Consider the following 1019641-nt stretch of genomic DNA (forward strand, 5'->3'; position numbering starts at 1 on the left):
CACAATTGATCCCAGAGCTTTCATACGTACATGTGGTCATTTCTTCTGGTGCAGATCAGCCCTGGTCATGGTTATTGTGTTGGCCGTGGGCAATCAGGGATGGGGCATACCTTGCTACGCTGCTCAAGTTGGACGGCCCATGCAAGGTCTAACCATATCGACTCAAGGTCTAACCATGTCTCCAGGCATGGACAGCTTTTAAGTGAGGGATAGTATTTGTCTGCTGACCAGCTTTCTTAGCCCACAGTTTTCTGGAGCCCTGGTTGCAGGTTGCTGGAAGAGCTCGTTTAAGAGCTTGATGACGTTGCTGGCAATGATGTGCCGCTGAAACACTGTCCTGGGTGCAGTCGAGGCAGCATCGGCCCAGCTGTGCTCATAAAAGCAGGAATGGAGAGAAGGTGACAGAGAAGGTGTGCATGTCTGTAGCGCTCTCATAGCAATAGGGCTGCTATCCCAAAGTCATCTTGGGATTAGACATTGACATCTGGGCTGTAACGTGAGTTTAACACAGTAAAGTGGCCTGGCCAGGAAAGTGGATGGACTTAAAGTAGTTCCGTATTTGCCAGGTTAGAGAGTCATCGTGGCTCTCTGCTGGCCCAGGGTCCCCTGAATTCCTCCTTCCAGGTGGTGGAGGAATTGGGGTAGGAGCAGCCAATACAGAAGGTGGTTGAGCTGCTTTGCCTGGCAAATGCCAAGAGGAAGGAGGGAAAAGAATCTATCTAAGCGTGGTCCGTGGCAGCGTGTTAATAAGAAAACTGTGCTGACATTTCAGGCTTAGGGTTACATCACCACCTCCATAAAAACTCATTTAAAGTAAACAGTCTGAAAGTGAGGTGAGTTCTAGACAGCTCTATACTTTATTTTGGCAGAGCAGGTGTAGAAATAGAGGGACAGGTCCAGGGAAGGATATAAATACACGTGTGAGTGAATGAACAAGGAATTCGATTTGAAATACTAAAAAAATAAACAGCAAGTATAATTGTGTTGAAAATACTACCTGTCACGGTTTCAAGTATTTCTAAGCTACTAAACTGTGTTCCTGTGAAGTCAATTTCAAAATTACTCAGAAATTAACCAAGAAATCATTTATTTACTCTAAATTTGATTTTAGCTTGCCCTTCCTTTTAAATCACATATCACATGTTTAGTACCTCTCTCTACTACAGCACTAAAAATAACAAAATGCTATTTTCATCAGACAGAATTTTAACCATTAGAGAAGTACAATTCAGCCTCTTTTTCTTATACCCCTGCATTTCACAAAAATCCGACAGCCTGTATTCACAGCAACTGAACACTGTAATTTACTGCTGCGTTTGACCGTTTCTAATGCAGTATTTTAAATGGTACGAAGAACTTTAAAACTTAATTTTAAAAACATCTTTGAAGGATATTTCATGATACCATGCGGTTTTATTGCTTTTTTTTTTTTTCTTCTTTCCATGAAGTCCTCGAGTTTAAAACTAGGTGTTGTTACTGTGTCTGAACCAACCAGCTCCAAACCCTCAGGTTTCAATCACTGCGTGTTGTGCAGGAACGCGGAAGGTTGGTGGTCGTCTATGTGCACAGATCTTTTAAAAAGGCATGTCATCTCCTATCTTCCACGGATCCAGGTAGCCACGAAGAGCCACACGGTCATGGAATAAATCTAATCTGGTGAGGCATTTAGTATTGGCTTGATTTAGCACGAGCTCAAAAGCAACCAAAGCCCCAGCTGAAATAAGATGTTATGTTGCAGTGTTGGAAAACCTTAATCAAAGAGCTGTACCCCGGGGAGGACGGCATACGAGAGCAACCAAGCCCCATTTTTCATATGTGCTCCTCAGCTTCCGTCCAGGCCTGGCCGTCCTGCAGGAGTCGGTCCCCGAGGGAGTTACACGCTGAACCGTACAAGAGGGTTTTCTGCTGGCTTATCGGTTCCCCTGGAAGATGTCACCGTGGCAGGCGGGTCAACCGTTGCCGGACCCGTGGTGATGGTTTCTGGGGACGCGCCCCCCCAGTCTGCCTTCATCCAAGCTCTGCCTTAGTGCACAGGGAAGGACGTGGGTCCTTTTCCTGCAGGGGTGAAGGAGCAGGCTGTAACTTCAGGGGATCTTTCCAGACTCTTCGCTTGTGCTGTTTTCCTCATCTTCACTCTTCGTTCTCTGCTCCTTTCTTCAAAGATGGATTTTGCATTAAAACATGCTAAAATTTGCACTTCCTTCCCCTTCCTTCAGTTTTGAATGGAAGCAAGCCAAACCACTAAAAATCCAAATAAAGATCACTCCTTAAAGCGTGTGACATGCAGAAAACTGAAAATGAGGCGTCTTTGACTTAACACTCTGTCGCTCCTCTCGCCGCCTCGCACACGGGCGTGCTCCAAAGAGCCGTGATGCTCTCCCAGGGGCCTCCTATCAGCAGCAGCCTTCCATACCACAAGTGACAGATAAGCGGAGATGTCTCTGACCCCGTCCTTTCAGCAATCTCACAGCTTCGGTCATCATGGGGCCTCAAAATACACAATAATAAGCAAATCACAGATTCAGAGATTTTTCGAATCATGAGACTTTCGATTCAGAGGTTTTCGAACATGAGTCACAGTGAGTCTCAAATTGCTCCCGTCCTTCCCCATATCATGCCAGTCTATCAAAATGCCTCTTTCCTATAGCTTCCCCCCAGATTAAGATGATTTAAACAAAAACAACTTGGTTTTCTAAGGTGGAGTAGAAAAGTTCATGGACACGTTCCTCTGGACGCGCTCCAGACAGCGGGCACTTCTGTTGCGATATCTCATTTTCTACGTGTGAGCAGGGAGAGGACAGTATTCACTTTCCCACGCGAGGCGGGTAACGAGTGGTGATATTTCAAAGAGGCCACTGTATCCAAAAGGATGGCAACAGAAGAGACTTGTCTGGTTGATTTCCTGGGATTTTCCCTGGATGGACATAATTTGCGATTAACTGGCAGATCCATCAATTACAACCCGTATCTCCTTGTTCCCAGACAAGGGTAACGGCTGCGTCTGATCTCCTATATGTCATGAGCCAGAGCTAAGGCCCCAAGCTGAATTAAAGCATTTCAGCTCTCAGACGGCGATGTTATTGTCTTCCTCATCACAAGGAAAGACAGGGCCATAAAAGCCTTTTAACTCGCAGTTGTGCTAACTTCCACCCAGTGAACATCACTTCGCAGGGCTGGCCCGTGGCATTTGGTGCAGTCACTGCTTTTACGATATATTCAGCTGCATGAGATGCATTTTGCCGATCTCTGAGCGTTGAACTGTACCTTTAGGTCTCTAACAGCAACCCTTTCGTGTTAGTTACTGTCCCACCAACAGCTGGCATCAGCTGCGTGTTTCACCAGGAAAGATTTGGTATTATTGGCCAAATAGCGGAGTAGGTGTTGATGGGAAGGCTTGGTAGACACAACTACCCCTTGACATGTCCTGCTAACAGAAGTGTCGTGAGACCTGTGGCTCAGCCAGGGGAGATCCACCCAACATTTGGCTCGTTAGCACCATACAAGGCAATTTTCGCATCACAACTGTTGCGTGTTCCTCAACCAAATGCATTTGAGAAAGCCAAGCGTGCTGTACTGAGCCATCAGACCCCATACTCTGCCACCCCTTCCCCTCACAGACCGCCCTTGGTGATCTTCTCAGCCCGTTCTTCCTTCTTCTAGGAGGACTGAGCACCATGTGCATCCATGCGCTGCTCTTGCAGGGGTGTTTTTGGAGGCAGTACCAACTGAAATCTTGGCCAAGGGCAAGGAGATGTTTGGTGCTTTTCCGCCCAGCAGGCGGGACGTGTGGCACAGTGTCCCTGCCATTGCCACCATGTCACGGATACTAAGGTGGACCCGTCGTATCCCATGCCATGACAAATTTTGGAGGAGGCCCTGGCAGAGATGGGCTTGAAGTCATGGCACACCCTCTCCTCCCGAGGGGCATCCCTCTGGCATGGGGTTAGGGCCCTGTGGGCGAGGACCCGACCCTGCTGGCTCTCTACCCACTCCTGGCATCTGACCCTGCTTGCAGATCCCTGAGATGGAGTAAAAGTGCTGTGAAGTGGATAAAAGCCTTTTAGAAACCAAGTGTCATAGGAAGTCGGAGAACTCTGCTGGGAGCCCCTCAGAGCCACAAAGCCTGACTCCAAAAAGTGCTATTAATGACGTGCTTAAAGAGCTCTCGTTACCCCCAGTTTTACATCTGAAGCCCCAACAAGGACGGATCTGCTCATCTTGTGTCCCAAGGGCTTCAGAGACCTCTCCCTTCCCAAGGCAAGGAAGATGTTGGGAGCAGATGCTTATCACATGAGTTGCGGTGCCTTGGGGGAAAACACTCAGCTCTAGGCTAAACTACCTCTAGGGTGAGAAGCTGTGGCTGTATACGGTAGCCCAAGCCCATATGCACCTTCCCAGGTGAAGGCCAGGACTCTGCCGTGTCCAGTGGATGTGTCCCCAAGTCATGCTTGCTGCAGGGGGGCAACCCCTTCCCAACCCCTCCATCCACACTGGGGATGCATCTGCCCCTATGCCAGGCTGCAGAGAAGATGTCTTGTGGTGACCCTGCCTGCACGCGGCATATTGTGGCTGTTAGTTGGAATAACTCTCCCAGATCTATGAAATCACACCTCTCAGTGCATTTAGCGCCGTTTGTAGGAATTTAACCCATTTCTAAAAAGAGCTAGGAAGAGGAGACAGGCACCCAGCTCCTCGGCTCACATTGATTCACAACACACGTGTCTCCAAGGATCTGGGCCGTATTTTTGTGCAAGCATATGAAAATCAATTAAGAGGTTATTTTAGTTTTGGTATTTTTTTTTTTTTTTTTAATTTTTAAAATGCAGCTGCAGATGGGAGGTGCTGCCCAGCTGAAAATACATGGTGGGTTTCCATAGCACTGAGCTGTGAAACATCCCTGCAGCCAAAGCCACTGGAGCGAGACCTGGTCTCCCAGAGGCCAGGATTTGCTAGAGATCTTGCTGCCCTTGGGGCGTGCCAGCATCGTAGTATTTGGCTCTTCTAGCAGGCGTGTGTGGCTGAGGAGGAAGGTGTGGAGGTCTCTGGCCTGACCCTGCTCCCAGCAGGACCAACGCCACAGCTACAGCCGGTTGCTCGGGGCCGTGTCTGGGCAAGTTGGGGCATCCCAGTCCTCCACCACGACCTCACTTCTTCTTGATAGAGGGACAACGTTGTGCTGGTGCGGCACCAGCTTAAAAGCAGCCATCGCTGAGCAGCGGCACCAACGTGGCGTGCAACACCGACAGATGAGTTCCTCTTTGAAATAATGCAAAGAAGAGGAACCTGACCCCGCGCCGCCCAAAATGTGCAGTCGTGTCTGGGTCATCGCTCCCAACCTCAGCTGCAGACTGAGCCCTGGCACCAAAGGGCTGTGTGGGTGCCTGGGCAAAGGCAGCGTTTGCTCGGCTGCTCCACGCTGCAAAATTCAACGTAACGAACTCCAAAGGGCTGGTGACACGCCGTTAGGAGGCTGGTGCTGGGATCAGGAGCCCGAGCGCTCTCGGGGGGGACGAGGGCACTCTCTGATCTGCCCAGCGAGCGCCTTGAGCCGCTGAGCGGAGATTTCCCTGGGGCCAGAGCCGGTTTTGCCTCTAATCCAGGCTCTGGCTCGGATGTGCCATCCGTAAGCCGCTTTGCGTGGCAGAGCTGAAGCCCTGAAATCCCGGAGCCTTCTGCTGCCGCTCTGCCCGCCTCACCACGCTGCCTCGCTATTAGCCTCCTTAGGATTTTTGCTTAATTCTCACATTCAGGTGGCACCTTCAAGATCAGCCGGTGATGACACCGCCGCGGTGCTGCAAAGCAGGGCCGGTGCTTGCAGCCGCTGTAGAAGAAGAAGCAGCCCCACACGGCAGTGAAACAGCCCTTGCTGAGGAGGAGTGAGCGTGACTGGCTTTTTTTGGGGGGAAGAGCCGAGCAAAGTTTCTCCTCTGGAGGTAAATGAATGGAAATAGGTGAGAAATAACCCCGGGAGAGCTATTGCCGAATTGCAAGTGGAGAGATTTAGCGTTGAGCAAAGAAGGTGCAGGGTAGATTGCTGTCATCTTGGAGGCTGTGGAGATCCTTGAAAAGCCTCGTGATCCTTGTCATTCCCCGATTTTCATCCCATAACAGCTGAGCATCACTATAACCAGGTGCTTGGGGCATCGTGCCAGCAGGGGAAAAAAAAACCCAGGCCCCTGTGCACCACTCTGTGCGTGGCTGTCACCCTTCTCCCCGATCGCTCCGAAAATCTGGGGACGGGGTTTTAATGCAAGGGGCTTTAATGCAAGCTGGGGCCACGCGGGTGAGCAGAAAGCCGCCGCTTCGCCCCAGCCAAGCCCTGGCACGCCTGCGCGGGCCCCGGCTGTGGGAAAACGAGCCCGTTCCCCGCCGCCCCTGCCGCCCGACCGCTCAGCCGGTCACGAGGACGCTGCGGTAAACCACAGCTCAGCTTGAAATTATCTTTTCGGCACAGGGTTCCTGTCGAGCCGAATGGCACCTCCTCCCTCACCTGTGCCGGTGCCGAAACATCCTTCCTTTCTCAGCGCTATCGTCCGCTCAGATCTCTCCTCCAGGATGATCACGCACATCAAGATCTTTAAAGCGAAGCACGCCCTGCTGCAAGGACCGAGGTCTCGTTTCCCCCGGCTTGTTTCAGGGCATGGAAGTGATGCTTGCATCGTGCACAGATTTGACCATCCTCTGCCTTTTTCAGCCCAGATTGGGGGAGGAAAAAAAAAAGTGGTGGCCAGTAAGGCACTGCTCAGCGCTGGAATATAGGTCAGCCTCTGTCCCAGCAGTTGGTTTCCTTGCCCAGAGCAGAGGGAAAGGGGACGAGCTGGCAGGGGAGGAGGGGCTCAGCCACTCTCCTTCGCCACCTTTTCAGTGCACAGAAAATCCCAGCTCAGCACCTCAAAGCTTAGCGAAACGCAGCTGGCGTTTCTTCTGCAGCCACGGAGCGGTGAACGTGCACGTGGCCATTCCCCATCACGGGAGAAATGGAGTCTGGGAAACGCTCCGGTACAAGGAGATTTTTGTTCTCAAGCTGCTCACAAATGTGTTGTAGCAATAGCCATTTTCTGTGCATGATTCGCGCTCTTTATAGGGAGATGCTGGAGCAATTCTGGTCCAAAACCTGGACTATCAGCACCCTGCACCCTGGTCATTTTGGATTTGCTGCCTCCTTTAGCACACCTGCGCAGTGCAAATCTCACTCTTCTCTTATTTAAAAGGCAGTTTTGGAGACCAGCTTGGGAACGTGAACCACAAACACAGTGGGATTTGAGCAAGTATAAATAAAACCCTTAACATATCACAGTCCAGCATTTAAGCCTGGCCCTTGCCAAAGGACTTGCCAAAAGCTTTCTGAGTAGGACACAACAGCTCTGGATTAGGGAGAAAACTGGATTTTCTGCCCCAAAGGCGGCTGGAGGTGGTTTCTGGCTGTTTTGCCAGATAAAAGAGCTCATCACATTTGCACCCCCAGGACCGTGTGCTGGAAACAGGAAGCGAAACAGCAAACGAAAGGGACCCATCTGCTCCTTTGCCGCTCTGCAAGGGGGAGCTGACCCCCTTTGCATGGCAGATGCTCGTGAGGAGGCTACAAGGGATGGTTGCAGGTCAGCTCCCACCCCCGAGGACCACGTGCTCTGCTTCCCCTGTATCCCCACTACGGCGATGGACACGGGTGCCGTCAACTGACTCCCTCCTTGAGTATCCACCATCCCGATTTGAGGCAGACCCACCTGACACCATCCTGGCAGAGCCACGCCAAGGCGACCAGCATCCCAGGTCTTTTCTGGCATCAGTGACAGCACCTCGAGTGACCCCCCATCAGTGACCCCCCCCTCCTCCCTCCGCAGCACCCAGAGCAACGCCAGGAGCAGGGATCCCCCCTCCCAGGGACAGGGGAGCAAGGCAGCTCCCCACAGAGAAGGAAATGCGCCCATAAGAGGACCCAGTTCTGCATTTGCAGATCATTTTCCCACCGCTGGTCACAATAGGCACATCGCATGTGCCCTGGAGGACTCTGATGGGCTGGGCAGGCTCAGAGCCCACGGGCTGATCTCCCCCGTGGAGAGGCCATGCAGCTCTCGCTGGAGCAAGGGCTTTTCCCCTGCTGCCCTTGAGGAAGAGATCCATGGGCTTTTCATGCCCTGCTGATGAAAGAAGAAGGAGCAGGCAAGCTTCCCAGACGTTGTGAAAGGCAGCAAGTTTCAACATGTGCAGGACATTCGGTGAGCGGAGCCATCCCAAAGAAAGACGTGGTTTCAGGCCACGGCGATGCGAAAGAAGGAAGCTGCAGAGAAGATCCTGACATTTCATCTTCTCTCGTGGATGGCCGGAAGGGTCATGCACAAGGCGTTCACAGACCCAGCAGCAGCGGTCGCCTTGCAGACCTCAGCAAGAACTGGCTGGCATCACTGCATGCTGGGAGCACCACGGAGCTCGGAAAGGGGCCATGGAAAAGGCACGCTGCCCCGTGCATGCGTTTCGGATGTGTTGGCTTCCTCCAACATCCCTCCAGTGCTGCTGAAATACCACCTCGGAACCAAGAGCCCGAGGCACAAGCCCTCAGACTTCAGTCTGCTCCAAGCTCAGTGCTGCTGGGTAGGCGAAGGCTGCTAACCACTAGCTGGCTCAAAGCAAGGCTGCGTTGGTTTCCATCTGCTCGGGGCTCCGCTTGCAAACAAGGATGTTGCGTACCAGCAACTTGCAGAAGCTGTTGGAAAGTGTGGCAATGAAGTGTGAGCACGAACAAGCAGCTGGACCGATGTCTCCTGTGGCGAGTTGGCAAGGAGAGGGTTTAGAAGCTCATTGTGTCTGACATCATTTCAGGATGGGAACGGGAAACAAGGATGAGATGAGTTTAGAGGTGGTGTATGGTGGAATCTTCCAGGACCCCGGTGATGGTGGATGGGGGCCAGGGCATACGAGGAGAGGCTGTGGGAGCTGGGCTTGCTCAGCCGGAGATGAGGAGGCGAAGGGGGACCCAACGGCACCTCCCCCTGCCCAAAGGGGTCCCGGAGGCGACAGGACCGGACTCTGCTGGGAGGGGCACAGCGAGAGCCCCAGAGGCACCGGCACAAGCTGCCGCACGGGAAACCCCGGCCGGCCCCAAGGACACAGCCCATCCCCATGCCAGTGGGGTGTTCCTGGGATGGATGCTCACAGTTTTTTGGTTGACTTCACCCATAGAAGATATTTGGCAGGGTGGGGGGTTAACTCTGTCCATAGAGGATCACTGCATGGAGCACATTTGTGAGAATAAAGGAAACCTCTAGTAGATGATGTACCCCCTTGTCCTGTTCATGGAGGAATCTGGACGAGGCAGCAGATTTCCACCGAACCCCTCCATGCGTGTGCATCTTTGCAGACCCATGGGATGAAAGCTACAGCTGGTCTTTGGGAAACCCCCATTATCAACCTTCTGATCTGGGATGGGTGTTTCTTTAGGTGTGAAATGCTCCTGAGTTTTTCCATCAGTGCTAAACCTGCAGGTGGGACTCCTGCTGAGTGAGAGCTTAGCTCCAGAGAGAGGGATTTGGTCGGGCAGGGAGAATTTCAGGAATAATTCATGCACCAACCAAGTGGCCAAGTGATGCATGGTTGTGTACAGGAGGGGGACACGATTTGCCCTTGTTGTTGCTGGCATTGCATTACTGTGGCCAGAGAGCAAGGTGAAACCAGATGGGCCTCATCCTGCAAAGCCTACGGAGGTGGGTGCGTGCCCCAGGGAAACACCAGGAGCTGAACCTCCCTCTTCCCAGTCATTGGCGTGTTGCTGGAGCGTGGCTGCAAGAAAAGCAGAGACACAGGGTTCGTTATTGCAATCATTAGAAATTACAAGGGCCAGGGTCAGCTTTTGGGCAGAAGCTGGTCATGCTGAATTAGAGGGAACCACACCAGGCTAAAATCAATGTTGCAGTGAGGGATTGCATTCATCTCTTCCTCTGAACAAATAAATAGGATGGGCAAAGATCCACCAGTTAAAGTGGTTTTGCTGGCAATTGTAGGAATGTACTTTTCTTTGCTCAAATCTACCTAAAAATACCTGGGTGAAGTTTTCTTGTGGGACTTGTCTTCTCTTTTTGCCCTTCTTGCCTGCAAGTATTATTTTTTAATTTGGTCAGTAAGAAAATGATCTATTTCTGTACGGATAATTTTAAAAAAACACATCATTTGTTGCTTTTGATTTTCCCTGGAGGTCATAACTGTGGGCGAAAATCCCAAGCCGTATTCACTGATGCAATGTAGACACGGAGGACTTCATGTGGGGGTGCTCCACCTGGCCTTGGTCCAACTAGTCATTTTTGAAGGAATATGATACTCAACTCCTAAACCAGTGAGAAAAACAGAGACAGGACACTGTATGGCAGATTTTCTGCATGCATCTGCGAGCACAGGCGTTTAACTCAAGGGCATTAAGAAATCCCTGCTTCCAGGGAGCGACCAGAGGGTTAATTTTGGCTCTCTCTCGCTCGCTCACTTTATTCTTTGAATAATGAAATTAGTTGTTCCATAGTCTTTTGAAGGGCTGAGCTTAGCCTTATTGCAGAACAATACACGCTGTGCTCTCGATGTGAGTGCACTTATGGTGAACTTTGAGCTACACATCTGCTATAAAGAAGTAACTCTTATTCCCAGTTGGCCATTGCTAGCAAAAGATTCAGGCTCCATCTACGCCTCAGCATAGTTTTCTTTGCTGCGTGTAAGCCTGCCATGCAGAGCAGTCGGGTAGAAACTATTTGCAAACCTCGTTAAAACGCACCGGCACGCTTAGCGCTTTCACTGGGTGAATGAGAGCTGGAAATGAGCCCTCCAGAAGGTGAGCGCACGACTGATCTGCAGCCCATTACCGGCAAAGCCCCTTAAATCCGTGCATTAACTTCCCAGCTGTGCTCGGAGGCTGCATGAGGAATTTCCTCGGGATGCTTTTGGTTGGAGTTTCTGAACCGAAACACACGCTCTGGGCTGATTATAGGTGATTTATGGCAAAGCCGGTCCTGCAGGCTTCCCCGGGGACACCAGACCTGCACACTTTCTTAACACTCCGTACTGCTGGGGATGAAGGACGCCCAGGACGGGGCGGGGGGGGGAGGGTATTCTCACCTCCCTACAGTAACGTCTCCAAACAGAAGAGCGAGCACACGGAGGGCTGGGAAAGCCTGGGGCTAGGAAAGCCTGCAGGCATTTCATTGCATTGCAAAGAGCTGCGGAAGGGAAATTTGGGGTCTAATCCTGCTGCGTGTGAATTGTTCTTAATCTCACTCTTAGACCCAGGATCACGGGATGAAACCCTTCGCAGGGAGCAGTGCCATGAAAACAACCTCCCCAACGCTCCCTGTAAGGATGCGACCACTGTAAAACTTAACCCACCCCTACACACTGCTGAGGTGCCGGACCACTAATTGCACCCACTGCTTTGACTCCGCTGTGCTCAGGCTGCGGTTTGGAGGGCTGCTCGGAGCACCCTGACCCGCGGCACGGGTCCTGCCCCACTGGGTGCTGGCAGGGAGGGCAGTGGAGCCCCTGCAAACTCTCGCAACCCACAGCTGCGCGTGGGATGGCCAGCCCAGACCCAGAGGTGATGGAGGAGAGGAGGGTCTCCCCCTTAATTTCTTTTATTACAGCAGTTCGTCTAATCCCTCCCCGGTAGCAGTCACGTTGACAGATGGCGGTGCGGGCTGCTGAAATAAAACCATGGGAGCAGTGTCACATCTCGGGCACAGCGGAGGCTTCAGATGCTGCGTTTCTTCCCTTCATTGGTGGTTAAAAAAAAAAGGAGAAGACATTGACACCAGGGAAAGGCACAACATGGCATGCGGACGCATTGGCCAATGCATAAGGTGGCAGGGTGGCTACGGGGGCAGTCCCACGCTCAGTAAGGGCATCCTACGGGATGGGAGCCAGTCTCCTAAGCGGTAGAAAGGAGCTGTGTTTGGGGGGGGGAAAGTTGTATTTACAGTAGTTTCTCTGTGCCCAAAGCCCCTTATCTTTATAAATCAGAAAAGGTAGGACAAAGGTGTAGGAAGGAGAAACGGCAAAAGCAGAAGGTGATTTGTGTGGTGGCACCTCACTGGTGGAGACCCTAGTTCCCAAATGGACATGTCATTTGTTAATTATTGTAGGCAGCGCCGATGGCCTTGTTGAAAACCACCACCGATCTTGTACACCTGGTGGCAGAGCCAGAGGAGTGGCACATCGTGGGTGTCACGGTGCCGTAGGAGGGTATGCATGGCACGGCCGGTGCAACTTGTCCTTACACCAATTGCCGTGGCATTTTTTGGCTTGTACATATATTCAGTAGCTCCCTTCCCCTCCTTCTGGAGAAATAAAATACCACCCAGTCTGGCAGTCTGGGGTAAGACCATCTGAAAATACACCAGAAAAGTAATTGTCACCGAGCAAGCAGATCCCACTTGGGTGCTTCTGCAGGGCGATTCATGTAGCCAGTGCCTGTAGGCACGGAGAGAAGCCTGCACAGAAAAAGTGCCGGTTTAAAAATCTTCCTTCCAGACATCTTGGCTGCCGGTGTGTGCGGAGCTGAGGCTTTCCTTTTGGAAGCCAGGTGCGTTATATTCTTCACGTTGTCCAGCGGATGAAACTGAACCCCGCGCCCCAGCCCAGAGGTCTCTCAGGAGGCGCGTATCTGCAACAACCGCAAAGGTACTGTTACTAAATGCAGTGCGCTATTATTATTATTATTATTACTACTGCTATTATTATTATTACTATTATTATTATTACTAGTAGTAGTAATAATAGTAGTGGAGTAATTGCTATTAATAATAGCATCATGGCCAGTGGGTCAGTGTGGTTGAGTCAACAAATGGATGACCCACAGCCAACAAACAGCCACTGGTGAGGCCTCTGACGGGTTTTCGGTGGGGACCTTACGTGCACACCTTTAGCATCACCAGGGAGATGTGTTTGTTTGGGATGATTCGTCTCACCTGAAGTAGTCCAGCTCGTAGCCCAGTAGGCTTCTACCATATGAAGCTTCACAAGAAGATGTGCCTGGTTCTGTCCCGGGGCAGCCCAGCCCATGGTCTGGGCAAGCACTGGCAGGGCCCCAGGGTGACGGTGGACCCACATCCTGGGCTGTGCAAGAGGGTGGTGGGGACATTGCCAAGGTCCCATAGGGGCTGCCTACAGCACCTACCCCAGGAGGAGACAGGAGGGACCTGAGATGAGGTGAGCCCCTCCCTGATGACTTTGCTCGTCTAAGCCCACCATGGAGAAACAAGAAGGGTTGAAACCTTCCCTGCCCTGCTGGCCCATCAGCCTGTCAGGTTACCTGTGTTGCAGAGGTCCTTCCTTTGGAGCAGCATGGTTGCGCTTGGGTGGGATCTATCTGCAGGCTTAACCGAAAGCTTTTCCACTGTAGCTGCACTGCCAGGTGAAATGTTTACAACCAAAAAGAAGGGAGCATCTTCAATAGTAACCTCAGTAATCTGAGGGTAGTTCTTCAAAAAGAGCCAGTGACTCCTTCAGTGCCAAGGAGCACTCAGAAGTGCCACCCATGTCCTCCAGAAGATCTATGGCTTTTGCTTTGGTTTTAGACAAGGTAAGATATTTATTTCAGTAACCTAATTCCTTGGAAGAAAATGTTATTTGCCATCTTCTCCCACTTGACTTGCTGTTCCCAATCCTATGTGCTGCTCTGAGCTGATGACAAAACACTGCTTTACCTATGAAACATGTCACTTTGCTGCTCTCTGACCTCAGATCCACCAGCTGATGTGCATGCAGAGGACATGTAGCCACAGTGGCTTGGACACCTGGAGTGGTCTGGTTCTCAGAATTAGCCTAAATGTGAATTTTGCCTTGAACGGCATTTCTCTGACCCGAGTCAGCATATCAAGTTTGGGGAGCATGTTGAAATTACAGAGTTAGCTGTAATTATGTTATGCTAAGCCATAGGCATGCTAATTAGCTATGCTAAGCTAAGCTGAGATGTTTCAAGTCAAGCAGATCATACGGTTTCTCACACCATCTCATGAAGTTTAACATGAAAACAGACAAATTCTGTTTCTTTTTCGTCCTTCTTTGCTTTTAGCGTTGCTGTTGGCTGTGGATCAGGCAGGCATTTTGTCCAATATAGAGATTGTCTCATCAGAAATCGTTTTCTCCTCACAAGCCTAATTTTTGACCCTCATCCTCTCAATTGCTCTTCTTGATGCTGGTGGCACCTCCATCCACATCAACATCCATCAACACCTGCAGAAAATGGTGGGAGGTGTTGCGCACAAAATGAGGTCTTCTTTCCAAAACCGGTCCATGACCACGTGCTTCTTATCCAAGGACCTTAATTTGACCTTGCTGAGTGGAAGTCACAGTGAAAAGAGCAGAAACATAGGGTTTGCCAGAAGGAACCATCTGTTCAGTCCTCCGAAATCATGGGCCATTATATTTCCCCCAGATACTGCAAGATGAGCAGCTTGCGTTCATCCAGGAGAGGCTGCCAGGCTTGACCTGAGGATGTCAAGAAATACTAAAACTAGGACTTCATTCACTTGTCTGCTTCAGTGCTTGATTCACTCCTGGGTCTTTTTCTAATGTGACTGTCTGCAGCTTGAACCACCAGGACTTGATAGGCCTTTTTTCATTGCCCTGAAGAGCCCGTTGGTATGCAATAATTCCCTCTTTAACGCATGGCAAGGAAAACCGCTCCATAATCTTCTTTTGAGAAGCAAAACAGGCCAACCATCTTGATCCTTTCCTTTTCAGCCTGGATCATTACAGAGATGCGGGACATGGCAGCAGGGTCCTGTAATCCCCTGGGGATCCCCCCCGCGCGCCCTCTGCTCTGCGGGACTCGGCTCCACGCACAAAGTCCGGAGCTGCAGCACGTGCCCCCAAGGGGAGAGACCTGAGTTTGAAGGTCAGGACCTGAAGGGGGTGCAGGATCTGAGCTGCTCCGGTTTAAGCAAAGCAACCGAGCGGGTCTTTTTCTCTAGTGGAAAAACCACTGGAGATTGCTGCCATGGAAAAGCGGAGTTATCGCCAAACACGGAAATGTTTCCTGATCTGTTTACTAATATTTGGTGCTCCTTTCTGGATGGTGTTCAAACTGAAATCCAACCACACGCGTCAGCAACTTCCTGCCCTCCTCCCCACCCTCCGTTCCTGCACCCGGGGGAAAATCAGGGATGGGAAGAGCTGGTGAGAGGCGAAGAGGGAATAGGGTTGCTATTTTCATCTCGCAGAAGGGGTCCTAGAGATGCATGGGCCAGGCCCTGCTCGGAGGGGGACAGCGAGAGCACCAGAGGCATTTCTCCGTGTGCAATGGTCCCTGGTGCTCTCATGGGTGCAGAGGGCATGGATGGGCTTTGCTTGCCCAGCCCCTCGGGCCACCTAAGCCTGTGCCGGGCTGGTTCTTAATGGAAAATAAATAGGATATTACAAATGTCTCATTATTACGGGGCTGTTTACAGCTGTCCCAGCCTGTGGGGGAGGGACGGGAGAGCCAGCCAGTTCACAACTACTGAAAGGTCAGCGTGGCGCATGCGGCTACCGTAACCCTTCGACTATATCAGGCATCGAATTGTCTACTTAATTAGTCATCCCCAGTTCAGAATTGAAGAACATTAAACTGAGATGTGCATATTATTCTTTGCTCATAACAGTCATTACACTAAAAACAGGGGGTTTTGCACAGTCTTCAAAGACATTCACTTTCGATGCAGGTTCTTTGGTGTTCGAGGTTTCTTTGGACTTGTTGTGAATTATTAACGTTATCCTATCTGGTTATAAAGCAATGGGATCCGGGGTTTTACTTCCCTGCTCTGCATTAAATCACAGAGCTGTGTTTTAAGGAGTGATGGGTTGGGTGGGTGTGGGAGCAGAAAGATTCCCAACACGGAGAGGGAGAAAGCCCAAAAAAAGAGATAACACTATCCAAACAGGCTAAAAGCCAATTAAAACCCACCCAAGCCGTTTCCTGAAACGCCAGGCAAACCTCGGCCACAGATGGCTGAGTTTTGCCACTGCCCTTCCCAGTTTTGAGTCATGGCAAAGGCTGCTCCTCTTGGTTTGGGCAGCTGTCCTTCTTGGAGATGTTCATGGCAGAGGCACCACAGGTTACACCCTATCTGTGTTGAAAATGAAAGATATTAATAACTACAAGCAACCGTGGTCTTCCGCCACAACAAACCTTGGCTTTCCTCATTTATTCCTCTGCAGAGGCATGACCGCCCTTCTTCCTCCACTCTTCCTTCAAATGCCCCTCCATGAGTCTGGTTCAAATGCCTGGGACATGCCAGTCTCGCCCAAACCCGGTGGCAGGTGGGTTTTGGGGAAGGTGGCTGCTCTCAGGAGACATTTATTTCTCTAGCAGCACCTTCAAACTTGTGGATCACCCAACTGCCTCCTAAGGGCTTTGGGAAACGCCAGCAAATCCTTGAGTGCAAATTTAAAGATGGGTTTGGAGAGAAGAGCCTGGGTCAGGGATGTCACAGCCAACACCCACCTCTCCTGAATTTCAAACCTCCTCGCACAGCCTTAGGGGAATTAGAGACCCCTGGAGAGCTCTACCCAGCCATGAAAAGATAATATCTCTCTCTCACTGCCTGCCAGTGAACACGCTGTGGGAAATTTCCCATGGAAGACCTACCCAGCAGAGCCCAGGCTCATTGTTTTTGCACAGGTCTAGAGATATTTCGCTTTATCAACTATTTTACAGTAGCCTGTGGGAAAGGAAGAGCAGATTTTAGTTCCTGGTTGTGCACGAGGGACCAAGGAACAGTCTCAGGAGCTTGACAAGACAGGTTGGGGTGATGGTAAAGAGAGCAGGACAAATAAGTTGGTCTCCCGAAATTTATTCCTGAGAAATCTCTGCCTCAAAATGCAAAAAAAACAGAACCACCAACTGCTGCTCTGTGTCCAGTGTGGCTGTATTTGACTGCAACATCCAGAAGAAAACACATCTCCAACAAAACCATCAAGGTGAGATGAATTCTGCCCAGTCTCAGCTCAGGCATGATCAAATACCCACCAAGGGCACCTCGAAACAGCTGGGCTTGTTGAGTCTGGTCATGGGGGAGCTGGAGGAGAGTCTGAGAGCAGTCCCCGGCCGCAGCACGGGCAGGGATGGAGGAGAGGCACCCCAAGGGAGAGCAGCCGCGCCACGGCCGCCCGGACCTAGTGCTGGAGCCTGGGGTTTGGACTAGAGACCCACCCAGGTCCCCTCCACCAAGAGAGAAGTAGATGGTTGTCAGATAATCTCTCTGAGTTTGCACAGGGGCTTTCTCTAAAAATAAACCAATTTGAAAAAAAAAAAAAAATGTATTTGTCTTTCCCCATGAGCAAGATGGGGAAGTTAATAGCAGAGCCAAATAGGACGCCAAGCTCCAGTTCCATAAAACTTCTGACTTTCTGAACACACACTTGGCTCAAATTAGGCAGAAAAGACAAACTGCTGATTTTCTTTGCTTGGTTTAATTCTTTAATTTTTCTCTTTTTTTTTTTTTTTAGGATAGAAATCCTGCAATATTTCCTTTATGAAGCCTGAGGCACAGTGTGAAATATGCACCGCAGGATCCCTCGAGATTGTTGCCTGCAGTGCCGGGTACCTTGACTGCCCACCTTGGCAAAGTCGAGACCTCGTTTCCCAGCCACTGTCCTAGCTCATTCCCCAGCCTCTCTGATCCCCGATTCCCCCAGTTTTGCTCCAAAACTGGGGAGCGGAATCCCTCTCACCTGCCGGGATCCCAGGGGGTGGAGGGGATTTGGGGGTGTCTGGTGGAAACCCGCCTGCCAGGCTGCCTGGGAAGCCACCCGTTGCTCCAGCAGAAGATCCGTTGAGATGTTCTCTCTGAAAATTGTTTCAAGTTCATCAGATTGCAATTTTAAATTTTTTTTTTCATAGAAAAACCTTCCACTGGAAAACTTCTGATCAGTCCTAAGTAACACCCTGAAACCAAACTGCCCTAACACTGTCTCTGCTTGACCTGAAGAAAAGCAACCAGGGCATCCCGCCCCTGCCCCGTGACTTGCACCCCATGCTGTGAAGTGCCTCTGGAAGTGATTTTGTTGGGTCATTTTGGGGGATATCTTTATGTTGCTTCCACTTTGTTGTTTGGGGTTTTCCTTTCTCGCTACCAATGACACTTCAGCAAATGCTTCCAGCTTAAACCAGAGCTTGTGTTGGACCAAAACGCTGTTTTGCATGTCAGAAATAGTCTTTTGCAGCCTGAAACGGCAGCTGAAAAAAAAATGTGGAATAAACTCAAGGGAACGTCAACTCAGAAAGATGTGCATGTGCAACTGGGCAACGTATCAGTTTAACAGTGACTCTTTAAAAGCCAATATTGATTATTTCCACTCAAAAAGAAAACAAGCAGAGGGGGCTTGCTCTTCCAACGTGGAAGTCAACTGCTTTGACTCAATCAAAACGAGGGCTTTTTTTCAGACAGCTCACAGAGATCACAGGGCATCTCTGACCAAATTTGGGGCACAGCCCTTGAGTGCCCTTGAGCCCAGGCAGGTGGTGTATCAGATGCTAGAGCATCCCTCATTTCAACCAAGGGAGGGGTGGATCCCACAAGAGGCGACCATCAGGAGGAGCTTGAAACGTTGTGGATTGAAGATCTCCCTACCAGGAGATCTGTGTAATGCCACTTGGACGAGGTGCTTTTGGAGAGGCCGCTCTGAGGCCACAGCAAGGACCCAACTTGCTTCTTGTTCACATCAATTTGTTACCAGTATACCTCCTTTTAGGACCAGTTAGTCTAGAGGATGAGGGTTCATAGGGACTGGGCTCTCCATGGGTGGCGCTGGCAGACGAGGTCTGAGCTTCCAAACTTCACTTCCTGCAAACCTTTTTTCTTATTCCAGCATTAGAAGTGGCTGTTTATTGTAGGAAAACTGTGAAGTATTGCAAACATTGCTGTCTTGGGATGGCAGAAAACTAAACAAGTCCCACGCCACAGACTCAAACTGTAAACTGGGAAGTGCTGCCTGAGATCAAAAGGTGGACCGCCACAACTGGCCAGCACAAGGATGGTGGCTTGCTCGGTGTTTTAACAAGCGCTTTGCACTTACCTGCTGAAGGACCTGAACTTAGAGCCAGGGTTTCTTCAGCACAACCTCCAGAGATGGCTTTCTCCCCCATAAGAATTCTTATGCAAGCTGAAAGCGGCTTTGCAAAGGGCTCTGGCTTTGCAGAGGGCACTATCTTTGTCTTGCAGATCTGGTTGCCACTCTTGTGCAGGCACCAGTAATTTGGGTTGTCATCTTGCAAACTTAAGTACATGTTTAGGTAAGTTTTTGAAGTGTAGCAGACATGTAAGTCTCTCAGGAATCCAGATCTTGGGGTTTTCTGTTTTATTTTTAAGATTTAAATTTAAAATATTTACTTGATTAGGTCAAGAGTTAACCTTCAGTCATGCCAGGTGCTTTCTAGTTTGAAAGAACACTTTACAGGTATAAGCACGCTCTGATTTGTCCCTCTTACCAAGGCATTCATAGACTCACTTTGACCTGGCAAGAAGGACGTCCTTCTCTAAGACCTGGCTTGTTGCACAGATCTGCGTTACAATCATCGTTCAGCTACTATGACCAAAACGCTCTGAGGTGGGCTTGGTGGGAGGGTTCGGTGGGTTGCAGAAATGCACAGCAAACACAGCTAGTTCAGATGGGAGGCCAAGGACCTGCTCCTAGATCCCAGCTGAGCCCCTCCATGGAATTGAGATGGCATAAGAGGCACCAAAACCCAGTGGGGATCCTCCAGAATGAAGCTATTTGGAAAGGCTCTCCTTGCACCTTCTGTTTTGCAGTGTTAGAGAGGCCCTCTGATCATGAGCTAGGATGTGTCCTCAGTGCATCTACCAGTGTTACCTTGCCCTGAGAGCTTATAGGCGACAGCCTCAGAAACATGAAGAGCTGCTGGGGGCTGGCCAAGTTTTCAGATGAAGATACGCACAGTACCTACAAGGTACCCTCACAGGCTTCCCAGAAACTTCACTGCCCATTTACACTCCTAAAAGGAGCTGCTGGCTCCAGGGCTCATCTGAAAACCTGACAGGAACGATGGTCAGGAGGGAAGACGCCCGTCTCAAGTTCACTTTAGCTCAAGTCTATACCACGGGGCAGATCTATGCTAATCAAACCCATCTCTGCCTGCAAAATGAGCAAAGAGCAGCATTTTGCAAGGGAGAATCATTGCTCCACTGGCATCAATACTTTTAGTGCAGCTGCCAGTTTTCGATGGCTTTAAGTCTCTGGTTTAATAACTTATAGCTCACTGTGTGCATCTCATGTTCTTGTTTATTCCTGGCTGAAATCAGCATTGAGTCGCTACAGAAATTGTTTACTTTGCTGTTGTCAATAGAAACTAAAGGTCAAATAATCAGAACCGAGCCTGTGGATATAACTCAGTATCTGTTTATATTTTTGCTGATGAGTATTAATAAAAATATTTGTTTGGCCAAGGAGGCTCCATGGAGCAAACAAAGGTGGCCATGTAGTTGAAAAGAGGAGAAAAATAAGCCGAGCCTTCCCCCAACAGAAAACACAGGGACTAGGGAGGCTGTCACCAGTAGTCCTACATGGGACAAAGCCAGAGCTCTTGGAGAAACCCATGATTCCTTGCAAAAGCCACTCTTCCTCCTCACTACCCACCAAGAAATGGCTCCAAAGCTGAGAGGAGCAACCTATAGCAAAGATGAACCTCACACTGCCTTGGAGAGCTCTGGCTGGATCTGACCAGGAGGCACCATCCATGAAGATGGCATGGAGAGCAGCTGTAATGTCCATGCTGTGACCTGGAAGCTGTGCCCCGTGGTAGCGGGGGGGGGCAGCATACTTGTTCAACCCACCCTTAAGCCTAGAAGCCCAAGTCAATTGGAGGAAACCTGGATGTGCCTGCTTTGCTGTCACCACACCTCCCCACTTCAGGAGAGAAGCACCAGGCTGGTGCATTCATGCAATGCACCCAGGGGCTCAGCCTGCACCCCTGGAAGCAGAATTTGGCTTGGCAGGGAAGCCTCGGATGGCTTCATAGTCACAGTAATCTCGTAATCCATCTACGCTGAAGTAGATGCCACTGTGGATTTTCTACCCCAGCTCCCACCCCTGCAAGGCTGAGGCATCTATTGCAACAGGATCCTCACCGTCGTCTTTGCTGCGACCCCTCCAGCTTCTGCTGGAGCATTTGGTGGGCAAAGCTTTACACCCTTAGAAAGATGTCTATGCAGGATGCATTGTAGCTTTTTAATGACAGTGGAAGGAAAAGGAATACATTTGGGGGCTTTAAAAATAACTGTATCTGGCACAACAAAAAAATAATTTTGTCTGGTTTCTAAACTTTGCCTTTACAAGTGTTTTAGAAACATGGCTTGAGCAAGGCTTTGGGTTTTTTCTTTTCTTCTCTCGTGTCAGATTCTAGTTTCAGCAAAGGCACCGTGCTTATGTACCCGTCAATGCAACTCCGACAACAAATGTGCGTTGAGCTTGTGTTGGAAATGTTGAAGATCACACAAAACTAGCGCTACTTAGAACAGCTCCAGGTATTTCAAGATTGTAAAAGTCATAGCTAGATAGGCACATAGGGAAAAGACAAACTAAAAACACACTGAGGAAAAAATTTCTGTGCAATTAGAGCAATTTAAACTCAGTGGTTTTCCACTATTTAATCCACTGGAACTGTACCTCATTGATGAGGTTGCAATGCTGAGCTTTGGCTGCTCAGGCACAGTGGAGAGCTGGATCGCAGCTCTCTGGTTCAAGGTTTCTTAGCCTTGCAGAGCTGAACAGACCCCCCTGTGTACCCTCTGAGTGCGAGATCTCTGAGAGAGGTGTTTCTAATACTCTTGGGTTTGACCAGCAACCAGTACTCTTGGGTCTGACCTCTGCAGCGAGGCAGTGAGAAGTTTCTAGCTGCAAGCATTCACACCATCGGGACAACAGCAGTCCAGCTCCTCCAGGACAGGACTATTGCTTTTTTCCATCTCCCACCAACAAATACATGTCCTTCTCATTTACTACCCCTCTTCCTTGGGGAAGGAGTTGAGGTGGGGGAGGAAAAAGCATCTGTAGAGTCGAAAGAGGATTGCACTTGTTAGAAGTTTGAGCCCTCCCACTCTACCTTGTCCCATCTCTGGCAGACCATGCCCCATGCTCCAAACACTTTGCACCAAAGCCTCTTTCTTCCTTGTATGACTTGGACTAGAAAAGAAAGGCTCTGGTATTATGGAAGAGTCTTTGTGATGCTTGGGTAATGACTAAGAGCATCGGATCGTCAATAATTAAAGCCCACTTGTCTTTTTACAGCGAAGCGCTGAGATTGTTTTGTTGAGTCTTCATTAGTATCAGCCATGAGCAAACCAGTATGTCTAAAACAAGCACTCGCGCAAAATTGGAATGAAACTTGCATCAAGTTGGGAAAAAAAAAAGAGCGGCGAGGTCTCATTTTTAAGTCATCTGCTCAGTACCTCCTGTGGGTTCAGAGGGGGCAAAGCTGCAAGACACTTCAATAGCGTTACACGACTTCCGATTCGTTAGCATGGGGCTGTGAGTAATTCCGAAACCCTCACCTCTGAAGCGGAGCCAAATGGCAGCAAGTGAATCACCCAGAAGACTGAGACCCTTTTCTGCTGGCAAAATAAGCTGCGAACACATTGCAAACGGCAGAGGTTTTTTTGCTTATTCAGCATTTTGGAGCAAGCGGCTTTTATCTTGTCAATATTGCTTACCGATTCAGTTCATGAATGATTGGGTTGTGAGAGATCTTGTAGTTCTTTTACTCAGAAACCTAATAACACAAGTTTTCTGAAACACAGTGCGTTTTTACACTTTCACACTAGTTTGGGTTTTTATTTTTCCATCCTTCAATCTCTGAACTCTGGGCTTCATCATTAAATGTTTAGCTTGAATCAGGATGTAAAGCAGAAATCGCTCATGCATGATGCCTTGCTCATTACATCCGTCTTCTCAAGGGAACGTCTCTTTGATTTCCTGTGTCAGAAGAACATGAAAATGGCTGTATTGGCGCAAATCCACTAAGCCCAGGATCCTGTCTTGAACTCTGGCCAAAACCCTGGGGAAGGATGTAAGAATAAGAAAAACATGCAGGGAAATTTCACCTGGGTGCTCTCACAGCTTCTGGTACTTTGCTGCTCAGGGATTTTATGAAATAGGTCATTTTGGAAGCAATCAGTACCTTTGAATGAATTTCTCATTCATTAACTTGTTCATCGCCCTCTTGTCCAACCTGAACCAGCTGAAGTTAGTGCCATCTGATACACTCTAATTTTTTATAGCAGGAGAGATCTGACTTATACAGTTCCTCCTACAGAAACCACTCCAGATCTTGCATCCTCCCCAAAGCTTTCCCAGCTCTGTTGTATCCCTCCTGAGATGGGAAGACTAAAACTGCATCCAAGACACAGGAGCATGGTGGATTTGTGCTGCAGCATCGTGATGCTCTCTTTTCCTTTCCTGGTAATTCCCTATGGCCTTCTGGCTTTTTTTCATGCTCCTGAGCAATGGACTGGTGCTTTCATGGGACCATCCATCAAAAAGTTGGGATCTCATTCTGGAGTGCTCATCGTCAGCCAGAGCCCATCACCTCATACGTGGCATTTGGGTTATTTTCCCTTTGTGCATCACTTTGCACCCAGTTAGTGAATCTGCAGTTCTTCACCGCTGTCCCTCAGCTTTACCGTTCTGCAAAACAGAGCATCATCAGCAAAATTCCTCTTTTACAAGTTGCTAATGAATGTCTTGAGAAGCCTGGATTTCAGTAATGGGGGGTTCCCCACGCTGCAGCTTATGCCGGTGCCTCTGGGGCTCTCGCTGTGCCCCTCTGAGCAGAGTCTGGCCCCAAATACCAAATCTCTCTGGAAACACCTACATCCTCACTGAGCCACATCCTCACTGACACCAGGGGCTCTTGGTGTCCCTGGGCACGGCGTGGTCTTTCCACACCTGGGGAATGTCTTTCCAACATTGCCTAAGTCCTGAGGAATGAGCCCGGAGCTCCAAAAATCTGCAGCGACAAGGAAATAATTTGGTTTGCCTTTTCACAGAGGCAGCGAGCCAGGGTTTTACCCTAGTTAATGAGCTAAAATGCAAATAAGGTAAATATCCTCATTTGTGTAGGATTCCTTCTATTTTACATCAGGGGCAGTTTGGTGCCTGTTCCTCGGACGGCTATAAACCTGTTAAGACTAAAATAACTGAGGCACCATCAATCTGGGGAGATCAAGCCAGTGTTTTACAGCTAGCGTGCTGAAGCGGATATGTCCTCGTATCCGATATTGGGCAGTGAGACACTTGTGGTAGCGTCTCTGGGTTTAACCACTCTATTATTGTGCTTTTCTGGAAGCATGCCTGGGAAGATGCTGAAGTTCAGCAAATGGAAACTGGAATCCTAGTACTTTTTCATTTATTAGCCACTGCTCCATGCTCAAGGAAAGGCATTTTTGCAGAGAGACGACTTTTTGAAAACCCCAGAAAAAGCAAACGCATCACAGGAAAAACCTATTCAGCTTGAGCTCTGCTCAAAATTTTTGAGGTCCCAGGAGGTCCTGACATCTCCAGCGGCTTCATCACGGATTCACCTGCCTCCTCTGGCAGGACGGCTGCCAGCCATGTCTGCCAGCCCAGGAAACCCTCTTCCCTTTGCAAAACCCATTTTGCAACATCCTCTTTCCCCAGCCATAAAGTCCTGCCTGCGGTCCCACCTGCCCGGCCGCGGGGGCTTGGACAGCTGGAGGAGGACGAAGGATTCAGCCCGGCTGCCCCTGCTTCAAAGGGCTGTTACAGGGATTTCTTAATTAACCTTACACCCCACTTAAAAAATGTGAAACAACGTGAAAGCGCCAAGGCTGTTCCCTGTTGAGGGACAGCTGGTTTGCATAAGATATTGTTTCTTTTTCACGTATGGACATACGGGTTGCGTTAACGTTTTGGCACGTGGCAAGAAGTGGATGAACGTTTCTTTCTACTGCCTCCTTCTACTGGCACAGATGTTGAGGATCATTTCTATGGGTCTGCTGGCTTGGATGGGGACTAGCCATAGGTTTAATAGGGCAAGTCGGAGACCTTGGGCCGGTGCGCTTCACGGACATGGATTTTGCACTCCCTCACCGCCATGGGAGCACCCGCCTGGGGACTGCTGGCTTGCCTGGGAATTCAGCCGTGGGGATGTGCTGGGAGGCCAGCCCCAGGAGGGAGGGAGGATGCATCTGGAAATGGGCACAAGGCTGCAACAGGACCTGACTCTTCTTCAGCCTGCGGATTGGACCTTCTCATCAGGACAGTTTAATTACTTTTTTCCAAATAATGTCCCTTACCCTGATGCTTATGTTTTTTGTAAGTGAGCTCTAATTCAATGATAACCACAGATTCCTACAGTGGACACCATTCTATGAAATGATTTAGAGAGAAGAGAGCATGCTCTGAAGCATTGGCCTAAATAAATCTGCAAAGTTACATATATATACACATTACTTTTTTTTTTTTTTTTAAGTTGCAGAAGCTGTTTTAGCTGTCCAGAAATTCCAATCCTGTGGCAGATGTGGACTGAGTCCGAGATGAGAATTTACTGTCACACATGTTTTCTTACCAGGTCTTCACTGGAAGATGCACAATACCCTGCCCAACCTGCAGAGCAACTCCATCTTCTACGTCGCATATCAGAACAATTCAAGCACGATCATACTGCAGCTCAAGGTATAGAAGCTTCATGCAGGGACAAATACTAGGTAAAATAAATCTAGAAAATGCATACAAGAACACTTTTTAAAATTTTAAAATGTAATTAAATTCACATTTAAAAAAGAAAAAAAAGGTCACCTTCTTATTTGCCTCTGGACTTTCAAGGGTCTATGGTTTGACCTGGTCCAAATCTTTTGCAGCCAGCAGAAAGAAATATGCGGTAAGCAGGATCCAAAAGGCTTTTATGTTTATCAATTTTGTCACCTTATCAAACAACAAAGGGTTTGTAGGTTGCAATTTACAAGGAAGATGTTTCCAAGATGTCTGAAGGTGGGAAGGATCAAGAGGAATTTATTGTTCCTATATCTCCCAACACTTGTTAATTCTCTTGTCTTCTGCTCTTTCAAATACTGTTATTTTGTTATAAAAAACCCCACCAAAACGCCCACACACACACACAAAAAACCACCCCAACAAACACAAACCCCCCAAAACCTTTCCATATCTCTATGATCCAACATCCCAGCTGGTCCCATGCCGTTGTCCTTAAGCACTACAGTACCGCACAGCCTGGCTGTGTGGAGGGGTGGGTGGATGCTCCTGCCCAGGAGGTAGGAGCTGACCCCTATCCACATGGAGCCTACCTGAAAAAAAAAAACAACAAACCAGTGCTGTGCCTAAGGGTGAGCGAAGAACAACGTAGGGGCTGGAAAACTCTTCCCCTGTGCTGGAGCAACTCTGTCCTACGCCATCTTTCACTTGGGCTGGTTTCCAGCCAGGTCTCCATGGATAGAAGCTGCAGCAAAAGTCCTCCCCGCAATATACCTTCTGCGAGCAGCAAGAAGTCAGTTTGTAGCCCCAACCTGCGTGTCCTATTTGTCTCTTGAGGAAAGTTTCTAGGAGAAGTGTTAAGGAGTGTAAATAAAGTGAAAGTTATCTTTGAAGAAATGTGCAGAAGAACGAATGGTCTTATTCTTCGGCTTGGTCACCAAAACATTTCATAGGGAGTACAACACAAGATGTGAATTTCACAATCAAAGGAGAGAATAGAATTTGCTGAAGAACAAACTGATTGAGGAACAGAAAGGACCTAAACTGATGTTAGCTTACCTAAGACTAAACAGAAAACCTCCCTGTGTGTCAGTAATACATCTTCCAAAGCTTGCATAGAAGCCATACAGGAATAAAAAAACATATTAACCCAGTAACCTAACAAGATTTCTGTGTCACTCTACGCCTAGGGAGATTATGACTATGCATCTTATATTTCCACTCCATCTCCCTGTGTCACGGGCGTGGATGCATTCATACCCGCCTGATGTTTTCACACAAGCACGACAGGTTTTGGGGAACTCGCCCAGGAGATTTCTCACCATGTGGCCTTATGTCAAGTGAGCTTTAATGGGAGCAGCAGGATCTGAGGACCTCTGAGAAACTGGTGTCTACAGGATTTTCCTGAGGACAAGTGGGCTTGGCTTCAATTTTAAGACATCAACACCATTATCTCTCAGATCAAGAGTTATCCTTTCATGGGAACTGGTGATTGCTCCTGTGACCCCTGTCAATCTCACATGACATGAAGAAAAGAGTGAGCATTGCCCAGTTGCCCAAAACCCCTCAGTCTTGCATGGTCCTGCCACTCATCAGCCATCAAGGTAAGGAAGCGGCAAGATCCTGTATCCGAGAGAGTTACAGCCTATTGCCATCATCTCCAGGACACGCATGAGCCTTCAGGCAAGCCAGATGGGAACATGAACAGTCAGCTGGTCAAGAGCCAGCGATGACACTGATGAGCATCTCTGGTGGCCAGATGGAAATCAGTCCTGCAGACTCAGGAGCATAAAACAGTCTCTGGTGCACAAGCTGCACCCCAAGGACCACAGGGACAACAGGAACTTGCAAATATTGACCTGTAGCACTGCCACTGTGAAAGGGAGGCAGGAGGTCTTCAGCAAACAGCCGTAAAGCCAAACAAAGAGGGAAGGAAGGGTTAGAGACATTACTTCGCTCTGTGGCATTACAGGGGATGCCAGTTTTATGCAGACTGTCCTGAATGTCCCTTGAAGAACAGAGGATTTTGTCCACCCTTGATCCAAATAGTTACAGAAGATGCCCCTTTTGCAGTAAGCAGATATCTGCATCTCCTTGGAATGTCCATCAAACCACATCCATGGGAACTGACAAAGGTGGGCAGCCCTCAGGAGTGAGGATTAAATCTTCTCCACCAAAGTCAGGCACCAAAACCAGGTGAAAAATACCATGAAGGCAGTAACATACCTCACTCCCAGCCTTTGGTGCCCCACCAAGCAGCCTTACCAGTGCCAGAAGCAGAGACAGGGGAAGGTGAATGCCCTATTCCAACCCACCAGTGCAAATCGGGAGGGCGGTGCTGAGATAGTGCTGGAGGAGCTTGGCAGAGCTAACTCCATCATAACCCACGCTCACACACAAACCCTAGGCCAACAGGTGCAGAAAGTGCCATCTCCCAGGACTTTGCTGCAGATTTGGACAGACAGGTAGGCATCAGAGAGGACTTCTTTGTACTTAAAAAAAAAACCAGCCTGTGGTGAGACTCTATGTCAGGTCCTGGAGATAGTGGCTTTACAGCACCCTTCAAAGAGAAATGCACCAATGCACACAGCCACAACAGAAGTTTCCAGAAGGGCTCCAAGGCCACATGGTCATAACGTGCTCCAGGGTAGGAGGACACCTTCACCAGCTGCTTGAGCAAGAAAACCCAAAGCTCAGGTCTCACACTTCATCCGAAGTCTGGAGAAGAGGCAGCAGCAGGATCTCTAAAGTCCTCTGCAAGGCAGTAGCCAAGACTAAGTCAGAAGTTGATACATCATGATGAGAACAGCACGACGTCTTTGGGGAGGGCAGAAGAGTGAGCTCAGCAGAGAAAGGCACTACTTACAGCTGGTAAGCGAGCCCACCAGGGGAGATGCCTCGCTTGACCTGCTGTTCACGAACAGAGAAGGGCTGGTGGGAGATGTGGTGGTCGGAGGCCGGCTTGGGCTTAGCGACCATGAAATGGTAGAATTCTCGATACTTGGTGAAGTAAAGAGGGGGGCCAGCAAAACCGCTACCATGGACTTCCGGCGGGCGGACTTTGGCCTGCTCAGGACACTGGTCGAGAGGATCCCTTGGGAGACGGTCCTGAAGGGCAAAGGGGTCCAGGAAGGCTGGACGTTCTTCAAGAAGGAAGTCTTAAAGGCGCAGGAGCGGGCTGTCCCCATGTGCCGCAAGAAGTACGGGCGGGGAAGGCGACCGGCCTGGCTGAACGGGGAGCTCTGGCTGGGACTCAGGGAAAAAAGGAGAGTTTATCACTTGTGGAGGAAGGGTCAGGCAACTCAGGAAGAGTACAGGGATCGCGTTAGGTCGTGCAGAGAGGAAATTAGAAAGGCAAAAGCCCGGCTAGAACTCAACCTGGCCACTGTCGTGAGAGACAACAAAAAATGCTTTTATAAGTATGTTAATGACAAAAGGAGAGCCAAGGAGAATCTCCATCCTCTATTGGATGCGGGGGGGAACATTGCCACCAAGGATGAGGAAAAGGCTGAGGTACTCAACGCCTTCTTTGCCTCAGTCTTTAGTAGTCAGAATGGTTATCCTCAGGGTACTCAGCCCCCTGAGCTGGAAGACAGGGAAGACAAGCAGGATAAACCTCCCATAATTCAAGAGGATGAAGTTCATGACCTGCTATGCCACCTGGACGTTCACAAGTCTATGGGGCCGGATGGGATCCACCCGAGGGTTCTGAGGGAGCTGGCGGAGGAGCTTGCCGAGCCGCTCTCCATCATTTACCAGCAGTCCTGGTTAACTGGGGAAGTCCCGGACGACTGGAGGCTCGCCAATGTGACTCCCATCTACAAGAAGGGCCGGAAGGAGGATCCGGGGAACTACAGGCCGGTCAGCCTGACCTCGGTGCCGGGGAAGATCATGGAGCGGTTGGTTTTGAGGGTGCTCACGAGCCATGTCCGGGACAACCAGGGGATCAGGCCCAGCCAGCACGGGTTCATGGAAGGCAGGTCCTGCTTGACCAACCTGATCTCCTTCTATGACCAGGTGACCCGCCTAGTGGATGAGGGAAAGGCAGTGGATGTGGTCTACTTGGACTTCAGTAAGGCCTTTGACACTGTCTCCCACAGCATTCTCCTAGAGAAGCTGGCGGCTCACGGCCTAGACAGGTGCACTCTTCGCTGGGTAAAAAACTGGCTGGACGGCCGAGCCCAGAGAGTTGTGGTGAACGGAGTTAAATCCAGTTGGCGGCCGGTCACGAGCGGTGTTCCCCAGGGCTCAGTTTTGGGGCCGGTCCTGTTCAATATCTTCATCAATGATCTGGACGAGGGGATCGAGTGCTCCCTCAGTAAGTTTGCAGACGACACCAAGTTGGGTGGGAGTGTTGATCTGCTGGAGGGCAGGAAGGCTCTGCAGAGGGACCTGGACAGGCTGGATCGATGGGCCGAGGCCAACTGTATGAGATTCAACAAGGCCAAGTGCCGGGTCCTGCACTTCGGCCACAACAACCCCAGGCAACGCTACAGGCTTGGGGAAGAGTGGCTGGAAAGCTGCCCAGAGGAAAAGGACCTGGGGGTACTGGTTGACAGCGGCTGAACATGAGCCGGCAGTGTGCTCAGGTGGCCAAGAAGGCCAACGGCATCCTGGCCTGTATCAGAAATAGTGTGGCCAGCAGGAATAGGGAGGTGATCGTGCCCCTGTACTCGGCACTGGTGAGGCCGCACCTCGAATACTGTGTTCAGTTTTGGGCCCCTCACTACAAGAAGGACATGGAGGTGCTGGAGCGCGTCCAGAGGAGGGCAACGAAGCTGGTGAAGGGCCTGGAGCACAAGTCTTATGAGGAGCGGCTGAGGGAACTGGGGTTGTTTAGCCTGGAGAAGAGGAGGCTGAGGGGAGACCTCATCGCACTCTACAACTACCTGAAAGGAGGTTGTAGCGAGGTGGGGGTTGGTCTCTTCTCCCAAGTAACTAGCGATAGGACAAGAGGAAATGGCCTCAAGTTGTGCCAAGGGAGGTTTAGATTGAACATTAGGAAAAATTTTTTTACTGAAAGAGTGGTCAGGCCTTGGAACAGGCTGCCCAGGGAAGTGGTGGAGTCACCATCCCTGGAGGTATTTAAAAGACGTGTAGATGAGGCCCTTAGGGACATGGTGTAGTGGGCATGGTGGTGTTGGGTTGACGGTTGGACACGATGATCTTAGAGGTCTTTTCCAACCTGTATGATTCTATGATTCTATGATTCTATACTCGGCATGGAGGACCATGTGGCAGAGCATCCTGACTCAACAAGGGAGGAGAGGACCTGCAACCATGGAGATGCCTTTGTTGTCTTCACTCCACCCAGTAAGCAGGAGGAGAGGGGCTGGTGGCAGCCGGTACCAACAGAGCAAGGGAAAAGACTCCAGCCTTGCCTGGCTGTGTGCAAGGACGCCCTGGTGAGTTCACCCATGAGGCATCTCTTTGGCAAGACTTCCTTGCTCTTTAAGTGTGACGGGCAGGGGCTGCTATGAATTCTTGTCATACGAAGCCTAAACAACATTTCCATCTTTATGCTATTTAGCATGGCCCTTATTGCATAACAGACTAGAGACAGGAATAATGCATGACCAACATATGTCAACGAGGCAGGGAAATGTAGAAAAGTTTCTGGCACAGACGCTCAGCTGCTCTGCATTGAAATAAAACTATTGACTCCCGCTGAGCCCTGAAGATTCACCCAGAGCGGTGCTTCGGCCTCCTACACGCAACCGCTCGTTTTTTAGTCTTTCAACAAGATTTTTTTTTGCACAAAATGAAAATGGAATTGGACCCACAACATTTGAATATCAATGACAGGAGTTCAGGCATTACCTCCATGCAAAGAAACATCCCTTAATGCTTGTTTTAATGTCAAGGATCCCCTGGCAGGTAGATGTTCCTTCCACTGCAGCCCAGAGGAAGGCACACATTTAGAAACTAATAGTTTTACTTCTATTGTGCCATTATCCCGCCATTATATTCTTGCATTTCGTCGGCTGAGGGCTCTCCATCACACCTCGGGTTGCTTGCAGTGCTTTGCAGGTTGTGGTTTGTTCTGTTCCTGCGCTAACGGGGCTGAAAAGAGGCAGAACCTCCCCATAGCTACCTCTTTCTCTCTGTGAAAACTATTTCTTTAATCAGACTGATTATCAAAATTGAGGTCATGACGCAGATATGTTTGAGAAACTATTTTGTGTGATCGGGGGTGGGGAAAAGGAAAATCAGGGCTTGCTAGATCAGCAGGCTGTGACCTTGCCTCCAAGGTGAGCAGGCCACAGAAAGAAATTAGGTCTATCGCACAATGTTAAGCAGAAGACTGCTCCATTTAGGCAAGAAAAGTGACTATGTAAAACTAAAATAATGAGTAATGGAAACTAAACTTAAGCTTTTTGGGTTCCCACGCTTCATAAAAAACATATGCGGGGTTAACAGTTTGCGAGAATGAAGAAACGCTTTCCATTGCCTGCTACTTATCGTGGAGGATTTCCAATATCAATTATTAATATACACCTTGAAGTCAGCAGGCTTAGGTCCAGTTTCCCCAGAAGCCTGCGGAGACTGGCGGAGGTCTCCACCCGGCTGACGGCTGCCTCCCGGCTGCCCCGCTGGCGCTGCAGGAGCTGATGCCGTTTTGCAGCCTGACACCATCGGCGGTGGGGTTTTTTGTAATTTAGGAGCTCTCGCCAGTTTACTCTGCAGTCCGTACCTGTTTTCTTCCCCTGGGTTTTCTTCGGGTGATGCTAAACAGGACTCTGACTCATTAAAACAAGAACCCCGCTGGCTTATGGCCATGTAGGCTTCCTGACAGGGATTTTTGGCTTCTCTATATTCCCTTGAGATGTGGTATCTGTGCTTTGAGACATGCAAAGGATCAGGACAGGCACCGTTGTGTTGGTGGGGTCAGTGCCCACACTCAGTTTCTACTAGGCCATTTTAATGAAAAAAAAATTCTTTTTGGATGTTTGCAGAGTGGAAACCAGACCTATCTCTACTGAAAACAGGATAATATTCAACACTTCACTTCACCAACTGAGATAAGCAACGTGAAAAAAAATGTAATGGGTATTTTGAAATGGACCATTGAAATGGGCAAATGGACCACTTCCAACAGCGAAGGCAATACGATAGTCTTGTCTCGTAGACAAAACCAGACCATCCACCTTTACACCAAACAGCAGGAGAAATACAACATGGGTAAAACAGCAGTGACATCTCGCTGTTGGTGTATGCAGCAAGAAGGCAGCAAAAATGACAGAGAAGATGGGAACTGGTCGTGGCTCTTGCTGGCTGGGCTGATGCACCTTGCTCTGCAATGATGGAGAAGTATAAAACAGGAGGTTGATCATCTCATCATTTATCTGTATCCATAGCAATCATACCAGTCAAAGTCACACAGATACTTTGGATCTGACCCGTTAGTATATCTGCTGAGAGACGGTGAAGGTTGGCAACCCCCAGTCACAGGATTAAGACTTTCCCTGGTGCAACTGGGCCTTGCCTTTGGAAAACAAAAGTGTCCTTCCTTTTAGCTGATCCAGTTGTAGCTTAAACTCAGTTTTGCACGCAAAGTCCCAGTGCGCCCAGCCGGACAAATTACTTAGGCATGGACCTCCAGGATCTTCTTCCACCCTGAGCTGGAAGGGAGAGTTAATACAGATCCACCAACAAAATTCATCCTTTCATCCCTGTGCTTTTGCTTCTCCAGATTGACATCACCAAAATGACACGTGTCTTCCTGTGATTTCTAGAGCAGGTGAACGTGAGATGACGTACATGGACCTGGACGTGTGTCCACATGCCTGATGCAGTGAGCTTCACTCCAGCCAGCGGAGCTGATGTTAACATTGATGACACGTTTCCAGCTGTTGGTCTGTTTTTATTCTTCTATCAAACAGTCACTTTTAATAAAAAGCTGAGCCTTTTTTCTCTCTTACTGAATCTCTGAATGCCTCATATGGTCAAGAAACTGAGATTCTTCATAACCATGAACACGACGTATAATTTTTGCTTGTTATAACTCTGTGCAGATGCTGGTACTCTGTGTGCCCATGGAAATTAGGCACTCTCCTCTTCCCAGCCTTTCCAAGAACCTCAGCGCTCTGACTCACAATGAAGAAAAAAAAAAAGAATGGAAAGAATGCAAAGCAACTGCATACAGCTCATAGTATTTTATTTGTCCTGGATCTAGTGAAAGGGAAACAGAGCTTTGATACTGAAAACAATAAAGGTCTAATAATGATGCTAACGTGTTATTTTTCCTTGAACAACATTGAGATTTTTCTGCTCCTCCTCCTCCTTTCAGTAGTAGTCTCTGCATTTGGTCCAACCAACAGTTGTCTCATGTGGGAGGAGCCCCAAAAGCCAAACAAGTGAAGATATAGAAATAAAGGCCAAAGATAAAGGCTTCTTTGGAAACAAAAGAAGTCTTTCTCTAGATTTCAGCTCCCAATACTTTGCAAGAGCTAAAACCACAAGAGGCAGGTTGGCTTCAGCAAGGCAGTGTTCGCCAGTAGACCAAACCCATACCTCTCTGAAAGTAGAGATATTCCCATCGGCACCTCTCCGTTGCTGTCAGGAAGCAGTAAGCCCACCCTACACACACAAAAAGGGTCTCAAAGTTTAGCCCTAGCAGACAGCTTGTGCTCTCTTGGCCAAACTCCGGCATCCAGCCCTTCCCTGCAAGCTAGGGCTAACTTCAAACCTGACATCCCACCTACAGTGGGGAAGAGCTCCAGATGCAAACCCTCATCCCCGAGTTTGCACATAGAGCTGAACTCCAAGGGGATTGCCTGATTTATTGCGGTTACCCAACCCGTCTGATAAGCATCCACTGGGTGAGGGACAGGAGAGTCTATCTGGTCTTTTCCTAAGTTCAGGGACGATTTCTCATGGTGACATAGAGTCAAACTTACAGCCACGCTCTCAGGAAGCTTTAGGAAGATAGAGAGGATCAGTGTTCATGCAGTGAAGTCGAAGCACACAAGGAGAGGAGGAGGAGGAGGAGGAATCCTTATTGGGGAAAGATGGTTGGAGGAAGGCAAGGAGATGTTCTCATTTTTCCCCAACCAAAGAAGACTTCTATCAAGTTGAGTGCCTTCTTCCCACTACCCCTCCACCAAACCTTTCTACAAACGGGATGCTTGGCAAGATAAACAAGCAGTAAATGCAGTTAACAGGGGAGAAGACTGTGACTGATATTTAGAGAACCAAACCCCAGCTGGTTTGCTTCTGCCAGGGAAAGCAAGCAGAGGTTTCTGTGCCTGGGATGTGAATTTTGCAGTAATGGAGGTCTTTGGCTTTTGCCTTTTTCAGAGCACCATGTGAAATGCTTCCACTGTGACTTAAGATCCAGTACTCGTGATGGCACTGGCAATTTTTCCTCGCAGCCCAGAGTACTTAGTGTCAGGATCCCACCCGTGCTCACTTTGACTCAAGTCCACCTCCAATCGTTTCTCCTGTACCTCAGCATCTCCTACCCAGAAACCTGGAGGCACTAGTGTGAAGGCCCCGGCAACAGGAGAGCACGTGGAAATGTCTCACAGACATCCAAGTGACTTGAACATCTGCCGGGAAGTGAAAAGGCAAGTTACAACGGCAGGCCTCAAACCCACAGTCTGTTCCTCTCTTTAATACCATCTCAGGCTTACTTACATAGATCAAACACTGAGCAAGGAACTCTCTGGGACTAGCTCTGTAGTCAAATGAAAGGAAGTAGCCTGCCTGAACTGATAACATAGCACGCCATGCTTCCAAAGAAAGAGAAGTCAATGGCCACTCAGCTGAAACACAGGTCAGCATCTTCTCTGTTCTTCAAAAGAGGGAAAAAAGTTTTGAGATCTCAATGTAAACTACAAACCACGCACTGGGCATGGCTCAGGGACAAAACCACAGGCCTGAACGATCGTATCGGTCTCACTGCCTTGGATGCATCCTTGGATGTCAAGCTGTGGCTCCCCAGTTTGACAAGGCCTTAGGAGAGCTCATACTCAACTGTTGCTTGTGCGTTTGGGATGTTTTGGTTTTATTTTTAACCTCTTGGGCAGGAAAGAGGCAGCATCTGGAGTCCAGCCAAGCGTATGCACATGACTCCTTCAAACCAGCTTAGAACTTGAGAAGGAAAACAGCTGAACACCAGTTCTCCATTCAGCGAGCCCCAAAGAAAGGAGAGGGGCCAGGGGCTGGTCAGAGGTAAGTGGAGCACCTGTAAGGCTATGCTTAAGCAGGATACGCTTAAACCAGAAAGAGAGAAAAGCAGACAAGTCCAGCAGCAATCATCAACTCATGAGGCGTGGCAGCTAACGTTGTTTCTGTTAGGCAGAGCAAAGGGAGCGATCAAAAGGGGTTTCCGAGAACCACAAATCAGAAGACGAGCAAGACTTAGCCAGTTTCAAAACGCGGTGTCTTTCTCCACAACACGATTGACTGAAACACCATCTAGACAAGGAGAAACCACAATTATCTGGAAACGCTTGAAATCTTACTTGTGATAAACGGTAAATTTGAGAGACAACACTGAGCTTCTGTGCAGCTAACCACATTTAGCGTGGCTGGCAAACACCAAAGCTCAGGCACGCACAAGTGAAATGCCAGCCTGAGAGCTCATCACAGCTGGTGCACGGGGCATTGCTAAAACGGTACAGAGAGATTTGCATGACTATAACCAGAAGCCTACGCTGCCCACGGGGTGAAAAAGATTTCACCTCCTGAGCTGGGGAGCACAGGCTCCATTGCAGGAAGGGGAAATTCTCCTTTGCTTCCAAGAAAAATCAAGCAATCAAATGCACGTGCATCTCATGGATGTCTTTTTGCTGGTAGGCCTGGAGCTAGTAAGTGGTGGCATAACGAAACGTGCATCTTTGCATTAGGTGAGTCCTGTACTGAGTCTGTGGAGCAGAAACGGAGGTGGCAGACAGATTGCTGAAGATAATCTTCTACCAGACTGCTTAGGGCTTGAAGCACCCAACCCACATGTTGATGAGAGGGAGCTGGGTTTGTTGGGTATGGCCCCGGGGAGTCTGGGGAGGTCTGAGAATAGCCCCCAACCATAGCATGGGCAGGATCAGAGAAGAGGCACCCACAGAGGGGAGCAGGTCCTCGGGGAGGTGGGGGAATCCTCATTCCCCTTGCATGAACTTTGCTGCATGCACTGATAAGCTAAAAAGCTAAACTGATTTTTGATTTTTTTTTTTACGGCACAATGCTTTGAAACAAAGCAGGATTAATGCCCTGATGTCTCAGGAAAGCAGTACTGTTGACCTGGAAATCTCTTTGCTAAGCTTTTCTCAACAGCAGAGGATATTTTCCCAGATTCAGCTTTTCCATGGTTTCTATGGTCTTTTATACCCACGTATCAAGATTCTGCCCTGTTTTTCTCAAGTCTTCCATATGTTCATTCTCAAGCGCGCTTAAGACAAGAAACCTGATGTTAGAAGTGACCTTGAGGACCTCCACCTGTGCATGCTCTCACTGGCTGGATATTCAGCGCACGCTGTAGAAGAGAGCCTCCTCTCCAGGTCCTACGTGCACGGAAGGACTGTGCACACTGGTGTGCTAAGGGACCAGCGTGGGGCCTAGCATAAGCACATACGTTTTTGTCTCTTGACATAATGGTACCTAGACTAACTCCTTCCCAGCTACTCACAAATTACGTGCACAGGTATTCAGAGAACATAAGCAAAACGTGACATGATTTGCAAAGGCCACCGTTGTCTCCTTCTACCGGGTAGACCCGGATTCTCTAATTACGGTGCCCTTTTGCTTCATGCAAAGGTCACGATGGACTGTAAATCTGTTGTATCACTAGGTTGTCACCTGTGAGTCACTGCGAGTCTAGACTAGAACCAGTATTAATGCGAGACACAACCTCCATGGAAAAACATGTACTAGAAAAGTGGGATGCCAGGTTGGGAAGCTGGAAGAAGTTCACCACCAAAATCCGAAGCCCATATGACCCTCCCCAACAGATGAGTGTGCTTTTCCTCTACTAGTACTGCCTGAGTTCAAGGCAAGGGTGGGCTTTGCTTTCCTGTAGAGAGCAACTCCCTTGGGAAAAAGCAGACGGTGTGTGGTCTTTTCTCCAGACATCCCAAACCGTGAGCTGCTGATCCTTCGTTACAGGTGTGACTTATATTGGCACAAATCCCTAGTGCAGGTATGCTACTAAATCATCAGCTCCAGCAAACTTCCCAAGCATCAGCACTCTGCTGATAGGGAATTTTGGATCAAAGAGTCCAAATCTAGAAATTAAATGAAGGTTGGAAAAAAAAAAAAAAAGGCTCTGTGGGTACAATACAGCCTAGAGCACAAGGGGAGTTTGGCACTGCCATGGAGTTACTCAGCTCTTAGCATGTGCGTTCGTTTGTCAAGCTGTGTCTGCTAATGGAAACTCGGGGCTCCATCCCTTGCTTTCAGGCCCCAAACTTCGAAATATTTGATAACGCAGACATTTGAAAGGCAGTACTTGTGGTTTGCTTTTTCCTCCCGTTCCTTTTCTTTTGTTTAAACAAGAATTCTCTAAATAAATAAGCCGCGTTTATCTTTGAGAACCACCACCTGCTACCAAAAGGGAAAAAAAAAGGTTGATGGGCAGGAAAGCACTCAACACTTTTTCCACCTGAGACCTGCAGACAAGCCCCTCCCGCTCTTTGGTCCTCTCACCTCTGGTCACAAGATCAGCTTGCAGAGTCAGCGCCCACATCTCTGAAGCAAATTCGGACGGCTGAAAGATCTGTGCAGCAAGACTGCGGTGGCAGAGACTTCCCAGTAAAGTCCCCATGCATTTCTCTTGCTGAGTTCAGCCGAATTGGGATGTCTCCCAAAACCTCTCCTCTGAGCATGCTAATTTAAGGGACATTGGTGGCAGGCCTCTTGCTCAGGTTAGGAAGCAAATTTTGTGAAGGAGCAGTGGGTCTGTTTTGCAAAAGAAAAATGTTGTCCCTGGCACATTTATATTTTTGCCAGTGATGGTAGATACCATTGCAGAAAAGAAACACGAGGTATAGGGGGCCAAGAAGAAGGAATCCAAAGAGAAAGGGATTCCCTGGAGAGAGGGTGATGCTCCAGGAAGGCTGCTTGTGCATTTTGCACTCTGGCATCTTTGAGGGAAAAGCACACAAGGCTGTAGGTTTAACCGACACAGGACCACAACAGAATAGGCAACAAGGCCAACTCGAGGATGGCTACAGACACAAGGGCCACGTTGTTCTCTACGGAGCCAGGAGACCAGGAGGAACAAATCACATTCACATCCACCAAGTCAGAGTTTGACTTCCAAGGAGATCCAAAGGGAGAGATCTTGAAGGAAGTTCTTCAAAGCAGCTCTTCTCCCAGCCCTGCCAAGTGTGAGATCTGGGCACGGGGCAAAAATCCTCTATCCTGTTTTTCCTGCACACTATCCCAAGCTCCACCTCCAACAGCTCCTCTGAGTTTTCGCCAAACCTGGGCACATTTCTATCCATCTGCCACCCTTCTCACTGAAGAAGGGCTTCCCAGGAAGATGCAGAAGAACAAAACCATCGCTGCAGCTCAAACCTGCGTGCCTTCAGCAGCAGTCACTGACAGGTACTTATTACTGAAGGACAGTGCAAGCACGTAGCTATACATCCCCAGAAAGCTCTACCAGGCTCCAGCAGTTTGGAGCTCAGGTCCTTCACCAAATTAGAGGCGGTATCAATACAATTAGCGTTTTTCCATGCAGACTTTTCTTCCATGAATGTATTCCCAGCAGATCTGTCTTCTGCGGTTGCATCCTCTCTCTTTTTGAGCCCATGGGAACTGTTAGCACCTTTGGCATCTGCCGGCAGAGCGCTCCACAGATTTACTCCAAGCACCACCTTTGTGGGTGATGCCCAGGACCACACAGTATCCAGGCGTGACTTCCCCAGCACTGAATAGAGGGGATAACAACATCCTTTGATCTCCTGCCCCTGCTGCTCCTGAGGTAGCCCAGGATGTGATTCTCTCACTCCTTTCGGTGAGAGCACACCTTGGGTCATATTCAACACAGCATCCGCTGTAACCCCGAGGTCCTTTCCAGGAGAGCTGCTCCGCCAGTTGGTCTCCAGCCTGGATCTATGCAATGGGGTTTTCCCGCCTCCAATGCGGGACTTTGCACGTCTCGCTGCTGAGCTTCAGGAAGTTTCTGTTGGCCGAATCCCCAAGTTTCTCGAGGTCCCTCTGGACCGACGCTCTGCTCTTCAGCACGTCAGCCACTCCCCCTCGTTCTGCATTGTCCGCAAAGTTGCTGAGGGTGCGCTCTGTCCAAGGGCATGCGTGGGAGGTAGGGGAAAAGGCAGAGGGAACGAGGAAGGGCCAGGGAATATTCAACAGCAAAATTTTGAGTAGAAAAATGAAAAGTCTGGGTAACGTTCCCCAATGTGGCTGAAAGGGAAGGAGGAAGCATCAGGCATTGCAAACTGAACGGATGAAAGCAGAGTGGTGCAGAGACAGGTCTGGAGCACCACGAAGGCTTGTAACGAGGGTCCCGCTGGGCACCCGCCATCAGCGGTACATACGAGCAAAGCTACCAGCTCTGCATAAACGGCAGCAGACAAGACACGTGCACCAACACACTCACCCCAGAGCAGGAGGCTGTGCATCTGAATCATCCCTCCTGCCGTTTCTTAAGGGTTTCAAGGGGAGAAACTCCCATGCCAGTCTTTGAATCTCAGCGGTTTACACCCGCGGTTCTGCCAGGTGGCATGCAACGGTGCTATACGGGAGTGGTGTCTGCTGTACGCTGTGTACAAGGCTGTCAGCAGTCATAGTCAGACACAGTGTACTCAAGAAAAGCTTCTGAACTTCAGCCAAGCAGGATTTATTCCAAGCTCCTCATGCACCGCTTGTAACCCTTCAATATACGTTGCTGCTAGGAAAAGTAGCTCGCTCTCTCTGAACCAAAAGTGGAAAGGATTAGCACATTTTTTATCCCCCAAAGGAAACACGAGACTGTTGTACCTTTGGAAAATGGGCTGTAGTCACTGGCTGCTTCCTAGGGGATTATATGGCATGCTTTGCCCAGTTTCAAGAAGTCCTTACAAGTTTTTTTTGGTAGGGATCCCCACGCTAGCCACAGAAGTTTTAATGGGACTCCAAGCACTTTATGAGTTTTCCCATGCCGGAGAGCCGGCACAGCAATCCTAGCCCCAGCTTTTTCAGAAAAGGTAATGCTTGGGATACTTCTCATCTGGCTTGTGCATTCCATGGCTCCCAAAAGAGGGGCTGCTAGCAACGCAGCAGCGCAACGACCGGGGACCACTGCCAAGACCCTGGAGATGCAGCTGGCACAGGGCATCGGACCAACGTGGCCCCTGCTCCCAAGGGGGTTTCCAGGGCTCATTTCTTTGCTGCTTCTTCACCCATGCTTTTTATGCCACTCCAGGACAGCAGATCCCAAGGTGAGGGTGAGGTTTGGAGCCTGATCAATGTTCGATGGCAGAAGTGACCTTTGCAACCAGAAGTGAGGTTGCAAGTCCAACAACAAAACCAGGACTGGGGCAGGCAATGAATATTTTTCCCTTTCCATAGCTTGCTCTGTGTCCCACAGCTTTTGTTGGGTTTTTTTTTTAAAGATCAGCCGTTTCAAAGCATAACACACAAGAACTTTCCCCCTCTTTAAAAGCCATCTATGCCCCACCTCAAGCACGGAAAGTTTAAATTTGGCATGGAAACAGAGAAGTTCCTTGGAGTAGCTTTCTGTGAAAGATTTGGGACCTCAAAGTTACATACCAAGGGTTCACAGCACATTTTGTACCTATTTTCTTTTAATATGCCCATAAACAAACTGCTCAGGAAATCTTCTCAGCCCATATCAGGCCAAATTAACCACGTGTTGAGAGACCTACGGCTTGTGAGTGTGGGCACCATTTGGACAGAGAAACTCAGGCTTGCCAAATCTCTCTGGAAAGCATTGTGGCCGTACACAGGTACCTGCACCAAGCAAGCTTGCACCGACATTTTACGCCTCATGTCCACGGTCATACCAACAGGAGCAGGTACAACTTGTAATTCCCATAAGCAGGAAACACTCAAAAAAGAAGCTGTAACCAATAGTCCTGAGAGGTCCCAATGGCTCAGGTGTGCTTTTAACTACAAAGAAGAGAGGGTCTGGGGTCTTTTCTGCTTTGGGTTGGGTTTGGGGTTGAGGGTTTTTTTTGCTGTTTTTATGCTTGCCTATAGATCTTGCATAATCAAAAATAGAACTGTAAATTCATCAGCTGCTTTGTTCTGTGCAAGTAATTCACTCGGCTCTATTCACAGCTCAACCTCATCCTGCAGTGAAACTCACATGCTTTGGTTTGTTACGCCAGCATAGTCTAATTCCAGAGAACACAAAAATAATATTCCAAGTTTAATCCCAAAGAAAGGATTACTAGGGATCAAATCCATTATTTCACAATAAATCCCTTTTATGTCTTTTTTTTTTTTTTTCCCCATCAGCAATCAAAGCAAGTGGATTTCAGCTCTAAAACGCTGCTGCTATACAGCAGAAGAGATCCTTGCTCAAGGCACAGGGCTCAACATTTACTTTCATTTTTTGCACAGTATCAAAGGAGATTTATTTTTTCCCCCTTGCCAAAAATAAAGTCTGGTCTAGATTCTCAGCTGCAGCTGAGAGCACTGGGAGAGAAAGTAGCTGCAGCTCATTTTTGCAGCTTCCTAATCTTGTAGGACTGTTTCTAATGTTCTCAGTTGTCCGCAGCCCGCCACCACTCTTTCTTCGTTTGAGAGTCTGAACCGAAGAGCCAAGCTCCGGCTTCAGCAAGGGGAGATTCAGAGACCACCAAAGGGTTTGTTTTCCTCTAAACACAAGGCCAGACTCAGCTCTCCAATTCCAGCTTTTTTCTTCGTTGATATTTCCGCAGTTTGCTGTATGAAGCTAAGCAGATGGTACGAGAGCCTTTAGCATCCCACTGGCCAGGGATGGGACACTGCAGCTCTAATCCCTCACATGCATGTTTTCCCCACATCACGGACGGAGTCACCAACCACGGAGTCCTAGACCTGCTGGCCTTGCTGGAGGGAACAACGATGCTACCCTGGACAGAGGCAGCCACCTCCTCCCCTCGTATCACATCTTATGGAAGACACAAAACTGGTATCAGCCTTGACCTACGTATAAATAGTATGAACCGGACTGGGCAAAACAGATTGTGCATCCTCATTACTGTGAAGTCAGGCTCTTTATGGTTCCTCTGCTAACCATATTTTTAGTCCTAATCTCAATCTGTTTGAATTAGCTCTGCTAAAGCGAACAGAACGATACAGGTCAGATCAATTATTATGAAAAATTCAATCATGGTAGTGCCATATGCGGCACTATAAAAAGAACGCAGCTGTACATATGGCTGACGAAAGCAACAGCAGTTAACGGCACAAATGTCCACGACATTGTGATGTCCTTTAGTCCTTCAACGCTTTCTACATGGGCCACGTTGAGAGGAGGAAAATTGCCTACACTTGTCCTTTTCGAAAAACCGCACCAGCTTTCAAATGTCGCTCTCCACCCCCCTCCGAAACACCAAGAATCATCTCCTCATGGAGGTTGCATGGAGCTTTGAGAGTTTCTTTTAGGAGGTGGAGTTGATCTTACTTGTGTCCACCAAAACTTTAAAAAATCAGATTTGCCCAACATTCCTTAAAACAAAAGAGCTGCCTTGTTTCCCTACCGATGCTTGTGACTGTGAGGCTCTAAATCCTTACGCCTGAGCAGCCCTTTAATCATGCGTGGGCTAAGTCAAATGTGCAGGTTAAGACAAATATGCATCATCATGTGCGGGGCTGGGACTTGAACATCTGAGCGCACAACCTAAGAAGAGGAATGCTGCATGCACTGGAGATTCATCCCTTTCCCCAGGAACGGGGCAAATTTCTGCTCATCTCAGAAGCATTGAAGGAAAGCCTGCCGAATAACGCATAAGTCCTGAAAAATCCAACAAAATGGAAAACTTTCCACTCCATGCTTTGGTGTCACAGGAACCAGGCCTCTCAAAAAAACTGGGAAGAGGAGGATGACCTTACTGTGCCCTGATAAAGAGAAGATCTGGCCAAGCCTGTGCCACCAGCCTCCTGGCTCCCCTTGCGCTTTCATCGCCTAGAGCAGTGATCTCCAAAGTGGGATGCGCAAGATGATCCATCGGGTTGCAGGAAGAAATATTAGAATTTCAGTAGCGCGTGTATATAATTTATAAATAACTATATACACATACATTGGAGGTACGAGCTCAAAAATTTTTTGCAGGTAGGGGGGCACGATCAGAAAAGTTTAGAGACCACTGACCCAGACGAATCCCCACTCCCGGCAGCCGTTTCAGCCCAAAAGCTCAAGAGAAGCAGCTGCTACAGCAGTGCCCACCACCACGCCAGCAAAGCTGAGGGAAGGGAAGGTGAGGGCGATACTGCCCATCACGCCCTGCATGGGAGAGGAAGCGCAGCTGGCACTCATCACAGCAGTGAAACCAGCTATGCAAAGCACTGTCCTGGTTATGGAGGAAACCAGCCAGGGAAACAACACCAAAACAAAACCACAAACCCAAGAGAAAATGCATTTTCTTCACCCTCCGTTCTCCACGGAGATGGTATTGGTGTTTGTCCTAGCAGGAGGAGGTAAGCTGCTTCTAGGGAGAAATACCATGTCCCGGCGTTCCCTTTCAGCCTGTAATGAAATGGGAAGGAAGCGACTAGGACTAGAACGCCAAGCAAAAGAAGTTGCCATCAACTCAACACACAAAAAAAAAGCGGCCTCAGTGGATTGACCAGCGTTCAAAAATATGTCCAAAGGATGCTCTTCCACGTCAAACTGCACTGGCACGCTCCTTCTGCACAGGCTTCCAGATGGTCCGTCTTTTTAGCCCTTCCTTTATTTTAAGCAGACAGCCTGAGGCACAGCAGGACCATATCATTGCTTTATTTTAGAGCAGAGAAAATAAAAGTTCTCCCAGCAAAAAGAAATTATTTTTCTAGAAATAAAACCCTCAAGTTTTCTCAGATTTCCTTTTATTCTTATTATTCTTCCTCACACAAACACACACATTTTAGAGAGCACAGCTCAGCAGAGATTTAAAGGAGCCTCTTGATGGTTGATAGCCCCTGTATTGCAGTCACTGATTCACAGATTAATTTTTTTTTCCAAGTCTAAATCATGCACTCCTTGCTGGACAACTTCAAGTGCAACAGAACAGAGCCTATACATTGTAAATCTATTTCTTAAACAGTTTTCAAGGTTTCCAAAAAGGAACCTGTTAAAATGATTTCACACTCTCTTTGAGTAAAAAAAAAATTAATTTGCCAGGGTCTGCTATGGAACCAATTGACTTCAGGAGGCAAACCTTAAATCTTGATAATTATGTACTGCTTAAGTGTGATACTAGAGCAGGTCTTAATACCGAGGGAAAAACCCGGCCTTGCATCTCCAGGGGTTTCAGGGCTGTGAATTGAACAAGTTGCTTTTCCTGACACCACATTGTGAAAAAGGAGGGGAAAATAATCGAGAAGAGCGTGCACATGCAGTAGGAATCAAAATGCTTTTTACCATTTCTCTTTTCCTCTTTCGAAAAGCTGCTTGACAGGACATCTGCAGAACGGAGCGAAGGATGTCCCAAAGATGCCACGCTCCTGGCCGTGACCATGGTGTGGCTCTCTCAGATGGGCTCCAAGGCACACCTCCCACCAAAAATATACAGCTTAAGTAGACACCCAACAAGTCCTTATGCTCACACGATTAAAGAAGCTGTTGGTTTAGGAACCTGCAGCAGGCCTGTTCACACCTGATCCTCCCTTGTGCTCGGCCCTTCGTTGAGAGCTGACCCCTGGAAGATGCTAAGGGGAGCGATCTGAGTCAGTCAGAAACACAAAGGCACTCAGTCTCAAAAAAACTCTTGGATGTGAGTCAAACAATACAAGTTTTGAAAATTATTTTACACTAAATTCTTCCTCAGGACATGATCTCCAAGGGTGAAAGCTTGGCCCCACCGAGGCCAAGAGCAAAACTCCTGCAGACCTCAGCAGGACCTGGCTCCCACCCAAAGCAAACTTTTCAAGTCTCAGTCAAGCTCTTCAGCTGCAGACGTTCATTTCTATTATTTTTGTAGCCTTTTTGTCTCACCAAAGGGATCCTTCCGCAGTGGCCATCCAAGAGCCCTTGAAAAGACGGAAGAAATTGAATTTGCAATAGAAAAAGAAGTCTATAAATTTTTTTTCAATTAAAACCAGTATGTCTGTGACACGGTCTCCAAGTGTGTCGGTGTCAATCTGGCCAATGGAGGAGTCCAACATAGCTCAAATCCTTCAGGGACAGGGATTACGCTCTGTTCTATTTCTGCAGAGCACCTAACCCTACAGGACCCTGCATCTGCAACGGGAGCCTTCCAGGGACCATGGTAAAAGCAATTATAAATACAAGCATTTTGATTTTAGCCTTGTTGACTTTCCTTTTGCCAGCATTGTTTGTCATTCCCAGCAGACAGAAGGCATTTTCTCCTCATGGGAAAGAGCACTGTGACAATCATGTTGAAGTGCTCTCCGGTTTTACGTTTGGAACAACAGTAACAAGTAAAACATGAACTCTCAGTTTTACAACAAGTTTTGTAACTTCTGATGATTTGTCTTAAAGCCTCTGCTCCTGAAAACCAGTAGTCACACCAGTCTCAACTCTTGCTGTCAGAAGGAAACCTCTAGTCCACATGGCCACAGGGTACAGCTCGAAACCACGACCCTGAGCGTGTCAAAAAGCTGGAAAACAAAGAACAGCCTATGCTGGACTGGTTTTGTTCTTTCAGATCACCGTGGGCCAGCCAGGTCATCACGTGGCTGGCAGTGATGAACCCATCGCATACCAGCTCCATGGCACCCGACCACAAGAGCAGAATTGACCACAGTGTCTGCCCGAGGAAAGGTTGGGACAAATTCACCCAAGAAATCGGCAACACCAATAACCATAACCAACGTCTATTCCCTTTGCTCCTTGTGTTAAAATGTCAAGAAATTTTGCCACAGGAAGATTTTCCCCCCTGAATGCCACAAGTTCAGACCTCAACTCTCTACTGATACCCAGAATTTTTCACCATATGCTTGCAATTATGAAATCATTCTTAGCAACAAGAAACACAATACACTTTGAAGGAAAGAAAATAAACTAGGTCTTCCTTCTACCTTCCTCTACTCTCCACACGCTCTGACATTTTTATGCAACTGGAACAGGGACGTGCCCTCCTCGTTTCTATATGCCAAGTTGGTTAGCTGCCACGTTATTAGAGCCCACAAATCTCTGGCTTCGTCCAAGGAAGGAAGTCAGGCTCCAGCACAGGCAAGCTGCATTGAACTTGCTCAAACATGCATATTTCAAGCGCTGCCTTCTCCCACAGCCCAAAGGACGTTGCAACACCATCCAGATAGAGCCTTAGTGTAACACGCCAAAGCGGTTGCTTACGGTAAGGTTAGGTCCAAGCCACTAAAGGCAGATGTGAATTTTAGACCTCAAGAAACGCAGGGCTGCTTGAACCTCTGGCATCTCCAAAGCTTTTGCCCCAGGACACAGGGGAATCTTGACCTTTTGTGTCATTTTCTTTTCTCACGTTTTTCAGATGGACACACGGATTGCCCATCGACAGCTTAGTATTGCTGACATCAGCTTAAAGTCATTCCACCGATGTCGTCTTAAGCCTTTGTCTCGTCTGTTGTAGCACCCTTGTGATTACAGCCATGTTTATGTGTCTGGGCTGGTGACAAACAGGAAGGGCTGAAACTTGTATTTGATACCAAATGTGCATCGTTTTGGCATTTCTTGAATCCGTCCACCCTTTCCTTTGCACCAAGGCAGGAGAATGGGCAAGCTGCGCTTGTGAAACAAGATGGAAATAATACTGACAACTACAGGAACCACAGCCAGCTCTTCTGAAGCTCTTCAGGTCCTCCAAAAGAGATATGGGCAACAGGGGACAGGGCAAGCTTAAAGGCAGGGGCTCCCGTAAACCTAAATAAGTTCCTGTAGAAGCAGCTCTAGGATGGCCTGGATGTACAAGCTTAATTCTAGTTTTGGAGGAGTTTTCACAGCAGTTTGGCACATTAAATAAAGTCTTTGCTTGCATTCAAACACACATCAGGAACTGTTCAGTTTGCTGAATGTGTGGGTCATCTTGGCTTTCATAAGTTTAGAAGAACTCCTGAGAATATTTTGCTGTAAGGCTAAGCTTTGCCAGAGGTAGAACTTCACAGGCAAATGACTTCTACATCACCCTCGAAGAACCAGTCCACAGAGTCATGTAAGATTTCTCCTTCCTCTCTCTCTTCACCTCAGATCAACCCCTTGTAAGAAGTCTTAAGTATTGCAGTCATCCGTGAGTCATCCGTGGCACCTACGCCACGCATGTAGCCACCTGAAGCGAGCCGCACCGGAGCCAAGCTTTATGCCGTAGGAAGGACGCAGTGTTCCCTCAGCTGCACGTCTCGCTGCCTTGGCAGCTGCCGTAAAGGCTGTTCTTTCTGCCACGGACACCCAAGGAAGTCGAAAAAAATTCTATCAAACAAAAAGAAAAGGATAGGGGGGGAAAAAAAAAAAAGTTAAAATTGAATAAATGTGCCAAATAAATATGGAGGTTTTGTAGAGCTGATTAGCTCAAAGCTGATTTCCCCTGGCACCAAAGCCCAGCTTCTAACACCTCCCAACCACATCCAGACCAAATTCTGAAAATCCCTATTCTTCACCCAAAAGGAAAACGGGCAGCTCCCCCTGATTTCTAAGTAACATGCTTTCCTTTCTAGCTATTTAGGTCCTTTGCATTTTAAACACCTGCCTCAAGTTAGCGGCAGTTCGGAAGCAGGTGATGTCTGTGGTGTACCAAAACCCAGATGCCCTGATGCACGCTTGCGCAGGACCGCAAAATGAGCTTGAGAAATGACGACAATGTGAAAATGCTAGATAGCATCAGCAGGAGTTGGGATTTCTTTGGAGGGAGCGGTCATTTTCTCCCCCCCAAAAAGAAGCTGAAAGCATCAGAACTGGGAGAACACGTGGGTTATGAAACCCTCATGGTGAGGAGGACAAGAGCAGTTCATAAATCTCCACGCTAGCCAGGAGACCAGCCTATCTGCAGGAATAAGGGCCCAGAAGACCTGTGTGGTTAGAGCATGGCCACAGGCTAACAAACTCTCATACCAAAACAACTCGCTGAATTCTTGTGAGAAGTCTCCCACCGTGCTGGAAAGAATACACGCCTTTTCTTAGCAAGCCTACGATTTCAGGTTCTTTTGAGGATTTTTCCACAACAAAATGTTGTTCCTGGAAAAATTTAGATTTATTAAAACTGAAGCTTTTCATAGAAGCCTGTAGAAATAAGCAGCAGCCTGGTGCCTAGAAGCCTTCTGGGAGGACACAGGGACTTAAATTCCCGCCGTAATTCAGCTCATGGACTTGAACCTGGATTTCCCACCTTCGGTTTACTACCTGATCTGGGATATAACTCTCTCCTCTTCTTCCCAGCCTGAGATCCCCCTTCTCGAGGCTTGTGGTTACATCTCAGTGACCGAGCTTGGCAAGGTAACGTGACCTGGTGGTTGAGACATTCCCTTTGAGGGATTTGCACGTTGTGAGGGCTCTGACCACCGCCACCAACCGCAGAGCACAAGTTCCCAAGCCCTTTTTCGCTGGTGATCCTACTTCCAGTTTCACTTCCAAGCTTGTGACCGCGCTTCCGCAACCCCTTAGGCTCTGCTATCGCCTGCAAAGCGCCATCGATCCCACCAGGCTCTGAATCTTCTGCCTGGGAAACCACTTACACCAAATTGTTTTCTCACTGGTCGTCTTGCTGCTTCGGGACACATTTTTCCCTGGTGATGGAGAAGCTTTACCCACCACCAGTAATTCGTTCTCATTCAACCCAGGTTATAAACAGTGCTTCTGATTCCACCGCTGAACCTTTGCGTTGTTTCTCATTGCGGCATTTACTCATCATGCAGCAAACGCAGCGTTGCACCCTGAACATCCTAAGTGAAGGTCTGACGAGCTCTTATTTCCACGTTTTTGGCCAGGGCACAAATTTTGTTTCAGAGCCGTTCTGTTTTGTGGTTTCAGATAAGGTCTTCAGCATACTACGCAGGCGGGCAACACTCGCACTGTTCTTTAAGCGAAGTACTGCTGTTGAACCATCTATGATGTATTAGTGCAAATTTAGGACCACGATTCGTCACAATTCAGTGTTCAGGGGTCATTCCAGAACATCACACGCTTTTCTAAAGATGGGGCAATGACAGCGTGTGTGACCGTACGGTAGGTACAAGCCCGCTTGTAGCATTGCAGGATTTTGTTACAGCAGCTTTGCTTATTGAAAAGGAGGACTCTTGCACGGCAGCGCTCCTCTTTGAGGAAAGCTGTATCTGTACAACTATTAAATACAGAAGCCGGTAAAGTCCATGTAACTCTCTCATCATTGCACACGTTTCAACACCTCGTTAGATCGCAATCTTAACCCGTCTCACCTCATATCTTTATGTGCATCTATTCTTTTGAGATTGCAATCAACCGAAAAGCAATGAATTGCATGCTCTGAATAACACCTCAGATATGTATGCTTAATCTGGAAATAATTTTGCTTTTACAGTGTGCAATAACTGTAACTGTCTCAAAATGCGTTAGGTCCACAGTGGAGCATCTGCTCTCTCCCTGGATTAGAGAGGATTCAGTAGGAAACCACACTGTCAGCCTTGTAGCAGATGGCACCGGCATCATTCAAATAACCTCTCTCTCCATACACTGCCCAAGACAATGCAACATCAGGTCTCCATAAGAAGAGCAACTGACGTTCTCCATGCTAACTCTGGAGCAGCAGTTGTCCTGCCTGGTGGCTCTCTGTAGATCCCACAGTGTGTTCATTCTGGCCTAGGCAACAGGGCATTTCTTCTTTTCCTAAATCCACAGGCAAATGGTACCTTTCCCTACAACTTGCTAATCCCACTTGGACAGGCAACAGCAAATTCCAACTTGGGAGCCCCAAGATGGACTTGGGCAACCTCCCCATCAGCAGGACCAGGGCAGCCGTGGCATCTTCTAGCCAAGCAGCGAAGGGGGACAAAGATGCCCCTGGGTCTCTGGATGGCCTGTGCCAGGACTCTCAGGTCTGTGCCCACCTTTTCCCCTTCACCGCAGACAGCTGGAGGTCTCCAGGTGAGCATCTGCTTGACCGGGTGCTGTGGCTCTGTGGCTGTTCTCCCTCTTCACCAAGAGGTGGAAGCAGAGCCCCCTTACCCTCCAGCATACGGGGCTTGCACTGAAACCCCACCTCTATCAGCTCAAAATTAGGGTCTCCCCGCTTAGATGCAATGTGTGCGTCAAGTCAAAACGCTCAGACAAGACTCTTCACGTCCTGACGTCTGCGTAGGCAATGCTGAGGGTTCTCCCTTAGCGCGGGGGTACGTGACGCTCCAACAGATCAAAGAATAAGCAGCTCAGCACCATCAGCGCAGTCATCATCTCCCAAGACCCAACAGCTCGGCTGGTTGCATGGGGGAGACCACTTGCGCGAATGCGTAACTTGGCCCTGTTGCCGAGCCCAGGCTTGAGATCTTGCAGCATGAGGAGCTGGGAAAGCACGGAGCGATGCTGGGAGCAGGGGGACTAGATCCCTGCATAGAGAGTAGATCCCCGGGGGATTAGATCCCTGCGCCTGCACACAGAAGCGAGGGCAGTCGTGCCCTGGAAAACACCAGCAGCGAATGAAAAATCAAAACCAGCCACACTTTTACAGAAGGCGACACATGTTCCTTCTTTACTTGCACCCTCCAAACAATGAAACCCTCATACTGAAATTACGGGTACATGGCAAGATTATTCCCTGAGTATTATTAAACAGAGAGAGCTAATCATTATTTTTTTCTAACGTGGCGTGCAATAAGTGATCTTGAAATGAGCACTTGGCTACCCCAGGTATTTATCCATGGGCTTTAGACAATGCTGATTGCTGAAATTAAACAAGTGAATTGAAGAATCAAAACGGGAGCAGACCTGGCTCTTATCTGCGCAGCCCGGCTTATTGTCGTTGCTTCACATTTTCGCTTGAAGTGCTTTGTTTGCCCACCCCCGCCCCCAAAAAACCCAGCCAATTCCCACGCTACACAGAGCTGTTTTTCAGAGCTTTTATCACCTGTCGGAGGAAGAGAGTGGGTCTGTTTTACTCAGCCTAGGAATTAACAGCACGCTATTACTATAGATCTGCACGCACAGCGGAGGCTGCAAAGCACAATTTAAAAAAAAAAAAAAAAACCAAAAAAAAACAAAAAAAAAACAAAACTAGAAGCCGAAGTTACCACTGAACATTCAAGTTGCAAAAGTTTCAGTTATGCAAGCACACATTTCCTGGGTGTGAACATCTGACACACAGTAAATTAGGTGGAGAAGGAAGTTAATAAATGAGCACAACCAGCACAGTTGGAAAGTAAGTGGATTTGAAACTTTCTAAATAAAATCAGTCATTCAAACCTCTGTGCTTTGAGTCAGCCCGTGCACAGCATCTCGACTTTGCAGCTGTGCACAAATGCTTGCAATCACCTCTGGAAGACGTACCAGGGAAAAAAAAAAAGCATATGCAGGTTCCCTGGATTTTGTGGAAGAGAAATACGTATTGCAGGGAGGATTTCCTTACACCCATTTCAAAATACTGTGCCTGTTACCTTAAAAAGAAAAAAAAAAATACCATTTACTCTTCCCTTGAAAGAAAACCCTTGGCTACTTTCCCCACCCCGGTCTCCATGGGGCTCTACACCGGATTCGCTCCAGTTTGCAGATGCCTTTCTTGTACTGGGGGCACCAAACCGTTCCCAGTATCCAGATGTGGATCCCCAGTGCCGCGCAGAGAGCATTATGCTTTCCCCAGACCTGCCGTATGTGCTTTGGCCAGCACAGCCCTGGAGAGGGCTGACCTTCACCGCTGCCTCTGGACCAGCTCACCACCCCTTGGGACCCTAGGTCCCCCCCCAGCATCGCTCTCCTTCCACCAGCAACCCATCCCTTTTTTCCATTCAGTACCTCCCATACGGATCCCATGCCTCAAATTTGTCGTATGAGCATATCCCATCTTTGCTGTCTCTCCTCTGGGCTATCCAGATCATCACAGCGTGTCTTTACGAAGTGGCATCAGCTTTTCTTCTAAAGACAAACTCTTTTTGGAAGCATCTCAGTCGGGTTTAGACCTGCTAGCCTCCCGGAGAGCAAGTCCAGCCTGCACCTTCGGTGCCAAAACCAAACAAGAGGGCTGAGTCGCTCTAGATTTTAGCAAGCAAGGAAATAATTCTGCAGCCAGCCCATGATTTACTACAAATTTTCTGCATATTTTGGGGTTTTTTCTGTATGCCTGCTGCTCTTCATTGCTTTCCATCCCCTATCACAACTACATTTGAAAGGCAAACCCTCACCTTCCCCCAAATTCCCTCTGTGAGAAAATTTTTCAGAAGTCTGTGGAATCAAGTAGCAAACCACACCGACGTTTCGAGTGTCTCAATTTGGTCCCTGTTATCAAATCCAGAAAAAACCCCACAGATCTCCATGGCCAAACTCGCTCAAGAAAAACTGCAAACAAACCAAGTAATAGGAACTCCGCATCCAAAAATAACCACATGCCCATCATTAGTGGTTTGGTTGCTTTTAGGGAATCACGGTTCAACAAGGTCACACTCTGTCAATCTACGAGCAGGATTTGATTTTTCAAAGGGAGACCAGATTTTTAGATTCTTTATGGAATATAAACCACAAATTTAAGTGTTGACAGTTGTGCTTCTTGGTTTATCACTTGCGTGCATTAAGCACTGCATAGGAAAGAAAGATCTTCCCTGGGTGAGTGGGGATCCCTCGGACGGGTGCCCAAGCGGTGGGGGCTCTCCATCCTCAGGGGTGCCCCGACTCACCTGGAGACAGCCCCCAGCAACCTGCTGTAGCTGCAGTGTTACAGGGACCTCCAAGGGTGCCTCCCTACCCCAGGTTTTCCATCATTAAACTTTATCCAGGCTGATGTCATGGCAGATCCTACCTTTTTTTTTCCTCAGAGCAGTCATCAAGGTCTTGGTCTATCCCAAAAATGCCTGCTCAGCGCCCATTTAAAGTTGATGTGCGAGTGAGACTTTGGCCTAAACAACCACCATGTGGAAGTTCAGCTGCGGCCATCCGTCCCACCACACCGGCTTTTTACTTTTAATTCCCCTGTGCTGATTTACAGTCCCAGAAGCAACGACCCAGCACGCTCCTGCCGTCTACGACATCCCTCCCGCCGTAGGTGGCAGGAGGCGGCTGGACTGCAGGCTTTGCCACGCGAGAGGTTTCTCAAGGGGTTTTTGGCAGCCGAAGTGGTACCTGCAGGCAGGGGAGAGCTGCAGCCCCTGCTTTAGTCCCCGCCGTGCTGCAGCCTGCGACGTCGAGGCCACGAGCAGATGTTGGATGCTGGCATGCCTGCTTTTTTTTTTTTCTTTTTACTTTAAGAATAGCATCTGGTTGGCTTGCTCCCAAGGCTCTCATTCAGCTCCGCAGCCGGCCTCAGCAGTGGCAGCAGACAAGCCAGGCAGCTTCGACAGGATTTACCCAAATTCTGCATTTCTTGGCTTTTCCGAGCGCTATCTTAATTTTATTCGCGTGCAAACTCTTATTTACATGACCACTTCTGTAAAGCTTTTTTTTTTTTTTTCTATTGGTCCTTCCAAAATATTCCTTTGCCAGAGCAAGGTGAAAAAGAAGCAATAACAACAACCACTGGTGCGAGGACGCGGGAACAAGTCGTGCATCGGGACGGGGAGCCCGAGCAGCAGCCGAGGAGCCGCGGCCGTTGTGCAACGCAGGGCTGGACGCAGCCCGACCAACCCCGGCGCCGTGACCAAACGGCACTTCTGCCGCGGGATTGGGGCCAGCGCTGGAAAAAGCTCATCAGCACGAAAAGTTCATAAAAACATGAAAATGACGCTGGTGAGGCTTTTCCCCTGCAGAGCGGCACAGAAGTGTAACTCAAATACCACCAAAATTTTTAATATTTTTTTTTTTTTAATAAAAAATAGCACACGGTCAAGAATCAACCCAGGCCAGACCCTCGCTATGGGAATCACACCCTCCGATTATTTTCAATTAGAGGGATGTCCAGACTCACCAGGCAGTTTTAATCCCGTTAACGCGTTCCATGTACTTGTTAGATGTCTCCCATTCGGTCTGTCTTGCAGGACAGATATAATGCCTTTATGGGAGCCAAACGTATCTCATCAATGTTTAAAACTTACCAGTCATGAGCAGAAAAGGCTGGACTCGGTGTTTTCCCATGATTGCCCACCAAGCGGTATTAATTACATTATCCCTCCTCACTGTTGCCAGGCTTAGGTCAACCTGCATCTTTGCAATGGCTCGAGTTGTCTTCCTGCAGCCTCTCTGGGAGCTGCCACCACCTCAATAGCGGGTTTTGGTAGCTCTCAGAGCTCCTCAGGCTTCTTCAAAGCTGTCAGGAGCTACTTATCCAAAAGCCAAAGGCGTTACTGTGGCTGTTTTTCATTCAAATAGTGACACAGGAGGGCATTAGTGTTTGCCCACCATGCCTCTCCCCCACTAGCATGGGGTCCCAAGGGAGACTTTTATGACTTTAAGAACCTCTAACACCTTCCTGGTCAATTTATCCCAATGTAATTTATCTTCTAAGGTCTGACCCCAACCATTTAACCTCATCCACCGTGAACCAACTCTACCTACCTGAAGGCTCAGGTCTCCTGATGGTGACGTTGGCAGCAAGAAGGGGAGATGGTGGCATTTGTCTTCTCCTTTTAATCCCACTGGCCCAAAATTTCTTCTCGTTTACTTTTACTTCCTTGCCAGTTTTGAACAACTTCTAGCATCTCATTGACATCCGTGGCTCGCTGCTATTTCCATCTCTTGCAGACTGTTTCAAGGCTTGGTTTGCTTTCCAATTTGAATGGAAGTCAAGCTGTCTTGACTTCCCCTCTATGCCAACCTGGCTTTTTTGCCAGCGCAGCCTTCCTTACCAGGTTACAGGCTTTGGAGCATCTGGTAAAACATCCTTGAGCAAGTTCCCATAAACTGGGGACCAAACAGCAGCTAATTCCGACACCGATGCCCAGTTTCATTTTGTGTCGAGCCGATGTTTAATAGATTTCGTTTGCACTGGGCGACTTTCCGAGGTGGAATTACCGTCTATAACATTTAGCAATTCCAAGAATATTTTATAATTCTGACAGCCTGCATCACCCTCAAGCCTGCCATGGTAAACACGCTCTTCCCTTTCCCTCTATTGCAGATGGCAATTTAGGCAGTCAGGGAGGTTTTGTGTTTGTTCTCTAGTGTGAGCCAAAACGCTATTATTGCCTTTTTTTTTTCCTGGAGGGACATTGACCTGCAGGCATTCGAGAGGATTTTTCCCCCTCCCTCTCCACATTTTCAGGGGCTTGGTGACAGACCCCATTTGCAAGAGGAAGGATCCTGGAGGCCAAGTGCCTTTCTAAGCAGGTCTTCAAAATCAGCCGTCTGACATCCCAGGAAAGCCATCCCACCTGATTGCAGTAACGCCATTTGCAAGCAGAAGCTATGGTACAAAGTAACTTCATAGCTGGCACGGCATCGCGTAAAGGTTGGACTAGAGACCCCCAGATGGCTCTTCTGACCTCAATTATTCTCTGATCCTAAGCCCCATCCTCTCTCCTCCACTAGACACTTCACCAGATTATTCCTTCCTGTGCTCAGGTGCTTCGGTTTGCCTCCGCGTCATGATGTTGTGCTACACGGCGGCAGGGCTTCCTCCCAGTCGCCTCTTTTGGAGATAGGCTGATGCAGCCACATCCTGCATTAAACCAACCGAACATGTCCGTTCAATAGGAGAGCAGCTGACGGCCCCACAAACCCAGGCTCTCCCGGGTACGTCACGTCCCCCCGGAGCGGTTCCCTCCTTTGATGGGCTCTGCCTTCCCCATGAGACAGCGTATCCTCACCTACACATTCACCTTTTAGTGATGGACAATGTGCCGACATCTTGGTAGCGTTGGCCCTCGAGGACAGGGAACCGCAAGATGCTGAGGTAGCTGCTGCATCCCTCCCACCCCATCAGTCTTGCACGGGGCTCAGCTGCAGATGATGGGAAAAGCAGCGACGACCGACAGCATCTCTGCTTTAGGGAGAGACAGGAGTTGTTGACAACCCCAAGCAGGGGAGAGGAGGAAACCTCAGCCAGGACTGCCCGGGGGCAATGTCCATGGATCCGCAGCCCTCGCGGGGAGCGCGCCAGGGCTCCTCGCTAATTTAAAAGACATTTGAATACAACTGGTTTTCTAGAGATTTAAAGGGTCGCAGATCTGGGACACTGGGTGAAAAAATATTTGTAAAGGTGCAAGAGATCATATACGTAAAAAACCCACAGTTACACTTTAACAACTTCCCTTTCTTTCCAGAAAGACAAGTAAGTGTTTCACGAACTGTAACAGACATTAGTTTTCCACGGCAGGAGAAACCAGTGAAGATTCCTGCAAAATACAAATCGCACAACAAATAGAATTAATAATTAATAGTAATATATAGCAAGTTCAAAGATTGCAGAAGCAGCAGTGGTGACTTTTACCAGGTGATCGGCTACCAGGTATTTCATCTTCTTGCTCTTTCCCCCCCATACCCTGTAGTGCATCGGCCGGAGCCCATCCAGCGGGAGTCATCCACAGCAGGCTCCGTTGACTCTTGCAAGAAAAGCATCGATTTTCACCCCAAAAAGAAGCATCTGTTCCAAGAGTAGCCCTCTATCAGGCAGCATAGAAAGATACCACATTCCTCCCAAAAACCTCGCCTAATCGTCCATTTGGTTACTGCATCTAACCAAATAGATGTCTCGCAGCACTTCATTTCCAAAACGTAATTAACACCAGCCCCACGCCCCGGCTTCAGCATGCTTTAAATTAGGTGCAAGTATTTATGGCTTCAGGAATAACGGCGGTCTGCATCCAGCAAGCAGACGGGGAGACCTTCCAGGGGACTTTGCACCGCGATGAGAGAGCTCCAGCGAAGCGAAAGTCACCGCCAAGCGACTCCCAGTGCTACGGCTGCTGAAGCAAAACAGGGGCAAAGTAAGGAGAGGACGGGATTTAGGAGTCAAGATGGAGGGGCATTAAATAAGTTATATTCAAAGGGGAAGCAGCTGAAAAGCAATCCCAGCTTCGGAGCGAGCGGAAGAGTTCCCAAGATGCCTAAGAGGGCAACGAACCCGTGCTGTTTGCACGCCCGTGCAGGCCCCCCCGCCCACCCCCCCGATGCTTGGAGACGACAACCCCATTCAGCGCGCGCTTTCAGGTCGGGGAAGGAAATTGCTGTTAATCAATGGCAGCAAAGGCGTGGGCTGGAGGCCAGGAGAGGAGAGTCACTAATGGGCAAAGCAGATGTTGCTCGAGTCATTGCAGAAGGCAGGCGGGCCCGGGGCCAAGGGTTCGCAGAAGCGATGGCTGATCCAAGCGGAGAAAGCGGAGACGCTCGGGAGGTGCAACGGGGCTTTGGTGGGACTCGTCCTCCAGCTTCGCCTTGGGACGCACCTCCAGAAGAAACGCGCCGAGGCCGCTCCTCCTCCCCAGGGATGAACGCACGCTTCGGTCCCGCGCATCGCCCGTTCTGCAAAGCCAGGTCCTCCGGCTGCTGTTAATTGGGCTCACGTCAGCGGAGCCCCACAGAGCCGCAGCCTACGCTGACCTGCCCCTATGTTGATAGCCCAGCCCTGGCCGGACGTTTTCCTAAAAGCTCACACGAAGCCAAAAGAGGAGGAGCAAAGAGTAATGAAAAAGCCCGGATATCTCCCCCTGCTCCCACGATTAAGCTAGTCATCGCTTTCAGTCCTATTTTGTGACCAATACATGTGTTTTCCCCCATTTTAGGTACACATGCGTTAAGCTAAAAGAGGTAGGTTGCAGGTTTGCAAGCTGGAAACCCCCCCTCCTTCTTCTTAGTTGTATTTCTTTTACTCTCCACAATCACCAAAACCTTTTTTTTTTTTTTTTTTCTTTCTTTTCCCTCCCCTTAAACTCTAATCCCAGACATTGACCTTGCTTAAGATCAACCCAACGTGGGCAGAATACGACCGAGGGAACCGTGGGTAAAAGCGGTGCTGGAGCTTCGCTTGGGCTGGAGCTGCTCTGCGAGTCTGAACTCCCACACCAGGGTAAAACCCGACCTCTGAGCCATCGCCGTTCTAGGAAAAGGTGCAGCCCTCGCCATTATGTTTACGACAAAGACTGTCACGCTGCCCAGACGGACGCAGTCATAGCGAGAAGCCGCCTTGTAGGGCAGAAGGGCTGACCTGGGACTTTTCGCCTAAGGTTGCTTCTCCAGCCTTCACGCTGCGTTCTCGTTTCACCTTAAAAGCACGGGAGGGGAAGAAGCGCAACGGAGAGGCGATACGAGGATTTGCAGGTGCACATCAAATAACACGCGTGGTTTCTCCCCTTCTTCCTTCTCGTGTGACACGGAGATGGGCTTCAAGGAGTAAGACTGAGAGTAGGACTTGATGTGTAGTGTGCAACTCCAAAGCACCACTCGTTCAATCAAAATTATAACAAACGTAACAAAAATCGTCATAAGATTAGTTTAAAGATCAGTCAAAAGACAGGAAAGAAGGATAAAAGTTACAGCTGCAGTGAGGAAAAACTTCAGAAGCGTCAATTTTTTTCCATGACAGAACACATCGCCCAAATCCAGCCATTAATCATCACAATCAAAGATTTCAATTCACGTTTGCCAGCAAGCACGAGGGTTTTCCTCCAAGAGAGTGGACCAACGGGGGTCAAAACCTTTGCTTTGGGGCTGTATAGAAGTTCTTCACCAAGAAGAGACAGCTCGAACTTCTTCACTGCAATGATTTCATTTTAAAATACCCAGGGAAGTCATTTAAATGCAAACAAGCCATGGAAAATGTTAGCCTGCTGGAGAACTTGGGAGAAAGACAACTGAAAACAGAAGTGAGAAATAGGGAAGTTTTAGTCTGTGGCTGCAACACCACAGCATCAAGGGATTTTTTTTTTTTTTTAAAATTATTATTATTACTTTAAAAAAATTACAAAAAGCAGCAGTCCAATGAGGTTTGGCCATTTTATTTTCCCAAGAAGTTTGAGCTTGCAAGGGAGTTTGAGCTCTTAGGAAAGAAAACAACCGGCTGCGGCCGCGACACACGGAGGCATTTTGGTAGGGGCAACACAGTCTCTCAGGAGCATGCACTAAACCACGCTAGCTCTTACTGTTCGAGCTGCCTCCGAAGCAGCTGTTAAAACACGCTGTAAGATATCAAAGCAGCTCTAATTAACTTCCTGCTTTAGTCCTACTTCAAAGTATTGCGGAGAGATCTCAAACCAGAGTTTTTGCAGGGCAGCTTCTAAAGGAAAGCAGTTTGGGGCTCAGTCATTGCCAACTCCGAACACATTTGAGATTCTCCAGTTGCTGTTTTTGGTTAAAAAGGAGGTTAAAAAGGCTACGTCCATAGAACACGTTACCACACGGCATCACCTATCACAGGAGAAGGAACCAACAAAAAGTCAAGTCAATCAAACCCTTCTCCAAGCCGTCACCTAGAAGCGGACGAGCCAGTCTGGCCCTCCTAGTGACGTTACCTTTGGTGTCTAACTCCATTTCACCTGCAAAGGTTAAAGCTGGGCAAGCCCACGTGCGATTTGGGGTTTGCAAATTTAAGCGGGCTTGTTGGGTCCGACCATGGGGACGCTGGGGGCATCTGCGAGCAGCTCCCAATTGCGGCATGGGCAGGGATGGAGGGGATGGATGGAGCCAAACCCTTCCTGGAAGCAACAGGTGATCCGAGGGGCCGCAGCCCCAGATCACCGTCCCCGGGTTCAGGTTGGACACGAGGAAACACTTCTTCACCCAGAGGACATCACACACGGAGCTGCACACAACCAACCTTTTGATCAATAACCCGCACTAAGAACAAACTCTTGACCGTTTTGGAAGCATGCAACACCCCTCTGCCACCTCAGAGCGGGTCACCTCTCCCAGTGAAACCCCACAGGCTGTGGGGACGAGGAGCCCCACCACCAGCCAACACCACCACCAGGAACCACAGTGGTGGCTGGAGCCACCCCCAGCCTTGAGCTGCCACCCCAAAATGGCTTTTTTCGATATTAGCCCCATTGCTGGCCCTTTGCTCATCCAGGGCTTCCTCAAGCTCCCGAATGACGCTGGGTTTTGATCCACCACGTATCTCATTTTCTTCAGTCTTGAGACATATGCGTCTATGTTTATTTACCCGTTTGTTTTGATCTTTTTCTGGTCAAAGAGACATTTTCCCACATATGCAAGTCTGCCTCCACTCCAACACGCCAGGGTCTCCACGATCATCCACTTAACGACGCATTTTCTTAGCCTTAAATCGCAAGTAGAGCATTAATAGCTTCCTCATGTATCTGCCCGAAGCTCATTTGTGAAGCCTCGCTCCATCCCCATCACACACTAAGACCTACACACACATGAACCCTTGCCATGCTTTGTTTAAAACTTTTTTTCCCCAGGAAAAAAAAAAAAGAAAAAAAAAAAACTTGTCACGGCCAAAAATAGAACATTTTTCCGCTCTGAAGAACAAGCAGCATTCCTGGGAATTCAGACAAATAGCGTTGGTCAGAAGATGTCTAACAGACACCAGCCCAGTCTGCGACATCCCAAAGCTGCTCCGATGTCCTCTGATGCGGGAAAGCGTTCGGTATCCCTCTTCCACCCACTATGCAGAATAAAATCAGAAGCCATGAGCCTGTTTCCATGTCTTGCTCCATGAGAAAGTGTTGCTGCTCTCCAGAGGGACTTTTTAAAGTTGTTTGTTTGGTTTTTTTTTTTTTAAAAAGAGGAAATGTCTCCTGAATAAAATCTGATGCCGTTTAGAGCGCCAGCCTTATCCTGCCATCACTATGCACAATAATCAACACTGGTATTTTTAGCAAGGTCTACATTTTACATTTCCTATTAGAAAATATGCAGTATTTCACATGACTGTATGCATTAAAGTTATATATAATAGAGATTATATATATAATAGCGAATAAAGTTATATATAATTGTGAAACCATGTTCAATTGAAGAAACGTTTGTACAGAGGAGAAATTCAGGGAAGTTTTCAGGGAGCCTAATACCCGATTTGATCATTGCAGGTCTCTTCCAACTGAAAATATTCTATTCCATTCTAATTCAAATTTGAATTTCACTGGGAGATGGTCTCAGTTTAACTAAATCTGTTCAGCAACATGGGTTTGGGTTACATCAAGGCAAACAGCGCTCCATTTTCAAAGACATCTGGAGTATTTTGGGAGCCTTCAGGCTCTTTTCTGAGAGGGAAAGGAAGGGCAAATCCCGAGTTCCATCGACCTTCAGCTACGCTTAAATCCCCGATCACCTTGAAGCAGACTTGGATGCTCGGCAATTTTACTGGCGACTTCGTTAATCAAATACGGGTCGGAAAACCTGAGCCAGCAGCACATAGCACACCGACAACTAAATGGTTTGCACCTGAAGCCAAAACACTCAGGTCCTTCAACAGAGCGTCACGAACAAAGAGCGCAAATAACACGTCTTTGAGAAAGGAAAGGCTTTCTTGACGGCTGGGTGGGTAAATGAACACAACCCTCCAACCCAGGCCAGGCAGGGCATATCTGAGAGGTCCCCGATGCCCGGTTTTGATGGCTGTCGCATCCCTTAGAGCGCGAGCAGGTACTGCCTTTAACGCAAGACCTCGATGTTGGTCAAGCAGGCGGGCGTGGATAAGCCCCCGCGGTTTCAAGCGGCATCAGGCCCCTTCTGGCCGCTCTGTTCCATTTAATTCCTGGATAATCTCCTACCGCATCCGCTTCCAGCTCTTTGGCCATGGAGACGTTGCTCTGCCTGCACATCCTGGTCCCTCCTCACGGGAAGAGAATTTGGAATAAAAACAGAATTAGTAGCCCTCTGCCCAGGGTCTTTTGGAAGTGAAAATACCCTCTTGATCTATTTACAGGGAGGGAAAAAAAATTTCCTATTCTATTAAATAGACTTGTGGGCAGATTTTACAGCACAGCCTGGAAGTTCATTGCTATTAAATTGAACAGGTGAGAAATCTTTCCAGCCCATGATGGTTTTTTTTTTGTTGGGGAAAAAAATCACCAACTTGGCAACACTTTTTCCATGGGAAAACATCTATGGATTATATGATTCTATCCCTACGCAATAACGGACAAGTCCAATGCAAAGCTGATGGGTTTTGGACTTCGCCATTCCCTGCCCTTCTGGTGAGCGTCAGGGATGCGCTGGCAAAGACGCTTGCCTGTCAGATGAAAAAAATTTCAGTTCAGGCACCTTATTTAGGATCTAACTCAATAAAATAATAATAATTACGCGTTACCAGGAATCGGGCTACACCAGAAAAGAAGGAAAAGCTGCAAGGAGGAGGCCGAGAAAGTCAAGAGGAAAGCACGCACCCTGCGACGGGAGATCGGCACCTTGTAGCAGCAGGAGTCGGAAGGGGTTTACGTTACTTGGCCTCTGCTGCCGCACCAAGAAGGACAAACCCTGTGCTGAACGGCCACATCCACGGAGGAGAGCGCCAGGCTGTTGGCATTTACTATGGATTTACGATTCGCTACGGATCAGCTCGCGGTTGACACTGGTTGAGGTCCACAGGTGCTGGATACGGCCTCAAGCTTTGGTAGAGGCTCCCACGATAAAAGCCCTTAGATGAAAGCCAGATGTCTGCCACCTCCAGGCTGAAATGGTCCAGTATCAGCGTATTTTGCATCGGGGGGAAAAAAAAAAAAAAAAAATCTTTAAAGAGATGCTAGAGCTCAACCTGAGGATATGGCTCCAACTGAGGGAGCCTGAGGAGGTCAGATCACAGGATTACAGTTGTTTTTTCCAACCCTAAAGAGATAAGTATCAACATTAAGGAAAGCAAGAGCAGCAGCTAGCGCACACATCGCACCAAGCGGCTCTACTTTTATTTATTTCTGCAACGAGGGAGGGAGAAAGGCTAAAGGAAAACAGACTGAGATTGCAGCTGTTCTGCAGCAGCCCTGCAACCCGCGCCGAGCACGGTGGGTCCGACGCACCGCAGCAGAAATCAGAGCAGGGACCACATCAGCTCGCGGTGAAAGACCACAGATAAGATAAAAAGTCAACTTTCGGCAGCAAATGGAACAAAAAAACCAAGCTGCAGCCCTGGCGAGACCGAAGCGCTCAGAGGCTGTAGCCGGGTGATGCTCGTGCACGCCACGTCTGCAAGAGCACCGGGCACCCGTCCGGACACGGAGCAGCCGCGAGGCTGTAAAATCCCCGCTGGGGATTGAGCCCTGCCAGCTGAGAGCAGAGCACAACCACCACCCTATTTAAGCAGCATTGGGGAAACACCCCTGCAGGGGGATTAACCCTTTCCCAGCCGCCTGCACAGTGCCGAAGCGGGACGCTGGTAGGGGGGCAGCAGCGCCCGACGGCCCCGAGCAAGCAAAAGCCTACTGGGAATAAAAGCCTGGGTCATCTCACAAATGCAGCGAAGAGGGAGAAAACAGGTGAGCGACTCTCACGTGAGATAAAAAGGCATTATTAGGCATAAGCACTGCTAAACCAGCTCATTAATTCAAAGCGCTTATTCAAGAGCAACCGTCTCCCAATTAAACTACTTAATGGGCTCCAATGAAAAAAAAAAAAAGGAAACACGTGCTTGAGATCGAAACTGCTGACTTTGATCTTACGGTTTTAAATTGAACACGCAGACCAGATAGAAAAAGCATTTTAGCAATAATCCCGCATGGCCCGCGTTGATAGGCAGCCGGGGCACATGCAACGGCCCGTGGACCTACGGCAACTGCACACGCAGGACTTCTGCCACTTCTGCCCCAGGGAAAACCATCCAAGCCCGTCCCTCCACCAAACGCTCACTACACCGCTGCTAACTACATCCCCCCCAAGAAGATGACGCAAAACTGCACGATCTCTTGGGAAATGCAAACTCTGCCCAGGTCCAGTAGTCACAGCTGCACGTTAAGAGACAAGGAGATACACAGTCGCCGTGCAAACCGCTCCTAAAAGGATGCTTTTGCCATGGCATAAAACTTTGGAGAGGTCTTTCTCCTGGAAGCGTTGTGTGAAGTTCAGCCTGGAGAAGGGATGTCTTTGCCAGAGATCTACACAACGGCAAATGGCACGTTTGGAGTGGAAGGACTGGCCTTCCACTGTCTCTTCCACCACAAGGACTAGGAGTGACCGACTGAAGTTACGGAGATGTTTCCTCACTTCACCCAAAAGGTCACAGGACCTGGGAAACCCCTTGTCCAAAGAAGCAGTGGCTGCAAAAGGTTTATACATCAATTTGAGAGGAAACTGGACCTGTACTTTGAAGATGAATGTATCGAAGGTTGCTAAATAGACAAACCACTTCAGGCTCAGGAAGTCCCTGGCCACCAACTGTTTTTGGTTATGGGCCGGTCTCGTATGTGCATACCCTGTTCTTACTCATCCCTGAACAGTCACCTCCAGCCACAGAGGCAGGACACCCATTTCAATAAGCCAGAAACCCAAACGGTCGCATGGTTACACAGATGTACATTCAAAACTGTTATTCGTATATTTTAAGGCTTTACAGGCAAGATGCTGAGCTAAAAAAAAAAAAACCCACAAAAAAAACCGAAAACCAACCATCCAAAGCAAGTAGTCGCTAACGGGCTATTCAATTCTTGTATTTCAGGTTTTCCTTCAGATATTCAGTTGTGTGGACATTCAGCATCCTTTATCATCCTTCCACCTGCCGGTCCAGACATCTCACCTTGCCTCTCCCTCCCCTCTTGCCTTCCCATTCTCCCTGCAGTTAAGCTAAGCTTGCTTTGTCTGAAGGACTTCAACTTTTTGGAAAAGTCAGAAGGCATTAATCAAACACGCTATTGTGCAACTATTTCCATCATCGAGTTGTATCTGGTCCCTAAGGTCTCTTAATTCTTCATTAAGAAAGTGCTCCATGTGGAAAGAGGCGAGAGAGGAATTGGGACAGCACTTCACAAGCTTTGCTGTACATGAATATCCACGATTTGAAATAAATCGCTCCAGCCCGACAAACAGATGTGCAAACGAGCCAAACACCAAAGGTTTTGTCAAAAGGAAGCGACAAGTAGCAGCGGGCCCACTTCTGCCGTGAGTCATCTTACTCGCAGCGTTATGGAGAGAAATCACCCCGAGCTGCAGGTATCAAGCGAGAACGGAGCATCAAACCGAAAGCACCGGAAAAATAGCCGCCCCGTTGACTACCCTCCTGGGTCTGAAACCGTGCAAGACCAAACCAGCTCCTACGCAATTGCTGCAGGAAGTGGGCTGATTTATAAAAAGTTCAGCTATAGAGGTGCACCAGATGAACTTCGTTAGAAAAATGCACTCTTCCAAAGGTAGACGAGTATCGAAGCGAGACCACCAGGCTGCGGCCACTAATACATCAAAACCACACCTTGAACATCTTAACACTAACAGGTAATTTGATTTTGGGAAGATACTTCTTGGCCAGCTCATGCCGCACCACCTAGATGAAGGTGCGGTTACTGGTACAGGGTCCCAAATGGCTCTCGGAAGACTGTCTTATGCGTAAGAGATCCCAAACTAATTTCCTTTCCCAGCCGTGATGCTTCACACAGCCCCTCTTTGGCCAACGAAAGTGGCTCCAGGGCACATCCGTCGCCTTGCGCTGCATCTTGCCGCCTCCTTGGCAAGAGCCGGCTGTGAGCACCAAATGAAATAACCACCGCAGGGAGCGCGTCTGCACAAGACTGCATCCACTCAGCCATCTCCTGGTGTTGCCAAATGAGTCAAATCCTTAACAAACGAGTCCTGCCTCCCCAGAGGAGCCTGAAGTCGTGCTCTTGCACTGCTCTGAACCAAAGTGATCAAAATTTCCTACGCCGAAGTTTTTTTGCAATGAGGGCAGGGAAGAAGAGGGACAAGGGTGAGTGGGGAGGGAAAATCTCTGCAAAGTGCGCAACCTGAGCAAGCAACCCCAGCTAAGCTCACGATCACAGGTTGGGACCTTCACCCAAGACACAAACGCACAGGTCCTGACTTCCCGCTGTGCTGCAATCTTGCCGTCATCCACAGGAAGAGCAGAGGAGCCGGGCAAATTAACCGCAGAGAAGTTGATCTTGTCGACAGTGGCTGGCATCCCCAGTTTCAGTCCTTCGCAGCAAAGCAGTGAGGATCCGCTTCTCCCTGCTTGGTTAACGTAGCAACTGGGTACCACGGGGCAACAGGCTGGCATAGAGTGATTCATACTTGCACCACCAGCATCAAATTGCCTTCCAGATATTGGTCAAGAGATGCTCTGCCAAAGCTAAGGCGTTTATCAAACAGGTAGGGTTTTATCCTATGCGAACATAAAAGTTTGGCAGATCTTATCTTATTCCCCTACTATAAGATCTCCAGATCTTACTTCTCCTGGAATGTAAGTTTGCCAGATGGAGCTGCAGAGATGAAGGCGGCAAAGCTTGTTCCTTGCAGCATCTTCTTTCTTGGCTTCAACCTTCAGGGGAAGCAAGGGCATCCCCTGGAGTGCTGCACTTCACCTGCTTCAAGGGAGGGTAAGTCAAGAAGCTGGCAACCAGCAAACAGCCTCTGATGGGCACAGAGACCTCAGCTGGACTCAAAGCAGGAGACTACTCACCGAACTTAGGAAGAAAGGAGTCAGAGGAACAGTTCACAGCACTTTATCTCCCAGTCCCAAAGCTCGGTGCCTCCAGCACCAGTGAAGGAGAAGCGGCAACGTTGGAGGCAAAATCCCCATGACAAAACCAGTGCAGGATGCGCCATGCTCAGGAGCAAGCCTTCATCAGGGGACTACGGAGCCACCTCAGGGGCCCAAGACCTGCATCGCTCCGGACGTCTGCCAACTGCTAGGCAAGAACAGCAGAAACTTCCCAAGGAACACGTCTGCACGAGGTGAATCAGCACAAGGGATGCTCAGGGTTGACTTGGCAGTACCGGTCACAGGGCGTCTTTTCAGCGCGCTCAAGCAACAAGATTCGGAGCTCAAGCTCTCGTTGAAGGTTTGGGAAATGGCCATCGTTCTGGGGTGCAGAGGAGCCTCCAGGGCATGAAGAGATGTTGGAGTGCCACCGGTGAGAGGATGAAACTCTCGCAAGGAGCACATGGTTCAAAAGGAGCCTTTGAAGAAGACATCAGAAGCCAAACGGCGAGAGAAAGCTAGCAGCACGTCAAAAAATAATCAAGCAGCAAAATTCTTTCCACTCACGGAAAGCAACCTGTACGGCACCAGGTGTCACCCCTCTATGCTCTACGGGAAGAGGTGAGGACATCATCCTGGAGACACATTCCAAGAAGCGGCTTTCCAGGTCCAGGAAGCAGGGCACAAATACACGAGCTGTGAGCCTGGGTTCTTGTACAAAGCTTTTCCTTCCTTTCTACACAAAAGAGCTAAGTTGAGAGCCAAGAGGATGGACAACCCTCTAGGGTTAAAATAATCCCAACCTGGCAGAAGCACCTCCTTCCTCTTCTACTTTTTATTATTACTCTGTATTTCCCAGAGTATTTTATTATTACTCTGTATTTCCATTTCAGCGGTTCCCATCTGCTTTCAGCCCTTTCCTCTTCCAACGGGGCTGCAGTTCAGCCATCAGGCCCTCAGCCTTCTCCCACACGTCTCAGCTGCAAGCTGGGTTTGCCCCAGCAGCCCACCTGTAAGTCAGATCTGAGCAATACTGAACCTTCGGACGGTCAAAACTCTCGGACCAGAGCTGCTTTACTCTATATCTGGAATTGGAGGAAACCTTGTGAAAAAGCCATGTCCTTCCCAAGTGCTAATATTCAGAGAACGGAAAGAACTCCTTTTCGCTTGCGAGTGGATATTCTCAGTCTACTTTCGCTGCTGCGTGATCTTGACGTGAGCTCTTCACCATCCTCCCACGTGAATGCCAACATTTTCCTAAGCTGGTTGCAGTCCTACCCACAGTCCATAGCTGTCAGCCATCCTGTTTCCATAGTTTCAAAGACCTTTAAAGCAAATGATGCCCAAGCCAACCTCTCAAATTCATCTCCCGCCTAAACTCAGCTCTCCAGATGCCTCTCAGACACCTCTCATCAGCTGTTTTATACCATTTTTGCAAAACCTCGGCAAATCTGTCTAAATATGTGCCATCACCCCTTTTCTCACAAGTTCCAATGCCTCCACCCACGAGGTTTCTCTCTCCCATTACCAAATCCTACTATAGATCAAAGACTTTGCCTTCTTATCCTCGAAACTCATTAATTTCCATTTAAAACGTTCATTCATGCACGTATTTCCATTACAGAATCCTTCCTTCCCATTTTCTTCTGCCATTTGCCTTCTCCCACAAAAATGCTATGGAGGACGGGGCACCCCTGATACCTGTCCAGCCCACTCAAATTTCTTAATCCAGTATTTCCCACCAGCTTTCAGCCCCTTCCCCTTCCAAACCCCACATAATCCCGATACTATGGCTAGTTTGTCAAAGGCCAAAAAAACGTAGAGCCTGAAGCAGCCTGATTTATACAAAGGGTATTTTACAGTACAAACTTCAGCCTCTAAAATACCATCCTTTATCAACTTAAAACTCTTACATGAACAGGCTCTGAAGCAGGAAAAGGATGCCCCATGAAGGCAAAGTGCCACCTATTTTCACCATCTGCAGTTAGCTACGGGACACAAAGCAAGTTATCAAGCACAAGAGTCCTCAAAAAAAATAAAACCAAAAGCCACTAAAACCCTCTTCTACTTTGCCATAGTCGGTACAACCCATACAGAAACATCTGCAGCTGGAAAACACAGCCCAGCAGTTAACGAAGAAGTTTTTTTGCACAGGTTGCTCATCGCAAGCCAAGTACATGTGCTCATCCTCCCCACCGAGGCGTGCAGGTTCGTACAGCACATCAGCAGCTCGCCGAGGCAAACGCATTTGCTGAACATTTTTCAGAGCTATTCTTTTAAGAAAAGCAACCTAAAAGCATTTCTCCTTGCTATGCCTTCAGACTAAAGCTTCGTATACAAAAAAAAAAAAAAAAGATGAAACAAGAAACGGGCAGAAAAGAATTACCTGTCCTATATTGTAACAAAGATACCAGTGGCTAAAAAGTTTGAAGGCACAGAAGAAAAGCAGAAAATAAGAAACACACAAAAATAATGAAACTCCATAAAAAAGCCCAACCAGAGAAAGTCTCAAAGCACAGGGAGCAAGAGAAACCAAAAAGGCAAAAAACCAACTGTGGGTTTTTATTCTAGTAGACACATCAGTTCAAAATAAATGGATTTTCTCCTCTGCTTAGCACAAGACGCTTTCAATTGTATGAAAAAAGGACCAGAACTACCAAGAAGGATAGACGTGGAAAGAGGGGGGTTTGAGAACATACCAAAGAAAAGGTCGAGAAGAAACCAAAGAAGCAGAAGTAGCAAGCAACTCATATTCTGTTTTTGAGAAGACATCTTCCAAAAATCGAGCCAGCTCGTTCTTTGACCTGCCCTCCCTTTGTATCAATAGTCTCGACCTGCAGGGCTGGTTTGTTGGGCTTTTTTTTTGGTACACCCCTGGCAGGGGTCCGACTGCACCCAGCTGCGCATCCCGGCTCCTGCTGCACCCAGAACACGGACACCATCACCTCCCCGTGGCAACGGGCCGGGGATCACAGCAGCGCGTCACCTGCGGGAATCTGGTTAAGACTAATTTAGAAACATCGTCACTAGCGGATGTCATCACTCATTTCATAACCAAAATGCCAACCAACTGCAAAAAAAAAAAAAAAAAGTGTTTTAAAAGAGTCTGCTACCAACATAGTTCCTTCTTAAAAGAGCGCAATTTATAACTCTGGTTGCAGTTTTGAAAAAGATGCAATTAATTATTAACAATCGCTCCACGGCTGTCTAAAGAGAGACCCGCGTAAAGCCAGCTGCGGTTTGCTGCCGACGCCAGAGGTAGCAGAAGCTGAGCAGGGCACCCGCGCTGAGGCTTTCGGCAGGAGCGGGGGGTCAGAGGAGGACACGGAAACCGCAGGTGCAGGGATGGAGCACACGGGAGCGGCCCCCGTACAGGCACCCAGCACCATCCTGGGAAGGGCAATCGTCACGTTAGTCACCAGAGCACTCGCACGCGGGGCCGCAAATGGAAAAAAATCTTTCATAGAAGCGGCTTTTAGCTGCTACAGGCTGGAGCACGGGACTTTTAGTCAACAGGACAAGAGTACAAGACGCATGCAATACTCTACCCACATTGCAACAGCACCTTTCACCTGTCTTCAGACTAGAATCCTTCATCTATACAGATCTATATATTCATAGAAGCTACTCAACATATTGAACACCGTCCAGACGACTTTCCTTAAAGCTTCCCATCCTTCTTTTCTACACCTTCCCACTCTACTTTCATTTTCTGGATGAAAAACAAGCTTACCCAAAAAAAGGAACATGTATTAACAGATGGGGTAGTACCGCCTGCTGTTTTATTAAAATGGCGTAAAGCCCTTAACTGTGTCATTCACCTGAAAGGGCCAGACACAGCCGGCAAACACTCCACCCCCATAAAGCACCAAAACCACTTTCCCCTTCTCTTGCCACCGAAGAGCAGAACGGGCCGCAGCACCAAACCTCTGCTCCATACGCACATTTTTTGGCGATGCTCAACCAGATGTGATACGGGGCTGACGTTAACGCCAGCGGGAAGGAAGGAGGAATAACAAGAGTTACCTAAAGCAACCTGATGCAGCGTCCCCGGGACTCCCGGGGTGCAGAACAGCGCCCCGGTTCCTCGCCATCACTAGAACACGGAGGCTATCCACTGAGCTACCCGCCTCTCTTTCCCAGAGGCTCAACGCGTAACCCTAACACAAAAGGAGAAAGCCACGTATGTTTTAAGTAAAGTGCCGGTTTAAAGTCTAGTTTGAAAATAGAGGAGCAACAAGAATAGAAGAAACCACAAACTACGTACTCGATATACGTGTTGAGCATCCTTTTTCCACTGGGGAAAAACACGTCTCATTGCCAATTTAAAGCTACTTTAGGAAAAGACTTAGGTTTGACTGGCACCTCATTTTGCTGGAGATGCACCGGTCGACATTAAAAATAAGGTAATGCGCATTTCAGAAAGAGTTCTCTTACTTAGAGACTAAAAATGGTTTAGTGCCCCAGAAGAGCGGTCCTGCATCTCACCGTGACAGCACCACGTAAAGGGTTTGATCTCCCTGCACGCGATCTGCACTTCCAATGCCTGCACTTGTTTAAAGCTTCTGAACATAAAAGGGTTTTAAGCTGCAGCTCCCTTAAAATCCCTTGACGCACAAGGAGCATCCTTTGCTCGAATGATCATTAGAAAAAATTTCATGGCCTAGAAGCAAAAAGAAAAAGAAAGAGAAAAAAGAAAGAATTTCATGGCCTACAAGCAAAATACTTTAGCTGACCGTTTCCATACTCAAAATACTTCAATAAAACACCCACACAGTGACAAGAATGAGACTTTAATCAGTTTTAAGTGGAGTTTTAACACTAAGAGATAAAGGGTTGTTAAACACAATAACAAACGGACATCTGATTTGTATGAGGCATTATCCTGTACATGTCATACTTGGTTTTTGTGTATTCTCAGTGCATAGCATTACACACAGAGCCACTGTTGCACAGCACAATAGTATTTGAAGAGGCTGAATCAGAGTAAGGCTGCTTAACAGACTGATTTTTTTTTTTTTCTTTTAGTATCTATATATATATATGCTATATGAAAACAGACTGAAAATTTGAACCGGCAGAGAAAGGCAGCTCTGCCAAACACTGCAGTTGGAGCCCCTTTTAGTGCACAGTTCCACCCCATCCATCTGCATGCATGACACTTTCTAACAGTATTTAAAAGGTAAACGAGGCACTTCGTGGCAACCACAGGCATCGTTAACATATTGCACACATTTGCTATGACTAAACATGGAACTTGCACACTAGCATCTTATTTTTTCTTTTTTTTTTTTTTTTCTTTTTTTTCTTTTTTTTGAAAGCTGAAACATTTGATGCTGCATGTAAACTCCACTTCAGTTTACAATGTGTGCCACAGGAACGAATCCGGATGCTATTTATACAACTGCCCTTTAATAGCTGTGGCAAATATTTTGAGTGGGGCTACCAATGACTAGGGGATGCTTCAGGGCCTAACAGTAAGCTCTTACCGAAGTGATGCCTTCAAGTAGTTTCAGACATGTAAGCTGTTGCACATCCAAAAAGGTTTAAGCATACAGTCCAGAAACTCAAGGAAAGATTACCTACAGAATGCAGTTCAAGCTAATTATGAATACTGTCATAAATAAAGTTTTAATAAGGACTCAAAAACCTTTCAGTCATAGTAATTCTTGTCAACTTCTATGGGGGTGGTAACTGAAATAAAGTATAGGAGAGTATGTATAATATATATTTATATATATATAATATATATATATAATGCCATTTTTCCATTTCCAATGACTACACCATAAAACGTAAGCAAGGCTTCTCAAAGACATCGTAACATTCAAAAAAATCAAAACCCTCATTCCAACCTTCACATTCCAAAGGAAAAATAACAGTGCAAAAGCCCATCACGTCATGATTTCCAATCGGGCCCTCAGCGTTACATACCGGAACCGCACCAATCCAATTTTTATTATCCAAAGTGGGACACGCAGCAGTGTCAATATCCAAATACTTTTAAAGCATGAACATTTTTGTTTATTAGCCAACACAACTTTCAACTGTTAAAAAACAGACAAGGTGAAACATGATTCGAAGGGTAAGAGTTAAACGTCACGTCCCAAAGTAACCACCTCCTGCTCGTCAATAACAGCGGGAATAATGAGCGCTGGAACCAGCAATCTTGATCCATTAAGCTATTAAAGTCTAATTAAACCTATAAGTCAGAAAATATTTATCAGCTTTGTTAGAAGTTAGAATGATGAATCTGATGAGCAAAATTGACCAATAGATACCGAAAAAAAAAAAAAGCACTTTATACCTTCGTTTACCAATAGTAATTACTGGAAGTCCTGCCTTGTCTCATTCAAATTCTTACCATTAATGCTGTTGTACCTGGCCCTTACAGATTCCATACACAGTTGTTATCTAGGCGAGAACACAGCTAATGAACTTCAATGTCAGCACCAATAAGTTAATTAAAAGGGGGGGGGGGTGTATTACATCCTAAAAAAAGTGTCAATTTGGGGACAGCTATTCATGGCATACTTTAGAGAGAACAATTTTGTCAGCTACTTCACATTTGTATGCAACAGTAGTTGTACTCTTAAGTCATCTGCAGTCTGGGCATGTCAATTATATACCGAAAGTGAATCTCAAGCCCTACTCCTGGCTGTATCCCTACGAACAAATAATACAACACTGCCAGTTTAGAAATCTAATTTGTTGGGTGGTTTGTGTGTTTTTTTTTTTTTAATAGCAAACAATATATTTGGGACAAGCTCTGCTTTTTAAAAGTACACATCTTCGTAGACACACAGCGTTGAGAATTTACTGCAACACTGGTTTCCTCTATATCGTGTGTAACGTCTGTTTTTAAAACATCGTAGGTACTGAGTATTCAAGTAAAATTCCCTAACAGTTAATGACATTTTTTTAAAAAAGTGTGCAAAACTGCAAAACTCATTATAATAGAATGTGTAAGGTCAAAGGGGTGGAACGGCTGACAGAGGTTTGATTGAATAAATGCATCATAAATCCTCAAAACAAACACTAACCTGGAGAATCTCCAATTGAAATTTCCTGTGCACCATTACAAAATATTTTTATATTAATGAGAAAAAAGCTTGCAAGGCAGCACATGAAGTATTCACAGCAGGAGTATGATTGAAAAACTAATAATATAAATGTAAGATGTTGACTGATGTATGCACTAATAGCATCTGACTTTTAGCACTGGCCTTGATTACACAGGAGATGGAGCAGCCATTACAATTCAGAAAAAAACAATTAATAAATCATTGTCAAATTTTGTAACAATTTGTTTCAAGCCCATATTTTAGTTGATAGCCTCCACATTTGTATGGTTAAGTCATTGTTGCTGTGTTTCCTTTCTGTGACCCCAATAATTTTTCTCCCTTCATTTGCGGGTCTTTAGGATGTTGTGAAGGTTCATTCCTGTACCCCTATACAGAATCACTCCCTCTAGCTGCCTTTTCTAGCACCATTACACTTAAAAAAATAAAATGCACAAACAACAAGCAGTGACAGCGGCGACTCTTCAATTGTCCAGGATGAATTACGGTAGCATGCTAAAGAAAGGTGCATGTAAATAGCCGGATATGGTACACAGGCCAAGCTCCAGCGGACTATATTCCTTTCTGAGCATTACTTTCCATCCCCCATCCAAAATACATGCATTAGAATGTAGTAAAACCTTCTAGAAACATCTCTTAGCCAACTGCAGACTTTTCTGTTGCCACACAAGTGCAAAAAAAGGGGCAGGATGTGAACCTGTATATTTTCGAAACTTCGTTTGGTGACAGAACACAAAAGGAAAAATTCCTACGTATACACATTAGGTCTGTCTCCACTTTTATAAAACTGGAATAAAATGGGAAAGTGCCATGTTTATAGTTCCTAATTGAAGTTTTAATGTCCTTTTGACACAAAAAGGTATATACATATCAGAGCTACGTAACCTTTTTTTTTTTTCCATCTGGACAAGTGTCAAACCCTGTAGATTTATAGGGCAAAACAAGATTGGTCAGGAAAGAATTGTTCCTATAATTGGTAATCTGACACTATGTCCTTTTGCCATTTAAAAAGGTCCTTTTTTCAGTTTATTCAAGTTTGTCATTCTTTGTGGTTGGTTTTTTTTGTGTGGTTTTTTTTATCTCCGATAAAAAAAATATTCAGACTTTTGTAATCTGCGTATGCTGATCTTCATCAAAAGGTTCATTCTCTGGATCAGAGTCAGTGGTGTCAGAGTATCTATAATGATCAGGTTCATTGTCACTAACATCTGGTGTTACAGAAGTTGAACTGCTAGCCTCTGGATTTGATGGCTCTTCTACTGTTTTTGTGAAAAATAGCTTCACCTGGGAAAGGAAAAAACAACATTTAAAAAAGGAACCTGGACTTTAACCGAGCACAGGTAACAATGCAATTTTTATCAGCATGGCTCCTTTTGCTACACTGAATCACACGAGTGCTCCTCTCTCTACTCTGGAAAGCAGGAAATAAAGAGCGAGCTCTTCTGAGGTTAGCCCGCCTCTCACTACCACCCCTGACAAAATAAAGAACTGGCAAAGCTGAAGGAGTTCTGAATATCTGCACCAACCACGGGTACTCTTGAGTTACAGCAGCAGTACCGCTGCGGCGGGCCATGCCACACCAAGCTTTTTGACCGTCCTACCTTCGAGACCTCCGCGAGCACAAAAAGAGATTGTAAGAAGAGCGCACAGGAATGAACAAAACGCTCTATAACCGGTGACTTGTGTGTGTGAGCGTTCAAAGTCTGATCCAAGCAACATTCCAACAAGCGACTATGACCATTACCTTCAAATGAGCACTGCTGGGGTCTAACTGATATTTCAGGAGCAAGTTGGGAAATGCTAAAATTCTTAAAAATGCTTTTTCGTTTTTAAAAACAGTGCTGGCAATGGCTCATATTCCTCAAAGCTAAACTCACAGGTTAAGGTATTCCCGCAAAGCAGGCACCTCTGCAAATCGACTCAGGAATTACTGTGTAAAGCTCAGAGCTCATGGCAACGCAGCTAGTACAGGAAAGATGCTACCTGGGTCTCTGGGAATCCTACTCCTCATCTCTAATGGCTTTGATAAATACCTGGAACAACCTGAAGCCTTTACTCCCAGTCTCTGAACACCTATCGACTTCCCAGAAAGCAGATAAACTTACAAAGCTAGAAGCTTTGCTAAGCGGTGGCAATGCTAATACATGAATTCAATTTCTACACAGACAGCAGTTTCAAATGGTTCCTCCATAAGGCAAGACAGACAAATCAGATCACGTCATGCAGCTTTTCAGCTTTGTTTACACATAATATATACTGACCTTGAAGTTTGGAGAGAAATATCTGTTGGCTTTGTCTTTATTTGCTTTGTCTAGATCGTTTTTTGTTAATGTAAGGATTAAATATTCCTTATCATTATCTGAGCGCTCTGTACTGAAAATACCATCAAGTTCCTGATCTGCAACTAGACTTCCATTTTCTACTTTGTCTGAATTTTCATCCAGTCCTATGAAGAATGTATTTACCCAAAAGTGAAACATTTTGTCCTGGGGGAGGAAGAACACAAAGAACAAGCTTGCTTTAGTATTCACTACTGGCACATTAGTTAGACTAATATCATCAGCTGGTCAAAACCAAATCGGTAATATCAGACAAAACTTGTTTGGACAACAGCACATCATCGGTTACATTGCATGCAAAGACATTTTCACCAATTCTCCTAGACAATATGCAAAACTCTGCATGAATCAGACTCAATTTTAATGAATTAAGCTTTCAGAAGTCAAAAGTTGGTTTTAAAACGATCTATCATACCTACAAAAAAGCAGATGGCAATAAATTAAACAAGAGTTAAACTTGTAATCACAAGGCATAAAGAGATTTTTTTGCTCATACCTTGCCAAGCAGTAGCCAAACCCAACAGACAACCTGTGCGAACCAGCTTAGGTAAGTAATATTTACCAATAGAGAACATATTCCTTCCATAGCTTCCCACATAATGGAATGCTTTTCTTTATTTTTACACAGAAATAGCTGTAATTGAGCAAAAACACCCTATAAATACAGGACTCCTATCGTAGTGGATTCATTACTGCTTTACAGAGATGGTTTCTACCAGTCAGATGTTTGCTGACCAGTACTAAGAGAAAGTCAGATTTTGAAGGTGTCTGCTGTCCTTCTACACAACAGGAAGTTTTTAATGAGAAGATGAGGCATTGACAGTTTAAGTATATTCAACTTAAGCAGAACTTGACAGATGACCATTAGCAGCTGGAACGGTACAAGTTAGATTATCCACTGTAACACTGCAACAGGTATACCTGTACAAAGAGGCAAAATATAAATCAGTGATTTTAAAAAGTCACTGGAGAACTAGCTGGTATCAGCCAGGATATTACATGCTTATCATTATGACTAGCGGGGTCGTTGTGAGTCTCCGTATGTGCTACTGAACAAGCAGCATTGTTTTGCTCTTGGCTAGACAATCTCTGAAGATGATATGCCCAGGAACTTCACCTTTAAGCTCTCAGCTAAACAGCTCCGTAGGATGCACCGAATGCTCTTGTTTTAGTTCTCCATCACTTGCCATACTTTTGTCAGTCAAGAGTTGATGTTTCCAAGATCGACTACCATTAGCAGGTTGATCCTGACTAGCACATGAAGCACTTCTCCATCTGAAACTGAGCTACATTTCCTTCCTCTTTAACAAATGAAACCTTCTATTTTACTCTGATTTGAGTTTTAAGGCAAGAAATCCAAAATGCAAACAGCCAGTGTTCCCACAATAGTCAGTATTTCTGCATTTCTGTTAAAGCTGCAGGAGTGACAAAGCTAGCACACACCAGAATCTAACATTCCTTGATATTATACAGGACCAGAACACAAACCGACTCCTTCTGAGCTAGTTTACATATTTTGGTTTACCAGAAGGATCTAAATCCAATTTCTTACGGGAAAATCCAGGTCCTGCCCCATCATCCTAGCTATTCACCTCTGCTGGTAAGCAGGGGGGGAACAGAAGCGTGGTTCTAGTGTGTATCATATGAGCATGCCTCCCTGCTGAAGGCAATTTGGCACCAGCAAAATATCACAACGTTTTCCTGGGCCAACGAGAAGGGGGCAGGGAAGAGCTGGACTACTGCTTAACTTACATTCGTCTTCTTCACAAATTAATAAAAACATGTAAGCACACAAATACTGGGAATTCAGAAGTGTCTGATAAAAAAACTTCTACCTGCCTTCTCTACCAAAGTACACCCATTTTCAGTATTTTAGGTAAAGCATACAAAACCACTTCCCGCTTGTGTGCATTTCTGTAAGCACCTAAGAGACCCAGAACCTGTAAGGAAGTGCAACGGCAAAGACAAAAGTTAAATAATTCAGTCAGAAACACTTCTGGTAGTTAAGAAGTTATCCACTTCAACACACGCCTCTCCAGTACCTTTGGGAATCAAGTTAATCTACCAAATTAACATGCTGTAATTACAGTTGTCTTGGGAGACTAACAGACGTTTGTCACTGCCACCAAGTCCCTTCAAGCCATCACGTCTATGAAGAAGCCTTGTCGGAGCCCATCCATGCAAGGCAGCAGTCGGTAAGTTCTTGCCAGGCCCAACTCCTCATAGACTTAGCACCCTCTTCTTCTTCACTAACACTACCTCAGAAACGGTCTTAAAAATGCCCACCCCAGGACGTGGAAGTAGAGGATGAACATCCTGGGCAAGTGGGTTTATTCTTCTGTAATGCTCCAACGAGTCATCAGCCTGCCTGCTGATGGCTCATGAAGAAAGTGGCAGTAGGCAAAATCCCCATGAAGACATCTTCAGCGTAACCTGGTCCCGGCTCCTCCTATGCCCAGATGATGAGTCCCTCAAAAGATAGGTAGTCCTCCAAGGAGATGAGATAGCTACTCCTGCTCAAACCAAAAGACCAGTTCAGGTCAAAACAGAAACAATGAATGGCATCAGCTTCCCAGCTACAGAACAAGAGGGCTTTGGAATCTAGGTGCCATCTGCGATATACAGTGGGAAGAGGCAAGCCTGAGCTGATGTTTCCAGTACCCAACAGCTCTGTAAGCAGATGGATATACCACCTGCAGTCTCACCACTGGTGAAGAGGACATCCTTCCAGTGAGGACTTAGAGAAGAAAGAGCATTTCCACACCACGACCATAGTTAAGGGAAATCCCACCTCTTGTAGCTGGGGTGATGGTACTACTATGTTTCATCCTTCTTCAGGACCACAGTGCAGAAGCAGCTATGCACTCTGGTGCTGGTCCTCAGTGCCACTCATGACACCTCCAGTGAGGTCAGCAGAGGAGAGGACAAACTTGATGAACACACTGCAGCAGATGGATGGAAAATGGCTTATACCGATAGTGCTGAAGTTTTGGAGGAAAACAATGCCAAAGCAAACAAGGCCACTGGATGTAAACCAATGCCAGCAGAAGCAGAAGGCATGGTCTTGTCATGCCTCTCCTTAAACTTCATCAGGTAGAGCAGAACCAGGAAGGATTTACTTGGCACTTAAGGGCCTGCCTGAACAAGCAACTGCGGGGACTCTGCTTTACTGATAGAGTCTGGAGAAGACAAGACAGATGAGAAACTTCTCACTAGACATCTTTCAATCTGTTTTCCTTGGGATAAATCTGCAGAGGTCTTCAGGGACTCAAACTAAACAATACAACTTGGCTGAGCTGGTCATTTATCCTTTTATCTCCCTCCAGCTTTTTAAAGCATCAAGTTATTTTCCTTCCTTTCCCACTACACTAACTTAATAAGTTCATGGGTACTGGAACATGGCACGGCCACTCAAACTGAGGGAAGACTTGGTCATGTTTTTTTGGAATTAGCTCTTAAGGCTGGTAACTGTGTCACTGCTTTTACTGAAAAACAAACCTCATTATTCAAAGTGAGGATTCAGCCAGCTTCAGCTAAAGCATCAGGCTGCAAGAGAGCGTTGGGAGACAACGAAGAAAGTTGATGTAATATGGGCCAAAGACAGGAATTTTAAAAATCAAGGCATGAACTGAACTTGGGCTTTATATAGCAAATCAGAATACCAGATCAAGTGCTCAAAGGAACACAATTTAATGAATAGGCTTCTGAAAATGAGTATTAGCTAGAGGCTTTTTTTGAATGCGTTTTGCTTCACTTCCAGTTACATCACAGGCATCTGCCTTAAAAAAAATAAAAATTGCAGATGTATTTCTGACTTTCACCAAATCTGTCTCGTAAAATCTACAGTGCAGTATCAGCCACTGGAGACAGAACCTGATTTAATCACACTATTTTGACATACAATATTTATCCTTACCTTGTGCAGTTTTTCAGTTCTCAGACTGACAGAAAAATATACCTCACTCTAGAGCCAATATCTGCCTTTAACTGCAGACTGAGATCCAAAGCCGAGATCATTTAAGCCATCAGCTAGGAGTTCCTGTATCCTCCCGAGAGTTTAATTTTGCAGAGATCTACAGGCACTTATAATCACTTTGCAGCACCAGCTAAGGGTTTTGGAGATGCTATCCAGCAATCAGAAGATGGAGATCATGTTTCAACTTGTTCCACGCTGGCCTCACAGCCTTCCCGTAGTCATGGCTGATGGCACTTCTTGTACCGTTTTCAGATCAACAGTTAAAGTCTTCTGACATTTTCAGAGTTCATTCTTCAGTGTCTGCTACACGGCAATCATCCAAAGTCCTCTCGAACCGTGCAGCAGAACTCCTCATCTATACAGACTCAAGAGATGAAACGGCATACCCAACAGCTCAAACAATGCTGTCAGCCCTGCCTACGCTAGAGTCTGGGTATAAAACAGCAGCGACTCTTAGGAAAAAACCCACACCAACATTTCCCTCTCATCTATACTGGGAGGACTCCTGAAAAAGGTCTCCTTTACCCCCAGGCTACGCAGGCAGGAAGATTACAAAATCTTCTGTATTATTTTTAAACAGACTCTCATTGAACCAAGTGATATAAGGATACTCTGAAATACTTTAAGATTATCATGTCAACATCAACAACTGGAAGAAAAAGGCTTCACACAGATACATGGAAGCAAACCTAGAGAAACCACAGCAGCAGCCTGAGATGGAAGAATAGCTAAGCTACAAGACAGAGAAACAAAAAACCATGCTCAAAAAACCTCCAAATTACTAACTTCTATCCATCAGAAATTCATACATAATAACTGTACTCGAGCCTCAAGCCATTTTGTTCTCATATGAGCACGCATTTCGTTCTTGAAAGGAAGCAGCTACATCATACTGAAGAAATAGTCCAAGAATAAAGTAAACAACTTTATTAGACAAGAAAAGACCAAAAGTTGTGGACTTACTAACTGATGCCAGGTGGCACAGATTATGGAAGAGCTGAAACAGGGCAACTTTTTCAGAGCAGTCACCCTCTTACCAACATCTTTCCACCAGCACCAATAATCCTTTGGCTGAGGTCAGCTCTCGCTAGCCAGTGAATTTGCTTGAATTAAGTTTTGCCATTAAAAAACCAGGACACTTGACTGCTTTAGATTTCACACTGACACTGCAACGCTAGGTACTTAAAGTCACTTGGTCATTCAAGTTTGGTTTGTTTCATGCACAATAATTTTATCTAAGAAGAGCTTGATCAAAGTTGAGGAGGACCCTCCATACTAGAGAGCTCTGCAGATAATGCTACTGTTCTTCAGAGGATTAAGAAATTTGGAAGCAAGTACAAATGAGCAAATCTGGAGCGCTTCAGCTGAGATCAGTGGTATCAAACATCAAACCCAGCAGGAGCACACAGAAGTCTCCTTCATCTCCAGAGATGAGACATAGCCATTCTCCAGCCTGAGGCCCAGAATGGATCGAGAATTACACTTTTAATTAAATGTTATTAGTTTTTTGATTAGGTTTCTTATGGAAAGTCAAAATGCAGACTGGTAGATATGTGATGCCTTTAAGTGTGTGCAAGAAAACTTGTTTAGCAGCTACCTATAAATCTGCTAGCAGGAAACCTTGGAAGAGCAAGAACCAGTGACGGGCAACAGACCTGTAATTCCAGTTTTCATAAACACGTGTGAATAAACCAGAATCTCTGAAAGGTAAGATCCTCTTACTCCTAATTATGCTGTTCCTCATTAAATTAGGTGATCATTGCATAGAGGTGATCTTCTTCAAAATGCAACGATTCTCCACAGTGGAAGGCCCTCTCTTTTGGGGTTTTGAGCAAAAACTGCATGGAGTCAGTTTATCTAGAAAAGGAACAGGCACAGGTGTGAAACGCTTGTACAGAGAAATGTTTTCAACTTTGTGCCAAGGTAGGTTTTCTGCCACAAATATTCCCCTTCGCCCTACTCCCATCTTAGTCACTTTACATAACAAGTTGTCAGAAGGACCATGTGGAAGGATCTCCTCTAGTGCCAAAGCATACACCAGAGATGGAATATTTCACTAATTCTCAATACGAAGACCTCAGCAGTGGTTTCATAAAACAGACCAACACGCTTACATCCGAGAGGATCCAGGGACCCAGTCCCAGATGCCCTCAATTCGTGTCTGCATTTACAGTAGAGCTAACAGAGGTGGTCTCACCAGAACTGTGTGACCCCGTATACCTACTTTCTTTTGGCCTCCATTCTTACACAAGGTTGAGGGCAATTACACACTAGATTCAACAGATCTTTGAGGCAGATTATCAAGGTGGTTTCTTTCCAAAAGACTTACGTCTGGTGAAGGGACAGCTTCTATCTCACAGAAAAGCTTGCAGATGTGGAAAGAAGAGGTTTCACCATCTCAGCATTTCTTGGCCCTAGCAGTCCAAAAACACTGAGAAAAGGAGCACCTCTGCACTATCTGTAATCCACAGAACCTGAATAGTTAGGGTACTTGATAAGAATAGATAAAAAGGAAAAAAAAAAAATCAACCAGCTACTCAGAAACTACAAAGAGATTCTTAAGAAATGAAACCATGACTGATATGACACTCTGAAATGAAACTACAGCATAGTAACACGCTTGCTGCGTTTTTGCAGACAATTTTACACACTCTTGAAGACTACACTACAAAAATTGTATGTGATAACGAGGAGTTCTAGTTTATGCTGTCACTGGAGCTCAGTGCTCTCTATAGAGATAAAACAAATACAGGAGTTCATTCCTGGTGCTACAGAGCCAAGATCCAGCACGTGAGCTGCGCACTGATATTTCAGGGGCTTACTCGGGGAGGGGCAGTGCAGCACAATATTTCCTACAAAGTCCGTTCGCAATCCACGTGTTACTGAAGATGATAAAGAAACAACAAATTCACAGTTAAGATAGGACAGAGACCAGATAAAACAGGACCTTGTCTCAGATGTTTGGGTTTTGCTTCATCTCCTCCCTGCATCCCTCATGTCTAGCCCACAGTACTTATCTGGGTGCTCCTTTACAAGTCCGTTCTCAAAACTGGCTCCTGTGCATTGCAGTTTTAAATGTCAATAATTTTAATGTTGACTTAAAGTAGAATTTCCACTTGTAAAATGCTTCGTTTTACAGTTCTCTTGCATATAGCCACATTGACCAACTAAAACATCTCATTAAACAGGCAGAAGAAAATATTCCCATCAAGAAACTGTTTAAAAACTTTTGCAGACATCAGCACATAGCAAACAACAGAACACGCCATTTCCAGCTAGCGCAATTATACCATTAAACTAGTTAACATTACCTTGTAACTGAACAAGTCCACAAAATAGCGTGCATGTGTATTTACAAACACATCTAGTAGGTACAACCTCCGTGCACAGTTGTAAGAGACTGTTATCTCATCACTTATGTTTGTCTCCCAACCCACTCCAGTATTTTCTTATTTTTATGCTTTGCCTGTACACAGGATTCGCTCAATGAACGCTCTTAAGTTTTATAACATCCATTAAATAACAAACAACTATTCATGAAGAATTTTAAGGAGTATATACAAAGGTAGCCTTTAATCAACATGGTCTCATCCTCACCTTTCACTTTGGTAGATGCAAACTAGCTCCACAAGCACCAGAATTAATGAAACCCAGTAATGAGGCATTCATCTTTAAGAACTCGCTGACTTTGGTGTCAAAGTAAGTTCTAGATTAATTTTTTCCACAGTTGAGACACTGATAAAATTCTCAGTTGAGTGAATTCTCTAAACGTCTATGTCAAGGCATTACAGCTGGGAACTGAGAGATGGCTGAATAGATTGCAGAGATACTTTTACAAAGTGCGTAGGAACTCAATTATCTCAGAAATTCAACCAAATTTGACAGATGGGTAGAAATCAGCCAACAGCACACAGACAGGATCTTCTGTGCCTGCTCAAACCTTAGGAAAATTTAGTGAAGAAAACAGCTGGAGTTAACTTGCTCAGTATGCAAGTCTATTTTTAGAATGAGAATGTTTCTTCCTCAATTAGATTACTCACTACTACCCAAACGACTGCAATATATATCCAGTATAATTTTTATCCAACCTTTGTACTTAATCTCACCAACTCTCAAAATATCCAGCTTTCATTTTGTGATAGATTCACTCCTTGGGAAAACTAGACATCAAAGAATTAAATACTGTGATTACACATCACTGAAGAATAACCAACATCCCAGCCCTGCATCAGGATTGGCTCGACAACGTTTTACAGAAAAGCGAGAAAACCAACCTTTTTCAACATCTTGTTCTGTTTGTGGAAAAATTCCACTTTGATATCACCGCATACCGGCAAAGGTTGAGGGAATTCAAAGTACATATACTTGTCTTCACGTCTTGAGGGTCCTGAAGGGGAGGTGAATATCTTTACCTTTAGCTGGTACACCACAAACTGAGGATCTGCATGGCAAAACAGAGTGTCACTTCGTAAGAAATGCCTTAAAGTGTCAAAAAGCACAGTATTAGTATCAGAATCACAATCATGAGCTACGATATTTTGAAAGTTAAATAAATATCTATTAAGAGGCAAGCACCGCAGGCCGCCAAACTTTGCTAGATGTTACTGGAAACAACCTAACAGATTTCTGTCCTTTGTAGCAATACTTCTCAGGCAACCACAGAGTTCCTAGAAAGTTGCTGTTTCTTTTTAATGTAATAAGAAATGACTCTGAAGCGACAACTTCTTGACTCTTCCTTGCATATTGCCTCTCATCTCTGTATTATATGGACGTAACTGAGGGGTTTTATTCTCTCTCATCTCTTCTTCGAATTGCAGAGTGGGCAGTCATGTCAGCACAAACCAATTTCTACTCTTACACAAACAGAACTGCTATACAAAAACAAGGACAAAATTTAACATTACTACACAAACCAACCAGCACTGACAGACTATACAGCCACAGATGGTAAGTCTACCCTGTAAATCACCATCACGAAAAAAGTGCCAGCCACGGCGTAACTTTCCAAATTAAATCTGCCGGGGTAACAGCTGAAATTATGAGGGTTTTTTGGTGCAGACTAAGATGATTTTCTTTGGAAGTTGCGAGACACCAGCAAGAAAGCCAGAAATATCAAATGAAACTTACTCGAAGAAGTCTTTCTGCATTTGCTCCCGACTCCTCTATTAGTATCAGATGCAGACCGCTCTCTAGACAATACACACTGAACCATACCCTGCCGTAGAGCGTGGAGCCACCCTGAAACCACCCCTGCAGAGCTGTGGAAGTCCTTACTGAGCAGATCCACGCTATCCTGCTGAACAGCCTAGCTATAAAACTACTTATCTCCCTCAAATCCTCAGAGCTGCGAAACCCTGTCATCCCTTCGATTTGCCCGAGAGGCAGGACTCTGCTCGGTCAGTGACTTTAAAACAGAAGGAAGTAACAAGGAAGTCAGATTTAAAGTTATCACGTACTGGTGAAATTACTACCATCACAGTACATGACATGACTGAAGAAATAACACAGACCACTGGTTTCACATTCTGAAAAAAAAATTAAAACAACACTGAAAACTCCACAGAAAGGTAAAATACTGCAGTACACAAAGATGCTGAAGTTGATAGTTACTCTATCTTCTCAGGTGCTTAGCAAATCTTTTGTTTATCCCAACATCCTACCGTGAAAATAGCATGCTAACAACCTGGTACAGACAAACAAGTTAATGCCCATGCGAGCAATTCATACTTGTAGCTTGATTTCGCAAGTATAGCACAGTTTATCCAAAACATTAAATAAGTGGTAATTGCAGAAATCTGTAACCTCCACACCTCTACCCTACAGGCAGAGGTTTTTTGGCAGAGGCTCCTCCTTTCTTCCTCCTCCGGTAAATACAGCTAGCCTGACAAGTTGCTTGATTGTTTCTTATGGGCATTACATGTTCAGGTACTGTCTCACAACAATATTAATAGTGCAATTTTAATCAAAGCCACAGGAGGCACTGGAATTAATTACACATTGCAGTAATACCCATAGCAAAACCATTAGAAAGACTTTTTCCACTAACAAAAAATGAACACGCAACACTAGGCAGTTACTGCCCTGTAACGCAGCCCACAGAAGGACAGAAGTGAATTTGTATTTATACTTCAAAGTTTCAAGGAATCTGCTGTTCCTTACTAACACACTGTCTATCAGCAAACCAGATTAATTGTTTACAGGTGTGTTAATACTTTATAAGCCTCCATACAAAAAAAAAAATTGAGTTGATTAGATATTTACCCAGTTGAACCGATTTTTTTTTTTTTTAAAACATCATGGGAAGAATGATGTTGCTGCATTTGAAGCCAACACGCAATTAGGCAAATGTTTTTCAGCAATTCATGTTTCCCAAGAGTTGCTATATTAAAAAAACCAAAAAGGCTTTTTATAAAAAGAAGCAAATATCCAAATATATATATATGTACGATCACTTATCTTAAAACTGTTAAATACTTCCCAATTTAAAACTGTAGTGAAACAACCATACGAATCCTTCACAGACCTCAACTTACTACACCTGGGAAGATGCTAGCGGATAGACCAGACTAACCCAGCAGATTTTGGAATGCAAAGTGTTTAAGTATGATCTTCTCCTCCATCAAGATGTGCAGCTCTTCGTGTCACGTAACAGAACGGTAACGGTCACATAACCAAACCAAGTTCAAAGGCCAATGCGTTTCTTTACAAGAGCTAACGGACGTTAAGGAGGTGCTGGGTACTTACTGCAAGTTCCGCCACTGAACATGGGAATTGTTTCAAACATCATCTTGTGAAACAGCAGTGCCACTGGTCTGTAATCCAGGTGATTCTTTAACAGGTAGCTATAGTAGTACACGTAGCGTCTCTGACTGGGAATTGTCACTCCCTAAACAGAGGGAAAACAAAGGTCAAAAACCATCAAGACCATTTATTAGCATCACTAACAGAGCTTCTGCCCATTACCTCAGAATATAACTGAAGGCAAATAAACCACGAACGAAAAGGTAGCTAAAGCACCTGGAACAAACTATCCTGATTTATGCTGAGTATACCTCTGGAGCAGCGACACTGGAGACCGGCACACAGAGTGAAGCATCTGAGCTGGCTGTACCTGGAAAGCAGGGGAGTGCTGCGCTGCTTTCTACAGGGGTTTTTGGTACAGTAACTCGTGACGACCCTCAGCGATTTTTTCATTGTGGACCATCCTGGGCACCTTAAGGACTAGCAAAGACATAATCCACCTCCAAACCATTCCCAAAGACAGCGTTCCCCTTTTCCCTAGACACGTGCCCACATCTCTCGCACCCGTCCTGCGGAGCGTTTAAGAGGAAGCTGTTTGCACACGTTTTCTAACGCCAGGCCATTAATCACCGACCAGTCCCCAGCACGGAACAAACAGGACACTGGTTTTCCAGTTACTTTAGTACGTATCTCCAAACATCCACCTCAAGCAATGAGGCAAAGAATGCACGTTTTTCCATACCTCAAAACCAAACACCTCAGAGACCCTGAGGGCCATGATGGCTTCATACTCCTGCTTTTTTTTGGGGTGCAAAGTGGAAAGTTTCATTAATGTAGGCCCAATAGCCCAAAACTGTTAAATGAAGGACTTCTCAGTTGAATTAAAACTCTGAAATAAACACTCGCTTTGTGAACATACAACCAAAGAACATTTTAATTACCGATTTTAAATCAACTTCAACTTCAAGTAAGGGAATAGTTTTAAAGCTCCTATAGCTAATATTTTCAAGCAAAAGCGATAAAGATGAAAAATAACGTAATTACCTAGAAAACGCATCACATGGCTTATAACAACCCATACTATATACTTGCAACAGCATCAGTAAGTAAACTTTCATATTAAAACTAAATGTGAAATTGCAATAAACTAGAGATAACAAAGGGTTTTCATATATGAGCCTATGAGCATTTTGGTCACAAAACCTAGAACACAGTGTTTCTACAAACTGTTAGTTCTAATACCTGCTTCACCTTACAACAGCCACAAGCTAAGAGTGGCCACAGTACTTTTAATTTAGTACACATCTATCACTTCCTGCCTTTATTTAAAAAAAAAAAGTTGATAACTATGTCTCCTTACCACTTCAGCTGTTTCTAAACTACACAAAAGATTTTATCTCACAGCACTTGTACAATGACCTTCTTAAGTAGCCTTCTACACTGACAATGTTTTTGGTTCAGATGTCATCTCAGTAGTTATCAGACCCACTTCTTAAGGGAGCTCTAAAGTTTGCTTTCCTGGGATCTGAGCTTCACGACTGAGAAAATCCCAGCTTCAGAGCAAGCCATCAGTAATTTGCTAATGCTGCCGACCAGAAGAAAGCCATGCGGGCAAGGAAAACGCATCCTTCTCTGCCCATAGCTTCTCCGTGCTGTAAAGGATTTGCCCCCCAGAGAAACCCCAGCACACCTTACCAGGACAACCAGGGCTGGGACCAGAACAAAGGGAACACAGTCACTTTCACAGCTACATAAAGTGACAGTCCATCTCAAAGCAAAACCAGTCCTCAGCCAAGAGGGCAGTTTTATCCCTCCAGCCAGAGATTTTTACTCCCCCAAGACATAGCCTGAGATCCTAAGAACCAGCCACACTGAAGTGGAACAGAAGGTTCTCAATTTTCCAAAGGTCTGATTTCAAAGCAGAACGCTTTCATAACAAGCTAATACTCCAAGAGGTACAATCAATCCCCACTTATTTTTACTCAAGAAGAATAAAGAACAGGGAAGTAGTTGAAGTATTTTCTCCTCAAGAAGCTTACGTTTACCATCTATCACTAGCTTCTCTAGTCCCTATGCCAGAGTTTCACAGGGCACTGCCGAACTGTGTAGACATCAAAAAATTGTCAGGCGTGCTGCTCCTGGTTCTCCTCCCAATGTAGCACAGGCAGTATTATGAAGAACAAACATTTTTGGAAGTAATATTCCCACATTCACTTTAATAACGTGCCCTACTCTGAGAGTAAAGCTAAAGCTGCACCCTCAGACTAGGCTTACGGCATCAGGTTTAGTAGAGGTTGTCACCTGAGTAGGTGGAACAAACAGGCATCACAACTGATCAGCTCTAACACATCAGACATTGGGTATCTACCCTGCTCAAAGAGTCATTCTGAGACTTCCTCCACAAAATAATTGGTTTCCATCTCCTGTTCAGTTACACCACTATTAGAAGCTGCTCCTAAAAATACAAGAGCATGACAGTCCTGAATGGAGCATGAATGCTCCTGAATGGATCATCTCAAGCTCAAGCACTTGAGTAGTTGTTCCCAGTTGATACCTATCTGTTGAGTAGACTACGCTTCCTTCTGAGACTAATCCTCACCATAAAACCTTCAAGGCAGAAGTGGGAATAAATAAAGACCTTCTCCAGCTGGAGGAAGGTAAGTTGTCAGTCTTTATCATCACAGTAGTATTTCAGTGTCCATCTTAAGGAAAAAACAGGTGATAAGCTAACCATTTCAAACAATGGAAGCAGCAGCTTTTTTAGAAGACCTTTTTTGGGGTTTACTTCTCCCCCAGTTCTGAAAACAGGCTGGACAATTACAGTTCTTTATCCAATTTCAGAAAACAGTTTGTCTCCCTTGGTTCAAAGAGAAAATAGAAATCAGTCGTGTTCTACTACAGTAGTGGTGACTGATAGACACAACCACTTAGCCAATACTTTATAATCTTCATCATTCCCTTCTGAAAAAGGATCCTCCCACTATGGTGAGTTACAAAAGTGAAAAGCTTATGGAAAAAAAAAAAACAATCAAAAAAACCCCCCAGTTTTTGGTCAGAGACAGACTTTTCGATTCGGTTCTGCAATGTCTTATTCCGCACTACCTTTCCCAGGACAACAGTACGTGAACAGACTATCTAGGAACTGTCAGCCTCATCTGCAACAACTCTCACTTGATGTTGCAAAGGCCTCTGTGAAGCTGCTTCTCCCAGCAGGCACTTGGGAAAAGCTTGCTACAGAAGTACTCGAGGTTGTTCTCTTGACCAATTAGTCATACTTCCTCTTGCAATTAGACTCACACTTCCTGCCGGCACGGACTAAACCCTCTCGAGAATCACTCTGCCATGCACATTAATGGCAACAGTGATTTTAGCTATACTATTCTGAGCAGCTGTATACAAACTGTGCACCTTGCGCTTGCTTTAAACGAAGAAAATTTGGTATCTAATTAAAGCCAGTTTTCCTTCATCATGCGTGTGTTGGTCCAGCAACACAAAAAAAGAAAAATGCATTTTCTTGTTCCCAGGTGCAAACAGCTCTGTTGATGCCTCACTTACTTTGAGTTCAGGAAGTCAGTTATGTAAAGGTGTGGTGGAGGGTCAAATCAGAGAGCAGCACTTGACATATAACACTGAAATATGGGCCACAAGGGAAGAAAAAGCCCCCAGAACCTCCGCTGGAATACCTGTTTATAAACACTACTTTAAGGATGATGTGAATCACGGGCTGCCCACTGTCCACATAAAGATAACCACGCTGAAGTGGAGTCGGTTTAAAAAAAAAAACCCACACACCAACATCAACTCTTCCAGTAGAGACATCGAAACCAAAACAAAGTTGCTGGTTACAGACAATATTTACAGTGAAGCTAAACAAGGCTCTCACTATTCCTGTTTACTAAGCTCTCCATTACCTCAAACATGCCAAAGGTACCACTGGGGTGCTGATGAACACCTAACCGCCCTTACCCTCCACACACTAACGCGCAGAAATACTACCCTTTTTCTACAAAAGGGAAACTGAGGTACAACACGCTTCTCCATGTATTTGTTAAGTTTTGTAGTTTTCATGATATTTTATCTGGCTCTTTAGATAATCTTTATCAGCAGGAGTAATCGACACTGTTTATTCATCACACAGCTCATTCCTATTCACTATCATGTACCCTTACCAAGTGCCACAAACTTTTGACGGGAAACCTTGACACTGTCTCCGTTCTAGTATCGCACCACAACTATCTTCTCAGCAGTACGCGGAATAACAGCTCCGTCTTGTAAAGTGAGCAAACTAAGAAGTTATTTGCTCCTTCCAACAAATTAACAGCCAAATTCTAAAATTCCTTATGTGACACTTGTGCTCTCAAGAGCCTTCAAACATGAAGCTCTGCTTATTAGAGATCTACACACTGTGAAATTAATACTTTATGCAAATATTACAGGAACACAGAGAGCTCTGTGCTTGAGTGGCCTGCCAGGATGATCCCCCTGGGCTGCTCTACCAACATACAGGAGGAAATGATGGAAGATGAGCAGGAAGCTTGACGAAGTGACCTTGCATGATAATAAGGCACACGTTATTATATTTGGAGAAGATTTCAAATAAGGAGGTTAAATTCCCACTAATGAGACATAACCATGCCAGAAACGTCCAACATACAGTTACTGCTAGGTCTGCCTGTACCACTGACAAGGTCTTAACAGAAAGCTCTTGTAGCCACAAACATCATTTCTCTGAAATGAGATCCTCCCATTTCTCCTCAGGAAAAACTAAATGGCAGCACCTCATGAAGCAGGCTCTGAGGCCGCCAATATCTGGGCTTAACTACCCTTTTATTGAAAAGGGGTATCCAACAACAGGCTGATATACTCTTCCAGTAAGGATATTCAGCTGTAACACACACTGTAATGACTATGTGTCTCCAAACACCGCCACAGAAACGAAGAGAACCTGAGGAGCTAACCAGCTCATCCATTCAGACAAAATGAGCTAGAATAATCCTCTTATTTGGGCTGAAAATGCTGAACGAGAAAGTTCACTCGTCAACCGCCCATTTGATGTAACACACAGTAGAATGCTATTTAAAAGGCTATTTAAAATAAACTGTCCAGATCATCTCGAACAGGAGATGGAAAAACTAGACTGTTTTAGTGTTGTGACTAATTGCTACTGCTGCTGAGGCAAGCTTTTTCATCTAGAACAACTGCACTGATCCAATAACGTTAAAGCTAAATCAAACCAGATAGCACAACCGATGGAAAGTATTTCTTAAAGGGCTTGACTATTCAAATTGACCTTAAGTAGGAAAAGCATAAAGATACAGGTAGGAGAACCGAAGATCAGAAAATAGCTCACCTTCTTGTCTCTGGTCCTTACTTCCCCATAGAAATCTAGGGCTTCTTGAGCCTTTAAAAACTTGCCTCGATGCAACAAATATGCACATATCATTACACCAGTTCGTCCCTTTCCAGCTTTACAGTGGATTGCTGCAACATGATTGTCATCTTCACTTAGCCATTGGTCAAGATCTTCACAAAAAGGTTTGATAAGCTCTAACTGTGGTGGGTTATGGTCTTCAAAAGGGTACTGTGCAACTGCAATGAGAAGAGGTAATTTATCAAAATCTCAAAAGGAAATTACAGCAAGCTCAACTGGACAGGTCAACTTGGTGACAAGCATGCAAAAAATCAACTTTCTAAATAAAACCCCCTGTCTCTGTAAAGTTTTTTATTCCAATATTATTCAGCAATGTACTGCACATTACATGCATTGCAGACATTTCTCTAGTAATACGTAAGTAAGCATCCTGCTACAATAAGAGACTATTTCACATCGCTGCTGACATGAGTGGCACGGACTCTGTATCTTACATCACGAATTTTCTACAATTTAAGAGTGCACTGGCACAAAGAGTAACCTTGTAAAAACCCATTACTCTAGCAAAAATCAGACTACCTGCTGAAAGAAAACAGGGCCAGACCTCAGTCACTGATCAGACAATAGGAATTTTGCTGAAAAATTCTGAGCACAGTTGAGTCTACGTTGGGAACAAACTCTCAGAATTTGCTCAAAGGGGTTTTGAAACAAAAACCCCTGCAATCTCCGTATTAAAAAACAGTAATCAAAAAAGAAATCTTATGTAAGGCACTTGCAATACTTATGGGTTTTAAAGTCAAACCACTGAAAGAAATTGTCCTTTTTCTTATATGGATATATACATGCACACAAACACTTTTTTCCATCTAGAGATGGAAAGAATTTCAAGCGAGCATGCAGGAAATTAAAGAAAACTCAAGAGAGCAAAAAATAAGCAATACAAGCACCCAAACCCAAACCTCTAACACCTCAGATAAGATGACAGACAATGCCATGCTGACTGGCAGAATTACATAGGGCTGTACCAGTTTCGTCAGGAGACCAGCACTTCATAAAGTACACCCCAATTCTCGATCGACAGACTTGGGATCTTATAAATACAAGTCTGGTTCATTTAAACATTCTCAGCTAGAAACACCATTTCCTTTTCTGGTCTAAAAATGAATACATTTCATTTTTTGGCAAGTGTTTGTATTCGTTTCGTAAGTACTACTCTCTTGTCACACACGCAAGGCTCCTTTTGATGAATCCCCAAGGACTCAAAGAGCAGAAGTGAGGGATGAAGTTATGGAACTGCTAAATTACTGCAGCACAAGTCCGAAGCCTTTCGGAGGGATCTGCAAGGACAGTTTATTCACTCACAGTACAGACCGCCCACTTAATCTCCCAGAAGACCAAATAGGGAAGCCCGATAAAATGAATAATCTTTGCTAAAGGAGCAGCAAAGGTTAACCAACATTAACATACACTAATAAATTCTTCCACATGGAAGATCCAAAGACTCCCCAAATGATGGTTTTATGTGAACTTACAGAGATGCTGCTTTTTGCAGCAGATGTAAATGAAAGGAGGAATTCAATTAGAAATGCTTAAGAAAAGAAGCTGTTAGAAGATGCTGCAAATTTGTCCGTACAACTTTGAGTCTATCTTAACTACATCCAATAAGGTTCCCATGGAAAGGAGAGACAAAGTAGTCCTGACAGAACAGCCTGAAAAATCTCAAGTAGTAACAGGATGCTGAAGATGCTCTCCAAGATTTGGGATCAAAGGCAAACCTTGCAGTATTTTCTTCAAAGATGGAATGAGGAGCAGATGAAATGGGTGCCCTGTGCTGGTGCAGAGGGATTAAGAGTCAGAAAGCAGCCTTACGAAACATTAAGCTGCACAATCTTGAGCTTAGAGGGTGCAGGTCCTGCACAGATTTTGGTTCCTAACACTGGAGCACACAGCATGGAGAACGGTTCTGATTACTCCCTCCAAGCTCCTAGACGTTTCAAGAAAAATCCCATAGCACATAAAGGGGTGAAAAAAAATAAAAAGGAAAGCCTGTGGCAAAGCAGAAGGCAATTTCCAGCATGGAAGTACTTCAGAAACTGCAAAAACCCTAGACAGAAAGCTAGTGTCCACAGATGAAGAGCTTTCAACATTTGGTTTTGAATTTGATGCAAGAGCATCCGAAGTTGAATACTGAACTACTATGGTGTTTCATGCTAAGTGTACAAATGAGAAGTTCCCTTTGAAATTAATTCACTTCAGAAGATTTTAAAGTAGAACTGTTGTTCCACTGCTAAGGGAAGTCCTGAGTCACCAATTTGGTTATCTAAGATAACTAATTTGGGGATGAAAAGAAAAAAAAATGCAACATGTAGCTCCCTACAACAGTGTTGTCTTATATAGAGGAGCTGTGAAAGGTGCTGTCACAAACAACATTTTGGGCTGGGATTGACAGTGAAGGGATCTGAGCACCCCCATAATAGAAAGCATAAATTAAAGCAAGCATATGTTCTGGACATATTAGAAGCACGTCCTTTTCATTTACGCCTTTTCTCCTCTTACCCAACGTATTGCTCAAGCAGATCTTAAAATACTTTTTTTCTGGCTTGTATGTATTGAGTGAGGTTTCAGGACACTGTCATTCAACATCGTAAGAGCAAATCAGAAGCGAAGATGACTTCAAAATGAAAATTTCAGTCCTTCTACATTCAGATATTAAAGCAGCCAATTACATTTTGGTCATGACCTAAAGACCCTCTTTACAACTAGAGGGATGGTTTAAAATAATAATAATAATAATAATAAAAAAGAAGTTGAGCCCTTGCTATCATGTATAGCAGTATTAGCCAGTAAGGCCGAAATCTATTCATCTCCTACAATTATGTACACACAAGTACTCCTTACCTACCCAGCCATTCTGAAGCATTGCACGAAGAGCAACCACAAGCTCTACTACTGTGCAGAGAGATGTTTCTCTCCACAAAGAATGAAGGTAAATCTGTGTTTATTTATTTTCTACCTGAGGAGTTAATACTGACAAAACAGGTACATCAGTTTCCACTCACCAGGGGTCTGATCAAAAGGAGCCCCCAGAAGTTTCCCCACTGGTTCTAGTAACTCTGCAAAGTGTCTAAGAACCAACTCATCTCAAAGAGGCATCACTTGGGAATTATTTTTTTTTTTAAAGCAACTGAAGGTTTGTTCCAGATCTTCAAAAAGTTGTTTTATATGAACAGAGACAGTGGCTTAAGTGTTCTCCATTTTTATTCTAAGTGATGCTTCTGCATAAAAACCAGACTTCTCTAAGCTTCACACCTAAATTTTACAATAAGTTTGCACACTGAATTGAACAGAAACTTCTATATAACCCCTTCTGCAAAAATTTTTGCAACAGTAGACTGCTGATTGCCTTATTAGATCTTGATCTAGTTAACTGTCAGAACATACTTTTTTGAACGCATCAAGAATATAGCAAGTTTCTGCAATGACTCAAAGCAATCTGACATCATTCCTTGTGCCCAAATCTCCTACGTTACTATTCATCAGCTCCTCCTTTATACCCTCATCCACAAACACTGAAGTTTAAAGAGAAGAACACATACTAGACGGTCAAAACGTACCTCTGCAGTTAAATTTGGCGGTGTCATAATGTCTTTCAGCACATCTGAAAAGGAAAAATAGACAAGAGTTCAAGACAAGTCTCTGAGGCACTCCCAACACCTCTTACACCTTGGAACATACAGGTCAACATACGGGAAAATCATGTATACCCATCCCCTTTATGATCTAAAACTATAGCTAGAGGTTACATACAGAAAAACCGTTTTGTTGCAGATGTATAAACGTTGCTCACTAAAATATGAGTTTATTTTACCGAAAAACAATTACTTACCCTATGGTAATTGTGGTCCATCAGTATGTTTTAGTCAGTGTGACTCTCAATGGAGACATTCACGCAAGTGATACAATACACTATTACTTTTTGACACTGTGGTAGTAACAGCTCCAGCTGCTCAAGCAGCTTTACGCTCCCACACAAACACATAAAGAGTAGATGGCTCTGACCTTCATCCAATTGACTCTCAACTCAAAACACACGTCAAGATGCCTCAACGACAACAGGGGTGCTAGGGGTGATGGGGATCACAAGGACGTTTCGAAGACCCTCGCCTACTGCAACCTAAGCAAGCATTCTTCCTTCATCTACAGGAACGCAACAAGGCCACCACAGGCAACTGAAAGCACCACTGAATATTATAATGGAGGCGACTCGTATCAAGCAGAGATTGCGATGCTGCTCTCCGACTTGGCATTTGTTCTTGAAGTTAGGTGAACTCAAAAAACCCAAAAGGCCAGTCAGCCAGTTTTCCCCTCACAGAACCTGGAAAATGGCACATTTCTGAAGACTTTGGAGTTGCATCAATGCCTCTCTCACCACTCTGCAAGAGACCCATCTTGCTAGCTGGTGGCACAGCAAATCATACTGTATTAGTCTTGCAGGATGACTTGCCTAGGGACCAACGTCTGTGAGCAGATATAAACAATCCAATCAGTAGGGCTCTAATACAGCCAAAATGGCATACTGCAAGGGAAAAAGCTAGATCAGGTGTTGGGGGTAAGGGGAAAGAAGTGGATGACCTCCATAATTTTCCATGGAGTTGCTCTCTGCAGGCAAAATGATGCTCCTCTACACGATGCACGTGAAAATGCAGTTCAGAAAGGAAAATGAGAACAATCTTGCCTCAAAACAACAGGACTCCAGGTTGAAACACAATGATTTGGAGTCATTTCAGTAGACAAAACACATCTAGATCTTCTGTCCTGATTATAATCTGTACTCTTCATAGGGTTCAAATACCCACACCAGTTTCAGGACTGGTATGAACTTATTTTTCCTTAGCAGGTATGTTATGACTGCAGCCTTTGGAGCCGTATGGAGCTTACTTGACACTTTCAGACACGCAAACTTTTAGGCTCCTACTTGTATGACTGCTGCACGTAACTGGAGCCTCGCCTGTGCTGCACTGAGCTTTGTCCACGAGACTCATACACCAGGTCTGCTGGGGCTGCACATGCACTCAGTGCTTCCCTTTCCCTCAATTCCAGAGCCTTCTCGACTCTAGCCTCTGCTAGGGAAAAGTCTGGCAGTTTTTACAGCTCTGATCACATTGCTGACACTTTCTCTGGGTCAGAAGTGATACGGCGCAGGTTGAGCTGGCAGATGGGACTGAAAAAAACATTATCTGCACTCGAGCCTTTGAGAAGAAAGGTTAGACACAGTACGTACACCCAAGATGGAGTCACCATGCCTGGAGCCATCAGCCATGCTGGGCAAAGCCTGTTACAAGCTAGTCAGCATCCGAATTTTGGAAGCCGAGTCTGCTAGGAAGCAAAGCAGTTAACACAATGCATCTTATCCAAGAAAGTTTCCTTCTTCCTTTTAAAGAAACACCCAGTTCAAAGGGGTAGTAAGAGATGAAAGTCTTCAAAACATAAAAAAAATCCACATATGGGCAAAAAAGCCTTCAAATTTTGAAGTTTGAGAGAGTATCAAGTAGAATACCATAAGGGATAAAAAATAGTTTTGTTGATACCAAGGATAGAAACTGAGCACAGAACATAGCCATGTCACTCTTTATGCCCTCTTATGGGAGCTGTACACAACACAGGACAAATACAGAGCTCCAGACACAGCTGTACAAAATATATTCCCATTTCATTACACGAAACACATGTGTATCTGCAGCAGAGATCCCACCGACACACACTTTGGGGGATGCTTCCATTGCTTAGCATTTCAAATGCCTTTTTTTTTAAAACACTGTTAGACCTGTGTGATACAGTCAGATCTCCAGATGAAACCTGAACATCTTTTTGGATTTGGCAGGGGGAGTGGGTTGTCCTGGTTCTCGTAATCCTTCTGATGATTAAAGCGAGTTTAAAGCAACCCAGATCCTAAGTGCTGCCAGCCATGCACCTTTCTGATCATAACCACGATCCCACTGACGGCAGGTCTATAGGCTACCAAAAAAATGGCAGCCTATGACAAAGCCCAACCCCACGCACACAGGTACAGAAAGTACGCACATAAAATCCACATTGCTCATTACAGCCCCTTCCTTTAACTATCTGCCTGTAGGACAGTTAGAAAAAATAGACTAGAGAAGATGGAGATTATTACAATAGGGGAGGTAACAATTTGGCAGTATGTGAAGTTCGGAGATGAAAGTGGAATAACATGTTAAAATAAAGAATACTGAAAAAATAGCAAAGGGTTAAAGAAACACAGGAGAAAACCAACACAAACAAGAAACAAAATGAAACTGATTGCTCAAACATTCACTGGGAAGTTAAAAGCCAAGATGTGAGGATGAGACATAACTGACATCATTTAAGCATCAGTTCAGAAAAATCTTTCTAAATCCTTTTAAATAAAATTGCTCCATACACACATTATTATCAACCTCATATTACAGCTACCTTAAGGGAACTCAAACCCCATGACAGCATTTGAAGTAATTCTGAATATAATCACGTAACTCCTCTGAACTCCCACCTCCTTCTTTTAAACACAGACAATACGTTGATTATTTACAAAGGATCAGCTTAATCTAAAGAGATGCTGTTCTCCAAAATACCTGAAGGCTGCAATTTCTTCCCATCTCATGACCAAACATTGCAACAGTTCACCGAATGGCATTTATGTACTTAACATGTGTGTAAATTTTGCCCACCTCAAGATAAAGAGATAACCTGGCCTCTCTAGCCGGAGATACATAGTTTAAAAGCTATGCTTTCCAAGCTGTGCAGTAATCACTTGAATCTTCATTTGCAACTGATCCATGTTTTGGGGAGGAAAAAAACTCACACACTTTAAAAGGACATTTTCTCCTGCAAAAGTTTTCATCTGAGGGCGAATAAAGTAATTTTAGGAAGTTTCACCTGCGATTGTTTTGAAGTTAACAACAAGGAAAATCGATGGGGGGGTTCTTGCACCCAAAACCGAAAGTTAAAGTTTTTATATGAAGAACTTGAAGACAAAAACTTTTGGCACACCTGGACAAGTTCTTTGCACAGTTGAAAATACATGTATCAGTGATGTAAATGTCAAAAGCATTTGTCTCATCACAGCTCTTCTCACTCAAAAACTTTAAAGCTGTTCCTGTGTAGAGCTGGGGGATCGGTTTTTTGCTTTTTTCTAAAGTAAAATGAGGTTGCTAGCATACAGCAAAGTGGAAACTTTTCAAGCACCACCTCCCCGAGGAGCTACTTGCTAAGATGCACCGAAGTCTTACTAAACTCTTACTTTCTGACCAAGCCTAGAAGTTAACACACAGCAACCTATTGTTTTACCTGTCACCTCTCGAGCCAATTCGAAACAACAAGCTCGGTACCAGGCAGCTCAGCGAACCCTGATCTTGTGAACGCTACCAGAGCCACACTTCACAGAAGCCGACAGCTGAACTCAGCCTCAGGAGGAAATTGTTGTATCTGTCCTGTTCTGCTTTGCTCCCCAAACCAAGCAGAGGTTTTGGGGGGTCTAATAAAACCACGGTAGTTAGATTTTACACGATACAGCTCTCTAGCGCTGAGCTCCAGAAGACTTCAAAGGAAGATATCCAGAAAGTTACCTCTTTAGAGAGCTGCACCTACATGCAGAAGGAGCTATCAGCTATTCTAGGAAGCACTGTCCTTTCCACCCGTAAGTGCCACCAAGACAGCGTTTATTAAAAGGCTAACATTCTGGAGAGCTTCTAAGCTGGAGAAAATAATCTTCTTACTGAACTGTATGATAGGTGTCCAATTAGTTTATTTCAATGGATATTTTATTTACATATCTTTGTCTGTCCCATCCTACCCCAGGCTTTACAGACAACTTCAATAATCAGTATACAATTTTTCAGCTTCTAGTATCACTTCGCACCAACATCAGGAAGCAGAATTGCTTGATGCATAATCCTTCAACTAATTTGAGGCATATTTAAATACTTATTTTTAATGACTGACAGATTACAATCTAATGCATTGCCTGGATTTCCATACTACAGTAATTTTTCCATTAATTGCAGATATTTAGAAACATATTCATTTAAAAAAAATAAAGCCTTAACAGCTCAGAGAATGAATAAATCTTCAACTTAGATTTCTGGGAAAAAAATGAGGGGTAGGAAAACCAGGACCTACTTTTCAACATCAGCTCACATCACCAAACAATTTATAAAAATTAAATTAGCCTAAGCTAACATATAAAGATCATCAAGGAATAACAACAACAAAAAAATCCCTTCTGTAACAAGAACAGCATTCTGCGTAACTAAATTTTCAGAGGAAAACGTTACACTTAAAAAAGTGAGAAACCATCACATTACCAATTGCTGCAATAGCTTTTTCAAAGTAATAAAGAGGGACAGTCAAGAAAAGTGAGGAAGCAAACAGAACCTGGGTGCCAATAGAGTTTGACACAAAAAAAAAAAAAAAAGAAAAAGGAAAATATTCATTTGGCAATTTCTTCACTGCGGACATTAATACATTAACAGAAAGCCTGCTGTGAATTACTTTTCGCTTTTTAATCACATGGTACAAGCTCCAGATGGGCTAGATGCCAAGTCATTTAAAAGCGTTCAAGTAATATGAATACATACCAGCATTTCATTTAACCTCACTCAGCTCCACTAAATGAAGTAACAGTGCTCTCAATCAGGCTTAATTGTTTTAAGAAATGTGCAAAACATCTCTAGCTCTGCTTCAGTACAGCAACAAGCCACTTTCACTCATAAGCTATTTTTAGAACTCATTATTTTGGAAAATACATCTATAAGAGCATACTTACAGATTGTATATCTTGTAATGGTTTTTATGCTTTGAATCCAAAAACCTTAAATAGAAAAAAAAAAAGGCATGTATTAATATACATTGCAATAATGGTGACCTTAATTTGCAGCATCATTAAAGCACCATTCAGCATGTGCAGTTCTGCATTCCAAGTCCCAGCTGGTCCTGCAGTGCCTCAAAGTCAAGGAGGCAGCGTGTTGCAAACCTCACTCATACAAATAATCCAGTAGTGTGAATAAGACTACTTATGCAACTGAGGAGACCAAGATCTGACCTGCAGCTGCAATATTTATTGTATGGACCAATCTGCACTGATTTCTAAGATACCTGCACATCAATATATTAAGCTGAGGACGGGTTGTTCACTTTTAAAGCAGAAAGCACTGATTACACAAGGTATCTGTAAACACTTACTTCAATTTAATCATCTATGCTAACTGTTTTGCCACGGTGGCATTTCCAATGAAAAAAGGCAGTTAAAATAACTTTCATATTCCAGTTAGAACAGCCAGAATCATTTATTTTAATACCAGGTTTTTAAAATGGCCATTATTTGCCACTGAAGACGGAGAACAGCGCCCGATGATATTCTGGGTTTAGAAAGGAGGAGGAAGACCACTATACTTTTTCACACTCATTTCATTTTCATGCTCACTTTGTAACAAAAACTTCCCATACAAGCTTCAGAGAGCCAAACTGCAAACATGATTCATCAAAATTGCCGTGATTATATATGATGTGTCACCTGGCAATGTTCAAGAAGAAATAACATACAAATGTTTACACTTAACATCATCAACAGTGTGTATCTGCACATCAGGCAGAAGGAATTTAATTAGCCATGACAGAACATGCTGTTCAAATTGAAAAGAAACACTAGCTGCTAAAATCCTGGAAAGCTCAAGCAAAAACAAGCTCTGGTTATCAGTCATAATATTCCAGAAGAACCTAGAAGAACTCTGTGGTTAAACCGATGCGTTAAAATAAGAACAGATGTGAAGGCTCCTTGTGCAGCATTGAGTATGAGATTCCAATTTGATCGGCAAAAATATTTCACGACCCCCCCCGGTGCCCCTGTTGGCAGACTTCGAGAGATTAAGGAAGATGGTGGACATGGCGATTTGCTTCAGGAGATGTCCCCGCTTGTTTAAAACACGCTGGAGAGCAAGGAGAGCTGACTCCGCTTCTGCCAGTAATATCCACAAAGCTGAGTATAAGCTTTCATGCAAGGATTTTTCTAGGGAGAAAATTCCATCCAAAACCTCTCAAAGCATCAGTCACAGGAGACAGCCAGCAGTCCAGGTCGTACTCCTCATACAGCATTAGCATTGAATTTGTCAGGATAGCAGCTATTCAGAAAAAGCCCACTGGCGTATCCTGGCTCAATACCAATTGCTCCGGAGCTCAAACACATTGAATTTCTGCATAAAAAAGCTCTTGGAAAAAAATTCCACAACAAAAAGACGACAGGAGCAGATGAGGACCTGCTGATTGCTGCATGATCACATTTTGTGCATTATCCTTGTTTAAAAATAGGGGGCAACATACATAACACTACTTTAGGATCCAGTCCCCTACACTTAATTTACATCTCTCCATATCTTAATTTGGTTGATTACACTTTTAGGTGATCACTACTCCTTTTGATCAGAGTGTTTATGGACAACTTAATAATTATATAGTCATTCCCTTTCAAAAGTCTAATTTACACATATCTACATACTTAACCAATAAAATATATTTTCCTTCATACAGAAGCAAACGAAATCAATGCTGTGAATGGAAGAGGGCCTTCAAAGACTACTGTCTATTATTATTTGGATTACTCCTATGTCGTCATTTATTCCAAATCCAGCCTTTGCCCCTATCCTACAATTTCCAAAGGTGGAGTCCATCAGGGACCACATATTCCACAGAGCAGATGCAATGTCCACATCAACTTAAAGAAAAGGTGGCTCTGACTGCCGCTAAAGAAAGGGGTAGATAGTTTGAGTTTGTGAGACAGCCCTTAACTGTCCCAAAAGGACAGCAAAAGCTTTTTCTTATGCACAAGCTGTGTGCAATGATACGATTAGAAAACACAACTTCACGCCTCTGTTAACAATTCTAGCAGGGACATACACACTCTGCAAGGGTATTTACAGATTGCTATGCTGACCCTCACCAATACGACCAGCTCTGGAAAAGGGACTTCTCCTCGCTACCGCGTGACAGAACAAGGTCACTTCTGCAAGCCTGGTCAAATCCAGCCTCTGACATTTTCAGTACTATTCGTGGATAGCGAGCTTCGTCACGACGGTTAAATATGCAAAAACGAAACCCCCTCAAACTCATCTGAAGCTAACTGCAGCTGCCTCCAGACAACTGATTCTCAGTTGAAGGTTATGATTCCTCCCAGTGTGGGAACCGAGGAGCTGTCTCAACTCATTTCTGTACAAACCTGGATGCAAACAACTACCAGTGAAATTCAAGCAGCGCTAATTCTGCCTGCCAACGATTATGAGAAACTTTCTGTGGCATCTCAAACCCGGGAGCAGCACGCACCTTCTTGCCCAGATACACCTACTTTAACTTCACTGCATAGCCATGCCCCTTACTGCGATATCCACCCATCCCCAAACATCCCGTCTCTCAGACAGCTACTGAACTTAGGACCTCAAATGCCCAAGATCTCAAAAGCATCACGCATGACTTAAAAAAATCAGAACTTAGGATCCTAAAAACACTAACATTTGGCAGCTTCTGCCAAGTATTTAGTTGTTAATGCAACCTCTCACACTACGTTCTCTAGGCAGGGTGTCAATTAAACAAATTACAACGATGCTCCTAAAACACCAAGTACACCTTCCACAGCGGTATCCAGCAGTTCAGAGTAGGGAACTTTATTTGATGTTAAAAATTACAACCTGTAGTTTTTTTAACAAAATGTGCTATAAGGCATCACTAGCAATAACGAATTTTAGCTGATTTTTCTCCTCATCCACAACTATTGAACACAGCCAGATGTAAAAGCCTTTCTCTAAACTCACCTATATTTACTACTTTAAATCAAAATTAACTTATCAAGCACTTAATCTGTTGTTTGAAGAAAGGATATGGGCAAACATATTCTGAAATGCCATCAGGTGTCTGAGGAAACTCTCAACACCATGAACAGAGGCACGGACTGACATCTTTCTAAAAGCAAAGAACCTCTTTTTACTCCACCAGAGTTTACTGAAGTCAATTTTTCACACTAAAAAGCAGATTACACGCATTTGAGATCAACCCAGAAGAGCAGCCTGGCCTAAAATTCTTGAAAATACTATTTTCGTTGTTTCCAACATTTTTCAGGAAAGCTAATAAGACAACATCTACGAGATGCAAAAATCTTGCCATTTCTACGAGTCAGAACACACATCCTTTCCTCAGCAGAACATAAATGAGTGCAGAAAAGGATACTTACGATTTACAAGAATAAATTAAGGAAAAGAAAAATAAAACCTTACCTTACTACATCATCAATGTTGTTCCGGTATACTCCTTCAAGCCTCTCTGCAGGAAAACCCATAGCAATTATGTTTGGATAAATATCTGAATGTGCAAGTTACGGAAACATTTGTAAAGCATGTGAAATTTCTACAATAGCGTTAAATGGACATTAATCAAACGTTAAACTGTATCAAAGTCAGAGCAACAACTCCGACTGACTCCCATATGTGAACAATTCAGCTTTACATATGCAGTAATAAGGGATCTTTTCCAAAAAAAGCTGAGAAAAAGGGCGGTGGGGGGAGGGGGGGGGGGACCAAAATCAGGAGGGAAACTTTTGAAAAAACAGTACTTTGACCACAGCCACTATAACAGAAATCTTACATCTCAAACAGATAACTTATTAGAAGTCTATGCTATCGGGCAGCTGATGGTTAACATCGATTAGGAAGGCAATCGACTAGAAAGGCAGAGTCAAGTAATCCACTTCTGTCCTACATCATCTCATTAGAATCACATAGATGCTACATACTGGTCTTTCTCCACAGTTTGAGTGGCGTATTAAATCCAATGGGAAACTATTAAAAGTCTCGTGTGACTAAATTGTAAGATGTTCCAAATTAAAACCCATGTTCAAGTCCCCAGTGAGCCCAAAATAGGTATACCACACAAAACAGCAAAACAAACAAAAAAGTGCACTTCAGGCATGCAAGCCCTGGCAAAGCTACATAAATGCTAATGTTTTTATCACTTTCCATGATTCCTACATAACAGATCACTAGAGTAGCTGCTAAGGTAGCTCTGAAAGCCTAAATGTAAGATATTGCAATAGATGGAAATGTACAGATCTGAAAAGGATTATATATCTTGTTTATTAAAAAAAAACAATTCCTCACTTCTGGAAAAATATTCTAGTTTCTTATTCTGAACTACCTATAATTAATTTGCCAAAAGCAACCTGTAATAAAAAAAACTTAGGAAAAGTACCTCTTCGCAAAAACAAATTAGCGCTAAGGAAAAAGGCCAAATGATAAAATCGTAGGTCTACATCTAGAGCTGATATAGTAAAGAATTCACAACAAACTGCTAGAAAATGACTGGTATTTATTTTCCTGGTGGTATAATGATATATGGATTGTTTTTTTTCCAAAAACAGAACTCAAGAAAAGAAAGTACTCCCAAGTTTTAAACGTTATTAGAAATGATAATGTAGTGAAGCAGCTTCACTGAAAAGCAAAACAGAAATGAAACTAGCAGCTCGAAAACAGACCATACCCTACCGCATTAACATACTCCTCCTCAAACTAATTTTAGAAGGAGTAAGTACAAAGCATGATATGTTTGAAGCTGGCCCTGCTTTAAACAAGGGGGCTGAAACAGGTGATTTCCAGAGGTCCCTTTCAACCTAAATTATTCCACAACTGTAAGAATCATTTTTTATGGTTAAAATATAACAAAGCTCCAAAGAGTAATCATCAGAATGGAAGACACTGCAGCAGCTTCCAAGATATTAATATTCCAGTTACTTGTACACAATGAAAAGCCTGAAGTAGGATACAAACTACTTTACTCCATCCTTGCAGAATTCCCCCAAGCCTAAGTCTTCACAGGGAAGCAGCGTGCATTTACACAGTTAACTAGAAGACTCAAGAAAAACATTAAGAACTGAATACACGGAAATAACGTTTTCTACTCTCAAAAAAAGAATTAGCATTTACTATGTTGTAATCCAAGTATTAATAGACATTGGTCTGCTTGGACTATTCAAAAGATGATTTATGCAGACAATGAGAAAAATATGAAAGCTTTTGAGAAATCCAAACAAGTATCTCTAGCCGCCTTAAATACAGACACTGAAAGGGGCTCACATCTGGTTTCCAAGTTATTCTGTACTTGCCCAAACCCTAAAAAAAGCTTATCTGGAAAAAAAAAATTAAGTTGCTTAACTTTCAGAGCTTGTGATAACTTCAGATACTACCAAATCGCATAAATCTCAAACTTTGAACTTCACTCTGAATGTATTTCACTCTGCAAGCAGTCCACACCTTTTTGTTAAATTAACAAAAGGTGCTACATAATTCGCCATGTATTTACTATTTTATCAGTTACTGCTTGCCATAAGCAGAAGAAACTGGTTATAAATCATGTGTACCTATTAACAGTGAATTACCTGACTTCCAGCTAGAACCCCCCATCACTCCCTCCTCATTCCTGATTTCAACCTGATTTCTACCTACTGCCAGTTCTAGCATTTATACTCAAAAGCACCTTCTTTTGCATCCTGCTCTGAGCAGCAGGGCTATATAAATTACCATAGCTAAATAATCCAGTGTATTAGCCTGCTTTCCACAGCACTTCTCTGTAGAAGACAAGCATTCAGGCTAGCAACAGGAGTAAAATAAATTCATTTTGACATACCACATCAAAACAAAACTCAGTTTCAACTATAGTATCACCCATGAGACAGATGCCCAAACTTCACCAAATTACCATGTAACTTGCTCAAATTTCTATTTGCAATCGTGAGCTTTACTACACATTTTTTTCACGCGTTTCAGCCTGCAGTTTATGTTCAGATGCTTTTCTTCTGCTGTTGGCTTTTCCTCTCTGAGAGGCTAAGAAACAAGATACTTTCCAGGATTCCCAGCTGGTGCAAGATGGAAGCGAAGCAGACAGACACCCCAAGCGAAGGGAACAGAACATCTTAACAGCAGCGTTTCCAGTTTGCAGGCTCACAGACTTGTCCAAACACCAGAGCCTCAAAACACGCAGGCAGAGAGAGATAAAAAGTTCCAAAATAACCGGGGCGGTCTCACGCTTTTGCAAAGCCCGATCCCCTTTTGGCTCCCGCATCTCATGTGACCACCCCTCTCCCCTCCCTCGCTCCTCAGGGGTGATGCACGAGCCGTACGTGCACAGCTCGCACGCATTTCTTCTTTTAAATAGGGATAAAGCCAGCAGAATTAAATGCTTAAGCTTAACTCTGCATCATTACGGGTGCATTTTTAAACCCCGAGCTGGTATTGCAAAAGGTGTTCCACAATATGCCAGTAAGTAAAGAAAATGGAAAAAGACCTCAAATGGGGGGGGGGGGAGGGGAGGAGAGTATGAATCAATTTACTGATGCTGATTCAATAAAAGTGTTGTGTGCTCTGGGGTTTTGCAACCTGAGAGCACAAATACTGAAGTGTTGCTGAAAAACAAATATCCAACAGTGAGCCGGGGGGGGGGGCTGTTTTTAGAACAACATGATTGTTTTTTAAACAGGCAAGCCAATTTCTCCCCCATCTAAATATAAGCATCCTGAAGTACCTTACTTATTATCTCAAAGTATTAGACTGGAATGCAATTCACACACCACTGCTGACTCACTCTTCTGTCTGCAACAGGTCTGGCCTTAAAGGACGCCGGCCGCAGCGAGCAAACGACACCCTTCACGGCACACATGCAAGGCTGCAGGCTTCACCTGCACCGAACGACAGCAAGCGACAGCTATGACAAATGCACTCGTGTTGCTGGTGAAAATCATTTTATGTCTTTTTAAGACATGCTTCTGACAAGCGTGCTGAAGAAGCACGTTGCTTTGAAACTCTTTTGTTGGTTCAAGCAACTAAAGAATGCCTTTTGCTTTAAGGAGCAACGCAAGATGGAAGAACAGAGTGGAAGTGCTGTTGCTGTTTGCACAGATGATCTAAATCTCTGAGCAGAAATAGCAGTTTCGTCACTTAATTGAAAAAGCTGCCATAAAAACCAAGCTCGTCCACCCTTTCCTCTCCTGCGACAAGATGCCCCAAGGTCTGCAGCAAGTGAAGGGGATAGTTGTTACTGCATTGGTGCTAGCTTGCATTTTTCCTGATGCTGGGGAACGAAACAGTCCTCCTCAGGGACAGTCTGTGACCACTGCATGGTTATTGCGCAAGGGTACGGAGCCAAGCCAGTTACGGGAGCAACCGTCCACTGACTATCATCTTCAGCAAGTTCTTCTATCACCAGCCATGCTCAACGGTTCAGAGACACGGCTTTTCACACCTCAGTTAATTTAACATTGATTTCCAAAGCTGAAATTAAGATATTCGCTACCAAGACGAGATTTTTTACAAAGGAGCTTGGAAGCTGGGCTTACATTCAAAGCAAGAATTCTGAGTCATCATGAAATTAGTAATGATACTGATAATTTTAGAAATCTGGAAGAACTGATGATTTAAAACATGCAACAAGTTCATTATCAATCCCAAGCTTTTTTTTTTTTTTAGACAGGCAAATGAAAATGGAAAAAGCCTCAGCCATTTATTGAGGCAGTTCTACAACACACGCAAAACAAAGTTAACCAAACTGTCTAACTACCAAAATTTGAAATGGGCTTTCTAAAAAAACGTTTTTTATTTGGTAAAATAAAAACCTGCCACATTTTGCCAAAGTAGCTCTTTCCTAAGAAACCCATTCCCAGAAATGGTTTCCTCAGTTTTTAAAGCACTCATTCCTTTCTCAATCTTGTAAACATGGAGGCTGGGATTTTAGTTAACGATCATAATTAAAAAAATGCATGAGACAGACTCATGATACACAACAGCAAAACATTAAAATGCCATCCTCTACTCAAGTTCATACTTCTTACTAACTACAAAACTTCAGCTTTCAAATGAACGAAGACGACACTACCCTATACCCAAGGAACCTTAAAATAAAAGCACCCAATAATTTGCTAAGTTACCAAAGGCCACAATGAAAAAGCGATGCTTCGTCAATACTGAAGACATACCAAAGCAAATAATCCATACGCCACTTCAGAAACGCCTTTGCTCTAATGCTGTTCGTGGATTTAACAAAACACTGTTCTTAAAGCCTGAAATCATTCCCACATGCTAAAGATGATAGTCTTTCCAGTTGCTATGAGAAAAATCCTGTACCATTATGCAAATCAGCAGTTATAATCGCTTTCAAAAATAGCTGTCTATATATTCACATTATGCCAAGATCAAATTAAAGAATATGCAGTATACTCTTGAAATTTTATATACATATAGGTATAAAAGCAAATTTGTGCTGGTCCTATAACTGATTCTGCTCACAAATTCAGCCTTTTTCCTAATCATGGAAAGCGGCCAAAAAATCATACCGAAATATTTACCAATTCTTAAGTTCCTAAACAGCCACCAGAAAGTTGCAAAAATAGACAGCTATAGCCTTTCTTGCAATGATCAACATTCTCAATATCTAGAACGTGAGTCATTAGAATTTCTAAGTAATTTTATTAAGTCCTATTTCAAACAAAGCATATAATCCCTTATCCTCGCTCCACTCATGAAGGCGGCTATAACAGAAAGACAGAAAGCAAATGACCTAATCTTCCTATTTTATAAGCATGCTAGAGCATGCAGTGCTTAAGAATCTACATATAGCTTTACTTTTTAAACCCAACACTGACAACAGATTTGAAATCAGAACGCAAATAAAAACCAACTTTAAAACTATTAGCCCTTTACAACCAAAGGCTTCAGGAAGACCTACCAGGCATTAGGCTTCATCTGTCTTTAAAAAGGGAAATTTAAAACAAGCTGAGTGTTCCTGAAGCTGTGAATGATGGTCACTGTTCAAGTCATGCTTTGGAGCTAAAAACTTACTGCAAAACCTGAAGCTGACACGTGCAAATAAAAGGACAACAGTCCATTTTTCCCGACCCTCAGTTTCCAGCTTCCAAATGTGAATCTTATTTAACAAAGAACAGATTTAAATTGGTGAATCTATAGCCTGATAAAAGCTTCACAACTGCCAGGAATGCAAATTTTCACGTCCAGTTCAGGCAAGCAAGGCATGTACTTGCTTTAATCTGCTCCTAAACAGCCCACTCCTCATTCGCGCGCAAGCTGCTGTCAGTTTTGCTCCACTACGCATCACCCATCACCCTCCTGGCTGCGGAGAGCCACAGTGCAAAGGAAACCAGCCTCTAGCACGGGGTGGCCAAGCTGTCAACTGCTAAGTCCCGGTTGATAGCGACACTGAAGAGCAGAGGAACAACATGACTTTGAAGTCTCTGAAAGTTGCTTTGTTGTCTCAGTTTGTCTGCAATTTTCAGGAACTCTGACTTCAGTAACCATGCAACGTGGTCTAGCAGCGCATCTGGCCCTACCAGCTATGAAATGTTAGCATGCTAACCTCAAGCCCTTTAACTCCAGCTTGAACAAGTCCGTATAGCAACGGCAAGAAAAAAAAGAACTGTTCTTGCTGTTCAACAGCTTGACAGCCTGAAGCTACAGGGGGAGTGTTACAAGAAGTGTCCACACTCCATCCTCAAACAGATTTAAGAGTCCTGACAAATGGCCAAGCTCTTATTAGTGCCATTTTCTTGACAGCATCCCTACCAAAAAAAAACCTAAAAGACATAAGAAAATATACCCAGCCAAATCTAGGAAAGTTTCCTAGCCTATATACTGTTTAGCCTATACACATGCATATCTTTTTTTTTTTTTTAATAGGCAGTATTTCCATTAGCCAGCACGAAACGCAAAATAAGTTTACTATTTTTCTATGAGTCTGGATAATCAGGAAGTATAGAGGAAATGAACAGGAAGAAAGTTCTTCAGAGCAAAGGAGGATTCCTTGTAGCCAGCCAGCTGCACTTGCCAACTCTACCATCTGTGCCTTAAAGAACAAGAAAAGAGACCAACTCAGATGTGGCTGAGAGAAACATTTTATGATTTAGAAGAAATGCATTTAACCCTTTAATGCTCAATATTTCAACTATTTTTGTTTTTCTTCTTCTTCTTTTTTTATTTTTTAATCTTTCAGCTTGTAATTTAAATGCAGCAACCTAGACAAGGAACAACAAAACTGCAGCTCCTTCATATATGGGAGGCAAACCTGTCCAGATGAGGTCATGGAGTGGACAACAGGTCTGGAGGGGAACTCAAATTCCCACAGCGTGAAGAAATAAATCAGAAGATGCTAGAAGATGATACTGCCAGGTTCTCTCGGGAATCAGCTACATCCTCAACTCACTTCCATCCCATAGCAGGGCTTTTGGACCTGCTTACTATATTGCGTTTGGGAAGGATTCCCAGAGCAAGAGTCTCTTCCCTTCATCTGTGAGGTGTATGAAATGCGTCCTGGAGCTCTCAGCCATATGGAGGCTTTGCTGAACAGCTAATAGGGTCAAGAAGATTGGAAAAAACCCACACATAATCTACATAGTAAGCAAGCACCGTTTTTTTTGCAAGACACAGTATCAACCTCATAAACCTCACAGCATAAATTAAAAAAACAGTCACAGAGAAGCATGAAAGAAGATGACGTCTACTCTACAGAAGAGCTTGTTCTGACAGAGACTGAGAAAAAGATGCCTTAAACTTCCATTTCAACATATTGGAATCACAAAGAAAGATAGGAAAGCATGCAGTTAGTAAAGGAAACACGAGCTTGTTGTGAAGAGCTGCAAATCCCTCTAAAATAGCCGACAATATTACAGGACACAAAAAAAGTGACCCTTCCCATTAAGAAAAAGCCAAGAGCAAACAGGAGCATAACAAATGACACAACAGCACAATATAATTGTATATTATTCATATACAATTTGACAGAAAGAACTCTTCGGCTGAGGAGTCAAAGATTGGGCCTCAATTCCTTACTCAAGTCCAGGTCTACAGCGCTGAACAAAACCCTACAATCCCAACAAGTTTCTAGAGGTGAAAACATGCCGAGGTCCAGTTAAGAAGGCTTTTTGTTTCTGCTCACGCTTTGGAAGAAGCCGCACCCCAATTTATCACACCTACCCTGGCACCCCAACTAGCTGCAGCAACGCAGAGCAGCCCGAGGCCAGGAGCTGCGCCGGGGCAAAGGACAACTGTACGTGCGAGGCTGAGCAGCTGTCCTCGAGATAACAGGTCTGCTGAGTGGATCTTCTCAGTAAGGAGGCAATGGATATGAGAAGCTTGATTGCCGCATCTCAGTTTGCGATTTCCGAAGTGACAAATTTACCTATTTTAACCCACGAACCAAATTCAACATGAACTCTTTCAAGGCAGAGTACGGGACCTCCCTGGTACGCGTTCTCAGCACGCTACCACGCTTTGCAGGATCTCCTTTAAAGAAGCACCAATGTGTACTTAAGCATATCCTAACCTCAAACGCCCACAGAAAAATACAAGAATTTTATTCAGTAAAAAGAAGTCAGCACAGAGAGTCACTACTTTGATATTTACTGACAGGAAGTGAAAAATGGCTCAGTCTCAACTTTTTGCAAGTCTGAAAGGACGTCCAAAACTTCCAGAGACAAGGGAATTTAAAATAGCTATTGGGCTGGAGGACAAATACGTCACACTAAAAAGCTTTGTAAAACATAAAAAATAGGATTTGTATGAACTTATCAAACCTTAATTTGGGGGTGGGGGCGTGGGTGATCCAAGAGAAGATAAAGGCAAGCAGCAAAAGAAGACATAAGGCCATCCTAATAAACCGTTTCTCAACCAACGAGCCCCGAGTAGATAACATTAGTTTCATTCTAATGAGACCTAGAGTTTTCCTCCTCTAAATATTAGTGCAAAAAAAAGGACATTACTTCTCTAACTCACCCACACAAGAAATTAAAGAATAGAAAATACACAACTACCTCTATTCTAGCCCCAAATATAGCCAAGCAATGCGATGAATTAAGCAGAGGCCTCTAAGAAAATTAATCATGCAATTAAAAGCTATTATACTACAGCTCCACAAAGGCAGAATTAAGTTTATAAAGACATTTCTTAAGCACTTCACTACAAAAAACTGGATATTAAGCAGTTTTTATGCACTGCTGCACGTTGGGCCTGTGAAGCTGGGACTTCATCTTTAAAGGGAACAATGCCAGCTTTTGCAATAGTCATCATCCCAAACACAGAGCAGTTGAGTTTAATTTTTTAGCTGCACAGTCAATTACCATTTGAATCACAGAGCCCACTACTTTAGCTACATTGCCGAAAAATCATTATTAAAATAACCTAGATTTATGCAGCATGATACACGGCTTAATTGCATGATTATTTACCTCCATTCTACAAAACTTCTTTTTTTCAGGGCCTCACAGGCGAAACGGTGAACGAGGCAAATGACGATAGGAGCAAAGAGGATGCTAGCTTGAATTAGAAACTGGAACAAGGTTTTGTTTACATCTGAAATATCAATCTGGGACTAAGACGCATTCAAAAACTAACAGCAATCTCTGAACACAAAGTAGAGTCAATCACCCGCAAAGCATTCGTGTTTCAGAAGAGATCCTGCTCTACAGGGCCACTTGCGAATGTTCCCATATTTTCAAATAAATTCCCTTCTTACTGTCCAGAAATGACCACCCCAATAACTCAGACGAATGCACAGACGTGCACAGCTTTAATCCCAAAAACCTTCACAGGAGTGCCAAATCAAAGGAGCCCACAGCTATTCTAGTATTTAAGATGAGGCATCAGGCACATCCAGCAATCACTACCCACAACTCCAGGCTATATCCCATTTACCCCCCTGAAAAAGCTATGCAATAATTAACCTTCAATATCCACCCTACATTAGGCACAGTAAATGAATACAAATCATGTGTAGCTCCGAGTTCCAGATTACTCGCTGGGTACTCGAACTAGAAAGGAGGTGGGCTTTAAAAGGGAGTTAGTTATGACTAATGACAGCAACTTTGGTCTGTAATGTAATTAAGGGATTTGACAGCTCAACTGCCTATTCCCTCCCTTTTCTTCCAGTTTGTCAGAACACAACTATTGTCCCTTAAATCATTATACAAGAATCATCTTCTTGTTTAAACATGTTGTAAGGGAAGACTCTAGGCTAAGGTACCAGGGGTATAATTTGTCAGCTTATGCAGTATTAATGTGGCAACAACATTAATCCATTAAAAATATAATTTCATTTAAGAAATTATTCAGAGATTCACAACTGGCAAAAGCAACTCGGTAGACAGAAACTTTACATATAAAATTTCAACTTTGTAGTTTTTACTTTCTGAAGTTTAGTTTTGGCATGGCTTTATGTTTTTTAGCACAGGGGTTTTTAACTTAATGTGTTAATAAAACACATTCTTTCAGTCATATTATTACTGAACAAATTATATCAATTGCTTCCACAACAAAGAGGATTTCAGTGTCCAAATCATCCTACAAGGAAGAAAACGGAAAATATAGTCACCTCTCTTCTGGAAGAAAATTAGAAAATTCTGTACTCCTCCACACAGTGTTTTAACACGTCATTTAGCAAATACTAGCTTTCTCTACAGCAGTCACTGTACTTCAAAACCTTTTGGTAATAAAAAAAAGTTCTTAAATGAGATGTATTAAGTGTAGCACTGGACAGCACAGGAAAAACACATTTTTGTCCCAAAGAAATCTGCTGATTTCTTGATGGCCTAGCAGCCATCAAGAGCCAACTAATCTTTCCGCGTGTATTACACAGCGGCAATAATAGCCATTTCAAGTGTTGCATAAGCTCCACACTCAAGGCTATATCCTTTCCCTAAACACGCTGTAACCGTCTCATGAAGTCAGTGGAAGTCACATGTAATTATCTTGAGGACAGAAAGCCCTTCCTGACTAGCACAAGTTCCTAGAAAGATGACTTTCAAAATTCATCAAGACTCAAGTTGGACCCAGTGTTGATGCATGGCCAACCAATGACACTGAGAGCTAAACCAAGAGCTTCACGGGTGGGATTTTCATTAGTCCTCAACACTGGCCTAACCATCCTCATCAAAGTCACTCACCAGCCTCAACAAAGACAATTCCTCAAGGGCCTCAAGCGCCAGCACCTCATCAGTCTTATTGTAAGAGATAATGAAGACAAACTTGGATTTTTCCTTAAAAAAGAAATGCTCAAAACCAGTACCAGTCCTAGTAAAGCTTGCACTTTATTCAGCATTACCCTCTTAATGTTTAACGGCAAAGGTTTGGATGTTCTGAAAATTACACATACTTAACTAAGCTTACAAACAGATTTCAATGAAGATTAGCTTCAGTTGTGTTTTTTCTAAAAGGTCACCCTATAAGAAAATTTTATAAAGCATCCACATTAGCTGTACTCATTTCTATCCCCCACCTTGAAAAGAACATATAGCCATCACTTCAACAGCAGAGCTACACGAAACCAAGAATCAGTTTGCAGCTTTTGTCGATTTAAAAGTGCGCACAGGCAGTTATTTTTTAACTTCGTGTTTAGCTTGTGCAAACAGTCTCCAGCAACGCTGCACATTGATTAAAAATTTCTGATGATGCAAGATCGAGTAGTTCATTAGGAAGCCCGCACTACATTTAAGCAAGCGCAAAAAGATGAGCTGTAATTTGTCAAGCATCTTTTAAGTCCCTTTCCGAGCAACTGCAGTCAAAAAGCAGGGCAGAAAGGGGCTGGGGTTACTCTGAATGGATGCAGCGAGGGTTGCACAACAGAGCACTTGCTCGAATGGTGGGGGTTTTGTGCGTAGGCTTCAGCTGTCAAACAACGCTATCCACAAATATGCACGTACTATGGCAATATGTCAAAGAGGGTTTTTTTTAGGTTGTGAGGAAAAGTAAGTGATCCAGCACGTCTCTAACCCCAGAAGAGAAAATGCTTGAACACGCTTGCATCTATCACCACCTTGCTTTCTCCATCTGGAGAATTCAAAAATCTTTATCCTTGGTAAGTGCAGAAAGACCAATTTTCCCAGGATCAAATACATCCTACAGCAAGCAGGTTAACCGAATCAAGCTCTGAGAAGTCCCCAGCCAGTACCGTTTTACTGCTGTCTATTCAAACAGACGACTTAGATGAATTCAGAGTAAAACTGGCACTAATCTTCTTGTCCAAAACCCAAGATCGTCCCAGGCTCCAGAAGCAAAACGAGTCTGTCGGGCTCTCAACACTGCTAAGTAAGATGGTTTACTCCGGAACAAAGAAATACTTTCCCACCAATAAAATGAGTTGCCGGTTGGTTTCTTCTAGTTTCTTCTGAACTCTTACCAGCCCTTACTGCACTTGTGTGCAAGAAGAACTTGTTACAAAACATCTAACAAACTTCCAATTTTAAAATGAAACCAAATATTTTAGATGAATGGCATTTCCAACTTGGGCTCTATTTTAAACGCAGTATGTACCTCATGCCACTAATTCGTTTTTTTTTTCCTGGACGCTGAGCCATTTTGAGTGAAGTCACATAATTTAAAATTTCATTAAAAATGCAAAGAGCTTTAGGACTGCAAATAGCATAAAGCAGTAGGATATTCTAAGAAGCTTCCACTCGCAATTTTAGCTTCCTCTGCCTTTCATTATATGAGACAAACTACATGCGAGACTTGTAAATAAACTGCACCCAACATCTAATCTTTACTGAATATTGCTGCAGTTTATACGACTATGTAGGTCACGAGCTACACATGCTTCCATTAAGCATCAGGGTAGGCATGCTCTACCCTATGCTCAGGCTAGATGGCCATTTTCATGCACAACAGAAGGCCTGGAAATACGAGACAAAGTTTAACCAAAGCCATAATGGGCACAAGAAGCAGTTGCACGATTTTTTCCACTTTAGTCTCAAACAGTTAAGCCACTTGCTAAACTCGGTTACACACGGACCTCTTAAGAAACGGGCAATCAATGCAATGTGCAAGACTTGCATGCAAGCATTCTCTCTTCGCTGTTCCCTGCAGTAAAATGGTCAACAACCAAGCTGTACAATTTCAGAAATACCAAAGATTATAGTGCCTCAGAAAATATACTGGTCATTGCATCATAAAGAAATGCAGCCATCTTAGAAGAAAGCCATTAATCCAAACTTTCCTTCTCACCTATTTGCACCAAAAGGTATCCAGTATTACAGAAATGAAATAGAAACCCAAATAAATCAGGAATAAATACAATATCTGAAATAAAGTATTAAAAAGCTGATTTAATGTCTCCACCTTTAAAACCCTTTCCTCTTCTAATTTCAAAATATTTTTTTCCAAGAGGTGCATAAAAAGACTGTTCAGAGAGAAAAGAACGTTTGATTAGATGAAAAGTAATGTCAATATGTTTTTAAAGACACTTGTTTCAAAATTAGCACATAGGACTATTCTCATATTGTGTACGTAAAACTACTGATTTTGAGAAGTCACTATTTCCCTTTCCTAAAATCCTACATTATCCACACAAGGAGAATTCTTAACCAACTGGTCAGGAACTCGGAGTCCCAAGCATGAGGTACTGTACCATACATACATCAGCGCCAGTTTTAAAAGGATTTGATGCAGCCCAACAGAGAAAAAAAGAGGTCCTCGAAGGGGACGTTGGCACTCCAGAGCCTAACCCAGCCTGCCTTTGGGCACTCAGGTGTTCCCTGCAATGCCTTGGGAGAATCAGCCGTGACCGAAATACAAAGACTGCAAGTCTTTGTCCACCTGGGACACCGAGACACGAACCCTGCCTCAAAGATGGGTAGAAGAAAAGACAGACCACAGAATGTAGGCTGGAGATCAGGCATCTCACCTAGATTCACCGTAGGTTCATTTTATTCTCCATCTTCCAAAGCCCAGGTAGCAATCACCAGCTACTGAGTATTTTGGAGCCAACACCACTGAACTACTCGTACAGAAATACTTACTGCAGGAGGAATTCACACCTCCATTTCCCATATCCCGGTTAAATGCTCAAATCACTGGGCTATCCGACTCGTGTCAGTCTTTCTCCTTTAGCTTGACAGAAGCAGTTACCCTGAAATAACCAGTAATCTGTAACAGAGGACACTCCTGCAGATATGGGTGCGTCGGGAAGCAAAGCTAACCAACAGCAGAAATGCAGATGATAGCTTGTTTCGGTCTCAAAATTTTAAGCTCCGGCACACAGTGAGAAGTACCTTTGAGAACTTAAACCCCGGTCCTCCTACCATGCACCACATGCCTTCCCAAACAGCTCACTTAGGTTTCAAGTTTTCTCTTTCTTCATCTAACATCGCATGGTTGGATAGCTAACTCCCAGCTCGGTCCTCGTCTATGCGTGTAAGAAATAAATAGGTTATTTTCCAGCTACCAGGTATGATGAGCAACAATTCCATCAAAGCCCTGCAAAAAGAACATCTCCAAGAAGCCTGTACAAAGTGATAAAAAATTAAACTTTGACTTCTGCAGCAACGTCAGTCTTCAAGCAAAGCCATTATACTGTACAGGCAGCAGTATTCATTCATTAATTATCTGTTCAAAATGTGCAGCTACAAAAAAAAAGGACCGAGTATAAGCTTCTTCCAAAGATATTTTTGCAATCATGAAAAAAACACCTTCGCTATAAATTCCATTAAAAAACTGCAGTAAGCTACTCCTTTTAGAAAAACTAGCCTGAACACTAGGCTTACTGGCCTACTTCTAATGCAAAATTCTAAGAATAAAATTAACCAGACAAACGCAATAAACTCCATTTGGCATATAATTAGCAACCTTAAGCAAGAAAATCCAGGTTCAACATTCACCAATTTTCTTGCTGGGAGCAGATCACTAGTTAAAAAGATCTGTTTAGGTCAAAAAATTTCTCCCTACCAATGGCACATCTGGGCAAAGATATCTGAAACACCAAACTCTTCAACTGCGAAGCCAAAACCTCATCATTTTGCCACCACTTAACTCTTTTCGTAATGCCGAAGTTCCCGGCAAACCCATCACTCAGAGAATCAAAAAATCTAACTCAGACTTCTGTCGTTAAGTCAGCATTAAGTGCTGCGCTGGCCTATGTCAGCATTACAGCTGCCCTAGTCGTAGGCCAACGAAACGACCAAGTGCAAACGTTTAAAAATGCAAGCCTAAAATTATATTTTATCAGTACCACGAACACAATGCAGGAATTACGTACTAGAGCTGCTGCTTTTTAACTAAAAGCTCAGCAGCTACCCGCTAAAGTCAAGAACCTTTCAGGCCACCAAAGTTTTAGGCCGAGGCTCAGTATAACAGCACGAGCTCTGCGCTAGTTATAGCTGTTACCGGTTTTGATCCTGCCCAAGAACTGGATTTATTTGTAGCGCTCGCTATGACACAAGTGTAATTGCTCCAAAACCCAATAAATTTCACCCTGACCCTGTTGCAGAACAGAAGGTGCTCTCTCTATAGGGATATGTCTAGCTCTGAATACTACTGTCAATATTCATTTTTCCTAGGCCAGTTCCAACTTTGAAGCGAGGTTCTTGCTCCAAAACCTCTCACACACCGTAATGATCTTTCTCCACCACGGAGAAAGACCATGCCCACAGCACAGCCCCTAAGTACTATTAACTCTGCAAGGCATTCAAAGCTAAACATCTGCCCGCCGCTGCTACAGCATATCTGTTCAAAAGGCCACCAAAACTATACACTAGCAATGCTCAGAGGAGTTTGACTCATTAGTCGTAACTGCATACTAATTACATATTCCAGAATTACACTCCTTACAATCCTCCTCGACGAGACCCAATGCGCTCTCGTTTGTAACACATCCTCGTGTTTACTGTATCTGAGATTATGCCAAAGCACGGTTCACGCATCGCGTTAGGAAAAGAGGTATTTTTTAATTCGGAAGAAGCGATTGCCACCTCTTGTCATCGCGAACCTCGCTGCAGCGTACTGCAACCAAGCACGAGCTCTGCCTTACTGAATGTATGAAAATCAGGGCAGAGGACACAGGCTTCGCCTCTCCCGCCGCGCAGACTGAAGCAACCCAAGTCAAGCGACAGGCTTGCCGCGATTACGCTTGTTCGCAATTCAAGACGAGTTACTAAATGAAAAATAAAAAGCGCTCTGGATGTGAGTCACGGCGGGACAGGCGTATTTGCTGTGTGAGCCGAAAAATCAACACAGCCAGAGATAAGCGGCAGACCCGCGTTGCTCCGGCGCAGGCAGGGGCTCCCCGGGCCGGGGGAGGGGGGACAGCACCTCGGCGACACGGGGGTGGCAGCAGGCAGGCCGGCCGGCCGGCGATGGCCAAGGCGCGCTAACGTTAATCCTCGCCATCACGGAGCTCCCGTTAATCTGCCCGGCTGCCGGGCCCCGGCTCGGCGGCCGCCCGGACAAAAGGAGGCCGAGGCGGCGGCGGGGGAGGGCGCGGCGGCCCGGGCGAGCCCCGGCGGCAGCCGCCGGCCTCCCGGCGGAGCGGCACCGGGAAGCGCGTTAGGTAACCGCCGCGCAGGTCTGATGCAATAGCTGTACGTGCAGCGCCCGGTGCCGGGCCCCGTCCGCGCCGGGAGGATACAGGTCAGGTCCAGGTCGAAGCCATCCTCCTGGTATCGCCTTTTGTTCCTGCTGACGATCTCTTTGATGATGGCGGTCATGTCTGGCAGCCGGGGGCCGCTCCGGGACAGCGCGCAGGGGCCGGGCGGCGGCGGGGCGCGGGGCCGGGAGGCGGCGGTGGCGGCGGGCCGGCGGCCGCCGGGCGGCCCCGGGCGCGGGGCCTGCTGCGCCGGCGGCTCAGCCCCAGGCGGGCCCGCCTCCCCCCGCGGCGGCGGCTCCCGGCGGCGGCGGCTGCCCCCTCCTCCTCCTCCTCCTGCCGCCGCTGCGCCGAGCGGGGCGGGAGCAGCGGCGGCGGCGGCCGAGCAGGGAGGGTCCGGAGCCGGGCCGAGTCCCTGAGGGTGCCGCCGCCGCCGCCGTCTTTGAGGCGAGCGAGGCGGAGGCGGAGAGAGCAGCTCTCCGGCGCTCCGGGCCCCAGCAATGGTGACAGCGGCGCGGGGCGCCCCCCCGGCCCGGCCCCGCTCCGCCCCGCTCCGCTCCCCGCCCGGGGCGGCGGCGGCGGTAGCGGCGGCGGGCCCGGAGCCGCGCGGTGGGGCCGCGCCGCCGGGCGGGCGGGCGGGCGGGCGCTCCGCGGCGGGGCGGCGGCGGCTCCTCAGGGCGTGCAGGCCGGCGGCGCGGCCTGGCTCATCCCCCCCGGCCTGCTCCGCGCCCAGCAGCGCCGCGCCAGCGCTAGACTCCCATCATGGCTGCAGCTTCCGAGAGGGGAGGCAGCGCCGCCCCGCCCCCTCCGCCGCCTCCGCCGCCCCGAGAAAGTAGTCCCCCACGAACCGGCGAGCCGCCGCCCCGCCCCTCCGCCCCGCCGCCTCCCTCGCCCCCGCCCGCCGGCCCGCCCGCCCCTCGCCGCGGCGCACCCCCCGGCCCGCCGCCCCGCGGGGGCGAGGAGGCGGCGGGCGGAGGGATACGAGCGGCGCGGTGACACGCCGCCGCCGCCGCGCCGAGCGGCGGTGCTGCGACGGGTCACGTGGGCGGCCCGCTGCGCTCGCGGCGGCCCCTCCCCGCGCGGGCGGAAGTGGCCGGGCCGGGCCGGGCCGTGAGGTGAGGAGCGGCGCGGGGCCGGGCCCCGTCTCCCCCCGCCGCCAGCGGGCCCGGCCCGCGGGAGCCCGCCCGCACTGCCCGGGCCCTGAGGGGAGCGGGAGCCGGAGCCGGAGCGGGAGCCGGGCCGCCTCCCGCCCTTTGCGCTCCGGGGCCCGCCGCGGGCGAGAGAACGGGGCTCCCCCTCTTCCCTTCCCTTCCCCAGTCGGGTCGCCCCGTGGCGCGGGTAGGTGCGACAGCGGCTGCGCCCGCCCCGGCGCGGTGCCCGGGCCGGGGGGGGCGGTAACGGACACGGTGCGGCCCCGCGGAGGGGGGGGCGTCAGCCCATCGCCAGGGGCTTCGTCCTCCCCCCGCCCGCCCGCGGGCCGCCTTGTGCGACCCGGGCTGGCTGGGAGCCGCTGCCCGCCGCGGTACGTGAGCACCTACTGCCCCCTGCAGCCGCCCAGGCCCCGGGGGAGGGGGGGGGCACCTGCCGCCTTCCCTGGCTACCGGGGCCGCCGGCAACCGAGCAGGGCGGTAGGGACGTGAAAGTGCCCCCCTGGGTCACGCCTGGTCGTGGGCATGCTGTTTTCGTGGAGCTTTCTGTCCCCCCCCGCTTCCCCCGTTGGTCACAATTATCCTGACGGGGGAAAAGCACTCTAAATGTCCACATCAGCCTTTAAATTCCTTTAAAACTTCAGGAAATAAATCCCATTGTACAAGGTTCTTCACACTCTATGCTGAAAACTCCTTTGGGAATTGCCAGTGTTCATGATTTGCAGGAAAAGGACCCTCAGGTAGCCTGTCGCAGCCTGAACTGCTGAATATGAACGCTGGCTGCAGTCTCAGTTATCCGTTTCCATCTTTCTCATAGTTTGGTAGGGTAAATTTTGGCGTTTTTTGCGTGATTTTTTTCCTTTTGTGTGCAGACAGGTGCCTATCGAGGTAATACAAAACAAAATTTTAAGGCAGCTTGGAATGTATGATTCCAGTAAAGCGTCAGGAATGGAATCTGCTGGAGATCAGCATCTGCCCCAGCTGCTAAGGAATCAGGAGAGAGCCTGCCAGCTAACACATTTGAAGAAACAGGGTTACTAGGCAAATAAATTTGTAAATTTGCCTTCATGTCATTCTTTTGTTGGACAGTAAGTAATGTGAGGGATATTCCATGGAGGTCAAAGATAACATACCTTCGAAGGAAGCCTATTTAAAGGGAGCGAGAAGGCAGTTGTTTGTTTTATAAAGGGGTGATGGACATCTCCAAAAATCCACAAGGAACAGAAACAAAAGGAAAATGAAACCGCTTCCTATACAGCTAGAAAAGAGATACCATGGAAAGGACCAGCCTGATGGGAGGAGGAGAAGCCATGCACCCCTTTTTCCCTTCTCTCCATGAAAAGCAGATGACGTAAACCAGTCAGGTATCTCCCTGAAAAACAGATTCTGGGTTTAATTCATAAATCCACCTCAAATGTTTTGGAGGCTGGCAGGGAAGACACCTTGCGGAAGAGACTTTGTATCTTGCTAGACCCATCAGACCCCAGTGAAGACAGCTCTCACGGGAAATCTCTCCGTGGTTTGCTTAGTAATTGCATTACCCAAGGAACGGCTATCAAATATGTTTGGGCAGGGCAACTCAGAGAAAAATAGCACTCGCTTGCATATTGGTTGGATGCTCTGGGAAATTGGTTGATAAGCAAGTCTGGCAAGTAGGAAAAATTGGGTAAAACATAGTACTCTATGTGTATGAGCAGATTTATTAAATATCAATTTTTCCATATATAAATCGGGCAATACTTTACAAAACTTTCCTTTTCCTTTCTGAGGAACAGCAAGAAGGAATTCAAAAGTGCAAGATAAATTCAGTGTCTTGTTCGATCTTTAAAGAGCTTTTAAGAGAGGTGCTGAAGTGCGGCTGCAGATGGCTGGAGCAGGAAGAGGAATGGGGGGGGTGAAATGCTACGCTTTGCCTTTAAGGGCTCAAAATAAACTGGAACATAAGGTGGAGGGATTTCCTGGGTTGCTGCAGCCTTCAGCCTTTGCAAATGCTATATTATATAATTCCTTTCATAAATGTATCAAGTTTCATCTTAAGATCTTTTGCCACCATTATTCCCACCGGGAAGCTGTTCCCAGAACCTTCTTCTGATTTTCATGCTAAATATATGTGTGACTGGTTTGTATCCATTTATTCTTGTGCCAGCATTGGCCTTAAATAGCTCCTACTCCGTGGCATTTACCCTTTTTACCCTTTGTGCGCTTACAGGCAGAAATGTCCCTCTTAGCCATCATCTGACTACGCTAAGCTAGCTGAGCTCCCCTAACTTTCCACTTTCCCTCATCTCGGCAGCAACTTTCTGCTCCAGTTTCATTATTATTTATTTCTCTTCGATATAGATGACCAGAATGGCATGCAGTGTTCCCCAGGGTATCTTGCCAGCGCCGAGGACAATGGTATTAATCCCTTCCAAACTCTGCTAGGGACATTGCTCCCAAGACCTCTCAGGGCCTTGTTTGCGTGATCACATTGGCAGCTCATAGTTATTTTGGGATAACTCGTGTGTGTGCAGTGAGATCGTACTGTTCCTTTCTTAAACTTCAGATGTATGAAATGAACCCGTGAAGCCTACCTTTAGGTCCTGGACTCGGAGGTTATCCATAGACAAAAACAGATGTGGCTAGCAAATCGAGACCATCTTTGTAAACATTTCTGAAAGTCCTCAAGTCCTCTCTTTCTGCCCTTCTCTTTCTAAGATCCGATTGTGTATGTCGCTAGGAAGTTGATATGGCTTAATTGAAACTCTTTTTGCTAGATTCCCGACTCCAAGCCGGACCAAGGCTAAAAAGCAGTCCGAACAGTAGGTATCTATCCGTGACCATTGTGTCAGCAAGCCCTGGGACAGATTTTCATCACGCCATGCGGCAATGATCTTTGTAAGAACAACCACTGCTGAAATGTCATGATCCAACCTGCGGGACTATGCCAGCAATTGGCAGGGTAGGGAAAGAGAACGTAATTATGCCACCGTTAATATTCATGCTGTGCCTCCATCTTCAGCTCTGCGTACAGTTGAGGTCCTGCTTTAAAAAGCTAGCTGGAGGTCTATAAAATCTTAAGTCACTGAAGAGGTTGGACAAGGACTGCTTGCTTTGCCATTTCTTCAATATAAAATGTACGTACACCGTGCGGCCTTCATCTCGCCTTCTCCGATGAGTTTCCCAGCTACACTAGGTCCTTTTGGTGACCTTCTAGTCTTGTATTCAAGAGCTACAATCTCCTAGTGTCCAACCAAGTCATGCATGCATTCGATTTAAAATTTTTCAATTTGGGGGGAAATTTGAAATCTCATTTTTCAATATCAACCAAAAAAAAACCCCAAATGTTGTCTTTTTCCACAGCTGGAAACCAAAATTGATAAAAAAGTATGCCGAATGAGTTTCAATTTATGTTACCACTTTCTAGCTCTGTCCTTAAGTAGCAGGCATACTCCATGATCCGAAGTAGCCAAGGCACGCAAAACGCCTGGGGACAGCAGCTGCCACAAAGACCTTTTTCCTCCAGTATAAAACCGTGATTTCCAGTACATTTCTCTGTCAGACATGCTTTTACTAGAAGACATAAATTGAAAACTCAGGCCCAATTCACATTAACCCTGGAAAGGAACAGTCCGACAGCCGTAGGCTGGTAGTCTCTCCTGGCTTCTGCAGCTCCTGATCAACCTGGTGCACGGACAGCACCAGCGACGGGCAAAGCAACACCTCTCCGAGGGCAGGTCTGTGCAAACCGGGAAAGCTCCGGCAGTGCCAGAGGGACGGAGGCTTCATGGAGACCTCTGTAGGATCAGCTTCTAGAATGAGTTAAGTCCTACGTCGAGCCTTCAGCAATGTAAAGGTTTTGAGACTCTGTATTTAGGAAAGCAGGATGAATCTGGTGTTTCTCACCATTTTTAAGAAATATTTGTTCAAGAAATTATAACCTCTCAATATTTTGAGAAATTAGGACCAATTTATGCATTCTGCATCAACCTCACCTTCAACCTGACCCTGGTCAGCTTCTGAAAAATTGCATCTCTCTGGTCAGCTTCTGAAAAATTTTGTAAAATATTTTTCAGCAGAGGATTTCTTTCAAAGGTTACTGCCACAGCTGTCAAATAGCAGTGACAAAATGTAGGTTTCGAGCTTTTATTACTTGTTTGTGTGTTTGCATTTCTCCTTAATTGCAGCAAAACAGATGTCACTTTTTTAAGAGTGGGAGAAAAAACAGAAGGATCCTAAATATTTTCCTACGGTAATGGTAATTCGAACACAATAGCGTTTTCCTAGTGCATGAAACGCAGACAGTGAAATGATCGATTATCCTTTTTCTTTTCAAAACGGGGGATTGCAAGAACGCGTATAAGCCTCAAATTAATAGCAAAAGCTGGCAGCATCGCTGATTATATCTGGTTCGTTTGTAAAACATCAAAGGGCAACTGTTCACGTATTCTACATAGATTGAAAAAAAAAATTCTCTAGATCATAATCTTATTTACCGTCAAAGACTGGAGGAGCAGCAGAAAAGGAAGGCTGCCTGTAAATCAATAGGTGCATTTAGACCCATTGATACATTTATTTTCTGATTAAATACACTTTTTATTTGGAAGAGCTATAGCACAGAAAACAATAAAAGGGAAGTACTGATTCGTCAATACTGATGAAGAAGCAAAAGTTGTTTCAAAACTTTTTTTTGTTAATTTTTGGGGGGTTTTGGTGTATATTAATCTAATAAATGGAACCAAACCAAAACTGCTGGAACAGTATTTTGGTAAAATCACAATCACTTTGAGAACGTGAGTATTTTTTTGCACGTGGATTTAATGATGGAAACGCCACCGATGCGATGACGGATGGATACTGGTGGGGTGGATGACATCCCACTCGGGTCACTGGAGAGCGTGCCTGGGTTTCGGCACGAACCAGATGAGCTGCGGGAAGGAAATTGGGCGTCACGTTCTCTACCTGAGGTGGTGGATGTGGAGCAGGGACGGTGGAGAAATCACAGAGGTCCTGCTCTGTGACAGCCACTGGGCAGACTCCTCCGTGGGACAAGCATCTCCTGCGTTCCTGTACAAGGCATGACCTTTAAAAATGACCCGTAATAAAATTAGCGTTGTATATAAAGCTAACTGCTCTCGACAAACAAATTACGATCCCCAGCGAGCGGGCTGAATTTTGTTGGGAAGCCCCTGGACAATGTAGGAATTGCAGGTAGGAACAGAACAAAGGGATGAGGCTCGCTCTCAGGAGCAAAGCTGGGTTAAAAAAAGGCTTTAAAACTTCAGCGGCATTGACACAAGAGCAGAAGAGTTGAAGACAAGGTGCCACAACTTTAGATTAATTACACTTATTACAGAGATCCCCTTATTTTAACCTTTTTCTGGAGATTTTTCTCTTACTATAGACATAGTTTGAAGTTACCGTTTTCATTACAAGTTGAAATTGGGAAACTATTTCCTCAATATCTCTTAGTAAACTACTGATGAATTCTTAAATGTCGATGATTTTTATTCTGGCAGCATCCCAAGTCTGCCAAATGCAGCGTTTTCCAGACCTGAGCTATTAACTGAAATGTCGCCGCTTCCGAGAGGGGACGGAGCGTGTGCATCAGCAGGCCGGTGCCAGGGCAGGCTCGTTCCCCGTGCAGGGCCAGGCCCCGCGCCGGCGGGGAGCGGCCCGGGGAGCCCCGGCAGCGGGGGCTCCGGCCCGGGCGGCCTGAGGGCCGAGAGCTGGGCTGGGCCAGGCCAGGCCGTGCCGGCGGGCGGAACCTTCGTGCGGGGCGCCGGGAGCCGGCCGGAGGCGGGAAGCGGGGGACGCGCCGCCGCCGAGCCAGGGCCCGCGTTGCTGCCGCCGCCGCCGCCGCCTTTCTCCGCCCGTAGGACCGCCGCCCCCGCGCCGCCACCCGCCGGCCGCGTGTCCGAGAGAGCGGCCCGAGGGGTGAGTGACCCGGCGAGAGAGCGAGCCGCCGCGAGCCGCCGCTTCCCGCCGCCGCGCCGGCACCTACCGGGCGGCGGGAAGGTCACGGGCGGCCGGTCCGGCCCTCACCGGTGCCGCCTTCGCCTCACCGCGTCGCCATGGCCGGGCCCCGGGCGGCCGCCGCCGCGTCCTCGGCGGGGCGGGGGGCTCTCCGAGGCCTGCTCCTGCCCGCGCTGGGGCCCGGCGGGCGGCCCGGGAGGCCTCCCGGGCACGGCTGGGCTCGGCAGGGCGGCCCTGCCCCGTCCCCTCACCGACCGGTGAGGCGGTCGGTCTGGGCGGCTTGGCCGGGAACCGGCCCCCTCCTCTGGGCCGCTCCGCGATCGCGGGGGCTGCGTGCGGGTAAAGCCGCGTCCTTGCAAGCGAAGCGGTTGCTCTTGCCCGAGGGCTCGGGGGGAGGCGAGGGTCTCCCGCCGCTGGCTGAATTTCCCCCCCGCCGCGCTGCGGGAGCGGAGCAGGGACCAGCACCGCTCCTCCCTTGGGCTTCTTTTTAACGTTGGAAGCGTTGCGGGCGGGCAGAGCTGAAAGACGATGCAGCGGTAGCCGTACGGACCTAGAGTTTGCCGTCCAATTAACTGTCCTGCTCATTATCTCAGCGATCTGCCTAGAAACAAATGCAAAAATTCAGGCAGGGTAAGCAGAACTTCATTTAGAAAGGTTACGCTTAAAATGCGCTCCTGTTAAAGCTTTTTCTTACAATTGCTGTTCGGGGCAAGGATTGCGTAAGAAGTGGCTTTTTTCCATTGATTTTGGGGGCTTTTTTGGAAGCTTTTTTCCTTGTTCACTGAGTATATAGCCCTTTTATTTTAATAAATCAGGCTTAAGAGAACGTGCAGAGTCTCCTAGCTCTGTATTACTTGCTTAGATGCCCAAGCAGGCAAGTTTTATTTGATTTCCAAGCAGGTATGCACAGCAAGAGCCTTGACTTTTAAATTTCTAAACAGAGAATGAAGAGTTAAAAAGCCCAAAACTGTGTTAGTGATCCACACTGGAATATAGTAGCGAGCCATTGACGTCTTGTGGTAAACGCAGTGCTTCTCCTAGTTCCAGTCTGCCGAATCCTTGTAAACAGAATCTGTGGTATGGCATCGTCTTGAGTTGAATACGGGGTCGACATAACGCGACCGCTAGCCAAGCGAGGGGGAATTCAAGGATATCTTGGCTGTAGGTAGTCCGGCTTTTCCCTGGCTGACAGCGCAGTTTGGAGACCAGCCAGGGAGCCTTGGAAGCTGCCAGAGGAATTGCCGCTGATTTTGCCCTTGCAGTGGGAAAATTGGGCAGTGAACGAGGAGAGCGTTGGGGGTTCTCAAGCAGAAACCCTGCCAGTTGAGGAGAAAGTAGATTGGGGAAAGAGGACCCCAATTTTATAAGTCATTTTTCAATGTTTTAAGAAGAGATTTTTCCTCTCTGCAGCACGCTCCCTTAACTTGAAGGTGCTGTACTTTCTGGGTTTGGCTCGTACAGCAGCCAGCCTTTTCCCTTGATAGCTGTGTGCCACATCCAGCATTTTCAGTTTTCCAGGGATATTAATAACTCAAAATATATTCTGCTAGGTGCAGGCTCCAGCTCTTAACCTCATTTTATTCAACTACAAGTCATCAGTTGCTCCTTAATGTGGCAATTGGGTGCTTTCCCTTTAAACTTCCTCTTAGGGAAAAGAACTCCCTGTTTAAATAATGTAGTTATCTTTGTCTCCATGACTTAGCATTCTTGGGTCAATAACAATCACAAAATGTCAGTCTTAATGGGAATATAGACTTGGCACTGAAATAAAGTAATCTTTATGAGGGTATTGTATAGCTGAATGGAATGCAAATTTCCTGAGGGAAGAGTGAAATCGGGACCTTTTTGCATGTAGTCAATAGAGAAGTAAGGCCTCAAGTTGTTGCTCTCGTTTCTTCTCTGCTTACTGAAAGTGGAAATGAAACCATCGTTATACTCAGCGCTGCGTGTTTTAATCTTACGCAGTTTTATATGTTGGGGTTGTGCTATTGTTGAGATATTTCATTATAACTTCATGGTAAGCTTTATGCCCACTGTGTGCATGGGAAATAGTTTTTATAAAATGGTGTTTAAATATAAGGCAGATGTTTTCCCAGCTTTAATTTTCTTTCTTTCTGTCCCTCCCTGTGCTTTTTTTACATTTAGTGCTGAGAGGCAAAATGGTCCATGCTGAAGCATTTTCACGTCCCCTGAGCCGGAATGAAGTGGTCGGATTAATTTTTCGTTTAACCATATTTGGTGCTGTAACATATTTTACCATTAAATGGATGGTTGATGCTATTGATCCGACCAGAAAGCAGAAAGTAGAAGCTCAGAAACAGGTAGGATTTTATTCATAAATATTTCTGTGAAATGCTCTCTCGTTCATTACCAATCATACAGAGAAGTCTGCTAACTGAAAACTGGACTTGCAATAACCAATGAAGTAATCGACAGAAGCATGTGGGATAATCAAAAAAACTAGAATTATTTTTTAGTAAATCTCAGGATCAAGGCTGTTCGTGTTTTCAGAGCTTACATTTTATAACAAGTTAAAATTTCTAGCTTGAAGTGGTGGAAAAACTGTTTAACTGTAGCGCAATGTTGTCTCTCATTATCTGCAAGTGTGTGGTCCCAGTGCCGTTTCTGCTTCTACAACTTTGCTAAGCAGCAGTCGCGTTAAATAATGCTCTCATCAGTCTCTTGGTTGCTTTTTAAAACCTTGAGCAGAAATAACTTAATTCTCTGCTGCTTTTTGACAACGTAGTGGCAGAGGCAGGGACTGTAGTTACTCATGACAAAGAGGAACACTGCTGTCCAAATGCCTTTTTAAGAATAGCTTGCACTATGTCCCTCTCCCTCTGTTCTCCCCTCACCTCCAGTAGCAGTCGAAATGCCCTGGAAAGGGGAGAAGAAACGTGAAAAGCCTCGTTCCTTATGTTGAACTAGAAATGATTCATGGGAGTTAATGCTCTGGGAAAAGATTTAGGTGCATTTCAGAACGAAAAGTTAAATGTTTCCTTTGGAAAGTATTGCAGGAAATGTTGCAACTTTTTTTTTTGTTTTCTGGCTGACACAAATTTCACAGATTCGAACAGCAGTTTTGAGCAACCTAGTTCTGTTTTGGGTGGCTTTTCTTTTTTAATGAAATCTTTAGTTAAAAAATTGGCCCCACTTTAAAAATCAGCTTTCACAATCTGTGCTAGTGCCAGCTATTATATAAGAGGTTGCAATATCCCAAAAGCATGTCAGACTTAACCGCAAGCTTGAGTATAAAGAGAAACTGAATTGTGAAAGCGTGTTGACACAACAAATGACTTTTCCTTTTAAATTGGGAAAAAGAAAACACTGAATACATAGAAAAAATTGACTGGCTTCTGTGAATTATCTTTTTTTTTTTATTAAAAATATATTAATCTCTCCTTGATACAGTGCTGTGGAGGTTTGGGGGGGCATGCTTTTTATAATAACACAATTATATCTCCCATTAAAGCGTGTGTGTGTATTATTTGCAGGGTTGTGAATGAAGGTAATTAAGCACGTGAAAGAACTCTAGAGTTCTATTTAACAACAAGTTTGGGGCTTTTCATCTGAATCCCGTACAAAGTTTGTAAGGACTAATGGGCTTTTTTAAAGTGTAAAATACCTGTATCAGCTTTGGAAACTCCTGTAGAGATTAGGGAATTGATTTTGTACTGAGGTTACCTGTGTATCTGCAAACCTGTTCTGAACAGCTAGCTCTGTGTTTTAATGTTTATTTTGGTTGCTTTTCAGGTCATAATGTATGACTTGTGGATTTGGGGGTGGGAGGGCTGATGGGAACTGAGACATATGACTTAGTTTCACTCAAGTGACAGCAAGTCATTAGGAAATAGCAGAACCTTCTACTTCAGGCAGATTTGACCTCTTTTCAGATGTGACTTACGGAAAAGCTTTTCAGACTGCAAATAGCAGTTCTTTAAAAACTCATTTTTGAATTAAGCATTCAATTTCTTTCTCTGATTTTCTTGGCGTTTTATTTCCCCCAGGCCGAAAAACTAATGAAGCAAATTGGAGTGAAAAATGTCAAGCTTACTGAATACGAAATGAGTATTGCTGCACATCTCGTAGACCCGCTTAGCATGCATGTAAGAAACTGTTTTCCATGTTACTCCGATGAAAGCATTTCAGACGTGGAAGGTCTTGATTTTGACTTTGGATTACATTATTTGTCATATATATGTATCTATGGAAATACATAGGAAATATTGCTGTAGTTTAAAACTAAAGTTGCATCATGGAGAGCAGGGTTTTTTTAATCACTTGTCTTTTTTATTTTTGAGGCCTCGCACTACTTTTAAGCTTGTGGATATTTTTTGTTGGCAGGGACTATGATGATCATTTCTAATACTGTTTTTCCGTGTTAGGTAACCTGGAATGATATTGCAGGCTTAGATGATGTTATTACAGATTTGAAAGACACTGTCATTTTGCCCATCAAGAAGAAATATTTGTTTGAAAATTCCAGGCTCTTGCAGCCGCCAAAAGGTAGGAAAGAAATGTTATGGATTTTTATGTTCGTATTTAAAAAAAAAAAAAAAGGTTACAGTTGCCCAGAAGGGAAAGAGGAAGTGGGTTGCCAGTCCAAAGTGCAACCATTAGGACTGATGCCAGGGAAAACCCTCAGGTTTTTCATCTTCCCTTGCCATGAAATCAAGTTCTAGTGAATAAGTTTCATTTTACTAATGAAGCAATAATTGCTTTTCAGTTATTGATGTTACATTTTGGTGCACTAATCTATGTAGCCGGCATTTTTAACTGCCTAAATTGTCAATTTTTTTCTTCTTATACCCCATCTTGTCCTTTGGTAGAGGTGAGCTATAGCCCTGCTGTACAGCTTCTTACACTTGGTTAATATTTCTACAGTGTCATAGAAACATAAGTCATAAACATGAGACGTCAATGTAAGCTAATCTTGCAGACATCTCTCTGTTCTAGTCCTAGAAATTCCAGTCATTCAGAGAGACAGAGATCCCATTTTGATTCTGGAGATCCCTTCATTTTCTCTGGAGTTGAGTTGCACAGTGTGGAGGCAGTAAGGGAACCGGCGGGGTGACAAATTAACTTTCCAACAGTAAAAGAGAAGTTGGACTCTCTCTGCTGGAATGCTTACAGCCATATTTGCTGTATGTTACTGCAAACAAGCAGAATTTGAACCTAAAATGTTGGACAAAATGCCAAAGTTTATCTTTACTGCTCTGATCCCTGGAATATTGTCTTCTGAAAATTCTCTGAAAACTATTAATTACTGCCTGTATCTGTGACCATCTCAGTTTCATGTCTTAAGTGATGGAAAATGAAGCACTTTTGTAACTGGTTTAGTTTTTCCAGGCTACTTTCTGCTTAAGTCACAAATTGAAACTGTCTGGAAAATTACTTTAATGTCATGATCTAATAAGCTGAAGGAAAAAATTATTTTTTATTTATCTTTTTAAAGCAGACTTTCCATATAGGGCAAGCTCCCTAGTTTTATTAGTGGCTTGCACTGTGTGTTAATAGGAAGTCATTGCTTCAGAGTAATTATGTTTGTGGTCGCCAGTCACATAAACAGAAAAAAAAACCCCTAGTAATTCTCTGTGTTTGAGGCTTGTTTGACTTAATTTTTGTTCATTAAATTGTTTTCTTTACAACTATGTTAGAAAAACACTACGGTGAATTCTTTCACTATGACAAGTTTAAAAATAATATGAGACGTCATATTTAATTGTGGGTAATTTGTTTAAAATGTTTGTGGACTCCTCTTTTTTTTTTCTTTCCCCCCTCCCCCCCCCCCCCCCCGCCGTGCTAAGTTTTATTAGCAAGGCTGAAACTGGCTATAAACAGGCCTGTCAAACGCTTACAGGAAATAAATAGGGTTTTAGTTTTATGTAACCTTTATAGTCACGGTAGTAAAACGGTCTTCTTTCAGACAGATGTCTCCCTTCAGTTTCACCATACGTGTCTTTAGATATTCTTAGCTTTAATTTTATAATAAGGATATCTTAAATAACTCTGATTTGATGGAACCCTGTGTAACTTGGTTTCTTATCTTTTAAAACTTGGATAAAATACGCGCCTGGACACTATCAGGTCTGTCATACCAAAGCACGTTTTCAGTACAGCGACCAGAGAGCGTTAACGCCGTTACTTTTTCAGGAGTACTGCTCTACGGCCCTCCTGGTTGCGGCAAAACGCTGATCGCCAAAGCTACAGCAAAGGAGGCAGGTTGTCGATTTATTAATCTCCAGCCTTCAACACTGACGGACAAGTGGTATGGAGAGTCTCAAAAACTGGCTGCTGCCGTCTTCTCCCTTGCTATAAAGCTCCAACCGTCCATCATTTTTATTGACGAAATAGGTAAAAATCTATCGCTTTTTGTAAGTAACTGTAGCAGAGTGACGTTAAACTGTAGGTTCATCTGGATGGGTATATTGATCTACTGTCATCTTTTCCTTAAAAAGAGTGATAATGGAACAAAGTTTAGTAATATAAATACTATTGTAAAGTAGTGGTGGCAAATGAGGAAAAACAGTGTATTTCTTCCTTCTGTTAGTGCAGGAAATTACAAGTAGAACAAGTTGCTGCTTATTTTTGGTTGGGCTAAGGTGGTTCATGAGGAAAGCTTTTCTTCTGTCAAGGGAAGTACTTATTCAGGAAACCCATCACCAAATACACTTTGGCAGGAGGGCACATAATGGGAAATAAAATAGAGGTTTAGGAGAGCTCAGGGATAGTAGTGTAATAAGGCTGAAGAAGTAGGAGGGGAAGTTCAGCTGGGAAGACAGCAAAGGTGCCAGTTGTTCGGTGCGTTTGGACTTGTCACGTTAGTGTTTAAGTCGCTGTGAACTTGAGCGGTTCAGTTAAAATTGCTTGTTGTCTCGTAGCACTGGTGCTTCTTCGAGTGAGCTGTACAGTTTGCAGAAACAGAGCCTGACGAAGCTTTTACCTTTTCCACAGTTTAGGTTTATGAAGGGGCTACGTTCTTAAGATGCTTTTTATCCTTTTGTATAGGTGTGAAATAACTGTTGGAAATTCTTTAGGCAACCACTAGCAGAGTTAGAGCACTGCATAACAAAGTGTATAGCCTCCTTCACAGCAGCTTGCTGTTCTCCTGTGCTTTGGTGTCTTCTAGCTTGCCAGACTCTGAATGCTTCCGTCTCTGCGTGAGAAGTTCAGGTGAAAGTTACACTTTCCATGAATTCAGGAAAGTGATAATGTGGAGCACAAGATTTGGGACAATGTCATGTGATAGGTGCATTCTCATGTAATGTAATTTTAAAGATGTGCTTAAAAATATGGTGAGATTCCACTTTCCTGTTCTTCATCATAAGAAATATTTTTCATTTGTTGACAAAGTTTATTAAAAAAAGTATTTATAAGATAGAGAATAGCACAAGTCTGCACATGAGAAATCAAACAGCATAGTTTCTATGGCAGGATTGAAAGTAAACTGCTTTACTGAATCCTTTAATACAGATTCCTTCTTACGAAGTCGATCGAGTTCTGACCATGAAGCTACAGCTATGATGAAAGCTCAGTTCATGAGTCTGTGGGATGGACTGGACACGGATTATAACTGCCAGGTAAGGACAAAGGACGACGAGAAAAGTAACGCGAGTCTTCCCTCTCGGTTATTGAGCCGCTTGGGAAGAGTAGCAGATTGCATGTAGTAATAATTGCCAGAAGAGTTTCTTTACCTGTCAGTGTTAGTGATTACCAGCATATTATGGGAATGAAGTGAGTTGTATTAATAGATCATTTTTCTTCTTAGAGGACTGGTTTTGTAGGTATTTTGGTTCTAATTAAGAGGTGTTATTTTCAGAAGTCTCAATAATATAGCTGTATAGTTTGAGCTGCCAAAATTGGGAATTTTTAAACTCTTTTGAAAAACATTTTGTCAACAATATTTTCTTCAGGCGAAGTGAATCATTGATTTCAGGAAAGGTATTGAAAGATCTCAGTATTCATCCCAGTTGCAGGTTGGTTGGTTAGTTTCCAGAAAAGCTTTAGACTAACGTTAGTCAAGCACTAGGGCTCTGGACTTAATCTGAAAGGGTAGAGAAGTTGATGTTACCAAAGACAAATTCTATTAAATGGAGCCGTGCTTCCATCTCGTTATTCCTGTACGCTTCCGTCCCCCTCCCATAATCTCAACAGAAGTATCGTATTTTGGAGAGGAAAAAATACAAAAGCTGCTGGTGCTGTAAAAACAAACAAACAAAAAACATCTATGAAATAAATGACTTGAATGTAGCACAGACAAAAGCCTGCTTGGTTTGTTTCTGAACTGTCACCTGGAGCAGTCTTTTTAAGGCCTTTAAAAAGGATGTTTATTCTCCAATTTTAAAATTTTCAGCCTTTTTAATCTGTATTTTTCTGTGAATGGGTTCCGATGCTCTGACCTCCGTTAGTTCTTCCTTAGTAAAATCTGCTTTTCCTCCTCTCTGAAGCTTGTGTTAAAGATTATTTTTCAGTTGTTTTTTTTAAAAACTGATTAGAACACAGTGAATATATACACTGAGGAGCTTTAAAGCAGAGTGTTTGCTTACCATTAATAAGAGGCCAATGGTATGAACGCTTAACGGGAAGCTAGTATGATCTTACAAGCCCACATTTCTTCCAGTATTTGAATATATTATCTTTTTTCCTCAATATACTTTTTTCCCAATATACTGCCAACTTCTTGTAGCAAGTCAAATTGTTCGTTCCCTGCAGTAAGACAATATGCGGCCCTACCCACCTCTCGAGTTCAGCATGCAGAGCCTGAACAAGTCGCTCTCGTCCTTTACTCGTACGCCTCTGCAGGGTAGGGAGCCACCAAAGTAAAATGCAAGGCAAACAATTGGCTGGAGACACCGCAGGGGTTGATTCAGGTTTCCGGGGAGTTTTTCAGCAGGAGTGGTTTGTTTCAATACCGTATTTCAGGCTCCTCCCCGAGATGTCATTGCAATTCAGGAAGTGTTCTTTAAGCGATGGTTTTGACATTTGCATTGTCTCGGTTTTTGACAGCCAGCTTGCTGGCCTCTTTTCTTAATTACAAATGTTTACTTGGGAGCTTTGGGTTGCTTGTCTGATTCTTGCCAAACAAATTTCCTTTGAATAAGGACTAAATTTGGCTTTTGTTACGGTAACAAAAACTCCAAATGCTAGGAGGAAATTGTAAATAAGTGTTGTGATAATGTTATTTGTTCCTGTCTTGATTGCACCTGAAAAGCATGTCCAGCTTTGGGCTAAGCCTGCCAAGGATATGGTCTTGAGTCCGGCAGGAACTTGGGGCACGGAGCCTGGAAAACAGAGCTGTGCTGCTTGAAGGGACGGTTCAAGTCTGGAAGCCCCGTACATTTGTGCCCTGGGCGGGGGCCACCTTCGCAGAACCTGCAGACAAAGCCGGTTTTGGGAAGGCTCCTCAGCTCTGGTAGCAGAGAGGGAGCAACGCTTCGGCTCCAACCTTGGGGCTTGGTGCGGACCCCGGGGAAGCACCGCACGGGTGCCGTGCTGGCTCCTCGCGAGAGGCAGCTCACCAAACATCGGCTGGCGTTTGGCAGGCGCAAAGCGCTTGCGTGCATAACGCTTTCTAGAAGGTGAAGGCTGCCGGAACCCTGGCGAAAAATGTGCCTTTTGGCTTTTTCTGTGCGTAGCAATTTGCCACCGTGTAATTAAGCCTCTAGATGGCAGGGTGACTCTGCTCCGGCACACGCAGCCCCGCCTGGCCAGGGGCTGCTGGAGCTGCCAGGGCTGGCTGCGGAACGGTGACCCCAGACAAAAGACCAGAATCGTGTCAGGAAACTGTATTGATAGGAGATTAATTTCCCTGACATTTTTCACTTTCGTGACTGGGTATTTACAATGTACATAACTTACGATAACAAACGAGAAAACAAGGCTGATGTGAATGGGAAGTAAATTTGTTCTTAAACTAATAACTGGAATGCGGTCAAATGACATAAATACTCTCCTTGTATTGAACTTGGCTTGTACATATTTAGTGTGCTGCTGTTACAGTATACCAGTGCATATAGGTTCTTGTTGACTTTTAATCCTTTTCTTAATGCTTAAAAAAAGAAACAACATTTCAGTGCACGCGAAAGCTGCCAGCTTGGTCATCCTGGTGAACTGATTGCCTTTCTTTTTTCAACACAGCACAGAAGTGCCACATTCTTTAATAACTTATCAAAACGTCTCCTTTCAAGTTCCTTCCAGACCACCAGGAACTAAAGAGACATTGCCAAGACTTACAAGCAGAAGTTTTGGGTTACTGCTTAGAGCTTGAACTTTCAAATTGGGCTCAGAAGGTTTCAGGCTAATGTAAAAATCTCCACCCAGACGGTACTCTGTGGTACCAGTGTTCTCTTAAGCTGCCTGTTTAAATCCAGTTGCTGAAATCGGTACCGAGAAACCTTATGTAACTTCTTTAAATGTCGATGTTCTTGATAAAGTGTGGAAGAGTCACATGTTTGGTTTTGAAACTCCAATACGGCAATGTTTTCAAAAGCTGGTTTCAGGCTGACTCGTTTTTGCTGTTGGTGTATACAGGTAATAGTGATGGGAGCCACCAACCGTCCTCAGGATCTTGACTCTGCAATCATGAGAAGAATGCCGACCCGGTTTCACATCAACCAACCTGTAAGTCATGCCAGGCTTGCCCGAACAGCGTGCCTGGTGGCTGAGCTACAGGCAGGTGCCTTATCAGCCAGGAAACGCACATCTCTGGGGCTTTTTTTTTTGAAGAAATACTGTATTAATTTGATCTGGTTTTAGTTTTTAGAAGCACGTATATAACTTTGCTTTTTAAGGTGAAGTTTGTCACGGAAGTCTTGATTCCTTGGGTCTTTTATCTGAAACAGCTCCATGTGCTCTGAGAGCTTCCCACTCGTTTTCTTCATCTATAAGAATGGAGTGGCTTAGCTGCCGCACTCTGGAAAGAGCTTAGTTTTAACTTGAAAATAATCACAAAAAGCACAAAAGTGACTGCACACACTTTCCTACGGGGAGAGTGGCACCCAGGTCGGATAGTGTCAAGAAGCACGTACACACTGACTGCCATTTATACCCTCTCGATACGCAGGATTTAGTTTTCAAGGAGAGAAGAGGGAATGAAATCTGCATACCAAAGCCTACATTCTTTTCAAGCCTTTCCACAGTCAGGCACTGCAAGCAATCTGGAAAACTGTTTTTATTCCGCTTACTACTTATGCCAAACAGGCAGTAATTAAGGTCTTTATCAAGACCTTATCACAATGTTACCCTTAGTATAAATTTTGCTTTTGCCATCCTTTTCAAGGTATTTTAGTCGCCTTCGAACACTTAGCGATATCACAAGACGTCTTTCTATCAATATTATAAAGAGTTCAGTCGTGGTTGTCAGTATTCCCTTCTGGCTACAGAAATAGCCTTCATTATTCATTTTTTGCAGAAACTTAGAGACAAAACTGGAGGAGTAAAGCTCTTGCTGATTGTGCAAGAGAGTAGTCATGTTCCCAGACCCATCTTGTTTGAACTGGCTTTCACTCCTCGTGGGCGGATACTTTTCAAAACAAAGCATTTATAACGTAGTAACTGCTTCGCTGCGATGCCTGCTCATAGGGTTTCGTACACCTTACTCATCTTCAAGCTTCCCTTGAATTAGTAAGGGGCAAGGATGTGTATTTTAGCACTTTATCATGTCTTTCTATCAAGAACCGTCGTTGGAAAGGGTGCATTATCCGCAGGTAGCAGTGCCTCAGGGTATTACAGGCGTTGGCTCCCTCTCCCAGGATCAGAATGACAACAGGAGGTGTCATTTAGGGCACAGGCACGTAACTTTCCTTGCCCCGCTACAGCCATCCCATGAACTTTCCGCTTGTCTCTTGTTCTTGTCTGTGGTACTTTGCGATACAACCAAGATTGGTTACAACTCTTTTATTGAGGGCCAAGATCGTTTATGTGCTGTGGATCGGAAGCGTGCACAGGTAGCATCGGTGTAGAGTAGCTAAAGCCTTGCAGATTTTATAACTACGTTTGAGATTAAAATGCCCAAAATTACTCACAAGAAATTATCTGCAAGGCAGAGGGAAAGGGAAGAAGGATTTTTTGAGACAGAGTATCAACTGTTCAGCTGCCAGAGTACCTGAGGGGTAATTTTTTCCCTTTTTAACAATGAAAGGGAATTTAGGACAAGTTTGGGTTTGGGAGACACAAGAAAGAGTCCCTTTGCTGCCTGTGTTTTACCTTGCTGTGCTCAGGACTTAACTGTTTCTTGCAGTAACCTCATCACAGTATGTGATTTATATTGCTTAAAATCTCCCAAGCATCATCTGTAGAATTAATTAATTTGTTTTTTTTTTTTTAAGCAGAACAGTTTATCCTCTTCACCTGATTTAGCAAAGTATTGAAAGCATCCCCTAGGTCTAGAGAGTCTGCCCTCCGTTAAAGATGATGGGAAATCTTTGGAGACAGCTGCTTTCACTTAGGGCAAAGTAAGACTAAATGTCAGTGCATTTTCCCTTTCCCTGTAGTTAGTGTACGTGTATTTGCTCAAATGTTTAGTTTCATCTGCTCCTGGAGTCAGAGTACCCTACATCTTGTTTTGCTGAGTGATTTGCCATCAGACAGGTTTCCTTAGTGTGTATCGCGTCTTCCATTTGAGGGATCAGCTTGTGTCACTGAATTGTGACTGGAAGCCCACGCCGTGCAAAATTGAAATAGATGTTACGTATGTTTATTTTTGTACTCTCGTAACTTTAATCTCTTTTGTTTAAGGCTCTGAAACAAAGAGAAGCAATCTTGAAGCTAATTTTGAAAAATGAAAATGTAAGTAGACTTCTTTTAATGGTTAATTTGCTGTATTACTGTTTTCAGAAGTGCAAGCTCTGGAGTTGTAGAAGACATGTTTTATAATTGACTGTCTTGGAGTAAGGTAGAGGTTATCTACCAGGGTATTTCTGATAATAACTTAGGAATCTTTTGTGGTTTTAGGTGTGGCGTTAAATTAGAGTTGCCTACTGGTTTAAGCGTGAGCCTCAGTCAGAGCAGTAGTCTTGGATTTTGTGGTGAATCACCATCTCCGAGGAAAATGACTTAATTTCTCTGTCTCCATTTTCTTGTTATATAACAAGATAATATATTTATCTCTCTAAAGATGCTGAAGGTGAATCATGTTTAGAAATCACTTTGATCGGTAAAAGAAATTTCAAGACATCGTGAAGCAGGCAGAAGAGATGCTGAATTTTTTTAACTCTGTACCGTCTATTGGCTCAAGCCAAGAAAGGAGGAATAACATTTTTTGACAGTGCTGCTTTTTGCACTTTGATCCATAGTTCATATTTCCTTTAGAGGAAAACTACTACAGACGCTGTTGCTAATATTGCATGTGTTGATTGATGGTGTTCGTGTCGCCATCTGCATTCCAAGATGAGGGGAAGGGGCAGTTGTGAGCACATCTGGTAGTGTCGTCGGCCGGATATGGGACCTGTGTTACCGGAGGTTCCTGCCAAATTTAGTCTGCAGCACTAATTGTCTTGAAGTTAATGTTGCAAAGCGTCTCTTGGTTGAGGTCTATCCTAGTAAATATCATTCGTTAGTAAAACCAACTTATATTTTTCAAGAGGCCTAAAAATCACAGCTCATCATTGCGAATGGCTGAGATATTGGGGAGGTTCCTTTGCAAATGGTCATTTTGGATTGTTTGTATAGGATTAGTATATAGGGTGGCTTTTTCGCAAAATACTAGACATAGATGTGGAAAAGGAACTGCTACGAAATGCCAAAGGAGTTGTGGAGGAAGAGCTGACCTATTTGCAGAAAATCTCAATCAGTCTTGCAGGTGGTGATTTCAGACTCAGATTTCTCTCCGAGAGCTGTCAGGGAGGTATGCCAAAGAACAGACCTTTTTACGGGCTCCCTGAAGATCTGCAGCCACCCAGCCCTTGCGCGCGGGTGGGCTCTGCGGCTCCTTTGCCTCGGCAGCTGGGCCTGGGAGTTGCAGCACCTTGGCCTTAAGGCCTTCAGCAAAAACCTAAACTGGCTCCTGAATACGCACCTGAAAGAACGCAAGGTATATCAAGCACCTGGCAGTGAATCACAGCCACACAAATAACATTTTTTTTTCACGGCGGGGGGGAAAATCAGCCTGTATTGGTTATCCCACAGGAGGAAGAATCGGATCTCTCAAGCCCAGCTTGTTTTCAGCCAGGGTGACAAACTTCTCGGCAGTCCTTCACACGACAGTAGTCGTCACGCACTCCGTTTTCCCTGCCTGTCTTAAAATCTTGTTTCTTTCTCACTGGAAGGGAAGTCCTTGTTAATGCAGGCTATGCAACGTCCCCATTTTCTATTTATTCTTAGCCAGCTGCGCTGCTCCGTTCAATTCTTGATGGCCTTCAGCCCCGCACGGAGCAGATACGTTGCAGATCCACAGCTGACTCTTACTGGCCTCGGTATTTGTGTGCAGGATCACGCTTTCAAGCGAAGCACTTCAAGACAGCCGGGCTATAGTGTCCGTAGGAGGCACTTCAGCGTAAGCCGGCTGCCGCTTTTGCCTTAATTTCCGTGCCTGGGGGAGCCAGATGGCTCGCTCCAGACCCAAGCCAGAGCACTGCGTGCTGAGTCGTAGGCCAGGGAGCTGGGGATCAAGATCTGAGCCAACAGCACAGTGTCGCCGTAACCCTTGTCCTTCAAGAAAAGCGGGAGGGACGGTGGGGAATTGGAAGGGTGCTCAGTGGACGTCGCTGCGTTCTCGGGTTACCCTGGGGAGCGCACGGGCTGAAGCAGCAAAGGCTACACCTGGGGCTTTGCCTTCATCACCACGGAGTAGTTTCCCTCTTAGAAGAAGTCACCCCTTAAGTACAGCCTTTTGTTAGACTAGTTTGGCTTTAACTTTTTGAAAATAAAATACTGATGCATTGGAAAATGTGCCAGAAGGGGCTGTTACCAGAGGTTCTGTAAATGGACGGAGTAAACATGGGGTCCTGGCTGGAACGAGTTCAGCCTCTGATCCAGTGCGCGGAGTCAGACACGTTGTTTTGCCTCAGAGCTCCCCGTTTCGTGGTTGTATAAAGTAGGAGCAGCTGTTCAGTAACTCGGCAAACAACTGAGTGGCTGAGATAGCGAACAACTGCTTTTGAAGTTCTTATTCTGCACTGAAAGGTGGCAACCACAAAACGTAAATGTGACAGAACTTTTTCCAGCCTTGCTGCGTTACTGGTCAAAAGAAGTGTTTATGAAAACAAAATGCACTCTTTCAAATAATGGATAAAAAAAGGGCTGGGCTGCGAAAGGAGACCGGTTGGATAGTGTTCGTTGTCTACAGATAAAAAGATGCACGGAGGGTCTGATGGAGCCCTTTACCATAAAAAGCAGTGCCGTTGCAGGGAACTTGTGTGGGCATTTGAGAAAATGGGTCGTCATTTCTGCGATCCAGTTTTTGCCACCCAGTAGCCTTCGAAAACAGCACAGGAGCTGTCTCAGTAACAAAATGTGCTAATATGATGGTTCGCTTTCGCTTGCCTGTTCTTGTTTTTTCTTCATCGGCTACAGAATTTTATGAGATGAAGCATCAGTTTCAGTTAATGAAACGAACTACTTGGAGGGTACAAACTGTAAGTTAATAAAATAATTTGCTTTTAGCTCTCAAAAAAAGTCAAGACTGAAAAAGATCTTCCTAGGGCGGGTAAAAATACTTGGAGGTGACTCTTTCTCGTCCTTGGTGAACAAAGTAAATGACTTCAGAGTTCTTATGCTTTGACCTTTTGTTTTTTTGGCAGGTGGACAGGCATGTAGATCTCCTAGAAGTTGCTAAAGAGACTGACGGCTTCTCAGGCAGCGATCTGAAAGAAATGTGCCGGGATGCAGCACTCCTCTGTGTCAGGGAATATGTTAATTCTGCCTGTGAAGAAGAGAAGTATGTGTCTTTATTCCGTCTGTTATGATAGCTGAACAGCAATTGTGAACGCTCCTGCTGCTACACACTGTCCAATTACTAGTTTGTCGTTTCGGATTTGAATTGCAAATTTATAGAGGTTTAAAAAAAACCTTGCTGTGATTCACAGAAAGCAGGAGGTTCTCTTTTTCTTGACAAATTGCCGCTATACAACAAAAAATCCCAACAAGTAAGTTACCTTTATTCACTTTGACTATGAAAATAAGACTGTTTGTTCCAAGGTGTCGAGCTTGAGGTGGCATGAACCACCAAGTGATATTACTGCGCTATGATACCAGGCTTAAATGCTGGTAACGCTCTGGCCCGCGCGTAACTCCAACTTGCTGTGACGTTCCTCCGATTATCTCCCATACTTGCAGGCGATACGCGCACGGACAGGGGCATGTTTCCAGTGTAACGCTGGATCCGTGTCAGAGCTGCTGTTTTCAGGGACTGCTGCTCGTTGTTTAAATAGCTGTTACGCAGCACCTCAGTCATTATCTTGCTTTTTTTTTTTCTTCCTCTCTTTCTTTCATAAGCCACGACGAAGATGAAATTCGGCCTGTGCAGCAGCAGGATCTCCAGAGGGCAATTGAGAAGATGAGAAAATCGAAGGATGCCACACTGCAGAACGTTTTGATGCACGTTAGTTTAGATTAAGACAAAAGAGTGCGTTTGCAGTTTCTGACGTGATTTAGTTTGACTTCTGTAATCAGTTAGCAAAAACAATGTCAGGGGGTGGGAGCGGGGATGTTCCTGGAATAAGGGAGTTCTGTTTCTGGAATTGTTTTTATACAACAACTTCTAAGTTATTGCAACTTCGTCATGCGCAACTAGAAGCGTAACAATAGATCATGAAGTGGAACAATTATAGCCCAGACCAAGAGCAACTGCCTGTGTCCTGTCCCGTAATCGATACACTGTGTAGCCTTAAAGCAGGTTCCGACGCGGTGCGTGGGTTCAGCGGTCGCCGCTGTGGAGGGGAGACGATCCGTTACCAGTTTGTGTATATACGTACGAGCGTGTGTGTATGTATTAAATGTATATATCCACGCATTTTTTTATATGTAGACATAATCTGTAGATAACTTGAGTATGGAAAACCTTTTCTACTTACTGACTCAAACCAAATCAGAAGATGTATAGATTAAAGATTCGTCGATACTCAGTTCACATTTACTTCTTCCTTTTAGCAGCAAATACGAAGATAGAAATTCTGCTTCTAGAATAACTTTCAGGCAAAATTTGAAATGTTACCGTTTTTTCTTTCACATGACCACTTGAAATCTGGTGCCATTTAGTAAAGATAGTAAACTACTGTAAAAATGTTTGAATACTTTTCATTTTGTATGAATTCTGCTTTTTCAGGCTTTTTAAATGAATGCTGGTTTTATTTTTATTTTTCCCTGGATGTGAGTAACTAGAGTAGAATCTTAACTGGTCTTTCATAAAGCCCCACATATTATAAGCTCTCTGAAATTGTGGCTTTCTGATCTATTATGCATTGTAACGAGGGCTTGCTGCTGTTTTAGTCTCCTCTGGAAGACCCGCTGCTGCACTGTGGCACATGTTGTACCATGAAGCGTCGTATGGAAAGCTCTGAGGCGCGGAGGGATGTTTTGTGATGTTTTGCTCTGTCACGTGCTCCGATCTGCAAAATTGGAGAGAAGAGAATGGGCTTTAGGTTGATAAATGTGATTTAGCCACGTTCTGCTGTACTTGCTGGTAACAGTTTTAGTAAATTCATGTAACGTTGCGTAGTGATAAAGGCGAAGGGTTAAAAATGTAAGCGGCAAAAGTGTCTTGATAAAGTTATTGTCAGTAGGTTATCAGTAACTTGATTTTTCTTCGTATAATATTATGAATTGTGCACTAATTCAACACAAATATGTAATCGGCATTGTTCAAACCCCCGGGGTGGTACACCCCGTCACAGCTCTGCTAGCTCTCGAGGGAAGGTAAGCATGGAAAGCAAGATAACGATATAAAACGAAATGCGCTGCAAAGTAACGTAAAGAGAGGTGGAGCCAGCCAGCACGGTATCGGGTGCCAATGACAATTCCCATTGAGCTCAGCTTTCTCACTGGTGTCCTTTTTGTCTGGCACGCTGGTGGTGTAACGCGCCCGGCGCGGTAGCTCTTAGTTTGACCCAATTTAATCTCGAACGGGGGGGGTTTCTTTTGGTAATTACTTTGCTTTTTGATATAGGGTAAAAAGTCTACGGTACACGCATCTTGCTCTAACGCAAGGACGTAGGAAATTAGGCACACCAGAAGATACTGGGCGATGGAGATCTAATCCCACAAGTCACGTTAGTAGTGAGGTAAGCCAACGCTAGCTCTGGGAGAGCCTTAAAATTAAACATGCAAATAATGCTACTTACTGGAAGCGGGTTTCTCAGGAGGTTTAAGTTACGCGTGTGCCAGCTGGAGTTCTCCAGCCGTGCGGTTTGTTTTCAGTGCCTGCTCTGGCGCTGAAGTTCTCCCAGCCCCTGGCGTAGGTGTAACGCCTGAGAAAGGCCGGGCTCGTCCTGCATCTCCTTCCTTTTTTTGGGGTTCTTCCTACTTTACGGTAAAAGATCTAGTGCAGGCAGCTGAAGAAAACCGTCTTAATTGGTTTTAATAGAGTGACAGTAAAGCGTGTCCTCAAGCAACTTTAAATGTCAAACAGCGCACGGGAACGGGAACAAACCCCTGACTGGTTGCAGATGCCGGGGGCATCCTCTGGTCGCCAGCTGAGCTCTGATCTCCTTTTCGCGCGTTTCTCCAAAAACCTGGCTGTTTGCTGGCTGCGTCTGGCCTTTACCTTGTGCCTATAACGCATCGCTGCAGGCTTAAGGGACCGATTTGAAGAGGCGCGAGGGGTTATTTGTGATTGCCCCCGAGGACAGTTCCTGCAGCTGGCGTGTAACTTCCACTTTTCCAAGGACTTTTCCATGCTCGCCCGCTCCTGCTGCCCTTTTGGGAGTTCTTGTCAAAGCTTTAATTCCACGTCTCCAGCGGTTTGGTCCTCACCATCTGATCCTGCCGCTCCTTGGCGTGGGGGCAAGCCTAGCCCCTCTCCTGCGGCTCTGGGGCCAGCTGCTCAACCCAAGCCCGGTTTCAGCCTCCGGTACCGAGCTCCGAGCTGTAACGCAACGTTTTGTGTGAGAAACGGGTCTTTGCTGGGGTTTAAAGGTCGAATCCTCTGGCAGGAGGAGGCATAGGCAGTCCCGGCAGGTAAATGATCTGCTTAGGACCCGTTCAGCCGCAGCAGTCGCCGGTGGGCAGCGTGCACGGTACAGACCGTACCTAAATCGTCCTGGCTCAGCTTGCCAGTCCGATACCGCAGCGCAAACAGAAACCTTTGGAGTAGTCTTAAGTAACAGGTAAATAAATGTGGTGTGTGTTTGCTCTGTGTTTTCGTTCATCTGTTTTCTGTAACCTTCACCAGTGCGCACCTCTGAATTCTGCAAATACAGCTTTTTTTTTTTTTTTTTTGAGACTGGCTTGGGCACCGGCATCTTCTCCCTGGCTGGTGCTCGGGAACCCCGGGAGGTGGAGCCCCGGATGAGTGGGGTGCTGGGAGCCCCGGCAGGGCCCCATCCCCACGGCACAGGCTGGCAGGGCTGGCGAGCTCTCCCGTTGTCTCTCCCCGCGCTGGGAAGCGCAGGCTGCGAGAGCCACAGCCCGTTTACTGCAGGTCCGTTGGGAAGAGACCAAGCGATGCAGCATCACCCCCTCTCTCTGCAGGGTCTCAGCAGGTAGAAGGTGCTGAGGTGCTGGTTAGCGCAGAAGTGCAGGCGGCAGGAGACAGTGCCGTCACTGCGCTCGTTAGACGTGACTGGTTGGCACAGCCCAGGCAGCAAAAAGGCAAATGAGTTGAGGTTTCCAAAGGGAAAGGGGCTGCATGGTCAGAATCGCTGCTGGCCGCTCCAGCCACCGCCCTCCCCGAGGCGCTGAGCACGTAAGGCTGGAACTGGGGGGGGGCCCTACCGCTACAGCCCTGTCACAGCCCCAGAGGAACCACGTCGTCGTAATTTCCCCCCCCAAAAATTATAAAGTGAGAGTCAGTTACACGTATAAATATTTATTTGTACTGAAAGTGAGTGTTTTGTAGCGGAGTATCAAGTTCAGAATATATTAAATCATGAGATGCAGCAGTTGAGGTACAAATTCCAGTCTCATGTCTTTAATAAATACACTATATAAAAAAAAAAAACAACTGGTCCACATACTCTATTTTAATCAGAGGTAATCAGTACACTACGCTATTTTAAAAGGATAATACAACACTTGTGTTTTGCTGTAACCATTTGGATTTACTGCAGGTTTGTTTTTATTTTAACTGATTATTTTATGATGAGCGGCAACAGCACTATTTCACTACTTCAAAATGACAAATATCGCAATCATAAATGGGAGTATTGCTTTCGTCTTCCAGGTCCCTGCCAGAGGGCCTGAGTGTAAAAGGCACTGGTGCTAGTGTGCTTTCAGCTGCTAACACGGGCGTTGCAGCATTTTTCTTGAGGTATAATACAGCTTTGGGCTCTTTGCTCAGAATACTTAAAAAAAAAAATTACGAAAAAAAAGAAAAAAAAAAACCAAAACAGTTGACAAATGAAAAAAAAAAACCTTTTGGCAAAAATATTCCCAATCGCATACGTAGTCTCGGACCCTGTACCATGGCCACAGCAAAACAGGTTTTAGCTGGCAGTGTAGCTCACTATCCTAAGTTACAAGCAGAAGCGCGATTGTTTTTACCGAGCGTAGATCCATTTGTATTTAAAACTGAAGAAGAGGCGAACGCTATTTCCATTTCATTTGAAACACATTCTGACCGGTCCTGGGGCGTCTACTAAAAAGGGACGAGGACAAAACTCATCAATTCGGGTTGTTGCAATCACTAACAAGTGCGTAGCTGTCTTCCCCCCCCGCTAAAAACCTCACACCCGAGCAGGGCGGCCGCAGGATCAGCCCTTTCCCCGGAGAAGCCTCCGCTGGCCGCAGGCAGGAGGCCGAGGGGCAGGCAGGGGTAGGCAGGAGGCCGAGGGGCAGGCAGGAGGCCGAGGGGCTCGCAGCCGCGCACGGCGTCGCGCTCAAAGCTCCACCAGCACCGAGACACGCGCCGGTCCCAGCGGCACGTACTCGGGGCGAGACGCAGACGGGGCCAGGTAAAGCTTCGGCGTTGAGTCACGCTGCTCAGCCCCGTCGGAGGTCACCGCAAGAGCTGCGAGTCAGCGGAAAAGCCTCGCGCCAACAGCAAAGTCCATGCCGGAGCGGGAGAAAAAAAAAAAAAATAAAAAGGAGATAAGGTCTGCAGTAACTTTCCACCAGCCAGAGCTGGGAGCAGCACCAGCCACCGGCTCCCGGCTCGGCACCGTCACCCCTCGCACAGCAGCACCCCAGCGGCTGGGGGGGACCCAAGGGCTCGTCTGCCACCCCCTGGCTGTCCCCCAGCCGGAGCCAGCGTCACCATCCCGCAGATACAAGGTAAAATCAGGTCACCCGTACCCAGGCGGCGTACAGGCTGAGGGCACGCGCTTGAGCCGTCTCGCCTGGTTTACTGGGCACAGCTGCTCGGACCCACCTCACACTGATTTTGCTGTTTTGCCTTTAATTCGCCTTTCGGATGGGAGGAGCGCGGGCAGAGGAAAGGGGGATCCGATCCTGCCAGGTTGGAGGATACCCGCGAAAGCACGTAAACAGCACCCCCAATTTTTGCTTGCTGCCCTGAGCTTTCTCGGAGATGTCCCGGGCTTTACGGTGCCTCCCAGGACAGCTTCCCCCGCCCGAGGGCCCACCAGGCTGCGAGCACAGGGATCGCCGCGGCAGAGTCCCCGCGGAAAGCTGAACTCGCAGCACCAGTAACGCTCAGCCCAGGTTTTGTTTTGACCGGAGAGATCAAGCAGGAGGAAGAAAGGAAGAACAGTGAGCAATCGACTCGGCCACAAGGAACCGGTGATGGTCAAGGCTGATTAAAAAAAAATCCTTTTAAAAAAAAGGGCGTTAAAAAAATCCCGCCGTTTGTTAGCAAAAATTGTCTAAGGCACAACCTGGAAGGCAGCCACCGGATCCGAGCATCGAGTGCCCGTTTTTCTCTCCCACCCTGGCAGCAGCAACCGCCCCTCGCTTCAGCGGCTGCTCCTGCCTCTTCGGGCAGTGCTGGGCGAGGAGTAGCGGGAAGGCACTTCTTCATTTCTGCTCCACGCAGGGGACAGACACGTTTTTATCCCGGTGCCGAGGTCCCAGCTCTGCACCGGGGCCAGCGCGCAGCTCTGGAGGCATCAAAACGATCCAGATGGCCCGTCCAGAGGCCGTGCTGGGCTTCCTGCAGCCGCGCTCAGCTGGGAACGAAGGGCCTGCTGCCCTCCCCTTCCAGCTCCACGGGGACGCTCCCGGCAGCTTCAAGGGGAGAAGGACCAGGCTCGAAGTATTTCTGATTAGTAAAAACCACTCTGACCCAGGTAGGAAAATCCTACAGTCAGAGCATTGGAAATGCCAAGTAACTGATCTGTGTCATAGGGAATCAATCAATCATTGCTCACTCTTAATACAAGTATTTCTAGGGAGGAGAAGTGGTGTTAATTCTTCTTTTCCAGCGACTGGTAGTACTCGGTTAGGACTTTCCAAGCTTTGGGGGCCATGAAGCCGTCTGGTGGGTTTTCACCTTCGCGAGCAAGCTTCCTCATGCGCGTTCCCGAGATGAAGTCAAAATCGTCGTGCCTGCGGCAAAACAGAGACAGGGGTGAAATCAGCCCAACCGGCCTGAGTCGTCCCCAGCGCAGCTCTTCCGCCATGCCAAGCGCGTGGTCGGAAACCTCCCGGCACCGGCAGCACCCGACTGCGGCTTTACGGTCGACAGCAATGGGGTTGCTCTTTCGAGAGGAGCTGGAGTTGTACGTAACACACTTCTCCAGCCATGAGAGGCTGTATTTCTACTGCCTCTTCGTCCCCAAACTGTGTTTCTTATCCTTCCTGGCGGCTACAAAGGCGCATCTTTAGTTTCAAACCTGTCCTTGATCCGGTGTCAGCTCTTGGAGGGCAAAGCGGGTGGCTTTCATAGGTTTTCCCCCCATTCCTCTCCTCAAGAGGAACGACGACTGCTTTTCTCTCTCCCCTGGCAAGCTGCAAGCCAGACGCGATCGCAAACCACGCGCGCTGCGTAGGCTGAAGAAAGAGTGACGCCGCTGCCTGCATTACCTTTTCGGGTCATAAAAATCCATGGCCCTTTTCAATTTATTGTAAGCAGCCACCCGGAAGGGGATGATTTCCACCGAGGTCAGGCCCGGCGCCATGCTGAGGACCTTCCCTCCCTGCGTGGGCTCGTAGAGGTCCTTCTTGGTCTCGGGGTGAGGCATGCCTGCGGGGTCGCGCCCCACGATGTAGAAATTGGCCCCGGCAATCATGCGAGCTCGGCAGTGCCACTGCACCTGCGAAGGAGAGGCACAAGGAGCGCTGGCTGAGGGCTGAGCGGCAACTGAGCCGCCTGGGCTGCAAAAGAGATCCTGGCGGTCCGCACGCAGGAAGGAAGGAAGGAAGGAGACGCGTCAGCAGCCTTGCTGCAGTTTCTCATAGCGATCAGGCCACCCAGACTCGTCTTCCACTGCTTGGACCTGATGCAACATCACAGTTCTCCTAAGGCCATGTATTTCAAGGGGAACACTGGGGATGGGAACAGGTCTTGTTCCAATTTGGCAGGAAATGGAGGTAGTGGTTTGCTTTTTGAACATGCAAAGACAGGGCCCACCAGCCCTCGAGCCCCGCGCAGGCAAAGGCTGCCCAAGCATCCCTCTCCATCCTCCTTCAGGGGAGGTTCAGTGTCCAATGCTTTCATCCCACCAATTTAGGGACAGAAGGCAAACCACTGGGAGAAAACAAATTAGCATCCCTGCCCGACAGAGAAAAGGGTCACGGCGGTAAAGTCTGTTTCCAGCCCCCTTCTCCCCAGCTCTCCATGCAGCTTGTGACAGTGCAGGAGCCCACAGAGCCCAGCGCTGCTGGGAGAACCACAGCGAGCTGCAGGTGAACCACCAAGGCAGCTAATAGCGAGGCAACGGCCACCGACTCCCTGCCCTGCGGCTTTCTGGAGCTGCGCGGGCAGCCTGGCAGCCGGCATCCCCACGGACAGGCTTCTAGCCTTGTCGCAGCGAGCCGCCGACGGCCACGTTACCTCCGTGGGGCCGGCGTAGAGCATGGGAGAGGGGAAGATGGCAACGATGGTCGACTTGGGGTCCAGGACTTGCTCCTCCAGCACCGCTGCGTGCTGCTTCATCCGCCACTCCAGCGGGACGTCGTCATCTTTGGTCCATCCTCCCAGGGGGTGCAGAAGCAGCACGGGGTTTTTGTAACCCCTCTCCAAAAGCTGGCGCCGTGTGTCCTGCATGAGCAGGGCGTGCCCGTTGTGGACAGGGTTGCGCAGCTGAAATGCAAAGACAGCATCTACAAGGGAAAGATTCAGAGGGTCACAGGCTCGCGCTGACCATCAGACCCTGCAGCTTCATTTACACGCTATACATTTCGACACAGTCATAAGATACGTATGTCGCAAGATACGTGTCCTATCTTCACAGAAGCGAGACCTTAAATACTTCAGGTGAGCGTTTCATACGTGTACAGTGCCTCTTCATCACTCTGCTTGTGACAAAACAAAAAAGTTTATTTTCATCGCATATCCTTCCTTTGGGGCCGATTTCAGACCTATCAGCTCCTACAATGTTTTCGGATGCCACAAGACACCTCCACCGAGTTCCCTGACTTCTTAAGTGACCTGCCACGTCTCCAAGCTCAATGGCACCTCCAGGAAGGCCAACGCTCTCTCCCCAAAGTGAGGGTAGGTGTCCGACGCCTGCCAGCCTGCTGGGACAGACACCTGGGAGAAGACCTGAGCTGTCCCCCATGTGTGAAGGCCAAGCGTGTCAGCGCAGGGCTTTAAAGGTCCGGCATGTGGAAAGAGAGGCTCCGACCTGCCAGGGAGGACATGAGCAGGACGCTCGACGCTTTCCAGTCCCTCAGAGAGGCCCACTGAGGACGCAGCCCATCACAAGCACCGTCCTTAACCAAGGAGACCACCGCGCCACTGTTGGTGCCATGCCCTGCGTCCCTCTTACTGCTCGCCCCGCCCGAATAGTCCCATTTTGGGACCATACAGAAGCAATTTGGCAAGTGCTGTAAGCTTGAGAGCAAGTAATCACAGATCACACAAATCTCCCGGGGTCAGGTAGGGCAAGAAGTGCCGCGTCACCGGTGCTAACCCAGGGCACTCACCAGCGTTCATTTCTCTGAACTTCTGCTTGAGAGCGAGCGGTGTCAGGCGGTACTGGTCCAGCCCGTCGTTCCATTTGATCTTCTCCAGCACGAGGAGGTCTCCACCAACCAGCCAGTCTCCGCTCTCCATCACCATCTGCAAATTACACACACGTGCATTATGGAGGGAACAGCGACGTATCTCCTTTTCCCTTTCCCAATCTCCTTTGAAAAGTGTTAGGGTTGACTCTGCTTGTAGGGTGATCTCCCCTCCTCGTTCAGCACATTGTAGGCGGAAAACATTCTTACAGTGACCTGAACTGAACGTCACGAGCAGCGCAAACCCTGTAAAGCGAGGCACCAGCCACCAAGACCCTACCCCTGCACCCAGCTGGGTGCTGGACCCCTCTCTGGCAGCCGGGGGTCTACAAGTTATGGCACAAGACCTATTCCAATATTCCTGGGAACACGCAGGAGGAATAAGCCTGTTGCAAGGTGAGCAACTGCCGCCGAATAATTAAAAGATTTATTTTAAGGTAGGGGAAAAGAATTAACACGGCTTTTGCGTTTTTAAGCAGGCAGCTCAAGTCACTCGGTGTAATCTGGAGCTCTCCCTTTCTACGGGATGATGTTCTTTGTACTGCCAGAGAGTAAGTGGGACGAGATAAGCTGTAAAAATATAACACCCTTGTTGGCTGCCTGTACAAAACAGGCAAACTGAGAAGTAAACCGTAGCTAAAAGGAGCACAAGTCTGCGATCTGCAGCATTAGCATTTGGTAGCATCACTGAGATCATCACACCCCAAGGACAGGAAAACTTTGGGGGCTAAGTTGGTGGCCGTGCTAAAAATGTTTGGATGTAGGCACACCGGTGAAGATGAGTGAATGAAAGGAGCAGCTCATTTTCCCTTTCACCTTGCGCTTGTTATCTGGTGCATTAATTCACGAGCCTAAAAATTCCGTCCTGCCTGCTTGGGACACGACGGTTCCCAGCGAGGAGTTGGGCCTGGAGAGCAGACAGGACACCCGTGGCCCTCGAAACCTTGGAAAGGTTCTGTTCTCCAGCCCCTGCCCACATTTCCCACCCTGGCCAGGCCTCCCCGAGCGGCAAGGGGACAAACCTACTTTGACGTGCGGGTGCTTCGCGCAGGTGGTGCCCCAGACGCGGGCGCAGCGCTCCTCCTTCCTGTGCTCGAAGTACTCGGGGCTCCTCAGGACCGCCACCCGCCGCCCCGCGTAGCTGAGCGCCAGCGCCTCGCAGCCCTCCAGCCGCTCCTTGTCCTCCGTGGAGATGGGCAGCACGATGGGGATGCTCAGGTTGACAACGCCGTCTGGCAAGAGAGGGGGAGGATTTTAATGCCCTCCAGCCTCGGGCACTGGTCTGGGGCACCAAGGAAACAGAGGTTTTCAGAGGCACGCGTTCTCCCTTTGGAGAGCCAAATTTTCCAGGGCTAGCTCGGGGATTCACCATCGGTCACGTAAATTTATTCACTGCCCCATTTTTTTCTGCACCCCTAATAAACAGCAACTCTAGTGGAATACGAAAGCTCCTTATCTTTGGGCCAGAAAAGTCTCAAAGACACTTGGAGCATTTCATTACTTTCTGCACACCCTATCTCCCTGGAAAGATTGGTTCCTTCTCCAGTTAGCTTGCTGTAAAGTCTCTTTGAAAAATTTAAACGTGCTTGGAAAATGCAAGCCTGGATGTAACCCCTACCTCCTCTGCCAGGAGAACAACCTCTGTTAAGACGGCTCTGGCTTGGTGTTCCCCGGGGCATCTCATTCCCTGCGCACCTCCCGAACTGCCTCTTCCAACAGGGAAAACACCGTCACGCTTCGCTTTGCTTCTTTGGGTTTTTTTCTGGATATCTCTATACTGTTACTCCTCTTCCTTTGTATCTCTGCAGAGTCCATTTTTAATCTATTTTCTGTGTGTGTACAGCGAGTCTACATTTGCATGTGTAGTTTCTAATTTCAGTGTTGTCCCTAAATACCTCGAAGTCCTGTTGGTTTTATCCCCAACTCCCCAAATTTCCCAGTCCTCCACTAAAGTCCTCCCATTTCTCCTTGGATATCCCGGAGATATTAATACAGAAGAATCAGTCTCTCCCATGGGTTTCCATTCACAAACAAGAATGAACAAATCACTGATTCAATTTGTTCTGATCTGACTGAAATAATTTTGGACCCTTGAGAGTCTTAATTTGAGGATTTTGACTATGATGTAGATTTTTTAAAAAATCTTTGTTAAAGTGTTTGCATTTACTTTTAATTCATGACTAGGTATCATTCGTCTGCCAGACAGCAATTTTCAAGCACCTTCATGAATAATCATAACTATAGTCACACGGGAGCCAATCAATATCAACTGCATACATTTAAATTATATTAACCAGCGATCAGTCAATAAAGTCAGCATGGAAAAAGCTGAATTACGAAACCAACAAATGATGCTGAAGCTGAGGATCTCCATGCTCCATTTCCAAATGCAAGATGCAGAGTTTAAAAAAAACAATCACTCCAGCGAAGGTAATTACCAAATTACACAACTCGGATTTTTGTGAAGACCAGTCAGTAGGACACGGGGTGTGTCAAGCCGCTTCGTAACCGGCTGAATCATAAACAGGCCGTGATTGTGTCTAGTCTTAATAATTTTCTTTTTTTTTTGTAAATCTCAAAAAATTACTTTATAACAAAAAAAAAAATCTAAATTGAGGAAATTTCTGTACAACCTAAGAACAGTTATATACATACCAGCTACAGAGTGACTCCTTCCTGGGAGAACACAAACAAAATTAAGATAATTAACACTCACGGGCACCAGTTACAGTAGCCGTTTCAAGAACCAAAGCCGCTCATTTAAAACCTCCGGCAAGCACCACCTAACCGCAGGCAGGGTGTCTGCCGGCGCGGCCACGGTCCTCCACGGCGCTGCCCCAGCTTCTCCGGCGCTCACCAGTCCAACACGGGCCACGTTGACCGGGGGCGATGTACAACGCCTACGCTTTCGCTGTCACCCAGTCCCGACAGAGGCACGCGTCGCTGGTGCGGAGGGCGGAGCGCTGGAGACCCCGCGGCGCTCCTGCTGCCCTACGACGTGCAGATCCACCTTTCTTCCTGGTGGCCATCGTGCCCCTACACAAAGCACCTCATCCGCCCAAGGTGGGATTTACTGCTCGAAGTCTGAGCGAGAGGAGCACTAACTTGCACAAGTCCACCAAAATGGATCGCAGCCCTTTCAGGCACGGCTGGAGCTGCCAAAAACATCCCCTGCACCCCAGGACAAAAGGACTGGACCAACGACTCCAGAAAGACCAGCCTCAAACCTCTCTTTGGCAACATGCACTCCAGTCTCGGCACCATGAGATGGAAACCCTCCACCGCTTCCTAAAGTTCATCCAAGCAAACCAGGGATGTTCTCCTTCCTGCCCAGATGTCACCCTGCGGGCCTGACCACGCAGATGTTGAGTTTGGAGACCTCCATGGAGACAAGGTGGACCGGGGACTGATGTTGATGCCCTCTACTACAAAGACCTTGCTCTGGAGAGTTCATCTCCCACTAAAAGCAGGTGTCCTGGGCTTTGTCCCTGACCCCATGGAGCTCCACAAATACTGACCATACGCCTGCGGACCCCGGAGGAGCTGTGCTCAGGGATGCCGACAGGTTTGGGGGAATGCCCCAAAAACAGATGCTCGCCGAGACGAGCCTCTGGCGCAAAGCGCAGAGCTCTGGAGCAACGTGGTCATCACGGGGCGCCTCTGCGACCTCGTCAGGCACAACAGGCAGCTCAAACACCACAGACCGGGGTCTGACGACAAGGACCTGTGCTTTTGAACACTGTTTGCACACTAGGCGGGAGGTAAAAGCCTACGACGTGCCTGAAAGCAGAAGCCCCCACACAGACACTCCTCCAGGCCGAAGCGAGCAGTCCTGAGCTTTGCATCTGCTGCACGGTGCCCAAATCCTAATAACAGCAGCATGTCACTGCCCCACATGTCCCCTCAAAGGGACTCGCTTGCCAAGATCCCAAATCCCCGAGGCCAGAGATCGCTATCAGGTCCACAAAACCCAAAGTGTGCACCCTGCGTGCATGTGAAGTCACAGCGACGGCGTCTACAGCCGAGAAACGGGACAGAAATATCTCCCACCCCCGTCTCCGTTGTAGACGGTCACTGCCTGAATATTCTTTGCCTTTTCCAGGAATGAAGCATCTCTAATATGTTCCTAATGAATAGGTAAATCTGATTTATTTCAAGTTACGGTAATGGATAAGAAAGAAATTGGAGGAAAAACGTGAAATCAGGCACTGCTCCTGTTGCCAAGGAACAGCTGCCTTCTCCTCCCACCTCAAACTCAGCCTGGCAGCCTCCCCGCTGACTTGGCTTTGGGTTTGCATCTTTATTTACCCTAGTATAACCAAGCACGAAAAGAGCTACACAACGGCTGCTGAAATGTTTGGTCGGCACCGAGCGAGACGCCAAAGCCGTGAGCCAGGGCCCCAGCCACAGCACGGTGAACTTTGTCACTTTTCGTACTCTTTGGTGCGTTTCGGAGCACGGCTTCCCGGCCCCCCGCGGTCCTTTATGAGCCCTCGCATTTAACACACGAGAGGAAAGGAGGAGAACAACACGGCCGAGCATTAAGCTTTTCTGTACGGCTGCCTGCCGAGACACCGCGGGGTAAGCATCGTGTCCCGCAGCGGCTTGCTAGCCAGCATGAAGGCAAAGCGGGGGGATTCGTACCATTCAGCAGGGTGCCAAAATGGATCACTTGCAAGTACTCCGCCTCGCGCATGAAGCCGGTCAGCGGAGTGGCCCAGCCTTCGCTCAGCACCTGCACCCACTGCAGATCCAGCTGCAAAACAAACCCAAAGGGCACTCCTGTCACCAGGTCACGCTCAGAGGTTGCTTCTCCTTCCCTTCCGCTGCGACAGCGCTCTCCTTTGTTCTGCTTCAAATACAGGACATTCATAAAGGGGGAGAAAGCCATGGGGGGGGTTGGGTTGGTTTGTTTTTTAAGCCGTACTTTCACAGCACAACTGCTTGAGGGGTGTACTAACACAACGGAGACTGACAGCCCTGGCTTGCTACAGCACAGGGGCGAGACACGGCAGAAAATGGCTGAGGATCACACTTCAGCTCGCCATAAACCACAGCCACAAAAGGACACAGCCACCAGAGGAACAGAGCCCCCTCTAGCAACATCCCCGTCGAAGCTTCTACCCTTTGAACAGCTAAATAGTGAGTGAATCACAGCACAGCATCCACGCATGACGATACCTTAGTGATCTCTACGGATGGCAGCATCTCTGCTTCAGCTCGGATGCTATTGACTTTATTTTCAGGTACAAACAGCTCAAGAACATCCTTAATCGAGCCCCGGGGCATGATGTTCTGAAAGAGAGACAGACAGCAATTGTAAGTAACGTGCTGGTTTTTAAAGGCGCAGCAAACACTCAGTATCCGAAAGCAGGTTTACAAGCTGCCGGCGGCGGTGGCATAAAAACGACCTACTTGTGTTTGGAGGAGCTCCACAACCTGCTGAATACATTCAGACACCGACGCAACGTTCGTTTTCAACACTAGTTCAGGAGATTCAGGCTTCTCATAGTCTGAGTCAATCCCCGTGAATCCTATGGACAATTAAACCCAAACTAAATTTATTTAATGTAATACTTGGTGCCCTAAAGCCAACAAAGCTGTACAAACAACCAGCGAGCATTCAAGCATACTGGGTACTACAAGCGACACTTGTGACAGCAAAATCAGGGAAACGGGATACTCTTGTGCACTACAAAGAGCCTTTCGTAACCCACCTCTACGTGCAGAGCTGCAACGACAAGCTATCCGATGCTTTGGAAAGCAAACGGCAAAATAGGAGCTCGCTCTTCCATACCTTTGATCTCTCCAGCTCTTGCCTTTTTGTACAGGCCCTTCACATCTCTGCTTTCACAAATATTTAGAGGAGCATCTACAAAGATTTCAAAGAAAGGAAGTCCAGCCGTCTCATGAATTTTCCGTGCATTTTGACGATCCTGTTAGAAGAAAGACAGGAAAATCATATGTGTCCGAATTGCAGCAAGCGCCTTCCTACTACATGACCTTGAATTCGACACAGGTAAATTTGTCTCTAGTATAGATTTATTAAATTTACGTTCATTCCAATATGGGTTTTTCATCTCCCTTCCCCCTTTTTCTTTAAAGATTCTTTAAAAAAAAATTAAAAAGTCTACAACTTTGATCTGTTTTCAGTTTTTTCCATCCGAAACATCAAGAAGATCTCTTCGTTAAGCAGGACAACAGAACTTTAGAATGTGAATAATTATCTGCCGTGTGTCAAAAAAAGGAACTGCTTGCATTGGCATGATAACGGCAGCTACTTGGTATTCTCAGATAGGATAAGACCACGATCAATACTTATTCAGAGTAGTGATAGCACTATGACAGGCTATTGTTTCTATGCCTCTTTTCTGCCTCCTAACAAGTTAGTAGTAGGAGCCTCTGTTAAGGAGATTTTAAACTTCTCTTAGCTTTTAATCAATTCGTAATATTGAATATATTCAAAGAGGTCACGTCAAACTGCCCTCCAGAAATTTGTGCTGATTGCGAGTAGTTCTGTGTCTCGGTGGTGTTTTACAAAGGAATAGAGAAGAAGTTAAAAGGAGCATCTGATGGCATATAAAGAAAGTCCTCTATGTAAATCCCTCTCCCCTAAGAACAATCATGAGATCAAGGCTGCCCAGAAAAGAGCAGAATATGACGCAGCGAGTTTACCTTTGCGAAAGGAGAAATGAAACTAGTTATGCAGACAAGCCCAGCGTCAGCAAACAGCCTGGCCACCTCTGCGATGCGGCGGATGTTCTCCTCGCGGTCCCCAGCCGAGAAACCCAGGTTTTTATTCAAGCCATGCCGAACATTATCACCGTCCAGGGAATAGCAAGGGATGCCATGAGAGACCAAGTACTCTTCCAGAGCAAAGCCAATGGTTGTCTTGCCAGCTCCAGAAAGGCCTGTTGGAGACAGAAAAGTGAGCTTCAGGTTTGAGGTCAAAAGAGTGAAAATGGCAGTGTAACGCAGTACCTCCTGGGACGAAACTCCTTCTGTCTGAAGTTGCTTTCAGGGAAGAATGAGGTAGGGAAGTTGGATTCATCTTTTTAGCACACAGTTACCAACACAGAGCCCTGGCCAACCCTTCTCTTATTGAAGGGGTGGCATTAATACCATGAGAAAAGCTGCTATACCCCAACATCTGGAGGGGTTCAACCCAGCAGTGTTGCAAAAGTATCTCTTGCTGGGCCGTGGTGGGACAAATAGGTACCAGTATGTAGGGGAAGCTTGAAAGGATGCTGTTGCCTGTAAGTCCCTCGGCATCTTCCTCTTCCTCCTCCTGTTCCCCCTATGAAGAGCCAACTGCTTTCCCAGACTGAACCCAAGCAGAGGTTCTTGCTGCAACTGTGCGGGGTGGGACAGGCTCCAGCAGCAGCAATTGCTCCTCTGCACCCACAGACACCTCCTTCTGCCGGAGCAGCACCCACAGATCTGTGCGAGCAGGAGCAGGATGGTTGTGTAGACAAGCAGCACGTCTTCAGCTGCCCGCGTCTCCTGGAGTCATCAGCCAGAAAGAAAACAATCCAAAACGAGGTGGTTGCATCCCATTCCAGCTCCACCCACTTGCACAAAAAGTGTCAGAAAGCGGCAAGTGCACCTGGAGCACCAAACTCCTCCTTTCCGTTGGGTGGGGATCTACGTGTGGAAAACTCCTTGAGATGGAAGAGGAACTTGACTTAGGACAGAGAACATCTCCAGACACCACACCTGTCTCAGGAAACACTAGTCTTGGAGAATCTCCTATGGAGATGGCATCATCTGCTCACCTGTTTGCATGACACCTACTATTGACCACTCATGGAGACAAGACCCTGGGCGAGGTGGACTTTTGGTCTGATGCAGAACAGCCATGTTTATGCTGGAGAGGAAACCTGGCTGGGCAGAGATGAATTCTGCTGGCTGCGCCTTCGGTTTTTGTAGTACAACAGACTAACCGTTAGCTCTCCTGAGCTGGCAATGTAGGGCATTCAAGTGCCTTTCCATTTAATCCATACGGTCCATGCAATGAAATGTCCTTCCATATAGTCTCTTAAAATTAAATTGATAGAAAGTTAGGAGACCACCGTCTATTTCAAAGAATAATCATCAGCCAGAGAAGCTCAAACCTTTCAGACGCAAGCTTTTTGAGTGATATTTGAAAAAGAAGAAAATTGCCTTGGATAGGTTTTTTGGCTTCAGAAATTATATTAAAGCAGATTAGGCGTTGGCCTTCTTTTTGAAATTAAAGAGGACAAACCAGAAATGTCTTTTAATCCAACATCTAGCACATAAGCTGATATGAAGGCAAATCAGAATGGCTTTACAAACCCTTCCAAGTACGTCTTTCAACATCTTCCAACAGTCAAAGAAAATACCAATATTTAATAAGCAAAGAAACAACTGGACAAGCGACAAAAGATAGAGTTGTGTAAATATTAGCGGAGCAAAATAAAGGCAACTGTCATTTCTAGCAGCCCCTAATCCCCAAACAATGAGTTTATCTTTCAAAGCAGAAGAGAAGGGCAACACGTCGGAAGGCGTACGAAATGAGAAATAATGTAAGAAACCCTTAACGGCTCTGCAAGAAATTGCTTCCAGTGCAACTCGCTGCATTCTTTAGACAAGACGACTGCCTTGTGCTGGTCACAAGGTCACTTTAAACACAGTAAACCTAAGTGTCCCAATAAACTTCCCACCGACCCAGAACGAAAACATCCGCATGCTGTTTTGGACAACCTCGGGCACGTTTCACTGCCAAGGACTGGCTGGATTTGAGCCAAGGCTTCCTCAGCCACATACTTGGGAACAACAAGCGCGACCCTTAGGGCTTCTGACGTGTTCAAAGGAACCCGATAACAGCTGTGAAATTCATAAAAACATTAGTTATGGGCAGCAGCTGCCAGGGAGAATATCTTGCTGCGCCAGCACCGCGTCTCGGTGTTTCCCACGTGTCAATGTTTTGCAATTCCCAGTTCAACAAGGAATGCTGACGTTTCCTGTGGATCCCAAATCCCCACCTCCGAGCCATACTCATGTATGCAAGTGGGTTTCACACGTGAAGCCACGCTTTCACGCCCAGACGAAAATACCTGTTAGCCAAACCGTACAGCCTCGAAATCCACCCCTGGTACCGACGACTTGTCCTCTCTTACTCCTGCTGACGTGATGGGCTTGGTAAACCACGTTGGTTGATCCCTGATAAAAACAAAGCAAAACAAAACACTTTTGTTACCTCGTTGCTCTCCGTACAAAAGAAAATCCTAGCTGGGACTAATATAAGGGAGAGAAATGCAAATTCATTAAAAATCTGCATGAGCCATTGCAGCAAACTCCGGCAATTTGGTACAAAAGGGAAAACGGCGAAGAAAATAGTTTCCTTTGGCGTAAGTTGGATTTCTGTCTGAGCAGCGCAGACTCATTTTTTGAAGACAATATTTACCTCTGCTCGGGGCACTTCTGGTGGCAATGCCTTTGCGTCCGTCGCTGCCGGCAGCGGCAGAAGGCGACTTGCTTTGCGGCAGGAGTGCTGCCAGGTGACTGATACAGCCGCAGGCAGGCAGGGGAGGACACCGAGTCCACGCGGAGTTACAGGCAGCACACTCCCTGCCTCTTCGGCATTTTAAAATACGGGCAGACTCACCTATCATTTTAATTATGCTTGCAAAACAAAAGCAACTTAAGGTGCTAATTTACTTGCCGTGTTTAACATAACACGGCTGCTAATAATTGCAGCTGGGGCAAGAAACGGCAAAATAGCAGGGCTGAGCTGAGCGAGACCAGGACCCGGCCAGGGAAGACGGTGGGATGGGAGGCAGAGAAAACACCACCTAACGTGCATGCCTGCATTTCCCGGTGCAAACAAGGGACCGGCACGATGCTGAGCTGGAGGCCTGAATTTTGGTGCTCCCTAACATCGACCTGCAGGCAGAGCAGCCCCAGCCTCTCCGCTGGGACGCAGACTAAGCAGCCTGTCTGTGCCCTGCAGCTCCGGCAACGGTACTTCGACAAAGACTTTTTGCACATAAAATATCTGCAAGACCTTATTAACTGCGAGGATTACGTTTTCAGCTGAGGCAGCCAAAGGAAAAGTCTCAAGAGGAAGAGAGGATATAAATATTTTCTCCCCAGACGGATTTTTCACGAACATAGGTTTATCCGTTTCGTATCATCAGTACAAGAGCAGGTCTGGGCTTTCCCATTTACATCTGGCTATATAAATATTTCTATGTCTGAAGTCACAGCAGGGAAGTGATCATTTTTCATTTGTCCAAGAAAAAAATTTTGGCAAGAAAAAAAAAATAAGAGGAATGGGAGAGACAATAAAGTAAAAGACCACTTTTAAACATGTTAGCAAAATAGCCTGATTTTTTTTTTCCTCTGCTTACTGGGCCATTAACACTTTAACAGGATTCAGCAAAGGCATAAGCATTCATTAGAGACTTGGTGTTTTGTATGCAACAGACGGCTCTGCCTGCACAGAAATCTGGGTAAAAATTATTCCGTAACAGAAGAGAAAAAAATACCCTCCTCTCCTCACCCGTTTTTATTATTATCTTTCAGAGAGGCCAGCATCCCAGCAGAGACCAATCTCCCACCACAGCGATTCATAACTATACTCAGAATTTCATGCCCATTTTCAATTCAATTTTAATGAAAGGCTCCAAAATTAGTCTCTTTACGCCTACAAATTTGCCATCTGCAATTGCTTGCGGGCACACTGAACAGCACTGGACAGCACACTCCAGAACATCTGAACGTATTGAGAAGAATAGCTGTGTCCAAAATAATCATAATAACAGTCATAAATCTGGCCTCCAAGGTTAACTCTCAGCAAGACTCGACATCGGCGCCACGATTGTGAGATTGCACGGGAAGAAGCTCCAGGAGGGAGAAGCAATTCCTCCAGACCGATTCCCACCCCCTGCCACCACCGTACACCTTGACGGGAAGTCCCGGGCTAAAAAGGTTTTCAGGGCTGTTGTCTCAGCCACCTCCAGCAATGCATCTTCTTGCTCCAGGACTCTCACTTCCCATTTTTGTGGCCACAGCCACCAGAGTGGGTCCCTGACATCGCTTCCCTCTTCCGCAGTTGTTTCAAAGGAAAAAATCAATTATTTGGGGGTTGGAGTGTAGGGGACGGATGAGATGCTGTCTGAAACGCAGAGCCCGGGTATCACAGCAAAACAAAAACCAAAACCCAAAACCTCTCTAGGCCTGACCCTGAAAAAGCGATTGAGCCCAACACATCCTGGTGAATCAGAAAATAAAAGGTAAGTAGCTCAAGATTTGGTTTTTCTGTTTTGCTCTGTTTTGGTTTTTTGCAGGGGGTTGTCAAAAGTCTGTTTGAACATTTTGAGCTTGCAAAGGTGAGACAGCACCGCTGCGGTTTCATTTTCACCCGTCCCCAGGGGTTCAGGCTTCCGCAGCAAGACTAAACGAGCACACGCAGAAGACCCAGCAGCCAAAAATAATCCCTTCTCCCAAGACGCACGGGTGAGTTTCTGCTGTGTTTACTCCCGGATAAGCTCTGGCATCGCCTTGAAATTATGCGGCGCCTGGCCAAGGACCCTCAGCAAAGCACAAGTACCCAATCTCACCTTCCTGACAGCTTGCCACCACTCAGCCCTGCAGCAAAACCTCCCCTGCTGCAGCGGAACGCCTGCCCGCTGATTACACACTCCTCAAGTGCAGCACTCCAAAAAACATAAAGGAGGTATTTTACAATTTGTTTGCAAACCAGAACAGACAAGACTGATATTTCTGCGTGAAGAAATGAACCTGCACGCTTCAAATCTCTCTTTCACGCCCTCCGCATCGGTAGGAACTCCAGCTGCACGCTTGCTTTTGCAAAATGTTGATCTGCTGGATCTGTCCTGCAGGAGATGAACTACGATGACGTCCGTGCCTCAGGAAGATGCAGGAACTAACGCATTCCTACGTGGCTGAGGTAATGAGATTGTTATGTTAAATGTACATGTTCCTGTGCCATAATCTGCACTGTCCACGCATCTCAGAGCTTTTATTTTGCACGCTGGTATCTTTTGGAGCTTGGGAAAGCATCACTGAGTGCATTTTTGCAATTCAGCAACCCTGTCAGACCTCTCCTACCCGCCGGGAGCTCCGAACGGTACCAAATCCCTCTGATTTTTCTGCTATGTTAATAATCTTGCTGGTAAACTCTTCCTAACCCTGCGCAACCGCCTGCCACACACCGACTCAAATTCTTGTCGCCAGCTACGCCGAAAGTAAAAAAAGGCTGAGAGAAACACGAGCACGCAGCGGATGGCTGGGCTGGCAGCTTGCTTGGCCGGGAACGGGCTGTTCAGCAGGAAACATCGACTTCCCACCTAATCATCCACCAGCTGGGATGCGGCTTGGGAAGCCAGAGCTGAAGCACGATCAAATGGAGTGAAGGCACCACCAAAAATAAGCATCAGTGGCCCGAGAACAAACCCTGGAGAGATTTCATCTCGAAAGAGTATATACTGCAAGACCATTGGGAGGCTGAGATAAGCGGTGGATGGGGTTTAATCAGATACGGGGCTACTGATTAAAATCCTACTGATTTTATTCTCATGGTTTCAACCTCGTCATTGTAAACCAAACATATTTAAAAGAGATAATCCAATCATCATCGCAACACACTCATGCCTGAATGTTGGGTCCCGCGGCGGGGACAATTTAGGGACACTGATAAGCATTTCTTGCAATAGTCTAGATCAAAGAAGTGAGGTTTGGGAGAGGATCTTCTTACCTATAATTCAGCCCCAAACAAGGCTCCAGACAAGGCAATAAATGACCCGGCAGCATCTCCAAAGAAGAGCCATGCAGCGTCTGCCAGCCAGATGGTTGAGGAGGACACTGCCACGCTCTCTCCTTTCCTTGGAAATCTGCTGCTTGACCACATCTGCCTGATCTCAGTGCTCAGCCCACCCTGGTTTACCTCATCCAAGAAATGAGAAAAAAATAAAGACATGGCTCCAAACCTTGTGCCAAGGCTGCAGCAGACCAAGAAGCCAAATCCTAGCTCTGCTTTTGGCCTTCCCTCCTCCTGAACCTTTCCATGAGGTGGACAAACTGGGAGACACCAAGATCTCGGGTGTCTTTAAGATCAGGCTTGACTCAGCCACCTGCCAAGTGTGGCCTGGCCCAGCTTCCAAAAGAAACAAGTTTTTTTGGCCACTGCCCTGGTGGGACAAGATGCTCCCCTGCTTTGTGAAAGCAGGTTGCAGGCGGAGGCAGGAGGCTTCTCCTTAGTGCTCCACCTGAATAAAGAGATGGGGCCTCTGAGACAAGAGAGTCCACCATATCACAGACCTGTTGGAAATCAGGAATCATCAGTGTCCTCTCCTCTGAGTGCCACCGCTTCTCAATTCATGGCATCTGAAAAAGTAACCTCAGCTCTTCCTTAAGTATTTGGCCCTGAAAGGGAGCAGCTGTGCTTGCCCACATAAATTGAACACCCCCAGGAGAGGTATGATCAGGGAGCATCTTCTCCTCTCACCTGAGAGCTAAACGCACCATAACTGGGGGCCTCTCCCAACCATGGTTGACATTTGTTAGGAGCAGAACCACTGCACGATTACTAGAAAATGCACTAGACGAACAACATTTGGGGTTGTCCCAATGAATTACACGGACGATTTGCCATCTTCCACTAGAAACTCAAGTATGTATAAACCCTGGACCTTAGGACACAAGGCAGCATCTCCTCCTGCCCCCACCTACCCATTTCTTTAGCCACCACCTGCATGGCTGCATAACGAACAGGACCAGGCCAAGAACCAAGTGCGAGTGCCACATGCCACAGCCAAGGGGTGGAAACGAAGGAGGAGACAGAGAAGCTGAGCAGGACGTTCAGGAGTTCCCCTAAGCGCATGCAACATCCTCAGGCCAATCCTTGCTCCGTCATCCAGAGACGTCCTGGTTCCGGCTGGGACAGAGTTAACTTTCTTCCCAGTAGCTGGGGGGTGCGCTGTGTTTTGGGTTTGGTGCGAGAGGAACGTTGATGGCCCGTTGATGTTTTGGTTGTTGCCAAGTGGCCCTTGCACCAGGGACTTTTTGGCCTCCCATGCTCTGCCAGGTGCATGGGAAGCTGGGGCAGGGAGCATAGCCAGGGCGGCTGACCCAGCTGGCCAATGGGGTATTCCATACCATGTGACATCATGCTCAGTATATAATTAGGAGGCGTGGTCTGGGAAAAAGGGGGCTCTCGCGGTTCGGGACACATGGGACGTCGGGCAGCTGGTGGTGACCAGTTGCATTGTGCATCACCGGCTTTGTATATTCTGTTGTTGTTGTTATCATTGTTATTAGTACTGTTCTACTTTGTTTTATTTCCATCATTAAACTGTTTTTATCTCAACCCACGAGTTTTCCCACTTGTGCCCTCCCAATTCTCTCCCCCATCCTACTGGAGCAGCGGGGCGAGCGAGCGGCTGCGTGGTGTTTAGTTGCTGGCTGGGGTTAAACCACAACAGCAGAGCTCTCCAATGTTGCAGGAGGAAAGAGATGTTGTTAGAAAGCGGTGCTGGTCATGGCAAAGGCAGATAAGGTCTAAACCAATGTCCTTATCGTGCCTTTAATTCCCCTGGGCTGCTGTGGGAGCACCTCTGCCTGCTGTAGCCGGCACAGGCAGGGTGCTGGAAGCGGTCCAAGAGCCACAGCTCGTGGCAGGCTGCAGCAACATCCCGCTCCAGAGAGGGACTCCCTCCTGAAAACACAGCACAGATCAGCCCAAGAACGATGCCAGAGAAGAAACGCTCTTGTAGCGCAGTGCTATTAAAGGCACGTTAGTCACACGTCCGGCTCACTTAGCAGAAGGGCCAGCCTCGTACGAACACGGTTAGCATCCAGCCGGCGGCTGGCAGCGCTCACAGCCCCGAGGAAACCCTGACCCAACAGTGAGGGTAGGGTCAGGACTCCCCCATTTTTATTTATAGGGCTATCTCACATCTTTAGGAATATGATTCATTTTCTTCCAGTCAAGCATTTAATACATGCCCTGTTTTGGTACTGCAGCCTGAACATCTCTCCAGGAGAAAAACAAAACCAAAAAAAAAAAAAAAGAAAAAAAGAGAGGCTTTCAAAATGTTTTCAGCTGATCATATTGGCAAATGGTAAAACAGACTTTTACAATGATAAAATGATCAAGCAAGCTTTCAAGTTTGAAGTCAAACACTTGCTGAAGCCTCCGGAGACTGATCTAACTTATTGTTTAAAATCCCCTCCCAAATCCTGCCATCTTATTAAAAAAAAAAAAAAGAAAGTCTTTTGTCCTATCAGTTGAATTCAATGCATAAAAAATAAGTTTATGGGATATTTCCTTAAAAAACTATTTTCTTCTACCAGGGCAATTCCCACGGCTGCCCTTGCAAATGGGCAAGCTGACATCATCGAGAAGATAAAGTGTCCATCACCAAAATGGGGGAAAAACCTTCTGTAAAAGAGTCACTGCAGAAAAGCAAAACTATTATACTCAAAAGAAAACAAGGAAGAGAGGGAAGAGGGGGATTTTGCTTGTGGAAGCAAAGATTTGATTACAATCATACTGAAGAATGATGGAGAAATCTCGAAGTCTCCGATTTAGCTTTTGTAACCCTAAACCTACAGACTTTTCCCAAACTTGAGTTTGATTCATTGAATGGACAAAGGCAGTAAATGCTTCAAAATCAGTTCCACTCTTTCCCAGGGAAAAACCCCACCAAGATGGAGTTACCCTGGAAATTTTGCCCATTTCACCTCCCAGGATCCCACCATCACGATGCAGAGCCTGGCTCGCAGGTCCAGATGGGGAAGCGGGACTTCTCTAGCACCCGACGCTTTAGCAAACCGCCCACCTTCCTGCTTCCCGTGCTGTCGTCCCCCCTCTTTCCTGCATGCAGGACTTGTCTCCTCTCCCACCACCCATACATGAGCAGAAATAACGTTATGTTTTCTTTTTAAACTTAGCTGAGTAATACAGTGGTGTGTCACCAACTACCCTGCAGAGGTTTTGGGGCTGGGGTTGCCAGCGTACCCTCGCACCAGGCAGGGTGCTGAACTGGGCTCCCTTTCTTCATTCAGCGCTCTGAATAAACCACAGCAGACCTCACTCGCTCCTTGGCACCCTCCACCTTCCACGCTTGTTCCTTTTGGCATCGCTACCTCGGCCCCTGCCCCCTGCCAGGAACGTAACACAGAAGATCTTAAGGAGACCAGCAGAGACGTCCCGGTTACCCGAAACAAGCAGTCTTTCAGCTTGGAGACAGACGGTTGGAGATGCCAAACATCCCTAACACACAAGGTTTTCAAGGTGGTGTTAGCTAACGTGTTTTTTCTTAACCCGCAGGAATTTTTGAGCTCTTAGCAAGACCTTTGTTTTTGATCGCAGCTAAAATATTTTTCTCTTGGTATAAATTTGCATGTTTTGGGTTGCCACAATCAAGTTTTATACAACCCTGGCAAAAAAAACTCCAACAAAACCAGGCTCACTCTCCAGTCACCTTGCAAATCAGACGCTGATTTCTAGACCGCGTGACTTCAAACCAGCAGGTTGGGTGTTAAAATCTGCCTCTCTGAAGGAACCCAGATCAGGCATTTCTTTATCTCTGATTTAGATGATGTCACTACTCTAATTTCCTCAACACAGGAAAACTAGTGAGTCACCCTGCGCTCCTACATTTTTGGGACAAATTTGCAAGGCCGGGACAGATGTCGTAAAAAAAATGTTCCCTCTTCATTCCAGAAATCACAAGGGACAGCTGCATGGGCAACAAATATTTGAAAAACAAAGCATCTTGTCAGCCGCTGACAAAAATAACAATTTAAACAAGAAATCCTTCCATGGTTGCCCTATTTTTTATATTCAGAGCAGTGCTGCTAAACTACCTCCCCTAAATGAACCCGCTTCAGCAGTTTGGCTCATGCTCATTTTGCAAACAATAGGTTTGACATTGCAAAAGGAGAACTGCTTACCTTTGATGCCTGGGGTCTGTTACAAGGCTGCTGTGGATCGTGCCAAGACCACGGGACCACTGACAATGCAAAAACCGGTTATCTTGCAAAAAGAGGGAACATAAATGATGTTCTCACTGTCGTACGGGTAAGTTCTGGGATTGAACACCCATAGAAAGCAATCAAGCACCTCTATTTAACCTCTGAGAAAACCAAAAAGAAGGGAAATACCTGACCAGAAGGTAGGTCACTAGTTAAAAAACACAGAGATGGTGTAGCCTGGTGCCGTCCGCCGGCAAATCCAGCGCCCGGCAGTGCAGAGAGCCCTGACCGACAGCTGGCTGAGCTGCTTTGCACAGTGCAACGGCATCTGCGTGAGAAATGCTGCACCAAAACAGAGCAGCACACCACCGCTCCCCAACAAGGAAAAACTAGCCGGTACACACGGCCATGCTTCTGTATCTTCTTTTGGAGAAAAATAACAGGTTACGGAAATGGTAAACTGAGTATCAGCCCCTCAGATTTCAGGGACAAAAGGAAAGGAGGACAAGGGTACATATTTTGACTACACATTAACTTCAGTACAAAAAAAATTTCCAGGAAGGAATTGTATTTACATGTAATCTTTTTTTTTCTTGAATATGACATTTAGGAATTTAATTAATGGGTTGTGGCTCTCTATGGTAAATAAGCCACTGTACATGTCCCATCTCTTACCATGGCAAGGCAGGCACCCTATCCCTTAAGACAAGCAAGACAGACAGCCAGGACTCCTGCATCAAATACCATGCAAAGAAAAACTTGCAGTATAGTGTCAGGAGATCGTCAGCTGAACTAAGTTTTGTTCAGTTGTAAGATACAATCAAAAACACAAGCTCTGTTGTTCAGAGATGCCACGTCGGACCGACTAACCCAGAGGGTCATCCAGCGAACACCAGGAGAGCGATACTCCGTTTCATCAAAACCATTCCCTTTGAGAGCTCCAGAAATTAGTTGAACAAACCAGGACTATCATTAACTTACCTTTAAAAGCTGAACTGGCGTGGTGGCACTGCCCTACCACAAAACACAGCAAGCCCCATTCAGCAGTTTTGTGTCCCTATTAACTCAGTTTGCAATAGGTTTTCAAACTTGGAGGCCCAACATCTAACCATGGCTACGAGCAGGCAGATGGGACATCAGCTCCATCGTCTGCTAAGTAAGAAAGCAGAATCTCCTTCCACCCTCCAAGCTGCACAGGTTGAACCAAGCCCATCTCGGCTTTAAACGATATGGGGACAAGATACCTGTTTTTAACATTCCCATCATATCCCCCTCAGGAAAGAAATCCTGTGCCTTTTGAGAAGCTCTAGTGATTTCATAAGCAGTGGGAGCTACAGAGGATCTGCATTTCGAGCAGCTTCGTCAGGTTTTAAAATATATATATTTCCCTCAAAGAACTAATCCTCTTGCGTCACTTCTCTACAGGACATCGTGGCAGCCTGCTAAGAGAATAAAGCTGGACACAAGCCCAGGCCGGTGCGGGCTCGGCGTCGTGGCCACATGCTGCCTCTCCCTGCCTCATTCAGTGTCCAGGATGGACACGCAGTCTTGAAGCTGGCGTCTTGAACCCCATGCGCTTGACTTTGCAACGGTCGATGGTCGCCAGCAGGCGACAAGAGATGTCTCTCCACCTCAGCCACTTTTTTAAGGTTTGCAAAATGCAAAAGCAGCAGCAGGAAGGACGGTGGGGAAACTCGGCCAGAACCACCACACAGGACACGGTTAAATGGGGGAACTTTGCTGGGCAGGCCAAAAGTTCATTTGGCTGGAAAAAATCATTAAGATGAATTCATGGAAGGAAAGTTCATCAAGGACTATCAGGAAGAAAGGCACGGCCTCTGGTATCTCAAGTCGTAAATCAATGGAAGCTGGGACAATGCACCGTGGCGTCCCAGCCATAAACTTCCGTGGCCCCCACGCTCGGCTGCTGCTGGAAACTAGAGATGGGGTGAAACAGACCTTCCCCTCACTCAGTACCTCCTCAGTCCCCTCGGTATTTCTATTCGCTGAAGGTGGGCTTGTTTTCACCGTAATACCATTGAATATGCCACTCCACACAGCAAGCTGCATGAGCCAAGTCCAAGTTGAGGACTCAAGTTCGGAGACACCAGGATGAAGGTTTCCTGCCCCATCTACCTCACACAAGCTGCAAGACAGGCTTTTAATTACATGAGCACACACAGGGTTACCTAGACCCTTGCCTAAGTCAGCACCAGGAACATTGTACTCTTCTTGAACGAATGGCTATTCAGCATTTCCCTCACTCCTCCCTAAACCAGGTGTAGGCACGGGTCTTAGTCTTTACACACTACTCAAAGGCTGGCTGAAGGACACTTACACATTTTCCTTGGGGATTATTGTTACTTGGTCCCTCAAAAGTTCATGCAAACTCCCAGTATCTGAGGGGGGCATCATCCCCAACTTTACAGCCACAGAAGAGTAGCAGAGAGTGAGGAAAACAGCAGATGAAGATTTGAGCTCCTGCAATATTTAAGCCCTATAAAAATGACACGTTTGAAGAGCAGCTCCCCTGGACTTCAGACTGCACCTCCAAGAGCTCGACGCTCCTCACATGCATGCCCATGGCCTCAGACCAGCTTTGCAAAGACGGGGGCAGATGCAATGAGCTGCCCCAGCCATGGTTGAGGTCCAGCATCATGCCCAGGGTCCCTGGCAGAGGCAAGCACGCAACTCAGCCCCCTGCAGCAGCAGCCACCTCCTCTAAAATGAGGTTTTTCCCCGTCTTCCCACACCCACTGGCAACGCAACCAAATGATCCTCCCATCAGAAGGGCTGGGCAGGCCTGAAAAATGGCCTCCCGCCCCACACAATTTTTTGCAGCACAATGGAAAGCTGAAAAACGGTTTGATATCGAAGAAAACATTTTGTTCTGCCAGAGGCCGCAAAGACCTCAAGGTCAGAAAGTCTTGGAAATGTAGGTACAAATGGTTGTTTTCCAAAGATGCACAAAAAAGCTCATCTCAACAAACCCAAAGTGCTGCATTTAAACAGAAGCCATGTTAAAAAAAAAAAACAAAACAAATTTACGCAAACCGGCTCCTTTCTCAAGCTCTGCTCTCCAAAGAGGCCAACACACTTTGGCACCCACTCAGTAGATAAAACTTTCGACACGCATAGTTGTAACCGAGCCAAGTCGTAAGTAAATGAAAAAGGACTGCTCTGCGAGGGATGGGAGGCAGCACTAGCAATGAGCTACAGGCAAAATCCTAACTTCCCAGCATCCCATTTCATGATGCACATCCACTCCGGATGTCTTGACCAGGCTTCTTTGCATCCCTTCTTTTGTTAATGATATGCTCCAAGTAAATTTTCACTTACAAATGATTAAGCTGTGAGACCATTAAGGAACTATTTCTCACTTCCTACAGCTGTGATTCAGAGCTAAATCAGAGATAATCATTAGTCACCTCGCTCACGATAATAGTAAATTAATAAACAGTAACCTGATTTACATGGCGTTTCTCATAATGGACTTTTAAGATACCAAAGTGTACGAGCACTGTGACCAAAGTACAAGTTCAAGGCAGGGCATATCATTAGCAGCATTAACACGGGCCCTGCATGCCACTTACTTTTTGTGGGCGCGTACGGCTGCAAGTTTATCTAAAATACCTGTTTCAGATAAGCAAGGCCTCTTCATTTTTAAAGGTTATTTAAAGATATCCTCCAGGATCAACATCAGCCCAGTAAAAAAAAAAAAAAAGGCAACTATGCCAGTACTTCTCTTGAAAACCCTCCAGAAAAACAAAATCCCCGTGGCCTAAATCTAAGCTGCAGCTGCAGTGCACATGTCTGGGCAGCGTGGGGTCTTCAAAACCATTCGCTGTCTTGCCTAAAACCACTTGTAGGGGCTGCCCAAGGAGAGCACGGATGGAAACCTATGCCTGAGTTACAGGTTTTGGCACAGATTTATAACTGGCCGCGATTTAATCAGTGCAACCTGAAAACCAGATGAGGCTGGAGTCTGCATTTATCCAGGAGTCCAGCAGCAGGACAGGAAACAACATGCTGACTCAAAGCGCTTCGACTCAGAGCTGGAGAAATTACAGTTGGGTTTACGTGCCCCGGCCATCACCCCAGATGGCACCCACCATGCCGACCACCACCAGCAGCAGCGGTGCTCAGCTGCGCTTCTCCAAATGAGGCCCCTGGGAGATGAATAGATATCCCGAAGAGCCACTAGTCCTGTTGGGAAAGTAAAAGATTAACCTCCGAGCACACCCGCAGCGATCAGGCCTGACCTACCTGCCTCTCCCCTCGGAGGGAAGGAGTGTTCAGGTAGGAACCACCCGCCCCAGCAGAAAAACCCTTCCGCTTTTCCACATGCACGCCATTCTATAGACCCGGGAGATGCTCTGTCCACGCAGCCTCCTGGAAAATATACCCTGCTGCTCCTGCTGCCACGCCACTACCACGGGACACCAGACAAACCTTCCTGCACTTGGGGAAGGTCCACCAAGGTCCCCAGCTTGCAGCGTCTGGGGCTGGACCACTCCAAGCTGATTATTTCATTCCCCATCCCCTGGAGGACTCAGCCTCCCTGAACCATGGAAAGAAAGAGGCATTCATATTTAGGAGCCTGCAATTTTTTCTGACTTTTCTTCCCTGAAATTCCCCAAATTGAACATCCCTGCTTTTACAGAGACTGATAAACACGGGTCTGGCACACTGGCAGCCCCGCAAAACAGCACAAGTGAATGAAACAGCAAGGTGGGGGCAACAGACCGGAAAGGTAACTTTTTAATAGCAAAGGACTTCAAAAGAAATAGCGAGAAGAGGGGAGAGAGCTATAGGAAACAATGGAAGTTGAAATAACAGTGTATCAAGATAGTTAATCTGCTGACCTTTCCATGATCTTCAAAGAAAAGAGAGATAAAGCAAAAAAAGCTATAGAAAATAAACCAAGAAATACTAAGCATGCCATGAGCAACTAGAAAACAATCACCTTTTACGGTCACGGTGCAATGAGCTAGGCACTGTGTTTCACAAAATAAATCACAGCTGTAAACCCAAGACTTTGGAATCGCTGGATAAAACATCAGAAACACTGTCTTGAGTAATTCAACCCAGGCCAAGCCACGCTGATTCCCTGAAATCAGGGCTCTGCTGCCTGCTGCACTGTCACCTGTGCAAGTGTCACTGATGAGCTACCCAGAACTGCTTTGAACATAAGCATCCTTAGAGATGTTTTAGTCTTTACGTTCAAGGCAATTGTAAAGAATAAGCGTGCGAGGAGATGAATGCATGGTTTGGTTTTTTTTAATAAACTTTTTATTTTACATTGTTTTGCAATTAAACTGATGAAGCTGTACATACATTACTGCACAGCCTGCGATATCACTCAGTCCATCTGAACTCTGCCCTGTGGCTGCCGTTTTTTCAACATGAGAACAGTTTTTAGGCAAGGAAACTAAGCCTCTTCATATTTCCTCAGGGTTGTCATCTGACCTTGTGGGGTTTTTCCTCCTCTTTAAATATATTAAAAAAAAAAAACTAAATTATTTTTACATGTTAATTTATCTTTAAATAAGACCACATAATTTGCAACTGTGCACGTAAGCCCTACACAAGCAAAACTATCAGAAGTTACAGTTTTGTGATCCACTGGGCTACAGAAACAGCATCCCTGTGAAAGCGAGGGATGCCACACGCCACGCCACGCCATTCAGCGTCCTGGAGACACTGCTACAAGACCAGACAGATGACAAAGCTGTAACACTTACCCTGAAAAAGGCAGTTTCAGTACTGGGCTTCCATCCTCCCCTAAGCACCTGTAAGCACATCCAAAGAGAAACTCACTGGAAGCAGCCAGCAAGGACAACGTCCGCCCGCTGCCAGGGGCAGGACGCTGCAGCCGGCTCCGAACACCTCCATCGCATGAGATATGTTGAGCTGCGTTTTCCACGCACCCACGGGGACACGCGAGCCACGCAGCCAGTCACCCCGGCGAAGGGCCAGCCCTTCCAGGGCAGGGCCGTGCCCGTGGGTGTGGGCTCTGTGGCAAGCCGTTTTCCCGGAGCACACTGCACCATCTGTATCCTCCTGCTCGTTATGAAAACGCTGCTCGGCAAGGAGACGTAACGAGCTGCGGAAATACCAGCGACGCCGCAGGTGTAGGGAGAACAAGCTGCTATTTCGACGGGGCTAAAAGAACCGCTCAGCCCTGAATGCCGCGCTGTGCAAGAGCCCACACAATAAACAAGGGCAGTCCCACAGCTCCATGCTACTCGCTGCAATTACTTTACGGTGTACTTACTCCTGAGAGCAGGATTTCGCCACTGGGGCACACAGGAGGCCTGTGTAAGGAACATTAAGTCTTTAAGGTCATCAGTAAAGACCGTTCTTCTGCCCAAAATGTCAGTCCTGAAACCGGTCAGAAATAAATGCTTTCAGTCAATGATGTCTCTGAACTGAAGGACACTGCCCGGCACGTAGAAGACTTCATGCCTCTTGCAGTGTCACGAGCAGAATCGAAGAGAGCATTTCCATACTAACCAGCCAAAGAGAGATTCCTGAACACCGAGTCTTGGGTCTTCAGCAGAATTAAAGTGCCTTGTTCATTTTCAAGGACAACACATGCAGAAGTAAAAAATTTTAAGTTTTCTTCTTTGTACCGTACCATAAGCTTCTATTAATAAATGAGTGTGCAATTAAAACATCCTCAAACTAGCCTCAAACTCCAGAGAGCATTCAGGCTGAATTTAGGTTTTAAATCCTGTGCTTATAATTATTCAACTTCCAAAACGAGGAGCTTAGACAAATAACACAGCCAGTCCGTCTCGCAACAGCTAGCACTACTGCGCCTCTCAAAAGCTGACAGCTAACCAACATTGCCTGCGAAACCCGTTTTTGACATATTCTTGGACAGTGAATAATGCTGGAAACATCCAGCCTCACAAAACCTTGTCTGTGGGAGAAAGATTAACACATCACCCAGACTATGAAGAAGTGGTAAAACCTGAGATTTTATTAGTAATAAGGATTTTTATGAGTAATAAGGATTTGTGTTACTGGGAGAATGAAAAATGGGGATTAAGTAAGGGGCAACAGAAGGACAGCTGCCACGCTAATAGGGATCTCAGCAGGGCAAATTATTCTGTGCATCCCACCTTCATTTTCTAATAGAACCGTCTTGGCTGTTGCAGCTACAAAAGTTGTCATGAAAAATTCACCACCATATTAAAACTCCTCTGAGCTACAACATTTAGGCTGCTAGTTGAGGGAGCACATTGTGCTGTCGCCTGCTCCTTCGTTAGGCAAAATCTCTGACGCGATGCCGATGCCTCAACCCTCCTGAACCGCACTGTGTAATCGCACTGAGACTGAACACAATCGTCCGCGTGCGTATGCAAATAATTGTGCTGATCAAGGAACCCCTATAATCAAAGTGAAATGTCTTATCCCATACCTTTGATATCGACTTGAGATGGTTGAAACCGAGGAGCCGCTGACACCGTGTTAGGAGCGAGAACTTCATCTATGCTTTGTGCAACACGTCTCCGTGGTGATAGACCGGGAGGATCACTAATGGGATATCATCACTGTTTCATCGTAATTACCAAAACCTCTTGTAATTAGTGAAATCATGCCTTTTCTCATTCTATCACATACCTGGCAGATAAGCGCATGCAAATACGCCTACAACTGTCAACCAGACAGGATCTGTTTTGACAGTCACGGCATGAAGGTCAGCCACAATCTTGCTTATAAAGGTCATTTTTCCAGCCCAGGGTGGAGGCAAAGGAGAGGGATTATTCTGAAGTTCAGTAATGCCTCTCTCCTGTCACAGCAATAAACAAAACTCCCATACAAGGCTCACATCTTGCAGCTCCCCTCCCTGAAATAATCCCTAAACCACAGGTTTTCACGTTTCCAAGAACACCCTGCTGCACAGGCGTGCTTTGTTACGCGTGGTTTTGGTTGCATTCCTATCCGGACAGATTACCAGTGTGTTCAAAATACATTAAATCCAGCTGAAAAATTTACGATGAGGTAAAAAAAAAAAAAAAAAAAAAAATTAAATCAACCAGCAAAAGCAGCCCAAAAGACTTACGTCAAGATTTCTTATGGTTCTGATTTAAAACCTGGAAAACGTACGCGCAGCCAGAGGGACCCAGACCTCGCATCCCAAATCCAAGGAGTAAGGGAGGGCAGCTGGCAAGCAGAAAACGATTTCTGTCCGTCTCTGCGATTTGCAATTTGAATTTCTAACTGAATTATGCTCCGGCTATTATTATTATTATTTTTCTTTACTGTGCGTTTCATTTTTTTAAAAAACTGGCTCCGCAGCAAAGCTGACAGCCGATGGGTGGTGGTGGCAGCTGCCTCACCAGCTTCTCCCCCCTGGGGGGGGGAACCCGAAAAGCCGCCAGCGCGGCAGCCGCTCAGTCTTGTCGCTGACCCGACCTTCGGCCTCGCCCGGGAGGCTGCCGGGACGGCCGTTCTCTGCGGGGATCGGCGCAGCGAGCCCCGAAGTCGGCAGCTTTCGGCCCGGCGGCCCAGGGCCCGGCCGGGACAGCGTATCTGCCGAAAGCCGGCGGAGGGATGCGTGACTAACCCGCGGGACGGCCGTGCCCGTGCCCGGGGGCTTGCGGGACACGCACCTCGCCCACGCACCTGCACCAGCGTGGACCGACCGGCGGCGAGGCCATTCATCCTCGGCGCCCAGCACCGTAACGCCGTGGGTTTAGCGTCCTTCTGCGAGGCGACGGGTGCGCCCCAAGAGGAGCGCTCTGGGTCTGGCCCCGGCGCTGAGCAGAAGGCGCCCACCGGCCGCCGATGGGACCCGCGGGGCTCGATCCCCCGAGCCCAGCGCTGCCCGCCTCGGTGCGAGCCCCCGCACCCGCGGGGAAAGCGGCGACGCCAGGGATTTGGGGAGAGGGTTTCCTCAGGGAGCGCCCCACAGCCCCCTCAGCCCCGGCCCCCGCCCGCCGGCCCCGCGGCGCGGCCCTACCGTCTGCTGTCGGCTCGACATGGTGGCGGGCGGCGGGGCCGGGCCGGGCCGGGGCTATAAGGGCTCCCGCGACACGTAGCGCGTCCCTGGGCCGGCCCCTCTCGCCCTGCGCCCGCCCCCGCCGCCGCCGCCTCCTCCTCCGCCCCGGCCCGCAGCGAGGGGAGGCCGGCAACCCCCGGGCGGGGAAGCGGGGCCGGGGAGGGAGCAAGGCCCCGGCCCGGCGAGGGGGCTCTGAGGTAAGGGGCGCAGGGCCGGGGCAGCGTCACGGCGGTGCGGGGTCCGAAGGACGAGTCACCGCGAGCGAGCGAGGGGGTAAGAGGCAACGTCGAAACCTCCCTGGGCGCCGGCTTAACGACGCCAATCAAAAATTCCCTTAAAATAATTACTTGGGGCTCACCCGACGAGTTTGGGCCCAGCTATGGCATCCCGCCTGCGGACACTGAGCCGGCGAGGCAAGCTGGCTTCCCGCCGTCAGGGCACGGAGCGGGGAAAGGCCCCTTTCACTGCCAAAACGGAGGCGTTCGGCCCAGCTCTGACTCTAGGGTAAAAGCCATGGTCCAGGTAAGGACGGGTCCTGCTCCCGGCCAGGAACCACGCCTGCGTTCAAGGAGAGAGAGGAGGAACAGGATCCCACGCAAAACAAGGCAAAAAATCACCTCCGGAGGATAATAATAATGTCTGAAAACAAGGAGCGCCGTAGGCTGGCCCCCGACTGTTTGGCCAAAACGCCAAGGTGGTTAGAAAGAAAAACGCAGGAGTCCACCCGTACATAAAGCGCAGCAGGTGAGGGAAACAGAAGCCCATGCCTGACAGCTTTGCCAAAAATCCTCAATTTTCCACCATTGGAAAAGCTCAAATCCCTGAACATTGCTGAACCAGAGGACAGGCAACGTCCTGGCGGAAGGAAACCATGCTACATCCTTGGGATGGCCCACGAGCCAGCGACGAAGGAAGAAACGTTCCCTGTGGGTGTGTCATTCTGCACACCCTGTTACTTGTGTGCATCTGGGGATGCACGGCCTGAGCCAGCATGGCACTTGTCCTCTGACCACTTCCTCCTCATCCCTAGCCGTCCACCCGTGAAGCCAGCCCAGGGCTATGAGGACAGCTGTGCAAGCAGTGCTGCCTCTCCTCTAGGAGGAGATAACTCACTTCTAATCATGCCCAGAAGAGCAAGCGCTCTCTCTAGGTCCAACACGAAGAGCCTGCTTTGGGCATGGGAGTTGTGGGCATCTCCTGGTACCCGTTCATCACGCGAGCACCAGCAGCCATGCACGTCCTTCACCATAAAAATACTCCTGTTTCATCTCTGCCCTTCGTTCCAGCAGAGTTTAAAATGCTGATGCCCTGAATGAAGCCCCTCAACGGAAAAGGAAAAAGATGGTGGGATTTTGCAAAGCTCCCTGGGATAAGTGGGAGAAGGACCCTTAAAACAGAAAATGGGAAACCCCGAGGGAGAGATGAAAGGAAGGACTGTGGAATAAATGGGGTTCCTCAAATGAGGTCTCGCTGGAGGAGGAACAGGGCCCCGTGTGGGGAAGGAGGAGCAGGGATGATGTGGAGGTGAAGGAGGAGGCAAGCAGCACCTGTTCAACCAACTCCTGAAGCCAGGCAGCTATTACAGTGCGATCAGCTATCAACTGAACTAATCCCCAGTGTAATTCCAGTTAAACCCATGGTATTACATTTAGGATTAACTCGACTAAATAATACCAGGGTCACTTTTTAGCCTCTCGCATTTCATGCCTTTCCTTAGACTGGTTTTTGATTGTCCAGATGCAGAATTAGCTCCTGCCATAAAAACAATATAGCATGATTGGAAGAACAAGCCCGAACACATTATCCTTTGGAAAAGCACATCCTGGTACGAGGAAGCCTCCTGCAACCGCTGCCTAGCCAGGACACAGGCTACACCTTGTCCCCTTGAGGACATCAGGAGAAGGACACGTTAAATGACTGAAAGTCTGGGGGTGCAGAGCAAAATGGCATGAGCTGCTAAGCTTTACCGCAAGCATGGCTTAGTCTGTTTAGCTGCTGCTCGCAAGCGACTATATGTCGTGCCTGAGTCAGAACACCCAGAGTCAGCATCTCATCTTTTATTTGCACATGGATTTGAGTAAATTTGTTAACGTGAGAGCTTCAGAACTGATCAAATCAATGTTGACCTGGCAGGAAAAGTATGTAAAATCTTGGGGAAAATACAGGTGATTACAGATTAACCATAGTTGTCATTGTATTTGTGGCTTTGCTCTACAGGAGGATAGAAGAACCTGTTATTATCTCTGATGAGTTAATTATGCATCTTAATTTCTATAAGTATTATTTTTAGGTGGTTTTTTTTTTGTTTAGTTGGATAAAAACATTTAATACTCTCCTTCTGTGGGATGAATTTTAAATTTGCATCTTTACACCCTTACCATGTTACCTTTCCTTTGTGTACCTTCAGTAAAGAAAAAAGGTTGAAAACATGCCCGACAGACCAAAGCAAGCAGGGAAATACATGTACCGAAGAAAAAGGAGCAGCAAGAAGGGGTCTGAGTAAAAAAGAGGGGCTTCCGTAACCATAGACCTCTATAAACCATTCTGGCCTGATACACAACTAGTTCCAGGCAGGACATTTTTGAAGGAAAAAGTTCTTCCTCATTAAAAACAAGCAGTAGAAAGGTCAGTGGAAAGACAAAAAACTTGTGTTACTACGTAACAGAAAAAACAGCACTGAGAGCATGTAACACCTCCATGTTTCCCCTAGATCTCTATCAGTGAGACAGAAAACGAGTCAAACGTTATCTCCATTTGTTGCATCATTCTTCATTTCTTACTTCAAAGTTATCTCCCTTCTAGGAATTAAATTGACTGCTTATAACCTATCTGAGAATTTGAGCAAATAAGAAACAATTTGGGTATAAAAGATCAAGGTTTTTTTCTCCTCTATTTTCCCAAGCACAATGCAGAAAATGCTATGAACTTCTGTAATATTACCTTCTCATAATTAAATATGTATGGCTATTGCCTCAAGTTTTAATCTGTGTGCTTTTCAAGGAAGTAATTGATGAAAAAGAATCAGAAATTAAGCAAAGAAGAAAAAATTTAGTTGCTTACCTCAAGAGACATGCAAATTAGTGACACTCAATTAATTTTCATTAAAGAACTTCTCGGGCTATTTAACAAGCTGTAAGAGTTTCAGCCTACCACAGCTGCAGAAAGAAGCAGCACCACAGCAAAGCAGGCAGGGGGTCAAAATCTCTCCAGATGGAAAAAAAAAGGCACTTGAGCAGCCTCCCTGCTTGGTAAAAAGCAGCTTCAGGAATGATTTGGCAACTTTGGGGCCCTACTACATACAGGGAATATTTTTATTTGCAGGTATTCTTGCTCTGCTTACAGGATGAGAGACTTTTCTTCCTGTCCTTACTGGGAGAGACAGAAGAAAGTTATGCCCCCGGTATCTGCCCTTGTGCACACAGAACAGGGATTATTAAGCGCTCCCTTGGAAAGTCTGTATTGCCCTGACACCCAGATCTCAAAGAGGCAATAAATCTCCAGACAAAAAGCTTTCTTAAGAGCCCATTGTGCAACCTACTGTTCCACTAACAGGACCCACAGAGAGCAAAATCTATATATAACTCCACCAAACAGGCCCGGTGAGCAGCTGCTTGTGAGGTGTTTGCTACAGCCGCCTTCCCAGTTAAAAATCCACTGCAGTACCTTCCTGATCAAAATCCCCATCCCAGCATAACCCAAGAAATTACCCCAAAGTGCCAAGACTCACGTGAACGCTTGCAAGCCAGGCGTGACTGCTGGTTTCCTCAATACCCACCTCGACATGCCTAGTCTAACAAGTTCACCAACCACGAAATGTCACTCGCAGCCTCCTGCCCACCTGCAAGGTGGCAGAGGTGGAAATTAAAACAGGCCACATCCTTTTTGCTCACAGGATAGTGTCAACCCCAGAAGTACTGCAGCCTTCGGGCAAGTGTCATGGAAGGAGAGGGGTGCCCCTTGCAGTGTTCTCCCACACGAAAGATATAAAGGGGCAGTCACCGTCCGTGATTTTGCACAGCTATGTACTCTTAAATCCTTGCACGAATTCCCTTGCTGACAACTAGCTGGAAAAGCATCGCCCCAATTAACATCACAGCCTCAGGAGAAGCAGCCCAAAGATCAGCCGCAATGTTATTACTGACACCATTCCCTCCGCAGCTCCCATCTGCTCTGCATTGTACGTTTAGCAAAGCAGGAGCAAAGGGTGGAGGAAGCAGGAAGGATGGCCGAGCTTGAATTTGTGTGCCATGGAAGCCAAGCTCTCCCGCGTGCCAGGGCTGTGCTAGCCGGATGAGCTATCCTCCCTGCACTCAAACTACGCCACTACTAAACTGTCTCTGCTCCGTTTTATTTGCTTTCCCAGCATCAGGGAACCTGCAGATGAAGGCTTCAGCTTCAGTGCCTTGCTTAGTTTTTCAAGTGACGGACACAAAGTTGTCATCTTCAGCACCGTTTCTTCTCAGCTTCTCCAGCTTTGTTCGGATGATATTTTCCTACATGATCAGCGAAGCGCCTGCACTTCCATGCTCCCCCAGTCCACAACCGCCACAGCATTACTCTGCAAGTTCACTCACCACCTGCAAGCAGTGAGGAAGAGATCCTACAGAGGACAAACAGCCTAAAGACAGCTCTCCAGAGGGAGCCCACGAGGGAAATCAGTGGAGAAACACCGAAGAAAGGCAGACCCAGGCTCAGCAGCTTTCAGTCGTACGTAAAAAGTCCCAGGAGAAGCTGTCACCCCAGCTGATGGAGCGTCCTTCAGTAACCATGAGTCTAGCAAATTCTGCTCATCAAATACCAATAGAATAGGTACCTTTGAAAATTAAATATTACACAAATTAACATATGTAATACCTTTGGCATCTGCCCGCAAAGATACCAGCTCCGACACTGAACTGCCCCAACAAGCAGTTCCAGCTTATCTACCTCACCCTTCACCCATGGCTTTTCACAAATAGTTTTGAATCCCATGTATAGGTCAAGTCTGCATCTGCAGCCCTAAAACCTCACTCATGAAACACGAAATCAGAAAGTTTTATAAACTACAAAAGCAAAGCAAAGCACAGTGTGTTTGCAAGCACCAGAGATACAGACTGGTAGGGCACTAGCTGCTGGCATAAGCGATTAGGCCTTTTAATGAGGGCAGGAAACATTATTTTTTCCTCTCCTTGTTCTATAATTCAAACACGTGGGATCATCCCCAACTTTCGGAAAGCTGTTAGAGATAAGCAAAAGCTCCAGAAGTGACAACAAATCAGCCACAGAAACCACCAGCGTTGGCAACACCCACTGCTGTTGGGGACTGCTACAGCCAGCCAGAAACTGTAAGTTCAAAACCAGTTTGCCAAGATTTCACAACGAGAGAAATGAGCCCAAGCCAGGAACAAGCTTTGCACCAACCTGGGTCTTTGCATCTTTAAAGCACCATCCAGAAGGCAGGAAAACAAAACACCGCTCTCATTTTAGAATAAAGAGGGGAGGAAGAAGAGAAGAATAATATTGTAGTAATCAGTGTCTTCCGATCACCGAGGCAGGAAAAATATTAAACTTCAGCTTAAGCTCTCAAACATCTTCGCATCCTTCTGTAACTCACCACCAGGTAGCAGGACAAGGGTGAAGAGAGCGCTTTTAACAAGCTGCTACCTTCACAACTATCTCCACCTCTAAGGACAATTTAACAGCCACCTTCGTGCTCCACACAATTCCCACTGATGCGCACATGCGCTGCCCCTATTCATCTACCCACTTCTCGTATTGCTTCAGAGCTCACTTTAAACAACCCAGATCTGGGATTTCCAGGTGGGTTTGGTTTTTTTTTTTCCCAATCACTGTGCCTCAGTGACATAACCACTAATGCTCACCATCAGGCTCTTACTTTCCTACACGCCCTCCGGTCCATAACTGACAGCTCTGAAGGTTCCCAGTGCAACTGGTTCAGCCCTTGGGATGGCATTCCCACACAGCAAGCTCATATGTAGCAAAGCCCCATAATCACTAGGGAAATGGTAAAAATGAAAAATGTACAATCACACAGCTGCTTGTTTCACTCTCCTTTTTAGAGCGGGTACAAACATTTGCCCTATCCTTCGAGCACTGCTCAACACCCAGATCTCACCCCCTCTGACAGGCGTCCTTGATTTTTCTCACTGACCTCTTTATTCTTATTCCTCTTTTTTCCGTATTCATATTTCTCTTTTTTCCTTTGCCTATCTTTAAAAACCTAGAGATTGCCTTAGAGATTTCTCTGCCAGCCCTGCAGAGGCCAGAGCAATCTCAGCTCCATTTTGCAGACAGACCGCACGCTCTCCTTGCGTTTGTACGCCACAGCTACAAGAGCAACAACGGGTGATGCAACCAGGGCAGCAAAGGATTTCACTCCAAGGAGCCGGCAATTCAAAGTCCATTACAAACCCAGGCCATCACCCAGTTGGGGCAGATGTGAGGCTCCAAACCACGACGCGAATGGCTCGATGTCCCAGTACGGACGCTGGGCTGTACGTGCAGCTGCACCTAGTGAGCTAGCACGGAGATGATCAAGCGATGGCTGCTTTCACAGCAGAGGAGCGGGTGTTCATCGCAGGACACAGACAATGCACACTGAGGTTTTGAAGACACAATGCAGAGACGGTGCAGATGATGGAGCAAAAAGCCATTGGGCAAACGCAGAATGAGAACTGAAAGGGCTTTTATTTGCCTGAAGGCTGCTGGCACTGCCTCAACTTTAGGTTGGATCTCAGCAAGACAAGTATAAAACATATCCCGACCGGGACTTGGATAACATTCTACAAGGAAAGGAGTATTTGTCAGGAAAATGGCAGCAGAAATAGCCAGCAATTTCTGTCTGACTGACTTTCCACAGCTGGTCAGGACAGCTTGTAGATCCAAACATGGAGGAGCTCAGCCAAGGCAAGTCTTTGACGCTGCAGTTTGCTCTACTCATAAAAGTGCACTGTTTTCTTTGCACTCACCTTGAATGATGAATTAGTAACATGAACTTTACAAATCTCTTTGGAAGCAAAGCAAGGGTTCATATCTTTTTGTGGTGTGTCATATTGCAGTAAAGATATTTATTTATTGTATGTAATTTTCCGCTATAGATCCATTGCCTTTGCCCTATTTGATTTCTTGTCCCTATCACAGACTTTGGCCCATATCCCTACCTTGTCCCCTTTATAATACTGGAATAAAGATCTCGGTTCCCGAAATTGCCCCAAAGGCTCTTTTTCACAGACTCACTTTCCCTACAGACTGCCGCAATCTGGGAACTCGGGTGAGGAGATTAAAAGCCACATATGTCCTCCAAAAGCAAGTTAGCATGGTAAAAGGTGTAAGGTAGCCAGCCTGGTATCTTTGTAGATAAAACTGTCACCAAAGCAGTCACGATCGAAGGAGAGTCAACAGAGGTTAAGGAAGGGCCAAGGAAACCCAACCTTTCTAGGGCCAGGAGGTGTTACTGGACAAGCACGGGCAGGTAGCAAAGTCGGCTCCTATCACAACATTTTGAAGTCTAAGTTCATCCTAATCTTGTTGCAGAGCAACCAGCAGTGCACGAGAGCAGCTCCTACCCATACTCCCTCTGTCTCCAGACTCCGGGCAGTTACGAACACGAGATCTCTCTAGCACCAAGCACTTTTTCAGCCAGCACAGTGAACAACGCCACGGTATTCACTGGCTTTGTTGTTCACCCGTTTTCATCTGTCTTTACACCTGTGCAAGGACAGATGATTTAGGATCTGCAATACACTACTGAATTTTAGCACTTTTTCTCCGTGCTGTTTCCCAGTGTAATTAGTCACGCAGGTTACCAGGCAGGCTATCTAACTAAGACAGCCTAAGACAGACGCACACTGCCACCAACTAAGATAAATGACCATTCCTACAGGAAACCACGTTAAGGAAAACTTTTGCAAGACTTCAGGTTTGGTGAACTTAATCTCAAGTTTGTACTTTTCAGAATAACGTAGAGCAGTCTTTTTACCATTCTCCTAGAAAAGCCATCCTTAATTATAGGCAATTAGCATTAAAAAATCAGGGTGCCATTATTTACTAGTTGTGAAACATGTTGGGTGCTTTATCCAAACACACCGATTTTCTACATGGTAAGTAGTGTCTTTGAAAATGCATATTGCATATAAGGAAATACCAGAAAATAATGTTTCTTTTCTTCTTAGCTGTTTCCTTCAAGTCACTAAGAAAATGCCCAAGCCCACACTGCCAACTGTGTGCCGGGAGTTCCTTGACCAAGGAACAGCAAGTGGTATCTCCTCCCATGAACCTCAAACATCAACTGAGTCATTGGAACAAAGGATGAACAGGCAAAGAACAATGAGAACAAGCACATCTTTAGCACTTGCAACCCGATGGAGTTGACCAAACAACCGTGTTGCTCTTGACAGCTGTCACTGCCAGCTGTCACGAGGGAGAAGAGACATACTGAACGTCTTATTTAGTAGTGGATGGGCCTAGCAGAACCAACATCAGAATCACAGAAACAGAATAGTTTGGGTTGGAAGGGACCTTTAAAGGTCATCTAGTCCAATCCCCCTGCCACGGGCAGGGACATCTTCACCTAGATCAGGTTGCTCAGAGCCCCGTCCAAGCTGACCTTGAATGTTTCCAGGGATGGGGCATCTCCCACCTCTCTGGGCAACCTGTGCCAGGGTTTCACTACCCTCATTGTAAAAAAATTTCTTCCTCATATCCAGTCTGAATCTACCCTCTTTTAGTTTAAAACCATTATGCTTTGTCCTGTTGCCCTGCTAAAAAGTCTGTCCCCATCTTTCTTCTTCCTTTAAGTACTGAAAGGCCGCAATAAGGTCTCCCCGAAACCTTCTCTTCTCCAGGCTGAACAACCCCAACTCTCTCAGCCTTTCTTCACAGGAGAGGTGTTCCATTCCCCTGATCATTTTCGTGACCCTTCTCTGGACCCGCTCCAACAGGTCCATGCCTTTCTTGTGCTGAGGGCTCCAGAGCTGGACGCAGCACTGCAGGTGGGGTCTCACCAGAGCAGAGCAGAGGGGCAGAATCCCCTCCCTCGACCTGCTGGCCACACAGCTTTTGATGCAGCCCAGGATGCGGTTGGCCTTCTGGGCTGCGAGCGCACGTTGCCGGCTCATGTCCAGCTTTTCATCCACCAGTGCCCCCAAGTCCTTCTCGGCAGGGCTGCTCTCCATCCCTTCATCCCCCAGCCTGTGTTGATACCGGGGGTTGCCCCGACCCAGGTGCAGGACCTTGCACTTGGCCTTGTTGAACCTCATGAGGTTCACACGGGCCCACTTCTCCAGCTTGTCCAGGTCCCTCTGGATGGCATCCTGTCCCTCAGGGGTGTCAACCACTCCACTCAGCTTGGTGTCATCTGGATTCTACCAGGATATTTCATAAAGGGCCGTGGGTATGTCACGACACACGATTGTCCATTAGCTCACCCCACGTCCAGCTGGAAGGCAGGTGAGACTAGCAGTTCAGTGGTTCACATCAGCTCAGTTCCCTAAACGAGCATACTTGGGTGGTGGAGGGCCCTGCATTTATAAGTCTTGGATGGCATTAGACTGAGCATGTACCTCCTCAAGGTATGCTTCAGTGATCCGCTCTCTCTCCCTCACAGTCCACCTTTAAAAAGCCATTAAAAGTTAAAAGAATACAGTGCACTGAACCAAAGCAACAACTATAAGGCACGTTTTGCTTGCTGAAAAGAAACCAAGAGACTTGACTGAACAGCAGCTTTCCTGCTCTGAGAGTTCAGTTCTATTCAGGCTTCAGCAGAGCACCTCACCTGGACTTACACTGCTGACCCAGCCACTCAACCCCTGTTGTCAGTATAAAAAAGGCAGGTGGAGAAAGAAGAGAATTTTGTTTATTTGTTCACTCTGCTTTGTTGTGATAATGCGACCTATACTGCTCCGCTCATCTTTCTACCTGGGTTTCCACAGGCATCTGTGGAGACGTTGGCTCAGACCTCAGCCCATCGCCATCCAAGGCAATGGGAGGTAGTGCAGTCCACAGTGGACACTTCGTTTTCCTCCTACACAAAGGCCACCCTCAGCTCAGCTTTTATGAAGTATCTACATCCATTTAGCCACCCACCCATTATGCTTCCCTGACTTGAAGGAAAACCTTCTTTCCCACCCCCCTCCAGTAACCTTCTCTCCAAGTCCAACATCATGCACAGCCACTGGACTTCCACAGCAAGCCAGCAAGACAAGGTCTTTTTGTGCTGGCCTTGAGCTAGTGTTTTACGTCATTGTCAAAGAAAACTGAGTTTGGGGCAGTGGGGGCACCTGGTCAGTCAGGTCGAACTGCTTGGGAAGAACCTCAGGACGTAAAGAAAAGCCTCTTTCTCAGAATGGGTTAACAGCCCCTTAACTTTCAGTAGGATCAAATGTCAGTTGACATTCATGCTACAGCAAACTAAGTGGCCCCAATAACCACGATACAGTTAAAAACAACCTGAAAGCTCTCCACTGTCATACAGGACGGAAACAATTTCTCATTTACCGTGAAAGCTGTCTCCTCCTGTTTAGTTTTCTGATCTGAAGGCTGTACATGAGAGCTTAAGAAGTAGGTCACATGAGCCTCTGCAGTTAATTTTGTCTTGCCTCATTCAGCTGGAAGCCTGCAGCTCAAAGCACCACCTCCAGATTTGGCTTTTACACCCATCTCGAGTCCCATGCCGAAAGCTGGTTTGAATCAGCAGATGTAGCACCTCCTGGAAAAAAAAAATAAAAAGGACTTTAACTTGTGAAGAACCCATCTGATTTACCACCTCTTTCCTGTCTGACAAGGGATATAGGGCACACGGGTGCAGGACAGTCAGGCCATGTCACGCTGGGAGTGGCATTCACTACCAATTTTGCAGGGCGAGGTTTTACAAGCAGAAAGCACAGAGACGGAGAAAGGGGAGATCTGCTGCAAGGCAACACAGGAGTATCCATCTCACCTGACCTCAGCCCAGAAGAAGAAAGGCAAAGGGGGAACCTTCTGATATTAGCTGCTGAGGCGCTGGATATTTGATCCCTGGGGAGCTTAGCCGTAAACCCAGACATCCAGGCTGGTGGATTCAGGGCAGAGCCTGTATTCCCTAGAGTGGAAAGACATGCCATTCTTTGCCACACAAAGGCCTATGAGGGCTGAATAACCACCCTGTAATTCCGGGTTATGTGAAATGAAATCTGAACCCCAAAGGCTCTCCTGCAAAGCCAAGCCACAGCAGGACTTTGCATGTGCTTCATGCTTGAGAGGGCTGGAAGCACAAGGCCCCAGGCACTGGGTTTTCTACAGCAGTACTGCCTCCTAAGAGCAGCAGACATGCAGGCAAATAAAGAAATGCAGAATATAATTAGTAACACTCTTTATATTACAAAAGAAATTGTTATATGCAAATCCATGCACAAGAAATGACCTGTGACACCTGGTGAAAATGTTCTGTAGCAGAAGATGGGAGCCAGAGGACAAAACCTCCACAGTGCCACAGAAAACAGCCCTCAACCAACCAAATAAATGTAACAACCTCCCTTGCATAATGATTAACCTTCCCAAGAAGGAAGGTAGGGGAAATCTCACTGCCAGAAAATGAGCCATTTGTAAGACCTCATCTGGAAAACCGAGTACAATTGTGGTCATTTGTGTTCAAAAGAACTGAAGTGAAACAAGAGCCAGTACACAGAAGAAATAAGTCAGGTGAGGAGGAGAGTCAAGAGGAGAGATTAAGAGGGATCAACTTATCGGATCTGGCTAATCAAAGACTGAAATGAGATGCAAGTGGCATCTCCAAAGATACCACTCAGGTCGATGAGCATATGTTGGAAGACAGAATTGGAACATAAAAGCCAAGTATAAAGTTATAGGCTGGAAATCAAAAGACAAAGGTTTTCAAATCTCTCTTTTGGCAGATATACCAGGAACTAGCAGCTTAGGGTTTGGGGTTTTTTTAAATCAATAGGTGGATATGGTTGTGAAAGACATTCTGTAAAGCGAGCGGTAGCTGCGCAGGACATGTGACAGCCTGCGGTATCTCTTCCCCTGCAACGTCAGGACAATTGTGGGGTGTCCCTTAGAACAGCGCGCTCCCCCTCTGACTAAGAGTCATTCGTTTCTGTAAGCTAAACAGTAATGCTTCACTTGCATTAAATAAAATACACCTAATTAAAAGCATTAAAATAAACAAGCACAGAGTGGTCAGAGAAGATTAAGAGCGATTCCCCTGTGCTTTGGCCAGAACTATCTGGCCAAACTACCTCCTCTGTATGAGGAGACAGTAATTACAGATACGCTGCTTGATTTTAATTTCCAGAAAAATACCAGAACAATGATCAAACTCTTTGTAGGCATGAAGAAGCCAGCACTGAGATGAGTAACAGCTTGCAACAGCTGCCCAGTGCCAATCACTGCAAGCAAGCCACTTTTGCTCTACAGAAGAAATGAAACCTGGGGATGCCAGACTACGACAAGGGCTAGAAAAGCCTTGGGTTGCTGTTTCAGATGACACAGCTAGTGATGCCTACACTCAGAGATACAGAACTTGAAAAACCTGACGTAGAGGATAGTTCACCCTCCAGCTGGAAAAAGGTATCCAGCAGAGTCCTACCAGGGTCAGATTTGAGTCCAGCACTGTTCAGTACCTTTTCAATATACAGGGAATGAGGGAAAAATTGGTGCTTACTGAATTTGCAGCTGGCATCACGTGGCAGATGTGCTGAACGATAGATGAGAATAACAATGCCCTTGACAAACCATCAGCAGGATAGAGGACACCACAGAGGGCAGGGGGATGGAGTAGAGGACCTCTCAAAAACTCTTTTCTACCCAGTCTTCCTATAGTGCCATGCTTTGAAGCTGTGCAACTGATTGTTTAAAAATATTCTACCATTCACCTCTCGTAAATTTATTCTAATGAATCAATTATTCATGAAAAACTACCATAATTAAAAACACAGGAGATTGTAAATTCATAAACATGAGAAGACAAAATTGTTCCAATTTTTACAGGTATTTTTACATAACCAAAATACTTAGAGAGCAGCAAATAGCCTCTAATAGCAAGAAGGAGGAATACATTATACATGGAGGACAGTGTCATCTTTGAGAAACAACCATAGAACATTGGTTGCTGATACTTTTAAATACTGTCAGGAGTGAGACAGAGGTACCATTGAAGACCTCCACAGACATTGGCATGATGCTCACCACCTATCAAGGAAAGAAATGGGGAGTGTGTGAAGTAAAAATCTAGAAAACTTAACAAGAATCACCATTTCGCCCTTTTTCAAGTCAATGGTGCACCCTCACCTTGAATACTGTATGCAAGTCTGGTCCAGTAAATATATTTATAGGCACAGGGTAAAAACAAAGCCAAAAATATAAGTAGCAATGATAACAATTACAAGAACAGAATGATTTCAGCACAAGGAACAAATAAGCAAGATGGGCCTCTCCCATCTGGGGAAAAGAAAATACAAGCCGTAAGTAGCATAGGCAGGATGAAAAGAGATCAAGTGTTTAACTCCTCTCCCTATAAAAATGCTCCAAGGAATCAGACAAACTGCTGGTGTTCAGGAAAACACAACACTGAAACAAGATCTCTATCACACAAAATGACTGAACTGCTCCAGAATACATGCCAAGCTTTAGCATTTGCATATGGTTACTAGCTCCACTAATCGAGAACGTCAGAAAGCTATTACTGTTTTTTAAAATCACGGCTCCTAGAAACGTGACTGAATTTCCAGTCTAGCAGGTGGCAGGCTCAAATGAAACGAAACGAGCTGGACCTTCACAAAGCCTGCAGTGAGCTCGAGCATCCGCCGCATCCCATCGCAAGGCAAATCTAAGGCTTTGGGTTCAGAAAGCAACAGGAGAGCCGTGTAGAAGAGAAATTGATTAAGAGCTATATCTAAAGCTAAACTCAGACTCACTTTCCTTAACTCAAGAAAACCCTGTAGCCACAAATGGCCAGTAATCAGGAGTGTATGGGGAAATATTTGCTCTATCCCTACACGTTTGCTTTGGCACCACATCCTACCAAAAGCCAGAGGTCACCAGGCGAAGGTCCTGATCCCCAGATCCAAACTGGTTCCTCTTTCTGGGGTGCATACTTTGCTTCCCAGGATCAGCTGGGCACCTTCTGCTTCTGTAAGAGGTTCAGGATTTGTTACCACATCTAGCGAAGCGTTTGAGAGCTACAGGTCGCTAGTGTGGAGAAGTCTGCAGAGCTTTTCTGACCCCTAAATAATAATAAAAATCAGTAATTCAGCTAGCTCCTTCCATCCTAGTCCTTCAACAATAACCCCTTCCCTGAACACCAATTATTTGTTTTTGTTAATTTAACGCAGTAAAAGGTGTGCTTAAACCTTTCAACAGAATCTCAGAAAAACAATGCTTGCTTTAAACCCTTTTTCAAAGAAATTGTTTGAAAAGAAAAAATTCACCATCATAAAGACCACATGCTGTCAGCCTGAACCTCGCCGCCTCCTGTCTTGATTTTAAGTAAAAATATCTCTTTAAAGTATTGAACTAAGTTGGAAAAAAAGCCGTAAATGCAGGTTAATCTATATATAATCTTCATTTTCCACTTCTGGAAGCAAACAAGGGCGGGGAAAAAATCCATACGGCCTTTACAAACATCTACCTGTATCAGATCTGGAAGCAGAACCTAGCTCCGGCCTGGCGTATGTTTCACAGTCAATGAAAACCCTCTTCAAAAACTTTATCAACATCAGAAACAAAGCAATTTAGAAATCATTTTCTACTTACCAGACCACAAATCCTGAGAAATCAGGCAGTAAAACAGCACTCAAAAGCTGAACTAGATACACAGGAGTTGCTGAATCTTCATGATGAAGATGAATTTGAAGGTGGCAGCATATCAAAGACAAAACGCACCCACACGCCCATCAGTCAAAGCAACACAAAAACTAGGCGGGACTTTTAAAACAAAGAAACCCACTGCACCATACACAAAAGCAAAGCGTGGCCTCACCATCGCACGACGACACGGGTGACGAAAGTGCGGCTGGCCTCAAGACAACAACTTCATAGGAGGAGGAAGGGTGCGGAAAAAAATCTCCCCAGAAATCTTAAACAAAGTTATGAGCTCTCCCTGGCTCACCCGCTCCTGGCGCCACGCTTTGGTGGGCTTACCCATGTATACTGTTTGCATTTGTATATAATTCTTCTTCTGATGGTCCATAACTGACTGTCCTTTGAAGACTGTGGAGGACACAAGACCTTCACTCCAGTCCAGTAAGGTCAGAGCTTAAGACAGCCAGGTTTGAAATGACTCTGACAACCAGGTGAAATAGTCTATAACAAAGCCAAGAAAGCAAGAATTTAACAATTCAAAGATAAACCATTATTTGTGCCATACCAGCAACTGCAAACTAACATCTGATAATACTAACTGTCTTTTGAAAAGTTAGACAACTAACAAAATGATCATTTAATACATCCAAAAAAAAAAAGTGGGGGGAGGGATGGTGGTGATCGTGTTCTTCCCCTACAAGGTTATACGTGGGTTTGGTATCTTAATTTTAGAGACTTTTCACTCCTTTTCCTATGACTGTACAGTTTGGGGGCTTTTTGTTTGAAACAAAACAGCATCAATTGTTTTCTATTTCAAACTGTCTTACAGACTAATACTTCTGAAAATGAAGAAACAGCCCTTGATCACGCTTCTAGAAGCGCTGCATCCTCGGCACATGAGCACACTGCAGGAAAAGCTTAATTTTTACGTACAGGTAATCAGAGAATTAACAAACTAAGTAGCTAATGGATACTCAGTAACAAGGATCTATTGCTAAATACCTACAAGAAATGACAGGTTAGAAAGTATTGCATGATGTATGTTTCTAATTCTTTATAAAATCAACAGTGCCAGTCTCTTATTGAGAGAGTGATAACATTTAAAAAAATACTGCAGCAGATTCTGGACTGCACAAAAACGGTGTGTTAACCCTCACTCCACTCCAAAATGCACGACATTTCCAGACATTTTGCATACTATAGTAGTACCTGCAAAAACCTTGTCAGGAAACTATCACTGTTTTTAAAATCAGGGCTCCTGGAAACAACAGTAAATTTTCACTCACCTCTAAATGTGAGAGTAAAAACCTAATTAAGGCATTTTATATTAATCACCAAGCAATTTGACAACTTAAAATAATCAGACACACCAATAAAAGTAATAGCAACCTATTAAATGTATTTTAAAGCAGAATACAGCCATGATACTAAAGATCATGTCGTTATTACTACTCATAAAACAGAGATGAAGTGTGCAGTTTTATTTCACAGCACAAAAAATCCAAAACAAGTTCTCAAAATTCATCCAGTTAGTACCACATTATTACAAATTTGCATTGTGTCCAGCGATTTGACAGGTTGATGCTAACCAGAATTACAGCAGCAGTACCTACTAGGAGGAAAAAATGAATTTGCCAGAAAGATTAGTTAAGCTTTAGACATTTAACAAAATAAAAAACATTTCAAACGTATTTAAGGCCAGCATCCAAGAACACTGTTGGTATTTTTCATCAGTGAAAGCTTCCAGTTTGAAAAAGGTTGCAAACAAAGTCCTTAACGGATGACTGAGGTGAGGTGTTTTGTCCAGAGCCACACAAAGGAAGAGAAAGCATTATTTTTCTTGCAGGACTTTTTCAGAATATGGTAATCTGCAGTGCCAAGAGATGTGGCAGCCTATTCAAACACTGCTCACTGAGCTAGTGCCCAACTTTATGGAGATATTTTGATCCATTTTAGTTTTCCTTTTCATGATATAAACAAATTCATATATTTACTAAATAAAAGGGCCATACTGAAGTCACCTCCCTAATGGTAGGAATCAGTCACATGAACAAGGGCCTAGAACATTTACATGTCCAAACACTTCTATTGCTACAATCGTGCAAAGTTTCCACATTCAGCCTCTAATTCTGCCAAAGGAGTGAGTCAGCGCATCTTTTAAATACAGATCAGAAACCAAATAGCACATTTTCCTTTTCAGTTAATTGCTGACAGCTTCTGAAGAGGTATCTGTTATGCTGGAGGCATGATGGACCTGTACTCCAAGGCAAAATAGGAAACAGCCTCTGAAGAGTCATCCTTGAAGCCCTTTACACAGAATTTAAGCATACAAGCAACTCGGTAATGCAGAAGCCAATGGCGCTTCATTGTAGAAGGAATTTTTTGGTTCCTCCACCTCATCTGGCACATGATCAAAAAAGCAGCCAAGTGCAACGTATTCCTCCTCCATAAGGAAGAAGGATGTATCTTTTAACAAACATGATGTCTTAAAATCAGTCTCACTGAACTGACAAACAGAAATCCTCCATTTATTTCCAATAGTCAGGCTTTCATCCCTTCTGTTCAAATCATGAATCATCACAGGATGACTGACTCACAGAAAAATATTTGTTCAAAGGTGGATTTTCTCATCCTTGTATCTGCTATTTACCAAACTTAACTGCCTTTAAACAAACGTTCATTTCTCTGTAGCTTGCCTAAAACGTTGCAATAAAGTTCGTAACAGACATCTGTCACAGTAATTATGACCAGTTGACTTAGTCTCAAGGTAGGATCATGAAAAAAAGGAGACATGCAAAGCTGATCTAGCAGTAAAAGTCATATGCTGGGGCTGACAATTATCCTGACCTGTATTACTACATTTCTTTCAGCATTGATACTCCTCCTTTCACCAGTTTCAGAAAAAGAGTTGCAGAGCTAACACAGGCAAGTATTTCACCAGGATGTTAATGCTGAAATATCCACCAGTTTCAATCAGTATCTTCAGTGATCAGAACCTTGGTCTCCACAGAAATCGGTGCACTAATGAAACAGGGCCCTTCATTCCAACACAGGGAAAAGCCCTTAACTTGGAGTACAACAGTAGAAAACAGGTTTTCGATTGCTCCTTAACTTACAGGTATGTAAACCTTAAGTGCTTTTATACAAGCCATATTAAAAAAGTGACAGAAGTCTAAGTCCTCAAGAAAAATAAAAAAATTATACATGAAGTTGAACTCCTCAACTTTGAGCCAGTTTGGCTTTCTCTTTCCTGTTTTTGTTTTTGCAGCAGTTAAGTTCCCAGTTCTGAAGGTAAGCCTAGAAAAAGAAGTTACCCTGCAGCAAATGAGGGTATAATTGTTTATAGTGCATCTGATACCCTGTGGTAATTGCTTATACCAACCTTTCACTCCCTCCCGAGTAAACACAGCAAACTACGCCTCACTTTACAGGGTGAGCTCTGGAACACTCATTAGAGGATGTGAGTACGCACTGCAAGCGTACACCCTCGTTTGCTTTGGGGCAACTTGTTCACGTGGCCATTCCCTTCTGGGCAATGAAGGAATTTTTACCTGACTTACTGCATTTCAGACATTTCTGGACAATTATCTTCATTTTTCCTTTTTCTGCCACACTGCAGAGCTCTAAAATACTTTCCAACTTTCAATAGCAAGTGAACCTACTTTAAGTGCAGTTGCTTTAAAAGATCACCAGTACTTGTATGCAATTAATTTCTATAAAACCGGCTTCATTTCAAGAACAAGATGACACATCAAATGTATAAGGCCTACATAAGTGACACCACGTTCAGTGCCTTAAAGCTAACAGAAGTCAAGACTCAGCCAGATACATTTTACAATCAAAACCTGCCTGGATTTAGGGTTAGCAACAATCCCATTTCAAGCAGGAGGCTGGACTGGAGACCTCCAGAGGTCCCTTCCAACCAGAGCTGCTAGGAAAACTGTCAGCACCTGGGCAGGACCAAGATGTTCATAGCCGTACCAGAGCCTAGCCTGAATGCCCTACTCCAAACCTTTAACACAAGAAATGGATGGTGTCAGGTGAAAGGACACACCAGATTACTTAGAGAACAACTGCTACATCTCCCAGAGCACCTTAAAGGAAGAGTGGCTACTTCCCACGCTTTTTGCTTTTTTTTTTTTACTACTTCTTTTTAAACCCTGGAGGCTAACTTGCTATGTGGGATCGGTCAATGATGACTTTAAGACTTTTAACTCCTGGACCCTTTTCAGGCAGATAATGCATGCAGGAACACTGCAACTCCTCCTACTTTAAATGCCCAAGAAAGATGTTCCCGTGGTGCTGTGCAGGCAGAAGTTGGGCAGCTGTGGAGAAGGACTATGTACCCTCTCGCTCCTAGAAGCTCAGGAAAAGGAGCAAAAAAGCTCACAGGTTTGAATTATTTCGTGCTCGCCACAGGAAAACAGTAGCTAGCAAAACAGGCAATGCAAAGCAATACTGAATCAGTCCAACCACCTTCAGCTCTGATAAAATAGAAGTTGCCCCAGCTCTTAAATCCATCTATGGCACGTTCATAAGAGGAATGACCAATGAAATTACTTATTCGTACATATAAACATAGAGGTACACTTCATCTTGCATCACATATTTGTTACAAATGCTCAGCAACATCCCTGTTACAGCATTTGTTTTTGTAATTCTGCGTATGTAATAAATAAACAGTGCATTGAGCTAACTGAGACAACCCATCAAATCTGCGAGTTTAGAAAGTCAACACACAGCAGCAAATCATGAAAAGTGCTTGTTCACGTCTGTCGAACAGAACCGAGATCAATTTGCAGAACACCCACTCCGTTTCATTCCCTTAAAGTTCATCAATAGCAGTAATATTAACTTTTGGTAATTCACACTCTTCTTTGAAGTGGCAGTTTTCCAGGATGTCCTTGTAATAGTCCTTGAAGTCTGCATAAGTAGAGATGGTCTCATTTGAGTGATGAAACGACAGCAGTTTTTCATTCAACAGCATCTGCACTTGATACTCTTCTTTAGAGGTTTTCACTTGATCACAGTGGTAAAGCACAAATACCAGGTTGGCTGCATAAGGCACAATCCGGCCACTGCGAAATTTCCGATGCGTTTGTCTGACGTAATTGTTTGCCTTGAGAGGCTCATCATCTTTGAAGAAACCCATAAGGGCAAGCAGTGGCTGAAGTGTCTCTGCATGTCCAACTTGTACAATCAAAGGTGAAGAAATGGGTTTTGAACTAAAAAAGAAAAAAAGCACAAAGGATGAGCAAGAGCCTGTGCTTTAAACATACCAACATATTGCACAGCTGTCAGCCACGAAGGCTTAAAGAAGTAGACTTTGAACTTGTTTTACTCCAATGCCCAATAAAAACCTGTTTGGGAATTTCAGTATATTACAGACTTTTTTAAAAGCATCCAAGCTTCCTAAATTTTGTCCCAATTTAAGGTATTGGCTCTTACATAAAATGTAAGAAGTTGTACTAAATGTAGTTAGGCTACAGCTAGAGCCTAATATAAATATGGTAAAAAAAGCAAGAAAGATTAACGGTGTGCGACCATATACTCAGTACACCTCTCAGACTCCCTGTGTGAACCTAGTCACCTGTGCTCTTCCCAGGTATGGGAAGATTGGGAAGATCCAGTGACCATGCTACAGTTAATATACTGATTTTGGATTAAATATAAGATTTTTAAATAGCATTGCCTCCTCCCATCAGGAATTCGAGAGAAGGGCAGCAAATCACCAAGCCAGCTGCAAGGCTTCGTTAACATCCAAACCAAGTCAAGCCCTTCATCAGATGTGACGAGAGTCCCCTTCCACTGTCAGCACGGGGGAAGGCTCGAGGACATCGCAGTAACTCATTATTTCTGTAACACAGATCCATTGCAAATAGATACAGCCAGTCCCCTGTCATGGGCTGGGTTTGGAAAAACTCCAAAGTTTCTCCAAGTAAGAATTTTACTACAAGTTTCACAGATTTGCTTTAGTACAAACCTACGGCTAAAATATAACAGCTTTTCCCAGGATGTTGAGCTGTATCTAACAGGATTGATTAGGGTCAGTAATTTTTTTTGTTGTTCCCTGGCGCAAAAAGTACCTGAATGACAAAGCGTAATGAACTATTAAGTGAGATCATCCAGGACACAATCCACTTCACAAAGACCAATGATTTACTATTAAAACATACCCTTTTTCTGTAGCTATTCTAAATACTTCAAATGACACAGAATTTTTAAAAAGTCTTTTTAATAAGCTTCTGCCTAAATTAATCCAAGGTTCAGCGAAGAGAAGTCCCCTCATTATCATCACTTTAGACCTGGAAAGTTTTAAAGTTTTCAGCATTAGTTTTGCTAGATTTGAGGATCAAAAGCCTTTTCCAACTGCTATAATAAAGGATAAGTGACAATTCAGTCACTTAAGATGAAAAATTAAGTCTAAGTACAAACTTATTGGCACATTAAGAAACTACAGTAAACCCCTACTACCCTCTGACCTAACTACAACCACATGATTGCCTGCACAAGCAAACAAATTACTGATTTAAGACAGAAACTGCTTCCCTCCCTGGCACACCACCACCAGTGCAGGATTTTAAGGAGTGTTTCTTGCTTACCTCTACAACCACCAATGCTTTTAACTGTGTATCATGCTAGAACAAGAATCATAATGTGATGGCAAAATACTACCAATTTTTTTTTCCCTTCTAATACGGTTCAGCTGTTTGTAAGGCACATCAGCATTTACCAAAGTTTCGTCTGAAGACAGTGATCCAGTCATTGGGGGAAAGAGTTGTCCCTCCGCAATTTATTAGTCCAAATTGTAAGCAGGACTACTGCTATTACTAATTCTCAAGAATACAAACTAGTCAGAAAGATTATACTCCCTCAGCACACAGGCCAGCAAATTAAGCCACTGATTCATACCACGAACAAAGCCTAAAACGAAGACAGTTTGTGCCACAAAAGGTTACACATTGTTCAACTAAGGGAAAGATAAGAGCTGGCTTGCTGCACGAGAAAGCATCAGCCAAGACGAAAATCTGCCCCTTGCTCCAGAGAAGGATGATGGCTTTTTGGAACCATCTCCAAGTGGCACTCAGAAGCCCAGGTCACTTGTTTTAGCACACATTTTAGCACACGTTTAGCTTTCATGAGACAAGAGGTGATGTTTGGCAACACTCCAGTTGCCAGTAAAGTCCACCCACAGGTAAGACACATCTTGACTGGCCTGAAAAGGAGGCATTTCCTCCACTCCAACATAACCATTTTTCAGGTGCTTCAGACTTTAACTGGGGGACTTGCCTGTAGAGTCAGTATGGGCACAGGATGGGCTCTTACTACCGGCTCAATATAGCCATGGTGTTTTGTGTAGTCTGAAACACACCTTGCGCAGTTCTGCTCCCTGGTGAACCTGCAGCTCTTCTGACTATACTCCTTAGACATATGTATGCACATACATGCACAAACTCTCCCCATAGGTAAAACATCACTTAAAAACATGTATCAGAAACCTGCCTGGTTCCTGTTCAAAAGAAGCATTAAAACCACAGAAAGGTTCCGTACAGAGGATGTTACATTTTTTCCACCCGTGCCTTTGCTGCACCAAGAGGTGTACATTCACTATAGCCCCTCTTCCAGCTCCTCCAAAATCAGTGGTTCTGCCTACATTTCTCCCCTTGTTATTTATGACCCCTTCCCTCATTTTAAAATTGTAAAGCTTTTGGACCCTCTGATCCCTTTCTCTTCCCTTCCCCCTCCATTCTTTGTTCCCTCCTCTTACTCATTTGACTAGTTCATTTATATCCTCCCCCTCCACACACACCTTCAGGGAAGTATTTTTAGGTTTTAGGACACATACACATCCCTCCTGTCAGTCAACAAAGAACAGCGGCAAAAACTACATGCCTATAGAAGACAACAGAAGGCTATTCCTTTGACCTCCTGCAATTTCCAGCTCAGAGATCTCCTGGGCCAGATGTGGCTTCTACGTAATGTAGGATCTCTCAATGAATCTTTCCTTTGTCAAATCTCTCCTTAAATCAACGTACATTTCTAGCATGCACAACATCCTGTGGCAAGGAGTTGCACAGCTTCACATACTGCTCTTAATTTTTTCCATTTGTAGATGCTATGTACCATTTAATCCTTTCTACTTACAACTCTGCAATAATATTCTTCCAAGTTGAGAAATTCTACCTTAGTCATTCCACAATTTTTCCAAATAAGCTATATCCTTTTAGATCAGAGTATTAGAAACGCACAATACTCAAGACAGTAAGCTACATCGTAAGTCCATGCTGCACCCATGATGCTCTGTTTTCCCAATTCATGATGTCTAACACCTTTTCTAGTTAGCTTACAGAAGTTTGAGATACTTCCACACAACTATAATGACCTCAAAACTCAACTCCTGAGCAGTAAGTTATACCAGATTCTGCCTGACAGATAAGAAGATCATTTTTACCATGTGGATTACTTCACAGATCTGCAATTTTCAAACCCGGTTAGTCTCACAAGGTCCTTTTACAATCCTCCTAGTAGAAACAATTTATTTTATTTATCTTGAATGAAAGTGCTGCATTTGCAATGCCACTTCACTTCTCACCTCTTTTTCCCAGTCATTTACAACATGCTGAGCAGCCCAGATCCTTGCAGATCTACCTGTGCTAGCAACCTACGTCTGCTAGGAAAATTCATCAGCTATCCCTACCCTCTGTTTCTTGTATTTTTATTCATTTTTTACCCATGTAAGGACCTTCCCCCTTAACCCCGGCTGCTTGATTTCTTTTCATAAGGAAACCTGTTGAAAGATGTTTGGAAACCATGACTGTGTCTCCCAGATCACCCTATTTGCATGCTTGCTGATCCTTCCCAAGAGGTCCAAGAGGTATGTTTTCCTTTCAAAGAGCCAAACTGAAGCTACTCTGGTATATCATATCCATCAAGGTGCTTATCAAAGCTAGTCTCAATTGTTATTTCTACTAGACTGGCCTGTAACTCTGATCCTCTCCTTGAGCTGCTTTTTTCGTTTTTCCTTTATTTAATTATTTGTTTTTAAATCATCACACCTGCCAGCCCCCACCAAGCTTCTTGGCTGAAACCAACACGCACTGGCTGTTATTTCAGCTATTTCATTCAAGTTCTTTTAGCACTCTTGGGGCAGTATCACCCAGATCTAGCAACTTGGCACATTTTCGTTTCATCCCAGCTGCACACCTTTATACGCATGCCTGCTTCCAAACACAGTGGTCTGTATTTTATAGCTTACCATGCAAGGAAGCTAGTAATGTAAATATGCTGCTAAAGTCTCCAAAACAAGTGTTACACAGGCATTATTCACTCCACAGGGAGTGGATTTCACGCACCCACCCCACCCCCAAAAAAAAGGTTTCAGAGCTGCTAAGGAAAAAAAAAAAAATTTAACATTCTGGCTATCAACGCTGGCTTTAAGCAAGGTTTGGCTTTGCTTTCCAGCTGATGCTAGCAGGAATTTTGAAATGGAAGTAAATCACAAAAAATATGGTTAACTTCTTAGTTAAAAAAAAACAGCAAGACATATGTTTCCAAAACAGGAAACAAATTATAGCATATACACACACACAGAAGTTTTAAAGAACAAGGAAAGAAAATCTCATGAAGACAAAAGAAGGAATAAACAAGGCACTCATTCTCACTGTAACTTGAGTTTTTATTTCACCTGCTTTAGTCTTATGAAATCTTCATGCTGACAGGCCAAACCACCTTAGGAGACAAACCAAACCTCTCTCACTCAAAGCTATCCCACTGTATTATTTTAACAAGGATTAAAGGACTGTTTCCTTATACGATATAATCCTGAGTTTTCAGTGGCATCTTTAACATAGTATACTTGGTTTCGCAGCAGCACTGGATATCTGATTTCTCAGGCTACTCAAGCACTCCCTGTTCAGTCTCTGGGGTCATGACTCCAGTTCAGATATGGTTTCCTATCATCTAATAATGACAATAAAAATCACCAGCAACAGTAATATTTTTAATTATGGGGAAATCATGAAAGATTGCCTCTTCAGAGCATGCACACAGGCAAAGGTTACTACTGCCCCCACATTTCTGATAAAGACAGGAGCGCAAAGCACAATCAACAAAACACTGATAAATTCAAAACAGTAGCACAGGCCAATAAAATATTAAATGGAAGGCCTGAGGTTTCCACACTCAATCTTCTTTACAATCGATTAATGACTCAGCATCACATGGAAGCACCAGACAAAGTTCTCAACATCGTACTCTGGCAATTGCTAATGATATTTCAATTCACTCTTTTCCTCCCTTTTATTTAGTAGTAAATGACTAGGGAAAGCACACTGATCACTAGGAAAAAAAAAAAAATCTCATTTTCAACTTTAAAGGGAGACGAAGAGACTGTGCATACAACTTTGCCATAAAATATTAAGAGCTCGTCTGAAAGTGATTGCTGGCAATCGGTTTCACATTCCTTTCAAGGGGCACCTCCGAATGAGCAGAAGTGGCTGTCACTAGGCAGAACACGAGCGGGGTTTATTGAAGAGGTGTGTCAACTTCAGCTACTGAACCACCCGTGCTGTAACCTTCTAAGTAAATCTGACGACAGCTGAAAATGAAGTTACTGAACAATTCATCAGTACAACCCTGAAAGCTAAGTCTCACCATGGAAAAAAAGGCACCATGGAGAAGCACAGACATGGGATTTATCATTCAAGCAAATTCTAGTTCTCCTTAATCTCAGCAGATTTGGGTTTAACACTGAATCTTCTGCATCAGCTCACCCATCCACAACAGTAGATCTTTCCTACTTTTCCTAGGACTACTGATATATCACTTTAGACACAGAAGTGAACTTTCTTTTAACCAAAGTTTATTTCCTAAGCACTTATTTCCTAAATACACTTTCCTTGTGACTTTCAGCTAGAGATAACCCAAACCCCAGGAAATAGCGGGATAAGAAGAAACGTTTCCTACAGCAAAGCTTAACTGGCCAACCTTAATCTCATGTAAAAATCCCTCTTGTTGGAAGTTGTTGCTTCAAAGAAGGTAAGTTTTAACAACTCTTAAACAAGCAAGCTTACACTACATTCTGTCCTTTTTCTCCCCAACACGAAAGCCAGGACAAAGGACTCAAAACCCTCTACTTTCAGCTATGGGATGAATTCTCCATCCCTTCCACCTCCTCCTGTGATTTATTTCTGGAAAAAACAGCTGGAGGAACCCTAAATCTACAAGGGAACAGCAGAGATCAGGGAATGCAGTGCCAGTGGTGGGACTCAGAGAGCAACAGAAGTACTTGGTAGTGTTGCTCAGTGTTATCACCAGTGGGAAGAAGAAAAAAAAAATACAGAATAAGAAAATCTGTCAAACAGTATTAAGTCTCATGTGTTAAAACTTCCACCTTAAATAGTAAAACAGAAGACAGCTGTGCTCGTTCATTTCCAGAATCAGTACCAAATGTAACAAAATGCCACTACAAATACTGACGAGACAAAAATTTTCTTCTTTTCCAACAAGGACATACATGAGCTCACTCATGGCAAAGGCAAACTTGAAAAGCTGACAAGACTACGCAAAAGTCATTTAAAACCCTGATTAAAAGGCAATAGCTCTTATCTAGTCCCAGAAGAGTTAATCATCCAAAGCTAACTAGGCTTCACTGCATTTCACTTCAGAACTTCTGCAGTTTCAAAGGTTCTTTTCTGAACGATCCCACCTCCCACGTTCTTACGGGCCTCAGATATTAAATGCGTTACTGCAGCAGCATTGTGCTGATGCTAAATGTTGAACCATCATGATGAGCCAAAACCAAATCAAGAGGGCCATGCCACTTGTCAAACCCTTCCTGCCCAAGGTGAAAACTGGTTAGATCAGTTCATTTGTGTGTTAGTTGCCTAGGTATTGTTTTGCTTGGTTTTTTAATCCTTAGACAAAAGGATATGACTCTATAAAAGTTGCTGAAATATCTTTTCAGAGCAATCCTGAGCAAGCACTTATTAGGTAATTAATATGAGATTAAGTACATTCTGGGAGGTTTGAAAGGCACAAGCAACACTTTAAATATCTAGTTCTAGGCAGACAGATGAAAAGACACATTCTCAGGAGAGGTCCCCTGGACTGCCCAGGTATTTGAAAGAAGTCAGCAAACACACACACTTCAGAAATGCAGACACAGGGATGCTGCTGAACGTGCTACAAGGACCTATGGAGAATTTCACGCCTCCACCTGGTTTCCCCAAAAGCACCCTTTAATCATGTCAGAAGCCCCATCTTTGAAAGACAGAGCTATCAAAACCGACCACGCAATATGATACAAAGCTGCTGTTTGAGACATTTAGAGTTTATTAGCGGAAGTCATCCCGATTGTCCGGAAATGAAGTTAAGACATATTTTTCAGGTGTACTAATGTAAACTGTGTGGTCTATTGAACTGTACAGCCGGCACATTGTTGTGTGATACATGAACATCCCATTACAGGGATCAGTTGGCTCATCACATGCACAACACCTGTTCTCCTCTCTGAACAGATATACTGAAGTCAAGCAATTTTTTTTTTTGTAAGTTATATATCACTATGTAATTAGCAGATGAGGTGACAAGCACCTCGTCCAGAAGCTTTCATCACAGGCTCTCCCAGTACCCCAAAGAGCCAGGGGACACGGTGGGGACACCCCTGAAGCAGTCCCATACAAAGCCACACGGAGCCACCCACACCTCCATGCCCTCTGAGAAAGGGACCCTCTGGGAAGCACGGTACCAACGCCTCTGATCTGGCTCTGCAAGATCCGCTTCATACCTTGAAGTAAGCCCATGTAGTACGCATCTGGCTACAAACTGCCTTGCACTTCAAATAATGTACATGTCTACGTGTCAAAGCTCTGGTTCTCCTTTGGAGCTGCTCTGCTACAGGGTGGGTGACCAAACACACTGGTTTACAACTCCCACCAAGGGACGCAGGACATCCTGAACTGCTGATGCACCCAGGGAGCCAAGAACCTGCACTGTGCAAACGTGGGATCCCAGTGGCAACCGAGGAGTTTTATTAAAGGAAATGACTGAACAATTTGGAGCAAAAGGGTTTTTTTTAATCCAATTATCTCATTTCTACTGCATACGTGGAAGCTTTTTGCTCTGTTCCCTTTGTACACACTATAAAATCATAGTTTTGAACAGTTAATTGTTTTTAGATCATATATTGAGTTATTTTGTATTGAGTCATAGTTTTGAAAGGAGCGATTAGGGCACAGCAGTAAATGACTACAGAAAGGTTATCAATTGTGTTGTGAACTGACCTGCAAAGAGGAAGGCAAATTATATGTGACAATAAAAGCTTCCAATAAATTGTCAAATTAAGCTGTTTACCTTATGGCTTGGCCTGGTATAACTACAAAGATCACATTCACTTGATCCTGAACTACGTTCACATTCAAATAAGTCTGTTTTTTTAAATACCTTGAACCTACTTACTCTCAGAGGAAGCCATCAAATATTTTGCAATGTGTATGTGCAGCTAGGTTAGTATTTTCAATCATTATCCACATACTTTAAATATTGAGATGGCTGCTCTACCTTCCAATTTTCAGAGCCTTATGGTAATCCATTCGGATAGTACAAGTAATAACAGGTATTTCATATTCTTTTTCACGAGCAAGAAAAGTAGACTTGTTAAATATTTGAAGCTAGGAGAAAAAAAAAGTATAAAACAGCTTTACTGAGTAACTGATAACCTTAAAGTGTGCCACAACCCATTTTCAAATCCACCCCTGCCCCTGTGTAGCTGTTAAGATTTTTCTTTCTAAGATTAGCAGCTTCGTATTGCATTAACTACCAAAATACATGGATTTCTCATCAACACACACAATTCCTGTTGGCAGAACATTGCTCCCAGATCACAGATGTAAGGCTCACCTGGGCATCTCACAGAAACGTGAAGCTGAAAAGCAGTGCACATCTTTATCCCTTCTGTGTACAGTTTTCTTACAGATCAAAACTCTACGCTGCAGCAACAGAGGCTTCCTCCTGCAACCGTGGTGTTTCCCCTTTCTCCTCCAGCGAGCCAAGTCTCCCAACAAGGCAAGAAGCCAGGAAGCAACGGGGTTCAGCTGGCGGTCCCAGCAGTCCCATGCAAGACAGACCAGACATGCCTCTTGAGGAGGGACGGGGGCCCATCAAGTTTGAGGTTATTCCAACCATCGGCAGTAAGTTAGCCGGGGCGGGGGAGGAAATCATAATAGGTTTTGGTCACTAGCCATAGCCCACACATGAGCCACAAAGAACTCAATGTTTCTTCTGAGGTAAGGTGATACTCATTGATTGCTCCTCTACATCCTGATGTTGAAGCCTCTCTAAATACCACAGCTTTAGGAAATTGGACACTTTCTAACTGTTTAAACAAATGATGACTGGTAAGAGCCTTTCAAGGATTCTTCCATAGTAGCACAACTACAAATGAACATGCATGCAGGTATCACTACCTGGCAGTTTTACCAACATAATGAAGACCAGGGACACTTTCAGTAAGGCCGAGGCTCCAGTGGGGGGGGAAACCCAACAGTTAGTGAAGAGTTTATTTTCCCAATAGCTTCTTTGCCACGTAGTTGCATAGCCTGACTCTGTATTTTTTCCGTAGCAGGAAGACTTGGGAAAAATGCAGTTCTTATGTCTTCACAAAAAATAAAGTGCTTTATGGATTAAGACAACCGCCCAAGTATGCCATTTCAGTACAACAAATCACCTGGTTTAATTTTATATTCAACTCCCGTGATACAATTTTTTTTTTGTAATTAAGAAAATTTGTATGGAAGAGAGAGTGCTGGCCCCCAACCTCTCCCTTGAAATGTGACCATGACATTTCCTTACAGACTGGTAAGAAGGTATGGAGGAATGTGGTCCTGAAAGGCCCACTGTGACTGTGGTAAGGTCTCAAGGAGTAGATGCTTTTTACTGAAGAATTAACCTTTATTAGACATTTATACTTTATTGCTCCTGAGGGTGCAGAATAATAGGGTCCTTTGGGTGTGCTAACAGTAGGTGGTCACTAATAAAACTATCAATAAACTCAACATCAGACCCAAGTTCCTGAATAGATATTCCAACACCTTTCCACCAGCTGTCTGGACAAGGACAGTTGATAAGAGCAATCATATAGTGAAAAACCTTTTCACAGCCTTCAAAACAATCTTTCTGTACAGCAAGACCTACACACAAGACACTATTGCTAGTTTAAACCAAGAATTGTATTGGAGTTCATATAATGAAAGATCCTAAAAATGTCTGAAACCTTTGCACTGCAAGTTGAAGGTGGGACTAATTGGCAATAGGTATTTATTACTACCTTCATCGTTTTCTTAAGGACAGGCTAATCAGTAGAAGATATTTCCCCAGAAGAAAGAAAAGTTGCCTTTAACAAGGCAACTAATAAGGCAACTAAGTTCACTGAGCAATCAGATTGCAAGGTCAAGTATCACTTCATGGAAGAAACAGGGTTACAATAAAAGCAAGGTTTCTCTTTTTAATTCAGCTGTAACCAGGAATGAAAACAGGACAAAGCTATTGAATATAAATACTTAAAAGTATGCTACAACAATGCAGCGTTGCCAAAACTGTTCTCCACTGCCAAGCCTGGAGCAGAACAGATAATCCAGATCCCTCAGCTTCCTGCTGGAACAGAAATGCTCCCCTTTCTACTTTTGGATAGCCCAATCTAAGCTTTCCAGAAAGAAAGGAGAACTGGGAGCAAAGATAACGCTCTGGAAGTAAATTTGTTGTTCTTAAATTTTTAAAGCAAACAGCCAGTTAAAGCAAACAGCCAGTTAAAATCAACATTAAACATGACTAAATTGAAACAACATTCCACTAAAAGACATTTCATCATCACAAAGGTTCATTTTCTGAGTAATGAACTGCTGCAAAAGTATTTAACCTGTTGCTTTGAAGTTGCACAATACCATAAAAAGAGAGACACTCATGCACACACATATGCACAACCAAACATCTTCTACTGTTATTAAGACAGGCTTTTTTTTTTTTATTTGTATGGTTTCTTTTTTTCATTTATACTCTCACATTGCCACTGGATCCGGGATAAGTCTCTCTCCCTAGACGAAAAAGCATTAGCTGCACCTTGTCTCTCCAGATTACAAGAGAGACAAGCTGTTCCAATACATCGGCGGTGGCAGATTTCCACATATTCTGAAGCGCACCAGGTTACCCGATCCGGATTATCCTAACGTCTTCAGTGCTTTAAGACTGCCACCTCGTGGGACGGGGTGACACGCTCCTTTCGTACACGGCAAGGCATTTCGGAAGATCGCAGTTGCCGTTTAGGATGATGCAGACTAAACAGACTGCTCACCCAGCTTTGAATTTTGCAAGATTTTTAGGGTCCTGATCCTTTATACACAGGCATAAATTCACTACCTGCTTCCCTCTGTCGTGGCAATACAACATGAGAGCCCCAGAGATTGCAACTAAACTTCTGCAGCCACAGTTGAAAGATAGGATGAAGTTATCTCGGTCCTTTAATGCTCTGCCTCAGACACCTGCTCTTCCCCCAGGAGCCTGCTCCACCTTGTAATTTAGTGAATGCTGATCTAGTTCCCAATAAATCAGAAGTATAGATATAGATTTTGTCAACTATGGCTTTTTTTTATTATTGTTAAACTTACAGGAATATCTTATACACAGTTGAGACACACAGCTGCAACTAGTGCATGTAATTTAAGGACTGAAAGGCTGTCACTGCTCAAACAGTAAATTACACTAAAAGGAAACAAAATTGATCACTCTCCTTAGACAAGTTAAGGCGCATTTAAAAGCTATTTTTTAGATTTCAGAAGGACAGAGGGGTGTTAAGGGTCTTGCTTGTCTGTTTTTCTTTTAACCTGCACTTCTTCCTGATCTTCTCATTACCAGTTCTTACTTTCTCTATTCGTCGGGACAGACACAGCACATGACAGAGGCAATCACAGCAGCATGCTTGTCAATCTGTTCACAGTTGGGTGTTAACGACCTGCGCCCTAACTTATTTTTCATTTAACTCTCTAGTAGGGTGAAGAAAGGTTGCAGTGAAGAAGTTTATTTAACGGGTGATCTAGCACAACCACTGCTTTGACTCCACCACTACCAAAACGAGAGGTATCACCGACTCCCACACAAGCCTTATATTTCCAGACACCAGAGTGATCACTCAACAGTGCAATTTCTTAAGCCAGCTTGGCTGGAGAGGGGTCACTATCACCACCCACCCACCCACGCACCCTTCACTCACAGCAACTCCTCCCCAAAGCCAAACTCATTCACGTTTGCAACTGCCAAGTTTTAACCCGTTCATGGCAAAATGAACAGAGGTGTCTCCTTTGTGCTGGCTGGTGCATAGCACAGGTAAGATTCAGAAAGGCCCCTGACTGCTGCTGCCACACAACGCAGCAGAGTCCTGTACGCTCCCATCTTCGGCTCTCATTTCCAATCCTGTACGGCCCCCTTCCCTGGGCTCACGTAATCATTAGAGCAGGATCAAGGCACTAATCTGGATGCACGTGTTAGGAAAGTCTACACGTACATCTCAAAGGTAAAACTTCAAGGCGTTTACCTTCTTGCATACTAAGCCGATACTCTGTTAAGAATGGACACATCTGTTTGATTTTCCAAGTGAATCCCCAAAATAATCAAGATAAACAGTACTTTTACTGTTTACGTAGTGATAACTCCACTTTAGTGAAAGAAACCATGTCATGTATTACATTAAACATGACCTCAACATTCCCACGTCACTCAGAGCTCCAGTGATGAACACAGGGTATCTCTCTTCATCCCACACTGAAGGACAGCAAAAAAGCCAATGGACCGTTAGAGAATTATGCTTCTACTGACTTAACACACAGTTGTTTTACCACTGTTAATGTCCAACTTGGATCCTCAGTCAGCAAACTTTTAAAGGAACAAAACTTCTTTGCTGTCTTCTTTGCTACAAAATGGTGATAATCAACTTTATGGATTGTTCCTCCAACTCAAAATGTGAATACTACTTCTAATTTCAGTCTGCCTACCAAAAGGAAAAAACCCCATGTCTTCCAACAGGTTATCATGTAAAAAATACACATAGCCATATATCTGCAACTCATGCTTTTCTTTCTGAAATATCAAAGCCATTAATATTATTCTGCTGGGTGTTAGGTAGATTTACTTTCATATACTGACTATAGGAACAAAGTCCCAAGGATGCTAGGAATGCAGTAACATCCACCACATGTAACTAATGTTTCCATATCAACACCAAAGCTGATTTTGCTGGTTTTAAGTTAAAGTTATTTTATAAATTTGTTTCTATCAAGTATTTACCAGAACAGTATTTATACAATCTTACAACCACAGCCTTGATATTGTGTACTTTTATAAACATTTCCACACTTATCTGTTAAGGTATTAATTCATGTGATTGGTCACGGAACTATGAATTTATAATCCCTCATTTTGCATGAGGAGCATGCACACAGGTTGTAAATTAATTCTCACATGAATGCATTGCATTTAAGCCTAAAGCAGCTCTCAAAAAAAAAAAAAGATTACCAGCACATAAAAGCAAATGCAGGTAATTCTGTGACACAAACATCCCAACCTGTAACTGAAGCCTTTGTTTTCTCCACACCACAACAGATCCCAGTTTCATTCCTATTTTACTTCTCCCCATCATACCAATTCACGTGAGACAAGATCAACACCAAACAGAGATACCGAATTACAACTGCTGACTGATACCAGCTCAGAGGAGTAAACAATACACAAAAAGAGCACAGGCATCTCATCTCTAATTTTTAAGGAAGTATAAGGATGGTTATACCCTGACACTATAAAGGCAGTTTTGAGGACTGCGCAACTCAGTGGATGGAGTACTACTGCTATTGTTCTTCCACTGACACAAAATGGCTGTTGTCAAATCACAGCAGCAGATGCCGGGTCCTGCACTTCGGCCACAACAACCCCAGGCAACGCTACAGGCTTGGGGAAGAGTGGCTGGAAAGCTGCCCAGAGGAAAAGGACCTGGGGGTGCTGGTCGACAGTCGGCTGAACATGAGCCAGCAGTGTGCCCAGGTGGCCAAGAAGGCCAACGGCATCCTGGCCTGTATCAGAAATAGTGTGGCCAGCAGGAGCAGGGAGGTGATCGTGCCCCTGTACTGGGCACTGGTGAGGCCGCACCTCGAATCCTGTGTTCAGTTTTGGGCCCCTCACTACAAGAAGGACACTGAGGTGTTGGAGCGTGTCCAGAGGAGGGCAACGAAGCTGGTGAAGGGCCTGGAGCACAAGTCTGATGGGGAGCGGCTGAGGGAACTGGGGGTGTTCAGCCTGGAGAAGAGGAGGCTGAGGGGAGACCTCATCGCGCTCTACAACTACCTGAAAGGAGGTTGTAGCGAGGTGGGGGTTGGTCTCTTCTCCCAAGTAACTAGTGATAAGACAAGAGGAAATGGCCTCAAGTTGCGCCAGGGGAGGTTTAGATTGGACATTAGGAAAAATTTCTTTACTGAAAGAGTGGTCAGTCCTTGGAACAGGCTGCCCAGGGAAGTGGTTGAGTCACCAACCCTGGAATTATTTCAAAGATGTGCAGATGAGGGGCTTAGGGACATGGTGTAGTGGGTATGGTGGTGTTGGGTTCACGGTTGGACTTGATGATCTTAGAGGTCTTTTCCAACCTTAATGATTCTATGAGGACAAACCACTTTATCAGACCACCATCCTTTGAAGACAGCTGGTTATTGTATCTTCAAGTCTACTAACAGTTACTTGTAAGGCCTAATATCTTTCCTACAGCTACAGTGTTGTTCCCAAGCTACAGCTTTGCTGTAAAGGAATAAGGATGGGAAACTAAATATCCTAGACAGAGTTCTCGGACTGGCCAGCTGAACTAATGACTTTGGATTCATGCAACAAATCAAGGCATTTACAACGACTTCAGGACAGAAGCGTCTTTCTCCTGTTCTTACAAGGCACCGAGTGTATCACCTACAGTCTGCCCTTCCCCAGTTACAACCAAGCAGGTTTGTTACAACAAGGTTGGTTTGCTGTTATAACTGTGGCCTCCTGGATCCTGCAACAGGCCATTCTGGTCTACGGTCACTAAGTGTTTGGATTGATCTGCAATAATTATTTTTCCGTAATTACATTTCAACACCTTTAATCTGAACAGAAAGCTTTAATAATGCAAGAGACTAAATCAAAACACATGCAGCAAGAAAGATTTCCACACCAAAGTGCTTAAGTAACCAGATAACAGAATGTATCACGGGGATGCTTCAACCCACAATCTTCCATTTTTGCCACAAACGATTTCTAACAAGGACATTTTAAACAAAGTGCTTATTGTTTTAACTCAATGGCCTCTTTTCAAACTGTGCAGAAGAGAACACCATTATCAGACACAGCAGCTGGCTGTCCCTTGAAGGCCTGTGTAGATCCGTAAGTTAAAAGATGGAAATACATTAGCTGGGCACAAAAAGCACCAATGGAAGAAAAAAAATATATACTCTTTAAAGTAATACTGCTCTATTAAAAATTTGATTCTCTCCATTAAAATTCTCCTAGCTCAAACTCTCCTAACATTGTTATGTTTGGAAGTAAAGTACTTAACTTCTATTCACATTAAATCCAACTCAGGATTGACCACAGAAAGCTTGTAACCAAAGCACAAAAGCCTTTTTATTTACCTTTTGCTCTCTTCCACCGCTTTATCCAAATGCTGGAAGATATCTTGGAATAAAATGCAGCTGGAGCGACTATTGATGTCATAGCCATATCCTCTCTTCCAGTATTGCTTCAAGTCGTTCAGGTATTCCAGTACCTGAAGTTACAGAGTTCACAAGTTTTTATTATGGCACAGAGGGAAAATAAAAAAGCCACAACTTGGAGCAATGACACTACCACACACTGCATGAAATGAACAATTCTTTGACAAAAAACAAACATCAAGGCTCCAGTTGAAATGCATAAAACCAGACACAACAGATCAGACTAAAGAGCCACTGAATTCAGCATCTTGTCTCTGATCACGCTCATAATCAGGCCTAGGGAAAACAGCAGGCACACTTCCCCAGACTCCAGTAATTTTCAGCCCAGGACTTTGAGCCCTAGGTGGTTTTCTACAAGTTTAATAGACTTCAGTGGATTCTCTCCCACAATAACCTAATCTCCCCTTTGAACGTACCAAGTTTTAGCCTTAATAGTACCCTGCAGCTTGGCTACACACTGTGTTTAAAAAAAAAAAACACCACACAAAACAAAACACAGCTGCTATCTTCCTTTGGTACCTGTTAGGTACTCCACATGACAATACAATTATCCACCGCTTTTTTAGCATTTCTGATTTTGCCTTATGAAGGTCAAAGATCCTTAGCTTAGTTAACCATTCTTCAGATGGAAGCAATCCCATACCTTGAACTAAGTTTGTCTACATTCTAGAGATGTGCACACACCTCAGAAAGACAGAACTGTGCCTTGGATTTATGTAAGAGTACACGATGCTCTCCTTGTTCTCTGTTCCTTTTCTGACCATTCCTAGCATTAAAGTTGTTTTTTTAATTTTTGTTCATTAATTTTGCTGTAGCTGAGCCCACATTTTCATGGATCTATGCCATCAAAATTTCACTTCTTAGTGGCGCAATAGATCTGAGAGACGGCCACCTCGTACACGAAGTTTCAGCTTCTTATCCCATACGTATCATTTCATAGTGAACACTATCTGCCACTGCATTGCTGTGTAACCCACCCTCACAGGGCCCCTCTGCAAAGCCTCTCAAACACCCCCTGTTCTTACTATCCCAAGTAACTCCATATAATCAGGAAGCTTTCCCACCTCACTGCTAAGTTATTCATAAATATATTGAACAGCACAGGTCTCAGCAGAAGTCCCTGGTGACCTTCCTCCTCTTTAAGAGGAGAGCATTTACTCCTAACTCCACCACCTACCCTTTCACCAACCACCTAGCTATGTAGAGGCCTCTCCTCTTTCCCAGGTGTGCTAAATTTCCTTAAGAGCCTTGGGGGGGCCTTGCTGAACATGTTTTGGAGTACCAAATAAATTACATCACTCTTAATCCCTATCTCTCTTGATCCCTTCAAAGGGTACATCAGGTACTTTTTGAAAGAAGGGAAACCAACCTACGTCTCATTTATCTAGGTTCTACTAGTTTTATTAACAGGCATTAGGTTTAGAGATGTGACAGTCCGGAAAAACATATAAAAAGTGTCTTACAGGACCCAGAAGACTTCATTGGATGTCCTCTGAAATCAAGGCATTTTATCATATGATTATCGTATGCAAAACAAAGCTGTCCAGAGCACTTCTGATGTTACAGAAATAAAAGCATACAAGAATTAAGCACAATAGGAAAAGACCGTTTTAATCAGGACAAACCAAGACTGCACCAGTATTTAAGCCTGAATGAAGAAGGGTACTTCAGTCTTGCTGCTTGATTAAAACAGAGCTCTTTGGAGACAAAAGAAGTGCTTCGTTAGACTGAAGAATAAGGGGCACACAACTTCTGACTGTGCAAAGAGTAATACCTGAACACTAAGGCATCTTTTGAAGGCTTCTCAAATATCTCTCCCACTTAGCACCTACCTTGGCATCTTCTTCACTGAAGAGTGAACACCATGGGGAGGTCACATTTTTTATAGCCAATTCATATGAGCAGGTGAGAAAAGCCACTTGAACAAGATCTGCAATAAATCCAACAGACAAGCAAAGATAAACCACTGCTACACAAGTAGCAACTTTCTCTCAACTTGCCTCTGAAACAAAATGTAATTACAATTTAGCAATGCAAACAATGTAATCCCATAAATAATCACCAGTCCAAAGGCCAAGCACCAAAAAGAAGCAGTTTTCAACACAATTATTGTGCAGAATCCAAATTTCAGACTGCAAGCTTTTCACATTACATTGCTACAAGGGGGAAACGAGAGCACTTCACATCCAATGCTGCACATCTGCTGATGTACATGCTACAGGTGTCGATCGCTAGTGCGTTCTCATCACCCCAAAGGACAGAAGAGGCAGTACAAGGAAGGCGTGTCTGTTCAACACAGAGCAGTCTTTGACTACCACTACTCGTCCTCCAAGTTAATGGCTGTTTTCAAACATCTTTTTCTTCTGACCACTAACAAGCATTCATTATCGCAACACCAATACACATTTGCAGCCTTACTTGCATTTACTTAGAGACCGCGTCTCCGATTTACAGCATATTTTAAATGACCTACTCTGCATACTACACCGCGTCTCACAAGTTGTTCTCAGCCAGACTCGGAGCCGAAGCCACCTGTAACAGGCATTCATTACCTGCGGTCAGCTCCTCCACCGGCAAACACAAGGCGCTCGCCACCTTCTCCGAGACCTTCCTCATCTCCGGCCCCTCTTTGAAGGCATTCACCTGGCACATCGCCGCGTCGTTCTCTTCCACCAAGGCAACAAACTTGGCGCAGTAATCGAAAAACCGCATCAGGGAATCATTAACTTCAACCTCCACCTCTGAAAGCAAACACGGGCCTCAGGGACGCAGCCGGGGGAAGCATCGCTGTCCCCAAGGGTACTGGGGCCCGGCCACCCAGACACCCTCCCGGGGACAGTCCCCTCACCACAGCGGTGTCCCTATGAGGGGGACGCGGGGTGCAGGGTCCTCCTCAGCCTGGGGATGGCGGACATGAGACTGGCCTCACGGCTTCCCTCAGCCCCGGGGCAGCGGGGAGGGCGCGGGGCTCCTTCAGGGAGGGCGCGGGGGCTCCCTCAGCCCCTCACGGAGGGCCGGGGCTCCCTCAGGGAGGGCGCGGGGCTCCCTCGGCCCCTCACGGAGGGCGCGGGGCTCCCTCACGGAGGGCGCGGGGCTCCCTCAGCCCCTCAGGGAGGGCCGGGGCTCCTTCAGGGAGGGCGCGGGGCTCCCTCAGCCCCTCACGGAGGGCCGGGGCTCCCTCAGGGAGGGCGCGGGGCTCCCTCAGCCCCTCACGGAGGGCGCGGGGCTCCCTCACGGAGGGCGCGGGGCTCCCTCAGCCCCTCACGGAGGGCGCGGGGCTCCCTCACGGAGGGCGCGGGGCTCCCTCACGGAGGGCCGGGGCTCCCTCAGCCCCTCACGGAGGGCCGGGGCTCCTTCAGGGAAGGGGGGGGGGTCCGGGCTTACCGTCGCTGCCGAGGCTGAGGGAAGGCCCGAGCCCGCGGCGGAAGGCGGCGCCGCTCTGCCGGCAGCGGTGCTTGGAGCTGCTGGCCAGCACCAGGCGACGGCGGGCGGCGAAGAGGGCGGGGAAGCGGGCGGCCAAGCGGCGGGCCAGGTGCTCCATGTCGCGCCGGCCCTGCGGCGCCAGCCGCCCGTCGAGGCTCTCGTTGTACCACATCTGCCAGGCGGTCAGGGCGGCGGCGGCGGGGCAGGCTGCTGCGGCGGCGGCGGGGCGGCGGAGAAGGCGGGCGTGCAGCTCGCCCAGGCGGCGGATCTGCCCGGCGGTGGGGTAGCGGGTACCGTGGCGGAGCAAGGCGCGGAGCTGCAGCGGCGCGCAGTCGGCGGGCATCCGCGACCCGGCCGCGGCGGGACCCAGCGAGAGCGGGTCCCGGACCAGGTGCGGGTTCACCTCCTCGTAGCGGGACTTAGTGCCGAAGTAGCCGCTCAACCCCGCGCTCGCCAGCGGCAGGAGGAGAAGGAAGGCGGCGGAGGGGAGCGCGCCAGCTGCCCGGCCCGGCGCCATGGCAGCAACTGCGCGGCTCCCGCAGGAAGAGGCGGAGCGGAGCCGCCTCCTCTCGCCTTCCCCTCGCCTCAGGGGCCACGCCTCAACCCGGGCGGCTTGTGGCCAGACGAGGGGGCCGCCCCGGGCGAGGCGGGGGGGAGGCGGAGGCCCTGAGGGGAGCCGTGCTCCCCTCAGGGCCTCCGCCTCCCCCCCGCCTCGCCCGGGGCGGTGGCTCCCCTCAGGCGGGGCTACCTCCCATCAGGGCTGCACCCGTGTTAAAACCCCGCCTTTTTGACCCATTTATGGCTTCTCACACACTAAAACTCCCGATTCTCCTCCACTTCCTTGTGCCTGCCTCGGGTGGGCACCCACCAGATGAGGAGGCAACCCCGGGTGAGGTGGTAGCTCCCCTCAGGTCAGGGTGGCTCAGCTTGGGCTATCTCCCCTCAGGATTTCACCCATGTGGGAAAAAAAGATGCCTTTTTGACAAAAAGATGCGCTTTATGGCCCCTCATGATGGTAAAGATCCCAATCCTCATCCCACCTTGCTCCCGCTTTGGCAGGGCTTGGCCTCCAACGTGGGCTGCATCGTCCTCCACACCGGCCGATGCGTTGGGCGAGCAAAGCTAACAAGGGCCTTTCAAGGGCGTTTTTGGCTCTTTTTGCCCAAAAGCTGTTGAATTCCACTCTAAACTATAGGCAGCATTGCTGCAAGGGAGTTGTGGGTCGCTGCGGCCGGGGATGGCACTGCAGGTTCAAGGGCAGTGCGGGGTGTCAGGGTTTTTTAACACGGCTTCTGCGTTCCCCGCAGGAGCGGGTTCCGGTGGAAATACGCAGCTGTGGAAAAGTCAAACGAGTGGGAGCGCGAAGTTTGCAGCCGGGGACGCTTCCAGCCAGGAGCGGTGTCCGGAGAGCCACCGCTACTGGTTATAATCCTCACATCCCACTGGCATCGCCGGCGGCACGGCATGACGGCATTGTAATGACCTATCCAGAAAAGCTTAGAAAAGCAAAGAATAAAAAGAGGCATCCTGTGGAAAAGCCTGAGCGCGCTGGTGATGCGTCGGGTTATAAAACAGCTTGGGCAAAAGCGTAAGCAAAACATCCCCAGTGCTGATGATACCCGTTTTCAAGAAAACCCTCGCTACTAAATAGGTATCAGCTTGTAGCTAAGGAAACTGAGTTATTTCTAGGAGAAGCAAGGCTTGAGGTTAACGAAAACATCTCAAGTCTCAGGAAAAGGGCTTAGCTTTTGGCCCACAGCATGTGCTGGGGAGACCTATGTTTTGTACACAGAAAGATCAGGTACTTCACTCCCTGCCTACACAGTCAGGCTGATGCTTATACAGTTGAGAATTTTCACTGAATAAATAGATCTGCGTGGTATATTTAGTCAACTAGTGAAATTCTGTTGGAAAGTATGTATCTCACCTGTCTCCCACCTCATCAATAACCAAAACAAAGTGTTGATGCAATGACATGCAAAGGCTTAAACAGTTAGGACAGGCAAAGCCTTTCAAGCTGAGAGAGAAAGGGGAAAGAAAAGTATAGGAATAAGTAAATGTTTTAAAGCTTCTCGGCGAAGTTATGGGCTCTCCGTGTTAAACCAGAGTGGTGTGACTTAGCTGTCTCACAGTGGTACTGTGCAGGGCTACTTGCCATGTTTACTGGTGGTTTTGGGAAAGGAAATAGCACAGTAAATTATCTTGCTGAAGGCTTGGGCTCAACCCTCTGTAGTGTGAAAGGCTACTTCTTACCAAGCATAATGGAGACTTTTAGGGTATATAGCAAAAATTGTTGACAGCAAGGATTTTGTTCTGTACGTTTCATAGAGATCCAACTAATAAGGGGTTGGATTTGTGATCTCTTAATATGTATCAGCAAGTATGTCAGCTGTCAACAAATTAATCTCACTTGAGAGGTAATGCACTCAGTTGTTCCGTTGAGGCTTCTGTTTCAGATGCATCTTGGTCGCAGCGCTAAGTACTTCATTGCTTTGTCTCCATTCGTGGCCTGTTCGTCTGAGGCTTGCACAGCATGCTGCTTTTCCTGCGCTGGGATCTTGAGGCAGTTGTAGGTAAGTACCAAACAAGTGTGGTGCTGAGAGGCAGACAAGTTTAGCACTTGTAACCTAAGTGAAATTTCTGTCTCCTCTTTAGAGATCAGAAGTATTCGAAATGGTAAATTCAGGCAAGAGGAGCAAAGTCTGATTCTCTATCAGGATACAAAAGATCATTTTGAACAAACACATACAAACTTAACAATATGTTTCCAGTTCTGCACGGGATATGGCCAGTTCCTAGACTTTTATTTCCTATTTAAAATATTACAAGGAGTGTTTTCATGCACAAGGTGATTTTACACCAGTATTCTTCATGCCAGTTTCTATCATGGCATGTAGCACCGAGACCCTACTGCTGTCTTTAAACTATGCTAAAGGATCTGAAAGAAGGGGAACGATCCCATGGTGATTCAGAAGATGATCTCCCCAGTGGAGAGGTGGAACACCCACGGCGCCTCATTTTAATTGCTAGCACATTAAGCAGATAAACAAACTCTTAATGATTGCATATGCATTTCACTGGTCATGGAGCTGGAAAGGGCTCAGGTTAAACACAGAAAATACAAGTTTGTGCAAGAAGGTGAAGCTAATAAATAGTTACTGTTTAAAAAAGAGGATGCTGTCTACTATAAAACAGTGGTAATTCAAAATCCGTGAGAGACACAAAAGTGTTTTGATCATTTGTCTAGTATAGCTCTTGTAGATGTAAATGGTTCCTCAAAAATTATTCCTGGGAGCTTTCCAATTTTACAAGGCTGGACTAAATTTGTAAGTAAGCATTTCAAGACCAGTGCAGAGAAGTAATTTGGATTTCAGTTTGAAAAGAGGTCCAGAGGGGAAAAAATGCAAATGCTCCATCATCATTTCATATGATCTTTTTTAGTTTATATTAGGCATATCTAACCACAAGTCATTTCTAGCACGTCATCTTCTATAACAAAATCAGCATGAAACTGAAAATTTTCAGAAAATACGGTCTTAGGTTGTTTTGAAACCTATTGAGGGTATTTTATAAAATACAAAGAAAAATATAAATTCCATCTGCTACACAATTATTCACTGTAACGAATCTGTAATTGGTTTCAGTAGGAAAATGACTTTGCATATTACAGCAGCGTGCACATGAGCTTACATGTGTGAGAGAAAAAAAGAGAACTCATAGAGTTTTTCGTTAGAGATTGTAAATCTTCAGATTTTAAAAATGTGAATTTAAAAGGTAATTAAATAAAAACTGATTTGTGATCGCAGTTTCTGTTCCAGAAAGGGAATTCTATGTCCTGAATTGTCAAGTGAAGACAGTTACCCCCCACTGTGACCCCTTACTTGCTCCTATCGCATCACATTAAATTGTCACATCCTATCGTATCACATTAAAGTGTTCAGTCATGTATTTTGAATGCCTTTCACAGGATTTTTTTCTATGTATCTATTAAGACAGGGAAAAATCTTATCAATAACATATCATACTATGAGGATAACGTCTTAATTATTTCCTCTTCTTGGTATGTTTCTGAAAACATTAAGAGAAAGACCTGCTTTTACAACATGTTTTGTATTTGATGGAGTCTGAGTCCATGGAGGTCTTTGTGGCCTCCGGTCACGTAGGAGATTTTTGAGTGCTGCTCTCTGCTGAAAATGTTGCATTATTCGAATGGTTGCACATGAAGCTGGGCTCTTTTCAGAACTTCTGTGCAGGGCATTTGTCACCATCAGAAAAAAAGAAGGACCAGATGACTCGGACGCCTAGCGCCTACGCAGCGTAAGTTGAGGTATGTGAACACCATTGCTCAGATAGCTCCATGATGTGTCAGAGACAAACAGGCCAAGTGAGCTAGAAATTGGTTAGGTACCAACCTGCCTCACGCCACTTAGTCTAGTGCAGTCTCTGGGTGCTGAAAATACCAGTTTTCCTCCTTCAAAGCTTTTCCTTACATAGAGCATTATCTTCTCTCTGGAGAACAGCTCCAGTTCATACCCCATAACTCTGGACAAAGCATTTACATAGCAGCCAAGTTGCCATTTTCACCCTCCACAAGTATTGCGATGTCCTTTTTTGGTCCTTGTTGTGTCTTTTTTACGTTTAAATTAGAAGCCCCAAAAAATTACAAACATGCCTGCTCCAAATGCAACCATATCAAATTGTTCTCTCCTCTATCTTTTTTGTTTCTTTCCATCTTCAAGTATGGTGATGCTGGGCATGGTTAATTCATTAAGTCACATTTCCATTCACTAGCATTTTTTTGTTCTCTTAGAGTACAGTCAAACCAGTTTCAAAGAACTGTCCTGAATAATTTCCTTCTTTCTGCTTCTTCTATGGATTTTCCTTAGAGGTGCATCAGTTTCCAAACCAAGCTATATTCAAAATGCAACTGAGAAAGTTAATGCATTAACCTCTTCTGAAAACACTTTTTTTCTTATAAAGTCTTCCTGTTCCTCAGTGCTTTGATGGCCTGTAATTACCATTAATGGCAGTATATTTCTTTAGCAGTCAAAGGGCAGAGAAAACATATTTTAATATGTCCCCAGCTGAGTGCATGTTATTAGCTGTTCTTCTCAAGAGCAAAGAAACCCCTCCCGTTGCCAATCTGAGCATTCAGATAATTCAAATAGCACAGAATTCACTGCCTGCAGCTGTAGAAGTGAGGAACAGTTCTAGGTTTCGCCTCTCTGTATAATGCTTTTAAAATCAATGATATTAATTACACAGTCCAGGGAGGAAAAAGCGTTGGCCTCTAATTTTGTGTTCTGCTTTCTTTCTCATGCAACCTGTCCTTTAATTTTCTTTACTTTCAAGGAACAGATCTCCAAGCAAGGATCTCTTCCCGCTGGCTGCCAGCCATTCCTTATTATCTGACGGCCAGCCACGGTTTTAGGAGAAGAAATAAGAGAAGTTGTTGTCAGCCTTTAGCTTCACAGTCCCGAAGTAACAAGGAAGTAAGCAACACAGGAGTGGTGCTATTTGGACACCCTGGCCTCACCGTTGGGTGTCATCTTCAGAATAAGGTCTGCATAGCTTCAGCAGAGGTAGCTCAGAGCAGAAAGCTATCCTCTCTTCATTTGGTGTTTAATTATTTCTTCTCCACAAGTAAGTGAATTTCAACTTTTGAAGGCAAAAAGCAAACCCAACAAGATCCAAAGGCACTGCATGCTCCAATTCTGTCTTATTCAGCCGGATGAACCCTGCAGACACGCTGTCGCTGGCTTTCGGCAGCAGTGGAGGGGCTGCAGGCTGGGGCTCAGCCGAGCCAAGGCGCAGACTGCAGCCCAGGTATGAAGATCTACATGAGATGTGTTACTGTTCTGGCTCTTGGCCTGGGCAGGAGGCGTGGGGCAGGGTGGAGACGCGCTGGTGGTGAGTTTGATCTGGCATAAAGAGGGTCAGAAAGATGAGGTGGTGTGATGGAGACTCAGAGGTGGTGGAAGGTGCGGGCTTGGAGTAACTCAGCCTGCTTTTGGATCATGCCTTCGCACTTGGAGATGATGCACCAGCACATTAGCTTTGGGAGTTTCTTGTGCACTCTGTAACGTTGATGACAGCTGAGCTGCTTTTATTTCTCCCATGAGAAGGGTGACCCTCTTCCCTGTGAACTTCACTGGCTCACATGCAGCTGCTTGTGTTTGTGTTCAGCAAACAAAGCTGAATTTCTGCTGCTGCTGGGCGAGATGGTGGATCAACAGAAACCCGGGCTGTTGATCCTCTGTCAGTTGGCATCACGTTTCTGCTCTCCAGTGCAAAGCCACGTCAGCAGAGTGGGGCTCACTTTGGATGCATGTTTTTGTACCCTAGGTGCAAAATCGCTTTAATCTGGGGGTACTGCCAGATCCTCGCTGCTTCCTTTTGAAGCGTAGGCTCTTCAGAGGCACTTTCTGTTCTTTGGGGAGTCCTTTGTCTTCTGTGCATGTGAGCAGGGAGCAGAAACGCAGTCGTTGCTCATATGGAAAGCGATGGTGTTTTCTTTAGCTGGTGCCACATTTTGGTTAGCAATCTGAGAACTGGAAAAGGAACGACACATAATTATTGCTTTCCGCAGAAAGGGTTGAGTTCAGATCTCATCCATTGTATCCCAATGGAGAGAGAGGGACCATCTCCTAATCCTTTTGGTTGCTATCTGACTTGCATGTCATTCCAGGTTGGGACTTGCAGCACTGCGACTTGTCAACAGTTGTCAGTGGGAGGTCTATGACTGGGCTGCTTGGTCTGGAGATCACCTTTCCAGTCCCTCCCTCCCATTGCAAAGGGTGGCTGCTTTAGAGCTGCTCGATGTGACCTCTTTGAGGTTGGGGTCAAAGTCTCTCCCCAAGCTCCCCGGGCCTGCTTTTTCATCTGGCTACTTTGTTTAAATGGCTTAAAATTAGGGCAGAGCCACCGCCTGCTTGCTGACGGGAAAGGCCATCCTTGACCTCGATTAACCCTGAATACAACTACATCTCCATAACTGTGCTTACATCTCTCTTCTTGCGGCCTTTCGCCACTCTGCTTTTTCAGTTAGTCGCCCAGCGCTTGGGATATCGGTCACGTTTGGTCACTTATGGGGAACACGGCGCTCTCGGAAACCCTGGGTGCTATTACAAGCCTGGGATCACGGCTCAGGTCTCTCCCTTCTGGGGTGATATTGTTTAAACGGCTTGATCAGCGCGGCTATATCGTAATGAGGCTGTGTGTCACATGGCTTGTTCTCCCAGAAAATATAGAAACCTTTGGTGATCGTAAGTGGTGTGACCTCTTTGCAAGCAGAGTTTCTGGTCTTGCAGTGTGGCTTCACCCTGCGTGGGCAACTCCATTAGCATGACAACCCCATAATTACGTGGCTTGTCTTTCTGGAGCATGTCAAGCCCTTCCAGTTCTTGAGCAGCATGATCCCATATAGCAAACACACTCAGGCTGTGGAACAGCTTGGAGTTTGGAAAACGCAGAGATAAATTCAGAAACCCTCAAAATCGAGCCAAATTGGGTTTTCCAAGAGTGAAAATAAATAATAACAGTTTCTTTTTCCACATACGTAAGAGGGGGAGAGAAACTACCCAATGTGGATGTCTGCTCTATATATGGAAAATGTAAATTTCTGGGTTGTATTTTCACCAAATAGAAGGCAGAGAAAAAGCTCAAAGATTGTAACATGCTCAAGGCAAGGGACTAGTTAGAATAGTGAATCGTGAAAGGATTGGCAAGTGTAATAATGAATCCAGTGGCAACCTTTTTTTTGTGGTTCTGTCAGACTAGATTTGGGCTTGGATGGCCAAGAGAAGGCCATAATAATGAAGTTTGCTAACAGCTCAAAGCTTGGCAGTGACCCAAGTACAGAGAACAATCAGTCGGAGATGGGCTGAAATTTAACGGTGAAAAATTGTGCTCTTGTGGCAAATGACAGGGATTTCTACTGCAAACTCATCAGCTCAATAAAACAAAGGAAGAGAAAGGCTTGAACAGACCGGCTGATCTGCAAGCAACTGTGAGCCATCCGTGCGGCATGGCCACGTAACGGCAAATACGAGTTTTAAGTCAGGTCAAAAGAGACATTATCGGTAGAGATAGGGCAAGATTAACGCTACCCACAGCGGGCATTGCTGCGATCACACCTGGGAAACTGCGCACGCAGCGCTGGCCGTCCACAGTCACATTGCACAGAAGCTGCTGGGGTGGTGCATGTCTTAGGAGAGGACGCGCAGATGGGTGCAAACTGGACACGAGTAAACGGGGGCTGGACGTTTCTAATCTGGAGAGGGCAGCTTTGGGAACAGCCTTCCACCAGCAATAGTAAATGACCTAGCTGACCTCAAGATAAATTCACCAAGCTCGGTGAGAGGAACGAGGTGGCTTGCCCGCCTCTGATGGCAGATACTGAGCTCGGTGAGACAGGATGCTTCGGTCCTGTGCCTGGTTCTCTTGCTTTGCTTCCAACCAGAGGTTCAAGCCTGCAGCACGCTTTTACAACCAAGCTTCTTGCCAAGACAACAGGGATGTTATAGCGACAATGCCGAGAGCGTGACCTCCCCTGACCAGTGCCATCCACCCCCGCATGAAAAGAGGGACGGAAAAGCTCTGAAAGAGCTTCAGAAAAATTCAGCATCAGGAGTTGGTGTGAAACAAATCCAACTGTACCACGCTGCATTCAAAGCCATGTCTCGTTAAATCATTCAGGATAAAGAACTGGAAACGGGGGCAGTTTGCCAATTTATTCAGCAGATGTACAGTCACGGCTGGTCAGCAGCTTTCTAAAATTATAACAGTCATCTAAGACAGATTTTCTTCATGACCAAGCAATCTTTTTAATAGAGTCAGTAAATAAAATGTTGTCCGGTAACACTTCTCCCAATCCTAAAGCGGTAAATTATCCTTATGATACTGCTTTTAAATTCTTTCTACATTTTCTATTTTTTTTTCTTTAAACAAGTGTTGATTACCCACATTATCATTAGAAAAACCTAGGCCACATTAATTTTTATCCGCCAATGGATGTAAGACGCTACTTTACAGATACTTCTTAGGACCTCCAAGAAGTTTGGAGGCAATTTAAGTTCCATTCAAAATTTCTTTCTTATCCGGACTAGTTAACTTTGTCACTTTTTTGTTCCACAGGAGGTAACAACTCACTGCTGGCTCACTTTTCTTCTCTGTGTACTCTTCACTGCCCTGTTTTGTGAAGCTTAGCTTTCTTCTCCTCTAGATTTGAGAGATGGTGAGACATTAGGAAGCCAGAGAGACTGTTGTACTTGCCATCACCCTCACACAAGAGGAGAAGCAAATATCAAGCTCAACTCCTAGATCCCTTCAGCGCTAAAATGAAGACAGATGCCTGTTCTGTCCTCCCCAAAGCCTGCAGCCCTGTCAAAAGTACATCACGGTTATGGTAACGAGGGCAGTCCATACCAGTTGTCGATCAATCTCACGCTCAAACTGACTGCAAATCTATTTTCCGCGTTCACAGATTGTTTAGCTTTAGCTCTTGCATATTTAGCTGTTTTCACGTTTTCCAGGCAGCGTGGGTTGCAAACAAACCATATAATCCCTGTATGCTTTTGGAAGTGTTTTGCTCCACCCAAAACCAGGCTGAGACTGATGGCAAACAGAGCTTTGCAGAGGAAAGATGTTGACTTGCTTTGCAGCTTTGTCCAACGCTCAGCTGATCCTGCCTGCCTTTCAGAGCGCAGATTTCAATACCGGGAATGAACCGGCACGTCCGTCATCAGGGTCTTTCTTTTAGCACCGTTAGCAGTTGCAACACAAAAGGAAAATGAACAGAAAGAGGCATTCAGCTGGAGTTAACCTAGTCTTAGTCTTTTGTCTAGAAAATCCTTAACTTCCCCATTGAAGTCTGTGTTAACAAATTAAAACTTTTGTCTGCTTGCCCCTCAAAATCAGTTCGTGTCAGTAACGCTTTTAGTTTGGATAAAGGAAAAGGGAGTTGTAGGTTGGATTTACCATTCATTAAAGTAAATTCATTTACTCTTCTTTATACAGGGTTGAAAAGTGCTGCACAGTACAATAACGGTGCCCGGGGCGTGGGCCTAGAGAGAGGGAGGGTAGAGAAATGGTGCTAACATGTCCTGCTTCGGGAATGCCTTTTGAGTCTTGCGCTGAAAGCGAAGAGCTATGAAAATCATCTTATTTTCTTTAAATGTCTATGAAGAATCTGCACAAACTCAAAAGAAAAAAAAGAAAGAATTAATCTAGAAAACGCTTGGGACGTTTTACCCCTCTTCAGGTTCCTGGGTGTTTGCAGAGTCTGTTCGGTTACAGAGAGGTCAGGGCCAAACCTTTCTTGGCAGCGACAGGCGATGCAACGAGGGGCCCCGGCCCAGATCGCAGCCCGGGGGATTCAGGTGGGATGTGGGGTAGCACACCTTCCCCGGAGCGGGGAGCAGCCCTGGGACAGCACCCCGGGGAGGAGGGGGGTCTCTCTCCATCCCGGGGGGGTTCAGGGAAACTCCTGAAAAAGGGACCAGTGCAACCCCACATGTAAGAGACGGGAAAGCCTCTTTTGAGGCGAAACAGGAGAGGGTATTACTCAAATTCCTCAGACTGCGTGCCAAGCAAAAACAGCGGTCCAGGCAAGTTTTCCTTTGTTGTTACTGACGTGGTTGGGGAAACTAATCTTTGTGCATGCTCTTGTACAGAAACAAGCTGTACATGGGGGAGTGCAGCTTGATAACGTGGTCAAACTCGAGCATTATTCTTCTTGCTCTCTCTGGGGATTATGAGGTCTGTTCTGGTTTTCTTGAAGGCAGTGAGCTGGTCCGTTCAGGAGGCTTGAAGTCAGGCTTCAGAGTTTCATAAGCAGTAGGGACTCATTTTTAGGTCACTGCTTTTATGACTGGAGAATTAGTGCTGTGCAGAATGGGAGTTCTTATTTGTTTTGGCTTTCTTGACATTTACCCTGTTTGAATGTCTGTGTTTCCTTCACTCATGTCAGGATAAAATCTTTTCTTTTTGGCAGATTTCCCTTGTTGGAATTCACTTTTGCATTCGATATGTCAATGGCGCATGGCTGCATATTGATTTTGTAAAGCCTTTTACTTAAAATGCCAGGATAATAATTTACTTTGCTTCAATGCTTGTCATTGGATCCCCTTTTGCTCAGGCACTGACTGCACTGCTTTAGATGTGCATGTGAAATGAGCCTTATTGAAATCTGGCTAGATCTGATCTGTGGCATTATTTGTACAAGGTGTTAGTACCGAAAACCATCATTTGGGAAGTTTCAGTGCCTTTACTCCATAATATGATGTTACATATGTTCACTACATATGCGTTTGAGGGGCGGAAAATGTTCTTCAATAGACCCACAACCCGTGACTGTCAAATAAATTCACTTGTGAACCGATTTAGTATAAAAGGGAGTCGTATAACCTTTTATCATATTGAAAGGAATTCCTTAATCTTTATGAAAAACAGCCACCTACAATTATCATTCAGTAATTTAAAATGCCAGTTGCTTTCCTTTCTGACACAGAAAATATACGTCTATGCGCACGGTAAAGATATGTAATAATCACATGCTGCATTTATAGGATAGGAAAATTAATCCCATCCAATGTAAAAGTATAAATATCATTAGCTGAATCAAGATTAACGTGACATTCCTGGTGAGTGAGTCTATTTTTGGGAAATCATGGGGTTGGAATAAGATTAAAATAAAAAAAGGTGACACTTTGATCTTGTTGCTAACTGTAAAATATTCCCTCTTCCACAAAAAGGTTGCAGCTTGCTCCTTTTATAAAACCTCTGGTTTAGCTTCCCTATGATTTTGGCCTGAGAAATTCCAGATAAACTTTGAGGTTGAAGCAGACCGTCTTACTACAAACAGACGTTGCCTATTTTTGCACAGCAAGTTTACAAAACAGTCTCGTTTGAAATGGTGGCTTGTGCCATCCTTACATCACCCCTGAACTCCAAAACTACCTTTAAACTTTTCATAAGGTAAAATTCAGTGGGTTGTACTAAGCCAAAGCTGTTGTTTATCTCATGGAAAATTTTAAAAGTCAATCTGCTCCCTCTGTGGTCAGTGTATTTTTACTCCAATTTCAGTAAACACAGAACAAAATACTTGTGGTCTGTGTGTTTAAAGAACCCGCCCGGGCCTTTCTGGTCATACCAGAGCTGCTGATGGCAGCCTGAATATCCTTTTGTAGCTTCTGTAGCCATTTTAAATCTTCCTGCTAATGAACAAGTATTTTCTTACGAGTTGTTTATTTAATAAGGAGAAATGATGGTTGCATTTGAAACTATCACACTATTACGATTTTAAGCCCCTACGTATTTTGCACAAGAAAAACACGCATTGCAAAAGCTCTGATTATGCCAGCCAGGGTTGGAGATCTCCTCTTGGATCATTTGGCAATGTTGATAGGTTTTCTCTTCCCAGATGAAAGCACTCCGCGTTTGACTCCTGAGCATATATTGGCATTTGGCTCCTGAAGCTGCCGTGAGCAAGGCAGGCAGAGTCAAGGAGCCCATTAAAGTGCGTGTGGTCTGAGCAAGGGCTAATGCATTACTGAGAATAACTTTGCACGGACATAGAGAGTCAGTGCTGCTTCTTGGCGTAGGAAAGCCAGCTAATTCTTCCAGGACCGTAGAGCACGTTATTTTTAGCTGAAAATAATCACAGGCTGTTAAACACAAAGAGAACCTGTGAGAAGCCCTGCGGCACTGAGCACGGCACCGGGAAAGTCTCGCCGCAGCAGTTTTGTGCTCCATATGCGCTGGCAGAGACGTATGGGACTTCACGTCTGACCCCACATGGCCATTCCTATATGAACTAGTCACGCTTGCGTCAGCCAGGGGAGATGAATAGTCCTTTCTAATCACCCCTTTTCAAACGATTTAGAAACAAACAAACAAACAGAGGTATTTCTTGAGACAGCAAGGAGACATTAGGAGTCAGCAGAATTGCTTCAGTTTGTTCTCTGCTCTCCGTGGAGGTGGCCATCGCGCCCGTGTACAGCTCTGGCCGCTGAAGGGAGGAGGAAGGGATCTGTTCTAAGCCGTTTTCTGAAGGTTACATAGGAGGTTTGCGGGGGAGCCCAGAAATAGCTGAGGGCAGCCAGACCCGTGATGACAGAGCCGGTACTGAGTCCTTGTATTCGAACTGAAGGCAAAGCAGACCAACTCTGAAAAATGTGTGGTCGTCGCCAGAATAAAGATTACAGTTATGGGCCACTTCTTCCAAGGAGATGAGCTGAGACTGAACTGGGTGAGTCGGCTGAGAGGGAGTATTGTGACTCGGAGACCTTGCAGGAGCGCCCGGCCAGACGTGAACCCAATGATCTTCCCAAATCAACAATTTGAGGACAAATTACAGTTAAATAAAGAGATTTATCTCGAGGTGTCTTTGATCTCTCCAATGGTGAAGAGCGGCTCTGGGGCACAGAGGAGGGCAACCAGCGTGGTGGGAGCTGCATCCTCGGAGCACAGCTGTGGTCTGAGCACCAGGCGGAGAAGGATACAGAGACCGTCTCAGACAACACCCGAGAAAGGCTTCAAGTGGCAGCAAAAGGAAAGAAAAGGCGTGTTGAGCTCCCAGCAAGGCTTCCTATCCAGGGCAAGGAAGAGATGCAGTTTTATTTGTACCTAGTTTGGAAGGAAATTTTTGCAATGGTGAACTTGGCTCTCTGAATTACAGCACTTTGCTGCTCTCAGACACACTTCTTGCAGAACAGCCCCCAGGGCACAAGATAATAAAGCTGTTGACATCTCAGGATCAGTGGGTTTTAAAATAAGCCAGAGAAGTGCCTTTACAAGGGAACAAACCCAGTGCACCGTATATAAGGGGAAAGACGCGATGTCTTCCAACAGAAAGGGAGGTGTCCTTGGCTTCGTTTGCTGATGCCGAGCAGGTCAGGGCCTGGAGCACCCAACCCACAGTGAGACGGTAGGTGACTCCTGCTGCAAGTGGGAGGTGGAGTAGGGACCCCAAGCGGTCCAGCACTGTGGTGACACTGTGATCCTGTGAAAGAGACAGCTTCATGCATGATTCTGGTCCAACTCTTGAATAATCTAGAACGAACTGTCTGATCCTTGGATATTTTGCAGGGATATAGGCAATACTGCCCTGTCTGCAGCAGGTGGCCCGAAGCAATGTATCTTTGCGGAGGACAAACACTAATGATGCTTTTGCAAACGCCTTGTCAAGAATACTCCGTGGTAACAGCTGCTCAGGCAGAACTTGCTGCAAATTTAAGTCCGTGACATTGTGGATTCGGAGTGGAGAAGGTTAGCAGGGACAGCAGTGTCCCTGGTCCGTTAGAGCCGCGGGGCTGCTCCCTCCCTTGCCCTTGGGGCGGGTTGCTGTTGCCCTAGGAGGTGTCACTCTTTCTACAGCTCAGTAAAGGAGGACGTGTAGGAGCACGGTCCACAGCCGTGCAGGTGTTAACCTAGGCTGTCCCTGGGGTTGGGCACGTCCCTGTAACAGCAGGGCCAAACCTCCCCCTTCCTCCAGCCGGGGCTTCCTCACATTAGCCAGAGGAGCTGTGCATTTTCACCCGGGGCGTTAGCCTCCGGTCTCAGCGCGAGGATGCCTGCGCTTCATCAAGCTCCACCGAGAGGAGCAGGAAGCCGAGCAAGCGCAAAGGGCAGCCTGTGTTCCTCCTGCTGCGAGATTGAGGCAATCCAGCCCTGCAGGAGGCAAACCCACCTCTTCTCTCCTTGACTCAGGGAGAAGGAGAAGGGTTCAACAAACCAGAGGCAGAATTTGGCCCGCTGGTGTTTTTGCATATAGTGGGTAGCAGGTCTTACGTGGAGAAAAGTGTTCTTTAATCAGCATCTTTTACTTTATTGCAATTAACTCTGTTATGCTAATACAGTCTTACTGATTAAAGACCCTAAGCTTCCCTCTAATAGAGCTGAATTACTGCTAGGATAATGAGATTCCCATTTCTAAACGTCCTGTGCGTGCCATCCAAATCACATCTGTATTCATGTACAGCCTGAATATGAATTATTCTCGCAACATTTACATCAAACATCCTTCCTGCATCAAAAATACCACGCCACACTCAGTTGGAAACATCTTTCTCCTGTTTTAGCGCTCATCTTAGAATCATAGAATCATAGAATCATACAGGTTGGAAAAGACCTCTAAGATCATCGTGTCCAACCGTCAACCCAACACACCATGCCCACTACACCATGTCCCTAAGGGCCTCATCTACACGTCTTTTAAATACCTCCAGGGATGGTGACTCCACCACTTCCCTGGGCAGCCTGTTCCAAGGCCTGACCACTCTTTCAGTAAAGAAATTTCTCCTAATGTTCAATCTAAACCTCCCTTGGCGCAACTTGAGGCCATTTCCTCTTGTCCTATCGCTGTTACTTGGGAGAAGAGACCAACCCCCACCTCACTACAACCTCCTGTCAGGTAGTTGTAGAGCGCGATGAGGTCTCCCCTCAGCCTCCTCTTCTCCAGACTAAACAACCCCAGTTCCCTCAGCCGCTCCCCATCAGACTTGTGCTCCAGGCCCTTCACCAGCTTCGTTGCCCTCCTCTGGACACGCTCCAGCACCTCCATGTCCTTCTTGTGGTGAGGGGCCCAAAACTGAACACAGGATTCGAGGTGCGGCCTCACCAGTGCCCAGTACAGGGGCACGATCACCTCCCTGCTCCTGCTGGCCACACTATTTCTGATACAGGCCAGGATGCCGTTGGCCTTCTTGGCCACCTGGGCACACTGCCGGCTCATGTTCAGCCGGCTGTCGACCAGCACCCCCAGGTCCTTTTCCTCTGGGCAGCTTTCCAGCCACTCTTCCCAAGCCTGCAGCGTTGCCTGGGGTTGTTGTGGCCGAAGTGCAGGACCCGGCACTTGGCCTTGTTGAATCTCATACAGTTGGCCTCAGCCCATCGATCCAGCCTGTAATACTATTAATACTATTATTACCTATTAATACTATTAATACCTCTTAATACTATTATTATCAGCCCTGTGTTATTACTGCTGTACATTTAAGCGGGTGTCAAAGGACGATCTCAACACTTGGTGTACAAGGCTGAGCGTGGGACAGTGGGTGCGCCGGATGAGATATTCGCTGGTGCTTATTCTCGTGCCTAATACATATCCTTATTGCACCAAGGGTGCACGTGTGGTAGTGATATCACGCCCAGTGACAGTGAAGCACCGAAATCAAATTACTGCTGAGGAGATAATTGCTCCTAGCCCATGACGGAGGCGCAACGGGAGTGTGTCATGCCACCAATGTCACTGTAAAAGCGAGTGCAGCAAAGCAAACGATCGCGAGGAGGTCTGACAGCAAAGCCGCTGTGCTGCTAGGGGCGTTTAGTACAGCCCTGTGACAGCCCCCGGCTCCAGATCTGCCCCCCAGCCAGCGGTGCAGCACTGATGTGCACAGTCCACCTAACGAGAGGCGTTTAAGCTACTCACAGCTTGTTTTAGGATGGGGCACCTGAGCTTTAGGTGACCTCTTGTGATGCCATCTCCGTGATCTCCATTTTTATCCAAAAACTCAGCGCAGCCTCTCACTTTGCTGGCTGCCAGGTTGCCTGGGTGTCTCAGCACCTTTCAGGAGCAAGCCCATGCCTTGGCCGACTCAAGGGGCTTCAGATTTAATTTTTTTCCGGCTGCCTCATTTCAAATCAAGAGCAAAAAATTTTTTCCTATGATTTATGATGTATTAAATGTTAAAAAGATGGTGGCCGTTATTAATGAAATTGAAGGCTTTCTAGCCATAAGTTACCATAAAATTGGATCTGAACTAATGTAATTTCAAGGAAATGTAATATGCTGTGATCTTAGATACCAGCAAGAGGCCAAACATGCTACGTATCCTCTTTTACGGTCTTCACAATATTGGTCCAATTTGCAGAACAAACACATTCAACCCTCAGCCCCTGTGCCATGACCCGTGAATAATACTGCTAATAGGATTGACATGTCTGACCGGCGCTCTGGAACAAGACTCCTGTTGTATTTGATGGGAGCCGCTCCACTTCCCGCGTTCTTCCCGCAAAACCTCTGCCGTCGTCTCCTCCGAAAGGCACTGGCAGCCCAAGCGAGGGAGGTCCGAGCCGCAATAATATCTGAACCACCTGTAGGATAAATGTGCTTTGCGGTTGCCTTTTCTTTCTTTAGCAGAGGCATAACCAACATTTTTTTACACTGATAAATTTTGTAGCCACTCCGAAGGGGTTAGGCTCTCTCCCACGCTTGGCAGTAGCAAGACAGTTATATGATTCTGAGTTTTATATGGTTTATATAATTTTCTGGTCCTGTTCAAATAATGTATGCTAATGGATTTCAGTTGTAAATCTTCAAGTTACCAAAATTTGCCATCAAAATGAGAACCTTAGCATAGGCTTCTGTCTTCACTTCCTTGCTTTCCCTTGCCTAAAGGCAGCATCAGATTATTGTATCTTGAGGCTGTTACAGTAAAAACTATTAGCACTGAGGCTGGAATAACGTTTGATGCTCATCCTCACCTGGAGAACCTGGTGCCCTATAGATTTCTCTGACTTTATGTATTTATTAAGTTGGTAAGAGGACCTCCGTCTGTTTTATGAGAGGATCCAGTGTTTCCCTGAAAGGTCTAGAGGGTACAGAGATTTATTCTGTTTAAATCATGGCATTAATTTCCTTGGCCTGCAGCATGACGGGAGCGGTGCTGGGAAGGGAGCTCTGGAGATCTCCAGTCCAGAGCAAGACTATTGCCCACACTCGATCAGGACAATCATAGTATCTTTATTATTATTATTAGGGTAAAGGGAGGCTTGATTTATAGACCTTATTCTAATTTGAGGAATAGAGCTCACAGGGTGACACAGGACACAAATCACTAAGCAGCTTTAGGCAGTGAGTTGAACGTTAAAATAAATGATAACTGCTAAACCTACTCAGTACGGGCTCATGCTGACGTTAGTCCTGTTATCAGAGCTGCATTCGCTAGGAACAGGAATTAGTTTTTGAAATACAGATCTTTTTCTTCCTCTAGACTGGCTTGAAAGGCAAGTGCTGCCCCTACAGGGAAAACTGAGAAAATCCGGTTTGAGAAACACGCCCTCCCTAGGTGCCAGCACCACAGGGGGACAAAATCCCCATTTGGAAACGGCAATTCCCAAAATCATGTGAGGTGAAGGATAAATACAGGATGTGACCAGAAAAAGCCTCCAGGAGCGGATCCTGGGACTGGGCAGGACGGCGAGCTGTCGCTACGTGACCGCAACATCTCTGGGCTCAGCTGAAAACCACCCAAGTGCTTGACTAGGAGCCTCCAGGTACCGGTTCCTTGCATGCTGTGGAGGTGACCTGGTCTGGAGCTCAGCGGCCCAGCGCAGGGGACAGCCCTGCACCTGTGCACAGTTTCACCCTGGACAGATTCTTCTGGGTCTCCATCCTGTTTTACAGCTTGACACAGCCCCTCTGCTGGGAGGGGCACAGCGAGAGCCCCAGAGGCACCGGCACAAGCTGCAGCACGGGAAACCCCGGCCAGCCCCAAGCACACAGCCCGTCCCCGTGCAAGAGGTGGGGGATCTCTTCGTCTTCCTTCAACGTAACCGTTATACCGCTTTGCCCCAAGAAATCTGCCTCTTCCCAGCCTCTGCCGTGCTGCAAATTCAGCCTTGAGCACTTGCAAAGCCATTCCTTCCCGTTCTCCCATGATTTTAGCACACTGCTCTGAGAATAAACCTGCTGGCAAAGTGAATACAAGGAGCACCCGCAAGGTAATCGTCTCCTCTTTTGAAAGCTGGAGCTAATCGGGGCTCCCCGCGTCACTGCAAAGACACAGCTGGGCGACTGCCCCTGTGAAATCCCACCTCGGTGCTGCTGCTTTCGCAGAGCAAGGTTTTCTTCTTCTTCTAACTCCTGCCCACAGCCTGGTTGAGGTAATTGAGTTTTAACCATTCTGTAATTAACACCGCTTAGGCTGCTATAGAGCCCTGTGCTGCCGGACCTGCCCGAGCACGCAGGCACGTTCTGCAGAGAGGAGGATGCGGCCGTGCCGGCTCGGAGCGGGTCGGCTCGGGTCCAGGCTCAGCTGGGCCCTGCTAGCGTGTGTGTGTATGGAAAAACACAATTTACCCTTTTGGCGATAAGCATAGGTTTTACGAGGAAGCAGGCAAGCAGAGACGTGCAGCACAGCAACGATTCAAATCCACTTTTACGTTTATTTGTTTACAGTTCATGTTAGGGGTCCCGGAAAAAAAAAGCTTTTTGAATGAGCAGCACGAGCATCGTGGGGAAAATCAAGGGCTGCAGCGTGTGAGGTGCAGTTTCGGTAAGAGTTTCAAAGCAAATCCTATCAGAACTCCTACCACAGCCTTGCAAGAGCACAGAGGTAACGGCCCTGTCGAGCTGCCGTCGTAACGCTGCTGTACCTGTCTCCTTTTATCGCTCGCTACCCTCCTACGCAGAGAGGGTAGCACAGTGCCCTCCATCAGCTGCGCTCCTCCTTTTCGACTCGGCGAGAGGGGCCGAAAAGCGCATGCCAGCGCCGGCGTTAAAATCCTGCTGGCGAAAAGCATGGCTAAAACAAATTGCTCCATAAACTGGCGCTGGGGACTGTTCTGGTGAGGAGTGACGCACAAGGTGGGAAAGCGTTGCGGGTTTCGACAAGCCTCGTCGGGAGCAGGTGCTCGCTCCCTGAAAGAGGAGGCAGCAGAGAGCGTCGGAGCCAAAGATGACGGAGAAAAGGGGGTGAGGGATATGAAAAGCTTGGGAGCCGCCATTTTCAGGAAACATGCCGCTGCCTGAAAAGAAAACACCTTTTTTCCCTAAGAAGAGCAGCAAACCCAGTCAGCAGCGATGGAAATAGGGAGGAGAATAGTCGTTGTGGTTGTCGTTGCTGTGGCACGGGGGTCCCCTCAGGACGCCAGAGAGAAGCCTGTCGCTGGCTGAAGGGGCCGGGAGCGGCGATATCTGCAGTGGGAGACACGGTACCGTCGCCTCCGTCCCACTCCCGGCCCCACGGCTGCTCATCATCTCCCACCTGCGTCTGCGTGGCGGCGAGTCTGAGCCGCAGCTTTTATTCCCCAGCCATTTTTAAGGGATCTCCTGCCACCCCTTTCATTATCCGATGGGAAATGCCTAGCACGGCGCCGAAGGAAATGTTGTAGGGATCCATTGAAGGGATGAAATGGTGGTGCCATGGGCCCTCCTGTTTCTGCTCCCGAAGCCCACGGACACGTCCAGTCCCCGGGACCCTGGGGAGAGCAGCGGCCCAGTCCAGCCGGGACACTCGGCTTGCACGTGGGGTGCTCTGGGCAAGTCAAAGACAGCCCTGCGCTGAGCACAGCTGGCCTCTGGAAAACCCCGCGGCTCCTCTCTCGATAACTGTCGGCTTCTTGTCTCCTTTGAATTGTCTTTTCTTCCTTCTTCTACTCTCTTTCACGCCTCTCTCATTTTTCTTTCTTCTTCTATTTAAATGGGGAAATGGTGAAGCGTTTCTCCTTTTATTTCAAATTTTGACGCATTTTCCCCCAAAGACACACGCTGTTTCAATCAGGAGCAATCAGCCATTAAAACCAGATTAATTAAAGAAATGAGTTTACGTATTTTTCTACTGATCTCAAATGAACAGGAGGAAAACTCTACAATCTTGCATTTATAATGCTGTTTGTCTGCAGCAGATCACTGGATAATATCGCTGCTGATCTGAGAAGATGACGCCATCTCACCATTAATCACTTGCTTGAATAATAAAATAGCTGAACTGGAATCTACTGCCTCCTTTGAAAATAGATATTTTGGTCTCTTTTACCATTGATACTGCAGTTAAGAGCCCTGCTCTGTAGTTTCTTAAAACCATGGCATGTGAATGCAACATGCCCTTTGCTTGACTCCATTCACGACGTATTTAATTGTTATTTTTCGCTCTGCTGCCGCTACTGTTGTCCTTAACACCACTTGTCACCATCAGGGGACAGGGACAAAGCCCCATGGGACCGCGATGCGCTGTACACATTTGGAGCAACGGCCGCTCCTGCCGTTTCTATTTCTAAGGCTTTTAAAAACATCACGGTCAGCGCAACCCCATCTAACTTCAGGGTTAGCGTAAAGTCACTGAATAAATGATGTCGTATGGTGTCAAAACGATACCAAAATGATATCACGAAGGCACTGAGTTGATGATGCCATTTGATGGTAAATGATATCATGGATAAAGCCACTAAAGAAACGATGCAGCCGATGTAAATTCTGCAACCTACATAAATGATGCCACCTGATGTGATGTCATAAATACCATCAGTGAGTAAATGACATCATATGGTATCAAGTGATGTCGTAAGTGAAGTGACTGGGTAAATGGTCACTGCTGTACTGAAAGATGTATCTACGGTCAGTGTGGTAAGATGAAGAAAGTTATTGAAATTTTATTTAAGTTAGTTTAATATTAGTTCATTAATAAAGTATTAGTGTGCTAATAGTAAATGTATTACATCTCAATAAAAATATCTCTTCAAACTGAATATCATTTATTATTAATCAATGCCTAATGATTATTAATGATCGTGATCTATTCCCATTTTACTGTCGATTCATTCACGTGTACATCGATTTTGATTAATTGATTTAATCAAAGCGCCAGCAAGAGAAACCCCGACCTGAGCAGAGCCGTGGGTCGTCCCCTCCCGCTCTCGCAAGGGCACCTCTGTCCCGCAGCGAGCCCCCCGAAATGATGTTACCTGGTGCCGGCACGCTCTCCCAGCGTCTTCCTCGCCCTCGGCGCTTGGGGACCGGCAGGAAAGGTTGTTTTCAGGAAGACAAGAGGCTCAGCAGGATTAAGCCCAGGCAGCAGCCCGGGACAGCTATTTCTAAGCCTCTGGGACGCCCTTTGTCATTCCTTCCCAACAGGGAGGTCAGGCTCCCCGGGAATCAATTTGCACAGCCTTCAGGTTCATATTATTCGCTGGAAAATGCCCATACTAGGGGAACAACCCTGGAAAGGGGGAATTTATTATTTGATTACCCTGGGGGAAGCGTCAGCGACATTAATCCTATTATAGCATTAGTAGGATGGTGTCGCAAGAAATGATAGGGAGAAAACAGCGCCCTGCCGAAAAGCAGGAACCCCTGTTAGGAACGTCCCTGTCTTGATAGCATCGCACAAGGGGAGCAAATAGAAAGATATGATGTGACGGGGATTCGCAAGTCCCCCATAGGCGCCACTGCCCCGGAGGACATGCCGGCACTCCCAAAAAGCCTTTTCGTCCCTGGCGTGGCTGGGTGGGTGCTCGGCACTTGCAGCAATGGTGAAGCCCGGCATTGCTTCCAGCAGGTCCCCTCCGCCTTTGCCATCAGCGTTCCCCTTTCCCAAGGAGAAAGGAGGCAGGGAGCGGTGAGCTGGCCCAGTTCCCTATTCCTAAACGCTTCCTGGCGCAACCACGCTCACGCCAGCCAGCCTTGCCAAGCTTTGGTAAGAATCAGATTTTAAGCCTGGTCAACTTGGGAAAAAACAGAACCGAGCAGCCGGTATTAAACCTACTCACAAATAAATCCCTCCTCAGGGATGAGAGAATTGAAGCAGTCGACGCCTGGGTTGCCTTCAGCGACAAACCCAAAAAAAGATGAAGCGACTGAATTAAAAACAAGGTCGTGGCAAGAAGAGCGAGGGGGAGGAAAGGATCTGCCTGGAAGGGGGCAGGAGGGGAAAGTCATTTGCAAGCTGCGCCGGTGATACACGTGGGGCTTGGCCTCTCTGGAAACTCCTTGTTTAAGACAGCATTTTGTTAGCTCAGAGGGTTTACAAGGCGTGTTCTTGCTCTATGGGAGAAGATCAAGGAGTTCTGGCTCAGCTCTGGAGGCCCCTGGTCCTGTCCATTCCTGGAGAAAACCTCCTCTGCCTGCATGACTGGCTCAGCACTGCCAAAAAGTTGGGTGACCCAACACGGCACCTGCATTTCTCACTCATTTCCATGACGACTTCCAGGAGATGTCAAGCAAAGAGTGGCAAAATAGTGGCCAACACAATGCTCAGACTCTGGTTTCTTATTCAGATGAAAAAGACGTATTTATATTTAGCCCTCCAGTGCTGTGTACAGACAACCAGGTAAAAAAATGGATGGCAAATTATTTGCCCGGGAGAAAAGTCAAGTGAAATCTTGTGCTGGATTTCCCAGCACCCTTCTCCTAACGCGTCCTCTTCCATCTGCGTTTCACCTCCTAACTACTAAGCGGTTTGCACAGGGCGAAAGTTGATCCTGAGGTCAAACAAAACTCGTTGCCTCTTCATCAGCACTGATGAAAAAGCGTAAAGAGCTGCAGGTCATGGCAGATCTCAAAACGTAACTTTCACACTGGCTCTAAATTTGAGTTTTATTACACAGAGAATTTTCCCTCTGAATGGCTAAACTACATTTTAAGAAACTGCAGTATTTGGCAGTTCTTTACAGAGGACCAGGACACCATTGTGTTTCACCTGTCCCAGTGCCTAAATTACTATTTATCCAAGCTTAATTTTGATTTTGCTTGCGTAATGTCTGCAATCACGCGTTGATTAGGATAAGTCATGAGGGTTTTTTTTCAGATTTCTATATGTTTACGTGCCAAGATCAGCAAAAACTGTCTCTTGCTCGATGTTACTGTGACATACCGGCACATCCAGTCCCTCCCATGTGTGTTTTCATCCTCCTACTGCCTGGGAGAGGGGTAGCTGGATGTGGTGAGGCTCTGCTATCTCCACGATCTGCTGGCTAGCAACCACCTTGGAGAGATAACAAACGCCTGAAATACAGGAAAAGTTTTAATCAGACCTTGCAGATCTTCCCACGCTGGGGAACTAGACCCGCAGGAAACCAGGCTCAGCGCACGCTCTGTGGGCACTGCAAAACGCTTTTGGCCTTTTTGGATAGGAAAAAACCCAACGTTTTTGTATTAACAAGACACAATTTGTGAAGTGCGAGGTTTGAAATAGGATCTGAGGCGTTAGTGTTCATGAAACTAAATTTTACCCTCTTTCTACATGGAGAAGATGACGTCCAGAGGTTGCTCCCAAGCTAAATTGTCCCGAGATTTTATTTTAAGTAAGATTTTATTATTAACAGCTGACTTCTCACGTCTCCAGAGCTTCTGATGTTACAACGAAGGTGAACAGAAGCCAAACAGCCAGGAACAGCCCCTGGGGAGTGAAATAAAAGCAGACGTCAGAGTTTGCTCCAACACCGCACCCTCTGGTCTCGCGGCTCTCGGGGCAGGACGCACTCGCCCCAGCCCTGGATCGCATTTTCCCTGCGGAAAGGGAATGGTTCCCCCATGCCGGCACGGAGCGCGGCCTCACCTCCTGAAGGACGAGGCAGCGTCTGGCCCAGCTCTGTCACGCCAGATTTAGTGTGAGAACTTCTCACAGCCTGCTACGCCTCATCTGCTCGGAGTACGCTATGCCGATGCCAGGTTTTAAATTTTTTTGGGCTGTACGCACTCAGAAAGCTTCGAGGTAGCTTATTTTAAGGAAAAACAGTGGTTTTCCCGGCGGCAAGGGGCCCGCCCCGGTGTCCCAGGCTTTGAGGGGCAGCGGGGGCGGTGCGGGGTCAACCCGCGTCCCCTGACAGAACTCCGGCCCCGGCCCGCCGCGCACAAGATGGCGGCGCGGGATGACACGGCGGTCACGTGACGCGCGGTGCCGCCCGCCCCGCCCGCCGCCGCCGCACGGGACACGGGGACGCCGCCGCCGCCCAGGGGATCCGCCCGCCCGCCCGCCCGGCGGCCGCGCCGACCCGACCCGACCGCCGCGGGGCTCCGCGCCGCACGGTGAGCAGCGAACCGCGCCGCCGCCGCCTGAGCGCGGGGCCGGGCGGTGGGGCCGGGCGCAGGCCCGGGGGCGGCGGCGGGACGGGGCGGCGGGTGACAGCGAGGACGGGGCCGCCGCCGCCGCCCGAGGCGGGGCCGTGTAGCGGCGGGGCCGGGCCGCAGCTCGGGGGTCCCGGCCCCTCAGCCCGGCGGCAGCCCCCGCAGCCCCGGGGGATCCGCGGGGGGTGTCCAGGCCACCTCAGCCCCGGGGAGGGCTCGGGTTCCCTCAGCCCCGGGGACTCTGGGGGCTGCGGTCCCCTCAGCCCGGGGGGCCTGAGGGAGCTCTGGTCCCCTCAGCTCGGGGGTGTCTGGTCCCCTCACGCCCGGGGAAGCGCTGGTCCCCTCAGCCCGGGGGGCTGTGGTCCCCTCAGCCCCGGGACACGGGAGGGGCTCTGTTCCCCTCAGCCCCGGTGCCTGGTCGGGTCTGTTCCCCTCAACCCCAAGGTGTCCGAGTGGGGGGTCCGGTCCGCCCTGCCCAGGGTGTCTGGGGCGCGCGTGGTCCCCTCCCCTCAGGTGGGACTGTGGGGGTGAGCTCAGTCCCCTCAGGCCAGGCCTGGGCCCCCCCTCAGCCCAGGGGTTGCCTGGTCCCCTCAGCTCGCTGGGGGACCTCAGCTTCCCGCTCCAAAAGAAGCCGGAGGTGTCCCGTTCTGACGACTTCGAGGGCCGTAGCGGCGGCGTTAGGGCTGCACCACCTCCCTGGGTCTGAGGTTTGCTGGGTAGTGGTGGCCCGAGGGTTGCAGGGACGAAGAGGCTGGAAGGCAGAACAGGGGGTGAGGAGGAGAGGCCTCGCCATGGCTGGCACCCGCCCTGGCAGGTGGGCACGCTCCCTGTTTGCTTCTGAGATTGCTTGCTGATTGACGGGCCGGATTATGTGGATTTTTTTGGGTGTATAACGCATGTGGAGGTCTACTGTGTTCCTGCTGGAGGCCCTGTTTTGATCAAGGTTTCTAATTTATTCTGTCTTGTGTGAAAACCTCATTAAAGGAGGCCTCGGTGCCTTTAGGCACCGTAAATACACGAGGCAAGGATGGAAAGAGAGAGAAGAGAGTATTATTTGTAAAAAATGGGAGCTCTGCCATATTGACCTGGTGCTGATGAAGCTTGCTGATGCAGGCAGCCTCTCTTAGCAGAGCTGGAAATGGGATGTCGATGAATGTCCTCGTGTCACTTTGGCTGGTGGCAGCACCGGTGCATCGCAGTGTGACGACAGGTTTTGTAGCGGTTCCTTCAGACTGTTCTGCCACGTCCGGTCCGCGTGGATGAAAATGATTTCTGTTGGCTTTCATGCCTGTTTGTGAACCAGCATAAAATACAGACGTGATGCCTGACAAGTCAAGTCAGTGGAAGCTGTGCTGTTGATCTTGGTGGGTTTGGGCTTGGCTACATTTATTTGTTTGCAGAGTGGATGTTGCACTGGAGTAATGTGCACTTCTGTTTTATTTCATGTAGTATTTTGGTGGGCATTGTAATTGCTTCAGCTTTGTGAAGGTGTTTAGTGTTTGGAAAGAACACAATCAACCCTGGTTGGTGGCAGACGGAAGATAAAGGCTACTTACACAATAAAGGTAATAAAACCCCTTTAAATCCAGAGAGATTGCCTTGTGTTTTCTGGGTTTGTGCATGTAGAGCAGAATTAAATTTAGCTCAGATGCCTTTAAACTGTGTTTGTGGTCTGTGCAACAAACTGTGATTCCCAAATCATTTATCGCCTTTCTTTCGTCTTTCACGTATCAACCTAGAGACAACATGTCTCCACATGTTTAATTAGCTTTTAATGAAAACTTGCGACACTTCTCAATTTAATAAATCGCAGTACGCGGATCATTTTCAGGACTTGGAGGTATTAATGAATACTGTTTGACTACTCAGAGTTAACGGTATGCGTAAAAGGCAGTGGCTTGTTAATAGCACCTTTCGTATACCTGTTCTCCATGTATATCATTGCTCCTCTTGGCGCTCGTCAAGCTTGAATAGATGCTGCTTTTAATTAAATAATTATTGAGTTCTCTTGAACTGAACATGTGGAGGAAGAACGCACGCACCATCGGTGATGGCAACTTAAAAAATTCTTCCGGTCTTCTGGTCGCTGCTGCTCTGCGTTGTTCAACGTTGGTTAATTGGTGTGCTAAATATGGGTGGCCTGGGACTTACTCAGATTTAATAGCAATTTCAGTCTGGCCGTAAGGAACGGTTGCTGCATGAAAGGCTTTTTAAGTGGGGCAACAGGACATCCTGTAAAAAATGCTCAGACAAAAATAATCCAGAACCTTCTTCTCCAGCACGTTGGGAAGGGCCTTTTTGGAGTAAAAAAATCTGTATAGCACCAGCAAAAACCAGCAAAAGACTTGCTCATGGCCATGAACACTGGTTTTGTTGAACGTGACATAAGATCCTTCTCTCACAGCGTGGTTCCCAGAGACACGTGTTGTGCAGGAAGGATATTTAAGGCTTCACAGCGAGGTAGGTCCAAACTGTTCTTTGCTGAAATAGAGCAGAGCACCTGAATGCTATTTCAGTTGTAATTCAAATGCAACACATCAAAAACAACTGTATGAGGAAAAAATGCTCTGAAGTAGAGGTGAGCTCAAAATGAGCTCAAAAACCTGAGTTTTGAGAGGATTTTTTTAGAATCTGAGGGTCACGAACTGAGCTCTCGTGTACTGTCAGTGTTTTCCGAAGGATTTTGGTGTCATTGGAGGCTTTTTGCACCCAGGCCCCAGCACGCAGTTAGGGGCAGGCAGCCCTCCAAAGGGATGTTCTGCATGACTCCTGTGCTGTGGATTGGAAACTCCAGCTTTTAATACAGCTTGAATTCCCAAAGTGTGTGGCATCATTCAAGTTAATAATTAAGTCCTCCCACCCCACCCCGCCCGCCCCAAAAAAGCTGGGGGAAATGCAGAAGACTGAAGAAAGCATGAAACCTACTGGCTTTTTGTGACATTTTCATCCGAAATATATTTCATGCTTTTGAAAATCTACTTAGCAGAGACAGTGTTTGGTGCAGGTTACTGGGGCTTGATTTTTGTTGATAAAAAGAACATCCATCCTAATAAGCTACTAAGTGTAACTGGTTTCCCTGTGCTGTGTATAGTTCATTAACTTAAGTGAATATTTAAACATCTTTAAAATGTTTGTCTGTATTGTTTCTGGTCTTACCAAACGTGTTAATGTAGTTGAGAGGAAAAAAAAATCCTTGAAATTACCACCTGAGCTTTGTTCTGATAGCTCTTTACCAAGGGCTGTTAAGGGAAAAGAAAGTCTAATTTAGGAGACTATAATGTGCCTCTTAAAGAAATGCAGCTTTTAAAGTGTAGTTATTGCTGTCGCTGGTTTTACCGTTCACTCATCCGAATCAGAGGAGCAAGAACATGTCCTGTTGATGCTTCCTTCATCAGCTTCTGTGGTGCTGCTCTGGTATCCGTATTCAAACAAAACCACTAAGAAATCTTTATTGTGAAAGCATCTTCACTAACCGTAGGTTTTGCTTGTGCTAATTTGCTTAGATTTAAACAAACAAACAAAATCTCCCTCTTCTTAACCATGACTCTAAAGCTGTTTTCTCTCTCGGACTTCCCAGCGTGGTCTGCCTTCTGTCTCCCTGATTTTGAAGCTCTTTGAGAGGTAGCTTGCTTTATTTAAAGGAGTTAAGGCGAAACATATTGCCACTTGGAAAAAAAGCTTAAAAGAATCGCTGAAGTCCAGTAGCTTTGGGTTTTTCTAATGCAGGAAGCATAGCTGTGTGAAAACCGGCAGCTTTCTTACCAAGTTGGGTGAGGCACAGGCGTGCGGTGGGGAGGCAGGGTAGCAGAATTCCTCAGAATTCCTCACTGGGCTGGCTTCTCGGGGTGCAGTGTGCATCCTTATCAGCTGGCTGGGACAGGGCTTGGAAAATTTAGCGCTCCCGTGAGCATCATTTGGTATGGGTCTGGGGAACGGTGGTGAGCGGGGCTGCGTTGCCTAAGCCTTCGTCAGAAAAAGAGGTAGGAGGAAACAGAAGTAAAAATGGCAGAAGGGTTGTAATTCCTGTCTTGAGAACTGAAACAGCCTTACATTAGGTATGTTGCCCCCAAACCACAGCAGTTTGGAAGGAGATCTTACTGAATAAAGCAGCCGCTTTTCTTCTTTGCTCTCATATTATGTGCAGCCGTAGCTGTGTGCTGTATCTGGAGAGGAGAACTTTTGCCGCCTTGGTTTAAGAAGGATTTTTAATAGCTGTCATCTCTTCCTATCCAGTGTAGCCTACACCTTTAATTTCCTTGACTAAAAAAGAGCAGCGTGTTTTGGAGTGTCTTACAATTTTCCTTGCCGGTCCATTAGTGTATTAGCTTAGCTTCGTGTGTGTTGAATGCCATTAAATATCACTTGCAAATTTAATGTTGGGAGCACTGAGATTTGTGCTAGTTGAATTTAAAGTCTTGAATTTGTTAAAATGGCAGATTCAGACAATTGAAATGCTTTAATGGGAGAGCATTTGCAAATTTGCTCTTGTAAGTGAATCTAACAGTGCCTTTGTGTAGATGCAAGGGGAGACCCTGAGCAGACAGGTCAGATTGTGATGGGGCTTTACTATCTCTCTCTTTTTTTTCTTTTTTTTTAATTACGATGTGGTGACAGCTGGCAAAATCCAGTATGTTGAAAGTCTTCATGCTTGACATCTGTTCAGGGTCATTGTTGATGCTAACTTAACCTTAAATACTTCTCTAAAAATGGTAGAGCATATAGAGCCTTTCTCTCAGTTCAAATTAAATTTCTCCTTCTCCTGCAGCCATAGTTTTAGGTACTAATGGAGAAAGGGTATCGTTTGGGCTGTTGGTCTTTAAACTCTGTTTTGCTTTCTTCAATTGTCCGTGGGTCTGACTTCTGGGTTTTTTATGCATGAAATAACACTTTTTGCACCTGAAGGTTTGTTCTTTTGGGTTTTTTTTTCGTTTTGTTTGTTTGGTTTTGTTTTTTGTAGAGGACAGTCTGCACAAAAAACTCAGGCATTTAACACTTCTTTATTTTCAACTTCAGCAAAATAACCAAGGATTAAATAGACACAGAAACAGCTCTCACCACCTACAGGACACCCTACTGTTGTGCTTTTTGCAAGGTAGGGTGTTAAAGATATTACCCTTGATTGGAAAGGAGTCATAGAGATTGTTACTAGGCTTTCCTAGCAGTATAAATCTGTGCCTGCCTAGATAGCACAATGCTTTTAAGTAGTTTGTCTTGAAACACTTCCATAAAATCTTTTGATACCATGCTTTGACCTTGTGCCACTGAGCTGGCATTTCGTATGGGCTTCTGGCATGAGCTCTCCTGCCAGTTTCAAGTAAAAATTTACCAGGCATTGAAAAGTTTGACTCTGCAGTCGAGCACTGTGCCAAGCTATAAAAGCCCAATTTGTACACAGAATGGATTTTTGCTTGCTAGGAAGGCTTGGGTAGTGCTTCAATAACTGCATAGGAATGGCTTTGAATCTACATACTAATGAAACCGCTACATCTAAATCGAGCTGTAGTTTCTCTTCCGCTCTGAAGGTCTGTACTTTGTCTTCCTTGCACCCCTGCTCTTCTGCATAGAGTTTTATGTAGTCGGATTATATTGCTCTGGAAAACTTCGTCAGGGAAGTTAATTTAAAACTATTTGAAAGGTTTAAAAATTACTCCTGCTGTTATGATGATGAAAAAGACCTTGAAAGTGCCTCGAGGGCGATTGCTGCAAAAATACCTGCTTGGCTGTGTGAATGGCATACAGTTGCCAGAGCGCGCTCACCATTCACTGATGAAGTAACGCCAAGGCCAGTGGTCACCTTCAGCGCGAGCGCTGTTAGCCAGCTTGGCTAGTGATCGTGCATCAGGGCTCAAGGTCTGCTTGCTTTAAATGGGAGTGAAAATCCAGCGCCGCAGGTGAGTCAAGCAGTGGGGAGCTTGGGGTGAGCTTTGCTGCTTACAGAGGGTGCATGAAGAATATAAAGTGCTAACTCTTTGTGGATTTTGAGAGTTTAGGGAATGCATTTTTAGTCTAATAGTTAAGTGAACAAAACTTAGAGGAAGGAAGAAGAACATACATGTTCTTCTCAAAATGCTGAAGTTGGGCGTTTGGGGGGCAGGGTGCTGAGCAGAGGCAGTGTGGGGGTAGGTGGTGTTCAAAGCAAGAACAGACAGAAAAGGGTGAATGCAAGCTTGTGAAGGTCCCTAATAAATGACTTTACAGAAAATGTTGTTCCGTTTCCACCAGTACTTTTGGGATGCCAGGATATGTGTTTAATGGAAACAGGATTTTATGGAGACTCGCTGTGCTGGGAGAAGCTCGCGTTTGCCAAAAGCAATACTTAGTAATGGGCTAGGGTTTCTTATCTACTCTTCATGAAACAGTGCAAAAGCCTTATTTTGCAGTAATGAGCAATTATCCACAAATTAACAAAATGACTTGTCAGATATTGCCTTTGTTTTCGTGCGTGTGCAATTTCCTATTTCAGTTTTTCTCCCTTTCGAAATGTAAATAGATGGTTTATCAAAAGACATTTTAAAAACAAAAACAGGGCCCAAAGCATGTTTATCAGAAGTGGATTATTTGCATTCTGACACTTTGTTCAGAATTTCTTTGGGAATGCTTGCAAGAAAACGAGTATCTATGATGAGAAGACGCAGACCCATATAGCCGCATGCCTTGTCTCCAAGCATTTATAACGTTTCTGAGAGGGAATGCCAGAGTTCAACTGGGTGTTCAATAAGTGGCTATGAGAATATTTGTAGAGATGACAATCACAGACAAATTTATGTTAGCTCCTGCTCAGAGCGAGACTAACCTCAAAGGTACGTCAGGTTTTTCAGGGTCCAGTTGGGTTTTGAAAATCTCCAAGGAAGGAGATCTGTTGCTGCAAGAACCTAATGTGGGTACCTACCGTGCGTAGAGACAGTCCGTCCTGCAAGCTTTATTCGGTGTTTCTCAGTGCCAAGGTGGGATGGGAGTGGAGGAGAGGGAGGAACCTGAGATACAGATGATATTTAAGATACAGGTGCACCAGATTTATGCAACAGAAAAGGCTGTTAGCTGTTTTCTTCTCTGTGCCTGTCCAGCTGAGCTGATGTTTTCAATGAACCAGTTACTCTTTAAAGATCCTAACTTCTGAATGGCGCTGCTTAACTCACAGTTCATCACAGCGCAAGTGAATTGACTGGCGTCATTTTATAACTGCCTACAGGCAATTTTCCTTGGCCATTTTACTGAGTGGCTGCCAATCTTTAAAATCCTTTTGTGATTCTTCCCATTAGACTACTCCTTTGCTAATATGGCACAAAGTACTTAAGAGGTTAAAAGCAGATTGTTTGCATTAACTTTGTAATCCCTCTCACACTGGTAATGGTGCTTTAATACTGTCCATTTGTAGCTGGATATGAGCAAATATTTAAAATAATTGTCCAATCTACAATAACTGTCCACTGTACAAAAATGGTTGTCGGCTTCATAGTTTGTTTTGGATTTTATTCGTTAACGATCTGGGAATCTTGTTTCTGTGTTCAGGACTTCCTTTTTGGTCTTTTCACGGTTGTAGCCTGAAAGCAGACTATATAGTAGAAATCACAGGGAATTGCTCTGTTCCTTCAAGCAGTTCCACTGTAATAGCTATGTGTTGAAATTCAGCCTGCAAGATGCAATGCTGTGCTACTAAATTAATTACTTGGGTTTATTTGCAGATTGGATAATAACCTGATCAGTGTTTGGCCCTTCTGCCATAAGCGTCACAAAAATCGTGAAGTGGATAATGCTTTGTCTGCCACCGCCTAGCTGCACTCTCAGCACATAAATGACGTGTTACGGTGTGTGATCTTCGTATTTGTGCAAAGATATTGACACCATTGAGAATGGGGTTGTACATGTGTTCCTGGTACATGCAGTTGTGGGATCGCTGAAGCTCCAACCTTTTCAAGGTGAAGGTTCTAGAGTCTGGTCTTGCTGTGTGTGCAAAACTCATCATAGCAAATTAAAATGCCAAAACAGCTTGATAATTATGAAAATCCAAGTCATATTGGACTTTGTTTACCTGATTTCAAGAAAAATGAATCTATAGTTTGTCTAGGCTGCTTAATAAATATAATTAATAAAATATGTCTGAACACTTTAAAGCACAAATAGGCTTAGAAAGACAATTTTTACACTGTGTGAGAAGGATTCATTTTTATTGCAACCTGTGTCGAGGTGAAGCCTTTATAGCTTTTATGGGTAAGATGCTACTGCTTGCAATTGCCTTGTGTTCCCAGCTGCATTGTGCATAGTTGGACCTTACAGGGTGAAGTGATTTCAAAGTAGCTGGATATACAAATGTACAATCCAATAAATACACCTTGCCCCTTTTTGAACATCAGAAAAAGTAGCTGCACCTTGTAGTCTTGGTTACTCACACGTAGTCGGGGCACACGGTTCAGTCCCATCTCTTGTGCAAGCTCCTGTATAAATGTTATCATTAAGACTTTGACTAATTGCATGGCATTTAGCGTGCATGCAAGTGCTAATAAGAATGGTGTGCTACTTTCTAAAGGATCCTTGTTCATTTATTATGAGTTTTCATCTAAATAGCAGTGACAATCTTTTTGATGTGTTCAGCGTGTGGACCAACTCCAGATGTTCACTGAAGATGAGCTGTTTGAATTTCCTAGACTGAGGGAGACTGGTTTTCACTGGTGCATCACCCTCTGAGCTGGTGGTTGCGGTAGCAGGATGGCTTGTGGGAGGCAGAGGCTTCCCACCCTGGGACCCAGGTGAGGTGTGAATGCCTTGGAGCTGTAAGCTCTGATCCCTGTCTCTAAATCCTTGCTTTTTAGGTTGAGAGGCTGTAGATTCAATTCCCAGAGAAAGCAAAGGTTCAGGTACATCTGCTCAAAGTGAGCTTTCTGGGCTGAATTAATTCATGGCTATCATAGAGCTGATTTTTTAATTTTTTTTTTCTCCCTTCTCTTCATCTCCCCAGTTTCCAGCGTTAAAGGGTGTCCCAGGAGGTTTTGGAGAAATGCACTCTGGCTTACCTAGCAGAGTAGGACCTTATCGAGAGGGAAATAGCAACACAGTGAACGTCAGCACGTGGGATTGTGCCACATGTTTTCTGCCCTCGCTAGTGCTGTGGTAACTGACTTTTCTTCCAGGTCTGTGTCATGCAAAATACTAATGGCAATCTCTGTGCCACTAAAGTGGAATAACTTCTGCAATGAATCGTTTGTGACTGATGTTGGTTTTTTTGTTTGTTTGTTTGTTTTTTTAAAAAAACACACCATGAGAGGCAATTGTGGGTCTGTAGTAGAATAAACTGGAGTGGGTATTGCTTTTTCAAGAGGTGGCAACTAAAGCACTTGCTGGCTGTGAATAGCCAGTGCAGTGACAGGACCTGTGAAGACAGCTGGAAATGCCTGAACTTGCTTGTTTCCCAGTACTTTCCTGAATTAGGAGAGTTGGGATAGAGCCCAATGCAGCCTTAAAAACTTGTGGGGTGTATTTTAATGTAGCTCTCATATAATAGACTATGCTGTATTCATTTAGTGCAACTCGCTGCTGTCGGAAAGAAGTGCTCAGGTGCCATTGAGACTCTTTGCCTGGGCTTGGTAGGTTTTGGGGTGCTGGAGCAATGCTTTAGGGCAGCATGGTGTGGGACTGCGAGGTCTTTTCCCTCTGGGATGAGAGTCCCTCTGCCCAGCACAGTCCTGGCCCCTGCTCTCCGACCAGAGGCCCGGTGATTTCTCTGAGCTGGGGCACAGCCTTGGTGCTTCTGCACTGGAGACGGCGAGGGGCTGACGGAGCACCACGTTCTCCAGCAGAAGGGGTTAAAGCGAGCAGAGGTGCCATGAATGGGAAATCCCTGGGAAAGGATCTGGTGGCAGGGGGCGAAGCAGAGGAGCAATGGCGGAGGGCACAGGCAAGATGCCACTGGGGTATTTGTGGTGCCTGATATTAGTAAGATAGAATTAAGATACTGATGCTACTACATTGGTGCTGTAGCAGCCTTGACTAGTCCATCCTCTAGGAAGGGATTTCAGCACTTAGAAAGCCAGTTCTCAGTATTCTAGGTAAAGCGTGTGTGTGTGTGAATGTATACTTGCCTTTAGTGTGTATCCTAGATGTAAAGAAGTATGAAATCAGAAGTATGATTTAGGGTGAGAGCTCGCGGGCACAAGGGGTTCGGATGTGCAGCTGTGTATAATTCTTGCATCATTTTGTCTTTGCTCTTAATGTTGCTACCAGTCATTAAGAGAGGCAACACAAACTTCAGCTAGAAGGAAGGAAAAGTCCATTTATTTCCACAGACACTGCAAAGTGAAACATCTAAAGCATTTGAAGAGCTGAACACGCTGATCTTTCTGTATTTATGGCTTTAAAAATGGGGGAACAATTAAAATAAATGACAAGAGGAACAGTCTCTTCATTGGCTTCTCTGGAGGCAGTATTATCCTCTTCTGAATTTGAGGATTTGTTTCCTTTCAAGGACTGCTTTAAAAACATTTCCTTTTTTATAAAGCAGAGGTGAATTACTCTGTGGTCATTTATGTGAAGTGAATTGCTGTGTGCTTAATAATAACGCACATATTTTATTTGTGCTGTACTTTTTTTTTAAAATGAAGATCTCAAGTCAGCCCCTTAGAAGACAGATTGTCTTGTACAGGGCAGGTTAGATTGTCTTGAACAAAGTACCTTTCTTTGTTTAATTGGTATTTTTATTGCTATGGTTTACATTCGCAGGGTGAGGGCAGCACTGTTCCTCCAGTGGCTTAGACAAGTGTTAACTCTGCAGGGAGGAGGAGGAGAGCCAGGATCTGGAGACTTACAAAGCTGCATACTTAACTTATTCCTCAAGTGTAAGTATTGATATGCAGTGTATGTGCAGTAAAGCGACACGTTTTTAAGCACAGCATTTAATAGAAGTATTCTCAGCATGACTTTGCAAGTATTCTCAAATTAAACGTACCAGTTGTGGTGGTACTTGTCATCAAAGTGAGTGGAGGTTTGTACAAGGCTCAGAAATGTAGCTAAAATCATACACTTTCAAATAACCTCTTAGAGCAGTCCTCCTGGCCTTCCTGGACTGGTCTTCTCACCATTCTTCCATGTCTTCCACCTCCTTGTGTCCATTCCCACCTTCTCAAGGCCCTGTCATGTCCTGTGAGACCTCTGCTGCCGCCACCTTCCTTCCCCCTGGGCTCAAAGACGTCCCTGAGTGGTGGCTGTTACCTGAAGGGTAGAGGGAAAGAAACAGAAATCAGATCTCTGCAGCTACTTCTCATTAGAAAGAGCAGGGACAGCAATGGGATGCAAGGGGGCCCCAACTGAGTGCACGGGGGGGAAATCGGACCCCGCTGCCGAGTCACGGAGGAGCATCTGCTGCTGTGGAAGGAGAGTGCCTTGGCTCCTGCTTGGAAAGGGTGAGTCTTGGCCCCACCTGGAGCACATGGTGTAGGTACCTCTGAGTCCTGCCCTGCTGCCGGAGACCCTGTGCTGTATTTGGGGCTTCTGGTAAGGCGAGAAGGGAAGGGGAGCTTGATATTTAAACAACAGCTGCCTTTGCTGGATCAGTCACCAGGTTTGTGTGTGTTGTTTATATACTCAAAATGTAGGAATGTTGTTCTGGCAAGTGTTGTCAAACTTGGATTCTCTTTTCATGCTCACATGCAATTAATTTCCTAGAAATTTCAGGGAGGGGATGAAAATGTTGTTGTAGATTGTTTGTTAACAACTGGTAATATGTGCAGCTGATCAAGCGTAAACTGAGGGCTGGTTTTCGAATATGCTAAAGCAGGAAACAAAGCCTGGCTTGGTAAGGTCAGCATCAGACATTTAGGGTCTGTGTTGATTTTTCTTTTGCATTATATTTTATAGAGAATGTTTCCTTTTTTCCTTAAGGAAACCGCGTTTGCAATATGTGTCAATCCATCTTTAATCCTACGTAGAAGGACCCATGGCTATATCTGATGAGAGCAGAATCTGCACGTGCTTTTGGGACTTCAGATACCCCTTCTGCAGCTACCAGCTCAGCAGTTAAGCCTATTACAGTAAACCCTTTAGTTGTGCAGGTTGTTTCTCACCCTTCCCCCAGTCAGGCTGTTCAGCAAACACCCCTCCAAGTGCAGGGTTGTGGGGGACACGCTTTGCCACAGTTACTGTCCTTTCCTTTAACAACCAAAAAACCGTGTGCAGAGCTGCAAGGGAGAGGAGGGAGCATCCTCATCCTCCTTGTTGCAAGTGTGCGCGTTTGGATTTTCACCGAGCTGTCTGCGATGAGCCAGAATAAAACTAACAAGTGAAGGCATCCCAGTTATGCTCCCACCCAGGTCATACGTGCCGCTGTGTCGTGCTTGCTCTGCAAGAGATCAACCTGCATGTTTACATCCAGAAGTGCAAGCAGGATCACAATTTATGGGTTTCAAAGGAGATCTGCTTTTCCCAGCGAATGTATGCGTGAGGCTGGAGTCAGGGATAAGCATCCCCCGAGGGCAGGGCAGGGGAGGGAGAGCTGGCTGCAATTCCTGGCTGTGCAGGGTTGCCTCCCCTCCCTCCCTCTCTCCCTGCGGAGGGGATGGTCCCATTCCAGCAATTAAGGGGAATTAGCAGTTGCTTGGCGAGCCCCAGGACTTCGCAGATGGCTTTTAGGGGGGTGGAACAGATTCCTGCTCCTGACCCTGAGGTGTGTCTAGTTTTGGGGCCTGTGGTTGAGGGGAGGTGGATCCAAAAATCATGCTTTCGCCAGATCCGAGGCCATCTGGCTTGTCAAATCTGCAGTATAAAGGTTTCTTTTGCTGAAAAGTGGAATATGTTGTACCACTGATGTTTCTAAGGACCTGGGTGCTGCTGGCACATAAATTTCTTGCTTACGTTGGGAACTGAAAGCGGGCAACTCCAAAACCAAATTCTGTAAAGCAGGACTGGTGGGTTGATGTCATGTTGGGCTGCTCAACAGAAATGGGCAGAAACAGCCATTTTCAAATGGGTTTGTTTAATGTCCTGATTTTGATGTTTTTATGGTACCAGTGCTCTTTTTGGTGTTATGTTACTGTTCTCCCTTTTGAACAAGTCATCGTGGGGTCCTCTGTGCATATGGGGGCAGGTCCTTTCTACTGACAGTGACTCATTTCTCCCAAGCTCAAGATTTCTCTGCAGACCCAGCAGCACTTTTCCCTTTTGAGGAAGATGTAGCTCAAGTTTCCTCCTTTTCTATTATTTTTTAGAGAAAATATGTTGGTTTGTTCAGGTCAAATTTGCAAATACATTGCTGGAGCTTGGTTTTTCTCTTTCCTGCCAATTTAGTGTTTTTGCACCTTTCATAAATCATTTGATTAACTGTTAAAACTGGAAAAGGCTGTTTGGCGTTTATAAAGCTAACGGAAAACTTGAGTAACAGATGCATTATAGGAGATGGCCTCTCAAAAAGGGAAGTAGTGCAAAAGCCAGTAATATTTTCCTTGTTGATGAACTTGTTTGGAAGAGATTATTAATCCCTCATATCTGTGCAGATGCAGCTTTCAGACTCCTGGCTATTGGTATTTTTAAGAGGAGCAGACCGCAGCAGGGAGTTCCCCCCTCCCTTTCCAATCCAGTACTTTGGTTTCTTCGGGGACTTTGCTCGTCTTTCAAAAACCACAGTTTGGTAACTGGATGTGATATCAAAGTTTACCACAGAAACTGTCAGAAGGAGAAAGGAACGCAGCTCTTGCTGAAATACTAAAAACATAGTAAAACTCTTCAAAACAAAGTGTAAAAGCATTGAGGTTGCATAGTGAAAATGGGGAGATGATGAGGACTAACAGATGAGACGCTGGGGAGAGTAAGTTGCTCATGCAGGTCAAAACTAGGCTGGTCATACTTCTGGCTTTGGGGCCTGAGGCTTTTAAAACAGTGTTGGTGATGGCGAGACTGTGACGTGGCAGTTCCTACATCCAGAATAGGAGCTGGCTGTGCCCGTCAGCCCCGCGGCTGTGCCTCCCCCAGCCCCGCGCCTTCGGTTTGTGCAGCGGAAGGACTGTCAGATCTCTTCTTGTGTGGCTCCTCTTCCGAAGGGTCAAAGTTAAATCAGAATCTTTATATATTTAAAGTCAGAGTGGGTATTCGTTAGTTGCATTGGTGGCAATTCTCAGTATTGAACTGTTGCTTCTGGGAAAGACAGCCTGCTGCGGAATAGCCGAGGCTTTGCGGGGTGCCAAATACTTCTAGGAGCCTCAAAGTGCATCTCTCACGGTTGCTTTTGCAGTGCCTGCCCAGGGTTGCTTGTCCTGAAGGGCTTTGCTCTGACTTGAAGGCAGAGGCTTAGCAAACAGAGCGCTCTCAAAAGCAAACTCCGAAAGTATATCTTCTTTTATAAGGAATTTCTAAATGAATACTGATGATCGTTTCCCAGAAGCCTGGGAGGTAACCATCTCTTACCGTTTATTTAACTGCATAGGAGGGATGTTGTAGCACTGCACAAATGCTTTTCAATGCCCAGAAGAAACCAGATTAAAAAACAATTACTGTAGCCTGGCAGGGGTGTGGTCCAGAAAATTCCTTTTCCAAGTTGATGGCTTTTAGGTCAAGATAGAGGGTAGAAAACCTTAAGTATGTGAAACAACTTTTATGGCTATGACTTTTGTGGCTAGAAGTTTCAAATCTTTTTTTTTTTTTTTTTTTGCTTCCTCAGGGCTCACCTGTACTTACTTTGTTGCAGGTGAACTTGAGTTACTTTATTTATGGACACATTGTGCTGCCTTCCAACAGCGATGACCCCTCAACTGCACCCTGGCCCCTAGCAAATCATCTGCCACTTGTTAATGTGTCTGTTAAGCCCACTTAAAAAGCACTCTTACTGAGATTTAGGTATCATTTGCATCAGACTAGGGACGTATTGATTTTTAATACAAAGTAATTTTTGCCCATCAGCCACTCTTACACACTGCTTTGTAGACTAATTAAAGCACCTCTGTCGTTCTCCCAGGTATCATCTTGGAGCTTTGCTTTTTACTTGCAGTGAGTTAGTCAAGTGCAAGTCCAGCTTGAATTCATTGCCCTCAGTGCATATATATGCAGGTCTCTCTTCCGGCCACTGCAACAAAAGAGTAAATGAATCTCTCTTCCCAGGGGACTCAAGTCCAGTGTCGCAGGAGAAAAAAGTTTCTGCTGAATTTGGTGTGTGTGGCAGATGACAGCAAAGCCTCTCTGGGAGTTTGAGGTCCGTGGCTCCTCTGAGCACGGCGTATTGTCAGGAGGGTTGTTGCTGAACTGCTGTGTTTTACAGCCACGAGGGAATAAACCACTTCCAGCACACTGACAGCAGAGCCTCTGCTTGCTTGGCCTCCGGAGACCCGAGAAACAGGCACGGTTTGTGAGACTTGGGAGCAGGCTGCACCTCCCCCAGGTCACCGAGCTCCTCTGCAGACCCAGCCGTGGAATTTAATACTCCCAGAAGGCAAGTATGTATTGAATTACTGTGCCATTACCTGTATCATGCTGCTCTGGTGAACAGATCTGCCTTCCAGCTTCCTCCTACTTCCCATTGATAACTCTGGCACCAACAGAATTAGCAAAAAGGAACATGTAAGACAATTTTAGTGTAATAGCAGATATGCTGTCTCACTTCAGCTCCACTTAACCCCTGACTTTAAGTGGCTATGAGAGATTTGTGAGATGTGCTTGGTAAGTTTAAAAAAAGAAAAAGCCTCTCTGGGGAAGAGGGGAGGAAGGAACTGCAGCAGAGCTTCAGGCTGTCAAAGGCTCTGCTTGTACTTCTGGGTGTGCATCCCTTTGTCGCTAGCAGTCCGAGGTGAAAATTAGCTCTCTATCAAGAGGAGCTGCTTCAGGAAAAGGTGTGCTTGATATTGGCCAATCATCTTTTTCCTTACCTTTGCTTTCTTCCCTTAGGCAGAACTTGCTGCCCAAGCCTCACTATGTAGCTCTGTTGCTTTGATGCATACCCGTGGTGTATATTTGCAGTGACATGAGAAGAAAGTTCCTTAACTGTAGGGAAGCATCGTGTGTAAGAAGGGAGCAGGCCACTGCTTGGAGGATCGCTTTGTCCATGTATCTAAACGTTGTGTGAGCTTAAGACGGAGATCTGATCTGTGTTGCATGCTTCTGTTCCTTTCTCTTTCTGACCTTTGAATTCTCCCCAGAGCTAAGTTTTGTTACTGCCTTTGGCTCATGTAACTTGTAGTTATAAAAGAGCTTCACTACTTCCAAATTCTCATACCGGAGATTTCCTTGCTGAACCACCACTCAGGAGTCACCTGCTCAATATCCCCGTCCATACCCGACCCAGCTTGTTCAATTGTACTGTTTCCCTATTAAGCAAGAGGCAAAAAAGCAGCATTTGATCTAGTTCACAAGGATGGTGACAAGCATTTGTAAGCAGCTTGTGACTGCGGGGAAACCACATGTGAAGGTGACATCAGTGTAACAGTATAAATCTTGCCACTGTGACTCCAGAAATGCTGAACGCGAGTTGAAGGTGTAGCTAATGTAACTAAATGTGAAATGGAAATGTCTCGTTCTTGGCGTTTCCAAGTTTGTTTTCAGCTGCTGTGCCTGTGCCCATCCTTTCTTTACCTCCTGCATCAGATGTTATAACCTAAAAATAAAATGTGTTGTGCAGAGGAATGGGAAACGAGATGGCACGACAGATTTCAGCTTTTATTACTGTCGCACCGGTGTTTGCGCTGTGCTGAGAGGCTTTCTTCTGATCAATGAAATCCGTCTAGGTCAGAGGGGTGCAGGCCATTTATCGCGCGACTGAGACTGAGCTAATGCTCATCTGCTCTCTGACCTGTAATTAATTCAGACCCCAAATAAAAAAAGGGGATTGAAGAAGGCAAAAGGTTGTTATGATTTCTCTGAGGTGAGCATAACCCTTGTAAATCTCTGGAAGTGAAGGGAATGGATTTATTTTCTATGCCGCCATCTTCTGCAGTGACTTGAAAAGGTCTCTTGGTGAGGCGGTGATGAACTGTTATGCCACTACTTTAAACCACCGATAGCGCACTGGCAATGGTTGTTTGGTCTGTCTGTGGTAGACCGATCTCTTAATTGGACTAACGGGGATAGCTGTGCCGTTTTACAAGTGTTTGGAGAAGAATTTGAGTGGACAGGGAGGCTGAAGGTCGCTTTTATATTCTAACCTCTTTGTCTACTTTAGTATTGACATGTAAATTCAACGGTACAAGGCAACTTTGCCTACTGCTCTTTGTACTGACTGGCAGCGAAGGCTAAAATCTCTATGGCTTTTAGTTTGACACACTTGAAACTTGCTACAGCACAGGTGCCGTTTGCACGCCTACTTACGTGTGTTTCAGAATTAGGCTCTTTCCCAGCGGGTTTGTAAAGCATGTGTCTTTGGAGAAAGAGAAGAAGAGGGATCTGATTTTTAAAGATTGGAGGGGGTTTGTGAAACCTGGAGGTGCCGTGTGATCCTTTTGGTATACGAGAAGCCTGCCTTTCTGCCCCTGCTGTGCTTTCAAAGGTGGAGTACAGGTCTTTCCCTTTTTTTTTTTTTTTTTTTTAAATATTCCTCTTTGTCTTAAACTAAGACTTGAAAATCTTGCGTGACTTGCTGCTTTTGTTGTTCATACCTCAGGAAATACTGCAGACAGTTTCGTATGTTGCATTTAAACAAACCAGCTAATTTTGGCACTTAATATGCCTGGTGTTAACTACTTTTCTCCCTGGTGTAAGAAAAAAATGGAAAATGAAGTCTGTCTGGTTTTACTGTCATGTGGTGGCTGTGATGTGCTCTTGGTCTTGCAACTTGTTCAATACTAAGCAATAATACACTCTTTGGCTTTTTAGAGCAAGACTGAAATTATCTATGTTCTCACAATAAAGCTGTGATTATTTCTGCAGCCTAGTGCCGGGGGTTACATCAGGGACCCATAATAAACTTGCTAGCTTTTGCTTAAACTATTGAGCCTCGTCTAGTGTCCTTATATTTAAATGTTGCACAAGACTAGTCTTGAAAAACAATCTTGTAGGGCTGAAGTTAACCTCGTGGAGGGTAAGCACCAAGTTGACCAAAGTTTATTCCAGCTTACTTTCTTTGGGTTTTTTTTGGTATATTGGATTGTTCGGGTTTCACTACTTGCAGTTCCTGTTTGAGGTCTCTGACCACACCAGGCAAATTCTAGCTTTAAGGCAGTGTGAGTAAGACCTATGTGAAGGTCCATGTGTTTTTTAGTACCTTACAAGGAAATGGCTTATCAAACTGTAGGGCTTACTTTTCTGCACATTACATCTTTGGTAATGTCAAAACTTGCTGTTTCGTTGCCCTAGTGCTGTATAGGATCTCCTGGTGTTTTTTAACATAAAATAGAGAAGTATATAGTATTACCTTGTTGTAAACCTGCACGTAGTGATGTTAACAGAGCAGGAAAACATTTCCTTACCTGCCAGATCGCTGTTTTAAAAGCGTAAATTTTTTTTCTATTTATATTTGGTTAATTCTACATTTGTAATGTAGCTTGAGATAAGTCCATTGATTAATTAGGCAGTTTATGGAAGTGAGGAACTGGTGCAGAATCAGCTTGTGGTTGGGAATTCCCTGGCAGGGGCAAACAATGAAACCACAACTCAAGAAAAGCATGCACCTGGAGCAGCTATGGGGAGACTGCAGAGCTAAATAAGGAGATAGCACAGAAAAATGCACTAGTCAATAACTACAATCGGTATAGTGGGGCTGGAGATAACTGTCCCCTGCCCCCTCTTCCCCCCCACTCCCCCCAGCTAGGTATCCGGCTTTAGCAAGAGGGTACAGCACATCTGGTTTAGCCTTTGCTGCTCTACTAAAACAGGGATCAGAAATCAAACGTGTTGAGAGCATGTCTAGAGCATGTCTTTAAATGAGAAGAGCTTTGAGCTGGAAAAGGAGATGCTTCTTTGCTGCTTTTGAACAATAACATTCTTAATATTCCTGTCTTCCAGTTCTGCACCCCTGGGATAATTGAGTTGTGCTGAATTGTGAGTGGTGTTTCAAAATCTCCCCTCTCAACTGTTACGCTTTTTGCCTCTGGTGACCAATGTGGTTAATTCCTCTTGTCTTAAATAACAGCCATCTAACATGCTTTGGGCAGAGTTTTATTTTTAAGGTGGGTATGACTATTGTAAGACTTAAGTGTAGTAGATGATCTGCTGGCTAGCTGGATTTCACTACTGCAAGTTAAACTGCGGACCAGGCTGTAGGGAAAATCCTTTTACTTTTATAGTGGTTTTCCAGAGTCCGTTTACTGGGGAAGACCCCATAAGTTTTGGTTTACCCTGCTGCACCATAAAGTTTTTCCTACTGATTAATACAATGATCTGCTCTGAACAAAGCGAGCAAGAATGAAATGGCACCCCTGCTTTGTCCTCTGTTTGTTCTCACCCTTGCTATAACAACCCTTTTTAGCATATTAAGAGCATCACACTTCATTTTTTGTTTGTAGTTTTGCTTTAGCAAAATAGTCTTTTATAGTTGTAAAGCCGTAAGGAAGAAAGTTTCTGGCAGTATCTGTAGGGGTTGCAATTCTTTACTGTGCAAATGCTGATATCTATGTCTTGCTTTAATGTTTGTTGGAACTAAAATATTTTTGGATAAACAAAGCATTTCACATACTGTATAAACCGCTTACAGGCAACCTTTTTACCCTCAGACTGGAATGCAGCCATCGTGAATGCTGCAGCGTTAACAAGGACCTCTAACATAGTTGAGGGCCAGGAGTGGGATGTAGTGGGGCAACATGTCATATCTAAATGTTAATTTTGATCAGCGTATCACACTTCCATTTATTGTATGAAAAATTACTAGCATCCATAACCAGATTTATTTATGGAACAGTTTACAGTAGTTTTTCTCCCCCAAATTGTCCCAAAACTGTTACTGAATATTGTCCCAATATTGTTACTATATTGCTGTGTAGTAAGTAGGAACAGCTAGAAATGTATTTGAGGAGCTTAACACCAGCCTGATCAGATTCCACTGTAGAAAAATAGACCACAAGTGATAGCAGAAATGCATTTGGTAAGCGGATCTGGTACGTATGGTTTAGCTCTGACACTAGTAGGTGTGCATTCTCCTGCTGTGAGCTAGTGGCGTTGACATTTGTCATTCAGGCAGTGAACGTCATCTGTCAGCTCTGTCAACTGTTGGGATGGTTGCTGCTCTCTCCTTTTATTCTGTAGGCTGTTTAAATCCTGAAGGAAATACGAAGTGTGTTGTTGAACATTGCTAGCAGCATTGGAGGCCAAAGTGATCAGCTTTTTGGGATATTGGAATACTTTGGCTTTGCCAGAGTTGATGCCTCATGTGAAAGAATGTAAAAATCGGTTGTTCTGACACTTTTAATGCTTGAAAATCTTAGTATGACATCTTGGGAGTAATGGAGGAACCTACTGAGATACAGTCTATTTCTGTATAGTTTTTCTTGCAGAGGAAAGGCACATTTCTGGCATTTGTTATTTTATGGTAAAGGTTTTCTAAAACATCTCCCACGTGTTATTACAGAGGGGAAGAGTGTTCTCAACCTGTGGATTGTAACCTGGCTTCTGTTTATGAGAAAGAACTGAGGGAGGCAACCCAACAGCTTGTGACAACTTAAAGGTTAGGTAGTGGTGTAAACATACCTGCTTGAATCTGTAAGTAGCCTGGAAGCCAGAAACAAGGATTTCTTTCCACCCCAGTTGTGTGGGAGATGGGATGCGACAGTAACTGGAATCCTGAGGGGCGGGCAGTGGCACGTAGACTCCCCTCTCCACACAGCAACAGACTTGTCGGACTCCTTGCCAGATAATGTTTTGGACACAAAGAGTTTAAATGGGATCACGTTCGGGGGGGGTTGCTGAGCAAGTATTTGGATGAGAAATTCCCCGAGGGTTACTAAATACAGGCTTAGGAAACTCCTGGAGCTGAAAGCAGTCAAAGCCTCAGACAGAGCCTTGTCTGACACAGGGCGCACAGTTTAGCTGCTCTTACACGTTGATTCAGCCGATGTAGCAGAACAGCTATGAGTAGTTTTTTTTGTGGCATGGGGATATCATGAAAGTAAAAGCCCTGAAGCTTGGGGTGACTGAATTTAAGGATTTAGCAAATGCTAAACTTTTAGTTGTGTGATGGCAGCACTGAAGGGAATCTCTGGAAAAAGTAAGTCACTGACGTCGGGTATGCTGGTTTCAGCCTGGAGGTGCTGTGAGAACAATACCTTCCGTTTTTGCATTTTACAGGCTTTCTTTGATTAAGTTTTCCTGGGCAGTAAGGTGAATTGAAAAGGAGGTTAAAATGGGACAGCTGCCCAAACATGCAGCGTTTGCTCTTCTGGTATCGGTAAAATTATCTTGCAAATCTTCTGTTTAGAAGAGACGTACATACAAAGTATTGAATGATATTTTAAGAACTTAAAGAGGCTTAAAGAAGCCTCCTTTATAAATTTCAGTGTGGCTAACAGCACATTTTTGTATACTCAAAAGATCTTTAACTGCTGCAGTAACATAGGGAAAGCTGCTTGAGCACATTTTGAGTGTATTTGCCAGATGAGCAGAGAATGTGTTTAGGGTTTTTTTTTTTTGTTTTTCCATTTCAGTGAAGGTATTGGTGTGCTTCATGAAGCAGGTTGTTTGTAGCTTACTTGCAAAGCTTGAGCAGCGAACGCAAAACTTGTCAGCATGTCTCTGCAGCTGTCCTGCTAAGTATCCCCTGACCTCCCTGCCCAGGAGAACGGTCGGCATCCACGGGTACTTCTGGAATTTGATGCACTCCATGCAATGCACCCTGTGTCCTCAGAGGAGCAGCGAGGCCGGAGTGAGCTGCTGTGCGCCTGTGACTCAGGGCGGCTGACAAAGGAGACATTCAGTCACCAGCGGAGGATCGTGTTCCAGAAGCGAATTTGAACTAATGCTCTTAACCCTGCTGGAGCTGAAAAAACACGCAACAGATCTGGTTTTGTGCCCTGCTTATTTGCCTTAATCTCTCCAGACTGCACCGTCTGTAACTGACCCTGCTTCTCCGTTCTGCTTGTCCTCCCTCTGAGATCAGCACGAAAGCGTACCAGCATGCATCCTGGTCTCCCCTTCTTCCCATGCCATCATCACCACTACTCTGCAGGTACCATATTGTCCAACTAGCGAAGTCTCAAACTCGTAGTATTGTTCTCATGTTAAAAGCTGAAAAATCTAAGTATGAGAAATAGAATTTCTCAGCTCTGTTCAATGAAGGGTGCACCTCCTTTTGCCAAACCAGTTATTCCAATTTCTCTCTTTGTAAGTGCTTTGTATAGGCTATTACTTTTTAAAGACGCTTGCAAAGGTGGAATATGTCTAAGGGCCTATTGTTTCAAAGCACTTGCAAAATGGGAAGAGCTAAGTTAAAACTGCTGTAGTTTGTTTCCAAGTCAGCAGATAACTTGACAGGAAGGCTTTTGGGTGTGAAGTCATGTATTATAGTGTGAATTCTGACACGTGATGTTGCTTGCAGGTTGAGGTGAACCATTTCTGTTTCCATCCCTTTAGCAGAAGCGTGTAGACTGTGCTTGTCATGGAGTCCTCGGCTTTCATCCCATTCTCCTCCAGCTCCTATAAAGCCAGAATAGGTACCAGTCAGTGCAAAATAATCCATGAGACGCCAAACACGAGTTTGATTGGTAAAAACAAGCAATTTGAAGTAGTTCCTGTTGGTGGCAGAAGACAGGAAACTTCATTCGTGTTATCGTCTGTTCCAAGAGCGGCAGTGAGGTCCATAACTCCAGTCGTACCCTGGGTCGTACCCTGGGTCGTACCCTGCATTCCTTATCTCTAACATGTTTGCATAATGAACTCACAAGGGATGTTGTACGAAAGGTCACGGGCTAAAGGGAAGGCTTGTCATTTCCTAGCCACTTTTCGGGAAGAGGCACGTGACTTATTATGAGTAGGTTTACTGATTGCCAGTTGAGGGAACCCTTGGTGGGTTTGCCAGTGATCAAGGAGCGTGTGTTTCAGAAGCAAATGTTGCAGCAGACAACATTGCATTCAAAAAGATGAGGCTTTCAAGAAAGTCCTTCTAATAGATACGTGTGTATGTATATATGCGCTAAGTAGTCTGCTAGTGGGAGCTGTATATAGTGGAACCTTCATCCAAATATCGATCCAGAAAATATGAATATCTGTCTGAATAATCACACCTTGGGTTTTTATAACCTGGGGAAATTATCTAGATAGGTCTGACTGCGAATATCCTGAAAATGACCTAACTATGAGTTAGTTGCAGTGTGTTTCGTTTCATTAATGTTTTCCAACCTAATAATAACTTGTTTTTTTTAGAATTAACTAATCGTAGCTTTTTATCTTCAGAGTATTTTCAGGTGAATCTGGGAAATTTTGAGCATCTTTCCCTGTAGGGACAGTTGAAAATATCAGTATGTACCAAGTCAATTCTGTGTCCTGGCATCCACCTAGTGTAAAGATTTCCGAGTGTCCGTGGGGCAATTGGCACCCTGAGTGATAAGGAGACTCATAGCAATGTTGAGGCCAGGTTTGTGGAGAGGAGTGTGTCCTGTAAGGTGTTTTTTGGAAGGCTGAACAACAAGAAGGTGGGGAGGAGGCCTGAGAGAGGAATGATTATTTTGGAAACGGGGAAAGAGACCGTCTCCTGTTAATGAGATTGCTATTTGTAGATCTCTTATGACTTGACCTAAAAATAAATCCAGGCAACAGGCAAAGGGGGTTTTGAATCTGGTTATTTCTTAATGGAAGCTGATTCCCCCTTTGTTATATCTCCTCTTCTCTCTGCCATAGTTATTTAGTAAGAGACCTCTAAAGTTTGTCATCTTAAATGGTGCTCATGCAGTCCTTTTTTTTCCCCACACTTCTAAAAATTGTACTTCATCTTATTTACAGCACAAAATGGAAATCAAGACTTGATGGTGTATGGCTGGCTTTGTACAAGCTAGTGCAGAAAGTTGTCTTAGACGTGAGACTGAGTACAGTTCTGTGCTTCCGTGATAAAAGTGCAAATTTTAATAGTGAAGAAAGCGTGCTTGCTGCAAACAGTATCTTTCATTTGTTGCTGAAGTCTTTAGAGCTTCTTCCTCTCGGTTTTGTCCCCAGTCCACGTTCAGGTCACTAGGATGCTGAAGAACTAAACAAAGGTAATCCCATGAATAAATCTTGCTAATTCACATAATTATGTTGCTGTCGGTTGTGATAGCAACAGTTTTCTCAGGGCTTTGGGACATTAGGAATGAGTTTGCAGCGTGCTAGCTGTTTTACTACCATCTTCCCATATAAGAAAAATGAAGGGGATGTTTCTGGACTGCCCTCCCTTAGAGCTTCACCGAGCACTGATCAAAAATGCGGTGTGTCTGGCAGGGGGGAATTGTCTCTAAAGCTTCCTAAAATGGAAATGGGAGCTAAAAATATTCTGCTTTTTTACAATTAAAGACAAAAATGTAAAATGGAAGTTACCCTAAAATATAATAGTGAAAGCTGGGAGGGGAGGAAGTAGTGTTTAGATAATGGTTCCCTACTGCAGATCTGTCTACATAAAACAAATGAGGATCATTCTTTTCTTACATACCCTTTCATTGGGAGTGAGTGCTACATTACGATTAGCTGTATGATTTTATTGTCTCTGCAGGAAGAGTGCAGAGGCAAACAACTGTAGATTAGGAGCAATTTGCAAAATAGTTCAGTGATTAGCATGCCTTTGGAGATGTTTTCTGTGTAAGAACTGCATCACAAATTTTACTGGCTTCCTATGTTCAAAGAATTAACTGTGAGGAGGATTAAAATGACATCCTAGATGTCGGCTCAACATTCTCTCAAAATCCCTTACGTTGTCTTTAAATCAATTAATTTGACTTCTTTAATCCACAAGCGTACTGGGTTGGCGAACTTGCGCAAGTGATCTATTTAGGCTGAATTTCTCCAGTGTGTTTTAAGGAATACTTTAGTGTGTCTGGCAAATGAGAAGCAAACATGCCAGTGAAATGTGGAAATACACCTGCGTTCCTGTGCTAGGGTGTAAAGTGAAAATACTGCTCTAATCATTGAGGTGCCTTTGCTAGGTAGCAGTTGATAGCCGGTTAATCCAGCCTTTGCAGACATTCCTGATCCTTGCTGTTTATGTTGGATAAGAAGGTAAGAGAACAGCCTGCTCTTGCTCCTCTTGCAACGGTGCTGCTTGCATATATGTGTTAAGTGGGAAGGAAAAGAGGAAGAGGAGAATCCTCAACTCCAAAGCTTCATGTCTGTGCTTTGCAGGCACAGATGATGTACAGCACAAGGAGACATTTTTACTTCTGTAAAGTCTCGAGAAGTGGCCCTCGGTACTTAGATGTGGACACTTACTCTCCTAAATCATGTGGACAGTTGGTTCGCTTATAATTCTGCATGGAGAATAAGGATGGTAGCATTCACCTGAAAAACATTTGAATATTAATAAAAGAAATTATTTGCTCTTTCTGGAAATCTTGCAGGTTTCTGCAAGCTGTAATCTATTTAAATGCAGTAGTCTGAGATGCAGCTTCAGCTCTAAGCCTGTCCTAAGCTCGAGGCTGTGCTGGTTACAATATGTTAGATCAGGTGTTATAAAATGGTGCATATATTCTGAATAAGCTAGCGATGCTCTAGAGGGTTTTTGGGTGCTATTGAGAATGACTGGTAGTTCTTAGCCATCTTGTGACACGGAGAACAAGACTGGCAAGTAACTTCAGAAATTAATCTTCGTAGCATCAAAACCATCAGAATCGCTTCTCAGGTGGTGCTTCTGCATTAAAGAAACGCTGTGGATGTGAGAGCAAGTGGTATCACAGGCAGAGCTGAATGTTGTCAGGTTATATGCTAAAATAGAAGTGGGCTTCTTTCATGCCGTAATGGCTTGCTATTGCTTAGCAACACCAGAAACTGAACTAATTCTATGAAGATATTAAAATGCAATTTAAGGAAACTGGGCCCTGAACTTGGCAGCCTGTACCCCAGCAGAGCAGAAGCCACCGCTGTGCAAACGGAAGGGTCTTCCTCTGGGGGAAGGAGCGGAGAATGGAGGAGTTTGGCATACAGGCTAATTGATTTAGTAAGACAGACCTTTTATCTTCTGAAAAGTATATAACAAATGTTAGTTTTTCAAAAAGTACAATGAAGGTCCATGTGTGCCACAAGACAGACAGGAATGAGCTCCAATGAAACCTTGCCATACAGTTCTGCTGTCAGTGTAACTTTGGTAGTAAATGAAGCTAACTGTCAGCGTGAATTGCTTCTACTTTCTTCTAACTGGCTCAGAAATAATTCTGTATGTGGCAGAAAACGTGTCCTTACAGGGTCTGTATGGCTTTATGCCAGAGGGGAAGAGGCCACAGCCATTATCGAGCATCTTGGGAGCGGTTGTGGTGCTCAGCAGCACATGCTGATTCATGACTTACTCATCGAAAATGTGTGTTTACGTTTGAGCACCAGTTTATGCTCCATCATCTCTTGGATCAGGGGGGGATCCGTCCTTCCTAGAAGAGCGGGTACACAGAGTTTGGAGCTTTCCCTCCGGATGCGGGGAGTGGTACTGGCTTTCTCGCGGTTCATGCTGACGCTGCTCGCAGCAGATGGGTGGCTTTTGGGGCTTCATAAAACTTGGCAGATGAGTGAGTGCCTGCGAGCGGAGGGAGTATGATGTGTTTGGGAGGGTGGCTGTTGTTACGAGATAAGAGTGCAGTTACTCATGGAAACAGAGCCTTCCTCCTTACTGAAGATGTGCTGGTGGGTGTTCATGGGATGGATAACTTGTCTTACATTTTGTAAACATTAGCTTTTATTACTACAATCCTACAGCAAACAGGGCAGGATAGCAAGGCTTTTACTGAGCAGCTCCGCCACTGGCAGTGTGCCGTGGCTCTATCCGGATGGACAAAAGCCATTTGACTTCCAGCCTGTTACACAGAGGAGCCTTCTGGCTGCTGGAGGCTGGGCTGCTGGGTGCTCAGGGTGGGTGTTTGGAGGAGGGGTGCCTGATGACACCCTCCCTGAAGCACTTTCATGGAATAATCTTGAAGACGAGGCAAGAATGCAGTGTAAAACCCAAATGCGAATTTCCAAGTAATCCTAAACATAGCTAAAAAGGAGTCCAAGAAAGCAGAATTGCTATGCCGCAGGCTGCTTGCTTCCCGGCAGTCAGTTACTTGGATTTGGTTCTGCTTCAGCAAGCGGAATTTGGTTTCTCCCCTCCTCCCGCCCCCCACTAGTATTTGAATGGAAATGTATGAATCGCAATTTTCTAACTAATGTGAGTGGAGCAGGGAGACCATCTGGTTTTCCCTTATCCAAAAGTTTAATTGAAATAGCCCTGCAGAGCCCCATGTGAAAGGGGGCTGGTTCTCTTCTGAATCGCCCCCCTGGTTTTGTCTCCCTTGAAAGCTGGGGCGGTTGGATGAAGAGTGTATTTCCTTCCCAGCTGTGGTGCTGAGTGGTTTGTCTACCGCTGCTGGCTCCAACGTTTGGCTGTGCAAAAGTTAGATAACGGGGATGGAGAGAAGCCCGTTACCTGGATGCTGCCTCTTGAGGATTTTGGTCATGTGCATTTCGATTTCTACGTTTTGTTTTTGCTTCGTTGCAAGTGCTTCCTCTCTCTTGTAAACGATCTTGGTTATCTTGAAGACTAGCAGAAAAGGCTTTCAGCCTTCCTCCTTCGCTCTCCCTGCATCAGCTTATTTGTCAGCAAAACCTGTTACCTTGTGTGATGCCTGGTTCAGAGCCTGGATGACTTTAGCAGCTCCCTTTAAAGAAAATGTCAATATTTATTTCTTTAGTGTGTGCTCCAAGCAGTATGTGTATCCCAAGAGTTGTTCTGCCTGCTTGCTCTTCTAGTTAAAGAAAAGGTGCTCTGGGTATTGCTGGAACTGGGTATGGCTTTCGAGAGCGAAACACTGACATTCCCATGATGTTGGGAGTGGACGGCTTCTGGTCTATGGTGCCCCTGGACCAAACCAGGTAGTCAGTGGCCCATTTCTGGCAGCTCCATTTCCCACATTGTTCTGGGGGCAGTGGTCTTATCCAAACCACTCTTGCCTGGTACAGCCTGTGAGGAAAATGAGCGTATGTCCGAGATACACTCCTGCAGGAAGGCAGGTGTGTATGGGGAGTGGTGGATCTGCTCTCCGTGGGATGCCACAAAGTGGCTGAAGAAGCACTCCAGGCCTCCTTCAGATCCTATGAAAGCTGCTTATAGGCCTTATTTGGACACAGGGATCTTCTCTCTTTCTGTGTCCTTTGGGAAATACTATTTTTAAAATGCAGCTCTCCATGTTAGCATGGCCATTACTGTATATTCCAGCTATTGGTAGACCTTGAGGTCATCTTCACATTGTAATAACTCCTAATATTTTAATAAAAGGCTTGCTGTTAGCTCTGCTTCTTAATATGTAATGATTTTTATTTGTTTTTTTAATAGTGACTCTTATGACTACATGAGAAGCAGCCAGCAGCAGGTCGTCTGAGCTTTGACTCTCATATTCACAGTCAGCTTTTAACCCGATGAATCGAGTGCTCTGGGTAGAAAAGCAATTTCAGGTAAGTAAATGAATTTTGCATTTTCAAGCACGTGTGTTTTGGAGTGTTTTTTTCAATGCTTTGTTTACTGTAAACTGATATTAAATGTGACCTTAATTTGGATAAAAGTTCGTGTTTTGGACTTGCAGATATCCATTTTGCTTTGGATTAATCATTTTTTGCGTGTTTGCCAATGGCAGCCTTACATTCAGGACTGGCAGCAGTCAGTGGTCCTCACTTGTGTATTTGCATCGTCTGACTTAATGGCCTACAGCTGTGTGGCACTTTCTTTTGGCACCTCTACTGGCTGGTTTCTTGAAGTGAGGCTTTCATTTAAAAGCATGGCTTGGTCGAGAATATGGTGATTCCCTCCATTTTCTGTTAGCTTAGCCGTTGCTTGTGCCAGCCTGGCACTCTCTTCATTCAAGAAAAAAAAATTACACAAACAGTCTAACTCCAGTGCTAAATTGTATAATCTTAGGAAAAGGCAACTGAAAGATCACTTAGATTGGTTCCTTTTTCCTGCTTCCAGGTAAGGATAACTAAGAGCAAAACTTGAGAAGATGTAGGTTGTGTATAAATATTCCAAACCCCTATTTATAAGGAAATTTTTGCCCTTCTGGCTGTTGGAATGGAGTGATATATTGGATAGACGACCAGACTGGCAGTTGGAATACCTGGTTTCTGTTCCCAGTTCTGGCTTTGACGTAGATGAATGACCTGCAAAGAGAAAATAAATGGGGCATATGCCCTTTCTTGCTGCTCGTAGTTATTTTTTTGTGTTTTAATAATCCTTTGAAGCTGTATGAGGATTTGCTGCAAGGCATCTTTTAAGATTTTCGTGGTTTTGTTGGGTTGATCTGTTCTGGAAAGCTCCATGACTGATTTAAGAGCTAGAGGGGGAGGTGTCGTAAGAACAGAAAATAAGAGTGGAGCTATTGGGCATTTTGAGAAAGAGTGTGTTTTAAAAACTGTTATTTGTTTGTGTGTAACCTGAGCGACTTAGCACATTGAATCAACCAAGTCTTTCATGCCTTCCGTTCTTAGTTGGGAAAGCTGCTGGCTTTTTCTCAAAATGTTCGTGAGACTAAAGTGGCTGATTCTGAGAGGCTGTGGTGAGTGACAGAGCAGAAAAGCAGCTTTCAGTTGTGATTCTTCCTAATGCAGTTGTAATTCTTCCTGCGGGTGCCCCGAGCAAATGTGTTTTTGGGAAAGTTGGTTTTAGCCTCTCTCCTACAGATGTCACAGTACTGCATGCCTCTAAATCTCAAGTGTTGTACAATTAAGATATTCAGTACTATAAGAAATATAGTACTGAATACTATACTATAAGAAATACCATCAGTATAAGATACTGATACTGTAAGAAATACCATCAGTAATCAGAAATAATGAGAAAAATACCGTGACTAAACATCAACGCTGCTGAATTTGAGGGAATTGATTTTTTTGTGTCTCGCACGTAAGGTGAATCGTTACGAGCAGATTCTAATTTTGCAGTTGCTGCTTTCTGAAAACTGGCATCTATTTGATAGTTGTTCTGGACAAACCATAATATCTAGGCTTGTCATGAAAAATCCCTACTTTCCCCACCCTCCTTCAACTATATAAATGTTAAAGAGTGGAAGACACTCTTACCAGACACCAGAAGCTCATGTCACCGTATTGATTCAACTTTTGTTTTCCCTGGGTCCAATACACAGACGTTATGAATAATGTAGCAATCTATTACTTAAAGTTTAATGCAGATTTAATAGGGGTTGAACATCAACAGTGTACAGTGCAAGAGGTGCAAGGCTGCTTTGTTCCATGCTGAACGAAAAAGATTCAAACCAAATACTGTTGGGCATGTGGCATACCTTGTAATTTATGTGGAGATATTACTTGCAGATGCCTTGGTATCTGGGACCTCTGTATTTTTTTGTGTATTTGTCTCAGTATATGGCAACATATTTTCCAAACTCGTGGAGTCACGAAGGACATGGATGACTCGTTGCTGAAATCTAGGGATCTAATATAGTGGCATATCAAGATACTGCTGTCTGCTGTCTCTTCAATGGCTTTTTCTTTTTGTTGTTAGTGGTTTTTTTTTTTTATATGACTATTATTTTTTTAAACAAAGGGAAAACATCCCTTTCCTCAATTGTTAGCTTTGCAGAACTTGAGCCTTAAAATAATCCAGGAAGCCTTTTGTTATATAAATATACTCATCCTCCAGCTTGGCACTGTATGTGCTTGATACAGCTGCTTGCCGAATTCTCTTTTAAGTTTAAACGTCAGTGGCTTTGAAAGAGAAACCCGACGTTACTTTTATATAGCACTTAATGATTCCGACCGTGGCAGCTCTCTGGACTCAGAGAGCAAAGCAAATGCACTGATTGCTGTATAATGACAGTGCAACAGTGACTATTTAAAGCAGGCGGTGCAGTGTAAGCAGTGGTTTATGGCTGGAACTCAGTTTCTGTATCTCTTAACGATTTTTGTTTAAGCTTGCTATTACTGCCAGGTATGCTTATACCTACCAAATTTAACTCCATGGGAACAGAGCCCTATGCAGTATCTTTTAAAAATATTTTTGCTTAAGTTGCTTGTTCAGAAATAAAAATGTGTATGAATACCACAAGGGCTTGGAATGGTTAAAATTAAATTCCAGTGCAGACTACTTGGTAGTTTAGATAATCTCCATTGAAAGCGGTGACTGGTTTCTGGGTGTTGTCTTGTACACGTAAAAGCACCTTTGGGGAAATCTATTAATCATGTATGTAACTGAATGTGAATTTAGAATTTTTCTGTATCCTCTGTAGGACATGAGTTCATTGCGACATTGACTTTTGAAGCAATACCTTTGTTGCCGGGAATGCCTGAGCTTGAAGTTACTGATGACTGAAGAGGTGATGTGGCATCTGCTGTGTAAGCGCTGCCTTTATTCACCTTCTGCACACCATAGGCAACACCTTTTACAGCGACACCTGGCCGACCTGCTGCTAGTTTTACCCTTGCTCTCTGGGAAAGCGTGGGCATCCTTCTTGGCTCCTGTTTGACCCCCCTATTAACCCCCCCCCCCCCCCCCCCCCCGACTTTTCCCAGATGCACGTGAGCTGCATGCATCAAAATCAGAAGTGGGAATGGCAAGTGGATGTTGCAGGATCTGCATAGGGGGTTTTGGTACAAAGTCCATAGGTTGTCTTTTAAAAGCGAGGAGGATGAAGAGTGAATCCATGCAATCCCCTGGGAGTACCTGAATCCAGTCTATGGTTTGATGTGCTGCTGCTGCTTCCTCCTATGTTAATGGAGCAATCGTGTACCAAGAGGGGAGTGAGGAGTCCAAGGAGAGAAGTGATGGCGTAACATCTTGGGCACTTATGCAAAACTGAAGATTTAATTGATTTTTGGAGCGGATATTGTATGTTCCCTGTGCTCAGTTTGTTTGGATCGATCAGATTTGACTGGTAGATTTGCTAGCCATTGCTGCTTATTAAATAGCTTGGCTGGTTCTTGGTAAGTGAGTAGCATAAAGCAGGTTGTTGTCGATTTAGTTTTGCTCGTTTCAATTCATTTTCCCTCAGACACGTAGCTGCTCCCTGTTTCTTGGAAAAGGCAAAGGATGTGCTAGCAGGAAATGGCTGCAGTTAATGAAAATGGGCTGTACCTGCTGATTAATCCTTAATCCAAAGAGGGAATCTTCCAGATTCGTTTGTCAACTGAATTAGCAAATGACTGTTGCTTTGTCCCGAGGCTGGCTCTGACTTACTTTGAGATTGATTCATAGCTTACAGGCCCAAGTAATAGGATTACCCGTAAGGGTGTGCTCACCAATCTCGCATGTGTTCAAAGAGAAAATGGGGTTTCCGTCTTGCTTTGCATCCTGTTTGCTTGTGCTCCTTTTTGCTTTGGCTTAATTTTTACTACTTGGCTCTCGTGTACGTGAGGCTTCAGTTGGAGTTTGATGGCTAATGCCATCCCAGCTCCTTTCAAGTGTCACATCATCTACCTGAGACGTCTGGGGATGGGACAGGGCACCTAGCAAATACCAAAACTTTTGATAGCAACCCGTGTGCTCTACTTGGGTTCAAGTGCTTGAAGAGTGAATGTAAATACTTTCGTCTTTATCTGAAAGGCAGTTACTGCTTTGAAGTGCAGCACAGCTCTTTTGCAACTCTTTTCACTTCCTTTGAAGGCTGAGCAGCCAATGTTAAACTCGGGGCTGCTGTGCGTGACTGTTCCCGTAGCTCTTAGCATGCAATTAAAACATCAACTATTACGTTGAAGTGCAAATGTTATTTTGTGCTGAAGTCATGCTGGAAATAGTTCAAAATGTCTTGTTTATTTGGATTCACGAGGGGAACGCCATCTTGCTGATCTCTAATCTTGTTTTGCTCTCTGGTTTATATCTGGTTTCTTTGCATTCAGCAAATCTGTATTCAAACAGTGCTGAAGCGTTTAATGAATCTGGGCATCCTCTTAGGCTGCAACCCGGGAGACACAGACTTCTGGTTTTTGTGCCTTTTGGGAAGCTGCATTATTAATCGGTTGTTTTCCTCCAACTTCAGTCGTTAGATGGATCCAACAGGCTATGTTCCCATGTTGAATTAAACCCTATTAAATAGCTCTGTCTTATTGGATAAGTATTGACTAGTTCGTTCACTATTTTAATGGCAGACGTAGTTGTTTAATATTACTCCATGGTTTTGCAGTTTTATTATTCCACAAATGATGTTTATTGGGATTCTTGCACAAGATGCTTTGTTTCAGTTCATTCGTTAAATGTTTTTCTCTGTTCTCATAGATTTGTTTTCAAGATGCATTAAAACAAAAAGGGGTTTTTTCCTGGCCTGTGTTCCCCCTTCCTCTGCTGTCCCCATTTCCAGTGAATAGTTGAAAGGCTGTCAGCAACTGCTTCGACAGATTTCCATGTACTACTTAGGAAAACAAAATGTTATATGTAATATATTTTGCTCCATGGTGATAAATATGTAGCAAAGGATGGGTAGAATATTTGGTATTAAAATGCTGAGGGATTTTATAGTCCCAACGGAGGATGTCTGCTCTGTCACCAGAGTCCTCTGTGACTGTCCCAACTGTTCAAATCATGTGTGCGTCCAAGCTACATCTAGGCAGACTTAAATATCATCTTGTCTAGAGCACGCTTCTACCTTTAGGTTTCTCCCTGCCCTTTTCTGCATTGTGGAGCTTCATTGCAGCCATCTCCAGACATTGACACATCGCTAAATTCCCCGAGCTCTACTAATAGTTTCTTGGAAATCCCATGTAAATATAGCCTTGGGAGCTCCCTGAGCTATACGGCATATCTTGAAAGGCGAGTGGCAGAAAAGGTAAGGAACACGCTTTGCACAAATGCTGTTTTTATTATTAGGATATGTTAACTGTCCTTACAAGCCTGCTTCAGATGTTTCGTGAATGTTGTCGCTGATGCCCTCCTCAGTCCGATGCAGCTACTTCTGTCTGCCCCCTGCCAAAGATTTGGATGGTCTACATCTGACAGCATAACCGCCCTGCCATAGTATTTGTTGGTCAAACTCTGTCTGCTCCAAAAATAATAATCTTGCGTGAAAAGCACATAAATGAAGCCAGCAGCAGATGCGAAGTGGAGCACTGTAGACAAGCCAGAGGTAGACTAACAGGTCTGGGCATAGCAGTCAACACAGACAGCATGCGTCTCTCCTGAAATCAATTGCAGCACTCCACTTGCTCTTCCTCCTGATGTTTTGTTTTGTTTTTTTCCCCGTGTTTTAGTCTTTTGTGAAGTTTCTCTGGGAAGGCAGCGACTGCAGTTTTGCAATGCTCTACAGTTTTTGCTGATCCTGTTTAAAGTCCCCAGTCAGTTGATCTGGCAAACTTGCTGCTAAATGGATGATCTAATTCCCAATGAATGCTGTGATCATAAACATTACCCTACATCACAGAAATTATTTGAAAACTGGTGTGTATTCCTCAAGCTGTCAGTTGTCTTTCAGCATCCTCGTTGTGCTCTTTCATCTTTAAATGCTTGCGCTGAAGCTCAAATAAACTTACCTGTCAGCAGTTATGAGGATGTCTCTTCTCATCTCCAGCTGCTCCTTAATCATAGCCATACCTGGCAGTTTAAAAGCTGTTTACAAAGGAGATAAGGCAAGTAGCTATGTTGTAGCTGCTATTTCTCTAAATGATTTTTCTCATACTCCAGTAATATTCAGCACAAGGTTGTGTTTGTGCTGTGTGAGGATGTCAGCTTGCTCAAAGCCAACGTGTGAGCTCTCTGTTCATAACCCGTAAGGACTAATGCTATGGGCGGGTCTACCGAAGCAGAAGGACAGCTCTGTCCTTAAATCACTGCTAGCTCTGAAGCATCACTTACCGGTTAGGTGTCAGATTTGTAACCGAAGTGATAACTTCATCTAGCTGAGGCCGGATTCTTTAAGTGCGTTGACTTGCTCTAATTTTAGAGCAATGGTTGCACAGGTAAATTGCATGCAGTATCCTAAGATACTTAATCACAAATATTATAATCACAAAATTGCAAGTGGTGCATGAAAATACACTGATTTCATGCCCACCCCCCTCAAGATTTTCCTAAAGCATTCTGTCGAGAAAGGTTTTATAATGAATAGACGCCTCCCTCGTCAAATTCTAATAATGTTATCTACAGTGAATGCTATGTTAAAATTAAGAAATAAAGGAGTATACAACAAGGATAAAGAACTTAAAAAATTTGTGACTCTTACTTGGCTACATTCTGTAGGATTTAGTTTTACCGAAAATACATATAAGGCAGTATTTTAGCTCTTATTTACACAGCTGAAGCAGCCAGTATGAAAGTGAGCTAATTTCTGTGTGTAGGGGGAAATATGTTGTGTACTCAGCTTCGCAACTCAAATGCCCGCTGTTTGCACACAGAATTGCCTAGCCAAAAGTCAAGGGGGCAACAGCAGATAGTCATTATTTGTATTTCTCCACTGAAAAGCAGTGCCTTAATTAGGAAACTTTATTCTGAGCTTCTTTCCCCTGTGCAATGAGTATTGCTAACTACTAGTCCAGACCCAAATCAAAACTTTAGCTCTTAAATTAATGATTTCTGGGGTTGTCATCTTAAACTTCCAGGGAAACCAAACGCAGATCACTTGGGTTGCTGTTGCAACTTGTTAATTCAAGAGCTCTGGTGTTGATTGTCTTATGACGATGTGATACCTGCAGCACTGTGAATTGAGCGGTCTTAAATCGGCATAGTTTGGGTGCTGTGTAGTTTGGCATGGTGTACAGTTGTCCTAAAAACAGTGTTTCATGAGAAGTGCTTCCCTCTGAGCGTGGTATGAGGTACCACTGCTGGCCTGGGACCGAGCTGTCCGCCTGTTGCTCCCGTAACATTATGCACTGCCTGTGTCAGGGTTATGGTAAGGAAAGGGAGCTCCTCTCTGCAGTTTCTGGCACAACACTCAATTTTCTGCAAATTTGTCTTCCTTTGGAGGGGAAAAAAGCATGGTGTAGTTTTACTACATTTTCAGTTGTCTTCTTGAGTCTGCAATGGCAGCAGGGAGGCCCAGAGGCTGAGATGAAAATGTGAGTCGAGCTGAGCTTGGAGCAGAAAGAGTGCACAGGAGGAATTCGGGATAAGGGGGCGTGGAGGGTGAGTGACAATGCGGTAACACTCTGCCATCCACGGCTTTTCTGTCTGTCCCTTTGGAGAACAATTGCACATCATTTAATACCCACCTTGGCAAACTGTCTTATTACTCTCTTCCTGTCCCTCACCCTCGTTTGGCTTGATTTGACCTGGATGAGAAGCAGGCATTGGAGGAAGATAATGCTGACAGCCGCAATGTTATTGTTCAGAAAGAGGCAGCATGAACGCTTGCACTGAAAGATATACGTTAGGTATCAGTGAAAGAGCTGAGACCTTTCAGGATGGCAGTCCATTTGGTGAACGGTTGGACAAGGTTACTCAGGTATTGCAAGATTTGATACCTTGTTGTAAGGAGATCTACGTGTGAAAACCTCATGCCAGTGGGCATGTGTCTCTGTTTAGGAGTGCATACTGGGTGGGCAGGAGGGTGTCCCTGTACAGTGTGAAAACTCGATAGAGAAATGGTCTAGAAAGGAGTGGCTCGCTGGAAAAAAGAAGGGAACAGAGCATCCAATAACCCGAATGCCTGAGGAGTAGCCTCTAGCAAAGGAGTGCTGTTTCACAGACCACATTCATATAATTTTACAAGAGAGAACTCTTTTGAAACCTGAAATTCCAGGTGGAGTTACCAAGAAAGTCTGTTCCTGGACCTGTTGATTCTCTTTCTTCTCAAGGTGGAGTGCTGGATGCTCACTTGAGTGAAAGCTATCATCACAAGCAAAATTAGTCCATCCTTCCTGTCTATTCCAACCGGCATCCAAAACTGCAGTAGGAGTACCTGGCAGGTTGTCCCAAGGAAGAGCTTTATTTTTACCCCACAGCCTTGCAAGGGGTACGTCTAAAGACTTAGAAGATCGTTTCTTTAAGTGAACATACATAAACAGCAAATTTTCATCTGCATCCTGCTGCTTCTTGCTTGTGCAAGACGCATTGTCCCTGCAAAAGTCGTGCTAAACCTGAAGTTCTTTTTCTGTGCATTTGTAATCCCATTGTTTGTCAGTAAAATGCCTGCCTAAGAATTTTTTTAATGTTTCTGCACCAATTCTTTAGTTTTAGCTGGAAAATTCTTCTATTCAGCCAATATCTGCTTCTCTGTGGTAATTTGGGGTGGAGCGAAAATGGACACTTCAAAGGAAATCTGTATTGTCATCCTATGTTGGGAGGAATTTGAGGTGCTGAAAACTGGGAAAAAATCTGCCTGGCAGGCAGGAATTTCAGGCTACAGCTCTGCACCTTAGTGTACCGTGATTATTAATGATACAGAAAGTGTTGGGTACTCTGTTTCCACATGAAAAGAGGAAACAAGCATGTGTTGAACATAGGTGAGGTAAGGAATCTGGTATGTGGTACAAGGTCAATGAAGCTGTAAAGCAGCAATTGGTTACTAATAAAAAAGCAGTTTATTTTTTTTCTGTGTGCCTCAGTAGAGGTCATTTTGCTGGTACTGCATCAGGAAATAATAAATGCAGGTGATCAAAGTGTGTATATATATTCCCCCCCGCCCCGCAAAGCACAACACGTTCTACTTGTTTTATACAGAGCCCATGGGCTCTGAATTCAGGCTTGCCAGCTCTGAACGCGAGATCCATGCTTCCTTCTCCCCCCTGCCCTCTTCCTCCTGCTCTTTTGGCTTCGGCACCTGCAGGACACTGGTGCTTTTGCTCGTTCTTCTCCAGGACTTGCTGTGATGAGGTGCCAGCAGATGTGTTGCGTGCTGAGCCGCTCTTAGAGCAAGCCCAAGCAGCGGTGCAGAGTAGGGGTCAACAATACGTGCGAGGAGGAGGGGATGCTGATCCGCCTCTCTGAGCAGAAAAGAAGGGTTGGGGCTGCCCGCTGGGTTGGGGGTGCTTTGCGAAAGCATGGAGAGCCCTGGGTTGGGACGTACAAAAGAAGCAGGTAGTTCCCGAGCTGTGCCTGAGCGGCAGAGGGTGAGTGCTTTAGCAGAGGGAAGCGAGAGGACGGAGGAAGGCTTCCTCAAGCACAGACAGGGATGTGATTAATGCCTTGCTTTGCTGCTCTGTTTGAAAAGAAGTTTTGGAAACAGCCATTGTGAGAGACTAAGAGATTGCTGCACTTTCCAGGCCCTTTCCTGTCTCTGAAGCCTAATTCTTGTTCATGCAACACTGGCGTGATGCAAAAACATCATTAGTTTTGGGGTTTGTTCTGCTCTTGGGAGGCTTTTTTTTTTTTCTGAATTTGGAGATCCATACACTGAAAATAGCTTTAAAGTCGAAGTATTAAATGAATGTTATTAGTGAAGGGGTAGAGAAACAACAAGCTACTGTAGATAAGTAAATAAATAAATCTTTCTCCGTGATTTCCTTGTGTCTTGAATGCCAGCTCATCCTCCATCTCCAAAAAGAAAAGGAGGATACAGGTAAAGGCATGGAGCAGCTGTTGTACAAAAAGGAGGTAAATAAACTTTGACTCTTCAGAATGGAGAAGAAATGATTGTGAGCGGAGGAGGTGAGAAGAGGAATGTTATGCAAAGCATGAGCAGAGGATGACTGTACTGAGGCCCTCCCCATTCAAAAAAATAGTGTCAGAACAAGGAAGCAACAAGCTTAAAACAAGCGAAAGTTTTTCTTTCAGTAATGTTTTTCTTTTGGTGGTGCACAGTTATGCCGCAGGTATTCCCTGCTGCAGGATGTTGCTGAAAGGTTAGAGGTTCAAAGGAGGCTGGATAAAACCTAGCCATGGCTATTAAAGACAGTATCTCCTGGCTCAGGGAATGGTTATTAAAGCAATGTTTTGAAGAAGGTAACACCATCTGTGTTAAACTTGTTGCAGAAATGTGAAACTTCATTTTGTAAGTAGGTAATAAATAATGCTTAACTGTTTTCAAATGTCATGTCATATAGATGTGTGCTAACGCAGGGGCTACAAGTTAGAGTAGCAGATTAAATGTGGGATTTCTTGGCTTCTGTATTATTTCATATTTTTGGTAGCTAATGGGAAACAGGCGCATTGTAGCAAATGATTCAGGTGATTAAAAAGTTTAAGAGCAGATTATAGCAGCAGTTGTCTTGGATAATTTGCTGTGTTACTTTACCAAAGTTTTGCAGTCTGGAGCTAATAGGAGAGTGCTAATAGCTGGGTAGGTTGGAGTGGCAGCTTGCCAGCTGGTGCCTGGGGTAACGATCAGGTTACTGTGATGCATTGGAGACAGGCGGGCTTCAGTATTTCCCCGCAAGCTCGATTTTCAGCGTGACGTAATGTTTGGGTAGAGCTGAAACTCTGGGATTGCACCATGGAAGTCACCGGGGCGGCTTGAAGGGTGAAGGTTTCTTACACTGTACGTCGCTTTTTACTACAGAGAGGTGGTTTGCTTGGCTGGCGTATGAAAGGACCAAACTTCCCTGGAGATTTTGGTGCTTGGCAGCATGTGGGTGTTAGGAGGCTTTGGGAGGTGGAGGAGGATGGAGGTGGAATAATGTCCTTTGAATCAGAGCTGTTTTGACATGCTAGAAAGAAATTGCCAGCTGTAAAAGTGGGAGGGGAAAAAAAAAATCAAACATTGAACCACTCTATGATTTTGTGTAGAGAAGAAAGACTCGGAGCAGGAGATGTTTAAAAATTTATACTGGACTGAGCAGGTTGAAAATCAAAGTATAGGTAAGCGTGTGGTGGGGTCAGCTCACATGCTGCGCACACACACGGCAGCTCTGCAGCTGAACAGCGATACCTTGAAAATTAAAAGAGAGTCTTGGCTCAGTGGGCACCATCCCAAGGCGTGGATTTGGTGACCTGCGTGATAACTTTGAGAGTAAATTCAAAGTGATTTATTCCTCTTCTGATCTCTCTTGAACTCTGACTGCTCGTGTCTATTGCTGTGAAGTGGCTGCTTCTGAATTTCTGAACAAGGTGGAAACTACTCACCTGCTTTGCTGCCTCTGAAAGGCAAGTGATAGTTCTTACTGAAGACAGCGAGGGCAGTATTTCTGAACGTGCTTGGACTAAATTTACTGTAAGGAACTGAAAAAGTGTAGATGATGACTGTTGGAAGGGAAAGCATATATTTATTGCACAGTGACAACAGATTTATAGGCAGATAGTTTGGTCTATAGATAAATATTGTTTGCCTGTGTTTCTGTAGCCATAAGCAGTTAGCAAGTTGGATTTAAAAGCCTAAACTTTTCTATAATCTAGAGACCTTCTTACATATTTTTTTTTCTATCCCATCTGCTGAGTTCTTCACTCGCGGCTGAGATGTCACGTGGCGCCAAGAGAAGTGACGCATCTTGGTATCCCATGGTAACTCTCCCTTTCCTTCGTTTTTAGCTGGTTTGCTTTGCTTCCAGATAGAATAACCTGAAGGTGGGATTAGATTTGCTTTGCTCGCAAATAGGTGAAGGTTAGGATGTAATGTTTTCACTCTCTAAAACTATTTGCACATAGTAACCCAAACTGTCCTTTAAAAAACCCCAAAAAACAAAACAGCAAAACACACACAAACAACCCCCACTCCAAAATAAAACCAACACCCCACCAAACCCAGAAAACTAGAAGCTCCCCACCCTAACTTCGCAACATGCAGGAAGCATCGGTTGGAGCTTTTACTCTTTCTTTGCCATTCAGAATATTGACGCTTGTCTGAGAAGTTTTTGCAAACCACAAGTAGATATCCTGCAAGCATCTGTTGGGCTCAGAGGTAAAATTCTCACCAAAGCTAAATTTGCAATTCAGGTCTTACAGTTCACACAGGCTTTGCTGCAGGAAACTTGTTAGGTGATGCTTTCTTTTTTTTCTTCCTTTCTTTTTTTTTTTCCTCCATCAGTTGGTTTTTAACCTTTGATTGTTACATGCAGTCACTGGCTGCATCTTAATTAGAAATATCTGACATATCTCCCTCGAAGAGCTTTTGGCAGAGCATATCTTTGCATTCAGATACGCTGATATTATTTAGAAACCCGATTATTATTATTATATGTGTCACTTAAGCCCATTTTCTCTTCTATGCCTAAATATATACTGCTAACTTTATTGTGTTAAAGCAGTAGTGGTATGATTTGGTCAACCTGAAGCTCAAGGCTGCAAATACAGTAGCTCCTCACCTAATTTAACCAGTGGGTATAGTCTTTGTGGTTGTACATGAGAGACCTTGAACCTCTTCTTGCACGCTATTTCCGAACTCTTCTGGGCCCTTTTCCTAAGTGCCTTCAAGCACAGCTAGTTCAAATCCTGCTAAAGCAATGTAAGTCTGGCTAAACTTTTCCCTGCCGATTTGATTTTTGCTTTAGGGGAGGGAACAGCTTTCAGAAACCCGATTTCTTCTGGGGGGGGGGCGGGGAGGAAGGGTGGTTTTGCTGGCATGTAGTTCACATGTGGTGAAGTTTTGCAGCGTGGTGGGATTTGCATTTGGTGTTGCCACAGTTACGAGTAAGCTTACAGCATTTCAGTTCCCTTAACAGAGCGGAAGTTTTCAGAGTTACGGTACCAGTGCACAGAGATGACTCATTTTGGTGTGTCCAACTGATTTTTGAATCGGTTTTTGAATGAGAGAGGATGCCACCGTGGTGTTTCTCTGCGGGGAGGCGTAGAGATGCAGTCTTGAGCAATTTTTGACTTCCTGGATTTGGGGCAATCGATCTGCATGATGTTTGCTCTTAACGGGCTGCTAAGCTATCCTCTGATATACAACATCCATACAGGCACCTGGATATTGGGAACTATTGCAAGACTTCTCTGGTATGCATGGGCTCTGTCGGCTCTGTAGCTGTGCCAAAGCAGGGTATGTCTCTCTGATTGCTCCAAACAGGTATTTAGGAGAAAGCACTGTTCTTATTGTAATGGGATTGCATTGCCTTCTGTTCAGTTTGTAGTTACGTGCAGTGCTAACGTGAGCTGTGTGTTTGCATCAGGAGTGCTGCATGGTTAAATCCAAACAATAGGCTGCTTGTGGCAACTGAAAGTGGTGGGGAAAAAAAAATCCCTCTTCTGTAATTGCAAGAAAAAAGCAAGCCTCTTTACAGCAGGAGTCGGCAAGAGTTTATTAAGTCATACTTGATGTTTTCCCCTGCATTTTCTGCATAGATTATGATGATTTAGGCATAAATTGCTTAGGCAGAAAAAGCACTTGGCTTGTCTTTTAGTTACTGATTGCAGTAGCTTTGACTTAGTGGTATAAAGAAGTACTGTACCTTTCTGAGGATGACTGTGTGCGAGAACTATTTTATTTTGAGAGTGCATTTGTGCATGTCTGTGAGCATATCTCCGGAGCAAACTCCTGCATTTACGAAAGACTTCTAACAAAAAAGGTAAAAATAAGGATTTGTTCAGTAGCACCTGCTGGTGGTAGATTTTTAGCCCGCTCAGTACCAAAAAATAGTCTATATGCTTTTTGGTGTGTTTTTTGTTCTCTCGTTTGGATAATAGTGTTGACCTTGCAAATGCTAGTTGGAAGCAGAGGGAGCTCAGGAGCCCTTCCCAAACAGGCCAGGCTTTCACGGCGGTAGGGGAGAAGGAATCGTGCTAAAGACAAAGATCTGAGCTTGCAGTGTGCTGAAGAAATAGAGAGCGGTGTAATACAAGTATGATGTGGAAAGCTGCTGTAATGTAAATAATATGAACTGTATGCAGCTGGTGACTGGGTTGGAAATAAAAACAAGCGTCAAAAGAAAGATCAGGAGTTCAAAATCCACAATTAAATATTATTAAAACAAATAATAACAAGTTTGCCTTTAAGGTCAGAAAATCGTACCTATGTTCAGAGGCAGGCGGGTTAACATCCTTTTGAAGATGGGAGTGTTTGTGTGGACATGGGTTCGATGTCAGAGGACAGCTACTCTGTAACCAGATGTTTGCCATTTTAATAATTTTAAGTAAGTGTGGAATATTTAATAGGTAGATGAGATAATTGGATTCTACTTTCATCTAGATAAGATTGAAAACTATCGGCTACCTTGCAAGTCAAGCTGCTTCTTTTTCCGACAAAAGCCTAACTCGTCTGTGCCTTTCACCTCCAGTATTTCCTGCTGCTCAGGCTTATCAGCCTGCGATTGATTTTACAGGCTACACTACTGACTCTTGAAATGATTATCTTGAAATGGTTAACAATAAGCTATTTCCTCTAGATTATCTTATGCAAATTACTAATACGCCACTGCTAAAAAGCGTTACACCTGTTGTACGGAAACGAGATGTTCACCTGAGAAAACCAGAGGTTGCAGTGTTAGTTAGAAAAGTTGGAGCTGGAGAGAGGAGGACTTGTGATATGTGGCAAATTCAATTAATATAGGGATCTTAAATGTAAGTGAGGAACTGAATCTGAGATGTTGTGAGCAGGTGGCACTTTTTTTCCCTAACAAATAGCTGTAACTTGTCATGTAGGTAACTTCTAACTGGCGTTGCATCTAACAACCTACACTCATTTAAAGATTTTATTATTGCACTTCATTGGTACTGTTGAGGTTTTGAATTACTAGGTGAGAAAGTGGTTTTGTATTGATGATGTACTTAAGTTTTTGCTGTGTTGTGAAGGTCTTTGTCTGCCATAGCTTTTTATTTTTGGACCTATGGGTTTATAGGTTTATGTTTTTTAAAAAAAAAAAAACAAGGGAGCGGGAGAACCCTCAAAACAAATAAACCTGTGTCCTCAGTAACCAAACTACAGCTCTGACACAGAGGGAAGACAAGGTCTTACGCCAGCACAGATAGGAAATGAGGTCTCTAGGTGCTGTGCTCAGCCTGTGCTAACATCCTCTCTCCGGGGACAATTGCCATGGTCTCTTCCGTTGTTTAGGAAATACTGTGTCAGAGGGAAACCCCCAGATCAGAGGGGTCAGCTCTGTCAGCCCCAGCATTAGCATCTTGTGAGATGGTTTCCTATGGTAGAGCCACTGTGGGTGCTGGGAGCAGCCGTGAAATTGGGAATAGCGCGTGGTGCCTTTGGGTTTTGAGATGTCCAAGTCACAGGTATCTTATCGGCTGGTCCTGTAGATCTGCCTCTGAGTATGTCTGTGTTGTCTCTGTAGTTGAGTCTAGCTAGAAAATGGCTATGTAGAGATCCCATAAAGATCTGTAGGCTCCCATACTTCTTATACTGTCGCTGTGCACTGTTCGAGGCCTTGAAGGTAGCCAGGGAAGAGATGGTGTAGGACGCCTGGATCAGAAAGGCAGAGGGCTGCCGGTCACCTTTTGGAGTAATGAGATGAGGAGAGGACTTCTTTGGACCCAGACAGGCAGGGATGATTTCCCCAGGGAACAGTCTCCTTTCTGAGCTGTAAATTAAGGGGAAAGGCAAGCCCTTGCATGGGCATCATCTGCCTTTGCTTTGCCTTCGTGCGCACCCTGCAGACTTGCAATAGGGGAATTTAGCTTTTATTTTACACGGAAATGCCTGTTCACCTAGCAGGTAGAACAAAACAAGTAGCAGCTAGTATAACAGGCATCATATCTGGCTCAAACTGAAGAGTCTGTTGACTTCAGAAAGTATAGAAAGACGCATCATTCAGCTTATGGGACTCCATCAGTCTGTGCTTGTAGGGATGGAGAGGGAAGCTAAATTAAGGACGTGTTTCTTGGACTGATGATAATTTGGAAGAAGGGAAGACTGTAGGCTATAGTACAGCCAAGAGTGTGGAGTTGTGAGACCCAGGGATACTGCTTATCACTGCTTTTTTTGGACATGGTTGGCCAAGGAATCAAGATAGGTGCTGGCGTGTTCAGAATTACTGGGGAAAGCCTTTTGGCAACAGCGTGGTGCTATCTGCAAGTGAAGCGTATCCTTGCAGGCAGCTGCTTGCCCCAGGCACAGGCCAATTTTGTTGTTGGTTTGTGGTTTTGGTTTGGTGTTTTGGTTTGTGTTTTTTTTTTTCCCCCCCTGTTGGCCTCATAACTGTCCAAAACACAGCCCTGAGGTTTCTGGGTTGCACCTAGGGAATTACCTTTATGGGAAGGAAAATAAAGAGGAACACATCTGCTGTCCAGTAGGTCTGCGTCTGTGCTTCTACCTGGAGATCTTGGACTAGTTCTAGTCCATGGTATGACCTCACGTACCACCGTGATGAGCATCTGCAGGTAATACCAGCTGCACAAAGTCTGTCCTGAAGCTGCTGCCATGAACATTGGCCAGCCTGGTCTGCACAGGGTAGGGCTTGAGCAGTTACCTCTGTTAAGGTTTTTATGGTCTGTTCTGCTGGTAGAAGTGGAAGGAGTGGGCCTGGGCAGGAAAATTATTGTTGAACCATGATAGTGTATCTGGTTTTCATGCATGAAGATGCAATTAAGGCTTGAGGAGAAGTTCTTTGAACACTTCTGGAGAGTGTGGATGGATGAAACAGCTCTGCAGGGACTGACGGAGCCTGTATGAACCTAGAGAAAAGCTTATACAGAGTGTATTGGCATGGGGTAGTCCTCTGTATTCCTAGAGTCCCACACCCTTCAACATGGAAAGGCAAAGAAATAGGGGTTTCTGCTCCCCACTATGGATTATAATACTGGTGAAGTATTTGTATTGGAAACTGTGATTTCCCATGGGAATCCATGTCTCCTTCCTTTCTAAGAGGCTTGCTTTCTTGCACAGTCTGGTCCGACTCTGTAATTTGTGTAATTTAATGCTTCCAGTAGAAGAAGTTAAAGAGTGATTTTAAAATAAATAAATGAAATCCTTGAATCTCAGAATGACTTTTGAAATAGCACAGGCAGGAGAGAATCCCTGTGTGGATTATTTGGTCTCTTGGGTCTTTTGGTCTTTTTTTTACTGGCCCTAAAAATGTCCAGAGGTTAAAATTAGAATGGCAACCACTAATAAACATTTACCCATGAATTTTCTGCATTCAGCCTTCATTTAGCACTGAAAGCCCTGGAAAGCCATGGTCCATTTTTGGATGCTGGAGACAAACTGAGTAAGCACAGCTCCTCAGCATGGCGCTGGGGAGCGCAGCAGATCTTTTTAGGTTTTTGCTCTTTTTTACCATTTTATCTTAGAGATGCATGATGGCTGTGGAAACTTGAATCTTCCTTTCCTTAGTGATGTAGCAAATACAGTCTTCTGCTGTATTAACAAATAGTCGCGCTCTTAACAGCAAGAGCAGCTAAGCAGTGCAGTGACAGAGGCTTATGGCGAACATCTTGATATTGCAAGCAATTAATAAATAACGTAGGTCTTTTCTGCTGAAATCTTCTCGAGTTTATAACATCATTGATCACAGAAAGTCCTGTAGCCTTTCTTACCCAGGAGAAAAAGCTACTGTGTCCGTCTTAGTCATGCTGTCCTGTTGCACATTGTATTTAAGGAAGTAACACAGTTATTTTTGTCACTAGATGAACGATCCAAAACTATAGTCAAGTTCCTGTTGGGTGAGTCTATAATGAAAAGGTTGGCTGTGCTATGTTGTTTTTACGTTATTCATTGTTCATGCACTCAGTGTTGGTATAAGGATGTTGCCTGGGCATGAGTTTATGCTTTTCTGATTTGGGACTCAGCAAATACGTGGCGGGGGGACAGGTTGTAGCTGCTTCAGCTGGAGCCTGGATATCACACATATCTGCTTCTTTGGGGCAGGATGGAGTCCTGGCTCCCTCTTGACTGCTATACTGTTTCCATATATACTCCTCTCCATATGTGTGTGTCTGCGCCTATGTTTTTGGTGTTGTTTTTTTTTCTCTAATACCCATGATGCCACTGAAACTTCAGCAAAATGTTTGTTATTCTGCTAGCAGCAGCAGCATAGGCTGCTTTCATGGATGGATCTAACAAACTGGTGATGTGCTGGACATCCCAGTATCCCGGTTTGTTTTGCAGAGCAGCTGCTGTGTCTGAATGCCAGATGCAGTCTGCTGGCATCTCAGGGCTTGAATGTGACTCTCGTAGAGGAGCAGCTCTATTACTGTGGAAGGCAACTGGCTTTGCAAGCAGGTTAGCATGTACAAACCTTTCTGGTTGGACCCAAGTGTCTGCTTTAATCAGTAAATAGCCCTGAAACCTGCACGGTACTCCTTAGAAATAATCTGAGCTACTCTTTACCGAAATAGAGTGCCAAGAGTATCAAAAAGATGAAACACAAATGTAGAGGCTTGCTGTTACCAGCCTTCGGGCAAGAAAATATGCTTCTGTTCATGAAAGCAGCTCATGGCAGTATTACATATAAATAGCAGTCCCTTTCTGAGGCTTCTCCCCGTTGCCCGCAGCCTAAATTGGATGGCTTCCTAGTGGTGGTGGCCGCTAGTGGTGAGATTAAGCAGCAGATTAATTGACTGGGAGTAACCAGGAGTGGTTTGATTATGGAGGACAACCTGTCTTCACTCTTTCGCGGGGGAAGTTTAGGGGTGCTGCCACTCCAACTCCTTTCATGAGAACCAAAACCCCCGATTTAACGAAATACCTGTGCCGATGCACATTATAAAGGCAGAGTTGCTAATGCTTTTATGGCAGTGAGGAGATGAGTTAGGCTGCAATAAGCAGCCTCTCTTTTCCCTTGCAAGTCCAGAGAGGATTCTATAGTTATTTCTGTGTTTAGTTGGTTCTGCTTTATCAGTTTTAATTCAGAATGAAAAGGTAGCTTATGCCGCCCAAGAGAAAAGTACCGTATAAATGGGGTTTCTTATGTGCTAAGAGTGCTGCAAGTGTAAAGAAACTGACTCCTTAGCCTCACTAGGGTGAGTTGCTTTGATGTTTTGAGATGCTGGTCTAATTTTCATGTTCACAGCTGTGGGATTTTTAAAGACAGAACTTCAGGTGAGCTGAGAATCTAAGCCCTCGTTAAGACCAGGAGATCACTGCAGTGAATTTATATTGTTTCAGGGCTGTCTCTTTGTGCATCTGTTGCGTTATACTAAAATCTAGCTTGGCAGCTACAAATGGAATAGTCCCTAAAAACCTTCTCTAGCTCCAGTATGAAATATGGTATTGCTTAGAGCTTCAGAGCTAGTTGACCCCCAGAAGTCCTTTGCAGTTTAGGGCTCTCTGTGGTCTCAGCACTGGGCTTGATGGCACAAAGCTAACGTTGAAAAATACCCATGGCAAGAAGCCGGAATTGTGGATGGCCTTTAAATTCCTGTGAACAAACACGTGCAGCAAGTCAGTTTAAAAATTGTAGTGTTGTCTTTTTTTTGCTGGGGGAAGAGACCGCAAGTGCTCTGGCCACAAATGTGACAGCTGTCATGGTAGATCTTAGCTGTGCTCTCCTTCTCCCTGCTCAGCCCCCAGCGTGCTCGCTCTATTTGCAAAGAGAGGAGAAGGAGGAGGAGGTGTGCTAAACTGAGAACCAGTCAAGACAAATGCGCTAACGGTTGGATAGAAACATGTTTTATCTTGAGCTTTTCTACAAAAACCTGAATTCCCTGTGGAGACTTCCCTGTTCCTGAACTTCTTTTTAGAGTGAAATCTTAGTAGATAGGATCAGCTTTATACTTCTCTCCATTACTGATGACCCCCACTGGCCTCTTTTTGTCAGACCACCTTCAGCTGTGGGAACAGAGAATGTTGGAGATTTAAAGAAATTACAAGTTTAATTTATCTCTTGGCCTTAAAATCAAAATCTTTAGGACTTCTGTTCTCTTACAACAGCAAGAAGCAGATATTTGCCAAGTCAATGAAGATTTTAGCTAGTAAACCTAGAGGCCATGTCTGACTCTCCTTGCTTTGTTATAAAAGAGGAGAATCACGCTCTGGTTTTTAGAGGTGATACAGAGCATTTGTTGAGCTGAGGGTTTTTTTAAAGCATTCATCAAAAAGGTGAGTTAAAAAAAAAAGGGGGGGGGGAAGGGGGGTAAAACTTGAGGGAGATGGAGACTGTAAGAGAGATTTAAAGAACCTGATGATACCAGGCAGTCTGATGAAACGCCTCCTGACTGGTCTGTTAATGTTCCCAGTCTCTGACCCCTGTGTCACATTGAGAAAGCAGTGTTTGAGCCAAACCGTAACAAGGGCGAGCTAGCAAGTACTGGAAACTGAATGTCAACCTCGAGTGAGATACGGCATGTTTTAGTTGTCTCCTGCTGAGCTGGTGTGTTATCTGTCAACACAGTGACATTGTGGGTTTCTGCCCTGGGTGGCACCGTAGACAGAACTGAGATGCTTCTTCTGAATACGTGTGTTTATCATAAATGATATCTTGGGTGCGCAAATGAACTGGCAAAATGATCACAGAATCACAGGCTGGTTGAGGTTGGCGGGGACCTGTGGAGGTCATCTTGTCCAACCTGCCCTTGTCAAGCAGGGTCACCTAGAGCTGGTTGCCCAGGACCATGTCCAGTCGGGTTTTGAGTATCTTCAAGGATGGAGGCTCCAAAACCGCTCTGGGCAACCTGGTTCAGCGTTCAACCACCCTCACAGTAAAACATTATGGTCCAATGTGTTTCGGTTTGTGCCATCTTGTCCTGTCACTGGGCACCACTGAGAAGAGCCTGGCTCCTTCCTCTTTGCACCCTCCCTTCAGGGATTTGTATACATTGATTAAAATCCCCCCGAGCCTTCTCTTCTCCCAGTTGAGTAGTCCCATCTCTCTCAGCCTTTCCTCATAGGAGAGGTGCTCCAGTACCTCAGTCACCTTAGTGGCCCTTTGCCAGACTGTCTCCAGTATGTCCATGTCTCTCTTGCACTGAGGAGCCCAGAACTGGACCCAGCACTCCAGGTGTGGTCTCACCAGTGCTAAGCAGAGGGGAAGGATCACCTCCCTTCACCTGCTGGCAAAACTCCTCCTAATGCAGCCCAGGATGCCGGTGGCTGCCTTTGCTGGGAGGGTGCATTGCTGGCTCATGGTAGCTTGCTGTCATCCAGAACCACAGGTCCTTCTTCGCAAAGCTGCTTTCCAGTCTGTCAGCCCCCAGCCTGTACTGGATCTTGGGGTCATTCTTCCTCAGGTGAAGGACTTTGCTTTTCCTTTATTTGAACACCATGAGGTTCCTGTTTGCCCTTTGCTCCAGCCTGTTGAAGTTCATCCAAGTGGCAACGCGACGGTCTGGTGTATTGGTCACTCCTAGTTTTGTATCATCACCGAACTTGCTGAGGGTTCACCCTGCACATCATCCAGGTCATTAATGAAGAGGTTAAATAATATTGGCTCTCATATCAACCCATGGGTAGACCACTGGAGTCTGGCCTCAGCTGGACTTTGTGCCACTGATCACAACCCTCTGAGCCTGGCCGTTCAGCCAGTTTTCAGTCCACCTCCCTGCCCACTTGTGTACTCCATACTTTGCCAGCTTGTCTGAGGGTGTTACAAGAGACGGTGTTGAAAGTCTTACTAAAGTCAAGACAGACAACATCCTCTGCACTCCCCTCATCCACCAAGCCAGTTGTTTCATCATAGGAGGCGGTCAGGCTGGTGAAGCGTGATCTTTCCCCATCATAAATCCACGCTCACTACTCCTGATCACCTTCTCGTCCTTCATGTGACTGGAAATGGTTTCCAGAATTAGCTGCTCTTTCCCAGGGATGAAGTGAGGCTGACTGGCCTGTAGTTCCCCAGACCCATTTCCTTGCCCTTCTTGAAGACAAGGGTGACATTTGCTTTCCTCCAGTCATCAGGAACCTCTCCCAGTTGCCATGACTATTCAAAGATAATCGAGTGTGGCCTCGCAATGACATCAGCCAGCTCCCTCAGCACTCATGGGTCCATCCCATCCAGTCCCATGGAGGGGCGTATGTCCAGTCTGTTTACTGTTTCCTAACCTGATCCTCTTCCAACTTCCCCTGTAGTCTCAGGGGCCTGCGATTCCTCAAGGTTGGTCTTACAGTTGCCCTTCACATCCCTCGCCAGATTCAACTCCAGATGGGCTTTGGCTATCTTAACCCCATCCCTGCGTGCTCAGAAGACAATGTTCCTGGATTCCTCCTGGGTCGCCTGCCCTTGCTGCTGCACTTCCTTTGCAAGGGCTGGAGCTCCTTGCTCCTCTGTGTAGGCCTCCTGCCACCTCAGCTTGATTACCTGTTTGTTGGAATGGACCATTCTTCAGCTTGGAGGAGGTGACCCTTTAATATCAACCAGCTCTTCTGGACCCCTGTTCTCTCCAAGGCTGTATCCCACAGGATTCTTCAAGCACGTCCCTGAAGATGCTGAAGTTTACGTTCCTGAAGTCCAGGGCTGTGATACAGCTTTTTTCCCAGCTCCCTCCTCTCAGGGTCCTGAACTCCACCATCTCATGGTCACTGCAGCCAAGGCTGCCTCGACCCTTGCATCCCTGACCAGTTCTTTCTTGTTTGTAAGTATGAGGTCCAGCAGAGCACCTCTCCTTGTTGGCTCCTTGATCACCTGTATTAAGAAAATGTCATTGTCATCAGTGCACTCCAGTAACCTCCTCGATTGCTTCTGCCGTGCTGTGTTGTCCCTCCAGCAGATATCAAGGTGGTGAAAGTCCCCCATGAGCACCCGTCCTGTCCTTCCTGAAGAGCCTGTGTGCATCCAAATGCTCCTCCAGTTGTGTGATTTGTCCCACCATGCCTCTGCGATCACAGAGACTGTAGCCCTGCAAGTGCAGGCAGACCTCCTGCCCGTTCCCCGTGCTGCGTGCAGTGGTGTTCGGGCACTACAGAGAGACACCCCAGGGTGCTGAGTTCCCAGAAATGGTGTGAGAGCTTTCCCCACGAGGCCCCGCAGCCGCTTCCATATCTGCATACGTGCCTTCAGGTGTGTGACTGAAGGTGGCTTTCCTGAACTTCAGTTGGACACGCAAAAATGTGCGTGAACTGCCAGGATGGCAGTCTTTCCCGAGCACAAACAGCACGTCTTCTGGCAAAAGCCGGGAATATGTGAGAAACTCCCTATTATTGGATGAGTGCAATATTTATCTTGGATCATTCAACCTGGCTTTAGTGTCTGAGTCAACGTTGTGCACGTAGCTTTAGAAAAATAAAGACACTATTTCTGTCCCATATTCTCCCCTACTTGCATCTTTCCTAATGTAACTGAATATCTACAGAAGGGCTGTATTTCTTTCTCCTTCTCCTCTGGTGTGTGACTATATACATACCCTGTGCCGTTGCAGGAGTGTTTGCTTTGGAAGAAATCTCTCTGAGCCAGACAGAAACCAAAGGTGCAAGATAAAGCCTTCCTTTCTTCTCCTCCTAGCAGAAGGGTGGCCTGAAGAGTGATAGAAGATTATCACTTGAGAAGGATAGGAAGCCTGTGAAGGTAAATGACCTTTTTTTGTTTAACTAATCCAGTAAAAACACCCCCAGAAATGGTGAGCTTTTAATTATGGGCTTGTATTGGGTGGCGGAGGCAGTATTTTAGAAAGGACCCGTTCATGAAAGCTTTTAGGCTTGAGGACAATGCTTCTTTGATAATCCAGCAAGACTTTCTCAGCTGCTTGCATGCACAGCATCAGTGCTCAGGGATTGCTTGTCCCCCCTCCCACCCATTTGAGAGGTGCTGCAGCAAATTTAAAATTGCAGCGGTTTGCATAGGTGATACAGAGAGGCTTTTTCTTCTCTTCCCCCCAAATATTGTTATGGCACTATGGAAGTGATTTCATTGTAGTAACACTGGATTACAACTCTTCTTTGGCTTTCTAAACAATTCAAAGCTCTGGCTTCTCAAAAACTTTCACAAGACTATTCCATTTTTATTGTGCTCAGTCTAAATCTAAAATAATAAATTTGAATGAAAACGCTAAAAAGGTGTGGACTGAATAGTCTATATTGTGCTGGTAGGATATTTTGCAAAATAAGACCGTTTACTTTTGGTTTAAGTATGGGTTTTCTGAGGTCTGAAGCTGCATTTGCTACTTTTTGCTACTTGTGAGCTGTAGAAGACACAGAAAGTAACACTTCAAGGCTTGGGGTTCTGTAAACGCACAGTGTGAAGCTGAGCATGTTTGGGCACTGTATTTTTGCAGAAACGCCAAGCAAATCCAACAGTACTGCATAAATGAACAGGGCAAGTCCACCTCTTTAGAAAGCTCAAGTATTTACCTTTACTCTTTTGTACTCCCTATTAGATATTTTAAACTCCTCACAGAATTGCATTTTTGTGAACGGTAATTGCAGGGGTGAAACCTCTGACAGTGATTATTGCGAAATACAACGTTTAACAGTCAGCGGAAGGTCTGCGGGAATATTCTTCTGGATTAGTCCTCTTTGGTGTGGGTGGGGAAGAAACTAATCTTTTCTTACTCTAGGAAATCGCGCAGCGTGGTAACGGCCAAGTAAAGTCATCCTTCAGGAGTAGTTAAGAATGATCTTTAAAAAGAAATGGGCCGTTCCTTTGACTCAAGTTTCCGAGAGCACGGGAAGGATGGTGGTGTCCACAGTTTGATACACACATCTACCCCCCCCCCAGCTCACGCAGAAACAGCTCCAGTTATTTCTGGCTTTGGGTAATCCACCAGGAATAACTGAGTGCGGGCGTATCAAGCAGGATTCCCCTCATCTATTCTGTGATCCTACGGGGACTTGCAGGATCAATACTGAGTTCAGAATGGCGTGATGGTCTCCTGCGTGGGTTTTGAAGAGATGCACGTAGTCTTTCTGTTGTGACTGGTGTCAAGAACAGAAATGCAAGTGTGAACAGGGTAAATGCCAGCCAAAATATATTTAATGAATTCCAGGGGAAAGGTATTTGGCCATGGCTTGATTTAGCAATTGCTGCTCTGTATATGCTACAGTGTAGCATATTTACAGCATAAATATACTCTTAGGGTTTTTTAGTATTGAGAGACCTGGTAGTTTTTCTCGTAAGGCTATATCTAAGCTGTGGACATATCCTTGGTCATGAAAACTAACCATATCAATAGGAAGTGAGTTGAAATGAAATCTGCTACTTACTTGCAAATCAAATCTATGCACGTTCATCCTTCTAAAGTACATGACTCCCTAAGAAATTTGGAAATTGATACACATCGAGCCTCATCCGATGTGGATGGATGCTGCACTTTAGCAGAACTCAAAATGTGCCGGAAAATAAAGGCTTCAGCTTCTGGCTGGGGTGCACAATGCCTTTTGTGGTCAAAGCTGCTGAGACTTGGCTTCGGTGGGGGCAGGATGAAGTTCCTTCAGGTCCCTGTTCAAGTTAGTGCTCAGCATTGTAGTCAAAGACTCAAATTCAGGTGCTTGTGAGAAAGTGTACATGTAAGAAATATCATGAACAGGGATTTCAGTAAATGGTGAATTTTTGGGGGGAATATGTGTGCTAGGAAACAGAGTTTTAATGGTCCTGGTGGAAGGACCAGGCTGTTATTTTTAATGCTTACGCAGAACTGATGCTTATACTTCCTATAGGAATAAATTGGACTAGAGGAAATGACTGCCCAGACTGTAAGTGTGTGCACCAAAGGGAAAATCCATAAAAGGGTCCCATCTTTAAACAAGCAAATTGAAGTAAAAGGTAGTGCTGGTGTTTTGTACAGAATCTCTAATATTTTCTGTGTTTGTACCTTGCCGTATTTTGCATCCTGTGATCATATCTTCTGCTTCTGCGCACAAGTGATGCTTCCGGCAGGAAGCGTTATACACGTGCCTTGTGGGACAGCCAAGCCTCCTGGGCCCGGAGCAGCGAGCAAAGCCTGCGCTAAGCAGCGAGCACTTCGGTCTTCATCCTTTCTTGTTTCTCATAGGCATCACAGAGGTCAAGGTTATAAAAACAAGGTCTAACAGGCCAGCACCTGAAAACAGGGACTGTGAACGTTTTTCCAGCGCTTGAAAATAGGGACTGTGAACATTTTTATCGCACTTTGATCATTGGTAGAGAGATAAGTACAGTTAGATTTTGAGTTATACCAAAACCAGCCTGTGCCTGTGGTGGCATTGCTGTACGTTCCCCTTTTTTTGGGAGGAGCATAAGGGGGCATATAAACGCACTTCCCCAATAAGCCCTTCGAGCCTTTGGTGACTAATGGCTCAGACTTCCTGAGTATCATTTCTTCTTCTTTACTGCTCTGAATTCATCTGGTCATCCTTTGAACCCAGGTAAACTCGTGGCACTCGCCATGTGCTGCGGGTGGAAGTCGCGAGAAGAGGATGTGTGTTGTGATGTTGGGATCGCACGGCTCACCCATGTGGAAAGCCGCGATAACACCAGCTGCACTGACACAGGATATTGGGAATACAACACCCTGTGGTCCTCACAAATAGCTCCTTACCGCTTCTGTTGTGTTGTTCCCTTTGCCCTTGGGATGGAGGAAGATATTTGAAGCTCTAATTTGCAGTATTAATCCACATCATGCTTATTAATGAGTAAGGTATTGGATAGGTGGGTATGTCTGAGTCAGTGCCGTTTAACCTATGAACATGTACTTTCAGTTACATAGGAAAAAAAGGGAGCCGGAGGCAGTGATTAATCAGTAACTGGCTTGTGTTTCATCTTCAGAATCTTTGAGTGGGGTATACGTCATTCGGGGTCTGCTACCTGGGTACGAGGGAGAAGGTGCTCATTGCACGAACAGCAGGTGTAGGTCATGTGTTTGGGGTAATTAACCATCCTGCTGCAGTGCCACAAAAATACATTGCAAATTAAGGAGTTGGATTTCTCTCTGGTTTGTATTCTGTGTGACTCTTACGGCGTGCAAACAAATACTCAGGATGTGGAGACTGGGTTAGTTTATCTTTAACAGGAAGAAGCCCCCTCCACACCCAGGAGCCCTGTTGTTGACCTCTAGAACGAAACATGATTACGTATTAACTCTTGCTTTGTTTTTTGGGTTTTTTTGGCTGCGTTTTTTGGTTTGGTTTTTTTTTTTAAAGATGCTAATTTTGCTTTTACTGGAAAGTGTTGGCTCCTTTTAGGTCTTTCAGGTTAATATGAAACTCCTTTGAAGAGCAAGAGATAGCATCAGCAGCGCATAAAGTTGGTATTTGCAGAAGGGTGCAGTGCAGCTGCTGAAAAATAGAGGAAATAAAGGAAATCGGAGGAAATAGCCAAGTCTCTCATGTCTCTGCCCCGCCTTGGCGTAGAGATCGCATTAGTACAATTTCAAACCTCGCTGTTTTAACATAGGGATTGCTGGGCAGGCCTAGAAGCAGGCGGTACCGTGTGTTAATGAAATGTGCATTCGGTATAAACTCCTTTTTTTTCTGAAAGGAGAAGCATTTGTCTTGCAGTGCTCTGCATAAGCCCATGTATGGACGTTTTGGCTCCGTTTATGCATAATAAATTAGTGACTTGCTGTATCCAGCCATACATACTTAAAACAAGCAAGGGTATTTTCCTGAAAGGTTCTTGATTGCTCCTTGGATGATGGCAGCAGCTGGCATCCATCATTACATGCCATGTTTCTGGTAAAGCCAGCTTGATCTGTCAAAAGCTTTAAAGAAGCCAGAGCACCTGATATGTGCCAAACTACTGGTATACAAAACCAGCAGCCTTGTAGCAAGATGTGGGGCAAATAAAAAAGGAATTAACTCTTTGATGGAAAAATCAATGGTGCTACCAGTCTGTGTCCCATTACAGTATTTGGTGAGGAAACAATCTGCTGCCTGCCTGTAAACAGAGGCCTTTGGGTTGAAATTTTGGGTTTGGAAGAAATACAACCAAATTGACGTTCTTAGGCGGTGACTTCTTTAGCCAGAGGATTTTGACACACCTGGATAATGAGACTTCTCGGAGGAAAAAATAAGTGGATAAGAGAATAGGAGTGGCACTTCTGGAGCTGGGAGCGCTATAGCTGGATGCGGGGTGCGGTCACGTGTGAATAACGCCCTGCCATGTGAAAAATCTCCTTCTGGTTGAGACAGTGAGTTTGAAAAGGGTGTCTTTTTTCTATTCTTCTCTTTTATGGAAAGCTTCACTCTTCTAGGTTAAAACGTGACCGTAGTGGTATTAAACACTTGCTTTGAACTGGGTATCGGATTGCACATCTCCTGTATGAAAGTGAACTGCAGTAACACAGTGTGCCACCTTGTTTTTCTCTACTCTCGCCTCTGGAGAGGTGCTGGGCGTTAGACTGCGCCGAGCAAGCTCAGCCTCTAATGACAGAGCTGCCACTGAGAAAATCCGGGTGTTTCTCTGATGATCTAAAGGGCAACCATGGCGTTTAACCAGGAACAGCAGAAGGATATACACACCCTGCAGCCCAGGGAAGCGCACACGTGACAAGCAAAAGGACCGATTTTATCCATTTACAAAGATGACGCCAGTTCGACAAGAACTCCGGAGCTGCTTGCATGGGACAACACGAGTGGCGTGGAGGCTCGCTTCATCGGCAGCAAAGGTCCCGTGTCCTGGCAGACCTCCAGGATGTGTGGAGATCCCACGGGTGTTTCTGCCGTCCTTTTTACAGCTTTCAGTAACAGTGAACACGCTGTGTGTGTGTGATCCCTCAGAGCTGTTGCAACGTGGCGGAGTCCCATGACTGTGCGTGGGGTCAGGTGCAGAAGGAGGGTGAACTGGGAGCTGCCCAGGAACAGGTCAGCCAGCCAAAGCATCAGGAGGTTGCAAAACCAATGCGAGGTCAAAGTATAAACACGTGTTCAAATACAACGCCACAATATATTTCTCAATTCGCTTCTGAAGGAGGAGCAGGGGATGTTTTCAGCTGAGTTTCCAGAATACAGTGGTTTGCTTGCATCGTCTTTGCAAGCGATTTAAAATACACCTTCGTTCTTGCACACGTGCTCAAGCAAGTCATGCTGAAATTAGCTCCTTTGTTGGAGGAAAGATTTTTGTTCAGGTAACTCGGTTCAACTTAAAAGCAGGTTGAGCTTTTTATAGGAAAAGAAGGAGAAGTGTGGTTTCCTCCGGACATTACTCCATGAGTCACACATTATGTGACACAGCATTCCTCTCTGGAAACTTAATTGCTGGAGCTGATGAGTACATCAGTACTCCAGAACCACCCTTTGTGTTTGATACACCTAAACACTTAACCTGGCATTTCTGGAAGTGATTTTAATAAATACTTCATAGATTTTAAAGTCAACCTTTTAATGTTTCTAGCATATATCGGAACCCCATGAAGGTAAATTTAATGAACTCAAAAGCAACTGTCCGTTCTTAACAGCCTTGCATGTAAGAAGTTGTAATGGCTGTTAGTGCTGTAATACAGATGTAATAATAATAAATATTATTATTATTATATTATATATGTAATAATAAAGTTTCAGGTTATTTCTCAATAGGAAAGATGATGGATGGGGGGGTGTCCACTGTGCTACTGTGCTTTTGGGTTTGGGGTTGGTTTGTTTGTTTGTTTTTTAGCTACTGGCCTGTTCAAAATCGTGTTATATCAAACAGGCATAGACACGTTTGCTGGTTGAAAACCCTCAAAAGACAGGGTGGAGCAGTGACAGCCAGAACAAGTTTGGTTTAGCAATGAGCATTTTTGCATCTTTATTAAAAAGTGCTTCATTTCTGGATCATAAAGCAGATGTGCTGAAAGGGCTCTGCCACAGCTGTTCAAAACTTAGCAATGTTCTTGAATTTGTGTTTTCTTTACAAAGAATTTCAGCTTAAGAAAAGTTGAAAAAACCCAGCGTGGGGCTGGAAGAAATAATAAGCTTGATAAAAATAATAAGCAACAGGATTTGTTGCATTCACAGTGTCTCTGGAGAGATCTGCGTTACGGATTGCACAGTGAGTTTGCTATAAACTAGGTCACTTGTTTTGGGGGGTGAAAGTGCTGAAAGAGTAATAAGCAACGATTTTAGAGTGATATGGGTTGTTCAGCAAATTGTGATACTAAACGCTAAGTAGAGGGTTTGATGCTTATAGCAAACAGTGATTCAGTGCAATAGCTAATGCTTCCTTTGAAATGAGCAGGTAGTCATATTGTCGTTAAGACCAAATAGCTTCGCTCTGAAGAGAATGGGCTGTATATTTCGAATAATTTTAAAAAAACTTGTCCTCGAGCTGTTGTTGAATGCAGTGTTTTAAAGCAAACGGAGGTCAGAGTAGGTTTTTAACGCTCCTGTAGCACATTTTTTTTCTGATATATCAGTGCCTGGAGTCAGGTTACTTGAAGGAGGAAAAGACAAAAAGACAAAAAAAAATTACTTAAAAGGTTTTTGGGATACGTGTGGTAGATGTGTGGATTTACGTTGCTCGTGAAGCAATATGAACATACCCTCTCTGGTAGGTGTTGGTCCTAGAAATCAGTAATCAGTTTTTGAACTCATACCCGCTTTTGCGCTGGCAGTGGTCCTGCTGCGTCCTGTAAAAATGCTTCCTGAAAAGGCAAGTGTGTACGTAGTTCCTTCGTTAAAGCCTTGCATTGGAAGGAGAGCCGCTTACTAACTTAAGGAGAGAGAAATGCATCGCTTCAAAAATTGTTGCCTATTTTATGACGTCTCCAGAAATGGGAGAAGGTGAAGCTACTCTGTGTGTATCAGTTGCTTTTAAACTTTATTTTTATTTATTTCTTCTTTTCTCTGACTCAGGCTTCCTTTCTCTTTTTACAGCAAAACATTTTTACATCTTTATGCTTTTTGTTTCTCGGCCATGCCTGCAGCTCAGTTGGAGGTAGTGTCATTTGGTATTTTTCTTCATCTGGGTTGCGGTGCTTGGACCTCGGGGTTGAGTTTTCCTGGTGGTGTGAATGAGTTGATTTTTTTTTTTACTTGCACTAGACTTTACTTCCCACCTTCAGTGCTGGATTTCATCTGGTAATATATAGTTTCTTTATTCATGGGCAAGGGAAAAGGTGACTCAATATAATCTTCCTTACTCTGACTTTTTTTGACGTTTAGGCAGTTTTAAGCTGTCAAGGCAAGGAAGACCTTTTCCCAGCAAGGCTTTTGGAAGGATGCTCTCTTGCCAGTGCACGTGGTGCTTGAATTACCAAGAAACATTAGCGCTGAAGCTCAGTAGTAGCTATTTCTCATGAGTGCCCGGCAGTCAACCTCAAATCTGGTGTTGTGTTACATAGCTCGTGTCCTGATCAGGAAAGAAGCAAACAGGTCAACACTCGGTGGCTGTCTCTCTTCTTCAGGCATTTTTATGGTGATCGTCATCCTCATATTGAAGCACGATGTGGGGAGATGGAGATGAAGCAGGGCAACAGCCAGTTAACCGAGAGCAGTACTCCCAGATGTTTGGTCCTATGGAAAGAAAATGATGTAATGAGTTCAGGCTGTCCTCCGTTTCAGCCCTTAGGCTAAATATGTCCTGGCCGAAGTGTGCAGGAGAAAAAAAAAAACAACCCCTTTGCAAGTACTTTGGAAAAGTTATCAAGTGTGTTTCTTTTTATTTGTTTAGAGCTTTACAGGGTACTAAGTTGTATCTGTCTGGACACATGCAGTATTTAAATGCATAATGATTAAACATGTTGAAAAGGTGTTCCCAAAGCTCTCTTTTAATTACCTGTAATTCTCGTCAAACTATCGTCTCTTCTCCCTTCTGGCCCCACCTCACTCGTGGGAAAACAGGGCTGGCTTTGTTACGAGCCTGGAGGTCACTGAGCCCGTACAGTAGTGGATCACTGGGGGAAGAAGTCGCAAAGATAAGATCTGCTGGAGTAATAAATGAGCATTTTTCTCAAATATGAATGCATTTATTGTCAGAAGTGAGATGTTAAGTTTGCCTCTGACATCACCAGGTGACTTCTGCTGTCCCATGAGGTGTGCGTTGGCCCAAAGTAGACATGAGTGTCATCTGCATAACAAGGAATCCGCGGCCTGTAGTGTGTCTTCTAGTTAATCCTTTGATTCCTCATATATATGCTCAGTGGGAGGAATTTACAGAATTGGTACCAATTGAATTGCATCTAAGAAATCTTTAGGTAATGAGTAATTACCAGGTCTACTGCCAAATCCCTCCTAGAAAGCGGGACGAGGTTGGGCAGATGCATCTGTTGAGTGTTACGGAGCTCAATTACTAAGAGAGTGCTGGAAAAAGGCATATGGAGCTCACTAGTGGCTAATCCACACTTCTCATCTCTCCTCAGATTTAAAATAAAATGGACTGACTTGGACTTGACTCTCCGGCCTGCTGGAGGTACAGCTTAACTGGTAAAATCCTTCCTAAAAGAGCTATGAAAAAGGAAATCTGATGGTTAGTTCACTTGAGCCAGGGTCTGCCAGCTCCCATGTTTAACAAACAGGAAAAGCAGAATAAGCCTATGTGTTTTTTAATTCTTAAATTAGGGAAAAATCTATTTGAGAAGGGGGCAAGCTGGACCATTTAAACTAAGTGCTTTTTTTGTTGATCTTTAAGACAAAAGACTTTTTCAAATTAATTAAAGGCAGGGGAATTGGCTGGGCTCACTGACACAAGATGCTCGCTGTATTCTCCTTGAATTGGTGCTCGCAGCCATACAACTTGATGTTCAGAGTCCATCAAAACCTTCTCCCCACCCCTCTCCTCAGCAGTATTTGAAGGTTAATGGCACTTTTTTGGCTTGTGGAATTTCTGGACGAGCTGATCGTGAACACATTGTTGCGTTTTATACTTGGCTGTCTACACGTGTTGGGAACTAGGATCGCCATGCCCAGGGGCACGTATCTATTGAAAAAACCCACACCAACTACTCCTTAAAAATACTTATTTTCCGTATGACAAGATGAGTATGGAGGGATTTCTGTGTGTGGCTTCTGAAAATACTTTTTCCACCCTGTATTTCTTCGATGGGTCTCTGCAGATTCCTCGGTATTACTGGCACCAGGCTCCCTCTCCTGGGGTGGAGTTCAGAAAACCTGATGCTGCTATTTGTTAATGCTGCTATTTGTCTATCCAACCCCCCCACCCGCCGCTCCCACATTATTTCATCCGTAGGGTGGAAGCAGGCCACTTCATACGCCTCTGACTTCACTCCTGGACAGTATCTCTTTTGCTTACAGCGGCCAATGGACTGCATAGAGTCCTTGCTCTCATGTAAGCTGCTGGAAAACACTCTGCCAGCGCTGCTCATCCCACCAGTCTTTCCAACATGTGGCTTCAGTCTGCTTTGTATTGTGGTTTTGTACTCAATTACATGGACCTCCCCAGCGTACCGCGGCGAGCGGCCAGTAGACGTCCTCCGCTCCCTCTCGTGCTCACCAGGGATGCTTCACTCCTTCCTTTCCCGCTCATCTTTGCCACCCCCCTATATTTGCGTGCAGGAGGTGCTAGCTTCCTCGGTCCTGTGTGTTTCCAGTCCTTGGTGTGTCTTTTGGGACAAAGGCTGGATGCGTGCCCTCGGGGACCGGTGATGCTGCTTACCCAGGGACTCTGCCGCTGGTGGCAGCAGTGGGATGTAGCCAAAAACTTCATTGAAAGGTTGGGGATTTTGTTGTTTCGGTTTGTTTTTAGCGTGGTGAAATACAACTTTTTTGTTGTGGTGTGGTTTGGGTTTTTTTTAGGGTAGGACTTAACATCTGGTATTTATATATCTTGGGAAAATGAGTCCTTCCTCCCAGCACTGACTCTTTCAGCTTCACAGTGTCATCTTGAGCTTTCCAAAGTAATACTAATGCAAGGCTTTGCTTTGGGTTACTTGCACACATTAAGAATCAATAGACCTGAATTTATACAATAATTTTATTTCCCCCTGTTTTAGCTGTTACTTTGAGAGCTGCCGTGAGGCGTTACACCGCTGCTGTAGGAAACTGCAGCCCTCCGGCCGGGCTGGCGCTCCCATCCCTCCTCCTCCTCCTCCTCCGTCTCCTCCTCTCGCCCGCTGCTGACGCACTCGGCGGGGCGAGACAGCGCGGCCAGGGAGGGAGCGGCGGCGGCAGCGGGCGAGCGTTCGCTTCGTCGACTCCGGTGCACCGCTCGCCTCACCTCGTGCTTTTCCTTTCCAGGTGCTTCCCGCACAGGGCTGGCGAGCGGAGGGGAGAGGGGCGCTGGCGAAGCCCGGAGCGACGCTGCCGGCGCCGGGAAGTTGAAAGGCAACTTTTAATTTGAAGGAAGTTCGGCTCGCGAAGGAGACGCCGGCGAGATCCTCAGGTCCGGGAGTTGCTCTGCTGAAGCAGCAGAGGGATCGTAAAACGTTTCAGCTTGCAGAGGCCTTGCTGCTGTCTCCCTCTCCTCTTGCCCTAAGCGTCGCGTCTGGCTGGCAGCTGGGAAGAGGAAAAGTTGGCTGCTGTTATCTGCTGCCTGATTTCCATGAGTGAGTAGCTCTCCAGCTCTGGATGATCCCGTTTTAGTTAAAAGGCGCGTTCGACTGCTGTTGAAGGGCCAGGGGCTGTGTTTTGGAAGCGAGCAGAAGGACTTGGATACAATATGATCTAAAATATGGCTTTTGGGATTTTTTTTTTTTTTTTTTTTTTAAAGGTGACACTCAAGCTTGTGGTTAGTCTCTTATTTGTTGGTTGTGGGGTTTTTTGTTTTGTTTTGTTTTTCCCCAAATAAAAGCCAGCCAGGCTGCCAGCAACTAGGGCAGCAGTTATCTGGCCAGTGAGTACCCCTGTCTTGTCCCCCCGAATTATGTCCAGGGTCCGGCGTGTTTCCGTCAAACGGGTTCATCTCTCGCCGTGGCCGGACATTGAGGCACGGTGGAGTCTCTCTGTGGTTTCTAGGTTTCGAGGTTTTGTTTGCAGCACGCTGGTACGAGGTAATCAGAGTTATGCGGTGTGGCAGCGGCGCTTGCTTGCACAAACTAAAAGTCAGGGTCAAGCTGCTGTCCCTTTTGCCATCCTGGGCACCTCTCCCCACCCCTAACCCCCTCCTTAATTTCTGCCAAATATCCCCAGGACAATTGCATTGAGTGTTTATATGAAACAGTAAGAGCAAGAATGTATTTTAGACTTTATGTGAGTTCTTTTAGCAGCTGTACATAGGAAGAGGCAATGCCACGCGACTGTGCTGCTCTGCCTGTGTCACGGTGTCACCCGCCACCCAAAAATGTGAATGCTTCGGTTGTAGAGGAGGGTGGCCCTGGGTGTATAGAGGAACACAGTGAGTCATGGGGAAACCACAGAAATCCTCTTGGTGAGCTGAACGCGCTTCAGAAAGAGGAATATAACTTTATCTGTAAGCTGCGTCTTGGATACGCAGCTGAGTCTCTCCACGGTATGTGATCCTATTTGTGCGTTTCTGGCATAGCCGCCTTTTCTGCTTGTCGTAAACCTCTTTTGAACTGCATGCTTTAATCTGGAAGCTTTCCGATGGATTTATAGTGATGAGTTGAACAATTTTTTTTTACGCAACTTTTGGGGAAGAAACTAAAAAACCTGTGCCTGCAGTAGCTCATCTCTGTGCGTGTGTATTTTTTTATATATATACTTGAGTATATACATACTTGTGTATATACTTTATATAGATACTTGTGTATACTTGTGTATATATATATATAAACTTGTGTTTATATGTATACTTGTGTATATGTACATATACATATGTATACACACAGAAGAGCTACGCCAGGCATTGGTTTTTAGACTGTGTATATATGTGCATGTATGTGTGTATATAAAAAAAATTTTTTTTTATAAAGCAGGATGGGGTAAGCAAGCTTAGAGGAGCATTAATTTCGTCCTGTCCTCTCAAGTAACACCATGCCTACTTTATTTGTGAGTTGTTTTGGTTATGCAGACGAAAGCAGGAAGGCAGACCATAACAAAACACGCTCTTACCAAGTATCTGCTTACAGCACTGTCAGGTAAATCATTAACACCTGGGCCCAGTGCTTGTAAAAGCTGCTAAAGAGGTTTCTCTACCCTGAAACTCCCTTTTTCCGGGAGGTAAGAAGTGAAGTTACTTGCACACCTTGGTTTCATGCATCAGTGTGTGTGGCTGTTGTGCTTTCTGTTAATAAAGTGATGTAGTCCAGTGGATTAAGCATGGGAGAGGACCTCCTCCCCACGCACAAAGAATAAAGCTCTTTCTTAAGAGAGCAGCTCCAACTGAGGCAGAGGGGGAAAACACAGCACGGCTGCTTGGTGGAATCAGCTCGTGCCTTGCTGTCGTGATGGAGGAACCGTAGGTGGATAATGCTTTTATTTCACACGAGCAAGAAACTTGTGCTCTGAAGCAGTTTTGGGTGGGGGGGAATCAGTGTTTCAACTCTTCGTCGAAGTAACTCGAGGCTGGGAAGAGTTTTGCAGAAAACGACGACTAAGACGCGTGGTTATCCACAAACCAATAAGAGCAGCGTGCTTTTCTGGGCTGTTGCTGGTGCATGTAGTGGGGAACAGGTTCTCAGACCTACCTACCACCTGTGCTGCCTGTGGATACGGGTCGTTGTGTTCATGGTGGGGTTTCTCTCCCCTGGCCACAGCAGCAGCGTGGCAATTGCTTGAATCACATCAGTTTCTGCCGCTTACCTACCTGTAAATACTGTAACTCATTAATGAAACTTAATTTTAAATGGGTTTCTGGCTGATGGGCTGTTTTGCTCAGCAGCTTTGTTTCCTGGGATCCTGTAATTCGAATCTGCTTGAGCTGGGAAGATTTGCTGTGCGTCTTGCTGTGCTTAAATCCACACCAGACTTTGTTTTGCCTGACTTTTGTTTCTGTAGGCATGTGAGAAACGGATTTCTCCAAGGCATTTGATACTTATAATCTGTAGAGTCCTGTCTGCATTTGCTTTAAGTTTTGATCGATCGTGTTTGCAATAAGCCTATTTTGTGCAAGTAACTTGAAGTATAGAAAATACATAGCATATGAAAACACGTTATATGGAGAATAGCAAAAGTAGCCTCATTTGCGATGCCTGCAGCTGTTTGAACAAGAGAAAAAGGGCTTAGCTCAAGAAGGGCTTAAGCTATTCTAGTTGTCCACATCCAAGAGCATGACTCAAAACTTCCAGCTAACTCTTAAACTCCCTGAATCGGCATTGGAGTTGTATCTTGCCCTCCCCCAGCTGCGTGTGTTTTAGGTGCCGAGCTCTCAGTCCGGCTGCCTTATGCCAAAGGTCTGCCTGGTCCTACAAGATTTTCAGTTCTCTCACTGGAGATGCCTGGTCCTAGTAAGACCTTCAAGAGCACAGCTCAGAAACCTGGACCTCACTTTTTAAAAAAAAAAAACCCAAACCCAAAAGCGTGTTCCATGCTGTTCCACGTGGCTCAATGCCTTGCACAGCCTGTGCTCTGCGTCCCCGGGTTTCCATCCGCCTGCGAAAGCTCAAAACTGCTCTTCCTGCTCAGGAAAGTGCCCTTTTTGCTTGGCTAACTTTACAGGGCGGCTGCACATTATCCTTTTAAAGCTGAGCTTTTTAAAACTGTTCTACCATGTGAGGAGAACATTCAGGGTTCGCCGTGTGTCTGTGTTACACCTAATACCAAGTGCCTGAAGGAGGAGATATCCAAATCCGGAGGAGAAGATGCATCCAAACCTTTCCCCGAGAGACGTGAGTTTGTCGAAGGAGGTCTCTGTACCGTGGACATCCCAGCAAGAGCTCTCAAGTGTGGTACCAAATGGTAGTGCTGGCTTGCAGGAGGCAGGAGTGGTCCCTCCCTCTCTGTCCTGGGAGAGCCGGCCCCAGCAGCTAAGCTCAGAGGTGGGCCCACGCTCAGAACCTTTGCTTAAGCCTTTCTCCTTTGAGTTTTTAGGGACGAGAGGTGCTGCTTGGGATCTCAGCTGGTTTATGTGAGCCAGGAGAGCGGCGATCCTTTGGACAACCAGGTCGCCACGCTCCACGTTCAGTGAGAGCCGTTGTGACCACGGGGGATAGGGAAAAGGAAGACAACCCTGTTCCGTCTCGGCTACCTTGAGCTGTGGGTTCAGGGTAGCATTTGGGAGTGTCTCTGCCACCCCTTGTGCACTTGCCGTTGGCCTGCGGATGATTTTTTTGCCAGGAAAATTGGCCTGATGGAGCACTCGGTTGTCTCCAGCTGCTTTCTGCAGCTGTCTGCATGGCAGAGAAGCTGGGGGAAATGACTCTGGTTAAAAATAGAAAGGCAGATTAGGAAACTTGAGGTATGGTTTCAACATACAGCCGAGCTGCTCTGACAACTCGCTGCTGCCACCGAAAGGGGAAGGACTTCCTTATGCTTATGCGCAGCCAGCTGATTCGGCCACCCAGCCCAGCAGAAAACCAGGAAAAGAGCATTTTTTTCCACCGTGCAATCACCCAAGCGCAAGAGAGGAGGGTGGGGATAGAAGGCAGGAGGGAGGGGATGCCTCCGAGAAAAGGTTTGTTGAATTCTGCTGGCGCAGGTAGCCCGAGTGCAGGTGCGTGGGGGCTGGAGCTGATTCAGGTGAGCAGCTCCAACGCTTCACGTCGGTAACGTCAGCTCTCCGGCGTGCTCAGCTCGGGTTTAAAATCGGAGCTACAGCATGCACGCTGCTGTGTCTAGCCGGGACTGAGCTAATTCAGGTTAGTCTACCCAAGTTAAGAGCAAAGTATTAAGGAGATTTACTTTGCTGTTTGAATTGTACATGTTCTGATAGTTTATAGGGAGAGTTTGAGTAGTTGGGAAAAACACACATAAAAAGTACCAGGGCCTTAATTTCACTTACCAACAACAGACAAGACATTTGTCTTGCTTGGTTATAATATTACACTCTATAAGAGACTTTATTTTGGAATAAGCATGTGAAGTGTCAGGAGAAAGGTAGTCAACAGACAAGCCAAGGTAAATATATTGTGTGCTTTGTAAACAGCAAGCTTTTTAAGCATTGCTTTTAGGAAGTGGCCATTATACAGTGTTTTGTCAGCAACTCTTCACTCGGTGTTTATTGCTATTCCTCGTGGTTATCACTGTTCCTTGCAACTTTGTCTGGACATATTTTCTGTTGCCTTTCCTAAAATAAGGGCAAAGGCCAGTTAAGGAAACCTTTCTTTTCTTTGCTGAAAAATCTGTTTCCTGATGCTTTTTTTTGTCTTTGGTTTTGGGGGTTTGGGTTTATTTTTGTTTGCTTTCTTTTTTTAACTCTGTCAGTCTTGAGAGCAGTGTGATTTCTCAAGCTGCTCCTTGGTTCAGATGAGCTCCTGTTGTAGCGCTCCCAGCTCTTTCTTTACTGAAAGAGTGGTCAGGCCTTGGAACAGGCTGCCCAGGGACGTGGTGGAGTCCCCATCCCTGGAAGTATTTAAAAGATGTGTAGATGAGGCCCTTAGGGACATGGTGTAGTGGGCATGGTGTGTTGGGTCGACGGTTGGACTCGATGATCTTAGAGGTCTTTTCCAACCTTAATGATTCTATGATTCTATGTTGATAACCAGTGAACCATCCTGTTCAGTGCCAAACGAAGAAGGAAGTATCCAGGGCATTTCAGATATCCTGGATATCATCCTAGATGGATCCTACAAACCAGCAAGCATGCTGTACCAAGCGTTCCCTGCGCAGGACACGGTGGAGGAAAAACAGCAGTTAGTTCAACATAACTAAATAATGCTTGGCTATATAATATTTAGTTCAGAAAACCTGTAACATAACACTTTCTCTGGGCAAATGACTTTAAAACAAACAGCATTTATTCTTTTCAAGGGGCTGTAGATATAAGCTGTAGATATAAGTATATCTAGATCTTGGTGGAATTCGGTATCGAGCCATGATTTGTGAACTCTTGATTTGTGAAACTGGAATTATTCTGCATTTTAAAAGTGAATTTAAGAAGTGCGGTTACTCTTTCAGCCTCTGGGCAAGAATCCTGAAGACTCAGTTAAGTTTCATAATGCTTCAGGATGCTTTCTCCCTCGTTACTGGGCTGCTTTTCATAACCAGGAGTAAAAATTCATTGGTCCCAGTGATACATACAACACTGTCGTCTTGTAAATTTGAAGCAGTCAAGCAGATTTTTCACTAGTAAGAATGTTGACACTGTTACACTTTATTAATTTTTTGAAGACATGAAGTTGAACCCAGTTAAATGCGATTTATTTATATTGGGGAAGCTGATGCTTTGGGATTGGTGACTATTAAGCATTGAGGATGAGGAGGATTTTGTAGGAAGACCACCAGCTAGTTAGTTTTGGTGCAACTTTGATTTCAGTCTTAGTCTTCCCAGCTCTCTGGGTTTTTTCCTTATTATTTCAAACTCCTTTTATGTTTTGAAATTTTCTCTTTTAATCTCAGCCACGTGCTTTTCTTTGGGAACAGTGGTTTGTCTGTTCTAAACTAGTCACACCCTATCTAAATCCGCAGTGAAATCCTGGCATTGTTCAGCCCTCCACAATGCGTTTGCATGTCGTACTTAGATTAGAACAGCAAAGATCCGACCTGGGCAAGCCTCAAGAAACTTTATTTTGTGTTAATACAGTTGCAGAGATAGAATGGAGAGACGCTTCGGGTGGCGAGGGTATCTCTGGTGCTGTTAAACTTGAAGCTATGAAAAGCAAATAATATATTGCAAATGCAAAATGAGAAATGAAAACAACTTTCTGCTGTGTTAGAGTTTCTTCATCTTCACGGTTCTCCTTGCAGTTTCAGAAAACATAAGCTGTGGAACTGTTTGCTAGGGACTGGATTTTAAAGAAACAAAGAAGCTCTTCTAGGGAGGCTAGAGTAAACCCTCATAACCCAGGAGAAGAGTTTGCCCCTGTTTTGATTTCTGAGCTTCTAAATTCACATAAACAACCCTCTCCCAAATGGTATATATTTTTAAATAATAAAAATATCTTCCCTGTATAATAAAAATATAAGTGTCTAGCAAAGGGACTATTTGCAAACATTTTCCCTGTATGCAGTCGCCTGACGTTCGCAACTTGTGAGGGAAAGGTGGGAAAAGAATTGATCCAATAATTCAGGGTTACTTAAGCTAAAAACACTCAGTTACTGAATTAGATTTATCTGGGAGAACAGTAACGCAGGCTCAGACTTTTGTTAATGTTTAATGTTCTGTAACGGTCTTCCCAGGCATAATTGAGCCATCAGCAGAGGAGCGATCCCGTCAGAGGAGTTTATTTTGAGTGATTACAGAGCCCGCTGTGGCTTTCATTTCAGTGCAGCCTGAGCTAATTGATGAACAGGGCCATAATTTATTTACAGTCCTCGGGATCCTTTCAGACCGATTCTCCTTCTTTTAAAAACCCTTGGAAGGGGAGGAGGAAGAGGAGGCTGCTGGGGCTCATTGGGCTGCCGGTGCTGCTGCCCGTCTGTCACAAAGTTATCTAAAACATTCTGCCCTCCGTTTTCGGGCGATGGTCTCGCACTGCCCTGGTTTTAGCAGCCTCTCTGTTTTCTCCTAAGCCTGTTGACCTTTAATCGGGAGCGTGTGCCGCTCGGCTGGGATGGGTCTGACACGCGGGGCTGAAACAAGCTGCAGAGGATGGGGGAAAGGAAGGAGGAAAGTGCGGACGCCACTGCTGATGAAAAGAAAAATAAGGAAGAAAAAAGCTATAGAGGGCACGAACACACACAGTTTTTTGTCTAGGTCTCAGTTTGGGAGGAATACTCCCGATTTTTTTCTTCCCGATTTTTTTTTTCTTCCCAATTTTGCTAGATTCCAGCGTAATACAGTTTGTCTCGTACAGCTTGCTCTACTGATGAATCATGGGTCTGCATCAATAAATCCAGCTTTATGCAGAGCTTTGAAATAGGGAGGAACTCCTGTCTGTAAGTACCTTTGAAAATAGGCAAGCAGAAGTGATTTTATACTCAGAAATCACTTTGGTTGTGAAGATGACTTTCAGTTCTGTTGAACCTCAGAATAATAGGGGGAGGAGGCAGCCGCAAGCTGATGTGTGGCTTTGGGTTTTCCCCGTGCTTAGGGCAGACCTGCTATTTCTGGAGATTCAGCCAGGGACCCGTTGAGCTTTATAGTCCTGTATGGTGGGAAAGAGTAGTATGGAGTCCCTTAAAGACCTGAGCACTGCTGTCTTGGAGCTTCACGTGTCCTGTCCTATTCTAGAGAAGCTGCTTGTACAGCTAAGCACAGTCCTCATCCTGAACTTGTTCATCTGGCTGCAAGTTAAAGGCCACCTCAAGTCCACTTCGCCAATATGGAGTGGTAAAAAGGTAGTCTGAAAATATTTTAGACGACATCCTGATTTTCAAGATGAAAGGCGGTTTTCAACTAGATACACTGTTAGTTTTCACGACTGAACTTTGAGGTGCCAGCTGCCAGTTTTTTGAAAGCTGCTATGCCTTTTGAGTCAAATTTTGCAAATATGAGAAAGGAAAGATGTTGTGCATTGTAAACATGAGCACTGCAACAGTATTATTTGTCAGTCAGCTGCCTGAAATAAAAAAAAGAAAAAGAAAAAGGAGATGCCAGTGATTAGGGGCAAGTCTTCCATAGGTAGCTATTACTCTTCCCCAGGGAAATTTGCCAAAGCAATACTTCTCACTGCTAACGCTTGACACTGTAAAGGCATTGTGTTTGCGCTCACGTGCGTGGCAAAGTGCTGGAAAACAGATACAGCAACAAGTTTCAATAGGGCAATTCGTAACTACTGTCGTATCTTCAGGCAGCTTTGCAGAGAAGTCTGACGGAAGGGTAATTAAGGCAGAATGGCTGAAACGACCAAACTGGTGAGTGTCCTGCCGTCCCATTACAAGTTTTATATTTGGTGGAGATCCACACCAAAATAATCTGATGTTTGTCTTGAGGTTTGATTCTGCCTTTCACCTGTTTGGCTTGACTAAATAATACGTGACCCAAACTGGTTTCTGATATTTCTAGCCGGTGTGGATCACTAAAACGCAACACTTTTTAATATAAAACTTCCTTGCCTGCTAACCGACCCCGAATTCTGTGCCCTCCATTAGGGGACATAAGTCCCGTTGTCCTCAATGATTTATGCAGCATCTGCAATAACAGGGCCTGTTGCTTATGGAAGCGTATGCATTTATAATTTACGTCTCTGCCTGCCCTTCATATTTTATTTAATGAAAAGTGTAAGGAAATTGGTTACTTGGCAAAAACTGGCTTTTAGTGAACGAAGGAAATGCAAGTTTCCTGATTTTTGGGCTGGCGCTGTGTGTGATGCTCCCCTCGGCGGTGGCTGTACCAGTCTTTCTCAGGGTCTTGCTAAGTATTGATCCTTCCTCGTTACTCCTCCAGAAAGCGAGGAGAGCCTTCAGCCCTGCTGTTGACCACCCGTCTTCTGCAGATCACGTTGTGCCCTCCGGGGAGGGCAAGAAATCCCCGTAACAGATAGAAACGCAATATCCTTGTGCTGTCCTATAGCCGCTGGCTTTTCCGGTCCGAGATCAGTTTTTCCCCTTAAACCTTAATTCACCTGGTGCCGTGCGTGGCACGTCTTGCATTTCAGCTGGGATGAGACAGTCTGCGTTAGCCGCCTGCGCGTGCTGCCGCTGGGCCGGGCTGGTTTGTGCGCCAGCCCTGCTGTTTGCCGTTTGTACTTGATGGGAAATGCTGGTTTTACTCCTGGGCTGTTGCTGTGAGGTCAGGCTTTTGTAATTTGGCTGCCGAAGACCGAGTCAGACCAGCACAAGTTCGTCTTAGGATCAAATTAAATCAAGTCCCTACATTGTTTCGTTAATGATGTGAAATAAAACCTGTAATAAGATACTTTTTTTCAGTGCTGTTGTGGTACCATGTAGGGTGAGCTGCATATTTCATCAGGATTTCTGCCACGGTACTTTTATCCCCCTGCCCACATTAAATATTTGTGAATGTAGGTATTTTCAGACCCAATGAAAAGGTTTTGGAGTGCCTAAGGACAGATAATAATATACTTGCTTTTAAAAGCAAATTTCATGTGTATTTACATTCTGTGCAATCTCTGGTAATGCAGCCCCACCCCCACAAAAACCACATAAACCAGAAGAGAGAAGAAGGGAAAAAAACCACCATCAACAAAACCCAACAGACCCCAAATGCAAATTACTGTGACTGTTTAATATCTTTCGGTATGAACACTTTACAGTACTTGATCTTATAGTTTCCAAAATAGTACTTTTTTTTCCATCAGTAGTCATTTTAATAGCTCTGTATTGCTTGCGGGAGAAGCGCTGGCTTTACCAGAGGACTAATGGTGAATTTTCATGATCTTTCTACATGGTAGATTTTTTTTTTTTATGGCCTCTTATTAAAATGCCGTATTTTATCAGGTTTAGAAGATCTTGAAGATGTTCTGAGGATTTACCTAAAAGATGCATGTCAGAGCACGGCTCAAGGATAGTCCTGTAGAACGAGTCTGACCATGGGATGGGTAGGTAAAGCAGCAGCTATGTCAGGTTTGCCCCTATTTGTTTTGTACTCTTAAAATATTCTGTTTACTAATGTATTTAGGAGGTGTATATACATTTCCCAGACCTTGAGGGAGTGCTGCATAGTCATGGAGCCTGTCACGAGGTGGCTGGACGGGGTTTTACTGGTGTCCCACTCTCAAGGGCTCCTCATCAGATGAGTTTCTGCAGTACCGTAAGATCCTAACCGCTCGGATGAGCACATGAGAAACATCAGCGTAATTGTTATTCCCTCGCTTTCTGTGCAGCAGGGATATTGCATCCTGCTGGACATCTCTAGAGAGTGCGTCTTCTGAGTATTTACTTACGGGAAGGGCTTATTCCCAGCGAGCTTTTGCATCTTGCTGCTGAAGGTTTGATTTAAAGGAGTATTGCTCTCTCCTGCGTGGCTGCTGCTTCGTTATCTACTTTGCCATTCACCTTTTAGCTTCAGCCTCAGCAGCTTTTTCCAACCGTGCTCCGCTTCTCTTGCGTTCTCCCGGCCTTTCCCACCAGTCAGCAGAGCCGTGACTTTGTGGCCGACACCGATCCGGCTGGGAGGGGGGAGCTTCGCTCCGCTCGGCGAGGCAGGTCAGAGTTCGGCTATTTTCGAGCTGCACCTCATCGACGTTACTGCCTTGCTTTCGTTAATACTTTGCTAATCTGGGCTTCACCCATCTGCTTGCAGAAAGCTACGGCGTCCGCGTGACCGCAGATATAAATCCTTCCTCCTCTTCCTCCCTCTCATCTCCTTCCCTGCAATTTATTTGGGTTCCTCTTTCTGTGGCTGGGAGGCGAATAGTGCCGCTGGGTTTCTGCAGTTCTCTTGCTGCTGTAAACGAGCAGGGCTTGTCCTCCTTGTTGCATGTTAACCTATTTGTGTAACAGGAGCTATGAAGCCCAATCTTGTTTTTGCAGGCGAGCAGCTCGGTGATCCTTTCAGAGCGACAGGCATCCCTTAATTGATTAAATGGTTAATTCACGTGTCTACTTTCTGGGAAGGAATGCTGATTTTTATTTTTTTTTTTCCAAAGGTGGACGTGACTTTTCAATTTCTAAACCAAGTGAAACTATCCGATTTGTTTGCTGTGAGCAGCGCGTGGATAGAAAGCCCCGCAGAGTTCACCGCAGGGAGCTACAGTTGTTACGTGCTCAGTAAAGCGTATGTGCTGTGATGTAGTCCATGGACACTTACGTTGGGGTGGATCGTGGAAATGACATTATGTCTAGCGCTGTGCTACAAGCCGTTAACTCCTCCCGCCTAATGTGCTATTTAATGAAAGGAAACAGAGATTTTGAGGAGTGCATCATACAGTTCGTACTGTACAGCCCGGTTTGCCACCTTTTAGTTAAAAGAAAATGCTTAGACTAGTAAGTAAAGTTTGCTAGAGGCTGCGCACTTGTGCTAGCAGCTGGACAATCATGTGCTGATGGTAGCAGGCTGGGTCTGATCCTTCCAACCCTTCTGTGGCAGGAGAAGAGGTATTGCATGAACAACCATCTCAAGAGGCATCTGATTTAAGTATTTTTAATTATTTCTGGTTGTGCCGTGTGAACGAACTGCTGACTGAGCTTTGCACTGTGTTTTGAGTTGCTTTGCAGCAGTTTTATGGGCTGTAGGTAGGTAGTGGATGATAACGTTCCCTTGGCGGGGGTTTGTGAGCTGAAATACTGTTTTCCTTAAATACTATTTTGAAATGTAGTTTAATTTCCATGACATGAATGCAAGCTAGTCGTACTTACCCAGTACCTCGAGTTGAGATTCTCTTGTTTGGCTGGAATTACACGTTACTTTTTGAACTGATTTAATTGACGCATTCAAAACCTACCGGTTCAGTGTGTGAATCTGTTACGCAGTCATCCAGTCTTTCGTGTTCGGTGTGCCAGATAGTGGAGTCACCATCTGCAGAAGAAAGGATGGCTGACAGCCACCCTGCCTGAGGTGCTCCCTGGGATCGTAACCGGAGTTGCTGGGTGGCTAATGGACATCTCCATAAAGATGGTAGGACAACATGACGCAGGCATATCTCCTATACCTCAAGTGTGTCACCTCAAAAAAAAAAATAGAGGGAATCAGATGTCTGCAGGAGGAACTTTCAGTCAGTTGTTGAAATATGCATAATTTCCAGCACAGTTAGATAGCAAGATACAAGTTTCTTATCTTTCCTTATCTCTCTCCTTATTTGTGAATGTAAGCCAAGAGGAATATTTAAAACATAAAGTATTTTGCAGACTGTGAACGCGCTATAATGATTTCAAGTGATTCTGCTTGTGGGCTTGGAAATTGTTTGACTGGTACCTGGTAGTACACGCAGTCGCCATCGCTGTCAGTGTGGAAGCAAGCGTGTTTTCAGTGTTGTTTTGTGCTCTTAAAATATCTGGCAATTTAAAATGTTAGGAAAACTTAATGTTTTGGGGAGGACGTTCGTGCATACCTGTTCTTTGGGTTCAATGCCGAATTGTTGTCAGAAGCAAGATTTAAGTAGGATTCGCTGGTGTCACAGGCTAATCAATGGGAGGGATGGCATGTCTGGCAGATCAGGAGCACTGAATATGAATAGTCGATGGTGTTAAGATCTGGAGTCCGATACAGAGATAAAGCTACTTTTCAGTGCCGGAGGGAGGAATATCTTGGGTTTCTGAAGTCCAAATTCTGAAATTTGGAGCTTGTTGCAGAATCAAAGTGTCACATTCGGTGGCAGCAGCAGCAGTCCTGAAACACCAAGCAACAATCACGAAATCACCTATAAAAGGCAAAAAAATAGGGACCCTTAGAGTGGGGAACAGAGCTGGTCTGAATTGCCGTCCCTTTCTGATACTCTTGCTTTCGACGAAGGAGATGGCTGGACTGGGGAGGGGAGAGGATTCGTCTCTCCAGCTGCACTGGATTTTGCTGAATGAACACGAGCGTGTGTTTGCCATCAAGCCGAACGCCGACAGTGGCAGATCTCCGCTGCAAACAGCGAGATTTGGCATCCATGTGACTGGCGGCGAAGAGAGTAAAGAAGGTGGATGAAGTTTGGCAAGCGAGCTGAGAGGTATTTTTCTGGCTTGTAGCGTTAACCACAAAAGGAAGGTGCCAGGGCAGTTCATCTGAATTTTCAGGAGATCTGGCTCTAGTAAGACAAGTTCCCATCGTTAAGATTGTACACCCGTAACTCACTGGCAATCCAAAATGCCTTTTTTTTTTCTTTCCCTTTTCCTAGCCTTTCCTGGGTTTCTGGTTGCTCTAGACCAAATGTGCAATAAGAGTCTTCCTTTCCTTCATACAGATATAAGTCTTCCAGATATAAATATTTGATTTATGGTACAACTCTGAACAGATATTGCTCGAAAGAGGAGGAATATGTGTTCAAAAATTGGGTTAGGACTATTTATACCAGAAACAATCTTGAATATTTGTGGTGTTCTGTCTTTCAGACTAGGGATCAGTATGTGTTAGAAGAAATTAAATTAATAAAGACAAACCCGCAAATTGTTTTGTTTTACAAGGGTAATAGCATTGAAAATTAATGATGTTGATGGTGTGCCTTTTGGGTGGGTTTATGAATAGTAACAGCTGAAATGCAGAGAACAGCAACTTGCATGAAGATATATAGATATTTATATTTCAACTCTTGAGGCTTGGAGTCTTTTTGATCTGGGTCTGATGTGCTGGACTTCAAAAGTAGTGTACTTGAAATAAAATATTTATCTTTCTAATGAAATATGGAAACATTATTCTAGGCTGGGATTCTGAGTGTGTAAACTCCGTTTTCTTTTGCTTTAGTCATAACTCAGGGAAAGGCAGTTTGGAGGAAGCAACTGTTGTGGTCTGGATGCTGTCTAATACATGTCCAGTAACAAACCCAAATATTAAAAAAATATGGCAATTAATTGATTTAAGCCCGCAGTGGCGCTCTTTTTCACTGTAGTTTCATCTGGCTTGATTTTTCCCAATCTGCATGGCTGGTTTGGCAAAATACGCTGGAGTATGCATTTTAGAGCCATGTTACCATCAGTCACAAGACTGTCCTCAGTTTCCTTAGGCAAAACTTCCCTTTCTGTTTTGATCTTTTTTTTTTTTTTAGTTCTTGCTATTACTTAGGTTCCTGGACGCTCACCACAAATCTGACTAACAATAAATAACTTCTAGGTATTCAATGTCAGTTTAAAAAAAAAAAAAACCAAACCAAAAAAAAAAACCCAAAACACCTGCACTTGGTTAACTGAGTTAAAATATGGAGCAAGTCACAAACGTTTAATATCTCCTTATTTTCTTGTTTCCATCCTCCTGCCCTACCTCATCCTCTCCCCATTTCTATTTCTATGCCTTGTAGGGGGAAAAACCACTTTTTCTGCTTTTTTCAGTGTTTCATCTGTTTTCCTTCAGAGGTCTTCTGTTGTGTGCGTATAAATACAAGGAGGTTTGGATAGTTTCAAGAGGAAGGCAAGTATCGTTCTGTGCTCTTTAGTAACGGAGTTAGCTCAGAGGTTGCACGAGGACGCAGGGCTCTATTTCCAGCTCTGCCCTATCTCCGGCTGACCCAGATCCCGAGGCGTAACTCCGACCTGTGCTTAGCTGTGTTGGAGACGACGGCCAGAGCTTGCTGCCAGGGCTTGCTTCGGTCCAGAAACCAGATGTGCAAGGTTTGAGCGCAGCGCGCGTCGTGGTGTCCGTGGAGGTTTTTGTATACAGCGAAGGAGCGACTGATGCGGTGGGTGGGTTGAGTCCTGCTGTAGAAGACTTTGCTGAAGAATTAAAGATCCTGGTGTCGAAGCAGATTACCCGTGTGCAAGGATTTGTGACGGTCCTTAATATTTTCACGCACCCCTTTGCGGGTGGAGGGCTGAAATAGTACAAACCCACTTTTTTCTCAAGGATGATATTCTTAGGAGTTGAATATAGTTGTGTTTTGGTTTTATTTTTCTCCCAGTGCAAATTAACTTTGTGGTGTTATTTGCAACTTTCTTGCACAGAACTAAAAGCATTTGGGGCAGGGAGTTGGAAGGTGGGTTTCCTATTGCAGCCGTTCAAAAATAAGCTAATATTCATCCCACCTCTACTGCAGGTGCTTTAGGATTTAGAGATTAGGATTGTGGTATGCAGTACAAAATGAGATGTGCGCTTGGGTTATCCCTGCCGTAGGCGGAAAGCCCATGGCTGTTCCGGCGGGTGTCAGCTGGGGCCCTGGTCCTGGCGCCTGGCTCTCCCTCCTGCGTTTGAGGAGACTTTTCAGTCTGAAATAATTGTTTGTAACTTAAACCGAAGGCAGGACCTGCCCTCCCCGCCCCATCCTTTCCACCCCCGGACCACTCGAAGCAGCATTTCCGTAGCGTCAAAACAAAAGCCCTGCTTAGCAACTGCTCCTGTGATGAGATTGCCGGTCAGGTGAAGCCTTCTCGTGAGTGTTTGCTGGTTTCCATAACTACTTCCAAGCCCAAGGAAGAAGAAGGGGGAGGAAGAAAGTTGAGCAAAGAGATGTAGGGCTACGAAGAAGCAAAGTGATGAGGCTTCATCAGGTTTGGGGGGAAAAGATGTCTCTATCACCTAGCACAGAACACGTGCGTGTATATACCTATGCACGCAATATAGGTGATGTATTTTTGTAGCAGAGATATTCACAAGCAGTGTTTCCCATCTGAAGATGAGCTGTTTGGTTATTCAGATTTGATGCAAGTACTTTCATTTTGAAATCCTTGCCACTGAACTCCGGGCTTGGGTTCAGAGCTGTTATACTGAGATCCCTGGCTGTGAGTGGATTTTCATCTCTTATTTTTTTGTTACATTAGGATAGGAAATACACGGTGGTTTGTTTTTTTTTTTTTTCTTCCTATAGAGTAATTTAGAAAAAATGGGTTGCTCGGGGATTTATGTAGTATGCAGGCAATTTTTTTCCTCTCTCTGAAGCTGCGTAAGTAGCTATTCAGGGTACGTGGGCGTTGCTTCACATATTGATCCCAGCCTCTCTTTTCGTAGTAGTAATTCTGCTTGCTCTGACTTTGTGTCCATGGGACAACGTTTTCCATCTGGGACCGACCTTGGAAACCTATCTCGGAGCTCCATGAAACTCGTGAGCCCATCTCTGCCTCAATTTTATACTTACAGATATTTTGTATTTGCATATATTTGTATTTACAGCACAAAACCAGCTTTATTGTAATGTTTTAAAATGCCAACAGTCTCTTGCTTGCTAGTGGTGGAGACTCTTGCAAGGGGCAATCTCTGGTTTGGAGGCAAGGCTATCCTGGAGGGAGGAAAGAAATTCGGTACGATGCTTGAGAGCTTGTTAGTGATATCTAGCACGTAATTCTTGGCAGGCATCGCCCTTTCATTGCAAATTGACGTGCAGAGGTGCTTTGCAAGTACAGGACGTCCAGTTATTGAGGTGTCGGAGTGTTATTGTGAGTGATGATAAAATGCCCGTAGAGGAGGTGACTGTAGCAGTGACTCAGACCCTGCTGTTACGAACAGTTTGGTTTGTGCTGTTAAAATGCAGGACGAGAGCTCTCGGCTTTCATCCGGAGTATTTGGTCTCCATGTAACTTCTGCTCACCGGGGGGTTTGGGGAATTCACTCGTGGGTTGGTTTCTAAAGCGTTAAAACTTCAATCCTTACAGCAGTTGATTTTCTCCTGCTTACGTGTGTGCACACATAATCAGCGTGCATCTCGGCGTTTGTTTTCCAAGGAAGAAAATGTCACTATTTTATCATCAAACTGTGCTTATCCCTGGACCTCGCTCGTTTTAACGCTCTTTTTTACCAATGGTTTTATCATCTCAACTTTTCCGGGGTGTTTGGGAAGGATGCTCAGGGTTGCAACTGAAACACACCCACTGCCTCTGAAAGGATTTGAAAATCTCCTTGGCTCCTGGTGAGGAGCTCGTCGCGGTTTCTGAAATGGCTGGTTATTTTACTGATTTCTATAGTGACTGTTGCCTTGGCAGCAAAGGTCCTTGCTTAGAGAATAAAAGCACTGTACAAACATGAGGAAGGCATGATTTGATTTGGGAAGACTTAGGTTTTCCTCAGTCGGGTTTCACAGTGCTTTAGGAGGAGATCGGAGATGAGCAAACTGGTTTGGGGGGTCGTCTTTTGCTGCTTTGGGTGGATGTGGTTTTGTCTCATCAGTGTTAATTGCGAGACGTAATGCTTTCTGCTTGCAAGTTTAGAGGCAATAGGGAATGGCGTGTTAACCTGTAAGCCAGCTCCAGGGGTGTGGAGGGAGGTTACTGCTCCGTGGACCCTGCAGCCATCCCAGCCAAAGTGTGCCGCCTGCCCAGGGGATGTCTGTCCCCAGCTCAGCAGTGAGCCCCCGGTCTTTGAAACGGAATCTGAAACGGTGTCGTCCAATGTGAGTGCTTAGTTATCCTCCAAGCAGACCTAGGGACAGAAAACTGCAGAGTTTTCTGCACCTTGGCCGCCAAGTCAAGTGGGGAGGTGTAGCCAGCTGATGATTTTATTGCTGATTATCTTGTCCTTTAACCAAAGAGGTGGGTGCTCCCACATTCGGTCCTTATGCCCAACCGCATCTCTGCAAAGTGATGCAAAAGAGAACAGATCTTGATATGCAAGGTTACGTAGTGCGCTCTCAAATACTTGTTTAACCCACTGGGGTGGCCATGGTTATGGTATTACAACCCTCATACGGACAGATTGAAGTGGTGGTGGGAAATGCTCCCTGTTGGGAAAGTGGAAAAGGATCTGAAAGTTTTGAGTTAGCACTTTAATGTTTGCGGGCAACAGGGGAAGAAAGGTCATGTAAACACAAGGAGGTGGGGACTGGAGCCCTTGCTGAAGTTATTTCATCCTGCTCGGTCTTGTGGTGTGGGTATTTTGAGATACCAGTTTTACGTGGCATCATTATCATAGTGCAATTGGTATTATTATGATAATCGCATTCTTATTTATAATTCGTTATCAGATACAGGCTCCTTAATGAAGCAGATCTGCTGCGGGTGGAGGGAGCGTTTTAGTTGCCTGGCCCAGGTTAACAACCTGCATCAGAGCTGGGGAGGCTTGGGTGTGCGCCCGTCCCCCTGCCCGTCCCTGTGCCTTGGGGGGGCAGTGGGACCAAGCTAAGCCGGTGGATGTGGTCCGGCGGCAGCTGATGCCCGTCCCCACCTTCTGTCTTCAGCTTTCATGGACAGAAGACGACCTTTTGTGGAAGCAAGGGGGCCAGCGAGGGCTGTTAGTCTCCCATATCGTTTCTGTGAACCTCACCCGATCAAACTTTCATGAACACATGATCGAAAATGAGGTATTTTTAATGTGACAAGCTGGAAGGTCTTAGTAAAGGAGCTTTTTTGTCTATTCCTCCCCTATTAAACAGGCTGTGAAATGGAGGTTAGAATGATAGGTGTTCGGTAAAAATTTTAGTTGTTTTTCCTCGTTTTAACTCTCAGAGAAAATGACTCTATGGCCTGCGTCCTTGGCAGAGAATTATCTTTCCTCTAAGCCTTCTTCCAGTGAGTATGAGTTACTCTGCTTTTACAAAAGGTGCTCGACAGCGATTTATGCGCTGGTGGTGTGATAGCAGCGGGCTGGGATTGCACCTGGCCAGCGCTGCACTCGTGCTCCCAGAAGCGTCATCCCTGAGGACTGAAGCTTTCTGCTCAGTAGCTTCTTGCTCCTTGGTGAAACCCATGTCATCGTTGTCCATCCATCCACAGAGGATGAGATGGGGTGAAAGCATGTGCCTCTGTGTGTGAGATGGGATTTCTCATTTTTAAAACCAACAAAGACTTTCAGGAGATATTTGTATTTTATATTCCGTAAAGACACAAAAATTGGAGTCGAGCAATCTTTATTCTTCTGTATGGTACCTTTAATGGAATTACTGAGTTCAAAGCACGAGCAAGTTTCTGAATTGATTGTAGTTTTTAGCAATATTGCCAAACCGTGCAGTTTTACTGCAAGACACACATTTGCTATTTCTCATAACACTGCCAGGCCAGGTATCATGAGGTTACACCTGCATACTATGACTCTTGTGCCAATATCATAGTATTTGCAGCTGGCAACAGATTTTCGTTCTTTTAGGCTCCACACGGAGCTCATCTTAAAACCTACTAGCTTCGCCGCGGCAGGAGGGGATGTATGTGCATGGTAAGTAAGGAGATGTAATTTGAAGGTTGGCTACAGGCTCCTGAGCAGTGATGAATGCAGCCGTTCGCACTGTGTCTTTGGGATCCTGAATCCTCAAGCACACGGGAGGCTTGCGGTATATTGTCAGGGACTAGCCAGAAAGGGTGGTGTGTGGGGAGGATAACGGTTGAAGGTCTGCTTTCCTCCTTTCTGAATGGTTTGGGAAACTGTGATTCAATCACTCCAGCATTTAAAATTGAAAAGGTTTAATATTGCCCCACCTCGTGGTGTACTCGGACAACCCCAAATCCATGCTGAATTTGTAAAGCAAAACTTGGAGAGGCAGCCGATGTAGCTGTTAAATGGCATGGGAAAACGAGGTCCTGCTGCAGACTAAGAGCCCAGGTATTGTAACAGGATTAAAAAATAAATAACTTAGGGCTTTATCAAGATTGTAGGGCGCTACCCTCAGAAACAGCAAGCCCATAGAGAAGTCTGTTTGTATTAGTTGTGAATTAGATGCTGCGCCGTTTCTGGTGCTGCATCTCACGGATTTCAACCTGAGTTTCGACCCTAGGACAAGTGTGAAAGTGTGTGTTGCATTTTCCTGCACATAGACACTGATTCCTTGAGTTCTGAATTATTTCAGTCTCACTTGAGACTGAAATATTGTGGACACCAAAAAGGCGACGGTGTTTCCATCCTCTTGGTCTGCAGTGAGCGAGTCGAGCCACGGGCATTAGTAAGCGAGGTAGCTCAAGGCTGACATCGCCCTTAATGCACAGACCGAGGCCAAACGGGAGGCTGGAGGCAAAACATCTTCCCATAACTGCTGGTGACCCCAACTCTCCCGCGTGGAATAAGGATGCAGGGCTCACGCTTGAGCTTTCTGCTGCGGCTGGTGCCAGACCCAGGATTTCAGGTGCCCTGTGGTAACGTGAGTACAGCGGAGACCAGCGTGGTGGAGAGCCGAGCGGCTCTCCTTCGGCCAAAGTCTTGTAGGAGTTTCTGATGTGGGTTAACGTGCATAATTCAATCCACCCTTTTTTACCATGTTCAGAGCTGTGTAACTAAATACCGTTTTGCTAAACACAACTTGAATAATGAAGCGATCCGTGGCTAAAAGCCTTCCTCAGTACATATAATCCCATTAAAAAAGAAAAAAAGAAAGTAGAGCTGTATCCTCTCTTCCGCTGTTTTAAAACAGCACAGATATTCACAAGGGGGAATATTCATCTTCATCCCTGTTTGCTCGACGGATTTAAATGCGTGCGTGGTGTGCCCAGCAAGTGAGAGGTGGCGTACGCAAAGTACTGCCTGTCCTTCGTCCAAAGCTTTTTCTTAATCGCCAGACCTGGTTCATTCCACAGAGAAACAGATTAAAAACTGCACCTTGTGTTTCTTGCTCAGTTTAGAGGTCAAAAAATATATTTATGTGCAGCATGGTCACATTTTGCATAGGAGTATAGCTCTGTATCTGTTTTGTACCACTGCTACTCGAATCATGCCAGTAGCGTAGATTATTTTGGTTTTCCTCAGTGGCAACTTTGCTCCCTGCGATGAAACGCAAACATCTGGTAGCTTGTAAGAGGCTAAAAATATTCTTTAAGCTGATAAAGGCATGATAAGACTTTTGAAAATACGAAGTGGTTTTCCCCATGCTGTTGCTTTCTTTAGGCCACTTTGTGTTTACGATGCCGCAGCCTCCTGCAGGAGAGACTTGGTCTGTGGGATGGCGGGCTGGAGACAGGGCTTATAACTGTTTTCCTCTCTTTGCTCTGGGCAGGACCTTTTTTTCTTTGTTCGTTGAATAAACATCTCAAACCTGGGAATTTGCTGGTGGCGTTCACTGCCATGTGATCGCCGCCTCGTGCTGAGGATTTTGCTGCTCGTGTCTCAAAAATGCAGGAAGAGGTTCCAGCAAGTAACATCTGTTTTCCTGTAATTTTTGTATGGGAAGCGATCAGCTTTTCTAAGCTTTCTAAGCTACTTTTGCAATTAATTGGGTGTAGAAGTTTGTTACCTAGTTCTTTTTTTTTTTTTTTTTTTTTAGTTTCACTTTCATTTTCCTACTGGTTCATTTTTTAGCTGATGACAAACATTTATTTGAATTGTATACCATGGAAACAGTAAAATTTACCTTGAAGAGCTGCTAAACATCTGCTAGAATCCTGCGAACCTAAATGCTTTGGTTTGTTTTCAGGCTAACCTGTTTGGGCGTTGATTTTTTTTCCTGCTGGTGCTTTGGCCCAGAGAGTATAACCTTGCTTATCTACATAATTTTTTTTGTGTTGCTGACCTGTAGAAAAGCGTTTTTTTGTGGTACACTAGATATTTTTGCCTTGCAGAACAAAAACCAGGCTTCCTATTCAATAACTAGGTGCAACACATTGCATTAAGGTACCAGTCTGTAAGGGGAGAGAAGATTTGTGACATGAATAACACTAAACGTTTGCTCCGTAGATCCTTAAATCCATTAGTATTATGATTTTAAGAGGAGTTTGGGTACTGATTATGGACCAGAGCTGCATAGTAATAGAACATTTAACAAATACAGAGCAGGAAGGAGTCCTTCCCACAGCTGCAAAGCGGTGTTTATAATACAAAACTCTTAAAGCTCTTGAGAAATCGGTAGCAAGCTCGGGAAGGACAGTGCTGTGTGTACAAGGCTAGAGCTCAAATCAGTTAGTCTTTTCCATGCCAGAGTCTAGCTATTGTTTTGCAGTAATTTTGTCTTTAAACATGAATTGCAAACTCTTGGTAAATGCTGTCCTAATGACTGGTTTGGGGTGTTTTTCCTCCCCAGGAAGAAGAATGCCAACACGAATATGAAGTGAACAGTTTCCTATGCTTGCCTCCACGCCTGGATCCTCGTATCGGATGGTTAGAGACGGGGACTTGCCTCTCGCCAAACTGCTTCCTCGGACAAGATGAAGCCAAGGAGGAGCTTTCCGACACGCTGGAGTCGCAGTGACTGCTGCCCAATTTAAAATCAATGTCAGACTGTGCCCTGGCTGCCTGGCGAGATGAAAGAAGTGGTGTTGTGGTCACCCGAGGAGGTGACGAATTGGCTAACGGAAAATGCTGTGCCGGAGTATTGTGAGCCATTGAAGAGCTTCACCGGGCAGGATTTGATCAACCTCACGGAAGAGGATTTTAAGAAGACGCCTCTCTCCCGGGTGTCTTCCGACAGCGGACAGCGGCTATTGCACATGATTGAAACCTTGAAAATGGCTCACCACATCGAGGCTCACAAAAATGGGCATGTCAATGGGCACATCCGCATCAGCGTGAGCAACACCACGCGCGAGAATGGCTTTAGCAGTAAAATGAAGCTGAACGGGATGCCAAATGGGTTTAAGAAGGAGATGATAAAGATCCCCATGCCAGAGCCAGAGCGCTCACAGTATCCTATGGAATGGGGCAAGACTTTCCTGGCTTTTATTTATGCACTTTTTTGTTTCATCTTTACCACAGTGACTATCTCAGTCGTTCATGAACGAGTGCCTCCCAAGGAGGTGCAGCCTCCCCTACCAGATGCATTTTTTGATCGTTTTGATCGGGTGCAATGGGCTTTTTCTATTTGTGAAATCAACGGCATGATCCTTGTAGGACTGTGGTTTGTTCAGTGGCTGCTCTTAAAATACAAGTAAGTGAAACATTTTGAAAACCAAATGCTAGGGTATACTTCTGGCAGCTTTTGGAGGTCAGGTACTGGTTTACATCCAAATAAAATTAAGCTTCTTGTGATCTTTCTGAGTTTGGCTTCCCAAACTGAAATAGATATCATGCCATAGGCAAACTGCAGATGTGTGGGCTACTTGTGCAAAAGGGAGAAGTTCAGTCCAACTACTACCTAAGAAACTAAGAAACAGCCCTGATCTTGTTTGCCTGTGCAATTAACCTGAACCTTTTCATGTGTGAAAAGCCACGAATTGGATGTAATGATGTTCTCGACATAGTTGACTGTCCTGTCGGTTTAGAGGAGCACAGCTCACGCTGTTGTGAGCACAGCCGCGAACCCACTTGGGATCGATTTAGTGTCTCTGTCGTTTGCCTGATGTAAAGACCTACGCTAAGATTATGATACTCTTGGACAAAACCAACAGGCAGTGGTTTAGTCCGTGCACCTGAACAGTGCTGCGTGAAAAAGTGTTAACTGTGTTTTTTGCTTGACGTTAGATGGGACAGGTAATGTCAAACACAAAGTATGTCAAAAGCTAATGATAAAATATGCAAAAGCATAGATATGAATGAATTTGCAAGGTTTTAGTGGTTGTCTGCCTCCTTGCTCATACTGGTCAGAATTGCAAGGGTGCATTTTTCTACCAGTGGAAGTAACCTACCGCTTACCCTCTACAGAATGCATGCGGATGCTTAATTTAGGGTATTTATACTGCCGTAAATCCACTCCTTGGGCTGCCTTACCACGAGTCTCTGATACAAACCCTTGTGCTGCCATGGCTGTGAATGAAGTGGTCCAAGTCAAGTGGCTTTAAGCAGTATGAGGCGGCGTATGACCTTTCCTTTGAAAAACCAGGCGCAAGCATGCCCCCACAGCTGCCCAGCCCAAAGAGGGTCTCCTCTTCTCCTCTGCTAATACAACATCTCATTCTTTACCTGTTCACTGACTCTTTTTTGTGACTCCTATGTAGGAAACTGAGGAAGGAGCGTTAATTTGGGCCCCACCGTGTGAAATACAAGATCCTTCGGTTCACAGGACTTTGTAATGACCTTAGAATTACAGATTTCCCTTTTTAAAAGAAATAAAAATAGAGGCCAATGGATCACTTGCCCTTATAATGGAGAAAAACGTTAAAACTTAAACGTAAGCATATGGTTCACCAGCTTCATAAGATACAGGCGGCTTGAAAAGAGAGAATTGCTAAGCTGGGGCAGGATACCCTTGTGCAACACAGCTGTGGATTTCCATAGGAGTGTGACAAATGTTTAAGTAATCCACAAGACTGAGATGGTTTATTAATCTTTTCTGCTGCTTTATACTACTTAATGTTATTTCATCAGGTGAAATTTTAAAGCTGTTGTACATGTTTACAGAGGTGGCGTTCCTTAAAGGAAAGTGTCCAGAATGGTTAATTCATTGTTATTATAGGACCATAAAAAACTGGAATTGCCTTTTTTTTTTTTTTTTAATGTGCACATATGTACAGGAGGAAAGATTTACCCCACCTTGGCCTCTTGTTTTGTTTAAGGCTGTAAGCTTCAGTATCACTCTTACGTTGATGGCTGCAGTGCTACCATCTGCACTCCAGCTCCTCTCCCTACTGCTCCAGCTGCCTTTGGTGAACATGGGGGACCATTAACTTTCTTGGGGTCTGTGAGCATAAATGTTGTTCAAAACCAAGGGAAGCACCTACAGAAGGTGAGATGGGATTGCTCTCAAGAATGGGGTGTCAGGTTAATAGGGCAATATGAGGGATCAAACACCCTGTGATGGAGCTGAGCAGAGTCTTTAAATTAAGAACAGCAGAATCCATAAGGTCCTTGGAGATTTCGAAGCAGTGAGACATGGGTTGACTTGATGATAAAGTATGTTGGTATCATTGATTGATGTGAAGATTCTCCGCCATCCTCCCCCACCCCGTCCCCATTTGCTTTGATGTGTTCATTTTTACATGCTTTAGAAGGGGTCTTTCTGGTGTTAGGGGAAGATGTCAGGGAGTCGTAGAGCTTTCCATTCCCGGTATCAGCCCTGGAATAGCTGGTCAGCACTGGTCAGTGTGTGTACAGGTCATGTAAGGCTTTAGAGACCAAAAATCATCTTTTATGTCAATGAGCAGAGGTATCAAAGTCTGAGAGGCCTAAAGTGTCGTAAGCAGCAGAAAGAGAAGAACAGGAGAAGTGCTCATGGGAACAGGAGCTCAGTGAGGTGGCTTTATCTGGAGGACCTCATTCTCATGGCTTTGGATGGTGAACCACTAAGTGCTACAAAAAGAGCTGAATCACTTTTGTGGTGTGGGTTATCACCTCCCTTTGAAACTTAATTCAAGAATAAAGAGAGGGAATTAAGCCAGCTTAGACCTTCCTCACTTCTCTGACCTCTGATGGTGTCAAGGATAGCCATTGCCACACTCTATTCAAGACCTGAAGATAAGACCTGAAGCCAGGTTATTGCTGGGCAGGATGAGACCTGGTTCCTCGCCTACTCAGATGACAGAGATACCATTCATGGATGTCTCCAAGTGCAAGCTCAGGTCACCGCTGAACCAGCAGCATAGTTACCCATGAGCTGAATTGCAGCCAGTGGCTGGGTTGAACCTTTGACCGAAGGAGGCAGCTTCATAGTTTCAGACTTTTTGAAACACTTCTCTTTGCCAAGCAGTGAAATTCCTATTGCTTATCCTACCAGATCCATTATTTGCTTATAACCTGATTTCATCCAAGCTGAGCCTGCTGTTCTCCCAAGCAATGAAGGATGATAGAGATGTGTCATGCACGATACTGATCGCTCGGGTCTTCCTTGTTTAGTCTAGGGAGTGCGTGATGATGTTGAATAGGACCTACGTGTCGTCTTTGTTGGACTGCAAAGTTGGGGCCAAAATGGAAGAGGGTGTTGGGTGTGTCTGTCCAGCAGGGCTTCCCTTGGCCCCTGTTACTGCTTTCTTGCTTGAAAATTAATTTTACCTTCGGGTAGAGACTGAAGTTTCTGGCTGGCTTTGGGGCAAGGCACTAGATTTGGTGGATTTGAATACCCATGCAGGACACTGTCCATGGCGTTGGGTTGGGTTGGTTTCTCACCAGAAAGCAGGAGCAGGGTGGGTGTGCAGGTCTTGGCTGGGGACTCTGGGCTGCCCAAGTTTTTTTCCGCAGACACTGTGGGGAGCTCGAGGAGTCCAGGCGAGCTGTCGAGGCAGAATTAACTTCTCTGGGAAGCATTCCCAGATGTTTTGGGAGAAGTACAATGCTGGTTTTTGGCCATGCTTGACATCTGATGCAGCCTGCACACTCATGGGATTGAAAAAGCAGTGTGCTGGCTACCAGCATTAGGTGAGGTCTGGATAGTTGTAATAAAAATTGTCTTGGCCAGTAATAAGCTTAGATGTTGTACTTGTTGGCTCATAATCACACACGCACACACACACAAATCCGTTTGAGAAAGGAAAATATGAGGCTTTTACATTTTCTTTTTTTTTTTTTTAATAATATTACAGTACAGAGCACTTTGATGCAGACTCCTAAGCTAAAACATGCTAAATCCAGCTAAACCAAGTAGGTTTGTGGATAATTTTAATTAAAAAAAAAAAAAAGTTCACTGCTCGATAAAACACTGCAGCTTCTTCGGTCTCTCGAAATACAGTGCTGCTCAGCCCTTAATTTCCAACCCCCCTGTTTGTCTTTATACCAGGTTATAGAGAAAAGCAAGTTCATATTTGGTTATAAAAGCCAGGCACAAGTGTGAAATCTTTATTGGATCACCCTTCCGAGAAAAATTCTCCATATGAAACGCAGAGGAAAACCACTGCCCCAATGGCATGGTGCCTTCCACTCTTAAATTTCAGTGCATGGAGCTAGGTTAATAAAGTACAATTTTAAATTCCCAGCTTTGTCCATGTTTACACCAGGAGGGGGAAGAAAAAATATGAAATGCTGTGTTCCAATAGCAGTGAGCGCTCGAGTGCAAAATGCATTTACACTGTAATGGTTGAAGCTTTTCTGATAAATTAAGACACTCAAATTGTTATTGATCTGGCACTGCAAAGTCATACTCCTTTGAGAGTGGAGCACTACAGATTAATAATTCTGCCAAAAGCTATTAAAAATAAAAAAGATAGCCAATTTTGAGCTTTGAAAGAGCTCAGCTTGATAGAAATATTATTTTTTAAAAAGTGAATGCTTCAAAATAGCAACAAATGAATGCCAGAACTTGCAGCTTGTGTTGTAACCCTTGTATTCCCCAAATGATCATAACTGTAAATAACAACGATTTAAAATCAACCGAAACCAACGGGGTCTGTAACCAGCAGGGTTAAGGGTTGATGTGGTTAAGGTCACGAACTGCTGTAACTGGATTTGCCCTCGATTTTTGTAACGCTGGCAGCGATTTCTCTTTGCTGAACTCTATGCGAGCTCAGATAGAAGTTGCTCCCGTCCTGATGGATGTGTCAGAAGGGGTTTAATTGTAGCTCTTTCCTTGTGGTGTGTTATTAGCTGGTACGTAGCAGTGAAACTCAACGGGCCAGTTTTGGGGCTGGCGGTCACTCCTGAGTCGAAGCTGCAGCTCTTTACTCCGTGTGCTCTTGCTGGTTATGCAGAACTGCATCACGGTACCCCAAAATTGCATCTGCCCTCATTGTGCACGTCAGCGACTCGCTGGCAGCCCTCAAAGAATAAATCTCTGTGCAGCTATGGCCGCTTGCCTTGAGAGTGGCTTCCTACGAAAACACCCTGTCCTGTAGCCAGCGCAGCTCTAAATTTGTATTTCAGAGGTTTTGTTGCTGATGTGAATTGCTTCTTCATTAATGCTGCTCAGGAAAGATGTGTTCTCACTTGTTTGGGTCATACAAGCTATTTCTTCTCAAGCAGCCCTTTGTAATTACTAAATGTGTGTCAGACGAAATAAACTTACTCCTTTTCATCTTATAATGAAAATATTGTAACTTTATCCTCTGCCTTGAATAGAAAATTAGTGACCGCTCAAAGCTAATGGAGGGGTGTGGGGCATGAAATCCCTTTTAATGTCTTCAACACTGCACAGGCTTTTGTATTCTAATCCTTATATTTCCTGTCGTCACCTTCATGGGTAATGAGTTGCTCTTGTGTTTCTGACCTGTAAAGCGTGGGAATATTTGTGAAGTAATTCAGTATTCTCAGGTGTAAGCTGATACTGTCACGAGTTTCAAAAGCATCAAGAAGAGAACAGTTGGTAGTTTATTTTATTTACCTTTGCATATTTTGTTTGCATTGAGTGACCTCCTTTTTTCTTTTCCTCTATTTTTTTTTTTTTCCTTCTAGGTCTATAATTAGCAGAAGATTTTTCTGTATAGTTGGCACACTATACCTGTATCGGTGTATTACAATGTATGTGACTACACTCCCAGTACCTGGCATGCATTTCAAGTGTTCTCCAAAGGTAAACTTCTTCTGGCTGCCTTTCCATATTTTAATCTGTATGTTTTCCCCTTGTCCTGCTGTTACCAAAACTGTGAGCAACACTTTCTCAATAATTGTTAATAATTTGAAAATACCAGTTTGGCATGGTGGGGACATCCTTCTGCAGATCATCGGCTTCCCTCTCGATGAAGGTGTTGACGGTTGCTTTGGGGCAGTGCAGGCATTCCCACCCTTTCCGAAGCGCTAACCTACGCAATTTCTGTAGCATTTTCAACTAATTTGCACGATCAGCATTTTTCTATCTCCACCGAAGCAGTCGAAGGTGTGCAACCTGCAGAGGTGCCGTGTGTGACTCATTTATTTCTAAACACTTCAGTGTGTCAAATCCAAGTATGATTGGTATTTGAAAATGGCCCAAAGAGACTTTTCTAAGGCTGGTGAAACTCTGTCTCCTTTGCAGCCATTTGTCCCCGCATATATTTTTGCAACTGTGTTAGCACAAGGACTTGCCACCCTTTCCCTAATCTAGCACTGACTCCTGTGTGTTGTGCTGAGGAATAAAACGGGCTTGCGAAAGCCGTGGCTGAAACCAAGCTACTGAGACAGAGGTGCTTAGGCAAGACCCTTGTACTCAGCCTTGAAGGGCAATTCGCCTGCTCGTGGTGGAGCTGGGGTAGGGATGGTGGTGGTGCGTCTGTCTCGGCATCACACAAGCGTCGGTGTAAGCCTGGTCCTTACTGCAACGTGCTGTTTGTGGTAGGGGAACGCAGTCTAATACAGACTGGACTTCTGCGGTAGGGAACAAGGTTGCATGTATTAGACACAAGTGCTCTTTCTCCATAGTGGTTCATCTCCGTGCCCCTCCTGGGGTTGCTATAGCTTGATTTAAGCAGGAGAAAGCTGGGGGGGGAAGTAATGTCTGTGAAATATCTACTGCACGCACAGTTCAGTGGCTTTGTGTGCACAGCCATGAGTTAGGTGACAGGTAGTAAAATCAATGATTTACAGGTAGTAAAATCCTGATTTGACTCGGTACGCGTGCTGTCACTGTTTCAGTGAGGATTGCCGGTACGTACAAACAAAGCCGAAACGCTTCAGTTTCTTGGGGAAATAAAGCCAACGAATGTACTACACCGGTTGTTTGACAAGGCAGAGCATTTGCCAAGCCACATGTGGCTTTTTGAGGGACCGAGGTCTTTTGTAAAGAGAAGCGAGTGGGAGAGGAGTCAACATTGTATTTGATCAGTCAGCCATTATGAGATTCAAAAAGAAAGAACACAGGTATTTATGGGCTGAAGTGAGTAAATCTGCCATTTTTGGAAATTTACAGTGTTGGCAAGTCCGTCTCATTACTCAAGTAAAGACAAGCCTATGTTGTGCTCTTCTATTGCCCCGATAAGACTAAGGATTAACTGGGCTTTCTTGAAAGCTATAAATATACTGGTGGGAAAAGAATAACCTCTCAACTCCTTACTGAGCTATATATGATTGTGAAGAGTGAGCTTTGGGGAGCATTTTAACGTTTTGTAAGGAACTGTTGGCAGGAAATGTTTAATTGCTGCACAGACCCTGTTTAAATCTGTCAGAAATTAGTAATTTCCACTTCTTAAAGCAAGACTGAGCTTTAAAATAAAAGAAAAACATGCCTATAACGGCCAGCCAGGGCGATCTGTGTTTCCTTCTGACTGTTAAATGGTTACCATGGATTTTAAAACTTCATAAAATGAGGTAAGGATGCAGCGCATGTGTAGTCGCATGCATTGATCCATTAGTCCTGCTCCTTTGAGCTCAGGTGGTTCCTGCTTCCCCTTGGGTCCCGGAGGTGCTCAGTACATCCTGGTTGTGCTTGTCCCAGGGCATACATTTTGTTTGTGGATTTGTTTAGCATTTGGGCTTGTTTTAGAGCTGGGAGCAGCAGAAGCAAAGTCTTGGGACAATGTCAGCTGCCCTTCGGTCACCTGGGAGGAGGGAGAGGGGCGTCCTCACCAGAAGGACCTGGCTTGTTTCAATTTGGCTTTCCTAAGGCAAATTCAGGTTTTTTCAGAAATACCCTCTGAGCCGGCATCATGGGTTGGAGGTGGGTCAGAGCAAATCCATCAGGTGAGGAGGAACAGCCCCGTTGCTCGCGGGGATGGGGTGAGCTAAAGCCAGCGCAGGAGTTTGGCGCCATGCTCTATGTTTCTTCTGAAAATGTGAAGTGGAAAGAAACGATTCTGAAGGCTTTGCGAGGCCTTAGAGTTTGGGGGGAGAATACTCTCTTCTGTGCGTTGAATCTGGGTTTCGGCAGCTGGACGTACAGCTTGGGCAGTTCATCCTGTTTTCTGTTGGATTATCATCGGTAGGGCCTGCGCTGTTACAAACAAGATGAATGAAATTAGGCTTGATTTATTTTAGAGTGCATTGCCTCTTGAGCAGAAGGAAAAACAGATGTTTAGAGAACATGACAAAATTCTAGCTATAGCTGGAAATATTTTTAATTCCTTTTTATTGGTGAAGCTGGATTTTTGAGACTGTGTTACAGAAGTCGTAGGTTTTCCAAGAGACATTCTGAGCTCCACTGTATATATGTGCAGTTCACATATATATACACACACACACCCCCCCCCATTGTATATCCCAGTGTAAGAATATAATGAATAAAAAGAGATCTGAACCCATTAGCTTTGCGTGAAGATTCCCACTAAAAATCATTTTCCTGCACAGCAAATAGCTATAATAGATGCGAAGCATCAATTAAAAAAAAAACTCATGTCTCATTTCCAGTCTTTTTCCCTCTAGAAGCGTGCTGCTAGCTTTTGGAAAAGGCTGTGGATTTACTGATTGATCTTATGTATCAAAGCAAAAAGAGAGAATAACTGAAAGGCAAAGTTGCTGGCTAACACCATTGCTTTAAACTCTGAAAGGTTAGCGCTGATATTTTACTGTGCCTTTGTGTTTTACTCTTCCACCAGCTTTTTGGAGACTGGGAATCTCATCTGCGAAGGATAATGAAATTGATTGCTGGCGGAGGATTGTCCATCACAGGATCCCACAACATGTGTGGCGACTATCTGTACAGCGGTCACACCGTCATATTAACTCTTACATACTTATTTATCAAAGAGTGTAAGTTCATTACTGTTCATGTGGGATTTCCTGTTTTATAATTCCCTGCTAATTGAAGAATTACTGTTGTGCTGATCAGTAAATACAACTAAAGAAAAAATGCATGCTTTTTTCAATTAAATAAAAATAATAGATCTTCAAAGACATAGGGCTTCCTGAAAAAGGAAACTTTGGAGACAAAATAAAGCACTTTACCTTGTAAATGTCTGAATTAAGCATTTTATTTCAAAAAAAATTTGTTTAGAATATAATTGAAACCTTCATTGCACCCTGCCTGATGAATGGTATTTCAACTATGTGTCTCCTAGTCTAGAGAGAGGTTAATGCCATGCTAAATGCAAGGTTGCTCATTTTGCAAGAATCAGGCTTTAATGTATGCATTTATCTTTTATGAAAGGCAAGAGGAATAGATTGCCATCTATGTAGAATCAATATTGAAATAAAAATCAGTTAATTATATCATTACGTACTGGGCCTGTTTCTCAAAGATTTCATAACCTTTCTATTTTCCAAGGATCTCATTAGCCCTGAGTACGATTTTATGTTACACCTTAAGAGAATGATACTTATTTTGTGATCTCAGCATTCCTGCTCTTAATCTTAATGCAGGCATCGCACTACCCACCCAGGATTGCAGTCCGCGTCTTCTGCTAATTACAGCAATAGTCTTGTGGGCTGATAACATTGCGCTTTGAAGTAATCACTGCTTGTGCTTCTTTCCAGATTCCCCACGGCGACTCTGGTGGTATCACTGGCTTTGCTGGGCACTCAGCATGGTTGGGATGTTCTGCATCCTCCTTGCTCATGACCACTACACTGTGGACGTGGTGGTGGCTTACTACATCACTACAAGACTTTTCTGGTGGTATCACACAATGGCCAACCAGCAAGTGAGTTTCTCCCAGTCTTTGGATCTGCGTGGCTCCGCTTGCCGTAGCGTGGTGACGGGCGAATATCCACACTTCTCCTTGAGCCTTTCTGCAGGAGTAGGAGTGGAGTGGACTCACCTGTGTCTTGTGGAGCATCCCTCTCTTCCCCCCTCACATTGGGTTTGCAGGAAGGAAAGAGGCGTCATCGGTTGGGTTCATCTTGCGTCTTGACCGCAAAAATATCTGAAGGTCTACCCGCTGGCAGGCAGGCCTCTCTGCTTCCAACTGTGTAACCTCATTTTTTTAAGTCCTTCTGAACTTGGGCCAGTTGGCCAGTTTTGTGATAGCAGAGCAAACCATTTAGATGTGGTGGGGTTTTTTTTTGCCTTGGGTTTCTTTTTCTGTTGAAGCCAGCTGGGTTTTCCTTATATTCTGTGGCTCGTACCCTTTAGTTTGATGACAGGTCTCTTGAAGAATGGTACGAGGCCTCACTAAAAATGAACCAGTTTTTCGAAGTGTTTCCAAGTGGCGGTAAGTTCCCCTGACCAAGGGAAATGTTTTCCTTTTGGCGGATAGTGCAGCAGAGAACAGGCTGCTCCTGTCCTAAGGCCCGTGTCTGGGAAGGCATAAAAAACAGGGTGATGAGGGAAGTACTGAGAACGAGGAGCTGCTTAGGAGGAGACGCAGCGCTTGGTGGGAGAGAGCAAAGCACGGTGTGTAATACTCAACCAGAGAGCAGCAGTAAATGATTCAAAGGTCGAATGAAGAAGTCTAAATGAGGTCTCGTGTCATTCTCGTTGTTCTTACTTTCCTGCCAGTGAACTAGATCAATAAGAGCTTACAACGCTGAGGAATGCGAGAGAAAATGCGCAAGGCTGTTATCCATGGGAAAGACCTAGTGAGTTAAGAGAAACTTACTCTTAGGTCTGTAACAGCAAATTGGTCTCCAAATATTTTCTGTGCAACGTGGAGAAATGTATCTTGCTTATCTGCATATGACTCCACTTAATTATGTTTAAGAAAGACCTAGTATGATGATAGGGAATTAGTTAATAACGTGATGGTACAGATTTTTAGATCATATCAAGGTCTTCTAGCTACCGTGTCGTATTATTCCAGTGCGTTTGATTCACTTGAAGCAATACACCACAGTCAAACCCTGCGGTACGTTTTTACCACCGAATGCCAAATTGCAAAGAATGCACTTTGATGTTCGGTCGGTTTGGGAACCACTGTGTTCCATAGCAATCTGCACCCAGACTTCGTAACTCTTGTCATACCGCACCAGACTGACTTCCACGCTTTGAATTTGCTCCTGGGCTCTGTCAAAACAATGGTGCTGCGTGGCCGTGCTTCCAAGCTTGGAAGCTACTGAAGTCAGGATTGCCTTGAGTGCTAACGAGGGCTTGCTTCAGAAAAGCCCTTTGCCTTACTATATGGAAACGTACCTGTTTTTCTGCATGACGTGACTCAGAAGATGGCTCAACATTACTTCCCTAATCTGCTGGGATGTTGGGAAATGCCGATCCCTGGATCCTTACCTGAGCACACATTTGTGTACTAGTCTCTCCTTCCTGGTGCTGCTCCATGCGCAGAGGGCTGTGGCTCGTGTCTGACCTTAAAATCAAAAGCAAAAGCCCACTAGGGCTAAAGTGGGTTTATTTTACATGTGAGTTTATGACATGGAAAGGAAGCTTAGCATACAAGCCCCGCGCTTGCACTTTCCGGTGGGCTGATACAATGCTTCCCTGCTCTGGCATTGAAAATGTGCAGCAGGGTAGTTGGATAACTCCCTCGGAGCCTGCCCACTCCTTCTGTCTCAGCTAGGAGAAGCTGCTCATGGCTAGGAGAAGCAAAAGGGTGGGTGGGGGCAGTTTGGGAGCATGTGGAGGGCAGGGCAGGGTTCGTTACCTCCTCCGGATGGGTTGAGGCTTGCCTTGCTCATTGCTCTGTAGGCACACAGCGGGGCTCCGAAGCGATTCTTGAGCTACGTGTAATTTCAGAGATGCTTATGGAAACAGCTGTGCTTTGGGTTGGTTTTTTTTTCATTCCGAAAGGAGAGGAGAGACTGATCTTTTGGGCCATTCATTCTTTTCCTGTGGGACCATTGAACAGCTGAGGTCTTGGAAATGAGGGTGAGCCTCACTTGGGAGCAATATTTGATGTGCGCGGGGAGGCTATGGCAAAGTAGCTTGGCTCCTCTTCGTCTTTGCCCATGCAGATCTGTTTGGGAGGTGTCTCTAGAGACCGAGAGATTTTGGAAGCAGCTGTAAGCAAGACGCAACTCATGAATGGTAGCAAGGGACGTGCAATGAAGTCACGCGAGTAAGTGACGTGCTCGTTTGTAACTCTCTTTTTTTCTGATTATCTTCGTGCAGGTGCTAAAAGAAGCTTCCCAAACTAACCTCCTTGCAAGGGTCTGGTGGTACAAGCCCTTCCAGTATTTTGAAAAGAATGTCCAAGGAATTGTACCTCGCTCCTACCACTGGCCCTTCCCCTGGCCGGTGCTGCACCGGGGCAGGCAGGTGAAATACAGCCGCCTGGTGAATGACACATAACAGCGTGTCGATGGACAAAATGCGGGGGAAAGGACCTGTCCCAAGTGCTAAGAACTCCCTACGAGAAGATGCCATAAAAAAAATCAACCGCTCCCTAACCCTTTCTTTTAACAGTTCCCTTGACTTAACCTATTCAGTTACCTGGTAAGCACTGTGATCTTTTTTTCTCTCCAAAGGATCTGCGTTGGACAACAATAAAGAAAATTTAACTTATCATGCACTGTTATACATTTCTTGTTAATAGATTTGGGATTTACATTTACCCATCACCATGTTCCTTTGTATATGATGCGACAGCATAAATGAAAGCTTTTATATCATAAGTTCTGGTCTTTCCAGTCACGTCTGGGAATAAAGCATATTATTTTCTTGGGAAAACATACTTTTCATATCTCTTGCCCCAAAGATTGGGCTGTAAGCCATTTTCTAGCAAATGACTATATGAAGGTTTCTAAATACCTGCCTTGGGTAAAATCGTGAAATCTTTTTACCTGTTGCACCGCGCTATGAATAAGATGATAGACACAGGAAGGTTTGGTAATCTTGATTTTGTAGAATCTGCAGTGACTCTGTCAAAAAGTGCAAAAAAAAAAAAGAAGAAAAAAAAAAAGAAAAGAAGAAAAAAAAGTTGTAAAGTGATTTTCTAAGTATTTCCTAACTTTATTTTTCAAAATGTGTATGAAAATTAAATTTAAAAAGATTTTTACATGTCAGAGAATAGAGAGTTAAAATTTAAAGAAAATGCTTCTTGGGAGAGAGAGATTTGTCTATGTTTCTAGTGCCTTTCTTGTCTTGATTGTATGGTCAGTAGGCAGTCTTAAATGTTTTTATTTAAAATAAAGTATTCCATGAAAGCAGAATTATATATACTGTATAATTACTAATTTTTGCATTTATAGCTAAATTAAACTGGAAATTTGCTTATAATATTGAAATTGCCATGTGTAGGGAAAAAAAAACCAAATAAAAAGGGTCCGATCTTGCTCACACATTGTGGGCAGGTCAAACTAAAAGGTATCACTTTATTGTCTACTTGGTAGCTGTATTTTAAAAAGAAAAACAGCCATGAATTCCTGTTTTTTAAGAATTTTACAAATGATCACTGAGTGAACTACGAATGGTTTCTCCATCCCGTATTGAAATGTTGTTGAAAAACAACAAAGATAATCTATTTCTTTAAAATATTTGTGCAGAAACTGCATGTAATTATAAGTTTCACTCCTACCATACATACTGTATGTTTGGGGAAGTATTCTATCCTAAACTTGCCAATGTGCAGAACAAAATAGTTTTTTTAAAGAATGAAGAAGAGAAAATATATATATAAATATATATATATCCATTCTGTATTTTACGTGAAGCAGAGTTATCTTCTGTAGGGTTTTTGTGTATTCACAAGGTGATATTTGTATTGTAAAACAACAATGGTGAAGGAAAATAAAAAGGCTTTTGAAAAATGTAGTTTCCTTTATCTTTTTAATATTGAGTTTAAATTTAAAGCTGGGTTTATTCTTCCAAACCTTGCCTTTAATTTTATGTGTTATTGCACTGTAGGCCGTCAAATTCGGACTGTATGGAAACTGCATTGATTTTGAATTGCTGTTCGCATTGGGCAAAACCGTGCCTTATCTGAAATAAATGCTATGCAATAGATTCTGATCGTGCGGGAGCCGGGAGCGGATGGGAGAAGCCTTCCTGGGAGCCATCACCAGGGCTTGAAAAATCTACCCCAAAACCGCTGGGACGGAGCGCATTGCAGGGTAAACATCCATGACCCCAGGATCTATCAGTCCTGTCACCTAAACGACAAAAAAAAAAAAAAAAAAAAAAAGGTGAAATTTCTGTGAGTCCGTGGTGGTGAAAGTGTCATTTGTTTCGTCTTTTCTTTTTTATGGGCATGGTTTATCTCTACTTCTCTGCCTTGTTCCTCAGCCTTGGCCAAAAACTTCCTTGAAGAAGTGATGGGGTGTTACTTCGCTGCTTTGCCTCGCTGTTGCTTGGGATGCTAAACAAGACTAACCCCTTTCTTATCGGGGAGGGAGGGGATTTCTTCACGCCCCGTGCTGCTTGGCAAAACCCTTTCCAGGAGCATTTGCAGAGCTGTCTGCGAATTTTAGGGATCAGCTCTGCATGCTTTACCTTCAATTCGTGGTATTGTCTTTGCAACTGTGTGGTTGAAAGTCGATTTTTTTTTTTTTTTTTAAAAAAGCAAACCCCCCCCGAGATGGTTGCTTGAGAGAATTGACGCTCCCAGATGTAAAAGAACGAGTAGATTTTTCAAGACCTGGCATCACGCACATCAAAACCATTGACATAAGTAAATGTATGGATATATGCACATGACATTAAATGGAATCTGCTGAATTCTGCATTGTAGTGTCTGACTTACTGCATGGACCTTGCTAAACATGGTTTCATTTTTTTCACAGCAGAGCTGTGCTTTGGTAAAGCTGTCTTGAGAAATAACTCTGGGCCAGCAGGGACACGGAGCTCGGCACTGTGGCGTTGCTCTGGGGGCCGCCGAGTCTGGAGGAGGGGACCAAGGGAATAGATACGGGACAAAATCGTTGTGCAGCAGCGTTAACTCCAGACTGTGGCACTTGTGCTGCCTTGTTCTTCTCCTTCCCTGGGAGTATCTGCTCGGCGGCACCAGCTTTTTAAGATGGGTGATGGCTTGTGACGGCGGTACCTCTGCGGGGATCGGTGCGTGGAGTGCAGCCGCTCGTTGTTCAGCGTTGCGCTAACGGTTGGGGATCGCAGATTTCCCACCGTCGAGCACTTCAGTTGCGTTTCCCCAAAACCACGCAGGTACGGTACATCTACGGTGATTCTTCGGCCTTTGCTTTCTGGAGAAGCGTAGCCAAGGGGTGATGGTGGTCTCCTGGAGGCTGAACACCCACGCTTACCTTTTGAACTTTGTATTTCTGGGGTGAGATCCCTGGACAACTTCCAGGGGGAATCCTGTTCCCAATTAGAGGCTGAACCACCACGTACGTCGTCCCCTTGCCGTGGGGCACTGGGGCATGGGTGCGTTTTGTGCGTCTACCTTGGGTGGTGAGGCTTGTGCTGCTTGAGCGCGCGTGGACCTTTACCACTGATGCCCATCAGGGAGGTGAGCACGGCAAACTTGTGCCAGCGTGGAGTAAAAGAGCTGAAATCTGGTGGTGTGCTGCCTTGATCGAAGCAAACGGAGCTAATGACCCTTCCCACATTGTGCCAGTCAAACCGTCTTCTCTTGACTTGTAATTGAACGTTGTTGTTTAGTTGGAGGGCGTCTGTAGGAGGACAGGCGGGTTTGTGTGTGGAGGGGTAAACCTTAACATGTTGTCCAGTGCAGATTCCAGGAGGCTGAAATTTGAAAGAGGGATCTCCACCATAAAAGGTTGGAAAAGGACAGCTTAATGTGGAGAAGGATCTGGCAATTGTCTGAGTCCTGGACAAACAGAAAGCAAGATCTTTGCCGGGAGGGTGGACTTTGATGTCGCTGAGATCCATCTTTTAGTCCTTCCAGGTGGGGAAAGCTTTAAGACCCTCCCTGGGATGGGAGGTTTTTGAGGAGCACAAGCCAATCAAGGGCAAGGATCCCTTTCCTTTTCTGTACTCCGAAAAGAGCAGTTAACCCCCGCCAACCTCCCCCCTCCTGCTTTTGTTCAGGGGGCAGCTCGGTGTATTGTCCGTTGGCTTATCCTTCTTCTGGTGCCGGGGTACCGGAATGCTCCCTGAAGACAAGCCACCACGAGTTCCTGTGTTGGCAACTTTTCCCATCCAATTCAGCAGATATTGGCAGCAAATATTTGCCGGAAGGATTTCTACCTTCTTTTGACCATTTGATAAGGACTCCTTCCACAGCCAGGCGACCAAAATCGAGATGAACCCTTTGCGTCGTGCAGCGTGGCCTTCCCACGCCTCTCCTCTGTAACCTGGCAGGAATACGCATCTTCCTTAGAGAAAATTAACGTCGACTTTTTCCAGCACTGGTGCATCCTCTTTAATATTAATTTCTGCCACTGGTTATCCGCCTGCGCTGTAGGTTTGGCAGGGAATGCTGATGGAGCGGCAGGATTTGGGCAACGACACCCTCTGCACATCCAGTCTGCAGCCTCGTTTAAAGAAATAAGCCCATCTCCAGCCAGGTTTGGGAGCGGGTCGCAATACCCCAACTTGTCTGCAGATGGTTTTCAGCAGCAGCATCTCGGCCCTGGTGGTTACTCTTGCTGGCAGATGGTTGGCGTGTAGGCACGGGTGGGCATAGAGGAGCCCACCTTGCTCATTTTCTGCCCAATTTTTGCCCAGAAAAAGCCAGCAGGAGGGGAAGGATCTGCCCAATTCTGCATTGTTGTTCTTCAGCCTCCAGGCCCAGGGGGTAAGAAGGGTTTCCCAGTCTTGTGCCAGAGCTCTTCTGCTTTGCACGTGCTTCTTGGCTCTTCCTCAGGGCGATGCTTTCCCCGTGCTCTCCCGCATCCCGGGTCAGTGCCGTGCCCGTGGGGCTGCTGCTGCGCGTGTTGGAGCAAAACAGCCATCCGGGGCCCGGGAGCCACTCGGATAAACGCTGCTTCGGGTGCAGGTGAAGACGATGTTGTCACCAAAGTGTGCGTTTTCCAACAAATGCTTCCAAACGCATCCAGCCGCCTTGTGATCTTGTTGGGGGTTGGGAAAGGGGGAATGGGTTAGCTTGGGGAACGTGCTTTGGCCGGGAGACGATGGGCTGAAGCCAAAATTGGCTGCTGTAGGGTTTCTTCTGATGTCTCCTAAGCACTGAAAGTGCTGCCAGCTTAGACTTAGAAATCTCTTAACCAATTTTGCTCTCAAAAGACCTCCGTCAAAACAAGGATGTCTCCCTTGATCACCCCTCTCTGAAGACGGGGACTGTCCTCCAGGTAGTGCCATGGGGTTCGGCCGCTGGGGAGTTGCTTGGGTCCCCTTTAACGCGATGGGGACGATTTGCTGCCAGAGCTTTCCCGCAGGGTACCTTCACCCCCTGGACGGGTCAAAGCGATTCATCCAAGCCCGATGAATTGGATGAATTTACGTAATGCTTTAATGCGTCTCCCTCCCCGGGCTTTGCAAGGCAGCCACAGAGCCGAAGGGTCTCTCCTTTGGACCTATTTGTGATGCTCTGGGTAACTTTTGGCCGACGTGCTCCCTAACTCAAGTAATAATCGCTTCTGCTCGGGCTTCAGCGCCGATCACAGCGTAGTGTTATCGTAACGGCTGATTTTCGTTTCTCTGGGAGAAAGATACGGTGCCAGTCAACTTATTTGTGCAACCCTTTGTTTCGGGTTAATTTTGGTTCGTCTCAGCTTCTTGCAGGCAGAGCAGGTCGGGCACGATGAGTCTGAGCTGCGAGTCCGGGTGCAGAACAGGGTATTTGCTGCCCGGCGGGGTGGGTTTGGCTCTGGCAGCCCTCTGCCGGGTGAGCGAGCCTCGGCTCTCCCTCCAGGGTGATTTTTTTTCTTTTCCACTTAATATTTCATAGGCTTAAAGGAAAGGGGAGTGGGCAAGGAGCTCAGGACGTTATCTGTTTCTCTGCACTGATGTCTCCCCCTTGGCTGGAAGATCACAGAATGGTTTGGGTTGGAAGGGACCTTTAAAGGTCACCTAGTCCAACCCCCCTGCCATGGGCAGGGACATCTTCAACGAGATCAGGTTGCCCAGAGCCCCGTCCAACCTGAGCTGGAATGTTCCCAGGGATGGGGCATCTACCACCTCTCTGGGCAACCTGTGCCAGGGTTTCACCACCCTCACTGTAAAAAAATTCCTTACTTATATCTAGTCTGAATCTACCCTGTTTTAGTTTAAAACCATTCCCCCTTGTCCTGTCGCAACAGGATGCGGCTCTGTGCCTTCCGGCAGTGAGCGATACGGGGGTTTATTATTTTTTAGCCCTTCAGTGAACTTCCACGCATTGCCTGCATTTTGACAGAGCGATTGAAACATACCTTCCCGTTTCATCTGGCAGCCAGATTGGTTTTTTTTTTGTGTGTGTGTTAAATCCAGAATTACCTTTTTGGCAGAGATTTTGATACTTGCTCCAGTGCCCTTCTTGCCGTTCGGTTTGTGCTGCTGTTCAGGGAAATGAAAATACGGTGCTTTTCCACGTCTGTTCGTTTCTACCCCCTGTTCATCCCATGGAAGGGACAGCCTGCCCGTGCCTTGTCACGCGACCTCTTCATGATGTCATTCTGCATTTTGGCTCGCGGGAACCCTCAGCCAGGCGAGGGGGGGCAGCAAGGGGGACGCTCAGTTTTGAAAGCAGGAACGTTACGTATGAGACGGGGAACGCGCCTTTGGCCTTTTGCTGCTGCTTCAAATGATCGATGGCAAAGTCTTTTCCATTTGTGGTGAAGCTTCAACCCATTTGCATTTAATCTGTGGATAGATTTAAAGCACATAATCTGGGGAATTTTGGGGCGTTCCCGTGTCTGAACATCAATCGAATATTAGACAGCAGCAACAAATCACCAGGACTTGGTTGTCCAGGAAGGCAGAAGGGTCCTTGCTCATACTGCATCCCGGGACAACATTTTGATAATGTTTGGTAGATATTCCTTCGGTTCAGCTACCGCTTAGTGATCTGCACATGACTTTTGAGTTCAGAAACCGTAATCGTTCCAGTTTTGCTACCTTTGCTACCTTCTCCCCGTTCAACCTGCCCTTCCTAAACTTCCTGTGCTCCCAGCCGTGTTGTCCAGCGGGAAAGCCACTCTTTACCACCACAAATAGGTCTGATCCTGCTACCAGGAGCAGCTTTCAGCTACGCCATGGACCCAGGGTGTTTCCACAACACAGCGCGCTGCCTCCCGCTAAGCTGCAAGTACCCAAATGCCACGTCCCGCAGAGCTGTTGGTGTCTGCCCTGGAAAATACCTTCATCCCTCCCCAACCTGTGCAAGGCCAGGTGCTTGCGGCCCTCGAGGGATGCCGGGTAGCCCAGTGCTGGGACTGCAGCAGGTTTTTGTTGTGCGGCGCCTTATGGGCCTCCTCTTCTGGTTTTCTGTCCCTTTGGCATCACTTTTGTCCTCCTCTTGCTTCCCCATTGCAGTTTTAGGTTTCACCTGTAAAGGGGTGAAACAGAAGTTTTCACAAAAAGGGGTCCTGAGCTTAAGTGATGTATTTAGAGCTGGCTTTAGCCCTGTTTCCTTGTGTCGGTCAAACCCAAGCTCAGACAGCTCCTGTGAGCAGGCAAGAGGCACTTCCACAGCCGAAGCTCCTGTTGAACCCAACGGGATGAGCTGTCCCAGCTCGGCGGTGGCAGATTGACTTTACCAGAAGAACTAGAGGTTTCACGACGCGACTGAAGGCAGCTGCACTAATACCCACCCGGACCGGCAACCTGTCCACCATGCTCAGGTTTTCCAAAGAAACACTTGAGGAGCTTTAAGCCCAGTTCAGATCTTGGTGAGATACCTGAATTGCTGCGTTGGCCACTGGAGGCAGAAGATGCTCCAGAAGGAAATCACTGCATGTCCCAGGTATTGGGCAACCAACTAGAGAGCTCGAGAGAGATCTTGTGCTACCACTTGGTGCTTCTGGGTCAGTCTGTGTGCCAGCCTGGTCATGGGGCTGTACTCAAGCACGGCCATCGCATCCATGACTTCAGCCCTTCACCCAACAGAGCTACCTGCTGCTGCTTGGAGCAGGCGTTTGAGCATTTTGACCAGGAAAGGTGGGGAAGAAAATCCACGTGGTGCTGCCTGGATCACCCCCTCGGTGTGTCCTTGCCGAAGCCTGAGCAGCTTTTTGCTAACAAACAGCTCTGTGCAGAAATATTATCTCCTGCCATCAGGATCCTCCTGCGTCCATGTAAAAAGGACTTTGGCCATTCTTTATTAAATAAACAACATTATCTAAGAGACCTCATAATTGCTTTCCCCTCCTCACATCCAGGATTGAAGGCTTTGGTGAACATCTTGGGTTCGTACAAGCAACACACCCATGTCGAGATGATGGTTGTTTCAATTTTCTGCTCAGGAACTGACCACGGTTTAGCAAATAGGCTTGAGTCAAGGTTTCTGTCCTCCAAGTGATGAAGCCTGCGACACGCCTGACCTCGCTGGAGAATTGCTCACCACTACGGGGTATCTGCAGTGGCTTCCCAGGAAAAAAAAGATTTGCCCCCAGAAAAACGCAGGGTTGATGCAGCCAGTTTCAGTGGCTGCAGAAATCCAGCCAGACTTTCTGGTTTTGTAGATGGTGGCACAAAATGTTCCAGCATAATAAAGAAAAGCCTGGGCAATGCAGTGCTTGCCGCCTTTTTTTTTTTTTTTTTTAAAGAAAAAAAAAAAAGAAATGTCAATCTCTTCATTGCCCATCCACCCTCTGGATACTCCCTAGCAGAGGCAAACAAAAATTCAGCCAGATTACGCAGCAGATCTGTCCTCTTCCCAGCTCCGTATATGCAGTGACTGATACCAGCTGGTGGGTCTCTTCCGGACTCCTTTTTTTATGAGTTTAACAGAAAGGCAGCAGAAGTGGTGTGAATCTCCAGGAGGGTCTTTTGAAGACGTTCAAGAACCCCAGACCTCATCCAGCAGACGGAGGTGTACGAGGCGGCTGCGTTTTGCAAGCACAAAGCAGCGGGTGCTTCACCCCAAACACTTGGGGGCCAGACTTGCTGGTAGAAAATGAAGTTTTAATTATAATGCAAATGGGCGTGTGTTTCGGCTTTGGGCCATTCATGCTGAGATGTCTCTGGGCAAGGAACTCAGTCGGGCATGGAAAAATGTCATGGTCGGGTTGCTGTCCGATGATGACGAGCCACGTCAGAAAAGCAGAGATCCTTTAGAGAAGGGTTTTGTTCTCCTGCCTCGGTGAAGGCAGTTGTTCCTTTAATCCTCACAGCTTAAAGAATGATTTTTATTTACTGTTTTTAACAGATGACGGTTTTTCTTTGTTTGGCTTAGGTCGGACATGGCGAACACAGCCCTATTCCTGGCGGGGACAAATTGCCTCCTGCATCTGCGTTCCTGGCTGGCCCCTGGAAACCTCACGCGTCTCCGAGGGTTAGCCGAAAACGGTTGTTGCGAGGAGCGTTGCGGCTTCGGATGAACATCTACCGTGTGCCGAATTCAGGTGAAACCACTCTGAGCCTCCGCTTGGAAGGAGCTCAGGCAAGAGCAAGTTTAATACTTGCTTTAATACTCCAGCTTTAATAGCTGGAACAAACCACGCTGTGAGACCACGCGAAGGACCGTGAAAGGGAGAGGGGAGGGAGAGAAAAGCAGCCGGAGACTTCAGGGCATTTCCCTGGAGCGGAGGGGGCCACGGAGAGGCACCGCTGGTGGAGCGTGACCCCCTTCCCCGCCGGGGGAAAGCCGGCGCTGTGATAAATTCAGGGTTAAAACGAGGATTGAGAGAAAAGGAAGGAAAGCAAAGGGACAGAACAGGTGAGCGAGTACTCTGTTTATTTAGTCTCTTCTGTGACCTGCTTAAATTCGAGTTTTCCGTGGGAAGAGCCCCTGGAAGGCCAAGGGCAGATGGGAAGTCCTCGGTGTCCCACGTGTACCTTCCCTTCGGCGATTTTCCCCATCGCCTTTCCTGCACGCCAACGTTGGAAGACCAGGATGGAGGGATTTGGTTTCAGAGGGTTCGCGGAGAGGATCGTGGTCTCCTCTGCGTTTATAGGGGAAGAGCTCAGTTTTACACGGTCCCAGCTTTGATGGCTCGCACAAAGCGAGCTCTCTGGCAGACCAGGAAACGCTGGTTTTGTGCAGGCTGGTTTCAAAGCAAAATACGGATGCTGGAGGAAAGTTCTCTGTTCTCTGAGATGATCTGGTCTTGCTCTGGAGGGGTGAGAAACTAAAAAATGAGGAGCAGAAAGAGAAGCAAAGCTTCATTTGTTTACATTTCAAAGCAAATTCGCTGAATTTATTTTTTTTTCCCTAAAGGATCATATGTAGAGGCGGTTTGAATCCTCTTTCTTAATGATTTGGAAGCACAACCTTCACTGCATAAGAAAATGTACAGTTGCAAATCTGCGTTTACTGGGTTTCCTTCTCTCATCTTTGCTTTATTGCTTCAGTGGATCCATCAATCGTGAGTGGCTTTAGAAGTTTTTCTTTTTTAAGGAAGGGTCCGTTAACAAAATATTTTGAACTTTCCAAATGTATGAAATGTTTTTAAGAAAGGGAAAATAGTGTCATTTTATCCTCTGAGATCTCTTTACACGGTTTTGTCCTGGTTTCGGCTGCGATAGAGTTAATTTGCTTCCTAGCAGCTGGTATAGTGCTGTGGTTTGGATTTAGGACGAGAAGAATGTTGATAACCCAGCGATGTTTTAGTTGTTGCTGAGCAGTCAAGGACTTCTCAGCTTCTCACACCGCCCTGCCAGCCAGGAGGCTGGGGGGGCACAAGAAGCTGGGAGGGGGCACAGCCAGGACAGCTGACCCCAACTGGCCAAAGGGCTATTCCATACCGTATGACGTCATGCTCAGCATATAAAGCTGGGGGGAGTTGGCCGAGGCAAGGCCACTGCTCGGGGCTCGGCTGGGCATCGGTCGGTTGGTGGTGAGCAATTGTTTTCCATTTGCATCACTTGTCTTTCTTGGGTTTTTTGTTATTTTCCTTTTCATTACATTATTATTATTATTATTATTATTATTATTATTATTATTATTATTATTATTAATTTATTATTCTTTCAATTATTCTTTCAATTATTCTTTCAATTATTAAATTGTTCTTATCTCAACCCACAAGTGTTCTCACTTTCACTCTTCCAGTTCTCTCCCCCCCCCCACCGGGGGTGGTGAACGAGCAGCTACGTGGTGCTTAGTTGCCTGCTGGGGCTGAACACGACAGGTTGACCTACAAGGTTGTTCCAAACCCGTGTTGTTTAATCCCACTGAGTGAGAGGATCCACAATCTCCTGAATGGTCCTTGTCAAATATTTTCAAGTAATTAAAACCTGGTACCTGGTCTCATATGAGAAATGAAGAACATCTGTCAGGAGAAGTCAGGACCAGCTGAGCGTTTCCACGAGTCGGTTGGGTGGTGGCCTCAAACCAAGTAGGTTTGCAAGTGCTCTGCAGCGTTTGTGCTATGTTGAGGATGAAAATCCCGTGCTGTTTGCAGTTACTGGATGTGTCCGGGAAGGGTACAAATCGGTATCGTGTGATAGCAGTGATGGGTAGAAGCCATTTTTCAATAGGATAAATATTATAAATAAAATATAACTTTCTTCAGTCTCGTTTAGCACAAAATGAGAAGGGGAAGAAGTTGGAGGACTCTTGGTCTTGGGGAAAAAGGATGATCCGTGGGAAGCTTTCATCTTATAAGAAGGGAACTTGACATGTTGCAACGTGATGCCAGCCCGGACCGATGTGTAGGGCCAGGTTGTCCAGGCATTGCTGGACAAGGACCTCACAAAGGAAATGGTTTTCCTGGGTCTGCATGCATTTGACATGTGTGTCTGCTTTCAAATCCCACGTTTTCTCCCACTCCCAACACAGAGCATAATTTCAGGGACGTCCTGACCCCTCCAACCATGACTACTGTTGCTTCCCAGGCTCTGGTTTCCTTCCAGCCTGGATCTGCAGAGTTACTGATCTTGACCATCAGTGGTTAATGAGCAGGTTCACGAGCGTCCTGCCCCTGACGGGACAGCTTTTGCATGGGGGTTTTATTTTTCAGGCTAGGTGCTCCAGTGTGGCTGCTTTGGGGTAAGCATCGTGCCTCCAGTGGGACCGCAGTCTTTCCTCGTGGTGGTCGTGCTGGTGACCTGTCTGATGTGGTGGACGTGAGGTGCAGAAACCAGTGTGGGGAGACTTTCTTCTGAGAGGTGCTGGAAACATTTCCAAGACTTCTCTTTTGAGCCAATTTGTTGTTGTTTCTCACTATATTGACAGTAGCTCTGAGGTGTTCTGGGGTACCTGTTGCACTGCCACGTGATGACCTCCGTGTGCTCAATAAACACTTTCCTGGCCACCATCTTGGTAATCTACCTTCTCTGGAGGCACTAGCTTGCATTTCCACAGGCAGGAAAGAGTTCGGAGGGATTTACCAATCTTCAGCTGAGGTTTTTGCAGTCCAGAAAGTCCCTTTTCTGTACCAAAAAGCTTGCTGCTTCTGCAGTCCTGAGCCAGGGTGGGTGGACATGGTCATGCCAGCTGGGGGGGATGGGGAGCTGTGAGTGCCCATAACCTCATTGAGCAATCTGTTTAAAGGGAAAATGTTTAAGATATTCCCCAAAACGTGTTTTGAGCTGCTATCAAACTTCCTTTTCCTCCTCCACCCCCCGGCAACAGCCGGGTTGTCCTTTTGGAGTTATAGAGCCGTGGTGAGGTCTTCTCGGTTCTTGGCATTTCATGGGGTGAGACGCCTTAAAACTAAATTTCTTAAGTTTTCATGATGATCTAGCAAATATACCACCTTCAGGAAGAGCTCTTGCTCTTCCTGCCAACGCACAACCTACTCCTGGCTCATCTCTGTCCCGGGACCTTTCCCCTGACAGGAGAGTGATTGACTGCTCATGGTTTTGTCAAACGAGGTTCTTCAGTTACCTCCAAGGCCAGTGCACAACTTGGGGCGACCCGAAGCACAGAAGTGGCCAGGGATATCCGTCAGCCCACACGGCAAAGCAGATTGTTTCTCCACCGACGGCAGGGGCAAGCACGTTCTGTCGGTATTGCAGCGAGAAGATAACGTATCAGTAAATCTTGCTTCTCCCCACCAGCTGGTCCGAAAATTGCTGCGTCAAAAGGCGATACTGAATGTGGCCTTGAAGCGATGAGTCAGACTGCGTGTGCTCGGTGCTAGCTGGAATATTAACCCTTGGATTAGAGTGCACAAAAGAAACGGCGATGAAAGGAAAACGGAACCTCCTGAGATTTCGCCTCTTGGAAACTAAGTGGGAGGGAGAATGTCAGAGGTGGTCCCGGCCTTAAATTCCCACCGAAACGCATGGGTGCTGGGGGAAGCAAAGGGGTATTGTTCGTGGGGTCTTTCATCCCCTGCTCTCTGAGGGATGTGATGGGTCCCGTCAGGTTTGGGAAGAGCAAACTGTCAAAACCCTTCAGATAAAGCACGCTTTAGCAGCTGGTGGATTTATGCACGTTGCAACCTATCTGGGATTCAAAAGGAAAACAGGTGGAAACAGCTGGTTTTTAATAAATAATTTTTTTAACAAATAAAAATACATTAATAAAATGTATTTTACACTTAAAATATAATCCTGTATTCAAGTTCTTCTTCTAGTAGGGTTTGGAAACCCTGGGGACTGCTCTTCCATGAAGGGCTAGGAGTCACGGCCGGATGGGAAGCAGCAGCCATCCCACAGGCTGGTCAAGCTGTGATGAAGCAGAGAGTCCTGTTCCCAAATTCCTCATGCACCGGAGCTGATCAGTGCAATCCTGGAAAGGTTATTTCAGAGAGGTAGGCGCCGTTCGTAACTTAAAATAAACGCGCTGGGAAAAAAAACCCTATCGTCTCCTTGTGCAGGAAGAATTATCGATTGGTTTCTTCTTATCTTGTCAGTGCTTGACTCACAGGACTATAACAGCAATAATTTTCAAGCTGAACTTTTCAGTTCAGAGCTGGGAGACGCTCCTTTAGACGCTGGGACACGCGAGGGATCTCAGGTAAGTTTGCCTGAGATTTCACCGGGGTTTCGTAGGACTAACGTTTACTACTTTTAGTATTACTTTGGCAGTTTAATCGGTTGGAAAACGAAAACTGCAATTGCGTATTGTGCAGGTGCGTTTAAGGCTGGTGCTGTGATATTGATTATCTGGGCGGGTTGCGGTGCCGTGCAGCTGGCTGCCGATGCTACGCTTGGAGAATAAAAAGGGGAGGAAGGAAACCCGTAATATTAGATTTGCTGCCACTAGAAAACTTGCTAGGTGAAATTCAGCAATGATCATGACTGCTGTAGCTTACCATGGCAAAAGAAGCCGATAAGAAAGGTCACCTATAGCAAGTCTGGGTGACCACTTGGCTCTCCGGTGATGTTCTTTCTCACCGCAACCTTTGCAAGACCGTAAATGCTCGTTTTGGCAATTATTTTTCCGCAGGTTCATTGTTTCCAGGGCATATCGCCTCTGGGGAATAGCCTGCAGGCACGAGCTTTACCAACCCCCATGCCAGACCAACAAGGCAAATGTTACCTCCAGAAAAATTAGAGGCTCTGCCTCACTCTTCCCTTTCTAATGGCGTGTCCATCCTTCCCCATCTCCGCTCCCGTGACAGCCGGGCCCCAGCAGGGCCAACGCCACGGCTGCAAGAGGCTGCTTGGGGCCGTGTCCAGGCGAGTCGGGGGCATCCCCAAGGATGGAGACCCCCCCCACACCGCTTTAATCAAGGAACCAGTCCTTTGGGGCAGATATGTGGTTCAGTCAGAGGCAGAGAAATGGGATCTGCGGTAAATTTGATCTGCTAACACATCTAAGCACACACGGAAACGGCCAAAGCTGTTTTAAAGGCTTATTTCTACCTTGTACAGATGCTTACAGGATGGGCAAAAGGCACGTCTTTGCTACAAGTCCCACTTCCCACCGGGCAAGACCTAAGCCCTGGAGGCGAATCTCAGGTGCCAGGACAAATCAGAGGCCACCAGAGCTTTTATCAGAGGGGAAAATAGCATATTTTCCCGTAGCCTTATTTCGCATGATTTTTCTTGTTAATCTTTAACCCAAAACAAACCTCTGTCCAAGGAGGAAGAACAATATACAAAAAGCAAACACAAAGAGCTCTGCATATGATGAAGCGCCTATACACAGGGTCTTAGCTTGGAAAGCTGTCACAACCACTACTTTTTCCAGCCCGGAGAGAACTGCGCTTGGACATGCGATGGGGTGTGCTTTTCTCACACGGAGTTTCCTAAATTGACCTTTATTATCGTGACAATATTGTTTTTCTGATGTGCTCTGAGCACGCAAGCAGCAGAAAAGCTGCGAGGCTTCAGGCCGCAGCATCTCCCTCGGCCGCTCAGTGAAGGTAGGATCTGGTGGAAGATCGTGGGGTTTACTTAAAAGATTTCTTCAAAAGAGCGAGCGAAATGTCCCGGGAAATGCGGGATCGGTAATTCAGCCGCTCACCCCCTCCTATCGGGCCTCGTGACGGGGAGTGATAGCTGCTCGCAGGAGATATATTTTTGCTGTCTTAAGCAGATTGAAAAATCTCCACTTCCCATCCTCATCGCCGCGGCTGCCTGCTCTGACGCTGGGACGGGGGACACAAACCATCACAGCTCTTTGAGGGTGCGATGCGCTGCTCTGGGCGGGACGTGCCCGACATCGGGGCTGTCCCGTCTGCCTTCCCCACGGGCTCCTTTCTGCTTTCACAGTGCCCCCACCATGTGTGGGAAGAGGTCCAAGTGCTCCTTCTCCCGCCTGGAGGTGATCCTCATCGTTTGCCTGGTGTTGATGATAGCGGTGACCGTGGTGCTCCTCCTCCTCCACTTTCTCGCCAAAGAGAGCAATGGCAAGTTGAGCTATTTCAGTCCTGCCATCGCACCCTGCTCGAATGTGTGTCCAGTGCGGTAATTTAAATTAAAGGGGTACAGGTAGAGGGTCACTGGGCCACTGCTGAGCCTTCATAATCTTCTCTGCGCGTGGTTCTCTCGCACAGCCGCGGCGTGGTGCTGTTGCTGGCCGCTGCGGCAGGAGAATGGTGGTCAAACCCCATGTAAGCATCTCTCGGGGCACGGATGCACAGCCTTGGGCTGGTGGGTGAGGCTGGCTGCAGGGATCCAGACAAGCTCCCTTCCCTCTCTCCACCTGGTAGAGGGGGTCCTGAGAGCCCCTTACTCCCGGCACCGCACCAAGGGGCTTCACAGCTGTTGCTGTGAATCATGGAATAGTTTGGGTTGGGATAGACTTTTAAAGGTCATCTAGTCCAACCCCCCTGCCATGGGCAGGGACATCTTCAATTAGCTCAGGTTGCTCAGAGCCCTGTCCAACCTGACCTTGAACGTTTCCAGGGATGGGTCATCTCCCACCTCTACCATCACAGCCCATTTGCACCTCCAGCCCCATCACCAGGCATAGGGCAGGTGGGTGTCAGGAGCTGCTGAAAGTTAACTCTCAATTCACTTCTAAGGTACCCCATGCTTGTCCTCTGGAGAGATAAAATCTCACAGGGAAAGAAAACATTTTGAAGCTTTAGGTGTTTCCATATGACAGGAGCCCTTTCCTAGAGCTGGGGGTCTCCCCTGCCCTGGACGGGGCATCACCCGACATGTCAGCAACGGGACTTCCCAATTTCGAGATTTTGACCTCGAATTGGATGTAGTTCACACTTTCTTCATGTTTTTTTACATTGTAACACCCAAGAGTTTTGCAACAGCGATTCCTCTCTGTGTCATAGCTCTTGGAGCCGGCGGTGGAGGAACAGTAGTTTTAACGGGTAACCTGTCACTCATGCCATTTTAAACGAGAGAAACGCCCTGTGGTCACTCTGTGGCCAGTGTAAGTCTTTCACTTCTCCTCTGTTCTAAGTGGCAGCCTAGGAAAGACCAGACTGGGAAAACCGGGCGTCCCTTTACCCCGATGCCCTGCCTCGAGCAGCAGCAGCTGGCTGGGGAAGACTGTGAGAACAGATCAAGCACATAGAAATATTTTCCCACAGTGTTATTTCCGCCTCCAGTGATTTGTGGCTCTGGGATTTCCTGAGACACGGATGATTTTTTTTTTTTTTTTTTTTTAATTTAATAACCCTCAATGGCTTTTTTTCCACGAGTTTGCCCAGGCGCTTTGTCCGTCCTGTAGAAGGACTTTTGCATCTTCATGATGGCTGGGATGAGACATGACCTCCTTCGGGAGTCCTTTTCCTAACCGCTTGCCTGGAGGTCATTGCCCAGAGCTGCTTTTCCCTTCTTTGACCCTCTGCTGGTTCTGCTGTGATTTTTTTGAGACCAGGGCACCAGCTCTGGACACGGGATGTGTTGGAGGCACCAGGGCAATGTATGGATGTGCCCCTCTTTCTTCTCTAGTCCTTTCCTGGTAGCTCCTGCAATGCCATCCCTTTTTTCTCACTGCTGCTGAGCTGATTTTTTTGTGTGAAAACAGCTTTTACACCCTCGGATCCGTTTCCTGCATGGTAGTAGTGGGCTTGGAGAGCTTAATTGGCAAAGCCAGGCTTGTTTCCCCCTCGCTGTGAATCACGACACATTTTACACAGTCCAGTGACCCCGTCTTGTGAGCTCCCTCTGCAGTTCTTCATGCCTGGCCCACCCTTTACCACCCCAAATGCCTTAACAGGCATTTGCCCCCCCAGGTTTTAACAATCTCAGCACACTTTGACCACGTTAAAGCCCATTGGAAACCCAAGCAGACCGTATCAGCTGGATCCCCTTGTCCACGGGCCTGCGGAGTCCTCTGGGGATGTCGAGCAGGTTTCAGGCGTGCAATCTCTTTAATAAGGCTGGGTTGCCTCTTCTGTCCCTGATTCTGCTTGCTCATGTGTCCACTAATCTACTATTTATTCTTGTTATAGATTCCAACAACAGAACACCAAACTACTTACTGGGTGTAGGTCGAGCTGACTGCACAGGACCTGTGGCAGAAATTCCTCTGGTAAGTTGGGGGAATTGAACAGGGGGTTGGTGAAATACTGATTTTCATCATCTCCGAGTATTTTTTGCAGGACTTCTGGTTTCGAGGCTCTGCCATGCCAAATGGTTGTCATCTTCAAACGTTAGGTGAAATTTCTTTGAGGCTTTGAGCAACCTGATCTAGTGGAAGGTATCCCTGCCCCTGGCAGGGGGGGGTTGGAACTACATGATGTTTAAGGTCCCTTCCAACATTCTATGATTCAACGATTCCTGCAATCACAAGGCAAGATGGTTGCAGCTCTGAGTGTTCATATGTTGAATGAGTCCTCTGACCCTCTGGCAAATCTACTTAGAAAAATACATGCAAATGAATACGTCGCTCAATATTTTGACTGTGTGGGCTTGATGGAGCTCTTCCCTTCCAGATGGGATATGCCAACCCGGACCAGGTGGGCGGTGGGCTTCTCATGCGCCTCTACAGCCGAGCCTTCATCATGGCAGACCTTGATGACTCCAGGCGAGTAGTGTTTGTCAGCGCCGACATAGGAATGGTGTCTCAGAGACTGAGGCTGGAGGTACGTGGCTGGAAATGAATGATTGGCACGGTTTGGGTTGTTGTTGGTATTAGCATTAAGGTTGTAGTCATTGCTAAATAATATCGAGCACGGCAGCACATCGGCCGTTTGCTTTGGGACCTCCTTGCAGCACATTCTTGGAGAGACATCGTGTCTCTGCTGAAGAAGAGCTTCTGATTCCTCAGCAAATGAGACTGGACTTTGACCGTGCTTTTCTTAGCAGAAAAACTATCACAAATACATTCGAATCACGAATACGTTATCATGGTGCCTGTGTAATGCTGGGTCTCCAGCACCACAGAGGAGGGAGAGAGATGGCGGAGAACTGGGGACTCCTTGGATGATCTGGGCTTCATTGCAAGTTGGCCATAGAGGTCTTCACTTACCAGATTTTATTATTTTAAGACTCTTGCTAAGTCAACAGCTATAACCTACTTGTTGTGACACCAGTATGTGAGTATCGGGCAGAAGCAGAAGAGCGAGGAGGAATATGAATGGTTGGGTTTTTTGCAAGGGCTGATACAAATCTCTGTAGCCTTTGGGCATGAAAAAGGCCACTTTTTAAGACCACTCCCTTCCTCTTAGGTGCTCAAGAAACTGAAGAGCAAGTACGGCGAACTGTACCGACAGGACAACGTCATCCTCAGCGGCACCCACACGCACTCGGGGCCTGGTGGCTACTTCCAGTACACCCTCTTCTGGGTCACTAGCAAAGGGCTAAGCAGACCATCCCTCAACGCTATCGTGAATGGCATCGTAAAGGTCGGTGTTGTCCAGTCTGTTGACATGAGAGCCCATAAACACAGAAAAGGTGAGGGGAGATACGTTTGTGACTAACGGAGCTCTTGCTGTGATGTTCGTGGTAGCACCTCCGTGCAGTGGTAGCAGTCTTAGAACACGCTTGGAGGTGGGTTTATGCTTACCAGTGAAATCAGATCAAAAAACAGAAACCTTGAAGTCTTTCTTTAGAAAGAGACAGTTGTGGGTGTTTTCAAAATATTATCATAATTTTCTAGCATTTTAGACGACTTAAGGAAAAAAAAAAATTCCCAAGAAAGGGTTGGGGACAGGCAGGGAGGGAAAGAGGCAGTTTATCCAGACAATCTCACGTATGCCTTACATGCATGGACTAATATTCCCTGCCTTCCTGCTTTTCAGAGCATTGATATAGCGCATCAGAATGTGAAGAGAGGAAAGCTTTTTATAAACAGAGGCACTGTAGAAAACAGCCAGATCAACCGAAGCCCTTTCTCCTATCTTAAGAATCCAGCATCCGAACGAAGCAGGTAAAAGCTCCTCAAGCGGGAGAGAAACAGAGCCCTGAAGAGGACCCTTCGGTTGGGACCATGACCCAGCCGTCTTGCAGCTGGTGTTTCTGGTCGTTCGTGGGATGGTTGAAAATGCGGAGCCAAGACCATGGCAGAATGACGCTGTTGCCATCCTGGGCGCTTGGGTGTGTGCATCCCCAAAAATTAGTTGCAAGAGTGGGCTTGAATGTTGTGGTTGCTACCTCCGAGTATGTGAGGCATTGGTCAAGGATGTGACCTTATGCTTTGTTTTTTTAAAAAAAAAAAAAGGAAAAAAAAGTCTTTAATAGACGTTAGCATTTGAGTCAGATGGCATTAAAGTGCCATCCTTGGTGCAGGAATTTGTATTCGGAGAGAGCTCCTCTCTCCATCCCCTGGAGAAACAGCGCCTGAGGTCAGCAACAACCGTGACTCTTCCCTTAGCTCCACAGCTATTTTCAGATGCTCCTCTAAGGTCTCACTGTGCTCTGGTAATATCTGTAATAACCTCTTCATCTCCTCGCTCAACTTGTGGAGATTTAACGTGTTTGAGCAACGCAGAGCGTGACCACGGCTCTGGCGCTAATGGTATTTCCCCGCTTCGTTTTCACCCAGGTATTCATCCAACACAGATAAAGAAATGGTGATGCTGAAGATGGTAGATGGGGAGGGACACGAGCTAGGCCTTATCAGGTACTGACCACCGAAGTAACATGCTTTTCTCCAAGTCCTCATAAACCACGGTTCTGTAGCCGTTCAGTCTTTCTGCACAAGCTCTCCTTCCCAGCACTGACCCTCGCCCATGGAGCACGGCTCCCAGGTTTCACCAGGGGGTCTCGGAGGCAAGAGGAAACGAGGGTTCATGAGTGCATAAACCAGGTCAGCATCCTCATCTGCTCTGGGAGAATCAGCAGCACCTGGCCCACCTGCAGCTGGGCACATCTCCTGGAACCACCCAAAGGCAGCTGGGGAAGACGACCTTGTCTTGTAGGATAAAAATCCCCACTGTGCCCCTCCAAGCAGATCCCAACCCCGGCATCTCCAGGACCCTTTGGGCTCTTCTTCTCTTGGTTATTTTCTTTAACACCCCACGTTTCGTGGGAAGCATGCCATTCCTGCAGGCGGTATTTATGACGCCCGTCCTATCAACAGATCTGCGGGGCAGCATTCAGCCACGCGAAGTTCAGAGCTCAAGGCCAGGCAAATGAAGTAACGTGCAGTAACAAAGCCATAATTGCGTTTTCCTTGTTTAGAAGTCACAAGCGAGAGTCTGACTGCATTAAGAGGAAGAGGAAGGTTTTCTTTTTTGTAAGAATGAAAGTGTTCCTTTTTTTTCTTTTTTACATCGTTGACTCCTCCTTGTTTCTTTGAAGCAAAAAATTAAAAATCCCTCCAAAATATAATTCTCTGGACTCAGAAAAGAGTCAGTTCAGGACTGAAATAGCTCTTGGTGGCCCTGATAACTACGGTGCCGAATTCTTGTGGCCTCAAGACCTGGACCATCGTAGCCATGATCCCTTCTGGTCAGGAAGGGAGAGGATGGGAATAACTCTGCCCTTGTTAATCCATCCCCAGGTACCAACAGTCCGCGTTTGTATTCTCCCAGAGAAAATTCCCATAATTGCAAATATAGAGATTGAACAAGTCAATTGCCAATATATAGATTGAACAATGCGTTTCCTCTGTGTGTCTTCTGACTCCTCTTCAGCTGGTTCGCCGTGCACCCGGTCAGCATGAACAACACCAACCATCTCGTGAACAGCGACAACATGGGCTACGCGTCTTACTTGTTTGAACAGGAGAAGAACCAGGGGATGCTTCCCGGAGAGGTGGGAATGTTTTCAGACTACTGAAAATAATGGGGAAAAAAGTGCTGCAACTGGGAGGGGATGGTTGGTGCTTTCTATGGGCCGAAGCAGGTTCTTTCAAACAGTGAAACAGGAGAGCAGGGTAAACACAGAAAAAGGAGGACGAAGATGAATGCTTTGATTTATTTACTTTCTTCCTCTAGAGAAGAGAAATTGCAAGGTTTACTCCTGACTTTCTAAACTAGTCATCAGTGGCATTTATTTAGACTTTAGGAATAAATCAAATTTATTTTGATTTGACTATTGGAAATACTAGAAAGACATGTGTGGGATACTTGATCCAAAGGGATCAATATATCACATCTGTGGTGTGGCATCAACCCTGTGGTCAGCCCCACTTCTTTCTTATGGCTTCCAGCCAGTTCTGCCTTCTGATTTTCATTTATCCAGAAGAATTGCCACCCTCAGAGTGCGAACACGGCTCTTTTAAAAAGCATTATTCCCCCTGAAATGTAGATATGGACATGAACCCATCTCACAGACGCTTTGAGCCATGAGTTGATTAAGAGGGTGTCCTGTGTGTATCTCCAGCGTGTACCCCGAAACCGTTGCCCAATTCCTATTTTAATACTCTGGGCAGTGGAAGACGTGCAGTTCATACCAAAGATGGAAACTAAAGGCAGCCTACCTAATTCCTGCTTGCAAATGTTTCTTTTTATAGTGGATTATCTAAAAGCTTTTAATAAGACTCGACTCTAGTGCATAGTTACGGGTGCAAGGCAGCGCAAGTTGACATGTACGCAAAGCTAAGAATTGTTTGCAGGATTCAATATTTAGCTGTATGGTCTGCTGGGCACGTTGCGTCTAGCAGTCTTACAAGAAAATGGCTTAAGAGCTGATAATATATCAAAATATCTGGTGTTGACACATCCCATCTCTAAAAGAGGGGGAAAAAAATGAGACAGACACTCAGTGTGTAACCAGCCTTGCTTCTGACGAGTACTGCTTGATGTTAACTCCTTCAGGCAGATCCAATAGCTCTCACCCTGTAAATCAGTCACGGTGAAAGCCTGGCAGAAAAAACCTCCTGTGCAAGGTGCTACAATGATCCATTAACATCTGATCAGTAACACGAGAAACTGGGGACGTGGGGGGAAGAGCCGCCGCTGGGATGGAAGAGGTAGATGAAGAAACGCTGTCTGGATACCAAACCGGTGTGAAGGTCCCCCTGAAACGGCAGTTGCAGCCTGTGCGTCCTATTCTCCCTTGTTCTTCTTGTCCTAACCCCCATTCCAGTCCTCCCAGTCGCTTCAGAAATGTTCACCAGCATCGCATGCTCATCAACGGGCTGTAATGCCAGCCTTGGCTGCAGGGAAAGCTGTGGGTGATGTCTGCAATCACTGCAAGGCACTGGTATCCATCTGACCACGTCTGGTTTTGGCAGGGCTCTTTTGTTGCCGCCTTTGCGTCCTCCAACTTGGGAGATGTGTCGCCCAACACCAAAGGCCCGTTCTGCGTAAACACGGGGGATTCGTGCGACAACCCGCAGAGCACCTGCCCCGTGGGGGGGGTAAGTGTGTCTTACCTGATCTACATTAACTTCTGATGAGGAGAAAACTCGGGGTGGAGCAGCAAATACAGAGCCACCTGGTGGACCATTGTGCATAAAGAGGACATAAAAAAAAAATATCATCTCTTTTTTGGACTATTCTGGATACCTCTTCCAGGAACTTACTGTGTCTTGTCCTCATACACCCTGTTTTCTGGTCATTCAGCCCGAACTTCAATTTATCATAGAATCATAGAATCATACAGGTTGGAAAAGACCTCTAAGATCATCGTGTCCAACCGTCAACCCCACACCACCATACCCACTACACCATGTCCCTAAGCGCCTCATCTACACGTCTTTTAAATACCTCCAGGGATGGTGACTCCACCACTTCCCTGGGCAGCCTGTTCCAAGGCCTGACCACTCTTTCAGTAAAGAAATTTCTCCTAATGTCCAATCTAAACCTCCCCTGGCACAACTTGAGGCCATTTCCTCTTGTCCTATCGCTTGTTACTTGGGAGAAGAGACCAACACCCACCTCGCTACAACCTCCTTTCAGGGAGTTGTAGAGCGTGATGAGGTCTCCCCTCAGCCTCCTCTTCTCCAGGCTGAACACCCCCAGTTCCCTCAGCCGCTCCCCATCAGACTTGTGCTCCAGGCCCTTCACCAGCTTCGTTGCCCTTCTCTGGACACGCTCCAGCACCTCCATGTCCTTCTTGTACTGAGGGGCCCAAAACTGAACACAGGATTCGAGGTGCCGAGTACAGGGGCACGATCACCTCCCTGCTCCTGCTGGCCACGCTATTCCTAATACAGGCTGCAATCTTGCTGCAATCATTAGTGTAGTAAGCCAGTACCCAAATCTGAGATTACTAGCAAGAAGCAATTTGTTGCCCCAGTGTGACAATCACTCGTGAACTCATCCACTTTGCGGTGCCACGTGTTCTCCATATTAACTGATCACTAGCATTTAAACAAATTTCTTAACAGGCAACGATGTGCATGGCCATGGGTCCCGGTAATGACATGTTTGACAGTACAAGAATTATAGGACAAAATATCTACTTCAAAGCAAGGGTAAGTGATATTTTGCTTTACGAGTGGGCGTGAATGCTGTTATTACGGGAACGCGTGGTCATTTAAGCAACTTTCTTGCACCTGTTTTTGTGAATGTTTGTAGATTTAAATTACTCTGAAGTCCGTATTTATATGCTTAAGGAAAAGTTTCCTGATTATTCAGAAAGCACACACTTTTATTTAGATACATCTTCGTAGGTGTTGCAATTTGAAAATGTTGGTTCGGGCTTTTAATCTCAGTATTCCTCATCGGTATATAATGTGGACGTTGCCCCTTATAGTCTCCCCCTCCCTCCCATGTGCACACATCTCGGAAGTGTCAGGATGGGAAAAATCGCCGGTGTTGAAGACTCCTAGAAGAGCTCAGGGACACCACCACATACCACTTGTTGGCCAACTTTGGTGTCACACTCCCAAACTAACGCAAATGTGAGTTAAAATGTGCCAGCTTGAACATCCACGGAAGATACTCATCTTGCCCTGCTTGACTTTGCATTTCCCCAGCCAGTGTCCTCCACCCTATGGGCTCCCTTACGTCACCTGTGTCCTTGGGCTCAAAAGTCACCTGAATTTACCGGTCCCCCTTCTGCGGCTTCGTGTAATGCGAGGGTAGGCAGTAAGAGGATATTTTTTGGCACCGTTGCAGGGACAGCAGCTTGTAGGAATTGGAGCGGGTCCAGCAGAGGGGTAAGAGCAGAAGGCTTGATGGTGGCGGTTTCCTTTTAATCGCCATTTCAGATGCTTGCCCTGAAGTCACTCCGGGCTGATCGTGACTTGCAAGTGAAAGATCGTCCCAGTCAGAGTGGCCCGGCCTCTGTATCAAATGGCGAGGGAAAACCATCGCTGTCGGTTTTAACACTGCAGACTCTTGGCCTTCAAAGGCTGTGTCCTCTATTCCTTCCTGCAGTTACAGGAATATTACTAAACCTGTATAACTCCTGGCAACACCGTCTATGTACCAACCTGAGGCATATGTGCCAGAAAACCATGCAACGAAGAGCTGAACGGCTTGGCTGTCAGCTGTAGAATAAATGCATGGTATGCATTTCGAAGCCATGAATGCAACCAAGCGGCTCTTTCTCATAGAAAACATTTCTTCTGGTTGGTCTAAGATGTGAGAAATGCCAAAAGGTTGCAACTAGGAACAAGAAGTTGCCATCCTCGTGGAATAGGTGCCTGTTTCAGCTGTAAAAAGAAAGGCACGCACAAAACTGCTGACCCCAGAGCGTCCTGCCTATGTTGCGTGGGACAGGGAGAGCTTGCAGGGTCGGGGCATGCAGGAGGTAGAGACAGGGTGATAGAAACAAAGGAGCTGGGGAAATACACTCTTGCTTTAACACCTGGAAGAGGCCACTGGAAGATGTCAACAGAATGAAGAAATAATTCGTATAGCTGAATCTCAGGAGAGCTGGGTTCCTGATTTCTTCTTCCTCAAGGATTTCCACCTTGTGTCCCCCTTAGGAGCTGTATGAACAAGCTTCCCAGGAGGTCACAGGACCCCTCAGCTCAGCTCACCAGTGGGTGAACATGAGTGATGTCTCGGTGGAGCTCAATGCCACGCACACGGTAAGAGCGGGAGCTCCCGGGTATAAGGAAGGAAGAAATGTTATATTCTCACAGCAGGACTTGGCACGGCGAGGGGAGCTGGTTTTAAAATATCTCTTTCTCTTTTTTTTTTTCCCCCTTCTGATTAAGGTTAAAACATGTAAACCAGCCTTAGGACACAGCTTTGCCGCGGGGACTATTGATGGAGTGGGGGCTTTCAACTTCACACAAGGTAATTTAGGGAGCAGACGGCAATATGGCTTCGTACAATCGGGGAGGACATGGGGCATCCCCCAAATAGGTTCAAACCCCCAGAGTCATTTAAGAACATCAGCAGCTGGTTGAACCACAGTCTCCACAGGGATGTTTTTTAGGAAGGTGTGATCTTACAGCCCCCTTGCAAGTCTGTTGGTGTTCGTCAGAAAGCTTCTGGAGAAGGATAGGACCGTGCTCTGAAGGAAGGAGAACGTTGGATGGGGAGCGGGGAGAAGAAAGAGCTGGCTTTGGGGCAACCTTCCTCATTTGTTCTCATTACCCGAAGGCTGCCAAGAGGGAGCTCAGCTGGGCTAAAGCTCGTCTTTTCAAACCACCCCAGAAAAGGGAGGTAGTCAGAATCCACTGAGAAATATTCTATCCCACATAAGCAGGAAGGGGGTAATAAACAAGTTTTCTGTCCGATAGCTGCTGGGGCAGCTGAAGGAACAGCGTTTAAAAGATGTTTCCCCCTCAAGGTTCAGTAGAAGGGGACCCATTTTGGGATGAAATCCGGGACCAGCTCCTGGGAGAGCCGTCCAATGAAACGAAGGCCTGCCACAAACCCAAGCCAATCCTCTTCAGCACCGGGGAGGTAAGGATATACCGGCGTGTGCCCTGGGAAGGGCAGAGATTGCTGATCTGGGCTAGGTTTTGGTAGGGCGCTACAGACGATGTCTGTGCCAGCCCATATGGTGAAGAACCAGGAGGGAGAGAGAGCTGCATGGGCTTTGAAGGCATGAAAATAGAAAGCAAGAATAAGTGTCGTCATCAGTTTGCATCAGAATGAGAGGGGTGGAAGTTTTCCTCTTGCAGAGCATCTTTTCCAAGTATCCCAGGAGGAGGGACCAGACCCACTGCTCTCATCAGGGCCAAAAAAACCCAACTGAAGATCCACGCTGGCCTAATTCTTTGCCTGTGAAACGGCCCTGAGCGGGATGCACAGGGAAATTGCATGAGGTCAGGGAAAGCCAAGGCTGTGCGGAGATCCGTGTTGCCTCCCGGCAGTCTCTGGCTTCAGGACATCCTCTGCTGGTGTTCAGATCTTAATAGCTCTGGGTGGATTTTTCTTCCGTCCTACCATTGGTTTCCTACTTTAATCTATGAGAGGACCTTTCTTTTTGCCATGTGGCAGACTGGTCCACGCAAAATGAAGTAACTCATCAAGGTGCCTTTTGGAAACTCTGGGGACGGTATCAACTTACTCACCTTCTCAGTGTTGTCTTCAAAGGTTTCTACCAGGCTTTGACTTCCTCTGGAAATGTCCTGTTGACTTCTCTGCTTTTCTGTCATGTTTATGCAAGTGTCTGTGAGCTATAACATCGACTGATGCCAGACTTGCTCATCTACAGGTAGAATCACACCGGGCTCAGGCCGGAGGTGCCCTGGGGTGGGGTTCTCCAGCACAACCCTGCTCCCAGCAGGACCAACACTGCAGCTACAGCAGGTTGCTGAGGGCCATGTCCAGAAGAGTCGGGACAGTCAGCAAGGATAGAGATTCCCCACTGCTTTGGTCTCCATCCCAGGGATATCCCACTCACACAGGGAAGGGCTATTTCTCTGCAGAGCTGCTGCCCCGTTGGTCCCAGCCCATCCCATGCTCAGGGCTGTTCTGTCCTGGGCAGGACTTGGTGTTTGTTCTTACTGAACTTTCCCAAAATCCTACTTAGAACTTTAAAAGAAAATGGATGCCCCGTTTTCCACCTGCTGTTCCCTTGGCGTTAAGGTGAATGCACTGTAGTGGAGCGGGATCATGTCCAAGGTCCTTTAGAGCACCCATCTGGATGAGGCAAGTCGTTGTTATTCCTTTCATCAGTCTCTTCAAAAGCTTCCCTAGCGTCGCTTTGTGTTCAATCAGCTCCTCACCTCATCCCTCATAAAAAGAGGTCCTAGCGCAGAGCCTCCTCCCACCCCACCTCCTCTGTCCAGGATGGGCTATGGAGAGTAAATTACACTTTATTCTTACGATTTTATCACCTTTTGAGCATCCTTTTATGGATGCTCTGGCAGGCCTCCTGCTTCTGATGCGCTTCACAAGGTTTTGTCATTCATGTTTTGCCCCCAGTAAATTGCTCCTCAGAAATCTTTTTGGCTTGCTGGAGGGGGATTTTGCATTCCACTTGCTGGAGCCGTGCCACCCTTGAATTCTTGTTGTTCTTAATTTCCTTTTAACAGGCTTCCTCATTATTATCTAGCTTTTTTTTTTTTTAATATGAAATGCTGCTATAGTGTGTGTTTTCACCGCTGCAACGGTGCTGAGTCCGAGTACGGTGTGGTCCCTGCTAAGGGGCAGTTTGAAGTCAGGGCTAGGTCAAGGGTTCCCTGCGCATCACCCTCTGGGTGACTCACAACTGAGGTGCATTTGCTCAGCTAACGAAGAGGTAACTCCCGCTTCCCATCGCCGTCGGGCTCTGATCTCACTCTTTCACTTTTGCTCTCCTGGTCAGGCGATCAACCTTATCGATCCTAACGCTATCCTTTTCCCATGCAGGTGAGGGGTTTCTAGATGCTACCCCGACCTTATTTGCCCACTTTGCTTTAAGCTACCCCTCTGCCAACACCTTTTTTTTTTGCCTTACCCATAGTATTTACATGTGCCTTATCTGTCAGACAACTTGCTGAACGTGTGGAGGTAAAACACTTCCTCATGTGCCTGTCTACGAAATAAATTAATTTGCCTGATTTATCATAGAATCGTTAAGGTTGGAAAAGACCTCTAAGATCATCGTGTCCAACCGTCGACTGTAGGAAGGAAAACACTTCAGCTCTCTTTTTTTGCTACTATCCTACAACAGTCATATCCACTTTTTTTTCACTTCAGATGACTCGGCCTCACCCATGGCACCCTGACATCGTGGATATTCAGATTGCTGCCATTGGATCGCTGGTGATCGTTGCTGTTCCCGGAGAGTTCACGTATGTATTTCTTGGGTCTTGTTCTATGTATTGCAGCTGGCAGAGTTTCATTCAAACTACCCGTGATACTTCTGCATGCAGGTAGAAAGGGGGTGTAGGCTAAAAATTGTCCCCAGTATATGATAGCTGTGCAGGCACTACGCATATATGTCCGCTGCAGGTACTTTCTTGTATACTGTCTCCTCTGGTTACCTGGGGTTTCCCATTTTCTTCTCCATTCTGTAAACTAGCCACGGGAATGAAAACAAGCTTCCTAAATAATTTTAATTGTTCATTGCAAAATGCAGTTTCAATGAAATGAAAGGAACTTGCTAACTTTTGATTTTTCTTTTCATGCCACAAACATTGTAATGATGATTTGCACTGACTGTTGATGGTACAATGGTGAAAACCTGAATAAGATAATGATTTATTTCTAGCACCTTTTTTTTCTACCCCACCCCACCCTAGGGTGCCTCCAGCCTCACCCTGGCTGTGATGATGTATGTGAAATGTTTTGAGGTGTTTTGGTTGAGCTCATTGCAGAGAAGCCTTAAGAGATGCTGAGCAGCGCTGCAAGTGCTATGTGCATTTCTGGTGGTGTGCTGCGTGCCCAACCAGCGATTCCTGCTTTAACTTCTTGCATTTCTGGAGACTGACATTGTTCCCTTAATGCCCCTAGGACCATGTCTGGACGCAGGCTACGGGAAGCTGTTAAAAGAGTAAGTCGTTGAGGAAGAGGTTTCTCCAGAGCGCAGCATATCTGGAACTTCACGTTTCTTGATCCTTCTGGTTTTTTCCCTTGTCCCCTCCCAGCTGGGGTCATGGGTCTCGTGTCTCACAGATGTTTCCATCTCACAATTGCTTCAGACACATTTTGCATGTGCTTACTGACATGCAGGAGAAATGAATATCCTCCCCAAAAGAAGCAAACTGCCCAAGTTTCAATCCATTAAGCCAACACAAGCTAATTCAACTGGGATCCAGGCATAACTGATGCTAGCAGGAGTTTTGTCTCTGGGATGGAGGGGTTTAGCTCCTTAATCCCTACCAGGATTTTCCAACATGAGAACAATTGGAAAAAAATGGCAGATGTATTTTTTCCATTTTCCTGATTGATACATCCTATTCTCAGCCGCAGCCTGAATACCATCTTAATCTCAGACACTATCTCCACAACTCACTGAGCCTGTCCCGCACAGTTATATCACCAATTTTTTTAGGAGTATACAGACATCAGCTACAAAAAAAAACCCTAAATTTATTGAATTTAGTGGAGTATGAGGTCATTTCTCCTCTTTTTCTTTGGGAAGTGAATATGAGATGTTAATAAAGACAAATTACACTTGCAGGGTTGCATTCCTAAACATCCAGCCCCCTCCGCACCGTAACTTTGTATTCTGTCCTGGCAAATAACAACAACAACAATAACAACAACAATATAATTGTGCATTAAGCAGTTGTCACAAGATAAGTGATTTATTTCCTTTCTTAGGAATTTGATTCTCATGGTACACCAAAAATGGATGTTGTAATTGCAGGTCTGTGCAATGTCTACACCCATTACATTACCACCTATGAAGAATACCAGGTAAATGTTAAGATTGCGGATTGTACATGTTTAACAGGGTTCAGCTTTTGGCTATATGGGATGATAATTCATGTGAAATTATGTATGTTTAGAGTACTTTTCCTTTGCCACAAAAAGCTGAAGAATCTGTGGCAGAAATCATGAGACCTGGCCTAGGTTCTGGCCTAGACGACATGGTCCAAGGGCCAATGTGGTTTCCTGACCGTAGCTAGAGAGTACGTATGGATGCTTTGATGTGGAAATGGTCAGACGTACTGAAGGGAGCTCCTGTGAGTTCAGGTCTGGTTTAGTTATCTCCTGATGACTTGGATGAATTAGAAATTATCTTTATAAGGTGGCAAAATTGCCAGAAGAAAGATTTGGAGCTGTAGGGTCATAAGGTGAACATGAATTGCAGTGCCATGTTGCTGTGGGAAAGACCGCGAGATAGCTTGGAAGACCCAGTTTTAAGGGTTCCCACAAGGCATGCTAGATGCTGTGCTTTGAGGAAGATGTGGCCCATTGGATGGACTCCTTGGGTTTAGAAACCCTAAACTGGGAGGGAAGGTTGGAAGAACTGGGGTTGTCCAACCCAAAAGGTTGGAGAGGAGATGACCTACATCATAAGCCTTTAAAAGAGTAAAAGAGCTGTGATAATTGGAAGAGTGACAACCGGTCCTCCCTGGTTGCGATGGATTGGAGAATGAAGAATAACCTGAAATTGCAGCAGAAATACTTAGGCAATTGTTCGGGCTCTCTCTCTAGCAGTAAGGGAGTAAAATAACCCCCGCAGGTTTAGTGCTGATCTTGTCTTGGCGCAGTAGGATGAGCTGTATAAACTGCTCAAAAGTCATTCAAACCCTCCTTTTCCAAATTTGTCCTTTGCTAGGTTCAACGATATGAGGCTGCATCGACTATTTATGGGCCGCACACCCTTTCTGCTTATATTCAACTGTACAGAGGACTTGCAAGGGCTATTGCTACGGTAATCAAAATTTTCTATGTGCCAAATGCTGCTAGAGACATTTAGAACCTGTAAATGGCTATATTTGTTCCTCCATGAGGTTGCATGATTGCTACCCTCTCTTTTCTCATAAGAAACCACTCTGAGAAATTCTGATGTGGTATGAGAATAATTCCTGTAATGGGGGTTTCATACCGCTTGAGAAATTCTGGGTTTTTTTCTGTTCAAAGTTTAGGAAATAGGTACCTCTAACCTTTCAGCACAGCCTGAAGTTGCTGCTTTTCTACCAAGAGCAAAAAAAACCTCCTACATTTCTGCTGCACATGGCAATGTTCCTTACCGTTGTATCTGTGGACCGTGTGAACGTGCAGGACTGGTGGGCGGGTGCTGACTCCTGAAGTCATGGGATATTCTGACCGGGTGGATTTGGGGGACCTCAGCAACAGGGCAGCGGGTGTCCTGCGGGGATTGCTCCTGCATGCAGAGCACAGATGAAGTTTCTCTTGTTTGTTTTTACACTCACTTTATTACTCTTGTTCTTAAAATCTATCTAAGCAATGGACTTGGATAAAGAGCCACAGCAGTGATATGATTCATCAGGGAGATACTGGTTATCTATATGTATGTATAATGAGCACATCTTCCCTCTCCCAGAATACAGTTCAGGATTTGCCACGTGGTCCCGAGCCCCCAATTTTCAATATAGGTAACATGACCTTGGTGCCTCCTCTCTTGGCCGATCACGTGCCGGCGAATAAGACATTTGGGGATGTGCTACAAGACGTGAGACAACAGTATCGAGCGGTGAGAGCTTCACGGATTTGCTAAAACTTATTTAGGAAATTGTCTTTAAATTCTTACCCCTCGTCTGAAAATGTCTATGTTTTCTAAAGGGTCGTGGTGCTCTCAGACCAAAAAGGTCCCGTTGCTCTTAGTGGGCATGGTTGAAAACACAGAGACAGAGTGTTTTCATGCCAACGTCATTGTACTGAACGTGATTAGAATGGGTGAATGAAGGGGAAAATAAAAGCCCTTTATTCAACACGAAGAGGATTTCCCCTTCCGCTTCAACATAAAATAACAGTTGATTAAATAGGCAAATATTGTACAGTGATTTCTTTACAAGCAGAAATCAGGTCACCTTTGATGCCTCTGGTATGGAATGTAAATGAAATAAAAATGTCAGAAAGGGTCAATTTTCAATGCTCAAAATTTGGATAAGGTGTTCAGAGCAAGGACTTTCATCTCGTTGCTGTCTCCAGCAGTAAGGTAGGAAGAAGGCAGGGAGGCATTCTTAAAAATCTCACTTATTTCCCTCTTTGACACAGAAATCTTATGTCCTATGGTGGAGTTTATCCAGCAAGCAGGACAAGTGGAATGGCAAGGCACAGAATACCAGTTCACAGTATAAACTCTCCACTGCTGTTGCAACAAGTGAAATTATAAATAATTTAAAAGAAAAACAAAAAACCACAAAAAAACAACCAAACCACTAAAAAACTCATATGGCATCTTCAAAGGATGTTCTTAACGTGCAATACGCTGCTCAGTCTTTAACGTAAATCTCAATTTCCCCCCCCAGGCAGACGTTGCTGAAGTAACTTTTATAGGCGCGAACCCCAGGAACTCCGCAGAGAATGTGGTAAATATGAGCCAATGACGCTGGAATTGGGGATGTTCGGGATTAGAGAATACTTATTTACTGCCTCTGCCTGATGCATTTTAATCTTTGACGTTCAGGTTTCAGAAGGAGTAAGATCGTGTGCTTCCGGCGTTTTCTTTGTTTGCTGGGAGTTCAGAAGAAGATAGTTTCTCCCTTTAGCCTGTGCTTTGGGAATTCACCCCACCGGAATGCTTTTGGGGCAAAGTCCTTAATTTGGTCAGATACAGACCATTCGTGATCTCTTCATATTATTGAAGTCGAAGGCACCCACGTCGTGGGTTAGGCCAGACGCTCATTCTCAGTCGGTATCCAGTTCCATCCGGTTGCAGCAAGCATGGTCTCTAGTCTCCATCTTAGCAGCCCGGTGCATTATTTTAATAAAACGAAGAAAATTAGAAAAATAATTGATTTGTCCCATCACTCATCTTGCATAGACATTGATAGCAAATACCTCACCTGTCCATTCTCTTTTTAATGGTCAAGTTCTTTACTTGTTCTCTGCGTCATTTATTAGCTTAAATTTGTGCTTTGGCAGTGAAATATAAGCATTTTTGCTAGTAATTACCTCATTTGCCGGTAAAGCACGCAGAAGCATAGTCCCTTCTCCAGTTTAAAGTGACACAGAAAAGTAGGGACATGCCTATATCCCTTCAGCACCTGGCTAACCCTGTTATTTTTGTTCCAGACTGAACACAACTTCCTGACGGTGGAGAGATACGCCAGCACTTCGGACAGCTGGCACGTGGTACAGAACGATGCCTCCTGGGACACCAGGTGGGTGCCCTGACCAGATTTCTCTGTTCCGCAGACTCCTCGGAGTAATTCGAGTTTAACCTGAAGGGCTTCATTTCAGAGCTCCCAACCGTAGGTTGGTCTTGTCCTTGTAGATGATGCTCTCTGAGGGCAGATCGGTCCGTGTTGGTGTGGTTAACCTGTCAAGACCACAACAACTGGTCTTCCCCTTGGGTCTAGCTTCTGCAATGAAGGCTTATAAGTTTGGGAAAGGTAGAAGGAAGAGCAAGAATTACAGAAGGTTCGTGGTCCAACTTGTTCATAGCCTACATCCATCCATCTGCCGTACCGTGCTGATGAATAGGATATCAAATAGAAAACATGAGAGGTTCACCGCAGTAGGGTTTTCATTGGGAAAAACTGGCCAGCTTAGCTGTGCATCATAAAGTAGAAACAGTCAACTTATTTAAAAAAAAGTTTGTAAGAAAGGGAAGTTAAGGTTAGAGATGTCAGTCTGAAGGAAAAATATCCACTGAGCAGCAAAGCTGGTGTCACCTTTCAGAGCTACACCAGAAGCCAGCACACGAAATAGGAATACCAAAGGTATCTTTTGTCAAACCATTCGATTTCAAGTTACTCCCCTCTTTGAATAAAACCAGACATTTTCCCACCTGCCTCTGCAACTTATCTGTGAGAAACCAGACCCCGGAAAATGTCTGTCTTGAGGTCTTCTGACCTTGTAACGTCCCAGTGCAAATACGTAACATCCGAGGTCAGAGAGGCAATGTTCCGGACAGCTTGGCTTCATCAGGAAAGTCTTCCTCTGGATTTCTGACGAGCATTTGATAGGGCATAATTCTCTCAGCTGCTCCCTAAACCTAACCCGCTAGCCAGAACTCCGGCTGTCCCAACATGGGAGACGTATTCCTACCTGCACTTGGAGCTCTGCATTTCTAAGTGCTTGCCCTCTGTTTGGCACTTGCACTGTGTTACCTTGGCACTCTCGTTGATGTCACCCTTTCCAATCAAGTTCCCTACTTGAGTAAGGGAAATGATGGCATTTTATCACCCATATATGTCACCCTGCCTTCTTCCCTCCTCTTCCAAAAACCCCACAGATTTCCCAAAATCTTGGCCAGGAACGCTGAAAATGCTTAATAAGACGTCACTCGAGAAGGTGAAAAACATATAAAAGTGCAAAACTTGAAGAATGTGCTGCCATGATGCTGGAAATACAGGAACCTAGACATCTTATTTTTCTTCCTGAGAAAGGTCGGACTTTGGATCTCTGAAGGATGCTTAAATACTTCTGCTAAGGAAGAGGAGCTGTTTGGCCTTTTCCTGCCTAAAGGGGTTGGCCAGAAGGCAAACCAATGCGGACAGTAAAGTCTCCTTTCCTGGTGTCCCAGGGAAGTACCGAACACCACAAGAAAGGGCAAATGGTTCTGTTAAGATGAAATCAAGTCACTTCTTACGATGTCAGTGTGTTAACATTGAAACGTCAGTAATTAAGGCGTTGGGGACAGGGAACATCAAACATTTTTACTAGATATTAGTGGAGTCAGACTGGTTTTTTTTTTTGTAGTACAGGAAAAACTAACGTTCGATACCAGTGAATGTGCTGACGTTGCAATCGGAGAGCAGCACGAGGCAACGCATTATTTGTTAGCTTAGCGTTGCAAAGTGCAAAGCTTAGAGCTGCATTTGTAAAATGCCTGTTTTCAGGGATCAAAAGATATGAAGGTTTACTTAAAGGAGGTGCAGCTTTCGGGGAAGGAGATAGCTGTTATCTGCCCTTTGTCCTGCGCTCGCCATTGCGGCAGGGACAAACTCGGTGCAGACTTGCCCTTCTGCCGGACGCTGTCTTGGTGTTTGCAGTAGAGAAGCGTTTGGCCCCACGCTGCGTCTGCCATGGGGGCAATAATTGCTTTCTTGGGACTGTTTAGGAGGAGGGGCTGAGCGACAGGCAGGAATTTGGCCCTGCCTTTAGCAAACAGCCAACAGAGATAAGACATGGTGAAACCCCCATGAGCTCATCTGGAAGGAGCCTCTTCCCAGGTGGGATCTGAGCTACATTCCAGTTCCCGAGTCCCGAAGCAGTGGTCCTGGTTCACCAAGCCTGGAGGGCAGGATGCGGAGGAGACTGGGTGGTGGCATAGCTCCGTCACAGCAGCATTTTTAGGTCACAGTGTTACAGCCAGGCTCAGGCTGCAGATCTCTGGTCCAACCCAGCTCCCAACAGGGCCAAGGTCGCAGCTATAGCAAGTTGCCTGGGGCCATGTCCAGGTGAGTCGGGGTGGTCCCCAAGGATGGAGATCCCCCACCACTTCGGGCCTTGTGCTGTCACCTTGCTGTCATCTCCCAAGACAGCATTGTCTTTGTTCCAAGACAAGCCAGTGCAATCCACAGCCAAAATCTTGGACAAGAGCAAGCAGGCGGGTACATGGGCCCTGTGTCAGCCTGTGGTCTCCGTTTTCCAAACCAAATCTCCCCCGTCATTCACTGTTTGTCACCCAGTCATGTCTGTAAATATTTATTTCAATCTTCTCAGTAAGACTGGTACGGGGAAACTTTTTATCACTATCGCTGATGAATCAACATATTTTGTTCATCTGCTTCCTTTAGTTAAAGCCCTGAAATGGGGGTGGTATCTCAGTAGGACTTGATAACTCTCATGTCTGGCCCGGATACAACTGGGGGGATATCCAGCAGTGCCCCTCATTGGCAATATCAAAAGAAAAGCAGGTTAATCTTTTCCATCTCCCCAAGAATTGCTCCATCACGGCCGGCTGAAAAATCCCTCGCCCCCAGACGACCTGTGGCTGTCTATAGAGTTTTGAGGTTGAGCAGAAGTGGTTTTGCACAAGGAGTCTGCAAAAGAAAAGAGGAGTCTGATGTGGAAATGGGTGCCAGAGCTCTACTACGATAGATTTTGCTTGTGACCTTCCATAAACACTCATCCTTTTGGTTCAGCTTTCCCCCTGCGCAGGGAAGACTAAGCTGATGAATATTGCTCACAGAGGTGATGTTGTACGGGGTTATGATACGGAGTTGGGAACGTAAGAACACGCTGGTAGAAATATTCTTCATCTGCAAAAAGGACCACTGCCTTGTTTTTCCATGTTTCCAGACATTTTTCAGTCCTGCCAGGTTTTGGGTTGGCTTGTTGGTTGCTGCTCTGATAGCCTAAATATATGAGGAAAGGTTAAAAGAAGCTCTTAAAATATGCTTAACTGGAGTGCATTCATCTCATTCCACTTAGTGAGCTCTTGGGATATTAAAACAAATGAAAAGTGGATTTTCTTGCTGACAGCAGTTTTTGGTTTGTCTGCTAGGTTTTTCTGGACCAAAGGATTACGTGGTCAGAGCAACGTGACTATTGAATGGCACATCCCTCATGGCACAGAGCTGGGCATCTACAGGATACGGTACTTCGGGCACTACAAGAAAAAACTATCCAACAATCGCGCTGCCTTTATTCCCTTTGAAGGCTCATCTTCAGCGTTTGAAATCACAACTCTGTAGGTGATCTCATTCATTAAAGGAATTGTTTCCTTTGAGCAGTAGATTTCACATCTGCAATGTTCACAATGCATGCCTGGGAGGTTTTTTGTGGCATACGTGACTCTCTACGTCATTGCTGTCCCTCGGGTGCTGCTGGTCATCCTTTGCTGTGCAAAGCTCGACTTCCTGCAAAGTTTTGACTTTTACCTGCAATTCGGTCTCTCTAGCCCCATGTATGCTCATTCAAGCGGTTCCCGTCCCGGCCACATCTCGTTGCAGTTGATTCTTATTGTAATAAAAGTTGCAACTGTTTTTCTTTAGTCATTAAACAAGCGCTTATAGATTGTGAATAGGCTCTCTCGGAAAGAATTAGCGCATAGCAGGAGCTAATCCAGACCATAAAATAGCCCATAAAACGGAGCCCAGTCCATAAAACTGGAAAGAGCTGCTGAATTCACAAGGCATCAGAAGAGAAGACTCCTCAATCATGCTTGAAGTGCAAAGCTGACGTCTTAGGATGGTAAAGGGATGAATAGGGTAGATACTCGTCAGAAAGGTTTGAATATTATTTCGTTTAATCATTCTGGTTTAGGTCATCTGGAGGATTCATTCTCTGAGTTAAAAGCCACCATAGACCACGGGTGGTGGTGGGGCAACAGCGTCATACGAAGTGAATTGCGCACAGCTCTGCGTAAGTCAGCGGTCTTGGTTTCACAGGTGCCTGACGAGAGTGGCTGTATAGGGTCCTGCCTCAGAGGTCTCGAGTAAGGCAAGGAAGGTCAGTCACTCGCAAAAGAAAATATTGAAGCAGTTGGCAGTTTTTTCCTGCTAGACTCTGTTATTCCCTTTCACAAATGTCACTTTTGAACTGACCGGTGTGCCAGGTGGGCTCAGTGCTGCCCACCACGTGTGGGTTTGTGTCATTTCGAGGGGATGCTGGGCACGTTTTTTGGAAGAGAAGCCCTCTGAAAGCACTCAAATAATTACAAGTGGCCCAAGAAACTACAGATGGGGTGGAGGCCACTGAGTCCTTGGAAGGACTACATATGTTTGCTCTGATTTTATGACCTGAAGACATCATGCATTCTGTGGCACAGCCCAGAGGCAGGATGCTGGGTGAGAAAGACTTCGGGGCTGACTTCATCCACTCTTGTTGTCCTTGTGTTAAGCTCCTGCCCAGCCCTCTGACCACAGCAAAGGGCAGCAGACGGCATTCTACCCTCTAAATATCACTTTGGGACACATCAAAATGATCAAAAATAAGGATGCTTACATGTGCCAGAGGTTGATTCAATAGGAGGTGTCATAACCAGGGGCCATATGCAGGATGGGGCTTTTGGGAGGGACCTGTGGTGAGGGAGAACCTGCAGCTGCTAGCAAAAGGTGACTGATGTCCAACCAGAGCAGGGTTGCATTTCCTCGCCATAAGTTTATATTTCAGGTACTGCGGATGGAAATCAGTAAGAACTGAACTTATGAATTAAAGCTGTGGGTGAGGCAGCTCTGAACAGACCTCAGCCTGCTTCATTTTAGCATCAGGAAGGACACAAGGTGAGCAGGCTCTGGCTGGATGAAGGGCTGCCCAGAGCTGATGGCTAAAGCCTGAATCACCTACGGTAGGTCACCACAAGGGCTCGTGGTGCCCCTCCAACCCACGTGAAAGATCAGTGGAGGGTTTCATCAAAGCACAGAATTGAAGGGGGAGAAGGACATTCCCAAAACCTGTTGGCTGAAAGGGTTTCAACACAGAAAGGTCCCCAGGAAGGTAAAGGATCTTCTCCTGGGGGTTTCAGGAGCTGGCTGGACAAAGCCGTGACCACTTTGACCCAGTGCTGGTGGCAGGTCCCTCCTGAGGTGCCTCCCACCAGCGCTGCCAAGGGGTGCTGTAAGCAGGGATGACTCCGCAGTCCCCAAGTCTCTTCCAGCCTCTGTAAGTGGCAGTTCTGGGGGCTACAGGGAGAAGAAAACAGGCCCTTCAGATCTGGATTCTTGTAGTGTCTTACAGCTAAACAATTGTAAATGTTTAATAAGGTCCAACAATGTATACCAATTTTGTATGCAATCTCTTTAATTCTTCAGAGAATCGTCAATCAGATAATTTTGCCTCTCTTTCAAATCAGTAGGAGAGAATGAATTATTCATTTTAAACCAGCTGCAACCAGTCTCAGAGATCCCCATCCGGAGGAGCTCAAAGCAATCGCAATATTGAGTCAGGAAAGAGAGAGCTTTGGAAGAACAACACTGGGAATCAAATCCCTGCAGATGCTCTTTAACGTCCTTTCCTAACAACTCACCCAGCCGGCCGGTCCGCCCTGCTCTCGTCGGCAAAATCGCTCAGATGGCAGCGGTGGCCTCTGCGGGATACGGGCAGCCGCAGAGATGCTGCTCCAGCATCCCACTGTGCCATGGGACAGGCTTGGTCAGTGCAGCGATGCTCAAGCTGCAAAATGATCCAGAAAGTTTCTTGCCGTTTTTCCCATTTTGCTCATGTATTCGTGCGGGACTGTGCACGGTGAAACACCTCGTAGTCCCTTAAAACAGGGTCAGATCATCTTTATGAAACACAGGAGCTGCTTTCTGGTCTGAAAATGGTGCTGCCTAATGAATCCCAGTATAACGGTCACTCTCTCTCTACTTGCCGTTTTTCTCACACTATGTAAACTAGAATAAATTACGCGGGAGTGCTCCTGTTTTCCTAAAAGGAATACATTGGGAAAAAGGAAATAGAGGTTCATTTTTTCCCAGGCAACACTTGAGATGCTTTATTTGATTGTTTCAGCTAATTTTGTTTGTATTATTGCATTACACTAACCGTGGATTTTTTTTTAGTAGTGCTCGTACTGAACACGTTTACGCAAGCAAAATTGAATTGCACAGTTAAAATGCTCATGGGTAAGATTTACCCTCTAAAATGTGAGCATCTGACCCCAAAAGAGAGTTTTTAGGAAGCTGGTGTTTCTCATGGGAGGTGTTGAGAGCCAGAATGAGGGTATCTGGAGAGTCCCACCGGTGCCCCAGAGCAGGTCCCCTTGTGAAATACCTCGTAGCAGGCTTATTTATTTATTTGTCACCAGCGGGCACAGGCTTTTTGAAGTTTTTGGGGAGGTTTTTGGTTTGTACTTTCCATAATTTTTTGTGTCTAGAAAATTCAGCAGCTCCGGGGGCCGCAGTGTGAGAAAGGCTCTTGAGGGAAGCCCTTTGTTTCATTTGCTCTTCATTGGCATCGTGGCTGTCATCTCCTGGTGGCACACAGTGACATAGAGCCCTTCCCTCCTACCTGCACGCCGTTTTCGGGGTGCTGTGGTTGAATCCAGCAGCCACTAGGTGCCAGTGCTGGTTTACACCAGAACGAGCTCGCCGCTGAACAGAGCCAAAGCCTAGAAAAATTTTTCAGGAATTTGGGCAACTTGCCAGTTGTTAAATATAGCATTACTCATCGCAGTTGCTCTTCCCTCTCTCGGGCTGCTCTCCTTCAATGTATAGACATTTGTGCCTTGCGTACGTGCTCGGGAGGCGAGCAAAACTCCACCTTTTTTTTTTTTTTTTTTTTTTTTTTTAATCGTGGGACATAAACTAGTATGAACTTGAGAAACTTGTTTATGTCCGCAGGCTGAGCCGCCTCGCCTTTGCAAAACTTGACCATGCCACAACTTTCCACCTGCACATCTTATGCCTCCCGAATTTACCGACAGTATTTGGAGCTTGCAGAAGAGATGCTAAATTAGGATCTGACCTGAGGCACTGGGGGGGGAAAGGGGAGAATCCTTCTGCTGTCTCCGGGCTTTGATGCAGGCTTTTAGGATCTGTCTGATCCTGTGGTTGTCTGGTGCTCTTTGCATGCGTCCCACAGAGGATGTTTGTGTGCAACTTATCTACAGGTCCACCAGCCGCTATCTGCTTTTTAACATCTTCATAACTGGGGCTGCATATGCACGAGGTGGGTTTGGGGACCAAGGGACGTCATTTTTCCAGTGTTTCCCTTAACCAGCCCCAAATCTGGACGTGCACAGTCCCCATCTCCCGCAGGCAGCTGGAGCCAGGCCAGGACAAGTGTCTAGGCAGGGAGAGGAGTTTGAGGTGGCAGGGCATCTCCAGGGAGAGAGCAGCCCACCCCAAGCACCCCCCGAAGGAGAGGGGTTGGTGGGTAGGGGTTGTCTAAGCCCCCCACCGGCACTTAACAAAGGGCAGCTGAGAATTGCAATTTTGGCCAAGACCAAGATTTTGGGGGGACAGGATAATTTCCAGCCCTTGAAAGAAAGGAGCATCCCATGAGAGTACCATGAGCAGCACTGGGGCCAGGCTGACCCCCAGGCAGCTAGTGGACAGCAGTGATTTGTGGTCCCTGACTGGAATGTCACTCTTCAAAGGGTTTATTTTTTTTCTGAAAAAAGGGAAATCTAGGTAGGTATGTGATGGGGAGATGAGATGGACTATGGGAGATGTAGCTGGGCTAGTGGGAAAAGGGAGTCATGCAAGCTCAAAGATAAAGCAACTCCCCTTGAAAGTCACCGGAGACCTTGTCCCATGGACTTCTAGAGGGGGTTTCAGTGGGACATGGGAGATATTTTCCAGGTGCGATGTTTCAGGGTCTATCCAGCTCCAAAGGTGGAGTTGTTGTATAATCCTCAGACATGTTTTATTCTTGCTTTGCACCTCAAATGTGAGGTCCTGTGCTGTAGAGACCTCCAGGAAAGGGCTGGCTGGAAGAAGGGGGAAGGACAATGCAGTTTTTGTACCTCCTGCCCTGCAAGCAGCCAACCGGGTGGCCATCTGCTGATTTTTCTGGGCCATTGATCTTCTCATTACTTACGGCTCAAACATGTCTTAGACTTGTTTGTGGAGGACGGATATGGTTTTTGGCTTTGTCTTGCTATCCACTGGGAACCCACATCTTTACAAATCGGAAATAATGTTTTTTTAAGTTGGATTGTGGGTTTCAGATTTCCTGAAAAATCATTCTTGCTCTCCAAAATTGATCAGCCAGCTGCTGCTGAGCAAAGAGAGAATCTCAGTTCTCCGAGAAGGGAAAAGTTAAAGCACAAAAGCGAATTCTGCCGTTGCCCTGATTTCAAAGAAAACGAAAGCGGGACATCAGGAAAAGCTAATGAGGTAAAATAATAGAGCTGGCAGAGCTGGTGTTCTTGCTAAAGCCCAGAATACAGCTGACCTCTTTGTAAGTCTGTAAGAACAATGTCAAGCTATTTTGGTGAAATCTCTTTTGGCTTGGTAGGGAGGCCACTGGTTGAGTGCTGTGTGCTATCAGTAGCAAGCTACCAGATCTTCCCTCCATTTCTTGGGCTCAGGATCTCTCTGGAAAGGTGCAAAACCAGAACCCCTTGTACTGGGCGTGGAAGCAGGAATTGTTATTGCTCAGTCATTTAACTATGATGGTCTTCCGAGTAGGAGGTCTTCATCTTCGTAAAACGAGCAGGGCTGTAGCTGATGTACCTATCGGTGACCTGGCAACAGGCTCTTCCCGAGGTCGGACCAATCCCTCACAGCCTTAAATCGCGTATATCACCCCATCTACCCCCTTATTTTTGCACGTTGCTGTCTCGCTATCCCCCCCCGAGACATCTCCATTGGGATCAGGTAAGGAACAAAGGTATTACCACTGTAATAAATTTATAGCAAAAGTGATTCCTGCAGTGTTGACAGATAAATAAATATTGGCCAAAGAGGTGGTGGAAAAAGACCCCAACCCCTTGATTTTTTACTTAAAAGTGCAGAAGTATAACACTGCTGGTTTTCTGCTGCGTGTGCATGCCAAGCGTCACCAAAGTGCACGTTGAAAACACTCTCGGTATTGCCGAGCAGCTCGTGACCTTGCCTCAAATCGATCCTTACAGAGCAAAGTGTGCTTTTATTTACCATGCACAGGATGACCCTTTCGGGTGAAACTTGGGGTACAAAAGGACTGAGGCATGTATGTTGGTTTAAAAAGTTTTAATGATATTTCAAAGTCCAGTTAACGTCCTTGGATTACTCTAGAATTACAGACTTGCTTCACAGAATTTAATCCCGGTTATCATTTCCTTGTAACGGATGATTGAGATGCCATTTTCACGTCATTCTGTTTAAACGTACATGATTGTCCTCCAGTAAACGGATAGTGTGATTTTTCGCTACACTTCATAGTGTCAAAACTCTATACAAATATTGTACTACGCGTACAAAAATAAGTGCTTCATGCACACACTTTTTTAATACTGCTTCTTGCCCTTTTCTTTGACATCTTTCTGAACTTATATAAATAGCTGAAAAAGCAGAGTAAAGTTACTGAACATGGAAAGTGAGAAACACTTTCTGCCAACAGTAGTCTTTTAGAGAGAGAGACACGCATGGATATGTTACTCGTTGGCAGTCAAACACGACTTAAAAGACATAGACAGAAGAGAAAATAAAGCCACAATACCCATAACACTCTCGGTTATTTCGCCCTCTGTGAACAGGTTTGTCGTTTTCTGCGAAGCCAGGCGTGCCGAACAGCAACCACAGAGGGCTTGTAATACCTTTAGGATGACCCTAATGAGCTACTTTATAAATAGAAAGGGTCTAATAGGACCACAAACTATACAGCTTATCTGTTTTTGTTCCATTCCTAGTGAAATCGAGTCAGCAGAAGCATGAGAATAGAAAACACTTAGCTCCTGGTAGTCAACATCTTGTCACAGACCATCGTGCTTTGTACAGCTTTGGGAACGCACGGGAAAAGCTCCGCTTGAAATGGCTTGTACCGTGCCACGTCACATCATCTAGACCGGATGAAAAATTTGGGGCCGTATCTGTGGAATCAATGGGCGTCGTCAACCCGGTTGTAAATTCTCCCCCCAAAAGGGTGTTTTTTGGTCCTAGACTAAGCAGATTCAAGTTTTCATAGTGTGCATTACTGTATGGGATATGTTATATAGGATTAACTTGTCTGCTGTAGTTATCTAACACTGGGTTTCTCCTATATCTCTAGAGCATTGTTACTCCTGCCTCAATCCGATGGCAAAAATAAATGGATGCCTTCCTACTGTAAACCGAAGGATGCTCTCGGCATCCCCAAAGCGTTCAAACACACCACCAATAGCGGTGCTCTCCAAAACAAGAGGCGCCTTTACTCTTGACGTGAACCCTTTTCCACTAAATCAATTTTTGCAAGAATTGCAGCAGCCAGCAGCCTTGCTTTAATCTGTAAAGCAGCACTGAGAGCCAGGCAAAGCTCTTTCCATCCTGTCAAAAAGGTTCCTTGTATATAATTTTATTCCTGTAGAGGTACCTGTTATTACTGGGCCATGGCTGTGAGCTCTTGTGCTCTAATTAAGTAGAGAATTGGCCCTAATGAATAGCGCTTTTCTGATCCTCAACCTTAATAGTCCTGAAAGTTTTACTATCTTTCACTGAATGTGCCATTTGATGGGAGGTGGAAAAAAATACGCCGTTATTTGCTTTTTTGTGACTTGTAGGTATGGCTGCGAAGTAGCAAAGAGGGAAAACTCTGCTGAGTGCTTGCTTCCTGCTTTAAAAAGCAAATTAGCATTAGCAAACTAGCCTGTTAGGCTGGGCAGACACGTTTATGATAAACATCTTTTTTCCTTGGCTGTGCCAGAATGAATTTAAAAGACACTTGAGATGCCTGAACACATCCCCACGGCACTGGTGGTTTGGGATGCTCGGAGGCGGTAAGAGGCAAACCGGAGACCTCCGCGTGGCCAAAGGGCAGCTTTTCATTCTACCTGAAATTTTGGGGTGAACCAAGGAGAAGTCCTGATGCACGGAGGGGCTCGCTGGAGACACCCCATCATTCCCTGGTCCCATGTCACAACGTCCACGGGACCAACTGTTTTCAGCACAGGTTGTTGCTTGTAAACACACACACAATGGTGTGTATGTATATACAACATATATATATATGTATGTATATACACACACCTGAGAACCACTCATTTTTCTGGGCTGTGATTTTTCTTTCTAGTGTGAAAATCTGATTTTGAGCGAAACTTTTTTATTTCTCCTTCCCCCCCAATATCCTGTTATGAAACTAAACAACTACAAGAATGAAACTCCAACTAAAATTTAACTTTAGGCGACAGATTAGTTTAAAATCATGAAGGTGTAAGAATTACCAGACTGAGATTTTTTTTTTTTTTCTGCCTGTGCTCGACTTAAGGGAACTCTATTCAAGACAGGATTAAAATGCTCCGTAGCCATCGCTGCGTGCGGCGACTGCGAAGGCGGGGTAGGCTTCGTAGGCTGCGTACGTGGCTAAATCTTGTCCCATAGTCACCGCTTGTTTGAGCTGAGTGGCTGTGACGGTCGCGGCTGCGTTAGCAATGGTATATCCTGCAGGGGAAAAGAGGGAAAAAAATACAGATTAATGAAAAGATGTTCAAAACTCACCATCGCCTGATAGTTTTTGATGGGAAGACTTTGCTGTCGATGGGTATGACATAGGGAGCAATGAGTTTGTTAATGGCAATAATCTAATTAAATTAAATAGGTCACTTCTGGCATGTTTTTTCTCCACATCAAAGGTAATAAAAAAAAAGCTGGAAAATTAAGGCATCTTCTCACCTATTATTTGTTAAACATGCTGCTTGAAAAATGCCCCTCTCTGTTGAATATTTTTTCCTTAGGCTTCAATTATTTCTGAGCTAAGAGGGTGTTAATGGTGCTCTGTACACGTCCTGCCACACATGACGTGAGGAGGGCAAGAAAATGAAGTAATATAGGGGAAATCTGGGCAGGTTTCATAGGGAAAATATGGCTCTGATACCCTGCACAGTCAAAATATATGCAATTCAGGACAGCCACGTTAGAGAGGAGGGAAACTCCCTCTATGCAATATCGGGGAGAAAATATTTAGTAAACGGGATTTTTTTTCCCATCAGTTTCTAATGGAAAATGTGGTTTCAACACTTCAAAAATTTCCATGGGAAAATGTTAACTTTGCTGATTTAAAATGAATCACTGGGAAAACAAACATCGTTTGGGGATGGTTTGTCTGAAAGCAGGGTATAGCAGCTGGTCGACCAGACCACAATATTTTATTGTGAAAGAATCAAGAATCAAGACAAAGCCCAAATTTGGATATCTGGGGTACCCATTGGCTCTGCTGGACCAGGCTCTGCTGCCAAACTACATCTCCCAGGGTCCAAAATCTCCGACCGACCAGCTGGGCAATGGGATCAACTCAAGGTCAGTCAGAGCCGAGGTCCTCTCGGTGAGGGGAATGGAGATATTGGGCAACACCCAGAACACGTTGTCTTGTTAAAGGTGTTACCTTAGGGGAAAACATGAGAAATTCGCTGTAATTTGAGTATGGCGGCTGCTCAAAGTATCTCCTTTGCATCAGCAAAGCAAGGAGCAACATTTCCATTAGGAATTGAGAAATCTGTCATTTAAAGCGTATCTGCCACCACCATAAGAGAAATGAGCTGCTACCTGGCCTGGCCTGAGCTGGGCTTCAGCAAGCCCTGACCAAGGACCGGTACTTTAATGTATGTCAATTTGTTGAGTTTCCGAGACAAATAACTAAGGGTGGATGAAAGAAAAAGGAGAGATTATAATTAACAGTAAGTGGAGACTGAATTCAATAAAGAGCCCATTTGGTTTCCACCCTGCGGAAGCCTGCACAAACCCAGACAAATTGATTTTTCTGTGGCTTTTGCGGACTCCTGTGGCAGGAAGCCGGATAGATTTTTTTTTTTTTTTTTTTTTTTTTTTAAAATCCATCCTTGAGACACTCTAAACAACTCAGTAGTACTGACTAATGCATTCCTCATGTGCAGTTTGGCATGCGTTGCTCCCACTACATCAGAATAACCGTCATGCTGGAGAGCACAGTAAATGTAATGCCTTGAGCTGGATTCCTGCTCCCAGCCTGTGTTCTCCATGGCTTCCCGAGTTGTTTTGGGCAGTTGCAAGAGCTGTTGAGTATGAATTCCCAAACTGGAAAAAAAACCTTCCAGTGGGGGTGTGAGAGCTGGGATCAGATCCTAACTTTCACGGTTGCGTCATTTCTTCGGCGGATGAAATCAAAAGTGTTGGTTCAAAAGGAGCTGGGGGTGCTGGGGGAGGACGGATAGACCATGACTCAATCAATCGTGCATCTTTCCAGTGAGGAAGATCTACTCCATCCTGGGTGGCATCGGCCAGACCGCAGCCAGCAAGTCCAGGACCCAGATGTGGCACCGGGAACGCCAATTCTGGATCCTGCATCCTACCTGGGGCTCCCAGTTGAAGGGAGGCATCCACAAACTGGAAGGACTGGAGGTGAGGTGCGTACCTGGGATGGGGCCCCGAGCGGTGGGGGATGCCCATCCTTGGACACTGCCCCAACTCGCCTGGACACAGCCCCAAGTCACCTGCTGTATCTGCGGCATTGACCCTGCTGGGAGCACGGTCGGACCAGAGACCCCCCACCCCGGTGCCTCCAGCCTGAGTTGCTCTATGGTATGTACACCGTAATTTGGGTAGTCCTGATATAAAGACAAATTACTATATAGGCAATAAAGATGTCATACACATGAGTAACATGAGTCAAGGTAAAGGCGTGGGGGGGAGCATAGCCAGGTCTGTCCTCAGTGGCCAAAACCAGGTTCATTCTTGACATCCACGAGGCAGCAGCAGGAAAAATAATATTCCAGGAGACCTTTGCTGTACAGACCTTCCCATACCTGGAAAAGCTGGCACTGCAGGAGGCACCTCTGCTCCCTCCGTGGGAATCCCCAGCGTCTGAAGGGTGTATTCTGCTGCGTAAGTTTTGGCTTCATCGATATAGGCGCTGAGCTTGGGTGGTGTGAAGGGATGTCTGTGAGTACAGCAAAATGTTAGCTTGGTTTTTTTTTTTTTTTCCCTCTAGGACTTTCCTGCCAGATGTTTTGATCCACTCATAGACGGCATCATCCCACATATGAAACGAAAACATTATTTTACTCGGCTGATGCATTAACAAACGTACTCTCCTCGTAGTAGTCCGGTTTCTCTGCTGAGTTTATCGGCCCTGGGTCTCATTTTGGACACAACATCCTTTCAGAGCATGTTGTGCATTTTCAGTCCGCAAGAAAGCCTGCTGCAGTCTGGATTTTTCTTTAAAATCCACAGCAAACAACCGTTTAGGTCAGAAATGTTTAGAATCATATTTAGAGCCGAATTATCAGCCTGTTCCTTCAAGCCGCTTTCTTTTTCCCACAAGAGCTATCGTATGCTTTATTTTTGTACTAAAAAGCTCTCTTTTGCCTGATTATTTCTGGCTTTCTGTAGTCTTTGCACCACCAGAGAGAGAGCACCAAGCACGGCAGATATCGCTATCAGTCTATTTTAGTTTGTGGATGTTTTTCCCCCTAATACATATTAAAAAAAAGGAAATAGAGACCTGTGCAATTGTATTTTGAGGAGAGATGCTACATAAAATGCCTTTTAAAAAAAAAATATATATCCTAAACCCCAGAAAACCTCAAATAGTTACGTACATGGTGGGGTTCTGGCTGGCAAGGGCAGGGATGGTGATTTTGTATAGGAAGAGCTGTCTTTGGTCTTGGCCAATTGCAGAGTGGAGCTGGTAAACAGGTTGTCCCCAGTTGTTTTTCTGGCAGATTTCTTCTAAGATCTAGAAGGGAGAAAAGGGATTTTTGCTCGGGTTAATTGCTGCGCAGCAGCCTTCTCGCCCAGCTCCAGCCCCTGCACTGGTCAGCTTCCTTCCCTCCAAAGGGTTTTCAGGGGTGTCGTGGCAGCTTCCTCAAGGCTTAGCAAAAAATATATAAAATAAATGGCAGGCAGGATACCACATTCACCTTGAAGTATAAGATTCATCTGAATGTTTTATACCTTAAAAATCTGTTTAATTCCTGAAGTTAATTACTACCCCGTTAAATCGGACGTCTTTGTCCTTTTGCTGATTAGCTGTTTTATTCTGTTATCGGTGTGGTTTTCTTTGAATTCTCCCCAGAAACTCTGTCTATGCACTTCTGTTTAACAGTGCTAAAATCCTAGGGTTGCATTCGTCTTCACTGCTCTGTTGCCTCCCTGGCTTAGTGGGTTACAGTGCATGAAAAGTCCAAATAGTCTTCTTTTTTTTTAAAAAAAAAAAAAAGAAAAAAGAAAAAAGGCTGTGTTCCCATCCAATTAATTATACAGGCTTCAATAGGCGATTTCTGCTTCTAGTTTGAAAGAGAAATGCTGAACCACATTTGCCCCAGCCTTAGCACAGCTTATTCCATGGTAATTGGGAATCGCTGTCCAGAAATGCTCTTGCTTTGGCTTTGTATTTCTTTTTTTTAACCCACTGGGTATGTGCTGTCCCAAATGGGTTTGAACACAGCGTGGTGTTCCTGTGCCTCCCTGTGAGCGGTGCTCGGACCAGTTGTTTTTTTTCAAGTAGCTCCACCAGACCTGACACTCAGCTGAGGAGGTGTTGGGTCTTGGGGCTTTGCGACATTGGCCATCCTGCCAGATGGGTCGGACCAGAGACCCCTGGGTGCCTCCAACTTGTGTCTTTCTGTGGCGTACCTTATTTAAAATTTACACTTAATTTTATTTAAAACTAAAATGTCAAATTTAAATGTCAGTGCTGCTTTGAATTTTGTAATCGTAGCTCCAACAGAAGTTTAGCACTTTGTAGTGTAAATAAACTAGTTCATTACGTTTCTTGACTATGGCAACCCTTGTTCCCTGCCGTCCCAATGCCTTTATACGAATGTCAGTTTTATAATGTTACGTCAACATTTAAATCTTCAACAAGGCAGATCTACTTATTAACACCGAGCATCCCAACTAGGCAGCGGGAATGAAACCCATCGTTCAAAGGTGCTGTTGGAACGGTCTCGTTGCAGCGGATGGGAGAGGCTAACCAAGTTGACAAGTATTAATGAGGCTGTCCTATTAATGATGCTGTCATGAAGCAAGCTGTCGCTGTTTAAGACCTGCTGTTGTGAAATAGTAGTGGGGGGGGGATTAGGGAGCTCAGCTGATGGGAAAATGTGCCCCAAAAAACTAGTGTTGCAACGCCCGGCGCTGTTACTGCACAATTTGAAATACATGCAGTGGGGGTTTGGCATGCATGGGAAGAGGAAAAAAATGAATTTCACCTGCCCTAAGGCAGTGCAGCACCCCTCAGGCTATTTACATGCTGATAAATTACAATAAGGGGACTGTGAAATTTTGCAGCGGGGGGGAAAAACCACTTTCCGGTTTTCTAGGGGAGAAAAGAATATTTTCATAGACTCTGGCAAACCGGATGCCGTGGCAATTGAATTGTTAATAGGCAAAGATGTGCTTCAAAATTCAGGGTGAAGTTAGTTCCTCATGTTGCTTTGGATGATGTAAGGAAAAGGAGTTGCCATGAGAGCTGGACCCTCAGAAACTCGGGGAATTTGTTCCGGGTTTGTTCTCCTCAGCCCTCATCCATCCATCTGGATCCCAGTCCCGCAAGTACAACCACATCGGAAGCCTCCTTGAGCAACCAGAGTTTCCTGCGCTGGGCTGGGTTGTGCAGGCAGTCAACACCTCTTTCCCCATAAATGATTTTAAAACGTACATTATTTTTCTATATATGCGCATTCGTTCCTTGGTGAAGCCCCAGGCGACGCATCCTGTTTATCAAACCCATTTTGGGCAAGAATTTCTTTACCCTCGGTGCTTTTATGGGACGACAGCCATAGCTGGATTTCATCTTACACCCATGGGTGTTTATGAAAACTCTCCTCCGAGGGAGAGCGGACACTGTTCTCCAGCGAGGCGAGTGGGTATCGCAAGATGCAACTAGTGGTATTCTATTTTTCTTAATGTCTTTTGGGATGCAAGAAGGGATTTAGCTATCAGTCCCCAGTGCAGATTCAAGCAGGGGGCCGTTTTCCCAAAAGCATTTTGGGCAAAGACAACCTCTGGTCGGGATATTCACTCTCTTTTTCGCGCACGTACCTGAGGAGCGAGTTTGATCCCTTGGGGCTTTAGCGTGACGTGGTTCATCGGCGTGAGCTCCATTCCTGGCAAGAGGTCGTAGAGTTTATCCTCTCCCCTCTTTTCTCCTTTGAGCTGGTATCCGCGCCCCAGGCCCGTGTACGCCAGGTAGCCGCGACCTCCCAGTCCTCTAACTCCCGCAGCCCCTACAGGTACATTCATGTAAATTTCTAGGAATGTAAGAAGGCATTAAACTGAATCAAATCACCGGAAAAATTACCCTGATTCTCGCTGAAATGGAAAAGTTAGCCCCATTCGCCGGGTTTGGGTAGAAGACGGGCAGGAGCCCCCCCATAGCCTTTTGCTGGGGTAACCCAGGCTCGGCATTGACGCCCTTTCTTTTTGGGCTCGTATGCTTGCACGGATGAGGTTTTTTGGGGGAAGCCCTGCTTCATTCTGAGCCAGTTTCCATCTTCTCTGGTCAGTTTTGACTTCGTGACACCTTTCTAACTAGATTTGTCGTTCAAAGGCAGAGAGGGGACAGCTGGTATCATTTGCTACCCACCAGTGTAATTTCACTTTCATGAAGAATTCAGAGTTTATACAATCCCTTGCTTATATGAACCAAATTCCCTTTATTTTTCCCCATTAAGCTTCCGTTTTTGCTCGGGGAGCCCTACTTGGGAGTCTGGGGAGACTGCAAGGCAAGAGAGGGCTGGTGGGTTATCACATCTGCACCTTTCCCAATGCAACCTTCGTAGAAGCTGCTCGCACCTCTGCGAGCAAAAACATGGGGGGCAGCAGGGGAAATTCCTGCTCCCCTTCCTTGACAAGGGGGAAAAATTGGCTTGTGTGGTCCTTGCCAGCCCTACTGGGCTGCCACGTGGGGTCCCAGCCTGCCGTGGGACCTGGCCATGGGCTTGGGGACACAAGCTGACTGCCACAGGTGTCATCTTCGGAAGGAAGATGAAACGGGCAGATTGATTTCTTTTTTTTGCTAGCCCCTAAGCGTACTTCTGCACTTACCAAACAACGCCTGCAAAGATATTTCACAGGGGGGGGTACCTGAGCGTGGGGATTTGATTTGGTCCCAGGTGTGGTCACCCAGGATCAAAGGCAGAGCCTCAGCAGCTTTCAGAAATACTCTCTGTTTTCACAGACTGCTTATTATTAGGTTAATGATCCTCCCCAAAAAGGAGTCCATCTCCCAGAGCACGCAATTAATGGCTTTCTTGATTTCAGTACTGGTTCCCCACCCTGCGTCAGGGCGATGTGACCTCCTGGGAAAGGCCGTGGCTTTGGGTTCGAAAAAAACCAAGACCGGTAAAACTTTCCCTATGACCTTCAAAGCAAAGAGGAAACACAGCGGAGAGCTGTGCCGGTGGCTGGTTGAGGGAGTTGGCTCTGAAGAGGGGAAAGGAAAATTGTTCTATTTGGTCTTCCCTGCTGGGGCAAAACCAGGAGGATTCGTGGTTTCTTTACACTGGACGTAGGGCAATCTGGAAGCTGTTTCAGGCTTGCTCTGGGAAAATGGTCATTTTTTTCATGCCCCGCTTAGTCTGCTGGAAGATTACTATGCATTTGGGAAGGACAGAGCCTAAAAACTGTGTTTTTCGTCCCTCTCTGAAAGGGATCCAGCATCCAGGGCAAAGTCAACGCCCTCGACACGAGTCTAGGGAGCAGCCACCCAAGCCCCGCAGGAGTTATTTTGACAAAGCTGCGTATTGGCGTGACGGGAGTTACCTCGGATGGACGGGGGCCGGATGATGCTCCTGTTGCTGAGCCCCTTGGTGGCGGGGAAGTGGAGGTTGGGGATAGCTGCGTAGGCTTGGGGTGCGTAGAAAACCGGGGCGCCCAGGTAGGCGGTGGCGGGGTCGTACACATGTCCGAAGGTGTAGGTGTATTCTCCTTGCAGCATGGTACCTCTGCCGCCTGTGCCCCGGGTGTACCTGACGTAGCTGTCTTTGTCGACGGGTTTGGCTAACGTCACCTCGATCGGGGACCCGTCCAGCACCTTCACGCCGGGGTGGTGGGGAGAGAGCACAGGAGAAGCACACGCGTAAGTCTCCAAAGCGCACGGGGGTTATCCTGCCTAGGGAGGCAGTTTCCCCACATGGTTTGCTAATGGGATGGGAAGATGGAGAAAAACACCCAAAAAAGTCAAAATCTCCCTCCCACGGGTGGAAGAAGGCACTGGCTGGGTGAAAACTTAACGTGTTGAGAGCACCCAGCCCTACCCCTGCCGGGAGAGGCTCCTTAAGCGAATTAGCACAACATGAACCCTTCAAAAGGCTTCGCTTCCCTGCAAAGCAGCACGTAAGTCAGTGAGATTATACGTGCTCCTATGGAGAACAGCAGTAGCACTAAAAATAGGAGCGGGGTTAACACCTCTTTGGGAACAGCTCTTGCATTACAGTGCCGTGAATTACATGCAGCGCAAGAAGTACTAAATACAGCAACCTCCTTGCAAATCCGCATCTGAATTTGGAGCAGATGTTTTGGGTTGACCTTGTTTGTCCCGGTTTGCCATTCACACGCTGCCCTGCGAGTGTTTTTGTTGGCAGAGGTGGAACAAGGATGTGAGTGTGAGCCAAGGGAACCATAACCCCCCCTTTTGCTAGTCCTCATTTCGGCTTTGCTCCGCTTTTTTTTTCTGATGGGTGAACTACGGTCTGAGCTGGGCAAACATTTGGCATGAATGCAAGGAGCAAGAAGCTAAAATGAACAGTTTGTGTACATCAGGGTTGCTGAAAAACAAATTCAGGAGTATAAAAGCTGCCTGCGAAGAGAAAATAGGGCTAACACCTTCAGGATGTTTCTGTAGCTAATAAACTGGGCAGCTTTATTTCAGCTCCGTATAATGTACTGCACATAAGCCCCACAAATTAGCATTTACAGCAACTTTACCTTCCCATTCAAGGCTTTCATAGCTTCAACCGCGTCTTCTCTTTTATTAAAGTGCACAAAGGCATAATCTCTAATTTTCTTTACTCTCTCTACTGCACCTGCAGAAAATGTTGGAATATTAGTTGGAAATGGGTATTAGTTGGAAAATACGGATCTGAAAGAGCAACTGTGTTGGGTTATGAGCTCTTGGAGAGCAAAGGCTGACCAAGAGTAAAAGAGCAAGAGGACAGTGTCTTCTTACCTCTTAGGATGTATATATCACGGGAAAATAAATATAAAGGTTGTAGTATTTCAAGGAACCCTAGAAATACTTGAGGTCAGACACCAGCAAGTTTCCCATTACACTGGAGCGGTTTTCTCCTGTCCAAAATGCTCTGTTGGATGCTACCTTTGGTCTTGTGTCTCTCTTCTGCTACAGACCACCGAGACCAGGATGGCTGAGCAGGACATGCAACAGCCCAGGATTTGGTGAGCTACAGGTAATGTCACCGTGTGGTCGCCATCTCCGTGGTTTTGTAGATGCATCGTACATGCTAATCAGAGGCAGCTTCAGGAAAGCTGATGCTTCTGCTGTAAAACAAGGAGGCTCTTCTCTTAACCATCAACTCAGGACGTTCAGTAAGAACAAACACAAGTCCTGTCTGGGACAGAGCAGCCCCACACATGGGGGTGGGCTGGGACCAACGGGGCCAGCAGGTCTGGCCCTCAGAAACAGCCCTTCCCGTGCGAGCGGGGTGTTCCTGGGATGGGGCCTCAGGTGGTGGGGGATCCCCGTCCCCAGGGATGCCCCGATTCGCCTGGACGCGGTCCTGATCAGCCTCCTGCAGCTGTGGCGTTGGCCCTGCTGGGAGCGGGGTTGGGCTGGAGACCCCCACCCTGGTGCCTCCAGCCTGAATCTTTCTACACCTTTGCGATTACCCACAAAAATTCAAATGTAAATGGCTTCTCGTTCTTCTCTTCTATGTCCATACTCTACAGCTTTCCCTTGTCAGCTGCTCTGCTGCTGGGAACTTCTTGGCACCGAGATACTCAGCACTAATAAGTTTGTCTCCAAAATAACCACACCGCTCCTGTTCCCTGTGGTCACAAGCTTCAGACATCTACCTTTTCTTCTCTAATTGTTCATCTTCCCCACTCCCGTGGGTTGGGAAGCACATCATCAACCAGCCCAGCCACCGAGCCTATAACATCCCCAAAGATATCCTTTGGAAATAAGGGATGCTGAACTGCTCTTCTGTTGGCTTCTTACCCTTTAAAGCTGAACAGGTGCGCAGGGAAATGTCCTACTGCCGCAAAAAGCGCTTACTTAAATAACTGCAGGAGAAAATATATTTCTTTGGAGTTCAGGGGGAGTCATTAGGAGCTCCAGCGGGCTAAATGAAGCCTGTCCCAGCCTATAACCTGAGCAGCCTGCACGTCTTCAAAATGTAAGTAGCACTTTGCTTCCTTCTGGGATCGGAGGGTGATTTTCTAAGCTCAAAGTTATGGGAGTTATATGCTGATGCCTTGTTTACAAGTCAAGGCTTTAATGAACTCTCTGTGTTTTGAAAATCCCCCTCCTGCCTCCTTGAGAGCTCTCTGCGTTACTGATCCTCGCTCAAGCCAAAAATCTGCTCTTCCCTGCTTCTGCCTCTGCCGGGGCAGAGCAATGTGATCCCCATCCTCAGGACACCTCCGTGGAGAGACCGTCCGTGTCATGTTATGGGGGAAAACTTGTCCCCTTCGGTACCTTTGGAGATCACAATCTTCCTGCTGGAAACTTTGCCAGGGATAAGGATTTTTGCCAAAATCTCTAGGTAGCAAGGGTAGGGCTTTTCAGTGAGACAAGTGATGCAGATCTCTATAGAAGTCATCCGGCACTGAATTTGGCACAGATTTAAGGGGTGATACTTGTACTATATTACGACTTGAGATGCATAAGCAGCATTCCTGGTAGTGTCTACGGAGCCCATAGCGATGTGGTAATTGCTCTGCCATGGGGACCTCTGGATCGTAATTCCTTTGGTTAGGGTTATTTTTTATGGGATGACTTGTTATCCTCAAAAAAGCTTCTTAATGCCCTGGATCAAATGTGCACTTCAGGCAAGCAGTACTGAAATGCAGCACAATGGATAAGGCAGATAACCAAGATGGGGAAGTGAATAATTTCAGATCCTTGCTGACTTTTTTGATTGTAATCTCACTACAACTTAAACCGCATTTGCTCTCCCCAAAGCTCAGGTTTTGCTGCTCTGATACACATCTTTTTGAAAGCTTTTAAAAAGGCATTCCTGATTTTATCCACAACAAAGCAAGCTGTCCATTTAAAAAAATAAAAAGACCCTCCAGCATGAGAAGTAAAATGATAAAGTGAAAATTAAAGACGATACAGTTCTTCTGCTGTTGCACTAGAAAACTTGTCTTAGGAGCAAAGCAGATGACTGTTACCAAAGTGGCAAAAGGGCACAAATGTGTTTCTGGGGAGTGCGAGCAGTTCAATGTTCAGGAGGAAAACTGGGTAAATAAAAGGAGGAAACAGTTAAGAGAGTGGGATGATACATAGTTAACTCAGGGGTAAAATGGGATCTCTAACAGCTTGATGGTGGCTAAACGTATTGGCCAGAAACGTTAGAAGGACAGAAAAGACTCATAAGGAAACCTCGTAAAGACCTTTGCATTGCAGCCTAGTACAGAAAAAGAAATGTATAGAGCAGAAACGAAAAGTTAGTGAAGGAAAAATGAAGCTCTGTAGTGTATTTTAAAAAATTAATAGAAGGAAGTTAATAGGAACAAGATGAAAGGCGATTTCACGTTGCCAAGCATAAGTTGCTAATGCCTAATGGACTGTGTGGCTTGGAGAGCTGCAGAAATGGGTTATTTTTACTTTGTTGTTTTTGGGTGGAATTTCCTAAAGCTGGAGCAACTCAGAAGTAAAATCTCCTTTGAAAGCCAGCAGGATTTTTATTCCCAACAAATCTACTTGCTTTTTGAAAAATCTCACCCTAAGTGCATGTAATATACAAAGGAATACTGTCATATTCTGCGTTAAATGATAAGCACTGATTATTCACAAATTCACAGAAGAATGTGGGGGGTTTGGGATGAACATGATAGAATTCAGATAGATTAGATAAAAAGCATTTGTATTAAATCACTGTATTTCTATCATCACCCCTTGCCATAGAAGAATGCTGAAATCACCCAGCTGTTTCACCAACTCTCTCTTTTTAAGAAAGACTGAAAGGATTAAAAATCATTTTTATGACACAGGCATCCCCGTGCAGCATTTTGGATCTCTTCCAGTTGCCAATCATCCTAAAAAGGTTAGTAGTGTTGTTAGCTGGAAATTAAGCAGCCCTTAGTGGGATGACATGATGTGCGTGTTGGGGGGGAGCCTTCAGCCTAACGACGGTTTTTGTGGCATTACATATGAACATTTTACAGCGGAAAAACAGTTCTTTTTATCTCCTCCTTTGGCATTTTATGAATGGAGAAATATTTCCATTTGCAGTAGCAGTACTTATTTAGGAGCTACCCTGTCAATGGGTTCCCACCTGGTTTGATGTTGTTGAACTCCTTTTCTATGGTCTCTTCAGTGGTCGAGAGCATGAGGTTCCTCACGTAGAGAATTTTTACTGATGACATGGTGTCTTCATCCACCTCCACTTCGGGTTCTGCCCAGTCAACAGCGATGGGGTGTCCCCACAACTGGATCCTTCCTTTAAAGGAATTGGCACGGTCAGTGTCAGACAGGCTTTGGTTCCTCTCACTTCTGCTCAGCGCCTATTTCGCGTGCAGTATGAACAGCAGAATAGGCCAATTCTACAAACGGGACCGAAATAAGCCTTTCTAGTTCAAAGCACGGCTGCTTCGTTAACTCGTTTCCAAAAGCAGACGGTCACACTTTGAGCATGCTCCCGCTAGTACCTTAGGTATCTGCAGAAATGCAGGGTCCAGAATTAAAGAAGTGAAAATATGGCATGATTCACTAACGTCTGCATTCCCTGGAGTGCTCTCTAAAGGGAAATATTTTAATGAACTTACAAAAATCCCTCTTTGCTGCGAAAGTTTAATTCCCTAGATAATAGGAAAAGGATCCAGAAGTCCCAGCCGGATGAAATGAAATAGTAAAAGCAAGATGTCTCTGTGTGCAAATGTTTGAAGTCGTACGGTGCCCGCTGGGTGAAGTTGCAGCTGAAGTACTAGAAAGGAGGGACACAAAAAGTAACGAGGCATAAAACATGCTGTGGGTGTGGAGGAGAAGCCCATGGGCTCTGTACGCACTGGATCGAGCCACTGAGGGGTAGAGAATAAAAAGACCAAATAAAGAGGTAGTTAAAATCAATGTTGACGCCATGTTACCGGGTTGACGTCCGTCATCATTTGCATTGAGTAACCTAATCTGTTAGGTAATTGATTAATCAATTAGTGTTGTTTCATATGTAATGAAAACTGACTGCCACAGCCTTGTCTCAAAGGTGTGGGAATCGCAGTGATGAGCAGCAGGACACCAGGTAAGTCAGAGGGACCTCTACGTAGTGATGGTTTCTTCACCTCCTGTCTTCTCCAGACAGCAATGATACCTCCTGCCTCCTCTTTTTCTTCCCTGTCCCTTCTGCACATCTTGCAGGGAGATTTTCCTCTTTTTTTTCTTCAGGAGTAGTTGAAATCTGGCCACCCACTAATATCCAGAGCCCCACATTTCATGTGCTCTATCTGTGGCCCACTTTTTCTGCAGCAATTTTAGTTGGCCCAGCAGCAAGTTCTTTGGATGTACAGTAGGGACCATTTTCTGTCCTAGCAGCATGGCAAGTGCTAGATATTCCTTCCAAATACTGAAATAAAATGTCTGCCTCTTCTGCAAATGTCCCCCAAAGAGTAAGTGGGTCTTTCTGTGTTCTTTCTTTCTTTCTTTCTGATCTTTATGACACAAAGATTGGGTCCTCCGAGGCCTTAATTATGCTAAAACCAGGAAGAAACTCGAGGATGCCTATGCTGGCAGAGGGAAAATGAGAATCCTGCAACACATTTTTTGAGAGATCTAAAAGAAGGCATCCATCCTATCTTGCATCTCCACTTGGATAACCCATCTAAGATGGGACGGGAGACCCAAAATAGAGAAAATCAGAGAGCAAGGATAGAATTTGGAGACCTGTTTTTCTATATTGGAAGTGAAAATTAACAAACTAAATGGAAAGAGGCTGCTCCCTGCTAGGAAGGCTCATGAATGAGCCAGGATTTGTGGAGTGAGGTTGGGCTGATGTTCAGTTTTCAACACTGCCCAGCCTGACCCGACCAGAAATAGAGGGATGGCTGCTAATGGCAGCCAGCTGAAATGAAAGGCCGTGTGCCCCTTTCTGAATTGCCCTTTTCTGGTCAACAGTGGAAATAATGACCTGGTTGACTCGCAGCAAGGAGCTAAGCTTGGTGCCTACACTAGCCTCTTGCTAAAACCCAGTCTTCCTCCACCCTCTTTTTTAACCAGGAGACAAGACAATGCTTTCATAACAAACATCTTCCTTTTTGAGCATTTCTGTCTTTTCTGCAAAGCTCCCTCGAAGAGCAGCGAGGTTCAGAGTAAGGTAAGCATCTTGATAATGATATTCAATCTCACATTCATCCAATGCATCAGCTGGACACACACTCAGTTCTGGCTTGAAGCTTTTTTCAAGTTCCTCCCGTATGTTTGCAACATCAGAAGACTCTGGCTCCTCCTCAGGCCTTTGAAATTCCCCAAACTGTTTACCGAGATGTCTCGAAATTGGAAATCACTAGCGCATTGCACATGTCTGTTCGGGACTACGGGCTCGTTCCATCTGTCTCGCTGTCTTTGCTCAGGATTTCAAGTGCTCTGCTCCCTCAAGGCTGCCGTCGGCAGCTGTGGCTGCGCCTGCTCCTTCCTTCGTTCTCGATATAGAAACCATGGAGAAGTTGTGCTGAAGCACAGACCAGCTGAATGTGCTCCCACAACCAGGGGGATGCTAAACTGATGCAGAAAATGCCGGATAAAAGGAAAAATAGTCAGTGTGAGATATCCCACAATAGCTAAGCATATTCAACACTCGAAATCATGCTCATTTTTTTTACAATAAGAAAAAAGGATTTAAATTACTTGGGATGTTTCATGGGCTGTCGTATAGAAAGAGTGAAAGAAGGCTGGTGGCTTATGAACAAGTCTCCAAACAGAAGGTTTATTGGATTCTTTCACCAGCAAATGAGCTGGGTTCGACAAATCAGTGCAGGAGCTGCCGAGCATAAGAAAGCATGAGAAAATTGGTGAAATCACTGCAAATACACTTAATGTTAAGTGACTCTAACACCTGCCAAACCTCTCTTTGCTTCACAATGGTCTTTGAATGTCACCCAGCGCTAAATTACAAAGACTTATTCTTTATATTGTTTAAATGCTAAAGCAATTCCTCATTTGAAGTTTTCTTCCCACACGGAAAATACCCATTTTTGGGAACATCCTCAGTACATTCTCAAGACTGAGATGTTCTTAGATGCTTTCCTGAGTGATTGTCTCCAAGAGGCCATAATTGAGGCTATATTTTATATATAACCTAAGATAACCACAGGATAGTACATATTCTACAACACAGCTGTATGGATACACACAGCTAAATCCATTTAGCTGTATTTTTAATAAATTCAAGCTCCTAAACGAAGAGCATGGATATAACGAGCATGGTGCTACATCAGGATCCGTAGTGAATCGCTGATGGTGACTCCATCAGCCAGCCATGGTGCACTGGGGTCCCTCCTTGCTCTGAGTGTCTCTAGCAGCCTAAAGGAGAAAACCCAGCAGCGTTCGCTTCCTTGGGTACCTGGGTTCTCTGGAGACATCGGTCTCACTGCAGCGCAATGCGTGCATAGGTGACCCCTGAGATGAAGCCATCCCTAACCACCCTCACCATCTGTACTAACCTGGGAGCAATTTTCTCCTGGCCATGGCCGCTGCCCGATGGCTTTCATATTCCACGAATGCGAAACCCCGGTTTTTGGTTTTATCGGCTGCACTAGGGTAGACAATGACGTCCACAACTCCATCCGTGACTTTCTTCATCTCTGCTAAAATTTCCTCCCTCTTCTTCGTTTTGGGGATCCCTCCCACAAACAGGCGGCAGTTGTCCACGCTGGCACAGACTCCCAGGAGACGCCCGTTCCTGAGTATAAACAACATCGCTGGTTTGTCAGGAGTCAGGATCAGTTCTCAAAGAGAGGAAAAAATTAAAATAAAATCCTCCTCTTGTCCCAAAACACAAGGTCGAACACAAGGCCTCCTGCCCCTGCAGCATATGCTGTTTGGGATATTCAAGCGGTTTTGCTCAATGCAAAAGCTAACGTGAAGGCTGACACTCTGCTAAATGTGACATCAAAGTAAGGCAGCACAGTTGAAATGAAGGATTTGAGATCAGGGAGAAACCAAAGCCAAATTTTGCTTTTGTTTCTTGGGATTCTCCCTTTTGCTATTTGCAAAAACGGCTGACACCAGGCAACTGTACCTACCACCCATGGTCACAGCAGTGACTCTTGTGTTGCCACCAGTACAAGCCAGGATTCATTGTGTTCACCAGTGACTTGTAGCTTCTCAGTCACCGTTGGGCCTCACGACTGAGGTGTTGGGGAAAGAAAATCCCTTGTCATGAGAGACACCATTTGAGGGCTTACTGATGCCAACTGTTGTGCAGACCCCAAATAAAAAACTTCCTTCCGTGCACTTTGCTTACCTCTTCGTGGTCCAAGTACCTCTTGCAGGTCTTGAGAAGTTAAAAACTTCTTTAGAGGAGTCTTTGGAACACGGGAAGTAAGCAGAGGAGGTGGAGGTGGATGAAGGTGGATCTTTAAGACCTTCCAACCTCTGATACAAATCACGTTTCCAAGCCCTCCCTGTATGCCTTGTGACCTGCTCATCCTTAGGGTTGCTAGTAAAGCAATTCGCAACCCCTCTTTTTTTATTAAAAACAAAAATGAAAGCCATAAAATTGCCAGAATGGTTTATCTCTAAATGATTCTACGCAAATGCATCTACTCATCCCACTTTGAACTGGAAAAAAAAGTGTGGTTGAAATCAAAACAAAACATATTGATGGGTCCATATGTTGTTGATTTCTGGGTGTTTTGTTCCCAATTTTTAGTCACAAACATGAGGGTTTTTTCTGTTCCTATCTATTAGGAAATGTCACTGTTTTGCCAATTGGTTTCCATCCTATTTCACCATTTTTTGCAATTGCTCTGTCTCCCAGAAAATATCTGCAGTTTAGGTCATGAGAGAGACTGTGAACAGGAATAAATCAACAAAAAACAGCCCAGAGGGGAACACGAAATAAACAGCAATGGTTAGGCGAAAGTTAATGTGATCCAAAGCGAAATATTTTTTCCAATGTTCTGGTAGATTTTTTTTTTTTGTAAGTAGGAAAATTCCTGCAAAATATTTTGGCTCTGATGAGTCCTACATACTGCCTTTGTACTGTGGCATAAAGCAATGACTGCACAGGGAGACAAGAGGCGATTTCCTCTTAAAGCTTAGGTATCTAAATAACCTTCCTCTGGGCTGCAAGGAAAAATATGCCTTACACAACAAAATAGATTAATATATATGATTTAAAGTTGATGTGAAGGTGTTTGCCACGCTTACCTAATTTCATAATTATTGAGTTGCTTTATTGCATTCTTCGCCTCCTGTTTGTTCGAGAAGGTCACAAAGGCATAGCCCCTGTTGTTACCATTAAAGTCCATCATCATTCTCATTTCATAGATTTTGCCAATCTGCAAATAGAAAGAAAAAGTTTTGTAAAGCAAGATGGGAGGTGTTTAAACAAGACCGGGTGCTTCCTTGACTCTATCACGTCAGAGCTCCACCAGTAGTCTGGGCATCATCTCCAGTTCAGCCTCGAAATTAAGCTTTGATCATCCCTAACCTCTGCAATACAACTACCCGCCATAAAGCCTTACTTTTTCACACAGTGGTATAAGTTCGTCTTCAAAGAGGTCTCGGGGCAGTTTCCCAATAAAGATCTCACATCCTCTCTCCGGTGGAGGGCCATCCCAGCCAGGTGGTGGGCCTCCGTATTTCCTCTGCCCATTTTCCTGCCATGGAGAAAAAGAAAAGAATGGTTTAGATATAGATTTTAAATGTGGATGTAACCAACCCCTTCCTAGGGAACGACACTTTAGACACGCTCCATTACCAGTGGGCTGGAGGCAGATGCCCTCCTTCCCTTCAAGAAGCAACTCTTTACAGACTCCTCAGAGATAACGTAGCGTGCATTGGCTGCCCCACTGTCGTATCTGTACTGAAGGGCTTTGATAACCCAGTTAGTATGCTGGTGATGTACCGGAGAAGGGTCTGGTTTGTACCAGCCGAGTTTTGCTAAGGTACACGCATCAGTGTATGCTCTGCAACTCAATTGCTACTTCAGATGTCCAAGATGGAGACAGTCAAATACCTCCTTGGAAAAGGTAGGTCTTCTTGGCTATGGGAGGTGCATCTCTGTGGACTGTGTGTTAGTTGTGGACTGCGTAATATAACACTTGCAAAATTTATAACTTGTCATGATTCTTCATCCAATTATAAACATTTATTAGCAATTATATTGCCTGTTATTTTAGTCATTGATGGAGAACTTCCTACTCTACAGACCAAAGAAAAGACACTGGAAGGATCGCGTTTGAAAGCAGAAGGACTTTCCGAAAGCAGAAGGCATCTGGACCTCAGAAAGCGCTAACATAGGGGGAAAACTGGGGATGAAGGTAGAAATTTGGAGAGAGATGTGGACAGAGTGAAAGGGAGGGAGCCAGGGAGCCCGAGGCGTCATTGGCAGTAGATGATGCTGAAGCTACTCAATGCCCTTGAAAAAAGATATTTGTGCCAGCAGTTGGGCTTAGTGAAGTGGTAGCAATGCTTGGCACAAGGTGTGGTGAGGACCTGGGCCTGAAGATGGGCATGGAGAAATGGTGCACCCCATCACCCACCCCTTCCTGCACCCAGGAGCGGTGAAACCCTTTCTCTAACTGTGCCAGGCATTTCAGAGGGAGCCCAGCAGGGCAGAAGGTCTGGGCAGAGGAGATGACAGAAGCAGCCCCACAGGGGTGACAGAGGAGGGCCCTCGATGGTGGGAGACCATGCGAGGGACAAAAGATGACACCTGCCTACCCAGGAGTTTCTTTAGGCAGGGAGCAAGCCTTTGCCCTGAATAATATTCAAAGATGTGAAGACCAGCCAATATTTCCTCTTTTCGCTGTGTTTTTGCTATGTGAGTGTGGTCTCTGTCTCTTCTCCTATTTTTAATCATCTTTCCTGTATTTCTTGTTTTCCTTCTTTCCTTCCTTCGCATGCTTTCTTCCTCCCTCCCTCTGTCCCTCCCTCTTCTTCCTTCCTTCCTCTTTCTTCCTTCCTTTCTTTTTCTTTCTTTCTTTTTCTTTCTTTATTTCTTTTTCTTTCTTTCTTTCTTTTTTCTTTCTTTCTTTTTCTTTCTTTTCTTTCTTTCTTTCTTTCTTTCTCTTTTTTCTCCATCCCTCTCTTTCTCTCTTCTCCTTCCTTCCTTCCTTCCTTCCTTCCTTCCTTCCTTCCTTCCTTCCTTCTGCCTCCTTCCTTTCTCTCCTTCCCTCTCGCTCCCCTGTCCTGCAGCAAGGCCCTGCTCCCGGAGGAGCTGGGACTCTGGTCGTTTTTCTATTTTTGGCTCCCTGATCATTTCTGTAGTCGTTTCCCACCCTGGGATTATTCCAAGCAAGTGAGTGCCTGTAGGGCTGACTTAAGAGGGAGGCCTAAAGCACGTAAGCAAACAGGGATCCTTGCAGGAAAATAAGAATATACCAGGAGCTCTTTCAGTTTTCCTGAGCCTATAACAGGCCCTGAATTATCCGTGCTCATTCCTGTTTTGCAAATGTTTTCAGCATAGTGGTGGAGTCACGGGGACATTTGAATTTATGAATGACTTCCTATAGCAAATCTAACAGGAAGACCGTGATGTTTCAGGTTATTTTTCTGCCCCCAGTTTGGCTGAACTTTGAGGACGTCGCTGGCGTGGGATTTTTCTGTCTCTCAAGCCATTTGAAGACAAAAAGTGATGGTTGTGTTTTGTGTTGTGGTCATCTGCAATCTTCACCGGCGTGCCAGCTGGAGGAAAGCTGAGCTCGTCAATAATGATCTGACAACGGTTAGAGGAGTCTTACTGGCCCACTTTAAGCCAAGGGAGAGACAATCAAACAGTTCTTTTTTTTTTTCATTTTGTCGATGTCTGTGGGAACTGGTGTGCGAGGAAGCACAGCAAGAAATAAAATCTTCCCTCAATCTGCAGTGGCTTCGTTTGTGGCTTGAAGGCAGCATCTCAACAAACTCATCTTGACACAGCGTCTGGAGAGAAGGAGGACTTCATCATCCACTCCACAAAGATGAGTGACCCTGGTGTGCATTGAGGAAGAAGGTGTTTGGCTGCACCAATAGATAGGTTGGAAGAAAAGCCCAAAGAGATGTGGAAAAGGAAATTAGGAGGAAAACAAAAAAAAGATAAAATAGTAAGCTTGGAATGGAAAAGGGAGGGAGAAAAAAGTTGTTGGGGTGGGGGGGGTGGGCTGGGGATTGAAACCCGTGGTTTAGGAATGAGTTATAGCCAGATGTGACAGCATGAAAAACTGAAGATAAGGATAAAGAAAGCCACAGTAAATATAAGACATAGATAAATTATTTATCTTCTGGGTCAGGTACAGCAGAGAGCCTCCTCAAGAACAAACCCAGCTGCTGGCCTGGTCCTGGGGCGCACACAGGATTTAGGGCTGTAGGAAAATGCTTTTTCCCAGGAGTCTCGGTTTTTGCTTTGGGCTGTTGTGCCCTCTAGTGCTATGCAAAGCAAGGCAAAGTTCAAGGCAGGCACCTGCCTAAAATTCAGTGTTTTCAGTTACTTCTTCCAGGATGCAAGGTCGGTCATATTAGTGCCCAACGTTTTCGAAAAATGAGCTTGTTTTGGTCACGCTAACTGAGAGAGACTTCTTCAGATGGCTTTTGAAGGACATGCCCAGTCTCCTCCTGCCCTAACCAGAAGAGGCTTTGCACTTGGAGACCTTGAAGACTACACTGGGAGCAAACCTTTGGTGTTTGGGCAGGTGAGGCACCGTCCTCACGTGCACTTGTACGTGTGCGAAGGTACAAAAGGCAGATCTGGTGGTGACATGTTGGACTTCCTATGGCCAACTCTGGACCTACGCTCTTCTGACACTTTGTTTAGCGGGTTTTCTTTGCTGCGCTACCACTGCAGCCGTGGCTTTGAGACAGCAAGCCCGACCTTTCCCAACATTTAGCAGTGCTCAGTTTTTTTTTTCCCACCCTTATCATAATCTGGCATCGGGCAAAGAATTCCTGGAGGAATAAGATCCTGCTTCATAAAAGACAGCATCTATTACACGTAGTTCTGTGCAGCACATATGTTAGAGAAAAACAGAGAGAAGAAGAACGAGCAAGGAGCACTTCACGCGTACAGATTCGCTGCTCAAGCCCCCGATGCAACGCATCGCTTCAGGATGAAGCCAGACACTGCGCACAAAAGGACGTGACCGTGAGTTCCTACCTGGATCAAATTATATCCCGTTCGCTGAATTAAGGCACGGAGGGCAGCTTCTTTCTGTGTGCCGGTCAATCCATCCCCGGATTTGTGATTTGATTCCATTGTGAGTGATTATCAGCAAAAAATCAGGTTAATTAGGGGTGCTCACTGCAATCAAATTTAAGATAAATTAAATAAATTAATATGGCTAGGAGGAGAAAGACCACCCTCCTGAGAAAGTTAACAGGATTGTTCTTCCTAAATCAGTTATTTTGAGATAAAAACGAAACAAAACACCACAGACCGTGGAAAAAGCAAAAATATCCCCCTCATGTCGCATGAAAATAAATAGCGTTTAAACCCACAGTCAGGTTTTGGACAGCACTCCAGTGAGACGCAGAGGGACCTATCGGTGCATGTATCTTAGCAGGGAAACTCATGTAAGGCGCCTAATCCTGCGCTGAGTACACGACGATGAGTCCTTCGTGCCACGGCCTCCCGTTGATGCTGGGAAGGGAACCTTGTACAAGCCATGTCCGGCACTTTACGAGAAACAAGACCTAGGTCCAGATTTGGCCTGTTTTTAAAAATCAAGAACAAGGGAGAACTTCAGATCTGTATCTAGCTTCAGGGCTGGAACAACCCTGGGTTCAGATGTTTTGATTCAGAGCTGTAGTTTTAGGTCATATCTAATTAAAGTTGGGTTTTTTTTTTTTTAGTTTTGGTTTTGGGTTGAAAATACCATAAAGCTGAAATCTGAATCGGGTTACACATTGGCAAAGGGGCATTTATAAGACGGACTCACTACCTATAATTTCAGGCTGCCCCGTTTTTCCTGCATGCGGAGCTTTGAGCTTGTGCAAGAACCATTTGTATGGGCCAGGCATAGAAACAGGGTCTGCAGGTGCAACGTTGAGCTTGAGGACTCGTGATGATGGGCTGGTGCTGAACACCAGCAAGAGCAAAACCAGTTGCCTCCTTGGGTCCTCGTAGCCAGGGCATGTGCTGCGGGCTGGTAGGACCAAGAATTTCATAGTAGGAGATCGCTAAATCGTGTCATCCAAAATGATTGTTATTGCCTTAAATTGCTTTCAATTATACGAAGGTGGAGGCAATGAAAGGCGATGATAACTCCCAGGCTTGCTTGGAGGGCAAACAGGGACAAAAGGGGCCGGGGTGGTGTACTGGGGATGAGGGGGGTGGGGCATCTCGTGACCCCCCATGGCACAGGGACAAGGAAGGGCATGGGATGGTGATGGGGATGCTGGGCGGGGGAGAAGGGAAATCCGGAAGAGCAGAGGGGGGGGACAGAAAGGTGGAAGGAGGACGGATTGCTGTGGCTGCGCCCTGAGCTAATGCCAAATTTTGGGGAGAGGACCCTAAAAAATCCGCCAGTACAGCAGATCTCTCGGCGCACATAACACGAGCATTGCACATAAAGAAATGCAGGTAAAGAAGTGCAACGTATCTGGCTACGGCAGATTTTCCGAGGGTGCCACGATGCTATGCAAATAACAGAAAAACCTTTTCCAATAACTGGCGGTTTATCATCAAAATCTTTTATTAGCACATGACACTTTTGGGGTTCATTGAGGGAAGAGCTAAGGTTTGGGGCTGGCCACTTTGCCTTCGGACATTACTTGCTCTGTGCTCCTATATCTTTGTATCCTAGAAGATTTAAAGAAGTGCTTTCAATTTAAATAGATGGATTATTCTCAGCGCCAAAAATGGGTCACGAGCCCAGGTGCTTGGAGGATCTCAGCTTGTGCCACTCGGGCTCTGCCACACTGAGCTCCAGAGACCACAACTTAAATAGAAATAGAGACATCTCGGTAGTGCCAGATTTTGGAGCTATTTATTGCTGAGGTTTGTGAGACCCTTCTGATTTTTTTTTTTTTTGCCATGCTCCCAGGTTCTCCGGTGTTTTAATTACTACCAAGGTGTAGGGGCTGGGAGATGGACTGTCCAAGGCAATAGCTCTCTCCTGTCTCTAATTCCAAAATGAGTGTTTTCTGCAGCAACTGGAGCCCGATTATTGTTTTGTTTTGCCCTTGCTGAGGGCAGCAGCAAAACCCTGACGATGCTTGCGGTTTCTGTGCCTGCCGATGCCTCCAGAGCTGGGGTTCAGCACGGCACGGGGCAGGATTAGCACACTGCTGTGCAAAAACGAGTCGGACGTTTTCCCAGGCTGCTTAAGAAGGAAAAAGCGGTCGTTCAAAAAAAAAAACAATTAAAATCCAAATTGCTTTTGCATCCCCCCCCCTTGCCTGGGCGGAGATACCCCACATGCACCCTGTAGAGGAAAGCTCTGGCGTACTGCAAATTTGGCCCCTCGTATTTTGCTTTTGCCGCATCCTGGTTTCATCAGGGGTTTGAGCGATCAAATCGCAGCACTTGGTGCAAATTTGCACAGCGCTCCACGAGTCTCTGTTAACCCTTATATCTGGTCTTGAGCCCATCCTCACGTACCCAAAGGCTGGGACAGAGGTGGGGACGAAAATGGACGAAAATCTCTATGCAGATACATTCCCCGCCTCGGATTTCGTAATTTTTTTCTTCTCTGTCGGGTGTACCGGTGTTGCAGCAACCTGCTTCCCGACGGGGAGGCTGCCCCAGGTGTCGGAGCGCGGCGGCTGGCAGCGGGCTGCCTGCAGCCAGCAGGCACGTCGCCCCACGCCGGCAGCGTCTCCTCTCCCTGCCGGGAAAGCGGCTGGACCGCAGCCAGGCAAACCTCGGCGGCTTTCCATAGCGGCTGAGGTTTCCAGACCGTCCCCAGCCGCGACCTAGATAGATAAGTAGTGTAAGAGCCTTTTTTTTTCTTCCCCCCCGCCAGGCAAATTGCACTATTTCACGCTACACTTCCCTGCGGGCTGGGTCTCTCAGCGACCGCTGCCTTTGAATGCATTTGCATGTGGAGCCTTAAATGCCATACGTCTCTGTACATCTCCTTCGGGGAGGAGTAATTTCCAGTAACATCTCACTCCAGGTGATGCTTTCGTGCTAAGCAGCGAGCCCAAGCCACAGGGCTGGGGGATGGATGGAAATAGAGCATCTTCCCTGGCTGGAAATAGAGCTCCCTCCCTGATGCATTTACAGCAGGAACAATATCCCTCTTCGGCTTCTGCCTTATTAGATAAGACCAGACGAGCTCTTCTGGGCTCTTCTCGTAAGGCATGCCGCAAATTTTTTAGGCTCTAGACCAGCACGTCTAGACATTGGTGTACTCCAGCATATGCTCAAGCAATCCGTTAGGAATAAAGGAGCAAGAGCGTTCAAGGTTGCGCAAGGTATTTATCACAGCCGCTGCAAAATCCGGTGTTGGAGACTTCTACGCATTTTTTGAAAGTGCCAGAAAAATTGGTCGGGGGGTGCGTGTTAACGACGATCTGGCCTTAATCAGTGCCCAGTGCTTCCACATGCTGCCGCCTTTGAAGAAAGCCCGGCCGGCCCCAAGGAAAGAGCCCTTCCCCGTGCGAGCGGTGGAGGATCCCCATCCCTGGGGATGCCCCGACTTGCCTGGACCACGACCCTCAGCAGCCTGCTGCAGCTGCAGGATTGGTCCTGGTGGAAGCGGGGTCCGGCTGGAGACCCCCACCCCAGGGTACCTCCCCCCTGAGTTACTCTGCAAGCCTCCACTCCTGATCCAGGAGGAGCATCGGAGGCCGGGGCTGGACAACGCTGCACGCTCAGGGCTTGGACGCGCACGCGGACGACCCAATGCGCCACCCGGATCCGGTTTTGTAGCACCGCTCTTAGAAATTAGGTCCCTCCTCCTAATTACCAGCCCAAAGTCATTCACAGCTCATTTATAAGCCTTGTTGCTAGAGAGCTTTCCTCCATCGGTTGGGTTTCCCTGGGACGGAAACGGAAATCACCCCTCTCTTTTTTAAGAGGTATAAATCCCAACACAACAAATCCCAAGCACAGCAAAACGGGCTTTCCAGCCCCCAATTTTCCAAGCCCCTTTTCTCTCCCCGCTTCTCTCCTACCTCCCTTGGCCTGAGGACATCTACACACCTTTTTGGACAGGGCGCTTTCCCACCTCCGCCACCCAAGAGTCCATATCCTTCAGTGCATCCAGGCTATTTCCAGGATACAAGTCACGGGGGGGGATGCTTTATTTCTGAAACTGGTGGGATTTCAGCACTTTCCCCTTATTCCAGGCGTCAGCCTCAGCCCTTGCAGCGGTGCCGGTGTGCTGGGCTATTTTTTTTTATCGTTAAGGGTAAGGGAGGAGAGCTGCTGTCACGGGACCCGGGGAAACACGATTACTTTCTCTCCTTCTTTGTTCCCTGGGCCATTAATCAATTAGCAAATCCACCCGCACAGGGGGAAAAATCCCCTTCCATGGCTGCTGTTGGGAAGTGCGAATGACTGCAGCAAATTAAGGCCGTATTTTTAGCACTATTTAAAAAAAAAAAAAAGAACCACCACCACACTTAATAGAAATAATAGAGATAATGGAATTCAATCATTTTCAGGGGTTTGACCCTGAAAGATGGCTTGCTGTTAATAATGATCATTATGCTAAAACGAAAAGAAAAAAAAAGGGGGGGGGAGGTTGCATTTCATTCAGGTGTTTATATTGAAATTAGGACCTTCAGAGGTGCAAACTGTCCAGGTGCGTTTCCCATTTCATCCCCATTTTTGACCAAATTTTTAACAATACTACCGAGTTAACGTGCTCACAGAATCAAGAACCCCGCACCATTGGAAAAGGAAGGTACTGCTTTTATCTTAAATCAGAGCATCGCTTCGTTTGATTTTCCTCTCTCCATTGAACGCTCTCATTTATTTTAGGTTTCTATCAAAGCTCTGAAACGCCAAGACAAGAAAAGGTACTTTTATGCCTAGCAAACCCCATATCGACAAGAAACAAACTTATTATAATACTGCTTCACCTCTCCATGACTATTTCTACACATGGTTTCCTTGCCAGCTACTGCAGGCAGATCCTATAGCTTTGCTCCATCCAGCCAGGAGCAAGATGAATCCAGAAGCTTTTACCCCCCCAAAAACGTGGATTTTACTTCGCTTTTGAGTTATTTGCTTGGAAAAGGGGGAATCGGTTTCCCCATTCAAGGGATGTCTCCTGTGCCGGGATTTTTGATGAGAGGAGGAAAGGTGGAATTTGCAGCCGGACCCTGCTCTCTTCCCCCACCGCTTTTGCACCCTGAGCCTGCCCCTTCGCAACCCGTTTGGGGAAACCTGGTTACTGTTTCCATGAACGAGATAACGAAACCGTGTTTATCCTGCGCGGATCAATACACCTTCGTGTTTGAATGTGTTGAGCCACTTGGACACATTTAACGAAGGCCGTTTTGCACCAGTACCCCCCCCCCCGATGCAACAGCTCCTCCTGAAGAATAACAGCCTTTGAAAAGACTGGATGAGTATATTCACTCTTTACCCTTAATAACCCAAATAGGTAGTTACTAGAGAAACTATCTTCCTTTAGGTTATCAGCTTGCTTTTCAAGGTTTTGGGGTTTTTTTTTCTCCCTCCAAGCTCCAAGCAATATATATTCATATATGTAGAGATATATATAACACGAAGCATTCATATTCTTCCTAAAAACAGACACTTAAAGCTTCACCAGCTGCCACCAGCTCTTTGCTGGGGTGAGACACGCTGCAGGACAGAGTCTGATTGAGCAACGCGGCACGAGGCTTTAGTCCTTTTGCTTTCCAGGGCGTAGGGTTTTTTCCAGCTCAGGTGCTCCCACGGGAAGTGGGAACTCATAGGTATTTGCAGGAAAGCGGGATAAATTCAAAGTAATGGAAAAGCATTGCACGCTTTGCAGCACACGAGCCTCGGGAAAAGATTTCACGTATAAAGCGGCAAATATTTTGCTCAGCCCTTTCTGCTTGGGAAGCGGCTTGTCTCTTTGCAATACCTTTCCTCTCGCACGCGGATTTTGCAGCTGCGTTACCAAATGCACACAACATGCCCCAAAAAGCCCTTTCTGAGGATGAAGGGCGCCTGATGCTGAGCCCAGCCTCCTTCCCCCCCCGTTTTATTTGCAGCATCACGTGCCGGATGCTTTGAAGCTAACCTCCCTCCCACGCCTGCTCCCACCCGAGCCTCCTATTCCGCCGAGGGAAAATAGTTTAAGAGAAGCATTTTGTATTGGGCAACAAGCCTGCTAGTTTGAAGAGATTTGGGAAAATTGAGATTTTTTAGCAGCAGCGATTGCCTTTGACGTGAAGACCCACCTTTTGCAAAGCGAAGGAGGAATAAGAAGTCGGCTGGAAAGATCTCTAATGATTAGCCCTAGAAAGTTGCGCTTTAACAAATCAAGACCGAATTATCGCAGGGAAAAGTCCTGCTCCCCCCTCCACTGTGTCTGGCTTCGCTTTTTTGGCAACCGCCTGCAATCGGTGGGGGGAAAGCAGTAAAAAAAGGCTCCTTGCCGCTGCCGCCGGGCAGGAATTACGCCGAAGCCCCCGAGGAGCCCTTCTCTCCCCACCTTGCTCATCAAAAAATCGAGGCGAGCGGTGCGGGGCTGTGCCGGTGCATGGGTCCAGCCGCACGGTGCAGGGGGGACCTGGCCCCCCCGTCCGGCCCCACCAGTGTCGGGCAGCACCCGAGGCGTGAATTTGATGGTGGGGCACCACGGTGGGGGGAAGGCGCGCGATGGAGCTGCTGCTTCCCCATCCCGACCAAAAGCCCCATTTCGCGAGGGACCCGATCCCCACGCCCCAAATCTCGGGGTAGGATGAGCGGCCGCGTACCTGAGCAATTTTGGAGATCACCACCCGGGAAAAAGGTCTCCTTGATTATGGAGAGTTTGCAACGTGTCACTCCGGTTATTCCCTAATCATCATATCAAACTCCAAAGGTTCAGCAGTCCCGGGGCTGGTTTACAGTCCCTGCGGGTTAAACGTTAACCCGCCCTATCTCCCGGCTCCCTGCAGGCCTTTGACCAGATAGCTGGGTCACCGCCGCTCCGACGGCACCTACCCAGGCCCATTTTTTTGTAAATAAATGCAAAGGACTGAAGTCAGATCGCAGCTTAAAGACTGGCCCCGCGCTACCATTTTGATGCCGGTTCGTTCGCTCCGCGCCAAAGACTTTCCCAGCTGATCCGTCCCCGTTGCCGCTGCTGTCCCCAGCAGCGATGCTGGGAGAAGGGACGCAGCCTTGTGCCAGTCCTGGCTTCCACAGGAGGTTTTGCGTTGCTGGAGGAAGATGGCAGGAGGGGTAAATCCCTCTCGCTGGTGGCCTAAGGGCACGTGAATTGCTATGAAAACATCGACCGAGCAAAGACTAAATATACTTGCAGGGAGAAAAGCCAATGCAGGTTTTGGGGAGGGTTTGTTGCACCGAGAAAAGGCTTGCAAATAAATTCAGCGGCCACGAATCTCTGCGATGGGTGGCTCGCAGGTGTGGCAACCTCTGAGCATCCGGATATTGCGGTCCTCGGGGTATCGTGCCGCATCTGTTGATGCAACAGCCCAGTTGAATGTTTGTTTCTGCTAAAATCCTCCTGGACCCTAACAGTAATGAAATGGGTACCGCGGTGGTTTGGCAGAGTAAGTTCACGTGACGTGCAAGTTTAGTAGCCCGGCGTAAGGATCCGTCCCTGCAATTGCATCCTGCCGTGGCTCTCTCCCACCTCAGTGCTGGACCATCACCATACCACAGCCGGCAGGTTTGCCGGTCCTAAAGCTGACCCCCACTAGCAGCCTTTGCCTACGCTGACGCTGAACGACATTTAAGGCAGTCTCGGGCTTCGTTTCGAGGCATGTTAAATGAAGCGTTTACGGTTAGGTGTTGCTGACGCTTCAGGTTTGGAAAAGTGCCATACCGGTGTTTGCTCAGCTTTAAAAGCATTAGGTGTTCCTGTGCGGTGGGTGGATAACGGGGGTCCCTCAACGCAACCGTTGTCTCGTCGAGGTGCTGCTTCATTCACCCATTTCTTGGCCCAAAAATGTGATTGCTCCCGAGGAAATGTCTGCCCTCCGGTATCCACCTTTCTGCTGAATTCAGGGGTTCAAATGCAGATTTTGGAGCATATATAAAAAAAAAAAAAACAAAATGACAACGACTGCCTACCACTGAGCACAGTACCCAGAGAAGGTTTGGGGTATGCTGCTTCTCCTGAACTCCTGGGCAGAGCTTGGGAGGGACAGGCAGATACAACATTGGATTTTTTCCCCTATTTTTCTGTCTTTAGTGTGCCATCCTATCTCATCTGTCATAAGGAATTGATAAGATTTGATCATCGGTGACATTAGGTTTCAGACTCAACGCCAGCGTGCCACCGAGCACCTTGGACTCCACAGGGAAACGATTTGAAATAATTCAGCGATCAAATAAATGCCGCTGCCCTGAAATTCTGACAGTGGGAGGAGCAAATCAGCTCCAAAAAAATGAAGTGTCACGCATCTTCATGTGACCATCACTAAAAAGGAGTAACGAAGAAGTCTCTCTGGGGGAAAGAGAGCAAAGTGAGATGTTACCTGAGCGTGGGTAGCAGAGGAGTCTGATGATACGTGAGCAAGACTGGAAGGTCTTTCTGGAGAGGAAAAGCCATCTGCTCGTTAGACGAAATGCAGGTGACCAGTGGGTTAGATGTGTGATAGAAGAGTTTGGGATGGAAAGCCAGTCGCTAAGCCCCATTTTGGGGGAGAAACTGACCGTGCTTCTGCTGGATTGACCCACAGGTGTGGGGGAAGCGTGACAACACGTATGGGCATGGGGGACGCACGGAAAGCCATTCAGATGCCAAAGGAGTTAGGATTTTAGCATAATTTTTGGAAGGCCCTCGGGTCGTGCAGGAAGGGCAGCTGTGATGCTTTTCTTCTCTGTCTTCCTCTCTCCGGGGCAGATTTTGCTTAGAAACGGAAAAGTGATCAAAAGGAGAGACGTGATCTGTGTTTGTTTCCTTGAAAGCCTCTCGAGAGGCATAGTCAAGAAGCCCCAAGAGCAGTAAGACATAATTGTTTCCTTTTCCATGATCATGCCAGCAGCAGGTTGCCTGTTGGAGGGTTTCCCTCGGCTTGCCAGGTGGGATCAGGGAAAAGCACCTCCAGCTCAAGAAAAATGATTCTTGAGCGGATGCCGTGTTAATTCCTTACTGCCACAAAAACCCGAAGGTGGACCCAATCCTCCAGCTTCCCCTGCAAGTGCTGCAAGAAATTTCCCGAGATGCCCAGCAAGAGGTTAATGGCAAACCTCCATCTCGCTGTGACAAGTCCTGCTGGCAGTGGCTGGGGATCAGTAGCTGGCCATTAGCATAGTCATGAAGCCATTAAAAACATCTTTGATTTCAGGAGGAGCAGGGTGCCCTGCCCAGGACATCTTGGGGGGGTCACTTCTCGGTCTCTGCTCGCTTGGGTTTTGAAGTAGGGAAGATTTTAATTTAGCATTGGGCTTTCTTTGAGCATTGCTGGGGAGGCTCAGGGGGGTGGGAACTCAGGAGGACGTGGTTTTGGAAACCACCAATTCTAGGGACATTGTCCACATCCATTAGAAATGGCTTGACGTGCCGCAGTGGGCAGATGTTCCTAGGCTCCACGTTGTCCCAAAGTCACATGAGTTTCAGTGGGTTACTTGGCTTGGGCAGCTTATATAGTGCACAAAGAGACTTTGCAAGAAGGATAGACACAGCTTAAAAAGTATAAAGCAGATATATATACTGGTTAATACGTGGGCTGATTAGCTGAGACTTGGGAGCTTCTAGGCCAGGCACCCTCAACTGGACACCTGGGGAGAGTTTGCTGGCTGGTCATCGGCCGGGTGGGCAAGGTTCACCTCCTGACCTGTCATCAGCCAGGTGGGGAGGGTTCACCTCCATCACGCCTAGGAAGGGGACCTCAGTGATGTTTCCAGTGCCCTGATTGTCCCCTCAGCTTTCTGTATTGGAGCATTTTCCTCTGAATCTTTGAGCTGGGAGTGGGTCCATCTCAACCACATCCTCTCTTTTACCTTCCTTAGCTTGTGTGACTCTCCCTGAAGGTTTTCTCAGGTGTTTTAACCAAGGCTGTGCAGCTGGGCTGGGTCTGCAAGAGGCCCTGGAGCCCATAGGAGGTACAGGTGAGACCAAGCAAGTCCTCACTGGAAAGCCAGCTGCAGCAGATTTGGGAGAACCGGCTGCCAAGTGGTGAGAAGATAAAGGGCTGGACCCAGCCTCAAAGACCCATCTGCTTTAACATGGAGAGAAGGACTGGTATGGGGATGTCTGCCATGCACTGGGAAGGAAAGCGGAGGATCTCCCAAGGTAGGAAGTGATGGGGAGTTTTTTTGGGAGCGTGGAGAGCTATGGATACAGATGTTCTTTCCAAAAGACTGATCTGGCTTTGGTTGCTGGGCTGGTGAAGGAGCCTGGGGCAGGAGCCTCTGTGCATCCCCACGTCTGGAGATGTGGGATGGTGCTGGAGGCTGCTCCGTAAGTCCTTGTTCCTAGAGGCTACGTGTGTAGCCTCTAGGCTCCACGCAAGCCAGTAAGTTGACACAACCCAGTAGGTCACGTGCAGACCTTTGCTGGGAGCTGGGCTTGAAGAAACACAAGCCCTCACCTTAGTTTTTGTTGCGTGGTGCTGTGACCTATGATGTAAGAAGACCTGCCTTCTGTGGCCCTGTGTTAGTGGCGTGCCCGCTGCAGGGGCATGGTCTGCTGGAAACAGAGGAAGAAATGGGCTGTTGCTAACAGGACTTTGAATTTTCCCAAGTGGGCTATAGATTCAGTAGGGCACATATAGGTTATTAGGGAGGGGTATGTATGTATGTGAGTGTGTGTGCTAAGAGCCGCGAGTTACAGGCTGTGTTAAACAGCATTACAACTCATTATAGCTATATAAACACTGTTATGCTCCCTTTCCTCGGAATAAATCTGCGTACCGTAATGCTACTGCGGTCTATAATTATAAACAACTCAATTTAAATCTTAATGGTTTCAAAAAACAATCCTATGTTTCAGCAGCCTGCAGCATAGCCTGCTAGAGAATCGCTTCTAGGCAGCGAGGGAATTTATATACACACAGGCTATTTGCTCCAATACATATTTATATACATAAATATACATAAATCACTTGTTCCCAATTCCAAAACTGACACCGGGGGGAAAAAAAAAAAAACCTCTTTTCAAAAATTGGCACGAATGGGGTTTCTGCGTCGCCATCCCCGGGGAGTCTCCAGCCTCTTGCGTTGCCACTCTTCCCTCGCCGCGGCTGAGACGTTTCGGGTTTGATCGTGCCACAGAGAAGCAGCAGCGATTTGCCGCTGGCACGCGTTGTGCCCGGAGGGCATTGGATCGTGCCGATGCCGAAGAAAATAGAACAAATTATAAAAGTTTTGTGTGTCTGTGGCTTCAAGATAAATCTGTGGTCATAAGTACTCCTTTGATTTATGATAGTTTGATACGAGCTGTGTTTGCGCAAGGCTAATGTTTGGATATTGATCAAATATTGACACTGCGCTGGTCCATGAATGTTCTATTCCCCTGCTTGCACGTCCAATGCCTTTTGGAACGCGGCGCGCGAGCCTGCTGCCATTACGACTTCTGCAGCCTCGTGGGTTTTCTGCAAGCCCTACTGATGGGGATCACAAGGGGAAAAGTATCAATAATAGTTTTGTAATTCCATCCTTGTTCCCTGGTGTAACGCCAGCCTGAGTAATCATAACGCAGAGGCCGAGTCCTCTATGTGAGCGCAGGTAACGGTACCATCAAGCACATGAAAGGTGTTTGTTCCCAATCTGCCTGCTCGATATCGGTTTCTCAAATCTGTGTCAAAAAGCAATTGCAAAAAAGTGATTTAAAACAGGAGCCGGTGGCAACGTTGGTTATGAAAATGTTTTTGTTTCCTTGTTATGAGAAGTGTGTTTTAATTCTGTACCTGCTGGCATGTCTTTCCCTTTGGCAAATAATTATTCAAAAACTGTCACTAGACCCAAATGCTTGGGAAGTTAATTGAAAGTTATGTTCAGCTATTTCTAGTTACACTGAAATTTTCCCAACCTGCTTCCTGACTTTTTTCCCCCGTTCTGTTCATGCGGTTTCTTGATACTAATAGTATGACCTCTACTCAGTCTTGGAAAAAGGCAGCTTTATTATGGGCCTAATAATACCATGTACTTTAGAAGTAAGTAATAAAAAGTAATGATTTTTTTTTTTTTCATAAAACAAAGTCCTCCTACTGAAGTAGGAGGATATGAAGGTAAACCTTGAAGTTATAGGTCTTAAAGTTTATGTAATATAGGTTAAAAAAATAAATTCCTTTCTGCAAAATGTTATGGGTAAGTTGTCCTTCATATGAAAATAAAGAAGGTGGCTAGTTCATCATTCTCAATGGCCATGGTTCTCACAAAATGGAAGGAAACAATGCTTATTTGTAGTGAAACCTGTATTCAGAAGTTTTCTTAAGTAAAATAGAAGAGCTGTGACAATGAAAAAGATGTGGGTGAATATTTCCATATGATGGGAGTGTAAGTACGGTTGAAATCTGGTTTTTACTTTTTGGTTATTTTTCCCTTGCTCCTCCCACAGTAAGCTGACATTAAAATTATTTGATGTGGAAATGGCTTTCTCTAAGCTTTCCCTTCCCAACCAGCTCCTATTTCACCTTTAAGTATGTTCTAAAGTAATAGGATGTTCTAATAGCAATGCTTTACATTAAACATAAGTGAAAAGTAATAATCGGCTTTGCTGTACAAATCCCTGACAGTAAGTAATTAACGCTGTTAGGACTTGTTAAAATAATGTACTTTTAAAACCCTCTCCCAGCTGAAACCAAAGCTCGCAAAACAAAATAGTTCAACTCAAAGGCCAGATGCGGTTATCTCGCAGCACCTTTTTGTGGCTTGTGTGTGGGCAGGAGAAAAGTTTCCTTTCTTTTTTTTTTTTTTTTGGTTCAGGACAAATAAGAAGTGACATGGAAAAGACAGGACTTGCACAGTTATTTGTCCGTTTGTTTTGGAAGGACACCCCGCACAAGGTTGCGTGAACTCAACATGCCGCAGCCTGCGCGGGTACCTACGGCATATAACCTATTTTTAATAGAGGAGAGAGGGGGGTTTTGCAGCTCTGGAGAGATCCTGAGGCATGGGTTGAAATAAAGCTGTTCAATAGCACGTGGTCCTCGGCGCTCGGGCTCCCGCAGAGGTGTAACTTCAGGATCCTGGTGGCTTCCTCAGGGGCTTCTCTCAGGACAAAGGTTCAAACGAGGGGAAACCACCCAAGCGGCACAACGTAGCTTGAAATGGCCGTTGCCAGATGTTACGCACCAAAGCGAAGAAATGTGGTTTGTTGGTGTGTCCAAGGGAGGAGAATGGAAAGCAGAAATTTATCCATGTGGCTATAAACCCTCCTAAGGAAAAAGGCATTTCTAGGGACAAATAATATGCCCTTGAATGAGGGTTTTTTGTTCTGTTTGGAGCAACAGCTTTGTCATTAAATATTGCAGCTATCTCCTGGTCCTCCCGTGAGCCCACGTGATGCAGTACATCCCCTTCAGGCCCAAGGGGGATGTACGGAGCTGAGGAGTTGGCAGTGTTAACATCAATCCAAAATCCTACCTGATAATGGAAAGCTGGTGGTGAAAGGGAAATCTCCCTGTGGTTGGGTGCAGGTGTAAAGAAGGTGGGGTCAATGCCACTGTTCTAATTTTTTGGAGGGGGCAAATAGTGACCCATGCACATAAAATAGAGGAGATAGGAAAAGTGGCATTGATCTTGGGATATAAGGGCATTGATAAGAGAAATTGTAACAATTTGCATAAAATACTAGGCAAGTCTAGGTAGGAGAGATGGGGGGAATGAGGCTTGGAGACATTTTATATTTATTTTTATGTATAAATATAACTTAAAAAAATAAAAAGACATTGGTGGACCTTGCAGACTTTTCTTCTCTCTTCTTCTTGCTGGGAGACCAGGGAGGAAAATGAGATTTTTTTTCCAAGTAGCGGGTTGGCAGTTGTAAGCCAGACCTAACCACTAAGCTGAGTCTTTTGCCTCTTCTGAGCTTTGGCCACCTGGGGAGGCAAGAGCAAATAGTTCGGGATGCTGTTTTCTTTCATGTGGCTTTTGCTTTTTTCCACTTGTGTTTTCCTTCAAAGACCATTTCATAACTCCTGTGTCAGCCCAGTGAATGCAGGCATGCGGAATATTTCCCAATTCTCTCTTAAAATGGTAGCGATGTTTCCATGTTTCATTGTACCTTTCTAATATGTAACAATTTTCTTCTGAAAAGTGGTTCTGTAGCACACTGAATTAAGGCGTGCTTTATTATGCTGTGGTATTGCAGAAAAGCACTTGGGACATTCTGATATCATTAAGGCATCAAGTCCAAAAGTTTATAAGACGGGTACAGAACTGTTACCAGCGATTCAGGAGTGGAATCGTGGCTGTGATAAGCTTTGGTGTCCTGACTTGGGCTTTGTAAGTCACCGGTTTATTAATTCATTGAGAAAGAGAAGGAAAGTAAAGTGCCCGGTTCCAATTGGAGGGAGGGGAAGAACAAACAGTAGGAAGCATCACTTAATCTCACAGCATGTTGTACCAGGAGGGGCGAGTGTGGCCCGACTATTTCTCTACAGAAGGGGCAAAATTATTTGCTTGGGTACGTATTTGATAATGCCCATCAAACTAGGGGTGAGCCTAATCCAAACACCAAGGAAAACGCCAGTCCGTTAATTAGCCAGCGGGATAGAGAAGCAAGTAAGAAATGGAGAAACTGCGTTTTCTTTGCACTGACGCTGCTGTCGTGCTGCTAGTTTGCATTTTTTTTCCAAGTGCCCAAGATCATTCTTTTAGTTTTGTTTTTCCTCTCTGGGACTACCTGAAAAGTTGCACCTGGTGCACGAGGAAAAAAAAAAAACCATGAGCAGGTAAAACTGCACATCTGTTCTTATGCGGCAAATTTCATGTGGGGTTCCTGTGTAATTGTGGCCAGCCTTGGGTGGGACAGATAGGATGGGTGGGACAGGGTGCTCTTCCTTGCACAAAGAGCCTGTTGCCACCTTTCCCTCTTCTGTCACTGGATTTCCTCGTGGCAGGGAAAAGAATCAAGGTTAACTTTGGTTGCTCTTGCTCGGGCAGAGGTGCCGTGGAGTAGATCAAGACTGTATGGTCTGTCACTTAGTGTGTCAACAGCCTGTACCTAATCCCCTTCGGGATGAAAGAGGGGAAAAAGGGTATGAGAAGAACTGCAAAATGAAGTTAAAAAAAAGTTCCTGTGACCTGAAGGATATGAGAAATAACTAGTGGGTGCTGAGTATTACTGGGAAAGGAGAGCACGGAGATGTGAATGGGTGATCAACTCCTCGAGCTCTGTCGGTACAGGAAAAATTACTCACCTATATAAACTGGAGAGATGCCAAACCGTGTTAAATGCTACTCTGACCCCATTGCCCCACCAGCTATGGACATCTTGGTGGTGGAGACTTAGATACCTACCTCTGGTCCAGCGGCCTTAAAGTGCTGAGAACCAGAATTGGTGCTGGCCAAGAAAGATATTTCGTAAAATATTTCTCTAATATCTTGTTCTTCTAAGTCTCGTTCTTCTATTTTTCCTCTTTCTTTTCTTTCCCTCAGTGGTTTGTCAGATGGTCTGTTTTCTGGTGTATTGGTTTTGATCATGGGTGGTCTTGAGCCGGAAGGCGTAGGGTCCTCTTGGCAGAGGCTGGTGTAGGGTTGGCTTGTTGGGTATGAGACCTCATTGGAGCCCGGGTCAAAAGCAGGAAGGCTGGTTTCTTCTTCAGGAGGTTACAAAAAGTAGTTCAGGTCCAAATCATGAGGCTTGGCCCCTCCACCTGGTCTAAATGTGAACTTCCCTGAGGGCTTGGGTTTGGATCCAGCCGGCAAAATCACGGCGTTGTTGTTCAGCAGGACTGCCAAGCTGTCCCCGAGTTCAGGTGGGTGGCTGGGCTGGTCCTCCGCGTTAGGCCAAATCCGAACAAAACAGGGTCTGTGATGCAAGGTAGTGGTGTTTATTTTTGGATGTGTGACTACTAACCACTAACAGAGTAAATATTTAATATAATAGAATGGAAAAATAGACTAATCGGAGTAGTTGAAGCAGGCCTGTGTCACTTCAACATAGGTGTAAGGGGTATTTTTTGTCCTTTGAAGCATTTATTTTATTATTTTTTTTAAATGAATCGGGGACCCTGTTAACTTTTGGGGTGTTGCAGTTTGCTTTGCTGTTTTTAAAATGAGCTCTACCAGCTGATAGCCTGCCAGCACCCTCCCCGAAGCTGCCCTGCATAATGATGTATGGGAAATACATTCATTTTGAAGTGGTGTTTTTAAACAAATCCTTTTCAGCTGCGGCCAAGCTTAAACCTTTAAATATTTCCATGCCTAGAGAAATGGTGTTTCTTTAAAATAAATAAAAACTGACAACACTGTTCCAGAGTCTATTCCTACCATTTTGTCTAAGCCGTGACCGAGAAACGGGGATCAAGGTTCGCTCTGCTTCAAGCTCACTGTAAATATAAAACAACCGTTTACTGTTATGAGCTGCAATTGGCAAGCGGGACAAATCCCCAAAGGGGATTTAAGAAGTGTTTTTGGGGCTTGTGGGGTTTTTCCATATGGGTCTCTGAGACCAGTGAATTTGGTAAGGTCTAATGTCTAGGTCTGAATCCATACCCGCCCCCAAATGTACTTGTTAGTTGAAAGCTTGGCTTCTCCGAGCAGAAAGTGCCTTTTCAGCTCTGTTTTTTTGTATAACACCTCTGGCCCTGACAACTATTTATCTCCTGGAGATAAATGCTGGATGGTCCTATGGGCGGGAGCATCTAGCTGGAGTAAGAGGGTGGAGGAACGCAGGAGGAAAGCAAAGAGAAGCTCTGGCATAGGCAGCGCTGGAGACCCCTTCTCCTTTTTCCAATGGTTTTGGGTGATGCAGGCTCCTTGCTCCACCACAGCTCTTGCCATCGTTTCAGATTCCTGCAGTGGAGGGGGTAGTGCAGGAACCCAGGGGAGGTATGGTCTTGCTAGAAAAACTAAAATATATAAAAATGACATCCGCCTTACAAGCTTTCCTGGCCACTCTCGTGAGCAGAGACACCATCCTAGACTCCAGAAATGGCCTCCACTGAAGTTGTGAGCAGAGACACCATCCGGGACTCAAGGAATGTCCTCCTCTGAAGTTTTGATGTTTCTTTGAGAAAGTTTTGGCTTTGGCAAACTGTCATTTTTCCAATAGAAAAGTGGCTTATCGGGCAGCTCCAGACTTGGTTTTTGCTGGAGCTGTCGTAAGAGATGTCCACCCTTCTTAGACTTGCTTTCTAGTAACATCTATGTAATGTACTGCTTTTTCCCCCTTTGAAAGCAGCCAAACTTGTCACAAAACTTTTTGCAGCTGGGAATTGCTGAAGTCTTTCTAGTGCTTAGTAACAAATCACAATTTTGAGATAATAAATAGCCTTGGGTATTGGTTAGAAATGGCGTGTTCCGGGTATTTTAATTACTAATTTGTATGTCTGGGGAAAAAAATGTTCAGAGAGCATGCAACTAAGCGATGTATGTATAAATTCTGAATTGTAAACAAATATTCTCCCTGGGACCATAAGTTTTTGGCAGTTTACCAAAAAAGTGAGGTTTAAATGGGAATACATTCAGCTGCTCTAGAAAGCAATCGAAATATCTCTGATATTTTGGGATGGGATGGGGCATCACTGCCTCTCCCCGCTCCCTGAATGGGGCAGATGTCTCCTTACGTTGGAGTCCAGCAAGGTTTCAGAGTTGAGAAGCGACAGCATCCAAAGGGACCTCTGGAGGTGACAGGAGCCAACTGTTGCTCGGAGCAAACTCAAGGTTTTGTCCCATCCGTGGTCTGCATGAGTCAATTCTGTTGTGAAAAGGTCACAAATGGATCAAAGCAGCGTGTTTGTAGACCGTTTGGTTTCTTCTCCAACCTTGCCAGAGATTTCCTGCTGCCAAAGCATCGGGTCTTTGAACCGGGGTGCTGTGTTTCCTGGGGAGGATGATTGGTACCATGTTACCCTACGGGATTGCTCGAGTAACTCTTTAAACAGATTGTGGGTGGAAATATATAATGTGTGGTGATGCTCTGTTCAACAGCAAATTTTCTTAATCTGAAAACATCAACAGTAATTGATGCGTAGTCATCCAAATGAGTATTACCTTGAAGTTTAGGAGTACGTATTTGTAAGAGATATTTCAGAGAAGAAACTTTATTCTATGAAACAAAAGAAAAATAAAAAGGGCTGGGAGAATAAGAATTTCTTCTAGAAAAAGAGGAGGGGTAGGCCAAGACTTCAAATCCCCAAAATATTCTAATACGTAGGGAGTAGCAAATGTCCTATCCCTGGTAGATGGGGAAAATAAGTCTTCAGTTGTCTTATCTCAGTCTCTCTGCCGTAGATTACGCAATTTCTCCCGCGTAGATAATTAAGTGCTGGGGTGGGTTGCTGAAAGCAGTTGTGGAGTCTCGGTCACTGCCGTGTCCCTTGGACACCTACTGACATCAGACAGGGCGGTCCAGGGATAAATGGTTCCCAGTTTCCATTGAGGTGGTGAGTGGGGCCATGGGGCTCAAGCTCTGAACCCCTGCAAGGAGAAGGGTACCTGAACCACCTCTGTGAATGTCTGGACTCTACTGAGGCTCTTCAGGAATAGATGGAGTGAAACCTGGGCCTTTCACAAGGTCGGGAAGCCCTGGAGACCACTTCCGGAGATGCTTTCTGGACCTACACTTTGATTTCCAATGGAGTTCCCAAAAAGTTGGTTAATCTATATAGACCTAGACCCTTTCTGGATCAGCAACCAGCAAAGCTCACTCTAATTCTGAATAATTTCCAGCACATCTCCACTTCAAAGCAGTCACTTTGTCTTGAGCACTTATACACTATGGCCCCTTTGCTGCAATAAGCAGAATAACTTTATGTTTAAAGTATGGTTGGGGCCAACTCCACTGATTTCATCCCAAAGTGTGCTAGGATTTGCTGCTACTCTGGGTGATGCATGTAGGTTTTTATAGGGTGTCAGCGCAGAGCCAAGGCAGCCGGCAGCGTGCTAGCCACTCTTCTGCTTTACTCATCATCAAAAGAATTCAGCTCACTTCCACTTGCAAAACCTTGCCCTCGAGGACAGAGCTGGGTGGAAAACTTTGCTTTCTGGTTCAGCCAGCAAACAAAAAATGTGGACTTTTGGTCAACTGGAATAATTGTGTATGTGTTGTTTTTTTTTTTTTTCCTCCTCCCCTCGTGGAATGAGGAAACCTGAAATTTCTTTTGGGTTGACTCAACTGTTGGGACTGTTTCAAGATAAAACATTGCATTTTTTTAAAATATCTTTTTGAAAAAGGGTTAATCAATTTTAGTCAATACTGGATGATTGTATTTTTCTTTTTTGCCTTTTTTCTTCCTCCTTGTCAAGAAGGTCTTCATGGTATATTGTGGTGGCCTAATTAGTTTGTTTTTTTTAAATTGAATGTTTCTGTATGTCAAGACAAAAACCTGATTAAGGATTTTTAAAGGGGGGTAAACCTGATTTCTGACAAACAAATGCTATATCTAAAGATTTTACTGCTCTGTGACTGCACCATCACCAGTCCGGGCAGAACCACCGACTGACTTGTGGGTCTGGAAGGAGACCATCGACTCTGAGCTGAAGATGGCCGTGAAGTCAGAGCTCGAGTGCCGTGGTTTCATTTTTGTCATGTTCTTGGAATCAATCGGGTTTGATTTTGTTGGGTTTTTATCTTTTCTTCTTAATGTCACTGCCACCTCTCGCAGGTGAGAAATGTCACAAAAGTCACTGTAAAGGGGTAAATATCTTCCGCTTGTGCTCCTTGTGATGGACAGATGGCCTGACCTGAATTTCTGCTCTGTTATTAAATTCACCTGCGTTTTCCTATGGAACAGCTTCTTAGCAGTATACATCAGCTTGTCTAGGTCTTCTCGCTGGCAGAAACAGGCAGGGGCGGGCAGCACGCTTTTATCCACCAGAGAACTGAAGACTTTCTATTTATTGTTTACCATTAACTTTTCTACAGGCCATAATGCACCATCCTCGTAACTACCCCAGAATTACTGAAACCTTCTAGGGAAAGACGCTGGTACAAAAATCCTATGAGAATATTCAAAATCAGTGCTATTTTAAAACTATCTTTAACACAGTTGTGGGAACAAATGTCAATATTTTTATTCATCTAGTAATTGTAAAAATCATGGGGAAGGGTAGGATCTTACTTTTTCACAGCATACAATGGCAACTTTTGAAGACCTTTTCGGTGTAAATGGAAATATAGTGTGTATGTTTATTGTAACCTTAGATCAGTCTAATCTGTCTAAAAGTTCAGTTTTTTAAGAAGTGCCAATCTTGTAAGAATTTATTGGAGTCCCTGGGACGTGGCTCCCTGCAAGTCCTCAGAAACTGTCCGTTATGCGGGGTGCAGCATTGCCACAGGCCAGACCTCTATTTCTTTTCCACCAGCTTTTTTTTTTTCTTTCCTCTGGGCACCTTGAGCTTTGCAGAGCTAACCCCCCTTGCAGAGGGAATGTATTTCCCTTTGGGTCTGGCTGAACAAACGCTTTTCTTTTTTTATTACCTTTTATTACTTGTTGATTCCAGAAAAGGTAATAAAAAGTAATTATATTCCAGAAATAGCACAGATTTTTTTTAATATGTAAGCAGGCTCAGTCAGTTCATATCGGATGAAACTTCTATGCTGCTGAATATGAAGTGTATATATAAGGCAGAGCACAGAAAATAAATGTGTTTATCTTGAAATTGCAGAAGGTTCCCTGGGTTTCTACAAATGGTCTTGCAGGAATGTCCTAAACAATAAAATGGGGAAAATATTCAAGGTATTCAGTCACTCCACCTGTTATTTATCAGTATTGAAACTCTCTTTCAGTTCTCATCCCTGACTGAATAGTCGGGCCATGCTGCATTTACCACTAGGTTGGCTCCTCTCAGGTCTTACGGATATGGAACCAGACCTTAATCCGGGGGGAAAAGGTCACTATATTAATTATGGAAATAGGAAATGCACACAGGAAAGCATCACCGGTTACCAGCTGTAACGGGTTGTGCTCGCTCTTCTGAAATGACCCACTTTTAGCTGCCTATAAACTTGCCAGGCTTAGGCTGGATGTTTTCCACTTAGCCTTAGACGGAGTTATTCTCTGGAAGGATTTGATTTGAGAGGAGTTAGGAGAGAAAAAAAAAAAGCTAGAAAGAAGCAATCTTGTCCACTGTCAGCTCTGCTTATTACACTTCCATCCAGGAGCTGTGCAGCATCTCTTGGCTTCGAAACAAGCTGGACTTGGAGGCGGTGGCTGATTCTTTAAAGCTCACAGGCTGCACCACCAAATCTCCCAGGATGCTGTGATTTGACTGACGACTTCTTGTCTGATGTATTCAGCAATTCGTGTATCTCACTCTTGTTCCCTAAGCTCCCCCCTCGAGTCTCTTAAGTTTTGCTGGGGCAGAGAGCTATGAGACATGCTCGGTGTCCTACTGCTGGATGGGGATGAACAAGCTGGTTTTAAGGTGCTGCTGTAGATAGCGGGAGAATATAAACCTGTCTGGAAAGAGTGAAGCTTTGTGATGTTTCTCATTTGCAGGGAAACCAAGAAGGCAGGAAAGCTCCTGAGCAGGACACAAGGGCTTTCAGATTTTTTTTTTGAGTTGGAGAGATGGTTTGGAGGTGTCTTCTGATTAAGTACTCCAAAGCTGAGAAGAGTTAGTGAGAAGGTCATTGCTTAAATATGGAAGAAGCGGCAAAAATTTGCCGAATCGAAGGACTAGGTGAGAACAGCTCAGCCTTTTTTCTCCACCAAAATTTGTAGTTCCCTTCCCAGCGTGAGTGTGGGAGAAACAGGCCCCCAGTAACTTGCAGGGGCAGAGCGAAAGCCAAAAGGAGAAGGGTCTGGCTGCAAGGCAGAGGTGTGTTTGCAGGAGGCAGCACTGGTGGTGCATCGAGCAGGAGCAAACCCCGACTGAAGCAGTGTCTGACTTTAGCTGGAGTTGCCCCATCTGCAAGGAGCAAAAGCCAAAGCGCGCACACGGGACAGCGTATCCCCATAAAGAAGTAAAGTCTATATATTCTGCATAGAGTAGGAAAAATTCGTAGCCTGCCATGGAAAGAATACATGGCAATAGTTGTTCCTCTTGCGTCTTGCTCCAGGGCAGCCACCTCACAGGATGGGACGCGCCTGGACGGTGAACGGGACCCTCGTGGCTGGGACATGGGATGCTGATGGGTACGTTCTTCTCAAATCAGAAGTTACAGTAAAGGGTTTGGAGCGGGAGCGCATGCGTTGAATGCAGTATATGCATCGTACAGTGCAAGTCAGCTGCAATACAAAATCCTGCAAAGAGCATGTTTTTTCCGAGATGCAGCAGAGAGCATGTTGGTCACTACATCTCATTAAAATGCGACCGCAGAGGTGCTGGCAAGACTGTGGTTGCATTAACTGCTTGGCACTATGCAAATGCACTTTGATTTTTAACTAAAATCAGGGTATTTTAGACGTTGGAAGAATTTCAGCTGCATGTAAATGACTTCTGAAAAAGATGAGGCTGCACATGTAAGATGCAGCACTTCAGGTGATTTAGATCTGGACATTCTTCTGCAGAAAGATATTACAAGCATCAGCCCCAAAATCCTGACTAGGCTGAGGACTTCTCAGACTTCTTTAATGCAGGTACCGTTTAGAGTAGCACATCCCCTCCTTGTGCGGCCACGGTGTAAGTAGAATGAATGTAACGGGGATCGCACGTGTGGGTGACAAGTCCCTTCTGCCCAACCACTTTTATGGCTAGTGGGAAATTTCAGTGGGAAAGGGAATTTCATAGTGTCTTTTTAAGGTAGATGCAGAATATAGCTCAGCACGTGCATCTTCAAGTGTAGGTTCACTCAGAGTGTTGTTTCCCACGCTTCAAACTGATATGTGATAGAACTTACGATGTAGGGAAAAAAAATAAAATATTTTCTTAAGTGGCAAGAGTCCGGTTACGATAGGAAAAATATCTGCCAAAGACTTGAAGTCTGCTTTGTGGATCTCACAAATTGCTTTTAATGGGTCCTGACTTCAGTGGAGACGGGGACAAAGAGGTTTTATACCCAGCCTTGAGCAGTCGTTGAAGGCTGGCTGTAAAACCCCTTCCCGGGTGAGCTGCCACGAGCGTTTCTGGTGCCTGCGGGGCTGGGTTCAGCTGGGTGCACCAGGCTTTGGTACCGGCAAGGGGCTGTTTTGCCCATGGGACTGAGCCTGGAAAGGGGGGAAAAATAAGACTTCTAAAATAATACAGCCGGTTCCATCAACTTGGTATTTTTTTTCTTAATATATGCATAAACACAACTTTATCTGGATGGTAAACAGTGACTCTGAATAGCAATTCTCCCCTGTCCTTTCACTTTGAAAAATGGATGGCGTTGTCCCTTAGCTGATGAAAAAGGTGGTTCATGGGAGCAAAGCGTGCTTATCTAGCTGTTTTCAGGCTCTAATATGGGAAGCAGGTGATGCATAAAATGCTCAAACGAAGAACAAATTGACCAGAGGAAAAATATTAATTTATACTTTAAAAAAAGGCATCTGGTTTTGTTGGTTTTGCTCACTGCACTGAGCTGGTCTATCCTACAGATGCTCCCTTGGTGTTAGGTACCTCTTGCTGAACTTGTGTTTTCATCTTTAACAGAAAGTATAGAAAAAGATCATAAATATAGCTTTGGACTTCAGGTAAGGAAAAAAAAAAAACCACCAACCAAAACAAGACAATATTGCTTCTAAAGACAGTTTGTGCCAACTATATACTCTCACTATATGCAAAGTGTTTCAGTAGCATCAATAACTTCTCAATTTTCCCCTGTAAATATTTGCTTGTTTTTTAGGAAAAAAAAAAACAAACAATTTCCCAACTATAGTGTATCTGTGATCCATTTGTACCTAATGAGATGAACCTTCATTAATTTGTGTGACCTGCTCTACCTTAAACACATAAGATTTTGGTGCTAAAGTCAGTGTTGACTGAACTTCTAGGTTGTACCCTTCATAGTGCCTCTGCAAACCTGTGGGGTTTTTAACTATTTCTCCCCCCAAGACAGTATGAAAATTTGTGGTGAGCAGTGCATGGTGTCATTTTTTAGTCAAAAAGTATTTAATCATTAAAAAAAAAAAAAGCCTGTTTCTAAGGAAGATTTGATGAAAACTTGTGTTGGAAGAGTTTGCAGGCAACTAAGGATCTTTCTTCTTTGAATGGTTTCTCTGGTCAGTAGCTTCCAAAAGCAAAGGGCATAGACGCTGAATGTACAGTTGCTCGGGTTTTTAAAATGAAAATGTATTTAGAAAGCACAGAGTCCTTAAGGGAAACAAGGTAAAAATAGCTGCAAAACTGAAGTGGAAAGGAACATTGATATTTAGTATATTAATTTCTCAGTCAGAGATTGACGTTAACAGCTCTGCTGGGAAATTACATTATGATGGTTAAAATGCTGTGGAAATCCAAATAAAGGCTAGGGAAGCTGCAGGATGTTCTCTGAGAATGCTGAAAGAAAAAAAAAATAAACAGTTAATCTCAAACACCTAAATATTGATATAAACATGTAAAAGTTAAAAGGCTTCACAAAACGGCACGTGACGGGGATGTCACCGGGTGCTAGCCGGTCTCAAAGTCAAATATTCTCAGTGCGTCTGTAAAGTAGTTGAAGCTCATATGGTCTCCTAGAAAAGCAGGTGGCAAGCCAAGTAAAAAAAGAATATTAACAATAATAAATAATGCAAAGCGAGGAATGGGGGCTCTTTCTGGGGTCTGAAAAAAGCCTCATTGATGGATGATGCGTCCCCTGGACAAGCATCCCTGGGACAGAGCCCTGAGCAGCGGGGGATCCCCCGATGCACCCAGACACAGAATCATAGAGGTTGGAAAAGACCTCTAAGATCATCGAGTCCAACCGTCAACCCCACACCACCATGCCCACTACACCATGTCCCCAGGCGCCTCATCTACACGTCTTTTAAATACCTCCAGGGTTGGTGACTCAACCACTTCCCTGGGCAGCCTGTTCCAAGGCCTCACCACTCTTTCAGTGAAGAAATTTCTCCTAATGTCCAATCTAAACCTCCCTTGGTGCAACTTGAGGCCATTTCCTCTTGTCCTATCGCTGTTACTTGGGAGAAGAGACCAACCCCCACCTCGCTACAACCTCCTTTCAGGTAGTTGTAGAGCGCGATGAGGTCTCCCCTCAGCCTCCTCTTCTCCAGGCTGAACACCCCCAGTTCCCTCAGCCGCTCCCCATCAGACTTGTGCTCCAGGCCCTTCACCAGCTTCGTTGCCCTTCTCTGGACACGCTCCAGCACCTCCGTGTCCTTCTTGTGGTGAGGGGCCCAAAACTGAACACAGTACACATGGCCCTGAGCAACCTGCTGTAGCTGTGGTGTTGGCCCCGCTGGGAGCGGGGTCAGGCTGGAGACCCCCATCCCAGTGCCTCCAGCTGGAGCTTGGTGGGACTGCTTGGTGATGCCAAGCCGGAGTGACTGCACGCGTTGCCACTTCATGAAAGCAATTCTTGACGGGTTTTTTTTAAGTTAGAATAGCACAATGCAAGAGTCATTTGTGGGAAAATAAACACGGAGTTCAAGGCTGCGCTTGGAGGTCATTGCTTCCCCTACAGTCATCGCTTGAAATTTATATACAGATCCCATAGACCCATTTTTGGCACGGGACCAGCTCGCGTTTGGTGTTGTTGCTGCTGAACATTCCCTTTATAGCAAAACAGGCAACGGTCACTTTTGAACCGCTTTGTCACCTTCCTAATTTTAAAGAGCCATTTTTGAGATCTCAAGTGAGTTTCTTCTCACTGTTCACATTCGAGTCGTCATCGCTAGTGCTCCGTTCAAAGGCAGGAGATCAGCAGACCTCAGGAAGGAAAATATGGATTATGCCTCAAAGTAGACTTCCACAAATATCCCAGCCATAGCGCAGCCTGTTTTTGGAGCTGATCAAATATAAACATGGAGGGCGCTCAGGAAGAGCAGCCTTCTGTGGTCAGGCCTGGTGTCATCTTCCCAAGATAACCGTCAGTTGTCACCCTAAGCACGCGGGTTTTATTTTGGCACTTGAACGTGATTGTAAGGAGCAGAAAGCTTTTTAGATTCGTCACAGATGAGATGCTGAGCATTTTACAGAAACGCTTCTGTCTCCAAATAGACCGTCGGTGGCTTAATGTATTTGTGGTTGGCCAGGTGGCTGTCAGCAGCTGTGTTGTGCTGCTGAACGTTGCCCTCTGACACCGATGTTATTAGGCATGATACCGCGTGCGGAGCAGAAAGGATGAAGGCGCTTTGTTGCGTGACTGCTGATGGTCTGCAGCGTATTGGGAAATCTTCAACCTGGGCTTAGGGCTTTGGAAAATGAAGCTGTTGACGAGAGGGCTGTGATGCACCTCGTCAGCTCCTGGGGAGAAGAGGTGACTTTGGAGCAGAGCTCTGCTCTGTGTCCTGCGGACTTGGGTTTGGAAACCTCTTCTGCGCCTCTTGGGTTGCAGCCTGTGGCATGGCCACCTCGTGTTAGCAGGTACTGAACAGTCCTTAGTTTCTCCATCGAGCTGCTTCTCTTGCTGTTTGGCAAATGTAGGCAACGTTAGCACTATCAGCACTGCCATTAGGTAGTGACAGATTTGGCCATGTAAGGGGGACATCCTCTTCCAGATCTCCAATCCCTTTCCCCATTTCAGGTGGTTGTTCTTAGATCCTGATTTCTCCCAACCTGACGTGGGAATAACATGATTTTTTTTTTCTCTCCCCACACAAAGGCAGTGAGGTGTATCCATTCTTGAGATGGAGATGCCCTGACTTGCCAGGACACAGCCATGAGCAACCTGCTGTAGCCTGCTGGGAGTGGGTTTGGGCCAGGGACAGCAGCCTTGGTGGCTCCAGCCTGAGCCCGCTGTGGTTGTACGACTGGTGCCTGTACCAACTTCCCTGAAAAGACCCTAAAACCTTCAGGGCAGTCCATGTCTCCTGGGTGACACGCTAGTGGAAGTAACAAAATGTTTTAGGAGTGATAGATGGACCCTCAGGCAGTCTTCAGTCATCTGCACGGTGGCAAACAAAGAAGCCTCTTCTGACTGCTGTAACTTATGACCTGTTGTTTTCTTGACTTCAGAGGTTTTCTTTTTAAGAGTCCTAAGCATGTTGAACTTGAATATATTTCTAGTCTGTATCAACAGTACTTCAGAAAGGAGACAAAAGAAAAATTGTTGAATCTTTCCATGGCGATGGTTGGGCAATGAAGGGCTCTTAGCTGGAAGCAAATAGTAGTGTTTTGTTCATCTTGAGAGCACCACCGTGCAACAAAAAGAGATGGAAATATTTAAGATCTGGAACTGTATTTTTTTTTTTTTTCTGCCAAAGCATGAAAGTGGCTCAGAGCGCTCATCTGGGAACCACCCGGTTGGTTCAAGAGAAATGAAGGACATAGTCATTGCTCGACATGGCACCACGTTGCAGGAAGTCAGAAGATTTTGGTGGATTGTGTCGTTTCCCATCAGGAACCTCGGAGCAGCCGTTTTATCAAGAACTTAACTCTTCTTACTGTGTGTCCCTTCCCCTCTGTCTCAGAAGAATGAGGCATTGGGATTTAATACTTGAGATTTAAATATTTTCCACATGTCAGAACCCTGTTTTCGCAGCAATAATGCCATTCGCAGGCCGTGTTGCTCATGCTGGGGAAATGTATGGCAGCTTATTTTTGGAGAGGATTACTGGGTTTTTTTGGACAGAGAAGCAAGTGGTCGTGAAGGCTTTTTCATTCCTGTGGCTTTGCAAGAACGAGAAAGCGCCGTGATGGGTCTCATAGCAGGAAAATGTATATTCTCAGGCTTGAATTCCTACAGCTCCTGAAGTTGTTCTCCTTTGCTCCCCACGTGGTAACCCCCCCGTGTGTGTGCTGGCCCTGGCTTTGCCAAGATTTGGGTTATAAATGTGCTGTTTTGCACATGTCTTGGACAGCGTTCCTCAACAGGCTTTGTTCCTCCTCCTGTGCATGGTCTCTTAGTGCTTTTTGGAGACACACTGGTCCAATTTCTTCCTTCTGCCTTTGAAGAAATTGGGGATGTTTCACATGTATCTACTGCCATTCCAGGTGAGGGTTGCAAGAAGAGCTGAAATGCTCTGGAGGACAAGTTTTCTTGAAAGATGAAGGGGTTTTTATTATCGATTTTAATTTTTTTTTAATTATATATTTTTAAAATTCTGTACAGAAAAAAACCACTTAGTTCAGAAAAGCTTGTGCCTAAATTTGTAATAAGGTCAAGTGATGGAAGATGATTAAAAAAAGGAAGATATTATGTGGCAATCTCCTGTTTAAAAGGCAAGGGAGGGACACAAGTCTGGCAGAAAGTGATGGGGTTTTTTTAATTGAGTTATAACAAAACTCTCCATTTTTCTGCGTGTTCAACATTTTGCAAAAATTACCACGTGCAGAATCCTCCAGGAGCGAGGATAGAGCCTTAAGAACCGCAAATGCAGACAGGGCAACTCTTCTGGGATAGTATAGAGAGGGGGGGAAAAAAAAAAAACCACCAGCAGGAATTCAGGCATAGACATTCAGAGCGTCTAAATTTGGATGCCGGATTTTTGTAGCCCCAACAGGTCTCGCTTGTGCAGTTTAATTTTTTTTTTTTTTTTTTTTTACCCTCTCAATACTAAAAAGAAAAGCGCTCCTGGCAGTCTGTATACTGGCAAAAACGTACTGGGTTGCAGTGGGAGGGTGAAGGAGGGGCAAGGAGAGCGCCCTACGTCAGGGCTGCCTGCGGAATGAAAGGGAGCGTGTCTGGGAGCGCGTGCCGTCGTGCAATGCCTACAGAGGGGGCAGTTAATATTATTTAGATAACAACACCCCAAACCCCGCCTGGGGTATCGGACTGGATAAAACCAGAACGAAATCCCCGCGATCTGTGGAGTTGCTGGAGATTTTTTTTTTTCCCCCGCTAGCCTCTGATGCTGTTGAGCAGTCGCGGTGAGAGCTCGGCAATAAGAGCATGTATGTGATGATACCGATGTATCCAAACAAATATTTTCAGCTTCCTGTTTTTCTATAAGTTAAGGAAAATGACATTCTGATGATGATTTTAATTTATTTTAATACGAGAAGAAATTAAACCTATGAGACCGTATACAAAGGAGTAAGTCATAAGGAACGGTGAGAAAACATGCCAAAAAAAACAAGACGAGAAGAATAAAAGGAAATATTTCCAGCTTATCGCTGCAAGAAAAATATTTAATGTGGGACATCACTGTATTTCTGTGAGCTAATGAAATTTTGTAAGCCAAAATCCTAGATATCGGTATCAGAATTGTTTTCTCCAACTCGCAGTGTCTGTAACGTTATTTTGCTGGAAGCCTTGATGGGTTGTAATTAATAGCAGGGGATAAATTCAATCCAGTTCTATGGAAATGCTTGAGTAGCATCGCCGGATGCTTTCTGTGATCCAAAGCAGCAATGTATTTCTTGCACGCTTGAGTTGCTGCAGGGCTTACGGCTGTAAGACACGGGGCATATACATCCTCACACGCTGCTCTCCGCCCAAAGCCGACGCAAAGGCGCTTTTTGAAGGTGTCAGGCAGGAAGAAAGACTGTAAGAAGCTCTGCAAGGAGCTCAGCACGCGGGCTGCTCCGTCGCGTCAGCTGCTAGGGGATTTGAGAAGGTTGATTTTTTTTTTTTTTTAATATAAATATCTCTTTTGCATTTCCCCCTGCAAAGAAAACTGTGTTTGGCTGCTTTCTGCTTCCCATTTTGAGGAGTTACTGTGTGGCGAAAAGCCCTCATAGCTGGTAGCAAATTAGACGCTGAGGAGGTGACACAGTTTATTAAATTACCTGGTGAAGTAGGGACTAAAATGATGTTAACTGAAGATGGAAACAGCACAAAACTCATCCTTCCTCTTGGTTATCTTAAAATGCCCTCCCACAACAAATTGTCTTGTGTGTGATAAGAAAAACAATTAAAAAGAAAAACCTGGAAGAAGGCAAAGAGTGCCCGGGCTCCATCCAAATTCAATTAGCACTTGATCTGGTACCACCTTGCTTTTGGCATCGCACCTATTCCCAAGGGGGGATTTACCAAATAAAGCTGAAAGGGGAAGGGAGAACAGGGCTGCGTGAAGGAGCCAGGGCTGGGAGATGCTGTGATGTGACTGATGGCCAGCGAGGGACCACCAGCGGCCCGCCTGGGACACGTGGGCACATCTTCTCTTGCCCTGCGCCCGTGTGTCTGAAGAGAGACCCTCTAGACAGACGTATATGCAATACCTGCTGCCCTTTAAAACAAAAATACCTTTGATTCTTTAACCACGGCCTCTGTTAGTGCCGTACCCCTACAAATGCAGGTGTAAACCCCTCTAAATGTTGTGAAGTCCATCCTAGGGCTCCATCTGTGTCACCTGGTCCGTAAGGCAGCTGCAGCCCTTAGGAAGCTGCCACAAAACTTTAGCTGATGTTAAGGGGGGGGGGGGAATTATGTTTAGACTTTTGTCACTATTTAAATAGATCGTAAATACCGATTTTTAATTTTTTAAATATATTTTTGAACACGGGGGGGTTTACTGACTTCATACGGCTCCTCCAAAACACACAGTGCTGTGACCTCAAGTCCACTCTATTGCTGCAGAGGCTCTTTGCTTGCAAAAGCGAGTTTAAAAGAGAAATGGTGGGGGCTGTACAGGCGGAATAAAAGCCAAGGTATTGATTTTATAAAAATCCAGCATCACCTTTGATACTCTGTTAAAGTTACACTAAGGGATAGCTGGCGCGGCTTCCAGCGGGATAATTACAGCCCCAGTCTGAGTAACGTCTGCGTGCTTCGGGCTTGCAAAGTGATCTGCCTTTATTAGAAGGAGCTTGAATGAGAAATGAAGGCGTTGATCCTTCCTGGGTTCGATAGCAGGCATATTTTACATATCTACTTTCTGTAAACGGTTTTCTATAGTGCTTCATAACAGAAAAGCCGCTGGGAGGCAAGAAAATAAGCTCTGGCAGTGCTGGCCAAAGCCAACGGGGTTACTTCCAGCAGCGTATTGCATTTGGCTCCTTTGTACATGAAAAGTTGTCACTGTGGGTGCTCACCCGCAGTTGGGAGTTAAGCGTGGGAATGGAGGGACTTGCTCCTTCGGGATGCTCTGGGACCGGCGTATCTGGCAAAGTGTTGCCCTTTCTTATAGACGGTAGCATGCTCTTTCCTTGGATAAACTATAATCGGGTATCACCGGTCAGACTCAAAAGTTGCATTTTAAAAAAGTGCTAATGAAAGGCACCAATAATTAAGTGGTTGTAAAACTCTTTGCCAACTCTTGTAGGAGCCACCTGGGCTACAACCGGTTTTTTCCCCCCCCATCCTTACCACTGGCAAGAGCTGCAACTGTCCCTATCTTCAAAGCAAAATGTTAATACCAGGGGCTATCCAGGATAAATGGGACCATCCGGAATAAACACCACTGGCTGTGGTGTTTATTTTCTGCAGCTGCCTGGTGAATTTGCAGGAAAGATGGGGCAGGTACGTAACCTTCCCCCCCACCCCAGGAAAGAAGATGGGATAACGCTGAACCCTCGTTGCTGCAAGGTCACGGCTCCAAACCCGTTTGCCCTGAAGGGTTTCCAGTTAGGAGCTGCCTCACTCCCTGCCTGGTTTGCCATATATATGGGACGTCTGGAGGACTTAAGAGGGTCAAAGCCAATTAAGACGTCTGGCTCAGCACCTTAATTCTTCTTGCTGTCGCTTCATTGCAGGCTGTGTTGTTTTATCTCTGTGCTTTTTGAAAGGTGCTCGTCGTTAGATAAAACCACGGTTGCTTTAAGCTAAATCCAGATACTGCACCAGGCGTGTTCCTGGAAGGGCCGATGGATGCTGAGGGTGACCTTGGCTGGATGTAGGGACCGAGGGGCGGCTGCGATTTCACAGGCTTCGTGAACCGCTTGCTCTGTGGGTAACTCTTAATTGGGCTTCCCCAGGAGCTGACCTTGAAGCTGCAGCAGTTGCTGGTTGTAAAATTGGTAACGCTCAGTGGTGACTTGCTGTGGCCGTCGGCAAGCTCACGGATTCAATTCAGTGTCTGTTCTTGGTGGCATGTACATATATTATATATATAGCCCTTAATCTAGATCCAAAGTAGATGACTGAGTGTGTTTTCCCGTCTGTGACTCCCAAGCAACCGAAGCCAGATGGGATATTAATAATGAGCACATGCTGGACTGCTCATAAACTTAAAAGCGAGGTTGCCTGGCAGGTTGGGACCTGCTTCTGTTGTCCTCTGCTCCAGAGACTTTATTTCTTTTAAGTAAAAACTCCACCTACCAAAAGAGACAGTCGTAGGCAATGTCTGTACTTGGGGTCCAGTAATGTAGCGGTGAAGGCTGGAGAGCCTGTCAGTGCACGGTGGCCGTTGTTTTAATTCACAGTAAATACTTAATTATACTTTAATTCACAGTGTGCTTGGAGTTTTCTCTTTGCGGCCCCTACGGCTGCGAAACGACTCAAACCCAAAAGTGCTGTTGCTGGGGTAGAAACACGGAATCGCACAGTGCCGATAAAAAAAAAAAGTGTTTAGCTGGTTCTTAAAAACCTCTTTGGGGCAAGTTGCATCCTCCTGATGCACGTGTGATCGTTGTAGGACAAAAATGCAAAAATTACATTTGGGAACCGTCTCGTGGCTGCTGGTCTGTCGCCCTCCCTCTGCTTTCCTTGGTCGGGAAGGAAAGAGGGTTGGGGAATGGCAGCGGCACGGCCAGTACGAGTGCTACACCCCTCTCCTTGCTCCCCAAATATATTTGGGGTTTGGTTTTATACATGTATTCTGCTGGTTTTCTGACGATGCTTCCAGGTTGGTCTTGGCAATTATTGAAGTGAGAAGTCACTTCCAAAGTTATTAGGTGCTGAAATTCTCCGGGAATCCCGTACCTTGGGGATTGGGGCTTTCAGCAACACCGGGGGCCCCAGGGACCACGGGAGGGACCTTCCCCACCACGTGCGGAGGAGCATCCCCCACCCTGCGTCCTGCCGTCGCACGCGGGTCATCTTGATGTTCCCGGGGACCGAGGACTGCCTCCACCTCAAATTAAAACCATGTTATGACTGTACGCTGATCTGGGATGAAGCGCTCGTGCGTTGCTTGGTCATCATCTCTCTTTAAATTGCGGTTATTTCAGTATTTATTCCGGTTCCCGTTTTCTGCGTGGAGGCCAAGGCTTATAGGCGATCCTCGAATATGAATAATGAGCAGTGAGTTTAAAACATAACCCTGACAAGCCTGGTTTGATATTGGTGAAATCTGACTGCTTGACTATGTGTTTTATAAGGAAGTTATGTATTTTCTGGCGCATTTCTTTCCCTAGTTCCCCGGCAGCAATTACTTCCACAAAGGCCCCGAGGAGTGCGGGGACGGTGCTCCTGTTTTCCTAAATGAAGCATTTTTTTAAGCAACAAGATTTTTAACAGGGAAATATATCGTGAAGGCGCTGAGCGTCAGCGCGTGGCCGAGCTCCCGCCTGCCCCTTCCCATGGGGAGCAGTGTGTGGAGGGTCCGTCCGCCTGTCTTTGCCCCGTGCTACACGATCATTTCCTACACGAGATGGCGCTCTCTGCCTTTCAATAAAGCAAAATGCAATTATTATTAATATTTTTTTTTTAATTATTTCCCGCCCCCCTCAGCCCTGCCTGACCCCTTGGCCCCAGGGATGCTCCTGGGCTGAGGATGGGAACGGGGAGCAGCTCTGACCCCCGAGGTTTGCAACCCCGTGTGAAAGGCTGGAGGGACAGCCACAAGTGTGCGAAAACACCCCGCGAAAACACTCCGACTCATTAAAAGAGAGGCTGCTAACTGATTTTTCCAGCTTAATTTAGGACTCCTTTGATACAGCCTTGTCCTCCGAGCCCAGCTCAGATGCTTTGCCCCAGCTTTGCCCTGCGCTACCAGGCCTGCGAGCACCAAACCCGGGGGACAAGACCCCACGGCTGCCCCAGGTTGGGGTGTGGACCCTGGGGGGTTCCTGGGCTCCTTTGGAGCCCAAGGCCTGGCTGTGGGGCCGGGCCAGGCCCCCCCTTTTTGCCTGCACTAAGGGGTTCCTGCCCTCCTTCCTGGAAGCGAAGGTGGTTTGGGAGGGAAATGCGATAGGGGAGCTGATGGTGCCCTTTGCCAGCCGGCATTAAAAATTCATGTGCGTGATGGGCTTTTCCAAATAAGTCCAGGAAGGATGAGTTCCTGCCTCCTCGGAGCTGCTGGCAAGCACTCGGGCTGCCTGCCCTCCCCAGCCCCCAGCCAGCATCCCCCCGGGGACCAGTGCCACCAGGGCCCCAGTGTCTGTGTCCCCGGTGATGGGCTCTGCTCCCTCATGGCGGGGGGTGCAGACCATCTATTCATGCTGGGGTGAGGGGTACCTGGTGTGTGGGAAGGTGGGTGCCCTACGGGATGATGGCTGGCATGTGTTGTGGGGTGACCGGGGGGGCAGCCAGGTGGAGTAGGATGTGGGGCACCGGGAGGAAGGTGGGGAACAGGGAGTTCTGGTGGGAAGGGATGCGGAGTCCTTGATGGGGGGGGATGCAGGTGCCCAAGAGGGGCGGGATGTGGGGAAGGATGCTGGGTGGGATGCGGGGTGCCCCAGCGGGGAGGTACACGGGGTGTCCTGGACGAGAGGGATGCAGAGTGGCATGTAGGGTGCCCCGGCAGGCACTGAGGTCGGGTACTCTAGGCATGAGGGATGGGGGTACCCGGCAGGGACTGGGGTGCCGAGGAGGGGAGCGATGAGGGGTAACGCAGCAGCGTGGGCTGTGGGGTGACCCGAGGGGTGGGATGCCGAGCTCCCGGGAGGGAGGGCCGGGCGGGGCAGGGGGGGCGGCTCCACCTGGCTCATTAGCAGAGGGTAATTTAATATTTATGAAGTGCTCTTGTTTGAATCCCAAGTCTTCGGCTCCAGTTACAAGGAGCTGCGTCACTCTCCGATCACATGGTAATTGTTGCTATTTCCAGGATCCCAGCCTCGCAGAGTGGCACAAAAGCTCTTTCCCCTTTTCTTGTCTTTTTTTCCCCTCTCCTTTTCCTTTCTTTCTGTTTTTGGGGGTGTTCCCCCCCACCCACCCCCCGGTTTCCCGCTCGCCGGCGGAGCGCAGGGCAGCGCTCGGGGATGCCGGGGCCGCTGCCCTGACCCGGGGCGGGCAGGAGCCGCCCCCCCCGCCCCTCTCCCGGGGAGCGGATCCGGCGGCTACCAGCGGTTCCTCGATGAGAGCTGCCCGCCCCGGCCCGGGACCGGCTCGGTACTAGCGCCGGGGGGGGGGGTGGGGGGGGTGGTCACCCCCAAAATGACCGAGCTGGAAGGGGACTTCACCAAGCTGCTGCTGCTGAAGGAGGAGCGGATCAAAGAGCTGGAGAGGCGTTTGGGGGAGAAAGACGAGGAGATCCAGGAGCTGCGCCGGCGGCTGCACAAATGCCAGTCGGTGCTACCGGCCCCCAGCCCGCACATCGGGCCCCGCACCACCCGGGCGCAGGGCATCTCGGCCGAGCCGCAGACCTACCGCTCCTTCCACGACCTCCGCCAAGCTTTCCGCAAGTTCACCAAGGCCGAGAGGTAGGGACGGGCACCCTCACACACACACGCAAAAACCCTTCCCGAGTGGGGTGGCCGGGAGGGAGGGAGGCGGCGGGACACCGCATCCCCCCCCCCCCCGCCTCGGGTCCCCGGAGAAGCGGCATCGATCGTGCCCGGGGGGGGGTGGAGGAAGCGCCGGGAACGAGCCCTGCGGGGGATGGGATAACCCCGTACCGGCGGCCCGGCCCCCCCCTTTCCCTTCCCTTCCCCGCCGCCGCTCTGCTCCGGGGATGCTCGGGGCGGGGGGGGGAGGCTGGGAGGACCCGGCGGTGCCTTCCCGGGAAAAGTTTGCAGCGGGGCCGGGAAGTTGTTTGGCCGCTGCCCGAGAGCCAGCCCCGGGTGGGCAGCACCCACCCCCCCCTTCTTGACCCCATCCTTCCAACGCGCTCCCCAAAAACTAAAGCCCCTGCTCCGTGGGGTTTGCGCTGGTGTTTTGTCTCTGGTTATCCCCCTGCGCCGGTGTTGGGCACCCACAGAGGGGTTTTTTTGGGGGGGAGCGTAGGGTCTGCATCACCCAACCTGGGGTCTCGGGGAGTTCCGAGCGCGTGGGTCTCTTGCCTTAATACACCGTGTGAAAACGGGGGAGCGCGGTGCTGCTCCGGCTCCCGGGGGATTTGGAGCGTGACGGGGAAGTTGCTGTGGGAGCGCGCGAGTTCCCTGCGACCGCAGCGCGCGGGACCCAGCGTCACCCTCCTTTCGGCAGAATCTGTCACTGGCGCTCGCCGAGTGAGAGACGGTCCGATTTCTTCCACGCACAGCGATTTATTTCAGCAAAATCCTTCCCGACGGTGTTTCTCGTAGCCGGGTGTATTTGGGTGCAGATCCACACCGCTCTCCTCAATTTTCTCACAAAATGTACCTTGCCATCACCCAGACCAAACTCCTGCCCTTTCCTCCGCAGTTGTCCCCTACCCTTCGTTAATGAGACGATTACTCGTTTAAAGATAAACGAGGAGCGCTTGGCTTTGGGCTTTTTTTTTTTATTATTATTATTATTCTTTTTCCTAACTGTATGGGGTGATATAATAAAACAAACCGCTGTGCCCAGGGAGATGCGTGACTGCCGGCCACGCAAGCAGAGCATGTCCGTTCGTCCTTCCCCGGGTTAGCGCATCCCTTCGCACCCCCCGCCCGAAGCAGAGGCCGCGTATTGTGGCCGGAGAAGAAACCCAGGTCCAACTTTTTCCTTTACTTTTTTTGAGGGCTGTGATCATCCCGAGCCTCAACTACCGCAGGGGGAGGTGACAGCGACCCGGCACCTGCGGTAACGGCAGGGACCTCGGTGCCTGCCCATGTTTATTAACTCATTTAGGAGGTATTAAACCCGCTCATGGCTCTAACAAGGTTTAATCCTTGCCCGAGACTTTCCCCTGCTTGGGCTGGCAGGCCAGCGTTAGAAAACGCTGCGTCCGCGTGATGTTGTGAAGGTCGTTTGCCCCGTCCCGCGTCGTTCCCATCACCCAGAGACGTTGTTTCAACGCGCAGGAAAAACTCTCGGTGGGGCCTGCGGGCATTTCCCGTCGCCCTCCGGGCTGGCACTTCATCCCCCGGCATCTTCCCATACCTCGGCCTCGCTCGTGGTAGCCATGACGATGGCAACTGAGCCAGTTTGGGATCGCTTTCGGGTTTTAATTAAGGTCTGCTTAATTCTTCTCCCGTCTCGGAGTGACGGGCAGCTGCTCGGTGTACCGAACACGCTGCACCCGCAACCTGCCTTTTTTTCCTTTATTGCCCCCAAATTAATACCCGCCAGCGGGTTAAATAAACTTGTGTTTTGGCGGGCGGCATCTGACCCGTTGATGCGGTTCCAGGTTGCTGCTACGGCATCCTGGGCGCTGGGGGTAAAGGGCTTTGCTGCAGTCGGCCTCTGCCAAGAGGATGACGATGTTTCCCGGTTTTCGATGCCGACCGGAGGTGTAAGTGGGTCTGTGTGGTGCCAGCTCCCTTTAATGTCTCTGTGGGTTTCTCCGGCTTTTTCATCTAAAAACTGCTGACAGCGTTTTGGCTAATTTATTTATGGGGGTAACTTACAGACCTATAACCGTCTCCTGCCTGTGTTTTAGCAACAGCAGCCGATAGCATCATCTAAACTGTTCATCCCACAAGTCTTCAGGTCCCTGAGAGGTTGGAGGCGGACAATACCTCTTTTCTAAAACGCAGAGACAACTTCCATACCATAAAAACCCCGATAGGATGTTTAGACCCATCTGTTTTCTGCATTGATTTCAAATTAATGCCGATAGAAATGTTTTTATCCAGGTCCAGGATCAACCTTCAAATGCTTTTTCATCTCTGAAGACGAAGATACAGCTGTCGACAGTGTAATTAATTTTATTTAGGGTAAGCTTGTCCGTAATCTACACCGACATTTAAAACTCTCAAGAAGTTGAAACTAGTAAACGGGGCGATAGAAACTCAAAAAGTAGTTAAATCCCAGCTGAAAGCAGAAAACGGAGTTTGTCTCTGGCAATATTGTGCCTCTTGTAACCCGTCCCTGTCATGTGTAGCAGGGTCAAAGTCGTAAAGACTTGCAAAGATCCAAAGAAAGGGGCTGTGAAAATAGAAAGGGATTGCAAGACCTGTTATCTTTTGCCTGGAAGTATGTTTTTATGCTGTTATTGCTCCCGATAACTTAATTGTATAGATTTTAACGGAAGAAAGGAAAGCGTTTCCATGTAGATGGTCACACGTACCTGACGTAAATCAGTTCTTTTTTTTTTCCAAAATAGTCAGGACGCTGCCACTTTCTATGTCTGTTTTTCAAAATATAATTCTTCCCTCTTGTTTTCTTGATCCGTTCCTGCTAGCGGAGATTTGTGTGGAGGAGAGAGACGCGCTTCTTGTAAATGATTCATGAATTTGTATTTGTTCAGTGAGTTTTTATTCGCTTTTACCTAAACCCGGTAAGCGTTTCGGATCATACACGGGTTTGATGTTGCCTGATACCGCATCCGGTAGGTGCTTATTGCGATATAAAGAAGGAAAAACAATCTGTCGTCGTTTTTGCTAGCGCGGCGTGACTGGATGATACAGCGGTCGAGGCACTTTGCTAATGCCTCGGAAAGCGGTTCCTAGGAAGTGATCCCCAGTTGCTAAGCAAAGGCTCTGCCACGGCGCGAGCGCTGTAAATGATAAATGATGCAAAAAGTAAATGGCGAGGTTTACTCAAAGCACTTGGCTAGGACTAACAGCCAGATAAGGACCGTGGGGATTTTCAAAACTGCCTCATTCCTGCGGCGAGGCGCTTTTTGAACCCCCGAGGGGTGCTAATCCGCGGGTTTTCAGCATCCGAAGATGCTTCGTGCCCCGTGAATGATCGACGTGAGCCGTAATCCCCGTCTTTTAAATCGTCTTCTCGGTAAATTCCAGCAACTGCGTTCTTTAATTCAGAGGTGCAATATCTAACTCTGGCTTAATCCTGCTTATTGGGGTCGACAAGGCTTATTCGACCCGGGGCGATGCTAAATTACTTTGGAAACTGTTAAATGTTTTGAAGTAGCGGCTAAATCTTTGCTGGTATTAACGTGCCAGAGCCACGACTAGAAGGTAGTCAGGGCTGTACAAGCAATTACGCTTTACGTGTGTGATTATATCCTCAATTTTGCAAATTTGGTTTGGACTATCCCTTCTCTGTGTTTTTCCGCATCGGTTTGTATCTGGCACGGTGCTGAGATTCAGTCTCAGCATCATTTAGGAGAAGCCATGAGTTTCCCCACCCTGTTCCCAATAATTTACCCATCCTTCCTCGCCGCACCTGCTAACTTTGTCTGCAACTTTTTAACGGGTTTTCCCCTCTTTTACTTTATTTTGGGAAGCATTTGCCACAAGATGGCAGTGGGGTCTAACGTTTAAGGCCGAGGTATTGGGGTGTCTCGTGGTTTCAGCTTCACAGCCCTGGCCCAGTCGTCCTGCAGATGGTTTTCCCGATGAAACTCCGCCGTGAATCTATCCTTGTCCCCCTTCCACCTTGTCTGAGGTGTTGGGGGGGACGCGTTGCTGAGAATATGTATTCACCCATGGTGTTTAAACTCGGTATGAAAGGCTTTAGGTGGTCTATATGGTACTGTGGATGGAGGGTTGGAGCGCATGCTTTCAACTTTATATAGCTCCTGGCTCCAACGCTTGCAATGAGCTGGCGTTTGATGATGGCAGGGTCAAGCCATCTCATGGCTGCTAAAGTCGGGCTTTGGGTACCGCTCAGGCCAGGACTGACCACGCGGAGGGTAAAAAACTGGGCAATCTTTGAGGTCTCTAGTCCAAAACTCAAAGCAAGGTCATCCTTAAAGCTGGACGGGGCTGCTTGGGTTGCACGAGCCTAAAGCAAAGGGATCCCCTGCAAGACCTTGTGCTTCTCCATCGCTTCTCCCTCCCCCGTAACACAGTTTTGGCTTACAGCTCGCCCGCCGTGGCTGTCTCCACCACCCCAGGAGCTGGGGGGAGGGCTGGTCTGTTGATGGCTTCACCCATGCTTTGCTCCAACCAACCCCAAGCATGGCAAAAGAGAGTTCCTCCCTCCCCGGGGCAGCCGGGGCTGTGTCGCTTCCTCCCTCAGCCCTCTTTCTGGGAACTCGGCTCCCAGCCGGGTGGCTGAGTTGCATTAATTTAGACATGATCTCATCATCTGCCAGCCGCTAAAGCAATATCGATCCTGCATTTGGCCTCCATGTGAAAAACAACCCAACTGCTTCCCCCCGTACCTGTAACCGCCGTCCCTCGAGGCCTCGGGAGGCTGGAAAAAATGAGCATTTGCTTGATTTTTTTTTTTGGCTGTTGGGGGGCAAATGCCTAACACTTCAGTTAAGGACAACCGTTAAGCTAAGGGAAGGACATTTTGGGACCATAGCTCATCTAATATTTGATACTGCTAAGCAGCTATGCCTTGAATAGTTTAAACAGGCAGGTTTTGCTGTCTCCGAGTCCTCCGTGTGTCTGCTATTTCTCTTTAGCAATATCCCTGTAAGAATCAGCATCGCTTTCCAAAGCTCAGAGGAAGGGTACGGGGGACAGCCGTAATTTTGACATTAATTACTACCCCCAAAAAATGCCTCTGTTCCCTCATTTACCCATCGCTGATCTGTTCCCATCTGCTCCCGGCGCGCTGCGACAGCGCGTTCCTTGGATGCTTCGTCCCTGGGTGATCGACGCCGAAGATCGTAAGGATTTTGTTAGATTAAATTATAGCGGCATAGGAAGAATTAACGTTGCTCTCGTTGCTTGTAGCGTCGGTAGCGCGTCGCTGGCCCAGAGAGGAAAATACGAAGGAGGGAGGTTTGCCCCAGCTGTTATTTAACTCGGGGATAGCTGGAAAATATTGCGAAGGGAGCGATCGAAACGAGAGCCGGACTCTTTGCTTGGTCAATCTCCCCTCTAGTTATTTGGACGGAGCAACTCGGTCTGCGGCACGAAGCGGTGAAGGATATCGAGTGAAGTTTGGAGACGAGCGGGTTGCGGCGTGCCGTAGCAAGAGGTACGGCACGGGTCATCGGGTCCCTCGAGAGGGCCGAGGTCAGTAAAATAAGCGGAAGGATTTTAGAGAGAGAGAGAGAGGAGCGAATGTTTATGGTTAATCAATGGAAACCATTTCCCTTCTTTTAATTTTTAATGGGCTGAAGTTACCGCTCCCCCCTCCCCGGGCGTTGCTTTCCCTCGGCTCACGGGAGACCTGAAAAGCGAGCCGCAGCGCGGGGAAATCGCGCTCCCGAAGGGCATCGGATGGCACCTCTCTGCCGGGTACGGCTAGGCGTCCGTCTGTCTGTCACCGGCAGCCCTGGTGACCGACACCACCTTTTCCATCGTATCCGTTCGGCGCTTCCTCGCGGGCAGAACGGCATCGCCGCTACGACAGGACATCAAAAGCAACTAAATTAAGCTTTGCCTTCCACCTCCTGCAAAAATAGTATCAAACATTTATATATAAATACAGAAAATTAAAAAAAAAAAAAAAATCAGATTATTTGCTATGATCCCTGGTCCTTGTGAAAAAGGCAGAATTAAAAACTTTCCAGGTGGTTTTTAATGAAAACTTGAAATGTTTGCCTTCGCTATTCATTGCACCGAGGAGAGCCTACCACACCGTGACACCACATCCCAAACCTGACCGTCACCATCACGGCCAACGGCTCGCGCGTCACCCGCTGGGTCTCAGCACCCTCGTACCGACACCGCGCCGTACAGGGGGTGACTACGTGGTGCCCGGGGGCAGGATCAGGCCCGGGAGGGGCAGGGGATGAGCTGCCCGTCCCCGGCTGACGCAGAGCTGTTCCCAGCGGCGTCATCGCAAATTCTTCCTTCTGCCTATTTTTAAATGTCTCAAAGTCACGAGGCTTTCGCTGCCTCCCTTGGGGGACTAAACCGCAGGCAGACAGATTTTCAGGCAGCTGCCAGAAAATATATAGGTGCCGTATAACCCACCTTCTGCCTGCCCAGAGCTTGCCTGCTTTGGTTACGAATCCCTGAAAATGCAATTACATATAAGCTTTAAACCTATAGCTGCGCTCCCAGGCGAGGTCATGATAAACCGCTTTTCTCTGCTGATCTTTGATGCAGCTCATTTTTTAAAAAAAAAATATAAAAGGGAGACAGGATCGAGAAAACGCGGTGTGTTATTTTTCCGCCGCGGCTTGTGGACGTCGCTTGGTTTGGAGGAGAAAAAGGGTCCTGTGTCTCACTTGCCGCCGCATTTTTAAAAGCAAGGCGTCGATGTAGGCATATATGGTATTGTAAACTGCTCGGCCACAGTCGCTCTTTCTTTGGCTTCTTTTTAGTCACGGCGAGTGTCATTTTTGTCAGAACTGTACCATGGAAAAGGTAATTCTCTAGTGAAAATCCCCCGGGCGGTGAAGTGTATCAAAGTAAAACGAGATAGAAAGGACTAAAATAAGACTGCGAGTCCCTCTTTGCAGCTTTACTAATGAGAAACTTTGGAAAAAAAGCCTTCCCAAGATATCCACTCGCCTGCGGAGTTGATGCAGGTCCTGGAAAATATCTAACAGAGCTTGGCAAGGGGTTCCTTAAAGAGCTTTACCCTCCGCTGTGACCTCCCGGCTGGAAAAGATGAGGACTGCTTTTTTTTTTTTTTATAGGGTTTTTCTACATTTTGGTCATGGATGTTCTTTGAGCATATTTGTTTCATTAGTAATAAAACCCTGTAGTCACAAACGAAGCCTGTGCGCGTGAAGGAGACGCTAAAAAAAGCCGGAGGGAGGGAGGCTGAGCTCAGGACCGCGCGGGCGGGAGCAGGAGCTGGGATGCTCCGGACCCAACCGTGGGGATCCGCAAGCACAAATGGCGACGCTGATATTTTTGGATCAAACTCACGTTTGGGGCAAAGCGCAAAAGAGGGGGACCAACCTCTCCAGTAGTGCAATCAAATCTCTTGGCTGTGTCCAGTGGGGTCTTGAGAGGTGGAAAGACGGGGCGGCGGTCACGTCCGTGAGTGAGAAAGGGACTTTCTGAGTCAGCACCCAAATCTGCCGATGCCAAAACCTTTCTGGGGTTTCTGAGATGCCGGTGGCTTAGCGCTCCCGAGCGATGAGCTCTTTGAAGTCAAATCTGCAGCAGGGTGGTTGTGGCTGTACCCGGACCACGTGGCAAGAGGGTCAACCCAAGCTTTGGTGGTTTGGGAGAGCAGCGGTGCCGTGCAGCCGGGGAGGGACAATCCTGGATTCGGCGCAGGCTCGAGCGACGTCCTGGAGAGCCCGTGAGCAGGACTAGGTCTGCTGTCCCCCAGCAACCTCCCAGTCTGCTGCCTCCACCAGCTTCAGTTTTGATTGCTGGTCGATGATTAGATTCGTGAGATCTGCTTAGTTATCAACTGGCTTCCTCTCTTCCCAGGAAGAAGTCTGAATAAATCCAGGAAAACTTGTGTCACGGGAAGATGTTTCACTGTAGCGCAAACAAACGGATTTAAACGGGCTAAATAAAAATATTCGTTTGAATCCTTCTCGGCCGTTGAGCCTAGCCGTAGGGTAAAGACGCCTGTTGGTTTTGGGGGGGGGGCCTTTTGCAATGCACTCCAATGCCTTCAACTCCAGGGTAAGAGAAACGGAGAAAAGCCAAACAGGTATGGCTTTTCATTTAGTTTGAACGCCAATTAGAACGGGAAATTACATGTAGTCCTAAAATACAGCTGATGGCTTTCCCGAAAGGCGGGGAGCTCTGAAGGACAGGCCGAAGCAGCTTCGTGTTGCGTTTCCCCTCCCGAGAGACGCTTGAAAGAGTGAGGGTCCGTTAAAATTGTCCATCAAAGACGTGAGGAGCGTTGTATACCGTTATATACGCTGGAGCAGGACGGCCTGCTCTCTCTAGGGCTTGGAAACCTCTCTATATTTCACAGGGCGAATATATCTATATTAATAGAGGCACATTATGGGTAGCACGTACTGGTACAGCAGCAGGCGAAGATGATATTAAAGTCTTCCCGATCTGCGGTGATGTACAATTTGGGTTAGAGACGGTAGAAAAATATAAGCTGAAGACGTAACTAAGCGTAAAGGAAGTTTTACCTCCTGTTTGACTTAAATCCGTTTTATTTTGCGCTCCTTTGGCATTGCCTTTCTTTGAGCGTTTGTGGTTTTGAGACTTACCGGTATGTAGAATGGGGTAAAACGTACACCTGCCATGTCCTTGTAGCAGTAAATTAAAATCTGCATGCGATATATCGCTATTTAATTTCTTTAAACTCTTCAATGCTTCATACGCTTGGCCCAAGATCCACACTCTTATTATTTATCCTGCGGTGTACGAAAGTGGGAAGGATAATTGGGGATAATTTCTTGAGCAGGTAATGTGCTGAGATCCCAAACAAATATACCCAAATCCTCTGAATGGCTTAACGTCTGTGCCAGAATTTGGGTGGACGGGAGATGTCTTTGGTGTAATTATGAAGCCAAAATGCAACTTTAATAACTGGAATCAGTGGGTGTGGCAGGAAGGGGTCCCTTAAGAAACTCATCCTGAAGGGTGGCTTCCAGTTGGGCTGGTTTTAATGGTTTGAAGGCACGTCAGAAGCGACTATGGTGCAAAGAAAGATGCAAGGAGAGGTATTATGCTTCGAATAAAGGGGGGAATTGCTAGACTGTATCACTTAAGAATTTATCTATAAAAAAGAAAGCTAGAAGGAGTAAATACATCAAACGTTCTCTCTTGCTAAAGTCCATGGTTTTCTTGAAAGTCAAAAGAAAATAGATCTATGCGCCGGGACGACTGTTGTGGAAATACAGTGAGCACAGAAAAGTTGGATTTGCAGTAATTTGGGAAGGTGGCACGGCGAAAAGCCGCGAAGGAGCAAACAGCTCTTGGGAGGCTTGGGTGGGTAACTCTGCTTTATAAAATTGCTCTGCAATTATTAGGGGGCAGTTTTGTCCCATGTCTGTAGGAACGTGCCCAGCGCTTCGGGGCTGCGATGGACTTTAATATGGCTCGGTCGCAAGAAAACCTTTTATTTTTGCGGTCGGCAGGAAGCGGCTCCCAGCTGGGTTGGGATCGTTACTGCAGTCGCGAGCAGAAGGAAACGCAGGCTGCGGCGTGGCAGAGAGTATTTTTGGTAAAGGAACTGGAAAGTTGCTTTAGTCTGGCAGACGCAGGGGAAAATGTTGGCAGGAACAAGGCTGTGTCTCCAAGGGTACTCCGAGGCATTTTTCTTTTCATCTCCCAGCACTTATCACTGGAGGGCAGTGATGTCCGAGAAGAAAAGCACGGATAAAGATGGCATAGCTCCTGGGCGACTAATTCAACAAGACATTGAGCGTGTCATTGGGTTTAGAGTGAGGATTTTATTATTTAGGGGTATTTCCTTGTCTTGCATTACCTTAAAGTCACGTCTCGTAGCTGGGTGATGTTGGGTATGTTGTTCCTGACCCCATCGCTGCGCCATGCAATACCGCGCTGACCACATCGATGATGCCATCGATGGGGAGGACGGGCTGCAGCACCCCGCTACCTCGGTTTCTCTGCCTGGACACCCAGAGGGCTCATGTGGCCTGGTTGCACGAAGATAAGAAGAGCGAAGCAATTTGTTAAATTTGTGTAATTTGGGCGAGTGGGATGAGCTCGCCTTGACGAACCGCTGGAAGAGCAGCAAGAGCAGGGAGCTGTACTTCAGCATCTAGAAATGAGCTGCCCATGGGATGTCTCCGACCCACCCTCATCCATTTAATGAAAGCATCGCCTGGTGTAGCCCTGAAGTTGGCCAGACGGAGGGCCACCCAAGTATGAAGAAAGCAGAGACAACCTGGATGTTTCTGTGCAACAGCTTCACTTCTGCGTGCAAAGTCCGAGCCGGTTCACTGCAGTCAAGGGAGGAGAAGATGCTATTTTGGGGCAATTTGTGCGTATTCAGCATGGACCATATCTACAGGCTTCGTCTCGCCAGTCTGGGATGTTTCTCATTGCCGTGGGCTCTTTTAAACCTTGCAGTGCAGGTGAAATCTGTTGGGGTAACCCCAACCTTGACCTTTAGAAACCAGGGCCACAAATGCCTCCGTACCGCAGGGTGCAGCTCTGCGGAGGCGGGAGGAGCGTGGAAATCGCTTGCTGCGCGGCTCTGGCCCGTTATCTGTTCCTTCCCTGTGCAACGGTTTCCCCCTCTTTTTTCTGCCTGTCCTTTCCTATTCTGCTCGCACGGCTGTGGTCCCCGACGAGCTACAAGATGATGGAGTCTCCACCGTTGGCAGCTCCACCAGCGTCAGGACCGAGAGGGTGGATGTAGAGCAGCATTTACACACCGCGGCAGACGACAGCTTGGCCGTTTTTAGATGGTTGTCAGAGGGCAACGAGAAGTGGGGTTTTTTTTTAATATAGAAAACAGGATTAGAGCTGAGGCAAGCGTGACGGTTTGGCTTTCTCAGCGAGGGGCTGAGCTCTGAGCACAGCAAACTCGTTACACCTGTATTTTGGGGGTGCTGCTTTCTGGGTGTGGCTCAGCCTCCGGTTAGAAAAATAACGAGCTGTCTCAGCGAGTCAGAGCTCAAATCAGTCTCGTTTTTGGCTAGGGACAAAACTTGAAAGCCTTGCTCTGCTGATTCAAGTGAAATCTGCGGGGAGCCGGGCATCGCGATACCTGAACGAGAACTTCTGTGAAGATGGCCGGCCATAAAATGGGCGTTTGCAAACAAGCAAATGGCAGTGTATTTTCTTTTTTTTCCCTTTTTTTTCTTCTCCTGTTGTCTTTTATTAAGAAAGTAGCAGTCACCCTATACTTATCCAGAGGCAATTTTAAACTTTCCTAAAAAAAGAGACTGTTTTCCTATTCCTCAAATACCACATTACTTTAGAAGGATGAGAAAAAAATCTTGGACTTTAAAAAAAAAAAAAAAAAAAGTAGAGTTTTAATTTTATTTCCCTGTAAAGATAATATTGGGCAAGATTTAACTGGAGAAGTGCACGCTATAGCCACAAGCAGTTTACTAACACGCTTATCTCTGTTCACGTTCCTTTCAAGACCAGAACTGGGTGTTAAGTAATAGCACGAGATCTTTCCTTCTCTAACATGTATTGGTTCTTTCTGCAATTTGATCACTGATAAAATAAAGTTGTTTAGGAGAGGATAACGGGATAGTTACCTCCTCAAAATAAGTATCTCCTGTTTTAAGTGTCTCACCTGGGTCTTAGTATTTACCTGGTAGAAATGCATTTTCCTTCGCCGTGGTGTTCACCTACTAGCAAGGAGCCGCAGCTACGTGCAGAGCAGGAGAGCCCGTCTTTGCAAGGATCTGTTTGATCCCAGGTACCGTAACCTACAATTAGGGAATTTTATTCCCAAGTCCGTACTGCAGCTCCTGAAAAAGCTCCCAGGAATAACCAGATGAATCGGACTCGCCCGCTTACTTGCCCCGTTACCCTCCACGCAGCTTGAATGGCTCTTACGTTATGAAATTCGATTTTCCAGCAAGGGGGTTTCTCCGCGTAGGCTGTGTAATTGGGGGCAAATGGTAGAAAAATGCCTTTTTTTTTTTCTCTTTTTTTTTAAATGCAGCATAACAATATTAACATTTTGATGCTAAACGCAGGGAATCTTGGGGGTGATGCACATTTCATCCCTCTGGAGACAAGGGACAAACCTTGAGCTCTTGAAGAAATGAGAAGTCTGAGCGTGGCCAACAGCAACTAACCAGGACTTGATTTGGTGTAGAAAAGAAAAAAAAACAAGAAATAATTAAGCTCAGTGACGACGGGGGAAAAGCATGTTTTATGACGCTGGAGTACATCACGTTTGCTTAACCAGATGTGATTTATGTGAACGTTTCCACCACAGTGAGGAGCAGGATGGAAGATGCTACAGTCTTGGAGAACTTGCTCGTTCCTTTTTGCTGCATCTGCTTTTTAGACCATTGAATTTAGCTTTGCAAACAGCAAAAACTCAGGTAAGTGCAATAGTACCGGGTTACGGCAGATCTCCAGATCCATAAAAAGGACTCGGCAGGAGGATGGGTGCGAAGACGGAGCCGTGGAGCTTGTGCAAAGGGAAAGCAGCAGCAGCGATGGAACGCAGGAGAGGACGGGGAATAAATACGCGTCCGATGATTGGATTCGTCGTGGCAAGCGTCAATAATGGTACGTACATATGGGCAGTGGCTTGATGACTTGTTCCTTTTAGTAAAGGGGAAAGCATCAGCTTCTTAAAAAACAGCGTGGGATGAGGCTCAGAGTGTAAATAAGGACAAAGAAAGGCCGTTCATGGCTGCAGCACAGCAAGACACCATTTCCCTTTCGAGTGAAATCTTCCATTTTCCTTGGGGACGTGACGGACGGATGGGGACGCGGCGCTCGGCTGGAGGCTGGTGTTTGGCTGGGGGCACAGGGAGGTTGAGGTTTACCCCTTTCACAAAGTCTCATGGGGGTTCTGGTGCCTGAATGGAGGGGAAAAACAATCCCAGGATCAGCTGGTATAAGGAAAATTTTCATCGAACGATGTCCCAGGTGTCAGAGTGTTTTGGAAGTGACTCTCCTTGCCCCCATTTTGCAGATGGGGAACGTGAATAACTTGCCCAGGGTGAGTGTACTGGCTAGTAGCGGGGTCAGGAGGAGACCTGAGGTATCAACCACGTTTATGGACATCGCTCAAAAAACGTTGCATTCCCCCCTTAGCTGCATTTGCTCCGCTTTGCCTCCTTTTTGCGTTTCCTTCTGCTAGCGACAGCGCGTAGAGCGGGATCGCGCGGGTAACCTTACAATCACCATCTGTTTCAAATCTTTCCAAGTCATTTCTGATGCCCTGTTTTCCTTGGATTTGGGCATCCGTGAGGCGACATCTGTTCAGCTATAAGCCCAGAAGAAAGGCTGCGGCTTGCGGAGGTGAGGGGCACGCCCTGTCGCAGCTCACGGGGCGCAGCGGGCAGCCGCTGCTTCGGGGAGCGGGTTGTGTGAACGCCCGGTAGACGAGACACTCGGCAACTTTATTTCCGTCTTAAGCTGCCTCTGCAGCTCAGAAAAGGACTATTGAATATTTAAAAAAAAAAAAAAAAAATTTAAAAAAATCAAAGCGGCGTAAAAGGTTTTTGTTTGCCTTTTTTCCCCTCCCCATCGATTTTTCACGCTACAAAATCTACGTCAAGGTAAAGGGCGAAATCTTTATGTTCCCTTTCATCGCATAACACGTGGCTGGGGCTTTAGCACAGTGTTTTGGCAGTCAGGCTCTCCCTGCCAGGAGCACGTTTCTTGCTTTGATCTGCAGTTTTATTATCAGATGTCCAATTCTGGGAAAGGACTGGATTGCCTTTTTGGAAACACAGACCAGAGGGATCGGTCTCCCTTGTAGAAACCCTGATGTTTTGCATCTTCCCTTCCCCGCGTACCTCAGTCCTGGTGGGGCAGAGAGGGTTGAAGCAAAATTGAAATTGGTCCCTCCCCTCCATGGCATTAAAATAATAATTAAAAAAAAAAATTCAAAGCGAATGTTTTATCTTCTGGTGGGGAGCTGCTTGTGGCAGCTTCAACCCGAGGCTTGTCCCTCTCGGGAGGAGATGCTGGGAAAAACGGGTTGAGCTGGTGTGGGTGTTAGGGTATGAAATTTCTTACTCCATAAAACCGTATGTTTGGGGGCAGAAGAGCAAAAATGCGTGGGAAAAGGAAGTGGAAACGGTGTCACGGGTCAAGTGAAGGCCGGTTTTAAGGAAGTTTTGGTGCCTGATTAATCTCTTCTGACTCTGTGCAGTTAAATCCATCCTAAAGCATCAGTGAAGACGATCAACTCGTTGCAGAGACTATTTGCATCCAGGAGATCTTGAATCGCTTGTGTCTCTCCCACCCAGCTCCTTCTGCTGCCGCTTGTTATTAACTCTTGCACTTTTTTGACTGGTTTGACCCATAACCTGTAGTTGCTACTCCCATACCAGGGAGCAGGTACAACTGATGTCCACCTTTCACGTTGGGTTGGTTGACTTCTGTATCGGGGAGGCTTCTTCTCCTTCTCTTTCATTCTGTTGCTAAATATTAAGTAGCTAAAAATCGATTCTCTTTAAAAAAAAAAGTGAAAATATGGGAGAAAATATTCACGTGAATACATTGCTTAGTTGTCCACCGAAATTATGTCATTAATCTCCCCAAGTAGTGTTTCTTTGATCGCTCTTGCCCGAGCAAGCATGCAAAACAGTCCATTTGAGCTGTTGTTTTTTCCCACAATGACTATTCTTCTGACCCCGTTCTGGGTCTGTGATTCATTAGGAACTGGAAGCAGCAGTTATTTGCGTGGGTGTTGGATTTACTCGTCATGCAATCATTTTCACATTGTGAGGCATAATACGGAGCCGATAAAGTCTGTACATCTGTATTCCGCGCGCGCTTCCGGACTGAAAAGTCGGCAGGATGTTGGGCTGACGGCGTTTGTAAATTCAGCGCGTAACCTTGATTTAGAGAAAGAGACTTTATAATTACATTTATATCCACTTTTGAGCCCTTTTAGCGTGCCGGATAGATGTCGGATGGCAGAAGAATGAATGAAAATTACTTTAGTTTTCATAAGTGGGTATCTTATAAGGTCAGCGAGGCTGGCTGTGCTCATCTAGCCTGATTTGCAGGAGATGAGCCATTAGCCTTTTCGGAGGTTTTGTTTTCACTAGTATATTTCTGTCTTTTTTTAAAAAAAAAAAAAAAAAATTAAAAAAATCTTCCCATCGTGGTTTAAAAATTTCCCGGTGACTGAGAAAGCACCACTGTCCCTTGCAAACTGTTGAAAAGATTCATTGCCCTAATTGCTCTGCCTTAAATATTTGTTCCACATTTCAAGCCTGAATCCGTCTAACTTCACGGTCCTGCTGTTAAATCCTGCCCTCGCTGTTTGCCGGATTAGCCGTCCGTTCTCACGCTTCTCCCGAGCATTTTCCGACGGCAGCTCATGGCTTTTAACCTCTCCTCCACGGAGATAAAAAAAACCCTGGAGCTGGAGACAAGCTCAACGAGCTCAAGTTCGTAAGTCAGCCAGTTTACAGCAGCCTAATTACGTTACATCGTTGCGAATGCTTTTCCAACCCAATTTGCAGGCGGTTTAATAAAACTTGCTAAGTTCATTTCATGAGATCTCTTTTCCATAGAGCCACATAGATTGGTATGCGTTATATTGCCTTAATTTCTTCAGCAATGAAATTGAGAATCGCACATCCCAAAGGATGTCCTGGATCGATGTCAAGCTGACACAATTATCTGTGCAATTCTATTTACCTGCTAAAATTCTTCATGGAGCGCTTGCTTTCCTCTGGCCCTCCACAATGTTTTGCTTGGTATTTCAAAACTCGCTGAAGATCATCAGCAGAGAAAACTTAACGACCCTTTGGGCCACCTTTTTTTGAAAAGCCAGTGTATAAAGACCTGATCCACTCTGTTACCCAATATTTTGGCTGTCCATAACACATGTCCCACTCTGTGGTTTATCTGTTAAAGATGCTGACCCATAAGATAATTTTTTGATCCAGGCACTTGCCCAATAATGATATTTTGCCTTCCTAAGGAAGCTATGACCATCAAGTTTACCGTCCCGATTATGCGACTTTTCCTGCCCCCTTCAATTAACGTGAATTAAGTGGAATTTGGGCAATTCTAGTGTTTATAGCAAGACTGTGCTGTTGGTGAGCAGAAGACTTCTCTCTCCGGCCTGTGGTCTCTTGTCAAAGCCCTGCTAACACTTCAATTTTATTCTGCAGAAGCCCTCCTTTCTCTCTCCTTTTATTTTGGCACATTTCTTCTTAGCCTGAGGTGCCTGGTCCCGAAAGCAGCCCCTTTCACCTGGAGGCCATCAGGATTGCCACAGCTCTCTTGCAACAGATGGACTCGGGGTGGCTGAATACATCTTCACGCTCTAGAGATGGGGCTACTGCCGGTATATCCTGTATAGCTCCCCTACGTGCTAACCCATATACATAAAATATATAGCTCCTGTATATACTAGCACATCCTATATAGGTCTTCGGGTATGCTATTTGCAGCTGCCGTGGTGAGAACATGAGGATGGCTTCGAGCTTGCGTGATTTCTCCTGCGCCTCTTCTCGCTGGTGGTCCCATCGCAAGCGTTTCTCCCCAGCCTGTGTCGTAAGAGGCGGCTTTAAGTAACAGGGTTTGAAGGAGCAGCCGAGATGCTGCTGTCCCAGGCCGTTTCTGTTGTCCGACTGCCTGTTTGCAGCAGAAGCTGCTGGAGCCTAATACTCCGCTAATGAAACTATTGAGGTAACGATTCCCCAACGTGGAGGAAACATTTTCCATGGACGTGATCTTGGTCCAGCCTTCAGACCCACGCGATGCTGATGGGATAATTATGACCAAATTTCACGTGCTTAGACGTTGCTTTCGTTACAAGTGTTCCCAAAGAAGTGAAATGTCATCCTATTACTGGCTGATCTTTAAAACCTTTAGGTGGGCTCTCATTTTTGCCTTTACAAATATAGTTTTCACTTGTATACGTTCAAAGACGTACTCAGCATAAAGTAATTACTGTTTGTCAGGGTGGTAAAGCAGGCCTGGCATGTTAAAATAAATGACAGTTTACTGATCTTTAACCGATAAAAGCATATAGGAGGTTAAACAGATTTTTCTTTTGAAGGGTACTTCTCACGTAAGAGCACTGAAGGAAAAATCAGGCTTGAAACGATGCAGGTTCGTTTGGGACTTGCATCACCGGCACCTCCGAAACACGGAGCAGCGCCGTGTGGAGGACGTACCGCTGGTTCCTGCTCGGGGGCTCCGCTTTTCAAAAGCAGTAGGACAAGAAGAAGAAATTATGTGACATGTTTGGTGGAGGTGAACGCCGGCCACGTTCCCTACGGACCCGCATTGCCTTGCCCAGCAGAGAGGAGGTGAAGGTGCTGGTTTGGCCGGAGGGCGATGGTGTACGGTGCTGCGGGAGGGTACCCGGCCGCCCGCCACCGATGGGAGGTGTTAAGGGAGAGGGGGGTGTTTGCAGACTGCAAAGTATAATTGCTTTTTAAAGAGGTAATTAAATGGTATGTGTTCATATGGATGCTATTTATAGGCTTGGAGATTTGCAGCTATTGGCCTCTTGAAATTGTAACACCCCTTCCGAGTTATTGCATGACGACTGACCAAGAGGAGAGCAAAACCCCTAAATTAAAAAATCCCAGTGACCAGAAGTAGATGTGGAAAAGAGACAGTATTGCAGCCTGTGAAGAGCTTCAGAAGCGTATCTCTAGTTGTAAAAATACCAAGTCTGAGCTGAAACTCGTAGCTAAGCAGGAGCTTTCACATTTGAACTGCAATATGCCCCGGTATAATAAGGATCTGGCTTTGCCAAGCAAATGAGAAAACTGAAGTTGTGTTTGACTTGTGGCACTGCTTAGTGCCAGGAGATGGACAGAGAGCCTCAAATGATGGGGCAGCGGGAAGAAAATGGTTACCGTGTGCTTCTCCGTATTGATAGCTTTCCTGGGTGCACGTGGACGCACCTTGAAATGGAGTCTGAGCTCTGAAAACGTTGGCCTGATGGTAAAAGGACTGGTAAAACTGGGCTATTTGTCCTGGTTTTTTGCATAGCCAATCTCTCCCTAATTTTTTATTGCTTTTTAGCTCCGATGAGCTTGGCAGAGTAGTCGGTAGTGCAAGGAAAAAAGGGTTTGGTACCAGTGTGTGGGAGAACCAGGGATGGATTGGGTCTGGACAGAGGATGAATTTAGATCAGGTTGGGGTGGAATAGATGGGTGCTATGCCATCTTCATCCTGGCTACCAAGTCTTACGGGAGGGAAAGGAGATGTGGGAGAAAAGAGCAGGTATAAGCATATGATGTGCAGGAATACCGATAAGCACCGAGTATGAAGCGTAGCAGCATTATCCACGGACTTCGGTCGCTGTGGAGGACGAGGGCATCGTGTACATTAGGGGCTGCCGGGCTGGGCTGTATTCTTAGCGCTGGCTTTACGCCCCTGATAAGGGATGTAACAGTGCCGAACAGGATCAGAATATTAAAACCATAACGTGTTATCTCCCTTCAGTCATAAATCCCATCACAAGGTTGAGGATGGTCCTGAAATGCCTGGTTTTCCAGCAAGTGCCGTGGTTATTTAACCCAGCGGGGAGGGGGAGAGGGGCTGGGTGACGTGGGTGCTGCGACCCACCCCTCTCTCCGTGCATGTGCAGCAGCAGCGACTGATGGGGAGAGGCTGCACGAGGCTGCGGGTACCCACCACGCAGTGGTAGCGGATGGGAGCGGTTTGAAACGCCAGCTGAAGTTACCCCGCAGTCCTTTATCGCTGGAGATGAAAGACACGTGGATTATTTCGGCGTTATCTTCCACGTGGTGGGAAATGTTGTACGATTAAGGCAATGACAGACCCACGTCTTGTAGCCTTGACTTAAGGTCACGCGTCCCACGAGACCCTGGTGAAGGAGGCGAAATGCAGAGGACAACCCTTAGCTTAACGCTGGGAAGTGGTTAAAAACGATCAAAAAAAAATATGATGCTTCAGTTGGGGGGATGGAGGGAGGGAAAAGCTGGAGGGCTGCACAGACCCCAGGCTTTCCCGGGAATGAAAAAACGCTTTCAGGTCTGCCTCCCCACCCTCTGCTCTCGTAAAAGGACTCATAGACCAGAAATCTTTCAACAGATGGTTTGAATAAGGTAAAGTATATAGCCAGCGGTGCCCTCAGGTAACCACACCACCCTCCGAGGAGCTCTGCGGATGCAACCAGAGGTTGCACTGGCCCGGCGGGACCAGGGGAGGTTGAAAGGCTGCACTGTTCGGACACCGGTATTTTTATCCATTAAACCCTGGGGAAGAATTCCTGGGTGAAAGCTGCCAAACCCCCAAAAACAACTGTTAGGTGGGGAGAAGCGTCTGCTGTGTGCTGGCACGCGTGGCTTGGCCGTGCAAAATGTTTTCCCGTCGGCACGGCTCTTTGCAGCGGCTGTGAATGGAGGGGAGCTTGGACGCCGCAACGTCCCCCACCCCAGCAACGGCAGCGAGCGACCCCGAGATGGAGAGCACGAGGGAAGATTTGTGAATAAATACGTTTGGGGAGGAAAAAAGCTGGCTGATATGGAGCTTTTTATACCATAAATCTGCTCAGCTGGGGTTGCGATGGGCACCTCGGAGCTCGCCGGCAGGGCAGAGGAGAAGGTGGCTGAGGTGGCACTGCTAACCTCAGGTTGCAGGTGGAGATGTGTGTGATCTACCACTTTGCTAGGGAGTTTCTTCTCGTGGTTATTTGCCCTTCGCGTTCAAAATAGGTGCCTCGTTTTTCATTTGAATCTTGTAACTTCCAGTTCTGCTGCTTCAAAATGCCATTTAATGCTGAACGCTTCGTCTACATTACAGTGTCTATATAATTAAATTTTCTCTTAATCTTTTTTTTTTCCCGTAAGCGAAACAAATCAAGTCCTTTCTGTCCTTGATAAAGATTTGGTTTTTTAGCGCTCTGGTATTCTCTTGCCTTCTTCAACACCATCTCCAGCTGCTCAGAATCCTCTCCGGCAGCGGGGATATTAGCCCTCTGAAAAGCAGTTCAGCCTGAGTCACCAATAGAGACAGGTCGTTATGGGTCTTTAGTCGTTATTTCTCCATTTAGTTAGTTGTTTTCTACTTACGCACTGGTCATAACACCCACCCGTAAGTTTGCATGGAGCCACTTCTTCATGGAGGCCCCCACCGAAGCAAAGGAGGAAGGTGGAGAGGTCCTTCCTAGCAGGAGGAGATCGCCCTGGCTCTTTTGGCAGCTTGCAGAGGGCAGCCGGTGGGACGGGCACAGATCAAGCTGGGGGGCGGGTGATGTTCAACAGACCCTCCCCCTTTTTTGGATGAAAAAAGAAGTGCTAGAAACCAGCACTTTGATTACTGGAAGAGAAAATTGTTGCAAAGGTGATGGGGGAAGGACGTCTGCCTGCTTGCAGTCTCGCCCCTTAAAATGTATTATATTGACTAGCCGAAAGAAAAAGGTGCTTTAGCGGGGAGATGCATTTTTTCGGTTTCCTTTGAACTTGCTGGCATCGTCTATAAATCAAGCGCCGGACGCAGGGAGATTTAATGCACGATGCTTTTTGGTGGCTAAATGTAACCCTGCCCATCTCCCTTCTGTAATCCCCAGGATGAAGCAGGCTCGATGGCGGAGCTGGCCCTCGTGGGGCCGCGCTTGGCTTTGTCTGCCACGTCTAATAACGGGCATTGACTCCCAACAACTCCTTTGAGCGAGCTATAAGGTATAAATAATTAATACCTGTTAAATTATTCAAGGGGGAAATACAGTACATGAATTCAGCAAGCTGACCAGGATACGAATGAGTAATTATGTTAATTAACCCATGCAGCTAGCAGGAGCTGCAATTAGTTCATGTTTTAGGCTGTTTTGTGGTTTTTAGGAAGAGAAATGAGCTGAAAATAAATAGAAATAAACTAAAGCTATAGTTAAAAAATACGGGTTAAACGAAGTGGTTTGAATGATCAAATGGCCCTTCTCTCCTCCGGGGGGAAGCAGGTACGTTTTTTAAAGCTTTAGTCAGGGCAAGAAGACGTTTCTGAAAACTGTTAGTAAGGCAAGGCAAGAAGTCATCCTCTACGTTTCCTATGTGATGCTGAAGAGGTAGAGAGAGAGGGGGAAAAAGAAAAAAAATCAAGTATATATTTTTTTTAAATCCATTAGCATGATGGAAGGAGTCCTAATAACGACGTACAAATGGAGGGTCTGGTTTCGCAAACGCGTAACTTGCCACTCAGCGGGCAGTAAAACCTGAATGTACGGTGAAAGGCTTTTCCGGTAAAAAGGCAAAAAGTATTTAGTAGTTACAAAGGAAAAACATTGCATTAATTTGAAGCTTTGAGTTCAACTAACGAGCGTCAACTGAGATTTTAGGACTGGAAACGGTCATTGTCGAAATGCTCTGTCTGCATTACTCTCTCTGGCGGATGAATAAGACGTAGCCTCAGGAAAACAGGTCTTTTTTCCCAGAAAGCTGGAACTGGTTGCGTTGTAGACAGATAATTGATTTACACTAGAGGCCTTCATATGGAAATACACCCCCTCTGACTCTTCCCACTTATTGATATAAGTGGATATATCCCGATTTGGTTCTCTTTTTGCGTGGTTTTTATCTTCCCTAAAGGCATCGTGCTGAAAACGTGTCTAAGATTTCTTATTTACATGAGGAGGCATCTGCCATCCTGATTCCTCGAAGGATGTTTCAGTGTTTGGGTCTAAAGGAAAATCCCTCGGAGGATTCCGTTTTCCTCCTGCTCTTGTTTTGTTAATAAGCATTGCTTTTCGCTCTGAAGGTAATTCTTAGTTAGTATTGAATGTAAATGGATGCAGTTTGTTGTGGAATTGGAAGAACCCTGTTAAAATGGGTTAATGAGAGAGATATTTAAGAAATGCTTTTGATTTCCCAAGATGAAATGGAAAGGCTTGGCATTTACCTCTGCTCTGAGCTTTCCCTCTCATCAAGTGATTACCCAGGTGAAGTGAATTCTCCACTGAAAACCTCAAAACCTGCTTCAGCTCTAATGGTTTTGGGGAAACTTGTTAATAGGTTGCATCGATATGCAGATGTTAGCTGCACATTTGGGGCAATTGCAAACAATGCCTCGTAATAAAAGTAAGAGGAGAAGCCACAGGTGAGAAATGGACTCGTTTCCATCAATGAACCTGGAAGAACATCGGTCGAGAAGGGGGTTGTGTTGCGAAGCGGAGATGTTTGGTGCAGTTCTTGTCTGTGCAGGTTCGTGGAGATGCTTTAAGACTCCCTGAGATTTCAAATCCAGCTCAGGCTGTAGCAAGCTGTGAACAAGAAATGATTATGGCGTGTCGGTTGTGCTTATGCCTTCGAACAGCACCGATCGCAGAATTTTGCTCATTCGTAGGCTGGATATCAGATATAAGGTTCACATCTCCAGTTTCATCTCCTGGTAGATATTTTGTGGCTTATTTCATATAGGTATCACAAATATATTTTATGGCTTAGCCTCGAAATCACGCCTCTCTCTTCCAGCATCCTTATCTGGGCTAATAAAAGGTTTTACCTCTCTCCACAATGTAAGTTGGGACATGCTTTAACTTATTCTCAGCTAGACCCTGGGCTGACCTTGCTTTGCCACCGAAGAAGTGGGTACCGTACCGTTTCAGCTTGAGGATAAATGTATTTCCCTGAATCTCCTAATCTGTTTGGGTTTGATTTGCCTTTTAAAAACATTATTTACCCCGTCTCCTGAGTGTCCCGTACAAAAATATATAGAAGCTTGAGGGGAAAGAACCATCTATTTAAATCTTCCATTCTAGTGGGGCTCCTGTATTGATTCTTTCCCCATAATTTAGACCTCCACGCTCAGCATTTGCTGTTCTGCTGCCCAATCAATACCAATTCTGTCTGGAAATTACATTAATGTTTTTTAAATAAGAGTTTGCTTGCAAAGTTTAACTTTATCTGTACATCTGAGGAGTTTGGGAAGGTTTTTTTTTTTTGAGGTGATGGATTAGTTGCAATTGCAGTGATATATGTGTATATGTATGGTGATGTTAGCATGAGCTATTTTAATTTAATTGGCTTTTCTGGGAGTTTACGAGGGAATATAAATGGAAAGTAAAAAGATTCAGACTCCTGAAAATGGAATCATTTAAAATCTAAAGAAATGAGACTACATAGAGAATTGTGGTATATAGCGCAAATGAAATGTCTTCCTTTTTCAAATTGGTCATTAATATGAAAAGATAGAGATTTTTAGGTGTACGTGTCCTGACTTTTATGTGTGTGCTCGGAGTTGCCGCATCTTATTGTAGCGGCAGCAAGTACCGGGTGTTGAGCCGAGAGCCAGGAATTGGTGCGAATCAATGATTTAATGCCTATTACCGAATCAAATAATTGATTCAAACTTTCAACAAATCAATCTCTCTTTTGCATCTCTTTAGGGGGAACGCATGTAGGTGTGGTAAAGAAAGCCCACCTAAAATGTGATGTCTGGTCTGCTGGGACTCGCAGGTAGAGTTGTTATATCTCTGAAATAATTTGCTTATCGAGGAAACTGAATATTAAGAAGCAAGAAGGCTGCGAGTTTGACTACTATAAGGAACATCCAGAGAGACAGTCCTGTGGTTTTATAAATGCCCACTTTTATATAAATATGCCCCCTAATATGCCAGACGTTCGCTTCTTTAGAGTTGTAGTAGCTAACTCGAGAAAAACTTGCCGCATTAATCCCTCTCGCTTGCCGAGAAATAGAATATATTAATGTAGCAGTGGGAACTTAAAGCTGAGTTTGAGCTGGTCTTGGCCCCCACGGTCTCTTTTTTTTTTTCATGCGTGCATATTTTTGTTTCTATATTGCCTTTTGATTGGGTGTTTTGGGGTGTTTTTTTTTGTTTTGGGTGGGGTTTTTTGGACGTTTTGTTGTTTTTTTTTCGTGGTGGTGGTGATTCGACGAGTATTTGGCGTGCAGGTTTGCAGCCGCGCACCTCGAGCTGGCGAGCAGGGCGGTAGAGGGCGGCATTACTCCTTGCCTTTTCTGTTTTCTCCTCCTCAAAGAAACGAGAATTAAAAAAGCAGGGGAAAAAAGGAAGAATGTGGAGAATGCTGTGCCTGCCAGAGCTGCAGGCCATGTAAGGGAACGGAGCGGGGCCAAACACCCACTGCGCGGGGAGGCGGCACACGGCGCTTCGTGCTACGTCATGCCCAAATCATGAGCCGAAAACAGTTGTTTTGCTGATAGTCGTGGCTTTTAAGCAAAAAAGAAAAAGGAAAAAAGGGGGTTTAAAAAAAAAAAAAACCACAAACCAATTTACGTTTGTATCTGTAAAGGAGCAGGGGGATTTTTGAAGCGGGTTGTGGATTTGCACTCTTGTTCCAGGAGGGAGCAGAAGTATCAAATACGTTGCCTTCCTCTCTGCCACAATGCAGGTTTTTATGCTGCGTACCAGTATCGATCCTTCCTATTCTAACAGCACGAGACCCTCTCACAGCACGTCAGATGCTTTGAAGAGGAGTTTGTACGCTGGGCTTTGCGTATACGGATTGCATAAATAAGGGTATGGAGAAATTGCCCTGTTGTTTGGGCCGAGCTGCTCAAGTAAAAGCATAGACGATAAAGCTTCAACAGAAATAGTTCTTGCAGAGAAATGGCCTATAAAGATCGACACCAACCTAGAAATCTTTCTTTCTAGAGCACAGAGACGCAGACCCAAAGCGCGTGTTTGCCTTTGCAGCGTCACCACTTCCAAAGGATTTTTCCTTCTAGGGTTGAGGAAGCTCCCATGAGTCGGTATCATACTTCCCCAGCAGCGAAAATTGTGCTCTTCTCCACCCAGACCAAAGATTAGGAGGTGGTGGGGAAGATGCGCAGGGGCGAACCTTCCCAGCATGTTTCATGGTGGAGAAGAGTTACATAGGTGAACCTTCCCAGCATGTTTTATGGTGGAGAAGAGTTGTATAGGGGAACCTTCCCAGTATGTTTTATGGTGAAGAGTTGCATAGGTGAACCTTCCCAGCATGTTTTATGGTGGAGAAGAGTTGCATAGGTGAACCTTCCCAGCATGTTTTATGGTGGAGAAGAGTTGCGTAGGTGAACCTTCCCAGTATGTTTTATGGTGGTGAAGAGTTGCATAGGTGAACCTTCCCAGTATGTTTTATGGTGAAGAGTTGCATAGGTGAACCTTCCCAGTATGTTTTATGGTGAAGAGTTGCATAGGTGAACCTTCCCAGTATGTTTTATGGTGAAGAGTTGCATAGGGGAACCTTCCCAGTATGTTTTATGGTGGAGAAGAGTTGCATAGGGGAACCTTCCCAGTATGTTTTATGGTGGAGAGTTGCATAGGGGAACCTTCCCAGTATGTTTTATGGTGGAGAAGAGTTGTATAGGGGAACCTTCCCAGTATGTTTTATGGTGGAGAAGAGTTGCATAGGGGAACCTTCCCAGTATGTTTTATGGTGGAGAAGAGTTGTATAGGGGAACCTTCCCAGTATGTTTTATGGTGGAGAAGAGTTGCATAGGGGAACCTTCCCAGTATGTTTTATGGTGGAGAAGAGTTGTATAGGGGAACCTTCCCAGCACGTTTCATGGTGGAGAAGAGTTGTATAGGGGAACCTTCCCAGCATGTTTTATGGTGGGGAAGAGTTGCATAGGGGAACCTTTCCAGTATGTTTTATGGTGGGGAAAAATTACATATGTGAACCTTCCCAGCATGTTTTATGGTGGAGAAGAGTTGCATAGGGGAACCTTCTCAGCATGTTTCAATGCATGTTTTAATACTATGCAACGGGGAGGAGTCAGGGTCAGAGCAAAACCAGCTGGAGGTGGAGCTGGAGTCAGAAAAGGCACCACAGCCCCGGGTTCGCACAGCCCGACTTGCCTGCGGCGGGTGAGGAGATGCGGTTGCACGTCCTCCTCCAAGACCGGGGCAGTGGCCGTGCAGTGAGAGCGAGGAGGGAGCCCTGCACCTTACCCAGGGGTTTAGCTGCTGATTTGAAGCAGAAATTGTGCGAAGGTGAGAATAAAAGTGCTGCCCATCCCCTGATTCACCCAACGCAGCAGGGCAGTCGGTTGAAAGATGTTGGCAACGCTCGGGGAAATCAGGCGAACGCTGGCCTCTAATGCTCTGATGAGTAGAGCAATCAGTTCGAGCGAACACCGACAAAGAGAAAACGGCGAGCATAAACATTTTTACACACTCAGAGCGCCCAACCTAATGAAGTTTCCCCAAGCATAAAGAAGAAATAGCTGTAGAATCAGCGGAGCGCTGTAAAACCTTTGTGAAACTCGATGTGAGCCCCTGTTCGCAGATTGTGCCTGGATGATTCAGGATGTTTCCTTGGTACCTTAACGAGCCGGGTCCTCTGTGGGACGCAGCTATTTATTCTGAGCCTTAAATGATAGCGGGGATCGACTCCGAGTACAAATCTTTTCTGGAAATGTTTTCTGTAAGGAAGGGTTTAGCATTGCTCGAATTGCAGACAAACGTTTCTAGATACTTAAAGACTTCAGTAAAGTTTTTCGAGTTGCTCAGGACGTGCAGATGTCAGAAAAAGACCAGAATAAAGTCCGGCACAAATCTCTTTCTAAAAAGGAAGGCAACTTTCAGTGCAACTTGTATTTATCTTTAAGAAAAACCAGCCTGTTGTCCAGGCATGTAAAACACAGGCTTAAAAGCTATGCTTCGTGCTTATTTTTATATATTGAAACATTCCAATAATAATTTTTAATAAGCAGAGGAATTAATTTGATTACATAAAAGAGACGGTGCACTTGTTCACGATGCATTCGTCATAAAATAATGGTAACGCACTGGTTATTTTCATATCGGTGGTGTGTCCGTATGTGTTTATTTCTAATCCAATTTCAAATATAAACGAATTGTTTTGAAGGTTGGATAAATCAGCCCAACAGACCAAGGCAATTACAGTAGGTGAGTGGTGCATCGCTGGCAAGGAGAGATAAGAAACGCTGCAGGGTCCAAAAGGGCGATGAGAGGGAGCGCCCGGAACGGCAAACGCTCGGGGCTGGCAAGTGGTTTGCTACCGTTAAACCCGGGAAGTTAAGAAATGGTGTCAAGCAGCTTCAAAATCAGGCCGTAGAAATGAGCTGCTATTGATTAAAATAATTTGGGGGGGGTTGGGGAAACAAGTCTCTCGCTGTTCGTACCTTCCTGAGTACTTTGCTTTCCACCTCTTGCAATCAGAGAACCGTGACTAAAAAAAAAATCAGCAAGTCGCGGAAGGGAAGGGAGGGTGGAGAAAGGAGAAGATGTAACTGCCTGGTAAGAGCTGGTGAGTTTATCTATGTTTGTGTAGCAGTTTAAAAGTACCCCATGAAGAATTGCAGCCTGGCTCGCAAAAGAAACCTTCCTTTTGGTCAACTCAAGTTTTTACCAGCGTACCGCTGAATACCGACGCAAGAATCCGGAATGTGCCCCTAGAAGCTGTTGTTGCTAGTTAGGGTCCCACATAAAGACAAACGAAGGGAAGATCTCACGCAGAAAAGGTTAGCAGGAGCAGACGAAGTCAGAAACAGAGGCAGAAAGCTGGGATTTGACCCCAGATGTCCCGACACCCTGTGTTGGGTTCCTGATTGCCTGGACCGCGTGGTCAGATCTATATTCTGCCCAGGTGCCTTTCCCGAGCAACGCAATGCAAAGGTGATACGCCGCGTGTTGGGCAGCTGTAGGGTTCCTGGCTCTGTCGGTGGCTTTGTAAGGGTCTTGCCTCTCAAAGTGAGGTTTGGGAAACTTTTGGTAGCTTGTGCGTGTCGTCAGTTCGGTGACTGACTGCACTGCAGAGCTTTTCAGCGTTAGGAGGTTGTCCCTGTCGTGTGATCAGGCTGGGTTGTTTTCATCCGCGGGCAGGAACCCCACGCCGTTTGGTGCGTGGGCTGGGTGACGGATGAGTCGCCCAGCTCTCCCACCCCTTCACCGCGACACTGAGATGTCATACGGCGGGAGGAGGAACGTGTGTTGAATAGTGAAGATAAAAGGGTCATTGAGCATGGGCTGTCCCGAGTGGTTAAACTCTGGTTGACGAGAAGTGCAAGGAAGCTGGCCTGGCTATCCCAGCCGTGTCTCCATGAAAATCAGTGGCCTCAGATCCAACACATGGCTCCCTGCTCCTTTCTAACGTTACAGCTTCTTCCAGTCTCACGGATACGTGCGTGAGAGCCAGAATGAATCTCTTTTTCCAACTACGTCAACTGAGTTGACGTTTTCTACAAACTTCACCTCCATTATATCTTGTGTCTCATGGCTCCAAGACCAGATCTGCATCCTCACATTTAGCTTAATTGGTCCCTGGGTTCATTTGCCGGTAGCTTAAGGCTGAAAGCAAAAGAAAAACTACATTTCCAGGGCTCTCCTTGTTTAAATGCTGCTTTTGCTCTACATAGTCCGTGCCCTGGGACTGCTGAGAAAAGCAGGGGCATAGTCAGTGTCTAATTGTAGTAACTGCAAAACATCACTAAGTATTTATGTTGGCAGTTTTCAGAACAAGTTGCTGCTTCACAGGAGCCTAAAGAGACTTCTTAAGGCAGCTGAATCATTTTGAAGCCGCTTCTGGCTTCATCCAGCCCACGGGAAGACGTGTCTAAGCTCCACTCGTGCCTGACCTTGCCGGGCAAGTCCAGCCCTTTTTGGCAAGTGGGGAAAAAATCAACCAGTCACTTGAGGTGTGTATGGATGGGATGGGGATTGGGATCAGGGGCGGTGGTTCCCACGCCTGACCTGCCTGGAGATCCGCTGCTATTCGCAGCTCCTATCGAGGGGATATGTGTTTACTCTTTCCTGGAGAAAGCCCAGCCCCAAGGATTTCATTTAGGCTGAGGATATGAGAAGGTGCTACCAGGAAGGCCGTAGCATCCCCTCCTCTCCCGCAGGGACTCGTGAGCAGCCGAGGGACGCGGAGACCCGCTGCCACCACATGCAACCGTCTGACGGGGTGAGCCGTTGAAAATCCAACTTCCCGTGCAATCATGGGAGGAAAAGCCTGCCTTAGAAAGGCATCTTTCAACTGAAGTGTGTCAGATGCTTTTTGGAGGGCAGAGGATCTGTGGTTTCTCTAGACACATAGGCAGGGGTGGTGTGAATAGGGTCTTGTTAGTGCGGGGAACTCTTTTGGTTGCTCTAATGGAAGGAAAAAGCTCTGAAGGGCTTGTTGAATGTGTATTCAACTGCTGGATATTGAGAATAACGTATTGTGCCATTTTTATGTAAAACTCATGTTCCTCCCATAAAGATGCCCGATATTCTTCCAGTGTTCCAGCTCTGCCGCCCACCCAGCAGGAACCGCAGGTACAGGCTTTCCTCCAGCTTGCAAAAACCACGAGGGGAGGGTTACCTCTTACCTTGCCAGTGCGTTAGGTCCTTCGTGCCATCTATTTTTCTGGGCAAAGGACCCAAGAAGGAGAACAGGAAACTTAAATCTGCTTCTGGCACATGCATCTGTGCACGCGAGGGGAGGAGGGCTTGAAACCACCGTGTCACATGGATAATTCTGTGCTATTATACACTCGGAGTGTCTCATTCCTTTGCCTTGCATGACACAAACATTCATTTTTGTGTTATTATGTATGCCCTGAATGTGATATAAAAAGCTAAGCGTATTACCAATTGCAGTACAGCACACTATTTTTTTTTTCTTGTGTCTGCGGTGAGCATTTTTTTGTAACATTAATAGGTCTTGGGGTATTTTTTTTCTCGTGCACTCTACTCCAAATGATCCTCATCCTGGGAGGAATTCCTAGGGCAGGCTGGAGTGGTTGCATTACTGATAATGGAAAGAATCTACCTACTAAAGGAAAATCCTTGAGATAATCCAGTTGAGATGTTGATTTGACTTTCAGCACGCTGGGAATCAATGGGGTTTAAAAGACAGCGCTCACTGCAAGAGTGCCCAACCCTGGGTACCTCCATCCCTTCGGTGGGGAGGAACAAACGGGTTTCAGCTTCATTTTTAGAGGCTCCAGAAAGGACCAAACTAAGAGGGAATGTCCAATCTCATGAGACAATAGGACTTCTTTTCGGAGATAAATGGGGCTGAAGCACTCCCTGGATACTGCCAATTCCTGCTCCTTGGTCTTGGCGAGGCTGCTTTGACACAGCCTCATCCCCATCTTTGGGGGCTGAATTATTTTCCAGCTGCCTCCTGCAAATCTGTAGGGCACCATGGCCCCAGAAGGAACTACCGGAGGCACTCCGTTTGGGGCAAAAGGCAAAAAGAATGGTGAAATGTGCCCTAGTCAGCTGTTTCAGTAGGTGGCACTCCTTCCTCTGCCTCGGGGACTGGCGTGAATTTTGAGTGCGTGGTGGGATGGGTGGGGTAGCATCCCACGGATGAGACGTGGTGACTCTCCAGGGTGAACGGCAACTTGAGTTGGTTATAGCATGCTTTTTGCAAGAGTTCAGCTCGTGTGCGTGCTGCTTTCCTCTAGATCTTCCTGTATTTTTAGTCTTTCCTTCTTCCCATTGTAAAGGTGTTGCCGTGAATATGCACGTAGGGAACGCATTTGGCTTTGCAACCGGCTGTGGGCCATCGGCAGGCAGAGTCCCGTGGGTCACACACCTTCCCAAATCTGCACAAACCCCCGACCAGCAGAGAAATGCATCGCAAAATCCAAGCGGTTGAACTTTCTACCACAGGCTGATCTCCTCCCGTAGATATTTGGGGAAAAGAATAAGGATTGGCATTGGAGTAGATTAGGCAGGGAAAAAAAATGCTTCCAGGAGGAGGAAAGTGTTTATGTACGTACTCGGTGATGCATGTCCAGCTTCTCCGTCCACGCTGTCCTGGCCGGCTGTAGCAAGGTGACGTTTGCCTGTCAGCGATCCCGCTTGCTACCTGAGCTTTGATTGGCGAGCCCGGGGAGATGTTTGCAGAATAGAGAGCTTTCAAATATGTGTTTTTTTGCTTGGAAGATGGCAGCTGAGTGGGTGCATTTGGTGACAGATGATCCTTGAAAGGTTTAGAAGCAAAAGCTATTAAAACCTGAGAGCTGTGCAGAGAGGAAATATTGTGAGTGTACCAGAGCCTGTTCGAAGAGAAGAAACATCCCTGTTCCGTGTGATTCCCATCAGCAAGCCCCGGCACGCAGTGTTTTGGGGCAGAGGGGACACCGTCTGCAGATGCTCTGGTTTTTCGGCTTCCTGCTTACTTGACATCCAGGCACAGTACCGCAAATGCCCGGATCAGAAAAAGGCTTTGGGACGACCGTAGCCAAAGGCTCCCTTAACAAAGCGCAAGCAGCTTCGCCCCATCCTCCCGAAACTCAAGCCAGTTGGTGCATTCCTGCCATTCTTCTCCCTAAAGCCCTTTCTTTCCGTTCACTGGATCAAGAAGACAAAGCAGCTGCTCTGAGAGTCTGAGATTTTTTTATTGGGAACTTTAATTTGAAAGGAATGGGATCAGAGGGTTTATTTTTATCGGAGTGGGGCGGTACCCCGGGATCCCTGAGATTACACACCAGCCGGTACCAGGAAAGCCTGAAGTATGAACCGCAGGGAGGAGATCTGCACTCGCCCGATGGTTTCTTTGGGAGAGCAGTGAATAATCAAAAATAGGCAACTGCTGGCTGCCTTCCCGCGGCAGAACTCGGCTGTCAGGTTGTGAAGCCCTTTGGGTGGCTTTGGCCTCATCCTTAAATCAGGAAAGACCAGCCTTAGCCTTGACAGCTGCTGATTATAGTCCCAAATCTAAAACCGAGCCATAAAATCTCTCTTGAGACCTCGTAGGTCTTATGAAAATCTGCTTCCCACCTGTAAATAAATATTTTCTTTAGATATACTCCGCTAAATTCCTCGCCAGTTTTATTTCCCCTAATTTCTCACGGTTTTCTCCAGATCCTTTCTGATCTAGGTACAGTTGTCTCAGTCCCAGGCTGTGCACCTCTAATAGAAACCAAGTAATGTGACTTTACCGCTTGTCATCAAGAAATTATGCGCAAGTTTCCCCCCAGGGCTGTTATTCTTTTGAAGCCCGGTGGGCTTCGGTTAACTGTATCGCCGTCTCCCTCGTCCAGAAGTTGGTATCACTTCTGTAGGGAGGAAAACAATAAAACTTTAAGCATGTCGGCTGAATGCTATTAAAATATTTTATTTATCATTGATTTCTAGTTTGTAGGCAGCAGGAGTGCATCTATTTAACGCCGGTCGTCTTTAAAATGGAAATATTCAGAAAATGTTTGGTACTTTTGTTCCTAGCGAGTTATGCAAGGTTGAAATGGAGGGAATATGCAGTAAAAAATGCTGTCTGTACTTAAAGCGCTTTGGCAACCCGTGAAAACAACCAGGGGACTTTGCTTTTGTGCCTGGCACATATGCATCAAGGGGACTGAAAACTGAAGCGTTTCACATAACCCAATTTTTTTTTTTTTTCACGTGCATCTCAAAAAATGTAGGAGGTATCAAATACGTTGAAGAAACCGCAAAGCCTCATGCTTATGAACAGAGGCCAGGCCCTTTCAAACAGCAGCGTTCAGCGGGGAGCAGTTGTAATTCCTCATTCGTTCTTTTTTTTTTAATTTTATTTTATAAAGACCATCTGCAGGTTGAAAGTTGGAACTTTGGACTCAGCCAAGTGCCAGTATGTAACAGTAAAAAAAAAAAAAAAAACCCGGCCCAACCAAAAAAGCTCAATCCCATAAACACGGTCTCTGTCTGGATGTCTCTCATTTCCAGCTAATGCCTAAATGGGGGGTCTAGACACACTGCTAACAGCAGATAGAAACACGTAGGTACGACCCACCTCCAAAAAATGTGTTCCATGGCTGCATCCTACCTCTCTCCTCCCCAAATCAAACCCCCAGAGAGGGAACTGAAGCAGCTGCTTCTGCTGCCCTGAAAACATCCGAGCACGAAACTGTGCCGGTGTCCCAGCGCTGCAAAAGCTCTTGCGGGGTCCCTGCGCCTTGCTGGGCTGTGGGGGTTTTTACCCCTGACTCCTCCAGACTATGCAATCTTACTGGGAAACCCCCAAACCACCTATTTTCTAGCCCACAGATCCCTCTTTCTACCCTGGAGGGCCAAGCCCAGGAGCCGCGTTGTCACGGGCGTACGTCGCTGTCCCTTCTGCGCCTGGCAAGCGCAGGCAAGACAAAAGAAAACAGAGCCATTTGGCACGGAGGGCTCAGCCGATGCGGCTCATTTATTTTATTTGGTTATTTCTGTGCTGCAGACCCGTGGACTGTATCGCATAGGTAGCACCGGCGTGTAGGGATTTGTCGGCAGGCAGAAAATCCTGGTGCATGAGGCATCGCGCTCGCACACTTGGGAAAATCCTATCGTGTTTGGTACGGCAGAAACTAGCTTATGCTTTCATGTGGGTATCGGGGCTACACAGAAAGTCTATTTCCTGTATTTTAAGTTAGGTTTTTTTTAGTGCTCTAAGATCCATATGCCCTGCCTCCAGGCTGTTCCAGTGCATACATACTTGACCGATATTCACGTTAAAATTTGGGTTTTTGGAGCCCAAAGCTTGCTGAGACTGAGCAGGAGCCATGCCAGGCACTGGCTTGTGCTTTCACTCAGAGAAGACACCAAAAATTGGCCGTTAAAAAAACGCGCAAAAAAAGTAAATGGGAAATAAGCCGGGCAAGTTCTGTAGGGAACAAAGTAGCACCCTCGATTGGAGCAGAGGATGGGAAGGGAGAGGACCAGGGGACGCCCCGAAAGCGGGACGGCGAGGGCAGGTTTGCGCAGCCATCTCCCGGGGTTTGGACCCGTTTGATGGCCTCCTCCTGCAAAAGGACGGGAGGGGAGGGCTCGGCACAGGCTCCCGGCGGCGGAGCGCTCCCGCAGCCCCGGGGGGAGGGGGGGGGGGCGCCGGCCAGCCCCCTCCCCGCATCCCCCGCCGGGCGACCCCGCGGGGGCGTGGGCGGTGCGGGGAGCCGGGGAAGAAGGAGGGAGCGGGGAGTGCATGTGCATCCTCGCAGGAGCCCCTGCCTCCCTCCCCGCCGCCTTCCCTCCCTCCCTCCCCCTCCGCGAGTGTGTGTCTCCCGCTCCCTCTCCAGCCTAGCCTGACGCAGGCGGATCGAAATCGGCCCTACCAACCCGGCTCCCGAGCGCGGTGCCGGCGGCGGGGGTCCGGCGGCGGCGGGGCCCCGGCGGGCAGCGGGGCCGCGCCGGGCCGGGCCGGGCCGGGGCGGAGGGGGCGGCGGAGGCGAAGTTGGCCCAAGTGCGGGGAGGCGGCGGGCGGCCCGGGGGGGAAAGTTGCCGGGAGAGGCGAGGGGCGAGCGAGGCGGCAGGACCATGGGCACTTTGCGGGATTTACAGTACGCGCTGCAGGAGAAGATCGAGGAGCTGCGGCAGCGGGATGCGCTCATCGACGAGCTGGAGCTGGAGTTGGACCAGAAGGACGAACTGATCCAGAAGCTGCAGAACGAGCTGGACAAGTACCGCTCCGTGATCCGGCCCGCCACCCAGCAGGCGCAGCAGCAGAGCGCCGGCACCTTGCAGGGGGAGCAGAGGACCAAGCGGCAGGCGATCTCGGCCGAGCCCACCGCTTTTGACATCCAGGATCTCAGCCACGTCACCCTCCCCTTCTACCCCAAGAGCCCACAGTAAGCAGGGGGTTCACCCCGGGTACCCACCGCCCGCGGGGAGCGGAGCGCTCCGTGCCTCGCCGCTCCAGCCGCCGCGCTCAGCCCCTCTCGCCCCCTTCTCCCCTCGCTGCCTGCGGGGCAGCCGGCGGACGCCTCTTCCCCTCCGTCCCCCGTCCTGCTGCTGCCGCCGCCCGCCGGGGAGGGACCGGGGGTGGGGGAAGCGGAGCTCCGAAGCGCGGCCGCCCCGGCTGCCGCCCGCCCCCGCACCCTCCCGGGCGGCCCCGCCGTTCGCGGGGTGGGAAAGTTGCGAGCTGGGGGCTTGGAGGCTTGAGGGGAGGGGAGAGCCGCGCTCCCCCGGCCCGGCCCGGCCGGGCTCCTTTCGGACGCGGCCGCCCCCCCATCCCGCCGGGGGAGGCACGGCGGCGAGCTCGGGCAGGGGCGGGCTGCCGCCGGGGGAGTTTCTGCTGCCGGCGGGTTGAACCGGAGCGCATCGCGGTCTCGGGGGCTTTACCGCTGCGGGAGGGGACGGGAGAAACCCGGGGGGTCTCTCCCCTCCGGGGAGGAGCGGCATCCTGCAGGCAGCGATTCACAGCGGGGCGGGCAGGGAAACTTGGAGCCCGGCGGGGTGCGGTGCCCGGGTCTCCAGCAGCCTTCTCGCCGCCCTGCCTGGCCTCCTTTGCCCGGTGGGTGCTGGTGGGGTTTTTTTTTTTGGGGGGGGGGGAGGCAGCGGCAGGGGCTGGTTGCAGTGTCCTGGTCCGGTGGAGGGTGTGCGGGGGGCGGCGGGAGGGGAAAGTTGCGGGGAACCTCGGCTCCCGGCTCAGCGCACGCCCGGGAGATGCTCTGCCCTGGTTTCAGACTTGCCGCAGACGAGGCGAATTAGAGCAATTTAATGGAGAAAACGGAGACCTCGCAGGAACGGGATCACCCACCCCCACCCCCCTTAGTATCTTTTCCTAGCCAATAAATCGCAATGCATTTGGTTCAGCACCCCTTAAGGGGGAAAAAAAAAAAAAAGAAGGGAAAAAGAGATCATCCGCTGCTGAAGCGCCGGGCTTCATGTGCCGGCACAGCGGAGGGCGGCAGGGGCCGGCCCGGGGCTCGCCTCCCCCTGCCCGCTGCCCCCGGGCCGTGCCCCTCGGCTGGCGGCAACCGGGGCTCGACCTCCCCTTGGCCGCTGCCGGTCGGTGGACAAATCCGCCTCCCCTTTGCGACCGACATCTTCCTCGCCGAATTAAACGGGAGCGCTGGGGTCGTGGAGGATCGTTGGAGCCATCCTGGTAGTTGGGGTTGTTCTTGTTTTGGGCGGGCTTGGGGATGCAGGTCACTCCCCCCCCCCAGCCGCTTGTGAGGGCACATGGCGGACGGGGCCCTCGGCCCCTCGACGCCGTGTCGCTGGGACCTCACCAGCTCCACGCGGGTGCGGGTTTACTCCCGGGCCGAGGCGATGGCGGGGCGGGTGGTGCTGCAGCTGCGAGGGACCATGCCCAGGTGCTCGCCGTTGCCCTGACTGGGGATGTCAGGGCGGGAGGTGCCTGCCGGGGGCCGGGGCTCGCTCGTCTACCCCCCCCCGTAGGTTATGGGCTGGGGCCGAGGCCGGGCGGTGCCGCTGGCCCTGCCCTGCCCGCGCAGCCTCGGCCCTTCCCGCCGCCATGGCGGGGCCCCGCCGTCTCCTGGCAACCGCCGCGCCGGGGCCGCCCGCCCAGGGAGGGCGGCCGCCATGGGCCGGCCCCGCCGCCGCCTCGGGACCCCCGGCCGAGCCCGGCCGCCCTGCGGTAGCGGGGCGGCGGCTGCCGGCTCTCCTGCCTGCCCGCTCCCCCCCCCCCCCGCCCCATTCCCGCCGCCGTTTCTCCACAGATATTTTGCCCTTTTAAGGCGAACGCCCGCGGCTCCGGATTCAAAAGGGCGGCGGGGAGAAACGGTGCTGGACCAAAAAAAAAAACCCAACCAAAACCACCCCAAAACCAAGGAAAAAACACCCCAAAAGTGGAGAGCGGGCCGTCAGGCGGGGGGACGGCTGCCCCGTGAGCAGGGCTGAGGTGCGGGCAGGCCCGTGGGTCTGTGCAAGCCGCCGTGTGTCTGGTAAACGTCTAAGGTGGGATAAGGCCGCCCAGAGTCATTAATTTCCTCAATTAAACTGTAAGGCGGCGTATCGCATCCGAAAATGTTTATTTTTCTGTCAGGGGGGGTGTGTGTGTGCACCCCTTGGTGCCCTCGAAGTGTGAATCGAGCCCCCTGCAGCCCAGGGAAGCGCTTCGGCTTTCAGCAGAACGAGCCCCGAGCCTCTGCCGTGTACGCTGAAATACGTAGGAAGCCTGACGAAGCCTTGAACTGGCGTTTTCCAGCTTGAATTTTAATTGCTGATTGTGTAAATGCCTTGCCGTAGTCTCACATGGGGTGTAACGCCTGCCACCTGCCTGAGGGAGTATTTCATATGGACCTTCCATGGTCAATACTCAGGTACTATTTACAATATTTAAGTCAACTTGCCGCTTCAGACCTTGATCACCGAGGTGGAAGAGATACTTGCTCACAGCTTCAGGAGTGCACGTTGCTCTAGGAAACGTTGGCTCGTCTGTTTGAGCCGTCACGTTATGGTGAGGAGAAGCCCTCAAAGCTTCGTGCCCAAGGATGGACACCTGCTGAGGCGACACGACGTCTTCTTGGGTCCGATAGTCCGTCATCTTGGGTGCTTGCCTAAATCCGTAACTGCACTGAAGGGCACTTTTAATTTGAGCATCCCAATGGAAAAGAAGATTCGGCTACCTAAATAAAAGAAAACATGAGCCGTGTCTTTTGCTTACCTGTAGTTCTCGTGATTAGAATACAATCCAGATGACCTGCTCCGTTAGTGGTGGATGCACCTGGGAGACTGAGTGAGGAAGCGCAACTGGTTTAGTTCATTTGGGATCATTAATACCTAAATTTTGATTTTCCTTATGCTTTTCTACGTGCAGTCGCAAACACGGCTTACACAGTGCTCCTGTGTGGTTGAGGGCAGGTCCTTGTCTTGATTAAACAAACGTGACACAATCTTTGATGTTCAAGATAACTGTGATGGTACCGGAGGTTAAGGTGGAGAGACCTGGAAGCAGAACAGGAACTACCAAAATACGCAAAGAAGGGTTGACTTTTTTGCCCTGTTCATGCCGAACCTCAGTGACTCTTCAGGTCATGGCATCCAGCCTTTGGTTTTGCCAAGCCACCGAAGTATCAGCCTGTTTTCCAGCATTATACAGAAGTAGGAGCACCAAGAGGACACACAGGAAATCTTCAGTTGTTTGGTAGCCTGTGGTTTTTTTGCAGTTAAGTGGTGCTGGGTCTGTCCTCCTGATCTGGTGGAGCACCTAAGGCGGCTGGAGATCGGTAGGATCAGTGGTAGTAGGAAGTCTGTTAGAAACGATGAGGAGTGATCATGAGGGCCATGGTGGACTTCTGATACCTGGGTCTGGCTCTGTGGCGGAGCGTCTGTGGAAGCTGCTGTGATTCCACGTAGAAGATTTTGGGTTATAAAGTGGTTAAACTCCGAATGGCTTTTAAGTGTGAAAGTGAATTTAATTGCCTCGTATAGAAAAAATACCATTAAATTTCCTGCAAGATCTTACCTTGCACACAACCCCCACCATTTAAGATGCATAGAGTTTAAAAAAAAATCTGTTTCAGAGTGTTAAGAGTTTTAGTTGCTGTTGCAGGGTTGGGCTTATTTTGCCTCTAAACTTTGTGGGTTCACCTGAGGAGTTTATAGCTAAAATCCGTGGAGGAACACATCCTGCCATTTTCTTCCAAGTTATGAGACCAGCGAGAGAAGTCAGGCATGGGCTTCTTTTTCGGTCTTCGTATTCAAGTAACTAGAAGCCAGTTGTCTAAAATAAGTGGCTTTTTCTTTCTCCCCTCAAAGGAACTAACTTGCAAGAAGTGACTGGAGTAAGTGGGCACAGACAGTGGAGAAAGCTGGATGGTTTGCCGTGGTAGAAAAATGCCATGACAAATCCTTATCTCCTCTTCGTCTTCTGAAATTGCTGCTCTGTTTGTTTTTCCACACCTTTGACCTCTCGCAGGATATATCCTGGCTGCTAACAGCCTGTCAGCATGAAAAGAATACCGCCAGACCGAGTTTGTACCAACTGTTATTCCGATGAAGATTGTACAGAGCTGCAGACCAAAGAACAGCCTTTTTAACTAGGAAGCTGTAACTCTCGTCTCTTTGCTTTCGTCATTTTGTACTTGCCAAGGGAAAATATCCAGGACTTTAATTTTAAAAGGCTGTTTCGTTTGGTGATTGGCAACAGCTGTATGCTTTTTTGGAAGACTGTGTAATCAGCATATTTTGTTCTCCAGAAGGGAAAAAAAATTGTTGAAGCAGAATGTAAAACAAAGCGGAGAGCTCGTGAGCGTGAAGAAATATATAGGGCCCGATCCTCTTGTCAGAGGTGGCGTATGCCCCGTCGTTAACTGAGATAACGGCAAAATGTCCTGTCATGATAGAAAATGTTGAGTAAGATGGAAAATGACTTGGTTTTGTGAGTTAACAGACTTAGGAATGCTGCGAATGTAAAGCTGGGGAATCTGCCAAAATCCCAGAGATTCTTTTTTTTGGGGGGGAGGAGCAGCCTGTGAGTCGTATTTAAGAGTTCTGGTTTAAAAAAATTAAAATACTTGGTTGCATAGCCTTAGGGAAAGTACTACATACATACAAGAGATTTAACAAAATCCCTTCAACGGCCAAATTGGCTCTTTGAAGGTGAATGTGCACGTCTTCTGTGGACTAGAGGCATATTTTTAAGTGATCATAATAGTAATAAAACCCCCAGAAATATTTGAAAAGCACTTCATATTTAGAGTGTTTGCATAAAATTATCTGCTGGTGTTTATAAATGGTATGTATGCTGCAGTACCAGGGAGCTGTCCATTAATTAAAACTCTCAAACTATACTTCTAAAAAAATCAAAACAACCAAAAACCCAACCCCTTTTCTTAAACCCCACGCTTTCTTCTTTCTAAAACAATTTGGAGGATGGTTGCAACATAATTTAACCGCTAGAAACTGATGGTTGAGATGATTGAGGGACCTGCGATCGGGAACCGAGACAACGCTCACGCCGTGATTCCTTCCTGAAATGTAGGACAGGAGCTGTGAAATCAGGCGAGGGATGGTGGCCTCTTTAGTCCTGTTACGTTCTGGTTTTGGTGTCGCGCTGCAGAAAACATCATATCAAAAGCGGTCAGCAGCGATGGATGTAGGGGTGCAACCTTAAATTTTTTTTTTCCGGTATCAAGTTGTAATTCAGTATGATGTGTCCAGCGACCGACTGCAACGCGTTTATCATTTGTTTGAGAGTAATTAACTGCTGTGGTTGCTTTTAGGTGCTGCGTGATATAATGTGGAATCTGTGGGGTAATCTGAATGTAGCGTCACATTGTTCTGAAGAAGAATTTATGTGCCTGGAAAGATCTGCTGATTCTTCATTAAACGCTGACATCCATTAATGTCAGTGGGGTTTTTTTCGGCACGCAGGATTTAGGGGGTTAGGACTTTAGGGTTAGGACTTTAATATATGTGTCGAGCGGCGATGGGGCAGCGATTCGCCACTGGTCGGAGGTCTGTGAGAAAGGATGACGTGCCCACCGATACGAGATGTGGCCAAGAGCGTGGCCTTGGGGAATGATCTCCCTTAGGCCCCCGCTGGTGAGCTTTCCACTCGTCTCGGCGGCTCTCAAGGGGACAGATCGACTTGTCTCTGTTCTAGCAGCGGCGCGGTGCCACTCAAACCCTATCACGGTTTTTGTGTTTGGCTTCAGCTGGCCGATTTGCATGGACAAGCTCTTGGATGCTGCGAAGGACAGGCAGCTCCTGTAGCAAGTGCTGGTGAACCTGGGCGCGTGGGACTTGTTGCCCACCCAGTAGTCCAGTCCTAAACTCACCTCCTCTCTACGGCTGGCCAAGGCAGCTTGGCAGAGTTGCCTCGTGAGCCGTCTCCTCTCCTGACTCCCCAAACACCCAACTTGCTCCGCTTCTGTGCGCGCAGCAGGGCTGAGAGCAGAGCCTCCTCGTGCTTCGCAGGGGTGAGGTTTTATTGTGAAGGGTGATATGCTTCCTGACAGAAGTTTTAACGTGCAGCGCGTCAAGGATAGCGGCGAATGCAAGTCAGTCAAATGTTATTTTACTCTCTTTTGACAGGTCTGGCTCGGCAGTGGTGGCGGTGGATGGGGCTTTCCTCTACGCAAGAGGCACGCGTGTGACTCACGCCTCAGAGTCTGTGCTGCTTAACGCGTTGTGAAGTGGCAGGCGTGAGATTGCTGGTAGTTTGGCTCTTTGTAAAATTCAGCCTTCTGAGGCTTTGGTTACTAGTGGTGGTAAGGAATAACCGTATCGTATTTAGTTATTATGCAGAGGACAAGGACTTTTCTCTATCGGCAAGTAGTGTTCTGGGTCATCTCTGAAGTACGCTTGTTTAGTCAGGTAATGTTTATGCTGAATGTAAACTCTAAAGACCAGAGGTGTTTTATTCAAAGGAATGTAAAAAACAGTGCACCGGACAAAGCTATTAAAGCCACATATTAGTTTTGTCATTTTCTGTCTGATTCTTGCTTTGATGAGTGACGGCAAGATTAAACGTTGCTGGAATTTCAATTATTTTTAGTTCTGCTTAGTAGCAGTAAGCGACACATACTCCTCTGAATTTCTGCTGCTTTCTGACATTAATTTTAGCAGTGTAGTGTAAATACACTACATTTTAAAGCAAAGTAGTTCTGTTCAGAAACTACATTGAAATCTTTATGGCGGTTATATGCAAAACAAAAGTATTCAGCAAGTACAGTAGTTTTAAGCAAGCTAATAGCACTTACATGAAGGTGGTCATTAACATAGAAACTATTTTTTAAACCGTAATACATCTCCATAAATTCATTTTCTACAGAATTAACTTTTTTCCTCTTAACTGTATTACCGGGTGAATGCTGTAGGTGGATAGTTTTAAAGCACATCAACAGAAAATGAGGTCCCAGAGCACGGACACGAATGCCTTCTCTCCAGACTCGCTGTGAAAGTAGTCCTGAGCTTTAGCATCCTGTATTCCTGAACACAACATGCATCTTAACACGTCTGAAATGAATCGCCCCCGCCCCCCAGATCAGTGCGCTGATATTGAGCAAAAATGTACGTAGTAGCACAAAATTTAGACTAGCCAGCTGCTCGCAGCAACCTGTGTTGCAGACTCGCGGGGAAGGTGAGTGGACTCCACGCCTTTACTAAACACTGTCTCACTGAATACCGGAGTCAAGGGTACTGCAAAATATGAGTCAAGGGGAAAAAAATTGCTCCTTTAGAGAGTTAAAAAGGACAGAGTGACTTGATATGTACTGGTTTCTTTGGTTATCCTGCTTGGGATAGATACTGTAGGATGCTAAGATTTCAGAAGTCATTGAATACAAACCTTATCTTAAGGTGAGGGGTCCTGGAAAGCTGTGCTTTTTGAACTGGAGATGGTGGTGGTTTAAATGCCACTCAGTGTCATAAATGATAATCCTTACTGCCTGTGCTGCTGGTATTGCTTCTCTCTGGCTTTCCATGGTGCCAAAATACTTGCATTTGTGGCAGGCTAAAGGATATAAATGTGTAAGTGTTTTTCATCTGCTGTTCTGCCATTTCTAGGGGGTGCGTGCAGGCAGAGAAGTCCCTGACGTTCATGTTTTGTGTAGCTTGTCTTTGTTTTGAAGGGCTGACAGAACAGGAAAAAAACAAAAGTATTTGCTACACTGGAGCCTAAAACAACTCAAATAATTCCTTTCTCCTTCTTTCAACATCAACAGAAAGCGGTTTGGTCGCAAGCGTGCACGTTGCTTGGATATGTACTGTGTCTACTGACATCCTAAACGTCTGAAATTGTATTAAGGTCTTTTAGAAACGGTGGTAAAGCACCTACCTGGAAGGGTTTGTGTCACGGAGATAGCTACAGTGTACTTGTGAAACAGCGAGCACAGGACTTGCATTTTGCAATGTTCATGCAGTCACTGGTTTCCTTGGAAACTACTGCCTGAGCACGTATAGCCGAACTTGAGCACTGGTGCCTGGTTTCAAAGTAGAAAATGGGCTCCCGGACTTCAAAATTGCAAAGTAGAGTTGGGATGTTTGGGCTGGTGTATTGGGTTTGCATGGCAAGGTTTCGGTAGCGGGGGGGCTACAGGGTGGCTTCTGTGAGAAGCTGCTAGAAGCTTCTCCCATGTCCGATAGAGCCAATGCCATCGGCTCCAAGATGGACCCGCCGCTGGCCAAGGCTGAGCCCATCAGCGACGGTGGTAGCGCCTCTGGGATAACAGTGAAGAAGGGGACAAAGTTGCTGTGCAACAGCAACTGGAGCCAGAGAGAGGAGTGAGAATATGTGAGAGCAACAGCCCTGCAGACACCAAGGTCAGCGAAGAAGGAGGGGCAGGAGGTGCTCCAGGCGCTGGAGCAGAGCTTCCCCTGCAGCCCGTGGTGAAGACCATGGTGAGGAGGCTGTCCCCCTGCAGCCCGTGGAGGTCCACGGTGGAGCAGATATCCACCTGCAGCCCGTGGAGGACCCCACGCTGGAGCAGGGGGATGCCCGAAGGAGGCTGTGACCCCGTGGGAAGCCCGCGCTGGAGCCAGCTCCTGGCAGGACCTGTGGAGAGAGGAGCCCATGCTGGAGCAGGTTTGCTGGCGGGACTTGTGACCCCGCGGGGGACCCACGCTGGAGCAGTCCGTTCCTGAAGGACTGCACCCCGTGGAAGGGACCCACGCTGGAGCAGTTCGTGAAGAACTGCAGCCCGTGGGAAGGACTCACGTTGGAGAAATTCGTGGAGGACTGTCTCCCGTGGGAGGGACCCCACGCTGGAGCAGGGGAAGAGTGTGAGGAGGAAAGAGCGGCAGAGACAACGTGTGATGAACTGACCGCAGCCCCCATTCCCCGTCCCCCTGCGCCGCTGGCGGGGAGGAGGGAGAGAAAATCGGGAGTGAAGTTGAGCCCGGGAAGAAGGGAGGGGTAGGTGGAAAGTGTTTTAAGATTTGGTTTTATTTCTCATTACCCTACTCTGATTTGATTGGCAATAAGTTAAACTAGTTTCCCCAAGTCGAGCCTGTTTTGCCTCTGATGGCAATTGGTGAGTGATCTCCCTGTCCTTATCTCGACCCACGAGCCTTTCGTTGTATTTTCTCTCCCCTGTCCAGCTGAGGAGGGGAGTGATAGAGCGGCTTCGGTGGGCACCAGGCATCCAGCCACAACTGTACTTGGTGCTTGCTTGTGAGGAGCAATCTTGAAGTAGAGTATCACTGAAAAAAAGCCCCTCGTCATACTGCAACACTTTTCCTGCCTGGAGCTTTCTTTTTCCAAAATTCCCCTTTTTGATGTGGTTTGTGAGCATATTTGTTGGAGGTGTTTCCTGTTAAACACACAATCTGTGTCAGGAAAGCTGTGGACTGGCTCTGCGGCGTAGACTTGAAGTGACTTCGAAAACTACCCAGCCAGGCCAGCTCATTTTGTTCACTTATTTAATATTCTGTGGGGTGGTGATGGTGGTGGGTGGGATCTGAACAAATAGGAGAAGTCATAATGTAGCTGTCTGCGTTGACCGAAAATGAAACTGGGGTCTTGTGAATATACGCACACTTTGCATTAAATGTGATATCCGAAGTTCAAGAGAAATATATATAGACAATTGTGTATGTGCACGTATGTACTTATCCACACATACGGGAGTACTGCATTAACATAAATATACTACGAGATGGACTTTTATTAGGATAGAAGACAATTAAGCCTTAATATTGGTGGTGTATATGGATTTTTTCCAGTATCAGCTGGGCTCTGGGAATGTCCAAATGCTGTTGGCTTTGTGGCTTAGCAGCCTCAGAGTATCGTTCAGATTGAGGAGTAAAAGAGTAAATAGCTGGTGACATGGATGTGATGAAAATCTAAAGCCATTGCTCCCTGCCCCCAGTGTAAGTGGATCCCTGGGATCTGTCAGTGCTTGTTACTATTTAAACTGCCTATCTGATGTCAATTGTGTGCGAAGATCCACCGAGTGAGGGGAATTCATTAGTGCTCTTGTAGTCCACAGGCTAAATGAGGAAAATAACTTTCTTGGTGGGTAACATTTCTGATGAATAGAAGAAATCAATGGCCGAATGACTCAGGCAACAGCAGGTCAAGGCAATAGCCAAGCACTTAACGAAGGTGTAGATAAACCAAATGTGATGCAAATAAAGCCATTCAGCTATACGTTTATGCTTGCTAGAAACAATAGGGATCTTACAGCTACAGAGATGCTTTGAAAACCATGACTCTTAAAAACCTGAGAAAGTCCTTTAGGTAAAATGGAAGATCCGGCATCTTCCTTTCTGAGTTGGAAATACGTGGGCAGTGGAGTTGGTGTCCACCTCTCTGCCTGGAAGTTTCAGTATTGCTTAAATTGCTGAAAGTCTATAAGGGGTTACATGTGAGGTTTAAACGTAGCTAAACTTGGTCGCATAGAGGAGATATACATCTTTTGGCAACTGCTGTGTTTCGGCGTTTGATACGTACATTTAATGCACAAAATAGAAATGATTTTGACACCTGATAAATGACACATGGTCTTCAGCAGGGTTGTTTGACATAGGTGTCATCGAGACCGCGTCTGCGATAACAGCAGCTCTGCTGTCTTTGGCTAGGCAGCTGGGTCCCGGCCCCGGGGGCTGCAGGGAGGTGTGGAGCGAACGGCAGCCAGGATTTGGTGAAGAGGCTGGAAGAGGCAAACGAGGCGCTAGGGTTTCTTTTCTTTCTCTTCCTGCTTTAAGAAGTGAGGGGGGAAAAACGGAGCGTTCAAGCATTGTGAAAGAGGGGGCTGTGGAGGGGAAAGGAAATTATATTTCCTTTCCAGTTTTCTGCAGTGACCCGCAGCCAGGTACAAATCTGCAGGGTGGGATTGTACAATGCGGGAGGATTGCGATTCGCAGTTGCTGTGGGCTGAATTCATCGCATCTGTTCCCTTCACCGCCGCTGCCGGGTTCCCCCCGGGGTCCCCTTTGCGGCACGTGCTCTGGCGTTGTGTTCTCAGAGCCCTCCGCCTTCACGCCACCGTCCTTTCTGCCCACGTGGCAGGGCAGACTGCTCCTCCCCGGAAAGGCCTCGCCGTCCTCTTCTCCCTTCTCTTCTGAGCCCTCAGTTACTTCCCTGGGTCTCTTGTTCCTGCTCCTCCTTCTTCTGCCCAACATCTTTCTCTCTTCCTATGGGTGTTCGCCCTTCTCTTCCCTCTCAGCCCCAAAGCTCTTCCTTCTACAAAGCTGTCCCATCTGATACGGTCCAGACTTTACATCTCCCTAAAAAACCTGCCTTGTTTCCTCTATACATCAGGAGGCAGAGATCTTCCCGTGGCTGTAGCACAAGATACCGTGGGAGGCGTGATTTTCCTGACAATCCAGCTTTTCCAGTGTGCAATTTGTACCAAATCACTCGACTCGTGACTGATCAGATGTGACGTCCCGTGGGCCACCCTGTTACGAGCAAACAGCAATTCTATCACGTCGGCTGCCAGCACCTTGCTCGGCTCAGCCGCAAGACAGATAATACACATCCCCTGCCCTAAAGAACCGCCGCCGAAAAGGACACAAAGCAAGAAGGCGTCTGATGTCCGGGCGTTTAGTGGTAATGGCTTTGAGTTGTATCGACAAAACATCACGGCGCACGCCGTGCGATGGCTGAATGTCATCCTGCAGTGACTCGATACGTCTTTGTGCACTGCTTGATGAAGTGCTGCTCCAGCTCCGGGAGGCTGCATTTTAGCGTTTATCATTTTAGCATTTATCATTTTAGCGTTTACAGTCCTGCCTATGGACCAAATAACAGCAACGTCTCGCTGGTGGGGAGCGTACAGACAAAAGAATGGGCTAAATCTCAGTTAGAAATGTGGGTGTGTGTACATACCTTCACGCATAACTTGTGACCGAGTGCTCGAATGGTGCTATTTATCTAAACTTGCTAGATATTTAAAAAATAGTTGGAGTTTGTGTGTATATATATATAAATATATACACAACTTTTCTTCCTTACACATCTTTGCACATCACAATCCTGTTAACACAGCAATTGCACGAAGGGGAGAACACATCTCCTGCTCATCAGATACTTGATTGCTTTCTGTTTTCCCAGTAGAAGCCGAGCTCTGCGAGGCACACGAGAGAAATGAAGCGTGGAGAGGCGATAGCTTTTCTCTATTAGCAGTATACGCAAACACAGATGTACCCAGATACCATGATAATGAGTATGTTGGGAGAGCTTAAGTAAGGCAGATACTCCGGTTTTACTTGATGTTACCTTGGTTCGGGGCACCGCCGAAAGGAAGACACAGCCTCTGACTCGCCGCTTGAAGCTAGACTTGTTGCTGCGGGAAGGTAACTGAAGTTTCGTGACGTTTCTGCTTGGAGAAGGGGCACAGGTGGTGCAACTCTCTTGTTTTGCTGCTTCTTAACTGACTCTGACAGGGTGTCTCGGAGTCGCAGCTTGCCTTGGCAGGAAGAGCTTGTGTGGCCTTTTTTTGGCAGCGGCGCAGTGATCTGTTGCGAGGTGGATATTGTATTGCGGCCCAGCGGTCTTTCATTAGAGGAGTCCCAAGGGAACGCTAACTATCCATCTTATTTCCCTCCATTCATTTGCTAGATTTATTAATGTGCCTGCAGGAGGGCACGCACCGTCGCGGGGTGTTTTCTGCAGGCCTGGCAAGCCTGAATACCAGAGTACGTTAGCCAGTAATTGCGAACGCAGGTATGTTACCTGTGCCACCGCTGTTCGTTAGGGATTAGGCACTGGGGAAAATGACATTTGGCTCTGTATGGTGGCGGACCTGACCCCTGCTCCTGTCAGGCAGAAAGCAGCTGCTCTACCTTCTGCTTTGCAAGTTTTGTTATTTTCTCATCAACCATCGTGGCGGGTACTTCAAGAGCATACGTTGTCCATGACTAGGAACAAATTACCACTTCCCTCTTAAATCTCCAACGTTTTTTTCCTTCAGATGACCGTTACTGTTATTTAGGTAGGCAAAGCAAGTCCAAAAGGGACATCATAAAGCAAATGTCAGCTTTTTGATTTTGTGCCATTACTCTTGCACAGACGCAACAGGTGGGTGGGTTTGTTTGGGGTTTTTTTATTTGAAAGCCAAGAAGAGCTCACATAGGAAACCACTAGCCTCATATTTAGAGCATTACTTAGGATGTATAAACCTGGGTTAAGGCATGATCCCAGTATTTGCAGGTACAAATAGAAAAGCTTCCATAGAGAGTGAGGCTGCCCCATCAGCACAGTGAGGACAAACGCATGGGAGAGCTGACTGAAATTGGGCAGAGCCAGGGACATGAGTCCACATCACTCAAATTTCACCTCCGGAGCACAGTGGCTCTTTTCTATCTCCTTGTTTCAACCAGAAATTCCATCCATGAGCTATAGAAGACTCTTTCAGTTGCAGGTTTAATCAAAATGAACCTGTTTCCACTTGTTGTTTCAACTTTTTCCACCACAAAAGATTCTTGATGCGGTCTGTGATGGGTAAATGTTACAAATTGGAGCCAAATTATTTGATTAAGTTCACTGGATTTAGTGGCCACAAAAATTTTGGCTGCTGGGCCAGTACTGAAGAAGGCTACTGTTTAAATACAGCTGTACAATCTTCCAGAACGTTGTGGCAGAGTTGTTAAATCGATGCAAAATTTACGAATATGTAGCAAACAAAATGTAAAGCTTCATGAACTTGTACCCTGTTTGCATGGTATAGGATCTGGAAGTGTAGGTTAGGACAACCTGACTTATGGACTGAAGTAAAGCAGATGTCTTAAGGATGGTCAAGACAACTATGTAAAATGTGGATGCTTGTGTAACATACCAAGAAGGTAGGATATAGGTATTTGAAGTTTTAACGCATGCTTGGAGGAGCCTTATGAGGCTTAGGTGCTAGTTCCTGAATAGTGCCTGAAGTTTAAAAAAATTACATATTGTGCTTGCATAGTTGGAAGCCTTCAGCTCCATTGCCTATTCTGATTTCGTTGGTCAGCAGTTGAAATATTTTTTTACTTTATTCATACTGAAGAAATGATATATCCCGGAGAGATAATATTCCATGCTTTTTCCAAGCTTCTTAATGGAATTTTTATCAATTCAGTTGAAGAATATGACGCACAAAAAAGCTAACTTGGTGTCAGGTTGTTTGCTCTGTAGCTCCTTCAGGGTTGCCTTGGCTCTCCGTTTGACTTCCCGGTACAGAATGGGAGATATGAGAGGGACCATCACACCTAAATCATGAGTGTCTGCAGCCTGACACCAAATCCCTCAGGTCATTAAAAGACAGGCAAAGCAGAACTGAAGGCTGCCAGGTCCGGAGCGTGGAGCCTGGACATCACCCATTGATGCTTCAGATCCATTGCTGAGAGACGAGCAGCGCTACGCCTGCCTCGCTTACACTGCTGTACGGGATTTCTTCCTTCCACCAACATCATCTGCTTGTTTTAAACCTTTCTTGTGCTCTGCACGTTTTCGGAAGACCTAAAAGTGTGGGGTTTTATCTATTTGTGTTGGCGATCCTGAGATTGCTCAGACACAGCTATTCCATGCCTTGATACCATTTTCTCTGGATTGCTTTGTAGACTCAAGTGCACTTTCCTGCAGTACATACATTGAGAATAAAAGACAGCTACCTCAGCAAATTAGCGTGAAAGCATTGGAGAAAAATTGGAGAATGAGGGGTTTTTTTGAGTAAAAAGCTATCCTTTTGTTGCCCGTGCCTATGTTTTTTAAAAAGTATATCTGTTGTGCAGGGAGGGATTCTGAGAAGTTAAATCAATTGTCTATTTGTGCACCCATCAGAAGAGGTAAATCAGGTGCCGCATTGACAGAGTTCTGTCTGTATGATAAAAATTCAGCAGGCCAGGTTTGATTTAAGTGGTTATGGAAGAAAAACCTAAAAAAACATTCTATCTACCCCTAAGCCCAATGTACGGTAATTTTCATTGCCAAAAAAGTTTCCCTCCACGTGCCACAGGTGTCCAGGTATACAATCCTATTTAAAAAAAAAAAAAAAAAAAAGAAAAAAAAGGCAAAAATACTCTGGAGGGTTATAATGCTTTTTAAACAAGAATCTCAAAATGCTGAAACTTTTTTTTTTTTTTTACTATCCAAAAGGGCTTTTCTTAGAAGCCGCCTCTGTTCTGAATGAGGTTGGTTGAAACCCGTTTTTTACCGGCAGCTGGGTCTTGCTGAATGAAATAACTAATCAACCTGTGGCCGATCTGGAGTAGCAGCCTCGCGATGTGACCTCTTTGATTATTAGAAGCTTGGTTCACAGCCAGGCGTAGCTGAGCAGGGCTCCTTCATGCAAGGGTAAGGTTGAGAGCTCATCCTTACTGCTGGTGCTTCAGCTGAAAACTTAATTTTTATACCCAAGACTCAGGTGAGTGGTCGTGGTCGCTTAACGGCAGAGATGTGTTCTGGGGAACAAAAGCAAATTCCCCATCAGGGAATGTAATAAAATGGTGATGCTACAGCTGGTTCCTTACAGCCTCTAAATATAGACAAAATAGCATGTAGTAGAGAAAAAATGTTTGCTGAGTTAACTGGGCTATATTTGGGTGCCAAATAAACAGATTTCTGCTTTTGACCCTCCCCCTCACACCCTCAAAACCGCTTTTTATACTGTCTGCAAATGTCTTGGCTGTTCAGGGCTTCTGTTCTTTGCAAAAAGAGTAATTCTGAGTGGTAGGGAAAGGACATCTGTCACAGCTGAAAAGAAAAAAAAAGGCAAGCTCTTAGGCACACAGCCCCTGTGTCCAGACTTGTTCCCTCTCCTCGGTCCTTCGTTAACACTACATCCATAAGCTGTTTTAGTTAGTGCTTTAAAAAACCCAAAACCCTAAACCCCCTAAAACTCTTCTCCGTGACCAAGGCCCTATTGATCTATATAAAAAGTATGAGCCAAAAAATAAGCATCCTTATATGATGCATTTTACATCGTATTTTTATCTTGCAGCAGGTTCTTTTCCTGGCACTACTGTTGGTACTGATTGTACAGTTAGCCCTTTATTCATGTATGCATAAATTTTATTTTTTTTATAAAGGAAGCAAATAGCGTAGTCGTCTTGCCAGAACAGATTAAGAGAGGGAGCCTGCAGATTTGCAACAATCCTTTTCCGCGTTTGACGAGGAGGATTTCATCTGCCCGCATAAAGTGCTTCTTGCAACCTCAAGGGTGGCCAGAATGCAGTATGAAGTTAGTTTATTCCTTTATTTTTTCCTTTTCAGACATACTTGTGCTGCTCATATGTTTTTGCCTCCTAATTGACAAGAAGTTGGGCAGCTTGGGGCACCCGGGGTCGTACATGAGAGGGAGAGAATTGTGGCCAGCACAAGTTTTGGTCTGGCCCCATCACTGCAGGCTTTGATCTATCTGGCTTTCAATGCTGATTAACCAGGATTTGTAGAGTCTTAATTTTTATATCCTAGAGAATATGTTAACTATAATTCCTTCGTAAGCATGAGCACTTCGTGATTAGAAATTAGGTTTCATTCCTAATTAAATAGCAAGCTACAAGGCATAGTCTTTAACAAAAACAGGACACTTAAAATTCCAGTGCTCTCATTTAAGGAGCATTGATTTTCACAGGCAGAGAAGCTTTCCCCAAGTTTCCTCCTAAATGACAAAACTTAACACAGATATAGGTTAATGACAGATGTATTTAAGGTTTTATTTTCCTACTAACCTGAGAGTAAATCACCCAACAATCTTTAAAGGTTCATTGCTATTAGAGATGTGCCAGGAGTGTGAAGAGCTGACAGTTTTGAATAGTTAAAATTCAGGCTAGAAACCTTCTGTATGCTTTTTTTCCTAGTCTAAAAGCTACGTGGAGCCCAGCTTGATTCTTGGAAGGGATAGCTGGTCACTTGGGATTTCTGCTGCTGAACTTCCAGCAGCTGGGTGTGCTGGGCATATCTGTCCAAAAAAATGAAATTAGAGCACCTGCAAGTAGTAATTCTGCCTGACACCTCTTTGTTCTCCTTGACCTCTCTTGCCTCTGCAGACTTCTCTGAACTGCTCGGGGGAGAAATATGACAACTGTAGAACTGAAACTCGGGGAGGTATCTTCCGCAGCTGCGTTTTCTATTGCACTGGTGTTCTTTGATGCTGGCTCGATGGCACAGGACAGCCCTCAGGCCTTCGCCGGACCTTAGAGGCCGTGGTAGGAGAGTATCAGAGATGAAACGTCATCAGGAATTCAATTTCCTAACCAGGTTTAGTTGAGGAATTTCTTACGTATTGTGGTTTCAACACAAGTCACAGCATTTAACTGTGAATGCTGTAATTGAGATTGGTTTAGCTGGGATTTCTGTGTTTGCTCGTTCATGTGCTGCCTTCCTCAGAGTCCTGGATGGGCTTTTTGCAGTGCTAGCGTCTCCATAGGCACTATTAGCCGTGTACTTTCAGCGGTCTTACGCACAGACCTCTCTGCATTTTACTGTGGCATAATTATCAGTATGATCATAAAAGCTATTTATTTTGAAATTGTTGTTCATTGGCTAAAGATTAAAAAGTGTTTGGCTGGTTCTAACAAAACCAAGGAAGATTTGAGCATTGCCAGCTTCCCGTGTCTGACCTCCTCAATAATTCCTGTGAAAGTATCGATCATTGGGGCATCCTTCCATTACGGGAAGGTGGCAGAGGTGTGGCTGAAGGCAACTGTTTTGTCCCGGGGACCCAGGTTAAGCATGTTAAACCCCGTTTAACCCCCAGCTTGCCCCCAACCCCCTGCGCTGTTCTTGGAGTTTATTTCCTTGCCCACAAGGTAATGCAAAGCTTTCTCCTTACTTGACAGCCGAGCAGGATTTATAGCTGTGGTTATCCAAACAACCCGTAAAAATGTTTTAGAGTGTTTAAAAAAATAATAGTTGTTATAATTCAAGTGAAGAACAAATAAACACTTGTATTCCTGTTCTCCTCAGTGTACACAAAATTACATACAAACCTTAACTCCCCCATACCTTAACCGGGAGGGGGAAAGACATTATTCTAAGAATTTTTTTTTTCTCTCTCTATAAAAGGGACTGTCTAAATAAAATATTGTGGTTTAATAATACAGAGATGTTAGGGCTCCACAGACTGCATACAATTTACTTGACCTTTGTAAATAGAACAGCATTGTATCTCTATTGCAAAAAACCCCCTGAAAGTAGCATGCGGATTTATTAACCACCATATATAGGAATTGTGAAATTTTATTCCTTGAGCAGAAAGGCAAATTGTGCAAGTAGGATTTGGACAGAATCGCACCGTACATACCAGCTCTCTCAGATCGCTGGCAAAAAAATGCAGATACATATACATAAAACCAGCAGATGAAAACTGACTGGTGTATTCCTAAGGTCTCTTGCCTTGGGTTTGAGCAAGAGCAACTCGTATGAGTTACAGTATGGGAGGAAAGAAATGTGTGATTTGTTGAGCACCTTGTGAAGTTAATGCCGCCAACTACTGAAATCATACGCTGCAGAGAAAAAAAAACACGGGAAGCCAAATCTTAATGTTGCTTTTAGCATCCATTTAGGACATTACACCTAATATTTTAGAGAGCTTTTGTCCTAAGGGACAGCAGGGTTAGAGAGGATTAAATAGCTGTAATTTTATTATTGTAATAGAGGGAGAAAATCGACACAAGCAAGCAAAACTGAATAGTTACTTTAGCTGGAAGAGATGGATGCTTGTTCTCAGTGTTTCATAGTGGAGAAACTCAGGAGTTTTCATTTCTGCAGTGAATCTGTCTCATAGGGACACGGGTAAAATTAAAGTGCATTTTCAAAGATCTGTCTGTATATCACAGCTAGCTAAAACCATTTTGTTAGGTGAGCAGAGGCATTTCATTTAAGGTAGGTGAATCTTGCATGACCCACACAGTGTGTGCAGAAGGGTGAGTAAACTGAAGTCCATTGAAAATAAAGGATGTTTCAAACTTGCTGTAAAGGCCGATATGAAAGTGCAGGTCTCTAGACGAACAACAAAGTACACGGAGATCGGCTGCTGTTTCTTGGTATTGTCACGGAGTTTTCTTTTAGCTCTGGCTGCTGTTTGCTAGCCGAGAGGAGACAGTAGGCTGAATTTAGATGTAAAAACAATACTGAAAGTTCTGCTATTTGCTCGCTGACTTCAAAGGTTTGTATGTTTTTGTTCCATAAACTCACTAAGGGGAGGTGTTTTTTCAGGAGTTTCAGTGCCAGTTACTGTCATTGCTTATTGGTTTAACACACTGGACTGATCTTTCGAATCATGTTCTGCTCGTGAATATGCGGTGCATTAGCATATATGCAAAGAGCTTGTATCTGCTTTTGACCTTGAAGCAAAGAACTGTCTGCGCATCTTTAAAATGCACTTAAATGTCTTTCAGGTAACACTCCAAGTCTGTCAGGGTTAAACTGGATCTGAAATTGTTTCAGCTCACTCCGGTAGTTCCTGTTTCTTATACCAAAATAACTCGGCTCCTTGGCACGCACATTTTCTCCATCTCTTGTTAGCTCTTTCTGTGTATTCCTTCATGTAAATATTTCCTAAACGCAGCCTGTGGAGCGTGGAACAAACTCAAAATGTGGAAGAGTTGTAGCGGTGCTTTTCAGAAAGTGAACAAAACCTCATTCCTAGTCCTGTAAAATATTTGGGACAGAGGAAACGAACTGTTTGCCTAGAGAGCCACGTGTGCCGGATCGGAAGGACCGCTGTTTCCGTCTCATTGTGATACACTGATTTACTGTTCTGTTTCTTTGTGTGTGGTTTTTCCCTCTTTTCCACCAAATCTGATGCAAGTCCCTCTGCTACTTTCTTCTTCCTTTCCTATTCTTCCACGTTAAACCCTCAGGGTCCTTCTGGCTCCTTGCAGCCCCATTTCCAAGCCGGCCGTGCCTTCCTTCAGACCTTTGCCTCCTGGCCTGGGGCTCGGCTCTCTGCTCCTCTCCTGTTGCAGGCTGCGGTTTCTGGTTTGCTTTGGCTGCTGTTTGCTTGCGGGACTGCCTGGTGGAAGCGGGGAAATAGTAAGAGGCAGGAACTTGCAGGGGGAGCAGGAGGGGAGAAACTATTTGGGAAGAGGCAGGAGTAGAGGAGCCTGAGGGAGGGTCTGAGGGGTGGCAGGAAAGAGGAAAAGACGGTGCGATGCACTAGGAATTTCAAGTAAGGTACTCGGACGAAAAAGGAAGGTGATCCAGAGTTGTAATGGGAGCAAGCATTTCTGAGTTTGAAGATGGTGTGGGAAGGTGATGAGACATAAAGGTGGTGGGAAATTGGAGAGTGCGTACAGGATAGTAATGCAAGGGAAAGAAAGTAATCATAAAGTACATTAGGCATGTGAGCAAACTTCCTTTTCTGCTCCTATGATGCAGATAAAGGTAACTTAATTCTGTGCCCTCTTCTGTCTTATCTTTTCTGTCACAGTTCTCAGCCTTGAGACCTGTTTCTTCTCTCCTGTGCCCCCGTTTAGAGCCTTCCTATGAACAAATGGTTTTCTATTAAGGACCTGGGCAGCAGACTGGCACCGCTTTTTTTATTATAAATTATGGGGAGCAGGGGCATTGATAACTGCCCATAGCTATAGCATGTGTTGTAATAGGTGTTCCTAAATCGGTACACAGCAAACAGTTTGATCTGCCACACGTCACACATTAAAAATACTTCGGGAGAAACATATATGACTGAGTTGTTCTTAGCACTCTTGCAGCAATGAAGGGTGGGATAGCAATGGCCAACTGGTGTCTTCATTTGGATTTCACCTGATGCAACAAATCCTAGATCCAGGGCATGATTTGTAATGGTGGGTTGGTTTTCCAGGCCCTACCACGTGAGGTCGTGTAAGGTGACCATCCCAGAGGCTTGAGGATTAAAGATACAATCTTTCCTAAAGCTTTTGAAGCTGGTTTGCGTCCCTCTCGGTGGGATTTGAGTAATCTTGATCTTTTCTCTAACGTGTGATTCCTTGTGCTTTCAAATTCTCAATGCGTTCATGGATTTACCTACCGGCAAATCAGTATGTGTCTGTCTCCCCTCCTGTTAGCTTGTGTAATCCCATCCCATCCCATGCGCACCCACAGTCTTTGCATTTGTCGTGGCTGAAAGGGAATTCCCCCCACCCCCCGACGCGACAGCGACAAGCTGCAGGTACCTTTCGCGCACCCTGTCTCTGAGAACGGGGCCTTGTTCGCTGCCCGCAGAGCCTGTCCTGTGGTGGCAAATGTGTATGCTTCCCTTCGCTCGCATCTCAACAGAATGGATCTTGAGTATCCCTGTCTTATTAAAGGAATGGCTTTCTTGGCTTGCTGAAGGAGGAAGAATAGCAATCTGCTTAATGCATGTTGCTGTCTATCCTTAAGAAACAAGCAGTGCTCTTGTATCTCATTGAAATGGTCCTGTTTGTAAAGAGGAGAGCTTTCCCTTGGGAATATCTCAACATCTCCCACGCGGGGATTATGGCTTGCTAGGCTGTAACACCTGCGCGTGGGGGCAGGTTGCCTTACTGAGTGATCTCCAAAACTTGCTCCAAAATGATCCGCTCCAGGATCATTTCCCTGGTGAGCATGGCATTCCTCTGCTTTACCTGGGCAGGATGCGTTTGTGTTGCTGCATCCTTCCTTTACCTTTGTATGTCCGTTCCCGTTAGCGTTCCCTGAAGACAAGTGATGGCATAAAATGTGAGGTTATTAGTATGCTGCTTGTGCAAAAATATCCTCCCATTTGCAAGAAATACGACATTTCCCCTTCAATATCCTTTCAGGCTGAAATTCCTGGAAACGTTCAACTCCTCTGGAAGACAGTTATTTTGATCAAAGAAGGGCCATTTCCTAAAGTCCTTAAAAGCTCTTCAAGTTTTCTTGCCTTCCGTCTGAATTTGGTGCCCTTCTTCTGATGTCGTATTTGTCACTGTTATTCTTCAAAACAATTCTTTCTTAAGTACTTTCTGACTTGTGTTTATACGTGGCTGGATGGGGTGGAAGAGGTTGCAGGTATCCCTAGATACCTGTCTCATATAGTTCATGGGGATTAGGGAAGTTTCTCTGAATCTCCAGCACATCTCCTCTTGCCTTCTGTAGATCGTTCTTCATTAGGTAGTCTGACACTTCATGAACACTTTGCCCTGAGGCTGCAACTTTCCAAGCTTGGGGTCGTGTTGGCTATTTTGTGAGAAGACTGCTTCTCTGGAGGTGGTCGTGCTGCTCTCGTGCCTGCTTTGTACCTGGGCATCCTCGCTGTGGCCGTCAGGCTGCAGTCCCACCCGCAGCGTCTCGCCGTGAGGACAATGTCCGCGTCCTTCTGCTTCAGACTTTCTGTACCTTTTTGTGGTTACAGCCAAAGGCAGCATCACAAGCCTGGGATTCTTAGAAGACTTCCTAAAACAAGATTAGCAAGAGCATGTCTGAACAAAAAAGCATCTTACATGAGACCGTTGCTGTCGGGATATTCTCCAAAGCTCAGCGGGATAGCGACAGTCAATACTCATGCAGGGGAAATAAGAATTAGAAGGTAATGTTTTGAATGTGACAATCTCTCCCCCATCTGACTTTGAAGGGAAAGAAACTGTCAGTGGCACTGCCCTGCTAAGAGCCCCAGCCCTCTCCGCTTTTCCACAGACACCTTATGAGCTTCCTGCTGCTGTTCTTCCTCCGTTTAAACATTATCGAGTTGTATGGTTGTTTAGAGTTCATATTGTCTGCCACGAGGTGCTTGCCCGGCTGTAATCTGCTTTATTAGCAGACTAGACAGAGCCTGCAGGATGGTGCTCCCACCGCTCCGCTCGGGACTGCTGTATCCCGAAGTGACCCTTCTGTAAGTAGGTGCATCGGCAGTGCTTGCCTTAATCCCCGCGGGCTGCTCCTTGGCTCTCGGCGGGGGGGGGGCTCTATGTTATTTAGATAATCGCGTACATCTTTCAAATATTTATGTCTCAAAGCATTGGCTGCTAACGTCAGTCCTTTTACTGACTCGTAAGGCAGGAAGAAGTATTTCTCCCTAAAATCCCCAAGAATATTTATTGAAAGACTAAGGCTCCAAGCGCTTGTCTACATTCTGCTGTCGTACACCTATGGCATTTAAGCTGGGGACTTCTCCAGGCGGCAGAAAAGCGAAAGAGCTGAAGCAACTTTCCTAGTGACAGTGACATCCATCAGAAGTGTTAGGTGAATCAGAGTAAGTGATGTTAAATCTCTGTCACTTTTCTTTCCCCCCATACATCACATTTTCCGTGAAACCCCATCCTAAACTTACACTGGAAGAAGCTATATATTTACACTGTCGTGACAATGCTCACTTTTGATGTTCTTATGCCAAGGAGGAGCAAAGTGCTTTTGCAGAGCACATTCATTTCGCCTGGACAACAGCACATTTAGAAAAGCTTGAGACTTGTTAGTAGCCTCTAACCCAAGAGATGAGCATGAGCTGTTTCTGCTCAGAGGATCTCTAATTGGATTTCTGCATCTATTTAAATTAGGTTATCATCCACTTGGCAGATTTCCTGCTTATTCCATCAGGGCGAAGGCCATCTCCGTGACGGCTATCAGTAACTTTCTTCTCCAGGGCATCTGAATGCAGTTCTGTCCACATGTTCATTTATCACTGTGAAGCCACGCAGACGTCAAAATATGCTAATAAACTTGGAGGAACTCTTTAGTTGCCATTTAGCTAGAATCCTCATACCTGCCTCTAGTCAGAGTTCGCTGTGCGGAACTGCCAAGAGTGGAAGCTTTTGTGGGTAATTGTTTGATTGATAGAGAAACTCTTGCCTTAAAGTAGGTGGTTCTTTTCAAGATGCAGTGTCGTGACCTTCAAGATGTCTTGTCTGGATCTCCGCGACTCAATCTTGCGAACTGAACTCCTCCTGGAGGAGCTTGGATTGTTTCTGGATCCCTTGGTGTTGCGACATATGGGTACATATGCTTTGTCTGGTCTTTTTTTGGTGCAAAAAGTCTCCAGCTCAGTCGCGCTGGATATGAGCACCAAAACTGCGAGATGCATTGGGATAACACTCTTCAAAAAATCACTTTTTTTTGGCCAGGCATCTCTGAGAGACACTCCATTCCTTCTTCACCATGACCTTGCTACGTGTTTTCACCTATAATTGACTGCCAAAAGCTTACACTGTTTGCTTCAGGTAATCAAGTAGCCACTCGATCCTGTTTGGAGGTATTGGTAGTGGTTTCTCAAAACGAAGCTCACGTGGGAGTTCCTTTGGAGGTGTCATATATTTCAGAAGTAGGCAAATTGTGTTGGCAAGAGCCGACATTTTTTTTACTGAGCGTGCCAACGTTTCCAGTATCTAAAGCTGGGTTTTTGTAGGATGCAAAATACTAGCCTAGGAAAGGGTGGTAAATTAAGATCTGTGGGGTGAGACATGTTAAAATGCAAGAGTTAACCAACTCTTGCCTACCAGATTTTTGTACTAACAATTTTCAGTGTAGGTGAAAGGAGATTTTATCATTTTTTTCTTAAATCATTTTGCTTTTTAAATGTCGAATGCCAAAATGTGAACAGCAGTGTAAATGAACTGCATGTTTTACTGATATATTTAGAAATCCTAAGTGGAGCTGTCTGATCGACACATTCTCTACACAGCAACTCAATTCTGCAACCGTAAGTTGTATTTAAGTACAAGAAAAATGAAAATAGGGGGGTTATTTTCCTTCTTTACAGGCTTAGATCAGGGCACGGTTACTTTCCCTGTTGCTTATCTCTTCAATCAAGGTGTCAGTTTAAAAAAATTTTAGTGTACTGCTCTGGAGAACATACTCTTCCATCCAGCTATGCAATAACAGTCTCGGCTGAAGATGCTTAAGATCCTCCTCAGAAATTTCCTCTTGTACCTTGAAGACACGCTGTGGGTTGTATGTTGTGGGAAAGGCAAGCACTGTAAGGAAAATCCACAAGTATATTTACAGGCCTTCGTGTTATTTGGTCCCGGACTTGAATCCTACTTTTATTTCCAGCTAATGAGACAAGAATAGCTCTCTGGAGTTATATTTAAAATTCCCTTTAAGAAACGTTCAAAGCAGTCTTTATCCATAGCCAAAACAAACAGCTAATGTAGAGTTATCAACTATTAATGGCATTACAGTCCAAACAAGACCCAGATTTTACCAAAAGGTCTGGACTTTCCTGTACTGTTCTGCTCCTAGGAGTAAGTTGTAAAAGAAGACCCATTTGTTCACTTACAGGCTTTAGAATTTAAAGACATTATCCAGTATTACGCACTTCAGAAAGCCGCGGTTCCTATTGCATTGCTGTCATGCAAAATATATATATATATATATCTCCTGCCCTACGCTGCGGCTGTTTGTTACTGCCTTTAATGCAGGCGGGGGGGACCCTCCGCCTTGGCACAAATAATTTTTCTAACAACATAAACACTTTGGTTGCCAAACTAACTTTCCTGAGGGCCGTGGACTTCAAGTTGGTGGTTGAGGGATCAAATAATCATCTCGGAAGGTTCTACTTTCCGCCTCTATTTCTTACGTAGGAACCTAAGAGAGAACTACAACACATAACGCAGCCTGTTGAGAAGGGATGAGCGCGAGGAAGAGATTTCAGCTGTTGTCTCTTGCTGACAGTCATCTTGGTATCACTGAAGGCTTTATGATTTTCGGCTGTTATTTTTGAACCTCTGTTTGTTTGGCCAGGCCACAGTATTTATAAACAGAGCCGAGAAGGTAAAGTAGGCAGATAAATACATGTAGGATCTATGGGCCACAGGGTGGATTGAAAAACTTTATAGGCAGCAATAGCAATTGTTTAGTAAGGCTTCTGTATCTATGTATTTACTGCTTTTTAGAAGGTGGGGACTTTTCTATGCTGAAGGGAGCATCTCTGTGAGAACTTTTAAAACATCGTATCCAAATTACTTATCTTGGCCATTCTTTATGTTGCTGTCCTCAGTGATTAAACACCCATCCTTCTGTCAGAGGTTTTCTTTAGTTTTGTTGGTTAAAGACAAAAAAAGGTTTATAATTGGTAACTCCGGTGTTTTGGTGTTAACTAGGCTGGGAACTGAAATGGTGAGGTCCTATTCCAGAGAAGCGTGTGAATATATGTTCTAGTCTTATGTACTCTTTTAAGTACACAAGGGCTTAAAAACATAGTTAAAAGCTCTGTGAATGTGGGCTTTGAGCAAAAAGCTTCCTCAGACCTGCTAGAAACTTGCAGCCTTTGCTTTTTGTGTTTCTTGGAAGGGATGCCCCCTTATGAAATGGAGGTATGTCTAGGTACAACTTAAAAAAAATCTGCTTAACACTTTTTACAGTGTATTCATATCCCACTGAATAGTTTGCGGAAATCTGGAGCAGGCATAATACTTGGCTATGTTTTCTCTTTTTAAAGAAGTATTTTTTTTTTCCATAGCCACATTTTTAAACATTTCACGGTGCGGATTTTAAACAGATGGTTGTTGTAGGAATTGTCTGGACTCTTGTATTGCTCATCATATTCTGGGTCAGAGGCCACAGGTTTTTTTCCATGTTTCTTATCTACTGAAATCAGCTTAATTCCTTGTGGAGGGATATGGATATGGAAGGTCCCAAAAAAGGAGTGCTTGGGCATGAATTTCTACAAATACGCTTGATAGGTTTAGTTGATGGATAGATGTAAAGGATGTACACGTGTATTTAATTTGGATTTTTACAGCAACGATGAAACAGCATAAAAAAAATGCTACTGGTTCTGGTAGCTTTGAGCAAGGTTTATCATATGAGTAAATACGGAGTTCTCATCTCCCAGGGAGCTGCACTTTTACTGCTCTAAACTTCAGCCCTGGCAGCGAACACTGTCTCTCCGCTTGGTCAAATTCCTATAGACGTTTCCCTCCTAAATACGGGGCTTTAGGTCATTAGTAGCAGTTGGCAGACTCTTGATGGGGGAGGCTCTAGAAAAAATACTCCTTCCCCCGCCATTAGTATTGGCATAAAAGTTCATATTGAAAAGTTTTATTTAAAGTTTGGAGAGAGGAACAGCTAAAGAAAAGGTCTTGTGTATTTTTTTTCCTTCCTTCTCGACTATTAATACAAAATGAACTTTTTCTTTTCCCTATTTGAGACATCTTCCAGCCTGTCTGCCTAGTACATTGCTTTTCATTTTTCTTGCTTTGCTCCAGCCTGATAGTTTAAAATGGTTTTGGTACATAGCTGTGGTATACTTGTGAACACCATAAAATTCAGATCTGCTTCCAACTGCTCTCCGTCAGTGTTGTCTAAATTGAACTCTTAATTTCTTTTATTCTTCTTGATCCACCTCTGTTTAATCAACTCTTGCCAGCAGTAGATTACCTGGAGAATGATACCTGTGTAGCCCCCGCAGCTCCCTTTGAACCTCAGGCTCCTGCAAACCGATGCTGTACCAACGTGGTATGTGTCAAGGAGGGCTTTGCATTTCTGTAAGCATCCCTAGATGTATATGGCAGTAGTCTTTCCATCTGCACTTAAATTCTTCCCTTCCTTGAACTCCACACGCGGCTTTTCCGATGTTGAAATAAGGACGAAGATTAACTTTTTGTTCTAATATTTATCGTACGTGCCGGAAGGTACAAATCTAGCATAGAGACGGTTTTTTTGCTGTGGGTGAAGAGCCTGAGATGACTATTCGTTCTGCTCTTTGTAAAATATAAATTACTGTCAGGATAACAACAGGCTGTAATAAAGGGTTTGGTATTTTACTATGTACATTGCAAACCACTGTAGCATTAACTTTGCTTCTTATCTAGGGCTGCATAACATCTCAGGTTTTTTTTTTCACATCTGCTACAAACCAAAATTTTTATCTTCTGCCTTCATGCTTGATGAGTAGCCAGCGGATGTTAGCAGCAGGGTTTTGAGCGAAATGCTCGGCCAAATTCTGCATTTTATGGCCTCTGCAATAAGGCAAACCTTTAATACAAGCCTTTTCCAGCACAGCTGAAACACGGCTTCTGTGCAGAACCCCTGTCTGCTGAGACAGAAACAGTCTGAGTGTTTTTTCCAGGCATTGTGCTGCTCCCGAGCTGTCATGCTGGCTTGTTGGGGGGGTCGGTGGCTGGCTCTGATCTGGCTGGAGGACCGGAGCAGCCCCCAGTACAGGATTAGGAGGTGTGTGAATTAACGGGCGTTTATATGCTTTGTTCTGACAGGCGTTTGCAACCAGGCGTACAGTTTTTTACATATTAAGTGTATTTTTAGCAAACTTCTTCAGGTGCTTTTTGCATGACTTCTGCAAATTAGAATGCAATTAGCTTGTTCCTACTGTTGCCTTATTAATTAGCGTGATGGACTTAAACTGATTTGGGAAAGGATGTATCCCAGAGGATTGTGCCCTTTTTTTTTTTTTTAAACTGTTCGGCAAGTCTCCATCGCATTTGATCATTAATCTTTCAGAAAAATAGTGATGGCTTAGGGCCGGGTTCTTACCTCTGGAGAGTAAAGATGACAACAACTACTTTCTACTCTGAATGACCCTTTGCATTAGGAGCTGTTCAATTCAGCGCTAAGTAAATATTCATGAAAGTGCCCCCTTCTGAAAACAGGGTCATTTGGAAATAGTCCTGTGCCCTTACAAATATTGTAGTTGATTTTGTTTGAGATTGTTTCCATTAGAAACTTGCATCAGAAAATACAGAATAAATACTATTTGAAAAGAAGAGGTAATGAAACAACTGTATCTTGTTTAAACCACTTACTTGCAATAGCAGGAGTGTGTTTTTGACCATTTTAAGTCCCTTTTTTGTATTACTAGTTAGCTTTGTGTATTCACACGTCTGGGATAGGTGCTGTTTTAAAATACTGATGATGATGATTAAGGAATGGTGTGGTTTACAAAAGCATTTGTTATGGAATAATTGTGAGCTATAAGTTAATTTAGTTGCTTTGAGTTTCATTTCATATAAAAATAAATATAAAAGAAAAAAACCTATTTACCTGAAATTGCACCTGTGAATTATATTGAAAGAAAACTGCGTAATAAATTAATGTAGAAGTAGCTGAAGGCCTGGCATGTGCAAGTATGTGGGAATGGTAATCTATATTGCATGAATAATTTTTTTGAAATATTAGAATGATGAATATTCCCTTGTAGGGAACAATAGAGTAACTCTTATTGTAGCTATGACAGTGTATTTTTAGTATCAACTAACTTTCAAATACTTCAAACTAAGCTTTTTTTTTTTTTTTTAAAAAGATGGATGGAATATTTCCTGATGAAAAGGTTTGTAGCTTACAAACAACGAACTGTGTGGTTTAGTCTGATGTGAATACACTCACAAATACGCAGTTTGGGTTGCAAGGTGCTTGCTCGTACAGCCAGCACTGTTTAAGGGCAGCTGGAGATGCTTTTCTCTCATGCTATGCTCTTTGTACTTGAAGTCTCATTTTAACTAATTATCCTTCAATAATAATACCTATTTTGGTTATATTCAAGCATGACTGAGTTATTATCCAGACTATTCTATGGAGATACTTAATTTTAAGATGCTTAGATGTGGCAGAGATGAAACTGCGCTATTGGTGTCCCGGCCGGCGTGTTTTTCCTCTTAATGGATGTATTTCATATTGTCGTTAAAAGGGTTTGAATGACTTGGTGGGCATCTGAGCTTTAATTTCTCTGATATTTCTACGTTGAAGGGCAGAGGCTGTGAATGAGTTGGTTCAGGTGTACTCTTAGACTGTAACAATACTATTCAGCTCATAAATCCTCTAAGTTTGTTCATGTTGTGGATGTTTTGCTGCTTCTCCCCCAAATAGACTTTTAATGGATTTTCCTAGCCCCTCTGCTACTCCTTCGCTGGCGTTTAGACCAAGTTTCCCGGATCCTTTTCAAATCCTTCGCTGTGCTCGACTCTGACAAGAAAAGCATTGTTTTTTGCTGAGGGCTTCTAAATTAACAGGGGAGGTCTGACTTGAGCCATGTCTGAATTCCCTCCGGTCTCTTGTGGGCATTCTTACAAACACTCCGCTGGAAAGGCTGACTTTGTTTTATCAAGGAGAAAGCTTCATTTTGAGCCTTGGAATGAAATAAATGGCTGAAATTGTAATGCTAGTTGATATGACTAATGCGAAAGCTTTTATTATGCTTTCTTCTTCGGCAGGCAGTTTGAGTAATGCTAATAATTAGTGCCTTTGTTAGGAGGATTTGGGGGACCTGTGGGGGTGGCACAGACCAAAAGAGCAGTACTGAGTCAAGGCATAGCATCGAAAGTGTTGTCTCGCCCTAGCACAGGAGGAGGGAATGAGGAAAGCAGGTTATCTGTCTTCTGGTCAACCGTAGGAATCACCAGCTTCTTGCATGCCTGAAAGCAAGAAGCAACACAGATGTAGGATTTTCTGGTGGTTTTTATTTGCATGCACAAGGAATTGGAGTGACAGTATGTGAAGTCAAATTAAATTTCTCAAGAGCAAAAGGGTTTTGTAGCCGTCCCGGTCTGTGTCGTCTTGCAGACAGTACTTGAAAAGTCTGGTCTGCTTCCCATCCTGCGCTTCAGTTGGTCAGTAGTGATGGACTCTGATGCAAAGTAGCACGTTTTGTTGAAATAACCTCAAAACTATCAAAAGCATAAAAAGCACTTTAAAAGTTAACAAATTGAATCTGTGCTGCATATAACCTTGAGGTATATTTTAAAAGGACTATAGCACAGGCATAGTATCTCCAAGGCTGTCTGGCTGGTGTCGGTCTTCTGAAGTCCCAATTTGGCTCTTTTTCAAGAAGACACGATCCATTAATGTATCTTTCTTTGAAAACCTTGTTTCATATTCATATTTCAAAAAGATAAAACTCTCTTGAATGCATAAGCTCTGCAGATAGCTGCCATCTGCCTGGGCTATGTTCACATTAGCAAAGAGTTCAGCCCACAGAAGTGGAGCTGCAGAGTGAGAAATGAAGGGCTGAGGACTTGGTGTCCAGCCTACAGGTGTTTTAGGGGCTTTAGTTTTGGTCTAGGTCTAGATTTAGCATTCTCAGTTGTTCATTTGCACAGGCTGCTTTAGGAGTTTTTTGCAAAATGTCACAACATGGTGGTTACGCTGCATTAGCAGATGGATGAGGTTGAACTTGACAGTCTGAAGGGAAGATTGGAGGGTTCACCTGAGCGTGACTCACCATGTAGTGAGCACTTTAGTTGTAGAAATTGAAAGAATCTCAGGAAAATCAGGAAAAACACGTCGGTGGTTTTCTTGCACATTTTCTGTCATAACATGACGCTGGCAAAGGCAATTCTAGAGATAGCAGGTTGTATTACATACCCGTTTGGGTAGTCTCCCAAAGAATGCGTAAACCTTGAGTTCTGAAATCTGCATCTTCAGAAACAACTCCTTCCTTTCTCAACTTTGCAAAGTGGCTACTAAGAACTCCAGACTTCCCACCCGATCGCATGCTAAACCAAAACTGCACGTATAATTCTATGCACGCTAATATAACTTTGGAATTTTCCATTTAGTCATCAAAGAAATGAATTAATGGTGGTGTTATTCCTGTAACAGTGGTGCCTCCTCTAGTGAATATAATGGCCTTTGGTATTTGATTAATACTCAAAAAATCAGTGCAGTATCGCGCTTCTGTGTGCTCCAATTTGTATAATTTAATAGAAAATATAATAAATTAAGTCATAAATCCTTTAACTTCTTGTTTGTATTTCCTTTCAGTTTTCTATACAGAAGATATTTCAAGTAGCTATGTTATTCTTTGGTGTTATTATAGATGTGAAACTTGTAGCTAAAAGAGGATCTTGCAATCACATGAACTCTATTTTTATTTCCATACTTGATGTATCTAAAACTTATTTACAAAAAACAATTACAAGTTAACATTTCAGTAGGTTTTTTTTACTTCTCTGCAGATTTTTAGGGAAAATACTGTATTTTTTTTCCAAGGAAATACTCACTGGGGCACCGTGCGGTTGTGCTAAAGTTCACATGCTATTAATGAGCTCGGCTGATAGACACGTGGATAAACCTTGTCTTTTTTTGCTCCAGGTCCAAGGAGCTAATAAAGGAAGCGATCCTTGACAATGACTTCATGAAGAATCTGGAACTGTCTCAGATCCAGGAGATTGTGGATTGTATGTATCCCGTGGAGTATGGCAAAGACAGCTGCATCATCAAGGAAGGAGATGTGGGTTCCCTGGTGTATGTCATGGAAGGTACGGTTTAAAAACCTGTATTTATTTCCTTTTTTCGACACATACAGAGACGAAAACTTCATTTCATGGGAAAAATTATTTCAAAGAAAGAGGTTAAAGACGTTGTCTAAATATGGTTGTTGAAAAATTGTGTGGACTACTTTTGCCTGGAAAATTTCCGACTAGATTTGTGTGCCTCCCTATATAAAGAAAGAGGGTGAAAGCTGTTAACCTTGCACTGAGATTCGTTGGAATAAACGTCCACTAAATATAGTTCTTTGGCTTTGAGGCAATGCCAATGGTTTGCTGTATAAATTAGGGACTTAACAGAAAGAATGGTGTTATGGAACTGGGAAATGACTGTGAACCAAGGAGAATATGGTCATCGCTCACTACCTTGTAGGGCATTGTGAGAACAAGCTTATAAATGTTGATAAAGCACACGGGGCTCTCTGCAGAAGCGATGCATTGTATAATAGAAAATGGTATTTTTCTGTCCTGTGCACAAAATAAGTGTAGTATCTGCAGTTTAGCACATCTGATTTGTCACAGTATGTGTTGTGGCAGGGTTTTGTTTTCTTGGTGGAACATGAGAGCAGTGGATATTCTGTTGTTCTTGGGAGCTGTCAGGTTTCTGAAAATCTTCTAGCGGGATAGGTGTTGCCTGTGATCTGCTTCTCCAAAATGTCAGCTATTTGCATTTTGTATCTTATTCTTTCCAAGTTCTCCAACTCTTCACATGTCAAATTGGGCATATTTTCTATATGTGTTTTTTTTTTTAAAGGAAATGCATTTTCATCTGTAGGAGTTGCTAAGCTTGATCAAACCTCGTGTCCATCTACTACAGCATCCCTCTTCTGAGAGTGACTGATAATGAGTTCTGAGGCAAATGTCACTGTTTTAATTCGGATAACGCAACAAGCAAATTCTCAGTTTGATTTGCTGCAATGCAAATGGATAGATGCTTATAGAATTATTCTTGCTTCTCACCAGAGCCATCTGGTAGACTCTCAAGCATTTTTGCCAGATACACCTAAGGGGAATGGAGGTTTCTCGCTGCCCACATCTTTTGAGCAAAGATGGGAAAACTACAGATTATGTATAACTTGTGCGTTTATATGTACGTGTACATGCGCAAATTCATTTCTTAAATTGTTCTTTTAACCAAAAATATTTTCAAGGCAGTAAGCCATCCTTTAAACATGGTTTCCTGCCAAACTCTTAATGCTGTATAGTTGCAAATGCTCTTCTCTAGTTTCCCAAAACAGCTTTAATGTTCTGTCCTTTTAAGGTTAAGTCCTTTCTCCAGGCACAGGTTTAATTCCTTCAGTTTTAATATTTTCACATTTTGTACATTCAAATGGTATTTTGCGTTATGAAGTAGTTAGTGGGGGATGCCAAAGCAAGTTATATGTTTCCACCCCCAGCATTACATGGAAAGATTTAGGTTTTTCAATCCTCCATTTGAATACAGAGTCTACTTTGATGAGGTGCAGGATCTGTTCTATCGCTAATAAAAAACTGTTTAACTATTTAAAATAATAGTTGAATAGTATTTTTTTTCGTAGTAAAATGTGGAGGTTTTTCACTGCACAGCTCTGTGCTTGCTTTCCAAAACACCACCACATCAGAGGCATGCTCACAGTATTTTTGCTGCGCGGCTGGATTTGGATGTTGTGTTCAATGTTGTCCCTTGAAAAACCCTGTAACAACAGGACACCGTCAAAATCAGCACATACTTGTCTCCTGCTCAGCCTCTTCACATTCGTTGGAGAGGATTTTGGGAGGATTTATGGGCAGAACTGTTTCCACCACGGTTTGAAGCGTTGAACACAGCTTGATAACTCAGATGACCCTTTATTTGATACATCTGATGATGTACTACTACTGTCACTTCCTTGAATTTACCAGAAGTTTCTAATTGTTGGTCCAAAGTCTATCCCTCAATTCTTGATTCTTGTCTTCTCAAACAAACGTGTGTCAAAGACAACTTTTGCATCTTTGGGGCACTTTTGCTTATCCTTGCTCTTCTGGCAGCCCTCTATGTATGAGGGCATGATTTGGCTCTCCCCCAGTCTTCGGTTGGTCTCGTAACTTAATTTAAGATTATTTAGATAGCTCTGTAAATATGCATAACGCTTTACAAACAAAATTATGAAGAGTTTATAGTCTATGTTTAGACATAATGCAATGAGTGATGATGAAGTAATGGAAATAGAAGACGACGTTATCAAATGGGTTGGATTACGGTTATGAGAGCAGGCTCACTAGCTCTTTGTGGCTTATCGTTCTGTGTTCTCTCACCCACCACCACCCCCCAACTATAAACTTTATTCTTTACAAAACTCTACTGGAGAAACCCATCTTTACGAGTATTACTGAGAGGTATTTTCTTTTCTCAAAAATCAAATAAATGCTGCAAGTGTTTCTTCCATTAATTCCTCTTTCTTTTCTTACTTGGGTTTATAGCTGTGATTAATATGAATAAAAATTACTCATGTAGAACATTTGATAACCAATACTCTTATGCTTGTTTATAATTTATGATTCAGCGTTTAGATAGAGCCTCTTACCAGAAGTCTGAGTTATATATTGGTGATGTTTCCTTAGACTAATTTTAAATAATAATTTAAGTAAGATGGATTTGAAAACATCCATCATTTTCACTGTTACTTTCTGCATTCTCGTTCATCATGGCGAAGCAGTAGTAGTGTCTGTTTTAATTTTCCCCTCTAGACACGAGGACTCTACTGGTCCTGGTGAGACCTTTATAATTATGATCCTTGAGTATTTTGGTTCTTTACCTTGGATGTTAAAATACATATGTATGTGACACTTGCTGAGCTCGGTGAATCTTCAAAGGCTGAATAAGATGAGTGTTGACCTCCAAACTCCTTCTTCTTCACTACGGCTTCATGATGCTTTCTGAAAGTAATTCCAGGTTTGCTACGTTCCTTGGGTGGGAATGGCTGTAGCATTGTACCTCAGCAGAGAGTCAAGAAAAGGCTGACTCCACTTTTCCATGTTCTCTTTGGTTCTAGCAGAAAGGTAATTTCATGCTGTCCAATACTGGGTTTACAGGTGCAGTCGTTTCTATTTGTGCATTTGCCCAACCCTACCCACGCTAGCAGGCATGACTTTTTCCCCTCCGGTCATGTGCTCCCATGCATGCGTTGACTGAGTGAAAACTTTGTATTCTTTGTCTTGCATCAGATTTCCTGCCCTCCTTGTATTTCTTTTTATTATCAGGACCCAGAGCAGCACTTGTACGAACCGATTGGACTCTCGAGATGAAAAGTCAGTTAATACAGTGAAGTTTGAGAAAAGACTGAGGTTATTGAGAACTCAAGGAGAAAATCTTTCATATCTTTAATTATTCAACCTATTATGTGTCAAACTGCAAAGCCGGGCAGGGAGAAGTGAAACACAGTACAAGAAAGTAGGAGAAAACTGGAAATTGTGATTTAGATGGGGAGAGGAGGAAACTGAGAGAAATGTTCCTGGAGTAGAAATGGTGAGGTGCTATCAGAGGGAAATCAGAATGAGGTAGTGTGTTCAAAAGGAAGATGTTCTCTCTACCGGCAGCATGCAGGATAGAGGCAACTGTTGAGTTTGAGAGGGAGGAGCGTGCCTCTTGCATGTCCATGCTTCAGCTGGATCGGAATCAGTCCCAACAGGAGGGAAATACCCACCAGATAGAGGAGCTCTCAGTCTAAACAACTTCTGACCTGAACGTGCACTGATCTGGGAGCTTGCTTTTCAGGGTGCTCGTAGCTTTTAAATTGTGCAAGGCTAAGGGAGATGTGCGGTTAGTCTCATCCTCTAAACCCAGTAACTGGTGATATGCTCAATCTCCTCTAAAATAGGAGGCTGCCCCAGTTCTGGTAGACTTCCCTCTCCTGGCCGTGCATCTGGATTTCTTGGACTGGCACTGCATTTCTTAACTCTGAAAAGTTTTGTGCAAAGACTTTGTTTAAAAAAAAGAAAAAATAAAACGAAAAGAAAAAAAAAAGACAAAAACCACGTTGATCCATAGGTAGGAATCAACTGGAAACTTGCCTGGTCTTCTGGTGGGCTCCTGCCTGGGCTTTCATGAGATACAGCCCTGAGGAGCTACAGAGTGAGGGTTATGCTTGTTGGAGAGCCCCTCTGGGTCCCTCTCTCTGCTTTGTTGCGCTGAGGCAGACGGGGTCCTAGCATGAACGCCCAATGATCCCTGTTTCTACCAGGTCTGAAGCCTTGGAAGTACTGGTTTGTGCTGAACTTTGGCTCTGAGTCTGCAGTGAGAAAACAAAGCTATCAGTCAGGAGCTGAAACTGAAATTTCTCAGCACGGAGAATCCCAAATTTAGACCTGCTTTGCTTTTAGTTTTTTGCTTCTGGGCTGACTCTAGCAGTAGTCTGTGTCTTCCTGGCCAGATTTCCACCTCTTGGAAAATAAGGGCCCCCAACTTACCTGTTTTCAGACCTTCAGGACTATTGCTGGCCCCACCATGTCCCAGTCCTTAAAACCCTGTATCCCTCTAGCATCAACCTGCTTGTTTACTTAGTTTAGTCATCTGAGGTAACTGGGTCTGATGGATTTGTGGCACAGACCACCTTAGCAATGCCTTAGGTATTAAATGCAGATAGTCGTGGATACATTTGTTCAGCGAACAACATTCATGAGGATGATGCCAATGTATTTCTTGTATTTCTTCCAGAGGGGAGGGAAACCCTAACAGGAGGTACCCGCAGAGAGGCACAGCAACCCGCAGGGCTCCATAAAAGGCCAGATAGATAGGTGTTAGATAGGTGCCCGGGTGGGAGAGAAGGTAGCATCGCAATCAGAGCCCAACGAAAAGAGATCTCCTTATGGCTTTGTACCTTACCTGACCTCAGGCAGGGTTTTTGCTATTTACAGACTGTTCTTTGCATTTTAAATATTTGTTCCTTAGCAGCGGGGCTGTCATCAGGTATCTGTGTGATCATTAAATAGTAACACGAACTAGGTCCTAGGCCTGTGAAAGACTTCTCGGGTCAAAGACCTCGATTAGGACGTGGAGAGCCATTGGATTTGGGCGGTCGTAGCAACCCCTGTTTCCTGAGTAGTGTTTTGTACAAGTTGAGCATTTCTCATCCACTCCAAAGTTTTCCCTTAAGCCCACGGGAAGGAAGCTGGTTATAATGGACTCTTGAGGCAAATGGCATGCGTCCATTTGTCTTGGGTGGCTCTCATGAACTACAGAAGAAGGATTTATATGAAGTAGCAAGGTAGGAGGTGGTATTTCATCAGGTTCTGAAATGGTTTGGGGCAGAGAACACCCCTTAATTCCCCTGTGTTCATTAAGTAGCAGGAAAACCCCACAACTTTTGCATATTAACTGAGGTGGGTAAAGAGATGCCCTTAATCTCTAGCAACACCAAAAAATTTCCCTTATAGCTGTGCTTTGAAGATGGAAATTAACTTACTTGTGATACAAGCAAGTATTCATCAGGGACTGAAATTGCTGGGAGCATTAAACATACACGCTCTGACCACCTACAGCAACAGTATTCCTCCAGGCTGATGAGATGGGTAGCGACAAGGGGCACGAGTGATGCCGTGGCTTGTACATCTGAACTAGTCTATACTGGCAGTCTTGACTCTGCAAGTAAGACAATTTTGAGAATTAAATAAACTTATCAGAAATACTACCTTTCTTATGAGAAAGTATATTGCTCTAAGAGTGGCTCAACAGATTGTTTGTCTTAAAATTGAAGTTTCTTTCAGAGCCAAAAAAGGTTCTTGCTGGTTAATCATATTCCGCCTGTAAAATTAGTCCGCCACCTCCAGTTTTCTTCAAGGAAAAAAAACCAAACATTTTCCAAGTTCTGGTTTTGCAGGTTTGCATTCGTTGACTTAAAGCCTTGTTTGGGCATAACATTTCTAAAATTTTCTGAAAGCACTTAAAAATGTGAAAACCTGGAAAGGTCTGTTTCAGAGAGATACATCTAGATCTGTACCGTGTTGACAGGTTTGAGTTATGTGTGGGTGTTACCTCACACTAATGAGGATAAATGTGATATCCCACATCTGAAACCAAATGTTTCCTCTTGTGCTCCCTCTCTGTCTGAACCTGTCAACTGCAGTATGTCAAATTTGATGGTTGCATTATGAAAGGAAAATATATCAGCAGAACTGTAGATAAGTCAGGTGACAAGGTACAAGTTTTAGGCTCTCATGTGAATAACAGTCATGTCGTTATAAACAGATGTTCTAATTTTTTTAGAAACTATGTTAATAGGTGTAAAAAGTCCTCTTTTTATGTTTGTTGCTATTCCCATAAAGTATGGAAGAAATAATACAGTGAGCTGGGGGGGAAAGGAAGGTTAAAATACTTGAATTAGCTATTTTGTGGCTCATGATTTTGTATTGGCAGCGGGTGCTGTAATACCCTCCCTGACTGTCTGTCCTTCTGCAAATTAATATTGGAGTTACACCTCTGCACCACAGCTTGAGAACCTGAGTGAAGAAAAATAGCTCCACCAATACCCTGTGGGCCCCTACTTCTGTAGGCATGAAAAGCGAAGAAGCAGCTTTTTAAGAACGCATGTTGAGAAACAGCCTACACTTCCCCCAGCCCTAGGCTTAGTAGTTTTTCCTCTCCTCTTTAATTTAATTTTATTTTTGTCTTCAGTCATGGAGATTCGCCTTTTATTTTTAAAGGAGACTTTGTTTCTTGCTTCATTCTTGGTAACTTCTCCAAAGCAATGAAGCATCTAATTGTGACTTCGGATGGGAACGTGGTTTTTTGAGAGTCAGAAATGTCTTGGGAAGGAATGTATTCCTAGAAACTGCAGGATTTGACAGGTTGTCAAACTTGGTGTTGATAAGGGAAGACAAACAAAGTCTCCGTAGCCATTTGAACTACAGAGAGAAATGCAAGAGGCTGTGGAAGACCTCCCATCAGAGGTGGCAGAGCTGTCTGGTCTCAGATGGGCGAAATCCTCAAAGCAACTCTTCAATCTCTGGGAATTTTTGCTGTTGAATCAAGACCAAAGCAGGCATATAGATACCGTCTTGTTCCTCAGGACATCGCCTTCCTGCCTTCTGCGGGTTATCACAGCCTTTGCCCAAGTTTTGTGACGCTGTAAGATTCCATCATCAACCTGTTGGCCAATGCGCTTATCGTTGTTCTCACTTCTGAAGGTGTCCTGGAGCGTCTCATCCTTTTTTCTCCTGTTTGCTTTTTACCTAACTGTGCAGTTATGTGATTTTTTTGTTTCCCCCTGATTGGACAATGATCACTGCAGACTCTTGGATGCTATATGCAGTCATCCACAAATACTATGTCCAATCTGTCTTTGTGTCACCCTCCCTCTGACCCCTCTTTTGTCTCTTTTGATGGACTACTCTCATAAGGATCTGATTTAATAGGACACAATTGCTCTTCTAGCCCTGGGGTCTTCTGAGTCAGTTCCTTCTCAGAGAAAGGATTTGGTAGGACTGATTCTTCTAAATGAAAGAGAAATGGAGAACAGAGACCCATTTTGGATTTAAGTAGGCTAAATGACTTTGCTCCCAAGTGCAAGTCCAGAATAGCAAAATGGGGGCAGTGGTACTGCCACCACAGTGGAGAGAGTGCATCGTGTCTCTTGACCTGCACCACATTTATTTTTATATTGCTGTACACCGTACTTGCAAGAGGTCCCTTACTTTATTATATTTATGCTACCAGTGTCATTGCAAAGTCCAAATGCCTGAGCTTCTCCTGGCCTTGTTGGTATTCACCAACACTGATGGTGATCATCATTCATCTCAGAGAAAACCATATTGAGGGGTTTGTTGGTTTTTTTTTTTCCCCAGGATGCTGGCTGGAACAAACTTTATAAACTCTTCAGTCTGTTTTTAATTTGTTTAGTCTCTGGGGTTAAGAGTGAATATGCAGTTTCCGGTTCAGTCAATTAAATCCAGAGACATTGGCTGAACTCTGTGTCTGCCAGGGTGTTCCGGGTCAGTCAGTATGATCTCCGAGATCATACCCGCAGAGAGGGAGTTGAGCCCGTGCAGGTAGGGATTCGCCTGGCTGCACACTGGGTTTTGTCATGTATGCCCAAATAGTATCCTTGCTAGACATCTTCAAGATTGGTGGTCCTTCAGACCACCATGAAGTTCCTGCCTTTTTGATGTAGGACCAGACAGTTTTTGGTGCTCTTTCCAAATATATTCCTGATAATGTAGCTAGGTCCTCTATGTTCCTACCTTTCTGCGTCTCCCAAGGACACTTGGGAAGGTAATAATAGCTGCATCCATTGCAATCAGGGCTTTTCTAACACAATTGAGGCAGTTCTGCCTCTAAGACTTATCCTGCCTTTCAGTATGAGTGTTTTGGGCCCTACCTGAGCCCTTCTTCTCGAGGGGCTTGGACCTGCCTTCCCAAGCAAGCGCCAAAAAATATCACCTCATTGCACAGGTGTTAGATGGCTCTTGAGATTGGAGAGCATTTACTCAGTGTCCATAAGGAGCACTGCGCAGGAAGGAATCACTTAGACATTTATGGCAAAGTGGGATTTTCTGCACAGCCTGCCAACAAACCACGAGCCTCTGAAGAACCTACCTTTCACAGGACTTTCCATTAGTTTTGTGAAAATGTACTGTGGCGGCAGTTTCTTCTTTGCACTCCTCTGTTTAATGTTTTCAGCCGTTTTTTGCTTTTTTGTTTTCCTTCTTCATCCTGCTATTGTAGAGTTGGGCAGGAGTCAGATCAGGTTTTTTCCTGTGGTCAGAGATACTGCTCCTTGCAGGAATCCTGCAGCCTTCATGGGTTTCCCATTTGAGTCTTTGTTTTCCCATGAAGATAAGTGGTTTAGGGGTCGTCGCTCCTCTGGGAAATTTTCACTCACTCATCAATAATCCCTCCCCACATCTCCCATGTCCAATGCTGAGACCATTACATATCAGGGCAAGCCCATTTTCTAAGGCTTTCTGGGCTTAAGAGATTCTCTAGGATTGATGTCTTCATTCCAAAGATTACCCTACTGCAGAGCAGACTTTGTGAAGACTTGCTGAAGAGGGCAAGGGCAGAAATACCAGGTGTCATTCCAGGTGTGCAAGACATCTCAGTAGCTGCCCGCTGGAAACTGGTCCCTCGTGGAACAATGAGTGTTGTAGGGCTTGAAGACCATCCCTTGGGCAATGCAGTGGCATTAAAAGAGTATTCCTAGAGCTCGTTATGATACGAATGTGCATATGGGCCAAAGGAGCAAGGGAGGTTACCAGCCAGACTCCTTAAAATGTGCTGTCGATATACACGTTCACATCTAGCACTGCATCCCCTCTGTCTCAAGAGTCCTGGGGAAGAGTCTGTAGGGCAGAGGAGTGAAGGGTTGAGATCTCGAAACATTTCTGGTTGCTTCTCTTTCATGACACACTCACTTTTTGGTTGGTATGTCTCTTGAGGATTTCCGTGGAGTTTAGCCCACCTCCTTTGGAGAAGATCAGGTTTGTTTCTATCCCTTAGTTGATGCTTTGAGACTGTTTTATGTCTAGCCTGAATATTTGCAAGAAACTTTGAGACCTGCTTATCTTTAAGCAAACAATTTTATTATTTTTGGCATTGTTTAGCAATGGTACTTTTATATCACTTGCCCATAATTCCAGTCACGCCCCTGACTAGGCATGCGATGAAAAAGGACAACTTAATACATGTGTTTATATCAACTGTGTCTTGATGTACTTGGAAATACTCAGAGCATCTCATGTAATTTCTTAAGTGGTATTAATACCCCGAGAGTGTACCTAGGAACTGGCAGCATAAGGACAATAAAAAGACTTCCATGACTTGGCAGTTGCATGCTTTTTAGTGATGCAGCGTGAAACCTTGGCGTGTTCGAAAAATCACTGTAGCTTATGCATCGGATCAAAGAAGCAACTGCACGTTAGCTGCAGCAGTCGGGGTCTCCAATGTACTTCAGCATTTAACCCAGGGCTTCATGCATCTTCCTAGGTTTTAGTAAACTGTAAAAGTTGCAAAATCTGTCAGTATGAAGTTGAAGCAGAAGCCTGTTTGTTAATTTTGGGGGGTTTTTAACTATCGCTTATAGAAATTGGGCGCTATTCCAACTGCTTCCTTTTGGAGTTACTACAATTCATACTAAAATTTGACTTTCTGTCCCACCCCCCACCCCCCCTTTTTTTTCCTGGAAGTCAAAACTGTGGTTATTTATTGGTTATAAAAATCCACAAGTATTTCTTACTAAGTATTTTCACATAAATAGGTAAAGTGTGGACGTCTGTGTGTGGTTTTGCAGTATTGAGGCCCAGCCTGTGTGAGCACCACTGCAAGTATTTGTTTCTATATTTTTCCAGATTTTTATCAACTTAAAACCTGCTTCTAGCAGTCAGGTTATGATAAATTGAATGTTCAGGTGCTCCGTTCATTTACTGAACGTGTCGGTGTTAGAGAGCTTTGTGTATGGCCTGTCTCTTAGAGAAATTGAGTTGCACGCTGTTGTTTTCATATACAGGACAATATAATGCAAATCTTCCACCGTTATCACCTAGTTATTTTAATTTTACAGTGTCTTAATAATTAACTCTTCTAAAAGTAGTTATTTGCTCATACTAGTGACAGAGAAGTAAATATTTCTTGTACATATTTCATGAAATGTTCATGAGATCAAATAGGATATGAAATTATGATTATCACAGTGGCAGCGTTTTACAGGCAGTGATTGTGCTCATGATTAGAATATAGTTTGATATTTGTTCTGTATAAAGTAATTATTTTTGAAGCTGCAGAACTAACTCTTAACACTTTAAATGCAATAAGAACATAGTACTGTAATACTGCTGCAAGGTCTTATGCGAGAGATTCATTCTTACCCTTTCTCCTAAAAATAACTGCAAACTGCAAGTTGGTATATATTTTTTGTAATAACTTATATGAACCTAACAGGCTTTATTAGCAAGATTGCTGAATCGGAGCAAAACAGGGTTTACAGAAGGAAAGGTGATAGCGTTTTATAAGGGCAGTGGGAACATTCATTGTCGCCTGAGCCGGGATTTAGGAGGGAAAGCCTGTATAAATCTCACCGGTATTAGAATATGAGCTTGCGAAGCAGAAATCCAGTCAAGCGGTGTTGAGGGAGGAGTAGTGCGATGCTGTGACCACCGTCCTGCGACCTGCCCCTCTGCTGCTGAGACGCCGTGCGGGGTGAGCAACTAACCCAGCTGTGCTGATCTTACGTACTGACCTCTTTTTCAAGAAAAACAAACCAACAAAACCCCAAACCCTATATAATTTATGTTAAGGAACGGCAAGAGGATGCACGTATATTCTAAGGATACTCTTTGATTAAATAAGTCCTCTTCAGGACTGGTTATCTCTGGTTAGTCTAAGCCACTATTTGGTAGGCGGGGAGGAGAAAATGCGATCAAAGCTGGGAGCTAATGACTTCAGACCTATCAAATATAATTTCTTGTAGCTATCTAAATCATCATCATCATCATCATCATCCAACTTCAAGTTTCTCAAGGTACTGCCAGACCCTGATCAGTGGAGAGGAGGGGTGCACAGTATATAATGCTGCCTAGCACCTGAGTGGCCGAGTCTCCTATCTCTGTCCTCATTCAAGTCCTGCTGCCAGCACAAGCTTCCCCGGTGGATTTGGATGAGAGGACAGCTGGCAGGTTCTTAAGCAATGCTGTAAAAGTGTCAAGATGACCTGAAAATATTTTCATTTTCAAAAGGAATGCCCAGCTTTCTTTGGGATCTGCTCGTGTTCACTAATAGTTACTACTCTTGCCATTTCGTTCATCATTATCCTAGCTCCTCTGAATCTAAAGGTCCCGGTCTCTTCGCGGTGTGGTATCGAACAAGGCTGCAGCAGATTTAGCAAAAGCTCTACTCTTCATTGCTAGGGAGGGGTATTCAGAGTTTACCAAATAGGCACGTTGTTCTGTAAATGCATTCGTACAACCTGGTTTGTCTGCAGGCAGCCAAATATTCATCTTCCCTTCTTCAGGGAAGAAAATGCGTAGGTGTAACCTCTTTAAAAAGATTCCCACTGTATAGGAAACATAATGAATGTATATTTTTTCCTCACATAAGATCATAGTTGATGTGCTATTTGTTTTTGTATTTCTCAGCAGTTATGCAAAGACTGCTTTGTCGTTAAGGGGGTTTTATTTACAAAATAAATGGGTGAGATAAAGCCTCATTCATTTTATTAATAGCAGCTGAAAAGGGAGGCACGAATGTCTTTCTTGTCTCCCCCACCGTTCCATGACTCCCTTTTATTGAAACTCCCACAACTGAAATGTAAAATAAAGGACTTTTCATCATAATAGTATACACGAAGGCGCCTGGATTTTGACCTTTGTTTCTGCCCATTAAAATACATGGCTATATAATTTAGTCTGTGTATGCAGAGAGAAAGACTCTAGTGTTAGCAATCCAAACTATTATTAAAGGAACATTAGAGGCAAAGCGCTCCCTTTAGTTAGGCTTGATTCGCTTTGGATTGCTTGTTTACTTTGAAAGCTGATCTACAAAAAAAAAAAAATCAAACCATGCGAGCCCCATGCCCCTTTCTTACTGCCCTAGGTTGTACAAAGACAGCTCAAAATAAGCAGTTTGAGGAAGGGGAAGGAGAGAAAGGCTTCCTGCTTCTTGTTTAAACTGGAAAGTCAGGTCACTTCTACCTTGTGAGGGTTTTTTTTTTTTAAATCTGTAGTGGAAAATGAGAGGGTGAAAACGGGAAGATTGAGAAAGAAAGGGACTTCTCGTCCGTAGACATCCAAGGTCTCCAGTACTCTAATCGGAAAGTGCACCTCGCAAATCGCTCGAAATGGAGACGAAGAAGTTGGTCTTGGTGACCCTCTGCTTGATGGGGTTGCCTCAGCCTCTGGAACCCGATCTCCGGTTTATATTGGGCACGTACAATATGATCACTAAGTGCTCAAGACCACCTTTCGGAAGGGTAGAGCATTGCAAACACCCCCGCTTTTAGCTCTCCAGTGATGCTGGTTGTTCTGGGTTTGATTCGAGTGGTGACGTAGTCATGCAGCAACGGGTGAAATGGGGAGATTTCTGTATATATCCATGTTCCTTAAACACTTCACCTTGGTGGAACATCTCTTTACCTCAGGGGAAATTCAGGTGAGATTTCATCTCTCTCCTCTTATCAGTGGGGAAAAACTCCCCTGGATTTGTATGGCCAAGGCTTTCTGCAGACCAGAAGTCTGACAGGGAGAAATGTGAGAATAAGTTAAAAAAAAGAGGATAAAGCCAGGCTGGTAGGGAGATTTTTTGATTGCATTCTTCGGCAAAGTTTTCTTATTTTACTTTCAGTTTAATATGTTGGTCCTGATCTCAAACTTCTGTCTAGCCCTGGCAGATGAGTTTTGGGGAAAAATGAGAATTTTGCTGTTAGGAAACAAATCTTTAAGATATCAAAATGTCAGGTCAATGTTTGCACTGTATTCTTCTAAAAGAATGGAAATTACAATGTATCCCAGCAGCTGCTATTCCTAGCACATCCAGGCACAGATGATAATTAAATGCAATCTGAATACGTAGGAATTTAAGATTGAAAAACAAATAAAAATAAGATGTTTGCCATCCTTGTGCTAAATATTTTTATAATCTCTCAGTTCTGACTGGAAACAGCTATTTTGTGATGTGACTGGAACATGAAATAACACTGGGTAGGCTTTCTCATATTATAAATAAAAGCAGCAGCTGAGGTTTGAGATGATGCAGATCTCAAAAACCGAATAATCCTGTTGTAGTTATGCAGTCACATCCATCACGTAGAGATCCACAAGGGACTGTTTATCACTGCTGAAACGATATAAACTCTTATCTTGAAGTAGGAGGAAACGTGAAGTTATTTTCTGTCTGGATTGTGGGATTTTTTTTTCTGGTAATGATGCATAACTTCACAGGTTTCTTAAAGTTAATCGTATCTTGTGTTGCCTGTTGTTCTTCATCTGCCTCCACTTCTTTTCCGTCATTGCTCTTGGGGAGGATGGAGAGGTCCAGGAACTTGTAAAAGGACTTTGTTCATAACTAGGTGAAATCTTACTTAAATTAGCTTTTTCAGGGTTTTCAGCCCAAAACATTGTGTGCTTTGGCATGTCCTTTTGTGGCAGTTGTTTCCATTGGAAAAGTGAAGTCAAGTGATAATATCGATAAAAGATCTTCAGTGGGAAATAAAGAACTGTCTGTGGCAAAGCCCTGCTAACTTCACCAGTGCAAAATGGTGAATAACTTGTGAATTTTAGTGCAGACATCCCTGGGAAAATATTCCTAAGGATCATGGGGTGATTTTTGCCCCTAAACATGGTAGTTGTCCAGTGATCCACTGAGGTTTGTAGTAATCCATGTAGTAATCCATGGGGTTCTCAGCCACGCTCCGCAGTGGCTGAGAAACTGTTAAGTCCCAGTTTAGACTTTTATTAGAGCCAAGTGGTCAACATGCCCTAAAATGACAACTATCTCCAGAGATCTCCGTTATTAAACACTGGTTTCCTGTGTTAAAATTTGGACTGAACTAAATCCGTGGAAGATTTTTTAACCAAGGAATGTGTTTGTTCCCAGTCGGTACAAGATAAGAAGAGAAGGAGGTGTCCTTGCTAATGTTCGTCTGGAGGGAACAACTGGACCTCATGAATGATGAATGAAAAGAAAGGAAGTTTATTTTCTGCTTTTCATCAGCAGCTCCTGCTTGTTATCATTTGTCAGCTATCTTCAGTACGTTGTTCTCCTTCTTGGAAAAAACAAGCCTTTCTCACAGACGCCACTTAGTTGAAAATACTTAACACTGCAGAACTAACCTTGCTCCTAACTGCTGCTCGGAGGATAATTTATTTCCTAGTCTTGCGTTCTGTTGGCTGACCAGATCGTGATCGTCAGGGAATTGAAGCATTTGGATTTCCTTAGGTGCTTTTGGTGGTGGTTGGGAAGACCGAAGCATTGGGGAGTGCTGAGATGTCCCAGCAGCTTCCCGTGCTGCTTTGCCCCTTTAAATTTTAATGGTAATCTCAGTTTTCCATCTTTTGCAAAATAAATGTGTCTTATTTAACTGTCCAAATAAGCAGGGCTGTGTTTTCTTGGTGGAAACATGCTGGCGAGGAGGTTGGGGAATCAAAGAGCCAAGTACGTATCCTCAGTCACTTCTGTTTTTTTCAGAAGTCTAGAGCATTTGGGACCTCAAAGTACACACTTGGCAGCGTCTACTCCTGATGTTGGGGAAACCGTATCGTCTGTCCTTTCTGGTTTGTAATTGTGTGTGCCAGACTAGCGGGATCGAAAGGACGGATCGGTCAGAGCCCCTCGGCTCGGCGCAGGGTAACTAAGGCTTCTGCCATGGTAGTACAAGGGTTTGGGGGGATTCTCCCTAGGGCTTTCTTTCCTCTGCAGGTGGCGATAGTTGTCACCAGAAGGTTTTTTGCTAGATCTTCCTGAAAGCTTGCCACCGATCTTTTGGGGGTCTGATCCTTAACAGTCCCTGTCACTGGATCATCTGCAAGAAAAACCTAAAAAAACCCTAATCTTTTTGAAGGCAACATGAAGTTACTTATCACTCTTACTTCTCGCTAGATTTGTTTCTCAGTACCGTAGCTGAGTGATTATCATATGTTAGCATTCGGAGCCAGGTCCTTGGGTGACATAAACCGGCACAGTCCCATCTGTCGGTGGGCTGCCGTCTCCATGCTCTAGGAATCTGGTCCTGTTCTTTTAATCTTGTTATTTACCGTAGTAAGATGATCAGTAAGATAAACCTTTCCTTAACGTTTTGTCCTCAAATAACGCCGCTTAAAAAGAGAACGAAAGCTTATGCCAAGGCAAAACAAAAAATACTCAGGGTAAATGAAAGCTGATGGGAGTAAATGTACTGTAGAACAGTATATTTATATGTGGGCTTTCACAGATGATTTTTCGATGCTAATCAGGCCCAGCCAGTAAGAAGTGGAAAGGGGTTATTAAGTTAAGCAATAAGATAAATGACATTCCTTAGGGTGACTACTGTCTAAACAGGTTAAGGATTAAAAACTCTCGCAGGGCTTTTGTTAACCCTAAGTAAGTGACAAGAATGATACGTTTTGTAATATAGTTTTAATTTTCCAATACCTACGAGTTAGAATTGGCACTCGGTAGGCATTTTCCATAAATCTTGCATTGCATTGCAGCGCACAAAAAAGAGATGTACTGAAGGCTTATTTCACTGTCTTGAGATTTGTTATACGCTGTATTCACAATATTATGCAGATCAGCTCTCAAACTGTGGGACAGCTGAGTTAAGAATCGCTCTGATCCAAGAATAGAAATCAGTAAGTATGCACTCTAATATTACAAATTAGTGATTTTTAAGAGCTCCATAAGGAGTAGAAAGAATCACCATTTATAAAAGCTTACCATAAACAACTTAATTCTGTTTCAGCGCTGTGGTTGTCATTAACATCGATGTTAAGTTTTCTTACAGTCCTGCAGAGACTTATTTAGATTGTCCTGTGTTTATTCAGGATGTTATTCCCCATAACCTCATTTTACAGAGCTATTAGTGCGAGGGGAGCCCACTGGTGACCAGCAAGAAGCCTTGCAAATTTGATCCTCGGTAAGTGCCATGTGCTTTAGCCTTGAGGCTTTCCCATAAACCTTGCATAGTTTCCTAAACCTGAAGAAATCCCCCTTTAAAGTGCATAGAAAACAAAGTCCCACTTCCATCCCTAGGTAGGGGACTTTGCCTCGCTGACCCATTTGGATAGCTACTGGTGGGGTAACTGGGATTTTCAAAGTGCGTGTCCATGTGTACCCATAGGGAGGGGCAGGAAAGCTTTCCCGAGAATAAATTCCTGAAGTTGTTTATGAAGATTGAAAGACTCAGTTATGTAGAAAGCAAAAGATTGTGAACGTGCCATTGTAAATCCATCAAAATAATCGCATTAGTACAAAGGGTATCTAAATAAGAAAAAAAGGATGCCGAATTTACATTTCTCGTATGAAGTCACCTCTAGGAAAAATTCGCAAATAAATTTAATCTGGCGGTCTGAGAACAGAACTGTTCCAAGGTGTGCTGCAGTGAATTGAATTAAACCCACGCCATTATTCGATTAGCAAATGACTGTTGCAAAATTACCCTCCTTTCCCTCTTGGAAGCGGCAGCATCTACAGCAGCAAATGCCGGTGGGTTAGAGGAGTGTTGTCTCCTCTGAATGACAGAGGAGGAATGAAGCCTGCCTGCCAGTGCTGGCTCTTTCGTTCGTAGTTTCTTCTCAGATATGCTTAGGGGGGACACTTGCAGTTGGGTTTCAGTACTGGGTCATTGTGCTTCTAATTTTGCTATTAAGTCTAAACGGAGCATATTTCAGTTCTGCTGTCAATTGATGAAGAGCTTTGTAGATTAAGATTAATGATTTTTTACCAGAAACCCCTCACTTCTGCAAATAAAATCAAAAAGGGAAAAAAACCAACTATGCAAAGCTGTGGTAGTGACTTAGAAATGATCACAGAAGAGAAAATTTCATTGTCTCTTTGCTCACCTAAGTTTTGTGAGCAGAGAAGCAGCTCGGTTCCACCCTGTCTTCCGCAGCCTCAGCTAAGCCATCAGCTAAGGCATCCACTTACAGCTGAGTATTACCGGTGATGATGCCAAAGCTGGGGAAAATGCAGCGGTTTTTACTTTTTATGATCCCAGATCAAGTTTTACTTAATTTGGCATTAAGGAAAATAGTTTTGGGATGTGTAAACTCAGCACATTCACTATATACGAGTCGTCAAGAATAAATCTGGGAGTGCTCGCACTTCACGGTATAACACTTTAAACAGTGCCCTAGGCAAAACGGGCTGTTTGTTTTCCTGAGCACCTGTTTGTATAAATTATGCTTTTATATGTACAAGGAATGTCAGACACAAAAGACATGTATAGGCAGTGATTGGATGATTGAAAAGGTGAAGCTGGATGTCAGTAACTGCAAAGAAGCAGCTCTGGTGGATACACAGTGATGGGATTTAAATTAGTTGCTGCCCGCAGGAGAGAAAGGTTGGAGTTGTCATTCCTGCGTGCCCTGGCTGTGTCTCCTTGTGTCCAGCCGTAAGCAAAAAAAACCCCAAACAAATAGTGTATTTGGTTTTACTGAGAAAGGAGTTGAAAGTAAACCAAGAACATCGGCACTGCGTGGTATAGGATCTTGATTTGTCCCCGTGTTAAGTGCTCTGTGCAATGCTGATCCTATATCAGCGAAGGGATGCTCGGAGATATGAAATAGTTTCAGAAAATGCTAGGAAAGAGGCAGTGGACGAGCAAGGAGATGATAACGATTAAAAATATTGTGGAGAAGGTGAATGAAAAAATGCCAGGGCTGAGGGGAGTTTCCACCATCCAAGAACGGGGAGGCATCAACAGACCTGGACAGGCAACAAGCTTCAACAGCAAAAATGCATTTTTCTGCTGGTGAAGGTCATGCTAACAGGATATAAGAAGGCCAGAAACATAAAGGGGCTGAAAAGGGCATTAGGTATAGCTAAGCAGAGCAGTTCCACTCTGTTTCGTAGCGGAACGAGATCCCGCTGGGAGCAGGCTCGGGGTGTGAAAGGAGGCAGCGCAGTAAGGAACAGCTAACGTAGGGGCAGGGGATGCACGTCCACCATCTGCGGGCATGCAATGGAAACATTTACGCTCACTGCTGTTCAAACCCCGTAATAGGAGAGAAATGGAAGTTTGCTGCAGAAGTTGAAGCAATTTTTATGTGTGTTTTATGCTTAAGAAAACACGAATCAAAATTTGTAGGCAAATTTCACATAAGCAATTCTTTACGAAGTGTAAAATCACTTTTAAATTTCAAGTATGAATATATCCTTAAGGGAATATGCATTCTGGAAAACTGTAATTTTATTAATTTGACTTAGTTATTTCCTTCTGTGGCCTTCGTTTTACTGTCTTTGCTATGTGCAGGGTATTTAGAATGTACCATTGATGGCTTCTGAGACTGCATCGTTGCTCGTCAATGGATGTCCCTCCTGGTCCCTTGAAAATTTTCAAGTGTAGGCTTCTGAAAAAGGCAGCGCTTTAAGAACCAGATGGGCAATACATTTCATCTGCTCTTGGTGTGGATTAATAGCTACTATGTTTCTTCTGAAATAAGTGTTTTAGCAACATTTTCCCCCTATTTTTCTCCCCTCTGGTTAAACCTAATGATTACCACATAAACTCCACCAGAACAGGTTGGGAGCAGGTGCGAACTTAACTGTTCAACATCATAGCTTCATATCAGGCTATAATGAGAAAAAAATTAGCTTTCCTGATGGCAGACGATTGCTAATGTGCTAAAATATTACTGCTGATCTCTCCTGACTGCTTTGAATTCTCACATCATTCTGTCGTACAGTCAGGACTGACAGCTGTGAAAACGCCCTGGTTTTCCTGGTGATGCTGAAGTCCTCCATGTCATGAAAGTCGAACAGACCAGAATGAAGACAAGAGGACTGAGCCGGTATTTCTAAAATCACTCATTGCTACCATGTGTCACAACTTCAGTAGTTTAATCGGCAGTTGTCTCACCCTGGTGAAGGGAGTGTTGCTTGCCAGAAGACCATGACTTTTATCTGCTTTACAGGTCAACCTAAATTAAATTCTTTGAGCGCTTAACACGCGTCAGCCCTGTGAATCGCACCCTCCCTGTTCCAGATGGTGAGTTTTGCGTAAAGTTTGGCTGGGGTGCTGACTTCACCCAGCATATCTTGGTGCTACCTGGAGGAATGGACAACCCAGTTCCTCTTCAAGGCTTTCCATCACAAAAATTGTGTGAAAACTATTCTTTGCTGGTAGGGAGAAAACAATTCCTAAACTTATCATCTGGTGAAGAACTTAAACTTTGACTGCTGGGTTGTTAATGAAAGACCATGATGGTTTAAGCAACGTGCCTCAGCTTTCTCATTGCTTTTTGTGCGGTGGAAAAGGACGTACAGGTGGAGCATCGGTCTGTGAAAGCCTTAAGTCATCTAACAGAGAAGCTGAGTGCTTTTTCCTCCAGTACATTTAGAAGAAGGCTAAAAGTCCCTGTGGAGTCTGGAGACCTGCTTCTGTTGATTGGGTTTTTGCTCTATATCAAGAACATTTCCGCCTCTCAGGCCCCACACCCCTGTGGGTGACTAATGACATAGTAAAAAAAGAAAAGGAAAGAACTGGGAAACAAGGGATCTTCCTGGTACATCAGAATATAGACAGCGTGCTTCTAATACGCTGTTGGACAGAAATGGTTCATGGCATTCTGTTTTCAGAAGTTTCATCCGTCAGTGCATGACTTAGGACTTGGGATTAAAACTTTGCTCTTTCTGAATTTAAAGGTCACTTACTGAAGAAGAAGAAGTGCTCGCATCTTGTCTTCTACATCATTCCCAGGAAATAGGAATTATTAGTTGTGGTAAGTTCAGCTGGAGGGACTCTGCAAATTAAAAGCCTCGATAATGGAGTCATTATCCAGGTCACATGCTAAGCAAATTTAGATTTTCATTTGACTTGCACAGTACCTATGAAATGTGCCAACCTACTGTCCCGAAGCAAGTCACTCCCTTCTGGGTGGAGAGGCGTTATTGTTTGGACAGTGACACTTTGCTATCTTTTTGTATGGTCAGGACAGAGCTGTTTAGAGCTTCGTTGCAATTCATCAACTTTTGATCTTAAAAAAAAATAATAATAAAAAAACAACCTGGAGACCATTTCAACATACCAAACACCTGGCTGGACTGGAGCAGTACTAACACTTTTTACTCTTTGGCTAATTGATCTCTGTCTTTGAAGATATCTATATTTTCTCCTCTACAGCCTTCCTGAATGATCTCCTGATCATAGTTATCTGTAAGTTCGCCACATAGTCCTTACTGTGTGATTTTTCTTGATCTCATGTTATATTCCAAATTTCCTGGGGTGACGGAGATTTCCGGCAGGAGCTTGTAAAGGACTTTTCTCATACAATAACCAAAGTACTGCATGTAGAAATGAAATTGTTTTTTAGCTGATAAAATTAATTCTTTCCTGAAAGATAGTGACTTATATACCAAGCGATATCAGTGTTTGACTTGATGTCCGACTTGCTGCTTTATTAGTGTTCTTCATATTAAAGAGCGCATTAATGGCACCGCAAGCGCCAGACCCTCCAGGCTCCTTCCCCAGTGCCTGTGCTGCAGGTGTTAAACTCCGCAGGTATCTTGGGGAGCAGTTTGCAGCACCCACAAATCCCCAGGCAGTTGCATTTGTCGTGGGCTAAAAATTCTGCTCCATAGCCCTGCAATGCTCGTGCTTTTCCTGCAACGACTAACCCAGGTTTTTAGGCAGGGTACCCCGCCTGTGAATTGGACCCGCTGCATTTAATTCTGCTTGCTGCAAGCGGTATTGGTAGACATAAGGTTTCTCTCACCGCAGAAGAGGTAGGTATTTTGTAGCAATAATGTTTTAGTTTACTTTGAGGTAAACTTTGGGCCGTAGTTTTCCAACCTGAATGCCTGAACTGAGGTCCCTGAATACCTGCATAAGCGTTGTAGGGTTCCCGATGCGTCTTTCCAGCCTTATTCCCCCCCGCTAACCCTGCTACCCAGCTACAGCAGGGACTCCCTGCATCGCCCCTTCTTGTAATCTTGGCAATACACGTCTTCCTCTGTACCCAGAGCCTCAAAAACACAATGTGCCCTGAAGTACTGTTATTTTCAAGCCAGCTGGAGAGAGGAAAGGGATTTCAGGATCCACGACACGGCACTAAAACAGCATCTTGCACTTCCGAGTCCTACCCAGTTTTCCTGCCCTTGCCCAGTGGTAGTTACCAAAGTAAAGCCTAATTCTTACAGCACGAGAGCAGCCAGATAATGTTGTTGACAAGTTTTAACACAGATCTCACAGGAGATTTTTAAAAATCCTTCCTATTTTCTTCCTTCCGTAACTGTAATAGTTCCCCCCTTAGCTGTTGTTGCTAAGCTGCCCTAAGAATTTGCATTTCAAGGCAATCTGAAACTGTCTTAATTTAAAGAACAACCTCAGCAAAAGCAATTCCATAACCTAAAACGGGAATGGAGCTGAAACAATCACCGGTACGTTCAGTGTATTAATCATGCCAATGAACAACCATTTAGGCTGCTATGTGAACCAGAGGAATCCATTTTGTAAGATGTGCAAAATTCTCCCATCAGCTATCCAGCGCAGGTTAATAACCTCAAAAATGATTTTGTTTCGCAGCCAACACAGCTAAGGCTTGCAGGGAGGGGAGGGGAAGGTAATGCTGTCTTCAGAAAAAGGCAGTTTAGGTTTGTCTTTCAAAAGATATCGATTCTCGCACTGTGGGAGCCTGGAGAATGGTGTAAGCCCATGCGGGTCATGTCTCCTGAATGAATGGGGAAGAACAGACAGAGCAACTGAGGAAAAATGGCAAAGACGGACAGAAGGGGTCTTACTGAATACTGTAATTGAGTGGCAGAACGGTATCGGTAATAAAGTCACTTTACCTGCTTTAGTCTTTTGTAGGAGGAGAAATTCCTTGTTAGATCGGCGGATACAGTTTGAAAGAGGAGCTTGGGCTATGGAGTCTCTGGACCGTGTGGATGCCCAGCCTTAGCATCAGCCTCGGGATGAACAAGAAATATAATAAACATGCACAAAGCCGTGCAAGTGAGTGAACAGTAAGCAGGATGAAGGAGTAGGACTCAGTGGCATGTGCAAGCCAATACTGCCTTGGCAAGGAAGTTGAAGCTGTCTCCAAGGCCGAGTCCAACGTGATTCAGCAGAATGACGAGGGTGCCGCAAATCCGAGGGTTTACGTGCTGTAAATCTAGGGTCTCACCAGCACCCACACATCGTTGTGCCCAGAAAGCACACCGCTTTCCTAAAGAGCCAAGGGGATTATATTTAATCTGAAAAGGAACAAAATAAAACCCACTTGTCTTGGTTGGGAAAAAGACATTTATTTTTAGAAGCAAACAGGTTTCATGCAGACAGTTCAATTAATACGCTCAGGTTATAAGTATTCAAAGCATCTGTTGTGAGTGATCTGCAGACCAAGAATTAGTCAATGGCACCCTTTGTGAATAATCCTGAGTGAATGTATATTAGGCAATTTCACAATCTTTTCATCAGTAATCCAGGTAAAAATAATCCAATTTGTTTTGGTATGCATTATTGATGGAAGCCTACGGAAGGACCAAGTGGCTGAAGGTTTTATTGTACTTTCAAGTTTCTTTTGCTCGGAAAGAAATCACATTTTCTCCTGCAGACTTGCACTCCATTATCTTGGCTTCCTTTTATGCATGACAGGCCGTATGCCAAGTCTTGTTTATAGTACATTTGGGTGCTGGTACACCCATCTGACAGTGTAAATCAGCTCTTCTCTAGAACAGGCATCGCAGGGAATGGCTGCCCTGAAACAGCGAGGTCTGCATCAGCCTGCCTGCGCTCAGCAGGAGTCGCATAAAAGCCATATACAGAAGTAAGCCTCAGGCTTGTCATTCACCTCTGTTCACCTCTTTTTATTACTTAGCCTAATCTGCCGTGGCTGTCGGGCTGCGGTGGCTCTCGGTGCTCAGTTTGCAGGTGAACGGGACCAAGGATAATGTGGTTGGCAAGACCTCTTGGGACTGCGAAGCCTTTCTATATCCCATTCCTCATGCCATCCCTTTCCATGAAATCTCTTTTCTTCTTTTCTTCAGTTCAGCCTGAGATGCGGGAAGGTGCTCCCACCTGGGTGACCCCCTCGTCCCTCCCACCAGGCCTGCCGCGCAGCGTGACGAGGGTGGGCCACCTTGGGTTGAGCAGGTGCTGCTAAGGGGACCTCAAGGGCACCTTCTCTGCATCTGTAACTTGGAAATTTGGCTGAAAGGTGGTTATGACCACTGTGCTCCTCTCCTCTCGTGTAAGGGAGGGTGTGTGTGCTTGCATGCAAGGAAACCAAGGCATCTTCCTTGTTTAACGCATTTCTCCTTCATCCTTCCTTCCCATTTCACTCCTGCCTCGTGGAGCATGGGTTTCCACCTGCTGGGTCTCAATCGGGGAGTAACTCCAGAGGAGATGCAGATCCCAGTTTTCTACAGCATCTGCTTCACTTTTTGGATATACTAATATAAATCATAATTGCTGGTTCAAGAACTGGGGAGATCACTTAGCACCCCATTTATTTCAGATCCAGTGTTCTGTCCCCACATCAGATGAATTACATTTGCCCACGGGCTCCCTTTTTCTTAGTCTGAAAACACTTTTGTTTCTGTCATTCATTATCCGCTTCATATTTTTGAGTGGGTCAGGAAACAACTATTTCATTTAGAGGGAGAAAAAACCAGGTGCAGAAAAGCATTTTCTTTTCTTCTAGCTATTTGAAGGCGATACAGGAGACTGGCTTTGAAAATATTGGTGGGCTTAAAAATGCCTCCATCTTTCATGTGCAAGAAAGAAAACATGTCTCTGACCTTTTAAGTACCTTTCTTTACTTTTTGGAGGGTACTATAAAGAAAAAGAAACCAAGATTTAAGAGGAGTTTGCTACTTAATAAGTAGATAAAGTAGCCGATGGGGTGAGAATGTTGCTTTCTCAGCCAAAAATAAATCACACTACACACCAGCCTTACACCTGAAAAGCTCTCAAAAGCAGCTACCAAAAAATATGTATGGGTGGGTGATTGTTCTGGGATGTCTGATAACGTCACCTAATCATGACTGTGTCTTTTTAACCACAACAGCAACGTCACCGCTCTGATTCATCCCTTATTCTCTGATATTTCTGGCTAGCGTTGGGATGGTTTGTTTTCTTCAGACATCAAGGTAATTTGTAGAGGTGTTTAATAACTGATTTCGATTCGAGTTGGCAGCAATTTCATCCTTTCAGAAGATGTTCAGAATTGCTCGGTTTGTGCCCTTTCAAAAAAAAAAAAAAAACAACCCAAACAAAAACAAGCCCCCAAAACTTGTGGCAAGCTGTAACCATATGTTTATGAGTTCATGTTTTTAAGTGGATTTGTATATTGAATACGATCTAGCAGAAAATCTGTGCTTTGCTTATGTGTGATGGAGATAAAGTATGCAGGCATTATTAGGCTGTTTATTATGTTTTGTTTTTTTCTGGAGGATGCTCATTTCCAGTTTTTCAGAAAACATGGGCTTCTGTCTTGCATATTAACTGAAGTATATGGGTTTTTTCCTGCAAGGAGAGAGGCTGGTGAGGTGTCTGCAGGTCTGGGGGGTAGTGGTGGCAAATGGCTGTACATCATCTTGGAGATCACTTTCGGCTGTAGTTCCCTGAGGAGGGACAGAGGAAACTGAGGTAATGTTTGCATAGTGAAATAGTTACCCCCTCTCTTCTGTATTGCTCTTAAACAGTCACGACTTTCAAAACATCCTTTTTGAGAAATACTTGGCTGCTGAATATGACATGAGGAAGCAAGGTTGACACGCCTGCCAAACAGAGCTTCCCAGAATCCCCCAAAAGGGAAGAAGCTCGAGTTTCCTCAATCATGTGTGTCTCCGATGGGGGACTTACTGCCCGGTGTGCTCGACAGCATCGCCGAGCATCTCTGACCTCTAAGGAAGGTCTATGTGTCAGCACAGTTAAACCTGTCAGGCTTGTAAAACTCGCATTCTCTCCTGGCTGTGCTTCGGGATGTGTATATCGTGATGGGTTGTATCATTTTTTACCAGATCGGTAGGGAATTCACGGAATCGGAAGGAGGGGTGGCAGGAGTGTATTTGGGGAAGGCAAACTGAGTGCAGTCCCAAGTCATCAGAGAGGATACACTGGGTTCATCAGCAGTGTTGGTCAGCTGGAAAAGGTTTGCTTTGCCAGGGATGAAATTCAAGTCTTTGTACAAGAGCGAAGCAAGGAGCTCTGTTATCTTTTTGATTATGCCAACTTTTATTTTAACCTCCCTCCTACTTCTCTGAGTTATCGGAAGTCTTGATGGAGCCAGGCATTACTTTGTCACCTGAAATCGTTCTGGGACGCTTGTGCCAAGTGGTTTCGATGGATCATCTTCACACTACTGTGAATAACACCTCCTGTGTTAAGTCATCTTGTATTTCACACAATATTTGTGAAACCTCAAAGTTTCCAAACTTCGAGGACGAGGCGTATGAGGAGCTATCTATCCTCCTCTCCTCCCACCCCTGGCAGCTCCTTCGGCCACAAGCTAACGCAGCCCCTAAACCAGCCAGCCACTGGCTGATGTTAGCATGCAAGTGCAGCAGTCGTGGCTGGAAATTGGTATGTTCTTCACTTCCCGGAGCACGCAGGACAATGACCTCATCACGCTTCAGGAGGATGAACGAGACATTGTGAAGAGAGACAGAGCCGCTAGTCCAAAATTGCATCTTCGCTCCCGGAGGAAGCTGGGCGATGGTACTGATAACCCCGAAGCAGGGGAGAGCAGAAAACCAACCAGATGGAGAGCTCCTGCAATGCAGAGGCATTATGCCGATGTAAATCTCACCAATTCAGACTTATTTTTTGTTTGAGAAAAATGATAGCTTGCCTTGCTAAACCCAGTGAGAGAGGGTTTGCGTAGAGGTGCACGGAAAATCTCTGTATAGGTGCAGAGAAACAGTTTTCTAACTCAGATAAACCCCAAGAGAGCGAATGCATGGCCTGAGTCTTACATTTCACCTTCATGCCAGGTATCTGATGAAGCTTTATATTAAGTATTTAGCTCCTGATTATTTTGTAAAGCAGATTTATTGAAATTGCTGACATCATGTTTTGAACCAGGTTGCTCAGTTATTTGTCTGTTCTGACACCTCTTCTAATGAATTTTTTGTTGTAATTCGATGTCCATGTGTTGAATTTCATTGTCTTTGCACCAAGCTGCTGGTATTTGCATTTGAATTGCTTTCCCGGGTCTGTCCAAACTTTAATTTTCAATTCTTTTGCAGTTAGAGATAGTCAAATGAATAAAAGATGAAAAATTTGCTGGCTCTGTTTTTTACCCTTACGAATGCTGCGTTTTTGAAAACTTTCAGAAGAACGCTTAGCTGTGTTTGTGCACCTTTATTTGTGCTCCTCAAGTAACTTGAGAGTCCAGAAATGACAGTACAAGGCAGAAGGTAATGGCCAATACTGAGGACAGCTGGGAGTACGTAGGATAGATTACGCATTTTGGGGCAAAGATGACTCTTCTGTCTGCATATCTGCCCGTTGTGCTGAAGCTGGGGTGTTGTATTGCATAAAGGTCCGAGTCAAACAGCTGCTGTTTCTCTAGGATGTTTTAGAGGGTTTGAATGACACAAACCTTTTTCTTCATTCAGTAATGATGCTGTCAAACTTGGAGGAAGAAAGCAAAGGGAAGGTTTTGGTAGTGTGGAGTACAAGCACGTGCTACGGATTGCTCCGGTCCTTCGAGCTTCATTCAGTAGCTGAATGCATAAAGTAGGTATTTTAGTAATCTATAGGAGATGCGTTTGTTTAATGAGAGAAAAGGAGACTACCGGACGTCAGGTAGAAAAGTCAGAGTGAAAAAAAGAGGCTCTCTGTTGCCATCCGTATGTATTGCGTTGTGCCTGGGCTTTGCCAGCTGCGTAGCGCTGGGAATTTAGGGGAAAGCAAGTTCAATGCATCAGTGAAAATTCAGCACAGCAGTCAGTAATTCGGGCTGGTTAAATAATGGGAATGTGGTCTCAAATGACCAGAGTGGCTGTTTGGCGAGTTAGCTTTATTGATATGTCTCCCTAAACGCTCCCATTACTTCTCGTATTGTTTTCCTTCATTCAAAATAACTCGCCATTTGACTGCCTTAAGTAAATGTGTGTGTTGATTAAATAACCTCCTACGTAAATCCATCTTTTGCAGAAGCTGGGGTTATCAACGTACCTGTTATTCTTTTAAGTTAAGCTTTTTAAAAGCTGCGTTTTCTCCCACCCCTTTGTTCTGCCGAGGCGATGCTTAGTAATTCGCAGCAGCCCCTGCTAATTTAACAGGGGAGCATGACTGGGAATATCTAACGGCAACAGCTTCCGACAGAGTGACACTGGAGATAATACCGCCTCTTCTTTTCTCTTCTTTTTCTTCATTTAATTTACGTAGGACGGATCTGTTGGCCAGCACGGCCAATGAACAGAGAGAGACTGTGTATCCTGATCTGGATTTTTAAAAAAGTTTTTAGATCCTCAGGTTCTGGTTTTCCCATTGTTATTTGTTGTTGCTATTTTTTTTTCCTTGAAAATTGGTTTCATATCCGTCAATGTTGTTTCTTTCCCCAAAGGATTAGCTTGTTGTAGGCTCTGAACTTTTTGAAAGGTGTGCTTGTGTGCAATATAGATGGAACATAGTCTCTTCACCTTGTATTTATCCATAGTGTGTGCTGCTAATCCTTTTGCTGGGCACCAGCATCACCCCAGGACCCTTCCCGCAGGGCAGCTCCCCGGGGCAGAGGCACCGGGTTATTGCTCCGGGGGAGCACGTCACTTAAAAGCAATGATTTCACCCCTTTTTACCTCTCCATTTACCTTGTCCTCGAGAATTTGAGAGCACCTTGATCCACCTCGAACGGTAGTTGCATTTTTGGTTTCCATCTTTGGGATTTTCCCCAGGAATAAAATGAATGCCCTTTGCGCTGTGAATAGTTTTCCGTCAGAAATGAAAGCAGGCTCATTTTCCACAGGACCTAAAATCATTTCCCCACTAGTTCTAATTAAGCAGTGTTTGCACTTGAAATCAGGACTGTTTATACAAAATTAATGTTTTCAAATGTGATTAAAAAGCAAATAGTTGAATATAATCTCTGCAAACTAATGAAAAAGAATAAAGTGGAATGGTTTAAACCAGCTTTGTTTACACTCCAGAGTTACTTTGTATGCATATTCACTGGTGGCTACACTTTTCCAAATCTAATTGCTCTTTTTCTGCTGAAGCAGCTGATAATCAGATTTACGTGTTCAGTTTAAAGAAACAAGATGTTTTCTGAAAAAAAATAAATGCCAACCTTGTTTTTTTACTTTCCGTCCTTCCAAGTTTGAGCCCGGGGTCGAGAAGCAAGAGGGCAAGGGTTGTGTTAGTAGTAAGAGTTTGTGAAAACCTGCTCTCTCATCATGGTGTTGTCTCGCTGTCTGTTTTAAGGACAGCCAAATGATCCCCACTTTCACTGAGATGCGGCCAGCTGCATGTGAATCCGGCCCCAGAGACGCCGAAGCGCGGCAGCGGTCTTACTCACGAGACCCTGCAAAGAAACTGTGCTGATTCACTGAGGCTTTTGGTTTTTCTTCCTTCCTGGAACAGAAAGAGCAACAGTTTGGCCTCTTGCAGGGTAAAAACCAGAGACACGCTGATCTCCTGCAGTTAATATTTTTGTTTGGCCGGGGAGCAGCGGAGGAGGGTTCACAGACCTCGAGCGTTTGCTGCATTCCTCTTCCCTCCCGTTTTTCAGCTGCGAATGGGCTTTCAGTGCTTTGTCAGGGGTAGATGGAGGCAACAAGCTCAATGGCTCTGTTAGATTTGGGGTGGGATACTGAGGCACATAATTACACATATATTACCTTATATAATATATTATCTTCAATGTATTTATTAGTGTGTGCGGCGTGCTCTGTCCTTGGCAACGAGGGTCGTTGTTCGTGGAGGAGGCAAGGACAATCAGCTTGCCAGTACTTGAGCTACTTGAGCGATATTGGTTACACCGGGGTTTTCTTGCGGAGAGTTCATTTTCATGGTAATCTGCATGAAAGGGGCTGCTTAATTCTCTCTCTCTGAAATCAATCTGCACTTGATGCCTTTTATTGGAAAAAGGAGAGCAGCCAGCAGTGGGAAGAGGGTATGGTTGCAGCGATGATATGTAGAGGACAAACTTTTTTGGGAATTGGCAGATATTCTATTTTCTTCTTCAATTGAATAAAACTGCAGGAAGAGGCCCCTGCAAGATGCTGCAGGTTCCCCGGCAGTTATTATAATAACAGTGACCATCCAGGAGCCGTAATGTTTCATAACAATAAGTAATTAACTCCAGCAAATTAACTCAAATTCTCATTCATCAGAACAACAGGGAAGAAAAGTGTTATTGAATAATCCTGAAATCAAATTTTTCATCATCTTTCTTGCAGGGGCGCTTTTTGAATTTATTTGCTTCTTTATATTAAACACAAAAAGTCCTTTATTCCCAAGCTCTAAAGGAAAAGTTATTTTCTTCTCTTGCTCACCCAGGGGTCTATGTGCCAGTGCCTGAGGTCAGCAGTTGCTCCTCTTCTTGTCACCTCATTGAGACAAGTCTTTTTTAAAAAGATTTCCTTGCCGAAATTTTAACTGGACTAATTCGCTTCTCCTCAGGATGCCTCATGCCATGCCTTCTGACTGCTGAGCAAAATAAATTGCGTGCCAGTGAGTGTAGTTTACTGCGATATGCAGGCAGCAACCAGAGACCTCAAAATCCCGTCGGCCCATGCGGGATGTGCAGATGTAGCAGGGAGGTGCCTGGTTTTTGATGTCCTTGTGAAAGGTCTACCGACCACCGACGGTACGGTTCTGCTTCTTTATTAAAATAACTACTTCAGATTTACAAGTTGGGTGGCTTTGTTTATTCTAACAGTATGTTACGTGTAGAAGTAATGTAGAAGTAAGGAATCGTTAGTGTTGCAACGGTGATGTTGCCACCTGGAAAGCGCTGGCATCCCTGATCTGGAGGGGCAACCAAAGTGCAAGAGATAGCCAAATGTGACTTCAGCCCCAGCCTTTTCAGAAGCAAAACTGGGGAGAAGGGGAAGAAAATACCATTAAACTTTGGGATTATATGGGGTTTTTATATATAGATGGGTTATAATATACAACTTTGGGGTTATATGCACCAGCATGATGACTCTCGGGATACAAACACTGACCACTGGAAAAAGATGACACAGCACTTGGGTTGCAAGTATCAGGTTGTCTTAGCTGACAGATGAGCCTGTTTATGCAAACACATCTATAGACTTGCAGCCAGCAGTACTTTTATAATTATTTGCTTTTTGCCTTTCAGTTTGCTATGAACCTTTGGCTTCCTTTTTTTTTTTTTCCTCTCCATTTTTGTCATCTGTCTGTCTGCCCTCCTGTTTTCCTTGCCTTGGCCTCTCTCGATAGATGGCTGATAGAAAAGCCCCTTTTTTGTTAGCAGCTCTCCCGCAGAAGGCACTTGACATGGGAGAAGAGCATACATCGAACCCTAAACTTGCCATCAGCCCCACGGCCCCAAGAGTAGCAGCTGAAGTCTCTGTGGCAATTTGGGGGCTTTTTTTTTTTTGATGGTCAAGGCTATTACTCATGCCTGTCCGTCATTCAGCAGCAACCTGGGAGTGCTGGGGTGTTGCCTTGGCCAAGGCAACATCTGAATGAAGCCTGCACGGTTAGGAAGTCTCAAATTGCAGGTGATAAAAAGGAAAAAATAGTAAAAAAGCAAATCTTTATAGAGCCGCTTCAAAAATTATGGAAGGGTTGTGATGTGGGCTGCAGATAAACGAGCAACAGGCAGGATCGGGTTGGCAGGGCAAAGAAAACTTGAGGGAAGGGTGTGCAGGAAAGGTTACTGCTGCCCACAAAGGAGAGGGCAGTGATGGCTTTTGGGCAGGCAATTCCTAACTTGGACGGCTGCTCTGCAATTCCTGCGACCTTCTGGACTAAAGCAGCCCAAGCCCCTGCCAAACGGATATTTCCCAGTGCCCCGAAACTTGTTTGAACAGGCAAGAAGTAGTTATTATGGGATTGATCTGGGAGCGCTCAGGCAGGAAAGGGTCTGCGCTGGTTGCAGATTTGCAATCCACCTATTAGTTTATACGAGAAAAATGAGGAGGAGGACCTGGAGAGAAGCAGGCTGCTCCCGCGCTCCGCCTGCACGTTGCAACTCTACTCCACAGCCCAGGCGTAATTTTTGCAGCACGGCTTCTTATTACCCTCCTATTAATCTGAATAATAAATTGCTAACAGGTAAAATAATACTGGGAAAAATGAGTCAGCTCTTCTATTAAAAAAATCACAGGGTTTGGTCTACGTTAGAGGAATTTGAAATACACTAAATAATTGTGGCAGTTAAGGTTATGATTGTGGCTGGATTGCACCAAATGGAGGTTTTAATTTTATTTCATTTCTACTTACCTCTGAGTATTAAATTGCGCAAGAATTATGAGGTTTGCAAGTGCTGTTTTACTTTGGAATTTCCTTCATGTTTTTTTCTGTCCTGGAGGTCTGTTAATCTTTTTTTTTGTGGGGGCAAAGCTTTGAATGCGAGGCCTGGGAATTGTGTGTGCTTTCTGACCGGGGAGCAAGGCAGCCGTAGAGAAGAGGATATCAGCACTGTACAGTGCCTTTTTTTTCCCCTTCCTTCTCCGTAAGGAGCATTGTGTTGTGCTGTCAGAATAAAAGATGGCCTTTGTAGTTGGAGGAGTTGTTTACTTTTGGTTTGTGCAGCACTTCTAGGAATAAATATTAAAATTTTCATTTTTCTCCCCTACTGCTGTGTACTAAGAAATCCGTGAAATGCGTGTTTCCGAGTGTCATCTTCTGGAGTAAACTAATCTGTAGTTACAAGATAATACAAGGCTTCTGAGATGTTACTTTGGGGGAAAAATGGATCCTGCCCCGGGCTTTATGCTCGTATCTTCCTGTGAGACAGTGGCATCTTTTTGCATACATTTGCAGCCTGTGTTAGCGTAAGAGTGATTACAAAGGGCACTTAATGAGTCTATGCCTGTTCGTAATGATCTTGAAAATAAAAATGGGGTTTTTATTACAAAAAAAGGGGGGGTTGCTGTTAATGTCATAAATGAAGAAACCGTCACAGTATTTTACTTGCTCTAAATCGCACTGCGAGAATAACCCTGATGTTTTGAGAGATGCTCATCTTTTCCAAATTATGCCATGGGACCGTTTCCCGGCAGTGTATTTCGCAGTCGCGGAATCCACTTTACTGTGTCGCCGTGATGTACAGTTCCCAAAGCGTGGGGGATGGATGTGACACCTCTAGAGGAAAGATGCTGGGGCTGCGAGCCCAGCACCTTCACAGAGGTGAAGAAAGCAAAGGGTAAAAGGACCGAGTATTTCTGTTCCCTTCCTCTCCCTCCGGGCCCTGTATGGAGGGATTTGCAGTGACAAGCCCAGCCAGTTCATTCAATAAGTGTGTATTGCTGTTATGATAAATCCTAGCCTCGATTACCGCGTGGCTCGGAGAACTTGCCTGTCTCCGGTGAGCTGGGGGGTTACACAAAACGCTCGAGACAGGACGGGAAATGTTTAATAGCCTCAAAAGCAGTAGAAGTTTTTGCTCTTCCTCGCCTTCTTCCTCCATCCACAAAGCAAGGTTTTGTCATGTCCCAGGCTGCAAAATAGCAGCCACCAATGAACTGGTGAGTTCAAGTAGTTCTGGAGGTCTGGGGACCTTGAGGGGCTCGGGGATGTGCAAGGGGCAGATGACCATCGGCAAGATCTCTTACTGCTTCCAAGATAAGGTGGGACAGACTTGGTTCTTCAGCAATGTTTGAGTTGTGTGAAGAGGGGAAACTTCAAAGTGTTTCGATTTTTATCCTGCAATGGTGTTGCAGCGTGCGTGGTAGCGGCTCCAGGGTAAGCGTTGTACCTCACTTTAAGGGTATGGCACGTGTCTGCGCATCAGCGAGGGCAAGTTTCTTCCTGGGTATGAAAACTCATCTCACGTCCCATGCGTGAATCGGTGCAGCCCCTTTGCTTCTCAGTTCATTTGAAGTGGAAGTAATGTTGTTTGGTTTGGGGTTTTTCTGGTTTCGGCTCGGCACAGGCACCCTACTTCTAGTTTTAGCCCCATTATTAACCTTGTCTTTCTAATCGTTTAAATTACTGAGTTATTACTAGACTTTGGGAGCTCGACTTCATTTTTATTGATCTGACTTAGCCTAAGCCAGGCCTGAATTCCCAGAGGACACATTAAATATCAAACCCGGGGTCGTTCAGGAGCGAGCCTGTCTTTGCCTCCTGTTTGGACGGTCTGGCTCAGCCTGTCCTAAAATCTGTTCCAGTTTGTATAAATATTTGTTAATGCTGCGACCTCCCCTTCTGCCCACTAAAATCCTCTGTCTCGCTAATACGTGTCACCTTCGACTCATTACCATTGCCGTTGATCCCTGTTGTTTTTTCTAATATTTAAAAGCTGAGCCTGTGCAGAGTGACCTTCGCTCAGCAGCGCACCGTGGCCCAATCCTGCCCCTGCACAGTCAGCATCACCTATGTATGACTTTCCTTATACTTTGCTTTCTACTTGCATGGAAAATAAGTCTGTAATTTGAATTTTCTTTTTCAGGTGATCCCTTTCAGGAAGAATTCCGCAAATTATAATTCTGAAAATTAGATGATCAGGTTTTTAACAGCAAAGAATTACCTTTAAAGCTGAAAGCTGATAAAATATACAGCCTCTGCTCTGGCCCTCACTTTCGGTAGGAAATGCATATAAACCTGCTGCTCTGCAGTCCGTGCGAGTGGTGTGTTCGCAGTGCCTCTGCTTCGGGTCGTCCCAGCCTTGTTCAAAGGGTTGCAAAGAAACTTGGTTGTGTGTTGCTGAACATCGTGCTTTCAGTGATAAACCGCTGGTTAAGAAAAAAACCCCAAACCTTAATCGTTACTGTGAAATATTTTGAAAACAGTGGAAAAAGCTTAACTCAAGATCAATGCCTGTATGTTTGTCTTTGTGCAGTTAACAGTTTTAGCACCAAGTGATGTTAACAATGACTTTCAGAGCCCGTTGAAATAAGGAGTAGCGTTTCCTCTCAGGTCAGACAACAGCGCTCAATTATAGAGGGTCAAAGAAAACTTCAAGACCAAAATTCTCCTTTTTATGCCTGATGTCCTCTTTTCTAAAGAAAAGATGCTTCTCTAAGTACAGCATGCTAAAACACACAGCCAGGTTTTTTATATGTTGTTCTTGTTTAGGTCTCATTTCCAGCTAAACATGTTTATTCCAAGACGTTAAGTATTCCCCAAGTGACTCTCGTTCTTAAAATACACTTAGGCAAAGGTCAGTTGAGCCCCTCATAGCACCATTTTAAAGGATAACATGACCGTGCATTTTTCAGCGTGTCTTCTAAAATAAATTTGGAAGCCTCTCCAAGCAGATCATCGGCTTAACATGTGAAAATATGTCCCAAGGTTCCCTGAGGATTTTGACTAATGCATTTTCACTGAAACAGAGAGAAATTTTTGGCTGGGGCCACAGCTGATATAAATCAGCATAACTTCATTGGCTCCAGCTGAGCCTCTCCAATTTATACTAGCGGAGGATCCAGGCTGTATGGAGAATATTATTTCACTGAATTGACTACTTTGTCAACAAGATTAACCTGAAACATTTCTACCGTTTCAGAGCGAATGTATGTTGATGGCAATGAATAGGATTTCATTCATCAGGACATGATTAATGAGGGTTGGCAGCTTTTGACAGGAATCCTTATTTTTTTTGTTATAGATCTGATACAGTTTAAGTTTCGCTGAGATACTTTATACACGCGTTTTGGTAGCTGAAAACGCTTAGAGTAACTAATTCCCTCCATTGTAGATTTCCTCTTTGAATTTATGATCAGGGAGATTTAACTCGAGCGTTTTTAGTAATAGCACTGCAGAATAAATAAAAACAAGGTAATATATTTAAAAAGCAGTGGACCTACAGAATTGGTGAGGGAGCACTGTGAATACGAATAACCCGGTGAGGCTGCGGCAGCGTTTGCACAGGTACATAGTGCAGCTCTAGGTGCCCTTTTAAAACACTCAGTTTTAAACAAACGCCACGCTGAACAGTTTAACAGCTGTGCTGTTGTGCTAAGTCTTCCAGAGGATGCATCGCCCCGAGTCTGAAAGTCTTTGAACCAAATACATTGTCGGTATGTCGGTAAAAGAGTATATGAGAAAAGAACGTGAGTATCATTGAAATAAAAAACACTACAGTGAAAGAAATTCATAATTTGTGTTAAACAAGCAAATTCAATTCTTCAATTTCCTTTTCACTTTTTAGGGCCAATTTTTTCCCTGTAATGTTTAATGTTTCTGGATGGTTTTCACTCAATAGTAAGTGGAGGGAGAATTGATTTTGCCTTCATTTATGTACCAGTAGTTGTTTGTTCATATGATTATTTCATGTGCTTTCTGGCATACCATATGTGCTGATGGAAGTCAACAGTAAGTGTACTTTTTTTAGCAGGATAAAAAAGCTTTGAAGAAATCTCAGCTATATCTCAGCTCATATAAAGGAGTCATTTAAATTTACCTTGAATGTACAGGTTAGAAATGTATATTTTCTGTCTGTAGTTGAATTCCTCTTGGTCTGTCTCCATTTACTAGCTGAAAGAGAGTATTTTTATTCCTGTAGGCATGCATCAGTCCAGGCTTGATGCTGTCTTTGTCAAAGCAGTAAGTGGGAGGGTGATGGAGACACAGTTTGTGCAATGTCATCCTAGTGTAAACACATTGTTCTGAGCCTTACGCAGAAGAACAGCCGACGTACGCGTTTTCGTTAGGCAAGGGTGCTTCTAATAGCCAACAGTATTCAAGGAGAACAGTGTTTTCAATCCAGAGGAGTCCAAAACATACGGCAATATTTTCTCTGACTTGTAGGCAGGTCTGGTTTATCTTGAGTGGTCGGACACAAATTGACCTCCGTGTCCTTATGGATGTGACGCTATTGACTTCTGAGCCATCGCTAAGCGCTTAATATTCGATTGCTTCTTTTGTTGGCTTCTTAAATCTTGGCCCATTTTACTTCTTTCCTTACTCCTATGTTAAAATTTTGAAACCGCTGGGCCACTTCAGTCCGGTTGCAAGCTCAGAGTATGTTAAATGAGGCTGCTCTAGTTGGTTTATGAAGGGAAGAGCTTCTGGATATTTGTTTTACCTATAGGCGAACAAAATGCAGGTGAAATGCTGAGTGGTCTCAACCTCTGCTGAGAGCTGTAAAACATTTGGCATTTTACAAGCAAAGCCCTTAATCGAGAAGCTGAGCTGATCTAGTTTCACTGCATAATAGAACTGGAAAGCACAGAGGATGAAGCATCAATCAGAAGTTTAAAATTCATGTCCCAAAAACGGCACCAAACAAATTTCAGCACTAGAATCTTGATTTGTTAAAGATCGTGTGAGGCTCTGGGAATTGTCCCTGCTTTAGATGTTTAATATTCCTCTCAATATCATGTTAATTAAACGGGTAAAGTACCTGTTTGAAGGCTACTTTTCTTCAGAAGGTCTAAACGAAAGTCACCATCTGCTACTAAATTATTGCAGAAAAACAAGCCTCCCTCTAGTCTTGATTCCTCTCTGAGCCTTGAAGTCATTCTCGTAATTGCTGACATTGCCTGAGCTCGTGTGTAAATTTTATACGACCACAATTTCAGCAAAATTTGTCCAAAATCCCTTGTCATTAGAAATTGGGAAGGTGGTTGAGGGGAAGCTGTTGAAGCTTCATCTTCCAGTGTGCTTAACAGTGGGGTCACAGAGTCCTCTCACGTAAGAAATTCAGTTTTAAAACATAAGTAGAGGAATAAACTGTTAATTTGGGAAAAGGACTTCTTGGGCAGTTGTACAGCTCGGGAATCCTCTGCATCCAAGCATTTGTTATAGAGTTTATTATCGTTTCCGCGAAGCTCCTCTGCGCTGCCTGGACAAGGGCACTTTATTTAGATTTTGGTGACGTTAATCTGCTTAGCCCCTGCATGTGCTTGTGAATATGGGCCTTCCGGCACATTGAAGCCCATCTTGGCTTAGATATTTACATCATTTTTCAATATTTCTTTTTTCTGCTGACCTTCTCAGGGCCGCTTTGAATGAAAACTCAATCATCTCCCTCTCTGCAAGAAAATTAAATGTTTGTTTGCCTTAACTGGCAGAGGTTCGTAGCTGGCATTGAAAGCCTGCCCGATTCCGCTACCCGCTGCATGCATATTATTTTTCTGCTTCTGTGCTGGAAAGCAACTGTGTAGCTGTCATCTAGTTGCACTCCTACGTGCTTTTGTGAACTGCTGTGCCAGCCGCCAAACCCTGACTAGTAATTTTGATTGAATACTATTTACTTGGCATCCAAATTGATACAGAAATAGGGCAGCGACTGAAACCTCAAAAGCACAGGAACAATTTCCAAGGAGAGGTGTACGTAGCAGCCAGATGCGTGAAAGGAAAGCTTTGGCCAGCGAGCAGTCTTCAGAAGGTAAAAACAACAGGGTTTACGCTATTAAAAAAACCATTTTGGATGAGTCTTTAAACTGTTTTACGAGCAAAACCAACGCACACTTCCGTAAGTCGTCATAGTTGCATATTCATAGGTAACACAGCAGACCAACTGTTGTGAGAAGTCTCCTGTTTTAAGAGAGAAAAAGCAATAATTGCGTCTGAGACAGCTGTATACTACACGTCTAATATCACTGTCTGAAATACTGTAGGATGAATGCGGGAGGTGTGCTGGATGTGATGAGTATGACACATGGTTTGCTCCTTCATAATGATGTTTATTAGCGCTGGAAGAAGGGTAGAGACAACCCATGGGAATCTTTGAGCCATCCCTGTCTTGGGTGTGAATGCTGCTGTATCACAGGATATAGGAGAGGAAATAAACAGTGGTTTGGGGTAATGAAAAGTGCCTCCTGCTGAGCTCAGCTCACAGAAGAAAATCCACAGTAATGCAGAGGTTTTCCTTTTCTTAATTTTTAGATTCTGCGTATGTGTTTCCTGTTCCGTGTTTTCTTTTTTTATATGTCACTTGACAGAACTAAGAGTGATTCAGAGTAACGGGTGAGTTTAGACTGAATTAGACAATAAACAATGATGGATTTTTTTTGTCCGCTATGCTAGCTGTGAGATGTCCGTTGTGCAAAACTACTGGCATAGCCTGAGAAAAGGCTATGACTTCTAATGTCTCCAGTGTCCGTCATCTACCCATTCTGGACAAGGGAAAAAGAAAAACGTCTTCTCCTTTATTCCTCCATCCCTAGCACTTATCCGGTCACCATGAATGCGCTAATTAGTGGAAAGCAAAATGAGGATTAGCCAAGTAGATGCAAGGTAAGATGCTGTAATGCACTTCCAGCCCCTGCTCCCTGGTCTCTTGCTCCAGGCACAGCCAAAGCATTGATGATTGGAGAGGCTGTGGACTCTCCATCCTGGGAGTTTTCCAGGACGTGGCTGCTCAAAGCCAACCAAAGAGAGGTTGGACCAGGGACCAGTCGAGGTCCATGAGCACCCTGATGATACTGTGGCGGTGGTCGTTTCTGTAGTGCATCTGGTATCAGTGCCCTGTGGAGAGGGCAACTCTAAAAAGCCTTCCAGTGAGACTTCATGGTTTTTTGTGTGTATGGTCCATCTAGAAACCCATGTCTGTACCTTGTTTTTAGCTTTTCATTCTCAAAAGCTTTAAAAACTATTATGTGTTATTTTATATTTCTCCTTAAAGTGAAGGAGACTATGAGAGAGCTGTTTTATTTGGGTAGTTCTTAGGAACAGAAACGGTCTCGCAGAGAAATTGTTTTTACTAAATTATCCTGGGAGACACTCTAAGAGGCTTTTCCCAAGAGACCCACTAACCAACCATCTCCATTTTTCTGTACAGTCAGTTCAGATTCGGACCGTGGTTGGTTCTCCTCCTGCGCAGAGTGACGTGTTTGTAATCGAGTTCCAGGCTATCTTGGTCTGAGAGGGACAGGGAAATGTCTGGCTTCCAAACCCACTATTTTTATAGAATCGGCAGTATACTTTGCAAAGCTGTTCCCAAGAGAAGAAGATATCCATCCTTGACAAGAGCAAGCCCTTGTCAACCTTCACCTTGTGCGAAAAGAAGGAGAGTTTTGGAGAAGTAAACAATTTTCAGGGGTAGACAAAATCCCCGGACTGCTGTCTTGGGAAACACCTGGCAGACAAAGGTCTGCATTTTCTGCTTCCTGCCCAAAATATTGCAGATAAGGTCTCCTTTGCAAGCCAGGTACAGCGATCCAGGCGAGGCCTGGGATAAAGCTTGGTACCCATCACTGGTAAGGTACCACGCTGGGGAACACTATAGATAGTGGATAACACTACACAAAGTAAATATGGATGTATTATATTTCAAGGTTTCTTGGGAACATATTATGTGATACAGGAAAAAATTATGTTTAGCAGGGTGGAAATTTTTTCCATGTCTCATCTGTTGACATTTCTTCCAAAGTTTGGGTACTGCTAATATCAGCTGTTTCCTATGGGAAAAAATCGAAACAAAACATGTCTATTACATAAGAAAGAAAAATAAAGCACCCTTCAGAACAACCTCCTTTATTTTTTACTTAACGTCTATGAAAATAATTAGTAAGCGAGTACGAATCTCCAGAAAATAAGCATTCTGAAGCCTCAAAAACGTAACTTACTGCAGAATCATTTACTAATTCAACATAGTAGTTTTCAAGCCAGAAATCAAATATTCTACAGGAGTTTTGTCCCTGAACTGGATTTACTGAGCACAATGTATTAAAAAGCTCTGGTCCAAGCATTATCTCACCCTTAGAGAAAAAAGCTTTCTATTCTGAGTCCATGCCTCCAAGGACCCCTTGCTTCAGTTCATTTTTAAGGTCACCGATACTATTTCATTTGCATTCACAGCCAGAAATGCCATAAATTGTTTGATCAAAACCTTTCTTCTTTTTGAGTCTTTCCACTCATTTTATGTAATCTCAATTTGGTATTTTTGGAAAGCATGCCTGGCCTGCTGTGCTTTGCACTAAAATTGACTCACTATGGAAGTCTACAGAGATTCAGGGTCTCAAAAACCTGAACAGATACATCTAGTGCCCCTGAGAAACAAGCAGAGTTTTGTGTATGGCATGTCCCATTTACCCAAAGGTTATGAATTTTGATGTTAATTTTGTGTCAGTCTTGGAGAAAGGCATTTATGAATGTTTCTTCTTGATCTTCCTGTAAGCATTAATTTCACAGGAAAATGTGTGGTTTTGTGCAAACCTCGGAGACTAGGATTTAAAAATAATTACTTTAATAAATTGCTTTGCTGAACACTGCCTGAAATATTTTTTTTTAAAAATCTGTTAGGAAAAAACTTCTCAGAGATACACAGTTAGAACATAATTGCTACTAGAAAAGATCCCATTTCTTCCCCTTGTTTTGTAGCCAAAAAGCCTCATCCTGAGACAAATCAATCACCAGGAACTCCAGTCTGGAAAATAATAGAAAGGCAATTTCAGAGAAGGAAAAAAGCAGAACAAAGTTGCATAGCATTGCTACCAGCCAACAGAAACACAGAAAATAATAGAAATCACACAAAGAAAATCAAACCCCTCCTTCCCAGAAAGGTATCACTAGCAGAAATACCTGCTGAATTGGAACTGAACTTCTCAGGTTTCTTGCTTACGCAAAAAAGGAATGGCTGTAGAGCTGGCTTACAAACCCCATGGATTGTAATATATTTAGGCACTTCGGGTGTTGCTTTTCTCCATGTATATCTGAAAATTGTGTCTTTGACATTGCAGTTGGGAAGCAATGGTTCATTCTCTCTTTTTTGATGACTGAAGACTTTTCTCCAGAGGGAGCTGACTGAAGAGTGGGCATTGCTTCTCCGCTGTCATCTCTCTCCGTTCGCTATATTCTTTTATTACTTGTTATTCCTAGTAGACAGAAAAATCACAATGGCCTTTTCACTGATAATAAAGGTGTGTCTGCATATTCCAGAAGTGACAGCAACGGAAAAGATCCACCCCAAAAGCTTACACCCAAATTTAGTATAATTATGAATTAAAGAGAATCTCCTGTTAAGGGAGCAAATGACTTTGAGCCAGTGATTTCTGGAAGCGCCCATAACTTTTACATTCAAGATATCAGGCTTGTTTTACAACTTGTAAATGGAGCCTGGTTACCTCAGGCCATCCTTTCACCACGCGGTGTCATAGGAAATATGACTGATCTGACCGCTAGAATTTAAATGCCTCTTGTTTCTAGATTAAAGTCTAATAATAGTATTATTTAAACTGGATCTCAAGAGGGGTGTCTCAGGTGTCCTTCCCTCCTCTGATTTTATATAGAAATTTTTTCTGGCTTGTCCAGGGGGAGAATAGTTAATCTGCAGCGTGAATCGAGAAAAATTTTGGAAGACATCTCTATGACAAAGGCATTTTAAAATCTGATCCAGCAGAAGTCTTTAAGTGTGCAGCTATTTAAAGTGATAGAATAGGTTGAATAAAACGTTCTACTTGCAAATTTCTTGGCTTAAAAAAATATAGCTTTTGCAAACTGTTTTGTAGGCAATATTTTATTCTTGCTTTCACTCTTCATTTTTTATTATTTTGGAAGAAAGGGTAGCATTTATTGTACTTGTGCCTTCACATTTATCTTGTCGAATTCTTTTGTTCTTAGTTCTTAAAGCTATTTGGTAGGCCGTGTATTTCTAAATCTTGCCTTCCTTCTTATATTACATATGCAAGAATTCTCAGTTTAGAAGTAGGACTATATATGGAATATACTTACCAAAAGGAAAATAAACCCAAACTGAAAATCCTTGTATCCCGTTTGGCTCCAAATCATACTTTTAAACTATGTTAGAAAATTTTAAGGTCTGGATCCAAGTTAAACACAGCAGTTACTCTATGAAACGACTGCTATACTGTGAATAACATACACATCCTGGGGTCACCTGGAGGACTAGCCTTTGGTTTGCTGCTGTGGAGGAAAATTAATGACAGACAGATGTTTTACCCAAAGTACTTTTATATCTGGTTCAAAAGCTAAATTTACATTGTTGCTTCTAGTTCCTTGAACCAACAGAAATGTGTTTTATATCGGTGCCAAAACTGGTTTCAAAGGCGCCAGTCAGCTCAACACACAGAAATCAGATCGCATATTGTTCATTGCCTTTGGCGACGACCTATAGACTTGCCATAATATTTTTTGATTGCGATGAAAGGATTTTCAGTATTTTTGATATAATCCACTCATAACCTTCCCTTTATGGGTGTATGAAATGGAATTTTTAAATAAATGTGCTGTGTGGGTTTTTTTGTTCACCAGAGGTACAGATGACATTGTCAGGCTTCCTCAAACTTGGTATGAATAGAGAAACCTTGCTTGTTTGTAAAGTCCCTGTGTCTTGCGCTGTAGAAACAAACAGAGAAAAAATGTAATGACTAATTAAAATCCCAATTCAGCACCTAAGCAGCACCATCAGTGGAAAGTCTTCCACCTGGGATTAACTTGCTGGGAGGAGATACAAGAGGTATAAACTAGCTGTCTTCGTAGCGATGATTTTGAGGCAGCTAATGCAATCTTAAAACTTCAGTGCAAAATCAATTATAAAGAAAAGAAACAGGCACTGAGCAAGCAAAACATTATTACTTTAAGGCTATTTCATTATGTATTGATCACGGAAAGTCTCTGCTGTCATAATTTTCTTCCTGACTTCTGTTCAGGTGAATATGGAGAAATCCAGGAAGATTCCTTCTGCCTAATCACGCTGTTCCTGGCGACAAGCTGAAATTTGCTAGATTAAATCAAGTATCGTATTTAGTACTACAATGTAATTAAAGTACATGATTTTCAATTGAGTGTTGTCATCTCTTGTAGTATTTCCCCTCGTTTGGTTAAATAACCAAAGCACCGTTACACCTTTATGTAGCTCCTCTTATGTTGTCAGCTGAACAGTTATCTCATTTGCAAACAATACCGAATTTCGGGCTGTGGATGAGCTGGGCAGCATGTTACGTTATCCTCTCTCGCACAACGAGCAGCTCCTCTTCGTGACCCGCAATGCAGAAAGTGCAACCACGTGTTTGTACCGATGGTGATGGTGTGGCCGTGGCCTTTGGGGCACAAATTTTAAGGAGAAGACCAAGGCCATTTTTATGATGCCTCTTGAGCTACTAAGGAGCTTAAATTGCCATTCCCCTAAACCTGGGGGAAGGAGGGCTCAACAGAAGAATTTTCATTTGTGTCCCATGTCTGGATGTCTTATGTTAATTTGCTTTAATTTTCCTGAATGTCCCCATGACTCTAATGTTTTTTTGACAGCAAGAGGAAGATTTAAGTAAGTATAACCCTATTTCTATCGAAGTCTATCTGAGGACAGGCGAATCGATACCATTCAGGTAGGAATGGTTCCCGTTGCTTGGAAGTCTTCAAGTAAAGGACAAGTGTTTTGGCATGTTATATTCAGAGGTTAGCTTTGAGGTAGCCCGCTCGCATTTTGGATTTGGCTTTTATTTCATTAGGAATCTCTAATAAACAACGATTTTACTCAGAAACTTAAAGCTATGTAACACAGGCTCAGGTTTTCATAAATGTCTATTGATCTTTTAGAGGTCTGACAAGAGACTTGATTATCAAAGGCGCCGTAGCGATCCTTTGAATACTAGAATTTTTTAAGAAGTCTCCTCCTGGGCATTTTCAGAAGGTGACATACCGGAAGTCAGATGTTAATTTGGAAAGTCCTGGCTAGGTCCTGGCAGAAGCAGAGCATGGTTAACCCAGTCCAGTGGGATAGCAGAGTACCTTGGAACTTGCATGTTTTTTTCTGATGCTTAATGGTTTTGAAGGCTTTTGGTATTTTATCCTGAATTCTAATACAATCACTCTCTTCTAGCTTATTTTTTTTCAGTTTCATGCCATGCTGAAATGTCTTGTTGGTTTAATAAATTGCCTAAGCGCAAAAGAAAGCCCTGTTTGGATATTTATGTTATCATTTCTCTATGCTTGAGCAAACACTTGCTTCAGTCCAAAAATATGTGGTAATTGGCAAATATACTGAGAAATGTTATAGAAAAGCTGTGTGTGTTTATTTTTGTGATAGATATGAATGTTTTTCTACAGTTTGCTGGTTCCTCACCATGTGCTTGCATTGGTAGGAAATTATATCCTCTCATTTTATCAAAATAATTAAATACGGTTTGCAAAAGGAACCACTGGTTGAGACTATACTGTGTACCTATTGACGTTTTTAATGTGCCTTGCTGGTCCTAAGAATTGAAAGTAAACAGGTAGATACATCATCTCTTTAGTGTTTTGCATTACATGTGGGTAATTTGAAGAGTTTGAAAACTCTGGTTTTCATTAGAAGGAAAAGAAATTCCAATTTATTGAATCATTTTTGTTTGCAGGTTATGAAATAACTTATTTGTTCAACCAAATACCAAGAGGCATCTGCAGTCCTGATAACCCAAGACGTTAACTCTGCTCAGACATTATTTTTGCTTACAGTCAGGAGAATAGAAGTTTGACAGGGAAATAATGTGCTTTAATGAAGTATTCATCACTTTTCCCCATTTTTCATCCTTAAAACATCCATTTCAATTTAGAAATGGACCTGAAAAGTCATGAAATCTACCATGCAGAACAGATGGTTTTCCCTGCAGATGGAAAAAATTCAAGCTGTTCCTGAACAGCAGTCTACACATTTTAAGCAATTAACTGCTTTTCTGGAGGTATAATGGGTCAATTTCTTATTTTTTTTAGATGTCAGAGGTTAGTTGCCCAGAGTGATTAACTTCAAATTTTATTTTTAAACCAGCTAAACAAAATTCATATTTAAAATACTACGTTTGATTAAACACAAGGTATACCTTTTCAGTAGAGTTTGGGGTAGGTAAGAAGACTGTCTTGGTATTTTTGTGGTTTTATCCAGATACTGTCTGCGTTCTGAAAGAAGAAAAGACACTTTTTTTTTTAATCAAAAAAGTCCTTTTCTTACAACCAGCACTTGAATTTCAGTATGGGATTTCTAGTCTCTAATGTTCCTGGCTGCCTGCAGCCATTTGTTTTGAGCCGATTGGGGCGTGAATGTGCGTGATGCCTTCAACACGTAACGCGCGTTTCTCTGGGATACGGCCCGTTGCTGGTTCCTTCCTGATGCCTCACCTGTCGATCTGAAAAGAGTTTTCCCTTTGGCAGCTCTGGCAACAGGCAGCTCTGTCTGGTCTTTCCCAGCTCTTTTTGGATATCATTTTGGTTGTTTCGTCACCTGAAGCTTTCTCCTAACTAGCGAGGACTTCTTGAGACTCCTGTTCTCTTGTTGGCCACAGTCATAGTTGAGTTTTCTGTCCAAGTCCCCCGTTTCTCTGGATCAGATTCTCCTGCTGATTTCCTACTGCTGCTTCTGGTGGTGGGAGGGCTGGTTGCAATTACTCAGTGTTTCTGTGAGACTAGCTTTAATTAGTACGTCGTTTATTTGTTGTGATGCTCGTTGCGATTGCATTTACCATATGGTTATATTTATCAGGAGCATGACCTGTATATATATTGCTTTTCTTTTTATCTGTCTCTTATGACAAAGCATTTGAGGGTCATTAATGAGATTTCACGAGATGAAATTTAGCCAGGCAGATTGTAGAAAATGGGTGGGCTGGTCTGTCTGATCTGGACTGATGAATGGGTCTGAAAACTGAGGCATGAAGGGATCCAGCCGCTCATGCTTGGGGTCTGTCCCTCTGGTAAGGCTTGTTCAGGCAGGACTGATCCATACTACAGGTGGTGGGAGGTCTCAAGTTTGCAATGTCAACGTCCGCATAGCTCTCATAGCAAGGACTGCTTACACAAAGTTTGTTTTTCATTGAATTGTAGCCTTTTGTTAGAAATGTAGCCGGTGTCAGCTATTTGCTTTGCTGCGGATTGGAGCTTTTAGAAGCGGAGATTCCCTTTTCTGTTTGCGTGCTTGCCGTGACACAACGTGCACGATGGGAAACACTTTGCATTGCATTTTATTCTCCAAGATACTCCTTTCAGTCTGCAAAGGAGTGTTTCCCAAACTTTTCTGTGAGGCTTTTAGCGCTTCCTAGTAACATGCCAGGGATCTGTCGAGGAATGCCTCTTTTCTTTTAAATTTGTGAGATCTGGGGGCATACTCGTGCGCTCTTGCCACACTGCAACGTTAGTTAACCTGATGTATCAGCGTTGATTTTCCCCGAGACTGCATCACCACAAGCAAGACAGGATTTGGCCCAAGATGGTTTTATGCAAGACAAAATCCCTTCTGTTTTGTGAGAGCTACACATCAGCTTCTAGCTTAGAAAGATTTAAGTGGTGGATGCTGCGGCCAGAGCGATTTAAAAGGTTCCAACTCTGGTTATTTTTGAATTGAAAATCTACAGAGGCACTTTATATTCCATGTTCATCAGCTCCCAGAAGATTAAATATGTTTTTGTAGTATTCCAGACAGTGTGACCCCACTGGATTGTAAAATCCGGCTAGGGTGCAATATTTAACACAGCGATGCCTTCGTTGTGGGCCAAGCACATTTTTCGGTTTATAAATACTGGTGTTCCGTTCTCCCATTGTTTCTGCAATATCAGCCGTGCTCCAGCCACGTTTGGGGAGCAGACGCATAGCAGTAGCTAATAAAGAAAGTTGACTTGACATCTAACTCTTTCAGAAGAGCCAAAGCAGCTCTCTGCGAAATCTGGAGACATGTTTCATTTGCATTTTTAGGCAAGGCTGGCATCTATTTAACCTGTTAAAGCCAACTTTTCAAATGGTTTATTAGACTTCTGTTTTCTCTAGCAGCACTCCTGTCTGACAGGCTCCAAATGCAAGAGACTTCAAAGGATTTTTGCACAGCTCTGCCACCTCCTCCTGCAGCAATGCCTCCCCCGCACGGTTCCACTCGTGAAAGCCCACGGCAGGGTGAGGACCGGGGGCTTTGAAGGAGGCTGCTCCCCATGCTGCCGTTCTTGCTCCTCAAGACCCAAAACATTTCCAGTGCTGCTTTTAGAATGAACGTTTTAGGGGTAGAAGGAGGGATTTGGTAACTTTGTTTGGAAGAGATATGTGAAAGCTGTTAGATTTGGGACAAAAGGGCTGTTTTTGCTTTGCACCTCATACTTGGTGCTGATCTACAATTTGATTAATGCAACTACAGATGGAGGAATCGGAGATTTGGGCATCCATGCTCTGAGTAGGATAAGCCAGCACCGCCGCCACCGCAGTCTTCTGCCCTCACCACATGCTTGCTGAGACAGGAAAAGTTAATCTGATCTGTCATGGAGAAGTGATTTTTGACAAGCATAGAACTTTTCCATTCAAAACATGCCATTTAATACCAGTAGAAGTCCTACTTAAAATATAAGAATAAGCAGTTTAATAGGTCAATAACTCTAAAAGTGCAGATTAGATGAGGTTTTGGGTCTAGTCCAGAGCTGTGGTAGCTGTATTGAATTAAAGTTAAAATCAATAAGGCGCTCTAACCACAATAGATGGTCTTACAGCGATATTGGCTATCCCCGAGAATAAAATTGCAATGCAAAGTTTTTTCCCATTGTACACAGAGAAATGTGAGTATTGGTTAAGTGTCAGATCAGACATTCCCATTCTGCTGGCAGCAGCAAGGAGCCCTTAAGTTACTATGGACTTCACTTCTGATAAAAACAACAGATCAGTACTCAGAAAAAACTGTGAAGAGTGCCGGTAACTCTTAATGAAAATCAAATTCAGCTTCCCTTTGAATTTTCAACTTCCTGAATGCCAGTGAGGCTTATAAGCAAGAAGACAATAGATCAGTTCTCCAGTTTACTTGTGCTGGGATTATTTTGGGTGATTTGCTGGGAAGGTGACATTTCTTTGTTTTGCTTTGACATTTTGCTTGCATTGCCGGACTGCCAATTGCAGTCTATGCAAGAAGACCTACAGTTGCAAGAAGAGTTGAAAATACATCTCTCTTATTGAGGGACAAAGAATACCTTGCTTGCCTAATGCTGGAAAGCTTTTTCTCCATGTTTTTCTCCTTCCTGTTTTTGGGAGGTGTGTGTCAGTGCGAGGTGGATGCTGCTCCTGGGACATGTCTCTACGGATAGTCCTAGAGAGTGATATCAGACAGCCGTGGGTAAATACATTGCGCAGGGAGTTTTCATTTCTGCGTTTTCCTACAGGTTCTTCTTTACTAATAAGTGTTGCGTCCACAGACATTTGTTTGATTTTTGTTATTTATCAACATAAACAGTTAATAAGCCGTGCTCAGCTTCTGCAACACGGTGCCGCAGAGTGACCGGGTAATGTGAGTTTTCCTCCTCACTGTACACCCAGATTGGATGTGCTGGCATAACATCTTAGCAATTAGTCATGACTCAGAATGAAATAAATATCAAATCTAAAACACTCATAAGACGGCGCCAGGTAAACGCTACATTCCGATTCAGTTTACATTTTTAAAATTGCTCCGAGAGGATTAATAAAATCCTGCGAACATTAGGCATAAGGGCTATAAAGGGACAGGTATCTCACATCATTTCTGGATTTTTCTCCTTATGCTAATAAGCCAGTAGCCTTCATAAGTGAAATATTATACCGGTATATCAAATATCCATTTTCAAGCTAATGAAACAAAAGGCATCTGCACCTCTTGACTGCTGTAACCTTGCAAGTTTTGATAAATAGATGTAGAAAAAATGCCACCCAAAGAAAGTGCAAGGACTAAACCGCCTTCTAAACTTACTACACTCACTCAAAATTTCCTAATATATTCCAGTTATATAAACAATATCTAAATAAATGAACCAGGTGGGCATATTTATTCCCTTAGTAGCTTCTTGACAGTTGTTTTTCAGTACTTTCACCTGTAAAACTAAAGCGTTTCCACATTTTCCTTGCAAACTTACAAAAATAACCAGGAATCCAGAAATCACTGGACTTGCAAAAAACATTTGCTTTTTGAAGTTTAAAGCTTACTAAATTATTCTTCCAAGTACATGAGCATAGTGCCCGCATTTAATACAGGGGCATTGAGCCTTGCTGGAGGCAGAGCAGCCACCCCCTCTCTTCTCCACAAGTTTCTGGGTTGTACCTCAAGAGGTTGGATGTTCCTCCAAGGACTGGATCTTGCACTGCCCCTCTTTGCCTCAGGATCTCAATCCCAAACTGCATTATTTAATGACTGGACATAGGTGCTAAATCCCAAAGCATAAATACAGTTGCAGAACTGTTTTTTTTTTTTTTTTGTGATGTGTCTCATCGATTGCAATGGAGGAGATGAACCCTCAGGTGGGAGAAGGTCCATCCTGGTCAGTGTCACGGTTTTGTGGGCTCCTGAAGGTTATTGCTGTAGCTTTCTGCTCCTTTCTAATTAAACATTCTGGCTGGCCAAAAATATTTCTAGACTCACTGTAGTGCTTCAAGCCTAAGGGAGCTTGGGACAACAGGAGCTTCCATCTGTGAGTAAGAAAGTTTGAAGCAAGAACTTGAAATTTAGGGAGGGAAATGGTGCCCTCGCTCTGCTCTGTGTTATGAGCCCCAGTGCTAGCGAGCAGCCTCAGACACATCAATGCTGAGAGAAGATAAGGTGAATTAGGTTTTGTTTTCTCCTGCCAACCTGAACCACAGTTCACTAAAGATGAGGTAAAATCCAGCCTTCTCAGTGGAGTGAAAAGGACATTTCAAAGCAATGAGGGGTTTATTAAATCACTGACCTTCTGAAGGAACAGTGTTTACACATCCCCTATGAAATGACTTTGTCTAAATATAAAGAGCCTTCGGACTTCTCCAGGAGGCCTCTTCAAACGCTCATTTCGCAGCTCAGTGCCGCCTGCTCCACAAGATGGCGCCCGGGAGGGGGGGGTAGGGAGCCCCCACCGGGCTCCATCGGGCGCCATCTTGTGGAGCAGGCGGCCATTAGCTGCTGACGAGCTGGTCACGTACCTGCTTCTCCTTTAAAGGGGTCCCGGCCGCCCGGGTCGGTCACAATGACCTACTATGCACAACAGTGACGCCTAAAAGCACGTGGCCGCTGGCTATAAAAGCCCGGGGCAGGGAGTCTTCCCTGGCAGTTGGAGCGGAGCTGCTGAGGTGTGGTCGTCGGGGACCCTGCTGCTTCCTCCGAGAGCTGAGTGAGTTTTGTATGCACACATTGAGCTCAAGTGGTGGTTGGTGTGTTAAAATGAAAGGGCTGCTCAATGAGAGACACCAAAAATGAGTAGTTTGGATCGTAGGAGGTCGCTGCTAAGAATGTAGGTTTTTTTTCCTCACACCCATATATTTCTTCAATGTTTTCTTGAACTGTGCCTTTCTAGTGTTGTGTTAAACCAAGAGTGAACTTTCCTGGGTGGCACCACAGTGCAAAGTTAAAAAGTCATTATTTGAGATGCATCTAAGCATCCTTGCTATAAACACCTTCCTAATTAAACCATAGTCCTGGGAGGCCTAAAGGAGGGGCAGTGCTATTCCACTGTAGAAAAGCTACAGGGATAATACTTTATTGATAAACATAAGAGGTTTGGGTACCTGATGGCTGTGTCTGTGAGGAAGCGGTTTCCCCAGGCTGTCTCACCCTGGTGTGCCCTTTGCTGCAGGGCACCCAGTAACACCCACCAGCTGAGACTTCTCCCATTTCCCAGGCATTAACCCGGAGTGAGTATATAATAATAGAAAAGTAGAAAAATGATAAAAAGTCTGTTTTACACATACCTGAAATTAGCTCTTTCCTCTGTGTTGTCGTTTTGTATTCCTCTGAGACAGCACTAGCCTGAGAGGGTTGTTTTCTGGCAGGGTTAGGTTTGGATTTCCTCACTGAAGATACACCTGAGGATTATTGAGTCTTCTGTGTGCAAATGAAAGTCAAAAGCAGGGCCTGAGTCCCACACCCTCCCTTCTCTATTGCTAATAACTGAAGTGAAGTACATAGCTGTGTGGGGTATGCCCGAGCATGTAAATGAAGCAGGGCCCAAGTTTGGCTGGTGTCTGATATCCTCAGTCGTTGGGATATGCTGATTGCTCATCCAAAGCTCATCCTCCTGTCTGGGGAGATAATTGGATTGCCTTCTCTCTCCCTTCCCAGAGAACAGGACTTGAGATACAGATTTCCTCTGTGCTTTGAAACAGCTTGGAGCTTTTCCATTGTTAAAAAAACCCGCAGAGGTATCGGTGCAGTACTGCAGACAGTCCTGCAACTCAAAGCATGTTTCTGGCCTTCCGAGACCATGGGTGGCGTTAATAAAACATGGCTTGACATTTGGGTCCCCACTTCCCCCTTCTGTTGCTGCACTGTGTCACTGGAGAATCAGCAGGTCCTTTTGCACTGTTGCTCGTTACTGGAAGCCCTTTGTTAAGGTAGTGCACATTGGGATGGTGCAATAGAAACGTGGCAGCAGAACTTGTGCTTCAAAGTGAGCATCGGAGGAGATTTCTGTAACTTTCAGTCCTTTTCTGCAAGGTGTAGGAAAAAAGACTGACACACAAAATCTTGGCTTAACCCATTGTGGCAGTGAAATGCAGCAGCAGGCTTTAGGTTAGCATCCAGGGTTGAAGGACCTGAGGGTGCTTTGGCCTTGATATCAAATATTTAGTTATCACTCCTGTTTGATCTGCAGATGCGGGCTTCTGCAAGGTCATGGTCCTGTGTTTGGGCTGAGAAAATCTCTGCGCCGTTGAATCCTTTAACTTGGGAGGCTAAACCCTATTTTTTGCCAGCTTTTTCTGTAAGAGCAGTCCAATGCAAACAGTGGCCACATTGTTCAATGCCCACCACCTCAAATTTTTAATGAGCAAACACCTGTGTTTAACTCTGAGAAACTCTTGTAAGCCTCAGTCCTCCCAAGAGATTTTCCTGTGTACTCGTGTATGTGCAAGCTGATCTCTTTGTTGGAATGCTTCCTTTAAATTGTTCATGACTCTTGTTTGCAGCTAAGCTGGAAGTAAAAACACTGAACTGCTGTGATAAGCTATTTCCACCTTGGCAAAAATTTAGGAATACAGGAAATCTTGCAAGAGAGCTTTTTCTCCTAGGATTTCCAGTCTGGTGTGTAGATCAAAGGAGCCTTGAATACACACTTGAACTCTTGGATGCTTATCTGTACAAAACTGAACCTGTAAACCTGTTGAGATTTTCAAAACACTAGTTCACAGGACATATTTATTGTTGTAAGGGGGGAGAGGGGGGAAATCCCCTAGAGTTTACTTGTAAGTGACTGTTTTCCAAAAGAAATGTTCCACAGCTGAAAAAGTGGGGCATGAAAATGACTTCCACACTAATGCATGACTTCCTTTGTTTTTCCCATCTTCTTTTTAACCCCACAGAGACCTTATAAGCCAATTACATGCAAATTTTTCCTTCCTCTAAAAGCTTTGTTAAAACCCAGAATAACGTAGAGCTGAGTAAGAGAATTGCACCCTGGAGTTGACTACTGATTGTAAAAATGTGGCCACTTTTGCTTGTTATCTTTGCAAATGCACTGAGAGCAGCAAATAGCAAGTTGACTCTTGCCCTGCTGAATTCCCCGTAAGTACGTGATGGTCATAGATACTGCTGTGCATTGGCTGACTTCAGGGTTAGGGGGCACAGCATATTTCTGTGCCATAGTTTGTGGATGGCTCTTGGAAGCATCATGAATTCTAGATATTAACTGGTGTAGCAGAGTAGATTGCAGTACAGCTTTCAGCTGATGTGGCTGTCCTTTGCTCTGTAGTCCCAGGACAATAGTGCAAATTCTTGTGAGCTTTTCAACGTTGATCGGGGAGCTGCAATACAATCCCTTTACTCAGCCGTGGTCTGAAGCGCCGATTAAGTTATAAACTTGTGGAGGCGGAAACTTAAAGGTGTTTAGATCTGATGTAGATTGCCCCTTGTGAATTCTCTGTCCCTGTGGCAACCCTGGCAGCCTTTACGTGGCATCCTTCAAGAGAAGGGGCTCCCTCCGCATGCACATCCGCGGAGCGGAGCGTTTGTTCCCCAGCTAGCGCCTTTGATCCAAGCTGCTGGCAGGAACTCTGCATGTGCAATTCTTAATTTCCCTTCTGCTCCCAAAAAACCAAGAACGAGAAGTAAAGATCGGGCCTCGGACTGCTTAGGGATTTGAAGATATTAAACAGGATGTGAATTTCACGCAGGCAGTTTGCTGGAAGCCTGTGGAAAGTGAAACAGGAGTATTAAAAGCTGTAGCTCAGCTTCTTCTCTGTTTGGCAAACTCTGCTTCACATTTAAAATTAGTCCCTAGAAACATGTCTGTATTTATGTATATTGGAGATGAAGACTTGAGGTCAATGTTTTAAAAATGTACAAATGGTTTGGGAGTGTGGGGGCCTTTTTAAAAAGTGATTATCTGTGGCAATCATCTTCAAGGGTGTTTAGATTGGTAAGTGGCAGCTCCTCACAGGATTTGTCTCACCGCTAATGCCCAGAAAATGGGCAAATCCTTTCTTGCTAGAGGACAGTGGTTTGCTTTTTCTATTAGCGCTGGCTCACTGGGGTTATTTTTACGTGATGAAGACTTCTAGATGGTCAGCAAAATGCAAGCTGATTTGTTTTGAAATGTTGAAGTTGGCTGCCTTGTGAGCCTGTGAGATCTTGGATTACAACCCTAGGATGATTCAAGTCTTGGGGCCTTTCAGTACCCTGACCTAATGTGGATGATTAGGTTGGGTTTATCTTTCAAGATGCGGCTAGCAGGACTAAATACTGTGGGTTATTAGTAAAGCTTGTTCAGGCTCAAACCGCTTGTTGGACGAGCCTCACTATTGATGGTAAGCAGTAGGTCCACTGAAAAGTTTGTCCATGGAGCTTAGTATGCTTTATGCTTATTGGTCTTTCTGCTCTTTAAAAGCTGTGTGTGGTAACAGCGTAGGTTTTCTAGTAGAACAATAGGATTTATATCAAGTTCAGTTGCATGAATATGTGTGGTGTTTCTTAAAGGAGGATACTTTAGGTTGACCTAACAGATCCATCCTGTCCTTGCTCATTAGAGGGGGGGAAAAAGGAGAGATTCTCAAATAAGCATATATAAGAAATATCTGGAAATGCTGCAAGAAAGGTAGGGCATGAAGTGAGCAAAGAGTATTGAAGTAATGTTTCTTTTGAATAAGCTTAACACAAAGCTAGTGGCAAATAGCTCAAACATAAGCGTGTATAACTGAATAAATATTTGAAAGCTACATGGGGAGGATCCCTTCAACAGATCTGGCTTTCTTATGATAAACTTTTGAAGGCTTATTAAAACACGCTGGGTAAGAGTGTCCCAGAAGGAGCCTGTTTATGCAGATTCAGCTTTCTGTTGCCACGAACATGTATTGTCCTGAAGGCAGCTCTGTTGTGAGGGCCACCTGTAGGCAGCTCCCAGAGATTGTGATCTGTCTCTCTGCTTGGAATTATGCCTTACTGTCTGTGCTCCATGGAGTTCCTGAGTACAGGAGTACTCCCTTGCCCAGCCCTCAGCATGGGAAAGAAAGCGGAGCAGGTAGCTGCTGAAAGGCTAAAGAGTTTTTCTGTGCCGTTGTCCTTTCGTTGTCCGTTTTTGCCAGGACTTTGCTGTGGCGTTGCCACTGTGCTATTCTGTAGGGGTGAAAACTAGACATAGTGTTCCTTAGCATATCAGGAGCTACATGGCTGGTTCAAGCCAAGGTTTACAGTGCTGTTACTGCCTGGATTCAGTTCAGTTGTCCAATATATACGTGAAGATGTGCGCCACAAATTGCATAACAACTTCCCAATTTGCCACATGTTGTCACTTCCCAAGCTCATTAAAGCAATTCTCCTAACTTAGCTTGAAATCTACCCAAATATATCGTGCCAGAAGGCTTTGTTTCTACACTTGGAAACCTTACCAGCAATGTAGGAGAAACGCATTTCAGAGGAACTTGGAAGTGTTGCTAGCAACTGGTAACTGCAATAACAGCCTGTGCAGGTGCGGCTGGCTGCGGCATGGTGATGGCAGCTCCAGAGGTGCTCCAGCTCAGCACCAGAGACAGTCTCGTCATTGCCAGGTGATGAAGGTGTACCAACTTCTGTGTTTGATGTGCTTTTTTTTTTTTTTAATTGTAAAAGGTAGAGCCAAATGTAAATATTTTGACATGTAAATACTTGGAAGAACTGTAGCAAGGCAGAGCAGTTTTCTTTCTCTGATGTATGACCGTACAGAAGTTCAGTGGCTGCTGAGACTGTGCCAGCTAATTGCATGTAAAAGAGAACAATCTGTGTGGGTATAGTTTCCAGGTCTTTGCATGTAGATGTGTTGTTTCTCAGTTCAGGAAAGTAGAATAATAATGATATCTGTAGGTATTGCACATCTCTGAAGAAGCCGTGTCACCAGCAATGCTTTCTAAGCATTGGATTGGAACGTGATCTCAACTGACTTGTGTTGCTGTTGATTAGGGCAAAATACTCCTGCAATACAACCCGTGCTATGCATAGGAGATGACAACATGAATATTTAATCATGACTCCGTTAGCATCTATGTGGAAATGCATGTATATGCACACATAGGCTCTATAATAGCGATAGCAGGGAATTGTTTCATATTTCTCAGAGCTGTTCTCTTTCTTTGCAGGAAATAGTTTATTGCAATGCAAATTGCCTTTCAATTGATTCTCAGCCAAATCAATTTCTGAAGGGAAATTTTGTTATTCTAACAGCCTCTAATACACATCCAATATTAGAGGTTAAGACCTTGAGAAAAACCTAGCAAAACTGAGACCAGAGCTCCATTACCAAGATATGCACCTTGTTACTTACCGTGCATTAAAAGCGCAAATCCTAATGCCTTTCATTAAGGAGCTGTTTATGTGCATTTGTGATTTCCTGTAGATTGGATTGTAGTTAAATCAATTTTCCATTAATGTATTTCAATTGTTAAGAAAAGCTAATTAGTAAGCTTTTTATCATGTGTCCAGACAATGTAGTAGCATCTCTTTTGGTATAAGGACCTGTATTACTGAGGATTCAAGATTTACAATGTGTGACATTGTTATAATTAGCATGTAATCCAGCTTTAAGATGTATTAAAGTAATTATTTGGAAAAAAACCCAAAACACTTTCTAGCGATTAAAACAATGAATATTTTTTCCAGAGTGAGTTCCAGGAACAGGATTTATTTACGAAAAAAAAAACCCCAAACCCACATAGCCTGCCTGAATACTAGGAATTGTTTGTTTCACCTTTTATTTCCAATTCAGATAACCTATCAAGAGGCTTCACTTCCATTACAAGAAGTGTAGGGTGTACCAAAACCCATCCTTAAATTTTTTCTGCTGATGAGGGCAGGAATGAGCAAAGCCAAAACTGCTTTGGTACATGGAACAGGGCATCTCTTTTTCTGCAGACTGATAAAACCAGGGTAATTCAGGATACTATGGAACCTTTCTTTAGCATGCATTTTTCTTCCCAGCAGAATTAGTGAAGATGCCTTGATTGTGAGGCACTGTCAGTTGTGCTGTCAGTTGTAAGCAGCATTGGATGTAATTGCTGAAGGAGAGCTAGTATTTAACTAAGTGAGCTCCTAGTGTCAGACCTGCCAAAGTTCATCCCCCTGAATGAGGCTCATCGATGTTTTTTGGCTACTGGCAAGACGGTGTGTGACTCGCTGTATCAGCGAGGCCTCTCACAAGTGCGATGCGGGACTGTTGAACTGTGCACTGGGAGTGAAAAAAGCCTTTTTCTGAAACGTTTCCTTTCTTTAAAGTGTTGGTGTGTAGAAATTTTGTGTGAAAGTGTATTTGTGTTACAAAGCACAGATGTACATGCTTGGGTGCTGCTCTGCTTGCATTATGTGTTGATCGAATTGGTGGATTTTCACACACAGGACTGAGGAATTTGGGTCAGATAAAATATTGCAGCATAGTGGCATTTAATAATGATCACAGTATGCATTTCCAGGGATATATTGTCCTCCTTTTATTACTATTCTCTTTTAGTTGGCATTTTTTCTCAGTGTTCTTCAGTAGAGCTCTGAATTCAGAGAGTTTTCTTTCTAATGGTTGATTTTAAAGTTTTACTTGGGTTGGTTTGCTCTGTGTTTTTGCACAAAAGCTGATTTTTTGGAAGATGTTTAAAGAGTTAAGCATCCAGTCTCAAGGAAATTTAAGAGAGGAGATATATGCAAAGGTCACGTGAACCTAGAATTTAAAGTGGTAGAGTTGTAAAAAGAAATACTTAGAGCTTGATTTTGGCCTAATTTACTAGATTTTAGTAATCTTCAGATATAAACCTGCAGGTTGAAAGTAGCCAGTGCCTGGCTGAGGAGTGGGTAAAGCTGCAGCGGGAGCTTTGGGGTAGGAGGACGGGGAGGATGGAGATGTTTCTCTGGAAAAGCTGGGGGGGATAAGCCGCACATGAAACAGGGAAGACAAATCAGATGGGGCTGCTGAAACGGTGACAAGGATGGGGCAGCTGCTTGGGAAGGCCAGGGCTCTCTGCTAGCAAAGCAGCAATATATTCAAGGTTTATGAAATGTAAATTAAAGCTGTGGTTAAGATGGAATGTGTCCGTGCAGGAAGACTACATATTCTTTAGAAATGAAGTCACTAAGAACTTCTTATTCAGGGAAAAAAGGAGGGGATAGGGCAGAAGTTAATAAATTTCAAATAAGAAAATGCAAAGAGCAGTTTCAAGTGCAGTCTCATTTAAGCAGGACAGCAGGGAAAATCAAAGCTATCTGTGTCCCTGCAGATGTGCCAGAAACCCAAAGAATAGGGCAGTTGAACACACGTGCCTGGTTTTCACTGAGGACCTTGATGTATGAAAGGCCTCTCCAAACTCAGTGACAGGTTGTGGGCTAATAGGAGAGCTGGTGTTACACAGGACTGATGGAGTTGATTGCGTTGGGGGCAGAGTGGCACAGTAAAGCAGTACATGAGTTATTGTATCAGCAAGTCTCACTGACTCCTAGGTTTAAAAAAAAAAGAAAAAATACCAGGACACTCTGGTGAACCATTCAACCATTGCACGTCACAGTGGCTGTGATATGCTGAGTAAGATAGGAGTGGTCAAAAGGGCAAAGAACAAAATAATAGCAGGAGGTTTTAATTACCCTCTGTGTACTCTGGGTATATGTCACATTAGGGACTAATCATAGTACAGTAGAACAATATAGGTTGGAAAGGGACCTCTGGAGCTCTCTAGGCTGGAAACTGCTAGTCAAAGCAGGGATGGTGTCCACAGAGATCAGGTTGCTCCTGGCCCTGTTGAGTTTTGAGTATCTCCAAGGAAAAAGATCGCTGGTAGGTTCCCCAAGGGATGGACCTTCCCCGCTCTCCCAGCATGGTCAGTGATGCCCTTTCACAAGAGCCCTGCTCAACCTTGTGCTTTTCAGTGCGTTCGTAAATGATCTGGAAAAAGGGGTGGGCAGGGGGCGAAGTTTGGTCAGATCGAGCAGTAAAAATGAAACCCTCTGCAGAGAGTCAAGGTAGGATGTTTGGCGAGTTGGCAGCTGAAATTTGATGTCAGTCAGCACAAAATACCATACATGGAGCGAACAAACCTAACTGTAGATGTACAACAGTAGGCTCTAAATTAGCTTTGCTACAAAGAGGGGTTTTGGCATCACTGCGGATAATTTTGCAGAAAACCATCAATGTAGTTTCCTCTTCCCTCTGTATCAAAGCTGGACACATTTTGTGATAGAGGAGAGGATGCTGCAGGATGCCTGCCTTGCCCGCACGCCGGATGTGCCACTGCTGCAGTGTTTGGGCTTCGCATATACCCCGAAAGGCCAAGGCGCCGAGGGGGAGGAGATGGCATGCTGTGAGCTGGAAAGCATTGGGTCAGGGCATGCCGAGAGCTCAGTGGCGCAGCTGAAGCCACATAAATGTGATTTATGACAGCATTGCCGAAGCACCTGTGGCTTTGAATGCCAAAGCTGAAACTGCAAGAATGTTTGCAACAGCCTAGCGATTGCGATTGCAGGTCCCTGTGGGCATTAAGCATTCAAAGGGATGGCTTTTCTCAGGCACTGTGCTCTCTTTGATGTTTCTGTATTTACCAACAAGCAGCAAACTTTATACATGCTTACTGAAGCTTTTCCAATGGATTTCGTTATTGTTCTCTGTTTTACTGAAACTTACTATTTTATAATGGCACCTGTAAGAACATTTTGTTAAACATCTGCAAATGTTTATGGACTAACGCAAAGCTAGTTGTTTTCTCTTAAAATGAGTGCATTGTGTGAGTTTTATGTGGTATGAAAGTGAAATAGCCTTTTGCAGCCTGAAAAGCCGTATCCTGTCACCCAAATTAGCAACTGTTTTGGAATTTCTTTTTTAAAAACAGACACTTTGTGGGACCTAAAGCATCAGTATGTCTTTTTATCTACCTTACTATAGCTCTGTAGGCTGTTGGTCTTTCATAGCCAAGCTCTAAAATGCGTGTAGGATGGATGCAAGGAAGTGCAATTTGAGTTTCTTGGACTTGAAAAGCATTGGAGTTTTGCTTGCAGTTTTGAGGGGCTGGGCTTCATAACACAGGTTGGGCCTGCAATTTCTGAGAGTGCATTTTTCTCCCTCTGGAGGTACCTGAGCTCAGTTCCCAAGTTTGCCAATCAAGGCAGTTGCAGCAGTGTTTTTGTTTATTAAATTAAATTCATTTTGCTGCTGCTGGCTCAGGTCCTGTATTTCCACAGACTGCACTGCAGGAATCCAGCTCTGCAAACACCAATTAGGGGGGACAGTGGAAAGGACAGTAATTGTATGAATACTCTAAAAAACGTTTGGCTTGGCTATTTGTAACTTGCAGGCTTGTTGCTATCTCCTGTACCCTGCAGACGAATACTGCATGTGGCTGTTTAAAAGTCAGCAGGCAGAAGCGCAACAGGTTTTGATGTTAACAGCTCATTAAAATGAACAGTTCACTTGTTTCACATACTCCTGTTTTGCCTGTCTGTCTGCAGGCTCCATTTCCCCTTCACCTTCCCCAGCAACAGCCCTAACCTCTGTGTTTTTCTGTGCTTTCCTCTGAAGGCTCGCTTAAAACCAAACACACAAAACCGCCCCCCAGCACAAGATTTTGCACTGTAACCTTTTTGCCTACAAGGCTAACAGCTTCGTTTTTACTTTATCCCCATGTCTCAGTGTTTGCAGAGTCAAGATGTGTTTGACTGGGATTGTTAGGGATAGGCTCAGTGCTACAGCATCCTGACTCTTAATTTGCAGCACAGCAGAGTTGAGGAGCAAAGATCCCCAGGTTTTGATTTCTTTTTCAGGAAGAGTAATTGGGATCTGTGGACATTCTTTGCCAGATCTTTCTTGTCATTAACAGCAGAAGTAGTAATGAGATGCTCATCTGTATGTTAGGTATACAAGCGTATTTGAAATGCTTCTGTGAGTATCCTCTCAAGAGCTGGTGAAAGAGATCTTAAAAGACACCTTTAGCTGCTGCTAAGCTGCTGCTAAACTGCAAAGTAGGCTTGTCGATTTGGCAAACATTTTGTGTGACTATGTTCAGTAAGAGAGAATTATAATAATAACAACAGTTATATTAATTAAATAACAAAATTTAAAATCTTCCAAATTCACAAAACGTACAAGTTGAATTAGACATTCCAGTGTTGTTTAATAATTTTCATGGGAGTTCATGGTTAAATACTCTGACAGAAGGTTGCAACTTCTACTCTTTCAAATGTTGCATGGAAAACTTCCTTCATTCTCAAAAGCCGCTATTGTGGCTACAACATAACACTGTCTGGTTCTGCTTTGCTTCCATGGTATTAGCACTGATGTACAAATACTAAAGCAATAAAAAGTACTTGCTAGTACTTAGTATGTTTATAATATTAAGAGATATAGTACAAAAGGCTACCACAATCTTAGAGCTCTCAGTCTTTTTACATATGGTTTCAAAGCATTGTATTAGATCTTAAATAAGATACAGGGTAGAACAGTCATGAACATATTGTGGAGACATGTATAAGCCTTTTTTCATTCAGGTAGTTTAAAAGAAAGGATACCACAAAGAAAATGTCAGGTTAATAGCCATACATAATTGTACTGTAGTAGAGAAAAGAATTGTAACAAGCCCCTGAATTAAAGCTAACCATTAGCTGGACGAAGGTCTGATTTCTGTGATTTGTTGAATTAATTTAATATAGTGTAAAATTTTATTCAGCTTGCAAGAGTCCTCATATTCAGAAAACTTTCTTTGGTGGGGAACGTAAGAAAGACCGAGATATTTCCAGCTTAAACAATGGAGATGGTGATTTGTGTACTGCTCAAGGAGAGCAGCTTGACAGCTTTTTAGCTGCAATAAAAGTAGATAAGATCCAGCTGGTACAGCTAATAATAGCAATTTTTTTTTAAGGAAGCCAACCCTATCTCTTTGTTTCATTAATGATCTATGCTGCTTAAATACAGTGATGGGAATGAGCAAAAAGGGCACATGCTGCATATTTTTCCCGTCTGCGGTCTCAGGCTGCAGTTCGCCAGCTGCCGAAGCTGGTCTGCTGGCTGCTGCACCACCACCCTCCTTGGTTGCCCACGTATGGTCCCGCTCTCCTGCTTCTGCCACCTCTTCCTCTCCCGAGATCCTTTTTAGGATCTTGGGAAGACTGAGATCTTGGGGAAAAAAAAAAACCCAAGCAATGAAAACAGGGCATATCGTGACAAAACCAGAAATTACTCCAGGCTGCAGACAAAGAGATGTTTCAGGTCAAGCAAAGTTGTAGCTACTTCTCATGATTTTCATGTGTACAAATACTTTGATTATTGTACCAAAACCCATGATGTGTTATGACATGGTTCAACATCATGGGTGGTTTTTTTCATGATTAGGGTTATGTCATGTAAAAAGAAAAAATGGGGGTGGGAAAAGGGTGCTGTGCAGGGCTCATGGGCTGGTCCAGCTGTGTTGGTTCCTGCCAGCGGTAGGAGCTGCTGTGGATCATGAGCTTGCTTGTGGTCTTCCTGAGCCTCTGGCTTTTGCAAGGTTTTGCAGGTGCCACTGGCCCAGATGAGGAGCAGCTGTTAAACAGCAAAGCTAATTTTCATGTAGAAGAGCACAGGAATACTTTACAGTAACCAAAACAGAAGAATAAAGCATGGGAAAAAGTCCCTTTCATGGTGTTATCAGAACCGTCATATCCTCTGGGATTGTCAACTAGTTGGACAGTTTTATTTTCCAGGATTATGGGTTTCAGAGGACAGTTGTTGCTTTCTTTGCTCCCTTGAAGTATTTTGCAGAGAGCTTTCCAAAAAGCCCCTAATCGTGTTGCTTTATGTCTACCCCGTGCTGTCGATGCTGCTCACAGAAGGCACTGCTGTTCCCTCTGTCATGCACTGCCATTTCCATGTGCCCTGCCGTGTTGAGACTGATGGCTCTTTATTCCGTAAGGTCTTTCTGAAGGTTTCTCTTTGGTATCCTCTGTTCCCGGTTGCCTGACAGGGTGGTGTATGTGTTGACATGAAGAGTGTGTGCTCTGACTGGGTCCTGTCCTTCTTGCAGGTACCAACAATGACCAAATTCTTGAAAATCTCAGGTGGTGATGAAGTCTTTCCGTTTGACATCCCACATCTTTTGCAGATGTGCAGTCAATATGCCTAAGGCCATGGTGGGGCTCTCGTAGAGCTGGCAACAAAGTTGGATTTGTTTTGAAAATCCTTTGTTTTGTCCACCTTAAATTTGGATACTCTTGAGTTTAGGAAATGCAGAGGCTGTCCCTTCTCTCCTTGCTGTAACTTTCCACCTTGCCACTGCCTCTGGATTGCATGGCTTGGGACAGGAGTCCCTCTGCTTTCTTGATGGTCGTCTGCTTTGGTGATACCACTTGACAGCCACATTTCAAAGACAGTTGTTTTGCTATAGTGGACTTGGAGGGCTATTGAGCTTTTCTATTTTGGGGACAGAGTCTGGCCGAGGAGATCAGGAATGGGACCTCCCTCTCCCAGCCACAGAGGTGGGTTCAGCTCAGCTATGAACTTCGTCTTCCCTCTCTTTGGCATGATACCATCAGCCCAAATGAAGTCTTCATGGCTTTGCCATCTGTTCATGTTAGGACAAGATTTATGCTACCCATAAACTTCTTCAGACCACAGCAAAACTAAACAGCAGTGCAGAGAATGAGCTCTGTTTCATACCATCATGATGAAACACTGTTTTTGTTGTGAGGAGATCCCATAATACCTACACTTGAAATTGTTGCCCTCTTGTGTCTTACGCTTTCCCCCTCTCAAGTAGCTTTGCTATGTGTGCATTTTACGTGCTCTTGAATATGTTAGAGTAATAAAAGCATCATTCAGGTCCTGATCTGTTTCTCCCCTTGTCCCTGTGAAATGAAGAAGAAAATATTTTATATTCCCAGTAACACTTACTCCCTGTTGCTGAATTTGCGACAGTATCTTTCAAGGACCTGGTATTTTCACTCGGTAAGTATTTCTCTCTTTGTTTCGATTCTCCTTCCACTGTGTAATCTCTTTCTCCCTTTTCTGATGTCCTGCAGAACAGTCATGTACTGTCATAAACTCTCCTTTGCTTAATCACTGTCTTTGCTTAAAAGCAACATCATCTCCTCTTTCAGCTTGGTTTTTTATTATTTTTCCCGTTTTTCCTTTCTTCACAGCTAAACTACCCTTTTCCTTCGTTCTTTTCTGTTTGTCCTTGACATTTGCTTTTCTTTCCTTTCAGTACTTCTCCCATTTGTGCTTGTTGGTGGTCAGCAATTCTTGGACCAGTACTGGAATATTTCGGGATAGTAAACAGATTTTTGCACCATGGCCATGAAAGTTACCCATCTTTTTTGTGTCCTAAGACTGTCACAAACATGGTCTATTTCTTTTCAACCTCACTGTCTCTGGGTGCGTCATGAAGTTGTAGTGCAGTATGCTGCCCCTTTTACTTGGTGTACATGATCCTAGTTAATGTGTTGCTATTTCAAGGAAAATATGTGTAGGTGCATCTTGCACTCCCATCCAGAGTTGCATCATCTTTTCTTCACTTGCCATACTTAATTTTTTTTTGCAACATTTACGTTATTGAAGCAATGTTTATAATTTTTCCGCTGTTGCATAGGAGTCTACCCTATGATTTCACTTCCAAATGTCTTTGGTTGCATGTATTGCACTGAAAGCCCTGATGTCCTTTACTATGTTTTATTTTTAATGTTGAACACTTTGCCTTTAGGTGCTGGCTCGGTGGGTTGAAAGTCACCAGGCTGTGATGGTGTGCGTTTTTGTATTTGAATGCATTATGTGGATACTTTGACATCTGAGCAAATTATATCGGTATATTGGTTCTGCAGTGTAGTTAAAGCACTTAGTGGTCAGTATCTCTGTAGGCTATTCTAATTTTTTTCATAATGAAAATAATGGAGCAGTTCTGCTAGTCTGGGACTAGAGCACGGCGGAAAAATTTGAGTCTCTTGATATTTTGGCCTTGACTGTGCAAAAGTTTGACCAAAAAACATTGCACTGTTAAAAATTTCATCTTGCTCATATGGACTTGAATGCTAATAAGGAAACAGTAAATGGCAAGACGCTAAAAGATAATGTTACTGCCTAGTAACAGTAATTTGCTTTAGGGAGGAAGAAAAACAGCAGTATAGAAAATTGCCCACTGGCTTTCAGCAGTGAGGCTTGCATGTGTTGAGAATTCTTCATTCATGCTGAATGCTTATTTTAGGGGTGTTACATGCCTTTAGCCTCAATTTTGATGTGAATACCAACCTTACTGTGGAAATAACCATTAAAGGGCATTTTCCCCTGCTGTTTTGTTTTACAGAAGGACCTAATCATTTTCATAATGCTAAGGAAAATAATAGTAATAATTCTGAAAGGAGATTGTGCAAGGAAGGGCAAACAGAAAACCGCAGAGATGTAGAGGTGAACTGATTCCTTTTTACAGAGGCAATATGCAGGTTCCCCTGTTGGCCAGCAAGAGCAATAGATTTGGATGAGAATTTATTGGTATATGGTGTTATAGTGTTCCTATGGCTTGGAACACTTCTTTCAAGTTTACTTAATTAAAGACTAAACAAATGAGTTTGAATAAGATTTCCCCATGCTGTTATGTTTATCCCCTTCTTCGTATTTGTTTAATTCGTATTGTCTAAAGACAAAGTCTTTCCTCTAGCCTTGTTTCTCTCTTCTGCCCTCCCTTTGGTGAAGGAAGAGGTGCCTGGCACTAACTTTTGCTCCTTATCCTCTCATTTCCCAAATGCAAGGGAAGGATGGTACTGACTTGGCAGTACTAAAACTGTAGTAGTTAGGGCAAAAAAAACCTTTTTCCTCACCTTCCATCCATAGTAACATTTCTGCCCTTACCCCTTCACCGAGACAGAGCCAACAGGATGATTTTTAAGTCCAGAGTGCAAAACTTCTAGTTGAGCTAAGACACGGCATTTGGTAAGGACCAAATACAGAGGCTGATGTAATTTTAAATTTCAGCAGTGTTGTTTCAGATGATGTGATCAAATGACACGCTAAGTGTTTTGCAACGCCAGGCACAGGGTCCCACGCAGCACGTGTGCTGTGTGGCGGCATCCAGGAGGGCTGGTCCCTGCAGAAAGGGGGTGAAGGATGAGTTACACCCCTGCGAGGATATTCTTGTCTGGATTTAAAGTCTCCCTGGCTCGGTTTAGCGTGACTCACGTGCAATGCCAATGAAACAGACCACATGAAAGCCGCGCTGTTCCGAAGGAGAGCCTGTGCAGACGCTCGAGGATAAATAACTGTTCAATATTAATCTGGATTAATTTTTCTGAGCGTTCCCCTGTAGGAAACCTTAGTTGGGCTTTGAGGCAAAGGGTTTAAATCCCTGAAGTCTGTGTACTTCTGCAGTGTGATTACTGAGATAAGAGTATACTAGAAAAAAATCTTAGCTGCGTCACTGATATGCTTTCTTTTGCCCTTTAACTTGTCTGTCTCATTCAGCCAGAACTCGCTTTAATTTATCAAGCAAAGTATTTCAAACTGTAATTGCTGTGTAGGGATCAGAGGCTGGGGAGATTTTTTCTGGAGTCAGGGCAGTCGAGATGAGCGGAGGAGCTTTTATATTCCTAGGGAGTCTGTGGCTTCTGAGCTCATCTGACTTCAGCTAGTGTTGGCAGGCTTTATAGTATGCTACAGGTTGTGTTTTCTGAATGAGTCTTTGTGCATCGAAGCTGATATTGTGGGATATGAGGGGGATGTGTGTTGACCATAGCCCTTAAAAAGCGGGCAGATGTTTTTTTGCTTCTTAGCCATGCTGTATCGTTAAGTCCTCCATAGCGGCCTTCTGGCACAGATGTTAAATGAATTTTAGTGACATTGCATTGTATTTAATCCGGAGCAGTGCGGAAAACTGCTTTATGGTATATTGAGATGAACCAGTGAAGACAAAGTTTTATGGCACCTTGGCCTCAAACCTTCTGAATGCTTAGCATAGGTATATGTGCACACGCACACAAATATATACACCCCCCCAAAGAAATTCTTCAGTGCTCTTATCTGAGCAGAAAAGAGTTTGCTGTTTTCAGCTCCCTGCTCAGGGGGTGTGTTTTGGCTGCTCTATCAGGTGGACAGGCTGATGGCACTGCCCGAAGCTCTGCCATTATTTTTGGGTGGCAGTTGCAGATGGGAGCATGCTTCTTTCACTGGAAATCATAACAGAAGTATTTTTGCCTGGTGCTGCTACTGTTGGTAATGTGACATGTTTTTGATTCCAGTCTGGGTCTAATTTAGATGCCTCTTGCTCCAACTGTTGAGATGCCATCTGTTAATAGGCTCTTCAGCACCCTTTTCCCTGCATGTTCTTGGCCCCTCCGTGGCAGGATGAAGATGTTGATATCCTCTGTCATCACGCCAGCTACTCTGTTACTCATTCGTGTTCCTTCGCTGGGTGGAGGAAACAGCTTTCCTATATTGTGGGAAATCCACGTTCAGCAATGGGAGGAAGGAAGAGCTCATCTAAAAGATGTGTTTTTCTGTTGTCTGGGAATCTTATTTTTTTGCATGGGCTCACAAAATAAAAATTCATTGGGTAGTAATGATAGTGACTGCTGTTACAAAACATCTATTTTCATCTTTTGCTTTATGTGGCCTCATCTTTGAAGAGAAACAAGCTGGTGTTATTCCTCTTGTCCCTTTGTCATTACGTTACGGTATGGCTTTCTCACTCTTTCAGACTGCTCTGCTGCCTACCCACTCTTCAAATATCAAATGTATTAGTTCAGGCACTTAAATATTGGGAAGACTTACAGGGATCCAAACTAGCGGTTGGATGCCGAGGTACTTGCACAATAATTGCAAGCAGAAAAGAGGTTTAACTTGTGCCCATGAAGCATTAAGCATTTTGTGGATATACAGCAGAAACATAACTTGTCATCTTGTGTAACTTTGCACCCACCCACCTGCTTCAACACAGAGAAGATGGGGGATGTCAGGGCTCCTGTCTAGAGTCTCTCTCTCACTTCTTCCAAACATACTCCTTGCTTTGGCCTCTGTATGGTGCAGAGTTGCATCTTTGTCGGTGGCTGATTTATGTACATACACAAGCTATATACTACAGTGTGTGTGTGCATCCATACACTAATTTGCCTTAAAATCTCCTTCTCTATTCCTTTCTTGCGGGAATTCTTGTGTTGTTTGTAAGTCTTGTTCACTGATACAATTTTGTGTAACTCGTGGGGGGTGTGATACGTGGGAGGTGGGTGTTAGCCCATCTACAGTCCTTACGTCATGCTGAACCTAGGATATCTACTGAAAGTCTTTCCTGGAGAACATCTGCTCTTTCGCAATACGTATACAACACTGCAGGTTACAAATACCGTGTGACATTGCCGTGCAAAAATTCAGAGATGTTCTAGGGAAAGCATGCTTTAATCTGCCTCTTTAGTGTTACAAATTCACAGACAGGCAGAATCTTCTTTTTTTTGCTGTGGACTGCTTGTCCACCCCAAAGCAATGTTGCTGTGCTGCGTGAATGTGTCCTGGGACAGACCTTTACTGGGGAAGTCTATCAATAAATTGGACTATACCAATAGGTTTGGTAGTGAGGACAGTCCTAGTTTGGTATTTGGCTGTCTATATGTATAAATTTAGGTGTGTATGTGCGTTGACGTCCATCTGTTCCTATAGAAACCCCGAGGAGGGTCCTATAGTTCTTGCCCCTTCTCTTTGCTCCGGGAGGCCCTGGGAAGGACGAGTAGCTTCACCTGCCTGGGCTTTGCTCTGGAGAGGAGTATATTTAATGCAGTTGTTGATATAAGTGTGTTTCTCTGCTCCCTCTAGGCCTAAAGCAATGTCCCCATGCAGTGACATGTCAGGGCCCACTGCCAAGCGCCTCCTTATCCATGCGACTGCCTCTCTCCAGCCCTCTGCTGGAAGCACTTGTTGGGCAGGCTCTGGCATGAAATATTAATATTGTAATATTTGCATTTGAGCATTTTGATTAGCTCTGCTGCAGGGGAGTCGCTTGAAAACCACTTTAGAGAGATGAAGAAGTTGCGTAAAAGACATTCTGGATCCCGGATAGTGTTGTTTGCATGAAATGGTCTCAGTTTTGGAGACTGCCTGCTTAATTTTTGAATAAGCAAACGTGACTTTGCAAAGTTCATCTTTGCTGATGCTTTCCCATTCATTTTCCAGCAGAGATTCATATAGTCCTTCCCCATTCCTTTCCCTGTTGCCCAAGGGAAGTCTGTGGGCGAGTACCCCTATGCACATATATCCACATTGGACAGATAACAGCAGGGCTCTGGTTTTGGGATATTTACTTCCACCTTTATTCACCAAGGAAGTTAAATAAGCCAATCCTTAGCTATAGAAAGGTATCTAAATATACAATGCATCTCCAGAGAGAAAGTAATCAAATCTCCTGCCCGTACAATAAGTAAGTGTTCGCACAGAAATACATCACTTTAGCAAGTCTGTCTGTCTGCATTGTGCCAAGCAGTAGCACAGTAATGTATGTTTGAGGCAGACTAAAAAAAAAAAAAATTAAGCTCTTTGTATGAACTAGATGAAGCGTTTATTCTACGGAAACCCAGAGAAAGCCTTCAGAAATGTTGATCTTACTTTGCCGCGGGATTTTACAGTTTTGAATAGAAACAATAGACTTTTTTGTTACTTAAGAAAACAAAACCTTCCAGTAAAAAGATGATTTTTTTTTTAATAATGGAGACTAGTAATCATTTCTGCAGCTTTGCACACACTGTCAAGTGATGCTTTGCCTTATTTTTTGTTTTTTAAAAAACATGTCTTCATGGCTTTGTTGGCCTCCCAAGCAAAGACCCTTCTGTGGCTCATGTATGATTAGCTGCGTTTGTATTCACACCAACTCTGTGTGGAAAGGCCAAGTTTGTGTTCCTTGTTATACTACTCCTTTTGTCCATTTAAATGACTGATTAAATGACATAACATCAGAAGCATGACTTTTTGAAAAGGATGTTGAAAAAGGAGCTAGCAAAACTAGTTTGCTTAAGCAGTGGCTGAGGCAGGAGTTTAGGTGCTGTATTTGCCATCGGCGAGCATCGCCGGGTCTGCAGAGTGAGCACCGTGCCTTCAGGCTTTCCTGACATCACATTTTCAGAGGTGTTAAGTGGTTTATGGTTGTAGATGGCCTCCAGTTGCACATCTAGGACTAGGAGCCTTTTTCCACGGGGGTTTTTTAAACCATCTGGATTTCTAGGTCAGGATCGTTTTGTGGCTCAAGGCATCTCGGCTTCTAGTACGCTTGAGGACGGTGAGCCTACAAGGGATTAGACACAAAGGTCAAAAAAAAAAAAATTTCCCCAGGTTCTGGAGAAAAAAAAATATTTTGCTTCCCTGGAGGAGAGTGGAAACCAAATGGATCATGCACAAGCCGGTTGCTTTTCTCTGTTGTCCAAAGGACAGAAGGGTCCCGGTGAAGGGAGCCTTTTCTTGTCTCTGAACTGTTGGGTTGAGGCTGTGGGGAGACTGTGGTCTCCTCCTGTTGGGCTATCTGATGTGTCCCTACACTCCATGCTCGCTCACACTTCATCTTCCTCCTCCAAGGGTGCTCCAGGCTAGCAGAGAGAGGGGGGCGGAAAAGCTGATGTTTTAGAGAAAATAAAAAATACTGTTTTCTGGTACTCCTCATGACATCTACGTGTGATTCTATCTTCTCCCCTCTGTTTTTTGCAGTATTTACTGACTGCCCTTTGATTTCTCCCCCGGACTTGCCATCCCCTTTCAGACCTGTTAACTTGATCCTTTGAATTCAAGGGGATCAAAGGCAACAGGCTTTTCTCCGTCCTTACTGAGCTGTGATAGAGGCTATCACAGACGTTTCCTCGCGATGTTTAATCTGCATAAATGTACTTATGTTTAATTCATCTCTGTTTTGTTTTTGGTAATATCTTTATGCTGTTGTGCCTACGCTTGAGGAAGCTGCTGTCATCTCAGTGTGTCTGTCCTACCGTTATCAATAATGTTCCTCTCAATCTGCATGCAGGAGATGTTTGCAGTCATCCTGCTCCTTGAGCATAAGGCAATGAGATAGCTAAAGCGACACACTTCATTAGCAGCTGGTATTTGTTGATCCCTCTTAAACCGTTCTCTGAAGAGTTTTTTCACTGTGTTGTTTTTGTCAGCAAAAAAGCACAGGGAGAAAAATCTTTTACTTTGCTAGTTCCCGCTGGTTTGTTTCTGTTCTGTTTAATTAGTTGAGCAAGTGTGCAGGTTTTGGGAAATAACCGTCAAAGCAGAATGTGGCTCACTTTTGGCCACTGTGAACCCCCTGAGAAAATGTACTGTCAACCTGAGAGGGTTTGCACTGGATGTGTTAAGAGTCCTCCAGATGATTTGGGCATCATCTTTACTTGATAGGATCTCACAATACATTACTCAGGACTAGGGATGTCCTCCTGGCTGTAAACTTCTTTGTATGTCCGTACCTCTCATGACATCTCACCGTTCCCTAGAAAGATCGAGTGTCATTGAAAAAGGGTGACTAAAATGTCCCATGTTTTCCCCTCTTGTCTCTCTTCATCCCCTGTGGTTACAGGGACATACTGAGAGGGTGCATGAATTCAGCGTAAAACAAGCTATAAAAAGGACAAATTTTTGTTGTATAGTTGTGTGGAGTGCAGTTTCTGTAACAAAAATTACAGCTTTTTCTCTTAACTGCCTTCCTTTTTCAGGTAGTCCTGAGCATGTGGGTAGCGAGAGTGGCAGAAATGTTGTTACATCGCTCTTGCTGATCACCTAGCTCGAGTAGAGAAACTCTGTTTTTCCATTTCTGCTTTTTTTGCTTTTGTTTTTAAATGTTTTAGACAGGAATATGACATCCTTAGCTTCTGTCTGAAGGTAAGAAAAATAAACCTGAAGAGGAGCGTGAGGAGAATACACTTTTCATGCTGTAAAGTATTTTTGTAGCTCTGCCATTCCTTTTTTGAAAACTGAATAAGTGACATGTCTGGGGCTGATAACGGCAATTCAGACAAAGCCTGCGGCTGAAGCAGGAGAAATCATCACTTTTGTCCAGGGGATGCAGGAGCAGAGTATCTGCTGAAAGTGTGCGAGATCATGGGCCAGTTTCTGAGAGCAGTCATTTGCCACAGATCCCTTGAAATCTAAAGAATTGTCCCCATTTATATCAGGCGAAGACCATGCCGACATGGCTGCGAGCTAGCGGAAAGGCTGACTGCTTTTCGAGTGTTGCTTTTTCACATGCCTGAGACGGATGTTTTTCAAAGCAAACAAAATCAAGTGAAAAGTAGGAGAGCGGAGCACTTGAATAAAGTAGTCTTGAAGTTAAGGTTTGCGTGCTGTTTTTCTTGCTACCTCTATTCATGTTTAGTTTGATGGATTATTTCTGTACTCGATGTTCAGATTTCTTTATTCAAAATATACTTCTGTTTTCAACTTCAAAGATATGTGCCAGACAGGCGTCGGCATGTGTTTTTACAAGAAGTAGGCTGTAGATGAATTCAGGTATGATGTGCATAAAAAGTAATGACAGGCTGGATTAAAAGTGAATCAGGAATATATAATTTCTTAATGAGCTGAATCAGCAGCGTCTGTATGCAATATACTCTTAAGTAGTATTTTGACAATAGATTTGTGTAAAACCATACATACTTCTATAATATACCCAGGAAAAGCACCTGCAATGTGAAATTACTGTCGTTATTTATACATTAACTACCTAATGCAACCATATAGTTATTTGATCCTTGTGACAAAGGAAAATATTCTTTGTGAAATCATCTGGAGATGGAAACATACGGCATTTTCTATTCATTTGAGATAAATGGATCATCCTCTTGTTTCTACATGAGCTTTTGTCACAGGTGCTGTGTAGTCTGGGAAAAAAAACCAAACCCGGTCAGCTCAGATCCTTGCATTTTACGGAGCTGATTTCCTGAAGTGTCAGTGCAAAGATTTTTTTCTTCTTTTTATTTGTTCTCTTGAAAATCTGTGGTAGCTAAACCTTTGTCATCTTTTCTGTTTGTCTGCAAATGAGAGTAACACTGTTTTTTTTTTTTTTTGAAACTGTCTGAATTTCTTTCCTTGCACTTACGGACAAAGAACCAAGAAAAGGCCAGATCTCTGCAAGAATTCAATCTGAAAAATAGCTACAATACGTGAATTGTTCCAAGATCAAAAACTCTCCATATCTATAAGTAATGATATTTATTTAGAAAGAGATACATCTCTTATTTAGAAAGAGATGTTTCTATAGGATCCTTAAGTACCTCTAGGAAAGTTCCTGGCGAGTTTCCTAATATAATGCATCTTTTTTTCTAGTTTTAAAGAAAGAAATACATTTTACTTGCATATTAGCAAATTTAGTGCCAAAACTGTACAAAAATGTGAATAGAAACATGATCACAGCTTTCAGTTTGTTGTAGGTTCTTAATTCATGTGATGTGAAGTGATGAATTCCATTGAATGTGTGTTAGTAGTAGAGACTTCCAAGGTAACTCGTGTTTTTGGTTCAATTAATACACAGTGAAGGCTGTTAAAGCTTTTCTAATAAATATATTGCAAAAAATACACAAATACCCATCTCGCTTTTAACTGCATAATTGTAACATAACTAGGCGAAGTTGAGAAATTTGAGGTGTTTTCAGTGTTGGCTCTCAAATTAAGAGTGAAACATCTCTCTTTTTTCTCATGAGCATCAGCTGGATGAAATGGTAACAATCAGAAGGCCAGAAATAATATCTAGATACCGTGGGGAGGAAGCTGATCCAATTTGTATCCAGAGGAACGAAGATACCTAGAAAGGTTTTAGTTGATTATTGATAGGTAGAGATACCACTCACGCGGCTGCTGTTGTCAGACTTCCACGACGTTCTCCAGGTGAACATCTTCACTGTGTAATGTTTTCATCCTAATAAATTATGTGCCCTTATTCCAAGGGGGCTCCATGTTCTGTTTCTGCGGAGGAGCGGGTGTGCAGATAAATGCTTCTCGTACCCTGAAACCACGTCTGGCTCGTATGGGTTCAAATAACTGGTGCCGGTTTTCTGCCCAAGCTTTCAAATCCTCATGACCGTGGTGCAGGAGTGGGTTGGCGTGTACTGAGGGTGCTCGCAGCAGATCAGTGTGGGATTTTAAACCACCTGCTATATATGGGCTCTCCCAGAGATTGCTGTGATGATTGAGTTATGTGCTTGCCTTGAAAACCATCAGCCCTACAGTATCTACTGTTTTTTGACAGGTTTGATGGGTATTTTTTATTTAGTACCAAGCGACTACTAGAAAACGTCCAATTAATGCAAAAAATAGCTTCTGCTGAATATTCTGTATAAGCCACATGTGTCCTGATGTAGCTGTGTCCAGATCACGTAGATCCCATTTACCCTTTGGTGATGATGGAGAGAGAGAGAGAGTCATTGGAGTGAATTTGCTGCCCACAGAAACCAGCTTTCAGTATTTTGGTTTCTGTCAGCTTAATTCGTTGTCCTAAACCCGATGCTATTTAATGGATTTGTGTTAATTTGGTCTTAATAAAACAAACCACACAATTTCCCAGTCAAGGCACAAGGAGAATTTGTGGCAGGCGCCTTCAGTCTTGCAGAGACCTCAAGCGCGTTCTTCCCACATGCGACTGTGGTGTCTCCATCATTAATAGTTTGCATATCACGAGTCAAGCCCCCGAAATGCATTTAATTGTTTTAAAAGCACAGTACATCAACCATAATAGGTTGTATGACTTTTTTTATTCCTTTTTTAATGCCTTGATAAACATACACGCATACATGTGTGTCACTTTTACCATCTCTAGCATTTAAAGTTGCTGTTGAGGCGTTTCTGTCCTGTGATGCACAGAGGCTGCTTGGTGCATCCAGTGAGGAGTTAAAGTGATCAGAAAATGCAGCCTCTGTATGGGTTTTGGCGAGTTTCTGTGTTTAGTTTTTTTGCTGTTGTTGATTTGCTTTATCTGCCCTCTATTTTCACCCAGAATAATATGAAAACATCACTAGAAAGTGCATTGGCACTTGTGAAATTAAAGTGGAGTAGAAGTTTATAGGGGGTCGCTATGGCTCTTAGAAAATTCTCCAGTGATTTCTTCTTATATCAGTGCTGCTTTATGAGTTAGAAAAGAGACAAAATATGCGTTAAAAAAAAAAGTAAAATCCAAACATGTCAACAAGGTCAATATGTTTCTAATAAAAAGGGTGAATGTTGGTGAAATCTCATTTTCCAAACTCCCTCTGAGAGGGTACTGAGTACATACTTCCCAAAAGTTTCCTTCCTGCTGCAGCAGGGAGTTAGGGAGCTTTATTTCTGGCTGTGCTTGAAGTGTCTTTCCTCAGACAGCCTTTCTTTTCCTCTCTTTTATGGGGCGCAGTATTTCATGTGGTATTTTGGTAAATTAGTTGAAACTGCTCCTGCTAGCCACGGCATCTCCTATCAGTATCTGATGGGTTTCACCCGTAGCCAGCGGATGAGGGAAATCACTGCTGCGCTTAGCATCACAACAACATAATTTCTTAATAAAACATAGCAGCAAGAGCAGGAAGCACAAATAATAGTATTTCTTCTTAAAAAAACCTGTTCTTTATCTCCGTGTTCTTCAAAGCTGGCATTTGATGGAGCGTTACAGGAAAGTTGTGAGTTGCCAGTATATCATTTGCCATCTGCACAAACACAAAAAGAAAACCCAAATTTGCCTCTCTGCATGAGAGGTGAAATCTTGTACAAGCAACAGATTCTGCAGAGTTTCACTTGTTCTTTTTTTTTTTCCTTTGCTAAAGAGGACATTTAGGAATTAATTGGAAGTCAAAATTTTTGCTGAGAGCTAAAACATGATTGGGTTCTTAATTATGATTTTTCCCCCTTCATTTTGCTGTTCAATGGCCTTCTCTGCTTTTACCATTTACTGTTAAGTGGTTTTGAAAGACGTCTTTTTCACCTTCATTTACAGAGACAGATCATTTTGCTTGACTCGTAAGGTGTCTGTGATTTATTTTTAACAGCCTATAATTTTGTGGGCGCGAATTGGATTACTGCTGTGTTTTTTTAACATCACTCTTGCTGGCTATTCTGTCACAGTTGTGTGGTGGAAAACAGGCATAAAATACCAATATTCCCCTCTATTCATTTTCTTAAATCGTTTGAGGGTTGTACAGAGAGCAGGGGGCAGATCCGCCTTGGAAGTTTGCCCAGTGAAATGTTTCTTTTAGCTGGCTGGTGTCATCAAGGTGGAAACTATGGTTTCAACTTTTGTCTCTGCTTTTTTGGCTTATTGTAGCCCTGTAAGAGTAAAATCTCTGGTAACTCGGATTTGTTCTGTTTGCACTGACCACATTAACAGGAATTGGGCTAATACAGTGAAGCAAGAATCACAGGTGAGCTGAGGTGGTACGTTAGTGAGGGCAAAATAGCCCAAATATTCCGCTGCTTCTGAGGTTCACTTTCACAACCCAGTGAAGACAGATAACCAGCTTTTCCTGCCCTTGGCAAAAGCCAAGCCAATAGCGTGCTCAACCCAGAATCCGGTTCTTAACCATCATTTTGAAGCATTTTCTGTCTCTCTGGGCTTTCCAAAACCTTTCACTTACGCTTAGATATTCTGTTTCCCCCCCTATTCCTTCTGATTTTCTTCGGGAAGTCTTCGTGCTAGCACTTGACATAAGAGAAAGGATTACAGCTTTGTAGGTAGTAACACATAGCAACTGTTGCCAGATTGTTTGATACCACCAAAGCACTGCTGTTAATTTTAGTCCAAGTATGTTCCTTGTTAAACACCTGCTTTCTTCTGCAAGGAGCATAGAAATTGTTAGTTTATTGCCAAATAAGAATTTAAAATTACTTCTCAAAGGTAAAGCTACAGAGCAAAATCACATGCTGGTTTTACATAATGGAATTATTCCGATTTACAACTGCTGTGATTGAAATCAGGATCAAACATTGTTTTAAGTTCAGGGAGTGGAACTGAAAATCAGATGTCAGCTCCTACTGGGGCATTTTTTTTAGTTGGTCAAATGCAGAGAGAAGGTTGTAATCTCACAGAGTACTGAAAATACACTAAAAGACCCACGTTTTTGGGCTACCTCTTCACAGGAGCACGTGAACACACAAGCATTTATCTGATTTTTACATTTAAAATGTCAAATACTGTGAAGTTGTGCTGAGTAAAACCGATGTAAAGGTTTACATAAGACCTCAGAGCTTTGCACTGTGGCAGGCTGCTCTCGTTACAACTAAATGTCAATCCAGGTGCCACGGTGAGCTTGAAATTTTGTTGCAGTTTGCTTTGCAGAAATTAAGCATAGATGAAGACACATTCTTCCTTTTAAAACCAGATAAATTCAGCTCTCTGAGGTGACCATTTCATTGATATCCAAGTTTTGAATCCTCTAACGAGTACTAGTGTGCTCAGTCCTGCTGGCTGGCCACAGCTTTGCCTTGTTTCTGCAGGAGCACTGAAGACTTTTGCTACCAGTTCCTGCTAATGTATTTCTTTATCGACACACATAAGGAAAAGAAATCACATAGTTTTCTCTTACTGCATCTTTGGCAACTGTCGATGCAAACCGTGTATCCATTCTGCGTTCAGGAGTTGCTGGAGCAACTTTTTGCTTCCTTTGCGGTGGGAATACTTATTTTTCCCAAAGATGACTGGTGTGTTTTGGGCTTGTGCCACAGGGACATCCGTCTGCAGGAGGTCCTGCTCATTTTCGCTGCATGCAATAGCTACAGCAGCCGGGGACGTGAAAAGGGTTTTGGTTGCAAAGTCCTACAATATCTGCAGTGTTAAAATATGTTTCTGGCTGCCAAATCAACTGGCCCCAACCCTTGCTCAGGAAGGGTTGCAGCAGCCTCCTGGAGAACCTGAATAAAAACCTTACTGATTTACTGTAAAATAAACAAAGCAAATTTCAGAAATGCCCTTTGGTCCTATTTTATCACAAAGCTTATTTAGGTATACACATAGCAGAGCTTATACAATTCATTTGCTAAAAAGACCCACAACACAAACCTCTTGGAAAGCTTTCATAGTTGTGTGACTGTCTCAGTGTAGGTGGGGAAAAAAGCCTGGACTTCAGTATGTGATTAGTTAAAGAAGAATAAATGACTGTTTCTGGCAAGAGGTATACAACAGGCTTGTTATTTCAAGGTATCTTTCTTTTGAGAAAATAATGATGCTATTTTTAGTTGCTTTGGAATAAATGCAATGATGAATTTTGTTGGAAATGTTTGGGTTTTTTTTTTTTCCAGCTGCTCTTTCAAAGAGAGCAGGCGTGGCTGAGGCAGAGACATTTCAGTGTTAGCAGTGGGGTTGGTTTGTAACAGCCACTGCTACATCTTAGCATTTTTCCTGGGTTTGTTGCAGCTTTAATATCTTGTATAAAATGGGGATGTTATGTAGATGCTTCTTCATCTGAGATGGTGTTCGAAAACACTTTGCATTTGCTATGGTTTCTAAATGTGTGTGGGTCTCGCCAAGAAAGGCTTGGAAGCCACGCTGCTGGTAAAAACGAGCGTTAGGCATATATTTCCCAAAAGTGTGAACTTAAAGTACTTTTCCTCGCCTTATAACTTCTTTCTGTCATAGTGATCGTTTCCAGTATCAGCTATCTAATGCAATATAACCTCTCAGAGGTATTATAAAATACAGTGCCTTTGATCTTCTGTATATGTATTTATATGTATTTTATATCGATGCATACTCTTAAAGACTCCATTTCCATGTGGCTGACAATTCTGCTGTGAATTGTTTGCAGACCACACCTGATTAAAATACAAACAGTTTAGACTTATTAATCAGAATGATAGGATGAACGATTTTGAGAGCAAGGTATCCCTTTCCTTCCCTTCTAAAGGCGCTAGGTGGTTTACCTGCAGTGTCCTGCTGTACTGCCTGCATTTCTCAGGCGTCTCCTGGGATTAAGCTGCGTGGGTGCTATTGATGCTCCTGGGAGCTGTGGAGGTAAATCACACACAGCTCTTTGAAAGGAGGAAAAATAAAAAACTACTCTGTCTTCTCAGCTGCACTGAGACCTTTTTTCTTTTCTATTTTAGAAATAAAAAGGCTGTAACACTTATAATAGTGAGAAAAGGGTCTCGCTTTGATCTTCCTTTCCCCTCTCCCTGGCAGAAAGCAGTTGTTGCAGTGCGATGCCACCTCCACAGCTTGTGCTCTACTTCAGTTTCGCAGGGGCACTTCTAAACCATGGGCTTCACAACTGTCACTTAAAATTCATCTGAAGCTTGCAGTGTTCCCTGCTTCTTGTAGACCTCCCTTATCTTACAGAAGACCATCCCCCAAAGATTAAATTTAGGAATCCGCTCCCAAGCGCTTGGGCATGAACCAGGTAGCAGTAATGGGGTAGACATGTTTGAGACACCCGAGCTGAACAGGGCTGGCTGTAAAGTGCGTGAGAAATGCACAGATGGAAACCCAAGAATTTGCAGGTTTTGACCCCAGTTTGGGCTCTGTAGAGCTATGGAAATTGTAGAGCTGTGAGATTGTTAGTTTGTGTTGATGGGTTTTTTTTTGTAAGCTGTAGTAGGTTTAGCACATAGGAGAATAAAGACACATAATGACATCTCAAGGCAATGTCTTTAAGTCACTTCACAGTCTGAAATACGATATCCTGGCAAGGCAAGACAGTATTTTGAGACCGCTTTCCAAATATTCAGTATCAGAAACATACCAATGTATTTTTTCTATGAGAAGAGAGATAATTGTAAAAAGTAAAAAGCATTTGATGGGAAATTTCAGCTTGAAGCACATCAGAATACTCCATTAAAACAATAGACAGGATAGATTTTTTTTTTTACTATTTTGTTTTCTTTGTTCTGAAACCCATTAGACAGTGAAGCTTCCCTTTACAAAAGATTTCCTTTTCCTTCTCTTTTAGCTTGTTAGGACCCTAGCAAGAACAAACGCGTGTTACTTTTGCTGGATTGAACATACGTGGCATGTGGCTAGTTAAGCATGCAACAGAACTGACCGGTGACAGATGCAGTTTGCCCCATGGTTGCCATGGTCAACTTCTTTGCAGTGTTGAAAGGCTTTTGGTGCAGTGTGCTCTGGCATCTGGCACTCCATCATTAAAATGACTGAGTAATTAGGTCTTTAAAATAAGCTTAGCTCTTCTTTACAAGCCTGTGTTTTGGTGTAATTCAGTTGTGCCAGCCTTCCTGGCTATGGAGAAGCGCAATATTCCTTGTGCATGGATGTCTAGGAGTCGAGGCGAATAGCTGTCTGCAGTCTGCAACTTCAATTACACAGGCTTTAATTAGCAGTGCCACTCCGGGAGGGCTTTTTTTCCTATGTAGATCTTCTAAAGGAAACCGAGGAAGTTTTAATCTCTATGTAAAACTTTTTCCCGCTTTCTTGGGCACCTGTGGCTGAGGAGGACATTTCCACAGACAGTATCTGCCGCTGGGGACAGTATTTAGTCCCCAGCAGCTGCTGGCAGAAATGGAGTAGGAAGTGCTGAACAGCTTTAGCAATTACCAGTTCTGAATCGGCCGAGAAATGAGAGTTAACACCATCTATATTTCAAAAAATACCAAGGGACCTTTAATGAGACATTAGACTCTCCTCTCATCCTGTGAACAGCTCTTCCCAGCAGTGCTGCTGGTTCCCAGCTGCTGCTGGGGCAAATTCAAAGGGACAAATCCAATTTGCTGATTTACAAATACCATGCCCTGCAAAACAGAAGATGCTTGGAAGGCACCATCTCCTTAGCTTGTGTGATGAATTGTATTTGTCGAATCTTCGGTTTGCAGTGGCTAGTATACATCCTAGATAAATCGGTAGTGGGAAATACCAATAGTCCCTCTGTAAAAAGCGTAATATTGGGGTGGCTTATTTGTTGTGTTACCAAAACATTTTGTAGGTAACCCATTTCAACATAAAAAGCTGTGCTGTTTGAACCTGATGGGTTTCAGATGTGGCTTTAAGTTACATTAAGCTTAGCAGCAACATCAAGTTTCTATTTACTTCTCTGCCTCTCGTTCTTTCAAGCAGTGCTTGATGTGGAAGTTAAGCAGGCTTGCTTGTTCTTGCAGGCATCAGCATTAGCTGAAGATTTTTATGGTAATGTCCAGGCTTCCCACTGTCCGATTATCTAAAATCTGATATAAAAGCACAAGGGAGAGACCGCCCATTTCTTACTCATAGGAGTGGGATCGGATATCTTCAGTTCCCAAGCCTCTAGCATGGCTGATTTAATGCCTTCCCAGCATTGCTGTAGGATGTCAGGAGAGATGTAAGGGAAAAAATGAATTTTTAATGGTACTTATGCTCTGGGAGATATGTTGCAGGTGCCATCGTTCTTTTCTCCTTTTCTGTCACTCTTTGCCTTCATAATAATTTTTTTTGTTGGTGGATGGGGCAGAACAGATGAGATCTTTTTCCCTCTGACCTGTATGGCTGAGAAGTTTGTCACAGACCAAGCGCAATCTTTGGTGCGCTTGGCACATGCTGCAGGATCAAAGTATTACGGAGGAAATCCAAGATTTGATAGCACAACTTTTAAAAGAATGAGAATATAAAAGGTAATAATTTTTTGTTGTTTGAGTGATACCTATCAATTGATCTCTTTGCTTTCTTGCTAAGATTTCTTGTCACTGAGTGCAGGGCACATCAAAGCCTGGGACTGACACTTGCTAACCAAAACCAATGGTGTTGTAGGCAAGTTTTTCCCCCAATGTGATTTTTTTTTTTTCCTTTTTTCAAAGAGCAAATGGATACCCTCAGTCATAATCAATTTCATTTTAGATCATAACTGAAATAGAATAATATAAAGCCTTCTGAAGCCTGGAGTGTTTGCTTTCTCTGGCGGGCTAAGAGGCATTACAATAAAATGGTGGCTGAAAACAAGTAAAAACTCCCAGATGCAATAGAAAAAAAACATGGTACATGGTCTTTGATTCACCTTTTCTAGCATACACCTGTTGCAAGGCCAGGTCCTTTGTGTTTGCAATCGCTTCTAACAGCGATATGGGAATTTTGGAAGAAACCTGGCAAGTTATAAGTATTTAAAAGAAATTTTATATATTGCTGCAGTATTGTTCTCATTTTGATTCATTTTGATGACATCTTGAGCCTTTCAATTTGGTGGACTGCCCAGGATTATTATCTGGTTTGCATGAACCAGTCTCTAGTTTCTTCACTGAATCAAAACCCACCTGTAAGTGTTCTTCCAAAAAGTGAAGGAGCAGTAAGCATGAAGGAAACATCATTTTGATCACACTGAGACCCGCTGAAATATGCAGTAGGTTTTCTGCGGTGTAAATGGTTGTGTGTAGGCTGTCCTGTTTTGGGGAAGGAGGGGGACAGAGGGCTTCTCCTACACGAGGTGAGCGAGGAAGGAGGGAGGCGGGAGAGAGCTACCTGTGGCATAAGCATCCAGATGCAAAACAAGGCTGAAGGTTCATTTTGAGGATACCACTCCAGGATAATGTCTGATAATTATGGGAATTTTTTACCCTTAAAATATATCAAATACATAAGGATAATTGCCCAGCACCAGCTTGGAAAGAAAGACTGGAAGGGATGATTGAAGGCTCCTTCATGAGCCCCTGGAAAACACACAGTGAAATACTCACTGAGGGTTGTAGAAGATGTTGCATAAAATCAAGGAAGAGGAGGAGTATTTGTTTTAAGTACTGGATAAGCTACATGGCAAAAATTGTAAAAGCTTGCGAAGGCTGTGTATGTCCATGGGGAGACCAGGAGGACAGGTAAAGCTCTCTGTCTAATGATCTGATGGAGTAAATTAAAGGGAAGATGCTAGAAGATATCTGAAAAGGAGAGAAGTGGCTTGGGTGATGCCAAGCTTCTATGCGAGTATCTAGAGAATTGGAAAAGTAGATATCTAGTAGTAAAATAATCACATTAAGAACTCGATGACGGTTTTTCCTTTCATTTAACTTTTGAAAGCTTTTCCATGGAGGTTATCTACAGCAGAATGACAGTTTCTGTTTTAGTCCATGCTTAAATTAATAGTAGCCCGTTGACACAAGTTAATTACATTTTAAACCATTAATAACATCTTCTAAAGAGAAGCATCTCTTCTGCATTAAAGTTGCCTTAAATTCCTGCTGCTAGACAACTGGTTGGTTGGTAGAGGTGGACTCCTTCATGAAGTCTAGATATGGTTTTGATATACCTCAAAATGTGAAGATATGTGTGCTTGTAACTTTGTTGTTTCCTGTTGTTTTTCTTGCGTGTGTAACGTTAACATACAGTGGGTGTTTTGATTGCTCTGGTTTTAGCAGTCGAGGAATTTTTGCCATGACCTGCTGTGACACTACTTTTTGTTCAAATTTCAACCACTACATTTCCTTTTAAAAACAGTTTGTTACCAGCATGTGATAAATAAGGTAAGGAAGAACCTGCCAGGTTTTAGTATCTTGTCCCATTTTCTGCTCAGAGGTGACTGATAGACTTTTCTTTCCTTATTTTTTCCCGTTTTCTCCACTATCCCTCAGTAAATTACTGTAATCCAATTTTGGGCTTTATTGAATCGTAGGCTTTTAAGGAACTAGATAAGCCAGATGTTGAGAGGTATACTTTGAGTTGCACTGTAAAGCTTATAAATATCGGGGGGGGGGGGGGGGGGGAAGATCGCTGAGCTTCAGTGAATAATGTTTTTGTTTGCTTTAACAGAGTAAAATTGCATGGAGAATCTTTCGGTAAAATGGCACAAGGGAAGGCATAGTTTTTAGGTAAAGGAAGAGTCTTTTTGGAGTTCTTGCTCACCTGTTTTGATTTTAGTGTAAAACAGGATTCCTCAATCCTCACGAAACATCTCAAACTTGTCCACTCTCTGGAGTATAACGGCTCTAACAAATGAGTCTCATGAATTTCATTGCTGATGCAGTGTGTTCTTCACCTCTGGGTTTTTATATCTGCCATCTGTCATTATGTTTTGCTCTTAAAAAAGAAAAAGGCAATAACGAAAAAGATCAGCGGCTTTTATTGTTATTAATCACATATATTAAGCCAAAAACAGTAGAGAAGATGCCCTATTGTTTACCTGCAGGCAGCCTGACACTGTGCGTCTTGCAGCAAGACAGCAGTCAGGTGAGAGAGGGAATATAGGACTCATTTGCTCTGTAAGTTTTGGCGTAAAATTCTATGTAAAGGCTACAGATTTTATTATTGTTGGCCAGACCTGCTCTGCCGGGGGGACAATAGTGCCAACAGGGGCAATGTATGGAGTCAACCCAACTCTTAACAGCAACGAGTGATGTGGCATGTATAATCTCACACTGTCTTCATGCATACAATGGTCTTTTAATATTCCGGCATATTAAATAGAGTGAGGAGGGGATTTTCTCCATTGCAAACTCCGGCCAATGTAGCCGATGTAATTCCCCCCTCCGGCCGTTTCCCAGGCAACCGACTCACGGCTACAGCAATAAATGGCAAAATACCTGCACCCTGTCCCTCCTCGAAATGCTAAAAATATTATAAAATAAGACACGAAAGTATGTGAGAAATGCTATAGCATAAATAGTTTATTAAGCAGATGGGCTCCTCTGACTCATTCGGCGGGGAGGAGTTGCAACACTTGTGCAGCCGATGTCCCTTTGCCGCTCGTTCAAGGGGCAGGATGTCAACCGTGCGAGTGAGAGCACACTGATCTGGGCATGTTTGTGTATCGCTGAGTTGTTTTCACTAGACAAGGAGAGAGTGTTTGTGTGTGTATATTCATATATATTTAAGGTAAAGAAAAAATAGTCTTAAACCCTGTAGAACTTGGAGGTACAACAGATGGCAGTTGCTTTTTCGGGTCTTACTTCATGGCTCTTGCAAAATGGCTAATACAAACCCTTGTCAGCAGCTTCTGGTGAAGGCATTTTCATGTAGGAGTGTTGTTGCCATGCTCACAACTTGGAAGGGGACGTTTCTCCTTAACCTCCTTCCTCTGGCCCTCATCGCCAAGCTGGCTGCATTAGTTTGGGATGTCAAGTGTGGGCCCAACAGTGGCATCTCTAGTTTGGTCCATCAGGATCTTATTACCTTACCCTTATGGGTAAGAAAGAGCCAGCTCTTTGTTTTCCTGCTCACTTTTGGATTTTATTTCTGCAGTAGCAGTGGATGTTGGAAATAACTCCCTTGTTTTGAAGGTAACATTTCTTCCACGAGCAAATTAAGCCTCATCTCACAGGCTCTTTATCTTTGTCACAAGGCAAGGTCCTGTCTTGACGACCTGCCCAGTAAGGCTGATGAATCATTTCAGTTCGAGCAGCATCTAAGGGATGTTAGTGCATGTCTGCTGAAACCCTCTGCTTCTGCCGTAGTGAATATAATGGTCATTTATCTGTGGCCACTGACAGCCAGAAACCTGTGTGCCCCCTACTCCTGCGTGGTTTTCGCAGGCCACCATGCAGCTAATGAAGTGACAAGGAAGGAGGGTGGCGTGGCAGTAGCAGAAAATGTACTGCAGGTCAGATGGATTACAGCACAGGGAATTTTTATGTGCCAGACCTGCGAGTGCAACAGAGATGAAAAACAGTATTTTTCCTTGTGCTGCGACTTGGTAGAAGATACCACCGGCAGAAGAGTTTGGGGTGATGGGCACCTGGTAAAGTCCAACTTCTCGGGACCGTTGGCTTTTCTCATTGCCAATGTCTCTGTTTCCCTGGAGAAAATGTTTGCGCAGATCCACCTGGGAGAAGAAATACTCTAAAAGAGGTCCCAGAGGAGGTGGATTGTGTGAGAGCTTGTACCAAGAAAGGTTTTTATCTGGATTTTCTCATTGAGAGATCCAACAAAATCTGCTGAGGATAATGCTTACCCAAAGCATTAATGAAGGCAATCAGTGAGACTTGGGGCTTTGTGACTGCTACTTTTTGTATGTCTGAGCTTCCTGCTTGGCAGCAGGGGGTGAATTGCCTTTAAACAGATGATCAATCAACTTAAGTAGCCTCTTTGACAGTACCTTCATTATTTTTTGTCAGTCAAATCATATTCTGTTACTAAGAAGAAGAGTAGCAAGTGGTTTTGGGAAACCTTTCCTCATATCTCCTCTTTTTGAGAATTTCTTACACGTTTTCTGCTTTAAACAGCAAATAATAATGCTCTCTATGGTTTGTTGGTTGATGGTGGTCTAATACCTGTATTAGCATCTCTGATATTTATCAGCCTGCTCTCCTACGTTAGTGAATGTGTATTCTCTTTCCATTAGTTTTCCCCAAACTTCCTATTAGCCCACTTAAGAGGGTCATAAAGTTCTTGGCTATAGCTGCATGCTCATGAGTTTGTCACCGTGGTGGGAAGGTGGAGGATGGAGGTTCCTGCCTATGGGGTGCTGTCTGGCCATGAAGAGGACAGGGTTAAATTGAGTGGAAGGGCCGTGGATGTCAGAGCTGGTTTCCTTCAGACTGCGTCCTGTTGAGAGTGGAAGAATTTGTTTTATTTTCAGAGAAGGATGCAGATTGGAGGGCAAGACTCAACTTTGACTTTTTTTTTGGTTCTTTCCAGATAAGAATATGGAGTAATGTGTACCTATTTGCTGCAGATACTCATATAAAACTTCTGAGGCTGTCGTTCTCCCCAGGTGTGAATGTCTGCATTAGGTCAGATCTGTAGTCTTGTGTTTCTTGTCCCCAGCAGGGAAGATGCCATCTCAGAGTGATGATATTCTGAGGTTGAGCCCATTGCTCTTCAGGTGTGCCCATCCATGTGGTTTCCCCAAATGCAGGAGGACCCTGCAGCCTTTTGGCAGTGGGCAGGGGCTGTGTTTGCATCATCCCCAGCAAACCAGAGGCTGGGGCTTTGGGGGAGGATTAGTCTTGTAGGGACTCTCTCCTATACAGATTTGCTACTTCATTCAGCCTCACCCATTGGTAAATTAGCCTTAGTACAAGTTTAAGTAGCAGGTATGTGATTTGGGGGACACTGTCAGGAGGAAAAATGACTGGAGGAACTCGAGAACCAAAATTAAAGCAGTCTTTCAGTGAAGCAAGGAGGGGAATGCAAGCACTGGCATTTTTGTTTGCTTAGTGTAACTTTTTCATTTCCAATTTCACTTTAAGGATTTGTTAGTGTTTTCCTCAAGCTTCACCAGCCTTTGAATTCAGTTGCACAAACCTCTGAATGGCTCTTGCCATCCTTCCCTGCACTATCTGGCAGGTGGTGGGACAGGCTTTCCTTTGGAAAGCTGAAATCAGTGTCCTGCCAAACCCTGTGTCTGCCTTGGAGCATGAGGTCTTTGCTTGCTTAGATCCTTGACAAGCTTGGCTTGGCTTAATGGCAAGGGTTGGTATGTTTATTTTCTTGAAGCTGAAGGTAGCTATTGTGTTTTAAGAATGCTTTTTATAAATGCAAAGGACCCTGGTACCAGCTGAAGAACACGAACATCAGTTTCTAGGTAAATTATTTCTGCTCCCTAAGTCTTCACAGTGGCCATTTGGCAGGTAATTAACCTTACAATAGAATATGTGAGATAACTGGCATAGTGGGTGAGAATTGAAAATTGTAAAGATTTTTAAATTGCTTTTCAAATCAATTGATTTGAAAGTCTGCGCCTTCCCTGTTACCTTCTTCTGCAATGGCTCCTCAGCTGTTGTCATATAGTGGCCAGTAAAGGGGATGCTTGACACCCCGCTGCCCCCCAAAAAGACCTTGAGGTACGTGTCTCCTCCTTTAAGCCCTGCATGTTTGGACGAAGAGGATCCTGTGCCATATCAAAGCATGTAATGTGCCAGCTGTCGTGGCTCAGCTGAAGAGACCTTCCTGCTGCAAGCAACACTGGGGATTTTGGATTTCTTCCAATTTAAGAGTGCAAAATGGCTGGTTTGAAACAGCGGGTAATTTTTCACGTACTTACCTACTGTTATTACATGCTGCAGAATACTTTTGGAGCAATTAGCTCCATTATCATTTGTAGAGATGAGTTATTCACGTAAAACACTGCTAGGAAAGAGCATGGGCTTTATATGCTGGAACATGTGGTGTTTGTTGCTGTACCAGGGATCAGAGGACAGGAGTCAGGTGGTACCGTCTAGATCTGATCTCTTCATTTGTGTCCAATCATTCCAAGTTTTGAGTTTTCTCTTTGCTCTATAGCATCCTTGTAAAGGGGTGGGATTAGCAGAGAGGGATTTGTGCACACCACATGCCCATAGCATCTTCAGTTGCTGCTGCTTTGATTACATATAGTCATGGGGTGTTGCGTTGTTTTGTTCTGTGTTTTTAAGTTGAGAAGCTGACAAGGTAGGCAGATCTGGGCCTGGAAAACCTCTAATGCTGTTCTTGCATCCAGTCAAAAATTGGAGGGGCAACTTAACCTTAGGGATTTGGATTTGAATCTGAATGTTCTTGTTCTGAGCCTTGCAAAATCAAAGGTTTTAGACAAGAGAGTCCGGTTCAAGCCCAATTTAAGTTCAAAGCAATGAGTGGGAGTTGTGCATACTGTAAAATGCTGTGAATACGGGACGCATACACTTAATGAGGAGTACTTTGACAGCTTATCCGTATGTCCTAAGGGAAAATCTCCTATTTATATCGATAATCTTTTTTTTTGCCTAAGTTGTAAATCTATTGAATGCAACACCTGTAGTACATACGGCGCTAAATGAAAATGTTGTAATAACAAATTAGACAGATAGGTATTAAAGATACAAATGGCTTATTGATGTGGTGACTTTGACAGCCCTTGTCAAAATGGTGAGAAACTTTCTAACATGGTTTTGGAAGCTTGGGATATGGAAGAGAAGATGGTCAATAAGTTTTATTTCCATTCCTCTTGCTGCTTTTTCTCTAGTTTAACCTGCCTGCCACAGCTGGCCGGTGGCCCTGTGTAACTCTGAGTACGATCTGTGTCCATTAAAAGCTAGCGTTAGGTCTAGCTGCTGTGTACATGTGTCATGCTGGAGTGCTGTGGGTTTGCTTTCATTAGGGGTCCCTGCAGGACAGTGTTTCGGTCTTCAGTTCTTGTTGATCTAAATGTCATGTTTTCCCAAAGAGGTATTAAACAGATGATGGAGAAGTCATGACAGCAATAATGGAAGAGCTGTGCACTGAAATGAAAGGGTTTTCCATAGCTGCCTTGGAGGTTCAAAAGTGGTTGGCACCAAATCAATGGAATGATGAAGCCCAAGACACGAAGCTATGTATCTACTGCTAGACTTAAGTTTGGATGAGACTTTGCTGAAGTTGACGGTGGTAACACTAAATGGCGTTGGGATGGGCTGGGGGTTGTCTGCAGTGGAACCTGGAACAACAGGGTCCAAAAAAGGTTTGTTGGTTGTCATGGTTGAGGATTTTTGCTGAGGACTGGTTCCATGTTAAATTAGAGCTAGGAATTGTGAATGAAAGAAACAGGATGACTTGAAGATAAAAATGGAAAAGCACGAAGCCTCCCCAAGGAAAATACAACAAGAGCTTTTAGTTAAAATTGTGGTGGAAAGGCCTCTTGAAACATGAGCGAAGCAACCTGTGCAAGGGAACGGGCATCGCTCCTGTGCCGTTCTGCCTGTATCCCTGGAAACAATGGTTTATTCTCTGTGAAGAAACAGGGTAATCAAGAGAAGGCTTGATTATTTATTATCAATATTTGAATGATACCCAGAAACACAGTGGTTTCTAAATACAGGCTAACAACGACTGGTAGAGGTACTGCTTACTGGAAGAGGACTTTCAGAACAGAAGTAAAACTCTCAGCAACACTAACCAGCAGCCTGAGTCATAAATAAGTGGGTAATTTTTATATGGCGTTTTCCGTTTTCAAAACACTGAACCAAGGAACACATTTCAGGAAGGGAGCTAGCATTAGCTTTTTGTAAACTGGTTGGTGTGGCTGCTGGAAAGAGGATGTAGTATTCTGTTGCCTTTATTTGCAGAGTCATGTGGCAGTGGTACATGGTTTAATAGTTGTTTTTACTGTTTTAGTGATAGTAAAATTCAGTTTTGAAGTGAAGAGTTTATTTTCTGACTCAATTTCCCTAGGCTCTGGTGCAGAAAACATAATTTTATTTTTTTCTTCTGGATTTGTACTCTCTTTAATCCATGACCTTGTTCTCTGTGTGAAGTCCATCTGTATTTTGAGTAAGGTTAGTCTAATGTGGCCTGCTTGAAATCAAAATGTCATTAAGATGTACTGAACATCAGTTAAAACATTTTGTTTGATGTAATCAGGTTAAAATGTTTGATATATCACCGGCTTTAGTTGTGTAGGGAAAAAAAAGCTGAAAGATGTTGCTCCTCTCAGCTTCGGCTGAATCTTTTGGTTTTAAGACTTGTGGTTATAAGGACATCTGGGTCATAAGTATTACTGTGTAATGGGAACATCTGAAGAAGCCAGTGTTTGCTCTACAGTAATAAAAGAAGCTGGTGAGGAATTACTCCAGTCAGAGAGAGAATGAGTCATTTTCAGGTAATTTGAAGTCTTTGAGTTTTCTTTTCCCTTTACTTTATTATGTGTTTTGAGGTTGGAGTACCCATTCCTGTTTAGAGCGCTAGACATCACTGACACAGCTTTTATGTGAAGTGTCAGGTAGCTGCTGTCCCCTCTGAAACACAGGAGTGATGCGGTGGTGGGCTAACTTATCAGTACCAAAAAAAAAAAGTTGCTTTTGGCTTATTGTGTCTACCTGTTGCTTTCTAAGGCGTGTGTCTCCACGGGCACTGGATTGTTAGCGCTGGTTTTAAGCACAATGTAGCAGATGGGTACTTAAAAGTCTTTGAAGATCAATATTCAAAGCATCATCTTATCATTGGAACAGTATGTTATGGTGTCGTAAAGTACAAAGCGGTTGTGTGAGCTCATTATTATGGAATTCCCTTTTAGCCTTGTTTGAAGTACGTTGCGGTGGCAGTGTCTTCATAGCCTTGACGGTCTGCAGAAATGCACAAGTGAAAGATTGTATAAAGAAAGACGGAGCAGTGTGAGATCAGAGGATGTGTCTGCGAAAACCCAGCGAGCTTATGCGTACACGGTGCATGTAACTTCTCAGTGCAGAAAAGTTCATGCAATCTCTAGCAGGGAGCCACTGCAGTTTGCATACCTCATTTCAGATGTCTTTATTGGGGGTATTATTGTCAGATACATTTATTCATCTGTTTAGATTGCTTTGATTTTGCTTTGAAAATTACTTCCTTATGTCTTCTGTTTGAGTGTTTTGGAAAGATACCAGTCATCACCACCACCAGCAGTAAGAATGTTTGTTGAAGATGAAGAGAATAAATCAAGGGATTGCTAATGATATGCTGAGTTAAAGCAGCTTTTATTAAAAAAAAAACTTAGCCTGTTTGATCAACACATCAATATATCCATCAAGTGAAATCCATTTGAAAGTTTAGCATTTTTATTTTCCACTTCTCTTCAAAGAAGGAAAGGAGGGAGTGTTGCTCTGAACAAAGCCCTTGCTGTATATCAGGTTGCTCCAAGTTGGCTTTATTGCTCATTTTTGTAAAAAAAGAATATGGCTGCTTAAAAAACAGAGTTGTAACAGTGCAACCACAGTGCAAAAAGATAAGCTTGAGAAATGCATTAAAAAGGAAATTCTTAGAAATAAAACCCTTTGTTACTCTTTTCAGCATCAGGGTTAGCTTCTGCCTCTTAATTTAAGCTGGACTCTCCCTCTTTTACGTCATTTAGTCTAGAGGGAGGAGAGTGGCACTGACCAAAAATGAATCCTAAGAAGGATTCTGGGCTCCTGCAGTCTGCAAACACCTGCCCTTCCTTCCTCTGTAAAAAGAAGTCCTTGTCCTGTCTGGTTTTTCTGACAGCCAGCCCAGGCAAGGCAGGGGTGACCACACTTTTTTCTTCTTCTTCTCCTCTCTTCTTGAAGGTCGGTTGTTTAGCATTTTATTCTGTACTTTCGTATGCGCGATCTTGGCTTCAGCCTGTGCTGAAGTGCTCTAAAAGTGGCTTGGACCTTGCATATCTCATCAGGAGAGGTATTATATGGGCTCCTTCCTGCTAGCTTCATGACCAATCTCATTTTCTGAGTTTTGTCCAAATATCGAGCAAGTTACTGCAGCTGAAGTTGAGACCGAGCTATTGGATTTGACCGACACCGCTTCCATCCCCCAGAGAGAGCTGTGATTTTCCAGACTCCTTCCTCCGGGCTCCGTCTGCCCTTCCCTTTGCACGAATGCGTCGCAAGGTACCAGCAAATAGGAGTTTCTTGACATGGAATCTTGCTGGTTTTGGCAGGCCCACGCACAGCAGACCTGGAGCGAGGCTATCTACAGTCACTGCTTTCAACTTTTTTTGATTTGCAGATACCTAAGCGTTTTCTGTTAGAGGTGCAGACCTTCTATTCTGACCTTAGCCTCCCGACAGCAGGCTGGTTTTTCTCGGCCGCCTTCCAGTGAGTGATTCCCTGGGGAGCTGTTGGCTGTGGAGCTACAAAATTGTATTCATTTCTGTGCTGTTCTACCATCAGAGTAAACTTTTATCTGTCCCTTTATTTATGGCACCTGCCTCATACACTGAGCTTTCTCTCTTTACAAGTCTCATCAATCTCTGGAAGTACAATCATCCATTTTATCTCAGAGGACATATTCTGTCTTTTATTTCCCCCCACACTCCTCCCAGAAGAGACCTAGGGCACCAGTATGTTTTTGACACAGGCGACCACCTTCGTTTCCTACCTGCTTCCACAGAGTCCTTCACCATAGCCATTAAATGTGGGTGGTCCTACTGAGACCAATGAAAAACTGTATATGAGACAGTATGGAAACAACTCTCTGTAGAGAGAGCCTAGTGTGGCAAAGACAGCGTTGGTTTGTAGAAAAACCTGTTTCAACAAGAAAAGCTTTTACCACCCATGATCCTGTCATCTTCCCTGCCAGCTGGAGCAGAGGCTCTATCCCACCGACTTCCCAGCCCTGCAAAACTGCAAATTAGGAGCAGGAAACGCCAACCTCGGAGGAATTTCCCAGACTTCTTATGTGGTAAATTTGCCCTTTCTCATATTGTGATTTTAGTGCCCGGCAGGGCAGCTTGTGGCAGGTTCGCGGGAGCACTGATCTTCAGCAGAAGGAGCTGTGCTCCACTGGCTCCTGTCTGCTGAAACCATCAAAAGAATATGGAGCCGCAATTTAAAATACCTCCTCCTAAAAGGAAAACCATTGGTTCTGTTTAAGGCGAGGGGGGGAAGACTTCTCAGGCTCTCAGGTTTGCATCTGCAAGTGCTGTATGCTGGTAGTGGAATATGCTTGGATCAAATGAATTAGAAATTTTTATCAAATAACTTAAGCTTGCTAATAAATTTCTTGAATGCACTGAAGAATGACAAATAACCTTATAAAAAGAAAAGCCGGCTAGGTTTTCTTGACAGATGCTGCCTCTTCTTTTTGTGGGGCTGTTTGTCACCAGCCAGAAGAAGAAATGTCAGGACTTGATTTGTGGGTGCATCCCTACCTGAATTCCCACCGGTTTCATTACCACAGAAAAGCAGGAGAGTGGGGAGGCATGTGAAAATATCGTTGCGTGGTGCAGCGATCATCTAACTTACCAAGCCTGAGGCAGTTACAAAGCTCACAAATTTCTTCAGGAAGATGAAAGATGTTTTCTTTAATTAGTGCTCATGCCCAGAGTCCTGGTTTTGGGTCTGAGAAACAACAATGTGGAAATTTTCTGCAAGTCTCTTAGCTGTATCCTGTGCGAATTGATGTTAAAATCCAGCAAACACAATCCGTGCCCAATCCGGTTTAGTCATTTGAAGACAAAAACAAAATGATAAACTGAATGGGTCTGACTGGAGAAAACAATAAGGCTTTACTGGGATCCTATGTATCCTCTGAAATTCTGGTTCCTGGTGTGTCTGTTACTGAAATCTGGGGTCTCCCTTTAGCATGTGGCTGCTATGCCAGTACCATCTGCCCTTTAGTAGGTAACCTTGCTTTATTTTGTCATGGTATTTTTTAAAAGGAGTAGTGAGAACTTCCCTATGAAACCAAAGCAGTCACGAGACTGATCCTGATCGTGTGACTGAGAGAGTAGAAGAATTTAGAGACCTCAGATCAGTTCTCCCTTGCACTGTGTTTCATCATGAACAAGCTTTATTTTGCTCACAGTCAGTGTGTCCTCTCAAGAAGAGTGGAAGGTCTTTGCCATGATGTTAGTTGTGGACAGCGAGGTGCTTGGGCGGATTTTTGAGCTCTCTTTTTCTAATGGGATTAGAAGCAATGAAGAGTGGTTCAGTGGAGGTTTTCTCTGCTAGCGCAGATACCAAAACAAGGACCGCGTTGTTCCAATATCTTGATTAGAGAACATGCCTGTCGGTATGCGGCATCCAAGCAGGATGCCAGAGTTTTGTACATATCTATTCTTTTTCCTTGTTGTGCTGGTGGAGGAGTCGGCTTTTGAAGCACCTTAGAAGCTCCAATTGCTGCTGCAGTGGGAGTCATTGGTGTTCACATAAGAATAAAGACAAGGACTCAACAAAAGAGGGAGAGAAGGAAGTAAGGCTCAAATCAGATATCCTTCCGTTCTGTTTCTCACAAATGCCCATCACAATTTTATTTAGGAGAAATCAAGGTAGGGACAATTTGCCTAGGCAAGGAATATTGTTAAACAAGTCAGTGCGAGAGCATATAGATGCCATTTCCTGCTTTGCAAGTATGCACTTCTTGTGTGAGCTTTTTAAATATCACAAGTTCAATATCACCTGAGCCACTTCGGGAGGTTTGGCCAAGATTTAGGTCTGCTGCTGTGTTCAGTTCCTTCCTGCTCTTGGTAGGAGACCTGTGTGAGGATTTTCAGAGTATTTAATACACAATTTTTAAAATTGCAGTTATATCTGTGAATTACAGAGGACAGTCAGTGTTGTCATGTAGAGCAATTAATTGGGGAGTTGGGAAGTGTAAAATATTATTAATGCATAGTCTACAAAATTAAGCACAGATGTGAATACTAAGGTTTGTTTATCAAAACTTCTTTCTTGTAATCATATTTTATAAGAAACTTTTGGAAAATAGCCATGCTTAGTTAGGAAACCAGCTGTGGTGCTCTGCAGTGGTATCTATTGCACCTTTCTGTGCTCCAGGATGGCAGCCAAAATCTTTCACCACTGTGTGCAGAAATTCTGATATTACAGTAGATGAAATACCACTTCAGGCAGCAAAATAACTAACCGGCTATTAATGTCAGTTCTTCTTTAATGTATATTTTTGTTTGTATCTATTATAACATATGCTCTGAACACAAAATATTTACCTAACCGGCAGTTTCTCCAAATTGGTCTTTGGAAAATTCTCCAAATGAGAAAACAACGAAAATGAAAAATATCTTTTAGCTTTTGTGTTGACTAAAATACACTTGATTGGCAAGTAGAAGTAGTATTTGCCAGGGAAAAACATCCCAGTCTATAAAGTTTATTGCTTTCTGCCAGCGTAAGCGCTCGCTTTGTTTTATTTTAGTAACAACACAAACTTCTCGGGAGGAAAATCTCTCTCAACTTTCAGAAATACTTTAATCTCAGCAAGTGATGGAAGACCTGTTGCCTTGTCACGCCTGACACTGGTGTATAGCCAGAGTAATTCAATGTGTATGTACCCACTGCAGCAGTAGCTTGGGCTCTTAACCAGCTCATCCCCTTATTTCTCATTCCTCTCTGTCACTTGGTTTACTGCACTGAAAAGCATCGTGAGACTTGTACCCAAAAGATCTGGTGATGTATGTGGAGTATTACACTGTTGGTGAAACCTCTAATTGGAGTAGGCTGCAAATTGGAGAGACTAACATTGGGTCCTCATCCATATAGGCTCACTGCAAAGTGATAACTTGCTCGTTCAGTGGTGACTCTGCTTCACACTGGCATACCCAACAGGAATTTTGGTAATGGAAAAATATAGTAAAATTACTGAAATGTGAGGGCTTAGAATTCTTGTTGGTGCAAAACCAACACCCCTCACCCTCCTAGTTAAGGGCTGCATGAACAGTACTTCCTCATTTTGCTGCTATGAAGGATGTTGCCATGCAGCTTGAGCTGTGATTTTTAAGAATCTGCACTAGCAAATTGGAAAAGATGAACTAGTAATTGTGGTTGCTTAATGTGGCATTTAGGTGTTGAGTGATTGCACAATTTGCGGTCCGCCCCCCCCCCCCCTTTTTTTTTTCCTGTCAGCAAGAGCAATTACACAGAATTAGCGATTGGTCGAAATGCAACTACCTGCTTCTCTCTATAAATCAGAGCTGCAAAACATTAACATGAATCGTCATCAGATGAAATGGGCAAAGCTCACAGTATTTGGTAATTGTTCTGTGTGAAGCAACTGCTTCTGTCTCATATTGCTCCTCGTATTTCCATAGGCTTTCTTTCTAGGCATAACTTCTGCCTTTCAGACCCATGTAAAGAAAGCAATCATATAAAATGCTTATTGTGGCTGATTTTTCTGTGGTTTGAATTTGGCGGAGCCAAAAGCTGTAGCAGGTATTTTGGAAAGCCCATTCTCAGTCTCCTGTTTCTGTTTGGTACAGTCATAGAAGTTTCGAGTCTGTAACAGACACACAATTTCCATCTTTGTGTTTCTGTACTAGGAGTTACGTATCCGTAAAACTGGCTCTTTCTAAAGCAGAGGAAAAGCTGTGCAGCTATAACACTTGGTAGACCTGCAGCTGTTTGTGCCTATTCCTCTTGGAAAATTAAAAGCTGACATTTGCCACTGGCAGCTACATATGAGGTTATGTATGAGCAGTGGTGAAGGTAAAGGGGAAAAAAGGGCTCAAATGCAGTCGTAACACCGTGTCAGTGGTTAAGCGTTGTCCCTGGGCAGGGTTCAAACGTGGGAGAAGGGTCTGAATCTTTCCAATACCTTAATGCTACAGTGAGTGTAGCTGCCATATCGATGAATTGTGGTTCCCAGTTCTGCTGGTGTCAGCCACAGTAGTACACAGCCTCCTTCAATGTGTGATCGGCTTTCGAAAGTCTTAAGTGGTAAAGTACGAAGGTCCAAACTGATAATGTTTCACAGCGTGCAGCTGTCATCTGGAAGGATTACGGGCTGCCTGGGCTTCGAATAGCAGCTCCTCCGGATCCTTGTGCAGCAATCGGTGCTCTGTCACGCATTGTGCTGCAGGGGCCATTGCCCCCAGCTCTTCTCCTGACAGCTCAGCCCGTCCTGCCTCATCAGGTGTTGGCATCTCAGCAGCCCATTTGTTATACATGCTTTCGATCAGGAAAATGTTTGCAAAGAGATCGATCTGCAAGCTACCTTCACTTAGCTTCCGGCATTCCCTGAATAAGGAAATGTAAAGCCTCTAGGGATCCTTTTCTTAAGAACAGCTTTTAACCAGAAAATCCCCAAACTGTGCATGAATTTAACAATTACGCTTCGATTTTCATGCCACCACTAACAACTGGCTAAAAGCAGCATTTTCCTCCAGCCATCTTGCAGGTCTGTAGTATAGCATTAGCATCGGGGATCAATTACTTTGGAAGTGTCAACTAAGTCATGTCAAATTAAGAGTATGTGCCCTAACAACTACATTGTATCAACGCTAATAAGGGGCTACGTCAGAGCAGGCTTTTATAAAGTGCTGCATTAACCTGCTGCCTTGTAAGTGATTTGTAGTGGTCTGTGAAAGCAGGTACCGATGTAGCCACATGCTCTTTTCTGGTTCCCTTAATTCCCCTCTACTTCAGAGTGTTTCTAGGAGTTGGGAACAGATCTCAGGATAACCAAGGAAATAGAGACCTTGTCTTTGGATGGGAGTTTAATACTTCGTTTAGAACTTAGTTTTAAAACTTAGTTTGGCACTATTAACCTTAAATGAGAGTTGACGTGATTAGACCCATCATGTTAAGAGTAAGACGCAATAAAAGCTAAATAAGCAAAAGGATGATACTGGCTCAGGAATCACCATCAGTTCAAAGTAGATACAGTGAACAGATGTCTCCTTACTGGAGCATGGTAACGAGAGCCACCAGTAAGATGCAAAAGAAAAAAAATCAGTCTCAGGATTGTACTTGGTCAGGGCATAGAAAGGATGAAATGGCGGAGCGTGGACTTGGTGCGCCTGAGTGGTTCAGTCCTGGGCCTGGGATAGAGAGCATCGCTGCTGGCTCCGAAACTGTAGAAGGGATCCAGAGCTCCAAAATGTGTGCTGCTGGCTGTATTTCTCCCAAATTTTGTCTTCAGCAGTCGGCTGGCACAGCTGCTTCTTGTGACTGGGCAGAGTTGGTCCAGGAGAGGGGACCCGGTCTCAGTTTTTGCTGCGGTTTCAGGCTGGGTTCTGGTTTAGTGATGCAAGCCTTGTGGCTTCCCAGCAGGACAGTTCCCCACCACAACACCAACCAGGGTGGGAGAGACGTGGCCTGAGATAGATCTGACAAGTCTATCCAACTCCCAGATTTATCTTCTCAAATCTTGCTGTTGATCTCTGCCTACCTAGTCCCAGTCCACTGGGGCTCGTTGCTTACACCTGCAGCTTTCCACCCTTTCTCATGGCAGGAGGGAAGAGTATCCTCAGCAGGGCTGAATAGGCTTAACTCCTACCTGTCCCTAAGCAGATCCGTCACCCCCTTTTCCTTGTGGATCTGACCCTCCCGAGCATGGGACTGAGTTTCCAGTGGTTCCCCAGCTTCTGTGAATGGAATTGTTCTGGTCCTTCCTAGGCCTTTCTTCTAGGAGTTGTGCCCAAAAGCTACGATGTCCTCAAAACTGAGATAATACATACTTAGGGGTTATATGTCCAATCTGTGCGTTATATCTCTTAGATGAACCGTAGAAACCCCTAGCTACTGAGAAGTGAACGGAAAAAACCCGTTCTGAGTCTCGCGAGAAAAACTAGGTATGTTTTCCAAGACAACTATTCCAATAAGAAATGGGTTAAGTAAAAAGAATCGACTGTAGGTTAAAATTGTGCAGAATGTTGTTCCAACAAATTCAAGTGCACTGAATAGCTACTTTTAGAGAGGATATACAGGGACAAACTGTTTGTAAATAGTATGCAAATATGGCTCCGTTAATTTGCTACCCTGTCAGCAGCTTTGTGGCAATCCTCAGAAATTACTCTTAATAAATTGCTCATAATTGGTTCCTAAATGTAAGGAAATCATCAGCCCTCACTTGCTGAATATTTTAAGTCATAAATTAGGAGTGCAGTGGTGATACAGATCTTGATTCTGTAACCCATATGTGTCCATGGAGTTACATGTTCAACACCAATAAAAGGTAGAAAAATTACAGTAGTATGTGATTAAATTGAGCTCCTTTAAATGCATTGATATTAAAAAATATTGGCTGAGCAGCTCTATAATCAAGAGCTAAGCTTTCAAGAGAAGTAAACCAAACTGTACTGCAAACTGTGCCTACTAGTCTGAAAATATTTGCAATTTTTCACCGTCAATGGGGTACATATTCTTGATGCTGATCGTGAGTTCGTAGCTCTTGTTTTGTAATATAGTTTTAATTATCTTCCAAATTGCAACACAGGGCTTTTTCTGTAAGTGTGTGGGAGGAAGATAAGAGTTGATGAAGTGAGAGCAGTAAATCTTCCATGACTGCCTTTCACTACCAAATTGCTCTGAAAAAGAGCAAATAGGAGGGCTTGTAACAAAATCTTCGTGTTTGGTATGCAACAGGTTTAAAACTTTCATGCAAACTTACTTTTCTTACTAAACCCTTTGGACAACTTCTTGCTTTGCCTTTTGCTCTCTTAGCTTTTGTCTATTCTTCCTTTAAATGGAATTGGATATAAACGTGTGTGGCTGTTAATGGATGTAATTGTGCAGAGTAAATAGCAATTGATTGTGGGAACAATGGAGCCTGTACCACTGCAATCCCTTTAGCTGGTGCAGCAAGGGGAGGCCTTTCCTCCTCCCTCCTCTGTGAGAAACAGGTACGAAACAGGTGCATGAAGTTAAGCCTTTATTTTATAACATTCCTATTTTCCAAATTGCCGATAAACACAATTACCCAAGTAAAGAGAATGTAAATAATAATATTTAATTTAGGTAAGTGTATAATAAATGCTTAAAGGTTTTGCCTTTCATTGACATGCTTTAAGCCTATAAAGGAAAACCTGAAATTCGGTGTGTGGAATAAGGAAATGATTTTCAGGTAAGAAGAGGTGATTTTAGTGTGAAGTAACTGCAGCTGTTCCAAGTTACTTATCTGCAAACCAGTAATGTTTATTGTTAGAATACGCCTAAGATTGAGGGTCAGATTTCAATTTCCACATTTCCAAAGACCTGCTGTACTTTACTGCGTACCCCTGCTTTTCCCCGTTTCACCTGTCCAACGCTTTGGGCGCATCAAACACTTAAAATGCAAAACAGAGAACAGAGCAAATTACAGAGCCTCAGATCTCCTGAGGCGGGGAAGGATCCTTCAGCTCGCAGTGAAATTTTTCCCATTACTTCTGCCTCCCAAAATGTGCCTCTAGAGAGAGGGAAGAGGAGGATAGAGGCAGAAAGATGCATTTCTTTGTCACCTGAAGGTAACGAAATAAAGAAGCTACAAAGGAATATCTCTACTTTTTTCCCCTCCCTCTGAGCTGCAGGGATCTATTTATCATCTTATTTGTGTTAATTGGACATTTGAGTTGTTGTTTGCATCTTACTTTCTGAATCAACATATCCAGCACAGTTTGCCAGGAGCCGGGGTTCACCGGACACCAGTTTGGGATCTGAGCATGAGTGCGCTGGTATATACTGTCCTTTGTCTTGACGAAGGAATTTGTCCTTTGTCTTGATGAATTAATTGACGGCAATGCTAACTCACTACTGTCTGTGGTCCAGGGTTTGCTTTTACAGCTGCAGGCTTGCATGGGCGAGAGACCTGAATGCATCCTGCCTTCGCTAGACTGGCTGTACGTGCAACAGCAGGAATAAATGAATGTGTTCGCCATATATAGCAGCTCTAACAGGCGGTCATCCTTCCGATGAAATGCCTTCTGGACCTCTTGGGATTTAATGAATCCCTTTCTCCCATGTTAAAGTTTCCAAAATAAACCATTTTGCAGGAACAGGCAGAGATGGCAGGAGAGGGGTCACATCTTACCCCCTGTTTCTGAGTAGAAGGGTGCAGGGAAGCAAAATCCTCCGTATTTCTCTGCAGAGAGCCTCCCTCCCCTGCAAACACCTGAAAAGCAGCCAGCAGGAGCAGCTGTGTGAAGCCATGAGGGTGCTCCGGTCCTTCCTCCCACGGGAAGCATGTGGCCAGGCCTGTCTGCCGCTTTGGGGAATCGGGCTCCTTTCTTTTCTTCTTGGAAGTAAATAACTGGTTTGAGGGCTCTGGCTGCACGGGTGCCGTGCGGAAGCAACAGTAGTGCCAGGCATGACTTTTCAGTGCGTGTATTTGGTGCACATCATTTCAAAGGGTGCTATGTGTGGTCCTGGAGCTAGGCTGGGTGGGGAGATGGCAGAAGGGTGTAACATGTTGTGTTAAAAATTAGTAACTGGTTTGATCTTCGGCAGTGAAATTCAGAAGTGTCACTTTGAGTATTAATGTTTGCTCTGTTTTCCAGTCTGAGAAGAACATTTCTTCCCTCATTACTTCTCTATTTGCAGCCTGTTCCAGAAGTTGCTCTGATGACAAAGCGAGGCTGTGCCACCTTCTCCTCCTCCCTGCTCTTCCTCTCCTCCTAAACTGGCACACAAAACCAGTTTATAAAACACAGCAAACATGTCTCTGCCACTGAAAAAGGCAGTGGGCACCGAAAAAGTGCTTTTAAAGTTCTGTCTGTGTAAACTGTGAGGTGGCTGGAATACTTGGAGTGGCGTTTCTGTGGGCGTGATTGAGGTTTGCATGCCTCCTCCTGAGACGTGTGCTACGTAGACCATTCATACATGTTTCCATATTTTATTTTTTCCTGGCGTTTTTATTTCCTTTCTGAATCCTGCCATCTCAAGGTATCCAAAGTAACGTTTGCTCTCGTATTAGCCTGCTTCAGTATCATCCAATCACAAAAGCAGAAAAGCGTTCTGCTGAAAATGTTAATTTGGGATTTGAAGTGTGCTGGAAATGGTGAACCCTACTCTAGTAACTCTTTGCTTCTAGTTTGTTTGGGAGATCCTTATTTCTTCATGTTTGTAGAGACTAATTTAAAAAAATGCATCAACAAACAACATGGATAGATAAATATAAAACCAAAAGGCATGCTGGCAAGCAAAGTGCTGGCTGAAAGGAGGAGATGTCTTTCCTTTCTTAAATGTGTAGCCCCCAAATATATAAGGCCCTGCCTAACTTTTGAATTCCCAAAGATGCCTTAAAGTGCCTGATGGAGAGCCGACTCCAGAATGTCAGCTCTCCCTCCCCCAAAAGAGGGTCCGGCATGCAAAGCAAGATCCTGAAGCTGCACACAGTGTTACGGGGATGGGAAACGTGATGAGCTGGATACATCCTGATGGTGATGACTTTTTTTTTTCTTTCCCTCCCCCCAGTGAAAGAACTGCTGCCCTTGCGTTCCTGACACGCAGCAAGTGAACAGCCCTGAGTCCCCACCCTGTCCCGCCTGTGCCCTGTGGAGACAGGATCAGGGCTGGCAGCAAAAATGCTTGCAAATCTCAAGGTTATATCTGCTAAATCCACATTCTACAATAGTGTTGCAAAAACTGAGTGTACTTTGGTATCTCTTGCTTTTAAAACACCAGGAGGAGTGCTTGAGGAGTATGGAGGGAAAAAGAGGGGAAGAGGGGATGAGAAATGCAAGAAAACAGTTTGCCTTCTGGATAGGCCAAGATCTTGACCTAAATCTTTGACGCTTAATCCCAGACCTTTGGTACGTTCATGGGGCATTATATATCTGTTCCCATAGCCATCATTAACTGTTCCCAGGCTTTTGGTAAGGGATAAGGGAGGAGAATCCTGTTGCTTTCTACTGTTGCCAAAGTGGCCATTGAGCAACATAATTAACGTGTTCTCCTGCCGTACACCACGGGCACTCGGATCAAGAGGCTGTGGGATCTGCGTGTTGTGAGAGTGTTCTCCAGGTGACCCTTTCATTAATCCTAATCACTAAGATGGATTACATGCCGAGGAATAATTAACCAGCCTTCAGTCTAGGCGATATTACAGCTTCTTCAGCAGGAGGTAGGCAGCCAGCATCCTTTAAAAGAGGTGGTCTAGGCTCAGGTAGCTGGTGGACCTTCAGGTAGTTTCCAGCACAGTTAGGTCATCTGAAAAGTGGCAGTCTTGCAGGTGGGATTAAATAGCTTATTTAAAAGGTGTAAATCCCTCCTAAATCTCTGAACTGCTTGTGCCACGTATTTCCCAGTCGTGGCTGTGTTGCTCTTGGCAGTGGGGAAGGCAGGAGGGAGGACGGAGGGGGGGTCTTTAAGAGTAGCTGAAAGTGGTTTTGCTTTTGTCAGCCAGTTCTCTCTCCTTATTAATGGCTCAGCATGACATCGCTTACTCGGTTTCAGACCTCATGTTTCAGCTGGCAGCACACTGAACTACCTCCCTGCAATTCAGTTGGCAGCGATCCCGTCCTTATTGACAGCCAGAAAGTGTGAGTAGGAGCCATTTAGGCTCGTATCCTGCACCGGGTGCAAAGTCATTGTCATCGTTTCTCTGTGGAAAACATCAAAAAGATATCTAATGCACGCCTTCACCTCTCCTGCACAGAGACAGCAGCAGGTTTGAGGATGGTTTGGCAGTGGAGAGAAATGTCATCGTGCTCTCCTGTTGTGCACTCTTGCGGTCATCAGTGAGCATCTGCTTCAGCTTGGTGCTGCCATTTGGTTTTGCTCTGCTTTTCGTACTCTGAGGTGTGTCCTTGCCTGCAGATTTTTAGCAATAGGCTACCTTATCAGTTGTGTGTAACTTCACCTGCTCGCTGAAGATGCCAACATCTTATTTCTCCATCTCGATGCCCATCGGAGGGCTCGTCCTGTGGTTGGAGTACCACTTTCTGTGGCCATGCTGTCTGAAGAGGCACATCAGTATAAACCAGTGTGATTTGGTCGGGTCTTCTGGATGCCAGGCGTCATCCAGAGTTTGCAGCAAATGGCTTTGGTACTGCACTGCCAACACCAGTGTCCTCTTCTCTCCTCCCTTTAGCCTTTCCTTTCCGGACTTTGGTAGCCTCCAGCAGTGTGGTGTTGTGGATGCTGAATATTGCTGTGTCAAGCAATACGCCCTTCTTGTAGGATGTAGAGCAGCCAGGGCTCACTTGGCTTTAGGAGGCAGTAACATTCACCTGTATTAGAGGTGAATCCTTTGTTAATTGATATTGCAGAAGGTGAGCAGGGTTTCTAGTTACTATTCGTTATAACCTGTTTTACCCAGAAGTTCTCAACTATAGTTGCTTTGAGGCAGTTTTATATGCTTTATTTTATACAACCAAATTTGCAAACGCTGAAGCTCAAAGGTGGATCAACAATTTATCAACAATGGTATCATTTTCTATTTCCAAAGGGGAGGCGGTGTTCAATCATGAGATCAGGTGGAAAGGGCTTGCCCATCCAGAGCTTAATAAATCAATTTTTAGGGAGCACGGCTTCCTCCTGCGGGTGAGTTTGGAGTATCCTCACTGTGTGGAGTATCCTCACTATGAGATAGTTTGCATCGCTTTGATGACAAATACAATGCACTAGAGAAACCCATAATCATCATCTGTATCTGCAGTGTTGTGCAAGGTACAGTTTTTTCTATCCACTAGTGTTCAATATAACATATACTTGTTATTAAAACCCTCAAGAAGTGTCAGGGCAATTATAGGTTGTAGGAGGAAGGCAGCCACTCAGAGAAGTAGAAGAAAGCTTTATTCAAACTGCTCAATGGAAGATAAATTAATATAACCTCCTGGGAAATAGATGGGAGTTAGTTCTTGAAAATACAATGACGTTCCTATGAATAGGAGTAAATAATCTCCTTCAGAGGAAGAAAAAAAAAACTATGTAGAAGGTCAGCGTTGGGGTGCTCTTTGGCTTTTTCTCCTCCTTCTCTCACATCCCTCTGCACTCACAGAGAAATGAAACAAAGCACATGAGACTTGTGGGTGGTTCTCAGTTTCTTTTGCTTCTTTTCAGAAGCTCTTGTCCATAACCTTTCCAGCTCTTTTGTGTATGTTCTTCTTTAACTAATGCTCCCTCCTGCAATTTTAATCTTCATCCACAGACTTCGGTCTAGTGTGAACTTTCTTTTGATTAATGCAATCATGTGTATTCACCCAGAGCTCTTGGCACTGGTGTGTCTGCTATATATTAATTAGGGCTCGATTCTTCCAAGTCTTCTGAATTTCATACCCGAAGCACTCTCTGAGCTCGGTTTATCGCGTCCTTCCTCTTTCTGGGAAAGAGGTCTGGGGAACAAATGGCCCTTCAGCACGAGGGGCTGAGAGACGCTTAAACTCTTTGGCAGTGGATGAGCAAACATGCTGCCTTGCCTGAAACCTGGGCTAATACCTGGGCTGACAGAAGCTGCTGCTTTGCTTGCAGCGAAGGATAGAAGCCATTTCGGAAGTAAGCAGAAAGCATCTTATGCACTGCTGTCTGAGTATAGGTGCTTTAAAGTTTCAAATGGCTGTATGGGAAGATGACTCCGTTTCATGTAATGCATTCTAACAAATGCATTGCCTGACTTAGCTGAGATTTGCAAGAAGTTTTGAATGGGGAGGGGCAAAGAAGCCTACATGTGAGTATTTGTATCTACGCTGAGGAGAAAAGCCTGCAGCCTTTTAGCCTGCACAGATGAGAACAAAAATATTTGGTGCTGGCAATTACCCAGCAGAGCTCCTGGGTTTCGTTCCAGGAATGACCCCAGAGGAAGGGGCTTTTTTCCACGCAGAATGCTTTGTGGGTAAATAAGTGGTGCATCATTTCGCATTTTAGTGACATACAGGATGACTCTTTGGGATGTGTTCTTGCAGTAAATGGTGCAGTATTCCAAACAAGCATACAGCTTCTCGGTGTGAAGCATCGAATGTGGATATATAGGAGTTAGGAAGTTTCTAAGCACCATCCCTGTGGTGGTACTGAAAGAGAAGTGAATTGCCAATGTTTAGCGTCAGGTGCTCACGCTTTGGGCTTCTGCACATTGAAATACCCATTAGCATCTGCAGGCTGTTGCCCTGGGGTGTGGACATGGAAGCAAGTGTTTGCTGTGTGAAAGTAATTTCAAACGTGCCAAGCCTGTTTCCCATCCAAAATCAAAACTCCTAGTCCGATTTTGTTGGCCTGTGTGCTAATATTTGATAAGCTTGACTTTAATGTTTGGCCCTTATGTTTTTCCTGTACTATTCATTTAAATAGGAATACTAAACTTTCTTCTGGCTTGCTGAGGAAAACTTGTTCCATTGCACCATGTAGCACGAAGCTGCTGACTGCGAGCTGAAAAATTGTTTGTAGGCAGATCATCAGATCTGTCTCTTTGTTTTCTGAAATTGCATGCCCAGAGAGAGCAATATCAGATTTCTTTTCCTTTTCCACAGTCAAGAGACTGGCAACGTAACGCAGAAGCAAAATGGGACTTGCCGGTCTATATTACCTCCATCAGTTCATGTCAGTGCGCTGATTCTTGCTTCTCTCTGATGTCTACAGACAGTAATAAATCACACTTGACTGAGCTGGATCAACGTGCTGATTTGCAAACATTAAGTAGCACCTAATAAAAGTATGCATTTCAGATTTTTAAAGAGTAGACATTGGATTAACCTGGAGTAGTGCAAATTGCAGCTGCAGTGAGTGAACTGGAGCTTTTCTACTTGAAAGTTCAGCATATACTTTATGTATGCAAAACAAATTAAAACTCAATTTGCTCACGTTTTCAGAAGAGATTTCAAATACATTTGACTGAGAAATCACATCCCTCTATATTGCAAGGTGTTTCCAATCTTGTAATTTGCCCATTTGTCAGCTTTGATTTTAAATGAGAGCTTGTACCACAAAGCAATCTTTTTCTCTATCAGTGATCACCCAGCAAGCCTCATAAGAATAAATAATTATTCTTACCCTGATATTTCAAGGGGATGGTACCCAATATTGTATAAAACGTCTCCACAGCCCTTTTAGGTTGTCTTGTCTATGGAGGAGGGGGAATGTTATGTTTGTACAACAGGAGCAGCCCCTATTAGTCTGATGTCCAGTCCCTAGGATATCTATTCCCAGAAATGCCGCTACCGCCTACCCTGAGCTTTCTTTTCCAAAGTACAGTGTAGTTTTTATATATGCACGTTTCTTACCATTCCTTGGTGTGGTTCAGAAATCCTCAGCTTGTGAGCCGATACATCTGATAACTACAGAGGTGCATTCTACAGGGCAGGCTTTTCTGGTGCGTTTTCCATAATGGTGTGGGTTCAACAATGCTGGATTTTTCTAGAGAAAACAAAAGTGAAAAGCAGATCTGGTAAAAATAAGATTGAAAGAAGGATTTCTAAGTGCTTACAGCTGGCCTGGTACGTCTACTGAAAAAAGGTCTGCTCTGTTGGGCTTTCCCAAGACACCAGATAAGCAGACTGGCCCTTCTTTTAAGAAAAGTATAACTCTGAGCTAGTTCTAGTCATATTTTAGAAAGAAGAGGCTGCACTTCACAACAGCTAAGCTAGACGTGCCTGTGCTCTAGTTTCTGTATATGGAAAGTGTCTTTTTGGGCTCACATGCTGCTCTCGCCTGAGCCTACCAAACACATAACTGTCCAATTTTACCACTTTCCTGACACCCTTTGGCAGTGTGTCTGTCTCTGCTGCTGTAGGAACAAATGCTATATAATGTAAATATGCAGGTCTGCAAGAGGAGAGGAAGAAGAATCAAGCATTTAGTTTCTTGCCTCAGACCTGCCATCTTGATTCTTAGGTGATGACATTTGATCGTCTAAACAAGTAGCTCCTGGGTGATAAATTCACCTTTTCTCTGTCTCGGAATAATGACTCTATTTTACATATTTAGTTTCTCTCACTTTCTTCCCGCTTTTTATTCTTTGAACCAAATGACCTCCTAAAGTTCACAGTGCATGTGGGTTTTTTCCAAATTATTAACTCCTTAATGTTCTCCAAAACATCTCCCCCGTTCCCTTTCTCAGGTGTCAGCTGCCATCTGGAGCGAGGCATCCATACGTGGCCTTCGGAGGAACACAGCTCCGTATTTTAACTGATTTTTTTTTTTTTTTTCAGCCTCATAATCCTTGTGCTGGCGGTGAGACTGCCTGATCTGCAGCAAGGAAATGCAGATGGTCCTTTCTGGCTGACAGAGAATACGTTCAGCCTTCATTTTTCTTCGAGTTGTATGCAAACCATTTCTGCTCATTGCTCTCTTGATTTTTTTTGGTAGTGATTTCATATCCCCTTGGAGAAAGCAGGGACGGGATCAAATTTAGCTGAGAGAAAGGAAGAAAGTAGACCCTAAAACATCTCACTTTCCCAAAGCATCCCCACTTTGCTTGTTATCGTGTCTTTTTAGGCACAGGCGAGGCAGAATGACTGTTTAATGCAACCTATGTCTTGTATCCTTTCCCTGTTGCTCAGTGAACTCTTGATTTTCAGAGCTGTGCTTGTATACTGCAGAAGGAAACAGCCTGTGTCAGTTGAAAAGCTCTGGATAGCCATGGAGGTTCAAGAACTCATTTGCGGTATGAACGGAGAGTAAATTTGGGAAACGGTGCCGGGCAATACAAGAGCAAAATGTGTTAAACAAATGGAAGTCATTATTAGGTATGTGTCCTTGACAAGTTTATTTTGAAACCTGAATCCTCCAGGCATGTGAGGGTCTCTGAGGAGTCAGCGGTTTGGTTGCTACTGACGTTTTTTTCGTATTCCTGGTTCTCTTGTGTGTCATAAACCATCCAGAACAATCTTGACATTTTTTATAAAATTTGTGCTGAGACAGTGATGCTATTTTCCCCTCTCTCCCTGGCAGAAAAAAGCTATAAACTGTCCTTCCTTCACCCATAGGGTGCTTTTGAGGTCTTAAATCAGAGTTAGGAGTCTTCTCAGTGCAAAGTAGACTAAATAACAGGCTAAAATAACTAAATAACAGGCATTCATCTCCCTGTGAGGCTGCAGGGAGCTGGAAGGGGAGCAGCTCCCAACTCCCGTCGCTGCACATTTCTTTCCCTGTTTACAGAGCTGAGAGGTGTTCAGGCTCACAGCAAAAAAACCTCTGCCATCTCTGTTTGCTCTGATAGTGTATTTCCCTGCATTGCATTACTAATGATAGCCTTTTTCTTGGATACGTGGCTGGCTGCAGCTCTCTCCTCCTGCTAACCTTGCTCTGTTTAGTGAATCGGATGGGTTTGTTTTCAGCAGATGTTTCTGCCTCAGATCAGTGGAGAGTCTCTAGATCATTTCACTCCTTTCTGTAAAGTGACTGAATACCAGCCGGAGGTGTAGCAAGGATATTCTCACCTGCCAAGATTTAAAACAGCTCCATTCATTAGCGTATTCACTCATACTCCTGGTAGAGAAGCTTTATGCATAGAGCTTGAAGAGAACAGCATTACTGCTGTACATGCCTCTCCCGGAGGCTGACGCTGATGTGGCATAAGGAGAAGTCCCACTGCAGTACCTAGAAGGATCTGATCTGCTTGGTAGGAGCTCGCCACGACGCCAGCACGGTGTGCCCTGGCAGATGAAAACAGATGAGTCTGTGGCATTAACAACCCCATGTCCTTGTCTCAAGGGTCTTGCTGCAGAGCATGACTTGGGGGAAGGCTGTGCATGTATCTGATAATTAGGAAGGGCTGGCAACTGCCTAAAAAGAGGCATGACCCAGTTGATCAACTGTTTTCCCAGTTTAGAAGCTTAAAGTAACTAATGGAAGTTCTTCAGTTTGTTTTAAAAGTGGTTGGGAATCTAGCAGTGCCCCTCTTGGTGCAGAATTACTTTTGTTAAATGGAAAAGGATTTATTTTCAAAAGAAGTTGTCCCCTTTCTGCCTTAGGGGGGGAAAAAAAAGAGTAAACTTTTGAAGTGCCTATTTTATCAGTAACACTTTGCTGTCAAAAATGCTACTAAGTTTTATTGACCAGCTATTCAAAAACTCTTGTGTCTGGACAAGAAATGAAGACACCAAAATGCTACTGGTTCTGTGTAACTCAGAAACCTGAGCTCATTGCAGGTGTCAGCAGAAAACATTGATTTACTTGAGACCTTTTCCTGCTTCATCCGAGTCACTCGACTGAGAACTTTGCCTGCTGGCTCAGGCTGCGGTCTGAGCTTTCCTTCCAGCTGCCAGGCCCAAGAACGGGCCCATAGTTCAATCTCATCCCAGGTATTGGTTTACCAGTAAAACACGGAAAATAGGGGAGAGGGGAGTTGCGGTTTGTGAACATGAGATCTGTAGTCATGTATGTAGACTTACTGTTACTTGGCTTCTGAGCACTGTGTGATAAGGTGCCATATTTCCAAAACCAGGAACGATGGAAATACCAAGAATACTTATTTTTTTTCTCTTCAGATGTGTGTCTTTAATTAGTAATGGTAATAATATAATTGTACAGCCTTTTCAGCTCCTCTTCTTATTATAGGTAAGAGGAAGAAGATAGGATTGTTGGATAATTAAGGTCAGAAGGGACCTTAGGAGGTCTCAAGTGCAGCTTCCTGCTCAAGCAAGGTCTGGGGTCAGACCAGGCTGCTTGGGACTTTATCCAGTCTGGTCCTAAAAACCTCCAGGGATGGAGCCTGCACAAATATTACATGCTCAGGCCGGAGTCCTTCATGTTACTTGCCACCAGTGGCCATCAAGCAGAGAGCTGCAGAGGCAAAAGCAAATTGCCCAGGCTGGCTCCGGTCTCTTTCCTTGGCCAAGCAATATGGCCTGGAAGGACCAAATAAGTCTTCATCCCCAGATGTCCCCCAGGTGGATTATCCATACAGTTTTCTTCGTGTTATTTAACATCCATAGTAAGGAGTTGGGAGAGGTAGTGAAGCAGCACATGCCACATTGCTCATGGTGCAACGCACGTTAAAAGCATTATAGCATCATAGCTAAAATTGAGCTAATAAGACCCCACGCTATTGTGGTACTGTTTGAAAGAGGTAAAGACTCTCCTGGTTGTTGCAGGATCTCTACCTTGAAACTTGGTTCAGGTCTTGAGTATTATTGGACTGGTTCACGCTCAGTCTTCTGCTAGCTGTAGGTGAAGAGTACATACCTCCTCTGCTGACACAGACCTCTCTCCTCTGAACTGCGTCTTTATACGGGGCTCAGGGATTTGGATGCTTCCCATCCTTCAGCTACCTCTTTGTTTAGCCAGAAAACTTGTAATTTGGGGACAGTCTTTGTTTTCCTAACTCCGAGATCAGAATTTACCAGGGTGTGTATGTTGTCTGGCTGGTATCAAGGTACTTTTGCACGCAGTGGGCTTTTTCACTTGCTCCATGGGGCATGTTTTAACCCCACAAAGTGTCTTTCAAGGATGTGGCCAGTATAGGAGGCTGGAAGAGCTGCTCATCCAGGATTTTCCTTGAAGAATTTCTTCTTTCCCTTGAAGAAGTGTGATTTCCATTGGTGTTTGGCAGTCAACTGAATGACATGTTCTAAACAGTATTCAGAGTGTGGTATTATACATGGTAGTATACGTGGGTATACACATGTATAATAGAGTTTAAAAATTACTGGTGTGTCATTTTTTCAGTTTTAGTCTTTTCTTATTTTTGTGGATTTCCAACTTCTGTATGACGTGCCTGTCTCAATTTTTTTTTTAATGTATCTTTTCTTTTGTCACTGCTTTTCAAGCACATGATTATCATGGGTAAAAAGGGAGAAAAGGGAATGATGTTATTGCTGTTCAAAGGGATCCGAACCTCTGATTTTGTTCCGTTGTGTTTAATAAGAGATTGCAATGATTGCATGTCCCATTGTCATTTATCACATCACAAAACCAAGTCTCATTTTCATTTTAATTAAAAGAATAAATTCCAATTGGTCACTTCCAGTGTTTTATACGTTTATAGCTTCAACCTTTTTTTTTGGCTAACATTCTGAAATACTTCCAAAATATTTTGAAAAGCCAGGAAATGAAAGCCAGAGCTCTAAAGAGCAAGGGAGGAGGATTGTAACTAGAAAATAAATTTGGATAGGATAATCTAACAGCTGTTTAGGGCAGGTGAACAAAATATGTCTTTTTTTTTTTAATGTATTCAACACAAAACATCTCAGTGTTTTAAGAGAGATGAAGTTAACTAAGTGTGTTAGAAGGCCTGAGGAAAAAATATAAATCAGGGTTTTTCAGCATTTGAAATACGTCAGTAACAGAAGTGTTGTTATGGAGACCCTGAAGATGAGTGTAAAGTTTCTTGTCTGTTGCTTTGTTTTTTGGAGAACTAAGACTGTGCAGTTCGGAGACCATCATAAACCAGAGATGCTCATACCGCTGGCAGCAGAGCTGGCCTCGGGGTCAGCACTCTCCATCCATCTCCTTTGCCCAACTCCCAGCCCAACTGCCATGTTATGGATCTGCCTTCTTGATTCCTTCCCTTTTTATAAATCATAAAACCAGTTTCTTCCTATTCTGAAAGGTGGTGAGAATTTCAAATACAGCTGGAGCCTGTTCACACTTCCCACCCTAACTCAAGGTTGCCTGAGGGGCTGCTGTGGCCCATTTACTAAAGACTGTGCGCACAGCTTGAAGAAACAAGATCTCGTATAGAAATATTGAAGCGTGGATATATCCGAAGGGATCTCTGACGAATACCCTGATGTGAAAGCACCTGTACCCGAGGGCGAGCTGGCTCGCGATGCGTTCTCGCACCGTACGGGTTTGCTGCAAGTCAGGGTAATAAATTACTCACAAGATGCATTTATCTTTGAAGTGCAATCTCGTTCCTGCAAACCTCCCATCACGGCGGAGTCCTGTGCATTATAGCCATTAGCACGGATGCGCCGGTGGGTTGTGCTCACAGGAGGCTTTGAGTACCAAAAAGGGGCAATTTGCACTGGTGGCATCGTGGTCACAGTTCCACATTAAGAGCTGCTCAGCTGAAATGGGAATTTGAGACAAACATTGCAGCTTGGCAGGGTGGACTCTGTCCTTCCACAAAATCACCTGCTTGAGGGGGAAAAGCAATCTGTATTTGAGGTTGTTGGGTTCGTTTGCTTTTGAGATTGAAACGTATTACTTACCGAGGTAAGATTGAGTCAAATTAGACAAGCAAACCCAACAGTCCCCAAAAAGTATTTGGGCTTTTCAATATTTTATCTAGGATAAATATGAAACTCATCTATTATTTGATTGCTTTTTTTTTTATATATATAGATTTCAGAAGCAATGGGGTAACTGTGTATGAGGATGAACCGCTGACATGACCTGTGTGCATCTCCCACTGGCCGCAGGAAAGCGTGTTCTCTTGAATTTCACCTTAACTGTTTGAGTTCCTCAAAAATCAGAAACTGAAACTGAGCGATCCCCCAACATGGAAATCACAACTGCAGTTTTTCTTGGCACGCTCTGCTGTCCACTAGACAATTGAGAAAGTGTGGAATTAGCAGCTACAAACTCTCTTCTGTTGAAGTTGCTTCTGTATGGGTGCTGTACAGCAGGTAACTATTGGTACAGTGGGCAGATGGTGAAGAATTCTTTAGTGTTTAAGGGAGGACTATGGGCTTTTTTATATATATATACACACGTATATCATATATGTATGTATACATACCCTAAATATGCCTCTTTGCACCCGTCTCCTCTCCCTGCCTCCCTTGGCGCTGTTCGGCTCTGCCTCGGCGCGGTGCCTTCCAGCTCTGCGGCTGCTCTTACCCCTGAAACTTGGCTAGCCGGGGCTTGTGGTGGTGCTGCTCCGTGCCTGGAGCAATGGGTCTTGCTGCATCCCATGCCTTATCCTGTCTATCAGCCTAAGCAGTCGTGGGCTTTGAGAGCAGGGATAAACAGATTTGTGCAAACCAAGACTTACATTGCTTTCCCAAATTATCCCAAACTGAATTGGGCGGGTTTTTGTGTAATCCTTCCGTGATCCTTTGGGTAACAAGGTTTCTGTAGTCATGCAATGAATATGGTCTGTTCTTGCTGTTGTTACATGAGTAATAGCACAGTCTGCCACGTTGAATCCTACTCAGGAGCCTGCATCTCTCTCCATCTGCACCCCAGTCCATCTTTTTTTGAGCATCTTCAGTGAATCAGACAGACTTGTTAATTTTTTGGGAGGCTCTCCAGTTGAGGGGGAGAAATAAGAATCGGTGCACGGTAGACAAGAAATTCATGCTGATCTTTAACGGTGCTGTCTGGTAATGAGTTATGGCCAAGGGAAGAGGTTTATGGCCTTGCAAGGCACCTATGTGACTCTGTACTTCGTTAGTACTTCTCTGCTCTGGCTGTAACAAATTATCCCAGACAAACATCTCCTGTCTGTGCTGACTGGCTTATTGTTTCTTCCTTGTTGTGTTGGGTTTTTTTTATTTTTTTTTTAAACACCTAAATAATCTTCAGCAATGTTGTACATAAGACAAAATTTGATTTGACTTTAATTGCATTTTTTCATATTATCTGTCTGCTCGATAGCTAATGATCTCCTTGAGTCCTTGTTATCTTTGTTTGCCAACTCACACCCTATTTTAAGAGGTTTCTCTAGCAGCTTTTTTCACCATCTTACAGATTTTAACATGGTCTTACAGCCTCATTGCAAACAAACTCATTATACGGTGCTTGCCAATGCAAGTTGCAAAATCCTACATGCACACCTTTAGGCTGAAACAAACTTTACATCAGAAGTAATTTACAGAGTCACAGAATAATTGAGGTTGGAAGGGAGTTCTGGAGGTCACCTATCCATCCCCCTGAACATATGTATTACAGTTGTAAAGATCTTGGAATTCAAGCTTGGAAAGAGGGGATATATGTGTGTGTGTATAAATATTTTTTTTTTTTATGTTTTATATGGTGTTTGAGGATGTGCATCTCCACTTGGGAGTGGGTCCTCCAGGTTCCACCATTAACAAAATCCTTATTATTATAAAAATCATATTAACAGCAAAAAATCCCCAAGTTTTAGATCCCTCCAGACAGAAGCCACCTGGCTGGAAGTAGAAGATGCCCATTTAGTTTGCTGTGGCTGCAGAGTTTACTTGTGAAGGTCACAAGAGAAAACAGTTGAGAATTAACATCTCTGCACAGAGTATTTCTTCTAGGATAATTCATTAGCAAGCCAGACGGTAACTGTTTGCTTCTCCTTTCAAGGGTAGTGTTAGCAGTGTGCTTTGCAAGAGGTTTGTTTCACATGGGGATGTTAAAGGAGGCTTAACCATAACCTGTAGGGGCACTTGAACTAAATCTGAAGCGTTAAAATGGCATCGGTCCATGCCTTTTACTTCTCTGAAGGTGAAATCTTCCTTTGAATTGCTTTGGGCAGATCTTTCGTTCTGTTAGACAGTCTCCAGCATGACTTTTCTGTTTGCTGCTTTATTTGTGCATGTCCGCAGGCTACATTGCCGTGTGGTGTTGTCCAAGACGGGCTGACCTTTGGGACAGCTTTGATTGCTTCCCAAGTTCTCTTCCAACAACCACCTCAATACGTCTTTACCTGGGCTGTTTTGTCTCTGCCCTGCCATGCTTGTATGTCTCTCATTGCTCTGCATACGTACTCCCCGCTCTGCTGGGTATGCCTTGTGCCCTTTATGCTTTGCTTCACTTTCCTGCCTTCCTCTCATCTAGGTTTTAGTTCCTACCTTTAAAGCCCAGAGGAAGTTTCTTTACGCTTTTTTCAGAGGCTCTCAATCCTCCAAGCTCCTCTCTGCCCCTAGGCTGCTGTTAACAGATTTTTGGCGATCACCTTCTTTATTTCCATTCCCTGTTCTTCAAAACGTTTCTGCAGACCAGGTAGAAACTCGGATGCAGATCTGCTCTTCTCTCCAGTAATCCTTCCTCTAGAGTAAGTCTTGGTTTAAATCCAAGAAGGGTTACTGTTACTCACTGCTTTGGGTCTCTGCGATTGTACATGTTGATTCACAGTTTCAAGTCCAGTTTCGAAACCATTTCTTAAAAGAAAACATTAAAAAAGAGTCATAGCGTGTCATTTTTGAAAAGGCACTACAAAACTCCCCCCATGTAACCAGCGATGTGAGGTGGGGCAGAGTGGGTTGGTAGATACTTACGGGTTTTTGGATATCTCTTGTGGACATCTCAGCCTGGGTTTCTGCTGATGTCGGAAAGGCTGGTGTCTGCCCCATCTGCCTAACTCCCCCAAATAAATCTTGGCACTGGAAATCCCCCCAAACAAGGTTATCTGGTCAGGGAGCCCAGCAGCTCCCTCTTCTCCAGTGCCCCAGAGCAGTTGGCGAGGAGGCTGTCCCAGTGGTCCATCAGATTCAAACTGTATCTCCAAGAGTGTTTTATAGGAGGCGAAATAAGTTCGTTCGACTGAAAAAGGGTTTACTGGAACATACGAAGGAACTTGTCGCAGTTTCACCAGTTATGCCAGCAGGTTTGAGAGTCACCAGTTATGCCAGCAGGTTTGAGGTTTGAGAGTCTTGCTTCATTTACTTTCCTCTCTTTAGATTTTATCTAACAAGCAAAAAGAGGTAAAACCTTACTTCAGGGCTTTTTGTAAGTATGTTACAGGTGAGGCTCCACAGTGTTATTAATCTCAAGACTGACCAGGTATTGAACATCATCAAGCCTTGCTTTCAGATCCCTGTCATTTGCAAAACTTTAAAAGGTTGAGCTTTAAACTTCTGCTGCAGATGCCAGCTCAGAATGAAATAGTTCTGGAAAATGTCGCCAGAAGTTGTTTAGTCTTTTCCAGGGAGATGTCTAAGGAAAAATCACATTTTTCTTCATATTCAAAACACTCGCAACAATTTGCAACGTTGCCATGTTTTGGAATACGATTTAAAATATGGCAAAATGTGCAAATTTTTTTTTTTCCTCTCCCCCTGTTACAGTTCTTCTGTCAAAACGTAGCCAAATTTGGGTAATGGATAAACCTATCAGGGCTTACAGTTACCACATGCGTATGAGCTTAGAAGCAGCATGGGCTCAGGGCAAGCTCTGGCTCGGTGAGGATGGGGGATGCTGAGGAAGGGATACTGGTATGGGGTGGGACACAGACCAAAGGGACTAAAACTGTTCTTTGCAGCTGGCTGGGAAAGCGATGGAAACTGGGACAGGGAAGGAAGCAGCCTCCTGTTGGTAGGAGCCGCTGGGCTAGCTCCGCTGGCAAGGTTTGGTTATAAAAAGCCTACTGTTGCTGATGACTAGGTGTAATGCCGCATCGCCTTTTTGTAACTTGATAACCATTGACCTTGTGGTATTAATGACATCCCGTTAAAGGAGATTACAGGTGCGCATCTCTGGACTTTGAAAGAGCAGACTGGAAATCCCTCCTACTCTACAGCTCCAGAGTAAGCAAGGAGTGTAAGAGCATCGCTTCAGCTTTAACCCCTAGTTTTCTTATTTCTCCTCTTTCCCCCCACCTGCAGATGTATTACTTTCTTCACATGGCGTGTGTTTGTGAGTAATCCATGGAGCTGTGAATAATGAAGCAGGCTGTTGTCAGTAAAACCCTGGAGAAAATGAGTTTTCCAGAGAAGGAGACATTGGATAGCAGGCAAAGCCAAAGCAAAACACTGCTTAAAGCTGCTGGCTACTTTCAGGGACAACTTGTTTCCATTTTGCATCTGCCACAGGTGAATGCCAGTAAGGCTGAGGCCAGCTGACGGTAAAAAGTTTGGATTTAATAAAGTTCCCCATTTTCTGAGCTGAAACTATGATTTGCCGATGTGCTGAATATTTGAAAGCTATATTTAAAGTTGGTTGAGTTGAGCTTTCAGAATACAAAGTGTATGTGGTAAGTATTGTTAAAATAAATTAAATTCAAAATTGAGTCTTTCCTATTGGACACTCCAAAGTGGGTGCTTTTGATCTTAATGCCCTTGTCGCTGTGTGATGGGATAACTCCTGCTTCATCTCAGGCATGACTTTTGAAATATATTCAGTATTGTTCAGGAAAATCTACAGACCCATAATGATACTTCCTAAAGAAAACTAATCACAAATAATCATTATTCTGCCTTCAGAGCAGGGCTTGAATAACATCCAATAAATAAAGCTGCAGTCCAAGTGTAAAACAGCACAGATGAAATAAAATACTGAGTAGTCGTTCATGAATTCTGCACTGAAACAAGTGGTAATCCCCCTCCCACCCCTCCTATCGTTTTGGAGTTGCGTGATGAAATCTGTATCCTAATGAACATGAGAGCTCACGCTGAGCTCACGCTGAACTCCCCTTTGTTATTTTCCTAACTTCTGCAATATAAAGTGTTTTTATTTTTAAACTTTGCATGGAAGTGTAATGAACAATTACAGTACTCCTGGGAGAACTTGCCTTTTTTTCCTAAGGGTCTAGGATCTCAAAAGGGACCAATAATGTGAATAATTATAAAACTGATTACTCTTATCCGTGTCTCAAAGGCATTGCTAGGATATACAGTTGAAAATAAAGAATTAGGCCTTCCAGATATCTCCTGTTTATACCCAGGAGGAAAAACAGAGAAATACAAGCTAGAAATGTCGCTGCTCCATTCCTGCTGTTAAAGGCTTTACTGGAAGACAGAAGAAAGTGTGTGTTATTGAAACCTCATCCTGTATAGAAATGCACTTTGGAATTCTTAGATATCCTCTTAGATATTCTTGTATCTTTAAATAAGAAACTAAGGGGCTGGTTTTGGCTTGTGAGTCATGGAAGACTTTGACTTGAAATAGCGAGTGGATTTCCACCCATGCCTCTAAGCCAGGAGGAGAAAGGGGGAGCCAGCAACGCACCGCAAGAATTTTGCTCATTATATAAATTACACGCAGGCTGACAGATTCCTCAAGTCAACTTTAATCTGTTTTCTTCTGTGCCCGGAAAGAGAAAATGACCATTTAATTATTGGGAGAAAAAAATATCCTACTAATTGAGAGTGTCACATTAGTGCAATTTAGTTTATAGTTCAATTTATTTGAGGAACATGGATGCAGTTGAGCCAAAGATGTTATTTAATGTTTAATTGGATGGACTCAGAGTGACAAAGCACCGAATGTCCTCATCAAAACAAAAACGGTCTGTGTGCTTTCCTGGTGGTGTTATATAGAACAAGTGCATGCAGTTTTTGCAAAATTGATCTTGCTTTGCTCATTCGTGCTTCAATGATCTGTATTTTTACTTTTCTATGCTTACAATGACCTGTATTTAACTTTGCATCCTGGGGAAGTTATACAATAACTTGTCAGAGCAATAACTTGTCAGAGCAAATGCTTATAAGAGCATTTCCCAGGGGTCGACTATTTCCCAGGAACTGTTTCCGTCACTTCCTGCAACGCAGCCTCAAGCTGTGAAGCGTGCCCACTGACACCCGTGGTTTTTCCATTGCATCGCCTGAGCACGGGATAGCGATGCTGCGATCTGGGCGGACACCGCAAACATGGGGCTGGGGAGGGAGACAAGCCGGGAGCAATTCAATGTCGGCCTAGTTTAAGAAGGGCTTTTAATAAAAAAAAAAAACCATGGATTTACTTTTAATATTGTTAATATTCATCATTAGGAAATATAATACTCTACAGCCACCACAGTTAAGACATACAGTGGCTTGGGCACAACCCCATGAATAATGCAGACTGTTATTGGTCTGTGTTTTGAAACAAACAAAAATATTAACACATCTTAATCGGACTGGCTCTGTCAACTAGCCACTTAGCAATTAAAGTTTTAATTGCTCCACAATTAAATTTGCAACTACAATGTAATTAGCATGCAGAGTTTAATTTGCAAAAGTGTGGCTCTGGCCGAGAGTCCCAGGGCTCGGGGAACGTGTGGTGGGGACCAGGGCAGTAAGGGAAGCCATTTCCTCTTGGATCTCGTAGGAGAAGCTTCATTTCCCGAAGTCTCGGTGCATCTCTCTGAAATCTTGCAAACCGACTCCGGTTTTCAAGCTGTCTTGAGTTACAACCAAAAGCCGCATGTATAAAACTGCAAAACTGGCTGTTTCAGAGCTTTCACGGAGCTGCCCTTGGCGGCAGAGTGCAAGATCGTCCTGGTGATTCGAGGCTGCTATTTTTATAACACTCCCTTTTTTCGAAGCAGTGCTTTACTGGTAGCAGCTTGGGCTTACTTGTAGCTGCCTGAGAGAGCATCGTGCTTACCACAAGGCTTCTGTTCGTTGTTTGGAGGAGTTGCATCTGTTGGAGTTGAACAGTGCATTTAAGCACGAGTAATAGTGCAAACAATGTTCCTCGAACATATTAGGAGGCAGCGAGAATGGATGAATTTAGCTGCATCTACCACAAATAATTTTCTGTTTCCTCAGCTAATTTACAAGCTGCTGAGAAAAGTTGCGAGTTCTGGTTGAGAAGTGAAAGAATGGATGGGAAAGAGGGCAAAGCGTTTGGCAATGCGGAAATTTTACGGCTAGGTGAATGGCATTTACATAAAAATCTGTGTGAAGGAATGAGGATAAGAGCTTTAGCTCTTGTTCAGGAGGATCACTGGGAAAAAATAAACGAGGATAAAAGAGGGAGGTTGCTGGTCTTTGAATCCAAGGAATGAGGGTAGAAAATTTCCAGCATAAAAATTTCTTTTGCCAAAGGTGGGACGTGATTCAAATAACAGAGCCTGGAAAAAGAAGCAAAGAGCCTCCCATATAATTGAGACTTCTGAGCGTCTGCCAAACCCAAAATATTTTGCATTATGCATGGTTAAACTGATTTCTGGCAGCTATTTCTGTTGGGAGCAGGCTGGTGGCTTCTGGAGGTATTGTTCTGTTCTGTATCCTCACACTGGTCACCTTCTCATGTTCATTGTCAGAGAGCCAAATGGATGGCACCCTTTGAGCTAGAGGATTGATTCATAAAACTTACCTTGCTGAAAGCGTGTGTCATATCACTGACGTGATATGGCAAAGGCCCATTTCACTGCTTGCAGGACCATTAATTAAGTGACTCACCGGTCAGATGATATCAGGGCCTATTTTGTCCATGTGGGGATGGAGAAGAATAGGGACTTGAGAGGAATCCAAAGTATAGCCACCAAAATACAGCTGCCAGCCTTTACTCTTGGTAAGTCCTCCATGCTCGTGAAGACACAGAAATTTTTATTTTATGCTCTGTCTGTATGAAAAATAACTTGTGTTGTCCTCCATCAATATGGAATAGTTTCTTACGGCTGCCATAAAAATGCATAGCTTGGATGCAAGCTAAAGCTCCACAAAATCAGCTCAGCTATAAATTAAATATCAATGTTGACTTCAATAATGCTCAATATTTTGGCAGAAACACAGCATTTTCTAATTTTTTCTTCTTGCCTTGAGTAGAGCATCACTTGCATTATTTAGTATTTGTTTTACGGAGATGTCAAAGGAAGTTGCGAATTTATCTCCATTAATTGATCAATATTGTATTGCATTTCTTTTGGTTTCTTTATCTGGTTGAAACATCAAAGAAATTTATTTCCTACATGGAAAACTGCACTGCGTAGACTGCCAGCTAGGAAAAGCTGGGTAAATGGGTAAAATTCCTTCTGTTTATAGCTGTGTTAGACCCTTTATTTCCATGAGAGGTGAATTTGGCTCACGGTCTGGGGAGTTTATTGTTAGGTGTTTAATGTTCCAGATTGCTTAATTGCACAACAGGAGAATGGGAGGCTTTCTCCAGTACAATAAATTGTAGTTAAACAGCACATTTCTGACCAAACCATACTGAAAGAGAAGCAGCCTATCCGTATCTCTTCTCTTGCTGTAGTGTCAAAGATCGAATACCTTCGCCTTCCAATTCCAGCCTTCCTCAGGCTACTGTCCTGTTCAATCTTTCTCTTATGTACTTCAGAAAAAATAGATCTATTTTCTCCTGCAGCAGCTGAGTCTGTCTAATGAAGTCTCTCACGGACTGTTTTGTGGCTTGGTAGAAGAATGCAGCTGTCTGAGGAGGACCGGGGAGCTGCTCGGCTCTGGCATCAGAAGCATCGCAGAGCTTTGGAAACGGGGAGAAGGAGCAGCAGAGGTGGGCTCGGAGCCATAATACACCCTCAGCCTTTTAGCTGGGGGTAATGGACCTAGGCAAAGGTTACTCAAGTGGCTTCTTGTGCTCTGGCCACCTCTCGAACCGGTCGGTTCGTTCCTAAAGATCTCGTAAGAGACTGTATTTGGCTGTGTCCAGAGGTTGCAAAGCTTGAGATCAAAGGAGCAGCCCATCCTTGCAGGGAAGCCCGCAAGGACAACCCCACAGCACCCTGTTAAAAACCAGGAGGGGCAGTGGGAAAAGGCGGTGTACTTTAACCTGGTTACTTTAACCTGGTTACTTTAACCTGGTTACTTTAACCTGGTTACTTTAACCTGGTTACTTTAACCTGCATTACGTGTGGTACAGAGGTGGACCAGGCTGCAGTGGGCTTTGTGCCCTGGGCTTAGCGCGAGGCAGAAACAGTGTCATCGTGAGCCGTTATTTGCAATAGTAACGCATGCCCAGTGCCAAGGGACTGCCTTTTGGTAGCGAGAAGGTCACTTGGGGCTAACCAAGAGCTGTTTTGTACCTGAGCAGAGAGCTGCCACTCGGTCGCAAGGTGGGAATGTAAAATACAGTCTCGCTAAGGCATTTCTTGTGTTCCTATGAGTGAAGCCTTTCCTTCAGAGAACGCTGTGGGTCTAGAGGAGGAGATTCATAGATGCTTTGCAGGAACAGAGGCTGCTTTCATGTTCAAACTGATTTAGGGAGGCTTTTCTGAAACAATGTAATTTCTGTCATTGTCATATTCTTGCATTCCTTCTGATTGTTTCAAGTAGAAGCAGGAGAAATTTTATAATAGCTATTTCATCTGCGTGTAATAACTTTATATTCAAATTTGCAAAACAAGAAACAGGCGCTGGAATCAAAACACCACTTCATTAGCAGAACTGGTAGAAAATGCTTTTAAATGCCTGCATATGAAATTCATACTCATTAACTTTCAAAAAAGCAAGTTTTAGTTTTGTTTTGACAAACAAGGCCTGTGCATCATGTCGTGTTACATATTTCTGGAAGAATTGGGTTTTGTAGCAAGAAATGCACCCGCAGTCTTGTCTGTCTTCTCCGCAATCTATGCTTCAAACAAATTTATTAGGAACAAAACTAGTTTGAATGCAAATGTTAAATGAGCATTTAAATAATTCTTGGTTTTTTATAAACAAAGCACTTTACTCTTAACTCCTTAGCTATCTGAGTTATTGGTAACCGCCTCCAAATTTGAGCAGTTCTCATATCGAAAATCCTTATTGAATTCATCAAAACAAATGCTTGTTGTCTTTTTTTTTCTGACTAATATCCAAACCCTACACTATCTTGGGTCATGAGAAATTTTAACTATAATCTTTTGCTTAATGTCAATGGCTTTTTGGGCTTGCCGTGAAACAGAATCTATATTGAATTTGAGCAATTTGTGCTTGCCCTGGGTTTTCTGAAGCTTACGGTTTTCTGCTCAACTCTATAGCTGCTGCTTGAAACTCAAAGGGGGCAGTGGGTGGGATAACTACATACAAATCTAAGTAACTTCTGCCTTTTGGAAGTCGACCCCCTCCTCTGTAAGTGAAATTAGTTTGCTTTGGTTTTGTTTTTGTAGAACGTCATCTTACGTATTCTTGCTCGTATCCGTAATATTGTGCTGGGAAATCTTCTCCATACTTTCAAAATTAGTATTTTAATTTCATCACCAATATGCTTCTTGCATACTGGGGGAAATGGTTGATGCAGTAAAAGGGTCATGAAGACTGTAGTAAAATTAATCTGTACCATATTGTGCTTTCCATCTCAAATCTCGAAGTCCTTTCCCATAATCAGGCAGGAATTTGTCATCAAGGTACAGCAGTGAGAGCTCAATTTTCTACATGTGAAAAATAAGCTGTAAATTGATGGGAGCTGAGCTAATACTTCTGTGTATTACTCAAGTGAGCTCTTTCTAACCCCAGGGCGGTCCTTTCCAGCATTGTCGCTCCCTCACGGGGATTTTCATCTCTTCTTCCTCTCAACCCTTGGAGAGCATCTATGGATGATGAAGCATTGACTTGTAATTGTGCATGATCATGAGTGAACCACATAATTTTTTAATACAGTGAGAAATGCTTCCCCCCCAAAAAACCCACTGAGCCGTAAGAATCAGAACTCAGCTTCTTATTTTTAAGGCCTTATAAGAAAATGAATGGGGTATGGGCATATATGTAGCTTTCTTACAAAGATGAATGATCAGCATGGCTTGCTTTGGGAAGCAACAGATGACATCTTGAGCAGTGGGACAGATCTCAAAATGCTTTTGGATAATGTGATCTATTTGTGCATTTACTGCTCAGATTTGGCTGTCTTTTCTCTGGAACCAGTTACCACTCCAGGAGCTAAAAGTGAGGTAAACTCATTCCCTTTGTGGATATTTGTTGTAGAGCTTTTTGCAGAAATATCCCCATTTCAGCTCTGCTGAAACTCAGTTCTATTAAAAAAAAAAAAAGTATTCTTCAAAATCATTTAGGAGTCTCTGAAGTGTGTGAGGCACCATTAAAGGTTGATTTTGCTCATTCTTGAGATAAATATCTGTTTTTGTGCTTCATATTAGATTGATACTTAAAATGAACAAATGAATCAAACATTTATAAAAAAATAACGGTAAAAATAAATTTACTTTTAAAGGGAAGTTAGCCTATACAGGGAATGGAATTGGGGTCTATTTGAAGCTAACAATAAATCAGCAACCTCAGAATTTAATTCTCGGGGTTATTTATTAGCCCCGAAGCATTATATTGCATATTTTAGTATTTCTGTGATTGCTTTACTGTGTGAATAGAGGTGAGTGCATTCTTGGCAGACCTTTAATAGGTGCTAACTCTGCAGTATGAACGGCTAGTATCAATACTCAACGTGACGGATGCCATATCCTTATGCTTCATTTGCCTTCACACGTTGCCATCCTATGTATTTCTCCCTGCCATGATGGGAGCTGGTGAACTGCCACCATGACTGCCAGCCCACCGCGACTGGCCAGCATCTCCCAAAGGAAATGGCATTTTCTCCTCCTTATATAACTGCGTGTGTATCCACACACACACATATATATATATGTACTTATGTAAGTAATCAATCATAAGTATATTTGCTGCTTTACTAGTGATAATTTTAGAGACTTGCTCTTAATATTGAAATAGATACTTGCTTTCTGTTAGTAATTTCATAGTAGCATTATATACATATACTTGCTTATTAGTAATAACTTGTAATAAAGAAATTTTAATAAACAAACGCCCTCCAAACTCCCTGTGCTTCTGTATTACAGAATACACTGCTGCAGGCCAGGTAACCTTTAGGTTATGATATTTATGAAACAGTAACTTTGTTTCATAAATAACAACAGTTTTTTAAAATTTAATTTTTTTAATCAGCAATAGATCTTGATCTGTTGCACCAGACAGTGTAAGACCCCTCTCCCTCCAAAATACCTCGTGCCCTTTAAAAGCACCCTTTAAAGTTTGCCCTGCCTTAATAGGACACCTTCTTCCATTCACCTCTACATACCATTACTGTCTTTCTTTATTCTGCTGTGGAAATATTTGAAGTTTTCTGCTCAATTTGAATTACCTTATTATGTGTCTAGTAGGGGTATGGTGTCTAAACTTGTTTCAGAGTCCTCAAAGTGTGCTTTTTCTCGTTGGTGTGGTGTTTTGTAGAGTAGCATGGCTAGGCTGGAGTCAATCTTGCTTTGAGGGGTATTGTGGGTGTAGTGGTGTAGATTTACACACAGATATGTAGGGCCGACAGGACTGTATTTTAGAGCATATATATTATGTAGGAGAGGTTTCTTTTTGTGGTGGTGGTCTTGCTTGGTGGTAAGTACCTTTAGATTCCCTCTGCAGGAGATAGGGTTGTATAATCTCTTATCAAATTAATTGGAGTTACCTGTTTTTGCAAGCATTCGAGGCCCAGTTTGGTATCTAACATAGAAATGCAGATAGCCGTTTACGGGTGAGAGCCCGTAAACACTGACCTTCCCTCTTGCCACGTATAGACCCTCAGAGAGCAAGCCAGTGATGCACCGGGGGCTGGTGTAGCCGGATCCCTTAACAATCTGCTTTCCAATTTGGGCTGAGAGGAGGCTTTTTAGTGACTGATAACATTTGAAATTCTCACTTTTCTGTCTTGCACTCTATTTGTTACAGCCTAAACGGTGGTCGTAGGTGCGATAACCCCACGTTCCCCCCATGCGTGTACTCTGTTTCTCGTCGTTGGCATCATTTGTGCGTGCGCAAGGCCGTGGGGCCATCTTCGCTTCCTTCCCTGCCTCTGGCTCTTGTTCCTCAGATCTCCTTTGAAACCCCCAGATAGGCCCTCAGCTGCTTTCTTTCCATTCAACCTTTGCTTTTAAATCCCCCTCACATGTCTCCTCTCAGCACGGTATTGGTAAGCAGATAAAGCAGACTTGCTCTTGTAAGATGAAATGTTCAAAAAGGAAAGGTACGGTGAGACGGGAATTAAGTAATGGCCACAGGTCAAAGTAATTCTCCTTTTGATAATAGCTGTGTTATTCATGGATGAGTGTTCTCAGGGATTAGTTTCTCAGTGAAAATGAGCAAAATTACTCCATGGTTTTCATGTATGTGTTAAAGACCTAAATATTTTCCTTTTTTAACACAAAAATTGGAGAAAGTTTCACCTGAAAGTGTAATACATGAAAGAAAGTTCACATTGAGCTTAGTGTATTAGTATTTCCTGACTGTAGAGATACTCCACTAAGAAAACTCAAGCATTGAAAGTTTATATATGCAATGGTTGTTTTTGACCTTTTTCTGAGTTTATGCCCTCTCCTTCATAATACATTTAATTGGTTTTCAAGTTTAGGACTCCGGGTGTTTTTATCCACAGCGTAATGGAATACATTTTAAAACTTAAGTCTGAAAGAACTTAATTTCCCTTTTAACATGGTCTTTTGTTTTGTTTTTTTTTTCTTTCTCACAGATGGGAAGGTTGAAGTGACAAAAGAAGGCGTGAAGCTGTGCACCATGGGACCTGGCAAAGTCTTTGGGGAGTTAGCCATCCTCTACAATTGCACCCGAACAGCAACTGTCAAAAGTAAGATCATTTTTGAACTTGGATGTTGAATGACTTGGGATTTCATTGGGAAGTAGGATTCTTCTCATCTCTCCTTTGGAGATAGCCTCTGTTATATGTTCCACTTTCTTAATTAATTAAACTCTTTAGGGCACGGATTATAGTATTGAATTTAGCCACTGTGAGCGGGAAGAAGATGCAAAAGAAGTGCTTCACCAGATTCTTTCGCTCAGGTTTGTTCACGTAAGGAAACTCCTATGTTAAAAGAGCACGGCTGATGCTACCTTATGCAGAGGAGCCTGTAGCTAATACCATAGCTTTCCTTACGATTCCTGATGAATCTCATGATATATATAGCTGTTGCTTAGAAGAGCATATCTGACCCTTGTAAGTGTAGGCCTTCAAGGGAAACTCGGTAAGTTAAGCGTATGTATTTTTTCAGGACAAGTCATTGTTTTCCCCCTAAACTGACTCAACAAAATCAGGAAAAAAAACCTGGATGGCACTGATGCTCTGCTCTGAATCTTCAGCGCTTCTCCTGTGATCTGGTTTCTTTTATGAATGTTCTGGGCAAAAGCCTGAGTTGCACAATAAGTAGAGGAAAAATCACATTCCTATGTACAACATAAATGTGTTTTCACTTAAATTCAGGTTAATCATTGAGATTTGGGATATGTGATACCACAGTCGTCCTTGATCTTGAGGATGAAAGTTTATGGTGACATCTTAAGCAGAGAGGTTTTATAGGAGATGATAAATAGTTCTGTGGTTTAAAGATGCTGTAGGGGAGAAGTTAGAAGGGTACAGATGGGATAGAGTAATACAAAGACAAACAAGTGGTACCAAAATAATGAGGCCTGTGAGTTCCCATTCAGACGAAAGCCTTGTGCAAATACCTAATTTTGCTTCAAAAAGAGAGAGAAAAGACAACAAATGGGCAGAAATGACAAAACGGGAAAAGATAACTAGATTTTTTTTGTGAAGAACATGCTGTTCTCCATAATTCTAAAGAACTTGACTGATGAACTCTATTTTCACCTGCACAAACCTTGCCTTTTTACAAGTACTGTTAATTGCAGGTAAACCTTCAGCTATGATATAGTCAGTTCATCAGTGGCACAGTTTATGCTTCAGGGTAATCCAAATGATTAGCAAATGCTTTGGAGTAATCCCAAATGATGTAGCAAATGTGCATATTGCACAAGTCATGGCTAGCTCGATGGGGACGGGGACAGCCCCGGACCCAGAGACCTCCAGGCTACTTCAGTGTGTTGGGCTGCTCTTCCACGAGCTGCTTTATCTCCTTGCCCCCAGTCCACCAAGGAACCAAGGGGAACATGGGTGCAAAGGGGAAGTGGGTGTTGATCCACCCTCTCCTCCCCATACCTTCCTGTCCCCTTCATGCGTTATCCATGTACAGCCTGTTTTTCTGTCCAATTAAAGGTTTGGGGGATTGATGATGGTGATGAATTTAGTTAAGCTGCAGGCTTATGTGATAAATACAGTTACAGAAACTTGGAAAGGGCGGAGAAAGAGGGGAGATGGTCGAATCCTAGAAAAGGAAACGCAAGGATGGTTACTGTTTAGTTCCCCTTAGAAATGCAGAGCTAAAAGGCATCTGATCCTCTAGTACCACGAGCACTACATCATATAATCCTGCATGCTCACGCTGTTCCTGTGTCCATTTTCAACCTGTTTGTACAAGTGACTCCAACAGGAAATAATCCTGCCAGCAGTTTTTACTACCAGTTTTGCTATTACTCACTTTTTTCATGTACTAAGTCTCCTCTCTTGAGCAAACTTCCAGGTTGCCACTTGGCACTTAGTTTTATCGAATCCTTTTTTCCTGGTTAAATTGGGGGCAGTAGTAAGGTTACTACTATAACTGTCCTCAGAGAGATCTTTCTTCAAGACAGAGCTGTCTGCATTTGTAGTTACAGTCTGTTCCTTTCCTACCGGCATCATAAAATTATGATAATTATGCACCTTCTTCTGCCGGCAGCTGTCGGGCATGTAACCTCATTTCCAACGCCAGCAAGTGACTTTTAGGTATTTTCTCTCTCATTATTGCACAAATAAGTAGCAGTTGTGATTGTAATCGGCTTTATATCCTTTCAAGTGCGGTGGCACAAAAGGTCACAGCTTGACTTTGGGGAACCGTTGCAGCTAGACTTAACTGAACAGGGATCTTGGAGGTGTGCGGATCAATTTGGGGCATACTATTGACTTAAATTGTTGCTACTGCTGCTAACAAACAACTTCAAGTGTCTGTTTTTTCTTTTGTCTAAATGATAAATAAATGTCATAAATCTCTAGAAAAGTGAGCGCCAGTAAATATTCCATTAAGTCTGATCATAACTTTGATCATTACAAGGTTTATTTCAGGAGAAATGAACAATTGATGATTGTAATGAAAATAGACACCCAGTCAACATTGATGCTGGAGATGGTGAAGAAGTGTCATCATCCAACTTTCATTTAGAGAAACACTTTCAGTCAGGGCTTCCCAATTTTCAGGAGATAGATTTCCATTACCTCCAGAGTGTCAGAAGTGTTTTTTGATGTGCCTGCTAGTACCTTAAGTACTTTAAGGACTTTAAGTATTTCTTTTTGAAAAATGAAGTTGCAGCAAAGACTGAACGAAGGATGCATTATGGTAGTGTGAAGCTCAACACTACCTTTGGGCCATAATGATGTGTCAGCTGTGTTGACATCTCTTGCTGTAACTCGTTTGTATGTGTACTCTTGCTTTGGCTTTATAAATAATAAAGGTTTTGGCGTCATTACTTACTGTATTAGTCTATGCGGGCTCTTCAGCTGGTGCTCGCGCTGTAGGAGTTTGCAAACTTAAAGGGATAAATCACTGTAGGAAGGACTGTCTTTTAAAAATAATTTAGAAGACTTTTAAAGTTTAGTTATTCTGATCCGACTCCTTCTGGTTCATTATGACCTCTTTAATAAGACAACTCAGGTCTTTTGAAAGCCTGCCCCAAGAGAATTATTATAATATTTTTAAAATTTTGTTACAGTCTTAAGTAAAAACGGAACGGGGTCTAACCAGGGCCTGGGAAGAAAGAGCGACCAAACCCTTGGGTGTTCAAAAGCACTGAGGAAGGTAGGGCCACATCTCATGACATCCATCTTTAAGGGATCTTTAAGGGCCCCATCTTTAAGATAACTGCTTACAATTTTTTGACATCCGATTTTTTTTTTTTTTTTTTTTTTTAATTCTGAAGCTTTTGCTTTACATTTCCAGATATTACAGAAAGAATAGTCATTGGTTTTTCTGGTGGAGACTGTTCAGTCTGACGTTCCAAGTGCGTCACTTTTTTGGCTTTCTGAAGCGCTGGTGTTCAGAGATCGGTTTCATTACATAGCTGCTGATTTGGATTTAGCTATATAATTTTTTCCTCTATCAGTATTCATTATCCAGAGTTCTCAAGTGCCTAAATGCAAAACTTGATGCTACTTGCAATTTTAAAGCAGAATCACAGACTTTCCTCCCTGATTCCAACAAATAATTAAATTCAGTGCATTAGAATAAGGAAAGAAAACTCCACTCATTATGGATAAATTATCTCACAGCTAAAATAATGTCTCTGATCCCCTGGGAGAGTTGTATTCTCCAAATACACCTGTTTACCCATATATCTCAAATTACTATTGTTGCCTCTGAGGAAGCTAGTTGAGCATCTTAAAATAGTAAAGGCGGTAAGCTGTGTTTTCAGATCATGCAGAAATAACATTGTTGACTCAGCGTGTGATCCGAATATTAAAAATATGCTGGGTTTTGTTGTTGTTTTTGTTTACCTCTGCTCTGGCTGACTACTTTGTCCCTGTAACACGCTGCCGCTTATATAGGTTAATAACAGGCTGAATGCTGGCGGGTCTGAAATCTCTGCCTTGGTCGCCTGTTAGCACCAAGGCAGACGTCGGTGCGCGGGTAACTTGCTGCGGTTGGGAGCCTCTGCCCTTCTCTCCCCATCCGCGGGTGTAGCATTAGTGTGAGTGTCCAGTGATGGTAAAGGAGGCTGGACAAGAGGTGTGCAGATGCACCTTGACTCTACCCAAGCCACCCGGCTCAATATTAGACTCGGTTAATTAGGCATCTTTCCTGAACACCACGGATTTTGTCTTGCTCATTGCCAAGCAAACAGGATTTCCAACTGTGTTACCACAGGAGTCTGAAAGAAGCAAAAATGTATTAAAATTCAAATGTGGTTTTGTTTGTTAGTAACATGGGTGGTAGAAGGAACTATGACATGACAGAAAAAGAACAAAAAAGACCCCAAAAAACCCCAGTTGAATTCGGGTGGTATATAAAACTTTGTAATTCTTCATTTGATAACACAGGAGATCTTTGTAGTAAGTGGAAATTTATCTGCTGTTAATATTGTGCAGTAGTTTTCATTCCTCTTACAGAATAATCTGATGAGCAGAATTAAGCTGTATTTTTGCAGGCAGTTTTGGGGAGCACTGATTTTGTGAAAGGAGTGGATTCTTCATGCACTAAGGATATTATAGTTGTTTGAGAGGTGGCCTTAGCATCTGAAATTATATTCTCTCAGGGGCAAAATTTGAATAAAAACTTCCCACAAATACATCTTGATGCAAGGCTGCTGGTTTCAGTAGAGTTATACTCAACGCCAGTCCATGTTTTTAGGAAAACAATATCAGCGAAAAAAAGAAAGCACAAGCTGGAGTTGTTAGACACTGAATTATGTAAATCTTTTTCCTGGTGAAACTAAAGGTGTCTCCTCAAAAGCCAGCACAAGAGTTTCTCAAGCTTCTCCGCTTATCAGTAGCGCTAACTGTACAAAACGCAGTGCCACGCAGTGTGATTAAGGCAGTATTTTATCAATTTGTTGCCAAGCTTGGATGAGTTTGGATTTTCAACCACCTTTGTTTTTTTAATGGAGTCCTGTGGAAATACTTCCCTAGCTTGCTAGCTGCAGCCCCAGAAATTACCCTAACTTTACAAGGGGCTTGATAGCATGGATAATTTGCAAGGTAAAATAAGGTAACAGTCAGTTGCCAGTTAAAACTGCAGAGACTCATTAAAAGCCTTTGAGAAGGATGTTGCATTCATATGTTCTCTTCTAACAATTATGAGCGCTCGTGTAAAGTTTGCTCAGATCTTCTTAGAACAATCACGTATGTCGGAAAGAAGACTTTAGATACTCAGCTATTTGATTAAAACCGTTCTGATATTACTTATAGATAAGAAACCAGGGTTGGACAAGCCAGAGATGATCAGGTCGCAGATCAGTCTGGTGTGCTTGGTAGGGGATAAATGGATATATCCTTGGAGAAAGTAATTTAAAACCTCCCTTGCACTGCCTGTATCTTTCTCTGACCTCTATGGTTTTTGCCAGGTAATGTGACAAAGTGGAATTGGATTATTCCTCCAAGGGAAAGACAACAAGAGAAAATGATGTTGAGGGCAATGGACAAGACGTAGCAGAACTTTTTTTCCCTTCTTGTTCAGTAGGCAGGAGCATCTTCAGTATGACATTTCTGTGGCTCAGGAGGTAAAAGCGTAGGGAGGTCCTGACCATGCAGCACAGGGCAGTGAAATTTTAGCTGAGAGATGGTCTAATCAAAGAGAGAATAGTCTGAGGTGGGAAGAGCAAAATGAAAAATTCATACAGCACCTGGGTTCGTTGTGTACCTGAAATGTCAACAGGCTTGTTAGACTCAATGGCAGAAATAAGAGCTAGTTATGGAAACAGGGCAAAAAAGAGGAAATATGGACTGATTTGTCTTGGGGTGTATTGATACTTACTGGCTTATTAGTTATTTTTAAAGAGCAAGGAGTACAGTGGCATGGTGTAGACAGGAATGACCAACCAGGAGAAGTTTCAGTCCAAGGTCGGGCATGCTGTGTCCTGCCTGGTGGCATGTAGGAGAGCATCCAGCTGACACAACCCTGGTGTGAAACGGGTTGTTGTCGTTCTTCTCTACACATACACCTTTTCTGAGTGAATATAAGAAGGTCCAGAAGCCGGGCTATGTACTTGATGGACAAATTCTGGTACAGTTCAAGGCATTTCAGGTGCTGCAGCTTGCTGTTGACTGTAGAAACCAGCCAAGGCAACTTGTTCCTTTGAACTGTGCTTTTAATATGGGAAATTGAAATAAAATGATCAAGAGAAAATCAGTTTGGATTTGGTTTTGGTTGTCATTAAGTATCAAGTCAGTGCTTAAACTGGTTTCCTTCCAATACAGTGATCTTTTTTTTTTTTTTCCTTCTCTTGGTGCAGTTCTGGTGCCTCAAGATTCAAGTCACCGCATCAATTACGAGTGCTGTGGCAGCGCTAACATTTCCAAAGGGTAGCAGCTGACCGTCTGTACAAAAGCTTTAGGGTTATTGCTTATCCTGACCTTTGTTTTGATGACTTACTTTCAATCATGTGAACTTCTGCTGGTTTCTGGCAGCGCAGCAAAGCTAAGCAAAATACTGCAAGCAAGGTACAGTCAAATATAATTGGCAGGGGAAAGAGACGTGTTTTCTAATGATGAGTGAGAATGATGCTGATGGTCTTTTATAGAGAAAGCTGATTCAGGGAGCGATGAGGCTGTGGAGGAGCAGATATGGGGCTACTTGTTGATGGTCTGTTTGTCAGCAGCACTTTGCTGCTTTGCATTTTGAAGAGCTCCCAACCTTGCAGAACTGCGTTGCATATACTTTGTTTCTCCTATTTCTGCATGTGACCTCCCCCCCCGCCCCCCAAACTATGTACATACTGGCTTTTGAATATTATTTCAGGATTTTTTGGACAGGAGGGTTTGATCCTTACTGCTTCAGGAGTTTGAGGAACCTTATCCATTGAAACCTCTCTGTGACTCAGGCTTTCACCACTGAGAAGCCTTTAGTCCAGAAAGCTACCAGTCCTTTCTGGGAAATAGATGCTTTCTGCTATCCATTACATTTTCTGCCCCTGGTAACACAGGTAGTGTCTTATTCTGACTTAAACGCTATGACCCAAAATTTGGAAGTTTCATTCTTTGTTCTTTTTTTCCCCCTTTCAGTGTTTCTAACATAAAAGTCTGAAAGAAAAGAAAGTCCCATATAGCCAGTTCCTAAGAATCATGAGACTGAAATAAAAAATAACTTCTTTATAAGGAAGGTGCAAGCTCTGGCAACATATTTGATTCTCTGAAGAAATGCTTTATCTTTCCCATTTTATTGGATCAGCGTATTAATTTCAAGGCTACTGTGTTTCAGTTCCTGGGGTAGTAGGAGCACCTGCAATTTGAGCTGAAACAGAAGTGAGGGATGGGTGCTGCTGCTATGTGGCTCTGCTGGGTTATAAAGCACCGGCCCTGCCTCCAGGAATTGTCAGTGTGGATTTTTCTTTCTTTGATTTGAGCTGTTATTAAAGGCAAGAAATCCCTAGCGCTTGCTTGCTGCTTCCTTAAATGCTGTTTAGTTGGGGTGTTTGTGTTGCCTTTGTTCTTGAGAAAATCTGCCTTGTCTCTCAAGGTCTTTAATTAGTGCTTTTAATTAAAATAAACTTTGTTTCTTTTCTCCTTTTCTTTGGGTTTTGTTTGTTTTGTTATTGCCTGCCTTTGGCATCTCCAGCATTTTGCCCGTCTTTTCAGGATGGAAAGTGTTGTGGTTTAGGGTTTTTTTCTTACATCTTTCTCTGTGGCTCATTTGACTGGAATTGTTTGTTTTTCTTCTTTTACTTTTTTTTTTTTTAAACTGAATGTTTATCTTTTTTTTCCCCCCCCTATAAAACTTATTCTAGACTAGTTTTGTCACAGTGCTTACCCAGTACGCGGAGTTTTCCCCTTGGTCCCTGTAGTTGGTTTAATATTGCTATTACCTTTATTGGCTCAGCTGCAGATGCGTTGGAGGAGAGACATCGATGTGAGTTGTCTTTCCTAGCAGTGCTCATTAGATCAGAGAGACAGAAAGTGGTGATGACTTCTGGAGCCAGCTGAGCCATTTTGCTCAATGAAGACACTAGAATTTGTCTTGGAGGCAGGAATAGAAGCAAAATGCTGAAGCATGGTTGATGCTTTGCATTGGGAATATATGAAACATAACATTCCTGTAAAATCAAAGAGAAACTTTTTCAGTACAGTATTTTGGTGTGCATGCCAGTGTGTTGGAAAGAGGGCAGGAAACAAATGCAGCAGCATTCCATGAATCTCTTAGTTTTCCTCTCCTTATTTAGATTATTTCCTAGTTAATTGTAAAATAGCTTGAAGGTTTTAGTCTTGGATTACTCGTTTTCTGTAACTCTTTCTTCAGCACCTACTTTTAAGCTTTAGAAAAGGTAGTATAAAACAGTGCCTGGAAAACTTACAAATCAATTTACGTTAAGAGACACCATTAGGGATGAGACTTGAAAAATTTTTTAAGTGAATTTACAAAATGGAGGAAAGAGAAAACTTGAACGCTATTTTTCTTTTATAATGAGGTTGAATACTTGGAGAAATAAAGGTCTGTAAAACTACTCAGCCGGGTAAAGTTCTTGAAGAGCGTTCATCACACCTGCTGGCAAGAGCAGCTCCGGTAACACCTGGAGGTTTAGGCACCATGTAGCAGACCAGTCTTAAAATTCCACATGGTGAAGCTGGAGCGGAGGGAGCGATTCAGCCCAAATGTAGGTGTGTGCTGCCAGGTAGCCTGGCTGCCCTCTGGAAAGCCATGAGTCCCCGGTAGACCCTGAGCCGTATCTGTTCGTCCCTGGATGATGTCTGGGGTAGACTGCAGATCTACAAAAAGCTGTGAATAGCTGCATTCAGGTCACTGAATATCGTCTCGCGGTCTGGGATCATATCCTGCATATAACATGTTCCTGTTGCAGAGAATAACTTTCCTCTCCTTCAGATACATAAAATTATTTGGTACTCAATTATATGAAATAATTTTGTTAGAGGAAAAAGCTTTCAGTGTAAGTCCATGTTTAAAATCTTAATAGACCTGTTTGCCAGGGCTCAGAATGATGTATTTGTTGTGTCTGATACAGAACTGTGATCATCATGCAGCGGAAATGAAGCACTTGAGTTGTTTTTAAATACTCCTGAAAATAATTTTGTTGATATTTTTCATGTTGTTTTAATTGCAGAGTTGAATAATCTGAGAAACCATCACAGTTAAACACATTTATAAGTAGATTATGACTTTCTCCGTGCAACCCTTGAAGAAGTAGTTAATATTAACAGCAGCTGTAAAATAATTACTTCACAAGAGCTTCCTTTTCACCCCCTTTTATGCACGTCTCCGAAACCGTTACTGATGCATGAAATATGGCTAGAGCAGTGTTGCTAAATGAGAGGACTGAACTTTGCTAATGATAGTAAACCTTTGCTTTGAGCAGAGTTTGATAAACAAGGGAATGCAATAGTACTATTTGCCATTTCTATTAATTTATGGGCTCAACAATACAGGGTCTTTTCTCAGAATAAAACGCAACAGACTTTACAGGGTGTGGTTTTGACTCGCCAATATACCAAAGTTGTTTCTTCTAGACTATTGCCTGGTACTAATTGTGGAACTAAAAGCTGCTTGGTACTAAGACAGACACAGAAATGATCGGTTTGTGTTTCAGAGTCAAAGCAAGCATCCCCTTTTGTTCTGTAAAGCCACTCTAGAAGATATGTGATGAAATGAAATCACCCCATGCTGCCTTTCCTGGTGTCCATGAAAACTCAGTTTTTAAAGATATTTTTACCCTTCATGTTTCAGGGTTTCTTTGAGTTACAGTGGACTAATTTTAAAGATTTGATTATACCTCTCTGTATTGGAGGAGTTGTGCTTCCCTATATTTGAAGTCCTTCACTTTCAATAAACTTCCATTAAGGTGATCTTAAAACAAAATCTCCCAACAATAAGCTCAAATATGTAACTAGTCAGTAAATGTTACCGTCATTTGTGTTGCTTTCAGCAAAGCTGTTGCACCATCATCTCCACTGACTAATGTGTTTGGTCCCTTTGGACCGTGCGGATCCTGCTGCCTCCGCCGTCTCTGGTCACAACGGGCTTCAGATCTTCCCGACCCACAAGGAAGAGTATTTTTTCAAATGTTAAACCTATCTGCTGCAAGTTTAATTGATTTTTTTTTTTTTTTTTAAATTATTATTTTTCCCCTCCCCCCCATTTGTAGTATTGTGGGGTTTGGTGAGAACAGTTCTGCATTCATTTTATTCGCCGCCTTGATGACACCACGCTTTCTCCTCTCCAGATTGCAGATTGCCAACCTGTTCAGCCTCCCCTTTTAAAGCAGCTGCTTCATCCCAGGAAACGTTGTTACCTCCTTTGGAATTTCTGAAGTCTCACTGGGTCCTCTTGGGGGTGGGGAGAACAAACTGGCTCATCGCGTGGGGGATGTGGGAGTGCCAAGGGGTTACTTAGCAGCAGGTGATACCCTCAGGCTTGTTTGTTGTATGACGTTCAATATCCGCATCAGATTTTGGTGTCTGGTCTTGTTTCAGAAAACACGAACATTGTTAAAAACCTAGCTGTGGAAATAAACGGAGAGGTTTTCCTTTCTAGACTGTTGAAGGAAACAGGCTGAAAGCTGGAGCAGGGTCTGCGTGGGTGGGAGCTGCGCAGCAGGGAGGGGACAGGGATGAGCCTGGTGGCGGGGCGCGTGCCGGGGCGCTGTGCCTGTGCGTGGCTCCGCAGTCGGCGAGGCTGCACCCCTGGTTCCAGCAGAGGATTTGTGCCTGGAGCGCAGCTGCTCCTACCAGCATGCTTTTCTGTTGGGAGTTTCTGATGGCCAGGTTGGACTTTGAAAATCTAAGGAACATCTAACGCTGTCATTTATAACCTTAACATTACAAATAGGGTATCCAGAATTTCTTAGCATATAACATTTTTTCAAATTTTACATTGTAGTTCTGTGAACTTGCGTTTGGACTTACCGGCTATTAGTTCTCTAAAAAAAAAAAAAAAAATTAATTGCACTATTCCCATTGTGCTTTCCAAATATCAGCAAGAAAGAAAAAAGGAGTGGATTGGAAGGATTTTTTTTTTTATTCCTGTATTGACTTTTTTCCCCTGCTCCAACAAATAAGAAATCAACAAAGAGTGATTGTGTCTGCTGTGTTTTGGTATCTTTTAAATTATGAACTCGTTCTCCCTTATTTAGTCTTTAAAATTTGCCCCTGAATGGTTTATGATGAATTCTTTAGCTTCTGTAGGATTTCTGACTCTCTAATGAAAGTAACTGTAGAAGCATGCACAGTTTCCTACATTTTGTCCATGTTAGAAGCTAAGGAGATATTCTAGCATCAGGCTGCCTCAGGGTGGGCTATCTATTACTATAGTTTACACAAGAAAAATTACAAATACAAATATGGAAGGTTCTAGGGCCGTTACAAAGGCGAGCAATACCCCCTGTACAGCGCTTGCTCCTTGGGTAATGATGCCCTCAGCTTCTGGATATGAGCAGTTCTTTTTTCCCTGGGTGTTTGCAGGAAAGCAGTTTGTCTCCATAGACAATTAGCTTGAAACCTACTTTCATGCTTCTCTGGAAAGCTATTTAGCAGTAAGTTTTTCTTCTCCCTTCCCCTTGCACATGATCCTCCCTCTCTGGCTCTACTTTTGAGTCTTGAACTGAGACGGTTCGTCCCTTTGAAAGGATATTCTCCTTCCCGGGGCAGTGCCTCCGCAAAGCAGCATTAACATGCAGCACAACATGAGTAGTAAGATTTATTCTCCGCGTGGTTAAAGGTCATTGATAGATCTCCACAGATGTTTAAAGAGCATGTGAAGGATGCCCAAAGTGCTTTTGTTGACAGATTGGCACTGTTTGTTGTCCTATATTGTTTTATAGCAAGCAAAACGGAGACCGGGAACATGTCCAGTTTCAGTCTGGAGATCCAGAGCAGCGCTCCTGCTTTTAGTGCCTGTGCAATGAAGAAATACGTGTGCAAACACTGAAACTAAAAGTATTCTTCTCTTAAATACTCCCCAAGTATAATGCTACTTATTATTGCCTTATTTTTAATGCTTTTTTAGCTATCGCATGGCTCAAAATAAGGTAGGGTACCCCTATAACAGTGTTGGATCAGTGGAGGGCATCTTCCCGTTGTATTTGTGGACATCCCTGGAGGAGCGGAGCTCTTGGCAGCAGGAGGGGGACAGCGGGGAAACAGGGGAGAAGAGCAGACAGCGTGTGTGGGATTATGCAAGAGGGGATGGAGAGCGGCTTTTGTGGGAAATCAGGAGGGACTGTGGAGTTTGTTGTGACTGACAAAGCTGCTGGAAGTTGCTGATGGGAAGTAGGTGGCTCTTTCTGAAAGCGGTCCCCACTCTTATTTTTGTTGCATGGGTATTTTCAGAGGAAGAGGTGTTGATGTAGCAGATGGGGATGCCGTGTGCTGTATTACATAGTGTTTGAGGTTATATTTAATATATGGAAAAACAAAATAGAGATGGAAGAAAACACGTCTATCTACTACACTGCCAACTCTGCTAGTAAATTTTTTTCCCCCACTGTTCACCATCTGTGATTGCTGATTTACCTTTAGGAATTGTGAATTCCTTCGAGCAGGGTCGGTGTCCTCCTATATGTTACCACGCTTGTTTTTGGGGCTGACACCCAACTTCTCAGTATTTCCCAAAATAATCAGCTGGGCCAGCGGCAAATTATTTGCCACCTCCTATTCAAGGAATATAAACTCCACAAAACTGAATTCTTGAACCAGTACTAATAAACAGGTAAGAACAGCTGCAAATCTTTTTTTGTTTTTTTCTTTTTAACTTTGCTAAATTTTCGGTTGGCTGATAGTAGTGGGGCATTAGTTTATCAAATGGAGAGAGCGCTAAGAGGAGAGCATTCCCTGTGGCGGACATAGGGTAGAAGGCGTTTTATGGAGACGGCACCTGATGGTGCATTGAACAAAATGACAATCCCCGGTTATTTCTCCTGGGATCTCGTGGTCAGCTCAGTCAGGGGTCTGATACCAGAATCTGGGCTTCAGGTTTGCACCTGCCTTACGTGGGCTGTATTCTCTGTATTCCTGTTGCACAGACATGCAGTTTGTCTTGGTTTAAAAAGCTGTTCAACATGAAGAGACGATACTGCTCTATGTCATTGCGGGGCCTCTTGCCAGGAAGCAGTCTCTAAAACAAACGCGTAGCCACCACAGAGGCTGATTTTTCGAGCAGACCTTCCTCTGATCGCCCTGGTGATGTATTCTGCAGCCATGAAGGTCCCTGTAAGGTTTTTAAGGGCACGGATGTGACTTTGAGTGCAAGGGCTTCATCCCCCCCCGTCTGCTGTCAGGGATGAAACTCAAGTCCAAGGGAGCAAGAAGCAGCCCTCCAGTTGTAGATGTTTTGCAGACACTGTCTGTGTTCGTTTAAAAAAAAAAAATGTTCATTATTGAATATTCAGTGCACCATCTTTATTCTTGAAACATTTGTGTTGCTTTGATCGCCTTTGCCCATTCATGGCTGAGCTGTTCAGTGTCTCGATTTCATGGACGTTGTTTGAAGTGGGATTTTTTTACATAGACCAAGCATTACGGGAAAATGTTTAAAGTTAAGAAATGGCTGTTCAGGGCAGCTAGAGCTGTATATTAGCAAGCCTTTGTCTGCCGTAGCTTTGTATTACTGCCGTGATATGTCAATTTAAAATACTGATTAATGCTACACATCAGTTATAGTTCCTAAAAGAAGCAAAATTCTCAATAGGAGCTGAAAAATGCTGCTGTATTTTTGGGGACTGTATACTGTCTCATCAAACTTACCGGCCTTTTTCATCTGCAGATATTCAGTGACAAAACAACTGAAATCTTCTCTATTATGTAAATCTTCTAACCATAAATCCATTTGCTAGTGGCAACTCGGTTAAGCCAAGGAAAAAAAATGATAAGCTTCCAGTGTGTTGTGATACCTTAGATGGAGTCTGTAATGACCAATATTTACTCAAGTTTGTGATGCTGTAAAGAAGGCTATAATTTACTTGCACTTATCTGCTCTAAAGGCTTCTGGCAAAGACGGATTTCGTATTATTTAAGTGCCAGTGTTTAAAAGCACTTGGATACCAAATAAATCGACAAAATGGCAGATAGGCTTTTTAATTAAAAAAAAGCAACCAAACAAGTTCTCGGCATTGCAGGTCTGAAAAACTCATTACGTTTCATGAATTGCATCTTCTCTCTGAATGTAATCAGAACAGGAGCGCTTTTATTTGTCTTTAGACTGCAGTAAAAACCATCCAGACAACAGACTCTTGACAACTGGATTCACTCCTCCTAAGTTATTTGCAAAAATCTTTACTCCTAAATTTAAAAGCAATCAGTGTTTGAAATGGGTTTGGTGAAGGTCTGCTCTTTTCAGCCTCTGCCTGACACTCAGTAGGAAGAAATGAGATTTAAATAGTGTATCATTTTTAAACGGAGGAAGGAGGAGTGTGTGAAGAGGCTTGACCATATTTTGTTAGTTCTTTGGTTTTTCAGGGTAGTCTGAAGCCTCTCTAGGCAACCTGAAGTGCAGATGCCACCGTAAAGCTGTCTTCTACTTCGTCTAACATGTCCTGGACATCCTAAATTGTTGTTTTGATGGGAATTGAGTTGAAGGCAAAACATTTGAAGCCGGCTGAGCAGCTCAGATGACTAAATGCAGAGATCTAAACAAGGAAGAATCCCTGCTAACTTTGAAGAGGTAGAATTGTCATTATTTCTCGTGGGTTTCTTTCAGCTTTCAGGTTACTCTGCCTGCCTTACCTGTAGTAGAAGGAAGGAGTAATGATTGATTAAATTCACACAACACGCCTAGCTCAGAGCCTGTTTTTTTAAACTTTGCCTTGCCCATGAAAGAAAATCTAAGGGAAGAATTTCTTTGTGGCAGACTATCAGTGTTGAAGATGGCAGCATTTGGGAATTTACCAAAATTTGAGGGTAAGTAGTTTCTGGCATGCCAGGCCATTGAGCTGCGATGCTTATAACGCCGACAGACACAAAACCACTCAGACCAAAATGTTATTTCCTTAAAGAGATCTCCTAGGCGAAGCTCTAGAAATTACATCCCCAGTGTGTAAGCATGAGGATAACACTTGTGAAATTACTCTTACGGGAGTAATTTGAGCATCACTAAAAAGTCATGTAGAGTTGCTCCGATAAAAGGGCACTTTGTGCAAATGTGTCTATGAAGGTCATTGGGAGAGGACAATGTTCCTGACAGCTTATACTAGAAAACAAGAAGAAAATCTAGTGAGCTAGGAGCAAATGGCAGCGAGTTCTCAAAGGACTCGTGCTGGGAACTCAGTAGGATGCCCAGAGCTTTGTGGTTGGGCTTGTCCTTAGAGGAGACGGGAGCGAGCTGGAGGACGAGCACGTGCGGCATGGGGAGTCAGAGTGGGGCATGGGAGCTGCCTAGGAAGCGGGCTAAACTGGCTGAGCTCCTCATCCTCAGAGGTGAAAACGCCTGGTGGCGGGTGCGTCGATGTTACCAGCATCTGATCAGATCCCATATTCTCTGCTTGATGAGTCTCTTGAACCACTTCAGAGTCCTTTTTTTTCTTTGCATTTCTTCTCTGCATTTTTCCCTGTGCTTTTATAGTCCTTCATCATTTTCACATGCTTCTGTGACCCTTTTCACAGTGATTGCAGGAGATCCCAAATACAGATTTATTGTTGTCAGAGACACTCTGTGAAAGAGCGAGGTTTGCTTTGTTCTGTGTTTTCATAACATCTCTGCTCACAGATATCAAACATGAGTTGCTATCAAAGCCTGTCACATCTCTCCATGCCCCAGCAGAAATATAAACACTGATAGCTCTATAGGTGCTGAGCAGGAGCCGCAGCGGCCATGAATCGGTTTAATGTTGCCAGAGCTACCGGCGATCGTGGAGGATGTGCAGCATTGCTCACAGACCACACGCGTGCTCCTTGCAGTGCACATCCCAACATTTATAATTAGAGCTTGATGGGAACTGCAAAAAGATGCTTTTTGCTGGAAGGGAATAATCAGGAGAAACCACGGTCCCACTTCTGTCTCTACTTTGCTTCAGAGTGGTTTGTTGCTCAGCAAATGTATTTCTTCCTTCTACGATGACAGTGGAGTTGTGTGATCTCTCTCCATCCCTCTGCCCACAGCCACCGTCCGGCGTGCGTGTTTGTGTGTAGGTATTTAAAATATGTTCAGTAGTATTCAGTGTTGAGCAGCTTGTACAAGGGACTCTCCTAGGTCATGAAGCTGAGATGGGGATATCAAACTGTTGGGGCAGAAATTCAGGTCTGGAAGGGAATATGAATAGTGGGAAACTCCATGCCTTGAAGGTAACCTGTTTTCAGGTTTTCTTTCTAGTTACCTCTTTTTATGGCTATTTGTGCTGAATTTTATTTTGGCTTTTCAGGTGAGGGATGAGTGTCATTTTGCCTTTTGCTGCCTCTCCAACCACCGATCCAATTTCAGAAAGTTGTTGCCTCTCTCATTTATCCCTCTGTGCCTACTCAGTCATTTTAAAGGCTCCATGTATTTGCTCAGCCCTCTGAGTGGGAAGCAAATTTTGCCTAAAGTCCATTGATCTTATGTTGTATATATGCACACACTCATACATACTTCTACATATATATATATAAAAAAAAAATACACATGCACAAATGGCCACCATTTTAGCCAGGCGCCTCAGACAGCACCATAATGCAAAATAAGGAAATCCTACCTTGCTCTCAGAAGAGGAGGGAGCTGATTATCCCCCTTTTGCTGAGAGAGCAGATAAGCAAAAGGGACACTTTATAGCTTCGATATTTGGTCCATAGCTCATAAAACGCTACCAACTGCTGAAAAACATCAATTGAGCTGGCTACATCCATAGCCAGGGTGACTCATGGGCATCCAGAAAAGTGCATAGCACTAAGAAAGAGGATAATAAATCAGAACTTAAAGGTGTTTTAAAAGGATAAAGATACTCAATTGATTGATCTAAAAAAGTTGATTCGAATCCCTTGCTCTAAGCAGCCTGCACAGTGACTGTTTAGTGCCCTGTTTTCATTGCATCTTAATTGCTGGTCTTGAGGAGGCCTCGTTAGATGCACAGAGATCATTGCGCCATTAGAAACCATTAGCTCGGCTTAAATGTTCTCCTAAAGGGAACTTCCCCCCCCCCTCCCTTTTTGATCACACAAGCACTTGTCAATTTGCACTACAGTCGCTAACATTTCTGACGCTGCCTGTGGCATGTGCCGAGGTTGATGCTCTCGAATTAAAAATTCTGTTGGCTAAAATAGAAAGTATTCCCATGGGAACGTTGCGTGCTTTCCTCTTTGCCCTCGGTGATGGACAGTCCTGACTTTCCACGTTTAAAAGCACAATGCGAGAAGCTGATTATATTTAATGGAAGGGATTACATAGTGTTATCTATTCCTGGCAGCAGGGAGGAGTTTACTTGTATGCCAGACACTGAAACCTACTGAAAATGATGCATATCATTAACGTAGAGACCAGAATTGTATGTAAGGCCACCCTTTGTTTACACTGCAGGTAGTAACTCCCATTTCTCCTCGTGTGGGATAGTGCAAAGGTGTAGCTATAGGGGAATTTAGGAAAATTTAGCTGAATTAGGGAAGGAGTTGAAGGCTGCCATGCTCTGGGTGTAAAAACTCTTTTGGAGAAACTAAAGTGGTCCATCCATGATGAGCAGACACCTCTGTATTGATCCTAGGCTCACGTTGGTTGGAAAGCACCTCAGCAAGTCTTCTCCAACCGCTTTCTTGAAGAGGGACTACCAGGGCAGCCATAGCTTTGTCTAGATAGGTCTTGAAACCCTGAAGGACGGAGATCCTCCACCTCTCCGGTGCCCCGTCCCAGACGGACGCCCTCCTGGGGAAGTAGTTTTCCTTCATGTCCAACCTGAACCTCTCAAACTCTGCATCTTCTGAGCAGTGTCCGTAGTTATGAAAGTTTGGCAACATGGTCTTTGTAACTGCCTTCCCAGGGGGTGTAGGATCAGTCAGGGCTCGTAGCCTCTGCTCATGCTGTCCCCTTGGCAGGAGCAAGGCTCAAGGAGATGCAGCTATTTCTGCCCTGTCCGCCTCCCGTTGCTCAGGAGCACACCTCTATGTCCAGTGACAGGGGAACTGGATTGGGAAGTAATCTGGGTTAAATATTAACTCCCCCCAACATGCAAAAAAAATAAACCCTTTAGGTTATTTTTAACCTAAATGTGCACTTTTCAGCGCAGCTGGATAAACAGTTTTGCTGGCAGGAAAGAGGGGGAGTGCATGGGAATGGGAAGTATGGGAGAGGAGTGCACTTGGGACTGCTCCGGGTAGCAGTGCAAAAAAGTTAAAAGTGCATAAATCCTCTTTATTCTGCGTTACAATGTTTGGGTAAGATTTAACAGGCTTTAAAGTGCTCTCTTGCTTCAGACTGTGAGCTGTTTGAACATATCCTGAGCTGGCCCAGTTTATATAGGGAGAAGGTGAGGGCATCAGAGGACCTACAGAGCTTATACTCAGCTGTACCACATTTCACATAGAATGGCATTTTGTTTTATTTGAGAGAAAATAAATATACCTGGAGTGAAGCACAGAGTTTAAGAATGAGTTGAGATTTCTACTTTGTCTCGGAAACGTGATGTGATTTTGGATAAGCCGTTCTGTAGTTTAGCGCGGGTGTACATAAAACTGGGATAATACGACTTTCAGGGATCTGCATCATTGCTCGAGATTGTAAGCTTTCTGGGGCAGGGCCAGTTTCTATGATACAGCCAGCACCAATCTTGTTTGGGGCTTCTAGGCTGTATTCTTATGCAAGTAATAATGATTTGTGCGCAATTGCTGATGGCAGCGTAGTATTGAACAAAAATCTTACTTAGCCTTGTGATGTGACATTGAATCTCATTAGTATAATCTTTTTGTACACAGGACAATTATAATTGCATCATATAATTTGATTACTGACAAATTTAGATCTTTCATTAGCTATTGTCATCTTCATTTACTAAGAAGTTTACTAAGGGGTTTTGAACCTGCTATTAACTTCCCCTGGAAACTGTGGACACTGAAGCGTTAACAAATTTTACTAGCAGTAATATGTAATCCGATTAGATTATAATTAGGTAGTTATACCTGTCCAATAGTGTTTGCACTTCCATATATTCATTATAGGGAAATGTATACAGCCATTAAATGGAGGTTTTTAAAATACATTTTTAAAATGAAGTATTTTAAATCTTCAGAGGATCAAATAATTTGGAATTTTTTTGCTGCTGTTCTACACTGTGCAAATATTTGACTGCTTCAAATTAATTATAAAAGGTTCGCGATATTTACTTGTTGCGGTTTTAATTGTTGCTTGACAAACATTGTAATACCTAAAAAGACTTACTAATACCCGAGCATTATGAAGCAGTGGGAAACAAGCTAACCTAGTTTTGTCTGCTGCTGCTGTAGACTTTTTTTGTGGTTTAAAAGAAATCCTTTTTCCTTCCCTTCCGAGTAGAGGAAGATGATGATGGTTGCATTCAACAGCTGGTATTTAACTCCTGCTTCGTTGATATAATAATCTCCCCTCAATTACGGGCAAATAAAAGGCTACATCAGTACGTCAGCTACAGTATGCGATGTTACCAAGAAACTGGGAGACTCCCAGGCTTTGCTGTGCCCTTGTTTCTTTCTGGCTCTTAACAGAAGCATGGAAAGACATCAGTGAAAGCATAATTTTCTCTAATTGGCCCTCTATGAATGTATTTGCTCCCAGGATTCCCATAAATATTTGTCTGTAATTAGCTTGCAGGCAGGGCTGGAATGGGATACACTCTGCAGAGTGCCTTACTATTGCCGCTTCTCCCAGGTAATGATAATCTATAGCCCCAGGAGCGGCTGCAGTCATGCTAGCAAGTCGGGCTCTCCTTCAGCTGGTTTCAGAGCACAGTATTTTGGCTGGAGAAAAGCATGGATGTGTTGCGCTGTCTCCATAATGGGAATACATTAAAAATACATGTAAAACTAAGCATCAAATCAAGAAGACTCATTACCACATTGCCCCTTGGTGTTGTTTTAATGCATGTGTTAGACTTTGACATTAGCATCTGGAAAATAGTTGTTCCATCCTTGCTGGATTAGCGGTGGGTGCAACTGAACCCCATATCCCCATCCCATTTCCCTTTCCAAATACCCCAAATACCTCGATGTATCTATATCACGTTGATGTATGTATCACAGTCATGCTGTGGTGTCAGTATATCACTCAGTAATACACTTCAACTGTTTTTGGGATAGCTGTGGCTTTTTTTCCTTTTTGAAGCCTGTGAAACAGTTGAAAGGTTTTCAGAATATCCTCGACTTGCTGTAGTGATACACAGTGTGAAGGCAGTAAGGACAATCCCAAATTTAAGGGTAAAAATTACGGCTCTGGTTCAAGCGCTGGACCAGAGCCGAATGTATAAATTGGTTAAAAGATTAAGGCCCCAAATCCGTTAAAGACTGCAAAGTTTTCTTTCACTTCACAGGACTTAAGATTATCCCCTGAGTAATTTTTCAGCCATATTTACTCATCTCTATTAAAAAATTTATAGGGATTTTACAATGAAAATTAATGTGCCGAGAATCTTTTTGAATTCTGCTGGGCTTGAAAAAAAAGTCTTGAAAACAGGTTGGTTTTGCAGTGCTGGCAGCCCAGCTCATACCAACAACTAATAGGATTCATAAGATTTTTCTCTCTCAAAGCATTCTTATCTTTTGTTAATAAAATAGAGCAAAAGCAGCCGAAAATGCTGCTTCCTTTTCAATAAATCAGAATACAATAGCAACATATTTATACTTAAAGATGCACAAACAAGTATTGCGGTATGCGAGCGTGACTCTTGATTTGAGTGTTGCACCGGGTTTACACGGTGCATTAGCATTAACCTCAGTTTCCAGGGGAACTGCAGCATCATGAACGTCGGGCAAGATTTGCCTCCAACCTTGTGCCGTCGGTATATAATGCTCATTGCAGATTACAGTCGCGCAGCGGAGCATTTGACAAGCTGAGTGGTTTTCCTGAACTACCCTAACAGCTAGAGCAGACCATTTCTATTCGTAGTAATTTGCAGCTTTGTGTAGAATGATCTTGTGAATGAAGTGGGTATGATTTCATTTTAAACTCCGCTCTGCAGTTTCTGTAGGGTTGGATAAAGATTTAACAAATTCACGGCATTTCACGATTCTTTGTCATTGCATCTTCTGTTACCCTACCCTGTTTCAATAGAAATGAGTAGGCTCAAATCTCTCAATCTTCGAGATTGCATTTCAAAGTCGGTTGGGTTTTAAGGTGAGAAGGCGTTTTCATCCAGTTGTTGTATGTCTCTGTGTGAAAGTTGGATCCTCCCTCTAAAGAAAAAAAGGATTGTGTTTGAAAAAGTCCTCAGCTGGGAAAGGGCTGGCCCCAGTCTTCCCCTGCCACGAGCCACCGTGTCCCTCCACGTGCCGTGCGCCAGCGCTAGGAGCGACTGATCCCCCTGTGCTAGTGAGCTGACAGCGATTTGCCCGAAAACCCCTGCAATACCTCCCTGAATGAAGCTCCCTTGGCTCCGGCTGCAGCTGGCCTGACGGTGTCATGGCTCATGGGGAGGATGGTCGAGGGTGTCCCCCAGGGATGTGAAAGTCCTGGCCAAAAGTGCCTTCCTGGCCAGAAACCAGAGAGGTGGTAGAGATGCAGAAAGTGTGCACTTCTAGTTCCTGCAGAGAAGGTTTAGGGCTAAGATCAACCAGAAAGACTGAACCGTTTCCCAGGCATTGAGATTTTTTTTTGAGGAAATGATCTCAGTTTTCCAACTTATTTTGGAAATTAAATCTTTTCTCAATGCGTTTGTTATACATACTGTGTTCTAAAAGAGGAAAAGCAATGTTATGAAACCATGTTTTAAAATAGTTCTTATTTGCTTTTAGCCTGATAAAGGGAAAGTGTTAAGAGCTTTGTCCTCTAATATCAGTTTATCCTTGAACAGTATAGAAAATAACCTTGTAAAGAAATGATTCCTCATGGAAAGAAATACTCATTTCCATATTGCTTCTTTTTTTATGTTGTAGTCTCAGTTAATTAACTGAGACGGATTTGTATGGGCGATTAACACACAGATTCTGAATTCATCATGTGTCTGATCTCGGCCATTGCGTTAAAAGTGAAACAACATAAATGTCTTTTAATTACTATTGTAATTCTTGCTGCAATGGAGTGTTACAGCTCTGCGGTGTGTTTGAAACGAAACATCTGATGTAGAGTAGAGCGAATCTTTCCAAGCCAAAATGTTCCGGGCTGTCCGAGGAGATGTGCCTTTCCACAAACCACCTTTTGCAAACAGTGTTTTCTGGCTTTGATGAATGTGAGCCAAATAAAAACCAACTGTTATTTTTACTTACAAAGGAGGGGATGCAAATACTATAGGTCCATATATGTATCCTTTACCTAGTGTCCAGCTTTAGTATGACTTCCAGCAGAGCGACCTGCAGAAGGGGGAAGGTCACTGCATTTTCCCAAGGCTTTTTTGAAGCTCACTGTTAGGCACAAACAAAGCTCTGCTAAAATTTCCTTCTTTCTCTAATTCTTGAGTCCCCAGTGCTTTGGTGCTGAGACAGGAGCAGACGTTAGTAGCTGTCGTGGTTTAACCCCAGCCAGCAGCTAAACCCCACGCAGCCGCTCGCTCACCCCCCCGTCTGGTGGGATGGGGAGAGAATCGGGAGGGCACAAGTAGGAAAACTCGCAGGTTGAGTTAAAAACAGTTTAATAATTGAAATAAAACAGAGTAGAACAGTAATAATAATAATGATAACAACAACAATAACAGAATATACAGAGCAGGTGATGCACAGTGCAGCTGGTCACCACCTGCCAACTGACGCCCGAGATGCGAGAGCCCCCCCTTCTCAGACCACGCCTCCTAGTTTATATACTGAGCATGACATCATATGGTATGGAATACCCCATTGGCCAGCTGGGCTAGCTGTCCTGGCTGTGCTCCCTCCCAGCTTCCCTTGCACCTGGCAGAGCATGGGAAGCTGAAGAGTCTTTGATTAGTGTAAGCACCACTTAGCAACAACTAAAACATCAATGCGCCATCAACATTCTTCTCCTCCCAAACCCAAAACACAGCACTAGGAAGAAGGTTAACTCTATCCCAGCTTAAACCAGGACAGTAGCTTAGGTAGCTTGTTTTTTTGTATTGCCAACCTGGGAGTCCTGTGAGGTCCTCCTTTGGAAGCGCTTCTGAGCTGCATCTCCGTCTAGAAAGAGAAGGGGAAAAAAGAAAGGCCCATCTGTGGGTCTCTAAGAGATTCTGGGTCTGGAGACAAGGAAGACCCAACATTAGTCTTTTAATCTGATCTCTGCTTTTGTGTCATCTATAGTCTGCTCTCTGTGGTCCTGACAGCCTCCTTTGGTGAAGGTCTGTCCTCTTGCAGGGAAAATGCTGAATGGCTCGCGCTGTTGGTGAGGTACGATACACGTGATCCTTCCTTCTCCTCAATAGCTCTTCCAAGACTGACCAACTCATTGTAAGCCTAGTGACAAGGAGAGCTCCCCCTGACTCGCTGTGAGTGTGCTATTTGTAGAAGCCCTTCATTACCCAAACACCATCGGTCCACTTCCAAATTATACACTGGCTTTAAAGAGCATCTCCATCCAGTCAGAACATTGCTGTCATCATGGGTAGTGCTGGAGACACCTGACAGAGGAGGGAAATAAGTTCTTTCCCTGCACTATAAAATAGAGATGTACTTGGGTACATCAATTTACGTAGCAGAACTGCATGAAGGCTATTTGAACTATTGCTTGGCTATGCAGTAGTGGTAATGTTGGTGCAGCCAGGGCTGTCTGAGACCGTAGGCATGTTCCTGTCTTGTAAGTCTTCCTCCAGGCTTGAAATCAAGCAGCAAATCTTGAAACTAAGTGAAGGTTGAGAAAAAATTGCCCGGAGTGTGATTATATATGGTACGCTGCTGTATATACATATATGTATATATGCCCGGATTATATATGTTACACCGCTGAGTCCACTAAAAGGTACTATCTGTACATACAAACCTGGTCCAGATGGAATTTAGTTCTTTATAAAACCTTGATTTTTCTTTGCAAGCTGCTTAGGTTTGAGGCTGACGACGTATCCACAGTAATATGTCCAAGGGGTGTTGGTATGTTGTAGGAGGCGGTGAGGGACCAGCATGGCCTCGCATTTCCATGCCGGCAAGGGCAACAGGAGCTGGAAGAGCAGCACTTTCTGCCTGCGATGAAAGCTCAGGAGGTGCTGCCTGCCAGCTTCTTGGCTCACTGGAGCCACCTGTATCGTTGGGACCTCTGTCTTCACAAGGTTTGCTTAATGGTGTGTAAAGCGGGGAAATACTCCTAATCCCAAAGGGTTCTGCTATGGTTTTAAGAGTTGAAGGATGTGCTGGTCACATTATGCCCTAAACTCACTTCAGCTGCCTAATGCTGTTTAGCGGTTCCAGCTTCTTCTGTGTTATATATTCCACAGTCTGTTGGAAATGCCACAGAAATCCTGAAGACTCAGGCTGGGGCTGGAGTTAGCATTTGCTTCACTCAACATTTTAGGACATAAAGGTTAACGACATGAAAAGTCATCCTCCCTGAGCCCTCACGAGGAAAATGGTGTGTCTAGAAGACCTTTCTCTGGGTGAATTTTGTTAAAACGTGGAGTTATTTCTCAGTTTCTCTAAACTACTTTCCACCAAATATTTGTCAGGTTGCATATAATATTTCTCCAATAGCAGAGGCATTAACCTTTATTAACCACTGCAGAGACTGTGACTGCTTAAAGACTAACGTGATAATTAAGACCACATCTTGGGCTAAGTTCACTCCTACTCAAAGTCCATTAATTTTTATGACAATGATGAATTTCAATGAAGTAGCAATTAGTTTTTCTCTCTGTAAGGAAAAACATTAAGTGAAACACTGCTGTAAATTTGATCTTTGAGTCCAAAGGGCTAGAAGACGTCCATACTCATGAATAGTACTGCAGCTAATTTAGCAAAAGTATCATAGTCTGACTGCAACTTTCTAACAACACTGTTATTTTCATGTCCTAAGACATATATGTTTAATGGAAACGCAAAGATACAGCAAGCTGGGAAAAAGAGCACGGTTGGATATACTGGCTCCTGCTATAGTTATACCGACACTGTAATTCTGAATTTGAGCGCCGAGCAAAATGGCTTGGGATAGATCCGTCTTTCCTTCTTGAATTTATATGTTGCCGAAGTTAATCCTGGCTGCTTCTTAAATGTTTGTGCCTTGAATAACAAGGGTGTGATTTCCAGGTGAAGCTGTAGGAAGAGATCCGTCGGAAAGGACTCGTTCAGGTTCTGTTTACTCTCTTTGTGAAACCTATTCTGACTAGCATTAAAAGCCGATCATAACGTGCATGCAATTAATCATCTCAGAACGATGGATAACTGCTGAATACCTTTTGATTTTGCATCCAGTTCTAAGCAACAACGTTTCTTACCATTTCTTTTTACTACAGTTTCCGAACCTGTCTAAAGTTTAGATTGTAAACAGAAGTGATGCGTGTTGAGGGAAAAAGTATTTTAAAATATCTGGTAAGATTTGCTGTGTGGGCAGGCAGTGGAAGAGTCTCAAAGCTTGCCATGGGCTTTAGCTCACACCAACAAGCATTTTTGCCTGCAACATCCTCTTCTGATTTGTGCATCCTGCTGGGATGGGATTATTTCCTCTCCTCTGAAGTCGAATCATATTGGTGTGAGATGCTGGGGATGGCAGGCAGCTGTCTGATCTTCTGCAGCTCACCAAGGAGATTTCTGGCTGGGACTCGCCAAGGGTGAATTTTCTTTCTCCCAAGAGATTTTCTATCACCTGCCTACAGCCTCACCCTTGTGTAATGGCTGGGTGTGCTCTACAGGCCCAGGGGAACCTGCAGGTCTGACTAGAGCGTATAGATTGGAGAGTTATCCCATGCTCTTTAATAGTGCTTCCTGATCACTGAGGCATGGAGAGCCCTGTGTTTATCAGGTCACGGGGAGTGAGCTTTACGGGCAAGATTTAACCTTAAAAGAATATGTTTCTGCAAAGATTCTGATCAGGCAGAGGTTAAACCAGGTAGACGTAGAATAATGAAGTAAGATAGTAACACTATAAGGTGATGCAATGCAATTCCAGATTATATTTATCAGTGGAAATAATTCTTTGCACTTTGAATGTCTCAAGCATGTTACTGGTCTGTCTCCACCCCGGGCTGGTGAATCCTTTCCTGCTGTCGGGGGGGAGCCAGCCATTGCCTTCCACATCTGCTTTGCAGGGAGGGAGACGTGAGAGGGGAAGCAAAGCAGAGAGCTCTGTGCATCGCCATCGAGCTCCCCAGGCTGGCATGTCTTGGTTTCTGGTTTGCATAGAAGAGTTGTCCCACCGTTGACAGAGATGGGGTCCTGAGCCACTGCGTGGTATTGCAGAAATCCTCCTCTCCACCTGTAGAAGTCTGGATTAACTTGCACGCTGTTGCCTTCTTAACTTGACATGCTCTAATACAGAAGAATGCTGAGAAAATCTTAGAGATTGTATATTTTGGCAGTCAGTGAGCTGATGGTCACAGTTTAAAACTCGTGCATTTATTTTACTGTGCACAGAATCTGCTTTCTATCAAGCAAAAGGCAAAGCTATATAAACAAGGTGCTTAAACTAGCGTCTGCCCATAGCTGTGGTGGTGGGAGGTCCCTCCTGGAGGCTCCGTCACACAGCATGTTCTCCTAGTGCCCATTTTGGTTTTGCCTTGTTACCTTGGCCTTCTGCTGGAGTCAGCACATGTGCAATTACTGTTAATTCAACTTGCAGGAGAGAGAATCTAAATATGCACCCAAGTATTACTATTTTGGCTTGGGGAGTTTATATTTTATGCAGCTGTGTATTTTTTGTTGAGATATATATATGTACATGTACCTATGGACGTAGATCTATGCAGGCTATAATGTAAGACCATTCCTTTTTGCCAGTGCTGCTCTGGTTTTTTTAGTTTTTCTGTTCCAATCTCAATTGATTTTCCTAACTATCTGAAAATACCGTGTTTATAAAATGAATATTTCAGTGGTCTGAAAATTGTCTGATCGCAAAGTCAACGCTCTCAATTCCCGTGGAAATACTTTGTTCTGTTCCTTAAACTGTTATTTACACACACTGGTCTGTGAATGTTTATATGTAATAGAAATGCACTAGAATACTGAGGAAGGAGCTGTAATCTTAGAGGCTTGCATAAAATAGTGTGGTGGAGATCTTACAGTAGATTTGATTAAAACCATTTTTTCTATTCGGTTTGTCACTAAACGCTGCTTTCACTGATTACTTTTTTTGTTTTGAATAGCTGCTTGAAAGAGCTCCACAAAAGCAAATTTGTTGTGTTCATAATGCAAAATATACCACGACCAATTACACTGCATGAGTGCCATATATTTAAAATACAATAAATCATCAGAATACAGAGTAGAACTTGTTTATATGACTGCACATACTAATTAATCCACAATTTTCACGAGATTATTTTATAGGTATGCCGACTTCCTGTGCCATAGCAGCATTTACTGGGGATTACTACACATATTTATAATGAGTAATATATAATAAATTCTAATTATTTTTTAATTAAATGTTAGCGTATATAATAACTTTTTAACAAGGAAATGTGCTCAAGTATAGCCCTCATTGAAGCCTGATGTAAAATTTCCCAGTTAGAATTATTTTGATGTAGGACCTAAATACACGGTGAATAGAGTAATATCTGATCAAAGCTTGAAATGAAGAGTTAGAAATGGCAAATGGCACCATCAGATATGAAAGCTGGATCAGATAAGGTCAAGGAAGAATATTACAGAAACAGAAACTGTATAGAAAGCAAATGAAATATCCCTGAAGGAAGATTTAATGTGTTAAGTGCCGTAGTGTGCTGCCACACAAGAACTTTTTGCATGTCCTCTACAGCGACTGAAAGAAGTGCTTTTCAGGGTGTAAGATGGCTTGGTCCTACTTATCTACACAAGCAGAGGGAAACAGCCAGAAAAAACCTGTATTCTACACCTTTCAAAGTTTTTGAAGTCTTTCTAGATTTTTGCCTACTTACGCTACCTTTTGCTGTAGTTTATCTGACTCAAGTGGTGATGGGGTTTGGCTCGAGTTCACTGAAACCTGTTGGACTTTTGAAAACAAAACATTGTTTGGATTTATGTGACTGTGCCTTTGTCCTTTTGTCTTTTCGTGCTAGTGACTATGCTATGTGTGTATGTATGTATAAGAGCGGTGCTGTGATTGCATAGGGCTCAGAGAGGTGGTGGGATCTCCATCCTTGGAGATACTAAAAACTGGACTCGCCGAAGTCCTGAGCAACATGGACTTGCTTTGGCGGGGGGCGGGCGGCTTGGCCAAGGACCACCAGAGGTCCCTTCCAAACGAAATTATGTTATGAATCTGATTCCATTCCGTGAATTACATCAATGAAAAACATCTTTTAGTTTGATTTCAGTGTGCACATACATTGGCTAACTTGTTTTTTCATTCTAAAACGTATCTTATCGATTCAAAAGAAAATATATTAAAGTACAAGCACAACTGGTTACCATTTCGTAAATGTGCTTGTATCATATATTGGCGGTAATGGAAATTGTATACTCTGAGAAAACAGGCTAAGAGAATGACAATGTGAGACCAAAAAAAGTAATGGAGATGGTCATGTGAATAATTTCATTAATGGGAGAAGTAATTTTCCATGCTTTAAGTATATTAAGGCTGGAAACATGCCTTCTTAATAGGTCAACTTTCTCTGCATACATGCAAACTTGGGTGCTTGCTTTGATGGCTTGCTTAAATTTTTAGCGTTTTGTTTAGTATCTTTTAAAATTATTAAAGTGATTCATTTAGGGATGACAAAGTAGATATTTTTAGCAACTTCTGGAATAACTGCGGTGAGCAGAACAGACTGCAGACAGTGATGCATAATGGAGCAAGAACCCAGCCTGACTTTCAGACCCCAGAGTGATTTTGATGATTTTATGTTGCTAACAGATAAGCTGTAAAATGAGACCAGTGAGATGGGGCTAACTTGGGAGCTCATGATACTAGTACAACAGATATTCTAGAGTTTGAGAGCTCGCCTGCCTTTATTTACTTATATCTTTTACAGTTCATTTTAGGAGATTCTTTATTTGCCAGAGCATCTGGAGGCCTGCGGCTGATTTTTCACATGGTGGAAAGTTCATGTAGCCGGCTGGTTATTTTCTTGATTTTTGTTAGTTTCATCTGTCCTCCTGTTAGAGATGTATGTATGTGAAGGAAGGAATATTAACTGGGCTACCTAGACCCGTAGTCGCATAACAGGGCTCCTTCCCAAGAGACCAAGGAGTTAGGGAGAAAGCAGGGTAAGAGGAAGTTACTTCTGAAGCAGATCTGAAGTTATGTGTCGTTTTAATACATAGCAGACAAGAAACTCAAATCCTGAATAGGAGTGTGGCTCTGAAACCCCTTTGGAGATCAGCTTTCCCCCAATGAATTCTTGCAGTGAGACATGTAGACTCAGCGGGTCCACCACTGCCTGTTGTGGACCCCAGTGCACTTATGGCTTCTACGGAAATGCCATTTATCAGCCACGGGTAAGTATCTTCAGTGGGACGTTGCAGTAAAATTACCATAAACAAAAGATGCGACGGAGCAGAATTCTTGTTTGGAGTTCATGTTGTCCTTGGGTCCCAGCAGAACATTGCAGCTCTTCGCTCCCTGGCCACCCAGGAGTTTCTCTACAGCTACTGCCTTGTGTTCAGCCCCTTATCTGTGCAGCGATTTCAGTTTCATCGCTCATGAAGTTTTCTTAGCCAAAGACAGTTGTGAGCGTTTGGGTCTCACGCTCGGCTCCAGTGATGATGTGGCCAGGTTATGGTCCTGGGGACCAGGACTGAAGGTCCACCATGAAGCACATTTGCCTTGCAGTGGAGAATCAGCCACTTACTGAGTCATTGGGCCAGTCCCTACTCATGCTTTGGTGAAACCTGTTACTGTCAATGATCCATGCCAATCCAAGCCATGGTGGTTTTTGGAAACCTTGATCTTCCCATCAAAAGTCTGTAGCAGAGGAATGAGATTTTTGGGAGACCTGCCAGTAGATCTGGCATCTCACCTGTTGAAAAAGCCCAGCACGCTCTGTCCACCTGCATGTGATCACTTCAGTCCATGAATACAGAGCCTCTAGGAAAATAAACCAAAATTTATATTCCTGTTCAGGACATCTCCAGTGGCCTTAGTTCACCTGACTTTTTTTCTTTTAATGGATGCTGTCATTTTGTACCTCAGCGTTCTTAATCCTGCTCATTAAGTAGTTCATTAGTTGCACTGATCCCTCGGTTAATCTGTGCTACCCAAAAAAAGATAATTGAATTTAACCTAACTTCACAACCCGCCTATAGATAGATAAAACTCCACGGTAGTGTCTTGGTTTGCTTGTATTTTTTTTTTAATAGTTTTTGTAATTAGACTGAGAATATTCTTCCAATGACATGAGATTTAACATATTGCTCACCCAAGGGAAATATCTTCAAATAGTGCAAATAAATGCAGTGGTACAAAAGAGAATGCTTTTAAAATAGGATGTTTTTGTTTTGGTTTGGTGTCTGTAGGCAGCTTGGGAAGAGAAAACATATATGGAATGTTGTTGATGTCCTATCCCTATTTTGCTAAGAAATACGGTTTTTATTTGAGCTGTTCAAAACTTGGAAGGTATATGCAGGGGTTCAAAACAAACAAACAAACAAACAAAATCCAAAAAAAAGTTTCATTTGGAAAAGATTTTCAAATTTTCATCTTAGGAGGTTTTCTCACTTTTAAAAAACCTGTATACTCTTTTTGGTGGATGTAATGAAAATAAATTCCAGACAGATTCTTACAGCAACCATCACTGTAATATATTACAGTGTATAATCTACAGCCATGGGAGATGGAAATTAAAGAAAAATCTTCATAACAAGAAGAGAATTCCCCAAAAAGTTGTTTCCAGCAATAATAGGCTTTACCTGCCATAAGCCTTTGGTCAGGAGACTTTATATTGCCCAAACTATTTCCATTGCAGACAGGTAACAACAGGTACACGGATTCCTAATGTGTTACTGTGTTTTAGAAGATGCTGATAAAGGAGTGGCTGTGTTATGAATTCATGAACAGCTTTAACCTCTTGCTTGTCTTCTAAGTGGGCAACTGTCTCATTTGGGGGAGAAGGCAAGAGAGGAGGAGAGCTTTCTGCCCTTGCGTGCTTTAGGACAGTGCAGCTTTGATTTTGTTGCGTTGTGCGAAGTTATTTCACTGAGAACAACTTGCAAGCTGAATATTTGCAAATAATTTCAGCTTTAATAGCAGCTGGCTATTCAAATCCCTTTTGAGGCTTCAGAAATCTCATTTAGAATATTTAGCATGTTATCATATAAAATCATAGTGGAGTTTCACATAATAGAAAATGAAATATTGTACAATCCCTTCTACTACGATGAGTACCAAAGCCTAAAGCAGTCAAAATACAGATATAGGTGTTCCTTATGCTATCTCACATATTAAATAACAGAAGTAATTTGTGTTTTATGTTGTAAAGAAGATAGAGGAGAGGATGGAAAGCCCCATAAAGCTTTTGTTACTTATTACAAGTTTCAAAAACCACTCCCAACTTGCTTTCCCCCTTCCACATCCCTCAGCTTGCAGGCATTTCCTCCTGGGACGGGCTTTCATTTCAAAGTGTTTATGTGCAGTATTCCAGGGAACGGGAACCATTTGGGATCCTGAAGTTGATGGTTCTGCTCCACCTGCATATAAAGGGAACTGACGATTTTTGCAGAAAAACTACAGTGTGGAGTTTTCCCAACTTCGTCTCTAAGTTCACTGTTCTGAAAGAAGTCGTCTTAGGAAAGACTTTTACAATCATGTTACTTATTTCTAGGAAAAACTACCTTGTGTCCTGTTGGAAGGCAGGGGTGGGGATGGGTCTTTGATTTCTTATTTCCCATGAAGCAGATGGGTAAGGTATTAGCTATACGTGAAAGGAGAACATTTTTAAAATGAAAGAAGTGAAATAGGAAAACTGATACATGTATTTTTGGGCAAATATCTCCTGGGTGCCATTCACTCAAATGCCATGGAGAAGCGTCAATCCCTTATGTCAAAGAGGTGCTTTAAAGTGGAAAGGCAACTTTGCCACAGGAATATTACCCTCAAAGGAAGCGTCACTTTTTTCTGTAAGGAAATAATTCCAAAAGAAAAAATGCATAATACACAGAGGAAACTAAATGCACCGCTGGTTTACTACCGCTATGCCATTCTAGTAGTTATTTTGAAGAGCAGTATTAATAAATCAAGATTTGCAGCAGGAAATAGCAAGCTTAGATTATGTTTTTATTTGCAGTCATTCGTTTGTTCAAGAGAAATAGTATTTGCAAAGAAATTGAATTCTATCATCGAACTTGCACATCACATTTCATCCGTGGTGCTGGCAATGTTAGACTCCACTAGCAACAAGTGCCACCTTCTCTCCCCTCCTTTGCTGGGTGAGCCGCAGGTGATGGTCCCCCGGCTCCTTCCTCCTGCCAGCTCGCCGGCAATCCCGTCCGCTGTGCAGCACCTCAGCAGCTCTGGTACGAAGCTGGAGGGAGCAAGCTGGATACCGTATAACAGTGGAACTTGAATATATGCAGGCTGGATTTTTTTTTTTTTTACCTGCTGTTTTGCCGAGTGATATTATTATGACCGTAATGTTAAAGAAAAAAAAGGAATGATGGAAATTGTGAGGTGGAAAAATTAGCATGAGAAAAGCCCGTCTCCTCTTCTCTTTTTGATGGAAAGGCTTTTCTAGCGTTGCGTGCATGGAGGCAGCTCCTGTCCCTGTCAGTCTGTTTCAGTCACCGGTTATGATAAATGTAATATTTGTGCTTTTCCGAGTGAAAATGGGCATAATTCACGGGGAGGTCTGGAAACTATTTTATTAAAAGGTGTGTGAATAGGGTAATGGGGAATGGGAGGACATCTCTATTTATATTATTCACTATTTTCTTTGATCATTAAATGCTTTGTAACTCCATCTCCAAACTTCTCAACTGGCGTAATAAAATTAATTGGTTGCCTCTCCGAAAAAAGGCAGTGTTCATACATCATGGGTTTGACAGCTGTGATCACAAATGCAAAGTGAATGCAAAAGTAATTTTGCTTTACATCACCAAGCCGGCTTTGAAAGCGTAAGATAGATGATGGATGGCAGAAATATCAGCAGCACCTGACTGCTCTCAGGTTACATTTTTCTAAATATAACTCTCAGTTAGCAACTTCTACAGTGACACATCCTGTATCTTCACATCAGCCTTTCCTGTTCCTGGCTGATTGCTGTTGTTGAGGAAAACCTGCGGGTGGCCGACATGCCATTTCCCTTTAGCCCACAAACCATTTCTACATCGGAAGAGAGCGGGCAGCTCGTGACGTGACATCCCCGTGGCTTCTCTCACCCTTCTGCAGCGGGTGCTTGGCAGGAAATATCTTTGCTTTTCCCCTGTGTGTTTCTGCAGCTGAAATCCCTGCAAGTTTGACTTTGTGTACAGATAAAGAGTAGTTGGGGTGGTGGATATTTTATTCCTTAATATTATTCCTTTATTCCTTAATATAAAGCCTTCTTTCATCAGCCTGAAGCCTGTAAACTGTAGCTGTTCTGCCTTTGACTTGATTTAATTAGCTCTTGGACTGTTTACAATATGATTTTGTTGAATAGTCAAAGCTGTAGTATAACACATCTCAGAAGTGCATTGCTGCCGGGAGGAGCAAGCCTGCTAATGTGTGTTTTCACACCCTTGGGTTGGCTTATCAAGGAGGGAAAATACTGACTGGTTGATAAGCCTGATCCACATCTGAGTGTTTTGTTGAGAGTGATCACTAGAGTAAAAAGAAATTAAGATAATATGTGCTAAGCAGCATTGCGAAACAAGTGGGTTTTTTTTTCCCCTTAGTGCTGAAATAGGATGCATTACAGAAAATGTCCAGCGTGTCTGTGTAGAGGGGAAGGTTCAGAGTTGGGTACCACTTTTCTGATGGCAGGTTGCTTTGATTAGGTGACCTACACTGCGGTGAATGTGGCAGCAGCCTTCCTGGTATTGAAGTCATACTGCTTTTTAGATAAGCTGAGATCGGGGCGGGGGGCGACAGAGAAGCTTTTACCAAACTTAATGCTTTTCACATGCTTTTAATATGAAATACAAGGCAGAAGACATGAGTGCTTGGAGAGAGGAAATCAATGGTAAGTGGTATGTCTGAACTGTAAAATTGAGAAATTAAAAACCACTGAGATTATTTCCATAAAGTTAATGTCAGTACGCTGTTAACAGACAACACTTAGAAAAACACATTGACGAATTGTACCGAATACCATGGGACAGGGGAGATGATTCACAGTGAAGTTTCTTGGAAGCGGCTATGCAGAACAAACCAGCGATGGAGACAGGCCTTCACAAGCAAGCTAGAGACTAAAAAGCTAACAGACCAGATCATAAAGTCCTTAAAGATGGTGCCTATTTGCTTAAAGCAGCTGGGAGTCGTACAAATGGTGATTTGGTAATGGCAAAAAATGTCCCCTTGCAAGAGCTTTTGTGCCAGCGTTGCTTGTGAAAAGTTTGTCCTCCAGTGATAGCTTTTGCTATAAATCGCGGCCCTTTTTACCGTGAAGCAGTGAGTTTCTCGGAGTTGTGCGGTGGCAGCTGTGGCAGTGTGTCTCTGGGGACATGTGGCAGGCATGCGTGGAGGTGGCAGCTGCTGCGTCTTCTCCTCAAGCGCTGGCTCTGCATCACAGCTCTGTCTCTTCGTTGACTATGACCCATACTGATATTCAAGGAGTGGATGTGAGGAACACACTAGAACATTACTTCCAACCCAACCAGGGATGTGGGACCTTCACCCTCCAAAATATCTTCTACCTGGTTTTTAAAGTATCTCTAGGGAAAATATGTGATTTCCAATTTGTCATAGCAGTCAAATAATTCATGGCAGTGCTGTGGAGGCATCCAGCCTACCTTTCTCCACCAAAGCTTGCTGCGATGTCTAAGTTTGCTGCAGTTATGCTCCCACCTACTCTGCAGGCGGATTAAAATCCTCCACCACCCTGGTCTTGTCTTCATGGGCAACAAGAGCAAATGTCAAGCCTTCAAAATGGCCAAAAATTTGCCTTTTTATCTTCAGGTTTTGAAGGTGCTCAAGCATTGGCTGGACTATAGATCACATTATCAGTAACCCAACCTGCAGGTGACAACACCTGGTGACCGGCGAGCCCAGGGGAACGCTGACCACGTCCATTTTCCGTTCACGTACCTCCCCGTGAAGCAAGGGTGAGCCCTGGGCTGTCCTCGGGGCAGGCACTGTGGCAGTGTGCTGCTTATTCTTCCCCTACGAGCCGAGAGACAAAATCTGGCCTGTACCCTGTGATTAATGCGCTTTCCAGAGCGGAGGATGCGCTGCCGAGAGATGGTTCACGAAAAAGGTGTAAAAGTAGGTGAGACATAAATGTTAAATACCGTTAATCCAGACCAAAAGGAAGAATTTCATCAGGTCCCCTTTGGCTCCAAAGTAATATTTCACAGTTGCGTGTGGCTCATCAGGGACTGCCAAGCGCTGTGCAAACAGGCTTTTTACGTTATCTCATGCCTCTGGGACGTGTTTGGGGGGTCCTGGTGCGTGCTCAGGGCTTGGCAGCAAAGCCTGGGGGTCGTTCAGCGGGAGGGAATCACAGCTCATTTTGGCCAAGGGTGTAAAATACTACCACCAGGAAGGAGAAAGGGGCTTTAAATAGAGAGTTAAAAATAAAGGAGGTAAATCAGAGTAGCATGTCTGTGGACGTTCTGCTCTGAATTATCAACGCCTTTCCCTCCAAGTGATTCATAAGGATCTCACACTGAATTTATTAAAAGAATACAGCCTTGATCTGAAAATGCAATTTCCAGACGTTAACACCTACAAAATTGTTTGCTGGACGGTTCTTAAGTTGAATGATTATGTTCTTATTAAATCAAACCGCTTAATTAACTGATCAGATACAATGTTTTACTCTTTCCAGTAGTGTGACAGAAGTAGGTGGCAGGTCTGCCACCAAAGAAAGAGAAAAACCCTCTTGTTGACTGTAGAAAAGATGTCAGTAAACTATTCCTGAATGTTTTGTTTTGTTTTTATTGGGGGGGAAGTCTCTTGTTACTGCTGGCAGTGCCTCTTATTTTCTAGGGGTGATTCCTCTTGTGCTCATATTAATAAATCAATTAGAGAAGAGAACCTAAGACCCAGTGATGCAGTTTGTTGTAATTATGCTGAGGAGCTTAAAACATGCAAACCTCCCCAAATGAATTGCGAAGCTATTTCGTATATGAGTAGGCAGAATTAATCATTAACCTAATAATTCCCTTTCTGACATTATTTCTTTGTTAAAAATGAGTAATTTTAATTGGATAATGAGGTGCCAGTACGACTCATGAATTGTACATTATCCAGGCTAATGGCAAAAAAGGGAGCTTATGCAAGTAGCGTCACAGATGCCATTACAAATGCCTCCACAGTGAACATTTTATTCTGATAAATTCTTAATTTATTTCCAGATGGCTTTTGAATTTCTAGAACATTTACTGTATGCTATCATTTTCTCATTTGATATTCTTGTTACCCAGTTCTTGTGAGCTGTACGGGTGAGGCTCGGACCCTTGGGCAAGACCTGGTCTCTGGTTCCAGGTTTCTCAGCCCTCCTCTGGCAGCAAAAGAATGAGCAATGGGTGCGTGAGAGATTACTGAATTAGCAGATTAGCACCAAATACTGAGGTTGCGAGAGGATGGGAATAATTTAATTTTTCCAGACGAATGGAGGGCTCTAGTCTCAAAAGCCTAGAAAATGTTATTGGAGGGATAGTCAGAAAAAATACACGAGACTATTCTTTAAATAGAGTTGTCAGATATCTCATTTTTTAAGACCCTACTTTTCCCATAAAACAATTTTTTTTTTTTAAAGAAAGGATGGCAATGTGAAAAATACTGAGTATGATATTTACTGCCCTAAAGGAGAATAATTCATAGAAATAAAGAAACCTCCATAACATATTGATCACCACTGAAAATATATTTTATTTGCAAACAGGAGCTGTACTGTACTGCCTGAACTGAGAGCTTTCTTACCTCTGTCTTTGCTAAGAGCTTGCTGGATGACATACAACAAACCTACAAAGATGCAGCATCATTTGAATAGCTTTCTCCGAGCTATAATATGATGAGGGCAAAGTAACTGGGTAGGTAGGTGGCAATTCTCCTCTTTGATAAAGAGGAGGAGTGGAAGCTTTTTATGTATGAGCTGACCCTGAAGCCCCTCTCGTGCGCTGCTTTTCCCCAGCTCTCCATGCCCAACAGAGCCCCCCTTTCGATCCAGCTTTCCTCATACCGATCCTCTGTGTAGCAGCTGAGATCAGTGAAGTACAGGGCTATTGCTCTTGGTCTTGCTTGGACCTAACCTGAAATCTGCTCGTGCACCGACGGCCGCTGCCGTGGTTCCTGCTTTCCTGCCTTGCCCTGCAGCATCTCTTCCTCCGCGGACCTGTTCCAGCTGCTGTCATCCGCCTCTCCTGGCCTTGCCTCCCCTCCTACCTCCTGGTTACAGTAATTGCACTCTTTGAAGCTGATTAGAAAGGAGTAAGTTAAGTGCATAATTATTTCCGTGCGTCAAGGTACATGTAGGTTAGATGGGTGAGCGCGCTCTGTGAGGAAATTCCTTACATATCTGACAATGAAGAAGGATATCGATTCTCTTAATACGTTTCCGAATGGCTTTGTATGATTTCCCCCCCCCCCTCCCCCCAATATTAATTCACTTTAATAAAAGAACAGCCAAAATCTGTGGGATATCAGAATAGTTTGTGAGATTTAGGAGCAGGGATCTCATGGACTTCTTTAGGAGTTGGAGGGTTAAATGCATCCAAAGGGCTTTAAAAACAAACAGTATGCTGTTGTAGTTAATAGCTGGTTTGGTTTGGATGCTCTCACTAAGCATATTAAATAGGTGTTTTCATAATTGCAGTCCTTAAACAACACACACTTTTTGTTTTTGAAGGAGGGAAAGGAATATACTAAGGAAACTCGGCTATCTCTTCATCTGCCTAACTTACAGACCTAATGAAATCAGGTTTTAATTGAAGTGGCTAGATCACTGACCTGTTTGTGGGATTGGCTATCAAAACTTTAGCATGATTAATCTGAAAACTGATATTTTTTTAGTTGAAAGAGAGATTTTCCAGGCTGCTTTTGGGTTTCTCGGAGTTCCTGGCTACAGCAATCATTCACGCTTTTATCAACTGGAGCACAAATGCGATGTGCATCTTTTTGGTGCATTTTAAGATGATATTTTCTTTGTGTGGTGTGGTTTTTTTTCCCCTCACACCCTCAGTGATGTAGTCCTCACAGTCGCGTCCTCTTTGTAAGAGCCTCGTACGCGTTATGCCTTATGGCCTGCGACGTTGTGGTTCAGACGCGTGGCACTGCGGCAGTAGGTATGTGACATTGCATCATTGACAGTGGGCAGAACGAATCAGCTAAATGTTGACCCCGGATTTCTATCATTCACGTGTGCAAAATAGACACAACTAATGTGTCATGTGCTTTGTTAATTTATTTGCTTAGTACGACGTGATACCAAAACCCAAGAATTACCTGTGATCTGCTAGTGCTGCATCGGGGCTCTCCCCCGATTCACCACTTCTGTAACAGGAAGTCTGGTGACTTTTCTCATGGCCTATTGACTGCCTTTGCATCATCTCCAATCCTAATTAGAAGCAGAGTCTGTTAATTAAATATTTCCCCAGTGTTTAATTAAATATTTGTCCGGTGCCCGTGGGCAAACTGTGAACCTACCATGAGATAACACGCGTTTTCTCACCCAGTAAGACAGCGGTTGTATCTCAACAGGAAACCTTTAAGTATTTGAAACCTCCTGTTTTATATGTGCACGGAAAATATCTGTATTTTGCACAAACATATAAGTGATGTTGGTACGTGCAGAGCAATACTATCTCTTGACTGAGATCAATCAATTATGCTGGAAGGAAACCAGGCGGGAGGGGAGCCTGTATCCTTTCTGTCGGTGGTAGGCACAGCGACAATATCCAAACGAGATCTCTCACTCCTAGAATAATAATATTCATTTTCAATTTGAAGATTAATAGATAAAAGCAAGCGGGAATGGAGAAGTCCGCCGTTGACTCAGCGTTATCTCTCAGGTATCTTTGTTTCCGTCTTCAGGATACCCTGCAATTCCCTCCTGTGCTACTGCATTGCAGTTCTCAGGAGCTCTGGGGTTTTTTGGATCAGTCTCCCGGAGGAAACAGGGAATTACAAATGGAGGCATTTCTCCCCCCAGGTGATAAACTGAGTGCTGAATGGGCTGGTACCCCAAAGACCCCAAATCCTACCCATTTACTACTTCAAACCCCTACACGTTTACTGCTTTGATGTTGTGCAACTTGGCTTTCCGGTTTTTTCCTGTCTTGGTAAGATTATTGAATTATAACCACTGCTTTGCACACTTGTGTTATAATACCAGATGGCTTATTTTTTGATTAATTTCAGTAATTTTGTTCTTGTTGCTCCTCAGTGCTCTATTGCTACTGTGTGTCGCTTTTCTGTTGTTATTGGTTTTGCAGAAAGAACAGTGGGGAGTAAATCCACAGCTTAGGAAGTTCTAAATAAACCAAAAAAACAATAAAAGAAAAAAATTAAGTGGCTAAAATTCTATGATACAACCTTTTCTTTTTCATTAAAGGTCCATTTTCTAAATGTATTACAGAAAACGCTTACTTGCACACAGCTGTGCGTCCTCTCGGTTTCCACTTTGTCACTTCATGGGCCAAGCTCTGACGTATAAAATCTGTCGGAAATCCTCTCACTTGTTGTTTATTGTTTGCCTGATTTGTGATTTGGATGGCTTTATGAGGAGCACGGGAAATAATGGATTATATAAATTATGAGACATGGAATGGAGGTAAACTAACTTAATTTGTGCATTAATTCTTTGAGCTGAAGGACAGTGTATGGCAGCATAACCCCCAGCTGGTTTTATTTATGAACATGCATGGGGAAAGGCTGTAGTTGAAGGGTCCATGTATTTTACTACCTGCCACCCCAGCTGAGGGTTTAATTGAGAGGTCATGGCAGGCGCTGGAAGGCAGCGTACGTCTGGATGGAGAGGCTCTGCTGCATGCACGGATGTCGCTCTTAGCTGGTATATGAGCGTGTGATTTTGGAGTGTGGGAGGAAGATTCCTTGACCTAAATTGCTTTTTTTGGTTTGTTTTGGGAGTGGCTCACAGGACGCGGGAGTAGAGGCAGCTGGGAGTTCTGTCCAGGTTCATTTCATGCTACATCAGGTTGAGGCTTCCAAGTGTTGAAGGGAAACGTCTGTCAACAAGAAAATAGCAATAACGTTTTTCAGGTAGGAAGAGGCTTGGGCTTTGTAACACAGTGTTTTGAAAGGAAATTTTGTATTTTACACATAATATTCCCCTTCCTAATTATAAAGGGTAATAGATTACATGGGGCCAGGCCCTTGATAGTGTTGCTGATGACTGAAGTGTTTGAAAAAGAGGGTCGAGGTGTAAAAACGAAGATACCTCCAGTTGTTTGCCTGCAGTGGGCTTCACAGGGAGTTGCAGAGAGTGCGTGGCTCTGTGTACCTGCCCAGCATCAGTCTGGAAATCACTTTTGAAGTCCTTAGATGACAGCACCAGAAAGGTGGAGAGATTGATCGATCTCAACAGTATGAAGTTCTTCCAAGCTTTGTAAAAAGGTTGGCAAAGGGCAGGCAGAAACCCGCTAAGCTCCACACCAGAAAGAGAAGAGGTAATGTGCGTTGCCATGTATTAGGCACTTGAGAATCCACATCTAGAGGTGATAGGAATGACCCAGAGGTGAGAAGAGCTTTGGGGGGATCATATTCATTACTGCACAGCACAGATTTCACCAAATCGAGCTTTCTGGTGGTTGGAAAGGCAGCCTCAATGAAATGCAGGCAAAGAGCCCATCACTCACAGGACACAAAGAGCTGGGAAGCCAACCTTCATTATTGTGAAGCCGAGCTTATTTTTGCTTCTAAGATGCACACTTGTAAGCTTTTCAGTATCACTCTGAGCAAATGGAATAGAAATGGAATATTTTGGATTTATTCTACTAAAATTTCAACGCAAACTCCAGGAATTTCCCTTTGATGAATTTGTTGAATGGAACGTGCCAGGTGGGCAGTCTTACTCTCCATGTGATGGACTGTGCTATCTCACATTGTAGGTAGGATTTATGGTGGGCATACTCCACGAATGAGAGGACTTTTCTTATACAGGTGGAGTGTTATAGCAAGACACAGAGACCAGGCCTTTTCTCCTGTATCCCTAAATGAATCCCCTGACTCTTGCTGCTTTCTCTCTCAAATTTTAACTGGTTATAACTTCCTTATGAAAAAAATGCCTTATTTCTGAACATTTCCAAACAGCTCAAGAAGGGGTGTAGTGACAACAAGCTATTGCTTCCCATCTTGTTAAAGATAGATATTAGTGAGAAAATACAGAGCCAAATCTAGAAACATTGTTGGAGTTAAGAGAAACATTTGAGAAGTGAATGGACGGAACCTAGGTACCAAAAGTCTAAGGAATTTGATTTTAATTATGTCATTTCCTCTTGGGGTTTTCTAAACAAAATCTAAAAATCCTAAAGTGGATAGAAATTATCAAATGAATTTGTGATGAGAAATGCAATCCTGAAAGGTGTGAAATGTGTAAGAGGCAGGTCATGTTTGAAAGCTCACCTACTGAACCTGTAACAGAGGTTGGAGGGGGAAAAAAAGTGATGATTTCTTTATGAAAGTGTGATGAGTGTTTTCATTTTCCAGATCTAATAAACAGGACTGATAAAAGCCACAGTACATCCTGTCAATTAGAAATTAATATTCATTTAATATTTGCCTTTTGGAACAGCACACTGCAACATCTGTTTGCACGGTAAGTTTGTTACACAAAACAAATGGCCTGCAGTAGTAAGAACATTATCCTAAAAATAAAAATCAAAATCCATGTTAATCAGCTACTGCTTTAATGTCTTTTGATGCTGTTCATTTTCCATAAAATTGCCTGTAGAGCACGTGGAAGACTTCCTTCTGTTGCTGAGGGTGAGGGCCAATTTTCTCTACCACGGTTTAAGAAAGATGCAAGCTCATTTTGGAGATTGACTCTCCATCCATACTTTTATATGATTTTAATGTAATTTTTTAGGCTTTTTCGTTTTCCTGACACTTTTCCCAAGTCACAGAATTAAAGTTTGCAAATCCAAATGGCTTTGATGATCCCCGTAGGGCAGTAGCTGGCTTCAAGGTAATACGGAGCAGAACAAAATGATCTTGGAAGAGCCAGGCATTGCTCAGTGGCAGCAACTGACTTGCTTCTTCATGTGTAAAATCATGTTTTACACCTGAAATCCACGTGGACCCCAGTTTTCATGGGTTATTTTGCCATCTTATTAGCAAGCCAAGTGAGATGGCAGGTAGTTGGCCTCAGCTGCTGCGTCTATAAATGCTGGCTGCTGTTAGAGGGGGACCACGTTTTGTAGCATTAATTTTATTGAAGGAGTCAGGGGGTCATGGCTTGGTGCCTAAGATTTACACAGGTCAAAAATCCTAACGAGCTTTGATTTCAGTATTTTTTTTTTTATTCATCTCAAGAGGAGATATTTCAAAAGGCAATTTATGATTTATCCAAAATGTGAACATGGTATCAGCAGCATATTACTCCTCCGCCTATATATGCTGCAAGAGAACAACGTGCTAAACGTTATTCTTGCAGAGCTCAAGACATCGTTTCTGCAGAGTCCCTGGTGTGGTCTGGTGAAATTTGCAGTGGTTTGTGTTTGTGTGCTGACCTGAAAACAATATCCTTGGCTTTATCGTGGTCTCTCTCCTTGTCTGTCTCTAGTAGAGGGAGGTCAGAAATAAGAGGGTAAGTGTCATTGAGAGTGTTTCTGTTTCTTGGAATGGTATTTTCTCCAAATAACTTCTGATTGCTGTCATTTTTTCCCATCCTGATAGGCATGGCTGGAATCAAATAGCAGGTTTTGGTCTTTAGGCTCTGCCGAATTTTCAGTGCCGTTACTGGCTTTTTTCGATCACCCGCTGTAGATCAAAATTATTATTTCCTTTGCACCTCAGTAAGAGCTATTTTTGATATCTCCAAACTTTTTTGTATAGGGGTTAGTTTGCTGGTGAAAGGAACGAACACACTGCGTTACAGCCACCACGCAACCTCTTCATGTAGCTTTCCATATTATAGAAATACTTCATCTCTGACAGCAATTAGGTGATGCAGTGTAATTGTAGATACGATAGGGGATATCATTCAACTTCAGCCTCCCTGTACAGTCACCGGAGAGGTGGAGATGGCTAAAAGAGATGCTGTAAATCACCTCCTGGAGAAGCCTACCTCTCTCCTTCAGGATACGTTATCCTAATGAGGCAACTTCAGCACCTGAATTCACTGCTGAACTTCAGCGGTGAATACCTCTGATAACGCCCCAGCTGCTGAGCAGGCTTCAGAGGTTGACCTCAAAACGTACATTACTATAACTTGAAACCAATGCAGTGCAGCGCAAACTACTTACTTCTTAGCTCTGTGTCCAAGCCTCTGCGATGGTGGAGATGAGCAGCGCTGGAATCCATCATTGAAAAGAGGTCTTTCTGAGTGGCTCCTGTGGCTCCGTGTGCGAGCTCATCTCCCATGAGTTTAGCTTTGAGAAATTCAGAATATCAGACTGTGACTATATCATTACTCCTTTGTTCTCGATGAATTTTGGTGCCAAATTACAGACCTGGATATGTTTTTACCGAGCGCATTGCAGGTTTTACCCAGATATGTAGTAGCCTTTAGTGAATCTCTGCATTTATGTATCCGAGTTTGTAAAGACATCTGTCTGCTGGCAGGAAGATTTTGCATGATTTTATTTTGGTTGGGAACAGCTTTCCAAGCAATGATTCCTTACAAAGTGATAAAGGATGATCTCCTGGACTGAGTATAAGCCTCTAAAGCTCTTTTCCTGGCTCTGTGCTGTGTGCTCATGGTTGCCTTTGGCAAACCCCCTCCTTTCTGTTTGGTTTTGTTGAAGATTAGTTGATTTGCTAGTGTTTGTACAGTACTTTGGTGACTTTAGTTTTCATGCTTCCTAACTTCAGCAAAATGCGGGTTTATGTTAATAGTATTAAACTAAGTTTGTCTCTAAGTCCAGCCTTTCTCTTGTTTTCAAAAAGAAAATGATGCTGGTAACTGCAGCTTTATCTAATCACTGATAAAGGAGAATAATTGCTTCTGAAATGATACTTTTCCTCATTTTTGTACCGTTTTCTTCATGGTTTCTGGAAGAAATCCTTCCACTTCTCCACAAAATACCCTTCTCTGTTTTTGATTTTGTGGGGGTGTTTTTGTTTTTGTTTTGGTTGGTTGGGGTTTTGGTTTTGGTTTTGGGTTTTTTTTTTTTGTGACTTGAAAATAACTTTCACCTGGGCACACACAGAGGCAAATATTTAATAGCCAGGTTATAATGTTGTTAACAATATTTCTCTATTACAAATAAAAATCTGGGGTACAAAAATGCAATTTTTGCATTTGTGCAGTTTTTTGCATTTGCGCAAAAATTGCAAAACCAGAGACCTCAGAAGTTTGAGAACACCTGTTTATTGTGCCTTTGGCCACTTGCATTTGATTTAGTGTTTAATTAAATTATTACATGTACTGTTTTTGTTCAGATCTCTGGAGTAAGGCGGGAGATCCACGAGAAAAGTCTTGTGCAGTCTAAGTGCGGTACCATGATGTGTATTCACCAAGGAATTAACGATGCATGTACGTTTTTCCTTAAAGTAGCCCTCTGACTTTGCAATACTCTGTTTCTTAATGTAGGCTTTCTCTCATTACCCAAGTTTCATAGAAAATTAAGCCAGAATCAGAGCAGAAATGCCGTCATATGGCATCAAACGAGCTTCATGAGCAGGTGGTCCATCAGATTGGCTTCCGAATGGGTAGTGACTGACGTACTGTGTTATCCAAGTAGCAGAAAGAGAAAACGCATTTACAAGGGCTCTCACAGTACTTCCTGAGAGCAAAGAGATGAGGATCTCGGGAACTTTTTCACTTTTTGAGCGTAGGCTCTAGCCATACAGATAAGCTCATTCTACATGGAGCAGCCACTTTCGGTCCAGTCCACAAACCTTTCCCAGCTGTTTTCATCATGGGGAATCCTTCTTTCTTCCAGCCAATGCAGATGAAATTGTTGTATTTTTTAGATGTCAAACTTCTAAGCCTGTAGAGGACTGCTTCCCTGTTTTTCAAAGCTTACTACTGTAATTTGGGCAGACTTTTGGTGAGAGAGGTGTCTCAGAGAGGAAGCCTAGCTCTTGAAGGTGCCAAGTCTTTGTGATAAGGTGTGAGTGTACCAAAACATTTAAAATTATTCATTTTGAGAATATGGGATGACAAATTAATTTTTCCTTAACGGTGGGAGTCCCATTGGCTAAAACCTTCCTAAAAAAGATGCCAGTGACCCAGCATGAGGGGGAGAGCACAGCAATTTTAACACAGGGAAAAGCTGGGAAGTCCACATCACCTTGGCATATTCACCCTAACACCCCACCCCAGCCCACCCCCCCGCCCCGAAATACCATCGTCTTTGGATAAAATGAATTCATCCAAATTTCGCCTGGCAAGGTCGCAAACTGCGTTACAGAGGCTCTGTTGTTTCTTGTGTTGATGTAGATGGCACAGCAAGCATTACTTAAGTCTTTGGCTGCCTCTTTGAAAAATGCTGTGTTGATAGTGACAGAATGATAGCCCTGGAGCAGAGATTGCACGGGGAAGAAATGGGACGAGTGCCTTTCTGGGAGATTGTTTTTATTAAATGCCCATTGAAGTCAAAGGTGAAATTTCCTATTGACTTTTATGAGTCCTGGATCAGTCACTGTAGTCACGGTTGAGACACACATTACCGGAAGAGCTCTGCTGTTAAGAGATGGCGTTGAGGTTGTGGAAGAGATAATAAAAATGTTTCTTGTGATTAGAGAGAGGCAGAGAGAATTGAGTCTCCCAACAAAGTCATAGTCTTTATGGGGCGGGAGTTGTTTCTGCATTCGGTGTTTGCCCAGCTCCTGGGAGTGGGATCTTTACATGCTGCCGGACAAGTAAGAGCAGCCCTGTGTTGCTACATTCCCCTTGTGCCACGCCACCTGAGAAGTAATTTGTTTGCCATGGGCAAAGTTTGAAAAGGCATTTTTTAATGTTCACAGCAGGTTTTCCAGAGGTGCCACTTTGCCTGCGCTGCAAGGGCACGGTGGCTGCGCTCCCCCGAAGCTGGTGGCTCTTCTGCTTTAGCAGGAGCACGGACTCACCGCTGCCTTTCTATTGTAGATGCAGCAGCTGGCCAAAAAGGTGCTTGGGGCTGGCCAGCCGTAATAAAGCTCTCTCATTCTTCATGTTCCAGTGGACACAGAAAAGGGACTGCAGAATCAGGCTGGTTCGATATACTCCCAGTCTGGTTTTGTTTTTTGTGGGCTGCTCCTGAAAGCCACAAAATGTGTAGCGCTCCGTTTTCACGTGTGCGTCAGGCAGTAACATATAGAGCCCAATAATCTATTAGAAATATTTTTAAAGCACCTGCCTTTATTTTGTTCCCAGTTACTACTACTTTGAAATGCTTGTGGCCATATGTAAATGACTCATGAGAGTAATAAAAGGGATTACCTATCAGAAAAGTGGGTGTTCTAAGTATTAATAATTAAGCGATCATCACAGCGTTTTCACACCTGAGCAAACATTAAGAGAAGGTATGTGCACAAAGCTGGTTAGTTTTCCAGTCATGTTCTGTATTGATTGGTATTACTTCTCTTACAGCGGGTATCTCGGCCCTCATCTCTGATTCTTCTATTAGCGTGATCTGCAATGAAGTTATAATCTTGTGATTCTGCAGTTAAAGTCTGCGATTAAGGATAGGACAGTGTTGTTGCTAACTCTGTACTTGCTCTTCCGTGTGCAAGAATTGGAGGCGGAAAGGTATAGATTGATGGGCTAAGGAGCATCTTAAATCACTCCTGTCTGTGGTTGTGAACAAAAAGGATGACGCACGCATTTCTGCAAGGTGATGGGGGAATATTGGAAGTCTGATTTGTTACTTCTGGTGTTCAGAGGCATAGTTAAAGGGTGCAGGGCTCTTCAGAAGCGTTTTGAGGCTTTTTTGGAAAGGATTGGGCAGTAAACTGAAACTTGAGATACATAGGTCTGATACCTGCTATGTCACAAACTCCCCATTTCATTAAATAAGTAGTTCAGCTTTCCTGTTCCTTGGATCTCTGTCTTTAAAACTGACACAAAGATGTCCTCCACCTCAGTCTTGTAAAAAGCAGCAGACGCATGGGGTGAACACCGAGCAGGGCTCCATCGGGCAGTAATGTGGACCGTGTCAGGGCCTGGCACGTAGCTCCACAGATGCAGTCGGGGGATATTGTTTTGGGGGACTGCCAAAGCCTGGGGACATGTGCAAGCAAAATCAAGAGCGATGGTTATTTGAGGAGGTGTGGAGTCAGGTGAATGTGCAATGGTTTCTCATGGCGAGTGGCGACGGCATTTCTCTGATCTGAACATCCACCTTGATGATTTTCAAAGACTTGGAAGAAAATACTGCGAGCACTGTGGCTCCTTAAAAGCATACTGCAATATTTTTTATTGAGTGAATTTATATTGTTTGATCACAGTTGCCGATATAATTACCTTGAAGAGAGAACTGGGTAGGTAAGAAGTCTTTATTAAAGATACAGAGGAGTGAGATGATTTGCAGCTCCCCAGTTTTCTATTTCCAGGGACTCTTCTAAGTGCCTTGATGCTTCATTGTAGCATAAAAATTTGTAGGTTTTAGCATTTAGCATTGCGGTACAGGCTCTGTGGTAATGACAACATGATTTCTCCTTCCTCCTCGTCATGGTTTAACCTGGCAGGCAGCTCAGCCCCACCCAGCCGCTCGCTCACTCCCCCCACAGAGGGATGGGGGTGGGGGAGAGAGTCAGAAGAGTAAAAGTGAGAAAACTCACTTGGGTTTGAGATAAAGACAGTTTAATAGGTAAAGCAAAAGCTGCACACACAAGCAAAGCAAACCAAGGAATTCATTCACTCCTTTCCACCGGCAGGCAGGTGTTCAGCCATCTCCAGGAAAGCGGGGCTCCATCACGCGGAACGGTGACTTGGGAAGACAAACGCCATCACTCCGAATGTCCCCCCTTCCTCCTTCTTCCCCCAGCTTTATGAGCTGAGCATGACGTCATATGGTATGGAATACCCCATTGGTCAGTTGGGGTCAGCTGTTCCAGCCGTGTCCCCTCCCAGCTTCTTGTGCCCCCCCAGCTTACTTGCTGGTGGGGTGGGGTGAGGGGCAGAAGAGGCCTTGACTCTGTGTAAGCACCGCTCAGCAGTGACTAAAACATCCCTGTGTTATCAACACTGTTTCCAGCACAGATCCAAAACAGCCCCATACTCGCTACTGTGAAGAAAATTAACTCTATCCCAGCCAAAACCAGCACACTTCTAAATTAAAGTAGCAATTTATTCTTCATGATAGGGGAAAAATCAAACAAGACTGAAACAAAATAACAGAGTGAAGGCTGAAAATAGTCTTTTTAAGAGTAGCAGCCTTAAGTAGATGGGCTTACCATAACTGGGTGTAGTGCTTCACAGGCAGTTTTGTCCTGCAACTTCAGCAGTATCAGTTGGGGCTGCAGTTGCTTCAGCGTCGGAAGGCCAAACTGGAAAGCTTCTCAAAAGGGGGGGGGGGGGGGGGGGGGGGGAAGAAACTTAACACAATTACTTTTTGAATAGTTCACAAGATTAATCCTTCAAAACTCTGTTTGAATGTTCAGCCATATGGTTAGATTTAAAAGGCAGTGAATTACCATCCACTCTGAGCAACAAGAAAATCCTCACCTTCATCCCAATATTCTTCTATAAATGTATATTTTTTTATGTTGCCCATAGAGATGGTTATTTAAGCAGGTGCAGGTTTTTGCTGCCTTCATTTGAAACCTATGCTGAATATTAGGTTTGGGAAGCGTATGATTCTCCGTGTGAGTCTCCTCCAGCAGCACCAGCTGTTGTAAAAGAGAGGGTCAGAAATTAAAGTCCTGGTGATACCACAGTACTGTGCTTCAGTAATTCTCTGCATTTCACAGACCCAACTCGGGCACTTCAGAAAGTCCAGAATTGATTTCTCAGCGGTCATTTTTAGACATTGATGTTGATGGTACAGATAGTGCATGTGATTATTGTGATTCTTGTTGCGATTTATTGTCCATCTTTAAAATCAAACCGGGATGTAAGATGTCAGGACAGCTTCCAGCCACTGGATAGGGAAAAGGAGGAGAAGATTTCTGCCAAGAGGAGTATTAATCACATTACTGTTACACGTAACATCAGGTGAAGTCTCTCCTGGTTTACTTCTACCTAGAATGGATTTCAACCATTTCTTACTCACATGATAACTCTTCTTACAAGATAAATGATTTCTCTTAGGCGTGGTAGGCAACTGCAGCTGATTCCTTGCAGTTAGGTACCTAACAGATTTGATTACCGTTCTGTTACCAGAAAATACAGATGCGGCATCCTATGAGCATATTCTTAGCAGTTTTCAAAATCTGTAAATAATAGGATTTTGTTTAAGAAATTATGTTTGTAAATATGGTGTGTCTAAAGCAGTAAATTCCTAACCCACACACTTTTTCTCTATGGTGCAAGTAGGTGGTTTTGTATCATTAGAGAAAATTGCATTGGCATCACTATTGGTCACTGATATGGTCCATGTGAAATGTCTTTCTGGTTTCCTCGATGGAGAAACCTAATTATCCCTATTCTCTAATTACATCAACACAATTTCACATATCCTCAGGAGCCAGCATTACAAATTCCCATCTTCATAGAGTCGACAAGTCTGTCAGCTTATCCGAGCCTTTTACCTTCCTGATGATGAAGTTAATTCCAGGAGATCTTTTGCCGTGGACAACTGGAGGTGCTTAGACAAGCTATTCAACATCAAAAAAATGAGCACATAAAAAATGAGCTGCCATGCTTATTTATCCCAATTAGGCAGGTTGTGACATCCATATGCCTAATAGAGTGACGTCTGGCCATGAGAGCTCATCAACCTTCCTGCAAAGTGGAAATGCCTAAAATGCCAGTGTAGCAGCAAGCACTGGCCATCTTTATCTTGACTGAGAAATAGTCTCCTCAAAGTCATACCTTCTAAAAAATAATTTTAAAAGGTTTGGCAGGCAATTAGTTTATAATGCTCTTCTACTGATGTTTATTTTGAGTTTTTTAAACTTCTTAGCTGTTGTCCTGAAGGGTTGACTTCCTTCAAGTACTGAACCAGTAGTTTGATTTTACAATATTTGAAAGTCTCTGATTCCTTGGATTTATGTGTTTTGTTTTGTTTTTTTGAAATGAGTTTCAAAGTCAATCCAATATTCCTGCGGTGGCAAAGGGAGTGAGAGAAGGTGGGGTGTATGGAGTACTCGCTTCAGACAGGGCCTCCTTGCAAAATCACAAGGCATGGTTGAAAACCCATCAAACTCAGCAGGTCTTCTAAGGTATCTTACTTGTTTGAGAGCTCATCATTTTGCTGGGAATGCGTGCGTATGAATTTTTCCTATTGGTGTATCACACCATTGCGCTCAGTTCAGCGGAAGATCCCCCACACCGTGGTACTTACTAACTTGCGTAAGAGAAGATGTTGGCACCACCAAGTCTGTGTTTTGTTCTAGCACCAGAAATGTTGATACACAAGAGGAGCAAGTTCATGCAGACTTTTTCCTTCTGCTTTCTCTCATCTCCTAAATTCCCACTTTTCATTCCTCCCCTGCTCCATTCCCACCACACAGAGGGACCAAGATGGTGGGTGCCTCATGTCAGGCTGGGGGCATGTATCTCTGAGAGGTTTTTTTTTGGAGTTCATCTTAATGAGCTGTGTTCTCAAAACGACTTCTACCCGCTGAACACTATTTGGCCAACTAAGAAGGTGTGTCCTTTGGAGTTGTCCAGCAAACGTGGGTTTGCAGATGGCTCCTTCGGGGCTATGGACTACCCTGGGGAAGGGAGCAAATGCAACAGCAGTTGCTTAACAGCTGCAGAAACTGTGCTGATGCATTTGGTACGGTATCATTTCATGCTCAAAGTGTCTTTGTGGTAGTATATTAACAATATTAATTTATATTTACGTAAAGCTTTAAAAAGGCATAACTTTACACTGGGACAAGTACTTGTGCCTGCTTTGTGAGGGCAGTAGAGCTCTGAAACCACTTGAGAAAGATAGTTTTCATGAGTGTTGTCTAGAATAAATCACCTATCTTTAGTTAACCATCTAAAACTGTCATCAATGTCAAATCTTTAATTTATAAAAACCCCAACATCCGTTAATTTGATGATTTTCCAAGCTAATGAAGGATTTTGCTTTCTTTTGCTGTAAATTCAAAGCACCCATTGGTTGTTAAGTCTCTGCTGCTGGCTAACCCCATTTTAAAATCTCACCTCGCTTTGATGTGTGTGTTAATATTTAGCAGAAGAACAGAGGAGACGCACCAGGCATGAAAATTAATTTCTGGAATGGAAATAAGAAGGTGTCAGGTGAAGTCACCGTGGTCTGGTCGTATTATCCAGCACATAGTTAATGTGATCAGTCTGCATTTTCTTACGATTTCCTCATTTCAGTGACTTAACCGGTTTGCAGAATTAAGAATGGCTTCAGATAACAGTAGCTGTTTGAAATTAAGACAAATATGGAATAAATATGCTAATATGTTGCAACAGCTGGCGAGACCTTTGTGGGGACAGTTTAACGATGCTCAGAAATTCTTATGCATCTGGAAGAGGAGGCTTGGCAGACGGTATTGTTTAAGGCTTCGGAAAGTAGGCATCTCAAAAATAGTGGTGTGGTGGTTTTTTTTTTTCCTCCAGCTGAACCTAGCATGAAACATGATGTCTGTTTAACAGCGCATAGTAAATTAACAAAAGCATTTTAGAATAAGGAGTAAATACTGAATCCATCTAGGCTAGGAAGTGAATACTGCATCAAAATAGGGACTGTAGGAAGAGTTTTAAATTTGAGCTGCAATACTTGGTTAAATTCCTACGTGCGGAGCATCCGCTGGCTTGGGGAGCTGCCACCTTTGAAGTTTAACAATCAGATTTAGTTAGAAAATCAAGTTTTCCTGGCTGTCATGTAGAATTAGATGGTGAGGAATTTAAGTATGTAGCCAAAGAAAAAATGTTATTCATGGAGTCGCCAGTTCTTCTTGTATCACCTACATCCCCAAAGACCTTCCATCTCCAAAGTAATTCATCTGATTCTGATTAACCATGAGCTAGAAGACAAGGTGATGAACTATTTTAGTTCATCATGCTACATGTCGTATCATAGTGAATGATATCATAAAATATGTCATGTCATGTCATAGTGAATACTCTGTCAAGTCGTTAACATTATTTCAACATCTTCATTCCTGGAAGATAGTATTGCAGAGTTATCCTGCTGCTTAGAGCTGGTAACAATGAAATAACATTCACTCTGCAATACTAAAGATTACTTGCCATTTATAGGAAAGGACGTATGTGCCAGTGGGACTTTCAATTTTCTTGTGGTATTACCAAAATTCATCTCTTATTTGCTGTTTTTTGATTTCCCAGGGATTTGGTAAATGTACCATTTAGGAACTATGTACAGTTTTTTAACCGAGCGCCATGTGAAATTTACTGATTCATTTACTAAAGGAGCGTAACGCATGTGAATGTGTATTTGAAAATTCATGACCCTTGTGCGCTAGAATTACAAATAATATAAATAATATGGTCCAACTTCGTAGCTCTCGGTTTTATGATAGACTAATGGATATTAATTGTAAAAGTAGGTAAAAGAAGAATATCTTCTTGTATATACCTTATTCTTGTAAAATATTATCTTCACCTGATTTACTGATAATATTTATAACTTTAGTAGTGTAGTATAAAAATAATTTGAGATAAATGCTAAAATTGTAAATACATGTGTTTATGGTAATGCTACAGTGCGTTTTAGATTGTATGTCTTTTCTCCCTGTGGCACAGTTTTTCCTTGTTATTCTTTCCTTTCTCTTTTTGGCAAACACAGGTTTTTAACCTTCTGGTTTTTGAATATAAAACTTCCTTTTTGAGTCCCTTATCAGGCCATACCATCCCTGCTTTCCAGAGATGGGTCCGGCTATTCTAAATTCTGTATCATAGTCTGGGCTACATTTCAGGTCAGTACTTTTATTTTTCACAGAAGAAAGCAAGGATGAAGTGAAAGAGAAGTATGCAAATCCTTTTAACCGTGGGAAAACATGTCCCTTTTAGGGCAGAAGTGAAATAACCAAGGAACAAGTTTTTCTTGTTATCTCTGCAATAGCCTGTAGCTAAACAGTAGGATCCTTTCTCCCGCTATCTCTGCCTCACCGCTCAGGAGACAGCATCCACGGACAGGCACAGCACATTGCAGCCAGACCTCCGCCGGGGTTTGGAACTTGTGTTTACATCCGTAGGGGTCCTGTGCTTTGGTCCTGGAAAGTATGTTTTAATACCGACTTGGACAAAATCGGAGGAAATAATAACTTCAGTACAATTTCTTCTCACCTGTGCAAGTTGGGAATGGGAGCTGGTGGAAATATTGCTTCTGTTGGCCAGCTGTAAATCAGTTTTCTCCCCTCCAGCCCCAATATTTTAATAAAAGCTAATGTCAGTTCTCTTCAAGTACTGCTGTGAGTGGGCAATTTAATGGCAATCTCTGCACATGAGCTGCCTTGCTGGATTTTTTTGTGATGGTGGAGTATGGAAGGGCTAAAACTTCCGTTTTCAACCTTGATGTATCAGTGTCCCCTTTGCTACCAGGCTGTCTTGCCCATCTGCTCTCTGATTTCCAGCGCTGGAGCGCTCCTGCTCTGGCTCTGCTTTTCCCTTGCCCTCACCAGAAGTTCAAGCACCACTAGAGCTCTGTCGAAGCTCTCATTCAGGAATGAAGTGGCCTTAATTCTGAAGAGGATTAAGTTACAGTGCACCTAAAGCAATTTAACTCCTGGGTAAGAGCTGCCGCAGACGTATGTAGCGGTGCTTTAATTTATGTCCCTCCGCTTAGCTGATGGATGAGTCTCCATGTGCCTGAGTGCTCAGAGTACCCTGCTGCTTGCAGTCGCTGCAGATAGACCCTTCTCGTCTGATTTTTGCCGTCTTGGTTTGGTACAAGTTTCTCTGGCAAAGAGGCATTCTCCCTCGGGCTGTCTGCATGGGGTTTTTCCCCTCTCCTGAACACACCGAGTAAACCCTGCGCTTTGAAGTGCGATTTTCAGGTGGCAGATGAAAGCGGCAGAAAGATGGGAGAGCACTTGGGCTGTTTGGAGGAAGACCCTTAGAGTGAGCCTTAGGGGCAGAGGTGGCCTTTCATGCGGTGGACTATGGCCGCGGTTGTTTTGCTGTACCGGGAGCATGAAATTTGAGATGGGGGTACAATCCCAGATGGGATCACATCAGAGCTTCAACACTTAAACAAGAGGTGGATTTTTCTTCTCTATAAGTCAGTTAGACATGGAGATAGTTTATATATAGTTTCTTTAATCACTGAATGATAATATTTTATTTTCTTGAACAGTATTTGAAATGGCAAAGAAACCCACCCCAACCCACTGCTTTGAGATAGTGTTGATACAGAGGCAACAACCACTTACGTCAACGTGAACTTAATGTAGACCTAAAGAAATTGCAGGATCTGTTTTTTTAAATTTCATCTGGCAGAAGATGAATTGATTGTAACATTGGAAATGGTCACCTCAAATCCGTACACCAAAACTCAGTGTACGTTACTTAGAGTCAGGAATTAGATTGTGTGGCATGCGGGTGGGCTTTGATCATCTTCCCCGGTTCATGCAACCGCTTTGGTTGAACACCGTGCTCGAGCACCGTACACAAATCCAGCACTTTTCCTTTTTCCAATGTGAACTTTCACAGAGAAAACAAATTACCATCAGGAAATGTTTGTCACCGCAGGACGATGCAAAGATGAGACGATCTGTCAAGTCAGTTGACTTAATGCATGAGCGCCGTCAACCTGCTCTGAGTGACGGGACAGTTGCAAACAAACGATGCTGCCGAGGGAACATCATAACTATCTGGTTTTGTGTTAGGACATCATTTACATTCAAAATGATACAGAATGCTGCCTGTGGTCCGAGGGGCTGGGGAGAGCAAATGGGATGATGTGAATTCATTAAAAAGTGGCTCTGGCCAGAGCTGCAAGTGATTGATGAGGAATTAAGTGGCAGGGCTCCTGTGGTAGCCCGCAGCCTGCTGTGAATACTCAAGAGGACATCTGTTTTGGGTTTCTCTGCTTACGGTGATAGAAATGGGTTATTTACCCTTCTGATGGTGTTTATCCAGAACTAGCGATAAATAAGGATTGCTTCTTTCAAGAAGCCGGTTACGATGAGTTTGAGCAAGAAAATGAGTTGTTGCTGTTGAAGTTGTAGCAATTATTAATGCATTTCAGTCTGGATATTAGCATTCTCCCTGTTTCTTCTTGGCGCTCCTTGGTGCTGCAAATAACCACTTTAAAGTGGCATTTCATAACTTGTGTGTCACTTGAATCTGCCGCTTTTTGTCCCTTCAAACAACCAAGTGCACTTGAACGCACCGGGAAGCCTGCGCCAAGGAGAGCAGCGCCTTTCCCTGCGGTTTGAATTCGGAGGGACTGACAAGAAAGTTAAGGGCTCTTTATGACTGTACCACGAACGGCGGTGTGCTGCAACTTGGAGGAGATCCATAGCATGAATGTGGCACTTGTGAACGTGCCAGAGAAGAAATTTGAGAGCTAAATCCTCTGTTAACCCATCCCGATGACAGACTCACCTGCACGCTTCCTCCTGCTGTTGTGCCAAAATAATTTAGCTCTCATCCTCCCTGTGAATAGCTCTCCGTGCACCTCTGTCTTTTGGGAGTGCTGGCAGTGATGAAAATAAGCGTTGTGCAGGTGAGTTGATAGTAATCGAAGCTCCATGAGCTTAAATCGAGGAGCTGACCGAATTTTCACAAACCCCTAAACTGGTATCAATAGTGACGAGTAGCAAATCGGGCTGGCTGAGACTCCACATCCTAAAACTCAGACTGGAACGGTGGGAACGTGCTGTCTTATGTCGTTTCCCGTATTTTTGAACAGTGTTAGAAATGTTTTGTACAATATTTGCAGTAAACTGGAGCTTTAAATGATTTGGACCATGAAGAAAAGTGAAGTTTGTTTTCCCAAGTTGCTTTGTTCTAATAACTTTTTCTAGCAGTGCATTAATAATGTTTTTCATTTACATGATGCTTTTCTGCTTCATCAAGTGCATTACTACCACTCTGGTAATGCCTGCGGCACTCCCGTGTGTTTAAGATGTGCTAATATTTCGGTTTTAATCAAAGTAATGAAAAGCACAGAAACAAAGTGACTTCTGTAGGACACAGATCAAGGCAGCAGCAAAGCTGCCTGTACAATACTGGTGCCCCTTGGCGTGCTGGAAGACTTAGGACCACTTGAATATGCTATGCTACCTATATGTTCTTATATACGTGTGTTGGTTTTGAACCAATATACCTGGAGGTCCTTGTGCCTTTTTAGTTCACATCTGTCCCAAAATTGTACTCAAAAGTAATTAAATAAATACCCTGCTCAACTCAAGTTCGTTGTGAAGGCACCGATAAGCCAGAATAATGATTTGATACTTGGTACAGCGTAATGGTTAAATAGCTGATCCTTTGATGTGTATGGAAAAACTCAGCATGCGGTTTCCCAGAAGAAAATCTGCCATTATAAGAAGTTCTGGAAAAATCCTTTCCCCTGCTTGAAGTGAACCCACTGGCATGGATGGGCTCCTGTTTGCCCTGTAACTCAGATGGACTTTTTCTGCAGGCATATATGTAAGTTCTCCTGCAAAATTCCCCCCAAAATATACATGTATTTTTTCAGTTTTGTAATATTTTCAGGAAAATAACAGGAACGCTTCGTTTTCTACCTATTAAGTCTACTTCAGAATACCAGCCATGAAGGATGCTCTTTGTGATGCCGAGGAAGAACCTTGAATTAAAGAGCAGCAATGATGGTTTAGCTCTCTGGATTGCAAAAATGATGGAAAGAGTGTTTTATTTTGATTTTAGGCAGAGGGGTGAGCGGGCAAGGCTGGGCAGGCATGCACCTTCGCAGACTGCAAGAAGACTGTGAGATGGGGAGGATAGGATGGGCTGAGGTGAGGAGCATGGGTTATATGGGACATATAACTGCTCCTACTGCTGGCACAGCCTCCCCCCTTCCCTCCCATCTCTCTTCAGATCCAGCTAGCAAAACCCGGACCTCTTCCAGCTGCTTGTCAGCTAATCCATTAAAAATAACGAGTGGGGAAACAGTGGTGTAGAAATAAAAGCCGTGGCTCCACGGGAGAGGCAGATGTGTAAAGCCACTGTGTTCCTCTCCGTTATGTCTTACCAATACCGAGCGACCCGTGGCAGGTTGGCAGCGGGGTTAGTGGTAGTGTGCTTTCAGAAATAGCACTTACAGTGCTAGTCGAACATCAGACCTCTCCAGAGCACCTTGGCAGCACCAGTTGATCCACTTGTTTAATGGGTGCAACCAATACACAGACTCAGCCCTCTCTTTTGGCTCCTACAATAGCTGCTTTGTGTCATGGGTGCTATCTAGAGCAAAATCCTTCTGTGGAATGCAAAGTTTCCTTTTTGGCTTGCGGAAAAGGTAATGGAAAGCATTTTGCTACATGATCCCCAATCGGTTCTACGGCATCCTGATTTTCTCTTCAGGTTCTGCTGTGTTGAAAAAAAAACAGAACGTGGACTAGGAAGAGGTTGGGAATCCATAATTTTCAGGGAACATTTTTCTTAAACACCAAAGAAATTTTCTAAATGATTGATATTTTCTTCAGAGTTCAGGATAAAACATTACAACATAGAGTGAACAAAAATTTTCTTGGACCCAAATCAGTTTTGGTTTTTCATTCCTTAAATAGTCGCTAGGTTTTGGGTCAATTCAAGGCAAAATTTCCCCCTAGTTATGTCTTAGCTGCCCTGCTGTACATGGGACTGCCTCCTTCCTTCGAGACATCTAATGCTTCATAATTTATTTTCAAACCCTTTTGTTTAACACAGTCTTCTCTTCTAGCAATTCAGCAGGAGCATTGCCAACGTATTTATTTGGTGTTCTTGTTCACCTTGGGCTCCTCAACATTTAGTTCATTCACCAGTATTTCAGAAACATTGGTCTCAGCACAAAAAAGCAATTAAACCTTTCTTCCATCTTTCAGTATTTTCTGTAGTTCATACCTAACAGATTTCTGTTCTCCTCTTTACCAGATTCACAAATCTATCCCTTTGCCCTCAGGCTGATAAAACACCTCTCCAGCTTTTCTTTGTCTCCCAGCTCCAGATCTTCTAGCAGGGTGCACGAGAACTGGCTTTTGCTTCGTCTCACCAGTCCCTTGGTATTTCTTTTGGCTTCATTTTACCCTATTTCTTAGTCTATTGCTTGATCTGAACATCTCCTGAATCCACAAAACTCTTCTTAAATGCTACCAGCTAGCATTTTATTTTTATTTTGCATAGCTCAAATACTCTTTATTGAAGCGGCAGCCTGTTGGTGTGTTTTTTTTTTTATTTACTGTAGCAGGTCTACCTCTTGTCCTTTTTTTCCAAAACAGTGACCAGCATCATCAGAAGTGGTTCCCTGAAATGTTCTGCTCCCTTGATTTATTCCCTTTTTCTCCAGAATTGGTAAATATGTGATTCACTTCTTGTTATCCAGCTCTAGCTGGATACGTTTACAGTTTTTTCTGGTGATTTTTAGTGCTATTCATGAGCATATTGTCAAATGCAGAAGACTTTCATAATTTCATTGCTTATGTGCTTTCCTTCAAGCAATTCCGAGACTTATTTAAGAGCTGAATAACTGGGCTTTTAATGCATTATAGAAGCCAGCCTGCGTCCTTCCCACTGTATGGCAGGCCAGTGGATTGCTCCTTGTACTTTCTTCCCCCATCCTTTGGACTTTCTGGCCACGAAGTCTTTTTTATTACTGGTAAAATTATCGCTGTAATAACCTCAGCATCATGAGAGTACTACGTGCAGCTTTCTCTATTCCAAGGGCATTCAGCCCCTCTCGAGTGGGAGGCAACCAAGGTCTGCAAGGTCTGAGCTACTTCCTAATGATGGTTACTGTTCTTAGAATATAGAGTGATCATGGCAATAAGTAATATTTATAGACCTTTCTATAGGGTAGTTCGAAGCAGAATTTCTTTTCTTCAAGGGGTGAAGAGCCTTTTAAAAAACAACAAAGAGGAAGGCCTTTTGATGCAGTATGTTCTTTCTCTATTATATATTCCCAGCATTTCTGTAATGTTGGGAAATAAAGTTCATTTCTTTAGGTCAAGATCATCTCCATACCAGCCTGATGGCTAAGACGCAGGATGCGACCTCTCGGACCCAAGTGCTACTTGTGACTTTTTTATTTTTAATTCTAAAAATACATATCTACATTCCATAATAGATTTCCACAAAACTCCTCCAGGTTTATAATTTACTAGAAGGCTTTAGAATTTTCTTCCAATTTCTTTAATGGTGTAACGTTTGTTTCTGCAGTTGCTCATTTTACTGTTCTCCAAGCATGATGCCTGTGACAGCTTAATATCTATAATACCAAAACGCAGTGGAGGCGAAGGCAGCTTTTTAACGCCTCAGTATCATCAGAAGAATTGTTACTATTCACTATTTTAAATCGACATTTAAGCATATTCCCTTACAGAGCAACAGCTTGCTAAGCACGCTTTATGGTATAAATGCATTCATCGTTGTTAATGATCGGCGGCGTTGGCTGCTTCCGTGTAATTAAAAATACCATTGACTATATTAATACGTGCAGTTGCTTGAATGTTTGCATCGTTGTTGTTCAACCTTGAATGGCTGAGCAGCCAATTAGTCATCGAGGAGACGTGCAGCAAAACGGAAAATAATCACAGCAACATCCTGACATTGCATCGATTAACTTGTCAGCGTAACTCAAAGCAGCAATACAAATATTGCAGAACCATGTCAAGACAATGATTATTTTGTGTTTGTCTGCGGTAGCAGATGACATCCAGTTTTCTTTCCTTCTTCAAAAATGTACTTTTCATACCATTCCCTGGGAAAACTGGAGGAGATGGAGACCTCTGGTCATTCTTCGTGGCATATTCTGGTCACCTTTGCAGGTATTATCTATTAGAAATTTAGACGGTGCTTTTGAGCTGGATTTACAGTGTCTGTTTCCATGATGATGAACGTTGTAGGTTCACCACATCGCCAGGCAGTCACAGAGGATAAGGTGGGGCTCGGGCAGCTCCTGATCTCATTTAGATTTCTTGAAATCATAGCAAATTAGGCCGGTCCCAATCATATTTCTTCTCTTCTGATACATTAAAAAAAAAAGAAGAGGTTTGTTAAGGGGATAAGAGGAGAGCATCTGAAGAACAAGAAAGTCTAGTAAAGGAGGGATTTTTGCCTTTGGACAAGGACAGTATCCGCTTTTGAAGTGTATTAGTAAATAGTATAAATATAGCATGGACTGTATTCAGATACAGTATATCTTTATTTGAACAAAAAAATAGTGGGGTTTTTTGCATTTTATTTTGTTTTTTAAGAATGAGATCACGTCCTTGGTAAATGCTAAAGTTTGTGTTGTTCTCCCTGCTTCCCTGGAAACTGTATGGCAGCAGTGATGAAAGGAGCACAGAGAGTTTGTTTTTATTTTCTTTAATCAATTATTTTAGTATCTACAAGGTATTAGTCAGCACCAAATCGCTATAGAAAATATTTTAGAGGAGGAAGGTCTACATCCTCCTCCTTCAATGATCAATCTAGCAGTTAGTGTCAGAGAGGTAAGGATGGAGGGAATTGTATTTTGTTACGGAATCACATCAGATTATTTCACCATTTCCTTCTCCATCAAGTCAAAAGTTGGTCATCCTCTGTGTAAGGTAAACCTGCTAACAGGGGATTGGCAGTATGTTTGCAAGGGTATCCCACATGTGCCTCTCCAACGTGCTTTTGTCCTGGACTTCCTTCAGGTAACCAGATAAAGTGGTGGTGGTAGGGCTTGCTGCCACCCAGTTCACCCAAGACATATTGAGCACCCAGGGATGCTTTTGCTTGCTGTGTCGTTAAGGCAGCTGAGCTAATTCTGTGTATTGAGTTTACTAGGATCTGCCGAAAGTGATTTTGTACAAAATGCAATCATATATACTCTACTTGATCTTTACCTGTTAGTAGGATCATGGAGATGGAGGTGGTTTTTAAAATAAGTTTAAAAAACCCTTGTGTGCGGTATCTTTCACCCGTAGGTAATCTTTAATTTCATAGCAAATGACAGCAAGTTGGTTTCTCATAGTGTTTAGGCTCTGTTTCTATAAGCATTTCAGCAAACCACTATGAGTTTATTCAGTGTAAAGTGCTGTGTCTTCAGGTACTCTCGAACATCATCTAGCGCGGCTTGGACACGGCCGTCGTGTTACAATCTGCGATAAGGACCTATGGCCGCGTTTCCCCACTCCAGCACACTAAGGTCCTTGTTTTCCCTTTCCCATCCAGCAATACTTTCTAATATTTTCTAGTGTACCTGAAGTGTTTGAACATCCTCTGCTTTTTACGGGAGCTGAGAATACACAAGTCTTCCAGGAGATGGCCCAGACCAAAACTGAATGTAGTAAACAGTAATTGAATCCCAATAAAATCTGTCGCTTTTGAGTTAAGCCTCAGGAAGGGCTTCCCTCCTGCCACAGCATTCGATGACCTAAATGCAAGTGTTCTCCATTGCTTTAAAATATACATTAAGTGCTTTTAATGAAATGGCCTCCTTTTTCATATATGGTGAAATTTCTGCTTTGGAGGAGTAAAGAGAAAATTAAATGCCCAAACAGTAAAATCAACATGTATTGGCCTCTGAGCCTTTTAAACATACGAAAACGAACACTTTGGATATTGCAAAATAACCTTAAATTTTAAAATAGGTCCCACATCAAGGAGTTCTTGAAATTTTGGGGTTTAAACTTGCGTGGAGTAGTCTTGGTGGGAGGGATGCCGCAGCAGTAAGTCATCAGAAGGGCAGTACTGCTCTCCTGGGTTTTCTCAAACCTTTAAAATTAAAGGCCAGTGAATGCTGCCAGCACTTGTAACCTGTAAGAGCAGATTTGTTAATGCTTTTTGAGGTGAGTAACAGTTGGGTTTGTTGATCGTGTTAGATTTTAATGCAGTTTTATAAAGAAGAAGGAAATGTGTCAGTAGCAGTTCCCATCAGCCGAACGTAATCGGCTGCAACAGAAATAACGGGGTGGCCCTTGCGGAGGGTTCACGAGGCACTCGGAGGGACGCGATGCGGAAGAGGGGATCCTCTGCTGCTGCACCCGTCATCCATCTCACGTGTCCAGCATGCGTCGGTTGCAGTTGGCGGGAGTGGGTAGAGAAGCAAGAGAGATGCACGTGAAGGACTTCAGGGCGGTCATCTCTAAATCTTCTCTCTTAGGAGGGGTATTCGGTATGTAGTAAATACCTGTTAACGTGCCCCCGAGGCAGAGTAAGCCACCTGAAGCGTCCATAATTATACATCAGTTCGTAGCTGCCTGTTCAGTGCTGCTTCCCAGTCTGTGCCTGCACGGGCGCCTCCTGCCCTCCCACTCAGCATCCAAGCGAGCGCGGGTAGCCACGTGCAGCGACGAAACAGCTTTCTCCAAGGGACATCGCCCACTTAAAGCCAAGGTCCCCGTCCGGTGGAGGACCATACAGACCTCTCTGCAGTGTCAGGGTCTGCTTTGGCAGCGGCTTCGTGCTGGTGGATAGCTCCTATATGAGTGCCAGAGGTTGGTTTGTTAGGTAATATTGCACAATCCCCGGTTTATTGCTCGGAAGAGTTGCTAGGGAAACCGGATAGAAAACCAAATCTCGTTTGCTTCATATTTAGGATGAAAGCGCTTGCCTGACTGTCAGGATTAATACCTCTCCTGTTACTTTTCCCCGAGATGCGGGGTATTCTTGTTTCTCACTTAGGGGAAGCAAAGTCCCGTGTGGCTTTTGTCCCTGCTGCCACCTAACAGAGTGGCTTTTCCTTAGAGCATCACAAAAATTAATATGATATTTTTGCAAGCCTGAAGCCACACTGCCTGACTTTCCCATGATTGTGCTAGGAAAACATACGTCTAGGAAAATATATATTCAGACTGACGTTTTTGTCCTATTTGGGGCATTTAGGGGCTTTCATAGAGTCTTAATAATGTTTGAGCTATTTTCTGGCACTCACAATATCATGCAATCTCCTATTCAGACCCAGTCACCTTTTGGCAGAAGGCTTGTGTGATTAATTGCTTTTGAGCGTGGTTTAATTATACCCCCATCATATTTGAACAAAATTGGCCAAAAGGTCGCTGAGTGTTTGGGAGGGACGGAGGCAGGCCGTGTGCCTGCATGGCTGGGATTCCTTCGAAAAAGAGACCAAAAATAGAATTTACATTTCAAACAGCCAGAGGCAGTTGTGCTGCTTTTAAAATACCCATCAGTTCATGAAGTTAAATGGCCTTTTTTTGTTCTCGCATACAAACAGGCACACTGGCAGTTTTGTGGAATATGCTGATGCTTAGACACAAATGAAGACATGAAAATGCATTAGAAGAAATATACTTGGAAAAAAAAGAAAAAAAAAAAGGAAAAACTATGTGTAAAACCTTCCTTATTTCAGAACTGTCCATAAATGAAAACCCCGTACCACAAAGCAGGCAGCAGGCTGAGATCCACATCCTGGAAACTTTTCTAGTTACGACTAAACTTTTAATACGGATTCAGGTGAATTTTTGGGAAGGAGAAAGTGATGTTGCGAAGATGCTAGAAGTGTTGGCGGCTGGTCCTCGGCAGGCGTCATTAGCAACGTGCTCTCAGTCGGGACAGTAAATGCTTCGTTCGTACGAGTTACCCGGTTCCAGCAATAAATCTCTGCCATTGCGTTTTCTTAGCCGTCTCTATCAGTTGGACTGCTGTGTTTATTTGTATTTCTGATTATTCCATAATCTTGGATTAAAAAGTAATTGTTATTTAACAGGATCGTGCTGCCAAGTGAGGATAGGTTATTTTCTGCACTTGTTAAACCCAGAATATGTAGGACTTCTTGGCACTATTCTGTTCTTTACAATGCAATATCTCACTGGTTTGGAGACTTTTTTTTAGGGTTCTGTATTTTTACAAAATTACTACAGTTTTAGATCTTCTGCACACACACAGCTGAACAGAATGTATTCATTGGTCTAATTTTACCATAAATAACGGTGGTATATTCTCAGTCTGTACAACATATCCCAGCTATGTGCTGGCATAAAGTGTTCTACTGCCGGTACGGTATGCAGTATGCTATGTTAAGATTTAATTGGGATGGAGAAGTACCGTTGTCATCAGCAGTTAAAGCTCAACAAATCTAACAAATACCTGGAGGAGGTATGTTCTTTGATCCATCACATCTGGCTTTTAAAAATAGTCCTTGTTTACTTCTTTCCTGATTCTCAAATCCTGGCAAAACCTGCTGTTTCTAAACACTGCATGAAAATTAACGGTATTATACAAATTGCCCGGTGCATCTTGGATTAAGGCTGCAGTTAGTAAAGCAAAATACTTACTATAACTAATTGTTCTCCATCAAAAATGTTGCTCCTGGCATCAAACTTTTTACAATCTCAGTATCGTGATTAGTCATGAGTCTTACAGCAGTGGTTTGGAGTTGGTGCAACAAGCATCCCCTTTTACTTGTGATCCACGGTTAACGGTTTAGTCCACAAATGAGTACCAAATGTAATTGCTTCATTGAATCACTACGAATGTTGCTTGTTTTGCAAAAAGGCAAAATACTCTGTCCTTTTAGTAAGAGCGTATTATTATATTGGGGTGTTTTTAAAAATGCAAAGGAAAAGAGAGAAATGTTTAAAATCTTTAAAATTATTTTGAACATTTCTGTTGCTATAACGACGAGATGCAGCTCTTGACGAGCTATCATTTCCTTAATGTTGTTAAAAAGTTTAGTTACCATAACAACAGAATGCATTTTTATTTTCAGTAGCTGATACTTTTGCTTTTTACCCTATGCTTGTAGAAGCAGCCTGTATTGGGGTTTTTTGTGTACGAAGTGTTTAACATCTGTGAGTATGCAATAGGAAGTGGTTAGTGTTGCGCTACTGCACTGGAGTACGTGGGACTGAATCCATTTATCTCTGTATCTTCCCTTGTGCATTAAATTTGGCTTTTAGTAACTACTAGGAACATGGAAACTTCTTGGGGTCTTGGAGGAGAAAAGACTTCTGTTCTTAGAGCTGTTTGGTGTTACTTAATTGAACTTGTATCTGCCGTGCCAGGGACGCTGTGGAGCACGAGTGGAGATGTAAGGCTGGAGGTCAAGGGAGCGGATGTGCTAAAGCGAGCGGTTACTGCACTCGAGCGTTGCCTGCTCTCACAGAAATGAGGGCTGCGGGCACCACGACATTGCGTCGGAGGTTGCTAAATAGCCCTGTTTGAGCGCTTATAGAAAATAAACCACTTTTCAGCTTAGTTTCCTGAGTGTGTATGTGTTACCCTTCAGGTGATTTCCACCTGAATAGTTTGGTCACTATTCAAGAAGATGAAAAACTGTTGGAGTATTAATATATTCTCAAACCTACTTCTGTTATTAGGTGTTTTATGTACAGAAGAGACAACATATTTTGATAGCACTCTTTTTTCCATACCATATCGATTCTGGCTATAAGGCCTCCTGTTTGCTGAGATCTCCTATTTTGAAGTGATACCAATCCATGCTACATTTGCAAGAAGTTATTTGCCAGGGGTAAAATGCTGGATTGGTAAATACTGCATTTTAAAGACCCACGTTTTCCTTTGGGGAATTACTTCCATCTGGGCATAGTGCTGGTATAGGTTGTCTGTACTTTTAAAAAAAGGTAAGAAAATCACAGGTTAGTTGAGAATGAAAAAAGGGAAAAAGCAGATCCTGGGGAAACACTCGGTGCTGTAGAAAAACTCTGTTCGCGTCAGCGTGCGACGGCTTTTTCAGGCTATCCAGAGAAACCTGCAGCAAATAAATAAATAAGACCAAGTAAATTATCTTTTCCAATTGCTTTTCTTTAACTCCCCGGTATGATGCTGCTGCCGCATCCTTGACTTGGCGGGATTTTCTCATCACGTTCGCACCCCCTCCCCTCTCTCTGCCATCTCTCGTTTTCAGGACAGTGGATCTACCTGGGCCATGGGACTGCTGTGGCAATCGCTGTAGGGAAGGATGCTCAGGCTTTCGGCTTAACGGGCTGCCATTTTTCATCACTGTTAGCTGGGAAATAGAAGAAGGATACGGGACGAGTGTTGGGGCTGGGTGGTTTTTCCTGGTGAATGGTTAGCGTAGGTGTCTTCGCTCATCCTGGAATTTCAGCCATTTCTTGAAACCTTCTCATTTTGAGTGGAAAACCAGCTGGAATTTGAAATGAATTACTGAGAAGATGAGATTCACCAAAAAAAACCCCAAACATTTAAAGAAATAACTATCAATTTATAAGCATGTATTTGAACAGCCCTGCTCTAAATGTTGAGGCTAGTACAGAGCATGCTGGCGTTGCGGGTTTGAGCCTCAGACTCTCCGTGGGAGAGCCTGGGAGGAAATTTTGACCAAACAGGGTGGAAACCCTCTCTGCGTTTTCCTGTGGGCGTGGTACCCTTTCTGCTGCATTTTATTTCCTTCAGAATAGCGGAGGAGGAGAGTGATACAATCCCTGAAGAGCCTGGCTTTATTCCTTCCCATTCCTCCTTATCCATTTTCCTCTTGGACGAGAAAGGAGGAGTTTGAGTGCATCCGTATGTGCCTAAAGAAGAAAAAAATAAATTGAAGGTATAAACACATCCCTTTGACACCCAGGACTTTCTGACTGCTAAAAGGTTTCTGTAAATGCAGTTTGGTTATGAATAAAACCCTTAACAAGTCTTTCAGAAATGCCTTGCTTCTCAAATTCAGATGCACAATGGTCCTGCGTGCAATTTAAACGTGCTGCCCAGAGCTTTTACTGGGGATTAAGAGGTGAAGATTGGTTAGGTCTGATCTAATAATTTTGGTTAAAGACCAAAAAACCTTGAGGCTAGATCTTCTCTCTGCTGTGGCAGAATGGGGCGAACCTCCATAGCCTGCAGTTGTGTTTAACAAGTGCAAGTTTGGGAGAGTTGCAATCGCTTTATTAAATTTTCAGCTCAAAGAAGAGGCGGGTGCAGGATTGAGGAGGCAGACGTTTCAGCTTTGCCGCGCAGGGTCATTTGTATGAAGTTTAATTTTTGAAAACAACAGCAAAGAAAATCCATCTTTATGCTCTGCCTTTAAAGAAAGTGTTTCTACCCATAATCTAGTATTAGATTTCAGTCGTGATTTACATTCCCAAAGTCAGCGTGCGTGTCTGCAAAATGTTGTGCTTTTGGAATAAAGGCATGTAATTAGTGGAGAGAGATGAAAATAAAGGGAATTGCCCTTTCCCCAGCTCCAATTATAATTTGCCAGGCAGCGTCTGGATTAAAAAAAAACCCAACCCTGAACTGTTGTTGCTGATGTTACTAATTTGCACTAATTTGCAGAGATCCTCTGTCTCTGCTTCCCCTGTGCTTCCCCCTGCCAGGCTCTCGTCCCCAGCAAAAGCAAACCTCAAATGACACAACTCAGGAGGAAAAAGAGAGTATTTTTGATCTACACGTATGACCAAGAGCAGCAGAGGGATGAAAGCAGCTTTCTGCAGCTTGGATGCAGGGGTCTCACCAAGTCCAGCCCTGTTTTCAGCCAGTGGGGAGCATTTTAAAGAGAGATTTCAAGAAGACAAGGAGGTAGCATCGTTATTCTGTATCAGCCTGGGTAGCCCCGAAGAGAGAGCCTGTAGGATTTAGAGATAACGTGCTCTTTAGTATTTCTGTGCGTTTCCAGCATGTGTATAAACATCGTTTGGCTATTGAGCATGAAGAATATCGCTGTCTCTTATTACTATTTTTGATGCATTCAGGGAGGGCGAGGTGTGTCGTACCCTCCAAGAGTATAGTGGTAGATGCCAGCAGTAGTCCAACACCCCTTCTCATCCTCTCCTACAGCACAGAAGTATGAAAAGCTGGGAAACGAGACATGATGTAACCGTTTTTAAATTAATATCTTTAATTATGAGGTGCAATTTAAAAACACTGTGCTCATTAGCTTAGTGTTTATGACTAGTGCTTATTACCTAAACTTAATTGCCTCAACCTCCTCCATCTTTTTTCCTTTTTCCATTTTATTTCCTGGTAATTTAGCATATCGTTATGTTTTATTAAAGCAGTGATGGGATCCGAGGGAGAGATAAGATAGGACGAGCACATTTGAGTTGTCCAAAACCAAACCAGAATTTATCCTGAAACTAAATTTCCAAAGCCCCAGCCCAATCTTTACCAAAATGTAACGCTCTGTAGAGCAAGGAGGACCGAGGTGTGCAAGTAGGTGCTTTCATCGGATCTTCTCTCCCTTTCAGGTGCAGGTTTTTAGATAGTGTTTGCTGCTATAAATTATACTTTAAAATAGCAGAGCTCTCTATATTTGCAGCTGGATGTATTATGGGCTTCAGAAATTTTTTTTGGCTCCATAAAGTTGTCTTTAGCTGTATTGCAGTTATGTTGCGGAGTCTGTTTCAGAGATTTACTGCATAGTATAAATTATTTTAGGCTTTCTTTTTTTAGTATTTCCTCTCCAGCCAACCGTAGGAGCTGTTCACAAGAAAACAGTTTTTCCCATGTAAATACTGCTACATTTTCTTGACAGTAAAATATTTTACCAATATATGTGGATTTTGTTGCAACCTGGCTGGTTCCCGGGTTGTTTAAAGAACATTTCCTGGAGGGGAAGTTCATTTGCGACAATGTTTCGCTGTAGCTTGTTTTAATTGGTGAGATTAAGAATATTTTTTCATCCAGCTCCCAGCCAACAAACCCACTGTCTCTGCTCTATGTTTTCATTATATCAGTCCATGATAATAGGTGTAACCAAGTCATGCCACCGTCATAATTCTCATTTTCTCTCCCCTTCGTCATGATCCTAATAGCTGTTACACTCATTGCTAACGTCTTTCATAGGGATGGAGCCGCACAGGATAGTCTCACTTGTTCCTTCGGGACTCTATAGCATTTCTGATGGGCAAATGTTAAAAATCTGGAATAAATAGCATGTATATATAACTAAAGTTTTCAAGAGCTAGAGTTTCAGCAGGAAAAGCCAGCCCAACGCTGTTTCCCCGCAGTTGTTGCATCCTGGCCCGCAGCGAAGGTGCAGGGCCTGGGGAATCATAGATGAGTAATGAGAAATTATCCATATTGTGGGTTTGAATAAATAGAGCGTTATTTAGCACAGGTGTTCCTGCGATTATGCTATATTGATAAAACGTGCTGCTCAGCAGACCTGAAAGTTGCATTTCTACTTGTTAGGAGCGATGTTGGGGTGCGGCACGGGGAGCCTTAATGCCAACCAGGACTGCCAAACCGCGGTTCACAGGGGTGGGTGGGTTGCTCTGGTCGTGTTGAACACAAGGTCATCTTTAAATCTGTATTAGTTCTGTACATTTTAAGGAACGTAGCACGTTTTCCCTGGAAATTTGACACGGAGCAACTCAACGTATAGCCATCTCCACCGTTTTGGTGCAAGCGCAGCTGGGAGCATTGCTTCTGGAGAGCAGATTGGTTTCATTCCTGACCTGAAAGTATATTTTGCTGGAAAAATGTTTAGATCTCACAGGATTCTCTGCATAGATACAAATACGATACTAATAAAGAAGGTTGGGGTTTTTTGAGTTAGAGTTTGGTGTATTCTTTACATTTTCTAGGTACTTACATTGGATACATACTTATTGGAACGAGAAATTCCTACTTAGCCCTTGTTATTCAGAAAGAGAATGTTTTCTCATAAAAATACGCTTGCTGATTAAAATACTTATGCTCTGTCATGGATAACTAAATGAAAAAATTATAAGTAAAATAGGAGACAATCTGTGATTTGCAAAGTAATTAGAGGAGGAGGAGGAAAGTGTTGCAGTGCGACATGCTGTAGAAGTGCTGCTAGTGGGGATATGGGGAACATCTTAGGGGGTCTGCTCTGATTTCCCAGATAACTGCTTTACTCTCTCCTTTCCCAGCTGCCGCATTGACTTTTCCCTGCACATCCAGTGCAATCTTCCCATGCTAAAGATTAAACAGGCACTAATCTTGCAATTTATTTTGAATTAAAAAAAAAAAAAATCCATCCAAATAACATAGCAAAGGTGATCACCCATGGGATAATCCAGGTCAGAGGGGACCTCAGGAGGTCTCTGGTCCAAGCTCCTCAAAACAGGGCAGCTCTGAAGTCAGATCACACTGCTCAGGGCTTCATCCAGTTGGATCCTGGAAACGTCTGAGGATGGAGCACAGCCTCTCTGGCAACTTGCTGCACCTTTTTCCACCTGAAAAGGCTTTATTTCCTCACCTAGGAGACAGCCTGGCCGTACCTTTATAACTCTTTTTGGGTTCTTGACAGAGCTGGGACATTGTGGGAGTGACAGTGGATTTGAGGGGACTGACCTGTAGCAGCTTTCTCGTAAGGGCAGCATAAAAAAGTGCCCCGGGAATCTCTCAACAAGCTCTGCCTGCTTTTATAAGTGTCTTGCCGCACGTCAGCACTCATAAATTCAGATCTGAAAGCAAATGCTGTGTCAGCACATCAGTATTTACGACCACTTAAGGAGATGGAGACTAGGGATGCAGAAAGGGAGGGTGTGATGGCCAGGGTTGGGTTTGTGTTTTTCTTTTTGGTAGCGGGAGGTTTGTCCCGAGATGTAGTTCATTCCTCCTGTAGTTGAGAAGATGTGCTTTTTGATAACTCCAGCGTCCTGTGCAAAGGTCAGTCCTCCAAGGAGCGGTTTTCCGTGATACAGGGTTGCTAACCTTTTGCTGCTGTTGATTGTGGATCCGTACCAAAAATCGACAGAGGACTGATGTTGTGTATAAGCCGTTTGACCTGCAGGTGCTGTTTAATGTAGGGAATTTTTAACTTTCTGAACAGAAAGAGGTGGTCAATCTGAATGAAATGCCTTCTCCAGTTGGGGTGTTTCACTAAGCTCACGTGTGCTTCCTTCTGAACAGGTGGAAGTGGAAAATAGTAAATTTACTTTGCAGTATGAAAAGTTGACACACAAATTTACCAATGCATTGAGATGCTGAACAGATAGTTTTGTAATTAATATCACAGAAGCAATTTCTACGTTGTTGCATTCACTTCAGGCAAAGATACTCAAAACGTTCTGCTATTCTGCATGTTCAAGGTACTTTACAACCCTTTTAAAGCTCCAGTTGGAGCTTAAAACATCTTTCTATTTTAAATCAAACAAACTGCGTTTAATATGAGTGTGTCGACATGAATTTAAATAAGAGACAAGCAAAACATCACCTCTTTCTCCCTTTCTGGCAGTACGGCTCTGTATTCCTCTCGCAAGCTCTAGAGCCCAAGCCCGAAGCTGTGTGCGTAGCTCTGCGTTACCCTGCGTCCTCCGTAGCTGGAGAAAACAAAGGGACGGTGTTCCCAGAAGCAAGTCATGTGCCCAGACCACAAAGTAAAAAATGAATGAATCCATGCAGAATTCATGGCAATTAAGATAAAATGCATATAAAGTGATTTGTTCCCTGCCAGAGCAGATGAGATCATGTTGTTATTCACTCAAATTTACTAGTTTTAATGCAAATATTAGCAATGAAATTTTAAACTCAGACTTCACTGTTTCTTTTCCCTATATACCTTTTTTATTATTTTTTGAATTCAGCTGAAAGTCATGAACAGCATGGTGAATATATTCTATAAGACGTTGTTTAAAATTTATTGTAAAGCATTGCTTTACTGGTAACCTCAGGGTAGTAAAGTCCGAAGTGTTGAGGTGATGCAGAGCTCTTGCTGTCGGCCGGCCGCGGGTGGGATTAGCTCCTGGGCTGATACATAAAAGCGGTAGTTTATGGGGTTCCCAAGGGGGACTGAATAGCTTTGGTCTCAGATCTTAGGTAAAACAGGATCCAGATGCTTGGAAACATCCTACCATATAAAGGTAGGGTCAGTGGGAGTTTCTGGTGTAGGGAGATGTGAATGATGAAATAATGATTTGATGCCTTTGTATGAGAAACGATGTCTCTTATGTTAGAAGTTTTGGAGAACTGATACCTGAAATGGTAAACACATCTCTCTCTCATCAAAGATTGCACCCTGTAATGCAAGAACAGCAAATACAGTACCTTGAATTAAGAAAGGTTTACAAAAAAAAAAAGATGTAGTAGCTCATGTGAGTAGTCTGAGATCAAAAGCACACAAAGCTTTAGAAGACGTTTTAGTGAAATACTCATCGAAGACGTGGAGTTAAATACAGCTGAGTAAAGTGGCAGCTTCATTCGAGAAGGGCGCCCATCCTGCCATTGAAGGGAGGTGGTAAATCTCGCCCGCCCGATCTGGAAGGTGTGGATTATTTATTACTATGAATTTCTGATAGAAAACCGAAGGCTCTTCCCAGGCTGATGGAAACAGATGCTTGTCAACACCTACCGTTTCTGCTAGCGGGTTTTCAGCAGATGTTCATTTTTCCCCTACAATGATTCATTTTAATCTAAACAATATAAAAACGCGAACATAAAGCATTGCTAGGTACCATTAATTATTTAAAATCATTTCAGATGTCAGATTTCCAGTTACAGTTACTTGCAACTCTCTGGTGATTCTGGAGTCATTATGCTTGAAAAATAACCCATATTACATTTAATAATTCAATACCATCTACTTTGGTGCTTTTACATCAACTGTTCGAGTGACATTTAACGCTCATCAGAAGGTTGTTGAGTGTTTTTTAATACTATATTATGCCAAGCCTGCAGTACAGGAACATGTTGATTTTAATTGCATTTAGCTTTGGTTACAAAAAAAGTAAATAAATCACTAAGAAAGGGTCAGATTGTTCCATTTGGCCTCAAGCTGTTTTTCTTTTAACAATAGATATTTTATTTGAAAATTTTGTTCTAGGTATTACATTAATTATAAACCAGAAATAATGCAAGTTAAAAATGAAGGTAAATTTGAACAGTCTTTAATGAATAGAAAATATTTTCAGAGCAAATTTAAAAATTAAACTTTTTTACTTTATTTTTTTAACTACTAGAATTTACTGTGAAGAAATAAAAGCAAGTCTTACCCATCTCTAATGCACTGGTATTATTGTGTGTTCCTCGAGTGAATGAAACCCCAGTGAAGGAAGATGCCTTAACTATTCCAGAAATAGTGAAAGCACTCCATATTTCTGATCTAATGTTAAAATAGCTGGGTTTTTCTTCAATGACATAACAAGAGTCTTATAGAGCTCTATTCTGGTGCCGAAATGGTAGCAAATCCCATATTGTATGTATAGAAAATAATCCCTATTGTCTTCTGTAAGACTTCCTTCCATTCCCCTTCTCCTTCTCTCTCTATTTGGAAGAGCTGGCTCTTCCAAATAAATTGGATTTGGCCAAGTCATTCCCATGCTAATCAATCTCCTGGCCTCCGAAAGAGTCTTGAAAGCCTGTTGACAACTCCTCCTAAATTATAAAAGCAAAGAGACTGCCCTGATGCACTTCAGGGTTGAGAGACTGTAAAAGGGAAATGCTTTGTCCGTAGCTTTGAGATACGCCAGAGCATTACGTGAACCCCAAAGACAGCTTTTATTAATCGGAGCACTCAGCCGGGAAGCTCCTTGCCAGCCAGCCCTATTAGTGTTTTTTCCGTATCGATCGATTGAATCCAGTTCTGTCAACTGTATCGTTGCCCAAATACAGAAATCTTTAGTGGAATGGGTTTTTATGAGGTCTCCTCCTAAATGAGCAAGCTGCTCCCTGATGCTCAGTGTTGTGGTTGGAGTGTAACAAATATGGGGAAGAGTTGGGCATATCCCAGACTTAATCTGCTTTAAATGGATTTTGCTTGCAATCCTTGTATTCGTTAGGGACTCAGTAACATGTGACACTTGATTTTTTGTTAATTTGAGCTAGAACCTCAAATACTCTATATATTTGGAAGATGATGACCTGTAGAAGACCTAAATTACCCTGTTGTTAGTAAGTGGGATAAATCTCTCACCTCTGTGAAGTCCTTTTTTTACCTGCGTGGCTTGTGGTGAAGATTCAGACCACATTGAAGTCCATGGACTGTAAATTAGGCGGTTTTGGACCAAATTAGTTCATTCCCGTTCCGGCCTCGCTACTCGAGCCAGGGCATCGCCGTGGTGTTGACTTTGCAGTCACCAAATGGCCGTCTCGGAGCTTGAAAATGAACAGCCAAGAATTTGAAGCCTTTCCTGACAGATGTGTGAAGAAGGTGGTGCAGATAAGCCACGTGTGGTTACACTGAATCCAAAATACGTCTGCTTCTGCCATCCAGATCCTGGAGCTTTTGGTCTTGTTTTAAAAATCCCCTTTCCTAACCCACCCCTCTGCCTGCAAAGGTGCCTCTTCAAATGGGTGCCAAAGCCTTCCTGAGCCCAGCATGACCATGCTGACTCCAGGACAAAATTGGCTTGATACGAAGAGTGAAGTGAGCCCAGTTGTCGCTAGTCTGGAATTTAAATGATTCTTGAAATCATTTTGCTGGGAAGAGCAGCCCAGGGCAGTTTATTGCAGCAGAAAGGATTTTTGAGGGCATAATAATGTGGTGCAAGAGCAAGGAGTGGGTATCTGCTTGCACGTTTGTCGCGGAGTCCTGCTGTTTGTCTCCACGTCATGACATTTCCCCCAATCCAAGGCAAAGATGCCCTGAGAGCTCTGAGCATATTAACATCAAATGAAGTATCTTGACATTTTATATCCCGGTATATTAATGGTGTTAGGATGCAGACGAGCAATGTAGGAATGTGCATGATTCTATCATGTCTTTTGTCTCCAGCAAAAGTGTTTCTACTTTAGAATTTATTGCATTAAATGTTTTCCTTTAGACTTTTCAACTAAAAAAATCACTGCTTGCAATGAGCATATATCCAGGTAGCAAACACCAGCATTAGAGGGGGAGGAGGGATGGCGTAACTGGGAAATCCTGTTCAGAAATGGGAGCGCTGACCCCCAGCAACCCTCTGCAAACTCAGTCCTTCTGCAAAGGAGGATCCAAGAGGGGTCTGTGGCCTGGTAGCTGCTGGGAACCTGTCTAGCAAAGGCAAAGATGGTTAAACAACAGCGAAGACTTGATTGATGAAGGTTTGCAGAGGAGAGATACGGGGAGAATTATTTTTTTGAAGGCAGAATGGACTCACGCTATCCAAAGGGACTAGAGGGAACAAGAGAGTAGTCTCTTTACTGCCCGCCGCAGTTTCCCACTCCTGGGGTGCGTGCACCGAGCTGGATGCTCATGGCGTGTTTTCATAGTGCGGCGTAAATGAGGGATCCTGTTGCACCCCTTCTTCCAGCACCCCTGCGCTTGAGCTGGACCATGGCACAGGACATCATCTGCTTTCTAACCCCAGGCACAGGGCTCTGTGAACATCTTGGATCTGCCAAAAAGCCACCAAAGATGAGGCTGCAGCTCCTGTAAATATACCCAAGCAAACGGTAGATATGCTGGGGCAGCGCTGGCTCCTCTGGGACCGGGAGGAAACTTCCAATAAGTACAATTTGGGTTGTGCAGCAATGGTACCTTTCATTTATTTCTATTTTATATAAGTTGTTGGCAGGCAGGCAAAAGTGCTGCTGCAAAGATTAAGAAGTCAAAATGATTGGTTTGGTTTTGGTTTTTTTTTTTTTTTCATTAGAAAAGATTGTGTGTATTTCTGTATATCAATATATGTATACTCTGTTTGGGGTTTAACGAATGGTTTCATTAAATTCTAGACCATGAAGTGGTCTAGAAATTCCATATTAATTTAAATGCTTTTGGATAGGAAGATCCTTATTTGACTGAAAACTGAAAATAAAGAACTAAGACAACAGAGTAACCGTTTCAAATTGCCATTAGTACAAATGCAGCCAAATTGTATTTTCCTTTAGTCTTTTCAGGGCTTAATGTATTTATACAGTTTACAAGAAAGATTGTGACTAATCCTGAATCTCGAGAAATTTATTATTTTCATTGCAGAATTTTAATGAATCAAATTAGGTTACTGCAGAAAGTTTTTAAAGCCTTAATAACGGCAACCTTGCCAAGTACTTAATACTTTTTAATATCTTCCACTGGTCTTGTGCTCGCTTGAACTCCAGACCGTAGTGTTTCAGACCTATCAGTGGTCCTGCCATCTCCAAACTGCCTGATGCTGTCGTGTCCGGAGGGATACGGCTCTGCAGAGCCTGTGCTGTGAAGCAAAAGCCGCGACAGGGATTTCAATCCGAGGTGGAGGTGGCGCACAGCGTATGCCTTTTGCATTACGTTTGCGTTAGCATAATCACTTCGATATCTTTTACCTCCACATCTAACTGAGCATTAGTAACATGACATCTCTGCTCCGCTGCTTCCCCTCTTGCTGCTCTGCAAGTTAAGCAGTAGTGTTGTCTTTTAGAGGATGATAATGGAGCTCGTTAGATGGTAAATAGAAGTCATTTGGGCAGATAGTGTCCTAGGGTTGCATATAAAAATGTGCAGAATAAAAATCTCTCTTGCTGATTCTCACTATCGTGGATTTACTCTTCTCTAGACATGTATTTTCATTCATTTGACGTTTGTTAAAATGACAGAATAAGTCTGAGCTGTATTTTCTTATCTTGATTCTTAACACACTTTTCTGTCTATCTGTACATATTTTAAAAAAATCCTAGTCTATAAACATTTTTACATCAGTAGCTAAATCCAGGCCGTTTTCTCTCAGAAGAAAAATAGGGTGAATGTGTGTTTTCTTATACTCCCATGTTTTCGGATGTTGGCACCAGGGAGTTCTCTTGTTTTCACAGAGCTGCCGTCATCACATAAGAAAAGAATCATCACATAAGAAAAGAAAACATGACATATACTCCTATAATCAAAGTTGATTAATGCATTTTTGTCTTAAAACAATGTTGGAATGAAAAAATGTGCTAGATAAAGCCTCGGCCTTGTAATTACTTCTAAATTATCGATGTAAAATGGGATTTCAGCGAGATAACTCAGACTAAAATCATAAACTTTGCACGTTTGAAAATAGAAGCTGTCAGGATTATTCCCAGGCAATTTCCCTTTAGCGAATCTTGCTTCCAGGAGTGTCGAGCCCAGCAGTACGGTTTTGTCCTCTCTGCCGAGGAACGGTCGCTACTGCAGCCTGAACCGAGCGTGTTCAATTCCACAGGGCAAGATGCTTTAATGGTGAAAGAAGTAGCAGAACATCTCGGCAACGCTACAATAAACCAAACCTCTGGGGAAGGGAATCCAGTAATTTCAGAGGCTACGCGTGTGGCTTGTTTTTAGAAGACAGCAAATCCTTCAGGCTCCTGTTGAGTATTGAAATTCCATCATTTCCTGAAATAGTTTCTTGTAAAATACACTATAGCAGTAACTTTCTTTCAGATATTCTCTCTCTTAATTCGTTTGTTACATTGGTTTGGTATAAAACTTCTATTCAAACGTTTTACAGATTTTACTATTGATTTTTTGAAACCCTATAAACCCAGCTTTTGAGCATCCCACTGACTTTAGTCTTCTGGACCCCCAAATACTCTTAAGGTGGGGAGCAGAAATTTTGCATGGGCTGTTGAGATTTTTTTGTGTGTGTATACATTTTGCAGAATTGCATGTTTTTATTAGTTATTCTTTTCTACGGTTCTTACAGATTTGCATAGCTTCCTGGAGAGCTTTGTTGTCACTCCCGAATGATAGGAGAATTCATTAAAGAAAAGCAGTATACGCTGAAGTTATCCTTTAGAAATGCTTATCTGAAAACCAGAGTAATAAAGCGTATCTTGAGGAGCAGAAAGGGAAACTGAAGTTTCACTTACACGGTGCCGTTCTCCAGTAATACACTTCACTCTGATTTTTCCTGTAAGAAGCTATCTAAAACTGCAGAGCAGATTATATCTGATGTTTGTTTAATAAGATGATGATCAGAGCTGCTCTGATTGAGAAAGACTGGACAGAGTCCTCAACTGCTGCCCCTTGCTGATGGGACTAGTATCTTTATATAAAAATTAAGCTATTGATATTGTGGGGAGAGGTGCCAAATAGTACGGAAAGGCATCAGGCTGTAGCCTGTACAAACAGCATTTCCTGCCAGCGCTCAGGGTTTTGTTCTGCTCTGTTAAGAAGACTTCTTATTTCAATCAGTGTTGTCTTTTGACTTAAAAAGAGAAACAAACTTTTAACTAAACCTGAATTATAAACCTAAATTCTCAAATTCTGCTTCTAGATCACGTTGATTTTTTGCTCAAAAGACCCGAAGTCTGTGGATTCAACAACTGTGGTTGGGTTTGGGTTTGGGATATGCCGTTGTTCTCAGCGATTCCCCTCCAAAATAGGCTGAGCCAACCCACGGGTCTTGTAGTGCACTGCTGGACTCTGCAGGAAAGGGTGGACAGTTTATTTCGTCATAAACCTGGGGGGATAACAGCTGTATTTTTAAAAAAGGAGGTAAGATACAGCTGAGAAGCAGCAAATTTATACGTAAAAACTATGTGTGTTGTCAAGTCATGGACCAATAGAACAGCCCAGGGTGGAAGGGACCTCGAAAGATCATCTGGTCCAACCTTTCGTGGGAAGGGGAACCTGAATGAGGTTATTTCACAGCCTGTCCAGTCGCGTCTTGAAAACCTCCAGGGTTGGGGGCTTCACCGCATCCCTGAGGAGGTTGTTCCAGTGAATGATTGTTCTCACTGTAAAAAATATCTTTCTTGGGTCTTGATGAAACCACTCCTGGTGCAACTTGTGCCATTGCCCCTTGGGTTCTCCGTGTGGCTCCTTGTGAAGAGAGAGTCTCTGTCATCTTCGTAGCCACCCTTTAAGTTCTGTAATTCTGAGGTCCCCCTGAGCCTTCTCCAGGGACAAGAGACCTAATCCCTTCAGTCCTTCCTCATAGGGCAGATTCTCCAACCCTTTGATCATCTTTGTGGCCCTCCTTTGGACCCTTTCCAGTCAGTCCATGTCTTTCTTCAATTGTGGGGACCAGAATTGGACACAGTACTCCAGGGGTGGCCTGACAAGCGCTGAGTAGAGTGGGATGATCGCATCTTGTGTCTCTGCTAGTAATGTCCCTGCGGATGCAACCCAGGATCCGATCTGCCTTTGCGGCTGCAGCAGCGCACTGCTGACTCATGTTCAGCTCGTTGTCCACCAGGCCCTCCAGGTCCCTCTCAGCAAGGCTGCTCCCCAGCCACGCTGATCCCAGCCTGCACTGGGCTCTTTGGATATGTCGTCCCGGGTGGAGGACTTTGCACTTGGCTTTGTTAAACTTCATACAGTTCTTGCTAGCCCATACTTGTAGCCTGTCCAGGTCTTTCTGGGAGATGGCTCACCCTCTGACGTGTCCACCTCACGTAGCTTCATCAACAAGCTCAGTTAGAGGGTGCTTTCAGTCTCATCATCCAGGTAACTTATGAAGATGTTGAACAGCCTAGGGCCCCGTGTCGGTCCCTTGGGGACCCCAAAGATCACTGAAGTCCAAATACCACTCTAACGAGCTTCAAATGGCCATGGATCAACTCTCGCTGCTGCAGGTTTGGTGTTGGGCTGTCATGTTTCCATGGCTTGTTTGTGCCTTCTTTGGGAAAAGCCCTTAAAAGGGGCAATGCAGAATGGACCTTCATCGAGTTTTCCTCAAGTGCATTTTTTGGAAGGAAGAAATGCCCTAAAGACGAGGTTTTGGATTCCTTGGTGGTTGCCAAGGGCAGGGGAACATGGGCACAGTGTTACATGAATGGCAGAATCGAGCTGTGAGTCAGACCAAGTCCTCTGCATTGCCTCAAGGTGGGGAAATGTCACTCCGATAACTTTTATGCCCTAAATATTACGCATCTTTTGCTACCCATGAGGCAGGTCTGACCGCTCTCTGTTTCACATCAGGAGGAGATACAGATTTGATGTGTCAAACGGTGTTTGACTTCCATCAGAGGATCCCTGTGAAAAAGTCTCAATGCGACTCGGTGCCCGCTATTTGCGCAGTGGGGTTTTTTTTTAAATACTTTGGGAACTGTGGACTCAAAAGACAGGTGGAGAAAGATCAGTGGGCGAGACGCTAATCTCGGACAACTAAGCCAAAGCTTTGAGAAATTGAATTGTTGACCTGGAAAACAGGCTCAGATTAAAAAATGTCAAGTTGGTGTGATGTCCTAAAAGCAAAGGGATAAGAAAATGGAGATACTTGGTGGTGGCATAAACAGAATGGGAACGGATTAGTTTGGACTGGTTTTGATGTGTGCTGTCAGTGCAGTATCACAAGATGTGGGGCGGGTGTTGCATAGATGAGATTTGGGGTGAAGAGCAGGTATTTTTTGTGTTCATAGATGGCCTGGGAATCGATCTACAGAAGTGTGCTCAAAAATCTGTTTATGATCTGTACAAGTCACTAGAAGGGGACAGTGGTGGACAAAATCATATGTTATCTTGAGTCAGGAAAATGCGAGTCGTGAACATTTTGTATGGATGAATTTTTGAGTTACTCTGACAGGATTATACGGCTCAGCGTGACCTGTTCTTTTACGCTGTGATGAATGAGACATTTGGTATTAGAGTGATCAGATCATCGGAAATGAATGAGGGAAACAATTTTGCATCCTCTGTAGGCATTCATTAAAAAAATTCTTAAACAGAATTGAAATATATACACTGGACTAGAGAGAAGGGTGATACAGAATGAAAAATAAAATATATTTAACAAGGTATAAAAATTCTTTCATACAGTTTTGGTCATACCTTCAAATGCATAATAGGGGGAAACATAAAAAATTAATTACTTTGTATTTCCTGATTTAGTTGGCTATTAAACACAAATCTCTTCTTTAAAATGAAGGCAAGAGTCCTATATATTTTATTTTTAGTTATGTTGGTATTATTATTTTATAATAAATTATTTCTGTTGATGTGATGTTACCTACAGATTTGAATTAAGCCCTGTGCATATTATATTTAGAAATTGTTCGCAATCGAGGACTTAGTACATTACAGACCAATTTCAGAAACAAGACACAAAGTTTAATAGTTGTAGCTCTTTTTTTTTTTTTTAATTACTGGTAATGTAATTGGTCAGTCGTGGAGATTAGAGGCTCCTTGGTTATGTCTAAAAAGTCGTTTTTCACCAGCAGGAGGTAGTACCTTGGCTGGATTTGCTTTAGACGCCAAAGCACAAGGCTGGACCTGCGCTCGATCTTTAAATTTTTATAAGCTGTGAAGTGCGGATTTGACAGAGACCGTATTTGTTTCAATCTTTGCGGTTGCCTTTTATTTGGAAAATAGGCCAGGACAGGGTAGGCAGTTCTGAGGTTTGAATGGGCTGATTAGAGTGAGTGGGTACAGCACGAATTTATCGTGGGTGTTTTAGTCTATAGGCAGAGCATATGGTCTGATTTAAAGGAGTCTGTGGTGCACTTGGATTACCAGTCCCATTTAAGCTAATAAAATTAGAAAAATTCAGAGTTTAGGTGATTATTGAAATTGGTGCGTTTGCCTTGCTGGGAAAAGCACAATTCATAGAGGAAGGTATGAGCCCTGAGCTGCTTTGCTTTGGAGAGTTTGTCAAAATGCCAATATTTCAGCATACATATATATGCTGAATATAAATTATACTTATATATAAATATATACATGTTTTATTTATGTTTATAGAACTATATAAATGTGTAGATATATAGATATATAAATAAAATATATGTTTATATTTTATGTAGCATATATATTTCAGCATACATATATAAAACATATATAAACATAATTCAGTTGAGCGATGCTTGTGGAAATCTGTTGGCTCTGCTAGTTTAACAGCTGAGCATGAGGACGTCTAGCCTGGAGTACAGCTCTTAGTACTGCAAACATTGGCAAATACTTGAGTAAAATGAATCCCAAAGGGTAACCGAAACCCTTAGTTGGATTTACTCCCTAAAGTACTCTCAGTGTGTCGAGAAGTGTCCTTCTGGCGTAATTGCAATCCCTCCTACATACATCAGTTTATCTCACCTGTTGGCAACAAAGGACGGTCCTTTTTTTTTTTTTCTTCTTCTTTTTTTGCCTAAAATAGACATTTTAATAGAGAATCTACCCTCTCACTTAGCAAGTGTTAATTGAGGATAACTCTACTGCAAGAGAGTTTGAGCTGTAAGAAATGATAAACTAGTGAAATTAAGAAAAATCAGATGAACCGCTTCACACATATCATATCATTTAATTCTCTACATGCGAAATGAGAATTTCTCTAGATACGGAGAGAAAACACAGTGTACCAATTATTAGTAAAACTCATGATATCGTGCATATTTTAAGACTGAAAAGCAAGTAGTTATGTGGATACAAAAGAGAATATTGTTTATAGTTAGAATAAGGTATTTGTCTTGTGAGTCCGATCACCGACTTAAACTTACGTGTTCTCCAGTATGCCTCTGATACTTTCTTAGCCATTCTCCAATCTTTGCTCTTTTAATTCCCCATAAAGCACGTTTTGCCAGTTGATTGCCTTTTATATAAGTTGTAGTATTCTGGTTTGATCTTGTATCATGGCAGATGAAATCTTAAGATACTATTCCTGGAAATCTAAACCACTGAAATCTAAAATACGGTTTGTGTCACCAGCCACCTCTCCTTCTCACCGATTAATGGTTTTCTCAAGGCCTAAATCTTTATTAAAACAAAAAAAAAACACCCAAAGTCCAGTGTAATCAAGTATGGCAAGCATCAGTTTTGTAATACATACAATATTAACTCGGACACAAGAACCATGATTATCTTTAGCACCATCCGTTTGAGAATAGAAAAATTGCTGTGGTTTAGATGAAGGTAGACCTTGGTCCAGTGTTCTGGGAATCCCTCACTTCATAGGTGCAGGTGGGAGGGTTTGCTTGCTTTTTGCCACTGGAAGGTCCTGCTGGTATGTTGTATTTCCTAGATGTGCTGCGTCCTCACGGCCTCTGTTGTTAACCTGATCACTCTTCAGTGAAAATACACCCAAGCAGGAACTGAATTGGATCTATAGATCACAAATGTGAACATGAATTGCCTTTAATACTTCATAAATCAAGTGTAAGGATACTTGAACTTAATGTTCCTTAGCCGTGGGGAACTTTCTGATGAGGTTGGAAGTGTCAGGTATTTATCCTCATGATTAAAATTGGTGCATATTATGTACCAGACAGCAGGAAATGATGTAATTAAAAACCACACTTTACATAAGACCAGAATGGGGCCTTCCATCCAGAAGGAAAGAGATTATTTACTTTGTTCAATGCTTCTGCCTTAATCCAGTGCCACACAAACAAAACTCTTAAGCTCTTACAAAACAATTTAAATGGAAGCTAATTTAAACCCTCTAAAATGAAGCAATATAGTGTCTTGATGGGCAAACACGGCTAATTACTTTTCAATAAATATAAGCGGAATCATCATCTCCAGTGCAGAGATAATTTTAGTCACAGCATGTTGACAGCGTCATCGAGACCCCATTAACATGGACAGTGAAGGCTGGTGCTGCGTCGGGTCCTTTCCTACCTGGGAGACCTCCTGCCCACGCTCGGGGGACTTTTGGGAAGGCAGGGCAAAGAGAAGGCAGGGCTGAACGTAAATTAATTTCGGGGTTATTACCCTACTACAATGTAGTGAAGTCTGAATATATGTTTTTGGAAGGAGAGTTGAGCTCTCAAAAGTTGAACTATAGTGTAAATGATATGCTAAGTTCAACAACTGTGGAGTTTTTCTGAAGATATTAATAGGTTTGTTAATTATTATCTAATTCCAATCTCTTAAATATTTGCCTAAATTACTTGCCATTTTAAATCTCAGGTTCTCTTGGGTTTCTCTGTCTGAAATTATATAGAGCTGAAAATCAAGCACTGGTATCTAATGAGAAGTTCAGGGTTCCCTCTTGAGAACTGTAACTTTTGCCTTTAGAAAAGAGCTGCGCACTAGCAGCACTCTAAAATGAATCCTGTGCATGTGTCCAACAAATAATATTTATAATATTAACCATTTATGGGTATGGTATATTAAAACCTTCTGTATTAGTTTGAAAGTGTGTTTATTTTTGCTCCTAGTAGCATTTCTGTAATGGAAAATTGTGCCAGTCTGTTGGATAGGCTGGAGATCTTGATAATACAGGAAGGCTTGTGATTTTTGTGTGTGTGTATATATATCTGTATATACACATACACCATCCATGGATACATATATATACACACACAGTCATAGTAAGACTTCTAATAACTTAGTCTCGCATCGAGAGCTCCAGACTGACAGTGGCTGAATTCATTAGGGTAGAGGCTGAGCATCCTCCACCTCAGCTGACTTCAGAAACCATTAAGAGATGCTCAGAACATCGCAGGGTTGTATCCTTGGTACGATCGCTTTTTCCAAAGTTATCTATTTCACTTATTTTATCAGAGAAAGGTTTTGGGAGAAACAAAATCTTTTAAGAATCTTTCTTTTTTTTGCTATTCAAACATATTCTAGTAAAAAATTTTTACTTTTTAGACCACCATTGCAGAATTTCTTTAGCTGTGCGTAAGACGAGTACAGGATAAGTTTGTTTTTGGTGAATAGTGAAGTGTGGATTGCTTTAGAATAGTCATCGGTACTTTCTATGTATGTGCGGACCAACATATTTCTTTTTCAGTTTAAAACTGTTTCAGATGTGCCTTTATTTTGCCCTGAAATAAGAATAACCTCGGAAAGTTGCTAGGCAGTGAATGAATATCTTGGATATTTGTATGCTAATAATGAAGAATATGCAAGATATTGGAAGGCTGAGTATGTGATCAACGTTATGACTTAATTACACAACTGAGGCTTGCTGGGATAATTTACATTCCTGGAAAATTGATAGAGAAGGATGCAGCTTGTTCAGGAGAGATGAGCTGAGGAAGGGCTGCCTTCTGAGTTAAGCAGGTACAGACTTTGTAAATATGAGAGCGCGTGACATTTGAATAATAATAAAAAGATGCTGTCTGCCATAGACTACTCAGAAAAGCAAGAGAAGGGATTTTTTGCTAGTAGTCAGTAAGGTCAGGGAATCTCTGGATGATGTCTCAGGAAAGCAAAGCAAGGCAGAGGCGTGAAAAAACCTCACTTGGACTTTGGCAAACGTACCTTGCTAACAAAAAGGAAGACCACGCTGAGAAAGAGCCCAAGAGGATGAGATTATGGGATCTCTGGTATCCTGTCCTGCAGTGGGAAGTCATACAAAAGGCAGAAAACAACCTTAAAGTTTCACTGATGAGTATGAGCATGAGCATCTCGGGATAAATTATAATACAAGAATAACGGGTGGTGTCCTGGCATTTTTGGAGAAGAAGCCTGTGTCAGAAGCCATGGTAATTGGTCTAGTTGTGGCTGAGTTGTCTCTAAAAAGCAGTGTCATGTCCCACCATTGTTTTCCTATGACTTCAGTGTTTTGTAACTTCTTTTCCTTTGTTGAAGAAGGGAAAAAATAATGGTAATGCAATCTGCACTATGCATAAATGCTTAAAGATGTGGGATCATCTAAAGTGCTCGGCTCCCATTTTCAGAAGCACCAGACATTTAGGAACCAAAGCACCATTTAAGAAAATCAATGGGACTTCGGCTTCTTCTTTTATAATGAGCACTGGAAAATGGGACTTTGGTGCCTAAGTCAATTACACGGATTGTAACATTTTCTTACAAGCTTTCCGAAATACTCAGCGAAGTTTTGAAAGTTGATTTAGATGCTTTAGGCAAAGTTTACCACTTTGATGATTGCTTCTGCTCATAATCAATGTCATTCAGTAGGTAGCAGCCTTGTTTTGAATACAAACCACTATTGATGAGTAGCTTTTGCAGTGCAGGAGAAGGTGCTGTCACGTAAGCTTGGCGTCGAATTAGAAGAAGGCTAAAGAAGCCCCACAGCTCTGTCTTCTCCTTCCATCCCATTGCTCCCTTAGATACTGGCATGTCTAAAGGAAGTGTTATTAAATGCTTCCCAAAAAAAGGGAGTGACAAAAAAATGCAAACCATACGCTTTTAAGCAAAAATCCAGGTTGCGGTTACTTTCAAACGTTGTCATCTCCATCAGTTCATAAATGCTATGTGAATATCGGTAGTATTTGACACATAGCTTTTACCTTGCTCTTTTGATGAAAGCATGAATTAATAAGCTTAACTTGGATCAGTGAGTAATAAAATAAAGTCTTATAAGTAGCAAAACAGTTCTACTCTGATATTTTAGTCTTTGTTTTCATCTTAAAAGTTGTATTTGATGTCAACGTTCATGAAAGACCATTTAGCCTGTGCTGAGCCTTGGGGTCTCGGTACAAACCATGCAAATGAGGGATTTCTGTGGGAGGAACTGTCAGGGTATTTTACTTGTTCTGGGGTTAAGTACTGTAGGCTTTTTGGATTTCAGGCTAGATTACAGCTGACAGAGTTTGATGTCAATCTAAAAATAGACTCCTTTCCTGGCAAGGAATAAGAAATTTAAGACCTTGCAGTAATTGAGTGATTTTTGATTGACTCCCAGATTAGATCATCGTATACTACGCTAGCTAAAAGTAGTGACATGGCGTCAGAGTCCACATCCTATGTACTTTTAATAAGATTTGCATATTTGGTGGAATTAAAATTAGCTCAGAAAGAAATAGTTCAACTACTGACAACAGAGCCTACAGGTAAATTTGTACAAACGGAGTTTTTTCTTTTAGATATTGTCCCCCTTGTAGCATCTCCATCACCCACGGCCTGCGTAATGGCATATTTTTTTTATCTTACTTATTTACACTGACAAAAGAAAGGGAGGTGAGACATGCTGATGTTTGACAGCCCTTCAGTTTGAGGGCAGTTGTTATTCCTACGTGACTTTATGACGTTGGCTATCAAAATCCCTTTCCTTACACATCCATCAACGCTGGGTCTTGCTTTGGTTCACTTATGGAAATTTTGACATCCTTGCTCAGCTGCATGAATAATAATCCAGACAACAGAGCCTCTAGCTTTACAGACATGTTTTTTATATATTTATTTAAAAATTATATATATATCTATATACACACGCACGCGCGCACACACGTTACATTCATAGATATCCAGGTAAGTCTATATGTAGATACATATCCAGGTAAGTCTATGTGTAGATACATATACTTGTGTCCATACGTGATATGTTTCTATATCAATGTAGTTGTATCTGAAGCAATGCATGGACCTGTGCCCTTTCTGTCCACATTGACTTTAGGGGTTAATAGATTGAAATATTTCTCTTCTCCACAGGGAAATAATGCTTGAAAAAACATAAATGTTTCATTGTACCATTGTTTCGGGTTTTCCATGCAATATTTCAAGGAAATGTGATGAAGCCGCCATTTATAAATTTTATGTTACTTAAATTGCAGAAGAGTATTAAATGTCAGCAGTGAAGTTTTTATCTATTTTCGTATGCCACTGAAATATGTTAAAAGCCTTGACTTTTTCAAAACTTCAAAGTTCTAGCTTATTTTTATCTAGATTATTGTTGAACACGAACCAACTTGCACTTTGATTATCCTTTTATAAAAACAGATAAGATCAAATACAAAACATTTTGAGTAACTCTCAGAAAAAAAGCAAAAGAAAAGAAACCACCGTAATTGCCCCAAAAAGAAGGCTGTTTCCTTCCCAGAACATGGTCGATATCTGGTATTGCAGCCAAAAACCTAATGCTGGGCTAAAGCTTATTTTACATTTACGCTTGATAGCAACCGGACCCCAGAAAAACCAAAACAAAAAAGACCAACCCAACAAACCCACAAAAAAGCAACACACACAAAAAATAATTATGAGTTAGTGGAGCAACACTGAGGGCTGAAGTGGCTTTCTAGTAGAAAGTGTTTGGGTCCAGAGCTGGTTTTTAGGTAGACCTTGGTCAACTGGGGGAAGGGTTTGATGGCACATAACCACACAGGGCTGGTTTGGGACTGGAGAGATTCCCTACATCTGTGCCGAAACCCCTGCTCCGTGAAATCGTGAGCCTGTGCTTGGTTAAACTTGAGCTCGACTCCTCCGACCCATCAAGTTGTTCCCTTTGGTTAAGACACGCTGTATTTTATCGATAAGGTTGGGGTGGTTTTCAGTTCCTCTCTGATGAGGTGGTTTCCCAAGGTTCAGAGTTAACGCCATTTTCTCATGGTATAAACTGCAGTTTCTTTATGGTTGCCCTGAACTTGTCATTAACATTCGAGGAGTAATTTGCAAACCTTCAAGGCCTTCAGCTGGCTCAGACTTGGCAAAAAGTCAGCTGAATGGCCTGGGTTTGCTAGCCATAGCTCATCCGCACAGCAACTACCGTTCAGAAGGAGAAAATAAAGGTCCAGAAGCAGGTACCACAGAAGGTACTACTGTATTTTGGGTACCGGGCAGCGCCTGGTGTGTTGCAGGCCGGCTGCGGTTGGGAAAAACCACACAAAACCTGTCTCAGGCGTCCGCTTAGCCGAGAGTTTGGACTGTGTTGAGGAAGGAGCAGGTCACCAAGACGGGCACCAAGATGCCATTGAGTCTGCACGCCCTTCCAGCAAGCGCAGTGTTCCCGTCGGCTCTAGCGCTGGGTTTCACTCTTAAACTACCTCTGGCTTTCTTACCGGTAATAGCTGAAAAGAAATCGTAAGGATTTAGCAGCTTTTATTCATTTATTCCTTGTCATCTTTTCCAATACTTTTTTTCCCCCCCAGTAGATCCTTGATGTTAGAGGTAGCCCATAGGGAAGAAGAAATGCTTTAATTGGCATTTGTGATGGTCTTGGTCTTCTTTCTGGGAAGAAAAAAGCCGCAGTTTCTTGTCGTTTAGGAAAGGAAATAGTGCGATGACTGTATTTTTCTGTTCTAGATAAATTCCAGTGCGTCAAGTTCTCTAGTGATGATATATTCATGTCACCGTATCTTGACAAAAGTGGCACATTTTCAAGGAAGGACTCATTTCCTTCTGTACAAGGATTAGGGGTTAAAAATCTGAATGCATTTAGCTGGCACAGATGGATTTCGACAGTTGACAGTGTCGTGGCCATTCTGGTCTCAGCTGAAGATAATTGAACTTACGTAAAAATTATGTTCATTTACTGCACTTGTAACTGGCTAGAATATGACAACCACTAAAAATGGCTTTTTAAAAATACTTTTGCTTGACATTTCTAATGTCTTTTTGCTATATTACAAAGTGGAGACACCCTGAAAGGTTGAATGGAGATACTAAACTCCTATGCCAAGGGAGAGAAGCAGCAGCACCTGCCAAATGCAGCAGGATCCAGTTTACAAAAGGTAGATCTCTTACAGTTTTCCTCTGGCTTTTTTCCAAAGCTATTCAAACGTTGGTTAAAATGTGGAAATTTGAGGATTGCAGAAGAGTGAGACCAGTATACCGATAAGAACCGCGCTTGAGGAACTGGTGCTTTGACCCTTACGTTGGATGGGACCGCTGGTGCATCCTGGGCGTGCCTTTGCCTAGTAATGGAGATTGTGGTGAAAACAGTGGTGGTCTCTTTATAGGCAGAAGGAGCCTCAAAGGTTTTGGATAAGACCACTGCGTTTTTTTCAGTGCTGTCCTAAAATGGAATTTTAGGGAGTAGAGTCAGTATCGTGCAACATGAACACCCACAGGAACCCATCCACTGCCTCGGGTCACCCACACACAGAGGTGTGGTTTTCATGGACTTTTTTGTGGACGACACCTCAGGACATCTCCAGCACATGGTATTTCTGAGCTGCTCTGAAATGTTGGGAAAACAGAAATATTTAACTGCATGCAAATTTTGTTACTCTTCGCTTATATTTTGAACTTGGAGAGGTTCCAAGGAAAATATGTATCTTATGTAGCATGTCTAAACTTTGTTCCATGTCTCCTGTTTGCATAGCCTGGTTAAAGAAATGCAGGGTAGGGAATAAATATGATAACTAAGTATCTAAGGCATGAATGAGGTCTATGAATTTAACACTAAGGCTCTGTCCTGCAGCCAGTGTCCAGGCAAAAATGTTTCCAAAAGCAGCTTTGTCAGGGAATAGGTGGTAAAAGCAAAACCCAGTTGATTTTTTTTGAGGGCTCCTGGCTTTAATGTTGAATCCATCCTTCAAAGTCTTGTTTGGATTTGTATGAATGGCAGTTTATATCCCTGTAAAAACTATGGAAAAGGCAAAATGAGAAGAATATGTCCTTACGCTGAAGGAAAAATAGGTGGGTCACAACTCGTCTCCCTATCTTCCATAACATTTTCCAGTTATGCCAATTAGTAATTTTTTCTAAAAAGTTTTTTCTAACCGGCTGAGAAATGACTGAGAAGGAGCTGACATATTCAAAGGGTAAATGCATTTATTACAGCTTGGCTCTAAACAAGGATCGATTCACAACTGGAGAGTTCTCTGGAAGTCTCAGAGGTTTTTTGTTGCTTATTTAATGAGCGCAAGTGAAAAACTTTCCTGCAAAAATTGCTTTAAATAAATGCTTTTCTGAAGAAGGAAGCAATTTGCCTGCTATACAATTTTAGATGGCTAATTTTCAACATTTAGGATAAAAGACAGTATGAAGAAGAAAATAGCTATCTTCTCGAGATATAATTCTCAGGAAGGCTCGTAGCCAACGCTAAACATACACCCTTGTACAGTTTATTTTTTATTGGTAGCTATATAAATTTTAAGGTTTCCCTACAGGCTTTGTAAGCCTAAAAGGGGTGTTTAAATATCTCACAGGATCGGCTGTGGTGTACCTTTTCAGGTCAGACCTGGCTGATAAACTTTGGAGGTGATGCTGAGTTACCTCCTTGGGAGACTTGAGGTTTGGAGCAAACCTTCCCTACATTCCCTACATTTCAGTCTTCTGCCCTTTAACCTTTCTGTTCTTAAGTGCGAATGATTATTTTTTTGCCAGCTGTGAGAAATGCAACATTTGAAACACCCAGTTCTCCAAAGTTTTCACGTATATGCGGTCTCTGGGGAAGGGCCTGTTGATGGAAGTACGGAATTCTAGTTTAAAAAATTGCGTTGCTTTCCTGTTTCTGAAGCTGCATTTTCTACTCGTTCATAGTTAAAACATATTTTCATCGGTATGTATCTTTAAGCTGAGCATCCATGCAGTGATTATTAAAAAAAAAAAAAACCATCACCGAACAACCCTCCCCTGCATTTCAGAGGATAATTTTAGACATCAGGAAAAGTCTTCAAAAGTCCAGCTATCTTAATCCGCTTAACACGAGCTAATGCCCTGTGTGCTGTTTGTATGCTGAAAATCAGTCATTCTCTCATCAGCAAAATTGCCTGTCCGTATTTTTTTAAGCTGCTTTCCCTGTTTGTGAAATCTTTTGATAAGCGTTTCGTATCAACTACGACTTTGCGTCGTATTGTATGAATTAGCTTCTTCACACACTGTCATTAATAAGTGCAATGGCAGTTTGGACTCCTGTTGATCTCCACGAGAAGTTTCTTTGCTGCTGAGCTTAATAGCAGTAACTCCAGAGCTCTGCGCTTCTCCTTCAAGCATCTGCCAAGAAAATGAGGATGAAAAACAACTAAAAAAAACCCTACAAGAAGCAGGGAATTGATGCTGCAGGTCCTTGATGAGTTGTCTAAAGGTGAGCATCCCCGCTGTCCGTCTGAGCAAAGACAGTTACCCTGGTGTGTCCTGCCGCAGTTGGTCTGTAGATGGATACATCCTTCAGCAAATACCGTATATTTGGAGGCATTTATTGCTCTGATAGCAGGCAGGAGAAACTATTTCTGGTCAGTGAGAAAAGAGCGTAGAAGAGAAGATGCATTAACTCCAGATGGATCCAGTGCAATACAGAGTGCACTTTTGGGGCTAAAAGAGCCTGGAAAGAAAACTTAATTAATATGTTTCTTTTTCCTTGTATTGTGTGAAAGTCTTCCATCGGCAGAGAGTTTTTAGGGCGTGACAGCTCTTCGTGTCCTGTCGGATGCGAGCTGGCGGATAGCGCAGCTGAAGGTGGTATGGTAAAAAGTGTGAAGATTTTCTTCTTTTTGTAAGAGGTTTCCTGGAAGTTTTAAATACTTGAAAAGGGATATTTTTTATAGCTTTCTTTAAATCTGAGCTAGGAGCAACAGGGCAGGCTTTCCTGGATCTGCTTATTACTCATGAGTGCTAAGGGAGACTTTTCTCAAGTACTTTACATGTCTTTATTCATTCTCAGAGTTGCGTTGGAGTACATGTGAACTGAGGAATTTATCCAGTTTGGCTTCAAACAAGCATTTTTCTGCCTTTTTCAAAATAAAACACTGATCCACGTGCTTCCATGCAGCAAAACAGTGGAGAATGAGTGGTACTTTGGCACCTTTGACCGTGTTTAGTGTGCCGTTCACCTTGGGTTTTGCGACCAAAAGCCAGTTTTCTAACGCAGGGATGCTGCTGGGGAGTCACAGCATCCAGAGGCACTGTGCATTTTTGGGGGACCTCCGCTGGCTCTTTCACACCGCCGCAATAGGATGCTCCTGGCTGCCTTTCACCGGTTGCATTGCCTGATTCTCGACCTGGGAGAGTGCCGGAATTTTCAGATAAACTCCGCATGACTTGTCCATAAGGGACATTTCTGGAAGGCGGCAATTTGATGCAAGGTCTGTGCTGATGGACTCCAACAGGCTCAAGCGTTCAAAGGAGGAGAGCCCCCTCCCTGCTTCCCCGGCGTCCGGCATGAGTACGCGATGCTTTGACAATGGTTTCAAGCTCAATTAACTCTTTTAAAAAAGTTCAGAAGTTAGTGCCTCACTAGCTTCAGTTAGTGCCTCTTTGGAGTGTATTTTGGCCTCCGACTTTTCTTTGGTTGTTGAAGTTTCCTTTGAAGAGCCCAGGTCTCTGTTCCTGCTGGTTATGGGAGTTTTACTGCTAGGTCTTTCTTGCTTTCTTTAATTATAAGCAGTGGTTGTCATGAATATAAGAATTTATGTAAACAGAGATGATACAGGAATTCAAACTCTCGTGTACAGGTAGCAGTGATCCGTGTGTAAGGACAGGATTACGTAGTGACAGTATGCGTTATATTGGTGAAAGCTTTGGCATCCCTGAACGGTATTATGTTAGGTAGCATTTTTTATATTACTTATTTTCACATATAGCACGTTAATGCTTCCTATTCCTTATACAGCATTTGAAGGTCTTTTTCTTCCCAGGCTGAATTATGTGTCTCTGGGTAGACTTTGCTCTCAGTCTGCCTACTCAGTCAAAAAGAAAGTTCATCTTGTCCGGGGAATGCCTGCGTAACGCTCTAAATTCACGATTTAGTGTTATTACCACCATTATTTTCTGCAATAAAGACATAACTCTGTGTAGTTTAGCTAATTTGTAATTTTAAAAATGGCTATTAATGATATTCAGAATACCTTAGAACAATTTAAAAATTCTTCAGCTGAAGAGGATACACATATCCAGCTCGGTTAGGTGCAGTGATGAGTTAGGCAAAATAACGCACAAGGCGGTAGAGAACACGATGCAAATACAAAACCTGTGACAGCGTCTGAGGTCCCTCTAATTACACTGTAAAATGAAGGTTCACCCAAATTTGTATATTCTTAGCAAACTGCAAATTACTGTGATTACTGTGTTTCCATCCAAGGAGGGAGTTAATTGCTAGGCTGAAATTTAGGCAAATCTTCTCATTCTCCTTTGCTTTCCTTCTCCCCTTTCAGTCCAGAAGCCGACTTGTTTCATCACGTGCATTAACACAAATGTATTGATCAATTAAGCACTCAAATACATACATTTAAATGAGACATTCTTTACGTTGATATACAGACTAAACCCCACTCTGTTGATATGTCCTTGGCATACTGGACAGGTTCTTTCTTTTAAACTTCTACTGAATTTTTCATCTCAAAGTTGGGACCCGTGCTGCTGAAACTCAGCTGTCTAATGAACCCGTTTTGACAAAAGAGAAGTTCAGCTTTATGATTTAGCAATGAACTCTTTTCTCTTTCTGGCATTCAGGACATTTCACCCAAAGCTGGCAGAAACATGGCACAAATAGGTACTTTAATAATAATTCTGCCTTTCAAGGCCGTCGTCTGATGAGAAGGTTGCACTGGATTTCAGCACCCTTAGACTTAGACCCTTAGATGCTCAAACTGTGATGTTAAATTTTGTCTGGAAATGAGTTTAAACCGAAGTCTAATCTGGGATTGCACGCTGCTTCTGGAGCTCATATTTAGGTATGCTTTTTGTTTCCTCACTTTTTTTTTTTAATTAACATGATGCAAGCACAGAAGTATTTATTTCAGTAATGTGAAATCATCTGTTTTAAATTTTTAAAATTATTTTAAATTTTTTTAATTATTTTAAATTATTTTTAAATTTTTTAAATTATTTTTCTACCACCATCAAGGCAAGGTGTTAGTTTTATGTTGAAAGGCAATCAGTAGATGATACCTTGTGCCGTTTCACCATCTCATTGCAGCTGCATAGCCACATGAAGAGCCAAAGCTACTCTCTGTAGTCAACAGAAAAGTTTGCCAAAATTGCAATATGAAGGTTATTAAATTGGAAATACATTTTCATGCGCAAACACCAGAAAAATACTTAACAAATAAAGAGCACTTCTGCATTTTAAAATTTCGACGTGTTCTTTTGTTAATAGCTTGTTTCTTTCTGGACTAGTCCAGCCTATGAAACCAAACGGTGTTAAAGATCATTTAGTCTATTTTGTTCTGTTCCTTAGATAACTCGATATCTTTTGCTAAAAATAGAGCCCAGAAACATGAGAATTTTGGGTTTTCTGTTGTCTGGATGTGCTGTGGCTCCCAAGGAGACCAAAACCCAGGCACGCACTCCATCACTATCCAAAAGGTTGCCATGCCTCTCTGATAATCGTGTTTTTACAGCTGGATCTGCAATTTAAGACAGTAATTTCTTCAGTATATGATTTCGAGACTTTCCCCATGGATTCACAAGGGAAAGGGAATACAAATTTAGTTTAGAAACTGTTAAAGCTCAGACAAGCTCCTCACCAGTTTGTATGCATAGGCAATGCTGTTTCTTTAGCCGAAGATAAAATGGTGTGAAACATTCCTAGGAGCTGAGCATAACTGGGGTGGGGATAAATAACCTTGCGTCACGAATTACAGCTTAGAGACTGTCCTAAAAGCCCAGTCTTGTGTCAGCAAGTCACGGCATCCATGACGGAGCAGCGATTGGGTGTGCTTATAAACTCCGGGATCCTGTAGAGAAGTGGGGATGTAGAGTGCTATTGTTCGATCTCTGCATCGTAGATACAGAGGACCATCACAGGCTTTCCAGGACTAACCTCATTTGTAAAAAATAAATTAAAAGAGAAAACAAAAACAACGCTGAGAGATAGGGGAGGGCTGTTCTTGGTTATTCAGGGTGGATAAAGTGGGCTGAGCTAACGTAAAGTAGGGCACTATTAAAGCTTTTTTAGCTGTGATGTGTGTTGTCAGAGTAATCGGGGACATCTGTTTTTCTCATGCTCTGATTACAATCTTATATTCTACAGTTGGCAGCTTCTGTTTTTACAGATATGCAAGAATTTGCTGGTTCCCTTACAGATTTTTGGTTTTAGTAATTGTGTTTTATCTTGTTGACAAGCTGGAATAGTTAACTGTGCGGTGATACCCGAGACCAAAGTTATTTTTGAGTCTCACCGTAGCAGAAAGCCAATAGCAATATATAGTAGTATATATAATAATGCTGTCATCGGACATTGTATCTGTCTAGCACCTGAATTCCCAACAACAGAGAGAAGAATATGCCCAAGTATTGGTTCTGCCCTGTTGGCACCGTGATGTCCCAAAACGGTGAACGTGTTGCTGTGATGGACCACAGGAGGAGATGCCCGTCTTCACTTCTCGCTTCATTCGGCATCATCCAAGGCGCTCGTTCTGTTGCCCAAATCCTTCTGTGGCACATCCGCAGATGTTCGTGATTTCTGGAGAGATGGGATATAAAAATGGCTTTAAACATAGAAGCTTCTTCCGTGAAAGGTTCAATCATATGGAAGACTATCAGCCAACAAAGTGGAATCTAGCCTTGATGGTCCAGATCCCATTTCTCTGTTAGAATAAGCATCTACGCGCCAAGGCCAGGATTTCACTGTGAAATTTTTGGCTTTGAAAAGTGGTAGGATTGTAATAAAATACAGTGAAAAACTAAATAGCAATTAGATTATACATAAAGTATAAAATCTATGATTAAGTAATATTGTAGGTTTAATATAAAATAATCAGCAGGTGTTTACTTTTCGTCACTGAATGTTTGAGTAGTGATTACCCCAGTGTAAAATACATGGCCAGCCCATCAAATATTTGTTCTGCTGCATGTTACTTTGTGTTCTTTTTTCTATTCCCCAGATTCAATAATCTGAACATATTGATGATGTGGATTATTTAAAATGGCATCTTATTATGGAATAGTAAAATAGTATTTGTCTTTGCAGTAGTTACTTTTAAATGTATATTATGTAGTAGATACTTCTAAAAGTATCTCTATAGGATGACAAATGCCTATAAACAAATCTCAGAGAGCAGGAGAAATCGCATTTCACTCAACAGTCATACATTGTCCAAGCCTCATTTGCTTCTCTGTTCTTTGAAAGAAGAGACTATTTTTAAACTAAGATTTTGGCTCTGTGCTGCAAGCGGTGGTCTTGCTGGTAAATGCAAAAACAATTCTCTGTCTTGTCATCTTTAAGCTATCGCAGTCAATCAGTGGCACAACTGCTGAAGATGATTAGAGGAAAAAAACCACAAAAAATCTCCACTATCAGTAGTTTATTATATATACTGGGCATTTTTACAATATAACCATCCAAAAACCCCTGCTGGCAGCCCCCTGGAATAAGTACATTAACAGAAATAGGCTCCAGCGAAAGTTTGGCAGGTGCAAATGGAAGTGCCCCAATCCAAACAGATTGACAGTCTCCTTTAGAATTTTGGGGGATGCTGTAATACTCTGGGTTTTTTCACGGTTGGCACATTGGCTCATAATCTGTGTGATCACAGCATTCAGCCGATCCGTCGCTAAAAGAGCAGTCAGAAATGACAACTGAAACAATAGCGACAGATTTTGCGTTTAACTGAATTTTGTAATGCCAAATTTTTTGCAGTCGTGTGGAGCATCTGGGAAGGATGCAGAGAGGTTTCCTGCCTTCATCACCTCTGCACAGCCCTCCTCTGTTCCTGCCGTGGTTAATCCAGACTATTCGTACTTTTTTTTTTTTAAAAAATCAAAATTGAGTGTTTTGAGTTGTGAGGATCTTACAAAGATGCGTGACTGGGTGTTAAAAAGGAGAATGAAGGCGGAGAAATGGAAAGCTCCATAGAAAAAATAGCAATCCTATTTTTCTATATAAGCTGATGGCTTCTGAGTTGAGGCTTATAATTTAGGAATGAGGTCTTGAGTTTGTGATACCTTGTGCTGTGAAAATGTCAGCCCAGGGGTTTCTCAAAAAAAGCCAAATTAAGCAGTAGGAGAGAAATAGAGATTGAAAAAGAAAAGAGAACAAAGGTCTTTCTACCCCTTGGTAAATCCATGGCTTGCGTATATCTTGAATACTGCGTGTACTTCTGGTTCCCCGTCTCGGAAAATCTCTAGTTGAACAGGAGAAGGTTGGAAGAAGGTGAAAAGGATAATGGAGGCATTTAACAGCTTCCGTACAGTAAAATGTTAAATAAGCTTACCACTCTTTCATCTAGAAAAGAGACAACAGAGCACTGATGACCAAGATCTGTAAGATCATGAGTAACGTGAAGTCCCAAGGACAGATCAGTTGTCCACTTCTTCCTCCAGTACAGCAATCTGGGAGATGCGAATGAAGCTACTAGCAGGCTGCAGGTTCAAAGAACCAACGGCGTGGGAGGAGATGGTCTAACCCCGTGTGGCCATGACTGCGCTCATGTGAGTGGTCTTCATCTGCCCAGCTCACCACCCGTAACGCTGGCTCGGCTTGCTGGCTCCGCATTGATTTTGGGGGCCAAGGCTGCAAACTCTGTGCTAGAGCCTTCCTGGGGAAATAGAAAGGTCATTTTATTTTCAGGTGTCAGAAAACAACCTAAACTAAATCAGCTCTTGAAGCCTCCAAAATTTTTGAGCCTCATTGTGCGTGGCTTTGGGCTGGGCTACGGACGAGAGATTGGACTGTCTGATGAAATCTGGATTTTCTTTCTTTTTAGATCTAGTTGCGGCTTTCAGTGCTTTGCCTGAAGTGTGGCATTGAGGAATACTGTCCTACGAGAGTCAGAAGGCTATTGTAGGCATCCTCTCACTTGCTCCATACATACTGCTGTTAGAAGGGCTCACTAAACACGAGTCCTTGCATTTCCATCCCCAAATTGATGCCCTTTGGGAGGAGTTGGCTGTGGTGCAGCAGCTGGCATGGGCTGGAGTTCAGCGGACAGTACGGATGGGAATAGGGAAATTCTCATTAATTGGATAGCACCTAACAGCTGGCGGGTGTGCGTGCATGGAAGTGGCAGAAATCATGTTTTAAAGCACCTCTGCTTTGCTGTGGTTCTGTACCTACTTTAAAAAAATGTAGTTAGGAGGAGTTTAATATGCTTCTGGTCTGTCTAATGAACCAGGTGTAGATGGAAAGAAAGTAAAATTAAAGAAATGGAGGAAAAGGAGCGTGGTGAAAGATACTATAAGCCTTAAAACAAGCTTATTGGAATCAAAACCCTTCATGTGTTGGCATGCACCAAAAATGGTGAGGCTTTTCCTCCCAGGAGATCGGAGTCCTGTGTTAATGGTTGTAGCTGTAGAGGAACTGTGCTTCCACTTCTTCCTGTGGCATATTCTTTCTGAGTCTTTGTATAGTGTAACGTTTATTTTGATAAAAATACACTTTATAGACAAATACAGTTAACTTTATTACTTCCCATTGATAATTTTAATCTTGGGAGAGGATTAATTGAGATTAGATGAGAGCAACCCTGTAAGAATGGATTTTGAATGTCCAAATGATCCACAGTCCCAGCAATTTTCTAAAAGGATTCCAATAAAAGTCTTGTTAAATAAAGCTACTCACAGCTGTGGAATACGGAGCTGCGAGCAGGTCGATACTAAACTGATGCAGAAGTCAGTGCGATCGCTTGGGAGCGGCAGAACCGCTGGCGGTCACTGAGGTTTGAGGCTGTCAGCGCTGCAAATGCGATGAACCATCGCGGCACCGCTGCTTAAATGAGAGCGGTCGAGTTGCAACGCTTTGCTTGAGCTTTAGAAGGCTTCCGAAACTTTTACCTGAGGAGTTGGGTCATAGCAAGGGAGGACTTTCATGCTACCTATAGATTAGCAGAGCCTGCTGCTAAAAAACTTTTTCACCTCCCATATCATGTCCGTGCACTTCTTTGCAGTAGGTCTTTGCCTAAGAGCTAAGCCTAAGAGCTTATTGCCATTACTACCAAAGAGGCAGTTTTAGATGCAGAAAATATAGGAAGAACAGTGTGATTCGGGAAGATAATTATGCCTTGCCCTGCTCTGTGAAATAACCCATCATCTAAATATTTTCTAAACAGGTTTCAGCAGAGCCGAGCACCTGACCCTGTTTTAAAATCTCTCTGCTGAGCTTGCCCTACCTGGACCTGGAGCAATTCCTGATCATTAAGAAGGATGTTAAAAGTTGTCTGCTAGGTGTGAGCATTTGTGAAGCAGTAGGGACAGCCACGTGGCCAGCAGTCCTGGCATCTGGGAGATTTAACCCCGGATTGGGTTAAACCCCTTGTTTGGGATGAATCTTGGATTTCTGCCCAGTTGAGGCTGAAAATGGGTTAAAACCTGTTCAAACGGGCAAATAGGTAATGTCGCTGATACTGATGCCGGGTGCAATAATGGGAACATTTCTACGAGATCCAGCTGATGAAGGAGTAAAGGCTACAGATATTTGCAATGCCAATCAGTATGTATTTATGTAAACTAGAGTTAGCCAGACGTGCCTGATTTCTTCCTCCGGGCAGATTTACTTTTGTTGCAGATCCAATGTGCTAAGGCTGGTTTGGGGTGTTTGGTTTGGTGCCGCTCATCATTTTGATTTCCAGCACTTAGCGCAAGGCAGAATTAGTGTGGGCATGGGTCAGCCGTAGGTATTTCTTAGTGATCCGAAAATAAACATTCCGGTGGTAAAATTTGCAGGTGACTGGAAGAGTATTGGGGTTTAGAGGATCCAGATGAGGATGAGGACACAGTAGTCACGTTGGTCTCTCAAATCTGGTCAGATGGTCTGTGATACACATGGTATCATAGTCCCTCATGGCCTTTTGCTCTTTTAATTGCAATTCACTTTATAGGAAAATTGGATTTGTGGTAATCTGATAACAGAAACCACACTTAAATGCATGCTCTAGAATGAATGTTGAACATCTGAAATGGGAGGCTGGTGGTCCCTCCTCTGCAAAACCTAACTTCCCTTAGGGGATGATGGGAAAGCATGAAAATTCACATTTGTGAAGGTAAGGCATTAGCTGCTTTTCTCAAAGAACTTTGGGCTAAGTCTATCCTGAAAGGGCAAAATCTTTGTGATAAAAAAAAGAAAACCACCTACACCATTCATCACTTTTTTATTGCTTGTCCGTGAGGTGGGCAATGTTAATTTAATTTGACAAAATTACCTGTCCGCCATGGCACAGGACTGCCTGTGTTTTAAATCTAGTGCAGGGGAGGACTGCATGAATACATCTCAAATGAAATTATTTTCCCCCAATGACATTGATTTTTCAAGCTTGGATATTTTGTGCGGTTGAAACCACGACGACAAAGACCCCAGTAACTCGATCTGGGAGCTGTAGCTGATCCTACAAAGGAAAAACAGCGTTTCCGAAGGGTATTTTCTGGTTGCACCTGCGAGGGGAGAAGGGAAAGGCATCAGCATGCAGCGAGTGTCTGTAAAATACAAAAGAGCAACCATTCCTATACATTTGCTTGCCGTTTCTTCTTGTGCTGCTCACAGGACTCAAGTTGTATTTGAGTTTGTATGGGTTCTTACCTGATCCTTTATCTCATTTATGGACTAGGTTTTCCTCATAGGTATTTAATCACGTAAAACCCTTCGAAACTCTGCCGCTTTCTAATCTCATGCTAACGTGTGAGCTATTTGAATTGCTGTCACATAACTATTTTCTCTGGTTTTGCTTACATTTTCGTTTTCTCGCAATTTTAACTGGAGGATTTTAGTTCTCTAACAGTCATTTCACAAGAATCATGTGGAAAAACCTCTTTGTAAGGACGATAATTTATCCCTTCCTTTCTAAATAAGAACCAAGGGTCCTTTCCACGTTGATGTTTTTGGCAGTGCCGTTGATGCACGCCTCTCCGGCAGGCGTGCTCATCAACAAGAGACCTCCTTGGATTCATGAATGTGATGTTAATCAGCACCATGCCGCCCAAGTCTGCGGTTGTCGGGGCCGTGATGATGCCCAGGGACAGGGAAGGAGGAGAGCACAGCGGATACACAGCGCTGCTGCTGGTGTCCGTCAGCTTCCGGCTCAGGGCAGCTCGGTGATGCCCTGAGCTAGAAGAGGTGTCTGTAGCGGTGCAGTATCCCACGCTGGTCTTCTCTTCTTCTAATTTTTATTTTGCAAACAGCGTCTACATTTGGCTCCTGTGGCAGTGAAGTCCTCGTTGCCGTTGTGTTTTGCGCAAGCACTCCTTTCCTTCTGCTTCTCACCTGAGAAGGTGCAGTGATAAATTACCCAATATTCACCTTTAGACGCCATTTCTTGTTTTATAGACATCTGTTATGTCCACCTATCCCTACCACCTCTTTCCAGGCTTCCCAGCCTCTTTCCAGCTTTTTCTGAGCGCATCAGAAGTAGGCTGGAGCTCCCTTCCAGGCTCCACGAGTCCTGGAGCAGGTCCCTCACATAGCAGCCAGATGCCCCTGATCCTCCTGCCCTTCCCTTTTCCGTGCTCCTTCGTGCTGTGCTACAGTCTCCTTGCAACGTGGGGACCAGGCTGCGCGTGGGATTGAAGATAGGGACCCACAGTGGTTTTTTACAGCACCACAGCAGGATTTTCTTCTTGATTCTCTGTTTCTTTTCCTAATAATTTTGTCTTTTTGACCACGGCTGAACTCTGAGCTGGTGATTTCTGCACGGTCGTAACGCTCTTGTCTATCTTGGTAAGTTGGCTTCGTGCATTATTTTGCATCCATCAACTCTGAATCCAAGCCCAGATCTATGTCCGGGTTACGCAGTATCCATCAGCAGCTCCTCTTTAGCTTTTACCTCCAAAAAGTTTTACGTGATCATCAAACTTTATCCCCTTTCCTTCACGCTCACCTTCCCCTTCTTTTTCAGAGCACATTGGACAGCAGGAATCCCACTGCAGATCCCCGGATTCTTGTATGCTTTGTATCTTTTAACCTGCCTGCAGAAGAGGAGATTCCCTTTTTTACCCGGTGACAGCTGAGTTTCTGGAAGAGGCCATGTCAAAAACTTACTTGAAATACACATCACAGCGACGTCAGCCCTATCCACATGCTCAGTTTAAGGAACCAAGGGATTGCCACCCTGCTCAGACACTCAGGAAAAATTGTATTGACTCCTCATACGTATTCAGACCTACACCGTGTTGTAATGTTTACTGATTTGTCTGGTACCAGAAATCAGACTGAGCGGTGTGCAATTTTCTTACAGCCTCTGGGAGTCGTTTAAAAAGCTGCATCGCGTTTGCCACCCTTTTTTTCCTTTATTGCAAAGGCTGATCTAAGCAATGGGCTACGTGCTAAAATGATTAGATTGACAGTGGGAACAGTGTGTGTTCGTATATGTTAAAGATGGCATGAGCTGATCTAGGCAACTCCTTACCCTGTCTATTTGCTCTAAGTCTTCTGCTGACCCTTTGATTTCTCAAACAGCATGGCTCCTGTTCGTGGTAAGACGGCTCCTCTTGGCCAAACAGCAGGGTCTGGTCCTGATCCAGCTTTTCTGCTCTGACTTCATCTGCTTTCCATGCTTGTTTTAAAACTTGGCATCGTAGGTCCTGCAGCTTCTCCGGAAAGCTTCCTCCTTGTGATGCACTTGGAAAAGGCTTTACTAGCAACCTTCTGCCAGATGCTCCTCAAGAATCTCTGTTGGGTACCGCACCGGGGGTTTGCATTTCTCTTCCTAGAGTCTATCCTGTTCTCTAGTTTTTCCTCATCCAGGTGCAATCACCGTTTTTAGAGGTTGTCTTTTTCCTTCTCATACCTTTCTCCACTTTGCTGTTCAACCGTTGCAGCTTTTTATTGCTTTATTTAAAGTCATTTGGGGGATAGCCAGTGTATATTTCTTCCAAAACTCTCACGGATGCAACGAGACAATTTTTATGCCACCACTATTTTTTCTTTTCCCTTTTGGCTGCTCTCTTTCATTTTCTTCTAACAAGTTTCCTCATTTCTGTGTTATTTTCTCTTTTGAGGCTAACCATGCGGTAGCAGTTTTGATTTTGTACTTTCATGGGGATGCTAAATTTGAGTATCGGGTGACTTTTCAGCAGAAACCTTTGAAAGCGGACCTTTTGCAGTGATCTGAGAATTGTTTTTCGACCAAGACTGCTTTAAGGAGGAGTCTTCAATATTATTGAGACAGTTTTGGTATTCGCTTGGTCAAAGGAGGATAACTGAGGTCGTCCAGTAATTCTGACTTTGCAGTTTCCCGTGTATTTTGTACTGTGTTACAAAGTCCTTTCCAACAAGTTTCTGAGATGCTGAATATTTTCAGCTTAAAATGAGACATTGCAATTCTTGTATCTTAATTTACAGATTTTCAAGCACTTGTATAGAAAGTGTCCGCAGCTGGTCCTAGTTCTGCTACCTGTTTTTGCGTGGTTTGTTTAAATGCAGCTTTCTTTAAATGTTGTTTCATACTTGGCTGTTACTACAGTCCTATCTTTTTTAGGCTATTGAGTTTTTAAGCCCCTCATGCCTAGGGAATGTGTAGTTTTGAAATGAATATTTTTCCACTCCTGTAAGCTTATCCTTGTTCTTTGTTATAGAAGACTTTCCAATGAAATCTTAATTTTTTGGACACTGTGGTCACTATTTCTGGGAAGGAGACCTGATCTTGCCGGTTAGAAGTCCACAGAGAGAGATGGCTGAAGTAGGAGCGCAGATGCAGTCTGGCTTCTCAAAGGTTACTTTTTATAGCTTTTGATCAGTGTAATTGCAGAAATTTGGCAAGCTGCGAAGCTTGGGGAGAAGAATATTTGGCTTTTTTCTCAGCATAGGAATGACCGATGGTGCGTTGGGTGTACGTTGCCGTTGCCTGCTTTGCTTCCTGTCGATCACATAACGCCTTAAGCCATTTTTTCAGAAGGATCGTGGAAGAGAAAGTGGGGAAAAAAAATTCAAGATGCAAATTAAAAGCAACTACTCAAAACTCCCAGACCTCAGCAAACAAACTGTAGCTGCCTTCAACTCTTTGCTATTAAAGCTCTGTTAAAACAAGCCTGTTCTGAATCCCCATTTGAATATGTACTAAAAAAAACATGTTTAATAAGCCTCCAAGCTCATCTCTGAATAACACAAAAATACACACTTTGCAAAGATTCAAAGTGATAAAAATAAACATTAAGGATTAAATTCTCCCTGGCCAAAATCACCGAGGCCAGTAACGTACCTACCTTATTCTGTCAACAAAAGCATGGTAAGGAATAAGTATGGAAGAACCAGTCGGCGTTGCAGTTATTGCTGCGGCTCTCGCTGTGTCTCATCTCAACCTGATTTCTTTCTTCATTTCAGAGCTTGTGGATTTGCAGAAAACAATTTCTTTCTCATTAAAGCCCTAATGCAGTCAATTCTCAGCGCTTTTGATAGTTGGGATCTGGCCCACAGGCCAAATGAATTCAATATGTGGAATCGCGGGGCGATGTAAGTACATAAATAACACTGCTGAAGTCTAGTTACTTGCTCTCTTAATGTATATATGCACGTACGTGCTGCTTTGGATCCTGTCCAGCACATTCCGCGTCTTGCAGAATCAAAATCTTAGGGCATAAATACGTTACAATTCCCTGAATCAGAAGAAATACGTGCGGCGAAGGTATTTGAAACACGGCTGTTATGGGAGGTTAAATGTGTAACGGTAGGTGTCGTTTAATGTTAGTGAAGAAAAACATACGGTAGCAAATTTCAGGGTACAGGCAGGAAGAAATTACTGTTTCAATAAGGTTTGGCAGTTTGTTGGATCTGGCTGTGGGAGCACTTACAGGAGGTGTGATTGCCCTCTCTCTGTTTAATAAGAAGTTCAAGCTCCCGTTTATTATGGGAGAAATAGATACCTGGAATTGCTCCAGCCTACTTGGCAGTATAGGCTGAACTGCTTGAATTCTTGGAAATGAGCTGTAAAATGCCTTCCCTATAGATGAGGAGAGTAGATTCAGCGTCCACCTCCTCCCTCTTCCATCTCAAAACCTGGGCAAGATGCAGAAGCATCACTGCTGTGCGCTGAGGCTCACGGGCTTCTCTGCATCACGTCTGCGACGCTCTCCCCTAACTCTGCCTGTCCCGAGTTTACCTTAAGGTGTCCTAAGGCTTATCTGAATTTACCTTAAGTTGTCCTTAGGTTTACCTAAGTCGGGTTTTCCCTGTGATGGCCACCTTCTCTTTTGCCCTTACTCCTTCGCACCCGCTCCTTACCAACTGCAAACACCCAAGTCCAGCTTTGATTTGTGTTTTATACCTCCGCGCTTGTTAGCTCGCTCTTTTATGTCTTTTTTTCCTAACAGCTGAGCTCGCTGCTGGCTCTCAAAACTAAAAAAATTAAAGGAATCCTGAACAGCAGCAATTACATTTAGTTAGCTCCAAAGTAGATGAGCAAACTTTCCAGGGTAGGCAGTCTTCAGGGCGTTTTAACCTCATTTACTGCTTGCCTTTGGGATGCAACGTCAAGTGTTGTGTGAATTATGAAAAATTGCTGCTGGCTGAGGACTGAAGAAATTTTAAAATAATTAATAAATGTTATTATAGGAAGAAAAAAGGTTCCTTAATATTCAGTTTTAAACATGATTTCTGATCACGAAAGTGCTTCGGTACAGCCGAGATGCCTGCTACCACAGTTAGTTTTAAGTTAGCAGCATTTTTCATCAAAGTCGAAATGATCTGTAATGATGGAACAATGCTTCGGCATATCAGCAAGGGATTTTTATTTGAGGTATGTATTAATCAACAGCCATTGTAGCTGTATGCCCCTTAATGACTTCAATCAACGCATCGGAAACTTTTTTATTCCGAACCGTTCCTTGCAGCATGTATTGAAAACCCGCAAGTTTATCTAATGAAATACACAGCGTATATTTTCTTTCTGTATTATGTATTTAACGGCTTGGAAAATAGCTTCTCATGAATCACATTAAATACGCTGTCATCCAAAGAAAACGCATGTCTACCTCTGCTCAGGCAAAACGTTCTTGCCACCTAGATCAGATTAGAGGAGCAGGATTTGGAGGCTCAGGACGAGTATTAATAATTTTCCCATGTGCTGATGTGCTGCTACCTTTGAGTGAAGAATTGGGGTCTTCTCTTCCAGGCAGGCTGGTGGGCTTCCCAGGGTTCATGGATGGAAAGGGAGCCATCAGCATGTTCAGACAACGGTATTGCCTTCTGATGTGTTGCAGAAATAAGGCTGCAAAACTCTGTGTGCTGCTGGGGAAAGGGGGGTTACCCCACCCCGTTATTTTCGGGGGATTCATCTCCCAGAGGAAACAAATTACGCAAAGAGGGAAATTGCAACTTCTTTATGCGTGCAGCTTTGGCCGTGCGCTCTGGGGCTGGTCCTTTTTTCCGAGCCTTGTGTGCAGATGAGCAGTCCAGGGCAGAAAACCCACTGCAACAAATGTTGCCTTAATTTCTTCATATCCCTCTTTACTTCTGCAGAGAAATGCCTTATATTTAACTTTTTTTGCTCTTTCTGCCAATAAGCAGCTGTACTTAAGCAGACTTCACGCTCTTTGCATTGCCAATGGCTCCATCTACCTCCGAGTTTGGCTCAGAGCAGTAGTCTGGTGTTGAAGGGAGTCCCCTGCTCATCCCCACTCGCCGTGTGTTGCTTTGATACATGAAGCGGTTTCAGCGCGTGCCAACTAATTTCCTTTCGGTGGAGAGCTCCCATCCGTGTGTGATCCAAGTGCTGGTGGATCCAGACCTGCTCCTGGAACCCTACTTCCTTTCACTGGCACAGGTTGCCCAGAGAGGTGGGAGATGCCCCATCCCTGGAGACATTCAAGGCCAGGTTGGACGGGGCTCTGAGCAACCTGATCTAGGTGAAGATGTCCCTGCCCACGGCAGGGGTTGGACTAGATGGCCTGTAAAGGTCCCTTCCAACCTAAACTATTCTATGATTCTATGATACAAGGTCCCCCACATTGACTTATGAAGCAAACACTCCAAAAAGCCCCTCAAGTGATGAGGAGTGTCTGCACCACCCCAAAGTGGCTCTCATGCTATCTGAAAGGTGCCCCTCTGCTTTCTGCTGTTCCTTCGTGCCTTTTTCCCGGTGGGACTTCCCTTCCCCTCCTTCACTCGTCTTCCCCACATCCCAGCCCTTCCTGAAAACCTTCTTTCTTTTTATTTTTATCCCTTCTTCCTACCGTTATCTCCTGCTGTGGCACCATCTACCCTTCAGCCCTTGGGTGGGCGGGTGGAGAATTTGGTCTCTGAAGGCAGCAAGGGGGGTGACCTTGCTGTGGGCCACGCGGTCTGGAGGGACCACCATGTACTTCTCACCTGTCTCACCATCAAGTTCTCACCTGACCGACCCGAGTGTTTGAACCAAACCCTTCAGTGCGGAGCAAGAGGAGGGTTTCTCCCCCGAAAGGGAGGAGGGGACAGGATAGATGTTGTCCTGCCGTTTGGGGAAGGAAGGTGGAGGAGAAGGTTTCTCTCCTGCTCCCATGTTAAATGCTACGTGGAGAGGCCAGCCATTGCTGTCTGTGCTTAGGAAAATACCAAGGCGGTAATGTTTTTGAAGTTCTCAGGGTGCTTTAAGGTAATGTCATATCTTCTACCTCCTGCTTTCTCATCGGATGAATAACAAGACCTTGTTTTCAGAAGGCGTAACGCTCAGTCCTTCCGTTTCATAAGTGATATTTTAAAATTGCCCTTTTCCATTTCCCTGCCAGTGCTCTTCGGTATCCAGTGTTACCGCTGCTCTTTGACTTTTGCTTTGTTCAGACTGTGGTGGTCCACTGGTTTCCAAACAGAGAAGCAAGAAAAGTCCCTTCCCAGAGATCAGGTCATTTCAGGAAGACGTAGACACAGAGACTGGAAAAACAAAGCAAACGGGCTAAATCATGACTGGATGTCAAACCTTGCACAACATTCAGGCTACGTAGGGGCAGAAGCGTCATTAAATTATATATGACGCTTGGAAAAGAGTGGGGAAGGAATGGTGATGGGCAGGGGAAGCTTTTGACGGTCCCAGAGCCCGTTTGCCCATTGTGTGGATAGCAAAAACCCTTCCTTCCCCTTCCCCTGGAGGACCCATCCGTTGTAAAAGCTATTTTTAACAATTTAATCTGTGGACTTTTTGCTATGATCAGCACACTGTGGAAAGGAATAAAAGATTTACTGGAGAGGAAGCTGGTTGCTAATTGCTTGCACAGTTATCTTCATGCAGCTGGACTTGAAGCTACCATCTTTTTTTTTTTTTTTTACTTGAGCCAGCAAACAACCAGCACATGGTGCTGATTTTTGATCCCCTTCGACCTATTTGGATTTCAAACCGCGCGCAAAAGGCAAGAAGCTTTGCAGTCTGTTTCTAATTTCTCCGCCGGTGGGTTGCACTGCCAGCCCCACTTTGCTTGGGAGGAGGAGGAGGGATGCCGGAGATGCCTCCCCACCATCCCCGTGTTCTCGGAGGCAGCCGGTCGCGCTGGGGAGGCATAGGGTAATCTTGGTGTGAATAAACAAATTTAAAACAGCATTAGACGGAGGAGGATCAGCAGCAGGACCCGATGGCAGTTATCTGCACACTTGCCGGGAAGTCTGGATATGGGGAGGAAATAATCCCCTGGAAGGACATTTTAAATCTGATTAATAGGTATCAGGTGCTATCGTCTTGCTTTAATAGGGGATGCTTTGGGTAATAAAAGTGTGGTGGATACTCGGGGCTGGACTGGAATTCTGAAGGAAGGGTGAGCCTGCGATCCCTGCCTTGGCTAGAATTATGTGTTTATCGAGGAGGCAATGATTTGTTTAATAATTATAGCCCAAAATATTAACTCTGGTACCGAATAAAATCTAATATAGACTCCTGACTGTGATTGCTTGTTAAACCTTGTTAAAGTAAACAGACAAATGGTGAAGCAGATCGAGTGAGGGAATTTTCTGACTCTTGCTAGAAACAACAGTGCATTTCAGCAGCCGTACCCAGCTTGCAGCAGCAATGTCCGCTGGTTTGGTTTAGACGTTTTCAAGTGACTGGCTCTATAGTTTACTTTTGCCAGCTATTCCATGCTGCAGAGCTAAAGCTGGTCAAGAACTAAGCAGAAATGGGACTTTCTCTTTGCTTTGCCAGCAGAAGTGAAGCTCCACTTGCATTTCTTGTTCTTATCGGCATTGCATTGGCAAATGCCAGCGTTTGCTGTTGAATTAATGGAGCTATTAAAAGCTTTACAATATTTTAGGCTGTGCAATGATGTCTGAGCCAAAAGAAAAAGCTGTAGCAGCCCAGGATTTTCTCCCTACTGTCAGTTTAGTTGGTCACAGCTTTTATTGATGGTGCTTTTCCACCAGCACGAGTGAGGATGACTGTCCCAGGTGCCCTCCGTTGTCCAGGTGCCACCAGCAGTAGATCCCTAATGTAAAGATAAAGACTGGGGCAGGCATATCTGGTAATTCCCCTGTAAGAATCTAATAATTAAAATTTAGGAAAAAAAACGTAGAGGCAGACTGAATTACCTGGCTTGCCTGTCTCTCAAGGCACAGTTCCTTCTCTTTGAAGGCAGAAAGGTTCTCACACAGCCTTTGTTGACTGTCTTATTCATCTGTGGATATGGAGGTTATCGATAGCTTGCTTACATTAGCTTGTAGTGTTGCTGTATTTTTTTCCCGAAGGCAAACGCTGTAGTTAGCGTGCTCTTCCCGTGGCTCAGCACGTAACAGCTTGAAGGTGTCAGAGTTAATGAGGGGGAGAAAGAAGTTTGCAGCGACTGGAAGTATAGAAAAGAAGATGTAAAGAAAGAGAAGATGAGTATTTGAGTCATAGCTTAAACCTCGGATGGAGTGTTAGAAGAATATTATCTTGTCATGTAATTCAGTTACTTCTATACAGCACAACCAGTGCTTCTCAGTACCCTGGTATAAAATAACATTTCAGACTTGTAGTGAAAAGAGAGAAGGTCAAGGAGAAGGTGGCAATAAGAATTTAAATATGAAAGCTGAAATAGTTCCTTAAAGTAGTTTGGAAAGAACCTATTCAGAACAATTTGAAAGCCACAAAAAATACTTGCAAGTGCTATTTTGAGTTTGATGGAGAGTGATGTGCATTGGGTGAGATTAATGGAAAACCAACAAGGGTCTAATGCAGGTCAGAAGGCTCAAATTTAAGCTGCTCAGAGAATGTCCTACCAGGGCCACTGCTGCATAGTGGATTATAGGGCTCAGCTGTCATCGAATTTGCACTATTCACACCACGAGTGTCTGCCTTTGGGTCTTCTGCCCTTTTCCATGCAGGTATCTCAGATACCTCTTGCTACCTCAGATACCTATATCTCCTGGGGACGGGGTCTCACTTGGGTTTTCAATTTGTTCAATAGATGAAGTCCTCCAAAACGCAGCTTTTCCTGAGAGCGGAAGCTCGTAACCCAGGGGAGCGGATGTGGCGCAGAGGCATTAATCCAGCCTGCACTCCGCACCCTACCGCATGCTAAGCCATTAGGACAGATCTTTAATACCCGGTGCATAACACCACAGAGTCTATAATGGCTTAGATTCTCCAAAAGCAAAATTGAGAAGGAAAAAAAAAAAGGGTTTTTTCAGTGTCGTTACAAAAATAGTCATTTTTCCAGGCAGGTCTGCAACTCACCCCGTGGGACTGGAGGTGAAGCGGTTTGTAAGAGGGGGTATCTCCAAACTGGGGAAGCTCCTGGGTGGTGGGGAAAAGCGTGCAGAGGTGGATGCCCTGTCTGCTAGCTCAGGCACGTACAGGGACATGGAAAGAATTATGGCTGGGATTACTTCTTCAGGCAATGAGAGGTGATGAACAGCAGGAATGGAAGGATTTCAGCCTGTTGTTGGTGCTCTCATGACATCCATAAGACACTCTTTAAAAAGCAACTGCAAAGTAAATAGATCTAAGTGGTAGCTCACGGGACAAGTTTCTAAAAAGTGTGCTTGGTGCTCAAGAGAGAAAAATCTTGAGCCTTCATGCCATGGGGTTTGTGCGAGACCTGGGAACTCATGTGTTTCGATGCAGGAAAGTAAAAGCTTTTAATCCTCATTACCTGAGACGGCAGGGAGCTGGGGATGAGTTATTTAACCGTTGTGTTGGAAATACTGCTTTTGGGAAATAAATATTTAAAAAATGTGGAATTATTATGAATTTCAGTTAGCAAACTGCCTCTTCTTAATCACAGAGAGAGCAGCTTTTGTGTTGTTGAGGTTTCTGGTTGCTTAATATTCCTAGTGCGCCACCAAGATGTAGTTTAACTTTTCTGGATTTCTCAAAATCTTGTTATTCAAACTCATATCTGAAAGTTTAGCATTATTTGCAGACAGCAACAATGTAATACATTAAATTTCAGAATTATATGCAGTATTTTGCTGAAAATATGTAGCTGAATGTGGTGCAAGGTAACAAAATCTTTACTTCTGCTGTACTTGGGCGAGTTTGTGCTGACCGAAGCTTATGTGACTTGTAGTTAGAAACTCAGGTGAATTTTAATTTAAATGGGAAAAAAACAGGTTTTTTCTGCTAACAACATCACAGAGAGTAATTAAAGGTCTGGTATAAAATAACACTTCAGGCTTGTAGTGAAAAGAGAGAGAAGGTCAAGGAGAAAGTGGCAATAAGAATTTAAATAGTCGGGTTCAAAACACGTCACAGCTTTGTCATGAGAATGATATTTTCCTTACAGCCTCTGAAAGGTGGGTAACTTGTCCATCTGTCCCTTTTCCTCGGTGTCCTTTTCATGATGAACCAAATATGCCGGCTGGAGAAGGGGAGCACCAGCCCTGGAGCCTTGCGCCTCTCGGGCAAGGGTTGTGCCCTGGCTCTGCCTTTCTCTAGCTGGAGGATATGTGCAAATATCTCAGTGTTGTGATCATTTCCATTTTATAGTGTCCTACCAGGGCCATTGCTGCATAGTGGATTATAGGGCTCAGCTGTCATCGATTTTACACTATTCACGGAATAATTTATTCCATCGCTTTGCTTAATATGACACAGTCCAAAAATTCATCCTTCATTTATGTGTGCGTCCTTTTGCTTAGCAGAATAAGATTGCTACTAATTCCGCTAATATAACTACTATATCTATATCTACTAATAACATCATGTAAAAAAGAAATTCTTTACAGCCGCGGTTTTGCTTTTCCTTTGTATTTCTATTTTTTGTGCCATCATTTCAGAATACATTTTAAGTTTGCATATCAAAAGCCCCAGTGAGCAGCTATGAGCTTCAGTAGCAAAATAAATTCAAGACACGCACTTGAACCGTCTCGTACGTAAAAGATGTAAAAACGTATGACAAAGCCCTTCCGTAAAAGCTACGAGGCAGCTCTAAAACCCAGTGGTGTCATCCTCCGTTTGGAAACTCGGGAGCCAAGCGTAGGGCAGACGCTGCTCTACAGCTCCCACCCCGTCCCGGGGTGGCTGTGTTAGAAGGGAGGATCCGGGAGAGATGAATGGGACCCTGGAGATCCCATCAGCTCCTGCAACAAACTCTGTCCGCTGGAGCTGTGACGAGTTTTTATGCCTACCAGGGCTGAGAAAGTTAGCACAGGGATATTTTGGTACTTGTTACGTAAAGAAAAAAACCACTTATCTGTTCTGTACTATGTGCTGCTTTAATTAGGCTTTTCAATCAGTAAAAAGCATCTTGCCAGAAAGGTGTCCCTGGCCAATTAGTTACACCTAGTGAAGGCATATATGGCACTTTTCTCATTCTTATTGTTGTTATTCATGAATGAAAGCGTCCCGCGGTGCAGAATTATAAGTGAGAGTGTCTGGCTGTGTAAATGGATTTCCACATGGCTTCATGCTGATGTATCTGGTTGAATACGCTTTATGGGGAGTCGGCCGTAGGAGCTACTTTCGTAGCTAAATAGCCAACTAGCACCTAGAGCTGGGGAAAAAAAAAAAGCAGTAAAATAATGGTTTGTTACTTTTTGGAAAGTACCATTAATTTTGGTATATGTGAACAACTCTTTAAAAAACCGTCTTCCTTACAAAACCATTCTTGATAACTCAGAGTGGAAAATAGATTTCCTAGACCTGTATGATGTTGTCCTTCAGAAAGAAATCAGTCGACGAAGCTGAAACTCCTGCTCATTTTAGGTCTTTTAGCAGTAAGATCTGTTGCAGAGCTCAGTGAGAGACCCTGCGGTAAGGATGGAGGAAAGGACCTCGTCGCTTTGTGGCTTGCCGGGAAGTTAAGCATTTAAACCATCTTTTTCCCCTTTTTCCAGACCTGCTGGAGGTCTGGTGATGACTCTGCAGAAGGAAGAGGATAACTTCCACGTGGTTTTAGACGTTAGCGCTGCCTTGGGTGATAATGGAGCAATGAAAGAGCCAATGCTTATTTTTGAGGTGAAGAGATGGGCATGTCTACCGGAGAATCAGTGAATTCGGGAGAGCTGAAGTCTTAGCAAAGCTTTCTCCTGGCAGCGGCAGAGGCGCTTGCCTCTCTTTTTTTTCCAGCGGTATCAATATATAGTGTTTTATAGCTTTCACAAGTGCTGTGAGGCGTAATTATTGCTTATAAAGTGCTTCAGCTTTCTTTTTAGAAAAGGCATTACGTGTGCGCTTCTTTTTATTATTTTAACAAGCAGACATTATCTGGCAGCCCTGTATCCTTAAAGCGGTATTTTCTTTCGAATAGAGTATAAAATCTCTCGTGTATTTTCCAATCGTTCTTAAAAAACTCAGCCCCATTACAGTTTTCAAGCGTATGTCTCTTTAGGATACCGACTGCTAGCTTTAATCATTCGTTTAAACCTTTACTCCCTATGAATAATCAAACTAGTTCTAAACTTGTGCAGATCATCTTAAAAATTAACCCCAAGTTCTGCCCTGTTGATTTGTGTTTTCGTGCCCGCTCGCTGTATTTTTTTTTTTTCCAACTAGCCAAGCCACCGTACTTCCCAAGATCGTTTTTCGTAGTGAACACCAAAACGTGTGTATTTTTCAAATGAGAAGCGTGAAAGAGGCTCTTTCAGCAGAAGGACCGTCAAAGGGGTGCTTGTCCAGTTTTGACGGCTTCAAGAAACGGAACAACTTGCGGGACGTGTTTATACCGTCTTTCCAGATTCTTCCATAAGGCTCTTGGCAGTGTTCCTGGTCAGACCCCAGGAACCACAGGTATTGCCGCCTGGGATTTTCCTCTGCTTTTAGGCCCTTTCCTCTTTCACCCTAGTACCGCAGAGTCACATGCAATTCTTCTGACCCTTTTTTATTTGCTAGCAGGAGAGCAATTCCTCCCATCCCAAATTGCAGACCCCTGGTGCGGCCCCACCTGTATTGCAGGAGACTGGTTTCCACATTCGGGAGTCTCTCTGAGATGCCTCATCTCTTTAGTAGTATTTTTTTTTTTCCGTTCCTCTTTTAATGGTTCCCCAAGCTGGCTTCTTCATTTATCAATGCCTTCCCTTCCAAGTTAGGTTAGTATTAAGATACCTCCTTTAATTTGGTATATTCAATTTCTTTGTTCTTGGGGCTCTTTTAGGCAACAAGATCAAACTGATTATAGGTCTCTTTAAAATGTGAATATATTACTTTGCTCATTACTCTTAGACACAAGGTTTCTTGGTAATATTTTTATGATCTTGGCATGCCAATGAGGTGATGCGTCCCGGGCTGACTCGCGCACCCCCACGAGCGGTTTGGGTTGTTTTCTCCTTTTCCTTTCACAAATAATTGGAGACATTTTACTTGACCCCTCTTGTGTTCCTTGCATTAAATTAGTTATTTGAGCAACTAAATTTTAGTCTTCTGACCTGCATTAGACCCTTGTTGGTTTTCCATTAATCTCACCCAATGCACATCACTCTCCATCAAACTCAAAATGGCACTTGCAAGTATTTTTTGTGGCTTTCAAATTGTTCTGAATAGGTTCTTTCTCAACTACTTTAAGGAACTATTTCAGCTTTCATCTTTCATATGGACGTTCAATACTACAATGAATACAATTTCATAAGTAGTTTGTGAGCTCTTGCTCATACAAGGTAAGTTTAATTAAAAACCTAGAAAAACTTCTGTATCGCAGGAATGTAAGAAGAGTAGAACCACACTTAACACAGAAGGGATGAATAGGAGATGACATAGTAAAGGTTATGTAAAATACCAGTTAGCTTAAAAAGAGCATATTAGGACATCTAATTAGCAGGTTTTGTAATACAAATGATGTGGATGTTTTGAAATTCCAAGGAAAAAAAAATGATACAATTAAAGACTTTCATAATGCTTAATTAATTCTTGTCATGATTTCTCATTAAGGCCGAGAAGCTGTGAGTCTTCAGAAGAGGACTGAGATCTTTTTGGGGGGCAATAGGAAGATTGGGAATTACGTTGGATAAAAACAAATGACAATATATATCCTCAGCTGAGCACTGTGGGCCTTAAATTAATAAAAGCATCCAGGCTGGGATTGTTCCTGAATAATTCATTAGGAGACATGTAGTTTTCTTTGAAATGTTGGGTGAAGGTGATTATTAGGGCAGAAGGTTGGATTACTCGGTTGACTCTTCTGGCAAGAAAAGTCCTGCGATCCTATGTAGTATCTAATACAGATTATTGTACTTAGCGCTGGCTGATAGATGTTGTCAGATCTTAAGTGTAAGGTTATTTTAAGTTGTAAGCCGTATGATGGGGGAGTAAGGATGAAATCCCCTCCGTTGAAGTCAACCGGTGTTTGGCTTGAAGCTTTACAAGGGCCTCGGGGGCTCGCACGCGTCGGCTACTCAAGTTGCCGTTTCTTTATACACATTCATTCCCCTCCTGCTGCGAGACGGGATTTTCACGGGGGATCTTGCCCACAGCAAAAGAATCAAAGAGGCAAGACCTCCCTGGGGTGGACGTGGTGGGAGCCTGGGGTAGGACCAGCTCTTCCTCTGAATCGCACGTATGAACGGCAGGGACAGCCAGCCCGTAGGACAAACGGGAAAGGTCTCCCCTCCGTGTCCTTTGGACACCAAGTGCATCCCTTCCTTCAAAGAGTAATAACAGCGTAACATGGGCAATGGGATGAATTGAGTTGTGTTTGGGTTTTTTTTTAATTTTAAATAGACCGTTTTGTTGACTCCGCAGAACCCAATCACTTCAGTGGGAGAAGGAGTCAGCCCACGTTCTCCAGCGTAACGTACCGAAACCACAGTAAAACCAATAGTGAATTCTGTTAATTATAATTAAATATCAACAGTGTTATTCTATTTACTGGTTTCTCACTAAAGATGAACAGAAATGTGGTCGTAATTTCCACTGAGTCAATTCTAAAGTACATCTGCAGGGTTTCATTTTGTTTGCCGCAGTTTTTCCTGGATGTCTTCATTGCAAACGTTACTACCCCTAAAATTTGGTTCACCGACTTCTTATTACTAGAGGTGATTTTATTCTGGTGGAAAAAAGCAGAGTTTATTAATAACAATTTCCATCCGTTTCTTTTCTTGGTCATATCTGATCTTACCCAGGCCTGTTTCATACCTATGCAAAGTGTATGTAGTTCCTTGGGATGGCCAGGGTCTTCATCGTTTATTGTAGCGAAAGCAGAGCTATCTGGAGAACTTTGAGTCATGTCCTTCCTGCTTTGTTTCCTCCTCACGTAACCTGAATGTATTGTTAGTCACCACTGAGACCAGTGCTTAAACAGCAGCCAAAACCAGTTCTTTAAAAAGTAATACAATTCTGAGACTGGCCCGTTAATCTGTTTTTATCCCTTTAGTATGAAAAAACGCCTGGTTTTGTAAGTCTGCAGCACTCTTGATTCCAAAATGTGACTCAGGACCAGCTTGTACTTTGAGTACTATGGAAGTGCCAGCAGCGCGTAGTTTTCAAAAAACAAAAGGGCTTCTCCCTCGTGCGAAGAGGAGGTCACCTTACCCCTATCTGCACCACATGTAGCGAGCGTACAGCATCACCTGCCAGGAGGCTTGGTAGATGCGTTAGAGGTGACATGCACAGGCGCAGCACCCTCCTGCGAGGTTTCTCGTGATTGCTAGCTCTCTTTAAGGACAAATAATCCCAGGTACGCATGCAAAAGCATCTCTTGCTTTAAACACTCGGCTGCAGTCGTGCCGAAGTGTTGAGGATTTCCTTGCCTCCACTGGGAGGCACTGGGATGGGGTCTGGTGCCGAGGGGGAAGGTAGAGCATGGTGATAAGCGCACCCTTTGCTGCAGTATCCATGGCAAAGAGAGGCTCTTTTTTATTGAAAGATCATGCAAATCCACATAATTTTGTTTATGGCCTGAAAAGAGCTCAAGTATTGAAGCAGTTGTTGCCTTTGAACAGCAGTTACCCTCGCTCTTCCACGTGAGCAACACGGCCGAGGAACTTCTGCGTAATGGGGTATTGTAATGCATGTAATACAGACGTTTTTGATGACAAAATTCAAGTTAGTAAAGCTCAGGGAGGGAGATGGGAAAAAAATGTGAAAGATCAAAGTAAAGATGAAATCTGGATGTACCTACTTCAGGTCGCAGTAATATACTGATAATTTCAGGCGCTCACAAAAGTGCGTATTTGACCTCTGCTTTGAAGACCAGTACCAAATGGGCAGTCTGCAAAGAGCAGGATGGAGATGATACAACCTCATCCTTTATCATGCACCTACACCGCAGCACAGAATTGCCACCATGCGGGCAAAAAAACCCCTCCGTTTGTAGCCCAGCACCACGAGAACAACCACGATGGGGTGTCCTGCTGCCATCCTGACACCGCACCCCAAAAGTTCACTGCATGATATGAAGCGCTGCCGTAGTGCCGGCATTGAGCGCAACGCCGCGCTGAGCACTGGGCGTCCAAGATCATCCTGCACTCCATCGTTAGGATTAGTGTTAGGCCTGCTGGAAGTTTTTTGCCTTTTTTTTTTTTAGTTCTTAATTCTCTTTAGTTCCTGTCCTGTTCTCTGTGTACCGGGAAAAGCCACAGCTCTGGCCCATGAATGCAAAAAAACAATTAATATTTTCTGCTGTGTCTGTGGGTATGTTTTCATTTTTTATTACTAAACATTATTTTTAACAAACTGTCCCATTTTTGGAGCACATGGATATAAACCGTTCCGGGAAAAAGAGCATATTTGAATGTTTATCTTTCTCTGCTTGAATGCTGCATCTTTCCTTGGCCAAATGTAAAATTACTCCTTTGCACGGTATGAGGTGGCGAAATCCCCCTGGGGAGTTACGGGAAAGGACCTGTTGAGAAAACGGATAGCATCGGGCTGAAGCCGTCATTGTACTGGTGCCATCGTTGTTAGAAGCTTGAAACAGAAACATCTGAGAATAGAGAAATTCATTCTTGCTCCAGCTGTTAAGTACATCCCCTCTGCGTCGCTCCACGCCATATCCCGAAACGGAGTCTGCTGGGGCCTCGTTCATGATTCACGGAGTGTCTGGTGGGGTAAAGTAATTCAATGTGCTCCTTTTGTTTAGTTAGATGTGCTTTTCATCATCATTTTATAAGATATACATGACGAAACACGAGTAACTGGAAATGACTGTGTTCGCCCCGACGATAATTTGCACAATAATCCTTGCAAAATCAAACCCAAGCGGGAGCATGCTTAAATTTGAGCGGAAATTTTATGTATCATCGCTGCTAGAAAGGCCCTAAGGACACAAAGATGCCGTTGTTTCTCTGCCTGAGGCTTTCCTGGGCAGATAAAAAATTATTTGAATAAAATAGCCTAAAAGCAAAAGCGAGGTGATGAGTTCTGGCTACAGTGCAAGGCAATAAAAAGCTTCAGGTCCGGTAACACCACCAGCAAGCGCCTGAGCCGAGGGAGATGCACTCGGCGATCCTTAAAAAGCTTGGAAAGGCTTCACTGAGCATGTAAAAACTTGGAAAGATGCTAAAGGATTGCAGGGCCGTATGAGTATTGCATTTCATTTTGAAATAATACACCTATCTGGGCTCTACTCTGGTGGTTGCTCTGATTTTAACGATTTAAAGTATCTTTTAATGTGTTACTGATCAAACTTCGCTGCACTGGCTGTGGTTAAAAGGACGTTTTGTGATTGACCTGGCTTTGCAAAAAAGCAACCCGTGCTTAAAATCTGTGGTGGGAAGTCGGTTTTCCAATAATGCTGTGCAAAATGATGCTTTATTTTCAGGTGCCTCTTAGCAGCTGCACCTGAAGGACTTCCGCAGCTATCTTAACATATTATATATGATATTATATAACACACACAAATAATACTCATGTTGCTCTTTTGTAAATACTTTTTTTCACTTAGAACTTTGCGGTTTCCCTCCCATTTCACTGCCTTTGCATGTGATACAGCGAAAAGGAGTAGCTTGGATCTGAGCCGAAGTTCCGCATTTTCAGCTGCTGGGTCCACAAAAAGAAAAGAAGCAAAAGAGCAAAAACTTGTCCTTCAGCAGGCTGGGGACACGACAACAAGTATAAAAAATTAAGAGAATTAAGCCTTGGAGAGGATCGATAATGCATAGTCCTTATTATTTAGTGCAATAAATGGAGAAAATCTGAATTCTTTCTCTAATCTTTATGGAAATATGTATTCTACCCCTACTGATAGCAAAATAATACTGTGTGATACAGTATATACAGTAAAGACCAGATAAATAAAAATTGCAGTTTAAAACACAGCGCCATGGTTTCAGAAGGAGACATATCGAAGCCAAAATGCTGCAAACGTCTTTTAAGAATGCCAAGCCTTTTAAAAGAGGTGACCTTCTGGCCTTCCTCTCCTCGGCGCCGTGTCCTGTGCCCGTCTGCCATCCCCGGCATCCCTGCGGCTCCGACCCAGCGGTGCAGAGCACCGGGGTGGCCCCGCGGGGGCTGCGGCTGTGCACGGGCCGGCGGTCAAATCCCATCGGGTGGTGGGAAGATCTGCGGGTTCAGCTTGAGACCGGCTGCAACCTAAAAATCTGCTGTTAGTTTTCCTCTTTAGCATCACCCTGAAATTGTGCCCTGCCTTGGACAGGGAGAAAACACTCAGAGAGGGTCTGAGCCGCTGAATCTGTCAGGTTTGTGCTGCGTCATGAAGGGTATGCACATACGGTCCTTTGCAACCAGAGAACATACCTTTATCTTGCTTTGCTTTATGTCCAGAGACCTCCTGGCGCACGAGCGAGCCAGCGGACATGGATAAACCAGCCAGGACGTAGCCCAGGCTTTGGGCTCTTCTGGGGACTCTTCTATCCCTAGGGATGTATTTGCACCTGTTTAAAATGGGATATATTTTCATAGGTTGCCCAGGTAAATGAACAGGAAGAAAACTTCTTTTTGGAAAAGAAGTTTGAAATTGTTTATTGAAATTGTTTATTTGCTTAAATCAGTGATTTTGGCGTAGAGAGAGGTCCCACTCATATACTAAAACGATTAATGTAAATAATTTCAGTCAAGTTGTTATCAGAAATTAAGTATCGACCATGATGAACACTTCAAATTTAAACTTTAATGATAATATCTCCATCCTCGCCCGGTTTTGACCCATGAAATCCTGATTCTTGTGCTCTGGCTCTCACTGCTTCGGCTCGTCCCTGTTCATCCAGGAGCATTTTGCTTTGGCTTCAGCCCTTGTACTGACTCACTTTCATTTGGAGTTTCAGGTTCAGATGAATCCGTTTCTCAAAGGAAATCTTGCCAGAAAGCATAAGAAGCTGTGCCTTTGCTGAGGTTAATTTAACCGCTCTGTGCTTTTAACCGTGTTTTTCTAATTATCTAGCGCCTTTGTTAGGAGCTCACGCCGAATCTTCATTTTGATGGGATTGCTCGTCTCTAACACGCGACTAAAATATTCTGCAATGACTGCAGAATGCCCGGCATCGCCTGAGACCCTCACCTGAGAGCTGTATCTTATAATCAGTCACTTAGAGGTCCCAGTCCTCGGCATCCCTATTTTTGTCCATGCCTCAGAGTGAAGGAGGAGTGTATATGACAGTATATATTTTATAATATACATTAGTTCGTGAGCATGCATATTGTTGCCTTATAGTGTCGCTACTTTTTTTTGCCTGTCAGCCAGAATCTTGGTAGCTTCTAGGATGATCGGTGATTGCATTACGTGCTGTTACAAAGATAAAATGAAACCCCAGCTATAACATTTTATTAGGAAGAAATGTAAAAGAGGCAATAAACCGTAACTGTAGTAGAACTCCAGTTTAGCTGCTTTGATTGCAGTATAATATTTTATATTATTGAGTAGTCTTAGGAAACTCCCATTACAGATATACGTACAGGCATCTGTTTTCATAATGTTATTTATCATGTTCCTTTATGGTTGTAGTTCTCGCAGTCAGAGAATAAGATACTCTCCTGAAATCATGCTTCACAGAAAATTTTACCTCCAGCATCCAACACACGCTCTTTGCAAAGGGACAGAGAAGAAAATCGCTGCATCACCTCTTCCTGTATCTGTTATGACGCCGTTATTCACGGCAGAATTGACTTCGTGGTATACATCCCGTATACATATTTTTCATCTCGGGGCACTCATAAATATATCTCTTTGAAGTTGTTAATATCGTCAAACCTTACAGAATTCATACGGTTCCTTCAGTAACCCTCTAACACACTTACAGAGGATTTTAAGCATAACAGGAGATGATGCTCACACCTGATTAGAAGGGTCTTACTGACATTTAAAGCTCTGCTGTGATTAGCCATTATTAAAACATCTGTTTATCATTAGGCAGGATAAATGTGAATATAAAGTATGAGTAATTACAATTAGTCGTGCAGAAGTGCATTGTCTGCACTTAATTTTTCCTGAGCTGCATGGTCCTTGTTGGTACAGTTAGCTAGTACACAGCTGTATGTATAATTGGGGGATATGTATTAAAAAAACCCATATAATAATATATCTGTTAGATATTATATAATTATATTATATATATATAATTATAAATAATTAGATATAAGTGTGTGTATATATATGTACTTTTATATATATATATTCATATATATATATATTCATATATATAAATATAGTTGTATGTGTATATAACTTGGGCTCCTAGAGGGTACCTTCAGGGGAATGTGACTTCTTGTAGGCTGGTTAAGTAAGCCTCTGGTCCTGTGCTCCCACGAAGATTGCCAGCTGCGGAGATTTGTTTTAAGAGGACAATTTCTAGCAGCAATAAATGGATCTTCATTTTGCTCGAGAGGTACTAAATTACATTTGCCGTTTACCTAAGTGCATTAAGAGACCGAGTGAGAGCCTACCTAGCACCGGCCATGCAGCAACGATTCTTCTTGGTCTTTGGGGAATCAAATACGATGTAGTGCTTCGTAAAGCATCTGTGGATCAGAGGAGAATGAGAAGTGACTGCTTCTCTGGCTCCGTGGTACCCGTGCGGACCTCAGAGATAGGTGGTATCTTTGCAGCTGTATCTGAACCCGTTGCAGGAAGGAAAATCCACCGAGTACCTTCATCGTTCACTACGTACGTGAAAAATAAGAGTTAGCCGATTGCCATCTGTCACTGATTTAAGGCGTGATAACATATAAATGCATCCGATGGGCCAAGGGTGGGGACTCCGCCACTCGGAGGCTGTGCTCTTACATGCTGCGATGGACCCCAACAGGAATTTGGTCCCAGGTGCCGATTGAACGTGTCTGTTAAGGACCAGCTGGCCAGGATTGGTACTGGGATGAAACCTTTTGTTTTTCAGAGCTACTTGTTTGCATAAGATGATGAATCCGTTAAAATGCGTTGGGAAGCAGCAGCAGACAGAATTATTTATAGGAAGGATGCTCTGTCTTTCAGAATTACATGAGACAATAGGGAAAAAAGGTGGATTTAAGTATTTGCTATCGTCTGAGCTTACTTAACTAGTGATGTCAGCTTACTAGTTATGCCTTCGCTGTGAAGACTGTGTGAAAGAAATATAGGTGAAAACTTGAATTTTACTTGAAGGGATGGCTGTACTTTGGAAAAAATACTTCTGATGAACTAATAAGACGTGTTCATGGTACATGTTCATGATAGGGCACTGGGATGCTGTTGGATATTTTAGGCCAAAAAAAAAAAAAAACCACCCAACCTGTGTTTCATTCATTATTTTCACATTCACTACATGGTTTTTTAAATTTTTTCAATTACCAGTATTTTTGCCATTCACACCTTTTTACCTTGTGTGACAATCGGACATCACACTGAATACAAACCATCCTGAAATGGCCAGGCTGGCTGAAATCGCCTACGTTTGTTCACCTAGATAGAAAGCACCTACTTTACAAGATAGTATTTTCCTGCTCTTAGTGAATTTACTGGGATTTTTCCGAGTTTTTATTGACTCGATACCAACCCTCATCATCATCAGCCAGTACAGCAGGAGACCATCCTTTTCAGAGTCCCCCTCCCACACCCTGTTGAATAATATTCATTTCTTCTTCTAGGACAGAGCTCATCTAAAAATCAATTAAACCCCCTATTTTGCAGAAGACAGTAAAAAACCAGAAAAATAGAGATCCCATTCATATGAATTGTCTCTTCCACTCTGAAGAGAGTGGAAGACTAATTTTTTTTTACAGAAATCTCTCATACTAAAGCTATAGGTCATTCTTTCCCGTCAGCTCGATTGTAAAATTAAGAACGCTTCTCAAAAAGGAGTTTCTGTCTTGAAAATGAGAAGAGGCTTTAAATGATGTGATGCATTCACTTAGTTCTGCAATGGGATTTGAGAAGAAAAATTTGAATTCGCGCTTTGGGAGTTTTACATCCTGCAAATGTGGTTAGGGATAAAAAACTCATTAACCAGGGTGTTTGTGAACTAAAGGGCCAGCAAATAAAAGCAAAGTCATTTCTTGGATTTTTATTTGTGAGAATATTTGTAAGTATTTTGCTGAAAGTCTTTTTGCTCATCTCTGTTTCCTGAAGTGAAAGGGGATGTGGGGATGAAATTTATTGCAATTACTCTCTGGGAAAAAAGAATAAATACAAGTGCAGAGGTCTTTAGAGCAGATTTGTTTAATTAAACTGTTTCTCTAAGGAGAAACTATTGGAAACTGTATATGTATGCAAACATTTATAGTTAATGCAAACGTCTAAGCCACATTTGAGATGAAAATCTGCTCCATTGGGGTTCTGCGCATCCAATTCACATGATCCTGTTTTCTTTGAGCATCTGCGCTTTATGCAATGGTAATCTGTTACGTTTGGTTTTACAGCGGGACTTTGCTTCTGAAATATATGGTGTAGTGTATGGTGCATAACATAGAAGTCTTGGAATTTATCAGAGACCTGAAAACTAAAGTTGGAGAAAATCATTCACAATGTCCAGGATTGGTGCACGTTCAATCATTAGGATATAACAGACTGGGTTCTAGAAAACCTCTCAAGGTCAAGGAGAAATCTGTCACGTACTTTGGGAGTAGGATGAAACCGTAATGAATTTTGCTGTAACTGAAATAGGATAATGTGCTAAAATTTTCCCCGGATCGCTCGGTGTCATAGGCAATGATGTGTCCCAGGTTACCATGAACTGACCCCCTATTTCTGCCTGCTTTCAGCCTGCATTGATTTCTTCTCATCTCACAGTTGCTTTTCGGCGGTCTTTCTAAAAGCCCGTGTACTACAGCTCAAATTTCAGATATTTTGGATCATTTCAGTGCATGCTTAGTCCATTGTCCGGCGGATGAGTTTTATGTTACTGTTTTGAAGTGTGTACCCATTTTCATGCTTTCTCATGAATGAATTCGTTTTCCTCTGCAGTCACAACAGGTTTTTCAAATTTTGACATTTTGCTAATTACATTTTCCCCTTGTCTTGTTTTTTCCAGCTCTCGTAAATGTGAAACTTTGGGCTATTGATCGGCAATGTTTTCAAACAATAATGATGAGGACAGGCCTCATCAAGCATACTGAGTATATGGAATTTTTAAAAAGGTATGACACTTGTTTATTTTATCCAAAAATACAGTGAAACTGCCGTCCTCATCTTTTGACTTTTTTGTGAGTGCAGTATTTGATTTGTTTCCTTCTCATCTCTTTTTTTTTTTCCTTCATTTGCTGTGTAACTATCTGTAAGCCGTATCCTCCAGCCGAAAGGAGGGTGAGCCCCAGGAGGAGTCTTGCTGTGGTTTAATTTCATTCCCATTGGGAGTTATTGATTGGCAAGGAGTCACGCAGCCGAGGTGTAAGACAAAGCTTTAATATGAGTCACTTGAAGCGTACCTTATTAAAGAAAATACCCATTTATAAAAAAAAAACCACCACTCTCCCTAGGGAAAAATCTGGTTTGTAAACTGTTGTAGAAAGAAGCAAGTCCATTTAAAATGTGTTCTTGTGCTTCTAGAAGTAAAATGCGAGTTTCTAGAGAAGCAAAAACTTTAGGTTGCTGTAAAATACAGGTTAGAAGAGTAACAAGAAAGACATAAAGCCAAGTCTTTCACTCCTTAAATTTGACTCCCTCAAACTTTCCTTCGGTTCTTGCTGCCGTCTCAAACTGGAACAAATCCTCCCTACCAAAGCGATATCTAATACCATAGCAGTGAGGAATGGGCATTGTTTCATGTCAGCCAAATAATCCCGAATAGAAGCATAACGTCACCGAATTGTAAAGAAAAAAATTGCCCAGGTCAGTGTGATACTGTAAGTAATCCCATCATTCCTAAGATGTTACTACACCAGGCTTGTCCCGGATCAAAACATTCCCCGCTGCATCATTTCCCCCCCAAACCGACAACCCCTCGCTGCGCAGAAGCAGCGCAAGGGGTACAATTATACCCGAGAGATGATTTCCCTTGGTGGTGGATGTGATCAAACTCCTTCAGATTTGGGCTCCTTTTCACCTCTCTCCAGGGGGAAGCTGTACTTGTTTTCTTTCTTTTTTTTTATTTTGGATGCGGCTAATTTTCAATGGAGGGAAATGCTTTAGCAATTATTGCTTCATTTCCAGAAGTTGCTTCTTTTTTCCAAAGAGAGTTTTTCAGGGAAAAGTGCTGTTATAAGATCTAGAAGATCTTACAGTTTGCAAACTAGTGACCTGAGTAATGATACACCCTTTAAAAAGGATATTTTAGATGAAAAATTAATCCCACGCAGCCATATCAGATGACAGGTAGCAGGTCTCCCTAATACGGGCGTTCGAATTTTTACCCTGCCGTGTCACATGCTTGATCTACTTTTGTTTCTGACCTGCTTTTTTATGGGTTTTCAAATACAAGACTTGTAAAATTGGAAAAACATGCACAGTGCATTCACTTCACATTCAGGAACATAAACTCAAGGAGTAGCCTATATTCATTCAACTTTATATTAGTTTTTCTCCAGTTAGTATTGGAGGAAGAAGGGACTTAGAAAAAAATATAATAATAATATATAAAAATAGCTAGTATTTAATATATATAATATATAAAATACCTATAGAAAAATAATATATAAATATATATACACTAACTCAATCTCTGTGATGATATTGTCAGGGAGTCACAAAATCGGGCTGTCCCACAGCCCACAGTCCTGTGGTCCCCAGGCAAGCCTTTAGGGGCAGGGCAAGCGGAGCCAAGGAAGGTGGTCCCGTGGGACCGATACCGGGCACGAGTGTGGCTGTGCCGCAGCTCAGCCAGGACCCCGGGTGAGGAATTAACGAAGGTGGGCACCGTTAGCCGCTTGATCTGGGAGCAGAGACCTGCCCTACTCGCTACACTGGTTCTTGGCTGGGTTGACATCCCACCTCCTGGCCTCTCCTCGTGGCCTGGAGTTTCACCTGTGATTATTTTCAGTCATAAAATAATAATAATGATAATAATAATGATAATAATAATGATAATAAATTAATGAAACTCAAATAATTGGCCAGGCAGCATGGCCTCTGATGAGGACGAGGTGTTTCCCTGGAGAGGAGCGGGAGCTCCATGGAGATGTTCTGCTGCTCAGAGATGACATGAAAGTGTAGTCATCAAAGTCTAGCTTTCTCCAGCTGTCTCAGTTTATGGTTACAAGCAAACTCAGGAGAGAAAACAAAACCTGTTGCCATACTGAAAGGGTTTCAAAAATCATAAATTCAAACGTTAACAAGCGTTGGCCTTTCTTGCGTGCTGGTGAATGAAACCAAAAAATGAATGTAAGATCAGTTCTGGGGGTTAGAACCTCTGGCTCTTTTTCAAACCAGAAGCTACGCACGCATTAAGCTCTTAAGCTTTGAGCTTTAATAGAGATTTTCTAGAAGATTGTCAAGATTAATTTGGATGCAGATTCCACAGAGCCTGCCCAGCTTTGATTTTAAAGCAAATAGCATGAGGAGGAAACCGAGAAGCGTTTTCTCACACTGTCTGAGCTTCTTGGACACAGCCTATTACAGTGTGTCGGGCCGCGTATTAATGCTCATTAGAAAGGCCTAAGGGAAGCAAATATTTTTTTCTTTAAATCTTAGAGTTTGAATTTAGGAAAAGATTTCTTTCTGCACCACAATTGTAGCAGATAGCTGTAGGAAGGTCATTACAAAATGGTGTCTAGCCATCGTGTCTTCCAGTTGGGCTCTGCGCATCAATAGCTATCTCAAGCTCAATTTAAATTCCATTTATTACATTAAATGCTCATTTTTAAGGATGCTTTCCTTCTAAATCTTTTTAAGGAAAAAATAGGTTAAATCTTGAAAACAAGAGGTACGTCAATTGTTGACCTTATTCTTTGTTCCTTTTTTTTTTTCTTTCCTATATTAATAAGTGAACGAAAATGCTGTTGTTAAGAAATCAAATGGAATAGAAACAAAGGTTTAAATGGAACCTGTTCACAGAAAAGTCAGTGGGTTGGACAGCATGATTTTCTTGCTGACATTGGTCTAAAAAAGTTACCCTTTCTAATCTTGTCATTAGTCACAGTAACATAATGGTCATTGTCTTCAATAACGTATTTTCACCTATGAACAAAATACAATAGAAATTAAGTTTTTGGGGGTGAAGTAAGACTACTCATATGTTCTCATTTATCTTGCTGAAAAAAAGTGCAGTCTGAGCACTGGTATCACCGGGGCTCGTTGTGGACCTTATACGAAATATTGTCCCACAACCGGTGTTGTGATTTTGCCATGTTTTTCCACAGGAGGAACATATTGATGACACAAGTCAGCTACCGTTTGCTTAATTTCACCCTTTTATGTCCAGAGGTTGTGTAGTCCAGTCCTTTCTTCTGAATGCCGTAAGAAAACCATAAAAAGTATGTTTCCTGGTTAAGAAGTCCAGGTCTATCTTCCTAATGGGTCCTGGGCCAGACGGCTGTCTCCTGGCTTGCTCCAAGGAGTAGTAGTACCATAGTTTTCATGGGCTTCTAACACTGGAGATAACTCTTCTGACTTTATATAAATCAACTGCAATATACTGGAGTAAGGAGCAAGTGAACATCCTCTTTTTCATAGTATTTATGAGGAACCGGTCTGTGTATCCCTTTCTCCTGCTTGTAAAGTCCACGGATGATCCTTGAAGTGATCAAAAGATGGCCTCATTCCCTAGCAGCACCTGCTTCAAGTAAGGGATGGAAAATCCAGACTATTTTTTGATCCCTGTGTATATGTTGAATGACAAATCATAGCAATGATTTCCTTTGAAACACAAATTTTCGGTAGCTCGTTATGTGGCTAAATCAATGCTAGATCAAGCTACTTCGTAGTGCAGCTAACAGTAAAAAGTTAAAATGTAATACTGTGCTGTAGATTTTGTAACTCCCTATGGTATAGGGTTTTTTGCTGAGCATTTCTTTAGTTTTTACCCAACTTGGTGCTTTCTGCATATCATTGAATATACTTGCCCTTACACAAGCAAGAGGGAGCGTCATTCTGCAGTGGAGGTTACGGCTATGCTAAAATCAACTGTACATCCCACTGCAATGTTCATTGTTACGACGTTAGAATGATTTCCTTCTCAAGCCTGTACTAAAAATAATTCCATTTCAGCAAGATCAGAATATTTCAGTTAAGGAAACAGCTATTTGTAAAATAACTTTGTCCAGGAAATAGAAGATGGAAAAAAGCCTTATGCTGTGGCAAGTGTAATAATTTCCTGCTAAATCATAAAAGTTTAAAAACCAGAATGCCTTGGAAGAGTAAATACTGTCTTTTTTTACAACTTCCTAAATGTTCCATAAAAAGAGTCCTCATGTTCCAGTCCACCGTGTAAACTCTGATTCATCCACGACCCTGGAACAGATCAGGAGAACAAATGATGAATACTCTGTGCTGCCTCGGAGGCAGATCTACCTTTAAAAGTGGAAACTTTAAAGGAGGTTCACACATATGCGCACAATCTTGAATCTTACAAATAAAAATTCAGTCGTGCTAATAGAAAGAAAATCAAAGTATCTTGTTAGCCCAAGCTTTGAACTTAATGTTCATGTCAAAAACTTCCACCTGGCTGAAGAAGTGCTCACTCTTCAGCCTTTACCGTTTTGTCGTAGCGCTCTGGCTTCATCTTGAGTCTCGTTGACAGTTTTATCCGACTCCAAACTGACTTAAGTGGGAAGCTGTGATCTGGGCAGACACGGCAGAACTGAGCTGGTTGTCTCTAAGAAATGGGAGTTTATGCACTCGCGGCTTGTCTGCCCGGGGAATTAGGCTGGTAAAGTTTTTTGCGTGTAGCCACGTATTTAATTGTGGCGACATGTACTGAAATCGGTCAAGGTGAGTAGTGTGATGTTTTTAGAGCAAAGGTTTTGCGTTTCATGCGAGTCGATTGTCAGTGAGAGGAAGACAAATACAAAAATGTGTGAAGCTTTATTAAATGAGTGTGTCTTTGAAAAATTGCCTGCGGTTTTGCATGAAATGCTTCCTAAAGTGCATCTTAGGGTGAAATTATACTGGATAGAAGTGGGAGAAAAATGAAGAGAGTAAGGCAAAGGGAGGAGACACTTTGGAAAAAGAGAGTTGGAGATTGATGGTGAGTTGGTGAAGTATATATGTTAAGATTGTTTCAGCTGACTAAATCTGCAAAATGGGGTTTGGCTTAAAGGAGACAAATTTTGCGGAGCGCTGGAACGTAGACAAAGCAAACAGAGGGGATAGCAGAGAAAGAGGAAAAGGGAAGTTATTTCTGTAAGGCAAATAAATGCATCTATTCTTAATGCAAAGCTAAATAGAAGAACAGATGTATTGGTTTAAACTAGGACCCCATCTTGACCGGCATCCTTTTCATCCCAAGATGTGGCTTGAGCCCAAAATGGAGAGGACCATCCCCACTAGGATGGGGGTCCAAGGCTTTGAAGGCGAAGAGCGTCATCTTGAAGGGTGTTCAGAACCACAAGATCTGGCCATCACCCACCTTTAGGATGTCCAAATTTTCAAAGGCAGTCCAAGGAGTGTCTCTAGGAGGAACAAGCTGGATTATTACGTCATGATCGGGTTCCGTCTGACCTCAGAGGCAACCAAGAAATCTGTCAAGTTACCTCGCTTTTACTTCCACTGTTGCTGTCCAGGCTGACGAACACCAGATCAAACCTGTGATCCATGAACCGTGCTATTGACACGGTGACAAGAAAGCTTATGTCCAGATTATGATCTGCTGGATGGCGCCAGGAAGGCTGGAAACATCCAAACAGCATCTCCCAAGAGCGGTAGGTGAGATGGCCAAACTTGAAAATCGGCTCACCTTCCTCTACCGTGCCCCATACTGACCATAATAAGAAGCCCAGGAAAGGGTAAAACTAGGGAGAGGTAATAGATGCGTAATTTGACTGCTTTGCAGCTGAGCTGGCTTTCTGAATCCTGTCTGTGGAAAGCTCTGAATCGTTTCTTTCTTCTGAAGCATTCACACATGACATTTTTCAGCCCTCTCTTCCCTGTTAGCATAACTCAAGCGAGGCGGATCGTATGCCACCCACAATTTTACTCCAATTTGCAGAGCTGTCAAGTAGTATCTTCCTTTCTCCCTGAAGATGCACTGTTCCTTCTAGCGCCTCACGCTGCGCGATCCGCTAAGAGAGGGAAGATTGAATGACTGGTCTGCATTAGAGCATGTCTGTTAAGTGGCAATTTTAGCTGGAAAGCATAAGTGGACAGAGTCTTTCCACATCACGAGAAGGGCCGGCTTTGAAGAGGGCACCTGGAAACAATGGGGACTCTTCCAGAGCAGATGTCCACCTAGGTCGTTCTTGGCTGAGGTCTACAGCCACCTTGAGTCCACCGTGAGGGTTAAAATTATCCTTTTTTTGTAATTGTGAGCAAAAGGATACGCAAGAGGGACTATCAAGCAGGCAGAAAATCAACTCAACTTTCAGCACAATTAGTGCAGGAAGATTTACTGGTGTTACAGGACTCCTTACTGATCCTCAAAATGAAGAATGAATTCATACTTGTAGGCAACATATCAAAACCAATTTCTATATGCTGTCCCTTTCGGTTGTTCTGGTGGTTTTTTTAAGGTGAGGTGGAAGTACAGCTTAGCCCCTGACTCTCTGTAGGTCATGTTAAACTCACCGTGCCATGAGGAGCTACACTGAGCTTTAGTGGGAAGGCTAAGGTGGCGTGAGGGGGTTTGCAAGACTGAAACTTTAGTCTTCTGAAGCCTGGTTAGATAAATCGCGTGTTAACTCTTCTGCCTTTTGGTTGGATAAATCATGCGTTACAGCTAGCGTTGGGGAAAACAGACGTTTTAGAAAGCCACGCGTACCACCACTAGCTTTGTGTTTCTCAGCTTGGATTTCTCACCGTTAACGACAAACCTGAGCGCGCAGAGAGCCACCTCCCAGGCTCTAATTCATGTAAGCTGCCACAAATCCGTGTGTGCGTCAACAGGGTGCAGCTAATGGTCTGCCAAGGACCACCGAGCCCCCCCCAGGTAAAAGCAAGAGGGAGCAACAGCGGCTTGGAGACAGGCGGTCGGCGGAGGTGGACGCAGCGGGGAAGAGCGTTAATGAGTTACCACAGCAGGGGAGGACGGCGGCAGCCTCCGGGATGCAAACCGGAGAGTAAATAAGATGTCAGGAAGCAAATTAGGAGTGACCTAAAGGTAGAAAGAAGGAAAAGGCTGCTGTATTTCCTCGGGCAGGCGTGGGAAGGATTCAGGGGTGGCTTTGTGTGGGAAGCTGAGTGTAAGGCTGCAGACTTCAATTGCTTCAAGTGAAGATACCCAGGGTGCCCACAGGAGCTCTCAGGAGGTCCTTGCACCTCCCGGGCTCATGCATAAAGTATGAAGACAGCCTGCGATACAGGTTTTGTGGTAGTTCAGTAGCCCTGCGTGGAATAAAAGCCATGTTTCGGCTTTGGAAGTTGCACAAAATCTTGTCTGTCTGGTCTGTTTGTTCTTTACCACATTGCTTTAAATTCAGTTTGTGCTGGGGACATTTGAGGATATCTCGAAGGAAGTTTCTGTTTGCGGGCAGCTGAGCACGAGGAGTTGGTTCCACCGCCCCACAGTGCGCAGGCAGGCGCTGAAGCAGAACTGAAATGATGTGTCACGGGATGAAACTGTCTATTTTTCTTCTACAAGAAAAATAGTCTTTCTCATCTTTCGGTGGAGAGAAGGCCAAGTTAAGATTTTTTTAAAATACTTTTTGTAACGCATTATTTCGGTAGCCACAATCTAGCCTCCGTAATCCCTTGTGAATGCTGTTAATGCATGTGAAGGGGCTGGGGCAGATATTTTCTAAGTAACAGAAGCTTAATATTGACCAAGCATGTTTTAATCTAAGGAAAATTTTTATTGGAGGCAATGCCCCATAAGGAAGAGGGAGGAGAAGTGTGAAGAAGGCGAAAGTCTCATGTTCTAGTTGATTCAGGGCATGAGGAAGCAGGAGGATATAATTGCTATTTTTTTTACATGGGAGCATTTCAATCAAGGCAGCTGCCATAACCCGATTAAGTGCATTAAGGGGGTTAAAGACAGCAGCCCCTGACCTGCTTTGAAGATAGCGTTGGTCTTGGTGTCAGCTTGGTGTATTTGAAATGTGGATTAATACAAATGGGAATCAAGTCTATATCTCATTTTAATGTCATTGAATCTTAGACTCACAGAAGGGTTTGGGTTGGAAGGGACCTTAAAGGTCATCCAGTCCAACCCCCTGCCGTGGGCAGGGACATCTTCAACTGGATCAAGTTGCTCAGAGCCCCGTCCAACCTGACCTTGAACACTTCCAGCGACGGGGCATCCACAACTTCTCTGGGCAACCTCTGCCAGTGTCTCACCACCCTCATCGTAGAACATTTCTTCCTTACGTCCAATCTAAACCTGCCCTCTTTGCACAGACCTATTCCTTTGTGCTCCGAAGGGGGAATCGCAGCAAGTCTCAATGGGGCGTGCTGTGATTTCCCTTTTGCCACTGCTGCCCATCTGCAATTTGGCAGGAAATAATTTACCCGAGGCAGGTGACAGACAGTGACTTTGCTCCTAACGTCCATCCGTGGGGCACTTTAGGGCTTTGCAGAAATGAGGAGTTGATACGTCTAGTGGGAAACAGCCAGTTGCAGGGACCAGGGGGTGCAGAAATGGAAACCGCAGGCTGTGTGACGGAGGCCACAGGTGGTAGCAGTAATAAGATGTCTGCGGATGGTGAGGATCTTGAAGCTTTCGACTTTCTTTGCACGTTTTTTTTTTCATTCAACTCAGAGTTTTCTTGGTGAGGTAGAATCTGATTTGCTGGTAGGGTTGCTGTACTACATGAGGTAACATCTTTACATTTCAAAGGAGAGCAAAGCCACATATGTCCTTTTTTCCCCCCATAGTGACTCTATCAGTAAGGAAAAACACCTTCAAAGATGCACACATGATCTCAACAGGCACAAGATCTCATTTTGGTTTAAATCGCTGCCTTCTCCTTTTAGGTTATTCTGTTGTAGTGCTTCCAAGTCAACATGGTCCAGGTAAAATCTGTTCGGCAGGTCCGTGCATAGCCATTTGGGCTCTTCAAGCCTATTTGCATAGAAAGAAAAGAGAAAGACAATTCCTTCGTCCCTAAATGTTAAAAGGTAATAGCGATGAAGCTTTGTAACCTTGCGTAGAAAGAAGGAAGGAAAGGGCATGCAGGAAGGTGGTTGCAGGGGTAAAACACAACAACAAAAGTAATCAGCTGTGTCAGCCATCCTGCCATCTAAGTTGGAAGAGAGAAATTTTTGTTTTTAAATAAACAGAAAAAACAAGAAGCAGCTGAAAACGAAAGAAATTTCATTATTCAGATCAATCAAACTACCCTTATTCGTTACACGACGAGCCTCACAAAGCAGATGCTCTCAGGAAGACCGATGGAGTGTCTTGTTCTTTAGTTTAAGAAAAAAACTAATTTGAAACACTGTCCAGCAGCAGCTCCAAAATGGTTTTATTGCAGCTTTCCCGGAGGTAAATGCAAGGACGAGCTGTGCTTCTCTTTTGTAAAACTTGCTGAAGATAACCAGCCTAGGAGCTGTGGGAAGCAAACAGGCAAGGGGGTCGGTGTCTGCGGGGAAGGCAGAGACGGCAAAAAACGCAAGTCAAGCCAGAATAAGGCCACGACTATCAATGAATTAATCCGTTCTGTACGGTCAGTTAACAGAAGAGCTTTTCTTGGTGATGTTTTGTACTTCTTCTTGCAGCATTATATGGAGGCTAGAGCTCCAGGGACGCTTGTGTTTCTGGAGTGGTGTAGCCCCGTGCCTGCTGATTAATCGAGCAGGCGAGGTGTTGTCAGGAATTAAATCTTGGACTCTTTCTTCTTGGGTGGTTGGCTGTTAGCCTTTAAAATTAATGGTGTTGATTTTTATTTTTAATTTTCAAATCCCTTTTTTTTAGGGTGAATGCTGTCTTTTTTGTTTGTCATCAGTTATCGTTTCTTCCCACGATGAGAATCACGTTTTACTTTTCGAGAGTCTGATCTCAGGTACGGATCAATCAGCAGGATGTAATTACTGGTAAACCAGGTGGTTTTCTACTGATACAAACGGGACCAGAGTCTGGTCCTCTGTTGTTGCAGTGGTGCTTCAGAGCCGTCAGGGATAGTTACATCTCGCATCCTGCCTGTTTGGAGAAAGATAACTCGTGTTGGTAATTCTGCATCAGGTCAAAACCAATCCTGGCTCGCTGCCTAATTAGTAGTTGCTGTCATGATTCGGAGGACAGCGGCTTCCTGAGCTCCGGTGCAAACCGGGCTGAGAAAGGACTTAGACGTTTGTGTTTTCTGCAGCAGCGAAGAAATCAAGCTCTTCACAGCTTGATGCAGAATATTAGGCATAACTGGAGATTTATGAAGGTGTTAGGGTTTGTTTGAAATAATTCATCCCTACCCAATTAACATTTTGTATTGTAATACTTTGTGGATGTTTGTGGCTATATATACCAAGAAGATTGTTTTCCATTGCTTGCTAAAATATAGTGAAGAGTAGACTGATTAAGATTTGGGGTTTACACTGCAAATATTGAAGTAGATTAAATTATTAGATATTATTATTATTTTATTCTGATCGCATTACAGTGTGACTTAACTCTGGAAAGGTAGCATGATCTCCAAGTCAAGATCTGCAGCGCTTAGCTCCATCCTGGACAGCCTTGGATGGCTTCATTGGGGCTTCCCTTGCCAAGAGATGAGCTGAGGAGGCGGCCCAGAATAACTGGGCAAGACTTGTTAGGCTGTTATTTTGCAGATGCTATATGGTGATCTCCAGGCCTTTGATTTATCAACTATTTAAAATGCCCAGGTTAGTCATTCACGCCCTAGCTGCGGCAGAATGGAGCTGAACAGTGATGCTTGGTATTAAAGCATTAGAGATGGATGAATTGTGACGAATGAGACATTTTGGAGGTTTTTCAAAGCATGGTTTATGCTTCATGTTTATGTTTTGTTTCAAGATGAGCAGCAGTTGTGACTTGCAGTGGATGGATTAAGTAGAGAGACGTTCTGCAGAGGTGTAGAGAGATGGGAATAGGCAGTCTCTGATCTTGTAAAATAGAAGATACCCCTGATGTCATCGCGGGAACTAGAAGATACCCCTGATACTCGACCTGTTTGGTGGTGAAGCAGTGTAGGGTGGCAGTTCAGCCCAACCTGAACCAAAACCACCCGTGGGCTCCCAGAGATACTCAGCTGTCCAAAGAAGCCCATTGGGAACAGTCCCAGTTTGGGATCCCATAGCAAAAGAGTGGAAGAGAGAGATAAAAGACAAAACAGCATTGAGATGAAAAGTGGTGTTTAGGAGATAAACTGAAGTCAACAGGCAGCTGCTGAAGCATTACTAACATTAATGCCTCTGTCTTTCGGGATATCTAAGGAAGGGTGGTGGTGATGAAGTAGGAACTATAAAAAAGTAAAGCATAGACGTGTGATAACAGAAGCAAAAGGACACGAGAAAAAATACAGAACTAATAGTGCTAACGGCCATGCAAGAGGAAAAAACTAATAGTCATCATCACATTGGTCCCAGTCTGGTAATGCTGTCTAAAGAAGGAAAAATGGATAGGAAATGGTAGAAATACGCAGTAATACAACTGTTCAGTATGTTGGTGATGAAGTTCAACAGCTGTTAGAATTAATTATTTTAAAATCAGCAAGTCTAGGTAGCTTGCATCAAAGAAATATTTTAAGAGTTGTTGAGGGTGGGGTTTTGGTCATTAACACTGCTTTTAATGAATCTTGCAACAGCTCAGAGGTTCCAGATGTGGAAGGCAGAGTTTATGTCAGGCTGCTGTTGATGAAACGGGCTGATACTGATCGTGGACAAAATATATAGCAACTGAAATGGGATTCAGATCGTAAAAGAAGATGATAGGATTGTGAGAAACAGTGTGCTTGTGGGAAGTCAGCCTGGGGAAATTTTTTTCTGGTCTTCTATTGTGGAAACATATCTGGATGATAAGCGTGGAAGCATTGACATTCTGTAATCAGACGTCTGTGAGGAGGTTGACCTGGTACGAAGCAGCTGAAAGCTGGCTTAGAAAAGGGTTGGAGGGTCTGCGTCAGTGGTTGGAAATTAAACCGATGCAATGCTAGGCCAAAAAAGATTGAAGCGGTCCTTGGACCGACAGTCGAAACCAGGACAGTTGCATGAGCTTGCGTATGGTGTGCTCTCTGCAGCTGCAAGGTCTCACCCAAGTCAGGCGTCCGCAATTCGGGGGGGACACAGAGAGGTCCATTGCATAGAGTTGAGAGAAGAGCCATGGGCATGGGCATGGGATTAGAAAAGATGCTTGATCCTGAGGGTCGCAAGGAGCTCCGTACCTCTAGTCTAACCGCTAGAGAAGACAAGGGAGTAACACGGAATAACACATTTATACGAGTCTTTGCAGGGAGAAGTCTTTAATAAAAGGTTCTTAAAAAAAGGAAGGAATGTGGCCAGAAGTTGAGCTAGGATAGCAATAAGCCTGGTGTTATGACAAAGGTAATTCTGAAGTATTGAAACAATATGAAAAAGATTATGATGGATTGTATCATGCATTTCAAAATCAAGTTTTAATATTTTTCTAAAAGTTGTGTTCTGCTTTAAGCAATTAGTTCAAAAAGTTCTGTGTTGCACCAGGAATCAGAGTACACGGTTTATTATCTGACTTTTCTAATTTCCTGATCTGTTACTTGTAATTGAACTGATACCCACTGAGAGCGATTCATGCAAGGATTGATACTAATTTTGAAGTTTAGGAGGAATCACAGAACACTTAATCCTGCGGCCTTTATCCAGGCGGAATGCTATGGTCTTTACTCCTTTATTTATAAAACAATACTGATGCGGTTTACTGGCAATGTAGAAAATAGCAAGGGGTGTGATGCTCGTCCATTTATCTTCTCTTATGGCCGCAGATGTTCCAGGTTTGTCATGCTGCCTGTGTGCCCGTTGCTCACCAATGGTTTGACCAGGGTGGCTGAACTCTGGGCCAAGTGTCCAGAGCTCCCATCTGAAAAGGTCAAAGCCCTTCAGCTCCATTTAAGTAACAGTATCGGATTATTCATCCGTTTTTCAATGGGTTGGAAATCAAAGTGAAAGCACAAACACGGCAGATTTAGGAGGGGGTATTGCATCTGTCTGCTCTCAAGGTCTCAGCAAGGTAGACTCACCTTGCTGGGGGAAAAGCAAAGACAACATGATAGATTTGAAGGTCCAGGTCTGTTTCTTAACCTTATTTTTCAAGCATAAGTTTCCCATGACCCATTTAACTCTTCCCTTGTGGGCCCCAAAGCTGGTTTTGGAGCCCTTGGTTAGTGTGCAGCCATTTGATAGTCACAGACATTTCAGACGTCGTCCTTGGGTCTGACATGTCTCATAAAAAACCATTTATCCACCTATCCAACATGTTACCGCACCAGACAGTCCCTATTCTTGTGTCTGTTTTCATGCTCAAATTACAAATAGAGAACCTACCAAAGCACCTGACAGTCTCCTGTCCTCAAAGGAATCGTTCAGCAAAGCTCAGGAGAAGGATTGCAGCAGTGCCAGGTGTCTGCTTTAAAATATTTTGCTTTTTGACCAGGCAAAGTGAGACTGGCCTTCTCAGTGGTGGCCACTCCGAAACTTTTATATACTGGTAGAAAGGCAGTTGGAGGCTTCCAGACTTCACTTCCTTTTGCTCAGCTAATAACCACGTATTAACATATGTCAGCTCCTGTGTGAAAGGAGGATTATTATCTTCATTTTTATTATTTTTCAAATGAATGAGTAACCTGAACATTTCTTGACAGGTTACAGGCTGAAGTTTCGCTTCTGTATCTTTTTTTTTCCCCCTCTCTTCTAAGAAGAAATGCCTGAATTTCACTGCAATGTATTTGATCGCATATGGAAGCCCTCAGCTTGTTAGAAGGCTTGGGAGTAGATAACATTTTTACGTGCCTTAATTATTTAACAGATTTTCAATTACAATTGATTAAACACCTTCATCTACAAACAAAGATAAGTACTTTGATGACGCTGATAAATGTATTTGCCCAAATGAGGCAGCTTTAGAGATGCTTGCGTGGGACTGAACAGAATATCAACCTGTACCCTAAGCCAATAGATACGGAAAACTGGGCTGTAAGTAACAGCCTAGATGTTCTTCGTTAGTTATTCTGTATGCAACATGGCTTCTGGAAATCAGGGTCAGTCTATTACTGCTTTTTCTCTTTTGGTCCAAAGTGATAGTTAAATAGGCAGTGGACCAGTCACTGATTCATTACCATTCATTAATCGAAGCCCAGTGTTTTTCATCGATGTTGTTTTATTAACCATGAAAGTCCGTGGCAGAGAAATGCTCTTGCCAGCGCTCGTATGCAAGCGTTAGGTCTGGCCGGGGTCAGTCATGCCTTTGGGTTCTGTTTGCCTGGACTTCTTCTCCTTGCAAAACTGTTCATCCCCTTGAGTTGGTAATCGGAAAACCAACTGAGGTCTCCAGTGAAAAGAGAAACTTTTAGGGAATTAATGGGCTCCAAGGAAACGATGCTTATCTGCGTACAAATTGAAATCTGCTTAAAATATGTGCAATGTTAGGGAAAGTAGTAGTAGAAGTGCCTTTTTTTCCACAGCTGGTGGAAAAGTTTGAGTACGGACTAATTGCTAGAAGGATATCTTAGGCTTCGTGTTTGAAAACTGTGTATCCAAACTGTCTTTTGATCCTAATGAAAAATCTGAGTTTGTCTGCAAATACACAATGCCAAGCAAAGCATTTTGGCAAACAATTTATTTGATGAAAAACGCAGCTTTAGGGCTGAATAATTTGTTGACGGAATATTTCAGAAATAATGAAAGAAATTTCTGCTTTCTCGGCGATGGATTCCTTGCACGAGGATGAGGGGAGAGCAGCAGATGTCATTTGTTTTGGGTTCAGAAAGGCTTTTGACAATGTTGCCTGCGGCGTTGCCATTTGGAAGCTGAGGACGAACGGGCTGGATGCATGGATGGTTAGATGGATTGAAAGTTGGCAGGACTGTCGGGCTTGGAGAGAGGTAGTTAATGACTTTGATGTTTAGCTGGTGCCGGTGAAAAGCAGAGTATGTTAGGGATTGATACTGGGGCGGATAATCCACATCTTCATTGGCAGCTTGGGTGGTGGGACAGAGTCATCTTCAGCAAATGTGCGTCCAGGGATAAATTAGGGGAGAGGGGCTGTTGGTGCCAAGCCAAAGAGTGAACCTTCGTTTGAAAGAGACCTTGAGAAATTTGTCTGTTGGGTCAAAATCAACCTCATGAAACTTAACATGGAGTACAGGGTAGAGATTTTGTTCCTGGGGTGGCATAATCCCATGCATCGGCAGAGGCCGGGGACTGAGCGGCTGGACAGGAGGTCTGTAGAAAAGGACCTGGGCCATACAATGGGGGCCAAGTTGAGTAGAAGCCACGAGCGTGCCGTCACCGTGAATAGTCCATTAGGAAGAGCACGGCTGGCAGGTCAAGGTAAGCATTTAGTCCCTCTACTCGGTGCTGGAGAGGCCACACCTGGAGCAATGTGTTTTGAGCTCCAGATAAACCTCCAAAGATTGACACAGAGGGGGTTAAGAGGGGATTTAAGACCAGTCTCCCGTTACTGCAGGGGCAGTTGCAAAGGTACGGAGTCAAACTCTTCTTGGTACTGGCAAGTGATAGAACCGAGGGGCAACGGCCATGAGTTGAGGTTTGGGAGGTTCAGGCTGGACATGAGAGTAAATACGTTTCCTGGAAAGATAGTGCAGTTCAGGACAGGTCACGTCACCAGAGAGGTGGGGGGATCTCTGTCCTCGAGAGTAGGACACGTCGAAGTATGTGTTTATTTGAGGATACTGTTGTGGAAGGATTTCAGGAGGAATCTGACGGGCCAGTTTGGGACTTGTTGGCGCCTCTTTGTGTTTTGGCATCGTGGTTGGACAATTGGCACTAGAAAGAGTGAAATTAAATGCAGTGCAGTCTGGCAGCAGGTGGATGGCCATGAACTGGCTTAGAGCAATAGCTGGTTCAAGACGAAGGGAAAAGCTTGCCCTGCTGCCATGCCCAGCCATAGAGGAGAGCGGTGGCAGAAGACCAACACGGGTATGCTGGTTACTAAGCCAGTGTTGGGTAGACCTCTTAAATAAAAAATGCCACTTTCTTAACAGGAACTGTACCCATCACCTTTGTTCTACTTTCTAGTAGACTTATGGTGTAGAGTGGTTTTGCATCACCTTGCTGTCTTCCTTTTTCAGTCTCCTTTTTTTTTCTTGCAATAATGAGCACTTCTGAATACCTTTGGCTTCAAAGTAGTGGCATGTGTTTCCTATGACTTCACATTTCAAATAAAGTCTAAAAATGTAAACTGCACTTGAAAAATTGACTGGTAAATAAATATAGCTGGGACTTTTGCAGTCAGTAGCCTTGATGGAAAAAAAATACGGGGGGTTGCATATGCCTGAGTAGTTAAAAACCTGATCTTTTTGTTTCAAGTTCAGATATTTATCAAGGCAGAATGCCACAGCAAGAAGTAATACTTCACATGATGACCACCACATATAGGAAAAATAGGTCAGGCAGGATCAGCTTCATTTCCATGGCAACTGCTTAATTGCTGGTAGACAAGGCTAACTTGAGCCTAAGTGCTGTTTATTTACATTAGTTTCATTGCTGGGTCTTAAAACAGGCTTATTTTTACAGTGACCTGATGGGCATCAAAAGCACAGTAAACAGCAGTTGCCTTCCTAATAGCCTGTGTGTAGTTCAGCATCGTATTTTAGGCTCTTTTATATATTCCTGCACACTCGAGGTTGCGGTTTGCCAACGCACGAGCTTTCAGCTGAAGGGCGTATGGGGGTTTCCTCCTCCCGGCCCTGGTGGCACCAGTGCAGCTTGCTGGGGATCTCGAGCTGTAGCTGTTTGTAGCCATCCTGACTTAAGGACTGTGTGGTTTGTTGGGTTTTTTTTTTTCCTATTCAGAGATCCAGCTCCAACGTTAAAACAACATGACAAAATAGGAGACGTGAAAGTCTTAACTGATGCACTGGAGGAGGCCACAGTGGCAACAGGGCTTACATATGCTTGAGTTTTATCCTTTTATTTATCATGTCTAGAACTGAACGGACGTGATAAAATTGCTAAAATGATAGCAGTGTGTGCAAGAAGCCTGAGGCTTCAAACTGTATTTAGCTACCGTGGGATGAAATTTTCCTTTACTCCCAGAACTTGCAGGGTGGTTTTGATGAAGCTACAGGGAAGACCTTGGTGTGCAACTTCCACACACTTTGCATGAGTGAAACATGGAGTAATTTTATTATCGGGCTTGTTATGTTATTTTGACAAATTTGAGTTGCCACTAATAGATTCTGCTGCAGCGGCGAGTCCTAAGCATCAAGACCCAGCCAGGAATATTGAGATCTGGGAGGGAAACAAAAACATGAGTAAAATTTCAGACCTTAGAGGGCAAATAGTAAATATTTAATGTTTGATGACTGTGACTCAGCTGACTGTGTCCCTTATAGCTGGTCTGTGAATTCCTGCCCACAATTCCACCGTTCCCAAACCCTCAAAGCCGTGCCTCAGGTTTGGGTGGAGATAGAAGACTTCTGATGACCCTGAGATCTGGTTTGAAACATTCAAGCAGGACTTACAATGTCACTAAGTAGTTAGCAGTGCATTAACTTGGAGTCCACTTTTTTATGAAGGTCTCATTGAAGTTTAAATATGCTGTGAAGCTGTTTAGTATTTACTAAGAAGTGGTTTTGCAGTGCAAAGACTCAGCATTTTGCACAAGGCTTTAGACTTGATGAACAGAGCCTCTGTCATTGCTGCTTTCTCCTGGCACCCGTTTCAGTAGTGCCTGGTGACGTGGTGTTGGCTAAAAACACGCTTCGGCCTCCGTTGTAAAGGGTGCTTTAGAAACACAGATCTAAAACGGATTTTCTGGTCTGAAAGATGCGCGGCCTGAATGAGAGCACTGGAGGTTAAATTGTCGTGGCTGGGGAGGAGAGGAAAGCTTGGGATGATTGGAGTTACGCCCCGTAGAGTAATGTGGTGCTTAGGTGGTGCCAGTTCTTCTTTTAAGAAATAAATGGTCATGGGATAGGAGGAATATCAGCAACACATTTGTCTGCCAGCCTCAACCTTCCTCTAATGGGGTCAGTAAAAAAGACCGTGGCAAAAGACGAAGAAAGGTGTTATTTCTTCACATGATCTAATTGGCATTTATTTGCTGTAAATCGGGAAGATCCGATACAGATTCACAAGTGGAGGCATTTTGGTAAGTGTTACTTAGATATATTTAGACAGATTATGAAGAAGTGGTTTTTCTCTTTGCTGGAAAATGCTGCCTGGTACTTTTGAAGAGAACCACAGTAAAAAAAAAAAATATCACCCATATGGTTTTGTAAGCAAACTTGCATATCAAAGGCTTTAGCCTTCATTTCATCTTTCCGTATGGATGGCTGACAATTATCACATTGCCCAGCTAACCCAGCTGTGGATGAGAAACAGACTGAAGGAAAAATGGAAATTGATGTGCCATTTGTCCCTGAAATCGCTTGCTTTTTTTTTTTTTTTCCTTCCTGGCCCATTTGGTAAACCTTTGCGAAAAATGAATTTCAACAGAACAAAGATTTCTTCAAGAGTTTGATTAGCTGTCACTTCAGTTAACTCTTAATAAACACAAAACCCTTCAGATGTACGCATTTGAATAAAGATCATGTAATCATGTTTTGCTGATTGGAAATCCTTTGGGGATTAATACGTGTCGAAGTCTGTCTGTTCAAGCAAAAATGAAATAGCATGCGCTGGCTCTTAGGAGCTTTGAAATAAAATGAATTATTACTTCCTCTGCAAATTGGAACCATGCATATGGAAGCATAAAATGCATGAATTGCTCTAGATCCTTTTGAAGGGGCGATTTTAATCTTCATTAGTAATCTGAATGAAACAGTTGCTGACTGCAAATAAACCGTGTTGCTGAATACAAAACAAACCGTACTGAAATGAAGAATAGGGACAGGGTCTTTGAATTCGTCTTGTCGCAACGCATAACTCGGGAGCACATCTTGTACCCTGAACTGTATTAGAGTTTAAAGGCCAAATTAAGTAAAGAACCAGGCACGCTTCCAAACGAATAGCTCATTAAACTCCAACCCTCCGTTGGATTGTCTGCTAGGAAGCATGCAGTGAGGCCACCCTCCGATACTCTTTGGCAAGGAATAGCACGTCTAATTTTGGCCTTGACATTACAGAAAGATGCTGTAGCTTCTGCTAGAGACGTGAAAGCACGCTGCGTTGGAGATGAAGCCTCGGCGCAGAAAAAGCTGCTAGTTTGCTATTTGGGTGCAATTAGAGGTGTGAGTGAAATATTGTGATTATATTGCGTTGTATTCGTGGGATAATAACAATGATTCATAAGGAAAAGAGATCCTTTCTGTATTTAGATTGTATCTCTGCAAAATGTTCAGGATGAAGGATGCTTAAATGTGTTATACTAATGCAATCCGTTTGTGTTTATCCACTTTTAGATCCCAGATACTGCAATACTGTACTTATTTGTCTTGCATGCCTACAGCTTAGGGAGCTCATCAATAGCTAATTTGGCAGGTAAAAGAAGAAAATTGGCTTTAACAAATATTTGAAATAAATCTTAAGGAGGTGGCTTCGGGAGCTTTTACTCTTTCTTTGCTCAGTGGCAGGTTCTGCTCCTCTTGATACCCAAACAACCCCCCCTACAACCGCCCGTGACTGTTGATGGACCTAGGAGCAAAGGGAGTGTGTCAGATACTTCCTGAATTAATTTTTTCTATCACTGAGTTTAACTTTCGCTGCTTTTAGTTATCTAGTACCTCTTAAGTTGTTATCGCTGGCGTTATCACTGTGCTGCGATAGCAGTGGATTTCTGAGTTTCACCCAACAGGCTGAGTGAGAGCAGTGAGATTACCATCGTGGTTGGACACGGGTTGTAGAGCATGATGGATGGTGGTGGTTCATAAAGCTTGTCCTGCTACCTGGCCAGCTGCTGGGGATATTTTCTGTATCTCTGTGATTTACACGGTTCCAAACGTTGCATCTGTTCTCTGCGTGCTTCTCTCTCTCTGACCTGTATCTTGGAACAAGATGAGAAATATGATGGAGGTGATGGTTTTTATTCTTCTCTTTAAATAACCCATGGAATGAAATTGGACATTAATCTTCAAAGGCAAGAAAAAATGTTTGCAATGTCTTTTGGCATGAATCGATAGCCTTTACAAGGAAGAAGCTCACTCCAAGGGGAGTGCTTTGAAGGTGGTGCTCATGCCTTTACTATTGTTTTAGCCCGAGTCCACGCTATTCTGAGTATCTGAGGTATTTTTAGCTTGTGATGGTCAAACACAGCTTGTTTGGACGGACAGCGCAGCATACAGGCGTGCGAGGTCTGCAGTCTTGGATGGAGGCTGCATCCGCTGCTGTACAAAACTGGTTGAAGAAGGAGTGTGGGGGAGTTGAGAAGTCAAGCAGATCAGGCAGCAGCGGCCTCTGAAGTGCCAGAAGCATTCACGGTTGCAAGAGGAACACCGCGTTGGTGCTGGTTTGAATGCCGTGGTCCATTGTTACGGGGGCGGCGTATTGTGATAATGTGAGAATAGGAAGGTTATTTGCACATTCAGATGTGGAGACGCTTTTCCAACAGGAAAACACATTGAATAGGGTAAGTTCTTGGTTTTATTGTGGTATGCTTGAAGGTTAGAAAAGGCCCTGTGTACGCCATTCTCCAAGTACATCTTCATTCATCTCGCCGCGTACATTTTTTTTACCTGGTAATTGTTGTGGTTTGTATTAGCAAAGTACAAGAAAGATTAAGTACAAAGCCTTTAATGTGATTAGAAATAGCTGTTTAGATGTGTATCTCATTTAGTATTTGTAATTGTCTTGAGACTTGGCAATCTGCCTTATACATACAAATAGTTGTTTCCCTTCAGAATGGTTTAACAAGCTGAAGTATGAAGATATAGAATATATTGATTTAAAGATAGGCAAGTGTAATTAGCAGAAAATAAATTGTTGCAGGAAGTAGCCACTGGCATTTACGACAGTAGATCTCGTACAGAAGTTTTTGTTTAGTGTGATACCCTGCCGAGTAAAACCAACTTACTTGATCACTAAATTCCCACAGATTATAGGTTTGGTAAATTGATTATTTTGTCTTCCTCGCCCCTAATTCACGGTGTCTCTCTTTGTGTCACAGTATGTGTGAAAACATTCTCTAAGTGATGTGAGCCGATTTTTTGATGACTTGCTCATATTACTCGTGTGCAGGGCTGGGAGTGCCTGGGGTTAGGGGGACTGTGGTTAATGAGCTCACCAAAAAAAAGGAAAGGCTTTTAATGAACTAGGTTTTCCCCTTTATTGAATTGAAAAGGTTAAATTCATGTTGATTTGAAGAAAACAAAGAATTTGGCTCCTATGTGGGAGCTTCCAACTGAAGAGAAACAGAGAGTGAGCGTAGGAGCTTTCACCGAACTGGAGAGAAACAGAGGTCTGCTCTATCTTCAGTCTGCTTTGAGCCAAAAAATACAGAGTTGTATCTGATAGTTCAAGATCAAGTTCTTTTCTCATTCTCGGGCTGACCTAAACCTGCTCCTCAGGATAATGTCCTAACCATGGTGGTGTCAGATACTTGGGGTGGCCCATTCTCAATCTCTGCCAGTGAAGAGACTCCAAGCGAAGAGACTGGCCAAAGGAAGTGCAGATGTTTACCAGTGCTTGACCTTGATCTCAGGAGACTCTCGCTTCCATGAGATGTTTTTTTGGCTGGACAATTAAGGCATTTTTCCATGCCAGACAGAGCAATTCCCCCAGGAAAGGCTGAGAACAGCCTTCTCGGCACAGTCAGTGTTTCCACGGTGCGAGTATTTTCCTGAGATCTTTCAAGCAAAACCATACGGCAAACTGCGGTAGCACGTAAAAATAGTTTTTGAATGGCCAAAACTGCATGACTCCGTTTTAATAAATACTGCGTTGGAGAAGCAAGTGTTCTTGGCTTTCCTGAGCAATTGTCGATGAGTTTTTATTAAAATGATGGTTTGGTTTTGGGTTTGAAATTATGGCATTTGTTTGTTGCGTGTACTTTGAGGATCTGGGAAGAAGGTTCCTGCTCTGAGGGGTTTTCCCCCTCTTTAGAAGGTGCCAGCTGCATCTTGATGCTGATACTTAAAAGAGAAATCCCCTATTAGTGTAGATTTTGGTCGGAAAATAATTACTCAGAGCGAGCAGGTGAAGGTGCAGAGCAATGTCAGGCCGGGGATACAAAGCACCTCCAGCAAACCTGCCTGAACTGAGATATTCTGCTCGGTTAAATTATTTCAAACTATTGTATTTAAGTAACTCTACGAAGTGTCTTAGGACAAGCTATCAGCAACATGGAGGATAGAAAATCCTCAATACTGAATTCCTGGAGGCGTTTGCATTTGAATTAGGGCAAGCAGAGGAAGCAAACTCATTGTCACCCTTTGTGGGGTGCCGATGCAGGGTTCTCTGCAAGGCTCCCAAACACGGTGGGGTGGAACGACTGGGGCTTGGCAGGGCTGCAGTAACCAAAACCAGTCAGTTCTGATGGGGGAAAAGGAGGTCGTACGTGGTATTTCATGCCGATGAAAAATAATCCATACGAGCAAAAAGATGGATTTTAATTTCTACTTCTAGACCTAATATTAAGAAGTCTCCCGGGAATCTTGAGCGGAGTTAATGACTCACAATGTGCTTAATTACCTGTTAATTTAACTTTGTGCTGAGCAGGCAAAAAATAAGCGTTGAGCGGACCGCCCTGAAAGGCTTATGGCTTCTTTGGCTAAGACAGATAAAAATGAAAGAGGGAAGACGAAAGCACTGTGATACAACAGCCAGTTGCTTGAGACTGGCTCAAGTCAAGAAAAATAGTTGGGTTTTCTGAATGTTATTTCCATGCCCTGTCCACGGAGGCAGGCTAGCTTGAATCTTTTGGTGATTTGAATATAAATTCAGATGTGAAAAAAAAAAAATCTAAATAGAGAGATGGGAACCTAGGAGGTGCACATGGACAGCGTTTTAGAAGAGAAAAACTAATGACAGCAGCTCCATTGGGCCAGTTTCGTGGAGACAGCTGTCCACAGCAAACTCGGGGATGAGGTTCTGAACCTTAAATAAGTGTTGAAGTTCTGTTCAGAGTGGGAATAGATTTAAAATGCTAATAGTTTCCCCTTTGGTGCTCTATGTTCATCAGAAAAGTAGTCACTTAGATGATTTGACTGTCTGGATAGGATCATCTCACACGATATGGTATATTTTGGGGGTTTATTTCAGGGAACTAATTCTCATTTCACAGAGGGTCCCCATTCTTGTTAATAATGGTACAAATCACATTTTTGAAGCAAGCTAAAGTTGACTTAGTCAAGTTACTAATGGGATTATTTTTTCTTTGGTGACTTTAGAAAAGTTCAATAAGTACTGCCATTTGAGTGAAGATTTATTAAATGTTTTTATGTCCAGTCAGAGACCGGTCTTGTTTTCCTGTATCTAGAACATTTGCACATCATAATGATCATTTTATGCATTTGTCCTCTACTCGCATGGGATGAATTTTTCATGTGCAGGCAGAAGGTGACATTTTTATTGCTTTTATGAGCATCAGGAATGCATTTTAAACTCAATTATATACTGTCTCTGGAAATATCACACAATATTGCCAATAAATGCAACTCATAGATTACCAAAAACTAAGGAGGACGGTGATCACCAGGCTTGTGGTGGGAATTCAGCAGCGTATGACTTTTGACTTCAAAAAATACAAGGTAATGCATATTAGGAAGAATAGTATAAACTTTATATAGACACCGATAAACCAGCATAGCTATTTCTGGAAGAAGATGAAGAGTTTCTACAGCTCAGTGACGACAAACTCACCGTATGCCCCAACAGTTCACAATGCAATTAGAAATATGTATTTAAAAGTGTAGAGAAAATAGAAAGGACATTACATACAATGAAGATGATCTCAAAGAACATGCTTGCAGGAATTATGCTGCTGAATTGAACTATACGTGAAGACAAATCAGGCTTAGGCTAAAGTGTCCTCAGAGGGATAGTAAAAATCCTTAACTTCTTAATAATTTAGAAAATTACAGCAGACCTGCAGTGAATTACTATTCTGTTAAGCTGCTAACAAGGAGGCTAAGGAGGAGCAGCTGGCTGAAGCACGCTACCAATCAATAAGAATCTGATTTTAACAAGAAAATCCAAACTGCTAGATATGCAAGACTTTGAGGATAACTTTCCAAGCAAATTGGAATATGCGTGTGCATGAGCACACGCATCCATATACAGAGGATTTTTAATGCTTTGCACGAGGGTGGAAAGATAAAAGATGTTATTTAAAAAAATCAATTTGGCTTGATATTCGAAATGACTAAATAAGTGTAAGCCCTTATCTAGAGTAGGTAAATACAGAAGAAATCAGTATTTTCTTTCAGAGAATAGAGATAAGAGTAGGTGAGGTTGAGCTAATCAAACCACCATAGAGAAGTCTGAAGGGAGTAGATGTCCTGTCCAACACGGCCTCTGCTCCGCTGCAGTTACAGGGAATGGAGATGCTCAGCATCTCCTGGATCTTCTGTTGCATGATCTTCTGTCATGCTATCCATGACCAGGATTTACAAGTCCAGGCTAATGGGATTTACCCTTCCAAATGACACCAGAAATCCAGGAGCTTTTGTTCCTCTGTGTTTTCAGATGACAGGTTAAACTGATGTTTCAATAAATTTCCACCCTTCACAAGCAAACTGTTCCCCGTGCTGTCTTCGTGAGGTCCTGATGTCTAAGGGACAACTGAAAAGTGGCAGTCTCCCTAAGCCACTAAGATCTATCACAACCTCCGTAGACATATGCCACCGAATTTTTATTAGAGAAAGGATAAAGCACATCTTTATAAGAAAATATCCAACCTTATCTTATAGGCTCCCAAATGAAGACGGCTCTGTCCCAGATAATGCTGTTCTAGTACTTGCCTTACTGCTAGAGACAGGGAAATGAGATAAAAATCTCAGTTTATCCGATTTCTAATTCCACTGGACCTTGCCTTCCTTCACCTGTAAGATGATCTTCACCATCTGATCTTTCTCCCATGTAGGTAATAATTACTCTGAATCCATCTCAAATGACAAATGCGTTATTTCAGCAAATGTTAACGGAGCTTTTTTGGAGGAGGTTATTGGGAGGACCTGCCTACCTTGTTTTAAGTCAATGCTTGCATGTTCGCTCTGATGCTGCGGCTGTGATCTGCATGCCTGTTCCAAAAATGAGTTATTGAATACTTGGACTATTAAAGGGCATTTTGTTACACGTTAATCACCTGAGAGGAGTAAATTGCCTCATCTGCAAACTTGAGGAATGATCATCAATAGAATGGAAATGACAGTGAACTAGAAATGGATTTATGGGAAGTGCTTTCAACACCCGTTGCTCGCTTCTTTTAACTATATTTTGATATCTGTCAATGAGTCAGATTTTAATCTAGAGTGTTTCTTTCTAAACATATATAATGGCATTTTTAATCAAGCTGCCATGTGGCCTTGAATAAATCAACGTACAGTAAATAACCACATTTGCCTTTGTCAGCCAGAGCCGTAATGTTATCGTGACGATCTTCTTTCTATGAAAAAGAAAGCTGACTGGCATAAATTATATTTTCAGAGTAATTTTTGATAGGGTGCTAGATTCACTGTTCCGTGAACAGCCAGGCTCGCTGGATGCGGCCATGGGCAAAAAGGGGCAGTGCGGTGCATCCTGCCTTACAGGGCTCAGGGCAGAGATTCAGCACCAAAACCGATTACGCCAGACTCATACCTTGTAGATCCGTCTCCCCTGTCCTTTATCCTTCACTGACATACCCGTGGGCTAATTTCAGGGTCAGGTTTCCATTCTGCTTGCTTCATGTCTGCAACAGAAGTCCTGAAATCGTGTCCTGCCTGCCCCGTGTATTCTTTCTCTAGCTAAATATCAACCACGCTGGCTCAGGGAGTACCCACTAAAACTTCCCAAACACTCGATTTTCAATATTGTCTTTATCACTCTTATGAAACATGACAAGTGGAAAAGGTTTAGAGGTTCAACCACGGGCAAACGATCCCTAAGTATCAATGATCTCGGCCCCTGTCAGCTCAGGACTGGCGTAGCCGCGTGCCTGCAGAGATTCGTTCTTGGGATACAGGGGCGTTTCTGTAATGTGCTGATCTTTTGTGATCTGGTGGTTAGCAATTAATTAAACAAATCGATAGAAGTTAGTGAAGCTTTCACGTTGCAGCAGAAAAAATAATGGAAAAATAGGACGCGCTGCATAGAGCGAAGTTAAACATCTTGCCATTCAAGTGGGGACAGATCCAACATGTGGTGGATCCAACACAAAATTTCCTGAGAGTTTCCCCTCCGGCACGAGAACGGCCATTACACGGATCAACCAACCCACGGCCGGTCGGTCTTGCTTCTTACTGCCTGCCGATACGTTTCCCCTCCTTCTCCAACCCCCTTCGTACCTGTAGCGCGTTGCAGATCGCGGTACATCCACGTGGCTGGATCTGTGCTCGCACCGATGCTCGTCCAAACCCGAGATGCTCCAGTTGTAGGGTCATGTGGGTTGGGCGCCGTGCTCCCGATAGGGACTTTGGGATGAGCCTGGGCGTAGGGTTGCGCCCCATCTTAACAGAGATGTCTTCTAATGGAGAATCTGGGAGCCGGTTTTAGGGTGGCAGTCCCTAGATGGGCTGTTCTTCGAGCAAATGCAGAGGAAGCGATGAGCAAAGATTGTTTGACAGCAGCTGAATAGAGTTGTATTGAATAATTGAAATTGTCTTCCCAGCAAGTTTTTTTTGCTTTGGTTTGGGTTTTTTGTTACCCATTATATTGCTTGCCTGTCTGTAATATTCCCAAGATTATGTTTTCTTAAACAATTGAATTTTCAAACCTTATTTCGAATCTGTCAAGTTTATTTGATTATTTCTCCAATACAATCCAAGCCATTTGAAAATCCTCAACATTTAATTCACTTTCAGCTGCGTTCTATTTTCAGTGCAAAAAAAAATGCTACGGAGGCTTGCTGTGCATGGCAAGTTTTGGACTCCCGAGATGTAAGGGTTTTACTGAGGGGAGGAGAAAATCAACAGCCTCATAAACTCAAAGATTAAATCGTTCTTCTCTTTTCTTTAATTCAGTAAGGGGACCGAAGCATATCCTGGAGAAAGAGAGGTGTACCAGTTATGGCGTTAGAGGCATTTTAAAGGTATTTGGTGTGCTGAGCCTGCTAAAACATGTAGTCTTACATGTTTCAAGTAGATCCAAACTCAACTCAGGCAAAGGTCCCTGTAACATCTATAAAAAGGCATTCAGAGATAACAGAGCTCTTCTGCAAAAAGACAAAGAGCAACAGCAGCAGCATTCCCAAGGGTATGAATAAAAGCCATTAGAAATAAGGAATTAAGACGAGCCGCCATCTGTTAGCCTTCAGAGGCTTCGCAGAGGATAAATGTCCTGAATTACACCCCCAAATCAATAACGCATGTGCCGTCCTTTCTGCTGCGACCAGCGGATGAGCACGCTGCCGAGAAAATGACTTTGCTTAAAATAGGAAGGGATTTGCTGGCTGTGTATTTTTGCCTCGGGCAAATCTCGAAGTCAGTGTTCCTCTTGTGTCTCCAACTGAGTGGTAATTATTCAACGCTGCCCCGGGGCTGTGCAGGTTAGAAATTAGGAGAAAGGGGTTTTTGCCCATCGATGTGTTGGATTGGAATCACTGAATTAGGCTGGCGAGGATGTCCTGGGTGTCTTGCAGTACTTGCTGGTCTTACCCGGGGTTTGCACCAACGCTACTTGTCTGTAGGAAAGTCTGAAATGCCTCTATCAAGCACTCTGAGATGAATGCACATGGGGCCACTCTCATAATTTCATGCAAACATGGCTGTCCTAGGTTTTCACCATGAAGAGGAGCAAACTGTTCTGGACTCTGGTGCCTTTTTTGTACCTTATTTCTCGGCAGAGCAGGTAACCGAGTCAATACCTGGAAGACTCTTCTCGGTGATGATCTACTGATCAGAAGTGCTTTTCTTTGAACTTGTCCCTCGGTAAATCATCTCAGATGCATCGATCCAGAGTGGGGAGCTCCAGATTGCCCCCGAAGCCAGTTCTGCTGCTTTTTGCTGCGTCTGGCAATTGATGATGCTGCCAACCACGGGGTCACCCCTGCCAACTCACTACGTAGGAATGTGTCGGGCAGGATTTCCATATTTTTTTATCCTATATTATTCATTTGCTGTAGTGCAAAAAGTCTTCTGACTCTTCTTGTAGTAATTAACAATAACAAAAAAAAGAAGGCATTTGGATACTTTAATGCTTGCTGTGTGAATCGTGTAGATTCGGTCAACATCTGTGTCGGGGAGTGATTTTTCTTTCAAAGTTCAAGATTAGGGACCCGGCTCTCGGGGCCCTTTGGTTTGGTGGGCGCTGAAAGAAGTTGCCGGGAGAACGTGAAATGCATGTGATTCAGATGACCTTAAAAACATTTACAGCTTATTTTTCTTTTCTATATATGTAATTACGAAGACAGAAAACTCTGGTAATCTTTTTAATACATTCATTTAATGGTGACGGTTAAAAGGAGAGAGGCGGGAAGCAGCGTTAGAACAGCGGCGAACATTGTAAAGCAGGGTCCGTGCTTTGGAAATAGTATTGTCGGCGTCTTTGTGAAAAAGATATTATTACGACAATTTGCTGTCAAGTGCAGTAGACGTCTGTTAGAGACAAAACGCCTGGCTTCAATTGGTTTTGAAGATGATGTAAATACCCAATTTGGAGGAATGGGGCAAAACGGACTGTGCGTGCAAATGCGACCTGTCACTTCTTTACCGTGTCTTCAAAATACTGATCAGTCTTTAAGGATCTCTTTTGAGACACAGTATGAGAGTCGGTCGCAAACGTCTTTCATTTTCTAGGCTCGGTATTAGCATCTTGTGTGAGAGAATGGTTTTCGTTGGACTTTATTCTGGTGCCTCAGTGACGCATTTGTAGTTTCAGTCGAGGTGCAGAAGCAGAAATGGGGCTCGGTGCACCCACTCCGGGATTGTCCGCGGAGGCCGAAGGGGGAGGCTTCATTTCCCACGAATGGGGAAAAAATACTGGAGAGAAACTCCTTGACAGTAAACTGTTTGAAGAGGTAATAACTACATTGCAAGCCAAGGACAGTTTAGTTCTGGCTGTCTTGCAAATGCAGGATCATAGAAACAAAACACGCAGGGTACAGGGGCGTGAGGCTTCTTGCCACAGCTATTATCTTTAGTAACCTATACAATAACGTTGGAAAAGGCGAGTTGGAAGGTACAGAAACTTTCCTTTAGGACTAGAGGAATCATTTGATTTGCAAATATGAAGAAATACCAACTGCTACAGCAGAAAAAATCCCATAACATACTCAAACGGTGATAGCAGGTATAGGTTTCCTCCGTAGGCTGGCCCAAGAGCAGCGCTGCTGGGCAGCGTGGATCCTCTGTCTTGAGATGAGTAACCAAAACTGTGCCTGCTTAAAGTTTAGTGGTCTTTCCAAAGCGAGCATTTGGGAGCGATTGTCCTTTTCAAGATGAATAATCTTCAGTGAAAGCGTGTAAAGTGGGTGAAGAGCTTTACATACCTGCTAATTTCTCTCCTTCCCTCTCATCCTGACAGCAACAATTTAATTTTTTTAAAAACTTGTACGATCTCCCCAATGACTGCAAAATGAGGTGCAGTAGGAGGGCTGTCTCTGATAATGAACCCCTGTCAGAGGAAGACAGGGATTGACAGAAACAAGGGAAAATAATACTCCAGAGTACCTGAGCAGCCTGTTGAACTTAAATAGAGCCTGGGCCAAAATAGGGTGTGCAACCGCGTCCTTTTGCAATCGTTTCGCATGCCCCGTGTGGGTTCCCCGCAGGGAAATCAGAGTTTTGGCCACGTGATGTCAGCAGACCGCTTCATCCATTAGCATCGCTATTATCCTTTCATCACGAGAAGGAAAAAATGCAACCCTTCGCACTTGCTTTACTTTAGTCTTTTGCTCATAAGGAAAAAGTTAGTTCATTTGCTTTCTGCATCTCTCCCATCTTCATATGTATAGTAGCTCTTGGTGCATAACCAGATGTCTGGGAGAAAAAAAATTGTTACAAACACCTTTCAGGAGTTTATTTACCAAAATAAGGTCTCTGTTATGAGCGGCAGAGCTTTAAAAGTGTAGCTATAACATTTTCACCCTCTCCGAGATTAACAATTGCAAATTATTTTAAGGCTTTTGTAGCTTTAGCACAGCGGACAAGTCATCTGCAGCACCTGCAGAGCAAATCTATTCTCTCTTCCTAAGTGTCGTATTGTATGAGCTGCTTTCAAGGCCAGACGTAAGTGTAATTAATGCGAGCGTGAGTGACTGTCGCTCTCCATCTCCCTTTCTCCTTTTTCTCTGATGTTCTTTAAGCTAAGCAAAACGTGCAGGAAATGGCTTCGGGAAAACCAGCCTTGTCTTACCAATTACATTTGTAATAGGGTAAGGATTGTGTTGCTGGAGAACTAAATACACCTTTTCTGAACTTATTTTCTGCCACTTCTATTGTGATGGGTACTACGTATGAAAAAAAACGAAGAGTTTATCCTCCAAATAATACCTACTTAAGACGGAAAAGAGGAATTTATTCTGATGCAACAGTTTGCAATACAGAATGAATATACAACTCTCACTCCGCACGCTTGCCTCCCTTGCGCGCTGGCTCTTGCACAGAGGTATCCAGCAGCTGTGTTGGCTTCAGGCACTACTTGCGGTTGTTCTCGCTCTTCAAAAGAGACTCCCCATCCTACCACCTCCGCAAAAAGTTTTGCATTTTCTCCCCAGCAAGCCGATACATGGTCCAGTCACTGGATGATCTCAGCGCTCTGGCATTGCCGGGCACTTCCGACACTGGATAATCCCCATGGCGTCTCCAAGCACCCTGGGAGATGGTTTTGGTGATGATCTGAAACTCAGCGTGCAACTTGCTTACCAGGGTGGAAATGCATTTTTAAAGTGCTGGAATGAAATGTCACATACGGGACGATGCAAAACATAGAGGCAGGTCTTGCTTTGTGCTTCTGCTCTCTGCCTTCCTGGCTTGGGTTAGGGTTTATTCCATAATCAGCATTTTTTTTGCTCTGTATGGCTGTATTAACATACATGACAGGGACAGGATCTGTCCCCTAAGATATAAGTGTGGCGTAGGAGCAATAGAGGTTTTGTATTTTTTCCTTCTGAAACTTATCTTCTACAAGATCCCACTTTAACTGATACCAACCAGATCTCAGGGCAGATGTCAACACGGGAAAGGTGGGACTACATGGGTTTCTCTGCTGCAACTTGTCCCAGTTTAAGAAGGCAAAGAGAAGACAACAATAAAGATTGCACAGTAAATTTTTGTAAACTTTCAGGAATAAGGCTGCAAACATTTCTTAGTTCTTTTTTTTAAGGCCGTGATGCTGATGGAGCCAGCATCTGACACAACTTGATGGCCAGTGGGCGGCTGCCTGTACGTAGCATTTCCAGCTTGAGTTGTTCAAAACGTCGGGTTTTGTGAGTATCCTAAATCAAGCCTCAGCTTCTGCTAGGCAAGATTTAGCCTCGGTTCTTTCCGAGCAGAGAGACAGTGCTGTAGGGGCACCAAATGTGGTAAAGCAAGGACAAAAACGTTAGCATTTTTCAACCTTCGTTCCAGTTGGGTGCAAAAAAAAAGAGTTTCAGGGAACGCAGACAGACTTCATTTCCTTTTACTGATCTGTTTTGATTTTTAAACTATGCTTACCCATCTGGCCCAAGGCAGAGAACAGTGTCAACAACTGCATTTGTTACGGTGCCAGCCAATAATAAAAGATAAAGGGTTTGTTTCGGAGTTAACCCACGAGGACCGTCTGCCGCCGACTGCAAAGCTGGATGAACACTTTCAATGAACGCCCTTGAAAAGTTTGGGAAATGCATCTTGAAATGCGTTTAGAAAGTGAATAGCTGCTCGGTGTTGGGAGGACAGAGGACAGCCAAGGACCCTGCACAGTTTCCATGTGTGTCGGAAGATAAATGTCCTGTCGGAGTGCTGGCATCTTGGCCACGGAGTATATTTTAGGGTAAAATCAACCCCCTGGGTTACAGCCAGGGTTGTTTGGAAGCCCTTGCTGGTTTAGTACAGGAGTAATCCCATGGGATGAATCAAAAGGATGAATCAAAGCGTTGCTAATGGGGGATGTTGCTTCTACCTAAAAGTCGAGCGCAGGTCACCAGGGATGGAAACCTGACCTTTCACGCCTCCTTCCACCGCCTTCAGGTCGGGCACGTCTTTGCTGTGTATTGGGACAGAGGTTCAACGTGGACATTTTGGCGTCGCTGTTTTCCCCTGTTTCGGCAGCCTCTGTCCAGCCTGTTGAGCTCTCTGTGAAAACACGTTGCTTTCAGAGCCAACCGGAATAGCTGCTCTGCCGTTCCTGCCGACAGCAAGCAATTCCCCACAGTGCCCTCACCAGCTCTATGGGCTGCCATCACCTACAAAATATTCCATAGCTGAACAGCGTGGAATATTGCCAGCGTGAGCAGCTCCTCCACCAGTGCAGCTACTTCTCCTTTTCGTGCTCGAAGGAGAGCCTAAGGAGGCTTGGGGCAGGGAGACTGGAGGAGGTCAGAAGTTGCTCCTCGTCCTGTTACTCCTGGTGGCCGTCACATATCTTTTGTGATAAAGCATTGTTATCTTTGTGGGTTGATTAAAAAATAATGATCAGGTTTGTTGGCATTTGCTGTTAAAACTCAATTTCCTTAAGTTATGGATCTGGTTTGCCTTGTTGTGTGCTACCAGCACCTTTGTAGGGTGGCCTGGAGGCATCTCTTCATGTGGACCTTGGACTGTACTTCTGCAAAGGGGGCATATAAAATAGACATAAATAGTTTGGTAGAAATACTTTTTAACACCCATATCACCATATATAACTTTGAGAAGCAGCGGGACGCTGCAGGTGAGTAGAACGTCAGTTGTGAAAGCATCTCTATTCCATACCCAGCTCTATTCCATAACCTCATCACACAAGGGTGGGGTTTTTTTTTTAATAATCAGCATTAGAGGCATCAGGCGGTGTCGTGCTGATCACCGTTCAGCTGTTTGCTTCGTGGGCAAAATTGTAGCAGAGCTGGAACCTCTTCTGCAATTACGTGCTTAACCAGTTTCTCTCAAAATATGTTTAAAGGATTAGGCAGCAGAGAAAGCCCTGGTCATCTTCTCTGGCCCAGGGGTGATCAAGGCGTTCACCCACAATGAAGATGATGGGGTTCCCACATTAGCATGGGTGTGTTGGAGAGCAGATCTTTCCCTTTCAGGGCAACTTCTCAACAGGATAGTCAGTTCAGGTGGAGAAATTTCTCCTTCTTATATGGAATAAGAAGCAGCTGGAGAAAGTCCAGAGGAGGACTGGGTGACCAGACTTGTAGGAAACACAGCTTGCTAGGAAAGGCTGAAGAAGTTGCTAGTGCTTAAGTCTACTAAAGACATAGTTCCTGGGCAAAGTAGGGGATGGTTGTGGAGAGAAATGTGGTGAAGTCCTTCATGTGTGCTGCAGGTGGGAAGAAGAGTCATGAGTTTTCAACTTTGTTGAGAGACTTCAACGTTCGATACCTGAATACTTTTTTTCCTACCTCTAGCAATTGTTACTATCTAGAGTAGATGACATGGATGTTTTAAAATCTTTATTGCTGATGGGTTTTATGAAGCAGTTGGAGAAGAACTTGTCAGAGGAAGTCTGGGTTTACTTGATGCTGCTTTGTTAGGGACAGAGCAAGTAATTTCTTGATGAGCTTAAGCTGCATTTGCTGGGATTTCTTCTATCATAAATAATGAATACATCCGACCTCAAGTGCTGAATGTTCTTTTGTGTGTATTTTCAGACTTTTTCACAAATTGCACAAAATTGTGGAAAATGGAATATAATTTTTCTTACCTGTTGCTGTGCTGCAACATCTTCAAAGATTTCCTTTGAGTCTTCTGCTCCTGTTTGTCTTCCTAGCGTGTGTTTTCCCACTTGCAGCAACCTGCTGCTCAGCTGCTTTTCTCTAATCTCTCCCTTCAGAGCTTAGGCTCCATTTTCCTTTCAGTGCAAGTACCCCCATGGAAATAATCTCCACAACATCGATCTTCGTATGTGAATCTTTAAATAATGCAGGCAGATTTGGGGGGGAAGCAAGAATCTATTTTACGAATCTGTTTAATGTGGGGGTCTATTTTTATTGACCTGGAGAAGCCAGCCAAGATTCAACACTGTCTTATACACTTAAGCATGTTTTCAAATCTTGTTCTTCTATCAGTGTTACCATCAGCTCTGTTGGCCTGAATTTGTGACATCTTTTAACAGGTCAATAAATGTTTTCTCTCCTCTATTTTATAAAAGCATTTGTTGAGTAAAGTTTTTTTGGTACTAAAGTAATGGGCAGCCTATAAGACCTCATCTTATGAGACTCAAATATAATTTGGCTGTATGGTCACTTCTAGCTCTTTAGAATGGTACTGGCCCATCGTAAACCACCATAGATCTGTGATATTAATTGTGTAAATCTGCGATGTGATGTAGCTGGAGTTTGCTTTGTCAACGAGTTGATTTTCCCATTATCTGCTCTATTGCTATGTTAAAGTTGTAAGCGTTTCTCTTAGGAAATTTTCCTTTTTTACTTATCCTAAGTTTTCAATAGTAAGATTTAGAATCATAGAATCATTAAAGTTGGAAAAGACCTCTAACATTATCAAGTCCAACCGTCAACCCAACACCCCCATGTCCATAAGCGCCGCATCTACACGTCTTTTAAATACCTCCAGGGATGGGGACTCCACCACTTCCCTGGGCAGCCTGTTCCAAGGCCTGACCACTCTTTCAGGAAAGAAATTTCTCCTAATGTCCAGCCTAAACCTCCCCTGGCGCAACTTGAGGCCATTTCCTCTTGTCCTATCGCTGTTACTTGGGAGAAGAGACCAACCCCCACCTCGCTACAACCTCCTTTCAGGTAGCTGTAGAGCGCGATGAGGTCTCCCCTCAGCCTCCTCTTCTCCAGACTAAACACCCCCAGTTCCCTCAGCCGCTCCTCATCAGACTTGTGCTCCAGGCCCTTCACCAGCTTCGTTGCCCTCCTCTGGACACGCTCCAGCACCTCCATGTCCTTCTTGCAGCGAGGGGCCCAAAACTGAACACAGGATTCGAGGTGCGGCCTCACCAGTGCCGAGTACAGGGGCACGATCACCTCCCTGCTCCTGCCGGCCACACCAGTTCTGATACAGGCCAGGATGCCGTTGGCCTTCTTGGCCACCTGGGCACACTGCCGGCTCATGTTCAGCCGGCTGTCGACCAGCACCCCCAGGTCCGTTTCCTCCGGGCAGCTTCCCAGCCGCTCTGCCCCAAGCCTGTAGCGTTGCCTGGGGTTGTTGTGGCCCAAGTGCAGGACCCGGCACTTGGCCTTGTTGAACCTCACACAGTTGGCCTCGGCCCACTGTGGTGGTCCCTCTGCAGAGCCTTCCTACCCTCCAGCAGATCAACACTCCCACCCAACTTGGTGTCATCTGCAAACTTACTGAGGGAGCACTCGATCCCCTCGTCCAGATCATTGATAAAGATATTGAACAGGACCGGCCCCAGTACTGAGCCCTGGGGAACACCGCCCGTGACCGGCCACCAACTGGATTTAACTCCATTGACCACAACTCTCTGGGCTCGGCCGTCCAGCCAGTTTTTTACCCAGCGAAGAGTGGACCTGTCTAGGCCGTGAGCTGCCAGATTCTCTAGGAGAATGCTGTGGGAGACAGTGTCAAAGGCTTTACTGAAGTCCAGGTAGACCACAGACCAAAGTCCAGGTAGAATTTTGTTCAGAGCTCATATGCTATTTCTCTGTTTCTCATGTATTTGGTCTATAATGGGTGTCTTCCACTATCCTCTCTTGGATTGCACAGACATAATTATCTGTAAAAAATATGCTGTGATGCATTCCCCCCAGTTTGGGAGTGTAATGGTGCAACCACAGTAAAAGTTGTCCAGATGTCTGGGAGTATTATCTTCTCCCATCAGTGTATTCCTCATTTGGGAATGCTAGAGCTGGTATAATGAACTTCCATTTTATACTTAGGCCCAGATATCACATAATGCCTTTTTAGTTGTTTCTCTTTGCTCTTGTCACATTGTGGACCCACGTGTTTTGAGTGAAAAAGAGTGCTTCCTAAGGAAAAAACAAAAGATGTTATTGAGAGCACAAAGAATCATATTTTTCTGCACTTAGTTGATCAGTTCTGTGTTGTTATCAATTAAGCCATTCAGCTGAAGTTTGGTGGTTTTTTTTTTAAAAAAAACAAATAATGAAGGCTTCTGAACTTTCTAATTCCACTGCAGCATAGCATATGTTTAAGCTAATAAAAGCAAATTCTGCTTTGATTGTGCTCACAATGGCAGGCACCAGACAAAATACTGGGTTTTGCTGTCAAGCCCTCTGCAAGGTCTTCACACCTCCCTTTGCTTTTAAGGGTGGGTTTTCTCTGGGTGCAGAAGCAGCCACCAAATTGTGCATCCAGAAAGTGTTTAGGGCTCATGAAACATAGGTGGGGTGCTTACCCCAAAGGCACATCCAGGACTTGCTCTCCAGAATTCAGGATTGCAAAAAACGTGTGTGTTCTTTAGCTCCCCAAAACGTGGAGAGTAACTTTTATGCAGTTATGTGAGCCGAAGTAAAAAGTGAAACCCTGTGTGAAAGGAAAAACATGATTTGTTTTATTTATTTTGTGTATTTACCTCCCAGCGGGGAACTCCTCCCAACAGCCCCCTCCCTCCTTGCTTGGCACCTGATCATCAATGTTCCTGAAATCAGAGCATTGCACTGGGGGTCTCAATTTAATATTAGGAGCATGGGACTATGTTTACACCACGTAATGGACCATGATAAAGAAACTCTTGAGCGAACTGTTCTTGGAAATAGCCTCGGTGGAGCTGTGTCAGCTCAGTGCTAGGCTTGGGCTAATATTTCATGTAGATGCATTGCTAATTAGTCTACTGGTGATTAAAGCGGGTACAGTGCTGCTTTCCTGCCTCTAGAACGTACATTGTGTCTATGTGTTTCGTTTAGCATCACTTGGGAGTATTGATGAACATCGGGTTTTTATGGAAGATGGAGAATGAGAGACCAAGGTATTGCAGAATCACAGACTGGGTGAGGTTGGGCGGGACCTCTGAGGTCAAGAGTGGGTCCAACCCCACTCTTCAAGCAGGGCCACCTAGAGCTGGTTGCCCAGGACCATGTCCAGATGGCTTTGAATATCTCTGAGCAGGGAGACTCCAAAACCTTGCTGGGCAGCCTGTAAGGTAGTGGAGATACAGCTTCAAGGTCAGGGTTACTGGCAGGAGATTTGGAGACCCAGCTTCATAGCCCTCATCCTGCCCCAAACTAAATTAAATCTCGGTCCTGTGGACCTTGGGCTGGTGGGCTTTTTATTGCTCTATCGCCCTCTCACCTTGAGCAGCAGATCCAGCCTGGCCTGGGAGACCATTGCGGAGGGGAATGCTACCAAACAAGAGGAAAGTTGCCTTTTTTTCAAAAGAAAACAAACTTGGATGTAAAATTCCCGATGAAGTCTTCAATAATTCTAAGAGTCTTTCGATGCTGTCTTGTTGCTGACCCCCCGTACCCTTCGTGGCTTTGTGCTCTGCATTTGTTATGTCCGCCTGTGGTTTCAGTCAATATTTTATCTGTTGCTGGTTAGAACTGATCTTTTCACCCTTTTTTTTCTCTTTATTTCTGGTGGGATGGAAGCAGACCAGGAAAAAAATTTGCACGGTCATACATGTGACTGCGCAGGTTTGCGGCGCAGATTCATTCCAGTAAATCCTTAATTGATTCTTAATTGATTCCCAGCTTTACAAGTGGTTCTCCAGATGCTTACTGCAAGTGGTCTCCCATCATCACAAAGTACATCTTGGCTGCTAGAAGAAGATCAGGTTTCCATTATATATGCCGCTTTTCTGGTGAACGCTTGTTCAGCCCCAGACGATGAGGGCAAAATATCTCTGGAAGATATATGAGAGAAATGCAGCTAGATTTATGACCTGTATAGAGGGATCTGTTAATTGAGGTTTCTCTTCTATTGCAGCGTTCCCACATTCCAGAGCCTTCCTGAGGAGATACTTAGCAAGCTTGCAGATGTCCTTGAAGAGGTAAGTGCTTTTAATTTTGAGAGCTAATGAGTTCAGAGTCTGCGAGCCTTCTGGTGGCAATATCCAGGCTCTTTTTTTCCGAAAGAACAGCTTCACAATTTTGCTCCCAGTTACGGTTGACTGTTCCAGCACGTCGAGACGACGAGAGGAGCTGTGTGAAGAATGAATCTAGTTCTGAACAGGGCTTACATATTTTTAATTGGCTTTCTATCCAATTGGGGAGCAAAACAATCGTTTCCTGCGGTGTGCAGAAGGGAAACCTCCTTCTTCAGTCCCTGGTTCAGTGGTGGAGAAGGGGGGATGTGAAAATACCATATCCTTTCAAATAGATGGGCCACTTATGTTGGCCCTTAGGAGGGCAATATCATGCCTTAAAGGAGGTGTCATGGGAAAGCTGCTCCTGTAAGAGTGACAGCAGAGAGGTGTGATGTAATACACGTTGAGATATTTGGTGGTCCCGATGGAATTGTGCTTTGCCTACCTGGCTATAACTAGTGTCTCGTTGGTGTCAGGCTTTTAATGAGTCTTGATTGAAAAAAAAACAAACAAACAAACCACACAAACAAAAAAAAAGAAAACCCAACAATAAAAAACACAAAACCCCCCAACTGGACAGACAAACAAACCAACCCCCACATCCCACCCCCAAAAAAACCCCTAAGCCCCCAAAACAAACCAAAAACCCCAACCTTGCCCGGTAAGCAAACACGTAAAATGAATGTAAAATATTTGAGTTGCATTGCAGGCAGTTTGTCCACATAGTTTATTCACATAGTGCTTTGTTCTGGGCCTGCAGAATTGTATGCGATTAAATATTACAGCAACTGCTAATAAAACCTTTCAAAATGTAGCCCTGTATGATTTAACTGCAGGAAATCTCTGTGTACGACAGTATTTTATTTCATTCCGTGTTGGTTTTTCTCATAGACGCCTTGCCATCATGAGCAAACCCAGCTACGTTTATAGAAAAATGTTCATGTGTGCCACCTCTGCCGTTGATTTTAAGAAACGGCGCTGCTGACATTTAAGTTGATTTTTTTTTTCAGAGCATTGATAGGACTTTGTTACTTCTCTGCCTTTTTATTTAGTGTACAGATAAATTTTGTTATCCGAACAAATCAGCTGTTTGTCATACAGAATAATTGCGTATTCATAGATAAGCTTTATTTCCTTTACTGCCGGAGAAGTGTTCAGTTTTAGAGCGAAAAGACATATTAACTCGATACGCTACGAATTAAATTTGCCTATCTCAAACCCACTTGCCTAGCCAGAAACAGATAGTTTAATTTGCTTGGATCGCATAACCAGCATTAAACTCCTTATCAAGAGTTAAGGAAAAGAATAAAGTCAATAAAAATTTTCCAGGGACACTTAAAAGTTTCGTGGCAGGGGAAAAAAATCGTAACAAACATCAATGAAGAAATGAGGAACGAAAGCAGCACCTGCGGGGATCGCTCTGTACCCTTACGGTGGATGCTATGGCAAGAGAGGCTGGTCGTCCCAGTCTGTACTGGGATACGGCTCCCAGTTTCCTACATGGAATCACCTCTGTTACTCCCTCTGGGTTTGTCTTTGATTTAACATATCATGTTTTACATAAACTAAAAAAAAATCTCTCTACTATGATATTATGTGTTTTGTGTTTAACAGTATCCAATGTATTGAAACTGAGCGTTAATAACTTTATTTTATCCTCTCTGTTGCTGTAACAAGGATTGGATAAAAGTGACTGATTTGGCACAGTTTGAGGCGGGGGGGGGGGGGGACCTCTTAATGTCAAGATTGCATGCAGTTTTTCTTTTGATACAGTGCTGTGAATAATGCAATGCTTCTGTCCTACATTCTTTAGTGAACAGTTTTTAGAAATCATTTAAAATCCAGAAGCAAGGGGAAAAAAGCTGGTTTAATTGCCCGTTACCCAAATCAGACTTGGAAATGGCATTATAAAGGCAGTGGGGAGGAAAAAAGGTCAGTGTTTGATAACATAATTTCATTTCTAGAATTGGTGGAATTACTACAAGTTCCTTAGATAACTCGAGAATTAACAAAACCCGGGGGAATTTCCTTTTCTCTTGCAGTGGCTTCTAACCTGTGCGAGATCACTCCCGTCAATGAAACTGCTCATAATTTATATACGTGAGCGCAGAAACAAGTCTATTGAGTCCGGTTTTAGCACATTCAAAGCCAAGCTACCAATATGCTGTGTTTCTGCCGAGACATCTTCTCCCAGGAATTAGCTTTCTAGGGCCAGAATTGCAGGCCCTTGTGGTGGGGTGGAGGTTTCTCCAGCTGTAGATCGTGGCAGTTGACACCAATCTCAAAGCAGCTTCAGGTTGCACCTCTAGCCGCAGCCCCAGGATTTGGGAATCACTGCTACATCCTGGCACAGCTTTTTCCCCCGCCCAAATCTCATCCTTCTGTCTTCTTCCATTACATTTTTTTAATTATGTTACTCTTTCTCAACATTCCATATTAACAAGCATCGATGTAACGTATAGCTGACTTTATTAACATATCTCAAACCGTTGGGTAGCGACTGCAGTGATTTTCACGGTGGTGGGAAGCCGAGCATCCCTTCCAGCACAGAGGTTGATTTAGTTTGGTTGTAATGCCATCTCTGCGTTGTTTATCCTCGTGCTTCCCAAACATAATGCGTGAGACAACAAATAACGTGTTTCTGCAGCTCGAGCTCTTTTTTACTTGGCTTTTGATAGCTTGGTGTCTTGAGGACATGAGGTTTATGTCTGCCTGTAGGACAGTCCTCTCAAATCATTTGCCATTTCTTGCCCACAACCCGTTTGATGCAAAGTTCCTGCGAGATTCATCCAAATGACGGGGTGGGACAAGAAGAAAGATTTAAATTAGTGGATATCAAGTCAAAATAAATGCACAAGTTTATGGTCAGCTCAGCCTCCGCTTCACATAAACTAAGCTGTTGGCAGGGGGTAGCTGTTTGGGAGAGGTGGGGAAGCAAGGGTTAATGGTGCTCATGCTGTGCAAGGCACGAAGGACCCAAATTCATCAGTTATTCTGTACAGGGAACAATTTTTATGTTTGGTTTTTTTTCGTAGGGTGATGCCTATCATCCCATGTTTGCTCTGCGTCTGGGATGTGAGAGGCAACACATAGCACTAGAGCCTAGAAGTTTAATAATGACATTTTTAATACCGTCCCCAGTGTTTTCCTAATTTTTCTTCCTTAGTGCCTGCTTTTTCCTATTTTTCTTCAGTTGAAAAAGCCCTTCTTGACCTCCCGCTGACTCTTCAGGCATCGTGCCCTGAGCTGCTCCTTCCTAAAAAAACCTGTTGCCAGATACCTCTGGCCTCTGGTGTGCGTGCTCACAGCTCCGTTGCTTAACAGCGTTGAACCGATGCCAAAGTAGTTTCACCGTACCATATTTTGGTAAAGAAAATCAACATGTTTATGTTTAAATATTGACGGATTAATAGAAAAGATAACAGCTGCCAGCATGCTGCTTAAACATAGCTGCGTGCCTTATCCCCATCTGAGTGCTGCGTATTTGGGATTAAATACCTGTATTGGTATTTATTGTATAAATATCTTTGCTCGGGATGAACACAAATCTCCTTTGGAAAATAGTGAAAGTGCCTTCTTGCACATGATTTTTATTCATGAAACATCTGAATAATTTTCGTTTCCGTGGGTGAAAGAGGGGAATTTGTTTGCAAATTGAAAGACTCGCTGTAGATGATTAATAGCTAAGCTTAAAAGTCCTTTTTTTTAATAAACATGAAAAACTTTGTGAAAATGCAAAAGCCAGATCTTCCTTTCCCACTTTTGAAGGCTTTGAAACAATTTATGGTGTGTCTTTTCTGATTACAGACTTTCTGCTTTTCTTAGAGTTTAAAAAAAAACAAAAAAAAAGTCTTTTCTCCATCAGGCACCCTTAATATATATCAGTTATATATCACAAAAATAAATGGATTTTCGGTAGTAAACAGTTCTTCTCTAAGAATATGTAGCCCTAGCATTATGGCACTTTGTTATAATGTGGGCAGTTTATAACGGAAGAGAATAAAGTAGTAATATATTTTTATTTAGGAAACTAAAATGCATCCAAACACCCATAGAATAACTTACAGCACCTGAGGTGCCGTCCACGTATGCCTGCTACTGCCAACCTTTAGGGTCCTTTCCCCTCTTCCAGCCCCCAAACTGGAAGGGGCGCAGGGACGTAGCTGCCCCGGTGGGAAATCTGGGAGGAGAGGGAAGGGCATCTTCCCCAGCGTCAGGTCCCTGCGGGTTTTTGCCTCTTTTTTGTTGTTTTTTTTCCTTGTGGGAGTGGAGAAGCTGGTCGCCGTAAGGACTCTGAAGTGTTGTCAAAAGCCCTGTGGGTCACGGCACTGTTAATGTTACACGGACAGCGTGCGTCTGGTGTCTCACCCGGTGACTGTCTGGAAGGTACTGACCTTGCCGGTGTTTTTAGTCGTTATGGATTAACTCCATTCGTTAAATGAAATTAAACCCTTCCGGGAGGAGGACGGCGAGTCTGTAAGAAGCGGATCAAATTGGCAGGACCTGCACCGCAGGCGAGAGAATCAAAAAGGAAATTTACGGTGACAGAGGAGAAGAACCAAACAAAAACCCTGAAATGCCAACCTCTAGCATAATTTCTCAAGATGTGACTCCTCACGGTAAACACATAGGTGCCTCGTCTGCCTGCAGCACAGCAAGGTGCCTATAGGACGTGTTTGCCCACTGGTAAGCCCCTTGGCTTTGTCTTTGCAATCAGGAGGGGGGAAGATCAGACGAGTGGCACTTGGCTGACGGAGCGAGGGCGGCATTTTCCCCCGCCGTGCTCGCAGTCGAAGCTCGGTCGCCCTTCGGCTGTGCGTGAGAACACGCAGGAGCTGCTGGAGACGCGGGCGGGGTGGCAGTGGCTGGACCTCCCCTCAAGTGGCCTTCAGCTCCGAGCGTGCCTTCGCTTTCCGAGAGCTCAGCAGGAGGAAATTAGTGCTTCTGGCAGGAGGCAGAAGAGAAGAGGGTTGAAATGTCCGGAGAAGAGGGACGTCGGTCCGGGGCCTGCGTTCCCGGCACGGCCAAGGAGGGGGCTGAGCTAGCAGCGGGCATGGGCAGTGCTTGGAGACTCTGGGCTGGCGTCGCCTTCTCTCTTTCTTCTTTCCGTCTTTTTTTTTTTTTTTTTTCTGTGGGGCAAAAATAGGGATTTCTTTTCCCTCTTGAAGCTGGTTCACCTTCTGGTAGCCTTTTTCCTCTTTCAAGGGTATCCTCTGTGTCATTCAAATGTAAAGCTTATATCCTTGGAAGATTTATATCTAAAATCAGTAGCTCAGGTAACAATAAGTATAATTAAGGTTGCTTGACCTTGTCTCTTTTGAAACCATTTCCACTTGCTTATGATTTTGATGACTTATCCATTTGATCTCAAATTATTCATTGTGGCCGCTGGCCTACAGGTGATTTTTCTCATCCTTTTTTCCCAACTCAAACTACTAATCCTGTTTCAAAGAAGGAGATTGCTTTGCCCGTGTGTCAGGGATGGGCAACTTATCCGCCTGAATCTCTGTCCCAGCTCCGATGGATTATGTAGGGCTTTCAAGGTAGGGGAGGAAATCAGAGAGCCTGGGGGGGCTGGAGAAAATAATACGTGATTTAAAAGTTTTGTAGTTATAAATACACAGGAGGGGGTTGAACTAAGGTTTCGTTGGCATTTTTCAACTCTAGCATTTTCTAAATCCTGTGTACTTGATGTTCCTTCGCTGTTTGGGATTTAGCGTACTAATCCATATAAGATGTTATATGTATGAATCTGAGCAGTTTGAGCGACAGAAAGCAACACATGCAATTTCGGTTTGGTTACCAAAACGCTGGCGATTCTTTTTGGGTAGATAATGTCAAATCTAAACTACGTCAAATGGATTCTTGTATCTTGTCTGTCCAGAACTCTAGATAACCTTGCCATATATATATTATTGCTATGTGTGTGTAAATACATATTTATAAAATATTTATGGTATATTGCAAGTATCTAATATTTATGTATTATATATGCAATATACAATAGATACTTAAATATAATATAAATATGACTAATTGCCCTAAATCAAGTATGCAAGCCACTTCATTAACTAGTCCTAGGTTTTCCTTGCTGTAACTGTACAGTTTGGCTTGGGAGTGCGTCAGGGCCCTGGGACCGCCATTCCCCATGTCCTCCAGTATGCATTTTGGAAATTATTTCACTAGAAGCGTTGATACTTCAGAATTTCAATTTAACTTAATGCATTGCGGAGCTCCAAGTGCCAGTGAGTGCTTCTCCAAACCCAGGCAGCTACGATTTGGCTACCTCGTTGATCCCAACACGTATACGGTCATAGGCAAACGGCGCTGCCAAACTATTTGAGCAGCACAAGCGAAGAGAAATGTGTTAAATACCACAGGTGATGATGCCAAGCCTGAAATCTGTGTTCTTGCAGCTCGCTGGCTGCGTGCAGAGCACATCTTGGGAGTGTGATCTCAAAGTGCTGAAAGCACAGATCACAGCGCCCGTCTGCAGCCATTTCATTAATGCCGCTGTAAATTTATGTGATGAGGGTTGCTTGCCACTCTTTTTTTTTTTTCTTCCCCCCCCCAAGAATGAATCAAACAAGGCACAAATGGTAAAAGAAAAACAAAATTAATCTCTCTTGCTAGCGGTGCAGGTCCTGATGAAGAGCAGCGATCTTGGAGAAAGTTTCATTGCGTAGTTCAGCCTCACAAGCTGGCTTGGGCAGACCTGTCACGTTTGCCAGCCTTCATGTGAAGATGCCAACCATCCTTCTTGCGCCGCATTGTGAAATTAGTATGGACCAGAAATTCCTAGTATGCCTCCGTTTAATTAACGGGATCTGAATACAATCCTCCTTTTATGCGGAGTTGCGTGGCAACAGTGAATAGAACAGGAAAAATATGCAAAATTAATTAGCTTTCAATATAATTAGTATTTTTTTCCTGCCTAAATAAGACTGAGGATCACTGTCAGTTAAAGGAAACCAGGTCTCATGTAAGCCTTTGCTGGTGCATCCTGCAGGTGACAACTGGCATTGTGAAGAGCTTGATCGTAGGTTCTGCCTGGACCCAAGGTGATCGGCAGCAGATAAATATTGATCTGATTTAGAGGCACAAACTAGATTTGAGGGTGAATTCAGGGAAGAGTAAACTGTTTAGCTTAGGAAGGATTTATTTTTATTTTATTATTTATCTCTTCTGATGAAAGCTAGCACTCTGAGGTATATTTACCAAAGGAGCTAGGGGATATAGTTAGGGAAGTGCTGCCTGTGGGGGCAACAAAATAGATTAAATCACAAATGATTCAATCATGTATGGACAAAATTTCAACTTGATTTGTGCTTATATTAATTTTTCAAATGACATTCATGAAAATACAGCTTTGGTTTTGCAGGTGCTCCAGGAAAAAAGCTTTTTGAGTCTACTGAAAAAAAAAAAAGGCATTAGAAAATAAAATGCAGTTGGAAAAAACGATGTGCAAGAGTACAATAAAGTACTCGGTTGCAAGGTGTAGAGCAATGGAATAGAATAGTATCCTCCTCTTATGTCATTGATAAACTTTTTCTGACCTTTAAACCTATGGAATATGTGTGTATTCATAGTGCACGTAAGCTGTATTTTCCACTATAAATCACAGCTGTTCAAAGAACTAAAAGCAATTCCTTCCAGTGTGAGAAACAAGGAGTGCTGATCGAATTAGAAAATCTCTCTGCCTCTTTCAGTTTTTATCAGAGTACAAAATGCAGATGAATCACCTAAATCTAATTTTAAAAGATACTAGGGAGAAAAAGAGAACCGTGATAATTTCTCTGTACGTGACGATGTGAGGGTATAGTGGTGTTCGTTTTAGAAGCTGCTCTAGCACTTGCATTAGGGATAAAAGGTGTCATTTTGAGGTAAGTTTTTTGTCTTTTGGTTTTCTTTATTGTGGTCACTGGCCATTTAAAGGCAATGACAAATAAGCTCCTGCTTAGTTACCACAGCAGAGGAAAGGAGTTCAATATCCCCTGGTCCCTGTAGGTACCAGTCAGGAACCTCACCATCCACGTGTGTGTTATCATGACCATCCCGATGGCTCTGGTCTTCTGCAGCGCTAGAAATGAAGGAGGTGTTTCTTCACACAGCGGTTAATAGATCTGCAAGACGTGCTGTTAGAGGGCGATGCAGTTGGAGAAAAAGAAAAAGCTTTTGTGGGTCGAAGAGGACACTTAAAGCATCCCTTGAGATTGCTGAATTGAGACCCTCAATGCTCAAGCAGAGCCCATGGGCTCAGAGCAAGACCGACAGGGATCCAGCAAGCTCTTCATACCAGTAACGAGAAATTATTAAAAAATTTTTGCCTGATGAAGTAACTTGCGAACAAACTCAAAATTTCGGCAGGTGAATGATTCAGTCTAACTAGAGCATAAACTTTTATTCGGATTTGAGGCTGTTATTTCGTTTGGAAGAAAGTTGAAGGACAACAGAACAAGTTGTCTGTTGAAATCAGAATTTGCAACCCAACTGAATAAGCCCTTTAACTCTCCCATCCTACTAAAAAATGCATGTGCTTTATTTTGATGGTTTCCATGGCCACTCCATCCCAGCGGAAATGAAACCCAGAAAAACTAAATGAGACGACGCTGATATGGGGCACTATTTTATTTTCTCTACTTGTTTGCGATCTGGCACCCGAGGCGCATCCCACCGCGCCGCTTTTGTTTGATGGGAGCGGGGCGGAAAGCCGCCTTTGGGCCAGGCGACGCTGGCTCTGCAAACAAAAATCAGCCAAATAACGTCTTGTGTGAATAACGGGGATGGAAAAACAGAGGGGGGGGAGCAGCATGTTTCATAAAATGGAAACTCCCGTGAATACCCAAGATAAACGTGGCTGAATATTTATCTGGTTCATATGACCGTGGTTGAGGAAAATAGAGCGGTTAAAATAAAGGTGCTGGAAAGTCAAGGTGTAATCAAGTCCTTGACTGCTTGGCTCCTTTTTCTCAACTTTATTGCGTTTCTAGAAGTATGTGTAATGCAGGAAACGCTGGAGCTATCTATACCAACAGAGCATATAGACTTCTTTAGAAAAACAGCATAGGAGGGTTTGTAAATAGGGAAAACTTTCTAAAAATATGGATATAGGCTTTACTATAAAAATGGGATTATTAGGAACGTATGAGGAGGTGGCAGTATCTCTGTCCTTCCTAAAACGTAGATATCATAATGAACATAGGGAAAAGGTTCAGCATCCGTATGGCCAGGACTTTGAATGAGTTGTACATTATGTGTCTGGGGGGGGGCGGGGGCGGGGGCGAGGAGAAAAAAAAACAAACAAAAAAAACCCTACCAAAACCCTCACCTGTGCAAGGGCTGCTGCGATTGGGTCCCTGCAGACCTGTGCTGAGATTTGGCTGGATTTAACAGCCAAAGAAAAAAAGACTGATTAAAACTAGTAGGATTTGTGCTGAGAAGCTCCTCTGAATGCCAGTTGTCCTTTTCGAGTTTACTTGGGCTCCTTGGTGGTCGGTAAGCTCTGGTTTGAACCCTTGGCATCAGTGGGAACTGGGGATGGATTCACCCTTCGACAAAGCCCCTGGTCAAGCCAAGGGGTTACTTCTCTGCTCCGGCTCGTGGCAGAGGCAAATGAAGGCTCGGGCTGAGGCTGCTGAGCAGAAGTGGGGAGAAGCGGTGGGACAGGACCTCTCCCCTTGGCTCGGGCGGGTTGAAGTGGACTCTGCTCAGAGTAAAGGGCAGAGATGATGAAACGGCACCGATGAAAACCAGTGTTTGCAAAGAAATACCTTAGACCTCAGATGTGAGTATTTTTGTGTACAACTAGGGCGATCCTTTAGTGGTGGATGTAATTGTCCTTTTTTCATGCGTCTCTCTCAAATATATTGCACTTGTGTTCTGCTTGTCACAGGAATGTTTTCTTTAGAAACAGCCTAATGTTTCCACCTTGACAAGCCTTGGCAAAACATGTTACAGGTTAGTTTTGAAATCCTGTAAGGCATGTTCATCTTTCTTGGGCTCCCTTTCTGTTCATTTCCCATCCCGGGGCTGCAAAGGGATCTACCAGGTCTCCTGGGCATCGGCATTGCGGGGTTTGCTGTGCCGTGCCTCCAGTTTAGCGAGAAGTACTCTCCCGTCCCTGATGTACCCCGTTCCCTACGAAGGTCTCTGCAAAGTCCTCCCCTGGCTTTTAAAACCTTAAGCTGCTGCCCTTGCAGTTTTGCTGGGCCTGGTCTTGTTCCTAAGTTCCTCCACTGACCGTACAGGCCAGCCGGGTCTGTCTCTTGCCCTTTCTCCCCAAAACCTTTATTGCCTTTTCTTCCCCATCCCCTCCATCGTTTACCATCAAAACCCTCTTTTCTCCGTAATGAAGACACGTGAAGCCATTTTCCTGACTTCCACCCAACTTGGCATGATTAACAGATTCGGGTCTTCTCACGGTGGGACCTGTTGGGTGTTTGCAGTGGGTGCAGCTGTTGAGCAACGCAAACCTGCCGGTCGCAGAGGGCTTCTGCCAAATACACGTCGCAGTCAGGGGATTATGTTCTCTCTTTAACTGATTTTTATGAAATGAATGTTAAAATCTCTCAAGAACCGGCTTGCATTTACACTGAAAAGCCCAGTGGCTTTGGAGAGATCTTTTTTTGGAGGCTTTCCACAGGGAGCCGGATTCCTCCGGAGATGGCAAGAGTTCATTATTATTTAATTTACTGTCACAAGTACTGCTGCCCTTTTCTCTGGACTTATTTCCTAAACCACAAACACAGGATCATCTGGGTTGGTTTTTTTTTTCCAGTGCAAATTGTAAAATCCACTGAAGTTAGGTCAAAGCACCCCAACTGGAGAATTACATCTCCTATGGCCATCCGAAGCACGTGGATATACGTATTGATGTAAATCTCCACGAGAATCCCGAAGGATGCTCAGAAGGGTAGGAGTTTGGGGTTGTAAAGAGAGATTTCCTCCGCTGCTAATGCAGCGTGGTACCTTGCCATGCTGTTGCGGAGCCACCTGGAGAAGCCGGAGCCTGCTCCTGCGCATCAAGCGTTAGCTATCCCGTCCGTCGAACAGCACCCAGCGGTGAAGGTGCAAAAGCCAATGCTGGAACCTGAATTTTCGAGTGCGGTGTTTGTATTGCAGTAATTTTTTTTTTTAATGTATCCTCCAAAAGAGTTTATAGTTGCCTGTTTTTCAGCTGCCTCTTGAGTAGCATCATCCTTTCCAGCTTATTCCACGCTCCCCCTGCGTTAGGCATCCCTCTCTCGTTAATAAACACCTCTCAGCCAGATTAACGGGTAGAAAAAACCACTCCAGCAATGATGTGGTTGGTCAGGGCACGTGGCGACAGCAGCGTCATGGAAGAGAAGAAAATACCTGCAATGCTGCTTCGAGCTCCAATTATTTTTATTATTATTTTCAGTAACAGTAGGTTGAGTGGATGTTGAAGCTTTCTGTGATAAGTCGGTGATAAGATGCTAATTTATAAAGCTGCCGCACTTGCTGTCGCCGCTCTCGGGTTATGCAGGTTTTTGGGCGTAAGTGTTTGCTCTTTGACAGGCTGGATTAAACCCCGCTCTGGCCTATCTGGAATATATTTTTATGCTCTCTGTAAGTGGATTCTTCAGACAGTCTATCACAGCTATAAAAGAAAGAAAAACAACAAAAAAAAACCCCACCAAAAAAACCACCCCATGAAATTGTTTTTTGTTGGTAATCTTAGATGTTTTCCAGGGTTTCATAGATACAAAAAAAAGGATTTAAGTAAATCCGTAATTCATCATTTGCACGGGCGGATTTGCAGACTCTCGTTTAGAAACACGCAAGATGGATGTGGGACATCAGGGAGGTCGCAGGATGCAACTCAGGACATCCAAGTAAATGTCTCCTCCGGGATCCAGCCACGTGCTTAATTTTCCCATATCCATTAGTTTACTATTTCCAGTTTTAAGAGGCTTTGCAGCATGCATTCGGGCAAAGCGCACGTGGTTTCTGTTCCTCTGTGCATTTTATTTGTTGCTTTTGCCTGCAAACCGGTCAGGGCCAATGGGTTGGTGGTTGCCCTTCGCTTCTTGTGTTGGGCAAATACAATATATTCAATTCAAATCGAAATGCTCTTCAAATTTGTGCATCTGGTGGTTTCTGCTGCAGCCGATGGGGCTCAACTCAAGCCCTTCTCCCCGGCAGTGCCCTGTGCCGAGGCTGCTGCTGCCCCTGGGACACGGGCAATGCCCCTGGGCCAGAAACACTGCTGGGGTGTTTCCCTTTCCATCTGGGTAACTTTAAAATTGAACTAGAAAATCTGGATCAGACATTAGGTAAGAAATACTCTTCTAAAAGTCCATTTGTTTCTAGGGATGTGAGTTATCAGCAGCAAGGTATGGCACGGTCTTGCTCCAAGGTGATGGGCAGAGTATAGATTCATATAGCAAATGCACCCCTTTTTAAATGTAATAATAATAATGCTTTGACTTCAGATTTTAAGATTTAAAAAAAAAGCTGTATCGTGTTAATGAACTACACCTATGAAAAAAGCATGTGGACATCTCTAATGGTCCCGGTTCCTCCTGCATCGGCCACCTAAGCTCAGGACTAGCAGCCTGGTTTGGATGGAGCGTCTCCGGGACCTGATATCAGAATTAAAAAGGAGCTTTTCTGACAGCCTGAGCTCTCTCGGCCACCTCATGATTTCCGGGATGGGTCTCCCCCTTGACGAGGTACTCGCTCGGTGCCACGGCTTTGTGCAGGCGCAGGGGAGGAGGAGGCTGGGGGCTTTGCTTTTGCTGTGCTGGCTTCATGGGAAGCCTGGGGAGAGAGCGTGCATGTCTCTGGTCTGCTGAGCATCTCCTTCTGTGAGTTTATTTTAATAGCAGGTTCCAAAAAGCCTTAATTTTAGCCCACATATCACTAGTTAAATAAATACAAACGTACATATATAGGCTAATTTTGGTGGCAGCGAACCAAAGAAATAAAATCCAACCTTGTCCTTGAAAATATTCCATGATTTCCAGTCTCTGACCCTGAATGGTCTGAAGCAGAAAACATGAATTGTTTCTAATAAAGCTCCTTTTATCTGTGAGGCGCAGACAATGCACTTTTATCTGTAAAAGCAGAAAAATATAATTGGCAATTATATTAAAAACTAATATTAGTTAACTTGATGGGTGTTTTCCCTTGGATTCAAACTTTATTCCGCTGGTTTCTCCTATACCATTGCCCACAGTGACACCTACTGGCATTTGGAACAAGGCTGGTTTGCAGGCTGTAGCCTCATGAGCATGTCATGCCAGGGATTAATTAGGAAAAATGAAGAGAACAGTGAATGTGGTCGTGGAGACGCTTGTGGCCACCCAAGGAATGGCCACCAAGCTTTGAATGCTGGCCCTCTGCTCTGCACTGGGACATCAAGCTTTGAGTCTTCCTGCGCCAGCTGAAGAAGACCCTCTAGAAACGGAGCCGGTCATTAAATCCCGGCTTTGTGCTAGGCAAAAGATCAAGCATTAAAATGGGGAGATCCTCCTCCCTTCCCCAGACCTTGGTGGCTTCTCAGAATACACCTCGGCCGGCAGGTGTTTCTTTTTTCAGGGAGTTTATTTTCCTTGGGAAGTGAACTCGCTCACACTCACTTGAGTAGCTTTCATTTTTGTGCCTGTATATTATTAAACATTCAATTAAGGTCTTGGGGATATATTTGAACTAACTTCTTATTTCCTGCTATTGGTGCGGTATTTGCAATATCTCCGAGTCGTAATAATAGTAATTGAAAAGTGCCTTTATGATAGCGGAAAGCCATTTCACCCTTAATGCATGAAATAGTAGGCATTGGATATCCTAAGAGATAACCACAAGACTAAGCCACTGGAGGAAGGGAGAAAGACATTAGAAATGGAGTTACTGATGTGGTAAAATTGAAATGGCCTGATTTCCATACCGCGCAGAATGCAGCAAAACACCGTTTGAGAGAAGTTTCCTTATTTACATTTTTAATACCTTGTGGCTTTCTGTCCTCCTTAATAGGGAATTTCCCACGAAGCTTCCCAAAGTGGAGTTTCTCACCGTCGTAGGGGTCAGATCCTGTCTGCCAGATGGGGCTCGTGAGGGGACGCGAGGCCAGAAGCGGTAACGGGTGATTGCAGGGCTGCCTGCTGATACCGTAAGTTTAGCAGCCCCTAGGACAGACTGCCTGGTAACGGCGAAGTCCTCCTCCCGTGCCGCCTTTCAGTGGAAACGGGATGTCTTTCTGGAGGAGCAGCTTTTTGGTTTGACTGTGTATGGGTTGTCAGGTTAGATGAAGGGGGTTTTGGTTTTGGCTTTATGTGTTTCTCAGGATTAGCTGATTCAGATGGTTCCTTCTGACCCTAAAAAGGTACGAAATTCAAAAAGGTGTTCCTAATCTTCAGAGCTTCCAGGGAGTTGAGCACAGCTTGGAACTTCTGCCTCTCATTTGAAATCTTCAGGGATTATGGAAATAAGAGCATGGGACTGTATTTGGGGGTCATACACAAGTTTTTGGGTATATGGCTTCAGACCCTGTAGTAGAACGGGGATGAAACTCATCATCTCAAAACATTGTCACAAGAGGCCACCAAAAGTTGTATAACTTAAGCTTGGAGGTGGACCTCTTCGTAGAGCATTCCTGTAACAGATCTGTCTTCAGTACCTTTTTTGGAGCATCCCCGTAATAGATCCGTCTTTACCTTGAAGGAAGGCTTGGGCTGGGACGGGCTCCGTAACCTGCTTGTTCCCGGCTGATCCTTGCCTGTATTGCAGAACTAAAGGTAGCACCAGTGCCGTGCCAGTTGGCATTGGTAACGGGTATCTGGAATGAAATCGAGGCGTGGGCTTTCATCAAAAAAATCTCATTATCAAAATGTATAGAGATTAAGTTTGATAGCAGAGAAATTAGCCTCTAAAATGCATACTTGGATCAGAAAATGTACCTTTCTCCAAGAATTTAACAGAAAATAAAAAAGGAATAGAGATGTGTATCATTTTGGACTGTGCATAATGCAGTATTGCTGTAGTGTACGGCAAGGTGTATTTAACCAGATCTTTCTGACCTTGGAGCGGAGTCCAGATTCATATACTCTCTGGGACAATTTTAAGCAGCTATTTAATAGCTATTTAGGCAACCTGAATTGCTGGCGTAGCCCATAGCCTAAGGACGACACAACATAAGGAATTGGGACTGACACAGTTCAATCCTGTGTGCTCTCTCCTTGGCTGCTTTGCCTCCCTCACTGGTGAGGGGTTTGGAAAGGTGAAGGCACATGCCCAGCAAGGACTCCAGGTGGGGTTATAGGTTTTCTTCGCACCATTGGAAGTCAGCTCAGGTCACTCCTTCGTTGCTTTTTGTCAAGTGGAAATACGAAAAATATTCAGACCTAACTTGCCAGCATGGCAGGAAAACTAATGCTATTCTCATTTTAAAAAAGAGGAGGGTTTTGCAAACATGAGGGACGGTGAAGCAGTTGGCTATTTTTCTGAAAATAGGTTTTTTTAGGTAAGATTACTTGTGGTCCGATCTGAGATGCGTTGTGGACAAGAAGAAAACCCAGCTTTGCAGTGGGTAATGCTCATTGTCCCTGGTATTACCCACCAGATGGGAGGTGAAGGGTCAGAGCGCACTGGGGTTGGCATCTCCCCAAAGCCTCCTGCTAGGTGGACTGAAGAGCACTTTGATCCCCTTCTCGATTCTCCATCAGCAGCGGGCAGCTTTGGTAACAGATGCCTAGCATCAGAAATGAAATGTTAGCTGCTGTCACCCTGCCGTATGCTCGGGGGCCGTAGCACGGAGAGACTGCTTCAGTGTTCATCCTTGAGTTTCCCCCGGTTGGGTCCCAGTGCACAGCTGGGGTGTCAGGAGGTCGCCTCACTTCAGCCCAGCTCGCTGCGTGTTTGGGTATCCCCAAAAAGGGGGGAAATCCCCCCCGAAAGCCAGCTGTGTGTTGGGAAGGGCTGAAACTTGGCTTCCCACTCGGCCGCAGGCTTCTTAGGATCAACCAAGTCTGTCTTTGGTTCTTCAGCTAAAAGTCATGGAAGGCAGGCAAGAAGGGATCGCTTGCTGGAGATCTGTGTCCTTCAGATGTCCCTCCTCCATTCAACATTACACTTGTGCTCTAAGTAAGCCCTCCAAGTATCTCAAAGTTAAGACTCTAAGTATCTCAAAATAAATCTGAATAATAATAAATCTAAATGATAGGTCTAAAAATAAGACTCTCAGTATCTCAATTAATACAAAATGAAAATAACTGACTATATTGGTAATTCAGAGAGAAGACAAGTGCAAAAAATAGCTCATTGCTGGGAAAACTTACGCTGCTGCTTCAGTGGAAAATGCTGATGTCCTAAATCAGGGCAGCAGTGGAACAGATGTGCTCTCCTCCTCCTGTCCACCATAAGAGACTGGGAAACGTAAATAACGTGGCCGTTACCAGCACAGTTCCATGCTGTTCTTTTACCAGGGTGAAGGTTTTCCTTGGCTGCGTAGGTGTGGGGTTTATTAACTGGTGACGGGTGATCCCATCTCTGGTGCAGTAAGACTCGATCCCGTGCCTGTCCGTTTGTAAATCTAAATTGAAATTTTCCAAATTCCTCGCGGAGAAGGCCACGAAAGATACAATGCTCTGTGCTTTGGGATTCAAAAAAAACCCCGGTGAAGTGATTTCTGAGTCGATGTGCTGTCCTTGCCCGGTAAGGAAATAGTCAGCTGTCCGTTAGCGGTGCTGCGTCTGGTGCCAAAAATCTGACCTAGATTACATTTCCCAGTGTCGGTCTGGTTTTCTTTTCAGGACTGATATTAAGATATACTCAAAAAAAGCTGCTTCAAAGCACAAAATAGATGTAGTCAGTCAAATATTTATATGTCTGGTCATTATATGAGAGATTGATGAAGATGTTACTGTTGCAGGATTAGTTCTTGACACGCTTTGTCTTTTAGTAATCTAAACTTTTACCGTGTTCTGAATGCATAATGTGATTTTTTTCTTTTCTTAGAGCTTCATGTTTCATTACTAGTTGTGCAAAAGCCTGGAATAAGTTGTAGGCAGTTGAAAAGTCCGGTAAAATTTTCTTTATAACAACTTTATAGCAAAGTTCAAATTGACATGGCTGGAGTTGCGTGAGCCTATTTTAACAGTAATAAGTCTACATTAATGGTAATAAATACTGAATTCTATACTTAGGGGAGGATATTTTTTATTTCTATATTAAAATTTAGTTTTTATCTGAATTTGGCAAGTTCTGTTGTCAAGAAGACAGTTGCAACCCAGGTTAGGGTGCGTGGCTCAAGGCAACTTCTCTTTCCATTGAGAAAACGTGTTGTTGCTATTTCAAATAATAGAGCTTTCAGGTTTTCCCATTTCATTGCACACTCAGAGTAAAAGTTCACTTGCTGCTTTAGTAAATATATTTCGGGCAAACATTTTATCTTGGTTACTCCAGTATAATTCACTTCCAAAATTCCTTGTAATCCAGAGTGCTTGTTGGCAGCCTGGACAGACTGAGTTTGTATGCACGCAGGTTGATAAAACTCTGCTTTTTTTTTCCTTGGTGCAGTTAATGAGAGAGATTGAGGGAAAAGGAGAATATTTTCTAGCAACCGCCAAAATCCATGGAGGTATAAAAGGGAGTATAAGCTGTGATAGTGTTTAATTCATCTGGTGCTGCCAGACTCACGTGTTAGGTCAGAACTGGTTGTCACCTACAGAAACCCCTAAAGAAGTTGCCAAACTGGAAGCAACTGGTGAATTCAGGTGTTTGAATTGGGCAAATTACCCGTTTCAGTAAAACTCTGTAGAGACTGGCTAAATCAAATGCTTTTCACCATTTTTCTACCACTAAAGTTGGTTTCTAGTGACAATTTTAAAAGTGCATTTGCATAGGGAAAGGTAGAGTCTCCTCTTTGATTCAGACAACAAAAAAGAAAATATATTTCATTGCAAGTTACTTGAAGAGTGGCTGAATATATTCAATTAATATGCTTTTTTAATTCCTCATGATAGATTAGAAAATTAGTTCAGATCCTCATGGCAATGCAAATAACTTGTCTGAATAAGGATACAAAATCTGGAGCAAATTAAGAAAAAGATACGAAACAAATATGTTGATTTACATTGTTTACTGCCAGTTTCATTTTTGCAAGGAATTGATTGCCATTTTAATAGTGATGGAACCAGTCTTTGGATTTACAGTGGGAAATTAGTGTTCCACACACATTCTTCCATTATAAAGAGAAAACCAAATCAGAGCTATTCAGGAAAGGGGAGAAGAGCAGCTACTTTTCTTGCATTTCAATGAAATTGAATTAAAAACCTACATACTTAAGTTGCTTGCGATTGGAGAGATGTTTTATGGCGCAGTGACATGGTGTGATATTGTTTCTGGTTGTGCTTCCTCAAAACAAAGCTGTCAAAGTCAATACGCTGTCGTATTGCTGGAGGAGACCTTTACGTCTCCGTATTTAAAAAACAAAGCACCTTTCTGTTCCCAAAGAGCCTATGGAAACGAAGCGGTCTGAGTCACAGCAACGTGTTGATGTTCGAAGTAGGCTGGAGACGTCGTGAGACGGGGCTCCTTCGGACAGCTCATACTGGAAGTTAAATGTGTGCGACTGGTCATGGGCACGCAAACTTTTTTCTCGTGGTAATACTTCCAGTTTCCAACTGGCAGTTTCCCCCCACTCCCCCCGAGTGAGCATCAACCCCGTGCAACTTGCTATGTAATTTTTTTTTTTAAACTTAATTTTACTTGATTTTTACTGTTTGCTCATTTTTAGTCAGGGTAAGTGATTAATTAATTCCACTCTGTTGCCTAGGTATCCTTTGTCTAATTACTTATCGCTCAGTTAATTCTCTACACTTCACGTTGATTCGCTGTGAATCAGTTATTATTTTAGCTGGCAAGCAAAATGTTGGGGTTTCTACCCCAATTAATTGACAGCTTGATCTGTGGCCTCATACCGCTACCATCTTCCACCTGACTAATTTGCTGTCTCTCGTTACCACCATCATCTCTCATGGGAATAAATCCTATTTTTTCCATATCGGTTCCTCTCTCGTCTTCCTCTTTGCTAAAGCTCCTCTCCCATTTCTCCTTAGCCTGTCCCAGTGTGCTGCTGCCACCCACCTGTATCATCTCTGTGCTCTCTTAATCCTTGAACTAATTCTCCTTGAGTTCTCCCTCTTCGCCTTTGAGGTTTGTCTTGACCTTTTACCCTCTTCAGCCCCATCTGTATCTCTTTGAACTTTCCAGCTTTTTCAGCATCCTCTCTTTCCCCCGTTTCTCATCCTTCTGAAATTCCTGTTTCTTCTCAGAAGATCGTCCTGCCCATTAATCTACTTTTATTTCTCTTTTCCTGTTTCTTTGCACTCAAGGAAATGAAGCTCTCCCCCACTGACAGCACTTCTGCAGTTGATCTCTTCTGGTGGCCTCTCGTGATACCAAATAAATGTGTGGTGGCAGGGCTGAGCTTCCTTCTCTGATCCCCTCATCCTTCCTTTCGCCCTGTCTCATCCTTCGAGCATTTTTACGTGTGGTCTTTCTCCAAGAGCATCAGGATTTCCAGTCATCCTTTTCACCCACTGCCACCTGCTTTGCCTCCTCTTTCTCCTCTTACATTTTCACGTCAATCTTTGCTATGTATGTGGATAGATAACCCGCTTTCACCGGCTACGCCTCCAAAAATGAGCACTTCTGAGTTCCGCTGTGTTCCTACAAGTTTCCTTTATAAAAGGATGTTGGGCTGCAGGCAACAGCTTGGGCATCTCCTGAACCTCCGCCCTACGTGCTCCCACTCAAGGAGGTTGTCATCGACCCGGGGGGCAGCAGGGGCAGCGTCAGCCTCGGGGTCAGGACGGCGGTGGCCCCTGCACCAGCTGGTGACAGCGTTTTGCGACTCAATCTGTTTTCCAGGCAGAAACAGAGAAACAGACGTTTGCCTCAGCACCGCGGAGGAGAAGTAGCCGAGAGGTGGTTGCCTCCCAGGCTGTTTGCAACTTCGGCAGCCTGATTGCTCTCCAAAAACGGTTGTCAGCCTGCATTACAGTAACAGTGGGGATGGAGTGAGAGTTAAAGTGGGGTCTCTAATGCCTTGTGTCTACTTCTAGAGCAAATTAAGGCAGGAAATTTCTTTAGCAGTGATGCGTTAAACGAAATAATGCTTTTTTTTAGATTCTCTTTCTTCCTCTTTCTCCCTTAAAAGTGCACGGTGCATTTAGGAATCAAAACTATATCTCAGGTCTTCATTACAAACCTTAATGGACTCATCCAGTCCAAATCATCCTGGCTCACGGTCTGTAGATGTCTCATCATCTACTTGATATTCTGCAACAACCTTTAGTCTTAGAGGTGGCTGTATAAAAATCTTCGAAGCTCAACAAATCTTCACCTACACAGGACAGCTTCTACTATTCAGCCAGTCCCATGGGCATTCAAGAGTCCCTGAACATGCTCAGGTTTGCTCAAAACCATTGATTTTGAGAGTGGGCTGGGAAAGAAACTTGAAGGTGACAGCAGGACTTGCCTCCTGCCCGAGAAATTTTTAGTCATGTCAGATCAGAAGGTTCCAGTAAAGGAAGAGTTGAGCAAACCTTACGATTGTATGGGAGGGGGCAGAGGAGCCTCCTTTCACCACAGGTCTCTTCGCTGACTTTGGAGGAGTACGAAAGAAAGAAGAAGCCCCGGTAGAAAATACTTCATTTGAAAAAGGCATGGGGAGCACAGAAGAGGCGTTTCCTCCTGTAACAGTGCCGCCCACCGCCTTGGGTGGTGAGGAGGATGCTCAGGAGTGGGAAAAGGAAAGGGCCAAAAGCTCCTTCCATCTCGTGCACGCGTCTTCCCTTTTGACCGCAGGAACCTGGGCCAACATTTGCCAAATACGGTCCCTTATACATTGTGTTGCCTTTTATGTATCCCTGAAAATTGATGAGCACTGGGCTGAAGTCCAGTGGAATCTAGAAGAAAGGTGATAAGATCAGAGCAAAGACGACAATGTTGTGTTTTTCATGACTAGGAGATGATACCACTGAAGTTTATCCCTACTTCATGCCCTTTTCCTTAGTATTGCTTGGTTTAGGGGACTTCTTTGATGAGACATGTTTGTTTAGTGTCAAACCTAATAAATCTTGTTTATGTATCTCATAAAACTCGCAAGTGTTCCTGTTTATCCGCTATTTATTACCATGATGAGAGTTGTGTTAAGGTTGGATGTTCTGGTGTTAAGACCTTAACCTTTATGGTGTAAAAGGAAACCGAACTGATCAGCTCTGTGCTCTGGGTTGTGGAAATGCCAGAGATGTGGCGCTGCTGCTGCTTTCCATGTGAGAAGTCAACCTTCAGGAAGCTCCTGAATGATCACAACTGTAATGTCGTATTTACAGGTCAAGGCAAAAATCTTGAATTCGTGGTGAAAATTCAGCCTGTGTTTCAGGACCGGCAGTTTCACCTTAGGAGTCGTCAGAGCTCTGGTCAGAGTTGGACAAACCACAGTTTGGAGATTATCTTTTGCTCTAAACTGAATATGTTGAGTTTCTCTCTTCCACAACTGCCATTTTTACAACCTTATTTCCATTGCTATCTTGCCTTGTCCCCAGCAGTGTCGGTGGGTACCACCCAGCAGCTCGTATGGGAGAGGACCGGGTTCCAGCTCAATTCGTGGATGTCTTGTATGTCTGTGGGACACGGAAATCGGAGGAGGTTTTGAGAAAAAGAACAAGAAGGAGAGTACCAGCCCCAGCTCCATCCCTACCCGTGTTGTCTGCTCCCTCCCCGCTGGCTCTCTGCACAGCACGGTGAAATTCAGATTGATGGAACAGTAACGCCAAACCCCAAAAGAAACAACCAGGAAATTAAAGCAATTATTTAACCAAAGAACTTCAAATTAGGAACATTTATCGCATCTTTACATTTCAGAAACAGCAGAGGACTGTTGTAGGACTGCTGTTTTATTCATTTCGTTGTGTACCCAGTGGAGTAGGTGTAGGCTGTACTTGCTTTTGCTTCAGCAAAATAATGGTTGAATATACCTCTTTGACTGCTCCCGTACATCCTGTTATATTCCTTTCACCTGGAGAAATCAATGTGACCAGGTTCTCAGAAGCACGTATTATATCTTGATATTAAGAGGTGTGCCACCGACTTTTTTTTTAGTCTTGGGAAAAGGCATTTCTTTGCATACCGGTTGCTCCTTGGTGTTTTGATTTGTAGCTTGTTTTGTTACCAGATCCTCACCTCCTGTCTCATGGGTGTGATGACAACCTCAGTCGAGGACAGACAAACCCACCCTTTGGAGTGATTTGTATTATTCCGTACGCTGGCACTTGAGCGTCCACGCGCAAATGGTCCCTTTAGGTGCATTAAGACTATCGCTGTTCAGAGGACGCTTTTGCGAGAATTGGAAGCTGCCTGTAAGCTGCAGAAGACACCACGATGGGAGAAGACACCCAGACTGTCCAGAAGGTGCCCAGGAGCATGTTGTTTTCTCATTGCTGTCACAGTCCATTAAGAAGCCACAGTGAATCAGCGCAGTACAAATAAACTGTTTACCACGAGGCTTTACCAAGGCGACGCTCTCCTATAACTGCAGCTTTGACTTTAAAACGTATATTCAAATACCTAGTTTGAATTCAAATAACTTGATTTTTAAGAAGGAAGAGTTAAGTTTGTAATCCATTAGCGAGAAAAAGAAAACTTTCCTGCAGAAGATTGCAGCTCGGTTAGAATCTGAAAATAGGGGTTTGCAACCCCAGGTTGCCGTAGGGTCACCCACAGGTTTCCAGCTCAAGTTCACAACCATTCAGGGTGGTGGAGGTCTGCTAATAACGTACTAATTCCTGCTGCGATACCCCCCCCGTGGGCCAGTCTGCGCTTCCTCATCCCCCGATGTATGGTGGCAAGGGGACGTGGGACGAGCTGCTCAGCAGCATCCCCCATCTGTTGGGTTTATCCTTCCTCATCTGCTTTCCCAACCCTGTGCTCCATAACGATGTTCAATTAAAAGGCGTGAGTTAGCCCTCGCTTCCCATCAACCCTGCGTCTTTCTCATATTTTAATTTTCCCACTTGCTTAACTTTAGCTAAGCTGCCGTTGGGAGAGGTGTGGAGATATCCCGAGTGTCAAAAATCAGACCCACCCGCTGCGCTTCGATTCACGGGATAAATAAGGAGAGGACCACAAGATGATAATTTTGCCCTTCGGCTATTTCAAGGAGCAGCATTTTTAGCTAATTCGTGGGAGTGAGGCCCAGAGTAAAACCAGGGAAACAAAGTTTTATGATTCCTAAAGAATTCAAGGCAGGAGATCAATATTAATCTGCTTGGTTTTGCAATGTTTTTCAGCAAATAAACAGGTTTTTTTAATTCTATTTTGTTAGCATCGCTGTTGTCATTTCAGACTTGAAAAAATGTTTAAGCAGAAAGTCCAGGACAGAAACAAAAGTATTTTGAAAGCTGCTAATGTTTGGAGTTTTGCTGATGGTTCTGTGAATATTTTTTTAAACCGCCAGCAAAATAACATATTTAGATTTTTTTTTTTTTTAAAAATACTCCTTGGGGGAGATGGAGCATGAGATTGAGCACTGTCGTCAAACCCGTGTTACCCTCACTGGCTTTTGTGGTGCAAACCTGGCAGCAGGGAGTGAAGCTCCTCGTTTCAAAGCCACCTTTGTGTTTCTGCTCCCCTGATGTGACCTTTGGCAGGGTTTTGGCCTCTCGGCGCCACAGCTGACGTGGGTTACGTAGCGCTCCAAACACACAATCTATTTTCCACCTTTTTCCAAATGTTCTCGGTATAAACACAGCAGTCAAAGGCATCCAGCTGGAAGAAAAATGAGGTTTTCTGAAGTTTAACCATTGGGTTGGTCTCCGGCATCGAGGTTTTTCCATGAAGCCTGTGTCAACACTCGGTTGGACTTTAAAAGCTTCTCAGTTTTTGATGGTGGTCGGGAACAGAAGCTCCAATTGAAGTTGGCGACTGACAAAGTAAGGTCAGTGGACCAAAGCCTTCACCCAGACATGGGTGTCTGAAGCTGCAAAGCTCGTGTTTTCTCTGCCGCGGTGGGTGAGGTGTGCCCTGGCGTGCTGCAGAGGAGGACTTCGTCGCAACGTGGTGGCACGCAAGGAGGGCGGAAAGCAGGGCAAGGCGTCTGAAGCTCTTGTGGTTGGCAGAGACGATGGTGGCACAAGGCTAGGTCCTGCACAGTGCCCAGATGTTGTACATGCATCTGGCCACCCTTGGAGGGGTGTCCATCTGAGCTGCTCTGCTTTGGCTGTTCCCACCAAAGTGTTGGCTCTTTGGGTGTAGCATTGGGAAGTAAGAAAGCTGATTTTTCGTCCAGTTAGTGGAATACTGTGAGTTTGTGAGTCGTTTACGTGCACAATGGAGGGTTGTGATAGAAACTTCTCTGGGAAGGACGAGGTGCAGAAATTCAGATTTCAAACACCCACATCCCATTCTAGCCACAATGTCATCGTTGCAAACAAAAAAGAAGAGAAGGAGAAAGCAAATGCAGTGTGCGGTGCTACACTTGCGTAATGGCTAGCGGAGGAAATTAATTGCACAAATAACTTTTCTGAGAGGAGGGATGGTATCGGGTGATCACTGAGAGCACCCGATCGGGTTTGTACGTGTGCTCAGACAAGCCCATTCATTTGGGTCTTGTATCAGTGGAAGGTTTTGGTTGGTGAGGACTTGTGGTTTTGGTCTCAGGGAGCACAGTGACTCAAAAAAGCAGTTATTGTCAAAATTTGGTGCTGTTTGTTGTTGCAGCTAATTTTGTCAAGATTCAATGCAAGGTTGGTCTCATAAAAATCCAGTTACTCCTCAAGAGAGCTTTAATTAATTACATGGGTGTTTCTCCAGTCGAGGCTGGGGCAGCGCCTTGGCATTCTGCACGGAATGGAGGATTTCATAAAGCAGGATATTTACTTCTTTTAGAGCATAATCTGACTCGACCATGAGATGCTCTGCACCTCTGCTAGTTCTTCTGTGGGGTACATGGAGCACGTCAGGGAGGCTTATCAGTGTCTTACCCTATCAAACCCTCCGAGTAAACTTTTTTCCCCCCCTTGGCGCTGGGATTTTTTCTTAGCTTTAAGTAAAATTAGCAAGAGAAGAAAGGGGGGGAAAAAGGATTTTTATAGAAGCTGCTATTACTGGGCAAACTGGGGATCTCCAGGAGAGAGGCACTTGTGCTTATGGGCCACTTAGGAGGACTTCAAAGAGAGGAAGAGCTTCCCGGGCTTGTGTTAATTTAGGTTGGAAAAGGTGTTTTGTGAAAGATTCAAGTTTCTCTATATGCTGAGGTTGATTTTAACTTAAACATGTGAAGGCCATTTAGACACAGAGTAGTACATGCATTGCATTAAAATCTGGCTCTGGTGTTGCATAGAAACTGGCCTTGTTTAGGGTTTGGTTTGGTTTTTTAAACAACTTCATTTCAATGTTATCTTTTTCTAAGGGGAAATGATAGTTTGGAGTGACAGGAGGAGTTAATACAAAGCTCTAGATTTTGGTATGTTCGATGTACATTGGATATTAGCTCTATCTGCATCTAGCTTAGACCCGCCAAACAGCTTTCATTTATCATAGAATAACAGAAGGGTTTGGGTTGGAAGGGACCTTTAAAGGTCATCCAGTCCAACCCCCTGCCATGGGCAGGGACATCTTCAACCAGATCAGGTTGCCCAGAGCCCCGTCCAACCTTGAATGTGTCCAGGGATGGGGCATCTCCCACCTTTCTGGGTAACCTGTGCCAGGGTTTCACCACCCTCATTGTAAAAAACTTCTTCCTTCTACCTAGTCTGAATCTCCCCTCTTTTAGTTTAAAACCATTCCCCCTTGTCCTGTCGCAACAGGCCCTGCTAAAAAGTCTCTCCCCATCTTTCTTCCAAGCCCCCTTTAAGTACTGAAAGGCTGCAATAAGGTCACCCTGAAGCCTTCTCCTCTCCAGGTTGAACAACCCCAACTCTCTCAGCCTTTCCTCATAGGAGGGGCGTTCCATCCCCCTGATCATTTTCGTGGCCTCCTCTGGATTTACACTTGAGTAACGTTTTTCTAAGAAATCTGATTCCTGTTGTTTCACTCCGGTCGTGTAAATTTGTCTTTCCACTTTCAACTGTATTCTAGGCATGCTTAGGTTTTCCCCCTAAGTATTAAAACCTGAAGTAGTTGAAGACGATGGTAACATTGGTGGCGATGGAGAGCTTAAGGATGAGGGCAAGATGCAGTGTTCTTGACTTGATCCCAGTTCAGATGCTAAAGTTCTTGCTCTTCCTAAAATCAAGATAAATGCAAGTCTGCTATTCCTTCTGCATTGTCCGAATTGCTTTTACATCAAGGTGTTGGTTTATACAGTGATAAAAGTTGATAGATTTTATTTCACATTTGAAAGTGGCTGAGAGATCGTGTGGGTCTCCCATGCTTTGGAAGAAACACTTTTATTTTCTGCTGGTTTACCTCTCCAGCCACGCAGAGCCAGCGAGCCGTTCTTTTTAGGAGACCACGTATCATAAGCGGCTCATTTTGGAGATCTGGGGTTGGAGGTAGGTCAGAAATGAGATCTGACAGCCCCTTCCCATTGCTGCGTCCTAAAACGGGGCTGCACCAGGAGCACAGACAAGGCACTGGTGTCACTGGGATGGCTCTTGGCTTGTCGATGGCCAACATCTGGACTAGCCAGAAACCTTCCTGCTAGTTTTACAGGTGTAGCCTCGAAATTGTTTTAAATTTCTGTTGAGTTTCATTCAGTTCAAAAGCCATGTCTTGACCCCCTAATCCATCAAAAATGCCATTTAAACCCACCCTCTCCAGCCTTCCTAATGTTACGTGATGGTACGTGATACAGAAGCATGAGGGGAAGGAGTTGCCCAGATGTGCTGTGGCTCCCACGGCTGAGATCTCGCCCTTTCCAATGTTATTTAGTTGAACTTAATGATCCCTTTAAGTTCTTGGTGAGAAAATGAGGATTATAAAAGAAAAGAGATGATTACACAGCTCTGCTTGTTGCGAAGGTTTTCTAGTATGCTGTATTAGTTTGTAAAAAACAATTAGATTTTTAAAAAAACCAAACAACTATTGCTTCAGCTCCTTAATTTTGTGTTAATCACAAACGATGTTTGAAAAAAATCCCAGCTATTGTTAAAAATAAGGGTGCTCCTGATCCTGAAAACTCTTATTTAACGCTGTACAAGAGACCAGAAGCCGGCAGTTGTCCGAGGCAAGGATCCGAGAGTTAACAAGTTGGCGTTATGGGGAATTTGCAAGGGGATTAAAAAAAAGGAGTTACAGAGAAATAAAGGTTGAGGGGTCAGAGGGTGGGCTGGGCTGAGGTGCTGGAAAGGCTCCGCTGACACTGTGCTGCCTTACGGCACTTGGGAAACGCTCCAGGGACTTGGAAATACTAATTGGGCTGGCTCTCTAATTTCTTTTTTTTATTTTTCCTCCTCCTGTCGGGCTTGGCTCGGTGTTGATGAAGTAAATTTAAGGGAAATTTGAGTTTATGTACATGACTTTCTCTTGCTTATACATATTTCGGGTTTGTTTCCTATTAAAATATTTTGGTTGAGGACTTGTTCTTCTTTCCCTGAGGACGCTAATTAGAGCTTTCTCTTTTTTGTTTTTTTTTTTTTCCCTGCCTGTAAATATAATGCCGTGGCTTTGAGTTCAGAGTTGAGCTCCACTGGAAGGACTCGGAACCTTTATTTTACAAGTATTTAAATAGGTTATAGGAGTTAATCCATGTATAGGACAGATACTGAAATCAAAGCCATGACTATTAATGGAAGAATTAAAACTTTCTTTTTAAGGAAACCTTCAATCTTTAATTTTGGATGAGTTGCATGTGCCAAAAAAGCAGAAGAACCAAGACACTTTTTTTTTTTTTAATCACTTATTTTTATTTTATCACTTATTTTTTTAGAAGAAACCTCTTATTGGAGCACTTAACTATCCTCTGATAAACACATGAGCGTTTGGGTCGCAAGCTTGCCTTGCACTCTGCATCCCTGCATTGCTAAGGACGCAACCCCTTACTGGTTTAGACTGTGAAAATCTTTTATTATAAGGAAAACGGGGTGGTAGGGCGCCGGGGGTTTATTCAAGAGGTGATAAAGGAGCTCTCACGCTGTAGAGAAGTACCTTAAGGGCCTGGTGTTACTTTATAAAACAAAAGTCTAGTTAGCATGACAAATGCTCTAAATTTTGTAGCATTTAATAATTCATCAAAGCTGAGCCTTTATCCCCATTTGCCAAAGCTTATGAGATATACATTTGTGGCTTGCAGGTATATGAGTGTTCCCAGCAGTCGTTTCTCGGCTTTATCATCGCTGTTTTCTTGAGCGCCGACTTTCTCAGGCTTTGATGCCAAACTGGGACCTCAGTGCCTTAACCTATAACCCTTTTTTCCCCCCTGCACACACAAGACCCTTGTGACTACTCTCTTTTCTGCCTGGTTACCTCCACCTTGGCAGGTCGTACAGCTGTATTTCTGCAGCCGGCGTTTCTATTCGGGTTTTCTCCGTTCCATTTTTACACTGGATTTCAGCTCCGGTTTTCTGCTGGAGAGAAGAAAAGTAAGAATAGTTAACATAGTCTGGTCAGCTCTTCCAGCTAGGAATTCATGTCTGTGTTGTGCTTTAGTTTTGGCCTGAAGGAGCTATGTCTTAAGAAGTACGCTCAAAAACGTATGTGATGCTTAGGTTTCAGTGAAATCTCTCTGAGATACTAATTTAGCTTTCATCACTGAACTTTGGTGTTGCCTCTGAAAATACAGTATTCTGTCCAGAGTCCCTTTGTCTTGGGAGAAAAGTCTAAAAACGAAAAGATTCAAGTTCTAAGCCCAAATCTGGGGTGTTACACTAGTTGCATAATTTTTTAATACATTTGCGACTGCAAAAGTGGGATAGAAATATTTATTACCTATTTTAAAGGCATTGTGGAAATTCTTTGACCAGTATATACAGGGCTTTGAAGCTAGAATTTTAAGAAGATGCCAAGAAATCGTTGTTCCTTCCACCAGAAGGATCCCCTTCAACAGAGTCTGGCTTCCAGCAGCTTGCTTGAGCTCAGCCATTGAATTTAACCTTGCAAATGCAAGTCCAGAAGAAGCAGTGGAGTCAGTCTAAAGCTAGTAAAGACACATTGAACCCACTTGCTTTCCTGCTTTTCTTTTTTGTGGTTTTAATTCAAATATTATTCCTTTGCGTGTGCCACCACACCATTGTAAAGCTGATTGATTGATTAAATTGTTGATTTTCCTCATAGTATGTTCTTGGACTGGTTTTCTCTAGATGAAACGGAGCTTGTGTTGCTAAAATGTGAATCAGCTATACCATGAATATGCGCAACATTTGCCAAAGCGCTTCTTCAGATGACTTCGTATAACGGTACCGCGTGTACTTGAGAACGTATTGCTACCTTATACATGGCCGGCTAAAAGCAAGAGACTTGTAATTATTTTCATTTGCATGTGTTGTAAGTGAGCGCTTACGCACTTTGCCTGCTTTGCACAGTGCTTTCAGTCTAAATGGACAGAAATAATGCGTTTAGAAGGGCGAAGCACACGGATGAGTTGATTTGTATTAGAAAAGGAGGATTTAAGAGGAAGAGTGTTGTTAGAGGATGGGGAGGGACAAGTTGATTCAAGCAAGAAGAATTGCGGTAAGGCCAGGTGGAATTAGCTGTGAAAGAAATGGGCTAAAATACGCAAAGACAAAGATGTGGACCGCAGGAAGGGCATGAGGTGCTGATGAGGAGGAGGTCAAGCAAAATGAAAGCTCTGTGCAATTGGGCACTCAAGGGACTAGAGGAATATGATTTGAATGTTGGAAGAAGGACTTGCAGTATTTTGAATGAGATTAGAGCCCAGGAAAAAAAAATACATATACAGTAGGCAAGAGATGCTAAAGAGGCAGCTTCAGATCCTTCAAAGCTTCAATTTGTTTTCCTTCCATTCCTTGTGTGGAAGCCTGGGTGAGAAGGTTGGGAGGACTCATGGGTGGGAAGGTTGGGAGGACTCGTGGGTGGGAAGGTTGGGAGGACTCGTGGGTGGGAGTCAGATACGGCAGCAGGACTGTGCGTCTCAGTGGTTGGCGCAGTTGTAACTGGTGACTAAGACCAAGAAATGGGCTTTTAAGAAGATTTTGTCATGTTGAATGTGTTATTTCACCAGAAGTTGAGAGTTGGCTATGAGGCAGTATCCACTGAAAATTGCACAAAAGTCATATAAGCAGTAGCAGTTTAATATGCCTAATGAATATAGGTTGCCTGTGCTAAAATTGGAAAGCTTTTGACCAGTATTTTCAATCATTAGATTTTTGGGTGCCTACAAGATTCCACTTGAGAGGGTATGATCCCAACACCTTATAAAATCAGGCCCTTTCAAGGAGTCTCAACCTGGATGCTCAAAAATGTGCATCCTCAAAATCTGCCATCCAGAAACACCCCACGTAAGAAGTAAAACTCTGCGAGTTTGTGTCCGCGGTCTCCTCTAGGCTTTTTTCCCTCTTCCCACTCTGGCACATGGAAATAGGAAAAACACTGTGGTTTTTAGATCTATCAGAGCCCATTCAGGATCAGGGCAACCCACAATTAAAGTCTTCCTGACCCACCTTCTCTGGTCCCTTTTCCGAAGACTGACGTGATAATATTCGGTATTTGTGATTCTGATAGAGAACTTTATTTTTGAATTTATTCATCTTCTGGAGAGTCGGACACATATGGCTTTGATGTTCTGATTTTATTTAATGTTTTTGTAAGATGGTGTAAGCACCCGCAGCCTAACTATATGTATTTTAAAGAACTAATCTTAACTAATTCCTTACGATAGTTCACTTAGCTATCTTTTCTTTTTCCTAGGACAATTACTTTTCATTAATATCCCCATAAGCCCGGTGCTCCCAAAGCAAGGACTTGTTTTTCTCAGATGTAGCAGATAGACTTACGTGAGCCTTTACCTATTTATTTTCATGCTGGAGTCTGTTATCAGTCTGTAAGTGGCACCAAAAAGGTTGAGTGTAAAGATAAATAAATAAACGCAGGTCAATAAAATACCCTTGAAAGAAAACATCTCAAGCTTATCCAAATTCTAGGATTCCGATTAATTCCTCTGTCTTAGCTCAAATCCATCCTTGCTGTTGTTTATACATACTTTGGGATTAAAAGATCTGGTGGTCTTTTCTGGGGCTTTGTGCTTTAGTATAGCTTCAAACAACACCCCAGCCAGAGCGCAGGGGAGTTTTGGGGGAGGTTTTGTCACAAATCGGTGCTGGGGCACAGCAGACCTGACGCCTGCCGCTCTCCGCGGGGGGCTTGATTAAAAAAAAACCCAGCAGTCATTTGTCCAGTAGGAGATGCAGGTAAAGGTGTTGGGTGGGCAGCTCTTGGCATTCCCCTGCCTCTGCTGGCTATTGAACTGGTGTTTGTTGAGTTTGCAGGGGTGGAGCATCTTTGAAGAAAATGCCAGGGATTGGGGGGGCTAGATAGGAATGTAGAGTCTTTATTTAGAACATACCAGCTTTTTTTTTTTTTTCTTTTTGGTGATGTATAAATGCATATTGGTTTTGATGGGGTAATACAAGGGATGAAGCTATCCTGTCAACATTCAATGCAAGTGTTGATAAGCCGTGACATAAATTTAGCAAGGAATATTCCACAAAACAAGGCAAAAAAGACAGATTAAACTACTATAATAACAGGAGAAGAGCAAAAATTATTTGTTTAATAAAGCCCTTGCTAGAAAAGCTGGAAAAATACCAAAACCAACCAAAAAAATGGAAAAGAACTATTTTACAGCAGACATATTATTGGAGTTTAGTTCATGTACTGTATTCTCTGTTGCAAATTCCTCTGTCTGGTTTACTTAGTATAAATGGATTTAGGCCGTGAGGATAATTCATCTGGGCGAAAGCTGGCACTAGCACAGTAAGAAGAAAAATGGGAAAGCCATGAACGGTTCCGTTTTAATTATTATATTCCTTGACACGGGACAATTTTTAAATCACGGCCAACGTCAGGCTGGGATAAAATTGGTCTAGGGTTATGTTTCCGTAAGCATGATCTTGCAAAACTGCCAAACTATCTGCTGAATAACAGTCTCCGATTCCGTTTGTTCATCTTAATTTTCTTTTTTTTTTTTTTTTTTACCAGACGCATTATGAAAGCGGAGAGTATATTATACGACAAGGTGCTCGAGGGGACACTTTCTTTATAATCAGCAAAGGAAAGGTAAGTTGACAGCCTTCGCGGGCGACTGGGACGATGGCAACGATGGCGGTGATATGCTCTGGAAATTCAGTGCCAGGCAGCGCTTTCTCTCTCCCCTCCCCGAGGCACAAATGTTGCAACACTTGACATTTAATTAAACTTCTTGGCGCTGTATCAGTAGGGAAGAGTGGCCTGAAGGGGAAAAAATAGATCTCGTGCTGTTTTACACATGTGCTCACAGTGAACACTTTGGGCTTGAAAACAGTTGTTGAGTCTCTCGGTAAACGACAAAAAAGCTCAATTTTTTTTTTTTTTTTTTAACAGTATACCCTGCAATACTCAACATTTGCTTTGCTAAGTATCCCTCTTACAAGGCTGACTTCCAGACTTCATTCCCATGGCTATCACTTCTCAGCTTCTCCAAATTAAATAATAGGAAGCCAGAGAAGTCTGAGCTTCTCTCCTTGGGGAATAAAAAAGGTCTAAGTTTCTGTTCCACTGCTCACAGGGAAAATATGCTTTTTGACCTCTTTTCCCATAAAATCCTGATGGGATTTTATAGATAAGAGTTTTTTCCTTCCATTCAACTTTTTTTTATTTTTTTTTTTTTAGCTGGCCTAATACTATTACACTTGAGAAACATTTGGCTTCTTTCCACATAGCAGGATGGAGATATCCAAGGGAATACAGAGTGATTTCCCACTGCGGATGAGAGGCGATACAGTGAAAGTAAACCCAAATGGATAAATATGCTTGAAAGTAGGCCAGCCCCAGCCTCCTGCTTCATGGATCTGATGTTTGCACCAAGGCACATATTAACGTTGGCCTTGCGTAATTAAGGGTAGCAAAAACCCCACGGCATCTGCAAAGGAAGAGTGTGGGTGTTGCCCACGCCGTTGGGTTGTTTCCCAAGGCAGCTGTTGGCTCTCGGGTACTAAAACTAGATTTTCACCATCATCTTCCACTCTCCATCTCTGGGAGCCAGTCTTCATCGGAAGAAAAAAATGGTCTTTTTCAGATGAATAAGGTAGTCACGGACAAGTTTTTGAAATGAAGGTAATCATGGACTGCAGAAAGCCAAGTTTGATGATATTCCCTCATGCCCTTTTGCTTCCCTCCTCTCAGAAGTAATATTTCCTCTTCTCCCAGAATAAGGACAACCACGAAGCACGCTTCAAATCCCTTTTTTTTTTTTTTTTTGCCCTTTTTTAATGGGCAAAAATAATGGGAGGGTGGACCTCCCTTCCTCGTCAAGCGTTTGAAGCTCTCCTTGCCACATTGGCCAGCCTGTTGGCAATGATGCTTTTGCCCCACTTGGTCGGGTGGATCCCATCCCTTCCTAGCAGTCCTCGACCTCCAAAGAGAGGCCCTTGGTTGTACAAACCAAATCCCTGCTGTTGACACCGGCTGGGCAACCAGTTTTTGACCTGCACCTCCTCAAGCCCTTACACCTCACCTGCAGGGTGGAGGAGAGGACCACCCATGCCCTTGCCCACTGCTCCAGAGCCCTGTAGTCCTGCTTGAGATGCTCCTCGGCTTTATCCCTGGCCTTTGCTACTTCATCTTACCGTGACCGCTGATGGCCAGAAAAAGGGAACTAAAATAAAACAACGCGCCCGGGCTTATTGAGAAATTCCCAGACCCTCAGCTGGATCCTGATGGCTTGACAGAAATTCCCACAGGGAGAGGTAAATTCTGCCCAAGCTTCCTGATTTGCATAAGAGAGATCAGTGACTGATAGAAGATGGACAGAGTTGGAGTGTGTTTAATTTTAATGCCTGTATTGGGACATAAGAGCTACGCAGTAGATGTAAGAACTAACCCGTGCTAAGGATAGGGCCAGGGTAGGAGGAATAGAGTCTTAGCAGTGGAACGTGGAATAAATAGCAATGAAATACAGAATTAACAACTCACCGTATGCTGCCTGGGACTTCCTGAAGCAGGGGCACAGAATGTCCCATGTCCCATGCTAAAACCCGACCCAGGCAGCTTATTAGCCAGAAGAAATGCTGGCTGCAGGTCACGTATCTGGGACCTCACGTGTGCTTTCTGCATTCAGCAGCATCGCATGAGTATTATGAGTGAAAGCTACTTTTAATAAAAACTCTGCCTTGCCTTTTATGTCAGAGCGTCTGTAGTGGCATTCAAGCGAACAGAGAAGATTTTTTACATTTCTGAGCCCAGCACTTCTCTCAGAAATGCTTAGAAAGCCTTCTGCTCCGTTTTCTTTCAGCCCATGCTCCACGGATGTTTCTTTTAGGAGCAAAAACCCTTTTCCCCTTTTTCTCCCTCAACTCCATCCACCACGCTTGATCCCACTCCTGAGCTCATTTAGTTTATTTATTACAGCGTGTTTCCTCGAGTCGAAGTGAACAGAAATCAAAAGCGCGTTCAAAACACCCAGCGCGCAGAAGTCTGTTGAATAACACGTCAGATGAGAAGAGCTCGGTCCCTCCTGCTTGCTAAACGCTGCTGCTCCGTGCCTGCTCTGTGCCTTGCCCTTACCCAGGGACGGCGTGTGCCGTGCTGTGCCATTGAACACCGATTTCCCTTTAAAAGCCATGGCGTGGCACCAATTTAATGCGGGATTGTGCGGGTTCTTCATTGGTGGCGTGGCTATTGAAACGGCTCATCGCTTTGAACCACGTAGATTGTCACGCTCCCATAATCCCTTAGCGCTCATCGCTTAGGATCAGTGGAGGTCGCGGAGAAAGAGCTTAAATACGTATTAAAGTTCCCTTTCTTTGTCCAAGGTTTTTTTCATCAGCTGCAAATCTTCCTGGCTCATCCATTACGTGTTCCCTACCCTCATCTGATCTTCGATGAGTCACTGCAGATGTTAAACGTAGTGTGGCGTAGACTGAGCGCTCATTAATGACTCACTGGTTTTACCACCCATAAAAGAGATGGGAGAAGGAACGGACCACAATTGTAAATTTAATAGTGAAATGAAACCGGCATGTCTCTAAATCCAAAAGGATGTGTCCGACATCCCAGATTTTGGCTTTGTGAATTTGCATATGCAAAAGCTCTGATTAAAGCTAAACAGCTAAAAAGGAGAAGCAGATGAGAGGTTTTCCCGTGTATGCGAGGTACCGCCAGAGAGTTGCTCATCCCAATTAAATTTTGGACAACTCGGGCTTTGGAAATGCCTGTCCCTCCCCACTGACCATAGACAGAGACTGGACAACGAGATTTATAGCTGGGTAACGTTGGGAGAGGTGATCCCCACCATGCACTGATGGCAGGGGATTGTATTTCACCTGCCTTCTCATACCGTAAGAGGTACGGGTTACCTCCGCTAGCTGAAAAGGAAGAAATATTTCTCATAGAGGGCCGTTACATCCAGAACATTCATCTTTCCTGGAGCCTTGGTACGTCACGCCATCCTCAGCACCCAGCCGGGTGTCAGGGGCTTTGTCGTTACATGGCAGCTGGGATTTACATCCCAGACTGGCACGGGAAACCAGAGCCAAGGGTGTTCAGATGATCAATTACTATTTTTCATCTGAAATCGTTTCAGAAAATAAAAAGGACCCCCTGGCAATAGGAAATCATCACTCACTGATGTGAAGTCGTCGTCCTGTTGTTGCAGTGCCAGCTTCTAAGCTAGGTTATACTACCCATGGTTTTACAGTGGGTAGCAAGTCTGCTTGCCACCAGCAGTAATTGCTTTTCTCTTTCACTGCAAAAATAAAAAATGAAAAAGTAAGATGGTATTTTCCTTTAAACTTCAATGAAAATACTTGATTTTTGCTCCAGCTAGAGTGATCCCCTCCTTGAATTTGAGAGAGAGTAGAAAGGAGAGGAGGCACCTTCCATCCTGTGATGCTCCAAACTGTTTCGTTTTAATTATGGCTAAACGTAGATTATTTTTGTTACTCCTTTCCCTTAAGTGAACTTAGCAACGCAAAAAATCATGCGGAACAAAGCTAACAGAAGCCTATGCCATGTGTCTGTCTGATACACAGAAAATGTTTGGAACCGATTTCTGCTGCTGACTCCAGACGGGCAATGACTGTGCGTGTGCAGCCAACGCCATGTTTAGAGTTAAAACCTTCCAAAACCCACAAGTTTTGCAAAAGTAGTAGGTACCTTAGTGGAAAATAACTGCTCATTTTCTTGGGTGGTTGGTTGGTGATGCTGAGGGAAAAGTGAGGACTCTGGAGAATTACGTGGTTCCCAGAGGAGATACGGACCAGAGCTGTTCCCGAGAGATCCGGGAGGTGACTAATCTCTCGCCAAACAAACAGGTTTTATTTGTTAATTAAAAGTTTTCTAAATGCTGGGGGGTTTTGGCTTTTCAACAGGTGAATGTTACTCGTGAAGACTCCCCCAGTGAAGATCCGGTCTTTCTCCGTACTCTAGGGAAGGGAGATTGGTTTGGAGAAAAAGCCCTTCAAGGGTAAGTGATGTAGCTCTTCGTTGAGATACTTTTTCAAGGACTTTTGCAACCTTCAGAGGGCTCTTGCAATTTGGAAAGAGATTGGGAGTGGGTTTCTGCTTCTGGAGTCGGGCATTGTCGCTTGGTGTTGCGTCTTGGAAGGAGGCTGCACCTTAATGGGGCAATAAGGTTTGTTCTGCAGTTGAGTGGCCAAATGTAGACGTTCCCGTGTTTGTAGACATCACAAAATAGTTTTTCTTTGCGCTGTCTTCCCTGACCATGCATTTGAAGGTCAAAATGTTTGACTTTTTGCAACTCCGGAGTATTTTTCATTTATGGTAGGAGCATAGTCATGGTCGTCTTGGTGGGGTAGACGGCTGAAGGCAGGGCGGTGGTGGCGGTTTTTAAATTGTCTTATTGTGTATATATGATTTTGGAGGAGATGGGGATTGTATGCGAGTGTTTTATATAAACATTTATATAAACATTTTCCTTTGGGGGTGAACTAAAAGAAGAGAAACTGTAAATCCGTATTCAACAGATTACTATTATAAAAATTGCTTTATTTCTGTAGGGAGGAATAAGAATAGGAATAGTAAAACGTGCTTTAGGCAGGAATTTGGGGCACCCATTCATCTTAATGGACAAACACTCATCCCATCCTGGCTACTTATCTGTGCGTAAGAGCTATTGGGCTTCTCTTTGATGCTGTGATAACATGTTCAATCCCTCCTAAATCAGCCTTCTTCCAAAAAGAAGGCGGCAGAACATTTGAAGGCCGAATTTTGTGTAGCTTTTTGGCAGCCAGGGAGATGCATCCAGCACAAAACTCGAGTCTCACCCCTGCAAATCTATACCTTAATTATAAAATAATATGGTTATTAAATAAATGTCCTTATTGCGGTTACTTTTTTAATACTAAGATGGAGATGAACTCTAATTTTAAATTTCCCCCCACAAACACGTAAGATAGAAACCCTTTTTTCTTTATTTGTTTAGAGCCTCACAGAAGCTTGACTCTTAGAGCTGATATGTTTTTAAAACAGCACCAAATATATCGTGGCATCCACTCTAATAGTGAGAGCAGGCAATAGTGTGCCAAACAAAATCATATTTTGAAGACGACCCGACATGGGAAATAAAAGGGATTTCCCGCCTTGCATCCCTGAACAGTTCTAGTGACGCGCAGCACCGCCGTGGTGAGAATTTCTCAGCATTTCAAATACAGTATTTTGGCTGACTAGCTCAGACTGAGATTAGTTAATTTACAACGAATACTTGTCTGCGTATATTTAAATATGCCATACGTAACAACTTTGATCTTCTGAAACTAAACGGAAAGTTAATAATCGAGAGTATGTTCTCAACATGTGAGGAAAGCATAATACTGACGTGGTTTTTTGCTAGGGAGGCGGCGTACCTGAAGTACCGTACCTTCAGTTTGCTAATAAGCTCAGCAGTTCTGTAGCTAGATTTAAATCGAATAGTGTGAAAATATTGTAATATAAAGCATCCAGCAGCTCGATAAATTGCTTATAAATGAGGATCTTTCAGGACTGCGTAAAACCTCACCGTTCAGCAACTTGGGAAACCTTTAGGATGGTTCTACTACTGTAAAATACAGTTATGGCTGAGAGCTCAAGATAAAATCGCATTTTTAGTGTATTTTCTTTACTTTTTCATCTTTGACTAATTTTTCAAACCTTTACCGGGACTTGCTTAGCAATACTTAATTACAAACTATTAACTCATGTTGTGATTTCGTACGTGTAGGATTAGTAACAACTAAAAGACATTTCTTCCTGACGATACAAAATAATAGTTGCAGCCTCCGTTCAGCGCCGTGCTGCACAGCGGGAGGACGGATAACAAATCTCTTCTAGCCTCTCGCAGAAATACGCGTGCTGACACAGACGTCGGGTGATGATATACGTTATTCTGGTTTTTTGCGCTCGTACCAGATGGCACGCGTTATTTTGCAGTATCTCCTTGCACACCGGCAGGAGCAAAACACGTCGTGAAATGATCAGCCCCATCCTCTTAGAGCAGTACTCAAGGCTCCCAACTGCTACGCTGGTCTCTTACCTTCCTGGCTAATTGGCGCCGAGATAGCAGATGTATAATTTACAGTATAGCAATACATAATTTATAGCGTACTCACAATCAGTTATCTTTTGGTGATGTTTTCTTAATTGGAAAGAAAACATTTTATAAGGCTGTTTACAATAATTATTTCTATCAACGGGGAAATAACAATTCATTCAAATAAGCAAAGGAAGATAAGGTAACTTTGCGGCTCGCGTACAACAACTAGCTAGTAATTAGGGCGTGCTGCCTCCGTGGCGTCACACAGCTGAAGCCTTGCACGAGAGCATCTGTCCGGAGCCCGCCGCGTCCTCTTCCAGAGGTGATGTTCGTGGAGCAACCACCCATCCATCTCCTCGGACGGAAAACGTGGGTTAGTCTGCGGCGGGCAGGCTTACAGAGAACGATGGGGGAAGAAACGAGGAGAAAAGCAGATCTTTAGGAACATAAGAGAAGGCTCTTTCTCCTTCAGAAATTGTTTCCCATAGGACGACTGAAAAGAGGAACAGTTTGAGCCGTTGCCTCCTTACTGTTACATGCTATATCACATCAGATACTGCATTTAGGTAGAGCTGTCGTTTCGGGTGCGGTGGGTTTCACCCGGTTTTGGGATCCAGGAGGAGCTCCAGACCGTGGAGCGTGGCAGAGGGCGGATGTTTTGGAGAGGCAGCGATGGAGCCCACCTGGGTGAGCTGGAGAGGGATTTTGAAAGAAATATTCATAGTTGGGTTCATAACACTTTGACCAAACTGGCCAGCTCTGGAGGTCCAATAGCTGGGATTTTCTGGCGAGTGCGTTGGCTTTTAAAAAGAGGGGATCCCTAAACACGCGGCAGCCTCAAGTCTCTGGGTAGTGGCAAGAGAGGAAGAATTTGGGCTGAAGCTGAGACAGGGCTTGCCCTGGCCCCCACGATATATGTATATCTATTTTATGTATCTATGTAGAAATAGAAATACTGGGAGTGCGTTGTGCTGAAAAGAGTAACGGAAATATGGCTGCCACGCTTTGATTTAAACTTGCACAAATAGATGAAACAGTTTTAGCAAAGTTGTTTTCCACATAGTAGGATGAAAACAGCAGCTGGTTTTAAGGCTGTTTTACTGTATTTCGAGGTCGCTGTCTTTGAGAGGAGCGTTTTAATGGGGTTACCAGGAGGCAGCTACTTCAGTGGCTGGGCTGGACACGGGTGAGGCAGAACAGGTTATGGAAACGCGGTTCTATTTTGAAAGCAGCTTAGTTTCCTCCTTTGTCCATGTGAGCTGTCTTTGAAAAGAACGGCTTTATTTGTTTTTCACTTAGAGTTTATCATCTTCAGCTGTGTTGATTTATAAATCCACGCGGGCGTGTATTTGCGATGTAATTAAGCCAAAGCGCAACACATATTCACAAGACCGCGAGCAAAACTATCGCGGGGTGACGGCCAGTTTGAGGAGACGAGGGCGTCTTGGCGACTGGTGTGACTTATTTAGGACACGGCGTATGGAAAAAGGTGTGGGAATTTGGGAAGCCTTCCTGCCTCCGGGTTCGTGGTGGGTCGACTCGTGGCTGGGACCGCCGGAGGAAGCTCCTGTTGGCGCAGAGAGCCCCGACCAAAGGGTGTCCTCCCTTCGCCCTTCTCATTTGTAAAGAATAAAAAATACACATTTTTTTTGTTTATTATTATTTTTTCAAAACGTGTTTGCGGTGCATAGGGTGAAGCAGAAATTGTGGTCTTTGGGTCATGCAGAAGGTGCTCTGCCGTGGTGACGATTACAGTGATATTTGAGCTACTGTAACAGATTTATATCTACATTTTTCGTTACCTTCACGATGATTGGAAAATGAGTATGGTAGTACCTGTCACACGGGACTTAACAACACATCTTCCTTTCAAGCAGATCTGTCCTATTTCCCATTTATATCTCTGCCTCTGGAGGCTCCTGTGTAGTTATTTTCCCAACGTTACAAAACCGTCTCTCCTCTAACCCCCTCCAAAATCCCTGGGGTACGATTTCTGCGCTGATAATTCGCAGGAGCAGTAAAGCAATATATATCCGTATGGGTAGGAGTGTCAAAAGACAATTTCCTTGCTGACCACCCAAAAACTTCATACCGTATTTCCCACTTAAAATAGCGTGAATCGCTGTGACGGATATTGTCATCAGGCATCAGAAAAAAAGCAGGAACGCACAGGGAAATATTAGTGCCTCTTTAAATCAGAATTGCAGCTGGCACTCTCAGAGCTTTATTTATTCATAAATTAATATAGGAACTGAAGATAATCCCCAGAAACTTTTTAAAGGGTCCAGTAGCTGATGGCTGAGATGAGAATGAGACATCAATCAAGAGGACATTAGAGTATGGCAACGCTATCGATTTGTTTCTTTTTCTAATATAGGGTTGTTTTCTCTTGCTGCAGCCAGGGTTATGAGTCAGGCTCCAGAATTACTCATTTTTATTAAATCTCTGTAAATGCTGCGAGAGGTGCCGGGGTCCCGCTCCCACTCCTCTTTTCCCTGCTCTAATTACGAGTTTCCTTCTGTGGAGGTGCAATGATGCTACCGCTAAACCGACCTTTACATTACTCCTTTTCCCAGATAAGAACCTAGAAATTCGTTTTTCATTAAAAACTTAATTGCCAAAACCTGGAAACCTGTTTAAATGCCCCACCTTGCTGCCCTGCTCTCTTCTTTCTTGCCCTTTCTATCGTATTTCTTACCAGTTTCATTTCTTTTTTTCCCAGAAATTCTTTTCCCCTGTTGCTCACTAACAACTTTTGAAGGACTACAGGGATTTATTTATTCGGTTCAAATGCTGGGGGAGTAGGACCGATTCTCGGCAGTTAGAAAATAGCTAACTTGGTAACTGGTAAAACGGCTTTGCACGCTGGCGTCTTCAAATATTTTCGGTTTTGCAACACCCACGCACAGGGCCCCGTACGCTTCACGGCCGCCTTGGCTGTCCTGGAAAGGAAAAGTGCAGGCTGGAGTGGCTTTTATTTTATTTTATTTTATTTTAAATTTATTTTTATTTTATTTTGTTTTCTAAAATGGATGCTCTTGTTCAGACTGGTCTTCACTCTTGGAGTAAAACAGGGTATTTTTCACACTCCCTTGCTGTCAGACGTTGCCTATTCTTCCTTTTATTTTAGACACACAAATTTCTCTTATTACAAATCACCCGTTGAGAGGTATCTAAGAAGTCTTAATTCACTAAATACCCCGTCTTTTCTCTCAGCCCTCGCTATGCCTGCACAGTTGCATCTAGAAAAGCTTTTTCAATGTCCTTGACCGAACTTCTCAGTGAACGTTAAGAGTCGCGTTTCATCTCCATCGGACACCTTCCTCACGGTACCGTGCTTCCACTAAAACCTTGCCATCTGTTGACCTATTAACCTAATTGTCTTGAATTTTCTTGGGAAAAGAGAACGGGATGGAGGATTGGAAATGTTACTGCTCTGTGACATAGAGGCGGTCGCACAAGTATATATGTGGCAAACAGGAGTCTCATCTCAGGGTGGCATTATAAACTATATCTCTAAAAGAATATTTAAAATATATATATAAAAGACATCTATATCCTACAGGATAATATAGTTTAATTTCTCTTTCTCCAGGGAGAAGTACTAGTCCTTCTGTTGCAATGGGTGTGCTTGGGAAAGAGGCATCCAGCCACCAAAGAGTGTTGGGGAGGGGTCGGGGGAGCAGCAAAATTACAGTGTAGGAAAGCAGAGGGGATCTGTGATGGAAAAGGGGTGGGCAAATGGGCTGTGTGGTCCTGGCTGGGAGAATTATGGAAGATTCCCACCTACAGCGATTTCTCTTGCTCACGGCCTTGGCACGAAGCTGTTCCTTGCTCGCCTGTCATGCCGGGGGTCGCGATGCAAAGAGATTCACTATTCCCATTTCAGCCCAGTTAGGAACTGGGGAAAGAAGAAAAAGAAAGAAAAAAGAGCCATAGGGTAGAAATTCAGTTCAGGATAATGTAGTTTTCCAGCCAGGAGCCCTGTGAGGGGAAGATGTACCCGTAGTGGTGGTGGTCATCGTAAAATTGAAGCAGTGCTTCAGATGTCGATGTGCAGGAGAACGAGTCTAAAAACAACCAAAAAAGACCCTTTTAACTTTGGCTAATAGGAGGGAGCCAGTTGGGAAGCACTTTTTATCACCCCTGCTGCTAAATCGGGGGGCTTTCTTTAAGTCCGGGGTGTTTTGCAGCCCATCTCCTGCCCGGCACCCGCAATATTGTGTGCATAGCTCATGGACCGTGGATGCGACACACGGCCTCCAAGGACCGGCTGGAAGTTACTTCATCCATTACGTCAGCTGCTTTTTACACTTATTACAAGCGTTGGGTGACTTTAAAAGGTATTTCAGCCGTTCCGGCTGTATTTCCCACCCTCTTCCCCTCCCTGGGTAGATCCCTGCCCATAAAGTCAGGCGAGACCTGGGAGGTGGGAGCTGGGGGTGCTGGCTGATGGATTTTGACCCATCACCCCGAGACGCAGGGAACACCAGAAGCTTTTAAAAGGTTTGGAAAAGCTGTTGGCAAACCCCTGAAACAAAACCCTCCCAGAGGCTTTGGAGGATAAGAGCTCAAAAGCCCGGACAGCTGGAAGCGAGGAGGCAAAGTGACACCGAGACGGTGTCACCATATGGTTCCTCATGGGGTTGGCTTTCTTCCTGCAGGCATCTGGCTCGGGTCAGGAGAGGTGGCCGGGTGGACCTTCAGTCTGACTGATCTCCTACGGGCACACCACGGCAGTAATTAAATGCCACTAAAATGTCCCCTGTCCTGGTTTCTGGTGTTTGGGTGCTGCTCCTGCACAGATGAAGATATTTTATGATACCGCTGTTGCAAAGTAAATGATGAAATCTTCATCAGGGCCTTTGTGATTTGTTTAATTACATTAATGCAAGCACGTATTGATCGCTGAGGTAGTTGCTTCACTTTCGCCAAGTTACGCATTCTTCACCCTTTATTTCTTCATAAAACACAAGCCAATATTACGTTGGCTTGCGCAGGAGCTTGCGGCGAGCGTCTTCAGCTGGTTGCCAACAGCTCTTGATGCTCCGGGAAGTTCCCTGGCAAGGAAGAGGCTCCCAATTAAGGGACTCATCCAGAGCCTTTTAAAATGAGCTGGCAGGTTGGGCCCAGTTGTTGTTAGGCGTGCTCTAACTCACAAAAACGCCTTCATCACCTAGCAAAAATAAATCGGGGGGTTTTTTGGAGTTGTGTCGACTTCAGCCACCCCATATATCAAGAAACGAGGGGGAAAGGACCCAGAGGGACAAAGCAAGGTGTGTTGGCTCTAACAGCATCCTGCCTGGAAGCGCTGCGTTGTGACTACCGAGGTGAAGGTTACCTTATGCTTTTCCAACAGGAATGAATTAATATTATTGACTCTTCTTGTCTTAAATAAAAATACAGAATGGATCACACCAGCTGAAACCAAAGGTCCATCTAGCCTGGCGTCCTATCTTTTACAGCAACCAGAATCAGTTGCTGAAAAACATCCTGAACCAGAGCTGGTGGCTTTAATAATTTATAATCCTGGGCGGCTTGTTGATTTACTTTTCAAACATGTGCAAGCGGTTTTAAAATCCATGACCTTCTGTGGCAATTAGTTCCACGGTTTAAGTGTGCAGGGTGAGAAGAAATGCCGATTTTAATGTGGGGATTTTTTTTTTCGGATGGGCCATCTGCTCCTCTTACGAGATGCCCCCAAGTTCTCAGATGTGCAGTTGACAATAAGCTATTTAACGTGACGACAAATAATAATTTTTCTTTACTATGTTTACAGTTTCTAGCATCTTAAATGACTCGGTAAGATCTCTGGAACTCAGTCCTACTTTTTCTTTTAACAAGAACCACGCTTTTTATATAAAGATATTTGGAACTAGAGCTAACCGACTGCAGTACCATTCTGCATTTTGACAAACAGCGGTTCGGTGAATAATTTGAGGTTTTTTACTGATTTGTGTGCTGGTGAGATAGAAAGCTGGTAACATCTTAGTCAAGCAGGTGTCGGTGAACCTTCCCAAAAAGCCGTGCAGCTTTTCAGATTTGCTCCGCGTGGCAGGTTACACAAGAACTACTCTTCCAGGCTTGGATAGGCAAAGGGTTTCTTGAGGACCAAAGTAATACAGCAAGGAGAGCAATTGCAAAAAATCCTACCCACAAAGGCTCTTTCAGTGTCTGTGTTTAGATCACTTAAAAAGCTCGAGGGCTGGACTTAAGCGGTGAGATGATGAATCGGGGGTTTTCAGCTGCTTGATTTTCCCCATTGTCAAATATCTTGCTTCCAAATTTCTTGAATTTCGGGGCAATTGACTTGGAAATGAGATGCAGCTTTATTTTATAATAAGGCTGAACAAAACGCGTTGCAGTCAAGCGACAGTAAACACCGCCTTAAGAAGGAAAAACAAACGATTATGTACTTAAGCGAGATCAGTGAACACCAGAATTGGAGCCTTTTGTGTCTTATCAATCGCCTGCCTGGTGCCGCATTTTGAGCGGCCGCTTTGCATTTCACAAGCCTGTTTACATAAAATACATAATCATGAAAATACATCAGTTACTGAAGGAACATAGACAATCGTATTAGAAGAAGGCTTGTGCACAAAATATGCCTGCCTTTTATTTATTGCCCAAGAGAAAAAGGAAACAAATATCGGGCTCTTTATTTACTCTATCAAACAAGAAACTTCTTTTGGGGAAAAATATCCATTAGGAGACAATTAGCAGTAAATCCAAATTTTTACTCCTCTTCTAACAAAAAGTACATCAATAAAGTTGCTCCAATTTCTACAGGGAAGTTATGCTCAGAGCCAACTTCATGACTCAAATGTAGTTAATAAATAATCAGGTTGTTTTGAATCTTAGAGGTAATAATTGTTAGTTTATAAGAGCACAGCTTATTAATAGTTCTGGCTTTTTTACAACTGAATCATAGCCTGGGAACTAAAACCCTGTATTTGCTTTCCTTTGAGGATGCAGTCCGACAGAGCAAGCACAATATTCCTCCCGCTGCTTAAAATATATATAATGTTAGGCAACAAGATTGTGCCAGATGGAGGAAAGCAGAATTACAGGGGGTTTATAGTTACGAATATATTTGCTTACACTTATTGCGGTGAACGTCTCTGAAAATTTTTCTGATGTCTTTTTTGCCTGACCGTTATCTCAGAGCTTGAAAGAAACCCTACTGCCGAACTAGGTAATGCGTAGGAAATACCGCGGAGGTATTGTATTCTTGCTTCTTATTAGAAACAAAGCTGCTAGAGCACTGTTCATATAAAAGTATATGTTCTTATTATAAAGTTTTTAAAAGAGCACAATTTGGGGGATGTGTTCTCTTGTATGAACCGGGATGAGCGAAACCGGGTAGTGATAGAAATGATTGCAGGGGTCAGATCTGGTAGTTCTTGCTTACTTAAAAAGAGTTTAAACCTGAGATTGCAGTTTGCTTTTCTCTTTTGGAGGGTGTGAAGTAGCCTGGAAGGGCTGAAGGCTGCTTCTGGTGCTGGCGGAATCCTCCAAACTCTTCCCCTTCGCCTCTTGTTATGGTTTTTTGCAGACAATACCTGTACTATGCAAAAGAAAAAAGAAAACAAAAAACCAAAACAACCCCCCCCCACCTAATTTCTGTCCTGCAGCAACTTGTGGTATTTTGGGTTTTTTACATTCTTAAACAATAGGACCTTTCTGTCAAGATGTTACTGTCAACAATAAATGTTGACAATTGGATCAAAGCATTTTATCTTAAAATTTCAAAATTATGATGCTTTTGTCAAAATGCTGAAACGCCGGTTTATGACAAATGTTTCTAGTTGGAAAAAAAAAAAAATCCATAATCCAAAATAAATGTGTTAATAGGGAGAGAAGAAAAAAAAACCCTGTAGAAGATCTCCGGAGGAAATCACACGTTTTCTTGGGAAAATGCTTCCATCAAAATACACCCGCTAGCTCTGTTCAGGTTTGTAAGCGTTAAGTGGAACTGAAAAATACAGCACCGAATTGTAATTCTCTTGACTTCCTTAAAAAAAAAAAAAAAACCACCCAAACCGAAAGATGCCTACCGGGGATGCAGAGGCAGAAGTACGAATTACTGCCAGGGATGCTGCGCGCGAGCTCGCAGCCTGCCAGCTGCGCTGCGTAACTACCCGTGATGCAGACAAGATAATTCATGTTAGCTCGCCCTCCCAGCAGGTTTACAACAATATGTAATCATAGGGGGAAAAAAAGAGCCAAAACGCTCCAAGTTGGGGGGTTTTTGCCCAACTCCTATATCATTTACGCAGCTATGCACGCATTTAAACGGACAGCCTTGAGGGTCGTCGCATTTAATGGCATTAAACAAACAATGCCTGCTTATGGCACCTCCCGGGATGGCTGCTTTAATTTATAGACAAACTCACCGTGGCTCCTCTCCCAATCTCCTCTTCTCTTGATACCCGGGATGGATTTGGTCTTGTGTGTCAGGCTTGTAACTCCATATGAAATAACTATCATTTATAAATTTTTCATGCATAGAAAAGCGGTTTTTTTTCTGCGAGGATGCATAGTAACCCGGTATGGGGATGCAGTGCCTAGTCATTTTGTGATCATTATAAGGCACCATCATAATATGAAATACTTAATATTAAGCCTCATGATTTAAAAATAGTAGAATGTTCCTTATAGAAGTGTATTAAAATAATTCCACCTCTAAAAATACAGAATAATATATTTTCATGGCTTTCATTTTGCACGCCCAGTAATTTAAATACAAAGGGTGGGCCATTTAAATTAGCTAGTGATTTTAACACAATCGTGATTTAGCCATAATATAGTAAATTAGGCCCCCATCCTTGGAAGAAGAAGTTGGTGCAAGTTTGCATTTAATACACATTTCTAACAACCTGTTCTTAATCATGTTTTCATATTCAGTGTTGCGAACAACACATAATGACTTTTTGATTTAATTTATGTCACCCAGGTTATTCAGCAGGGGACAAGGGGCTTCACCGTTATAGACTTGCTATTTTTAAGATGACTTTTCTGTAACATGTCGTCCTTCGACGACCTCATCCCCTTTCTGAGCTCTCGCGCCCGGCAGGATCCCAACCCTGACGTTCTCCAGCATCGGCCGCTGGCTACGGGTTATCTCCTACGTGCAGCAAACCCAGAACCTTGATGGCTCTGGTTTTGCTCATAGTCCCGCAGTAGGTTGTGAGTTAAGAAGAGGAATATTGTGTGGCAACGCTAAAACTAGATACCTTAGCCCTTAAGGGAAGTTGGATGGATTGTATAGTTCAGCAACACCATGAAATAACTGATGGCCCTTCTAATTTATAGACTTTTTTCCCCAGAGAGCCGCACATCCCACCCGATTTTGCTTAGGGGTCAGTAACCTATAGGTTTACGGGAACACGGTGATCCATCCTGTGCTGAAACTCCGCTGCCGTCTGTCCCCTCCAGAGCTGCCCAGGACATGCAGACAGCTGGGCTGGATGGGATCCCCTGCTTTTAGCAGCCTCATGGAGGGCAGCTGAATCCCACTCGCAGGCATCGACTCTATTTCCTTCGGGATTAAAAAGAGGAAAAGCCTCCAAGTGGCTTATTACCAGTGCGAAGCCCAGCGACGGACATCTATTCTCCAGATTTTCTGTTACGGCCATCCAACCATTAAGTAACGTAGTTAACTGCCACGGACACGCTCAAAGTGAAGGATGAAATATTTATAGGACTGGAGCTGTCTATTTGTCTGCACGAACGCCTATTTAATTCTGTTTTGTTAGGAGCTCTACAATATTAAAAGACCATTTTAAGATCACCCCTTTCTGTAATGCTCATTTAGATTGACAAGAAGACATCAAAAGAGCAATGTCCTCTTTTACGGCACTTAGTTTAAGAATCTGCTTGAGCCGGGAGTCCACAATTTTGGGGGTTTTTTGGTTTGCTTGTTTGTTTTGTCTGAGGAATGTGCTTGGTGACGGGCTAAAGTCTCTCTCTGTGGCCAAGTTATAACATCATTTGTACCCAAAAGGCTTCGCAGTTGGTTTCCGAAGTCTAGAGCGGAGAACCTGATGCCCTTACACGAAGGTACAGCTTGTCCCATGAGCGGTGGACCGCCTCGAGGAGCACTTCTGCAAGTAACTGAACTTCTCACAACCCAGAGTCTTGGCTTTCAGCGCCGTCCCTTTCCCAGCCAAGAAAACAGAGTAGAGTTTGGGGCTCCGTCCCTGCCATCTCACCGGGAACTGGGGACAGAAGCAGCTACTGCAGCGCTTGCATGCCCTGCCGTAACGCTAGGCAAAAATGTTGATGCAATGAGAAATCCTCTTTGGTTTTTGGTTTTGTTTTGGTTAAAGAAGTGGCTCCTTTTCCTGGAGCACGTCAGGCATTAGCAGTTTTACGTCTTGGAGATATTTTCTGTTGAAGAGCAAACGGAGCGCAGTTCGTTATAGGGGAGGATGGTGGGGAAGCAGCTGAAGACGGCTGCAGGAAGCCCGACGTGTGATTACGTAGGTATTGTGTCCTGCGGTGGAAAAAAAACATTTAGACCACGGGGACCAAGCTGGCTAATAAACCGAAGGAAGAAATCATTTCTGCGTAGGCATTTAATGATATCTGACTGGGCTAATTACCTTCACAGCTCACCGTGTGTCACCCCGAAACACGGATCAGCGTTGTCATCGCTCAACGAGTAATACCAGCTCGGTAGCAACGCGGGGACAAGCCTGTGTTTATTACATCCGCTTTTTTTAGTTAAAAGCTGGCTTTCAGCTTTTTTCATGGCTTTGTTACAGAGTGGAAGCTTTTCGCTTTCGGTGGGTCTAACCATCAGGGACGGGAAACAAGTGGTGGCTGCACTGGCAGTGGAGATGTGCTCGTGTGTCCTGTAAACTGGTGATGACAAATTAATTCCTAATCCAGGGGTGAACCCAGCACAAGAAATGTTACCTAGGCTGGCATCTTGGTAATCTCTCCAGAGAAGTGAGATGTGGTGCCCACCCTTCTGGAAAATGGCTTTATTGTCGGAGCAGATGCACGTCGGGGTTGGGCGATGGGTGCAGGACCTCTAGACCAGGTCACAAGGTTTGCTTTTCTCCTCCTGATTTTCCCTCCATAAGTACAAGGAGTTCCATACACTGTATACTATTCCTATACTGTATCTATTTCTATTTCTTGACAGTCATCAGTCTACCAGACCCCTGCTTTGAATTTAGTTATTGTTAACATCAATTTTAAGTCTTAGAACAGATCTTTGCCCCGTTTCAAGACTTGGCAAAGGGGCTGTTTATGCCGGCGATGGCAAATCAGGCTCCGACGGCTCCGTTTGCAGTTACAGCCTGCGAACATGAAGTAAGTTGCATTGACTGTTGATGCAAACGATACAGTTAAGCTTTTAAGTACTTGGTGCATTAAAGCAAATACGTGTTGTCCCAGCCTGTCCCTGTCCCCGTCCCCGTGGGGTGTCGCTGGGGCTCCGGCAGGGGAGCTGGAGCCAGCCTCACCACTGGGATCTTGGAGAGCAACTGGGCTGGCTGGAAATACCACCGTGAGCATTTTAACATTTAAAAATAAATAGGTTGTGTTATCACTAAACAAAGTCAGGTCCTATTTTGGGCAAAGGCGCAATCTGAGCATAGCTTTTGAAAGACGCTGCTGCGCTCCCGTTACAGCATCGGGACTTCATGTGCGAAGCTCGTGTTACCTTTATGTTTGGCTCCCGTAACAAATGTCTGAAAGCCAATTTTTAGAAGTGGTTTTCCTATTAGGAGAGCGTATTATTTATTTGTAACATCGATGTGGATGTTCACCTAAGGCATCTGTTTACTTCACGCCCAAGATTCGGGTGGTTATGTGCGGCATTATTTAGGAGCGCTCCTTGTAGGTGCTTAATGACCTACTAACATTTTGTTAAGCTGAATCGTGTTTTATCACTGACCCTCAGAAACTTCGTCTGGGGCTCAAGCTTTCCATTTTTAACTCAAATTGAACTGAGGAATGAACTATAGCTGTGCCAATTGTGTGGGACAGCGTGTGAACCGGTCCGACCTCGTGGCTGGAATGGGAGCTGTGCTGGCAAGCTCCCCTCTAACCTTCATAGCTGGGATACTGCAAACCCTGCAAACAGGGCTTAAACGAAGATTTATTATCGGGGCACTCCACAGTGCTCTGGTAGACAATGGGTTTTTTTCCCAAGGAGACACCTTTGATGGATATGGGAGCCTGAGGCAGCTTTCTTCAATGCATGAGGCTGCCCGATGAGCGAAGGTGAAAGAGGAGCCCAGCCTCAGTGCGCGGATTAACTCTTTGTGTCTAGGTCTTTACATGATAGACTGGACCGTGCTGCCTTTTCCATGACTGAGTTATCTGCTTTATTAAAGCCTCGCCATCACATCGGCACCATTGATGGGCATCTGGCTGGTTGAGAGCCCATCCAGCCCCTCTTGCGGTCACCGGGACCTCTCCTTTCCTCCCCGTGGCCCCGTCTTCCTGCGCCTAGCCCTGCAGCAGCTGATTCTCTGCAGGTTTAAGGCTCCAAACCTCATCTCTCTTTTTGTCCTTCTCTAAACACAAGGTCCTTATCCCCAAATCCATTTGCTTTTGTGCTGCCGAACTATGCTGGCAGAAATCCTGCAGCAGGCTGATTTCCTTAATTACAATTATTGTCTTCCCCGTTCTGCCATCTCTCTAACTAAACAACAGTCTCCCAGCTGTCTTTTCATTCCCTGACCGTCATTCGTCAAGCTTGCGTCTCCTTTCTCTGCCCAACAGCTTGCTGCTTTTCTCTTTTTGAAGGGAAAAGGGACAAGGTGCAGTTCTCCCGACTTGCTGTCCCATGTCCCACCACAACTCTGTCCTCCACCTTTGCTGCTGTGGATGCAAAATATTCTCACCTGGTCTCTTCTAACCCATTTTCGTGGCCCCTGTTAACATCTGTCTTGACTATAATCTGTATTTTCCTTTACCCTTTTGCTTCATTTCTTGCTCTCTCTTAGATCTTATCCTTCACCAGATGAACGTATTTTAATCTCCTCAGTCGCAGAGATATGCCACCTTCCCCAGCTGCTGCCCCTTTCTCCTCTCTTCTTACCACTGATACTATTTATTGTATTGAAAGCTGTTGGGATTTCTTGTCTTCCAGTAGTACAGCATCATCGACTCATGATTTAAGCTGGGAGGGTCTTGCAGAGGGCATCTAATACAACTCCACGCTCAAAAGGAGTCTAATTAGAGCTGGTCGCTCAGGGCCCTGTCCAAATGCATGTCTGTGCATGGATTTTTGTTTTTTTTTCTTCTTCATTCTTCAGCTTCTGGTCTGTCAACTCAACTGTTGGTCTTTCAGTGAAGCCACTCTTCAGCATCATAAAAAACCCAGGACCAGCAATCCATTTTTGTCCTTTTAGAAGGACAAATGTCCTTCAGTGTCCTTTGTCATTGAAATTCAGAGCTGCCAGCTATGGCCTTCTTTTGGCACCTCCGACTTTCTTCTTATTATATGTGGTGGAGAAGCCGTGTCTGTTCTTCAGCTTCTGTGCAGGGATTCGCAGGGGTTGTTTCCTCCTCCGTTGGCTTTTTCCTCTCTTCACCGTAACTTCAGCTCACTATCCCTGTCCTGATGTCGCACAGCTCATTTCTGGATTTGCCTCCCTCCAAACAGGAATCCCAGCCGTTTCTTTGATACCTCCTAGAAATGAGTGGCTGCCAGGTGCTTCCAATAAATTATGCAGACTTCCCACTGGTGTCTACCTTCATGCACAGCAGTGCCATCCTGTCTGTCCTTCATGTCTCCAAGGCATGTGTCGTCTTCAGGCTTTTCTCTGAAACTCCCCCTCCAAGCTAGGTCGAATCTGGCAAGTTCTCTATATAGAAAGTCTCCAAAACGCTTTCAAATAGCAAAATACTCCAGAGCTTTTATGGTCTTCTGTTACTCCAAAGACGTTGTAAGACTGCTGCTGCAATCACTGTTATCCTAAATGATTGCTCTGACCAGGACCCTTTTATTTGGGTCCTGACTCCTCTGCTTTCTTGCCTCGAACACCAACTCTTCATCTTTGCCTTCATGACTTACCCCCATCCAACCTTTTCCCGTAGTCACTAGTGATTTTGGCATCTAATGCTCATTTATTACACTTGTCTTAAAAGTATCTTCCTGCTTCTCCTGATGCCTTCAACCTGGGAGAAGTTCCTTGTAAAGACCCACAAAGGTTGCCAGGCTTCAGCCGGCCTTCGAGCTCATCATTTCTACCATGTGTGTGAAGTTATTTCCCAGGAACGGAGTCCTAGCGATGTGGTGAGACCGTCTCTTGTCATTCTGAGCCGTTGTATACGGCTTTCTTCTATGTATTTTCTTCTGTTCCTCACCAGCCACCCACTTTCTCTTGGCCTTGAACTGGAGTGTAGATTTTGGCGCCGACGTAATAAATTGTTCCTGCCGTAGTTCGGAAATGCACAGGTCTTCACCACTCGACCCCCTAGAAAATGCTAATTTGCTGGCAATAAATATAAATATATATGTTACTGAGCTCTCTGCAGGCTTTTGCTTTTTGAAGTCCAGAGGGATTGTGGCCAGGTTGTAGCTGGCAATGACGCTCTCGCCATCAGCGCAACGCAGATCATCCCAAGTCCAGCAGTATGCGAGGGGAAGCCTTGAGCTGCACGCGTTGGATTGAACGCAGCCATTTTCAGAGGTTTAACTGTGTTTATATTCAATAAAAAGGGAAAAAGCTCATTGATAAGTACCGAGGCTGTGGCCGACCTTCATCTCAATTTCATCTTAGGTTTGTTCAGGCTGAAGCAAGTGTTACAGGTTTATATGGCAGAACTTCCCTAATGAAGCAATTTCGCTCTGACTGCTAAAGGGGCTGGCAGAGATTTAAATTCATATAATTTTAATAATACTATCAAATTCCATTTTTTTCCCCCCAGCCTCTGGACTTTCTAAAATCAAGATCTTGGTTCCTGAAGTCTAAAGCTATAAAACGCACATCTTTAAGGCACTTGTTAAATTCCATTATTTCCTCAATCATGTTATAATTAAATGAAAAAATGTTTTCAATTATAGAACTGAGGAGAAGCAGGAACATTTTAGAATAATTTTTGCCGTGATCTTATAAAGATGATAATGGCTGTTACAGCAGGTTAATCATCATTTGTCCTAGGTGCTATTTTATTTTCCAATTCCATAGTGTAATTTTAGATGTAAGATGTTTGGGAGCTTTACAAAGAAGTTCTCTTAAACTGTGTAATAAGGTGAGTCTTGTACTTTTGTTTTCTTTCAAACAGAGACCACAAACTAGTGAAAAGAAAATAAACTTGGCAAGAGGGGCTCAGCATTAAGTAAGGAGAGAGGGATGATGGTTTTATTGGCTTGACTTTGCTTTCTTGGATCCCAATCCGCTTTATATTTTCCTAGTGTTTAATTATTTTAAAATATTGCCTGTGCTGATGTCACAAAGAAGAAGTTCTTTTAAATTTCTTCCAAATTAAGCCATCTGTTCTATTAGGTAACTTCAGTATTGAGGTGACCAGACCGAGTCAACTCTGGATGAAGAATCAGTGACATTAGCAGGAGCCCAATGATAATCTAGCTAAAAATCTACAAAAGGCATTATTGTGAGGATACCCTTATTTTTAATTCTTATATGTGTTGTGCAATGCCTCAGTCACTTTTGCACCATGCTGTGGTAGAGATGGTGACGTGAAATATGTAGATGAGCTGCTTGTAACCTTCAAAATCATCTTGATTGTATCTGGATTGTAACCTTCAAAATTATTTTTCGTCTTCTACAGTTGAGTAAGGTGGGGTCACATTTAACACCGGGGCAAAAAAAAGAAACAAACTGAAATTAAATCAGGAAGAGGGAAACGTGTGTCAAGTTCATTGCTTTTATAGACGGAAGACACACAGCCGAGCTGGTGCGCAGCTCCAGTCGAGAGCCAGCTCCTCTACACACTTGATCGCAGAAGCGGTCAGGGGTGTCTTCTCATCTCTGCGCTGACGGGACAGGAATTAAGCAAGGTAAAACTCGATGGCAATATTTGGCAGTTAAACAGAGCAGAGCGTACGTCAGTCCATAAATAGCCTGGAAGGACTGTGCAGAAAGCGCGTGCAAGCTTTTACGCAAAAGCTGTAGAGTAAATCTTTCTTCCCTCAAATAACTGGGAGGTAATATGTGTCTACTGCGCCTGCTGGTGAAGGCTTCCCTGTGATTTTAAGGTCTTGACCTTGGACGTTTTGAAATTTCCTCCAGTAATGGCTGGAACTTTGCAAAAAGAGATGGAATGAATTTTAAACTCAATATTATTCTGTTCCGAAGCCAGGTATTTCCAACATCTTACATTACCATAGGTTAATGTAGTGCTCTTGAAGTAAAGATGACTCTAGCTGTGAGTTTCTCTCCTATCTTGCATCTGAAATCCTCATCTAAATTCTCTTAGTGCTCTCTTCAAGCTTTCTCTGAATATATCTGCCCTAAGGAAAACTGAGAGGCGGCATAAAAAGGCATTTGGTTGTTGTTATTCGGGTGATCTGGAGTTTGTCCCGTGGTTTTTAACAGGTCTTAGTGCCAGAGTGAAAAGGTGTTTTAGTCTAGAAAGTGACCCTTGTTTTATACGATTCTTAAAAATGAGTTGAATTTACTGAAGAGAGGAGGGAATCGTGTACAGGAGATAAACAAAAATCAGATGAAGGTCGGCTGGCGCTCTGAAGGTCTCTGCTCTGACCTCCTGCTTGAACTGGGGCTGTCATAAATGCCGGAGCAAATTCATCATTGCCTTGTCCAGCCTCATCTTGAAAATCTCCAAGGATGGAGAGTCGGTCACCAGTTGACCTATTGCCCTGCTGTAAGTTTTTCTTAAGTTTTCCATCATGTTCAACCTAAACTTCCTAAATGACAACTTGTGGCTGCTGCTTTGAAAAAATTCCCGGGAAAAAAATACCAAAAGTAATTTAAGCCAAACAGTCTGGCATTTAACAGGGGTTATTGCAGCTATTTGCTTCCAAAAGCTATTGAGCCCAGCCTTTTGTTGTAGTGAAAATGGGAATATGTCTAATCTGCCTGGGTTTTGGGGGGGTCCACAAGAGCAAAGGAGTTAATCCATATGCGTCACAGTATCTTTTTTAATCTTGCATCATGTGTCCTTTCTGGACGGGTTCCTAGAGACTCGGAGAAAGACTTAAATAATTCTACCTAGGAGAGCTGAAGATCTTTTGAACGCTGGGGAAGTCTGAGCCTTTTGTGCTGTTGGTTTATTGCCCTGATGCTACAAAGAATTTAGGAAAGATTTAGATTTTAAACTAACCCCAGCGTGCATCCTTGAGCAAAGTCCGATATGTTACGGGTAAAGCTATCGCCTCTCTAAGCAGGGCATCTCAGAGGAATGCAAGCTCATTTAGAAAATGTTTTATCATTTTAAAACTGTTCATGACAGCCTTGTAATAAAGTATTATAGTTAACCTTATAGCCTTATTTTTCCTTTTTTTTTCCTTTTATGGCTGTAGAAGATATTTTTCTCATGTGGAGATTCCGGATTAAGGGTAGTGAGAGAGCGGAAGGGAAGTATTTTAATTGTCAGAAGCTTTGATTTAGTAATGAGACACTGACACTGCGACACTGTGTTCCTCCCGGTGCTTGGGAGAAGCGTTGGACTGCTTCACAATTTGAGCGTCTTTATTTTCCATCCAGGCTCAAGATGTTACCGGTACCCAAGGCTTGAAGAGAGATGAAAAGGGACTTTATTTCAGACCCCTAAACCCCTAAATTTTCACGAATTTTATTGCTGATACTCCCCCCCCAGCTGCAGAAGTCCTCAGTTTACCTGCGATTTTGGTGATGGTTTTGTTGGCAATATTTGCGTTCTCAAATGGCTATGGTGTTTCCAAATTATTTGCACTTTATTGCCATACTTTCCAATATTAGTTCATCTCCTTTGCTTTTCTAACCGAGGAGAAGATTTGAATCTATATGATTAAGTTCCCTCTCATTTCTAAAACCACAAGGGGAAAGCCGTTCATGTTTATTTGAAAAACGTTGCCTGTGCAAAAAAAAAAAAGCAAGGCACCGTGTTGAGGGAATTGGCTGACATATGTGCCAGTAAGCATATGGGAATCCAGCCAGCTGGATTTTTGTCCTTAAGAGCCCTGGGTTGACAGAGCGAGACTTGCCAGTCCCCAAACTCATTTAGGATGTTCAAAGTCAGCTGGGTTCTCTCTGCACAGCACCTTTATGTTTCAGATTTAGCTAGGATAAAAACCATACGCTTTTCTCACAGGTTGTTTTTCACAAACAGCAGATCTAACTGAACAATGCAAGACACTAAAACTATACCAAAGGATGGCATTTATTCCTCTCGGTAGGCGTAGTTATACACGATCTTATCCACTGTGCTGGATTTCATCGTGGTCACCGACATGTATTTTATCTCTTTCCTTTATTATGAGCATGGGATGAGATTTATGAGAAGAACACGGTTTCTTGTGTTGACGGAGAGGAGCAGGAGCGTGGTCTCATCCAGAACTCCGACCACAAAATGAGCAGCCCGGTTGGTGGGAGGCACCTTATCGATGGGCACACAGTTTAAAAGGAAGGTGGCACGTCTGATGGTAGGGTTTGATAAGGCTTTGCTGGAATTCATTTGCCAGTAGCATTGCAGACTTCTGCTGATTACTGCTCTGACTCTTTGCAAATGTTCCCTCCTGACATAATCTGCGGTGCTTTATGGCTTTTATGTGGCACCATCTGCAGTGAGTCAGGACCTGCTGGGGAAGGATACGCTCCAAGAGACATGGTTTAATTAGGGCACGCTTTCATTAGTTTACTCGTCTGCAGTCAGGCAATAACTCATCGCTTGCAGGTCATGTCATCTTTTTTCAGTTTCCAGTCCTAAGCGTCTCTTGCAGGAGCTGTAGGGACTAACGAGAGGCAGGTCTTGGACTCGGGTGTCTCAGCTTCTCAAATAATCAGAGGGTGCCAGTGGGCTTCACTGAGGACGTATACATGGTGTATATACGCTCAGCGAGGGCTGAGGGACCGCCGTTTTCTCCCTGTCCTTCCTTGCCCAAGGAAATGCTGCTTATCCAATTTAGTTGTCCTTTCCCACCTCCCTGTTTTCCTTCTCTTCTCCATCCACTGGTCGGTTGTAAGCCTTCGTGGCAGCTTTGGCCAATTTTGAAAGGAAAAAATTAAGGTATAAGTAGTTTCCTACACTCGTCGCTGGAACAAAATATACAAATGCATTGGGAACGAGCTTTCGTGGCTTTGCAGATCATGAAGCAACATGTTTTCTTCCCCCGGTCTGGAAGAGCATACAGAGGTGGTCGCTGACGCCTTCACTTTTGAGCTGCAGAGGCATCATGTGGCTTGTCTGTAGATGACCGTCTGTCCCAGTCACCTTTCGGTAAAACGGAACTGGAGAAGCAGCTTTTGCATTGCTTTCCCAATTTTCATTTGAAAAATTAAAAGCTATTTTGTGCACGTCTTTTTCACGTCGTAGCCAGAACAAGAGAGGTGCAAGAGTTTGGTTTCTTCTCCGCTTCAGCGGGTCCTGTCTTTGTGAGCAAGAGGTCTCTTCTGATGGCAGTTTGGCCTGAATAAGCTGTAAAAAATCAGACGCGTAACAAATTCCTGTGCTTTTATTCAAATGAGATATTATACTAGTCTTCCTTGATTTAAATAGCTTAAACAAGGAAAAACTGAACAGAAGCCCCACGTTCTTAATCTGTTCAATTCTGTACAAGTCACTCAGAAGAGCATCTGTTTTCATTAGCTAGACTTTGATCTCAGATTTTATTCTTGCTATTTAACGGGACGAAATTCTGCACATTACTATGTTTTGAAAATTATTTGGTTTACTAAGAATCGGACTTTGTTTCCTCCAAACTCTTTGATTCTTTAACAAGGTTAAAATATCAATATATCCCAAAGTGAAGTAATTATTTGAGAGAGTTTGAGGTTTTTTTCTGTTCTCTGTTTATCTCTAGTGACTTATTAAATAATATGCTAAAGTGCAGCTGTCGAGTCCTTCATGAGGAAAATGGGTCAAAGACCATTTCGTGTGGCTCCGCGTGCCAAATTCTCTTGCTGCTGCTCTGCACATTACTTTTCTGCAAGCAATCTTTGCAAAATTGTGTGGTTTGCTACTTTTCCTTTCCTTTTCAAGATACTTTCATAAAAGCCTATTAGTGTTACCGATTTTTAAAAAAAAAGTAAGAAGCCTTAGAAAAGCAACAGTAATGCGCACGTGTAGGTACATAAACGTAGTCATCTTAGTAGACATGAAACAGTTTATACTCGTCAGAACTTACTAAAATGTGACACTTGCTCTGTTCAGCTCTAACGCTATTTATTTTGAGGAAATCTGTATGCAAATAAATGGTTTCCTTTTTACTTGTGCAAGTTGCTTGGTCTTTTGGCTTTGTCTAGCTTTGTGTTAGCTGATGGAGGCTCGTAGATACGTACCTTATGCACAGTAGGTCTGCAAGGCTTCTAGACCTCTTCCGATTTAACTGAATTGTCCTTGAATGTGATAATTAACATTTAATATATCTTAAAGACACTCTTGTCACCCACTGGCTGATGAAAATAGTAATGTACTGCGTGTGGTAGGATACGAGTGCGCCTTTTTTTGCATGAAAAAATTGGCCATTTCATACCTCTGGGTTGTTTCACATAGGGAATATTATTAATTACTTGCTAGTGAGACACTAGTTCATTACAATAATTCAGAATAAATTACAAGAATAATTGGTTTAAATCATTAATAGATTTGGCAAGCAAGTAGGTATTAACATCCTAGTATCAGTGTTGCGTCACTCAGATTCTGCTTTACTCTTTCATTTCATCCCTACTAAACTTAAGCCATATTTCACCTGCAAAAATATCGATATTAATTCCTATAGACAGCTGGGTTTGCTCTTCTCTGTCTTTCTGGTCTTCTGAAAAGTGTGCTAAATCATATAAATATTAGTGATTTCTGTGAGAGGCACTGGGCATGCTCCTGATGGAGCGGGTCCACTGGTTTTCCCATCCGTAGAGGACGGTTTCTGAGCGGTGTTGCCATCTCGGGAACGGGAAAAACTGTCGACGGACCCCGCTGCCTCACGCGGGGTGGAATACGGTGGAATTGGGCATCTTTGCCTAATGCTCTGCCGCTGGAAGACTGACAAGCCTTGCGCGATGAATATGGGTCACGTAAGAAAAAACAATACGGCCCCAAAATGCTAATAAATTTGGATTGGTTTCTTGTTTGGGTCCCTCGGGTCCCTGGTATTTTGCCTTTTAGTGCAAAATGTGCCTTTTTTTCCCCCACGCTGGCTCTGTGCAATGATGGAAGAGCAAAAAAAAGTGCAATAAAGTGAAATTAAAACCAGGGAAGATTTGAAAGGGGATAAAAAAGATGGAATGAGTGGAAAGAGGGCGGGGGAAAAAAGAACGGTTGCAAGCAGAAGTAGGGGAACTCTTTATCACTGTTGCTATACAAAAAGAGTAAGGGACGCCGCAGTCACGCCTGCACATGCAAAGCACCCCAGCAGTGTCATTCGCAGGACTTTTAAGACTTGGTAGTTGTAAATTTGCAAGTAAACTTTTGTAGAAGCTGCTTGCAAGGTGGAGAGCTTCGCGTTCACACCATTGACTCCAGTGGCCTGCATGGGCCAAACTGGGATGTCACTTCTGCCGTGACTGCTTCCAAGCAACCAAAAAAAAAAAGCTCCTAAACGTATGTTTTTCTGATACTTTTATCAGACTCATAAACGATTGGTATATCATTAGCTCCAGAAGAAATTGGGGTTTATTTGCTTCAATAGAGGACTTGCACTTTTATCTATTACGGTCAACATATTGCACAAGGTCTTTGTGGCTGTGACACGAATTAAAAACTGAAGCAGGAGGCAGCAGCAGGGGTTTCAGTAAAGAAAAGGCTGGAGCGATGCTGCTTAGGAAGCATGCAAAAGCCTGCCACCATCCAAAGCTCCTTTTTAAAACACGTTAAAATGAGCATTTTGTGGGAAGGAAAGTAAAAGGTTTTAAACGCGTACGGTTTTGTTCTTTAGGCTCGCAAGGCAGGAAAATACACAGATTAATATTTCTGAAGTCCTTGTGTAGATACAGGAAACGGTAACTTTTGTTGGTAGAAATTAAAATGGAAATATTTCTTCCATATTTCTAAATATGGACCATTTACATTTATTCTGAGACAAGACGATCTAGTCTAACCTGCATCCTTGTCACGTAAGCTGGTAATAGGAAGAGCCCATTTCTGGCATCGGTCGACAGGATTGCAGTCTTACCGTCGTGATGTGCGGAGTTCGGTGCTAAAAGGAAACGCGAGGAAGTCGCAAATCCCTGGATCTAGCGCAGACTCATGCGGCCCTGATGGGGCTCAGTGTGTAAAAATTGAAACGGGTGATAAAAATCTTGAAGGCCGTCAATAGGAAAGGAAGAAGCTTGGGAGGGAAGGAACCGACCGTGCGGGACCCATCGTCACCGAAGACCTGATGTCTCCCCCAAAAATCACCTGTTAAGATTGAATTACTGCCATTTCAATTTATTACGCAATTCAATTTCTAAATGCGATTAGAACTGAGCTGGAAGTGAAGTGTCGCTGTGTACCTTCTTGAGGTCTTCGGCCAGGCTGTTAAGACCTCCAGGATCGTTCGGTTGGACTGTCTGTGGAAGACCTGCTGTGGCCCCTGGGCCGCTCGCACCTCCTTACGCCTGGCGGTCGCCTCGCACTTCAGAGTGAATTAGCAAAGCGATGGTCCTTGGCACGTACCGAGGGATGCGCGGCGGGGTGTCGGCAAATCCGGCCGTGACGAGATGGGTGCAATGACACCGTTTTAAGCCAGGTGAGGTTCCACGCATGACTCGGTAGCAAAGGATAAGGGAGGAGAGATCCACCTCTTTCTTCTTCACCCTTAAGAGTGCAACAAGAAGGATTTCAGCTGAATATGCGACTGTCTGCAGCGTACCCCCTCCGCGCGTTCTCGCAGCTGTCGCGTGGTGCTGGATTTCCCTTCCCGAGCAGATGGGTGCCCCGGGGACAGCACGAAGTCGAGTTGCTCCGCTTCGTAAAAGGCAGAGCAGACCCCGCGTCAGATCACAGCCTACAAGTACCTGACTTACAAGTCTTCACACCAATAATAATCCTGCCAATAATCCCTCTGCTGCCAATAATCCCTCTGTTGCCCTGAAGCATTAAGAAAAACTGATTTAAATGAATAAAGAGAGGGTGGGTGGTTGTTTTTTTTTTGGTTTTTTTTTTTTGTTTTTTTTTTTTTGCAAAACATCTCACCCTGGCTGCAGGTGCCGATGCTTTAGTAAGTGATGTTTTCACTTCCAAGTGCTAACACCTGGGTGAAGAGCTGAGGTGGGGATACAGCTTCTGGCAGGGGCACAGGCAGAGTCCCCGCGTCCATCCGCCTCCTTCCCCGGGGTCCCCGCTTCTGGAAGCGTTAGGCTTTGGCTCGTATCTCGTTCACCAGCAGAGATGGCTACGAAGGGCCAAAGGAGATTGCGTTCGCGTGGGTTTTGTTAGTTGTGAATCTTGGTAAGTGCTATTTATCAGAAAATAATGTGGTATTATTATCTTTGTATGTAATATCAGAAAATAATGCAGTATCGTGCATCTTTAGCAAAATACTGCTAATATTTAGCTTTCTTACGCGTTTAGTGAACACGTGGCTTTAACATGCCGTAAAATAATACCGAGGGACTCAGATCAAGTCTCTGAATAAGATAGTGGTACAGAGATAAAAGTTTGTTAGAATTCCCGTCGTTTAGTTCATTTGAAGTTTTTGCAGAAAACAAGAAACATCCTTATTTATATTTTAGAACTGAAAGGTGAAGTGAAAACCTATTTTCTTCCGGTTGCTTACCTTTAGTCTTTTTCTGCAAGACCTAAGAATTGTTATCAACTGGTTTTCTTCATCACTGTCTGTGTGTTTCTGGCGTGGGATAAGTGAAACAGGGCTCAGCCTGTGGTACTCATTTTGGAGCATGGCCCCGGGACTTGAAGTAACCCCAGCCCCCAGTTCGAACACATTGTCACATGCAAACACGTGCAAAGAGTGGTGAATAAAAGCCAGTACAAATATTTCAAGTTTAACTTACTGGTTGTAAGCACAAGACAATATAATGTTGTTTCATGGATTTTTCTCCAAAAAAAAATCTACATGTTTTTCAAAAAAAGTCTTTGAACCGAAAGTTTGATAAGTGTTGACCTAGGGATGCCTTTATTTTGCTTACTTAAGGCTAATGGGAATCCTTCCTTGCGTTACGCATGTGAAATTTTAACGCTCTGGGAAGGCAGTAACTTTTATCTAAAACTTCGCGATGTCATGAATGCAGCAGAATTTCACATCTTTAGAAGATTAACCGAGCAGAAGTTGCATTCCCATAGAGACACTGACATCCCAAGAACACCTCGTGGTCCTATTACTGCCAGGCAAGAATGATCCATATGGTAAATATTAATATAAGAACATCTATAAAGAAATGTAATTCTTGATTGCCAGATGACTTTCACAGACTACTTAGGCTACTATATTCAAAAGCTGTCTATATAATTCAGCTGTAGACCTCATTTCTATAGATGAGATTTCTGGGCTTGCCGCTGCTCTGCTCACTGCAGGTTAAGATGAAAGTTGGAGGTAGATTTAAAAAAAACCCAGCAATATCCCATTCTCAGCCATTGATGCAGGGTTTGTATTTTGTGGTGCTAGAAGATGACGTAGGCCATAATATAGTAAAACAGCACAAAGCCGTCCTTGTCATAGTCGTTTTGTAAAGCTGGATGTGAGTTACGAAAAGTGATACCCATAAATTACAAGTATAGCCTATTTAAAATTCTGCTGCCGTTTGCTGGCATTTGAGCTAAATAATGATTGTAGGGAAGAAAGCCCAGGTAATCTTTCTGCTACTATTGAGTGATACAAAAAGGTTTCTTTTTCTTGTTCTGTAGATGTTATTACTAAACCAGGGAGTTTTAAGCAACTTGATGTGACAACAAACCATAAGCAAAACCCCAGTGCTTTGTTTTAGATAATGTACGTTTTCTTTTTAATGGGATTTATGCCCAAATTCTAACCCTGCCTATATTTTCTCCCTTTCCAGCTCTGGATAGGTACGGTTTTCTTTATATATATTGAGGTAAAATGCAGCTCAATGTTATCGATTAAAAATGGTTGGAAGCCAACCTGCTTCAACGTTCTTGATCATTTTATTTAAGCTTTGACTCGTATTTCTTCTTCAACCGGGCATTTTTTTTAAACCTTTTAATCCCTTATCAAATTTCCGTAAGAGATTGCCCATGTTAACCCTTGAAGTGGTTTAGTGCAGACCCAGAGAGGCCCTTCACCCCATCAGAGGAGGAGCTTGGGCTCATCTTGGTTGCATCTGTGGGGCAAGTCACTCGGCTCTCAAAGCGTTAGAATGGTTTCATTTCAGGTCCATCTTTCATTGCAAATTCAGCTTTGAATTAGAAATACAGTACCTAGCAGGGCATATCTGCCCCATCAAAAGAGCTATGGTCTTACCTCGATTTATTTGGAGCCAGGGCTCCAAACGGCACTAAGGGTTGTTGCACGGGACTGTGGCGTATGGAGGTTTTGCTCCAGATGCAGCTGATGGTGGTCCAATAAATTGTACGTGGACCAGAGGGCTGAGAAGCTGGAGAAGAGCTGCAGTCCTGCACACTGGATGTGTGAAGGAAGGGGAGAACAAATTTGCACCTCCTCCAACGTACTGAAGCAAGTCCTTCTGCTGTTTCCCATCTTAAATGGCCTCCTATTCAAACACGATGTTGGGATTCATCACAATTTGTTCTTAAATATCGGTTTGGCTGATATAAATTATAAAAGAAGGAGAAGGTTTCTTGAAAGGTTACAATGGTTTTAAATAATGGCTATAATAATTGCTTAGATTTTTATTGTGCGTTCCCCGGTGCCGGCTGCTGAATCTTCTACCTTGATATTCAGGTATTCGTCAGCGCATGTCATACAAAACTCATACAAAATCATATAAAACTAGCCCTCAAAGCCCTTGAAGCAATAAAATCCATCTTGTCAGGGTGGTACATGTCCACCCAGAAGACGACCGGCCGCTCCACAGTACGAAAGAGCTGGTATAACATCGTGCTGTTGAGGCCAGTGACTGTCGCTGCGACAGAATACCTGTTGTTGGGATCGTTCGAAGCAATAGCAATATTCGTCAACACGCCGCCGTCGGTAGGAGACAAGGCTGGGAATGAAGATCCATCACTTTCCTCCTGGGAATATGCTAGGTGACAACCCTAATTGCTCTCTTAACACTTCTATCATACTCCCAGCAGCATAATTTCCTGTAGGTCAGAGAAGTGTCACCCCCACCGGTGCCAGAAACTAATTCATTTCTTTCCACATCAGTTCGATTCCCTGGGTGGGCTTCGCAGCGCCAGAGAAGAGCTGGTCACAGGCGCTGCTTGTAATTCTCTTAGACGTGTCGGTTGTAAAACTGAAAGCTTTTTGTCCAAAAAAGAAAAAGTTGTTTTTAGTAGCGTAATATACTTCTAGCAGTTGCAATATTCTCAGATAATAAATCTGAGTGATTATTCCTTTCATAAGGATGTGTTTATCAGAGTTCGTCATGATGCTTTTCTGCAGCTGGTGGATAATCAAACGTCGTATCTTGGATGCTTGCTCTGTGATTCCTCGCTTTGATTTGGCTTCATTAAGGAAACACATTCTGGAAAACGAGATCTGCAAAATCCTGTGGTAGGGACGTGTTGCATCCTACGCGCGTTTAAGACCAGTAATCTTTATTAGTTGAAGATGAGGCTCTTTTTCAAGTTTAAGCTCTGTTTTCAAGAGAGCGTTACTGGTTACTCTGGTACTTGTAATTTTCTTTTTTCTAATCTAATGTCTTTAACTTTAAAGACTGTAAAGCAGATGTTTGGTGTAAAACTTAAATTGATGTTTTCCAAAATACTGTATGTCTTGTCCTCACCTTGGGAGCATGGGGTCAGAAGGGACCTCTGGAGCTCTTCTGGTTCCCTCTGCTCCTCCAAGCACGACCGGCTTCTGTTTTCTTCATGAAACTGTCTTGTGACTGAAGTGGGATCAGGCCTAGGAGATTCTTGTTTGGTTTTATCAAGTAAAACCTTGATTATTTTATTTTTTTTACTAACTCAGGAGTGGGCGCTGGAGGGGAGGTGGTTGTTATAGCTGGCCGTGCTGTGACTGTAGGCCAAGGTGATGGTGAGGGCGTAGAAATTATTGCAAATAAAAGCTAATCAAAGCTTTAAAAAGAAAGTCGATTCGGACTTAGGGGACGTCATTACCTCCATCCTCAAGCTGAGATCAGTCTGGTTTCTGAAACCGGACGTGTGAATCTATCAAGTCACGAGGGCCATCGTAAGTGGGAGGAACAAGAGGCCTCAGAAGCAGTGGGGCCATTCAGGCAGCTACAAGCTGGAAAACGGCGATGTTATACAGTCTTTAATTATCCTTTCCTTCCAAATTTGTTGCAAAGGCTTGAAGGAAAATGCTACGCCTTGTCTCTGTGCAGGAGAACCCTATTTTTGGACAGGGGAACCACAGCAGGTATCATCTGTCTGGCCTTGAACACAAGGTGGTACGTGGCACCACGAGCAGATGCAGAAATTAAACCGCGTGAGGTGGAGTTCTGGGAGACGTTGAGAGGTGTAGGCAGTGGGAGCAGGGCAGGATTTGTGCCATTGTACAGCACCTCCGTGAGATCTGACCTGGAGTATTCCAAACCCCCGAGGACACTTATGTTTGCGGAGGATGAATTCCCCCTGGTCCAGGTACAGAGAAGCCAAGAGAGCTTAAAACAAAAAGTTAGGAGAGCTCGATTAGTTTAACTCGGTGAAATAAAATCTGAGAAGGTTTTGGAGATTTGTGTGTAAATGTATCAAGGGGAAGAAAATAATTATTTTAACTTGAGAATGGTTTTAGTCCAGGAACAATTAGATTTAAGCTTGCTGTGGGTCATTTAAACTGGGAAACAGGAAAAGGTGCCCAACTATACGAGAAGTGAGTTCTGGAAGTGTCTTCAATGGCTATACTGAAAAAACTGATTTTAATTTCAGTCTGTAAGTTTGTGAAAGATATTATGTGGCATATCTGAAATAACAGGAGAATGGACTTTGTCATCCATGAGATTCAGGAAGTCGCACTCTTCAACTACCTGAAAGGAGGTTGTAGCGAGGTGGGGGTTGGTCTCTTCTCCCAAGTAACCAGCGATAGGACGAGAGGAAATGGCCTCAAGTTGCGCCAGGGGAGGTTTAGATTGGACATGAGGAGAAATTTCTTTACTGAAGGAGTGGTCAGGCCTTGGAACAGGCTGCCCAGGGCAGTGGTGGAGTCACCATCCCTGGAGGTATTTAAAAGACGTGTAGATGCGGCGCTTATGGACATGGGAGTGTTGGGTTGACGGTTGGACTCGATAATCTTAGAGGTCTTTTCCAACCTTAATGATTCTATGATTCTATGAATTCCCACCAGCTCCAGGTGATGTCCAGAACCAGGATCCCCAGGAGGTGGTCCCGTTCCCCTCCAGCTCCAGAACTCACGGGAAGTCCAGCTCTGTGGGAATCTGCGTTCAGCCCTGACTCCACAGACCCAGAAAGCCAAAGGGGTTTAGAGTCCGAGTTCACGGTCCGGTTCTGTGTGCTAATGGGGACCAAAAAAGCAGATATATCTGCTTTTCTTGGGAGTGAAGTCAGTATATTGCCATCCCTTAATATAGCAAAGAGAGAGAAAGTGATCCCAAAATCAAATTAAAGGTTTTAGCTTTGAAAATCATGGAACTTACCCACCAGAAGATTGCAAGATAAAAAATAAAATAAAAATCACTATATGCCATACAAAACCTTTAGCACGAAGAAGAATGGTAAAAGGGAATATTTGAAGGCAGCGGGCCAATCTCTCTCACCTCAACTAAGCAACTGTGAAAACTAGAATGTAAATTCATTTATGGCGTAGTTATAATGTAGAAGTACAGGTTTCTACAGACACCGAAAAAATCCCAAAACCAGGAGTTCAGGATATTTCCTGAAGGCAAAGGCAGCCATCCCCGAGTTAATATAAGATGTCAGAAAGCCCAAAACGTCGTTCTTTCTGTGCATTGGAGAGTGCTTAGGTGTCGCGTCCTCTGCTGTTATAGGACGTGAGCACAAATTCTCTAGGACGAGTGGAGAGTCGGTACCAGCCGCAAAGCGCTGTACGTATTTCTAGTGCAATTCCGCTTTCAGACATGGCCGGTCATTTCCTACTGGAATAGGTTTAGAAAAATAAATACATCCACCTCCGCAGTAATTAGCATTAACCACATAAATGTAAAAGACCGTGCAAATGAAGATGTGTGCTGCACAGCTGCTTCGCCAGTAGAAAAGCAATGAAATATTCTGCGTCGCCGTCCAGGGCGACGGCCCATTTTGCCACAAACTCAATTCTGGAGTGATTTTCAAATCTGCAAAGAAGTTACTGTGACGAGTTGGATAGGACCGCCTGGAGCATCGGCAACTTTGGGCTTATATTTGGTTTAAGTTGTGATTTATTTTGTATTGCGGTTACTGAAGGAAGACTGTAAATGCTGCCTTGAAAGGACTTTCCCCTGCTCATCTAGGCTCGGTGTAGGTGGAGCGTGAAATCTCCTTTGGCTTTTTCAGTGCTTCTCCGAAGTTTTTAACTTCTCCTCGGGCTGCAGCAAATTGATTTTTCAGATTTTTTTCGCTTTATTTTCTAAGACTGTGTTATGCTGCTCTCCAGACATTACGTAACTGGGTTCGGGGGTTTTTTAGTGAATGTGTTGGTGGTGATAGAGCATCCTCAAGGGGGGTTTTAGCGATAGTTTTTTAAATGTGCTGTATCTTTCTTTTTTTACTAGTGAGGTTGTTCATTAAGGTCTCTGAATACTTTCTGATGGATAAAAAATAGGTTTCTTGTGACGATGTCTTTCACAGGCAAAACATCTTTTGATGCATTTTTTTTTTTTTTTAAAGCAGTTATATTGTGCTGGTTTATATTAGAAATGCAGCCTTTCCGTAGCTTGGCAGGTTTTGTGATTAGTCAGTGGTCGCTTAAATGGTGAAATCGCGAGGGAGTGCAAACTGAGCGTCTGAAAGGTCCCACGCAGGTGGGATTTCTAGTGCCACCTTCAACAGACAAGGCGGGGGTGAAGGTTTGGCCGTGCGTGTGTCCTCTAGGCGAGCGCGAATCATTTAGGATGTGGTTATAGAGTCACCTTAAGTGAGCGTATGGCTGTGTTTGTGCCAGAGACTGGCCCTGAACGGCCCTGGTCACTCTTGGCCGCACGTTCCCACCGTGGCCCTTTCCCTCGCGCTAGCGGTCGCTGCCTGCGGAGTGAGGTGCACCGGAAAACTAAGCCTGCAGAAGGCTTGACGTATCTTAGGTCAGTTTAAGGTGATCACGGAGCCCAAGTATAAAATCTGCTCCGTCACTCTCTGCGCAGAAAGGAGAAAATAAGAAAATGAGCAGATTTTTTTATTGATGATAAACTTTGCCCATAATATTCCCTTCCACGCTATTCCCACCATAAAATACCACACAGAACAAGAAATGGAGTACTCGGACTAAAATAGGGCCCCGTCAGCACATCAGTGCAAAGAGATGCTCTAGTCGGCTTTGCAGGAGTTCACCTGACCATCAGAGGAGTCGAGTGTGGCTGCGTGGAGCCCAGCATGGGCTAATTTGGTCTCTGTAGCTCTTCTGAGGGCTGCTGGCTGAAAGTTGGGTCAAGTGTCTCCGTGCTGCAGTTCAGAGCAGTGCTCAAAGGAAAGCACAAGCTGGATGGGAAGCACAGGCTTGCAGAACCTCAGAAGAGCTGATTGCATCAGCGGGAGACTTTGAGAAGTTTGTGGAGGACACTGATATCTCGCAGGAGCCCCAGTAGCTCGTCTGGAAGCTATCTGTGAAACCTCGCTTAACGAGATGTGAAAAGGCTGCGGAAGAAAAAGCAGCAGCGAGAGTCTCCAGCTCCCTTTGCTGCATTCGCATCAGCAGGCGCCAGTGTGGTCCTTCACATCGTTAACTGTTGGTGTCCAGGATGTTAATTGTGTTGTTCTAGTCCAAAATGAAGGGTTTGGGCACTTTCTGCTCTTGCTCGTGGTGCTTTTGTTCCCGTTACCGGTATGACCTTTCATGCAGCAAATACGAGAAAGGGTTCGCTGTAATTAGCCAAGCAGAACTCATTCGGAGTGAAACTGGGTCCTGAGGTGGGTGCTGGTAACAGGGTGCTCCTGCACTCCCAGGCGCAAGGAAGGGGGATGGCCAAGGTCCCGGGTCCACCCAGGGAGTCCTGCCAGGAGCAGCAGGAGATGGGCAGAGGCAGGGCTGGAAACAAGGCTACAGCATCAGGCATGGTGTGTCCAGGAGATGGGACACGAGCTATCTACGTTGTAGATCCAAGGTCCATCCAAGAAATAGGGCCAGAGACAAGACAAGAGACAAGTCCATATCTACAACTGAGGGTCCCAGGCTGAGCTCCTGGACCACGGGCAGAAGATGCGGGTGAAGGTCCCGGTGAGGCTGCTCAGGGCAATTAAAGCCTATAGGCGCGCTCAGGGCAATGATAAGCTCTTTATTTTATTAATGTAAACTTATCTCCTTGACATCAATGACAACAGTTGGGTAGTATGGAAGAAAGTCAAAGATTTGTGGGGTGAGGGAGGGATGCAGTGAATCTGGCCTGCAGAGCGAAGAAGAGACGGGTGGACCTGGCGGAGTCTGTAACGTGGGGAGGAAGGTCAGACGGGCACAGTCACCAGGCTGGGGATACTGGGATCCACTGGCACCGGCAGAGCGTCGGCCATGGGAAGAGGCAGATAAGAGTATGGTGGAAAGCACGTGCTTTAGGTGGGATTGCAGCGAGCTGAAGTAGAGGGGAGTGGGAATTTGGTACCCAGGAAGCTTGGTGGTGGAGGCTGGTAGTGTCAGCCAAGGACAAGTGGTAGTGAGAAAATAGCTCCCACGGCTTGTCGTCTAGATCCTGCTGCTGGCGTCCATAAAGGAGAAGCCATAATCTCATTACAACTCCTCTTCCCTTCTTCGCAGTGCTTAGGAATTTAACAAGAGCATTGTTTAAAATGTAGTTGTTCTTAAAAAAAAAAAAAAAGTCATGAATTCACAATAAACCCTTAAAAAATGTTCTCAGCTGAAAGAGCTTCTTATCATTTGCAGATAGGCCAGACATCCTTGCGATGAGACGTGGTTTCAGTAAACAAATACATCTCTTCAGCGTGACAAAGGGTATTTGTCCCAGTGCTCTCAAGGCACAAAGAAGCCAAGCAAGAAAAAAAACATAACAGTCAGAGAAATACTTGAAGGGAGGAGGAAAAAAAACCCAGCTACGTAAGGACCTCAGCCTGGAAGAAGCTGCTTTGGATGAAATTGTTTCCACCAGTCTTATTGAAGACTCTCCTGTGTTAATGCAGGGTTTGGGATATAAGATACCGCTAGTGAGGCTGGCACGGTGTCCGAGTGGCATAGTTAAGGGATAACACGATCCCTGCTTCTGCAGCGATCGTATGCGTGCGGCTTTACGAACATGCCAACACGGTAAAGACGTTAGGCCAAATAGCTGTGGCCTCGTTAATTCTATAAGAGAAGCCAGCTGCCAGTTCTGGTAGCTCTGAGGCTAATTGCTGCCTGTATAATCTAATGCACCTCGCTCGAGCTCCTCATGCATTGGTTTATCCACCTATAAAATACATTTACAGATATTATCGTATACGTTAGCTGCTTCTGAGATGTAACTGTGACCATGTGAACCTCTTGCACGTGGTTTAAAATGACATTGCGGAAGCGCAGTGTTGATGTTGTTCATGTGTAATAGATGTATCATGTTGCTTTAACAGTTTGATTTGATTTTAATATGGCTGATTTCATAAATAACGGCAAATTAGTAACTTACCACTCAGGGAAAGTACTTAAAAGGGTTAAATCAGTCGTGGCAGAGGTCGTAGATTATTTCCTGAGTGGTTTGCAATTATCACTTACGGATTAAATATGGTGAGAATATACCGAAAGTGTACAATAAAGTTAATAAAGAGTTATCTCTTTATATCAATATAGTGAAATACAGGAAATATTCATATACCTAGAAATACATTCTTATATAGGAATATAGTGAAATATAGGAATATAGAGGTATCTCTTTATTAACCCCATGACCCGTCTGGTTCATGACCCTTTCATCCTGTTGCGGCCACGATTACCTTGCAGCCAGGAGTCAGCAGAAGAGCCCGATCGTGCCTCGCAGCGAGGGGAAAACCCTCGTGCTGACTGTCAAAAGAGTAGGTACCCTCAGATATGTGCCAGCTTCGTGGTAATCGGGTGGCACCTTTTTTCTCTGCTTTCAGATCACGAGGAGCGCGTACCCTTCCCTCCTCAGAATAGTTTTCAGCTGACACAACCCCCTCTAGGTTTCCTGAATCGCTGGCAGTTACAATCGTGTATATAAATGCGAAGGCGCCTAGCAGGGGCTGATTTTACCCCAACTTTGAAAAATGCAGCAGTTACCAATACTTTTTGCCCTCTGCATCTCCCCATTTGCTTCCAAGTGGCAGGAGGGGGTTCAGTATTATCATATCACCTATGATGGTGTCTGTCGTAGTGCTTCTGCTTTAATTAATACTTCTTTTTTTTTTTTTTTTGCAATATTTATCTGCATTACATCCGTTGATATCAGCATAGGTAGTCTGCTAATGTAACACTTGTTCATTCAGCAGCATCACTATGTCAGATCTATAATGCCCATAAAAATAACAGCAGTCCTCTCTCGTTGTAGTTTCTTCTGTCTGTAGACCCAGGGGATCACACAGGAAATTAAAGCATTTTTTCTCATTGTAATGGAGGAATCAGGGAAATTTAGCAATATAGTGAAATACAGGAAATATTCATATACCTAGAAATACATTCTTATATAGGAATATAGTGAAATATAGGAATATAGGAATCAGATAGCGAAATGGCTCGTTCAAGGCTGGACTGTAGGCAGTGGCAAGGCAAGCAAGGGAGCAGTGGCAGCCCAGTGCAGTATTTGTAACAGCGGTTGTTTCCCCAGGTACATATAATGATTGCAAAAATTATATATATATATTTTTCAAACTAGGACATTTGCATTAATACCAAAATAAACTGTATTTTATGTAAACTGGACTTGATTTTCCATCATTCATGAAACTGAAAAGAAGGAGAAGCCCTCCAGGTGATTTCCTTTTCATGAAATAACATCCATCCTTAATAGGAAGGTCAAAATAATTGTCAGGCGTCACACAGCATCCCGAAATAATCCTCACTTTTTGGAAGAGTTTTGAGTTAAAACTTGGCATAATCTTAGCAGCAGTTGTTGGGGGTTCCATTTGCTTTCAGAAGTGTCGGCTCAGTAAGGACAGAGCAGAATTTTTCTGACCAACAGAGTCTGGAAAGACCTGTTCACCATCGCCGAGTCCTTAACTCCATAAATATTAAAATAAGTTATCAGGAAGGGCTCTTTTTTTGTAAATCCTATCGTGCAATCCTTGCCAAGGCTTAAAACTTTCAGTTGGAGCCACTGAGAGTATAAATATATTTCAGAAACAGTAAGTGCGTGCTAATGATACGCTCACAAGGCATAAAACAAATTATTAGAAGGGGTTGGTACATTTTGTAGCTTATTTGGAGAGTCGTACAGTTTGCTTATATTGAATAAAAAAGCTGTGAAACAGTATTTTTAAACCATTTTGTCTGAACGAACTGAAATGTTGTTCTATAGGAGATGTTTTCCTTTCCCAGGAGCCATATAGCCTAAATCGCGTAGGCGCGCAGGTGGCTGCGCGTGCGTATTGGTACATGCCTTCAAGTTGGGGTACCTTGAAGCAAAATCTCTTTCCTATCCTATTTCGTTCCCTTTATGGAAGGTGTGACTTTAATGGCTATGGGGATTTTCTTAGGTTTTATTAAGTGCCGTAACTCTTTTCAAGTGAAGCTTTTTCAAGTTGCACGTTTTATTAGGTTTGCATTAAAATTTTTAGAAGTTTAGTAGATCACGTTGTATTTATTAATTCCAGTACGGTATTTTTATAGTCAAAACCAATGGCAACTGCACGTCGTGTTCTCAGAAAGCTGAAGCGTGGGAAACCAAACCCCGGTCTCCGAGGGGCATTTTTCCCCAGTCAGTAGGTCCAGGTAACTGATGCAGACCATGGCTTACACCATCAATCGTGATGGACCGCGTCACCGTCCTGTAGGTCTGCGTTGACTTGACTTCAGCGATGACTACTGAGAAAAAGCAGGAGAGAGAAGGGTGCGGTTGATGGTACCGTAAAGCCAACCCGCATTTTTGCTTCCGTGTGTGTTAGGTGATCGCATCATTTACAAGGATAGTCACTCCAGGTGACACTGTCCTGATCAGACTGTCTTTCCTGGGAAGAGCGATGGCCATCCTACCTAAATGGGCTTGTAGACTGCCAAAGGACTGTTGGCTGCAGCAGTATCCCAAGATGTATCGTTAGGATTGTTGGGGGTTTTTTATTTCTTTCTCTAAAAATGATGACGACACATTTTTCTTCGACCAAGTAACTGAAGGACCTTGGACCAGCTGCCGAGAGTAGATGGGTCAGTGGCTGGTCCTTGGTGGTTGCTCAGCAGAAGCTGCTGCTGCCTGGGAGAGGTCTGTGGTAAAAAGCTCCGGTTCCGTGGGACATTTGAAAATTAGCGTTTTGATCATTTAAACTTGAGAATGGTGTTAATGAAGGTTTACAAAGAAAAGATGGAAAGAAAAAATTAGGTCTTCCCTGATGGGTTTTAAAAATTTGCCACAGGAAGACTATCCGGAGGTTCCTAATTTGCTGATACTCAGGTTCTTTAATGCATTTTACCACTTTCCAGCACTGTACACTTGACCTTGTTACAGTATTTTTAATAAGGTTGATTTAAGGTATTTAGGACAAGGCACATCGGAAATAAAGAGAAAAGAAAAAAATAAATTCTAGGGAAAAGCAGTTAACAGCCTGAATTTAGGGGTAATAGCTCAAACCCCAGCATCTCTATCTCCCCTTATTATTCTGCTGGGTATTTTCTGATTACACCCATGTAAAAATGATCTTCGTTGGGTATTCTGAGGAGCGGTACCCCAATTCGGCGATCTTCTGAAAAACAAGCCTAGCTCTATCTTTTAGGGAGAGGGTTTTGCCTGCCTAGAGACCTCAAAATGTCTTTTAGCTTGAAATCAATTTAGACTGACAAAATGCCAGCCGGGAGACGAGCAGGAGCGGCTCAGCCGTAAACGCGACGCTCCCTGCCGCGGGGGACTTGCACCTCCTAAGAAACGCTGGTTTGTGCCGGAGGCTGGGTCTGGGGGGGGGCCGATCCCAAAAGCTGGGCAGACGTCACGCCGAGGTGGCACTGGTTGAGTCCATCTTCTGGGAAAAACGGCGTAACAGCACGTTTCAAGCAAATGCAATGGTGTGTCGTTAAATTAAATCATCCGAATAGAGTTTGCTTTTATTTGAAGAGTTACGTCGGCGTTATTAAGGGGTCGGGTGTGGTAGGAGCTATGAGAGCCAGGGTTGGAGCAGGACTCCAATGAGTTAGGGGATGTAGGAAGGTAGAAAAGCACAAAGGTGGGAATCATTGCAAAGATTTTAAAAGCTAAGTTAAATTTTTACAGTCGAAGGTAAAATCAGGGAACAGAGGCTGACGTATGAGCTTATCTCTGATTAAAACTGCCTACATTTTTCATATTTCTGGTTTCCAACACAGCTTTATAAGTAGTGGGATCAATTCGCTTTTATCAGAAAACTGCCTGGAAACAGTTAAAAAAAATCGGAGTTCTTAAGTTGTCGGCAAAATTGTTGAAACTTCCCGTGTGAACCGGGCAACAAATTACAAGAAGAAAAAAATACGTATGCGTTTCATCTCTTAAATAACGTACTCCTGTTTATAGCGATGTGATCGCACACTTTGAAGAGCTTTAGGAACTTGGATAACGTTCCACCGTGGGGTTAAGGAGGCGAAGCGCAGCGGTACGAGGTCTTCCGCCCCGGTTTTCGGGCGCGTGCCTGGGAGAGGAGCCGTGCCCGCTTGTGTGTGGCTTCTACCTCTTTGTGCCTCCAAAATATCCTCTGCTTGTATTTCCCGATGATGCACCCTAGACGCTCTCCCCAGCAGCTGTGACCTTTCTCCAAGTCCCGAAGTTTGAAGCTGGAGGAGCTGTAAAATACCAGAGCTCGCCCGGAGGACAAAATATAGTAACGGGCTGGAAGGAAGCAGGCGTTTTCCCGGGAGGAAATGGTGGAGGCAAACGGTAGCGATGGAGAATTCGGAGAGTGGAGGCGATTCCTCTGACGAAGAGTGCTGTTTCTCGGGGAGCAGCGATGAGTACTCCTGTGATGAAGTCCAGAAAGCGTCCGAGTCAGTGCTCGCAAGCGAGGCTTTCACAGAATTACTTGTGGCATTTAATGCCGTGCACGGCTAATAATTACTCGTTGCATTTAATGCCATGCGTTTCAATTAACTACTTTTGGATTTAATGCCGTGCACTTCTCTTAATTACTTGTTGCCTTTAATGCCCTGCACTGCTAATAACTACTTTTGGATTTAATGCCGGGCACCTGAAATTATTACTTGTTGCATTTAATGCCGTGCACCTCTAGTAATTACTTTTGCATTTAATGCCATGCGCTTCTGGTAATTGCTTTTGCACTTAATGCCATGCGCTTGAAGTAACTACGGTTGCAATTAATGCTGTGCACTTCAGGTAACTACTTGTTGCATTTAATGCCGTGAGCTTCAAATAATTACTGTTGCATTTGATGCAGTGCTCTTCTAAGAATTCCTTGGTGCATTTAATGCCACGTGCTGTAGCTGGTGGCCACCTGTGGCAGTACTACCTTTTAAAACAGGGACTGACAATTTGTTTCGCTTGAACGTGACTGCGGTTAATTTGTAGATCGGTGGCACGGCCCTAGGTATGGGTGTCATTTTTAAACGTACGTGAGGTGTTGGCAGTGTTTGGAAGTCTGAGCGTGTCTTGTATTTCACAGCTGGTGCACATAAAGGTTTCACGTTTGTATAGAACTGAAAATACGTTGAGTTTTCCCTTCTGTTTTTAGGAACTTGATGAGATTTTTAATCCTGCTTGCAGCCTGATTGGTAAACACCCGCTAAGAGGAGGGCATGCGAGGTTGATAAACCCACTTGCAGGCGATTTAGACTGGGGAAAGGGGAAGCTGCTTTCCCCCGTCGGTCCCTTCGTTCAGTATCTGCGGGACGAGGGTCCTGCAGCGCTGGCGGGGAGGGGTTTGTAGGCAAGGATGCACAGAATGGCTTTGGAGAGAGCCAAAGAGAGGGATTTCTTGATTTAGCACTTCATATATGAGCCGCTTCATCATTCATTAAAAAAGACTGGTTTTTCCCTGACTTCCCAGTTACTTCTACTCGCGCAGAACATGGGAAACCTCAGAATCGCGTAGTGTTCTGCATTACAGAAACCCTGCTGTCCCTTTGCGTCAGGCGCTTGTGCTACGCGAGGTGCCCTTTGGGAAAGTGCCTTCGTTCTACATTAATTTCAGGCTGATTAAAAGGATGTATGAAGTACAAGATGGTGGAAACCGTAACAGTTACTTGTGCATTTTAATCTCTAATGTTAAGGTTTATTTAAAATGTTTGAACCGAAGCCACCGGTAGCTGTATTTTACTTGTCTGTAATCATATAACTGTAATATAGTAACTATAGGTGTCTCTATAATCTATAACTACAAAGGCATAAACTGTATTTTTGTGGCAGAAAGGCATCCGAGATAATGCGACAAATACGTCAAGTTTTAACAGGAATTAATGAACAACCAAAAAGTTTGCATACTCGTTTTAATGTATTAATATACCGGCGAAAGTTGGCTACAGCAGCTTAAGGGGATGTTAAATATTATCATTCCTTATCCTTTTTGTATTTGCCGAAGTTTTAAAAGTTAATAGAGATAATTGTCTACTGCTATTCACCTACTTCTTTCTACTTGCTTTCAATTACTATGATTTTGTTTATCGGTATGGATAAATTAGCACTAATACACACTTAATTTCTGAAAATAGACTCAGAGACAGCATTTGAATATATGCTTGAATATTAATGTTTCTTTCGTTTGTATTTCTGCTTGCTCTGTTTTAAAGAGATTAAAGTAAAGATAGCTCAAAAGTAATTGCCGTTAGTTAATGGTGACCTTAAAGGGAGAGGGCACATTCCTGTACGAGTGCACGCGCCCCATGCTTTTTTTTACTGTATTACTGCTTTAATACCTCCCGTCTTTAAACAGGGGAACTGCTATTTCCAACAGCATTTTTAAATCTCATTTTCTACTTCCGTGGAAACGTACAGTGGTTTTCCGGTCTAAATGAATTAGGTGTGTTTAAAAGAGGTGGGTCTCTTTTGCCTGTAATCCACTTAGCCTTCGTACGTGGAAAGGTTTGGAGTGGGTTTGAATAAAACAGCAACTCTGAATCCTGTGCTTTCGTTTGGCCGTCACAGAAAATGCAGCGACATCTCTGTAACCCATGACGAAACGCTGAATCTGTCTGATCAGAATGAATTAGCTTCGTATTTATAGCTTGGGCTGGCCACAGCCAAATTCTTGGTGGGGAAAACACAAAGCATTTGGTAACAAAGATGCAGAAAAAATTCTAGAAGTGCAATATTTTTGGTTTCTGAAAAGCTGGTGAAAGGAACCAGCGCAATGTTTTGATGCCAAAACCTTTCCAAAGCTCCGTCCTAATCAGGTCCCTCTTATAGGCACAGTCCCAGCCTCCCCAGTGCTCAGATAGCAAATGCATAGCGAGTCCTATAGCCTACCATATACGTTGCACCTGCTCTGAGTAGCAGAGCTGATGTCCTACTTAACTGGATGCTTCGTGTTCCAACATTGAGATATTATATGGGGTTTTGGGGAGAAGGACGTGAGCAGAAGTCTAAATGTTCATAAATAAATCTATGCAAGTAGCTAATATTTTGATAAAACTGTTTCTGCGCACAAACGTGCATAGTAAGAAACGAGACTTTGCCTAAAACAGATGAAAAGCACGGGCTGATGCATGGCTGGGTGTCTTATTTACAAGGGCAACCTGGTTCTCTTTTTCTGCCCGTGCGTGGTTTTTAGCTTTTGTGTGCTTGAAGCCTGTACGGGTGATGATTCCCTAAACCAATGTAGGGGAAAAAGCTGTGAAACCCAGAAATGTATTCTTGAAGTGCTTTAAGAATGCAGTATGTTTGGAAATAAAAAGCTGGTCATGAAAATAATACGGCTTGCTTAAGAAATGTATTTTTTCTTTCAGGGAGGATGTCAGAACGGCCAACGTCATCGCAGCTGAAGCAGTAACTTGTCTGGTCATAGACAGGGAGTAAGTACATCGTTTTCTTGCCGTGGGGTGGGGTGTATCTCCAGTTCGCACCTTTTACGGCTTTTTAAATAGAGCCTTTGATCATTTTCTCCCGAGAGGTCATTTAATTTTGAGTAATACATTCAGAGTCCTTGACGAAGAGAGGGAAGATCCCCCTAAATCAACAAGACAGAACTCACTAGTGGCACATGGAGAAAATTAAGAAGCGAAGAAAGATGAAATGGAAACAAATGGGGAGATAGCATTACTGTGGAAACGGATCCAGGCGTTACGGTGCAACACAGATTGAGTTCGTGTCGGCAAAATGTCACGAAAGGCATCAAGCTTCTGGCAAACGTTCAAGCAAGATGTTGTTATTCTATCCCATGCGGGGATGGAGAACCCTCATCCGAAGGATATAGCCCTCCTTGAAGCTCTGCAGCTCAAAGGAGATAGAGGAGATCAGAAGAGTAAAATAATGTCTTACATAGAGAGCTTGAAGGAATTAGGGGGGTTTAGAAAAGAAATGCCTGGGCTCCAGAAAACAGTGCTGCAAATTCAACTGCTCTCTACAATTGTTGGGAATGGGATTAAAAAAAATAGCATTACCTTGAAAATTCAACGTGACTCTTGGGGCTGTTTTCCAGTTGTGAGGGCAGGGAAGCACTGGCATAGACCATCAAAAGGTACAGACAAATCTTCCACGGGAATCCTTCCAAGGGAATGTTCTGTAGATCTGTGAAACCATGGGAGATGCGGGTAGGATGAAGGGGCACTGACTTTTCACTCACAGAGCCATAGGAAAACGAGAAGAGTTTGCGAGTGTTCAAAAGAAAAGAAATCCACTGGATTTATTAAACGTGTAGGACCTACCTCTGGGCTAGGAAGTTGTGGAGGGGTGTAGGAGAGTACCGAGGCAAATATCAGAAATGGTTGCTCTGTCCTTGAGCTCTTCCCCGGGCACATAGTCTTGATGCAAGAGACCGTCAAAGGTCGATGCTAGGTTAGGAGGGACCTCAGAAGCCCTTCTTATATTCTGATGAGACACGTGAGAGACGCTGGAGTATCTTGTAGGGATGATCTACGTTCACTCAGTCCTGCTTTAATGGAAGTGTTTGGTATTCGGTTACCTCTTGAGATTTCTTACAGTCCTTCGTTTCGAGAAATCTGGTGTTCTGTAATGGCTGAACGGGGGAGTAATACTTCAAAAATCCTAGGTCTTCTGATGTGTTAGTTGGGTTATGATCAATTTAAAAAAATTACGGTCTGTCCGTTGAAAACAGATGGTGAACTGTGAGCTGAGGGGCTTTCTTGCACATGCGCGAGCAAGGTAGCCTGGTAGATAAAATATGCATTATTCCTTATCGTTCCGTGGGACGAAGAGAAGAAGAATCGACCTGATTAGATAATTTAGCAAGCATTAACTCAGAGAAATATAAAGCAACAAGCAATTTATGCATTTTTTCTGAACGCTTCTGAAGGGATATTTTTGTTTTGCACTGTAATCATTTAAAAAACCCCAAAAAACTAGTAATTGCAGAGTCCGTCCTTACTGATCATTTTACAGGCTGTTTCTCTCCTTGCCTACTGTGCCTTTTTCTCGGCGTACAATGCCCTTGAAATAGTAAGGAAGTACAAGTTAAATTTAAACTGATGAAGCTGTAGTTAATCTATACCAGAGATTCTAGTAATGCTCTGCAATTAGTAGCAGAGTAACACTATTTATAAGAATCCTATTTATAGTGCGAGAAAAGTAATGCTATTTATAGCACTATTTATAGTTCAAGGAAGGTTGTCCTGTGTCCTGACCAGTTCTAACTTGTCACAGATCTTCTCTTAGATGATTATTTTATAGGTGTGCGGATAGCTGTAGAAGCTAATTTTCATGTGGAGAAAATCTTAATATGGAAAAATTCTGTAAATTTGGAAAATTGTGCAGACGCTGTTCTGTTAATAAGGAAAAATAGCATTTCTTTATATGCAGGTACACAGAATATTACAACATTTGGTTTGTTACGGTGGTCACGGTAAACGTTCACGTTGAGTTATATGCAAAGTAGCAATGGAAGCTGGAAGTCAGCTTTACCTACAGTCGGACGCTGTTCTGCGCAGAAGAATGATGCATGTCGTTATGGTTGCCTAATATTTTCTATTACAAGACGAGCTCTTTGCTTAATCAAACGGAACTATTGAAGCAGCAATTTTCATGCTCTGTGTCCGTGTCTCAATCTGAAACATTTCAGCAAAATTGATGTCGCAATTTCAAAGAACAAGTTATGGAAAAATACCGTTTACTTAACGGTCAATCCATTTCTCTGAGAAACTGGAGAATTTCAGTCTTGCTGACAGGAGGGGTTACTATCACCAACTGGCATTATCTTGTCATCAGAGTAACTCTTTGAGCTTCCTTTTAAAAGTCTTCTTCCCAAGACATCCAAAAATGGTTCCACAGAAGACCTGAGAGCCACACTGCTGACAGAGCTGCTGTACTCCCATCTAGTGAACTCCTGAACTGTCAGAGTCGCGCCTTGGCATCGCAGCAAGTTATTCCTAAGAGAGATGGAAGACTGGTCTCTGGATTTGGCAATATTAGGAGCAACTGTAGGGCTGTTTTAGCTGCTGGAGGATTTTGAGGGTAATAATACAGGAAACTTTCTTCATAGGGATGAGCCAGGCCACCAAGCAAGCTCTGGGAGAGTTGGGTTTGAGGTGGGATGTTGCTTTAAGCGGGAAAAGATGAAATGGTTTGCCTGAAGTCATTTCTGAAATTCAAAAAATATGTATTAAAATGCTACAGGGCTGAAGCAGTGGGAGTTGAAAATACCATGAGGAAAGCCAAACGGTAGTACGTGATGGGTCTTTGATTACCAAACCCTCACCATGTCGGTGCTGCCTTGCTTTTTAATTTCCTTGTGAAACAAGAAGGCCATTACAGTCACAAAACACCCCAAAGACGCCCAAAAAGTAGTAGAGCTATTTCTTGCAAATCTATGTTGACATGCTTTGCAACAATGGATTTGCAGCATCCTTTTCTGATGTAGAAATGAGCAGAGTCTTGATCTAACAAAGAAAACGACCTGCAGCGCAGCAAGCGTTTGATGTGTCCCACGGACTTTAAGCCATTTTGTTCCCACTTGTCCTTGTCCTGAAAATATTTGTTATGAAGGACAACATTGACATTCTTTCCGTCTTGCAATTATCTTTCTAAGTCCCTTCCTTTACCAGAATAATGAATTTCAGTGGGATTTAGTCCTTAACGCTCTCTGGCTTCATCAGCAGTCTCCACCACACAGGAGGTGAGAGGAATCCGATCATCCGGCTCCAACCAAGCTGTAGGAGAAATTTCAGCTGACTTTGCTAAGGCTTAACGTCAGATATCCTGCGTTTCGCTCCCATGTGAATGAATAAATATTGCTCGTTGAACATCCTTTGCTCTAAATTGGAGAGATACGGATTTGATAGATGGACTTTTTGGTGGGTGAGGAATTGATTGGATGGTCGCATCCAGAGGGTGGTGGTCAACGGCTCGATGTCCAGATGGAGATCGGTGACGAGTGGTGTCCCGCAGGGGTCCGTATTGGGACCGGTACTGTTTAATATCTTCATCAGTGACATAGGCAGTGGGATCGAGTGCACCCTCAGCCAGTTTGCAGATGACCCCAAGCTGAGGGGTGCGGTGGACACGTGATGCCATCCAGAGGGACCTGGACAAGCTGGAGAAGTGGGCCCGTGTGAACCTCATGAGGTTCAACAAGGCCAAGTGCAAGGTCCTGCACCTGGGTCGGGGCAACCCCCGGTATCAGCACAGGCTGGGGGATGAAGGGATGGAGAGCAGCCCTGTGAGAAGGACTTGGGGTACTGGTGGACGAAAAGCTGGACATGAGCCGGCAATGTGCGCTCGCAGCCCAGAAGGCCAACCGCATCCTGGGCTGCATCACCAGCAGCGTGGCCAGCAGGTCGAGGGAGGGGATTCTGCCCCTCTGCTCTGCTCTGGTGAGACCCCCCCCTGCAGCACTGCCTCCAGCTCTGGGTCCTCAGCACAGGACAGACATGGACCTGTTGGAGCGGGTCCAGAGGAGGCCACGACAATGATCAGGGGGTGGAACGCCTCTGCTATGAAGAAAGGCTGAGAGAGTTGGGGTTGTTCAGCCTGGAGAGGAGAAGGCTTTGGGGAGACCTTATTGCGGCCTTTCAGTACTTAAAGGGGGCTTAGAAGAAAGGTGGGGAGAGACTTTTTAGCAGGGCCTGTTGTGACAGGACAAGGGGGAATGGTTTTAAACTAAAAGAGGGGAGATTTAGACTAGCTGGAAGGAAGAAATTTTTTACGCTGAGGGTGGTGAAACACCAGCACAGGTTGCCCAGAGAGGTGGTAGATGCCCCATCCCTGGAAATGTTCAAGGTCAGGTTTGACGGGGCTCTGGGCAACCTGATCCAGTTGAAGATGTCCCTGCCCATGGCAGGGGGGTTGGACTAGATGACCTTTAAAGGTCCCTTCCAACCCAAACTATTCTGTGATTCTGTGACTCTGTGAACCTTTAGGAAGATGTCCTTCAGCAATAATCTGAACCCAACAGTGAAGAAGATACAGGCTCAGCGTTGAACTTTTAATTTGGTTGTTCTTTTAAACCAGGGGAACTATTTCACATAGACTTTGCATCGTATTTTCTGATACTAGCGTGGCATAGAAGAAACGTGAATGTGAGTGTTCATTGTGTTGAATGAGTGCTTTAGCTGAGTCTGTTGATACCATTTTGGCCTAGACGTAAGAAGCCAGTAAGTGGTGGGAGTCAGTAAACTTGTGGCAGAAAACAGGGAAGGTGTTGTGTGTTCTTTTAAGGTGATAAGAAGGAAGAAAATGTAACAGCCTGTAAGTTAATAGCAACAGGGGAAGTTACCGAAGATCAGCGCACGTGATCCTTGAGCGGGAAGCTCTGTGTACGGACAATATATCACATGCTATAGTTCATAGAGAAGAAAACATGAGAGTTTGGGTTGCAACTGGAAATCATTCTGGAGTTTGGATTGATTTTTGAAGACATGGAGAGGTGGAGGCACATAGAACCGAAGCATTGCAGACACCTCCTGAAGCATTGCAGATACCAGCTGAGACATCAGTGGATGGCAGATGTCTCGATAAGGACCATGACTCTTCAAAGGTAATGATCGTGAAGAGGGGGGAAGCATGAGGGAAAAAGGCATAAAGCAATAGGTTTCTTGTGCTGCGGAATGAACATAAGCAGCAGGCTATTACTGAAGATGAGAAAGCAAGGAGGACCACCTAGCTCCAGCCAAGAACTGGAACCTCTGAAGAAATCCAGGCTGTGACTGTGCGAAGAGAGATTTTGCAGCCGTTACGGGAAATTCTGCAAGGAATCTGTTGCAAAACTGGGGATTTGTGCAAGAAGCCAGAGAGGGCAAACTGGGGCCCCGCGAGCAGAGGGAATCATGGGCTTATCCCAAAAACAGAAAGGCATGTTGTGTGGTAGGAGTAAAGGCGCAAAATTCGTGCAGGGATAACGGAAATATGATGGAGGAGCAACCACACATGAAACACAGCTGGAGAAAAATATGATTAAGGTAATTGGGATTAATTTCATAAGGAAATATGAAATGGTAATTTGTTGGTTTAGCTTAAATTGAATAGTTTAAAAAGTAGGTCTGTAACTCTGATTCTCAATATTAAAAATGGCAAATTGAGAAATTAAAGGAGCTCTTTGGGAAATCAGCTGGACAGGGGCACCTATGAGTCCTTCATCTAATAGGCTTCAGTTCTACAAATCTGCATTATAGAAAGGCAGCACATTTAGGAGATGATTTATAGGGATTTATAGGAGTTTGTGTTTAGGAACGGCTGAAGAGAATTGACTAGTTGGTTTGAGATCGCTACTAGAAAATGAAGCGAGTGTCGGAGGTGGGATTTCCAGGTGAGGTAGCTGTGTGGTGCAGCCGTACAAGCTCTACAGTGACCACATTGGGAGTACCATTCATTTTGGTCACCCAAGGAAGAAGACTATGATGGCAAATAGATTATTTGCTATAACATTAAGAGTTGTCATCTTGCCAGAAAAAAATAGCGTAGTCTTACCTGTTCAGGTGTATTTCAAAGAAAAAAGCTTAGTAATCGGTAGGAAAAATTTCCAGGGAATTTCAGTTTATATTCAAAGTTTCAGCATGTCCATGCACGCTGTCGTTGAAGAGGAGGTTCCACTAACCCGGTAGGGAACGCAAAATGAGACGGTGACAAGGCTGATCAAAGGAGGATGACAGCTTTGCTGAGGGATCTCAGCACCGAGCGGGCTGGCTCCATGCTCAAGCTTAATGGGAAGACCGGGTTGATGCAGCCAGGTTGTCTGGAGGGAAAGAGATGTTCTTCCTGCCAACCGTGAAGCATAGACCCAACTGGGGGGCTTAGGACATTGGCTTGAAAAGTTCAGCAGAATCCACATGTTGTTCGTGGGAATTGTAAAACTAAACATCTGACCGTTTCGAGGAATTTGTAGAAGCCTTTGGATACTCGGGGAGCCAGACAGCTCATTGGAAAAATACAGCTTTCTTCTGATCAAACGCGTGATCTAGGTAAACACATTAATATTTTATAGCAGTTGTTAATTGTCAGATGTCTTTTATTCATTTTCAATTCCAAGAGCAATTTTTCTTCACAATCCGTGGGCTTTCTGTGTTTATGACTTTCTAAGACCCTATGTGAACTGAAATGGAGTCTGTTGCTGGTTACCTGTTTCCTATCGTGATTCTGCGGTAATTCATCCTCTAGGAAGATGGGGAGATGCACGACATTGGTGTCTCCAAAGTGTTTCAAGTTTGGCCCTGTCATCGTTCGTCTTGGTGAATTTTCAGGCTCCCTGGAGGGGTCATTAGATTTGTTGCAGAAATGCAGTTGGGCTGATTGGGGAAAAGGTAACAACTACGACATGCTGGATTGGATGGGTTGGTCTTCTAGGAAATTTTCTACAAAACGTCTTCTGATAAAAATTGTGTAGACACAAGCGGGACAACCTTGAGCATCTGTTTCGTAAATCAGTTTGAATAAACATATACAGACACACTTGACTTGCAGCTATTTTGCATGAAGATAAAACAGGAGGAAAAGGTTCAAACCCTGTTCCTAACATTTTGATTGTCATTGGCGCGCTGAGAGAGAAGCTGGTGCCACTTTTTAAACTTTTTCTTTTTTTAACATGTACCTCTTGAACCTGAAAAAGTTTTTGAAAATGTTCATAGATTCTCCTGCCCTGTAAGAATATTTACACTGCAGTTGAATCGGGTTCATCTTTTATTTATATGTGACTTCTTCCTCCATATAATTTATTTATGTTGATAACAATATTTTCCTGGAGCGCTGAGATTTACCAGGTGTAAATGTTACGGGTGCTGGGAGTACAGAATTGCCTAACGCAAATGTTAGAGAGCGGAGCTGAAGGATGAGAGCCACTAAAACTCAAGGCACAGCTGCTGCTGATGGAGGCGAGTAGTGCTACAAAACTACGTGGTATTTGCAGATATTGAGTGCTAAATGCTGTTTTTTCTGCTTATTGTCTTCTTCGGTTACGCAGATCAAGATGATACAGGGTTTTTTAATGAAACATTTTAAATATTTCAGGTTTGGGGTTTAAATATTTATGTAAATATCTTAGGTTTTTGTCCTTATTTGAAAGCCTGATTTTGGTTTGCGACGGGGATAGCTATGAGGTCTCAAGAAAGGTTGCTGTATCAACCCTCTTGGCAAGGGAGATGGGAGAAGAATAAAATAAACCAATATTATCCTAGCGTGACTGACCCTATACTAGCTGAGCCGAACTTTTTCATTGGAGATTTTAGGTTTTGCTGCTTTACTGTTTTTCCCAGTTGGGGTGAAGTTTATCCATGGAGAAAATTGGTTATGAGGAGAGAATAGAAAAAATGAAGAGAAAAGGCTATGTGGAGAAAAAAACCGAGCAGTTTTCTGATTAAATTCTTGGGGAAGTTGTGACTGAGGTGAGACTTGAACAGCATTCCGATAGGCAATAAAAAAGTGACTCCAGTGAACTTAAAAATTCGCCCAGTCCTAAGTCTTGCTTAAGATATTTTAATAGAAACTTAAGGATATTAGGCAAACTGTTGTTACTCCTTTCAGCGACTTTTTCTTATTTGCCCATATAATGTTTCACTATACAAAGATGTATTTGCATTGCCAAAAAAATATTGAATGTTTAACCCTGCCACATTTCCTAACCACATGAAAGAAGCCAAGCCTAGCTATTTTAAATTGCATTTTAAGCCTTAGGTCATGGCTTACAGCGTTCCAAGAGGATCACAGTATTACTGTGTCTCGCTTAATTGCCTAAATATCTATTTGTGGTGCAAGTGACCATTAACATATACATCTTGCTTTGCTTTCCCTGTCATCTTTCAAAGCTTTGGCTTCATCCTATGGCACATATTCAACACAAGAAAGATGAACCTTCATTTGTTGAATGAGCTGAATTTTTCGTAACTTCACTGCTAAGTAAAGAATTTTGGGTCGAAAAGGTACTCTGGTGATTAAGATGTTTTAATATTGAAAATTACAGCCTGACTCGTTAAAAAACCCTCACGCAATTTCCTTGCGGGAGCAAAGGGGTCTTTTCCTTCTCTTCCTCATTAATGAGTTCCCGTTGCTTTCCCTGTGCTGTGTAAATGATTTCCTAGATTGTATCATTTTAAAATATTAGGAATTAAACAAAGTGGAAAACTCAGGGCATTTGTGTGGGCAGAGGATATTTCCAGAGCGGTGACGACTGTAATTATGCAAAAGGCGATGCTAGAAAAGCCCATTACAGCAAGCAGCTCTAGATCCAAACCTCTCCCGACTGTGACCTCTTGCCTCATATTTATTGCAATAACGGGTAAAACATGGCTTTTTCCAGCTGCTGTTCCTAAAGCAAGATAATTAAGCCTCCTTTTGTTCTTCTGGAAGTCGTGTCCCTGCTCACCACGTGGACACGGGGTACCTTGCCTAGGGTCAGGTACCTCCTGATGCAGCAGGACATTTAAATACCCACTTAAGACCGTACGGCATGTTTAAGCTGCTTGGGCAAAGCACAGTCCAAAGAGTTTCATCGTGCTCGAGGCCAAAGGGAGCACGAAGTCACCCTGGTTGGCCTCGGACGTCGCAGGATATTGCATTTCCCAGCGCTGCCCTCCGCTCAACCCAAATACATCAGGTCGATGAATTCTGCTCATTGCTGTATTTTCAGGAACAGCGGGGGTTTGGAGCTTTTCGGTCAGTAGGTTTTTCATCTGTGGCTCTTTATCCTATATAATGTCACGTGATCTGAAACGAAGTGATTTAGGGGGAAAAATGCAAACGATCTACAGACTGTTACCGTTATTAACCTGCCCTGTATTTTCCTCACCTGCTGAAGAGCATTAATTCTCTTTCATCCTAAAAGTCTTTGCTGAAAGAGGGCCATATCGAATATTCTGTTCTTAGTATTAAATTTGTAAATTTGGTCCTAAATGGTGATTTTTTTTTTTTTCCCCCCAATTTTTTCAGTTAATTTTTGTTCAACTTCTTAATAGCCATTTCTCTTCTTCAGCTCCGTGGTTAGTGCCTCAGGAGTGTCATGAACATATAGAAGCCGGAGGAACTGCAGGACTTTCGTTTCTGCAGCTGTGACCTTAAGGCAGAGATTAGTCAAGAGACTGTAGTTTTCAGCAGTTCATCCTTGCAAATTAGCCCAACTCTTTTCTCGTTTTGCACGTGGCGCTTTCTTTCTTGGAAAAAGAGAACCTGTGTGTGACAGACACGTTAGGAATGATGGAAATGTATAGTAGGGAACTATGTTTTTCACCTGGAATGTTTTCAGTTATAGGTGTTAATTGATTTCAGTTATTAAAATCACTAAAAATATTCAATTTGTATTTCTTACTTAGTCTCTGACGCTGTGTAATATCACTACCAAAGACATAACAATTTCTTTTTTTTATTTTTTTTTTTTTTTCTCTGGAGTGATGCTTGTTAGTTGATCGAATGGTCATTGGGTCCATTTGTTTGAGTCACTCACGATATAAAAAGATTTTCTAATTCTTTTTCCGATACGTCTATGCCCCTTGTATCTCCCCGGGGACAGAGGATGGTGTTGGGGGACTGCTCAAGCTACTCGCAGCTTGTACAGAAGGCAGCTCAGCACCGAGTGCATCAGGCATTCCTAACATTTCACCCTGTCTTACTCAGTTTAACCCAATTAAAGCCAGATTTCCTCTTAAATGTCATTAAGCAATTTGGCTTACAACAATTTGTTTGCCTTTCTGCCCTCGCTTTCTTTTCCTTCTCTACTTTCCACACACCCCCCCCTCATTTTATTTCTCTCTGCTGTGTTTTTGGTCGCTGTTTCTCTTAAGACGAGAAAGCTAACATACAGAAAGAAAGATTATCCTTCGCTTTGAAAGCAGAGAGATTTCTAGGGTTTCTGGTTGGAGGACAGGGATATGGTGGTGGCACCTCCCCATCATGGGACTTGCCATCATGGGACAATGTTACCTGCTAACATTGGCAGATTTACTCTAAAACTTACATTGGAGGGAGGGCAAACTTTACCAGTAATTGCAGGGGGTTCAGCCTCTAAAAAAGGTGGGTAAATAGGTTTGGATCTTCTTGGCATTGGTTATTGCATTTCCACCCCTTCTCCAGTGTATCTGAGGCCGCGTTCCCCAGCAGGTGCCCGGCCCCGGCCCCGGTTTGGTCAGTCACGGCCATCCCCGCTGCCGAGGGATGGCCCCTGGGTGCTGCCGAAGAGCTGCGTTGGCTTGCTTGGCTCCCAGATGGAGACTCTTCCTTTAAAAACACCTCTTTGTTCTTACAGCTCCTTCAAACATCTGATTGGCGGCCTAGATGACGTTTCCAATAAAGCCTATGAAGATGCAGAAGCAAAAGCAAAGTAAGTGTCTGCTCGTTGTGTTCAGCGTAAAGTCTTAACCTCGTTTTTGTTGATGGTACATCATTGTAATTCAAAAAAACCTCCGTTTTTTCTCAACACAATAGCATAAAACAGCTTAAAAAGTATTGAATTAGGTGCTCACTCTGAGTTTTCCTCTGGATGAGCCTCCTTCTGTCTCCCTGGCTCTCTCCATGAATATGGGAGGACCGGAGGGAGATGGGTCTCCTCGGGTCAGTGCCCAGGGACGGGTGGTCCCAAGGTCCGTCTTAATCACAATCTTTGAGTCCACAGAAGTGTTGGATCTTCAAAATCGATCGCAAAATAATTCTCTTGAAATATTTTAAGGTGAGAAATTACAGATCCTGGAAAGCTGAGGTCATGAAGGAAATTGTTGTTGAATAGGATTTGTTTCTTTAGAGAACGCTGTCAGACATTGTCACAAAGTCAAAACGTATTCTGAGACAAAGAATGGGAAATTGAGTTTGTCATTTTTGAATGAATACCAGAGCTACTTTGATGTGAAGCAATATATTCATCTGAAGCCCTACCATAAATATTCATTCCTTTCAGAAGTGAACTGTAGCGTATTTTAAAAATATTTCCAGAAAAACCCCAATCGTCATTCATTCTTGATCTACAGTTTGTTTTGATGGGAGAACTTTGTTCTGTCTGTGCTTTGATGCTATACCAACAATCAAGCTTTTGAAGAGGAACGTGTTCTGATTAGAGGATACTGAATATAAGCCAATATGATTCAAAGGCAAAAGTAGTTTAAAAGAAAACTGAAGTTGCTCTAGACAAAAGCATTTTACCTTTCCTCTTAGAAAATTATTTTACTTTTCCCCTTACAAAATTATTTTACTTCTCTTCCTTTTTTTTTTTTTTTATTATTACCACATTAAAGAAGGGGTTAGGTGTTTTCTCAAAGTCAAATGCTCGGTGTGACTGTTGATCCGTGGGCTGCAGCTGTCTAAATTTAGGATTGCTCTTAAGTTATACATAGTAACTTCTCATTAAACCGGAGGGGTTTGAAATAGTGTATAACAAAGGAATTTGGCACTTCTGTGGAGAGAAAATGAGAAGCCCTAATTAGTTAGTTGATTGAAAAATCACTTTTTGTTTGTTTGTTTCAAAAAGTAAATATGCATCCCAAGAAACTTTGTTTCCTGGACAAGACTTGCTAATATTGCAAAGTACCCACAAATTAAGATAGTATTTTCTTTTTTATCATCTTCGAGTGAGATTTGAAATAGATTTTTAGTCATGTTTAATTTATTTTAAGGTACTAGAAGTCACCCCAGGGTTGCGTTTTTGTTTAGAATAATATTTCCCTGCCCCAAATCAAACATGTAAGCTTTCTTCTTCAAATGCTTAAGTTCCCTAAAATTCTTCTTGACTTAATTAAAAAGGCAGGAGGCTATCGGCCTCTTTTACCATCCCCGAAAATAGGTATTTGGGGCACAGAATGCAAAGTGCTATAGCAGCAGATAATTAGCTATTAGGTATTGTAGATAAATATATATTATTACATATATTAGCTATTAGTACCAGCTGAAAATATGGCATTTTAATGCCAGTAGCAGCTTACGCAAAGCATTTTACAAAGTGTTGGAAAAGGAACTTAAGCAGCTTCAGAGAGATGGTCCCAAGTATCCCAGGCACGTGCTATTATTATTTTAGATTTTTTTTTTTTTTAGTGTTACTATTTGGATTATATTGATTTCCATCTGAACAAAAAGGAAGAAAACATCAGTAATGAAGCTGGGGGGTTTTGGTTTTAGTAATAACGTGATGTTATTATCACAGAAGCTTTTATGAGGTTGCATCACAACCCATTAGCACCCAGCAAAATTTGCAAGCAGGACTTGCCGTTCCCCATTTCAGAGTCTGTCTTTTCGTATCTACGATTTTAAGCTGTATTATTAATAGACTATCACGTAGTAATTTATCATCACAGGCAACGTTTGTGTACGCAGATTGAATCAGAGACTTTTTCGGGATCATTTTGTGAGTTTTAGGGAAGGGCTTTTAGGATCCCTTGTGCGCTTTATAACGTGTCTTTAGGGAGGCTGCAGTTTTGGACCTATTTTGGGTAAACTCTTCATTTTGGGAACCAACGGGCCAATGTTGACCTTAACATTTTTAAGCTTTTATCTTCTTTATTCCTCTTCTTTTCTTATAATGCCAAGTATTTCATCCCAACGGAAGGGCACAAAGCGAAGGATTCTCGGTGATGGAGGAATTGTTCCCCAAAAGGAGGAACTGATTAATTTTGATAGCAACTTTTCTATCTTAAAAGTCAGAGGGCTGTGCTTGAGTCCCGTCACTCGAGACTGTAGGTGACAGTGACATTATTGCCCTTCGCATATTGACATTTTGACTTTGAAAAGGCAGAAGGGATCAGTGCTGTCTGCCTGGAGAAACATTAAAAAAAAACAAAAAAGGACTGCGCTTTCAAAAGAGATGGCATTTATTAGTCAAATACCATATTCAAGCTTGCTCGACTCCTTGGAAGCAAGCGCGTGCCGGCAAAAAGGTGGATAGAAGAGGGGAAAATGGCAACGTTGCTTTGAGAGTCAAGCGAGATGCATTGGAAGCTGCTGCAGAAAGTTTTGTCGCTCAAGACTTCTTGTTTCTGTATCTCGCAAGATAAAACTCCTCTGGGAGAACAGTCTACTTGGCAGAAATTTTAACCTGGATTACTTTTCAAGCAGCTGTTAATTAGCTCCAGCTAATTGTCCTTCAAGAGCTTATCTTTTCCGAGGGGAAGTTTGTGAAAGGGAAGAACTCGGCACATAAAAGCGCCTTCGGGTTTGATGAGGCTTTACACAAATGGCATTAAAAAATTTTTTCCCTCTTTTCGCATCCTTGTAGCTAGCATCTCGTTTTCAGTGCTGGTATGGCAGGTGGGAAAAGGCCTTTGGATGCATAGAAATTTTCTAGATATAGCAAATATATATATATATAGACACACCTGCATACCCGTGTATCAGGTCAGACGCTTAGCAGGCGTGACCACACAGAGTAAATACAAAGGACGTCGTCGTGAGACGTCATGAGGGAGCGTCAGAGCCAGCTTTTGGTCGGTGCGGCGGCCCCGTTGAGGGCCAAAATGTGAACAGTTTAGTGTTTTCTTACCAGCTGCTGTCGGTTAAGAAATATGAACTGAAACGATACGTATAAAAGTATCTATGAAATGGCAGCGAGTATGTTTTCATATAAATCTGCCGTGTCGAGGTGATTATTAAATTCCTATTAATTTGTAGGCTCCTGTTCGGCAAAAGCACAGGTTTAGACTACATCTAAGGCAGGGTTCATGTTCCTAAGCAGGACTTGGGCCATGGGCAGGAGTTCATTGCAGGAATATCTACCAAATTGGTGGCACAGGTGGTTTTTTTTTCATCCCCCTGCTAGAGCGTGACCCTGGGGTTACAGAGCTGGTAGTCCCAGGGCAGGGCATGACTGAGAGGGTGTTAGGCAGAAGTTACAGGGTCAGAAGATCTTTCCAGGGTCAGAAGATCTTTCCAGGTATCCAACAGTTCTCCAGGTCTGAAAGGGCTGAACAACTTTTGGTTGAGTTTATCTCTTGGCGACCTGGCGTTTTCCCATCTAAGCCTTGAGGTATGGTTAGGCTGCTCCTAGGACCTGGGAAAATGTTCTAGCGATCAAACTGCTGTAGACAACTGCGCTCCCACTTCCTACCCGTGGGCATGATTTGAAGGAAAGAGCAAGCTCTGCTCAGCTCTTGAAAGCAAAGAAAATACCATTCAAAAATAGTTCAGCTGAGCAGAGGGGCTTCCTGCACCACTAAATGAGGGGGACCATGGCTTTAGGTATCTGCATACTGGCCATGACGGTTGTAGGTGTCTCTCTGTTCTGCACGGGCACCTTTGGATTGTGTCCTAAATGCCTGGCTCTTGGCCTGCACGGACAGCCGGGATGCCCAACGCAAGGCTGTGTCAATGCTCCAGCGGGAAGGTGCCCAGGAGTCCCTGCCAAGCAGACCTCGAAGAAAGTTGTGTCCTTCAAGGGCTTTGACCTTCCCTCAAGAAGGCATCTCTCTGTCTAGGAAAGCGAGCGCGCACCTGGGCGGCTGAAAGCAGCGGGATTCAGCAGAGCTGCTCACGTGCCCAAGCCGAGTCATCTTTGATGCCGCTTTGTGAGTTTCCTTAATGTCAGGGGCCTATAAAAATTGTGGCTTTCGTCTAAATGGAAGAACCCTTTTTTATCCTCATGATTACAGAGATCGTCTTTATAACATGAGCTTACTCCAGCACCAGGACTGATTTCCGCGTTCACAATTGCTACCTTACTACCCCACTAACACCTATTTTGGAGACACTTTTCCCTGGTTTTTGCAAGCTTGGGATTGGCAGTTCTCCTTCATGTCTGTTCTTTGTGTTCAGTCTCGTAAGTTAGAAATCATCGCGTTATCGTCAGTGAGGCTATATAATTAATATTCTACTCCTCGGATATATTCAGATAAGTTAATAAATTAGTCAGGTAATGAATATTATAGTTACATCCTTACCAGAGTAAAGGTGAAGGAGAGAGGCAAACGTTTAATTCGGTTCACGTTCTGAGAAAACAGGAGTTTCAGGAGAACGGTGCTCGTGTCCCAGTGTCAGGCCCAGCCGCGTTGGTACTTAGGGCATGAAGGAGATACCTAAATAAGCAGGAGACCCATCTAAGTGTAGATTACTTCCAGATGGAGCTGCTACTGCAGCTCTCATAAATCCAAGAGGAAACAGGTGGTTTCTACTGGAGTTGTTGGTGCCAAGTGAGGTGAGGGTTCAGCGAACACTGTTAGCTCCAGGCACACAAATCACTTGTGCCGGCGTCTTCCCCGTCCAGAAAACTCCTGAAGTTAATTTCTGCACACTGCTTCAACCGCTTAGAAGGTCATCAGATGACTATGATGGAGCGACTACATCAGTGGACATGGGAAGGGCTACCGATGTCGTCTGTCTGGACCTCTGCCAGGCCTTTGACATGGTCCCCCACAACATCCTTCTCTCTAAACTGGAGAGGTATGGATTTGATGGGTGGATTGTCCAGTGGGTGAGGAATTGGTTGGATGGATACACCCAGAGGGTGGTGGTCAACGGCTCGATGTCCAGATGGAGCTCAGTGATGAGTGGTGTCCCGCAGGGGTCCGTATTGGGACCGGTACTGTTTAATATCTTCATCAGTGACATAGGCAGTGGGATCGAGTGCACCCTCAGCAAGTTTGCAGACGACACCAACCTGAGGGGTACGGTGGACACGTGATGCCATCCAGAGGGAGCTGGACAAGCTGGAGAAGTGGGCCCGTGTGAACCTCATGAGGTTCAACAAGGCCAAGTGCAAGGTCCTGCACCCGGGTCAGGGCAACCCCCGGTATCAACACAGGCTGGGGGATGAAGGGATGGAGAGCAGCCCTGCCGAGAAGGACTTGGGGTACTGGTGGATGAAAAGCTGGACGTGAGCCGGCAATGTGCACTCGCAGCCAGAAGGCCAACCGCATCCTGGGCTGCATCACCAGCAGCGTGGCCAGCAGAAAGAGGAAGGGGATTCTGCCTCTCTGCTCTGCTCTGGTGAGACCCCCCTGCAGCACTGCCTCCAGCTCTGGGTCCTCAGCACAGGACAGACATGGAGCTGTTGGAGTGGGTCCAGAGGAGGCCACGACAATGATCGGGGGTGGAACAGCTCTGCTATGAAGACGGGCTGAGAGAGTTGGGGTTGTTCAGCCTGGAGAAGAGAAGGCTTCAGGGTGACCTTATTGCGGCCTGTCAGTACTTAAAGGGGGCTTAGAAGAAAGATGGGGACAGACTTTTTAGCAGGGCCTGTTGCGACAGGACAAGGGGGAATGGTTTTAAACTAAAAGAGGTCAGATTCAGACTAGCTGGAAGGAAGAAGTTTTTTACAATGAGGGTGGTGAGATGCTGGCACAGGTTGCCCAGAGAGGTGGTAGATGCCCCATCCCTGGAAACATTCAAGGTCAGGTTGGACGGGGCTCTGGGCAACCTGATCTCGTTGAAGATGTCCCTGCCCATGGCAGGGGGGTTGGACTAGATGACCTTTAAAGGTCCCTTCCAACCCAAACTATTCTGTGATTCTATGATTCTGTGAGGTCTCCTTTGGCTTGGTCCGACCTTTCCGTGCCATGGCTGTAGCAAGGGAGAACCTCTCCCGCGTTGCAGAGACAAGGATAGCAACAAGGTGGCCCTCACCACCAAGCTGGGAAAGCTGGCAGCTGCCTGGGCTTTGCCTGGCCAAGCAGAACGTATCTGCCCCGATGACCAGGGTCCCTGCACTCCTTTTCTCCTGTCATACCCAGAATTACCTGCTGCTGATGATCATCTGTGGCAGCAGACCTTGAAATTAATACCCTATTGAAGTCCAGACACTTAATTAATACCCTATTGAAGTCCAGCGCCTTCATGCTGTTGCTCCAGGCTCTCTGCAGATATAGGCTATTTTGATTGCACTTTTTGCCTTTTTTTTTTTTTTTTTTTTTTTTCATTCCAGCTGTGTTGCAGCCCTGGGGGAATACGTCTTGGTACTCGCAGCCAAAATTGCCTCCTTTTCGTAGGACTTGAGGAGGCAGGGACCTTTGTGGAGGTACACGATGCCTTGCCTAGCAGCTCTGGCCCCAAGCGTCCTTCATCTTTACTTGAGCTGTGTTTTAATAAAGAGCTCCGTCCAAACCTTTCATTTTACTGGCCGGAGTCGTCCCTTTTTTTGACTTCGCATCTCTCTCACTACGTTTATGCATTACAAAGCATCCTAGCAGTTCATTGACTTCATTTTAGCGCAGAAAATATTTTTCAGTTTTATATGCATACTTCGTAGAGACTTTTCCCCTTCCGCTCTGGCTTTAAAGGTAAAATTGGCTTTATTCTAATGAGAAAGGTAGAGTTTATCAGTTTTACAGTTTGATCGAGCAAGGTGGTATGATGCCCCGTCTTTTTTCCCTTCATTTGCTGCTTACAGAATGGTACGATGTACTGCAATACCTTCGAGCAGTAGCTTTTTTTTGAAGATGCCAGCTGAGGAGAAGTTTTCGTCTCCCAGCCGTAAGCCAGCGCTTGTGTGGGTGGCTGGACCAAAGCCTGCTCCTGACGTCTGCCGGCGGCTGGTAGCTGGTGTTCAGGTGCCATCTGCTGTTGAAGGCTTCCCCGAGCTGCGTCCAAGTATCGCGTTTTGCAAGACGAAATCCCCATATCCCTCAGACCGCCTAGTTCCTCCCTTGCCAGCGTCTTTACAGGAGAAAGCATTTTTGAGCATCCTTGTGTGGCTCCTCGGTGGCGTTCCTTGGAGGGCCACTGCTGGCTCGACATGCGTCTCCTTCCGATACAGCCTTTTCTTTTGCTTCATGAGGTTGTCTTTGCGAGTTATTTTAATAGTTGAAGTTGTCAGCTATTGAGTTGAAAGCGTATTGCACGTGGATAGGTCTAGGTATTAGCAGGTAGCCCAGATGCAGAGGAATAGATGTGTAGAGCAAAAAAACGTTGGTGACAAGGACCTGCTGGACAGACTCTTTGCATTTCCCTGGGGTTTTCCTTTGGGCTACTTCAAGTCTGGTTCCTTGAACTCGATGTTTGGGGCACATAAATCAGCTCCTGAAGCACGTGTTCCAGTTTAGCATCACCCGAGGGGAGCCCAGTTCTCGCGCTCTTGTCCCACTCAGAGACAGGAGAAGGACCCGTTAGGGGACTTGATTCAGAAACGCTCTCCTCCTCTGGGCTAAGAGATATTTTAATGCACCTCGTGTACAAAGACCGCTCTTTATTGATAACCCGATTGCGGTGTTTGTCTGGAGGTGGTTGGCAAGTGATGTTGGTGTACCTGTAGCGTAGACATCTGCTCTTTGGTGGTCTGTGGGTACCAAAGTTCTGGCCAACCTCTCCATAAACATATTAAGGCTGGAGCTGGCCCTTCAGCTCCAAAAAATGGGCCCTGGTACGTGGCAGAACCCAGCTTATCGTGATGCAAACTCCTGTTTTGGTAAGACGGGAAAGCTTTGCAGATGCTGTGTCTGCAAGCACGCCGGTACGCGGTGGTTTTGACCTACAGCCAGTCCATGGATTTTGGATGTATCCCAAATCCTCTGTATTAGGAAAGGATGCTTTTTGTTTCTTTATCTTGTTTTCTTTTAGCAATATAGATAAGATAAGCCAAGAAAGATTTTAACCCCTGCCAAAAGGGAAATCTTCAGAGTTAAAAGTTCCAGAACTTTTCCAGGAGCTACCAATTAAAGAGGATGATTTAATTAAGGTCTGACTTTCTATTGGGCCACAGCTTTGGGAAACTTTGACTCAAATAATTCACCGACGCACAGAGTGCAATTAGATCAGTTATTTTTCTGCAAGAGAAGATATTTTTTGGCTTACAGGATTAGGAAGGTCTGGGCAGCCTGAGAGCTGTCATAATCGGCTCCATCTCCCTCTGTGTCCATCGTTTTCTGAATTAGGGACCATATGGGAACTGGCTTTTGCGTGGCTATCTGCAGCGCCAGGCGGGGGGGAGAACCTCGTGGGATGTGCAAAAAGAGGAGAAAAAAGATCGTTAATGCTGTAAAAAGCAGAGGTTGCAATCATTTCTTTGAAGCTGTGTGAATAATTAAAATAGTTCTCCTACTTGGTGGAGAAATCATAACTGGTCATTGATACCGTTAAGTTGGTACGAGTTTAAATATCTTGCTGTTTAGAAAAACCAAGATTTCGGATGGTGTTATTTGGGCTCTGGTATGCAAGAGATTTTTTTCTTTCCGCTGGAGAATTTTGTGTATAACAGAGGTTAGCTTTAAATAATTCGTAATTTCATCCCGAAGCCGCTGGTAGTTTGTATCCAAGTCTGGCTGTCGGATTTTCCCAACTGCTGTAATAAATAGGTATTTACTTAGAAAATAAGATCTCGGAAATCATTTGAAAAGGCAAGAGCCCCTCAAGATAACGTGCAGGGTGATATCCCTAAATGAAGGTAGTGGAGACTGCTAAACTGTGACTTTCTTTTTTGAAGGTGAATTGCTGTTGCCTTGCAGACTTGCATTACTGATGCAGAGATCTGTGCCGGGTAGACTTTATGGCTGCTTTCCTCTTGAGAAAATGCACTGTGTAATGCACTGTGTCACTCACGAGGGATATATATTAAATTAGCTTTTAAAACCAGGTCATTTTTATTTAGGTAATAGTCTATATGCCTTCCTCTGGCTAAGTTGACCTTTCGGTATGATAATGGGCTGTGTCAGGTGGAAGCACTAGTGAAAACAAATCAGTGCCTTTGAAACAGGCGGCTGTTATAATATTTTACCGCATTTGTCTTATAAAATTAGGGCCTGTGCTGATGAAATCAAAACGCAGCAGAAAGCTTTCTGACAATAACGAGTCTCATTCCAGAGGAAACAGAAAACTGTTGCGGCGAATGCATCTGGGCGCTCAGCGGTTCAAGTGGTACGGGGCAGCACTTGATGGGAACAGGTCCGTGCATTAGAATATTAACCGTTCCTTTGGCATTTATCGAAATGCTTTTTCCAGGAACCGCTGAGAATACTTACACTGATCCCAGCAGGGTCGTTTAGAGCTTCATGTAGCACAGTCTTGGTAGCTTTAAGCAGAATCCGTGGCGAACTTTGGCATCCGTGAGGGACGGAGAGGCAAAGGTAGCATTAAAACATTTTTGCAGTTTCTGGGTCTGTACATTTGGCGTCCAGCACGTTTTTGAGCTGTCCTGAAGATTTATCTCAATAGCTTTGTAAGTATTACGCCACTGGAAGGCGAGCTATTTCTGTCCCACTTTCATCAGAAGGACTTAAATAACAGGGAGCCACTTGCGTGGAGTCAAATATATTATAAATAAAACTCAGTGATCCTTCTATAGGGAGCTCCTGATTTTTGGAACCGCTGGAAATAGTTGTGGGATTATCTGTGGCTTTTCCAGCGTCAGAGGTGCCCGCTAGACCAATAGTCCTTGGTTGGACCTCACCAACTCCCGTGAGATCCACCAGGAGTTGGGTCAGACCTCACTTTTATGTCCAAGCGCGGGTAAGGGAAAGGAAAGAAAGAAACGTAGAGCCAGCGAGAGCTGAAGGGCAAGTACGTGGATGGTGCTGGCTCCCGGGGAAGGTTTAGGAGGAAGAGGTTTGGGCTCCGGGGGAGGAGGTGGGGGAGCACCGTCTCCCCGCTGCCGAATTGTCTTGGCAAAACTGGAAAAAACCCAGGTAAAGAAGTTTCTTCCCATTTACCCACGAAACTTCCCAGGCTGGGATGTGATGGGAATAGCTCCAAATTTTGGAAATGTTGGCGTACGCGATTGTTTAAACAGCAGGGAGAGGGCAAGGAGCGGAAGGTGGAGGTCCGTATTTCAAAGATGAGTGAATATTAATTTTTTTCCCCGTGAAAGTTAGTAAGCGTGGTGCCTGAAAACGGCATAGCAAATTCAGTTGACACCGGAACAGTAATTGTGTCAAATTCGAAGATGAAATTCAATCACTGAGCTGTGAAATGGAAGAAGTTTAATCCCGCTGTAAGTGAAAAACTCAATGCAGCCTTAACTCCGAAGTGACTGCTGACCCCTCCGTCCCACCAGCAGCTGATCCGCCAAAACAGACCTTTTTTCCTTCTTTCCCTTCTCCCTTTCAAGAATACATAATGGGTTTTCCTGAAGGCTCAAATTAATTTCCATATACAGCTTACAGCCTAAATGTAGTCCACATTAAACTCAGGATTTCTACCCGCGTCTCCTCCTTCCCTCGTGAGCGATATCGGACCACTGCAGCACTGGCAGCGCGGTGCCACCTCTATTGCCAACGCTCAACTCCAAGGCTCTCTTATTTTGATTTCTCTTAATTTCGCCGAACGTTAAGCACTAAACCAAGGGCAGGCCAAGAGCTGTAGAAGAAGAGCAGATGATGCTGCCGGGATGGGTCTTTGCCTTCTGCTGCCGGCAGCCGGCTGCGGGACCCAGACGAGGCAACGCTCCCCTCTTTGGGTGCCACGGGAAGGTGACAACCTGCCACTACAATAACTTACCCTGTAACCCCGAGGAAAGGAGGTTTATTTAAAAGAACCTGATGCTTCCGATATTGTTGATGGATGCTGAGAAACTGCTGCCAGGTGATAATATTATTATTATTTTTTGCATTTGCTTGTTTGCAGCACTGAGGGCATCCCAAACCCCACAGCTGGGCAGTGCACTTATTTATCCTGACTACGCTGTGCTCCGCTTACATTGATTTGCCCTCGGTTGCATTTGCTATATTTTCTCAGTGCCTGACTGAATACTCCCATTAAATGATTTGAGAAGTGCTGAGCTCTAAATCTTTAAATCAACTGCTTAAAAAAAAAAAAAAAAAAAAAGGAAAAAGCGGTCTTATGATTTATCTGCTCCCACGGCTTTTACGTAGGTATAGCAAGATAAAATTATAGGTAACATGAAATTTTGAATACGTGAGAAAGCTTGGTGTCTGTAAACCTTTAAAGAGCAGATCAAAGTCTGATCTTTCCCATTATTTTGGACGTCAGTGTAAAACTACCTGGAGGTTTATAATAGGGCTATTGTAATTACATTTCTGATGTAAGTTAAAAGGACCTCATTCACGGCTGTGTTTAAAATTCATTTTAGTAATGGGAATGAAGTGTTTCTATCTCTCTCTGCTCAGCGTACCGTCACACGCAGGCGGTTTTGCACGCTGTCTGTTAGATCTCTTAGGTTTTGTTACTTCATTTTCAGGTGCGATTGTCGGGTCGCTCTACGGAAGGCATCATAGAACATAATTTGTTGATAGCAAAACAAGGGATTAGTCTGACACAATGGGGCTCAAAAAAGCATTTGTGGAATGGCAATTGCAATTTGCTCGGCTGTTGATTATCTCCTACGAATAACCGTGCTGTACCTCCACACAAACCCATCAGAGGTGCATGTTCCGATCCTTGTACTGATCTTAGTCCTGAATTAAATCAGAAGCTTTGCCAGACTGCGGTGCATTTCCTAATCCTTTACGCTTTAAGAAAACGCTTTCTGATAAAGACGTATTTCTCGCACACTGCGATTTTAATGGATAGCTCTTCCTTGTTTCATTTGGAGGCCGTTTCTGCGCAGAAGTGATATCGTTCATCTTGGATGGCAAAATATAATTCTTATTGCTGGAAATTCTTTTAGGAGCCGATAATCAGAAATGGGCTGGCAGCAGGCCAGAAAACAGCTGCGACTCTTTTAACATGCAGGGAAATTGCCAGGGAGTCCCTACAGATGCTGGTTTTGGGGGAAAAAAAAAAAAGCTAACTCCTTGGCTGTTTTGAAACATTAGCCATCTCCTTAAATCCCCCCGGCTTCCTAGCTTGCTTTCTGATTTCATACGCTTAGGGAAATGAATGCCTTAAGTTTATCTTTGAAAGGTGTTTTACGATCCCATTATCAACCCCACTGCTTCCAAATAAGCTATTTTAATAACTATGCAACAGTGGAACTGTTATATTTTGCATCCGGGTCAGATTTGGAGGTGAAAACGTTTGTTAAGCGTTGAGCACGTGCTTAGCGAAGGCGTGACCTCCTGCGTGCGAAAACCAGCGTATCGGCGAGAAAATACAGCTCCAAAGTTCACGTCTCGGGAAAGCAAGACCTGCATGGGATTACTGCTGCTTCAGACGCGCCCTTGCTAAGTATCGAAGCTGACATTTTAAAAAAAAAAAAGAATTGCTTTCATCTTTTATTGATGCACCCTTTGCAAAGGGTAAAGTCCTGCAAGAGCGAGTGCTGGGAACAGCCTTCCCCCGGTCACGGAGCACGCTCAGCGCCTCAACAAAGTCACCTCTAAAACTAAATATAATCAAATGCTTTTCTTCCGATCAACTGAAACAAAACTCTGGTAATCTAAACTTCCCTTAAGTGAACTGGTTAAATGCAGAAGCAAAATTCATAGTATTTTCTCTTGTTTCTATACGTTTCAACTCTCTCGCTTTTTAAAGCAGACAGGTTTTTATCATTGCCGTGTTATCCAGGACAGCTACGATCTATTGCTCCTGGAAATGGAAAAAATATTCAGACTTCTCAGGAGAGAAATAGAAGGTATAAAGGCTGGAAAAAAGCAATCCTGTGCCTTCCCTTTCCTAATGTGATGCAGAAGGGTTGGTGGTGGTTGCAGATGAGGACATATACAGAGGTTGGAGGCTCTCCAGTGAAGGGTCCTTTTATAGCGAGTCTCTCTGAATAGCTTCAGGCATTTTGCAATATTGCTTTGAACACGAGGGGGGGAAAGAAATTCAAATATTTGTTTGACTTGCAGCATCTCCTATGCCATTTAATAGAGGAGCCGAACATAAAAAAGCCGAGCTCTGGGTGTGCCCGGGGCCATATCGCTCAGGAAGTCAACAGGAGCCACGGATAATGAATTCCCCTTTCGAGTCAGTGAATGTTGGATGTCACGGTTTGGTTTGGAAAACAAAAATCATACTCACCTGAGCTATTTTAAAGTTTTCCTAACTTTCCACAAGTTTTAGTGGATGGAAGTGCTTGGAAGATGAACATTTTTAGAGGGCATCGCTCCTACTGCTGGGGCTCAGGAGAGGCTTATCTGCGTCACCCCTTCGGAGGCGGCACAGCGAGGTGCTCAGAGATGAACGCTACTGGGAGGTTTGTGTAAGGGTGCTTGAAAGTGTCGTTAGAAAAAAGTTCCTACAATCGCATATATTCAATCCTATTTTATTATGGGCTTCTACAAACTGTGCAGAGCTTGAAAATAGTTTATAGTCGCATTAGTCTCTCTCTCCCTTTTTCAGTGATCTTGTTATGATGTGAAGAATCCTACTATCGTATTGGCAGTTTGCCGGGGCAATCAAATTGATAATTTTCCTGAAGTCCTGCATCTTTAATAAACCCCTTTCCCTAGTTTTTTGAAGCTAGTTCTGTTTAAAAAAAAAAAAAATCTAGGAACGAGTTCAAAATACATCAACTTCTTCAAAAGCGTGAAGAAAGCATCTGGACTGGTCTTTGTTCAGAAAACCATATTTACAATGGAAGCGGCTTTTCAGAGGACTTCAATCTATACGCCCATATTCATTTAAAATTATAAAGTCCACCGTACAGGGTCCTAAACCCCTGTGAAATTAATGTTTGTGCCCCATTCCCGCAACGCAGAGCTCCGGTGTCGATAGATGAGACTCGATAGCGATCTGGGGTGATTGGGGGATTCAGGATCAGACCTGCAGATGAGGAGAAGGTATTTGGCTTGCTCCGAAAATGAATAATCTAGAAAACTATTCCATTTCAGAAAGCGGCATCAACCTGTTAATAGTCAGCACTCATTGACTCCAGTCTTTAAAATTTATATGCCCTGTATTTATTTGATAAGGTGTAGCGTTATCTGGCTTTCCCGTTAGAAAGGAACCCGTGCCCAGCGCCTGTTTGTCATATTTATACGTCTAATAAAACATAACACTGCCAGCTTAGACCTGTTCATTTGTATTTTACGCTTTCGCTCTTTACTCTCAGTTTCTATGGGAACCTGAGCCGTTAACGGCAATAGAGAATAAAGAGATGAAGAGAGGTCTTCGCAAACATAACTAACTCCGTTTCTCTGCTGAATTGCCAGCGTGGTATACCAGGCACAAACACGCTGGGAAGGGAAAAATCAAGGCAAGTTAAAGGCGAGAAGGTTGATGGTGATTGAGTTTCCTCCTTCCAGAAGCATCTTGATTGGGTGCTTTTATGCTTTTGGCTTGGAAAATCCGTGTATGATGCTTAAACGTTAGGTTTACATTTTCCGAGGAGGAGATAGCAATTTGCATTTCTCGCCTTTATGGCTGTTTTAGTGCAAAGTGCTCCACTGCAAATAAAAATATAAAAAACCCCTCTCCTTTTGGTACGATTAATTACAGCTCATGAGTTGGAAACGTGACGTTCATGTGTGGTTCCATACATTTTGCAGAGAAACGTATTCTAGTTAGTATCCGCTGCTTCAGGATCTGTCGGTGAATCAAGGTGAGTAATGTAGATGAGCTGAAATAATTAGTAGGAAATAATTAGGAAAACCTCCCTAAGGACATTTCTCGCCGCGCCACGGTGTGTATATGAATTCCTTACGAGATGTTTGCGTTTCAGTCTAACTTGGAAGAACATGAATGTAATGCTTTGAATACAGAGTGTCTAAGGCTGGGCTAAAAATGTAAAGATAAATTTTACGTCTTTCAACAGGTCTGGATTGAAAAACCAGTGGGTTTGGCAAACTTTGCAAGGATATACACAAAAAAAGGCTTTGAAACAGTGGGGTTTTGGCAGGACTAATACCAATAAGACTTACAAGCAGTTCCTGAAACACGTCACCCATTTGTTTTAATGTTCATGTGCCTCAAGGGGGACGTTCACAGCTGTGTTCCTGAATATCTGGAAATATCTATCAGCAGCGAGATATTCCTCGCAGAATCAGCTGAAACAAGGGCACCCTTTGGGATGCTAAGCAGTATTACCTTTAGGCTATTTTTTGCTCACAAATGCTTATTTTAAGGCCAATATCTGGTCTACAGGCTCTCTCCGAAGCCGCGTTTCTCTGCAGGTTGATGTGGCCATCCCCTTGAGATAACCCTGCTCTTGACAGATGGCTTTTCTTCTCGCTTCTGCCTTCCTTGAAGTCAGTTTGAGTTGGTATTGCTAAGTTAGGTTTAGTAAGTTGTAGCGCGAGATGAACTTGTGTGGCTTCGCCTCCTCCCACTGTTTGGGTCTGGAAGGAACAGGGTAGCTAAAAACCTTCTCAGTGGTGTTGAACGGCACCATGAATAACCCTGGGCAAGTTGCTTTTCTCTGTCCTTTGGCTTCCTGCACTGAAAAACAGCATTTAAGATCTACTAATCCAAGGTACTACCTCAGAAATTGATCTTGTTATATTATCTCCGTCGTCCCGCGTTACAACTTCAAGACACGTCTCAACGTTTATGGTTCCTGGTCGCTTTGTTCTTGCAGTAAAGTGATTTTAAAATTCTCTTCTAAAATAATGTTCAAAAGGGGAGTGGTGAGCACTTGACCTCTTAACCCAGAATCCAGAAATAGTTTTTTACCCACGCCAAGAAGTTGGTTTCGTGGGTCTTTCTTTTCAGGCATCTCTTTCCAGTCGGTGTTACCCCCCTATATGTATATGAGAGAAACTTAATTCTCCCCTTTTCCTGGGCAAATCTGTGTCACTTGATGCTATTAATTCTCCAGATTATACAGGCATGCCTTTCTGTCCTAGTATTGAGGTGCTCTGCAGCCTTCTGAAACGTCCCTTTGTGCTTTGAAGGATCTTGTAATTGTTCCAAAAGAAGAGAATAAATAAAATAGCAACTAGGTTCACTTCCCTTCTGCTCCAGAGGTAGTTTTAGGGCTTTATATTTTGTAGATGTTTGTCAGGGTGAGCAATGATGCAGCAGCCTTGTTCTTCTGGTGCTGCACTTCCCCATGGTGGGAGAGTACTGAGGCTCACGGGAGAACCCTGTGGTCTCCAGAAGGTGGTCTTTTCCCACCTCCGCTGAAGGCTTTGAACCTCTCCAGTGGCCTACAAAACTTCATAAAGGTTTACTAAAGACGTAGCCCATTCAATTAAAACAAGTGAGTTGGTCATGGAGGTTTACCCTTCTGAGAACTGCCAGGGTGCCAGGTGAGCCTAAGAGGACAGAAGGTCTTTTGACTGGTGATGAGCTTTCAGGGCTTGAGCTGTTCTGCCCAGGGAAGTGGTTGAGTCACCAACCCTGGAAGTATTTAAAAGACGTGTAGATGTGGCACTTAGGGACGTGATTTAGCGGGCATGGTGGTGTTGGGTTGGCGGTTGGACACGATGATCTTAGAGGTCTTTTCCAACCTTAATGATTTTGTAATTCTGTGTTGGGGAAGAGTAGCTTGCTGGTACTGCTCTGGGCTAGGATATTCTTGGGGATCTCAGAGGGGCTCCGCTGGGTGTGGAAGGCTTTCAGCTGGTAGGATTGGTGAATCTGACCTACGACTTTGCAGCGTCATAGCTCGGATCAGTAGGTGGCAGAGAAGAGATGATTGCACAAAGGGATTGACCGTGTAGTACACGCTGAGGACCCAGGCGGCAGATTTAGCCCTGTCGTTGTGAGAGCTCCTGAAACAAGATCCGGACTCCCGATTCAGACAACGGGCAGCCTCTTGACCCCCGTAATAACCACAGGATCTCTGCTTCGGCCCCCGCAGGAAGAGCTGGAGGAGGAAAGCTGCAATGATCTCAAACCTCTGCCCTTGCCTTCAGAGAGGTCGCCTGCTGTCTACTGCCTGATCTGCTGGACACCTGACCTTTTGGTTTACGGGGGAAACATAATCCCTCCAGTCCATCGCTACTGACTCCCACGTAGATCCGAGCGTGCGATGCCGGAGCCTGGGCTCCCTCGCTTCTTCCCAAAGCTGGGCAGTGGCAGGCAGAGCCGCATCTCTCCTGGTCTCCTCAGCCTTTTGGGTTTCCCTCACGCGACTTACATCTGGAGTTGTCCTAAGTAGACACCTAACATCAATTAGTGCTCGTGGGGAGTATCCAAACTGTATGAGGATGCTTCCAAGCACAGACAAGCTGAAGGAGGCTACTCCAAATTGCAGGTGTCTTCGGCAAGCCTCTCACCCCGCGGTTCAGCCATAATGAGGAACTACGGTAAAAACTAGGGGTTAAATGAAAAATATCACAGGAAGGTTGATGCTGCTGCAGCCCAGTGGTGTCGACAGCGATAAAGCATGAAACTACACGCATAAAGACAACGTAGTAGGAAACACTGAGCTGCCGGGCACGAGATTAATTTGGGAATAATATCTGTTCACGCAGATGCAGCTACCAGAAAGGCGCCCATTTCCTTCGCCTTGGAGACTTAAAAAAAAAATGAGTAGTGCATAGACCTGATGTTTGAGAGCCAATATTTTTAGGTCCTAAGTGTCCGGGAGCACAAAGGAGCACCTCCAGCCCCCATTTCACTGCTTTTTGGGAGGGCAACCTGCACGGTGCTGCAGACAAAGAGAAAAGCTGCCCGGTAGGTAGAGAAATGAAGAGAAATATAGGAGTAATGTAGAGTATCAGAGCAGGTAAGCAGGAAACAAATAGCAGGGGAGGAAAGTACGCAGCGGAGGCAGAGAGGATATTGCAACATAGCCACCCGCTCAGCACCAGCGGCAGCCGCTCGGGTTGGAGGTTCCAGGAGAAAAGCCTTTTTTTCACAGCCTTTTGGTCGAAACAGGCTTGTCCTTCCCTCTGTGAACCCAGAGGAGGGGTTTGGCCCGTTTGGAGCCTCGGCAGCTTTGGAAATACCGTGGCTGCTGTCAAAAGGGCTCTTGCGGGTCTTGATTAGCCTTGCGTAGAGAGCGTTGAAACCCACTCTGCTAGAAAATAAACAAAGAGAACACATGGTTTTGTACCATAATGAGATAAACCACTGCTACCTATTTAACAAGGAAATTTTTATTTAGCCCTGCTGGACGCAGCCATTCCTAATCCCCACGTATCCCTTACAGACGAGTTCTGCCCCTCCCCTGCTGTTCATCAGGAGTCGGCAGCATTTGGCGCTGAAGTGCTCGATGGTGAAATTTCCCAAAATTAGGCTTGTTTGGCATGTGGCTGAGTTCAGGCCTTTTCTAATTCATTTTCAGGCAAAGGGAAGCTAATTTGAAACCACCACTGCTAATTCCAGGGAAAGAAGGCGGCATTAAGTCTCTTTTGGGAGTCTCAAGTGACAGCGTAGCCATTAGCGGAGGGGAAATGCAGGAAGACGATCTTTATCAGAAACCATTTGTTTGGCTATATAGTTCTTCCCCCAGAAGTCCCTATTTACTTCTTGGTTAAGTCGTATTTTATTACATTAAAAAATAAGTGTTATTGGGTCTCTGCATCCTCTTGGTGAGCAGCAGTTAGAATTTTGTTGTTTATTAAAGATGCCGGAAGAGGGAGGGGAAAAACCTACTTGTTAAAGGAAGTGCATGATCCTCTTTGAGAACAGAAAAGGACTTTTGGGAAGTTTTTGTGTGTAGACGGACCACCGGGTAATATTGGAGAAGTGTTTGCAGTGCAAGAAATCCTTGCTGTCATCTGGGCTTTGTATCATATCATGGAGTAGAGGGGATCAGCCCTTTGTGACTGCTTAGGTGTCTGCTGGAAAAAGCAGCTCGGGGCATCCCTGTGCCGCCAAGATACTTAAGAGTTTAATGAAAAAAAACTTGGATTCATTACAACAGTAGAAACCGTGGCACAGCCCTCCTCTTATGAGGGCCAAGGAGGATGCTAAGCAATGTTTCCTGGTCCTGAAGCCCTTGTTACGGAGCCTCTCACGAGGTTCGTGACCGCCAGGATCGTTTTGGCGTGCAAAACTCGGCTCTTTCTTGTAATACCTTTACAATAGCTCCTGCAAACCCATCAAGCCTCGAGAGGCTGCAAGAATATTCAAGGAGATATCACCGCATACATGCTCTGCTGCTTCATGTGCTTCCTCACGGCTGTTCTCCAGAGGAGGTACTGAGCAAAATGGACCTTTGACCTGATCCCAGACATCCCACAGGTGATCTGTTCTTGAATAAGTCTCCTAGCGTGTCTTCATTTTACAGGTAAGGAAACAGATACGGAGAAATTGAGGGAATTAACTGGAAGGCAGGAAAACCAAGGCAGAACTGGAGCTGGCACCATCCTACTCTTTCCCATCTTCAGTCCTCAGATGTAAATGTAACTGGCAGAGAAGGAGGCAGAGTGGAAAAAGCTTCACCTGCAGAATTATTTCCCGTTTAATGAGCTAACATTAGGGTCATTATAGCAAATAGCTGTAGGGTTTAGTTGTGAAAAAATCAGTCTGTAAAACTTAGGTACTTAAAGTGGAGAAGAGTTCCTTATAGCAGACCATGTTCAGCATTCCCCCAGATATTAAGCATTTAAATAGTTCCAAAAAAATAGATTTTAGTGAAGTAGCGTCTCCCTTTATTAAGTAAATCTTGAAAATGCCAAACTGTAAGCAATTTTCGGGCCAGAGCGTCCCAGCTTGCTCTATCGTTATTCATGTCGAGGCGTTTCCCTTTGACCAGCCTTTCTCTGAGTGTTTCCCAGCAGTGCTCTGTCTGCACCAGGGTGGACTAGAAGGACGCGGAGGTACCGGGTGCTGTAGGTTGGTGTAAAGGCAGCCTGGTTGCTGCTCCTTTCCTAGTAATCCCTGACGTTCAGTCTTCTTGACCATGCCGGAGCACCGAGCTGATGTTTTCATGGGGCTGTTATAAACTCTTGAGGGGGAACGATCATCTTGGAGCCTGTCTTTCGACATTAGAAGTTTGGGTTATTTTTTCTATGCGTATCAGTCCATCTCTGTTTCATTTCCTCTGACGCTTTATTGGCAAGTCACTGAATCTCCTCAGGTCCTTCTGCAGCTCTTCGTGGTTCACCCTGGTTTTTCTGCAACTCTGAATAGGTTAATGTCAACAGAAAACCTCGGCGCTCTGCTATTGAACTTCCATTCATAGGAATTTTAAATCCATCAGACAGCACAGGTCCCGGCACAGCACCCCGCAGGATCGCAGCGATGGACCTCGTGGAGACCTTTCTCCACGAGAAGACCTTTCCTTTTGTCTCCTGGCAGCTTCATGTCTTTAATTGCCTTTGCTGTGGAACCTTCTCAGATGCCTTTTGGAAACCAAATAAGCTCTGTCAAGCAGATCAACCTTATGCGTGAGCCCTTCAGTAACTCCAATATGACCCTTTATGGAAGACAGTATATCAATTTTTTTCTACTCTTGATGATAGTTTTCAGTAATAAAGATACAGACGATACAAGCCCTCGCTCCCCAGATCAGCTCTGCAAGCCTTTAAAAATACTTTTATTGCCTCCTGGGGAAGCGGTGAGGATGTTAACCTGCTGGTCAGCACATCCATACATACTTCCAATATATTTGTGCTACCTATAGGAAAGGTAGGTGGGGAAAATAGGGGACCTTGGAGTGCTGCAGGTAATGCAGGGAGCAGAGGTAAAAGGGCACTGGGAGGGGAGGTATTGATATGGGGTTAACTGGGAATATTGTAGTTGTTTTATGAAAATAATGATGATGTTTTGAAAAAATGGAGCTACTCATAAAAACAGGATAGAAACCAAATTAAAGTCTGTAAGTGTCCCCCGAAGGCAAGGCCTTGCTAGAGCTGTTTTAAGCATACGGATGCGTGGCCATGAGCTGAAGGGTTGCCTGTGGAAACGTGGGATATTCCTGCCCTCCAGTGGAAGTATGGGAAAGTGCCTTTCAGAAGTTGTCTCAGCTGGAAAACGGATGGGAGCCCGCAACAGGATGCTAAGAAACTTCCAGGAAACTCACGGCGTTTGATCCGACGTCCCTTGAATTACCATTGGTGTTTCTCAGCAGAGCCCCTTGGTCCCCTCTAGGTTCACCTGCCCATATGTGCTGGTTCACCCACCGCTACCTTTACTCAAATTTTCCAAATCTGGGGCACTGAACCACGTAGATGATGTGTAGGCAGTGACATTTCAGTGTTGCGGTATGGGAGCGTGGCTTGGAGGTGTGTTTTGGGGAGCACCCAACCACGTAAGTCATGTTCAGCTCCTGGGATGCCGTGAGCCCCTCTCCAAAATGAGCTGAGGGGTGTTAGGAAATATTTTCCTCCATTAGAAGAGTGGCAAATGAGTTGTTGAACTGCTGTGACGTGAGGAGTTTTGAGCCTTCCAGCTTCCTGGTATTCCCCAAATGAGACGACTTGCATCACTTTTCAAGCCAAGGAGTCATCTGCAGTAGAAAAACTTGGGGGTTAGGGTGGTTTGTTTGGTTTCTTTTTTTTTCCCCTCTCTCTAATTAGCACATGATAATATTCCAATGTTGACAAAGCGCTTGGTAGTTTTCTCATGTGGTGAATTTAGGATTAGCATCAGTGAATAAGTGAGAACTCTGCTTTTTCCTGATGTTAGCCACCATGTGTTAACTAATGTCTGATAAAAACTTCCTTTTATCTAGTCAAGACAAGTCGTAAGATTGAACAGCTCCTCTCTCACCATGTAGAACACAAACAGGCTTCCAGATCAGGCACCAGGCACTGTGAAACACAACTCTGGTTTTTTTTTAATGCTATTACACATTACAAACAGGGGCCTTGAGCTTCTCAATTTATTCCAGTTATATAGCTACATTGGAAGTGCCGATACCGGAGTGGCCTCACTGCATCAAGGTGTAGCTAACCCCGTATCCTCTCTCTGACCGTGCCCAACAGCAGGAATTTAGGAAGGAGAATAAGAGCAAAGAGATGCTTATTGATTTGTGATCCACCAGCCTCCAGCGATTTGGGACTCAGGGACGTCCTGCATATAGGCGCTGTCGATATATTTAGTAGCCCTTGGTGGGTTTTTTTTCCCCTGAATCTACTTAGCTGCTTTCCATGGCACACCCAAGTTTTAGACCTTTGTCATCTCCTACCTGAGTTGTCTTTTCCCCAGGAAGAAGCCCCTAACGCAGTCGTTCCTGCAACAGAAACCAATCCAGACCTGTGCTCCTTACCATCGCGCTTCTCGGCACCTTTTCCAGTTCTACTCTGTAGGTTTTGAGATGGGAGGGGAGGTAAAGGTGGACGAATCATGTCCATGCATGTGTCAGATGAGGACTTTTTTTCCCTGATGTTCATCACTGCATTTCTACAGGATTTCAAGTGAATGTATGATCTTGTCCCTTGGTATCTTTAAGTCCTTGTGCAATTTTTCACCTTGGGCTTTTGTTTGCTATGTTTGGTGATTTAATATCCTTGCTCAGTGTTGTCATTTTATTTATTCCCCCCTTTTACAGATCGTCTATAAAGATGTTGAGCAGGAAAGATTTGAGCAGTGTTGGCCCCCATCCGTTAGGAAAACCAGCCATTTATTACTCTCTGCTGTTTCCTATTTTTAACCTGTTTTTAATCAATGCAAAGACCTTTCCTCTTATCTCACGGCAGCTTAATTTTTCTAACAGCCTTTCAAACCTTGTCAAATGCCTTTTGGAAATCCAAGCCAACTGTATCGGCCAGATCTCTCCTGCCCATGTGCCTGTCGCCTCCTTCAAAGAACTCCAGTAGACTTGTGAAGCGTGTTGGCTCTTCCCCAAAGAAGTCAGATTTATCCATGTGTCAACTAATTCTGTTAGGACAGATGTTGGGCTTAGTCAAGTACAGCGCTCTGGATCACGTCAAAAAGCCACTTCCATCCCTCGGCGAGCAGAGCTGGTTACAAACCACAGTTAGTAGTTCACCTTGAGTTCACGCAGAAGTGCTGGGTGAACACCATCTGGGCCTGGAGATGGGTTAACGTTCGTTTGGTCGACTTCGGTCCCCTACTGACACTTCAGTTGGAGGCGGTTACTCTGGTGATGCCCCTGGGAAGGAAGATTGCGGTGGGAGGATCTCCCCAAGATCTTCCATGTTGAACCTAGGGGTAAAAAGGGCACTGAGCTTTTCTCACATGGCTTTGTTCTTCTCAGTGGGCTCTTTCTAGAGCATGAGCCTCTGGAGACCCTACAGCCTACGGTCAGGCTCCTTGCTGCTGCTGTGATTGAGAAGGATTTATTATTTGTTTTTAAGCCTTTTGAAGTTGTTACTTGCATTATTTTTTTTTTTTTTTTGTCCTGCCTTATGGTGTTTTTCCTTTCAACCGGACAGGGTTTGATTCTTTTTTTCTTTTCTCTTTATTGATTTGTTTGAAACCGCTTCATATTTGAAGGATGCCTTCTCGCTTTTAATGTACTGTCTCATCCTGCTGTTCAGCCACACCAACTTCCTTTTGACCTATCCTAGGTCCACATTTGATAGATGGTATGTTTGCTATACGCTTCCAGATACCTACGTGCTGCTGCTAAGATTTAATTCTCCTAATCAGCTTTTGGAGCTACTCTTTGAATCCCCTTTTTGAATTTTTAAGTGCAAGAGTGGTGCTTTTATTTTAAACGTCTTTTCAGGCCTCCAGCCGTGTTAAATCTCAATACATCATGGTTTCTGCTACAGGGAGGTTCTTCAGTGGTAGTACTTTGAAATGGGTCTTGCATATCATTTGGCATCAAGTCACAACTTTTCTTTGTTCTTGGGCCACCTGATTAGCGATCTCCTAAAATAATCATTAATTGTGCCTAAAAATGTAGGCTTGGCAGATAGCATATCTGGAGTTTGTTGCGCACTCATGCTGGGTGTCTTGTCTCTGCTGAGGTCTTGTCGGAGCTCCTTCAGCAGATCACAGCCACTCTTGCCTGTCTGCCGGGCGGGCAGTAATCTCATCCTAATACTCTCCTTCCCTGTTTAGACTGGAATTTCCATCTACAGATGATCTACGTGACTTGATAATTTGATCCATTAACCTGATTTAACACAACAAATAACTCTTTCTTTAGGACAGGCTATTTGGTGTAGCCTTCACGTTTCCAGCGTCTTCTGTAGCTGCTATTATGTCATCCCAGCGATGGTCATTTCATGCCTCCTATACGTTTGCTATGCCATAGCCGTGTTGAGAGCTAGACCCTCTAGATCTCCCATTCTTATTTCTTAGACCTTTCTTAGATGTTTGTGGGATGGTGCACGCACAGTTGCTTTGGTTTTTCAGTTTCTCTGGATTTTCTTTAAATTGGGCCTTTGTTTTGATGCTGTTTCTTGACTTTTGCCAGATCCTGGCCTTCGTTATCTGTGTAGATTTGTTAAGCTCCAGGGGAAAGTTTCTGCCTCTGCAGAGTCTCTCCCACGTGGAGCCAAAAGGACCTGCATGGCCCAAGACATTGATTTTGCTTTCGAAAGCAATACTCACACAAGAAAGCAAAATCTTAGCAGATAAGTCAAATTAAAAGCGGGTTTAACACAGGGTGATACCGGGATGGGGTTGGTTATGTGGAACCCAGTTTCACTGATCTCTTCCCACAGTTTCATCTGCCTGCCAGAATAAACAAGCGGAGCGAAAAACCTCGCTTTGTGTGCACACGTACTTGCTTTGTAAGGAAAAATCTGCTTCCTGCCTGCTCCCACTTTTTCGGTAGGATTTTATGTAATATTCCCCTCCTCCCCGCCTTCCCCTTATATGTCACCTTTTTTTTTTTTTCAAAGTAAATTAGGATGAAACATGCCGGATGCAACAACTTCCACCAGCAGTCCCGGCATGGCTGGAGCGCTTCGATGCTGGCCAAAGGAATAAAAGCTTGAGGGTTTTGCAGTAACGCTTTGGGAAGTTTAGTCCGGCGACCCCAGTGCAATTAGTAGCTGTCGCTGATGATCTGCGGGCACTTTGGGGGAGCCACTGGATTAAGAGAACATCATTGACCCATCTGCTACAGCAACATCTCCAGGTCCTATCACACACAGGTCTGCTTGAGAGTTTGGAAGAGGCTGCAGGGAACATTGTAGAAATGTCTCTGGGCAGCCCTTGGAGAAGGGACGCCAGTTCACTCAAGGTAGACCTCTACTCCTTCGTAGCGGTCAAGCTGGAAGTCATCTAGCAAGAGATTTTTTTCCTAGAGGATTAGGGCCGTTTGAAAAAAGAAACGAGGGCGAAACATAGCACGCGCTGTTGTCTGAAGCCGGTGGGACTTGAACAAACGTGCAATAAGTAGCGACCGCGGTGAGTTGGACAAATAAGTATGTCTAACATCAGCGATATATCGATCTGTTCTCCACATTCTTTAAAAAAATCTAAGAAAACTGCAGCCGAGTCTTTCTAATCGGAGCATTGCTGTTGCCATGGTGAGCGTTTACTTAGGCAGGCAACACAGTCCTGCGTTAAGGCTGGAGGCAAAAGGGCCGTTTAGTGTTTATGTGCTTAGATGAGCAGATTTGGAGTTCATGGGATCTAATTAGCAGTTTGCAATTAGATCATCAGATTTTTGTAAAATAGAAGAGCGACGAGCAGAACTAACTGTGATTTGAGCGATTTCAAGCTTTAATTAGACTGAATTTTCCTTGAGATCGCATCTCATTTTCCAAGGTTGTGACGTGGCCATGGCTCTTCCCCGGTGACTCCCGACAAGTTGCCTTAAGATAACTTGAGTGTCCTTCTGTGGTACGCAGTGGCACACTTGATCCAAGTTTGGTAGCTGGGATCTGTTGACATTAGAGAGGTCAGTTGGAGTTTTCATGTGAAGTGGTTTTTTCCTGGGTACTTCTCATAAGCATGGGTTTTCCTTGGTGTTTTCCAAAGGAAAAAGTAAGGGGTCTGTAGGTATCTCCTCTGAAGTCAGTCGGAAAGGTGAAAGGAAAAACCCTCGATGCCTTATCTTCCAAATATATTTTCTTGTCTACGGATCCAAACTGTTAAATTCAGAACTAATAAGGAGAATAGAGGGAAGTGAATGGATTGTCTCCTTCCTTACCATAATACTTTTTTTTTTTTTTTCTTCTAAATGATTCAAGGAGAGTTAGCATCAGGGACAAACGCGCATGCACCCAAGGCGTGTTTATTTTTCACTGGTTTTGTATTACTTTAAAAGTTAGGCTTTGAGTGCTACAAGAGACTTCAGAATCACGGAATATACCCAAATTATAGCTGATTGAGCTGGTGAATTTAGCTGGGGATTTAAACCCGAATTTTCTCTCAGTAGCAACCCATGATTTAGGAAGGTAAAACAGGAATTAATATGCTATAAGTCCCTGGCAGTTCTTCAAGGAACTGCATTTGACTCCAGCCGCGTCACCCTGCCGTGGGTTGTTAGATGTTGTGCTGCAATCCAACGACATAAATCTAATATTTTATTCTGAAACGTTGCTTATTCATACTAGCGTTAGCATGTGAGGAGAGAAATGTGCCAAGAAGGCCATTAAGGCATAATACTGCGGGGCGCTGGCATGGCAAAAATAAAAAAGCCAAGTGAAGTGCATTACGCTCAGTTTATTCCCATCAGCCAGGCGGAAGAGCTTTCTCTTTACGATGCATGTGTCTCAGAGCACGGTAAAGGTTTCTTTGCAATTTGATCCTTACCCCACACTTCTGTTGTAATGAGCACGGGAAAAAAGAAGGAAAAAAAAAAAAAAAAAACAGCCAAAAAACCAACAGCTTTCTTGGAAGTAGGGATGGGGTGGCCAGGACATGAAACTCAGCGGACTACAGTGAGCTAAAGCATATCATAGCTACCTTTTATCTAGTGGGTGTCGTTTTTCAACTGAATATCCTTAAAAAACTCACCATAAAACTCAAAAAAACCAGTACTGCATACCTGCTGGCATCGAAACGTGATGATATTGGGGTGTGTGTAGAGGGAGGATAGTCAACCAGTATTTCTTCCACCCAGCAACTGTGACGATACCCATTGCCCAAGGAAAACTGGTAGGGATTTTTCTAACAAAAGCGTTGAATTGTCAACAAGGAAATGCTTTACAGAAATACGTGATTTTGGCTTGAGTTTATTTGGGGAAAAAAGATGTTGACAAATAACATTTTTAAATGATCTTTTATATTTGACGTTATTTTCACTGAAGTGAGATGAAGATGTCAAGGTCAGAGTGTGGTGTTTGAGGTGCTGTAAAAAATCATTTCCTTCCCTTAGAATTTTGGGTTGTGTGGAATTTCAGCTTGCGTTGCTGCTTGTCTTGGAGTGGGAAAGTTATTCATGTTTTATTTTTCCACTGTCACCAGTGAGTTTCCCACCCAGCACGCCATACACAATAGTGCTATCAGCAACTAGTTTGGGTTCAATCCCTCGCTGCTGAGCCAAGACACAGATGCAATACCCTGGCAATGAGGCAGTTTCTTTAGTCTCCAGCTAGCAACAGCCAGAGTTTAAAAAAAAAAAAAGGAAAAAAGGAAGGAAAAAAAGAAACAATCCCCCTCCTTAAGCAATATCTTTTAATACTGTACAGAACAGGAAACACCACCAGAGGAAGGAATACTCCACATCCTCCCTCCGCCCCTTTTAATTAAAATCGATTAAAGTCTTGTTTTTGTAAGGCAGTCTATCCTGTAGAGTATCTTGTTTGAACTATTTCAGGACGTTCTCGACATTATAGGCGTTATTACAAAAGCGCAAATGTTATTTTAACCAAAGCTGAAACCGGGACTTCCCGAAGCGGGACCCTGAGAGAGGGTCCCGTTGGAAGCATCAGGCTCTTTCGTTAGGAGCTGACGGAGAAGCCTGTGCACCTAGGAAAGAAAAGACGCATTTCCGTGATGACCTCCCTTTGAGTTCCAGTGAAAACCAGGGACCCAGTTCCCTCAACCCCATCCTGATAGCCTTGTGCTCTGTTGAAAGCACTCTGCTTCATACCTGGACGGCATCATCGCCCCCCGCTCAGCTGGCATTTTATATCCCGGGTTGTTTGGTTCTTCCACCAAAATTTTGGCTTGTTTCTGGCACGTGAGCGTTGCGTGGGTGCAGGCAGTCAAAATGCACCCACATTTACACAAGGTGTCTGCTCGGATTGGAGAAAGAAGGGGCTGTTCTGAGCAGTTTGACTGGGAGCTTAGGTACATGGGAGCAGCCGTGCGTTTTAAAGGGAGTGATGCATTTCCCCGTGTTACAAGAGGAGAGGATCCCGCAGCAAACATCTGAAAAAAAGGTGAAATTTGGATTTTAGGGTTTTTTTTTTTTCCTAATAAAGTTGCTCCCTGCACGTCCTGTGTCCAGATAAGGTCCCACTGCGGTGCTCGTACTCTTGCTAGGCGGAAGGTACAGAACCTAATAGGCATAAGTTGTTTAATAAGGTATTACCAATCTCTTGACGCATTTAGGAGTTGAACAATATTAGACTTTTTAAAGAGCCTGGATGATGAGAAGGTCTTTCTGAGCTGTTTTAACTGACTGTGTTTGAGTGCGTTCAATTACATTTCTCGGTGAAGTTGGTCTCCGTGCAATAGCAAGTCTTCAAAGCCCCATAATTCAAACAGATCTTCCGTTTGCTTAACTGCTGAAACAACTAACGATGAGCACAGTTTATTATAACAGCATAATAGCATGTTCACGTTGCTGAGTTCTAATTGAAAAATAATGTGCTTTTAAAATAAGGGGGAAAAAATGACTTCTCTGTTAGTTTTTTAACTTTATGTTTTTAATTTCAGATCTCCTTCCCCTTCCAGAGGAAGTTAGAGATGCCATAGCTTTAAAGTCTGTTTTAGCTGCCACTCAAATGTTCACTTTCTGTAAGAAAATCTAAACCAGGAGGTATGCTATTTCTCCTGATGTGAAGGTCATGAAAGGCAAGTACGCTGCGAGTTCAAGCGCTGGTGGGTCCGAGAGAAAATCCCAGCCCCGACAACATGAACTTGAAAAGAAAGACAGCCTTTCTTTTCGATGCAATGGTCCGTGCAGCCGTAGCTTTCGATTGCATCGTCGCCACTAGCGCATTGCTTTTACAAATCCAAACGAAATCTCTCTTGATTTGGATTTTCAGTCGGAGGTGTAAGATGTAGAAGGAAGTGGTAGCAGCTAAATCGGGAGTTAAAGCCACTGCACTGCTGACCTCAGAAGGATGGTCTGGAAGAAGGAGACCTGAACTAAGGAAAAGCTAGGTTATTCGTTACCATACTTTCTCCCTATATCTATCTATCTACAGCTACATGGAGATAGATCGATATACGGCTCTTACGTTTTCGGTGTTGTTTGCAATTAGAAAAAATGGAAGAGTAGAAGATGAGTTCGATGTTCTCCTCCTTGGTGTCCCTCGGTGCAGGGCAGCAAATGCTCGTCCGCAAATAAATCCTCTCTAACAAGTCTGTGGGTGACATTGCAGCACCCGTCCCTCCCAGGAAGGGGTTAGCATTAGGATAGCGAATACCAGGCAGAAATTATTTATGGGCATCAGTCCGTTGTCTCTGTGAAAGGGCAGAAAACCCCGTTTGGATTTAGGGCAATCGGATGTCACTGCTCCCTGGTGAAGACAACTCGGGGCCAGGTGGGCAACAGCGACCTTACTGCCGATGGGAGAAATCACAGTCGTCTTTGCCGGTACTTTTATCCAACAGCTCGGTGTCTTTGATCAGCGTCTTCCTGCTTTCACTGTCAATGGAGATGTCCCGGTACAATTTTGTGATCCTGTATTTGTGAACAAGCTAATAAATTGCGATAATGTGACAGAGCTTGAAATAAATTCAACTTTACTGTAACGTTACGCGATGGATAGTAAAAATAGGTAAAGAGCTGGTCTTTTTCTTGACATTTTTGTTCTTAGTGATGCCTGGAAGGGACATTTGAAAGTAAAAAGGTGCATTTGTGCGTCATGAGAGAGACGGACATCTGGTACCCAGAGGAAGAAACACAAAACGCAGGCATTTCCCATAGAGAGGGACAGCATTTAGGAAATATTTATTCTCTGCCTGACTAATTTTGTACTTTCAGCCAGTACAATTCCATGGAGACCTGAGAGTGCTTTTCACCTTGCAGGGTCAGACTCTTAGAGAGGTCTGATGAGCGTGTTATGGTCTTCCCCAACAGGGTTTTGGGTTCATACCCTCGGGGTGAATTTGTTGCTGCAGTCGTTTGTCAAGGGACATCTCCCCCCGCAAAGCGTACTGACCCAAACGGATCGATATCTGGAGGGAACGCTAGATAAGAAGGGTTTTGCACGCGGGGTGGGACCTCTGAGAGGATGAGTGGCAACGCACCATAAAGAAATACAGATTTGCTCTCAATGCCTCTCAAGAATTTGCTTTCAGACATTCCCAGGCTCTGGATCTTGCTGGTTGTATAAAATACACTGTCGCTGTGCCATGCTTCTGTCTGTTGCCTGAATGTGGCTAGATCTTCTGAGCCCCACTCAAACAGGGCGTAGTTGAAGGTAAGGATCTCGTGTGGGCATGACACGAGGTGCTTTTTATTTCGCTTTCACCCATATGACCATTCATAGATTTCCCTTTGTCCAAAATCACTCAGAAAGACGTGAACCTGAGCTTTTCGGAGTCATTTGAGCAGGCGGGGACGAGGGCTGGCTGGCGCGGAAGGGAAGGCACGGGAGCCCTGTCACCCATTTGCTGCATCTGCTCTTCCTTACATCGCTTTCAGATACCGAAGCCTCCTCGTTACATGAATTCGATCCATGTCCTCTGCCGCTTTTCATTCACGTTTGGAATTGCATCTCCCTTAATAGCATGAATCCAATCCAGAAAACCTGCCGTGACTTCAGGCAGGGAACAGCAGCCAGGTGCCATGAGCAGAGTAGACCCAGGCGGGTTGTTTTACTAGGGCTAAAATATATTAGGTTCGGGTCTATAGAAAAAATAGTCACAAAATTGAAGATTGGAGGTAATTTTTGCTTTCATTTATCACAAACTCATTTTTTTGAAGTGCAGCATCAGTTGAAGCAGCATCCTAAAAAGAAATCAGTTATATCTTAAGAATCAGAAGGAGAGGGACTCAGATAAATCTCTTACTTAGTGGACCCAGAAACAGGGTTTCCTTTTGTGATGTAATTTTTTCCCCACCCCACCTGCGGCTCTTAGGCTCATTGCACACGTGTTTTCTTGCAGGCTGGGTCTGATCATCACCATCCAAGTATTGCAACTCAAGTTATTCTGGTCTTTGCAAGAGATTCAGTATTTCTGTCTGCAGAAGTGTATTGCCTCTACGATGGGTGATATAGGGACCGGGCCAGCCAACTGAATATAAGGACGAGAAAATAGCGGTTAAACAAGCAGGTGTCTGTCACTGAGGAAGGCTGCGAAATTCTGTTTTTATCCACCCAAAATGGTTACGTTTGCTCTTATCAGGGAGTTGGTGGTTGGTTCCCATTTGGTTGCAATTTACGTCTAGTTGGCAGCGCGCAGGTGGAAGGAAGCCAAGTTTTCTATCCAGATGACAGTTTGGTAACAGATGTCTAATGTTTCCCAACACATTTAGCTCACGTGATAGGAATCGTGAGCTAGTTTAGCAAAGCTGAGCAGTTGGGTAACTGCAAACCTTTGCTCCTCGCATTTTCCCATTTATCCTTTTTAGCTGCCTACGTAAGGTGAGTCTCTTTTTTTTTTTTTTTTTTATTTGTAGTTTTGGGAGGAAAAGCTTGAAATGTGTTTTGGAGTAATTGTTGTCCTAGGAGGCAATCACTCATTTAAAGGATTGGGAACCTCCAGCAGTGCAATAAGCCACATGTTTTCCTCTCCCGATCTGCGTAACAGGCATTGCCCAAATGCTTGGGCTGTGGCTCCCGCGCTGCTGTTTCAAAGTAATGGGACACGTGGACGATGATGGTATTTACTCCTGATCCCCCCGATGACTCTGGTTTCTTGCATGTGATGCCTGTCCGTGCCGAAGAGGAGGCTGAATCGAGGCATTTTAATTAGAGACTCCTTAAGACTATGTGCTCTATTTGGAATGAGGGAAAGAAATGCTGGTCCCAAGCCCCAACTCTTCCAGAGGCGGCACTGATACTCGTTAGGGAAAGCCCGTCGTTTGAGTGAGATTTCAGTAGGTACCTCTGGCGTTCAGATATGCAAGAAACCTTGGAGAAGAGCTTGGGAGATTGCGCAGGACGCTGGTGTTTGACCTAGATCGGAGCATTTCCCCCTCCGTAATGTTCTCTGCCATCCCCTATGGAGAAGATACCTCTCCTCTTAGCTGCAGGAGTGGACTGTGAGCTCTGGCAGGGTTGGTTTGGGAGGGTAGGTGACAAAACCCAGTTTCAATAAGCAAAAAAAGTCCCATTCGGAGTGCATGGGGAGTTGATACCTGGCCTCCCACAAGCTCTTGTGAAAATCTCAGCCTTAATTTTAAAAGCTCTCTATTAAAGAACAGACTTTTTGTTGTTTCTCCCTATTTGGATGACACGTTCTCAATATCTTTTCTTTTTGTGCACTTCCAGCTATGATTTTCCAGGTGTTTTGGCCTGTGATAGCTGGGGCAAGAAGCGCAATTACCAAAATAGCCGGAGAAGGGCTCTTTCTTAATTATGTCTAATTCAACGGGAGTCAGAAAACCCCAGAAATCTCAGAATAGAAAGTTTGAGCCTTGCACCCGCCTTGCTCCAGAACGTCACTGAACGTGGGTGTGGTGCGGATCAGCATTCACGCCTCCGGGCTTGCCCGAGGTGTCTTCCCCATTCACCTCTCATCTCTTAATGTAGGAACTTAAATCACCAACTCTTCCAGAGGTCAAAAAATCATTTTCTTGTTTGAAAAATCTCAGAGCCCCGGCATACGGCTGCGTATTTAGAATATAATTGCCTTTCTCATTAGACTGCTAAGTACCAGATGGGAAGAGGCTGTGGCATCTGCAAAGTGGTACCCAGAAGAAATACTCCCTGACCTGGCAGAACGTATTTTTCCCACAGAGTGCTGAGTTATTTCCAGGGCATCTTGCACAAGCGTGGTCAAACTGTCTCTACCATTCATCCCATCTCTGTTATATTCCCAGGGAATATCCGAAGCGTCCTCCCCGGTGCCTGAGCATAGCAGATTTCTTCAACCTGGTCCAGAACCGAACATTTTCCTACAGACACACCGATATTAATTTTTAAACTACTTCTGTACTACTTCCCAGTGCCTCGAAAGGGTCCCTTTTCTTTTGGAGGTGATAAAATTAAGACATCACATATGTTTTTCACTATAATTTTGTCGAGCAAGGAGCACACGCTGCAAAAATCTTGGAGTTTCTGTTTAGGGAGCGGCATGCTCAAATGAAGGAAGTTGAAGGACAGAAGTTTAATTCATACTCTAAACTTCAGGATGAGGATTACGCCCTGATTCTGATTTAGCAGATGGCTTGGGGATATTTGCATTTCAGTCTTTTTAGTTAAAAGTGACTGAAGAGATTTATTCTTAAGTTTTGCAGGGCTGAAGTGCATAACTCCCGTTAGTTTATAGCATTTTGATTTGAAAGTGGCCTTTGACCTTTGCGGCTGGCAATAACACAGAATTCAGATGTGACCGTTGTTACTAAGCATGTGAAGGGCTGGCTTGCTTGATTTTACACACGTTTTGGTTTCACTCTGTATTTTGGGGTTTTGGATGCCTGTTGCACAGTATGTAGAAAACTGCATCCAATTTGTTTTATATGCTTCATTGCACTTGTATGTACTAACTACGCATAAGCAGTCTGTCAAAGAGCATTAGCCAAGAGATTTCAAAAAGCAATCACAGTAATGCTGCAAGTACATTTTTTAAGCACAATAATAAAGGAACACTTGTGTTTTTTTACTTTAAAAGCCATCAGCAGAGCTTTTGGCTTCTGCGACTCGACACACAAAACGATGAAGAAGTTGGGACTGGAGCGGCAGATCCCATCTCCCATCGAACCGAGGGATTTTCGGGAGAATTGGTGGAATTTGCAGGGGCTGGGACTATGGTCCTGCCTGCCTTGCCAGCACCGTGCCATGTCTTACCTAGTTTTTGTCCTCTCACATAATTTTTGTCGGACTTGGCCGTCTTGGGAGTTGGACTAGATGATCTTTCAAGGTCCCTTCCAACCCAAACCATTCTATGTTTCTTTCAGGATAAGAGGTATTATAGGGAAAAAAGCATTTCCCCTCTCTGTCCCGTATGTTTTTGGAGACCCTAACCCTTCTGACAGACTGCTCTTTGGCATCTCTCATCCCCTGCTTGCTCAGCATTGAGAAACCCTCACCAGTTGCCCAGGGGAGAGGACGGGGTAGCTGGTCCCCTGCCTCCCTGGGAGCACAAGGTGGCTTCCTTCCGCGTTTTCTTTCCTGCCTCCTTCCACCAAGAAGGGAGGCTCCCAAGCCTCGGGCAAAGGTAATGCAAGGCTTCTTCACCTGAAGTTTTGCATCCGTTGTTTGCCTGTTGGAGGGAAATTTTCCATGCTGGGATTTCATCTTCCTAGCAATTACAAATCGTTAAGGGTATTTAACAGGTCGGGAACGCGGAAGATAACTCATGTGCTGTCTATACCTTCATCATGAAAGCTAGACTCATCTCATTGCTCCGTCACCCCTAAAATGACGTGTCTGCTGTGATTTAGAAGGGAACGTATAAATATGTCTTTCCTTTAGCAGAAATTTTTAGTGACGGGTTTAGTCTGCACCTCGTGATGGGTATGAAGCGATGGATAAGCAGCTGTGTCACACAAGGTTATCCCAAGTTCGAAGCGGGCTCGGGACTGATTGGTTTCCAAAATCGGATGCGTCAGGCTGGTGTGGCCACAGGAGCAAGGTGACCGAGAAGATCTGGTGACAGTACAAATAATAAAGCAGAGCTTAAGCCATTTGTCGACAGCACCCCCAAGATAAAATTGCGCTTTCTTGCATTGGATTTGGGGCTTGATGATGTGACCTTTCACTTTTCTTGACACCTCTTTTTATTTTTCCCTTGTTACTCCAAAGTTTGGGGTTTTTTTGCTCTTTCTGCCCCTGTGTCGTTGCAGTTTTAAACAGACTCAAGAAGGTGGTTTGAAGGGAATAAGTCAGTAAATCAGTTCCATCCCATTATTGAATTAGAGACAGGCGTGATGGACAAGGTACATTAGAAAGGTAGATGGGTGGATACGTATATGTGACTGTGGCTAACACTACGATGTTTTATCTTTACGCTAGCGTTATCGTGCCCAAGTGAAGCATCCAGGTGAAACAGCGGATTACGGTCTGCCTGTTAATTGCAAGATATTATGGCTAAAATTAAGTACTGAAAACCAAGCCAACTCCCCCTTTACACCCTCCATGCCTCTCTCCACAATCCCGTCAGTGCTCTTTTCCCATACAAGTCTGTGTCACCAGCGGCCAAAGGTTGTACACGCACGGGGACTTCTCCGGCAGCTGAATGTCAAACTTTATTGAGTGGGTGGATCCTGTTCATCCATTTCCCCTCCGAGCCTTTCTAAAAATACCGTAAACCTTGTCAAGGAGCTATTTTAGAGGAATCATATTCATGAGGATAGTCATGGGAAGCTTATTTTGGCAGGCTCGCATGTGTTCGATTTGCATGCTTCCTTAGTCAAGGGCTTGGTGAACTTGTGAGCCAGTTGGACATGGGCTTAAGAGAGAGCATCTGGATTTTGGGACCTCCTGGGTTGGGACGTCTACTCCAAGTGAGTTTATAGGAGGAAAAGAAGTGAAGATATTCTTATAGGAACGTTGATATGTGACTGAAGTCATTCATTTCAGGCATTTGCACACCAGCCCGCAGCTTATCGGATCTGATTTCATAAAACCTGGCTGTGATTTCTCTCCAGGGACCTTAATGATCTTGCCACTTTCAATAAACGTTTATAGAAACTACTGCCAGCCTGTGGATAAGAGAACCTCCTATGAGAGACTTTATCTTCCAAAAATACTTAAAGACACCAAAAAAAAAAAACCACCCACGAGAAGATCAATAGAAAATGTCAAAATGTAGCGTTTGCTGGGTAGCTGGAGCTGAATTGCAGTACCAGACATTTGCATTGTAGGCATGCAGTAGGTATGTTTGCTTTTCTCACTTGGAAAACCGTGCGCGTCGGAGCGATGCTATAATTGGGACCAGCAAAACGATGAGTGTGAATAAAAGCAAACTGTAAGAGATAAGATGGAAATTAAGCAGGTAAAGGCTGTTCCACGCTCATGCCATTCGGGTACGGTATTGCACAGTACTCATGTTTGCACCTCTAAGAAATTTCCGTTTTTTCGCATAAAAAAATCCAGATACGAAGCCGAAGCTGCCTTCTTCGCCAACCTGAAACTGTCTGATTTCAACATCATTGACACCCTTGGAGTCGGAGGGTTTGGACGAGTTGAGCTGGTAGGTAACCTTTTCTTCTTTGAAGTTTGCGTGATGTCCTAAAATAAGTACCGTGTTATGAGTCTTTTGATTTTTCTTTGTTACTACACCCGAATAACTGGAACAAAATTATGTGATGGGATTGTATATTTTCTAATGGTTGAAGAAAGCTGAATTTCATTTTCCGGTAAATAAAAACGTACAAATAAATGCTTTGCAGTAACCAAGAAGAATTTATGTACTAGGTTGAGAGAGGAGCACACATCTTCTCTCTCCAAGCGGTCCCGTGTTTATGGCATTGATTGCCTTTTAAAAACAACCTGGAGCGTTGCGCGGCTGTTGAGTGCTAAGATTGAAAGAGCAACCTAAAATCTTACTTAGCCAAAACTGGAGTAACGGTACGATGTCTCTTCTAAGCAGTTTCTAATTCAGGTCTAGAGATAGATCTCCTTGGTTATCACAAAAGTTATAGATTCAATCTCTGAACTATGACAGCACTTCACAGAAAACTACTTATTTTTTGCAGAATTTTAGAGAAAGGCAAAAATCTGAGCTTGCTTTTTGCTCTGCTTGGATTTAGAGCTCTGTAGTCTTTTTTAAAACAAAGCCTGAGCGGGAGGAGACTGAAACGGCAGCCGGCGTGTGACCCGTTTGTAATATCATGTAAATACAAAAACTTAGAATAGAAAGAGCTTAGTTTACATCACAGTGCTGACCACGGAAGAGCTTCTGATACCAGACACCAGTACAGTATGTTAGGAACCCCTGTAAGGTAGGGGCAGAAAAGTGAACAGAGTTACTGCTGCCATCACGAAACGTCGGGGAAGTCCCCGCTCCGTAACCCTGCGGGAGCCAAACGCGCCTGTAGTGCTGGGATCTGGAAAAGTGGCAAAATGAAGTGTTTCGGTGATTATTTGTGACGTAACGGGTAAATTCTGTGTTAAAAGTGCGACTCGCTCTGCCATGTGGTTTATTTCTGCCTCTTCCTGTTTGGATGTATGTAAAATGGCGTGGAGGAGGGCACATCCATGAGAACGCTGGTCCTTTCCTGGGGTTTGGTTTTTTTATTATTTATTTATTTGATATTAGCAACTGTTGTTCTGGAAGACAGTCACAAGAGCTCACGCGTAGCCTGGGAAGGCTCTCCTTGCCCCGCTCCTTCTATAGTCATCTGCCCCGGAGGATGCTTTAGAGCAGGACGTTAATTCGGGTTGCGCTCAACCTCCCTTTTGAAGGCCCTTCCCCCTCTGTTGACAACAGCACAAAGCTCAGGAGATTTGTCTCCTAAATTAACATCACCGCTGGCTTCACCGCCCCCCCAGTTTGGGGCTTGTTTTGAATCTTGTGGAGGACCTTGTGAGGTTTGTTTTCATTTTTAAGGCTTTCTTGATGCATGCTGTCAAGCTTTGAAGACTTCAGGGTGTTCTGGGAAGGTGCATGAGTTTGTCTTCATGAGGGGTTGTTTATGGGATCCTCAAACCACACAGGTGCGAAAACGAATTGGACTGTGCTGTTGATGGCCACGGGCCAGTCCTCTACCTCTGGCTGTTCACAGAGGTAATTTGGAAGCTTTAAGATGTTGACAAAAACCAAATCTTACCGATGCGTGACGCTTGGCCAGGCGTGAGGAAGAGCAGGAGTGGACATGCTCTGTCGCTGCGACGTATCAGATCGCAGTCAGGTAGAAATATTGAGGTCTTAGGAGATGTTCAAATCTCAGAAGCCTCCAAGAAGCCCTGGTGCTGCCTACGCAGCCTGCAGAAGGCTACTGATGGGAGAGATGTTTCCGTCGTCTCGTAGGGGTTTTCTTCAGGGGTGGGTGCCCCTCTCCTAAGCAGGAAAATGCTGGTTAAGGTCATTTTCTGTAGTTCTTCAATAATACTGAATTACACACAGAAGGATACAAGATATTTAAAAGTTTAGCTTAACACTCCAGATTTTATTATTTTTCTTTACCATGGAGGGAAATTTTGTTATTAAAACAAGAAAATACTCTTTTTGTCGAACCTGAGCCTAGAATTGCTACCTCTTGCTTCTAGCTTCTCCATGAAAATTGCGTTTTATAATTTAAGGCTAAAAAATGAACTAACGCAAAATGCGTCGGAGGAATTGACGCTTTCGCTGCCTGCGTGTGTTACGGTAGCCTGCTGGTGCACAGCAGCGTTGACATTTGTTCCTGGAAAACATTCACATTTTTGTGTTTTCCAAGAGTAAAATTGATCAAATAAATAAAGTACATTGCAAAGAAGAAGATTTTTATAGCTTAACCTCGGCCGCTGTGGGCCGGCCCCCCCAGGGCATCTCCGTATCCTTCAAGAGGGCAAGTGGTGGTGTCTGGTTGGAAACCGGAATGTCTCAGGCTTAGTTTGGGTCTTGCTGGCCAGGAAGGAATAACGCTCCGTTTAAAGGCTGCGTTTTAATTTCCAGCTGTGGTTTGTATCAATATATGCTGGTTTTCCAGACACCTCTGTGAATGCTGCCTGTTTGGAGAGGTCACCCCTTCAATGCATGCGTACACAAGTACATGGCTTTTAGGCGAGACAGCCTAAAATTCAAATAATTTTCAATTCTATGGAGAAAATGTCTTTTTTTTTGTCTTGCTTTTCCACGTAGTTTTATTTTTTGTATGTCAAGAGACATTTCCAGCAGATTTGCATGGGTGGTGTACATAGTTTGCTCGGGTTTTTGATGGCTACCTGATGCCTCTTGCAACATGCCTTGTCCTTATGGATGCTGTTCTCCTTCTCCATCCCCAACTGGACTATGTGGTCAGCTTTTATCCAGGCTTCTCTCGAGGAGAGAAACCGGCTGAGTAGCGGCTGTGCTATTTTAGTCGGGGACCAGCTCTGCCGCTGGAACGAGAGCAAATAAAGGCTTTTGTTCACTTCCAGCAGGACCTGTGTGATCCTCAATGTTTGAAAAGCAAACAGGCGGGTTGGAGAGACCACAGCCTGCCCAGGGCCGGCCAGTGCCACATTCCTAGGACAACCCTCCCGCATTTCGGAGGGCTGCCAAGTAGGTGCAAGCTGCTCCGGGACGCGTCTCGCCCAGCTGGTGGACACCTCCCTTAGCAGGGCAGAAAGAAAACAGTAGGAGTGGACTTGTTGGTTTTTAATAGCACGGATTAACAGACGCATCCACTATTTTTTGCAATTCAGCTTCTCAGCGCTGTGGCAGTTGAGCATCTTCCGTGTCGGGATCCAGGTGCCTCAATAATACGTTGGAACAGGGAATGAGGATGTCATCTCGGGTTCATATCCCACCAAGCACTGCTTTGCAGAGGACAGGGATGTAGGTCAGGTGTCCTCAGCCTTCGTAAATCATCTCTCCTGAACTTTATCGCTCTTGTCTTTCTTCTTTAATTTCCTTTTAATTTAAGTAAGTCCTGTGTTTCTAATCGTCTGCCCCAGGTCAGTTATTTTGGATTTAAATCAAGATTATTTTAGACAGCTCTGAAATAAACGTATTGAGTATCTGAACGTACGGGGTTAGAGTCATTATTGCTGTGAAATCAGTTCGGGTAGGTGACGGCTGAGCACAGGTAGACTGAAAATCAGGTCCACGCCTGAAGACGTGCCTTTTTGTTATATTGATTGATGCAGTTATCACTTCCAGCCATCACCCAGAGATGGAGGAAGGAGAAGACTTTAACTCACTCCTGTCGTTATAAAATTGCAAAAGTAATATATTTTCTCCACACTCCGTCACAAGCTTGATTGAGACTTGGTTTCAGGGACATATTTGTTCACTTCTCAGTACAGGTACACCAGTGAAAACCTATAGACTTACCCACCGTCCCTGCACGTACGCAAGCTTGGAGGGAGCTGTGCCTTTTGCCCTCCTGTGGGTAACATATGGCTTGGGACATCCCGAAGGCAGCAGGCGACAGGCAGATTAAGGACAGGCTCAGTTTTTAGCCCTGACTTGACAAAACATGTAATCAGATTTTTTAACGTTCAGCAGTTTTGCGGAAGTCGGTGGCACTTACAGCACATATTTCAACCATATGGTCATTAAACCTCGCGCTGGAAGGCGCCTAAAGAGATCGTCATCCAGGCAGAGTCAGATATACCTAACCGCTTCTGACCGCTTTTCTCTAAGACGTTGAAGTCTTCAGGGAAGGAGGTTCCCGGGAAGGTTTTTCCTAATATTTAACATCTCCCTGCCGTAGCCTTGAAATACAAATACATACAACCCTTGAGGTTGCGTTCTGTGTATTTGAAGACCATTATGAGGTGAACCTGAAGAACTCTTCTCTTTAAAAGGATAAATGTGCTTCTTTTGAGCTTCACATCTAATTCGTGCTCTCTAGGCCTGGGACCATGCTTGTTCCTCAGTCTCCAGCTGGCTTTCACCTCTTTGGAGCGATGCCCAAACCAGGCACGTTAGTCCGACCTTGACCTTCCTCTGCTCAGGTAGAGCTGGACAACCCGGGGCAGCACTTTGCCTCTACTAAATGGTGTCCCCTATATTTCAAGTCATCACTTCAATTTGTAAGAATTAGTTCTCGCTCTTCTCAAAAGTCTCCCAGCCCTCTCTGGCTTGATTTTAATAGGTGCAAAGTTAATAATATTCATCTTATTTCATAATCCAAGCCGTTAATGAAAGTGTTTTATGGTGCCACATACTGGACAGACCCCCTTGAAGTCCTTTTGGCTTGACGGTGGCCACTAAAAGCTGAACTCTTTTACAATATGGAGATTAATAAAGACATACACATAAAAACGAAGCCTTAGTTTCAGCCACATTTTACTGGGCCTATACAAGACCTTTTTAAAATGGACAATACAGCATTTTTCATTTTTATTCGTGTTTTAAGAGAAATCTGGCCACAGATTATGAAGTGCAATCAAATTTATTATAGCCTCTAGCCTGTTTTGTAAACAAAACCATTAGTGAATTAATTAGATGGCGAGGAAAAAAAACGCCGTAATTGTCTTCCGACAGACTGACAGATGCATGATTCAGATATTTATTAGTGGAAATTTCCAATTGCATAGCTATCCTTTTGTTCCAGCTATTACGAAGCTTTCTGTTAGAAAGATCAGTCTTCTCTTTGAAATCCCTTAATTTTTATTTTTAATTGTCAGGAATCCTTTGGCCTCCTTCCTTTTGAAAGAATGGGCATTTTGGGCGTTGACAAGGCGAAGAAATTGAGATTTAAGTGAGGGGTTTGAAGATGGGGTACCTGAGTAAATCCCGCATTCATCTGACAACGAAACTAGTGCTGCTGAGCTGAGCGAAATGCTCGTTATGAAGAATTGGCCCTTTTTTTTCTCCTTCCCTTCTTAACTGTAAGGATGCTTAATTTTAAGGATACTGTCAGGTGGGGCTGGACCGCCGCAGAGATTTTTTTTTTATTTTTCCTTTGATTTTTAATTCCTCACGGAATTAAATACATCCTTTGTAGATGGAAACATATTCTCGGGCTTGTCTGTTGATGGAAAGGATGTTGTCAACGTTTGGAAAGATGAGATGCCGTTTGTAGCCCATGAAATATTGTCGGAGGCCGGATCAGGATATGAGCTGTCAAGCCGGAGGCTTCAGCTCCGGTTGGAGGCAGGAATAAGACGTAAAAATAGGTGCTATATTGCGGACAAAGCCAAACTCGGGAGCGGGGCCCAATCGCGTATGGGGTTGGAGAGTTTAGGTCCATCTGGTATTTTGAAGAAACCACAGCAGTGAGTTTTTCCATTTGGTTTCACATGTTTTAGCTATATAACCCTTCTTCTGCTATTTACTTTTTATTGGAATGATTTTATGCATGAAGCAGTTTACATTCCTGACTGCTTTTTAGCCTTTTCCTTCTAGACGTTTTTGAAAAATAATATTTACCTCTGGGCTTTATAGAAAGACACAAATTTTAATACATTTCCCAATGCCCTTGCTTATAAAAAGCTTAGTTGTGCATGTTGTCAAGCATTGAATATCAATTTTCAGTACAGGGATCAAAACATAGAATTACAGGTTTTTAGCACCGTTCAGTATTTGATTAAGCAACTGTAATTGTTAAATAGCTGAGGTTTTCTAAGGACTGTGCATTTTTTAGTGTATACTTTGGGATATTCGTAGAGTGTAATTTTGCAATTTCTTTTCCTGTAGAGTCCCGTAGCACTCCGATTGTGATATGATATTGAGTGCTTTCCCAACCAGTTGAATCTAGACTTCTTCAAAGAAAATCAGGTCACCGTCATGGACCCCTTCCACCCTGCTGCCCCCTTGTAATTAATTCTTGATTCATCCTTCAAAATTTCAGCCTACGGTATATCCTAAAGACTTAATTGTTACTCCATTATTTTTCTTTCCATCTTAGGTCTTTTTTTTTTTTTTTTAGTCTTGACTTATTTTCCAGTCTAACCCAGTCCAATCGCCACGGCTGTTCACACGCAGCGTGCAGCTAACCCACAGCTAACGTGGTGTTGAGAGGATGTAGTGAGAAGCACGCGTGTAATTTGGATACGCAAACCACAATTTCTCTCGACGCCTTGGGTCGGGAGAGCGGCTGAATCTGGCCCTAAGGACATGCTCAAAGTACCTTCAAAACCCTAACGGCGAGATCTGCGATACTGAGCACCACAGCAGGCTTTGAGGCATAAATACGAGCAAGGTATTCCCTCGCTTGCCTAAGAACAAGAAATGCTGGGAAGAAAGCGAGTTGTAAGGCAAAGAGTATTATGATGGGGAAATGTGTTTCATCCTGGAAGACCATAAATGTATTTAGTACTAATAGCACGCTGTTCTCTTCTGCTGGGGGAGGAGAAGTCGCCGCGTTGTTCGTGCAGCAGTTCAGCTGTTGGGATTAGGAGAGCTCGGCTTGCAAGCGCTGCGCTCAGCAACAGCTGCTGCTATTTTTGTTGGTTCGAATGCATCTAGCTGGGAAACGACGGAAAATAAAGGACCTTGGACATACCCAGCAGGCAAAAGCATTTGCACTTCAGTTCCCGAGCGCTGCGGTTGAGTCGGTTATTATTTAACGAAGATATTCACGTTTCTTGATAGCAGTGATTTGCGGCTCCGTTGTATCCGAATAAATACACATGTAGCAAAATGCCCAGCTAGCAAAAGCCCTTTGGAAAAGCGTCTTTGTCGTTATAGAGGTATTGCCGTGCCCACACGGGGAGTTCAGCGGGAGACGTGAGCAACAAGAAACTTGTCTGTGAGTCGTGGACACAAGAGTTCAAGAAAAGCTCCGAAAAGCTCACCGTTACTGCGTGTTTAAGAAAAAGCCACATCTCCAGAGTAAACGAAATACTTTTTACTTGCACAAACTCCGCTCCCTGTGTGTGTTCGCATTTAGCTGGGAGCCCGGCCAGCGCCCTTGAGGATCAGCAGAAAAGGCTCATGAGCAAGGGTTTTGTGAGCGCCGTGTCCAGACGCTGTGAAAATTCATGTTCAAATACCTCCGTTATATCAGCGAGAAGAAATCTGGAGATTTTTAAGTGGCAAACGCCATTCCAGTTGTAACCTCTATGTAGCTGCCAAAATGAAGGAAGGATAAACTATAAATATAAATATGTGTTCAGCTCCGCTTTCGTGCCCTTGGGTCTGTTGCTCTTTCATGGCTCCAGGGGTCTGCAGAGGGTACCATAGTGGCAAATATTATCTGCAGCAGCTCCCTGGAGAAAAAAACATAATTGTAGGGCTTCTTGGAAAACCCACGGCCAGGCAGGAGCTGTAACCCACAGGCACAACATCTGCGGTAAATGGGAATTCGGAAAATTGGGAGAGGTCCTTTACCGCCTTCTCCTAGAAGATCATGCAGGAATAGAAGACCAGACGTGAATGAGATAAGCGGAGTTAAAATAGCATATCCTCAGGCTAGGTATGGCACGGGGCAGGCACCTCACTAGCCTTCGCTGAAAAGAAATCCTTCTTTGGGGGATTCTTCTACATCCTGGTAAATATTTATCGACGTTTACAGATTCTCAAGGTCAGCTTGCATTGTATCAGTTCAGCTCTCACTGGACTTGCACGGAAATTGCTTACATGGCAGATTATATATAATACACATATATGATTTATAGTCAGTAGAGACAGAGAAAGAGGAAGGATGAGAAACATACAGGTACAGCCGTTTACTCTCTTTTTCCATCGAGGCCTGGGTTTTGTCTCATCAATATCCATTTTCCCAGAAAGTCTGAAAAAGCCCTAAGGTGTAAAACCATATTTATCTGTACGTGAATTATAGCCGTGGTTAAAAAAAAAAAAAATCAGGCCTAGAGCGCACTGTGTGTTTTGGACATTGCAGAAGTTTATACACCGTAAAGCAAAGCCACGCTTTTGGAGCAGTTCCAGCATTTTCATAGAAGCACGGGGAGCCCAGGAGAAGCCAGCTGAGGTCTAAGGAAACAAGGACTTGGAAAAGCAGGAGAGGTTGGCTCTCTTCTCTTTCTCTTGTCCTTCTCCTTCTTCTCCTTTCCATCTCTCCTTCTCCTCTTCTCTTCGCCTCTTCTCCCCTGCGTTTGCACCTTGTCCCGATCTTGTAGCGTTCCTCTTCTACTCAACTCGCTACCAAGACATCGTCACCCCCTTCGTAGTGAACTTTTTAAAGTTTCTTTACTGAAGCAGCATTATTTTCTCAATGCTGAGAAGTTAAAGGTGGTCCTATGACTTCAACTTATTAGCAGCAAAATGAAGCCCATTTCCCTGCCGTGTCCTCTTCAGGAGAACTTCTGGTTGAACGTATTTTCAGGTAGTGACCCATCTGTTTGGGTTCGCTCAGGGGTGGCTTTGTCACGATGACTCAGACTGCCAAAAAAAACCGCCTGGTGACATGGGAACGGGGCATCGCGCTGAAGCACAGCCGAAGAGGAGATGACGAGGCGATGACACCGGGTGGACGGCGCTCCCCAAGTGACACGCGACTGCAAGGCACGCGGGGAGAGGGCAGTTTTGGGGCTGGCACAGAAGGAAGCCGCTTGCTTCAACTCCTCTCCGCTGCGATGCTGCGGGGCTTCCTTACTTCAGAGGTCTGGAAGGGCGTCACATCGGAAGGAAGAGCTGCCTCTTCGTGAGGTTGGCCACGGCCGTGAGCTCGTGTGATGGGAAGGGGCTAAAAGGTGGAGGAGCCCGACTCCTCCCGCGTAGCCCTCTCCAGTTAATACCTGCTGGTTGAAGCTGCAGCCACGGCTCCAAATCTGAGTGTGACAGCTCATCGCCGCCGTGCTTGGACCAGAATATTTTGCGAAATATATATGTATATGTATTTTTACGTTATAGTTATATTATATATGCATATAAATATATATGCCATACAGATTTTATATAGTTACATACTTATATTTTTGCATATAGGTATGCAAAGATACATATGCAAAATACATACGCATGCAAAAATCTATATGCAAAATCCATATATATGCAAAATAAAAGCAGCTGTTTCTTATTCTGTCTTGCTTCTACAATTGGCTCGTTTAGTTATAAGCATCCTTTCCGCTGTTATTTTTGTCACTGGGATGCGGTTCATTTCCCAGATAAGAATCCCGCAGAACGACCTAACCTAATTAATTTTACCTCTTCTCTCTCTAGTTTTGTACATCACCTCTTCAAGGTGGCGGTTGGACTTTATTTAACTACGCTCCCTATTGCAGTTTCTTGTCTTTTGGAGAGAAAATGTGTTCCTGTTCCGCCACTGAAAGAGCTTATCTTCTCCTCCAGAAGTTCATTTCTAACCGAGAGGGCAAGAGCTCAGGCAGATTCACTGGGAGGGCGTCCGACCAGGAGAGCATCAGTAGTAACTACAGCTTTACAAGGATTCACTATTTTGGGGATTATTGCAGTAGAAAGGATGGTATGGGTCTGTTCTCGGTGGAGGTTCAGCCTGCTTTGCATTTTGCGATTAAGTCCCTGCAGGTTGGAGACGGAATTGCAGACGTGGGCCATGTGCCAGAGCTCGGTGATGAGATGGACGTAAAATGGAAAGCTGAAACGTGTGCATGAAGGTGGAGAGAAAGGGAAGGAGTATACTCAGTGCTGTAAATTTTATTTCTAATTTTTTCCTGCCACTGGGCCTTTCGGCAGATACGCGACTTTAATATTATCGTTGAGCGTGGACGTTTACAGCGGCCTTGATCTTTGCTCTTACCATCAGGGCACCGAATCTCCAGGAGAGATCATTTTGGAGATTTTTGTGCTGGTGAAAGGGGCAATGCGAGGAGAGGAGCGACAAAAGGAGGAGGGAAGGGACCGGAAATTCTTTTAACTTGCAAAAAAAAAGGTTGAGAGAGTTGGAGGTTGGTGGTTACCCTGTGTCGATCCTCTTAGCTTGGCTGCTCTCGGAGAAGAGCGACTGAAACCCAAGGCTCCGGCAGGTCTCCACCGAATCAATAGTCCCGGGGCCTTTGAAATATAAGATGTTGCTTCTAAGTGCATGAAAGCTGATCTCGTGAGCTGTGTAGCAAGGATGGCTCCATTGCAAACTGCCTGCCTTGGAAAACTGCACGCTTTTCCCTTTTCTGAAGCATTTAGGAGATTTTTGTGGTGGGTTTCTTTGGGAGGCTGAGCTTTCTGCCCAACGCACCCCCTCTCCTTCTGAGCCGAGAGTCAAAATCCTTGTGGCTTCTGTGGCTCCCTGTGCTATTTTTCTCATTATAATTGGAGAACAGGGTGTTCTCAGCAGCCCATTCTCATCTTCTCGACGTTAATCCTTTTGGTTTTTTCAAATAAAAAGTCTAGGTGACTCCTGGATATTTTGTTTTTCTACTTCTGAAATGAGTTTGGGATTAGACATGGGGTTTTTTTCTATTAACTATCATGAGCTTAATACTATAAATTACTGCTGGTAAGAATAATAGAAATGACCTGGAGCTCCCCAGCTTTACATTATAAAAATAGTCCTCACAGTTACCCCATTTGGCAGAAACACCAAAGCCAGGGGAGGCACGTTGAAGAAGGAGGAGAGGTTTGCAGGATTCATCTTCCAGGTGGACAACCAGGTGATCCAAAATGTAAACCTTAGATTTTGTCCCTCGGCAGCTTGTTTTGGTGCATCAGCAGGTTTAATGCAAATTAATCCCCCCCGCGCTCTCAAACTCTCGCAAATCCTCTGCGTTATGAAGCACGACAGGAGCGGGAATGGAAAATGGATCTAAATTCTCCTGTGGCATTAGGTCAAAGTCTTGCATTAGCTAATTGTAGCCACCTGATTGTTCTATATTTAAACATTTGTGGCAGCGATAACATTATCAAACACCAAATAAAACCACTGCCTTCTGATTCCTCATAGCAATTTCCTTTCCTGCACTTATTTTGAAGCTGTGCAAGTACGTATAGGAAAGCAAGTTACTTCCCCAGACTCTCCCATCGCATGCCCGGGCATCCCTGAAAAAACAGTAATTGATAAAAGAAATAGCCTTTTTAATGAAAGACACAAAACTTAGGGAGTCAGAATCCATGATATTAAAATGATAATACCAGAAGGGGACATATTTTGATTTATTCATACTATGCTTTATTATAAAATATTGGATTTTATTCTTCTGAGCCTCCACCAGGTTCTTGTGTTTATATTGTAACACTGATGTCTAGTACAGATTAACATTAGGAAAATAGGAATTTATGTTTCAGGTAAGTTTAGAGTGCTAAATACCATTTTTTTTTCTTTTTTTTTTTTTAATGTTTCATGTCCAAATTGACCGAGAAGTGTTAAAATTTGCTACTGGAGCTACTTTCTTGCTTCCGCTGTTCATTATTATTTGTCTGTGGACAGCCTAACCTGAAAAAATACAGGCTGAAAGAAAACAAATCTGATCTGTAATATCTAATAGGCATTTGCACAGATTTTTGTTCGTAATAATTCGTGTGGCAGCTGATTGACCTTGTCCATCACCAAATGGACAGGTCAGATGGGAAACCACGCAATCCGGATTGCCATCGGAAGCAAGAGGGATAAGTTCTCCAGAAGTATACGCTTAGTCATACTAAACCTTAATTGATTTTTTTTTAGCAAGTTTTAGTAAATTCTGCTCAGCCCGGATTTTACCCTAACTTTCTTCATGTCTTCATTCCCTGTGTGTCACCTCACTTCTCTCCCTGCTCCCCTGAAACAGCCTGGTTCAATTTAGATTGGATAATATCAAATAATTTACTTCAAACAGTTGAACTATGTAAGTCCATATGCCCTTTATTCAAAATGAAGCAAAAAAAAAAAAAACCCAAACCCTAACCCCAAACCAAAAATGTTTTTATCACTTTCAGTCTGCCATAAATGCAGAATTTCTTTCTGCTTCGAGCTGTGGTCAAACCATATAGCGAAGGCAGCGCCGTGTAGCATCAGTTCAATAAATAACTGGGCAGCTCTACTGCACAGAGGAGGAAGAATGTTTTTCTTTATTTTATGTGGATTGTTTAGGTCTTTGTACCCTGGCTCCCTGAAGATTAAATGGCAAACACGGGCTTCATGCAAAGCTAATAATTACGAGTCTCAGTGTGAAATGCAGAATAGCGCCTTTGGAAAAAGGAAAGTTTCACGTGGGCTTGGAAACGCTTGCGGCTCTGGGGAAAATAAGAAGCCACAAATCCGGGGACCCAAACCCCAAGTGGTTTTAAAACCGATAGAGAAATACATGCATACATATATACATATTGAAGAACTTAAGGCGAAAACTTTGGCCATAGACAGGTGGACTCTCATTTATTAGGGTTCATTTCTGAATCGTTTGTGGTGGCGTTGGAAAGCTCTTCGCCAGCTGAGAATCAGCCTTTGGGGTTTGATTTCCGTAAGCTATATGTGTCTTTGTGGACATCTGAGTACCAGTTTGATTTCTGACAAAGACGGGATGCTGGGGATACCATCCCTCCTTGCGTTTTCCCTGCGACCTGAACCGTTACGTGAACAAAGCAAATGCGGAGGAAACTGTTCGAGGTTTGCAGCCTGGGAAAAGTGCGGGAGGTGCCATGTCTCTCAGCAGCCCGCATTTCTGTTACCAAGAAAATATAAAACCAGATATTATATTGAATAAACGGCGATTGCGTGAATGTTGACTCCTAGCCTAAAAGGCAAACTGGATTTCTGATGGGGCTTGATGACAGACAAGCCGCTCGTCTGCTGGCCGAAGCCAAATTCCGACAAGAAAACCAAAATAGAAGTCGCCAAATGGCACCTCTTACTATAAAGGGGGAAAAGCATTTAACTGGCAACATTATTGTGAGCAGCTGCTGGGGGAATTTAGCAAACTAAGAGGCCTGGTAGGTCAGTGACGAGGTTCCTTTCTCGTTTGCTGGTGACTAAGAGGGGCTGGCCAAGATGGAAGGGATGGCTGCGTTCCAGCTGTCTTTGGGCTGGGTACCGGTCCCTCAGCGCGGGCTGGGGACGGCTCAGGGTTCAGAAGTTACCGGGGTAACGCCGGCGAGCAAGCAAACAACTCCCTTCAACCTCATCTCGGGAAATCAGGCTAAAAATAGGTGGCTGAGGCTTAAGGTTAAAAGTAAAGACGTGACCAAGCAGTGCCGTCGAAAAGTCAGCTCCGCTCATCCTCTACAAACATCCAAGGACTGCATTTCCCTGCCAGAGCCGGTACATTGGTTACTGGCTCTAGAAAAAGGCTTTGTGAACGTTGTGCGTTAGGTAGCAACATCTTCTGACCCGAGAGTAACGCTGACGGGTGGGTTTTCCCTCAAAGACATGGAGTTCTAGAAATGGCTTTTCAATTTAGCAATAGGCCAGGTATTTAGAAATCTGGTTCCTACCGAAGTGAGGCTGATGCCTGAAGAGAGGAATTATTTGAAGGTAGGGTGGTGGGAATATTTGAAGGTGGGGTGGTGGGAATATTTGAAGGTGGGGTGGTGGGAATATTTGAAGGTAGGGTGGTGGGAATATTTGAAGGTAGGGTGGTGGGAATATTTGAAGGTGGGGTGGTGGGATTGGTGGGTCCGCATGGAGTTGGACTGACACAGCTTGGTGGGGGGACTGTGCCCTGCTTCTAACCAGCGCGTTTGCCTGCTCTACCCAAGGTCCAATTGAAAAGTGAAGAATCGAAAACGTTTGCCATGAAAATACTGAAGAAACGTCACATAGTGGACACGAGGCAGCAGGAGCACATCCGCTCGGAGAAGCAGATCATGCAGAGCGCGCACTCGGACTTCATCGTGAGGTACCGTCCCCCTGCCTTACACACTGCCCTGGGGGAGCAAAGCACGGCCGGCATTTCATAAAAGCACACAAGAACAACCCATCCATCGCTAGGAAAACACGTTAGCCATAGCTTTCTTGCAAGGGACTGCAGATACAGCGCGAGGAATAAGGTCTTCTCCAGGCCAACGTGAGATTACTCTGCCCATGGAGGACATCTGCCCGAGCCTAAACTAAACCGGTGTCTCAACGGGTTTGCTTTGTCCCCATGTCGTGCTCACGTGGCCTTGTGGCTCCTGGAGCAAGCACACCCCCAGCCCCCAGCCTGGGCAGAGCTTGCTGGTGCCGGCGGGCGATGCTCCGTGTAGACGTACGCACCGTCACTCAGCGTCGCCCCTGCTCAAGGTTCATATTCCTCCTTTTTCTGAATTGCTGAATTTTCCTTGCCTCAAAGGGAAGCTGGAAGGCAGGGTTTAATCTTTTGAGATCACGCCCTGCCATGTGAATAAATAGTTGTATTCAGCACTTCCCTTTCGGGTGTATTAGATAAATCCAGTTCAGCGTCCCTTGACTCAAACCATGCCCCTCCCCAAAACCTAAGCAGATGCAATTCTTCATTCTTCAGTGAATAAAATCAGGTTCCGGGCATTTTTGTTTGTTTTAAGCCTAATAGCGAAGTTCTCTAACTCTTCAAGGATTGCGAGTATCTGTCAGCAGGAAGCAGAGATGGTTTTTTATATGAATTAGATAAGGTAAGATAAGAGCGGTGGGTGGTGAGGACCTCTGGCAGGGCAATGCATTTCACCGAGCTGGAGGTATCTAAAAGGGCAGCCTCTCGTCTAAGCCAAGGGTGCTGCGTCCCACCCTCAAAGAGATGCCTGAAGCACTCGCCTTTTCCCGGAGGAGATCAACCCCGCTCCCAAAAAATCGCTCCGGAGAGACGTGCTAACCCAGGGGCGAAACCAAACCCCTGTGATAAAAATGCAAAAGCCGCTTTTGCATTTTAAAAATGACTGATGGCCACCCCTCAGTCGCTAAGGGGGGGGTTTCCTTCCCGGGCTGATCCCTGGGATTCCCCCGGAGCCCACGGCTTCGCCTCTGATTCATGGGTGACAACTGCAGCCCAACACCCTACCCGGCTGCAGTTTTCCTTCACGCTATAATATTCGATTCACAAACATGCCCCCGTTACCTAGGCTAGAGCCAAATATACCTTGAGGCTATTTCAGCCTATAGTTATTTTCTGAAGCCTGAGCTGTCTCGGGATGGGGCTGTAAAGGGAGGGGAAGTGCGGGGCCAGCCAACCAGGGACGTTTTGACACCATGTCCAGAAATACTCCCTCCTAAACAAAAAGCCCGAGCCTGCAAACATCTCTTAACGGAGCCACTGATACTCATTGCTCATAAAATAAATACTACTTCTTTCCCACTTTTTATTCTTTCGGTAGGCAGGTGAAAGAAAGGATATGTTGGCCATAGGTCATTTACTTCCGTATCATGCAATAATCCCCATCCTTCACCATAACAAGCCTCCCTTAACTATTTTTAATACCCCATGGAAATCCTGCACTGGGAAGGGACTTTCTAAGTCGTAAAGTCCAATCTTTTTTGTTATTGCATGGGCCGCAGCTAGAAAATCCTCTCTGGTTTATCAAACTCTGTGTCTGCTTTTCCCCTCTCTTCGCCTTTCACGTGTCCGCAAGGATTTGAAGTTGTTATGGTTTCTATCTTAAAATTACTGATAACCTGTTTATACCTTTCTTGGGCCAGCTGGGGTAATATTTTTCTGGGTGCTACGGGCAGAAATCTTACCACTTCGGCAGATTAATGGTGTTTTGAGATGCCAGGTGAAAGGCGGGTTTAAAATGATCTTGGAGCAAGGACGCGACCTTTGGGATATCAGAACGGGAAAGAGAAAATTCCCAAAGATTGTTTTCTTAATTCATCATGAACCTGTTCGTTAAAAATCTTTGAAGAATAGTCCCATTTGGTTATTCAAATGAATTACACTAGGCAAAAGAAGCAGAAGAGGCCAGGTACCACTAAATAAAACCTACTCGTAGATGAACTAAGAATTTCACAGAACAAAATGCTCTGTGTGGGTTTGGCAAAGGGCCAAACAAGCGTTGAGCCGTGGATGTCTGCACTGGATCTGCAAATACTTAGATGAATAAGAAAATAAAGGAATAAAAAAGGAATTCAAATATCGTGACATTTTAAACTTACGACTGCTTGATCTACTGAAATAGCGCGGTTTCATCATGTATAAATTTTATGCTTCCATTACAGCTGATAAACAATATTTGATTTTTTTTTTTCCTGCACATTTTAGGCCAGATTTGATGCCCAGAAAATTTTCTGGAAAGCAATTTTGCAGCAGGGCTACCTTAACTAGAGAAAGTAATGCCTTATTTCAGTAGCATTTAAATTATTGAACAATTAAAAATATTTAGTTACTCAAATTTTGGATTCTTGAATATGTAGGGTTTCCGCAAACCTTAATGTAGATGAAATGTTTATAAAGATAAATTGTATTTTCTCCAACTGGGAATAAGTAAGGGTTTTTTTGTTAAACTCATAAATTTTAACTGTATGAAATGGTCAGTAAGCTTTTTCTGAGAAGCATCTTATAACTGAGGTTTGAAATGGCAACACAGGTAATAGTAGAGTAAGGAAAAATCTGAAACACGGGTTCATTTTTTTTCCTTTAAGTTTTGTTGTGGCTGCAAATAGTACCTTTTAGCGACAAAATATTTCCGAGGTAGATAAGCACTGCGCATATTTGGTACCCAAACTCCTGCCTACATCACAGCTGCACCTGCTGGGGTCTTTCTCTGTTAAACATGCCAAAAATATAGCGGGTAACTGCTGCCGAGCCGTGTGTTGGATGCTACGCAAACACAGACGGGAGACAAATGCTGTCTAGCATCGTGACGTGAAAGCCTATCGGAGCTGCCAGGACGTTTTGCCACGTACCTTAAGTTAATATTTAACTGAATGCCTTCGAAAGGAACTGAATCCTGCTGTGTTTTCCCCCTGGTCCATCACACAGTTCCATAAAAGATATTAATAACTGGATTTATCAGTAGCTGGGAAGAGCTAGTCTGCAAAACCACCTGTTTTAATTTACATCGTGTTGCGTCAGCCCTTTAATTTTTATCTCTTGGATATGCCCGTGAATGGAGCCATTACACCATAACAGAATATCCCTCAGCATCCCCTTCGGCTGCGGAGCTCAGATTTTTAAAATTAATTTCTAAACAGTGCAGCTGCCAAGAAACCTTTCCAGTATCCACGTACAGCAGGCTCGTTCCTGCAGGCAGCCTGAACCGATGTACCCACAGGTGTAGCGAGAAGTACAAAAGTAGTTCAACATGAAAATGAAATAAAAGGGCTAATACTGAATTCCCTATTTTTATTTCCATAGTTTTATAGTTCCATTTGTTTAATGGATCATATTAAACACAGAGCATGGATTTTACCGCGCAATTTAGATTGCACTTGAGAAGGAGGACGGGTTCGTAAAGCCTGGCCCGTCTATCCCTTTAGGCAATTTTTCCTCCACATTCAGTCCGTGGGAGGAAGAGGAGGAGCGCTTTTAGATACCTGCACGTCAGTGGGTTCTCTTTAAACTCTACCAAATCGGTGGGTTTAAGTTCTGAGATGAATCGCAAGTTGGGCGGGGCTCCTTTGAAATGATCAAACGGAAGAAGGACTGCCAATCTGCAGCCGGCTCTGTAGCGTGAAGAACAAGATGATGCGGATGTTATAATAATGGTAGGAAAACTTCTCGTTCAAGCACATCTGGAAAGCCAAGTGTCAGGTTATGCCGTTAGAAATGGCAGATTTTATATGTAGCAGCCAGACTAGTGGTGACCTTTTCTACTGAGGTCCACCATGTACTTCACCCCTCAGATGCCCGTCCTCTTCTGCTGAAATATTTCCCACGTTGAAATCATCTCCTTAAACGTAGCGCTAGCTCTGAAAGATTCCCCTTAGTCTTGTGGTGCTTCCTGGGGTGAAGCCCACGGTCCGTGGGAAGTGGGAACGATTGGTGCCTTCGCGTGTATTGTGGATTTCTTTGTGATTTTCTCATTTGCCAACGACAGGCTCTACAGGACGTTCAAGGACAGCAAGTACCTGTACATGCTGATGGAAGCCTGTCTAGGTGGAGAGCTCTGGACAATTCTCAGGGACAGGTGAGTCGTGAGAAGCTATTGTCCTACAAAGTGGAATATTTCCTAATATGCCTCCAGATAACAAAAGGTCTTTATCTTATTCAAGGCCGGGTTGGATGGGGCTTTGAGCAACCTGGTCTAGTGGAAGGTGTCCCTGCCCATGGCAAGGGGTTGGAACTAGGTGATCTTTAAGGTCCCTTCCAACCCAAACCATTCTATGATTCTGTGATCCTTCATGGGCAAAATCTAGATCTTACCATGCTATGTTTGATTTAAGATCCCAAAAAGGTGAGGAGCTATTTTTGTTCCTGTGCAGTTGACTAGAGACAAAGCGAAGCCAGTTATAACTGAGAAGAAGGACTGATTTAGGTTGTATCCGACGCGTACAAGGCTTTATGTAAGTGGAGACTTATCCAGAGCTGCTTTGTTGTGGCCTCTCGGAAAAATTACAGAAGGCAGTGATGGTAGCGATGGTAGTTGTGTGATAGATTGCATCCACGACCGGTCTTTGACTGCCCTTTCCCTGTGTCTTCATCTCTAAAGGGTACCCCAAAATAGCCGGCAGCGTATTTTAATTTTAATCAGAGTAATTAATTATTTAATGAATTCAATTTTTAATTGGCTAGACCTTTTGCAACCGCAGAAATTACAGCTGGGACAAGTGTCCTTGGTGCCCACGCTACATTTCTCACGTTTGGGAGCCTGGCTGGAGGCGCAGGCACCTGGTAGGGAAACGTGGGACTGTCTTAAGGGTGACAAAGACACTGGGCAGCACGTATGATGGCAGGGGATGACCCTGCAGGAGGTGCAGTGCCAAGGCCCCTCTCGCTGCATTCCTGCCAGACGCGGCTCCAGAGATAGGGTCCTTCCAGCGCGGCACCTTGAGGCGTTGCTGCCCTGGCCGTTTGAAACTCTGGGCTCGGAAACCAAGGCCCTAAGGCAGCAGTGGCGTGAGCGAGAGTTCACAGTTGCGAATGAAATCCACGGGGAAGTGCATTTTCAAGGTAAAAAATGCAGACTTCTTCAAAGTCATCTGAAAAACCGCCATTTCCCAGCCCAGAGGAAGACCTGCTTTTTTCATCTCGGTGTTTGCTCCGCTGCCCACCCTCTGTAACTGTCAATAGCAACATCCACCTCTGTCGCAGGGGCACTGTGATAAATAATATCTATTCATATTCCTTAATATTTATGACACAGTCAGGTATGATAGCGATGAGCAGGAGGAAATCAATAGTTCTGCATGGGCTTTTAGTCCAGGTATCACAGAATACCCGAGGGCCGCTCATCCGAGTGGGAAACAGGATCGTGCATCAAATCCACACCCGGGCAAGGAGCGGTGTGCCGTCGGGGACGCAGAAGTGCCATGGAAAAAAATAGTTAGGAAAGCATGTAATTACATACCGCGCCGTAATGCGCGCGCAAATGTGGTCCTGGTATTTCCTGCCTTGGGAGGGTTTGACCTTGCGGCGTTTGGTTTTGGTGGCGGGTGGGTAGGTGGCAGGTGGGTTGCGCGGGTGTACATGGGACGTGCCCGTAATACGCCCGCGGGGCAGGAAAAGATGCGGTGAATTGCGTGTGACTATGTAATAGGCTCGTAATTGGACCATAATTTAATTAAATGTGGCAAGCGGAAGAACTGCATCAGAAAGATTGATCGGAAAGCAAAGCTTAAATTCTTTTTTAATTACCTAGAACGAATTTTTTGTAATTCTTCCTTTTCCTAACAGCCTGCCTTCTCCGGACCGTTAAAACGAGAACCGTAGCAAAGTTAGCAGGTGCCGGGTTGTATTTTTCATCGTCTTTGTCAGAGGCTGAGAATTTCATCTTTAATTCTCTCGGCTTTAAATTGTGGTTCTGCTGCCACCTAGCTTAGACACGCTTCTGAGCTCAGCCAGCTCCCGCCGCGCGGGGGGTAGGGTTTGCTTTGGAAAACTGGTTGCAAACTGGTGCCGGAACGAGGATCCAAAAGTGCAGTTCATGCTGAATTCGCAATTAACACTTCAAGGCCCAGCGACTGTAATTTTTCTGCCTTTTGTCTCGGTTATGAACACCAGTGCAGGAGTTCTTGAGCTCCACAGCTCAAAATAGCTTTATCACCCAAAAGTCAACGATTATAAATAAAAAAATCACCTTTTGCATACAAGATAACGATTTGTGAATTTCACTTCTATGAAAGGAAATTACAAAATAAAACCGAAAATATTTTAGATACGGATGTTTGATATGAAGGTGGATTGAAGGCAAAGCCGCTAACTTCAAAAATGGAAATGCAATTAAATGTCTATATAAAGGCAAGTTCAGCAACAGGCACTTTCCAGGTATTAGAGCGATTCTGCTGAACTGTGTAGATATTTTAACAGAAGGGTGAAGTCCACTAAGGAAGGAGATCTAATCGCTTTATCCCCTTTTCCTCTCTCATCTTACGTAGAGGTTCGTTTGAGGATTCGACGACCAGGTTTTACACGGCGTGCGTGGTCGAAGCTTTCGCCTATTTGCATTCCAAAGGGATCATTTATAGGGACCTCAAGCCAGAAAACCTCATTCTGGATCATCGAGGTTATGCCAAACTGGTGAGTACCTGCAACATCTGGTTTGCCAAAAAAAAGCCACCGCTGCTACCAGACAACTGGTGTCAGTGGTAGAGGAGAACACAGGATTAGCCACAGAGGGTCAGAAGCAAAGTCCACCCAGAGCAGGGTCCTGTCTCGGATGGTGGCCATCAGTAGATGCTGAGATGACATCAGGGCAAGGGTGTCGTCACCCACCCCCCGGGATGTTTTCCCGACCTCCAGCAGACTGAGGCTTTAGGGTACGGCTGAGCTGGGAAACACTAATTCTGGCTAGAAATTCAGATCTGTGGTGCTGAAGCGGAAATGTTTAGAGAAGAGCTTCAAGAGAAGTCCATCCAGCTGCTTTGGAGCTACTGAAAGACTAAAAAATCACTTGAAAATAGGTGTCTTAAAATATTGGGAGGAGGGGGGAGGACTTGCATCTGTGGGCTTTATAGGCGACTGATGAAGCAAATTTTGCAAGCTCATGTTACTTTTTTGCCTCAAAAATCACTGCAGCGTGTGCAAGACCTCCACCCCCCACGTTAGGGAGCTTCTGATGGGTTTCACTGTATTGCTTTGTTCGCTCACGTTACTTTTTTGCCTCAAAAATCACTGTAGAGGTGCCCTACATGTCAGGTGCACCCCAAATGAGACCATGGAGAGGGGGAGAAGAAAAGAAAGACTTCCCTTGGTGGGAGGTGCTGGAGGATGTGTCCCTTGGGAAGCCACCAGTGAAGGACAGGGCAAGGCACTCCTAAAAAGAGCTGCGTCCAAGAGGGGCTGCTGAGGGTCGCGGAGGGGCAAGGGTTCTGCCTCTCGGCTTGGGGACTCTTCCCTGCCTTTGGGGAGGGAAACCCAGGCGCGGCGTCAGCAGGTGGGAGCAGTAAGTCAGACCATCTCCGTCATGGGCCTTTACGGCCTGGTGGCAGCCGCCGCGTCTCACCGTGACACTAAGCCTAATGAATGACATCCGAGTTTATCCTCTACAGCATTTCCCTAAGGCCCCAGGGGGACCTCCGAGGTGTTGGATGATCGAGGAGGATTAGGCGCAGGACTGTCCTCCTTCCCACCCCAGGAGGATCTGGACGGGGATCTCTGCTGGTCCCATCACCAACCCCCAGCTCCTTAGACATTTTGATCTCCCTGAACGCATCCACAACAGCACAAGAAGGGTCCCAGATCTCTTGTGGGACTGTGACCGCGTAGGACAATTTGCCCCTGACCAGCAGAGGAAGGTGCAGGAGCATCTCGCAGCCATCGAGGGACAGCAGAGCGTGCTGCAGGCCGCAGCTCTGGACCGGCACAGCGCCGAGGCCGGGGAGGGCAGCGGGGGGAGAGCTAAGAACAGAGTAAGCCTATTAACCTGAGCTCGGCCTGGACCCCGAAGGACGGCTTCGGGTCCCGGTGTAATCTGATTTTCCGTGCTTGCCGGGGCACGGCTGTGGGGGCACGCTGAGGTTTGTGAGCCCGCCAGCACGTTCCAGCAGCCTCAAGCAAGTTGGGAGGACGCTCGTACTGCATCGCTCTTTATACTGGGAGAGAAATCTTTTCAGTAGATGCCAAAATGGTCAGTATTTAGCCTAAATAGTTCCTTGCTCAGGTTAAGGCTGGGAGTTTAAAAAAAAAAAAAAAAAAAAAAAAAAACACAAAAGCAAAATAAATCAACCAGAGCTGTGAATGATACCAAGTTACGTCTCCCAAGAAACCCTCGGTGCCGGCATTTGTTCTTCTTCCCTTTCGAGAATCTTCCTTTTATATTACGAAGGATAAATCGGCGGAAAGGTGACTGCGGTTGCCCGGTTCTGGAATGACCCACGATGCTTTAGTTAGGAGAACGTTCCCATGAACCCCCTTTCTGCTTTGCTTCACATCAAGAGGAGCAGAGCACATGGCTGACGTTGCCTCTCCTGCTCTGCCCTGATGGTAACTCTGCTCCCTTCCGCAGGTCGATTTTGGCTTTGCAAAGAAAATAGGATTTGGAAAGAAAACATGGACTTTTTGTGGAACCCCAGAGTACGTAGCCCCCGAGATCATCCTGAACAAAGGTCACGACATTTCGGCAGACTACTGGTCACTGGGAATCTTAATGTATGAACTCCTGACTGGCAGGTATGGGCATCGGGGCCGGCGCCGCGGCCGAAAATAGATCCGAGCATTTCTGCCGTTGTCACCCTGATTAGGCGAGGGGAAGGTTCAGAGCTGGCATGTGCTGTAGCGGCACGGCACTGTGCTGCTGAACCTAATAATTAGTTTTTCCACTTTAAATCACAGCTTCTGTGCGGAGCTCTCAAAGGGCAAGACATGAGCAGGCTTTTTAGGAAGTGCGGTGACACCCAAAAACTCATTTCTGGCCCTGAACTGTGACTGAGAGTGAGCTGAACGTGGTGGGGAAGGGGTCTGCAATTCAAGCGGGGAGGTGCGGCGATGGGCTGCCACACGTCTGAAAAGGAGGAGGTAGACCTGACCTGACTTGCCTCCCTATATCCATCCCTTCCCTTATTTCGTTTCGGATGTATACGTTACTGCTCACGTTGGCAGCAGCAGCTCCCTTGCACTTCCTCACCTCATCCCCCATCGCTCACTCCCGGGATACAGGAGCCGGAAAGGGATCCGTCACCTCAGGCTGCTTATCCTTTTCTGTTAAACCTATGGAAACCAAAGGAATCCCCACTGAAAGCGTGTCGCGACATCAGATAGAGAATAAGCCAGCGAGCCTTGCTCAGGCTGGGACCTGGGCCGTCATGGAAGTGAGAGGTTTAGCCCGTGCCGCTGCAGAAAACATGACTTTACTCTTGGGGACTTCAGCCAGCCAGCGCCACTGACGGTGTCAGAGCTGCTTGGCTGGGAAACGGTTAAGATCAGAGGAAGCAAAGCATTGCTGGTTGTCATCTACCTTTTCGCATTTCAGTAGGGTCCTATGTTTTGCTTTGGTTTGGTTTTTTTTTTTTAATCGGTCTTCAATGCTATTTTAAAGAGAAGCTTTTAATCTTTTCCTTTTTCCTCTCCCCTCTGAAGTCCCCCTTTCTCAGGCCCAGACCCCATGAAGACCTATAACATCATATTAAGGGGAATAGACATGATTGAATTTCCAAAGAAGATTGCCAAAAATGCTGCTAATTTAATTAAAAAACTATGCAGGTAAGCGCATGAAATAGAATCATCTTGATCTTACTTGCAAAGCAGTGGATCGTTCAGAAGGATTAAGAAAGTAACCGATTTGTTACTCGTTTTATAGGGACAATCCATCAGAAAGATTAGGGAACTTGAAAAACGGAGTGAAAGATATCCAAAAGCACAAGTAAGTGTCTTCTCCACCATCCGTCAGCTCCAACCCACAGAAACGCGCATTTCAAACACTTCCATTTTCAGCAAAAAAATACTCTTCTTAAACTCCTTTGGCCTTTCCCTTCTAGCGTGCTTTAGGCTCAAATTGGATTTCCATCAGAGTTTTTTTCCCCAGTGCTTTGGTCTAGATGCCAGCCTTGCCTATGGGCAAAACGCCTTGCACGTTGACCACTGCGCTTTCATTGCTCTAACGCAGAAGAGCATTTGGAAGCGATCCAACTCAGCCACCGCCTGCTTGGATTTTTTTTTGGTTTGAGGAATCCCTTTTCCAAGGTTTTCCTTGATTTCCCTTCCCACCCCCCCCAGCCCAACACACTTCCTCTCCACCGGTAATGTGAATTCATCTTCCCTTTTGGTCTGATGGGCGAGGGTTGTTAAGTGATGTCTCCTAAGTTTTCACGCTGCTGGAGGAGAATGAGAGCAAGTTAGAGACCCACTGCAGAAGCAGGTGATCTCATCCATCCCTGCTGGTCCTTCTCTTCTCCCATCCCCACAGCAACAGAAATGGGTTGGATGAACATTTTGGGGTGGGCAGATTGAAGGCTCAGCTCAGGGCTCCTCCATCCACCTACGCTGCTGTAGCTCGAGCAAACCTGAGGTGCCCAAACCAGGAGGAGGACATCCCTGTGCATGCCCTTAGCTCCCAATCTCATACGAAGAAATGGCATTAGGGGTCTCGTGTGGGAGGGATTGACCCTATAGGAAGGAAAGAGCAGCTGCCAGGACCCCTGCAGTGAGGAACGGTTTTCTTCTGAGCATTGGTAATTGGTACTTACCAGGGTTGCTATACAGGCTTCGTTTTCAGTCCCAAAAAACATGTATAAAGACGACAGGAAAAATTATGAAGGCTAATTGGACAGTTTGAAGAAGATGCCTGCAGGAGGTGAAACCCACTGTTTAAGCAATTTGCAATTTCATTTTGTGTTACAGAGAGATTTTCACCATCTAACTGTTTCGTTACTCCCTCCCTTCTAGATGGTTTGAAGGCTTTAACTGGGAAGGGTTACGAAAAGGGACGCTGACACCTCCTATAATACCAAGTGTAAGTTTTCCTACTTTTTTTCCTCCTTGCCGGCCAATAAGTTTCGTTTACATGAATGTTGTGAGCTTCGGGCACTAATACCCTGTAGATAAGTGGCGACAGCATGTGCTTTATTTCTTCTGAAGATGCTTGAAGAAGTCACGTTAGCGACGTTTCCAGCTATACGTGGTCTCTGGGCAGTCTCTTCCGGGAGAAGGTGGTTTAGGGAGGGCACGACTGCAGGAGGAGATCGGGGCAGGATCACTCACTGCTCTACATTTGTCTCTTCCTCACCTGCCCCGCTTGTTCCTTCATCTACTTTTCACATGTCACTGGAGAGCTGCCACTTTCACCCCTTCTCTCAGACGTGTCCTCTTTCTTTCTCTCTTTTATTCTTATTTCTTTCGGCGAGGCGAGTGGGATTTGTGTGCCATCTCCCTTTTCTTTTGCATTAACCTTTCCTTCTGTCTTTTCTTTTGTGCTTTTCACCCTTTTTTCCCCGCGTCCGTGTCCTACATGAAAAGCCCTCTTACCGCCTAGTTTATGTTTAACTGGGAGCAGACGCGGAGGGACAGCTCGACTCATTTTCCTTTGGAGCAAAGCTCTTCCTTTGATGTCTTTGTGCCCGCCGCAAAGGGAAACCAAACAGGATTAGCTGATCGAAATTACCTTGGCCCCTTCTGTTCTGCAGCCTCCCCTCCTTGTTTCAGCTTAATCCCTTTCTCTCCGTGCCTCTCCCGCGGGATCACCGAGAGAATGACATTAGCAATCGTTTTTAATTGCACCCCGTTGCTCCGTCCGCCCGTGGTCCTGCACCTCCTGCAGCAGCGGCAGGCACGGCTCCGGGGCTAAATCCGCCATCCCCAAGTTTTCTTAGCAGCTATGAAAGCGCAAGAGGGGTTTTGCATCCCCTTCTTTTGCCCTGTGGGCTGCAGAAGTTACTGGCAATCGGTGGGAGAAAGCAGGACTTTGCAAATATCTGCCTAAAGCAGGATGCCCAAAGAACGTATAAATGTTTTATACATCAAAACCGCGTTTTTTCTGTTAAGCTTCTTTTTAATGAGCATTAATTTGTCAGCAGTACTGTTCACCACATTTCAAGTCAGGCAATAAAGTCAAGTTTGCTCCTTTACATCCAGTTTCAATTCCTGGTTTACCGGTGCAGGATGTCAGTGTAGCCTGAAAATGCCCCAGTATGGTTCTCTAATTGGTTTTAGTGGATTTTTAGTTTGGTAAGAATATTGCCAATACTGCTTTTACCCAATATACGTATGGACCCTGCGTGTCTAACCCTCAGACAGCCCAACCGGCAGCAGTGACTTCAGCGGTCTCTGCTCTCTATGGGCATGAATCGCTCCCCAAGCTGGGACGTTGCTCCACCACCAGAAATGGTCTCTCCTCCGTCGGCATTGCCTAGAGGAAGGCCGCTCCCCAGCCTGTTGTGCAGGAAACCGTGTTTTCTTTGCTTCTTCAGTTAGGTCCAACGTGGTAGGAGAAACCAGTTCACTTCGTTGGCATTGTTTCTTGGCATCATCAAGGCTGTATGTTCATGGGTCTGGTGATGTCCTACCAGGGAACGCAGCGAGCGATCTGCTCTCACCCTTTTGGCCAGCACACCACCATCAAGGCTGTCCGAAGTAGATGGGAGCATCCTTTCCTCTTCAGAGGAATCCTTCCAGGACAGCTCAGTGCCGACAGCCATACATTGCCCTAATCCCAATTCAACATAGCTTATTCTTTCCTAGAGCTCTTAGGACTAAACGTACCCTTGAGATCTTTTCCAAAACCTGCCTCCGTTAACTAGTGACCCTCGCCCACCCCAAGGCTCTCTGTCCCGCTCAGCCTTGTTTTCCACAGCCAGCTCAGTTGCTTTGGCAAAAGTCCCAACTGCCAGTAAGGGCCGTATCTGAAAAGTGACCTAAAATACATAGCTCTGGGAGAAGAAAGCAGGTTTTCCTTCAATCAGTGCACCTCTCCTTGTTAGCCGGGAAGGAGCCAGCAGGGCTAAATATAGAGACCAGCTGTTTTCTTAAGGAAAAAAACCTTCCCCAGCTCTTAAACCCTCAGCAGCAGTTACGTGGTGCCACCGGGGAGGCAATCGAAAGCTGCTCCTTAGCTCTTATTCCACAGGGTTGTAGGAGATCTCAGTTTACAGCCTGCTCCTAGGGCATTGCTTCAGGGAGCAGCTGAGCCTCGATACCACCGCTTAAACCTGTGACAGTAGCTGTCCTGAAAAGCTTCTCCTACTTCTTGACTCTTGCAAAGACGCGCTGTCTGGCATCGCAGCTCTTGCCTTTGAGAAGGACGTGCAGATCTCTGCACCATAACTCATCTCAAGCCCTGGTGTTGGTAAGCAGCCAGACAGCTGATAGTGACATTTGCACTTGTATCTTCTTGGGTGGACAGGAGATAAATCTGAGTGTCCTTTCTTGGCTGGAGAGGGCATTGAGAGGGACGTTTGTTCCCATGTCTCTGACAGTGAAGGACTGCAGGCCATGTAGGTGACCTGGACCTCAGAGCCGTGGGGAATCGCACACAACAGCATTAGCATCACATAAAGTCAATCAGCAGAGTAACAGCTCATCCAACCTTTCTTCCCCAAATCGTATTTCTTCTAAGAAAAAGAAAACCCTCTACATTTGAGGTCTTGCATATACTCAGCCTTTTTATTTTGTCAGATGAACAATCCCTTTCCCAAAGCAGGACTTCTTTCCCTTAAAGCCTCATCTAACCAGAGCTCGAAAAACCGTGCCTGCCCTGCTAGGTGCTCCCAGAGCGGACATCTGCAGGGGAGCCCCGGGGAGCTCCGTAGACGCTTTCACCCCGTGCAACCCACTTACGCACCGTCCATCGCTGCTGAGAGGCTTTCGCAAGAAGCTACAGCTCACGCGCGTCCTCTGTGAACGGCCGCACCAACTGCGTCTCTTATACCTTGGTAGCTGGTATCTTGTACGTACATCCCCAAGACTTCTGCTCCCAGCGGGAGACCTCCCGTGGGGTGGGCTGAGAGAAACAGAGGGATGTGGTCCAGCCCACGGCACCGTGGAGGAGGGCGAGTGTGGAGCACCCCAAGGGTGAGGACCTGAAGGGTGAAGGCTCTCCAAACTCAACAGTGCCAGCACCAACAGAGTATTCAGTACACAGTGAAGCATCTCATCACTCTCTAGTACTCCACTAAGCTTTTACAGGTTGGTTTTTTCCAAAGTAAGAAAGTTTCAGTCGTCATTGTAAAGCAAAAAAAATGAGGAATTATCTAGCTACAGTAGATTTTAAATGACATTTCCAAAAAAGAAACGTACTTGGCCTTCATCCTAGGAAGATGGGTTTCTCTGGTAGGCTCCGTAGGCTGAGCAGTACTTGTCAGGAAACTCGAAGGCGGCAGGGCGCAGCTCACAGCCTCGAATTCAGGATCCTGGAGCCATAAACTGGAAATCCTGGGCTTCGGGGAGGCCCAGGGCTTTTCCAAGGCTTTTTTGCCAACCTTGTAACCATGGGTAGGACAGTTGCTCTTGAACTAGAGACCTTGGAGGGCCTGGATCAGTAGAGTAGAGTAGGGGGGCTGTGGGAAGTCCTCCTGGGATTCAGCGAAAAGTTGTGGCACGCGGAACTTTCCTTGCTTGCTGCGGTTAGCGCTGAACGCTTTTGAGCGTTCACGGTTGTGAGATGGAGAGGAAATGTCTGCAGAGGTCCGCTTTGATGACCCTCCCCTTCTTCTCGCTCTCTTCTTCCCCCAGGTTGCATCTCCAACAGACACAAGCAATTTTGACAGCTTCCCGGAGGACAGCGATGAACCCCCCCCTGACGACAACTCAGGATGGGACATAGATTTTTAATGTCTTTCTCTTACCTGCTTCTGCCTTGCTGAAGACAGCTTCCTGGGACGTGGCTGCCAGCGAAACCGCAAGAATTGGGGAGGATCAGTGCTCGGGGTCACCATGATGCCTTGATTGATGCTGCTACAGTAACTACAGTGGCATTAGGACTTCTTGCTTAGATGACAATAGCGCTCTTCATGTTTTACGTTCGAACTTAAAATAGCAGTTGACATGGTGGTCCTGACGCAAAGCCTTTCACCAGTAAAGGAACACGTTTTCTATCACTGCGACGATCTTGCTACGCTCTTAATTATAAAAGTCGAGAGATACGTAGTGTAAGACGCACTTAATTCTAGCTGCAAGGTACCGGCTTTATCAGTAGGATCAATAGTAATTTATTAAGTGCTGTAGCTAATTACAGCGCAGGATTTGGGCTACTCCCACCCTCCAGACTCTGTAGGTCTTCTACTGTAGGCCAGCGTAGGAGCAAAGGAGGACCACAACGGTACTGGTCAAAGAGTTCACGTCAGAGCAGTGGTAAAATTTGTCCTTTTTCTTTCCGAGCAGTATTCTTGACAAGACTGAATGTTACCTTTCCTCTTTCTTTTTGAGAAATTGGGTTTTTTTAGCCTGGTAAAACAAAAGCACAACTGCTCTAGCTCCTGTTAAGGCAGATATGGGTTGCTTCTCTCATACAGCTGAGAACATACCGTAACACGACGGTTGGGTTTTTTTTTCGTTTCCCTTGGTACTGCATGGAAAAAAAAAAAAAATCATAAAATTAATCCATTTTACATATAAAATAGTGCTTAAATAACGGTCCTGTAATAAAGTGACAGCAGCCCACTGGTCTTATTGATTAGCTATTAGGCATAAAACTAAGCTTAATTTTTACCTTTTTAGAACCCAAAGGGAAAACATGAGACCCGTAATGTACTTTAGAGGTGCTACGTACATCCTTCATCTGTGAATATAAATTGAGTCGACCACCATTTCAGAGATATGTAGCAAGAGGCATCGTTCTCCATCGCGCCCTTAGATGATTTTACGTCTCCGCGTCTGCATCTCCTCCGTGTCTGTGCAGTACAAAGCTACTTAAAATTAAAGGTGGTACAGGGCCAGTTTGCTGGCTCTGTTTGTAATATTGCCCGTAAAAATGTAATCCTCATGCCTCGCCAGAGTGAGGAAAGTCGGTGGAGTTCAATGGAAAACCGATATTGGATGCGTTTGTGCGAGGTCTCCGTGTCTCCGGTGTACCAGGTCCCCCGTGAGCGTGTTTAAGGCCACGGGGATGGCCACAGCCGAGTCAGCTCGTATGAAAAAAAGAGCTGGGGAAAACGATATTATCGCGTGTACGCTTTTCCCTCGCTTCCACTGCTTTTCCTTTGCTTTCGTGCAGTCTCTTCTGATTCGTAGGGCGTAACAGAGGAATCCTGTCCTGGATGCCTGCTTGTTGCGTACGCGTGGGACTAAAAGTTTATCAGCTTTCAGTCTCTACGGCGGACCCTGCCCCAAAAAATTAGCAGATGCTGCCCCGTTTCATCTCAGAGCTGCCAAGAGCTGTTGTGTACGCTGGAAGTCAAAAGATGAGCTTTTGCTCAAAAGTCATTTATATGACTTTTGCCCGCATAGTACATGGCAAATGTTACGTTTTAACAGTAAAAAATTATTTCCCTGATGCTAGATCCCAACTCTTTCCCATGTTCCTAATGAAAGCGACTTAAGAGCCTATGAAAAAGATATTTTCTCCCCTTCTTTTGACAGCATCGACAACGTCTGCTGTTTGCCAGCAAACTAAAGAGCTCGGTCATCGCGACCCTTTCGAAACCGGTCCGTGTCGCCGAATTTGCTCCCTGGTTTTCCGAAGGGTGAGGCGACACTGTCGGCACAATAACTTCAAGTTATTTCTGCTATCCGTTAATCATTAAAACTTGTTTGCCTTGAAAACCATAGGGAAAAGGCAGTAACTACGTCTGCCGGGAATTACTCGTATAGGGCAAATACAGGCTTGCTTTTCAGCCCTTCTCCGAGGGACGGAAGACGCTGAAAGCCAATGCTGAATACTAGGGCTAAAATAATCACTAGGCATCTTAGCAAACAGGCTGCTGCCTAAAAGCCGAATTCTTTACTCGCATCCCCCTCGTTTTTCACTTGACGGATGCGGCGACGTTGGAGGAGAAAACTTGTTGCGTTTGGCAACTTTCTATAGAAGAACGTGGAGAGGAGTTTGTCCCAAAATGATGATACTCAGTAGCTGAGATGCAGTTGTCAGTCAAGGGGTTGCCGAGAGGAAAGAGCATCATGACAATTTTGGGTGGCAACCCGAAAACGTTACGGGAAGAAGGTTTTAAAATGGGCTGATGAGTTATTTTTCTTTTTCCGGTCCCTTTTTCCTCCTGCCACGCACGGTAATTAATACCTGCAGCGTGCTGCGGCGTGCGCTGTACCGCCTATAAGTTTATTTTGGTATCAAACACCTCACTCGACTTTCATCACCTTTCCTAAGCATACTTTAAACAACGTACTTAGCATATGTATATGATAATCGCCTTCATTTATAAGTAATATATTTGAGTTGCATTTTATATATATATATATATATATATTCACAACGGATTGCCTCTGTGTTTCCACTTAGTGTCCTTTCTTCTTTGTCTCCTTTTCTAATATATGGGACGACGGCGTATTTACGCAAGGGGAAATCGGCTCCCGTATTTAAAACGAGTTTATTAAGATTGGTGTCGTTAAGACACAGACGATCCGTAGCTTCTCACAGTGCTGCATTATCCATAGCAAACTCTTATTTAACAACAGGACCACAAGCGAATATTTATGTAAATAGGTATTTTCGTGTTGATATTTTGTGGTACACATATAACTTTTTTCTGTTAGAGTTCCATGGCATTATTACTTCATTTTCTTATTTGTAATGTAATGTTTTTAGGTCAAGGTAGACTTGAATTAATGTCATAATTGTCAGTATTATTAAACTTTATGTCAACTGTACTGTTAACTCATCTGTCCCATAGTTTTAGAACATGACTAGCTATCTGGCATTGTTGCAAGTGCCTTAAATCCATGGCATCCTATTAAAAAAAAAAAAAAATTTACAAATTTGGTGTTATGCTGCATGACAAAGACAAACACACCTCAAAACGTCGTCCTTTCTTAGCTTGCTGCGTTTTACAGTTCTTTCTGCTACCGATTTCTAAGCCTTTATTATAGAATATTGACGAATTACAGAAATGATGAAGTCGTTCTCTTATTTCTGTTCAATGTACCAGAGCTGTGTATCTGTTAATGAGATACAGAGTCATTTCTGTGAAATGTATAAATGTTATGTGCGGGTCAAATTAATATATGACATCCTATCAGTCCGTAGACAGGTATTCCTGTTTTGCTAAGCTGTGCAGATTCAACCCATCGTGCCGTCCAGCGCCAACCTCCCGTCTTACACAAAGCCCGGTAGAAATCTCCCGCCCGGAAAAAAAAAAAACGATGAGCGACTCGGTGTGCAACGCGACCTGTGGGGTTTTTGACCTGAAACCCCCGACGCGAAGGCGTAGCTCGTTTGCACCACTCAACAAAACAGGATCCGTGCTTTTCCCACACCCCCCCCCCCGACTCCTCCGATATGCAACCCGCCGCGGAGGCGAGTCCTCGTCCTCCACAGCTCCCCGGCTGCGTAAACCAGGCGTGACGCCGAGACTTGGGCGGTTTTAGGGCTTTATCGGCAAAAGGGGAAATTCTCGTTTGGAGTTGCCTATCGTCCCGAGTCCCAGCTTACGCTGTTTTTACGCTGGCCCTTTGTTTTATATTCTTCTTTTCTCCAGTTTTCTTCTTACACAAAAGAGGTTTTGTTTGTTGGAAAAATGTCGGTCATCCACCGGTCGTCGGCCGGTTGCACTCTTTTGATGTAGATTTAAGAACTTTTTTTCATAAACTTTAACCGCTTTTGTTTTGCTCTGTATCTTCCCTGCAGCTGTAATTGCCGAGTGCCTGTTGTATACTTTATAGAGTTGAAATAAAAATAATTACTTTTGAAAGGCTTGTCGATGGCTTTCTTCCGCAGCAGAAGCCAAGTTTGGGAGAGTTCTTCTGGTCAGCGATTAAATTGGGGGTTTTATTCTCATTTACGATGATACGCAGTAAGAGAGAACCAAACAAAACGTATGGTACAAAATGTATAGAGATTAGTACCGCGATGCAGATTTTCTGCAGGATGCAGAGGCGAATGGCCACAGTTATTATACTTTAGTGCTTATTTGAGCATCGGCATCGCCCCGAGCAGCCCGGCCAAAGGGGTCCGAGGCAGGGGGTCCCCCACAGCTGGCTTCCAACCCAAATTATTCTGTGAACGTACTAAGCACCAAGCACATCTGCAGCATGTTTACTCACTTTATATTTTGATTGCTGCCAATACAAGCGCGTCCAGGGCACGCAGCTGGGAAGGGACCGTATTTCCAACACGAGTTGCGTCATCCCTAGGTGGGACGTGACTGCAAACAACACCCATGTCAAAAAACGATGGTGTTCTTGTCACCGCTGTCCCTTACGGGAAATGCCAAGAGGTGGCGACGGTTAATGGCAGCGCAGCCCTGGGATGTCGCGAGGACATCGCCTCTGGACGATGCAGCGTTCAGGGTGCTGAGACTCTGCCTGTCCCGATGGATTTCAGTCCGTCCCTGGGAAACTGCTCAAACCCCGTGTGACACAACTGTTGTTGCAACTGATAGGTACAGCCTTTATCATAACAGGGCAGCCCTACCATCTCTCTCTCCATTGCCCCTCTTATATCTTCCTTCCAGCAACGATCACATGTCTGCTCACAATTCCCTTCACCTGTTTCTGTTCTTGAATCAGCTGGTACGCATTAGGCCACCTCTTAATTCTTCTCCACATCTCCCCCTTTTTTGTTTATGGTTTTGTATTGCCAAAGTCCTATCCGAAACTCCCGATTCCAGAATTCTTCTCCACAAACTGTCATCTTTAAATCTCAGCAAGGTCAAGGTTTAGGGTGTACTTCAGTGCTATGTGGACACAGAGACAGGTAAAAACTGGGACAAGGAGCAAGAAAACATCCTCTCGGGAGGGAAATAAATTCGGTAACTGCCTAAGCAGGAACCGGGAAACGTCACAAAATGATTTTGCAGGATGCAGCAATCACAGATACGAGTTACTAATACAATAAAAAGCCCAGGGTGACGTGGCCCTCACCTGAAACTGCAAGGGGAATACAGGGATTTCGGGGCAAGGTGTGGCCCTCATTCTTCCAGGCTAAAAATAGCAAGGCCCCGGTTCGCCTGGCTGTGGCGGGGATGTCTGCCGGCCGCTGACTCAGCGGCAGCGCTTCCGCCAGCACCTGCGTTAGGTGCTCGCCGAAACTTTCCCAGCCAATTATTAGCCCGGCTTGAGCCTCTTGGGGCCTGAAATACCTGATAGCAGCTCCCCGCCGAGCGACGGCCGTGCCCGTGGCGTGGAGGTGGGTGAGCGCTGCTGGGGTCTTAACGGCCGACGTCTGACATCGCCCACCCTTACGGGAATTGATATTTACGGTGGGCTCGGGCAGCGCTGCGGTGTTCGGGCTTTTTGCCTGTATTTTCTTTTAAACCCGGCTTAAAAAAAAGGAAAAAAAAAAAAAAAAAAAAGAAGAGCGTTAGCATCGTGAGAAAAAAAGCGGTTTAGTGACTCGGGGGTCGCTGCTGCGCTCGCTCAACCTGCCCCGCCGCGGCCGCCAGGGGGCGCCGTGGTGCCGGCCGCGCCGCGCTGCCCCGGGGGGGGGGTCGGGGGGGGCCGCGGCGCCCCGAGGGCGCCGGTGCGGGGACCGGGGCGGGGGGGAGCGGGGGGGGGAAGACCCCTTTGATCTCCCCGCATCAAAGGACCCCGGCGCTCCCCCCACCAATGCTGCCCCCCCCCACCCCCGGGCTGGGGTCAGGGGAGTGCGCGGGCAGGAGCGGGGCGGGGGGGCGACGGACACCGACGAGGGGGCGCGGGCCGGGGCTCAGGCCCCCCCGTGTCTCGTCCCCCCCACACACACCCCCCCGGGCCGGGGGGTGCGGAGCGGCCCCCTCCCTTCCTGCAAAGCTGCGCTGGCGCCAGGAAGGGCGCGGGGGAGGGAGGGGGGCGCAGACTTATAGGAGACCAAAGCACCGACTCTGCCACCGGGGGGGGGTGCTCTGTGCACCCCACCGCGGCTCCCAGCCACTGTGGGGGGGTTGCATGGGGTGAGCCCCCCCCCCCGCCCCTTTCCCCGACCCCCCCGTCGAGCGAGGCGGCGCGCCCGGCTGGAGACAGCGGCGGCGGCGGGGCGTGCGGAGCATCTGGCCAGGGACCGGGGGGGGGTACGCCGGGGAGGGGGGGTATGCCGGGGAGGAGGAGGGTATGCCGGGGAGGGTATGCCGGGGAGCGGGGGGGGTACGCCGGGGAGGGGTGTTATACCAGGGAGCGGGGGCCGTCTGCCCTCGCCGTTGCGAAACCCCCTCCCGGGCCGGCGGCCAATGACGGAGCCCTCGGGGCGGGGTGGGGGGGTGGGGGGTGGATGGTTTTGGGGGCTCATCGGCACAACCCCCCGGGGGCCCTTTGAAATCCCATCCGCCGTGCCCTCCTCCCCGAGGGGGCGGGCGCAGGAGGCAGCCCCCGGGGGTATAAAGGCGGCGGCGGGCAGCGCAGGTAGCTGCTGCTCGGGGGCCGCGGGAGCTGCGGAGCCGAAGGGACACCAGCGGGGACGCGGGGCCGGGAGGGGACGGGACGGGACGGGACGGGACGACGATGCGGGGGCTGGTGGCGCTGCTGGCGGCGCTGAGCTGCGCGGCCCCGGCGGGGCGGGCGGCGGCGCCCGGCGGCGGCCTCAGCTCCAACGCCATCAAGGGACCCCCCCCGGGGGGGGCGGCCGAGGCCAGCGCCGCCCCCGCCGCCCCCTTCGACGGCAGCAACAAGCCGCCGCCGGCCGCCACCCGGCAGGTAGGAGCGGGGATGCACCGGGGATGGGGCGGGGGGGGGGACATCGGGGACGGGGGGGGCACACACCGGGGATGGGGGTGGCGGCCCCGCTGACCCCCTCCGCCTCCTTTCTGCCCCCTCCCTCCAGCCTTTCCCCTGCGCCGAGGACGAGGACTGCGGCCCCGAGGAGTTTTGCGGGGGGGCGGCCCGCGGCGGGGGTGCCCCGCTCTGCCTCGCCTGCCGGAGACGCCGCAAGCGCTGCCTGCGCGACGCCATGTGCTGCCCCGGCACGACCTGCAGCAACGGTGAGGGGCGGCAGGGCCTGGGGAGGAGGGGGACACCCTGGGAGTGTCCGCGGAGGGGGTGTCGGGGTCCCACCCGTGGCTGACAGCCGTCCTGCTGCCTTCTGCAGGGCTCTGCACCCCTCCGGAGCCTCCCCACGGAGCTGCCGAGCTGGATGAGATCGGCACCGAGGTGCTGCCCCGACGGACGCCCGCTCCTGCCTGGCTCCCCACTGTCAAAGGTAAGGGGGTCCCCAGCATCGTGACTCCACTGTCCCCCGTGGGTGGCTGCTCACGCTGCTCCACTGTCCCCTGTGGGGTCGGTCTGGGACGCCCACCCTGCCTCGCTGTCCCCTGTGGGGTCAGTCTGGGATGCCCACCCTGCCTCGCTGTCCCCTGTGGGGTCAGTCTGGGATGCCCACGCTGCCCTGCTGTCCCCAGGGGGTGGGTCCAGGATGCCCACGCTGCCCCGCTGTCCCCAGTGGGGTCGGTCCAGGATGCCCACCCTGCCCCACTCTTCCCCGAGGGTCAGTCCAGGATGCCCACCCTGCCCCACTCTTCCCCGTGGGGGATACCCACCTGCCCCACCATCCCCCGTGGGAGCATCCCAGGCTGAGCACGTGTCGCGCTGTCCCCGCGCAGGTGATGAAGGGGACTTCTGCCTGCGTTCATCGGACTGCGCGGCCGGGCTGTGCTGCGCCCGTCACTTCTGGTCCAAAATCTGCAAGCCGGTGCTGCGGGAAGGGCAGGTGTGTACCCGGCACCGGCGGAAAGGCACCCACGGCCTGGAGATCTTCCAGCGGTGCCAGTGCGCCGAGGGGCTGGCGTGCCGCCTCCAGCGAGAGCACGGCCCCGCCGACGCCTCCCGCCTGCACACCTGTCAGCGGCACTGAGCATCGCCGGATGGACGGACGGACAGGATGGGACGGACTCCGGCCCCGCCGGAGCGGAAGGTTGTTTCTCAAGGGAACTACTTTTAAGCGACTAATTGCAGTACGTTACTGTGTTGTGAATACTCGAGCTGGCACTTAGCTGTACATAACGCCGGGACTTTTAATGACTTTTTTTTTTTTCCTCCGAGGGTGCTGCCTTGTGCTCTTCAAGCCGTGACTGTGACTTTGTACACACTGGGTTTTTAAATCTAGGTCAAAGGGATGCGACCATATGTTTGCGAGCGAATAAACCGTTCTTTAAAATCAGCCCGAGACGCCTGCGCGTTCCCTGCCTGCGCGTCCCTGCCATGGTCCCTCCCTGCCCCACGGGAGGGGAGATGCGCCCCGGGGTGGGGGGGGGAAATGCCCAAAGAGAGAGGGGGGAGTGGGGTGGCTCATTGCCGGCACCCTACAGGAAAGGCCGTTTGGTTGTCGCTATTTATTCAGCTGCTTTTTAGGCATTACGGTGTGCCGTGGTAGCCACCGATACCCTCTGGCCGCTGGATGCGGGGCCAAGGATGGGCACCACGGCCGGGGCTCTGGGAAGGGCAGGCGGCAGGGAAACACCCTCCTGCCTGATTTTTCCACGGGGCGAGGAGGGAGCGAAGGGTCACCGGAGGGGCTGTGCTGGACCACGGTGCGTGGCCGACCACAGGACGGGTGCTGAGGAGCACAGTGATCTCGAGCGCTCCATCAGTGCAATCTTTGCTCCGTGCACAATAAAGACTTATTTTTCACTTCACTTTGCAGCCTGTTACTATGAGTTTGCTCCCTTTCGGGATGGCTTGGAGGGAGGGAAAACTGCAAGCACGCATTTTTTTTCCCCACCCCCTTTAGCTTCTAATACAGTCCACCTATTGCAAGTGGTTGTAAATGCGCATGGAACGAGAGTAGGGGCCACGCCATGCAACGCACGGGGGGGCCACGACAGCGCAACTCTGTCCTGCGACTACCTGGCAGGCTGCCTTCGGCCTCCCTGCCGTCTGGGGAAGGCGTTCGGGTTGCAAAACCATGCCAGAGTCTTCCCTGTACAACCCCAAAAGTGCTTTGGACCTGAAGCCCAAATCTGACTGCAAAGCAGCGCATCCCTGGGTGGCTCTGAGGGCACCGTGTCCCGTTTGCAGGGATGCTCCCGCGATGCCACACCTTGTTTTAAAATGCAACCTGATCGCTAGCGTTTGGTGCCTCTAGCATTAACGCCGCCTATTTAGGGACCTCGGGGACTGCACTGGTACGTGGGATTACTGAATGTGAACCCAAACTTCAGCTCTCGCAGGAGTCCGCAAGTACCAGCTGGTGCTGAACCAAGCCCACAGCTACACAAAATGCAGAGGAGGGAGCACGCAGCCCCACGTAGAGGGAAATGATTAAAAAAGAGCCTTCCTCTTGCACGGGCGAGGGGTCATCCCTGTCTTTCCTCCAGCGGCTGGGGCTGGGTGGCATCTGGGCAGGCTGAAAACAACCAAAGCTGCCCCAAAGCAGAGGGTAAAACACTGATGCTCCTTAAACCACCTAAACGCACCGGGGCGTTTGTCCCCATCAAACTATTCGCAGCAACCGAGGAAGGCTGCTATGGCCAGAGCGACTGCGGCCGGAGCTGTGGATGCCGTAAGCTACACGGTGATCCGCAGGTCGCAGCGACGTCGCGCGGCGGCATTGCTGGGTGGCACGTGTTTAAGCCTCACCGTCCCGGGTCTGCGCTCGGGAACAGTTTTTTACTGGAGTTGCAGCATGAGCTGGGGTTTGAAGCAGCCCGCTGAAAGAGTTCGTGACTCCAAGGCTTGAGTTTAGTGCTTTAATCATTGTGCAAGGCTTCCAAAATTGTTTAAAAATACACATTTTAAAATACTTTTTAAAAATAGATACTTTTTAAAAAAATTACTATTTCATAACATACTTAATAATAATAATTATGCCCAGCAATAGTTAATGGCCCTGGAGCAAAGAAGGTACCTGGCTATGAATAAAAGCATCAGTATCTATTTAGATGAGTTCAGCTCTGACATGAACAGTGGCATGTTTTATCCCTAGTACATATAAAATAGTTTCATTAGGTTTAGGTTTTTTTCTCCATAGAGTTGCAGCACTCTCCCCTTCCCAGGTAGACCAGCTTCGACACCTTTGAAGGCAGGGAAAAATACGCTCACGGCGCATTTTTTGGTTCAGAATCACGTTAAATCAAACCTTGCACTCTCGGGTGGACGTGGACCTCAGCACCGTCACACCCAGCTCCATCCTCGCAGATACATTTTAGCACCAGGATGGCCTCGCGGTGACACTCAGCCTCTTCGGCACGTCAGATACCTTAATGAAGTGATTATTTTGGTCTGAAAAACCTTGGGTACCATTTCTTGTCATCGTTAGTACCCTGTTCTTCATCCTCTTTTGTTTCAGGCAGTTTGGCCATCTCTGTCCTTGTCCTCACATTAACCAAAAATTACTTCATGCTGCTTATGCCTTGATTTTCTTCACTTGCTCAGTCTGGAAAAAAAAAAGAGCATTTTTAGCGGTCCTTTTTAGGCAAGAGGAGCAGCTCAGGCCAGCACTGAGTGTCGGACGCAAGTCGCAAGGGACCTCTGAAGCGCAGGTTGCATCCACCTCCGGTGGCCCGTCGCCCCTCGCCAGCAGGATGGGTGCTAACAGGGCAGGTCTCCAGAATAATTAGTTTCATAGATTTCACAAAAGCAATGGTTTTGTGGTGGTTTATTTCCCCCCCCCCTTCCTCTTACCACATCTCAGCAAGCAGTCAGGATCGCTTCCCATTTCTGCCCCATTTGACCTTTCGGGGTCTGTTCTTCAAGTAGAGCACCAAGAAATTGGATTTAGTAACATCCCTTAGAAAAAAAAAATAACATGACCCATGTCTGTTAAGACTTAAAAAATTATTTCTTGAAGGGAGAGATTTTCAGTCTTCCCTGTCGCCACGCATCGTTCAGCCCCCAGGGCCTGAACCCGTTACGGCTTCGGCAGCCCGAGAAGTCAAAATATTCATTTAGTGCCAACAGCAACTCAGAGATGTGGATAAAGGGAAGATGGGTGGGAGCATCGGGATGCCCCGAGGAATAAATAGGCAGCATCACCACGGTCCCTCCTGTATCCATCTCCCCACTGGAGGATGCTCCATATTTTAGAAATGCCTGAATTAACACATGCAACAACAACAAAAAAAAAAGCGTATAGGAATTTGAACGTGTAGTAATCAGACCTGGAAAAAAATGGGATGTGACAAGCCCCTAAGTTTGAACTGGCTGGTGTGTCCAGATCTGGATCTCATGCTCCAGTCCAAAGAGAGAAGATACGGAGAAATATTCAGCACATGTCACGCAATCCAGTGACACCCGTCCTAAAAGGCATCTCAGGATGCGCTTCCCCCACCTGTCGCCTCTCTAATGAAACTATTCCCCCCCAAAAAGACAGGAAAAAAAGCTTATTCTAAGCAAAGAGAAACAGATTTTGGTGGACGAGGAGGCTTAGCACCTCTTATGTGCTCGCTGTTCCTGGTTATAGGGCTGGAAGAGCTACCAATAAAGCTCTATAAAGTTAAATATTGTTATTTATAACAATGAAAACCCAAAGCATTGTAAAGCAGCCTCCCCTAATGACTGGTTGCTGGCAGCACAGCTTTACAGCCTTCTGCATATATAACCCTTCCCCTTCATTTCTCCTTCAAATTAAATCCTATATCATGCACAGCTGGTGGAAGGGGGGGCTTCAGCCCCAGCAGAGCATAAATAAGCACGATCCCGTGGTCCCTGCTATAAAATAGGGATCTATTTTATATGCAGAGCATGGGGGTATTGCCCTGCTCATCCCTGTTTTGCCCAGGTGAGTGGAGGCCTGGGAAAGGAGCTGCTGATCCCCCCTCCAGAGTTTTACCTTTCAAGGGTCTAGAGGAGGGCAGAAGAGAAAAGCAGAACGTAACCGGAGGGGGGGGGTCTGAGCCCCCGCCGTGGAACAGGGGTCTGCGGGGGCCGGAGCGGTCTCTGCACTCCTTCACCTACTCTCCCGACAGCTACAATTGCAGTATTACAGGTTTAAAAGGTCTTATTCCCTTCAATATCCATTTATGGGCTAATTTGCTATTAGTTTGTCTGATTTTTTTTTTTTTTTGGGGGGGAAAAAAAAAAGGTGCTATGCACCTTGCATCTCTGCAGCACCCGGCTCGAAATAATAAAGCAACAACCCAGAAGCCCACAGCCCTACCCCAGCCCTGAGGTGACGCTGGCGGTATCAACGCAGGCGGCTTCGATGATTTGATGAGAAAATTGAATCGCTCTTCCAGCTCTGCTATGGTTTTCCCGAGATGATTTTTCTGCGCTGTGGATACGGATTTCGAGGAGATGCTTTCACAGAAGCATCATCAGAAAGCCGCTCTCTGCTGCACCCGGTGACAATATTGGCAGAAAGGCATTAATCCTACAAGGAAGAAGTGGGGCGGATGGGACACGGCACGGTTTTTACTGTGATTTGTGGTGAAATGGGTTTTCGGGGAGGCAAATACTATTTTCTTCTGATTTCCTTCCTAAGTTCTTTCAGAAACTAGTTTCACAAGTTATAGCACAAGAAATATCCCTTTTTTTTTTTTAAACAAAGCTTTAAAATAGATGCTCACGCTCCTCTTGCTTCCCCCAATCTTCACATCGCATTTAAAACCATGCCGTTAAAAACACTTAGGCGCCATTAAAAACACTGAGGAACGAGACCCCTCTCTACGCTCCTAGAGTGCAAGAAAGGGTTACAAAAGCCCTTAAATCCACCCACAGGCACCAAGATGAGCAAAGTTCCTTTTTTCCACCTCTCCTGACACAGAAAACTGCACATTTTGGCTCAGAAAGATGAAAGCCCTGAGCAGAGAGAGCAGGTGAAAACCTTTATGGGTGTAAGGCAATACAGAAAGCTTTGGGGGGGGGGGTTGGGGGTTGTTTTCCCTTCTGTTTGGGGCTGGGTTTTTCCTGTGGGGAGTCAACCCACCTGCTTAAGCTGCTCTGGATGGTGGGTCTTTCAGCTGAGGGCTCGGGGAAGCAAACCCTGATCTCCCCTGGGGTGGGAAGCGGAGCGTCCAGGTGGCCCAGCTCCTCACCGCCCCTTGCAGAGCGTTAAGGGTATGGTTTCCTCCATGCCTTGCGCTTCTCCAAACAAATACACGACACCCCTGCTCCTCCTAAGCGATGTTCATTACTAGTTTTTTTTTCTTAAATAGCTTTTTCCCCCCCTTTTTTCCCCCCCCTTTTTTTCTCCCTTTTTTTTCCCCCCTTTTTTTTTTTCCTCCCCTCTTCCCCCCCCGCCCCCCCCCAGAGCCTGACTTGTGTCCCTAATTAACACCTTAAGAGGGGGGTGAGGATAACTGAGCTCCTTAAGGAGGGCACTTCTGGGCAGAGCTTCTAATCTACCTCTGAGTGAGGGAGGGGACCCATTAGCAGGTGATTTAAGTGAGTAATCAGTCCATCAGCATGCAAATGGGCAGAGCCCGATGAAAGGGTTGGCTGGGGAGGGTGGGGGGGGCGGTGGCTGGGCCACAATGGGATGTAAAGCCTTCCCCCCACCGAGCATCTGGCAGGGGTGTCCCCCACCTCTCCAAATCCCAGATGTGAGCGGTTGGGTGAGTTGAAGAGAAGCGGCTGTAGGTGAATGGAGGGACATTGCGGAGCGGGCAAGGAGTCAGCGTGAGTTTTGCATGAGAAAGTGAGGTAGAGGAAGGTGGTCCAGCTGATTGCAAAGAGCTTGGTGAGGAGCCTCACCAAAGGGATGAAGCTGCTGCTGCTGCGGGAGAAAAGAAAGGTTTTCCCCTCCTTTGAAATAACTGGGGAGCAAGCCATGGGAACAAATAGGTGGTGGTGATGGTGGTGGAAGGAGGTGATGACATTGCAGAAGGATGGGTGCTGGGACTTGTGCTTTACAGCTCTGCTTACCTTTTTCTTTTGTTTTTTAAGGTTTTTTTTTTATTTTAATAGTAAGTCTGTAGGTGATACAGAGTCAGGAAAGGTAGATCTGGGGGGAAAAAAAAAAAATCCCAGTAGCAGACTAGGAAAATATTGCAGGACAACGTGGCAATACCAAGTGATTCCAGCAGCATATCATAGAGCAGAACTGTGGAAAATAAAGGGAAAGGAGGTGAGAGCGTGCTCCCGTACAAGGAAAGGTTTGGCAGCTCTTCTCAGCTGGGCAAGAGATGACTAAGGGAGGGTATGAGAGGTCTGTAAAGCTGTAAACAATGCTGAGGAGCTGACCGAGCGGTTATTTTTGTTTCTTACAATGCAAGAAGGAGATGGACTGTTGAGCCAGCGCGTTTAAAACAAACCCAGCACACGGCCAAGTTGTGTAACTGGTGGCCACAAAACCGAAAACTCCAATTAAGTCACACGGGGACAAGGCGAATTCGTAGAAGGAGGAGGTTCGGATGCAAATAGGGGCAGAGGAAATCTCTAAATGCTGATTATTGGCAGTGGGAAGGATGATACTATAAGTGTCTGGGGGGTGGGTTGGTTTTTTTTTAATTATTACTTTTGTTTTGTTTTTCTTGAGTATTGGCTCCTTAAGGCCCTGCAAGTATGTGGGTGTCAGCCCCCCAGGGAAGTGTTGGTCTATTTTTATTTATTTATTTATTTTTAGTTTTAAACTAAACCTCCTTTTAAAACACGTGATTGGTTCAAGACGCTGATTTTGAGAAGAATAAGTGATTATGCAAGAGCTTCATCACCAGCAGCACAACCCCGGCAAGCCAGCAGCGACTCTGAGCCCTGTCGCGTCCTCTGACGTCCTTGTTGAAATGACCTCCCGAAGCTCCAGGCTGACGCGAGCAGCGCATCCTCCATCCGTATTTGTCGTGCCCAATGAAGGACTTCTTCTAGCGGGTCAGGTTGTCTAACCGCTTTTGCCTTAATCTGGACGCGCTTTGAAAAAAACAAAATGAAATATTTAATTTTACTGCGCGCTACTTAATATTCCTGGGTTTTATGAGATTGACTTGAAAATACGCCAATGCCGTCATAAATCATTAATGAACAGAAGGCCAAAGCGAGGAAGAAGATGTTCCAAAATTGATTCACTTTCTCTTTTTTTTTTTTAATCCTGAGCGCCAATTCACCACAGATGAAAGTATTTCTGTATAGTTTTGACCTTGCGCCTTAACATTAATTCTCTATTTTTCTATTGATCCACAGGGGCTTTATAGCCAGCCTCGTGGTGTACAGGTGGCCCTTCAAAATGCAACTTCACAACTGGGTAAGAAGTCGGATAATCCTGGTCAGGCAGGACCTGGACTTCACACTTCTTTTTCAGAATAATCGGATTCACACAAGGAACAGTAAATCAAAATCATAATTAATTTTAATAATTTAATTTATTTTAGCTTGCACATTCAAGGAGCATCTCTCCGTTGATGTGTAGCAGAATGAGAACGGAGGGTATAAAAGGTCCATTTTTTAGAAGCCTGGAGAGCCTCCCTTGACTCCTCTGCTAATGAAAAGGAGTTTTTTTGCACCCACTGCCAAGCTGAGGTCATCTCCTCTCCAGGAGGAGCTTGGGAAGGTTCACGCAAATGGCAGCTCTTTGTCAGCTTGTGAGAGCAGGCTGTGGTCCATGGGATGTGGGCTGGGAAGTGAAGAAGTTAAATGCTAATGGGGCTGATTTCCATCACAAATGTCTGCTGGGGGGGGTCTCTGCTCTGCTTTTCCCTCTTTAACTTGAATATGAGCAAGTCTCTGCTGGCTTTAGGTCATCCCAAAGGACTGACCTGCGCTGATCCTTCCCTATCACGGTGGCTTTGCTGTCCCAGACGTCTCACGTTAGCGAGGCTTTAGCTGCCTCAGCCAGGAGGAATGCCTGACCATAAATGATCATCCAAGAAATGTAATTTCTTTTGGCTGCAGCCCAGCCTGTATGGGGGGATGAGTGATGGCCACGATAGCAACGAGCCCAGATCTTTCCCCTATTTGGAGACTTGCTTCTCGCATATCACAACCCATGGGCTACACTCAGAGAGGAGGTGAGGGAAGAGCCTGGAGCTGTTTTCAGATGGTACTTTATTCCACTCCTATCCACAGGGACCACTTAATCTCACAGGCTCCTGAGTTTTCAGCCTAAAACCCAAATCCTTTGTGCAGAAATCTGCTTCTGCGTGTGGCTTTTCAATGTTTTTAAGACTGTTGGGGTTACGCGGTGTACACTACTTTTGTTCAGACATCTTTGATGAGGAAACAGCCCAACCTGTCTGTCACCACGCTGGTTGGGGCCAACACCTTCATTCATGGGCAATGCCCCTACACAACATTGCCCCAGAGTATTTATGTGAATTTTAGAGAAGGCTTATTTGTGCAAGATGTTGTCTTGGCTTCCCCTTGTCAAGACAAGGCACCGTTAGGAGCAATATTGAAGTATTTTGTCCCATCACGTGTTGGGGAGAGCTTCCAGCTCCTCCTTGGCAAGGAGTCCCTTTGGAGGCAGATGGGGACTTTCTAGTCCACGAAACCTGGCCACGTGCCAGCGATCTACTCCCCTTCCAGCAGAGTGATACAGCGCTAATCCCATTCCTGAGCTGGATGCCCTTTGCCCGAGCAGTCTAATATTATTTCCATCAGAAAGCCAGCAGCGCTTGTTGGTAGCAGCTGCTGTCAACCTATTTGTCTGATCAACTAGAAAGCAGTAGGAATGCAAAAGGAAAGCCCTTGTGACCCAAATTATTGATGTGTTTTAATCCTTGTTGTAGGATTTTATATTCTCCCAGGAGCTCAGAAGCTGAGGACAGCACAAGTTCAATGTCGTTGAAAGCTGGCAGGGGCTGCAATGGTCTTACCACACTAAGTGGAGGCAGTGGCCAGGAGAGGTGTGATGGGTTCCTGGAGAAAGCAACTTAGTATTTCCCAGGTTATATTTTGATGCCGCTGCAAGCCAGAGTGATCAGCAGGGAGGGAAAACCCTTCCTTCAGTTCATGTCATGTGCATTGAAAATTTCTAAATATGAGGCTTTTCCAGAGCTGTAAATAACTTACTTACATTTATTTTGGTTTAGATATCATGTTCTTAAAAAATTGTTGGCCAAAGCATTGTATTGGGAAAAGAGGCCTCCAGCTTCCATCCGACCTGTAAAGCTCGTCTGGATCCCTTTTAAAGCCCATCAAGGTTTTTTTTGACAACTTGGGGCAAGGAATCATCACGGCACACAACTCTGGTAGGATCCTTATTATCCAGCAAAATATCCTGTTGCTGCCTCTGTGGACTTATTTGTATCACGTGGATTATAAACATCCATTGCATTTATAGTCTTCATGGTACCATAGCATTTTAAAATGCCACAACAGGAACCAGCTGGGCAGAAGAATATTCATTTTCTCCCGTGCAGATCTTCCAGGTTTCGTTGCAATTTAAAAGTTTACTGACATGTTGAATATTGAGTCGTGTGCTACCCTATAGGTTGCCGTTTGACTTTCTGTTATTAAAGTTCATGTAGTAATCGTCAGCAAACTGGTGGTGAATGCTTCTAACACTTGGAAACTGTCTAGTGCCTGATTTTCGTGCTGTTGAGCAACCCCAGGTATTAGCTGCAGCCCTCGCGTCTGCGTTTTTCCCATACTTATCTGCTGCTTAACGGGTCATCTGTCCACGTTGCTGAACTTTGGTTCTGGGTTTGGGAAAGGCCAGGTTCTGCCCCATGAAGTTTCTGACGTTGCGCAAGGTCCTGTTGGCATGTCCTATGGGTGATGTCCTGCGAGCTCATGACATCTTGCCTACTGTGTTGATGTGGACGTGGCTGGGCAACACAAGCATCATCCTTAGACTGGGGGGACCAGCTTCAAGAAGTGTTTAACCACCCCCTGGAGATGGGACCTGACCTGATGTCATGTTCCTGATGGCGTTTTTCAGCTTTTGTTTTTAGGCAACTCTTTGTTGTGTCAGAAATACGATGGTCTAGAAAGGCAGACCCTTGTTATTTGTGCATTTTGATCCTTTCTTAGATCTGACTCTGTCAAATCGACTCCATCTGAGGATTTCGCATTTAACACTGTGAAATGAGATACGGAGCAAGGGCACGTGCTTCTTGATTTAGGATGAAGTTCTGAGGCTTATCTTTCCAGGCTTGTATTTTAAGAAGGGCCCTGCTGGGTTTTGTTTAGCGCTAGTTTTATATTTTGCAGAGCCGCTGAGATGGGATAAATCAGTGTGGGAATTATTTGAATAAAATTTATGGCTTCTCGCTGAAACAAACTCAAACCCCTTTTGTGGTGAGAAAGAGGAATGTATGCAAAATTCCTGAAAAAAACCCACTATTTTCCTCCCAATGTGACTTGGCATGCACACAAGCTATTCAACAGGCATAGATAAAATAGAGATGAATAGGAAAAATCAGATGTTACCAAGAACAAGTCTAACGCTGGATTCTGCTGGGGCTTTGTTTTTGTTTACTTCCTTGGGGTGTTTTAAGGAAAGAAGCCGATTAGGTCACGATGAGCAGTCACGGTACAGACAGAGCTTTTTAAGGCATAAATCGGCCTCCCTATCTCCCTTCTTATCATTACTAAAGCGAAGATGACTGATGCGGTATTGTGGCAGAGCCAAAGCTTCTGTTGCAACCTCTGGCTAAAAAACTGCTTAAAGCTCTTAACCTCCCCCTCCCTCATCGTTCCGGCTGTGCTTCACATCATGCATCTGCTCGTCTCCGCTCTGGTTTCCAACACGTGTCCCCCTTATCCCCCGCTCTTCACCTCTTACAGCGCCTTGACTTGATGGTCTCATTTGCAACCCGATGTCAGCTATCGCGTGGCTCTTCACCCTCTGATTTACTGCTGACTTGTCTTGACCCTCTTATGTCCACTTGACAAGTTGCTGGAAAGGTCCTTTTCTTCTATTTTTGATGGGATTTGGTTCCCTTTTCCTGCTTTCTCTTTCCAGCCCTTCCTGGCCGTCATCCATCAAGCATAGACAAAAATGTCTCGACTTTCAAGACATCCAACCTGATATTGAGGTTGTCCCATCCCAGTCCCACCGGTGCCCTGACCGTTTAGAGCCCAGACATCGAAAACTTCCAGCAAACAACCATTTCCTATGCCTCCCCTTGCTGGAAGCTACCCAGAAACTCCAACACGATCACTTTGCTGTTGCCCTTCAAATCACTTCTTAAACACCTGAGAGCGTACCCAAAATACCCCCAAACTCCCCCGGGAAAGGGGAGGCTGCTCAGGACTGACTCATGGCACCTTCTTCAGCGTTTTACCTTCGAAGTTACAAGTGTGTCAGCCCATCTATTTGCTCCAGCACAACCCGAGTCTCTTGTCACTGCTCCGAGGTCCGTAGAAGAAGATCGGGAAATGATGACAATAGATGACAATAAATGACAATGAAAGAACGGGGAAAATGCACTTTGCGTTAAACCACGTGCATACACGTATTGCAGGCAGAGTCTTGAAGCCAGAAGGATGCGTGGCCGATGGGAGATAGCGTACACCAAGAGAGACAGAGCAGTCTAGACCTGAAGTGTACCACCCGCCCATGTATATTTGGTAAAAAACAGCTCTGCCTGCTGGATTATATTTTTCTCACTGAGGTACATGTTGCTCTTAAATAAACATGATTATACCCTACGTGGAGCTGCAGCTCGGTCCAAACACTAAAAATAACAGGCAGAAAGTAGAGACTTCAATTAGATGCATACTGCTCAACAATTTAACTTCTAATTGGCTTGTGGTTATTCCCCAACTAGGAACCAACCCTGTTGTGTTTAAAGGATTGACAGTCTAGCAAAACAGAGACCTGAAACGAATTTTTTTTTAAAGTGAAATGACAAAAAAAAAGAGACCTGGGTGTTGTATGTCGAGGAACTCGCATGTTTGTGTGCCACTTACCTTTAGGTTAGAGCTATTCTGCGGCTAGTCTCACCATCGTGGGTTTGACAGTTACGTTCAGCTCCACATCCTCTCCTCAACTGTGGCCCCACAAAGTTTTTCTAACCTCATTTGGGTTAGATTTGGCCTGATTCAGCTCGTGGCACAGTACTGCAGGACCAGTGGTCGGAAGCATCCCGAGAGCATCTTGATTTCTGCCCTCCGCCGCTGCAGTCCAAAATCTATTTTCCTTTCAGCTAGCAGCAGCCGAGCCTCTATCATCTTCATTCCCTGAACTTTTATCAATACAATTCTTCTCGTCGACTCAGCCTGGAAGCAGTAGAGCTCAGCGTGTGGTTTGCCATGGCATCAAGGAGTGATGCTTGTGCCTAGCAAAACTCGTGCCGCGTTTCAGCTGGTTCTGCACACGCGCACACACGTAACACAAGGTGACCTTCAGCATCACGGGAGTCATTTGTCAGACGCCGGCATGGCCTGTTATTCCTCAAAGCACATCAAGCCGGGTGCAGAATGGGAGGAGGATGACAGCAGGGCTCAATTTTTGGCAGAATGGCAAAACGACGCCACTGCTCACACCCCACTTTAGCCGAGCTTCGAATCTAATTCTGCCCTGGTATATGGTGGCTTCAGCAGACAAAGCTTTTCCAAGGCTGTGGTGGGACTGAGAGGTGGATTTCAAGGATATGCCAGCAAAAATTTATAGAGCTGCCCATGTGCCCAGCAAGAATACAGGAGCCTTTGCTCTGCCTGCAACCAGGGCATCACTCCTTTTTTCCCAGGACACAGAAATAGTCCTTTCCTGCCCTTATTTCCAAGCCACCTTTTCTCCCAGCTCAACACCCACAGAAAATTTGTTGACTATAGTCCCATGATCACCAAGGCGCAGTCCATGTGACTATGACTTAACTGGAGGAAAGCATGACAATTTAGGGGGGGAAAAAACCCATAATCTGTAAGTAAAAGTAGCACAGGTGTTACAATATACTCTACACATGGTTGGAAGGTAAATTCTGGGTGTCTTTCCCCGGGGGATTTCTAAGAAAGCATTTACACCATCGTACTGGGGAAGAGAGCACACAAATAGCACCGCGTTTGGTCTGGTTAGGATGAAATTAAATTCAGCCCTTCTGCCCAAAACCATGGCCCAGCAGCCAGCCCTTCCTCGTGTGAGTAGGTTTCACTCCAGCAAGAAGCATCCCAGAAACCGCCGTGGCCTGAATGGTTTCAATTTTGCATTATTCAGCCGAGTTCAGTCCTATAATTACCTGACTCCTTGCCAGCGATGTCCACTTACCCAAGGCTCTCGCGCGGGGCGGGATAACGATGACAATGATGGGGTTTTTTGGCCGTATTCTTACAGTGAAATTGGAACTATGCCCTGGGCCACAGTGGTTGATCGAAAGAAAAGGCAAGTTTCTAGCCGCCCTTGAACTCCTCATGAATTAGGTAGTAATGAAGCTATTGTAAGAAGAAGAGTACAGCTTTGGGAGAATAATCATATATAATATAGCTAACACCCCGGGGCAGCTCTGCGTAAAGGACAGAAGGACAGTAAGTGATTCAAGCCAGCGTTTGATTCCCTATAAAAAACTATTTTTCTAACATAAGATTTCGCTTTTTTACTCGTAGACTTGCTATCTCTTAATTTACTGCATCAGATGTTTCCTCACAATTAATTAAAAAAAAAAAAGAATACCCCAAAATTATAATGGTGGTTTTTTTGTGAAATAAGGTTTATCATGCTTTACAAGCAGTGAACTGAATTAAAGCATAGAATTGAAGTAACGATTACATTAAGTACGGCTTGATGGTTAGCCAAGGGATGCTTTTAGTCCTAAAAAGCGAGACCGTAGCTTCGCCACGCAGCGGTGACACTCTCGCTGTGTGGCCGACACCCGGGGAGGCTCCCATTTGAAATGGCTTTCGTGCCAATTGTCGCATATGGGCTCGTTGGTTTTTCTTTCACTCCTGTAATTTCAAGAAAGAGAAGCGAATAAGAGCAAAGCTGCGTGAGGGTCCGTTCTCTGACCGGGTACAGCGTCTGCATGAGCTGCCTTGCCACACACCCAGTCATCGTACGACTGTTACCAGTGGTTGTTCTGCGCAAGGTCCAGAGGGTTCGACCACTACAGCCGTCTCATTGCACAAATCCACCCCTGCGTCATCGTGTTTGTTGGCAAGTGTCTCTAGGCAAGCTGGAAGAAAAATGCAAATTATTTCATTGCACAGAATGGGACCAAGATTAACGCCCAGAATTGTAGGTGAACACGCATTAATTTTTTTTTTTAGGGCCAAAATCTTGGAAAGCAAGGCTTTGGCTTCTTCTAATACAGATTTTTTGCCTCCAGGTCTGGTATCCAGAGGTATGAACTGGAGAGCCCACGTCCCACTCCTGGCCACCACCGCAAGCCACTCGTCCTCTTGGGCTTTCAAGCAGCAGCAGGGCTGGTGGCCCCAGTTCACACTTCATCGTCCTGCTCCCTTACAGACTTCCCAGCCTAAAAAGAAGAGATGTCTGCTGCTAAAAGCCTACCGCATTAACTCTGACAAATGTAAAAGTAGCTAAATAACAGGAACAGGAAATAACTACCCAAGGTTTGCCAGCCGCCAGCCAAACTCTAACCCGCTCGAATAATTTTCGAGCCCAATTTACTAAAAACTGAGATCTGGAGTTAAACATAGCAAGATGCAAATAACACAGGGTAAGAGCTGGCTTGGGTTGGATCCTTGCTTTGGTTTGCAGACCTTGGAATAACTCTCCCTGTTTATTTGGCGCTGGGAAGCGCGGAGGGACTGCTGGGGGTTGCGGATGCTCAGCACCTCCCAGGAATTGCTCCACATTTCGCAGTATCAGGCCCTTGATGGTAGGTTACCCGTTCTCCAGGGCGCACACAGTATACTTAGGGATGCGTTGAAATGAGAGACTGCAGATGAACAGATTTCACTCAGGATCCTTTCATTAAAGCCTGGACGGACACACATGCAAACTGAATCCCATCGACCGTGCAGCACAAGGTAGCTGTTTCCAAACTCTGTTATTGGGGATCCCAGCGTGAAAAGACTTGGCCACCACACTGAAACGCCATCACCATTTCAGTCCTGTCTGGATGGTCTTCGTTCATGGCCGGTAGCGTGGAGCACCCAAAAACTCACCGTGTGTTGACTCCTTGCTCTTTGCTAGGTGAGGTTGGAGGTGCAAGGAGGAGCTACAGGAGACCTGGGCTTCCCATAATGAAATGGTTGGGGTTTTGACCATGAAATGCTCTGGATTTAGGCTCGTTGCCTTTTTTTTCTTCCCAAATACAAAAAGTCCATGCTCCCTTTCAGCTGCACCGCTCCCTGGCACAGTTGATTTTTCTTCAAGAGAGACCATACAAGCTCATTTCAGTTTGGGACCCATGGAGGTGGGGAAAAGGGAGGCCATGTCCAAGGTAGGCTTTGGAGTATCTGGCCATGCCCATGGATCTGTGGTGTTCATGCACTTTCCAAACAGGGATAAGGGAGAAAGGATTTTAAAAGAAGACTGTATAGAAGAAGAGGGTGCTAGTAGGGCATGGGCATCCCAAGCGTCCTTGGGCAGTTAGCCCTATGGCTTTTATCAAACTCCCGTCTTGAAACGCTGGGTTCACTGGTATAGAACAGTGAAGGTGGGATGTTGCCTCAGGTACAGAAAAACCCAGGACCTGCTGCCTCAGAAATGTAAATTGAATTTCTGGGGCCAAGAAGGTGTTAAATCCTCAGATCTGTCCAAAGTTCCCATTATTTATAGATAGGAACTTAAATGTCGCACCACAAGCACCGAAAGCCTCATTCTCCACAAGTCACCCAGTTTTGCTGGACCGTAGTGTCTCTAGAAGGTGACACCAGTCATCACCACCACCAGTCTGGTTTCCTCCATACAAGACAAACCTAACCACGCAGGTCAGACTGTCACAAATTTGGACCAAATAATTTTCTTTCAGCCGTACCAAGGCAAGCCAGCAACTTGCTGGTTGAGGAATACGTTTACAGATGCTGGGGATGATTCTCCGGGAGGACTGCGACCGCCGGCAGCTGCTGGGATGCAGCGCTCGGGCGCTCAGGGCTCCACAGCATCTTGTGAAAGGCAGACAGTTTGTTCATTAGACCCTTTTATTTACTTGTTTATTTATTACAACAGAGTCTTGCGGGTGTGTTTTATTTGGCCTGAGACATCACTGCCCTCTTATATTTCAGGTGGTGGCTTTTTTTCAGACCACGATTGTTACAGTGACCTGACAGCCAGCAAAATACCTATTTGGTAGGGTTTTTTTTTTGTTCTTAGCCATAAATATCCTCTCTACACGCTCGTGATATACTGGAGCTGCACATCCAAATGCTGTATGAGCTATCGAACTCATTTATAAAATTGTGACCAGTTTATAAAATGGTGACAAAACTAAAACAGCAGAAATGGTTTGGCAATGGTGGGGCACGGCAGAGTGGGTGGCGTGGCTGGCCAAAGGGTGCTGGCAGACGCTGCGGGTGCTGAGCGCTGCTGGAGGGGTCAGAAAGTGATAGACAACTTCGAGGAAGGCAATTAAAAAAGCCAATGCAGGGCTATTAAATGCCCAAATTTGCATTACAGCTGCTGCAATTTATTTGTTCCCAGTGCAGTCAGTAATATAAGTTGAATGCACCTGGAACACCTAAAGATGAAAAAAAAAAATGCACGCAATCTGACCGCTATAATGTAGGCATACACCAGTGACCAGCAAAAATAAAAGTTATATTACAGTAAATTAAACTGTAGCTCGGCAGCCGAGGAGTAATCTTTTCGAGTGTTGGATCAAGTGGATCAGAATGGTGCCGGGTGTTGTGTGTATAAATAAAATGATGCTGTTAATAGTAAACAGCTCCGCTGCTCTTTTAAAAGACATATTTCTTTGACACATGCAGAAAGTTAAAGTTACAACTCTGTGAAATTTCAGTTCGCTCCCTCATCTGTTTATCATTTACTCTTTGGATGCTTGTGCTAAGAATTTAGGCTTTCAGAATAATGTTTATGGTAGGTGGTCCCTTCAAAGCTGGTTTCTTTCACTGAAACGTTTTGATTTGCTGCGCGAGACTCATGCAAACTTTTCCTTTAACTGTATCCAACACTGTGATGAATCAGTGCAAGAAAAACTACTGTTGCAGTATTTCCCCTTTCAATACAGTCGGATAATTTGAAGTGTAATTTTTCCTTGAATTACAGGGCCAGAGAAATTGTTTGGGGTTTTTTTCCCCCATCCCTCATTCCTAAGTGAAAAAGAAAATGTTTATATGCATGATGGTACTCTCTCTATATCAACATCTAATCTAAATATAGATATATGTCATTGCTTACACATACATGCACACACATTAACGTAACGATAATGAAAATTGCTCTGGTCATGGCTCTCCCAGCCATAAAATAAATATACTTTCTGCTTTAGAAAACTATTTTTTCAAAAGATATTTACAATTATTATGGCAAGGACATGGGATATCAACACAAAAACGGAAATGGTTTCCCCCTGTGTGTTCACCTAAAGAAGGCAGCATCCCATTCTCCTTAATAAGCCGCGGAAGCACTTTCCACCAGCACGTTTATTTACTGCATAAAAGAAAAAAAAGGCTGCAAAACAAGAATTTAATCTTTCTCTGTAAAGATTAATATCATAAACCAGCACAGCCATTGGGGCATGTTACGGGTCTCCTGTTTCACATGGAGCGGACGCGAAGCGCAGGCTGAGCGTACACTTGCTGTGGAAGTGATGCACACAAGTACAAAAAAATCAGCCAAAAAACTTTTTAAAATTTAGTAAATCAGCATAAGTATCCTTTTTCCTATAGTAAAATAAAAAGAAAAAGAAAATAGGTTTGTTTGGATTAATGTTACACTGCTCTCTAGACAATAAATGCTCCCTCGCAAGTAAATTACCCCCGGACACATGCGGGGACGGCTGCATTTATTTAGCTTTTTTAAATGCTAAATATCAACGAGACTTCAGGCAGCAAATGCTCAAACCGAGGCTAAAAAAATCCCGGGATATTTGCCGGTGAGCTCAGCTCTCCTCCTTTTCACATGGGCTCTTGCAACCTGCACTCGACTCGGGTGCCAGGCTGGTATTGACCTGCCCGTGCGGAGCTGGAAAACCCAGCGGGGCCCGGCAGGTGGAGGAGGGAGAGAACTGAATCCCCGGGCAGCGAACGCGCAAGGGGAAAACCCGGCTTAAAAAAAAACCAACGAGGTTTGGGTTTCTCTTGAGACCCATCGCTCCCAAAGTAATAACGCATCCCTCTAGAGCAGCATCTTTAAATAAGAAGCCACGGATATTATAGGTGAAGTATCCTTTTTTTACATACTGATATTTTAGAATTATTGTTTTACATTGATTTTGTAACATTTTTTTATATTGATTTTAAAATTTTTTTATATATTGTTTTTTTATATTGATTTTTTTAATATTGATTTTTTTTATATTGGTTTTTTTATGTTGATGGTTTTTTATATTGAATTTTTTTTTGTCTCTATCTTTGCTTAACAAACCCAACCAAGCAGCCCATTTCCGTCAGGCGGGCGCGCTCCCCGCAGCACCGCGCTGCCGGTGCGGCATCCTCATCTGGGCGGCAGCTCCTCGCGGCAGCCCCGCGCCGCCCGACTCGCCAGCCTTGAAAGGCGCTGGCGGGAGAGCTCCGACTTCCTCCGAAAGCCTTTGTGCGCTCCGGCGAGCCCATAAATCAGCCCGCTCACGCTGCGCGACCTTCTGACATGACCAGCAGACAGGAAGATGGGGAGTGCGAACGACAGCGCCGCTCAGCAGGTGACCGCCGACGATCCAGCTATAATTTAAGTGCCCGATTAAAAAAAAACGACATGTCAAGACATTGCACGCAGAAAATGAGACGCTGCCTTTCGCGGCGTCCTTGCCGGAGAGGTAAGAAAGCGTGGGGGATTATTATTTTTTTATTATAAAGATCTTAATTCGACATAAGACCCTATGCACCGTTAGACCAGATGTAATTCATGTCGGTTTTCTTGCCCTCGGGCTGGCAGCGGGTGCGGAATTCATTGAGAGCGACACCCAAAGATTTGCAAAGCTGAGAGCAACATTGGGGTTGTGTTGCTACTCCAAATATTTGGAATTTTACCTCTTTTCCTTTTAAAACCGCATTGCTTTCACTCCCTCCATCCCTGCTACCAGGTGCTGGGGCTCATGAGATTTTTTTCTCAGCAATTTTGAGCTGGAAGGAAGGCAGAAGAAGAAAAAATTAATAAATTCTTCCTTAAAGAACCGTTACCTATGGAGAAACTGCTCTCCATCCTGCAGCTTCCCGGTGGGATTGCCTTCAGCTGAACCACATGCCGAAATTACAGTGTTCAAATTGTTCAGAAAAGCGATAGAAAAACAAACCTCAGTTTCTTGGTGACTCCGTTTACGCTTTGGCTCTACTTCCACTGGGCAACCATGGGTAAAAAAGAAAAGCTTTTTTTTTTCCAAATGGGAAAAAGTCCCGTACTTAAAACCAGTATTGCCCTACCTGTGGGCAGTCACTGCTGGTAGCTCGGGTGCCCGGGTGAATGCGCATGTGTACGTTCAGCTCCTCTTTCCAGCAAAACCCCTGCGGGAGGATTCATTTTATCTGTTGGAAAGGGCTCACCAAGGCCAGGCATCCGCCTCTGAGTTTTCCCAGTAAATCCAGGTCCGGGCAGCGGTGGTTTAGCCCATACCATTGGCAGCATCCTTATCCCGTAAGGAGCAGGACCTGAGCAGCGCGGGACTTTTCTTGCCCTGGGTATGGGGAACGTGCCCCAGCTGGGGATGGATGTCCCCCAGAGCCAGCTCCCGGCGGTGCTTGCGGACGTCAGCAGCACGGAGGCTTGTCCCCACACCGTTGCTTACCTTTCCCGCTCGGACGTTAATGGGATAACGTTGGCCAAATGCTTTGAAGATGAAGAAGAAAGACTAGGCAAACACGGGCAGATAAACAGAGCGCTTCATCTTCTGAGCGGCACCGGGCGAAGAGTGCTTCCAATTATTTTCCCCAGTGTCTCCACGTACCGGAGAAGACACAGGTCACAGCTGAGCTCTCCTTCCCCCCCAACACAAAACAGACCATTTGATCCGTCCCCGCAGGATGCTGCTGTGAAGCACACACTGATGCATCGCCCGAGCGGCCGGTTAATTCAACAGCCATTAACCTAAGTAAAACTATAACCTGCTGAGTAAACATCTCCCTATTGTTTCTAGAGATTACGGTGCTGGCAAGTCATTAATAACCTGGAAGTACATTCAATTTATCTTTGTTTATTAGCTGCTTTTGTCAGACGCGAGGATCGTCCTCCCGCTATTGAAGTATCACACTATGACATTAGCCCCGACTACAGCCTCTGTAAAGTCAACAATCTGATATGGTCATTAATCTCACACTTCAAAAGGGGAGGCAGGAGATTGAGTAGGAAGATCTCACATCTGCTCTTCCACTTGCCGATTGCCGTGGCCTGACTTCAGATAATGGCTCGGTCTAGCATCCTCCTCGCCTGCTAGACCCCACCAGGACCCCCCAAACCCCTTTAAGTACACTTACCCGTTTTCACTTCCAGCCAAAGGGGACCAGCAGGTACGACGCAGGACCTGCAGGAGACCTGTACCCTGAGGAACAGGAGCTGGAGATGTTCCACATACCCCCCATAGCACCTCAAATAACTACATTCAGGGGACCGAACCCCATCCCTATTCTCTAAGCGTAAAGCTCCATAGGTACTCCCGTGGATACATCCCGCTCAGTTTTGAGCTAAAGCCAATGCACCTTGCCCCAAATTCCAGTTTGGTGCAATGAGTCTTGGTAGGTCCAGAGCCCACCACTGCGTCAGCGGCTTCAGAGGAAGCTACGGTTCACTGCAGACCTCCCAGGAGCTGGGGGCAAGGGAGGACCCCAGCCGTGAAGGTCCATCGCTGCAAAGGTTAATGATAAGCATCGCCTCCTCCAACTTAGTATGGAGCCATTCTTTCATCCGTTACCACTCTTTTGCACAAAACAGAGTTAGAAAATCCACTGGACTTGCTGTAGGAACAGTTTGGCATGTTGGAAACGGGTCCATGTAATGCTTAACCCCCTTATCATTCTGGAAGGAATGACTTAAAACACTGTTAAAATAATATATTCTTTACTAATAGCAATTTTTTTCATGCGCTTTCACTACTGCTAACGCTGCCACACGTCCGGGACACGAGTTATTGTAACAAACAGAGCAGGAGAAGCCAGCGTGTAAAGTATCCTCTGTGGTTAAAGCAGTGGCCCATTCAAGCCATCACAGCCAAACCAAACCTAGCATCATTTTTTCTGGGCAGTGTTTGCTAAACGCGCAACAAGCCTTTGCTTTCTAACTAATTTCCTTCCTACCCAAGGAATTGGCTCATAGCACAAACCACGGATGATAAAGCTTTGCCCCCCGTGTACAGAAACCACCCTTCACTTGTCCCGGGAAAGTCACTGGCAGCTCTTTGGGTAGGAGGAGCTATTTAATAGCATAAAAGAGAAACTTCATTAAAAATGAAAACTTCATTAAACTTCACGAAAACGTCATGAAACTGCAGTTAAATCCTGGTTTCACCAGGATATTATTTTTTCTTACTTACCGTTGCGGGTAAAAAGGAAGATGCCAACTCTCTTCTTTGAAAGTATGACACGTATGACCTACGGGAACACTTCTTTTCTCTTTTCTTCTCATTTTAAAGAGAGGATTTTTTTTATTTTATGCTATGCAGCCCTCCAGAAGCTCCAGAGTGGTGGTGGGGGGGAGATCTCTCCTCCTCCCTCTCCTCCCGCTCATGCGCTTGCCCAGCTGGCTGGATGCTCTCCTGATGTTGGAGATTAGGTCCAAACCCCTCCAGGCAAGGAGGAACTTCAATGTGCATCTCCCACGTCCTAAACGGATGCTTTAATCACTGAGATATTGCATAAGGAGAGGGAGGAGGGTGCCCTTGGGAAGAAAGGACCCTTTTTTGTTTCTTGAAAAAAGGTATTAGGGCAAAACCCAGCAGCAATTTCAAGACCTCCTGAGACCTCCAGAGTGATGAAAACACATACTGATTTCTTTGAGCCTTAACTATACTTATCTTTTCACCATTTTCTACTAGCTGGCTTACATGAGTCTTCATCTACTCCTCTCCAGGTGCCCCTGTTTCGGGTCTGGTTGCCTGCTGAGGAGGCTGGTTGAGGGAGATCCAATTCCCCTAACACCTTCACCATCATTTCAAATTTTTTGTTTGTTTTAAGCACTCTGACACTTTTTTAATGACAGGCACCTCTATATAAAACCCGTTACGTACTATCCATGACAACACGGAGAGCTGCAGCATGGCTGATGTCAGTATTCACTTTTATCGCACACTTTATGCATATGCTAAAGGTGGTGTATATCAGGTAGTATTTATCCGTAGCTATTGCTCATGCAGATGCGTGGTGCTCCATACCACGTCAAAGGAGAAATTAAAATAGTCTTTTGATGAGAAGTATCTTATTTTCTGTTGTAAGGCGCTCTGTGTTCAGACCTGTCCACCGAGGACACTGTTTTCACAGCACTCGGTCTGGGCTTGGTCAGTCGCGCAGGACAAGAGCAGTCAATGGCTTTCCAGGGCATTTTCAGGAAAGACCAAGCAATATCCCTTCCGTCATGTTAGATAAAATGGTTTAGTACCAAGTATCCTTTAAAACTGTCATTGCACACAACGCAATATATCTGCAATCACAAGCCTTGGGAGGATTTTACCACTTTCATCATAAGCTTATGTGGGCAATGAAAAAAATTAAATTGCTGTATGTCATCTCCATCCTGTAAGAGAAAAGGTTTCCTCTCCCAGATTATTTCTTTGGGGAAGTGGCCATGGTCAGGCACCCAGACCTTCACGCGAGTGTAATTTAACCATTTGCTCTGTAAGCGGGGGAAGACGTGCGCGGGCCGGAGAGGGCTCGGTGTCTAAACCCTGCCAGTAGGTAACAGCAGAAAGAAAGGAAAGCGAAATCTTTGATCTCGGTGAGGTGCTAATTTGTAAGATTTGGGGGTTGTTAGGGCCTTAGGAAGCGAGGGCCAGCGCATACACCAGGGTGCTTATCTGGCAGGGGATTAATGACGCATTACTATCTCCACGCTCAGCCATTTACCCAAGCGTTTGAAGACAAGCCTTCGTGTCAATGAAGGCATTAGAGCGGACACCTTGAGCCCATCAGGTTTATCTGGCCGCTGCTGACAGGAACAGTAGGTGACACCGAGCCAGGCAGGAAACTTCAAAGTTTCGGGGGCTGAAGTCTTGCACGGAAGACAAACAACCTTTGCTGCTGGGGCCGGGACAAACAGCCGGGTGGGGAGGGCAGCTGGGAGATGAAAGGCTCGTCCCCTCGGCGTGTTGGCGGCCGCGCCACCCGAGCTGGCCTTCATTCAATGGCGGGGGGGCTTCTTTTAATGGAAACTTTCATCTCCCGAAAGCAACGGTGGTTTAAAAGGAGGAATGAGAGGATTTGAAGCGGATGAAGACCGGAGAAGTCACCTGCTGCTTGGGCAAACACAACGCCCAAGTGGAGGGATGGTCCCTTGATGTTGTTTTTTGGGGATAAAATACAGCATTTATATCCAAAGGATGGGATGCTCTGTGCAGCAAAGCCATGGCGAGGGAACAAGGGAAAGGAAAAGAAAAATACGAGAAGTAGAGGCAATTTGCCTAACACTTCTTCTCTATATCTCCAAATCTCAGTTGCTCCAAGAGATGCCATTGCCTCTCCTACAAACCTCACCCCCCCTACCCCTGCAGACCTCTGCGGTTACAAGCACCGCTACTAAATCTTGCAACCAGCTTGAAAATGCCACCGAACTTAAAAACTGTATGATAGCTTTCAAAATTTTCACTTCTAAACAAATGTTTCTTTAAAAGATAGTGAGGTATTATTTTCACGGTGAGGTAAAATGCTGATCATTGAGACCAGGATTAATGTTTGAATCAGTGAGCTTAACATCTTAGGTTTTGTATCCCTGATGTGATTTCAACTAATAGGCATTTAAATGAAAAAAGATTACATGAAAATCCTTTAAAAATAAGTATAACCCATATTTCACCTTTATCTGTATTGTACGCTGTTGAGGACAAATACATAAGGACCAACAGAGTCGCTCTTGATTGCATGTTTTAAATCTCTGAACAATATCAGACTGAATAAATCTCTCAGTAACATCCTCAGACATGGGGCTACTTTTAAGAAGTCACCATTAAAGATCTGACATTTAAATTTATTTGCTCATGAAAATACAGAGCCGTGCAGTTAACCAGTATGGTTGCAACCCAAAGATTTCTCCAGCTAAAACCCAAGTTTTTTCTCTTCAGTGCCAGTCACTTCATTAATGGCCCACGCCATTCGATTGCGACAGATTGGGAGCGGGAGAAGCAACACAATGAATGTCACGCTTTCCAAAGGTGTCAGATAAGGTGCTGCGAAAGCTGCAGAGCTGGTGGCTTCAGGAGCCACCTCCATGCCAGGCTGGGTTGGAAGGAGCACCTCTGCCCTCTTCCGGGACAGCCACAGCCTAACTTGACCTCCACCAGAATTTAAAGCCCCTCGGATATGCAACATCACTTGTGATGGTTTGAGGAGGACAGCAGCTATGAAGATGCATAGATTAGAGCTTGCAGCTCCTGCGCAAAACCTGTGCATTTAAATCTCACCTGGGCTCTGGACTCAGCGCCGTTGATGGGGGACTTGGGGTGAATGCTGGGAAGGGGTGCATTACAATTTGGAAGTGCCTCTAAAACAAGCGCATCCTTCCCCGTGGCGATTGGCGCACGCAAAACTCATCCACGCTTCAGCGCACGTCTCGATCTCACTCGCTTGTGGTCCGGGCTTGCTGCTTTTTTTTTTTGGCTGCCTTTAATTTGTGGCCATTCAGTAACCGCTAGTTGCAGGCCTGCTGGGCTCAGCCCCCTTTACAGAAGCTGTTCTCTGCAACCACAACCATTTTAGAAAAATCAGGATGTGATGGAATATTTACTCTTTGATTGTTTAACAACATCTGAGAATTCGAGCAATTCCCGTAAGACCCCGAGGAATGCGGAGCCAGAGGAGGAAAAGCCGTGCCAGAACCAACTCCTTTTCATTTCTTTTGGACTGTGGAAACTGGAGCTGAAGAAAAGCTGGGATAACGAAGCGTACGGTGGTTTTAATTAGCTGCGAGCCAGCACATTTCTGGAATGTGGGGGTTGATTGTATTTGTTTAATGATGAATAAATATGGAACGGTGTGGGTGGGTGTATAAGATAATACATAATGCTATAACGCAGAGAGAATATCAGGAATGTCGCTGCAATATCACAGCGTGGTCACAGAGCCCACGGAGCACCACAGCTGTGCTCTTCCCAAGGGAAATCTCTTTGCAGAGTGTTTGGGGACAGCTCTTTGGGTTTGTTTCAAATGAGCCAGGGAAGGAGCTCGTCTGGAAGACAGCGTTGCCCATTGCTGCACGCTTGCAGAAGAGATAAGCGCAGGGCTGGATGTCGCACCTGGAGCATTAAGCGAGTGGTTTGCCTGGTGAGATGCTGCACAAAGCTCCAGGGATGCCACGTGGGGTTGACACCCTCTGTGTTTTCCCCTTTTCCACCATTACAGCATGCAGCTGGGAGTGCACCGCTTCCAGGGCTGAAGCAGAAGCATTCACCAGCACTTTTACAGAAGTAGAGGACCATCAGCATGGGACAACCAGCCCTTGCAGTCAAAAGCCACCAAGCAAAGAAATTGGTCCAGGGAACACCCGCCCTCCATACCCCAACACTGCCTGCTGGGCAGTACAAGGCTTTTAGTACAGAAGACCAAAAGTCATGAAAATGTGATGGCGTTTTGATCCCAAAACTAGCGTGAGCGGGACAGAGGCATTGGGCCAAGCGCCTTGCCAACAGCCCATCTCTTGCTGTTGCTACAGAGGAGGGCAAACAAAGCGACCAAGCTAAGATGCAAAGGGTGGGAAGAACTCCCGGTCTCTGCAGAGAGTGGTAGGCATCTGGGATTAATACAGTGTGCGCACATATATATTTACATATATATATGGCGTCCCAAACAATAATCAAATCTTCTTTGGACCGTACTGAGGGATATCACATGCCACACACACCAAGAGACAAGCGTTAACGCTGATCTTCCGACTCGCCCTCCCCTCTCGTACCAAGCACGGCTTGGGAACAGGTTACGTTCCTTGCCCCCAGAGCCATTGCAGAAGACCAGCAGAAAGATTTCATAATTGCTTTGTTTAATGAAGTTTTACAGCTGTGATTACGCTGTATTGTATTTCGAGGTTATATTGGTAACGGTAGCTGCTTTCTGTATGATTGCACTTGATTTAATACGCAGCTTGGTCAAGAGGCGAATACACCTGAGATTGAATCCTGCACCCAGGGATTGCAGCAGTTGCAGCAACGGGCGCTTTGCAGGTCGTGCTGTCCCTCTGCCCCATTGCCTTGATAGGCCTGCCTGAATAATCTGGAAACCGATCGGACACATCATTAGGGAGGTATGATGTTGTACGCCTCGCTTGCGAGCCACCTCTGAAGTACTCCTGGTACAATAATTACAACTCTGAAGCATACAGCCATAAGAGCGTGTCATGAAAATATGCTGGAAAACGTGTTATGTTGAAACTGAAATGCAAAAGCACTTTTATAAAGTAACAAAAAGTCTTTCAGACAGAAAGGCACACCAGATTTAAGGCAGGTTTCTAAAGCTAACTGGTGTGATATTCTTTTACTCTTCATAGGACACAGCCATAGTTTGCATAAAATTTATTAGACCTAAAATCTTAACCTCCCTCTTCCTATCCCAGCCTGTTTTATCCCGAAACCCGTGGCAAAGCCCATCTCTGGCAGCACGTTCGAGCAGAGAAATTGCCACTCGTGTGAACAGGAACGGTACACGCTCCCTGCTAGTGCTTGCGGCTGTCATCAGCACATAAGATCGCAGACTGGAACACTAGACAGGCCCTGTAAACGGCAAACCACCACCGTGCCTCAGCCGTGCAATGAGGTAACCCCACGGATTTCGCTTATCGTCGCAGCTCGAGGAGGTCGGAGCAGCCGAAGGTCCCATCTTGCTTGAAGATGCAAGAACCGGCCTAGTACCTTCAGCATCATTTCCCTCTCTGGCCGTATCGCTTTTAAATTATATAAAGAAATTCCCAGCTTGCAGCCCCTGCCGTGGTGAGCTGGTCCTTTATTATCCTTTTCCTTTCTGGCGCAGCAGCCAAGAACAAGACGGAGCCGAGTCCACCGTTATCGGCCTCTCTGGAAACTCGAGCATCTGGTGTTGCATCTTGTGGCATCCTTTCAAAAGATCAGCCAGGCAGCTGCCGAGCACATGTGGGAAGGGAAAGCGCTGCCTGTTCGTTAAAGCCACGCTATAATAAGAGCATTCACTCTCTGCAGCCCCGTCGTTGCTGGGGGCGGCTTCCTGGACCCTCTGAGCTCTGCGATTTCAGTGCGATATAAAGCAGCTCCCGCATCAACGGTGAGCGTCAGGCTGAGTAGAGGGGGGATCATTCGATTCCCCTTACAGAGCAATGGTTTAGAAAGGCACTGAAAGATGGAGATGCTCAGATTTGTGGGTTGTGCTCCGAAGCGTTCAAGCATCGGATGTTGCATTGCCACCCCGTAGGTCTCCAGTTTGGGGTAGAACAGCCAGAAGGGTACGGCAGAGCTTCAGTTTGGCACTGCCATTATAAAGAAGGATGCCTTAGGGTTGCACTAATGTCCGGGGAAAACAGTTATTGGGAAGGTGCGGGCAATGCCTGGCATAGCAAGTCCACGTAAGAGCACGCTGGGAAGCACGGCACTGTGGGCATCGCCTCCTGCCAGCTACAGAAGAAGAACCATTCCCATTCCCCTCACTGGGCGCAGCACTAAATGCTGGCAAATGCCCCCTAAATGTCAGGACTGAGCAGAGGTGCCACCCTGAGCCTCCAAGGAAATCATATAACGGCTCCTAGCGTTAGGCTGCAAGCTGGGAGATTTGGGCCAGCGAAGCCCCCGTTTGCTAGGTGGGCGCGATAGCTTTATCTGCTCACCCCCTGCATTTTCTCCTTATGGCTTGGGACATTTTTTTTGGCATGTGAATATCCAGTTTTGGTCCCAGAAAAAGGTCGAGATCCTCCGGGAGATGAAATTACGATGCTGCGTAAAAATTATCTCCTCCTGTCCCTACTGCGGGGCGCTGATTTAGGGCAGGAGGGGGACATCATCCCTGTCCCCCGAAACAGTCTAGAGCATCAGAGGTCCATTACATCCTCCACCTGCTGCCTCCCACCCCTCTGGCTGGGACCGAGGTGACCGCGCACCCACAGCACCCTCACCCTTGTGTTTCTGTGGGCGGGCTGATGCTGGGACACACAGTATTGCCGACACAGAGCTGCTGCGTTCAGGGGGAAGCTAAATAATACAGCTGTGGAAGCTAAGTTAGGTACCAAAGTGCTTTGGGACAGAAACAACCTGAATGTGCGGCGAGATTTTGGATGGTAATAATCCCAGGCTCGATTACCCTGGCAGGTCTAAATTCCGTTCTTTTCCTCGGAGAAGCGCTGGTGAGGGGAAGGCTGGTGGTAAGGCAGCATCAGGGAGAGGTTTATGTTTGCTGAGAGCTTGAGCTTTGCGTGTCTACCAGGGCTGGGAACCCGTCAATGTGCATCTTGCTCCCTTTCCTCGGTCACTTTTCCCTCTTGCCTGCTTTTCCTATTCCCCAACTCTGGAAGGACAGAGCACACCCGGCGCGTACAGCAGCCGGGCTGGAGGTGAAGCGTGCGGGAGGCAAACAGCTGCCCGCCAGGAGAAGACCTTCCCTGCCTTCCCTCCCACACATGCCCACGTGCATCGGTCGCTCGGAGGAGTTTAGATCCGATTTCCAGCTCCGCAGAAGGGCGGGATGGTCCAGCTTTTTCTGGGGTGATGGAGAAAGCGTTGCCGTTGGCTCTCCATCCCGCAAAGGGTCAGATGGGGGCGAACCCGTGCTTTCCCCCGGGGCCAGCGGTGCAATTTGCAGAATGCACAGTTAAGCGTGCGCTTCAGCCGCTGCAGGATGTGGGGTTTGCATTGCCAAAGAGAAAAAAAAAAAATAGGAAGAGAGAAAGCCTGAAGTCTGCTCTCACTTTCACTGATTTAATTCTAACGGCACTAATTTCGGCGACACCAGCCCTGCTTTGCGCAGCGGGGCAGGCTCCTGCCTTGCACCAGTTATTCCCCCGAACCCAGTACCTCACCGATGGGCAGACAACATAGGGTCCTCCTGTCCTTTCAGCTTTCTTCGGTAGGGGAAAAAACGCTACCAGTTTGCTAATGCTTAGCACCCCGACCCAGCAGAGTTTAGGATAAGTGCTAGAACTAATGTAAACAGAGAATTACACTATTACAGCTGCATGTGGTGTTATAATTACACAAGAATGCAGCTCAGCCGCTGGTGCATCATATGCGCCACACTGTCGCCAAATTTGCAGATGTTCAGTCTTACTTTTATTAAGCATGACAATGCCCAGCAGGATCTATTTTCTCTGATTATACTCAAATGGAGAGGAATATTAAAAGGCAGGATAATTAAAAATATATGCCTAAACAAAGGATGTGTCTACAATTCTTTTTCCTAGCGCTTTGAAATAGTTCAAATTTCTCGGCTGGCTCGTGTATACAGGGAACCAAAAGGATGTCTTAAATTCAGACATATGTCTTCATTCTGTTTAATGTGCCAGAACAAAAACATAGCTCGAGACCACCATGAATTGATTTTTAAGCGACGGCTCCTTGCTCCACTCTGCCAGACTCCAGGGCAGATTTTGCAGCTAGGATATAATAGTTTCCTATAAGAAAAAAAAAAAAAAAGAGATAGAGCCTATCTGCTGAATTTTATGGTGGGGATGTTGCATGGGGAGTGTGACCTCAGTTCAGGTATTAACTCTGTATTATTAAGCATTATTTTTGTTAAAACAGATGCTCAGAGGAGCACGTGTGCAGGGATGCTAAGCAGAAAGTCTTTGCGAGTGGCATTTCATTAAATTGTCTCCGACACTTATGGCAGGCTCTGAAATAATTGTCATGCTTCAAGTTTTTTTGGAGGATGAGGATTTGAGGAAGGCAAACAACCCGATTCGGAGGAGAGCCAGCCAGTCGGTCACAGGCCAGGGGATGGGAAAAGTAAAGGCACCAACATAGCACAATTGGGAGCTGGAAAATTCAGAAACGGTGTGTTAGACGTGGGAAAGGGGAAACTCGGGCCGGGAAATACGTATTATGCGAGTGCACCAAAGAAAAGGGCACAAATTAAACTTTCCAAACATGCAGGCTTTCAATAAGCGGTGAGGAGAGGTGCAGAGAGCGGAGGGGCTGGGAGCGACGCGGCAGCGGGCAGGAACGCTGCTGCTGCCTTCAGACCAGGAGATGGTGACGAGGACGGCTGGAAGGACGGAGGACGGGATTTCAGATAGCTGTGGCTCGGTGGGTGGTGCTGGATGCTGCCTGCGGAGGGGGAGGCAAGGCTCTGACTTGTGTGAACCCGCCTCCCCCCCGAGAACCAGCCACCCCAAACCAAAACCAAAACCAAATAATTCAACCTCTGCTCTGTCTATACACATTCCCTGATGTCTTGCCACCTAAAGAAAGCCGTGGTTCCTAATCGGCTTGGACATTTTGGGGCAAGGAGGGAAGAAAAGTTGCCAGAATGAAGGGAAAAACATCCCCTCTGAACCCACCACAACTTCCCTCCATTCAGCGCAGCCTGCGGGTGCCTGGCAGCATCCCGGAGGTCAGGGTGGAAAGAGAAAGGTAGAGCCAAGCTGGCTGCAGTCGTCATTCACTGGGCTATTCTATAGGATATATAGGATGGTCAGCACTGAAAGTATCAAAGCTGTGATTTTTCCCTTCAAACGCAGCATCTCCATCGCTCCGCAAAACTGGCCAAAGGTTCCCAAATCCTTGTTCAAGCCTCAGCCTCTGCTTTTAGCAAATGTCAAGCCGGATGATCCCATGTGTTCCCTAGTGCCTCCCTCCTGGAGAAGCCACCGGGACACTTTAGTGATCAAAAAGCTAAAACCAGCTTGAAAATGGGTCTCGGTGCCTAAAGCGGAACTTGGGCAGCATTTACGCGCTTAAGCCTCAAACTCAGACCTTGAAAATCCCCAGCCTTCTGCCTTATCTAAGGGGGCCTAAACCCTGCGGGCACCTCGGCTGTGATCCGAAATCCCTGCAGACACCCCAGGCTCCGGCGAGGGGTCTGTATTTCATCCAGAGACTCTTTGGTGTCAAACATGCCAGGAGCTCTCAGGGCAGGAGCCCGGATGCTCCTCTCCCCCAAAGCTATCCCAAAATAGCCAAATTTAGCAACACAGTCGCCGTGCTTTCAGCTCTTGTCTGCAAAATAGGTTTTACGCAGAGTGATAGCACAGAGCAGTTTCCCATGGGGGCGAAATTTAGGTGTGTGGCCACTGGGCTTGGCAGTGGAGCCTCAAAAACTAGTTTTGCCTTTTGGAAGTGCCTAGTGCTGTCGTCCCGGAGGACACCAGGGCTTGCGGACCATGTTTTGTTACTGTGATTTATTCTGGAATCATGCAGCAGCTTCTCACGCTCACCCCACATTAACGGGGTTGCCCCATCCCACGGAAAGCCCATATTAGTCTAAGTTTCTGACATTTTCAATATTTAAGAGTCCTACAAGCATCCCAGCAGTGATGCTTGGTTCAATGGCTTTACGCTGGCTGGGAATGGCCTCACTCCTGCAGACTCTTTGGGCCATGGCTGCCCAGAACCGCATTTACAAATGCCATCTGCTGTTTGTATTCTTGCTTCTTCCCATATAGAAATAGCCATTGCTCAGCATTACTGATGCTTTAGGGGAAGACTGTAGACTATGCAATTGGAAGATCTAGTAAGAGCAGGAGGGGAGGCTTGGGGAAGCTGTGAGATGGCTGGGAAGGTGACGCTGCCCTGGCTCCGGAGAGGAGCGGGAAGGCGGCCTGATATCCAGCAGCAACAGCTGGAACTGCTCTTGCCTCTCTGATGCCAGAGCTCTGTAGGATGCTGAGGGGCTTCCCCCACCCGAGGAACAAAGGAAGCGAGGAGAACAACAGCGAGCAAAAAATAGGTTATGCCAGGAGGAAGTCTGGATTAAGCAGCCAGATTTCCTCTACATAAATCTCGCTGTGAAATGACTCATTAAAACACAAGCTCTTTCCCCTCACTTCCAAACACATCTCTCGCTCTGAGCGGTTCCCCAGGACCGTAACGAGCTTCTCTGAAACATTCGCAGGTTCTTCTGGGGCTTGGGGAAGGGTCCCTGCCCTCGCCCATGCCCGGCTGCCCAGCAGGCTCCCCTGGCTCGAGCTGGTGGTCAAGCCCCGGGGTTGAAGTGGTGGGTCCACGCTCTCAATTCACAAGTGGTCCTTGACCTTCTGGGACACCTTCCTTTGAAAGGCAGGACCCTGAAGGACCAGGCAAACACACAGCACCATTTGCAAAGCCCTGGTCGAAGCCATAAGACCTCATCTGGTTCCTGCTCCTCAATTTTCAAATCTCCTTTTAGGACCTTTGGCACCTCATTACAAAGGTTTGGGGGTTGGTGTTTTTTTTTCCCCCCCTTGTGCTTCTTGCAACCAGCCTGGAAATAATTTGGGTAAGATGGGTTCATTGCAAGTGTCCCAAAGCAAAGCAAAGTCGTGTCTCCTGGTGTTGCAGAACACACTTCTCGCAGGGTCAGCTTCCTCCCTCCATCCTCGCAGGACCCAGCTATCATCGTATATCAATAACTATCTTGGCACACATACATATATATGGATTTCCTATACTTTTTTTAGACCATATCTGTTTGTACACACTCAATATATGAGATCAAGGAGAGAAAAAAAAACACAAACCAAACCAAACACAGCCCTTCATGCTTTGTTTTCTCCCACAATCGTTAAGTGTTAAACCAACATCTGGATGCTCTATAAATGTGTTATTTAAGGAGAGAGAGTTCCCCAGAAGTGTTTATTTGCAATGTCTTCGTCCCTGTGGCAGAGTGGCTTTTTGACGTGAGGCTCATTGGCAGCTCATTGCATTGAAGTGACTCTTTTGTAGTCTCGGTGTCTGTACAATTGCCAGAGCCAGAAGATTACCACATTAAAAATACACGTCAGGCTCATTAAGGAGCGGTGTCTAGCAACATCCGGAGGGGAGCTCGCTGGTGGAAGCCTTGATTTAAAGGCAGGATTCACTCGCTCAGACGGGGAGGGAGTTTGTGGGATCGCTAGCACAGTTACCCCTCTCCCTTTTTGTTCGGTGGCCGGTACTGGTTTGCTCGCCGAGGGGGGAGGGATGCTTAAGGCATCTTTTGCTCCATTGATTGCTCTGGTCCTCGGGCTCTGGCATGACTCGCTCAGCACAGACCCCCTTCTCCTGCGAGGTGATGGGGAGTGAAATGTTGTGGCTGCCTCGAAAGCAGTCAGCACGCTGCAGGTTTCAGCTTTGTCACCTTGAAAAAGTAACCCCGGTGGCATCTCTTCGGGGAGCGATGGGGAGCTGGGTACCACCGTGCCTCACCACGTTCATGACACTGAAGGGGTGGCTGTGGGGTGAGGAGGTGTAGGGCATGGCCCCGCAGGAGGGATGCAGGCAGGTTTTAGCTACTTATGTCCAGTACAAAGATCTAGAAAAATAGCTCTGGTTGGTGCCTAGTAGTTGTCAGACCCCTCCCGGCATGAACATCCATTCCCATGGCAGCTTTGAATGGTCTGGAAGGACCTCCGAGGCCAAGGCTGAGAGATAGGCTCCAGCTGAGACACTATATAAATTGTAGTCAAACGGCACAAAGAGGAGCCTGTCCTTCCACATACTCCTCCACTTCACCATCTTATGGAGGAGGAGGAGAGCAATGATGTGCTCCACAAACCTGGGAAATGGCTTTGGGGTGCATCAACTGCCATGAGCATGGCGGGAGTTTAAAGATGAAGCATCAGCGACTTGCAAGGCAATAATTCTCCTGGATAAAACAAATCAACAAGCTAAAGAAAACAGTGCAAAAGCATTGCACTTCTCCTGGCGTGTCGGAGCAACGTTGGACTTCAAGGAACGGCAGGACAGACTGCTGGAAAAAAGGAAACAAGTTGCGTGGAAGAAACCAAACCCAATCACATTGCTGTGAACATGGTTCCAGCTTGAATTTTACATGTAACTTGAAATATATGGTTATATTTTCTAATGCGGAGTTTAAAACTAATTGAAAACATGTCAGCTTCATTAAACTGAAGCTGGGTGGCAAGGGAAAATATGACATGCTGGATGGAAACACTGCTGTTAAGTGCAGCTGTTTATAGGAGATGAGATGCTGCCGTCCTCGGTTGGCAATATTTTGTTGAAAACCCTATGGGGGAAGGAAGCAAAGCGATTAGCAAACTGCAAACCCTAATAAAAGAGTTCTCGAGTGTCCTGTTTGCCCCAGCACTCAGATGTTCTTGCTGTGAGCCAGGATGGGGCGAGAGCCGCGCCGGGCCTGTTGCATTGCAGGAAGATCTGCTCTCTGCCGTTCGCTGCCGTCCATAGAGGAGGAGGAAACAGCTTGTCAGCCCGCTCCAGCTTTTCAAGAAAAGGTGCCGTTTGTACAATAGGCGTGGTTTGTCCTGTAAATAATAATAATAATCATAATAAAAAGTAACCCCTCCTTAATTAGTCTTAGGCCAAGAAGTTGCACTGCATCAGGGCTCATGCAAAGGATGCTTTTAATTATCTCCCGTGCAGACCATCTCCATGCGCTGGAAAGAAATGAAGAAAGGAAGGTATTTTGTGCAATTGGATTTTATTTTCTTTGTTTGCTCCCCCGCCATGGGAAAGCACTTCATTTTGCAGTACCACTATCATAAAGCTGTCTAGCTACAACCAGATGTACTGCAGGGAAAGGGTTTCTGTCATCTTCTCTCTTGGCATGGACTCTAGAAGGAACCTAAGAAAGTCAGCCTCATGGAGCGAATGCCGGCCTTTCTGAGTACCATCGCTCTCTCCTGATGAACCTCCTTCATAAAGCAGCTTCCCTACAGCTTTTCAAGGGTCTTTGGTATGAACACGCTCGCCGTGTATTGCGTTAGCTGTGCTGGATGTAGTGCCCAAACTGTAGAGGCTTTATATAAAAAATTGTTGAGTATTTGAGAACACACGTACCTCATCTCAGAGCTCAGGATGCAAAGCTTTGCTTCTTTTCTATTCCTAGTAGTGCCTTTGAAAAACATTTGACTGTAAGAACGTTATACTAAGTTGGCAACAAATGCAGTTCCAGCCGTAGCTTCGGGGACACTCTTCGCAGGTTTAATATCATTTTAACTGGGTTAAATCTGTGCTGTTCTCACAGGAGCAAAATTCTGTCCTTTCCGCTGAGAAAGCTGGAAGCAAGTTAAAAGCTGATGAGCTGAAACCTTCCTATTCGATCAACATCTTTTTTTGAGATTTAAGCAAAAACAAATGAGAATTAATAATATGCTTCTGCTTCTCCACTTTTTTGTTGTTTTTAAATGCAACGCCATGTAAGTTGTGTTTGTGCAATTCTGAAACGAAAGCCCTCAGCAAAATTTAGCAAAAGCAGATTTTTCTAAATGGGAGACATTACTTTCCTTCAGGATTTCTAACCATCTCTAACAATCCCATTTAAGTACAGGAAGGAGAATTTCATTCTCCTAATGACTTACCACTAAAACATTTCTAGCATAGTTAGCTCTCCCAAACCCCCTGGATATCCTGGCATTTAATAAAACTGCATCCAGCTGTAGATGGAAAATGAGTCCGCCTTCCACCTCTCCTACAAAGACAACTGATAAATTTTCTGATGTGCTCCCCATTTTGCCTTCCTACTCACATTTCAACAGGATAATATGTGTATGTCAAAACTGCAGTAAATGACTTGGAAAAAATAATGCATTCCCTTGCAGGTGTGATACCCCTATCTGATTCACGAAAGCAGCACGTTTCTTTTTTCTCCTGAAAATAGCGATGCAAAAAAAAAAAAAATTCAACTGGGGCCACTGCTTTGCCTTTATTACTGGTGATAAAAGAAGTCAATGAGCTTGTAGCTGTGGAGTATTTATTTCACCACTGCAAGAAATAACTTGCCAAAAAATGGAGTCACATGTATTAAATTCCTCCTGTGCTCATTCACATTGACTGTCACATCACACTTATTCTCCCTCTGCCACAGAGGCAGCATTCAACAAAGATGTGAGCCGTCATTCTGCCAATTTACTCCCCAAACTGGCAAGTCACACTAATTCATGGCTCTTTGCTCTCAGGAGAAAGCTGGATGGATAGAAGAAAAGTCCTCCAGGCGGTCCCTGACCCTCTGTCCTTTAGTGCCATGGCATCATTTAAACAGTCCACGTCTCTGAAGACTCCTTCTCCTATGTGCATCCTATATACCATTTTGTGTTATTGGCCTAAGGATAAACATGGCTGGGGTTTCGAGTGCTGGGATTGTCCAGCTCAGCAATCAAATGGCTTAAATGGGGACAACAAGATCCAGCTGCAGGTAACAGTTTGAAAAACACACGGTTTGTGAGAGGGGACAAAACACACAACGCTCGAGACAATGCCAGCTTTTTTGCCTTGACTTTCTTTCCATTACCTATCATGATTAAACGGGTATTTAAGTATACATTTTCTTAATGTTAACATTGGAGCAAATTTTTAAGCATCCATGGTCTACCACGCTTTGGAAAGAATTTGAAAGCAAACAGCTTTTTGGTAAAATGACATTTGTATGCAAGGTGAGTGGTTTAAGAAACTCTTGAAAGACTGGCTCAGCCCTTGCACCTCTTTGGGGCACCATTCCTTGAATTTCATGGCTTTGCTGCAGCAATTTATTTATTTTAAATTGTATCTTTGATCAAGGTTTAAATGAAGACCACAGATTAGCTGCTGCCAAACTCTCAGACCTCTTCTACCCTGCAGTTCTCCGCTGCCAAAAGCTTGTTCTCTTGTCCAGTGAATGTGTAGTGACTTTGTGAGGACATTAACATTTAAATAGCAAGTCCTGGGCTAGACTTCACAGTGGCAGTCAACATGTTTTCACACAACCCAAAAGCAGCCTCTCATTTCTTCCAGACCATCGATTCAGCTCCTTCTAGCCATGTAAAGTAAGACCTGTAGGGGAATTTGCTCTGTGATTAACCAATTTTTCCAGTCCTTTTTGACATTCCTCCAGTGAAATAAAGGGAGAAATAAAGTCTCTGTTGACTTTCACCAATGAATTCACCGAAGATCAAAAAACATCTCACTGTCCCGTGTGAAAAGCAAGAAAGCCTACAGGCAAAATGCCTGCTAGAGAGGGTACGTCTAGCTTGCAGCGGTGCCTACAAAAGCACGCAGCGGTTGTGTGAGCAGAGGAACGGCCCCGTGTGCACCAAGCTGCGAGGCTCCCACGGCTGAGTTATTTTACTCTCTCTTCCATCAAGTGTGGCCGTACTGTCGTCAAAGACAGGAGGCAGTCATTTTATAATTATAAGTATTTGCAGTGTCTTTAATTTTCTATCAGCTTGGTTCACGGCTTGCTGGATTTTACAGGTGTACTGCTAAGGTTGTGATTTCCTTAAGCCTGAGCTAGCTGTTTTATAGCACTAAAACTCTGTTCTTAAGGGGCTTCTAGGATTTTCATGCTTCCAGAGCCTGCAAACGTAGCCAAATCTCTGTCGACAGGCCAACGCTCAAACAGCCTTTCTTCTGGATTTTTTTTTTGAAACTTCATAGCTAATGGAGGATGCCAAAAGTTTCCACTGATTATACTCAGTAAATATTAATCTTTCTAATATCCTCCCCAGATCTCAGGCTTACGCTGCACCATTCAAAGACCCCCTTCACACAGTCTTGGAGCTCAAGTTAGAGGTGGGCAAACTGCGGTGTTTGAGGTTTTGCGAATTTGGCAAAGTCTGTTTCAGGTTCACAGAGTTTGCTTGCTAATTTAGGGTAGAAAAGTGTATTTCACCACCATTTCAAATCATATTGTTTTCGTCCAAGGTACACAGTTTACAAAAACCAAACATATTTTTCTACCTCGGGGAGAGCAGAACACCTCTCAAAGCGCACAGCAGCACAAATAGGCGCTCTATTTATTGACTTATGTATATATAGTTCCCCCCCACTTTCTAAAGTGCACGTTTTTCGCTTCACCCCTTCTCTAGGTTTTTTCCTTGCTTTCCCCCCATCTTGTTTTTCAGAATTTAAGTGAAACACAAAGCAAACCGCATTTTGGTTTCAGTGATTGAGCAGACAGTAGCTATGGGGTACATCCACTATCCTGTTTCACCCCTCAAATATTCCAACTAAATTAAATGAAGATGAGCTCACGTACCTGGGAGTTACATCTCACGAATTAAAATGGAGAAAACAAATATGCATACTAAGCCTTTAGGGATATATTTTTTTACTCAGGGTACCCACCAAAAAAATAGAGCGCATCAGGCTCAATTAACCTCATGGGTTTTCCTTCAAGTATTTCTTCTGGTTTGAGAGCCTGTACCACAAGCCCTGAAGGCAACCGAGTGCCTGTAAAACCTATCCCTAATCACACCACCAGTGGCACTCATATTCAGCGTCAACCATTAATCAAGGCAAATGTCACACATGTTTTTTTTTTCTGCTCAGAAAATTATCAGTCATTTCAGGATCTGGAAGGCATCAGAACCGGACCCAGAATCAAGGTATTTTTTCACTTTAATTCGATGGTGGAGATGGTCCCATCCTGCATCACTGCAAGGGAGCAGGCACCCCAACGGGGTTGGGGGGACACATACCCACTTACCTACAGTCTGTCCAAAGAGTTGCCAGGACTGACATCTTTATTTGCAATGTTTGCAATCAAAGGGATTGTCACATTTTTTCAGAAGGGAAGCTACTCCAGTGGAAGTGGTGTGAGACGGGGGGATGATTCACAGCTTTATTTAGGCGCCGTTGTTTTCACAGTCAGCTCTGCAAGCAATATATCATCTCCTGGCTTAGATGGGGCTACGTCCTCCTCTCACATGAAGCATCTCCATTTGCCTCGCTTCATGTTTTGCCTGCCAAACCCTGGCCTGTCGATGGGAGCAGAAAGTAATTAAGCCAGAGGGTGGGAGCATTGTGTTCGTTTTCCTCGTCAAGCCAATTTGTCTTTCTGAACTGACCAGTTACATCATGTGCTGTGATCTCAGTGCTGATACGAGCTCAAGTTGCTTGCAGAAACCTGTGCCCTTTCTTCAGAAGATAATAAGTACCAGACCTCTGAGCATCTGCTGAAAAGAGGAGAAAAGCTGCTGTCTGCTCCCCCGTCCCCTTGGGTGCCTGTGCGATTGTTGGAGAGCAGACGGACACGTGCACCGGTCCACACCACACGATGGCACACGCTGTGTCGAGATGCAACATCACAGCAGCTCCCAAACGGCTGAAATCTCTGATAGAGCGAAGCGCTGCCGTCCGAGTGGTAAGGGGAAAACAAGGAAATGCCTCAAATTTGCCATTTGGGTCATTAGTTAAACTGAGTGCAGCTATACTCTCTGTAAACATTTTAATTTCTGCTTTAGTGAGTATGGATATAACAAGCTTATACCTAAGCCTTACCAACCTAACGGCTCACATTCCCAACGTTTTCACCACTGGCTCTGCAGATGCAGAGCAAACAGCTGCTGTTAAAGCAGATGGGGGTGGCAATGCTTGCCAGTCAAGATTATGACTTGTCCCTGAAGCTGGCATCAGGTAGAAAAGTCCTTTTGGAACAAAAAGTGAAGCATTAAAAAAAAAAACATAAAAATGTGGGGGAAAAACCCCATTATTCTGTCTTTTTCAATTGCCATAAATTGTTTGGATAAACTCAAAAATACATTTTGGATGGTAAAAAAGGTTTTTAGGTTGTTTTTAGGTTTTTTTTAGGTTTCTTTTTTTTAGGTTTTTTTTAGGTTTCTAATGATGCTTTCACCAATATTCTACCACCCCAGCTTTTGTGAATGTTTGCAACTGAGCCATCCTCTCCAAAAACACAAAATGTTCTTTTTCCCATGTTCAGAATGAGCGGATTGAGCTACAGCTGGCGAAGGAAAGAAAGGCAGAGGAATAATGCATTGTAGAAAACATGATGAGCCTACTGCTTGGAGAAAATGTGACAAGCCTATGGCTTAATGCCTCCACACTTCTTCCTGCATGCTGACTTGCATGCTATTGAGCCCTTCTTGTCTGCATGCAGCAGAGGGCAGGATTTTGGCCTGTGGGCATGACGTCTTTCCTAAGCCAGCCTTCAAGTGTACCGATAAAACATCAGTGGTGTCGTTGTACCATTCTTTCAAATCATTGGGGAATGTTTACAAGTATCTAAAAAGATATATATTCCTAGTTCCAAAATAATTACACCTACCTGAAAACAGAATTATCACTGTAGAGTTTCATAGAACAAATACCCATTTTAGCTTTGCGGAAAGAAAATGTGTCTTTTCCTTAGAAATGCGCTGTGTATCTTCCACTATTAGAGAAAAATTTCTCAGTAGAAAGAGATGAAAGGTCTGGTAAGACTTTCTCACCTACTCTAAACATAAATTTTCTGCTATTTTCCATCAGTAACGTTCCTCTCCAGTGATGCCCTTACATCTGCGTTGGAGAGCGGGGCCCTCTCAACAGGACACTCTTTTGCCATTTCCCAAAACTATGTTTCTGAAAATATACGAGTTTTGGCTTTCCTGTGATGCCCCTTTGGACAACAGCATTCGGTCAGATCAGAGTTGGTACTGTGGTAAACGTGTGCTGGAGAAGATGAGAAGAAGATGCCCTCCAGTTGAAGGCACACAAAATACTAACCGGCTTTAACAGGAATAAAACCAGACATTGATTTTGCTGCTCCAGTACAATTTGAAGTTTGTCTTATAATCCAAGGCTCCCCCTCCTGCAGCTATAATTACTTGAGTCGTGGTTCATTAATATCTCTGCCTGATACATGATGCAAGTAACATAATTACAGCTCGAGACCTCATCCTGTATCATTAGCAGGAGCTTTTGCATTTAATGCTGACAGTGATTCAAGTGAAGAATTGCTTTCTATGACCTGTCATAAATAAGGGACCATTATAATCAAAACCTCAGTCTTGATTTATACAGGCTGTTTGCTCAGGCTGCCAGGATTGAGCCTCTTAATACCTATTGTTGCTGAGGGATTTTTGTGGAAGTTGATCCAGTTTAATCAAAGACTTGCTGCTTCTAATAAGCTTTAGAAAAGCAGCAAGAAACAAAAACAATCCTGTCTGAATGGATTTCTCCTACTCTTCATGTTTGCTCCAGCCTTGGATTATTAATTGCTATGACTGTGATATGCTTTGATTTGTTTAAATCAAAGCATGCTTCTTTGGCTTCGGTTGCTCTCAGTTTAACTTTAAATAGACATTGATACAAGACATAGTGATATGAAGAACATCTGTTTTTGATAAATGACATCCGGAGATGCATGGGACTACTGAATGCAGAAACTCCCAAAATATCTGCAGGTTACTTTGCATCATAATACACACATTTATTTTGCTTGCAATACCAATAGCAAAACAAAAGAATTTATGAAAATTTCCACGTAAGCACCTGGACAGCATAAGAAACATAAAAGGTCTCTTATAAAAGTTTATTAAACAAAGATTGGGAGGCTGAGTCTCACACATATGAAGTGCCCAGATACTACTCTGACCCTAAAGGACATTAAACTACACATAATTATGGCTATATTGAAAAGGAACATAATTGCTGATACTTCCTCCACAATTGGCTACAGTGAAATGCAAATTCCAAACCCACAAAATTACCTAAAATACACTGAAAAATTACTCTCTTTAAGCAGGAACCCTGGGCAATACTTTTTTTCGCTGGCTCTGCAGCCCTGGTGCAGCTCTAGAGGCAGGACATGTTCCCCAAAACGTCCGCTAAGCATAGCAAACTGGGCTGCTCTGAGCAACAGAGAAGACACATTTTTTATCTTCTAAATATCAAAGAATGGCACCCTACTATTAAAATGGCTACAGACTGAGACAGAGGGCTCATGGCCAGGTATCTCGCACACTTCAGTGATCCCTCACGTGCTATTGTGTGCCTTTGGCTTCTCCAACGCACACTGAAGTGCTGCACCGTTGAGCTAAGCCAAAAGAGGCTCAGGATATTTTGTCAGCTCCAGAGTTATGTCCAAATTTCCAGGGGTGCAAACTGTGACTGACAGCGGGAGATAGGATTTGCTAATGACATTGGAGGGGAGTCTGGGCTAAACGTGGGTCTCATGGCCATACAATTCTGGCTTTGGTTCCACCTTTAACAATATTTTTCTCGTATTTGTATGTTGCAAAATGCTAACCAGACACACAAAACTTTGGTGAAATAAAGATGAAAAAGATACATTTGGTACACCTGACGTTCCTCTCAACCCCATCAGTTATTTTCTTTGCTTTATACCAAGCAACTGGCTTACAGGAAAATCTATCAAACGGCCTAAATGGTCAGTTTCCTTGATTTTAGAAGTCTGAGTACAAAGGGTTAAGTCGTGAAAGGTTATTGGGGTGGAATTTCTAATCCATAGCATTATTTCCTTGTTTCAGGGTCTCCTGGGTACAGGGGCTAGTCACCGTGGATAACGTAACTCAAACTCAAACTCAAACGTACCTTCCTGCTGTCAAAGGCAGAGGAGAAATGCAGAAAGTGGGACACTTAGCAGAAGAATTCCCATATGGTGCTGGCCAAGAATGAATTTTTTTGCTAAACAGAAACAACTCCTTTAATCTGCAGGACACAATCAATAAATGATAAGGAACCCAGCAGCAGGACAGAAAAATCTCGTAAGATAACTCTGGCAGTTCACAAAGGCAAAGGCCACAAGGAGAATTAAAACGTGCCATAGGGTTCACCACCCATCACCCGATCCTCTCTGAAGTCATGGAGCCTCAGTATAATCAGTTGACCAGATCATCTCCTGGAGAGCTATTGTCGTTTTGAGGAAGGTATTGGTTTCTCTGCAAATTGTTTAGTCTCTGAACTAATTAGCCTCCTTTATGAAGTTATTAATGCTGTAAGCAAGAGGCGCTAAATTAAGAGCTGGCCAGGCTAGAAATAGTTTTGCTGAAACCCATGGCAATATATTATCTTCTTTCAGGTCTGAATGTGGTTTGTAATTTGCAGATAAGGTCAAGTCCGAAAAATACCGCTTTGTTGTTATTTAAATTAAATTAGGAATTAAAGAGGCAGAGAACTTCTCTAACATGAGGCCCTGGGATACAGGAAAGTGCAGTACCCGTGGTTTCCCAATAGCCAAGACCTGTTGCTTAACTTACACAGCTGTCAGCGTCGTTGGTACAGAGCTGTCATCCTGACCAGGCTGTGATCTATTCCCTGTCATCTTGTGTCTGGAGTCTCCTCTCTGATGCTGGAACAACTTCAGAAGCACACCTGAGGACCTGAATTACAACTGCAATTAACAAATAAAAGGGAATCAGCTCATGAAAACACAGAAAAATGTATTTCTGTTCAGGTGTTTTTACAGTGTCTTTTACAGCATTACAAATATAAAAGACTACATTGTATAAGGACTTGAGTACTTTTACCTACCCATACTCTTAACAAATTCAGCATCATTGGCCGAGTGCAAGATTTCATCATTTAAGAACAGACAAGAGACTGGAGTGCTATATTGCTTCTGTCCAGCTTAGAGCATGTTCTCCAGTATTTGATACCTGTTGTTATCACATAAAAATGTGTCAGGATACAAAAATGTGCCAGAAGTGTCAGGCCCACGTGACATTACATACGTTTGGCCAAGAATTGTACAAGGAGTTGGTTTTGTACTTTCAAACCGTTAAAAAAAGCCCATCCCATACACTTATTTTAGAAAACAAAAACGAAGAGATCCATCTTTATTAAAGAGTGACTGAAATCGCTGCCAAGGTGAGGGACTTGCTGCAAAGGCAATGAGAACAGTGTCGGGTTATGGTCACAGTGGATGGATTGTGGTGGGATGGTCCTGAGACACGGAGGCTTGAGGTCAGTAGGAGACACTGTCTGTAAGACCCTGAAGCCCAGGAATTGCCCAGTGGAGGTGGGGGTTTGCAGTCTTTGAGAACAGGCTGAGCTTGCGTCGGGGCAGTTCCAGACCGGATAACTTTCTTGGGCACCATCTAGCTTTATGAGTCTGGGGCAGACAACATCCACCCACCCTGGGCAAAGGAAGGAGGATTCTCATTATCCTGTGGTGGGGGGGAACAAAACCCTTCCCTGACTTTGAAGACGGGCCTGTGATCATGGCTATTTACACATTTTTCTAGATGTACATATTCAAGGGGTTTTATCCCAGCACAGCTCCTGAATCCCAAAGACTAAGACTAGCTTATCTCAAACCTTTCAACCTATTCCCATTATTTCATTGTTCGGAAGTATTTATAAATAGGGATACAGAGTCACACTAGCAACAGCTTAAGTGAAACCACTTAAGACTCTTCCTGCAAATGGTAAAAGGAGGTTATACCCTGTGAATTCTGGCTTACTTCCTTTGCTAGGGGATTGTTTGGGGTAGGTAAGGATTGTTCAGGATAACCAAACTAGCTAAGTGCATGCTTACTTAAGTGCTTTGCTCAGTCAGAGACTTAATGGACTCAACAGCCCTAATGCTATTTAACCCTTTAGTATACTAAAACGAAGGTTGTGAACTGCACCAGCCAGGGATAAGATAGCGGTAGCGAATGATCCAATGCCGGGCCGAGGCCCAAAGAAATGGGCCACAGTCTGGATGAGCAACTTCTAATTGGGTTTGTGTAGCAGTCCCACAGATCATGAATTATCTGCGCAGCAGTCACTGAAGGGCACGCTCTGAGTTAGTATCACAACCCCCTCCTGAAAGCACTCACTGTCACTGGTCTTCTCTTACCATCACCATGAGCTGTTTCTGTGCTACTGCTTTCAGGAAGGTTTTAGCCCTGTAAGGAGCCTGTCTGCCACAATGCTTGACATTGCTACAATACAGTATTTAGGTACCTGGGTTCTGGTGGAGGACTGCAGTGAACTTATACATGTATTTTACTAAAATGTTACTGTACAAAACATTTTCCAATAGCAACTGTAACCCAGGACTTCTGCTACTGTGGTGCAGGGTCTTCAGCCCTGCTCCAGCACACTTCTGAACCCAGAAAATGCTTTATTCTTTTCAAGAGGAGGGAAAAAAGGAGGAAGAGATGGTGAAATTGCCTATACCTATAAGTCGTGATGAGCAAAAAAGCGTCCATTGAAATCTCCTTAGTCAAAAACCGAACCTTAACCAGTTTCCCCAGACCTGAGAAGGATGTTTGTCCATTGGGGGGACTACCTTGTCCAGTGGTCATCTTTTAAGATGAAGAGGAGCTCAGGAGAGCATTTTCTGCCAACTGTAGTCAGATGTCTCTGAGTACAGCACTGGACAGCTGTCGTGGTTTAACCCTGGCTGGCAGCTAAGCTCCACATAGCTGCTCCCTTCCAGTGAGATGAGGGAGAAGATCGGAAAGCTAAAAGTGAGAAAACTTGTTGGCTGAGATAAAGACAGTTTAATAGGTAAAGCAAAAGCTGCGTGTGCAAGCAAGGCAAAATAAGGAATTCATTCACTTTCCATTGGCAAGCAGATGTCTAGCCATCCCTGCAAAATGTCCATAAAATGTTCACTGAGTTCATTTAGTCCATAACTTGGGTTCCATGTGTTACAGTGGTTACTCAGGACACGAGAGAAGGTGTGCGGTGTGGAGTTCTTGGGCTGAGGCCTTGCTTCCCAGCAAGTGGCTGAAAATCCGCCTGCTGATGGGAAAGAGTGAATAAATTCCTCTTCTTGATTTGCTTGCATGCACAGCTTTTGCTTTTCTTATTAAACTGTCATTATCTTAATCCATGAGCCTTTTCCCCTTTCATTTTCCTCCCCATACCCTGGGAGAGGGGAGTGAGCGAAAGGTAGGGTGGTGTTTAGTTGCTGGCCAGGGTCGACGCGCCACCCTGGCCGTGGACCTGTTGATCTGCATCCTGACGGTGACTTGCCTGTGCCTGGCCTCAGCCCGTCCCCACAGAGGAGCCCGATGTCCCCGAGCTGGGGCTGCCCCCGGCCACGCTATCCCTGCTGACTCTACTTCAGAGAGTCCCCGGGTTGGGTCAAAGGTCGGAATAGGGACGGGGAGTCTCCAGGCACAAATGAGACCAGGCAGAGAAATGGCAACTGCTTCAGTTACCACACATCAGCTCTGTTCAAGATGTTTAGTTGCACAAATCTGTCTGCCTAGCTGTAAATATTTGGGGTAAGGCATCTGTGTTCACTCAATCTATATAATACCCAGCAGTGTTCAGTGATGGAGCTGCTGCCCAAAGCTGTACAGTTGTTAAACAAAACTACGGCAGCTGTATTTCCAAAGTGAAAATTCACTTGTGGCACTGCTAGAACAAAATAAACTGAGATGGGTGGACCTTAACAGAGAGAGTATTTTGATTCTACATTTTATTTGATCTTTCTCTTGGTTTCCTTTCAGCATGACATCTTTCTAGGGGCTATTTTTTTTTCCTACTGAACTTTAAGGCTCTGGTCTATCACTCTGACCAGGTGTCAAGCAGGTGCTGTTCAACTTCACAACAGGTCTGCAGTCCTGACACACTACAGCTCCATCTTAGTACAGTATATATAGCCTATATAAATACCTACAGTTCACAGACAAGGAAATTCAGGAAAAAGGTGGGGACTAGCACCTGCGTCTGTATTGATTAGCCTAAGGCATTGTGTATTATCAGTCAAGCAAGTGTCTGAAAGATGCTAAGCAAGCTGAGAGAGTTTGACAGCTTCTGTAGCCTCATCTGCTCTTTTCAAGATGATATGAAAGCCATGTGATGGAAGACGGATCTATGTCAGAGAAGACAGGCCTGTGTATAAGTCAACTCTGTCTACCCTTTGTTCTCAGCAATGCTGGCCTCAACGGCTCAGAGGTGCAATGGGTGCACAGGCACATAAAATTGATGGTCACCTCTTCAGCCTGTGACGCAAACCCAAGGTCACGGAGGCATCGATGTGAAGATCTTTTTTGGCAGCACATTTATTAAAAGACGTTACAAAAATATTTTCGCTCATCATATGGCATCATTCACCTGGGACAAGTATTAGGATCCAGCAGGCGTCAGCTGAATTTGACAGCCAGTGGAACATGACTCCATGTGACTGAAGTTTGCCTCAGTAGCGGTCCCTGTGGTTCACCAGCAGCTGCTGATAAAATACTGGCTGGGACGATGTGCAGGGGATGAATGAGGACGCCAGTGCCTCACCACGACAGCCATAGCCCAGCTGGTGTGGGCTGTGCCTGCTCACGTGCCATACCCAGCAGACTGAGCCTCTGGGGAAAGAAAAGTGTGCTATAGGAAACCCACGTTTGAAATGGAAGAAGTTTTCATAGATTAACTTCACAAAGAACAACATTGCAGCAGCTTTTATGCTGGGCAGGCAGACAGATGCACAGCCAAATGGGTATCTAAGGGCAAAACAAGGGTCAGCAAAGACAGGATGTAGGCAAACGAGCCCAGGTGACGCAGCTTTGCCCAGGAAAGGCAGGCAAGGGAGGAGGGCTGGCTCCTTCAGGTGAGTAATGTCGGGAGCATGGGGCCTGTGTGATCAGTGGGGGTGGCTGTGGCTATAGGCCAGGTGAGCATGCGGGACTGGCAAGGGCCAGCTGAATTTGCTCATTATTTAATTAGGGAGTGGAGGCTGGAGGCCGTGTCATGTGATGCCTTAATCCTGCCAAGGGGGTGGGACTTTCTGCAAACCAGCAGAGGATAAAAGGGTGGTATCTCCCTAACCTGAGGCTCTTTTGCATCAGTTTGGTTTAAGGGGCTGTACTGGTGAGTATCTACACCCAGCAGGAAAGCACATGGGCTTCAGGTCAGCTGACTTCTTCCACGCACTTGCTTATGGGTTTGTTTCAGCAAAGCCAGATCTTGTTTTGTTGCTAGTGTAATAAGGTGTAATAAGTCTACAGCAAGGGGCAGCTGATGCCTTAATCCCTTTCTCAAAGGGGAAACGGAATTAATCTGAACCTTAAAAAATTAAAAAATAATCAGAGCTCTGAACAAAAGTATCGCTCCAGAAAGAGTAGGAAGCCCCTGGGTTCTTGCACAGAGCTTAGTGTGGGTGGTTACCAGTCGAGACTTGGGGGGTGAGGTGCTCTTGGGCTCTGAGGATGGGGTTGCTCCCTTGGGACTAGGGTGCTCGGGCAGCTGCAGACCACGTGGTCTTTGAGCTCCCTTGGTGGCTGGTGTGGGGCAGTCCTGGCCCTGCATGGTCCCCGCTATGCTGAGGAGGGGGAGCCTGGGCCCAGGAGGTGGCTTGCTGGTGAGGGGGGGGATCGTGTTTTTCCCTTGAAAGCAGCCTTCTCCTCCTCTACTGGAGGGACCTTTGGGGTCAGGATGGGGCATGAGCGATGCAGGAGGGCTGGTTGTTGGCCCCAGGAGAGCCGGTAATGCCTGCCAAAACAAGAGTACTGACACAGCATGGTGTTGGGTTGGGTTTGGGGGAGCGGGGGACCCCTTGGATACTGATGGCATGGTGGGGAGCAAGGATATGCTGGCAGTTCAGTGCCGGCTGCCAAGCAGGAGCCCTGTGGCTGGCGCTATCCCTCAATCACTGTCTGTCCCTGCCATGAGGCCCAAGGGGCAGCAAGCACTGGAGCTTGGTGCTTGGCTGAGGAGTGGGGCAGAGAGGAGGGCTGAGAGCCTTTGGGGTGTGTGCATGGGGAACGGGCTGCACTGCAACTGCCCCAGCACTGGGAGCCGGCACTGGGGACGGCTGTGGAGGAGTATCTTGGTGAGAAGCCAGGGAAAAGCTGGCAGGCTCAGGGGAGCTCCTGGTTTGGGCTGTCAAGGAAGATGTGTCTGATGTTCAGCACGCCCCAGAAAGGCCGGGACAGGTATGAGCAGCTCAACTGCAATAAACAGGAATGACAAATCAGACTGCTCCCAGTGCCACGGGAGCGGGACGTGCAGCATTAAGGGAAGGGGTGAAGGCAGACCTTACAAGTGGCTCTACTTCAGTGCAAGGAGCCTGAAAGATAAGATGGAGTAACTGCAATACCTGATGTGAGATGATAGCCCTGGTACAGTCGGGCTCTCTGACCTGGTGGAGGGAGGATAATCAGTGGAAAAAGTTCTTGTCAGGCTGCTGAGTGTCCAGGAGTGCTAGGGGCATGCTGTGTAGAAGAGCATGTGGCCATGGGTGTGGAGGGTACAAGGAGGCCTACAAGCAAACCGGAGGCTGTTCAAAAGTTACTGTGTTATAAGCTCAGGTAAAGCCTTTGCTGCAACTTAAGAAAAGCAGTCTAAGAAGCCCCTGTATGGTTTAGCTGGGAAGCTAAGGAAATGCTATAGGGAAAAAAGCTCAGCATTCAATAATGGGAAGCAGAACAGGGATCTCCAAGTGAGGCAGGCCAGGTGCTAGCAAAACATGGGGAGGGCTGAAACAATTTGCAGACCACCTTGGAAAGGGTGATCAAGCTGATGGTAGACACTCCTGCATTCCTCAAAAGCAGAAAGGCAGCCTGGGAATCAGTAGGACCACTCAGTGACAAAGGCGTAAAAGGGGCACTTGGGGATAATAAGGCTGTGCCAGACAAAATAGTAACTGCATCACCCTCTCCTCTGGAAAGTACTGGAGACATTAGATGTGTGCTCTGCAGCAGAGACTGGTCAGAGGAGCAAGGTTGGTTTGAGTTACACTAGACAGATGCGATTAAACCCCGGGATTGAATGGCATCACTTGAAAGTCCTGAAGGAATTTAGCTGTGAGACTGCAAAACTCCTAGCGAGGGTGTGTAACCTGTGTGTAACAGCAAACAGCTGCTGTGCCAGGCAGCCAGAGGGAAGGGCTTGAGTGGGTTCCTTGAAGCTGTGGAATAAAGCCAGTCCTATCGAAGGCTGGGGAGGGAAGCAAGCAGTGAAGTCTCCAGGCTTGTGGATGACACTGAGCTCTTCTGGGTAGTCAAATGCTTTGCTGACAGTGAGAAACTGCATAAGGATCTCTGAGTGAAAGGGTAAAAAGGAGGTAGAGGAGTGTCAGTGTAGATAAACATAAGCAATGTATTTAAGGACAAAACAAACCAGAGCCTGTTCACCTAATGCTGAGCTCTGAACTGGCAGTTACAGTCAGAAAACATGCCAGGGTTAACACTGATGGTTTTCTGAAACCACAGCTCAATTTACAGAGCCAGCCAGATGATAAACTTCTGGGTCTCATTGCCACTGGATGCAGCACCAGCAGGTTCAAAAAGGGTTAAATGAATTTGTGATCGAGTGCATCTCCCCAGATACTGTGGATGGACCTTAAAAGTGGCCAGGCTCATGTGCTTGCCATAAAGAGGATTTCCAGTGACAGCACCCTGATGGGCTGCTGATGTGAGCACAGCGTTTTCTTATGTCTCAAATGGCATTCCTAAAGGCTCCTTCAGCTTTAATGAGGAAATCGGCAAAGCATAATGTACTTGAGCCCAGTTACTCCTGTACCTTGTCAGGTCAAAGCAAAGCCCTGTCTGGATTAGTAGTAATTTCTAACAGCAGTTGACAGCAGACAGTGTTTTATTTGTGTTTGGCAAACTCCTTCCAGTAAGTTTATGCATGACAAGTGTGATATCTGAACTCTGATTTGGGAACCCTGCTGTACTTGTGATGAATTCCTGGGAGTGTGCCATCTTAGATCATTTAGAGCTACATATTATACTGGGAGCCTGCAAAAGCACAAGACAACTCAACAGAACTGAACACAGATGATCTGCATATAGTGAAATGTAAGTTATTGCATAAACTGATGCTGCTAGATGGTTTCTGTAGACACTAATCAAACCATATAAATCCAGTTCTGCTACTACCAGAGCCGTATCACTGAACCAAGAATTAATTTCAAATGCATTAGCGGGCTTACAGAAGGGGTGCCTGTATGAGCATGTAGAAATCCATGAGCAGTATAGGCTTGAATTTTTCTCTAAAAATGAGAAGAAGTGTTGTCATAACCAGTTTGTTCCCTGGGGTGTGACATTTACAGTGACCTTTAATTAATTTTTCTTTTTCTGATCAGAGAAAAGATAAACAAGGTAACACTCTTAACAAACACGGGTAGTTTCCTTGTGCGTTGTAAATTACCCGAGTTCTGGAGAAAGGCTTCCTTCTTAAATCCTCTAGTTCTTTTTTGCTTATTCATAATATGTGCATAATAACATGACAACCATAATCTGGCATGGCATTTTAACATAAAGCAACATTTAAGTCCCTTATCTGCTACTTGGTTATATTAAATAATAAAAATTAATGGCAGCTATAATACCTATAATTGCTATAACTGCTGTGAATTAGCTCATGAACTATAATTATCAATTCTTAGGACAGCCTTGAGGAACACAGAAATAAAATGTGCAGCATAGGAAATACTTGAACATGTCTCAGCAGTTCCTTGCAGATGTTATGGAATCTATATGTTTCTGTAATGTTAATTTGCATACACATAACAAATATTTTATTTAATGGAAAAAGCTCCTTGGGCTTCAACTGAGGCAGATTTTCATCTTGTTTCTTGTGTAAGGTACATACAGTGGAGCCTACAATGCATACAGGGATATCATTACATAAAGTTTCACTTGCCATTTTTGGGGATTGATCTGACATTTCACCATAAAGTGTTATGCAGGTACAAAAGCCATGTCTTCCCTGCCTACTGATGCCTGCTCCCACTAGCTATGATGGTGTGGAGTGGCATACAGGCTGATGTGCTGCCAAAGGTCCTGTAGACTATATGTAGTACTCTGTAGGACTGCTGAACTAGTTACAGCTCATTTTGTACTGGTACATTGCCCTGAATCTCTGCAGAGTTGCAATGAACCCATCCTCCTTTCATTATCTTTGGCTTCGCTTCTAAACAAGACTTCTGGAGCTAGAGAGCTGACACCTTTAAACTAGGTGACCTCTAGGGACATATTGATGCTCTCCAGTGATAATTTCTCTGAAATGTCGTGCTATCTTTAAAGTAGCTTAATTTTCACAATAAATTGAACTACAAATTGCAGAGCAGATGTAGCGAGGACAGGGACGTGATGTCTTGATGAATACAGGTACAAAAAAATTCTTAGTACTCTTCCTCTCTGCTTTCACACATTGCTAAACTTTATACTTCTTGTAATACACTTTTTTGTAATAAGCCCCCAAACTAAACAGAAGGAAAGATTTTTTTCTCAGGATTATTGCAACAAGGGTGGACTGCTGAACAAGACACACATCACTTACTTGCAGGATCCAAAGCCTTTAAAAGGGCAAAGTGACATACAACAGCAGTATCAATTTCTTATTGTACACGGCTCTTAAACATGTACCGCACAAGATACAGCCTAGGGCTTGGAGGATGTTCTAACTTGCAAAAAACAAGTGAGGAATAATACAGAAAACATGCTAGTATCAGAGTCAAACTATCATGCAATGCTCTGTATACTTGTGTATATATAAATAGATGTGCAAGTCACTCACTTTGAGTGTAAAGTTTCTCAAACTTTATGGCTTTAGATTTCTATGCTTACAAACAAATACTAAGTAAAAAAATCAAATACTTGGCACAGGAAGAATCTGTGCTTTTACTGAGTAGCTGATTAACAGTGCATCATCCTGCCTAATCAACAAAATCAATTAACACTTCAAACACAAGCAAGGACTGATTTCTGCTCCAATTTGCATCAGGAGCAAAGTTTCTTCCAGCTTCAATGGAAGCAGCATTGATTCCTCAATCTTTAAATCACACCCAGGCAGTGAGGCTGTTTCTTGCGTGCTTTCTGGTGCTGGCATCGATGGCAATGGAATCAACTTGAGAGCAGCCACATACTAGTTCTTTCAGTGTAGCACATAATGGTAGACAAAAGGTCCTCCAAAAGGGGATGAGCAGAGCGGCCAGAAAAAAAATAGCATAGGAGTGGGAGGATGTGTGTTCTTTGTTTTATCAGATGGAGGGGGAAAAACATGCTTTCTAGACTTGGTAACCTGCAAGACGTATCATACTGGGTCAAATGTATTGGGTCTGTAAGGAAGAAACGTGCTTTGTTTCTCAGCTCTGCCTCCCACCAGAGGCTGTTTTTTGCAGTGAGCAGAAGGGCTGGCCAGCGAGGGCCAGCTGAACTGTGTGCAGGCACTTGGCATCTCCGGCGGCTGGAGGCGTGCTGTGCCCTTGGCTGCAGCCCTGTCGGGAGCACCGAGGCCACCCCTCACCACCTATGTCTCTACCAACAACAGCATATGTGAAGAGCCCCTTCCTCACTGCCCAGGCTAAATAATTGTCTCTACCACCGTACAAGATTCCTGCAGTATTGATGGGGCAAAAATCCTCGTATAGCGTTTGGTGGGGAAAAAAATCTTGGCTACAAGTTACGTTTTTGGGGGTCTCTCTGTATAGCACTTTTCCTTCCCAAAGCTGCTTTTCTACTCCAGAACTCCAGTGCTGTTAGGGTGAGAGACATGATGTTGGGGAGAATGAGGGAGGATTTTCTACGAGTGACACTTAAGAATTCTGCATATGGAAATGAAAGTTAGGGAAGGAGATTAGATCTGTGAAATAGCATGATTGTCCTAGGGCTACTATTGCTAGTGCTTTCTTTTCTTGTAGCCTGCAGTGCAGGCATAGCGAGCATTCGGAAAGACTGACTGGCAGTGAGAATCGTAGGGATGAGAGGAAAAGGAGACAAGGAGCATTTAATGCTCCAACCCTCCTCCCCACCTCCAAGTTAATTCAGTGTGGGCTTTTCTTGATCAAAGTTCCTACCCCACAATATATTGTAATTTATGTGTGTTGGAGGCATACAATAATGCTGAGCTAATGTGGTTTTGTACTTAAGTAAACATGTTTTCAGAGTTACTAATGCATGACAGAAAGTGCTGGGTCGAAGTCGCTCCAGAATTAGGAGAAGAAAGAAAAACAGCTATATAAAAGGAGCAATGCGTCTCACTGAGTAATGTATCAGAAAGTCTGCAAATCAGTATCTTGGTCTTTGATAAGGAACTATTTTTTGTAATTATGGGGCTGAGGACCAAGCACCCCATTAGACCTGGACTCTTCTGCAGAGCACGCAGCTACTGCCTTTGAAATTTTTATCCTGTTTCTTAAAGCAGTAAAAGACATACTCCATCTCAGGTCTTAGGAGTGTAAGACACAAACATCCCAAATGGGCTTTAAATGAGGAAAAAGCACGTTAAAAAGTTGACCTTAGTTGACCATGAAAGAATAAACAGTGACATGTACTGTCACGGGTAGGATGTAAATTAAATACTATCACTTATTTTTCTATCATCTAGTGGAGTCTCAGCATTTTTTAAATGTGACTATGCAACTGAGTAATACATCATTAAACTAAAAAGATGTTATTTGTCATTTTAAAAGATCTTCATGTAATATTTCTTTGGAGACCTATTTGGGTAGGGGAGCTTATCTGCTTGCATGGCAACACAGACGCACAGTCCAAGTCCTTATCACTGGTGGTGCTTTCCTACCATTCCCTTAAAATGAGATAGTGAACTATAATACTGATTTTGTTTGATGTATTTTTAATGTATGTTCTAAAGGATCTCGTCTGATAAACTATCATGAGAAACGGACCTTCCATAGCATTTCCTAATACAGCACATGGTTTTGATCTATAAAGTAAACCACAATAAGAAAACCACGTGTTAACAGCGTGGGAACACCAAGAAGAGAGACCTTTCTTACTGTGTTTTGAACATGATGAGATTTCTAGATAGTTTTGCACCACTGACGTCTCTTTCATCAGTGAGATAGATCCCAGAGCTTGGTCAGAATAACAAAAGCAACTTGAACCAGGAAAATTAGAAAATGAGGGGGGGAGGTGAACTGAGATAAGCTGGTAAGCTTTACAGATATTTCATAGGTTTATGTGAGAGGATACTGTCGTGATGGAGAAGTTTGAAACTGAAATGCATATGTATCCCACAAATCTCAGAGTAGAAACCCAAGTGGCAGGAGCTCTACTTCCACAGAGTTATGACAAACACTGGATTACATTAAGGATCCAGATATCCAGATGCAGACAGAAATGCTTGCTACAGACAGTACCCACAACACCTAAATGAAGCACTGCTCTCTTGGTCTTGAGTCATGCTGTGATCCTGCCAGCACTCGCTTCTGCAAGCATCTTCATTGGCGCCAACAGAATTACTCAAGTGAGAGCTTCCTGCAGGAAGGAGGACTCTTAATAAGGAAAATAAGTACCTGGGAGGGCAGGAGAAGACAGAGTGCTCTGTGACTGCTTGGGTGGCACGGAGAAGAGGAAAAGGGAACTGTAATCTGCTGTCTCATGCCACAAAAGCCAGGCAATGTCACACAGAACCAGGAGACAGCACTTTCAAAACAAGGCAAGGAGATGCTCTGTCATACCACATCCCATTAAACTGTGAAACTCCTTGCTGCAAGAGTGGATGCTTGAGCTCTGCATGTATTCAAAAGCATTAGACCGTTTCAAATAAAAGTCCACCTACTGCAAAAATAACATCGCTGGCTTAAGAAATCCTTCAACCTCCAAATCACCAGGGAAAAGGGAAGAGTATTTTGGAGAACTATTACTGTATCCTCAATCTGATTTTATATTCTTCCCTAGGCACCCACAGCTGAAGGCAGGAGAAATGGACTTGACAGACCTGAATGACCTGGTAGGCTTGTTTTTATCTTTTCTCCCAAATGTAATTGTGAAAACAAGTAATAGCTCAAAATTTGCAGATAGGGAAGAAAGAGGTGTAAAGAAAAGATAGTAGGTGATGGCCAAGACAGTGTCAACTAGAGCTTCCTCCTCAACTGCGCTCCTGATGCCAGCTGTGACCGGTAATAATCTTGTGACAACATAAAACCTCATAGTCATAGAAAAGGTGGAAGTACTTCCTAAACACACATACACAAAATATAATCAAATTATGCAAGTACATGGACCACAATACTTTCCACTGCTGTTGAAGTGAATGAATTCAACAAGTTTCACTACAGTAAATAAAAGTATCTCAATGTAAGCACATGCGTACGTTTATTAAGGCACTTACAATTAGGTGTGCGCTCAAGAGCTGTTACTTGTACTGAGAAGCGGGCTTAAAGCATTTTCCTGAGCTGGGACTTTGCTGCATTGATAGCTATGCAACTGGAGAAAAGAGGAGTAAAACCTAAAATAGATGCATGCGCACACAAAAATGCAGAAAGAGCATTTCTTTTTATGTCTGTCTGCTAAGCTTAGTGGGCTTTCTTGGCTAAGTCTGAGCTAAATATTACTGAAAATAGCATAGTACTGTAGTTATTTCAAAGCACTGTCTGTATTTGTTCTGTGCACTGGGTGGGCAGGAAGCTTCATTTCATAAATCACTTTCAACGAGACAGTAGGCTATAAAAAGGGAGGGTTTTTTTCCCTTTAGTGTTTTTAGTTATGAAAGTTCTGAAGTGGCACAGCCTACATACTGGGAAAAGTTCAAAAAATATGTTTCTCACTGCTCTGCAGACCTTCTCTCGCACACAAGAGACCCGGGGAGGCGCCGGGCAGGCACCCCTATGCTCGTAGGTCGCCCAGGTCACGCTGCTTAGACTGGGCTAAAACATTTGTCAGCAAAACTGCTGAAGCATCTTCTCATTCCCAGCCCCATGCAAAGCCCTCCGCAAGCAGTTTCAGAGTACTGCCAGCCTAGGGAACCCGTCTGGTGGAATAATTGCCCAGAA

General features: G+C 44.7%; 9 protein-coding genes and 1 long non-coding RNA gene across 32 annotated transcripts; 5 read left to right on the plus strand and 5 right to left on the minus strand.

Moving 5' to 3' along the window:
- Positions 1 to 72114: 72114 nt before the first annotated feature.
- Positions 72115 to 121497, minus strand: PTEN (phosphatase and tensin homolog). 4 transcript variants are annotated; one of them, XM_075154055.1, is made up of 10 exons: positions 121326 to 121488; positions 105161 to 105245; positions 101671 to 101715; positions 96461 to 96504; positions 92826 to 93064; positions 88218 to 88268; positions 87479 to 87620; positions 85009 to 85175; positions 76681 to 76905; positions 72115 to 75703 (listed from the first exon to the last, which is right to left on the minus strand). In XM_075154055.1, exons 1-10 carry the CDS (start codon positions 121402 to 121404, stop codon positions 75518 to 75520), a joined length of 1263 nt encoding a protein of 420 aa, XP_075010156.1. In that variant the 5' UTR covers positions 121405 to 121488; the 3' UTR covers positions 72115 to 75517. The 4 variants fall into 4 exon arrangements, with proteins under 4 accessions (XP_075010156.1, XP_075010155.1, XP_075010159.1 ...); XM_075154054.1 differs by having other exon boundaries at positions 88218 to 88271; XM_075154058.1 differs by lacking the exon at positions 88218 to 88268 and having other exon boundaries at positions 121326 to 121497.
- Positions 121498 to 128204: 6707 nt separating this feature from the next.
- Positions 128205 to 146111, plus strand: ATAD1 (ATPase family AAA domain containing 1). 3 transcript variants are annotated; one of them, XM_075154060.1, is made up of 10 exons: positions 128205 to 128344; positions 130529 to 130704; positions 132391 to 132489; positions 132769 to 132889; positions 134537 to 134737; positions 135857 to 135963; positions 138914 to 139003; positions 141119 to 141169; positions 144121 to 144257; positions 144815 to 146111. In XM_075154060.1, the coding sequence occupies exons 2-10, from the start codon at positions 130543 to 130545 to the stop codon at positions 144933 to 144935; spliced, it is 1089 nt and encodes a 362-aa protein (XP_075010161.1). In that variant the 5' UTR covers positions 128205 to 128344; positions 130529 to 130542; the 3' UTR covers positions 144936 to 146111. The 3 variants fall into 3 exon arrangements, with proteins under 3 accessions (XP_075010161.1, XP_075010162.1, XP_075010160.1); XM_075154059.1 differs by lacking the exon at positions 128205 to 128344 and adding an exon at positions 128929 to 129013; XM_075154061.1 differs by lacking the exon at positions 130529 to 130704 and having other exon boundaries at positions 128229 to 128344.
- On the minus strand, positions 145664 to 163424 carry PAPSS2 (3'-phosphoadenosine 5'-phosphosulfate synthase 2). The gene is made up of 12 exons (XM_075155374.1): positions 163419 to 163424; positions 162676 to 162808; positions 160274 to 160509; positions 159396 to 159534; positions 159014 to 159132; positions 158780 to 158893; positions 158243 to 158354; positions 154625 to 154830; positions 153521 to 153656; positions 152427 to 152695; positions 151457 to 151686; positions 145664 to 150979 (listed from the first exon to the last, which is right to left on the minus strand). Exons 1-12 carry the CDS (start codon positions 163422 to 163424, stop codon positions 150838 to 150840), a joined length of 1842 nt encoding a protein of 613 aa, XP_075011475.1. The 3' UTR covers positions 145664 to 150837.
- A 32327-nt stretch (positions 163425 to 195751) lies between these two features.
- On the minus strand, positions 195752 to 219080 carry MINPP1 (multiple inositol-polyphosphate phosphatase 1). The gene is made up of 5 exons (XM_075154062.1): positions 218525 to 219080; positions 217693 to 217881; positions 216973 to 217070; positions 215060 to 215193; positions 195752 to 199597 (listed from the first exon to the last, which is right to left on the minus strand). Exons 1-5 carry the CDS (start codon positions 219078 to 219080, stop codon positions 199198 to 199200), a joined length of 1377 nt encoding a protein of 458 aa, XP_075010163.1. The 3' UTR covers positions 195752 to 199197.
- Positions 219081 to 235638: 16558 nt separating this feature from the next.
- On the minus strand, positions 235639 to 243155 carry LOC142084030 (uncharacterized). Of its 5 annotated transcripts, none has more exons than XR_012674221.1 (4): positions 242839 to 243155; positions 242513 to 242679; positions 242155 to 242285; positions 235639 to 235657 (listed from the first exon to the last, which is right to left on the minus strand). It is a non-coding gene; the product is annotated as an uncharacterized LOC142084030 (long non-coding RNA). The 5 variants fall into 5 exon arrangements; XR_012674222.1 differs by lacking the exon at positions 235639 to 235657 and adding an exon at positions 237728 to 238070; XR_012674219.1 differs by lacking the exon at positions 235639 to 235657 and adding an exon at positions 238079 to 238312.
- A 59-nt stretch (positions 243156 to 243214) lies between these two features.
- Positions 243215 to 343260, plus strand: SGMS1 (sphingomyelin synthase 1). Of its 12 annotated transcripts, XM_075154064.1 has the most exons (10): positions 243215 to 243308; positions 271705 to 271823; positions 283611 to 283674; positions 295348 to 295493; positions 306011 to 306318; positions 328099 to 328941; positions 334266 to 334383; positions 337316 to 337469; positions 338193 to 338359; positions 340717 to 342353. In XM_075154064.1, the coding sequence occupies exons 6-10, from the start codon at positions 328319 to 328321 to the stop codon at positions 340894 to 340896; spliced, it is 1242 nt and encodes a 413-aa protein (XP_075010165.1). In that variant the 5' UTR covers positions 243215 to 243308; positions 271705 to 271823; positions 283611 to 283674; positions 295348 to 295493; positions 306011 to 306318; positions 328099 to 328318; the 3' UTR covers positions 340897 to 342353. The 12 variants fall into 12 exon arrangements, 4 of the variants coding, with proteins under 4 accessions (XP_075010165.1, XP_075010167.1, XP_075010164.1 ...); XR_012674216.1 differs by lacking the exons at positions 283611 to 283674; positions 306011 to 306318 and adding an exon at positions 342451 to 343260 and having other exon boundaries at positions 340717 to 341040; XR_012674213.1 differs by lacking the exons at positions 283611 to 283674; positions 295348 to 295493 and adding an exon at positions 342451 to 343260 and having other exon boundaries at positions 340717 to 341040.
- A 10588-nt stretch (positions 343261 to 353848) lies between these two features.
- Positions 353849 to 378077, plus strand: LOC142084031 (putative neutral ceramidase C). The gene is made up of 23 exons (XM_075154068.1): positions 353849 to 354266; positions 354369 to 354472; positions 356176 to 356356; positions 358253 to 358257; positions 358339 to 358405; positions 358809 to 358958; positions 359544 to 359720; positions 360117 to 360244; positions 360860 to 360937; positions 361953 to 362073; positions 363497 to 363622; positions 364595 to 364681; positions 366143 to 366247; positions 366377 to 366458; positions 366958 to 367073; positions 369300 to 369394; positions 370056 to 370095; positions 370869 to 370964; positions 371833 to 371928; positions 372562 to 372711; positions 373490 to 373549; positions 374256 to 374344; positions 377638 to 378077. The coding sequence occupies exons 3-23, from the start codon at positions 356186 to 356188 to the stop codon at positions 377825 to 377827; spliced, it is 2229 nt and encodes a 742-aa protein (XP_075010169.1). The 5' UTR covers positions 353849 to 354266; positions 354369 to 354472; positions 356176 to 356185; the 3' UTR covers positions 377828 to 378077.
- A 5660-nt stretch (positions 378078 to 383737) lies between these two features.
- On the minus strand, positions 383738 to 413887 carry A1CF (APOBEC1 complementation factor). Of its 2 annotated transcripts, none has more exons than XM_075154071.1 (12): positions 413850 to 413887; positions 407140 to 407283; positions 403532 to 403666; positions 403215 to 403345; positions 401504 to 401742; positions 398131 to 398295; positions 394598 to 394695; positions 393434 to 393704; positions 391712 to 391896; positions 389266 to 389402; positions 388471 to 388604; positions 383738 to 386134 (listed from the first exon to the last, which is right to left on the minus strand). In XM_075154071.1, the coding sequence occupies exons 2-12, from the start codon at positions 407236 to 407238 to the stop codon at positions 385983 to 385985; spliced, it is 1746 nt and encodes a 581-aa protein (XP_075010172.1). In that variant the 5' UTR covers positions 407239 to 407283; positions 413850 to 413887; the 3' UTR covers positions 383738 to 385982. The 2 variants fall into 2 exon arrangements, with proteins under 2 accessions (XP_075010172.1, XP_075010170.1); XM_075154069.1 differs by having other exon boundaries at positions 385554 to 386134; positions 391712 to 391920.
- Positions 413888 to 442274: 28387 nt separating this feature from the next.
- PRKG1 (protein kinase cGMP-dependent 1) lies at positions 442275 to 955776 on the plus strand. 2 transcript variants are annotated; one of them, XM_075154073.1, is made up of 18 exons: positions 442275 to 442647; positions 509055 to 509221; positions 635901 to 636014; positions 761257 to 761362; positions 799421 to 799484; positions 831639 to 831716; positions 836006 to 836100; positions 878456 to 878521; positions 889342 to 889416; positions 925868 to 925964; positions 939894 to 940033; positions 944121 to 944210; positions 946618 to 946759; positions 948687 to 948850; positions 949757 to 949879; positions 949977 to 950039; positions 951062 to 951128; positions 954842 to 955776. In XM_075154073.1, exons 1-18 carry the CDS (start codon positions 442382 to 442384, stop codon positions 954938 to 954940), a joined length of 2016 nt encoding a protein of 671 aa, XP_075010174.1. In that variant the 5' UTR covers positions 442275 to 442381; the 3' UTR covers positions 954941 to 955776. The 2 variants fall into 2 exon arrangements, with proteins under 2 accessions (XP_075010174.1, XP_075010173.1); XM_075154072.1 differs by lacking the exon at positions 442275 to 442647 and adding an exon at positions 476801 to 477111.
- A 5914-nt stretch (positions 955777 to 961690) lies between these two features.
- Positions 961691 to 963816, plus strand: DKK1 (dickkopf Wnt signaling pathway inhibitor 1). The gene is made up of 4 exons (XM_075155410.1): positions 961691 to 961882; positions 962010 to 962166; positions 962274 to 962384; positions 962785 to 963816. Exons 1-4 carry the CDS (start codon positions 961691 to 961693, stop codon positions 963033 to 963035), a joined length of 711 nt encoding a protein of 236 aa, XP_075011511.1. The 3' UTR covers positions 963036 to 963816.
- The last annotated feature ends 55825 nt before the right edge of the window (positions 963817 to 1019641 follow it).

The sequence above is a fragment of the Calonectris borealis genome, chromosome 7 (genome assembly GCF_964195595.1).
Source record: "Calonectris borealis chromosome 7, bCalBor7.hap1.2, whole genome shotgun sequence".
Lineage (NCBI taxonomy): Eukaryota > Metazoa > Chordata > Aves > Procellariiformes > Procellariidae > Calonectris > Calonectris borealis.

Bases quoted from the DNA above. Each gene is read 5' to 3' on its own strand.
- DKK1 (XM_075155410.1), top strand. From the start codon at position 961,691: ATGCGGGGGCTGGTGGCGCTGCTGGCGGCGCTGAGCTGCGCGGCCCCG. The intron at 962,167-962,273 runs GTGAGGGGCGGC...TGCCTTCTGCAG, and splicing joins CGGCACGACCTGCAGCAACG to GGCTCTGCACCCCTCCGGAG. The intron at 962,385-962,784 runs GTAAGGGGGTCC...GTCCCCGCGCAG, and splicing joins CTGGCTCCCCACTGTCAAAG to GTGATGAAGGGGACTTCTGC.
- PAPSS2 (XM_075155374.1), bottom strand. The intron at 158,355-158,779 runs GTATCGTCATGC...TTTGTTTTGCAG, and splicing joins CATCCGTAGAGATCACTAAG to CTGGATCTGCAGTGGGTGCA. The intron at 153,657-154,624 runs GTAGGTTTGTCC...TGTAATTTGCAG, and splicing joins CGAAGCACCCGCACGTCAAA to ATGGTGATGGAGAGCGGAGA.
- LOC142084031 (XM_075154068.1), top strand. From the start codon at position 356,186: ATGTGTGGGAAGAGGTCCAAGTGCTCCTTCTCCCGCCTGGAGGTGATC. The intron at 362,074-363,496 runs GTGGGAATGTTT...TGGTTTTGGCAG, and splicing joins AGGGGATGCTTCCCGGAGAG to GGCTCTTTTGTTGCCGCCTT. The intron at 371,929-372,561 runs GTAATCAAAATT...TCCCTCTCCCAG, and splicing joins TTGCAAGGGCTATTGCTACG to AATACAGTTCAGGATTTGCC.
- ATAD1 (XM_075154059.1), top strand. The intron at 134,738-135,856 runs GTAAAAATCTAT...CCTTTAATACAG, and splicing joins CATTTTTATTGACGAAATAG to ATTCCTTCTTACGAAGTCGA. The intron at 141,170-144,120 runs GTAAGTAGACTT...TTTTTTTGGCAG, and splicing joins TAATTTTGAAAAATGAAAAT to GTGGACAGGCATGTAGATCT.
- SGMS1 (XM_075154064.1), top strand. From the start codon at position 328,319: ATGAAAGAAGTGGTGTTGTGGTCACCCGAGGAGGTGACGAATTGGCTA. The intron at 334,384-337,315 runs GTAAACTTCTTC...CTCTTCCACCAG, and splicing joins ATTTCAAGTGTTCTCCAAAG to CTTTTTGGAGACTGGGAATC. The intron at 337,470-338,192 runs GTAAGTTCATTA...GCTTCTTTCCAG, and splicing joins ATACTTATTTATCAAAGAGT to ATTCCCCACGGCGACTCTGG.
- PRKG1 (XM_075154072.1), top strand. From the start codon at position 476,801: ATGGGCACTTTGCGGGATTTACAGTACGCGCTGCAGGAGAAGATCGAG. The intron at 636,015-761,256 runs GTAAGATCATTT...TGTTTTTTCCAG, and splicing joins CCGAACAGCAACTGTCAAAA to CTCTCGTAAATGTGAAACTT. The intron at 836,101-878,455 runs GTAAGTGATGTA...TTTTTCTTTCAG, and splicing joins GGAGAAAAAGCCCTTCAAGG to GGAGGATGTCAGAACGGCCA.
- MINPP1 (XM_075154062.1), bottom strand. From the start codon at position 219,080: ATGGCGCCGGGCCGGGCAGCTGGCGCGCTCCCCTCCGCCGCCTTCCTT. The intron at 217,071-217,692 runs GTAATGAATGCC...GATTTATTGCAG, and splicing joins GGTGGAGGAGCTGACCGCAG to ATCTTGTTCAAGTGGCTTTT. The intron at 199,598-215,059 runs GTAAATAAAAAG...TTTCTTTTTTAG, and splicing joins GCGGTGGAAGAGAGCAAAAG to TTCAAAACCCATTTCTTCAC.
- A1CF (XM_075154069.1), bottom strand. From the start codon at position 407,238: ATGGAATCAAATCACAAATCCGGGGATGGATTGACCGGCACACAGAAA. The intron at 403,346-403,531 runs GTAAGGCTTTAT...TTCTATTTGCAG, and splicing joins TTATACCACTGTGTGAAAAA to ATTGGCAAAATCTATGAAAT. The intron at 393,705-394,597 runs GTAAAGTTGCTG...CCCGGCGTGAAG, and splicing joins TGAAAGCCTTGAATGGGAAG to GTGCTGGACGGGTCCCCGAT.
- PTEN (XM_075154054.1), bottom strand. From the start codon at position 121,404: ATGACCGCCATCATCAAAGAGATCGTCAGCAGGAACAAAAGGCGATAC. The intron at 88,272-92,825 runs GTGAGCTATTTT...CCCAAAAAAAAG, and splicing joins TAAGGACCAGAGACAAGAAG to CAGGAGTATGAAGCCATCAT. The intron at 87,621-88,217 runs GTATGGAAAAAC...CCCTCTGTTTAG, and splicing joins CTGAGGTGTTTGGTTTTGAG to GGAGTGACAATTCCCAGTCA.